Raw genomic sequence first — 933,174 nt, 5'->3', positions numbered from 1 at the left:
CCTATATCAGATGTATACAAATTGTATAGAGTCAGGGAAAAATGCACCCCTGTCTGAGCCCATTACAAGTCTTAATTGGCTCAGAGAGTTGACCCTCACTACTCAAGCGGACTTGAATCTTCGACCCTTCATGTAATTGAATTAAAGTGTCCAAAATGTCTCGTGGAATTGCCATTGCGCCAACTTCTTCCATAATATGTTTCGATTCACCCTATCAAATGCGAGGGATAGATTTTTTCTGAGGTTGCCCACTGTTCAATCCTTTGGAGAAGAAGGACTGCATATATCTTCGAATCGGAATCTAATAGGGCTATAGGTCGGTAGTTTGAAGGCAGGGATCTGTCTCCCTTTTTATAGATAGGTATGATGTAGCTCATGTTCCACGATTCAGGAATAACCTTTGTTCTACTTATATCTTCAAATAGAAGAAAGAGTGCTTTTTACCATTTGCCTGAATTACCCTTAAATAGTGCATTTGATAAGCCATTCGGGCCTGCCGCTCTAGAGGAACTAGTCCGGGCTATCTTTTCTCTGATTTCTTCAATAGAGAAGTTGCCCGACCACAACCTTATTTCCCCTTTGTGCACTAAATGTTTGCATGGCTCACTACTCGCATACATATTTCCAAAATGTTCTACCCACGTTTCTTCAGCAATTGGGTTAAGATTGCGAACTACAGCAGGTTTAGAAATTCTATTTATGAGCTGCCATAAGTGTTTTACCAATTTTTTTTTAATTAAGTCAGCATTTCCTCATTGTCTGCTTGTAAGAGGGTAGATTTGTGATTTCTAATCCAGTTTCGATATGTTTGTTTCACATGTTTCGCTCCCTCTAATTTCAAATTGTCTGGCAGATCAAGCTGATAGATTTGTCTTAAAGTACAATGTAGAAGTATCCTGCTTAAACGAACTGCCAAGTCATACTTATGTTTGTGAGTTTTAGGGGCCGTCCTCGTAGCTTTCCTCACCAAATTTTCTATACGAATTTTTACATAAGGGCCGAAATGATTGTGGGTGAACCTTGTTTTTTTTTCTTCAAATGTAGTTGCATCATGATCCTTACAGAAAAGGTCATTAAATGCAATTACATTTGCGGGGTGCCAGACGATTCTGTTATTCCCTGGATTTAATGCCAGATCGGACAGCATCGAGTTGGAGTATGCCCTTTCTATAAAGTTACCTAAATTCAATTGTAGTATCTTATGATTGCTCATCAATGTAGGTCTGAGGATAAAGCTATCTATCAAATTAAAGATATCCACCGAAGCATATAGTCGAGGGCAGACGATTTTTTCCCTAGAGTCCAAGTTATATAGTGAACCACTGGACTTAACAGATCATGCGTAGCTTTCAAACCCCACGTTTTAAAGAGCATAGACCAATAATGGCTATCCATCTTTCTGTAAGTTGTTCTCTTGCAAGCGGAGTCAATTTTATCAGAGGGTTCAACCATTATATTCATCAGAATGTTACCAGATGCTGCTACGTCATCCTTTGGCAGCCACATGTTTGTATTTAGGCCCCCCATCAAGAGAAATTGGAGACCTGGGTATTTGCAGAAGCATTTCTCCATAATATCTTCCATTTGGGAAATTAGCTCACATAAATTGCGCCCTGGTGACCAATAGATATTCCAAATTAAAACGTGAGCTAAACTCTCCACCTTTATAAGTGCCCCCAATGCAGAAGGCTGAATAAGAAAGGTTTCAATCAGGGTAATACCAATGCCTAATTTTATAGCCAAAAGTAAGCCCCCTTTCGGACGGCCTAATGACCCTTTAGAGGCCAAAAGGTGGATACACTCAAATCCGTCCAAATGCGCTTTAGCTGTCATCCACGTTTCTTGTAAACATATAATACTTTTGGATCTTAATATTTTGGCATAATTCACTCGATGAGAATAGATGGCAATTCCCACGAGAATTCCACGATAATAAGGCAATGGTGTTATCCTGAATTATTTCTACTGTTTGAGATTTTGAAGCTGAGATATAGAGTCTCGTAGGTTCAGAGCCAGCCATCTCCAACTTGGATCCCATTTCTCGAGGGTCGCTGTTTTATTTTGTTTTACATGGGGGCCTTCCAGGGGTCCCAATCTAGAAAGATCATATATTTTGGGAACTTCAAACTGCGGGCTGCCATCACCGAAGATTAGTATATCAAATCCCCTCTTATTGAACTGGTCTAGTTCTAATAAGACATTTCTAAACACCAGCTTCGAAAGAAATACTAATCTTACATGATCCAAGCAATGCGGATGGATAAAATCCACCCTTTTGATGTCTGCCGTGGACAAGTTTGCTAATGCCGGAATATCATTCAAGAGTTGCAAGGTTCTATTCCTATTCATGGCCAGCTGAAAACCACAGTCAAACAGAGGATACATTAAAATACTTGGCAGCTCTAGAAAGCATGATTTCCTCCATAAGATGTGTTTAAGTTCTGTGTCCATGTAATGTTTGGGCACTCTGTCCTCTGTGTCCCCTCTACAACTCCCTCCAGGGGAGGTTGAATATCCCTGGATGGTGTCCCGATCACTGGATTATTGTCCAGCAGCTGTGTTGTGGGGCACTGATGGTTCGAATGCCCAAGCTCTTTTATACCACTCAAGACTTCCTGTTGAATTGGGTCGAATTTGGTAGCTCTCATCGATGTCGACACTTCCATATCTGAGGGTATTCTGCCCCTTAATGCTGCGTCCACTGCTGCACTAATCAACATCGCTACCTCGGCCTTGTTCACAGTGATCTTATCTGAGGACCCTAGAGATAAATTACCAAGAGGATTGAAAGTCTCACCCATAGGGACTTTCTTGATAGTCTCCCTCCCCAGCTGGGGCAATAAGCTAGATTCTACGGGTATCAATGTTTTGCTTTTTAACTGAAACTCCTTTGCAGATGGATTCAGGGATGGGGACATATTATTCAATTGCTTGCCTGGGACCTTTGGGCCCATAAGAGATGAGGTGCAGATCAGGGGAGCTTTTATACCACCCCGCACCTCCTGTAAGGCTGGCTTATCTAAAACATTAGTCGCCCCTATCACTGGGGAGATTTCAGTTTCCAGTGTAGATCGGTCACTCAGTGCCTCCTCCACTGCTGTATGGATCAAGAGCCCTACTTCAGGCTTACTCAATGTGAACTTATCTAAAGGTCCCAAGACCGAATTACTTACAATGTCTTGGGCCTCCAATATATTGCCTTTTGTAAAAGGGTCATCCCCTATCTGTAGTTGAGGATTCTGTTCACCCAAGGCCAATGGAATATCTGCTACCTGATGCTCATTTAGAGCATAGTTCCAGGATGCAGATGCAGCCCTCACCCTACTCAAGCCTACTTCTGCAGGAGTCTGTCCTGATACATTCTGGTTTCACCATCACTGCCTTGTGGACAATGCTGGATTTGACTTTTATGGACTTCATTCATTCATGGTGCGTCACCCTTTCTCAACTCTCATGCTGAACTATTTTTGCATCTTGTACTCATGGTGGCCCTGAATCATGCTGTTCCCAACTTCATCTTGTATCCTGGCTTGCAACATTATGTGTTACTACTGACTTCAGAAATTGTATTCACTCTCCCCTCTTGCTTCTCCACTCTTTTGACTGCCAACTCTCTGTTCTCTCCTCCTTTCCCTTCTCCCTTTTCCTATCTCCTCCCCTTACTTTCTTCTATGCACTTACTCTATCGGAAATGTCCCTGGACCTAGTATGATAGCAACCTCGTCTGTCTCCTCCTCCCACCCCTTACTGGTTTTTCCTCCCTACTCCCCCTCCAGCACTATCTGAAATGTCGTCAGGCCTAATATGATAGTCGCTTGTTTTGTTCCTCCCCTACCTTTCTGCACCCCTTTCTCTCACCTCTTGTTTTTTTTCCGGCTCTACCAGAAATGTTGTCAGGCCTAGTACGGTAGTCGCCTGTCTGTTTTCATTTCATTCCCACTCTCACCCTCCCTTCCTTATCTATGTTTTAGCTCTTGTACTAACTGAAATGTTGTCAGGCCGAGTACGATAGTTAATTTCACATCCTTACTGTTCATGGCCTGTAAGAATGTCATTGTTTTTTCCCTTGTTCCCTCGCTTGCCTTGAAGCGCTTTGAAACATATTGTGTATAGGCGCTATACAAATAAACTGTCATATCATATCATGTAAGTTCAGTTTCTGAAAGAGACCATAGCTTTCTCTCTGCCCTATGGGTGAAGCCAACAGGTCTTTTTCGGCAAGTTTTTTGTTTTTACCTAGTTTATTTTTGATTGGCGATGTTTTATGCAACATTTCCCCAGAAAGGGAGTTAAATGGAATACTATATACTCCCTCCCCTGATGGATTTATTGTGTCTGAAGGCTCTATTATGTCTACATCCTGATCATTATATTGAATCTTCTCTTAAAAAATTTCTCCAACTGTTTTTCAAAGTTTTATTTCTTCGGTTAAAGAAAGATGAATTTTCAGTCTTTCTATTTTTTTTGTTGTGTTTTTTGGTTATTTATATTTTTAAGAGTCGATATGACATCTTTTACCGCAAATTGTTTATCCGGGTGTGGGAGATCCGAAACAATTGATTTTTGGAGGGGAAGTTATAATGTGACCTTTGGGTCTTCCACTCTATCTACTTCATTCACTATTAGTACACCCATTGTTAACAGCTTTGTCACTAATTTGGTGGGCACAAGATCCAGTGCTTCTAAACCAATTTTCGTTTGCGTGAGCTGTCTTTCCATCAGTATTCGTAAATCCAGAAATCCCATAGAATGGATCAATTCCTGTAATATAGTGCATAGCAGCCCTCTAGTTTCGGATGACACACCCACCTGTGCGGTAAAGGAATTTGTTAGATCTAGTAAGTGTTGTGACATATTATGCAGGTCACCTTCTGCAGTGAAGAAATCCGGAGACGTGTCTAAGAATGAGGTCTCAGGGATAACTACCGCCTCCTCCCTTTGAGCCCCCCCGACCATGCTGGTCTCCGGCTCTTCCACCCGTTGGATCTGCGCACCTCCCCCCATAGATATCATGGATGACTGCACAACTGCCTCAGCCTCCAACAAGAGAGATTCGCTCGGTTCAGGGGGGGACAAAGGTAGTGGCATGTTCATAGCCATTCTTAGAGTATTTTTTACTGGAGTAAAAATTAGTGGAGCCGACATAATATCGTCGTAAAGTCTTGTGCCCTGTGCTGTAATGCTTTTAGTAGAGGGACCTACTGTACCGCCCTGAGCATAAACATATTCTACACTATTTCTCCGCCTAGACATAGCTGTAAGCCCAGGAAGGTCGAGAGATTATCTCCCCAGCACCGCCTCCAAATCCAAGCGCAGCATCACAAGTCAATTTACGTACCAAGAACAAACATTTCCACTGGGACAAGTGAAAGTCTAAGCCGTCAAGTATGCTACCGGTCCTACCAAAGATGATTAGGTTTCATCTAATGCTAGGATCCCAAGTAAATCACGGTACATTATCCCACAAAATTGAAAATAGACAGATACATACTGTACTGAAATTGTGTACTATTTTCGAGGCTTGGGCGAATCTGCCCCATGGCCCGCCTCCCTGGCCGGCTGTCCTTCCGGCTCACAATCTTTTACACAGCAAGGTATAATTGCACACTGCCCAGTTTTCCTCCTTATGTTTAGCGAGTATCTCTGCGCCCTGCACCGCGCACCGTGAACAGCAAACAGTACTTTAAAGTACTTCGAGGTGCGTGCGCAGGTGCGCAGGGTACTGGCTATTTAAACAGCTCGAGAGAGCGTCACCACGCAAGAGGTGGAGCCGCCGTTTTAATTGGCCACACCTAATTCTTTTCTTAAGCGTCCCGGCAAGTTGGGTGCTGCAGTTTAAGACGTCCTGAAAGCCTCAGCAGAGCGGAACTGTAGCAGCATTTCAGAGGGCTATAACCAGGCTGTAGCAGCAGTTCACACGAGCATAACACAGCCACAGCAAACAGTACTTTAAAGTACTTCGTGGTGCGCCCAGCCCTGTGATTGACGGCTTTTTTCACAGCTCGCGGTAGAATAAAAATGGTAGATACCACTGCCACCAGCCTAATCTTAGAGAAAGGGGAATGAAATAATGTTCCATGAGAATCAGACAAAAAGAGATAACTATTAACCCTTCCAGTACTCTATGGGAAGATAGGTTGTACTGGGTCTGTACATTTAAAAAGACTAGTAAAGTCTAGTAAAGTCAATGGCAACTTTACATGTTCTGGGAGACAGTAGTCAGTCCCAGAAAATGGAGTTTAAAAGAGGGAAGCCTAAAAAGACAACCCTGTGTTACTGCACTAAAGGTGCTGTGTGACACACAGTAAAAAGATGATGCCTATGGAGTAGGTGAGACTCCACAGTCCATGAACACAAAAAATGTACAACACACAGCAAAAACACATGTAAGAGTGGGAAAAAAGGCTCACACTCTTACCAGGTGAAAATAATAAATCCTAGAAATCCAGCAAAGCTGCTGAGGGACTCAACAGTTAAGAGAAATTAGCCATTCTGTAGTAGTATGCCTAATAACTTCTTTACTTTCAATCAGCAGCAAATATTGAACATTTTAACACCACCAGAACATTTTAAAACACCAATATTTTGAACAAACAAAAACACATACGACCCCCCCAACCCAACATAGCAGTCCTGGCATGTCAGCCAATCAGGGTCCTTTCCCCCCTATAAAGGTCCATAGCAAAAGTCCATCATCCTCTTCTTTGCTGCTTGACTAGCAGATAAGTGTCCCTTTTCTGTTCAGCGTTATGATGTTGAGCTTATTATATTAGATTATATTGAACTTATATTGTTGTTTTAGTATTGATTGCTGTTACATGTTTGTGTAAATTAAGGCAGTATACCTTGTAGCGTTTGTTTTATTTCTCCTTATTACAATGCTTAATTAGGTCTCATTTTCCATGAGGTGCATTTTATGCGACACAAGTTTTCCATTTCAATATCAGCTGGTAGGCCTGTCGGCCTTGCCGGCTTTGTTTTTTTTGTGGGTTTCTTTCCATCCGCGCAAGGACACTCTGTTTCCTTGCTGAGCGAGCTCCGCGTTTCTCTTAAGTCCACATTTTTATTCCGACACTGTCGAAATGCAGCCTGCTCGGCTTTCACACTGTCATAGCCTCGTAAAGGGCATTGTTCCTGTGGCCTGCTCGGCCCTTATACTCTCTCCAGAGCATGCTGTTTGCTGGATGCTGGGGTGAAGAGTAACCTCTGCTCGAGGTTTGCTTTGCTTGTGATTCTTAACCCCCTGACCCCTTTTTGTTTGTAGTACTGCCCTCAGTTATATTAGAAATAGGCACTTTTATGTTTACTTATTGGTTATATATTTTGAGATGTGTTATATTTAAAATTCAATAAACATGTAAAAAACAAAGAAATAGGCACTTTGAAATAAAACATGTGAGTTGTCAGAGAGGAGTTGCAGGCAGGGGTGAATGATGGGGGCATTGTCATTAGTCAGGGTAGATCCTCTGAGCACAATGTACCAGTTAAGCAGGGGTCTTCAGGCCGCAGGTTTGAAGAGGATGATAGACGACATCAGAGGGTGGTACAGGAGACGGTAATGCCTTATGGGACATGAACAATACCCTAGCAGGTGCGTTTGATCGCTTGGTTAAGGGAATAGTGGATTTTCCTAGTAAGTATCCAGCTGGACCGTCTGAGGTTCCAGCGGAGGGGCCTAAACCTCGCAAATGTCCCCAAAAATCTAAGCATTTACAGAAAAGGTCTCTGGCCAGGAAAAGGCATAGGAGCAGTCATAGGGGTTCCGCTGTGGCTTCATCCGCCACATAATCCTCGTCTTCTGAGGATTCGGATTCCCCTCCTACGAGAAAGAAAGTGAAGAAGGAGACCTCACAGGAAGGGAAGAAAGTGCTTAGAACTTGATGACATTCAGCATCCTCACTCGCCTGAATGGAGGCCATCTGAGGCTGTGTCCTCGTTCATGGAACATTGGGTGAACATAGGGAAAGAATCGCGCCCTTCCCTTCCTCATGAGGTGGCAGCGACCCCTGAGATTGACCAATCCATAGTTGTGTTTGTGTCAAAGAAGGGTAAAGACCCTAGAAAGGGAATAGACAAAGCCCTGAGATCCTGTCAGGATAAGCTTCAGGATATTTAAGGCCCTCTTTCCCAGGTGTTCGATATGTTAGAGGACAGTGCGGTGTATGACACCCCACTTGATGTTAATATACTCAGGGGTTGGGTCCAACGTTCTGTTTGCCTTCTCAGCAACGCCAACTCGCCTCTGTCATGTTAGGCTTTATTGATGCATTTAGACCCAAAATTGGCAGACATGGCTCCCGCAGAAGCAGATCCTAAGGCCCAAGGTTTAATTTTCAGGCAGAGGTTTTTCAAGGAACTATTCTTTTGTGCATACTTTCACAGCTTTGGATGAAGTGCAGTCTAATATTAGAAAAGCCCTAACACCGGGTGTTTTTGCCATGGCCGGAAGAGGCAGATCCGGCTCCTCTGGCCGTGCATTCCAGGGCTCTTCCCGCTCCCTCACAGTCTGCGCCCAGAGGATGGCGTTCCGGATTCAGCTCCAGAGGCAGTGCTGACACCTTGTTTCCACGGAACGGAACGCAGTGGAGGGGCCATCCCTATAGAGGAGCTGGGCATGCATGAGCGGCGTCAGGTGAGCATTTTTCATTTAAGTGTTTCTTCCCAGGGAGATCTTGGGGAAAGATTAGCGCAATTTACACACAACTGGGCTCGTCTCACCACGGACGCATGGGTACTGCAGAGAGTGCAGGGGTTCCATTTATAGTTTTACAGCCCTCCCTTTCAAATGGTGCATCCTGGGACGCTAGTGTTCAGTCAGGGCAAGCAGACATGTGTAGGGGCAGAGGTGCAATCTCATTCAGAAGGGAGCAGTGATAGCGGATCCCCCTTTTCTCAGTTTCATCTTTTTGGTGCCCAAGCCAGATTGGGGTTTCAGACCATTGATCAATCTCAGAGCCCTCAATGCCTTCGTAGTGGATCGCCACCTCAAAATGGAAGGGATTCATTTGCTCAGGGATTCTCTTCTACAGGGGATTGGATGGCTAACATAGATCTAAAGGATGCAGACTTAGTGGTGCCGATTTTTCCCCCTCATCAACTGTATCTACAGTTTCAGTGGCAGGATCAGTATTAGCAGTTTCCTGCTCTCCCTTTCGGCCTTTCCTCAGCCCCTTTGTCCTTCACCAAGCTACTGAGGCCTGTGATGGCTTTTCTACAGTCCAGAGGGATAAGGATAATCATTTACTTGGACAACATGCTCATTCTATAGCAGGAGGAGAGTCTCTTTATTGCCCATCTTTGACTGACGGTGTCCCTTCTTCAGAGTCTGGGGTTTGTAATCAATCGAGAAAAGTTTGTCCTCGTGCCTACACAATGTCTACAGTTTCTGGGCTTCGTTATAGATTCTCAGAAGTGCGAGCTCTGGTTGCCCCAGAAGAGGATGCTGGGAATTTGTTCTCAGATCAGGTCTGTGCTAAGGAAAGGGGCGTTGTCGCTTCAGGTTCTAGCCAGGATCGTAGGTATGCTATCGGCATCGATTCAAGCCATCTTTCCAGCCCCTCTCCATTACAGGGCTCTTCAGTGATTGTACGCTCAGCATCTTCAGTCACGGGCTCCTTATTCTTAAGTTGTGCACCTGTCACAAGACGCAGCAGTAGAGCTACATTGGTGGCTACAGCACATGCAAGAGTAGAACAGGCGAGCTATATTTGCCTTCGCTCCAGACATGGTGCTAGAGTCGGATGCAGTCTTTCCGGTTGGGGTGCACAAAGGCAAGAGGTTTCTACGGGAGGAAAATGGTCCATCCAGGAACATGCTTTCCATATCAATTACCTCAAGCTCTTGGCAGAGTTGTTTGCGGTGAAAAGTTTAATCAAGGACAGGGTAAATTGTTGCATCCTGTAGAGGGGGCACACGTTCCAAAGGGCTAGCGGACCTAGGGTGAGATTTCTGGCACTTTTGCCTCAATCGCGGGATCATGTTACAGGCAGAATATCTGTCAGGCCTCTACAATACAGTGGCGGATTGGAACTCCAGGTTCCTTCGGGACAGCAGCGATTGGAAGCTGAATAGTGAAGTGTTTTGCATTTGTGTTTCAGATTTGGGGTTTGTTTCTCACAGATCTGTTCGTCTCTCGCCTCAATTGCCGGGTCCCTCGATTCTTCTGTTGGCGTCTGGATCCGGACGCTCTTGCTGTAGACGCATTTCTTCAGGACTGGAGTCATCTTCAGGGTTACGCTTTCCCCCCATTTTCCCTGATTATGAGGGTCATTCTTCAGGTGCGCAGACGAGCCAACCCAGGTATGGTATCCAACTCTTCTGGAACTAGTGGTGGACAACCCCAGGCTCCTTCCATCCTTTCTGCTGTTACTTACGGATCCAGGAGGCGGGTGTCACGAGCTAGTGTTGTGGGGGCAACCACAGTTAATGGCATGGAAGATTTCTGTGAGTCCTGGTCATTCTCAGGCCTTTCGGGGAACCTTGCCAGGTCATCAGGGACTCTTGGACTAGATCCACTCAGGTTTCCTACTCATCTGCATGGGCATGCTGGGTGGACTGGTGCGTGGAAAGGGATCTCAATTCCTTTTCTGCCCCTCCGGCAGAGGTCGTCAACTTCCTAGTATCTCTCTTTAAAGAGGGGAAGGTCTACAGGACAATCAATAATTTCTGGTCAGCCATCTTGGCGGGTCACATTTTGGTCAAGGGTGAACGGATGGGTCAACATTTCCTAGTAAAAAGGGCTTTGCGGTCCATCAGGATCAAGAAACATCCTAAGGCTAAGTGTAGAGGAGGAGCCAAGTACCCCCACTCCATTGGTCCGCCTACATTACCTGAAAAATATGAACCAAAGTATGTGACGTATACTGCAACAATAAGAAAGCAAGAAGAAGAGCAACAACTCTGTGCAGTACCCAAATGAATACCTATACCTAAGAGGATATGGGATGTGAAGTACCCATACCTACATCCAAGACAATATGATGGCTATTTGAACGCAATTCCTGATGAAACAAACTGAATGGCCAGGATGAATACATACAAAGCTGAATCAACTCCATATAGAAGCTAACCAGACGGTTTATGAAGAACATAGAAGTACCAAGGATAAGTGACGTCTTGGGATTAAGATGAAGAGACTTATGCCATAAGTATGACGAAGATACTTAGTTACTTTAAATGTGTATAGATGCAATGAAACGCAAGCAGCAAAACAATCATGAAGCTAGCCAAATGCTTTTAATAGTTAGATCGCGGCAAGCACCAACATATACATATATACCTCATAGATACATATGGATTAAATAAAGAATTAATGTTTCCACTACGTATAAAGCAGTCTTGAGCAACGAGGAAGGCCTCAATTCAGTGTTGCAGTTACAAAAGCAATTGAATTAAACAGAATATATTTCAGCTAAGGAATTGGCTGAGCCAAGAGAGCCAAGGTCTTATCAGAACTAGAATTGGCTGACATTGGATACAATTAACATGACAGTACAGAAGCTCCTGTTCAAGAAGGTCAAGTGAAAACAAAAGACATCAGAGGACTATTGGAAAATAAAATAAAATACACAAAAAGGCTCAAATCGTGGTATCCATTTACGTGATGGAAGAAAGTTGGGCGCATTAGAAGATCACACCTATGCACGGAAGCCAGACACTACCCATACTCCTCAAAAAATCCCAGAGAACAGTATAGACTAATAGCCAACTTCAAAGCACTAATTGACACTGAACCACTGAGGTGATGATGGAGTGTGTTTTTAATTGGTGGGAACCTGGTATCAAGACAAGCTTACCCGCACCTGGTTGTTCGGTCTGCATGCTGCTCACGTAGGTGGAAAGTTATTGATGGGGGTAAGTAGCCAACCAATTGTAGAGGACCACGTAGTTGGGGGTCCTATAGTTGTGTAGCCAATGGGACGTTGTACATTTAGTGACGTTCATAGTGGCCATTTTGAAGGGAGGGCCTAGTTGCCCCACCTGATGGTAAGTATCCAATTATCGCTCTCCGTTACTCTATACAGATATAACCCCTCTGCTTAGTTATTCACTTAGAACCAATCCCGCTTCCCGATAGGTTTTAGAAGTTTACCAACGTCATCCTATGTGGCAATGATGCAGTTCAGCACTTCAGCTTTGACCAATTTTGGGTTTAAGAACCCAGCTTTTTATGAAATGTAGAGAGTTGAGTATCGAGCAATTGCTGGTGTTCTTTGTACTTCCTGTTTTAATTACTTGCATTAAAACAGACAAACCTTTGCCAAGCTATTTGTTTCATCTGAATTATTAATGTTTGATCAAAATCTGCATCTCCATCCATCTCCAGGGTATTGCTACTCATCTTAAAGGGCTGTAAGTCTCCAGTTCACTTGGTAGCAGAGATTGATGGTTAGATATGACATCATCGGCTGTCGACATAAGTAACTTTAGAGTCTCTGCAATATCACACGACCTTTGCCATTCGGCTGACAGGACGTGAAGCGCCCCATACATGGTGGTTAGAATAGGTCTAAATCCGTGCAAGGAGGGTGTGATGGGACCCCTATTTTTAATAGAAACCCCTCCCACATCTACAAGAAATGGATCGGAAAGAAGCACTAAGAGGCGGTAACAAAGGCAGTGATTCTGTGGGTCCGGAGACGAAAAACATGCGAACGGTGAGTGAATAAGACCAAAGAGTGTGGCAAAAGGTATGCATGCGAAGTAAATAATGGAGAGTAACGGAGGGAGGCAGGATAAAATATAATGCAAGAGTAAGAGCGTAATATATATGTATATGGGGAAAAAGATATTGACTTGAGTGTTGCCAAGTAATATATGAGGAAAATAGTCGTGTGGTGTAGCCACGCTATAAGAATACGCCCTGTTCCTAGACTTTAAAGAGTGCTAACAGAAGCTTTAATTCAGAGTCCCCTTTATGAGGGACATATAAGCGATGAGATAAGTTTAAAGCCTTTCTTAAGGGAATTAGCTTAAGTTCCAATCGGAGCAGAATTTAGAGGGTAAGACAAGTCCTAAGAGTGGATCGTGAGGTGCACGTACAAGTCTGTCTGTTTTGTTTTATGTGGTTGCAACGGGTGATGACATTAGAGCTGAAAAAATTTATATTTTAAGTAATAGAGAAATGTGAAGTTAAGACGCGAAAAGTGATTATTTTAAGATTATACTTTGATGGTTGTTTTTTACCAAGATTAAAGTAAAAAATTGCAGTGTGACGGGATTGGAGCTTGCGACGATTGGTGCTCGCTCATAAGTGTATGTTGATTGAAACATAAAATTGAAAAACTGTAACTGAAGCATAAGCAAAGTGGTAGTAAAAAGAGAAGTAAAAGTTAGAAATGGAAGAAGTTACGTCATAAGTGCATCTTTGCAAACAGCTACCAAAGCATGTGCTTAATTGTAAACAGTACAGTGCAGAATGAGTTAAAGGGACCACAGACAAAATGTTCATGCCCTGGCCACAAGGAGGATCGTTATCGAGAACAGTTTTACAGCATATAACGACATATTTACATGCTGCGTATACAGTAACAAAGTTAGAAAAGCGCCTAGTGAGTCTAGACCTTTGGTAAATGTATGAACACGAAAAGGAGGAGGCACCTCCTTTAGATTGGATACTCAATATATGCAAAGAGGGGGGTGAGGAGCCTTCTGCTCCACCCGCCCTGTCTGAAATGAAAGACGAGATTCATATGAGTCACCTACGCAGTGACAAGGGCCCAGAGAAAGATGCTGAGAAATATATAACCTTCAAAGTCCCGACGGACAAGGAGAGAAGTGAACACATTTCTAGACATAAGTAGAGAAATAAAGAGATGGAAAGGAGATAAGGATAAAACTGATGAGATAGCGCTCGTACAGAACGAGTGGTTGGGAGGTCAGATTTTACTTAAACTCAATGGTAAAGGCATTGAAGATGTAAGACAAAGGGGAGATCAAGATGAACAAGCTAGAAAAGACAAAAAAGGGAGGAACGATTGAGAAATGAAAGAGCAAAAAGAAAGGATAGACAAAGACAAGCACAGTTATATCAAGATGAGCAAGTTAAAAAACAAAAGAGAGCAGAAGAGCAAAGAAAGCATGATAATAAAATAAGAACAGCCGATGAAAAGGAAAGGCTGAAAGAAAAAAGAATACAGAGGTGAAGAGATGAGGAAATACGAAGGGCATATGAACGAAGGGATATGAAAAAATAAAGAGGAAGATAGAATAAGAGAAGGGGCGAGAAAGCGCAGAGAAGTCGATGACGACATGGAACGCAAAAGGAGACAGAGAGCACGCGATCTTGAGTATTTGAAAAGGGAAGTAAGATATCCTAATCCACGGGTAGCATGGGAAGACATAGAGGATTTTTTCCAGAGTCCGAGCCATTTCCAGGTACGTCTAGAATAAATCTACAAGACGAGTTTGACTCGCAAAGCATTGGGGAAATGATCGATAAAGTATACCACAAAATGTAAACCCAGAAATTAGCACGAAGGAAGGGAAAAATGATTGTCTTGAGAGTACTCAGTTGTATGACACGGAGGAAGCCTCTGGTAGTATGAGACAGAAGGAGCTGTCTTTAGACAGCTTAACATTAAATAGAGATGATGATGATGATGAGAGGAGTTGCACAAGTTGGGCACAAGAAATATCAGACAAAGGGCCTCATCACGAGTTGGGCGGTAACCCTTAAAATCGGCAGTAACGCTATCAGTGCCGATTTTAAGGGTCCGTTGGATCACAAGTCCAAATACCTCCGGCGGCGTTACAGCCGGCGCAAGTACAGCTGGCTGTGCAAGCATCGGCTGTAAAAGCGCCAGTATCCATTCGTGCTAAAACATAGCAATCACGAGTCTGGCGTAGGCACAATTAGCGCCAGAAAAGCGGTGGACAATCCGCCAAAAATACCCCCAGCACAATGCTGAAGGTAAAAGAACACAGGCTACAGCAATAAGGGCCCAGGTGAAACCAATTCAAATCAGATTCCTACAAAGGACCCACCCATGCACAACACACCCTCCCCAACACCATTCTGCCAGCAGGAGCAGGGAGGAGACAGCAATAAGAGCCCAGGTGAAACCAATGCAAATCAGTGGCCTACAAAGGACCCACCCATGCACAACACACCCTCCCCAACACCATTCTGCCAGCAGGAGCAGGGAGGAGAAAGCAATAAGGGCCCAGGTGAAACCAATGCAAATCAGAGGCCTAAAAAGGACCCACCCATGCACAACACACACTTCCAAACACCATGCTGCCATTTGAAGCCGGGAGCCTTGATGTGGGCTCTTACCTGCTGCGCCTGGAGCTACAGAGGCCAGCCAACCAGGCCAGGGCCCTGGGAGCGCAGGGGGTGGTGGGGATGAGGAGAAGGAGGAGGAGAGCAGCACCAGCAAGGCGACCAGCCATCCCCAGGGTCAGGCCAACACCCTGGGCCCTGACTGATGGCCAGTTGGTGACCGAATATCGGCTGGACAGGGCAACCATCACCCAGTTGCTGGACACAATCCAGGCTGACATCGGCAGCCATATAGCCATCAGCACAGCAGTACCCCTGCTTGTGAAGCTTGTGTCCGTGCTACAATTCCTTGGGACTGGCAGCTACCAACACATCGTTGCCATGATGCATGGCATGGCCCAGTCCACATCCAGTGCCATGCTGGCACAGGTGCTGGATGCACTGTTGAATCATGTGAATGAACACATCCCATTGCCAGCCACACAGGCACAGGTGAACCAGCTGAAGGGTCAATTCCATGCCATTGCCCAAGTCCCAAATGTAATAGCAGCCCTGGACTGCACACATGTAGCACTCGTACCACCCCAGGCACATGAGGCAGCCTACAGAAACCGGAGAAATTACCATTCCCTGAATGTGCAGATGACATGTGGCCCTGACCTCACCTTCAGCCACTGCTGTACCCGCTACCCAGGATCCACCCACAACTCCACGGTCCTGCGCAACAGTACCCTGCCAGCGTACATGAAAAGGCACTGAGGGCAAAACACATGGCTGCTGGGTGAGTACAAATATATACCGTAATGCATGTTAATCCACATCTGATGGGGCTGGTCACACACAATGAAATCCCTGAATGTTAATAGGCAGCACCATCAGTGCAGCATTTCCATTCAAGCACCTTGCACAAGAAACTTTGGACATGTCCAACACAGCAGAAGACACCCATTCAGGATGTAAAAGACATGTGGCAGCACAGGAAGGCCTACCACCACAAAGCCTCCTGTGTGAGTAGCACTATGGCTTCCCACACTGACACAGTACAGACATCCCACCCGGCCCACCCGACAGTCATGCAAATGTAACACAAATGTTGGCACATCCACAAAAGCACCACACATAAGTAGTCTGATTAATGCCAATGTACATCCCACAAACACTGTCCCCTGATTGGCCAATGAAATGCCTGGAGAACAGTACACAATAGTGACAACCAGCAAATGCAACAGCAGCCAAAGGGAATGGAAATGACACATGAGGTAGCCACTTCTCACATGCACAAGCACATGGAAGGGTCCTCTTCCCCAGTGACAAGGGAATGAGTACTGTTACATTCTGAAACAGAGGCGTACCAAGTTGTGAGTACTTCATTGAATCAATGCTGCTCGTAGCACAGCACACTCCACAATGTTAGTTACAAAATGACAAGTATGCCAAAATGACACTGATGACTGAGCCCTGTACACCCACTGAACTTACCTTCTCCCCAAACCTGCTTTCTCTCCCCTGCAGGTGATTCTGGATATCCCCAGTAAACATGGTTCATGACCGCTGTGTGTCATCCACACACTGCAGCAGAGCGGGCATATGGTCGTACAGAGATCTGCATGGAGAGGGCATTTGGACTGTTGAAGGCACGCTTCCGGTGCCTAGACCGTACGGGAGGGGCATTGATATATGCACCTGAAAAAGTTGGAAAAGTTTTACTGACATGTGCCATGCTGCACAACATCTGCTGTCGCAGGTATGTGCCACTGCCCCTGATGCTCATGTGCAGCCACCTGAGGATGGGAGTGAAGGTGATGACGTGCCTGAAGGTGTTACACGTGCACAAAGGGTTGGGCTGAGGGATGGGAGGTTGGCCAGACAGGGCTTGATTGATGTTTTTTTTATACGGGTGACGGCTACATTTTGCACATGTCACTTCAACATTAAAGAGCACTTAATCACAATCACTACTGTCCATGCTTTGTGATTTATTCTCAGTTTAACAATCCCTCCTTCCCCCAGTGAACACCCAGCAGACAATCCCCCCTCCCCCCAGTGAACACCCAGCACTCAATCCCCCCTCCCCCCAGTGAACACCCAGCACACAATCCCCCCGCCCTCTAGTGAACTCCCCACAACAGTGCAGGTAGGTGCATGTTTGTTTTCCGGGCACCCACAACGATGCCATGTTCAACTACGATGGTCGTGGGTGCTTTCCATGTCCAGGCCCCTCTGGTGTGTGTGACCTCAGGTGGCGCATTGAACGGCGCCTAGGAGAAGGCTAAAGGGATCCCTCCGTGGGTGTAGTTGAGGTCGATGGGACTGACCCGGTTGCTTGCATATGCTGAGGGAGAAGGTTGTTCCCCTCCCTTGTCTGCTCAGCAAGTGCTGATACTGCCTCGCACAACACCCTCACCCTTTGACCAAACCCTGTCAGGGCTGAGGTGCATTGCTCCACCACTCTGCGTGTGCACGCATTGTCTCGCGCAATGTACTTGCATCCATGGCGTATGGATGCACTGATGGCCTTGATGTGCCGACTGTGCACTTTGGCCATTGATTCAACTTTGGCCTGTTTGGCCTAGATCACGTCCAGTCGTCCCATCACTGCTACCCCCGTGACAAAGGGCACCCGTGGTGTGGCAGGTACTGGCCTGCCACTTGTGCGCTGTTGAGCGGGCTGCATGGGGACATGTTGCCGGCTGGGATTGGGATAATGGGCTCTCAGTGCCGGTCTTCAGGGCTGCAATATGATGGCGTGTCTTCGTCTGGCTGTGGTGTGCGGACACAACGCACACGCACAGGTGGGGTTTGTGCTACCTGTGTGCCTGTCCCTGGGGACCCCTGTGGTGTGCCCATCCCTTCAGTGTCACTGCTTCTGGGTGAATGCAGACGTCCTGCCTGATGCACAGGTGTCACTCCCACGTCGGGCTCCGATCCACAGGTGACTCCCTCTGCATCGGGGGTATGCCTGGTGGCTTGGGGCGAGCTGGCCGCAGACTCCCTGCGGACATGTGGGTGCTGCAGCAGTCTGGTTGGGCTGCATTGTGGTGATGCGGGATGTGGCCTGCGTCGGTTCCCTTCCGTTCGGCCCCTTTGTGGGGTGGTGGTGCTGGTAGAGGCACGCAGCCTCAGGCGCCGTGATGGTGTGACCTCCTCCCCATCATCTTCATCCCGTGAGGTATGCCATGTGCCTGTGGGGTACATAGGGTGTGGATTGAGTTCAAGGCAACCTACATAAGTATCAAGCAGTTCATGCCATCAAGTGGGATTGAAGACAGTATCAATTATGCATTCAACTTGCATTTTGTTCAGTCACCATGTGGTGATTGGTGTGATGTGTGAGTGTGGAGGTACACTGCATGGGAATGTTTGTGTGACAAGACCACATGCGGGGTTGGGGTGCACTGCGCTCAGGGTCCTGGGGGTGTATTCTTGCACACTCACACTCTACGTAGCTGTCCCATGGCTATGGATGTCTCTCCCCTGCCCCTTCTATTGATGCACTGCACGTGCAGGGTAATCTAGGCAGCACTAAGGTTCAATGGATCAAGGGGTCACTTATTGGTGTCTGCAGTGCCTCACATGCATTTCTTCACATTCATTCATTCACAGTCTGCATGTGTGGTACTTTCAGTTGCATGCATTTGGGGTGGGACTCACCTGCAGTCGGATCAATGGCAGTGCCTGCCTCCGCTCCACCAATTCCCTCGATGGTGCCAATGTCAATCACGGCACTCATCTTCTCCTCCCAGGGTGTGAGTTCGGGTGGGGGTGGTGGTGGCCCTCCTCCAGTGCCCCTGCTTGCACTCCTGTGCTGTGACAGGATGCCGCGGAGTCTCACATGCAAGTCATTGAGGCGCTTGCGACAATACTCGCCATCCCAGGGCACGCGCCCCACTGCATTTACCCTTTGGCTAATGTTGCACCAAATCTGTGCTCAGCGCTGGCCACTGGTCTTGCGCTGCTGCAGCTGTTCATGGTGGATCTCTGCCTCCTCCACCATTACGGCCAGCTCCTGGTCGCTAAATTTGGGCTTCCTCACCCTGTCCATGGCAGACTTGCCCCTAGTGCGCTCCTGTGATATGATTCGGTCTTCCCAGGGGTGGATGGCTTCCAGGGGCTGTGATATCCGACGGATTGTGATTTCCAAGATGGCCGCCGCTTTGTTTCCCGTTCCGGCGGTGATGCGTTTCCTGTGCGCTAATAACATGCGCTCATGGCGCGCACTATTAGCGCAGTATGGCGGTAGCGCAACGTGCGCCAGATTTACGTGATCTGGTGGACTATCCGCTGGGGGGCTTCACGGGAAAACCGCTGCATTACCGCCGAACTTGTGATGAGGCCCAAAGAAAGGGAAACCTACTCGAGGGACGTTAGGAGTGTCATATGTTATCTAGAAGAACATCCGCCTTTGGATAAGGAAGTAAGATGGTTGGATTTAAAATTACCTATGTCTAAGGCATCAGAGCCACTGACACAGTCAGACCGACATAAGGGGCAACCCCATGGTCAGAGGGGGGAGTCCCCGCCCTATGTAAGCAGGCTAAGGTCATTGCCAGGTAGACAGCGATGTGGGAATATTACTCCAGCAGTAGATAGACAAATGATGAGAGATGAGAATGAGTTTGGAGCATCACAGTTCTCCTTGTTAGAAAAGGGAGGAGCCAGGCTACAGTATATACCATGGCCCCAGATGGACAGGGAAAACTTAAAATGTAAACTCCCGAATTTAACTTCCGGTGCTGGAAAATGGATACATGAGTTAGAAAAAATGACGGGAGGGAATACCTTAGCTATAGAGGATATTAAAGATCTTCTAATCCCCATACGTGGTGAAAGAGCTGATGACGTATGGTTGAGGGCAGGTTACCCTGGTGTGACTAAAGTCAACACTGCCCATAATGAAGCACCGTTTAACAATTGCAGAGCAGCAATTTGGAAAGCGCGTTCAGTACTATATCCAGATACTTCCGATATGGGAGCTATAATGACGAGAAAAATGAAAGAGGGAGTGGACCTGGTGCTCTTTATTCAAACTTTTCAAGACGCATGGACGCTTGAAACACGTGAGGCTTGGGGGAAGTCTATACCTGTATTTTATCATATATTATGCCAAGGCCTTCCAGAACAAGTGCAGAAACAGCTCACAAAACTAGTGGGGAATAGAAGCAAAACCATGGTCGGATTTCAGTTAACCATTGCACATTACTGCAGTCCCCTGCAGGAAAAGAATCGCAAAAAAGACGATACACGTAAAGGTGAAGAAGCAAAGTTAGTTCAGATAAAATTATCCAAATACGCCATTGAAGGGGCAATGTTAACTAACGTGGGCGAATCATACTCGCAGCAGGCAGTACCTATGCCACAAGTAAATTACCAAAGACAGTTTGATCAGACAAATAATGGATATGCTCCAAGAGGAAGGGGATATCGAGGGAGAGGTTGGCAGGGTATTGGCAGAATAATCAGGGAAGTTTTCAGAATGGACAACAAGGGTTTCAGAATATGCAAAATGGTAATCAAAACAAGCGCTATGGGCAGATGGGGACACAACCGCTTGTATGTTGGATATGTAAAATGACAGGGCACATAGCTTGTATGTGTAGAAGCCAAGGGATGGTAAAGAATGCTCAGTTTTCAAGACTGGGAAGGCCAAATCCACCTGCATATTTGCAGCAGAGCAGAAATGGAGGTGTGCAAGATCAAACAGTGCAGCAGCAAGCACCGAGAGTGCAACAAGGCTTACAACCACAGCAAGTGACAGGTAATGAGCGGCAAGGGCAATCGCAGCAATCTCCTATGCAACTTCAGCAGAACACAAACACAAAGCAACCTATGACGGGTAGAATAGGAGGTGTCACTGTTGATGGAGGAAATCCATTCACGAGTGATGGAGTGAGGCTGTACCCACAATAGGACAGCTCATTGGGAGACCTGATGTGTTCAGTCGTATCCATTACATGAGGAGCCAAGGGTAGACGTAATTGTAGGCGGCAAAGCCTTCCTAGTGGACACGGAGCAACACGCTTGTGTATTCATGAGGGCAAATTTTCAATGTCTGGCGATGCGATGACTACTCAGGGCTTTACAGGAGCAACAAGTCATGTTCCTTTTACAGAAGAATTACCAGTCTCTATAGGAGAATGCGATATGAAGGTGCCACTGCATTATTCAAGGCAAATACCTGTTAACATATTAGGACGAGATTTAATGACAAAATGAATATGACCATTTTGTTTACAGATGATGGTATTGTATGCTCAACAAGGGGAATGCATTATTAAAACGTGTGTGCAATGATCAGGGCATACGCAGGACAAATAGCGCCTAGAGCAATACTGTTGGAGCCCGAAGTGTTCCATTATGGGATACGCATTCTGTTAACATGGCTGCCAGGTCTGGTAGGCAGAACCATGAGAATATCAGATGAGTTTCTATTTAGACCACAGATACCTATGGATGAAGAAGAGGGGCACATTTTCCCCTTAGCCATGGAAGCAGCTATAGTCCGAGGAAATATGGCTTTGCTTGATGCAACTGATAAGGGTAGATGATGGAGCACAATAATTGCCCTTGAGGAAGGCTGCTGAGTGACTGATGTCACTGATGAAGATTTGTTTGGAGATGACAGATCTGAGGATTTTGTGATATTTGAAATGTGCATTACTTATTGGGTCAAAGCGATTAAGAGAGAGGTCCCACAGAAAATGATGTTAGCAAAGAAACGTCCTGAATATTTCGATGAAGATATGGCAAAAGTGGCAATTTCAGTATGGACCACTGGCCCCTATGAGGTAGGCTTACTGAAAGGAGTTGGGGAAGTGAAGATTAAATTGAAACCAGGAACAATTTTGCCTTGAGCACGGCAATATCCCATGTCTCGAGAGGCAGATGTAGCAATTTTCAAGACGATTTATGCCATGATGGACCAAGGTATCTTACTGACGTCAGAGTCACCATGTAATACTTCGATTTACCCAGTGAAAAAAGGGAAAGGGGGGTCGTGGAAGCTAATCCAAGACCTTTGCCCAATAAACAAGATTGTAGAAGCCGAGTTCCCTCTAGTCCCGAACCCGTCTATGATTATATGTAATATACCTGTTGATGCACGATATTTCACAGTGATTAACTTGAAAAATGCATTTCTCAATCCCACTGCACAAAGACTCACAAGATTTGACATCATTCACTTTTAGACAAGTTAGAATAAAAATCACGAGGCTGCCTCAGGGGTACTGTGAGTCCCCATCAATATTTAATAGAGTCCTCCAGATGGACTTGAGCAATATTGCTTTAGAAAGCGTTGTTTTGCAATACGTAGATTACATTTTAGTTTGCAGCACCACAGAGGAAGAGTGCAGACGCGATTCTGTTCAGCTAATGATTATACTGGCTGACAAAGGATATAAGGTTGACAAAGAAAAGTTACAATATTGTCAATAAGAAGTATTGTACATAAGCCAATTGATTTCACATGAGGGAAAGAAAGTTACTCCTGAAAGAGCTGAGGCCATTTTAAAAACAGCCAAGCCACATAGGATAAAACAGATGCAGAGTTTTCTAGATCTATGTAATTATGTCAGAGCATGGGTCTTTGACTACAGCTCGTATACTAGGCCGCTCTTACAGGCCTTGAAGAAAGCACAGGCAACGCAAGAAAACATCGTGTGGTCTGAGGCAATGAAGAAGGGTTTGACGAATTGAAATTAGGGATTCCCAATTATGCAGAGGAATTCTTTTTATTCTCGCACACAGATGGTACTTTTATGACAGCAGTAATCACACAGACAACTTCACTGGAGTACAAACCCCTTGCATATTACAGTGGAATTTTGGACCCAGTAATGAGAGGTCACTTTACATGCGAACAAAGTTTAGCAGCCTCTGCGTTTGCTATAGAATAGGATGCAAACATAGTGATGGGATGCTCCATGACGTTATTTGTTGAACATGCATTATTTACAATTTTAGAAAAACCAAAAGGCATGTTGACTACTCAAAGGGCTTCTGCCTATGAGGTAAACATATCGAGTCCAGCGATTAAAATAGTCCGATGTAAAATAGTGAATCCAGATATGTTTATAGATGAGCCTATTACCGAAGGAGAATCCGCCAAAGGCACCCATAAATCTACAGATAGGACACTGTTGGATTATTTTTTTTAAGATTTTCACTAGTGTGCAAACTATGAAGAGTTCTGTGATGAGCTCCCAAGGGTAAAGGAGAATAGACTCACGGGGAGAGAGATTGTCTTCATTGACGGTTCTTCGAGAATCAATCAAAGTGACGTGCAAAGATATACAGTCTCTGTGGTAGTAAAACATTTGACAAATGGAGAATTGCGAGTGCTTGTGAGTACTCGATTGCCATCTCATTATTCAGCCAAGCTGCAGAATTATTGGCGTTGATACTCGCAGTCGAGAATCATGGAGACCAGGAAGTGACAGTGTACAGCGACTCTGCCTATGTGACGTCGATGGTACATGCAGGATTAGCACGCTGAAAGAGGAGGGGCTACCTCCGAGCAGACGGCACGCCAGTGCAGCACGCAGCCTTATTGGACATGCTCATTAAGGCACTTCAACTCCCAGTGGGCATAGCAGTCGTTCAATGCACTGCTCACACAAAAGGGACAGATTTTATCTCGCACAGAAATCAAGCAGCAGACGCTGAAGCCAAGCGCATAGCGAATACAGATATAGGAATGATGAATGTCCAAACCATTGATGAATGAAAGAATGACTGTAATGACAAGTGTGGATGAGGGATATAATCATATGTCTAAAACACAAATAGTGGAGCTTCAAAGAGAGGCACAGCAAAAGGAAAAGATTTTATGGAAGCAAAGAGGGTGTTCTTTAAACCCCACTGAAGCATTGTGGCGACAAGACAGAACTGGTAAACCAGTGATGCCTATAGCCTTACTAAGGGTAGCGCTAGAACAGTTACACTACCCAGCACATACAACTAGGGAGAATCTTGCTGTAACCATTGCTGAGGATTGGTTTGTACCTAACCCAATGGAGCATGTTGCATTTTCTATGGTAAATTGTATTATTTGCCAGCAATTCACAGCTGGGCATTCATTGGGCATAGTGGGGGGTCATCCCAAGAACCAATGGCCCTTTTCAGCACTTGCATATCGACTATGTTGACATGATACAAGTTTGTAATGGATATAGACACCTATTAGTTGTAGTATGTCCTTTCTCCAGATGGATAGAGGCGGGTCCATACACTCACCCATACTTTACAGTTCTTGGTGCGTGAAGTAGTTCCTAGATGGGGAGTGTGTGAAGTAATGAGATCAGATAATGGACCTCACTTTGTTAATACAGTTTGAGCAGATCACCTCGTTGCTTGGTATGAAGCATAAGTTTTCTACGGCTTATCATTCGCAAGGAAACGGTCTCTGTGAAAAGCTCAATGGCCTGTTAAAAGAAAGAATAGCTAAGTTGAAGCTTACTTTGAAAAAAGGGTGGTTGTACTGCCTACCACTGGCATTGTATGCATTGAGGAACCAACCAGGTTCTGAACACCATCTTACGCCGCACGAGATTGTGACAGGCAGGCGAATGAGAATGCCTTTAATGCCTCCATCCGGAGTTAGAAGTGGTGCTCAGCCAATGTCAGAAGTGTTAGGACTTGAATTGCAAAACTACTTGAACTGTTAACATCTAGTTTTTCTGTGATTTCAGGACAGTTGCAGAAATGAGGGTGTAAGACAGTACAGAACACAGACGGAAATGCTTCAACAATCCAAACCCGCAAATTTTTATGTCCAAGAATCTACCCAGGAGACAAAGTCCTGATCCGTAACCACACAAGGAAAAAGTGGGACAAGCCCCGCTTTCACAGTCCTTTCGTTGTAGAGGACGGCACGCCATCTGCTGTCAAAGTTCAGGGTAGGCGAGCTTGGATCTTCCTAAGAGACACTAAAATCTATGCCAGAGAGAATCCTTGGCTTACATCCCACTGCGAAGAAGCTACAAACATCGGGGAAGTACCACAGCATGTGCAGACGAGATCCATGACGAGGTAGAAGAACGCATAACTGACAAGTGGAAAGCCTGAAGAACTTTTATTTGGACTGTGGCTTAATTTGGACACTCCCTATTCAGCTATAAATAAAAGGGTAAAAGGACACATTCGAACACTCTGAAGCATCCTAGTTGCAGAGTAACAGAAGATCTGCATTGTTGAAAGCCACAGTAGGTTATTGACTTTGGACTAAGGCATGCTTACACCTTAATAACAAGAAACGTGAGAAAGGTTTATTAACTTTGGACCGAGGCATACTTAAACCTTGATAACAATAAGGATATGCCAAATTTTGATTGTGGACACAGCAATTGGAAAAGAATACAGTACCCTGATTCATTCTATACAGAGCTCTTGTTCGGTGTCACTCACAGTGTTATCCCGTGATGACCTTTCTAGGCATATACTTACTTATTTTGACTTGGTGTTACGTTTGTATCCGTCAGTGGTGGGGAGAATGTTAGGAAAGATTTCGTAATTGTAGGTAATTTTCCTTCCATGTGGCAACCCCTAAACTTTTTGCTGTTGTTTCTCACCTTGTTCTTGACTTTGCCAGAGAAGTGCAGCCTTCTGCCGCACTCCTCTGGGCTTTCGCTCCTTTCTTACGGGGAAACTGACATGCCCTTAAGACAGTCAGTACCGGGGAACGCTGTTTCCCGTAGTTTCTTTTATCATGTTGCGGCTTTCGTGCAACATGACACAAGAGGGCACTGTAAGCTAAGTTACAGCTCTCTTGGGTCTCTAGCCTTCTACAGGCCCTAGATACTCGTTTAGGATTGTATCTGATCGGTGCAAGTGATTCAGGGACGGGAATGGTGGCAGCGATCGTTTCTTGTGTTTTGAGCTCCTTTTGGCGTTCTAAGCGCGTTTCTCGCCCTTAACCCAAAATGGTGGCCTGGCTCCCAAAATGGCCAGACCACGAGGCTCCTTTGTCCTGTCCGCTGACCGTCTTGCTCCCTTCACCTTCCCCAGGTCGAGCCGACCCGGGGCCTTCCTTATTTGGGCATGTACTTTCCCGCGAAACACGGATGCTTTCGCGGGCTTCTACATGTCTTGTGTGTGCCTCCAGGATGTGGGCTGGGATGTCTGGTCTCAATACACATCCTGGGTGCCAGAGAGTCTAGGGTGGTGTGAATGCCTGCGACCACAGTGGTCCGTGATTGGTCCACGAATGGTGTGAGTCCCATTGGGTCCCCTCCGTTTTGGCGCGAAGGGAACCGTGGATAAGAGGGGGCTGGAAATACCACTACCATGTCGATCTCCTGAGTTCTCACGAACGAAGGAATACAGGAGCCAAGTATCCTGCAACCAAGAGGCTGGACCGAGGAATCGCTGGTGACCCGCTGAAGGACTTCTCCTCTGCACTGCTGTCGCCATGTGAAACCCTTTTCACCTTTGATCGAACCAGAAGGCCTGTACTGGTACTTCGATCCTTGGAATAGCGGGAACAGCTATTCTCGGCATCTTCACCATCTCCTGCCAGTAAGCCTTCGGAAGCGTCTCTGGGCCATCCAGCTGACTGACCAGCTTACACGAGAGTCTTGCTCTGTAACCGCCGCCAGGTTGTGTAGTATTTCGAGTCCTTGTCACTCTCACACGCTTTGTACACTTGGCGTTCCCAGGTCTGAAGTGAGTAGTGTACATTTGGCTCAGATACACACGGCCGCTCCGTTGCCCTGCTGTGGTAACAAACTGTGCGGGTTTCTTCGATTGGGACGTCTTTTTACTCAACGCGACGACGAGGCGTTCCCTGCTCTTCTGAACCTGCCAGCTGCTGAAACTGACGCGGAGAAGCCTGGGTCTGCTTGCATCGGGGACCCGTGAGTAGCATAGCTAGGATCTGGTCGCCCTCCTGCAGGAGCCCATTGCTTTTCCCCGCTGTGTCAAACAGCACCCTTTTCCGTACTCGCGCTCTGCTTCTGCCCACTGTGGAGGCTGCGCTTGAGTCGCGGAACTTGTTCTTCTTTTGTGCACTAAACTGAACTGCCTGATTTCCCTCGAAGAGCTTCTCCTTTTGCCCGTTGGCACCAGCGCGTGCAGGTACTTTTGAGCACAAGGCTCCACTCTTCGCAGGGCTCGGACTTCCATCTAGTTAGGTGCCTCTGAAGGCGAACTGGGTCTAAGCATTATTGCGCACTGCCTGTTTTCCCTCCCTTTTAGGTGGACTTCACATTTCGTGCATATAACGCTTGAGACTTGTTGTATTTGTATATATATTGTGTTGATATGGTATGTGTTGGTTTACTATAGTTATATTGGAATTTTCTCGCTACGGTCATTGTTTTAAAGGCCTTGAAATAAATGTGTATATATTTTTAATATAACAACTGTTTGGAGTAGTTTGTAAGTGATCTTGCTTTGTGTGCTCATTGCGGGCTTTCAGTCACCCTCACCCCTCTTGAGACCTAGTCTTGACCGCCGCGATCGCTACCTTGATTGGTCTGGCTCGTCCAGAGGTTACCCTGTTCCAAGTAATTAGGTTGGCCTTCTGAACTTCTGCGCCACCAGGACATCTGAACTTCTGCGCCACCAGGACAGAGTTCAGAAATCTGTCTTAACAAATTGGTGTACAGCGGTGGGATACGACTGAAGGTATCCAGTGTTGCGCACGAACTAAGGCATTTCAGGTTATTCCCACCAGGACACGTAGTGAATTGTTGTAGTATAACTTTAAAAAGGCCATAGTCCTATCTAACAGTATGGAAACAAATACCTTGTTAACTTTAAATGCTTCCAAATCAGAAACATTGAAAAAGATGTGTGCGGAGAGAGGTGTTTCCTCTCAAGGCACGAAATTGGAAATGATCCAAAGAATCGTGGCGTGGCAAGAAGCGCAGCTTGACGCTATGACTTCTGAGGACAGTGCGGAAGGAGGTGGGGCTGCTCTCACTGGTAGAACCGGCGGTTCTGCCGCTGCACTGATCCATCGCGACCACGAGGACAGGGAGGACGAGATGTCTAATGTTTCCTCTGCCAGTGCTGATGGGGAGGCTATGCTTGAATTCAAGAAGCAAGAGCTGCGGTTTAGGCAGCAGGAGCTTGAATTCAGCATAGCCAAACTAAAAATCGAACAGGCAGAAAAACAAAAAGACAGGGATCACCAGTTGGAACTGGCCAAGCTTCAGTTTGCAAATGGGTCCAAGGGTCCTGGACATGGGTCTGGGGCCTCCTCTCATCCACGGTTTCCGAAAGATCTGCTCAGTGTGCATGAGGAAAGGAATGACATTATGGACTGGCTGAATGCGTTTGAGTATGCATGCGAAGTTCAACAAGTTGACAATGCTGATAAGATTGCCTGGTTACTCAGAAGACTGCCCCATTCTGGCTGTAGTGCCATTATGGAAATGTCGAAGGCTGAGCGAGCTGATTTCGCAATGTTAAAGCAAACTCTCATTTTAAAGTTTGGGAAGACTCCGGCCCAATATTTGAAACGTTTCAGAGAGTATAAGAAAAAGGAAGGTGGTACTTGGGTATCTTATGTCACTGAGTCCTTGAAAAACTTAACTGGCTGGGTCGAAGGTTATGAGGTTTCTACCTTCGAAGGCATGATAAATCTTGTCATGCTGGAACATATTTTTGCATCTTCTTCCCCGGAGCTTAAGCAGCATTTGGCCGATTCGAAGGAGATAGATCCTAAGAAGCTGGCCATTGCATCCGACTTATGGGTGTCACATCGAGTGTCCCATAAGGACAAAACTCATCCTGGTAAGCAGGAGGAAGGGAAAAAGTCCAAAGATAAGGAGGGTGGAGAATCTGATAAATCTTCTTCTCATAAGGGCCACAAAAAGAAAAATAAGGGTAAGACACAAGAGAACTCACAGGGTAGTGGAGGTCAGCCTCCGAAACAGAACTCTGGTTACAATAAGCCTCCCTATGTAAACAGACCCAATGGATCTTGTTTTGCTTGTGGAGCAACTGACCACGTGAAGGGGGATCCCCGGTGTAAGGTTAGACCTTTGGGGGTCCACTCCGCTAATCTGGCCTTCTCCTCCTACGAGGAAGAAGAGATTACAGGAGCATCCTTCTCCTCAGACTCATTTCCCAGCGGGATAGAGGCTGAGGTAGTTTTAGTTTCCCTGGGTTCCTGGGAGCCTAAAGTCGCAGAGGCTTATGCTAGGATTCCGGATAATACCAAGCACTACTTTAAAGACAGTGTGCTGATCACTGGAGTAGATACTCCAGCTCTTAGGGATAGTGGGTGCAGTCGCACTGTAGTGGATTCTACCTTGGTAGACTCAGAGGAAGTTGCCAGAGCTACTCTGGTGCCCACTAAGTTGGCTGACGGCCCACTCCGTATGTTCCCAGTAATACCTGTAAATCTTACTTTAAATGGTACAGCAGTCAGGATTCCAGTGAGCATTCGGAGAAACGTCCCGGGAAAGGTCTTGTTAGGTAATGATCTCAGAGCTTTAGGGCTCGTAGGAGACACTGCCGAAAGACCCTACACACGATCTCAAGCACGGGCAGCATTGGCCAAGACCAATACGCTGCCCCAGCCGAAGGGGAAACCCAAGGCGAAAGGAGTCGACAAGTCAAGACGAGGGAAAGAGAATATTCCCCCGAGCTCACCTACCACTGCGGTGGAGGAAGTTGGTCAATCGCCCGGGCCTGACGAGGAGATGGCGATGCCTGAAGTATTTGACCCCAACGATCATCCTGAACTAAAAGACTTGTTAGTTGAAGGAGGTCCTGATAGGGACGAATTCAGTAAAGGCCAACGTGAGTGCCCATCTCTGGAAGGCCTAAGGAGACAGGCCTGCTCCCAGCTTGAGGGTGAACCTCCTGGGACGCATAGGATTTATTGGGAAGGTGGACTCCTGTATAGTGAGCCCACAGAGTCTACAGAAGGAGACCATAGGAGGTTGGTGGTTCCCCTTGCTGTTAGGCCTTCCTCCTGCAGTTGGCGCATGAAGTTCCCCTTGCTGGTCACCTTGGTATGAAGAGGACCAAGCAAAGGTTATCCATGCACTTCTACTGGCCCAAGATGGGGGTGCAAGTAGAAAGTCACTGCGGGAGTTGTGCCTCCTGCCAGTTGTCTGGTAAGGTTGGCGCGACAATCCAAGCTCCGTTGGTACCGCTCCCAGTTGTGGGGGTACCGTTTGAAAGGGTAGGGATCGACATCGTTGGTCCCCTTGACCCGCAAACATCCTCGGGCAATAGGTTTATCCTGGTGCTGGTCGACCATGCAACCAGATATCCTGAGGCCATCCCATTGAAAACTGTAACTGCCAAGTCAGTTGCAAAAGCTTTACTTGGCATATTTACTAGGGTTGGCTTCCCTGAAGAAGTTGTGTCGGATCGTGGCAGCAACTTTATGTCAAAGTATATGCAGGCTATGTGGAAAGAATGTGGGGTCACCTACAAGTTCTCTTCTGCATACCACCCCCAGACCAATGGTCTGGTGGAACGTTTCAACAGAACGTTAAAGAGCATGATTGGGGCTCTGGAGGAACCTCAGAGAAGAAAATGGGATCTTCTTTTACCATGCTTACTGTTTGCCTACCGAGAGGTACCACAGGAGGGTGTTGGCTTCAGCCCCTTCGAACTTCTGTTCGGTCACCCCGTACGGGGACCCTTAGCCATCGTCAAAGAGGGATGGGAGATTCCCACTCCCCCGGTTACTACCAATGTAGTTGATTATGTGCTAGGGCTCAGAAAACGGATGGTACTTCTGATGGGCTTGGCTAGTGATAAATTGAAGGCAGGACAAGCGCTGGTGAAACATTGGTACGACCAGAAAGCTTCCCTCATCAACTTTACACCTGGTCAGCAAGTCCTGATCATGAATCCCATAAGACCTCGAGCTTTACAAGACAAATGGTCAGGCCCTTACACAGTGGTGGAGCCCCTGGGTGAGGTTAACTATTTAGTGGACCTTGGAAGGCCTGGACAGGCTCCAAAAGTGTTTCACGTGAATAGGCTGAAGGCTTTCGTCCCAAGAGTCAAAATCGCAACACTGCTACTGGCTTCAGATGTTGAGGAAGAGGAGTCGGAACCTCTCCTCGACCTGTTCCAAAGCGGTCCTTCAGATAGCTCCTTTGAGGGTGTCCGAGTAGCCCCTCACCTGACTTCTGATCAGCAGGCTGAGGTGAAAAGTTTGCTTAGGCAGTTTTCCCCCCTGTTTTCACAGTCGCCTGGTTTGACACCTTGGTGCAAACATAACATTGACACAGGAGACAGTGTACCTACCAAAAGTAGGGGATACAGGATGTCAGACAAAGTACGGTCTTATATTAAGACCGAGGTCAACAAGATGCTAGACCTTGGGGTGATTGAACCCTCTAGTAGTCCTTGGTCCAGCCCTGTGGTTTTGGTTCCCAAGGCAGGCACTTCTGAATTGAGGTTCTGCGTGGATTGCAGGGCTCTGAATGCTGTCACCAAGACAGATGCACACCCCTTGCCTCGAACAGATGAGCTGGTGGATACTTTGGGTGCCTCCAAGTACCTCAGCACGTTTGACCTCACTGCTGGCTATTGGCAAATAGCTTTAGCAGAACATGCCAAGGAGAAGACAGCATTTTCTACTCCAGACGGCCTTTACCAATTCCGGGTAATGCCGTTCGGGTTGAAAAATGCACCTGCCACTTTCCAGAGGCTTGTGAATCATGTGTTGAATGGGTTGGACGAATTCTGTCTTGCATATCTGGACGATATAGCAGTTTTCAGTGCCACCTGGGAAGACCATGTGAAACACCTCGGGATTGTGCTCCAGGCTCTTCAGAAAGCACACTTGACCATAAAGGCTAGTAAATGCCAGATTGGACAAGGCTCAGTGGTTTACCTTGGACATGAAGTAGGTGGAGGGAGGATACAGCCTCTTCCCAGTAAAGTACAAGCAGTACAAGACTGGCCTACCCCCACTACACAAACCCAAGTGAGAGCCTTCTTAGGACTCACGGGGTATTACCGCAATTTTGTGGCAGACTATGGCACCATAGCTGCCCCTCTGACTGCCCTCACAACTCCGAAGAAACCCAAGAAGGTAACTTGGACCGACGAGTGTGAGAAGGCCTTCAATGGCTTAAAAGACTCCTTGTGCCAGGCCCCTGTCCTCAGGGCCCCTGATTATCAAAGACCTTTTATCATGCAGACGGACGCCTCTGACACTGGGATAGGAGCTGTACTATCACGAGTAGATGAGAAGGGTAAGGAACACCCTATTGGTTTTATTAGCCGCCAGCTTAAGGACAGAGAGCTCAGATGGTCCACGGTAGAGAAAGAATGTTTCTCTGTTGTGTGGGCCCTAAGGAAGCTGAGGCCCTACCTCTATGGGACCCACTTCACTGTGCAAACTGACCATAAGCCCTTAAAGTGGCTAATGAACATGAAGGGGGAGAATCCAAAGTTGCTTAGGTGGTCCATAAGTCTACAAGGCTTCGACTTCACTATTGAGCATAGGCCAGGTGTCCAACATAGCAATGCTGATGGGTTGTCCAGAATGTTTAACCGACCTGAACAAGAGACTCATCCAGGGGTGGATTAGTTCCCCCTGTCCATAGTCTGGGAGGGGCGAGTGTTAGGAAAGATTTCGTAATTGTAGGTAATTTTCCTTCCATGTGGCAACCCCTAAACTTTTTGCTGTTGTTTCTCACCTTGTTCTTGACTTTGCCAGAGAAGTGCAGCCTTCTGCCGCACTCCTCTGGGCTTTCGCTCCTTTCTTACAGGGAAACTGACATGCCCTTAAGACAGTCAGTACCGGGGAACGCTGTTTCCTGTAGTTTCTTTTATCATGTTGCGGCTTTTCTTGCAACATGACACAAGAGGGCACTGTAAGCTAAGTTACAGCTCTCTTGGGTCTCTAGCCTTCTACAGGCCCTAGATACTCGTTTAGGATTGTATCTGATCGGTGCAAGTGATTCAGGGACGGGAATGGTGGCAGCAATCGTTTCTTGTGTTTTGAGCTCCTTTTGGCGTTCTAAGCGCATTTCTCGCCCTTAACCCAAAATGGTGGCCTGGCTCCCAAAATGGCCAGACCACGAGGCTCCTTTGTCCTGTCCGCTGACCATCTTGCTCCCTTCACCTTCCCCAGGTCGAGCCGCCCCGGGGCCGTCCTTATTTGGGCATGTACTTTCCCCCGAAATAGGGATGCTTTCGCGGGCTTCTACATGTCTTGTGTGTGCCTCCAGGATGTGGGCTGGGATGTCTGGTCCCAATACACATCCTGGGTGTCAGAGAGTCTAGGGTGGTGTGAATGCCTGGGACCACCGTGGTCCGTGATTGGTCCACGAATGGTGTGAGTGTTGATGAGCGGATCTCCCATTGGGTCCCCTCCATTTTGGCGCGAAGGGAACCGTGGATAAGAGGGGGCTGGAAACACCACTACCATGTCGATCTCCTGAGTTCTCACGAACAAAGGAATACAGGAGCCAAGTATCCTGCAACCAAGAGGCTGGACCGAAGAATCGCTGGTGACCCGCTGAAGGACTTCTCCTCTGCACTGCTGTCGCCTTGTGAAACCCTTTTCACCTTTGATCGAACCAGAAGGCCTGTACTGGTACTTCGACCCTTGGAGTAGCGGGAACAGCTATTCTCGGCATCTTCACCATCTCCTGCCAGTAAGCCTTCGGAAGCGTCTCTGGCCCATCCAGCTGACTAACCAGCTTACACGGGAGTCTTGCTCTGTAACCGCCGCCAGGTTGTGTAGTATTTCGAGTCCTTGTCACTCTCACACGCTTCGTACACTTGGCGTTCCCAGGTCTGAAGTGAGTAGTGTACATTTGGCTCAGATACACACGGCCGCTCCGTTGCCCTGCTGTGGTAACAAACTGTGCGGGTTTCTTCGATTGGGACGTCTTTTTACTCAACGCGACGACGAGGCGTTCCCTGCTCTTCTGAACCTGCCAGCTGCTGAAACTGATGCGGAGAAGCCTGGGTCTGCTTGCATCGGGGACCGGTGAGTAGCATAGCTAGGATCTGGTCGCCCTCCTGCAGGAGCCCGTTGCTTTTCCCTGCTGTGTCAAACAGCACCCTTTTCCGTACTCGCGCTCTGCTTCTGCCCACTGTGGAGGCTGCGCTTGAGTCGCGGAACTTGTTCTTCTTCTTTTGTGCACTAAACTGAACTGCCTGATTTCCCTCAAAGAGCTTCTCCTTTTGCCCGTTGGCACCAGCGCGTGCAGGTACTTTTGAGCACAAGGCTCCACTCTTCGCAGGGCTCGGACTTCCATCTAGTTAGGTGCCTCTGAAGGCGAACTGGGTCTAAGCATTATTGCGCACTGCCTGTTTTCCCTCCCTTTTAGGTGGACTACACATTTCGTGCATATAACGCTTGAGACTTGTTGTATTTGTATATATATTGTGTTGATATGGTATGTGTTGGTTTACTATCGTTATATTGGAATTTTCTCGCTATGGTCATTGTTTTAAAGGCCTTGAAATAAATCTGTATATATTTTTAATATAACAACTGTTTGGAGTAGTTTGTAAGTGATCTTGCTTTGTGTGCTCATTGCGGGCTTTCAGTCACCCTCACCCCTCTTGAGACCTAGTCTTGACCGCCGCGATCGCTAACTTGATTGGTCTGGCTCGTCCAGAGGTTACCCTGTTCCAAGTAATTAGGTTGGCCTTCTGAACTTCTGCGCCACCAGGACAGAGTTCAGAAATCCGTCTTAACAGAGAACTTGCCGCATTCCAGATTTTATTGGTAATACTGAAAACGAAAAGATTGTTAGAAGATTGCTCATAATCATCACTGAAGAGTTTTTGAAGTTGCCTGAGTTCAGTGAGGAAAACACAAATGTCCCCATCACCCGACGCAGTACATAGACTGGTCAGTGTGGTGTTCTTTCATTTAACTGAAGACTACCCGCATCTTGTTGGAAGACACACAGATGTGGTGACATTTCTTAGAGGCCCAAGAAATACTGCAAATTTGAATGATGTGATCCTGGAAGGAATCATCCAGGTGGAAATCTATTCTGAAAGAAATCACAGAGCTGTGTAGAAACTTTCCTCTGAGATTGAGAAAGTGATTAAAATCTAAAACTTTGTTCATGCTGACAGGGAAGTTACAATGTCATCTGGACTGAAGCAAATTCGAGGCATCGATTAGGAACTGCTTAGTGAAGCAGAATTTATAGAAGCTCGCAGAAATCATATTTTTTCACGATAAAGTAACATTTGCACCGTGACTGGTGAAGGAACTGGTTCCAGAAAGCAGCTAGTTGATCGAGGACGAATGCTGAAGAAGACAACAAGCTTCCAGAAGCAATCTAAAAAGACAATGTCATAAAAAGTGTTTTTCCTTCCTTAGCATCAAATGATCAAGATAGGGAATCAAAGTAGCAACTTTGTGTTGCCCCAAGAGGACAGACAAGAAAATTGTCCCAGAAAAGATGCTGTAGGATCACCTACCACTGCACTGTTTACACATGTATTGTATTCATACTCATATTGCTTTTACTGACAGTAAGAACTGCTTTCTATATGGGAGCACATGATGCAAAGATTCCTGTATATGTTTCTGAGCAGAAGGAAAAGGTAAACGTGGCATCTACAAGGCAACCCAGGCCATTAATAGTCATTCCCGTCCCTAGAAAAAATTGACAGATACCTGAGATCGAAATGAATGTAATTAGTAATACATCACACACAGCACTTGTTTCAATTACTACTTTTGAACACCGGAGACAGGGTCGGCGGAACAAGCAATATAAGGGGTTGACAAAGGTTAGGCCCACACAGATAATGCATGCAGACACACCTGGTCCAGTGACAAGGAGCCCAAGCACAAGTCTCACAGAAAAATCACATGCAGAGATGATAGCAGAATCGATATGGCCAATTTTAGCTATTGCCAAAGAGAAACAGATATAAAGAAAGACATGCCAAACTTTCTTCTACTCAGGGAACCCGGATGGATGTTCCTGCAAATCGACTAGCCAGAAGAAGTTATACCGATGTATTCAGAAATGTGGTTATAGAAAACTACATGAACACTTCACTCCTGCCATGCAACATGGGGAAGTCAAAGATCTTCATAGCAATTGCAATTGATGTCCAGACAGCTAATTGCCTTTTGCACATAGCACTTTGCAGCACAAGAGGTCAATTTATGGGAAGAGATGCATCTCTCAAATGGGCAACTGAAAAAACAGATCCAGATGAAGATGACTACATCCAAGAAATAAAGACAAGAAACAGAGCCCATGTGAGAAATCATGTGATCAGATATGAGAAACCAGGAGTGGAAGAATCTGGCATTAGATGGGAAGTGAACAACAAACTTGATGTCAAAGGAAAATCTGCAGAAGACACTCGAAGATGGAACAGAGGACAAATGAACATTTGGGGAACAGTACTGTCACCAGAAGGATGGGCTAAAGGAGTGGTGATCTGCAGAGCATGGGTAGTTATTGGCTGTTATCAGCCTATTATTGACATAGTGCAGAATGGATGCAAGCCATTGTGGCCAAGACTTGCTAAACTACTGATATGGGTCGAAGATAGAGGAGGACCCTTGCAGATAGTACCATTAGAAAGTTCTAAGTGATGCTTCAGGAACAATGGTACAAGAAAAATATGGGAATATCAGATCTGTGGACGAATATTCGATGCACCAGGAATGAAGATTGGAACAGCAGTAATCATGGATCACTATTGGGCTTGTGGATCAATCGCCTACATCAGACTGCCTAAAGATTGGGGAGGAAATTGCGCACTGGTGAATGTCCATGTTCCTGCATTGGTGATTCCTAAAGGTGACCTGAAAATTGATAGTTTTCCAAAAGCAGATGCTCATCTGAGAAAGAAGAGATCTGTAGAACTGATAAATCGAATAAAGAGTGAGAACTACTGTTCTGCTTAGTCAAGAGAAGCCTTTGTTGCTATCCCGTATGAACACAGGCTGTTCAGCCAGATCTCATCAGTGTCCACAATGATCTTTATGCCAAAAACCCAGCTTGGAGCAAATACCAAGTGGTTACAAATCACCAGATGGGAATTGCTGCAGACAATTAATACAACTATAAAAGGATTCAATGCAATCAGAGAAGACATGAGAGCTGAAAGACTAATGGCTCTCCAGAACAGATACGTCCTGGACATGATTACAGTCATGGATGTAGATGTTTGTGCCAAAATTGGAGAATCATGTTGCACATTTATACCTTCTCAAGATGACGAGAATGGAACTTTGACAGAGGTCATAGACATACTGACGAAACTCCATGGCCAGATGATAGAAGAAGAAGATATTGCTGATGACTGCTGAATTGGATCACTCTTCTCATGGGTTCCACAATGGATGGCAGATATGTTCAAATATCATGGAGCTTTGCTATTATTAGGGATGCTTGGATTCTGTGTGATCAAGATAATAATCTCACAATGCAAGAAGACAGCAAAGAAAGACATAGGGATGAAGATCATGATCGATGTTGAACCAGGATGGAAGCCTAAAGACTTGACTGATGAAGAAATCAGAGACTTTGTGAAGTCTAGTTTCCATGCACCCGAGGGAACGAAGTTCCTATATCCAAAGGACCACAAGAAATATGTGGGAAAATGGATCTACTGCAGGCCAAGTGGACAGTGCATACTCATGACATGGAACAAGGATGAGCATGTGAAATCACCCGGATGCCTGAAGGGAGTCATAAAAATATGGGTCCCTAAGAGGCACTTCTTCAGACCAGAATGTCTAGGAATAGAAGATGATGTGAGAGGCCCCCACTCCATTGGCCTCACCTACATTACCTGAAAAGTATGAACCAAAGTATGTGATGTATACTGCACCAATAAGAAAGCAGGAAGAAGAGCAACGACTCTGCAGTACCAATAAGAATACCTATACCTAAGAGGAAATGGGAAGTGAATTACCCATTGAGGAAACCCTACCTACATCCAAGACAATATGATGGCCATTTGAACGTGATTCCTGATGAAACAAAGAAACTGAATTAGAAGGATGAATGGTGACGTTGTAGAGGAGGTCCCAGATATGGCCTGCACTCCAGCCACCCATTTTGAAGTACCAGGAACGTACACGCCAAGATATGTGACATATGATGAGAAAATAAACCAGAAGAGAGCGCACTAGGGCTCTGCCCAGTGCCCATCAGAAGAGCAACACCTTTTGAAGTGCCAATAACCAGACAACCATGGACAGCAAAGTATTCATTGAGACAACCATATCAGCAATTATCACGAAATGAAGAGTGTTTAAACGTTGTCCCAGGAGAAACTCAAAGGGCCTTAATGGAAGACGAATGATGATGTCACAAGTTCCCAGACAGACGTATAGATGAAGAACGATAACCAAAAGTTGTCACACAAAGACGAAACGCCATGAATAAGGATATCGCAGACATAGAAGAAGAGACGATGTCAGAATATAAAGAAACGTAACTATAATGCCGGATGAAAATATGCAGTGGCTAATGCCTGTACATAGGCTTGGAACGCAAGAAGCTAAGAAAACGGTGTGGCTTGCTATGCTTAGTAGAAGAATAGAGCGAACAGTAACTTCGGAGAATGAAACTTAAGAGCAGAGCAGCCTGCCCCTTGAAAGTCAAAATGAGGAGGCCCATGCAGGTGGCAGCCAAGAAAGAGAATTAAATGCCCAAATAGCAGGAAAACGAGGCCGATTCATGGTGTGCTAACACGTGACCAGCCGAGCGTGAAGAGGTACCAACGTCTGATGTCACCCAAAAGGCCAGAGATACCATAACTTTTCCTGACAAGAAGCTACAGTTTCGAGGCCATCCTCAGCCAACTAATTGACACATAGCCCTAAAGTGATGATTGATGGAAGGGAGGCAGGGTGAATCTTGGGGCATACTGCATCTGGATGACCATTCTGCATGCTGCTAATTAAAGTGGAGATTTATGCTCAGGGTTATAGCCAGCCCAATCACAGTGGGCCAAATAATCTAAGGTCCTATAGATAGTAGATCCAATAAGGCGTCGTACTTTTAGTGACGTTTGCATGAGAAATGTAGAGGGAAGGCCGTAGACGCCCACCCGATAAGAGTTCTCCAATACTCACACTCTATTAACATATACAGATATAGCACCTATACTTAAGTTACCTTTTCCAACCAATAGAATTGCATGACAAACTTTTTAGTGTTACATGTCAATATTGACAAAGTTTTACTATAATTATTGATGTTTGAATGAGGATGTCGGAAGTCGAAGGGAGACAGGCAATCGCATCACTGTTGATTCCCATGTTTCCCTGTTTTTTGTACTTGTCATTGAACGGACTTCCCTTTGCCAAACCGTTGAGTTGTCCTTATTGATTGGTGTTGGAGTAAGAGAATCCCACACCCCCATCCACCTCAAGGAGCAGCTATGTCGTCTTAAAGTACTCGAGGATGAGCTCTGATCCTATGGGCCCGTCAGAGGTCACTGCGCCCTCCTGTACACTGTCATACAAAGCTGAATCGACTCCATATAGAAGATAACCAGACCAGAGAGGCAGACGATTTATGAAGAACAAAGAAGTGACGTCTTGGGATCAAGATGAAGAGATTTATGACATAAGTATGATTTAGATACTTTGTTTAAAAGCGTACAGACATAAGCAGCAAAGCAATCATGAAGCTAGCCAAATGCTTTTAATAGTTAGATCGTGGCAAGCGCCAATATATACATATATACCTCATAGATACATATGGATTAAATAAAGAATGAATGTTTCCACTACATATATAGCAGTCTTGAGCAACGAGGAAGGCCTCAATTCAGTGTTGCAGTTACAAAAGCAATTGAATTAAATAGAATATATTTCAGCTAAGGAGTTGGCTCAGCCAAGGTCTTTTCAGAACTAGAATTGGGTGACATCGGATACATGACAGTACAGAAGCTCCTGTTCAAGAAGGTCAAGTGAAAACGAAAGACAGAGGACTATTGGAGAATAAAATCAAATACACGAAAAGGCTCAAACCGTGGTGTGCATTTACGTGATGGAAGAAAGTTGGATGCATGAGAAGATCACACCTACGCACGGAAGCCAGACAGTACCCATACTCCTTTAAAAATCCCAGAGAACAGTACAGACTCAAGACCAACTTCAAAGCACTTATTGACACTGAACCATTGAGGTGATGGAGTGTATTTTTAATTGGTGGGAAGCTGGTATCAAGACAAGCTTACCCACACCTCGTTGTTTGGTCTGCGTGCTGCTCACGTAGGTGGAAAGTTATTGACAGGGGTTAGTAGCCAACCAATTGTAGAGGACCTCGTAGTTGGGGGTCCTATAGTTGTGTAGCCAATGGAACGTTGTACATTTAGTGACATTCATAGAGGCCATTTTGAAGGGAGGGCTTAGTTGCCCCACCTGATGGTAAGTATCCAATTATGTCTCTCCGTTACTCTATACAGATATAACAGCTATGCTTATTTATTCACTTAGAACCAATCCCGCTTCCCGATAGGTTTTAGAGGTTTTCCACATAGGATGATGTTGGTAATGACGCAGGTCAGCACGTCAGCTATGACCAATTTTGGGTTTAAGAACCCAGCTTTTTATGAAATGTAGAGAGAGTTGAGTATCGAGCGATTGCTGATGTTCGTTGTACTCCCTGTTTTAATTACTTGCATTAAAACAGACAAACGTTTGCCAAGCTATTTGTGTCGTCTCAATTATTGATGTTTGATTAAAATCTACATCCCCATCCATCTCCAGGGTATTGCTAGTTATCTTAAAGGGCTGGAAGTCTCCAGTTTATAAGTATTCCGTTTTCTGGGCTGTGAATGTGGTTTTCCGTTTGTTTCAATCATGATCGGCTAACAATGCTTTCGCTTCAACTCTTATATGCAAAATTAACTATGTTGTTATGTTTGATTTCCAATAGAAGAGTTTCTGATGTTAAAGCTTCAGATGTAGATAATACGTTTTTTCCCCAGAGGGGGTAACGTTTTTTGTTTCCCACGGGACAAAGTGTTTATGTACCTCTGTTTCGTATCCTTCCTTCCTGGAGGATCAGAAATTGTGTGTGGTTCATTGTTTACAGGCATATGTGAAGGCTACTAGTGAATTAGGAGCTTCCTCCACCTCTCATTTGCTCATCTCCTTCAGAACCCCTATGCTGCAGTTTCCTCTCCCACCTTAGCTCGTGGGGTCCGTTGAGTTATGAGGGAGACTGGGGTAGACATGTCCATTTTTGGAACACATTCTGCTAGAGGGGCTATGGCCTCTAAGTTCGCTTTGCTCAGGGGGAGGTTGGAGGACATCCTAAGAGCAGCTGATTGGTTCAAGGAATCTACATTCAAATCTTTCTATCACAGAAATGTTTAAAATGTGACTGATGTGGTTTTGCAACAGCTTTAAACTTCCATAATAGGAAGCCTCCGGACACGACATAGAATTGCTAATCCCCTGCACTAACGTGAGTGGGGGTTTAGATTATATTAAGAGACACAAAGGTGAGTATTATTCCTCCCTTCCGGCAATCTTTCCTTATGTGGTGTTCTCTTCCTCCAGCGCTTGTATGAGTGCGGAATGGGAGGTCGGCGTAAGAGACTTTATGGAGGCCAACCTTCCACGTTTAGAGGTGGTACAATAGTCCACTGAGTTTGCAGTATTCACGTTAAGATGGCGCTCAGCCAACACACTGGAGGCTTAGAGGGAGACACTGGCCCACGGGACCCGGTTGTCATGAGCAACGTGCACACACTAAGATAGTGAGGACCTGCGGCATTGGTTCAGAGTTGCTAACTTGAAGCCGGTCCTCGCGCATGGTGGACTGCACTGCACACGACGCTGGTAAGGAGTGAACAGAGGCCCCTAGTAATTTAGAGTGCTATACAGGCGAAGCCTGCAAATTGAGCAGCGAGGAATACTAATGCAGATTCCATGTCTTTCCGAATGCCTATGTCAAGATAAGGTAACAGGCAGATCTACACAACAGAGAGCACGCTAAGAGCCTGTATAAGTAAATGATTTGGCAATATCCATGGCGAGTCAGCAGGCAGAGAGGACATTGGTTTAAAATAATAATTTAATGTACATTTAATATTTCACCCATTTTAGATTTCACAAGGGACCCGAAGTTGTGCAATCTTATAACCTCTGTACGACCTTATAACCACTGGGGAACAGAGGAATTGGGGCACAAGCAAGTGGAGCTGGAAACAGTGGAAAGTACCTCTTGCCCTCTACATTCCATTATGTATAACATACTGATACTTAGACTTTGCTCCATACGTGTTTACAGGTGCAGGTAGTGGCTGTTTAGTGCACCCCGCAGATTTTTGTATTTTTTGTATCTGTTTATTATTTGTATCGCGCTCCGAACCCTCAGGTAACTGGGTGATGAGTCAGAAGAGACACGTTTTTAAGTAGGCACCGGTCGAATGTATTGTGCTATGCTCTACACCATAATCGAGTGTAATCCAGTTTCATAGGATTTGTCCACAGAAAGTCTCGGGCAGCGAGCAGTAAGAAGCAGGACGCTGGTCTGGTTCTGCAAGGCTGATCAAGAGGGCCTAGAAAATCAAGACAAGCATTATACTAAATGAGACTGTCTTGTAACGAGAAGAAACACTAAGGGTGAATAAGCAGCCCAACAGTGTATAGGGCAAAGAGGATAACCCGCTCTAACCGCTGTGAAAGGGGAGGTTCACGATTATATGGCTTCTAGCAGCCTAGTGGAGAGGGCATTTTTCACCACAGTACGTAACAATGGATGTAAGTGTTCAGAAAGAGCATTAGCCCCTGAAGAAGTTCTAGGGAATGATTCCAATCGTTAAAGACAAAACATGTTGGGCAGATGAAGGGTAGATAGATCTATAATAGGGATTGTTTTCTGCGTTAATTAATGACCCTGGAATCTCCAAGAGCGTGTTGAAGTGTTAAAGCATACACCATGTTTTTGCTATGCAACCTTAGTTCATGACTTTAAATGTTCCCTTTGCAGTAAGTAACAGACTTAATCACCTCATTGCCTTCTACTCCAGAGAACTCTTCATTAGCACCTTGCTGGCAGAGCAACTGATAGCTTTTCACTAGACCTTTAGTGTTTCCGCTCCCCTCCCAGTGAGATTGGCATCCCTGATGGCTGCGTTTCTTTGTCTCAATTCCTATTTAAGAAACCCACGGATGCCATAGACTGTTCCACCCCATAATCCCTCCCAACTGTAACTAAGGGGGGCCCAATAATCATATTGATATGGGCCCCCACGAGCCCTGACAACTGTTCAGCCAGACCCTGCAAGAGCCAAGACTACCCTTTGTTAGATAACAAAGCCTAACTCATAACTCCGAACCTTTTGTGTCGCCAATTTTTGTTGTTGGCGGGTGAGAGCCCATAGAAGTGAATGGGCGTATACGGGGCTTGGCGGGTGAGTCAGCTGCTTGCAAGGTGGGTGACACCGACCAAAAGCGGGTGAGTTCAAAGCTATGCTAACTGCTAGCAAGGAGGGATGGAGTGTCGTGTTGTGTTTCATGTAAATAGACTGGGACTCGGAATGGGGATGGGGTGGGCCAGAGAATGAGAGGGCCTGCTTGGCCTTTGTCCATCTTTCGAGTGCGAAGTCCGCCACTGATCTTGGTATTGTGTGGTATATAAATTCCCTTATTGTGCAAGTGTGTTTTGGGATATGGTTTTATGTTATGTAGTCAAAAATACAAGAACAGGGACACTGGGTAATTCAGACTCGGGTCATACCTGGTAAGCATATAGACAAGAGGCCGGGGTCCTAATGCATCTAAAGTGGAGAATGTAAGGTAACAGGGCTCTCTCCACTACTTACACATGGTCATATGTCAAAGCAGAAACCAGATTATAACAGACATGTGGACATGAAAAAATTCAATTAATATCTTGTTCATCAGTAAATAATACATAAATACTGTAATTCTATTATATTAAGAAAATCCATTAATGGAAATACAAAGAAATCATAATATAAATGCAATATGTCAAATAATATGAATGACAAAAACTGTTACAAACATCAAATATTTGGTATAAGTGATACAACACGCATTCAAGTTTTACATATACCTCACAAACACTCACACAACCATCATTTACACGGTATATTCATACAAAATGATACGTACACAAAACTAAACAAAAGCTTCACAAATGAAAAAATCAAACACAATTGAAATTGAGTGCTCATAACCAAATTCAACTATTAACATAAACCAATAATACAAACTCAATTTTGTTTTGTAGTCCCAAATAAATATAAAATTGAAAAGATAAAACTAAAATACCCGGAATGCCAGGAAAAAAGGGACTGGATGTTTTTCCAATGCATGGAACTGGGAAACTTAAGCGCTCTGATAATATTGACTACATATTTTTTGTTGTGTAGCTGGAATTCTATGTGTATGTTTAAACTATACGTTTTTTCTTTATTATGTCTGTTATGCTATGTTCTGTCACTTATAATCTCTACTTAATTGTCGCTAGGCACAGTCATATAAAGACAGGGGGCCGTTGTCTGCCTTTAAATGTGTAGAACATGTGCAGGGGTAACCTGAAAGAGATCCCTGCATTTGGGAGAGAGATTGGACAGTGGTTCTTTTAGCTACACCCATTGTCGATTGTGGTTGGCAGACGTTGGTCTTCATCCTGGTTGAGTATAGCACTCTTTGACTTCGAAAGTAATGACAAGTCTTTGATCCCGATTGATGGGGAGGTTGGCATTATTCTAAGACTTCTATCAGCGTATCCTATTCAGAGCATTGTGCTTTACTCAAAATGCCATTTTTGGAGAGTATCACAATGGCCAGAGTCAAAATTCGAGTTTTAAGCATCTAGTCAGCAACTGAGTCGACTGTTAGGCCAAACTCCCGGTGGTGGCATTCTCATTCTAAAGTTGTACCCATGCTTGTCTCCACTTTTTCAAAATACCCGCTTTCCTTGTTTTCAACATTAATTTTAAACAACCCCTATTTCAGAAAACAAGGATTCCGTAAAACAATTACAGCACCCTGATGAATGACATTTTCTAACCTGCACAAAACAACCAGACATCAGTGTATTGCCCTAATTGTCTTCACATCACAGATTGTTTCACACAAGCATCTTCTAAATAAAATGTGCATGCATTAATTACACTGTCTTCATGTCAATTTAGACAAATCTCAGACAAGCTAGAAGAAATCTGGCTTATGTGGTGCAGGGCAGGCATTTACTGTTGCATACCACCAAAATGAGAGGCTTTGGGTGCTAAAGGCCCCTTCCCAGTGAGTTTTGAATTGTCAGCAAAAGGGGTCTCCAGCCCCAGCCCAGTAATAAAAGACAGGATTTATGAAATAATCAACAACAACAAAAATCCTTTCTCAGGATTTCACAGAGGCAAACCTGTGTGTTTTACACTTCGAAAAAGCACAATTTTCCTTGTTTTCAGGAACGAGGATGCGTACCACGGAGAAGTTTAAGTGCCACCACCGGGTCCAAACAACTCCGCATTCGTAGGAAAATAACAAGGGCATTCACCATTGTCAGTGCTTAACTTTGCAACCTAATACCTTTTGGATCTACATCAAGAGCCTTCAAACCTTTTAGTGTATACTGTGCACATATATGCCAATATTACCATTGTAACAACACACTAGTGGTGAGTGTGCCTAATAATGCTGGTATTGCCACTATATCAGTACACACTTGTTGTTGACTGTGCCTAATAATACTAGTATTGCCAATTGCGGTGGCTGTGTGTAATAATGGCAGTATTTCCAGTAGCTAAACACACAATGGGTGTGTCTAATAATGCCGGTATTGCCACTATGTAATTGTATACTTGTGGTGGCTCTGTCTAATGATGCTTGTATTACACATTCAGGGTGGCTGTGCCTAGTGAAGCCAGTAGAACTGCACATAAGCGGTGGCCATGTCTGATAATGCATGTGTAAAAATATGCTTCTGAGGGCTGTGCCTAAGAAAGCCAGTGCTGCCACTATAAATACACGTGTATTGACTGTGTCTATAAAACCTATATGGCCCCTGCTTTAATCCATGTTATGTTGGCTGTCCCGATATATTTATGCATATTGTACGTGACACTGTCTTGCTTTGAGGTTCCAACTCGTGGTGGCTGGCCCTAATAATGCCATTATGGCCACTATATACGTACACTTTTGGTGGCTGTTTCTAGTAATACCAGTATTACCTCTATACAGGCGCCCACTTGTGGTGGTTCTGCATAATAATGCCAGCATTGCTGCTCGATAAGTACACTTTTGGTGGCTGTCTAATACTGGTAGCATTGCCACTATGTAAGAACGCACTTGTCGTGGCTGTGGTGATTCTGCATACTAATGCCATTACTGCTGCTAGATATGTGCACTTTGGTGGCTGTCTAGTAATACTGATATGTTATAACGTATTTGTAGTGGCTGTGTATCATAATGCTAGTATTGAAACACTATAAGTACACAGTTATGGTAATTGTGCCTAATAACACCAGTATTGCCGCTATATAAGTGCAAACGTGGTTTTATCTAACAGTGTGAGTATTATACATTATATACAAGAACCTTGTAATAGCTATGCCTGATTATGACAATATAGCCAGTTTATAAGTACACACACATGTTGTCTGTGCCTAATGATGACAGTTTTGCCACTATATTCGTGCACAACTACGGGGGTGAGGGAGTTGGGTCGTGTTGGGGTGAGAGAAGGGTGGCATGTAGGTAGGCCCGGCCGGGACAGACAAAAGGTTCGGTAGTGTTGGAGGGCGCGCGTCGTTCTGAAATGCAACCTTCCTTGACTCAGCCTTCTTCCTTTCCAGCCAGGAAAGAGCTCGACGTACACGTGTACCGTTTATTAAAAGTTATATTAACGGCGTGGATTCTGTTGCAATCCTCATGGCAGGACTGCGTTGCTGGACTGCGTTGCTAACTTGAAAAGCACCAAGTGTGCATGCATGATTCAACGTGTTTCCACGCTCCCCATTTCGCTAAACGATCTCACGTGCTCTTTGCCCCCGGAGCCTCTAAACACATTCCTATATGCGGTTTTACCTCCTCCCACGATGACTGCGTCATATTTCGGTTTCAACTGTCCTGCTGCTCTGGAGTAGGTCCTGCTGCTGCACCCGAAGACCCCCGGAGGAGCACATCGCTCTATTAATCGTACACGTCCTGCAGCCCTCATAAGTGCACACCAGTCTCAATAGTGGTGCACTAAACGAACGAAGAAGCTGAAAGGGAATCTGAACTTTGTTTCCCTCGTCAGCTATTTCTGGAATGCATAGCTCAGCCTCCTGTCACATGCTTCATTTAAACGTTCAAGGGTCTGGTTTATTGGAGTCTTGGTCAGTGGCATATTCTGGGGGATACATAAGGCAAAGGGCCCCAGGTGGGATGGTCATGGAGGCGGGGCTTGAAGGGGGCGAAAATGCACAATGAGGAACTTCATGGTCAAATGCTACATGTTGTTTTAAGTTGTGTTTTTTTATACAGTTTCTGTGTTTAGGGGTCTGACTAGCTGGAAAGAGCTGGGCCACCTCACCAGATTTTGCTGTCAATGGTAGTGATATTGAATGAGCTTTCGAGACAATGGTCAATAGCATGAGCAATAAGAAGGGACATTAGTTTAGTTCTGTTTATTTATTTGTAGAGCGCACCCAGCCTTCAGGCATCTGGGCGCTCATTTTAAAGTTAGAGTTAAAATATTTTTTTATTTTTTACAAGGTTACATATATACATTTACAGTTTGATATAATGTAGGAAGTTGCATTTTTTACAAGGTTAACATATGTACATTTACAGTTTGGTAGAAGACAGGCAGGTTGCAAGTGTGCAGTGAAGATATAACACTACAGATGTTCGGTTACATTTTACAAAAGTTTTACAAAAAATGGAGGAGGTGCCCCTCTCCAGAAAGAACGTGGCATGATAACCTGTTCTGTGTTTTTTTCCCACTTTGAGAGTTCGCAGCCATCACTTTTTGCTCACTGTAACTTTTACAGATGGGGAAATATCCATTTGCATATCAGTCTTTGTCCCACCCACATGGACAGTCCAGCACCGAAATTATATGGCAATTCCCTTCTGAACAAGAGTACCAACAGCAACCCCATACACGTGTTTCAGCCTTGTTGGGCCTCATCAGTAAGGTGGAGCTGTGCCTCTCTGAGCACAGTGAGCAGGGAGTCCACATCTGGGTTCCCCCAGGTAACTCAGGGTGACCAACCCCAAGTTCCTTGCACAGCTCCACCTCACTGATGAGGCCCATCATGGGGTTGCTCTTGGTACTCTTGTTCAAATGATGTTTGCCTGGCATTTCGATGCTGGACAGCCCTTGTGGGTGGGACAAAGACTGGTATGCAAATGAATATTCCTCCTTTGTGAAAAGTACAGTGAGCTACAATCGATGGCTGCGGACTCTCACATTGGGTAAAAAACACAGAACAGTTTATCATGCCATGTTCTTTCGAGAGAGGGGCGCCTGCTACCTTTTTTACATTATACAAAAGGACAAATATACTTTTATAGTAGCATTGGAGCAGAAATATGATTTAAGATGATACGATAAATACTATTTACAATAGCACAGATAGCTGTGCAGTGATGTAGGGTTATAGAGTTAGTTGTGTTCTTGCTCAAGTAGCCATAGCTTGATGTTTTTTATAAATAAGTATTATGAAGGTTCTGATCTTAGAGTAAGTGGAAGCGCGTTTCAAATTATTGCTGGCAAGACTTGGAAACTAGAGCCTCCTGCTCTTTGAAGGGAGAACCGAGTGTCTTAATACAATGTGACTGAGCAGTTCTCGGTGGTTGTGTACGTATATTACGGTGGAAGCTGTTGAACAAGTATTGGGGTGCATGGTTAGCGAGACATTTATGTGTCAGTGACAGGGTTTAGAGTGTGATTCTTTGTTTAATGGACAGCCAGTTCAATGTACCCCTGGTTTCAGAGATATGTTGTGATCTCGGGATATTTAGGGCATAACGGATGGCTTTATTTTGAATAACTTGCATCTTGTTCAGGTTCTGTTGTGTAGTTCCAAGGTATAATGTATTACAATAGTCGAGCTTTGATAATACTAAAGCTCTATCTATAGTGATGCAGTTTGCTGGCGTTAAGAAGGGTCTGCAGGCAGTTATGAGTTTGCAAGTGTAGGCAGTCGAGGATGCAATAGCATTGGAATGTCTAGTTATTGACAAAGCAGAGTCAAGGTAAATGCCTAAACTTTTTACATCTTTAGAGACTTGATTATGTTTCATCGATATTGAAGGAGGTGAATTAATCATTTAATTTATTCAGTTTGGCCGGTGACCCAAGAAAGAGGAGCTCTATCTTCTCATCATTGAGACAGAGTCCATGCTTGGCCATTCAGGCTTGTATAATCAGGTAGATGTTGTTAAGTGTTAGGCTGTCTATGGCGTGGTCGCCTGTGATGGGAATGAGTATTTGGGTGTCATCCGGGTAGTTCGTGTAGGTGACACCCAGATAGTCCAGGTCATCAAATAATGGTTTAGTAAACACATTATATAGTGTTGGTGAACTGCAGGAACCTTGGGGAACACCACATGTGACTGGTGTTGGTTCTGCAGAGGCTAAGGGTGCAAAGACCCTCATGGATCTATTGTTGTGGTTGATCCAGGCGTTGGCTTCATCTGGGAAGTGCACCACGGATGTGAGATGGTTGCAAAGGACTTTGGGCCTCATTACACGGTAGGCGGTAAGGGCTTACCGGTACCGGTATTTTACCGGTACCAGTAAATCCTTACCGCCTTACTACGAGGTCCCTTTGCCGGTTGGGGAATTTAACGCCTGCTTTTTGCAGGCGTTAAAAACCAACCCGCAAAGGGACCCAGGGAGCTAATTACGGTACCGCAATTTGCGGTGCCGTAATTAGCGCCTTCCCCATTCCCATTATGCCCTATGGGGCAAAAATGGGAATGGGGAAGGGCAATGGTGGAAGGGGGAATTACCGCCCCGCCAACCTTGGAATGGGGCGGAAATTCCCCTTCCCAGCAAGGCGGTGCCGGTATTTTACCGCCATGAACCATGGCGCTAATAGCGCCATGGTTCTCCGCCTACCGTGGAATGAGGCCCTTTGTGTTTAACAAGGTCGAACACGGCCGACACATTGAGAAGGAGGAGCATTGCCAATTTACCTTTATCTTTGAGGTTTCGGATTTGGGTCTTGAGGTCGATCAGTGCTGTTTCAGTCCCATGTCTTGGTCTGAACCCTAATTGTCTAAGACCAAGGAGATTGGTAGATTCCAAGTGATGTTGATTCTGCAGATATGCGGCTCGATCCAACATTTTCAGCAGAAGGGGTACTGTGGTGATAGGTCTATAGTTAGAAGGGTTGTTAGGGTCTAGAGTAGGCTTTTTCAGTAATGGTAGTACCTAAGCATCTTTTAAATTGTTGGGTATAGTACTAGTTTCAAATAAAGCATTAATGAAAGATGTGATAAAGGGTGCAAGTTCCTTTGCCGCCTCTTTAATAATGGGTCCAGGTTCAAATATCTCCCTGGCAGTTTGAAGGTCTTAATTTCAAGATGATGTTCTCGACCTCTTTGAAAGGGGGGGAAGTCAAATTTGTTGTGTGTGGTCTCATCTGGTGAGGTAGAAATAGGGCTGGGTGCAGAGGTGGATAGCTGGAGTTTTTTCGATTCTATTTTACTTTGAAGCATGGTAATTTTGTGGTAATTCATGGATTATTTGCGCCGAAAAAAACAGGATTTGTGCGCCATTCTGCCCGCAAATCCCCATTTGTTAAACAGGGATTTGCGGGCAGAATGGCGCACAAATCCCATTTTTTCCAGCGTAAATAATCAATGAATTACCCCCTTTATCTTGAAGTGCATTCTGGATGTTAGTGCACCACAAAATGTCTTTAGTACAGGTTTCAGGAGGTGGGACAGGAGATTATAACTCTTTCAAGATGTTAAACAGTTCCTTAGTGTTTGATTTTGCATTGTCAATGCGGTTATTGTAGTTATCTTTTTTTGCTTGGAAGATGGCTTCTTTATAGTTGAGAGAGGCTAGTGAGACATTCTCGTTATTGGCTGTGGTAGGGGTACATTTCCATAATGTTTCTGCGTTTCTTTTCAATTTTTGTAGTGATCTGAGGTGAAGGTTGTACCAGGAATTGAGGTGCGCCCGAGGTTTGGATTTTCACTGTTTTAGTGGTTCTATTTTGTTGATGGCTGCTAGGAGAGTATGGTTATAGAGGCATCTGTGACTAATGTAGTAGGATTAGTAATAGGCTGGAGTAAGGGTAGCAGATTCTCTTGTATTATGTTGGGTTTGTTTCTAGTATCTGTAGGAGGGGCGGCCAGGGCCAGATTGATGGGGTGGATACTTTCCTTAATGGTGAAGGAGATTACGTGATGCTCTGACCAAGCAGAGGGTGTGTTAGATAAAATGTTAATGTTGCAGTTAAGGTCAGCTAACCAATCAAGGGTTCTATCTTTAATATGTGTTGGTTCAGAAGTTCTATGTTGGAATCCTAATTCGGAAATTGTGATGGCAATAGCAGAGGCCTTAGTGTCATTAGGGTCCTGAAAGCCCAGATTAAGATTGCCCAGGAGAATGACTTGAGATTTAGGTCTGGTGTTAGCCGATAGGAGGAGCGAAATATGGTCCTCGAATGAAGTAGTTGGGCCGGGGGCACAGTAGATCAGGTGCATGGTGGTGTTGCTGGATGGTGAGGTCAGTAGTTTGACTGATAATCATTCTGCAGAGGGTATGGTTAGATTGGCAATGGTTCTTAATCCAAGTATTGATTTATGGATAATGGCGATGCCTCCACCTTTAGAGAGATTCAAGTCTCGGTCATGCCGGATGATAGAGTAATTGTCAGGGATGGCAAGGGCAAGAGAGGGTCCTAAACCAGCATGGAGCAAGGTCTCTGTGATTGCTATAAAGTCCAGGTCATGCAAAGTTATCTAATCAGCAATATCGAGTGCATGGGCTAGCAGTGATCTCGCATTGATGGGTGCTCCTTTGATTGCAAGCAGTGCATTGTCTGGTTTATCTTTAGATTGTGAGGGGCCGTGTATTTGTATGGTAATAGAAGGTGGAGAGTCTTTAGAGTGGTTGTCTCCGGAAGTGGTATGTCTGATGATAGTAGGTGAGTGCACCTGAGAGAGTCTGGAGCGTAGTCGAAGGTTCCTGTCATTTAATGGACAGGGGGTAGTGGAAGGTGGTATTAAGCTGGATTGGCTTGGCCTTAAGGAGGGTGTGGTATGACTAGGCGGGTTTACCGAGGGTGGCTCAATGGGCAGCAGTGGTGTGGTCATTCGATAGTTATGTTGTGGGTGAGTTCTTTTGAGTGAGGGGGCTTTAGGTAGAGTGCTGACATTGCGTTCAGTGTGTCGGCCGGATGGAAGGAAACCTGTTGATGTAGTGACTTTAGGTCCTGTTAGTAGGCAGGGTGGCAAAAAGAATGATGGGGGTACAGGGGTAGATGGTGGTAAAATATGTGCAATAGCCAAACAATTGTGTGTGATAGGGCTGGAGTCCATAGTAGGAGGCGCTGAAAGGCTAGAACTAACAGTGGTTGATGTGGGTAGGTGTGCAAATGAAAAGCATATTAATATGAAGGCTGTAGCGTGGAGTAACATGCACATGGTTAGACACTATGTGAGGTATACTAGGAGCAATAGTTGGGCAGTTGTGGGCGGCAGCCTCCTAGGGTCCGAGCATCAGTGCCTTGTAGTGTGTAGTCAAGCAGTACGACCAGGTCACTTTGGATGAGGCAGCGACTGAGAAGCTTTGTTTATAGCAATGCTAGGATGGATCAAGACATGTGTGACAAAGGTGGGTGAAAAGAGCGATTGTACAATAAAGTGGATGGGCGGTCATTCAGTGTGAGGTTCTACTGTGGATACAGTCGTACAATACATTCATGTGCAGAGTATCCAATGGCTGGCAGTTTTCGTCATGAGGTACGACAAATGCAGTTGCTATAATACAATGGGTATGCATATATCCAATACAAGATTCTAATAGGAATACAGTCATGCGAGGTAGCAGGACTAATTATGGTGCCATAATCAACAATAAGATGCAGAGGCAAAGTAGAACAAGCAAATGTGCCATATGGCAGGTCGGTCGGAATTCAGTTGTAATTCAGCGTAACAAACGATTGCCGCAGTGCTAACATGAGCCATAGCGCGACATTGGGCAATAGAGTAGATGTTGCAATTACTGGGGAACGGTCCATGTAGTAGAGCTGCTATCAAGCAAACGAATGTAGGCAATAACGTTGTGGCGTGATGTTGTGACATTTTGTTAAATACGCCTGGTATGAAAGTAAAGCATGGCCGTGATGTTAGATTCTGCGGCGGGGGTGCGTATATCTAGGAAGCATCAGACTATTCTTGTAGGACCATGGATGAATGGGCAATGGTTGTCGACAAATAGACAAGGACAATGAAGCAATGTCTCGGGTGGCTGAGAGTTTTGCAGGAAGTCAGAAGCAGACAAACAATGAGAGGTGTGATCAAACCTGCCTAACCTCCGGAATTTTTCCAGAGACTATGGAATTTTAGGCATTTCTCTGGGTCTCCGGAAAAGACCCTGCAATCTCAGGAATCTAGTCGGTCTTTCCGGGTAGCCAATCAGGGGGAGAAGTGGGCGTGACCCGGAAATAGCGCGAAATATTATATGAGGCCGCTGCATTCACAATGCGACCGCTGTAATAGTGCTGCTTACAATCCATGTCATTGGATGGAAAGCAGCATTATTTCGGCTGTGGCGCCGCCTTCATTTTGCTTACTAGCATTGAATGAATGAATGACTTTCAGTGCTATAGTAAGCATAATGAAGGCGGTGCCACCGCCAAAATAATGGTGCTTTCAATCCATGTCATCTGGCGGCGGCGTACAAATATCGTGTACTTAATTTGGAGCGTTCTGGTGGAGTTGAAATCATGATCCCTGGGGCAAAAGAAATCTCTAGGCAATCTCTCACCTGCTCTCGGTCTGTTCTAGATCCACTTTGGTTGGGGTCTCCCTGGGACTAGGCTCTCTTCACTGCTCCAAGCTCTGAGGAGAGAAAAAGCACTGATCATTGGATTGAAAGCAGCAACCGAGTATACCTTTTTGACAGGTGGTAGGGCCTGTGGGTAGAGCCATGTGCAAATGGGCGGAGTCTCGTGTGGCTGTGGGCGGGGCATACATCTCAGGAATTTTGATTTTCAAATGTAGGCAGGTATGGGTGTGATATTGCTTACCCTTTGATGGGATTGCGAGCAGGTTACCAATAGTAAATGCGGCAAGGGAGGTGTCAACAGGGGATCATTTCTACAGCTTTCAGATCAATTTCATGCATGGCCCTAGTGCTCTCACCGCAAACACTCGAAATGCCATTAAACATCACAGAATTAAAGGAGTGCATGTTTTAATCTCGATGCATACCAGGTGTTACCGACTTTAGATTTATTTGTGGGTGCTGTTTGTGGCACTTAAAAGACTCCTTAATGCCAACCCACAGCCTCCATATTACCTCCAGCTCTACAGGGCCCTGTCGCAGAGCAGTGAATGGGAATGAAGAGTTACTAAGGTCAGGACGCCCGCCTTAGCGGAAGAACACTCAGAGGTGGTCAGCCTCCAACAACTATGATACACCAACGATGGTCGAAGTAGAAGAGTGATACTGGCAGACTCTCTTGAATGAGGAAGTGTGCTGGGTGTCCTGCAACCAAGGAGCGAGAGACCTCTGAGGAAAGCCAATAAGGTGGGTTCGGTGGCTTAGACCCCACCATTGGGTGAAGGTAAGGTACTGGTGTGCACAGGGGTTATTTCCAGCTGTAGTGGAAGGAGGTAGTGCTATAGGAGTAGCTGACCCTGTCCACACTGAGGCGACTACGCCTTCACATGGACTGAAAATTGAAATTGTAGCATTTTGAATTCCCACGAAGCTTAAGTTTGCACCCCAGAGGGGTGGGACCCTGTGACCACAAAGGGAGACATTGCCTCTCTAGTGGGGGAGATATGAGAAATGAGGGCAGACATCGGAAGCAAAGTGGATAAAATAAACCTCACAATTGACAAAATGGATAGAGGTTGTAAGCAGTGGAAAATAACCAATCCTCCCTAGAGAACTTGGAGAGTCAGGTGGACATGAGGATGGCTGAGCTGGAAATGAAAGATGGGCAAATTACTCTTAAGATTGACCGTTTTGAGAATCAGGAACGGAGAAATAACCTCAGATATTTCAGGATCCTGGAAAAAGAGGGTGAGACTGAGAGCGATCTTTGGAGCATCATACATGAGATGGCGAAATTCTTGTTCAGAGATGAAACCATTGATAAACCCAAAATTGATAAGAGTTCATAGAGCTGGAACCGCAGGTGAGGGCCGAGGTCAGTATTAGCCTGCTTTCATAACTACCCAGACAAACAAAAGATCTTGGAAAAAGCGAGGAAGGCTAATAAGGTATCTCTGAGTAATGCAAAAATCACCATCTTTCGGGATCTGTCTACATTCACATTGGCTAAACGGCACCTATGTGCGCCGCTCACGAAATGGTTGAATGACAAGGGGGTGGGTTACAGGTAGGGCTTCTGCTTCTCTATTTCCTTTGAGCTTGATGGTTACAGTTAAAAATTGATCACCAAGGATGATATACAGAGGGTCACGGGAGAGCTGATGAGGACTGAAGATGCTACCCTTGAAGTTGGCCCTAAAAACCCTCAAGACAGACAATGGCGTTTAAAGGGCCAAACAGGCACAGAGTGCCAGTATTGTGGAAGTTCTGGAAGCTAAATACTCCCCCTGCTGGAGCCACATGGCTTAGGTGGCTTTTCAGATGATCGGGAGGCAATACCTGGAGGCTGTACGTAGTTAAGGTTAGAGACCTTCCCAATCCTGGGTCAGTTTCAGGATCATGCTGAGAAAAGGTGACAAATTCTGCATGGGACAGTTGGGGTGTGGGGTGGCTGGAATTTTCAAGGAAGTGTTAGAGAACCGGAAGTTTTCGGGCTCTCATTATTATTATTACTGTGAAATCTGTCGAGGTGGCCCGTTGGATCGGGTCTTATTAGCGGTCCAGCATTCGTCCAGTGATGATAACTGAAGGGACCCGGGCACCATGATGGAAGGAGTTTTTTCTTTGACCCATGGGAAAGTGCTTTGTACAAGGAGTGGTCCACCCAGGTGGAAATGTTTGCAACAAGAAAAAGGTGGAACTGAATAAGGGGGGAAAGGGGGACAGTCTTCTAATGTTCACATTGTATGTAGAAGGCTTGAATTTGCCGCCAAGAGGTCCCTAGTTGCTAGGGATTTTAGAAGAATGGGGATGGACGTTCTCTTCCTCCAGGAAACAAGACTTTCTATGGGAGAGGAAAGAAGGATCCCCTGTGGTCTTTTGGGACAGGTGTATTGGGAATTGGGGGAGGCGAGGAAAGGAGGGGGGGAACTTCTTTATACACAAGAGACTGAAAATGGAGGTGAAGAAGGTGTGTCGCTGTGAAGAGGGGAGGGCGATATTGTTGACAGGCCTCATGAGAGGGATTCGAGTTACACCGGTGGCGCTTTACACCCCCAACCATGGCAAGTTGCACTTTCTTGAGCTCATGTTGGCAAGAGTTTTGAATGAAGGGGAGGGGTACCTGATCATGGGTGGTGATCTTAATATGTAGGCAAATCTCCAATTCAATAGAAGGTCCATGGGTTCGAAGGTCAATGTACCTCCCCACCCCCCATGGGTGAAGGAGGACTGCAGGTTTGTCTGGATTCAATTGACTTGTGAGATGTGTGGTGTTTCTTTCACCTCCAAGAAAGCAGATTCACCTTTTATTCCACTTCCCATGGCACCTATTCGCGTATAGATGATCTTTGTGTTTCAAGGGACCTCTTGCAGGGGACCCAGGGCGCAGAGAGCCATCCAGTCGCCTGGTCCAACCATGATATAGTTTCTTTGGACCTTTAGGACCTGGCTTCTAATTGGAAAGTTGTCAGTGTTTTCATATTTACAGCTGAATGGGGTGATCACAACTGTAGCCTGGAAGGAAATGGTACAGAGGGACCTAATCCCTTTTCAGAAGGTCCTGGATTCCACTTGGGAGATGAAAGGTTTGATCTCGTCCCTGTATAGGGCCTTGGTAGATGCTGGCAGGGGGAGTACAGAGAGAACTCGGGCCCAGTGGCAGAGAGCATTTGGGAATGGAAGTGGATGATATGTTATGGCATAGAATGTGTAGCATAGCATATAGAGTCCAAATCTCTTGCCAGTACAATCTCCATGCGATGAAACTTCTCCATAAGTGGCAGTATGACCCAGTCCGTCTTTCCAGGATGTTTCCGGGGGTGAGTCCTCTCTGTTGGCATGAATGTGGGGAGCGGGCCGATTATTGGCATATGTGTTGGAGCTGTGAGAAGGTTCACATTTATTGAGATGATGTGCTGGGAGGTGAGGGGGAATTAAAGACATCGAAGGAGTCCCTAGAACAAATACCCCGTTGTTGGGCGGGGACGATAGCTCAGGAAGCAAGCCAAGGTGGAGCGACACAGGTTCGATCTCTGGGTCTGTACTGAGAAACCTCTGCGTATAAAGTGCGTTATAAATAACCAATTACAATTACAATTAGTGTTATTCAGCCTGGAAGGCACTGAGGGGGAGTGCAATGGATTACTGCACTTACCTAATTTTGTGTTGCTTGCCGGGAGAGCATGCCCAGTGTTAAGATGGATTTCTAAACTCTGTCCTGGAGGGGCAGAGGTTCAGAAGGCCAGCCTAGTTTCTTGGAAGAGGGTAACCTCTGGACAAGCCAGACCAATCAGAGTAGCAATGGCGGCGGTCAAGACTAGGTCTCAAGAGGGTTGAGGGTGAATGAAAGCCAGCAATGAGCACACAAAGCAAGGACGCTTACAAATTACTCCAGACAGGTGTTATATTAAAAATATAGACACATTTACTACAAGGCCTTTGTAACATCGACAATAGTAAAGAATCACGATAAAACTCAAGTAAACCAACACATCACAATCAATACAATATATATAAAAGACCAAGGGGTCTAAAGAGTTAGAAGCACAATATATGGAGACCACCTAGATGGGGAGGAAAACAGGCAGTGCAAGTAATCGTTAGACCCAGTTCGACATCAGAGGCCACCTAACTAGAAGGAAGTCCGAGCCCTACGAAGAGTGGAGCCTTGTGCTCAAAAGTACCTGCACACGCGGGTGCCAACGGGCAAAGGAGAGTCTCTTCAGGGAGATCAGGCAGTTCAGAGAGGTGAACAAAACGATGATGAACAGTTCCCTGCTACTCAAGCGCGGCCTCCACTTGTGGGCAGAAGCAGGGCGCGAGTGTGGGAAAGGGTTGCTGTTTACGACAGCGGTGGAGAGCCACAGGCTCCTGCGGGAGGGCGACCGGTTAGGGTATTGACTACTCACCGCTCCCCGATGCAGGCAGACCCAGGCTTCTCCGGTTCCGTTTCGGTACTGGCAGGTTCAGATGCGATCAGCAGGATGTCTCGACGCTGTGTAGATTCTGCGACAGCAGGAGTCAGGGTCGAGGGTGTCCCAAATGCAGCGATCACGCACAGGTTTGTTACCACAGCAGGGCAACTCGGCAACCGCAGGTATTCCGGTCCCAAAGCACATGTCTCACTTCAGACCTGGGAATGCCAAGTGTACGAATCGTGTGAGAGTGTCGAGGACACGGGATTAGCAGTAAGCCAGACGGCGGTGACAGAGCAAGGTTCCTGTGTAGGCTGGTCAGTCCACTGGATGGCCCAGGAACGCTTCCGAAGGCTTACGTACAGGATTTGGTGAAGATGCCGAGAATAGTTGTTCCCACTATTCTAAAGGGTCGAAGCGCCAGTACAGGCCTTCTCATTCGATCAGAGGCAGAGGGGTATCACAGGACAACAGCAGTGCAGGGCGCCAAACCTTCAGCGGGTCACCAGCGATTCCTCGACTCAGCTTCTTAGTTGCAGGATACTTGGCTCCTTATCCTTCGTTCGTGAGAACTCAGGAGATCAACATGGTAGTGGTGTTTCCAGCCTCCTCTTATCCAGAGTTCCCTTCACGCCAAAACGGAGAGGACCCAATGGGAGTTCTGCTCACAAAACACTCACACCATGCGTGGACCTATCATGGACTACGGTGGTCCAAGGCATTCAAGACACTCTAGACTCTCTGGCACCCAGGATGTGTATTGGGAGCAGACATCCCAGCCCACATCCTGGAGGTACACAAAGGCATGCAGAAGCCCGCAAAAGCGTTGTGTTTCGCGGGAAAGTGCATGACCAAACAAGGACTGCTCTGGGTCGGCTCGACCTGGGGGAAGGTGAAGGGGCAAGACGGTCAGTGGACAGGACAAAGAACCTCGTAGCATGGCCATTTTGGAGGCAAGGCCATCCATTCGGGCCAAACGCGGGAAGCGCGGTTAACATGGCAAAAAGGGGTTCAAAACACAAAGAAACGATAGCTGCCACCAGTCCCGTCCATGACACACTTACACATTTCATGATAAGTCCAGCAAGAGTTTCTAGGGCCATTGGAATGACTAGAGATCCAAGAGAGCGGTAATGTAAGTTACGGTGCACTCTTGTTTCATGTTGCTCAAAAGCTGCAACATGAGGAAAGGACTAAGGGAAACAAAGTCTCCCGGTACTGACTGTCTTAAGGGCATGTCAGTTTCCCCGTAAGAATGGAGCGAAAGCCCAGAGGAGTGCGGCAGAAGGCTGCGCTTCTCTGGTGAAGTCTAGATCAGGGTGTAAAACAACAGCAAAAAGTTTGGGGGTTGCCACATGGAAGGAAAATTACTTACAATTATGAAATCTTTCCTAATACCCAGCAATGCATTGAAAGAGATTGTTACTCCCCAGTAAGAAGGAATGGATTAACACGGGGAAGACCATATACGCGATGGAATGGATCACAGCAGCCATACACGAGGGCGGGGGGAGCATTGAGATGGAATGGGCTAAATTCCGAGCTAGATATATGCCGGACTGTCCGTGAACTCAGGACAGAGGGCTGACCGGGTGCTGGTTGGGGGGAGAGGAGAAGCAGTTGGAGGGGACATACTTTACTATGTGTAATGAGATGCATGGTCTGAAGTGATGTAAACAATTGATTTCTGGTACTACTGCAGAGGCGATGGGAAGACCTTGGACATTGTTGTTATGCCTAAAATCACGCAGACATGTTGAGGATGTTGGGGCGCGGAGTACGGAGAAGGGTAACAGTAGTCATATATGGTTGATATTAAGGTGGCCAATGGAATGTGGTCTGTTTTTGTAGTTTTCTGGCTGTTTTGTATCCTATAGCACTGGAAAGTGTTAATAAGGCAAATAAAAATGGCAGGAAGATTAAAGAATTTAAGCAGGCACAGGGGATTACATTATAGGCATAAAGATCAGGAGAAGGGAGAGAGAGAGAGAAAAGGAAAGAGTAGGATAGTAGGCAGGAAAGAGATAGTAGAAAAGAGGGTGGACAAAAAGAATGCTGTAAGGGAGAATATCAAAGCCAGAGTGAACAAAGAGAATATTTGTGATGCGAGGAAGGGAGGCACTTGCCCCAGCTGCCCACCTGTATGAAGCCACAGCTGCCCCAATGCACATGCTATACCTTCTACACACATAACAAGAAGGATACATTAGACAAATGAACAGGGAAATCTATTACAATGTAGCCACTTAGAAGAGGTTGGACTGAAATGGGTCAACAATATCCACATGGGTGAGGTTAATCCCCTTTGAATTTGTTTGCCTTATTCATCTTATACCATTTGGGCAGTTACACAAGCCAAGGTGAAGCCCAAAGGTTGTGGATCAGGGATGGGGTGTGTATGTAGGGTGGCCAACCATCCCGCCCTTTTGCAGGATTGTCCCAATTTCATGGGCTGTGTCTTGCACACAGCGTGCTCATGACAGGAATAGGTGCTTACTTTGCTTCAATGAGGCAGGATCAGCTCTCAAAAGCCTTCCCAGTTCCCACTTTTCATGTAACAGTGGATCTGCCTAATAACGCCGATGTTGGCACTTTAAAATTGCATGCTTGTGGTAGCTTTGTCTATTGATGCTTGTATTACACATTCATGGTGGATGTTCCTAGTAATGCCAATAGAACTGCACATAATCGGTGACCATGTGTGTTAGGAAAGATTTCATAATTGTATGTAATTTTCTCTCCATGTGTCAACCCCCAAACATTTTGCTGCTGCTTAAACACCATCGACTGACATTGCCAGAGAAGCACAGCCTTCAGCTGCACTCCTCTGGGCTTTCGCTCACTTTTTATGGGGAAACTGACATGCCCTTAAGACAGTCAGTACTGGGAGACTTTGTTTCCCTTAGTCCTTTCCTCATGTTGCAGCTTTTGTGCAACATGTAACAAGTGTGCAATGTATCTTACCATACAGCACACTTGGGTCTATAGTCATTTCAAAAGGCCCTAGATACTCTCGCTGGACTTTTTATGAACTGTGCAGGTGTGTTCTGGACAGGACTGATGGCACCTATCGTTTTGCATTATTTTGAACCCTTTCCTGCCATGTTAACTGTGTTAACCGCGTTTGGCACGAATAGGTGGCCTGGCTCCAAAATGGCCATGCCACAAGGTTCTTTGTCCTGTCCTTTGGCCATCTTGCCCCTTCACCTTCCCCAGTTCCAGTCGACCCGGGCCAGTCCTGATTTGGTCATGCACTTTCCCGTGAATCCCAATGCTTTTGTGTGCTTCTGCATGCCTTGTGTGTGTGCCTCCAGGATGCGAGCTGGAAGGTTTGGTTCCAATACACAGCCTGGGTGCTAGAGAGTCTGGCGTGCCATGAATTACTGGGACCACCGTGGTCCGTGATTGGTGCACGTATGGAGTGTGTGTTTCTGAGCAGATCTCCCATTGGGTCATCTCTGTTTTGGCACAAAGGGAACTTTGGATAAGAGGAGACTGCAAACACCACTACCATGTTGATCTCCCGAGTTCTCACTGAACAAAGGATAGGATCCAAGTATCATGCATCTACGAAGCTGAGTCAAGGAACCGCTGGTGACCCACTGGAAGTATTGGCACCCTGAGCCTGCTGTCATCCCGTGGGACCACTCTGCTTCTGATCATCCTAGAAGGTCTGTGAAGACGCTTTGACCCATTGCAATAGTGGGACCAACTATTCTCGGCACCTTCATCAAACCCTGCAGGTAAGCTTTCTCAGAAGTGTCCCTGGGCCAACCAGTGGACTGTCCAGCTTACCCAGTTGCTTTGCTCTGTCCCCGCCACCGTTTTGAGAAGGCCCTCGAAAATTGGTATACTGCTAACTCTGTGTTCACAGCACCCTCACACCCAATTTCGTACACTTGACATTCCCATGTCTGAAGTGAGATGAGTGTGCCAGGACCGGAGTAAGTGCGGTTACCGTGTTGCCCTGCCGCGGCAACGACCTGTGCAAGTTCGCCTCATTGGTGACCCTCTTACCCCTGAAGCCTGCTGCAGTGAACCTGGGCCGATTCCTCCTCCCCGAGCAGAGAAATCGCCACTGTCCTGTTTGGGAATCATCGCTGTATTTTAGGAACTGAAAGGTGCTGCAACGTCCTTTTTGCCGCATTTGAACCTGCCAGCGACGTGGACTGAACTGGCGAAGTTTGGGTCTGCCTGCATCAGGGACCGGTGAGTATTCCTTACACCAACCGGTGGCCCCTTCCCCAGGAGCCCATTTTTACGCACGAGTGGCCACTGTGGGCCCCTTTCCTTGCCACAGCTATTGCGAAATAGCGACTCCATCACGCACTCTCAAACTGCCTCTGCCTTCAGGTGGAGGTCCTTCTTGAACAGTGCGAACTTGTTCTGCATCACCTCATCCACTTTCCTGAGCTGCTAAAGACCATCGAAGAGACCCTATTCCGCCCACTGGCACAAGCGCGTGCATGTTCTATTGAGTACAAGGCTCCTCTCTTCGTAGGGCTTGGACTGCCTCTTAGTTAGGTGTATTATTGATGTTGAACTGGGCCTAAAGGTTAACTGCACTGCCTGTTTCCTTCCCCACTAGGTTGTCGACATATTTCGTGCGGTCACCCCTTTGGACCCCCATGGTCTTGGATATATATTGTATTGAGTGTGATGTGTTGGTTTACTTAGTGTTACTGTAATTCTTTGCTATGGTCTATGTTAGAAAGGCCTTGTAATAAATGTGTCTACATTTTTAATATAACACTGAGTAATTTGTAAGTGTCCTTGCTCTGTGTGCTCATTGAGGTCCTTCAGTCACCCTCACCCCTCCTGAGACTTGACCACCTGACATAGCTACCCTGATTGCTCTGGCTTGTCCAGAGGTTACCCTGTTCCAAGAAACTAGCCTGGCCTTCTGAACTCCTGCCCCTCCTGGTCAGAGTTCAGAAATCCATCTTAACAATGTTTGATAAAGCAGGTGTAAAAATAAGCTTGAAGTTGCTCTGCCTAAGAAAGCCAGTGTTGCCACTATATATACAATTGCAGTGACTGTGTCTAATAAAGCTATATTGCCCCGGCTTTAAGCCATGTTATGTTGGCTGTCCCAATATATTTAAGCATATTGCCTGTGACACTGTCTTGCTTTGAGGGTCCAACTCGTGGTGGCTGGCCCTAATAATGCCAGTATGGCCACTATACACATACACACTTCTGCTGGCTGTTTCTAGAAATACCTCTATATAGGTGCCCACATGTGGTGGCTGTGCATAATAATTACAGCATTGCTGCTAGATGAGTGCACTTTTGTTGGCTGTCTAATACTCGTAGTATTGCCACTATGTAACAACGCAGGTGTAGTAGCTATGAATCATAATGCCAGTATTGACACAATATAAGTACACAGACATGGTGGCTGTTCCTTATAATGCCAATATTGCCACTATATAAGTACACATGTATGGTAGTTGTGCCTAATAACACCAGTATTGTCGCTATGTAAGTGCAAACGTGGCTGTGTGTAATAGTGTGATTATTTAAGCTAAGTACAAACCTTTGACAGCTATGCCTAATTACGAGAAGATTGACACTTTATAACACGTTGTCTGTGCCTAATAATGCCCATTTTGTATTGCCACTATATAAGTGCACAGTTGCCATGGCTGTTCTACTAATGCCAGTATTTACACCATGTAACAGCATGGTGGCTGTGCCAAACAATACCAGCAATGCCACTTTATTAAGTATACACTTGTAGTTACTGTGCCTCATAATGCTAGCATTGCCTCTAAATATGTACACATTTGTGGCGGCTGGTCTTAATAATGCCAGTATTGCCACTACATAAGGACACACACATGGTGGTGGTTCCTAATAATCCCAGTATAACTATATACTTGTGATGTGTGTGCCTATTAATGCCTGCATAAAGACACTTGCTGTGGCTGTGCCAAGGAAAGTCAGTAATGCTGGTGGTATTGACCAATAGTGTTGTATAGTCACAGTATGACGCAGTTTTAATGCATACTGGTCCAATAAATGCAGCATATTGACCTGCAATTCTATCTTGCATTGAGGATTCAATGACATATCCCCTCCCCATACGTTTCAATTCTGCTATCACCTTCCCCTGGGCCAACAAACACCCAGCATTCAAATACGCATGCGGACACAGAGGCACCCATGCATATATATACACACACACACACACACAACTACCTCTTTTGGCTGTGCTCTATCCCTAACTGCACACCTCCTCCACTGCCACACCCCTTGCTCTCTTCACCTTTGCCACATGGCTTAGTTCCTCCCTTAGCGCTTGGTTGAAATAATTGATGTGTGTGCAGGTGGGCTCCTGCAGAGCAGCACATTATGTCTCATGCAGCAGCCCATAGCGGGGTCGGTGCAGTGCTTCAGGTTGGGAGTTATGGTGAGTCGGACTCCCATAGGAAACCTGAAAAAATGCAACAGATGTGGCTGAAATTCTGAAGACAATTAGGGAAGCGTGAGCCCAACAACCCACACCCACATCCCTGAGGCTGAAAAACTTGGGAAAGTTCCATCAAGTTCGATCAAGTCTCTGAACGTTTTTCATGAAAAAATACACATTTATAGCAAAAACACATCATCATTGACGTTATACTACATGGCAAAGTAAGAAAATGTACTTGGGGTTGTGGTTCGTCTACAGGGAATATCTATGTATACTTTCTATGGTGGATAGGATTATGATTGGATCTCTAGAGTCAGGTGAACAACTATGCCCACCCCTAGTGCAAGTCATCTTCATTGTCATCAAATACACAACGTGTCATTGGCTTTCAAACTATAGGGCTCCTTGCTACGTGGTCCTCTACAATTGGCTGGCACGCTTGTACCCTTCTGATATATTCCACTCGCTAGCAGCACGCAAGCTGGTACCCCATGTGCTTGTGGGTGGGCTTGACCATGCCTTCCCACCCACTTAACCCATCATCCATCATCACTCCTACTGTCTGCCATTCAAATTGTCTTTGAACTCGGCCTTGCAAAATAACAGTGCGCCTGAGAATAAAAGGGAGTGTGAGCACATTCTTATCTCCAGTCTTGATGCATCTTGCCCAAAGTCTATTTCCTTCTAGCCCATGTGACAGGAGACTGTGTTTTAGCTCCTTCCTCGCATTTAATACAATTAAATTAATAAAACTTGGCACTCGTAGTACTTTTCCATTGCACCTCAACAGGAGCTCACCTCACTTCTCACTTTCATTGTATCTTATTGGATAGATAACCAGTTTCTTGGCTGCCTCAACCCCTGACATCGTAAGCTGGCTTTTGTCTGTTGCGCCTTACTTTCAGCCCTTTTTTCTCATGGAGTCCTGGTTTGCTAAAATGCGATGTCGAACATCCAAATTCCATATATATATATATATATATATATATATATATATATATATATATATATATATATATATATATATGTACAGCTATAAAGCGATTTTGCATTTTCTTCAGTGCTCTTTGCACGTGGAATCTTCATTCCACACATGAAATGCTACTCAATTATTTACTTCATCATCAGATTCTATAAGGTCTATATACTCTCTGCCATGTCATTTCTTCTTGGTGTGTCACCTCTGCTTCCTGTGACATCACGTGTCTCTTGCCTTTGTCACTTCACACTTCTTCAGGGACCTCCTTTAAGGGACTGTCATTTCTCTGTGGGTACATCATGTAGGGCTTTCTTAATGGATAGTATTGTTTGGTAGGGTCTTGGTTTATCAACTTCAAATGCCCGGCACTATTTACAGTGTTGCATGCTAGTGAAGTTACGGAGAATTAACCCTTTGCTCTGTGAAAACATGTACCAATAACGGGAGGAAAAACCTCCTTCTTCACTTATTGTTGCAGCGACACACAACGATTTTTCCCCCCAAGAAACGGACAGTGTGGTTATATTTGTATTCCAAAATGTATTGGGTTTGGTGACATTACTAGATAATGAAATGCCCTTTGTGAGACACATGTTTCGGCAAATGAATGCCCTTTTCAATCAGGGCCAGTTATAGTTTCGAAAATGCTTGCTTTTAATATGAGTATTCACGCATGAATTTTACGGGTTTTAATCCCACCATATAGCCGATGCGAGGAGAAAGACAGTTCTTTCACACATAGACTATCAGGTCAAATAATACTTTGGGTTAAAAAAAAACACAGTGCAAGTGTGTTTATGTCCTTCTGGTTCAAGTGGATCTAGGTCACATGATCACTGTCCTACCCACCTAGTACCGGTTGGTTCCTTTTTGCTGTCCTTATTCTTAGCCCTGCCCCTTTCCTTCCCTACTTAACCTCTTGTCCAGAATGTTCTTCTTGTGCAGTTGGTTAGCTGGTGCAAGTGGATCTAGGTTACCAGACTTCTGTCCCAACCACCTGTTAATCTGTTGTTTCCTTTTTTGGCACTCTTTATAGAATGCTTAGCCTGCTGAGCCTTTTCGGTCCCTTGTTAGCTCTAAAATCGTAGGGTGCCTCTCGCTCCAGTGTCTGAAGCAAAGGGAAAATGAAGAAAAAAGCAGTTCCTATTTAGTCTGGTTACAGCCTGGACAGGCCAGAAGTCCTGCATCCTAGATAAGGCAGCAGCATGTGCATTACATCTCATTCCCATCCCCAGTCCCTCAGACTTGCATGCAAAAACTCAGTCCACATTTCGCGCGCATGCGCGTCTAACCTAGAGAACCTCATCTACCTCCCTCTCTTCCCCATGCACATGCCACATTAAAAACACACACGCAACATCATGCTCATCAATGCTCATTCCAGAGTTACCACATGCAACAATCATTGCTGACGTCATCACCAATCACAACTGCAAGGAAGGCATGGTTTGAAAAAGCAAAGACACACACAAGTGATCACAGTTAACGGGTGTTTATTGAACTTCAATGGGTTGGATGAACGCCTATCTAACCCTAAATCTAAGGATGGCAGCAAGCTACAACCATCAAAGTAAAAATAACACAGTCCTAGTGGAGTCTTGTTAAAATAAGCAGGGCCTATACCAATCCCTACTTCTAAATACAAATGGTGTGGGAAAATGATGTATGCAAAAGAAAGAGTGTTAAAGAATATATGTCAGGACAGCTGGACAATTAGCTTCTCTTGCCCATGTTTTCAGCACGGGGCAAGGTGCCACACTCGAGCTTATTACCGACTCTGCCTTCTCCAGCATAAGGATGCAGTTCAGGATATAAACCAGGGCATTCTGCGACAAGGTCTCTTTCCGTTCAAAAGTCTCCCATTCGTAGAATGCCTTCGATACAAAACACAACATCAAAGTTCCTTTCTCTTCAGGAGTCTCACGCTTACAAAGTATCAGGTGACTGTTCAACCTGGGTCTCCCTCAGCCAGACTCTGACCCCTTTTATACACCATTTCACAATAGATCTCCCTTGATCGAGCTCAGACCTTGCACTCTTGCTTTCTCCTTATTTCACAGTTCGATAAATTCACAATTGGTCTCCCTCAGCCGGGCTCAGACGTTGGTGCTTTTATTCACAATCGAAGGCTTTTGACTGTGCAATGGATTTTACTTATAGCCTCGCAGGACCACATTGATTCATTCTTACTTGACTTCAATTCTTCCTGTTCACATTCACATATTACAGTTCCTTTTGCCAATTCTTTGTCGGATACATCAGTCAGAGACCTACGAATGGAAACCCACGCTGTGCAGGACCACTTTGCTATCTTGTATCTTAGTTCACATTAAATGTTCAAACAATTCATCGGCCATCTGGCCTTTTACCCACATCTTTCAGCAAACGCTTCAACATTCGCTCTATCGTGTAATAATGTTGCAGCTTGTAACCTTCCTTCAACACAGACCGGCCTGGTAGAGCGGCGCCGGCAAAATGGAAAGAAATTCCCAAAAAAGTAAGATAGGGCGGGGAGTGGGGCAAGTTGGCAACGGGCCTACCTTAATCCGTCGTCACTCGTGTCGTTCTTGATCGTAGGTCGTAGCTGCCTACTGCATGCCAGTCTCATACACCACCCAGCCTGAGTCACTTCGGAAACAGCCTTAAAGAGAGCTGATAGGATAAAAGGGCAAATGCTTTTCCCATCAACATTGTTAAGGCTGTTCCGGTGACTTCCTGTTCTGCCCCCAGCCAATCGTGTTGTCTGGGGGTGGGACAGGAGGTCATGGCTTGGGAGGGTGGTTTGTGGGCAGGCCTGCATGCAGCGTACTATTTCTTCACCTTTGGTACAGTCTTGTTGACTGGGTAGCCATGGTGGGGCCCGTGGCAGGCTCTTGGGGATCCAAGCCAGAGCCGGCCCGGGCCTTGCAAGGCTCGCTCACCTCTATGCCTTTGGATGTGTATTCTGGAGCAGTAGAATTTGTTGATGTAGTGTGTGATCCCCTACACTCACGGTTTTATATATTGCTTGTAATGTTTCTCTGAATAGATGAAGCTGCTAGCTTGTCCATAGTATTAAGAGAACCACGAGTTTTGCTAATAATGTTAGTGCCAACTATATTTATTAGTACTACAGCGAATAGTAGTTAAAGACCACTAATATTAATAGTAGAATAAGAGCCCTTGGAAGTGATAGTACTACTGCTGCTAGTTGTAAGAGTGCAACTATTAGTAGTATAATTACCATCACTAACTACTACTAGTTGCAATATTAATAGTCATTCGGTGGAAAATGTTTTTCATATAAAACATGTATAAAACGTCCTTATGCTAAAACCAGACATCAGATACCTTCCTACAAGACACACATACTGACCAGAAAGAAACTGAAGGTGTATGATAGCAGGACACCACTGTTCAAAACATGCACACATTTGCCTCAGCAGAACTGGGGCAGTTTCATGGGATAAAATTATTTACGATTTGTATCATGTTTAAGTTACTTTAGTTTATTGTTTTTATTGTTAACATTTGGGTCGAATTTTCTGATGTTTCATTTTGCTTCTTCTTTGGGGGTCATTACGAGTTTGGAGGCAGCCATGGCGCTATTAGCGCCATGGCTGCCTCCAAACCCGAACTCGGGTCCAGGTCCGGGTCCGGTCTGACTGAATGGGGACTTACCGGGTCATTCCGACCTTGGAGGACCCGGTAAGTCCCCATTCAGTAAACCATTTCCCATTCCCATTGAGCCCAATAGGGCTCAATGGGAATGGGGAAGGCGCTAATAACGGGCCCGCAAATTGCGTGCCCGTTATTAGCTCCAAGGTCCCTTAACGGGACCCGCAAAGAACAGCTGGTCAGACCAGCCGTTCCTGCTGGGACCCGCTAAGGGACTTCGGAATAGGGCGCTAAGGGTTTACCGGCACCGGCATCCTTACCGGTGCCCGTAAACCCTTACCGCCCAACTCTGAATAAGCCCCTTTGTCTTTTAAATTTTTTCTTACCCCTTAAAATGTTAGCGAATTGTAAGCATGTAAGTTATACCAACTGTATTTTTAGAGATTTGGATTTTGTATGTAAATCTCAAGTTTTATATTTGCTATATATGAGTGTGATATATTGCTATGGATGAAATTGTGCTTTTAGCCAATTCACACTCAAGAGCAGGAATGAAAATCCTCCACCTAGGTACAACATAGAATGGGCAGAAGAACATGAGTTCAATATGTCTTTCTCTTTTTTGGTGGCATACGCAAGATGTAGTAGTACGGTAGTACTGTTAATTGGTAAATAACTACTGCAAGAGGTTGTACTACAACTACCTGAAGTATTGCTATTAATACTAATGCCATGTATTCATTATTTTATTGATTGTATAGGGTTTGTATAAGGTGCCGTGCCCAACCTCTGCAGAGCCGATTCTTAGCACCCATGTAATGTGAAGTCACCTTGTATGGCACATTGCTGCCGTTTTGGCAGCCTTGTTGCGAGTGGCTCTGCAAGAAAATTGGAGAGGTTGGGGCGTTAGTGGGATAGGGAGTGAGGTAGAAGTGAAAACTGAAGTGTTGAGTGCAAGTAAACATTTACTGAATGAGTGAAAATATGGCTCTATGTGGTTTATAGCTACGATAGTTGGGTATTTGGTTTGGAAGAACTCAGGATCTATTAGAAGACAGAACTGGTGTGTCTGTATGGCGGTGATAGGAGTAAAGGTTAGAGCTCATATATTGCTCCACCAAAGTTTATGTGGTGTTAATAGGCATAATGCTGCCAAATGTGCTGTGGTTTTTGTGTGCAGCATAGAGGTGCCAGAAGGGGAAGTGAGTCGGTAAACTGAGGAAGTCAAGGAGATTTGGCGTTAATGAAGTCTCCTGCTAGCCTAAAAGTTTCAGTCACGGGTTGAGTTGGAGTGAAGGCTTTGTCATGTTGTTGTCCAACGGGATGCAGAAGTCTTACTGTTCTAGGCTCAATTTTATGATAAGTCTCTGTTGTTTTATAGCTGATGGACAATAATACTGCCTGACTGAGTGTGATCTCTCGAGTTTCTTGATTGGAGTATTGTATGCAGAATGTGCTGGTGAACCTGACCACAAATGGGGTCTGATGAGGACTCTAGCTGCAGTACTAGTAATAACAGCACTACAAGTATTAGTCTTACTACCATTAGAAATGCTACTACTGCCACAATCAACAGCAGCAATGCTACTACTAAGAACAGTCGCAGTGGCAGTAGAAGTAGTTTTGTTAGTCGTATTAACACTGCAAGTAGAATTAATATGAGTAGCACTACTGCCAAGAGTAGCACCATGAACACTAGTATTTCAGCCAGTAGTAGTACTGCTCCTTGCAGCAATATTGGTGGTAACGAGTAGTGGTAGTACCAGTGGTTGTAGTAATATTAGCAGTGTTGGTACTAGCAGTGTAGGTGAATTTCTACTGGTACTGTACGTGGTAGTAGTAGTGAGGGTTAGGGCAAAGGCTATCCAGGTATGTAAAACTGTGTGATTGCAATCATGTGCTTTTGATGGTGAGGCATGGGTGTAGACTCGTAGTGTCACCAAGTAAAATGTTAGGCTTTAAGGGGTAACCTGAAAGACCATCAGAGCTAGGAGGTGGTAGGAGTATCAGAAATATGAACATGTTCCGGGAAAGAGAAGAACATTCAGCCTTTCAGTTTATAACTTTGCTTTTATAATGGATCTGCAAATTGCATGTATGTAATTTCCTACTTCAAAGGTTGAATGCAGCCTTGGGTGAATATTTCTTCGGTTGGAGCGTGGGGGACCTGTAGTGGGGTGCCCTGTTATATCTGGCTGGTAAAGAGGGCGCAAACCATTGCTTCAGCTTAGACTGCATACATATTAACTTGTGCTGGGGCATGGGGCCCTCCTCTGTCTTCAATACTTCAGGTTCATTGCCTCACCCACTTCTGCCCCAACATGAGGGGGGCACACTTCTTTTTGAGTACTGGCTTGTCCTCCGATGGTGACCTGTAGAATATGGAAAATTAGGACACTCAGAACTGTTAACCAAATAAGTGTTTTTCCAAGTAGTAGACCTTGCTTATTGGTGGGTTCCAGGCATTTGCATCCCCCAACATGCATCCTGCACAGGGTCACCATAGCTCTGGCAATAAAATTTGGACCTATCTTGGACTTCAAGAAACCCTTGTCCACCAGTAAGGCAGCATTTCCTCTCACGCAGACTAACATTGAGAATATGGCACCTGACGTCTCAGCAGGCAGAATTAAAGTAATGCAGATTGCAAGAGAGATGCCCCCCCCCACCGTAATAAGCCAGGATCACTATCATGCAGCGAATCTCTGCAAGAACCTGAGGAGGACATGTCATGAGTGCAAGTACAGTGTCTATCAAGGAAGATTTCAAAAGTTTCCTCCTAGACATCAGGAGCGACACTTATGCATTCAGAACTGATATTACAGAAAAGATTAGTGACCCGGACAAAAACTTGATAGTACTTGAGCGCCACATGGGTGGAGTGAAATTATTAACCCGGATTGGTGCACAAGCATAATTCTGATAATTGCTGCAGGCATACTAACATCCGGTTAAGGGGCACACCCAAATCAATCACCAAGGAAAATAAAGAGCAATACGCAATACAGCTCTTTGAAATGATCATCCATGACTCAGAGCAGCCAACTATGCAACTGGTCTGCACACCTCGTATTGTCTCTTTGAAGTAACGTGGTTCTGAAAGTAATCACCGACCTGAGCCAGCAGGAAAGTTTACTGTAAGGTTTATTCTGCGTCTAGTACATGTCAGGAAATACCATGGTCAGCAACACTGGCACAACCCATCAAGCCAGCTACAAACTACCAACTGCCTTCCTCAGAACCCCCTTCATAAAATCACACAACATCCCAACACTCCGCACTGACCTCCCACCTTCCATAGTCATTGACATCACACACCCCAAGTAACACATTATAACACTCTTCTTTTTAAAAACTCAAATATTGGGCACGTGATGTACTCATGGAACTGCACATCTGTAAGGTTAAAGAGTCAATGGTACCAGGAGCAAGGAAGCAGCAGTACCTCTCATACAGGGATGCTGCCATTCAGCTTTTCCCTGATTTATCTCCACAGACCTTGGCATGGCACAGGAGTTTCAAAGACAATTCTGGAAGAGGTGCACGAGAGGCAAATGACATACCTGTATCGGTCCCCTTTAAGGTTCTACTATGATTCTCAACAGAAATGTGATGGCAATCTCCTCAAAAGATGAAGCTTGGCAAGGACACTGACAACAATTGCAATTCTTGTGCTGTAACGGAAACCAGGTTCTCTTCCTCTGACTCTATAATCCCTGCTATTCTTTTTTCATCTAGTGTCAGGTTTATTTCACACTCTTTGTCATGGTGCAAGAGTCGGAGGAATAAGTATCTTATATCACCCATTCTGGCTCCTCCCCCCCCCCACATCTCCCCATATTTCCCACATTTGTGTATCACTAGTCTATCTTGTCTCACCTCATGCCTCAGGCTGTTCTCCCTATGCATCTTCCTCCTGCCCCACTCACCTCCTTTTGCGATGACTTAGACTCTTTACTGTCCTTCATTCTTCCCATTGACTTTCTTCTTATTGTTCTCAGTGATTTAAATCTCCATCTCTCAACCACGCATGCCTCTACTCCTTTTCTTTCTACACTTTGCTATTCTATTGATCTTATCTTCTCTACCATCCCCTTTTCCTCCCCAGTCCAAGCTACTCCTATTTATTCCTCTGATCACCTCCTTCATTTGCCTGCCCCCTGTTCCCGCCCACTCTCCTGCAACCTTGTTTGAGTGAAAACTCCATTCTTTTGATTCTTCTCTCCCTTCTCTAACTGATTTCGCTACTCTTGATACTGATACTGTGGCTACTTCGCTTTCATCCTCTCTCCAAGCCACTCTCGACCTCCTCTATCCTCCTGCTCCTTTCTCTCCATCCCACAAACACCCTCAGCTGTGGCTCACCCCTTCTATCCATTCCTCTTGTGGCTGAAAGATGCTGTAAGGAGACTATATTTTAATACACTAACTTCTCATCATACCTCCTATGACTCTTCCTTGCTAGCTGCCAAACGACAATACTATGCTGATCTTCTTCTTACGCTTTCTCCCCATCCTCAACATCTATTTCATTCCTCACTTACATTCTCATGCCTTCCTTAGCCCCTCTCTCACTTCTTCCCTTTCAGGTTCTGACCATGCACATTTCTTTATGTCTAAAGTCAACCTTGTGCTCAAGCTCATCCCAGTACAGCTCCTTCTGACCCTCTACCCACTGTCTTTATACCTAAGATCTATCCTCTACCTCTTTCTTATCTAACCCCGATGTTTAAAACTTCCTTAACCTCTGCAACATTTCCAACAGTATTCCAGCATGCCTCCATTCTGCACATTCTGAAAAAGTCAGCTCTTGATCCGTCACTTTCCTCTAACTTCCATCCTATCCCACTTCTCCTACGCTTATCTAAGCTTCTTGAGTGCATTGGCTATGTTCAAGCATCTGCTCACCTAAATCGTTCTTCTCTTTTGCCTATCTTTCAATCTGGTTTCCGTTCACATCACTCAACAGAGACAGCCCTCCTTTATGTCACTAATTATTTTCTATCCTCTCGCTGCGCCAAGCAGTGTTCCCTCCTTGTCTTGCTTGATCTGCCTGCAGCATTCAATACTGTAGACCACTGTGTTCTTCTTTGCACTCTCTTTCACCTGGGTTTGCGCAACTCTGTCCTTGACTGGTTTCATTCTTATCTCTCTAACCGCACATGCATATATACATAACGCTCTTGGGCCAACTCTACTTCTCCTGTCTTCCTTCTTCAGTTCAGTGTACCACAGTGTTCTGTACTTGACACCCTTCTATTAACTCTGTACACCATCCCACTCTCCTCTATAGTCCTTTGGTCTCTCTCATCATTTCTTTTCTGATGACACACACATCCAGCTGTTTGCTAGCCACCCAACACTTTATGTTAGCTAACTATCTTCACCTTAATCCCACAAAAACAGAAGTTCTTTTCTTTCCCATTTTCTTCTATTCCTGCCCCCAATCCCACACCCGCCATATCTTTTCCTCCAGCTACTTTACCCGTATCTCAATCAGCTAGAAATCTTAGCATTCTCTTTGACTGCTCTCTCGCTTTCTCGGCCCCTATTTTTGTCATTGCCCGCTCTTGTCGCTACCAACCTTTTAACATTAGGAAAGCACACCCCTATCTCTCCTTTCATATGACTAAACTCTTGAACACTTCTCTTGCTTTCTCCAGACTAGACTATTGATGCTCCTTTTTGTTACTGGGCCTTCCTGCGTACCAGCTTGCTCCTTTGCGCTCTATCTACAATTCATATCTTAGTCTTATTCTTGGCTTACCTCCTTGTCACTCCATTTCCTCTGCCCTTTCCTCAGTTCATTCCGTTTGAAACCCGCATCATCTATCATTTGCTTTGTATTGCATTCAAATCTCTACAGGGATTTGCTCCTCCCTATCTCTCTGCTCTTGCATCTTTCTGCTCCCCCCCTTGTGCACAGTGCTCTCAATCTCAGATCCTTCTCTCAGTTTCTAATGCCCGACTGTACTCTCCTATTGTCGCTCCTTCTCGATTCTTGCTCCAAGCCACTGCAATACTGAAACACCTTACTGCTACAGATCTACAACTATAGCAAAATTGTCGAGAATGTTCCTGGCCGGCTTGCATCATTAGAATAAGAGACCAGATGACTAATGCAAGACTGAAACGTAACCTGATAAGGAGCAACAGGAACCGTGGTAGGGACTGAGAGTGGAGTCCATGTCAGAGGGTCTAAATGCTCTACGAGAATGCCTAGTGGACTTCGAGCCACAACGCATGAAAAGGGTTCCAAGATAATTTGACTTTCTGCTGCAGTTCATTCCCAATGTTTGAAGATTGGGAGACGTTGCTTATGCCACAGTTTTCCAAGGACAAGTAATCAATGGATGTGGCGACCATCAGTGTTCCATCAAATGTTTCCTGGAGATTTCGCTACAAATGATGCTGGATTTAAAATGTGAAATCTCACCATGTTAATGGACGGGTTAGACAATATGATCTTATATCCAGATGCTCTGTATGTGAAGAAAACATTGCAATCACATGAAGTGCCTTGCGACTGGGGATTTAAGACACTTCCCTTGTATTCCGGGTAAGTGCTCTTCCCACTTGAGTGACCTTCCTTCCTCCTCTGCTGCTGGAGCAGTGCAATACCCCATTGGCGACCTGTGTGACATTGTGCACCTGCTTCATCTGCTCATGTTTTGATGCTAGGCCGCCTGGTGAGTTCATTGTGCTTTGTGCAGTTTTTCTGTCACTCTCTCTCCCCCACTCCATCTCTCTGCCCTCTCTCTCCATGGTGCTCTCCATCTACCCTATGTATTCAAACTTCTACTCTATCACCAATCCTACCTCTCTTTCGAAGCCTGGAAGGTAACAATTCAAGAAAGATCTCTTGGTCTCCAACCCAGGCCTGACCATCGCTGACACCTCAGTCTAAGCTTCTTCCAGGCAGGCTGTCACTGACATCCTTTTTATTACTCCCTTACCAGACCTTTGTACTCCCCATATGGTCTCAGTCCTCTTCGCTGATTGCTGGTGCAACCAGATGGGAATTACTTTTGGCTCAGTTCCCATCGTCTAGGTACATCATTAATGTCTACCAGAAGGCACTGTCATGGCCTATGGCTCTCAGCCCAACCTCCTCCTTCTGGATAGACGAATATCATCTCTCATCAACTTCCTCCCTTCTCCTGCCACTCCTCTTTGGTCTCCCCCTACCCACCTCGCTATCACCGACAAGAGTACCACATCCCTGTACCCCTCCTCGGAAGACCTTCAAAAGTGACAAACAGCTTCACTTAGTTACCCTCAACTATTGCTCTCCTATTAAACACTCCTCTGACATCTGTCACCTCCTTGAAGACTTTCACCTTGATGTCCTTGCTCTCACTGAGACGTGGCTCACTGCCAGCTCTGTCACTGCTTTTGACACACTCCTCCGAGGGCTAGAAGATCCTCTCTTAGCCGAGCCTAGCCGCTCTTGAGGCGGAGTGGCCCTGATCTTCCCTGAATGGGTCCCTGCTACCATCATACCCACTCAGTCCTACTCTTCTCAGCCTGGTCTGCAGGCTTGGTGTTGCTCCTATCCTCTCCCTGACTCTCGCCACCATCTACAGGACCCCTGGTCCAGTCTCCCTCTTCCTTTTGGAGTGGGCTGACCTCACTTCTTCTCTCCTGATCTCTACCTCCAAGCTTCTGCTCCTCAGAGACTTCAATATTCACATTGACTCTCTGATGCAGCCTCTGGACTCTTCTGCAGCCTCTGCGACTTTCTTTCCCTCACCATTCTTCCCTATAGTCTGACCCACTTAGCAGGACACACCTTGGATGCTCTCATCTCAGCAGATATCTCCATCTCTCACCCTCTTACCACACCTCTCTCATGGTCTGGCCATGCTTTCTTGTCCTCTCATCTGGATCTCTTGGGTCCCCGGCTAAGCTTTTGCCTGCATTGCCAGTCTCCTTCTCTGTCCTTCAAACGATGAAGCGAGTGTCAGTTGCTGCTTTTGCCACCACTTTCATTCCCCCCTCAACTCCAGCCACTGACTCTCACACTGACACAGCCCTTGCTAAACTTCACCTCGCCATCTCCAACACCCTGGACATCCTTGCCCCTGTCATGAGGATTCACATAAAGTCTGCCTCCAAGCATAACTCCTGGTATGACTCTGACTCTCTGAAATGCAAGTGCCGAGTTGCTGAACGGAAGTGGCGGGCATCATGCACATCCGCTGCCAGACTCACCTGCCGCCTGCTCCAAATACAATACAGACTCTCCATCTGCTCGGAGAAGAGGGCCCACATCCAAGCCTGCATCTCTGGGCTACTCGCCAAGGAACTCGCCAATCCTACTGCAGGCTTCACTTCTCCTCTGCCCTCCCATGCTCTCTTCACAGCACTGACCTCCCACTTCTCAACAAAAACTCAGGACATCCTGTACTCACTTTCCTCTACCCATCCCTCTTCCCTCACCTGCTCTCAGACCGCCATTGGCCCCATCTCCTCTTCTACTCTCCTCCTTCTCACCCATACCACCGGATGAGGCCTCTAAACAAGTTCTCTCTATGAAAGTTGTCTCCAAACAGGTGCTCCCCTGCTCCTCCAGAACTATCAAGGACACCATTGCCTTCCTTGCTACAGCCTTGGCTGATTTCTGCAATCACTACTTTGCCACTGGCTCTGTCCCACTACCCCTTAAGCACTCCCTTATGCACCCTCTCCTTAAAATACCTTCTGCCAACACTTCCTCCCAGGATAACTATCACCCTATCTCCACTACCCCCTTCCTGGGCTAACACTTGGAGAACCTAGTCATTTCCCAACTGATGCACCACACTGAATGTGTTGGTTGTCTTCACTACCACCAGTCTGGCTTCATAGCAGCCAGGAACATTGAAGTTGCTCTCCTGAACACCTGTGAAGTCTTGCTCTCAAATCCGATTCAAACTCTCCATCCATTCTCATCCTTCACGATCTTTCCTCTGCCTTAATTACAGTCAATCATGCCACCCTTATAAATAGGTTCTGTGATACCCTTTGCATCACAGACCTGGCACTGGACTGGTTGACCTCTGTCCTATCTAACTGACCTTCCCAGGTCCCATTGGGCTCTTTCCTCTCCTCTACCTTGCTCTCCACACGTGGTGTCCCTCAGGACTCTATCCTCTCACTGTGTAAAGAGCCAGAGTTTATCTTGCCCGTCCGGCCCACCTGATCCCCACCATCCCTCCTCACTCCCAGTGTCATGCAGATGATACACAGCTCTCCTTCAAGCTTTCTTCAGCTGTCTCCTCTTCTTCCTCTCTCATTCTTGACTGTTTGACTGCAATTCAGGCATGGTGTACTGCTAATGACCTCTATCTTAACGCCTATGAGACTGAGATTCTTCTCATTGGAACCCCTGCTCCCTCCTTCCCCCCTACTATCTGGACACCCTCGAGGGTCCCCTCCCCTCAGCATCTTGTGAGGCTAAAAACCTTGGCGTCATCTTCGACTCCTCGCTCTCCTTCTCGCCTCACATCGCTGACCTTGCAAAGAAAGCCCACTTTCAGCTTCACCTCCTCAGAGGGATTTTCCCTTTCCTCACCTCCCCCCCAGAAACTCAATGTCTTCAGAGCACTGGTCCTCTCTAGACTGGATTACTGCAACAGCCTCTTCCTCAATCTGCCTTTATCCTCCCTTCGCCCCTTCAACTAATTCAGAATAGGACTGCCCTAAAATCTCTCCACTGGCTCCCGGTGGCTGCAAGGATCACGTTTAAGACCCTCTGCATCATCCACAAGGCTTTCTGGGGCCTGGACCCCACTACATCCAACTCTCTCTCCTTAAATACCTCTTTGCTAGAGCCCTTCGATCTTCTAGCTCCAACTCTCTGTAGATCAGATGCTTTTCCAAAAGAGAGTGGGGGTAGATCCCTCTCTTTGGCAGTAGCCTCCCTCAGAATGGCCTCCCTGCCCCTTTCAGGCTTGAGCCGAATCTCCTTAAGTTCCGGAAGCCTCTCAAGACCCTCCTTTTCTCTTCTTCCTTCCCTCTCCCCCTACCCTGCTAATTACCCTCTCTGCCGCTTTGACTGTCTGCCTGGTCCCTTCTGAGTCCAACAGGGCACCAAGCCCTCCTCGCCCAGTCATCCCCAGCACCCTTTATCTCTGACGCCTGCCCACCTAACCAGCACTTGCCCCATTCCACTGATTAGCCTGTCGGGGTGTGCATCCCCACCGAACCTGAGCCACCCCTGTCCTCGCACTTAGCATGTGGTCCCTGCATCGCCTTGCACTTGACCTCCTGGTCTCCCCTTACCACTTGCCTAGCCACAGGAGCCCTCTTTCGTGCCCTGTCTCCCCACTGCATTTGTATACCTCCACTCTGCCCCGCATTGCCCTCCCACCCTAGCTTCATCCCATCCGAATGACGCAAGGCCTAGTAGGACCATTATTGTTGTTTACTCCCCTGCCCCCCTCCCCTTTTTGTCTTGCAGCGCCTTGAAAAACCATTTGTTGTATAGGCGCTTTATAAATAACCAATAAAGTAAAATAATAAAACAAGGAGTGATGTAAGTGGACTTATGGAGGCTTCTCCGCCTCAGAACAGCTGATGGTCGATGATTCACATGGCATTTATTATATACATAAAAGTATGATGATTACAAGGACTGACAATAACAAGGTTCTGGTGGTGTTACTGTTGTTATTGTATTGAGCTCTGGTGGTGTTTTTGTTGCTATTGTAATGAGATCTATCCCAAAGGTAAAGATGCAGAAAAAACTTCAAATTTAAAAACAAAAATGTTAGCTTCAGCCTATGCAGAGCATTTGACAAATGCATGTTTGAGAAAATGTGCAATGTTAGCAGCCCATCGACAACAAGATTATCTGTCCAACGTATATCACAAAGCACAACATGACATCTCAGTTACAAGAAAGTATCCTGCAACGTTTTGTAAAATGGAAAGCCAATCCATTCTGGGATGAAAAGCACAGCATTTCATAGGAGAGTAAAAATCAAATTTGGGCCTGCATGCCTCTATTTATTTTCTTTCAGGTTTAAAAATCAGCATTATAAAACCTACAAATACTCAAATGTTAAACATTTATAACTTTGATTGCAATTGAAATATTAGAATGTTGCCCTATGTGACAGGGTGTTCCACCACAAATAACCACACTGACTAGAATCCAAGTGTGTTTATTGTAATTCAGGCAGACAGGATTGCTTCTTGTCTTAAGGTTCTTTGCGGTCTGCAGGAGTCTTAAGGAGAATTGGAGCTAGGGTCGTCCGTATTTATCTTGTCTTCCACACCTTTCCCTGCTCCATACCCCTGTCTTTCTTGAAGACTTATACTGGTCACGAAGATGATGGCTGACTAACTCCCTTGGGATTTTATATTCCACTTAGTGGTATAAGGAGTTAGGGATGGTGCCTTCTTTCGCTTAGTGTCTTCTTCCACACACAGTCTTTCCTTACCCTTCAGTCCACTGGGTTTCAAAGATGTTCTCCCCCCACCATATCACTTTCCCTCCAATCTCTCACTCCTCCTTTCCACCTCCACCCTTTGTCTTACATCTCTTCTTGCTCCAAATACCTCAGTTGTCTGCCTCCACTGTTATTTTATCTTTCTTCTTTCCTCCCGCTCTATTTCCTTACCTCTTGACATTCATTTCATAATCACTCTCTACTCCCACCACTACTTCTGTTCTCTCACTCCCTGTTGCTCTTACTGCTCTCCCTCTACTACTATTCTTACTCTGTTATTAACACTATCTCTTTACTACATTTCCTTCCTCCTCCTTCTACTACTTTCAGTCTACTGATGCTTCTTCTCACTAGAGCTCGCTATCACCCTCTACAACCAACTACCGCTCTACTGTCTATTCCTTTCACTCACTACTCCTGCTACCCAATATCTCCACCCCAACTACTGCTCCCTCCCCCAATAATGCTACCACCACTCTGCTACTCCTACTCCACCTCTACTCCTCTCACTTTCCACTCTCACCCACAAACACTCCACAGACCCCCTGTCCCAAATAACCACTGCACTCCTTTGCTCTGGTCTCCTTTGGTCTTTTGGATGACCTACTCCACCTCCTGTCCTCACCCAACTAACCCACACTAAACCATTCACACACACCACTTTAAATACACCATCCCGTCCAGGATTTGATACTTACCCTCTCCAATAGATTTACCTGTCTCCAGTGGGTGTGACAGGTGAAGGGTTTGAACACTTTGCAAGGGCTTTATCAGGGCTTGTGCACCCTGCCCCCTTCTCGGACTTTAACATGAACCCTGATGGGGTCCAAGGAGATTGGTTCTATAAGGCCTTCTGATAATAATAACAATTACTCCCTGGTGGTTTATTGGGGTGTCTATGGCCTTCATGGAGGCCTTTATATTGTCAAATAGTCCCTGGTGGACTAGTGGATTTTTAAAGCCTTGTAGAGGCCTTTATTTAATAATATGGAATCCCTGGTGAAGCGGGGCTCCTGACTCGTGTGGGCTCCAGCTGATACTGACACCTGGATTTGTGCTCCTTTGGTGGCGTTAGGTGTGGTTGCCTTCCCGGCATCCCGCGGCGAAGTGCAGCCTGCCGCTCTGCGTACTGCATCCTGCAGCGCTGTCTTCCTTGTTTCTACTCTCCACAGTGCTCTTCAGGTCTTCGGGCTAAGGCACTGGTGTGGCTGTGCTGGCTTTGGCAGGGTCCGGGTAGGAACCTGTCACGCCACCTACATGCTTCACGTAAGGAGGAGTGGGAGGGAGTCTGCTTCCCCCCTTTTTTTTAAATATCTTTTTTATTAGTATTTGCAAATTTGCAAAAAGTGGGGTTCATCAAAAACAGCAAAAATCAGTGAAAGATGAAAGCACCAACAAATACATTCCTTGACTCCGATCATCTGCCCTCTCTGCTTCCTCCCTCTCCTCCATTCCATCCTGATTACAATTACTAATTTCTTGTTGTCTTCTTCCCTCCGGCCCCACTTTCCTTTTCCACTCTCCTCCCCTGCCCCTGTCCGCGTCTCAACCACCATGGCGTATCCCTCCCCACTCGCCCCCACTTTCCTCAGATCTTCTTGTGCTTCTGCAGGCAGCCTCTGTGTTTGTATACTACATGGTCCCACCTCTTTATCACATCCATCCCTGACCTCTATGCTGCGATTGTCGGGGCATCTGGGCTCATCGACTTTTTGGCAATGGCACGTTTAGCCACTATACACGCTGGGTCAAGGAATGTCTTATCATATCTGTCCACCACTTCCTCCACCAATATCCCAAGCAGTGCTCCCCTGTGGTCCAAGTATATTGGTCTCTCCTAGGTTCCTTCTATTTCTTGTTGGACCCCCCCATAACGCTTGTAAATTCGAGCATTGCCATATCATGTGGATGTACGTCCCTCCGTGGGTTTTGCATTTAGGACAGTATCACACTCCCTCTTCTCCATTCTCTTCAATTTATCTCTGGAATAATAGATTCTTGCAGGTATTTAAATTGTAACATCCTCAGGCAGGCTGCGATTTCTACTTCCCTGGGGTACTGTAATACCTGCCTCAATTCCTCCTCTTCTATTTCTCCTAAATCCTTCACCCATCTCTCCTTCAGTGCATTGAGTTCTGCCTCTCTCCTTTGACAAGGCCTGAAAGCAGACCCTGTCACACTTTGTTATTGTAGATATGTAAAAGCAAGGGGAATAAAATGACATTTAAAGGCTGCATTTGTGAATGAAACCAACCTAGGCCTAGACAGCCAAATGGCATTCCTTCCACCCATCTACAGCAACAAAGCAACAGGAAAGGGGATTGTTTGCTTTCCCATAAGAAAAGTGTGAACACTGGCTTTGAAGCTCAACTATAAAAGTGTCTGACTTTGCTTGGACGTTTTGTTCTGGGTACAGGCCTTCCAGAGCAAAACAAATGGTACTCATTAACAACCCCATTTGTCATTGAACCTACCCAGAATGCCTTATAAATACACTGAATTGATTCTGGACAACAGTCTGCTCTTGAAATACTCTGACCTACCCATCAGCTAGCTCTTCCAGGGGGAAGGAACTTCACCCCTTCAGAAACTTGGAGTTTGAGTAAAATGATAGAAAGTGGCTGTATTTACTCAAGGGAGTGATAGTGGGCGTCATTACAAGTGTGGCGGTCTGGAAACAAGGGTGTCGGTATGCTTACCGGCTCCCTTGTTTCCAGACCGCCACACTACGAGGCTGCCTGCCGGGGCCCTAACACCCGGCAGCGGCCCTGGTAGGCACACTTGTCATGGAAGCACCAGCACTGTTAGCAACGGTTCGGCGCTTCTGTCTCCCCACTCCCATAGAGTCCTATTGGACTCTATGGGAATGGGGAGTTACAATACCTGGATTCAGCGTTACGAGGTTGACGGCAACCCACTGGTCGCACCAGAGGCTTACCGTCATCCTTGTAATGAGGCCCACTGAGTCGTAAATTGCCAATGTAATTTCAAAGAACTTGCTCCATAACAACCAGCATTCTTAGGAGTCATAAATGGCCGAGCTCTCAGATGTAAAGAAACTACCATTATATGATACCAGATGTTCTGGCACTAGGCACAGAAACTGGACATGCCATTTAATATTGTGTAAAGATGAACAAAACTGCCTTTTGAATTTGACATATGGAATCACAATGTAGCCTATCGTTTTTTAACATAAGGTCCTCAAGAGTAATTTGTTTTTCAAATTATTCAGGGCAAAAAATTCTATCAGCTGAATGTAAAATGATATTTTTCTATGCTTACTTCATTATGTAAATTAGTCAAATGTATATATTTTGGTGCAGAAACGTTGCATGTCACTGATTCACATATCTTAGTGTCCATGTTGTGTGGCGGTTACTCGGAGATGGGAATGGAATTTGTGTGTAAAAGTATCAGAGTACAAAAGATAGAAATGTGTCGCACACACATTCCATTCCATGCCATGTCAAGATCGGACTAGCATCAATGGATTCTCCCAAGTGGGAGAATCCATTGATGCTAGTAATCTGATGAACTGATTAGTAACATGATAACATGTGAACATGATGTTTAAAAATATTACAATTGTTTAATATAGCAATCTCCAAAATAGCATCACTTCAAATGGAGAAGTCCTCCCATTAGACTGCCCTCCTCATTAATATGCCCAATGCTTATGGAGGGGAGTGTTTAGTGTGACGCCACTTTTGGATCACTGACCAATTAGATTAGAGAAATTACCCACCTATAAAGGGAAGGGTCTCTAATCTAAATAAAAGTCCATACCCATACATTCTGGGGACTCGCTCACTCATTTACTGATTGGCTGACTGACAGAAGGAAAGAAAGGAGAATTGATTACAACAGAAAGGATAATGGAATAGATTACTTTCTTTTGGACCCATTTTGTATTACTAGAAGTATACTGCAAGAGAGCCCTAACTGCTGTTAAATTCCTAGACCTTCTTCGGTGTATGAGATAGCAGACTGACCTTATCTTGCTGACTGATGCCATCTGTTTCTAGAGGGAGAGAATTTAATCAATCATTAAGTGGGTCCACTCCTGTCTGTGAGACAGTCAAAGGAAATTCCCATGTAATAATAATATTAAGAGGAAATAATCCTGAGGGGAGCAATACACTAAAGGTGAATTGATGAAATCCCAGTCCTTTTTATTTGTGAAAGTACTGAGAGGATGGAGATATATAAATTATATGTACATCATGGGAAATAAGTACATATTTCAGAAGTGTATGTGCTTCTGAATTTAAAGAGTTGATGAAATAGATCCTATGGTCTGTATGTGGCAAGTCCCCCAATTCCTTCTCTGTGTATTGCGCAACCACGATGAATTAAGGATATCTCACTGTGTGCATACCTAGACAAATAACGCAATAGAAGTCATTCATTGGTTACACCACAAAGCAGAATCCTGTTATTAGTGCTAAACCACTCAAGACAAAGGGGAAAGGGTTATTAACTGTGATCCATTTTCCTACCTTTAAGTTGCCCATTGAAAATTACAAATGTAGAGAGGCCTCCAGGGGGTGCAGGCAAGATGGCTACCTGAACTTTGAGTTCCGTCCTAGACCTGGGCATCAAGAAGTGTTATTGAGCTGATCAGGTACTAACCTGCCTCCAGCTTGAGTTTTTCCGATATTGGAACCGTGGGTAGAGCAGAGGGTCGCAATCTGACGACATTGGGATGCCGCCAGAGAAACAAAATTCAGACAGTTGCGGCCTGGCGTCCCTCTCACCACACGCCGCGCTCCGTTCATCAGGGGAGGCGAGGTGAGGGTGCTGGGCCTGAGATACTGGGAAGAGGAGCTGAGGCCATCAAGCCGGCACCTGCAGTGACACTCCCTGCGAGGGGACACAGAAGTGCTTCAGCATGCTGAGGAGCCCCCCAGGCCCTGATACTGGGGCCGTCGTGGGAGCGCACCCGCTCCCGACCCGGGATAAGCGAGACAGCGGTTGAGAGAGGTGGCATCACGAGAGATGGCTTGAGGTCGTCAGCCCCGCCGCGGGTGGTGGATGAGCGGTGCACTGCCTCCCGAGGTGAGTCCGGGCAGCCGTGGTGAGATCCCACATAGCAACACCGGCAGTGGGAGAAAGCAGGAGCCCCGCTGCCCTCCACTGGCACCTGAGAGACCTGAAAAGCCAGAGGGGGAGCACAGCCAAATTGGGTGGCCCTACCCGCTGCACATAGACATAGATTTGTAGAAACGGGCTTATCCACACACAGCTCTGACTCAACCCTGTGATTCCTATGCAGCTTTTGATTCAGGCAGCATCAACGTGCCGGGAACTGTGATTCGTAGCAAAACCTTGCTTCCCTTGATTAAACTTGCCGAGCACAGGGTGGTGTTGGGACACTCTGGGGCTTGGAAGCCTGGCCCCTTTCACAACGGACTGGGCACCCCCAAGGAAGATGGTGAGGAGGAGGGGGCCACCCCAAGGTCCAGTGTCAGACTAAGGGGGCATCTCATGTTCGGGGAGACTCCATTAAGTGGGACAAGAGGTGTGTGCTTTCTGAGACTAGAGGCAGGGTCAGTCACACAGCGAGAGACCCAGAGAGCACCTGGAGACCCCAGACTACATCCTGCACCTCCCACATGACATCCATATCTGCAGGGAAGGCAACTACGGGCCAGGGCATTACCCCCTTCCCCAAAAGCACTCAAGGACGGGCAGGAGGGGAGGTTGAAGGTTGACACAGGCACGGCACAAGACCGGGCTGCCGTTGGGTCCTTGGATATCTCCAGTGGGGAGGCTGGGGGTGTGGGCAGGAGAGGGAGTGCCGGCTGAGCCCCTGAGGGCTTCAAAGAGGATCCCGCTGCAACTTTGACACCTAGGGGCATTAGCTTTGTCTTTTTCTCTGCTGTTTGGTGCCCAGGAGAAGAGGCAGACTACCAGGCCTGGACCTTGAGGAGTTTCCCCAAGCACTCTAATGCACTCTGGGGGCGGTCAAGGTTGTCCCCTCCTGCCCTGGCAGCATGAATCCCCTTCTGCGTGGAGTCATGGGGAGGCTTTACACAGCATGAGCTTGGCACCCGGGGCTCACAACTGAATAGGCAGGCCAGTGAGTTTGTATCTGGGGCCCCTGAAGAGCAAGGCGAAGGTGTGACCAGGTCATACATGAGCTGGAGGGAGTCCCTGGCCCGCTTCCAGTCCCCCGCCGAGGACAATGAGATGGAAGAAGAAACCTCTCATCTGGCTCCCGCTGAGCTGTCATCTATCAAATCGAATATACAAATTATTTTAGGGGAGATCAGAGGCATGAGAACTGACATGAGGGCCAAGATTTCTGATCTCTCAGCCAAAGCCACACTGGAGGACAGAGTGGAAGGGATTGAGGCGAATCAGACCTCCACGGGCCTTCTGAAGACACAAATGGAGGCCCGATTCCTGGAGATGGAACGGCGCGAAGAAGAACTCAGCCTTAAGATAGATGACATTGAAAATTGTGAGAGGCAGAATAACCTCTGGATTTTTGGACTGATTGAAGCGGAGGGGGAAACCCCAGAAGGCATGGAGGGCAAAGTGCAGATTGGCCCTCGGCATGGAAGATGGTGATGAGCTTGTGATCGATAGAGTTCACAGAGCGGGCAGAGGGGCAAGTGGCCCGAGGACGGTCCTTGCTCATATGCATTACTATGGTGACAGAATGAGAATCCTCCAGAGAGCAAAACGGATCAAGGTGATAAACTATGGAGACTCCACAGTATCAATTTTCCAGGACCTCTCTGCCTATACTTGGCTCCGACGGGGGAAGTGTGGAGCCCTTACCAAATGGTTACAGGAGAAGGGAGTGAGATACCAGTGTGGGTACCCGTTTTCATTGGAATTTGAATGGGGGAAGATACCACCTAGTGGTGGATGAAGAGATTCAAAGTGTCACGGAGGAACTGATCAGCTCCTGTGGTCTACCTTCGGCAGAGCGGGGTGGACTGGACCTGACCCCATCCCGGGGGCCTAGAGGACTGGATGCAATGTGAGGGAAAAGAAAAGGAAAGAGGGGTTCTAAGTTTCAGAAGCTGAACACTCCCCCATCGAGGGGAGAACCCTCATGAGGGGGCAAGGTGAGGCTCCAGTTGTCTTTTAGCGCAAATGCACTAGGGCCATGGTTACATGAGCCCGTTGCGATTACACCTGCTGAGAGGAGGTTGTTTGTTTAATAGTTTTTTCTTGCCTCCATGGGCTGCGGTGGGGGTTGGTGGGAGACAGCCTGAGTTGATGTTGCCCTGTTTATTTGTTGTGGCTAGGTTCTTGAAGGACGGCCTGTCCGGTAACTCTCTTGTGGGGAAAGATGCATTTACAGGGAAACAATGGGAGCCCATGAAGATGGGGGAGGGAGATATACTGTACATTGAGGTTGTCACACGCCTCTCCCCTTGGCCGGTTCACAGTTTACTGTGTTCAGTATGTTGGAGTTGTTAAATAGAATGCTCAGGGTTGAGGGAGAAACCCTGTTGGTTTGTCGATCATCTCCGTAATGTTTAGGGGATGGGGGCGGACGCCTCAATTTGAGGGCTGGGTGGGGGAGAAGGGGAGGGTTGGGAAAAGGGAGGGGGAATAAGGGTGGGAGGAGAGGAGGGGAGATACATGCTATGCTATCCGTACAGAAGGAGGCCCGCAGGCCTAGTTGGACATGGGAGATACGTAGAGAGAAGGGCTAAGAAGGGTTATGAGTGAGGTACTAGTTGGTAGCCTGAACGTGAAGGGTCTAAATTCGCAAAACAAGCAGTCCCTTACCAGTAACATGTTCTGCAAACATAAGCTGCATGTTCTCTTCCTGCAGGAGACACACTATCGGAGGGGGGTGGAATCACCAATCAAAGGAAAGGAAATTGCTGGGAATTTCTGGGCCTCCCATGAAGCCTCCAGAAGGGAGGGGGTGGGAATACTGTTGGGAAAGTCATTCGTTCTGGAGAGAATGGAATCCAGGAGGGGTTTTGTAGGGAGATTTCTGGCTATAAAGGGTACCAGGGAAGGAACATGAGTCACGCTTGCCACCCTCTACGCTCCTAACGTTGGGCAATTGACATTTTTGCGGCAGGTGTTTAAGGTATTAGACGAATGGGCAGAGGGGGCGCTGATCCTTGGGGGTGATTTTAACCTGGTACTGGACCACGACTTAACTGGTCGTCGGCTAAAACTCAGGAATCTAGGAATCCCTTGAGGGATAATTTGGCATTCCGTGACCTACCGCAGGAATATTTCTGGGTAGATGTTTGGCGTAGAACCAACCCGACAGCTGGAGGCTAAACCTTTTTCTCGTCTCCCCATCAGTTGTATACGAGAATTGATTTTCTATTCGTCCCGAGAGAGCAGGAGGAGGAGGTGGGTACCCCATGGGTGGACAATATCACATGGTCGGACCACAAGTTGGTATTGTTGGCCTGGCGGCTGCCTCAGCCGCATAGAACCTACAGGTAGAGATGCAATGACACGCCGTTGAGGGATCAGGTGTTTAGAGAATTCATGGATAAAGAGGTGAGGGCATATTTTGAGACCAATGACACTGGGGTGACAGCAATGGCAATGGTGTGGGAGGCTGCCAAAGCCATGTTTAGGGGGTTACTTATAGCAGAAGGGGCCCGTAGGAAGAGGGAGAGGGCGTTAATTGAGAGGATGATCTGTGAGAAGCTGAAGGCACTGCGCACGCAACTCAATCAGGGGGGTGTTGACAGAGGGACCTTACTTAGCACTATGAGAGAGAAAAGGCAGGAATTACACACACATCTAATTGGGGAAGTACTCAAGAAAATGAGGTACACTCGCCAGAAATATTATGAGAAGGGGGACGTTGTGGGGAAGCACTTGGCGCGAAGGACAAGGGGCTGTAGAATTGAAAGGAAGGTTTCTGGTATCCGGGGAAGGGAGGGACGAATCTCCAGGGGAGGGACGAACATAACGGAATGCTTCACAAACTATTATAGGGACCTGTACTCAAGGCCCGCCAATGAGGCATTAGAAGATATTCAGCACTATTTGGCCAAATACGACCTCCCCAAATTGAAAGGGTTGGAAAGGGAGGCCTTGGAAGAGGAGTTAACTGGGGAGGAAGTCATTGACGCCATTGAGGGGCTCTGGGTGGGGAAGGCCGCAGGGGAGGATGGTTTCACTGCTGATTTTTACAAGCAGCACCAATCCATATTGGCTAAACCCCTTGCCAAACTGTATAACACAATAGTGGGAGGGGATACGATTTCCTGACCTTCCTAAAGGCCTTGATAGCCGTAATACCGAAAGAAGGGAAGGACCGGTGGAATGTGCCTCCTACAGGCTTATATCTCTCCTTAATGTGGACGCAAAGATCTTCGCCAGAATTATGGCGATGCATCTGGAATCGTGCATTCTCCGTCTGATTCACCCAGACCAGGTGGGCTTCGTCCTGAACAGACAGGTAGGGAACAGCATGCGCAAAACCCTAGATATTATGAGCTCCCGGTCATTGTGAGACAAAGGCTCACTTTTCCTGTCCCTTGACACTGAATAGGCGTTCAACCGGGTGAGCTGGGTATTCATGGAAGAGGTCCATACACCCCTGGATATGGGTCCAAGATGGAGGGGATGGCTGGCGGCCCTGTATTAGGAGCCCATGGCCAGAGTCACGGTCAATGAGACGGAATCAGGGCTCTTCCCTCTGAGGCAGGGCACACGCCAGTGATGCCCTTTGTCCCCTCTGATCTACGCTTTGGTGATGGAGCCATGGTGGCGCTGCCCTAGAGTGAAGTGGTTTTGGGAGCAGATCCTCTCCTGGATCGAGGGGGTGGACGGGATTCAGAGGCTCCTCTCTCCATGGCTCCTTCTATTTGGATTGAGGACCAGTGAGGAGGGAGGAGAAGATCGGAGTCACATGCTTCATACCATGCTTGTGGCAGCGAGGTGCTGCCTGGCTCAACAGTGGAAAACTCCAGGTATGCCTGTCGAGAGTGAATGGGTGTCGAAGGTCCGAGCTATCTATGACATGGAATACCTCACTAATCTTATGGCGGAATCCAAGGTCAATATTGAAGCTGCTTGGCTCCCCTTTTTTGAGAAGCATGGGCAGCTGGACCAAAATAGCTGAATACCAGAGAGAGATGTGGAAGCCCAAGGAGGAGCTTTGGATGAGGGGATATTGTGTCAGCGGGGTACATCCACAATGGGAGGATTCTAATGGGAAAGGCTTCCTTGGTGTTTAGAGGTGCCATGAGATTTAACCCAGACTTAGAATGAGAATGATGAACTGTCCAAACTCAGAAGTGGACTCTTGATTGAAAATGCATGGCTTGGGGGATTTTGTATTGGGGGTGTTTTTGAAGATTTTAATGTTGTTTGATGTTATATGACTAAAATGCTAATACACTTGATTAAAAAAAAAGAACTTTACACATGTAGACATTTACACAATAATGAAACACTGCTGAAGGGAATCTAGCATACATACATTTTTATTTTGTAAAGGGTTCACATGCGGGAATGTTAAGTAGCTTGTATTTTAATTGAGTTTTGGAGAATGCTGTTTGAAACTCTGACATGTCAATTGAGTGGGGGAGACATTTATTTTTCAATGAATAGGAAGTAGAGAGACTTAGATAGGCCAGGGATGTTCTGATATAATTTGGTTTCCTATTAAAAATAACAATTATATTCTCAGCCCTCATACACTGTTCTTCCAGGGGAAAGGAAATTCACACCTTCAGAGACTTGGAGTCTGACTAAAGTGATAGAAAGTATCTGTAATTACTCAAGGCAGCTTCATTTCAAAAACATCATGACAACCAGCATTCTCAGTATAGGGGATGCATGCTCAGGGTAAATCAAAAGTATAGATGTGATGTGTGTGTTTATAAAAGTCCACATTCATGGGCACGTAGCAGAGAAAATTGAGCTGAATAGATTATTGATCATTCTTTTTGTAGTCACTATTGACATTGGAATTTCATAGATGTATAATTTTTTAATATTTTTTTATTTTTTTTATTGGGACATTTAGCTTATTACAAACGTTTGTCTCATTTCCAGAAATCATTTCCATTATAAGTTAAAAATGTGACAAAAGAAGAGGGAATCGGAGAAATATTTTCCTCTTATTCCACACTAACAATTTTATCATCTCTATATTGTATGAGTGGGTGAGTAAGTAAGGGGCAGCTATCCAATATCATGTTCCCATCCCCCATTATACCTAAGAGAACACATCTCTTAGGAATTTCACCAGAACAAAAGTTGTTGAGAGCTGTTAGCCCAACACAAATATTTTGAAGAAGAAAGTCCAATCTATGAACTTCATGTCCCGTGGTTTTACATAAGAATCAATAAGACATATACAAATTTTAGACAAATTATACACTACAAAGAGTAAAAGAAAGCAAATATAATGTAATGGCTTCTATTTCTTGTGGAAGCCAAACAATCTGAGTTTTGCTTGGCGCCCAACTTGTGGCACGAACCATTGGTGTATCATTTGTCTGAAATTCATATATGTCGTATTGATTCTTAAGTAAAGTTTTGGCTGTTTCACAGCATATAAGTGTGCAGGGGATGGGAGAGTTCATAGATTGGACTTTCTTCTTCTACATTTCAATGTTGTGACCTTGTGTCAGGGTCATTTTTCCTCCACCGCACCTACATTTTTGTAATAATTTTGATCTCACATACATTAGGTTTACATATATTGGTGTGCACTAACCACTATTCCTGTTCCAAAATAATGAGCCAATATTTCTTTATATTCAAAAGGTTTCACTTATTTCTGTTTTATTAATAAACAAGCTTAACTACCGAGCTTCACCTGGGATTTCAATTCTCGAATTTTGAAATCTCTGATCGGTAAGTCTCACTTCAGTTTCTTCAGCAGTTTCATTGCTTCGGTTTTTAGCAGCATGAATTCTCAGATCAGTAAGTCTCGCTTGAGTTTGTTCAGCAGTTTCATTTCTTCGTTATTTAGCAGCACTAATTCTCTTAACAGCAAGTCGTGTTTCAGTTTCTCCAGCAGTTTCGTTGCTTTGTTTTATAGCAGCACAGATTCTCTGATTAGTATGTCTTGCTTCAGGTTCTTGAGCACTTTCATTGTTCTGTCTGAAAGCATGTTGAATTCTCTCATCTTCATGGTCTTGAGATCTTCCTTCTATAGAATGCTGCTCATGTTTCAGCTTTCGATGTTTTGTTTTGTTTTGTTTTGATTTGGGTGGGATTAGATACTGCTCTCTTTTTTCGTGGCATTTATGTACAAATATATTTGTGGGATTAAAGCATTAATGAAAGGAGAGAATACAGAAAGAAAGAAGTTTTTTGTTAAACGTGGAACCTGATTCAAATCAACTGATTCAACTATGTCATCTTCAAATTGTAGCATAAATCTATTTGATGTCATGAGGGTGAAGAACCTGTCCTTTACAAAAATTAGTGATAGAAATTAATCAGGTGTTGATCATGTTTCAGCTTCGATGCATGATGATGAGCACTTTCTAAAAACAACCTGTAAATGGTGGTGTAACACAACAAAATGTAATGCTGAAAAATAAAGCCGAAAAACCAAAAAGGTTAATTATTTGGGAATGGGAGGATCTGTCGAGTCAGAAATAGTTGCACTGCTTCGGCAATGAAATAAAGAATATCCCATGCAAAATTCCTGACACCAGACCTCACCGTTCATGAGGAGTTACATCCCCAAGAACGCCACATACAAATCCACATATAAACACAACTTTGTTTTATATATATAGATACACCTTCTGTGCAACCCTCTGTGTTTCTTGTCCCAAAAGGGGAGGGAGGATGTAGGGAATCAGTATTGTTAAATTGGAGGTCCCAGGTTTATAGAAAGAACTTTATAAAATAAATACAAATTCTGCTTCCCTGATTTGGGGTGGGTGAACAATTCCTCCAAATTAGTTGTCGCTTGATTGAAACGTACTACAATATGTGGGACGAGTCCTGTGCCTAGGGGGTTTTCCCTCATTTGGCCTGATCTTTTGTGGGGTTTGGACTACTGGATACTGATTGCCAGTGTAGTGGTCTCAAACCTGTCATTTGTTCGATCCATTAAGGTCATCAATGGTTACAGTTTTTGTTGGTCTGCAATGGTCGTCTTTTTCCATCAGTTGTTTGTTCAAAAAATGGATAGACCCATGCTTGTTCCATCAATCATCTAATCAGTCCAGACAGTAGATGAATACCACAAGTATATGTGAGTATGCTAGATGGGCTAGATCCTACTGGTTCTTTCAGGGGTCAAGGACAAAGCAACAGAAAACAATTGCTTGCAGTCATAGGTATTTATTCCTTAGTAAGCAGTAACAAACAAAAAAGGGTCTGGAATGCACCTATCAGGCATTTATCAGGCACCTTTCCTTGGTGTTGCATTTGTAAAAGGTACAGGTAGAAAAGATGGCCAGAAATATTGAACTGAATCAAGAACTAAAGACTACAAGTATTTTTATGATTAATGGTGAAATTCATTTTTTGTTCACTAATTATTGTGAATCAAACTGGAGGGATCATCTCACACACTTTTATTTCTGATATTTTGTTTTAGATTCACCCAGATGAATGATTCATTCATCCGAAATACATCGGCCTTTGAGATGTTTGTGCTTCAACTTTGACATTTCTTTGATGATTTGCACCACTAGGGACACTTTTTTCACTTCATTAATTGGTGTGTTTGATTTATGTCAATGCTTCCCTTTGGAAATAACCCTACTGTTGGTATTGCATGTTTCTTAGTGACCACAACTGTGAGCAAGTAGTACCTGAGTCAACAACTTTGGTCTTTATTTTCTTAACTACTAATTGCAGCCATCTAGAGAGGGGCTGTATAAGGAAATAGGAAAGAGAATCAAGAACAAAAGGCTACACTTCCCAGAAATGCACTGGCTCAGAACCACAAATAGACAGCGTCTAGGGTGTGGCCCAGTCATACTCAGAAACTTGCACTAAAGAATATGGAGCATAGCAGTCTTTGGGAGTATTTTGGTCCTGTGGGGAGTGCCAGGCACACAAACAGGGAAGGGCCCACACCGATTTATTGCGAGCCGTGCAGTGGAACAAGCTAAGTGCATTTTGAATATTTTCTTTTATCAGGGGAATCAATGCACCAAATGTAGGTGTACCCATGCAAGACAAGTCCCTACTACTTGCATTGAGAGACCCACAGTGAAGCAAGGTAAGTTTGTTGTCATATTTGGGCATATTTGTACAGCAGCATTTTTCTATATGACAATATAACTGAGAGATTATCAGTACTAAACCCTTAAATTCTTCTACACAACCCCTTCAAAAGAAGACACTGATGCTAACCTGCATGAGACATTTGTAAAGCAGCTACAACTGAACTAATTAAATAAACTGTGTTGTTACAGTAACAACTATGGGCCTCATTACAAAGTTGCCTGTCTGGTAGTAACAGCGCCGGTAAGCTACCGGTGCCATTACTACCGGACCGGCAAACTACGAGTTCTGCTCGTGGGTGCCTTTCAGACCTGGCGGGTGGATCGGCACCCGTGAGCAGCGCATGTCGGATGCACCGGCACCATTCACGATCCAATTAACCCGCCAGGCAGACCCATAGTCTCCGGATGTGGTTCAGTTCTGGAACCTTTGAGTACATTTGTGGACAAATTTCTACAACCACTCAGTACGCAAACCAGCACGTACTTCAGAAACACCACACATACTATTACCATTTTTGAGGAATTACCTTTTGACCCTGACACTCAGATTCTTGTCACAATGGACATTAAGTCCCTTTATTCTAACATCTCGCAAGAAGCTGCGATAGAATGTATTCGAGAATGGCTTACCAGAAATCCTTTACAAGATCGGGTTCCCACAAACTTCATATTAGAAATAATGACGATAGCCCTTCAAAAAAACGTTTTCATTTCTGACAAACAGATGTACCTCCAAATCAAGGGGACTGCGATGGAGGCAGCATTTGCCCCAAGTTTGGCCATCCTATTTATGGCCAAATATGAGGAGGAATACGTGTTCTCTGCACTCAATCATTGGAGAGACCAAGTATATCACTGGCACAGGTACATCGATGATGTTATTTTCATCTGGACCGGAGAATTAAGTCAACTCCTAGTGTTTTGGGAATGGTTAAACTCTTGCAATGCAGACATACAGTTTACCATTGATTACAGCAAGTCAAAAATCCCCTTTTTGGATCTCACCATTCAACATCTCAATGGTAAATTAGCATGTGATCTCCATCGTAAGACGACAGAAATACTCTTCTACACCACACCAGTAATCACCCGATGCATACCAAACAGAATCTGCCATATGGCCAATATCTACGGATACGCAGAAATTGTACACAGTGAGAGGATTTCCGCATACATGCCAAAATGCTGTCCAGAAGGCTACAAGAAAGAGGTTACCCAAAAAGACTTCTGGACCAATCGGCAAAAAGAGCCCTAAATACCAACAGGGAACTACTCTTGCAGCCTAAAGAAACCTTATCCGAGTCGGGGGTCGATCGCCTCATCTGTGTGGTCACACATGGTAAACACACAGCCAAGATTAAAAGAATTATTCAGAAGTATTGGCACATTGCCAAACTTAATCTACCTGAGGACCAATCACCAAGATTTGCATATAAAAGGGCCAAAAACCTTAAAGACCATTTGGTACACTCCCTTTTTCAAGCAGAACCTCAACAAGCAGGACAAAGAACATTACGGCCAATACAGGGCCACCACCCTTGTGGGAATTGTGTGGCTTGCCAATTCACGAGTAAAATGAAAACCTTCAAAATTGGCAACAGGGAATGGGTGTTGAAAGACTTCACCAACTGCAAGAGCTCCCAAGTTATTTACTGCATGGAATGCCCATGCGATTTAAGGTACGTAGGTCAGACAATGAGATCAGTGCATCTAAGGATCTCGGAACACAGATCCAAAATTCGGTGCAAAACATTGTCAGCACCCTTAGTAGCACACTTTTTAGAAGCCAGACACTCACCTAATGACATTAAATGGTGGGTACTAGAGAAAATAAAGGGTGGTGCTGATTTAACACACAGGGCCTCATTATAACTCAGGCGGTCTGGAAATAACGGTGGCGGTAAACCCGCCGCCACCGTTGTGTCCGGACCGCCTGATCCCGACTCCTGCAGGAGGGAGGTGATGTTCCCGCCAGGTCTGACCTGGCGGGTTTAACACCGCCCGCCTGCAGTCGGCCGAGGAAACATCGGCAGCATTACGAGATGCTGCCGGTGTTTCCATGATCCCCATTCCCATCGAGTCCTATAGGACTCGATGGGAATGGGGATTAACACCATTCCGCCTCTGTGATTCCCGGAAAACCGGGGTTGTAATGCTCCGGTAATTCCGGGAATCACCGAGGCGGAATGGTAATACGAGTCCGACGGTAACCAGGCGGTTTTAACGCCGCGGTTACCGCCAGACTCGTAATGAGGCCCATAGTCTATTACACAAAGAATCCAGATGGATTCACCGACTAGACTCCTACCACCAGGGATTGAATGACATTTTTCAACCAGTAGTGCACTAAAAGGTCCGAATTTTCATGGGTTTAAGGATCCCACAGCTCAGTATACGAATTCCAACCTCCACGGACTGTGGTTTGGCCCACCGATACAGGCACAGGCACGGGACACACCAACATGCAATAGGCACACAATATGCCCACAAGGGAGTACACTACTAGATGCAGTGTTTCTAGACAGCATCTGTACTGAGACCCCTGGCACCTTTATTCCTAAACGGGGCCAGCATATCATGTCTCTGTTGTATTACATATGCCTACTACGAAGAATACGGCATTTACAAAATGAACATGAAAACTGACACAGGCACCAAACATGTCCACAAGGGAGTGCATTGAGTGCATTTTTGAGCATGCATTACACTGAGGCGGCATCTCTCCAGATCGTTTCACTCATCTTCATTTTACATGGGGCCAGCACATTATGTCCGGCCGCCGACTATGAATGTCAGCGCCACTTTAATTGTCCTGAAGCACACAGGCTCCAAACACAAACAACATGACGTTTGGAAACTCATTAGCAAGCCCAAGCTACACAACGCTATGTACTTCGAAAAGACACCTACCCGCAGCGAGTGGCCTAACGGCAACCGCCCTGTCACCAAGACAACAGCACACAACAGGATGCGCAAACTTTCCCATGACGGGACTTCAGGTGTCACGTGGGCCAAACAGGTCATTACACCTAAGCCTGTAACATCAGAGTTACAAGCCACTTGACTTGGAGAGACGCTGTAAACCACCAGATCCAGACACACACCACTGCATCTGCTTTTCCGCCTGCACCTCGAAGGGTGGACACAGGTAAGCAGTGTTTCACAGCCACTGCAACGCTCCGTGAATCCCCTAACCCCCGGGACACGTTTGCAACCTAATACTGTATAGAGAGTTTGAGTCTTCACACGGGATGCTGGCTACATTGAAAGTAACGATATTTTAACAGCACAGCATTCGGCTTCCTCCTTTGAGATTAATGATATTACAGTAGCACAGCATACGGTTTTCTTTTGGAAAAAATGTCCTTGGCATCATATGCATACACAATACACTAAATTCACCCGAACAATAATGCCGGGCTGCATTGAGGGCTATGATACTTTAGCAGAATATCATTGGGCAGTCTCTTTAACAAACACATGATTGGCACCACATTCACACACAATGCACTGTATTCACCTGGACAATAATACCGGTCTCGTGTCTTACAAGCCCGCAGACCGGAGGAGACCACACCGGATTGACCAAGTGATTCCGGGGATATTTCGACTGGACAGCCTTCCTAAGTGCAGGTACTAGTTTGACCTGCATTCTTCGTTCACTCTACGCATCTTTTACACCAGTAGGTGCAGCTAACACATAATTTCACATAGGTTGCTTGCTTGTTGTTGTCTTTTAACTGTAGGCTTTCACCCCTGGACCATTCCATAGCTGGAGACGATTTTTGCACCACTTGGGATGTGTTTCCAGCCACCTTTCCAGGCCCTTCCGTATTAACAGAAGCCTGGACCTCGAATCAGGTAAAACAGCGCCCTTATATTTTACACTTCTCAAACCACACTAACTGGTGGGTTTTAACCCGAATTTCTTGGTCTCTTGTCTCATCCCACAGAGACAAGAGTCACCATAATTAGGAAAGGGACTCTGGACCACCTATTTCAGAACTTTGGGAATATTGAGGTGTAACGGCAGCTGTGCACTAGGTTGAGGGACAGCTCAAGACTCCAGACCAGACACGACCCAAGACTTGGGATGAAATGATCGGCAGGTAAAACCAACACCGATACATTAGAGGTTTCATTTACACTGTATGAAGTCAGACATATTCTGACTAAATTTGAGAGAGGGAATTATAAACTACTCCTATTTTTCCTTTCCTTCTTCATATCTACACAGGGTCTTCAAATAAGACGCCCTGATGAAGGCGGACGAACAACAAAGTTGAAGGACCGCCGAAACGTGGAAAGCTAGGTTGAGAACCAAGCCCCACGTAGGCAAAGAATTCTTTTACTATACAAGACCCAGATATACGGCTAAATTCAAGCCCCAGAACAAAGAATATTTTTCTTTTTTGGAACTAGCACTAACTTTGGCCTCATTTTCCATACAGAGTAGTTACAAGGAAAAGATACAGGGAGCCTTTCTCCAGACACCCACTATAGGGGGTCATATTAGGGAATTTAATAATAAGTTTTCCCTTTCAAAATTCATTTTTAAATGTCACACTTTGAAATTTTAATTATTGTTTGTCAGATTGTTGAATGTCTTTTGTGATGAAGCATGAAGATAAATGCTTCTCGTTTGATTATGATATGTTTATTATGGAATACATTTTGGTTGAACACTGAGTAATTTTTGTATTAATGTTCTTTATTTTTTTGAACAACATGAATTAAAAAGCACATGTTATTTGAAAATGTTTTCTCTCTCCAACCAGCTCAATTATTCTAAGATGTTCAGAAGTAATTCAATTAGATGATTGATGCTATTTAAAGGTCACCTGGAAAATAACAACTGAGTGATCACCTCGAAATTCGTTTCCATAGAGATTATTTTTGATGCAGGGTGGGATATATCTTTATGTTTACACGGCTACTGCCAACATCATAATGAGGCCCAATTACTTGTTTAAATACATTAACAGTGTTTTGTTATTAACTTATACAGTGAATAAGTACCCAACAAGGGTCAATGAACTTGTAACAAGCAAGCTCATAGGCCCTCGCCAGGTCATTACCAGCCCGGCAAAGCCTTTGCCGGGCCTTTCGCGTCCATGTCTATGTGTAGTCCCTTCTCCCAATTCCCTGGCGGCCATCATTTTTGTTTACTTTTTTCAATGGCACCATGAAAAGGGAGAAGGGGCTATGTTTAGTCACTTCTCTGGTGGCCATCTTTTTTGTTTACTTTTTAATTCATTTTTTTATGACAGCCATGTAAAGGGAGAAGGGACTACATACAACCCCTTCTGCCTGTTTCATGGTGGTTAGGTATTTTTTTCAATTTTTTCAGGTGGCACACAACTTTAAAAAAGTAACTATTAATACCCCAGTCTAACGGGTTGGGGTACGGATAGCAGCAAGCCCCTCGTCAGCGGGGCATTCCTGCATCTGGTAATGCTCCAGGGCCTTCCTTAAGGCCCTCGCTTTGCTCGGGCCTGTAACCATGGGCCACAGGGCAATACCTGATGTGGTAATGCCCCCACCAGCTCAGGGCTATTTGCTTAAGTAATACTGCCAACTTGTACATTCAAGCCTTAGAATGTGTTAATGGAATGGTCACTATCCGCACCTATTCATGATGGATCATCAGTGCAATTGCTCTGCATCTCATAGGGTTGTATTTCAAGAGTAATTCCTATGGAGCACCACTTACATTTTGATGCACTTATCACAGCATACAACCCTTTTTTGCCAAAGCCATCTGGTGATAAAGGACAGTTACACAAGGATTAGTTAGCTCTGTCTGCTCTCATAGCACAAACCAAATAAAACACCCCTGCTGGAGACACCTGCGGCAGATGGAGAAGAACATACTCCAAACGTATTTTCGCTCTCACATGTCACCATGGCAAGGCAGTGGCCCCTATAATTCACATTCAATTTGAACTTCTCAGCTCATTTCCTATTTACGTAGAAGGCAGTCAACAAATTATTTTAAGTTTTTCTATTAACATGTAATTGTAGAAATGCACACTCTAATTGAAAGCCATCATTCAATTCTAGTAGGGAGACCAGGATAGTTATAATTCTGCATAGGTAAAAAAATGTGCTAGTTTCTGGGCTCAAACCACGTTGCTGTGAATAGCAAAGTCTAATGGAAAAAAGTCTGAGATGTGTTGGTGGCAAAGTCTCTAAATGAGTAGAAGACATTTCACATTCCAGATGGTGGTCATTGTTTGATGCTTTGTAGCATTTTGAAGCAAGATTCAAATTAGGATATGTGCAAAACAGAAGGACAAGAACACATTTTCAGTCTTCAGTATGACAACTGTGATCAGTGTCGGCTGGTGAATCATTTAATTGGAGTGGCGTAAATATTTGCCGCAAATATACAAGAGTGATGGAGCAAAACCATGGAGCCCGGACCCACCAAAGTGGTTTTGAGGTGGTTCTCCGACTGAGAAAATGAATAGTGAATTTTGAATAAGTTAAGATGGTACATTATACAGCACAGTTTCTGTGAAAATGTGGGTAAAAAGCCAAATCATTTGTAATCGATTTCCAAGAGCAAAACATAAAAAAGTCCTATTGATGCAAATCACCAAAAGTGCACAGGAACATTTCCCAAAGCACTTTCATGATGCTTTTCCCCCCAATATATGCCAGCATAAAAAACATTTTCATGCTTGCTGTGCCCATATATTTCCATGCTGGCTGCACCAATATATGCCAGTATTCCTATATATGAACATACTCATGTTTGCTTTGCTCATAATGCCTGTAATGATACTACATGACCAAGCTGTCTCTGCCAGTATATGCCAATACCTCCACGTAAGGACATGCTCATGTTGGCTTTGACCTATCATGCTTGCTCCAACATAAATGGCAATGCCACAGTAAGATAATATAGCTAGACCTGTTGTCAATACACAGTAAGAAATGACTAGAGTGGCATCACCAAAATGCCAGTCTAGCTACATAATAACGCTTGTCATGTTTGCTTTATAATAGATGCCCAGTAAAAAATGTCAAGGCACAGTAATAAATAGAAATGCCATTCTTGCCACGTAATAAAACGTACCATGCTTGCTTTATCATAGATGCTCAGTAGAAAATGCCATCCCTGTCCCCTGGCCCTGTAGCACTTTGCACGCACACACATAAACAACTTCATACCTGACCATTCACTTATCATTCATGCACTCTCAATGAAGAAAGATAATGCCTAGCTTTCCCTCTGCTATAAGGCATCCCTACCTTTCAAAACTAGCTACATTTCTCTCAGTGAACGTCCAACTCAGTATCAGTCCACTGTCCAAACTAACGTACTCTGACCCTACCACCACTATAACAACAAAAATCAGGAGAACAACTCCCTTCTCCTGTAGACTGGGTCCATTCCCAATTCAATTTAATAGGTTATTCTTAAGTAGTTCTGGGCAACTACTCTTGTTAAGTCACACAGTTCTGATCTAGAGGTCTTCAAATGTATAATCTTCGCTCGCTTTGGCCTACTCTTTTCATCCTTATGACTTTCTTCTTGCTTTTTATTTGCGTTTCTCTCTTTTCCATGTTAGAGCAATGTTCTCCAACACTTCTTTCTTGACTTCCTGTGTTTTTAATCTTTATATCACAGTCTTTGATTCTGTTTAGGGCTTGATTCTTAATCTTTTTCTAAAATGATTCTTTAGTTTTATCTTTCTCATTACATTTCCTATTTTGTTAAGTCTTAGGGCTTTTACATTGGCTTAATGTCAATATCTTCAAATTTGGACGTCTTCTTTTTCCTTCAATATTCTTAACTTATAACTGGGACGAGTAGGAGCATTCCAGTAATGAATCTCTTTATATTCATTCAATCTCAACAATTTAGGAATGGGATGAGTAGGAGTGCTGCAGTTATGATTCGCTTTATCTTCATTCCATCTCCACAAGTTAGAACTGGGACGAGTAGGAGTGTTCCAATATTTACTCTCAGTCCCCCTCCTCTTCCTTTTTTTGTGTTTCTCACTTTTCCCTCATAGGGCAACGATCTCCAACACGTAACACCTCTTTCTTGACTTCCTGGGTTTTCAATCTTAATTACACAGTCTTTGACCCTGTTAGGGCTTGATTCTTAACCTTGCTCTCAACTGCTTCTTCAGTTTTCTCTCTCTCACGAAATGTCCTATTTACTAACGTCTGAGGGCTTTTATATTGGCTTAATATCAATGGGCCTCATTACGAGTCCGGCGGTAACCTGCCGGTTTTTCCGGTTCGGTTACCGCAGACTCATTTTACCATTCCGCATCCGTGATTCCCGGAATTAACAGGGCAATACGACCCCGGTGTCCCGGGAATTTCGGAGGCGGAATTCAGTAAATCCCCATTCCCATTGAGTCCCGTTGGACTCAATGGGAATGGGGAAGTGGAAACACTGGCACCATCTCGTGATGGTGCTGGTGTTTCCACGTCCGCCTGCAGGCGGGCGGTGTTAAACCCGCCAAGGTCAGACCTGGCGGGAACGCCACCTCCCGCCTGCAGGACTCGAGATCGGGCGGTCTGGAATTAACAGTGGCGGCGGGTTTACCGCAACTGTTATTTCCGGACCGCCTGACCCGTAATGAGGCCCAATATCTTCACAAGTTAGAACTGGGACGAGTAGGAGTGTTCCAATATTCACTCTCAGTTCCCCTCCTCTTCCTTTTTTTTTTGTGTTTCTCACTTTTCCCTCATAGGGCAACGATCTCCAACACGTAACACCTCTTTCTTGACTTCCTGGGTTTTCAATATTAATTACACAGTCTTTGACCCTGTTAGGGCTTGATTCTTAACCTTGCTCTCAACTGCTTCTTCAGTTTTCTCTCTCTCACGAAATGTCCTATTTACTAACGTCTGAGGGCTTTTATATTGGCTTAATGTCAATGGGCCTCATTACGAGTCCGGCGGTAACCTGCCGGTTTTTCCAGTTCGGTTACCGCAGACTCGTTTTACCATTCCACTTCTGTGATTCCCGGAATTACCGGGGCATTACGACCCCGGTGTCCCGGGAATTTCGGAGGCGGAATTCGGTAAATCCCCATTACCATTGAGTCCCATAGGACTCAATGGGAATGGGGAAGTGGAAACACTGGCACCATCTCGTGATGGTGCTGGTGTTTCCACGTCCGCCTGCAGGCGGGCGGTGTTAAACCCGCCAGATCAGACCTGGCGGGAACGCCACCTCCCGTCTGCAGGACTCGAGATCGGGCGGTCTGGAATTAACAGTGGCGGCGGGTTTACTGCCACTGTTATTTCCGGACCGCCTGACCCGTAATGAGGCCCAATATCTTCAAACTGAGACGAGTGTGAGCGTGCCGATGATTATTCTCCTCTTCTTCCACCAATATTCAAAGTATAACTGGGACAAGTAGGAGAGTTCCAGTAATGAATCACCATATCTTCATTCAATCTCAACAATTTAGGACTGGAATGAGTAGGAGCATTCCAGTTATGATTCTGCTTATCTTCATTCCATCTCAACAACTTTAAACAGGGACGAGTAGAAGCATTCCAGTTATGATTCTCTTTATCTTCATTCAATCTCAACAAGTTAGAACTGGGATGACTGGGAATTTTCCAATATTCACTCTCAGTCCCCCTACCAGTCCTCCCGCCTTCCGCGTTCTGTGTGGTGTATGTGTGGTGTATCCGGATAGCGTCGCTGGGGCTCTCACTTGGTTGAGACGTTCCTGTTCCCTTGTCAGGTCGGCCTCGTACAATCTCTGTGTTTGCAGCCACGGTTTCTCCAGCTTCTCGTCTGTCGGCAGTTTCTGTTTCAGCTCGTCATTGGTCTCAGCATGGTTTATGGACCTATGGGTCCACCATCGTTCCTTTTCGATCTCGTCACCACTTATTGGTTGCTTCTGGCAAGGAAACCGTCTGCCTCTCTCTCTCTGTCCTCTCTCTGACTGGCACTGTGCACTAGAATCTTCTGCCAGGTTCCACTTTAGAGTAGGACGATGAAAGTCCTCAGAACATGCCTGCGAGTAAACTTGAATCTCGTGGCTCTCTCCTCTTTTCCTTCCCAGTCTCCACCTCTTTCCTTTATTGTACCGCTGCTGTCCTTCCCGGAATAACGTTAGAGTCCATTCTTTCTGTTTGGTGAATCTGTATCCCTTGTGAGAAACCTGAAGATGCTCTCACGTTAACCCCCCAGGAATCTTCTGTTCAGGTGGCCAGGGAAAGGCCATTGCTTTTGGATCCCAACCCTGGGGGTGGACAAGCGAGGGAGGATCACCTGAGTGAAGGGTATGTGGGGATTGGAGAGGGAGCACCTGAAGGCGAGACATGGTATCCCCCTTTTTATAATACTGATCTATCCTCCCTTAGCCTTTATGGGCTACTGTCAATCTCATTCTATTATCCCCAGTCATTTTCCTTCAAGTACTAAGAAGAAGAAGAGGCAACTAGGAGCAGTGCAGATTTCCTATGGCCAACACCACGAGGCAGGCGTGTCATAACAATGGACTTAAACAAGGTCAGGCAATTGGGAATATCTTGCTTCATCTGCAGCCCATTCGTAATTAAAAAGAGTGTAGCATGTGGAAGTCAGAGAGTTGGAGAGAGAATGAGGGATGCAGGTGGTGCAGGAGCAGAACGAGAACAGAACCTGTGTTGTGATCAGGGTCTCGAAGCCGAGACACTAACATGCCCGCTGAAGATCCCAGGAATCCTGCGGAATGGACCGACCAGGACCGGGAACCCTTGTGGAGGAAGGCGGAGAGCAGAAGCCGCTGAGTAGCAGAGACAAAGCCCAGCACAAAGGCAGGCGTACCTGGAAGGAAGCAGCCAGCGAACCGGCAAGTTGCTTCTCCCGTGTGCCTAGAGGAAGCCGTCGAGCGGAGCAGCAGTAACCAGGTAAGGATCTCAAATAGACTGGGAACTCCAGGGCGCTCCGAGGGGCTGTTGAGCGTGCAATAAGAAAAACCTTGTCAATATTGAATAACGAACTTGATGGAAGGGGCTGCTGAATATCTATTGAATACTGAAGTGTTTGAAAGACATTATTTAAGCTCATACAATGTAAAGCTATTTATTTTATTTTATTTTATTTTTTTCATTTGTATAGCACACAAAACATTGTGGCGCTGTTACTTGCAGGGAGCTTAGTTACAGGGCGGTACATTTTTACATAGTTTACTATGATAACACATTAATACAGTCAGCTAGTTACAAGTACATATGCAGGTTAGCAGGGGATGTGTTGGGCAGTCCCATGGGGACTGTGGTGTTGATCAAGCGAACAGAGTGGTTTTCATGGCTTTGCGGAAGGCAATGACTGAAGCTTCTGCACGTAGATTAGTAGGAAGGGCATTCCAGTGTCGGGAGGCAAGGTAGGAGAAGCTGGCGCCTCCTGCTCTGGCTCTTTTTACCCTGGGCACTGTGACCATGTTAGTGTAGGGTATCCTGGTTGGCCTTGTGGATGTGGCGGGTGGATTCTTTGTGATAGGTAAGCCTGTGCAGAGAGGTGGATGCATTTATGGGTGAGAGTCAGGGCTTTGAATATAACCCTCTCCTTTATTGGGAGCCGGTGGGCTGATTTTGTGGCAGCCGTCATGTGTTCTCTTTTAGAGATACCTTGGGCTGCATGCAGGGCACTGTTCTGGATTACTTGTAGTTTTTCAAATTATTTGGTGGCGGTCCCTAGGAAGAGTATGTTACAGTAGTGCAACCTAGAACCGGTGATAGCTCTGGCTATTTTGGTGCAGTTCTGTTTCGAGAGAAAGGGCCTAGCTGTGTTAAAGAGTTTTGCATGGTAAGCTGCAGAAGAGGCAATCACATTCACTTGTCTATTCATGGATAGGTTGGAATCCAGGTAGACTCTGAGAGCTTTCGCTGTGTCAGATAGTGGATTCTGATGGAGTCAATGGTGAAGTGGCTAAACTGAGTGTCAAGGTTTTTAAGAGTGTTAGTGGATCCTACCAGCAGGAGTTCTGTCTTGTCCGGGTTGAGGCAGAGTCCGTTGACAGCCATCCATGTTTGGATGGTGTTGTAGATGTTGTTAAGAGTCGTGGAGTCTGTGTCATAGTTGCCTGTGAGTGTGAGGAGGATCTGAGTATCGTCAGCGTAGTTGGTGTAGGAGATACCCATGGCGTCAAGGATGAGAAAGAGGGGACGTGTAAAGATGTTATAGAGAGTAGGGGAAAGGCAAGAGCCTTGAAGCACTCCACAGAGCATGATGGTGGGTGAGGCAGAGGCCAAGTCAGAGAAAACTTGCATGGTCCTACCTAGTAGGAAGGAGGTGATCCAGGCGGTGGAGTCAGGGGAGAATTAGTTGTGGAAGTAAGGTGGTGGCATAGGACATTATGGTCTACAAGGTCAAATGCCGCAGAGAGGTCGAGAAGTCAGAGTAGGGCTGGTTTACCTTGATCTCTTGCATCATCCATCTGATTTTTGAGGTCAAGTAGGGTGGTCTCTGTACCGTGCCTGGGGCGAAAGCCGGATTGACGTAACCCTAGAAGTTTGTTCTCGTCTATAAAGTGTTGCACTTGCAAGTATGCTGCTTTGTCCAGTATTTTAAGTAAGAACATGATGGTGGTGATGGGGCTGTGATATTGCGTGAAGTGGGGTCAAGTGTGTTTTTTTTAGGAGGGGTCGGTCCCAGGCTTCCTTGAGGCAAGAGGGGACTTTCCCTGTAGCAAAAGAAGCATTGACAAAGGCTGTTAGGAATGGAGCAAGGGTGTCTGCGCAGTCCTTGATAATTTCAGCAGGGCAGGAATCACCCTTGCAGTTCGAAGGCTTTATAGTTTTCATGAGGTTGATCCTGTCCTGCTCCTCTATGGCCTTAAATGAGAATAGGGAAGAGGTGTCAGGAGAGGACGAGGGGGTGGGGGTGGGAGTGCTGGTGAGCACGTGTTTGGTGTTCTGGATTTTGGTCAGCTTGTTACGCATGGCTGTTTGGATTTCATCACACCATGCCTTATCTTTGGTGAAATTTTGGGGGATGGGTGTGGGGGTGAGATTCTGGTTTCGAAGGATTTAGCTTTGGCGCAGATGATGGCTTTCTTGTTCTCCTTTGAGCATGAGTTAATGTCTTGTTTGTCTTTGCCATCGTGGGTGGCTTGCCAGAGTGTTAAGGCTGCATGTTTGTCAGTACGGAGTTTGAGGAGGTCTGGGGTGAACCATGCATTGGTGTGGCTAGTGGGTTTGGTTTTTCGAGGTTTGAGCAGGGCGATGGAGTTGACCGCTGCTGTGATAGCGGTGTTGTAGGATTCGGCGAGGGCCTCTGGGTCATTGGAGAAAGGGGGTCTAAAGGATGGCCCCTGAAGGAATGGTAGGAGTCTTTCTTTTGTGGGTTGGCGGGCACTTCTTGTGAGGGCGGGAGGTAGGGGCTGAGATGGGGGAGAGGAGGTTCTGGCAGTCGGGATGCCAAATGTGATGACGTGGTGATTAGACCAGGGCGTAGGGGTATTACCTGTGATTGAGAGAGGGCGGTTGTGCTGGGCTATCCAATCTAGTGTTCTGCCTAGAGTGTGCGTGGGGTCTGTGATAGAATTGCTGAATCCTAGAGTCTCGAGGGCTGAGTTGAGCGATTTAGCGGAGGGGTCTTTGGTGTCGTTCAGGCCTAGGTTGATGTGCCCGAGCAGGATGGATTTGGTTGGTTTCTTTAAGTTGACTGTATGTGAAAGAATACTATGGAAGAAGATTACAAGATTGGGGTATAAACTATACATGTTTTGATGATTCAAATTGCTATTGTATTAAACCATACATCTTGAATATTAAATAACAGGAAAGCATGGTGAGAGTGAAACCAATAATGCAATGCTCGATATATTAAATGACAAACAGAATAGTGTACAATCTTTAGACACTCCTGTCCCCTGCGCACCGTAAACAGCTAAATTAATTCAAGATAATTATAAAGTTTAATACAATATCAATTTGAATCATCAAAACATGTATAGTTTATACACCAATCTTGTAATCTTCTTCCATAGTAGTCAAATTCTTTCACATGCGGTCCTTCATAGTCTATGTGTTTTGGGGTGCTATGCCCCTTTTTCAGGAGTGGACTTCTGTAGATATACAACAAAACAAAACGAGGCCCAGATTTCTTATTATGAAACTCTTCACTTTTACAACGCTGTAATCCGTAATGTGCCACCAGTTTCAAAGCAACTTTCACCTCAGATGTATGTAAATATCTACAATATGTGACGTCACTGTATGTCCATTATGACTGATTCACCAATTTAATTGACCATGCACTATGCAGTGACCCTAAATAAAGAGAATGCCAATTCAAACTCCAGTCTTTCTGATGTTCAATATATACCATTAATGCCATGCCACCTGTATCGTGTCTTATCTAGAGACTATTTGTAACACCACTCCCCCGGCTGTACTAGACACCCGTTATGATTCAAAAGTGAGTGTTTTCACACAATCCCAGATGCCTCTCGGCCTTTCCTACCTTATGATCTTTAATGAAATGATACACTGTGTACCTCAACCTGGAACAAAATCCAGAGTTGTAATTCCTGACCATTTTGACATTACATCTCAGCGGCCCTATCGGACCAAGTGAACAATATGTACCGGTATTTAAGGAATGAGATTCCTAATGAAGAACACCTCAGCAATTCATCTGTGCATCCAATGCATCTCGGCACAGAGTTTATTTTCCACTTTTCGCCCTTTCAGTTACTCTAGACGGGAGAAAATCTGCTCAAGTGGGTGCGACAAAGACGGTTATGCAAATGGATATTCTTCCTTTGAGAAAGATACAGTGAGCTAACACATGTTCCTGGGGACTCTGAATGGGTAGATTCGCCCAGAGCAGGTTATCATGCTGTGTTCTTTCTTGCAGAGGGGCGCCCTGACCTTATTTTGTATCTAAAAGGAACTTGGGGTTGGTCACCCTAAGTTACCTAGGGTTACCCAGACGTGTAACCCTTGCTCACTGTGGTACAGAGAGGCACAGCTCCACCTCACTGATGAGCCCCGACTAGACCGAAACACGTGTCTGGGGTTGCTGTTGGTACGCTTGTTCAAAGGAGGATTGACATAGTGTTTAGGTGCTGGACTGCTCAAATGGGCGGGACAAAGACTGATATGCAAATCGACATTCCTCCTTTGTGAAAGATGCAGTGAGCTAAAACATGTGGCTGTGGACTGTTCGTGGGTAGTGTTCTTTTTTGTAGAGGAACGCTCTGACCTCTTTTTGTAAAAAAACTATTCCCCTCATTCATTAAATCTACTACATCCATCCGAAAAATAGTGTCAATTTGACTTTTAATGTTCTTGTGAAAAATAAAACGCAGTCCATGTTCAACTGAAAATGTATTTCTACACTTATTTATAGTTGTGCAAGCACAATTAGTTTTTCGGTGATTTGCCATTCCTTTCATCCACACTTTAGGTGCTGCCAAACTCAAAAACAATATTGTTTGTTGCCGAAAATAATCCTGGAAGGCGTAGCAGATCATTTTGAATGTTAAAACACATTTCTCTTCCATTTTTATAGCCAGGACTGCTCCCACTAGCATTGATTAACCCCTTAATTGCCAGGCTATCATGCAAGTCTATGCAAAAAGGACGAGCATACTCATCCTTGGCACTTAATAAAATCAAAGGGCTTGACAACACTGTAAAAAAAAAAGGTTTATCCAGCATTTCATGCCATTTACTACCTTGAAAAGCAAGCCATTCCACTTTGACATCACCAAATGGTGAAAAAGTCAGCACTCATATGTAATGCTTCAGCCAATGGACCCAAGAATATCCAACAATTAATACCGTGTTACCTACATTTAAAAAAAAGACAGTTGCAATAACCACACACATGTTAAAAACACATATAAAAACACATACGTAATACAATAATAATCATGTGCATACAAATATTTATGCAGGCATTCTAAATCTAAAATACAATAATTTGTCTTGCAGACAAAACAACATACGTACACACATGCCTAACCTGCAGTACGCACTATTTCAGCTACAAACATTGGGCGCATGTACACTGTACTAGCGCTGCACCTAATCATGTGACTTGAGTAAAGCAGCAACACGACAAATACGCACACATGTGTAATACTAAATACACTTACATTGTTGATGTTGACAAATATTTCCGTACCAAACTTTTGCAATGCAAAACTGACAAATACACAAAATGTTAAATTCCACTTCTCTTCCTCACCTCCCTTCAAATGGACATATGCCTGCATGCCACGAGTGGGTCTCTGTTTTTGGAGCTCGATCACAAGCTGGGGGGAGATGGGCTTGGGGTGGGTGTATGGTGGTTGTTGGAGTGGTGGGCTTGGCGGCAGGAGGGGAGCAGAGGGAGTGAGTGAGTGGGAGGGATTGATTGCATGTTTCATGGGGTTATTCTTGCTCCCAGGTTTCAATTGCTGGGCCTATTGCTGCCAGCCAAACTGGGAAACAAGTTTGGATTTGCATTCTACAACTTGGGCATTCTGCCCTCTGTCATCCCTGTCCATGTCCTTTTCGCGCACAGGGAAGATAGCGATAAAGAAAGACAAAGACATACAAGAGAGTAAGTGTGTGGTAGAGAGGATAGAAGGGAAAGATAGAAAGAGAGACAGCAATTGTAACATTGGTAGAGGGAAGAGAAAGAAAGAAAGAGAAAGAGAGGAAGGACGGAAGAAATAGAAAGACAGAAAAAGAGAGACAGAAGTTTCACCATATGGAGGGAGGGAGAGAGAGAAAGAAAGAAAGATAAGGGGAGAGAGAGAGAAGGGGAGAGAAAGAAAGAGAGTGACATAAATAGTAACATTGGTAGAGAGGAAGAGGGGAGAGAAAGAAAGACAGAAAGAGAGAGAGTCTGACAGAAATAGTAACAGGGGGGTGTTACACTCACCTGGCTCCCACAGGGGTGTCGAGCGTAACTGGACAGCCACGGTCTCCACCAACGTGATGCATAGTGCAGAAATGACTGACTGGACTGGCCCACCTAGCTTCGTCTGCTTGACTCGTAGAAGTAGTCTCTTAAAAACGGGGAAAGGGAATTAGCCACCCGTGGATTTGAGTATTAATACCTCACTGTGTCCCCACTTATCACTACTGACATTCCCTTTCACAAAGCTCACCTTATAGTTTTGTATGATGAGCTCTCCATCCTGCGAAGAATGCAGGGGCGCGTTGATGGCCAGTTACTTCACCGGCTTGAGGATATTGGAAGAGTTCTGGACAAATCTTGGCTCCAAACCTCTGGGCGAAAGGCCGTAAGTATATAGTTCTAATGAGTTCAAAATGTCCAAATAATCACTCTTGTCCAATTCCTTGTTTCTTTTGCAGCTTAGACCCAAAAGATGATCATCTTGTGGCAGCTGAAAGCGTTCAGGTAAGAGTCTGTGCTTTGTAACACTGTCCGGTAAATGATGCCAAGGTTTAACTCACTGCTTTCTCTTTTCTTGCAGGTGCAGCGTAGGAAGATTTGGCGTGCTGGTGGATAATACCTCCTGCGGTAAAATCAGGGAAGCATATGGTGGCAAGAGATTATCCTTGTTTGTTCCCTTGGCTCACCTTGTTGTTTTCTTGTCCCCCTTAGGCGCTGGAATGCGGCAACCAGGTGATGGAGACAGCACCGGATCGTAGAAATGCTGCGAGGAACGGTGAGTATGGCGTGGAGCTGCTGCTGGCGATGCGACGCATTTAAAATGAAGTCTGTTTATGGTTCGAAGACGCGCTGAATCCGAAATCAGTTAAGAAATCCAGTACAGTTCTTGTTCTAACCTTTCTTCTTCTTTCCCTTCTTTCTAGGCGCTCTGGACTCGAGGCGGGCGTGGCAGGATGCTGGATGCTGACTGCAGACACGGTGAGCGTTACGCTGCTGGATGCAGAATAACGTGAAGCATATGCTGCTCTTCGGGCGTGGTTTAAATAGCCTTCAAAGTAGTCCCAGGTAAGTATTCCTCCACAGCCACACCCGAGTAACAAAATAGTCCCTAAGATAAAATAGCCCCTTCAAGCCTCACATGGGCTTGGATGCTTGGATCCCTTGCAGCATGGTCTGCATCAGGTAAGTTTTATCATATGAGCCTGGCGCCTATGGCACCAGGACTGATGTCCCATATGAGCCTGGTGCCATAGGCGCCAGGACTGTACCCAGATAGCCCCTAACAGGGGTTGCTGGGTTTGCTCCAGGTAACATGATGCCTGCTTCCGGGGTTGATGGACTTGGTCTGGATGCCCGGGGGTAGGCATCATGACAGGGGGGGGACAGAGAAAGAGGAAAAAGTGAAGACATAGAACGACAGAAAAAGAGAAAGGAGGGAGAGAGAAAGAAAGATGAGTAGGGGCGAGAGAATGAAAGACAGAAAGACAGAAATGGTAACATAGGGATGGAGAGGAATATGGGGGAAAAAGTAAAAAGACAGAGAGAGCAACAGAAATAGTAACACTGGGAGAGAGAAAGAGGGGAGAGAAAGAAAGACATAAAAAGAGTGTGATGGATATAGTAACACTAGGAGAGAGAAAGAGGGGAGAGAAAGAAAGACAGAAAAAGAGAGTGACAGTAATAGTAACAGAGAGGGAGGGAGAGAGAGAAAGTGGAAGAAAGGAAGCAATAGAAATATAGAAAAAGAGAGAGACAGAACTAGTAGCAGAGAGCAAAAGAGAGGAAGAGGGGCAAGAAAGATAGAAGAGAGTGAGAAAGAGAGAGTCAGTGAGTCCTGTTCTTCCTCGTCACAGTACTTACTCTCTGAAGCCGCTGTCTTCATGACCAGGACGCTTTTTGCATTTCCTTTTTTTGCTTCACCCCCTTGCTCATGCCATGCGATTCCTCTTCCGCCACTCCACACCACACATTAGTAGTCCGTACCACTGTACGCAAATTCAAATGTACATTCGGCCCTCCGCGACAATGCCCAATGTGCAACTTATTAAATCATGCCTATTAATGATATAAATCACTTCAATTGAAGACAGTGACCAGGGCAAACTAGTACCCTTTACAAACATATATGTTACATTTGTCATTTTAAAATGTTATAATGTAAAATAAATAATGTACAACTATTTAATTGCAGCAACTTTGAAAATATCGACAACCACTCCTTTCGAGCTTTCAACAGAGCCAGGTTAGTAATACTTTTTTTTTAGAAAATCTGATTTTACTACTGAGTGCAATTATTGTTTAAATGCGGACCTTATACATAATAAAACGTACACTTTTGCTAACTAATTTCATAATGTAATAGAACAATAAGGCAGAAGCATATTATTAATATCACCCTATGCAAAATTGCAAAATGAATATAAGCCCTACCGTTCTATAAATAGTACCAGATAGAAAGTGATAATACAAATATAAGCAGTAGCATCTAATGAATGTAGCCCCTTGTGTACTGTTGATAACATGATGTACAAAATGTCAATACAAATGTAGGCACTAGCCTACTATAAATACTACTCGATAGAAAATATCAAAACAAATGTAAGCAATAGTATAACGTGTAGTTGTGTATAGTTAACAGTTGTACAAGTCAATGTGCTTCATATGCTGCATAGCTTCAACAGAATTGTTATCTTTTGACTGCTAAACAAAAAATAATATACAGATAGCTACTAGCTTATCATTAATAGCACTATACCTAATAAATAAATACCACTCTCGGCACTAGCATGCTATCGATACCAATAGTTAGTCGAAAGAGCCAACATAGGCAGCTATGGATCACCAACAGGGAAATGGGTAGGAAGGGAGTTGATGAATGTAAAATATACAGCACCAATACCAGAACGGGGGACATTGCGTGCCTCAACTTGGCACACAAAACTCCAAAACAACTTAGATGGAATCCTGCCACCCCATCACACCTAACAACTAGACGGATAAACTTACAATACCAACTCCATAGGACAATCAGAGATGATGAACAAAGAAATGCAAAGACTAAGAGGCAAAACCCACTAACCCCCCAAAACAATTTCCACATACATTGCTCACACAAAAATCAACACAACCACTTCTCTGCAGAGCAAACCGCAAGTACTTCACCACACTGCAACAACAAACAACACATAATCCGCACCAACAGCACATGAGGACCCACATCGATCCGATAATCACACCAAGCTCAGCGCACGCTGAAAACCGAACTCAATCTGCCATCAGGACACCACCGATCTCTCTTTCATATTCCCACTTCACCCTGCTAACCCACACCCCCCTTTTATGTTTACAGATCCGCAAGAGCACCTGGGGACCAATTCTGTTGGTGACAGTGCACGGTACAAATACCTTAAACATTATCATAACATTATTATATACAAAATGTTAATATGAATATAAGTAGTAGCATTAATCGTCTTCACAATTAAAACCTACAGGTGTATACAGTAAACAATACATTTTATATTGTAATATGTATGCTTTTCTAGAGGTTTAACATTAAGAGAAGATAAGAAAGGTAAATACGATGTTTTAATGCTAGATAAAAATTAATACAAATGTAGCCATTAGCGTACTATTAACAGCACAATATAAAATAAAATTCAATACAAATGTGCACACTACCGTACTATCAAGAGAAATAGATACAAAATATCAATACGAAGGTACGCACTAGCATACTATGAATAATACTATATAGAAAATGTGAATGCAAATGTAAGTGGTAGCATGCAATATCATTACAATTGTAGCATACAGGTGTACTCAATTATATCGGTCATAATAAATACAAAATACCAATGTACTCACCAGCGTGCTGCTAATGGCACTTTATACAAAATGGTAATACAAAGGCAGGCCCTAGCATATCATTAATATCACTATTTACAAAATGTTAATACCAACGAAGGCACTACCGTACAGTAGGGCAGCTTAATACGCTTCATATGCTGCATAGCTTCAACAAAATTGTTATCTTTCAACTGCCATATAAAATATAAAATGCAGTTAACTGCTACCTTATCATTAATAGCACTATACCGAATATATTAACAGCACTCTAGGCACTAGCGTACTATACATACCATTATATATTACAACATTTTAATATGAATGTAAGCAGTAGAATTAAATATCCTCACAATCAAAACACACAGGTCTATACAGTAATCAGTACAGCTTTTTATATTGTAACAACATGTCTTCTTTTCTATAGGTGAAACATCAACATTAACAGAAGATGACAAAGGTAAATACTAATGTAGGCACTAGCGTATTCTTAACATTAATACACAAAAATATGAATACAAATTTAAGCAGTAGCATCTAATGTCCTTACAATTATAATGTACAGGTGTGTACAGTAAACAGTTAGACAAGCCAATACACTTTATATGCTGCATAGCTTCAACAAATGTGTACAAAACATTCACATGTTTCTAATGCTAAAGTAATATTAATGCACATAAAGCCAGTAGCATACTGTTCATAGCACAATTTACACAATATCAATACTACTGTAGGCACTACCGTGCCATATATATGACTAGCGAAAACATTTTTTATTTTCTGTAGGTGAAATATCAACATTAAAAGATAAGAAGGCAAAAATATAGCACAGGCATCACAATTCTTGTAAGTATAATTTATCATAATTACACATACAACCATTCACCAAATTTATGTTTTGCACAAACAACACAAACACAACTGTATGTTAAACCAAAAAATGTCAAAATACATTTCAGGAAAATAATCTATTTTTCCTTTGATGTTTCATTGCGCAAAACAACACATGCATGAACAGAAAGCTGTAAAGGAAAAAAGAAAACATAAAGAAAAATACCACAAACATTCCTCAAAAAAGGAACACACATAAAATGTAAAAGCATACCTATAACTAGCTACCAGGATGTTTAAATAAAACTTACTACTGATGACATTACAACTATACCAACTATAAGTAATATCACACAAGAAGTTTGTAAAATAACAACTTACAACACAAGCAACAACATTTATTACACCGGTTAAAATCTCACCATCTGTATCCACAAAGGGGGGGGGTCAGAGGGTGAAGTTATAAGCTGCCCAAAAAGTGTTCTTCTTATGGGTTGAGCAACTTTACCACTGCAGTAGATTGTGGGATAATGAATGAAAAGATTGTATATAAAAGACCGAATGTACAAATAGTGTGCATTCGGTCTAGTATAAAATACCTACTACCAAAATACTGAACTAGGACAGCAGGGGTGTCCCACGCTCCCCTAGTTCACTATTATGGTCTGCAGGGGTTGCAGGAGTGTCCCCACATACAATACATGTGTTGCACGGTACCACAAAAAAAAGAAATTACTGACTAGTGGTTTCCGTAATTTTGTAATTCGATCTTTTCATTTATGTTTTTTTAGCGCACATCCAGTACGCGGACAGTGCTGTGAACGGACGGCTTGGGAAACACATTTAGAATTATTTGGTGGGTGAAAGAGGGTTTGGAAAGGGTAAGGGTGTGGAATAAAGATGATATAGAGCTATTTCTATGGGTGGAAAAAAGGGTTTGCAGATGCCACCGAGTACGCTGTCAATTTCGGTGTCAGCAGACATAATTTGGATTGTAGGGGGCTCGATGTAAGTTTTATTAGTTGACAGTGTATGATACGTACTTGTTATATAGTTAATTGTATTGTGGTGCTGAGGCCAGTGGCCCGATACTGGAGGGGCATGGCTGGAGGCCATGGCCCCATGAATCTGTCCACTGGCCACAACCACTACAGTAGTAATATGTGTATAGTAATTAGAGGTAATATAGTAGGAGTATGGCCAGAATCACCATCGTATTAATATGTGTATAGTAATTATAGGTAATGTAGTGGGAGTACAAAGTGTTTGTAATATGGAGGAATGACATATTTGAACTGTATATGGCACTTATGATTGTAGTACAATTGAGGATAGTGCTCATAGAATATGTATTTGATTATAATTTTTATGGTTACTTAGTTTTATAGCGTTATGACTCTGGAATCTCTGGTTTATAAAAAACAGTACCATTTGTTAAGCAGGAGAATTTAAAGCTGTGAATTTTGTGGGATGTTTTTATCCACGCATCCAAGCCCTACCTCAAAACTGTGCAGTACTGACATGGAAAACATCATGATGGCCAGAGCTTCCCAGAAAATGCACAGGGAAATGCATGAAGAATAGGCTGCCACTCATTTTTGCCGATGTTATGGGCACAGAAGGACACTGCCTAAAAGCACCATTGGACTACCCACACAGTAGTCTGAAACCATTGGGAATGGCAATGCTGATTGCCAAAAGCAAACCCATAACTGTTGGGAATTCATTTTCTTAAATCCCAAAAAGGGGTGCAGTACCAGTACTCACCACTATCAAAAAGCCGGCGTTTTAAAACAACACCAGATTTTATTTTTTTTGTGTAAAACTGAATAAATGAACCTAAAGCAAGCCAAAGAAAGACTTACTGAGAGGTGGATCCAATGTAAAGTTATATTCTGAAGTGACTTGAAGGTTTATAACAAGACTGGCTGAGCTGTGGATTTCAGCAGTTTAAGTAAATTTGGACTGAGAGACACTAAAAATCTAAGTGTTTAAATTGACTGAGTGACCTACTTTTGAGTGTCACATAGGTTTCAATTGTTTAAATGTCATAGTTTTAAACTTAGAATCAGCATTCTAGCTGCATATGTAAAAATGTTTAGTTTTATTTGAATGCAGAAACTGGGGAACAGAAATGACATGTAGCTAAAAACTGGCTTAAAGAGATTCCAATTTTGCCTGGCAACTACCCCCCATCAGGAGTGAAACTTGAGTCACAGCTGTGTTCCCAGGCCTATCTGCCTTTTGCTGGCCACACTAAGGATATGCCATCTCTCTGATAATTGAATTAAGGGGAGCCCCCCACAGAATACAGGAGCTCTGAACAATGCAACCCCCTTCACCCAGGCAGATGGTTTATTGCAGATGTCGTAAATGGAGCTTCCTCCTGGAAGGACAGGGGAGGGGCACTGCCTGTGAGAGCAAGCTGGCTTGGCAGAACTGGAAAAACCAGAAATTCCACCTTGTGCTGGGGGGAAACCACACCCCTTTGGGGCCAGAACATAACTCTAAAAAGATGAATAACTCATAGTACGGACTTGTGAACATTATTTAAATGACACCATAATTCTTGTGATTTTTCTGCCCACATTTTAAGACGTGTTAGGACCCGGTGGTATGTTCAGGGGGGTTTTAGCGGAAAAGAGGATATTACTCAAAATGTGTGCATGTGAAAAATCTGACACTTCATCAACTAATGTCCATACTCCTTGCGCACACGTGTGTAAATTTGGGTTAATGTCCGACATTGCAAAATCAGTTAAAAAGTGAAATATGTGCCATTTCTGAATGCAAGCCCCCAGGATGAGCAGAGTTTGGACAGGGTATACCTCCTGTGATATATAAAGGGTGCATGTAATTTTAAACAAATGTGTACCTGTGCAAATATGTTTTTTGAGCAAATATAGATTGTGTGTAAAGTTGACAGGGGTGGGTTCTCTGTATCATAAACAGACCTCATCATGATGACACTTCATTTCATTCCCCCAATCAGGGGAGAAATGAAAGCTTGGCCAATGACAAGTGGAGAGGGGTAGAGCCTAGTGATGCTGCACACACACCCATTTTAAAAACAGATAAAAGCAGACAGACAGGACAGATAGGGACCTTCAAATCCATTTGCAGCTGGAAGCTCTGCCGGGAAAATCCATACTTTACCTCCTCAACCTTCAGAGAGCCAACATAGAGACTTCAAATCCATCAATTTCCAGAACCAGAGAGAGAGCAGAGCTGACCCAGATCACTGTTAGCAGAACCAGAGACCCAGACCAGACCAGCAGAGTAGAGCTGACCCAGACGCTGTGCGCAGAGACCGTCCGGGGCGAGTGAAGAAAACCTGACCAGATCCGTGGCGAGGCCCATTCTAATTCAAGAATATAGTGTGAGTACCTAGCAAGACTGTGCAGAACCAATCTCTTAGTTAAAATATAATTCAGTCTATTTTAATCTAAGTAGAACTGCCTCCTAACTGTCACCTGTCATTTTCTAGTTGCAAGCTGCACTTGTCTTTTTGAACTTTAAAATTTCAAATCTGAAAAACGACCTTTATTTAATCGCTCATATCTCCGTGACCGTTTGTCCTAGAGACTTGCAGTAACTTTCATCTGGAAGCTGAGATCCTAGGCTTTCCTAGGACCCCAATACGATAGTGATAGTCCTTGTAGTTCCTCTGTAATCGCGCCCGGCGCAGTCGGAAAAATCTGCCGCGATTTGACATTTTGCCGCAATTTGCAAGTTTCTCCAAGTGTAAAAATCTGCTGCTGCTTGCCTTCCGTTGCGAAAAATTCGTTTGCATCCTGACAACCATTATAGAGCATTGCTAAAGTGATCCTGAACTTATTCAAAGCATATACCACTCACCCTAAACCTCTAGAGGGAATTAAAAGCATTTTAGCTTATTTTTCACTTCATTGCCAGCACATATAAAAGCATTTTGGGCCTGTGTTTTAAACTTCTGTAGTCCAAGCTTGCTGGGGTGAACTGAATTACATTTGATTGCATTTCTGAGAACTGTGTGCCTTCCTTCCATTTCCTTGCATTGCATAAAGGGGGGAGGGGATTGCCAGAGAAAAGTGATTACATTGTTTTGTTGAAATCATATTGAGTATTTTCTGTATTGCATTTTCATTCAACCTTACATCCATCTGAACTTATATAAAGCATTCTCTACCACCTTCTTCTTCTGTTCCTATTCACAAGTGTGCTAGTGCCAGATTCTCCGTTGTTAATCTTTATCATATCAGATTAAGTGTGATATCCAATTATTAATTTATTATCAAAGTGTGATATATCTATACATTGTTTAATTTTTTTTCAAATAAATCTTTTAAATTTGCAAAACAGAACTACTTCTTGGCTCAGTGGGGTCAGGAGGATTCCAAGAGAGGGGTGTTATATAGGGGTAGTCATCCAGAACGCATGAACTGGACATAAAGATATATCAATAAGGGTTTCCATTCAGTATCCCAGACTAGGCATTGACTGAGCTGTAGTGTTGAATTGAATCCTCTTACAAATTGGGGGCTCGTGCCGGACGTTTGGATTAGATTTATCACTTGTGCAGATTAATACAGCGTGCCAGCTGACCAGATACACATATCCGGTCGGATCACACGCTGTGTTACGCTGTAAAGCACTCCTCAAAGGAACGCTCTAAGAAAAAGGTCTGTTTTGCAAAAATAAAATACTAATTTCTGTAAGTCAGGACAGAGACCAATCTCTAGAATGACGACCTTAGTAGACATGAAAATAGCCAGAGAGCACTTCTTACATAAGTTATTTGTGAGAGGTGAGTGGACTCACCAGGACCGCATGGTCTGGTTGCAGGCCATCACGCAACAGGTCACTGAAAAAGGGTCAGATATATGGGGAGATCAGGGTCCCCTACATGTGGCCCTGAGTGAACTATACATGGCTCCTAAAGCTAAAGATGAACAAGACAAGATGGTTAGGATAGCCGCATACCGGTACCTATATATGGGAGACATGCAGGATAAATGTACTGAAAGCCAAGATCTGGCGAAGAAGCGACAGATGGCGTTAGAGAAGGTCCAATCTGACCTGGTCTCTTCTGAGCAGAGGCTGCAGGGGAGCCAGGAGTCAGAAAATGAGAGTAGACAGCACATCATTAAAATAAAGAGGGATATGGACATCCTGCAACAGGAAAAGGCTGACCAGGATACCAGATTTCTGGCCTTGCAGAAGGAGTACCAAGAAGGTTTGGACTCCCTACTGCAGAGCCAGAAAAAGCTGGAGCAACAATTAGACTTTAACAGGGCATGCACGGAGCAGGTAGCCACCCTGCAAAGTCATCTAGATAGAGTGAAGGCAGAGAGCAACAAGCTGATTTTGAAAGACCTGGATACCCAGGCAGAGTTTGATGAAGAACGCCAGAAAGCTGGTGCCTTTCAAAGGCCGAGGGACGACCTGGCGGCACAAATGCAGGCTCTTAGCCAGGAAAGAGACGCCTTAGGCCAGGAAGTCTGCCATTTAAAAAGAAAAACAGAAGAAAATCACCTGGCCCACCAGGGACTGGGTGACCTCCAAAAAGAACACCAGGACTTGCTAGAGCACACCAGGAGGGTGGAGGATGCTCTGGCAAGACAGGAGCAGGCCAATAGGGACACAGCTCAGGAGGTAACCCTCCTGCAGCAAAGACTGGCCCAGTGCTCCAGGACCAATCAGGAAACGCAGAGAGAGAATGAGGCTCTCTGCCAGCACAATGATAGGCTCCAACAACAGGTAGCGATGCAGGAGAGACTGATAGAGTCTAGTAAGGCCTTAACTGAGGAACTGAAGGCGCAGGCTCTTGCATTGCAACAGGGAGCAGAACGGATAGAGACCAAGTTCGCTGGGAAAGGGAAACTCCTGAGCATAACCTCAGGAGCCCTAGTACCAGAGGCCTTTATCTCTCTCAGTCCCTGGACTCTGCCACCCCCATGTCCCCTGGCGCACATGAGCACAGGGCCACAGGGATGGCAGATTACTATCCAGCCAGAAGCATGGGGCTCATAGGCCAGTACCACCCAGGAATGGAGGGGCGGGCATCCGGGTATGGGCACCCAAGCACAGTGCAATTTAATGGGGAACCCCAGGAGAGTAGGCCCATTAAGGGCATCCTGAAAACCTCTGCCCAGTTAGGTCAGTGGGGGGGGTACCCATCAAATCCTGGCAGCAAGGAGGGATCTGAAGACTCCTCTGAGCGGCACAGGACACAGGAGACCAGGTCCCCACATTCTGCCAGCCATTTCCAGGCTCGCAGAATCCGGGAAAACCTGGAAGAACAGACGGGAACCTCTGGGAGCAGTGCCTCTGAGTCAGAAGATGAATGGACCAGGGTTACCCGGACCAAAAGGGCCAATAAGACAAAAAGGGCCTTGCTTAAGGACCCCTTAAAGCAGATTAAGGCAATCAGGAGCGTCATCACGCCGTATCATAAGAATGCCAAGTATTCTGTTTGGGAGCACTTAGAGTTGTTTGAGCAAATGATGGAGACTTTCCATTTGAAAGACAGCCAAAGCTGTATTCAATATGTAAAGTGGACCTTCTCCCCGGAGTACTCCAGTTTCTTTGCAGGGCTGGAGGACCAAAATCATTCCAGGTGGTCCGCCTATAGGGCGGCCATATTAAAACATTTTTCTGTTCACAGAAATCCCCAAGAGGCTCGCAAGGCAGCCTACAATTTGCAGTGTGGGGAGGATCAGGCTCCACAAGAGTTTGTGCAAGAACTGAAACGTGCCTTTGCGCAGACCACCAGAAGGGTGCGCAAAGACAGCAGAGAATTCGTCAATACATTTTTACATGCCTTGCCCAAATATATAATGACCCAGCTCGTGAGAGATTTTCATGAGAAAAGATCTTTAGACTGGGTCATTGAACAGGCTACCCGGATCTATGAGGTGCAGAAGCCAATAGAAAATAAAAATAATGCGCCCAAAAACCCCAAAGCCAACAACACCCCTGCTGCTGCCAAGGTGGCAGAGGTAAAGGTCACCCCCGTTTTAGAGTTGGAGATGGGGGGGCCTAAAAACCTACCTGCACCTAATAATGCTAGGCCCAGAAGGTCCTCGGGCCAGGCACAGACAGGGAGCCAGGGAGGCAGCCCCACAAATGGGGTCCCTCGCTCTCCTGACTATGTAAGTCCCCGTTACAAGGGAAATCGACCCATCCTGGGTTATGTGTGGACTCCTCCAGCCCAAGGGGGGGATCCAGCCAAGCACCTAGCCCAGGGAACTTCCCTCCTAACTTCCCACCGGAGGGCAGAAATTCTCCAAATCCTGGGCAGAACTTTTTCCCCAGGTATCCACCCAACTTCCAACCCCAAAATCATCCATCCTTCTTTCCCCAATTCCCTGAGCCCAGACAACCTAATCCGGGAGAGGGGAGGCCAAGGGTGGAGGGGTACCCAAATCTTCCCAACCAGGGGTACTACCAAAGAAGGGATAGCTACCCTCCCGGGATCAGCCCAGGGGAGAAAACAGGGCCCCGTATCAGCCTGAGCGGGTTTCCCAGTTAGAGCGCCAGGTTCAAAACATGGCGCGGGATCTGGGTCACATACTGAGGGCTCAGCAGAACCCTCAGATCGGCATGCCGGCGCAGAACGCACCCAACTCTGGACCTGGTGCCCCAGAACAATGACGGGGGCAGCACCCCGATAACTCACCGGTTCCCAGGGAGGAGACACAAAGGGAAGGGGGGTGTAAAGCCTTGGAGGAAGCTTCCTTCCTCACTTGTAAACAGCCCCTGGAAACCCAGGAACCGGAAACAAAATCTTTTGCCCCTGAAAGTCTGCCTCCTAAGGAGCAGAGGGGGGGTAGGAGAAACAAAAGACCCAAACAGACTCAGTTTGAGGAGGAGGTACAGATCTTCCAATTTGAGGGAGAGGAATCCTCAGAGGATCCTGGGAAAAGGATCTTCTCCTTCAGAGAGGGGGGAACCCCTCCCAAAGAAAAATGGGTCCCTAGGGATGCAAATCCAGACTGGGGAGATGTGGAGACTGAGCTACCACCGCCCACCATCTCATCCCAGAACCAACAGCAAGAAAATCCGCTGGTTCAAACCCATCCTGGTGACTGCCTCCAAAAAGGGCGGGGCGGCCCGGAACCGGAGCCAGGGGAACCCACAATGGCTCTGATCTCCAGTTGCCAACTTTTTCTTTCAGATTCCCTAGGCTCTCCACAGAATTCTGCCCAAATCTCTTCGCTAGCGATGTCCAAAACCAGAAAGTTAGCCCACCAGTTGTCCAAAAATGTGCATTATCTGTGCCCCCTTGAGGAGAAGGAGGGAAGATATTATGCCCCGGTACAAGTACAGGGGCAGGGTACAATTTTGGCACTGGTGGACACTGGATCTCAAGCTACCCTTCTGTCCAGGAGGGCCTTTGATGAACTGAATGCAGGAAGGGGAGAGAATTACCAAATTCCTCTCACCTCTCTTCCTGGACAACTCCAGAACTTTGACGGGAAGGAAATTCCCGTCGAGGGGACGGCAGACTTGGACATTAAAATTGGGCGACACAAGTTGAAACACCCAGTCATAGTTGTGACTAAAGAGGGCACCCCTTGTTTACTGGGGAATGACCTCCTGAGGAGGTTGTCACCCTTAATAGATTGCGTAAACAAGGTCCTCTGGACCCAGACTAGCCGACCAATAAAATTGAAACAGAGTGTCAACCATGTTAGTTTAAACGGCACCTGCCACATGGTTGAACAAAAATCTGACCAAGTAGAATTTCACTTCCAGAATAGCCAAATTCCAGACGTGACAGTAATAGCAGTAGGACAACAGACTGGTGATGGGGGGTCCTCTCTATTTCTGAAAATCAACCTTCCTTCCAGTCTAAAGTGGTACTCCACGCTGGAAGGAAATACTCTGAAATTCTATACTAATCCACAATCAGAAACTCCCACTCCTATAGTCCAGAAAGATGTGAAATCAGCTCAGAGCCTGGCTGATATTCAGCAAATTGGAGAGCAGTTGTTCATCCCTGTCCAGTTCAATGATGGGAAGGACTCTGTTCTCGCTCGAGTGTGTGTGAACAACGGTAAGAGCTTCATCAGCAAAGCCATGTTCCGCCAACTCCCAAAAGATCCAGCCATTCCCACATTCAAACTGATAGACAAATGGGAAATGGACCTGGAAGCACCTAATTCCAAACATCTCCTGCCAAGCAGGTGTATGCTCAAAATCTCCATTGGCAACAAGAGCATAGTCCACAATTGTTGGGTCGTGCGAGACGTCCCTGCCACCTTTTACTTAGGCAGTGACATTCTCAATCGCTTTGCCATTAGTTTGGACCTAATAAACTTCAAAGCTTGGTCCCGATTAGCGGATAATCCCATGGGCTTTGATGATCCAGAAAAAGCATTTAGTTCAGCTCAATTGCTACCTTATGCAGTTGAAATTCAGATTAAAGAGGAAGTCACCATCCCAGAAAGGACCCGACAATTCTCCCTGGAAGTGAAAGTTAAAAGAGGACAACATTTGAAAAACCCTGATGCTTACATACATCTAAACGCTTCTCTCCAACAGCAAGGGTTGGGGGTAAACCCAACTCCATTAGTCAACATAGAACATGACACCATTCCAATAGAGGTGGATAACAGCGACTTAAAGAGTATTACTCTAGCCGCAGGCACCATTATTGGAATGGCGGTTGATGACCGACATTTTTCCATAGATTTAGGTAATGAACTGTTAGGGCCAATCCCCAAGGACTGCTTTGACAGTGACAGTGACGACAATACAACACCAGACAGGATTTGTACCCGGCACGGGGGGAACTTCCTGGTGTACACTTCCTGCCCCTATGGTAAGGAAGATGTGACTTGTGACTTCAGGAGGGATGAGGTGATTTTCCAAGTCCATGAGGGCTGCCTTTCCCACCTGAAGCCCCCAGTCCAAATCAGCACTCTGACCAGGGACTTCTCCACCCAGCTGGAGGAGGCCGCGGAGATAGCCAAACCAGAAGTCTTTCCAGGCTTCAGGCAGATGGTGGAAGAGAGAGTCAACCTAGCTGATGCCTGTGTGACTCTGGAACAAAAGCAAAAGTTGAAACAAGTTTTCTTGGATTTCCAAGATCTCTTTGCGGTAGACTCATATGACTGTGGTCGCACCGACATCCACACAACAACAATCCCCACGGACCCTGGCATGACTCCAGTGTTTGTGAAGCAATATCGCTTGCCTCTCGCATCAATGGAGTCCCTTACTGAAATAATTAAGAACCTTGAGTCCAGGGGAATAATCCGTCCCATCCACAGCACCTTCAATAATCCGGTGCTGGGAATATTGAAGCCAAACGGCCAGTGGAGACTCTGCGCCGACCTCAGGGAGCTCAACAAACGGGTCCATACTTCCCGATGGCCTCTTCCCTAAATTGACCAAGGGCTGGCCCAGATCCAGGGGTCACAGGTATTCACTGCAATAGACCTGACCAATGGATACTGGACTGTGCCTGTCAGTAGGGAGGACCAATACAAACTGGCCTTTACCTTTGGGGGCCAGCAGTGTACATGGACCCGGACTCCCTTCGGATACCTTAACTCCGGTAATGAGTTCAATATTTTCCTACATAAGGCCATGCCCGACCTGGGTGCGAGGGGTAACCTGGCTTATGTAGATGATGTCCTCATCAAAAGTTCATCTGTGGAGGAACACATAGCGGAGATCCGTTATGTTCTGACGCAGTTGAGGGCCGCCGGAGCAAAACTTTCCTTTCAGAAAGCACAGTGGTGTAGAACCCGTGTTAATTTCTTGGGGCATGAGATTACTCCTCAGGGTCTCTGTCCCCAGGAAAAGAAAGTGGAAGCACTTCAGAAACTGAAAGACCCCACAACTCTGCGGGAACTAAGGAGCCTCCTTGGACTGACTAATTACAGCAGAAAGTTCATTGAGGGCTACGCAGAGATCACCAGACCCCTGATTCATCTCCTGAAGGGGGGGGTCAAGTGGGAATGGGGTCCAGAACAAGCCGAGGCAGTAAAACAACTCAAGAGAAGCCTCTCACAAGCGCCTTGCCTAGCTTACCCTGTCAGAAACAAGGAGTTCTTCCTGGAGACGGGGTTCTCTAATACGTGCTTGACAGCAGTATTATACCAAAAGCATGACAAGGTCAATAAAGTAATCTCCTATGCGAGCAAAACTTTATCCTCTGTGGAGGAAAAATTCAACGATTGTGAGAAGGCACTCCTGGCAACGGTGTGGGCATTGAAGAATTACCGCCCGTTTATCCAGGGGGAACACATCATAGTGGAGACTCCACACCAGCCTCTGCAATATCTCCAAAGTGACAGAATCCGGGCCGGAAATGTGAGTAATTCCCAAATTACTTCCTGGATTCTGTCAATGCAAGGCTTTCCTGTGGAGGTCAGATATGGCCAAAACAAGAAGAGTCCCCTCGCGCAAGGTCTGGCTGACTTGCATGATTGTGCCAGAGAAAACTGTCTCGAGGACGAAAGTCTAAAGATCAAGGACAACACGGAGGCATACCTTAATTCCCCACACAAAGTCTTTGAAGAAGACAAGTGTGAGGGAATGCCCACTGTCTATGTGGATGGATGCTCTTACCATGTTGAAAACGACAGGGAGAAAGAACTGGTGGCCGGCGTAGGGAATGCATGGGTGAATGAGTCTCCAGAACCCTCCGCTGGATACAAAATTGGTCCCCGAAGTAGTCAGGTGGCAGAATTGATGGCTGTGCATCAGGCCATCCTCACTGCTGTCCAGCATCAACTCCGCGAACTGGTCATAATCACAGATTCGGATTATGTACGGAATGGGTTCGTGGAGTACCTGGTTAATTGGAAAACCAGAGGCATGTTATGTGCTAACAACAAACCCTTGAAACATGGGAAGTTGATCCAAAACATTGATGATCTGGTCACCTCGAATGAGATGACCATCTATTGGAAAAAGATCAAGGGTCATTCCAAAGTAGAGGGACCAGACAAAACTGGAAATGACTTAGCTGATCAGCTGGCCAAAACCGGAGCCATCCAAGGGGATCTAATTGAGATTGAGTCCCTGTTGGGGGAGATCCAGGTCACTGCTATCACTAGGTCCCAGACAAATGCTCACAACGACCTTTCAATTTCCCAATGGAGTAAGGAGACCCCTGATGCTGATTTGATTACCGCTCAGAAGGGGGATCCAATAATTGGTAAGTTTTACCAACACCTTGAGGACCTTGAGAACTTTCCCCTGACGGATACCGATTACACTGGGAAAGAGGACCTAAGAGTGTTGATGAAATGTCCAAAAATGTTCCGGATCCAAGACGGTTTGTTGGTAAGGAAATCCAAAGCTGGCCACGATCAGTGGGTGGTTCCTACCTCATTCCGAAGCCTGATGTTAAGTCACGCCCATGATGCGGCCACCGCCGGTCATAGGGGGTTTCACACAACATTGGAAATCTTAAGAGAGGTTGCATACCTGCCACACATGGGGCAGGACCTTGACCAATACTTGAAGGGGTGTCTTGTGTGTGCACAATTTCAGCCATCATCCCTCACGCACCGTGCGCCTCTCCAAAAGAGGGGGATGACCCTGCCATGGTCAGATTTACAAATCGACTTTGTAGGCCCTGTGATTCGCTCTGCTAGGGGGAATAAGTACATGTTGACTGTGACATGCTTGTTTACCAAGTGGGTGGAATGTCTCCCAGCCCCAAACTGCAAGGCAGAAACGGCAGCTGCCTTGATGATTAACCACATCTTTTCCCGTTTTGGTCTACCTCAAAGGATTGAGTCAGACAGAGGTAGCCACTTCACCAGTGAAGTGATGACAAAGATGTGGGAGATACTGGGGGTCAAAAGGAAGTTGCATATTGCTTACCGGCCAGCTTCTTCTGGAGCAGTAGAGAGATATAACCGAGCCATTGTGAGCATACTAAAAAAGTTTGTGGCAGATTCTGGGCCAAGTTGGGATATCCGATTACCTCTGGTCCTAATGGCCATCAGATCTACCCCTTCATCTGCAACCAAAATGTCACCATTTGAGTTGATGACTGGGCGCAAGATGGTGCTTCCTCAGCATTTGCTCTACAGGACCCAAGAGCAGACACTGATAAATGCCTCCACTACTCATGAGTATGTGGAGAATTTAAGGAAACACCTCCAACATGCTTTTGCTTACGCTCAGCGGAATCTAGAAAGATCGGCTGATAGCATGAAGACCCATTATGACCTGAAGACTTCCAGGAAGGAATATCAGGTGGGGGACCGGGTCTATCTATACAACTTCCAAAGAAACCAGGCAAAACAGCGGAAATTCTTGCCTACATGGAAGGGACCCTTTGAGATAATCGACAAGATCTCCCCTGTGGCCTACAAAATCCACATCCCCAAAGGTCCTTTGGCAGCGGGGGAAGACAAGTGGGTCCACATAAACCAGTTGAAATGTTGCCATCCCAGGCACACTCTGCAACAACTGGAGGAATCCTTTGGAATCCTAGCGGGTACTGTCTCAGACTAATTCAGTTCCAACCATAAAACATACCACATCTAGTCTCTAAAATATTGTGATTTGCATGAAACTGTCTCTTAGTTATACTGTTTTTTTTTTTCAAAATAAGAATGTAATGTTTCGTTATGATGAAATGCATATGCCACCCCACTATATCAATGGTGGGGGAAAAATGTCTATGAATAGGTATTGCCGCTCTTCCTTTGTCGTCCTAGGAGAAAGAAAACCTTGAGACGGGCCAAGGAGGACGATCCGGAGACCGGGAGCAGAGACGCAAGGGGCCCAGAGTACCGCCCAATATTCCCATCTGGACCGGCGAGGAGAACCGATCGATCAGGACCGGATGGAGAAAAAGATGCTGAACTGTGCCATCTATTGGAAGAAGATGAGGAAACATCCCAGGTCTTGCGAGTCCCATCAGGAAATAGAATGGCCATCGCAAGAGGGGGGCTTGTGGGATGTTTTTATCCACGCATCCAAGCCCTACCTCAAAACTGTGCAGTACTGACATGGAAAACATCATGATGGCCAGAGCTTCCCAGAAAATGCACAGGGAAATGCATGAAGAATAGGCTGCCACTCATTTTTGCCGATGTTATGGGCACAGAAGGACACTGCCTAAAACCACCATTGGACTACCCACACAGTAGTCTGAAACCATTGGGAATGGCAATGCTGATTGCCAAAAGCAAACCCATAACTGTTGGGAATTCATTTTCTTAAATCCCAAAAAGGGGTGCAGTACCAGTACTCACCACTATCAAAAAGCCGGCGTTTTAAAACAACACCAGATTTTATTTTTTTTGTGTAAAACTGAATAAATGAACCTAAAGCAAGCCAAAGAAAGACTTACTGAGAGGTGGATCCAATGTAAAGTTATATTCTGAAGTGACTTGAAGGTTTATAACAAGACTGGCTGAGCTGTGGATTTCAGCAGTTTAAGTAAATTTGGACTGAGAGACACTAAAAATCTAAGTGTTTAAATTGACTGAGTGACCTACTTTTGAGTGTCACATAGGTTTCAATTGTTTAAATGTTATAGTTTTAAACTTAGAATCAGCATTCTAGCTGCATATGTAAAAATGTTTAGTTTTATTTGAATGCAGAAACTGGGGAACAGAAATGACATGTAGCTAAAAACTGGCTTAAAGAGATTCCAATTTTGTGTGGCAACTACCCCCCATCAGGAGTGAAACTTGAGTCACAGCTGTGTTCCCAGGCCTATCTGCCTTTTGCTGGCCACACTAAGGATATGCCATCTCTCTGATAATTGAATTAAGGGGAGCCCCCACAGAATACAGGAGCTCTGAACAATGCAACCCCCTTCACCCAGGCAGATGGTTTATTGCAGATGTCGTAAATGGAGCTTCCTCCTGGAAGGACAGGGGAGGGGCACTGCCTGTGAGAGCAAGCTGGCTTGGCAGAACTGGAAAAACCAGAAATTCCACCTTATGCTGGGGGGAAACCACACCCCTTTGGGGCCAGAACATAACTCTAAAAAGATGAATAACTCATAGTACGGACTTGTGAAAATTATTTAAATGACACCATAATTCTTGTGATTTTTCTGCCCACATTTTAAGACGTGTTAGGACCCGGTGGTATGTTCAGGGGGGTTTTAGCGGAAAAGAGGATATTACTCAAAATGTGTGCATGTGAAAAATCTGACACTTCATCAACTAATGTCCATACTCCTTGCGCACACGTGTGTAAATTTGGGTTAATGTCCGACATTGCAAAATCAGTTAAAAAGTGAAATATGTGCCATTTCTGAATGCAAGCCCCCAGGAAGAGCAGAGTTTGGACAGGGTATACCTCCTGTGATATGTGAAGGGTGCATGTAATTTTAAACAAATGTGTACCTGTGCAAATATGTTTTTTGAGCAAATATAGATTGTGTGTAAAGTTGACAGGGGTGGGTTCTCTGTATCATAAACAGACCTCATCATGATGACACTTCATTTCATTCCCCCAATCAGGGGAGAAATGAAAGCTTGGCCAATGACAAGTGGAGAGGGGTAGAGCCTAGTGATGCTGCACACACACCCATTTTAAAAACAGATAAAAGCAGACAGACAGGACAGATAGGGACCTTCAAATCCATTTGCAGCTGGAAGCTCTGCCGGGAAAATCCATACTTTACCTCCTCAACCTTCAGAGAGCCAACATAGAGACTTCAAATCCATCGATTTCCAGAACCAGAGAGAGAGCAGAGCTGACCCAGATCACTGTTAGCAGAACCAGAGACCCAGACCAGACCAGCAGAGTAGAGCTGACCCAGACGCTGTGCGCAGAGACCGTCCGGGGCGAGTGAAGAAAACCTGACCAGATCCGTGGCGAGGCCCATTCTAATTCAAGAATATAGTGTGAGTACCTAGCAAGACTGTGCAGAATCTCTTAGTTAAAATATAATTCAGTCTATTTTAATCTAAGTAGAACTGCCTCCTAACTGTCACCTGTCATTTTCTAGTTGCAAGCTGCACTTGTCTTTTTGAACTTTAAAATTTCAAATCTGAAAAACGACCTTTATTTAATCGCTCATATCTCCGTGACCGTTTGTCCTAGAGACTTGCAGTAACTTTCATCTGGAAGCTGAGATCCTAGACTTTCCTACGACCCCAATACGATAGTGATAGTCCTTGTAGTTCCTCTGTAATCGCGCCCGGCGCACTCGGAAAAATCTGCCGCGAATTGACATTTTGCCGCGATTTGCAAGTTTCTCCACGTGTAAAAATCTGCTGCTGCTTGCCTTCCGTTGCAAAAAATTTGTTTGCATCCTGACAACCATTATAGAGCATTGCTAAAGTGATCCTGAACTTATTCAAAGCATATACCACTCACCCTAAACCTCTAGAGGGAATTAAAAGCATTTTAGCATATTTTTCACTTCATTGCCAGCACATATAAAAGCATTTTGGGCCTGTGTTTTAAACTTCTGTAGTCCAAGCTTGCTGGGGTGAACTGAATTACATTTGATTGCATTTCTGAGAACTGTGTGCCTTCCTTCCATTTCCTTGCATTGCATAAAGGGGGGAGGGGATTGCCAGAGAAAAGTGATTACATTGTTTTGTTGAAATCATATTGAGTATTTTCTGTATTGCATTTTCATTCAACCTTACATCCATCTGAACTTATATAAAGCATTCTCTACCACCTTCTTCTTCTGTTCCTATTCACAAGTGTGCTAGTGCCAGATTCTCCGTTGTTAATCTTTATCATATCAGATTAAGTGTGATATCCAATTATTAATTTATTATCAAAGTGTGATATATCTATACATTGTTTAATTTTTTTTCAAATAAATCTTTTAAATTTGCAAAACAGAACTACTTCTTGGCTCAGTGGGGTCAGGAGGATTCCAAGAGAGGGGTGTTATATAGGGGTAGTCATCCAGAACGCATGAACTGGACATAAAGATATATCAATAAGGGTTTCCATTCAGTATCCCAGACTAGGCATTGACTTAGCTGTAGTGTTGAATTGAATCCTCTTACACTTTACATATACATTTACTTTTTTAGACCCTCATAAACAGTACATTCTGAGTACTATGTTTGGTACAACATTAGTGTATGACACACTGCTGTTGCCTTGACATTAAATGATCATTGGGTCATTGGGAAAAAATTCCATACTGGATTAATAAAAACCGATTACAGTTATGTGAGTGTAAGGGTGATAGTATGTTTGTTTGTTTGAAGTATGTTGTGATTAAGTGTAATGCTTGAAGTAGTTAGATACCTGTTGTTGTATTCCAACTACATTAGAGCTTAGAAGATGTTTTGTCGTATAAGAATTGAGATGGTGTTTTTGAATTGTTTTGGAATGAAGGGTATTTTTGAAATAGTTTGATACATTTTGGCATATTATAACTAGATTGACTTTGAAAAGTACTGTTGTAGTATTATGGATGTAGTTAGATACCTGGTGGTGTGTTAATTGTGCTACAATTTAGTGAATAAATTTGTGTTGAAGGAATATTAAGTAGGCATTTGTTAAATGTGCTGGTAACCTATGTTTTGGAGTAACAGAGGTATTGTTACATGCAAACCAACCACTTATTTTTTGGAGATATGCAGTGTAGTGCCCTGAAGTGGTTGTGGCACCAGTGTGGTAAACTATACCTACTGTTGTGAAGGTTTTCTTTCCAAGAGATACTTGGCCATGTCTGAAGCCTGTAAGCTTACAGTTATTTTTGGTACCATCTGCATTGTACCTTATAAGCATTAGTTTGACCTATTGGCTATGTGAGTTTATTTGTATGCTGGAATGATTGTCTGAATTGCAAAAAAGGCATAATGTGCCATGATTTTCATTCTGCAGAAGCTGGTGAAATGGAATGGATTCAGAATTTGGTCTTGTGAAACATGGTTGCAGAGAGTGCATGTATGTTTCCATGTGTATGAAATCTGGAAGATTTGATTATAGGTATGTTTTTGGTTTGCAGTACTTGCATTAAGCACATAAGAAATTCCTGTGTCTTTATGGTAAATCTTATCATTCCGGTACAGTAGTCCAATTCTTGCCTTGTACCTGAGACACTATCAGTGTTGTCAGGATTATTTGTGGCATTCCTATGAAGGATGAGCATTTGCAAACAGAACTGTTTCAAGCCGTTTAAGTAAATGTTGTGAAAAATTGGCGGCAATTGAAAGAGAAAATTCATTAGCAAAACAATTTACTCCAGTTGTGTTGCTGAATTTAAATGTCCCAGAAAGTTCTGTTTGTGGATCATTTGATGGGCCTGAAGATCGTTATGAAGAAGAGACATTTGTATTTTTCCTTTGTGATGGACGTGCAGTTGACGTTGAACTAGACAGTTTTGTGGTTGTATTGTTTGATACAGAAAGAGTTGGTCATTGTTTCTTTAGCTGAATTGTTGGGAGATCTGCTATAGTTTATTTTTGTATTACTTGTCTTTTTAAGGGTTTCTTTTTTTGAGCTTCAGGTACATATCTAGATGGGGTGTATAGGGCCAGTAGCCTTTTGTATTCCAGATGCAAAGAATGTCAGATTTGACTTCGTTTGCATCAAAGTTAACTAGGACTATACCATTGAGTGTGCGTAGACATGAAAATGCTACGTAACTCATACCTTCTTTAAAGACTGTGATGCCAATGTCAATCAATGCTTGATCTAGGGTTATGATTTGTGAATAGTGACAGAATATGCAAGAGATAGAGAAAATTGCTCTGTGTACATACATTTCTTTGAAAAGAAGGAAACGTGCTATTGTCCATCCAATTGTTTTAACTTCTGAAAGTCTGTCAAAGCGGATGTTGCCAAACTGAATGTTGTTGTTATGTGGATATGTTTGAAGAAAACAACTGTACCAATTGCTGCATTGACAAAACCTTGTTCTACATCGAGGTTTAGTTTCAGAATTACTCTGTAGTTTAGACACAAAGTTAATATTTTCTCCAATCCAGCTGTGTTAGAGATACATATTCCAAAGCCATTGAGTCGTGCTGTTGCTTGTTGGCACATAGGAAGAGTCATGCCATGCACTTCTAGTTTGTCTGTAGAGCTGATATTCAGTATGGGTTGCATTTCTTTTTTCAACATTGTCTAGTTGAATTGACTACAGCTTGCAAGGGTTGGCATTAAGGACATGCATTTTAGATTTTATTGAGTTAATTATTCCATGACTTTAGGAGCAGATGTGTTTCATCCATGTAGCTCATGGATTATTCTACTATTTAAGATGGATTTTGCATCTTTAGTAAGCAGACCATTTTTAATGCTTTTTAAAATGTTAGAGTTGGTGAGGTCTTCAGACTGACGCATGTTTTGAATTAGTTCTCTGTAGTGAAAATGTTGCCAGAGATTTACATTTCCAATGCTGCCGAGGGGATTGTGGCATTGTTTGTGTCCTAATGTGTCCTAATGTTTTAAAAATAGGTCGACCTTTCACTAGTGTTAAATGTAGGAGGTCTCTGAAAACAATAACTTGTTTTCTTCCTAAAAGTTATGTGTGGTTGGTTTTTAGGATTTCATGCATTCTGAGATTAATTAAAGCCAACAGGAGGTTGGAAACCATGCTTATTGCATCTATCAGGAGCACTTTCATTTGTTTTAGAATTCTGCATACTTCAGTAGCAGCTTATGCTGATAATTTGATGTATTCTGATTTGTTTTGGTGTTCTATGGGGAGCAGCAGTACTCGGTCTAAAGTTACACCTCCTATGTTGTAGGCAGCTAAACCTGTGGGACTGTTACTACAGCTGAAAGGTTGTTGTTTGTTAAGTTTTATAGAAATGTGCTGATTATTTTAATTAAGAATGTTGTACCAGAACCAGCTTTACCACTTACATACAGGAGCAGAGGTTTATAATGTTTACAGCTACCGGTTTTAGTTTTATGTTTAAAACCATGTTGAATTTCTTGTGTGACTTTTAGATAAATGGTGAGTTGTTCATCATTTAGCTGTGATTCAAGGACAGATTGTTTATATTGATGCATGCTATTTTCTACCTCGGTCATGGCTATTTCTGCTTCATTTAGAATGAGTGGTTCTCCAAGTGGCTCTTGGATTTCTGTAAGGGAAGGTTGACTGCCCTCAGGAGTGTCTTTGTCTAGTTGAGCTTCAATTTCTTCCTCTTGTGGGCGTTCATTGTCCAACATTTGTTTGTATTGTTTGAATTGTATCATTTGTTATAGTCACCTAATTTCTTTTTCTTTTCTCCAAGGTTTTCTCCAAGGTTTAAAAAGTTGGATTAGGGCCATGTTAAACAGTTCTCTATGTTGTGTAGATGTACATGATAACTTTATATGATTAATTAGACTGGGTTTGGTGAATTTCACTAGGCTTCCTTCACAAGTTGAGACTGAATATTTGCCAGTTGTGTCATTTGGTGTCGCCTTTTTTTGTAGGTGTAATTTTGGTCAATGTCGTACAGACACATGTTTTCAAACGAAGTTCTTCTGATTGGGTAGTATGCACCAATTAAACTGTTTTTTAAAATGTCCTTGCTGTTGGTATCATTTGTGGCTATGTTTTCTTTCTCTTGCTAGGATTTTAGTACTCTTTTTCAGGAAGAAGCTCGTCCAAGGTTTAGCCAGACAATTGGTTCAGATTTTCCATATAAATGGTCTGCAGCTTCGTAGCACCCACATTCTCTATTGGAGAGCATTTATAAACCGAAGCTGTACAATGTTTCTGATAGTGTTTTGTCAGATGATATGTCATCCCAGAGGTCTTTTAGCTCTGTTTTCTCAGCTTTAGTGAGATAGGCTTTGACACATCCTGCAACTGCAGTGGAAATGTCTGCAGTGTATTGTCTGCCTATGTTTACATTCCACAAGAGGGCAATGATTGCATTGTAATCATTGATGTACTTGGATGCTCTGTCCCTTTTTAATGTTGTGTCTATTTTTAGGGGATTTGCCTTTTACGCTGTGTCTAACAGAAGACATCAAGCTATTTACTTGTCCTTTTTTTGCAAACTGGTCTAGGGAAGCTAAAGCAATATTTGGTATAGTATTTGCCTTTATTTTTATATCTACGTCAGCAGTATTTGCCACACTTATGTTTTTGGAAGCATAAGACTTGTATGTAGGTCACTATCTGTGGTTTCTGAAGGGATGTCACAGGTAATGTATTTTTCAATAAACTGTAAAACAGTGGCGTCACTATCATGGCCAAATTTAGGAGCATATTTTATTGTCATGGCCACAGGCACCAGAACACAAAAACCACACCATCTAGTGATGGGGGCAATGGGTCACTTGACTAAGTTATGTCACTTTGGGACCTATAAACACAGGGGCCCTGGCTGGACTCAGGTCTTCATGTGCTGACTCATCGGGTGTGGCAGGGTGTGGCAGGCAGGCTAAACCTGGTGGCCGTGGCTTCAGAAGCTCAGTTATATAAGTTGCTCCATCCTTAAGGCCGGTGCTTTGCGTTACTGTGCACTAACATGCAACGTGACGCTCACCGCCGCTTGGACAAGTTTACTTACCTTTGAAGCCAGGCGTTCTCCTGCACACTCACCTCCCGGAAACCAGAGCTTCATTGCTTCTTCTGCAGACTCATCTCCTGACATCCAGTGATCTTGATCCCGACATCTCAGCACCGCACTCTGCATCCATGAACTCAGACCCTGTGAAGAAGAAGAAAGACAAGGTTAGAACATCCGTCCTAGGGCCGCGCCGCATTTGTAATCCTGTGCGCCCCTGGTTAACAACTTACCAGCTACTGTACCACTGCAGCTTCATTCCTCATTCCCTCCCACTGTCGCCTTGAGCTCTGCAGCTTCTGCCAGGCCGGCAACATCACCTGGAAGGGAAGAAAGCAAAAGAGCAAACATCAAAAGTGGAACAGACAGCAATACAAGACAACAAACTTTACAATACAACAAAAACAGGCAAGGAAAGACAAAGGCAAACAGGAACACTTACCTAAAGTATAGTGGCTTAGTCGCAGCAGGACTGGACTACCACGTGCAAGGGACCAGTGAAGGAACTCGGTCCAGTTCATACAAGCGCCCCTGCCATAAGCAGCAGGACAGAGTGCTCGCCAAAACTAATCAACAGGAACAATCCCGAGCAGCATCACCTGTTACAACCAGTCACCAACCACATAAGCGCAGAGGGTGAAGTCGGACCTGAGCGACCTCATACCTGGGAGGGCTGCAACCGTGCCCCAACAACTCTGCAGAGACCAGGTGAGCATAACAGAACGCGAAGCCTCTTCAAATCTTGGCCTGGGCGTTATGGAAACTTCTGAAACAGACCAGTTGGTCCGATTACTGGGAGAGTTATGGGCTGAAGTCCATGCCTCAAGACAGGAAGCCAATGCCCTAAGGAGGGATCTAATTATGAACCGGGAGCGGAGAGATGAACTAGCAAGGTAAATGCTTCAGACACAGGCAGGCCAGGTCCCACTGCCAGGGTATGCCCCTCCTGCCACGCTTCCACAACCCACGCCTGTACAGGTGGTTCTTCCAGGGGGGGTTCCCTTGGCCCCACCAGAACGCTTCACAGGCAATCCGAATAAGTATGCCATCTTTATGAATCACTGTTGCCTACATTTCTTGTGCAGACTTGGGGCATTCCCCAATGATCAAGCAAGAGTGGCATTTGTACTCTCATATTTGGGAGGTAGTGCAGCGGACTGGTCAATACCCTTGGTAAATCAGGATGATCCTTTGCTGCGAGACTTCAGAGGTTCCAGTGTGAAATCGAGAAACTATTTGCACGACATACTCAAGGGTGGGCTCTGGACAATGAACTGTTATCACGACGGCAGTGTAATCAAGACCTACTAACATATATCACTTCCTTCAATCATCTGATAGCACAACCTAACTGGCCAGAGGAGAAACGAACTACGCTCTTTTACTGAGGCTTGCGAGGGTAACTTAAGGACGTATTAGCCCAAGTAGTAAATCCCCCGGAAAGATGTGCTGAATACATCAACCTGACAGTGCAGCTCGATCACAGATTGCAGGATCGGAAGATGGATCGGGCCAAGGCCGAGGGGAGGTCAGTCTACGTGCGACCCCATGAGAAACAAACCAAATCACATGGTCAGTCCGAGCCAATGCAAATCGGAGGCTTGCAGAGCCCACTCACCATGCCAGAAAGGGAGAAAGGAGACAGCAGCAGCTTTGTTTGTACTGTGGTGAGGCAGGTCGCTATCTCTGAGAATACCCAGTGAAACCACCCAGGAAAGCAGTTGGAGCAACTGACAAGGGTGAAGAAGAAGAACAGGACTCGGGAAACTCCAGTGCCCGGCAAGCGTAGGGGTCCACTTGTCGAGCTGTGAAAAGGAACCTATACAGACCTCACATCTAGTCATCCCTGTGCTCCTGGTAAACCACAAGCAACCATCAAAAATACATGCTGTGGAGGCATACATTGACAGTGGGGCTGTGGGACATGGACCAAGATCTGGCTACCCGAATAGGCCTTCCTCTGCGACAGAAGCATGTTTCGGAAAACATCACAGCAGTTGATGGATCTCAGCTATCATCGGGCCCAGTGACGCATTACAGCCAGAAGGTCACACTTCTGTGTCAGGACGGTCACCAAGAGGACATCACCTTCATAAAGCTCCTCAGTTCCAGATGATATTGGGAATGCCCTGGCTGGAGACCCACAATCCCCGGATTGACTGGCGTAAAAGAGTTCTGACCTTTCCCCAAGACTGTGCCGACACCTGTGACAGTAATGAATTCTCATTAAAAGGTCTTACCAACCCAGGTTTGTCAAAGAAAGAAACCACACTGGGCCTCACCAGTTCACAACCACCTGAATACCTCTATTATCAAGATGTCTTTCAAAAAGAGCAAGCAAAAAGTATACCTCCGCACTGACCGTATGACTGCCAAATTGATCTGGTACCTGGAGCTCAAGTTCCCGGTAGCCGGATTTATGCCCTAACAGAACACGGAAACCAGCATCTAAAAACCTACCTCGATCAGTATCTGGCAAATGGCTCCATTCGTCTGTCCAAGTCCCCTGCATCCTCGCTCCTCTTTTTTGTGCCTAAAAAGGAGGGACACCTGAGAACTTGCATTGACTACAGAGCACTTAACCAGATCACGGTAAAAAACTGGTACCCGTTACCGCTTATCCCCGAGCTCTTGGATCAAGTCAAAAACACTCAGATATATACAAAACTAGACATATGAGGGACCTATCATCTAGTAAGAGTCAAAAAAGGAGACGAGTGGAAGACGGCCTTTCTTACGAAATATGGTGTTTATGAATATCAGGTTATGCCCTTTGGACCATGTAATGCCCTGGCGGCGTTCCAATTTTTCATGAATGACGTGCTCCGTGAACTGTTGGACGTCTGCTCTCTGGTCTATATTGATGACATTCTTATATATTGGCCACCAAGGAGGGCCACATCAACCATGTCCGGGCAGTTTTGGAGAAACTGCGGCAACACCGGCTATATGCCAAATTGGAGAAATGCTTCTTTCATGTGACAGAGGTAGAATTCCTCAGCTTTATTCTCACACCATGGGGCGTATGCATGGACACTCACAAGGTAGATGCTATCCTTAACTGGCCCTCACAGACATCCATAACGGGAGTACAGAGTGTACACGGGTTCACCAACTTTTATCGCCGGTTCATTCCCAGGTTCTCCTAGATCGTCCACCCAATCCCCTCTTTACTACGGAAAAATAAACAATTTAATTGGTCCGCAGAGGCAGAGAAAACCTTCCAGGAGCTAAAACAAGCATTTACCACAGCACCAATTCTACGACATCCTCGACCAGAACTACCATACATGGTCGAAACTCGTCCTTCCAACATAGCAATGGGAGCAGTCCTGTCACAACGAGACCCCGAAACAGGTCAGTTGCATCCCGTGGCATTCTGGTCTCGCAAGTTTTCAGCCCCTGAATTGAATTATGCAATCACTGATAAAGAACTGCTAGCAATTAAGGCAGCATTCAAAGCCTGGAGAAATTATCTTCTTGGAGCTAGACATACAGTCACCGTCGTCACAGATCATCGCAATCTACAATATCTGAAGACCGCTAAAGCACAATCATCACGCCAACTCTGCTGGACTCTCTTCTTTGCGGAATATGACTTCGTCATCACCTATAGATCCAGAGTACGCAATGGAAAAGCAGACGCCCTGTCTCGCATGAGTGAGGGAGAAGAGGCATTCACTACACCAGACCCCGTGGCCAACATCCCTGAAGGACGAATCCAAGGCATGAGTGCCACAACCACCACTCTAGACAACTTAAAATCTGACCTGCAACACTTGATGAGTCCATCAGCTCAACAGTAATGGCTATGGAAGGGAGACCGGTATATGATCGTGGACAACCTACCATACTATCAAGGACGATTGTACATCCCGGATAAAAAATTACAGAATCAAATCATTGCAAACTATCATGATTCATTAGAAGAAGGGCATGAGGGAATAGCCAAAACCCAAGCTAAAATAAAAAAAAATTACTGGTGGCCAAATTGGCGAAAGGACATTGTCCAGTTCATCGCATCCTGTGGCACTTGTGCACAACACAAGTCCCAAAAACAAAGTCCTGCAGGTCTGCTACATCCTTTAGAAGTACCCCCAGCGGTTGTAGGTCAAAGGATTGACAGTAAAAGGGTAGAGAGGTCAAAGGATCGACACCAAAGGGTCGACAGGTCAAAGGATCAAATTTTTTCTTTCACATATTTTTTTTTGGGGGGGTCCCCCCAGCCCCCTTTTTTTGCTAAACACCACTTTTTTTGCCTAAACGAAAACCTAAAAAAAATATATAATTTAAAAAAAAATGCAATCCTTTGTCCTGTCGACAATTTGGTGTCGATCCTTTGACTAGACACCACCCCCAGCACCTTGGGATATGCTATCAATGGATTTTATTACAGACCTTCCCTCCTGTAACGGATACCACACCATCTTAGTCATTGTAGATATGTTTTCCAAAATGGCCCACATTATTCCCCTGAAAGGTCTCCCAACTGCTTCTACTCAGGCTACCGTGTTTTTGGAACAGATTGTCCGGATGCACGGGTTCCCATCAATATTGATATCAAACCGAGGAACTCAGTTTGTCTCTGCATTCTGGAAAAGGTATTGTAAAATTGCCAAAATCGACCTCCGGTTACACATGCAGATCCACCCAGTGTTTCATGTCTCCCTCCTAAAACCATTGAGACCAAGTACGTGGATCGATACTCCATCGGATCCCGAAATAGTTGAAGGAGAACCAGGATACAAAGTTAAAAGGATCCTAGACTCTAAGATGGTCTGGTCTAAGTTATACTACCTTATAGACTGGAAAGGTGATGGACCCCAAGATCGGACCTGGGAACACAGTGAGCATGTCCACACTCCATGATTAATCAGGCAGTTCCACCGCAATAACCCCACTAAACCAGGGCTGGGGGAATCCACCCATGAGAGGGGCCTTGAGGGGGAGTGCTGTCATGGCCATAGGCCCCAGAACACAAAAACCACACCATCTAGTGATGGGGCAATGGGTCACTTGACTCACTTATGTCCCTTGGGGACCTATAAACACAGGGCCCCTGGATGGACTCAGTCCTGACTCCTTTGACACCAGGCTCATATAGAGATGTGAGCAGGAACACTTTATTTCAGTGCAGGAGTGCTTTTACTTTATTTCAGTGCAGGTGTGCTTTTATTTTACAAGAACTTTCCAGGAGCTGAACGCCTTTATTCCAGAGAACATCTTCATGTGCTGACTCATCAGGTGTGGCTCCCTAGGCCTGGTCTTCATGTGCTGACCCATCGGGTGTGGCAGGTGTGGCAGGCAGGCTAAACCTGGTGGGTGTGGCTTCAGAAGCTCAGCTATATAAGCTGCTCCATCCTTAAGGCCGGTGCTTCGCGTTACTGTGCACTTGCGTGCAACGTGATGCTCACCACTGCTTGGACCAGTTTACTTACCTTTGAAACTAGGAATTCTCCTGCATACTTACCTCTAGGAAACCGGTGCTATATCGCTTCATCTGCTGACTCATCTCCTGACATCCACTGATCTTGATCCCGACGCCGCAGCACCGCACTCTGTATCCATGAACTCGGACCCTGTGAAGAAAAAGAAAGACAAGGTTAGAGCATCCGTCCTAGGGCTGCGCCGCATTTGAACCCTGCACGCCCCTAGTTAACAACTTACCAGCTACTGTACCACTGCAGCGTCGTTCCTCATTCCCTCCGGCTGTCGCCTCGAGCTCTGCAGCTTCTGCCGGGCCGGGAACATCACCTGCAAGGGAAGAAAGCAAAAGAGCAAACATCAAAGTGGAACGGACAGCAATACAAGACAAGGGAACTTTACAATACATCAAAAACAGATGAGGAAAGACAAAGGCAAACAGCAACACTTACCTGAAGTATAGTGGCTTAGTCACAGCAGGACTGGACTACCACGTGCAAGGGACCAGTGAAGGAACTCAGTCCAGATCATACAAGTGCCCCTGCCAGAAGCAGCAGGATGGAGTGCTCACCAAAACTAATCAACAGGAGCAGTCCCGAGCAGCATCACTTGTGCCAAAGTCATGAAGCAAGAAGAACAGCCGACACGCGTTTCAACCAAAGCCTTTTTCAAGGCCAAAATACGTCCTGCACCGAATGGTTCCTCTGGAACCATTCGGGGCAGGGCGTACTTTGTTCTCAGATGAGCTACTAAGCCCATTCCTAGGAACCTACACAGGGCTACTCTGCTACGCGCTCCTACGCGAGCATGACTACTAACCTTCTTTGGCCTTGAAAAAGAATTCAGGTGAAACGCGCGTCGGCTGTTCTTGCTTCACGACTTTGGCACAATGTGCCGTTATTGTTATTTTGCATTCAAATAATAAATACCAATTCACAACCACAACCCAAGACTGGACTGTGACTAATTACCAACAGTACTGGACAACCAACTTCCTACCAGCGCCCACAACTAACAAGGTTTGTCACCCCACCCAGAACTTTAACCTCCCGGGAACCTTGGAGTTTGGTTCCCAGACAAACCATGTGCCAGGCCGCAGGCTAAACCTTAACCACAGGCAAACGGTTGCGCAGGGGACCAGGTTGTTCCGACACCAAACTCCCATCTCTCCTACAAACTACATTGATACATTGACAGGGTTAAGATAACAGAGTTCTCATGATGTTTTTATATCCATTCCATCTTTATTTTGGTTTACAGTGCGTAAGAAGTTGAGCAAGTCATCACATGCATACTCTGCACAACGTAAAGTAAAAAACCATGTGGGTGGGCCTAGGTTCCTTAGCATACAACGTACATCAGCAAGACATCACAACCAGTATTCTTTTGTACCATGCATGTTTTCCAAGAGATTTAGCATACTGGACTGCAAAGCGGATATGTTTAAAAAGATAGAGCTTGTTTTTAATGTGTGTGCAAAAAGGAAATGAAAATCCAGGGGCCTCCATATGTCAGTGCACAAAAAGAAGTGGGCCAGATATGTGATGTCAACAATGACATTTGTGATGTCATCTTAGATGTCATGGGTGTTAGTCTTAGCAGTGCATGGAGGCGGCGCAAGTTATGGTTGCTTAGCGTACCACAACTGGTGAGGTTTTTAGGTTTTACTTGTAACCATAACGTCCCTTTAAGAAAGATTATTCACTGAATTTCCTGGGTTTTTGTTAGTGCAACTTAACCATAATGGCCCTTTAACAAAGTTTTGTCAGTGAATATACTTTTCTTACCTCTTTTGAGCCCCCTGCCATGGCCATATGTTACTAGTCCTACTGTTTTTTTATTTTATTTTAAATCCTACCAGACTTTGTTGAAGGATTCCCCAGGGCTGTTGGCTGATGGCAATGGCTGTAAGTCATACAAAAGACTGGGCATGTCTGCTCTAGGAATAGCGGAGCTTAGGACTTTTCGATGTGCGCAGGGTTACATTTTGTGGACCACACCAATCCTAGTTGGATCAGACAATGAGCCCCTCATAGGGGACCAAATATGCATCAGCGGGTAGAAGGCCTGCGCCCCTTGCCTGAGGAGGACAGAAACGGAAGCTGCCACTTGGAGCCATAGAAATAGAAGACACACTCTTTTGCGATAGTACAATTAATTCCTTTGTTATATGGGAGGTGGGAACTGCGTGCCGGAAGGCCTACGTAGACCTCCTGAACGATATGGGGTTGTGCTTCTTGAGGGACATAAGGGGAGCAGAGCTGAGGGAAAGAGCGGTTTGGTTGGGTTTCGGGATAAGGATAGGATGCTGTCCATTTTTCTTGCAACAAAACCACTATCAATAAACCTTTGCCTGTTCATCTACCAAAAACAAAATCTTCTGTCTTTTCATCAAATGTACAGTTTCAGGCAGCGTGTATATCTAGCATTCTTTAGTTTACTTTCTGCCAACAACTGGGGAACAGCCAGAGCTAAACACGTGAAGTGAGCTCTGTTGTTAAGTGAGCCCAGCACCAATAAATACCAAAGCAGTAGTAAGAGTATGTGAATTTATTTAAGACACATACATTACAGGCTCACCCGATTCAATCAACTGAAACAGAATGTCAGCTGAACACAAACAAGTCTATCAGAACTTACAAGGAACATTACAATATGATCTAACTATGTACAAGCATTGACAAGGAAGATCTACAGGGTGAAAGCAGGGGAATTATTAAAACATAACTTGAAACTCTAATATGTAAACTCTAATAGGATCACAGCACACCTACTCTCCTAATCAATTGATTGACAGCATTTTGACATGAAACTATAAAGGTTCACAACACACCTCCTATCCTAACTAGCAGACAGGCAGTAGTTCACCAACCCTTTCCAACTCCCTCAGACCTCGCAAATTCTCTCTTTACTCCACACCTCACCACTCATCATTCTCACAGCATTACCAAGGTCCTTCTCCACCATGTTGACTTCCGAGAACTTCTCTACATATTTCTTCCCCGTCCCTGGCAACAAAATTCTCACTTTGTCCCCACACCCAAACTTGGTAAGTCTACAACTTTGTGTCCTGTCATACCTGAGTTTTGTGATCTCTCCATTCCTCAGAATCCAATCTCTGATCATCTTGGCATCCACAATCACTAACTTAGATTTCCCAAGCCACCCCGGTGTGAGAAACGTGTTAGGCTCACTGCCTCTAAAAAGTTAAAATGGTGGAACACCAGTAATATTAGGTGGTGTTATTCTATACTGAAACACTCTCTGCAGCAGTTCGCTTCTCTAATTTCCACCATTAGCCACTGTCATTCTCACACCATCCATAATTGTCATGTTGAATCTCTCCAAACACGTTGGTCTTCTTATGTCGAATTCCTAAAGATTTTAGCCAATCCTCAAACTCAACAGACACAAATTGGGGCCCATTGTCACTCAGAACATAGGCAGCGGTTCAACCCCCTCTGTCTGCTTCCTTCTTTCTTGCTTTTATTGTACTTGAACTTGTGAGCCACTTGTGCCTTGTCTCCATTCTTACTTTGCATCCTGGTTCTCATGACTGCGTTGACCCAAGTAGCATCCTCTCTCAGAGGTCCTTCCCTGCCTCATGTTTGAGTTCTTTAATGCATAGTGCATTGTGCTCAACTTGCTTGGCTATGTCAATCGTTTGATCAAGGTTGGGATCTCTCTCCTTCCAGAGCTCTTCTCTAATTTTATTGTCAGAGTATTCGACCATACATCGGTCCTGAATGTGTTCATCGTAGCAGTATTGACAGAACCAACATTTGATGGCTATCCTTCTTAGGGCAGTAACAAAGGCTTCTATTCATTCTCCTCCCCTCCAATCCTGTGTGGCAAATGGTACCTTGCTAGAATCTTACTCTCCACTATTTCATAATGTGTGGCCAATTTGCCTATGCTAATATCGAAGGCATTCCAAGTGTGTCCTTCCGGCTGTTGGGAAGGTTCAGGGCGTCTCTAGAAAACCTCTTGTCCGGCATGTCCAAGACAGTGGTACAGAAGTGCATCCTTCCTGTCCGCTGCATAGTTTTCACCATAGACTGACAACACAAATTTTAAGAAATCTTCCTTCCATTCTCTCCATTTCACTAATGGTTCACAAGGTTGAGACAAGATGAATACAGGTCCTGGTATGTTCGCCATGGCGTTAAATATGTCAATGTGATGCGAAGGCTCTTCCCTTTGTCCGCTAACATGCTATACTAGGGTCTTATGGTTGCTCTGGTCCACCTAATCCTGACTGGGTTAAGTCAGCATAAGCTTCCTCACAGGGCTTCAAACCGTAAAAGGTTTTATCCAGTTTATCTTATCTGTATGGGTTCTTTTCCCTGGGCATGAAATGAGAATCTGACCGCTAACTGCATTCTGTGCCTCAGCTCACCGTTCAATTACCCAATTCTAGGCAGATTCTGCGTTTCCAGTTTGCCGTTCTGTCACATGGTGCTAGGTAGATTCTCTGCTATCCTTCACTTCTGAAGATTGTTGGCGTTGCTAGGTTACGGGTCACAATTTGGGGCTTGATTTGGCTTGATGTTGTCATTTGCACTTAGTATACGTCCGTCCAAAACACTTGAGGCCCCACTCTTGTAAACATTCCTCTGTGGGCTCCAGAGTGTGATGCTTCCCTCCGTAGCAATGTAATGTTACGCTGCGAGTGACAGTACCATACTGCGTTCGAGTATGCTCTCACTGTACGGACGTCGCTGCGTAATGTGGTAATTTCAGTCTCTCACCTGTGAGCACAACAGTGATAACAAGACTGTGGAAATCGACACTTCACTTCAATGAAGGCACGGGATTAGGAAACCGCTGCCCTTCGCCTTCTTTTCTCCTGGGCTCTTGGTCACAACAGTCGTCCACTTTGCCTGCCTCTCCACCACAGCCTGGGCAGACAGCTTGTCGCCAGTGTAGTAAAGTGAGCCCAGTACGAATAAATACCAAAGCAGTAGTAAGAATATGTGAGTTTATTCAGGACACATACATTACAGGCTGTGATTAGGCTCACGCGAGTCAATCAACTGAAACAGAACATCTGCTAAACACAAACAATTCCAACAGAACTTACAAGGAACATTCGAATATGCTCTAACTATGTACACGCATTAACAGGGAATATATAAAGGGTGAAAGCATGGGAATTATTAAAACGTAACTTGAAACTCTAATATGAAAACTCTAATAAGATCACAACATGCTCCATGCAAGAAACTTATCTCAAGCCACAGCTTGCAGACAGCAGTGTTGCTTCATTTCTCTACTGCACACACAAGCTGGTTTTCACTTCCTTACCTGGCCTTTTTGCCATCCTGGGTGGTTAGTCTGCCTTGTGGGGGGAAGTGGTTACAATGCTGGCTGGTCCCCCCACCACAGCGTCACTTCTTTACACTAGAGAATTTGTTTCTGGTCCCACCTTGAGCCACTTGTCACTGGTGAACTGCTGTACACTCAAAGAGCACTCAGGTAGTCATCAGGTATGTCTCCAGAAATGTTTCTTCTTTATTAGGTTCCAGTTACATATTTCATTACATATTTCAGTGGATGGACCCACTGGCAGCCACCAGACAGGCACGCTAGTCCTAAATTACACTATTAGGACCCTGATTGAGAGAACACTCACACATGACATCATCACATACACACACTGAGGCTAATGGGACATGGAGACAGATAAAACACTTGACAATTGTTGGTTGAAGACAAAATATGCAATTTCCTGAAATTTGTCATACATGCATTTTCTATGGGTGTGCCATCAAGGTCATACATGTATCTTTTATTTGCGATTACACTTGTTCTTGACATGTAAAAAAGGTCTTAGTCATCCCTTTTTTGGCTAATTCTAATATGAAACTGCTTGGAACAATACACGGTTGCAGGTGAGTTTCTAATATTTCATAAATGACTGTGGGGCCTTTTTATTTGATAAAGTTAGAATGCTGGCTTTCAATATCTGATGTCACCATCTATGTTGGAGTGACATCTTCAAATTTCTGAATAATGTCCACTGAATATCGAATGTACGATGGAATCTCTTGTACAAATGGTTTCATAAAAATGTCAACAAACATAGACTATAGTTCCAAAATCAATTTAATCCTTGACCCTATTGGCCTCACAGGTGGATCAATTATGCTTTTGTTTATCGTAGGAAAAATATAAAATGTTTGCATTACAGAGTTCTCCTCAGTAAGGAACTTTAGTTGGTACTTATCCATCTATTTTGTAATTTTGTAACCCATCCCCACTATCTTTTCTATTGTGATTTGTAAGGCAGTTATTTTTTAATTTTTTTTATTTGTTTGTTTTTGGTTTGTTTAAACCTTTACAAAAACTTACTAACACATTGATAAAACTTCTTTAAATACAATAAATAGAGTTTATACAGCTTCTTAAAATTAGGTTCCTTATCCTTAACCCATCAGTGGAAAGGCTACTTTAAATCAGCATACAATCAATTTCTATTCCATTCAACATTAAAAATTAGTTTCAAACAATTTCTTCAGTCCTTTACATCAGTCCTATTAATCTAGAATACAGATATTTTTTAAGAATGCATTCACTCTTATTTTCAGTGTGACCGAGTTTCCATTCAGTATTTCATACCATAATTCCTCTCTGTTAACATATGAAGTATTGGTAACAAATTGCAAAAATATTCAATTATTTGTAACATCAAATTCACACATATCAATAACAGATGGAGCAGTGACTCCTTCGCTCCAGGTATTTGACAATACTGACAATATCTTAGGTCATCAGGGTCTTGAGCCCGTATATTTACATTCTCCTATGTGTTTAATAAAATGTAAATCGAAATCTCATGGTACCATTCCTAAAGAACCGTGATGATATTTCACTATGTATTTTTCCGGAGTTGGAGTCCGCTTCCAGGAGGCAGTTATTAGGTTTCTACCGAATGTGCTGTTATAATCTAATATTATTGTCTAATAGTATAATCCCCTCTCCCATGTCTGCAGGAGAAATAGTTAGATTTCGAGCATTATTTAGGGAGTGGAGTGCCAAATGTTCTTCTTTTGATCCTTTAGTTCATCCAAACCATTTTTGTTAGGAAACCCTCCCGCCCCTGGTGAAACCACCACTTACCTTTTCGGTTGGGAGCATGACGAGCACTCGTTCCTCCTCCTCCTCATTGGACTCTCTGAATCCGAAGCAGCCTCATTTCCGGGTCTGGTGTGGTGTGTATGGATGCAGATAGGATATTTTCTCTAATTCTCTGCGATGCGTACCACGCCAGATACAGGTGGGGGTCATTACATGGATATAGTATAAAAGAAGCACCACACAGTGGTGCTCCGTTCTCACAATGTTCTCAAGACCAGGATTTGTTTCCCGCTTCCTACCAGAACCATTTCATGATAAGGATCCTCCTACTTAGTATTAACATTTAAGTCTATTTAGAACCTCTTTAGGTGTTTAGGTTTGCTAGTGCCTGGTTGTCATAACCTAGGTTTATTCCTTCTCATTGGTTACAAGTGGATTCAACTAGTAATCTTTTGTAATTAGACTCCAGGTTCAAGGTTGGGCACTTCAAACAAAAAGGTGAACCTTTACCTTAACACTAATGAACCACCCTTTGTAGCTACATTGGGCCTCATTACACAGTAGGCGGAGGACCAAGGTGCTATTAGCACCTTGGTCCATGGCGGTAAAATACTGGCACCGCCTTGGAGGAAAGGGTAATTACCGCCCTATTCCAAGGTTGGCGGGGTGGTAATTCCCCCTTCCCCCATTGCCCTTCCCCATTTTTGCCCCATAGGGCTCTATGGGAATGGGGAAGGCGCTAATTACGGTGCCGCAAATTGCAGTACCGTAATTAGCACCCTGGTCCCTTTGCGGGTTGGTTTTTAACGCCTGCTAAAAAGCAGGCGTTAAAGTACCAACCCGCAAAGGGACCTCGTAGTAAGGCGGTAAGGGTTTACCGGTACCGGTGCCCTTACCGGTACCGGTAAACCCTTACCGCCGTCCGTGTAATGAGACCCATTGTTTTATGTTTGGTCTTGTTTCCTTACCTGCAGCTCCTGTGCCCTGGTAATCGCTTTCCCAGGAAGAGTGTTTGTCAAGTATTACTACTGGCCCTATGGAACTGCCACACCGTCTGTTTATATGTAACCGGATGGCCATTTCCTTCAGGGTTGGAGTGCATTTACATCCGTGGCTACCGAAGAATGTCCTTTCCATCGTCAAGAAGTCTCTGAGACTGGCAGATTGCAAGACATATTTTACCTCCTCAGCAGTGGAGGTTTTACTTAAGAATCTAGCTGCCACAGTACAAAAACATCATGTTGAGGTAGCCACTTCTCGGCAAGAAAATGCTGTTCTCTTGCAGTCTACGTCTGCCTTACAAGAGACAGTAGACCAATTAGCCAAGGCTAAAACCCTAGTAAGTAATCTGTGGGGTGTGTAGAATACAAGTCCTGCCACAGTGGCCACTTCATGTTCTGATATATGTCCCGTTTTGACCCCTGCTACATTACTGCTGCCTAATGCTATCTAGGGTGTCCCATGCCCTCCTATACCTCCCAAATATGAGGAGGATCCAAGAGCATTCAAGGCTGTCATGACCCAATGTAGGATCCATTTTTTAAACAGACCACATATCTAGACGGCAGACCAGGCTAATGTATCTTTTTTGCTATTTAACCTGAAAAAGACCACCTATGCCAGGGCCACTCCATACATAGACGAAAATAGCCCCTTATTGCAAGATTATGCTGGGTTCTTGGATGCCTTTCAAACCATGTACGCAATTAACGACTAGAAATAAGCCAAGGGAGTAGAAACCTGCTTACATACGTCGCTCACTTTAAGGGGTTGGTAACCCAAGCCAACTGGCCGGAGGATGCTCAATTACCCATCTTTTATAAAGGATTAAAGAATGAATTAAAGGATGCCCTAAGTCAGGTGGTGCACACCTCCCACACCCCACTGAAACACTCCTAGAGTACATAGCCCTTGTTATTAGGGTAGATCAACGAGCAAATGAAAGGAGGGGTGAAAGACGGAAACAGGATTTTCTTAGACCCCCCTCTCCGCTGGGAGAAGGAAACAAACCCCTTGAGTGAACCAGAACCTGTGCAATTGGGAAGCACTAGAGGGCCAGTTAATTCAAAAGAAGGGCAACGCTGACAACCATTACACCTCTGTTTTTTTTGTGGAAAGTCTGGCCATTCCGTGAGAGCTTGTCCTATATGATCCCTCATTTCTTTGGGAAATGGCGCAGCTGACCCTCAGTTAGGAATTAGGTGGCAAGCCAATATCTTCAGGGTTGCCATCAGAGTTTATGCTCTATCATGCCTACCCAATCCTCTCACGTCTTTATTATAGTAGACCTTTCATTAAAACATCAAAAATAGGAAGGTGTCTCGGCTCTCATTGATGGTGTGCTTCTGGGAACATAGATATTTCCTTTGCTCACAAGAAAGGCATTCACATGAGACCACAATCTAAATAGGAACCCATTCTGTCAGTAGATGGGTCTCTTCTTATTTCAGGTCCCATTTCCCTCCACACAGAAACTATGTCCATGGTTTATGCCCAGTATCATCATGAGTTCTTGTGTTTTGACCCCGTAGCAGCTCCCCATTTTCAATTCATATTGGGTACTGTGATGAATCAGTAATTATTCCTCCAGAGAACCAGGCTTTCTCAGGTGGTCAGGGACAGGCAGACACTCTGTGATCCTGAATTTGGGAGTGGTGTTCTCCCGGAGGATAATATGAGGGGGGAAGCAGGTAAGGAGGAATGGGAAACTCCCTCGTTTAACTTTCCCCAAAGCCCCACTCTTCTTATGGCTTATTGCAAAACAACAGAATTAATAAAACCACAATTTTCCATTAGGGACTTCAATTGCCGGAATTCCCTAAGTACTGGGACGAGGAAGAGGCCTGAAGAGGCACAATGTGGCAGGATTAGTCAGTTCATTAGTGTAGATGACCCACACCTAAGGGAGACCAAGAGGCTTAAAAGGCCCCCTCAGGTACAGGGCATAGAGAAGGAGCTGACTCTGCTAGTGAAGAGCAGAGGAAGTAAGAATCAGAAAGCATGTGGTTCGAGTTGGCAGCCCAGACAGAAGCTAGAAGAAAGAGAGGACGGCGGGACCATTGCAGGGCAGATTCCAGCTGCCGGTCCTGAGAGGGTCAGTTTTTCCAGAAACATAAAGTGCAGATGTTGCACAGAGGGAAGCGTGCAGAATGAAGGCTTTCCTTTTTGTGACCCGTTCTGCAGAGGCTGTGCAACGGGAAGCAAGCAGGAGGCTGTTTCTGGTGGCTGGCGTGCACATGTAAGCCTCAAGGCCGTCTCTGGTGGCTGGCGTGTACCAGGGAGCCTATGGAGCAAGCCAGATAAATTACTTCCCCATAGGGAGTATGATTGCTGCATACAACTCCTCCCAGGAGCCATGATTTCTTTTGGAAAAACATATGCTCTATCAAAAAAACAGAATGTGATCCTGAAAAAGTATATCAATGACAATATTTAATCAAGCATTCTACATCCCTGGCAGGGGCTCTGATGTTTTTTATACCTAAGAAGGATGAAACCGAACTCCGCCCTTGTGTAGACTACCGCTAATTAAATGCAATTAGAATCAAAAATCGCTACCCACTGCCCCTCATCCAAGTTCTTCTTGACCAAGCCAGGAACAGCTGCATGTATACCAAGCTCAACCTCAAAGGAGCATACACCTTAGCCCCAATGGACAAGGCATGGAATGGAAAACTGCTTTCAGAACCCGGTGTGGTCACTATGAATACCTAGTAAAGCATTTTGAGGTTTGTAATGCCCCTGCTGTTTTTCAATACTTCTTGAATTACATCATTCGGGACGTACTTGACATCTTTGTTGTAATATACTTGGATGATACCTTCATCTTTTCCAAATTCTAACAAGAATCCGTACGCCATGTGAAAGAGATCCTTGAACATCTTTGAGTATATCGTTTTTGTGCGAAACCCTTGAAATGCAATTTCCGAAAGCAACGCATTGCCTACTTAGGGTACATAATTAGAAGGCATAGAAATGGACCCTCACAAGGTATTAGCAGTGGTAGATTGGCCATGTCCTGGCTCCATCAAAGAACTACAACGATTCATAGGATACGCCAATCTCTACAGGAATTCAATTGTATACGGGCCGCGACCTGCAACCAATGCAGTTGAAGAAGGGTGGACGAAACAGGCCTGCCATATACCTGTAACTAGCCGAACTGCTGTATTTTCAAGAGCCTGTAGCCAATTAGGTTTATATACTGGCTGAGCAAGAAGCATAGCATTAGAGTAATCGAGGCAGCCATTCAATGTGGCAGCGACAACCTGAGCATGATATTCATCAGGAATATAAGGTAACATTTTCCTCAATTTTTTCAACTTGAAAAAAACCAGTGCTCTCAACTTCAGTCACCAACCTGAGTTTCCATAGACAAAGAAGCAGAGATTTCACCCCCCAGAATTGTTACAGTCTTTACAGGTGTAGGTAAGGAGTCAAACTCTGATGGCCAGTGATACAGTGTCCAAAACAAAGGGGGTGGGGGAGGACGTACCACCAGTACCTCCGTTTTAACTCCATCCAGTTTCAGCCAATTTAGGCTCATCCAGCTGCTAACAGCCTCAGGGAAAGCTTTTAATGGGCAGCAGTATCAGCATGTTGCAGATCTAATCTAAAAAGAATGTGTGTGTCGTCGGCATAACAGAAATACCGAAAATCAAAAGAATGAATTAGACGAGTCAGGGGTTGAACAAACATATTAAAAAGAAGGGGAGAATGTGCTGGGCCTTGAGGAACCCTGAAGGTAACCACCACAGTCGATGATCTAAAAGGAATTCAATAAATAGTTTGTTTCCATGACTCAAGAAAGGAAACAAACCAATCAAAGACACTACCACAGAAGCCAATGTTTTGCAATCAAGATAAGAACATTGAATGGTTGATCGTGTCAAAATCACACCTGTCACAACGCCTTCATCTCAATCCTGACTAAGTCATTAGTCAGACTAGTACAGACTCGGTACCCATATAAAGGTGAAAGACGAATTCAGCGGAGTCCAAGAGCTGATGGTTCTCCTGAAATATCTGAGATGTGGTGTGACCCTAGACTCCACCACTTTCATAAAAAAAGGAGCAAGAACATAGGGTGATAATTAAACAGCACATCTGCATCCAAATTTGATTTCTTTACCAATGATACAACCAATCCATGCTTTAATATACCGGGTATGAATCCATGAAGAAGAGTTTAGGGCTACTACGAAAATATCACCCATAACCCTAACCAGCACCTTAAACTGGGAGAGAGGAATATCATCCAATGCGGATGCTGATTTTAAACGTTCAGCTGCATTTATGAGCTCCTGGGAGTCGAAGAGCTGAAATGATTCAAACCTAGCAGAGCTAGGTATGTTTTCCAGACACTGCCAAGATGAAAACAGCATGGTGGCAGTAGGGAAAAGAGAAGTGCTACCGATATTAGCTCTAATAATCTCTATTTTATTCACAAAGTTATCAGCTAGATCGTTACACAATGTTTGAGCAGTGGAGGAAGCTGTAGCCACTTTGGGAAGTAAAAGATCCTTTACCATCTGAAACAATTGTTTAGAAGTTTTAGCTGCAAACTGAATGGTTTCCCCAAAAAACAATTGTTTTCATAGCTAAATGATAGGCGAATAGTTCCAGTTCATAGATGGATTTCAATCCTAGATCAGGTTTTGAATGCCATTTGCATTCCGCTTTACAGACTTTCGCCTGAAGTGAACACAATTCAGGGGCCCTTAAGACGGCTACTTAAGAAAGATGCTCCCTATATTTGGAATAAAGAAACCAAAAACACCTTTGTTACCCACAAAAGGATGTTTATGTATGCACGTATTCATCATGTGCATGATCCCAACCGTCCTTATATCGTTGAAACGGATGCTTCTAACTATGATTGTGGTGCTCTTCTAATAAAAAAGGATCCATCATCAAAAGAATCTCATCCTTTGGCGAACTATTCTCGTACTCTTAACCCTGCTGAGAAGAATTACAGGATCTTCGAAAAAGAACTTCTCGCCATAAAAGAAGCCTTTTTCAATTGGAGACACCTGTTGGAAGGAGCTAAACATACCATAATCATATTCACAGACCACAGGAACTTAGGTTCCAGAGCTCAAATATCTTTTCCCCTCATCAGCTGGGCTTTAGGCAAGGCCTGGGAACAGCAAAGCTGGTCCTGAACCTTTATTTGGTAATAGCACACTCACTGTTCATCAAGGAGGAGCCTATCTTTTTGGCCTTCATGGATCTGAGAACGGCGTTTGAAAAGGTCAACCGTCAGGGGGCGTGGCCAGCAATGGGACGATGAGGACGTGAGTTTGTATTTGTATTTGTATTTGTTTATTTATAACGCGCAAGCCATCAGGCCCGGGGGCATCAGGGCGCAATTTGTACAGGGTTGCAAGAAAAGAACATACATACAGGAGAATAGATTACATTCAGAGGTTTAACAATACTAGCATAATAACAATCTTACTAATTACATTTATTACAATATATATATTATTATACATATATATTACATGGTTACAGTGCCCCTAGGATCCGTAGAGGATGTATCCCAGGGTGACCTAAAATAGTTGGCATAGGTAGCAGGCCGGAAATGGTGTCGGGAGACAAGCGGGCTGAGTAAGTAGGACAGATGTCGAACATGTCTATTGCTGGTCAAAGAGCCAAGATTTGGTTTTAGTCTTGAAGGTGTTGAAGGAGTCTTCGGCTCTGATAGTAGCGGGGAGGGTGTTCCATAGTTTAGAGGCTAGGACAGGGAAGCTAGTGCCTCCAGCTTTTTGCAGCTTAAACCTAGGGATTGTTAGGCAATGAGTCTGTGCAGTTCTTAGTGGTCGGGCAGTGGAGTGGCGCGAAAGCCGACTGCAGAGATAGATCGGGGCCTTGTTGGCTAGGCATTTGTGCGTGAGCACAAGGGTTTTAAGGGAAATTCTCTGCTTCACAGGTAACCACTTAAGGCTAGTTCTGGCTTCTGAGATGTGGTGGTTGCGTGGGATGTTCAGGGCCGCTCGAATTGCATTGTTCTGGGTGGTTTGGAGTTTGGATAGGTTCTCTTGGCTGGTGCCTAGGTATAGAGCACTGCAGTAATCAATTTTAGCCATGATAAGTGTTCTCGCAAGTGTGACGCTCTTGTGGGTGGTGAGGAATGGTCTGCAAGCTGAGATGAGTTTGCACGTGTAAGCAGAGGCAGACCTGACTGCATTAATTTGTCTCGACAAGGATAGGGTGGAGTCCAGGTAGAAGCCTAGTGTTTTGGTGTCTTTCGAGACTCGTATGGAGTTGCCGTCTATGGTGAATGACTGATAAAATGGCCCGAGTTTGCTCAGGTGTTGTGAGGTACCCAGGATAAGGAGCTCCGTCTTATCGTAGTTCAGACATAGCTGGTGCTGGGCCATCCAAGCTTGGATGACCAAGTAGATGTCATTGAGGGCCTTGGTGTCAGCAAGATAGTCACCTGAAATGGGAATGAGTATCTGGTTGTCGTCCGCATAGTTGGTGTAGGAGACACCCAGATAATCAAGCACATCAAAGAGTGGTTTCGTAAAGATATTGAAAGTGTAGGTGACACGCAAGAACCCTGAGGTACGCCGCAATGAATAGGGGAGGGATAAGAGGCAGCGGAAGGTGCAAAGACCCTCATGGACCTGTTGCTCAAGATGGATTTGATCCAGGCCGCTGCTGAGGGTGAGAAGTTGGCAGCAGAGTGGAGGTGCCTGCAAAGGATCTGGTGGTTAACCAAATCAAATGCAGCAGAAAGGTCGAGGAGTAATAGCATTGCTAGTTTGCCCTTGTCCTTCAGTACTTCGATCTGAGTTTTTAGGTCTAATAGAGCCGTTTCGGTCCCATGTCTGGGCCGAAATCCGGATTGTCGGAGACCTAACAGATTGTTTGATTCAAGGTAGTTTTGGATCTGCAGGTAAGCTGCATGGTCCAGTATCTTAAGCAGAAATGGTACTGTAGTAATAGGTCGGAAGTTCGTAGGTATGCTTGGGTCTAGAGACGGTTTTGGCGCTCCGGCGGCCGCAGCAAATAGCCTGAATAAATAGCCTGCTACGAGTGGCAAATCTGCCCAAAACGCATGCCCTCCTGAAGGCAAGCGCACCCGGCGCACATGGAGAAAATTCCAGGCCAAAACGCATCATTTTGAGCAAGTTCGGAGCGGTGAGAGGGAGGCGACACGGTCGCGGCATCGCACGATCAAAATGGCCACTCTGACCGGGTGAAGCAGCACGGCGGCAAGTCGCGTTGAGGGAGATCCGCGACTATCCCCCCACGGACTGCAACACAAACGATCTGTCCACTGCACCTGCATAAATCAACAGAGCTGTTGGGCGGCAGCCCCTGTGTGGTCTGCGGAGAGGCTTTGGCTGGTGAGGCGAGACAGGCGGGAAACCCACCACACGCCCCGCATGGCAGGGCCGGGGTCGGTGAAGAGGAGCCGGTGAATTGGCTGGGGAGACAAGGCGAGCGGATCGGCCACCACACACGCAGCGAATGAAAGGAAACAGCCCCCCCGAGTACGGGTCGGCACCCGCACGACAGAGCCGGGAAGGAGCTGCGCTGGGTGGAGCACAGAGGACTGCCCTGCTGCCGAGACCGGTGAGGGGAGCCTGTGACATTAAAAGAATCGCTGCCAGCCCTGCTACAGCAGCTCGGACTGAGATACCCACACATTGGCATTCAACATGGGCAAAGACAGATCCAAAAGATTGATATCCCAGAGCAGGATAGATCAATTTACCACGCCAACAACTAACGGCCAACCAGAGCAAGAACAAGACCAAACAGACACCATGGCAGGAACGGAGGGCACGATATCACTAAAGGACATCATGGCGGCCATAGCCGACTTGCGCGCCTCCATGGAGCAGAAAATGGATGGCATCAGCATGGACGTTTCCCTCCTGCGACATGACCTCCAGAAGCTCACATCGCGCACCGGCGAGGCAGAACAACGCATCTCCGGCGCGGAAGATGGGATAAGGAACATAGAACAGCAGCTGGCCAGAGTCACAACACGTTTAAAAACTATGGAGGAGCGAGTGGATGAGAGCGAGGGAAGGTCCAGGCGTAATAACGTTAGGATCCTGGGGCTGCCGGAGAAAGCGGAGGGCCCACATATGGAGCTATTTCTGGAACAGTGGCTTACAGACATGTTTGAAGAAAACACGTTCTCCAATTTCTTCTCCATTGAACAAGCCCACCGTGTGCCAACAGGTCATCCAATTCCAGCCAATTCGTACAGTGATCACCAAACTATTGAACTATCGTGATCGTGATCCACTGATCCAGTCCGCAAGGGAGAAAGGCACCCTCACCTAAAATGGATCCAAAATAGCATTCTTCCAAGACTACACCAGGGAAGTGCAGAAGGCTAGACAATCGTTTGACCCACTGAAAAAACAACTACAATCCCTCAAGGTGAAATACGGCCTGATGTTCCTTGCCCAACTTAAAATTTACCATGGAGGCACAACAGTCCACTTCACCGACCCCACCATTGACCCCACACCGCTGAGGTTTGTTGTTGAATGTTCGGGCGACAGATGCTTCGAGTTAGAGTATAGGGTGGGGGATGGGAAGTTTGTTTAATGACGGTTTTGTTAAGAAAAGGGTCCAAAATTCAAATCTAGAACGCTTTGCCACAACACTATCAGCAGATGACATGTGCACATGGTGCTATGTGCCAATGACTAACCGCACTCTTCACCAAATGGCCTCCACTAACACAGATATCAGGACCCTACGACTCCTAACCTGGAATGTTAATGGGATTGGAGGTGGAATCAAGAGACGACTTATCACACAACTCCTAAATCGACACACACCAGACATAGCCTTCCTAACTGAGACCCACTTAGCAGGCACTACATGTACCTTATTCAAACGCACCAACTACAGAGTTGCAATACATGCTGGGTTCACCACAGGCTCTCGTGGGGTGCTTATATTAATACACAAACGGTTGCCCCTGACCATGACACGGGTGATCCAAGACACTGGCGGCAGGTACACACTTATTACAGGAACACTATGGAACCAGACGATAGCCCTACTCGGGATCTACTCGCCACCGACACTGCTCACCACCCTGCTACAAGACATTACACCTCTGATCTCGGGAGATAACTCAGACCTACTGATAATTGGGGGTGACTTCAACGAAATCATGGAGGTGGGGATGGACCGCTCACACCTAAGAGGAAGAAACCCCACTGTCCGAACCAAATTGGCAGCGTTCACCACAGCAATGGGACTGTGGGATGTGTGGCGTGACCTACACCCAGACACGAGGGAATACTCCTTCCACTCAGGGGTACACGCCTCTTTATCGCGATTAGATTACTTCTTTCTGCCTGGGCCAGAGACTCACAGGGCCACAAAGGCAACTCTACTGCCGTGCGGCATATCAGATCACTCCCCCCTGTTAATAGAGCTTAACATGGCTAGACCACGTCCACCCCCCTCCTGGCGCTTAAATAACTACTACCTGGGCCTCCCAGATTTTCTGGAGCAAATACAACAAACGACAAAAACTTACTGTGAGTTAAACACGGGATCGGTGGATGATCCGGGGATCCTGTGGGAAGCACTCAAACCGGTGCTGAAGGGTGAGATTTTGTCATGGTCTGCTGCACATCGAAAGAAGCACCAACAGAAATTGGTAGAAGCCGAAGAGCAAGTGACCCAGGCTGAACTAAACCACCTGGCACTAGACCAACTGGAAACAAACCGAGCACTAACACTCACCCAAAAACGCTTACAGAACGTTGCGCTCGACAACACTAGGCAGGCACATATGACGATAGAGCTAGAATATATGAGGCCGGTGATAAAGCCGGCAAAATGCTGGCATGGTTAGAAAAACGCGAAATAGGCAGCGGCCAGGTCAGAGCGATAAGATCAGAAGGAGCTGAACCCTTACTGACCGACTGCGACATAGCCGAGGGCTTCGCAGCTTACTATACAGAGCTTTACAGGTCACCCACATCGCCTATCAATAGATTGGTACTAAACGACATAACCCTCCCCACTCTAAGCACTGAACAGCAGGCTCTACTTGAGAAAGATATCTGATAGCGGCCATGTCGGAACTCCAGACGGGAAAGACACCAGGGCCAAACGGCTTCCCGATTGAGATGTGGCGTAAACTTGGTACGAATTAAATTGCCCCCCACTTGCTGCGAATGTTCCTACAGTCCAAGGAGAGAGGACGCCTACCGGCAGATCTCCGGAAAGCCACGTTGGTAGTGATTCCCAAAGCAGACAAACCGCCAGACCTCTGCAGTTCATATCGACTAATTTCACTTAATAATAGTGAGACCAAAATACTAGCAAAAGCACTGGCCAACCACTTACAAAAGGTCATCACAACATTAATTCACCCCCCGACCAGTGCGGATTTATGCCGAAACGGTCGACCCGCATGAACATTCATAGGCTACATACTGTAATAGAGAGTGCACCCACCACCCGAGGCCCCCTGGCTGTACTGGCGATTGATTTTGAAAAGGCTTTCGACTCGGTGTACTGGGAGGCAATTTGGGAAATAATGCGTCGGATGGGGTTTGGTCCCCCGAGGCACAAATGAGAGTGAATGGGTGGCCATCGCAAACCTTTAAGCTTGGGAAGGGAACCAGACAGGGGTGCCCATTATCCGCCATGATATTTGCCCTGGCTGTGGAACTGTTAGCAGAGGCACTGAGAACGTCATGGGCCTGGTGTGGTATTCAGTGGGAAGACAGGCGAGAGGATAGAGTCTCCCTGTACACGGATGACTTGCTTCTCTACGTAAAAGACCCACACCACGCCTGCCCCACGATTGTAAACATACTAGACAGCTACGGTACTTTCAGCGGGCTAAGAGTAAACTGGCCCAAATCAATACTGTTCCCAATAGGCACCACAACTTTTATACCGCCAGCCAACAGTCCCTTTCGCTTAGAAACTGAGCAGTTTAAATACCTAGGCATACAAATTACTAACGACTTGAGCAAATATGTGACCAATAACCTCCACCCGATAACAACCAGATTCACAGAAGATGCCAGGCACTGGGTCTCTCTCCCATTGACCCTACTAGGAAGGGCAGCATTATTCAAAATGATGGCTCTACCACGCTTCTTATACATACTGCAAAACGCCCCACTACACATCCCAGCGAAAGAATTCAAAAAGATAGACAAGGCACTAAGGAAACTCCTCTGGAACAACGGGCATCCACGTATTGCGATGGGCACTCTGCAGCGCTCCATTTGGGAGGGAGGGATAGGGCTCCCCCGCCTACAGTCCTACTACTGGGCTAGCCAAATGGGAGTGGTCAACGACTTACTGCATGGGGACACCACGTTGCCACACAATAGACTGGGGAGTGCCAGAGGATGCGCTAGACCTCAAACTGAACTCCTTTACAAAGCGATTTGTAACTCAACCCCACAGTCTATGCTATCACACATTGCCCGAATATGGAAAGACACACACAAGTTCCTGGGATGGGAAGGGAAAATCACCCCACTACAACCACTGTGGAACAACAGGAATCTACCTGAGGTAAACAAGCTTCCGAGATGGCATACATGGTTACAACATGATATCAGTACAGTGGGCGATATCGTAGAAGGGGGCAGAATGGAGTCCTTTGAAACCCTAGAGTCCAGATTTCACCTCCCAGGCACTGAACGGTTCCAATATGCGCAGATGCAGCATGCCCTACAAGCTCACCTCCCAGCACTTGAAGACATGGCCGAAAGCACTCCCCTCGAAAGAAACATAGTTGAGGCAAACATAGAGACTAAAGTAACGTCCACCATGTATAATTTAATCACTTCCTTTGCCACCACTGAACTAACCAGCCTAAAGGGCAAATGGGAAAGAGACATAGGACTTATACAATCGGAGGACTGGGTGGGGGCCCTCATGCACCCTCAGGAGGTGGCCATTTCGGCCAGACTTAGACTTATTCAGCTTAAAATACTGCACAGGATTTACTACCCAAGGGTGGCATTATATCGCTGGGGGAAACATCTGACCCACACTGTCTTCGGTCCAAGAGGGAGGAGGGAACCTTCTTCCACATACTGTGGGACTGCAACCATATGCAACAGTACTGGCAAAAATGTTGCAATGAACTCTCACGGGTACTGGGGACAACGATACACAGAGACCCGAAGCTACTCCTGCTTGGGATAGAGGAGGAGGGAGAAGCATCAAAATACGAGATGTTGCTTCTATCGACGACCTCGGCAATAATTAAAAGGAACATTGCACAATTATGGAGTTCGGAAACAACACCGCAATACGAACAATGGGTGACGGACGTCAACATATGCATTGCAATGGAACGGAGAGTATATACAGCCAGGGGGTGTCCGAGGAAAGCAGACAAAATATGGAACAAATGGGAGGAAGCCCAATGACTGTACCAACCTGAACAATGGATGATAAGGCACAATGTGCAAAAGTAACTCAATCTGGCATATAGCGTGAGAAATAACGGACATTGCAAGACCCTTTTCTTTCCTTTTCTTCTCTTTCTTCTTTTCTTTCTTGTTTTCTTTTTACCTGACCAGGGACTGTTCCACTGATCATGTAGGTTCAATGTTTATATGAAGAATGTATGTTTTGTGATGTTAAGATGGAAAAAACAATAAAATGTGTTATTAAAAAAAAAAGAAAAGGTCAACCGTGATATGTTGTGGAGTGTACTCATAGCCATGAACTGTCCAGATGCTTTGGTGGACCAAATGGAGAAATTGCACCTCTCTAGAGTGGCCCAAATTAGGAGTGGTGGCGGTGGACAATGCACCCCTACTTTCCAGGTGGAATGTGGAGTGCACCAAGGTTACATCCTGGCTCTGTTGCTTGTTTGTCTCTTTACTAACAGCTTGTATGAACATTTATTGAAATCCTCTGACTTCCCTAGGTTGGGTAACATTTGTTTGTCTTTACTTTTCTATGCTGATGACACAGTCTTATTGGCCTGGACCCCTAGATCATTGCAACACTTGGTCAATGACTATTCTTGCTTCATGGACACTCTAGGGCTTAAGATAAATGCCCGGAAATCGGCAGTTATGGTTTATTGTGGGAGGAAGCGCCCCCCAAGTTTTTTTCACAATCTCTTGCAAAGGGAAGCCAATCTCAAGAGTGAATAATTGTGCCTATCTGGGGGTGAGGTACATTTTGGGGAAGAGGCACATTTCGAGAAACAGTTGCAAAGATTTAAGCAGGCAATCAGGGTGGGGGTAACCAAAGCTTTGGGATTGTTTAAAGCAAAGCCGATAGAATTTACGCTGAAAGTTTACCATGACAAAGCCGCTTCTGTGGCAATATATGGCATGGAGTTGTAGTGCTTTGGCAAGCTGGAGCCTATACAAGTGGCATAAAAAAATGTATGAGCATTTTGGGCTGCCTGTGTCTACCCCCAATTTTGCAGTTCATCAAGAGCTTGGCTGCCGGTTTTTGGGTGATCTGGCTGCATCCTTACCGGCCAGCCATTGGCTCGGGATTTGGGGGAACACTAAAGCGTTTTTGACACAGGAATTAATGAGCTACTTGGTGTCTAGAGACTTCTATTAAAAAATCCTGTGGCTCAGATATGTGGAAACGAGGTTGGCCAAAACGGGGGTAGGTTATAGTTTCCATACGCCAACTTTGCTGTCTCTTATGACTTCAAAGTCTGCGAGAACAAGAGTGTTCCAGCCTCTCTTGGCCAGAAGAGAGTCTTTGGAGCTCATGAAGCCAGCTAACAGGACCCATCTGATTATTTTGTCGTCCTCCCTTCAAAAATATCTGAGCCGGGCCAATCACCCCTCCCAGCGCTTTCCTGTCTCAAGGGCCCATTTTAACTGTATACATCTGAGAGTCGTGATGTCGGCTTGGTCTAAAGGGAGCGTGGATCAGTCATGCCCCTTCTGTGGGGCATCTAAAGAAGACCTAGCTCATTTTTTTCTGTTTTGTCCTACCTTCTCACTGATCAAACATTAAAGCCCATTTTGCACCGACGCTACGAGCCTGCACTGTATTATATGTTAGGGGCAGATTTGGCTCAATTGGGCTGGGTTGTTTTGACGTTCCTAAAGTATGCCTTATTATTAAGAGAACTCCTATTAAATTGTGATGGTTCATGATTTAACAATTTTGTTTGTAAGCTTTTAGGATGATTTTATTTGTTGAATGTTTTATGGATATTATGATGTAATTTGCTTTGTTTCTATGGCATGCACTGTCTTGCCAAAATAAACTTTATTTTTGATTTGATTTGATTTGCGGGGCACCTAAAGACCGCACAATCAAAGTCAGAACAGATCGATCCATTTCTTCACTAGATTCAACTCAGTAGTTACATTTAAGCCAGGAAATCAGAACACCAAGGCAGATGCACTTTCCAGAGAATATAAAGAAGCTACAGAAAAAGCTGAGGGCATACCTTTCATTTCTCCAGACCAGATATTTCTACTACTACTTATACGTTGCTCACTTATAAAGAGGCTGTACAGAAAACATCCATTGCTACCCCTAAAAAGGTATATCTCCAACAATGCCCCTCTCATAGCAAAGATCAAGAGTTATTTCACAACAAGACATTGTCGTTACCCACACATGCTAGGCAACACATTCTGTTGAGTTGGTGCCATGATCTTCCCAGAGCTGGACATTGGAGTACAAAAGACCTTAGAGAACATTCTAAGATATTCTTGGTGGGACAGTATGACTAAGGACACTGACGATTATGTTATGGGATGTCATCCATTTGCCCGAGAAAAAATCCTTTGACAGCATTCACTGGGATTGTTACATCCTCTCCCTATCCCTGATGGACCATGGGAAACCTGCTCCATGGATTTTATCACTGATATTCCTGAAGTGGATGGATATATCGTCATACTCAGAGACTTTTTCACAAAGATGGCTCATTGTATAGCCCTGAATGAAGTACCTTCTGCCTCTCTTTTGGCGAGTGTTTTATTCAGAGTGTGTTTTGTCTTGATGGACTTCCCAAATCAATAATCACTGATAGAGGGACCCAATTTGTATCTGCCTTCTGGAAGGCAGTCAGTAAAGGACTGGGGGTCCGATTAAACTTCTCCACAGTTTATCACCCACAAAGTGACAGTCAAAGTAAAACAGCCATTCAAACTATTGGGCAATATCTGAGATGTTACCTTATCGAAAACACATTCAGCCAAGATATCCCATTCCATCTCTCACAGGGTATATTTTCTACTTTCATCCCAGTGCAGAACCCATGTCCAAGCCCTGTCCCAGCAGCCACTGATTTTTAAAAATGACTAAAACAAGACTTTCAGAGGGCACTGAATCATCTTCAGATTGCTGACTGAAGTCTGGTTGCAAGCAGATAAAAAGAGAAGACAGGCCCCAGTCTATAAAATCAATGATTCTGTCTGGTTAGCTACCAACCATATCAAACTCCCAGCCTGTATTAAAAAGATCAAACCCCGATATAGAGGCCCTCTTAAGATTTCTCACATAATTAATTCTGTGGCCATGGAATTAAAGCTTCCCTCACATTATAAAACACACCTGTTTTTCATGCTTCCCTGCTGAAACCTTTTCAAAATTATTTTCTATACCCTAGGTCTGTTTCACAAGATCTTCCCACAGTAGGATCTCAAGATGAATATGAGGTTCAGCGTATCGTTGATTCTTGTTGGTATCAACGTTTCCTGCAGTATTTTGGTTCACTGGAAAGGATTGGTGAGGAGGGAACTTGGGTTCCAGTTAGAGATGCCATGACCCCTAGTCTAGTGAAACAGTTCCATGCACTGTACCCTATGAAACCCCACCCAGTCATTGATAACACTCCTCCCTGGGCCAGAGGCCTTTTGAAGGGGTATGCTGTTAGGAAACCCAGCCGCCCCCAGTGGACCCACAACTTACTGCGTCGGAGTCCCTGAATCTAGCGCGGCCGCATTTCCTGGTCTGACATGGTGCGTATCGACATGGATAGCTTCTTTTCTCTAATCCACAGTGATGCGCGAGCGCCGGATACTAGAGGGGCTCATTACACAGATATAGTATAAAAGGAGCACCAACACAGTGGTGCTTCGTTCTTATAGCAGTCATAAAACCAGGATTCGTTTCCTGCTTGCTACCAGAACCATTTCTTGATAAGGATCATGCTCTTTAGTATTAATATTTGAGTCTATTTAGAGACTCTGCAGGTGTTTAGTTTTGTTAGTACCAGGTTGTCATAAGGTAGGTTTATTTCTTCTTGTTGGTTACTAGTGGAGTAATCTTTTGTCATCAGACTCCAGGTTCAAGGCTGGGCACTTAAAGCAAACCGGTGAGCCTTTACCGTAATGCTACTGAACCACCATTTGTAGCTACATTGTTTTATGTTTGGTCTTGTTTCCTTAACTGCAGCTCATGTACCCTGGTTATCGCTTTCCCAGGAAGGGGATGTGTCAAGTAGCATTCCTGCCCTTAGGGAACTTCTGTACCATCTGTTTAAATCTCTCCGACTTGCCATTTCCAACAGGGTTGGAGTGCCTTTACATCCGTGGCTCCCAAGGAACCTCCTTCCCGACATCAAGAGGTCTGTGAGACTGACGATTTCTGACTCTCAAATTCATTGATACCAGTCCAGATTTTATGTTCAAAGGTTTTTACCTAGCTATGTATACTCTCATGAGGCTGTGTGAATCTGGACTACTGACCTGAGCCTGTAATATCAATCAGAGCCTGATAAGCGCACCCTTTGAAGAAATATTGTGTTTTCACTTTTTGAAGAAACTCTGCTATTTCAATTTTGTTGTTAGCACAAATGAAAGACCTTTCGCCAAAAGGGTGGTTTCATAATATATGTGTGGATTTATTGAAAATAAGAGATAATATTACCTCAACATCCCTTTCTGGTTGTGGGGTCCTGCCACAGTGCCCCATTTATATACCCCCTGAGTGGCAAATTCTGCCATCTTCTACATCGATGTCCATGTCTCGAGAAAACCACGGAATCACCTCTCTTATATTCCCTGCCACTTTGTAGTAGTTAGTTAGAAGGACTGTTCCCCAACTGTACAATTAATTACATGGCATTTCCCTTTTTGTTGGCCCCAATTAGAATATTGTGGCTCATTCTGTTCTATGTACAAAGTTGGTCTTAAGTAAGTTTGCATAAGCTCTTTTTGTAATTCCTAATATCCTTCTTAATTATACCTAATTTACAGTTTGATATTTAACTTCTTTATCTCTTTGTCAACCTCCTTTAATAAACATTAGACTTTCACCATTGATGGGTTATTGAAAAACCTTTGAGTGACTTCATATAAATCTTGTTGATATGTTTTTGATGTATGTCGGGTTATCACTGCAATAGTGACTGTGCATCATTACAAGGTTGGCGGGTTGACAGCAACCTCATAACACCGTTCCGCCGCCTGATATCCCGGTACCACTGGGATATTCCAGGTGGTGTTGGGCTGGGATGTCAGGCAGCGGAAAAAGTGTAAATCCTGATTCCTGTGCAATCCCATAGTACTCTTTGGGAATGGGGACTCAGAAGCACCAGCACCGTTGGTAACGGTGCCGTTGCTTCCGTGAAAACCATGCCTGCAGGGGCCGGTGCTCTCGGCAGGTCAGACCTGCCGGGAGCACCAGCTCCTGCAGGCATTCTCATGGTATGGCAGTCCGGAAAGGGTGCTGGTACGCAGTGGCGTAACACAAAATGTGGGGGACCCCCTGCGAGCCATGCTGAGGGGGTGCCCCCAACTCAGCAACAAATCACGGGTCGCGCCATACTCTGGGCCGGCCTAGATTATCACACTTGCACGATACACACAAATGTGCTGTTGAAGGGGTATGCCACACACTGCACTAGGAAAAAAATATAAATATGTGTTTTAATGCAATATAAAGCACACTTTCTGAGAAAAATTGGCTAAAAAGCCAGAGTGTTTGCAATGGTTTTGTAGGGTATCACCAATCCAATACATGCAAGTCACCAACAGTGCACAGGAACATTAATGCTTTGCTATTAAAAATGCCATGCCACAATGAAAACATTTCCAACTGGCTGCACAATGTAGACCAGTGTAGACACGTAGTAACATTACAGTAAAGCATGCCAGGCCACATTTAGACATACCTAGGCTGGTTGTACCAAAATGCCAGTTGAAGCAATAACACTCATCAAGAAGAGAACACATATTCAAGCCCAAGTCTCTGTGGTCTCTAACAACACGGCCAAACTCTTTAAAATCTGAAAATAACTGGTCAATCCTGTTGCAGTTTTTACCTCTCCTGTTCCCTCCCAGCCTTTCTGTATGGGTCTGTTCACTCACTTCTCCGCTAAAACTCAGGACATCATGTCCCCCATCTCCTCTTCCTCTCCCTCTTCCTCTTTTGCCCCCCTTTGGCCAGCTCTACTTCTTTTCTTCCTTTCTCCTCTTTCTCTCTGACAATACCTGATGAGGTTTCAAGACAAGTCTGATCTATGAAAGTGTTGTCCAAACAGGTGCTCCCCTGCTCCTCTAGAACCTTCATGGACCATATTGACACCCTCGCTCCAGCCTTGACCGATTTCTGTAATCACTCTTTCACCACTGGAACGTTCCCCTCTCCCCTTAAGCACTCCCTTGCCCCCCTTTGGCCAGCTCTACTTCTCTTCTTCCTTTCTCCTCTTTCTCTCTGACAATACCTGATGAGGTTTCTAGACAAGTCCGATCTATGAAAGTGTTGTCCAAGCAGGCGCTCCCCTGCTCCTCTAGAACCTTCATGGACCATATTGACACCCTCGCTCCAGCCTTGACCGATTTCTGTAATCACTCTTTCACCACTGGAACGTTCCCCTCTCCCCTTAAGCACTCCCTTGTGCACCTACTCCTCAAGAAGCCACCTGCCTTTCCTGCCTGCCTGACAAACTATCGCCCAATCTCCATCACCCCCTTTCCTGGGCAAACTGTTGGAAAAAACTGCCCATCTTCCAGCTTACTCTCCACACTGAATCTGTTGGTTGTCTCCAGGTCTGTTTCTCCTTTGCTTCACACTTTCCACTTCTCCCCCGTTCCATGCACTTTTCCCCTCCCCCTCTCCCATGCACCTATCCTTGGCCTCAAGCCCAGGGATCATATCTCTCCAGACCTGAAATCTCTTCACTGGCTCCCAGCTGCTGCAAGGATCAAGTTCAAGACCCTTTGCATTGTTCACAAAGCTTTCTCGGCCTGGGCACACACTACATCCAACGCTCTCTTCCAAAATACTTTCCTTCTCAAGCCCTTCGCTCAGCTACCTCCAACTCTCTCAGGGTTAGACACTTCCCCAGGCAGAGAGTGGGGAGTGGGTGGGGGTTGGTAGATCTCTCTCCTATGCAGGTGCCTCCCTCTGGAAAGGCCTCCCGCCCCCTCAAACTTGAGCCGGACCACCTGAAGATCTGGAACCAGCTCAAAACGTTCCTCTTCTCCTCTGCTTTCTCTCTTTCCCCCCACACCGCTAGCCTACCTGGCCTACCTGTCTGCTGTACCGACTGGTTGCTGGGCTACCGTCAGACTCTCACTGAGTCCAGACTCTTTCTTGATCAGTCACCCCCTGTACTGCCTCTGGGCCTACCACGCACTTTGGGGCTGTAACTGTAACCCTACAGTCCCTTGTTCTCCTTGCACTACCCAGAGCCTCACTGCCTGGCTGCACTTACTCAGAGAATTGCTTCCCTGTTTTCCCTCCCCTCTTCCTTGCACTTCCCCCTCCCTTTCCCCTTGCACTTCTCGTTCTCGCACCTGCATGATCTGAATGACACAAGGCCTAGTAAGATCATTTGTCTTGTTCTCCCTCTATCTTCCCTCGCGTGTCTCGTTGCACCTAGAAACACTTGTGTACAGGCACGTTATAAATGACTTATATCATATAATTTTATCACAGATGTCCAGAAAAATATACAATGCCCCAATAAGAAACGACTCGTCTGGCAGCACCCAAATGCCAGTCTAGGCAGGTAATTACACTTAGCAGGACTGCTTTATCAGAAATGCCCAGTTATAAAAAACATCATACCAAACTAAGAAATGACTAGACTGGCTGCACCAAAATGCCTCTCTTGCTACTAATACCACATATCATGCCTGCTTAGCCTGGACATGGACAACCATTATGATTTGTTGCACAATCCCACCCCTCACAAACATCCCCTCTCCCTCCCACATCTACCCCAACCTCCAAAATCAGCTCCTGTGCCCAGAATTACCTCCACGTCCGTTTTCCTTGTCCCAGAGCTTACGTATGAGGCTCCTTGACTCATAGGTAAGTACTGGGATGAGGACGAGTGGGACTAGGAGTAATGAAGATTACAGGCAGCTAAGTCAGGCATTACCTCCATGTTCCTCTACCTCATCCCAGTGCCTCTGTATGAGGCAGAGTGCCTCATACACAAGAACTGGGACAAGGAATAATAGGGCTAGGAGTAAGGAAGATTACCAATAAGTAATTAAGGCATTAAACACAAGTAGTGGTGCAACACCATTGAGTTGACTGGGATTCAGCACTCCCCCCACCCCTAACATGTTGGGCTATGTTGACTCGACCTGGCTGACCTTCAGAGCAGTTGCCGGACAGAACGACAAAGATGTTAGACTGCACCTGGATTTCGCCCAGCAATTACTAACATAAAGCTGTTCACTGTTAGTACCTGCATTCAAATGCCACATTTCTTAGGCAATTGAAATTGTGATGTGGATTTAGTACTTGCATGCCAGGGGAGTGAGTGGAAGGGTAGAGAGGGAATAAGAGACCACTTTTTAATTCTCACAGCAGTCCATAAGTGGGAGCTTTCAACCTTAAAGGAGAGAGTTAACTGCTTGTAACATTGAAGCTGCACTAGAACAGTCTCATTAAAATGCATAAAGAAATGAGATGCCCCCACACAAATAAGTTTGCCCCTCCCCACTACCCGTGAAGTTAGCTCCTCTCCCAACATTGGAAAGGTTAGCCCCCCGAAATGTAGGTTTTGTTGCACCCCTGAACGCAAGCACACACACCATTCACCATATACACACATGCACACCTAGCCGTCCATGCATTGAAGTGTGCACTCTTTCACCATACAGGCACACCCAGGCAGCCATCCATACATTTAAGTGTGCACCCTTTCACCATATACTCACACAGCCAGCCACATATACATTTAAGTGTGCACCCTTTCACCATGCAGGCACACATGCACTCGTCATGAGGTTGAGGGGAGCCCTATTACTTCAAAAATAAATTGTTTCTTTTTGAAGTCACTTTGACTTCATAAAGAAATTATTTCCGTTAAGGACCAAACCATAATGGAAATAATTTCTTTATGAATTACTTCAAAAAGATACTGTTCCTTTTTGAAGTCATAGGGCTTCCCCACCCCATGACATGAGGCCTCCAGCCTAGGGTCTTGCATTGCATGGGGTGGTGGATCCCTCGGTCTTCAAAAATAAAGTTTCTTTTTGTAGTAACTCTGCCTTCAGAAAGAATTTATTTCTGTTTCAGAAATTATTTCTTTATGAATGCAAAGTGAAATCAAAGAGAAAAAAAAGAAAAAATAAATGTTGAAAAAGAAATATTTTATTTTTTTACTCAAAGTGGGGCCCCCTGCCAGGACATGTGCTGGTGGGGCCCCCCGCATCGCAGGGGCTGCGGGGCCCCCATTACGCGTTGCTACCAGCACTTTATTTCCAGACCGCCAGGCTTGTAATGAGGCTTTCAGTCTCTGGTACAGTGATTTCCAAACATTACTGAACTGTCCTAAAGCAATGGGGCCTCTGTAAAAATAGTGACAATTCTTCACTTGCAAGCATTCAGAGAAATAGTTTTGGATCTAGAGTATGACAAAATGCATAACGAGTCACATGGCAGTGTTTGTCGGTTAAATGTCATCTTAGCCATAATGTTGACTGTGGAATTATTGCCATACTCGTTTGTTAAAAGCCCTGGCTCTGGGTGGCTGCTGGAAATAACATCCTGGCTGGGAAATTCCCAATCAGATCTATTTTTCCACACTTGCAATACCCCAGTTGCACAACATTTTCCTGTCACAGTTGGGATGCCACTAGACCAGTGTGAGGGGAAATGGGTCATGTAGGCCAATAGACATTGTACATTCAGAGCACAATTTACATGGCCATCACTGCACACTGTGTCACCATCGATCCGAATACTTTAAATACTCTGCAGCGCAGCAGCAGGTGTACGCCAGTGTCATCAGGAACAGGCTTCTGCAGTCATGTAGGGGTCTAGGGAGATGGCCTCTATGAGAATGGTGACCATGCAGTAGCCCTAGAGACTTACTCCCCGAGGGTTAGAGGTAGAGTTTGTACAGGTCCATGGTTAATGATGCACACGTGATTGCTAAAGCATTAGAGCCTACGTCTTCCTATGGCCTGCTCCAGCTTACCTGACTCACCATTCAAAGACAATGCAATGAGTGCCTGCATGACACATCAGGCGGTCCCACAAGTTCTCCCAGATGTAGTCACAGCCACACTATCCAAAGGGGGTTTGGTTAGGCAAGACAGCCCAGCTCAGGATTTTGTAACTGGCAGTGGCTATGCATGGATGGGCTTGTTGGGTGGAGGGACTGAGCAGTGTTTCTGCCTAAGTGATGCATAGCCAGTGCCCTGGATGTAGAACCAGACACTTCATCACGATCAATGGATGGTGCTGAGGAGGCTCAGCCAGTGGTGGGCTCAGTGGCAGGATCAGTGTCAGCAGCAACCATTTGAGTATTATAAGTGGCACTGTGTCACCAGTGAATGTGATTGCATTTGACTGTCACGCTGAGTGTGTATACCTTGGACCTATTCCCTAAATTGAGTGCTGTCTTGCAGGGGGTGCAGAGCACAGATAACTTTCTCACTCAGTGAAACCAAAGCATCATCACCACCACTGCTGTGGGCTGTGAATCTCTGTCAGTGGCATGGCCAGTGGTTTCTAGCACCACATGGAACTATCAAAGTTGTTTGTGCTAATATGATATTAAATGCTCAGCCTCATTATTAGCTTTAATAGATGGCAGCCAAGGCTGCGACTCCGACTGAGCCTGGTCAGGAAGTGGACTCACATATTATATTAGAGGAAAGGAAATCCGGCTAAAAAATAGAGTAAAGAGACCTGCATCGTCTCCCTGCCCCCTTAGATTCAGTATTTTCCAGGGGTAATAGTTACTTTTAATTTTTAAATGAACATGGCATGGGTAAGCAATATTTTGGCTTCACAATAATTTCTCTTATGTGTGGTTATATAACAACTCACTATGTTTGTGATAATTATTAAAACAAGGATTTAAATGATGAAAAAAAGCGTAATCCGTTGAGTATAATGTACTTCCTATACGGTGGCTGACTTGCAATTATGGATCAGTTACAAGATGAGAGGTATTCTGGTGCTAAATCCACTGGAATACCGTCCAACGGAATTACCGTTACTGCCACTTGGTCCGGCGGTATTACCGTCAGACTACAAGTGGCACTGGTGGGGTAAATCCCCACTTTTAAGTTTGTCCATAGGACTCAATTGGGCATTTTCGGCAGAATTACTGCTGTAGTAATTCCGCTGAAAATGGGGCAAAAATTGGAGGATTTACCTCCAGCAGCTCATAGTTGGAGATGAATACTCAAACTTTCCACCCAACTCATAGGTAGGTGGTGTGGTAATGTGGTGGTATATGGTAATAACGCGGCATTTAAACGGCACTGCCCAACTCGTAATTGTAGGGCCGTCCATGAACAAAAAGGGACACACTATTTTCACGTCTTACTCTGAAACCCATAAACACGTGGATTACATTTTGCACTATGGTACATTCTCCCCGTTGTAAGAGAAACATGACAGGTCACTCGAAGACATGGCGATTTCATCAAGTGTCGAGCATCGGAAAATCCCTATTCACAATAAACTCTAAGAATCTTAATTAGGCTCCTGTTGAGTTTGGCACACGTTGGTACATTCCCTCATTCTAACTGTGTCAGTATGATTGGAAAATATGATATAGACACCCCTCCAGAGACTGCAGTATGTTTCTTAAAAATATGGTGACATATGTATCTGTCTATCACAGTTTTGAAAACAAAGAGAATACTTCTATACCCAGTTAACCACAAGAGGAATCAAAAATGCATTGCTTCAGTCTTCTGCGTCCCTTCTTAAGAGACATCTGTAAAAGCGAGGCATATTTTAATAAAATGTAATATAGACTAAGGGGGTTCTTGGCTGCAGTCCCATGATCCCTTTTGTTCATCTATCAACACAAGTGATGGAGCATGTCTTTTGTTAAGCTAATGTCTCATATATCGCAGCCCTTTCTGAAATGATTAACACAATTGAAATAGGCCAAAAATGTTGGAGCCCCTCTACTGAAAACGAACACAGCCAAATAATATTTGACATAGGATGGTTCTCACTTGTGAAAGGTCGAGACGCACGCGTTAGCTTGCTTAGCACAACGTGGAGAAATCTGACAGACTGCGATAGATCAGCACCAAAATGGTAGGACATTTTCCTCTAAACAAGAGAACCAACAGCAGCGCAGACACATGTTTCGGCCTTGTTGGGCATCGTCAGTGGGGTGTGTCTGTGGTGTTTATGTATTTATGTATTGTGCATTTGTAAAACGAGTATACATCAAGTAAATTGTTTTTCAAAGCACCCACAGGGCAACAGGGAGGGAACATGGGAATGAAATCCAAATATAACAATGAAAGATAGAGGCAGACCTACTATGCCCTTTGAGCATTCAGAACATGCAAGTGCAGAGAGAGTGAAGGGATGAGGGAGGTGGTGGTGGGGGCGGGGGTTACACGCTAGGAGTACCACTTGGACGTGCTAGGGAGTAAACAGCTGTAAAGTGACTCGGTGAGTGGTCAACCGACAATAAATAAGTGCAGGCCTGTGATAGCACAGTATGGGGACTTGCCACACGAGATCTCGGTGCAGTGAGATCTCGCGAGAGTTCACGCACAAAGTGCGAGGAAAGAGATATACACGCCAGAGCTGGAGCCAGGGACCAGAGTACGGTCGGTTCTCGGCGCTCCTCCTGATTGAGGGAGATTAGTACTCCCATGCAAGCCTGCCCCATATGCAGACCCTAGACAGCTGAGTCTAATACCATGGCTGAGGACAGCCTTGTGGGAGCTCCAGCAGGCAGGGGATATTAATACCCCAGCACATGTACCATGCAGTGAAGTCAACTGCATGAGGCAAAGAGACTGAACTGTGAGTCCCCCCCCCCAGATCCTGGGCTCAAATACTCCTGTTACCCCTCAATTGTCAGGTGCCAGAAAAAACACCTCTTTATATCACACCAGTGTCCTGTAATCATTCAAGGCCACTACATAATTGGCGACGAGGACCTGAAAACACCCGCACATAACCATGCAGGGCGCCACACCACCTCCCACGTTCCTCCAGTCCCCTGGCACGCCTGCAATCCCTTGGCAGGAGTGGGAACCGCTGTTCTCCACGTATCTGGAGGGATTGGGAGGTACGGGCTATTCGCCAGCCAGGAAGAAGGACATGCTACTTAATGCCATGGGGGTCGAAGGACAGCGCATCTTCGCAGGGTTGAAGGCGGTGCCCACCGCGAATGAAGACGACGACGTCTATGAGGAGGCAGTTTGCAGCATAATCAAAAGGTTCTCCAACAAAGAAAACGTGGTCCTCCACAGAATCAAGTTTTACCCGAGGAAACAAGAAGATAACAAACCTGTCGATGGCTACATCACCAGGATGAGAGAACTGATGGCCTTGTGCGGATTTGGGGACAATGTTGAACATCTGCGACATGTTAGTGGTCCACAATAATTCCTGCAAAGTCCAGGATAAGTTCATACAAGAGAAAGAACTGGACCTAGATGGAGCCATTCAAATTGCAAGGGCCGAAGAGGAGACCTCTAGCAGACGCAGAGAAGTAAGTGGGCCGTGGCCCGCACCCGTAATGGCTGCTGCACAATGGAAGGGGCGTACAGAGAGACAGCCGCAGGAAGCCACCAGGGAGAAAGGTCCAACATGGAGGGAAGCACCCAAGGGCTACAGATGTGCAAGCACTAAGCACCTGCTGGATTGTAACTAGGCGCTTTCCCTAAACGCTGTGTGTTTGTAATTTGCCTGGGCCTGGATTCTTTGAATGCGGACCTCGCTGCCAGGCCACGCCCACCTCAGAAGTACGGGGACAAAAACGCATGCCGCAACCCTTGTGGCGTTAAGCTCGCAGTGGAGACAAGGGCGCAGTACTGTTAGGCTGTTGGGCGTGTTGAGGCGTGCAAATTCTTTTAAGTTCCTGCTCCTGTGCCCATAAATTTGTTGTATGGACAAACTTTAAGCAAGCGGATTGGTACAGAAGTAAGGAAACCAGCTGTTTATTCCTTCATAAAAAAGGTCTTCCTGGTTGGGGGGGAGAGTCGGACTAAGACCGCTCCTTAAACTGTTGGGCGTTCCCAAACCAGGTGGTTATTTGGAACTGCTTTTTCGGTCATTATTGGTTACACTCTAAATTAATTAACTGAACATTTTTTGTCTTGTGACTTTAATGTTACCAATTAATGGACATATTTAACTTTGATAGGTGTGTGATTTTTGTAATCGTGACTTTGCTCACTTTTAATTTTTGATAGTAATAGCCTTTTTACTGTTTTTAATTTTGATAATTTGTGTTTCTCGCTTTTACAGATTGCTCCTTTTATGGTGATATTGTTAGAAGACTCCCTGACTTAACTCTATCTTATTTTTGGGGCTGCGAAGATATCTTCTCCCCTATTACTTTTAGTATATGACGTATTTTATGTATGCTAATTTCTGCAGGTCATAAGCTCCTTTTGCACAACCATTCCTGCACTTTAGTTATACACCACCTTGGTTAGGTGGGTTATTAATTTTTGGTTTTAGTTACGGTGTACCCTATTGGGCTTCTTTTCCCTGTAGGCTGTGAGGTGGTTGGTCTCCTCAGGGGTTTATAAGACTCCCGTATTTACCTCCTCAATTTTTAGTGGATGGTTTATCCTCCCCTTCCTAGCATCATGGTTCCGAGTCCCTGCTCGCATAACCTTAGGTCTAAGAAGGGGAAAAAATGTACACCAACACCTATTTTAAAATTAGGTACTCAGAAGTTGGGTAAAGATATAAAATCCAAGAAAGGAGGGAAAAAAGAGCAAACATGCGGGTTTAAAGGTGTATTAGAGCAACCTAAGATACTTAGTTTTTTAACCATAAAAGAAAAAGTGAATGTATCTGAAACTGTACAACTCCAACCTCCCCCTTCCAATAGCTCGATGATTGACAATAACTCTCTGCTGAAATTAGTACATAATTTCAGGCGTCAATCTATGGGAACGGGAATAGATTTGGATATTTCTGCGGTAGACGAAACTGATATGAATAATGTTATTGGAATAAATCTATCCACCACTCCTGACTTAAATAAATTTGCACACATAGAAGTCCCACCTAATGAGGGGGAGGTGTCTTGGAATTCACCTGGAAACTCCTTTGAGAACTCACCAAATAGCGAAAGGAGTGGTGTAAGTGAAAACTCACTTAAAGTGGGAGAGAAATTTGACGCTCTGACTACCATGATGGATGTCCTCTTGACCATTTGCACTAAGCTGCTTAAGGATCAGAGTGACACCAATTCCTTGGTAGAACAGACTATTGATAACACTAGATCCCTCGGGATTATGGTAGAGGAATATTGGGGAAATGAACCACATTGGGATGAAAAACACCCCAAGGAGGCAAATGACGCTCTAGGAGACTTGAGCAAATTGGTTCTGGCCGCCGAAAAAGAAAATGAGAAAGATGATGCTCAGTTAAAACACACGTTAGTGAGCCTTCTATCTCAAGGGGAAGTCTGGCTGAAGTTATTAATTCCAGTGATAGTGCTGTTGAAATAATGGTATCCCAAGGTTTAAAGAGACGTACTAGACGTAAAAGGAAAAATAAGAGACACACTCGAAATAGGGTGGCGATGGCCAAGGTCAAATTCAATAAGAGTGTTAAAAAGAATTCCTTGGCACTTGCCACTACTGCTTCTCTAGACTCCTAATGTGTAGAAGTGGAGAACCACTATGAAATTATTGAATGTCAGAGGAAGTTGGACGAAGGAAAAAAAGTGGTAATCCAAAATAAGGGTTTAGATAATTGGTTAAAGGGCAATGAAGATTTGTCTGATGAAAATGAAGCAGAGGACGTAGTGCCTATGGGAAATAGTTTGTCACTATCCCCTCTAACAACATAGCCATGTCTCTTACAAAAAAGGAGAGGGAAATATATACTAAGGAGATGGAACTACAGGCTATGCATAGTAGTTCTAAAATTAGAACGACTAACGCTGCTGGAATGAAAGAAGAACCCCAGTTTATAGTGGGGAAAAGTATTAAGATCATTGAAAAATCCACCACTGATGAAAGCCCTTTTTTAAATCGGGCTTGGATATTGAACAAATTGTCATTGATACCGCAGCTACAAAATATTAATACAGGGGATATTGATTCCATCATTTTGCCCGAGATTGGAAGTTGGGAAAATTGGGTAATTGTTTAATTCAGATCTGCGGGTTTTGTTGACCTTATACGGGAGTACTCTAATGGAGTATGGGGTAATAATTATGAAATTGTGTCACTCCTCTATAAAGATTCTAAAGATAAAAACAGGGATTTTGGGGTGATTTCCCCGACTAATAATGAATCAGGAAGTAAGGTAATAGAAGTAAGACCTTCGGAGGGAAACTCATCTATTCCATACTGAGATGAGGCATGTAATAATGAATTTACCCTCCTCTCTTGGAATAGTAGGGGTTTTAACTCCCTACTTCATAAGGATGACATTCAATTGTTGTTGGAGAGTGATATATTTGCCCTACAAGAAACTTGGGTCACGGGGGAAATTCTACTGGACGGATATAATATATGGAATAAAGTTGCCACTAAAGGTGAAAAGGGCCAACCGTTTGGAGGTTTATGTATTGGGGTGAAAAATCATTTTTCTTATAGACCATATGAGAGTCATGGGAACTCTCCCTATGTTATGTGTGCAGTCATAGATAGGGGAAGCCTATCAGGGAAATTCCTCCTCATTAACATCTACTCCCATCCAGGGGGGGATAACATTTGGGAGATTGGGGAGAACCTAAAATTAACCATCGAAGACTGGATATTGGAATCCCCTGACTCTGAAATTTGCATAGTAGGGGATTTTAACGCCTACTGTGACTTTGCCAAAAGGGAGATGGATAGGTGCAAGGAACTGTGGGATGAAACACTCATTACTGTATCAATGGAAACAATGGAAACACAGGATTACTGTTTGATTGGGGAAATGTATCCCCAAACCTTACAGGGATTCCGATGGATGGATCTGATGTCTTGTTGGGGGCTAAATTATTTGGAACCTAACAAAGGGTCTGGTATTAGGGAAACCTGGACTAATGGGAAGGTTGGGAAGGTTGGGTATAGGCTAGACTATATGTTTGTGAACACAAATCTAAGTCACTCTAGTATCTCTTTTAAACATGTAGACACCCCTTTGAGTGACCATACACCCCTTAGGGGCAAATTCACCAATGGCCCAAAAATACAGAGATGGGAAGTAGGTAAAGTGATGAATATCCAATTTTCGGCAGGTGGAAACAGGATCACTTGGTCTGATAAAAATGTAGTCTCTTTCAATGGATTGTTTGATCGCCTCACCATTGATGGCCAGGACATTGCCCTTAACTGCCTAAATTAGATCACTAACCTGTTGGGTCTAATATGTAGATCGAATAGTAATAATCATTTTGAAAAATACTAATGGTAAAAATCATTCCCACAAAATTGACCAAGTGATTCAGGATAGGAAAAAAGAAATGAAGCGTGATATTCGGGAACTCAAGGAGTTATGTGACTTTGACGATGAAGAGAGAAGTAAGAGATCTAGTAACATTAAGACTCACTATAAAAATTGGTTAAAGTATTATAAATATAATATCAATAACGCAAATTGGAGGTGTATATATATGCTATGCAAAACCCACGATTCAAAAACATTTTGGTACCTATATCGCCAATTCCTGATGGATGAAGATAATTGAAAAAATAATGACGTATGACAGGAGTCTTGGAAGCAGTATATTACTGATCTCTTCATCAAGACAAGTCACATCTCAGCCATTCCTCCCTGTAAAAACCTATGTGGTACCTACAAGTTCCCCTTTGGTATTCTGGACACCCTTAAAGTTATCTCAAAAATGAAATCTTCACGTGCCCCTGGCCCGGACGGGCTGGCCAATATTGTTATAAAACAAAATCCTAAGAAATGGGCAGTGCTCTTCCTCCAGCTATTTACTGGTATATGGGAAACAGGCATTATACCAGATAGTTGGAGGAAAGCAATAGTTATCCCTATTTTTAAAGAAGGGGACAGAAAACTGCTGGACAACTATAGATTACTAGCAATGGCTGATAGCAGCTGTAAGATCTTTTGTTCCCTGCTAGTAGACAGACTGAACTTCTGGTTGGAGGAAAAGGGTCTCCTCTCTGCCCAACAAACTGGTTTCAGAAAAGGATACAGTACTCTGGATAATCTGACCATGTTGAAACATATCATAGCTGGCTCTAAGGATAAAGGGGAAAAATGATATGTGTGCTTCATAGATTATTCAAAAGCTTTGTCTGTGTCAATAGGGGCCTGTTGTGGGAAAAATGGAGGGAAAAAAAGATCTGTCCAAAAATTCTCCATTTTTTGGAAGAAATGTATAGGAAGACCGCGGTGTCCATCTGTTTGGGTAAAGGGGGATGTTATCATCCGAGATCAGCAGCAATACTGGCCTCAAGCAGGGATGTGGTACGTCGCCAATACTGTATAATTTGTACGTTTCAGATATGTGGGAGAGTTTTACTGCCTTAAATAATTTTCCCCCCATTGTGGGGGGGGAAGCAATATTTATATTTATGGATAAAACTCTGGTAGGATTGCAAAGAATGCTGATTGGCCTGTTCTCTTATTCTGAGGCAAAAAACCTTAATATTAATATAAATAAGACCAAGATTATGGTATTTGGAGCAACAAAGAAAGAGAAGAAAAGATTTACCTCTAGATGGCACATCAACTCTATTAAATTGGAAGTTGTCGAGGCCTACCCATATCTGGGGGTGCCCATTATGAGCAACCCCTGCATACATTTTTTCCAAGAGGCGGTAAACTTAAAAATATTAAAGAAATGGAATGTTATACGGAAATACATGGCTAGTAAAGGAGGTCACTTCATCGAAGGCTTTCTTGAGGTATATAAGAGCTGCATTATTCCCGGTATTATGTATGCTCTTGAAACAGTGGAGAGCAAATATGTGAGCAAATTAGATCAACTCGAAGGGAAGCTCTGGAGACCTGTTCTAGGACTACCTAATGCTGTGCCTATACAAGCAATCAGATGTGAACTGGCGCTCACTTCCCTTTTGACCCTGTGGAAAATTGGATGTTGTAAACTTTATTTCAGAATAATATCGGGGGAAGGGGTGGAAAAAAATCTGCTTAATCTTATAGGAAAAAATAAAAGTGAAGGCAGGTTCAAGAATACTTATATTGTAAGTCTACAAAATACAGTACTAACCTTCCTTGAAGCTTTAGGTTATAAGGACCGAACAGTGAAAGACAACATTGTATTCATTTTGAAAAGTCTTAAGGAAAAAGCTTGTATTTGGGACTTGTGTGAAGTAACCGGGGCATGGACAAATACCCCCCGTGCGGAAAGACTGTGCAGGCACGGCAAAATAGAGGTGGAGACTGTAAGACATATTCTTACCATGTGTACTAAATTAAAGCAATGGTACTACAAAGGGAATGTACATATAGTTGGGGATCCCCTAATGATTGAATCTGACCAATTTTGTTCAGTTATTTTTGATGGAGAGATAAAGGTTTTTATTGGGGCAGCTTTTTATATTTGGAAACGAGCAATCTGTTAATTAATTGTTTTAATTGTTTTATGATGTATTTTTAGATTTAGATGTCTGTTAAATGGTTTTATGACTGAAATGTAATTGTTCCTGTTGATATATGTTTTCTTTCTGTAGTGTATAAGGTTTTAATTAACCAAATTGCACTTTAAACTAATAAACAAAATAAAAAACTAAGCACCTGCCGAACTATCGAGATTTCCCCACAAGGAACAAAGAATGCTCCAGGTGCAGGCGATTTGGCCACGTTGCCGTAGCCTGAATGAGGCTGGAAAAGAACATCGCCCACATTGATGGAAACAGAGGAACAAGCGACGATGAAGATCCATATGACAAGCCAATGGTAATGATGGTCAACTCATCTCGAGCAAGGAGGGAGAAACCCATCGCATGGTAAGAGTAGATGGAAAGGAAACATGTGTCATGGACGATTGGGGATACGGCCTAACCATCCTCCACATCCAGACATAGAAAAACATGATGGGATGTGACTTGGTTGAGATTAAAAGCACCAAGCAAAGGCCCACAGTCTTCGTGGGAGCCACCGTAGACCTATTAGGCTACATCAATGCCAAACTTGAATTCAAAGAAAGGTGCATCACAAAGAAAGTCTATTTGTCGTCCAGCATAAAATGAGCATCCAGTTAGTCCCCAGCACTGCTGAACAAGTGCTCCTCAGGAGGGGTGTCGGATCTCAAAGGTGCATTACCCTTGCTGTTGTCCAAAAAGCCTGGGAAAATAAAAAAATATGTGCACAGGATATGCCTAAAACCCAATGCAGTACCGGTCAAGCACGAGGTCAGGCAAGTTCTAGTGACAGCAAGAGTGGCACTCAAATCCCAGTTTCAGAAAATGGTCAAGGAAGGAACGAGTGAGACTGTTGAGTCCTCTGAATGGCTAAGCCCCGTAGTCCTCATAAAGAAGAAATCCTCCAATGAGCTGAGGGTGTGTATAGATCTATGCAGGCTCAACCTGGAAGTGGTCAAAGACAGTTTTAACTTGCCCAGCATCAACAAAATCATACTGATGATGAAGGAAGCAACAGTATTTTCAAAGCCTACCATCAGATAGACTTGCAGAAGGCCTCACGCCCACTCACAGCATTCATCACGCCATTCGGCACATTGCAGTATAAACAAATGCCATTCGATTTGCCATCTGCTGCGTCAGCATAAAAAGAATGGTGAACTCACTGCTGCACGGCATCAACAACAGGTAGTACTTCCAAGACGACATCCCGGTGTACGCCAAGGAAACAGAAACCCATGACAGAGTGCTAGGAGAAGTACTTGGCAAACTACAGAGCGCAGGAGTCCACCTGCATCACGGGAGGTGCATATTTGGAGCTGGCGAAGTAGAATACCTGCGTTACTGCATTTCAAAGGATGGAGTAAGCCCCAAGAAAAACCTGCTGCAGGCTATAGTCGATGCCCCAGCCCCGACCTATAAAGATGAACTTCTGTGATTCCTGGGCCTCGCGGAGTACTATGTGAAATTTGTTTCAAGATTCTCCAAAACCACATCATCCTTGAGAGAGCTCCTAAAGAAAGGTGCGGAATGCACATGGGAATCACACGTTCAGGCTTTCACTGAAATCAATAAGATAATCCTGCACGCACCATGTCTGAAACCAGTCAGTCCCAAATGGGAAACGTACATAACGACAGATGACAGTGCATATGACTCTAGCAAGAATCGCAGCCAAACTGCAGGAGTACACATATGAGATTACCCACATTGTGGGCTGGAAGAACGCCCAAGCGGAGTGCATGTCCAGGTTACTGGATCAAAGCACCGCGGGCACTACATTCCTCAAAGACGAATGTGTTGTGGCATCCATAGGAGATCTAAGGAACAAAGACTTTATGGAAATGAGCGAGTCGCACTGGCAGGAGGAAATGGTAAATGATGATGCCCTGGGCCGAGTAGCAGAATGGGCCCGCAAAGAGTGGCCCAACGAGAGAGCAGTACTGTAAGGTCTACGACTGTATTGGAAAGTTAGCAACGAAATCACGGAAATGGATGGTCTAATAATGAGAGGTGTCCAAGTGATTCCTCCAAGAGGCATCAGCAAGGTGATATTGTGCAGAGCGCATGCAGGTCATCTAGGCAGCAATATGACACAACACAAGAGTGCGTGACGCATATTGGTGGCCTGGCATGGACCAAGATGTAAGGGCAATGATCGAAAGATGCCATGAATGCACAGACAGCGACAAACGATTGAAGGTGCGGTAAGCACCCGGGATAACCACATAAATCCTAAATGGCATCTGCCATAAAATAGGGCTGGACTTCATTGGCCCATTAGATGGCATGTTGAGTGACAACAGGTACGGGGTAGTCATGGTGGACTATTTCTCCAAGTGGGTCAAAGTTGAATTTGCGCCGTACATCACCACAGGCACAATCATAGAAGTAATCAGCTTTGTCTTTCAAAAATAGGGGCTCCCCAAAGAGATTGTAACGGCCAATGGGGTGCAATTAGTTTCCAGGGAGATGGAAAGCTTTCTAAAAAACATCATCCATCAGCCGAGAGCAAGCCTGTATCACCCACAAGCCAACGGGCTGGTGGAAAGCGTAACCCACTTCATCAAAAGAGCCTTACAACTGACATCTGCATTGGGCATCAATCCATGCAAAATTGTCAAAGAGACCGTAGCAGCACATCGCTTGACGCCGAATGCCATCACAGGAATATCTCTGTTTCAAATGTTGAGAGGGAGAAGGACTGCATCCACGCTGTTACCACCGTGGCTGCACAAAGTCAGAGAGGACGACTACATTGATATAAGCCACATTGTCTTCAGATTGCAAAAGAAAAAGGAGATCGTGAAATCTCAGAGCGACAAACACAAAGCCGCATATCGCACTGAGGTCAATGAAGGGGACTTGGTGAAAATATGCCTAGCCCACAAAGACACTGCGACAGACACCAAATATAGCAAGGCCATAGAAGTCACTCGAAAAGGAACCAACCATATCCACACCAGTGATGGTAGAAGGTGGAACCTGGAAAGGGTGGCCATGTACAAGAAAGGGTGTCCATCACCTGCCCCTTCACGGGAGTAGGAGAGGACCATGAGCTGTGGGAGTCAACCAGCAAACCCCAAAAATCAGAGATGGACATTAGAGAAGAAGGAAACCAAAATGAACAAATACACATGAGTTTCACACCCTGGTCCAGAGAACCGTACCAGGAAGCAACCTCAGAGGAACAAACCCCTTGCCACTGTTTGCACAACCACCCAGTCCCCCAAAGCACCTACTGATCAGAACCGGCCCCAATGGGAGAGGAGGAAGCCAACCAGATTCACAGACTTTGTTGTGGACTAGTATCCAGCTTTTCCCACAAAAGGAGGTGTGTGGGGCTTTGCCATGCTAGATCTCGGTGCAGCGAGATTTCGCTAGAGGTCGCGCACAAAGCGTGCAATGCGCAACGAAAGAGAGATACATGCCAGAGTCAGAGCCAGGAACCAGAATATGGTCGGTCCTCGGCGCTCCTCCTGATTGAGGGGAATCAGCACTCCCATGCAAGCCTGCCCCATATGCAGACCCCTACACAGCTAAGTGTGATACCATGGCTGAGGACAGCCTCGTGGGAGCTCCAGCTGCAGGGGATATTAATACCCCAGCACATGTACCATGCAGGGAAATCATCTGCATGAGGCAAAGAGACTGAACTGTGAGTACCCCCCCCGATCCTGGACTCAAATACCCCTGTTAACCCTCAATTGTCAGGTGCCAGAATAACTACCTCTTTATATCACACCAGTGTCGTGTAATCATTCAAGGCCAGTGGGTGCCAAGGCAAGTGCTGGGTTTGGGCTTAGGCTGAAGGCAATTGGGTGTTGGAGGCCAGGACCTCCAGGGTCTCTCTCTCTAGGCACAGATAGTAAGGGTGGCACATCTGGATTATGCCTATTTATGAAAATTCAAGCATTCCAAAATTTGCCAAAAATGTAAGAGCCTCTCTACTGAGAACGAACACAGCCAAATAAACGATCTATAGAGGGTGTCCAATGAGGATGGTGTACAATAATATTTCAGCTCGTTGTGTCTTGCCAAATGAGAACTATCCATTTGTATATCAGTCTGGCTCCTCCCTCATGGATCTTCCAGCACTGCAATGATGTGCAATTCTCCTCTGAAATAGACCTACCAACAGCAACCCCAAAAGAAGGATTCTGCCTTGTTGGGTGGCATCTTTGAGGTGTGGCTGTGGTGCTGTGTCTGTCTGAGCACTTGTGTATGGCTGGATTATATGACAAAGTCTCATGAAGAAGCATGGAATAGAGAGTTCAGGAGATTTAGGCGACCGGGAAAACCTTTCTGCTACATGATGCTGACCCTCCGTGCCTCGGCTGCCTTACGCCACCATTTACTCTAAGAGAAACAAGTTTACAACCCAGCAAGAGAATATTATGCTCTGTGACCCCAGTTCCCAAACTGAGTTTTGAAGCTAGAAAATAACAGATGTTTTTAATTCACAGTCTAAGAGCTTACTAGTGGATTTTTTGCTTAGACCCATAAGCGTGGAGATGAGTTCTGATAAGGAAGAAGAGGTGTCAGAGCACCACAAGCCGGAAGCAGAAGATACTGAGCAGCAAACGCAGGTATTCAGTCAACTGATGTTCCCAAGGTAGGCAGCTGCCATGACAGGGTCACCTAGCTTCAAGATAGTGGCAAGTCCTCTTGCTCGCTGACCCACAATTCCTATGCAAATTAAAGTAATCTGAATACTAATGATGAGCCACACATAAAACCTGTGAGCAGGTTAGAAGATACACGTGAGGAGAGGACAAGACTAGAAGGAAATGACCGAGCTGATAAATTGGTTAGAGTGATAGGAGGGCATCACCAATTACAGGGAACTAGCTGTACCCGCTGTAACATATGTCAGTCTAGCAATCTTTCTCTTTCAGTCTCTCTGTCTCTGCCTTACTCTATTCATCTCTTTCTCTTCCTCGGTCTGTGCTTTAGTGCAAGAGCCTTGCTGAGTTCCCCTCTCCCGCTCTCCATCATGGCACCCTGGAATGCCAGGGAAGGATGGTCCGCTTGGGGGAGCTGGGCTGTAGCTATCCAGTGCACCCTGCTGGGCTTTAGTAATTGTTTGTCACATAGAATTCGAGGTAAGAAGCCGCACTGACACTAGGAAAGGGTAGGCTGATAGGGGAGCCAGGGCTGTGTATGTAGGGTGGCCAGCTTTTTCAAACCAAAAACTGGGATAGGCCTCTAACTTAAAGGGACTCAAATTTGACAGTGGCTACCAAAACAGATTTAGGACTGCACTTCAATATCGCAGGAGTAGGGGTCAGACAAGTCAGACATATAATGTCTGACCACACGTTCTTTACGGGTCCCGCTAAGGGACCACGGCACTAATAACAGACCTGCTATTAGGCCCATAATTAGTGCCTTTTTCATCTATTTCACTATTTCAGAGCAGCCAAATTCTGTCAGGTTTTTGTATGGCTTTAGTAGCCCATTCGGATAACAGTTCACTTGATCCATTTACTAATTCTGAGTTAATAATCTGAAAGATATTTGGGCTTGACGAAAGAATTATTTTCCTCCCCTTGACCCACTTCGCTTTCCACAGTTTAATCACCTTTATACCCCAAGGAAGTTTGGTTCATTCCCATGGTTTTCATATGCTTCCAAGAGGTTGCCTTTCCTCTTCCGGCACCTCTTATTGTGTACCTCTTATTTGAATTTGGGATTCGGGTCCCAGACTCACAACCACACTGCCTGGTCAGAGGTTTCCCAATGTTCTCTTTCCCTTTGGATATGGGTCTTTTGACTCTCAGTCACATTGCACACATTGCATGGTACATTCTCCTGCCAGGGCTTTCTTAAAGTTCTCTTTCTCTTTGGGTGCCAGCCTCCTGGCTCGCAGTCTCATTGCCTGGTATACTCTTCTGCCAGGGCTTATTCACTTGGTACTTTGGGTGCTGGTCCCAGATTTGTAACCGGCTGCCTGATTTAGTATCCTGCTAGGCCTTATTTCATATGTTACAATTCAGCCCTAAAAATACTCTGTGTCCCAGCTCCCTCGCCTGGGTTCGCCCTGTGAGTGTCCCTGCCTTCCTTCGGTATGCAGCATACACCTTGAAGTGCCCAGGTGCACCACTTCTCCTCTCTGATCTCACCAGTGTTCTCTGATGGCTTTGGCGTTCTCCGCGGTTCTATGCTTCTCAAGTGGGAGACCTCCTCTTTCTGCTGGTCTGCTGCCTGTTCTCTGGTGTTTGCTGTGGCTGGACCTCCTCTCATTAGCCTCACTTACTGCAGTTCTGTCTGTGGCAAACTCTTCTCCGCTGGACCTCATGTGAAGGAGCCAGTTTGAGCCCTTTTGATCCCTGCTGTAGCTGGTCTGCTTCTCACTTCCCGACCTGCATTGGGTAACATGGATCTCCATCTTCATTGCAGTGACAGGATTTTAAACATCCCGTCACTGATTAGATGCTTCCAACTACTGGAGTGTGTCTCTAATTCCAAGGCTTTTGCGCTCTGCATTACTCTCAGACTCTACCTCATCTCAGTATTTTGCCACAGTTGTCAAAAGGAGCCCTGCACTCAGTACAGAGGGGGGGGGGTTGGTCTGTATCTGTACTACAATAGGCCATAAAGGTTGGTGAACTTAGGGGAATGTCATACCCTGAGTAGAAAGAGGGATACCATGGGCCTCATTCTGACTATGCCGGTATCCTGGCAGTAGAGCTGCCAGGATACCTGTATCTGGTGCTTACCTTCACCAGCACCCGGTCCAGCGGCATTGCCGGCAGATTACGGATGCCGGCGGTACAGTGTAAATCCCATAGGGGATTTTCCATCATTACCGCCACTGGCAACGCCGGCGGTGGTAACAAGGGCTTTTTGGCCATTAGGGTGCCTGGCTTACCTCCAGCATCTAGCTGGAGGTAACCCAGGTGCCACACCAGCACTCCCGTAGTCGGGCAGTCCGGTAAAGTGCCCGTATTCATGAATACCAGCACTTTTTTAACAGACTGCCTGATTCAGAATGAGGCCCCCGTTTCTACCAGTGAGTCTCCTTCCCTTCCATGATTGTACCCTCCTTCCATGTGGTCATACCTCAGACAGCCACCCTCAGGATCGGGATCGTGCAGTGGCTGCCCTTCCCTGGCTACATGGGTTGAGAGTTTCCCTGGAGAGGAAGTGATGACATGACTAGATTCATCGCACATTTTACTAAGCATGATGTGAAAAACCACTATATTCCCCCAAAAAATAAACATACTTTAAATTACAAAAAACAACTTTGTGATTTTAGGTTTGAGAAAACAGTAGTAGGGAGCCTGCTTGAGTAAGAGTTGTTAATGGCCCTTCTTCTTCCTGGTCATTTGTGTTTTCATGGCTGTGGCGCCTAGATCATTGTCCAGGGCAAGCAAAGAAATCCTGGCTCGGCCTCCTGCAGGTTGAACTGGATGATATCTCAAACAGCCCTTTAAGATGAGTAGCAGTACCCTCGAGATAGTTGGGGATACCGATTCATATTCATACATCAAATACCTATGACAACTCAATATTTTGCCAAAGGGAATCTGTTTAATGACAAGTTCATAAAGCGGGGAGTACAACGAACATCAGCAATCGTTCGATCTTCTCGCTCTCTTCATTTTTAGGAAAAACCCAGTATTTATAGCAATATTTCATCATTGCTGATATCATTCTACATGGCAATTCGTAAAAACCTAACATGCAGCTTGATTGGTTATAGGAAGGTAACTTTAACATAGGTGCTATATCTGTATGTGGTAACAGGGAGAGGGGACTGGATAATCAATGTCAGTTGGGGCAACTAAGCCTTCCCTTCAAAATGGCCGCTATGAACGTCACTAAAGGTACGACGTCCCATTGGCTCTACTCACTATAGGACCATAGATTACATGGTCCTCTATGATTGGGTTGGAAACCCCACTTATACTTTTCCATCTACGTCTAGCAGCACGCAGAAAGAACATCCAGGTACAGAGGAGCTCGCCTTCACCCCAGCTCCCCACCAATTATGTTACAATCAATCATCACTTCAGTAGCCAAGTGTCAATTACTGCTTTTTATTTTGGACTTGAGTCTGTTCAGTGGTCTTGAGAACTTTTAAGGAGTATGGGCATGGTGGAGATCCATGGGTAGGTGTGAAGTCTCACTCTTCCAGCCTGCCTTGTCACGTGACTGGATACCGTGAAATTGGCTTTTTCGCTGTGTCTTTTTGTATATTTGATTTAATTCTATTAGTCCTCTGCCATCTGTTGCTTATCTTGACCTTTCTGAACAGGATCTTCTGTTCTTTTCTCCTTAATTGTATCCAATGTCGGCCTTTTCCAGCCAAATAAGACCTCAGCTTCTTGGCATAATCATCCTCAGCCAGGTTTCGTGCTGCCCTGATTCTTGATTTTCTTACTGTGACACACTCCTATATTGAGGCCTTTAGTAACCTTTTGTTCAATTCTGCTCATGTACATAGTGGAATTATATTTATACATAAAGTGCTTTTGAGGTATATACTTGTATATGTTGGCGCTTGCTGCAGTCTATTTACTATTAAGCATAAGCAAGCGTCACTATTTCTTTGCTTCTTGCAGGTATTTGCATCTGTACACGTTTAAATGGACTGAATATCTTCATCATGTATGTGGCATGAGTTTCTTCATTTGGCATCAACTTCTTCATCGCGGCTCAAGATGTCATTCATCCATAGTCTCTCGTCTTTTGTCGGCATTCTCAGGTCATTATATCTTCTATATGTGTGTCAGCCCGATTTCACATGATGTCACCATTCATCTTCCTTCATTATCTTCTTGGCTTCTTCGGGTATTCCCTGTTACGCTCATCTGGTCTCTGCAGAAGCACGGTTGCAGCCCTCCCTGAACTTGAATCACCCCCGTCAGGCCTCTCCCTCCCTAGAAAAGCTGTGAGCGGTTGTACGTGGTGATACTGCTCTTGCATGGAGTTAACAGTGTGTGAGTGCGCCAATCTGTGATTGTTGTACCTCTCGAACCCTTCACTCCAAAGTACGGTTTCTATGAGCATACGCCTGCCCATAAAGCTCACCTGTGAATTATGGAAGATAAGCTCTCCGTCCTGCTACTTCTGGCAGGGGCACGTCGAATGGGATCTAGTTCCTTCACTGATCCCTGATAAGGATTAGTCCAGTCCAGCTGCGACTATGCTTCTCCTTATGATTGGTAATTCTTTCTTGAGCTCTTGTGATGCTGTTTGTTCTGTTTAATGTCTTTATATGTTGCTCCTATTAATGCCCGCAATAATGTCTCTCTTCTGTTTTCTTGCCTTAGATGGAAATGCTGCCTCAAGGCAGCTCTGAGACGCGAGACGCGGCCGGATCGAAGATGGATGCTACCGCAAAGTTCGACAGCAGGTAAGTGATGATTTAAGGAAAAGCGCAAAGTATGGTGAAGCGCAACCTTAAACTGACTGTTTTTTCAATGTCTACCCTTGTCTTCTGTTTTTCCTTGCAGGCGCTGCTGTCGACGATGGAGCATGTTGTGTGCAGTGCCAAGATGAAGATGTCGGCGTTCCGGAAAGTGTAAAGATGAATACTTGGTTCACCGAAGAGATGTACATGTAAGAAAAGCTTCCCCCAGTTGGTAAGTATGCTGGCAGGAAGCAGGATGTCCAGGAAGCAGGATCTTCAAAGGTAAGTCTGACCTCAGGTGACGGTGAGTGTTACGCTGCTTGTAAGTGCAGAATAACACGAAGCATCTGTCTTGAGGATCGGGGCAGCTTATATAGCTGAGACTGTGGGCACGCCCATTAGGGCTGGTTTACCAGCCACACCCTGCCACTCATAGAGAGTGAGCATGTGCGAAGGCAATCGATTAGCAGCCACACCCAAGAATACACTTGGAGCTGCTTAATGGATGGAATGTTCAAGGTTAATGCATCCTGCTTAATGGATGGAATGTTCAAGGTTAATGCATCCGAAGTGCTATGTCCATAATAAAATAGTGTCCATCCAGGTCTCCTGTGCATGCGACCCCTGCATGCCTGTGCCCCTGACTTCATGACCATGACATTCCCTTCTGACAACTGTCATATTGTCTCGACTGTGAATATGGCTTTCTTAATGGATACAGTTGTAGGTGAAAGGGTCGACTGCAATTGATTCGAATGCAATAGTTTCGAGTCAAAAGGACGAAAAAAATGGTTGCATTTTTTTTTTGGGGGGGGTCCGGTTCACCCACCAAACCCCGGATTTTGGTGTAAAAAACACTTTTCCTTTCCTATACGGAAGCCACAAAAAAAATACATTTAAAAAAAGGCATTCTACCTTTTTTTCGGCCTTTTTGACTCAAAACTATTATAATTCGAATCAATGTATTCGACCCTTTGACTGGACACCAATGGATACCTTACTGTCCATGTTTTCTTAGGTGTCGGTACTTCAATAGGTGCTGTTATTCTGATAGGTACTTTGCAGAACCCATGTGCTGCTCTCTGCTGGTTTATCTGTTCATCATACGTCACATATTTTGGTGGGAAAGTACCGGGCACTACGAGGGGGGCAACTGGAGTGGGGGCAATTCTTGACACTTCCTCTTCACTCCTCCCTCTGGGCGATTCATCAACCACTCTCACTTCTTTCTTTTTATCTACTTTTACTTCATCCTCTGGATCCAGACATTTTGGTCTGAAGAAATGCTTCTTTGGGGTCCATACCTTTATGGCTCCCTTCAAGCATCCTGTTGTTCTTACGTACTCTTCCTTGTTCCATGTCATCAGCTGACATTCTCCACTTGGGGTGCAATGGATCCATCTTTCCACATATTTTCTATGATTTCTGAGATATATGAACTTTGTTCCTTCTGGTGCATAAATGCTGGCCTTCACAAAGTCTCTTATTTCTTCATCCGTTAGGTCCTTGGGCTTCCATACTGACCCAATATCAATCATAATCTTCATCCCTATGGCTTTCTTTGCAGTCTTCTGGCATTGTGAGATTATTAGCTTGATCACACAGAATCTAAGTAATATCATCACCAAAAGGGCTCCTAAAAACTTGAATGCATCTGCCATCCATTGTGGAACCAATGAAAACCGTGCTCCAAAGCAACTGTCATCATCAACTTCGTCAACTTCATCTATGATCTGATTCTGTAGTTTTGTCAGCATGCCTATGGCTTCTGTTAAGGTTCCATTCTCGTTGTCGTGTGAAGGTATAAATGTGCAACATGATTCTCTGATTTTTGCACAAACATCTCCATCCATAGCTGTGATCATGTCTAAGACATATCTGTTCTGGAGTGTCATCAGTCGGATTGCTCTCAACTCTTCTCTGATTGCATTGGATCCTTTTATGGTCGTGTTGATGGTCTGCAGTAACTCCCATCTGGTCATCTGCAACCATTTAGTATTTGCTTCAACCTGAATCCTTGGCATCAGGATTGTCATGAACACCGATGAGGTCAGGCTGAAGAACCTGTGTTCATATGGGATTGCTTCAAAGGCTTCTATCGATTTGGCAGAGAAATAATTTTCTCTCTTCATTCGACTTATCAGTTCCACACATCTCTTCTTTCTCAGGTGAGCATCTACTTTCTTGAAGTTGTCAATATTCAGATCACTCTTTGGAATCACCAACGCTGGTACATGGACGTTCACCAATGTACAGATGCCTCCCCAATTCTTTGGAAATCTGATATATGCTTTGGCTCCACATGCCCAATCGTGATCCATGATCACTGCAGTTCCATGCATTATTCCTGCTGCATCGAATATTCGTCCACAGTTACGATTCTCTCCCAATTTTCTTGTGCCATTGTTTCTGAAGCATAGATTGGAATTATCCAATGGCACTATCTGCAAGGGTCCTCCTCTGTCTTCGACCCATGTTAGCAGTCTGGCAAGCTTTGGCCATAATGGCTCGCATATCATTTGCGCATTTTCGATTGTTTCTTTGTGGTATCCAATGATCATCCATGTTCTGCAGATCACCACTCCTTTCTCACAACCATCTGGTGACAATACTGTTCCCCCGATTTTCATTTGTCCTCTGTTCTTCCATCTGCAAGCGTCTTCTGTAGTTTTTCCTTTGATGTCCATTTTTTTGTTTGCTTCTCTTCTGATCCCTGCTCCTTTTACTCCAGGCTTCTCGTATCTGATCACAGTTTTCTTAGTTTTGCCATTATTTCTCGTTTTTATGTCTTGGACAAAATCATCTTCATTTGGATCAGTTGCTTCGGTCGCCCATTTGAGCGAAGCATCACTTCCCATAAACTGACCTCTGGTCGTGCACATTGCTATATGTGACAGATAGTGTGCTGTCTTAACATCTATTTCGACAACTACTAAGATTTTTGACTTCCCCATGCTGTACGGTTCGTGTGCACAAACGAAACATTCTTAATCTGAAGTACGTCTTCCAACTTCCTTCATATGTTGGTACCATATGTTGTTTCCCAAATGTGCTGTGATATCCAGCTAATCATTCAGTTCGTTATTGTCTTCTTGTGTGCTTCTTCTGGCTCTTATCCTTTTGATATGAGCTTTCACCAGCATATCACGTAATACTTCTGCATAGCTTCTTCTTACTGGAGGATTCTCAGTCATCTCCATCACTGATCTGGGCATTTTCGTCTGTATTACTTGAGTAGGAGAAAGTCCATTAAGTCTTTCTTCATCCCTCTGCCTCTTTTCCTCTGTTTATAAACGGCCATATTGATTCTGCTATTATATCTGCACACGATTGTCTTGTGGTACTTGTACTTGGGCTTTTTGTCATCGGATCAGGTGTGAATGCAAATATTGTCTCTATTTGCTTATTCTCTAAAGCCTTTTGTCTCCTTAAAAGTTCAGCTTTCTCCATTTGTCTCTCAACTTCTCTCGGTGTGAAGCTTCCCATCGTTGTTTGTCCAAGCTTCTCTCATTCTCTGGAATGTGATTCTGAACTCATTGACACTAAACCAGGTGTGATTGTACTCATCATCTGTGTATGTGTAACTCTCATAAATTGCTTATCTGATTTGCTTTGCCGACCCTGTCTCCAGCGTTTCAACTCATTTGTTAACACAAGTGTTGTGTGTGTATTATTGCTTATCACATCCATCTCAAGCTCAGTCACACTATCATTCTTTCTAGGAACATGACTATGTAAAGTCTGGGCACCTTTGTAGGTTTTATGCTTGTATCCTTAAGTGGATGCACAGGGGCCTGAACACTTCGTGTACCTATAAAAAATGCAATTCTAATCATTAATGACAACAGTATGATAATGAATACAATGCAGGTATACATTATACACCTGTAGGTGAGTTTACATCATTTGTTCTGGGGCAATATGAATGTCTCTCCTCATGGGGGAGAATGATGCTGCTGTTCTGGCTTCCCATCTCGATCATCTACAGAAGAAAAATTGTTACTTTAAAAAAAAAAATCATTATCACTTCTCCTTGACTCTGCTGTCTCTGCTTGTGGATCAATAGTGCGGGACCAATTGTCCTCTTGATCTGAAAAATTGACTGTCTCAGGTGTCTGCTGAGCCTTGGTTGCGACCGCTGGTGGATTGCTGTGCAGTCGATGTGTCAGGGCACTTCACGTGCACCCTGGACGAGTTGTTTTCGCAGATGTGGAGTTGGCACTGGAGGCTGGGCCACGTGGAGTTGAGGTCTGCCCTGGATGGAGGAGGGCTTGGATCTGGGATCGTGTGCCCCTCTGCTCGGATGAATGGGCCCGGGATCAGGCATGCTGCTGTGCATGTGCGCAAATGGAGGAGACGGAGGAGAGCGGCCTCAGGCTTGGCTGGCCGCCAACGGCGCATGTGTTATCAATCACGTGGCTTTGTGTGTACCGAGGAGGGAGGGCAGGCCTGGGATCAGGTATCCGCGGGCCAGGATCTGGTCGCAGTGTGGAAGAGGAGGAGGGGCGGGTGTGGGATCACACACGCCTGCACTGCGGAGCGGGCCGGGATCGGTATGTTGGATGTGGGAGGAGGAGGCGGGCCTGGGATCAGGTGCGGCACCAGCAGGCTGGAGGTGCCTGCAGTGTGCTTCCAAACGGGATCGCTGCTGGAAGCTGGAAGGAGGAGGAGGACTCAGAGGTCCTAGGAAGCACCTCGTCGTCAGTTGTTAGGCCCGGATGGGCCGTAAAGGAGGACAGACACGCCAAGGTGGTGCGTACATCTTTCTTTATTCATGGCACAACATTAACTGGTTTGAAACGTTCCCTCCCCCTTGCGTTCCCCGTCACGTGACACTACCCACATGACACGGCGTCGGTCTCTGAAGGAGACACAAACACTGTAACACCATCCCCTTTGCATTGCAAGGAGCCACCTAGTGGTGAAAGGGCAAACAGCATTGTGAAAGGCTGTGCACGATCAATATCAAAGCCAAATCGGCATTGCGATCTGGGGCAAATATGGACAATTCAGCCGATAAAAAAAGCTATAGATACAAAACTCGCTCACAGGTACTGTAGGCATGGCTGCAATTAATACTCTGCCCTCTGGTTGGCTTGAGTGGCAGACATGTTTGCCTGTATGTGAGGAAGCATGTTGGGAAATAGACTGGTCTGTTTTCCATTGTGGTCTGCAGAGTGCTGAGTGAGTGGCATATGTTAAGAGGATGTAAGTGGTAGATGGCTGGTAGGTGAGTGATCATTTTGGTTTGTGTGGGAGGGTTAGTTTAAGTATTTGGTGGGAAGTGTGCCAGGTGGTAAAGATTCCGAATTTTGTTTGGCGAATGGTCTGCGGTCTTTGTGTGGAGTGAAGGGTTGTTTGGGGTGAGTGGTGTGAATTTGGTGGTGTTACGCTGCTTACAATTACAACATAAACGAGGGCTACATTGGACATTTAGACATTTACTAGATTCAAAAACCAAACAAATGAATTGGAGAACACATCTTGTATCACTGAATTTAAGATTTCACTGGAAGAACCTTTTCAAAGGGGAGCATATCATCAGGGGGGAGGAGCTCCACATCTCTTGACCTGTGTCCAGGCCAGAGAGTGCAGGATTAGCACAAAGACAATGGATTAAAAATAGCTGTGGATCGGATTTCAGCCCTTTGTTGAAGGGAGTCTGTATTAATTGGAGGAACGTCAATAAAGGCCTGTGTCACAAAGGACAAAAACCCACAAGCAAAAGGTAGAGATGGGAGCTATAGGGATAGAAATCAGTACGAAAAATAATAAGAGGCCCATAGTGGAGTGGGGGCTACATAATTTGCCAGTTACCCAGCCCTGTTTCTATTCAGCTGAGTTGAAGTGTTTTCTTTTCTACTCTTCAGCCAGAGTGATGAGACCCAGCAAACTGTCATGGGGTATACTGGACAGGGCCGCAGAAAACATGGACATTTGAGTTGAAAAAATAAATGGGAAAAGGGCCATTTAAACCAAAAGTGGAAAGACTGGGAGAACAGTCAGCTATAACAATTTGTCTGGAATCCTTTGCACACTTGCACTCGTATTTTGAATTTAGTAGGATATCCGGGAGAGCTGTATGTGGGCATCCATGACTGACTGTGCAGTGCCAATGCAGTCAGTGGTGGTTCCATTAGCTATCTATAGTAGGCAGCCAAACGGACAAAACTGCAAAACTGACAAGACCTTATTAAAGTGTATAGTAGGAGGATTTACAAAATGACCTGCTGATTCCATGTTCCATTGGGCACCCTTTTCCAGTCCAGTACTTTAGTTTTGCTTGAGGTCCTTTTATTCATTTGACAAGACTCACAACTGAAACTTCAAAAACGTTGTCAACATAGAAATTAAAGCCTGGAGCCAGGTGTCCCTGATGCCCTTCATTAAGCTGGTAACCTTAAGAATGTCCATATTTAACACACAACAAGGAAAATCATAGTTTGCCAAAATGTCTGGTATTTTCTAACATTCTTGCAGTAGTTAAATAAGACAAATATGGAACATTTGTTGAATATAGTGATCTCAGCTGCATTTGGAAGATTAAAGGGCCAGGAAAGCCAGCCAGAGTCTAAGATAGGGCCATGTGAAGCAAGGACCTCAGTGAGGGCTCAGGTTGTGACTATCCCTGTGCACTCCTAAACATGAGGGTAATCTCTATTAGCACGCCAAGTCACCATCGGAGGAGCAAATACTTTTGAAGTACTTTTTTATGGGAATGCATTTTCTCATAAACAAATTTCAATAATGATGACCATGGCAATGGAAAACGGGGACTATGTCCTTTTCCTATTTCCATGCCGATGCTGAGGGAGCGTGGACGCAGTCCAGAGCAGGAGGTTGACAAGGTAATTTGAGAGAATGGAGGCAATTGCTGGTTGCATGATTGGCTGATTTCAGGGGGGTGGTCTGGGCAACAGAGGGTAAAAAATGGCACACCTAGGAGAGAGGCACTGTAGTCCAGGAGGGAATGTGAGGCGTGACCATTGATTCACACCTGTACTTCCGGCCTCAAGATTAGTTGTTGCCTCTTTCCCAGGTGTGCATAAGGAAACAGCTTCAGGTTTGTGTCTCCCTTTATGATGTCAGGTGAGCCTGGATGAGTATTCTTTATAAGTACCTAGCGAGGGACAATCAGATTGTTTCAAATGACCGGATTGGGCCTTACTGTGTCTTACTGTGTCCTTACCTGCCCGACAGGGTTCCAGTGACTTCCGCAACTGCCCTCCTTCGAAATTGAGAAGGGACCATGAGTAGTCCCTTTTCTCCTTTCCATGGCAGCCATTTTCTTTGTTTACTTTTTCTTTTCTATCTTTTTGATTAACTGCATGGTACAAGAGAAGTGACTACATGTAGTCCCGTCTCCTGTTGCATGGTGGCCATCTTCTTTGTTTACTTTTTTAAAATCTTTTTAATGGCCGCCACAGAAAGGGAGAACAGACTTGTTTCCCGTTCCATGGCAGGCATCTTTTCTTGTTCCTTTTTCTGTTGTGAAACGCCAGAGCGTCTCTCAACTGTAAAAGATGCTATTAGTTCCCCGGCCTCAGGGCCAGAGTACTAACAGCAATAAGCCCCTCACTGGGGGGGCATTACTGCTTCAGGTAATGCCCGGGGCCCCCGTTAAGGCCCTCGCTTTGCCCGAACCGGGTGGACGGGGGGTGCACAGCCCCTGACTCCCCACACCCTGCTCCTGAGATCCATTACGGCTGTATCCCCGTTTAATTGCAGCAGAGCACAACCCAAGCTGGTGACGTTTAATTAATGTGCAAATTGAACTCATTAAATTACACATCCTATCAACTGTGCAGCCAGAACTTGTCATTCTCGCTCTATGCTCCCATTTTGTGCACAGTGCCCCATTGCTGGCAAGCTGTTTGCAGGATATAGATCCGATCTATCTCTTCTTTTCTGCGCCCGCACCCATGATCTGCATAGAGAAGAAATGCTTCTAGTGAAAATTCCAAAGCAAGTAAAGTAGACAAATCAGTGATCGCTTCGAGTTACCCCTAAACTTCAAACGTACACATCCAAATAACACGTGCCATTTTGCACTCGTATACAGTATATAAACACACATTTGCCAGTATCAGAACACAATATAATGTGAGCCTAAAAGCCAAAAACTAGTTGATTATTTTCTCTCTCTCTCTCTCTCTCTCTCTCTCTCTCTCTCTCTCTCTCTCTCTCTCTCTCTCTCTCTCTCTCTCTCTCTCTCTCTCTCTCTCTCTCTCTCTCTCTCTCTCTCTCTCTCTCTCTCTCTCTCTCTCTCTCTCTCTCTCTCTCTCTCTCTCTCTCTCTCTCTCTCTCTCTCTCTCTCTCTCTCTCTCTCTCTCTCTCTCTCTCTCTCTCTCTCTCTCTCTCTCTCTCTCTCGTTAAAGTTACCCAGAACAGATCAAAAAGCAAATACCAAAAATACTAGCTGCTGCTTAATGTTTTAGAGAAAAAAATAAACATGATCAAAACTCATAATTGATGTAATAAATACATTTCAAAACCTACAAACGGGAAAGTCTGAAAATCGATTTAACACCAAAGCCTTAATGGAGTGTATATTTTATGTAACTCTGTTAAACACTCAACCTGCAATCAGTAAATTATGGAATCCTTATAATGCACAATTGGGAGGATATTGTTCTGTGCATAACGTGGTAAGGGGTGGACGATGCCAGAATCTCGCTCCCACTGCCTTTCTGACAGTTACACCATTGCCCCTTCCTCTGTTTTTCCAGGTGGCTTTGGCAATGATACTGATCAATGCAATAACATGTTATGACCGTAATAGAGATTGGCCACACAGCAGCGCTTTGTTCCGGGGCCTCGGAGGGCGCGGGCTTAGGACTGTAAGTGGAATAAAGAGTTCAGGTCAGCTCCTCAGAAAGACTACCTTCAAAGAGACGTGCCGGCGGGAGAATCCCTTTTCTGAGCTCCCTTTGATGACAGATAATCTTCCCGTCCCGATCGAGCCTGGATTTTCTCCAGCCATGTTTCATCAAACCTCTCTCTCGTGTTTCATCAGGAGAGCTTTGTTTAAGACGGCTCTTCTCATAAATGGGGCGTTATGTGTCCGCTGCCCCGAAGGGATAATATTGCTCTAGTGCTTACTGGGATTTTCACCTTGTTCAACCTTGGGAGAGGAATACAGCATTTCTGTTAACATGGCTGAGAACTGCTTCAGAAATTAAACTTTAAACATGAATGACGAATGTTGGTGCATTATCTATTTAGAATTGTAGCTAGTAGCCATCAACAGTGGGATATATTCACCAGTAGAGTAGTGAGTGAAATCAGACGTGAGCAAAGCTAGAGATGTGTATGATAATAGTTTATGTTGTTACTATGCTTTTATACTACACTAATTCACTAGTATAAAAGTTTCAGAATGTCTAGGATGGCATGAGAGTGACATATTGTGACGCAGCTGGGGGAATACCCACCTCTATGTGTGTTACACCGCACCCTACGTGCCGTAACACTGGGGCGTCCTAGCGGGCCTCCACCATAGACTCCATACCCGGGGACTGACTACTGTCTCCCTGGGCATGTAAAGTCACCATTGGCTTTACTAGACCTAAATTTACTAACAGAACTAGTACAAACCATCTTATTGTGGACGTACTAGTAGGGGTAATTCGATTACTCCTGGATCTGTTATTCGAGGGGGCGCTGTCCCATCCCCCCTCGTCGAGTTTTGGCTGGTGGCAGTGGAAACTACTTGTTATGTTCGACCCCGAACATAACCCTATGGGATTCGTCCCATTGTTGGAGATTGATACTTTTTCTCGTTAATCTCTAACGTACCATCGATCTACTTATCTTAAATAAGTTTATCAGATGGTATTTTATGCCAGAACTCGGTTTGTAAAATGGCGTCTGTGTTCGTCTCTGTGACTCCTAAACCAAAGGTCGAGCCCTTTGTTCGACTTTTGGCGGGCTCTGGACAGAGACCCTCCAAAGTGGTGCCATTCTGTCTGGGTTACCACAGGGGTGTGGGAGGGGGTTTAGGCACCCTGGACCGAGTTGCCTTGCCAACTCCGGTCGCACTCTGGAGTGATTGGCCCAAGTGGTGAGCCTCCCCGCTCACCACTTAGCATGTGTTGATTGACAGCTAGGCTGAATGAATGGGGGTTTTCTGCATAAAAGCAGGGCTTTTGGGACTGGATCTTCAGAAGTCGCCACAGGACCTAAGAATCCGACGAGGGTAACGCTGAGCCGACCTGCACGACGACACCTCCGGTGGAGCCCTGCGGAACCGACTCACCACTTCCCGGCGACAGAGGAGATCTCCCTGCCGGAGAGTCTCTTCCCTGGCTGGTGGAAACAACCAGTCTCCTTTGCTTTTTATTCGCCTCAGGATGCAGTGGTCGAATTGCCCGTGCAGAGCACCTCGGCAACCGGATAGCCACTACCCCTGTACCGCGACCAAAAGGTGGTGCCTTGTGACGGAGCACTCCGCGGCTGGTCTCTTCCCTGGTGGTGCACCGGACTTCACTTTTCTTCGACGACGAGATCATCTCTACTCTTGGCAAAGACCCGAAGTGCATCCACCACCAGGAACAACTGCCCCAGCCGGAGATGCCCTCCACAACAAGGTACCGTTTCCGCCTGGCTTCCCTTTCGATCGGTTCGAGTGAGGTGTCTTAATACTCTCCTTTCCATTGGGTCGCCTGCAAGCTTTCTCAAGTGAGATTCTGAACTAGTTCAATCTGCCGATAACAATTTGCTACAAAGACTCAAACACATTTCTACTAGAGATTTTCGGGACATATCGCCTTGCCTCTCTCCGAGTGGGCCTGGCCTCTGAACTTTATGATCTATTGTGGTTCTTGCCTTCTTGCCTTGCATTTTCCCGCGAAGTATTGAACTGTGTTGATTTCGTAACCTGCTTATTTTTCTCTCCCGTCCTAACTAATATTAGAGTGCCATCTAGGTTGAGGCATACACCTCTGTCTTTAAATAAGTGGTGCCGGTAAAACCTAGACTTGTCGACATATTGCTAGGGGGATTGACCGTTTCTTCTTCATAGAGTAATTGTGATTGATTTGTTTGCCGTGATAGTGCCATAGTGTTTTTGATAGATGTTCCGTTATAAATAAATACCTTAATATCTTTACAATGAGTCTCGTTGCGTGTTTGCTTGTCTTACTGTGAAGAATTGCCCTATCTTGTATACTCCACATACTGCTTAACTCTTCTTGAGAGAAGTCTGACTGCTCAGCCACAGCTACCAACAGTGAATCTGTGTGGTACAGACTGCTACCAAGTGGGTTTACTGCCAAACACCTGTAGTCCTAAATCTTTTGCAGAGTTCCCAGAGGGAACTGCACAGGTTTCCGCCTAACACTGGTGTACAGCGGTGGGATTTGTATCGAGTATACAGTTTAGAGTGCTTTTCGACACTTTAGGATAACTAACCACAAAACTTAGCACTAGAAAGCAACTTTCAAAAACATGTCTACGATGGAAACTTACAGTCAAGAGTCCTTGTCAGGTGAAAATACTGAGAGTTTGCGAGCTCTCTGTAGGCAAGAGAATCTTCCTGTAAGAGGCAAGAAGTTAGAACTAATAGAGAGATTGCTGGCGAACCAAAGTCTGGGTACTGGTTCAGAGGAACCAATCTCTCCAGCAAATGTAGATAACAGTGATGGTGTTGATCTAAATCGTAATTCTGATGATAGCGATGAAGAGGCTGACGAGGACGGAGAGGCTAACGAAACTGTCTCCCCTACTCCTCTACCTGCCTTACCAGCTGTGCCTACGGGGCCCATACCAGGTCCCACAAGTAACCCAGCTTATTTTAAACTTGAAAAAATGAAGCTCGAATTAGAATACATACGGTTCTTGGCTCAATCTGAACGAAACCAAGAGCTTGAGTTCAGACGGATGAATGCCCAGGCTGAGCAGAAGCAAGCTGAGTTAAGACTCAGGGAAATAGAACTTAATCACGAGTTAGAGATGAAAAAGTTGTCTATGGAAAATGCTTCTCTCTCCTCTGGTTCCTCTAGGAGCTCCAGTCCCAAAAGACCCCGGATGCCGAAGGAATTAGTGGGTATGTATGAACCGAGTTTGGATGTGTTGGATTGGTTGAAACTGTTTGAGTACAATCATTGGCTCCAGGACATCACCGGGAATGCTTTGCTTCCCTGGTTGTTCTCTAGGCTCCCTCCTGTTGCGACTGATGTGGTAATGGAATTGGGGGAGGCGGATAAGACGGATTACGAAAGTGTGAAGCTAGCTTTGATAGCTAGATTCGGGAAGACCCCTTCCCAGTATCTGAAGAGGTTTAGAACCCTGAAAAAGCATGATGGTACCCCTTGGGCTACCTGGGTGAGTGAAGGGTTGAAAAACTTAGAGGGATGGATTAAGGGTTACAAAGTGAACACTTATGAGGGTATGAGGAATCTTTTTATGTTGGAGTCTATTTATGATGCCTGTTCTCCTGAGCTCAGACAGCACTTGGCTGATTCGAAGGAATTAGATTCCCGGGAGCTAGCTAAGGCTGCTGACTTATGGGTTGCCAACAGGGCTACTCATAAGGATTCTGGGGCAACTCAAAAAAATGATGAGGGAAAACAGCCTAAAAAAGACTCAAAAGAGAATTCTAATAACTCGAATTCCAAAGAGGGCCCCAAACAAAACCAGAAGGGTAAGCCACAAGGAAAACCACAGCAGAATAGTGTGTCTTCTGGTGCCAAACCGGAAGGAGGTCAGAACAAGCCACCATTCCAGAAAGCATTCGGGAAATGCTTTGTTTGTGGCTCGACTAACCACGTGAAAGGAGATCCCAGATGTAAGGGTAAACCTTCAGGGGTCCAGCTTGTCTCCTTAGCCTTCGCTCCAGAGGAGGAAGTCCAAATGGCAAGTGGAAACTTTCTACTGCTAGCTGACAAACCCACTGGAGTCTCAGCCAGCGTTTCTTTAGTATCTCTGGGGTTATGGGAACAACAGAATTTAGATGCCTATAATTCTATCCCCGATAATACTAAAGAGTATTATAAGGACAGTGTCCAGGTGAATGGTCAGGAGACTCCTGCCATTAGGGACACTGGGGCCAGCATAACTGTGGTGGATAAATCGTTTCTTCAGGCTGAGGATGTTGCTAAGGCACCCAAACGCCTCACCAAGTTAGCTGGAAGGCCTGTGCAGATGCTTCCCCAATTACCAGTTCTCATCCAGTGTAACGACATGACTGTGAAGATACCTGTCAGCATACAGAGTGAGGTACCAGGACGCGTACTGTTGGGTAACGATTTTAAAACTCTCGGAGTTGTATCGCATTCTCCCAGACCTCCTAGTAAACGGTTACAGAAGCTAACCAGACCCGCAAGAGAGAGGACCATGCGCGGTACTCTCCAGGAGATGATGAAGAAGGAAATCACTCCTGCTCCACTGGAATTGTCGGCCGCTGTCTCCAAGAAATCAGAAGCGAAAGGGAAACCTAAGACTTCTATCCCGAAACCAGCAGCCAGCATTACCGTGCAGCTAACAAGGACTTCCCCGTGGTTGTCCAAAGTTACACCCGTAACTCCACCTCCAGCCGAGGCTGAGAGGGAGGTACAACCCTGTGTGGTAGAATTAGACTCTGAGGAAGAGCTAATGGAAGGCCAGGAACTCATTGGAGATCTGGATCCTGCTGACCATCCTGAGCTGCAGTCTTTACTGGCAGAAGGTGGACCCAGCAGGGCAGACTTCACTAAGGGACAGAGGGAATGTCCAACTCTGGAAGGTCTTCGCCACCAGGCAGAAGCTCAGGCTGAAGGGCAAGAGCCTGGGAAATACAGGTTGCACTGGGAAGATGGCCTCTTCTACAGTGAACTGACCGAGTCTGCACCTGGGGACTACAAACGACTTGTAGTACCAAAAGAGAACAGACCACAGTTCTTGCAGTTAGCCCACGAGATTCCTTTGGCTGGTCACTTGAGTTTCAAGAAGACTAAGGAAAGGCTCTCTCTCTACTTCTATTGGCCGAAGATGGGGGCCGAAGTGGAAAAACACTGCAGGTGCTGCCACACCTGCCAGACCTCTGGTAAGGTTGGCTCCAAGAATGTGGCACCTTTAGTGCCTCTCCCAGTCGTGGGAGTCCCATTTGAGAGAGTAGGGATTGACATTGTTGGTCCCCTTGATCCTCCAACCTCCTCAGGCAACAGGTTTATACTTGTTGTAGTAGACCATGCTACTAGGTATCCTGAGGCAATTCCTATGAGGACTGTTACAGCTCCGGCTGTGGCTAAGGCCCTCCTTGGTATTTTTACTAGGGTCGGGTTTCCTAAGGAAGTAATCTCTGACAGGGGGTCAAACTTTATGTCCCACTACATGAAAGCCATGTGGAAAACCTGCAGAGTTACTTACGAGTTCTCAACAGCGTACCACCCACAAACCAATGGGTTGGTAGAGCGGTTCAACCGAACCATGAAGAGCATGATAGGTGCTTTAGAAGAACCCCTTAAGCGTAAGTGGGACCTTCTACTGCCATGCCTTCTCTTTGCTTATAGAGAAGTCCCTCAGGAGGGAGTAGGTTACTCTCCCTTCGAGCTTCTCTATGGTCATCCCATTGGCCCTGATTAAGGAGGGGTTGGAGAGTGCTCCTTCCCCCAAGCCAGTCAGAGTGACTGACTACGTTATAGGTCTCCGGAGGATAATGTCTCACATGATGACGGAAGCAAGCGATAACTTGAAAGCTGGAAAAGCATTGGTCAAGCACTGGCACGATCAAAAGGCTAACATGGTTGAGTTCGCTCAAGACCAGCTCGTTCTCGTTATGATCCCAACAAGGCAGAGGGCCTTGCAAGATAAGTGGATGGGACCCTTCCGAGTTGTGGGTAAAGTCGGAGAGGTTAACTATCTGGTGGACTTGGGCAATCCCAAGGAGGCTCTGACAGTCTTCCACACCAACCGACTTAAAGCGTATGTCTCACGACCTGATGTAGGAGCTTTGCTTCTAGCATCATCCGAGGAAGAAGAAGAGAGTGAAGCTCTTCCGGATCTCCTTAGAGGCTTACCTTTAGATGAAAACATTGAAGGAGTAAATCTCTCCTCCAATCTGACACCCGAGCAACAAGAAGAGTGCAAATCTATGTTGAATCAGTTTGCCTCTCTGTTCTTGCTTTCACCAGGCTTGACCCCTTGGGGCCAGCACGACATACTCACTGGTGACTGTCTGCCAGTCAAAATCAGAGGATACCGCATGTCAGAAAACGTACGAACCCACATCAAAGGTGAGGTCAGCAAGATGCTTGATCTCGGGGTAATAGAGCCCTCTACTAGTCCATGGTCTAGCCCAGTTGTGTTAGTACCAAAGGCCGGATCTAAAGAGCTTAGATTCTGGGTGGATTATAGAGCTCTGAATGCAGTCACCAAGACTGATGCCCACCCTTTGCAAAGAACAGATGAGTTGGTGGATAAACTTGGCGCCGCCAAGTTCCCCAGCACATTTGACTTGACGTCAGGCTATTGGCAGATAGCCCTGACAGACCATGCCAAGGAGAAAACTGCATTTTCTACCCCCGTTGGCTTATACCAATTTAAGGTAATGCCTTTCGGACTGAAGAATGCACCTGCTACGTTTCAACGGATGGTAAACCAGGTTCTGAATGGGATGGAGGACTTCTGCATGGCATACTTGGATGACATCGCAGTGTTCAGCAATTCCTGGGAAGAACATGTAACCCACCTGAGAGCTCTTGGACGAGCCAATATGACCATAAAGGCGAGTAAATGCCAAATTGGACAGAGTAAGGTAGTCTATCTTGGACATGAGGTAGGAGGTGGAGAAATAAGGCCTTTGCACAGTAAGATTGAAGCTGTGCAAAATTGGACAACACCGACTACTCAAACCCAAGTGAGAGCCTTCCTAGGCCTCACTGGGTATTACAGGAATTTCATAGAGAACTATGGGACCATAGCTTCTCCACTGAATGTCATCTCCTCGCCCAAATTTTCTAAAAAGGTTAGATGGAACGAGGAGTGCCATCAGGCTTTTGAAAACCTGAAAAAGGCTCTTTGCCAAGCCCCAGTACTCAGAGCTCCTGATTACCGCCAACACTTCATTGTGCAGACAGATGCTTCAAATGTAGGAATAGGTGCCGTACTCAGTCAACTGGATGGGAAAGGTAGGGAGCACCCCGTTTGCTTCATCAGCCGCAAGCTGAAAGATCCTGAAACAAGGTGGGCAACAATCGAAAGAGAGTGCTTTCGAAAGAGAGTGCTTTGCTATCGTGTGGGCTCTGAAGAAGTTTAGGCCGTACTTGTATGGTTCTACTTTTGTCATTCAGACTGACCACCAACCCTTGAGATGGTTAATGCAAATGAAAGGGGAAAACCCAAAACTATTGAGATGGTCGATCTGCCTGCAAGGGTTTGATTTCACCATTGAGCACAGGCCAGGTTGTCACCACCAAAATGCTGATGGTCTCTCTAGGATGTATGTCATCGACTAGAGGTATGAGATTCATCCAGGAGTGGATTAAATCCTCCTGTCCCTTAGTCTGGGGGGGCAAGTGTTAGGGAGAATTCTCTGTTTAGGCTGAATTTCCTAACCTAGTGAGTCCCCCAGAAGCTTTGCTGGATTTCTGGAGTTTGTTTTTTTCCATCCTGCCAAGAGTGAGACTCTTTTTCTCCCACTCTTGGACATGTATGTGTGTAATTCCTTTGAATGTCAATGTGTTCTATGGGCTATGGGGTCTTTTACTCCATAGGGTCTCATATGTTTTTCTATGTGTGTTACACCGCACCCTACGTGCCGTAACACTGGGGCGTCCTAGCAGGCCTCCACCATAGACTCCATACCTGGGGACTGACTACTGTCTCCTCGGGCATGTAAAGTCACCATTGGCTTGACTAGACCTAAATTTACTAACAGAACTAGTACAAACCATCTTATTGTGGACGTACTAGTAGGGGTAATTCGATTACTCCTGGATCTGTTATTCGAAGGGGCGATGTCCCGTCCTCCCTCGTCGAGTTTTGGCTGGTGGCAGTGGAAACTACTTGTTATGTTCGACCCCAAACATAACCTTATGGGATTCGTCCCATTGTTGGAGATTGATACTTTTTCTCGTTAATCTCTAACGTACCATCGATCTACTTATCTTAAATAAGTTTATCAGATGGTATTTTCTGCCAGAACTCGGTTTGTAAAATGGCGTCTGTGTTCGTCTCTGTGACTCCTAAACCAAAGGTCGAGCCCTTTGTTCCACTTTTGGCGGGCTCTGGACAGAGACCCTCCAAAGTGGTGCCATTCTGTCTGGGTTACCACAGGGGTGTGGGAGGTGGTTTAGGCACCCTGGACCGAGTTGCCTTGCCAACTCCGGTCGCACTCTGGAGTGATTGGCCCAAGTGGTGAGTCTCCCCGCTCACCACTTAGCATGTGTTGATTGACAGCTAGGCTGAATGAATGGGGGTTTTCTGCATAAAAGCAGGGCTTTTGGGACTGGATCTTCAGAAGTCGCCACAGGACCTAAGAATCCGACGAGGGTAACGCTGAGCCGACCTGCACGACGACACCTCCGGTGGAGCCCTGCGGAACCGACTCACCACTTCCCGACGACAGAGGAGATCTCCCTGCCGGAGAGTCTCTTCCCCTGGCTGGTGGGAACAACCAGTCTCCTTTGCTTTTTATTCGCCTCAGGACGCAGTGGTCGAATTGCCCGTGCAGAGCACCTCGGCAACCGGATAGCCACTACCCCTGTACCGCGACCAAAAGGTGGTGCCTTGTGACGGAGCACTCCGCGGCTGGTCTCTTCCCTGGTGGTGCACCGGACTTCACTTTTCTTCGACGACGAGATCATCTCTACTCTTGGCAAAGACCCGACGTGCATCCACCACCAGGAACAACTGCCCCTGCCGGAGCTGCCCTCCACAACAAGGTACCGTGTCCGCCTGGCTTCCCTTTCGATCGGTTCGAGTGAGGTGTCTTAATCCTCTCCTTTCCGTTGGGTCGCCTCCAAGCTTTCTCACGTATTGTTCTGAACTAGTTCAATCTGCCGTTAACAATTTGCTACAAAGACTCAAATGCATTTCTACTAGAGACTTTTGGGACATATCGCCTTGCCTCTCTCCGAGTGGGCCTGGCCTCTGAACTTTACGATCTATTGTGGTTCTTGCCTTCTTGCCTTGCATTTTCCCGCGACGTATTGAACTGTGTTGATTGCGTAACCTGCTTATTTTTCTCTCCCGTCCTAACTAATATTAGAGTGCCATCTAGGTTAAGGCATACACCTCTGTCTGTAAATAAGTGGTGCCGGTAAAACCTAGACTTGTCGACATATTGCTAGGGGGATTGATCGTTTCTTCTTCATAGAGTAATTGTGATTGATTTGTTTGCCATGATAGTGCCATAGTGTTTTTGATAGATGTTCCGTTATAAATAAATACCTTAATATCTTTACACTGAGTCTCGTTGCGTGTTTGCTTGTCTTACTGTGAAGAATTGCCCTATCTTCTATACTCCACATACTGCTTAACTCTTCTTGAGAGAAGCCTGACTGCTCAGCCACAGCTACCAACAGTGAATCTGTGTGGTACAGACTGCTACCAAGTGGGTTTACTGCCAAACACCTGTAGTCCTAAATCTTTTGCAGTGGTCCCAGAGGGAACTGCACAGGTTTCCGCCTAACACTTTTATACTACACTAATTCACTAGTATACAAGTTTCAGAATGTCTAGGATGGCATGAGAGTGACATATTGTGACGCAGCTGGGGGAATACTCACCTCTAGTCTGCTGGAGCAAAATATTCAGAGGAAGTTTAAAGGATGGGAAAGCAGGAAAAATATGTTCCAAAATCAAAGGTGGACAGAAGGTGATACAGCAGAGGATCATGGGTGTATTGCCAGTCAGCCTGACCTAGATGGCCCATCGTTTTGGAGAGAGAGGAGAGTATAGCATAATGTGCTGTCTTCATTGGAAGGCGGATGTGGATGAATTGCAGGGGGTAATGTAGGGCTGAGTGTATGGGTGGCTCGAGAATGTGCTTGGGCATTCCTGGAAGGTTGCTGGCTTAATTGCCTGGTTATATCCAAACGTGGTGCGAAAGATCAATTTCTCGAATTCTAATTCTACATTGCCAAGGCTGAGTCGAGAGAGGCCTAGCCCAAGGATGGATCGAGTATACAATTGAATGTTTGTTGTCCCTCCGAATCCCGTGGAGACATTTGCCATTTTTGTTGATAGTGACCCTTTTTCGTTTTATGTTGCACATGCAGCCCGACAGGTTTGGACTGGCCTATAGGGCAATAGGCCCATTGCTGAACCAAAAACGCAACATGCTGGTGTGTGCGTTTTTTGGGTCAAAGTGGGCCACTTTTTCGGCTAATGTGGGCCAATTTCATGAGTTACTTTACTATGCAGCTAGTAGTTTTGACCATTGTTTTTGTATAAATATTTATTACATTGCTCAATTTGCATTACATTTTATTGAAAAAAAAGCCTTGGATGTTTTTCAAACAGTCTGTCACAAAAGGAATGAATTTCCATTTGCAACTGTAGGCCACTTTTTCAATGGTGCCCGACCGAGGCAAATGTATGGGCCAATCCAACCCTGCAGCCTGACATTCTTTTTCCACCATCCTCACTCTTTGTGTCCACACTGTGCCCAGGAGACAGGCATGAGGGATCCATATATAATGGGGAAAAAGCAACATTTCTGAGCTCCCACAATACTGCCCCTTTCCAAGCTTCCCATAAATTGAATTTGATATGTGGCATCTTGTTAGCCTCCTCAACCTTTAATATTATTTTATTTAGTGTTTTTGATTTATTTGAATTTTTGTAATATGTCTGACATAAGAAAGGACTATGGCCCTCATTATGAGGTAACTGGTGCAGAATTAACATGCCAGTATTATCGTATACCGTCACGTTTCTGCACCGGCCAACTACAAGTTTGCCAGGGAGGTGCCTGAATTAACTTCAGCTAACAGCTGGAGGTAATTCAGGCACCTTACTGGCAACAAATTGCCAGTATTACTGGCACCAGTATTACCAGTGCCGGTAATACCGGCAAATCCCTCATGGAGTCCAATGGGGCTCCATGGAATGGGGATGTACCACCATCACCGGCATTCATAATCCGGCGGTAATATGGCCGGGCTCCGTGTCGGTAATGGTATTATCATTTGCCGGTATAATGTCGGAATCAACGCCAGAATACCGGCAATGTTGTAATGGGAACCTATGCCTTGTTTTCTATGGAATGCATACAAACGCCATTTCTAGACTGCTTCAAAACTATGTTGTCATTGGCCTTGGGTTTAGACACCTCAGTGTTTTTGGTGAGGATTTTTAATGTATCTCTAATGTATCTTCAATATGTTGATATGGCAGATACATTTATTTCTTTGTGTATTGACCAGCTGAAAACATTATTCTGACCCTGACGAAGGCAGCCATAAATATGGGCGAACGCTGAAACTAGTTGTTCTGTGTTTCCATCAACCTGTCTAGCCTTTATATGTTCCCAGGAAGACTATATCATATATAACATACAACATTGTAATGATTGGTTATTGTATGGTGCTGGTTGGCTCTTGGCTCACATAATGGTAATTGCTTTTTGCAATGTATCGGCGATTTGTTCACATATTTTAAGATTGGAGCATAACTCCAGCATTTGATGAATTGCACTATCTGGATTGCGCCCACATGTGCAATTCTTTTTAATACAATAAAAAATATTAATGCTATTAACGATATCACTGTGAGTATATCATTCATTGCCTCTCAGATACATTGTGCATATTGTGACTTACGAGCACATATATCTGGGTCGGACTTGGACATAAAATTGTCTCGGGCACCAATGAAAAAGTGTCCCACAGTTGCAAAAGGCAATTCATTCCTTTTGTGACACAGTTTGAATAGTACCCAAAGGGGAGTTTTTGCATAAAAGGTGATGCAAATTGTGCATTTTAAAGAATATTTATTCAGCAACACTGGTCAAAACTACAAGCTGCATGTTGAAGCAACTCATCAAACTGGCCCACATGGGCCAAAAAAGTGTCCAACTTTGACCCAAAAAAACGGTCTCACACCAGCATTTTGTGTTTTTGGTTTGGTTTGCCCTATAGGCCGGTTAAAGCCTGCATATATTATACATTAGCTGGGGTACCAGGCGTTGCCTGTGTCCTGATCGAGTGGTTTCTCATGTGTTGCTCTTGTCGGCAAGTCTTGCTTCAGTTTGCTCTGGTGTCTCATGGGCCCCAGAGAAAGTTGCTCTTGTCCTCTGGTTGGCAAGTCGTGCTGCTGTTTGTTGTGGTGTTTCAGAAGCTCTTGATATTGATTTTCGTTTTGCATCATATGGAGCTTTTCCAAGTGATGTACATTTTTTGTGCGGCAGGTTTCAGTCACTTAATGGCTTAAGCACATTTGAGAAAATGGCCAAGAAAGTTGATTGATTGTGCTCTCTTCTCGTGAATGAACTTAAGTAAACTGTAACCTTGCCATTTCCCATATTTGGAGTGGCGTGATAAAAATGTTTAAAAATGTTTTTGTATTCCCTTTAAAACTGCTTTAATTAAACAGTTTCGAACTGTATCCAATAGTAATACATTTTAAAGAAATAACCAGCATATCGGACATTTTACTTCAGACACTTTTCCAAATTTTGCCTCCTTCCAGTACCTGCTGTAGTGAATCGGGATGAATATGAGTAAACGAGGGTGTCTATGGAGTACATCTTTTGCATCCACACATAGACTACAATCCTGCCCCAGACAAATGAGGAACCCATGCTAAATTTGGGAGCAGTGGGTTGAACGGTGTGAATTTGCATAGCTGGAGAAACATACACACACACACACACACACACGTTTATTTTTGCATATAAGAGTTTGTATCCAAACATAGACTACGATCTTGCCGCAGACAAAAGAGGAATCCATGCAAAATTTGGTAAACATGGGTTCAATAGCCAGACAAACATACACACATGCATACCTTCAGTATCCTCCTTTTCCTTGTACCCTCCGCAACCTCCCTCATGGTGGCCCCATTTATCACCAAGTAAAAACATACCTGGCTTCCACCACCTGCTACCCCTTCACTCTCTCCTTCTAACACTCTTTCCCATTATTGCTGCCACACCTCTGTGGTTCAAATGCTGTCAGCAACAAGGCACTGCTTTGCAGTTGGCCAATGCCAGAGTCCAACTGCCAATAGCGTGCTTTTTGGCTGTGCAGGAGAAACAGGTCTGACGCTCTCACAGAACAATGCTACCCTGGAGTGAAAGGCCTGCTGCCGACTGTAGCTCAAAGTGACGTTGACAGGGAGTGGCCTGAGAGTTGCAACATGTTAGAGAAATAGCTTTGTTATAAGAAAAGGCACTCAACTGGTTCAATCCTTTTCTCAGCAATAGAACCGTATGGGAAGGAATTCTGGACCATGTTTCTTTGCCTGAATTCATTGACTGTGGGGCCCTCTGGTCTCTTGCATCTCCCACATCCTTTTTAATGCCTACGTAACGCCACTGCATGGTCTCTTAAGAGATTCGGGCATATATTCTCAAAACTATGTGGACAATATGCAATTCATTGTTTGCCTACATGAAGATTGTTAATCTAACTTTACAGACATTCATACCATTATTAATCATATTGAACAAAGGACAGCCGACAATTGGTTGTGGCTCAACTAGGAGAAACGTGAGATCTGCTTATAGCCCCCCTCACAGGAGCCCTACATTTGTATGCACCCACCTGGAATTTCATATCTCAGGATACATCATTAAATCTCAAACTAAAGTAAAACAATAAGCATGACCCTGGACTCGACCCTCTGAATGGTTCCCCTGATTAACTAAGTATTAGAAAAACACACATTTCTGTGTGATGCTGCTTTGTGAAATCAGGCCACCCCTCTCGAAAAGGCATTGTGCATCCATTGCTATGACCGTAAATGGCTCTAAAATGAATTAATACAACTCGCTTTATGCAGGAGTCCTGATTACATTATCCATCTGTTGTAGGTTCTGCAGAGCACAGCAGCAGGGACTGTTACCAATACACATAGATGTGTCCACATCTATCCCATACTTAGGAACCCGCATTGGTTACGTTAAAGGATATGATTGCATTTTTTAAATAGTTTTATTGTGCATTATTTAAATACAAACTTTAAGCCCAGGAGAAAAGAAAAAGAAAAAAAACAACACACGAATGAAAACAGATAAAACAAACAGTACATTTCATTATAAAAAACGAAAGTAATCATTACTTATATCAGTTCATCCGAATCTCTTCAGTGCTTCGTTCCATACAGCAAAGGCCGCAGACGTTATGACAATTGACTCTGCACCAAATAGAGTGGCCCAGAACTGATCGTGGACTATGTCCTCAATATTGGTGACATATCTTATGGAATATTTTTGATAACATGATTTTAAGGCTGCACAGCTGGTCAATAGATGACGACTGGTCTCCAATGCTGAGCAACTCAGTCGGCAGATTGCTTTTAAACGTCCTACATTAACCCATAAAGCATTGTTTGGACAAAACACGCTTTACATTAAAGAACATTTTAAGTGGTGTATGTGTTCTCGTGCCCTAAATTCCTCCATCAATGCTACAATGTCCATCAATCCTTTAAAACGGTCCAGGGCTTTTGGCCACTCTTGCACCATTGTCACAGCACACATTTGAATGCCCTCACTGAAAACATATGGCATATTAATGATCTACATGTTTATAGAAAAAAGGTGAGAACTCTTATTTTAATTCCCATTCTTAGTTTCTTGGCCTACTTAGAGCACTTAAATACAACTGGGTGGAAGTGCCTTCTGTCTCAAACAATACAATGTATGGTTGTTATGAGCTGCTTCTGCAGCTCTGACCCTTACAGAGCCACTATGCTCTCCTTTATATTAAACAGCAGGAGTGATGCAGAGGGCTACCATCCTACTGACACTGCTTGTGAGATCTCTGCCTTTTTTTTATTTCCACCTTTCCCTTTCTGCAAGTCTGTTCCCTCTTCCTGTCTCAGTCGTAGCCTTTAAATGCCCATTGGCTCTTTCCCTACATCACCCAAATGCACTTTTTCTGCTGTGACTCCATTTCTCGTTTCTGTTCCTCATACTTTCTCCCTTGCCCTCTCACTATTGCAGGTTCTGTTTAACTCTTTCATGCTCCCTGCCCCTTTCGCTTACCCTGTATTTTCTTCTCTTCCTATTTTTCTTGTTTTCACGTTTGTTCCTTTGTTGTCTCTATCTCCCAATCGCGTTTCCCACCTTTTTCCCTTTTTCTTTCAATATCTTGCATTCTGTCCCACTCTACCCTCTGTGGTGAGTAGACCGAACTGTTGGGAAGAACTCCCAGGTATACCAGAGGGACACTGAAAGCCTACAGACTCTTGGAAGGTCCAACACCCTCCCCAGGATAAACGGAGGACTCAGTCAATGGCAAGTTCAAACTGCGGTTTACAGACAAAACCAACAGGGATCAGAACAGGTACAGGAGAATCCATGCATGCCTCATTCGTTCTCGGCTTGCAGGCCAGTTTTACTCTAGTGTGGTGTCAGCTTCACGTCACAACTTGGGCCCTTCAAAACCTATCAACCCTCCTAATTGGGTATTGAATATTTTACTACCTATAGTGAACACTATACATCTTTTTCTACCCCCCCAAGTCACTATCTATAACCATGTTGCAGTGTGAGGGTCTTACCATTGGTTCTTGTCCGTTGCTACACACTCCTAGGATACTGAACTGTGGTTGGCTAGAGCTGACGTCCCCAGGCCTGGGATCTGCAAAGATTCTCAGCTCTTGGTGTACCTCCTCACGGTAATAAGAATGACTACGTGTCTGCATTGTAACTTGTGTTGATCACCTTAGTCTATGAGAGTGCTCTTTTGCTCAGTAAAACACTTGTCTCATATTGTAGCATATTTGTTTCAGTCTTCTGTCTGGTAGCCTGAGATCGGCTCTCTTTCACAGTGCTGATTGCTGTCCATTGTCTGCTTCAGCAGGGTCACATGTTCAGAGACCACAAATTTGTGCTGTACAGCTCTTTATTATGAGGAATTATTTGTATTTACTGCAGCTGGTGCCTTTGTCGTCTATGGAGTAGAATGTCATCCGTATCTTGTGGCCTTGGCTGCGGGTCCTGTCTCACACGTCTTGCTCTCTGTCCAGCCTGAATTCAGCTCAGCTCGGCTCTGGCTGAGAGGCCTGTTGCCTGCTGCGATTTTCCTAAACTATTATAGTGCGGTTTCTACGATATCCATGCTAAACTACATTCTTATAGGGTAGTCACACTTGGTTCTGTCAGGTCCCATAGGTGCTCCCGCAGTTCCATAGGGTTATTCACATATAAGCACCTGCAAGCTTTGCTCAGGATCTCTTGCTTCCTGCGGTTTCTGTGTTGCTGCATTTGGCTAATGGCAAAATAATAAAAGCAATGACAGTATGTGTACATGTCTGTCCTCTACCTATAGAACTTGTGTACTTCATGTATTCAAGTGCGTGTTTGTGTTCCGAAGTGCGGATGGCACGTGTTCTTCATGTCTAACCCAGCTATATCGTGGTATCTCTAACAACGTCAGCAATGTAGCTTCTTGGTGCCTTAATCAAGACTGTCAATTGAGGTGTGTTTGGTTTTGACCTGGGGCTCCTCATCCATGCTGGGGTAAACTCATACTGCACCTGGTCTGTAGGGCTGGTTGAGGGCCTATGGCTGCCTGATGGGGTATCTCTCGACATACTTGTCAATCACTGGACCACTGGGAATCTGTCTGAAATAGAATGGGTGATTGCAGTGTTTTCTGTCCTTCTTCCGTGTCATGAATTTTGTAGGAGTTGGAAGAGAGGGTAGACTTTCCCATCCCTCTTCAGTGCCCCCTCTGGTCCTTATATGACAGTCCTTTTGCTCTGGGCTGCCATATCTTCGTTATTCCTCCAAAATGCCCATAGTAGTTGGCGTGGTCATCAAATGACCAGCGCATATAATAGCACACTCCTTCAGGGTTACACCAAACCCACTTCCCTTCATAGTACTTTGGATTGCGTGGATTGTCCAGCTTCATGGATTCAGTTGGGAATAGTTGACATTGTGCAATTGTCTCTCTGAGCTTGTCCCTTTCTGCAACAATCTCATCTTTTGTCCTCCTATGTTTACATCCATCAGGATCTGCATTCTGACAGCCTCTTCTGCTGTTTTCTTGCATCTTGCCATGCAGATTTTGATCCCACACATTCATGCTGCTGCCAGTATCAGTGCTCCCATGATCACCTTTAGTCGATCTGATAGCCATGATGGCATCCAGGACCATATGTAGGCTACCAGCTCTGGTCTTTTCCTGTCCCTCTTGCTTCATCTTCCATCTTGGCATACATCTGTGCCAGTTGTGCCACTGCATCTGATAGACTTCCGTTATCCTCATCGTTGGCAGGTATGACTGTACAATAGGAACTCTGTATCTTTGCATAAATTCCACCTTCCCTAGCCGTGAGGAGATCCAGAACATACCTATTCTGGAGTGCCACCAACCTTATCGCTCTGAGCTCTTCTTTTATGGTGTTGATCCCATTCACAGTAGAGTTAATCATTACCATCAGCTCCCAGCGAGTGATCTGTAACCACTTGGTGTTCGTGTATGTCTGTACGGAGGGTATTATCGATGCGAAGAACATTTGTATCCTGCTGAACAGCCTTCGTTCCACTGAGATCTTATCTAGTGCCGTTTCTGATGCTTCTGAGAAATAGTTCCCTTCCCTCTACACTCTGCTCAATCCTGCCCAGTTCTCTGCTTTCTCTTCGTTGGCTATTGGTGCCACTTCGATTGACCTCTTCTTTCTCTTGTTCATTTTCAGGAACTCATCAATCTTTATGTCCTTCCTTGGCACGTGCAGTGAAGGCATATTGATGTGTACCAACAAGCAAACTCCTCCCCAATCAGGTGGCAGCCTCTCGTATACTTTCGATCTGCAAGCCCAATAGTTATCCATCAGTACTGCTGTTCCCGCTCTCATAGCTAAAAGTTGTTTGATTCTGTTGCACCCAACATTCTCGCCAACTTCAACTTCACCGTTGTTCTGATGGCACAGTGCTGATGTCTTCAGAGGGATTATCGGCATTGGTCCAGCTTCATTTTCCACCCATGTCAGTAATTTTGCGCTAGCTTCCATTCTTTCAGGAATTTGTCATTTTCTTCCTGTACCTTGTTTACTGAGGACTGGGCAAGTGTCAGTGCTTTGCTTCCCACCACTCCATCTTGCCATCCATCGTTTGTGTACACTTGTGAAATACACTAGTATCTGTGGTCTTTATCAGCAGCCAAGCTCTCCTCCTATCTCCCTCACTCTTGTCCAGGCACATGGCAGTTGCTTCAGTGCGATAGCCTTTGTTTCTCCCTTCTCAGGTCCGTCAGTTATGAACTGTATTGCTTTGTCTAGCTGCCAATAGATGTTCATCATGTTTAATGTCTTTATGTAGTTATCTTCGTACAGGAATGTTCCTTTGGACATCCATCTCAATGTTGCTCACTTCGCTTGAAATCTTCCTCGTGTTTGCACCATTGTGAGATACATTAGGCACTGTGCTCTTGCTGCTGGTATTTCAGTTGCTATAAACATCCTAGAGGCACTCATTGCGTAGGGGATTAACGTGCAGACATAACAGCGTCTCGCCGGTGGTTTCCTTACCTAGTTTTGTTATGTGTTTGTACCACATGTTGTTATACACTCGAGCAGTGTCTGTGAGATACATGTCTACTCCCTTCATGTCTGTGTCAATCCTGTAATTACCTCTCATTACCTTATCAGTAGTGTTCTCTCGTCCACCTGACATGGTCGTTCCACCTGCTTGGGTTGGCAGAATGTTAGTAGAGGGTACAGCGGTAGTGCTAACAACAACATATAACTGCCAAAATATGAATCCCATTAATCCACTGGGAAGTAATAGAGACGACATAATGATAATGTTCTTTATTGTTTCCCTAATTTTCCACTTATGCTGCTTGATCCTTACAGCCTAAAGATGTAGTTGCCTGCCATAAATGTGCAAAGAAGTGTGTTACTATGTTAGTATTGTCAATGCTCTCAAGCCCCGCGGACTAAATAATCATTAATTGCAAAAGGCAAACACCTCCTCCCACACCTTTCTTACTGATGGGTCTCTTAGGGTGGCCAGTACTGGGGGTTCACTGTGTTCAAGTTGTGGGTATGTTTGGGCCAAGTAGTCCACGAAGACAAGATAATATGCTCCAGGGGATCATGCTCTGAGTCGGTTGGGACTGCTTACAGCACGAACAGACTGGTTAGAGAAAGTGTCTGGGTGACTGGTGGAAGGTAACATGGGTGAAGACAAATAGTACAATCCCCACAGCATTCACGTAACAGACAGTGTATCCTTAATCGATTTCTGCAAGTGTTCCAGTCGCCGCTTCTGCTACTTGGGAACACGTGACCATCGGGTGTATCTTGTCTCCCTAGTCGTGTAAGTTCAGAACAGCTTGCTGTGTCTTGGCTATGCACTCCGTTTGGAGGCCATTCAGGTGTTCACACTCCCCATCTGCTTGCATGTGGTATGCACAGGCGATCTTATGCTGAATGCCTAGCAGAGTTGTGATGTGCTGAAGCATTTTGTTGCAGAAATGAGGGCCATTGTCAGACTGCAGGACCTCACACATGCCCCACCTCGGGAAAACCTCCCTAACCAAAAACATGCGCGCTCTAAGGGAATCAGTATGTGAACAGGGACCTGCCTCAATCCACCTGGGGAATGAGCAGACAACCACTATCATGTAGAGGTATCCTTGGCAGACTTGGATCATATCAACATAATCCACGTGTAAATGCAGAAATGGGCCTATGAGTTTTGGTATGGCTCCACTCACAACTCTCAGAGAGTGTCCTGCTGTAAACTTTTGACATGTCAAGCAATTACTTGCAAATTCGGCCACATGTTCCTTTAAATTGGGACAGAATCACGTTCCTCTAATGTTTGTAGCAATGACCTCCTTCCCTGTGTGTGTTGGATAGTGCAATTGTGCTAATGCTTTCTTCAATTGTGCTAGTGGCATGACCACCTTTCCTGTGTTGTTCTGTCGCCATAAGGTGTCTGTTGGAGACATTGAGCACCCTCTCCTCACCCATAGCTCTTTCTCCTCCTTGGGCGCAGCTCCCTGCAACTCTATAATCTGTGTCTCTGGTAACACATTGTAACCCTCTTTCAGCACCACGTTTCTCGCCCCTCCTCGTGTGCTGTGTGTCTCTCTCTCAGTTTCCATAGTTCCCCAAAATATGCTGCACATTTTGCCTCAAATCTGCTGCTCCGTTTCCTCTTGAGATAGGGTCTTCCCCTTTTGTGGGGGCTTGGCACTTCACTATTGCTACTTTGTTGGATAAGCAAGTTGTTTCTCTGGCCATCCTTTTGCCTCCAGCCCTGCTAATTTCCTTAGACTCTGCTGTACTGCTCCTGTACTGCTTCTGGTAGCCCTTGCACCAGTATATGATAGAATATTGCTACTTTTTTATCCCAAGGCTCTCGAATTTCGAGGCGCCAAAGCTCTTGAGTCTCCTGAATATACTGAACAAGGTATTCATCTTCCCTCATTTTGCATGACGTAATGGCCCGAAGTCTGACGTGTCTGGGTATTGTGTACTCAATGCTTGCCATACTGCCGCCCTGCAGTTTGCAAATGGTGATCCGTCATGGGCTGTGTTTTGTTTCATCACCCCCTGGGAACCCTGCCCTCTTGCATACATCATCAGCTGCGTCTCCTAATATTGATACTAATAGTCCCTTTACGTCACCCACTGCTAGCCTATGGCCAGCTGTCATTTTCTCCATCTCATAAATCCACTTCCTAGCTCCTGCACTCAACAATGGTAACCTACACTTCACATTCGCCTTGTCTGTGTGGTTCCATGGCACATACTGAGGTTGCACCCCTCCTCTCTCTAATAAGGGCATCTGTGCAAATGCTTCCTCCTCCTCCGCATGTGTCCTTCTGGTCAGTATCACTTGGCTGTCCCCCATCTCGCTCCCAATACCTGCCCACACATCTATTGGCTCTAATATGGGCACTCTCCTGTTGTCGTCATATACTCTAGTCAATCGTCCCCTTGAACAAGCTATAGCTCTCTCCCTTCTCCTTTGTCCTGGGATATAGGTGCTGTGTGAGGTGCAAAAGTAATTCACCTGCTGTACCTGCTCGTCCGAGCGGCTCTCCCCTTCTCCCTGTTTATGCGTCCTAAACTCCCATGACATCCATTTGTCTGTACCCACCCCTGCTGACTGGGATTGAACCTGCTCCCCCCTCTCGTCCCAACTGTACTTGTCCTCATTTTCAGATCCTGTGGCCATGTTGCTACAGAAACCGTCCACAAAACTCAGTCTCCTCAACGTTAAGTCTCTGTTAGGCTTCATGCTAAGGTCGATGTCTCTCAAGTCGTACCTTCTTCCTCCCACCCAGGCCCCTAGGTTTGCTGCTCCTCCCTCAGTTGCGCACCTGCCTCGAGAGTTGGTGCTGCCAGGCTCTGTTCATCTGTCCTCCTCAGGTCTATCCTTTCCTCTATTTAGTGCTACTTGTGTTTTTTCCGCCCTTATTGCTCTCTTATCCTCTTCCCTACGCACTCATACCCCTGCCAGTCTGTCCAATTCTAACTTCCTCTTTGCCCTCTCAGCTAACTTTCATTTTTCTTGCTCTGATATCTCCATCCATCTTTCTGCCTTCTCCATCTCCCTTTCCCGTTCCCTTTTCTCCCTCATCCCCCTTTCCGCTCTCTTCTGTTCCTTGAGATCTCTCTTGAGCCTTTCTTCCCGTTCCCTTTCCATGCATTCCTTTTCCTCCTCCCTTCTTCGCTGCCTGTACTTCCTTTCCAACTTCTCTTCTCTCCTTCTTTCCCTGTCCTCGCGCTCCCATCTCACTTCCCTATCCTCCCTCCGGTCTTCTTTGTCCATTAAATCTGCCCAATCTGTTACTTCGCTGCTCCTCTTCAGCCCTTCTATGGCTTCTGTTGCCCCTCTGCCTCTCCATTTGTCTTCCCTTGAAGTTTCAAGAGTACTTGGGCTGCTATCCATTAGTTTGTGGTTATGCCCTCGAGCCCCTACGTCACGCCCTGCTGTGCCACTCTGCCTGCTTCTGTGTCGATAGCTGACTGCCCTGCACCTTTTAGCTTTTCTACCTTCGTATATGGTGGTGGTTTATATGTCGGATTTGAATACCCCTCTGCTGCCTTGAGTTCCCGCATTGGGTACATTCCCTGTTCATCATCTGTATCACCAGATGTTACACACAGAGGGGCTGGGGGAGCTGCAGAGGGATGGGTCCCTAAGTCCTTCACCTCCTGCTGGTTTAGCATCCACTGATGCCTCGTGGCATCCCCCTCACCCTCTTGAAACATGCGCCATAGCTCAAATATAGCCATGCGCTCAGTCAGTTTCTTCCCCTTATAGGCACACTATATGTGTGTCAGTAGTGATTGCTGCACGTCTTTGGAGAAACTTCCACAAGGGGGCCGTGGTTTTGTTAACTTCCCCTTGTTACTTTTAGACCATTCTATGCTATATTTACACATTTTCTCCCTGTACGATGGTAATGTCTTACACAACTGGTGAAGGGGCCTGTGTCCCCTGCACTTGCCCAGATACATCTTCAATACCTTTACCTGACCTCAAGTCGAGGATTTCGACAGTCTGCTGTTAAGGGAGAAAGGCTCAATATAATAACGATACTTTTCAATTTTGACAAGCCTCTCAAGCGCCACAACATAATAGCCCTGCTCCGCATACCGCCCCTCCTTCATACTCGCTGCCTCTTCAGGTGCACCCACAATCTTGCGCATGTGCCTTCCAGGCACCGCCGCTGGTTCACCTCGCCTGCCAATTCCAAGTTTCCAATACTAGCTCCTCATGGTCTCAAGCTCTCTGTGTCCTATGTGCAAACCTAAGGGTGAAGTCACCAAGCTAACAGGGAAATATAGGAAGATCAACACAGCGCACGCACTGCAATAGCCCATTACTCCCATCCCACACGAAACCCCACAGCTGTCTTCCCGCACCCCAGGCGGAGTATATCAATTTTCTCTTGTGATCGAACTGCACCCACTGCGCCGCCTACCGTGCAAAATGTCTCATTTCAGGAGACTTAACCAGTCCACTCGCCTTCCGTAATCTCGACCAGCTCCCTTGCTAATCCTTATAGACATACCGTCATCTATGATCCGAGCTAAAACGCCCAACCCACAGAAATACCAATATTTATATATCTTCTGCCATCAGTGTCCTCGAGTCACTAGTCTAGGTTATTCACCAGAACCTTTTACCTCATAAGTTGAATGTGCCCTAAACATAGAAAAAGGACTTCTACCTCCGCTCCTCTCCCTATTCACTTGACAGTACTTTGGCAATACTTGACGATACTAGACAATACAACACTCAATACCCTCCCTCACACCCACAGTTGCCGTTAGACTGGGTCAATACTTACACTCCATTGTTTGCTGGTGCATCTCGGGTGCCAACTCCTCCTCAAGGCACTCACCTCCCAGTCTTGGTCTGCCTGGACAACTCGCTGACTTCGGGCGGGGTGATTCACAAGGGGCTCCTGACGACCTTTACACAGGCACACATTTTCCTGTCTTTTTGAAATATGCAAGGGTCCCGCAGCCTCTCAGGTTCCGTGCAAAGGAGACGACCTGGTGCCGGGCTGCCGCAGCAAACCATCACCTCTGCTGCCAACTTGTTGGGAAGAACTCCCAGGTATACCAGAGGGACACTGGAAGTCTGTGGACTCTTGGAAGGCCCAACACCCTCCCCAGGATAAACGGAGGACTTAGTCAATGGCAAGTTCAAACTGCAGTTTATTACAGACAAAACCAACATGGATCAGCACAGAAACAGGAGAAATCCATTCACGTCTCGTTCGTCCTCGGCTCACAGGCAGGTTTTACTCTAGTGTGGCATCAGCGCCACATCACAACTTGGGCCCTTCGCCAGAAAACCTATTGGCCCCCCTAATTGGGTATTGCGTATATTTCTACCTATAGTGGACACCATACATCTTATTCTACTGGCCCTCGCATGTTGGGTATCTGGCCTGGTTCATCCCCAAGTCACCATCTATAACAATGTTGCAGTGTGGGGGTCTTACCATTGTTTCTTGTCCATTGCTACTCACCCCTAGGATACTGAACTGTGGTTGGCTAGAGCTGATGTCCCCAGGCCTGGGATTCTCAGCTCTCTGTGTACCTCTTCAAGGTTATAAGAATGACTACGTGTCTGCATTGTAACTTGAGTGTACCACCTTACTCTATGAGAGTGCTCTTTTGCTCGGTGCAACACTTTTCTCATATTGTAGCATATTTGGTGCAGTCTTCTGTCTGGTAGCCTGAGATCGGCTCTCTTTCCCAGCACTGGTCGCTGTCCGTTGTCTGCTTCAGCAGGGTCACGTGTTCAGAGACCATGAATTTGAGCTGTGCAGCTCTGAATTATGAGGAATTATTCGTATTTACTGCAGCTGATGCCTTTGACGTATAGAAAGTGTATGTCATCGGTATCTTGTGGCCTTGGCTGCGGGTCCTGTCTCAGACGTCTTGCTCTCTGTCCAGTCTGAATTCAGCTCCGTTCTGGCTGAGAGGCCTGTTGCCTGCAGTGATTTTCCTAAACCATTATAGTGTTGTTTCTACGATATCCATGCTAAACTACATTCTCCATAGGTTAGTCACACTTGGTTCTATCAGGTCCCAAAGGTGCTCCTGCAGTTCCATAGGGTTATTTGCATCTAAGCACCTGCAGGATTTGCTCAGGATCTCTTGCTTCTTGCAGTTTCTGCGTTGCTGCATTAGGCTAATGGCAAAAAATAATAAAAGCAATGACAGTATGTGTATGTGTCTATTCTCTACCCTTAGAACTGTATGCCCGTGTCCTTCGTGCATTTGATTGTGTATTTGTGTCCCGAAGTTTGGATGGCACATGTTCTTCATGTCTAACGCAGGGTTCATAGACATAATTTCGAATACAAAATATTCGAAAGTCAAAAAGTCGAAAAAAAAACGTCGAAAAAATAATTTTCGGATTTTTTTTTAATGACGTTTTTTTTTTCGTAATGGGGGGGTTCCCCCCCAACCCCCCTTTTTTTATTTTTACCTATTTTTTTCACAGAAACTAGAGCCAAAAAAAAATATCGAAAAAAAAAACAATTCGACATTTTTTTTTCGACATTTTTGATTCGACTTTTTTTACTTTCGAAATTATGTTTTCGAAATTATGACTGGACACCCTAACGCAGCTATGTCGTGGTGTCTCTAACAACATCAGCAATGTGGCTTCTTGGTGCCTTAATCGAGACTGTCAATTGTGGTGTCTTTGTTTATGACCTGGAGCTCCTCATTCACGCTGGTGTAAATTTGTACTGCACCTGGTCTGTAGGGCTGGTTGAGGGCATGTGGCTAGGTGAGGTGGTATCTCTCAACATACTTGTCAATCATTTGACCACTTGGAATCAGTCCAAAATATAGTGGGTGATCGCAGTGTTTCCTACCCTTCTTCCACGTCATGAATTTCGTAGGGGGGGTAGACTTCCCCATCCCTCTTCAGAACTCCTGTTGCTGTGGTGTGAGGCTGGTGAGCCAGAAGAGACAGGTTGACTCACCTGCTAACAGATGTATCTCTCAGAGGGTGGAAGGATTGGGATGCCCTAGGCTCATCACTGTCACAGACACATGGTAGTTCTTTGGCCTAGCCAATCGGAGGAACATCAGAAGGGATAAACCCTAACTAAAATTCCCAGCATGTATCAGTAGTGCCCATTTTTTTATAACCATTAAAATAGGCTTAAAAACGCTTATGCTGCCCTGGTTAAACAGAAACCCTCTTCTGACTTGAAAGTCAGGGAAACCTTCACATGTGGAAGTCCAGCACACATAGACCTGGGGGTAATGGGTGGTAATGGCCGTAGGGATTAGCATTGCTATGGTCAGTCAGTGGATGGGTAAATAATGAAACACCACAGGTTGTGTGTTACTTCTCCTATTTTATCTTCCTCCCTGCTGCACTCCATTGCTATAGTTTCGGATTAAATGTAGAGCATAAGTGCCACATAATAGCCAGAGTAAGAAAATGTTAATAATGTTTTACTATCGAAGCCATACACAACAGCCACATTGCCTTCAATATGCTGCCTTAATTCATAGTGCATGTTTCTCAATGATTTGTGATTTCCTGAAGCCAGTGGTGGGAGTGCAGGGTGGCAGATTGTTTTGCCTTGAATTCATTTTAATCAGTGTGCATGTGTTCTGCATGTAAAGTATAGCAGTGCCCTCAACTTTAGACAGTTGTCCTATGGGTTGATAGAATATTTATAGTACCCATTCCCCCTCCTGCACTGCAACCCATAGAATACAGCTGAGTCCCACAACAAATTTGGTCCAGCTGTCATACAGTCACTGACATAGCAGTCATCTCTGCGCCTGAACATAATGCTTGCATGATTTTTATAATGTCTTAAACTAGTCATCTCTGCTAGTAATTTTAGTCACCTAATTCGAATTACCATTTGCATGCAATGTAATGCTCTTTTATTTCCATGTTTGCACAGACTACGGTCTTCCGAAGGGCCTTCCACCCCACAGCGCTTTGAAGCAATAACAATGGCAGTAGGTGCTATACAAATGCCAAATAACATAACTGCACAGACAAACTCCCCACAGACTGCCACCACAGGGCTAGCCGTGAGCACATCAACTCTAAACAAGCCACAACTAAGCTCTTCTCTTTTAGCCATGTCACACTCTCCCACATTAGCGGCTAACCAGACCAGAAGTGCTGAAGTTGATCAGATCTTGGGGTCTTCTCTATGGATAACATACTTCCAAGTTTGTCTGGCAAACCCTTAGAAAGCAGAGTGGCACTCAGGACCTGGGTCCTCTAACTTGCAACCATCAGCACCACAGGTTTTGCATCGCCTTTGCCACTATTCTACTAATGAAGCCCACCCTGTTTTTTTTCTTACAGAGCCACGTGTATGTACATGTGCAAGGGCACACATCTGCCTTATTTTAATTAGAACAGGAGCTCAATCACAAACACAGTTGAGGCATTTAATCTCAGAAGACTGCTTTAAAATAGCACTGGCATGCCTTCTACAACACAAACCTTGATGTTAGTGCATGATGGAAGCAGCTAGAAATCAAGAGAATCGGAAGAGGGAGAAGGGGATGGAGAGGGAGAAGGAACACATCCATAAACAGGTAGGCTAAAGGATCTCTTACAGTGGCATTCTACAAGCTTAGGCTCAGCTTACACAGTGGCCTAGACACTTACAAAATGCCTGATCCTATACAAACAAATGCCATTTTGATCACTTTTCCAGGAGGTGCAAGCTTCTTCTCTGTGTTGCACATCCCCTGTTTACATTTCTTAGCATGAGACCAAGAGGAGCAATGAGCCAGTGCTTTTGTGGTCACAGAGGGAACCTACAGCAGCTGCCAAGTTTAGGATGGATGTGTTGCCTTCTCTCACATTTCCCCAATTAATCCAACATCCCAAGTACTTCAGAGAGATGACCCGGCATCCCCTCTCCTCCTGTCCTCTCTTCTGTAGTGGAACTAACTGGTAATGGGTGAGGCAGAGCCTTCCCTGATTCCAGGAAACCGCCTGTGGGTAACATATATGCATATGTGACTAAGGTGTGGCTATCCACCAGTCCAGTCACTGCAAGATCTTCCCCTAGTCGTATGACTGAAAAGAGGGAGGAGTGGAAACTCACTTTGTATCTTATGAAGAGGCATTTCATTTTGTAACATAGCTGTTTATATGACTGTGCAAATTTAATTGAATAAAGATCAATAAACTATACACATGAGGAGGAGGAACGCTTCAAGGCACAATATTCCTGCATATATATTTTTCATATTTTTGACTTTTATTTATCATTATAAATAGTGCCGATTTTGTGTTGGCTGAGAGATATTTTTTATCTACAAATTGCAATTTGGTTTAAGTTTCTGGTCCCTTCCTTTGTATAATCAGACATTTTTCATCTATTATATTTCTTTTATTAAAATGCAATACGCTGAATTTTTCTTCAGCTTAACAAGAAGTATACATTCCTATGCTGGCTTGTAGATGTCAATGTTGTTACATGGGAAATAGGCTCTTTTCTATTTTACTGACATAAAAAGATCAGAATTTGACTTCCATTAAAAATAAACATGGGGCCTCATTACAAGTCCGGCGGTAACCCTGGTGGTGCTACTGGCGGGTTGCCTCCGGACTCATGACATTTTACCTACATGTCCCATGAGACCGGCAAGCTAGATGCCGACAAATGTTGTTCTCCATTCCCGTGGAGTCGGGTTCACGGAAGCACTGGCACTGTTTCTGACCCTCACGTAATAAATGCTGGAAGACAAGGATCAAATCTTATGGAATAAAGTGAAAAGCAAGTAATGAGCATTACTGAAGAGTATAAAAGTAATGTGGTGAAGGAAATTGAGCACCACAGAGTGCATTGTATGAAAGAACACACTGCGGCATAGCCAAGAGACTGGCAAGGAGAAAAACACATTGTGGCAAAGCCAAGAGACTGGCAAGGAGAAAATAAAGTGAATGTAAACCAGAACACATGTTCAGTGATAGAAAAACCTGTGGGGGCAAGAAAGTCTAGGGTTATTGGGTGCGTGGCCTGTAATCGGTGGACCATGTGGTCCGACAACTATACCTAGAACGAGGATACTGTGACAAACCTACGGATGTTCTCCCAAGTAGACCCCAAGAATTCCTTATCCAGGTGGCCTGGACAGGGCCATCGCTATTGGATCCAGTTCCTGGGGGTGGACCAGTGGAGGAGGCTCACCTGGGTAGGGGAACCCGGGGATACGCTCAGGGGAATACCCCAGGTGAGCCGCAGTGCTATCACGGGGAAGAAGGTGAGGAGTCCCTGAAGCTTTATAGGCTATTTCCACTCATCATCCCTTTCACCCAACGAATCTCCCTTACCTAAAGGTAAATCCGGCAACCGCTATACATATGCCAAATCTATTAGGACAAGGAGAAAACCGGCAAAAACCATGAAGAACACCGCGGGAGTTGAAGCGGGGAAACTAAGATGCATTCCTTCACAACATACCTGTCCCCTATATCCTGACATGGATGTGTACGATTTCCCTATGATTTCTATACCAAACTAGAACTCCCATAATCCTGTTTCCATTGTAGAAATGTACCTGTGTTCAATCATTTTGCAATCCCACCATCTAACAGATTACATTTTCACCCTGAACCAGGGAACTACCTTTTCCAAAATCCATACCACTTAACCCCAGCCCCAGTGGCAGGCGAAAACTACATCTCCCAGAGTCCCTATTTCCCTGTTGACCACTGAAGTACTCCCCTTTCACAATAACATACCTATTTTTTTTTCGTTTTCTGACAGCCAGTTATATAATTTTCCTAAAAGTCCAGTAAAACACTACCACTCCCACAATCCTTACAATCCCACTGTTATGGTAAGGAAAGGGAAAACAGACCATGGGAACTTTACCTTTTGTGACTTACCATGGCTCTTCCCCACTAACAAGAGTCAGGCAAGTCAAGCTAACCAACCCCAGAACGCACACCTGAAGATTGTTAACTCTCCCCACCTGATAAAAGGCAGTGCTCATGGGCACACTGTGAGCAAGGCGAGCAGAGCGGCAGGAGAGGATTACCCTTGGAGCAGTGGCGACCCTGGAGGCAGAGAAGGACAGGCCGGCTGGTGAAAGAAAGGCTGTGGAGCTATCAACTGCAAAGTGAAGGTCACAGAAGAAATCAAAAGGTAACCCCTCTATAACTCACAAGGCTAAATCGGCGCCTTCATCGGGTTGAAACGAGTGAGTTTGAAGGATAACAAGCAGCGCTGTGTTGGAAGCCCTGACTCCAAAAGGAAACAAAGTTGTTAAACTGTAATCTAGCTGTGAGTGAATTATGATGCAAGAGACTAGCTAGCGCTAAGGAGTAGAAGATACAGTGACGTTTGAAGGCTGCATGTGTACCAGAGGAAACCACGAGAGAAAACCCGAGACATTGTTGCAAATTGTACATCTGACTAAGGGATTGTGAAACAAGTAGGAAGTAAAGTGAATGGCAGAGTGGTCCGGTAACCGACTGTTACCTTGAAAGACTTCGAAGCTCGAACTGTGCAAGTGTGAAGCCGACTGAGAGATTAAAAACCTAGGAGAGGCCAGCGAGAAGTGTCAAAGTGGTCATATGAGTGTCAAGCCAAATCCCTCATACAGTTGAAAGTTTTTGACACGTTGTGAAAGTGTGCAAGCTACCAAATGAACTGTGAAAATGGCGTTTGCACCTGGAAGAGGGGAACGTCATGAGATTTTGTGAAAACCAACATCTGTCATAAGTTAACCGAGTGCTGCACAATTGTTCAAAATGACATTAAGTTTTTTGAAGATTACAAGGTGATGATATTTAGTCTAAATGACAGTGCGAACTCGATGGAGGGAAACCAGGAGAAAGCTAAGGGAAGTGAATCCCACATTGTATGAAAACTAAGTGAACTGTTGTTTGAGGCAATTGTGAACCTGACTGAGGGATGCCTACAAATTGGGGTATATAGTGAGATACCCGTGAACATTGTGATGACAAGCATGAAACCGACTGAGGGATGTACACAGTGAGTTCATGACCGTAGCCCGGCTGAGAGGTATCAAAAGGTTAAGAGTAATCACCTGGCGTGAAAAGTACTAGAAGGAACATTTGTTTGTCTTTGTGATTGATGTATCAGGCCCTCTGAGGCAAAGAGAATTTGGGAAATACTCTGTTGGAATACAAGGTGTCACTTGTGTACAGGCCAGGCAGCAAAAATGCCACAGACTATCTCTCCAGACACCCCAGGGAGGACACTGGTGGGGCACAGTCCAGGTGTGCGGAGAAAGCTGATGAGCACGTCCGGCTCGTGGTGGAGGCGGCCACGCCCAATTCCGTACTGGTGAAAGAACTGGAACAGGCGTCAGCGATGGACAAGTGTTTCCTGATCCTCAAACCTGCCGTCCAGCAGGACTCATGGAGGATGGTGATAGACTCTCTGGTGGTGAGAACACAGGATGCCAAGTCGGCCCTGGAACAACTGTGGAGGGTACGTGGTGGGTTGACCTTCTCAGAGACTGGCCTACTGCTGAGGGGAGACTGCATCATAATCCTGCAGAGCAGAACGCAACAGATGATCGAGTTGGCCCATCAGGGACATCAAGGCGCTGCCAAGACCAAAGCACGCCTGCGCCAGAAAGTCTGGTTCCTGGACCTCGAGTGGAGAAGTTTGTAGTGTCCTGTGTCTGGTGGCAGGCGGCGTCACTGGTGCTAAAAGAGCCAGAGATCGAGACCATGCTGCGAGGGACAAAGCCGTGGGAGGTGGTCCATGAAGACTTTGGCTCCACATCAAGATGCACGCATTTCCTGGTGGTGGTGGACGAGTGGTCCTGCTACCCGGAGGTGGAATTCATCGAGTCAGTGGCGTTTGACAAGGTGGTGGTTGCGATCGAGAACATTTTCACCACTCCTGGACTGCCCTGGGTGCTGAGCTCTGACAACGGCCCAACCTATCAGGGCGAAAGCTTCGCCGGATTGATGGAGGAGTATGGCGTGCACAACCGCAAAATGACCCCATTGTGGCCAAAGGTGAATGGTGAGGTGGAGAGGATGATGCAAACTCTAAACAAGGTGTTTTGCATTGCCCATGGGCAGGTCCAGTGTCTACAGAGGGCCCTGTATAAGTTCCTGCGTGGGTACAGAATCACCCCGCACACATCTACAGGGGTGGCCCCAGCAGAAGCCATGTTTCAGAGGTGTCCAAGAGATCTGCTGCCAGAGACAGGTGAGCGGGAGCCCACCATGATTGACAATGATCAAGTCGAGTGGGAGCGAAGAGGGAGGATGGAGCAGTAGAACATCAGGAGAGGATTGAGATCTCAGAGGCTGGCTCCTGGGGATGAGGTGCTGGTTAGAAACCGGCACCCTCAAGGAAAGCTGTCCCTGACTTACGAGCCGAAGCCCCTGGATGTGGCGGCAGTGAAGGGTTCAATGGTGACTGCGTCAGATGGAACTGTGCCCATAACCCAAAATGCCAGTTTCTTCAAACGGCTGGGCGAAGCCAGGACTGAGACTGCGCCCAGTGGACAAATGTTGGAGATACCTGGCGAGGGCGGTGGTTCCGTGATCTTGCCTGGATCTCCAGCCCGTGAGTTGGTGGGTGAAGGGACTCCAATCGGGAGGCTGGCAGGAGGTACCCCCAGAGGACTGGGCGAGGGAAACCTGCCCATCTCACTGACTATGTGCTTGAATAGGTACTGTAACTTTGTGTTAAGAACATCCAGGGAACCAGGGTGGTTGTTATTAAAGGGGTCTCCAGGGTTATGTTTGCAGTGAAGTTATATGTGTGGTAGGTAGTTATCCTTTGTTCATGTGTTCTGTTTTTTATGAAAAAGGAGGAGTGTGATGCTGCCCCTTTAAGGGCTGCACGCACGCAGCGGAGTGACGTTGCACTCCGCCGCGTGCAGTATAAAGAAAGGGGCTGTTCCCGGCCGCGTAGAGCGACCGGAGAGCCCGAACTGAAAGGACGTGTCCATGTGCAGTCTATATCAGGGTGGGGCTCACGGTCACCCTCGAGGGTGCGGGGGAACACACAACAATTATGGTTTGTTTACAATATTGCTTTACTGCCAAAAAAATGTCCAGAACATCCGCTATGCAGAACATCCGTTATACATAATGAGCAAATGTGATGCATTCTAACACAAAGCGAACACCAACAAAACAGTAACACAGCAAGACATTTTCTACAGTATTTTCTAATAAAAATACGCAGTTTCAAGAATATTAGTAATGTGTATTCAAGCACATGCCTCACAGTTTCCGTGAAGTGTGGGTAAAGATCGACATGACAAGATGGCATATCCTGCTCCCATGTAGGTCATATGTGACCGTGCACCGATATCACAGAACTCTCAAGGGGCCCTACGTTGTGCCCCTTGTAGTTCTGTTTTGTTCCAGTGCAGAAGTACAAGTTAAACAAATCTAAAACTCAGCAAGCCGTAGCATGGCCGTAATAGCTTAGCAGGTTGATATACCTAGAGCAGACAGCTGCCTGCTCTGTAGCGTGGAAGTCAGAGCCAGATCGTTACCAGGGCTCCCATTAAGTTGCTTGTAGCATACATTGTGACACTCCCAATACGGGAGGAATATTCCCTAGTGTTTAGCCAACTGTTGCTGTGCACTGAACGCAAGACACTTAAAGATAGCAAAAGATAGGAGAAATATCATTTTTACCTAAAAAGGTTGCATCTCTGTCTGTTTTTAACTGGCATGCCAGGAGTTGGAATTCGGGCAGGACTTGCTCAGCCAAGCAAAAATGAAAACAATGACATTTAAAATAAGCACTTATGTTGGACATTTTATCTTGTGGCATTGACACAAAAATACTTTATCCCTATTGACAATAAACCTAAGAAACACCTCCCTATTTCTTAGCCCACGTGCCTTCTATGCACGCGTATGGCCTATTTTTACCAAGCTATCTTCCCAAATGCACAGCGACAATCAAAACTGTGGGATTTTCAGTGTTTGTTTGGAGGGATTTGGTTTTTTACAATGAATGCTTATTTTTATAGGTTTTTTCAAATTCAAGTTACTAGGTCTGATACGGATATTTCAACAAGGTACGTAGAAAAACAAATACTATCAGAGACGGCAGTAAAGTATAATGCACCCACTTAATGCAAGACAGTGCAGTGCTGTTGGGTCTGGGCTGCATGTCCCACCACATGTGAAGGACAGATCTGATCTTATTAGCAGGAACATAATGTTTTATCAACTATTCTATATTTTTCAGGACCTACTGGAATACATTCCTCGGAAAGACTTGAAGGAAGTAGGCACAATGTTTTGTCGAATGATATTAAACAATTCAGTTCCTGGAACTGTAAGAGGATTCAATTCAACACTACAGCTAAGTCAACGCCTAGTCTATAATACTGAATGAAAACCCTTATTGATATATCTTTATGTCCAGTTCATGCGTTCTGGATGACTACCCCTATATAACACCCCTCTCTTGGAATCCCCCTGACCCCACTGAGCCAAGAAGTAGTTCTGTTTTGCAAGTTAAAAGGTTTATTTGATAATTTAAACAATATATATTATATCACGCTTTATAATAACTTAATAATTGGATATCACACTTAATCTGGTATGATAAAGATTAACAACGGAGAATCTGGCACTAGCACACTTCTTTATAATCACTAAGGAGTTGACATGAAATGGATAAGGTAGCACACTGGTAAATAGGTACAGAAGTATAATGTGGTAGAGAATGCTTTATAGGGTTCAAATGGATGCAATGTTGAATGAAATGCAGTACAGAAAATACTCAATATGATTTCAACAAAACAATGTAATCACTTTTCTCTGGCTATTCACTCCCCCCCTCTTTATGCAATGCAAGGAAATGGGAGGAAAGCACACAGTTCTCAGAAATGCAATCAATGTAATTCAGTTCAATCCCCAGCAAGCTTAAAGAAAACAGATAGGAGTTTTGAAAACACAGGCCCAAATGCTTTTATATGTGCTAGCAATGGATGAGAAATATGCTGGAAATACTTTTAATTCCCTTTCAGAGGTTCAGGGTGAGTGGTATCTAGTTAATATTAGTCCAGGCTCGCACTAGCAATGAGGCAGGGATAGTTAGCAGGTTAAACGAATTTCTGGCAAATGGAAGGCAAGCAGCAGCAGTTTTTACATGTGAAGAAATTTGCAAATCGCGGTAAATTCGCGAATGCGTGTTCCGCGATTGCGGTAAAACTATAAGGGGTAGGAATGCGGTTCTAGGTTCATAGGAAAGCCACGATTCTAAGCTTTCAGATAAAAGTTACTGCAAGTCTCTAGCCCAAACGGTTACAGAGTTATGACCGATTTTGTGAAGGTCGTTTTACAGATTTGAAATTTTAAACGCACACTTTTTCAGCTTTAAAAATGATGGCAGGATAACACAATTGCTAAGCTGCAGTTCTACTTAGGTTAAAAATGGATTGAATTATATTATTTTAACTAAGAGATGGGTTCTACACAGTTTTACTATGTACTCACACTATATTCTTGAATTAAATGGGCCTCGTCACGGATCTGGTCAGGGTTTTAAACTGGACTCTGGTCTGGTCTGGTCTGGCCTCTGCACTTCACAGTGATCTGGGTCAGCTCTCTCTGCTGGTCTGGGTCTCTCTGGGTACAGCACTGCTTTCTCTCTGGTCTGGTCTCTTAGTTCTGGATAGATTGAAGTCTCTAGTTTGGCTCTCTGGAGGTTTGATGGAGGTAAAGTATGGATTTTTCCGGCAGAGCTTCCAGCGGCAGATGGATTTGAAAGTCCCTATCTGTCCTGTCTGTCTGCTTTTATGTGTTTAGAATGTGGGTGTGTTCTAGCATCACTGACCCTACCTCTCTCTCAGCTTCTAATTGGTCAAACTTCCATTTCTCATTTGATTGGCGAAGGAGCTGTGAGTTAGAGTGATGTCATCCATTTATGATCTCTTGAAACAACTCCCCTATCATCTGTGCACCCAAATCTATATATGATCAAAATCCATATTTCACAGTTACACAGTTGTTTGAAATTACACATACATGGTGTGGCTGAATTTAGCCATGTCTCTGTCCAAATCTGCTCTTTCTAGGAGCTTGCATTCAAAAATGGCAACTTCTAGCACTTTTTCATGTGCTGAACAACATTGGATCTTAATTAAATTTTATACAACTGTTCCTCACATATCTACCCACATACCAATGCATTTTCGTTTGTCTAGCTGAAACAGGGAGTCTGTAATATTAATAAACAATGGGGTTTTGCCCCAGAACATCACACAAATTGGAGTTTGGGCTTGAATTAAAGGTACATTTTTTAAATTAAAGCTCTCAAAGTTATACATTTCTGTCATTTGATTACAAAGAGTTATCAGTGTTTTTGTAAAATATTTATTTTACTTTCAATTCAGTCCTCAGAGTGTTGAAGTCCGCCTCCAAGACTTGGGTGGGTCAGTCACAGATCTCTGCTGGCTGGCAGATCTTTGTTGACAGCAAACATCCAGAATTAACATATTCCTTTCAGAGGAAAGGGTCCTTTGTGTGGTGTCTGGCAAGCTCACATCAGGAGGCCAGGGGGCCACTTTGCATTTAATTAACAGAACCCTGTTATTTCCTGGCTTCTTGTGTTGAGTTCTGAAGTGTCAAGAGTTCTCAGGACAGGCAACCCCTTTGAACCTTTGATGAAATAAGACCCCTTTCTTTGCACTCATGCAGTTTGCAAGACAGCTCTCCTGTCAGAGTTTAGACCGCTAGCGCCACCATCAGGATTTTGTGGTTACTGCATCCATCCTTGGGATTTTTTTTTTTAGATTGATTCCTTTCAGCAAGTGATATTATATGGAGTAGATTGTCCATGTTCAGGACATGGCATTGGTGTGTTTCTGCAGTAAAGTAATTCTGTGCCCATGATTTTGCCATATTTGACATTCAAGAAAAATGAATTCCCAACAGTATGGGTTTGCTTTTGGCAATCAGCATTGCATCTCTGAACTCACAATATAGGCGAAATGGGATTTTCCTGTGCATTTTCTGGGGAGCTCTGGCCATTATGATGTTTTCAATGCCAGTACTGCACAGTTTTGAGGTAGGGCCCGGATGCATGGGTGAATACATCCCACAAGCCCCCCTTCTTGCGGTGGCCATCTGATCCTTCACTAATGGGACCCGCAAGATCTGGGATGTAGTTCTCATCTTCTTCCGATAAATGGCACAGTTCAGCATCTTTTCCTCCATCCGGTCGGATCGATCGGTTCTCCTCGCCGGTCCTGATGGGAGTATTGGGCGGTCCACTGGGCCCATTGGATCTTCGTTCCCGGTCTCCGGATCGTCCTTCTTGGTCATTCTTCATGGTTTCATCTCTCCTAGGATGATAAAGCAAAAGCGGCAATATCTACTCATAGACGATTTTTTTTTTTCCACCACTGTTGAGATAGTGGGGCAGCATATGCATTTTATCATAACGAAACATTACATTCTTATTTTAATAAAAACAGTATGACTAAGAGACAGTTTCATACAAATCACAGTATGTTAGAGACTAGATGTGGTATGTTTTATGATTGGAACTGAATTAGTCTGATACAGTACCGCTAGGATTCCAGAGGATTCCTCCAGTTGTTGCAGAGTGTGCCTGGGATGGCAACATTTCAACTGGTTTATGTGGACCCACTTGTCTTCCCCCTCTGCCGAACCGCCTTTGGGGATGCGGATCTTGTAGGCCACAGGGGAGATCTTATCGACGATCTCAAAGGGTCCCTTCCATGTAGGCAAAAATTTGCGCTGCTTGGCCTGGTTCCTTTGGAAGTTGTATAGATAGACCCGGTCTCCCACCTGATATTCCTTCCTGGAAGTTTTCAGGTCATAATGGGTCTTCATGCTATCAGCTGATCTTTCTAGATTCCGCTGAGCATAAGCAAAAGCATGTTGGAGGTGTTTCCTTAAATTCTCTACATACTCATGAGTAGTGGAGGCATTTATCAGTGTCTGCTCTTGGGTCCTGTGGAGCAAATGCTGAGGAAGCACCATCTTGCGCCCAGTCATCAACTCAAATGGTGACATTTTGGTTGCAGATGAAGGGGTAGATCTGATGGCCATTAGGACCAGAGGTAATCGGATATCCCAACTTGGCCCAGAATCTGCCACAAACTTCTTTAATATGCTCACAATTGTCCGGTTATATCTCTCTACTGCCCCAGAAGAAGCTGGCCAATAAGCAATATGCAACTTCCTTTTGACCCCCAGTATCTCCCACATCTTTGTCATTACTTCACTGGTGAAGTGGCTACCTCTGTCTGACTCAATCCTTTGAGGTAGACCAAAACGGGAAAAGATGTGGTTAATCATCAAGGCAGCTGCAGTTTCTGCCTTGCAATTTGGGGCTGGGAGACATTCCACCCACTTGGTAAACAAGCATGTCACAGTCAACATGTACTTATTCCCCCTAGCCGAGCGAATCACAGGGCCTACAAAGTCGATTTGTAAATCTGACCATGGCAGTGTCATCCCCCTCTTTTGGAGAGGCGCACGGTGCGTGAGGGATGATGGCTGAAATTGTGCACACACAAGACACCCCTTCAAGTATTGGTCGAGGTCCTGCCCCATGTGTGGCCAGTATGCAACCTCTCTTAAGATTTCCAATGTTGTGTGAAACCCCCTGTGACCGGCAGTGGCCGCATCATGGGCGTGACTTAACATCAGGCTTCGGAATGAGGTAGGAACCACCCACTGATCGTGGCCAGCTTTGGATTTCCTTACCAGCAAACCGTCTTGGATTCGGAACATTTTTGGACATTTCATCAACACTCTTAGGTCCTCTTTCCCAATGTAATCGGTATCCGTCAGGGGAAAGTTCTCAGGGTCCTCAAGGTGCTGGTAAAATTTACCAATTATTGGATCCCCCTTCTGAGCAGTAATCAAATCATCATCAGGGGTCTCCTTACTCCATTGTGCAATTGAAAGGTCGTTGTGAGCATTTGTCTGGGACCTAGTGATAGCAGTGACCTGGATTTCCCCGAACAGGGACTCAATCTCAATTAGATCCCCTTGGATGGCCCCGGTTTTGGCCAGCTGATCAGCTAAGTCATTTCCAGTTTTGTCTGGTCCCTCTACTTTGGAATGACCCTTGATCTTTTTCCAGTAGATGGTCATCCCATTCGATGTGACCAGATCATCAATGTTTTGGATCAACTTCCCATGTTTCAAGGGTTTGTTGTTAGCACATAACATGCCTCTGGTTTTCCAATTAACCAGGTGCTCCACGAACCCGTTCCGTACATAATCCGAATCTGTGATTATGACCAGTTCGTGGAGTTGATGCTGGACAGCAGTGAGGATGGCCTGATGCACAGCCATCAATTCTGCCACCTGACTACTTCGGGGACCAATTTTGTATCCAGCGGAGGGTTCTGGGGACTCATTCACCCATGCATTCCCTACGCCGGCCACCAGTTCTTTCTCCCCGTTGTTGTCAACATGGTAAGAGCATCCATCCACATACACAGTGGGCATTCCCTCACACTTGTCTTCTTCAAAGACTTTGTGTGGGGAATTAAGGTATGCCTCCATGTTGTCCTTGATTTTCAGACTTTCGTCCTCGAGACAGTTTTCTCGGGCACAATCATGCAAGTCAGCCAGACCTTGCGCGAGGGGACTCTTCTTGTTTTGGCCATATCTGACCTCCACAGGAAAGCCTTGCATTGACAGAATCCAGGAAGTAATTCGGGAATTACTCACATTTCCGGCCCGGATTCTGTCACTTTGGAGATATTGCAGAGGCTGGTGTGGAGTCTCCACTATGATGTGTTCCCCCTGGATAAACGGGCGGTAATTCTTCAATGCCCACACCGTTGCCAGGAGTGCCTTCTCACAATCGTTGAATTTTTCCTCCACAGAGGATAAAGTTTTGCTCGCATAGGAGATTACTTTATTGACCTTGTCATGCTTTTGGTATAATTCTGCCGTCAAGCACGTATTAGAGAACCCCGTCTCCAGGAAGAACTCCTTGTTTCTGACAGGGTAAGCTAGGCAAGGCGCTTGTGAGAGGCTTCTCTTGAGTTGTCTTACTGCCTCGGCTTGTTCTGGACCCCATTCCCACTTGACCCCCCCCTTCAGGAGATGAATCAGGGGTCTGGTGATCTCTGCGTAGCCCTCAATGAACTTTCTGCTGTAATTAGTCAGTCCAAGGAGGCTCCTTAGTTCCCGCAGAGTTGTGGGGTCTTTCAGTTTCTGAAGTGCTTCCACTTTCCTTTCCTGGGGACAGAGACCCTGAGGAGTAATCTCATGCCCCAAGAAATTAACACGGGTTCTACACCACTGTGCTTTCTGAAAGGAAAGTTTTGCTCCGGCAGCCCTCAACTGTGTCAGAACATAACGGATCTCCGCTATGTGTTCCTGCACAGATGAACTTTTGATGAGGACATCATCTACATAAGCCAGGTTACCCCTCGCACCCAGGTCGGGCATGGCCTTGTGTAGAAAAATGTTGAATTCATTGCCGGAGTTGAGGTATCCGAAGGGAGTCCGGGTCCATGTTTACTGCTGGCCCCCAAAGGTGAAAGCCAGTTTGTATTGGTCCTCCCTACTGACAGGCACGGTCCAGTACCCATTGGTCAGGTCTATTGCAGTGAATACCTGTGACCCCTGGATCTGGGCCAGCCCTTGGTCAATGTAGGGCAGTGGCCATCGGGAAGTATGGACCCGTTTGTTGAGCTCCCTAAGGTCAGCGCAGAGTCTCCACTGGCCGTTTGGCTTCAATATTCCCAGCACCGGATTATTGAAGGTGCTGTGGACTGGACGGATTATTCCCCGGGACTCAAGGTCCTTGATTATTTCAGTGAGGGACTCCATTGATGCGAGAGGCAAGCGATATTGCTTCACAAACACAGGAGTCATGCCAGGGTCCGTGGGGATTGTTGTGGTGTGGATGTCGGTGCGACCACAGTCATATGAGTCTACCGCAAAGAGATCTTGGAAATCCAAGAAAACTTGTTTCAACTTTTGCTTTTGTTCCAGAGTCACACAGGCATCAGCTAGGTTGACTCTCTCTTCCACCATCTGCCTGAAGCCTGGAAAGACTTCTGGTTTGGCTATTTCAGCGGCCTCCTCCAGCTGGGTGGAGAAGTCCCTGGTCAGAGTGCTGATTTGGACTGGAGGCTTCAGGTGGGAAAGGCAGCCCTCATGGACCTGGAAAATCACCTCATCCCTCCTGAAGTCACAAGTCACATCTTCCTTACCATAGGGGCAGGAAGTGTACACCAGGAAGTTCCCCCCATGCCGGGTAAAAATCCTGTCTGGTGTTGTATTGTCATCACTGTCACTGTCAAAACAGTCCTTGGGGATTGGTCCTAACAGTTCATTTACTAAGTCGATGGAAAAATGTCGGTCATCAACCGCCATTCCAATAATGGTGCCTGCGGCTAGAGTAATACTCTTTAAGTCGCTGTTATCCACCTCTATTAGAATGGTGTCATGTTCTATGTTGACTAATGGAGTTGGGTTTACCCCCAACCCTTGCTGTTGGAGAGAAGCGTTTAGATGTATGTAAGCATCAGGGTTTTTCAAATGTTGTCCTCTTTTAACTTTCACTTCCAGGGAGAATTGTCGGGTCCTTTCTGGGATGGTGACCTCCTCTTTAATCTGGATTTCAACTGCATAAGGTAGCAATTGAGCTGACCTAAATGCTTTTTCTGGATCATCAAAGCCCATGGGATTATCCGCTAATCGGGACCAAGCTTTGAAGTTTATTAGGTCCAAACTAATGGCAAAGCGATTGAGAATGTCACTGCCTAAGTAAAAGGCGGCAGGGACGTCTCGCACGACCCAACAATTGTGGACTATGCTCTTGTTGCCAATGGAGATTTTGAGCATACACCTGCTTGGCAGGAGATGTTTTGAATTGGGTGCTTCCAGGTCCATTTCCCACTTGTCTATCAGTTTGAAGGTGGGAATGGCTGGATCTTTTGGGAGTTGGCGAAACATGGCTTCGCTGATGAAGCTCTTACCGTTGTTCACACACACTCGAGCGAGAACAGAGTCCTTCCCATCATTTAACTGAACAGGGATGAACAACTGCTCTCCAATTTGCTGAATCTCAGCCAGGCTCTGAGCTGATTTCACATCTTTCTGGACTATAGGAGTGGGAGTTTCAGATTGTGGATTAGTATAGAATTTCAGGGTGTTTCCTTCCAGTGTGGAATACCACTTTAGACTGGAAGGAAGGTTGATTTTCAGAAATAGAGAGGACCCCCCATCACCAGTCTGTTGTCCTACTGCTATTACTGTCACGTCTGGAATCTGGTTGTTCTGGAAGTGAAATTCTACTTGGTCAGATTTTTGTTCAACCATGTGGCAGGTGCCGTTTAAACTAACATGGTTGACACTCTGTTTTAATTTTATTGGTCGGCTAGTCTGGGTCCAGAGGACCTTGTTTACGCAATCTATTAGGGGTGACAACCTTCTCAGGAGGTCATTCCCTAGTAAACAAGGGGTGCCCTCTGGGGTCACAACTATGACCGGGTCTTTCAACTTGTGTCGCCCGATCTTAATGTCCAAGTCTGCAGTCCCCTCAACGGGAATTTCCTTCCCGTCAAAGTTCTGTAGTTGTCCCGGAAGAGAGGTGAGAGGAATTTGGTAATTCTCTCCCCTTCCTGCATTCAGTTCGTCAAAGGCCCTTCTGGACAGAAGGGTAGCTTGAGATCCAGTGTCCACCAGTGCCGAGATTGTACCCTGCCCCTGTACTTGTACCGGGGCATAATATCTTCCCTCCTTCTCCTCAAGGGGGCACAGGTAATGTACATTTTTGGACAACTGGTGGGCTAACTTTCTGGTTTTGGACATTGCTAGCGAAGAGATTTGGGCAGAATTCTGTGGAGAGTCTTGGGAATCTGAAAGAAAAATTTGGCAACTGGAGATCGGAGCCATTGTGGGTTCCCCTGGTTCCAGTTCTGGGCCGCCCCCCCCTTTTTGGAGGCAGTCCCCAGTATGGGTTTGAACCCGGGGATTTTCTTGCTGTTGGTTCTGGGATGAGATGGTGGGCGGCGGTAGCTCAGTCTCCACATCTCCCCAGTCTGGATTTTCATCCCTAAGGACCCATTTTTCTTTGGGAGGAGTTCCCCCCTCTCTGAAGGAGAAGATCCTTTTCCCAGGATCCTCTGAGGATCCCTCCCCCTCAAATTGGAAGATCTGTACCTCCTCCTCAAACTGAGTCTGTTTGGGTCTTTTGTTTCTCCTACCCCCCCTCTGCTCCTTAGGAGGCAGACTTTCAGGGGCAAGAGATTTTGTTTCCGGTTCCTGGGTTTCCAGGGGCTGTTTACAAGTGAGGAAGGAAGCTTCCTCCAAGGCTTTACACCCCCCTTCCCTTTGTGCCTCCTCCCTGGGAACCGGTGTGTTATCGGGGTGCTGCCCCCGTCATTGTTCTGGAGCACCAGGTCCAGAGTTGGGTACGTTCTGCGCCGGCATGCCGATCTGAGGGTTCTGCTGAGCCCTCAGTATGTGACCCATATCCCGCGCCATGTTTTGAACCTGGCGCTCTAACTGGGAAACCCGCTCAGGCTGATACGGGGCCCTGTTTTCTCCCCTGGGCTGATCCCGGGAAGGGTAGCTGTCCCTCCTCTGGTAATACCCCGGGTTGGGAAGATTTGGGTACCCCTCCACCCTTGGCCTCCCCTCTCCCGGATTCAGTGGTCTGGGCTCAGGGAATTGGGGAAAGAAGGATGGATGGTTTTGGGGCTGAAAGTCGGGTGGATATCTGGGGAAAAAGTTCTGCCCAGGGTTTAGAGAATTTCTGCCCTCCTGTGGGAAGTTTGGAGGGAAGTTCCCTGGGTTAGGTGCTTGGCTGGATCCCCCCCCTTGGGCTGGAGGAGTCCACACATAACCCAGGATGGGTCGATTTCCCTTGTAACGGGGACTTACATAATCAGGAGAGCGAGGGACCCCATTTGTGGGGCTGCCTCCTTGGCTCCCTGTCTGTGACTGACCCGAGGACCTTCTGGGCCTAGCATTATTAGGTGCAGGTAGGTTTTTAGGCCCCCCCATCTCCAAATCCAAAACGGGGGTAACCTTTACCTCTGCCACCTTGGCAGCAGCAGGGGTGCTGTTGGCTTTGGGGTTTTTCTGGGCATTACTTTTGCTATCTACCGGTTTCTGCACCTCATAGATCCGGGTAGCCTGTTCAATGACCCAGTCTAAAGATCTTTTCTCGTGAAAATCCCTCACGAGCTGGGTCATGATATATTTGGGCAAGGCATGGAAAAACGTATTAATGAACTCTCTACTATCTGTGCGCACCCTTCTGGTGGTTTGCGCAAAAGCACGCTTTAACTCCTGCACAAATTCTTGGGGGGCCTGATCCTCCCCACATTGCAAATTGTAGGCCGCCTTGCGAGCCTCTTGAGGATTTCTGTGAACAGAAAAATGTTTCAAGATGGCCGCCTTATAGGTGGACCATCTTAAATGATTTTGGTCCTCCAGCCCCGCAAAGAAACTGGAGTATTCCGGGGAGAAGGTCCACTTTACATATTGAATACAGCTTTGGCTGTCCTTCAAATGGAAAGTCTCCATCATTTGTTCAAACAACTCTAAGTGCTCCCAAACAGAATACTTAGCGTTCTTATGGTAAGGCGTGATGACGCTCCTGATCGCCTTAATCTGCTTTAAGGGGTCCTTCAGCAAGGCCCTTTTTGCCTTATTGGCCTTTTTGGTTCGGGTAACCCTTGTCCATTCTTCCTCGGACTCAGAGGCACCGCTCCCAGAGGTTCCCGTCTGTTCTTCCAGGTTTTCCCGGATTCTGCGAGCCTGGGAATGGCTGGCAGAATGTGGGGACCTGGTCTCCTGTGTCCTGCGCAGTTCAGAGGAGTCTTCAGATTCCTCCTTGCTGCCAGGATTTGATGGGTACCCCCTCCACTGACCTAACTGGGAAGAGGTTTTCAGGATGCCCTTAATGGGCCTACTCTCCTGGGGTTCCCCATTGAACTGTACTGTACTTGGGTGCCCATACCCGGATGCCCACCCCTCCATTCCTGAGTGGTACTGGCCTATGAGCCCCATACTCTTAGCTGGATAGTAATCTGCCATCCCTGCGGCCCTGTGCTCATGTGCGCCAGGGGACATGGGGGTGGTAGAGTCCAGGGACTGGGGGAGATGAAGGCCCCTGGTGTTAGGGCTCCTGCGGTTATGGTCAGGAGTCTCTCTTTCCCAGTGGACCTCATCTCTATCCGCCCCTGCTCCCTGTTGCAATGCAAGAGCCTGCATTTGTGCTTTCAGTTCCTCTGTTAAGGCCTTACTCGACTCTATCAGTCTCTCCTGCATCGCTACCTGTTGTTGGAGCCTATCATTGTGTTGACAGAGGGCCTCATTTTCCCTCTGTGCTTCCTGGTTGGTCCTGGAGAACTGGGCCAGTCTTTGCTGCAGGAGGGTTACCTCCTGAGCTGTGTCCCTATTGGCCTGCTCCTTTCTTGCTAGAGCATCCTCCACCCTCCTGGTGTGCTCTAGCAAGTTCTGGTGTTCTTTTTGGAGGTCACCCAGTCCCTGGTGGGTCAGGTGATTTTCTTCCATTTTTCTTTTTAAATGGCAGACTTCCTGGCCTAAGGTATCCCTTTCCTGACTGAGAGCCTGCATCTGTGCTGCCAGGTCGTCCCTTTGCCTTTGGAAGGCACCAGCATTCTGGCGCTCCTGATCAAACTCTGCCTGGGTATCCAGGTCTTTCAGAATTAGTTTGTTGCTCTCTGCCTTCACTCTATCTAGGTGGCCTTGCAGGGTGACTACCTGCTCAGCACATACCCTGTTGAAGTCCAGTTGTTGCTCCAGCTTTTTCTGGCTTTGCAGTAGGGAGTCCAAACCTTCTTGGTGTTCCTTCTGCAAGGCCAGAAATCTGGTATCCTGTTCTGACTTTTCCTTTTGCAGCACATCCATATCCTCCTTTATTTTAGTGATGTACAGTCTGCTGTCATTTTCTGACTCCTGGCTCCTCTGCAGCCTCTGCTCAGAAGAGACCAGGTCAGATTGGACCTTCTCTAACACCATCTGTTGCCTATTTGCCAGATTTTGGCTTTCAGCACATCTATCCTGCATGTCTCCCATATATAGGTACAGGTATGCTGCTATCCTGGCAATCTTATTGTGTTCCTCTTTGGCTTTAGGAGCCATATATAGTTCACTCAGGGCCACATGTAATGGACCCTGATCTCTCCATAAGTCTGACCCTGTTTCAGTGACCTGTCGCGTGATGGCCTGCAACCAGGCATCCTGGCCCTGCTCAACCCATTCACCTCTCACAAATAGTTTATGTAAGAAGTGCTCTCTGGCTATTTTCATATCTACCAAGGTCGTCATTCTAGAGATTGGTCTCTGTCCTGACTTACAGAAGTTAGTATTTTATTTTTTGCAGAACAGAACTTTTCTTGGAGTGTCCCTTTTGAGGAATGCTTCACAGCGTAATGCAGCGTGGTGATCCGACCGGATGTATGTATCCCGTCAGTTAGCACACTGTATTAAGCTGCACAAGTGGTAAATCTAACCCAACGTCTCGGCTCGAGCCCCCAATTTGTAAGAGGATTCAATTCAACACTACAGCTAAGTCAACGCCTAGTCTATAATACTGAATGAAAACCCTTATTGATATATCTTTATGTCCAGTTCATGCGTTCTGGATGACTACCCCTATATAACACCCCTCTCTTGGAATCCCCCTGACCCCACTGAGCCAAGAAGTAGTTCTGTTTTGCAAGTTAAAAGGTTTATTTGATAATTTAAACAATATATATTATATCACGCTTTATAATAACTTAATAATTGGATATCACACTTAATCTGGTATGATAAAGATTAACAACGGAGAATCTGGCACTAGCACACTTCTTTATAATCACTAAGGAGTTGACATGAAATGGATAAGGTAGCACACTGGTAAATAGGTACAGAAGTATAATGTGGTAGAGAATGCTTTATAGGGTTCAAATGGATGCAATGTTGAATGAAATGCAGTACAGAAAATACTCAATATGATTTCAACAAAACAATGTAATCACTTTTCTCTGGCTATTCACTCCCCCCCTCTTTATGCAATGCAAGGAAATGGGAGGAAAGCACACAGTTCTCAGAAATGCAATCAATGTAATTCAGTTCAATCCCCAGCAAGCTTAAAGAAAACAGATAGGAGTTTTGAAAACACAGGCCCAAATGCTTTTATATGTGCTAGCAATGGATGAGAAATATGCTGGAAATACTTTTAATTCCCTTTCAGAGGTTCAGGGTGAGTGGTATCTAGTTAATATTAGTCCAGGCTCACACTAGCAATGAGGCAGGGATAGTTAGCAGGTTAAACGAATTTCTGGCAAATGGAAGGCAAGCAGCAGCAGTTTTTACATGTGAAGAAATTTGTAAATCGCGGTAAATTCGCGAATGCGTGTTCCGCGATTGCGGTAAAACTATAAGGGGTAGGAATGCGGTTCTAGGTTCATAGGAAAGCCACGATTCTAAGCTTTCAGATAAAAGTTACTGCAAGTCTCTAGCCCAAACGGTTACAGAGTTATGACCGATTTTGTGAAGGTCGTTTTACAGATTTGAAATTTTAAACGCACACTTTTTCAGCTTTAAAAATGATGGCAGGATAACACAATTGCTAAGCTGCAGTTCTACTTAGGTTAAAAATGGATTGAATTATATTATTTTAACTAAGAGATGGGTTCTACACAGTTTTACTATGTACTCACACTATATTCTTGAATTAAATGGGCCTCGTCACGGATCTGGTCAGGGTTTTAAACTGGACTCTGGTCTGGTCTGGTCTGGCCTCTGCACTTCACAGTGATCTGGGTCAGCTCTCTCTGCTGGTCTGGGTCTCTCTGGGTACAGCATTGCTTTCTCTCTGGTCTGGTCTCTTAGTTCTGGATAGATTGAAGTCTCTAGTTTGGCTCTCTGGAGGTTTGATGGAGGTAAAGTATGGATTTTTCCGGCAGAGCTTCCAGCGGCAGATGGATTTGAAAGTCCCTATCTGTCCTGTCTGTCTGCTTTTATGTGTTTAGAATGTGGGTGTGTTCTAGCATCACTGACCCTACCTCTCTCTCAGCTTCTAATTGGTCAAACTTCCATTTCTCATTTGATTGGCGAAGGAGCTGTGAGTTAGAGTGATGTCATCCATTTATGATCTCTTGAAACAACTCCCCTATCATCTGTGCACCCAAATCTATATATGATCAAAATCCATATTTCACAGTTACACAGTTGTTTGAAATTACACATACATGGTGTGGCTGAATTTAGCCATGTCTCTGTCCAAATCTGCTCTTTCTAGGAGCTTGCATTCAAAAATGGCAACTTCTAGCACTTTTTCATGTGCTGAACAACATTGGATCTTCATTACATTTTATACAACTGTTCCTCACATATCTACCCACATACCAATGCATTTTCGTTTGTCTAGCTGAAACAGGGAGTCTGTAATATTAATAAACAATGGGGTTTTGCCCGAGAACATCACACAAATTGGAGTTTGGGCTTGAATTAAAGGTACATTTTTTAAATTAAAGCTCTCAAAGTTATACATTTCTGTCATTTGATTACAAAGAGTTATCAGTGTTTTTGTAAAATATATATTTTACTTTCAATTCAGTCCTCAGAGTGTTGAAGTCCGCCTCCAAGACTTGGGTGGGTCAGTCACAGATCTCTGCTGGCTGGCAGATCTTTGTTCACAGCAAACATCCAGAATTAACATATTCCTTTCAGAGGAAAGGGTCCTTTGTGTGGTGTCTGGCAAGCTCACATCAGGAGGCCAGGGGGCCACTTTGCATTTAATTAACAGAACCCTGTTATTTCCTGGCTTCTTGTGTTGAGTTCTGAAGTGTCAAGAGTTCTCAGGACAGGCAACCCCTTTGAACCTTTGATGAAATAAGACCCCTTTCTTTGCACTCATGCAGTTTGCAAGACAGCTCTCCTGTCAGAGTTTAGACCGCTAGCGCCACCATCAGGATTTTGTGGTTACTGCATCCATCCTTGGGATTTTTTTTTTTTTAGATTGATTCCTTTCAGCAAGTGATATTATATGGAGTAGATTGTCCATGTTCAGGACATGGCATTGGTGTGTTTCTGCAGTAAAGTAATTCTGTGCCCATGATTTTGCCATATTTGACATTCAAGAAAAATGAATTCCCAACAGTATGGGTTTGCTTTTGGCAATCAGCATTGCATCTCTGAACTCACAATATAGGCGAAATGGGATTTTCCTGTGCATTTTCTGGGGAGCTCTGGCCATTATGATGTTTTCAATGCCAGTACTGCACAGTTTTGAGGTAGGGCCCGGATGCATGGGTGAATACATCCCACAGAACACATCTCACAGCTGTTGGCAAAAGCATGAACACTGATCCGCATGTTGAATCTCCTGTGTTTCGGTTTGGCAGATGGAGGCGGCTCCCTGGAGTAGCTAGCAAAATCCTTCATGTTTGGAATAGTTTGTTCAGGTGCTTGAATGCCCTGTCCCCTTTTTGTTTAATTGATTTTCCAAAATGGTCAGCAAATCTTTTACAGAAGTTTAAATGGGGGTCGCCATTTAGTGAGAAAAAAAAGAAGTTGGTAAGACAATGAGCGCTTTCAAGATCTTCAGCAGAAAAGAAGCTGAAGCATTTCTTATACATTGCTACTATTCGCATGGTGGGTGATGGTAAAGTTGATTACCGAAAAGTATTTGTATACCTTCCACCTGCTTCTCAATCAATCTATAAAACAACAGTTATAAAGCACAAAAACCTTCACCATAGGCCTCAGGGCGCTAAAAGAAAAGAGAAACTTAGACAAGTGAAAGAAAAACTCAGGCAAACAAATATGTTTTCTATGGTGAATTCCACCATAAACTGCCATTCTCATTAGTTGAAGCAGTGCAAACAAGAGAAGCAGGTCTTCAATGTGGGTAAAGCCTAGACATGTTGGAACACAGCGCAAACGGATCTACTGGTCTCTCATTTTACTTTTGAGAGTTTGAGCAGACTTCTAGGCCTACTAATGCTTTTCCTACCACTTGAATCTCAAGTCAGAGCTCAAATCTCTGAATGGCCCGAAATAACCAATCAGATCACTCCAAATCCCTGGGGAAGTTTCATCAATCTGCAACACAAAGTCCTGTAAGGAATCCAAGGATCAATAAAAGACCCAGTTCACATCTCCATCCTTGGTGGGTTTCATTAGGTAGTTAAGGGGAGATTAATAAAGTGTGTGCATGACTGGAGGCAGAGTGAGTACAAGGAATAAACATGGAGGAGTAAGGAACATATTTTTATGCACCTTTGTTTTCATGTGCGTTTTGCATTGTGTTGGGTTCTTTTTATTTTAATTCCTTCCTTAAAATGAGTTTATCCATTATCATTCGCCCTTAGTTTGTCTGAGGAGATACTTTGCAGCCTTAGTGAGTGCAACACAGATGTATTCAGGTCAATGGTAGGTCTCCACCGACCTGTTTCACCCACTCCTTCCAGAATTCATGTTACCTCACAGCCTTGTGAGGGACCAGCGAGGTTGATGTCATTGGAAATGCCACACATCTCCCATGTTATACAATTGGCACAGATGGAAAGGTGGGACTGGGCAGGTAAAAGGGAGAGGGCAGAGGAAGTACCGGGATACAAAGGGATGAGACACATGCGCCCTTGCAAAAGGGATCATTAAACATGGTCCCTTGGGTGGTGAGGACCAATTGCAAAGTAATAGAAAGGAATACTCTACATAATCACTTAGGTACTTTGGTTTATTCAACATCTTTTGAGGTTAGCCAAGGTTCCCACAGCCTTTCTGGTGTTGGCCAAACTTGCGCTAATGTCCTTGCTACTAATTTCAGCATCAAGGGAAATCCTTACAGTTCACCTCCCGGGGCGGCTCGGATCCCTGCACTTGGCACTCTATCCACACATGGCCATCCTCAGCCCTGGCAAACCCATGCAAGACTTCAACTAATCTGATAGGCATGACCCATAGCTTATCAGAGTCAATCGACGAGGGCGGCACTTGGATTCTGACCATATCTCCCTCTGACATTTGACCCCTTTTCTCCATTACATTGGTCAAATATCTTCTCTTTGCTCAACTGCCTACACCTAATCATATTCTCAATGACTGCTTGGTCATTACCCACTCTTGTGGCTGGCTTAAGCTATGGCAGACATACCCTGGTATTGGGCTTCCTCCCCCAAACAGAAAGACTCTGATTGTGGAATGTGGAGTGAGCCTGTAAGCCTCCACTGATTCTTTAACCACCTGCTTTGTCACTCCCACAAACTAAAACCCTTGGATACTGTCCTTTATGACCCGATTAAATATTTTCATCATACAGTTGTTTTGCGGTGGCACACAAACTTCTTACGATGTTCTTTGCCATTCTTCCTGAGGAATTGGCACATCTCCCTTGACTTAAACTGAACCCCATTGTTTGTTAGTACTATCAAGAGATACCCCCCTCCTAAAAATGTTTTTAAAAATCCTTTTCCAAAAACGTAACTATGCCACAAGTGCAAATATTACTGGGGACACAAATATCAACCCTTCAGCTGAGGAGAAGTCCATGAACACAATGTAGAAGGTGCTGGTACCACTGAGGGAATGGGCCCTGCAATGGCCCTCATTCCGAGTTAGGACTACACCATGGAGTAAATAGCTCCATGGTTGGCAACCATGGAGCTATTTACTCCATGGAATACCGACATGGTGAATGGAGTAATTACCGGTCCATTCCAAGGTTGGATGGACCGGTAATTCCCCATTCACCATAGCCCTTCCCCATCCCCATTTCTGCCCCCATAGGGCTCAATGGGAATGGGGAAGGAGGTAATTATGGCACCGTAAATTATGGTGCCGTAATTTACTCCAAGGTCACTTTGCGGGTCCCGTAATTTACTCCATTAGGTAATCCATTACCTCCAACCTCGGAATGACCCCCAATGTCTTTAAAATAATCATATTTTGTTGTCTGCATCTTCGTTTCTCTCTCTCTATATATATATATATATATATCTAAAAAGCAAAAAAGAGGAACGGGTGAACCACACACTCCCGCGGGTCAATGGCGGATGTCAAACTCCAAAACAAATTGACAAAACAAACACCATGGGGCCTCATTCCGAGGCTGGCGCTATCCATGGAGTAAATAGCACCATGGTAAGCAACCATGGAGCTATTTACTCCATGGAAATCCGGCATGGTGAATGGAGTAATTACCGGTCCATTCCAAGGTTGGAGGGACCGGTAATTCCCCATTCCCATACCGGTTCCCCATCCCCATTCCTGCCCCCATAGGGCTCAATGGGAATGGGGAAGGAGTAAATTACGGCACCGTAAATTACGGTGCCGTAATTTACTCCAAGGTCCCTTTGCGGGTTGGATTTTTAACGCCTGCTAAAAGCAGGCGTTAAATGCCAACCCGCAAAAGGGAACTCGGAATATGGTGGTAAGTGTTAACGGTCACCGTTGCCATTAATGGTGACCGTTAACCCTTACCGCCAGCCTCGGAATGAGGCCCCATGTAATAAATACAGATGTAAAGTTTTTAATGGTTAAAAAGAGAAAAGGTTGCGCAAAAAAATATTTTTTAAATGCACAAAAGGCAGCAACACACAAACACAGACAGAGGCAGGACGCCGGGTGCATGACCTGCAAACAACGCGTTTCGCGCTACACTGAGCGCTTGATCACGTAAGGGGGAGGGGAGGGATGACTGACATAAATACCAAGCCAAGACTTGTCCTTCTTCTCTGTTAATTGACTTTGTAGAGGCCAATGCAGTCGAATGAGCGTTCTGGTGGCCATGATGGAATAGAGTGGAAACACATACATGACAAAGGGAATCCAAAACCAAATGTAGCAAAGAAAACATACTTAAGCGCATAGTGCACAAGTATCAGTACATATAAATGACAATACAGCTGAAAAAAGAAAAACAGAGCCGTCCAATGCAAAATTACAAAAGAGGTGTAAATATGTCATAAAACTATGTATAATACATACTGGAAATGGATGACAGATATAAAATGGATTATTAAGCACAATATGGTGAGGCAAAGCATGTATGTCCACAATATAATAGCAGTTGATAGTACGAAAGGCCAAATTCATAGATGGTAGAAATAACAATTATTACCGAATTATTACCGAATTGTAAGCAATAATAAAATGACCAACATGAGGCGTGCATGCACGTAGGACAAATATTAAAACCCTAATCTAGGACCAACAGCAGAAAGGTAAACTAACTACTGCAACCAGGAAGGAGAAAAATGACTGTGTGCTAGTGCAAGGGTGGGGGTAAAATCCCCACCGGTAAAAGTAAGTTGTACTAATACCTGCAAGCAGGAGTCAACAACAAACCCAAACGTACTTGGACATGAAGCATAACAATGTTACATGGTCCTATATATGAAAAAAAGCACGGTTCTGCATGTTCAATGCTGCCAGGGTTATTAAGAAAAAAACAGTCTAAAAGTGCATCCCTCATGATGTAAAAGAAAAGCAGCAGTTTCATTCCACCAAGAGTACCAACGATGGCTGCTGGCCTACACAATGGTCGTTACTTAGATCATAAACAGAGGGCAGAGTAAAACTATAACAAATAATGCAAATGCTATACAAGGTAGTCCACGCATAAAGTGCATGAATATATTGCAAATGAAAAAACATCTCTACCATGTTAAAAGTGCATGCGTGGCAACAGGTAAGAAACAGATCTTTTCTAAGGCCGCGTAATAACGGGGCTAGTCTAAAGTGCTAGTGTAAGCACAGAAAAGACCCTGGGACAATCCAGAAAAGCAAAAGCCACCATAGCAAGAACAGAATTAGAGCATGTAATAGAAAAGAGCCCCAGAAGTCAAAAGCTACGACACAAGGTCAGATACATTCAATGATGAAAAATGTGATACCGACCACCAGTTAACAGAGAAAAAGAAAATAGAGAAGAGAAAACAAGTCAGAATTAAATCCCGCCTAAAATCCAAATATCTGTACCCATCCCTACAGATTGTGATAGTAAGCAGCCAGATCGTGGGCAAAAATAAGCAAAGTTAAAGGGATAAGATAAAAGTAAAAATCATATCCAAAGCTAAAGAGATTCATACAAGAGCACAAGGTAAAGAATCATGAAAACGTAACCAGAGAAGGAGCCAACAAAGAAGAAAGAGGAAAAACGGGAGAAAAGAGTAAAGACAAAATGAAGTCAAATACAAACTAGGGATACAAATCAAGTCCCCAAAAAGGTGTACAACTCCTCATCTACATTGTGCCCCCTGGGAGACTCTGGGTCTGATTTATGGAACAAACGTGCGCCGAAAATCTTTGCGCAAGCAGGCGCAAGCAGGCGCAAGCGCAAAAAAACAGCCACACACGCACGCGTGCGATTCATGGAAGTCCCTGCGCGTGTTTACCTCGGGATGTGCGCCAAACCCGTGCATGGCGCACAAGTCACTGCAACATCCCGAAAGGCGTGCGCGATGCGCACAGTGAAAGCGCACAACCTCGGCGCATACACCAGAAAGTGGGCAGGACACGGGGTGTAACGCGCGGAATGGGGAACAACGCGTGAATATAAGGGCGTAAATGGGGATGTACTGCAGGGAAGCAGACGGAACGCCCACACGCACTCGAACCACACGTATTCATGGAATCGAATAGGGCAAAGCCACGCACAGCCAAAGACACGCACAAGCTGAAACACGTCCGCCACACGAAGGCAGGCGGTAGAGTCCCAGCGCATCACAAAAGTGGCAACATACATCAATTGGGCCTGTGCGAGCGAGGCACGTGTATTGCGGGGGTGCGCGGGAAGTAACACACGCGATCGAGCGGGGTACGCGGGAAGTTACCCACGCGATTGAGCGGGGTAAGTGTACATCGGGGGTGCGCGGGAAGTTACACACGCGATTGAGCGGGGTACGTGTATTTCGGGGGCACGTGGGAAGTTACACACGCGATTGAGCGGGTTACATGTATTTCGGGGGTGCGCGGGAAGTTACACACGCGATTGAGCGGGGTACGTGTATTTCGGGGGTGCGCGGGAAGTTACACACACGATTGAGCGGGGTACGTGTATTTCGGGGGTGCGCGGGAAGTTACACACGCGATTGAGCGGGGTACGTGTATTTCGGGGGCGCGTGGGAAGTTACACACGCGATTGAGCGGGTTACGTGTATTTCGGGGGCGCGCGGGAAGTTACACACGCGATTGAGCGGGGTACGTGTATTTCGGGGGTGCGCGCGAAGTTACACACGCGATTGAGCGGGGTACGTGTATTTCGGGGGTGCGCGGGAAGTTACACACGCGATTGAGCGGGGTACGTGTATTTCGGGTGTGCGCGGGAAGTTACACACGCAATCACATCAGGGTACGTGTATTTCGGGGGTGCGCGGGAAGTTACACACGCGATCTCATCAGGGTACGTGTATTTCAGGGTGCGGGGGAAGTATCACACGCAAAATCAGCAGGGTACGTGTATTCCAGGGGTGCGCGGGAAGTTCCACACGCAATTCCATCAGGGTACGTGTATTACAGGGGTGCGCGGGGAGCACCACACGTGAATTGCACGTGTGGGTCCTCCCAGGTGTTCCCTCTACACCCTCCACGGTCCCTGCAGGTGGCTCACACCACAGGGGCCTACCCTGCACATGTCCTGCAGGCACCCCATCCACCATGGCCATGCCCCCCAGCCAACCCACATGTCAACTTGCACTGCTGCCCACCAACGCATGTCCCCCTGCACCCCCAGCCACCAGGGGCACCCTCCACCAGGCCCCCACCCATGTCTCCCACCACCCCCAGCAGTGCAGGGGTACCCTCCACCAGGCCCCCACCCATGTCTCCCACCACCCCCACCCCCCAGCAGTGCAGGGCACCCTCCACCAGGCCCCCACCCATGTGTCCCACCACCCCCACCCCCCAGCACTGTGGGGCACCTGCCAGCAGGCCCCCACCCATGTCCAACTCATGTTCCCCACCACCCCCAGCCCCCAGCACTGTGGGGCACCTGCCAGCAGGCCCCCACCCATGTGCAACTCATGTTCCCCAGCCAACATGTCATCACAATCTAGATCCTTGGTCCCTATGGTCAGCCTCCAAATGCAAAACACCCACCCGAGTATTGCATCCACCCACTCATAATTTGCAATTACATCACAGAACACCAATTGCAAGTTCCGAAACAAACACATTTCCCTCACATACACCCAATGGGTGTCAGTGAATCTCAAAACCCATATCATGAAATGCATGAAACCAATGAGATACCACACATTGAAGTCCACCAAAAAAAATATGTATTAAAGGAAACATAAATATAATCAAACATAAAGAAACAGAAATGTGAATGTACAAAAATTAAAAGAAGCATGTCCGTGAAAAAAAGCAAAACCAAAAATAAAATTTCAAAGTAATGGTGTCCAAAGTCACTGTCCACAAAACAAAATCCAATGGGAAATAAAAAAGAAAGCCATTGCTCCATGGTTAAAATGTGAAAAAAAAATACAATCCAACAGTGAACTATGTACATGGGAACAAACCAGGGTCCATTATCCCAACAAAAGAAAGGAAACCTATCTAACTACACTAATAAAATAAACTATATACAAAAATGTGGCCAATGTCCGAAAGGTCCAAATAAAATCAAAACAAAAATGAAACCTAACACTACCTACATAACTATGTACAAGGGCAGCGGGCTAGTTTCACAGCTCACTTGTGGATGTCCCGGGCCAGGGCATCATCGAACTCCTGCTCAATGTCCCAGAGGCGGTCCTCCTCCATGGCCCCGAGGGTCCGCAGGGCCGTCGACGTGTCCACCTCCAAACCCCTGCGGATTGCCTCGAGGCATTTGGCCCGCCTCAGGGCCCTCCGCATGGAGTTCTCCGCCCAGACCATTGTGAGCCGTGCCTCTTCCGCCCGCTGCCGCTCCGCATCTATGGCGTGGCCCAACCGCTGCCACACGGAAGACACTCTCTGTCCTGGGTCCTCCTGCCCTCCAGCCGATGCCTGCCCCTCCGATGTTGAAGGCCCTGAGCCTTCATGGCTCCCACCACGTTGCTGCTGCTGCTGTGCCTCTGCCCATGCACTGCCTCCTGCTCCGTGCACATCCTCCGCCGGCTGGGGTGCAGTCGTTGATGTGGCCACCCCTGCTGGACGTCCGACTCCCGACTGTGGCAGGGATGCCTCCTCCACCAGCCTGGCCGCACCGTCAGAGGCAGCTCCACAGGGCACCCAGGTGACTGATGGGTGGGAAGATGGCACGGAGGACGACTGGCGCGTAGGGGGTCCAGTTGAGGAGGGGGTCGTAGCAAGCCCCATCATACGGAGAATCCGGCCTGGGTGACCTGTCCCAGCAGGCTGACGTGGTCAACGAGCCATTCGAGATGACGTGCAGTCGCCTCATGAAAAGACTGCAGGTCACCTCGCATGGCCCGTTGACGCAAGTCCACACCAGTCAGGACAGGCTCAACCCGGACCCGGATAGCCACGTCCGCAGGCAGAGGAAGGCCAGTTGACGTGAGCTCATCCCCTGCCTGAAAACGGGTCTGGACGTAGGCATCCCTGCTGGTGCAAGATGATGCAGGGACAGGATCAGGGACAGGATTGCACACAGGCACCTCCGCGGCGGCCTGTGCTGCCTCCTTTCCCTGGTCCTGCACTGCACCACTAGCACCAGTGGGATCCCCACCTCCAGACCCCGTCTCTGGTGCTTGCACGGCCTCCTCCTCCACCAAACCCCCCACCAACCTGGATTACTCCGTGCCATCTTCTCCGGTTGGGCCCTGTGGGGTCCCAGCTGCCCCTTCTGCTGCAGAGGAGTCCGACTCTAACCTCCGCCTCTTGGACCTCCCCCCGGCAGCTGCGGCCTGGGACGCGGCACCGGACTCCTCACTCCCCGACGAGATGACAACATGGGAGGGGAGCCGGGCCTTGCGTCTCTGGCTGGTGGTGGGATCCCCGCCGCTGTGCTCCACAGCACCTTCTCCGCCCTCTTCATCAGTTGACGCTGCAGACAGGGAGAAACAAAACACAGGCATCAGGGCACTGTACAATGGACACATACACACATGACAGTTGTACATGAGTGGCATTGGCAAACCTCAGACATGTCATCACAATCCCCAACACACATGTCATTTCAACTCGCACACATGAGCCATACCACAGCCATATCACAACTGCCACCACCATCCATACACATACAACAGCATGAGCAGCCAAAGGTGAGCCAGACATCACATGCAACACAGGAAGTGCACCACACATGTACACACACCACCACACTTGCATGCATGTGTACACCTCTGCCAAGTGTGGCAGTGTTCAGACGGGCATCCATGTCACATCTGCCAATCAGGCTTCCACATACCGCTGTCACATGCATCAATGTTGCATCACTGTTGCACCCTTGTCAAATACACACACACATGCACATGTACACAGTGCTGATACATGCAGCCGAAAACAACATACATGCGTGACATCACGGACATGTCTACTTACATACACATTCATCCAAACATGTGTGCCCACACTACTGCATTTGGCATGCAAGCCTACACACACAAGCACCATCCATGTCTCACACATTCCAGCCCTCGCATGTGTTAGCCCCACGGCCCTGTACACCCCCACCCATACTCGACCCCATACAAACAGATGTGCAACCTGCACACTACTGAAAAATCACCACATGCACTGCTCACAATCAGGAGGCATGTACACTTATCGCTCGACTCCAGACGGGTCTGCCTCTCAAGGACCTGGACGTGGAGCGCTGGGGATATGCGTTCCAGGACCCTCATCTGTTCTTCCGACAAGTGGCCCCGGCGCCCCTTGGCATCCGCTGCCTTCAAGAGGCGCCGGGCCTTGTTCAGGGTCCTGGACCTGAAGTCCTCCCAGCGCTTCTTGACATGTTGTAAGTCGCGGACTGCCACCCCCTCCGCGTTGATGGCAGTCACAATGTCAGTCCAGATCCGAGTCCGTCCTTCCTTGTCGGCGTGGGAACTTCCGAAGAGGGCATCATACTGCCCCAGGACTTGCTCCACCAGGACACCAACTTCGGTGGCACTGAAGCTGGTGCCCCTCTGCCTCTCTGGCCGGGGGTTGTCAGTGGTCTCAGATGGTGTTTGCCCCGACATGACAACCCCAGAGGCAGGAGTGGGTGGGCAACTGGGTCCTGGGGCTGGGCTGTGGAGCGATGGAATCCCAGTCGGGAGTCTTCGGTTCCAGCAGGGGTGGTCACAGCAACAGCACCCCTGGCTGATGTGCAGGCAGCAAATGGCAGGGCACGTGGGCAGCAGGCAGTCAGGCAGCAGCAGATGGCAGGTGGGAGCGTGCTCGGGGCTCTGAGGCGCAGTAGTTCAGCCTTCTGGGCAGGAGCGTGGTCTTCCGTGTGCTTACGCGTGGCCAGCTTGATACGGAGTGATTTGGCACGTGAAAAATCTGCACGTCAGCGTGTAATTCGAGGAAAGGCCCTTAGCGCGTATGCACGGCAGCACGCATATGCGATTTCATTGGACGAAAGGCCCTTTAGCGCGTGAAGCGCGCGGGTGTTTCCCTCATTGCATGTGATGACAGAACACACGTGGATTTCCACCAATCGCTTGTGAAAGTTCCCGGCACCCCAGAACACACGTACCATGATAAAATCGCGTGTGGAAATTCCCGCGCACCCCTGAAATACACGTACCCTGCTGATGTCGCGTGTGGCACTTCCCGCGCACCCCTGAGATACGCGTACCGTGCTCGCACGGGCCCAATCGCGTGTGGAATTTCCCGCACACCCCTGAAATACACGTACCCTGCTGAAATCGCGTGTGGCACTTCCCGCGCACCCCTGAGATACGCGTACCCTGCTCGCACAGGCCCAATCGCGTGTGGAAATTCCTGCGCACCCCTGAAATACACGTACCCTGCTGAAATCGCGTGTGAAAATTGCCCCGCACCCTGAAATACACGTACCCTGCTGAAATCGCGTCTGGCACTTCCCGCGCACCCCTGAGATACGTGTACCGTGCGGAAATCGTGCGTGGAACTTCCCGCGCACCCCTGAAATACACGTACCCTGCTCGTACGGGGCCAATCGCGTGAGGTACTTCCCGCGCACCCCAGTGATACACGTAGCCCGCTTGCCGTGCTGGTACAGGGTTAGCGCAGCCCTTTGCGCTGGATTGGGTATATTGATGGCTTTTCCCTGCGCGAGAGGCGTTCTTGGGGGCGTAACTGGCGCTGCTGCAGGGTCGCTGCGCCACTGTGCGCCACGGCTAGTTTTGGTGGCTGGAATCCATGAATACGCTGTGCGCAGAAATGGATTTTAGCGCACGCGGCTGGCGCAGGGATTCACACGCGCCAGCCGCGTGCGCCACTTGTGCGCTGGATTCTATGAATTACCCCCTCTGTGTCAAAATCCAAAATAAATCTTGTCTCCAGTTGCCTGAGTTTCAAAACACGGTCACCCCCTGTGGGATGTATGGGCACATGTGCCACTGCAAAGAATTTTAACAAGTTAGAGTCATTCCCATGTTCCTGTTTGAAATATTTGGCCATGGGGTACGCCGGATCTGAGTTCTTGATGGCTCTAAGGTGTTGAAGGATACGTAGCTTGAGTTTACATGTGGTACTCCTGATGTACCATCTCAAACAGGGACATGAGAGTACGTACACCACAAAAGTAGTGTCACAATTGATGGAATATTTTATCTTGAAATCGATTTTGGTGACAGGGTGTACAAAAGATTTAAGCACAGTGGCATGTGTGCAAGCTTTACATTTCATACATTTAGTAAAGCCCATTGAGGAGGCGGAAGCCAAGAAAAATCAGACAAATTTTTTCCTGTTGGAGACAGAAAGCTGGACACCAATTTGTCTCTGAGAGATGGCACATGTTTAAAAGTCATGGTGGGGCACTTGGACAGTACAAATCTAAGGTCATTGTCGAGAGTTAAGACACGCCAATGTTTCTCAACAATTTTTCGTATGTCATTGGAGACAGTGTCGAAAGAGATAATCAATCTGGGATCATCATCAATACTACGATTGGCAGGATTGTTATCATACAAAAGTCTATCTCTGGACATGCCTCGTGCCTTAGTGTAGGCCATTTCAATAGTTCTCTTGTCATATCCTTGTTTGACAAAGTCCACAGCTGCCAAGGCACAATGATGGTCAAAACAAGCAATTTTGGTGCAATTCCGGCGAAAACTGATAAATTCACCGTAAGGAATTGATTTTTTACATGCCGGAGGATGACAGCTGTTGGCATGGAGGGGCAGACCAGTATTGGAGGGTGTTTTAAGGAGTGCCGTATGAATACCTGAACTGTCCAACATAACGGTGACATCGAGATAAATAATCTCAGAGTGGCTATGGCATTCAGTTAAAGCAAGATTGGCCTTGTTGGTATTAATGGTCTTCACAAAAGATAGCCAATCAATTTCTGTACCCTTCCAAATAATAAACACATCATCGATGTACCGCCACCAAGAAACGATCTGTGTCGGAAAACAAGACAAGAGTAAATCAGATAGGAAAGTGGCCTCCCACCACCCTATCGTGAGATTAGCATAAAACGGGGCAAATGTACTGCCCATAGCGGTCCCCCTAACTTGTCAAACAGAAAAACATTATTTTGTAGGCAGAAGAGAAGCATCTCCAAAATCATAGAATTGTGTCCCAAATAATTAAGTGAGCGAGTGTCCAAATAATATTTGCATGCATTAATACCAACAGTGTGTTCAATAGAGGTATATAAGGAGACAACATCAAGTGTAGCCAAAATCAAACCTTCTTCCCAAGGTGTATTAGTCACATGTTGTAAATAATCCTTAGTATCCCTAAGGTAGGATGGCAATACCGATACGAACGGTAGAAGAGTTTCATCAATAAATTGCGCCAAATGCTTTAATAATGAGCCACATAACGTGACAACGGGCATACCAGGGGGATGTCTAAGTGATTTGTGAGTTTTAGGAAGGAAGTAAATGGTGGGAACTGTATGGCATGCAGGGATGAGGAATTTGATTAAATCATCCTCTAATAGATCTTCGCTGGCCCACTTGATACACAGGGCAGTAAGTGCAGCTCTTATTTCCAAAAAGGATCATCGGAGAGTTTAGTATAGCACAGACGATCATTCAATTGCCGATTAGCTTCACCCACATATTTAATTCTGTCTTGTATCACGATGTTCGAGCCTTTGTCGGCTGGTTTGATGACAATACAAGACAACTGTTGAAGTTCACCAATGGCCAGACGTTGAGCAGAAGTAAGATTCTGCTTATTGGTACTGGTTGTTTGTCACAACTTTCTCAGATCACTGACACAGAGATCATAAAATGCCTCAATACAACCACCTACTGGAAATTGTGGGTTAAATCTTGATTTGCTCTTTAGTTTAGTCCACAGAGAGTTAGATCCAGAGGAGCTTAGTGGTCTGGGGGGGTGGTATTTAGTAAGATAGATTTGAAGATAGTGTGGTCCCCGTGCCCAGACCGCCTTGTGGATGATGCAGAGGGATTTTAATTAAATCAGTGCAGAAACTGGGAGCCAGTGAGGACTTTTTAGGGCAGAAGAGATGCGGTCCCTGGGCTTAAAGCCAAGGATAGGACTTGCTAGCCTGATTCAGAAGGAGCCTATTGCAGTAGTCAAGCATAGAGAGAACCAGAGCTTGGATCACATTGAACCTCTGGGGGAAAGTGAGAAAAGGGAAAATTCCTTTGAGATGGAAGAGTTGAAAGCGGGCCTTCTCGGCAATGTCCTGAGTGTGAGGGAGGGAGAAGAGGGAGGAATCGAAGATGACACCAAGGTTTCTGGCTTCAGAAGAAGGCGCAGGGGGAGAGCCCAAAGAGGGAGGCCAGAGTAAAGGGAAGAAGGAGGGAGCAGGGGTCCTGATGGGAAGGATCTCAGTTTTACAGGCATTGAGGCAGAGATCATTGGCGGTGCACCGGGACTGTATGGCAGATAGGCAGTCCGGGATGATGGAGGGAGTAAGAGGGACTTTAAATGCATCTCAGAAGCAGGTGCCTACATAGGCCCGTAACCTAGAAGCTTGGAAATCATTATTATACAGAGAAAGAATGTGCATCTGTTCTAATAGCCTTTAAGTAAAAAATTATAAGGAACAGTTGGTTTCTACTGATAATTATCCAAGCGACACAAATGAGACTCGAATAATGTATATTAAAACTCGACTTAAAGAATGTGTGGAACAGATCACAATTGGAAAAAATAATGTTATATATAATCTTTGAACCATTGCCTCATCGAATAACCGAATACCAATGAAAAGGGAGACTCATGTATATATAAAAACTCTATATTAAAATGTACACTTTGTGCATAACTTGCATACTTAACTAGCAACATGAATGTTACCTTCAGATTTAAAATATGTGTACTAATCCGACTGTTATTTTTACAAAAATGGCGAAGGGGACCAATTAGTATAAAAGTGGTGTTTCCATAAAAAAAAGAAAAGAAAGGGAAGATTATTGCCTCAATTCCATGACATAAATGTAATTTAATTGGTGGAACGTGCATCAGAATTTGCAGAAGAGAAAGAACTGGGCCCAGACAGGATTTTCTAACCAGGCCAAAAAGGGACCAGAACAGGAGAACATCTTATCTGGATCTAAATGTGCAGAGGAGCATCGGATGATCTGGATGCCGAGTGCCTTCCCAATTTCAGCCAGTGGCCAGCGGCAATGAAAGCAGAGTCTTTGCGGCATACCAGGGGCTAATTCCTGTGCAGGAGATTTAAATCTGCAACTAAAAATATGAGAAATATCCATTGTATTTAAATATTTATATATCATATATAAAACTCTGAAAGGGGAACATGTGAAAGGGGAACATGTCTCCCCGAAAATAATTGACAAGTTAGTTTCAGAAACAAATTTGTGGTTTCTTGATTTTATTTCACTGATTTGACAATGGATTTAAACAGGCCTGTATGAATTCACCATTCAATGATTAAATGCCACCACAAAGTATTATAATTCCCGAAGAATGCAAAATAGAAGGAACTGAGGGACATATTTTGAACGGAAATTTGATTCTTAGAAACAAGATGCTGCATTTCCTGCTAACTCGTTTTCCCTTTTAAAATAAACCAAAGCTCTTTTGCTCTTTTAAATAAAAGAAAAGCGCTTTGAAGCTCTCCCTTCCATGCATTTACAGTTTAAAAGAAATATGAATACATTCAAATTACTTTGCCCATGTTTTGTGAATGGGGGAGGAGGGAATTCTGAACATAGTAGGATGCTGTTTTATAGCATTTCTTCTTCACAGCCGAATAACATACGTATTCATATTCATATTTTCAATTGTTAGTTTGATGTCATAATTGCCAACTGTTTCTTGTATGTGATTTCCAATGTTGAAACCCGCATTTAGAGGAGGATTATGCCGTAAAATACCTGTGCAAATCTCATAGAATATATCATTCCTATCTGTTTTTCTCTATATGATACGGCTGGTGAATTTAAACGAACATGCTAGTGAGACTGTAGCAGGCAGGCCGTAGTGGATTCAATTTCATTATAGTCTGACGTTACTTGTAGGGTCCTAAAGGTGTCTTCCCCAGCATTGTGACCAGGGGCTCACCTGCATTCCTCTGATTTATTACTTTAACAAAAATATTCTGATTAAAACAGCCTGTTTCTTGTCTCAGATTTTGGTGTGGCATCATCACAGAAAGGCATTTCTCTGTAAAAAATGAAGCACTAGAAAAAACAAATAAATATTCATGAGAAATGTCATTATAGAGGTCAAGGATAATTCTAAGATTTCTGTTCATCACTCTTCAGTTTAGAAATACAGCCAAACATAATCGCACCATGCCACCAGCTACTTATCTGGCCTCGACAGCAGCCTGCTGTCACTGCCTGATATGCTGGACATCCAGCAAGCCATGATAAATTGTGCCACAGGCAGACCACAGGTCCCTATTTGCAATGGCGCTGAGCAACAGTGAGCTACCTAAGCTGTCCCTTTTGGAGGATGTTGTGTCTGTGCCTCTATTTACAGTCAATCAGCAGGAGGTTGATGTGCAATGCAGGTACATTGTGACTGCTATAACTGTGCTCAGTTCAGAGTACTCGAAGGGAGAGCTCTGTACATGTATGTATTGGATTTATATAGCAAAAACCTAGCGAGCTAGCCAGAGAACAAGTGAACACTGTTGAGGATGCAGTTGATATGACATGATCAATCAACACTTCATCTTGTATTTGACTGAGCAGGGAGGAGAAAAGAACTGAAATGCCACAGTGTCTGCTCTCCGAGGACGGCCAGTAAAGCTATGGGGTGCCTTTGCTTTGTAAGGGAGTTTTCCTAATGTTTAAGGAAGTGGCTCTGCTATGCAGAACAGCAGTAAAAGATTGATGGGTTGGCTCTTCTCTGTAGAAAAAGAACTCATTTGGAGGGTTGGTCTCTGATCCAAGATATTTACAGAGTCACATTCTGCATGCCTAATGGTTAGTTACACGATGTTGAACAGAAGTGGGCAGGAGGACCAGGATCTCGTTTGTTGGATTGGTTACAGGTGGTTAGGGAAGCCAAATAGAGTTTTAAGGCATACAATGGGGATAGGTAAGGGCAATAAGGGAAAGCTTCATGGATCATGCAACATTATCTACCGCATCACCATTAGTCACATCTATCATCCTTTGTTGACACTATTAGATCTGCCCATCAATTTTGCCCAGCGAACGCAACTGGGTATTTCATATGTATTTCGAACGAAAATTTCGGTTTTTGGTTGTTTTGCTGCAAATCCCAGCCAATTAGGGGGGCAAGAAATGTTTTTCGACTCATTAATATTCTGAAATGTCTGCCAAAAGTGTCAGTTTAGGCAAAAAAAGCTACTCTAAAGCAAAGCGAAATTGAAGGTGAAATTAGTTATTTTTGCTTCAAAGGCAGTCATTTAGCACAACTCTAACACATATTTATTCCACTTTATCTTCTTTGTTCTTATTCGGTTTTGCATGAGTGCCTGGCAAATGGCCCAGCAGTAAACGATGTGTTCCTTTATTCATCAATCCTGCAGTTTTTGTCATTCACTGATGTCTTGCTGGCTGGCAAGATTAAGGGGTTTATCGAGATGGATCCTATGCCAAAATGACAACTTTCTCATTTTGACAAATTACCTGAAGTGGGCATTGGCTGACAACCTTTCTTTCCCGACAAATTGACATTACTAGCAGGGCTTTTTTGATGACCATCCGTTTTGGCAAAATGTACTTTGTTTTTCGTTCACGTTCATGATGGCTTCCACCCAGTGGTCGTAGGATCCAAAAAGAAGTAGTGGAACTATGTTCCCTGCTGGCCACCCCCTGTTCCCCACATACCCCACCGCCACACCCCCTCCCAAGGCACAATACAAACCCCCAAACACATGCACCTACCGTTTAAGGGACTGTTCAGTGCAGTGCATTGAAGTGCAGGTTTCAACTGCTTCCTCCACTTTTGTTTTAAAGCGAAAACATTCCGGAACCGCTCCCGCCCACTTCGACAACTGCTTCAAACCCAAACTCTCTATTCCCTTTCCTGTTTTTTAGACTTCAGTTTCATTGCTCATTTTTTTAGTTATCTTCTTTCCTAATCCTATCTATTTATGTAAGTCAGTGAAATTCATCAAAATGGAGTTGTCAGTATCTGTTTTCTTTGTTGACGTGATGGAGCACCAAGAAACACGTTCTTAGAATATTTGTGCAACATGTGTTTCTGCATCATTTCACACTTTGCTTCAAGTCAATAACTATTAGCAATGGCGTCATTTTAAGTGGGCATGCAGGGAGTTGTCACCCTCAACTTTGGTGGGACTGCAAACAGTCACACCTTATCACAACTGCATTTGAAGCTTACAAATGCAATCATGATACTGAGGTCTCTAGTTCTCTCAGGCAGTATGCCATATTGAGTTCAAGACACAGTGCAGGTGGACAGTTGACAGCTGAAACAAAAGTATCGCGTTCAAACCCTTTCAACTCTGGACGGGCGATTATCACTGTATTGTGAGTTCAATCACAAAATACTTCTGGAATGGCACATCATGGCCTCAATTGACATCTATGTCTCTTTCTTATTGAGTAGGTAAAATCGAGTCTCGGCAGTTTATTCAATAGCTCCTAAGGGCTCAGATGAAAGTGTAATTTTAAAATAAATACACAACATCAAGGTTACAGTGATTTTGCATACTCAAGTACTAAGAGGGAAACCAGGATAAAATACACTACAGTCAGTCCTGGTTAAACTTACTATATACAAGAGTTTAAAAAAACGACTGTATGAATTGTCATATACAGAGGAATATATAATTTCAATGTAAAGGAGAGAAAGGATGCAATGCATTTCTTATGTGGTTAAAATCAAATAGAAACCTTATAAAGACTATAATGATTAAAAGGTAGATTGAGAAAAAAATAGTAATAGAAAAATAGTAGGCCAATGGTAAAATAGTTATTAGATGGTGACTATTAAAGCTCCACGTTAGTCAAAAAAATTAACCTTGTAGAAGATGATTGTAAAAACCATACTCATAAACAGACAATACATCAACAAATAGTACAAACACACTAACATACACAACATTTACTATTATATATAACAGAATGAATCAATCATTAACTCTTATTTAAAATGATTAGCCTAACATAATTAATATAGGCATCTGTTATCCCAGCATGTTTCTTTCCTTCGATCTCGTTCTTTATTGATTAAGGAAATTCTTCAGGGGAATATTCAGATGACAGATGTTCTGTTTATATGGTAAACAGGCTGTCAATCACTCCTTATCGATGTTATGGTCTCCTGTATTTAGAGATACAAATGAACTCATTTTAATTAAATGTTCATTGTAGTTGTATGAATATGTCAGTCATTCACTTATTAAAGCTTATTAATCCCTACCTAGTATGAAGCCTTCTGTAATTCTCACACTTACCTATTCGATTAGTTAAGATTCAAATTGGGTGGGAAAGAAAATCAATTTCTTCAAATTCTCTCTTCCTATTAAGATACAAATCAGTGTGACTGGGGGTCAGTCTCTAGAGTATTTACTGTCGTTATTAGACTGTATATTAGTAACTGTATGAGCACTTACTTGAAATAACTCACTCAAGTGACTCTTATAAGTTGTTGATCACGATTTAAGCATCCTTCAGGAGTCTTGCCGTTAGGTCCTTCATTTGGACGGTGCAGTATAGACAACAGCTATCTACAATCAAATTGAAATTATAGATATCTGTCAACTAATATATTGTCATAGATAACAAATATGTTTGTTTCAGATGTAAAAAATATAAAAAATATAGTTCACTATCAATTTCAATGTTGATCATAAGGGAGCTTACTTAAATAATAAGCCAGATTTGGTGCGTATTCAGATGTCCAGCAGATAAGGAAGAGGTTCCCAATTGCCTCATTCGTTGCTGGGTTATAGCTTAATGCGTTAGTGCATAGCCAGCATCTCTGGATCTGGTGGAGTGAAGTTCTGTGAAAACAATAATGGCGACTGGGTGATTTACAGTCTCTGTTGCCTTTCACTGTTTGTTTCACATTTACTAATGCTTTAAAAAGGAACAGTTTAGGAGGTTCTTACCAGGATTCATATTATCCTTTCCCTCGTTCGTGTGTATCCTCGCTGGACCGTTTCTACAACTGCCAACGCAAGAAACCTCTAACAGTCACTAATAAGCAGTGCATTGTTTGTTTCTATTGGATGGTTAGCACAGTATAATCCAGTGTCATCTTGTAAGGTTAGACTGTGGCTGGTTTTTAAACACCATTGAGTTTAGTGTGAGGATTATCTCGCATACGCATACTCTATATATTTAGATGTATAAGGACTCATGTATTACTCTTGATGAACCAACAAGATGTAGCTTTTAAATCGATATTCCTGTGTTTATTTTGTTTTAATATTTTACATACTCACACTATGACAAACTATGTGTTAATTCATACCGGTCTCGTGACTATTAGTCTGGAAAATTAAACGCATCTCTTATTTTGTTAATCTTTTTTTGTCAGCGTTCTTGTTATTTGTAACATGGATTTATATAAACAGTGAGCATTTTAATTCATGACAATTATGATTTGCTGTTATAAAGTGGCAAACCATGGGGGCAATGAGTACATTATTTCTTATGTAACTCTTGTGTTCACCTATACGTTCTGTTTTTCCTATGTCAATTGTCTTGGAGGGGCACAATGTTATATAGATTACCCACATGGTATTGCCATTTGTGAAACTCTGTTGTTTCCATGGATCTTTCAATCCAATGTCCATTTCTGTTGTTCTATCGGTCTGTGCACAGCATCTACAACTGCCACATGCACCATGTCCCACCGGTTTGCTCATTCCCCATTGTCCTGTAATTGTTTTTTGTTTCATATTCGGTTCCGAGACATCATTGAATGTTAGCATTTCCTTAAGGTTTTTACCTCTTCTGTATTCACATCTTGGTGCTTGTACTGGAGAAGATCCTTTTGACAAAATATCTCAATTTCGAGATATTATTATTTTAATTTAATTTGTCTTAGAGTTATAGGTGCTCACAAACACAATTTCTTTTTTCTTCTCCTTTCTGTTGTGGTATTGTAGTAAAGCTCTGCAATGGTTAATAGAGGCATGTTTGAGTGCTTGTTTAATGATCTTTTTCAGATAACCTCTATCCTTTAAATTGTTACTCAGCACGTGTGCTTCATTATTGAATTCATCCTTGTTTGTGCTATGGTGATTTTGCACTCTTGAGAAAAACTGCTCAACATAATTTTCAAATGCACCACAACATTTCAAAAATGCTGTTAAAAGATACAATATTCAATTTGCTGCCCTTCTGCCACTAATTGTATTTAGTCCGAAGGATACATCAGTGTCAGTTCTTGGTATCCCATGACCACAGTGTCAGTGTTCCCTAACTGCACACATCACTTATGGCGGAAATCCCTCAGTAAAAGGAGAGACAATAATGACGTCAGCATTTGGATTCTGTAGAGTAGTAGGCACCTGTTTCTATTTTAAGACAGTATGAATGCCACAAAAAGATCAGGTTTATGCTGAAATGTTTTCTTTTTCTTGCTGCAATATGTTGAAGTCAATGTCACTACATTCTGGTGGGAGGAGGGGGAGCCTATAAAAAAGTGCCAAACAAGCTTATGTTCCATTTATGTCTAATTTACATGATTTTGAATAATTTGAGAACCCATTGTCCCTGTACAAATCCAATGTAAATAACCATTGATGAATTGGTTATTTACATTAGATTTGTATTCCCAGGTATTCGTTTTGCAGTGTGACGAAAAATACATAACATGACAAACCTCAAGATCCTTAAAGGAAATATTACATTTGTGTCCCATGTCGTGCTTCTTTGAATTTGTCAAAAGGATTGCCTTTCACGTTGTACGACACCACCAACATCAACCCAGCAAGTTAAAAGTATAAAGCATGTAAAAATGAGAGTGAAGAGATTGTCAAAGCACTCGCTGCATTATTTGTCTTGTATTAAAAATATATTTTATTGTATTAAATGAGTACTACCTTTAGGCAGTTACTGACGTGAAAGCGAAATCCTGCCTAACGTTACTTTCACCCATTTACAAGGTTCAAGCAAATGAAGCAGTTTTTTTAATGATATTAATGTTATTACATAATTTAATGGTACTCAAATTATCAACCTCAGAAGAATAAAGGGATGCTCCAGTCTTCTGTCGATTCACACCGGAGAATGCAGGTTGCACATGCATCTCCAAAGCGAGCACTTAGCTCACTGAGCATCTTACTGGAATGCCCCAATATAAATACGTTGTCATGTTGATACCAACATTTCAGATGTCATAATGTTTTCGCTGAATCTGGCAGTTGATATCAGTGACTCTTGTGAAGGAGTCAAGGCTGTTGTGTGATGGATGAATGTGCTTAGAGCTGTTTTCGACACACTGTGACTTTGCAACCTATGCATGCATGTGTAGTAGAGTAAATGTACCTTCCAGTAATAGTGTTCCTGAAAGCAGGCGGCGAGTGCCTTGGTGGATACAATCTGTGGTGATATATATCAAATGGTATTAAGAATTCTATAATCCAGTGCGATCTCACTTCATCTGTCCTTTCAGAAATGTTTCATGTGGTGGAAAGGAGTTCCTCTTGTGTTATTAAAATGTATACAGTATTTGTATTCATGAAACAAATGCGAAGTTTATAGAATCCAAGCTCGTCATAGCCACAACATGTTTAAGGAGCTAGTGATCTATTTTTTAGTGTTCTGCAAATATAATTAATAACAAAAAACTATATGGAGGTCTGTACACCAAGATATGTTGATAGTATAGTCACTCAAATTAAGGTTGTGGAAGAAAAACGCATATGCAATGAATAGCTAGAAAATGAAAAAGGGAAAAAAGCAGTTGTAAGTGAATTCAAATGAAAACGAGAATAGTATTCTGATTCAAGAAGGACTAGGCCTTTATATTAAGCACAAGGACAAGAGTAGTTTATAGATAACTCCTTTTTGAATTATACTCTTGCCGTCAGGATTGGTAATGTAAAGTGGTCTTATATCGCGCCCATCTGCCAATAATATTGTCCTTGCAGCACAATGCTTTGTAAGAAGGGAGAGAAGGTTCGGTTAGTCAGATATTGGGAGGGCAGATGAAGAAAACTGTGGTGTTTATGGGTGCATGTCGGAAGTCCCGGATACCTGTGTACCGATATGAAAATCTCAATGTTGTTTGTGGTTGGGTTAGACGAGGCAGGTTATTCGTATGGACAGTCCTCCGATTGTGATGTGCACAAATTGACAGCATAGAAATAATTGTTGTTCATGGAAGATGGATAGGGCCTGAGGGGCCGATTCTGAGCTCATGATAAAAAGAGTGTGGAAATACGACATTCCCCGCTCCAGTTTCCAGCAGCACCATTCTGAAGTGGGAGGAAGTATTAGAGGGGAGATGTCATAATTTCCAGCAGCAAAAGCTGCTACAATCTCCCATTGTGGGGGAACACGTGCTCCGGTGGCATTGCGAGCATTTCTTTAACGACAGCCACTTTTCTAATTTAAGAACATTTAAGAACATTTTCTTAAACTTTCATTAAACTAGAAAAGTGGTGCTGCAGTCTAAGAAATGCTAGGTTTATAAAGGGGAAATGTGTGCAGTGGAGTTTAACGGCACTTCAGAGGTGTTGTATTTTAACTCCTTTTATTTACGCCCTAATCCAGTGCTGATGGGAGGAGAATCCCCTCCATGTGGCTGCCCTGCATTCCTCATGGTTGCTACGGGATGTTGTAAAGCCGTAAATCAGGCTCATTCAAAAGCCAAGGCTTTCATGTCCCTGCACTACATTTTTTCCCTGTCAGAATATGGCCCAGTTAAGAAATGTGTTGTTCCGTCCTGGAACAACACATTTCTATTTTTACACGGACCTCGGAATCAGGCCCTGAGTCTGTTAAGTGCACTAGACCTGATCGGTCACCTGAAGGAGTGTGGGTAGTGTAAGGTGACAAGGTTTTAGTAGTGAGGAGTTAGTTGAGGGATGAGAGGGGATGGGGGTGGTGAGGAGTTCGGTTGTTGATTCCTGGCCCTTGGTTGAAGTTTTTACAGACCAGTGCCAATCAGCCGTGTATCCATCAATCAAATTGGATTCCCTTAGATGGTAATGAGAAGGGTTTTGTAATTTTGTGTCTTAAAGTAGTCCAGGTTTCGGCTGTACAGTCTTTAGTCAGTTGCCATTATCCTTGATTTCTTTCATAATAGTTGGTCGAAAGCTTTAGCTGTTTCCTGAAAGTCAAGTGGTTCACTTCCAGGTGGAGCAGTTTGGGTTGGATGTTCCAGTTTTATTGCCAGAACTGAAAAAGAAGATCCTAATTTCTTGTTGAAGTTTGGGATTAGTAATAGTCCAGCAGTGCTGAATCTAAGTGTTCTGGGGGTGGGTGGAGGAGTGGGTAGGGATGGGTGTAGTGTTGAAACTTACTTCTGTAGGAGGAAGGGCTCCATCCATGGTATGAACGATGGACGATTCACAATGTTTTGATGGGTAGCCAGTGGAAAATATGTAATTGCGGTGTGATATATTCCTAACGCTAAAAGAAACTGATAAAAGACACTTTGCACACCAATGCAGTATTTACTCTCAGGTTTGTGTTCTGCTGCCTTAGCACAATTATTCATAGCCTTACTTTCGTTATACTTGTGTATTTCTGACACTAGCCGCTTCAAACTAATGCTGGAAAGACAGTGTGTTAATTGTAGCAAGGGTGGGCATGTGTGCTGGTTGCTGGTAGAAAACTGAGGAGTGACCTTGGGAGGCCAATGGCCATAGAAGACCACTCTGCTAATTGGAAGCAGAGAAAACCTTCGTGAAGTCAAAGCATCTTCCCCTTCTTTTGAAGTTAATGTAGAAAAGGGTGCAGTAACACAGTATTGGCATTCCATCAGAGGGCTTTCGATATTTTCTGCATGAGGTACGTAAAGAACTGCATGTGGTTTAGGTGGATAATTTACTCAATACCTTCAATATACACCATCCAGTTAATATCCCTTGCAATACCAACTCATATTTAGGCAATATTTTAACATGGGATATGTTTAAAATATCCACGTTTCTACCATTGCCAGCAATGATGCATAATATGTACAAAAAAGAAACAATAGACATGTTTCAAATTAAATTCAAATGCAGGGAGACCACACCCGGAGTTGCGTCTGCCATCAGGCCAACGCTTTCACTAATTCCTTACCAGACTTAAATCCATGGAAAGCGAAGACAGTCTAGGCACGTAAGCTTAGGGTATCTTTAGTGTCTACTAACAATGCTTAATTCAAAAGAATGAATGAAAAACAAAGAACTTTTCAGTCCAAATGTCCAGGTTGATTGGTCATTGGCTCAGAATAAACCATCTGCCTCATTACGATCATGCCGATCTGGTAACAACGGTGCCGGCACCGTTGTTACCGGACCGGCATAGTACGACTCTGCGAGCGGGTGCCATCCCGCCCACCAGGGTCAGACCTGGCAAGTGGAATGGCACCCGCCTGCAGAATTTCACAGAAGCACCAGCACGGTGCCGGTGCTTCCGTGGTCCCCATTCCCATTGAGTCCAATAGGACTCTATGACTCAATGGGAATGGGGATTAACATTTACCGGCACCTGACTTCCCGGAACGCTGGAATGCTCGTAATCCCCCGGTGTTTCCAGCAAGGCAGGCACCAGTAAATATTGCAAGTCCGGCGGGAACCCACTGGTAGAACCGGCAGGATTACCGATGGAGTTGTAATGAGGCACCATGTCTAGAATGTTTCTCAAATGTGACCCTCCATTCTTTGCTATTTTCTCTGAGATGCTGATAGATCTCGTAAACTTTGGAAGCACAGCTATGCAATCATCTATCAAGCAGCATCAAAGTGTTTGGCTATTTGGTTGATACTTTTCAAATGTCTGGCACCAGGGCCAAAGGCCATCGCCTGTGGCCGCTTTGGAGGAGAATTTGGCCAGTTGCCACTTTGGATGTGTTACATAGGACTGAAAACACACCAAAAAATAAATAAAAAGGTTAATAAGTTTGTTGACAAAGAACTGGATATAATTGGATTAATACCTAGAGGATTTAGGATTAACAGGGACTACTCTAATGAAGGTGTCAGAATGGATAATGCAATGTGTTCCAGGAATTAATTATATGGGTCTCCCCTGGCAACTCTGACCTCAGGGTTTCTCTCCTTATATGTTAAAAATGTTATTAAGTGTACAGAGTGGGTAAATAAAATGGGGGGCAACTACTCTAAATGACCACCGGCCCACTGATACTCTCACACTCTAGGTCTGTTGCCTCTTTCAATGGCTTGTCTCAATCTCCAGGTCTGCTCCCAGTCAGCATCTGCAATAACCCGGCTTTCAGGGCTCTGTTTAGAGCTCCAGCTCTCTCCTTCTGACCCCTTCTTTGCTTGCATGCATGCGTACCTCCTGGTCAGTAGCACAGACTGAATCTCTCTCTTGGCAGCACACTGTCGACCACCTGATTACCAAATAATGCTCCAGCATGTTGTCTCTACTTTTGTTCCGTTGTCACTTGATTACCCATGCTCTGTTCCCCTACGGGCTTTTCTCAGGCATTTAACTTCTCCCCCTAGGAATCCACAGCTGTCAGAGTTTATTTCCTCCTCCCATCGTGATGAGCTGCTATTGTTACCTACCTGGAGGTGTCAGAGTTGTAGAGGGTCAGAAGGAGACAGACTAGAATGTTCCATTGTGAACTTGTTTTATTTAAATAATATGAAAACTGCCTCACTTTCCCTATTCTATAGGTTTCCCTACCTAATGAAGCAAACTGGGGTGCTCGTCGGTCAGTTGTAATGTCCAAAGTAATAGTGTCCTCTGTCCGAAATCTTAAACACTCAGACTCTACCACTAATTCAAAGAACTGAAGTCTAGGAGGATGACTCCTTCTCCTTGTGCTGCTTTCCTAGCATGTTTCTAGCAATACATAATCCTTAGATAGCTCTTGGCTATCACTTCTGAGTTTGTTTAACTCACTTAGCAGATATTTCCAATTCTCCTGATCTCTCTTCTCTTGGCTCTTCAAGGTCTTCTTTAAAGGGTTTCCTTTTCCTTGACATTCTTTCGCTCTGCCTTTATCACATACCCTTAAAAGTCTCTGTTTATCTGACATGCAACTTGTATCTTGAATAGCATAAGCAATTCTGTTTTTATCAGAATTCACAATGCTCTTATCACTTTGTTTTTCACTGAGACGAGTATGATGACCACAGTGATGATCCTCTTTCCTTTTACTACACAGTGTTTCACTGAGACGAGTAAGGTGAAACCAGGATTGATTCTCAATCTTCTGAATACTTTGCTTCTCACTGGGACGAGTATGATAGACCCAATAATGATTCACAATCTTCTGGTTACTTTGCTTCTCACTGGGACAAGTGTGATGGACCCAGTAATGATTCTCACTCTTCAGATTATATTGCGCCTCACTGGGACGAGTATGAGTATAGTATTTGTTATACTCGTCAACCTCCCTTGGTCTCCCGCTCTTTCCGTTACCTTAGTGGTGATGGGACTGTGTCACCTGGTTGGTAGTTTGCCTCTTGGATTCTTCTCTGTGGGTCAGGACTGCAACTCTAGTTGTTTCTTCCTCTCTCACTGGCACACTCCATGTTACTGTTTTTTGCGTAGCTGAATGGTCTGGGAACCACTTCCCAGTATTCTCTCCTTGCTCGTCAGGTCTGGATGTCTCTTCCCCAAGACCTGCACTCGTTTGCTCAGATCTCCAGAGCTTTGCGTTTTCCTGGTACAATTCGGGCACCGCTGTAGACCAGCCTCTCCACGTAGGAAGCTGTGCCGCCTTCTCCCCCTCTCTCGCTTCTCTGCCACAGCAACTTTGAATTTCCCGGCTTTCTCTCTCTCCAGTGTGTCCTCCTCTAGTACTTATGACGCTGCGCTGGGGCTTCCCCTGCATAATGTTGTAGCCCGTCTTTTGTGTTGGACTGGTGCTCAGTATTATTCCATTTGTTTTCTTTGTCACAGTGCCAGGCAGGTACTTTTTCTCAGATGGAATATCACAGTAGCACATGTAGTGATTTGTCCTGTTTTCACTAGCTGTGGTTGTTGAAACCTCCCAGTGAGGTCACTCTTGTCTCAAGCCCTAGGGAGGGCATCACAAGCGGGCTCACCTCCCTAGACTCACAAGGAAAGACTCCCCTGGGGAGAAGTGACAAAATCCCATGATCTGTCACAGAGGTTCAAACCCCGGTCTGTACTTGTGAAGTAAGGTAAAAGTGGCATCCTGGCCACCTGTGTGGGCAGACTACAGGCTGTTAGGAAAATCTGCAGGCAGGGGCAGCTCATCCATGATGGGTGATGGGGTGTCGACCTGCCCCCATTATGGACGAGCCAAGCTCATGGTCTGGCATTAATGTGGGAGGGAGATAGAGAGAGTGAGAGAGAGAGAGCGAGAGAGAGCGAGAGAGAGCGAGAGAGAGAAAGAGAGGAAGGGGTGGAGAGGGAGAGAGCGAGACTAAGAGAGAAAGAGAAAGAGAAGGAGAAGGAGAAGGAGAAGGAGAAGGAGAAGGAGAAGGAGAAGGAGAAGGAGAAGGAGAAGGAGAAGGAGAAGGAGAGAGAGAGAGAGTCTGTAGGCCTCATTACAACTCTGGTGGTAGCCGTGCTGTTAAAAAGGTCACGGCTGCCACCAGAGTTGTATTTTTTCCAGCACCCGTGATTGGGCAAGAACCGGGTCATGCCGAGTTAGGCGGACCCGGTACTTGCCCATTTTCGGATGCTGAAATCAAGGGTCTCCTCATCCCCATTCTGCCCCATAGGGCTGAATGGGGATGGGGACATCGGATGCACCGGCATAACTCTGCATGTGCCATTGCATAAGACGTGCCGTTACACCCGCCAGGAAAACCTTGGTGGATGAAGCGGTTCCTGCAAGCAGAGTCCGTAGTATGGCGGTCCGGGAAGTATGGTACCAGCATGCTTACTAGTACCGTACTTCCCAGACTGCTATGCTCGTAAAGAGGGCCTGTATGTCTACTATTTGGACCCAGCTCGATGCCCATTCTTCATTTGGGATTACAGCTGCACGCGAACTTGTCTCGATCGGCTCACACAGAAGCCTGGCTCAACACTGTTGAACTGATAATAAGTGCAAAAGGTATTGTTGACTATTAAGTGCCCACCTGGTCCAGGTTAGGTCCCTAAAATCCCTTTTTGTATCAGAACATATCCTTTTTACAAACATTGTGGTTTTTACTTGCCTTTTACCCATGAGTCACTAGCCAGAGTGCTGCATCTTTCTCTCTTTGCATATTCTCTATTCTATCCTCAGAGGTTAGTTTAGCATAATGTTTTTCTATTTAGTTAGTATTGCTTATTGTGTGTTTAAATATAGAATATATTTTTATGGAACCTTGATTGGACTGTTATACATCGCTTTCTGGGTAGCTACTGGATCACATTCACACCCCTCTTGAGATTGTAGCCTTCCCTCGGCCCACGTTACCACAAATGGCAAAGAAGGTATATCTCTTAACTGGGCATGTTTACCTTTAGGATTGGGATCATTCTTGGTTTGAAGAAGTGTTACGTCAGAGTAGGCACTTAAGCCTCTACTCATCCTTGTACTCCTACGGGCAGAAGTCAATTAGCCACAACCACTCCTTTACCAGATTCAAAAGAAACTGCTGGATCGATGTGTTGTAATCCTGTGAAAGTAAAGTTTAGGACCAGATGTCCAAGCCTTGTGAAAGACTGGCAGAATCCATCCATTGCTTAGTGCTATAGATGTGAGAACCCTTTATCCATTGGGAAATTTCATAGGAAACAAATGTTTTGAGACACCTCCATCCCTATAAAATTTCACAATCTTGAACCTTATGAAACTTTACACAAAATTCTGAGGAAAACCCCATAAATTAATTACGTATAGTTCCTAAAGCAACCATACCTCAAGCACTACCAGCATAATGCATCACTCAGTCGCCATCACACACTGCTTATGATACCCCACAATTTGCTGAATAACGTGGAGACAATCTTTACAGTTGATTTAGGCTTTATTTTGCATTGGGCCTCAAATCCAATTTAAAGTTGCCCTAATTAGTAAAGGGTTCTGGCACATTGGGTGTCCTGACTCCATCCCAGAGTACTCCTTCTACTCACCATAGTCAAAGTATAGGTGTGAGTGAAGGTAGAAAATTAGCAGATCTGCAGATCCCTATGCACTTCTTTGGGACCACCTTCTCTGTTCACTAGCAAAAAGCTTCAAAATACCCCAAAGCGCAGCCCGACCACAGGAGAGCCACACCCTTCTAACTCTTTCATTCGAGAGAACCACACCCCATGCTTTCATTGGGAACACATTTTGTGTTGCCTGAGATGAGCCAAGGCATCCCAAGACTAGTTAGGAATTCATGAGACCCAGTCAGAACCACATAACTGCATGTCCCTCTCAGCAGGGACAACCCCTATTCATTTCATTTGACAATGTTCACTGTTCCATGGGGCAGGAGTCAAGAAAGCCCACATACTAGTGGGATTCCTGAGAGATTCTTTACACATTAACACCTCTTCATTAAAAGTACATGAAAGAAGAAAGATATATTTTCCCCAGCGAGCAGGGAAAATAAACTGGAGAAACACACATCAACACTCTACTTGCCCTCCAAATCACGGGTGAAAACCAATTCAAAATGACTAAGTAAAAAAGAAGAAAACATGCTGCCAAAAATCAAAAATCCCTAGCATCAAACTGTGACAAAGTGTCGATCCAGTGAGGACAGGACAGTGAAATCTTTTTTCGATTTTTGTTGAATAAAATGATGAGGGTAATTCTGATTCTGAAACAAAAGTCTGCTAAATAGATCACCCTTTCCTAAATTTCCATACCAAAAGCATATGACTTGTAAAGCTCACTGTTGCTTCCTGAATATAGGACCACACTCAATAAATACAGTAATAATAATATTTCAATCATGTGCCTTTGCTGCAACAGTCTCCTGGCAGCAGAGCAGGTTTAATGGTCACATGTGCTTTCATGACATTTTCTGGAACACCACGCGCACCTCCATTTGATAACATAATAATTGTGTACGTTAGTCAGTTTGGTGACATGTGAATCTGTCAAAATAAGCAATGCCTGGTTGTGGCTAATAAGGTCACACAATTATACAGCCACAGAAAATGGATAGCATTCTAAGGTCAGCTTGGTGACCAGGGATGTGTATTAGCTGTCTGCTGTCTTCATTACAGTCATGTGGGGAAATGGCCGGGAAGCTGCCTCTTTCTCTTTGATCTCCCCAAGAACAGTCAACACCTTACTCCGATGGCACAGGAATCCTACCCAGGAGGTCCCCTGTAACTGGTGCTTCAAAGACAACACTGACACCTCGCTTGGAAAGCACAAAACCCCTGGAGCTGCTCGGAGCGGAACCCTCCTGCACTGCTTGTATGTTTCCCTGTTGGAGCCTGCTCTTTGTGACGCCTTGTTCAGAAAGCACAAGCACACAATGCCTGCAGTCACGTGGAGCACAGTGTGAGTGCATTTGGAGGCAGGAGGAGTTGATACAGTGCAGTGTTGCTAAGAAGTTACGTCCTTACACCGATGTAATATCTGAGAATTAATTCAACCATAATGGAAACTGTGCAGGAAACCACCCAAACGCCTGAAAGTCATGGGTCCCCATTACGACCCTAGCGGTCCGGGGACTACGGTAAAACTAAGCCTGCCGGTACCGCAGTTCCCAGACCGCCATACTGCGAGTTGTGGTCGCGGGTGCCGCACAGCCAGCCAGGTTTTTCCAACACGCGAGCACAACTCGACGGGTGCACCGGCACCGTTCGGAGCTGATCCTGCTGAGAATGAAATATCTGTCAATGATGCTTGCGGCTCTGATGTTTATGGAGATTGTTTTGGTGATGTAAGGGAAATGTGATTTAGTTCTTTTATTTCGTTTTGCTTTATTTGAAAGTATAATGAATTAGACAGATGGAACATTTCTTTTTTCTATGCTCCGTTTTATGAGAGGTTTGTAATAAACAAAGATATAATAAAAAATAAAATAAAATAAAAAATGGAGCTCTGCAGCTCTGAATTATGAGGATTTATTCTACTTCTGTGCAGCTGAACCCTTTGTCTTCTGGGGATTGGAATGTCTCCATGGGCCTCATTACAATCCAGGCGGCCACGGAATGTACAGTACCGGTAAGGGACCGGCACCGTACATTCTGGGTCGCCATATTACGAGGTCTGCAGCGGGTGCCACTGAGGACGTCTGGTAAAACCAGGCGTCCTTCGCGGGACCTGCTGGCAGACCAGGATGCTAACAACAGGCCCGTCATTAATGGGCCTGTTGTTAGCATCCTCCCCATTTCCATTGAGCCCTATGGGGGCTCAAATGGGAATGGGGATGTACCAGGTCCGGGTCCCGGGAAAGGGAATTACCGGGCCCTCCAAGGTCGGAATGGCCATGTAATTCCCTATTCCTGGAACCCGGACCCGGTACCCGGTATGGGGGTAGCCATGCAGCTAAATGCGGCATGGCTACCTCCATACACGTAATGAGGCCCCATATCTCTTATTCTTCGCTGTGGGCTCTGTCTCACACGTCTTGTTCCGTGTCCAGCATGAATCAGCTCAGCTTGTCTCCCGCTCAATGATTTGAGGCCTTCTGTAATTCCTTAAACTTATGTGGTTTCTACATTGTCCATGTTATACTACATTTTCTATGGGTTTGCTATACATGATTTGATCAGGTTCCATATATACTCCTGTATGTCCATGCGACTATTGGCTTTAAGCATCAGCAAGCTCAATTATGATCTCTAGCGCCTGGCGGTTTCTGCGTTACTGCGTTTGGCTAATGGCAAAATAATAAAAGCAATGACAGTGTGTATATGTATCTGTCCTCTAACTATAGAACTGTATGTTCATGTTCTTCATGTATTTGAGTGTGGGTTTATGCCACGCAGTGTGGATTGCACATGTTCTTCATGTCTAACGACGCTGCGTCGTGGTGTCTCTGATGACATCAGCCACATGGTTTCTCTGCACTTAGTCCAAGCTGTCCATATAGGTGTCTCTTAGCATGGCCTGCGGTTCTTCATTCACGCATGAATAGATTTGTACTACACCTGGTCTGTATGGCTGACTATGAGGGCACCTCTCACTGTATTTGTCGATCATTAGTGCATTTGGGATTCATCCGAAATAGAATGGGTGGTTGCAGTATTTTCTGGCCTTCCATCTTGTCATGAGCTTGGTGGGAGGGTGGGTGGGGTCCTAGGATTCCGACTCCCTCTTCATGGCCACCTCCTACAATATCTTGAATAGATTTCAAACTGAATTTCATGTTGGGGTGGCGACGTCCCTCAATGGCTACATAATTGACAAAATCCAGAGAGCTATATGTAATAAATCATCCAGGCCAGTCTATGTGGCCAGAATGGATCTCCCTCTTGCTTTCAATCAAAGTAAATCGAAATAGGTTATGGGTAAAACTAGCAATATGGGTACTACCAAACCATCTCTTAAATATTTTAGTTTACATTCCTTCAGACACAAACCTACATTTATAAACCAATTCCGATGAGTAGAGAGCTCAAACAGGGCTGCATATTGGTCCCAAATCTATATACCGCAGATATGGGAAGGGAATCAGCAAAGGCTGCTTTTTTATCCCCTAAGGTAAACGCTGCTAAATTATTTTTCATCTCCTACGCGGATGATGTTATATTGTTAGACTCCACCCAAATTGGGCTCCAAAGATTACTAATAGCCTTTCAGAAATACACCCAGTATAATGACCTGGTTTTTAATGCAGGAAAGACTAAAACCATCCAATTTTCACATGCCAAAAATATCAGGCCGATTCATGGAATTAATGTGCGCAGCGAAACCCTTGCACAGCAATTCATGGAAATCCGTGCACGTGTAAATCCCTGGATGTGCGCTAAAATTCTGCATGGCGCACGCTGGTGCACACGTCTCCAACAAGCATGCGCTAAGCGCACAGCGAAAGAGCACATAGCGCAGCGCACACAACAAAAGTAGGCGGAACAGGGGGCATAACAAGCAGAATGGGGAACAACGCGTGAAAATGTGGGCGTCACAGGGGAAGTACAGGAGGCAAATGCGTGCAACGCCCACACGCGCGTCACAACACGTCTTCATGGAATCGAACGGGGCTTATGCGTGTGCCAAAAAAGACGCGCTAATCCGGAAACACGTACGCCAGCAGGAAGCAGGCGTATGTGGACCCGCGCAGCATAAAAGTGCACGTAAAGAACAAACAAGCTCAGATGCCAAGATGAACATACCGTTCCTAGCAGCAGTGGTCGTGGGATACCGCAGGAGGAGGAGGAGGCTAGTCAGGCCCAGAATTTTTACACCCAGAACCAGCCTTTTTGGGATGCCTGCTGACCAGGTGTATGGGAGGTACAGGTTTCCACCTCACATAATACTCGTCCTGGTGAGTGAGTGGGAGGATGACCTCACATCACCCACCCTGTGCTCCCCACCACTCAGCCCCCTGGAGAAGGTCCTCAATGTACTGCACTTCTTGGCCACTGGATCATTTCAGCGGACAAATGCTATAGTGGGGGGGGGGGTGTCACAGGCCACGCAGTCACTCTGCCTACACCAGGTGTTGGCCATCATGACTGCACGCCCATCAGTCCGCAGGCACATATACCTGCCCAGAACACCTGCAGAAAGGCAGGCTGCCTTCCAGGATTTCTATGGGGTGGCACAATTCCCCAAAGTGCTAGGTGCCATTGATTGCACCCATGTGGCTCTATGTCCCCCCCAGGGCATCTGAGCACATCTATAGAAACCACAAGCACTGGCATTCCATCAACGTGCAGGTAGTATGTGATGCCAATGGAATCATCACCTCAGTATATGCCAACTATCCAGGGTCCACCCACAACAGTTTCATTTACAGAATGTCAACCCTAAACCGGGACCTATAAGCTGGGCGGCATGGCGATACATGGCTGCTTGGTGAGTATAAATGCCACTGCACATGCATGCATGTCAGATACTGAGTAATGTCACAACCTCACTAATGATACCCATCACCACCTCCACAGGGGACAGTGCCTACCCTCTGAGCACCCACATGATGACGCCAATTCGGAACCCCACCACGCCACCCGAGGTACGATACAACACAGGCCATATTGCAACCCGGGGCATAGCGGAGCGCACATTCGGAGTGCTCAAGTCACGCTTTCGCTCCCTTGACCACTCTGGTGGGCAGCTGTTATAAGCTCCCCCAGTAGTGTGCAGGATCATAGTGTCATGTTTTTGCATCTTTCCATGGTGTGTCCTGCACAACGTTGCAACATGCCAGGGCCTGTCGGTGGACATGGTGGTGCCCCCACACCTCCAACCACATGCACGCCCGCTGCGCTAGGGAGGGGAAAGGGCACGTGGTGAGGCAGCCCGTACGCAGCTGGTGGCTAATTACTTCACATAAAATCACACCCCTGTGGAGTGCACACAGCCCTGGCACATACCAGCTGACAATCAATGATGATGACATAAGGGACAGTCAACTGTCACAACCATACAAGCCTGAGATTGGTCACCTGGAAGTGTTACATTGTGTGCATCCCTACCTACCCAAACACCACCAATGCTGTGTCATCAAAAGTCATACATCTATGCTGCTAAATTCATTACCCCCTTGCTAAATACAACATGAGAACAGCGCCATGTCACCCAACCCCTCCCCAGCTCCATCACCAAACACACCATGGCATGTCATGCAATGTGAAAGCAAACAAAGCAATGCACAAGACCTGACACAAGTGTCACAAAGTACACTGTCCCTAATGCAAACTGCCCACACACAATACGCTCCCAGCAATGTATACCTAATAGCACACATTACCAAATACTTACCACCAAAACAATGCTGCAACACACCATGGAAAGATGCAAAAACATGACAGTACTAAGTTCAAGTAGTGGTAGTCTTACAACCTGAATATGCCAGCACATCGACCCCTTCCAACTGTAGAGTGTTGCTGCCACGCAAATGTCTTACTGTACTGCATACAACATGAACTGCATCTGCAAAGTAGACGGCCTTGTGAAGACATGAGGAAGGAACCTGCAAATTAGGAGGAAGACATGGATGCACAAGCACATATCAATACACAATGCAGTGTAAAATACAACAACAATATCCACTAGTGATGTCTACACAGTATTGACTACAGACTGCCCACACAGCTCATGGGAGCCCAACGTCACTGTGTAATTCACTGTCATTTGGTTATACCCTTTGCAAGCCCATGGAAATGGAAAGCAGGAGGGGTGTGTGTTTCACAAACCCAAGCATCTAACCCAAACTCAGGACAAGCCTGTATGTGCCCAGCCGGAATACAGTGGATGCCCACGGGAGCCACACAAGGCAACACACTGTAAAAATAAAATCAAAAATCAAAAATGGCCATGTGAGGGACAGGGGGTTGGGGGAGGACACCCAGGAGGTTCGAGCACAGGGTGCACACCAACACCCACCTGCGTGGATGTTGTTGGAAAAAAAATACCTCCTTGGGCTCATGGCCTGCACGGCTATGCCATTGTGGGAGAACTGCTGTCGCTCTGCTCATCATCTGCTGCTGCATCAGGAGGTGGTGGCACTATGGGAGGCAGCCCACGCAAAGCCCTGGTATGGTCCTCCATGGCAGCAAGCATGCGGGTCTGGAAGGTCTGATTCTGGAGGATTAAAGTACGGAGATCCCCATGCAGCACATCATAGGTTGTCTGCATTTCTGCATGCATGGCCTTGCGTGATGCCCGGATCTCCTCACGTGTTGCATGCAGCTCAGCTGAGAGCAAACGTGAGAGCTGCTCCAGCTGCTGTTCTGCCCTTAAATTACTGGAAGCCTCAAGTTCAACCAGAGTCTGCCTGAGGTTATGTAGTTCTACCCTGAGGGCTTCCCTGTGGCCCTGGGACTCTATTGATATGGATTCGCACAGAGTCTCCAGTGCCGCCCGTCCGTCCCTGTTGGATGCCAACATGTCTTCCCTGTGTGATTGGCAAATGGAGTCTGTTGCCTGCTGTTGTTGCTTCATCTGCCTTTCAGGGGGGATAATGGAAGCGGCCACCCTCTCCATTGCCTGAGCCATCATTTCTACTGATGCTGCCTGTTGGGCTGCCATACCGTACATGGAGTTTTCCCATACAGTATTGCCTGGTGGCGAATGGCCACCGCGTCAACGGGCACCACACCTGTTTGGGGCAAGGCGATCTGCACCTTGCTGTGCTGGCAGTGCCTGAGGCTACAGGATTGCATTCCCCCTCTGATCTGCTGGCCCAGGAGCAGGATCAGATGCTGTGGAGTGTAACCCTGCATCCGTAACCACCAAAGGCGGACCTATCAACACTGACATCCCCATAGAGGGTTCTACACCTGGTGCAGGTGGGTTGGACAGAACAGAATCCCTGCCAGAAACACTTACCTGCGACTGCACATAAGTCTCATCATCAGATTCAGCACCTGAATAGAGGTCTGGGGAGGTGCACCCAGAGACACCCCTGGACCGTATGGTCTGCAGTAACATTGGGTTTTCACCCACCACCACACCACGTCCGTCACTGGTGCTCGGTCGTGCCTGAGATTCCTCCTGGGTCTGCACCATCTCCTCAACCTCAACAGCATCAAGTGTGTCATCACCTGCAAAAACATGAAAGACAACAAATGGAGACAGGCATGAGCACCATAGCACACACATAGGCCGTGACAAGCCAGAGATCCGTTACATGATTTACACATGTCCCACATGACTATAACACTGCCATGCATGCACTGTCAAAGAGTTGGAAGTGGAGTCAAAAAGGCAGACACTGGGGAGAGCAAGATGGAAAAGCAACACATTTGCAGCATGTTGGGTAGCACTGGCATCACACATCAGGCTGTGAGTGGCATGTCCAATAAACATACCTGACACATGCCACCACACAGATGTCATGTAGCATAGCCACGTTAAATTAAAAAACTACAGCAATATGTCAGTGAATGAGTACTGTCACACATCCATGTCACATCGACATGATGCGAAGATTAATGGTGAATAGTGTTGCTAAAAATGCATGTGCCACACACTGAAACACATCCAGTATCCAATAATACAGTCATTGGGGGCTGATCAAAGGTTGGTCACTTTAACATTACAGGAAACATCTGTCATGTTCCACATGCAAACAGGCCCTAATAAAAACTGTCTGCAGCCCAAATCTCCATCGGCCTGAATGGTGTAATCATTAACATAACCAGGTAAAAATAGTGGCCGAGTGTGGGAGGTAGACAATGACCGATGCATATCACATATGTTGCAATAGGGCAGAAAAATGCATAGTAAAAATGGGAGAGTGGAAACAATCAGCCTGAATGAACACTTACAAAATCTGAACAATGTAGTTGCAAGATGACAGTTCAAGGTAAAGTGCACTAATGTGGGCCTAATTGGCAACTGTGGGCAGAAGGGATATAGTCATAAACAAATCCAAGGCACGTGAATGTATGGGAGGAAGCAAATGGGTGACGCATAACACTCAGGAGTACACACCCTCACCTGGCACTCAATCAGAACCCGTCACCCAAACAACATACACATGGATTACACACACACGCATGGGCACTCACCGGACAATGCGTCGTAATCAGGTAGATCTCCCACACCTTGGATCTGTTCCTCTGTGATGAAGGTCCCAGCAACAGACTCATGTTCAGTGAGTTCGTTGTCCTCTTGTGGAGACCCACCGCCAGTCACCAGAGCAGCGGCTTGATTTGAGGCCAGCTTGTTCTTTGCTCTGCGTTTCAGATCATTCCACCGCTTGTAGCAATCATCAGCTGTGCGCCTCACAAATCCAAGGGCACTTATGCGGTCCGCGATGGTCTGCCAGTGTGCCCTACGTTGACCAGGTGTGGTCTTGCACCCTGCAGTCACCAACATTTCGCGGCTATGTGCCGACACATAGGTCACAAGTGCATCAAGTTCGGGGTCATTAAAGCTAGGCTTCCTTGACGTGCCGGACTGTGTAGCCATGTCTGGGGTCTCAGCCTGTAGTGCCAGAGCACCCTTCTTCCTCTTCTTCAAAGGTGGAGCAGAGCCTGAGTGGCTAGCGCTGCTCTGGTCAGTAGGGGCAGTAGCGCAGGTGGACTGGGTACTGGGAGTGTGCAAATGCACAATGACCATAGGTCTTGGTGCAGGCATTGGCTGAAGTGTGATTTTGGCAGGGGCGACGTCAGTTTGATGGACCAGGACTGACACTGTCCCGGCTGGGAGACTCAGAGCTGGGGTGGATAGAGCTGCAGCTGCCCCTGCAGCCTCCCCACCCTGCCTACTTGGGGCAGCAGATGACACCGCTGCCCCAGATCCATGTGGCCTGGTGACACCAACTTGCACCGGCACACGTGGCTTAGACTTGCTGACCTGGAAGTCAGCCTGGGAGTCATCCTGTGCTGGGTCAGGTGCCACAATGGGCTAGTCCAACAAGGGCTGAGCTGGGATGGTGTCAGCCATGTTTCCCTCAACCATGGGGGGGGCATGGGTGTCTCTGATTGGTCCTCCACACATGGGGGTCTAGGGGCACCCTGCAAATCATGGCCACGTCCCCTACCGCGCCTACCACGCCCACCTTTTGGAGGTCAGCCACCTTTGCCTCCCTTACCGCTTGGTCGCCTCCCAACCATGGCACTGATGTTGTTGTGTGTATGGGAGTTGCAGTAAACAAATGTCCTGGGCAATTGGCGGTGAAAGGGGTAGGGTACTAGATGGAATTCGTACCCTAGTGCTCTAGCAAGGCTGTCTGTGACCCCTGATGACGGGTCACGCAATGCACAGGCACCCCAAAAACAAAAAGTAATGTGCACGCAACCCCTCGTAGACCACGTGCAGGGAAAAATGAACCCGCACTATGCTGTGGCACCCAGAAACACAAAAACAAGTGTAAGCATGTTACACGCAGCCTACAATGACCTCTGAAGGGGTACGCGACACACGGAGCAAGCACAGTTGGTAAATGCGTGCGCGACTCACCGTCTGCCTGGAAAAAGAACGTGAAAAAAAAGCACGTGTGCGCATAGGCAACACCCCCGCCAAAAGAAGAACTGTACGCTGTCTGAGACAGTACAAAAGAAGAAGTGAAGGCTGTTGAGGAAACAGGCCCAAAAAAAATAAAGAACGCTGTCAGAGGTAACAGGGAGTACGAACTTGAAACTCTGTGAAGTAATCGCGTGTGAACCGACAAGAAGTACAGAACTCACCCACTTGCTCTCCACGAAATGCACGTACAAGGGAATGGGGTCCTACACGTACCTTATAAAGCGGCCCACACGTTATTTATTTATTTATTATTTATTTATTCGCATTTGTTAAGCGCACAGAATCAGCCCTGAGGCATCGTGGCGTTCAGCATCACTTACGTATGTACGCACTAAGGCCCTTTCCTCCAATTACACGAGCTGACACTCGGATGTGCAGTTTTTGGACGTGTTTGATGAACATGCACCCGTGCTGATGGAAACGCTCACGCGCGTCACGTCACTTATGCGCGTAGGCCCTTTCCTCGGATTACACGCATCCACACAGAGATGTGCAGATTTTTCACGCGCGCTGAACCACTATGCCCACATCACGAAGGAAACGCCCGTGCGAGTCACGTCACAGAAGCGCTTACGTGCTAAGGGCCCTTGGTCCAATGAAACCGCATACGTTTGCTGACGTGCAAAGGGCCTTTCCTCGAATTACACGCTGATGTGCAAGATATTCACGTGACAAATCACTCCGTATCAAGCTGGCCACGCAACAACACACGGAAGACCATGCTCCTGCCCAGAAGGCCGAATTACTGCCCCCCAGACCCTCAAGCACGCTCCCACCTGCCATCTGCTGCTGCCTGACTACCTGCTGCCCACGTGCCCTGCTATTTGCTGCCTGCAGGTCAGCCAGGGGTGCAGTTGCTGTGACCACCCCTGCTGGAACCGAAGACTCCCGACTGGGATACCATTGTTCCACACCCCAGCCCCAGGACCCAGTTGCCCACCCACTCCTGCCTCTGGGGTTGCCATGTCGGGCACACCACCATCTGGCACCACTGGCAACCCCCAGCGAGAGAGGCAGAGGGCCACCAGTTTCAGAGCCAAGGAAGTTGGTGTGCTGGTGGAGCAAGTCCTGGGGCAGTATGATGCCCTCTTTGGAAGTTTGCGCGCCAACAATGAAGGACGGACCAGGATCTGGATGGACATCGTGACCGCCATCAACACGGAGGGGGTGGCAGTCCGCGACTTATAACATGTCAAGAAGAGCTGGGAGGACTTTGAGGTCCAGGACCCTCAACAAGGCCCGGCACCTCTTGAAGGCAGCGGATGCCAAGGGGCGCCGGGGCCACCTGTCCGAACACCAAATGATTGTCCTGGAACACATATGCCCAGCGCTCCACGTCCAGGTCCTTGAGAGGCAGACCCATCTGGAGTCGAGCGGTAAGTGTACATACATACTGATTGGACGCTGTGCGTGTGGTGGTGTGCCAGTAGTGTGCAGGTTGCACATGTGTTTTCATAGGGCCATGTAGGGATGTGTATGAACAAGGGCGTGAGGCTGCCACATGTCAGTCCTCTTAGGTGTGAGACACATCAATGGTGTATGTGTTGGTAAGCATACTGTGCAAATGCAGGTGTGGGAGCACACGTTTGAATTTCTGTGTATGTACGTTGGCATGGTTGTGGTGTCACACATGGATGGTGGTTCCTTCTGCATGTATCTGCACTCTGTGCATGTGCATGTGTGTGTATTTGACAATTGTGCAACTGTGATGCAACATGGATGCACGTGACACTGATATGTAGAAGGCTGAATGTCAGATGTGACATGTATGGCGATCGCATCACTGTGACAGTTGGAGGAGATGTAGACATGCATGTAAGTGTGGTGGCGTGTGTGCATGTCTAGTGCACTCCCTGTGTTTCATGTGATGTCAGGCTCACCTTCGGCTGTTCATGCTGTTGTATGTGTATGGATGCTGCTGCCTGGTGCAATATTGCTGTGGAAATGCTCATTTGTGTGAGTTGAAATTACATGTGTGTCGTGGAGTGTGATGCCATGTCTGAAGTTTGACACTGCCACTCATGTGCAGCTGTCATGTGTGTATCAGTCCATTGTACAGTGCCCTGATGTCTTTGTTTTATCTCTCCCTGTCTGCAGCGTCAACTGATGAAGAGGGCGGAGAGGGTGCTGTGGAGCACAGTGGCAGGGATCGCCCCACCAGCCGGAGACGCAAGGCCCGGCTCCCCTCCCAGAATGTCATCTCGTCGGGGAGTGAAGAGTCTGGTGCCGCGTCCCAGGCCTCAGGTGCCGAGGGTAGGTCCAAGAGGCAGAGGTCGGAGGTGGACTCCTCGGCAGCAGAGGGGGCAGCTGAGACCCCACAGGGTCCAACGGAGGAAGATGGCATGGAGTCATCCAGGTTGGTGGGGGGTTTGGTGGAGGAGGAAGCTGCGGAAGGGACACACACGGGGTCTGCAGGTGGGGATTCCACTGGTGCTAGTGGTGCAGTGCAGGGGCAGGGACAGGAGGCAGCACAGGCAGCCGCAGAGGTGCCGGTGTGTAATCCTGTCCCTGATCCTGTCACTGCATCATCTGGCACCAGCAGGGATGCCTACGTCCAGACCCGTTTTCAGGGAGGGATGAGCGCACAACAACTGGCCTTCCTCTCCCTGCGGATGTGGCTATCCGGGACCGTGTTGAGCCTGTCCTGCATGGGATAGCGTTGTGTCAAGGGGTATGCGAGGTGACCTGCAGTCTTTTCGTGGAGAGACTGCACGTCGTCTCTCATGCCTCTTTGACAACGTTGACCTACTGGGACGGGTCACCGGTGCTGGATTCCTCCGTGTGCTGGACCTTCTTGCAACTCCCTACTCACCTGAACCCCCTACGCATCAGTCATCCTCCATGCCATCTTCCCACCCATGTATCACCTGGGTACCCTGTGGAGCTGCCCATGACCCAGCAGCCAGGCTGGTGGAGGACACATCCCTGCCACAGTCGGGAGTCAGACGTCCAGCAGGGGTGGCCACCACGACAACTGCACCCCAGCCGGAGGAGGACGTGCAGGCAGCAAGAGCCAGGGCACAGGCACAGGCACAGCAGCAGCAACATGGTGGGAGCAATGATGGCTCAGGGCCTTCAACATTGGAGGGGCAGGCATCGGCCATAGGGCAGGAGGACCCCGGATTTCAAGTGTCTTCTGTGTGGCAGCGGTTGGGCCACGCCATAGATGCGGAGCGGCAGCGGGCAGAAGAGGCACGGCTCACAATGGTCAGGGCGGAGAACTCCATGCGGAGGGCCCTGAGGCGGGCCGAGTGCCTCGAGGCAATTCGCAGGGATTTGGAGGTGAACATCTCATTGTCCCTGCAAACCCTCGGGGCCATGGAAGAGGACCGCCTCCAGGACATTGAGCGGGAGTTTGATGATGCCCTGGCCCGGGACATCAAAAAGTGAGCCGTCGGACTAGCCCGCTGCCATTGTAAATAGTTAGATAGTGTTAGGTTTCCTTTCTGTTTTTGTTTATTTTGGGCCGCTTGGACAATGCACCACATTTTTGTATATAGTTCTTTATTAGGTAGTGTTTATTGTAGGTTTCATTTCATTTGTTGGGCTCATGGACCCTGGATTGGTGATTTGTATATAGTTGAACAGTGGATGTTTCTCGTTTTTATTTTAATTTCACCATGGCGCAATGGATTTCATATATTTTTTTTCCCTTGGATTTGCTTTGTCGGACTGAGACTTTGGACAAATTTTAATTTGGATTTCTTTGAATTCTGATTTCATATTTTTTATTCTTTTCCGGACATGCTGCATTTTATTTCTTATTCCCATTATTGAATGTTTTTTTTTCATTACATTCATGTTGTGTTCAATACATTTTTGTTTCATACTTCGATGTGTGGTATTCTCTCATTGGTTTCATGCATGTCATGATATGGGTTTTCACATTCACTTGCACCCATTTTGTGTGTGTGACGGACATGTGTTCATGTACATACTTGCCATTCGGGCTGTATCATGTAATGGCCATTTCTCTGTGGGTGGATGCAATACTTGGTTGGGTCTTTGGGCTGGGGTGGTGTGGGGTGTGATGTGGATGGCCATGAGGCCCATGATTGAGGATTGTCATGACATGGGTGCTGGGGGACATGTGTGGGACATGAGTGGGGGCCTGCTGGCAGGTTCCCCTGACTGCTGGGGGGTGGGGGTGCTGGGGGACATGAGTGGGGGCCTGCTGGCAGGTGCCCCTGACTGCTGGGGGGTGGGGGTGCTGGGGGACATGTGTGGGACATGAGTGGGGGCCTGCTGGCAGGTGCCCCTGACTGCTGGGGGTTGGGGGTGCTGGGGGACATGTGTGGGACATGAGCGGGGGCCTGCTGGCAGGTGCCCCTGACTGCTGGGGGGTGGGGGTGCTGGTGGACATGAGTGGGGGCCTGCTGGCAGGTGCCCCTGACTGCTGGTGGGTGGGGGTGCTGGGGGACATGAGTGGGGGCCTGCTGGCAGGTGCCCCTGACTACTGAGGGGTGGGGGTGCTGGGGGACATGAGTGGGGGCCTGCTGGCAGGTGCCCCTGACTTCTGTGGGGTGGGGGTGCTGGGGGACATGTGTGGGACATGAGTGGGGGGCTGCTGGCAAGTGCCCCTGACTGATGGGGGTGGGGGTGCTGGGGGACATGTGTGGGACATGTGTGGGGGCCTGCTGGCAGGTGCCCCTGACTGCTGGGGGGTGCTGGGGGACATGAGTGGGACATGAGTGGGGCCTGCTGGCAGGTGCCCCTGACTGTTGGGGGGTGGGGGTGCTGGGGGACATGTGTGGGACATGAGTGGGGGCCTGCTGGCAGGTGCCCCTGACTGCTGGGGGGTGCTGGGTGCTGGCGGACATGTGTGGGACATAAGTGGGGGCCTGCTGGCAGGTGCCCATGACTGCTGGGGGGTGGAGGTGCTGGGGGACATGAGTTGGTGATCACTAGTGCAAGGAGACATGTGGCTTGGCTGGGGGGGCATGCCCATGGTGGATGGGCTGCCTGCGGGACATGACCTGGGGTGCAGGGTAGGCCCCTGTGTTGTGGCCTGCTTGCAGGGGCCGTGGAGGGTGTAGAGGGAACACCTGGGAGGACCCACACTGCCAATTCACATGTGTGGGACTTCCCACAAAGCCCAGTTATTCACGTACCCCACTCGCACAGATCCAATCGCGTGTGAAACTTCCCGCGAACCCCAGTTATACACGTACCCCACTCGCACAGGGCCAATCACGTGTGAAACTTCCCGCGATGCCCAGTTATTCACGTACCCCACTCGCACAGGGCCAATCACATGTGAAACTTCCCGTGCACCCCAGGGATATACGTACCCCACTCGCACAGCGCCTATCGCATGTGAAACTTCCTGCACACCCCAGGAATACACGTACCTCACTCGCACAGGGCATTTCACGTGTGAAACTTCCCGCGCACCCCAGGAATACATGTACCCCACTCGCACAGGACCTATCGCGTGTGAAACTTCCCACGCACCCCAGGAATACGCATACCCCACACGCACAGGGCCTATCACGTGCAACACTTCCCGCGCACCCCAGGAATACACGTACCCCACTCACAGAGGGCATTTCGCATGTAAAACTTCCCATGCACCCCCGAAATACATGTTCCCCTCTCCAATCGCATGTGAAACTTCCCACGCACCCCAGGAATACACGTACCCCACTCGCACAGGGCATTTCGCGTGTGAAACTTCCCGCGCACCCCCAAAATACACGTTGCCTGCTCCAATCGCATGTGAAACTTCCCGCGCACCCCAGGAATACACGTACCCCACTCGCACAGGGCCTATTGTGTGTGAAACTTCCCGCACACCCCAGGAATACATGTACCCCACTCGCACAGGGCATTTTGCATGTGAATCTTCCCACGCACCACCGAAATACACATTTCCCTCTCCAGTTGCGTGTGAAACTTCCCGCGCACCCCAGGAATACACGTACCCCACTCGCACAGGGCATTTCGCGTGTGAAACTTCCCGCGCACCCCCGAAATACACGTTCCCCGCTCCAATCGCATGTTAAACTTCCCGCGCACCCCAGGAAAACACGTACCCCACTCGCACAGGGCATTTCGCGTGTGAATCTTCCCACGCACACCCAAAATACACGTTCCTCGCTCCGATCGCATGTGAAACTTCCTGCGCACCCCAGGAATACACGTACCCCACTCGCACAGGGCCTATCCCATGTGAAACTTCCCGCGCACCCCAGGAATACACGTACCCCACTCGCACAGGGCATTTCGCATGTGAAACTTCCCTCACACCCCCGAAATACACATTCCCCTCTGCAATCGCGTGTGAAACTTCCCACGCACCCCAGGAATACACGTACCCCACTCGCACAGGGTCTTTCGCGTGTGAAACTTCCCACGCACCCCAGGAATACACGTACACCACTCGCACAGGGCATTTCGCTTGTGAAACTTCCCACGAACCCCTGTTATACACGTACCCCGCTCCAATTGCGTGTGACACTCCCCGTGCAGCGGCGTACGTGTATTCAGAGGGGTGCGCGGGGAGTTTTACAGGCGTTTTTGTGGTTGCGGGCCTGTGCGACATGTACGAGATTTGTGCGCTGTGCATGGCGCCTGGGAGGGGCTGGGGGCGTAACTGGCGCTGCTGCAGGGTCACTGCGCCACTCAGCGCCACGGCTTGTTTTGGAAGCTAAAATCCATGAATACGCTGTGCGCGGAAATTGATTTTACAGCACGCGGCTGGCGCAGAAATTTGCATGCGCACACTGTGCGCCAGCCGCGTGCGCCACTTGTGCACTGAATTCTATGAATTACCCCCTATACCATCAGATTATATTTGGTGGCTAAACAACCAAAAGTTAGATACTGTAAATTAACTAAAATATTTGGGATTCACAGTTACGGCAGAAGTAAATCGTAAAATTCTGCCGACTAACTTGGAAGAGAAGGCTTTGCAGATGAGCGCACAAATGAAATTTCTTAACCAGTATAAATGTTTTCTTTGAATCCTGTAATCAATTTTTATGAGGGAAAATTAATTCCAGCATTGTTATATGACCTGGAAACCCAGCATAGCTTGGCGGGTTATGATTTCTCCAAAATCAAGGGACTGATTTGGAGAAACTTGGTAGGCCTGCCTAATTTCTGGTTGGGTGATCTGTTTTGAGTTTGGGTTACGCTCTCTAAAATCACATCCATTATGGAGAATATTGATACTGTGTAAAAACCTACTGCTGCACCCCCAAGAATTCGCTTTATGAGCTTTTTAGTAAAAGCTGGCACAGGAATACATTAGGCTACGTGAACATTTATGAAAAAAATGATTATGGATAAAGGGATGTCATTTATTAATATCATGGAAAATTGGAGAAGTGCGAAAAAACATTTGGGACAGCAGGATTGGTGTGAGAAGTGTAATTTATTAAAGAGCTTTAAACTCTTCTCTATTCTACAAACAGAACAGAACAAACTAGGATAGAGAAATGTTAATCTTGTAATCGCCCTCGCCCTTCCCGAGAAAGAGGATAATGAGACGTTGCTTTAATCTACTTAACACAAGAGAAATGACCTGTATTCAATCTAAAGAAGAGCATAGGGCTGCGTTGTGTAGGTTTTGTGGCCTGGACACTGAAAATTTCAGACATCTGGTAATGGAATGTAATGGTTTAATGAATTTGCATGTTCTTTGTTTGGAAATTTTATCCATGATCCGTATTTTGTTTTAAAGGAGTGTTTATGGTCACATTTGATACAAGGGAACTCGCTGGGCATAACGTATGCACGTTTGCGATTTTTAAAAAAGATCGATCTACTGTCCAAATATTTCCATCGATTTATTAATATTTCTGTGTAGTTCTATTAAACAAAAAAAGAAATTTTAAAGAATTAGAAGACGGTGGTGATTCAGATGAATTATAAATATTTGTGGAGGTTCACCCTTTTCATTACATAAAAGTTTGAATTTTATAAATATGGAATATGCAATATTTGTCTTTTTATCTGAATTATATTTTGTTATGTATCGGATGTTAAAATGTTATTTGAGTGTAAGGTTTATTTTAAACCATGTACACTGATAACACCACTTACATAACAAAGTCACACTCACACAATATTGCTGAACACTGAAGTCCTTTTGAAATAAGCAGACATGTGAAGGGGTAGTGTTATAGTAGCCTGAGAGAGGTAGGCTATGCTAAGAGAGGGTTCTGCTAGGGTTCTCCACAACGTCCTACCCACCCCATTTCCTGCAGGCAAAGCACTCTGGGTATGATGTCAGAAGGCAAGGGGCACTTGTTATAACAGTCTGGATTGGAACAGCCGGTTTGGTTTGTGGAAATCTTCTCCTTAGCTGATTTGTCTTTGCACTTTCACAAGGAGAAGATGGACTCACTGGACCTCTTTTGAGAAAACAGCCTATTTCAAAGTATTCTGCTAGAGAGATGAAGACAGAAGGTATCAAAGACAGAGGGAAGCTCTGCTCCCTAACCATGACCAGGGAACAGTGGAGGTGACACTGGTGCGGACCAAGGCCTCTCTGCTGCCTGTACACTGGAACCAGGATACTGATCACTGGAAGTAAAGGACTCCCTGTGGGTGCTAGACAACTGAACTGATTCCTGAACTGAAAGTGCAGAATTAAGGACTCTCCTTGTCCCTGAAGACCCTGGATTGAGCCTCCCAGAAGGCAAGAAGCGGTAGGAACCATGTTTCATTGCCTCGAGAAACCTTTGAGAAGTTGGAGCCACTTCAGGACCCACAGTGCTGCTTTTTTTACTTTACACAACTTCAAATAATTCATAGCCAAACCAACAGAAGCATAGTTTTGTCGCGTTTTGACTGCCACCGCAAACCATTGGAAGCCGTCTACTTGACACAGACTTGGCAGTGGGAGCACATGACTCAAATGTCGCAATATCAGCTTGATCGCAGTAAAAGCACCTAGAAGTCTGGCTCATCCTGATCGAGCACCCAAGAGAAAAATGTAAGATATTTTGAAGAGGTCCTGTCACCCTGGTCCACTTTAAGGGACCAAAGTGACTTAACCCTTCCCCTTCTTTGCCATAATGAGAACACAGTCATGAACATTAATATTGCTGTTAAGGTCTTTTGCCTGAACACCCCTGCTTTCCAACCCAAATTGCCCTTTCTTATGAAAGGTCTGTATTCTCTGTGTTTCTCTTACAGGCCTGGGTCTTCAGTGGTTTTAAGTTATTGATTCCTCTGACTATTTTTGTATTAAAGTTCCTTTTGTTCTAAAACCTTGATTGGTCATGCTTTCATTTGCAGTATTGCTCTTTGGATTGGTACAGGTATCACCTCACACCTTGCTGAAGAGTATAGTCCGGTCTCGCTCACGTTATCAAAATTGTTAAAGGTGTACCTGCCATGATGTGCCTTTTTCGACTTTATGACTGGGATCAGTCCGATTTTGTAGTAGTGTGGGGATAAGCAGGCAGTTTAGGGGTATTCATCCCTGTACTCCTAGAGAACAGTAGTAATTTCGTCAAACACCGTCTTGCACACAGCATAACAAACCTGTAAGGGAGACAAATCGGCTGGAAGCCAAACAAACATACTGAGCACATGGTGGAAATACAAAATGGTCACTAGCCCTTTTAAAAAGACTTCTTTCCCCAGTTCTAAATTACAAAGCCTCTCTCCCAATGAGAGCACAGGAAAGAAATACCCGACTGCTCCAAACAATCAGGGATTTGCCCAGGTCCAATAAGTGTGGTTCTGTTCCATCATTCTGGGAGAAGGACCGTAGGAGGTTAGGTGGTGGAGGGGTTAAAGCAAGAGGAATGGAGTGATTTGGAGAGCTTAAATACCTGAGCAAACAGAGGCAGGCCACAGACAGATGAAGAGCACTGGTGCGCTAATTGGCCTGGGAGCACAGAGAGGCTGGGACAGCCGAAATTCCAAGAGAGTTGGGAGAGACAGAGATGCCCAAGTGCCTGGTGAAAATTCAGAGGCAGGGGCTCCTGAGAAGCCTGGGACACACCGCAGAGAGTTGCATTCAGGAACCTCAACCAAGTTGGCAATTGAACTGAGTGTGAGAACACCTTTCCTCTTGAAATCACGCTGGGAAAAATATCCTTAGGACTGAGGCAGAGTGAGCAAGATATTATATCCCTGAGACCCGAGAAGTGAGAGGAACACTCTAGCCGTATTGGTTGGAAGCGCTCCATATGCCTTATCAGTGGGAAAAGCAAGATATGCCCCATGTACTCCGGAGCAAACCGGTGTGGCTATTGGCTATGCCCCCCACCCCCCAAGCCAGTCAGAGTGCTTTCCCTTCGGCTTCTTCCCGCCTAGGCTTTGCCTCATGTACTGGTCTCTTCACCTACTTCAGGGGTGTTCCAGTCAAGCTTGTCTCATGCCTTCTTGATCCCCTTTCTTCTTTCTCCTACACACTCTGCATTTTGGAGCCCCTACCAGAGGCAGTGTGGTCCTAATTCAGCAGCACTGCTCTTCTCTCCCTGCTCATCTGTTAGGGGAAATGCTGGCTCACGCTCACGACTTTCTCCACCATCGCTCTTCTCATCATTCTTATCTCCTTCTCGGCCTCAGGGTTTAACTCTGTCAGTACATCGCCTGGATCCCTCTGCCTCATTGTAGAAGGTCTGTGGGTCGGTGGCTCTCCACCTCCCCGCCAGAATTCTTCTCCATCAAAATCTAGATGTGTCTCAAATTTCTTCCTGCTACTTCCTTTTTTCTTTTTAAAGGTCTGCATATCTGCAGGCACATGCACGTGATATCGCCCATGGAAAACAGATTCTGGAAACTGCACTATGACATGCGATTGTCCACATTGCGTAATTCAATTAAATAGGCATTATCGAAGTACAATTCAGAAGCCAAGAACAATTTAGTAATCCTGGTGACTATTCGGAACTCTTCACTATTTTCTATGGTGCTAACAAAAGAAATTGTAATATTTTTAAGGTTTGTTCGGTATACAGTGATTTCAACGAATTTACAATAACGAATAACTTTTATAACACACCCTAAATAACGAAAAAATATCGATTTGTTTGTTAAAATTATAAATGGGGAGTGGGGTAAGGGATTAAAAGGGATGGGCAGGGGGTTGAGGTGTTGTATTAGAGCTGAGGAAACAGCTTTGGGAGTGGGGGGGCAAATTGAAAAACAAAAATAAACTAGGCATTTTTTCATCATTTTAAATTTGTTATAAACGTTTTCGTTATTTGTGGATTCGTTAAAATCACGTGGAACCGTTTTTTCAAACAACTCATGAGTGGCTAAATACTGATCTTGAATTGATCAATTGCTTTGTGCAAATTAGTGGAACATGCTCTGGGAGGCTAAAAGGAAATGTGTGCATTGATACTATAAATTATATTCCTTTAATTATTTAACAAACATTACCACAAAGTCCTACCAGTCCATTAAGAGCCAAGTCTAGAAGAGAACACAAAGTTATAAATAACTGCCTCTTAATGCCCAGGCAGGACCTCCAAAGGCGCTGGTACGATATACTACCCAGAGAAGCCCCACACTTCATACGAGGTGGCAGTCGATTGACCCACCAAAGATGCCAGTGAAATACACTGCAAGAGTCGCTCTGGTGCTAGAAACAAGCAGAGAGAGTGGGGTCAGATGGAGACAGCAAACGATCTGAACACAGACAGCTCAACCCCTAAAAAGGTAGGCCAGAAAGGGGGTCCTTTAAAATACTCTACCTCTCCATGATTGATGAGAGGTGACAACCAAATGACATTCCAAAGTTCGCTGCTATTAAATTCTTTTTTTAATCCACCACCATTTCTTGGATGTTATTCTATACATTAACTACTCTTTACATGAAAATATATTTATAACATGAATCTTTTGGCAATCCACCTCACTCTATAGTCAAATAGGATCAGACCATTGATTGTGAAGTAAGGAACATCTGCTGCGAAATGCCTGCAATACCAGGTTTTATTTCCTTTAGGATTCTGAAACTCGAGGTCATTCTTTTTCCTTTCATGTGCTCCAGATTAATTATGAAGACGGTCCTCTCTGGGCATGTGAACTAGACCAGTAAGCATCTTGATAACGATGCATGAACTACAGCCAACCTCTTCATATTTTCGGAGATGCCTCCTGCAGAACTGCTCGTACATGCTGTAAAAACCACTCATTTTCTGCTGGCTGTAACTTGTACATCCCTGATATTCCTTTTAAATGCAGTAGTCATAGTGGCGATCCGCATTAAGGCCATATGAAATAATAGGAGTTGGCTCCCCGACCTAGTTGGTTGCTCTTAAACCAGCGCCTCTCGAACTGAACTATTCCTCCAGAGTCTTAAATCTAGGATTGTGCGCTTTGCACTAGACCTGCCACCGCTCTGACAACACTTTTCTGAAGGGCCTTATTATTTCCACCCCATCTGGAAAATGAATACTGTGACAGAGGACTTTAACCAGACCGGTCCTCTGTAATGTAAGATATTAAGGCGTTGAAAACCCTAAAAGCAAGTACTAATCTCTGCCACATCACTTGCCATCTAGTTTTCTCTGAATGGATCCCATTCAGAAGCGCTCTGCCACCTACGCTCATTCCTAATCCATTTTAAGAACCTGGCTTCCATCAACTTGTGTACATGGCGTCCCTGAAACCTATCCAGCTCAAAATCTTTCACTCGGACTATCTATTTTATGGGACACACAGAGTAATGATTTTGATTTGTCTGGCAGGACTCCCCAGTGAGAAAATACTGTGCTGTGGATCATCCGGTAACTCACTCTTTTCAGGTTATGAAATTAGACACGAGGCAAGAAGTGACTCCATTTATTTTCGGATCAAGCAGTCTGACTGATTCGTGCTTGCTGGCCTCCTTCATGTTCCCACTTTTGTGGAATGGGACGAAATCATGGACGTCATTTAGGGGTCACCAGGTGTCGCAACAGCGATCCCTGAGGTCTCCCTTGCTACCCATAAAAAAGAAACTTTTTTTATTTTATTTTTTTACATTGAGACTCATGGGCTGTGGCCAGCAGCATGTGGCTCTTTGTTTCTGGAGTGGCTGGTTTTCTAATAGCTATAGCCGGTAACATAGCTCAGTGGGTCGAGCGTTGGCTGCTGCAATGTGTGTGTGATCTGCAGGTTCGACTCCCAGCAAGGTCAATTCAGCCTTTCATCCTTCTGAGGTTGATAAATGAGTACCAACACAGGTTGGGTGATATTGTATGTATATTTGTTCTATATGAAGCGCTTAATCGTAAGTGCTATATAATAACACATCATTATCGTTTGACCTTGGACGTCTAGGCTACCACGCACATAAGAATAATGGGCAGCAAATATGTTGTCACTGGTTTTAATTAGCATAACTGATTCTTGTCGCAATAGCTAGGGCTCTGCCATGGTGAACTAGACCCCAGTAGAGTGTGTAGATTTCTGTGATTTAGGTACTTGGCCGCAGTTGTAAGAAGTTGTCTTCCCGTTTAAATAAAATGATTCCTGCTTCCCAGAAGCAGGTCAGCCAGGGCGATGTGGCAAGTGATAGGATTATCACAAAATGGCGGCTCCCTGGTGCCTGTTTTCGCGTGCGTTTAATGGACGAAAACTCGGGTAAGGTCCATAGGAAAGTTTTCTAAAATCGAGCCACTTAGGCTTAAAAAAAACATGGCCGACCCGTAGGGACAATAACATTTTTTACTGGACTATGCCTTTAAGCAGACCAAGGTCCATGGAAGAAGGGTGAGATGCAGTACACATATAAGTTATTGTTTTGTTGCAGGGCTTAGCTGTTCTCAGGAAGCTTGTATTGAAATGTAGAATAACGGTAGATGTACTTGAAAAATAGATAGAATACAATATTTGCAAAGGGCGTGTTTCAGTGGGAAGAGAGCCTTAGTTGAAGCCACTGCCAAAGTGCTAAGAGTAGGTTGTGGTCATACTGTGCCTTAGAGATAGTTGGGACAACTGGGTTTGAACTAGGATGTTTTGGTAGTACAAATAAATATGAAAAATGAATTTGCAAGGAATGGAGCCTCAATTATGTTTTTAATTAAGTGTAAGGGTGTCGAAGAAGGAAGCTGACAACGGTGGCATGGTTTTGGTTATAGACATATTTGTGTATAAAAAGTCCCTCACCATCCCCATTTCTAGGAGGGGTTTCTCTGCCTCAAACCTAATACTAATGGGTCCATCAGAATGTCCGTCAAATCAAAACACCACCGTCCTGTATCATAACCTACTTCTATCCGTCACACTACAACTAAAAGATAATCAAACAGAATGTTCTTTCTCCAGGAGAATGACTCCCTTCTCCTGGTATTGCTCAGCACAGCTCACAAGGGCAGGGGGGGATGACTCCCTTCTCTTGGCATCTTTAGCACATCTGCTAGTTCGGGACCAGGAGAATGTCTCCCTTCTCCTGGTGCTTGGATAATGTTTAAAAGAATGTTCTCTTGCAACAAAAGTATGCCAGGGGGAATGACTTGCGGGTTTCAAACAGTCTTTCCAAATACAGGTGAACGGCTCAGCTCCCTTCTACTGGTGTAGATCGATACAGTTTCCAATTAAGCCAGGGGGAATGACTCCTTTCCCTGATATCTCTATAACTCTCAGTTCGGTACCAGGAGAATGACTCCCTTCGCCTGGTATTGTTTGGCACAGTTCACATCAAGGCCAGGGGGAATGACTCCCAGGCCCTGGCATCTTTAGAGTATGTTTCAAGAACATTGGCCCCTTTCTCCAGGTGTTTCAAATGTTCCTTCTCACAACCACCAGCTTGGTTTACACTTTGCCACTCCGTTTTGTGGTTAGCAAAGTCCCACATCCATCTTAGCTTGGCTCCATGCCCCCAATGCAACGAGGTTCCTCATCGGGACCAACTTGTACCAGTTCTAGCACAGTCAAAGACCTTTAAGCCTCCTGTGCTCTTCTTCGTCCTAGTACTTTTGAGTTTAGCTTTATCCCCTGTACTACCGCAGTACATAGGTTGACTTTCAACAAAATCGTTTTACACAGTGGGGAAGGCTAAAGGTGCACCCCAGGTGATCGTCCTTGTCCCTAGAAGGGGAGTCCCTCCCCATGAAGTCCTCCTGCATTAAACCACCCTTAGGGGGAATATTGGGTAGCAGGCAGACCCCCCATAGGCTTGCAGAGAAGTGACAACACCATGTGAATCATCACAGAAGCCACATGGTTCCCACTAGATAGCTGGAAGAATTTGTGCTAGGGAAAGCAACATGTTTCAAAATGGGGATTGCAAAAAGCATTGCAGAAGTAAACCACTACAAAGTCTGAGAACTGCCTGGGATTTCCAAATCGAATGAGCTCATGGGAGTGGACATTGTTGAGTCTAAGGTCTTCACTTCACTGTCCACACCTACTACATGTTTGGTTTGTTTCAGGGGGACTGCACATCATAAGTTGCATGAACCTGTCCTCACTGTGAGGCAGGTGGGGTATCACAAGTCAGACACAGACACAATGATTCAAGACCTTTAAGTTCTGAATGGCGGTTGGAGACTTCCTAGCTAGTCCTATCTCTATAATGGGAGTAGTCTCAACCATCAAAGTAAAATAAAGGAGTCAATGTCAGTTAGTCACATTAAAGAAAAGTCTATGTCAGAAACCTATGCTTGCCCTCATGCTTTTACAATAACTAAGTGCAGGGAAATGTATCAAAACAAAAGAGTGCCTCCTCTAGACCGATGAGGGCTGCCTACGCTCATCGTCTCACGCAGCCCAAAATCAAATGGGCTAAAGTGGGAGGCTCCAGCTTCCCACCCATGGCTGCCAAACATTGGAACCTTCTCCCTCCCGCCATGAGAGCTGAGCACTCCTACTGGACCTTTCGCCAGTCGCTAAAAACACTGCTGTTCACCTAACTGTCCTCTGCCAAATGACGTATGGCCCCCTTCGCAAACAACATTGACATCCTGTCTAACTGCAATGCACAACGATTATATATTATGCTTTGTGTATTATCTCTGGCTATAACTGGTCTTGTAACAGCGCCCTGATGCCCTCGGGCTTAGCACACTTTATAAATGTAAAAATAAATAAAAGCAAGTCAGAATGGCAATGGAGCTGAACTACAACTCCCTTCCCCCAATTCGAATCACTGTTTTTTTTAAATAAAAGTTCCCTTTGGATGACCAGTTCGCACAGTTCAAAATGGTCACACAACACTTTCAGACTTCCCTTCTCTGATTCAGCTCAATTCAACATATCACAGTTAATGATAATGATGTGTTATTTATATAGCGCCTTTATCGAAAGCACTTTACAGAGCACATATTTACATACAATATCACCCAACTGAAATTGGTACTCATTTATCAACCTCGGAAGGAAGAAAGGCTGAGTTGGCCTTGCCGGGATTCGAACCTGTAACCTGCAGATCACGCTCAGATTGTAGCAGCGAGCGCTCATCCCGCTGAGCTATCTTACCGGCTGTGTTCTTTCAGGCTTCCTTCACCTCATTTACCATCGGTACAATATAACAGATTCCTCAGGCTTGAGTTGCCTGCTTCAGTTTCAACATAACACAACACAGTTCTGATACAACAGGGTTTCAGGGTGAATCTTTGACCAAAGGCCCCTCAGTCCTCCGTCACAAAGTCTGGACCTTCACTTTAGAAAAGTTCACAACAGTTTCCACAATAGGCCTCTCAGGCTTCCCTCACCTGAGTCTGGGCCTCATCTGTGTTTCAATTCGTTTTCCAACTTTAGGATCCCTTCCCTAACCATCTTGGTGGTTGTTTCATTTTCACGTCAAAGACGTACGAAACTGCATCGATTTACTCAGGCCCATGCATGATCACTTCGACACAATGTATCTTGGTTATCGTAGTTTCCATTCATCACAGTCACTTGTGCCCTTTTAGCACCTTGATTTCATACAGACTTTCTCAGCACCTTGATTTTGTTAAAAGTTCACTATTCATAAACAAGCCCTTTCGGGCTCATGGCTTATTCCTTGTCAGCCTCTCTGTCCGACTTGCTTTTCACAGTTTCCCAAAACTACTTTGAGTTCCCTTTGGGCTGGGAGGGTCGTTTACAGTTCACAGAGGCTTTCGGTAGTGTGTCTTTCCTCTTCTGCAGGACAACTCTGTTACTTTGTACTTCTGAACAATTGAATCTGTCTCCACATGTCTGCCATCATACACGTAACCTTGCTCGCAACATTGTTATCACTTGCGACTTCACAAATCGGAATCTCCCTTCAGTCAATAACTCACCGGTTGTGGCTGTTTTTAACGCCATTCACAGTGATCATGTCCCACTCAGACCTTCATGGATACTCTTGCCACTCTGGGGGAAACAAGCAACCTTCAGGCACATCAAAGAAAGGATTCCTCCAGCTTCTTGGCTTCCCTCTGGCAACCTCTTTGGCTTCTTGGAGATGCAATTCCCTTGCCTTGCTTTCTCTTGCTCTCACTGGCAGCCAGTCCGCATCTCAGCTTTCCGCTCTCCTCAGCTTGGTTTCCGGCTCAGCAGTTCCTTCTCATACCTAGTCTCGTTCTCTATGTGCTTCTGGGCTCCATCTTATATACTCTGTTTGATTGTCAATGTGTTTCAGGTGTGTGGGCAGTGACTGAATGCCTGACCCTGTCTAGCCTGATTACTGGGACATAGATATTGCAGATCACTAGTGGTAATCTTACTAGTCTCTGTCCTCCTCTTCCTCGTCTCAGTAATTGGGTTGAAAAAGATAGGAGGGGAATTATGGGAGTTGTAGCATCCTATAAAGGTAGAGGGAATTAGGGGTAAGTAGCTGCCAGGAAATAAGGGGATACCATGTCTCACCTTCAGGTGTCTCCTCCCCACTCCCTGAGGAACCCCAATCCAGCTGATCCTCCCTCGCTTGTCCACCCCCAGGGTCAGGAACCAATAGTGATGGCCCTTCCCTGGGCACCTAAATAAGGGATACCCAGGGACTGAGTCGTGAAACATCCTCAGGTTTTTCATGTGACATTTACTAAAATTGCATTCTCTAATTGGTCATATGTATAACTTTGGCCAACCAGGATGATGCATTACCAGCTGACTACATGATTAGGTCATTTGCAGGGGATTGATCTTAGGTTGGTCACAGGTGATGTACTAACAAATCGGGGCCTACTAATATTGTGTTCAGATTTATGTATAGGTGGGAGCCCATAGGGCGCGTGGGATTAGCATGTACAGATACATACTTGTAATAGATTCAAAGTACACATTTTTTTTGTCTTTAAATGTAATTCTATGTGGGCGGACCAAGAGTGTTTTCAGTTCCACAGAGCTGACTGAGCCTTCAAGCTGTAATTTTCATACATTAAAACCTGTTTTCCTTGTAAATCCATGGATTGATTTTTCGATCGCTTTTTGGGCCAACCATACACCAATCAGGAATCACTTGATGAACCATCTCGAGTACTGCTCCTGGTATTCAGGATATGAGTACAGGGACTGGCAGGTCCCCTTCCCCACACATTTTACAATCAGCAGTGAGGCTTTAAAACTGTTCTGCAGTGTAATGTGTTCAAATTTCACCTGCCAAAAAATCCAGATTGCACGTTGCTTTATTTATTTTTCCATTTATAAAGCGCACTAAACCCCAGGCTATCAAGGCGCTTTCATGGTATACATGTGAAATCTATTGTGCAGAGCATATACAAAGCTTGAAGAGCTCTCGCAAAAGATATAGAGAGCAAGTTACCAATTATTGAGGGTGAGTGAGGATGGCCATGTATTAGAAGGAATACAGTAACCCTACCATTCATAAAAAGGATATTGTAAGTTACCTTGACAGTTATTCCAGAAAGTATTCTTTGGCCTTGTGCCTCTATTGTGCTACAGAAAGCCCAAGCGTCACAGAATATACTTACAAACACAAGGTATGGTTTCTTTATCCACATTCACATGTTTACAAGCGTCCCAACAAGCTCTAGACTTCAATAGACAATGGGTTTTAATATATGGCACGATAGTGAAGACTAATAAATTAAGTTTTCTAATTTGCCAGGAGAGGGGTGTAATGAAATGCAGCTAGGCATCACAATTGATCATAACTTAGAAAGGCTTTGAACTTCAGCTCGAAGAGTAAGTGAATATTATTTTTTTTAAAATGTTTTTATTGGTTTATTCACACAAACAATACAAACCAAACTTGCAGTGCATATGGTAACATTTCTATTATGCATCTCTTGATTATATTCACTGCACCCCTTATACCTCCCCCCTTTTCGAGCCTACTCCTTCTCACATTCTGTTCCTGCATCTTGTGAAAGGGTGACCTCTGCCATGGGTTCCGTCGGGTCTCGCATTGGCCCAAATAACTCGGCTATTAATAATTTCCAGGCCATCACGGTCTCTGTCTCCTCCTCCCACAGCACTACTTGATTCTTGCCATACCATGGTTTCTGCCTCAGCCCATTTCTGCAAATCTTTCCACCATAACTCTAGTCATGGACTATGGCATGTCTTCCACCCCATAGCAATTCTCCTCTTTGCTGGCACATATGCCAGCTCCCTTAGTTTGCTCACGTGCTTGAGTTTTTGTGGTCTAGTGAACCCCCCTAACAAGCAGGCCCATGCTGTATCAATGACAATCTTAATACCTCTTTCTGCTAGTCTGTGTGCCACTTCGCTCCAAAACCGCTCAATTACCGGGCATGACCAAAACATATGCACCATACCAACATTCTCTTCATCACATTTGGGGAATGCTTGCCGTCCCACGTATTGAAACCTAGCTATCTTCTGGGGCGTCATATACGCCCTATACGTAATATACAGTTGTATCTGCTTTAGTCTTGCATTCCTCGATATCTTCTTATGGTACCCTTGGGCTCATTTCCACATCCCATCATCCATCGGGGCTCCCACTTCCGCCTCCCAGTCTTGCCTCAGTTGTACTACCTCCTTTCCTACTTTGGACATCATCATCTCGTATATTCTGGATATCTCATGTCCCCCTTCTGCTATGTCATATATTGGATCTATGGTGGCATCTAGTTCCTCTCCTAGTACCACTTCGGGCCATGTCTTCTTGATCCTCTGCACCATTCTATGATATGTGATATACTGGCCTATATGTAACCCTGTTTCCTCCCTCAACGACTCAAAATCTATTACAGTGCCTTCTTGCCAAACATCACCCATTGTTGCTATCCCAACCGGTTTCCAGTGGTTTCTGATTGTCATCCTTAGTTGCTTCTCTCCCCCCGCTAGTGCCACCAATGGTACCTGTGGGGAACACGGAAATGGGCTCTCCATCATCCGACAAGCCCTACGCCACATCTTCCACCCAAGTGCCATCATCTTGGGGCGCCCTTCCATTACTGTCTTGGGAAGCCACATGATCTCCCTTAAATAGAATGGGGCACAATCTTGTCCGAACAGCCTGGACTCAGAGGTCGCCTCCTCTGAGAGCCATTTAGCCACATATTGTAGATGGCTTGCTATATAATAAACTTCATAGTTAGGCAGTTTTATACCCCCTTTCTCAAGGAAATTCTTTAGCTTCCAGAGGGCCACTCTGTTCCTTGTACCATGCCAAAGGAAATCCCTACACATATTATCCAATCTAACAAAGAACTTTTTGGGTATCACCTGCGGTATATTCCCAAAGTAGTGCAGAAGCCTAGGTAAAACCACCATCTTCAACATTGCCCCGTCCCATCATCGCTAAAGGCAGCTTCACCCAAAACCTCATGCAACTTTCAATCTTCTTAATGGCTACCTCGGTATTGCACTTATGCTCCTCTTCCACCGTGTGGCGTATATCTATCCCTAAATAGCGAAATGTGCTGACCTCCCATGGTATCTGTAACACCAGCAGCCGTTCCAAGGGGATGCCTTTGTATCCACCCAATGGGAACATTCTAGATTTCTGAGGGTTCACCGCTATACCAGACAACCCAGCATATCTTTCCATCGCTTCCAAGATGTATAGAAGGTTCTCCTCCGGATGCCGCAAGTACAGCAGCATGTTGTCTGCATATAGGGAGATTAGGTGGTGTCCCCCACCCACAGCAAAACCCATCGTATCATATTGTTGACTCAAATATATCGCTAGGGGTTCCAAGGCCAGCATATAGAGGATAGGGGACCATGGACATCCTTGTCTGGTACCCCTACAGAGCTGCCATCTTTCAGATATCACTGCTCCTGTTTTAACTCTGGCCAAGGGTTCACTATATAACATTTTCGCCCATTGTAAATATCCCGGCCGCATTCCAGAGCCCGCCAAGGCCGCCAACAACCATGGCCATTTGACAGAGTCGAAGGCCTTTATTGCGTCTGATACAATTGCCAATTCACCGTCATTCTCGTTCCCATGCTCAATAACCTGATGGAGTCGTCTAAGGTTATTAGATATGTTCCTGTTCGGGACATAGCCGTCTGGTCAGGATGTATTAATTTGCCAATAACCCTCCTCCATCTACCTGCCAAGACGGCTGTCAGTATTTTGCCATATTGATTTAGCATTGATAGGGGCCTATACGAACCACAGCTATGCCCAGGTTTGTTAGGTTTAGGAAGCGGTATTGTAATCGCTTCTCTAAGGGACTCTGGCAGTCTGCCCAGCTCATATGACTCATTCAACATGTCTAAAAGCAGAGGTAGCACCTCTCCTTTAAATAATTTATAGAATTCACTTGGGAGTCCATACGCCCCTGGAGTCTTGCTAGTGGGCAACTGTCTCAACACCTCTTCTAAATCTTCTAAAGTAATCAGTGCATCTAGGTCCTCCCTCTCCTCCACACTGATCTGCGGCAATCCTATATCCTCCAATGTTTCCGCTATCATTGCGTAGTTACTCTCCCCGTCATCTCCATATAGTAGCCTGTAATAGTCTGCAAACTCCTGGTTAACTCCTTCTTGGGTATCGACTACACTGCCATCTTCCCTCATATTGCTCTGATCGTGGGTCTGGGGGTTTCACTCTTAAACCGCCATGCCAAGATCTCTCCTGGTTTATCCAAGGTTACACAGTCTTTCGCAGTGTCCAGCACATTTCTGCTGAAGCCTGAGTATCAATTTGGTGTTGTCCTTATGTACCCCCTTCAGTGCCCTTTCCAATTCTCCATCCATTTCCCACAGGTCAGCCAGGATCCCTCCCTGCATTCCTTTGGATTTTGCTATGGCTACCCCTCTCATCACAACTTTAAAGGCTTCCCACAACGTACCTGCCGAGTCCACGCTACCCGTATTTGTCTCAAAGTAGTTCATGATCTCTTCCCTCATATCCTCCCTAAAGTAGGGGTCCCTTAGCGCCTCTGCTCTGAGGCACCACATCGGAATCCTCGCTCTCGGGGATCGATATTGCCATCCGATGATCAGGGGCGAGTGGTCAGAAAGGACCGTTGCTTTATATTCCGCTTGCATGATTTCAATCATTATCTCTTGTGTGACGAAGACATAGTCCAACCTTGTATGTAATTGCTGCGCGGAAGAATAATGCGAATATTGCCTCTCTTGGGGGTGTCGCAACCTCCACACATCTCTAAACCAAGAGTCTTCCAACAATGTCTGCAGTGCTCTAGCGTCTGGGGCGGGTCTATCCATTTCCCCATCTGGTATATCAACCTTAGGGTTTAGTACACAATTGAAGTCTCCCCCCCAGATCACCGCGCTCCCAACACACATGCTAAGGTTGTTACATAGGGTTCTAAAATATGCCACTGTGTTATGATTTGGGGCATACATATTTATAATGCTTATCTCCCTATTTTCTACCAATCCCCTTATCATGACCATCCTCCCATCCGACTCAACTGTCGTTTGTATCAGCTGAAACGGGACATGCGGCACCACCCAGATGATCACTCCCCTGGCATAAACTGGCGTGGGTCTCAACTGCGTTTCCATCCGGTGGCATGTGGTTTAATGCTCCCCAATGACTGTTGTATCGGGCCGTGCCTTGGCGCTTTGTCTGCGGCTGTACCTTCCCCTTGTTATGATCACATTTAGTGTCTCCTGCTATGTTGCCACCTGTACCTCAACTTGCCTGTTCAATCAGTTCACCCTGGTGCGTGTTTTTTACAACCTCATCTGCTCTGATGTCCGTAGCATTTGTTGCAGAGATGTTGTATTCCGCCTCTTCGCTGTGTGCCACTTCTCAGGGGGGCCATTTGTGGTTCTGTCCCCTCTTTCAGGGGATCTTCCTGCTGCCCGATCCCAGAGGGGAAGGGTGTCATGATGCCTACCCCAGCCCATCAGCCCCGGGAGCAGGCATCTAGACATTTAGTAAAACCTCAGCAGCCCCGGCTAGGGGCTATCTGGGTTCAGTCCTGGCGCCAGGCTCATAGTAGGAATCAGTCCTGGCGCCTAAGGCGCCAGGCTCATAGTCATTACTTACCTCAGGCAGACCATGCTGCAAATGACTCCAATCCAACATGAAGCCTGAAAGGGACTATTTTTCTACAGGGACTATTTTTTACTCGGGTGTGGTTCTAGGGACTTCTTACCTGGGACTACTTTTGAGGCTATTTAAACCACGCCCGACCAGCAACATACGCTTCGCGTTATTCTGCATCCAGCAGCGTAACACTCACCGTGCCTGCAGCCTGCATCCAGTCTTCTGCCACGCCCGCCTCGAATCCGGAGCTCCTAAAACAAAGAGGAAAGAAAGGGACAAGGTTAGAAAACAAACTTATTTCTATTCCACACCTGATTCTGGATCCATCTTGTCTCCGGACCTGTAAAGAACATCATTTCTACACGCGCCGCACCTCCAGCTGCAGCGCCACGCCATACTCACCAGTCTTCACAGCATCCTTCGGGTCGGCGCTGCCTCCATCATTTCTTCGCCGAACTTCGCCACCTAGGAGACAAAAGAAAACCACGAGGTGAGCCGAGGAAACCAACAAATATAATTCTTACCACCATAGACTTACCTGATTTACCACCGGAGGAATCCTTTTCTGACTCCATATTTTCACGTGCCGCATCTGTAAAGAGAGACGAAACAACACGTTTTCCTCGTGCAACATTTACCGGACAGCACCGGGTAATACAGACTCTTACCTGAGCGCCACCAGCTGCCACAAGAGCATCTTTTCACGAGCCAGCTGCAAGACAAGAAAGGAAGGGGGGAACAAGAGTGAACATCGGACATATTGAACTGTATGAACTTAATACTTACTGGTCCTCACCAGGAACCTCAGAGTCAATACTCTCCGGAACTCTCCCGAGCCTTCAAACCAGTGAAGTAACTGGAATCGATGCACCCCTGCAAATCCACGCAGGATGGAGAGCTCATCTTTCAAGAATATAAGGTGAGATTGCTGTGAGGGCATTTCAGAGGTGATTAGTTGGGGAGGACTGTGGGGGTGCCATCACTTGAATCCCCAAGTGGCTAAATCCATCTCTCCACTTGCAGGAGAATATTTCTACGGATTAAGCAGACAAGATTAGGAGGGCAGATCCAGTCAGTCATCGCTGCACTACGCATCACGTGGGTGGAGACCGCAGCTGTCCGGGTCCGACCAACGCCCCTGTGGGAGCCAGGTGAGCGTAACAGAACGCGAAGCCATCTACAAATCCCCACCCGGGCGTTATGGAAACCTCAGAAACCGACCAACTAGCCCTATTGTTAGGGGAACCTAGGGCAGAAGTGCACTCCGCGCGCCAAGAGACTAATCCCCTCAGGAAAGAACTGATGATCTTGCTAGACAATTACTGCAAAACCAAGCTGGGCAAACACCATTACCTGGACTCGGGGGGGAATCCAACTCCTGGTTCATCGAGCAATTCTGTGCAAGTGGTTCTACCAGGAGCATTCCTTTAGCTCCACCCGAACGTTTTGCTGGGGACCCAAAAATGTTTGCCGTGTTTATGAACCAATGCCGCTTGCACTTTTTATGCAGACTTGGAGCTTTTCCGAACGACCAAACCAAAGCAGCCTTTGTACTATCATATCTTAGTGGCAGCACAGCGGATTGGTCAATTCCATTAGTTAACCAGGATGACCCTCTTCTTTGGGATTTTCAAGGTTTTCAATTGAGCACGGAAAGACTATTTGCCAGACATTCACAGGGACAGGCCCTGGATAACAAACTTTTATCATTACGACAAGGTAACCAGGATCTACTAACCTATATCGCCACTTCCAATAGGTTAGTGGTGGAAACCGGATGGCCAGAGGTAAAACGAATTACATTATTTCATCGTGGACTTCGGGGTGAACTCAAAGATGTTTTGGCCCAAGTTGTGAACCCACCTCAGGATTGTGCAGAATATATAGACTTAGTGGTCCAGTTAGAGCACCGACTTCAGAATAGAAAGGCTGATCGAGCTAAGTTCGAGAATCGGGTATTGGTTAAACCCAATGTTACCCTCAAAAGGAACAGATGTATCAGAACCGATGCAGATCCGGGGGGGTCAAGGGACCCTTAACTCAAAAGGAAAGAGAAAGAAGACGGCAGATGCAATTGTGTCTGTACTGTGGGGCCTCAGGACATTTTCTACGTGATTGCCCTATAAAATCATCTAAAAAAGTAGTCGGAGTTGCTGATAAAAATCAAACAGAGCCTGATTCGGGAAACGACCACGCCTGACAAGCATAGGGGTCCGCTTGCCGAGCTTGAAGAAGGATACTCAGACCTCGCACTTCATCATACCAATGGTCCTTATAGATCCAAGGCAGCCATCACATATGACCGCAGTGAGGGCATACATTGATAGCGGGGCTATAGGAAACTATGTGGACCACGAGTTGGCTTCTAGTATGAATCTATCTCTCTGCAAAAAGACCACTTTGGATGTCATCACCACAGTCGATGGAACTGAAATTGCCTCTGGGCCTGTAACTCATTCCATTGCAGAGATGACACTATTGGGTCAGGATGGGCATCGAGAGACTATTGTGTTTGATTTAATAAAAGCCCCGCAGTTCCAAATAATACTGGGGATAACCTGGTTGGAAACACATAATCCTTTTATTGATTGGCGAGAGAAGAGAATAACCTTCCCGGATTGTGCACATACTTGTTACCCAAAAAAAAACCTTGAACCAAGGCCTGGCCACAGTCGCTACTCCAGTCGTGCAGTTACCGCAGGAATATCAAGAATTCCAGGATGTTTTCCAAAAGGAACAGGCAAACACCCTACCACCTCACAGATCATACGATTGTCAAATTGATCTCATACCCAGTGCACAACCTCCATGTAGTAGGATCTATGCCCTTACGGAACCCAAAAACCTTCACCTACGACAATACTTGGACCAATACCTTGCTAACAGCTTCATTTGTCCATCCAAGTCCCCTGCATCTTCAGCTTTGTTATTCGTGCCTAAAAAGGAAGGTGACCTCAGAACGTGCATAGACTACCGCGCATTAAATCAGATCACTGTTAAGAACCGATACCCATTGCCTCTGATCCCCGAATTACTAGACCATGTAAAGGACGCTTGCATCTACACTAAATTAGATCTCCGAGGGGTATATCATCTGGTACGTGTAAAGAAAGGCGACGAATGGAAGTCTGCTTTTCGCACTAAGTACAGGTTATTCGAATACCAGGTGATGCCCTTCGGGTTGTGCAATGCAGCAGCAGCCTTCCAGTATTTTATGAACAATGTCCTTCGTGAACTCATTGACGTCTGTGTTGTTGTATACATAGACGATATTCTAGTGTACTCCTCTTCAGAATCAGACCATGTGAAGCACTTTTGTGCAGTCCTTGAGAAACTACGCCAGCACAAGTTATATGCAAAATTGGAAAAATGCGTTTTTCATGCTACGGAAGTTGAATTCCTTGGATTTATCCTGACTCCAAAAGGAGTCCGAATGGACTCTCGAAAGGTGGACGCAATCCTCAAGTGGCCATCACCCAGTTCAGTTAAAGGGGTACAAAGCATGCTCGGATTTGATAATTGCAGATTCATTCCAGATTTCTCACATGTTGTACACCCTATCACAGCACTTTTGCGAAAAAACAAACGCTTCTTGTGGACCGAAGAAGCTGAAAAGGCCTTCCAAGAGCTGAAAGCGAAATTCACGTCTGCATCCGTCTTAAAGCATCCACGCCCCAAACTTCCATACATAGTTGAAACTGATGCATCCCGTTTAGCCATGGGAGCGGTCCTGTCCCAGAAGGATCCTGAACCAGTCAACTTCACCCAGTAGCATTTTGGTCCAGAAAGTTCTCGGCACCCGAGTTAAACTATGCGGTTACCGACAAACAATTATTAGCCAACAAATCCGCCTTCAAGGCTTGGCGGCATTATCTTCTCGGTGCCAGGCATACCATTACGGTAATCACCGATCACCGGAACTTGCAGTATTTAAAAACAGCCAAGACCCAATCGTCGCGTCAACTTCGATGGGCATTGTTCTTTGCAGAGTTCGATTTCGTGATCACTTATCGACCAGGTTGTAAAAATGGCAAGGCAGATGCCTTATCCCGAATAGGGATGGGAGAAGCATATGCGAACCCGGAACCGGTGCCTATAATTTCAGAACAAAGAATTCTTGGCATAACCACTCTACAGACACTAGAGGATATTCAAGTAAAGATCCAACAACTCTTCGATCCAACAGCCCTGCAGGACTGGGTGAAGAAAGGCCCGGACTACTCAGTCATCAATGACCTACCTTATTATCAAGGGCAAATATTTCTACCACACAAGGAACTACAAGAACAAGTCATCTCCAATTACCATGAAGCTCTGATGGAAGGGCACCCAGGTATTGCAAAAACTGAAGCTAAAATTAAAAGACAATTCTGGTGGCCCACCTGGCGAAAAGATGTAAAGTCATTTGTACTGTCTTGTGGCATCTGCACCCAGAACAAAAGTCAAAAGAAGAAACCAGCTGGTCTTTTACAACACTTTGGGCCTCATTACGACCCAGGCGGTCCGGAAATAACGGTGGCGGTAAACCCGCCCCCACTGTTGTTTCCAGACCGCCTGAGTCCGACCCCTGCAGGCGGGAGGTGATGTTCCCGCCAGGTCTGACCTGGCGGGTTTAACCCCGCCCGCCTGCAGGCGGACGAGGAAACACCGGCAGCATTACGAGATGCTGCCGGTGTTTCCATGATCCCCATTCCCATCGAGTCTCATAGGACTCGATGGGAATGGGGATTAACACCATTCCGCCTCCGTGATTCCCGGAAAACCGGGGTTGTAATGCCCCGGTAATTCCGGGAATCACGGAGGCGGAATGGTATTACGAGTCCGGCGGTAACCAGGCGGTTTTACCGCCGCGGTTACCGTCAGACTCGTAATGAGGCCCTTTGTCTTTAGACTTTATTACAGATCTACCGCCATGTAATGGATTTAACACCATTCTAGTTATTGTGGATCTTTTTTCCAAGATGGCCCACTTTATTCCTCTAAAGGGATTACCTTCTGCTTCAATTCTGGCCAAGGAGTTCCTCGAAAACATTGTTCGAATACACGGATTTCCTTCCGTATTGGTCTCTGACCGAGGTAGTCAATTCATTTCACATTTTTGGAAGAAATGTTGTCAACTGGCGCAAATCGACGTGAGGTTATCAACCAGTCACCATCACCAGACCGATGGTCAGACGGAGAGGACCAACCAGACCCTTGAACAGTACCTACGTTGCATGCTACACCAGACCGAAAGTAATTGGAAAGATATTTCCGAGTATGCATACAATAACTCTGTACATTCAGGAACCGGACAAAGCCCCTTTTATACCATATATGGACATCACCCTCGAACCTCAGAACTAGATTCGCCTCAGCATTTAGAAATGCCTGCAGTTAGTCATTTGCATTCTACTATTACACAAGCCTTTAAAGAGGCAACAGAACATTTGAAACAAGCAAAAGAGAAATATAAGAAAAATGCTGATCAACATAGAAGTGAAACTCCACAATACCAGATTGGGGATCAAGTTTGGCTGGCTACAAAACACATACTTCTGAAGGGAACTCAGACTTTTAACCCTAGATATTTGGGACCTTACACTATTAAGGCATTATCAACCCAGTAGCCGTCAAATTGGATTTACCCTCTAATATGCGCATTCATCCTGTCTTTCATGTTTCACTTTTAAAACCAGTTCAACCAGGAACCAAACCACCCTACCCCATCTTGATAGATGGAGAACCACATTTGAGGTAAAAAATATCCTGGACTCCAAGATGGTTAAATCAAAACTGTTTTATTTAACCGATTGGAAGGGCTACGGACCACAAGAAAGGTAATGGGAACCTAGTGACCACGTCCATGCACATCGGTTGGTGAAAAGATTCCATCGGAACTTCCCAGACAAACCAGGGCCCAGGGGAAGAACAACTTTAGGAGGGGCCTTGGGGGGAGTGCTGTCATGATGCCTATCCCCAGGCATCCGGACCAAGCCCATCAGCCCCGGGAGCGACATCTAGACATTTAGCAAAACCTCAGCAGCCCCGGCTAGGGGCTATCTGGGTTCAGTCCTGGCGCCTAAGGCGCCAGGCTCATAGTAGGAATCAGTCCTGGCGCCTAAGGCGCCAGGCTCATAGTCATTACTTACCTCAGGCAGAACATGCTGCAAATTACTCCAATCCAACATGAAGCCTGAAAGGGACTATTTTTCTACAGGGACTATTTTTTACTTGGGTGTGGTTCTAGGGACTTCTTACCTGGGACTACTTTTGAGGCTATTTAAACCACGCCCGTCCAGCAACACACGCTTCACGTTATTCTGCATCCAGCAGCATAACACTCACCGTGCCTGCAGCCTGCATCCAGCCTTCTGCCACGCCCGCCTCGAATCCGGCGCTCCTAAAACAAAGAGGAAAGAAAGGGACAAGGTTAGAAAAAAACTTATTTCTATTCCACACCTGATTCTGGATCCATCTTGTCTCCGGACCTGTAAATAACATCATTTCTGCACGCGCCGCACCTCCAGCTGCAGCGCTGCGCCATACTCACCAGTCTTCACAGCATCCTTCGGGTCGGTGCCGCCTCCATCATTTCTTATCCGAACTCCGCCACCTAGGAGACAAAAGAAAACCACAAGGTGAGCCGAGGGAACCAACAAATATAATTGTTACCACCATACTTACCTGATTTACCACTGGAGGCATCATTTTGTGATTCTCCATATTTTCACGTGCCGCATCTGTAAAGAGAGACGAAACATGTTTTCCTCGTGCAACATTTACCGGACAGCGCCGGGTAATACAGACTCTTACCTGAGTGCCACCAGCTGCCACCAGAGCATCTTTTCACGAGCCAGCTGCAAGACAAGAAAGGAAGGGGGGAACAAGTGTGAACATCGGACATATTGAACTCTATGAACTTAATACTTACTGGTCCTCAACAGGAACCTCAGAGTCAATACTCTCCGGAACTCTCCCGAGCCTTCAAACCAGTGAAGTAACTGGAATGGACGCGCCCCTGCAAATCCACGCAGGATGGAGAGCTCATCTTTCAAGAATATAAGGCGAGATTGCTGTGAGGGCATTTCGGAGGTGATTAGTTGGGGAGGACTGTGGGGTTGCCATCACTTGAATCCACAAGTGGCTAAATCCATCTCTCAACTTGCAGGAGAATATTTGTACGGGTTAAGCAGACAAGATTAGGAGGGCAGATCCAGTCAGTCATCGCTGCACTATGCATCACGTGGGTGGAGACCGCAGCTGTCCGGGTCCGACTGACGCCCCTGTGGGAGCCAGGTGAGCGTAACAGAGGGGGCCCGCGACCATCCGATCACTCCTCTTAATGGTCGTACTTAGCTTCTTCCTTAACCGGCTTATTTTAGGCCTCTGTGAAGGTGCAGGCCGCCTCCTGCAGCAATAGTTGTGCAATGTCACCTTAAGCCCTGCACTGTGGTCTGGTTGCCACCGCTTGCTGGCCTTTTGATGTGCAGGGTTCCCCCATTTTAAATCCCCATTGTTGCCCAACCAGCACGACTTGAAACGGAAATGAGAGAAACAGGAAAGGAAAATGTAATACGGTTCTCCGCGTTACTTTGCTGCTCTTAGGGGCATGTCTACCAAGTCGCATGCCCTCTGTTCATTGTTGATCATTTACTGCAATAGGCAGCGTGTCCTCCGGTGCCCGCTCCTTCCTCACCAGCACAACACTTGCGGCCACGAAACACAAGCCCCCAACACACTGATGATCTTGCAGGCGTCTCTACCGTCAGCCACACACACTTGGTCTGTGACACAAAGTGTCAAAGCTTGCGTTTTCTTGGGCCAATTTGTTCGCGGGTGAATGCTTTTTCTTCCTGTCACCTTCGTACATGTTGTTTTTACGTTGCAATCTGTTGTCTGGCAGCACACGCTTCCCAGGATCAGTTGCCGGATCATTGAGCTCGGTAGAGATGTAGCCTACTCCATGGCTGCCAAGCCCCCTCCCCCCCCGTAAGTGAATATTATTCCAAAAAGAGATGCACTAAAATGCATGAACCAATTTAAAACGTAAACCATGCAAATTATAGTAACATGACATATGGGGGTAAACATAAAAGGAGAATAATCAGAAGCAAATAATTGGAATTGCTGCTTAGATGCACAATTGCACATATTTATCATATTTATACAAATTGGCATGGAAATGGTCTGAATAGTTATGCAAAAAAGAATGAAAAATATTTGTTGAAAATGGATCATGTTGGGGGAGCACTCGAGAGCCTGAGCAAGATGGCCACCTGCTGACAGAGCTTTGGAGGCGACGAGCAGGCCTGCTTGCATTATCGCCACTTGCACTCGCTGATTAAGGATGAAGATAGCAGCCCTGCGAAACTGGCGGCAGTATGCAGTGGATACCATTTTCAGTGAGCCCCGATTTAGCTGGACCAAGATATCTGCATCGTGCAGTGGAGCTGAGTGCTGCGCCGCTACACTGCCTGACCCGAGACGGGACAGACGACTACAGCCGGGAGAACCCCTGGTCGTGTAGCATTCCACCCCCAGCCCCACCTCCGGTATCCCACCTGAGGACAGCTGCGAGCGTCTACCGAAAGCGTGAAGTGGTTCCCTATATCGAAGCACCACCTATGACACGCTGTGTGAGAACTATGACGCTGTGTGAGAACTATTCCCCAGAACGAAAGCTGCAGGTAGGAACTTTGTATTGCAATAGTAACTTATGGGGAACATGCTCTTCATTCCCTGGAGAAATGCACCCAGCTGACCCCACGTGATGGAAGATGGACCGACGGGCCTGGGGCCAATCGCAGCCTGGCATCCCTTATTGAGCAGGCCCATGTATAGGATCTCACCAACCAGCCACGTGGATTTTTACTGTATGTATGACATAGTTATGATGTGTTGCCTTAAAACCTTCTGCTTGTACAATTTTTCTGCAGAACGTTCCTGAGCAGCAGAGTTCTTTGCTTGCATCCTTATTTTTGTTCTATTAAAATATCCTTGCAAGAAATCTCTTGCCCTTTTTTCCCTAGAGGTATGTATATTTTCTGGTATGAGCGTTGAGGGGCATGCCTTCATTTGGTGTCCCCAATGTGATCCCAGGGCCCCCGTACCTGCAGAGGTATCCAGGCAGCATCTCTGGAATGGCTGTGCCCACCTACAGCGACCCGCCCCAAAAACATGTACTTCCCAGTGGCTGTATTGGAGCCGTCTTTGCAAAAACCTGTCTGCTCTTTGGAGCGGGGTGCAGCCACAATGAGAAGTGCAGGCCGGTGTTGTTGGAACCCTGTGACGGAGGAGTTTGGGTGAACACGCGCATGTGAGTATAGCCCTGCAAGGGATAACAAGTCGGGGACAGATGTATGGGAAAGTGTGAACACACAGAGATTGAAATTGGAAGTGTGAAAGGTCGGTGGCTTATTTTGGTTTTATTAATTTTTAAAGGAAAATGATAAGGAAAGGAAGACGGAAGTGTAGGGAGCCTACTCGAGTGAGCGGAGAAGGTGGTGCCACTCATATTGTTTAACGAAGAAGAAAAGAGGAAATACATAGGAGCCCCTTATAACAAGAGGGCTCAGGAATAGTAGTGGTTGTTATTTTAGCTTTTTTTATTTGTGTATTCTATAGGTAGGGAGGATGGCGAGGAGGGGCCTTGTGTGGTTCGTAGTATATGTAAAAAGTGTGGGTTGTGTGAGTAAGAAGACTGAAAGGAAAAGAAGGGGGGTGAGGAAGACATTTTTTGAGATTTTTTGATAACAAAGGGGGGGGGATTGAATGTGTTTTTGACAATATATACAACTGTAGCGCATTAGCACAGGCGTAGCACCAGCAAGGGCACGGCCAATGTGGTTATGGGAGGAGAAACGCCCTGCCCTTGTACTGTGACAGGATCAAGAAAATTACAACCAGTGGGTGACTGAGACAAGGAAAGGTGGGGGGGTGCCCAGCTCGTGGCCAGAACAGGGCTGCTATGACAAATGTATTCTGGAACACATATACATCTTTTTGACAGCAAAATACAAGGGGAAGCAAATACAGAACAGAAGGGAAATATTGAACCTCTGGAAAATGTTTGAGAATGCAGAGGAGCGCAAAGGAGAAAAAGGGGTGAGCAACTATAGCAAGGGAGCAGGCATAAGCGAAGATGGGAGGACGTCAGCGAGACGCAGCCCGTCCTGCAGTTGGATAAATAAATCCAGCGTATGTAGCAACACTGGCAACAGCCCCACCTGTGGGATGTCTCAACCCACTAGTCCAGGCCCTCCAACATCACCGTGCATTGCTTGCAGCAGAAACATCAGAATGGCTGCCGGAAAGCATGCTTCTCGCTAAAAATCACCCAAAATTGCGCAGTAAAAATCTGAAATATAGGCCGCCATCCACTTTTGCCTATCTCAGTGAGCACAGGAGACCACTGCCAAAACCCACCATTGGGCTACCCACAAGTAGCCTGAAATCACTTGAAAAAGCAATGCTGATTGCCAAAAGAAACACAGAGCTGTTTGGAAATCCGTTTTCTTGGTTATCAAATTTGTAAAAATCATGGCTCACAAACCACCCAAAAGATCCAACCTCCTTGTTGGGTGTTCCACATTATTCTACTGCAAGAATCCACATAAATATAATGTCCACAGAAGTATATATTATCTGAACAGAGTCCACTTTGGAAGATTGCTTGCTGGAAGAAATCTGTCAAAAATGGGTGTAGTACCGTTACTCACCTCTGTCAGAAGCCGGCGATTTAAAACCTGTCAGGTGTAAAGTTGTACATTGAACTCAAACTATGCCAAAGAAGAGATTTCCATCAAAATGCCATATAAGAGTGCCACACATTGATTTTCATGTTGAAAAAGGACTGGAAGTAAAGATGGGTTTGCTAATTTTAAATTTATAAATGTATTTTTTGCACAAGGAACTATGTTACAATTGACCAGAAGGTAACCTGATTCAGTTAAAACTTCCAAGAGGCCTTCTTCCCCTGAGAAACTCACACCAGGTTCCTTCTCACCAAAAGGAGAGCATTTCACATTGGCATGTTAATCAGAAGGGGGGGAGATTTCCTCTGCTGCCCTGACTAAGAAACAATGGGTTCCTTGGACTGAATAGGAATGCTAATTCGGGTGTGAATGACCACAACTGCTCTGAAAAGGAAGGCAAGCCATGTGACCCTCTGACTCAGCCCAGCTTTGGAGGCGGGCCAGACTGAAGATGTGGATTGAAGTGGAAGTAAATGTATGTTTTATAAAAATGCTTATAGCAAAGTGTACTGAACTGACAAAAATATGAAACTTAGAGATTGTTAAAATTGAAAATTCACTCACAGTTTAAGACTAAGCTGGAATCTGTGCCATGTTCTGAGACTGAACCCCGGAAATTGTTCATATTGTAGCCATGGTGTTTATGTTAGGAACATGAAGAATTACAGGAATGTGCCCGGATGGGATGTGCATGCATGTATAAAAATTGGTGCAGAACTAACATTGAGAAACCCACCAAAAGCACAAAAAAGTTGTCATTTATGAACCATAGCTCGTAGGAAAATGAGAGTTGGACAGAAATGTACCTTAGGCAATCTGTCATCTAATTATGTACTATGAACAACTTGTGTATCTTGGAAAAATGTTTTTTGGGAAAAATAGAGTCTCTATGTAAAAGCAAAGGGGAGGGATTTCTTTTGGACCATAAATGCAGTGTCACTCTGACTCATGATGACACACTGCTCCTTTCTCAAATCAGGAGAGGGGCAATCCTCTGACCTATCAGATCCTTAGAGGGTTGGGCATAGATAATCAGCCTCCCCACCCACTTTGGAAATGGATAAATAGGGACTGTTGAGGACCGAGGGACACACACTTTCCACTCATCAACTGATTCCTTGGCGAAGCACCCTGCAGGAAGATCCAGGCTCCAGACATAGATTCAGACTCCAGACTCTAGAGCCAGACTCTAGAAACAGACTCTAGAACTTTGAAGCAGAGAGGCCTAATCCAAAAAGCTGAACTCTTCGCCGCTGGCCTTCAGAATCTTTTGCAACCTGATTATAACCCCTAAATGTCCAAGGGGCACCACAAAATCCAACAGCCTGGCTGAGCTGTTTTGCTATTCTAGCTAAGAACCTCGTGCTAGAACCAAGATCCAGACCCATAGAGCAGAGCTGTACCCAGAACCCGTCATATCCAGTCCAAGAGGCCGCGCAGACCAGAGTGCCGTGCTGAGAGCAGAACCCAGTGCCTGAGACCTGTCCGGCGGCAAGTGAAGTCCAAACCTTTGACCAGATCTTTGACGGGCCATTCCATTCCAAAGCCATAGGAGTGAGTATTTAGTGTAGAACTGTCCATAGTCACCTCTTAGTTTAAAGTAATCCTATTCAATCCATTTCAACATGTCCAGAACTGCATTTAGAATCTATAGTCTGTGATAATAGTAGCGATAATCATCTTTGGGCTGTTATTTTCTGAAGAAAGTCAAGTGTCCTGGCGCACAACAATCAGAGTGGAAGGCACCCTGTTCTGGTGGTTGTCCCGTTGGTTATCTTGTACTTTCAAAGCCCCTTTGTAGAAGTCCTTATTGGTTCTGAATCTTTAAAGCGCAATCTTGCATTTTGAAATCTTGACTGTTTCTGAAAAATCTACCTTCACAAAAACCTCTAACTTTTGAACCGTATGTCCTAGAAACTAAATTTAAATGTCCTTTTTAAGCTAACATCCTCAGCTTTCCAAAGAACCCAAAACGACATTCCAATTATAGTTTCTCTGCAATCGCGTTTCCCGCAGGTGGAAAAGTTGCAGTGATTTGCAATTTGGCTAAATTTTACTTCATAGAAAAACAGCTATTTCTTGTTTTCAACTTCTGAATTTAGTTTTCAATCTGATAATCATTCATAAATCATTGCTAGTGTTGACCTGAACCTATCCCAAGCCACTCTTACTAGTTCTGAATCTCCTTTAGCAAATTAAAATCATTTTTAGCATTTTTCCCATTCATTGCAAATCACATTTAAAAGCGATTGACCTGTTTTAAAATCATACCTGTTCGCTCTAAGCTTGCTGGGGGAATTGGGATTGAACTGCATTATTGTTATTCCTGAAACCTGCCTGCTCTCTTCCACCTCTTCATATTGCATACTGGGGGGAGTGAGTAATAACAGGGGGAAAGAGGGATTATATTGTCTTTTGACTGAAATCATATCAAGTCTTATTCTGTGTTGCATTCTGTCCTATCATTGCATTTTCTTGAACCCACACAGTTATTCTCTGCTACACCATTTCTTCCTATTCCTACTCCTAACTGATTAAAGAGATTGTTGATATCGTAATATTACCCATTGTTCATATTCATAAGTGTGATATTCAGATATTATTCATATTCATAAAAGTGTAATCTATATATTTTTTCATTCTTCGAATAAATCTTTTTATTTTCAAAACACTATGTGCAGAGATGGATGAAAATAACCTAATAAAGGCGCTTCTGGCCCTTATGGTGGGTGTAGGGGGAAATGGATATATGCATTTGAAAAGCAAACAGCGGGAGGCCCCTGAGGTTCATGGGGATGGGGGTTTGGAGAAATGGGACCCTGAGGAGGAGGAATGGGGTAATGTTGGAACTGTGGGAAGTGGGAGCACTTTTTAAAGGAGTACAGGAGCAAGCAAGGAATGGGGTACAGCTTTGGCTAACAGAACTACAATGCACCACCCCAAGGTCGGCACCCAATTGCCCCCGTAGACACCAGGCCTCCCACAGAGACACCCCCAGCAGGCGATGCAACAATACCCACCTCACAACAACTTCCAGCAGGCAGGAAACGCAAACCCCTTTATTGGTGCGCCGCGCCCAGTGGCACAGTGGCCCTGTTCCAAGGCGCTACAATGGTGGGGGAATCCCCCTATCATTCCCAGGGACAAGTACCTATCCTGACTAGGACAGCCCACAGAGAGCACTTGTGTGTCCGGTCCTGTCGATGACCCTCAACCCAGAAGAGGAACACTTGGTGGGGCAGAGATAGGAAACAAGCAATTCATCTTGAGCAGCATAGTTCGTTTGTTGTATCCTTATTTTTGTGCTATTAAAACATATTATCCTTGCAAGAAATCTCTTGGCCTTTTTTCACTAGTAGGTTGTATTTTTTGTGGCGTGACCGTTCAGGGGCGTACCTTCACTCCCTACGATTACCCAAACGGATCTGACAACGCTGAATGCCCCAATTATGGAAGATGAAGTGGCCAGTGCCATAATAAGTCTCGCCTCGTGTAAGGCAGACAGAACCTAATGGTTTGCCCATAGATCTCTATAAACCGAAGCATTGATTGCATATGCCGAGAATAGCTGCGGTTTTTGCTGAGGCAGCTCACTCCGGATATCTTCCAAATTCCATGCTACTCTCAAATATGGTGCTCTTTCATAAAAAGGAGCGAGATCCAACCAAGTGTAATGCGTGTAGACTGATATTGTTAATTCAGATGCCAAAATCCTAGCTAATACCTGCACTCATTCACCAGGACCAAATAGATTTTGTTTTGCACTGTCACTCTTCTGACAAAGTGAGGTGGCTGATGCATATTATTACCGGTAGGGCGAATTATGAGGATGCCATCCCTTCTCTTGGCGCAAGAAGGCATTCAGTAAGGTGAAGTGGGATTATATGTTCGCGGCTCTTGAGAAGTATGCCATTAACGGTCACGTCGTAAAATTGATAGAGCTACTTTATTCCAATCCGATGGCAGCGGTGGTTACAATAGTCACACCTCTGAACCGTTCCCCTTACATACTGGGACACAGCAGGGCTGCCCGCTATCGCCCCTCCTCTATGCAATGATCGCACCTCTAGCAGCTAAGTTATGTGATGATGGGGAGTGGAAGGGTATGAGGAGCACTGGGTTGGCATCTATGTGGATGATCTCTTACTTTATGTTTATTGCTGCTTTCTTTAACTCCCACGCATATGCGCTACATTACGAGAATATGGGCTGATCGCTGGCTACATTGTCAACTGGGACAAATCCAATGTAATGACAGTGTGGCCTGATATTACTTGCGATCTGGGTGGTGCGACTCCATTTAGGCTACAACTGAAGTCGATTAAATATCTGGGGATACTAGTTAGCGCAAGTATTGTGGAATTAGTTGACACAATTCCCCCCATGTTAACAAAAATGGAACAGCACTTGAACAAATGGAATGTACTACCACTCTCACTCAGGGTGGATCAGTGTGACCAACATGAACACCATGCCTAAATTAATAGATCTATCTTACATGATCCCATCACCTCCAACGACGGCTATGTTCAAGGGATTTGACATGCAGGTAGGTAAATTCATATGATGAACTAAGAAGGCACACTTGTCTTTTTCCACTCTTCAGGCCTCCAAACCAGATGGGGAGTTGGCTCTATGGAGCGGGTACTATCTTGCAGTGCAAATGTGTGGGGCCAAGAGATGGCTTAACGAAGATGATGCAAAGAGCTGGCAGGTCATGGAACTAAATAAAATGCAACCCCTCACTCAACCCGAGATATTGGCAATTCCATCTTCTAAATTACCCAGATCAATTAAGAGACCCCCATTATCTGACCCACACTCAGGCACTGGCATTGTATGCTTACATTAACCAGGACCGATATAAACCTTGCTCCATCATGAGTTAGTATCAAAGCACTCCTCTCGTATAGTTTCAAAGGATGGATTTATGGCAGACAAGAATCGCATTGGCAACTTATGCGGGCCATGGATATCTATGATACGGCCACACCCTTACCATTTGGGAGGTTATGACAGTCCTCAAGCTTACGGGGAATGGCTTCAATATAAAACCTTAATTTCAATAGTTCACTCGCATACCACTAGTGAATCGAGCCCACACCGTGTGAAGTTGCAGGGATATCAGTGATTTTCCTAAGATTTAAACATTCTATAGAATTTGCACACCAAATAATCTGGGGAGAAACACAACACTTGCGTATACATGGATGAAGACCTAGGGGGTCTCGATAGATATAGGCTATGTGTATGATTTCTTTTGCTAAAATCACAGAGGTCTCATACAATCGAAAAAATAGAGAAAACCAATATAATATTATACAGAGCACACATTTTACCCAAACTAGATTACATACAATGAAGCTACTTCAATCATCTACCTGCTGGAGACAATGTGGGCAGATGGGCATAATTGGTCACATTCTCTGCACGTCTTAAGATCACATTTTGGGGAATGGTTCTAGCAAACATATCACTCATTCAAGGTTCCAATGTCATAGACTCACCTGTGCCGGTGCCGTTTGGGGGCGAATCCGATGAATGGCAAGAAAACAATCTTGTATGGAAACGTATCCATATCATGCTATCCGCGGCCCACAAAGTTATAATACTTCATTGGAAAAATTAGGCTCCCCCGGGGAAAAAGTTAAGGATGACTCTTTTATCAAAGATGTGTACCTTGGAAAGGAGTAGCTGTAGACAACGTGCAAACCCCATATAAGCTAGCAGTTTATGGGACCTGCTTGACCCATATATCTGACAGCCGTTCTATACATATGCCCCGTCAATGCATCGTTAATAAGAGTCTATGTCTAGATCTAGACTACTAATGAGCACCCTACTGATTAGCGAGATGGGTACATTGCTGCGGACCCTCTGCAATGACACAGGACTAGAAAATGATGCAAATATCGTGTCTGTAGGAGAGAGGGGAAAACACGCTTGTGAACATGCTGTGGAGATAAAACTACCAGGCTGAGGAGAAAGAGTTGCGTTAATGAGATGTGGTGTATCTGGATCTGTTGTGAAAAGACAACGCCCAGACGTGACTGTGCTACTGTCCTTTTACCTATCTTGGATTTGTTGGTTTACATGTTCGCTAACGGGGAAGGGAGGGGGGAGAGGGAAAAATGGGAAGCAGGGCAATTAGTCTGCTTGTCGATTGCAAAATGCGTATATATGCCTTACCAGCCATGACTGCTATGTTGGTACGTTGTATTGTTTTAATGCCAATAAACAGATTTTAGAGAAAGAAAAACAAAAGAAATGCGTCATGATGCAAGTAGAGTATATCAGACAAAATGCACTCCGATTTTGCGATATGTGGTAATGCTGAAAACTATATTGCAAAGCAAAGAGGCAAACGCTAAAGGTTGCAGTGTGCACTTGGTCCCGGGAGCTTTACTTTTTCAAACAACTTGTTAGCCAATAAATTCTCCAAATAAGATAGTATTCTTCACCTTTCAAGAAATAAATACCAGTAGCAGAGACTTAGCATTCAAAGCAGCATACACGTTCATCTTTCGAGGAGCTACTAGACCAAAAACTATGGAACAAAACAATCAGTCAACACTATAGTGAAAAAACAGAAAGAAAACAAAACATGTTGATTTCCTACAGACATCAAGAGCATCTGTCAAACAAGGATGGAATCTAAGCCACGTAAACATCAAAAGTAGATCTTCTCAAAGGTGATAGCTGGAATGTAGTAGGATTGAAAAATTACAGTCTCCCCAAAGCGAACAAGTAACCTGTAAAACAGGCATTTGAAAACAGGAAGGGTATAAAAAAGCCTTTGGGAAAGTAACTATTATGTAGGAAAGCTTGAAATTTGTGGTAAAGAAAATGTGTTATGGAAAATTCCAGGGGCATACCGTGGCTCCACCTATTCCCAAATGGAAGACATGGAAGAACCAATCAAGATTTAGTTGCAGAAAGTAATTCTGTTTCGTTGTCAATGGGTCATTATGACCAGTTGTGACAAGAGAATCATTATAGAAGAATGCAAGATAATGGTGGAAGCAAGACAATGTGTGAATGAAACCAATTGGCCACCCGGTCAAATGGCATGGCGGGGCTTTGTGAATCAAAAAGATAGGTCTAGTTGATTTTCCCAAGATATCAAAGGATCATCAGGTGACTAGATTGTTAGTAGGATAAGTAAACATTTGAGACAGAGGTCTGTGTAGATGTTTGGTGAATTATATCGAAACTCTTTATGTCATTCCTACATATGTCTTCAAATGTAGGGCACACAGATAGGTTATTTTATTAGCATATCTTGGTTTTATCCAACGAGGCGTTTTACAACCATGTAGGAAGAATGTCTACTGTTTGCATATCCAGAGTTTGCCCAAACTGTGCAACAAGTTCCTTCACATAAAAATGGAAAATAGTACATTATGTGCGCCACAGGAAATCAGCTGTGTAGTGCTCTATAAAAAAATAAAAAATAAACTATCTATGCCCAATCAACTCCAAATGTTACCATTTTCAGTTGTTTAAAACGGATCATGTATACATGAGCTAGAAACACTAGTGTACAAGCGAGTTATAAATGCCATATCATATCAAGAGATGAATGAACTAACAAAGGGACGTCCCCATAAATTCATTTTATTTCTATTGTCACGGAATGAATGAAAAATACATTCACCTATAGGGTTTTAAAAATCCCAAACAGATTATCAGGAGTGTTTTTTTCTCATGGTTTTCATCACACAGGAATAAAAATATGTTGCCACGTCTACCCATGGAAAATATGGGCAGCGGCTAATTGCAGCAGACGACAGAGTTGATACTGTACATATTGTAGAGCTACAGTCAAAAAGAGATTGTCATAGCAAGTAACAAACAATTGGTCTTTTTGAATAGACGGTCAGGTATACGATATAGTCAAGGAACGTGGCAAAAAGCAGCAGCAGCTCAGGAATCGTATCACAGCAACGGGATTCGAGAAGGCTCCCAAAGCCGTCGTGCAAGGGTGCAGCACTGCTGGATCACGCAATCCGTAGGCATGATGCCCAAGTGGATAGTCAACAGTTCATAGCATTTAACAACCTCTGCTGGGTGGTGTTTGCTGTAATAGCGCAAGAGTTTCCTAAAAGGAGAAAGAGTTGCATATTAATCTGCAATTTGAAAATTGATCACAGGACAGGAGCACAATACTACATTTCATATTGTATTACAATGTCAATGACATGAGGCACTAGACAGTGATACAATTCTACAATGCCACTCAGCTTGCATTCACCTGTAATAATCTCCTGCCAGCATGCCAATGGGAGCAGAATCATCAGCCAGCACTGGGATATCGATAACTTCCAGCCGGTCACCCTAAACCGATTATCAAAATACAGTGATTAGGAAACATACAAGGAGGAAGCTTTTCACCAGTCAAATGGGCACAAATCTCCTGAGCTTGTAGTCGCAGAATGGGTCCAGTATGGGGTGGCCACAATTAAGATAGAAAAAGCAGTAGTTTAACCCTAGATGTACTGCCTTTTACCTGAGCAGGCAGCACAGTATAGCAGGAAAGTTAATATGATTTATGAGATGTGCATCTTGTGTTTGTATTCGTATTTATTGAATTTTATATAGCGCTTTATGCCAAAGCGCTTTAAATGGAACAACAGTAATATACATAAGAAGCAATGTAAAACAACTCATGATAAAAAAAACAGGATCAATAAGTAGAACAATTTGCTGAGATCATATTAATGGACAGAGTAGGGTAAAGCAGGTGAGGAAGTGGTAGCAAGCTGTCAAGAGGGAGATTGGAGAAAGTGGGATTTTAAGGATGAGCGGAAGGAAGACTAAGAGGAGATGGCGCGGATAGGGAGAAGGAGAGAATTACAGTGGAGTGGAGCAAGGAGCGGAAGCGTGAGGGGGGCACAAGGAAGGGGTGCAACAGTGAGTAGGAAGTGATCAGCAGAACAGAGGGGAAGAGAGGGAGAGTAGAAGGAGAGGAGGGAGGAAAGGTAGGGAGGGAGGGGCAAGATCATGGAGGGATTTGAAGACGAGACAGAGGAAGTTGAATTTAAGTTGGGAGAGGAAGGAAAGCCAGACAAGTGAGGAGAGAGAAGAGGAGATGGAGTCATGTGGGTAGATGGAACAGCGAGTACGGATGGCAGATTGGTAAAGGGATTTAAGGGGGGCAAGATGTGAAGCAGGGAGACCAAAGAGGAAAGATGAACAGTAGAAGAGACAAGAAAAGTTGAGGGAAGATATTAGGAGTTTGGTGGCGTGGAAGGTGAGGGAAGAGCGGATTTTCCGGACATTACAGAGATGGAAGCGACAGGCTCGGGCGGTGAGAGAGATATGGTGTTTAAAGGAGAGGAAAGTGGAGGCTGAAATTGCGAGAAGATGCAGAGATGGAGAGTTGTGCGGGGGTAAAGAGTATGGAAGGAGGGGGGAAGAGTGGAGGCAGGGAGGAAACCACCCACACAAGTGTCAGATGCTGGCATACCGTTTCATTTTCAAACCAGAGGAAGAAGGTGCAATAGTAGTCCCCATCTCGAAGGGCCAAAGTCGTATATCCTTTCTGCAGGTAACGTCGCGCCATTCCGATCAAAGACCAGATCTGTGAAGTGAAAAATTCCAAGAGTTACTATTTACTCCATGTGCATGCATCCATTCTGACACCAATCATCAACGCAAGCATTGCTAATAACTTGACCATTTCCAACCCTACTGCAGTTTTTATTCATTTAGTTTTTATTTAGGTTTGTGATGTAGTCTAACTTGCTGCACTATCTTTTGCTCTCCTGATAATGCCTAAAAGTAAATGCTATTTTCTGCATCAGCATTATGGGAGAACCCATCAGCATTATGGTTGAACACCACCTCCTCTCTAATCATTTTCGCCAGGGTCATCAGGCCTTCAGGGGAAGAAGAGGACTTTATTCCCCTCTGGTGGTCACCTTTTTAGCAGATATACACGTCTAAAGGGCACTCAAAGTTAAGCTGGCATACTCTCATTGTTTGTCAGGCAAATTAAACTGCCATGCTGCAAATACACAAGTAATGCTGGCACACATAGGTCATCATGCTCATGTAGCATGTTCCAAAGCCTTTCTGCTGCAATTCTGTAGCCCCTTTTTAGTTCCCAGTTGTGTCTTTGCTCTCGCACTATTATCATAGTCCTGTGTTTGGCCCATGCTTTTATTTTTATTTTTTTAATGGTGGAAGGCTACGCTCGGGCCTGTAACTATGGGCCCCGGGGGCATTACACCTTAGGCGGTAATGGCCCGCAGTCTCGTGGCTTATTGCCACAATAAAGAAAACACAATTAAAACAAATGCACTGCCATGCAATATTATGAAATGCAAAACGCAAAGAAAACACAACTGGAATTGCATCAGAAGCAATAACCTTCAAAATATGATCAGCATGGTGCAGCACTCCAGAACACCCGTGAAGATTTTCTCTCAAACCTTGACACTCTCTCTCTCTCTCTCTCTCCTCATCCTCCTAGACCTTACCTCGGCTTTTGACACAGTGAACACCCTGATCACCATCTCCGAGATACCCTGGGCATCAAGGATCCGTCTCTGGCATGGCTATCATTTTGGACCGATCTTCCCAGGTTGAACTTGGGCCCTTCCTCTCCTACATCACACTCTCAGCATGTGCTGTTCCCCAGTGATCGATCCTCTCACTGTGGTTTTTCAATGGCCATCTGGCCCCCTTGGCCTGCCTGATCTATACCTATTCCTTTAACTTTTTGTGTTATGTGGGTGACACAGAGTTCTCTTTCAGAGTACCCTCGGCCTCCTCCTCTTCCTCGCTCATCCCTGACTGTCTTTGCACTATTCTGGCATGGTGTGCCTCTAATGAGCTCTGCCTTAATGCCAGTAAAAGAGAGATCCTTCTCATTGGGACCCCTGCTCCTGCTTTTCCCCTTTCACTCTGGCCGGCCACCCTTGGCTCTGTGCCATCACCCTCTTGCGAGGCAAAAAACCTCAGGGTCATCTTCCACTCCACTCTCTCCTTCTCTCCACAAATCACGACATCTCCAAAAAGTCCCATACCAACTGCACCTCCTCAAAGGTATTCTACCTTTTCTCATCTTCCCCCAGAAGCTCACTGTCTTCAGAGACCTGGTTCTCTCTAGGCTTGACTATTGCAATAGCCTCTATCTCAATCTACCCAACTCTACACAACTTCCTCTGCCCACATCCAAAACAGGATGGCAAGACTTATACTTGGCCTCAAGTCCAGGGACAGCATCTCTCCAGCTGTGAAATCCCTCGATTGGATCCCAGTGGAGGCAAGGATCAAGTTCAAGACCCTCTGCATCGTCCACAAGGCCTTCTGGGCTGGGGTGCGTACTATATCCAACACTCTCAAACTAAGCACCTTCCTTCCAGAGCCCTCTGCTTGTCTACTTCCAATTCCCTGCGCGTGTGCCACTTCCCCAAGCAGAGACTGGGTGGTAGATCTCTTTCCTCTGCAGTTGCCTCCCTGCCATTCCCCGTCTTGAGCCAGACCACCTTAAGTTCCGGAAGCTTCTCAAGACCCTCCTTTTCTCCTCTTCCTTCCCTCTGCCTCTGCCAACCTTTCCCCACCTCCTTTTCTCTCTGCCTTCCCTTTGCTATCCTTCCCTTCCTCCTGCTCAGTTAGTGGACTGGCTGCCTGGTGCTCCTCTGAGTTAGATAGGACATCTGCTCCCCCCCTGCCCGTTCCCTAGCACTTGCCTTCGGGGCCCCCCTACACTGCCACCTGGCCTTCCTTGCACTTCAGGGGCATGTGCCCCTTGGAGGCCTTGCTCTTCTTGCACTTAACCCAGGGTCCTTGCACGATCTAAATTATAATGGGCCTACTAAGATCAATTGTCTTGTTCTCCCCTGTTTTCGCCTCCCTGCCTGGTTGCGCCTTGAAACACTTTTGTATAGGCGCATTATAAAAAAACTTTAAATAAATCAATAAATCAATTAATCAATCAACCAGTAAAGAATAACAAAGGAGAGCAAGTTGAGAACCACAGGCTCAGAACTGGGCAAAGGTGCCTCCTTTTACCATCTTTGCAGAAGGTACTTTAATTTTTGCCCAGAAACTCAGTACCCTGTTCTCAATGACTCCATTTTAGCCTGTTTTGACTTCAGCAAAATCCTCTATCTGGGCTGTCCTAACTATTTCTTAAAGAAATTGCTTATCGTCCAGAAACCAGCAGATTGCCTACTTATTGGGATTACTCGAACCAAGGATGCCATGTTAGTTCTTCGTCAAATGTATTGGCTTCTGCTTCACACTATGATCCAATAAAACCCTCTATTTTGCCCACCAGTGATTATGGTTCCTAGTTCCATTAGATCCAATTCTACGCTACTTGACTGCCGCAAGGTTTCCTGCTCAGGAAATAGTCGAGGAGGTCCATGCTTTTTGGTATTGGCCACACAGTTGTGCGATGTCCACTCTTTATTCGGTCTTTGCCTGGTGTTCTTTCCTTCTATCAACCAGATAAGATTTTCTTCTTCCCTGCATGTAGGTACATTACCTACTACCTGTCAATTTCTTCCCCTCTCCAAATGAGCACAAAAGAAACCTATGGATGAACACTGCACTTTATAAGAGCCAACAACAAACAATTATAAGAACAATCTGGTGGGATAGCATCCTGCCAAAATGGGTTTTCAGAAGCAGACCCAAAGTGATAATCTGCATCTAAAGGGGGTCTTTTTAGATAAAAATAACTCTGAATAAAGCAGGCACTCTGTCCAGTTCCATGTCTTTACGACACCCTAAATAACATACTTTTAAAACGACACCTGAATAACGAAAAAAAAAATGTATTTGGAGACCCACTCAATCCCCCCGTTTCTACTGCCTTTCTAGCCTCCTTCTCAACAACCCCCACAGCTTTAAGTCCCTTACCCCACCCCAATAAATACTTTTACTTTAAAATTCGACTTGTTATTTAGGTGTCATTTAAAAAGTGTGTCATTTATTTTTTCGTTATAAACACTGGATACCCTCTGTCCAGGCACTAGTGTTTTGAAAAAAATGTGCACATTTTATTTTTTATTATGGTATGTTAATATGATCCTTTTATATTTTGGACTTGAAATAGTATTTGGATGGTTATAAGGATGGTTGGGAATTGTTATGAATTTGTGAAGTTTGTGTTTATTACTTATCAAAGAAAATAAATTAAGCTTAAAAAAGGAGTAAAGAATACCAAATTGACACCTGACAGATCTCAACCAGATACCCACTGCAATTAATCTTTTTGTGTTTGTTTGTTTTAATATTTGTAGTGCGCGCCAAACCCGAGAGTATCAGGGCGCAATGAGCATCAAGAGGGTTGTTCAGCATAGGTTACATTGCTGTGCAGGTACAGACATTATGCAATAGGTTAGAGGTAGGGGCTTTATTATACAAGATGAGTCACATGGTAGGAAATGAACACAATATACACTGTGTACGGTAAATACAGAATTACATGTTAAGAGTGATAGGGAGGTCAGAAGGCATTATTCTACAAGAGGAGTCACATGGCAGGATATTAACCCAATATACACGATATACACAATATGTACAGTAAATACAGAATTAGATGGTAAGAGTGATAGGGAGGTCAGAGATCATTTTCCTTGATCCAGTTGTTGAGGTTGGATGTAAAGCGAAGATAGGGTAGATCTTCCCTCAGGGGCAGTGGGAGGGAGTTCCAGTATTGGGCGGCTTTAACCGGGAAGCTGCTTCCACCAGTTTTAGTACGTTTAAATCTGGGCACAGTTAGGAGATTGGCGTTGGCAGTTCTTGAGGGGCTGTTGGAGGACTGCCTCGTGAATCTAGCTATGTGGTATTGTAGGGCGGCATTGTAGAGACATTTGTGGGTTAGAGAGGCTGTTTTTAGAAGGATTTTGTCTTTCGTGGTAAGCCAATTATTGTTTCTTCTGATGTCGGAGATGTGGGCTTTCTTAGGAATACTTAGAGCTGCTCTCAGCATTTTTTTTGTAGAATCTGGATTTTATTGGTAATATATTTGTTACTCCCTAAATATAGGGCATTACAATAGTCCAGTTTAGACAAAATAAGGGCTCTAGCTAGGGTGATGCAATTGTTGGAGGAGAGGAAGGGCTTAGCTGCTCTGATGAGCTTGCAGGTATAAGCAGTTGGTGAGGCCATGGAGTCGACTTGTTTTTTGAAGGTTAGGGTGGAGTCAAGGTAGAAGCCAAGGGTTTCGACTTCCTTGGCTACTGTAATCTTATTTTCATCTATTCTGAAGTTGGAGTAATTGTGGCCAAGTTTGTTAATGTTGGTGGGTTACCGAGGATAAGGAGTTCCGTTTTGTCATCATTCAGCCATAGACCGTGGGAGGCCATTCATGCCTGGATGATTAGGTACACTTTATTCACAAAGGCCAAATCCGTGTTGTAATCTCCTGTTAATGGGATAAGGATCTGGGTTATCATCAGCATAGTTAGTGTAGGTGATACCCAGACCGCCTAGTTCGTCAAAAAGGGGCTTTGTGAAGATGTTGTACAGGGTGGGGGACACTCAAGAACCCTGAGGCACTCCACAGGTGATGGGTATGGGGCCAGCGGCTGCTGTAGGTGAGAAGGCGCACATTGTCCTGGTGTCAAGGAAGGATTGGATCTAGCTTATACTTGTGAGAAGTGGGCGGCAGAATCCAAGTGGTTGCATAATATGTTGTGGTCAACTAGGTCGAACGTAGCTGAGAGGTCAAGTAGTAGCAGAAGTGCTGCCTTTCCACTGTCTCTCAGCGCATCAATTTGTGCCTTTAAATCAATCAGTGCAGTTTCAGTCCCGTGTTGTGGTCGGAAGCCTGACTGTCGTACTCCTAATAGCTGGTTTCGTTCCAAGTATTGTTGGATTTGAAGGTAAACTAACTTGTCTAGAATTTTAAGAAGGAAGTGGACTGTGGTGATTGGCCGGTAATTGGTGGGTATGGACAGGTTTAGGGTTTGTTTTTTAAGTATTGGTGGTTCTCACAGCTGGTAAGCAATCCTGTAAAAAACATACTTGGCAATCATAGTTCAATACATTTAAATTAACTGCTTTTCCTGGGTTCAATCCCATAGAAAGATAAAAATGTTATTAGAGACTCTTGGAAGAGTGGATGGTAAGAGTACTGAGAGAGGGGTGCAGGTTAGAGCATAGTGGGGAGGTGGAGATGCGGAAAACCAGAAAGGGGTAGAGAGTGACTCAGGAGGTGGAAAACTGGATGAAGCATTTGGACAGGAAGAATAAAGAGACAGAAGGGAAGTGCCAGAATGAGAGAAAAGTAGAAAGTGAGAGCCCATGTGGTGAAAGAGTTGGGGCGATGTTTGTAAAGATTCTCCTTGTTGCTGCTTTGCCTCCTTAGAGATAAATGGTACTTCCTTTTGCTATTGTATTAGAACCCCACCTTTTTGCTGTTGTTCTGGATCTGACCTGACGTTTGGAGGTAAGTAAAGCCTTTTTGCTGTCCTTACCCGACTAAGCTTGTCTTTATTGGGGGGCACTGATCGGTCACTATGGCTATCATTGTAGGAGAACTTAACTTAAATAAACATGCCAACAAGGAATTTTTACATATGCACAGTTGGGTTTGCTTCTGACATAACGTTAGTAAGTGACAACCTGTAGTAGGAAAGAACATACACTTGGACGAGGGAGAAAAATAACACAGGGTGACTGGGTTTTCAGGTCCGTTGCTGAAACCTTTAGTATAAAGGCACCCTAGGCAGAACATTAGGTACATTCTTCAAAGCCCCGGTTCTCATGCGAACAAAGCATGTGTCCGGTTATTCATTCAAACCCTAATCAACAAGCATGTTGACTGAGGGAATTCCTGGGTCAATTGGAGGAACAAAAGGCTCCTTTAGAAACCATTCAGTGAGGGCTAGTAAGTGAATGCTGGAAAGTCACCAAATGGGGAGGAATGGTAGTTGTGGATGGCAAGGGTGTTGGTAACCTTTCCCTTGTTGTTGCCAGAATGTACGCAGAGGCCTCTAACACTATTTGAGTGTGTGTGGGGTGTAAACAAATGCTTCCTTGGGAGACCATGGAAAGTTCTGAGCTAGAAACTCTGGTGAGAGCAGTGATCAGTGTTAAGCAGTATCTCCTTAGAGGTTTCCTAGGTGCTTTCAGACTTGTTGGTCCTGAGGGAGGACCTCTATGTTAGGCTTTCACAGCTCTGAGATTATGGCATTTGCCTACTCTGCAGATACCAGTGAGGCTAAGTGTTGCTGCTACTTCGAGAGTGTGACTGAGAATAGCTCGCCTCCAATTATACCTCCAGTTGAAGGAGATTGCCTCTTCGCATTCCTGAGTCTGGATTCAGGGCACTGACGGAAGCAGCAAGAAAGCGCAGGGGGAAGCTTGACAGACCACAGGATAGTGTGTCACATCCAAAGGCTTCCAAGAGCAGGATCCTCGCGCATGGATCAAGACTGGGTTGTCCTACCAGTCTAGAGACTGGAGCACTGATGCTTATAGGGTGCAACAACAAGTTCCAGATCTTCAGCAGGATGCTCCTCTTTGAAGGATTCTAACGACGATCTGAAGAATTGCTGCAGGAGTCTTTATTTTAAATTTGAGATTAAGTTGCCATGGGGCTCGCCAATGGTAAGGGATATGCACCATTAAAACTGGAAGGGGCTATCCGATCCCGGTCAGCCTCCAGCCACCACATCTGCCCAGCAACAGGCATGCTTGGATAGGCTGTGGACAGGGAGCAGACTGTTCCATCCTCCACATACATCCACAAACACACACCGCCGCTTTGCCTGTGAAAGCAGAGGCTTATATGGCAAATCCAACCACGAGAGCCGAAAGAACAAATGCGATTAGGGCAGGGTAAAATCGTGTGGCACGGCCATCTTCGAGTATATGATAATTTAAAAGTCATTATGTGGTAAAGTTACTAAAAAACAAAAGGGAAGGGATACAAAGTATCCCCATAACTCTTCACTGTAAAGTGAGGTGTGCAGAACAAAACAAACAGGTTATTTTATAATGAAGGACAGAGTGTTCCTGAAATGATAGCAAAGGGGACTAATTAATACCCCCAAAACAGAGGAGCTTAGCAAGATAAGTAAAGGAAAAAAGCTATACTTGCCTCCAAAAGTCAGGTCAGGTTCAAAATAGCAAAAAGGTGGGGGGTTTAACAGATGTCTATGGATGGAAGGCAGTAAAAAGAAAATGTTCTTAACACTTCCAGGCATATGAAGGTACTATTCTCAAGACAGAAAAATAACACCAAAGTATGTACACAGCAATCTTAGAAAATCATAGTTTATTAACTGCAGGAAAAATGGTATGAACAATTTGTAATTACTTTGGGGGTAATTTTTCAGTCACCCAAAAAGGGCATCAACCAAATCCCCCCTTAGCGAGAAGATCAGTCAAGCCAGGTTAGCTGTCCTAATAACATAATTTACTGTGCTCAATATAAACCATTAAAAAGGTCCTTTTGGATAGATCAGTGATGGAACAATTTGGTGAAATGGCCTGTTGAGATCATCTTATTCCATGGAGTAAGACTCTGCCGGCTACTGCTCTACTACCCAAGCAGGAAAAGAAGGTTCTTAAGGCTGGAATTGAATAGGAAAAGGGTTCAGGTCTGTCTCTGGCCAGGGTTGTGACACTGACACATGCAGCTCTGATATTTCTGAGAATGCCAGCCACTCCAGGTATATATGTGCAGCAGAGATTGCTGAAGGCCCATGAACAACCAAGGTACATTAAAAGCCCCACTTTTTAGATAAGAGGTTGGGTCTATTAGACATGACCCCAAGGGCTAAGGAGATATTTCTATTATTAAACCTTTCTTTATTAATGCACTTGGTTACACAGTTTCAACAGAACACATCATGCAACAGAATGAAGCATACAATCAAAACGCATTTTAGTGCTATACAGCAGTCTCAACGGGCAGACCCACACTTTTGCATACGGCTATGCAGGACTGGAAAAAATAGAAATCAACTTACAGTAAACAGGGATCATACATAATAATGAACATTCAAGAAGCCCGGCCAATCAGGGGAGGTACCCCCCACTGCGTATGCTGCAAGTATGCTTTGAAAGGTTGCTAAATATCAGTCAGGCGTCACCCCTGGCGGTTGCATGGTTGCCCATTGGTCTTCAGTGCTATTGGTCCACGTAACTGCTCGCGGCCACTGTTCAATCGTCAGTGCTGTGGGCTTAAGCCACAACAGTAATGTGCAGCGCACTGACAATAGCAAACAGAGACTAGCAAGTTTTTCGCCTAATCCCCCCTAGATCTTCAAATATATGGAAGAGGCACTGTAGAGGAGTGGAAACAAGGTTACAACCAAGAATGTCAGAGAGGGATGTGCATACATCCTTCCAATAGTCCCCAAGTTTTGAGCAATCCCATACCATATGGTAGTATGCGGCATTGGTTGCTCTGCATTTAGGGCAAAGGCCCGTATTGGCTTGAGAGATAAGTTTCCGTCTGGCTGGGGTGTAGTGGTACCTATGAAGTACTTTGTGCTGTATGAAATGAAACCTGGATTTGTAAGACACCTCTCAGGTCTGCATGCACATCGCCCTTCAGGTCTTGTCCGTGATGTCACGGTTCATGTCTCATGCCCATTTAGCTCAGGTCTTGCGTGAAGCAAAACGCTGGATATTAATACACTTTAAAGTTGGGCACGGCACATCCCCCTTGTGCGCAAGGCATTGTTAATGTTGCCCATTAAGTCACACCGAACCAGAGTGCCACATATAAGCAATGATAATAACTTCTAGGTCTTTAAAGAACCCTGCACCGGGTCATAACACAATATTTTGAAAATAATAAAGAAGTTTGGGAAGGATCACCATTTTGAGAAGGGCAATTTTACCTAGGACAGTCAGCGGTAGTCGTGCCCAGGACTTGAGCTTAGTCTTGAGCTGTTCCAAGTATGCAGCCTAGTTGCGATCAACTAGGGAAGTGTGTTGCCTGCTTACCGTGATACCCAAATATTTCATCTCCCGGTGAGACCAGGTAAAACCAAGGAGGTCCTGGATCTCCCAGTCGCTGAATCGGTTGGGGGAAATATATGACTTTGCACAGTTGACACAGAATCCAGACCGCTCCCCATCAGCAATGGCAGCATGCATAATCAGAGCTAAGTGTTTGTGTGGTTCCCTAACGTAAAGGATCACAGCATCCGTTTAAAGGGAAATGATTTCGGGCCCCTGGACAGTCTGATACTCCTGTGCCTATGTCTACGTCTAATCAGATCTGCTAGTGGCTCGATGACATCGCAAAAAACAAGGGGGACAAAGGACACCCCTGAAGCGTGCCCATGGCTATCTTAAAGGGGCAGAAAGTAGACCACTGAAACAGACCCTGGCAGATGGAGGTATACAGCAGTCGCACCAATGATATAAACCCAGGAGCGGAGTTGTATTTACACAATACCGCAGCCATAATCTGCCAAAGGCCTTCTGTATATCTAGCATTGCCGCCACTGCCTGGGTGGTCAGGTCCACCTGAGCCAGGATGTTAAAGAGCCAGCATAGATTAAGTGCCGTGGACCGCCCGGGTATAAAGTCAGCCTGATCAGGGTGAATTATGTGTGCCATGTACTGTGTAAAGGGGGTGGACAGAATATTGGCAAACATTTTTAGATCCGAATTAAGGGAGCATGTGCTTATCCAGTGCTGCAACACACACCTTGTATAGGAAGAGAGCTACAAGATTTTTATAGGGATGGTAAAAATCCAGTCCCGGGGCCTTGCCAGTGTGCAGAGCAATTATGGCCCTAGAAATGTCAGCTAGCGAAATAGGGGTATCCAGCTGTGCTCTGGTGTCTGCTGATAGTTGTGTAAGGGGGAGACCCTCCAAAAAGTCCTAAATGTCAGCTAGGGAACAAGGCTCTTTTTTGGAGTACAAGTAGGCTTTGAACATCTGATTGACCTCGGTCAGTATGTGCACTAGGGTACCAGACCCATCATAGATGGAAGGGATGCAGTTATTGCTTGCCACTTGGCGAACCCTGCGAGCCAGTCGCCCATTCGGCCGCTAACCCTCACCATAGCGTCTCACTTTTACCGGGGTGCTCAAGAACCACAGTTATCTCGTGGCATTGTCGCAGAACTCCTCCAGAGCCCCCTTCACCTCCGAAAGTGAAGCAGTAGGGGGCCGAGCCACTTGCTGTAGTTGCAGACTCTGGAGTCTCTTCTCACTATTCAAAATGTCCTGTCGTTTAGGACCCTGTGTTTTGCGGCTATTGAAATATCCTGTATATATGCCTTAAAGGCCTCCCAGAGTGTACCAGCGGAAGTCACAGACCCCACATTCGTCTTGAAGTATATTTTAACATGCTCCCTGAGATTACTCTCAAAGGCAATGTCCAATAGTCCCCGACACTTGAGGAGCACCTCCAGGTGAAGGACAAGCAAGGTCGGTGAGTGATTGGAATATGTCCTGGACTGGATAACGCATCCACTCGGGTGACACCACTCAGCAAACTATCGGAGATCAACCACAAATCGATACATAAGAAGGAGTCATGGATTGAGGAGTAAAAGGACTATGCCCTCTCCCCAAGATGAAGAGACCTCCATGTGTCAACCATGCACAGCTCAGCCAATCTATTGCACAACTTTCGAACGGCTTTCGTAAGCGTTCTGGTGCTGCGACTGGATTGGTACAGGTTTACCTCTAAACAGTATTAAATTCACCACCCCACAGCAAAGGTATCAGGGGATAGAGTGCCAATATATCTGTAATTCCCTCATAGAATACCAGGTCAACAATATTGGGTCCATAGGTGTTCAGCAATATTAGTTCCCTAGCCGCCATCACCCTGTATACCATCGAAAACCGCCCTAGCAGATGTATGTATATCTTCCTGTGTGTGAATGGTACTGTGCTATGAAGAAGGATCATTACCCCCTGTGATTGCATAGAATATGTCCTATAGACCCTGTTCTTCCCCCAGCTTCTTGCAAACCCCCCACTTCATCCCTGAACTCGCGGCTCGCAGAGGCACGTCCTCCCCACTGCTCAGACAACACTTATCACTCAAATCCAGAGGGATCCAATCTTGGTGATGTAGAGTGGGGGAGACCCGTCCCATCCCGCCAGCAGCTACCGATGGGGGGAGTAGCAAGGATTCTGCCCAGAGGACCAAGTCTTCTCAGTACATCCAGTATGCAGTCGCATAAGAAGAGTAGGCTCCAGCGTCAGCCCACAAAGATCTCTGAAGCAGTGCCTGCAACAGGGCCCTAGTAGAGGAACAAGCGATTCCACAATTGGCTCGGTCTGCAATGTCAATGCTGTCACAGCACTCAGCCCCCCCCGCCGCTACATGCAGTGCCACCTTCACACAGACACCTAACTCTCAGCACCTCCCCCTGTTGAACTAGGTACAGCTGGTGTCTTTATTGGTGATTTATATGCAGGTGTTGGGACTGCCCATCAGTATTCGCCCCAGCACTAACACAAGGAGCATGGGGCTCCAGAACAGGGTTGTTGCTGCCTCGTGCAGTGTCACTCACCCGCTTCACTAGATATCCTCCACAAAAATATAGGTAATAGGTCCCGCCGGTGGTGCAGTCGTAGCCACAGGATGTATCCTTCCTCACTGGAGGGTGGCGCAGCATAAACCATCAATGAGCTGGAACGCCTCAGGGCTCAGGATCCACTCCCCCGAGGCAGCAAGGCTCCTGCTGCACCGCGGCTCCACACATGGCCAACCCCTCAGCTGTGAGATCACTCCCTTGTCATAGTCACAGCAGACCAGCAGTCGAAGGCTGGCAGCACCACAGAGTTCCCCGCTGCAGGGGAACAGGATCTGCTCCCCTCCCACCAGCGGTGCCGATGCAGCGCCTAGCAGCGAGAGCAGTAAATCGGTCAAACTAAGACTGCCCCCGGCCGTCACTTGTATGCGGCTCACACGTTGGCTGCTATTTCACACTGTGCCAGAGTGCCAGGCCATCCGCCCCTCAATTCAGTACACTTCCACCATCTCGCCGAACCGCGACCGGCAGGCGAGTTGGAGACTGACCCGATGGTATGAACTATAGGGCTCCTGGCAATTCCCTGATCTGTCCAGGTGGAGGGGTAGGTGCTAAACCCAAAAATGATCAGGGCAAGTTTGAATATATTAAGACTCCAGAAAAAGAACTCTGAATAAGTATTACTAGTAGATTAGTTAGAAAATAGACATCACAATTCAATATGTCATCCTAGTGTAAAACATAAATTTAACAATGGTATAAACCAAATGTGTCACAGGACAGGGACAATTAATAATAAAAACAAAAATACATTGTGGACATAGTGCAATTGAACATGTAGGCCACAATTCTATATATATATATATATATAAATATAATTGCAATAGTGGGAGGGTCCCATTACATAAATTGAGAACCTCTGGTCATTCTATTTGCTGAAAGAAACCGCTTAGTAAAAAGTATGAACAATAAATACTGTGTTTAAAAAGTCATCACGGTTGTGGTTCAGCCACATGTAGCAGTTGAAAGATGCTTTTAGTAGAGCAGCCTTCATCAGGACAGGAAGCATGATGGATGTTCAATCAGTGGGAAATCCTGTGTGTGTCTGAAAATGATCAGAGACACTTCTGTGAGTGCCAAAAAAGGGGAGTCTTTATTCGAGCCTGTTAAACAAGATGATATATATGTAGCTATTACTGCTAAATAAAACCCCCCATGGGGGCTTACCGTGTGCATGTGACTAGCCACGGCTGTCAAAGGGTCCGCTACTACTGGTTTGTAGGAGACCTGTGAATATGTATGGATGAATAAATGCATAAGTCAAAACCACAAGTGTGGTGATGTACACCTCGTTGTCTAGGTCTCTACCACATGTGTAGGTAATAGACAAAGTGTAAATGTCACAACACCTTGTTTAACAGTCCTTGATATTCTGTATATACACTGCTACAGATGCTGTGATCCGTCAAGAGGGAGGGTAAAAAGACCCAATCAGTCATTAAGGTCTGGACGACCCTCGAAAGTGTGTTGTCAAGACAAAATGCAGAGACACCTAGATCAGACAATTGATAGGTTCTGGGGAGTGCGACTAGGTCATGCATGCCATGGTGTGGGACATTCATCATAATGGTGAATTGCTGTCGCGAATACTGAGAAGCACATTAATGGGTGCTGTGTTCCATCTAGCGTGTGTATTTGATAAAAAAGGGGGGCAGCATTTGAGTCCATTGTTCGTATGTGAAGCCCTGAGCTAGTAAAACAACTGTGGCCCACTGCACAATAAGTGATGGTATTGTCTCATTTGGTGTGAACCTGGTGCACGTAATTAGAAGCACAGCATACAGAACAGTGCCAGTGCTGAAAAATAATGATGGTAATGGCATTGGGCAGAATGTGTGAAGCTGTGTCACCTAGTGGTTCGTAACCCTAACGAATGTAAATAGAGGGCGGGGGCTATTATTACCTGAGCTGGAGTTGCTCTGGAGATCATCAGGGCAGTGCAAATGCGTCCGTGATAACTGAGGCGGCACAGTGGGCCGTGTGTATATCTCTGTTAGAGTGGTTGCCTAAGAAAGGGTGCATGGCCATGTTTGTAAAACCGGTCAGCCATTTTTTAATGGACCAGATAGTCATGAGCCAGGCAGCACTACTGGGCGTGAATGGGTCCTCTTGGTCGTATATAACGGGTGACAACCCTAAAATGGTCACAAATTTTGGTCTGTCTCCCACACATACAAATATGGATGAAAGAACACTTTAGCCATGTAATAAAGTGATACAAATTGTGATTCGGGTTACTATTACGCCCCAACCGGGTGGGGGACAAGGGCTATGAGCCTGTCTATATTGTTTGGGGCTCAAGACATGTTGGTGCATGGGCAAAATTAAAAATTAAAGCAATCAATGATTATTGCAACCACACAGTTTTGTGAAAACCTATGGGTTATGTTAATGATTTTTGAAACCACATGGTTTTGTGAGAAAAACGCATAATTATTGTAACCATCCAATCATTCACAATATACGGGTTGTAAAAAGAGATCGATTATCAATGGCAGTGGTACCAGATGTCCTCTTGTTTTTGATTGAGCAGTAGGAATGGTCATAGTACAAACATGTGTTTACAAAACTATCTACCCAGACACAGACCACTTAAGAGAAAAACATGGTCATGTATATTGAACCGATTAAAAAAAGGAATTGTAACCTAACTGGTTCTGTGCTTTGTAGTCTATATGCTAGCTTGAGTTAAAAGAGTGGTCAGGTTACCGTGACAATATGAAGTGATTCCACTCCACCATGATGTTGAGGCCATTTTTTACAGTGTCTAGACTGTGTATCCACCTTTGTTCCAGTTGTGTCAGATGCTTGTTGGCGTCCCCCCCTCTTGTCTGTGGGGTCGGCATCTGAAGAACATACCACTTTAAGTCTCTGTCGGTGTGCTTTTTCTGGGTGCAATGTTCTACCAGAGGTTTTTCTGGAACCTTTTTCCTGATTGAAGACCAGTGCTCCGAGATCCGTTGCTTTACAGCTCGTATTGTTTTTCCAACGTATAATAGGCCACATTGGCACTCTATGATATAAATCACCATTCTACCATTACAACTGGTGTGCGTTTTCAGAAACCTCCGGATGTTGACATGCTCAAAGATATTTTTTGTATCAGTAAATTTGCAGGCCACACAGTGTCCACATTTATGGTGTCCTTTAATTGGGGCCAGCCCCCTTAGTGGTTTGGTAGATGATATTTTGAATTGTTAAGTAAGTATGGACTAGGCGTTCGCAGACAGTCCATAATACACCCTCAATGGTAGTGAGAGTCAGCTTCAGGAGGCAACAGGGACTGTGCCGAGCTCCGAGTCATGAGAGCTGTTTCAATGACTGGCCACCTTAGCCCATGTGCAGCAGTGAGCCCCCCAATGGGGTATTTCTAAAAACTGAACATGTATGTATCGGGTAGGGAGAGATGTTCTGTAGACGCTGGGGGTCAATGGAAGCCTCTCGCTAAGCAATGCATGCCCCGGAGGTGGTACATGGGTGATTACCCCATAAACTCCCTCCTCTTCCCCACCTTCTTAGCAAGGTTACCCCAAAACCTAGCCACTCTGTGGGGCGAGAAACAAGTTAAGGGGAAGGGGGAAACAAATGGAAGCTTGGAAACCAGGATTGCAAGCTACAGATAAACTTTTGTGATTATACCAGGCAGCACAGCTGGTGTGCGAGTGAAACCGTGATATTCCTCCCGTACTAACTAGGTAAGCAATGCCCCAGTCTAAGAGAGGAGAACTGTGAGGAAGCATGCAGGGAAAAGTGCACAGACACCAGCACTATGGAGCCCTGGCTGAATCAAGCAGCCATGAAGACAGTTCTCCCTGATTTCAAATAAAAGAGTTACCCTATATGCTCTGTGCCTTCGGGAGGAGCAAACATTTTTAGAGCTGGACAATCAAAAAAGGCAAAACTAAAAAGGAAACAAGCAAATCGATTACTGAAGCCTTGGTGAAGGCGAGTTGGATTCTTTTTTATAAAAGCGGGCAAGAACAACACTGCACTGATGGAGTAACAACTGCATTTAATGGCACTTCGTTTCTGCTCCCATGCTGTGAAGAGGCCAAATATATCTGTCGTTTCAGAAGTGTAGACTCTGGTCTTAACACGGACAATGAGATGGCATACTTTCTGTAATATTTACTGTAATGATTTGGCCATCTACACAAGAGATATAGTTAGGGACTAGCACATAATGCCATACATGTAGTACAATGACACGGAGCCCTTTATCAAGCAATATGGAAATGTTATGTAATTTACAAGGTCTATTACATATGAGTTTCGGGTGATTCCAAGCATCCTTAGAAATGTTACCTTTACAGGACTACGATTCCCACAATAAACTGCTTTGGAATCACAAAATACGAATGGGCATCCTTATTACCAGACCCCATGTTTAATCTTCTCACTATAACTAGGATTTATATGTTAACCAACATTTCTATCCTCTACACATGAGATACAGTCAGGGACTAGCACATAATGCTATACATATACAATAATTGCACAAATGACATGAACTCCCTCATCTAACAATATGAATAAGTTATGCACCTTACCATGGTTACCACATATGATTTTTAGGTAATTCCAAGCATCCTTAGAAACGCGACATACGCAGGACCACGATTTCCACAATTCACTGTTTTGGAATCACATGAGACAAACTGGCACTTTTATTATCAGACCCCATCTTTGGCCCTTCTATTACAATGAGGCTTTATATGTTAACCAACATTTTTTTTTCAAAAATATTTTGAAACATTTTTGACTTAAGGACATTTCGAAACCATTTTTAAAATATCAGATAGCAGCCAAAACGGAATCTGAGCAACCTTTGCCCCTACCATTTTCCTTACATTTCGAGGTAATAGACGATCTGTTACGCACATTTATTGCTTTCTTGTGACTGTCCACTATCAGGACGTACAACGCCTAGGCGTTTTTATTTCTCTTTTCCTATTCTAAAACAACGTCTGAACACCTTCCAACATGGCAGACACGAAGGCATACACTTACAGACAGTCCCAATTGACACAAATAAGGGACCAAGTTACCAGGAAAACCATTCATTACATGACAACAAGCAGGGATCACAGCTCTACTTCGCCATAACGCGGAAATGACATTTTCAGGTAAACCCTGGGTTCTATGGCAGCACGGTCGTGTTAATACAGTAGCGCTCTTGCCACTTATGGCAGTTCACATTGAAATAAGTGTTTAATACATTGTTTACACACATGAGTGCCAATTAATGACTTGTTTAGATACCTAAGTGCAATTTAGCATGCTCAGAAACTGTGCACCTCAATAGGAACTTCGAATGGATTCAAAAATGCATTTTCATTTACATGGAGACAAAGGCAGTAATTAGTAACGCACTTGCCAGTTCATGGCTTTTAACATTCAAAGAAGTGCTTAAAATATTCATAAACAATGACTCTTTGATACCTAAGTGCAATGTAGCTTGCACAGTAATGGTGTATCTCAACAAGAACCCTGAATGGATTTAAAAATGCATTTTCACTTATATAGAGCCAAGGGCAGCGCATGCTTTGCCCCCTGACACAACAAGATCAGGATCTTTAGGTCTGAACTGAAACTGAACGTAATGAGCAGACTTGGTATAACTAATGATAAAAACTAACACTGTTTTTCCTCCCTTCCCCATCCTTCTACCTCGCAGTTGGGATTAATCACAGTTATTACATCTTCAGTAATGGTTACAAGAAACAATGCTGGGTAAGAAAGGACCCTTTACCTTACTGCACATTTAGCACAAAATGGATTCATCACAACCACTCACTAATTTTTCATTTTTTGTATATCTCTGATTTTCTCTACCCCTATTCATCCTCCACTATCCCCCACCCTTTCTCTCTGTCATTTTTGAACTCGGAAATGCATATGGCTAATATGTCAGTTGCTGAACTTTTCTTTTCTATGTTATGGCTGACTGCACTTTTCTCTTGACTTTCCCCTTTTTTGATCTTTGCAATGTGACATGGAATATGGTGTTTTTTGAATGCATACGTACCATTTTCACTTATGATTTATTGCATCTAGATATGCCCTGATTTGAGAAAGGCACCTTGCCGAAACATGTGTAATCTGTAGGGCAATTTAATTAAACCTTCCTATCACATACCCCTACCTGGATTTTGACTTATTTTCTTCTGGCGCAGTAATATGGTGCAGTCACAGCAGCTTGTTTCTTGAGTTTAACAAACTGAGTCGAGGAACTCAAAGTCTCCGTTCTATGACACCAATGCGACAGTGCAAATTTTTGCAATTAACCAGGTTGCGGAGGCATAAAGTGATATCGACCCAAAAGTTCCTTCACATTAGTGTGCATTTAATCCTACACTTGCATTTGATTGTGCCCATACCTGCATTTTATTTGTGTGCATTTAATCCTACACTTGCATTTGATTGTGTGTCCACACCTGCCCTTAACTGTATTTCACGCCCCACTTGACTGTGTCCCAACATTATATGCCATCACCAGCTTCCAGTACTGCTACACATACTCCAGCCACTATAAGTAGCATCCAGGCCAGTGGCTTATTCCCGCTAGCACGCACCAAGCTCCCTGCTTTAATCTCCTCAATGCATGTCACTGTAGACTCCGTAGCTCCACGTGCCCAACAGTTCACTCACTTCATCGCTCTCTCCAGACACCTCCTGCTCTTGCTATTGCTCCTTCTCTTCAGTCTTGATTCTCTCCCATTCCATCATGGCAACCACTGACTTAGCCCTCCCTCCATCCCCCCACGTCAGTACTCTTCCCAAGTAGGAAGAGTACATTCACCACACGTAGCTCCCAGGATCACTTAGCATCTAGACTCACCATGCTTAGGTCCTGCACTGCAACATTTGCTCTGCCGTGCCTTCCAAACCTCATGACAAGGAAGCTCAAGCTGGCCGCTCGTACCCACCTTGTCTATACTACCAAGTATTCCCTCAATATCAAAGACACTCACTCCCTACTTAAATCCACACCACTGACACCCACCACAGCCTCCTGCACGCACCCTCGAAACCCCTCAAACTATAGCTCAACTCTACAAGCCTTCCTCCCCGAGGACCCCTCTCAATCCACCCACCAACGTGCCACCCTTGATAACAAGTGCCAAAAAGAACTGACCCCACATGCTCTTAAATGTGCTCTTATAAAGGCACGCTCTCTCCCTGCCCGTTCGCTAGAAATCAATTACCTTATTACTACGCAAAACGTAGACCTACTCACCGTCACAGAGACATGGCTCCATGAGGCATCAGGCCAAACCATTGCCTTAGCCCTCCCGGAATGATACTCCATCCTCCGCCAAGACAGACTAACGTCTAAAGGAGGAGGTGTAGCCCCCATCAACAAGGACGCATTGTCTATCAGACTCTGCAACCACCCATGGGAAGGTAATAGGGACCTATTCTCAGCCAAACTATCACTATCTCCTAATTGCACCATTAATATCCACCTATTGTACTGACCCTCTGGCTCAGCACCAGAATTCCAAGGACAACTCCTCCATGCACTTGGCAACAACCTTAAAGGCTCCTCCAAATCCATCCTACTCGGCGACCTTAATTTAGGTCTGAATGACCGGAAGGACAAAGCCGCCTCAACTTTAGCCAAATAACTAAAAGATATAGGGTTCATACAAAAAATGACAAGCACTGCAAAGGCAGCACCCTTGATTGGGTGGCAGACCACAACTGCTCCACCTCCCTCACCTCCAACTCTGCCTACCCATGGACAGACCATAATTGCATCCAATTCACCATTCCCACTTCGCCCATCACTAAAGCTCTCACCTAGGCCCCCTGCAAATGTCAGAAGCTCAAAAAAACGTACTAAAGGACAACCGTCTTCCCCTCCTTGAAGTTGCTGAACTCAAGCCCCCATTCTCGAATGACCCTAACACTCTTGCAGACATCTACACCAACACCCTCACCAGAGCTATCAACACCATTGCCCCATTGGAATCCAAAAAAGAAAAAAAGGGGGGTGCTGTTGAGCAGCTGAGGAAAATAGCTGCCTAGCCAGTGAGCTCTGTCTCTGCCCACCTGAATCCGCTGGACATCGGTGCTAATCTGCACCCTTGCCTAACGAAATTGCCACAATTCATCCTCTTTCATTCTCCTTGTTGCGTGGCCGAAATCTGGACATAAATCGGTGCCTGGGGATGGCGGGGCGAGCGCCGGGGCCTGCGGCGCCGTGTGGCCTCCTCGCAGACCCTTGCGGCAGCCGCTTGCAGCCACTGGACACGCCGCTCACACTGTCCCTTAAGTGACGTCACCTGCGGGCTCCCTGCATCGCCTCATCGCCTGGGAGCACCGTCCCCCCGCTGATGCCCTGAAGAGCAGGCCTTCGTACAGTGCACCGACCACCCGCAGGCGAGGACTGTGCCGGCCGGGGCTGCTGGTCCGGCGGCCGCCGGGATCTCGGGGCAGCCGATCGGCTCCAGCTGCCGCGTGCTGGCGCCCCTCCGTGCCCCCGCACAGTCGCAGCCTCTCTGTCCTGGCTGCGGTCTCCCGGCGGGCAGTGACATCCTTCCCGACTCTGGTCGCGGGGCGTGGGCGCTGCCCCCCCTACGGCCCTCTGAAGCTGCAGGCTTGCGGCTCCATCGGTGGCCTACCAGCGCGGCCCCATAGACACGCCTGGCCCGGAGGTATTTTTCTGTGACCGCCTCCGCTATGACTACGGTGCTGTCCGCAGGCTGGCCGTTGCCTCTACGCCACATTGGCCCCGGATCTGGACCTGCCCTCGTGTGGCGCAGCTCGGCCCCCTGGGAGAGAACCTCACGCTGCGAAACTCACGGGTCCAGCCACCCTGAAGGCTGCAAGGTGGGTGACTGAGCCTGAACTGCGACCCCCTGCCCACCCCTGCATTTCGTCCATTTCGTGCTCCCCCCCCCCCCCCAACTCTCGCTGCCTCAGCTCTCCACGGACCATCCCCTGGAACTTGGCTCTCCGTCAACCCATTGGAGTGGCGACATCCTCGTGTGGCTGCCGCCCCATAGGGCTCCACGTATTGAGCTGCAGCTTCTGGGGTGCAGATAAAGGCTGGGACTCCCCACCCGATCAACTTGCACTGCTGCACACGGGGGCACCCCCCCAACCTGTCTCACTAACGGTTCATTGCTCAGCGCACCCAACCACACTTCGGAGTGACACGAACAACATAAGGCTGGCCGGCCCCCCTTGGCTCGCCCCTACCTGCGGCCCCGCCATCACTGCTTCGCTACTAACAGCCTTCTCCGCCCTGGCTTTACAATACTTTACAATACTACGCCTTATGCTCTTGGTTGCTCACGCACCGCAATCACAGTCCTACTACCATCCTATCATTAAGGGACTATCCTGGAGACACCACCGAACCTAGCTAAGGAGGCGCTACCTCCCTCCACTGCAATGCCCAGCAAGGCGCGGGCCAATGGCAAAGTAGGCGCCATGGACAAGTTCGCCAAGATAGCACCTAGAGAGGACCAGGCATCGTCCTCCGCGTCACAGGAGGAGGACGAATGCGGACCAGACCCCCCTCAACCAGACCTAACGGCGATGATGGCATCCATGACAAAGAATTTTGCTGCTTTCCACGAAAAGCTAGACGACATCAACGCAAATGTAGCCTCCTTGAAAGCGAAGATCGACCACCATGGGGCCAGGATCACCGAGGCGGAGCAAAGGATAGGGACCAATGAGGACAACGTCCATACCCTACAAAACACAGTCTCAGAACTCGTCCGTGACATGAAACAGGTCAAAGCTAAGTGTGATGACCTCGAATTGAGGTCCCAAAGGAATAATGTCCGCATAGTGGGGGTTCCCGAATCTGCACTGAAGGGCCGCATGGAACTTGCAGTCGAACAACTCATCAGAGACCTCCTTTACAACCCGGCACTCTCACCATTCTTCACTGTGGAAAGGGCACATCGCTCCCTGGCACCCCGGCCTAAACCAGGTGATTTCCCCAGACCAATAATTGCAAAACTACTGAGCTATAAAGACAGAGACCACATACTCCGATTGGCCAGGGAGAAAGGGGAATTGAGGCTGGATGCACAAGTCATCAGGATTTTCCCTGATTTTTCAGTGGCAGTGCAGGCGGAGAGACGACAATTCAACGGGGTGAAGAAAATGTTGAAAGAACGGAAAATCGAGTATGCAATGCTTTTTCCTGCTCGCCTAAAATTCACCCACCGCAACAAACACTACTTTTTCACGGTCCCGGATGAAGCCGTCAAGTTCATCGAGGCGCAGATCCCACTGGTAGATCCTCCTGATGAACGGATTCATAGACGACTAATATCTAGATTCCCAGGCTCCCGAAGTGGACCCCAGTGGCTGTGGTGAACCGTCTGTTGGCTCCCCTATTGGGCTCAAGTCTCCCCCCTCTCTGTCCCGCAGCAGGCCCGCCGTGGCCCAGTACCACTGCAGCGAGCGCATAACTTCTTGAGGGGAACGCACCCTTAGCTCACCTAACTTTAACACCACTCACTGGGCCCGAACTTCGCAAAGCTGAACATCACTGTGGTACACTGTCCTAGGCAGTGCAAGCTATGACCTTGGTACTCTAAACCATGAGTGTCCTCGCCTCGTAACCTAAGTTTCTTAGTATCCTCACTATGAAACCATTTGTTCATCAGCTGATTTTCAGATCTATATGGTATTATCGAGATTGGTACTAGTATATGTGGGCAGAAAGGCAGCGGCAGCCCCCACTGCAGCTGCAATCCCCTCTGAGTCTAAATGTTTATGTTTTGGCCCCAGTTGGGTGATTTCCCCTGCGCTGCCGAGTTGGGGGTGGCACGCAGTTGTTCAATTTAAGGGTGGGTATCTACACACTGCTGGTTGGGTCAGGGCAGTGAGGGTGGGGGGGTGAAGAAGTTGGGGCACGTTATATACAAAATGGCGGAGAGGTTAAGACCGGTTCTAAAGGGTGGCACACTTGTGCCGCTGCAGCACACACGGAGGGAATCAGTGGCAGATTCCTTACTTGGGATGTTCCGTAGGTTGGCATTATGGCGGTCAAAATGATGTCATGGAATGTTCGAGGGCTGAAAAATTTCACAAAGTCTCGTAGGATCGCGACCTATGCACAAAGGCATGGGGTCAAGGTCCTCCTATTACAGAAGACGCATGCTCTGAAACACTTATCGTCTAACATAGCACATACCTGGGGCCTCAATAGATACTATACTCAATACTCTATTCAAGCTAGGGGAGTCCTGACCCTTATCCATAAGTCATTAAACTTCATACTCTGCACGTCCCACATTGACACGGAAGGCAGATATGTGATTCTACACTGTACCTTAGCTCATGAGGAATGCTTGCTGGTCAATTTATACGCGCCCAATACGGACTTACCCAAGTTTTTTGACAATGTGACCGCCATTCTAATGAGATATCTAGACATCCCCATCATATGGGGGGGGACATGAATCTGATACTCGATAATGTCCTAGACAGAACAACAACCACTCGCAGAGGCACAACGCGTGCGGCCAGGCGGCTCCTCATACACATGGACTCTCTAAATTTACACGATATATGGAGGACACCCACCCCCATGAAAGGGACTATACTTTCTATTCAACGGTACATGATAGTTCCTCACAAATTGATTTGTTCCTTTTGTCTGTCAACTTAGTGGGTAGAGTCTCAGATGTTAGGATCCTTGCACGCACGTTATCTGACCATTCCCCTGTACTACTACAGATACAGCTCGGCAACACAAAGCCATCACGACCCGCATGGCGCTTTAAGTCAGCCGCCCTGTCTGACATTGGGCCTCATTACAACCCATTAAGGGGTTAACGGCGCCGTAAAAGTTGTTGGCGCCGTTAAACTCTTAACGCCTGATTACGAGGTCCCTTTGCGGGTTGCACTTTAATGCCTTCTTTTGGCAGGCGTTAAAAAACCAACCCGCAAAGGGACCTAGGAGCTAATTACGGCACAGTAATTTTTGGTGCTGTAATTAGCGCCTTCCCCATTCCCATTGAGCCCTGTGGCCCAAAAATGGGAATGGGGAAGGGGCCATGGTGAATGGGGAATTATCGCCCCCGCCAACCTTGGAATGGGGCGGTAATTCCGCCATTCACCATAGCGGACCCCGGCATGGACCATTGTGCTAATAGCACCATGGTTTAGCGCTGGGGTCGTAATGAGGCCCATTGTCTTCAAAGCTGAGATATTAGCGGACATTACCACATTCTTTGAAAAAAACAGGGCATCTGACACACTTGAGGGGGTCAGATGGGAGGCATTTAAGGTTTACATCAGGGGGATGTGCATCTCCAGGGAAGCTGGTGTCCTGAAAGCTATAAGGCAAGCCCTAAATAATTCTGAAACTAAGCTCAAAGCCCTAGAACGGGAATATCTCGCCACTCCGTCCCCGGTGACCCTAGCAGGGATCAGAGCTGAGCTGAACAGTTCGAGTCACATGCCATGAGAGAGCTGCAATACCATGCTCGTTCTGTTGCCGCCCGTAGATACGGAGAGGGAGACAGACCGGGTAGAACCCTGGCCAGGCTGGTGCGAGCGGAGGGTGTTAAGACCAGAATTGATTGCATTATAAACGAGCAGGGACTGAAGCACTGGTCTGACCATTCCATTCTTGACACATTTGCTAGCTTCTATGCCAATTTATATGGTCCCCAGCCTGAACACTCAGCCCAGGACTTGGACGACCTACTGGAAAACATCCCTATGACTCTTATTTCCCAGGACACCAGAGAACGCCTTGAAGCCCCGTTCACCATGGAGGAGATAGTCCAGGTGGTATCTGACCTTCCCAAAAACAAGGCTCCTGGCCCGGATGGGCTCACCTCAGAGTTGTACCAGGAGCACGTGGCCGCACTGGCCCCAGCGCTACACGGGGTCTGGGCCGAGGCGCTTCGATTGCACATCCTTCCCCCCCTCCTTAAGGGAAGCCTTAATAACAGTCCTCCCCAAACCTGGAATACCCCCAGAGGAGTGCGGGTCCTATAGACCCCTATCCCTCATTAACACTGACATGAAAATCTTTGCCAACATAATCGCAAACAGTTTTCTCCCCTTCATGTCCCACATGGTCCATGCGGACCAGAGTGGGTTCATTCTCGGTTTGGTCCACGGCACTCAACATCCGCCGCCTATTTAATGTGATGTCCAGAATTGACCCGAACGCTGATGCTGTGGCGGTAACAATAGATGCTCAAAAAGCTTTTGATATGGTCTCATGGCAATATTTGTGGGCTGTTCTGGAGAAAATGGGAGTAGGCCCAAATATGATCTCTTAAATAAAGCTCTTATATACAGGTCTGCTAGCTAGGGTCCTTGTAAACTCAGTTCCCTCCTCTCTCTTCGCGCTACACTGTGGTACGCGCCAGGGATGCCCATTCTCCCCCCTCCTCTTTGCGCTTGCCATCGAACCCATGGCTGACCATGTTAGAGGGCGTCACATCAATAAAGGTATTCGGTTAATTGACACAGCAGAAATCATCTCACTTTATGCGGATAACGTGCTCTTGTATATCAGAAACCCCTCCACATATCTGGACCCGATCATCCGTGACATTACCAAAATAGGCACGTACTCCGGTTTCACGATAAACTATTCTAAATCTGAAATTTTCCCTCTCACTGTAGCAACTCAACAACCATCATGTGAGTACCCCCTACGCTGGTCCCCGGAGGGAGTTCGGTATCTCAGGGTTCAGGTGTCACTGACCAAACCCTCCCTACTAACGGACAATTATGAGGCTGTGGCTCAGCTCATCATTTCCAAGTTTTCCAAGTGGCGCAATCTACTGCTATCCCTGGCGGGCTGACTCTCTCTAATAAAGATGATAGTGGTCCCCAAGCTCCTGTACATCTTCACTAACGTACCAGTCTGGCCAGGGAGGCAATACTTTAAGAGGCTCCACTCGGAGTGCGCCCTATTTCTCTGGCACTCTGGGTCGGTCCACAAGAAGTGCCCGCATATAACATTACCCTATGATAAAGGGGGGTTCGCAGCCCCTGACCTACGTCTGTACTGGAATGCGGCGCAGGCCCAACACGCCTCTCATTGGTACGCGTTTCAGAATCCACCTCCGCATGTAAAATTTGAGAAATTGGCGGGGGGAGGGACCAACATCATGACCCTATTATTGCACCGCACATTCCAAGCAGACGCCCAGGCAGACCCGGTGGCCACCACGATCAGGGCTTGGAATGCTATTCTGTACTCTGAACATGAGCGACACCCGTACTATAAGTGGCTTCCCATGTGGCAATTTCCCGGACTCCCCCCACACACGACCAACACCTCTCACGACACTGGGAGAATCTCAGCTATCGAGCCCTAGCTGACCTCTTCCCTGATGGTATGTTTGTTACCCCTCAAACATGGCGACCAGAACACTCCAACTCCCAGCTCGAAATGTTACAGTACTACAGGCTCAGAGCTGCGGTTCGTGCTATGTGGCCCTCATACCCAGACGAGCCCCCAGAATCACCCGAACTCCGATAAATAGCCAACTCTGCGGGCTCCAAGGGTGTGATATCCAATTTGTATAAAATGCAGCTGGAAAAAAGTGCTTGGGTCCCTCAAACCACGTGAAGCATGGGCTAGGGAGCTTGAAACGGAAATAACCGATGAACTGTGGGGTAAAATGTGTGTACATACGCGCATGGTCTCCCTTAGCGCCAGATTCCGCTGCATACAATTCAAGCTCCTCAACAGGCTCTACTACACACCGTATAGAGTGACGAAATTCACAAATACCCCGACACATACATGTCCTAAATGCAAATCTTCCGAGGCAGATCACATACACATGTTTTGGTCCTGCCCTGCAATCAGCACATTCTGGGTGGCTGTGACGGAGGCGCTCTGTTGTTTGGTATCTGGGAGGGGGAAAATGTAAGGAAAATGTCTAAATTCTTAAATGTGAGCACCATTGTTGCTAAAAGATGTTTCGCGACATCACAGAACCTGAAGTTCTTGCACTCCTTCAACAGCTCAGACCATCGACTTGCAAAGGAGACATCTGCCCACCCCCCCCAACATCAACATAGAATGTGCCGACTCCCTGGCGCCTCTCATTACGGCATTTATTAATACCTCTTTCAAATCCTGCACTGTCCCGTCCAGTCCCAAAGCAGCATGGTTCCGCCCTCTTCTAGTCCCTAGATCCCACTTCACCCAACAACTACCACCCCATTACCACTGTCCCATTTCTCCTCAAAATCCTTGACAAACTGGCTCACAACCAAATCCAACACTACCTAGAAACTAACACCATCCTCGGCAAAGGGCAATCAGGGTTCCGTAGGCCATGGCACAGAAACCGCCCTCTTGGACCTTAAAAACCAAATAACCACCATCATGGACAATGGCAAACCGGCCCTCCTCCTCCTCTTGGACCTCTTGGCCGCCTGCGACCTGGTGGATCACAAAACCCTCACCTCCACCTCACCCATGGTGCCCATTTCACCAAAAAAGCCTCCTCATGGATCACATCCTTCCTGCAAGCTAGAGACATGAAGGTCTTTCTCTGACTGGGCAAACGCAGCTCCCTCCATCATCCAGTGCAAAGTTCCCCAAGGTTCTTCCACAGCCCCCACCCTACACAACCTGCTCACAAAACCACTCTTGACAGGTTGAACTCCCTCGGCATAGCTTATACCAACTATGCCGATGATGGGGGGGGCGTGGCTTGGCGGCCATGCATGCGTGAGCTAGTCTTGGAGAGCTCCCACTTGATCCGGCGATAGATCCTGGAAAAGGCCGTAAGCAGAAGGAAAACGACCGAACAAAAGCTGGGGAAAGGAACCGGAAAGCCCAGAGAACACACAGGAGAAAGTCCGGGGAAAATCGGAGACTGGGGAGACAGAAACGGAGAGCGCGAGATACGCTGCACTGTCACGCAAAATGGCGAGTGCGTCTCGCTGAAACGGCCGCTTGCCCCTGAGAAGGAAGCAGGTGAAGGAAGACAGGGCTCGGGGGCGCGGACGGCGGACAATCAGCCCAGTGAAGGGCATCGAGTCGCCCAGGAGAGGTGGCGGACTGGTTGCTGCGGGAAACAGACCAACCGCTGCAGGGGGGAGAAGACCGAGATACGCACTGCTGCGCTGTGCCAGGGCAGGCAAGCAGAGGCGCGGACGCCCACAGTTGCAGACGGCGGGCAGTGACCCGCAGCACAGACTGTAGTCGAGGGGGAAGAGCACAGGCGGGTGGCGGGTGGCTGTGTCTGAGCGGAGGCTGACGGTGGGGACGCCGAGGGACCCAGCTGGGCGAGAGGAGACCCCAAGGCCAGAAGGCGAAGGGGGTAAACAGAGCGTTTGGCCCCGGGCCTGGGGGCCGACCTGGAGACTGCTGGACACACGTGAGGGGGCTCCCTTAAAGTGGTAGCCAGGCCGTTAGCAGACGCAACGGATGGTGATACGGTGGGGACACAGTCCCGCGTGCGGCCAGCTCCCTCCTCTCCGGGGCAGACGGAGGTCAACGGCAGGGCCACTGAAACTGAAGAGATGCCAGAAAGGTTAGTCGAGCACCCGACCCCAAGCCCACTCTGGGGATCATAGGACATACGTGGGAGGACACAGCCCACTCAAAACAGCGTCTAGGCCGCTAACAGAGACCCCCCAAAAGGGCCGCGAATCACGCAACTGGCTTGCAACACGGCAGGGGAGGCGGCCCCGAGGACGGCTAGCCTCCTTCCACACACACCAGCACAGAAGAAATAGCCAGGGAAACACCACCCCACGGCAAGAAAGATAACAATCGTTTCCCCGGTGCGGCCACGTGAGACAGCGGAGCTGCACAGGTGCAGCTACCGGGCAATATCGAGGGAAGACGGGGTGAGGCCACCTATCAGAGGACGGCGCAAGGCGGAGGCCGCAGGAAGGACCTCAGCCCAACACAATAACAATAAAGCTAACACTACGAAGTTGAAGCATAGACTTGCATGAGCAGGACCCACATACTGGTATAAGGCAACTGAAACCAACATGCCGGACAAACAAAAAGGCGGCAGAGGGAGGCAGACGGTCATGGAGTCATTTGCCCGCAAAAATGAAGACCAGCAGCCCGAAGGTAGCTGAAATGGACACGGCAACACCGTACGCTACGCAGGGAGAGGTCAAACAGGTGGTAGGCAGCATTCTGGAGGCCATAGAAGCACTGAAGACATTGATAGAAAGCAAGCTAGATGCAGTAATCGTGGACGTGGGGCTCCTTCGGCAGGACACGAGAAACCTGGCGGAGAGAGTGACAATGGTGGAACAACAAGTACAGAGTAATACAGCGAACATGACCACCTCCCAATCACAAATGTGAGAGGCGCTGGAACGGATCAGCACACTGGAACGTAGAGCCGAGGACGCGGAAGGCAGGGACAGACGCAACAACGTACGCATAGTGGGGCTGCCGGAGGGGGAAGAAGGCAGAGATCCCACAAACTACATAGAGAACTTACTGATCCAAGCGGTGGGAGCCGGGACCCTGTCCCAGGGTTTCGTAGTGGAAAGGGCACACAGAGCACTAACTAAGAAACCACACCCAGGGGCACCACCAAGGCCTATGATCGTGAAGATCATGACCTTTAAAGACAGGGAAAAAATCCTGGCGTTCTCAAGAGACGGTGGAGTCATAACCCGGAATGGAGCTAGGATAACCATCTACCCAGACTACACAGCACTCATGCAAAGGCAGAGAGCTCAGTTCTGGCCGACCAAAGAACGCCTTTGGGCTGCAGGTGTGAAGTTCATGCTACTATACCCGGCTAAGCTTAAAGTGCTGCACAACGGGAGGACACAGATCTTTGAGACCATAACTGACGCCCAACTGTGGATGGACCAACAAGGACTCCCGCAGCCAGAGGGAGGGAATGGACGGAACAGAGAGGCACCCCGACGTGGTAGAGAGTGAGAATGAGAACGGCATGCACGACCTAGGTGCCCGGGACAACCGGGCGAGACAGAATCTGAGAAACACTGCAGTGGGCCACCGGTTGCCACACCACCTCGCTGCAACAAATTAAAAAAGGAAAAAAGAAAACACAGGGCGGAAATGTGAAAGAGCAGGATAATCAACAGTTCAAGAGTTCAAAGGCCTAAATTAGTGAGTTATACTGTGAGCACAAGACTTCTGGAACTGGACCGCCAAGACCCACAGTAGGAACCCCAAGAAGAGACAATGTTTGCAGTGTCAGTTCTAAGGCACTACACCGCGACAAGTACGCCTGTGGAAAAGAAGGTGGTACCTGGAGAGCGGTGGGGCCCGAGCAGGGGGAGGGAGGCTGGGCGTTTGTTGTTGTTGTTTTTAGTTATAGTAGTTTGGAGGCTATTTTTGCGGGGAGAAGGCACAAGGAAAAGAGGACATAACAGACAACAAGGTCGCGGCTGAGGCATGGAAGATGGACATATGGGGCAGCGCCCAGGGGCCGGCGGAGCGCACTGAAGGGAAACGCCGATAAAAAACTGAAACCAAGGGCCATAGGATCAACTATACCCTGGAAAAACGCAGGAGAAGGACGACATGCGAAAAGTGCTACAGGAGGGAGGCGGGACATCGATCCCCCAAAGAGGCACACCAGGAGGACATAAAAGTGAGTGGGCTCATGGGACGGAGCGGGCCACTAGCGTCTACCCTCACAAGAACCAAGATGACCTAAATGTCGTCACATGGAATGTTAGAGGGCTAAATGCATACGTCAAGAGGCTAAGGGTCTACACCTGGTTAAATAAAGCGAGAGCCCACATTGCAATACTGCAAGGGACGCATTTGACGGCTGGAAACCAAACCAAGGTGGCCAAGAAATGGGGAGGCCAGATGTACAGCTCAAAATACTCCAACTATGCAAAGGGGGTGATGACCTGGATCGCTCTGAGCACCCCATTCCAACTCATCAATCAGAAAAGGATGCTGAGGGCAGGGTCCCGATCGTCCACGGAATGCTGGAAAACCGGGAGGTGTGCCTGGTGAACACCTACGCCCCCAATCATGATGCAACAGCATTCCTTAAGTCACTCATGCCTCGGCTGGCCCCGTACAGGAACACTACGATCATCTGGGCTGGAGACCATAATTGTACATTGGTCCCCCGACTGGATAGGTCGGATGACATGCATAAACGAGCAACGCCACCAGCACGGATGCTACGGAAGATACTGGACCAGCTCGAACTGGAAGACATCTGGAGGAAGGTACATGAGGGGGAAAGGGGATACACACATTACAGTGCTCTGCATGGGACATTCACTCGGATAGATTACCTTTTCACGGGTAGAGAAACACTGGGTGAATTCACTGAGGCACATATACATGCACGAACCCTGTCTGACCATGCCCTCCTGAGAGTCACATGGGCACATACACACAGGGGAGCCCCCACACCCACATGGAAACTAAGGGTAGAAGGACTGCTGGATGGGGAATTCCAGGAACATATCCAAAGCACGATAGAAGACTACTTTGAGCATAACTAGGGTAGCGTGGACAGCAGCACGTTGATGATCTGGGAGGCCCTTAAGGTGGTGGTCAGAGGTGCGGCGATGGGGAAGATGGGAGGACTCAGGCGGGAAACCCTAGCACAACTGGACGAGTTAGAAAGGAAGATTGAGAGGGCTGAGAAACGGGCGGGGGAGAATGGAGGAGAGCAGGACAATCTTACCACCCTGCAGCAACAATGCACGGCGACTTGGGAAAGACTGGGGCGCCTAGACTATGGGAAGTATATACAGAAGCTGCACGCAGAGGGGGATAAGCCCAGCAGACTCCTGGCCTGGCTAACCAAACAGGAGACCAAGCAGGAACCGATTAATGCAATTCAGAATAGCCAAGGGGAGGTGATAAGGTCCCAGGAGGGTATAAATGCGGTGGTCTCGCAATTCTACGAGAAACTGTACACCAAAGTCCAAGAAGCAGAGGAGGGGGACCTGGAGGACGCCAACGCGGAAATCAGGCTCCCACAATTAACCGAGGAGCAGGCCCAAATGCTGGATGCTCCCCTTATCGTAGAGGAACTGATGGAAGTGATCGCCCAACTGCCGACAGGGAAGTCCCCAGGGCCAGATGGGCTACTGGGGGAATTCTATAAGAAGTATAGAGACAGTTTAGCCCCCAGACTGCTAGAAACATTGGAGGAGGCATACGAGACGGGGAGGCTCCCGAATAGCATGTCAGAATCCATTATAGTACCAATACTTAAACCAGGGAAGCCACCCCTCGAGTGCGGGTCTTATAGACCAATTTCCCTGATAAACCACGACTCTAAGATCCTGACAGCGGCACTAGCTAACCGGCTCAAAGGAGTGATACGCACCCTGGTCCACACAGACCAGACAGGGTATGTACCAGAACGAAACACGACATGGAACCTCCGGAGACTCCATCACGTCATTGATAGGACTAACCAAGCAGAGGGGGAGTGCGCAGTAGCTTCAATAGATGAGATCAAAGCATTTGATTTGGTGAGCTGGGACTGGCTTCTGGGAGCGCTCGCCCATTTTGGGATAGGACAGGGGTTCCTTCGTTGGATAAAGCTGCTCTACAAAGATCCGAGAGCAAGGGTCAAGACAGGTAGGCTTGTCTCCGGGGAATGGAGTATAGAGCGAGGTACGAAACAGGGGTGCCCGCTGTCCCCAATGTTATATATTTTAGCCCTGGAACCATTCGCGGCCTTCCTAAGAATGGATTACAAAGACAGGGGCATAGTGATAGATGGGGAGACACACCAGATATCGATATACGCAGACGACATACTGCTCTACGTCCAGAACCCACGCACACACTTGCGAGATTAACTTGAGGCACTGGGAGCATTCGGTAGGCTATCGGGAATTATTGTTAACAGGGAGAAATCCTCACTGTTCCCCCTGGCTGGCCTGCGAACAGTGCCACCAGACCAATTGCCGCACCTGGGCCTCACATGGACACCGACCACCTTCAGATACCTGGGGGTGGACATTTACCATGATACCACGGACACATATAGCCAACACGCAGGCAGCCCTGGACAAAATTGAGAACGCCATGTAGTTATGGAAGACCCTGCCATTGGGGATGATAGGCCGAGCGGCCTTACTGAAGATGACAGTCCTGCCCTGGCTCCTATATTATTTTACCAATATTCCTTACAATATCCCAGGGGCTTTCTTTAAACGCCTGCACACCATGGTGAGAACCTTCCTGTGGGGAGGGGGGAGAAACAGGGTAGCACTGAATACACTACAAAGGGGCTACGAGTGAGGAGGAATCAAACTCCCGGACTTCGTGCATTATTACCTAGCGGCACAACTCCAATTCGTGGTGCGATGGCTGGGGGAGGAAACCTCCATAGACGCAATACTTTTTCGGCCAGCACTCCGGCAATACTACTTGAGAGAACTTCTAAGGATAACTGCTGCCCAGGCTAAAGCGCTTCCCAATATGGCCCGGCTGGGCCAGACATTATGGAAAAGAGCCTGGAAGACTCAAGGCATGCAAGACCACTGCTCAAGACAGATCCCCTTGGTGGGTCTGGTAGACACCCGAATAACAAGCCTGGCCACGTTTAGGGCACAATGGGAGGACAAGGGAGTAGCCCAAATAGGGGACTTGTGGCAAGATGGACAGTGGGTCGGATTTCAGTCCCTGGTGGAGGAACAGGATGTACACAAAGGCCAATTCATCCTGTATAACAGCTTAGTACAAGCAATAAAGAAGAGATGGGAAACCATGGCAGAGGACACTGGGGGTGAGCTAGACACCTGGTATGATATTTCTGAAGGAGGACATACTGTGTCCAGGCTCTACGAGCAACTATTAGTTACCAATAACAAAAGGACACTGAATGCGCGGGCAAAGTGGGAGGAGGAGCTTCAGCAGCCCTTCCAGGACGAAGAATGGAACAGAACCCTCCAGTATACGAAAAAGGTTTCTAGGAACGCCAGGTTTAGGCAGCTGAAAATCTATATTGTGCACAGAGCATACCTAACTCACAAAAGAATGACGAAGATGGGAGACGGACAAACTCTCAGCTGCCCACGCTGTTGGGAAGAACAAGCAGCCATGGTGCACATGTTCTGGTCGTGCCCAAAAATAACAGACTTCTGGAATACGGTGAGAGACAAGGCGAGGACAGCGGGAATCCATATGCAAGCTTGGTCACCTAGGTCTTATATACTGGGCCTATTCCCGAGGGGAGACAGGCAGATGACACACGTGGCAAAGATGAAAGACCTGATAACAATACTGGCGAAGCGCCGCATAGCAATGGCATGGAACACGAGTGAAGGACCCTCGACAGAGGGCTGGTGGGCAGATCTACAAAAGTGGGCAATAGCTGAAACGACAGTCTGGACGATAGCTACGCAGATGGGAGAAGGCTCGGAAAGAGGGCAAGCTGACTCGCCCGTGCCCGGGAGCGAAACATAGACCATAGGGAATACATCAATTGGGAAGGAGGAGGCCTGGCCGTGGCCGGAGCAAACGATAGACGAGATAGACTCAACTCCAAGGTGCCAGAATACATGTTCATGGACAAGGAGGAGCCACTCCCAGGGGAGGGACATGGGGCATTGAGGTGACAATACAGATAGAAAGATTATGTACAATAAATATAGAAGATGCAAAATTAAAAAGCATGAGGAGGTGATGGCGGGATGGGCTATTAGGGGTAAAATAGTTACTCAAGCTTTGCATGAAGAGGTGCGTTTTCAGTTGTTTCCTGAAGATCCAGAATGGTTCTTGAGCTCTGAGTGGGAGCGGTAGTGTGTTCCAGAGTTTGCTGGAAAACGTGGGGAAGCTGCTACCAAATGCATTTTGGAGCTTGAACTTAGGAATGTTGAGGCGCTGCTGGTAGGCTGCTCTGGTGCGTTGTGTCACAGTGAAATTATCAGCCAGGTAGCTGGGGGGGGCCATCTGGTGAAGACATTATGAGTTAATGTGAGTGATTTGAACATGATACGTTCTTGTACTGGGAGCCAGTATTGCTGGTGTCTGATGCTGATCTGGGGAGGTTGAGCGTGGCTCTGAGGGCATTGTTTTGGACGACACATAGCTTCCAGATATTCTGGATCTTAGTGCCGGCATCTAATGTGTTACAGTATTTGAGGCGTGTAAGGACTAAGGCTCTGGATAGATTTAAGCAGCTGTCTGGTGTGAGGAATTTTCTGCAGGCACTGAGTTTCCATGTGTATGAGGTAGATGAAGTAGTGGCATTGACTTGTTGATGTAAATTAAGTGAGGAATCTCAGTAGAAGCCAAGAGTTTTTACATCATTAGTAGTTTTAATGGTGATTCCATCAATGATAAATGACTTGAAGAGGTCATTTAGTTTGGCGATTCGGAGTTGAGAGTTTATGATGAGCAGATCGGTCTCGTCATTCAAGCATAGCCTGTGCTGCGCCATCCATGCTTGGATGGTGAGCTATATGGCATTGAGGGTGGCTATGTTCGAAATGTGGTCCCCTGATATTGGGATGAGGATCTGGGTGTCATCTGCATAAATAGTGTAGTTGACACCCAGGTTGTCGAGACGGTCAAAGAGCGGCTTTGTGGAAATATTGTACAAAGTGGGGGCCACACACGAACCTTGTGGTACTCCACGTGACTAAGGAGGGGATGCTTTGGCTTTAGGGGAGAAGACTTTCATGGTTCTGTCGCTGAGGAAGGATTTTATCCATTGTGTGGTGTTTGTGGAGAAGTTTGCTGCTGATGTTAGATGTTTGCATAGGATATTGCGGTCCACCAGATAGGTCTTGGAGCAGAAGCACAGCTAGTTTCCTATTGTCCCTCAGGTTGTCCATTTGGAATTCGAAGTCCAGTAGTGCTGTTTCTCTCCAGTGTCTTCGGCGTAAACCAGACTGGCATAGCCCCAGGATGTTATTAGCTTCAAGGTATTTCAGGATTTGCAAGTATGCTACTCTATCAAGAATTTTCAGAAGAAACGGTACAGTTGTTGTTGTGCGAGCTTTTTTAGGAGGGGTAGTAACCATGCGATTTTTAGGTCCTTGGGGACGCAGTTGTTTTTGAATGATGAATTGATGAGGTTAGTGATGAAGGGTGCGAGTTGGGGTGTGCAGTCTTTAATGACTGTGGGTGGGCAAGCGTCACCCTGGCACCTAGAAGGTTTTAGACTAAGTATGATTTTCAGGACTTCTGGGATGGTGACCTCTGTGAAATCGATTTTGGGGAGCTCCTTGAGCTTGGTGGATGTCTCGGATGGGGGTGGAGGTTCATGCAGTTTGGTTAGGCTGTTCTTTTTGGCTTCGATTGTAGATTGGAGACGTGTGATTTTATTTTGGAGAGCGTTTTAAATGTTCTCACACCATTTTACATACTTATTACAGATTTCAGGTGGTGGGATGGAGATTTCTAGCTCTCTGAGGATTAAGAACAATTCTCAGTGTTGGAGCTAGCTTTGGATATTCAATCGTTATAGAGTTTGCCTTTGGTAAGGAGTACTTGTTGTTTATAATCCATGGTGGCAATGTCAAAGATATTTATGTTGGTTGTTCTGGGCGTTTTTTTCCCAGAGTGATTGTGCCTTTCTTTTGGTCATTCTTCAAGCATTAAGCTCAAGGGTGAACCAACCATTGAGGTGGGCCGGTTGTTTGGCTTCGCGTAGCGCAAGGGTAGCTATTTTGTTCATTGCTGCTAAGATTGTGTTGTTGTAGAGTCTGGTCATTGTGGTAGGTTTGGCATTATCATCGGTTGTATTTGCCAGGACAGGTTGCATAAGTGGGAGCAAGTTGTTGGCTGTAATATTCTTTTTGTTTGTTGAAGGCGCCTCTGGCGCTAGAATGGGGAGGTTGGTTGGGCTGACCTTTGTATTTATGTTGAATGTGATGAGGTGGTGATCCGAACAAGGGCAGAAAGAGTTAGATGTGATGGTGGACATGCAATTAATTTCTGAAATCCAGTTGAGTATGACATGCATTACTTACCATAATAGGATTTCTGATGATTGTATCTGCTTATATTCACATGTTGTGCATATAGACTGACATCTAGTGGTAACCGCAGAGTATTACATCTCGTCTTTCGAGGATCGAAAGGGGACGTTGACATGGGTGTGCCTGTAACACTATCCCTAACGTGATGTGTAGTGTACCCAAAATCCCTCACGCATCAAGGTCTCTCCGATTGTATTTTTTCTGCCTTGAGGGAGCCTTATGACTATCGTGAGTACAGAAAAGAGAGATGTAGTAAGATATTTATGTTCCTTCCATCCGAGCGGGGAGGAAGGGTGGGCCTATGTGAATCTAAGCAGATACAATTATCAGAAATGCTATTACGGTAAGTAATGCATGCCTTCTGATTCTTGTTAATCTTCTTAGAAACACATGCTGTGCATAGACTAGCGAGCAGTACCCAGAGTTGTAGGTGGGATGTGAGAAGGAACAGTAGTGAAAAGATGTCTTGGTAATGCTTGTCCCACCTGAGAATAAGACCTAGAGTAAGGATCTATGCAAAAATGTTTTGTAAAGGTGTGTACAGAACTCCAGGTTGCCGCTTTGCAAATAGACTCGAGAGGGACATTTGCAATGAAAGCTATGGAAGCCCCAGTGCCCAGCGTAGAATGTGCTCTAGGCTTCAAAGGCAGATCTCTCTTGGCAAGAGTGTAGCAAAGTTTGTTGCAATTGACAATCCACCTTGAGAAGAACAAGTTACTCTCTTACCTGGTAACGTTCTTTCGATGGGATGGTCTGACGATGTATTCCATATCTATGACCGTAATCACCACAGCTGTGCTGCTTCGGAAAATCTTTCAGTGTCTGCGTCCTGCGTCAATGACGTCAATACGCCGTCCTCGAGGGCTCCGTCGAGCCGACATCACCAGATTTTCTAAGTAGGATGCACGACGCCTGTAGCCTCAGTTGTAGTTTTTTCCCCCAGAAAGTATGGCACCAATCTACTGCCAGTATGACCACAGAAAGCCTTGCAGAATCGCAATCGCATAAGAAATTCTATAGCGGGGTAGGCAGGGAGGGAGCGATATGGAATACATCGTCGGACTATCCCATGGAAAGAACGTTACCAGGTAAGAGAGTAACTTGTTCTTCGAGGGCATTGGGTCCTCCGACGTATTCCATATCTGTGACAGACTCCCAAAGCAGTACCAACGTAAGGAGGTGTGAAAAGAATTTAGAATATACCAATTTAAAATGTCCAATCAAATTGCAGAGTAAAGGACCACCTTGCCAAAGGCCAGATCCTGCCCATGGGAAGAATCTAGGGAGTAGTGACGTACAAAAGTATGGACCGAAGCCCAAGTGGCTGCTTCACAGATGTTACGAATAGGAACACCCCTCTGCAGAGCAGTAGAGGCAGCCATACCCCTGTTCGAATGGGCTCGTAAACCTACCGGAGGGTCCTTACCCGGCAGGCAGTAACATTCAGAAATTGCCAAGATAATCCATCTAGACAAAGTCTGCTTAGTCACAGCTTGTCCCAAACGCCTTCCAGCGTAACCAATAAAGAGCTGATCGTCCACTCTGACCCGGGACATGCGTGAAATGTAGAAACTTAAAGCTCTCCTAGGATCCAGCCTATGGAGCCTCTCCTCTTCCTTACCAGGATGTGGAGGAGGATAAAATGCCGGAAGAATCACCTTCTGGCTTAAATGAAATTCCGACACCACCTTCGGAAGAAAGGAAGGACGAACTCGAAGGACAACTCTGTCCTTATGAAACACAGTGAAGGGTGGCTTAACTAAAAGAGCCTATAACTCACTCACTCAGCGAGCGGAAGTGACCGCAACTAAAAATACAGTTTTAAGGGTTAACACTCTCAAAGGACAAGAATGCAAAGGCTCAAATTGAGCACCCATTAGAAACTTAAGAACAAGGTTCAAATCCCAACCGGTCACCTAGAAAGGTGACGGAGGGAACACATTAGTGAGCCCTTTCAGAAACAGAGAAATTAAAGGAATTTTAAAATAAGAACACTCCTCAGACGAGAGCTTAAATATGGACAGTGCCGCCAGGTAGCCTTTAACGGTACCCACTTGCAAGCCCCTGTGGGCTAAAGGCAGCAAAAAAGACAGAACTACAGGAATGTCACATGAAAAAGGATCCACATTCTGAACCCTGCACCAGTCGCAGAACTTTCTCCAATGGCAACGGTACAGGGACTTTGTTGCCGGCCGTCTGGCCAAAAGCAACACCTCCTTCACATCTTCAGGGAGGTCTCAATCCTTATACCTCAACCTTTCAGAAGCCAAGCATGAAGGTTGAGGAATCTGACCTCTGGATGGAGAACCTGACCCCCCCCTCCCGTGAGAGCAGATCGTCTCGGTAGGGAAGACGACGTGGAGGGCAGATGGACAAGTTGAGAAGGTCCGGCTACCACATCCTCCGTGCCCATGCCGGAGCAATGAGGATCATCCGGGAACCGAACCTCCGTAACCTCCGCAACACTTGCGGGATGACGGGGACTGGAGGAAACGCGTACAGCAGTGGGAAGGACCACTCCACTACGAACACGTCTCCTAAGGCTCCTCTTGGAGGAAATTCCCGCGAGCAGAACCTTTCGCACTTCCGGTTGACACTGGAGGTGAAGAGATCCATTTGAGGGGTCCCTCAAAGGGCGAAGATCTCCAGGAGGATCTCCTGAGCCAAATCCCACTCGTGAGAGATCGCACTCTGCCTTCTCAGAGCATCCGCCGTCTCGTTTTCGTCTCCGGCCAGATGAACTGCTGAGATCGAAATTTCCTGCTGGATAGCCCAGAACCAGAGCTGCATCGCCTCCATGCACAGAGGAAGTGACTCTGCCCCCCCTTTTTGTTGAGGCAGTGCTTAGCCACTGTGTTGTCCGTCAGAATCAGGACATTCTTTCCTCGCACAGTCGGCAGAAAAGCCTTCAGGGCAAGCCCGACGGCCCTCAGCTCCAACAGATTGATATGGAGTCTGGACTCCGACGGAGACCAACGACCGCTGACCGTCAGCTCGTTGGCATGAGCTCCCCATCCCATGAGGGACGCGTCCGTCACGATCGTCACCTCCGGCCAGGGTAGACAAAACAGAGCCCCCCTCATGAGATTGCTTTTGACGGTCCACCATAGAAGGTCCCGGGGCGACCAAGGGCGGCACCTGAACGGGGTCCGACATCCTGCCGGAGGACTGTGACCACTGGAGCTTGAGAGCCCATTGCAAAGATCTCATCCGCAACCTGGCCTCTGGCACCAGAAGAATGCAGGATGCCATGAGGCTGAGGAACCTCAAGAACTCGAACACTGGGAGACTCTGGGCATGTTGAAGCTTGTGCACCATCTGCTGAATGTGGTGAGCCCTCATCTGGGGAGGAAAACACTGTCCCAGGGACATGTCGAGCACTGCTCCGATGCACTAGAGCCGCTGACTTGTCGTCAAGTGGGACTTCTTTAAGTTGAGGGAGAAGCCCAGCTTGTTAAGGGAGTGGCAGGTGACGGACAGATGATCCAGGACTTGCTCGGGAGAGCATGCCCTGATCAACCAATCGTCCAGGTAGGGGTAGACGTGAATCCCCCCTTTCCTGAGATACGCTGCCACCACCACCATGAGCTTGGTGAAAACTCTCGGGCGGAGGTCAATCCGAACGGCAGGACCCGAAACTGAAAGTGCGAGTCGCGAACCGCAAACCTCAGGTACTTCTTGTGCTTGGGATGGATCGGCACATGAAAATAAGCGTCCTTGAGGTCGAAAGACACCAACCAGTCCTAAAGTTGAAGGGCCTGGAGGACTTGAGAAAGAGTAACCATCTTGAACTTGTCCTTCCTGAGGAGCTTGTTCAAACCGTGCAAGTCCATGATGGGTCTCAATCCCCTGTCTTTCTTCGAAATCAAAAAATAAGGGGAATACCATCCCTTGTTCCTCTCCGCTACAGGCACCAGTTCTATGACGCCTTTCTCCAGCAGGGATTGAATTTCCTGCGCAAGGAGCGGATCCGGACTCTTCAAAGAGAGATTAGCTGGTGGATTGTCATGAGGCCTCTGCCGGAAAGGAAGACAGTAGCCGTGGGCTATGATCTCCAGAACCCACACATCTGAAGTAATGGCACGCCATTCTACAAGATGCTGCCCCAGCCTTCCCCCAACCGGAGAAGCATGGGCCTCATGACTGAGCTGAAGCGGCTGCGGCAGTGCCTGAGGGCAAAGAGGCAACTGCTTGTGCGGCCTTGGCACCTCGAGTACCTTTTTTTCCACCTCTGGCACTCCTACGGTTGCCCCTTTGACTTGCAGCTCCTCTCGATTTACTAAAAGACGAGTAATATCGAAAGGAACCTCCCTCCATTGCTGTCCCCTAGGATGAAAAGGCAGAGGTTGGCGTACTGCAGCGCCCAATGACTTTGCTGCAACTTTGGAGGTCTGCAACCTCTCAAGACTCTCGTCAGCCTTGCTGCCAAAAAGATATTCACCATCAAAGGGCATGTTGAGGAGCCGGGCTTTCACATCAGGAGCAAAACCTGACTTCCGCAACCACGCAAACCTGCGTATTATGGTGCTCGCCGCCACGGACCCGCTGACGCAATCAACCATGTCCAGACCCAACTGAACGGATTCACACAGGGCATCCTTGCCATCCTGCACAATAGCAAGGAAACCATCCTGTTCCTCCGCTTTGGGAATATGATGTTCCGCTAAGGAAATACAGTTCCACAGAGTGTGCGTGAAACGAGACAAGGCACAAACAGAGTTGGCAGCCTGAAGCGCCATACCCCCAGAAGAAAATACCTTCTTTGCCCAGCCATCGAAACGTTTGTTGTCCCTATCAGAAGGGATGGTAGGGTAAAACGCCTGCTTTGCTAGGGCCGTAGCCGCCTGCACCACCAAACTCTCCTGAGTAGTGTGCGTGGTCAAGTAACAGGGGTCGGCACTGGCTGGGCGATATTTCTTCGGCAAGGACTTGCTCACTGCCGGGAGACTCTCCAGAGAAGTCCAAGCCGCAGCCATCCTTCTCTGCAAGGCCGTATGGAATGGCAGCACCGGGTCAGTTGGAGGACCTTGGTCCAGGATATCAGTCAGGTCATCCTGCTGAAAATCCCCAGGGGGGGCAGACCACCCCAGGTAATCCGTGACCCTTGACATGAGGCACCGGTATGAGGATTCAGCATGCGTGCCAGGCTCTGGCCTACCGAACTCCACCTCTGGAGAGTTGTCTAAACCACTGGCGTCGTGCAGCGACTGACGCAGGTCCTAAAGTTGACTATGACCAAAAACAATGTCATCAGGAACCTCTGCAGGAACCTCACCTTCCTCAGACCCCTCATCCACCTCAGAAATATAATCCAGAGGCTGAAAGGAGGGTACAGCAAAAGGCACAAAGACATGGTTAGCCTTGGCCAGCGCCTTCCTGGGGGGTGCCACCATGCCACGGGGCACCTCCGACAAAGCCACCTCGAAAGGCGCTGATGGCATCGACGACTTCCTCGGAGGCGGGGCGTCGAGAGAGTCTGTCGACGACCTTGGCTACGCCGGCGTCGATGTCTTCCTCGAAGACTTCACAGGTTCTTGCGGTCTCGAGGGCGTCGAGGACCGGGACCTTGAACGGGCATGTCTAGAGCGACCATCCTTGTCTGACCGGGACCTCAAAGGCACCCGGTGGTCGCGACGACTGCTCGAGCCCGAAGGCGGACAAGCGGTGTCTCTAGCACGGCCACAACCGCCATCCTCAGACGGCGCGGGCGGACAACATCTCCTTTTGGAAGGAGTCCCATTCCTCAGGAGTGGAATGCTTGTTGGGGCAAGCAACCCGCCGACGGGCGGAGTCCTCGGAAGAGGACGGGGAAGGCGACCTTTGACGGCGCTTCCTGGAGTGCCTCGAAGAGGCAGAGGAATGCAGGACCGAATCCCAGACCGAGAAACCCCGGACTCACAATGACGATGCGGAGAGTCGCCCCTCGACTCGTCTGTCGAAAGACCAGTGGAACGCGACTTCCGAGGCATGGCCACCTTACCGCCCGACAGCTTCTTCTTACGCTCCAGCAAGGCCTTCAATGTGAGCGATTGGCAGTCGACACAGTTGTCCTTATCATGGTCCTCCCCGAGGCACCAGAGGCAAGCGTTGTGCGTATCCATCAGCGACATCTTGGACCCGCACACCCGACACTTCTTAAACCCGGACCGCGGGGTGGAAGAAGCCGAAGACATACAATAGCAACGAAGAAACAGGTTCGAAGAACCGAAAGAACAGGATTCCGTAGAATTGAGGCGCACCGAGATCTCCGAAGCGAACACGTTCGCGGAAAAAACAGAACCGAGGCTACGGGCGTCGTGCATCCTACTTATAACATCCGGTGACGTCGGCTTGACGGAAGCCCTCGAGGACGGCGTATCGACATCATCGACGCAGGATGCAGAAAGATTTTCTGAAGCAGCACAGCTGTGCTGTTTACCGTCATCGATATGGAATACGTTGGAGGACCAAATCCCCTCGAAAGCTGATTTAGAGACAGGATCCCCTTCTCTACCCGCTGCCACCGAAACGGAAAACTGGTTTGTCTTCCTTAGTGGTTTAGTTCTTTCCAGGTAGTACATGACAGCCCTGCGCACGTCCAGTGTGTGCAGGCTTCTTTCCGCCACATTAGTGGGGCTCTGGAAGAAAGTTGCCAGTTCTGTTGACTGATTCACATGAAACTTAGAAATAAATTTGGGCGCAAACCGAGGGTGAGTGCGCAGAACCACATCTCTGTGAATTGTAACAAAAGAGTCTGTAGTTCACTGACTCTCCTTATTGAAGTGACTGCCCCTAGGAAGGCGGTTTTGTAAGAGCTCAAAAGGAGCCCCCATAAGTCTGGTTAATACCACATTTAGGTCCCATCCGGGAGAAGGTTTAGAAATGGGGAGATTAATTCTCTTAACCCCTTCCATGAAAGCTTTGATACGTGGGATCTTCCACCACAACACCTTTTTATGGGACGTTTTGTGGGCTGAGAGTGCAGCTAAGTGAACCTCCAGGGAATTAAAAATCAGACCTGAGCCTAGTAAGTGAGTCAGGTATAACACAATATGAGTGGGAGAGCAGTCAATTGGATTGATGCCCTTGAATTGTACCAGATGACGAAGCATTTCCATTTATTGGAGTAGCAATGTCTGGTGGTCGGTTTTCTTGCTTCCCTAAGTATGTTCATGCATCTCTGAGGAAGTTGTATGTGCCCGAACTCTATGATCTCAAGAGCCAAGCCGTTAAACTGAGAGTCTGCGGGCATGGATGAAGTGTTTCCCCCTTGTCCTGAGAAAGCATGTTGTATGGGCAAGGTAATTTCATCGGAGGAGAGAGAGAAATCTCCATCAGATGGGAGAACCAGGGCCACCATTGTCATGGTGACTGCTTCCTGGTGCATCTTGTGCAATATCTTGTTGAGAAGAGGGCGTTGGAATTTCCCTGACCAAGTTATCCAGCGACCGTTCCCCTTGTATCAGTTCTGAGGGTACCTGGAGGCGTAATCTGGGCATTGTGATTTTTCCAAATTTGCGAATAGGTCGATCTCTGGGAAGCCCCATTCTTCGAAAACGTTGGAGATGATATCTTCGTGTAGTCGCCATTCGTACTCTACAGGCAACAGGAACTCTCTGCTGAGCACATCTGCCAGAAGATTGAGTTCCCCTGGAACGTGTTGAGACAATAGAAAGATCTTGTGTTTGAGAGCCCACTTCCAAATGTTCTGGAACAGTTTGGAAAGCCCTGGAGAGTGGATGTCCCCTTGTTTGTTCAGGTAGTACATGGCCGTGGTACTGTCTGAGAGGATCAGTACTGTCTTTCGCTCCAACTGTGTCTGAAAGGCTTTCAGTGCTTTGAATACCGCTAGCAGCTCCAACAGATTTATGTGCTTGGATGCTACCGCAGGGGACCAAACACTGTGTGCTGTCTGTTGAAGGAGGCGAGCCCCCCCATCCCATGAGAGATGCGTCCGTCATGAGAGTGGCTTCTACTGCAGGGGTGGTCAAGGTTTTCCCCTTCAAGAGATTTTCCCTTGACCACCACTGCAGAGAAAGAACAAGGGCTGCTGAGACAACCGCCAGATCGTCCCATTGTCCGCTGGCCCGACACCACTGGCTGTTGAGTCACTCTTGAATGGGACGCATGTGCAAACGAGTAAATGCAGGATGCCATCACCCTTAACAGTTGCAGTGCCTTGCGTAACGTCACCTCTCGACTGGTTACATACAGAGGGATCTGAAACATCATGTTTTGAATCCTCTCATTGGAGGGGAAGACGAGGCCGCCTTCTGCCCGAATTAGAGACCCCAGAAACTGCCTGACATGTCTGGGGTCTAGGCTGGATTTCTTCGCGTTTATGGAGAATCCTAGACTGAATAAGAGGTCTATCGTCTTTTGAGTGTTCGACAGGCATGTTCAGTAGGAGTCCCCTGTTATGAGCCAGTCCTTGAAGTAAGGATAAACTGGGATGGATTGCCTCTGCAGGTGTGCTACTACCACTGCCAGTACCTTTGTAAATACCCTTGGAGCCGAGGCAATGCAGAAGGGAAGGACTTTGAATTGATAGCGTTCGTCCTCTATCATGAACCTTTAGGTTTTTCCTGTGTGCCGGCAACATTGAAATATGAAAGTATGCATATTTCATGTTCAATGTTGCCATGTAATCCCCCTGCGTTAGTAGAGGAATTACCTCTTGCAATGTTACCATTCGAAACATTTGTGGTTTGACAAATTTGTTTGCTGGGCGCAAGTCTAGCATATGGTGCATGGTGAGATCCTTTTTGCGTACAAAGAAGAACACTGAATAAATACCCTTGCTTACCTGTAAAATGGGGATGACTTCAATTGCACCCTTTTCCTGCAGGATCTCAACCTCTTGCAGCAGGATCTTCAGGTGTTCCGGTGTTAGGCGCCTGGATCTTGGAGGTCTGAATTGAGGTGGTCGGCTGAACTTGATGCAGTAACCGTGGGTGACTGTCTTGGGCACCCACTGATCTGTGGTAATCCCATTCCATGCGTGCAGGAACGATGAATACATCGCCCAACTGGGAAGGCATTGGAGGAGACCCGGACTTGAGAGTCATTTGTGACTGGAGGCCGGGGCGCCTCTGGAGGTGGCGTTGCAACCCCTACCTTTCCCACAGCGTTATCCTCTGTGAAGATGAGGGTTTGTGGAGGCAGACCCCTGTCCTGAGGACCAATTGTTGCCAGAGCCATATTGGTTGTGTGGGGAACAGGAGTAGGACTGCACACGAAAGGAGCGACAAGATCTTCCCCCCTCTATGTTCAAAGTATTGTGTTCCTTGTTTGCCATTTCCAGTGCCTCATCAATGGCCAAACAAGTTCAGGTCTCCCACAGGTTTGTTGATCAACGACGCCTTTGTCTATGGTTTGAAACCTGAGTTTTTCAGCCAGGCAAGGTGTTTTAAAACGGTACCCTGAGCCAAGGTTCTCCCTGCCGTCTCAGCATCATCCAAAGTGTTCTTGAGGATGTTGTGGTTCACCTGCTTACCCTCTGAAACAATTGAAAGCAGACGAGAAAGCACGGGTTGAGGAACCTCTTGAAGGCCTTCCTGTAGCAGGTTCCATTGGACGTCAGAATAGCTGGCCAACTGGCCAACAGCGTGGTGTTGTTGGCTATGCAGGTAGAGTATGCTGCCACAGTATTGACTCTCTTCCCAAGAGAATACACATTTTTACATCCTTTGTCCGGAAGAGCCCCGCCCGTGGACAAGGGGACCCCTTCCCTTTTTCTTGTAGTCGTAACCACAAGAGAATCTGGGATGGCATGATCTCTAATATATAGGGGGTCAGAGGCAAACATTTTTCCACCTGAGGGTTCACAGCCCTAGTCTGAGGGGGCGTTAACAAGGAAGGGGTGATGCGCCTTTTGATGGAATTGAGTAAAGGGATAGCATGGCTGGCAGGAGGCTTCTCCTTTAATATGTCTTCCACGAAGTCTGACTCTAACACTGCCTCTTGCGTGGCTATTTGGAAGTGTCCTGCTGCCTTTTTCAGAATAGTGTTAAACGCCATCTGGTTGTCGACAGGTGAAGCCTGGCGTAGAGGAGGGGAGGACGGAGGATCCATACATATGGTAATAGGGTCCGGGGTGCGGGTGCGTCATCCCCCTACTGGTCATCCCCCCCCAATCTGGGGTCTGATCAGTTGTATCCATAAAGGGATCATCCTCCTGCAAGTAAGGATCAAGGGGAGCTTCTTGATCTGTAAGGTCAAAAACTTCTTCATGAAGAGGGCAGGATGTCCTCTGAAATTTGGTCACTGCAGGATAAAGGTCATCCTCCCTACGTCTCTTAGGGGTGAACTTCTCGAGGAATCTACAAATCTAGCCAACCTGTCCATACACCCTTCAAATCTTTCTCTGGTCCATGGAGAAGAGCCAGATGGGTCTAGAGGGGGAAAGGACTCCTCCTGGGGATCCCCTAGCCTAGAAAGCTGAGATTTATCAAGGAGGGTCTTAGATAAGGACTGGGAGCTTTCTGAATAATTATCCCGCCCTTCCGGGCATTCAGACATGTCTTTCGACGTGTCTTTGACTGGACACATGACGTTTACGTGGTTGTGGGGAGGGCTGCCGATCACGCAAATAGGCAGGTATCATCGAGGAACTCAACGTACCCATTGGCGCTTTGGTCCGCTTCGACGGATCTGCCGAGGCGGTACCGGGGGTTATGTGTTTAGTCTTATGGGAATAGTGTGCGTCCCTGTTGCCGGGGTGTACCTTCCCCATAGCAGGACTATTGTCGTGCATGGTGGGGCTAGTGACGGGTGTCGCGAGCGCTCCAATGTGAGGTCAATGGCACCCGGATCGGAGCCATGGCCATCGCTTAGATACTCATCACTCTCGGCAGCTTCTGCGCCGGGTGAGCTACCCTCGGCCTGCGACATGGCGTAGGCCGCCCACCGCTTCACTCGATGCTCCTTGGCAGTATTTACAGGAAGCCTCGGGTCGTGATTGAGGGGAAGACACATATTGCACCGCCGGTGTTAGTCTTTCCAGGGGTATTTTCCCTTACAGGAAGAGCAAAATTTTAATGGTGTCCTGTCCATAGCTCAGGTGTGTGAAAGCGACGGCAAGAACGAAAGGGTAAAGAGAGGGGAGAAGGAAAGACATTCTTGAAAAGAATAGAAACCCCCAGACCCCACTATCCCTACTGTGTATGACTGCAAGAAGGTCCCACCACGCGGTCGGCAGAGCCGACCGGAGCACCAGCCGTCAAAGGTTATTCTTTGCTGTCTTTGTGGGCGGGAAGGAAACAGTCATCGAAGGGGGGGACGAATAATCAATAAACAAGGTCAGGAAATATAACAATTTTGCAATAAGTAGGAGCTCCGCATAAGGCGACCAGCTAGCTGGGTGGGTGGAAAAAACAATCTGAGGGACCTCGATGCGTGACGGATTTTGGGTACACTACACTTCACGTTAGGGATTATGTTATAGGCACGCCCATGTCGATGCCCCCTTTCGAATCTGGTAAAGACAAGATGCAATACTCTGCTGTTACCACTAGATGTCAGACTATATGCGCAGCATGTGATTCTAAGCAGATTAACAAGCATCAGAAACAACCTTTCACATGCATTGGATTCTGAATCTTGTGCGTGAAACCGAGGGCTGACATGGTGTTAGCCAAGGATAGAGCGTTGTTATCGAGTGGGTCGTTCAGTCCTAAGTTGAAATTGCCCAAAATGATGGTTTGTGATTTGGGTTTCGCATTGGATGAGATGATTTGCGAGACCTCATTTTCAAAGGTGTGTACCGGCCCTCGGGTCTGTACATGAAGTGCACATTTAAAGTTGCTGTAGCTGAGAGAGACATTTTAACTGATAGGAATTTGCAGGAAGTGTGGGGGGTTAAGGTAACCTTTCTCATGTTCATACATGTTTAAGCTATGATGGCCACTCCTCCCCCTCTGGAATTGGGTCTGTCTCTCCTGCATATGGAGTAACTGTCTGGAACAGCAAGTGACAGTGCTGGGCCTGCAGCGTCCTGGAGCCAGGATTCTGTTATAGCTAGGAAGTCTAGATTGTGCGTCGTGATGATGTCTGCAATGTCGAGTGCGTGGGAAGGAAGCGATCTGGCGTTGATGAGGGCTCCCAAAATGGTGTGGCTTGGTGTTAGGAGGGAGGGTGGTAGATGTGGGTGTTGTGAATTGGTGCGTGCCATGCGGAGAGAGAGGAGCGAGTTTCTTTTTTTTTCCAAATTGTTTTTATTGACAATACGCAAATGAGGTTGAGCGAGAATGCTGACCCAACCGGCAAAAACATCAAAGTGAACCAAGTTGTCAGTATTATTTTCACTTTTTTTTTTACATTAACTCCCTTCCCCCTTGCCCTCCTCCCACCCCACCCCCCCAAACAAATAACATGCCAAGTCTTGGGGTGTTGTAAACTCTCCAACCTTAGGGGAGAACACTTGCTTATCACATGATTGCAATAAATATTACTTGAGACAGCGGGGCTCGAAAAGAGGACCATCGATCAGGAGTCATTTTGGGTTCATGGGAGGTGTAGGAGGGTATGTCGTCACAACTTAGCTCAGTATTCATTTTACAGCCTCATGGAAACACAATCATCATGCAGAAGAACTGCAGTCCATTCTTGTACAAAATCAGTCATGGTATCATTTGCTATTGCAGTAATTTTTTCATATACAAAGATCATCCTAAGTTTGCAGAGCCATTCCTCTTTAGAGGGAGCCAGGGCGCTCTTCCACTTTTGGGCCAGCGCCAATCTCCCTGCTCGCAGCATGGCACTGAAGACCTTGGGATACACATTAGCTTCAGTCTCTGGCATGGGAGTGCCCAACAGAACCTCCAGGGGATGAAGAGACGGGCTAAACCCCTCAATATCCTTAATCCAGCTGAGCAGCTCCGACCAATAAACCTGTATGGCCGGACAACCCCACCACATGTGAAACCAGGTTCCCCGTTGGTGGCAGCCCCTTGGGCAAAAGGGGGACACATCCCGAAACATCTTGGACAACAAGGCCGGGGGGCGATGCCACGAATGAAGGATCTTGAAACTATGTTCCATGGCAGCGGTGTACAGGGAACCCGAGAAAATACATTTAAATACAGCCCTCCAAGTGTGGTCATCCAGTGGCATGCCCAGCCTTTCTTCCCATATGCTTTTGAAGGGCTGTCTACCCTCTAGGTCAGCAGTTATCAAAACCCCGTAAAATTTGGATATCGAGCCCTTCCGAGTTATACTTTTAGCCAATATGGTTTCAAATGGAGTGAGGGGGCGTCCAAGCTGGTCGGCCCACCTAGGGTGGGTCAAAATCCCTTTCAACCGCAGGTATTCAAAGACCGTGGGGGGGCTATCTGCCAAAGCCTCGATCAAGCTACCATACTCTATAAAGCCCTCTTACCGCAAGAGTTGGGAGACCCTCTCCAACCCCATATCAGACCAGGCCTGAGTGTCCTGGAAACCCCTAGAGCCCAGATCTATGGGGGGGCCCCAGAGCGAGGACAGCGGTGAGGGCCATGATGACAATAGTTTATTAGCTTTATTGGGTTTCCATAGTGCCCAGGGCCGCTAGGGTGGGGTGTGTTCTGATTTGAGAGGGGAGAACCCTTGGAGAGGCCCATAAGAGGTCTCTAACTTTTTTCGGGTGGGTGTGAACGTCTTCAATATATGTCCAATAAGTGCCCATGTCGTCCCGCATATGCTCCAACATCACCCGGAGCTGGGCTGCTTTGTAATAAAGCCGGAAGTCGGGGAGGCCGAAACCTCCATGGGACTTCGGGAGGGTCAGGGTGGAGGTCTTGACCCTTGGCCTCTTACCGTTCCAAATGAACATGAGAACTCTAGATTGAAGCACCTCGAAAAAGGACTCGGGTATCACAATGGGAAGCCCTGCAAATAGATAGAGGAGGCGGGGCAAGATATTCATCTTCACTGTGACCATGCGTCCAAGCCAGGAAAGCGTGAGGGGTGCCCAACGCCTGAGATCATTACTGACTTGAGCGAGGATCTCCGGGAAATTGCTCTGGTATAGATCCCTGGGGATGGTGGTGCCGAGGTACCTAGTGGATACCCGTTCAATTCTAACCCCAAGAATATCAGTGTTATTTCCAATGTCCTGATCCCCCAAGCCCATGGGCATGATACTTGATTTGGACGCATTTATCTTCAGTCCAGAAAAGGAGCCGAAGAGGTGTACAAGATCAAACAGCCGGGGTAAGGAATCTTGGATGTTGGTTAGGTAGCTCAAAATGTCGTCTGCAAAGAGGGAAAGCTTAAACTCGCCCTCGCCACACTGTATGCCCGTAATTTCCGGGTCATTCCTAACCGCTATGGCTAGAGGCTCCATTGCCAAGGCATACAATAGGGGCAACAGGGGACATCCCTGCCGAGTGCCCCTAGAGAGGGAAAAGGGCTCTGAGGTGCCCCCATTGACCAGGACTCTCGCCGAAGGGCCATTGTAGAGTGCTGCGACCCACCCACAGAAATTGTCACCCAGCCCCATCTTTCGGAGGACCCTGCCCATGTACGGCCATTCGACACGGTCGAAGGCCTTTTCTGAGTCTAGTGAGAGGAGGTACCCTTCCACTCCCTGTCTAGATGCCTCATGCATGAGGTCGAGGGTTTTCCTTATATTTTCTGACCCCTGGCGGCCCGGGATGAAGCCCACTTGATCTCCATGCACTAGGGTGGGGAGCAGTTTGGCCAGTCTATTCGCTAGGAGCTTGGCTAATATTTTCACATCGGTATTAAGGAGGGATATGGGGCGATATGATTGGCAATATGAGGGATCCTTGCCCTCTTTAGGCAGGACAACAATCAAGGCTGACATCATCGTGGGAGGGAGGGAACCTTGGACAAGAGCCGCATTGAACATCTTAGCCATGAATGGGGCTAGCGTGGACCTATACGTCTTGTAGAATTTGACTGTGAAACCATCTTCTCCCGGGGCTGTGCCGCTCTTCAAAGAGGATATAGTATCTATTACCTCTTCCGGGGAGATGGGACTCTCGAGAGAATCCGCTTTGTCCGGGAGAAGGCCCGGAACAGGGAGGGAGTCCAGGAAGCTGTCAACGTCGTTCCCATCCCCTGTATATTCCGAGCGATACAGCTTTTCATAATATAGCCTGAATTGTTCAGCTATCTTGGTATCTCTCGCGGTCGAGTCCCCTTCCGGGGTGTGAATTGAGTTCACCCTCCTGCTATTTCTCAGGTCTCGAAGTCTCCAAGCCAAAATTTTATCCGCCTTTTCCCCCCTTTCCATGTACCTCTGCTTCAAAAAAGCAAGCTTCCTTTCCGTCTGACCCACCTGGAGGTCTGCCAGCCTGGTTCGCAACCCCTGTAGTTCCTCCCATTGTCCGGGGAACATCTGTGACCTTAACTTCCCCCCCGGCTGGAGGGCTGCTATTTTGTCCTTTAACACTTTCTCCTCACGTTCCCTCTCCTTCTTTCTCCTGGATCCAATACCAATGAGGGTGTCTCTAATAGTTGCCTTAAATGCCTCCCACACTCCCATAGTTCCAACCTCGCCATTGTCATTGAGAGTGAAGTATTCCTCAATGGCTGCTAGGAGGGATTGGCGAATCTCCCTGTCCTGCAGAAGCAGGTCATTACACCTCCATCGGGATCCGGCTGCCGGGACAGGAGGAAGGCCAATCTTAATCTTTACCATATCGTGGTCCGACCAAGGGACAATCTCCTCTCCTGAACTAGTGACCTCTCCCAGCAGCGAGGCGTCAACCAGGATGTAATCAATACGGGAGAAGGCAGAATGTGTCTTTGAATAATAGGTGTAATCTGGGTTCCGGCCCTTCACGGGGAGGCACGTGTCGGCCAAACCTAATTCCCCATTCACTTCCTGGAAGGCCAACGCCAGCTTCTTGTGGTGACAGACATTGGGGCAAGGCTTATCAGATTTCCTATCTCTCTCGGGGCAAAGCACCATGTTAAAATCTCCCCCAACCAGAAGGGTACCTTCAGAAAATGACATTATTATCCCTCTCATCCCTTCCCGGAAGGTATCCTGCGCTTCATTCGGAGCATATATGCAAACCAGTGTGAACAAACGACCCCTCACCTCCCCCTTCACCATGAGATACCGGCCTTCTGGGTCTGCTTTTAAGGCTTTAAACGCAAAATGGGCCCCAGGAGAAATCAACAAAGCTACTCCCCGCTTCTTAGACTGAACAGAGGCCGAGTACATCTGAGCTATGGGTCTGGCCCTGAGCTTAGGCTCTTTTCCCCGAACCCAGTGAGTCTCCTGTACAAAAAGAAAGTGAAGTCGCAGCCTCGCAAATTCCCTCACAATTAGGGACCTCTTCGTAGGCGAGTTAAGCCCGCGAGCATTCAATGACCCCACTGTCAAGAATTGGAGCGAATCATCCATTAAAGTACAGATAAAAGCTCATAGCTCCATTCTTAGAAAAGCAAGCGTTTTTACTCCCACAATACTTCCACAACCCACTGACGATATGAGACAGCCCCAGGGGTGCGAGAGTACCCGAAAAACTTGGCACATTGTAACTTTAACCCCAACAACATAACTCCCCCTTTTCCCCCCCACCCTCCTCCCCCCTAATCGCCTGGTCGTTCCATGGCTTCATCCGATCGCCAGTCCAGGCCACCATTGTCCCCCCCCCCACAGGCTCAATAACTCGTCATAATCAACACTCCGAGCCCCCCCCACCCCCATGTTCAGTGTAAAGTACAAACAGCTACATCACCCTCCATTCGCATAGGCAGATGCCGGCTTAGTCGTCAGGCACCAAATGTTCGCTTCAACTATTTGGAGGGCCCGGCGAAGCTGGGGTCATTCTCCTAAATTTCCTCTGACCTCGCACCCTGCGCCTCTCCTTGGGAGCTTTGTTCCCTTTAGGGCCTGTCGGTGTTCGCTCGCGTTCCTGCTCCCCCAGTTCCATGTTTGAATTGTCCAAAAGTTCACCTGACACTCTCTGGATATCATCTTCAGTAATCAGGGCATACTTGTAGCCCTCGAATTCAAAGGAGAGGGAGAAAGGATATCCCCACCTGTAGCGGACCCCCTTGGATTGGAGCATCTTTGTCAGCGGGGAACAGAGGCGGCGTCTTGCAGGGTGAAGGCCGACAGGTCTTGATACACCGAAATCCGGGCCCCCTCCCACTCCACAGGGCCCTTCTTACGAGCCAGTTCCAAGATCCTGCTCTTTTCCGAGAAGTAATGAAAGCGAACTAAGACGGATCTGGGGCCTCTGGAGGGTGCACCTGCTCTGTGGGCCCTGTCAATGGTGGGTTCGCTGGTATTGGCTCCATCGAAGAGTACCCCTATTACTGCATTGACCGCCTTGATGACGTCTGCTTGAGTTTCCCCCTCGTGTTCCGGGAAGCCTAGGAAACGTAGGTTACAGCGGCATTCCCTATTTTCCAAATCGTCCATTTATAAAGAGCATCTCTCTTCTCTTCTCTCGAGCTCCGACAGGCGCATATCGAATTGTGTTTCAAAGATGTCACTCGAGGCTGTGGTGTTCTCTAGTGCCTGGACTCTGTCATCAATATTGTCCACCTTTTTGTCTAAGGTGTCCAGTCTCAGAGCAATATCCGCCCTAAAGCCTCTAATTTCTTCCAGTAGGGCTGCCATGCCTCTGGTGACCGTTTTAGCATCGGCCGGCTCCTGTTGCTTCTGGGTCGCCATTCCAGGTGGCCTCGGGGGATCAGGGGACGACCGGCGAAACTTCTGTAGGGATTCTCTCCAGTTCATTGACTCTCCCCAAGCATCCCTGCTCTGCGGGGGGGTTCCCCCAGAAATTCAGGTCAACGTGACCCGCTGGCCCACCCAGAGACGGCGCCGCCGGGGGGCTGGGAGCGAAGACCCAGCACCTGGGGTCCTAGTCCCGGGCTAGTTCCCTCCCGTAGGTTTTGTTTTGTCCTCCACAGGGTTCTCTCCTCGCCTCTCTCCTCCCCAGATTGCGCGACTGTGCTCCCGTTTGAGCTGTGAAGGCCTTCAACGCACCGGTGGCCGGACCCGGGGTGTGGCCTGCCGGGGCCCAGCTCTCCCAATAGGGCCCCGTGCGGTAAGTCAGTCCGCCTAGGAAATGCGGTGCTCGGGGGACACCCCGACTCCCGTGACCCCTCCGAGGCTTGTATGTGTGTCGCTGAGTCTCCCCAGCCTCGCTCCTGTCTCTTCCTGCAGTGCCGTCGGTCCCCAGGGGGGCTGCCCAGACTGGGCCAGCACTGCCTCACCTCCTGGGTGCGAGGTCGCCACTCGTGGAAAACCGTGGAAGGCCGTGGGTTGCCAGCATGGGCCAGTGCGAGCCCCCACCCGAGACTCCAGTACGCCCTACACGGGCTCCTCCAGTTCCACCCACTCACTTGGGGGCCGCTGTGCTCCGCTCCTCACCTGGTCTCATAGGCCTCGTCCAGGCCCACAACTCCGCCGTACTTTCGCGGGGCCGCTTCACGTTCCCGGATCCGCCGCGGGTGCCCCCAGGTACACCCGACCCCCGCGGGACTGCACACGGCAGGGGGTGGAGCCGCCAGCCCGGGTCGCCGACCTCTTCGCAGGCCTCGCTCAGGCCCGGGAGCAGAGTAGATCTCTGCGGAGCCGCAGGGGGGAGGGGCTTCCGTCCCTCAAAACTCGGAGGCTTCGTTCTCCGGCACGGTTCCACCTCGGGGTCCCAAATTCGGGCCGGGGGCGCCCGTGGCACTCGTGTGGGTGGGGGTGGTGTCGGCTCCTCGCTCCAGGGGTTTCGGGGGGGGCTCGGGACCCTCAATCAGCGCCCTGGCGGGGAGACGAGCCGAGATGCGTCAGACCATCTCTGCGCCCCCTGGTGGATCCCGAGTGAGTTTCTTTTGCTGATGGTGGGCGCAGTTGTGCCCGATGTGTATATAGTTGAGTACGCTCTGAGTGTTTCTGATTTCAAGAGGGCGCAGGCAGCTATGTGTTGAGTAGAGACAGTGAGGGGATGTCCTGGGTTCCAGGATCTGCTTGTCATGAACCACCGGTGGGTTGTGTGTCACTTGGAGAGACGTGTAATCGAGGTTGGGCATGGCCAAAAGGGTTGAGAAGGGCTGGGTGCGGTTGGCCTCGGGAGTGTGCTGGAGCATAAATGTAGTCTTGTAGGGCCTTATGTAGGATAATGTCAGGCAGTGGCATATGTAGATCAGATAAGTGATGAGAACAGAGGACATGGGTGTTCTAAAGGGTGGATGGGTAAAGTGCCAACTTCAGGGCTGGGGTGTCTGTAGAATGTTAAGTTTCATCGATACAGAATAAGAGCACGTCAAGGGGCTAACAGTTACTAGTGTTTAGAGAATCGGGGTGCCATAAGATAGGTTGGCACAGAGTAGTTATCAGTGCAAGCAATAAAGCAATTTCAGAGCAGATCAAAGGCAGCACAGTGCGACTTGCCTAGATATGCTTTGGGAGCAAGTTAATCAAAACAGAATGCAGCGTGCCAAATAACTATTCAGTACATATTAATAGAGGCACAATGCAGCGTGCCAAGGAGCAATCTCGGAGCAGATTCAAAACCAGCACAGTGCGATTTGCCTAGATTTGCTTTAGGAGCAAGTTAATCAGAGCAGAAAGCGGCGTGCCAAGGAACATTGGGGTCGGTTAAGGTAGTACAATACAGTTTGCTGTGATTCAGTTTAGGGCAAGTTAAAGGTAGTGAGGTACGGCGTGACAGAACAATTGAGAAGCAGGTTAACAGACACAATGCGAAGCAGCTGTAAAGTCTCGCCATGCAGTGTGTCGTTGTGCTGGTTAGATGTAGAGGGAGAGGATCACACTCTGGCATAGGGAAGATCAGTTGAGGGTGAGTGAGCGACAGAATTGGACTCTAGAGTGTATCACAAGGATAATCGGCTATGGGATTCGGACAGGGTCAAGGTCGCATGCTCTCAACTGTGCACATGTACTTGGCCAGAAGGCTTCCAAGTGGAGGGGAGGTGAAAGAGTTGGATGGTCGACGGATCAGGGTTAGGATGGGTACAGAAGGGCGTACAACAGGATAATGGCAGCGTGCACTCATCGCTCGGACGACTTGGTCAGGCTCAGTCAGGAACCTTAGTGTGTGCCTTGGGTGTGGCCCGGTTTCGCCTGCCGCCGTCTTCTGATAGGAAGAAGTAGATGTTGAGTAGCCAATGGGCTACCAGGACGAGTTAAGGCCAGGAGGTGTAGTATTCACGCAGGTGGCCATCTTGGACAGGTTAACCCTTGAGGTTGAACTTGCACATCGGATTGAAATGTACAAATATTAATGCTTCGTTACACGTTTAAAACCACACAAAGCGAGTGCAGTACAAAGTAGATTAGAGCTGCGGGCACAACAAGGCATCGAATCTGGCATCAGCTGTGGGTTCACAATGAGAGGACACAAGCCCACAGGCTTACCTCAGACAGAGATTTGGTCCGGATGTGGAGGGGATGCTGCTCCTCTGCAGCGCGGGTTGGAGAGCGATCTCCTGCTCAAGCAGTCTGTGTTCTCTGCCATCCAGTGGTTCATCTCCTCTGGGCGGTCTAAGAACTGGGATTTTCCGTTATGTAGTACTTTCAATTTGGCAGGGTATAAAATCATATTTCCGATCTTGTTGCAGTCTTTCCTTTGTCGGACCAAAAGGGCTCCTTTGTCTCTGCACCTGTACTGTTTGGTCTGAAATATATTGCCTTGATATGGGTAAATTGCCAGTGCAGCGGACGCCTGACACCTCCCCCACTGGAGGAGGCCAAAATTCGCCCTCTATCCTTAAAGGTCAGGATTTTCACTATCCACGGTCTCGGTGGTACTCCGGGGGGCAGTCTCTTGGCCAGGGATCTCCTATGCGCCCTCTCCACAGTTAATCCTTGTGTCAGTATCCAGGGCCCACTTCTTGGAACAGTATATCTTCAGTGTAAGTGGTGGGGTCTCTTCCTTCCTCTCCCTCCGGTAGACCCACAATCCTGATGTTGCTCCTCCATGCTCTCCCCTCTGCATCTTCGACCCTGTCTTCCAGTGTACACATATTGGTTGTTAAATCTTGGATCACTGACCGCAGTTCCCTTGCAGGATTCGTCGCTTCCTCCACATTCATCTCCGCTGCACATACTCTGGGAAAGCACTTCTTGCCCAGCAGGCCCACATTTAATTTTACCTCATCCACCCTCGTCTCCATGGATGCCCTCAGAGACGCTATTTCCTCAAGAATTTGGCCATCTGCCACCACCAATGCCAGCGTATACGCTAAAATGATCTCTTCCCTCATTGCAGAGGAGTCAGCCCTCCCCTCCTTCTTGCGGTCAAAGGCCTCAATTTTTGTTTGCTTGGCCCTTGCGATTGGTCTCCTGTCCAGCATGTGACCTAGACCGGCAGCTGCCCACCTGTGCCTGGCCCAAATGATGGTCACTGACACCTGTCTATTCAGGATACTAATATACTGCTAACTTCAGTACCCGACTGTCTCTAGTGTGTATGGCTGCTCTATTGTTGGCTGCAAAGCAGTGGCCAACTTCCTCCTCCTGCTGCAGCTTCAGGTTGCTGATCCAGCACTTTCTGCACCAATATACGGTCCACTTTTGCCTTCTTGCTTCTCAGTTAAGCAGAGTGTGCCCTCCGTATCATTGGGCTTTGCTAATATATGACATTAAGCTCCCTGTTTCTTCCCTTAACCCTTAGGGAATTTGTTAGAGAGATTTACACAAGTTGTTGTCCGTGACAGAGCTTGGAAAAGGCCACCTTATGTGACAGGGTTGAACCCCTTAGGTTTAATCTGAACTACACAAAGGTTTGACAGTAATGGCTGAGCAGCCAGGCCATACGGAGGGAGAAGGGCTGTAGTGAGGAACACAGTACTTCAAGTATACAATTGGTTCAAGGAAACATTGCCACAATAGAAGTTATATTCAAATAGTGGTTTGTTTTATATATCCACTAAGGATTTAGTATTAAATCAGGTAAGTACCATTCATACAGTAATATCACAGTAGAATTAAAATGTAGCACACTTTAAATCAATGTAAAGCAACACAAAATGAGCACAACTACTGACACTAATAAGCAAACTTTAGCTCAACTCTTGCACCTTCAATTAACCCCTGCTTCACCCATCTTTAAAGGTCCAACCATATACTAGGCGAGTCTCACAGAGTCAAAACGGGCACTGGGGATCCAGTGACCAAGAGCTGAGGAGGAAAGAGGCAGGTAAGCAGTAGACAGAGCAGAGTCTATGAAGGGTTCTTCAGGTTTCCAAGTAAGTAACAGTTTTGGTAGTTTAGAGCCCAATGGGTTATTCACCCATAATCAGTCTCGGGGTGCCCTGGCGGGGGATGCAAGTAACATCTTGACTGCAGCCCTACAATACCAACACAGCGAACCCAAGGTAAGTACCTAGGCTCTGGACGGTACCTTTTTAATGAAAAAATGGTGCAGCAAGACGGTCCTCAAGGTGAGGCGACATTTGTCCCTGGTTCGGGTTTCTTGGCCTGGGCAATTGAATAAAGAACTTTGGAAGGAACAGACAGATGTACTCGAGCAGTGAGATGCCCAGCAGTGGATCTTCACTTCACTGGTGATTTGGAGCCCTTTACAGGCTTTGGGTCAACGACGGTTGTTGTCCGGTAGACTTCTCTTCGGTTCTTGGTCTACGATTCAGCTTAGGGTAAGTCTAGTAGCGGAAAAGGCACAGCAGGCTGCCCAAAAGGTTTTGGCCGAAACTGCACTTATCGAGTGCCTCGTGAAATAGCACAGAACCCAGTGTATTTTTTTATTTTTTTTATTTATTAATTGTACATTTGTATGGTGCCTACACAGGTGTTTCCAGGCACCACAAGACAAGAGGGGGGGGGCAAGGGAGGGACATGGGAAATCATAAGAATACAACAACAAAGAAACAGTTATATTGGCTTTGTGACAATCCTACTGTGCAAGTGCATGACAAGGTGATAAGTGGAAGGGGGTAGAGGGAGAAGTGCAGAAGTGGGGTACCCCCATGGGTGGGGGCAGGCAAGTGCTGCCGGGCCAAGGCAGCAGCAAGTGCGAGGGGAAAGGGGGGAGGGGAGGAGGAGTGCAGTGGACAGGGAGGACTAAGTTGGGATAGTCCAGGAAAGGGAGCCTAAGGGCAAGTACTGGCAAAGGATGGTCTGGCTGTTCAGGCCCCAGTCACAGCGGCAGATGGAGAGTTTAGCACGGGAGGGGGAGAGGGAAGGAAGTGGAGAAAAGGAAGGTTTCGAGAAGTTTCCGGAACTTAAGAAGATCTGGTTCAAGTCTAAGAGTGGAACGGAGGCTGTTCCAGAGGGAGGCGCACTCTCTGCTTGGAGAAACTATGACCTACAGAGAGTTGGCACCAGAATACTGAAGGACTCTGGCTACGAGGCAGTTCGGGAGATAACGCTGGACGTAGAGAGGTCCCAGGCCCCAGAAAGCCTTATGGATGATGCAGAGGGTCTTGAATTTGATCCTTGCAGTCACTGGGATTCTGTGGAGAGATTTTTGGGCTGGAGAGATACAGTCCCTGGGCTTGAGGCCAAGGATAAATCTTGCAGTCCTATTCTGGATTACTTGGAAGGGGTGAAGGGAGGAAAGAGAAAGGTTGAGGAAGAAGCTATTGCAGTAGCCAACGCTACAGAGAACCAGGGCTCTGGGGACATTATGCTTTTGGGGAAAGGTGAGGAAAGGTAGAATGCCCCTGAGGAGATGAAGTTGAAAACTGACTACTTGGCAAGGTCAGTGATGTCTGGAGAGAAAGAGACAGAGTCAAAGATGAGCCCAAGTTTTTTTGCCTCACAAGTGGGGGAGGGGACCCAAGGAGTATGGCCAGAGAGTGAGTGGGAAACGAGGAGCAGGTGTCCCAATGAAAAGGATCTCTGTCTTGCTGGCATTCAGGCAGAGATCATTGGTGGAGCACCATGCCTGAATAGAAGTCATGTAGGGGGGAGGTGGAGGTGGGGGAAGGCAGCCAGAAAGAGAGCTGTGTGTTGTCTGCGTAATACTGGGAATGAGTGGAGTAGATGAAGATGAGGTGGGCCAGAGGGGCCAGGTAGAGGTTGAAGAGCCATGGCGATAGGATAGAGCCCTGAGGGATGCCACAGGTAGAGAGTGAGGTGGAGGAGAGAAAAGGACCCATTTGCACGAGAGGGTCTGTTAAGAGGAAGGAGGTAATTCTACGTCAGTGCCCTGTCTGTGGTGCCTAAGGTATTGGGAGTTTTGCGAGTTTGCAGCCCGGGAGGGTCGCAGCTCTTCGTGGGATGGTGCAATATATAGGTGGTCTTGAGACTGGTTAGGCCCACCATTCCACGGCAGGAAGCTGTCTTTGAGAGATTTTCCCTGTCCCTCAGAATTCAGGGTCGGTTCTGCAGCGGTCACTCAAAAGCTCTGGCAATCACTTGGAAGTTGCTGCGATGTCCTTCTACGAATTCCTCTTTGGATCTTCAGTCCAGTGGTTGACTCTGAAATTCATCTACAGGACCCTTGCTGTTGATGCAAGAAAACTGTCAGAGCCAACCAATCACCAGACAAGCCTTTCATGCCAATCTGGGGGTGGCTGTCTAAAGGGACAGCAAGCCTCCCAGTTCAAACTGGTTCCAGGCAGACACACTGCAGGACAAAGACCAGGGGAGTTTTGGTCACCTCCCTCACTTCCTGTCCTTTCTTTCACTCAAAGCCTTGGCAGGCTTTCCAAGGGAAACCTGCCAAAGACAAAGACCCATAAAGACGTCCCCCACCCAGACAGGTAGAAAAGGGCTCAAGTAAGAAAGAACAAGTCATCATGAACAGAACTTAAAAATGTACAGCCAGCATTTTAGCCAAATGGCAACCCGTGTCCCCTACCGCAGGTGCCAAGACAACCGGCAGTGGAAGGCCACAAAAGTTGCGAAAAAGGATACAATACAACCAGCCTGTCAGATGAACTTGTAATAGTAACTAGAAGTTACTGAAGCAGTGTTAAAAAGGTAGACAATGTTTCCCCTCAGCACGCTACATAATGTGGGGTGTGCTAATCTAACCAAATAAAATACAGGACGGACAAAAGGGTCCCGCCCTGCCCTGGTAACATGTGTTATCACAGGGAAAATAAAAAGGGAAGTTCAAGGAGCTTTCAGCAACACCGCACAGAAAGTGCTGTGTACTGCAACAATAAATTGTAGATGCCAGAAAACATGGGGGAAAGAATAACTCCATTAAAAAGTATCAAAAAGAGAGAAAAAGGGCTCCCAAGGTTAGATTCAAAGAATGAGTGAGCGGGTGCGGACAAAGGATCCCACTAACTCAGGAGAATCAGTCCCAAAAATCCAATAGTCCAGCAAAAATGCTCAGGCACTCACAATGTGGGGAGAATTACACTCAGACAGGAAATTCTACCTAACAGCGTGTCGCAGTTAAAATCACTGTGCCCACTTCAGGCTGTGCCTGCAGCGATCTTGGCCTCCCACCACTTCCCGAGGATCCCTCAATTTTACCAGGTTAATCTGCTACCTCCGAGTGCGCTGCGTTTCAAGACAGCCATTGCTCGGCTCTACCTTCCTCCACCCAGTCACCGCTCCCAATCCTTGCTTCTTTCAATTGATCAAGACTCGGATGTTTCAACTGGACACCCGGGGCATTACACAGCCTCACCCTCAGTGCCGGCGTGGCTCATCCGGTCCATTTTGATCCATACCACCTCGTCCTGCTTAACTCCTTCCACGCCTCCCGGTGTTCTATATACCATCCTATCCTCCCTGATCACGGCAAAAGAGGGTCTCCGGGTCCTGCTGGTACTCTTGGTCACCAGTACCAGCGATTAATACCATGGGAAGCTTATTAATTTCAGGATTCTTTGGGAGCTGCACAGTGGCACGTCCTCATTCCAGGAAGACTTAGAAGTAAAGGTACCTGGGACAGTGATGAATTTCCCACGTCTTCATCAGCATCTTGGGAACCTGAGTGATAACTTAGTTGGAGTAAGAAGATTAATGGAATCGCTGGGAGAGTGGGACCTTTTTCTGTGCTAGTGCTTCTTGTCCTTCACTGGAGGGGCCATATTTTCTTGAGAGTATCCAAAGCATCAGGGGTTGTCTAGTACCTGACACTGGCAACTTTGAAGGTGTTCTCTTACCGCTTCTGCAATCCAAGCAGGACTTCAAGCCCCAACCCTTTGGTGGTATGAGGCTTGATGCAGTGAAAATTAGCAACAGCAAATGTTGGTCCAAGCAGCATAGTGAGCGCTTGGAAAAAGGAACTGAAGTTATGAGGCAAGGCTAGCTTCCTATATGCTGGGCCCGACATCACATCCAGCATGAAGATGCACAACAGTGCAAGTTTACCGAAGCCAGCTGCCGCTCGACAAGACCTATCTAAGATGAGCAATCTGAGAGAGGAAATAATGTATTAAGTAATTAGATCTGCAATTTAATTTCACCAGTTTTACACACCCATAAGTAACTAGGGAGCCATTTGTAAATGTCTAGAAAAAATATAGTCATTACATATTCGACTACCTAGATAAGCATGAGGTTTATGATGGATTACTATTCTTTCATTGGCTGTAGCACTAAACCGGTGAGATACTGTAGGACCAGACTCCGCAGAGGTTTGCGAGGACAACCACAATCGTTCAATATGGACTATGCTGGCTAAAGTTGAGGAATTATGAATGCATTGTGTGCCACTTCAAGAGGAAAACAACATTAAAATAGATGGATCATTTAACAGAAAATACTAAGGTGTTTAATGGAAACAAACGTGTGTGCTAACCTAATTCCAGAATGTAAGATTATCTACATCCCTCTTCCAATACAAGCAATACAACTACCCTCTCTAACCAGTGAATTATAAACACCTGTTACATTTCCAGAACATGATACTCCGTATCAGAGTATTCCCAAGTGCCATGCACCAACTAGGATACTCCAACTAAACATTTTTCAAATATCAAACAGTTAACTCTGGTAACCCTTCATCTAGAAGTCAACATTTTAAACAATGTTTAATTCTGGTTCTTGAAAGGAGACATTTGAAAGAATAGAACTTTGCAGAATTCTACAACTTTGTATAAAAGCCTCAAAGGTAATAATACTTATTAGCGCCTGGGGGCAGGGGAGCCAGCCAATCAGGTTGCACGGATTGCAGGCTGAACCTCATGATCCAAGCCAGTGTTCCGAGCAACCTGAAGGCTGATCACACCCCTCCCGTTGTCATTCCCTCACCTTCCTCTTCCCTCTGGGCCCTTCTCCACCTCTTCATACCTACTTACCTGATTCTTTGGCAACAGTGCCACCGCTGTCACCACTCCAGCCTCCCGGGCCACCTTGTAAGTGGAAGAGGGGCTCAGCATGAAGCTGCACCTTCCTATTTTAGTAAAGTATTTTGTTTGAATGAATGGGACATTGCAAGCGTGTCCTGTTCATTCAAACAAAATACATTCCTGTCAACATCCTGTGTTTTCGTGTTGAAAGCCCAGGGTGCTAATAGCAATAAAACTTGACCAGCCCACCAGGTCGGGTTTATTGCTATATTAAAAATCTGAAGCATAACCCGTAGACCTTTCTGAATGTCTTTGATTCAGATGTATACCAATGATACTAACAATTTCACATTGTATTTGAATAAACAATATGTGTTTCAGAATCATCACTGTATTATGCTATATCAGTACAACCAGATAAAGAACACGTCAACAATACCTTATTTCTGATAAAGCTAGCCAGGGGACCCTTCCCAAGATCATAGGTTGATTGCTCACTGACATTGATGGATGGAGCAACCATCTGTCCAGCAGTTCGATCCACGTAAATAAAGTGCACAAGACCCGGAAAGTCATCGAGATATATGCGAGTGGAAGTTAAGGTTTTTCAAATGAATATGCAATTTACTAGTTTGGGCACAGGGAGGAAGAAAGAAGTCAACCAGTAATGGATATAAATTAAATTATCACATAACTTATAATGTAGATACACTTATGGGGAATGGGTAGGGAGGGGAAGAAAGGCAGAGGAAGAGAGAAAGAGGCTTTAGAGGAATACAGGGATCAGAAGGAGAACCTTTAGCACAGGGGGTAGGGTTATGGACACAGACCAACCTTGCGGATGCTGTGACCTGAGGGAATGCCCTGGTGCACAGACAAATACCATTCCCTAGGATATGTGGTTGCGTGGCATTGTAGAAGTCCAAGCTCTGCAGGACTACAGGTAGTAGTCACCCATGAGCACCATGCCTGAGGCATGGTCAGAGTACATTCCCTGGGCAAATGGAAAACACAGGTCATGGTCAACGCTCATACCTTGCATGCTCATTGGCGAAGTAAGGTCATTAGCTGGGAACCTGTAGCAATGCCCTGGGCATAGTGTTCAGGTGTACTGCATCCAGAAGCATATGTCCAAAGGATACAATTAGCACTGCTAGGCATGCACAGAAAACATGTGGTCAAGGTACATTTTGGTTCTATACTAGGCTCAGATAGCAACATACTTTATAAGAAATCCCTTTACCCCCAGAAGAATTGTTAGCTGAAGGGACATTTTTCAAAAACTACAATCAGCTGATAATTAGCAGTTATGGTAAGTCATAGAACTATAATCACTCCCTTCTTCCCACCTCATACTGCTCATGAGCTCAACCACAGATTACATGTTCAAGATCTTAAGTGATGGGCACCCTGGGCATTCTACCCAGGGGTGTTGCAGAGATAATTTCCTGCATTACATTCCAACAGGATAGGGACAAAAGCAGGACTCACTCCAGATGTTCTTGACTACAACTCCTATCAGCCCTAATAACCAGAGTGAATGGTGATGAATGAAGTCAGTCATAGTTACAAACATCTAGGTAGGTGTATTTACAGAACTCTGACCAAGGGCAATGTCCTGTAAGAACTAAGCTGAATGCCACTGCATTTGGTGGCTTAGCAACCACAGAGCATGGTCGGACACCATACAATGTGTCTTGTTGTTTCCCAGGCCCTGTTGATTGGGATTTTGCATTGGCATATAGCCAAAGGCCACAACCAGGGCACAATATGTATTTATTCACGAAAGCTCCTAAAGAGCATTTCATCCAAAGCGCTTAAAATAATACGCACTACTGTACAACGCACAAGTGTGATAAAAGCATGAATAACAATCTATAGGGCATATGAAATACTATGCTCCTTGGATACTGTGTGGGGGAATGTTGCATGTGTGGCCTAGCCACATGTGAAATAACTACTGTTGAGACCCAATGGGGACTGTTGAGTACTGTTGGCAGGGTTACTGCTCTAAAAGCATGGTTACAGCATATGCCCTGTGTGAAGTACCCGCTATAGGCAGGGAACTGTGTGAAAGACACGACCTTACAAGAATAAGGAGAGAGGTTGTAAGGAGGGATGGATATTAAGCATGCCCTGTGGGTACTGTGGACGCAGACCATGCTCTTATGCATGTGTACAGTACATGCCACATGTGCAGTAGCCAAGGGATCCTGGTCACATTTATGCCATGTGTAAGCACATGAGCAATGCACACGGAATTGTGGTAGCTAGTCATTACGGAAGAATTTCAGACTTTTCTGAATGGTAACCAGAGTGTTCTTTCAAGTGTTTTTCAGGAATAGCTAAAAGATGTGGACCATGTAAGGCAGATAAGGTAATATAGCTAAGAATAGATAGATACAATTTGAATTTGCTTAGGAAGAGAAAACTTCACACAGGCGACCTGCACTTTGCAAACAGCAGTACCAGTGCTGGGAGAATTATGTAGAGTCAATACAATTTGATTACTACAAGAACAGCATTTTATAAGGAGGGACTTGGCAACATACGATGGTAACATCAGACAGTCAATACAAACACTACAAAACAAAAATAAAACATCGTTATGTACAACACTTACAGTTATCTTCAGCAGTCAAACTCACAGTAGCAGAAATGTATTTATTTACATTAGGTAGGGCTTTATCCAAAACTCTTTACAAACAGTGTAATACTAATTTCGAAAAAGTAGTTCGATATAGCACCATTTAGTACAACAATTCTTGGAAAACAGCGAAAATCCAGTAGAACATTCTTTAGTCAAAGAAATAAACCCACAGTAAATATTCTTTAAGGCAGTTGTTAAATAAGGGAACAGTAGGAGAAGAAAGCACATGAAAAGATAAAAAATTCCACAGTTTGGCAGTCAAACGTTGAAAGGAATGAAATGAGAAGAAGCACAAGGAGGAAGCAGCATAGAAAGAAGAAATTGTGAATCTGAGCGAAGACAACGAGGAGGCTGATATACAGAAAAAACCCACAAAGATAGCCACGTGCCAGAACATGAACCGATTTAAAGACAATCCATAAAAAGTGAAATACAAACAGAGTAGGGACGGAATGCCAGTGAAGCTGAGCTAAATAAGGAGATTGAGAGGGAGAATAGTTTAAGGAGAAAAAAAACGAGAACCGCTGAATGTGTAATCGAATGAAGAGGCGACAGAGCATAATGTGGAAGACCAACATACAGTAAACAGCAATTTTTCTTGGATAACAGGAGTTTGCAGAAGTATTTTGGCAGAGGAAAATGTAAGGAAAGAAGGGAGCCTAATCATTTTATGTAGTTGATAATGACGAGCACGAACAGTAGATACAATATACTAGACATGAGAGTTTAGAATCAAAAACAAATCCAATATTACATGCAGAACTAGAAACAGGTTAATGCAAAGGAGGAAAGCAAATTAATCATCAAGGTACATTTGATGCAGCTAAAATGCCTTTGGCAATGCTCAAAGGACATCTGCGTATGCATTAGTGCCAAGGACTTCACACTTCATTTGCCCTAGTGCTAATACAATCATGCATGTGTAAAAAGCACTGGGGCTACCGCAAATGTATATTCATGAGGACCGAAGGTCTGCAGTGATGTGATTCAAACTACATGATCAATGATTTCCTAATAGTGGCAGAAGAGCGAGTTGGTTTTGGAGATTAGTGGTGGGCTTCTTAAAGATGGTGTGAAGTAGAATTGCCAGAACACACAAGTCAGACATTTCTTGTTTAACAACTGTATTTAGAAGTAACAAATTGGCTAGATGAATGGCTACAGGATCAAGGTTTCCAACTTAATCCCTAGAGGGATAACTTTATAAAAAGTGTCATAATGGATTCTACTAAAAACGTGTTGCAGGAACTTGACAGAAGGACATGAAATTCACATGACTGAGGGAATTATTTAGTCAAGAACCTATAACTATGTTAAAGGTGTCAGGATGGTTTAAAAAAATACATATTCAAGGTAAGATCTAAGGGGCCACTGGTCCTTTCAGGAATTCCTTAATCTAAATCACAGTCTAAGGTATAAAGCAACATGCACGCTTCTTGACTTCGCTTACCAGGCACAGATATAATCAGACTCTTGCCACTGGGCACCTTATTTGGTTACCAAACCTTTTGACACACTGTTACCAGCAAGTAGTTCTTCCCCCTAGTTTAGGGTTTTTGTCATGATGCAATATTTTCACCCACCAGCCAGGGGTTGATCTCTTGGTGGCCCAAAGTCCACTGAAGTTTTCCCTCTGAGGCTTGTTCTCCAAGCCCTTATCAGGCTCTCCGGCTTCTTCCCAGTCTGTCAGGGTCTGAGATCTAGCCCTCAGCCAGCTGTCCTTCATGCTATGGTTCTGGTCTCAGGCACTGTTTGAGATACAGACCTGTGAAGCAAATTGTCCACTACTGATTGATTAGTTTGTAAACTAATACACATACGATTGTCTCTTTCTTAACTTTCTCCATTCCTTGTGGCTTGGTTATTTGTGACATGTCACCAAGGGAAAACATAACAAAACAAGCCAGTAGTAATTTAGAAATAGGGTCTTTATTTGGACCTCACAATAACAGTTTTTTGAGGAGCGGAAGTGGTTATGAAGTTGAGAGGGTGCTGAGGGGCTATGAGATGCACCAAAGAAGAGGAAGAATGGATACCACTTCGATCTTCGCAGTGGGAAAAAAAAGGCAATCCTGACAGGCTGCCATATGAAGCCATGATTTAGAGGGAGAGCACCAGACAGCACACAGGGTCTAAAGCAACACTAGGTTGCCGGATCACCAGCATCTCCCACAACCCAAATAGAGACCACCATGGATGTCGAGAGAGCTACCAGCCAGCAACAGACACACTCAGCAGCCCTAATAGGACAATAGCTTGGGCAGGTCACAGGGCAAACCACAGGGACCCAGTACCCTCTCAAAGCCAATCAGAAAGGGAAGAAGGAGGTGGAGCAGGAGGATGGGGTGGCTGGGACATTACCAGGGCCCAGTCAAGAGAAGAGGGTCTGGAGTATAAACAGAGCAACCAAGATAGAAACTCAGTTCTGTTCTTCCCGCAGCCAAACTAGGGAGGAGGGGAGATACAAGACTAATATAGTTTTGCCTATTTAGAACCTAGGAAAAGTTGGGCACTGGAAACGCTGTTAACAACCCTACAAACCCGCAGAGGAGAGACAAATCTGATTCCTTTAGAGACGCAGTTTGAAAAGTTTAAAGAATACCAGAACTAGAAATCCGTGTGTGGGGTGATTTGTCCTGCTTATACTCTGGTGGGACAGTGCCAGTAATGTGAAAATGATTATTTTACGGTTACAAAAATAGAACTAGAAACAACCCTCGGGACAAGTACCCCCATCAACCCTCTTCAGTAAAGCCTGGTTATGTTTGTCAGGTTAACTGTACCAAAAGTCCCCCCTCCTATTCCCATTCCTGGGTGACATTTACACCAGGGGTTAAGGGCTGAAAAGGTTCTTCTGGACGCTTTGTAGACTTCCCTTCTGGCAATAGAGTCCATTGGTTGTTGTTGAGGGTCCCTACATCCACCCCAGCAATGGATTTCAAATGCATAAGTAAATCAACAGGTCTGTTCTTTTCCTGAGACCACAAAGAAAACATCTCTGTTACAAATAGTCTCTCTCTCCCTTGGTTTAGCTAACAGTCTTCAGGCAAAACTCATTTCCATCGTATGACCTGTTGGTCCCTTGGGACTTATCCCTGCCAGCCACAGGTTGGGTAGCGCCGCTCAGGGTGTAATCTCTTGCATTGAAGTTCTCTGCTTTTTTATAGAAACTTCCACAACATCTCCCAAAAGTGACGTAGGCCAGGCGGTGGTTTAGGTGCTGTGTTGAATAGAGGGTATTCATCCATTCTCCCCAACGGGGAGCCTCTGCATTTGAGACTAGGGAGATGAGCCCGCTCGCTCACCAAGACCCAACGAGGGTTCTGGGCAAGTGAGACCTCACTGGGAGCATCTCCCCCATAAGGGACAAGGACTCCCGTTCCTGTAAGGAACTCCCTAGACCATCCACCAAGGTAGAATATATGGCACTATCAGATATGAAGAACATTGTAAGACCCAGAGACTTGGCTGAAGATGAAACTAAAATACCCCATTATGACCAAAGAAGAGACATACCTTTAATGGAGATGAGGAGGCTGAACGAGGAGAACATGCCAAGGAGAGGTGAGCACTGAGTCAGAGAGAAGAGGGCAAGCAGGAGAAGCCCCTTCATGTCGTGACGTATGGAGGAGGTGCCGCAGAGGAGAGCCATGGACCCTGCGACTTTCGGAAGAGTCCTAAGCAGCACAGGGAAATGCTAGATGCTGGGCGTTTCTAAGGAGAAGGGGATACTTATCCCAGTGGTGGCATGACCCCGACGACTTCGTGGTAGGCAATGCACATTTTGAACAGTGTCAAAACCACCCAGTTGGGGAGTCGAAGAGACAACCTACGATCCGCATCCAGACCCGGTCGCAACGAGAGAGGCCGGAGCACCGACAACAAGGAGAAGCACAAAACCAAGAGCAGAGGGCGAGAACCCGAGCCTCATAGTGTTTCCCTACAGATACAGAGGTAATGGAGTGAACAGGAGAAACAAGGAGGTTGCCTGGGCATCGTTATGGAGCACAAGAAACTCATCCCATTGAAATTAACGAGATACTAAATATAAAGCCATTTAAGTGGAACTGTGGCATTGTGAAAAAGAGAATATGAATAAGCCTGAAAGAGAAGTTATTAAGAACTGGGCCCAAACACCCTGAGAAGAGTGGAAAATACCCCATGGATTCAAAAATAAAGAATGGAGGAAGAATAAGCCTGAAAGAGAAGGTGTTAAGAACTGGTCACAAATCACCTGGGAAGAGGGGAAAGTATCCCATGGTTTAAGAAATAAAGAGTGGAGGAAGCCAGAAAGAGAAGTTGCTAAATATGAATGGGAAGTGAAATCAAGAGAACCAGATACGAGGAGAGATAAGCTAACTGAGCAACCGCAGAGGGAGGAGGATGATTAGGGCCCTAGAAAGGATACCCAACCTAAAAAGGCCTGGATTAAAAGAAGCAGAAAGGCATACAAGATTGGATCAAAGTACAAGATATGATATTATATATGATATGATATTTTATTTGTATCGCGCTCGTACAAAAGTGTTTCCGAGCGTGACTAAGCAAGGGAAGGGAACAGGGGAGAACACAGCACAACAACAACAACAACAACAACAACAACAATCTTACTAGGCCCAGTGACATTGAGAACATGCAAGTGCATGGGAATGGGAAAGTGGAAAAAGTGCATGGAAGGGGGAGAGTGGAAAGTGCGGAGCAGAGGGGAGCAGATAAATAATAATAAATAAAAAGAAATACAAAATGGGGGCAATAAACAGTGGTGGTGCAGCCATCAAGTGGCAAGTGCTGTGTTTAAGGCAGCAGACTGTGTAAGTCTGATAAGTGCAGAAAAAGAAGAAAAATGGGGCTGTAAGGGTACAGATACAGTCCCCAGTGCAAGGAGTGGCCAGGAGGCAGTACAGGTGGGTGGCAGGGTGAGCAGGTACCTGGGCCCAGGGGACAGACGGTGGCCAGGTGCACAGTGCCAAGAGAGAGCAGATCAGCAGGGGAGAGGGGGAGCGAAGGCGGAAGCAAAGAGGAAGGTCTTGAGGTTCTTCCGGAACCGGAGCTGGTTCTCCTCAAGTTTTAGATTGGCAGGGAGGCTGTTCCAGAGGGAGGCCCCAGCCGAAGATAGAGATCTACCCCCAGCTCGTTTCTCTGAAAAACGATTGACCCATAGGGAGTTAGAGGTAGAGGAGCGAAGAGCTCGGAGGGGAGGTATTTGCGGAGGGATAGCTGAAGCTATTTTGGACCCAGGCCCCAGAAAGCCTTGTGGACAATGCATAGGTTTTTCAATTTAATCCTTGCATCCACTGGGAGCCAATGGAGAGATTTCAGGGCTGGAGGGATACAATCCCAGGGCTTGAGGCTAAGGACAAGTCTTGCAGTCCTGTTCTGGATAAGTTGCAGAGGGCGGAGAGTAGAGGCAGGTAGATTTAGAAAGAGGCTGTTACAATAGTCCAACCTAGAGAGAACCAGAGCTTGGGAGACGGTGAGCTTCTGAGGGAAGAAGAGGAAAGGCAGAGTACCTCTGAGGCGGTGCAGTAGGAAGTTTGACTTTTTAGAGACCTCAGAGATATGGGTGGAGAAGGAAAGTGTGGAGTCAAAGATGACCCTGAGGTTATTAGCATCGCAGGTAGGGGTAGGAGTGGGGGCCAAGGGAGGCTGGCCAGAGGGGAAGGAGAAGGATGGAGATGGTGTGCCGAGGAGGAGGATCTCAGTCTTGCTGGCATTCAGACAAAGAACATTAGCAGCACACCAATCTTGAATGGCAGTAAGGCAGTCAGATGAGAGAGGGAGAGGAGGTGGCCGAGGGCAGCCGGTAAATGAATTGAGTCATCAGCATAAGACTGGAAATTTGAGCAGAAAATGGCAATGCAGTGGGTGAGAGTTTCCAGGTTTGGTTGAAGAGCCAGGGTAAGAGGTTAGACCCCTGGGGAACACCACAGGTAGAGAGGAAGATAGATGATAGTTAGTACACCAGTTGGACCTGGGAGGGTCGATCAGAGAGGAAAGAGGGCAGCCAGGCCAGAGCCTGATCAGTGATGCCCACGTTATCATAGAGACGGTTGAGCAGGATGGTGTGGGTGACCGTGTCGAAGGTAGAAGAGAGATCAGAAGGATGAGGACAGAGGGAATGTTGGAGTCCTGGTTGGAGAAGAGATCTTAGTGGTCATGGAGACAGCCAACAGCACTTGATTGAAGGTTAAGCTGAGAGATGGCCAGCTTTTCCAGGAGTTTGCCCAGAAAGGAGGTTAATGAAAATTGGGCGATAGTTAGCCGGACAGGAAGGATCAGCTGTGGGTTTCTTGAGAAGAGGATGCACAAGGGAGTGCTTCAGAGAGGAGGGGGAAGATCCTGACGCAAAGGAGTGGATGCAAAAATCGGCAAGAGCTGGAGCAAGGGTGTCAATGTGGTCCTTGATGGTTTTAGAGGAACAGGGATGAACCTGTTTTGACGAGGCTTTCATAGATCGGACTTGTCCAGTGACCTTGTCAAGGGAGAAAATAAGAAAGGAAGAGAAGGACGGTGGGAGGTTGGTTAAAGGGGGGTCTGCAAGCACAGACAGAGGGAATGGGGGGGCAGGGGAGTAGAGGGTGGACAGAATGTCATGGGATTTTTGAACAAAGTGCAAGGCAAGGGCATTGCAGAGAGCATGGGAGGCAAGAGGAGGAGTGGAGACTGCCGCAGGGTTGGCAAGCTCCTTGCAGATTTGAAAGAGTTTGGCCGAGTTGTCAGATGCCACAGAGACGCAGGCTTGAAGGTGGGCTCTCTTCTTAGTGTGGACAGAGTCGGTATTGCCTTTGGAGCAGGCGACAGGCCACTTTATCAGAGGATGAACAAGAAGCCCTCCATTTCCTCTTAGCCGCCCTACACCTACGTTTAAGTGTAGCTAGGTCAGAGTCATACCAGGAATTGCCCTTTGCTTTGGACTTCAAGCGGATCCTCATGACAGGTGCAAGAGCATTAAGAGTATCAGAGATAGAAGAGTAGAGAAGGGACATGGTTGTGTCGGGGTGTGAGTCAGCCAGAGGAGGAGGAGGGGGATAGAAGGTGGCAGCGAAAGCCTCAGCGGACACACACTTCATGGGTCGGATGTCCGAGAAAGTAAGTGGTAGTGTTGGGGTGGGGTTGGCTTGGGGGAAGAGAGTGAGAAATGGGAGGAGAGAAGGCAGTGGTCACTCCAGGAGAGAGGAGTGGTCAGAGGGATAGAGAGGGGGAGGCCAGGGGAGATCAAGACATCAAGTGTGTGTTCTGCAGAGTACATCGGGCCAGAGGGGAGGATAGAGAGGGAGAGGGAATCGCAGAGGTCGCGAAAGAGCAGAGATGAGGACAGGGAGAATCGAGGTGGATGTTGAGGTCACCAAGGAGGAGGAGTTGAGTGGTTGAGGCCAGGAGAGAGGAGGAGAGGTCAGCCCACTCAAAGAGAAAAGAGGTGATTTGCACGGGGGGGCGGTAGAGAGTAGAGAGGCTGGGAGAGATTCAGAGCCTGCAGACAAGGCATTCAAAAGGGGAGTAAAAATGAATGATAGTGTCGGGAATCCACTCAGGAAAGGATCTTGTAGCCCTCAGACAAGAAAGATGGGAGCCTAAACCCAAGTGCATTGTAAAAGAATTTCAAGACCTTCTCCAGATGGTGGCAAGCGACTATTTGAAGATATCTTACTGAAGAGAACTTTTGACTGAAGAAGAAACTTTGCCATAAGGGAATACCCGGAGAGGGGAGATATTCTTCTAGTATCATTTAAGTCAGTTAAGGTAGTGGTAGGGTCAGTTAGCACTAGCTTTGGACTGTGGACTGTTAGGCAGAAACCTGTGCAGTTCCCTTGGGGAACACTGCAAAAGATTTAAGACTACAGGTAGAGCAGTAAACCCCTTTGGTAGCAGTCTGTACCACCCAGATTTACCTGGTAGCTGTGGCTGAGCAGTCAGACTTCTCTCAAGAAGAGTTAGGCAGTATGCAAAGTATACACAATATGTACCAAAACACAATAGCACAAGCAAACACTGACCAGAGCTTGGTTTCAAAAGTATATAGTTATTTATTTAAAATACACATAAGTTAAAAACACTCTAGCAAAATATAGTAAACACTTCAAACACAGTTATATCTAAAGTAGATTCAATCCTTTCTCCTATCTAGACAACTCTAGGTTAACACCACTTAATTAAAACAGAGGTGAGTGCTTAACGTTAGATGACACTCTAGTAGTTTCCAAGAAAGGGAGGGAAAAAGCAGAAATGGGTTAAACACACCACTCTAAGGTCCAGAACACTTGCAATAGGCTCAAAGAAGCACAAAAGTCACAGGTGAGCAAAAGTCACTGGGCAGGGCCCACTCTTAGAGTAGCCGGAGCGAAAATGTGCCCAAGATCACACTGTTATTAGGGATTCAAAGTCTTGCAAAGAGTTAGAAAGAGTTTAGAGTGGCTTAGAAAGTTTAGCCAGGGTGTCCCAGGCACTCCCAGGTTCGAAAGCCGGGGGCTAAATCTACCCCGTACAGTCGGTGGCAAGGGAAGCCAGGCGGAACACGGTACCTTAAGTGGAAAGGATCCTCCAGCGGTGGCAGTTGTTCCAGGCAGTGGCAGCAAGGCTCGACGTCGGTCAGGGGAGAAGAAGTTCTCGCTGAAGAGCAGAAGAAGAAGGTCGTTGCACTGCCCGGGAAGAAACCAGCCGCGGAGTCCTCCGGTAAAAGGGTTGTACCGACTTTCGTGGTTGGGGTAAAAGTGGTGGGGTTCCGGTTGCCGGGGTGCTTGGCACTGGCAAGGCGGCCACGAGATACCTCGAGAAGCGAAAAGAAGGCGAAAACTGGTTGTCCCCACCAGTCAAGGGAAGGAGCCACTCGGTTTGGAGTTCTCCTCGGTCGTCGGAAAAAGTGGTGAGACGATTCAGCAGGGCTCCACCGGGTGGTGTCGTCGAAGCAGGTCGGCTCAGCTCTTCCCTCGTCGGATTCTTGGTCCTGTGGCGACTTCTGAAGTCCCAGTCCCCAAAGCCCTGCTTTTATGCAGCAAACCCCCATTCACCCAGCCTAGCTGTCACTCAAACATGCTAAGTGGTGAGCCGGGCGGCTCACCACTTGGGCCAATCAGGACGGAGTGCGACTTGAGTTACCAAGGTAACTCAGTCCAGGGTGCCTAAATCCCCCTCCACCCCTCCTAAGTACCCCAGACAGAGTGGCACCACTTTGGAGGGCTTCTGTGGAGAAGCCCGCCAAAAGTGGAACAAAGGGCTCCACTTTGGGTCAGAGTTACAGAGGCGAACACCAACGCCATTTTAGAATCAAGTTTTGGCAAAAAGTCCCAACCGGAGTTATAAAAATAAATATATAAACCGGCGGTATGTTTAAGGCTACCGTAAATAAATAATTAAATGTGTTAGCCTAAAACAATGGGAAATCCCATAGGAAAATATTCGCGGTCGAATATAAAACGTAGTTTCCGCTGCCACCAGCCAAAACTCGATCAGGGGGGACGGAGACGTGCCCCCTCGACTAACAGACCCTGGGGCAATCGAATTGCCCCAGCCAGTACGTCCACAATATGATGGTTTGTACTGGTTCTGTTCAGGATTCAAGACTAGCAAAGTCTTTGGTGACTTTACATGCCCTGGGAGACAGTAGTCAGTCCCAGGGTATGGAGTCTATGTTGGGGAGTCCCTAGGACACCCCTGGGTCACGGCACAGAGGGTGCTGTGTAACCCACATCACAAAAATACATGAGGCCCTATGGAGTAAAAGACCCCATAGCCCATTCAACACAAGGTTTGTCCAAGATAACACAGTTCAACATGTCCAAGAGTGAGGGTAAAAGAGTCTCACTCTTGGCAGGAGAAAAAAATAAACCCCAGAAATCCAGCAAAGCTGCTGGGGGACTCACTAGGTAGGGAAATTCAGCCTAAACAGAGAATTCTCCCTAACACTCGCCCCCCCCAGACTAAGGGACAGGAGGATTTAATCCACTCCTGGATGAACCTCATACCTCTAGTCGATGATATACATCCTAGAGAGTCCATCAGCATTTTGATGGTGACACCTTGACCTATGCTTAAGGGAGGACTCAAAGGTTTTCTTTTGCAAGCTAAAGGACCTACAAACCCTTTGAGGAACATCAGTCTTTTTGTTATAGGGGATCTGGTTGACCAGTCCCTCAGAAGTTGGTACAACTTCTGAACCTATGTTAGGCTTTTTGAAGGGGTCCTTATAAAGGATTCCCCTAGATCTAGAGGGGCCTCCAAGGTTCCTCACCACCTCTCTTGTGGGAGCAGGTTGGGTCTTAGGCCTCTTGGTTGGAGGGGTTGGGGTTAGGCAATGTACCTGCTTCCCCTTCCTCTTAGATCTTCCCTTACCTATTTTAGGAGTTTCCCCCCTAATATTAGGATTTGAGTTGGGGTCTTCAGTAGAAGGTCCAACAGTCTGAAGGTTGTTGGCCTTAGACTTTTCTTTTCTGGTTTTCCACCAGCACTGAGAATTACCAGTTCTCTCAGAGACAGATAGGGGCCTAGTTGGTCTATCCACCTCTTCCTCAGAAGCAGGGGGAGTCAGAGACTCTGAGACTAGGGGAACAATGATGGAGCTTGGTTGGGGCGCCCATGTTCCTAGCATACTATCCTGAAATGGGCCTGGGTTAGAGGTCAACTTACTAACACCAGGGCTTGTAGTGGGGTTCTCAGTAGAGGGTCCCACAGGCTTAGAAGGGTCCTTCAAGGTAGCCTGTCTAGCCAATTTGGTTAAGTTCTGCTTCTCCATACTGGGAGGCCTGGGGGTATGTGACACTACTCCTAGAGTTCTTAGGTCATTCCCTAACAGGACCTTCCCAGGTACCTCAGTCTGAACACTGACAGGGATCCTCACTGTCATGTTGTTACACTGAATGAGGGCTGGTAGGATAGGAACCATTTGGACAGGGCCTCCAGACATCTTAGTGGGACCTTTGGGTGCTTTGGCCACATCCTCAGGTTGAAAGAAGCTTTCATCCACTACTGTTCTGCTGGCCCCAGTGTCTCTCCTGGCAGGAGTATCCTGGCCATTGACAAGAACACTGTCCACATAATACACCTTAGAGTTAACAGGTAGGGAGTTATACACAACCCTATTCTGGGGACTAACCAGACCCATAGGCTCTAAGTTTACAGTTGCTTGAAGACCCAAGGGTTCTTCAGCAAAGAGTTCAAAGTGGGCACTAGCCATCTGTACTTCATCCTCAGGAGTGAAGGCTAAGGAGACTGTGCTGATCCCTGCAGGTTTACCCTTGCACTTGGGATCTCCTTTGATATGGTCAGTACCCTGGCAGACATAGCATTGTCCAAATGCTCTCTGGAAGGGTGGCTTGCTCTGACCTCCTTCTGGCTTGTGGCCAGAAGGTACACCAGCCTGATTCGGTTTACCCTGGGGCTTACCCTGGTTATTTGGTTGTTTGTGGCCCTCTTGGGTATGGGAGGTATTAGAATTCTCTTTGGAGTCCTTTTTAGGCTGTTTCTCCCCATCCTTCTTCTGAGTTACCCCAGAATCCTTGTGAGTGGCCCTGTTGGCAACCCACAAGTCAGCAGCCTTAGCTAGCTTCCTAGGATCTAATTCCTGTGAATCAGCCAAGTGCTGTCTGAGCTCAGGAGAGCAGGCATCATAAATTGACTCCAACATAAAGAGATTTCTCATCCCCTCATAAGTGTTCACCTTGTAACCCTTAATCCATCCCTCTAAGTTTTTCAAACATTCATTCACCCAGGTAGCCCAAGGGGTACCATCATGCTTTTTGAGGCTCCTAAACCTCTTAAGATACTGGGAAGGGGTCTTCCCAAACCTAGCTATCAAAGCTAGTTTCACACATTCATAGTCCTTCCTATCCTCCTCCCCCATCTCCATTACCACATCAGTTGCAACAGGGGGGAGCCTAGAGAACAACCAGGTGAGCAAGTCATTTCCTGTGATGTTCTGGAGCCCATGATTATATTCAAACAGAGACAACCAATCCAACACATCCAACTTAGGCTCATACATACCAACCAATTCTTTAGGCATCCGGGGTCTTTTAGGACTGGAACTTCTAGAGGAGCCAGAGAGAGAAACATTCTCAACAGATAATTTCTTCATTTCTAAGTCATACTTGAGCTCCATTTCCCTTAGCCTTAGTTCTTTGTCAGTTTGAGCATTAAGTTTCTTATACTCCAATTCTAGCTTCATTTTCTCCAGTTCAAAGTACTGAGGACTAAATGTGGGACCTGGTAAAGGTCCAGTAGGCACAGCAGGTAGAGCAGGCAGAGGCCTAGGGGGGACAGTTACAACGGCCTCACCCTCCTCTTCTGACTCTTCCTCAGAATCATCAACAGTTTGCTGCATGTTAACTTCAACACTGTCATCTACAGTTGCTGGAGTGGTAGGTTCCCCTGAACCATCACCCAGACTTTGGTTAGCTAACAATCTTTCAATCAGCTCCATTTTCTTGCCCTTAGTCAGGAGATCCTTATGTTTACAGAGCACTCTTAAACAATCAGCAGTTTTGGCTGCAAGGGACTCTTGACTATAGCTTTCTATAACTGACATGTTAGAGGTTTTACTTTTTCAGTGCTAAGCTTTGTGGTTAGTTGCACTAAGGTATCTAAAGCACAATAAAATGTATACTCAATACAAATCCCACCGCTGTACACCAGTGTTAGGCAGAAACCTGTGCAGTTCCCTTGGGGAACACTGCAAAAGATTTAAGACTACAGGTAGAGCAGTAAACCCCTTTGGTAGCAGTCTGTACCACCCAGATTTACCTGGTAGCTGTGGCTGAGCAGTCAGACTTCTCTCAAGAAGAGTTAGGCAGTATGCAAAGTATACACAATATGTACCAAAACACAATAGCACAAGCAAACACTGACCAGAGCTTGGTTTCAAAAGTATATAGTTATTTATTTAAAATACACATAAGTTAAAAACACTCTAGCAAAATATAGTAAACACTTCAAACACAGTTATATCTAAAGTAGATTCAATCCTTTCTCCTATCTAGACAACTCTAGGTTAACACCACTTAATTAAAACAGAGGTGAGTGCTTAACGTTAGATGACACTCTAGTAGTTTCCAAGAAAGGGAGGGAAAAAGCAGAAATGGGTTAAACACACCACTCTAAGGTCCAGAACACTTGCAATAGGCTCAAAGAAGCACAAAAGTCACAGGTGAGCAAAAGTCACTGGGCAGGGCCCACTCTTAGAGTAGCCGGAGCGAAAATGTGCCCAAGATCACACTGTTATTAGGGATTCAAAGTCTTGCAAAGAGTTAGAAAGAGTTTAGAGTGGCTTAGAAAGTTTAGCCAGGGTGTCCCAGGCACTCCCAGGTTCGAAAGCCGGGGGCTAAATCTACCCCGTACAGTCGGTGGCAAGGGAAGCCAGGCGGAACACGGTACCTTAAGTGGAAAGGATCCTCCAGCGGTGGCAGTTGTTCCAGGCAGTGGCAGCAAGGCTCGACGTCGGTCAGGGGAGAAGAAGTTCTCGCTGAAGAGCAGAAGAAGAAGGTCGTTGCACTGCCCGGGAAGAAACCAGCCGCGGAGTCCTCCGGTAAAAGGGTTGTACCGACTTTCGTGGTTGGGGTAAAAGTGGTGGGGTTCCGGTTGCCGGGGTGCTTGGCACTGGCAAGGCGGCCACGAGATACCTCGAGAAGCGAAAAGAAGGCGAAAACTGGTTGTCCCCACCAGTCAAGGGAAGGAGCCACTCGGTTAGGAGTTCTCCTCGGTCGTCGGAAAAAGTGGTGAGACGATTCAGCAGGGCTCCACCGGGTGGTGTCGTCGAAGCAGGTCGGCTCAGCTCTTCCCTCGTCGGATTCTTGGTCCTGTGGCGACTTCTGAAGTCCCAGTCCCCAAAGCCCTGCTTTTATGCAGCAAACCCCCATTCACCCAGCCTAGCTGTCACTCAAACATGCTAAGTGGTGAGCCGGGCGGCTCACCACTTGGGCCAATCAGGACGGAGTGCGACTTGAGTTACCAAGGTAACTCAGTCCAGGGTGCCTAAATCCCCCTCCACCCCTCGTAAGTACCCCAGACAGAGTGGCACCACTTTGGAGGGCTTCTGTGGAGAAGCCCGCCAAAAGTGGAACAAAGGGCTCCACTTTGGGTCAGAGTTACAGAGGCGAACACCAACGCCATTTTAGAATCAAGTTTTGGCAAAAAGTCCCAACCGGAGTTATAAAAATAAATATATAAACCGGCGGTATGTTTAAGGCTACCGTAAATAAATAATTAAATGTGTTAGCCTAAAACAATGGGAAATCCCATAGGAAAATATTCGCGGTCGAATATAAAACGTAGTTTCCGCTGCCACCAGCCAAAACTCGATCAGGGGGGACGGAGACGTGCCCCCTCGACTAACAGACCCTGGGGCAATCGAATTGCCCCAGCCAGTACGTCCACAATATGATGGTTTGTACTGGTTCTGTTCAGGATTCAAGACTAGCAAAGTCTTTGGTGACTTTACATGCCCTGGGAGACAGTAGTCAGTCCCAGGGTATGGAGTCTATGTTGGGGAGTCCCTAGGACACCCCTGGGTCACGGCACAGAGGGTGCTGTGTAACCCACATCACAAAAATACATGAGGCCCTATGGAGTAAAAGACCCCATAGCCCATTCAACACAAGCTTTGTCCAAGATAACACAGTTCAACATGTCCAAGAGTGAGGGTAAAAGAGTCTCACTCTTGGCAGGAGAAAAAAATAAACCCCAGAAATCCAGCAAAGCTGCTGGGGGACTCACTAGGTAGGGAAATTCAGCCTAAACAGAGAATTCTCCCTAACATGGACATATTCATTTTGTATGTTCTGACGACTGACAAGCACCTTTAGTTGTTTATATACACTGGGGTAAACCTCTAGCCATAGGCCTCATCTTTATTATTTTAATTAACACCAGTAAAAATGTCCCCTGCTTCTTACGACCCACTACAGTGCCATGTTGAGTTCTACTTTACTAATGTGTCTGAAGGGCTTTAGTCCTTTCCCCAAAGGAGTCTCACTTCCCTCCTCAGCGAAATTGATGCTTACTCGTGCCTGTAGGCCGGTTTCCGGGTTTTACTTCTGACCTTTGAGCTGGATGTCTACTGACCTAGCTTTTCCGCCGCAAGCTAATGTGCCCTCCCGTTCACTGAGCAGATTGTCATCCAAATGTCACTATCCCTCAAAGGGACTTTGAGTGATAACACTGTCCTTTTTTTACGTCCCGCTTCTAAAAGTCCCTTCACTCCATTCATTCTATCTCTAATCCTCTCTCTATGTCTCCACCTCCTTCTGCTTCTTCAGCTCTATCTGCACATCTGCCTCCCCACGCCTCCCAGCTCAGCTAATGCAAAGAGCCGCCCCCTCTTTATATCTGCATGGGCTTTTAAAGAGCCTAATTTCTACCCTGTGGGTGTGGCATTTGTCTATGACTAGCATGGGTGAGTGGTACGTGTTTCTGGCTTACCTCACTGGGGGCTCTCCTTTGCAGACCAAGTCTGCCATCTTGGAACCCGCATGCCCACACATGTAGGGAGAAGCAAACACTGATATGTGATGTTACCTCTGCCTCTTGTGTGGATTTTTTTAAGGGCCATTAGCGGTTTCAATGTGGTAGTGGGCACCAGGGAAGCCTCCTGATTCGTCTCCAGATTCCATATAATGTAGCAGTTGGTGGGACATGGCCCCCTGAGTTGCACTCAAACACCCCATAAGCACCAGGCACAGCACATTCTCACAGCCACGTTTCTACAATGTATTTCCCTGTTGGATCATTTCTCCCACTAAACCTGTTCAGCCATTAGTGAAGATCGCCTCCTCTTTCATAAGTGGTGCATAACTTTAGCTGCGTGGTATCAAGCAATGGTTAAAAAATCCCATCTGCCATATTGAAATTAGGAGGAAGTGTCAAGGCAGCTGCAGAGATCCACAGTTCCAGGGGGCTTGTCTTTGCCAAGTGTGTGACCATCGGTGGTTCCTGGCGAAAAGATAGGCCACTGTTCCATCGACTCTCCTTTCATGAGCCAGTCAGTGAGGCAAGGGTGACTTTACAAGTGGGACTGTAAGTGTTTACAATAGCCAATCTGGGTTCTACCAGGGGTTCTCTACAAGGTTGGCATTGTGTCTGCTAGATCTTCAGAAATGGGATACAAAGTGAATGTGTGTCATACAAGTTTTGTCTTAGGACAAATAAAAAAAGTGAGCTGGGAAAATAAATTTGATGACCCTGAATGTCTCCCTGGCCTACGGAAAGCTGCAGACTAGGCAGAAGTGGAGGGGCTCTGGGCAATCCCCAATATACTGCCTCCACAGAGAGCATATATCTTGGCGGGCTGACATCCCTGGTCCTCAAGGCCTCAATTAGCTCACTAGGCTGGCCAATCAATGCAAATGGGTATGGCAGTGGCCTACATGAAACAGGCTGGGAAGAAGCCAGAGGAAAGTGACAGGATGGAGTTCTTTGACCGCCTGTGGTACCAAAGGGGTCAATGGTGACACAGAAAACGTAAGAGATTAGATAAGATAGATAAGGCTGACCGACAAATGGATAAACCAGTTCTATGGATGAGATTGATATATAGACAGGAGAAAACATTGCCAGATGGTGCAAGATGAGAGATTTTTTGTCAAAGTTTTCTTGCAAGAAGTCATTGACGTCCATTACTTATCCCAAAAGTGCAGTCTACATTTAATTTATGAAACGCTGTCATTTATTAAGAACAAAGTACTGTTCTATGTGGAGTTTCTCAGTGTGTGTTCCATTTAAACAGTACAATACGTTGACAAGTATTCCATAAGGGTACACGAAGAAATGTTATGTTTGTATGAACAACCCCAACCATTTTGCTGCTATCCATGAATCAAAAATGTTATGACCAAAAGGGCCCATCGTCATACTTTCTCTAATTGGGGGTAAGGCTGGCCGTATGGCTGTTTAGCTTACTGTTTAAGCCAGCACCACCAGACTCTTGGGTGTGAGCAGAAATGCCTGGATCCAAGGGAGACAGACAATGCTTTTTGGCAAGGTCATGGTGTGCAGCTGAATGGGGGTCTGCTTTCAACATCATGGACAACATCAGGGGAGCCATTGCTGGATTAAAAATTAGCCATGTCTCTTTCAGGGTACAGGTTTATTTTCCACTCAGAAAGTCATATCCATAGAAGACCTCCACTTTACCTGGCTATCCAACTTTCCTTAAGTAATGTATGTGTGTGTCGTCTATCTAATAATGATAGATCAAAAAAGTACGCTCACACCCTTTTCTTATTTAATCATCAGTAATGATGTGGTTTAACATTAATTTCAACACCGTTTCTTTCAAAGGGAGATTACGTTTTCTTTATTCCTCTACCCTCTGTGCAATATTTGAGAAAAAAATGTAAATAAGAGTATCCTCCTAGCTGTTGGATCTTCACTCTCTCTTAAAAGTTGACAAGTTTCTGCAATAGCCCATTTCCTTTTTGCAAACATCAAGACTAATGGACCCTGTTTTGTAGAGTCCTTAATTCTAGGTCATTTGTGCTAGCTTTTGTAGTTTCATCATAAGGTACTTCCTTCTATTGGACTCCACAAAAAAGAAGAAAACAGTCATTATAATGAATCCCTCAAGGTGCGACGAAGTGTATTTTACCAACAATGCATTAACAACTGAACTGATTTACTCCATCTTATTCTTGATACCAGCCTCTAGTTGGGCCTCTATGGATCGCCACCAGGAAAATGATTTCTCATAGTTTGGTTCATTACATCTTCAAGGCAAAACAGAACAACCCGTGTAGGACAATAATTCCAACATATTAAATGTCAGCTATTGCATTATCATGACTGGTCTCATCTGGTTTTCTTATCTCACCAATTGTGAGCTTGTATAGCCATAGATCTATCAAATACATCTCATTCTTAGCATGTTTTCACTGCTATTGCAAACTTAGAAATGGACAAAGCTTACTTTCTAAAGGGACCCTTCCAAAATGAGGTCTCTGATAATTGTCGGTATTTTTGGAAAAAAAGACAAGTAAATATTTATCTACTTGTCCGAAATGGACACAATTAATCCTCACTCTTCCTACTGGTTTTACTGTGACAGCAACATATTTGTTGAACTAGAGGCCCGCGTGTGTGCTAGCATTACCATTTTTAACTCAATCCTACTCCTCTTTTGAATGCCTCGTCTGTGGGCTTGGGGTCTCGCCAACTCTCTTTCTCACCCTTGCTACCATCTACAGGTCCCCTGGCCCTTTTTCTCTATTCCTCTCTGAATGGGCCAACCTCCCCTCATCCCTCTCGACCCCTTCCTCCAAACCCCTCCTCCTTGGTGGTTTCAATATCCACCTCGACTCCCTTGAATCAGCCACCTCACAGTTCTATGTCCTCTGTGACTCGCTTTCTCTCACTATTCTTCCTTCCGGCCCAAATGACTCAGACTGACACACTCTGGACACCCTCTTCTCTGGCGACATCCCCATCTCCAACCCGGTCACCACCCCTCTCTCCTAGTCTGATCAGTCTCTCCTCTCCTCCCGCTTGGGGCCCCCCTTGGCCCCCTATCTGAGTCACTGTCAGCACTGCCAGCCTCCTTCGCCCTCATTCGACCGATAAAGGGAGTGTCAGTTGCAGCTTTTGCTTCTGCCTCCACCCGCCCTGACCCCTGCTTCTCACTCTCCCTCTGACTCTGTCCTTGCCAACCTGCACCGCTCCATCTCTAACACGCTCAACAACATTGCCCCTGTCATGGGGATCTGCCTAAAACCTGCCTCCAAAAGTAACGGCTGGTACAACTCTGGTCAAGCATCTCTGAAACTAAGTGCAGAACTGCTGAACGGAAGTGGAAGACCTAGAGCTTACCCTCTGACAAACTGGCCAGCCGCCTGCTCCAATGGCAATATCGTTTCTTTATCCACTTCAAGAAGAGGTCCCACATTGAAGCCTGCATCTCTGGAGCCACTAACAGCACAGATTAACTTTTCAAAATCTGCAAGGAACTCGCCAATCCAATTGCAGTCTCCACTTCTCTCCTTCCCTCCAAGACACTCTGCACCATATTGGCCTCCCATTTCTCATCTAACACTCAGGACATCCTGTCCTCACTCTCGTCTACCCCCATCTCCACTCCCGCTCCAGCTTCCCTTCCTCCATTGGCTCCCCTCCTTCCACCATCAGCACTCTCCTCCCTCCTGCCCATAGCACCGGATGAGGTCTCTAAAGTTGTCCGCTCTATGAAGGTCTCCTCCAAACAGGTGCTCCCCTGCTCTTCTAGGACTATTAAGGAAAATATCTCCTCCCTAGCCTGGCTCTTGCCCAACTCTGTAAGCACTCTTTCCCTCAATCCCTCAAGCACTCCCTTGTGCACCCGCTCCCAGAAAAGCCTGTTGATCCCTTCAGCCCGGCTAAGTAACGTCCTGTCTCCACTACCCCCTTCCTGGGTAAGCTCTTGCAGTAGATGATCCACCCTCAACTGACCCTCCACACTGAACGTGTTGGTTGCCTCCATGACCATCAATCTGTATTCCGGGCATCCAGAGGCACTTAAACAACTTTCCTGAACACCCGTGAAGACATGCCCGCAAATCTTGACTTGACTCTCCTGATTTTCTCATTCTCCTCGATCACTCCTCTGCCTTTGACATGGTCAACCATTTAATCCTTATAAAACGACTCCGTGATACCCTCAGCATCACAGACTGGGCACTGGAATGGCTGACATCTTACCTCACCAACCACCCTACCCAGTTACAACTGGGCCCTTTTTCCTCCACTACCACACTCTCTACCTGCAGTGTCTCCCAGGGCTCTATCCTAAAGCCGTAACTCTTCAATATCTATCTCACCCCTCTTGCTCAACTGATTATCTCCTTCTCTCATTTCCAGTGCTATGCTGATGACGCACAGCTTTCCTTCAAACCTCCCTCTACTACTTCTTCCTCTTCTCTCATCCCTGATTGTCTGACTGCCATCCAGGTATGATGTGCAGCTAACAATCCCTTTATTAATGGCAACAAGATGGAGATCCTTCTCATTGGGACAGCTGCAGCCTGTTTTCCTCCTACACTCTGACCGCCCTCCTTGGGCCCTCTACCCTCACCATCCTGTGAGGCCAAAAACCTTGGGGTCATCTTCGACTGCGCTCTCTTCTTCACCCCTCACATCTTGAACCATGCCAAGAAGGCCGACCTTTAGCTTCACCTCCTCAGAGGCATTCTCCCTTTCCTCTCCTTCCCCCAGAAGCTCAATGTCTCCAAAGCTCTGGTCTTCTCTAGGCTGGACAACAGCAACAGCCTCTTACTCAATATCCCCCTCTCCTCCCTATACCCCTTTCAGCTACTCCAGAATAGAGCTGCAAGACTTATCCTTGGCCTCAAGCCCAGAGACCATATCTCTCCGGCCCTAAAACCTCTCCAACGGCTCACTGTGGCCGCGAGGATCAAATTCAAAGCCCTCAGCATCATGCACAACTCTTTCTGGGGCCTACAACCACACTATCTCCCACTACACTTTCCTGCTAGAGCCCTCCTCTCTTCTAATTCAAACTCTTTGAGTGTCAAATGCTTCTCCAAGCAGAGAGTGGGGGGCAGGTCTGTCTCTTCGGCTGGTGCCTCCCTTTGGAACTGCCTCCTTTCCCCTCTTAAACTTGAGCCATGCCTCCTTAAGTTCCAGAAACTTCTCAAAACTCTGCTCTTCTCTCCCTCTTTCACTTCATTGCTAACTACCCCACTGACACTGAGACCAGTGGTCTGGTCCTTATGAATCTCACAGGATACCATGCCCTCTTACCTAGTCGACACCAGCACTGCTCTCCCTCCCCCCACTGCACTACCCACTGCGGGCCCCTACTTGGCGGCTGTGCATCCCACTCTTGGGAATTCTTCCGCCCTAGCACTTAGCCTGAGGCCTCCTCCTTTGCACTTCTCTTGCGGGTGCCCACTAGCCCTTGTCCATTCCTTGCCCCACCCCCACCCATCCCTATCTACTGCACTTCTCATTACTGCACTTGCCCGTCCGAATTCCATAAGGCCTAGTGGGACCACAAATGCATATTTGCTGTCTTGCCAATACTATTAATTCCCCTTGTTCCTTCCCCACTTAGCCTTGTGGCGCCTTGAAACATAATTCTGTTGTGTAGGCGCCTAACAAATGCTCAATAAATAAATAAGATTTTTTTTAGGTATAACATTAAGTCATTGCACACCACATGCATAACGTGATGAGTTCAAGCATCGAAGTGCACAATGTTAGTGAAGTGGCCAGCCCGTGCCTGCCATGTTGTGGAAGCTAAATATTCTTGTAATTTTTTTTACAATTTTAGGTTGTTACCAAGACAATTTATTTCAGGGGTGCCCAACCTTTTGTGCGCAATGAGCAAAATTGGCATATCAAATTAAATGGTGAGCAACATCCATTTTTCAACGGAACATATCGGCGCACAGTTGGCGGATAAATGATTGCAACACAAATTAGAAATGTAACAAAGTTATAACATTTAATTTGCAGTACTTAATAGTTATCTAGACCATGTGTTATTCTAGTCAAGGAAATGTGCAAGGCCTTTAACTTCATTTTATGGTAAGTGGTTGTTTACAAGAAATGTTGAGCAAATTGAGTGGTAAGTAGTACATTTTTAGACATATAGGACCAGTCCAACTGTTCAAAAATAGAGTAGGAGTAAGTAAACATTACCAGGGGTTTCAGGTTCCTGAGCAAAATATTAGTGTAAAATGTATGGACAGTAAAAATGGCCACAAATGGAGCACTGATTTTCAGGTCTACTGGGATTCTGCCTAGGGTTTTATGGGATCTTTAATGGCAAAGGGTGCATTCCTATGAATACAAGATCGGCAATATAGGTTTTTTTCTTCAGGAATGTTCTCAAATTTTACATTTCTTATTAATCAAAGAGTAAACACAATCCTCTTGAGTTAATTTACCAATTTCCATGGTAGGCACCATGAAGAAGATATCCGACAGCCAGAGAGACTAGTTGGCGATGCCTACGCTCGAAAAGGAGACATTGGAAATAATTACTAATTGTCAAGAAATTAAGATATTCTCTTAAAACTGTTAAACAGTTCAGAGGCCACAAGGGAAAGTGTTAGTTTGTTTGAGTCTTTAGGAGAAACTATCCATACAGAGCTATTGGCAAACCGTGCCCCCAAGTTCAGGAGTTCAGGTTATAGAAAGGGATGCACCATGGTTCAATGCAGAATGTAGAATCTCGAAAAGGAAACTGAACCATGATTAAATGAGTGGTGTGGACACTGCTGGTTAGATTTATAGTTTCAAAATGGCATAAAAATTGCCTTAAAACATAAAAAAGAATTTGAGAAACAATGGGAACTAAGGACACCAAATCGTTTTATGTTTATTGCTGTTGCCAAGACATGCATTATGCCATCCCCTTAGACAAGTATTTCTTGGACCACCAGCCCCTCACGGTTATAGGCCAATTCTCTTACTGGACATTGGGGCTCATTACCAGTTTGGTGGCATCTCAACGGTACCGTTACTGCCAATTGGTCCAGCGGTATCACTGCCAGATTCCAAGTGGTGGTTTGGCGGTTTTAGTCCCCAATTATGGAGTCTGTAGCATTCTGGGGTGGATTTCGTCGGTATTTGATTGATAGAAACATAATGTGGCGTAATTTACATTTTATTGGAGTCACTACAATAGTTCCCCTGAGGGTGGTCCACAGGGAGAGGATTACATGGGAGGGAAACCCCTCATGGGACTAGGAACAACCATCCCCTGAGAATGCGATATCCTCGACAATCATCAGACCCTAGACCCCCTCTTCCTATAACCCAAAGAACAACCCCTTCCCTAATAGGCTCATGAGATATAGTAGCCCTGCCATTTCCCTAGATAAGTACTGGGACTAGGAAAAGCACAACCGGCCCAAGGGAGATCTAGGGTAGATATACTGAGACAAGGAAGAATGGGGAAGAGTTGAAAGATATGCTATTGACAACCACTGAGACAAAGAAGATGCATGGAGGAATATAGAGTCTTCCGCATAACCAACATGAGCATTCTAGACAACTTGGATTAAGTACTGGGATGAAGAGGAGGAGCGGAGGCATGAAGAGTTCTCCTAGGAACCACAATGAGCAGTCTAGCTGTTGCTGGCTGCTCATTGTCCAATGCAGAGTAGAAAAACAAGAGAGACTCAGGAAGAAGTTGTCTAGACCTCCATGGAGGAGCTGCAGGAGCCAGCACGGTGCAGGAAGGTGCAAGGAAGCACACCAGGATGCCGAGAGGGGAGCTGTAAGGACAAGGGCCAGTCTACAGTGGAAGGACCAGAAGACGAGCTGGTAGAGAGAAACTCCCAGTGTTCCTGCAGCCAGGGAAGAGCGTGAAAGGAAGACCACGGTGCCCTGGGAAAGATAAACACTGCAGTGTTCCCGGGCAGACCAGAGCCCCAAAGCTCCATAGAGGTAGGGGGAAGCACTCAGACTGGCTGGTAGGAAACTAAGACGATGCAGTCAGCATCTTAATGGTCGCAGTACCTGGCAGGCACGTGAACCAGGTCAGTCCCCCCAACAAGAGAAACGTAAGGGTCTGGGACCCACCAAACGAAAGCAACATGAGTCCTCTTCCTTGTGGCAGTACTTGGGAGGAAAGGGCTCCAAGTACCCACACACAAAGAAGAGGTGTCTGGGACCCACTACACGAGAACCACGCAAGCCATCTTCCTCCTGGTGGTACTTGGGAGAAGAGGGCTACAAGTGCCCTCACGGAAAGAAGGGGGTCTGGACCCACTACACAAGAAACACCCACATCCTCTTCCTTGTGCTGGTACTGGTACCCTTTCTCTCAACCATGGCGTTCCCCAAGGTTCTGTCCTTGGTGCCTTTCTCTTTTCACTCTACACATCCTTCTTAGCCCCCATCATTTCCTCCTTCGGAGTCTCACATCATTTCTACCCGGACGATACCCAGCTCTTTCTCTCCTTCTCCTCCTTCTCTCCTGACATCCACCAGAAACTTTCTTCTTGCCTCTCTGCTATTAAATCTTGGATGTCCTCTCATTTCCTTCCTCTCAATACCGATAAAACTGAAGTCCTTTTCTTTCCTGCATGCACTCTCCCTCCTCCTCCCCCTTTCATTCTCTCCTACTCTCCCCACACATGTAACCTTGGCCTTTATCTTGACTCCCACCTCTCCCTTGCTCACAATATTTCTCTTACTGCTGGATCTTGCCGCTTTCACCTCTAAAATTCGATCGTTCCTAACCTTTCACGCTACCAAACTTTTAATCTCCTCACTCATCTTCTCTAGACTCTTCTACTGCTCTAGTCTTTTCTTTGGACTCCCCTCCTCTCACCTCTCCCCACTTAAGTCTATCTACAACTCTGGCATCCGCTCCCTCTGCATTCTCTCTCCCCATGACTCCATCTCCTCTTCTCACTCCTCTAGGTTGGCTCCCATTTAATTCCCAGCTCAAATTTGATTTCCTTTGTCTCGTATTCAAATCCCTCCATGGTCTTGCCCCCCCATCTTTTCTCCCTCCTCACTTTCCACACTCCTTCTCGTTCTCTCCGCTCTTCCAATCTCTACCTACTCTCCTCTCCACCTCCACCCTGTGCCTCTTCTCGCTTCTGCTCTTTCCAACTCCTTGCCCCTTACCACTGGAACAGCCTTCCTCTTTTCATCCGCTCTACTTCTTCCTTCACTTACTTTCATACCTCCCTAAAATCCTATCTTTCATTCACCTCCTTAAAACCATTATCTTCCTCTTCTTTTAGTATTCTCTCCTACACCTCCTTTTACTTTTCCTACTTCCCTTCCCCCTCTCTCTCTCCTTTCTCTCCACTCTCTTTCCTTATGTCCTGTACGTTTCTCATCCTCCTCTCTTCCTTCCTTCTCCCTACTCCCTCTGCCTCCTCTCTTATTTCTACTCTCACCTTCCCTCCCACCCACTATCTCTTCTCTCTTCTTGACCCCTCCCATCTCATCTTCCCCTTCCATAATGTAAAATGTTTTTGTACTGCTTTCTGGTTTCATTCAATTGTTATGTAATGCTTGCTGTATATTGTTGGTTCCTCTTGTAAAGCGTTTTGGATTAAAACACTATTTAAATTCAATAAAATACAAATACTTAGGAGAAGAGGGATCCTCTTAAGGGGCGTCTGAGACCCAATCCAATGAGAAGAAGGGAAACCACAGAGTAGTGAACCAAGTTGGCCCAAGCTCAAAGAGAGAGAAGCAGATATCTGGGACCTACAAGAGAAGGAACCAGGGCAAAGGAGTCATTGCCCCTGGTTTTGGTCCAAGAAATGGAGAATTGCCAAGAGAGGTAACCAAGACAAGGGAGTTGTTTCCCCTGGTTGTTGTAAATTTTGTGCAACAGAGAAATATCTAAGAACTTTATAGAACTTTGTTTAACATTTAAGAACTTTGGGTTTGGAACCTTTGTTACTTGGAAATCTTTCATTGGATCTACAACCTATTCTTCTGAATTAAGAAGACCTTTTGGTTTTTATAGTTTAGTCACTAGTGTGAGGGATGGAAATAGGCTTAGCACTTGTGACAGTGGACTATTTACTTTAGACAAAGACATCCTGACAGATTCCTTAGTTTTGACTGAGGTAGGGAAACCCCTCTTAGCTTTAGGGAAAGGCAGGAGTTTCTCCCGTCCCCCACCCTTTACTTTCAATAAAAGTATAAGTCAATCAACATGAGCCCACTGTGTCCGAGTCCTACCTCTACACTCTTAAAGGTCACTAACGGTTTATTAAGTCTTAGCCAACAGTGATACGCACACATCTCAGCATCTGTCGAATATACAAGATTGTGGAAATTATACAAATGTATTCCTTTTGGATGTTGATTCTAGTACTGCTCTTAGGAACGTTAATCCACCCTCCACCTGAAGGGTTCCTTGTGCAGAAGACACAGCTATTTTGGACTTGCACCAGAGGTCTCCAACAGGGCCTGCTAAACACATGTTACTAATTTGGGAATTACAGTTTGAAAGTAAATCTAATAAAAATAAAAATGATGGTGTTCAGGCAAAGGGTGAAACCTTGTAGCTAGTTTTTTAAATGAATGTAGAGATGAGGGGGCAGTCTCATTTTTATTTGAACCTACTCTTCTGAAAGAGCAGTGCTTGCGTAAATCATTTTAAGAAGATAGCTGAAAAAGGCATCATGAATTATTAAATGGCTTTTTACGTTGTTATTTCAAGTTAGCAGCATTCTGATTGGAGACGTGCCTGGAGGTATATAAGAAAAAGGTCTGTTCCATGATTTTAAGGCTGAAAAAAACTAGGTTAGAACCGCCATTTCTCGGAGGGGTTGCAAAATAAATTCCTATGCCAAATAGCAGGTCTCCCTGCAGATACACCTGGCATCGCCTTGTGAGCTGAAATGGGGTGTTACATTTGAAAGTGTCAGGCCAGTTAAGAATGTTCCTTATTTTTTAAAAGTACATCTGGGATTTTCTGCTAATCAAAGTGAATTTCAGTGCAAGTGCGACTGTAGCATCCCCTGGTGAAGAAACAACATTTACCAAGTAATCCAAGCCTGGATGGCACAACATGAGCTCTGTCTTAATGATGACAAGACAGAGCTCCTGATCCTAGGTACACAACAAAGACTCAACAATCTAAACCCATTGTTCGGTTCATTCAATATCGATGGCAATTCCATCAAAGTCTCCAAAGACACAAAAACCCTTGGAATCTACTTAGATTCCACACTCTCCCTCCACAGACAAACCAATGCAGTCGCTGCTGCATTGGCTTACTAATGCAAGTTGATCACAGCCTGTCGCCCATTCCTCTCTACTCAGAACTGCATCACCCTTGCCAGGACTTTGGTTATGTCCAAACTCGACTACTGTAACGTCCTGTACCAAGGTACTAACCAGTGTAACCTCAATAAACTCCAGATCACTCAAAATAACGCCATTAGAGCTGCCCTCAACATCCCTAGATCAGCACACATTTCTGAAATTAGGAAGAACCTTCACTGGCTTTCACTCGCATAAAGGATTTCACTAAAATCTCTGGCCCTTACGTACAAATGCATCAACAACCAAGCCCCTTCCTATCTAGCCTCGCAGTTCACTCATTATATCCCACCTCGGTCACTCAGGTCTGCCCACAGCCAGAGCCTCTCGATGCCTAGATATAAGCTCCAAACAGCCGGAGGGGTTAGCTTCCCAGTCCTGGCAGCCAAACTTTGGAACACTGTGCCTCTCACTATCAGAAATCTATCATCTCTGAACCTATTCAAACACAAAGCCAAACTTTGGTTAGCCACTTCAGATGACCAATTGTCATCCTGAAAAGACGTATAGTTCTGACTAACTTTCACTGTTTCTATATTCCTATGCTTTGTACTTATGCTACTGTAATGACCACCTTTTTATGTAACTGTTTGAAGATATGCGCAGGTTGCCTCCGGGCCTGGTTTGCGCTATACAAACAAAATCAATACAAATACAAAAATACTTGTGGTTATGGGCTGTTGTATGGTACTGTCCATTTTGGATAGGGATGGGATATAACTAAATCTGGTGCATTAAGTCACCTCAAAATAGCTCCAAAAGAGCTTGTCAGATGGAAAAAGAGTCAGATGTCCAAAATATACATAGGCTGCCCACTTTAGCCTTATATACAGACTCACGTACACAGATAAGATGGTAAGGAGAAATCTGTGAAATAAGATACCCAGAATTCAGGAGGCTAGTGGTAATGGTACCGTTAAATTTACCCACTAATCAATAAATTAAGAAAGTGTGCAGGAGGAAACACATAGTGCGCTTGCAAAATAGGAGGCATAGATTTGGTTCATTTTATGTCAATTTGCTGTTTCTCTGTTTTGCATAAGCGTCAAATGCATGGGAGCTATGTTATATATAATTAATTGTAATAATCAGGCTTTTATATAATGCAAGTTTGAATATGTTAAAGTTGCCTTTTTATTATGGGAATGTTCTGTGTGAATTGTATGAAAAATATGAAACTTGTTTAAATGCTGCTGACAATGGAGAAATATGATTAAATATTAATTAGAACTTCAGGTCATTACATGGTAGGCTTTAAAGATCACTTCATTGGGCCTTTGGCGGTTACCTCCCGAGAATTGTTTGGGAATGTTATGGCAAATGTGCTTTAAAGCTCCAGAAGGCTGTTGCATTGGTGAAAAAATGGTTAGGAATAAAAATAATACCTTTCTGAATTATTTGGAGCCTATTTTCTCTGCCCAAAAGGGATTTTACACAAGACTTCGTGGCAAACATTGGTCAAACCTTTGAGCATTTGATGACCACTTCATAGAGGGGTGTGGTGGTGTTGAACAAGTTACTTTCTTACCTGGTAACGTTCTTTCGATGGGATGTTCTGACGACGTTTTCCACATATATGACATTTAATCACCACAGCTGTTCTGCTTCGGAAAAATGTTCGGCGTCCTGCGTCGATAAACTGTCCTCGAGGGCGCACAACGCCCGTAGCCTCAGTTGTAGTTTTTTCCCAGAACGTGTGGCACCAATCTTCTGCCAGTATGACTACAGAAAGCCTTGCGGAAACAGAAGCTGCAATCGCATAAGAAATTCTGTAGAGGGGCAGGTTGGGAGGGTTCGATGTGGAATACAGCGTCGGAACATCCCATCGGAAGAACGTTACCAGGTAAGAAAGTAACTTTTTCTTCAAATGGATTGGTTCCTCCGACGTATTCCACATCTATGACAGACTCCCAAAGCAGTACCAACGTAAAGAGGTGGGAAAAGAATTTAGAATTTTAGAATGCCCAATTAAATTGCAGAATAGAGGACCACCTTGCCATAGGCCAAATCTTGCCCAGGGATAGAATCCAAGGAGTAGTGTTTGACAAAAGTATGGCAAAAGTATGGACAGAGGCCCATGTGGCTGGTTCACAAATGTTACAAATTGGAACACCCCTCTGCAGGGCAGTAGAGGCAGTCACACCGCTAGTAGAATGGGCCCGTAAGCCTACCGGAAGGTCCTTACCCGCCAAGCGGTAACATTCATAAATTGTCAAGATAATCCCTCTAGACAAAGTCTGTTTAGTAACAGCTTGTCCCAAACGCCTTCCAGCGTATCCTACAAAGAGATGATCATCCACACTGACCCGGGACATGCGTGAGATGTAGAAACGTAAAGCTCTCCTAGGATCCATCCTATGGAGCTTCTCCTCTTCCTTACCAGGATGCGGAGCAGGATAGATCTACGGAAGAGTGACCTTCTGGCTTAAATGAAATTCCGACACAACTTTTGGAAGAAAAGAAGGACAACCCTGTCCTTATGGAACACTGAAGGGTGGCTTAACAGAAAGTGCCTGCAACTCACTCACTCTGAATGCAGAAGTGACCACAACTAAAAATACAGTTTTCAAGGTCAACAGTCTCAAAGGACAAGAATGTAAAGGCTCAAACGGAGCTCCCATTAGGAATTTTAGAACCAGGTTTAAATCCAAACCTGGCACCTAGAAAGGTGACGGTGGGAACACATTAGTGAGCCCTTTCAGAAACTGAGAAAGCAAAAGGAATTTAAAATAAGAACACTCCTCAAACGAGCGCTTAAATAGGGACAGAGCTGCCAGGTAACCTTTAATGGTACCCACTTGCAGGCCCTTCTGGGCCAACGAAAGCAAAAAAGCCAGAACCACAGGAATGGCACATGAAAAAGGATCCACATTCTTAACCCTGCGCCAGTCGCAGAACTTTCTCCAACAGCAACGGTACAGGGACTTCGTTGCAGGCCTTCTGGCCGAAAGCAACACCTCCATCACGTCTTCAAGGAGGTCCCAATCCTTATATCTCAACTTTAAGCGGCCAAGTATGAAGGTTGAGGGACTGGAGAACCTGACCCCCCTCCCGTGAGAGCAGATCGTCTCGGTAGGGAAGACACTGTGGAGGGCAGATGGACATGTTGAGAAGGTCCGGGTACCACGTTCTCCTGGCCCATGCCGGAGCAATGAGGATCATTTGGGAACCGAACCTCCGTAACCTCCGCAGCACTTGCGGAATGACAGGGACTGGAGGAAACGCGTACAGCAGTGGGAGGGACCACTCCACTACGAACGTGTCCCCTAAGGCTCCTCTTGGAGGAAATTCCCACAAGCAGAATCTTTCGCACTTCCGGTTGACACTGGTGGCGAAGAGATCCACTTGTGGGGTCCCCCAAAGGGCGAAGATCTCCAGGAGAATCTCCTGAGCCAGCTCCCACTCGTGAGAGACTGTGCTCTGCCTGCTCAGACCATCCGCCGCCGTGTTTTCGTCTCCGGCCAGATGAACTGCCGAGATCGAAATTTCCTGCTGGATGGCCCAGAACCAGAGCTTCATCGCCTCTCTGCACAGAGGGAGAGACCCTGCCCCACCTTTTTGTTGAGGTAGTGCATGGCCACTGTATTGTCCGTCAGAATCAGGATATTCTTCCCCTGCACAGACGGCAGAAAAGCCTTCAGGGCTAGCCTGACCGCCCTCAGCTCCAACAGATTGATATGGAGTCTGGACTCCGACAGAGACCAACAACCGTTGACTATCAACTCAATGGCATGAGCTCCCCATCCCGTGAGGGAAGCGTCTGTCACAATCGTCACCTCCGGTCAGGGTAGTCAAAATGTAGCCCCCTTCATCAGATTGCCTTTGACGGCCCACAACAGAAGATCCTGGGCGACCGAGGGCGGCACCTGAACTGGATCCGACATCCTGCCGTGGGACTATGACCACTGTATCTTGAGAGCCCACTGCAGAGATCTCATCCGCAGCCTGGCCTCTGGCACAAGGAGAATGCAGGATGCCATGAGGCTGATCAACGTCAAGAACTCGAACGCCGGGTGACTCTGGGCATGTTGAAACTTGTTCACCATCTACAGAATGTGATGAGCCTTCACCTGAGGAGGAAAACACAGCCCCAGGGATGTGTCGAGCACTGCTCCGATGTACTGGAGCCGCTGGGTAGGTGTCAAGTGGGACTTATTTAAGTTGAGGGAGAAGCCCAGCTTGTGAAGGGAGTGGCAGGTGACTGTCAGATGATCCAGGACTTGCTCGGCAGAGCGCGCCCTTATCAACCAATCGTCCAGGTAGGGGTAGACGTGAATACCCCCCTTTCCTGAGATACGCTGCCACCATCACAATGAGCTTGGTGAAGACCCTCGGGGCGTAGGTCAATCTGAACGGCAGGACCCGAAACTGAAAGTGCGAGTCGCCAACCGCGAAACTCAGGTACTTTGTGTGCTTGGGATGAATCGGCACATGAAAGTAAGCGTCCTTGAGGTCGAGAGACACTAACCAGTCCTGAAGTTGAAGAGCCTGGAGCACTTGAGAGAGAGTAACCATCTTGAACTTGTCCTTACTGAGGAGCTTGTTCAAACCATGCAAGTCCATGATGGGTCTCAATCCCCCGTCTTTTTTTGGGATCAAAAAATATGGAGTATATGGGGAATACCATCCCTTGTTCCTCTCTGCTACAGGCACCAGTTCTATGGCAGCTTTCTCCAGCAGGGATTCGATTTCCTGCGCAAGGAGCGGATCCGGACTCTTCAAAGAGATTCCTTGGTGGATTGTCGTGAGGCCTCTGCCGGAAAGGAAGACAGTTGCCGTGGGCTATGATCTCCAGAACCCACACATCTGAAGTGATGGCATGCCATTCTACAAGATGCTGCGCCAGCCTTCCGCCAATCGGCGAACCATGGGACATGGCCTCATGACTGAGCTGAAGTGGCTGCTCCCCTCGATATACCAAAAGACGAGTAGTATCGAAAGGAACCTCCCCTCCGTTGCTGTCCCCTAGGACGAAAAGGCAGAGGTTGGCAGACTGCAGCGCTCAACGACTTCACTGCAGCTTTGGAGGTCTGCAACCTCTCAAGGCTCTCGTCAGCCTTGCTGCCAAAAAGATGTACACCATCAAAGGGCATATTGAGAAGCCAGGCTTGTACGTTAGGAGCAAACCCCGACTTCAGCAACCACGCAAATCTGCTCGCCACCATAGACTGGCTGACGCAACCGACTGAACGGATTCACACATAGCATCCTTGCCATCCTGAACGAGGGCAAGAAAACCATCCCGTTCCTCCCTTTCGGGAATATGTTCAACTGCCAAAGACACACAATTACACAGAGTGAGTGATACGTGCTAAGGCACACACGGAGTTGGCTGCCTGTAAAGCCATACCACCTGAAGAAAACACTTTCTTCGCCCAGCCATCAAAACGTTTATCGTCCCCATCAGGAGGGATGGTAGGGTAGGACGCCTGCTTTGCCGGGGCCGCAGCCGCCTGCACCACCAAACTCTCCGGATTGGGGTGCGTCGTCAAGTAGCAGGGGCCGCTACTGGCTGGACGGTATTGTTTCTTCAACTACTTGCTCACTGCCGGGAGACTCTCCGAAGCAGTCCAAACCGCTGCCACACTTCTCTGTAAAGCCATATGAAATGGCAGCAGCGGGTGAGTGGGTGGACCTTGGTCAAAGATATCTGTCAGGTCATCCTGCAGAAAATCCACTGGTGGCGCAGACCACCCCAAGTACTCCGTCACCCTTGACATGAGACGGAGGTATGAAGACTCGGCATGCGTGCCAGGCTCAGGCCTACCAAACTCAACCTCTGGAGAGTTGTCCAGACCACTGGCGTCGTGCAAAGACTGACGCAGGTCTTCCAACTGGCTATGACCAGACAAGAGTTCGTCAAGAACCTCATCAGGAACCAAACCTTCATCAGACCCTTCATCCACCTCAGAGATGTAATCCAGAGGCTGGAATAAATCCCTGGATGAAGGCACAGAAAAATATTCAAATACAGGCCTCACTGACTTCTTCAGGGTCTTCCTCTGAGTTTCCACCGATGCACGGGATACCTCTGGCAAAGCCTCCACAAAAGGCGTTGAGGGCTTCAACGGAATTGGCGTTGACGTCGAGCGTGGCGCCGATGGCTTTTACACAGGCCTCGAGGGCGGTGCCGCGAGCGTGTCCTTCGACGGCCTCGGGGCCGGTGGCGTCGACGTCTTCCTCGTAGGCGGAGCCTCAAGAGAGTCGTTCGACGGACATGGCGCTGTTGGCGTCGATGTCTTCTTAGAAGACCTCACAGGTTCTGCCGGTCTCGAGGGCGTCGAGGACTGCGACCTGGAGCAGGCATGGCTAGAGCGATTCACCTTGTCCGATCAGGACCTCGAAGGCTCCCGATGATCGCGAACGGTGGCCCTAGCACGTTCCCTGCCGGCTTCTTTCGAAGGCGCGGACGCAACAGAGCCCTGTGATTGGAAAACCACCATCATCTCCGTACGAAATGCATCCCATTCCGCAGGAGAAGAATGCTTGTTGGGACAAGCAAGCCACCGTCTGGCGGAGTCCTCGGACGAGGACGGGGAAGGCGACTGGTGCCGGCGCTTCCGCGAGTGCCTCGAAGAGGCAGAGGAATGGTGGGACCCACTCCGGGACCGAGACCCCCTGGACTTATGCCGACATCTCGGAGAGTCGCCCCTCAAATCGTCGGTCGAAAGCACAGCGGATTTCGACTTTCAGGGTTTGGAAACCCTACCTCAGTCAGCTTCTTCTTCTGCTCCCGCAAGGCCTTCGTCATCAACGACTGGCAATCGTCACAGTCATCGGTGGCAGGGTCCTTACGAAGGCACCAGAGGCAGAAGTCGTGCTGGTCCGTAAATTACATCTTGGAACCAGAGTCCCTACACTTCTTGAATCCCGACCGTGGGGTAGAAGAAGACGAAGACATGATATCTTTTTCACAAAACACCAAGTTCGAAGAACCGATAGAAGTAACAGAAGAACTGATGCGCACCGAGATCTCCGAATCGAACACATTCGCAGAAAAAACGGAACTGAGGCTACGGGCGTCATGCGTCCTACTTCTAACATCGGTGACGTCGGCTCGACGGAGGCCCTTGAGGACAGCGTATCAACGTCATTGACGCATGCAGAACATTTTTCCGAAGCAGCACAGCTGTGGTGATTACCTGTCATAGATGTGGAATACGTTGGAGGAACCAATCCATTCGAAAACAAAGTATTTGAATCAATTAATTGGCTTGTTAGTTTAAACCTATTAACAATAACTTCAATGGATTGGAATACAGGGCAAATTAATTATGAAAAATGTGGCATGTATTTACCATATCTGTACATGAACCATGTGCCAGATGGGCAAAGTATCAAACGATGACCATTTTTCCGCTAGGACACTATGTAATAATAAATATAGGTGACACCAAAATGAATATTGTCGAGAAATATGCATGGTGGCATCAAACACAAACCTCACTTGTACAGAAAGCGTGCATGCACATTATTTCATAAAAGAAAGTTGGGTATGCATACCACCTCTTTGCCCATTATGCTCATACTAGCTGTAGCAAGGGACAGAATATGCTAATTTCCTCCATGACACAAACATGGTTCAAATATTTTACTCATTAATACATTTGTCAGCTGGTCAAAGTAACTAAAGATGACAGGGCATTTACTGAAAAATGATGTGCATAGTGGCACCAAACACAAATCTTGCATGTACAAAAATAAGCCAGCTGGAAACACAGCGGCTCATTGGCCAACATTCTTGCACAGTCCAGGACACTGTCCTGACTACAGTGCTACTGAGGTCTCATCCCTTCAACACCTTCAACACCTTCACACCATGGCATAGTGCAACTTGCAAGCAACAATTTAGGGTGCCACGAGCAACATGTTGCTCCCGAGCTACACGTTGGGGATACCTGATTTATTTGATACATTTTTAATATTATCTGAAGACCCTAATCTCAGGACTGCCATAGTAATTAGTTGCAAATGCATCAAACATGGTGGTATATCGTTATACATTGACTACTCAATATTTCTGTATGACGGCTTAAACGTACCAATCTTCACTTACAATCAAGTGTTAAGTGTCATGTAATAAGTGCAATGGTGGGCGACTGGCTCTATGGGCTAATCTACTTCTCTATCAATAACTGTTCTCCCTTTCTGTTTCATCATATGCAAAATGAGGGTGCTGTTTGCTCCAGCCCCAAGTCTGGCAAGTGACCACTTCCCTGTACAGCTTCTCCGCCATCACTGTCCCAACTACTGCCCAGTATTTTTGAAGCATAGCGAGCAGGTCTCTTGCTATGGAAATATTCTTATAGGTGGTGTGCTAAATGTGCTCTGTGTCACCATCCTCATGATGTTGGTACGCAGATCTCTGATCCCTGACACAGTGCCATAGCCAGGGCTCTTGTGGGGGTGACCCAAAAATTCTACTCATAAATGACATCATTGTTGCCCCTTAGGGGATGATTCCCCTTAAGGGCGTGGTTCAGTGTTAGGATTGGTCAGGTTAGAAAAAGCTAAGTGAACGCCGAGGGATCTTAGCAGGTGGCTTGCCATGTCCCCCGAGAGTCCTCCGTTCTTCTCAGTTTCCTCCCCTGTCCCCCAACACCTCACAAGTCAAAATAGATAAATACAGCAAAACCTGGGTGGCATATGCCTAAAAGGAAATCCTGGAGGAGAGGTGGATATTGGGTATTTAAAAATATGAAATCATTGCTATTAGCCAATCAGCGCTCCACACCCATTCAAAACCTGAGATACAGACACTTACAATATGTACAAACCCTGTAGGGAGGGGCCACAGTGCTAATTAAGCCCAGACTCAATTAGGAGGAGGTTGGAGATAAGATGGAGGGATACGTGATCAGAAGAAAGAGGTTGGATAGAGAGAGGAGGTTATTTCAAGTCATTAAGAGGAGAAAGGGGAGCTTGGAGTTCTGGAGGAAATTGGTTGGAAACATCAGCAAGAGGAGGCTGGTGGAGAACATTAGCAGGAGGTACAGGAGAGTAGGAAGATCATACAGGGTTCGGGATTGAGGGGAGCAGGGTGCTATTTAGCTCTTGCTTGTAGCCTAGAAGTGTTTAGTTAACTTGACACCAACTGTAACCAGGAGACACTGCTGGCTCCCCAGTCCAAATGTTTGCGAAATATCATACCTATGCAACATTAACACTGTGTTTTTGGGTCAGATTTATAAATGAACTTTAGGACACATCAATATGCCAAATAAAGCATTAAGGGTAATAAATAATTAACACAATGTTAAGTTTGCACCTTATTTGAAAGTTAGATTTGTGGAACAAAATATGCAAGCATCATGTTCCCCAGTGGCAGCTCCGGCTCAATGGTCAATGCTGGGTGCAGAGGAGATGGTTTTAGCTACTGCTTATCCAATCTTAATTTTAATCCCTTTCATAGCCAGAAATCTCAGCAAGGCGAGAGGATGTGTTTGGCCCAAGGAAGGGCAAGACCCCGAGCTAAGGGGTCAAGTCCATGTTAGTTAGAATAATGGGAGGCAGTGTTGAGAAGGAGCAGGAACAAAGCAGAAGTAAAGATGCATTGCAAAGGGCGGTCAGGATCATAACAGTGGCAGGTAACAGAGCCCTCTTAAGCTTCGCTGTGGAAACTGGCGATGCCAAATCCAGATGACTCTTGCTTATAGTAGCAGGGATGTTCTATTATCAACTCAAGGTGGAGACCATGCGGCAACTGCAGGAGCTACAAGGTGAGACAGTGGTGGTTGCATTTCATTAACAGCCCAAGACATGCAGAGTAAGCTAAAAAAAATCATTTAAGACTGAGTGACAGGGAAGTACCGTTAGCTGTGTGAACTCTAAAGGAATCTTAACACTGATGGAAATTTTAAGAAGAGACTATAGCAACATCTTACATTTCTAATGTTCAGATAAATTGCAGACCCCACTCGGCTATATGACCAGATGAAGAAAAAGAGTAGAGAAAAGGAGAATAAGAACACTATGTAGGGCTCGGGGGAAAATAGCAGGACAGGAGAAAAATAAGAGTAGTGAACAAAGGAAATTCAAGAAAATTAAAAGGAGGTGAAGGAAAGGCGGGGGAAAGAGGAAGGGTGCTAGCCACACAATTAGTGGGCAAGCAGAAAGTCCATGTGGTCAGAAGAGCCATTTAAGTTTACCTTGTTGTCACCTAGATAAAGGAAAGCCCGAAACACAAATGGTAGAGAGCAGGATTAAATAAAATACCAATTGGCACCCCAATGCTACCAATTGGGTAAAATGCCTTCCACTCTTGGTGAATTCAAAACTAAAGTATAGATGCAACCAACCTACACCCTATGATCTGTCTAGGTGGATAAAATCACCCTAGATCACAAATGGGGAGACTTAGTGGCACCCCTGGCACCGGACGCCCTCGTTGGCAGCCCAATATCATATATACCTTATTTAAGTTTTAAAAAAAGACCTAGTGGCAGTGGGATTTCAGGAGAAGTCCCTATGGCCACCAAAAAGAAACCAAAAAAGACAAGTGGAAAAGAAACAAAGTTGAGGGTCCCAAGAAAGTGGTTCTAGTGTGCCCAAAATAGAAATGATGGCTTAAACATCAATACATGATCATCCCTTAACAGGGATGGCCACTTCCAACTCATTTGTGTTTCAGTGGGGCCACTTTCTACGGGTACTGCTTTATATGATGGTCTGATGAAAGTAGGTTGTCCATATACTACCTACTACCAGTTAAAGCATCAACCAGTTCTGTTCTCCACTTTTCATTTTCAGTTTAAGCTTAAGGTTCTTTCAGGCCCAAGAGTGCCACCTTTCCTCACTCATCGTGGTCAGCAGTGGATAAGCAGAGGATCATCGGCACCTGCATGGAGCAGTGCAGAAAGCAGTAACGCATCCCTGAAGATTTCAGGGACCCATTGTGTGCGTTGCAGGCAAACTCTTCCTCCTTCTCCTGGGAGGTGATCGACACACAAGTATTGATGAAAATAGGACCCTCTCACCTCCCTCTCCTCAGTTATGGTTGCACAGATCTATTGTTCCAATGGCTATTGGGGCCTGTGCCCACTACCTACAGAGACTCCATCAGCACGTCCTTTTGTGCAAGGAGGAAGGCCATTGGCAGCAGGAATCGAGTTCAAAGGCTTGGATGGCCATGGACTGACCATCTAAATACTCTACACTAGGGCCTGTGACAATGTTCCGGTGAAGCCACTAGGCAGCTTGGCAACAGCCTCAGACTCTGCAACTCTTTCAAACTGCAGATTCGAAATGGCCCCACCATCCTCCAGTTCTGAAAAAAGCAAACATTCTAGCTGTTACATCAATACCTCCCACATGACTAAACCCATATTGTTTTTCCCTTCAACAAACAGTATTGCGCAACTGTTCAAAACCGCCATGTCGAACGCTGGCTGTCACACATTGTAAAGCGCTGCTCTCAAGATTTGCACTGAAATGGACCGCCATAGCAGACTACCACGGTCTACATGACATGTGGCGCATGATGCACCCCACCGACGGAGAATACACATTTTTCTCCAGTGTACACGGCACCGCCTCCAGGATAGATTACATTATGGTGACAGCATCCCTGGCTAGGAACATTATCAGTGCCAACATGCTCCCCCAAACTCTTTCAGACCACTCCCCGGTAGTAATTCACATTACAGGTCCGACTAAGCCCTCGAAGCAACTACGCTGGCGGTTTAGGGCTAGCACACTGGAGCATATGGTGTTCCATAAAGAAATTGGACAAGACATACAAACATATTTCCTAACCAACGTTGTCTCTGTACCCGACCCGGTAAGCCTTTAAGGTTTATATTAGGAGATGTGGTATCTCAAAAGAAGGGGGGGTTCCTGAAAGCCCAACGCAGATCCATGAACATGCTAGACACTGTTATTAAAGATATAGAGATACAACAAGGAATACGAGATTCCCCAGAGGTACGAAATATGCTGAGATTAAAAAGAGAGGAGTTAAGTCTATTGGCGACAGGGGGAGAAAGATTTATTGGAGATTGTAAAGACTGGAGGGGGTGTCTGTACTTTTGCTCTCTACATGGTAGAGGAGAGGCACAGAGGACCCCAGCCAAGATTATCTATTATTGGTACGTGGTCGAGCAATCAAGGCCTAGCTTCTCAGGAGGTGATGCAGGGTGATTCTTAAGTACAGTGTAGTCCCCAAGTCCCCACAAAGGAATGTCCACACACAGTATTAGTTAAAACACAGTCTTCATATAATTAATGTTCAAGGTTATGTACAATATCATGATAACTCACTTTGTACTTGGTTATCTACAATGGCAAATACACAGTTCTACGTGGTACCACTCTTACTATTAGATATCATTAAAGTCCATCAACTGTACAGTTAAATGTCACAGAAATCAGTTTGTAAAGGAAACCAACAATAGATATAAGAGGAAAGCAGTTGGTTAGAACAATAGGCAGAATATTGGCCCTGCTACCTAGACGCAGCTCTGTGTGGATATCCCCCCACCTGGGTAACCTGTAAAGTAAAGATATATCATCAACCCAGTCCATATATTGTTCACAAGAGTTCAGCAACCCCAAAGTACCTGGTGTTGTAGAGTTCCTCGTCGGGAAATCAATGGCCCTTCTTGAGTGCACTCCCTTTAAGGCAGGAGCCACGGGTCGTCGAACGTCCGGCGATGAACAGGGTGAACTACGGCGGTGAAGTGGCAGCTTCGTTCCTAGCAGTGCTCGTCAGCGACGGAGCGTAGACGTCCTGCAAAGATGAGGCGAGCGGGGCACCTCGATGTCGATAGTACAGGACCGCAAAGAGTTTGAAGAACTTTGGCCCAGCAAGGGCGTTGAGTCGTCGGCGTCTCTGTGGTCTTTGGGTGGCAGGAAACCCACCGGCGGATGCTCCTCAGCGTGTCGAGGGCCTGGCCGTCTCTGGTGGGATAAGGCGGTCGGCGGTGCGGACGAGTGCACCCGTGAATCGAAAGTTCTTAGGCAACGGGAGCACAGCGGCTCCGGTCGTCGACGGTGGTGGTGGACAACAGTGTCCCGGCGCTTCTCCTTGTGATTCCGCGGCAGTCCCCGTCTCCGGTCAGCAGCCTGTCGTAGGTCTGTCTACCAGGGAGCTTTTGGCAAAGATCAGTTGGTGCACGATAGTCCCTCGTAGCTCGGGAAGAAGGCGCCTTACCCGGTCCTCTCTAGGTCAGTCCTTGGAGACACAGCAGCTTTCTGATTGATGAAGTAGAGCATCAGCAAGACTTCTCTTCCAGCAGGGCTTCAAAGTTAATCTTCAGTTTCAACTCCAGTTTCTATTCAGCTTTGAAAATGTATTCTAGCAGCGAGAGGCCCCCAGATATACTAGTTGATCTCCCATTCATTCTGCTGGGTCACACTCAGGCAACCAATCGGTCAGATGGGCATTCATGCAGGCAGGCATCCAATCAGGTGCATAGTGCATTCAGGCCATTCACTTCTCTCCAGACACACACAACAATGTATGTTTATTGGGACAAGTACCCAGCCATTCAACACTCCACACTGCACTCATACCAGTTTCGGGCAGGGCTGTCTCAGTCATTGTGTCAAACACCAGATACTAGACATCCACAACACAGAATGTGTATTCAACACGCACTCCATTCACCCAGGTCCCACCCACAGGGTGTGCCTACAACATACAGTCACTGTGAAGGCTAGTCTGGCCTGGACTTCACAACAACACCATATATTGAACTTCCACCCAACAGCCAGTCAGGTGTAAGGACAGAGTCAGGGCTTCCCAGGACTTTGGGATAACAAGGTAACAGGCAATAGAAAGCAAGAGGCCACAGAGGCCATCTTGTTTCCTGTCAGGAATCAACTGATTCCAATGGCAGGGCCTGGGTATCCCAAAATGGAGGATACTCAGAGCAACTGTCAAATTCAGCATGGAGCTGCCACCAGCCCATACCCTGCTCTGTGGGCCACACGCAGGTGCCCAAAACATAGACTAGGGGCACAGGGTTGTACCCCCACCCATGGGTGCCATAAGGGTATCCCATGGGTCTGTACACCAAGCCAAAAGAGAGCTGCACCACCAGGAGTCCCACATGACCTCCTGCACGGAAAACACGACAGAACACATGATAAAAGGCAGTAAAGCACAAGGATACGGAGGCCCTGTCCCTCCGATGCATTTCCAGCATCACAGAGACCCCATTGCGGCTGTAAGGTATGGCGAGGGTGATCAGCCTAGCAGGACGCTCGCCTGGTCTATCAAACGCGAATGCCAGCTGGAATCCATTATAGAAATAGAGGGACAAGACAGTGCTCCTAGTAGAGACCTTGAAGGGATCAACAATGTCTTCCGCTTATTTTATGACCACCTACATACATGACATTATAACACAATATCTAGATAAAATCGCTCTGGGATGGTTAGACCCAACTCAGGGCAAGAACTTGAATACACCACTCACGATCGAGGAAATCTGTAATGCAATCCTTACCCTTACTTACGGACAAATTCCACAAAGCCTATGCAGACACTCTGCTGCTACATCTGCAGAACATGTATGAGACTGCAATTACTGCAGGCGTCTTCCCAGAGTCTACCAGAACCACCCTTGTAACGATATTGCTTAAACCAGACAGAAACCCCTTGAAATGCACATCATACAGACCACTGTCCCTAATTAACACAGATAACAAAATCTTAGCTAAAATACTTGCCGGCAGACTCTTACCCCAAATGCAGGCATCAATACTCCCGGACCAAACGGGCTTCAACCCCGGACGATCCACCCAAAACAATCTGAGGCGCCTATTTACACTTATCCACAATGTCAATTCAGAAATCCCAATCAGTGTAGCTGCACTAGATGCAAAGAAGGCCCTTTCTGTTTGAGGTCCCCCGCTGTTTCGGGTTTGGACTGGCATATATACGCTGGGTCCGCCTACTATACACTGCACCCAGAGCTGCGGTGTATACTAACGGATTGTCCTTGGAATATATTTACCCAACACAGGGGACACACCAGGGCTGCCCACTGTTGCCAATCCTGTTCGCCCTGGCAGTTGAACCATTGGCCTGCTATATTCGTGAATATCACTCCCACCAGGTTATAAGGATCCGCTCGCACCTTTCCATCATCTTCTTGTACGCAGATGATATACTCTTGTATGTGAAACAACCCGGGCAGAATCTGCGACCATTGGTACAAGAAAAAAGCAAGTTCGGAGATCTTTCTGGGCTGAGAATGAACTGGTCTCAATCGGAAGTACTACCTTTAACCCCAACTGTCCAACAAGCAGACATGGGTAAGGACTTTAGATGGCGTCCACAGGGCATTCGATACTTGGGTATCTTGGTGACACCATCTGTGGTTAATCTATATAGGGAAAATGATGTCGAAACACAAAGTCCTGGAGCACAAAGTGGGATCCTGGATACTTCTACCAATCTCTCAAGCTGCCCGTTATTTCCCTGGCAAAAATGGTGATCCTCCCGAAACTCCTTTATTTATTTAACTATGTACCCACCTGGCCCCCTGCAAACTTCTGGACCCGGCTCAAAAGACTGATGGTTCTACTAGCCTGGGTGGACAAACCGGCAAGAGTGATTTACAATATCCTTGCCCTCTCCTACAAATGGGGAGGGCTAGAATACCCAGACTTATACACATGATTCCTGGCAGCTCAGATTCAGTACGCTGTGTGGTGGTGGTCCCCCATGACCGAACTCCCGCACACACATCTAGTAAAAGCATTCACATAAACAAACGACTTGATGGGACTTCTATGGGGGTACTTGGGGAAATCGGCACAAATCCGAGATCCTGCCGGTGGAAACTACATGCAAAGCCTCGGCCCATGGATGTCAGGTGATGGGAGGTCGCTCCTGCTACTCTCTGGACCATCCCATTTTCAAAAATACACAGTGTTCCTATTTTTCACAAAGAAATATTTCAGACACATTTCGAGAGGCTCGGAATCACAAACTTGGGGCACATCGTACATAACTGGGAGTTTATAACATGGGACACACTGCAAACTGGAGGCGAATGGACGGCAGTAACCATGCTGCTCTATTTCCGCCTCAGAGAGGTTATCAAATCGAAATGGGCAGGTTTCCCACAACCCCCATCCCCTCCCCAATAATTCAATATGTAATTACCCCACTGATCACTAGGAAATTGGTATACACCGTCTACAAGATGATTAGAGCACAGAAGGAAGCAAAGGGTCAGAAGTTTAGAATCAGGTGGGAGCTAGCACTGGATACCCTGATAACAGAAGAACAGTGGAAAATTGCTTGCATCCAGACTTGTGACCTGTCTCTGAATGTATGGCTCCGACTGATCCACTTTAAATTCCTACATCAGGTCTAATTTTCGCCCACCCGCATCAGTTTTTCCCTGAGAGAACCCCCACTGTAAAAGATGCAGCCGTGACCCAGCCGGCTTCTGTCACGTAGCATGGTCCTGCCCACATATTAGGCCCATCTGGGGAAAAAAACTAAAATAGAGAATGCCACGTCCCAGATGTTAACATCTCAGAGACATTACTCCCCAGAGTTGTGGCTTTTGGAAATGATTGAAGGAGGCAACCAGGCAGAAAATAAACTGTTGGGGATGGTATCCGTAGCTGCTTGATTTCTAATTGCTAAGACCTGGGGGAAGCATAGAGCACCATGTTTTCAGAACTGGCTAAACTTTATGAATGCACGTGAAAAAAGAGAAACACGGTACGCAACAATGTTACCAAGCAGTAGCAGACCACTCGACTACTGTAACCCTTTCAGACACTATATGGCTAAACAAATGATAAACTCACTGGCTGTGGGGAGGAGCCCTACCGCGTCAGGAGCACACTATTGGAATGGGCGTATAGCCCCATTCACGTGGGTAACAAACTTTAGACAATATGAAAAAAAAAGAAAGGCCAATCTCATATGTGGAGAAATTTGTGGGGTGGAGTATTACACATGAAACAACCTTACCGAGATTATGCAATGATATATTTTAGATCACGCCCCATACACAAGTGGTTCAGGGCGCAACAAGGGAGGGGTACCAGAGAGGACAAAACAACGATCTCAGTGACACTGAGAATGCACAAGTGCAGGGGAGGGGGGAGGAGAAAAGGGGTGACAGGGGGAGAGTGGAAAGTGCTCAACACAAGATCAAAACAACAACAGGTAGTGCGGCCAACGGGTGGCGAGTGCATGACTAAAGCACAGACAACAGGTGTCTAATAAGTGCCGGTGAGGGGACTGTAGAAATGCAGATACAGACCCAAGTGCAAGGATTGCCAGGAGGCAGTGCAGGTAAGCAGCAGGTTGGGCAGGACTCTGGCCCGAAATCAGAAGGTAGCAAGATGCCCAATACAGAAACAGACAGAGATCTTACAATAGGGTGCTGGAGGGCTTACTTAGTATCCCCTTTGTCTAGCTTCTCATGTTACATTTTTATGTTACCCTTTCCTCACTGAATGGCTGGTGGCAGTGGTTTCCTTTTAACTACCGTGGTGTGCATTTATCCCGGGTTGCGTTCGCAGCTGCAGTAAAACACAAAAGGGTGCCATTTTTGTTAAAATGACTATGGTCTTCTTTTTTCACCATTTCTTTGTTGAAAGGTCCTTCTTGAGATTTACTCTGCGCGCCAAACCAAGTTTGGTCCCTTTGTTCATTTTGCCTTTGGTGGGATTCACGAGTGAAGCCCGCCTTTGGCTCCACGGTGTCTGGCGTGGGCAGGAAGCAAGTGAGGTGCCTGAAAATCCCTGTGCTAAGTCTCATAGGAGACAGGAATGCACTCTTAGGTGACTGGCCGGTTGGCTGTCCGGCAAGGACAGTCACCCTTCTGGGTGACTGACAGCTAGGCTGGAAGGAATGGGAGCAAGCTGCATAAAAGGCGAGGCTTTTTGGCTTGGAAGGCAGAGTCGACCACTGGACGAAGGAATCCTAAGAAGAACTGAAGAGGACGCCTGCTGCAACTCCTGGACAGTTGGGGAGGGGTGGCAGGTATTGGTTGAAAAGCCAGGGAGAGAGGTTAGACACCTTGGGAATACCACAGGTAGAGAATGAGATGGAGGACAGGAAGGACCCAAGTTAGACCTTGGAGGGTCGGTTGGAGAGGAAGTCAGCCAGCCAATCCAGAGCCTGATTGGTGATAGCCAGGTTATCATGGAGGCAGTTGAGCAGGGTGGCATGGTTGACCATGTCAAGGCAGAAGAGAGATCGAGTAGGATGAGAACAGAGGGGAAATTAGAATCGAGGTTTGAGAGCAGGTCTTCACGGTTGTTCAGGAGAGCAGTTTCCATGCTTCTGGCAGCTCTGAAGCCAGACTGATGGTCATGGAGACAACCAACAGATTAAGTGTGGAAGTTACCCTGGTAACGTTGGGATGAGCCCCGTTATGTTGTACGATACCCAACTGATACAACTGTAAATTGAATTTGATGCGCTGAATTTGGTCGCTCGGGAGGGAAAGGGGTATCACTTTTTGACAAGGGGTGTTGCTACTGTTCACTTATATGCAAAACCAATAAATAACTTTTTTTTTAAAGATAGACCAGCACTATAAATGATAAAAGAAAGCAAAAATAAATGCATTGTATAGTCTTGTGTACATTTGGAGAAACAGGCATTCGGAGGGTTGTCCATTCTTATATAGCTGTAGATTGGCATGTCAACGTAAACACAACCACCTCCAAGGCTCATATCAAAGGAAGATACTAAAAGTTCCAACTGGATATTCAAAGGGGATGCACAGATAGTTGGCATTTAAGACTGAAATACATGATAAAATGTATGCAGATCAGTGGTGACAATCTAGGAGGCATGTAAGTGATGAATATCGAGCATGTGCATTGCATGTGAGGTTTTGTTACTAATGTACGCAAAGGCAACATGTGTAGGGCAAAATGCAGGCATTTTGGATTAAATCACACTAGAGGATGTGCAAGCCGATGAAGGATCAGAAACGACAGTAACACTTGAGGAAACCGAGTGGAGGATTGGAGAATTATTTGGTATAAATATCAGAGGTCCTAATGGATTTCAATATGAACACTGCAGGGCGTCTCCTAATCATTAGTCCAGTGGCTACAGACAGAATACGTTGAGAGAGAAATTGGGCTATGATCATCAGGGAAACAGCGGTAAACTGATACTGAAGTCCACATTATTATTACCAGTTTTGGATTGTATATACCTTTCCCACCAGTCAATCTGGAAAACAAGAAACTCGTAAAGATATTGGCAAAGATTTGTTGATTCCAAGTTCCTAGATAGATACGGTCTGACTGAACCAGGATTATCTAAGGAGAAAAAATGCAATTAAATTGGATAAGTTTGCTTTGAATAGGAGTATTATTGAATGCAGATGCCTAGGTGTTGGCAGTTAAATTAGATCTGAAAACATCTGTTCTGAATTTGACTCTCTCGATCAGATTGATAATGTAGTTTTTGAAAGTTATAGGACATCAGCTGTACTCTAGAAAACTGGCATGAGTCAACTCAAGGGAATACTGAACTGGACTAGAGATCTTGCCAAATGAGGTTTATGATCACCCACTTAACATGCGCTAGCAATACACAACTAGCTAGGCTATTAGGGTGCACAATTATCAATCTGATATTTAGACTGAGAGTATGCTACCATTATACTGCTCTATGAATAGAGAGCTCATCAAATGAGAGGAATTTGTAGTCTTCAAATACTTTCAGACAAGCATGACAGATTCCACAAAGGTTGCAACACAAATATATGGGCATAGTATACAGGATACATGAAGGTTGTCTCAGTTCTAAAAATGATGCAATCGTGACAAAGGACTTGGATAGACACATACTATTACCCAGATCAATGGCACAAGCATATCATTAAGTAAAACGGCTGTATTACTCAAAGTATAACATGTTTTCTCTGGGGTTATATGCCATTGTTAGGGAGAATTCTCAGAAATGTGCTAATTCCCTTCTACCTTAGAGACCCCCAGCTCTTTTTGCTGGACTTTAAGACTTTTAATTTCTAACCTGGAGGGAGTGAGACCTTTTTCCTACACTCATGTATTTTTCTGTGATTTTGTCTCTTTGTTTCTTTTGACTTTGGAGCCTGACAAACGCCATAGGCATCATCTTTACATTGTGACACACATCACTGCCAGTGCAGTGGCACAGGGAAGTCTCTTAGATTTCCCAAAGGTTTAAATACCTTCTCTTGGTTAAAACTACTATTTCTAACAGCAGTGAAGTAAAATTGACTTTACTTATCTTTTGTAACTTTCTAGACCCAGCACACACTATCTTACCATAGGGTGCTGGAGGGGTTACTTAGAATCCCCTTTGTCTAGTTTCTCATGTAACATTCTTTATGTTACTCTTTCTAACATTAATGACTGGTGGCAGTGGTTTACTTTTTCCTACATTGTGTGTTTCTACTGCGGGCTGCAATTGTAGGTGCAGTAAAGCACCCATGGGTGCCCATTTTGTCAAAATTGCTGCAGTCTTCTTTTTTCACCATTTCTAGTTAGAAAGGTCCTTCTTGGGATTTACTCTGCGCGCCAAACCTGGTTTGGTCCCTTTGTTCATTTTGTCTTTGGCAGTATTCACCAGTGAAGACAGCCTCTGGCTCCAGCGTGTCTGGCAGGGGCAGGAAGTGAGGGAGGTGCCCGAAACTCCCTCTGCTTAATCCCCTCAGTTAAAGGAATGCACCGAAAGGTGATTGGCCGGCTGGCTGTCCTTGGAGGACAACCACCCTGCTGTGTGATTGACAGGTAGGCTGCGAATGAATGGGAGAAACCTGAATAAAGGCAAGTCTTTTGGCCTAAAAGGCAGGTTCGACCACTGGATGAAGGAATTCGAAGAAGAACTTGAAAGAGACACCTGCTGCAACTCCTCAACCATTGGTCTGCCCGGTGAAGCCCTGCTGCAATGCTGAAGCTCCAAATTCGCCTCAACTAGAGAACCCCTGCAACGGACGACTTCTCCCCTTGGGTTGGTGGGACCAATCAACCCCAAAGCGAACTCGTCTGGGCATCCTCTCGGAGCTGGTTTTACTTCCATTGCTGCTGCAGGAACCGATTGCCAGAGAGAGTAACACCAGAATCGAGTCTGTCATTTTTAAGTTGGACCTGAGCTCCAGGAAGATCCTGCAAACTCCCATGAAGCAGGACTGACCAAGCCTGAGCCACCTCAACAGAGTGCTGGACCCCAGATGCGAGGAAAGTTCATAAAGGTATCCGAGAACCACAGTGGTGAGATTTGCAAGAGTTGCAAGAAGCTGAAACCGCAAAGTGCTGCTGATTTGAAGTTTGCCCATTGCTGCCGTCGACCTTCAATACGTAGTGCAGGAGTCCCCAGACGTCCTCCCTCTTGTCCCCACGACTGAGGCCCAGGAACAACAAGATCTGCATACCTACACAGGAACAGAATCCATCTGGAACCACTTTCTTCAAACCAAAGGTACTGTAAAACTAAGGGCACTTACCTCTTGTTGTGTAGCCTTGCTAGTTCTCAGTTGAGACTTGTCTTGGTTGCCTTGGCAGAGTTGCTTGCAGCCTCGCCCCTCACACGCCTTCCAGCTTGTGGCCCTACAGTGATTTCATCTTATACAAAGGGTTCTAAAACATTGTGCAATACTTTTTATCTACCTGCAAGAAGTGCTTCAGCTCACCTAGACTTTTGTTCAACTAACATTGGCTGTCCTGGCTCCCTGAAAGACTCTTCTTACCTCTGACTTTGCGTTTAATTATGCCCCAGGAAAGGGTTATTTTATGTTGCAATGGAGGGTCCAAAAAGTACTTACCTGCTTAAAAATATTTGTTAACCCATTGTTTTATTCCCTCATCTTTTCCTTTTGGCACTAACCTCAGTATTGCTCTAGATGTGCCAGTGATATTTCAATGTCCATAGTGTCCTAGTTATTTAAGTCACCTCAGGGTGTATGAAGTATCTGTGGGCCATCCCAATGGGTATCAACTGATTTATTGAAACTTCTGAGTGTGTATTTCTTTAAGTATATTGTTGTGTTACATATTTTGCTCCCTTGTAAGGAAGGCTTATTCAACTGACTGTTAAATTAATACATAATTGTTTGGTTAAGAAACCTTGAGTATAAGTGTTTATTTGGATACTTATCACTGTGAAGATTTGTGTGTGTTAGTTATATAAAAATGATGAATCAGGACTGAGCCTGTCCTCTGCCCTAACCTCTCCACGACCATCCATCTGGATTTCAAGCATCCAGAGCAACGGAAACTGCTCTTCTGAACACCTGTGAAGAACTGCTCACATCCGTGGATTCCAACTCCCCAGCTGTCCTCATCCTTCTTGATCTCTCCTCTGCATTTGACACGGTCAACCACTCCATCCTCATGCAAAGGCTCCATGACACCCTTAGTATATCAGAGCGGGCACTGGACTGGCTGACCTCTTTCCTTACAGACATCCCCCCCCCCCCCCCCCAAGTCATTCTGGGCACCTTCTCCTCGCCTACTTCCTTTTCCACTTGTGGTGTCCCCCAGGTCTCTATCCCCTTGCCTTGGGTCTTTAACATCTACCTTACTCAGCTGGCACTCCTCATCTCCTCCTTCTCCCCCAACATCCAGTGTTTTGCGGATACACAACACTTCTTCAAACTTCCTGCTGACCCTCTTGCACCCTCCATCATCCCAGACTGCTTTTCTTCCATCCAGGCCTTGTGCACTTCTAATGATCTCTGCCTCAATGCCAGCAAAATGGAGATGCTTCCCATTGAGACCCCTGCTCCCGACTTCTGGCCTTCCTCCAAGGGCTCTCCCCCAACTCCCTCTTCTGAAGCCAGAAACCTTGGAGTCCTCTTCGACGTCTCTCTCTCTCCCTGCTCCCTCACACCCAGGGCATTGCCAAGAACTCCCATTCTCATCTCTTCCTTCTCAAAGGAATTGTACCTTTTCTCACCTTCTCCCAGATGCTCAATGTTACCCGAGCCCTGGTTCTCCCTAGGCTGGACTACTGCAATAGCCTCCTCCTGAATTTACCTTCTTCCACTCTGCAACCTCTCCAGGTAATCCAGAACAGGGCAGCAAGATGTATCATTGGCCTCAAGCTCGGGGACTGCATCACTCCTGCCATAAAAAGTCTTCACTGGCTCCCAGTTGCTTCACGGATTAAATTCAAATCCCTCTGTATCAACCACAAGGATATCTGGGGCCGGGGACCACACTATCTGCAACTCTCTCTTACTAAATATTCCCCCTCTAAACCCTTGCGCTCCTCTGGCACCAACTCTTTGTGTGTAAAGTGTTTAGCTAAACAGAGGGCAGGAGGTCGATGGCTTTCCTCAGCTGGATCCCTTCTTTGGAACAGCTTCCCCCTCCCTCTTCATCTTGAGCAGGACTTTCTTAAATTCTGGAAGCTGCTCAAGACTTTCTGCTTTACCTCCTTCTTCCCACCCACTCTCCTGTGCTAATCTCACAGTTGCTTGTTTTGGTGTCCAGCGCCCTTAGGCATCCTCTGGGCCCTGACCTCCCACACCAAATTGCCCCCAGCTGCTCTCTATCTTCAGCACTTGCCTCGATTCACCCTCCACCCTGGTATCTCACACTTACCTTACATTGCACTTCACCTGTTGCTCACCCATGAGCACCAAAGCACCTATCGCATACCCTCTCCCTTCTGCACTTACACGTTCTGAACACTCACAAGGCACGGTAGGTTTGTGCCCTCCCAGCCTCTTTATTTAATATTTCTTTATGTATTTTAATTATTTCACATCCCCTTGTCCCCTCCCTCTTTCCCTGTGGGTGCTTTGAAACAGTATTTACTTCCTGTATAAGTGCCTAACAAGCAAACAATAAATAAATAAAATAAATCACCTGTCTCTCACTCTCCTTATCACTCTCTCCGTGTCCTTCCATGTGTTCCCTTAATAGTCAACCCTTCTCATTGCATCCATGTCATTGTGTTATATTAATGAATCGCAGGGGTATTGCTAGGGCTGTAAAAGATCCGGGGCTATGCTCATGTTGGGACTGTCAGGATTCGGGGATAGCTAGCCTTTTGCTTGTAGCCCTTGAACTTCTATCCGGGGCTACAACCAAAAGACCCAGGGCTATAGCCCCCTCAAACTCCTCCTGTCCACTTATCCCCCAAAAAAGCCTCTGCTGTATCGCCATGTTATACAGAGCCATGTTCCTTTACACCGAAGGACGCACAATATGAAACTCAGCACATACATAGATACATGCGTGGGTGGGAAGCAGGGGGGATGGGAGGGTGCCAAGACTTAAATGGGAGTCTTTCACACAAGTGCAGAGAACTCATGTCACATGTGCGCCCTTACTATCTAACTGTGCAGGTACAAGATGCTTGGCGTGTGTTTTGTAAAATCATTCCATACCAGTAGATAAAAAAATGTATTGCACACACTTTAAGCAACATGAGATACAAGCATGATCAGGACATACTGGCTTAAAAGAAAAGAGTTCAGACATGCATCATGTATAATGTTACTTTGAAAGAAATAACTCTTAGGAAGCAGGCAATACAAAATTCGTATGTTCTATCCTGCAGATTTTGAAGAATACAGAAAATCTGGAATTGTTAATAAAAGTATACTTGGCATGCACACTTTCTCAATACCTTACCAATACTCCAGTATAAAAAGCACAGGCAGCATTACAGTTTTGAAATATTATAAAAGTGAGTCCATGAGTCCCTCTGGCCAACATTCTGTTTCTTGGACTATAAAAAAGTGTATTAGAACCATGCCCAAAAAGAACGGTTTCAAAAGTGACACTTAGAAGTCATGTTGATATGTGTAATTTGCACAACATTCTGGGTAATGTATAATAGTTGACACAATCACATTGAAAAACATATTTCCAAGGAACTAAAATGGATAAGGATACGATCTTAGTGTTATGTTCCTCGTACTCTTCACCAAGAGAAAATCTTTCCAGTCCATTAACTTTTCCCTGTCATGGAAAATAAGCATCTCAGTTATAAAAGGTAAGGGCAAAAACCATCCACACGGTTCCAGCAGTATACATCCATTTCTTTGCTACTGAAACATTCCTTTGCTCTCTACTTCGAGACAACTTCCCCTCTTGGGCTTCGCTTCTCCACTTGCACTTTGACCTCCAGTGCATATCCTATCCCAAAAACTGAACATCTTCAGAAGGGTACTAGCACATTATAACATTATACCAAGTATTGATTCCCAGTATGTATATGGGGATATGTCTAATCATCATCTTTGTCATATTGCACATGTTCTACAAAGTGCCAGAAAGTAAAATAGTGGGTTCGCTATTCCTTTTACATACACACAATTCAATAAACCAGCATGAAGTCCTGTTGCTTCTGTACATTCGTTTTCTTTATGCAAGGTCTGTTGGGGCCCCTGTTTTAACAGAGGCTGAGGTTCTGGAAGCATCCAAGCATCTCTCATTTTCCCATAACCTCCAATGATTCATGTCTCATACTTACTGGAAGAGCTTCATAGCTCGGTCCTGGAGGTTCTGAGACAACTGTGAACGGCCACCAATGGGAGAAACGAGAAAGCAGCGCCGGTACACCGAGCAAAGCTGACTTTTCACACTGCTACATGCCCTAAGGAGACTGAGCGGAAACAAAATTGGAGAACGCAAAATTACTTTGCAATATGTATTTTTTACATCAAGTTTCTTTTCAATGGAGGATTTGCTATAAAAAAAGAAAACAAGTTCCATTTTAAGCCTTCTGTCCACACTAAGACAGGTTTCATTTTATTATGTGAGAAATTTAACAGTGAATCACAATGCAGATTTTATTCCCTAAGAAAATGTGCGGAAACTAGTTTCCTGTGCTCGCTCGCCAGCTCACACAAGCACTAAATCCTAACACATGAATAAACGAAAATTAGGGTCTACAATTACAGATTGGTTCAACGAATACTGCATGTGAACAAGCAGATTGAAAAGTCTACATGTGCAATCCTGTTGCAAAAAACAGGGTTGCAAAGAAATATCTGAAAGACTTCTCATGGCAAACCTTTACAGTGTAATGCAATTATTTTCAAATTTCTCTAACATGTTGGATGTGCCAGTTCCCCGGGCGTCGGTCATCAGAATCTGTGAGGAAGACCTGGAGACAGACTGTGAACATGAAACACGACCCTTTCTAAAGGGCCGAAATCAAACAATACCATTTATTGTGAATGACACAGGAGAGTATTGTTTGGAAGAAATGTATGGGTTAATACAAAAAAGGTTTGTTCAAAGGATGCTAGTAGCCAAGAGAGTCGAGATCACAGCCAGTTCTGGATTGTTTTGCCAGCTCTCCGTCTCTGTGCTGCCAGCATTCCTGACAGGCCTCCTTACTTTGATCATTCTTACTTACTCCGTGGAGGTTCCAAGCTCGCTTCTGGAGAAAGCTTTTTTCTTAAATTCATGCCAGGTGCTCTGTAACTAAATAAAAAGACCAACAGGACATTTAAGTTTCTCATCAGGGAAATCTTAACAGTTCTATTTCTCTTTCGGACGCTGCCTCCAGCATGAATTATGGAACTAAAAGTGCTACAATTCTTCCAGTGATGCAAGATTTAGGATCAGATCTTCCGAAGAGTGGCCTTGGTTACAAAAGTAAATGCATGCATCCCCCACTGCAAGAGATAGCAGGATCAATTCATCACAACAAGTGAAGCAACATCACACGTGCGCTATAATACACAATGAATGAACATTTAAGATTTATTTAAAAACAAATCCTAACTTTAATAGAAACCTGCGCCTGTAGCATGTAAATAAACAGTGGCAACTGACAGAAAAGCATCCATGGACTAGAACTAGCAAAAGCTTAAGGCATGTTATTATAGCCTTCTAGACCAAGCGAGGGAACACTACTGTGGCAATAAGACCCGAGGCGGCGGGCCAATACTGACCCAGGTAATGCCCCCGGGGCCATAGTAACGAAGCCCCGGGGGCATTACCGTGGGCGGTATTGGCCCGCCGGCGAGGGTCTTATAGCCATTAGTACCCCGGCTCATTAGACCGGGGTTTTTGTTTTGGGAAAAAAAATGAATAAAATGGCCGCCGGGAAAGGGAAAACGTAGTCTGTTTTCCCTTTCACTGGTGGCCATCGGGAGCGGACGCACTGGGAACAGAAGTCTTTCCAGCGCGTTCTCTACCAAGAAAAGAAAAAAGAAGGTCAGTGGGGTTGGAGGTTGGGGAGGGGATAGTTTGCGGGGGAGGGGTGTGGAGGAAAAGAAATAAACTTACCCGAGTCCCCGGCAGAGGACGAAGGCAACCTCCAGCCATGGGGAGGCTCGGAGCGGGGATTGCCCCGTTTCCAGCCTCCTCATTTGCTAGGGGGCTGCCACGCCCCTCGCCAGGAACAGAGTACCCGGTGCGCGCGGGACGCACTAACATACACGAGAATACCATGTGGTATGACTTGGAAAAGAGCCAATCCACACGTATTCCCGGTGTACAGCGTGCGCCGGGTACTAATGTGGGATACAGACTTTCCCCCAAATTCGCTCAGGGCCATACATTTGGGAAGAGTCATTATGTCATGAGATTACGGCCCCTCCCAACACCTGCAAGGATATTAGCACATGGCGTTGACAGCATTTTAGGTTTTGGAGTTGTGGTGGTGAAATAGAAATCGTTAGTTTTATAGTAAGTAAAGAAAATATGCAAAACGTGTTAATAAATTAAGTATGCTTTGATATGGTATTATTTAATTAACAACATTGAATTTATAATGTACACCTTTTAATTGTAGACTTGGTTGAAGTGGAACAGTTTTGGCATGGGCATACATTATGTGTTGTAACGAATCGTGGGAATTGGTCCCTTCTCCCAAGGGAGACACACTTTGTGAGGAAAGGGAGGTGAGTCCACTTCTCAATACCCACCCTAGAGTTAGAGGCAATTTGGACTTCATCAGGAGAGACTCCCTCTTTGGGGACAAGGACTCCCGTTAGATGAGGAACGCTCTAAAAACCATCTCAACAATAGCTCTGAGAACATTTACTATGGAAACATGTGTGAAGAAGAAACCCCTATTTGCTAATGTCACCCAGTAACTGTAAATCTCTCTTTAAACAAAATATCCAATTCAACTGGACGAGGAGGATGACATCTGGAGGAAGAGAGAAGCCATGGGAGTTTGAAAGAAAAAGACCCAAGCATACGTCACGCATAATGGGGGAGGAGACCAGCAAAGAGAGAAGTCCACGATTTACAAAGCTAGAGAGAGAGAGAGAGAGAGAGAGAGAGAGAGAGAGAGAGAGAGAGAGAGAGAGAGAGAGAGAGAGAGAGAGAGAGAGAGAGAGAGAGAGAGAGAGAGAGAGAGAAAGAGTTGGATACGCAGCATCTGGTGGCCAGAAAGCAGAAGTGTGAAGCAGAATCAGACGTGCAGCGTCTCACCTGGAGGAGAACGAATGAAGGAGACGGACGCAGAGCGTCCGTGACCCCAAGAGAGAGACACTGAAGGTGGCATGACAAGAGACTTGTCGTGGACCAGGAGACCCACAAACAATGCAGAAACCCCTACGCAGACATGGAAAATAACGGTACGAGAAGTACCATACAAACATTCTCGGAAATATCATGAACTGACCAAGACAGTTACCAGAAAATTAATCATTGAAATATAAGTTTGCAAGACACAAATAGACTACAGGAGGAGGGAGTCATTAACCCGTCTTCAGTTGTTATTATAGTGGTAGGGTCAGTTAGGCTACTTTGGATGGTGGACAGGTTCTGTTAAGACATTCACTGATGACTGACGAGCACCTTAGTTTTGTTAGATAGGGACACCATATAGCATTGGAAAGTTAGGCATTTTTCCTTTTCTTTAATAAACCTCATAGTGCAATGACTTATCAGAGGCCACATCCTTCTTCTGACCTGCCACCAAAGTGTACCTAAGGGAGAACGGTTTATCTATGCGAAAGTGCCTTAAATTGAATGTTGCCGGACATGCTTAAAGTGCATGAAAATTAAATAAAGGCTCCTCCCAGAAAAAGTGTTCTGTCGAAAGAAATCTTGCTGGGAAATTGCATTGCTGATTCTTCAATGCAAACAAATGTTTTCTTGTCTTCTTAGGACTTCAGACCTGGACAGAACTACAGTCATTGACAGCATTCCAAGCATTCTGATTGACTGGGGGTGCTAATTATGTTTCAAAGATCAATACTCAGATTTTTTAAATTGCAGGTATTGACATGCAGTCCAAGGAGGTTGCAAACCCCATCAACAGAGGGGCAGCAATTTTAACCCAGAGAATTCTCAATGAAGCCACCGACAGGAATGTGAATTGTACAGGAACCCAAAAATCAGCTTTGGGAGAGCTACAACAAAGCAGGTGTGATAGTGACACCATTAATAAATATGCCTTATTTCAGGCACTCTGGAAACATCTAAAAGTACTCAATACACAGCTGGCCTTAAGCGTTTTCTTTATATTGGTCAATTGTTGTGGAATAAGCTCTCCCCCTATGCAAGCTGCTTAGGTACATTCAGCTAATAAGACTGGTGAACCACTTTATTTTACTTGTGGTATCGACTTTGTAATTGTGCCTTCTACTCATTTATTCTGCTGCTACTTTTCAAAAGTTGCATTACTAACAGAAATGGTATGCTGTGTGCTTCCCACCCAGTGTAAATAAGTGAGCCTTCCTTACATTTTGAAGAGTAAAGGTGTATTTTTGATTGTTGAATAGGTCTGATAAAAAGGGAAATCTAAAGACAAATATCCAGACATGTAAAATTAGCAGTTTTCAGAACCACCCCATTAGAAAGAATAAGGATTGGCAAGAGGTACTTTCGTGCATGTTCCTCTCTGCTTGATATCCACTCCTTTAACCGAACGATCAGAGAGGCAGCCATTGCAGGTTTGCACATATTCAGAAGAACTGTGTTTGAATAAAAGTCTGCAGTGAGATGCTCCCTTGAGGGACCAAGATCAAGGTTTCGAGATGGTTAGGTCAAGTCCTACATAAATCCTCTCATCTCTTCACTCATTATTGGTAGCAACAGTTAGATGACCACTCTGCAGGTGTTAGATGTGCACTTTTGATGTCGGATGATTGTGGCTCTTGTTTGCTTGTACTTCTAAACCACTAGACAGCATTTGACCAATCAAACCTGGGGCGCAAAGAGGCACCTTGAAGCAGCACATGGGGGTAAGCAAGATGGTTTTGCACAGGCTTAGAGCTTTCTTGCAAGGATGAAGAGCTTGTATATAATGAATCAGGCTTCCCATGCTACCATTGTGCCATGAGGAGCCCTGTGGTGCTTTTTCTTCTATATTGGTTAATCTTCATATGGATCTGAGGTGGGACCGATTGGTAGAGCAAACAATTCACTTGCCCACCTGCTAGTAATATGGAAACCTATCAAAGTACCAACAGCCATAATTATTTAGTACCTGAAAAAGTGCCTTCCAAAGCTTTGAGACATGGAATTCCAGTGTACTCAAAATTTAAACAAACCAATTCTGAGTTTAAGGAAGGCCCAGGCGTCAAGGTCCTGAAAAAGGGAGATTTTTTAAAATCACTAATGCCCTTTATTTCCCACAGTTTTACACGCTTCTGTTGCTTTTATCTATACAGTCATCCCTTCAGTGGCTGGCATTGAAGGGATATAGGTTGTATGTCCCAGAATGCCTACAAAATGCACAAACTACAATATCTAGATCAGAAGCTACATCTCTGAGGGGAATCAAGACCACCCAACACAGTGGCAAGACACCAACAGCAAAAAGAAAGAATGAGAAAATAAAACCGATTCAAAACGCTTTGGTATATGTGGTTTGCTTCTGGTATTGATATCTTTGGACAAGGTATTAAAATCAACCTAATTGGAGAATTTTTGAAATCGAAAGGAAATGGGGTACACGAGGAGTTATGAAGCAAGGTCCTTGGTCAGTATCTTGGAATCAACTCTTATTTTAAAGAGCCTAGTCTCAAGTGATCCCAATATGCCCACTTCTGTCAACCAACCTTCCGTACTAGGCATGCCTCTGCTCTTCCAAATATAAATATATTGGTTACTAAAACTGCATGGCATAAACGTCCCTCTCACCCCAACAAACACGGTCATTTTTCTTTAGTCTTAGTTTGTTAGGCAGGGACATCCTTATTAGGGTATGGAAAGATAGGAGTTTGTCGTTTGTCTCACCCCTTTTTATTTAATAAAATGGCATCTTGTGAGAAAATGTACCCTTTTGTCCATCTCACATTTCCGGCTGCTCACAGTAGCTAGATTTCTTTTCAGTCTCTTAATCAAACGTGCTAGGAAACTCTGACGTCAAGTTCTAGGTGTTAAAGTTTCTTCTCTGGCTCTCTGTATGAGATAGTTATAGGGATGTAGACTTAAATTGCAAGAGTTCAGTGATTTTCCTTTCATCGTTTTTTTTAGGGTTCGCTAGGAACTTTGCCTTACAGTTCCAGAAAGCAAAGCTTTTCTTCACAATTTGTTCTGGGAACTTGGCCTTCAAGTTCCAGCGTTCATCATTTTTCATTTCAATTATTTTGTCATTGTGATTTAGAAAGTTTTCCAACAGGTTAGGTTTCCCCATTCAACCATTTTCCAATGTGCTTGAGGAACTTTCCCTCTAGGTTCTAGCATTTTTGCTTTCCTTGGTATGCTTTGGAAACTGCCTCAAGGTACCAGCCTGCAGTATTTCTTCTTTCAATTGTTTTTCTCACTGGGTTATACGAGGGCTTGCTTTGGACATCTTGCCTCCGCCCAGTGATTTGTTCATGTGTCTGTGCATGCCTTTTGACAGGGGCAGGTGTCCAGAATCTATATTCAGTATTGATTTCACTCGTGACTTGCTTTCCATCTCCTGGTTTAGTTTCTTGCATACCTCCCAGCAAATACATGCTCTGGTGGCTCTAGTCCTGGGGTTTGGCACTGTCACCTCTGCCTCTCTGTTAGGGTTAATTCTCAGAAATGTGCTAATTCCTTTCTACCTTAGAGACCCCCAGCTCTTTTTGCCGGACCTTAAGACTTTTAATTTCTAACCTGGAGAGAGTGAGACCTTTTTCCACTCTCTCGTGTATTTTACTGTGATTTGGACTTTGTGTTTCTTTTGACTTTGGAGTCTGACTGACTCCATAGGCATCATCTTTACATTGTGACACACAGCACCTTCAGTGCAGTGACACAGGGAAGTCTCTTAGATTTCCCAAAGGTTCAAATACCTTCTCTTGGTGAAACTACTGTTTCCAAGAGCAGTGAAGTGAAATTGGCTTTACTTACATTTGTAACTTTCTAGACCCAGCACACACTATCTTACAATAGGGTGCCGGAGGGGTTACTTAGTATCCCCTTTGACTAGTTTATCATGTAACATTTTTATGTTACCCTTTCTACAATTAATGGCTGGTGACAGTGGTTTACTTTTACCTACCATTGGGAGTTTTTACTGCAGGATGGGTTCACAGCTGCAGTAAAGCACCCATTGGTGCCCACTTTGTCAAAAATGGCCCCCGTCTTCTTTTTTCACCATTTCTTGGTGGAAAGGTCCTTCTTCAGATTTACTCTGCGCACCATACTAAGTTTGGTCCCTTTGTTCATTTTGTCTTTGGCGGGATTCACGAGTGAAGCCCGCCTCTTGCTCCAGTATGTCTGGCAGGGGCAGGAAGTGAGGGAGGTGCCCGAAACTCCATGTGCTTAATCCCCTTGGTTAAAGGGATGCACCCAAAGGCGATTGGCCGGCTGGCTGTTCGGCAAGGCTAGCCATCCTTCTGTGTGATTGACAGCTTGGCTAGAATGAATAGGAGAAGCCAGCATAAAAGGCGAAGCTTTTTGGATTGGAAGGCAAAGTCAACCACTGGACGAAGGAATCCGAAGAAGAACTTGGAAGAGATACCTGCTGCAACACCTGGACCGTTGGTTTGCCCGGTGAAACCCTGCTGCTTTGCTGAAGCTCCGAATTCGCCTCGACTAGCGAAGTTCTGCAAGGACGACTTATCCCCTTGAGTTGGTGCGACCAATCAACTCCAAAGTGAACTCGTTTGGACATCCTCTCGAAGCTGGCTGTACTTCCACTGCTGCTGCTGCTGGAACTGAAGTGCCAGGGAGAGGAACGCCAAATCAAATGGATCGCTTTTAAGTCAGACCCGAGTGCAAGGAAGATCCTCTGGACTTCCCTGGTGCCTGACTGACCAAGCCTGAGCCACCTCAGGTATCCGAGAACCACGGTGTTGCTATTTGCTGTCAGACACGAGGAGCTGAAATGTCACAGTGCCACTGAATTGAAGTTTGTCCGATGCTGTTGCTGACCGGCCCGTTGTGTTGCAGGAGTCCCCAGACGTCCTCCCTCTTGTCCCCACGACTGAGGCCCAGGAACAAAAGGATCTGCAGAGCCACGCAGGAACAGAAGCAAGCTGGAACCATTTCTTCTAACCAAAGGTACTGTACAGTCTAAGAGAACTTACCTCTTGTCTGGTAGCCTTACTTGTTCTCAGTTGAGACTTGTCTTGGTTGCTCCTGTACAGTTGCTTGCATCTTCTACTTCTCACAAGCATGCCAGCTTGTGGCCCTACTTGATTCTACTTTTTCTACAAAGACTTCTAAATCAGTGTACGTGACTTTTACTTACATGAAAGAAGTGCTTCAGCTCACCTAGACTTTTGTCCAATTGACATTGGCTGACCTGGCTCCCTGAATGATTCTTCTCTCCTCCCATTGTGTGTTTCTACCTTCCTTCCAGAAAAGGGTTAAATTAATTTGCATTGGGGGGTTCAAAAGTACTTACCTGCTTCAGAATATGTGTGTGATTTCTTGTCTTATTCTGAAATCTCTTCGTTGACACCAACTTCAGTATTGCTCTAAATGTACCACTGATATATTAATGTCCACAGTGTCCTAGCTATTTAAGTCCCCTGAGGGTGTGGGAAGTGTCTGTGTGCCATCCCAAACGGGTACTTGCTGATTTAGAGAAACTAAGAGTGTATTTTGGAGTGTATTTGTGTCTGACTATTATATTGACCCTTCTGAAGAAGGCTTATTCAAACTGACTGTTAAAAAAATTCATAATTGTTTAATCAAGAAACCTTGTGTGTTAATGTTTATTTTGATACTTGTCACTGTGTATTCCGTGTAACTCCCCTAATGCTCACATTGACACCTCTTGAGATAAGCCTAGCAGCTCAGCCACACTACCAATCTGTGTAGGACAGACTTATACCAAAGGTTGGGTTTCTATTGCCAGGCGGTCAAGGTTGTTGTAGTGCACCTAAAGGGTGCTGCATACAATCTTGCCTAACAGGGGGCTTTTTGCAGAACCTTCAGGTGAGTGGTGTCAAGAGACCTACCCTAAGTGGAAAAATATGGTGCCCACCAAACTACACCAACACTCCCTCAATCGGCTAAGTCCCTTAGCAGGGATTTAAAGAGTTTCCAAAGGTTATCACTTAGGAAGTACTGGGGCCAAACCCCATAATTCTTTGGCAGTTATGGGGCTAAGTCGGGACAGTTTTCTTTTTAACCCAAAGGGGCTGCAGAGGCGCACCTAACCCGAGGGGACCCAGTGGAAACCCCCAAGAAGAGTTCCAGCCCAGGGTTCAAGAACTAGCTGGCCATGAAGAGCTTGTTAAAGTGGTAGTACAAAGCCAGCTCAAAGCAGTAGGAAACAATGGTAGAGGGGCGGTCTTTGAAGCCACACTACTCCTAGACCCAGAGGAGACCTGCAGACAAAAACAACCAATTCATGACATCAGACCCTGTGGGCAGGTACTCACAGATCTATGAATGTTTGCTGACTTTTTTTGACCGACCTACATTTTTGCAGAATATTTTGTACTAAATGTACCAGTTTTTTACTGCTAAATGCGCGGGGAGACCAAATCACCCCCCCATCATGGTCCCCGCACCCTACTATATACCTTACCACATTTTACCATCTGCATTTTGTGGTAAAAACAGTGGGGGGAAAATGTGGCTAAAGTTTACGTCAGCAAAAGTGGGTAATACCGTACTCTCAGCATTGTATCTGAAGAAATCATCCCAGAGGGCAGGTGGCATAGGTGAATTCTGGGTGTCAGAATTAGGTCTGGTGAGCCACAGTGGCATACTCTGAGTAAGAGGGTCTTGAACCTATTCCTCAGCAAGAATCCAGTCGACCGATCAGAATCTTCTCAGGACACCTCAGAAGATGACCCATGAGAGAACACCAAAACAAGATTCCAGATAGCTCAGGGGAAAGGAGAGGGCAGCCAGCGGCAAGAAGTCCTACAACAGGGACAATGGCAGGAGGCACCCAGGTCATCCCAACAATAGAATTGAGGAAGACCATCTCCACTCTGCTATATCTGATACTCTTGATGTTCTTGCCCCCGTCATGCGGATCCCCTTGAAGCTCAAAGCCAAGTGGAACTCCTGGTACGACTCAGACCTTGTCACCCTTAAACGCAAGTGCAGGGTGGCTGAGAGGAAATGGCGTGCTTCCGGAACATCCTCTGACAAACCGGCCTGCCGTCTGCTCCAAAGGCAATAACGGCTCTCTGTCCGCACCAGTAAGAGCCCACATCCAAGCCTGCATCTCCACGGCATCCAACAACTTGGCCGCACTCTTAAAAAGAGCTGGCCAATCCTGCTGCAGTCTCTACCTCTGCTGTCCCCTCCCAGGCCCTCTGCACAGCTCTGGCTTCTCATTTCATCTCTAAATCTCAGACATCCTGTCCTCTCCCTCTCTTCCTCGACTCTCCTCTCTTTCTCTGGCCCCTCTTCGGCCAACTCTCCTCCCTCCTTCACTGCCGTTCCCCTGTTCTCCCCAGACAAGGTTTCTAGACAAGTGCGATCTATGAAAGTCTCACCAAAACAGGTCAGCACCCTGTGCCTCCAAACCCAACAAGGACCATGTTGACACCCTGGCTCCTGCTGCTCTGACTGACTTCTGCAACCACACCTTCACCACTGGAGTCTTCCCTTCCCCCTTGAAGCACTCAGTGTGCACCTTCTTCTTAAGAAACCCTCAGCCGACCCCTCCTGCCCAGCTAACTATCTCCATCACTTCTTTCCTAGGCAAACTCCTGGAAAAGCTGGCCATCTCCCAACTTAGTCTTCACACTGAATCTGTTGGTTGTCTCCATGACCATCAGTCTGGCTTCAGAGCTGCGAGAATCAGGGAAACTTCTCTCCTGAACATCCGTGAAGACCTGCTCTCCAACCTTAATTCCAATACCCCTTGTCTCCTGATCTTACTTGATCTCTTTTCTGCCTTTGACACGGTCAACCATGCCATCCTGCTCAACCATCTCCGTGATTAACCTGGGTATCACTGATCAGGCCCTGGCTTGGCTGACCTCTTTCCTCTCCGATCGACCTTCATAAGTCCAACTTTGGTCCTTCCTCTCCTCTATCTCTACCTGTGGTGTTCCCCAAGGTTCTAAACTCTCTCCCTGGCTGTTCAACCAATACCTGGCACTTCTTGCCCACTGCACTGCCGCTCTCTGACCTAAGTTTCAGTGCTATGCAGATGACACTCAGCTTATTTTCAGGCTCCCTTCTGCCACTTCTTCTCCTTCTCTCATTTCTGACTGTCTGCTATCCAGGAGTGGTGTGCCGCCAATGATCTCTGCCTTAATGCCAGTAAGACTGAGATTCTCCTCATCGGCACACCTGCTCCCTCCTTTCCTGTCACTCTCTGGCTGACCTCTCTTGGCCCTCTTCCTGCTCCCACCTATAAGGCTAAAAACCTTGGGGTCATCTTCGACTCCACACTCTCCTTCTCTCCTCACATCTCTGACATCTCCAAGTCACACTACCAGCTGCACCTCCTCAGAGGTAATTTTCCTTTCCTCTCCTTCCCTCAGAAGCTCACTGTCTTCAGCGCTCTGGTTCTCTCTAGGCTGGACTACTGCAACAATCTCTTTCTAAATTTGCCTGCCTCTACTCTCCGGCCCTCTGCAACTCATCCAAATCAGGACTGCAAGACTTGTCCTTGGTCTCAAGCCCAGGGATCGTATCGCTCCAGGACCAACATCTCTGCACTGGCTTCCAGTGGCTGGGAGGATTAAGTTCAAAACCCTCTGCATTGTCCACAAGGTCTTCTGGGGCCTGGGGCCTGAATACCTTCAACTCTCTCTTCGCAAGTATCTTCCTTCTCGAGCACTTCGCTCATCCGTCCCAAACTCCCTCAGGGTCAGTTGCTTCTCCAAGCAACGGGTTGGTGGTAGATCTCCTTCTTCGGCTTGGGCCTCCCTCTGGAACAACCTCCCCTGCCTCTTTGAAACTTGAAGAGAACCCCTGCCTCTTTGAAACTTCAAGAGAACCATCTCCAGTTGTGGAAGCACATCAAGACCTTCCTCTTTGCTTCCGCTTTCTCTCCCCTGCTGAACCCCTGGCTGAAACTGAAACTGCACTGCCCCCCTGGCAACCTTTGCACTTGGGGGCTGTTTATGGGGGGCTGTTTATGTATCCCTACATTCCCCTACCAGCACTTGACACTTGATGTCTGCACTTACCCTTGCACTTGCCATCAGCTGGCCGCACTGTTTATTGTTTTTTATTTATTTTTACTGTTGATCCCATGTACTGTACTGTTCCTTCCCCCTTTCCCCTCACACTTTTTACCTCCCACCTCCCCTGCACTTGCGCGTTCTCAGTATCATCAGGCCTAGTAAGATCGTTGTCTCTGTCTTCCCTCTATTCCCCCTCCCTTACCTCGTGCCTTGAAACACTTGCGTATAGGCGCATTATAAATGCCATATCATATCATCAGCAAGCCACCTAACCTCAAGGACAGAAAGACTACACATCTTGACGTACTTGGGCCAAAACGATTTACCAGGGAGGAAGCACTAAAGAGGCCTGGAAACTGTCCCACAAAGGAATAGTCAGTTGAGCCAGCTAGGACATCAGGAAGCTCAGCTGGGATTCCACCATCACAGAAGGAGCACAATGAAAGGATAAAGGAGCCAGGCTGCAGCCAGTATAGCCACACAGGAGTTCCTCATCAGCAGCCTACCTTCAGCAGTATTTTTTCAGGAAATTTGAGAACGTATCTCTGATGACTGCACAGTGTCTCTCTATTGACAATACTTTCAACTCAAGGCTTGCCCTAAGCCAGCCCTCCAATCACATCCCTGGCAAGCAAACAAAGGTTTTGGTGACCAGCCACTCAGGTTGGCCTCCACAAAACAGCCACAGGGGGCCACCCACACTGGATGTAGATTGGGAACCCTAGGGGACTTAAAATCAGTCAACACCAGTTGAAATGAAAACCTAGGGTGCCCTTATGTACTTGTGATCAGCGTACGTCGGAGAAGTATCCATTTTGGCTGAACCCCGTGGTCCACATAGGCAAATAGTTCACTTTAAACAAAATGTCTGGGAGCAGAGCATTAGTACTCTAGAGGTTACCACATAGGTGCATTGGAATATTAATGTGGTAAAAGTGACTAAATAGTTTGGTGTAGTGGTCTAGCCAAAACTGGCCATCATCCTACAATACAAACCACTTTCAAGGTGACAATCATCCTAGGCCAAAACGTGGTGCTGAAAAAGCACCCATGCAATGGTAGACATATGAGCTAGTAAGGATAACATACCAGAACAAGTTTGCAGTGGCAGAGGGTCTTCAGTAGAGGTCCATCAAAGGTGGAGGCACCATTGTTTGGCCCTTTGCATTAACAAAACATTTTGGACCGCACATAAAGGGCCACCAGCTAGCATCCTCCTGATATTTGGGTCAAGAAGATTCTGGGGAGAAACAAAAGGGGTGAGAAACGAGCATCACTGATGCCTGCTTCTCACCCCTTTTGTAAAAAAAAAAAAAAGATACAGAATGTGTTGAAGGGTCATTGCTGACCATTATGTGCATTGTTTTCCATATGATATGATATATTTTATTTATAGCATGCCCATACACAAGTGGTTCAAAGTGCAACGAGGCAGGGAAGGGGAACAAGGGGGGACAAGACAACGATCTTACTAGGCCCAGTGACATTTATATTGCGCAAGTGCAGAGGAGAGGAAAGAGGAAAAGTGCCAAGGGAAGGGGAGGAGGAGCAAGTGCAGGACATAGGATCTAAACATCAAAAAACAAAAGAAACGAAGTGCGGCCAGCAGGTGGCCCGGCAAGGTTAAGTGCAAAACAGCAAGTGATGGATAGTGCAGGTAGGCGGGACTGTAGGGTTACAGATACAGCCCCAAGTGCAGGGTTGCCAGGAGGCAGTGCAAGACAGGAAATCAGCAGGGAAGAGGAAGAGAGAAGGCAGACGCAAAGAGGAACGTCTTGAGCTGCTTCCGGAACCAGAGATGGTTCTGCTCAAGTTTCAGAGCAGCTGTTTCAGAGGGAGGCACCCGCCGAAGAGAGAGATCTGCCACCAGCTTGTTGCATAGGACAGAACTTTATTTCCATCCTTCAAGCAGGGATGGAAATTCAGGTATCAATTTTCAAAAGAACAGAACAGGTATTGCTGAAACGCTTTATCTAATATTTAGGAAAAATATAGCAGGTCTTGGATTACTTTATTGCACTTCTGGCAGTAAAGTCATAGTGAGTGCAGACCTCTCAGGATATCACAAGGTAATTTGGTACAGTACATGGTGAACCGGATAGAAATTTATTCTGCACAATTAATACGAATGTATATGTGTGTTTCAAATGATGTTTCTATGATCCTGTTTTGAAACAGTTATGACAAATAAACAAAGAAAGCATGTCATAATATACATACATTTAATGGGCAAACAAGCAAATGGAGGCAGCACTAAGGACAAGAGGACCCAACAGAACTAGTGCCAAGGCAAACCCATTTTTTAAGATTTTGGATTACTGTGGCTTTAAATAAACACATCCAACTAAAATACACCTCAAAATGCGGACCATGAACCCCTTACTTGAACTTCTATTCCAGCCAAGGTTCTGACAAATCTGTCAGTTCTATGCCGAAGATCTGACATTATGGGAAGGGAGCGCAAGTTTGGAGCAACTTCATCTTCCGGTTCCTCTTTCAATTTTTTCTCTACCACAGAAAATCCATCCAACAGCTGGTACAGTGAGAGGGCAACATGGTTGTTGGGGATCTGAAAAGGAAATTAAAAACCTGGTTGGTCATGACAGACAAGCCACATTAAAATGTGAATACAACTTACCGGAAGCAAGCAAACAATCACTCTTTAGTCCATACCATGTATGCATCCTCATAGAAGAGACAGCTTAATCGGAGTTTGTGCAAACATTTCCAAACATATTAAACACCGTTTCTTTGCATGTGCAAACGGAATCAAAGGTTCATACTATCCGTGAGGATTTCCCTTCGATGAACGACATCAAGTCTTCTTGCACTAAATCCAGGGACATATTCATTAGTATCCATCATAACATAGCAGACTCCCACAGACCTTATTGTAGAGCATCATATAGCCCTTAAAGACCAATCAGAAAACCCCAGTTAGAACCTTACCACACTCCCAACACCAGCACGTATACCTTTTACAGAGCGTTCCATGTAATCCTTATATAGCCGCTAGAATACACAGATAAACCTTCCCGACCACCATCTCTCCTGCTCGGTCTTTACTCTCTCCTGATCTCCTCTCAAGCTTGGCATACCCTTCAGAGCTTTGAAGAAGCCTCAAGGCTGTGTATTCACTATACAAACAACTAACCTAAACATTCCCAATTCTTACTTCACTTTCTCTGCCCCTTACTGCAGCTTTCCCTTGCTATCCCTCTCTCTCACCGTCACACACCCCAACCCAAAGGTATTCTCCTAATTTAAAACATGTAGTCCAGTCTTTTTCTTCCCCGTCCACCATAATGTAGGCCTGGCTGCTCCTTTCCAAACAGCCTCCTCCGCCTTTCGTTCTCTCTCCCCATGTCTTATTACTCTAACATTCCTGGGCTCGCATTACAATCCCACAAGCAATAGGATATAGGGTTCTTTACTCATCTCCTCTCACCCACAAGCCTAAACTCATGGCAGGGACATCACCACCATTTCCTACACCGCTACAGTGCTTGCCTTCAATTTTCTGCACACTCTTCACCAGAGGTAAGACATTCTTTGCATTCTGTCCTCTTCCTAATTTCATGAGTGTGTGTAGTGAGTTAACATTTCGAGTGGCTGGACTGTCGAAGTGGGCAGAACCTCTATGTTGGTCTACACTGAACTTCATCTGGATAAAGTAGCAATTCTGCCCTAGATATTTGCATGTATTGTGACCAGGTTATCTGCCTTGAACTTCATCTGGTGACAACGAACCAGGTGACTCAGGGAGCCGGGTACCTGGCCAAGACACTCCGAGAGAAATACATTTCCCAGAACACCCCAAAGGAACTGAAATAAGACCTGGACCGGATACGAGAAGCAGTCTTAGGGACCATAGTCAGTTAGGTCACAGACACTAGAAAGACACCTGGAAAACTGTCTCAGGGCCCAACACCAAAATTGTACTAGCAAACCACCCCTCAGATGGACTATATCTACCACAATACCCTTCTCTCCATACTGGAGACCCCGAAATGGATCAGGAGAATGAAATTATTCCTTCAAGGACAGAGAGGCCATGGGGGAAACCTAAACACACCTAGAGTCCCCTAACACACTTGCCTACCGTACAGCAGCACAACAGCATATTCTATACACAAGCAGCTTGATCATCCTCTCCACGCACACAGTTTCAAAATGGCCACTATGGCTCTTACTATGGATTTAACCCAGCCCCTTATCTCATTCTGACCATCAAGAAGTGAGAGCTAGACAATCCGAAACCCAACACTGTTTAGGCTCACAGCTGCAGACCATCCGCCCCATTTCCAATCACAGGGAGGAGGCATGTTACTACATACGCTGGGCTGCCCAGTCCAGCATGGAATTGGAAGTGATAGGCAACACAGAGAACGTGGCAAAGGAGGTGGTCAGATTAGAGTGGAAGAAGACTGTAAAATAAAGAGAAAGGGAAGAGAATGTGGGAGCAGACAAGGTGGTAGTAAGGATACAGATCAGAAGTGTGGGGGGTAGAGGAGAATGAGGCAGAGGATGATACAGCTTTAGACTAGGAGAGTGAAGAAGATTGGACAGGGCGCGATGAGGAGAGAAAGAAGATCTACAGGAAAGAAATCAGGACTTTATCGAGGTATTAAACAGTGGGGGAAGAGCAACAAGCTGGATAGCCAGCTAGAGGTAGGAGGTTTCAGAGGGCCAGGTCAGGCCCTAGCCAGGAGGTATGAGGAGGCTAGTAATAGTTTGTAGGGGAGGTGCTGAGGACAGTCAGGAAGGAAAGCTAGTAAGGTATGTGAAGGCATCATGAAGCAAGACACAGGCAACAGATTCACTTTCTTAACAAAAGGGACTTTATTTAATATGTCAGCATGGATTAAAGCCTAACTTGCCCTATGCTAAGGTGGATTTTCCCTACCTAAAGAAACTAAGGATAGTCTGTGTCAGTAAGGTTTAAGTTATTTACCTGTAACTATTGTTCTGCAGCATGGGTCTGGCAAGGATTTACATGCTCATGAATATTGCACGTCGTCAGGCTGGGAATCCTCAGTAAAAGAAAAAACGGTTGCACTTTCACTTAACTGTATTTCTCCTCTAAACCAATCACTGTGCTCTAGGTCATACTCCCCCCATCCAATGACAGTCCTCTCCCTAGGCACCGCCACTGGCAGCAATCTTCAGATTTGGTAAGCATGTAAAGTGGTAGTATGACCAATAAGAGCTGCAGAGGGGCCGGAGGGAGGGTTTGCATGTGAACCACGCCAGACCCATGTTGGAGAACCATAGTTACAGGTAAGTAACTTAAACCTTCTCCAGCATGTGGTCTGGCATGGATTCACATGCTCATGAATAACGAATATATAGCAGTACAACATTACACAACTGTTAGGTAAGAATTGATGTAGTAACACTGTGTGATACTACACAACACTTATTTGCTTGGTATTAGGTAACCCACCTTTTGGTATAGGTCTGTACTACACAAGTTGGTAGAGTGACTGAGCAGCCAGGCCTATCTCAAGAGGGATAAATGTGAGATGTAGAGCTGTAGCAATGAAATTCGTAAATATAAGTAAGCAAGTAACACTTACACTCAAGGTTTCAGTTATAAATAGTTATTTATTTAACATACATTTTTAAATAAGCGTTCTTTAAAAAGGGCAAGATATGTAACACTGTAAATATACTTTAAAATACTTTTCAGAATCAAAACAAGTAGTGGATACTCTTTGGATATGCTTTTTACGCAATTCCTACACCCTGAGGTGACTTCATTCACAAGGACAGTAATGGCATTTATATATCACACTTGTTATGCTTTTTAGCTTCTGAGGTTAAAGAAAGGAAAGGTTTAAGGAAGGAAAAGGTTAAACAGGTTCTCAGGATATGTGAGAACAACTAAATCGTCCAATGAAATCTAGACAAGCCTTTCCCAGCAGTAACAGTCTAAAACAAATTGCCACCTATGAGGGACAAACAATATCAAGGTCAATGGGCTAGAAGAATCTGCAGGGAGCCAGGCTCAGCCAAAGTCAATTGGAACACAGTCTATGGAGTGGAGACACTTCTTAGATAAAGGTCTTGCACAAAGTAGTTTGTAGAAAAATCACTTGTAGGGTCACAAACAGTTAAACCTGTGAAAAATGGAGTTGGAATCAACTCTAAAGGTAAGCCAATGCCAGTCTCAACTGAGAAAAGTACAGCTCAAAGACACTGAGGTAAGTCCCCAACGTCTAAACAGTACCTCCGGTTTGAAGAAGAGTAGTCAGCTGGAGTCTGTCCTGTTGCAGCAATGTAGACCTTGGGTTCCTGAGCCTCAATCGTCGGGACAAGAGGGAGGATGTCTGGAGGGCTCCTGCCACAGCACTTTGGAGGTCGTCCGCAGCTACAGGCTCTTTTCAGTTCAGCTGCACTTCGCGGTTTCAGCGCTTGGTAAACAGCACCGTCGCAGATCTCGGATACTGGGTGGGCTTCCTTCACTCCTTGGGTCATGCACTCTGGTGAGGGGACTCTAGCTCTGATCGTCCTGCTTCTGGAGGGTCCTTAGGAGACTCCCGGCCAGAAGCTCCAGATTTCAGATGTTGCACTCGACTACAGATTTTTTGACCCCTGGTACTCGGTTCTTGTCAGGGGTTGAGAAATAAGTTCAGGAAGAAGTACAGCCAGTCGGGGAAGATGGTCCAGTGGAGTTTGTCTCGGGATTAGTTGGTCCCACTAACCCAAAGGAAAGAAGTTGTCCCTTCCAGAGCTTCTCAGTCAAATTGAAAAAGGAGTTTCAGCACAACAGCAAGGCTTCACCAGGCAATTCAAAGGTCCAGGAGGATGCAGAAAGCTTTGTTCACGGTTTCTTCGTCAGGTGTTTCTCCCAGTGGTCACTCTGCCTCTAGTCCCAAAACCCTCACCTTTTAAGAAGGTTTCTCCCATTCATGCATAGCCTAGGCTGTCAATCACACAGCTGGCTGGCTGCCCTAAAAGGACAGCCAGACAGCCAATCAGGACTGGTTGCACTCAGGCACTCCTAGAGACAAAGGACAGGGGAGTTTCGGGAACCTCCCTCACACCCTGCCTTTCCAGACATACTCGAGCAAGAGGCGGGATGCACGGCTGGAGCCCGCCAACGGCAAAACGAACAAAGGGCTCAAGCCTGGCTCAATGAGAGAGTAAAACCCAAGAAAGACCTCAATCAGAAAATGTCAAAAACAGAAGACTGGCCCATTTTGATGAAATAGGCACCCATGGGTGCTGTACTACAGCTGAGGGTTCAGCCTGCGGTAGAAAAGCATAATAGTAGGAAAAATAAACCACTGCCGCCAGCCATTTAAAGTAGTGAGGGTAACATAAATGTTACATGAGAATGTAGGATAAGGAGCTACTAGGTAACCCCCCCTGCACTCCACATAAGATGGGGTGTGCTGGACCGACAAAGAGAAAAGGTAAGTAAAGTCAATTTCACTTTACTATTCTTGGGAATGGTAGTTCACACAAGAAAAGGTATTTAAACCTTATGAGAAATCTAAAGGATTTCTCTGTGACACTGCACTGAAGTTGCTGTGTGTCACCATACAAAAAGTAGATGCCTATGGAGTTTGTCAAACTCCAAAGTCCAGCAAAAGAGCTGGGGGTCTCTAAGGTTGAAAGGAATTAGCACAGCAATGAGAATTATCCCCAACAACCACCATGGGAGGTGGCAAGGATCAGTGAAAGCAAAACACTCTTACCTCCGGAACAGACTCACCGCAAACAGATTGCATAGCACTACTTGCCCGACTCTGGATTCCTCCCTGGAGTCCCTGTTGACGCAGTAGAACTTAGTGAAGGTGTGCGTGGACCTCCATATTGCAGACCTGCAGATGTCCAGGAGGGGCACACCAGACAGGAACGCTGTCATCGCAGCGATCGCTCTGGTGGAGTGGGCTCTCAGACAGTCGGGCAGCGGTCGGTTCACCAACCAATGACAGTGCGTGAGACAGCCGGAGAGCCAGCTTGAGATGGAAGCCTTGGTCAAGGCCGTCCCATGGTTCATAGGACCAAAGTTCACGAACAGTTGAGAAGTCTTCTGAAAACTCTTTGTGCGTGTCACGTAGAACTTCAGGGCACGAGCAAGTCCAGCGAGTGCACAGTTAACACCAAAGGCTTGTTGAGGTGGAATTCCGACAGAACCTTCGGCATGGAAGAGGGGTGCGTACGCAGTACCACCCTTGATTCATGGAAAGTCAGGTATGGCTGCTTGCAGGATAGGAACTGGATCTGACCTACACGTCTGGTAGAGGTGTTGGCCACAAGGAGCGCAGTCTTCCACGAGAGAAATTTGAGTGGGGCCTGATGCATAGGCTCGAAGGGGGTCCCCATGAGCCTCATCAGAACCACGTTGAGTTCCCACACCAGGACAGGAGCGTTCACCGGCGGGAAAGATTGGAAAGGCCTTTGAGAAACTCCTTGACAAGTCAGTGGAACCAAAGCAAGGATCTTCCTGGGGATCTGGTGTGGTGGGAGATAGCCGCCAGATACATCTTGATGGAGGCGTGCGCCAAAACAGCCTTTGCCAAGTATAGCAAGTATGGAAGGTTCTGTGGGGTGTGACCCTCAGAGGAGTAATCTTCTGCGACAGGCACCACGTAGCAAAACGCTTCCACTTATGGCCTTAGCACTTGAAGGTCGACTGGCCTTGGCGAGGACTTCCCTGCAGACTGCTGGCAACTCATGAGCTCCAAACTCTAAGACTGCAGGAGCCAAGCCTTCAGGTTCAGCGATCTTGGATCGTGATGAAGGATTGTGCCTTACTCTCTGGTGAGAAGATCCGGAACCACCTGCAACTTGACTGGAGGCGACGCTGACAGGATGAGACGGTCCACATAGCAAATCTGCCTCGGCCACGCCGGGCGATGAGTATCATCCTGCATTGACACTGTCTGAGTATGTATTAATGACTTGTAACAGGAGAGTGAACGGAGGAAACGTGTGCAGAAACAGCCCTTCCCACTGGAAGGACTACGCGTCCCCCAGGCTCCTCGGCTGGTGGAAGCTGCTGGCAAACATCTGGCATTTGGAGTTTGCCACTGTCGCAAACAGATCGATCTGGGGTCTGCCCCACTTGACAAACAGGAGGTCCACCTGATCCTGATGAAGTACCCACTCATGGCAGGAGTGCATTTCCCTGCTGAGGGAGTCTGCAATGGTCTTCTTGAATCCTGCTAGGTAAAGAGGAACATCCCCTGTCCAATGGCCCAGTGCCACAAGTCCTGCGCTTCCTTGGAGAGCGTGGGGGAACCAGTGCCCCCTAGCTTCCTGATGTAGAACATGGTGGTGGTGCTGTCCATGAAGATCCTCAGCACTTTGCCTTTTAGACGGTACGAACGACTTGAGGACCAAGAACACTGCCTGTAGCTCTAGGATGTTGATATGCAGATCTTTCTCCTCCAGCAGCCACGGGACTCTGGCGTGCAGATGTCCGGTGTGCATTCCCTAACCTTCAAGGGAGGCATCTGTGGTGAATGAGAAACCTGAAGGTGTCTCCCTAACTAGTCCCCGGGGATCTGTCATACAGGTGGCCAGGACACAGCCAACGCTATTATATCCAGTTCCTGGGGATGGACCAGTGCGGAAGGAGCACCTGGATGGGGGGGTTGTCTGGGAGTAGAGTGGGAACACAGACACGTGAGATGCGGTATTCCCCTTCTCAAAACCCCTCTTCCCTATCATACTACATAGGATACTCAACCTCTCAAACTTCCCCTCCACCCCTTTTCTAACACAAACACTTTTGCACACAACGGGAGACAACAGACTGTCTAAAGTACACAGAGCGTGCCTACGCTGGTAAGCAAGAGAACAGAAGGCGCTTGTTACCGTGGTATGGTCCTTGACTCCAGATACAAAGAAAGTCAAGCGGTTCATCACAGCCGGTGAGTCAAGGGGAGAACCGATACAAAACCGAACTGTGTTGAATCAAAGTTACAAGTTGAGGAAAGTTCAAAGAACTGTGAAGGTCGCAGGGGAAAGCCAGCTGAAAGGATCCGACACCACGTGGGTGTACGGCGAGAGACTCTAGTTGGTTCCCCATTTTTGTCAAAACTACCAATACCAGAAGGCTGTGCGAGGGCCATGAGAAGAGTGTCAAAGTGGTCATACAGAGGTCTAGCAAAATCTGCTGTACAGTCAAAAGTCTTTGGAAAGTAATGGAAAGATAAGGGAAACGAATCCCGCATGATAAGATAAAAGATTGACAAGAGTGAACCAGATAAAGGGAGGTTCACCGTGAACTGATTAAAAAGACATTAAGAATCGTGGACCTAACAGGGAAGATTGTTGTTGAAATACAAGCCACAGTGAACCTGGCGGTCGGAGACTAATATTCAAGAGTTGTCTGAGCCCAGACGAGGGGGTCTCAGGGGTGAAGAAGCACCACCCTGAGGGCAATCAAGAAAGGACTTGTTTTATTGCATCAGGCCCTCAGAACCACAAGATACATGACCACCAAAGGTCCTGACACTGTTAGAAACCCTTTGTGGATCTGAGTCCGGAAGAGGGTGAGATCCAGGGGTCAAAGTTCATCACCAAGCTTACAGACGAAAAGGAACTCTGTTTATTATTTGTATGCAGCAGGTCTTCGGAGGCAAGAGACTTTTTGTAGAAAAGAGACTTAACCAACAGAGGTCCTTGTACGTGAGAATGGAACTGTAGGCTTGTGCTGACAAAATCTCTAGTGTGTGCTGTGCTCCGGAATTCCACCTTGTCCCATGCTGAAAACGTGGGGAAGGGAGACCCCCGGCTACTACATGCTGACTTATCATTTGTGAACACTTCTTTCTTTCTCGAGAAACCTTATCCCACACCTTTCTGTATTTAGTTGTAAGGATTGGCAATATTTTTTAATATAGGCCTGTTTATTTTGACAATACACCACTAGCACTGCCTTATTATTATTATTTGATAGTCGTAGCTTGCTCCCATCTTAGATTTAGGTTTAGATTAGGCGTTTTTCCAACCCATTTATACAGTTTAATAAACACCCGTGAACACTTGTGTCTGTCTTTACTGTTGCCACCATGAGTTCCTTACATGACTGTCTCTTAGTATGGGAGTTTTGAAATCCCGTGCCCTGGGCAATGTTGGAGCGTACGGCCCACCACTCTATCGCCTGTCGGAACTCTTCTTGTCGGTGAAGCTTCCAGACACCAGTGCCCAACGGGTGTCGAGGAATTCCTGTAGGGATCGCATCTGCAACCTGCAGAGACGGACGAAGTAGATGCAGGACAACATGATGCCCAGTAACAACTTGATGGCCCACACTGCGGCCGTCTACGTCAATGACAGCCGTTGCACCTTTCCTTGAATGGCTGCTAGCCTCTCCTCCGAGGGCGATGCCAGGCAAGATACTGTATTGAGTCTGGCGCCCAGGAACAATGTGTACTTCGATGGCGTTAAGCAAGACTTTGGATAGTTCACAGAGAATCCCAGATCCGTTAATAGTCGGACAGTCGTCTCCCTCGTGTGTTCGTTGGCCAGCTCCAGCGAGCGGGCACGTATCAGCCAGTCGTCCAGGTACGGGTATACGTGTATGCCCTGTAGACGTAGATGCGCTGCCACTGGTGCCAGGCATTCAGTGAACACTCTTGGGGCCGACTTCAAGCCGAATGGTAGCGCCTTCAACTGGTAGTGCTGTCCCTGCACCACGAAACGTTACCATTTCTGATGTTTCTTGTGAATGGGGACGTGGAAATAGGCGTCCTTCAGGTCCAATGACGTCAAGAAGACTCATTTTTCCAGTTGGCCGAGCACGTGCTGCAACGTGACCATCTAGGATTTTTGGGACTTTTAGTATTTGTTCAGACATCATAGGTCCAGGATGGGTCTCCAGCCCCCTGTCTTCTTTCTGACTAGAAAGTATCTGGAATAAACTCCGAGCCTTTGGGGAACTAGCTCTATTGCTCCTTTTCGCATACTGGCTCGTACCTCTTCCAGAAGCTGAGGGATGTGCTGCTCCTGACGAGGAACCAGAGAGAACTCCAAAGTGTGCCCTTGGGCGAGGGTGTCCAGCACCCATCTGTCGGTGGTGATCTTTCGCCACTCGCTGACAAACCGCGTCAGCCGACATACCTAGTTGATGGCCTTTAAGGACTAGTCGACTGCCTTTCCAAACAGATTTTCCCTGTCGAAGGGCATGTCCAGCACCTTCGCTTGGACCTACTGATGGAAATGAGCGGCTTTCATCCATCCCTGTTGACGAAGGCAGACACCGTTCCCCATTTGCCGGAACCCTGCTTTGGTGACATCCACTGCCACTGTGATGGTGTGATCTGACGCCACCTCCCCTTCCTGAAAGAGAGCGGGGGCTTTCCTCTTCTTATCGTCGGGGAGGAACTCCAGGATCAGTCCTAGTTTGTACCACAATTGCCTGTCGTAACTGTCCAGGATCGCTAGTGCTTTGGCTGCCTTGATTGTGGACGCCGCGGTCTAAATCACCTTCTTCCTGATGGTGTCCATCCTTTTCCCCCCCCTCGCTGTCCAGAGGTACTGAAGACGACGAGGACAGGTTAGACGACCGTTTCGTCGCAGCCGCTGACACCGAGTTCGGCGATGGTTGCGACCTCAGGGACTTGGATGCGGAGTCCGGCACCCTATATTTCTTCTCCAGCCTGTCCTACTTGTCTGGAGCGGTGCAAGGGTTCTTTCATGAGGGCCAGTCCCTCTTCACAAATATCATACAGGAAGGGCACCACCATGATAGTCTTCCTCTGTGCCTTTTCTACCTTTGATACAAGAAGACCTTCTTGGTTTCCTCGCGCACCAGCTGGAATAGCTTGGAGGCCCTGGCAATCATGGAGTCGAACAATCCGACCTCATCCGGTGGGGACACCCTATCTGGGACATCCAAATTTGGTGATTCACCCTCCACTGCAATGATGTCTTCGTCATCATCCGTTGTTGTAGCCGTATCCGTTCCTGCACCCATGCCTGGGTCTGCTGGGGGAGTTGGGGCCCGACATGGTGGAGGAGGTGGATATGAGGGCATCAGATGACACTTCCTCTTCTTCGGCGGAGGCTGATAGGGGAACTGGGGGACCACAGGTACTGGCGCCGGAGGCCTTCTCGTCTGGATCTCTGACACCAAGTTCTGTAGGTTTGATAGAATATCCAAGGAAATGTCCCTCGGCAGATAAGGCAGAACAGGAAAACTAGGCCCTGCGCCCTAGTCACCGTCGTCCTCCTCGTCCTCATGGGCCGTATGCAAGGACTCCTGATCTTTGTCACCTGTGGACGAGACCTCCATAGTTTGGCCGACAACTTGGGAGGGCTGTTTTTCGGGGTCTCCTCACCCCCCCCTTTTTTCCTCCCCGAGGGTTTTGAACCGGGACCTGGGACGGTTTCCCCCCTTCTGGAGTGCCTGCAGACTTCGCCAAAGTCTCTGCGTTGGTGTTGCGCGTTGGGGGCAGTGACACTTTCTGTGCTGTGGGAGCTACCTTCGTAGGATCAGAGCCCGTAGCTGCCACTGTAGTAGTATCCGTCGACGGAGTCGCCGACAAGGCCTTGCCTGTGCCGGTTGAGCATGCTTGGGCTGAGCGGTCTTCTTCTCCTCTGTCCGCGACTTCTCAGATTTCTAGCCGTAGCTTAGCCCGGGGTAGATGACTTCCTCTTTGAAGAGGAGCTTGATGGTAGGCTGGCAATGGATGCGGAAGGTGATGCTGATCGCGCCCTATCCACTTTGGGATCCGCTTCAGCAGCGAACCCGGTGGAGTCAGACTTGCAGAAATTGGCCTCATCTTGGGCTCCCACGCAGTGCATAATTTGTGCCGGTGTTTGCCGGGCACTTTTTTTTGGGCACCGGCACAGATGCTGCGGTGTTTTAACTTTAAAAAGCATTATCCAACAGAAATTAGTCAACAAACAAAACTTTTGTTTGGTGACTCATTTCTGTTGGATAATTTATCTCGTGTTCAGCGCTCTGCTTACAGGCCCCGGCCCAGCCCCTGTCGCCTGCCATGTCTACAGCAGCGCAGTGTGAAACGACAACAGAAACAACAACAGCCAATGAAAATGAACATTCTGTGTTACTATGCAGTATTTGTTACATTCTGTATAGTAACACGCAATGTCACTTTTCATTGGCTGTTTGCCAGCCAATCCAATGGTCACGTCACGTGTGGTGGTTGGCACAGCGCCACCTTCACTTCAGACTAGTGTTAAGGCGTGATGAAGGTGGACTCGTCTCGTCGTGAGCCCCCTGCTGCCAGACTGAGCTAGGCCTGTGGCCCATTTGCTTGCCTTGCTGCCGGGGCCCTCCCCTCAGCCCTTGGGGTTTTGTTTCTTGTGTGCAGTGCAGCACTGGCCAGCCCAACCCCCTCCAGACCTGCAGAGAATAAAAAACCATGGCCGGCACCACTTCAAAGGTAAGTCAGTGCGTGACCGTGACAATGTGCAGGGAAGTAAGTGGTTTTGGACGGGTGCTCAGGGGGGCATATGGACTGGGTTTACACAGCCTATCCTATCCTGATGTTTGAACTTATGTAAGAAATGAGCGTCCTGCTCAGGCAGCAGGGCCTCCTGCCTGACTGAGCTAGGCCCATGGCACAGTTGCTTGCCTTGTTGCCGCCACCGGGCCTTTGTCCCACTCCCACGGTCCAACCCTAAAATTACACCCATGGATTCGCACCTCGGTCTCCCACCATAAAATTACACCCATGGATTTGCACCTCTATTACATGGGGAGGCTTGAGGGTGTGTGCTTGTAATTGTGCAGGGTTGGAGGTAGGTGCTTCTTGCTTGTAAGATTAGTGTATGTTTCAGTTGTGATCAGGCGATAGCTGTTGCATATTGTTATCAATGCCGTTAACTGAATAGGGGTATTGCAGGTCGCCTGGGCGTGGCAGTGTATGGCTGGGTTTTATCTTTTGTCTGTGCATTTGATTCCAATGGTATTCTATATACATTCAACCCTGGAACCACAATGTGAGTGAGGCCAGATAGGAACCAATTAGGCAACCAGTTAATTTTAGCTTGCTACTGGTTCCTCAGAAATAGTCATTCCTCCTCATCCCTGAATTTCACTTCAATCTCAAACAGCGTTGTGGAAAGCATGGGCGTTCCATGGCCCAACGTCCATTTTTGTCTGAATCTTTGGAATCGTCCTCTGCTATGGCCTGATGAAAGCCCATTATTGTCCCTGCTTCCATTCTAGACATAGGCTGGTATTGATGGCCTTTGCATGCAAACGGGAGTCTGAATTGAAAGCGCCAGAGATAGGGAATATGCTTGTTCCTCAGCCAGGTATTCACAATGCGCACCTCCTTTTGTTTAAGTATAGTCTCGGGTGCCAGGCCTTGGAGCTGTGCAGCACAAAATTGGGTAAGTGAGGATATCTGGGGTTAGATTCTTTGCTGATATTTGCAGAGCACCTAGTGTGTGCAGCCACCAGTTGGGTGCCTCAAGGAGCTTGGAGAAAAGGTGGTACATGTGCACTCATATTTCTCATTTGCTTCGTACAGTATCAAGGAGTCACATCTCAGTGTCATTCATTGAGCTAAGTGCTGCTGGGTGTGTTGTGTCATGTCACGTGTTACTAGTACTGTTGTAGCACACCTCTGTAATGGATGTAGCCTTATTGTGCTTTGATGTGTCTCGTAGCGCCTCAACGCACTTCCCGGGTAACAGTGCACTGTCTACACGCATAGAGGGAAATGGGCTGGGGTGGAGTCTGCTGTGCTGTTTTTTCCAGAATGGTCACTTTGGTGTCCAAAGTTCACTGTTTCGTTGCTCAATGTGTGATCAGTATGTTCTTTTTGAGCTGGTCCTAAAATCGTCCAAAGTCTCACTACTGTCCTAAATATGTTGTGCCTTGGGTTTCCCTTTCAGGAAAAAAGGCAAGTCTTAGAAGTGTCATTAATTTCAAGCATATTTCCACTCATATACTCCAGTGTCACTCACTTGGATCCCAAAGGGGCATCAATTTGGTCCTCAAGGTCTCACTCTGTACCAGAAAAACTGCTGTGAATGTAATGGTGTGCCACACAGTAAAATTGCTAAACGCTGCTTGTTTTTAGCAAAATGAAACCTCATTATTTGATTTGTAGAGGCAGTATCATGTAATTCTGCTCGTTGTGACAATGCAGGGGTCAGTGGTGACAATTGTAAACAAGATAAGCAGGTGCTCCTATTTGCTGTGAAACCACTGAAGGGTGCCTTATTTCTGCTTCAAGGGGCTACACATTGGTGTATCTTTGCAATGACAGGTTTCCACACAACTATGACAATGCAGCTCTGCACAAAGGGTGTTTCATGAGCAGTGTGACAATGTCCTCTTCACATAGAGGGGGTGGAAATTTGTGGTGTGTCATACCCTCCTAATGCTTGTTCCCACAATCCAAGATGGTTACTATTGGCAGGGAGGTTAAAGGTGCCACGCCTCATTTCTTGTGGATCACACGTTCTAACATAAAGCCAGGCATCTCCCTAGTGCTGCCACTGAAACCATCTAATGCCAGCTCCACCATCACCACTTCCACCCCTGGATCCTCCTAATGCCAAACCCTTGCACCTGCTATGGTTAGGTCCTGCCACCCCTTAATATTATAACACCTTCTAATGTCAGTCCCATTAAGGACCGGTGCAGTCGCAACACTTGATTTGACATGTAGACATAGTCTCACCAGCCAGTCAGTGCACCAGAGATTCTAGGATAGCGGCCTAACTGTGGTAGAAGAACCAACATTCCATGTTCTAGCCTGTTGCTCCCAGCCACTGAAGTTGCTTGGGCCGTCCAGAGTACTGTGCCAGACTCTGCAATGTCCTGTTATGCTATGATATTGAGTCTTTCATTGCACACCATCTGGCATTTTTACACTTTCTAGGACCTTCAGGATCTGTAAGAACGAAGCTCTAGAGACAAATGCCCTGCCTCCAGCAGTTGAATTTCTTATTGAGCATACAAGGTATCACGCCAGCGGGTTGTAATTTCATTGAGCCCTCTGGGGGATCAAATGGGAATGGGGAATGGATTGGTGAATGAGGACTTACCGGTCCCGCCAAGGTCGGACTCGACCGGTAAGTCCCCATTTCACCAATCCGGACATGGTACCATTATTGGTGGTAGTCATGGCGCAAATAGCGCCATGACTATCACCAACCTCGTAATGAGGGCCAAGGACTCCCAACACTGAAGCGTGCAGTAAAAATCTGAACATGGCTGCCAGAGGCGGGGTTTAGGGAGAGGACTGTCATTGGATGGGGGTGTATGACCCAGAGGACAGTGATTGGTTTAGAGGAGAAATACAGTTTTTAAGTGAAAGTGAAACTGTTTTTTCTATTATTGAGGATTCCCACGTTGACGACGGGGAATATTCATGAGAATGTGAATCCATGCCAGACCCCATGCTGGAGAAGTTAAACTTAAAGTTTTTCTGTGTCCAAAACCTACACTTGCCCTCACAACTAAAAGATACACAATGTGTAGGGATGGCAGCACCAAAATAATCAGTATTCAAAATAAAGTTCTGAGCTTCTTCCAGCTCAGGCTTGTTTAATCTGCCCATTCCCTAAGTTCAAAATAGTTCCATAAAAAGGACTTGTGGGTTCTCTTCCCCAAGTGTAACACAGTTCCAGGATATCTCAGGAATCCCTTCCCCAAGTTCAACACAGTTCCAGGATATCGTGAGGTTCCCTTTACCAAGTTCTACAGAGCTCCAGGATATCTCAGGGTTTGCTTCCCCAAGTTCTACACAGTTCCATTTGGTTCAAGACTTTTGATTTTCACCAATATTGTCAGCTTCACTTTAAACTCCTTTTGAATCATTTCAATTCAAACAGATGCTTTATTTCCCTTCAGCACTTGTATCACACACCCTTTGTCTTTGGGCTTCTCTGGGCTCTTTCACAAGTTGGGCTACTCGGTCTAGGTGGGTTTATAGTAATTTTTTAGAAAAAGAAATGTCAAAAAAATATGTCGATTTCATTTTTCAATACGTTTTTTTTTATATGGGGGGCTCCCACCCCAACCCCCCCTTTTTAATTTTACCCATTTTTTGTACTTACCAAAGCCAAAAAATACATATAAATAAAAAAATAATACATTCGAAGTTTTTTTTTTCGACATTTTTTCGACATTTTTGTCATTCCACATTATTTTTTCTAAATTATGACTGACCACTTTCTAGGTGCAGTTGTCAGACCACGCGATCCACCCATTAAAGGTCACACAACAGATAACCCTTGGTACTTTGTATGCTCTTAGTTCTTCTTGATTAACACCAGTTTTCCATATAGCACCAGTGTCAGTACTTAATGTGCTGTGCTTTCTTTTTGCCAGTCTTTTGGCTTTGCCACAACTTGCTTTCACCTTATTCTGTGGTGTATATCATCTTCTTCCACCACCTTGCTTTCACCATGCCCCTCTTAGTTGCGACAACTTGTCACACTTGCTTTTCATTTAGTTCATAAGTATTCATGGCAGCTTTCACTTGCATTCACCTTGTTCTGTGGTGTATATCTTCTTCCAACACCTTGCTTTCACCATGCCCCTCTTAGTTGAGACAACTTGTCACACTTGCTTTTCATTTAGTTCATAAGTATTCATGGCAGCTTTCACTTTGTTTCTCAATGCTTTTTTAGCAAGTTTCAATCCTTTCACAATAGCTCATCATCCACTTTTCACTCATGCTATAATTTCACATGATTTCCATATCTTTTCTTTAGTTCGGTATTCAATGTATGCTGTTGCATTTTCCCAAAATACTTTTTCATGATTCATTATTCCTTCATTTTATTTCCCAAAATACTTGACAACTTGTTCATGATGCATTATTTATTCATTTGGGTTCCAAACCCAATTCTCATAAGCATTCGCTCGTTCGCAGCCATTAAATGTCCACGATTTGCTCCCTGGTACGAGTACTCCCCATCTCGCACTCACCAGGGCTGCTCAGCTTGACCGGGAGTCTTCTTGCTGCTCTCATTTTCTTCTCTCCATTCCCGGGTATGCGTCAGTAGCTTCAGCGAGCAGCGCTTGCTCTCGGCAAAACCTTTGCACAGCATCCCGCGACGGTTAGGAGGTTTCCGTGTTCCCCTGCTCCAACTGGGAACACGCGGCTCAGGTAATTGCTGGGGCTTTGGTCCTCTCGTGGCCAGCTCGGGTTGTGGCACCTCTCTCTTCCCCTGGCAACACGTGGCATCCTCTCTGCCGGTCATGCTCCAGCCTGTTCCTCACCAGACAGCGGTCACCTTCTCTCCAGGCAAGTTCTGCTTACTTTGCTGCTTGGGCCTGCTTTTAAGCACCTGTAGCCTTCCAATAGGTTGCAGGTATGAGTGGTTTGCCTAATCCTCATTACACCAATTAACTGAACATGCCTAGTCATCCATAGGCATTTTCCTAATCGCTCTAACACAGTGGTCAAACTGACTAGAAGTGTGCATTATTCCTGGTCACCGCTTCAGTGTCCCAGTCTTAAATGTATAGGATTGAGTGTAATAGTGTGTTTGTGGAAGAGATGGGGACTGACCAAACCCTATGAAGGAAGGGGGAGTGTAGGATTCATGCTCATAGGGAAAAGGGGGATTCCACGTCTCACTTGCAGCCATTCTCTTCCCACTCCCCAAGGTCCCATCACCCAGGTGATCCTCCCTCGCATATCCACCCCCAGGGGTCAGGATCCAAAAGCGATGGCCTTTCCCTGGCCACCTGAGAGGAAGATCCAAGGGGAGTAGATGTGAGGATGCCCTCAGATTCTTCACAGGTAGTAAGGATGTGTCCTTCTGCCTCCCTCCTCGCTGATCGTAATGCCATCTGCAAGAGATACCAGAGGGCCCTACAGAACATGAAGGACTGGCTTAGACTTGGTTTAAGGGACCCCGGTGGAAAGACTACACAGCGGCTCAAAAGAGCAAAGGAAGGACGTTCTTCATCCAGGAGCCTCTATTATTAGGAAGTCCATGGGACTTGGAAAAGTGAAGGCGGGGACTCAAAATCCTGCCCACTCACCCAGAGATTGGGAAAGCTGCCTGGAGAGACATTTATGGAAGAAAGGCATCTATTGCTTTGTAATGTATTCTTATTTATTGGGGAAAGTTTCCATATGTACTTAAGTTGACCCACCCGGTATGCAGCCCCTAATAAAAATCTTAAACTTGGAGCACCTGGTCTTGGCATACTTCCTGGACCCAAATGTCCATTCTGTCACAGTATGTATTTGTATTCAATGAAAAAACTTTTGTTAGGACAAGGTTGAGGTGATCAGATTTATCTCAACAAAACCGGAGCTCAGATAGTGGTCACTTTGCACACAGGTCAAATTTCATGGGTTTTAATGCGATAAACCTGATCATCGTAACTAGCCTATGTCACGAATGGCAAAATAATCACTCCAAGCCTCTTAGGTGACTCAAGGCCATCTCCATCCCTCTCGTCTGGTAATGAACCTCTCTAGCCCAGATGTCCTTAACCCCCCCAGGTTAGTGCTACTGAATGTTGACTCCATACTGTCTAAATGCTGTCTTAATCTAAAGGTAGTAATCTAAAATGCTGGCTGCCTAATCTAACTCCGGGACTTCCTAACTATCCCTACTCTATCCACTTGTTAGTAATCTACAAGAATTGGAAATTATGCCTTACAAACACACTGTGTAATTCAGACTTCTAACATGCCCACTCTCACCGCTCTCTCTCTCTCTCTCTCTCTCTCTCTCCTCTTACTCCGTCTCAATCATCCCACCACTTCACCGTCCCTTTGATGTGTTACTCCATTTGACTGCCCCCAGCCTTTGATGTTACTACTCCCTCCTCCCCTCCACTCTTCACTGCAGATTCTGAGGGATGGGCTGCACTGATACTCCTCGATCTCTCTGAAGCCTTTGACACCATTAACCATTCTATACTCCTTGATCGCCTCCACTCTCTAGGAATCCGTTCCTCGGCCCTCAAATGGATTGCTTCCTTCCTCAGCAACAGGAAACAAACCGTCTTACTTCCCCCTTTTGTCTCAACTGCTCGCCCCATCAACACTGGAGTACCCCAAGGTAGATCGCCTCTGTTGTATTTGTCCTTTAGACCTTTGTACTCAATACATCTCCATTAAATAATGACATGAGACCCCTTTCATGTATGAACTCCTATATTCATACTTTATGACTGACCTTCCCACTTTCCTCACCATTCTATTCCCTTTATTCCATTCCATTCTCCATTCTGTTCAGCCACAAACCTCACCCTTGCTTATCATGTGAGTTCACTCTCTCCATCTATCCAGCAATGTCACATCTACATATGCTCAATAAGACCAGAGGGTTTCCTAATAGTTCTCTGAGGACGACCAGCTATTCCGGTTGCCCCTCGATCTTTTTCTTCACTATGTAAATAAGGTGGAGAATGTCCAGAATCTTTAAGTGACATGAGGCCAACTGGTGGTTCTTCATTCCTCTTTTCCTCATACAGTCCTACCCCTGAATCATCTTGGAATAGCCTATGCATATCACCATCATCCATCATGGTCATAACCTTGGGCCTGTTGACAGCTGTCACTATTAGAGGCCTTGTCTCATTAATGGAGCCCAATCTCTTCTGTTGGCCCAGCATAGACTCACCTACTGACAACTGTACCTGATGCTCTTCAGCTCTCCTTTTTCGAGTTGTCCAACCTTTATCTTTCTTTCTTTCTTCACTTTTCCCTTCCCCACCTTCACCTTTTACAAGGATATGATCTTCAATCCGAGATGGACAGGTTTCGAGTCGATATAGGTAACTTCCTCTACTCTTCCCCTGACCCCCTCTACGGCATGATTGCGACATACCATCATATTCCAGAGTCTCATATTCGGTCACTCCAATCCGTAATTTTCCCTTCATTACACCCTGTTCTGGTTGCTGTGTTTGATGCATCATTGCATGACTATTGGGTTACACATTCTCTCTCTCCCAATAAGACTTCATGTTGTGAGATCTCAATATGCCACCCCTCTTCTTCGCTATCAGCAGAACATCTGGTCCATCTGCTGACCATAATGGCACTTTCTCTCTACACATGACCCTGAAATGATTTTCCTTACCACATTCGACCAAGAGCAGGACATCGCCAACTTTTATGTGCGAACCTGAAATCCACATCTGTAACACCGTTTTCCTGTTATCCTCCTGCCTTCACCATTCCATGCCTTTTGTCTGGAAACCATGTTTGAATCTCGTGACGGTTCCTGTGAGTTAACCTTGAAGTCAACCATGGCGTTCAACTTGCTCCTTATTCCCATATTGGCTGCCTGTACCTCAACCCTTTCTCATATCTTAGCCAGTTCCAAAACCTCTTTCAAAGGAAGAGGCACTCTTAGGAGATGTTTCCGGAGTTGCGATGATGTGCACCCTTCGAATATTCTTAGTCTTATCGCCTCATCATCACCAAAATGTATGAACTCACAGTATGTCGCTTTTTCCTGTAACCGTATTGCGCAATTCTCTCATGTGGCTTTTGTGTGCACTTGTTGAATGTGTAACGCTCATAGTCTCGATTTGGAGGAAAAACCAACTGTTCATCAATGACAGAAATCAATGTTCGATACGTTGTTCTTTCCTCACTTGGAACAGTCGCAATACAACTCTTCGCATCTTTCCCCAGCAAGTTTTTAAATATGTCCATTTTGTTTAAGGCATCCTGATTTCCCACCGCTTTCAAAAATCCTTCAAACTCCTCCATCCATTCCTGCCACCGTCGCCCTTGGTCTTCCTGTGGCTCCAGTATGAATGGGTCAGGGCAACGCAAATAGTCCACTGGGATCATAGTATTCTGGGACAGGGCTGTAGTCATATTTATATTACTCAGAGACATGGCTACTCACTTCCAGCAGTTGCAAGCATCTAATCATGCACACGGTTGTTGTCCTTGTTGCTTGACAGCATGATACTATTTACCTTATTGTTTGATGAGTTACCTTGCCCCTGACGTTTTTCACATTTGGCTGCCAGTGTCATTATCATTTAACAGCTAATATTTGGACGCTGATCCCCTGCTGCTTCATCTATGGTACAAATGCTCAGAGTACTGCAGCAACTAAATTGAAGCCAGATACAGGGAAAGCTTTGAGACTGATCTGTTGTATGGCACACTGGTAACATTATCCACTTGAGTATCCCTTTTGTTTTCTCTCTGTGCGGGACCTTTAAGGGGGAAGGGCTTACTCGTCAGGTAATTCGTTGTTTGTTCCGTCTGGTTATTGCTTTGTGCAGGTTTCTCTAAACAGCTGTAATGTATTCTTAATGTTGTGATTTTCTGTTTAAAGGACACAGTTATGACTCCTTGTTGACTCTGTTCATTTTTTTAATCATCATTCACATTAACTTCCATCAGTGTTTTGTGAATCGCTGGTTATTTTCAAGAGGGGACACAAATGAAGCACTCATGTATTTGTGTAGGATTTTAGCAGACAAATTCTTTGGACGCAGCCGGTATGAGAGCAATTTGGGCACTTCTTGTGTTGCAGTCTTTACCCAATCTGGTAAACTGACCTACACTGTCACATGTCAGCTATTGCATTTATTGCCGTTATTGAGCAGTCTCTTATTAATTTTGTCAAGTTCTGCGCTTCATGTGCTATTTTCAATGTGACCCTTTACTTTTATTCCTTCTCTTTCCCAGTCAGCAGCGTAGTTCACAATTCTCGTTTGCTTGCATACACCGTCTCGTTTTGTTTACCCTTGCCAGGTTACCATAGTAATTTCTTGCAACATCTCTCAATGCTTATACGTCCATGTTTCTCAAATGCTTCATTAATATAATGGCACTGTAGACCTTCAATTTATGTGCTTAAATGTATGTTGCTCTTTATTTTGCATTTGTTGTTTACTTCCATATTGTCTTTGTTGTATCCACTTTCATTTCTCATCGCTGTCATGCCAATGTATTATTTGATACTGACAGTCACACAATCTGGCCGCAGGTTTCCTCACATATTTGTGTGCCATTTCTCTAATGTTTTCGTGACGCTGCTTCATACATCACCTTTCCTCGATCCTAACATCCAGCGTTGCACCTCGCGCTCCAAGTAGGCAACGTTAACTTGTTCAAATAATGCTCATTCAAGCAACACCTTTAGTTACATTGCTTTCTTTACAAATCAATGCCTATATCGCCCCCGCTTTTCACAGTTCACACATGTCCTGAAACACAATGGACGCGTCATGCGCCTTACCGCTTTTCTTCTTTGCTTCCTTGACAGTGCGCTTTCCTCACTTTATGGATTTGTCTGAACTACGACCCCCCTTCAGATCGCCTGTTTGTCTTTAATCTTGTAAAACGTTTTCTCAACTTCCCCTTTTACGTCAGCCACTTCCACAGGCGTGTTTTCCTTTTCTTCCTCAGGCTCCTAGATGTCTTTAGTCTTCCTCACTTCCAGTATCCTCCATGGGTTCTCCATGGGTTACTGCTGTCCTGCTTCTTTCCTTTTCCAGCAGTGTGGGTGCCAGTCACTACCTCATCGCCAATTGTTGTATTCGTCCTTTGTACTTAATACATCTCCATTAAATAATGACATGAGACTGCTTTCATGTCTGAACTCCTTTATTCATACTTCATGACTGACCTTCCCACTTCCCTCACCATTCTATTCCCTTTATTCCATTCCATTCTCCATTCTACATTCTGCTCAGCCGCATCAGCCTCTCTGCTCTCCTCTTCAACCTCTATCTGAACATTCTACCACGAATCATCCGCGCTTGCAACCTCTCTTGCTACAACTACGTTGACAATACCCAAATTATCCTAAGAATCCCCAAGACTAACACCAACCCTCATCCTGACCTACAAGCTTGTCTCTGTGATATTGACCAATGGATGACTTGTAATCACATCCTTTTGAACCCTGATAAAAACTGAAATCATGGTGTGTGGCAATACTGCCCTTCTCCCACAACCGCTCCCATGGCTCCCCTCCCTCGCCCCACCTCCTCTTCCCTCTGATATAGTGAAAAACCTTGGCTGCACTATGGACTCAGGCCTTACCCTCTACCGTCAGATCAATAATGTTTCAAAATGCTGGCACTATCACCTCAAACTTCTAAGACACATTTTCCCCTACCTCTCCTACCCAACACACTCACCGCTATTATGTCCATTGTTATGTCGAGACTAAAGTATGCCAACTCATTATACCTGGGAGCACCGGCATACCAACTCAAAGAACTACAAAGAGCCTAAACACTGCTGCCAGACTCCTCCTCACCCTGGGACACAGACCACATCTCTCCCGCTCTTCTAACCCTCCAAGGGCTCGAGTCGGCCGAAGGGCCACCTTCAAGACCCTATGCATTACCCACCGAGCAGTGCATAAGACTGGCCCAACATACTGCCAAGAAAAGATAAAACCCTAACTCCCATCACGCACATTCAGATCAAGCACTGCCCTCTTTCTAGCAATTCCAGCCTCCAACTCTGCAAGGATTGGAGGATTTGCTTTTTCAACATTAGCCCCTACTCTGTGGAAGTCTCTCCCCGCTCATATCCGACACACCCACAACTACATGGCCTTTCACAAAGCTTTAAAAACCTGGCTTTTTCCATAAAGCACAATTTGACCATTCAGAGACTACTGAAGACTACTGAAACCTTGCTTGCTGATGACAAATATTAAGAATTCCTGAGCAATAATGCCACTAAAGATGACTAATAAATTACTAATAAGATCACTTCGGATGCAGCAATCACAAACGCAAACCTTAATTCCGGAACTAGGAGCCCACTAGATCAAACCCTCCTCCCACACACTCACCTCTCCTATCGCTACACTTACTCTCTTCTCTAATCAACACACAATTAGAATGCAGCTACACCCCTTGATCAATTCAGCCTAGCTACTCACATATGAACACTACCTCATGAACTCCTCAACACTTTGATAAAAGACAGCTATGCCCCTCGAATTCGGCCTAGCTGCACACATAAGCATCCTATACAGGCCTAACACAGCCCAAACCCAGTCCTGGTGACCACCGCCCCGACTGCACACATTCCACTGATATCAAATAGCACCACACCTAATGCTAGGACGCAGCTACCAACGTGCAGTCGCTTCAGCTGCACACATAACCGGTAGTCCCATGCACCATATGCCACCTTACTCTCTTTACTGACATGGACCACGGTCTTCGAGGGCGTTCAACCTACCAGCACTTTCAGGTCATACCTATGATATATACAGCGCTATATAAATGTCAAATAACATAACTACTAGTTCCTCCTCCACTCTACTGCTACTACTACTTCCTGCTCTGCAGTGCTTCTACTCCCCTCCGTACCACTACTACTCCCCTCCTATGCACCACTACTCCTCTCCTCCTATGCACCACTACACCGCTACAACTCACCTCCTCCACAATACTACTACCACTCCCTCCCTCACAATACTACTACTCTCCTTTCACAATATGACATCTCCCATCTACACACTACTACTCCCTCCTTGATACTTCTGCTCCCTCCAAATCTCTACACAAACACTTTCCTTTCACTCAGTAACATTTGTTTCCCAAATGCTGCTTACACTTCAGTCTCTACAACACTATCCACACATACACGCACACAGAAACTGCAGAGCCACTTTCACTTCTAAGCCAATATCTCACCTGTTCAATAAATTACCTCCACACACCGTCACTCCTTCCTTCCTCCTGCTGATCTCTTTGTCATCCACTTCTGACCTCCCCCAAAAAGCCTACACATGCTGCCCCAAAATTCTATAACATTTAACTAGCTGGACGGAGTTGGATGAAATAACAGAAAATGCCTGCAATGTGACACCCACCCTCAATTTGAAGTTTAGGGAAAATGTATTAAATGGTTATACAATTATTAGGAAATGAACAGGCTGTCTTTGACCTGCGCCCATTAATTGCCCATAGAGAAAAGGGTGCTTGCATTGAATATGGCTAACGCAAACTGATACTGGATGGATTTGTACCAAATAAGAAACAAGTTGGGCAAAATGCATTGCAAATCATCTCTTTGAAGAATATTTGTCTTGGTAAGAGCATTCTGTATGCATTTAGTAGAATACCCCCGTTCCGTAAACCTGCGCCCGACTAGGTCACACTCTTCTGTATATATCTCTTTAGGGCTGCTATTTCTTTTGGCACAGTAAAATTCTCCTACCGAGATGTTGTTAATTAGAGTTTTCTTATGGCAGCTGGTTGCAAAGAGTAGAGTTGACTTCTGTGGCCAAAGCGGACATGGCATGTTATGAGTAACTTTAACTGCACATCTTAGCTAACACAGCTGATGACAAAGTACATGAATCAAAACTTTTGGATGATAATACTATTCATCCATTTTTACTGGTTGTCACATATTCTCATTGGTTTCTTTTTACCCCTTCTCCCCTCCCCGCTCTTCCTTGTATTCTTTGCACCATCTGATGGACATTTGGAACGCAAGCAACATGGTCATATTTTTCTTTTAGCTATGCAATGTGTTTTTTTTTCTTTGGGTTATTCTTTGTTTGAATTGACACCTATACGAAAAATTGTCAATGTGGATGTAACATCTTGATCACAGATCATATATTGTGCCTTGAAAAAGACTAATGTGGACGAAACACGTGTCAGCATAATTAGTATTGACCATGGAATAAATATTGACATTCCAACATATACATGTTGATAAATTTTGTTATGCAACAACAGTTATCTTGCAAATACCAGTGCATTTACATGGAACAATTCTAAATTTCTGTTTTGCTACAATAGGCAGAGGTAGCCTAGAGTTCCATAGTCTGCAGCTGTCAACGGATTTGACACACTATTTCTCATTTAAGCCACAGCGCCTTTGTACCTGGTCTCCCCAAGCATTGCAGATATTGCCTTTGTTGGTTTGGTGTAAATTCGTCCAATCGTTTTTTTTTTTTGTTTTTTTTTTTTTAATGGAGGATAACGGGGTGCCCCTCCGACCAGGTTTATACATCGCCCATGGTGCAGAAATGAAAGGCAGTCATTGTTTAATTTATTTTTGATTGATGGCAGCGATTCCTACAGTAATCCAGCGGAAAGACAAAAAACGAAATAGTACAAAATGATGTTTGGAGGAGAAAAAGGGGTGGTTTCAGATCAGGGTAGGCATGGGGATTGGGATAGAGGAACAAATGGTTAGTTGGTCATTTTGGGGAAGACTCTAGAGCTCCTTTTGAGGCAGAACATTTGTGTTTTACCAGGGAACATCACAAAAACCGATCAGAACAAATTTGCACTGGAAATAGCAGAGGAAAGGGTACAACAGGACAAGGTCAGGGGGGATTTAGACAGTGGGGAGAAAATTGAGGGGACCTAAAAAGGAGGAGGTGTGCATATGGAGGGTGGCAGTGGATGGGGAAGGCTATTTTTCGAGTGTTTGCCGATTACTGCATGTTAAAATGGATATTCAGAGCCAACCCTGCAGGAGAGTTATGAGAGACCACCCTAGTTAATGAACAAGGTAATTAACATTGAGGTCTAGCTAAATTTGATCAAGGTAGTGTAGCAGAGCAGTAAGCCTTAGACTTCAGGTGATATAAGATGCTGTGGTGGTACAGTGACACGCATACAGAGAGCATGAAAATAAATCAAATTAAATAGAATGTATAAAAATAATATATTCATTATGACAATACACTCAACACATTTAGAAATCAAAGGTAAATAATGATATCGTACGCACACAATACACATATATTAAGACAGTTCGTGATCTCACTAAACATCCCCACATTTTGCCCTGAAAACAGTTACGTTGTTAAGCGTTAAAACAATCTACTGTAGGCAGTAAAGTGAGCTAAAACAGAAGTAAAGCAATGGAAACTAATTACTCTGCCTGATAAAATAAGGCCCCTAACACTTTAGAATTCCTTCCATGCTAAGGTAAATAGGCCTATTAACTCAAAAAGTCAGAGGTCCCGGGTAAGAACCTGTGGCAGGGAGCTGGAATTCAAAACAAAAAAAAGGGAAAAACAAGTATTGGCGAAATCAACAGGTAGGTAAAATGTTCCAGCACTAAGAAAACAAAGTTAAGTTCAGTAGGTTAGAGATGTTGTGCCAACGCTGGCCCGAACTCCACTGATCCCGACCAGGCAAAGGAGAGCTATGGTGAGGACCTTGCATCCATACAACCTTATGGGGGTAGCGAAAACACTTATGCATCCACCCTTCAACCCCTTATTCAGATTCACTTAGAAACCATCCCTCACTGCAGTGGTAGTTTTCAGCATCAGGATTGGGTCTGGTAGGCAGTGTTCCCCCGCTCCAATGAGACAGTTTATGATGCCTTGAAGCGGGGCAAACCTGGCACCTCAAGACAATCACCACTGCCGGTCACATGGCAATAGGAGACTGCCAGGACTTGACTAAACTGGACAACAGCAAAGAGCACCTTGATTGGAGACCAGTAGGCAAAGCTATTGGCAGAGAGGAAGACTCTGCTCCAGAAAGACACCGCTTTGCGTTGGTGAGTAGCAGCTGTTGGATGATGGGTTTTGGGCACGAGCAGACGACCTGCGAAGTTCTAAGTCAAAAACTGGAATGGGGACAGGTGCACCAAAGATTCAGTGGTGGAAGCTGGTCAGCCCACAGGATTCTTCCAGGACACATCAGAGGGCAGGGTCAACGTGCTGGGGTTTAGGCTGGTTGGTCCCACCTGCCCAAGGGTTGAGGCACCAGCAGGACTTGACTGGAGGGGCAATGCTGGAGTTCTTCAACCGTCGTCCACAGGTCTTCAAAGGGCTGCATGTTTTCATAGCAGACTTTGCTACAAATGACAATCTGATTTATAGCTGCAGGACACCACTTCTTATCCCAAATCGAGCTGGGGCTGTCCCCAGCCCACTGATGGTATGAATCTGTACAATTCAAACAGAAAAGTACTTTCCAACCATGGACAACCTCATGCCCCACATCTGCCCAACAACAGAAATACCCCTGACTGGATTGGAACTAGATGCCACATCCAACCAGATGCTCAAACTGCCACTTTGCCAATGATACCACGGTTTTGCCAAGGGAAGGGCTTACCATAGATAGCATTTCCTGACCTAAGAAGGCAGGAAGAAGACAAAGTACAAGGCAAAAACATTCAGCATCACCTGTTTGAGTACACAGTACTCAGAGAGGCATTATGCAGTAAAATTAAGTGCACACGATTAAATGAAATAATTGTACAAAAATATCTGCCGATACCAGCCTATCTTGGATACCTCGTAAAAGTGACAGAAATGTTCAAATCGTAGCAAAAAGGTGGAGGATTCCAATAAAAGTCAATGGGGGGAGAAGGCTGAAAAAAGAAAATGTTTCCAAATACTGTGGTTATAGGCAGATGCCACATTGCCGCAAAACATATTACAGCGCCGATAAAGGGGGAGTCGCAGTGATTGTGGTTATTTTTCTGTGGGAAAATGTTGTGGTAAACTATTGCGGAGCGGGAGAAAGAAGGGGGCATGAGCCGCTGGTCATGGTGTGTAGCCGCCCAATTGTTGAAATGTGGACAGTGGCCAAAGCCAATGACTGATGGCCTCAGGTTATTCACTACTGAGGAGCTCCGGGCAATGGGCTTTTATCCTAATTGATGCAATGTGCACAGTGGCCATGGCTGAAGGCCATGGACAGTGTTTACTTGTGTGGGGAGAGAGGCCACTGTCTCTTATATGAATTGGAGCAGCGTGGACTGTGGGCCCTGCTTTCGCATGGCCAAAGGTCATTGCTAATGTGCCCTGAAGCAGATTTCGTATAAAAACTCTTGAAATTTAATAAAATAAACTTTAAGAGAGAGTTAAGAGGACACACTTTACCGAACACCCCATAGATATCCTTTTTGAAGTAATTTTTTATCGCAACGATCATCACTGCATTGACCTCAGGTATGAGCAATGGGGGTAGGGGGGGCGGGGTAACCACATCTGCCAAATTTTGTGATCAATTGGTTCATCTGAACTCTCCCTTAACTAGACATTTGTTACTGAATTTCAAGAGTTTTGTTATGCTATATTTTGCACAGGGGCACACGGGCCATGGCCTTCGGCCTCGTCCTCAGACCATGTTGTACCAATTACTAAAAACAGCCACAGCCCACTGGCAAGGGCATTTAGCTGATTTGGCTGCAGTTTATAGCCACATGCCTGGTAACTAACTAGATCCCACCAGCCATGGCCTTATTTAGCTGCACCAATGCAAGTAAAAGAGCATAGGCCATTGGACAAGCCCTTGACCTATGGCCAGTGGTCCATGCCCCCTCCCTTTCCCCCAGCATTTTATTACATAGTAGTTTCCCTTGGTAAATTCCCACAGAAACATAACAGTCACATCGACACCAACTTGCATTGTCACAGAACATTTGCAGATGTATGCTACAATGGGAAAATGTTTGACAATTCCCACTGCCACTCTCCTTTCTAGGCCACCATACCGCCTCCCTGACTGTGTAAATTCTCCCATGTCGCCTTCTATTAAGCCTTTCACCTGCCAGTTCACAGGACTAATTGTTTTTCTCAAGCACGTCTCACAACATTCCTGCAGGGAGTTGCACAAGATTCCAGCGGTAAAATGAAGATTATCTGCCTCCAAACAGGCTCTCCAGCCCTCCCTAAAATCTCAAACTCCATATTCAAATCCGTCTGACGAGTCAAAAGGTATTAGCAATAGAATTGGTTGGTGAGCAGGTGCAAGTGGATCTAGGTCATGTGGCCTAAACCCTGCCCACCTGTCAATCACTTTAAACTGTTGGTACCCTTTTTCCTTACTTAAGCAGCCCTCTACCCTGTTTTCCTTTCCAGTTTTGGTGAGCAGGTGCATGTGGATCTAGTTCAAGTGGCATGAGCCCCACCCACCTTCTTAGCTCTGCCTCTTCTTTTCTGCTCCCTCTTAGATCAAGGGTGTCTCTCGCCCGGGAGTCTGAAGTGAAGGGTAGACGAATAAGAGGGCAATTCCTTCTTGGACCTGCTCATACCGGAAGGACCCAGGGCCCGAAATCCTGCTCAGACAACAGGTAAGCATTCGCTGACCTACGTTTTCTCCCTCCGTCCCCACAGGCCATCCCCACTATCTCCAGACAGCACCAACGACACCACCCCTCCTCCAAGGCATGGACTCCGCAATGCAGCCACCTCACCCACATCAGCCCCAAGCCCATCAGCACCCCCTCACTCTCCACAACACAGAAGTTGATGCTCGCCAACGTCCGCTAAGCCATCATCCATGCAGGAGACATTGCCAACCTCATCACTACACATAACCTTGATGCCATTTTCATGACCGAAACCTGACTGATGCCCACCTGCACCCACATCCTAGACTCCTTGTAACCGACTTCTACAGCCTCCAACACAGAGACTGGCTGAACAAGACACGCAGAGGCCTTGCAGTCATCCTCAAGACCTTGTGGCCCTGCTCCAGACTTGACTTCGACAACATTGGCTCCTTCAAAGTCCTCTCCTGCCACTTCCTGCACTTCCCGACGAACACGAACACAGTCACCTTCCATCTCATATACAGACCACCCAAACCCAACATCACCTTGATTGGATACTTCACCAACCTGGTCACCACCATGTCCCTCAAGCACATCAACAGCAGCTTCCTAGGTGACTTCAACCTCCCAGGCAACAAGGCCACCAAACCGATGACGAAATCTCTTTGGCCTTCTCGACACCCGCAGCCTTACACAGCACACACAAGACCCAACACACAAGAAAGGTAACATCCTCGACTTAATCATCAACACACTGTCTTCCCTCAACCACAACGCTCCTCTCCTGCTTGAGTGGTCTGACCACCAAGTCATGCCTTTCAACATCCTGCACACCACCCCAGTCAAGCACTTCCAGCAGAAACCCATCAGACAAAGCTTCAGGTTCTTCAAGAACTTCCCAGAGGATGCCCTCATGAAAGACCTCACCAACCTCCACCTCATTTGGACTGAACACCCCCAACCGAAATGCGACTCTACTGGAAGCACTCAACGCCACCCTCTCAGCCTCCATCGACCAACTCGTGCCTCAAACAACGCATCTGCAAACTGAAACCCTCAGCACCCTGGTACAAGCAAGAACTCAACCTCAGCAAAAGAGTAATAAGGAAACAAGTGAAAACCTGGTGCCGCTCCAGAGCCGCATTCAACCAGGCGCTCCTCAAGGAACTCCGAGCAACTCACAGACAACTGAAACACTTGTGTACGAGCGCGATAGAAATAAAATAATCATTCAATACAGCCAAGACCTTCTACTATCAGAATACCATAGCAGAAGCGGACAACAAAAGCAGAGCCATCTTCAAAGTGGTGAAGCACTGCAGCAACCCACTAACTGACCCTGTCATAACACACTCCTCAAGAAATCCGCCACCATCAACAACTGCTTCGACAAAATCAGCTTGTTCAGTACAGATACAAGCACTGGATCCACCTCACGTCCCTCCTTGTGAAATCTCCACACCCTAGACAACATTGAAGACACGCTCTCTCTCTAGAGAGAGAGAGGACTTGGTAGAAAACCTGGTCGCCCGCATCGTATCCAGGCGACTTCCTTCCAACATCCATCTGCAAGACCCTCCCTGCAAAAGCTCTCCTTCCCTACCTGGAGATCATCAACAGCTCTCTAACTCAAGGCACCTTCGCATTGACCCTAAAAACAATACAAATACTCCCTCTACTAAAGAAACCCACTATGGATCTAGACAACATAGATAACTATCGCCGCATCAGGTAAAATCATCGAGAAAGCAGTACCCACACAACTGCAGCAACACATCAACACCAACAATCTCCTCCAAACCTACCAATCCGGGTTCATATCCATATGCAGCATGGAGACAGCAATGATACAGGTGGTTGACAACGCCTTCAACATCCTCGAGGACAGCCACCCCTGCCTCCTGGTTCCACTCGACCTCTTGGCCGCTTTTGACACAGTAAACCACCAGGCGCCTACGGTCATCCTAAATCGGGGGATCAGCAACCTTGTCCTATGCTTGTTCAAGCCCTACCTCGCCAACCGCCAGCAGTTTTATCAGATGGACTCCACTAGATTGTGTGGGATGTATTGACCCACACTGCTATACTATGCTGCCTCACTCTGCTATCTATGGTGCGAGAAACAGCAAAATGGCGGCAAAACCGTTGTCCGTGCCAAAACATCCAAAACCGTGTTTTTTCAACACACAAAAAGATGGCTGCACAACCTGCCACCCATGATGCATGTGTGGTGGAGCAGAGCACACGCTGCAGAAAAAATGCCAGTGGGATCCATGACAAGTAAACATGGAGTACAGAGGGAGAAGCAGCGCTTTGCAAGTGAAATTCCAAAATTTGCCTGTAAATGACATTTACTTTGGTGCTGAAACTTCAAAACACCTGTACATAACACTTTAAAACACTCAAACTCTTGCTTGGCGCTAAAATTCAGTTAATCTAATGAAGCACTGTGAATTTACAAAGTCCTGAAATGTTGAGAGCAAAACATTTTCTCAGCAAAACTGGATTGCCTGTGAATGACAGCTCCTGTCAAAAATCTGAGTGCAGCACACTGGGCTACCTGTGAGAGACAGCCCCTGTCAAATGTGCTCTTCTGATTAAACTTTAAAGCTGTCTAAAACTAAAGATCTGCCGGATGAGCAAATATAAAAGGACTGTTGCTGAAAGGAACACAGATCACAGTTGTTTTGATCCCACAGGTTGAAACGTAAGAAAGTATATATTTTTTTTTATTGATTGTTGTTTTAATCGGAAAATAAATCCCACCTTTCAACATAAGTATACATTTTAAAATAGTTCATGAAAATAAAATGTGTCTATACATTCACATTTACACAACACGATTAAACATAAAATCCATAGTGTACATCAATCATTCTTATTACATAAATGAAAAACATCAGCATTATGCCTAATATTCAAACGATTTAAAAACTTTACAACTGCATATTTTATACGCTTTGTTATGCCAGTATATAGTACTAGCCACAATTGGTCAGACGTGAGTACAAGATCTTCATTAAACAACTGTTTAAAATAAAAGATTCGGAAAGGTAACAAATCAGGACACTCCACCACCAGATGTTTCATTGTTTCCATCGCTTGATTACAAAATCGGCATGTCATGCTGTGTACAGATATCTTCTTCCATTTGTACATTATTTCTCTTGCTGGCCATATATTCAATCTAAATCTCATGAAATCAGTACGCGGACTAGGAGTTGGAGATTGTTGCAGATATTTTTCAACCTGTCCTTGAACTTTAAGGGCAAATGGATTCGGATTGCATTTTTAAATTTTCATGCAAGCAGTTCTTGTGTTAATCCAATTAGATCTCCACAGTTTTAATTTGGCTGTATTCAGATTCTCAATTAATAAAGATTGTGTTATATCTGCTCCAATCATGATTTTTCTAGCACAATTGAGCCAAGTTCTTGCAAAGTTATCTTCAACTGTTATTAAATGTTTGGATTATGATCATAAGTAAGCCACTACTATTTACTCTCATTATGCATTTTCTATACAATTGGCATACTTTCCATTTGTAAACCGCATAGAAAGAAAGCAACCTCAGTTCATGCCTAATAATAGGCACAGATGCTGACAATGGTAGCACTACAGATTTTTTCCAATAGGTATTTTCATACTCGAGCCAATACGCATAGATTTGACACTTTTTTGTTTCAGACCCATACAGAATGGTAGGAATGTACTGTCGTTTGTAATATATAATTAAAGGATCTATAGTAAATTTGCCAAATTTTGCTCGGATGATTCTCATTTGTGATAAAGACGCATTCTGCTTTATTTGAAGAGGATCTTCATACGGCTTGCCAGACATGTGATTATTCACACAGATACCCATATAAATATACGTTTGCACCAACTGGAGATCAGTATTCTGCAGCCTCCAATGACAATGCGTTTTTGCCCCTTTTTTTTTTTACACCAAATTGCATAACTTGGGTCTTCTTAATATTAATGTCATTCAATTTTTACTGGCATAGTTATCTAGAGCATTCAACATGGTGCGTAATCCAGCCAGTGTTTTGGATATAAGCACCATCAGCATAAAGAAACCAATTTATTACTGTTCCATGTAAGTTAGGTGGATCTGTGATCATACCTCTGAAGTTACACCCAATGTCTAAGATAAAAATGTTGAAAAGGGCAGAAGCTAACAGCATCCCTGTTTTAGTACCCCGGGTGGTTTCTATTGGCTCTGACAATAGCCCATCATTACTCAGATGTATCTGGATAGATGTATTGGAATGCAATTCTATGATCAATTTCAAAATATACCAGGAACATGTTAGGTCCATTAATTTCCTATACAGTAGTTCTCTTGGAACAAGGTCAAAAGCCGACCTAAAGTCGACGAATGCTGTATATATAGGCTGTTTGCAACGTTTCCCTTGTTGAATAATGGCATTCAATGTTATTAGGTTGATGCTTGTACCTAATCCTGGTAAGAACCCGGTTTGATATGGATCTCTGTGGTTCAATTTATCTAACCACTTGTTAAATTCTCCCAGAATCATTCGGGCAAAATTTTTTCACGGACAATCCAAAAGGGCAATAGGTCTATAAGATATTGGATTTGCACGATCTCCTTTCTTAAATATATGGAGAATTATAGAGGTTTTCCAGGATGGAGGAATATTCCCAGTTAACATAATATTCGTAAATATTAGATATAATATATCAACCCAAAGGTCTATATTCTGTTTTAACATTGAATTGTGAAGTCCATTCGGGCCAGATGCTCAGGAAGTACTCAACTTAGATATATAAAAATGGATATCATCCAAATCAAATTTCACAGCATAATCAACAGCTATTCTGTTCCAGTATAAACATACATCTGGAATTGGTGAACGATACACATTGTCAAAGAAAGTTCTCCATCGTTGCTACGGGATGGGATTGATTTGCATTATGGTCTGATTTTTGTGGGAGCTATTATTAAGAAGCGCCCATATTCCTCCAGGCGATTTCATGATGATCTGTTTCATCATGCTTTCGCCATTGTGTTGATATTGCATAGCACGTCGGCCTCTGTGCCATCTTTTATAGGCATTTTTTAATTGCTTTATCTGTTCAAGATTAGCCACTAGAGAATCCATGGAAACCTTTGACAGCATCTTACATGTTTCCTTAGTTCACTCTTTATTTTTTACCCCCGGATCAAAGGTATGTAGATGGCTTTGATGGCCCCGTTGAGCAGTCACCCCCCCTGATGTAAGTAATTGCATAGCATGAACATAACAAGAACCATCATGGGCACTAGAAACACGATATAAGTCACTCAGCATTTGTTTATAATGAACTAGTTTTGGACTAGACCATTTTATACGGTTACCAACCAACATTGTTAACTAATAAATTGGACATGTTATAATTAATGGACTTTAACTGTTCCATAGGCCATTCACATGTAATACATAGTTGGCTATGGTCACTCATTGGCTTTACTGTAAAAGCTGATATATTATTCAAAAAATGTTTATTGACATACATATAGTCCAGTGTTGCATGATAGCCATCATTGTGCCATGTAGCCTGTGGGGGAACATCTCCTTGTATAGAGCCATTGAACAGGACATAATTTCTATTAGCCATTACCGTGGACCAGCGATATTCGTTCATCATACAAAGCGAAGTTTCCTTAGACAATAAATAAAGGCTTATGTCACCCATAATGAATGTATTGGTAATGGATTTATCCAATAAGAGCGGATTAAGAATAGTGTTAAATTGATCAGAAACTCGTCAGAGGTGAGATGTTTCTTGCCCCAATAAATGTTAACAATGGCACGATGATTTGCTCCACGCTGAATTTTTACAATTTGAAAACAAGGAGATGGCGATTTGTGCCATTTAATGTCAACATTCTTGTCTTTACGAAATGCCATCAATAAGCCCACCATTGGCCGACCCAACAAGGGTTGAAATGCGGGTACCACATAGATGTCATAAAGATCCATTATACGAAGCCAAGTCTACTGGAATACTATAATATCATATTGAAGGAGGTCCTCACTTTTGGTGTTAATAAAATGTTTATGTCTTCTAGTATTCCAAGAGACTAGGTTAATAGAGTCAAATGTCTGGGGTTGTTATAATCTTCCATTACGATTTCGATTCAACAATGTATTGGGCACTTGTTACAGATCTCGGATGTACGACTCTCTTATCACCATATATTCTTGCTTTGCTGAGATCAATTTTTTTATTTGTTTGATCATGGACATACATATCTTGACTCGATATGACGCCTAAATTGAAGAAAGCAGTCAGGGCTAACCATAAGGTGTTTAATACAACCCCTTACTGTATGTACAATCGTTCTTCTGTTGGATCCGTTTGGTTCACAAATTCAACTAAACCAATATCTGCTGGTGTCAGATCTTCTAGTGCAGCGATTTCCGTGCAGATATTCAATAAGCCTGCACAATTAAGATCATAATTTAAAAAGGGATGGCCTCGGCATGTTATCAGTAAGTGATGATGGTTCCTATCTTGGGCCCCCCCATTAAGACTAGATGATGTAGACCTAGACTCATTGTGTACCATTGTAACTGGTCTGCCACTTGTAAGCTCCTGGGGTGCCAGTTCAGTGCCCCTACTCATTTTTGGCTCTGGCTATTGGGTCGATTGTAACAAACCCAGGCCTTTCAAAAGTAAATCAGCATTGGAGGGTGCAAAACAAGATGATTGGCTATTGTCCTTTAGCAGCTCCTTTTTAGATTCCATCATAAACTGCTTTATAGTTTCATTTTCCTCATTATATTTTTCAAAGGAGGCCCGTATCTCATCGCCTAATTCCTGTATTGTGCAGCTTATTTTTCTTACATCCTTCTCATGCGTTTCTTCAATTTCAGGGACCGATTCACCTCGTATGACAAAAGGGTTTCCACTACTAGATATTATAGGATGTAAATTAGCAGGTGACTTTAGTTGCACTTTCTTTGTTATTTCTGTAGCCATTGTTGATTCGACAGGGTTTTCAGTTTGTCTTAGTGCTACAACTTGGGTGGGAGGTGCTACAATAGCAACTAAATCATCCAGAGGTTTATATTTCAAAGGCACATTCGTTTTTAGCTGTGTGGCTAGCTTGAAATTCAGTCTTTTTTTTTCAGCTGTAGTAATAAACTTTGATGCTTTTCTAGATTTATTCATGGTACTCCCTACTTTATTTATCTGCATTTGTCTATCTTGTTCATTGACACTCAATGTGGCTGTAGACTGAGTTTTTGTATTGATGAACATGAGTGCGAATACAGAACTCTGAGCTTTCACAGATGTATCTATCTGCAAAGAGGTAACCGGCTCTGAACTCATTCTTGTAAATTCTTTTGTGCCTTCTAGAATAAGTATTCCAGAAGAAGTTGTATTTTTTAGTAACCCCTTTGACATATTCTAGTATTAATTAACATCATCTACTGAATTGTCTGTGTACATTGACTCGTGAAGTTAGATGTAGGCTTACTGTCCACCTGGCCATTTATAGACAGCTCTCTAATAATATTTAAATGAGATTGATGAATAAGATCTGTCCGATTTTTTATTTTGTCATCCAGCATCTCGTATAACTTTGCCAAGGAGAGAAGGGCCGTGTTCATGACACTCAAATTATTGTTTAGGGCTGGCGCTTCAGGAAATGAAAACCGATTATCTTTATGGCCTACCTGATAATCACGTATAAAATATGGGTGATTTCCAATAGGCTCATTAAATTGAGTTTGCCTTGGGGTGGTCGCTACAAATGAGAGCGATCTGTTTGAGGCACTAGATGGTGATTTATCAAACATTATTGGTGATTTGTTTAAGTCTTGATTGTCTTTCGCCACAAATAACTTACCCTCGAATACTGGATTATCCTCTCTACTGGGTAAAGTTTGGTTATCTAACCCATCATCAAACTGCATCAGATCACCTGTATTGGAGCATACATACTGCACCTGCGGTGTGTATGAATAATGGTGGCTTGATGCATTCATAAAATCCAGCATTTCCTCATCAATCTCACCAGCTAACGTTAGTTTTCTGTATTCTTTTCTTAGCATTTGCTGCGCCTGAACTGTGCACATCGGGGGATTTTTTGGCGGAGAATTAGTGCAGACTGGGGACAATTTAGCATCGGCCTCAATAACTTGGGTAATGCATATTTCCCCCATTTTACAAGCTAAAGCAATTGATGCGTCTGCTAATTCCTTTCCGGCTTGTTCCACGTTCCCAGCATTCACCTCCTTTAAAGGCCCGTTAACAGCTGATCTCTGCAGGACTGTGGCAGCTGATATGAGCAAGGTGGTTGTTGATTTAAATCCCCATTCAAAGAAGCGGGATCTATAGTTTTCTTTTTTGTGCCGTCTGTTTTGCAAAAGGCACGGATGTCAACATTAAGAGAAATCGATTGTTTATTCTCTTTAAGCCTTTTGGCAATAAAAGCTTTTTTACACTGCAGGGGCGGGAGATTATACATTTCAGCTCCATTTTTTGGCATGCCCGATTTTAGAGAAAAAAGTGGTCTAGACATGGCGTAATTAGGTTGTAAATAACAAGAGTATAACAACAATATAAAAAATGTATAATAAAAATAAATATAAATAAAACTTGGGCTCAGAAAAATGGTTGCGCCCACCCCCGCTGTCCAGCTAGACAGCAAGACAGTCCAACACACTTACTCCAACGCACTTCCGCTCAACGCGCGGGCGTTGTATTTTTGACTAGTGGAGGGCGGACTTGGAGGCAGAACCAAAACCTAGGTGAAAACAAAAGCAAGGGGTGCGGGTCAGCTTTCGCAGGATATTAAGCAGGGTAAAAGTCCATATCCAGCAAAAAGCCTACCAGCACAACCAATATGGTAAGTCTTTCAGAGATGTATCGATTTCACTACTGGCAGCAGAAAAGGAGTCACGGACAGCAAGACAGTCCAACACACTTACTCCAACGCACTACCGCTCAACGGGCGCAAATGTAATGTATCTATGTCATCTGATGCAACAAGTTTGTTTTATGCTGGATTTCAAGTCAAGAAATTAAAAATGATCTTAGGTTGGCTGGGCCTGCAAGAGGTTGAAAAACAGGTTTCCACCCAAGGGGAGGGCATTGATCTCAGCAGATGCTCACTGACACATGATAATTGTGGGTTAAGCCAGACCTTTGTCTGCTACCAAGGACTGAACAATGGCAGATTCTCCAGGCCAGGAAATGGATGTGTGAAGAGGTCGTAAACTAGGCTTGCAGAAGGAAATCCCAAAGGTGGGGGCTGCTCCTTGCCTCCAGAGACAGACAAAAGGCTGACCATTTGCTGCTAAGAATATGTAATGAACATTTTTTATAGACTTATAAACTCGCTATCAGAACTGGTGAAAAATACAAAAAGGGCAGTTTTGTTAATCTAATTTTTGGCCCTATATTTTAAAACGTGGTGGAACTGTGTAGCATATTCTGAACAGGAATGGCAATATTTGTGGTTTTATGGGAACTGTATTTATGATAGAATTGTTAAACTTTGCACACACATTCCTAAGGTAAACACGCATATTTGTGGAAATTTAAAGACAGTTTGGAAAATGTGTTCATGGCGAAATGGACAAAATGCTGCAAAAAGGCAAAACAATGTCTCACAGCTGTGGCAATTTGATGAACAGATACTCCATAAAATATGTAATCCTTGTATGCGATTTTTGTAGAGGTTACAAATGTATAAATATGTATTTAGGACAAAATTCGATTTTGATACTAGTGGCTAGGGGAGGTTTCTAAGGATTGTAAAAATGAAACCATAAACTTGACAACATCTGTCTTTGAGCCAATCACTCGGATGCAAGGCGGAGATGAGGCTCTGATCCAATCCCAGTTCACAGGGGCGAGTTTAGTTAAGCGGCCCATACACCCATTTTTGTGATGTCATTTGAAAGGATAGAGACATCTGACAACACATACACACTCTCTCTTCTGATTCCAGCGAAGCACTCTGATCCAGCATTCAACATCCAGCCTTTAACATCCTTCCAGATTCAGATGCCAATCACCAGGCCAAGCAGTAGCTGAACCACTTTCAGCTAGACCTCAATCCTCAATTAATCCTCAACTAATCCTTAAAATCCAGTGAAGCGCTGTGGTGTGGGGAAGCATCCTGAAACTATCTGGCTTGCTACCATAACGCTTGCCTGATGAACTCGCCATCCCGCTGATCTGAAATATCCAGAAACAAGTTGGGCAGATCCTTGCAGTTCCAGTGACCGGCCTAGCTGATCCTAGCTGATGTGCTGTCCTTCCCTGATAGACCCGATCCATTGACCAGAATCTTCATGGGCCAAAAATGTTAAATCCCAGTGGATTGTGAGTATTAACAGAACGCTAGAGAACTATTGTATACCTTGCCTTATCTTGTTCCACCCTAATATTTGAACTATCCTTACTTTCATAACCAGTGACAGTGTCAAAATCTTTAGTGCCATCTTATTCTGTCTATTTGCTAAAGCGTCCTTTAAATAGTCATTTTAATTTGTGTAACTCTGATCCAAAAATCCCACTTCGAGTGTTTGGACTGGTTCTGCTGGGGAAGGCACTGGGGATCTGTTATTGAAGCCATGAATCAGTCTCAGAGCTTACTTCGCCCCAACCTGGTTGTCTAGCCTGCATGCTCTAGTCTTGAGTAAAAGCATAATCCATCATTTCTGGTTTTAAACTGAAGTTCTTGTCCAAATTTGTGTCTTTATTTTAGAAAAACACCTCCCACTAAAACCTCCATAACTCCCTCAGTTTTAGAGATAGAAACAAAATTTCAACTCCAACTGATACCTAACATCCTTAGCTACATCCACAACCCAAAGTGTAGTTAACCAGTTTTTATCAAAAATCGCATAGTAAAAGTATGCTGCAAATTTACATTTTGCTAAAATGTTATTCATGTGAATTGGCTTTAAATTATTTCCCACTTTGCCTTTGAGATTCCAATTGTTTTCTTTTGATTAAATCATTGATTTCGATTGCTTGCATCTGTTCAAAGCGGCTCCCATATACATTTATAATAACTTAAGCATTTTGACCACATTTAGTATTTTTGCTCAGCCAGTTTCAAAGCCATTCTGACAGTTGAAAAGTCAAAACTGTTTTCTCTTGTGTTTAAGGGTGGAAAGTGGGGGTGATATTCTGTTTAGTCTGTATTTTTCCTGAGTACCTGCTCTCTCCTCACATCTATTTAAATTGCTTATTGGTGGGTCGAGGAGTATCGCAGGGGGAACCTCTAACCATAGTGCTATCTGTTCCAAACCAATCCAAAAGTATTCTTTTCTTTGCTGCATTCTTTTTGTGTTCATTACCTAAATCCCAGTGCATTACAGATATTATTCATTGTCCTCGTCACCCCTTGGCGATTGTGGTTACCTTTTAAAAATATATTGTGTTTTAAATTCAGTGTGACCGGGGGGGGTTGTTTTGCGAAAGGTTGTGATATGAGTGGTGTATCATTCAGAATATTGAACTAATAGACAAAAATAAATAAGGGTTTCATTTGCGCACTACATGCTGGGCGAGACTTGGGTGTGTGCCTGATTGAAATCCCTTACAATCACCAATGCTACCCATCACCTGTGGAGTCCCGCGGGGTTCCATTATCTCCCCAGTGATCTTCAATCTATACATGGATTTGCTGGAAGTCCTCCTAGCCACACACAAACTTCACATCCACTAATACGCCGACGACACAAAGCTATACCTCAAGAATAACTCCATCAAGCACATCCACAGGCTCAAAACCTGCCTCTTGCTGATCCATTCTGGGATGTCCAGTGCATACTTGAAGCTCAACCCCTCCAAGACTGAATTCCTACTCCTCACAAACAACACCCAGGCATTCAGACCTGGCAATTAACCATGAACTCTGAGGGCTTCACACCCGTGCTCACCTCCTGCAGCAAATCCCTCAGATTCCACATCGACAAACATCTCTCCGTCAAGACACACATAGCTAAGAAAACTTGCATCAGCTCTCCCTCCTGTGAAAAGTCAAGCCCTTCCTCCCTCTTGACAGCTTAAGATCCCCCGCTCAGGCACAGGTCCTATCCTAGGTCTCCTGTTGTCCTCCCTTGTGCCCCTGAGAAGTAGCCTACATGCGGCTGCACGCCTCATCAAGGGTCTATGTCGATACAACCACATAACCCCGGCCCTCCCAGACCTTCACTGGCTCCCACTGCACACACAAATCACCTTCGAGTCTTGTTGCATCATCTATAAGGCAGTCGCCCTCAAGTCACCCATCTACCTCACAGAGAAACTAAGCATCTCCGGCAGACAGCGCACCACCAGAAGCTAGGACACATGCAGACTTGAAATTTGCTGCTGCAAAAAGAAAAGGACCAGAAAACAAGTATTCTCTGCCTACGCCCCAAGAGTATGGTACCTCCTCACCGTCAGCATCAGACTCGGCCCTACGCACCTACATTTCAGACAATAACTCAAGATCCACCTCTTCCAGGAGTCTCTCCTCCTCAACACCTAGGCCATCATGTCACCCCTCGCACCACCTGACTTGCTAGACTCAGCCTGCCCCTCTGCCCCCCACCCGGTACAGCTGAACCCCTCCTCTGTGCCCCTCTGTATCCTATCCCCACTGTATATTTGTTCTGTTACCTTTGAAAAGCGCTCCATTATGCATCTCTACTGTTGTATATCTCTGTAAAGACCTCTGTTGCTTCTCTGAGCTAGGTCTGTGCTCAATAAAATACCATAATAATGAAATAAAAATTTTCAGAAAGGTCAACGCCAATTGGTTTATCACATCTACTACTTAATATATAATGTCACACAGGGGACATCGATCGACAAACATGCCAGGCCAAGGAGTAAGGTTAAGAAAGTGTTGTAATTATTAAATGTGTACAGTACTGTCCAAAATAAATACATAGGGCCTCATCACGACCCTGGCAGTAAGCCTTAAAAGTGGCTTTAACAGAGTTAACGTCCCCAATACCGCTCCGCCGGATCACGAGCTGGCGCAAATACCGCTGTCTGTGAAACAGTCGGCACAATTACAGCCGGCGGAATCTGCACAGATACCAAGAAGCTCAATCACTGACGCATCACAAGTCCCTGCACGGCAGTATTGGCACCGAAATACGGGGCTACTACCGCTGAAAACCCAGCTCTATTAACCCCAGCCTCCAGGTGGAGGTAAATGAAAACAGGTGGCAGAAATGAAGCCACAGGCGATGCCAACCCACTGAAGAGGGCACATGCCTTCCTCAAACACAGTTCAACACCATGCTGCCACTAGACATTGCGAGATGGGACATCTTAGGCTAGAATTGATGTAGTAACCCTGTGGGAGACTACACAACACTTGTCCTCTTGGTAGTAAGTAACCCACCTTTTCGTATAGGCCTGTACTACACAAGTTGGTAGTGTGACTGAGCAGCCAGGCTTATCTCAAGAGGGGTAAATGTGAGCTGTGGAGCTGTAGCAATACAATTTGCAAACACAAGTAACCAAGTAACACTTACCCTCAAGGTTTCAGTTATAAATAGTTATTAATTTATTTAACATCAGTTTTAACCCCTTAAGTGCCAAGTACGAGGTATCTCATCCTTGACATTACCTTTGCGGTGCCAAGGCCGAGATATCTCGTCCTTTTCTGCACAAAAGTGTAATCCAGCCCCCGGACTATGTGAGGAGGAGGATCCTCCTCCTGGCCCGTGGGTTGGTTTCCTTCAGTTTCATGTCAGTGTGCGTAATACACGCTGACATGAAACAAAGTAAATTTCACTGCAGCAGCCATTTTGCGGCTGCCACAGTGAAAAGAGAAGGTGAGTTTCCACCTTCCTCTCCCTTCAACTCCAGCATTATTGAGCCGTTGAGATCGAGGGAGGCGTCGTTGGAAGGGGAGACTCTTCATTGCTGGGCGTGGATCGCTGGCTGGCCTGCGTTACAGCTTTTCACTCTGGGAAAGGTCGGGCACCCTGGGACTGCCGCTGCACTTGGGGATGGTCAACCCGCAAGGGAGACAGCTGCCCAAGGCCATGGACATTACACCCGACTTTCCTGGAGCTCTGGCTGGCCTGCTTTACAGCTTCTCCCTCCGAGAAAGGGCAGAGACCTGCCGGTGCTCCATGGAACCGCTGCTAGTTGCTACAATGGTGCTACAAAGGTAGTAAAAAGTAAACCTCTGCCACCAATTGTAATTGTTAAAGGGGTAACATAAAAATGTTACATGAGAAATTAGACAAAGGGCATACTAAGTAACCCCTTCAGCATCCTATAGTAAGTAAGGTATTTAAACCTTTGGGAACTCTAAGAGACTTCTCTGTGCCACTGCACTGGTGGTGCTGTGTGGCACAATGTCAAGCTGATGCCTATGGAGTTTGTCAGACTCCAAAGTCAAAAGAAACACAGCAAATAAATCACATTAAAATTACATGAGAGATAAAAAGTCCTGAAGTGCAAAAAAAGAGTTGAGGGTATCTAAAGTAGAAGGGAATTAGCACATTTCTGAGAATTCTCCCTAACACTCACCCCCCTCCACACCCCCCCCAGAATAAGGGACAGGAGGATTTAATCCACTCTGTCATACTTTCTGGAGAGACCATCAGCATTTTGGTGATTACATCCTGACCTATGTTCTATAGTGAAGTGAAACCCCTGAAGGCTGATTGACCATTTTAACAATTTAGGATTCCCCCCCTTCATCTGCATTAACCATCTCAAAGGTTGGTGGTCTGTGAATTACAAAAGCAGATCCATGAAAGTATGGTCTAAACTTCTTCAAAGACCACACAATGGCAAAACATCCACTTTCTATGGTTGCCCACCTTGTTTCTTGGTCCTTCAGTTTCCTACTGACGAATCAGAAAGGGTGTTCCCTGCCTTTCTCATCCAGCTGACTCAGAACTGAATCTATACCTGTATTGGAAGCATCTGTCTGTACAATAAAGGATTGGTTGTAGTCAGGAGCGCTTAAGAATGGAGCTTGACAAAGGGCTTTAAGTCCTTCAAATGCCTTAGTGCACTCCTCAGTCCACCTGACCTTCTTGGGGAATTTGGGTGAGGAGATCACATTCAAGAGAAAGGCTATGGTCCCATAGTTCTCAATGAAGTTCCTTTAGTAACCTGTGAGACCTAGATAGGCTCTCACCTGGGTTTGAGTAGTAGCTGTGGCCCAGTCTTGTACAGCGTGTACTTTGCTAGGCAATAGCCTTATATCACCTCCTCCTACCTAATGTCCAAAGTAGACCACTTTTCTCTGACCAATTTGACACTTACTTACCTTTATATTCAGATGGGTCTGCTCAAGAGCCTGTAATACATAGCGTAGGTCGTCAGTATGCTCTTTCCAAGTGGGGCTGAACACTGCAATGTCATCCAGGTATGCCATGCAGAAGTCCTCATCCCATTCAGAACATGATTTACCATCCTTTGGAATGTAGCAGGTGCATTCTTTAGTCCAAAAGGCATGACCTTAAACTGGTAGAGGCCTCCTGGGGTTGTAAATGCAGTGTTCTCCTTGGCATGGTCTGTTGGAGCCATTTACAAATAGCCTGGTGTTAGGTAAAGCATCAGTCCTGAGGTACTTGGCTGAACCAAGTTTATCCACCAGTTCATCTGTCCTAGGTAAAGGATGGACATCAGTCGTGGTGACTGCATTAAGAGCGCTATAGTCCACAGAGAATCTCAAATCCTCGGATCCTGCCTTTGGCACTAGTACAACAGGACTAGCCCATGGACTTACATATGGCTATGTTACCCCGACATAAAGCATCTTATTAACCTCTTCCTCTATGTGGGTTCTTACATGGTCTGACATTCTGTAACCCCTGCTTTTGACAGGTAAACAGTCACCAGTGAGAATATCATGCTCGCCCCAAGAGGTCAAGCCTGGTGTCAATGAAAACACGGAGGCAAACTGATTTAACAGACCCTTGCATTCCTCCTGTTGGTCCAAAGTCAGAAGAAGAGAGATTAACTCATATCTTCTATTCTAAAGGCTGTCCCCTGAGAAGGTTAGGCAGAGGTTCACTCTCCTCCTCCTCTTGATCAGATGCGAAAAGCAAAGCTCCCATTTCTGGTCTGGATACATATGCCTTCAGGATGTTGGTGTGAAAGACCCTGGGGGGCCTCCTTGGGATTGCCCAAGTCTACCAAATAATTGACCTCTCCATGTTTGCTCACAACCTTGTAGGGTCCAATCCATTTGTCTGGTAAGGCCCTCTGCCTTGTAGGTCCCATAACTAGAAATAGCTGATCCTGAGTAAACTCAACCATGTTGGCCTTCTGGTCATGTGAATGTTTAACCAGAGCCTGATCTGCTTTCAAGTTTTCTGAAGCTTCTGTTATCATGTGCGTCATTCTCCTTCGGAGACCTAACACAAAGTCAGTGGGCCTCATTATAAGCATGGCGGTCCGAGAACTAAGTTACCATTAAGCATGCCGGTACCGTAGTTCCCGGACCGCCATACTACGAGCTGCGCTCGAAGGCGCCTGTCAGACCACCAGGTCTGACCTGGCTGGCAGAGCGGCACTCGTGAGCACAGCACGTCAGATGCACCGGCACCATTCTGAATGGTGTTGGTGCATCCGACGTCCCATTCCCATTCAGCCCTTTGGGGCCGAATGGGGAGTCCCTTATTGCTGGCACCCACAAATGGGCAATTACCAGGTCCGCTGAACTCGGCATGACCCGGTTCTTGCCCATTCGCAGGTGCTGGTAAAAATGCAACTCTAGGGTTGTAATGAGGCCCAGTGACTCTCACTGGCTTGTGGGAAGGAGCACTCTCCAACTCCTCCTTGATTAGGGCCAATGGACATCTAACCGGATGACCAAAGAGAAGCTCAAAGAGGCTGAAGCCAACCCCTTCTTGAGAGACTTCTCTATAAGCAAAGAGAAGGCATAGTTTGATTTAACCTCTCCACCAACCTATTTGGAGATGGTAGGCTGTTGAGAACTTGTAGGTCACTCCACAGTTTTTCCACATGGCTTGCATGTAGTGGGACATAAAATTGGTCCCCCTGTCTGAGATGACATCCTTAGGAAAACCTACCTTGGTAAAAATACCAAGTAGGGCCTTAGCCGCTGCCTGAGTAGTAACAGTTCTCATAGGTATAGCTTCAGGATACCTGTTCGGATGGTTTAACACAACCAATATAAACTGGTTGCCTGAAGATGTGGGACGGTCTAAGGGACCAACAATGTTGATTCCTACCCTCTCAAAAGGAACACCCACCATTGGGAGAGGAACCAAGTGTGCCACATTCTTGGCTCCACTTTTGCCAAAAGTCTGACGGCTTTCACAGAATTTATCTACATCAGACCCCATCTTGGGCCAATAGAAATAAAGAGAAATCCTTTCCATGGTCTTCTTAAAGCTTAAGCGACCAGCTAAAGGAATCTCATGGGCTAACTGTAGAAACTGAGGTCTCACCTCAGACACTACAAGTCTTCTGTAGTCCCCTGGGGTAGTCTCTATAGGCTCACTGTAAAGGAGGCAATCCTCCCAGTACAGCCTGTGCTTCCCTAGCTCTTGCCCTTCCAGCTGGGAAGCTGCCTGTTGGAGAAGTCCTTCAAGAGTTGGACACTCTCTTTGACCTCTGCTGAAGTCTGCCCTACAGGGGCCACCTAGTGCAAGCAAAGTCTGCAGCTCAGGTTGGTCTATAGGATCCAGATCTCCAACAGGGGGAAGGTCTTCTTCCAGTTCTGTTTCACCATCCTCTGGTTGGACCACACACTCAGCCTTGGCTAGTAGAGGGGTCACAAGTGTGACCTTAGACTGTCCTCTTGGGGATGTCCTTGTTTTGTGCACAGGGGTGATACTTTTCTTTCTTCCCGAGACCTTGGGTTTCCCCTGTGTCTCTTTCTTCTTGGAGTTAGAAGTTTGTTCTTCCCGTGGACTGGGTATTGTAGGTACCTCTGTAACAACCCATTGAGAGTTATTCAATGTGAGCTCTCTGGCCTTCCTAGTCGGCTCGTGCTTCCTTTTGCTGGGAGGACTGGAGGGTGGGGGCTTGATACAACTCTAAGAGCTTTTTAGTCTTTCCCCAACAGGACTCTCTCAGGCACCTCATTCTGTACATGGACAGGTATTCTGACAGTCATGTTGTTGCACTGGATGAGCGCTGGTAGTATTGGAACCATCTGGACAGGGCCTCCAGCAAGCTTAGTGGGACCTTTGGGTGCCTTAGCAACATCCTCGGGTTTAAAAAAAGGTTTCATCCACTACAGTAATGCTGGCCCCAGTGTCTTTAATGGCAGGGGTCTATTGACCATTAACAAGTACACTGTCTTTGTTATATTCTTTGGTGTTATCTAGAATAGAGTTATACACATCTACATTCTGCTGTTCCCACAGACGCAGAGACACTAGGGAAACACTGGCTGAGACTCCAATGGGGTCTTCAGCCAATAGATGAACGTTTCACATTGCATTATGTACTTCTCCCTCATGGATGAAGGATAGGCAGGCAGTGTGGACCCCTGAAGTTTTACCCTTGCATCTGGGATCCCCTTTCACATGGTCAGTTAACCCAAAAGCATAACGTTTCCCAAATGTTTTCTGGAATGGGGGCTTCTGCTGACCTCCCTCTGGTTTAGCCCCAGATGCTTCACTAGACTGACCTGGTTTCCCATATGCTTTACCATTCTTATGTTTGTGGCCCTCTTTTGGGTGGTTGGATTTAGAATTCTCTTTGTCATCTTTCTTGTGCTGCTTCCCCTCATCCTTTTTGTGAGTGGCCCCGGAATCCTTGTGAGTAGCCCTGTTGGCAACCCACAAGTCAGCAGGCTTTGCTAGCTCCTTGGGATGTCATGATGCCTACCCCTGGGCATCCGGATCGAGTCCATCAGCCCCGGGAGCAGGCATCCAGATACTCATTAAAACCCCAACGGCCCCGGCTGGGGGTTGTTTGGACTTAGGCGCCAGGCTCATCATAGAAATCAGTCCTGGCACCATAGGCGCCAGGCTCATAGACTTTACTTACCTTATGCAGACCATGCTGCAAATGAGTCCAAGCCAACGTGAGGCCTGGATGGGACTATTTTATTACAGGGACTATTTTTTACTCGCGTGTGGTTCTGGGGAACTTCTTACCTGTGACTACTTTGCAGGCTTTTTAAACCACGCCCGAACAGCAGCTCATGCTTCGTGTTATTCTGTATCCAGCAGCATAACGCTCGCCGTGTCTGCAAGTCAGCATCCAGTCTTCTGCCACGCCCACCTCAAATCCAGAGCTCCTAGACAAAAGGAAAAGAAAGGAGAAGAGGTTAGATCACAGACATTATTTGATTCCTTACCTGATTCCAGACCCAGCACATCTCCGAGCCTGCAAAGGACATTATCTCAGCATGCGTCGCTTCGCCAGCAGCAGTGCCGCGTTATACTCACCAGTCCACCACATCTTCCAACTCGGCGCTGCCTCCATCATTTTCTTCGTTGAACCCCAGCACCTGGGGGGAAAAAAAAAAGGAATAACAAGGTGAGCCGAGAAAACCGACAAAGACAATCTCTTTGCCACCATAGGCTTACCTGCTTTACCACTGGAGGTATTATCCTTTAATTCGCCGCATCCATCTATGCCGCACCTATAAAGGGATAGAAAACAGCAAGTTAAACTCATGCAACTTTTAACGGACAGTGTTTACCTGAACGCCATCAGCTGCCACCAGGCAATATTCTTTTGGACCCAGCTGCAACCTAACGAGGGAATGGAACAAGAGTGAACATCGGACATATTGAACTCTTTGAACTTTATAGACACTGGAGTCAATATTCCTCCGGAACTCCTCCAGTACCTTCAAATCAGTGAAATAACTGGTATCTACGCGCCCCTGCATGCCATGCAGGATGGAGAGCTCATCATTTAAAAACATAAGGTGAGGTTACCAAGAGGGGATATCGGAGGTGATTAGTGGGGAGAACGAGAACAATTGGGGGGGCCATCACCAAAGTCCACGGGTGGCTAAATCCCTTTCTCCACTTGCAGGAGAATACTTCTACGAGTCCAGCAGACAAGATTAGGCGGGCCAGTCCAGACTGTCATCTCTTCACTACGCATCACGTTGGTGGAGACCGCAGCTGTCCGGTCCGATCGACGCCCCTGTGGGAACCAGGTGAGCGTAACATGGGATCAATCTCCTTTGAGTCAGCAAAATGCTGTCTGAGCTCAGGAGAGCAGGCATCAAAAATAGATTCAACAAAAACAGATTTTTCATTCCTTCAAAAGTAGTTACTCTGTAACCCTTAACCCATCCAAGTAAGTTTTTCAAACATTCACACACTCAGGTAGCCCAAGCGGTACCATCAGTCTTTTTGAGGGTCCTAAACTCTTAAGGTACTGGGAAGGATTTTTCCCAAATCTAGCGATCAAAGCTAGCTTCACATTCTCTTACTCCAATCTTTCAAGATCCCCCACATCCATTAAAACATCAGTTGCAACCTGGGGGAGCCTAGACAAAAGCTAAGGAATCCGCTGATTCCCTGTGAGACCCTGAATCCAACGATTGTATTCAAAAGCACTCAACCAATCCAAAATATCAAGTTTTGCATCATACATACTCACTGCTTCTTTGGGCAGGCGAGGCCTCTTTGGAATGGAAGACCTAGAGGACTCTGGGCCAGAAACATTTTCAAAAGACAATATTTTCATTTCAGGAGAATGTTGCATTTCGAGTTCCCACAGTTTGATGTCCTGATGTTTGGCTTCAGCTTGAGTCTGTATTCTTTTGAACTCCAATTCAAGTCTCATTCTTTCAAGAGACACGTAGTCTGGCCTCAGTGAGGGAGCTTGTGGGGTCCCAGTGGACACATGTTGAGGCAAAAGGGCAGGCTGGGGCGTAGAGGGGCTCCTATCCTGGGACTCCTCTCCCTCTTCTGACTCTTCTAAGACAGCAGACTCCGAATTATCATCCTCAATATCAATTTCCACATTTTATGGCGTAGGAGGAGGCCTACTATCCAACCTTTGGTGATCAAACAACCTTGTAATCAATTCATTTTTCTTTCCTTTAACAGGGAGATTTCTGACTTTACACATTTCTTTCAGTTCTACTGTCAGAATGAGCAGGGGTTCCTGCTTGAAGGTATCCATACTAGGCATGTTAAAATTGCTATTCTAGTGGGGCTTAGCCTTTTGAAGGTTTTTAGTTGAAAAAAAGTAAAGCAAACACTATGTAACAATTCTACAATAGATCCTCACTGCCTTCTACCAGTGTTAGGCAAGATTGTACGCAGTACCCTTTGGATGCACTAAAATAACCTTCACCTCCTGGCAATAGGGACCCAACCTTTGGTATAAGTCTGAACTACACAGGTTGGTAGTGTGGCTGAGCAGCCAGGCTTATCTTAAGAGGGGTCAATGTGAGTAGCAATGTTGTGACACAGAATTTCACAGTACAGTTATCCAAATAAACACATACACTCAAGGTGTCTTGATAGAACAATTATTAATTTATTTCACAGTCAGTTGTATAAGCCTTCTTCAGAAGGGAGCAATATGTATGTAACAATTAAAATACACTTCAAAAACCCTCTTAGTTTCTCTAAATCAGATGATAACCATTGGGGATGGCACACAGACACTTCCTACACCTTCAGGTGACAAATAGCTAGGACACTGTGGATATTCATTTATCACTTGTACATTTAGAGCAATACTGAGTTTGGTGAAAAAGATAGAATAGAGGAATAAAACAAAGGTTAACACATAATTCATAAACAGGTAAGTACTTTTGAAACCTTCCAATGTTCAGTAAACTAACCCTGCGGAAAAGATTAAGCATAGAGTCAAAGGTAAGAGGAGTCACTCAGGGAGCTAGGACAGCCAATGTTAATTGCACAATGTCAAAGGGAGCTGAAGATCTTCTTTGCAGGTAGGTGAAAAGTCTTGCACAATGTTTTTAGAAATGTTTGTAGAAAAACTCTTGAAGGGCCACAAGCTGGGAGTCTTGTGAGGCCAAAGCTTTAGCAACTCTGCAAGGTAACCAAGACAGGTCTCAACTGAGAGCAAGCAAGGCTTCACAACAAGAGGTAAGTGCTCTTAGACTTTATAGTACCTCTGGTTAGAAGAAATGGTTCCATCTGGCTTCTGTTCCTGTACAGCTCTGCAGATCCTGTTGTTCCTGAGCCTCAGTCATGGGGACAAGAGGGAGGACACGTCTGCAGATTCCTGCTCTGCAATGGGAAGGTCAGTGCCAGCAATGGGCAATCTTCAATTTAGCGGTCATTCTGTGTTTCAGCTCCTCGCGTGAGACAGCAAATAGCAACACTGCGGTTCTCAGATACCACTTCACACTTTCCTTGCTTCTGGGTTCCAGCACTCTGTTGTGGTGGCTAAAGCTTGGTCAGTCCTGCATCAGGGAAGTCCGGAGTCTCGGGTCTGACTTAAAAGCAACGTGCATGATCTGGTGTTCCTCTCCCTGGCTCTTCTGGAAATAAAACCAGCTTCGAAAGGAGGTCTAGATTGGCTTACTTTGGAGTCGATTGGTCCCACCAACTCAAAAGGGCTTCTCTAGTTGAGGCGATTTTGGCGCTTCAGTACAGCAGCAGGGCTTCAACGGGCAAACCAATGGTCCAGGAGTTACAGCAGGCGTCTCTTCCAAGTTCTTCTTCGGATTCCTTCATCCAGTGGTTGACTCTGCCTTCAAAGTCAAAAAGCCTTGCCTTTTATGCAGGTTTCTCCCATTCATTCCAGCCTAGCTGTCAATCACACAGCAGGTTGGTTTTCCTTGCTGGACAGCCAGCCGGCTTTGCCAGACAGCCAGCAGGCCAATCACCTTTGGGTGCATTCCTGTAACCAAGGGGATTAAGCACAGGGAGATTCGGGCGCCTCCCTCACTTCCTGCCTCTGCCAGACATACTGGAGCCAGAGGCGGACTTCACTCGTGAATCCCGCCAAAGACAAAATGAACAAAGGGACCAAACCTGGTTTGGCACGCAGAGTAAATCTCAAGAAGGGCCTTTCCAACAAGAAATGGTGAAAAAAGAAGACCGGGGCCATTTTGACAAAATGGGCACCCATGGGTGCCTTACCGTGGCTGCGAAACACACAATGGTAGTAAAAAGTAAACCACTGCCACCAGCCATTAATTGTAGAAAGGGTAACATAAAAATGTACATGAGAAACTAGACAAAGGGCATACTAAGTAACCCCTCCAACACCCCATAGTAAGATTGTGTGTGCTGGGTCTAGAAACTTACAAAATGTCGGTAAAGTCAATTTCACTTAACTGCTCTTGGAAACCGTAGTTTCACCAAGAAAAGGTATTTAAACCTTAACGTTGCTGTGTGACACAATGTAAAGATGATGCCTATGGAGTTTGTCAAAGTCAAAAGTAACAGAGAATAAATCACATTAAAATTACATGAGAGATAAAAAGTCCTAAATCCAGCAAAAGAGCTGGGGGTCGCTAAGGCAGAAGGGAATTAGCACATTTTTGAGAATTCTCCCTAACACAAGTGATTCATGTAGTTGAGAGCAGGGTGTATGGACTCCAACTGCCGTACAATACTAGTGCTACAGATGGTGAGTGAGGCGACGTCTATAAAGGAGTGGAATACCACTAATATAATTTAGTGAGCAGCAACACTATGCGTTAACTGAGCATCATGCAGAACGCAGTGATAATATATTTTACTTTATCCAGAACAATATTTTTTACTTAATCCCGGGGGACGAGTCTGATGTGGCCCAGTCCTATTTCTACATCCATGGTCGGACCATGGTCGTTGTATGTGAGAACAACGGGCGGAATACGTGTCGTCCTGATCATTTTGCATCACGCAGGAGACTGAGGCAGATACATTGTGACTGCAGGTAAGGCCATAGTCTTAAATTCAGGCCATGTTAATGAAATAGTGGATTAGACATTCTTCTAGCTCGACCGTGTAAATGGGAATGCATTCACAGCTTATTTACACATGCTAAGTACGTCTGTTTAGGATGTAAGCATACAAATCCTATGTACCATTGCTCCGTTTATGGCTTGTGGTGTTGCTTGCTTTGTGAAACATTACAAAAAACGTGTGATTCCCTAAGAGGAAGAGTCGGGGGAATGTAGCGGGGCATTGGTTTTCTCAAAATTCACAGAAGCCATTGCCTTACAGGACCAACCATGTCCACCACATACCTTTTTTCTCTGTAATATTTCCAATGTTTCCCCAAACTATGGGAATTTTCCCTACATAGTTGTTGCCCGACCTATGCAAATCACCCCTTCCTGAACTTGGAATTTTGTCTACTTTTCAGAAATGTATGCCTTTCTGTCTTCCCATTCAGCTTTCCTAACCCCCTCTTCCATTCCGTCCACGCATGTCCTATTGGGGAAAAAAAGGGCAAAATTGCCTACTTCTCACAAAACGGATGTTAATGTTTTTTTGGTTTCCACGCAACCTGTTCTTGAAAGCCTGGAAAATGGTGACTTCGGTAAAGCAATCCATTTGTTCCTAGCTCTTAAAAGGAGAAAAAAACAGGCTTATTTGTACATCATTTTATTGGCATTTTCTCACAAAACACAAAATGTGCTCCGTTTTTGGTTATTTTCTCTCAGCCCCATAAAGCAAACTAGGATTCCTTGGTGGCGTTATGACCGCCTACATGTGGGAAGAAAGGGGGCCAAATTTCGCCGCGATATCTCATCTAACAAAAACGTTACAAGGGATTGAATGGCGACAAAGCTAGTAGATACTTTTTAGAGATGCATTTTACACACTTCCTACACACTGAGTTGACTTCACTAACTAGGACAGTAATGGCATTTTTTATAGCTAGTACACTTTGTAGATTCTGAGGTTTATAGAAAGGAATGGTTAAGGGAAGGAAAAGGGTTAAACAGGTTCTCAGAGCATGTGAGTATGTAAATCCTCCAATTAAGTCTAGACTAAAACCTTTCCCAGCAATAATAGTTTAAAACCAAGTTATCACCTTTGTGGGACAGTAAATATCAAAGTCAAGTGGACTAGAAGAGTCTGCAGGGAGCCAGGATAGGCAGAGTCAATTGTAGCACAGTCTATGGAGATGAGGCACTTCTTAGATAACAAGGTATTGCACAAATGTGTTAGAGAGTTTGTTGAGGAAAAATCACTATAGGGTCACATGCTGTTACACAGGTGAAGGGTAGAGTTGAAATCAACTCTAGCAAAGTACCTACTGCAAGTCTCAACTGAGAAGAGCGAAGCTAAAGACACTGAGATAAGTACCCCAAGTCGGAACAGTACCTCTGGTTAGAAGAAGAGTGGTCCAGCTGGCTTCTGTCTGGTTGCAGCGATGCAGATCCTGGTTTCCTGGTCCTCAGTAATGGGGACAAGAGGGAGGACGTCTGGAGGACTCCTGCGGCAGCAATTCAGAGGTCAGCGGCAGCTACGGGCTCTTTTCAGATCAGCGGTACTTCATGGTTTCCACGCTCGGTAGACTGCAGCACCGTGGATCTTGGACACCGGTTGGGCTTCCTTCACTCCTTTGGTCCTGCACTCTAGTGTGGGTACCCGAGCTCTGGTCGTCCTGCTTCGGGAGGGTCCTTGGTAGACTCCTAGAGCTTCTGGACGGATTGCAGACGTTGCACGCGACTATGGATTTCTCGACCCCTGGCACTCGGTTCCTGCAGCAGCAAAGAAGTACAGCCAGTCAGGGGAAGATGGTCCAGTGGAGTTCGTCTCTGGGTTAGTTGGTCCCACTGACCCAAGGGAAGAAGTCTCCCCTTCCGGAGCTTCTCTGTCGATTAAAAGGAGTTTCAGCACAGCAGCAGGGCTTCACCAGGCAATTCAAAGATCCAGGAGGATGCAGCAAGCTTTGTTCACAGTTTCTTCATCGGGTGTTCTTCCCAGTGGTCAACTCTGCCTGTAGTCCCAAAACTCTCGCCTTTTGAGGTGGTTTCTCCCATTCATGCACAACCTAGGCTGTCACTCAAACAGCATGGTAGCTGTCCTAAAAGGACAGCAAGCCAATGCATTCAGGTATTCCTAGAGACAAAGGCTAGGGGAGTTTTGGGCACCTCCCTTGCTTCCAGCCTTTCCAGACACACTGGAGCCAGAGGCAGGTTTCAGTACTGAAGCCTGTCAAAGGCAAAACGAACAAAGGACTCAAACTTGGCTTGGCACGCAGAGTAAAACACAAGAAAGACCTCACAAACAGAAAATGGCGAAAAAAGAAGACCGGAGCCACTTTGACAAAAAGGTCACCCACGGGTGCTATACTGCACCTGAGGATACAGCCTGCGGTAGAAAAGCACAATGGTTGGAAAATTGAACCACCACCACAGGCCATTTAATGTAGTGAGGTTAACATAAAATGTTTACATTAGTAGGTAGGATAAGGGCCTACTAAGTAACCCGCCCAGCACTCAACATGCTCCAGGTGTGCTGGACCTACAAAGAGAAAAGGTAGGTAAAGTCAATTTGACTTTACTTCTTCTTGGGAACAGTAGTTCACACAATAAAAAGGTATTTAAACCTTATTAGAAATCCAAAGGACTTCCCTGTGACACTGCACTGAAGTGCTGTGTGTGACCATACAATAAGTAGATGCCTATGGAGTTTGTCAGACTCCAAAAACAAAGGAAACACATAATCCAAATCAGGTCAAAACACATGAGAGTGCGAAAAAGGTCTCACTCACTCCATGGTTAAAATTAAAAAGTAGCAAAAGAGCTGGGGGTCTCTGAGGTTGAAGGGAATTAGCACAAAAATTTGAATTCTCCCTAGCAAGCAGTGACGGATGCATGCTTTAAGAACAACAAGTACAACATGAAAGTCAAAGAAAGTTCCAAAAGGAAAATTGGCGAGTGTTTCTGCTTTCTGCAGTTATTATCCCCTTTTCTGTGAGACAGAATACATGTTTCCATAGATGTGAATAGCACATTACAATTCTACATTTAAAAGTACTTAATTTCTGATTATGCAATTTTAATCACAAAGTGCATTTGCTGACAATGGCTTCAGTTTACAAACCCAAAGACTCACCTTTGTAAGAAGAACCAGGGAAATTCCAGGCCAGAGAGGGAGGCAGTACATGGAGTGAGGCATCAGTGGACAGTAGCCGTCCCGTAGATTTGCGTCCAAGAAGATCCTGCAGGGGTTTGTGGGTTCAGGAAAGGGGGCTTCCAGAGTGCATAGACTGTCTTCAGCCATCTTTGAACAATGAAAATGTGCATGCAGTTATTAAACAATGTGCAAAAGAAAAAGGTTATCTGCCTTCATTAAGACTCTTATTAATCTCTATTGGATTTATTCATGACCTGCAGAAGTTTGCTGCAACATAAAATGATAAACTGTAAGGCGATGCTGAACATATTGCTGCCATCACTTGCCATCTTCAGAATGCAGTGCAGGGTATGTTATTTAAATAATACACAATTAGAACTTAAATCCACAAATCTGATCACTTGGTTGGAGCGAAGGTGAGGGTTGGAGGGCACAGCAGTATATCTTTTGGGTCCTGCGATTCACCATTCTGTCACAAATCGCAAATACTCATGCTGCATAGGTGCAACAGAGTAAAGAAAAAAGAATTATGTGCAATGATCAGCCTCCGCACCGATTCCTCAGACAAATGTTCTTCAAGACATTGGTAGGAACATAATGAGAAAAAATGGTCAGAAATAGTCCTGCAGCACGGGACTGGAAAGACTTCCTAAGTAAATGAGTGCACATCCTTGCTTCAGATCACCGTAGCACCTTTGTTCACGAGGTGTTGGGGATTTTCAAAGAACAATGTTTTGTTGGGCTACTGAGACACCTTCATTTTACAAGGACAAACAACATCTCCCAAAACATGAAGGCCATTCTGGTAGCAGTGTCCCTAGATGTCTGCATTTGCAATGAATGGTGTGAGTGAGTGGGGTATGAGGAGGGCAATAATGAGTCTGAAAGAATTTTCATAAGTTCCAATGTTACAATGCCAACAACCATCCTGCATTGGTTAAAGCACTCGACATGATAGATCAATCTTCTGTGAGGAGGCAAAGGGGTTTTGGGTAAAGGTTCCCATGTTCTTCTCCCTAGGACTGTAGAGCGCTCCATTGCTTCCCGAAGCTGGGTCTGCGCTCACTAAAAACCCTACAAAAAAACGGCCTCAATGTGTGTCTCATCAACATGCAACACAACAGCACATACGCAAGTTGCATTTACAATGGCGTTAAACTATGTTTCAGCATTTAGCCCGGAGCAGATGGCAATCAGAAGCTGTGCAAATTGGTCTGTATGAGACAACACGCACATTCGTTTAGCATGCAGTGGCAATTTGGAGCAAGTGTACTGTGATTTCCTAGTAGAGCCTGGACTTTCTGGACCCTAGTTCATCTTCTAGAGGGGCTACTCCTCAACACCAACTCCCCCAGCCTATTAGATGCACGGGCTGGACCGATAGACAGGTGGTGAAGGTTAGGAAAAGCAAGGCAAGGCAAGGGTTCCTCTTTGGCAACACGAAACACTGACAAAGTCACTCTGCAAAACTGGGAAAATGCTTCTGCTTATTTAGGCAACTATTAAAAGTAAAGGACAAAATGTTTAATCTCTATGTGTAGGCCCGGGAACTGCCCTTTCCAGAAAACTAGAAACCAAACTGGCTGCTTGCACTGGATCAACACAATACACGTTCCCTTCGGTAAATGCAGCATGTTGTTTGGTGGTTTCTTTTTCAAGGACATTTGAATACATTTCCCGTGCGCGCTGCTATAGCGACCTGCAGTGAGGGCATCCACAGGACGCAGAGTTGCTGCAAGAAGGCGTCAGTGCTGCAAATCCCTCTAATCAGATTTGGGCTCCATAACACCCTGGAGGACCCTTGATGTAGGTCGATAAAGCTATTCGTGCCCCTGGCATAGCGTCAATGGAAATACCAAATTGGCCGATACCTTGAAGGGTATATTTTAACAAAAGAAACAAGTTGCATTCTGGAAAAGCCAGTGTTGAATAAAGGCAGAACATCTACTTGAAGTTAAATGTGACCTTTCCATGGAAGGTTCCAGTAGCATTCATTAATTGGCCCTGCGGAAACAGACCAGCAATTATTCGATGCTGACATCTGTTACTGCCTGATATGGACAGCTAGAGGATGTCCTAGGTGCTGATGCTCAAGTAGCGGTTCCGCTTCATGCAAAAGAGAAGAACCCTCGCTTCTCTATGTGGTTTATGGGGCCCAGAAGCTATTCATAGAGGTTTCATTTGTGTGACCCCCCGATTGTCACGATTTGTCGAGATTCTAGTCCTGCACTTGACCACATCTGCACAGCAGTTACACACTAAGTGACCGGTGCATACATTGCTAGGATTAGCTTGTTTGCTAATAGTCTGCATCGTTTCCCCGAGAGGTCTGTTTCTAAACCAGATGGGCTCATGCGCTGCTTCAGTTATTGTTATTTTTTGGCAAGAAACTAAGCACATTGTCTGTGATTTTTCTGAGGTACTGTTGGAGAAAATGAACAGGGCAGTGTGCATCCCCTGTAACTGTTCGGAGCCCCAACACGTAATGCATCCCAGCTTTTCTTTTTGATGGACTTGGGGTTCTTGGTTGCCTCATTGAAAATAAAAGTGGCATATCATTGGCCGTTTGCGAATGCACAGATAGTGAAAGCGTTGCCGGGTGGAATACACGTCCCCTCCTTCCCTCTCAGTGCAAATACCAGACTGTAAAATGTAGGGTGGTACAATATTTAACTCCATTTTGAAAGGCTCCCTAGTGAATACTTTGCTTGTTTTGAGTGTGTGCAGACGCTTTTCTATAAAGTCGGCTTTTTTTTCAATCAATCCTGAACAATTAATGAAGGAAATTAAGATATACTTACCTGAAAACCTTCACTGTGCATTAGGTTTAAATTGCAGGACAAGGGAGTATTGCCGATATACCTACTTAGCCCTCCACATTGGATTTTCAGTGCCACGAAAATTCCTGACCTCTGCGTGAAATTTGTGGCGGTAATTGCTTAAAAGAGGAACATTTCAAAATTGGTGCACATTCTGCTTGCCAGTTTTTGAATATCTCCACTGCCAATTGTGTATTTATCTTGCATCTACCAACTGCCAGTTTGCGGAGGTCCAGCTTTGGCAACATGGTATGCCTTTTTTAGTTTTTCGCAACTGGTAGTGTGGGGTCAGGGGCGTTGTAATAATGGCGGTCCCGTTGTCAATTGAGTTATTGTTTAGCCAGTCCTCTAGGCCTTGATTACCCAGAAGTGGAAAGGACACCTGCTCATTATCACTGCTTGCCATCAGGAGATTTGCAATCAGATATGATGGCACGCCCAGCTTGATGGTGGCGGATGGTGGTGTCAGGAAGGCACACTGAGGTGAAGGATGGCTGTTGGCACAACATTCCTTGGCAGCACAGAGCAGGACTCAAAGGAAAAAGGAGCTCATTGTTGATGACACTCGCATGCAGTGAGTGACACATCGAAATTCTACAAACCACTGCAGCTCGTGTAGACCACGTTGATTAACAGAGGCGTAGCCAGTATTGTCTAACAAGGGGGGCCTGAAACTAATGTAGTTGGGCCAACCGCAGTGACATTAACATCTGTAAATGCTCACACACTGCTGGTGAGTGGGCAGTTAAAGATTTTGTGTGGACTTTGCCCGCTCAAGCCCTACCCTGTCTACGCCTCTGCGTTGATGTTAAGATGGATTTCTGAACTCTGACCTGGTAAGCAGAGGTTCAGAAGGCCAGCCTAGTTTCTTGGAACAGGGTAACCTTCTGGACAAGCCAGACCAATCAAGGTAGCATTGGTGGCGGTCAAGACTAGGACTCAAGAGGAGTGAGGGTGATTGAAAGTCCACAATGAGCACACACAGCAAACGACACCACAAATTACCCTCAGTCCGGTGTATATATCAAAAATAAATCTACATTTATTAAAGGCTTTTTAAATCAAACACAAGGTGAAACCACAGCAATATTAACAATTCTAACACAACCTTATACTAGGCAACATACATACATTCACTATTGGCCTAAAGCAAGATTAAACAAGTAAGGATCGGCAACCTGTAACAGAAGAGGGTCAGACAGTGCAAATATAATTTAGGCAATTCTTCAAGAGTCTCAACCCTAAATAATAGGCAGTCCAATCCCTACGAAGTGTGGAGCATTGTGCTCAAAAGTACATTTAGCACAGCAGCGCTTGATCGTGCGTTAAAATACAAAATGGGTCGCTTCAAGGGGCTTTAGTGTCTCAGGAAGGGGGGGGTAAGGCGATGATGAATAGAGTTCCACTATTCGAGGAGCTCAACAAGGGCGCAGAGCTATTTCCAGGAATCAGGAATAAGATGGTAGTTCAGACTATCCAAACAAAGGTGAATGGCCCTTGGGGACAATTGTGCGTAAAAGTCAATGGATGCGCCAGGGGACACCGGTAAGTGTTGCAAGTACTCAGCGACCCTCAACGCAGTCCGGACCAAACTTCGCCAGTTTGGTCCAGTTTGCTTGCAGGTTCGAGTCCAGCAGTTGCGTGTCTTTCTGGCTTTCAAGGCCTATGTTCCGAGACCTCAGCCTGTGGCGAGACAGTGTCTTTTTCTCCACTTCTGGGGAAGGAATTGGGCCAGTTCTCCAGCAGGTCGTCTTAGGGAACATAAGAGCAAGGCACCCACGAAGCATGTCACCACAGCGGGCGACACAGGAACCGCATAGGCTCGGGTTCAGGTGGACTCTACTAATTCCAGACCTAGGAATACTGGTGTATGAAACTCGGCAGGAGAGTGCCTCCTACCAAGAGCTTACGGTTCTCAAAGTCTCAGAGCAAAGGTCCCGTATGAGCTGGTCAGTTCACTGGGTGGTCCAGGAACAATTCTGAAGGGGCTTGTTTGCAAGTGAAGAAGGACGTGCCGATAGTAGTTAGACCCACTATTCCAAAGGGTCAATGTGCCCTTGCAGGCCATCTATGATCAATGAGAAACAGAGGCTCTGGTGGGACAGCTGCAGGGTCTGGGTGCCAAACCTTCCAGTGGGTCACCAGCAGTTCCACAGATCTGTTTCTTCGGTTCAGGATACTTGGCTCCTTTTCTTCTAAGTTCGGTGTGCACTCAGAAGATCGACCTGGAATAGGTTAAGAGTGCCATCTTTTGTCCAAAGTTTCCTTCGCACCAAAACGAAGGGAAGCCAATGGGAGATCTGCTCACATTCAACCATCCCAGACGTGGACCAATCACGGACCAGTGGCCCCAGTCATCCCAACACACCGGACATCCTAGAACCCAGGATGTGTATTGGAACTAGACAGGTCCAGCTCACATTCTGGGCACACCCACATAAGGCATGCAGAAGCCTGCAAAAGCTTAGGTTTGCGTGGGGTCCTGCATGACCAAATAAGGAATTTCCCGGGTCTACTCGACCTGGGGAAGGCAGAGAGATAAAATGGCCGAAGAACAGAACAAAGGAGATTGTGGCATGCCCATTTTAGGCACTGACCACAGTCCTGGACCATGCGGTTTGGACCATTGAAAAGAGTCCAAATGCTTTAAAAAGTTACTGCTGCCACCAGCTCTGTCATGGGCACACTTGTACATTCACCAAAAATCCCTTGAGGGAGTCTACAGCCTTACAAAAATGAAAAAGACACCCCAGCGCACTGTACTGGAAGGTACATTGTACACTGATAAAAAGTAACCAAGACATGGCAAGAAAGTGAAAGACTAAGGGAAACAAAGTCTCCCAGTACTGAAAGTCTGAAGGGCATGTCAGTTTCCCCTTAACAAGGTGAGCAAAAGCCCAGTGGAGTACAGCTGATGGGTGGGCTCCACTGGTAAAAGTCAGTCTAGGATGGTCAGACAAAAACAAAAAGTTGCAGGGGTACACAACTGGAGGGAAAATTACACATAAATGGAAATCACAGTTTATAGTCCATGAACGATGATGTGCCTCGTCCAGAAACTCCTCATCTCACGTCACCACATTTTGACTAGCTTTTACACTACTCTCAGTGGATGTCTGGCTCCCAACACTTCCAAATCCACTCTACATCAAACCCATTTCTAACTGTCACTCAAGGTCAAAGCTCAACAATGTTATTGCTCTTGTGGAGGTTCTTTGAGCTATTTGAAAACATGTAATTTGCAAGCCAATCAACAAAAAGATGTACTTGGAATAACTTTATATATTAACTGAAAACCATATTTACTAAATGTTCACTCATTCAGTAAACCTGCATGAGATAATGAGTTAAGGTAACTTAAAAACCATGCCGGCAGCTCAGAAATCAAGGCAATGTATCCAAAGCAAGAACAACTAACCTGGATGTCAGAATTAGCAAACCTAAAAGCTGTTGCCTTGTCCTCAAAGTCTTCTGCTCCTAAAATGTAATACACAATAGGAAAAGTTAGTTTTTCATTCTTTTTAAAATACAAAACAAAATGCACAAATTATGTATTGCATCAGGGTAGTATGATGTTTGGCACTCCAACATTGTGAAAACCTCATTGCTATAAACACCCATCTTGACATAGACCCTTCTGTAGAGCCACAATTCAACCATTTATAAAGTGAAACATGGTTCAGTACTTTTGTTAGGGTACAGATGAACTCTCAACCACACGAACCTTAGGAACTACCAAACCATTACAAACCTCTCTTATGCAGCAGCATAACTGAACAATGTCTTTGGGCTAAATTTGCAAACGTGTTTGGACAATTATCCCCTCTCTGAAGACCTGCACCTGCATAAGCGTACTTGTTTGGTTAGAACACGATTGATTTTACCACAAGAAAACAAATAATTGTAAATAGCACTTGGGGAGACGAGAAAGGACGAGACAAACCTGACACTGGAGAAACCTGGAGAAGAATGGGGATGGCTGCTGATGTAGGGTTAACAGAAAAACAGACACAAGTGAAGAAGGGTGGCTAATTGGTGTAAGAGGCAGCAAAGCACATCAACTTGTATTGTATTGTATTGAGTTATTTATATAGCACACTTTCCCCATTTGTATGGCCTCAATGCGCTTTTTCCTGGTTGGAACGCCCTCATTGACCGTAGTCAATGTGTCAAGGAAAGTTTTTAAAGTTTTTAATTTTAGGAGATGCATGTGTGCATTTTTGCTGGTCTATGGCTTGGGTGGCTGGCTAGGCTCGACTAAGCAGCCCAATGGTCCAGGCACGTGGGAGAGCGCTGTTGGAGGTTGCGATAGAGAGCTATTGTTGAGAGATTCGATGTGTGGCCGGCTGTACCGAATTTCATTTTGTTGGTAGTCACTGTATACGAGTGGCAGAAGTGTTGAGGTACGTCTGTGTTTCAGTGTGTACGGTTATATGCGCTGCTAGACCGGAAAGCATAGCCGTAGCTGCATTCTATCGTGCCTGGGTGCTTGGTCGTGTCTGCAGCCTGTGTCCTCAGATGATGTGTCCTCAGATGAAGCGTAGGTATACGTACCTGAGGTCTTCAGGGGATATACGTACCGTGATCTTCAGAGTTCTTTGGCTGGTGCAATCTCTGTTCCGAGCGCTGGGTTGGTCTCATCATTCATGGTCTCTCTGGTGAAAAGGGTCGTTTGATGCGCCTGGCTTGGATGGGTATATTGCGTTGTGACTTAGTGATGGGTGAGGGCTACCCTGGGCCACCCCATCTCATTGTTTGTGGTCTCTCTTGTGGACGGGTCTGGTGGGCGGGGGGCGCGGTAAGAATGTTGCGGGAGTGCCACAGCGAAGGCTACTGGCATACCTGGAGTACTTGTCAGGTGGGAGTGTTGTTGTGGGAGGGGCGATAGTGTTTTTGTGATCTATCTTGGCACCAAGACAGATCGCCAATTGATCCAATCGCTATAGACCGAAATCTGAAAACAGCCCAAAACTCCAGAACACCACATCATTTTACCCCAACCCACACAGCACGAACCATTTCAAAGTACAATGCAACGGTCCCCTTTGAAATAAACAAAACAAAATTAAGCAAAGCACACTAATGAAAAATAAAGCAGGAAAACGGATCACCCTTTCAGAAGCACAAAATCCTTGGAAGAAGCCAGCATATTTATTGACAGGCCCCACTGACTGACCTTACTCGTGACTATCCTATATGTTGTCTTCAACAAACACAATTCCAAGGCAAATAACCAACAAAGATAAACTTACTCTTGTGCCCGGCCCCATAGTCTCACCCTCGAATCTGCCATATCAACACTAAAACCAGCCTGCCAGACCATCCCCTCAGCCACTAACCTGTTCTACTGCAACGCTCCAAAATATTCTCCATGTGTTTCCATATTTCTAATATTCCACTATTTGACATCATCCAATGAAACCAAATTAGCATACACAATGACAACTTTAGGAGGACTTCCGAAATTGCCATTCACAAGGTGGTCTACTGTTTGCACATACACTGCATTAGAAGTCACCACAGTTGGCACCTTGCACCACCTCCTGCTGCCATGATACTCCTTATTCTTTGCTTGGACTTTGGATACTTTTGCATCATTTAATCCATTATCAAAAACAAGGTGGAAGCAGTACAGACCCTTAACAATTCAAAAGGTGCCTTGCAAGTGAAAGAATAACGCTGTCCTCAACAAGCATGGCATTCATTCGAGTGCTTCTCTGATAGTCGAACCACCAGAAACCTGCCACTCAACACAATCCATCATGAGGTTGAGACACTTTGCAAGGCCATATGTATAGTGATGATGCAGACACGGCCTGATGTTAGAAGGAAGCTCCCAGGCACTCACTTAGGGAATGAAGTTCGTTGAACTCAAAGTAGGATGTCGCCACCTTTTGTTAGGGGTGTCCAGTACAAAAGACTACACGGTGCCAGAGGTTTTTTTTTTTAAAGGAATGCCCACAAAGAGGCAAGATTACATTTACTCACATCTCATTAAAGTGTTGATGCAGGGTACAGGTAAGTTATTTAGGTGCAGAGACACTATAGGAGAAGTTTTAACTTCAGCGTAAGTCTGACAGTTCACCCGGTGTACTTATGTCTTGTATAGGCTCTATTGGCATTAAGTCTTGTGTAAAACCTAATGGAACAGATGGATTGACTTCTGAGAGCCTGAGCTTGATACTGGTTCTGGGGTTTTGCAGTAGCCAATGGCAAGAAAAATGTCCAATGTTAAAGATCGAGTCTGTTGTGGGCTGAAGTCAGGAAGGAAGCACAGACGACACACACGGCAGAGAAACAAAGAGTAGGCTTTATTCAGTCTGGTAAATTCCTGGAGAGCCACGCCGCCCTCCAAAGCCTCTGCCAGTCCCAGCCAACTGCTGCTCACCCACCAGTACTGTGCTTACCACTGTAGATGCGCCTTGGAACAATGCAGGCACTCTGCACAATACGGGAGGCAGCACGCAGCAGGCGGGGCAGCGACACAGCCTAGTGCGCTGCTCAGCTCTCACCACACCCCTTCATCCTTATACAAAAGATTCAGAACAAAGTCTTTAAGCTTGGATGGAGTCCAGCACAACAAAATTATGCTCCCTCCTTCTTGTGCTCTCCTAAATTGAGGGTTCGAAATTGAGGGAAGCTCTGAGCTATTTAGCTCCTGCTTCTAGCGTAGGTGAGCCTGGTTTGTTTGAAACCAACAGCTACCAGAAGCTACTTTTAGCTCCCCAAGCCAACTAGTGCATTACAGATATGCATTTGTGATGTTAACTTAGAGTATTTAATAAAATTATGGCTCATCTAGTGCACATCTAAACATAATCAATCATACAAAATGGACAAAAAGTGTGCAACTTGTGGAAGTTAGATTTGTGGGGCGCGGAATACTCGCTCCTGGGTTCCCATTTGGTAGCTTCTGCCTACTGGGTGATGCCCAAAACCCAGGAGCTGGTTTTAGCTCCTGCTCATTGGGCCTCACTACAAGTTTCCCGGTCCGGTAACTACGGTACCAGTAAGCTTGCCAGTACCATAGTTACCGGACCGGCAAACTACGAGTTCTGCTCGCAGGTGCCTTTTCACCCACCAGGTCGGACCTGGCGGGCATACCAGCACCCGCAAGCATAGCATGTCGGATGCACCGGCACCATTCTGAATGGTGCCGGTGCATCCGGCCTCCCCATTCCCATTGATCCTTATGGAGCTCAAATGGGAATGGGGAGTAAAAGTTTCCGGTCCCTGGGAATCGGGAAACACAGGGTCCGGCAGGGTTGTAATGGCCCTGTATTTCCCCATTGCCAGTGGCCGGTATAATTTGCAAGTTTGGCGGTAGCTTGCCGGTTTTACCAGCAAGGCTACCGCCAAACTTGTAATGAGGCCCATTGAATCGAAATTTCGAACATTGCAAGTTGTCCCCTGGTTTTCCTCTTAAGACTTGCTCTTGACTCCTCTCACAGAGTTAAAATCCACCAGGTTGACTTTCCATTGCCTCGCTACTTGATGATCCGGTTTGAATATCTCCTGGCAGTGACCCTTCAGAATATGAACCAACAGTTTGGTCCAAATTGCTTCTCCTTTAAACTAGGGGCATAGGCTCCCTTGTATTCTTTAAAATGTCTCTTGTAGTGGCAACCACTCTTTTCTCTCTGTCCATGTTCCACTCTGCTTCATGACATTTTATCAATTGATTATGGCTCAACTGTGTTCCATCAGACAACAACACAACCGTTCACATGATATTGTCGATCTTCTTAGGAGATTACAATAAAGGAACCCCGTTTTCCTTCCAGCTTTGAATTCCTTACGCGATCTTTGTCATTGACTACAAACAGTTCCACACAAACACGCTTATGCACTTCAAACCACTTTTTATACTTTGCTTAACACTTCTCAGCTCTACTGATCAGTTCACTTCTGTTTACCTTAAATCAGTCCCAATGTTCCTAACCACTCGGGTGACGACTCACATACAGGCCTTCTACCTCGAAAAGCTGTAAACGGGTTGATACCAGTGATGGAATTGGAGTTGTCCAATACGTCCAGATCATATTTCTCAATGTTATGTGATGAATCCAGTGAAGTCATCATTGGTTCCCCAGCGAAGACCTCCGCCCATGTAGCCAGCGGATCGGCAGCTGCTATGAGGGAGGATCACATGGAAGGAGACGACTGCCGGGGAAGGTGGTGACTCCATCGTAAGAGAAGCGGTATTCTCCCCTTTCTCCTGAAGAAACTGGTATGATATCCAAACTTCTAATGGCATACTGTCAATACACTCAAAATCCCATTTATACCTCAAACATTCACAACATACATTTCCCGTTGCTGATATTTCTCTGTATAAAACTTTTGAACAACATTTTTAGAAATCCAATAACATCTATGGACAGTTCCCATAAAGCCGCAATTACTGAAACAAAGAAGTTTATGCATACTAAGAGAAACCTGAAACCTAATGTGCAGACTAGTTTTTTGGCTGGATCTAAAGCGCTTGAGATTTGAAAGTTGAGTCTGCACTCAATGCAACAGAACGGGAGAGAACCGTGCCTGAGAATGTCAAGAGATAGAAGGGGCATTTCTGTGCTTCGGCTCGCGAACATGAGTTACACATACCGGTGTGGCATGAAGGAAGGACAGAGGCAGCAGGTAGTCCTTAAGGACAGTGTACGTGCTGGGGGCTTCAGCGGAGCTCCGGGAGGTAAAGTCGTGCCGGGAAGCAGCATTCTACGGTCCAAGCCTCAGAGGGAAGCTAGCGAGTGAACACGGAGCTGCAAGAAACGATGCAGAAACATCTGCATCGTGTAGGAGACCATCCCAGGGATGAAGCTTCACTGCAGAGGCACGCCATAATTCGGAGACGCTGCAAACTACTGGTGAGACTGCCCACAGCCATTGTGGACTGTTAGCAAGAATTTTCAATATAGTCCTTAATTCCTCCCACCTAGAGACCCCCAGCTCTTTTGCTGGACTTTAGGAATTTTTAATTTTAACCCTGGAGTGGGTGAGCCCTTTTTCTCACTCACTCATGTGTTTTGATCTGATTTGGATTCTGTGTTTTCTTTGTTTTTGGAGTCTGACAAACTCCATAGGCATCTACTTTTTGTATGGTGACTCACAGTACCTTCAGTGCAGTGTCACAGAGAAATCCTTTAGATTTCTATGAAGGTTTAAATACCTTTTCTTGTGAGAACTACTGCTCCCAAGAATAGTAAAGTGAAATTGACTTAACTTACATTGGGCCTCATTACGACCCAGGCGTTAAGGGTTAACGCCGTCGTTAACCCTTAACGCCTGAATCCGATTTTAACGGCTGCTTTTAGCAGCCGTTAAAATCCATGGCGCTAACCTGCCATGATGCTTATTACGCCACCGTAATTTACGGTGGCGTAATTAGCACCTTCCCCACTCCCATTATGCCCTATGGGGCAAAAATGGGAATGGGGAAGGGAAAATGGGAAATGGGGATTTACCGCCCCACTCACCTTGGAATGGGGCGGTAAATCCGCCATCCACCATGGTGTAAACGTAGTTTACACCATGGTGGTAAAGTTGGCGCAATTAGCGCCTGGGTCGTAATGACCCCCATTGTCTCTCTGTAGATCCAGCACACACCATCTTATGTGGAGTGCTGGGTGGTTACTTACTAGCCCCTTTTTCTACCCACTCATGTAACATTTTTTGTGTAACCTTCACTCCTTTAAATGGCTGGTGGCAGTGGTTTAATTTTACTACCATTGTGCTTTTCTACCACGGGATGAACCCTCAGCTGCAGTATAGCACCCATGGGTGACAATTGAGTCAAAATGGCCCGGTCTTCTTTTTTCGCTATTTCTTGCTAGTGAAGTCTTTCTTGGGTTTTACTCTGTGTGCCAAACCAGGTTTAACCTTTTTGTTTGTTTTGCCTTTGGTGGGCTCCAGTGCTGAAACCCGCCTCTGGCTCCAGTGTGTGTGGCAGGGCAGGAAGCAAGGGAGGTGCCTGAAACTCCATTTCCTTGGTCTCCTCGCAACCTGAATGCACCCAGTGCTGATTGGCTGGCTGTGTTTGCAGGACAGCCACCCTGCTGGGTGAGTGACAGCTAAGCTGTGCATGAATTGGAGAAACCTGCATAAAAGGCGAGGGTTCTTGAGCTGAAGACAGAGTCAACCACTGGAAAAAACATCTGACGAAGGAATCATGAAGAGAAGTTTGCAGAATTCTCCTGGACCGTTGAACTGCCTGGTGAAGCCCTGCTGCTGTGCTGAAACTGCTTTTCCAAATCGAATAGAGGAGCTCCGGAGAGGACGACTTCTTCCCTTGGGTTAGTGGGACCAACTAACCCCAAGACGAACTTTGCTGCAAGACCTTCCCCAACCAGCTGTACTTCTTAGAAGCTACTGCAACCCAGTGCCAGGGGTCGAGAAATCCGTAGTCGAGTGGATCTTCTTTAAACCAGGCCAGAGCTCCAGGAACATCCTGAGGACCCTCCCGAAGCAGGACGACCCAAGCTCAAGTCACCTCACCAGAGTACTGGACTCAAAGAGTGAAGAAAGTCCATCAAGTGTCCAAGATCTGCGGTGCTGCTATTTACCGGTATTTACTGGTATCTGAAACTGCCGACCTCCGAACGTTCTCCCTCTTGTCCCCACAACTGAGACTCAGGAACACAGATCTGCAAGTCTGCAACCAGGATAGAAGCCATCTGGATCCTCTTCTTCTAACCGAAGGTACTGTTCTGACTAAGGTGTACTTACCTCTTTGTAGCTTGCTTGTCTTCATTGAGATTTGAAGTAGTAAGTCTGGCTGCTCAATCACTCTACCAACTTGCGCAGTACAGACCTATGCCAATAGGTGGGTTGCCGAATACCAAGATGACAAGATTGATGTAGTCTCCCTGAGGGTTACTGCATACAATCTTTCCTAACAGAGAGCCCGGGGAGTACCGACACACATGCAATCAAGTGAATTAATTATGCGAGACTGCTATTATGGACAATGCTCAAAGGCAGTTTAAATACAGACAAAACCCAATGTTAAAGCAATGCCCAAAAAGAAAAATATTTGACTACTGACAAGATAAAGTGCAGCAAGAAAACCTGAACAGATATGTCAATGTGAGGGAAAGCTGGAGCAAGCATTGCCCTAAGTAAACATATCGAAACACACACATGTTTATGCGGCTGTGACAGTGAAAAGGACAGTGAAACCAATAAGAAGTCCTGATAAAGGAATACACAAGATATTATACCAGGGGATCTGCAGGACCCGAGAGAAGGATTCCTGGCAGGGGAGTATACCAGGCAATCCACCAAGGTTGTATCTTTAACATTGTTTGTTTGTTTGTTTATTTATAGGGCACCCGAAAACCCTTGGGTAGCTGGGCACACAGAATAACAAGAATGCTTAGAACTTGGTTACAGGTTGCATTTTACAGGTTGTTGGTAACATAAATGGTATACAGTAATTACATTATGTACATTCTTTACATGTAAGGGTGGAAAGGTAACAAATTATATACAGTAAATATATTATGTACATTTTACATGCAAGAGTGGAGGGTATGTGTATGTGCCAGATACCTGGCAGAGGAGTATACCAGGGGATCTAAGAAGTCCATAAAAGAAGTCCTGGCAAGCAAATATACCAGGCATTTTGCTACTGTATAAGAACTGTAACACTGTGGCAATATACCTGGCAGGAGAGTATACCAGGAGATACAAAGATCCCACAAGAGGATTCCTGGTAGAGACATTTACCAGACAATATGTTGAAGTTACAATGGAAGTTAAAGAAAGACTACTACAGAATGTATTATTTGAGCAAGAACTTTCAGAATCCAATATAAAAGAACCAAAAGGAACAATTGGACAAAGACACTTTCATGATAACTAGAAACTGTTGTTCGAACGAGACACTTTTACCATCTACCTAAATGTGTTTCGGAAGGGAACCTCCCGCTGGATCCAAGGGTTTCCCCTTGGAAAACACTTTCTGTTGGATGTATCTTTATTTTATGATTACAAAAACTTTTTGCTAAACCTAAGTCGGAGACATTTCCTTGCACTTGTAGTTCTTTGTTTCTAGTGTGAGGGTCGGATTACAATGTTTTGGACACAAGGATTGTTTCTAATGACTTGACACAGACTGATCATATGTTTTAATTTCCTGTGCACAGAAACCCTTCTGTAGGATAGAGTTGGAGGGTTGGCGTTTAAACAACCAATTTCTGTTTAATAAAAATATCAATGAGAATATTACAACTTTGTGCCTGACTCATTTCTGACTCCTCAGTTTCTACTTCTAAATTTGTCATGAGCACTAGCTAAAGGATTCCTTTAACTCTTTTAAACCACTCAACAATTCCATTCAGTCCAGGACAAAACAAAGTAGTCATCTCATGATGCACTGCAGCTTTGCTCAAACATTCAGCAACCACAATTGATTGAAACTGCACCCCACTGTCGGTCAATAATACAGAAGTAAATCCTTCCTCCTAAAAACATTGTCCAAAAAAATCAACAACAAACTTGGCCGATATACCATCTCAAAACTCTATGCACGGCCATCTTGTGTGATGATTAATTAATACAAACAAAACTTGTTTCCTTGATAGCATCTAGACAAAGGTCCAACTATATCCAGAACTAGCTTCTCCCAAAACTGGGTGGGTATCTTCACTGGACACAAGTGAGGCTCTTCTGCCACATGCGATTTGTCACTCGCTGCACATGGACAGTGGCTACCATATGTTCTACTTCTGCATCCATATTGGGCCACCAATAACACTCTCTGACTCTCCTCTGTCGTAGCCCTACCTAAATTACCCTTTTGAGCAATATCCAAAATCACAGGTCTTACTCCCTTGGGCGGAACAATCTTTTCGACTCTACACAAAGCATCACCCTCTGCCCAACAATTCATTATGAACCTGGTCAAACTGTACACTCACCCCATATGAACTTCTGGCCCAACACTCCTCAAGTAATCAACTACCCTCACTAATTGCAAAGTCAGACTCCTTTTCTTCTTGCTGTTTTGGTAACTTCAGGGCACCCTTATGTGTCAAGTGTGCCATCATCGACCATTCCTCCACAGGTAACGTTTCACAATCCATCACAGGCAGTCGTGACAATCTGCAACTACATTTCCAGGGCCAGGAGTGTATATAATTGTAAAATGTAATTCCTGCAGGGCTAGTGCCAAGCGATTTATCCTAGGAGATGTACATGTGTTTCTTCCTATCAGCTCATAAACGAAGGGTTTATGGTCCATCTTTAAAACAAATCAAGTGCCCCACAGAAAGAATTTGAAATGCTCTACTGCCCAATAACATGCCAAAGCATCTCTCTCAATAGTGGAGTATTTTTCTCTGCTCTTTGCAATGACCTGGAAGCGAAAGCTGTTACTACCTCTTGTCCCTCCCCCACCCAAGTCAAGGTTGCTCCAAATTCTACACTACTAGCGTCAGTTGTTGAAATAGTTTTACTTAAAAGACTAAATATGTTTAGCGTTGGGGCTTTTGCAATATATCGCTTTATTTGTGTGAAAATATGGCCATGTGTTTCAGTCAATACAAAAGTTACATTCTTCCTCCAGAATTCCCTCAGAGGTGCACTCAAAGTCGCATAATTGAGTAATACTCAGCCAGACCCAAACAGGCCCTCAGTGTGTCTTTATTGTGATGTGCAGGTTTTTTTTTTTTTTTTTTTAACAGAGCCTCAACTTAACTTGCCTTCGGCCTGATACCCTGGTCATTGATTACATGCCCCAAGTATGACACTTCTTTAACTTTTAATTAGCATTTATCTTTCTTTATCGTGAGCCCTGCTTTTCTGAGTATCTCTAATACTTGTCTCAGACACTTGTCATGGTGCTGGAAATCTACAGTTAATATTAAAATATCATCCGAAAGCATTTTGCATCTTGCCAAAAAGCTCCTCCATTACCCTCTGAAAGACGACTGCTGCTGAAGCAAGACCAAAACCTTTATGCTCCAAATGGGGTTACAAATGATGTCAGGGGTCTAGAGCCAGGATGCAATTCTATCTGGCGGTACGCACTTGACAGATCAATAGTTGTAAAATACTTTGCTACATGCAACAGGAATATCATCTCCTGCACTTTGGGGAGTGGGTGATGATCCATCCATATGTTAAGGGATCTCATGTCTACACACACATCCTAACCCGCTTTGTCCAATTTCTTTGCCATTAGTACTGGGGACATCAACTCTGCAGCTTCTATCGGTTCAACAATTTCATGGTCACACAATTTGCCTAGTTCATATTTCAGTTTTTCTCTCAACATCAAGGCTACAGGTCTTGCCTTGTGTGATACTGGTTTTGACCCCTCTTCAATATTATTTGGTGGGTTAAAGCGTTTCAGACATCCTACTTTATTCTTAAAAACATCTCTAAACTCATCACAGATATTACTTTAAATTAACATCACATGCATTTGGGTCTTTTTCAAATCTTTTTCCCGTTTCTAACACAGTAAGGATACTCCTTTTTTAGCTACAAACACTTTATCCCACACTTTCCTACCTTTAAATTCAATTCCCACCATAAATGTCCCTAAACATTTGATAGGCATCCCTACATAACATTTGAGGTTTATGTCTAAACTTTTGAGGTCCTCTAAACTGAACAACAATTTGAGGCATCTGTCTGCGCCTATCAGAGTGTACTTGGAGCCTGAATCAGCCATCATACTCAATTCTTTCCCATTCAATCGCACTAGACACCAGGGAGCATCAAAATTAGTCTCTTCTACAGATGCTATTAACGGTTCACTAATGTCATCTTGAAAGAAATGCATTTCTTTATCAACATATCTCATTTCCCTGTCCAGTTTACATCTATAAATATTTTCTAAGTGACCATGTCTATTGCATCTCCTACATGTTGCTCCTTTGCCCGCACAGGATGCTTTCGTTGCTATGCGAACGTTACCTTCACATGCAAAACACAAATTCCTGTCCGTTCCTACTCCACTGGGGCCTGAAATTTGCACTAGCAGGAAACCCTTCTGCTCTACTCCACCGTGTTCTATTGTTCATATTCTGCGAACTCTCCATTCTATTCGGTGGTCTCTGGAATTTTGTCTTTTTGCTGCTCACATCGTTGACTTCTCCCTTAGAAGTGTTTGTCAAGGTTAAGGAATAGGCCACAGAATGCTCCGACATCTTCGTCACAGTTATAGTTTGTTCCAATGTAAGTACTTCATCATTAATAGCCTTTCCTGTAGCCTTTTGTCTGTTGTGCTTCTCACTATCTGATCACGTAACAAGCTATCAGCAAAAGGGACTCAAACTCACAATTCTTAGCTAAACTACATAGGGATGACACACACACACACACACACCTTTTAGTTAACTTCTTGGGCATGGGAGAAAAACAATTGGCGTTCCATTATTACATTTACAATGGGACCAAATTGTTCTGTTAAAATATGTTCTGTTGCATGGAATATGTCATGTGCATCCCCTGCTTCTTCCTCAACTGGAACCATTGGTAAAGTTAAAACATTTCTCCACCCTTCAACCCCTAGACTTTAAAACAAAATTGCTTACTTCCCGTCTGGTTCAAAATTCTTCCCTCCAATTGCTATTGGGTAAGTGTCAAACATTTTCTTCCAGTGTACTCATGCACCCTGGTTCTGTGTAGTGGGCTGGAAGACGGGTAAGGGTTGAATAGTGGCCTCTATGCTGAATAACACAACAAGCTCATATAACAAACTAATACAATAAACTAAAATAAGAAGCCAAAGTAGCAAGCTAAAGTATTAAGTTAAAATAATTACTCACTGCGGTGCAGCAGGTGATTTTTCCAGCGTGGCTCTCCTCTTGGCTTTTCCCTTACTAAGTGGGGGCCAATGGCAGTGTGCGTGCCTGCTGCTGCAGCATTCCCTGTGTCTTCAAATATATTTTGGTCATCAGCTCATGCCTTGCATTGGCAGTGCTTTCCCAGCACTCTCCTAAAGGTATTCAATACAGCCAGAAGAGGACACTGTGGCCACGGTTCTCCCTCACGGTTCCAGGGAGCATCCTGCAATTCCTGCTTCCATTTTCTTTCTTTATTTTTCTATCACACTCTTCGTTAATTGTGGGCTGAAGTCAGGAGGGGAACACAGGCACCATGGGAGACAGGGAAACAAAGAGTAGGCTTTATTTAGCCTGGTAAGTTCCTGGGGAGCTGCACCGCACTCCACAGCCTCTGCCGCTGCCCGCCAACTGCCGGTCACCCTCCCGTAACTTGCTAACCGCTGAAGATGCACCTTTGAACAATGCTGGCGCTCAGTACTGCACAGGGGCAGCACACAGCAGGCAGGGCAGCGACGCAGCCTCGGCACACAGCTCGGTTACCGCAAAAGAGTCCACTGTTAGAGCTAGCGCTCGGCTTCAAAGCACTCTTGTTAATCTTAAAAAGGTAATCAGAGTAACAGGGAAGCACACAGTCGAGTATCCTTGGGTATTTCTGAACATTGACAATCGATGCTCAGCCGCTGTTGACCTTGCAAGGCGAAAAGGTCAACAGGAGCCGTTCCTGTGGGCCTGTTGTCCAGCTGCAGGTCCAGTTGGGAAAGAGGATCAAGCAAAGACTGTTGTCGGGGTCTCTGATGAAGCAGACATGTGGATTGTTAGGCAAAGTTTGTATGCCATACCCTTTGGGACCACTACACACAACTAGGACTGCAGGTGTAAGCAAAACCAACCTTTGGTATAAGTCTGTAACACACAGTTTTTTTGGTAGCAAGCTGAGCAGCCAGGCTTTTCTCAAGAGGGAATGTGAGCTTGTAAGGATGTTACACAGAGGTCTACAATCACAAGTATTCAGATGGATACTTAAACTCAAGGTTTCTTGGTAAAACACTTCTTAATTTATTTACACAGTCAGTTAGAAAACATTCACTAAAAGGTGGCAATCAATATCACACAAACATATACTACAATACTTCACCCTAACCGGTTCTGAAACATTTACACTACTTTGAAGGAGGAGCAAAATGGCATTCAGAGCAGTTGAAGTAGGAGCAAAAAGGAATAAGTTAATAAAACGAATATCAGAATTACTCTTAAACAGTGCAAATAGTTTGGGTTCACCAGAGGAGTTGATTCAATGCAATAGCTAGGCCAAAGTCAATGGGCTAGTGTCTTGTATAGGTAAAAACGGTTCTGGTATTTAAACCGAAAAGTCTTTGCCACGGTTCTCGGAAGTAGTTCACGGAAGAAAGGTTCATATATAAATGTAAAATAACATAACATATGTCGGGTCATAAGCTGACTAGGCCTGCAAGTTGCCAAAGTTATATGCACTTTCGCAGTGAGGCAAGTTCTCTTGGTCGGGTTTTCACAGTACCTTATATTGAAGCAAAAGATGCAGCTGAAGACTTCTGTTCCTGGCAGTTCCTGCAGATCTCGCTGTTCCTGAACCTCAGTCGTGGGGGCCAGAGGGAGGATGTCGGGGGACTCCTGCACTGCACAGGGACTGGTCACAAAGCTGGCAAACTGGCAAATCTTTGATTCCGGTAGCTGTCTTACAGCGCACAAGCTGGTGTCCTTCTCCCTGGTTATTCAGTTTCCTCTGAAGAAAATACAACCAGCTCCGAGAATTGTGTCCGGGTGGCTTATGAGTTGATTGGTCCTACCAACTCAAAAGGAAGAAGTCGAGGTGAACAGAGCTCCACCGGGCAAACCAATGGTCCAGTAGTTGCAGCAGTCGTCCTCTTCCAGCTCGTCTTCAGTTCTTTCGTTCCAGTGGTCGACTCTGCCTTTCAGTCAGAGACTTGCCTTTTAAACAGTTTTCTCCCGATCAGTCCAGCCTAGCTGCCACTCACCCAGCAGGGTGGCTGTCCTTACTTGACAGTCAGCCAGTCAATCACGCCAGAGTGCATTTGGGTCTCGTAGGAGACCAAGCACAGGGAGTTTCGGGCACCTCCCTCAATCGGGCGCCAGAGGCGGTCCTCAGTCCTAAAGCCCGACAAAGGGACCAAACCTAGTTTGGCACGCAGAGACAAACTCCAGAAGGACCTTTCCAAAAAGAAATGGTAAAAAAAGAAGACCGGGACCTGTTTAAACAAAGGGGGCTCAGGCGCCATCTTGAAAAACATGGCTCCCGCGATTTTTAGCTACCGGTGTTCGCAGTCGGGAAAAATCATGGTAGTTCATTGTAAAACCACTGCCACCAGCCATTTCGATAGGAAAGGGTAGCATTTGACTGATACATGCATTTCTAGACATAGGGGATACTAGGTAACCCCTCCAGCACTCTATTCTAAGATGATGTGTGCTGGGTCTAGGAATTTAGAAAGACTAGTAAAGTCAACTTCACTTTACTTTCTCTGGGAAACAGTAGTTTATCCCAGAGAAGGTATTTAAACCTTGGGACAGCCTAAAAGGCTTCCCTGTGTCACTGCACTGAGGGTGCTGTGTGACACACATGAAAAGATGATGCCTATGGAGTTGTCTAAAACTCCATAATCAAAAGAAACACAGAAAACAAACAGAATTAAAAGTACAAAGTCCCAAAGGTCAGCAAAAGGATCATGCGGCTGTTAGTAGAAAGACAGTTGTTGCATCCATAGATAAGTTTGCAGGTATAGGCCGTGGCCGACGCAGTAGCGTTAAGCTGTTTTTTAAGGTTCAGTTTAGCATCTAGATAGAAGCCTAAGGTTTTTGTTTCCTTGGCCGTTGTGATCAGGTTGACATCTATGTTAAATTAGGTGTATTTGGGATTATGTTTTCTAATGTAGGTGGAGGCACCTAAGATGAGAATTTCAGTCTTCTTGTAATTCAGGCATAAACTGTGGGTAGCCATCCAGGCCTAAATGACGAGATAGATTTGATTAAGTCGCTCATTGTCAGCGTCATAATTGCCTGATAGTGGGATCAGTATCTGGGTGTCATCTGCATAATTAGTGTAGATGACACCCAAACAGTCCAGTATGTCGAATAATGGTTTTGTAAAAACATTATACAATGTAGGCGAGACGCATGATCCTTCTGGCACATCGCAACTGATGGGGATGGAGTCAAGAGGCGTCTGATGGAGAGAATACTCTCATCATTCTATTGTTTAGAAAGGACTTGATCCATAATGCAGCCTCAGGTGAGAAGTTCGCTGCTGAAGAGAGATGCTCGCACAGTATATTAAGGTCTTCCAGATCGAAGGCGGCAGAGAGGTCTAGTAGCAGGGGTAGTGCACATTGTGTTTTGTCTTTTATCTGGTCAATTTGTGCTATGAGAGCAGTTTCAGTTCAATGGAGGGGTCTGAAACCTGATTGTCTGAGGCCTAACAGATGATTTACCACTAAGTATGACTGGATTTGGAGGTAGCGTCCCAAGAAGGGACTGCATCTCTGAAATCAGAATGAGTCATAACTGGCTTACCATTCAGGACAGAATTTACTTCAAGCTTGTCTCCATCACTCACAAATGCCTTAATATGGCCGCCCCCAAATACCTGATAGGCAAAATCAACCTATAAACATCAATGAGACCTATTAGATCTGTCAACTCCTGTTTTATCTTCACCCCGTGCTTCAACTTAAAAAGAGCAGGGGGCACTAGTTTCCCCGTACAAGCCGCCTTAGCCTGGAATTCCTTCCCTCTATACTTACGCTCGGACCTACACTTCCACAGCTTCAGGCTTAACACTAAAAAATGGCTTCTTACCAATGACACCATGACCCATCTGGCCTGAGCCTACACAAGACTTTAACAGTGATTGCTACCTGCTCTCTATCTCGAATGCTATTTCTAAATGTTTTTCCATTTGATTACTTTGTGTTCACCCCGTCCCTATACACGGTCTGTATATTTTTTGCTATTATTCTGTATTGTACTCTGTATTTTAAGATGTCTTGATAAAGCGCCCAGATACCTGAGGGTGTGGCGCACTGTATAAATAATAAACAAACAAACAAACAAACAAACAAAAGAGCTGGGTAATCTCTATGGTAGAGAGGAATTAGCACATTTATGAAAATTATTCCTAACACGGATAAAAGAACATTTGCTGGAGCTCTGTTACAGTACCAACACCCCCACCAAGAGATGGAGACTTTGCCCACCGGAAGAGGTTGAGGTTGTTGATAGGCTCCGTGAGGTCTCAACATTTCTTTAGGATTTGTTTTGTTTGGTAGTCCAGTTCTCTCTCACTGGCAGCAACTACAGGCCTCTGGCAAAGAGTTGATGGAGCACTCAGTTTCCGAGACCTCCACCTCTGTGTTGGGTCCACGTAGGCACAAGGCAGCAGGGATTTCCTGACAGTTGCTGATCCTTAAGGGCTTGTTATTTCTGCGGTTCTCTTTGGTCCAGTGTCCACAGATACTGGTCAAAGTTTTGCAGTCAGAAAAGTACTTGTGGCGAAAAAACATTTCACAGGGTTGAATGGGGTTTCCTTCCGGAAGTATGGATGAAGTATAATTGTGTTCCTAAGATCTTCAATATGATCCTCTCAAACTATCCGCACCCAACAGCACGCCTAACTTTAAATGGAGCATGGACTACAGCGATCTATGTTGGCAGAGGCACCCGTCAGAGATGCCCTGTGTCACCATTACTATTTACTCTGGCTATGGAGCCCTTTGCTTCGCGTATACGGGGGTAATACTAATAAAACAGGCGTACTTTTGGGGGTCTTAAGCATAAGATTAACCTATTTGCGGATGACATCATACTATCAATTACCAACCCCACTCAATCACTTCTAGAAATAGAAAAAGAGATCAGTCAATATGGAAAAGTATCAGCATTTAAAGTTAACAACTCAAAATTGGAGATTCTAGGAATCCAAGTCCCTGCCCTAATAAAGGCTGAACCTGAGCGTCGGTTTCCATACTCATGGGTTTTAAAGTTTGTGAGATACCTGGGGGGACCATAACCTGCAGAAATTGGAGATCTTTATGGGATCAACTATCCCGCTCTTAAGGACATCAAGAGGGATCTGGAGCATGGGAGTGCCCTGAATCTGTCCTGGTTTGGCACAATATCTGTGGTTAAAATGAATGTCCTCCCCCATTTTCTTTACTTCTTTCAAACAGTTCCCATTTCAAACCCTAAAACCACAATTGAAAGCTAGGATTCTATGTTAGTTCAATTCTTATGGAAAAGGCAGCATTATTGGAGGCATGGGACAGCCTAATCAAACTGAAGGATCCACTAAATTCCCCACCCCATACAACCCACTAATCCATAATAGGGACTTTACACCTGGGATGATTGAGAAGGGATTTACAGAAACCTTCATGTCCAAATTCACTTATCGCTAGTATCTTAGCTTTAACCTCCTCTGAAGGATATTGAATTAACTCATAATGGCCTGGTATTCTTAGAAGCCGATAGACTTCCTCATCATACTTAGCTGCTTCACAAATCACAATACTGCCGCCCTTATGGGCCCCTCTGAAGACTACTGACATATCCTTCGACAGGGAATCAAGAGCATGGAATTCGGCAAGCTTCATGTTACGTTGAACATTATGTGCTTGTCGAGGGACAATTTGGTCCAATTCTGTAAGCACTATTTTTTCAAAAGTTAAAACATCCGCAGGCATCTCTGCCATCCATAAGCAATTTTCATAGTACCACCAGCTCAAAGATGGCGCTTCGGTAAGTTAAGTTGCAACTTCGTCCATTTCCATCATGTTAGGCATGCCACGCCCACATCGCAGATGGTTTCATTCACCTTCTCCTGCACCTCCCGTGATCCTAGTACGATAAGAGGTTAGCAGCGCGACCAGTTCAGGCTTGCAAGTGGAAGGACAGTAGGTGGTGAGCACTAAACTACATATACCAATTTTTCTTGTATAGCTAGCCCGGCATATCATTATTATGCCATTGGTTTGATCGTGTGTGTGTTTTTTCATGCAGCGGTTCGGTCATGCACAGCTTACCGACTGCAACACGCCTTGGAGCGGCTTTAATCACTACAACCAGGACTCTGCTTCAACTGCTTGTATGATAAGGCTGTCGTAATTTAAATTTATTTTGGACTGACCGGATTTCGGACTGTCCTGATATATCATAACTTTGCTCCAACTGTGTGTTTTATGTAGTTTGCAGAGATGGTTGGTTCAACAACACTAACTTTAGTGAAATCTGGCGTGGTGGGGCCACAGATTGTGCCTGGTGGAACTCTGGTGTGGTTGGCTACCAATCCGGCAGTGTGTTTAGTTGCAATTCTTTTTGCGGACAATGATGCTGTCCCCCGAAGGTATTGTAGAATTTTCTTTCCCAAACATTTAGGTGGGTGTATTATCTTCTGCTGAAGGGTTATCACTTTCTGGGTGAATTTCTTTAGAGACCGAGGCTGTAGCCGGAATGTTCATACAGCACGATGGTTAGGTGGAAGTAGGTTCTTCTATCATTTCTTGGGGTCGCACGAGATGGGTGCACTCGGAGCTGATGACCCTGTTTTTCTCTTGTACAGGCTCCCCAATGCTATAAAAGGTGCCTGGTGCTATGTTTATTTGGCCGTAAGTGAATTAGACAGCCTAGATTTTAAGTAACTAATGTTTTTATTTTTGTTTTGATACAACTTCACACAATTGGCTGTGCATTTTTGTGACTATGTGACTATGCTTGTATATGTGTTTGTTCTTAGAATTATTATTTCCCCTGATGAAGACGTTTACAATTAGTTCGTCAACATCGAAACCGGGCAGTGCTTTCTGGAGTAGCAGGAAGTCAATCCCAGCCAAATTTAGCTATTCAGTCTTCTCCTATCTACATATCAAATTATAATTTTCTACAACATTGCTGTTTTGTCTTTATCATTGTGAAATTCCCAACTCTTTCCTCAGTGTCAAATTTGTTTATGTACACAGTTTGTATGTGTTGGTTGTGTATATGACTTGATGTGTTGGTTATGTATATGACTTGATTGGGTGTGTTGTATGAATTGGTTTAATTGAATTCAAGTATGAGTAATTGTACAGTATGGTGTTATTGTTTGTATGTTTGATGAATTTTTATAAAAGATAATACAATTAGTTTTTTTTATATTTGAGTAGATAATTTAATTAATTGTTGATCTATTGTGCCAGATTTAAATTTTCCGAAAATATTCCATGGGTTGCTGCCAGAATCTGGAAGACATGGACCCCTGCCTTTCTGTTTGACAAGCAAAGATGCTGACACGTTGGTATAAGACACCTACCCAAATCCTTTTCTGTAACCCAAATATTCTATGCTGGAGGGTTGTGGACAAGTAAGGTCTCGCATTAGAGAGATTTTAAGCTTTGAGGTACCAGAAGATCCTGTATTATGTGTTTGCGGGTTTGCACTAAATTGCTCCGGATGGCACGTCAGCAGGGTGTTGCTAGGTCTGGAAAAGATCTGGGGATTCATTTGCATCTGCTGTTTCTTTTCTGCCTGACAGAGCCTTTCGCCCCATATGTTCCATACTGCTGAATCCACCTGTTCGAGGCAGTTACTGCACTGGGGTAAGCCCTACTGATTATGTGCTCGCAAAGCGCATGCTGCGCCTTTCATTACTTCGCAGCATTCCAATTTGTGCTCCGTGCCTCATGCAGTGTGTGGATTGATTCATCCTGTTAAATGTGCTGAACCCAACTCATGGGTTTGCTCTGGTTTTCCGTGACTTTCAACTTCTGTGGCCTCTTTGTTACGGCCCTTCCAACATGGCTGCATTACATTCGGCCCTTGTTGGGACTGAAATGGCCTGCCTGCACTCCCTCCTTCCATTGGTTGCCTTCGTCCTAAAGGCCAATCGCAGCAACTTTGAGGTGGCAGCCGGCCGCAACAACAAAGGCCCGCAACGAGGACCCAGTCTGCTCCCTGTACGCTACCGTAACGTTGCCTGCTTCCCTATCCCCCCCTCTGGTGCCTGTATTGTCCGTGTGCCCCCCCTGAATCATGCCATACCCATCTTCATCCTGAATCCTGCCCGGCATTTGCTTCACAATTATGTGTCATCATTGAATTCTGCATCTGTATTCGCTCTTTCCTCTTGCTTTTGCACACTTTTCTCTGCTTTTACTCTGTCTCTCCTCCTCTCCCTTTGTCCCTCTTTCCTCCCCCTAATTTTTTACACGCACTCACTATCAGAAATGTCCTTGGACCTAGTATGATAGCAACAATATTTGTCTCCTCCCCCTTCCCTTCGTTTTTTTCTCCCCCTTGCTCCCCTTCCACCACTATCTGAAATGTCATCAGGCCTAGTACGATAGTTGCCTGTTTTGTTCCTCTCCTTCCTTCTCCTCCGTTCTCCCTCACCTCTTGTAAATCTCCGGCTCTACCAGAAATATCATCAGGCCTAGTACGGTCGTCGCCTGTCTGTTTCCAATTCCTTCACACCCCCTCCCTTCCTTATTTGTGCCTTAGCTCTTGCACTACCTGAAATGTTGCCAGGCTGAGTACGATAGTTAATTTCACATTCTTATTGTTCATGGCCTGTAAGATTGTAATTGTATTTTCCCTTGTTCGCTCCCTTGCCTTGAAGCGCTTTGAAACACATTGTGGATAAGCGCTATATAAATAAACTATCGTATCATATCATACACCAATGTTGGGACTGCCGGGACTCAGGGCTAGCTATCCTTTCAGTTGTAGCCCTTGAGCTTCTATCTGGGGATACAACCAAAAGACCTGGGGTTATAGCACCCTCAGACCTTTTAGCAACACTTCTGCATGTTGGCGGGACTCAAGCTACTTGCTCACCTGTCACTTATGGATACCTGTTGTCATTTATGGCCATTTGGTCTTCTTTCCTAAGGTACATGCAGAAGGACTTTAACGCACTATCATGCCCAACATGAATGAGGGCATTGCACTCAATGGAGCTACCTTGAATCTGCTACGGGGTGTATCAGTTACGTCGGTTTCTTTTTGTCGTGTGTTGATATAGTGTTAATTTGCTTGCTCCTGTTGGGAGGGAGGAAGGCAGAGGGTGGTATATACAATATCTTGTCTTGTTGAAATATAGATGGGCCAATGTATGGCTGGTGTATTTGATTATTGTAAAAAAACAATAAAACATTGCATTAAAAAAACGTACTTGTGCAAATATCGTTCAAACTTGGAGAGCATTATTAGCCTTGAAGAAGACCTGGGTATAGGTCGGAACATGTGTTGGATATAGTGCTTCCTTAACTTTTATGCAATAAATAGCAAAAAAAGAAAAATGTATCATTTGACCCGTCATTAGCCACTGGGCTTAGAATCTCTTTCTGAAAAAATACTGTTTAATCTCATTATGTGGAGCGCATGTTGGTCAGGGCATTAGATGCAACTACTTACTCTTTGTGACAGTGGGCATCACCACCCCTTTGTCCAGACCAGTGCTGCCCTTTGTATCATTGGCCAACATTGTACCTTAGTGTACACTTTACTTACAGTCCTGCGTCCTGTGTACCCAAGGATGCCCAAAAAGTGGTCCAGCCATTCAATGGTTATGCCCCATAACGCATCTGGACTCACATCAGGAGGAGTAAGGTTCACTACTTTCCACTGAGCCATGAAGTTAGTAATCCAGAATTAGGGTAACTATCATTCCATAATCAGCCAGAAACCTTAGAGCCGCTAATTGAACCTCCACTATCCTCTTGTGAACATCCACCCTCATTGGTAGGCTTTCTCTCGTCACTCTTCTAAATGGTACAGAGCACATGTTATTCACTTGCAACCTAATCATAACCTTAGATTAGATAACTTAGTGCAATGCTCTAGGATTTTCACAATCTTGATTTCTACATAAGTCAAGTTTTTTAGAACACACACTTTCCTTGCACTTTTTGGTTGTAGCAGTGTGAGATCAACTGATACCACATCAGTTCGGTATAATTTTTAAACTCCTAAGTAGGGGACATTACCCTTATCCACATATGCCTATCTAGGCTTGCTGTAATGCTATCATGGAATAAATGTGTCTTCGCACTAATATGCTCTCTACTGTTCTATGCAAGTAACGGAGTACATAGAATTATCAGGACATCAAACCTGCCTGACCAGTGCAATACTGCTGAGAAAAACAGGCGGTCTGAATACTTCAAACCTCAAGCAAAGTTAAATTATGAGTATGCAATGAGTCTGCTGTTTCAGTCCTTACTGACCTTAGTTAATTCACTGGAGACTTGAGACAGAATTTGTATTTTTGGTGATTTTAGGGTCCATGTTTAGGGCCGCTCAACTTGTTGCCCCCCCCTTTATTTCTTTTGATGATTGACTTCTCCTAATGTACTCTGCCATCGCAACCCTTTTTATCTTATTGAAGGGGCATGGTAGTGGGCCACCTGTCACAGATGCACAGAGTCTTTGAGACCATTCAAGGGTTATTTTATTTGTAGGGCCTAGGGACATCCCTCTCTCATCTTGTCATGAGCCTCCTCCCTAACCCAGGGGTCTATAACCACCAGTTAGTACTACCAAATGTTTAAAGTCTATTTTCTTAAAGATGGTCCTAAATGCAGGCTATCTAAGTTTGGATAGTGCCTTGCACTTATTCCAAGTGGCAGCTTCCTGGGAGAAGGCAGCAGAGGAGATGAGATGGTGACATAGAATGTTGTGATCGACTAGATCAAAGGCCGCAGACAAATCAAGGCGAAGAAGCATGGCCGCTTTCCTTGGTCTCTGATAGAGTCTAGCTGGATTTTCATGTCCAGGAGAGCATACTCTGTGTCGTGGTCCGGGCGGAAACCAGATTGGTGGGTGCCTAGAATTTAGTTGGTTTCAAGATGTCATTGGATTTGTAAGTAGGCTGCTCTGTCTAGGATTTTGAGGAGGAACGGGACGGTGGTAATGGGCCGATAGTTTTTGGCTATGGTGGGATCGAGTGTGGGTTTCTTTAATAGAGGGAAGACCCATGCTTCTTTGAGGCATGAGCGTACTACATCCGTGTTGAAGGAGGCATTCATAAAGGCTGTGATGAAGAGGGCTAGTTTGAGGGCACAGTCTTTAATTAGTGGAGCTGGGCAGATATCCCCTTTACATCTTGAAGGCTTTAAACCTTGTAGGATACGAGAAGTTTGCTGAATGGTAACCTTATTGAAGCTCGTTAGGCAAGGATTGATGTAGTAACCCTGTGGGAGACTACACAACACTTGTCCTCTTGGTATTAAGTAACCCACCTATTGGTATAGGTCTGTAGTATACAAGTTGTTAGTGTAACTGAGTAGCCAGACTTATCTTAAGAGGGGTAAATGTGAGCTGTGGCAATGAAAACCACCAATACAAGTATCCAAATAACACTTACACTCAAGGGATGTAGTTAAAATAATTATTTAACTGTCGTTTTTAAATAAGCATTCTTTAAAAAGGGTTATGTATGCAACAATCAAATACACTTTAAATACTTTCACAGAATCAATACAAAGCTAGTAGATACTCTTTAGAGATGCTTCTTACACACTTCCTACACTCTGAGGTGACTTCACTAACTAGGACAGTAAATGCATTTATATATCACTAGTACAGTTTGTAAATTCTGAGGTTGGCAGTAAGGAAAGATTAAAGGAAGGAAAAGTTAAACAGTTTCCCAAAGCATGTGAGCACTTTAGATCTTCCAATGAAGTCTAGATAAAAACCTTTCCCAGCAATATTAGTTAAAAATCAATGTATCACCTATGAGGAACAGTAAGAATCAAAGTAAAATGGAATAGAAGAGTCTGCAAGGATCCAGGACAGCCAAAGCCAATGGAAGCCTAGTCTATGGAGCTGAGGCACTTCTTAGACAGTAAAAGTCTTGCACAAAGTTAAGAGAGTTGGTTGAAGACACATCACTGTTGGGTCACAAGCTGTTACACTTGTGAAGGTTAGAGCTGAAAACAACTCTAGCAAAGCAGCACCTGCAAGTCTCAACTGAGAAGAGCAAGCTACAGACACTGATGTATGTACCCCAAGTCAGAACATTACCTTTGGTTAGAAGAAGAGAGTCCAGCTGGCTTCTGTCTGGTTGCAGCGATGTAGATCCTATGTTCCTGGGCCTCAGTCGTGGGGACAAGAGGGACTCTGGGAACTCCTGCGACAGAAATTCGGAGGTCAGCGGCAGCTATTGGCTCTTTTCGGCTCAGCGGCACTTCACTGTTTCAGCGTTCGGTAAACAGCACCACCGCGGATCTTGGACACTGGTTGGGTTTCCTGCACTCATTGAGTCCTGCACTCTGGTGAGGTGACTCAAGCTCGAGTTGTCCTGCTTCTGGGAGGTCCTGAGGAGACTCCTGCAGCTTTTGGCCGGCTTACAGACATTGCACTCGACTACAGATTTCTGGACCCCTGCAGCACCAAAGAAGTACAGCCAGTTGGGGAAGGTCTTCCAGTGGAGTTCGTCTCAGGGTTAGTTGGTCCCACTAACCTAAGGGAAGAAGTCGTTCCTTCCGAAGGTTCTCTTGTCGAGCTGAAAAAGGAGTTTCAGCACAGCAGCAGGGCTTCACCGGGCAGTTCAACAGTCCAGGAGGATGCAGCAAGCTTCGTTCACGGTTTCTTCGTCGGGTAGTTCTTCCCAGTAGTCGACTGCCTCTTGTCCCAAAACCCTTACCTTTTAAGCAGGTTTCTCCCATTCATACACAGCCTAGCTGTCGCTCAAACAACAGGGTGGCTGTCCAGCAAGGACAGACAGCCAGCCAATCAGGACTGGGTGCATTCAGGTTTCCCTAGAGACGAAGGACGGGGGAGTTTTGGGCACCTCCCCCACTTCCTGCCCTTCCAGACACACTGGAGCCAGAGGCGGGTTTGAGTACTGAAGTCCACCAAAGGCAAAACGAACAAAGGGCTCAAAACTGGCTTGGCGTGCAGATTAAATCCCAACAAAGACCTCACAAACCAAAAATGGTGAAAAAAGAAGACTGGGGGTCATTTTGACAAAATGGTCACCCATGGGTGCTATACTGCAGCTGAGTATTCAGCCTGCGGTGGGAAAGCAAAATGGTAGGAAAATTAAACCACTGCAACCAGCCTTTTAAAGGAGTGAGGGTAACATAAACAATGTTACATGAGTAGGTAGAAAAAGGGGCTACTAAGTAACCCCCCAGCACTCCACATAAAATGGGGTGTGCTGGACCGACAAAGAAAAAAAGGTAAGTCAAGTAAATTTCACTTTACTATTCTTGGGAACTGTAGTTCACACAAGAAAAGGTATTTAAACCTTAAGGGACTTCTAAGGGATTTCTCTGTGACACTGCACTAAAGGTGCTGTGTGTCACCATACAAAAAGTAGATGCCTATAGATTTTGTCAAGACTACAAAAACAAAGGAAACACATAATCCAAATTATATCAAAATACATGGGAAAAAGGGCTCACTCACTCCTGGGCTAAACTTTTAAAGTCCTAAAGTCCAGCAAAAAGAGCTGGGGGTTTCTAAGGTTGAAGGTAATTAGCACAGAAATTAGAATTCTCCCTAACAAAGCTAACAATGGGGCATCGAGTGAGAGGGCTAATGGTGTGTGGGTGGACAGGGATTGTTGCATAATACATGTTTTCTTTGGTCTGGATGTTTTCTTACAGCATCTCAGTTTTGGTCAGAAGGGCGTTCTGGATTGTGGATCGTGGAGACTTGGGGGACTGGAGTTTCCAGTTCCTTAAGGATGGTGAATAATTCCTTAGAGTAGGAGTTAGCATTGGCAATCCTTGTGTTGAAGGAGGCAGCCTTTGCAAGTAGAGTGACTTTTTTGTATTTATTTGCGAGGAAAGAGAAAACACGTTTAGATGATTTGGATGTAGAGTTTTTCCAGCTTGACTCGGCAAGTCTTTTTTCAACTCTGTGAGTGGCGAGTTCTTGGGTGTACCAAGCGTTAGTATTGATCGTGGGTTTGGCTTTTTTAGTAACTAACGGCGCAATGGTGTTGATGGTGTTGGTGAGGGTAGTGGAGTAGTGTTGTGTTAGGAACACTGGGTCAGAGATCTCTAGGCTGTCGGGATTGAGGACCTTAAGGTACGGGGTGGGGGTTTCCTTGGTGAGTTTTCATGAGCTGAGGGCAAAGGTGGAGGGGTAGCACTGATGGAGGGTTTGGCCTGCTGGGAGTGAGATATTATGGTCAGACCAAGGGCATGGTGAATTAGTTTTAATGGTGATGCGACAGTTTGTGTCAGCAAGCCAGTCTAATACGCATCCTTTGTTGTGAGTGGGATTGTGAACGCACTGGTCAAACCCAAGAGATGCAAGGGCAGTGGCTAGTGAGGTGGCTGGTAAGTCAAAGCTGTCATTGAAGCCCAGGTTGATGTCCCCTAGAAGGAGTACTTGTGATGTAGGCTTGACTTTGTGGCTTAGAAGGAGGAGTAGGTCTTCTTCGAAGGTAAGGGTAGGACCTGGTGGGCAATAGACAACGTGAATAGAGATTGTGTTAGTGGGGGAGGTGGTCACTTGAGAGGATGTCGCAGTTGATGATCTGGTGGTCCTTGGCAATAAAGGCCACACCTCCTCCTCTTGAATTTTGTCTGTCACTTCTCTAAATGGTATAACATGTGGGGCGGGCGAGCGATGGCATAGGGCCCGAAGTTTCGTGTAGCCAGGTTTCAGTGATGGCAAGGGCATCTAGGTTGTTCATTAAGAGGTTATGGATGTCTAATGCATGTGCAGTCAGAGAACGGGCGTTGATTAGGGCTAGATTAAGGCTGTGAGCAAAGGGTGGAAGGTGGACTCTGTGCTGGTGTGGAAATGTTGCCAGGGCAAGCGAGGCTCGAGTTGTTGGCTTTTGGCACAATACTGCCAATAATAAACACCATTCTGAAATGTCCTTAGGCATCCGAGTACTTTTTCTGACCCGCCACAAGTCCCAATGTATGGAATAGGATGCCAAATCAAAGAATGATGTATCGAAGTCCTGAATGCACCAACAACCTCCTCGATGATAACACTCTGCTTCCGTAACAGCTTTAAAGAAAGGCTATACACTACACTCCCCTCAAAACTTGGAAACATTGAAAATCATTGAACTGAACTGATGCAGATGAACCTGAGGAAGTTTAGAGGGGACACTAGATTATCAATAGAACAGTTTCATGGATGAGAACATGGACGCAAAAAGAAAGCATTCAAAAAGAAAAAACAAATAGGAACTTCATATATGACCTCTTGTCACTTCTGTGACTGAGATCGAGTGCCCAGATAGCCCACTCTTCTCTCTTAAACAAGAATGTATTAAGGGTACATGTACAAATGATGGCCAAAACAACAAACAAAATGGATCTCCACCTAACAAAATTGTCAGGATGTATACTATCTCCAGGGTTTGGGGAGCATCTCAGGAACTTAACAAAAAGAAGTGTCCCTTAGGAAAGTAAAGTTTTCAAACAAATGTTTCTGATGAGTTCTGGACTAGTCTTCACCTTAGTGATCTGGTGTGGGTTTCTCGGGGTTCCCAAACACAAGTCATTGGGGGCTTCAATGGGGGGCCCGAACCTTCGTAAGGTTGTCAGGCAGGTCAGTCCTGGGCCTGCTGGCTTCGGTGGCAGATCTGCGTTTCTGCTTCAGAAGATTGTCCAGCTCCACCTAAAGTATAGTTGCTTCCTGGGAACATGTTCCCCTGGCATTCGGCCAAGCCATGATGGAGAGTTTTCCAGCCACCTCTTACTCCCATGTACTTGGTCTCAACCCTCTCCTTTGCCTCTCTGAACCAGAAGTACACTCCATGCTGTGTGCTCATTCTACTCTTGGCTCGCACACCTGTCGACCAGAACCTTCCTGGTCTAGCTCGCCGCTCCTCCAACGTCTCCTGATATCTCTAATCCTTCTCAATCTCCTCTGGAAAATGTCCTAGACTCATCTTTTCTTTCTTCCCTGATGTTCTCCCATGTTCTCCCATATTTCTCCTTATTTTCTCCTGCCACCTCTCCTAACTCTCTTGCACAAGGCAAAACAACGGTCCAGGACTTGCAGCATGCGTCTCTTCCAAGTTCTCCTTTGGATTCCTTTGTCCAGTGGTCGACTCTACCTTCCAAGCAAAAAGCCTTGCCTTTTATGCAGGTTTCTCCCATTCATTTGCAGTCAAGCTGTCAATCACACAACAGCGTATCTGTCCTCCAAGGACAGCCAGCCAGCCAGCCAATCGCTTTTGGGTGCATTCCTGTAACCAAGGGGATTAGGCACAGGGAGTTTCGGGCACCTCCCTCACGTCCTGCCTCTGCAAGACACGCTGGAGCCAGAGGCGGGCTTCACTAGTGAATCCCCCAAAGGGACCAAACCAGGTTTGGCGCGCAGAGTAAATCTCAATAAGGACCTTTACAACAAGAAATGGCGCAAAAAAGAAGACTGCAGCCATTTTTACAAAATGGGCACCCATGGATGCTTTACTGCAGCTGCAATTGCAGCCCGCGGTAGAAACACTCAATGGTAGGAAAAAGTAAACAACTGCCACCAGCCATTAATTGTAGAAAGGGTAACATAAAATTGTTATATGAGAAACTAGACAAAGGGGATTCTAGGTAACCCCTCAAGCACCCTATTGTAAGATAGTGTGTGCTGGTTCACTGTTCTTGGAAACAGTAGTTAAACCAAGAGAAGGTATTTAAACGTTTGGGAAATCTGAGAGACTTCCCATTGCCACTGCACTGAAGGTGCTGTGTGTCACAACATAAAGATGATGCCTATGGCATTTGTCAGACTCCAAAGTCAAAAGAAACTCGGAGTCCAAATCACAAAAAATTACATGGGAGAGTGGGGAAAAGGTCTCACTCTCTAGGTTAGAAATTAAAAGTCCTAAAGTCCAGCAAAAAGAGCTGGCGGTCTCTAAAGTAGAAGGAAATTCGCACATTTCTGAGAATTCTCCCCAACAAGTACATTAAAAACTGTACCTGTAAACAAACCGTATGGAGTCAAGTATCATGATTAGGGTTTCCTGTTTTAGGGGTTTATTTATTTTATTTTTTACTTCCGGGGGTGTTTTTCTGGTGTTTTCAAAAAAGTTTGTGATCAGTGTTTTCCCGGTCGCCCATTAAAAAAACACAGATAACTGTTTTTTCCAGTGTAAAGACAGATTTTTTTTATTGTTTAATTGCATGCATAGGTAGGGTAATATATCTCAGTGCAAGATGTTATAACCACTTCATATTACAATCAGCCACACTATTACATACGCTATGTATGTCTATACCGTGTGCACCAACATTAAACGCGTTTCTGTACACGCATGTTTAGGCCGTGGGCCTATTGCCTATCTTGCAAACACCCGCGGGTGACTTTTCTAAAGAAATCAATTCAGTTGATCATATGTACCCACATGTATTGTTGTGATTAATAGTGTTAGTATTTTATTGCATGTGCAGGAAGATGGAATAATAATAATAATAAAATGCGTCTAACACACACACAGTCAAAGATGGCCAAACACGTAAACTCACAAGTGAAAAGCGATACGTTATTTTTATGTGTGTTTAATTATTTCATCACACAGCAATGACCGTCGCCTTTGAAAACACAATGTGGGGAATATGTTTCAAGGAAGATGTGAAAATATGCTCAAGGGGACACATCTCAAAAAAGAAGGTGAGAAGGGAGTTATTACGTACCCTTTCGTGTGAGTACCAGCCCCTTCCAGAGACTCCAGAACTACATGCAAAGGTCCGTTCTCCACCTTACAGTCCTTACTCCTAAGTAAACGTGTTGATATGTCAAAGCGCCTGAGGGCGGCCTCAGACCGGCCGCACAAAACACGCGTGGTTATAGGTACAAGGGATGTAATGGCAAAGCAGCTCAGTGGGCTAATGCGCTTACTGGAGAGGTCCGTGTGAAATCTAAATGACGCTGCTTTGAATCCCGCTGGAGTCCGTCATTTCCTCGCTCGAGTTAAGTATCGCAGAGGTATTAAAAGCACCTGCCATCAGCGCCGAGCACCAGACACAATTCAGCCCTTTGTGCGTGTGTTAGTTGTAAATAAACACATCAGAAACCCTAATTATGATCAAGAGCGCAGACATGGGAGGCGCAACAGTGATTTTGAATCAGCAGGATTATTTAATGAAAACGGATCGTTTGTTAAATGATAGCAGCCATCGGTGCAAAATGTGCACTCGGCACTAGCTATTGGCTAGTGATATTTGACTCCTGGCGTGTAATAACGGTGTGCTGTGTGTATGCATAGATTTGAACTGGCAAGCGACTTTTTTGACTGCTGACAAGGGGCGAACATTCTAATTGCAAGCTACCAGCCAGCCATTATTGGAAACTATACAAAGAGAGGACAGACAGAACGCATGGCAAAAGGAATCCAGCTAGCAGTACACACGAATTGATTTAGGGTGCGCTGTGAATAAAATGAGTTTTTGACAAAACTAAAAGTGATGCATCTTTTTTTCAATTATTTACTGAATGTTCTCAAATTACCAATAAATCTGCAAGTTCTGTCGATTCGGTGTCAGGGCAGGAGGCGAGCATTATGCTTCTCTTTCTCTTTAATTAAATCAGTAAACATTGAAATCATTCAAACAATACAACATTCGCAGAAACTACATTTCCCTTCAGCTCAGTGAAAATGTAGTAGTCCATTAGATCAAACACGTGGTCCGTACTGCTCAAACACAGTGCCCTCCACGTGCTAGAAGACCCTTCACTTCCTGCTAAGGTCCTCTTTCTTTGTTGCTCGAGTAGCAGATAAGTATACCAATGATGTTGTGGTGCTTGAGTTGTGAAGAACGTTATAGATCTGTTATGACAAAGTTCACTGGGTTTCTCATTGCTGATCCGTGCTCGCTTTGACAAATATTTATTTTCAGGTCTGCAGTCAGGCAGCCGCCAAGAGGGGCCGCAATAATGGCACTCAGATCGTGGCACCAACCGTCACACTGACAAGAAAAATCCCCACCCTCATTGATTGAAATTCTTCTGGATAATTCCACACAGTTGAAAGAACAGAGGAGAGGTTTTTGATACAGAAGGGTTGGCCCACCCAACGTCCACAGAGCGGACGCTGACACCGCAGAAAAAATACACACTTTCTACGCAGAGCAGCAGCCATCTTTTTTCTCAGGGAATCAGACCTGCACTATTATCGCGCACTCTTTTCTCTCTGAAAAACCACTACAAGCATCTCGGATGGAGTTCCTGGGTGCTAATAGCATCAAGCCCCTGGGAGGTGATGCAGGTTTGGGCTTTGCTCAGACTCATCCTTGCTCGGGGTAGCAGGCCATTAACAGCCAAACCTGCCCACTCCTGGGTGCTAAACACTATAGTAATACTTTTCTAAAACACAGGCACGTATAAGAAGCTACATGTTTATTTTTCAGCTGTTCTACTGACCATCTATACAAGTCTGGTTATTGATTGACACACTTTCTTCCTTCTTTTTTCTCCCTTCTTCCATCCAAACCCACAGCACCACTTCCAAACTGGCCATCAAGGACATACCACAGCTTTGCAAACACATTAAATCTAAGCAAGGTCCCCACATCACCAGATCCTTAAAGACGACATTGGTAAAACACGTGTTGGTACATTTTGGTTAACAAGATACAGGTGTTATTCGAACCTACTCAAGTCTTCCAGCTTAATCCTTAAATCTAATTCTGGAAATAGATTGAACCACCACCTATCAAGGTACAGTGAACCTTAAACAGCATCTATGTCAACAGTGTCTTGGTTCCTTAAATTCTGTTTGGGAAAAGAGTGTCGGGGGCTCAATCTTTGCAATCGAATAATAACAATACCACTTTGCATTCTGGAACCTGAAACGAATGTTCCCAACCAAACAACAATGGCAACTGAACACAAGAGAAATGGGTAGAAACAGCATTGCATCCTGGAACCTGGAGTGAAGGATTAAAAATCCAACAGGCAATTGACCCTTGAGAACTATAGAGGAAAAGTAATGCATTATTCTGGAACGCACGGTAAAAGGATCCCACGCAGGCCACAATAAAGAGTTCAACCAGCATCTGCACCTTCATGCTACAATAAAGACAAACAAGTATTTCCAAAATTTAATTTCCATGTCTAAAATTAAACTTTTGCGCAAAAACCCCTCAGCACATGGCTAGGAAGGAGTTCATCAACCATGGCTATAAACAAAACATTGTGAAGGACCAGATATGGGGCAGCAGCCATAAAACCATAATGGAGAAAACGGTCTACTGGAATATAAACAAAAAAGGCAATGGCCAGGAGCTCCTACATCTACAATCGTCATCTGGAAGCCCTGCTCAAGGATGCTCGGATCCTGCAACCCATCCGCCAGCAACACAAAAGGCTGAGGGGAGGTTTTCCCAGGAATTATACAACTATCCTTCAGAAAAATAACTGGAAACCGATGAATGTCAAAAGCAGATTGGCCAATCAAACAGAACATGGGACTGACCTGCCAAAACAAATGATGCCAAACACACATCATAGCAACAGAAAGAATCTGCAAAAAGCAATGCAACCAGTACTACTAAATGACGGGTCCTGTCACCTCCAAATTTACAACTGCGGGGTATATCTGAACAAATTCCACAACTGCCATTTTCCATGGAAGCGGTGCATCATGAAAAACTCAAGAAAATAATACGCACAAGCTAACTGAATTGGTCATAGAGAAGCAGGTGCACCAACTGGCAGGAAAGAACCTGCGTGTGATCGTCAATCTTAAATTTGATCTTTAAACACACATGCCTAGGACATGCACATTCAAAACGATGTAAATATGTGATCCTCTACACAGTGAATGAAAGGCATTTGTGTCAAACTGCCAACCTCAAGACCCTATTTTACAAACGCTCCTACCTTGAGTTAATCTCCAAAACATTGAGCCAAATGAAGACTAAGGGAATGGACAAACAGCCAATCTTCCTTCTTCTCCTGAGGTCACTTGGGTGTATGGCGTAATTCACATCATTTTCTAACAGGAAATTATCAATTATAATGCAATGCAGCTAGCAATATCACGTCTTGAATATTATTCCAGTCCAGCTGGCACTGCTCTAGTTGATTGCTAAAAACAACACTGATTAAAATATTAATTTCCTCCTTCTCTGTTTTTACTAACCTTGCATGGCCCGACACATTTTCTAATGAAATGAGACCGTCCTTGCCTAGAGGGAAGGGGATCTGTTTCAGTTGCACTATAACTGCTCTGGGAAGGTAAACGTATGGTGTATACATTAATCAAACAAACGAGTTTGCCGATAGAGGTATCACACTTGCACATTAATACAATAAAGTGCATCATCACAACATCCCACTCACTGTAATCAAAGAGCCCCATTTTTACCCCTCCAATACAAGAAGAGCAGCAGGTATCTTTTCACTCAGCTGTGCATCTGTTCAACCAGCAGTCAGCACTTACCCTGGATCCTTGCACTGGGCGAGGGCTCAGGAGTGTAATACTCTTCCGGGCCTGTAGAACCTTCCACTTCCTGAAAACAAGCAGACATGTGTGTGTTAACTTCATAAAAAACGAACTGAGAACTGCTTCTATATTTCAAAAGTCATTTATCGTTTGCGAATTCGGGAGTGAACATTTGCTCCCTATCCTTTGGTGGTTTGAAAGGGACTGAAAATGATCTTTAGGAGTTCATGTTGTGTGTGTGTGTGTATTACCATCTTTGCTGTGTTAGCAATATCCTCTGCGGCAGCAGTCTTTAACCTCTGGCTCTCCAGATGTTCTGGACTACGACTCGACCCCCTCACCCCCAATCATCGACTATGCTAACTGGGATGATGGGAGTAGTAGTCCAAACCATTGAGACTGCGAAAAGGTGCAGTGCCATCCTACGAAGCCTGCTGAGATCTGAAGAAAAGAAAATTAAGTCCCATTCCCAAAAAGGAATGAAAGAGGAGGCTGGCCACCCTAAGCTAGTCCCTGTGACATTTGCAGAGTAAAAATCAATTGAATAATTCGTTTAAGGAGCCACTAATACATTATCAAAGGTCAATGCGAGACAGACTGGTTAACATTTAGCGCAGATTTATTTTATTATATAAAAAGGTGCGACGTTCGCCTGAAGGCCACTTGGAACTGGTATAGAAGCTGGTAGGAGTCACTGCGCTCAAGGCAATTGTGACCATGCAGCCTGCCACCGTGCAACCCACCTATCTGCCCTACACTCCATGTCTCAGTGGTTACCACCACCCCTCAGTCTCCTCCGAGATGCAGGCAGACCATTTTGTGGAAACATCAGAACACTCCTTGCCGGCAGGCCCTGTCCCTCCCGGTCATCTGACCTGCAGCTAAGAGGTTACACATTTGAAGCGGTGGTGGCAGAAGCAATTCGGTGCCAAACAATTCTGTCTTCTACTCTTTTTTTAGCATTAGCTATCCACCAGCCTCGCTTACACAGAAGCCTAAAGCACCCATTCATGGTGAGCTGGCGTTCTTGGGCAAAGCCCTTCCTGTGAACACACCATGCTTGGTAAGCAGATTTTATGTTGCATGCACTATTGCTGCTTCAGGGCATCCATCCACATCCATTTGGTTTACTGGGCAGACGTGGGGCACTCCCACGAATCGGTATTCTTCCACACCTTCAAACATACACTTCTTCCAAAAACCTCGGCCAAGGCATGTGTGGAATTAACCGTTAAGCTTTATGCCAATGAAACACTGTTTTGCAGAAATTTAACTAGTCTTATCCCAATCGTAAACGCATCTAACTTCCGAGTTCCTTTCAGGTTACGTGACTGTTCAGGATTACACATTCTACTTTTCGCTGAGAAAGCTACTAAGGCAAGCCTCGCCCCGCACCATCTCCTTTCCTCTTGAATTTCTTTCATTGCGTCTGGCTGAAGTCAAGAAAACACAAAGCCTGGAAATGGGGTTGCAAAGGTTTATTGCGGCTAGACAGAACAGCAGGGGGTGAGGTTTAGCCAAGGTCACAGAGTGGATGTTCACATCAACAGGCAAAAAAAGAAAAAGCTCATATGACGGTGGATCTCAGTCCTGCCCTCTCACCCCCTTTCTAATAAAAGGCACATTATTGGCAGTAAACTCACAGTCTCTTGGGAGTTTACGTGTCTCTGCATTCCTTTTTTGACAGTCTTGTTGAGTCTTCCTTGACTTGGCCAGCTAGTGCCAGAATACAGCCTTGCTCCCCGCAGACTCATGCAAAAACCTTGCGCTACCACCCCTTGCCTTGGGTCATCTTCAAAGAGGGTTGGGCGGCTGACTCCAACACAGGAATGAGTGTGTTTCCCCTACCCACTTGGTTGGGAACAAGGCTGACTCTGCTACCTCTTCCAGGATTTCAGCTGATGGCCAAGCGCCTTCCCTCACTGGATGATACAGCATATGGTCAAGCATCTGGGGGATACTCCTGCGCAACTTTTCATCTCCTCTGTCTCTCTCTCTGTCTCCATCTCTCCCCCTCTCCCTCCATCTCCCTCTCTCTCTCCGCCACCCTCTCCTTTATTCCTTTATGGCCCCACCATGCAGCTCATTCCTCCCTATGACCCTTCTTCACCACGACGTATCTGCACTCCTTTCTCAGCCTCACTTGTTCTCCTTTCCTACTCCAGTCTTACTTTGCCCTCCACTCCCATTGTTCCCTTCTCTCACCTTTTCCCCACTCTCTCCTTTGTTTGGTCTTCCATCTTCGACTAGACTTCCCTTTCTGCTCCTCCTTACACTTCCTTCCTCCACGCTATGCCTCCATATCCTCCACTTCACCACACTTTGCACGCCTAACTCCCACTGTGTTCTGCCGCATCCGTCAGTTTTAATTTTCCCTTGATGCGTTTCATGAAATGTCTAGTGGTGCGAGTGCTTCGGGTGGGGTTAATGTGAACAAAAGGCCCCAGAATTGTGTGCAAAGCATTGGGACTACATGTTTGAAAACTCGAGCTAATGGGCTGGCAGTTTGCCTGGCAGCTACAGCGACATGATCCAAGAATATTTTGGCCTCAATTATTACTTGGTGTGATTATGACACTTGCGTATGGGAATCTTGAAACAAACCAACTGTTCTTACGGTGAGCCTTGCTTTGTATGTGCCCGTTGTAGCAGGTCCTTGCGTGGACTTCCCGAGTTTTTCTTCTCCATCTATTTTGGTGATGTGCCCTCTAATCTGTTCTTATCTTACATGGGGTATTTCTGGGGTAAACTGTCGAGGCTAAGGATGGGATGCCTAGGTGATCCAGAATATACCTCCTCTGACGCCCAAATCTTGGTTTGGATGGTGGGCCCGTTGTCCCATGTTCACAGTCCATTCTGGTCGTCCAGTCTGTTAGGCAACGTTTGTATGCAGTACCCTTTGGGATCACTACACACAACTAGGACTACAGGTTTAAACAAAACCAACCTTTGCTAGTGAGCTGAGCAGCCAGGCTCATCTCAAGAGGGAATGTGAGCTTTTAATGGTGCTACACAGAGGTCTACAATCACAAGTATTCAGATAGACACTTATACTCAAGGTTTCTTGGTAAAACACTTCTTAATTTATTACATTGTCAGTTCGAAAACATTCACTAAAAGGAGGTAATCAATATCACAAAACAATATACTACAATACTTCACACTAACCGGTTCTGAAACATTCACACTACTTTGAAGGAGGAGCAAAATGGCAAACAAATATTACAGTTACTCTTAAAGAGTGCAAATAGTTTGAGTTCACCAGAGGAGTTGATTCAATGCAATAGGTAGGCCAAAGTCAATGGACTAGTGTCTTGTATAGGTAAAAACGGTTCTGGTATTTAAACGGAAAAGTCTTTGCCATGGTTCCTTTTTGGCAAGGTCCTTCTAGAGTTTGTCTGCGCGCCAAACTAGGGTTTGTCCCTTTGTTTCTATGCCTTTGGCGGGCTTCAGGACTGAAGATCGCCTCAGGCGCGCGAGTGTCTGGGGTGGGCAGAAAGTGAGGGAGGTGCCCAAAACTCCCTGTGCTTAGTCTCCTAGGAGACCCAAATGCACTCTGGCATGATTGGCTGGCTGACTGTCCAGCAAGGACAGCCATCCATCCTGCTGGGTGACTGACAGCTAGGCTGGAATGAATGTGAGAGAACTGAATAAAAGGCAAGGCTTTTGGCTTGGAAGGCAGAGTTTACCACTGGACGAAGGAACCGAAGAAGAAGAACTTGAAGAGGACGCCTGCTGCCACTCCTGAGCCGTTGGTTTGCCCGGTGAAGCCCTGCTGCTGTGCTGAAACTCCAAATTCGTATCAACCGAGAAGCCCTGCAAGGACGACTTCTCCTCTTGAGTTGGTGGGACCAATCAACTCCAAAAGTAAGCCACCTGGACATTCTCTCGGAGCTGGTTGCCTTTCCACAGAGTTGCTGCTGGAAACTAAATAGCCAGGGAGAGGAACACCAGATTGTGTGCATTGCTTTTAAGTTGGCCAAGAGCTCCAGGAAGATGCTCCGGACACAGGAAACAGGCCTGACTGAGCCTGGCCCGCTTCAACAGAGTGCGGGACCCCAGAAGCAAGGAAAGTCCATCTCGACAGCCAGGAACCGCAGTGTTGCTATTTGCGGTAGTCGCAAGGAGCTGAAACACTGAAGTGCCACTTGTTGGAAAGATTGCCGATTGCAAGCGGTGACCGTACCATAACAGTGTAGGAGTTCCCAGAAGTCCTCCATCTTGTCCCCACAACTGAGGCCCAGGAACAGAGAGATCTGCAGAGCTGCACAGGAACATAAGTCACTTGCTGCACTTTTTCTTCAATACAAAGGTACTGTAAAGTCTGAGAAAACTTACCTCTTGTTGTAGAGTTGCTTGCATCTTCTACTACTCACAAGTCTAAACATCTTGTGGACCTACATTGATTCTTCTTTTCTTCAAAGGCTTCTAAAACATTGTGCAAAGACTTTCCCTACTTACCTACCAGAAGTGCTTCAGCCCATATAAGATGTTTGCCCATTGACTTTGGCTTAACCGGTTATACCCGAATGACTCTGCTTAGTGGATCTAAAAGTGATTAAGAATATTTGTGATCTCTTGTTTGTTCTAATAACCTTTTCCTTTAACCAATTTCTAAAAGTATTCTAAATGCAACAGTAAGATATTAATGTCCCCAGCACCCTAGCTATTGAAGTCACCTGAGGGTGTAGGTTGTGACTGTGGGTCATCCCAAAAGGGTCTTCACTGATTTTAGGATATTAAGAGTGTATTTGAGTGTTACTTTTATATTGCTCCCTTCTAAAGAAGGCTTACCCTAACAGACTGAAAATAAATTAATAGTTGTTTATTCAAGAAACATTGTGTGTGTTTATTTGAATACTTGTCACTGTGAATCTGTGTAACTCCCCCTACAGCTCACATTGATCCCTCTTGAGATAAGCCTGGCTGCTCGGGCACACTACCAACCTGTGTAGTACAGACTTATAGCAAAGGTTGGATTCCTACTGGCAGGAGGTCAGGGTTGTTGTAGTGCACCCAAAGGGTACTGCATACAATCTTGCCTAACAAATGGTACATAACAGAGCGGACTATAACACAGAAAGACACTGAAAAGTTAAATAAATATATAAAGGGTAGTGTGGTAAGAGGTTAAAATGGGTTGGGATGGGGTTGCGTTATAAGGGTTAAAAAACAGGGGTTTGGGGGAATATATGTTTTTCGCTATTTTGTCCGCGATGAAATGTACCACCCTGTAATGTCTGTTGGTAAAATCACATATAACCCTTCTGACTTGTCCAAGAAGCTCTTGCAAATTTTGAACACTTTTAAAAACCTGTGTATTACTTTGACAATTCTTGCGTTAAGGCCCAACAAGATTCAAACTTATTTTAACAAGTGTCTTTGTGTTGGTAGTCCCTTTTCCATTTTATTCTCAACACCACAAAAATTAATGCTCAAAGATGGTGGATTATCACTGCTGGCAAGCTGGATTTCGCGCCCCTTACCTGGGAGCCGCATCCAGAGACAACAAGGTAATATTGGGTTGTATGAAGAGACCGTTTAACGCATGTAACTTTTGGGGCATACATTGATAATAGCATTATAAATAGACAATTAGGGGTTAAGGGAGACAGTCTTTGCACATGTTTAGGACTGGGTAAAGAATGGAAACTGACGAGGCTGCCACTCACTCTCTAACGACATATGGCCCTAGTCCATAATGAATATCCAAAGGATTGCCATCAGGTACCAGAACCCAATAACATTTCAATATCAAATGGATTTGGATTTACTGAACTGCTCAGTGATCATGCAGTTTTAGCACAATTAGAACTTTCATAATCATGTATTCTTTAGAGGTAGGTTTAAACAACGGACAGGATTACAGATGGGAAACGTTAACCATGTACAATCCCTCAGGTTGAACTGAAAAGAATCATGTTGCTCACATAAATAGAATGTATCAATAATATAAGATGATATAGGGGTTCTAAGTTTTTAGGAATAATTAATATAGTTTTGTAAGTAGAAACAGGCCACTCAACAAATATGTTTAACCAGTCACTTTATTGATCTTTAAAAACTCACCACACATACAGAATGACACGGTTATCTAAGCACAGCTTAGAAGCAGAAAATCCAAACAATACTACTGTAGTGGGCACACCTATCTGTGTCTAAGTACTATTTGGTGACATTTAGAGTTATGTTCATTTGTTCTAGGTGCTGGAGAGAAAAATGCAGCTCTGACCCAATAAGCTGCTTCTATGATCAAGAACCAAAAAAGTGTCCTTAAGTGACGGACACTCCCATCTCCTGCACACCTTAAATACTGATAACAATCAGTCAAAATTAGTGTTACTTCAGAGATTGTATCATCACTTTAAAGAAATGATTCAGTGTTGCAAAGTTCAATTATACATTTGTATTTGAATTCATAAACACAAAAACAAAAAGCTCAACGCGTTTCAAGAAGTTCCCTTCATCAGAAGCATATTTCGGTGTGTAGAGTCAGTACTTCAATCATCTAAAGAGTAAGTGAAAAGATATTCACAGGGTAATTTAGATTTCAGCGCAGAGGCAGCACACACGAGCAGCGCAGAGAGGTAGCGTGCGCCAGCCGTGTGCGCTAAACAGAATTCTGGGGCACGGCGTATTCATGAAATATCAAAGCCATTTTGAGCGCTGGCGCAGAGAACATCCTGCAGCGCCAGTTACGCCACAAGAACGGCCCTTGCGCAAGGATAAGGCATTGAAATCCCCAATGCAGCGCAAAGGGCCGCGCTAACCCTGCACCAGTTCACAGGGCCGGCACAGTGCATTTGGTGGGTGCGCAGGAAGTTTCACACGCGATAGGCCTTGGGTGAGCGGGGTACGTGTATTCTGAGGGGTGCGCAGGGAGTATCACACGCGATGAGCCTTGTGCGAGCAGGGTACGTGTATTATGAGGGTTTCGCTGGGGAGTATCACACGCGATAGGCCTTGTGCGAGCGTGGTACGTGTATTTTGGGGGTGCGCGGGGAGTATTACATGCAATTTCGCTGGGCGAGCGGGGTACATGTATTCTGAGGGGTGCGTGTGCAGTTTCACACGCGATTTTGCTGGGCGAGAGGGGTACGTGTATCTTGGGGGTGCGCAGGGAGTATCACACGCGATAAGCCTTGTGTGAGCGGGGTACGTGTATCTTGGGGGTGCGCAGGGAGTATCAAACATGATAGGCCTTGTGCGAGCAGGGTACATGTATTCTGAGGGGTGCGCGGGGAGTATCACACGCGATAGGTCTTGGGCGTGCAGGGTACGTGTATCTTGGGGGTGCGCAGGGAGTATCACACGCGATAGGCCTTGTGCGAGCGGGGTACGTGTATTCTGAGGGGTGCATGGGGAGTATCACACTCGATAGGCCCTGTGCGAGCAGGGTACGTGTATTTTGGGGGTGCGCGGGGAGAATTACATGCAAATTGGCAGTGTGGGTCCTCCCAGGTGTGCCCTCTCTCCCCAGGCCCTGCAGGCAGCCCACACCACAGGGGACTACCCTGCACCCCAGGCTATGCCCCGCAGGCAGCCCATCCACCTTGGGCATGCTCCGCAGGTAGTCCATCCACCTTGGGCATGCCCCCCAACCAGCCCACATGTCACCATGCACCAGTGAGCACCGACTCATGTCCCCCTGCACCCCCACCCACCCGGCAGTGAGGGGCACCTGCCAGCAGGCCCCGACTCATGTCCCCACCCCCCCCCCCCAACACGTCATCATGATCCACAATCATGGCCCTCATGGCCACCCAAATTCCACCGCACGCCACCCCTGCCCAAAGAACAAACCAAGTATTACATCCACCCTCCACCCCACATTGAAATGCCCATTACATGAAACAACCCAAAAGGCATGTATGTACATCAACACATGTCCGTCACACACACAATGGGTGCCAGTGAATGTGAAAACCCACATCGCGACATGCATGAAACCAATGAGAGAATACCACACATTGAAGTATGAAACAAAAATGTATTCAACACAAAATGCAGTGAATCAAATGAAAACACACAATGGAAATAAGAAATAAAATGCAGCATTTTCCAAAATGAAAAAAACATATGAAATCAGAATCCAAATAAATCCAAATGAAAATGTGTCCAAAGTCTCCATCCAACAAGGGAAATCCAAAGCGAAAGAAATAAGTAAAATCCATTGCTCCATCGTGAAAAAAATAAAATAAAAAGACGATAAATCCACTGTTCAACTATATACAAATAACAAATCCAGGGTCCATGAGCCCAACCATTGAAATCAAACCTACAAAAAAAACTACCTAATAAAGAACCATTTACAAAAAGGTGGGGCATAGTCCAAGCGCCCCAAATGAAAGAAAAACATAAATGAAACCTAACACTAACTATATACAATGGCGGCGGGCAAGTCCTACGACTCACTTGCCGATTTCCCGGGCCAGGGCATCATCGAACTCCTGTTCTATGTTCTGGAGGCGGGCCTGTTCCATGGCCCTGAGGTTTAGCAAGGATAACGCCATGTCCAACTCCAACTCCCTGCGAATTGCCTCGAGGCACTCGGCCCGCCTCAGCGCCCTGCGCATGGAGTTCTCTGCCCGGACCATAGTGAGCCATGCCTCTTCCGCCCGCCGCCGCTCTGCATCTATGTGCTGGCCCAATCGCTGCCACACAGAAGACACTCCCACTCCAGGGTCCTCCTGCTCTCCGGCCGATGCCTGCCCCTCTGATGTTGATGGCCCTGAGCCATCATTGCTCCCACCTTGAGCCTGCTGCTGTTGTGCCTGTGCCCTGGCTCTTGATGCCTGCACGTCCTCCTCCTGCTGGGGTGCAGTTGTTGGTGTGGCCACCCCTGCTGGACCTCCGACTCCCGACTGTGGCAGGGATGTTTCCTCCACCAGCATGGCCGCTGGGACAGAGGCAGCTCCACAGGGTACCCAGGTGATACATGGGCCGGAAGATGGCACGGAGTATGACTGGTGCATGGGAGGTTCAGGTGAGGAGGGGATCGGAAGAAGGTCCAGCAGACGGAGGAATCCAGTCCTGGTGACCCGTCCCAGTAGGTCGACGCGGTCAAAGAGGCATCCGAGATGACGTGCAGTGTCTTCACGAAAACACTGCAGGTCATCTTGCATGCCGCGTTGACGCAACGCCACCCCAGCCAGGACAGGCTCAACACGGTCCTGGATTGCCACATCCACAGGGAGAGGAAGGCCAGTTGTGCGCTCATCCCCTGCCTGAGAACGGGTCTGGACGTAGGCATCCCCGCTGGTGCAGGATGATGCAGTCACAGGATCGGGGACAGGATTACACACCAGCACCTCCACGGCGGCCTGTACCGCCTCCTGTCCCTGCCCCTGGACTGCACCATTAGCACCAGTGGAATCCCCCCCTCCAGACACCGTGGGTGTAACTTCCACAGCCTCCTCCTCAACCAAACCCCACACCAACCTGGATGACTCTGTGCCATCTTCCTCCATCGTACCCTGTGGGGTCTCAGCTGCCCCTTCTGCTGCCGAGGAGTCCACTTCAGACCTCCGCCTCTTGGACCTACCCTCGGCAGCTGCGGCCACGGACGCGGCACCAGACTCCTCACTCCCCAACGAGATGACAACCTAGGAGGGGAGCCGGGCCTTGCGTCTCTGGCTGGCGGTGGGATCCCTGCCGCTTTGTTCCACAGCACCGTCTCCGCCCTCTTCATCAGTTGACGCTGCAGACAGGGAGAGATAACACACAGGCATCAGGGCACTACACAATGGTCTGATAAACACATGACAGTTGTACATGAGTGGCAGTGTCAAACTTCAGACATGGCATCACACTCCCCAACACACATGTCATTTGAACGCACACACATGAGCACATCAACAGGAATGTTGCACCAGGCAGCACCATTCATACACAAACAACAGCATGAGCAGCCGAAGGTGAGCCTCACCTCACATGCAACACGGGGAGTGCAGAACACATGCACACATGCCACCAGACATACGTGCATCTGTACATCTCCACCACCTGTCGCAATGATAAGATCATCATATGTCACATCTGGCAATCAACCTCCTACATGTCACTGTCACATGCATCCACAGTGTATCACAGTTGTACACTTGTCGAATTGTTATTGTTATTTTGCATTTATATAGCGCCTTATATACCTTTGGTATGGTCTGAAGGCGCTGGTAGGTTGAACGTCCTTGGGAACCAAAGTTCAGATCAGTAGAGAGAGTCAAAAGGGGCGTGTGAGCACCGGGTATGTGTGCAGCTCGTGCGGGATCTGTGTGATAGCTGCTTCGTAGCGGTAGGTGTGGTGGTTGAGAGATCAGGAGAATGTGTTCGTTCTGGCAGGATTTATCCAGACCGGATGTGGCTGCGTTGGGCCTGAGGAGAACGCCTGGCTGGGGGGTGTGTAACCAGCAGTGCTTACTTAGAATGATGTGGAGTGAGCGGCAGATGTTGGTATGAGAACAGTAATACCGAATGGTGTCATAGTATCTCTGTGTTCTAGTTGAGTGGTGATGTAAAGGAGAGAGTAAGCGTGGTGGTGAGATATGATGGGTTATATGCTCTTTCAAACGTTCTCTGCATTCGAAACAATACTATATACGACACGTAATTCTATGCGCGCACACATGCACATGTACATAGTGCAGATACATGCAGGTGGAACCACCATCCATGTGCGACACCACAACCATGCCACTGTACATAGACAGAAATGTAAAAATGTGTGCACCAACATTTGGCCAGCATGCTCACCAACACATACACCATCGATGTGTCTCACACATGAGGTCTCACATACGGCATGCTCATTTCCCTGTACATACACATGCATACATGGCCCTACACAGACATATGTACAACCTGCACACTGCTGCCACACCTCAACATCACAGCATCCAATCAGTACGCATGTACACTTACTGCTCGACTCCAGACGGGTCTGCCTCTCAAAGACCTGGAGGTGGAGCGCTGGGCATATACGTTCCAGGACTCTCATTTGGTTGTTGGTTAAGCGGACCCGGAACCCCTTGGCATCCGCTGCCTTCAAGAGGTGCCGGGCCTTGTTGAGGGTCCTGGACCTGAAGTCCTCCCAGCGCTTCCGGACGTGTTGAATGTGGCGGACTGTCACCGCCTCCACGTTGATGGCAGTCACAATGTCAATCTAGATCCTCTTCCGTCCTTCATTGTCGGCGCACAAACTTCCAAAGAGGGCATCATACTGCCCCAGGACTTGCTCCACCAGGATACCAACTTCACTGGCACTGAAGCTGGTAGCCCTCTGCCTCTCTGGCTGGGCGTTGCCAGTGGTGCCAGATGGTGGTGTGTCCGGCATGGCAACCCCAGAGGCAGGTGTGGGTGGGCAACTGGGTCCTGGGGCTGGGCTGTGGAGCGATGGTATCCCAGTCGAGAGTCTTCTGTTCCAGAAGGGGTGGTCACAGCAACTGCACCCCTGCAGATGGCTGACGTGCAGGCACCAAACAGCAGGGCACGTGGGCAGCAGCAGATGGCAGGTGGGAGCGTGCTCAGGGATCTTGGGGCAGGAAATAGGCCTTCTGGGCAGGAGCGTGGTCTTCCGTGTGTTGTTGCGTGGCCAGCTTGATATGGAGTGATTTGGCATGTGAAAAAACTGCACGTCTGCATGTAATTCGAGGAAAGGCCCTTAGAGCGTAAGTGCCTCTGTGACGTGACGTGCAAGGGCGTTTCTCTCAACATGGGTGCAAGTTGATTGTACACTGTGGAAAAAATGCACGTCAGTGTCACTGCGTGCAATTGAAGGAAAGGGCCTTAGCGCGTACGTGCGTAAGTGATGTTGCACGTGTGGGCTGGCTTAAAAGGTACGCGTAGGACGCCATTTTCTTGTACATGCTTTTTGTGGAGAGCGAGCAGGTGATTCTTGTACTACTTGTTGGTTCACATGCGATAACTTCACAATGGTTCCAGTTCGTACTCCCTGTTTACTCAGACACCGTTCAATTCTTCTTTTGGTGGGGGTGTTGCCAACGCGCACACGCACGTCTTTTTCACATTCTTTTACCAGGCAGACAGTGAGTCGCGCATGTATTTTCCAACTGTGGTTGCCCCTGTGTCTCGCGTACCCATTCAGAGGTCATTGTAGGCTGCGTGGATCACGCGTACGCTTATTTTTGTGTTTCTGGGTGCCACAGCGTAATGCGGGTTCATTTTTCCATGCACGTGGTCTATAAGGGGTTGCGTGCATGATAAATATTGTTTTCGGGGTGCCTATGCATTGCGTGACCTGTCATCTTCCCCCAGGGGTCACAGACAGCCTTGCTAGAGAACTAGGGTACGAATTCCATCCAGTACCCTACCCCTTTCACCCCAATTGTCCAGGACATTTGTTTACTGCTACTCCCATACGCACAACATCAGTGCCATGGTTAGGAGGCGACCAAGCAGTAAGGGAGGCAAAGGTGGCCGAGCTCAAAGAGGTGGGCGCGGTAGGGGACGTGGCCAGGATGTGCACGGTGGCCCAAGAGGCCAGTGTGTGGAGGACCAATCAGGGACACATATGCCCCCCTACCCCCAATGGTTCGGGGAGATGTAGCTGACACAATCCCAGCTCAGCCCTTGTTAAACCAGCCCATATTGTCAACAGAACCGGCACAGGATGACTCCCAGGCTGACTTCCGTTTCACCAAGTCCAAGCCACATGTGGTGATGAAAGTTGCTGTCACCAGGCCACATGGATCTGGGGCAGCAATGTCATCTGCTGCCCCAAGTAGCCAGGGTGAGGAGGCTGCAGGGGCAGCTACAGCTCAATCCACCCCAGCTGTGAGTCTCCTAGCCGGGAAAGTGTCGGTCCAAGTCCATCACACCGAGGTTGGTCCTGCCAACATCACCAAACAGCCAATGCCTGCAGTGAGACCTTTGGTCATCGTGCCTTTGGCAACTTCCACTGGCAGACCATCGCGGACCGCATCAGTTCCCTTGGATTTGTGAAACGCACAGCTGATGATTGTTCCAAGCGCTGGAATGACCTGAAACGCAGAGCAAAGAACAAGCTGGCTTCAAATCATGCCTCTACTCTGGTGACTGGCGGTGGGTCTCCACCAGAGGAGGAACAACTCACTGAACATGAGTCTGTCGCTGGAGCATTCATCACAGAGGATAAGATCCAAGCTGTGGGAGACCTATCAGATCTTGAAGCAATGTTCGATGAGTGACCATGCATGTGTGTGCAATCCATGTGTGTGTTGCTTGGGTGATGTGTTCTGATTGAGTGCCAGGGGAGGCTGTCAAGTCATGACTGCTATGGTCCCTCAAAACCATTCCCCGGCCTCGTGTTTCCCTTTCACAGTATCCCTTCTGACCACAGTTCACTTTTTGCACATGATTAATCAACTTGGCCTTCAGCTGTCCTCTTGCCACAACATTGTTCATACTCTTTTCCTCTTCATTCAGCCTGATTGATGATACGATTAGCATATTTACCAGACATTTGTGTGGCCTACTGTACCAAATGTGACATACTTCTGACCTAGATTACACCACACAATGGCCTACATTTCTTGACTTATTAGGGGAAAGATTTCTACAATCAGGCTAATTGAGTAATGTGCACCTACGCATGGCCTGCACCCTATCATTTTGGGGCCCTGTTTGAATGTTGACCATGATAATTGTATCCTCTCATGTCGAAGTGACCAACCATTGATGTATCCATGTGCCTGCCATCACTGCATCAGTGAACACTGGCTTTGTTGCAGCGTGTGGCACATGCGTGTTTTCTCACTCTTATTTACATGTTTTATTTCATGATGTCCATCTCACATGGATGGGTGACAGTACTGATTTGCTACCATCTGGGTGTCCTTGTCGAATATGCCATGGCTATGGTACGTGCCGTCTGTGTGCTGGCATGTGTCATGTATGTGGATTGTCCATGCCACTCACAGGCTAATGTTGGATGCCAGTACTATCCAGCATGCAGCACATGTGTTGGTTTTCCATCTTGCAGTCATCAGTGTGTACTTTTTGCCTCCCCTTCCAACTCTTTGACAGTGTATCCATGCCAGAGTTATTATCATGTGGGACATGTGTCATTTATGTACTGGATCTCTGCCTCGTCATGCCTATGTGTGTGCTATGGTGCTCATGCCTGTTTCCATTTGTTATCTTTCATGTTTTTGCAGATGAGTCACTTGATGCTGTTGAGGAGGAGGAGATGGCGCAGATCCAGGAGGACTCACAGCCACAACCGGGCACCAGTGGAGGACGTGGGGTGGTGGTGGGTGAAAACCCATTACTCCTACAGACCATACTGTCCACGGGTGTCTCTGGGTACACGTCCAGAGACCTCTATGAATCAGGTGCTGAATCGAACATTGAGACATATGTGCCGTCACAGGTGAGTGTTTCTGGCAGGGATGCTGTTCTGTCCAACCCACCTGCACTGGGGGTAGACCCCTCTAGGGGGTTACGTATGCAGGGTCACACTCCACAATATTTGCTCCTGTTCCTGGGCGAGCAGATCAAAGGAGGAATGCAGTCCTGCAGCCTCAGGCAGTGCCAGCACAGCAAGGTGCACATCACCTTGCCCCAAACAGGTGTGGTGCCTGCCAATGCGGTGGCCGTGCGCCACCAGGCAATACTGTGTGGGAGAACTCCATGTACAGTATAGCAGCACAACAGGGGGCATCATGTGAAATGATGGCTCAGGCAATGGATAGGGTGGCCACTCCCATTCTCCCCCCTGAAAGGCAGATGGAGCTCCGGCAGCAGCCAACAGACTCCATTTGCCACTCACACAGGGAGGACATGTTGGCGTCCGACAGGAACCGACGGGCTGGACTGGAGACTCTGCGCACAGCCATATCTGTAGAGTCACAGGCCCACAGGGAAGCCCTCAGGTTAGAACACAGGTCCCTCAGAGATACACTTGAGGTGTCCTGGAGTACAAGGGCAGAACAGCAGCTGGAGCAGCTGGCACGTATACTCTCAGCTGAGCGCCAGGCAACCCATCAGGGCATCACTCGAGGCCATGTGTAACGCTCACCTGATTCCCGCAGAGGCGCCGGTCTTGACTGGACGTATACCGTATCTTCAAAGGTGATGTGTAACACACGGCTGGCTCTTTGGGCTGGACCTCTGTGCACTGTATGTCTGACTCAAAGGGTAAGATGTCTGCAGATAGAAAATATGGGATTAAGGAACTGGGTTATTGAATGTCTCTCTCTTCTTCCCTTTCTCTTCTCCTGTAGAACCCCAAAGGTTAACGCTCTCACCTTAGGTAAGTGAACGCCGTGCTCTCCATCTGCCTCGGGGCAGGGTGCTGTAACCAGTTTCTTCACTGGATAAGGGGAGCGGGCCTCTTGACTTCAGAGGACTGCTGTCCGTCGTTTACTGCACGAACGGTAAGTTTTGAGTAATTCTAATGTCTTTAAAGTCTTTAGTAATGATGTTTCTTGTTTTGCAGGGTTCCGGCGATGGCGGATGACGGGCTGAAGTGAGTTGAAGATGGAGCCCGTGTGATGGATAGAAGCGCCTGGAAGCACGTAAGTAAGCGCTTGTTGCCTGCTTCACGATTCGCTCTAACTGTCTTTTTATTTTGCAGGTACAAGTTCGGAGCGGCTGCAGGGTGCCGGAATACCCACTGGGTTAGATGTGGAAAGGAGTAATGGCACGTGAGTATTAAAGTTCCCCAATGTCTTTAAACGCACCTAGTTTTGTCTTTCAGATGCGGGATGCAGCGCCGAAGGCCTCCGGAGCGTGCGAAGAGTTGGTAAGATTTTGTCTTTCAGATGACGGAATGCAGTGTGAAGACCTCCGGAGCGCACGAAGAGTAGGTATGCCTTTGTCTTTCAGATGCCGGAATGCAGCGCGAGGCGTTGGTGACAGCCGATGGACCAGGTAAGTGAAGAGCTGTCACTGAAGACCGTAATGCTAACCTGTTTTTTCTTGTCTTTATAGGTGTTGCTGAAGACTGGATTCAGGATGGTAAGTCTTTTTCCTTAGGCCCAGGATCAGATGCAGAAGACACGATGAGCGTTCTGCTGCAGAGGATGCAGAATAACGCAAAGCAAGATTCATCCATCGGGTGTGGTTTAAATAGCCTCCTGTAGTGCTTAGGTGTCTCCTTCCACAGCCACGCCTAGGTAAGAAAAGAGTTCCTGCTTTCCAGAAGAGTTCCAGTGTTCTGAATCTAGGGAGTGGCTCCTGCCCCACCCAACAGGAAAAGTAGTTCCAAACAGAAGAGGATCAGAGGCTCAACTGGCAGGCAAGTAAGCAGCATGGTCTGCTGCAGGTAAGTCCACCCAAGCATTATGAGCCCGGCGCTTCCAGCGCTGGGACTGGGCATATTTATGAGCCTGGTGCCACTGGCGCCAGGACTGGGTCCAAAAGGTCCCAATTGGGACTGGTTGGCACTCGGAACCTGGGTTATGGATCTGCTTCCAAGGGAGTTGGGAAAACCCTGACCTTTTGGAAGCAGAGATCATGACAGTACCCCCCCTCAAGGCCCCTCCCAAACCGGGCTTCTCTGGGGGTTTTGGCTTGTCAGGAAATGTTCGGTGAAATCTTTTGATTAGGCGAGGAGCGTGGACATATTCAGCAGGTTCCCAGGATCTCTCTTGGGGGCCGTAGCCTTTCCAGTCAATTAGGTAAAATAGTTTAGATTTGGAGATCTTGGAGTCCAGAATGCTTTTGACTTCAAACTCGAGTTCTCCATCAACTAGGATAGGTTTTGGAGATTTAGTTAGTCGGGTTTGAGGTTGCACGGGTTTTAATAGAGAGACGTGGAAGACCGGATGTATCTTCATGTGCGGGGGCAAGTCCAACTTGACCGCTACTGGGTTTACTATGGTAGTGATGGAATAGGGACCAAGGTATCTTGGGTTGAATGTGCGTGGCCCTTTTAGAGGTAGATATTTGGTGGATAACCAGACTTGATCCCCTACTTGATATTGAGGGGATTCCTTCCGATGTTGATCTGCTCCTTTCTTGTATTGTTCTTTAGCCCTTTGAAGGTGAGAAACAGCTTCCTTAAAGGCTTGGGTGATTGTAGAATGCAGGTAGTCTACTGCTGGTGTTTCAAGATCTTGGAGGGGATCCAACTCCGAGGTTCGAGGGTGACTGCCGTACAAAAGAAAAAACAGGGTTTTCCCAGTTCCCGAATGGACAGAGTTATTGTAGGCATATTCGGCTATCCAAAGGATGTCTTTCCAAGTTTTTTCAGTTTGTTGCAGCATGCAGCGTAAATACTGTTCCAGAGTTTGATTGGTCCTCTCGGTTTGTCCGTCGGTCTGAGGGTGGTGAATGGTCGATAGTCTCACATCAATTTGAGCCGACCGACAGCAACTTCGCCAAAAATGAGAAATAAATTGACTACCTCGATCCGAAATTAGAACCGAAGGAAAACCATGCAGTCGGACGATGTTTTCGAGAAATTCTCGGGCCAGAGTTGCTGCTGTTGGCAAGCCTTTGAGCGGAATGAAATGCGCCATCTTGGAGAATAAGTCCACGATTACTAGAATCGTATTGTATCCGGAGCATGGAGGTAGATCGGTGATGAAGTCCATAGAAAGTGTATGCCAAGGGCGAGGTGGGATGTCAATAGGGCGTAAGAGGCCTGCTGGTCTTTCCTTTTGACTCTTGTTTTGGGCGCATACTCCACAGGACATTATAAAGTCTCTGATATCTTTTTTCCAAGACGGCCACCAGAAGTAGCGCTTGATCTTTTCTGAGGTCCTTTTTTCTGTAAATCTGTGCTGGGTAGGTATAATCGTTCTTGGAAATACAATAAGTTGTCCTTTACTGCAAAGTCCTTTCCCTGCAGATGCCAATTCTGTATGTCTGCTGGAGTTACAAGTTGCCTGGCTTTATCCTTAACTTCCTCTATGGATTCTGTGGCGATTACACCCAGAATTCTTTGTTCGGGAATGATTGGTACAGGTTTAGGGTTGATCAAGTGTTCTTCCACTCCCATCCGAGAAAGGGCATCAGCTTTACCGTTCTTTGTACCAGGTCGATAGGTAATTATGAAGTCAAACTCGGCAAAGAATAATGCCCAACGGAGTTGTCTAGAGGATTGGGCTTTTGCGGTTTTCAAATATTGCAGGTTTCGGTGATCCGTAATCACAGTAACGATGTGTCGGGCCCCCAGCAGATAATGCCGCCAAGCCTTAAAGGCAGACTTGATAGCCAGAAGTTCCTTGTCAGTAATCGTGTAATTGATTTCAGGAGGCGAGAATTTGCGGGACCAAAATGCCACGGGATGCAACTGATTGGTTACCGGGTCCTTTTGTGATAGAACTGCCCCCATGGCAAGGTTTGAAGCATCAGTTTCCACGATGTAGGGGAGTTCGGGGCGAGTGTGTTTTAAGATTGGTGCAGAGATAAATTTAGTCTTCAAATCCTGGAAAGCTTGTTCCGCCTCGGTAGACCATTCAAAACGTTTGTTTTTCTTTAACAAGGCAGTGATGGGCTGGACTATTCGAGAGAATTCGGGGATAAACCTGCGGTAAAAGTTAGCGAAGCCTAACATGCTTTGCACACCTTTTACGGAGGATGGTGATGGCCATTTGAGAACTGCATCGACCTTCTTTGAATCCATACGCACTCCGCCAGGTGATAATATGAATCCCAAGAATTCAACTTCAGTCACGTTGAAAACACATTTTTCCAATTTAGCGAAAAGTTTGTGTTGACGCAATCTTTCGAGGACCATTTTCACGTGTTTCCGATGTTCAGATTCCGATGAAGAATAAACGAGGATGTCGTCAATGTAAACAACACACACATCTATGAGCTCTCCGAGGACATCGTTCATAAAATATTGAAAGGTGGCCGGGGCATTGCAAAGTCCGAAGGGCATGACCTGATATTCAAATAGCCCATACTTGGTGCGGAAGGCCGTCTTCCATTCATCGCCCTCTTTTACTCGTACCAAGTGGTAAGCTCCTCTAAGATCCAGCTTTGTATATATGCATGCTTTTCTGACTTGGTCCAGGAGTTCAGGGATCAAAGGTAACGGATATCTATTCTTAACGGTGATCTGGTTCAGGGAGCGATAATCTATACAAGTTCTAAGGTCTCCTTCCTTTTTTGGAACGAAGAACAGAGCTGAAGAAGCAGGGGACTTGGAAGTATGAATAAACCCATTTGCCAGGTATTGATCCAGGTATTGTCGAAGGTGAAGGTTCTCAGGCTCGGTGAGGGCATAAATTCTACTACAAGGAGGAGTAGATCCAGGTATCAGGTCTATCTGGCAGTCATAAGACCTATGAGGAGGTAGAGAGTTAGCCTCATCCTTCCGGAAAACATCTTGGTATTCTAGGTATTCGGGAGGTAACTGGGGAGTCTCTGAAGAAATTGCTGCCAGTGCAACACCAGGTGGAGGGTGACAAGTAGAGACACATTCTGGAAACTGGACCGTTCTTGCTCGCCAATCGATCAGAGGATTGTGTTTCTCTAACCAAGGTATTCCTAGAATAATCTGAAACTGAGGGGCCTTGATCACATCGAACACGATCTTCTCATGGTGTCCATCTTGACTTACTAGCGTCACCTCTTGAGTGGTATGCGTTACTGGCCCGGAGGCTATCTCCGTACCATCCACCGTAGTAATGACGTCCTTTACAGCCTTGGGACAAAGAGTTAGATTCATCCTCAAAACCATTTCATGATCCACATAATTGCCGATGGCACCGCTGTCGACGTAAGCTTCAATTGCATGTAATCGATCCGGATTATCAGGGCTAATGAGGACCATAGGTATCACGAAATGCGAGGTCACGGAACTGGTTTTCACGCTCGGCAAGAGGACCTCTATTCTTGTCGGGCGAGGTCGTTTCCCTGCTCAGAGTTTGTAACTTTGGTAACTGCAGCTCCTACTGCCTTCTTGGTAGGTTTCACCGGACAGTCTCGAAGAAAGTGCCCTGAGTTTCCGCAATAGAGGCATAATTGCAACTGTTTTCTCCTTTCCCGCTCCTTTTGTGTTAGAGGACCTTTCAGACCACCTATTTGCATGGGTTCCCCGGAGTCTACTCCTTTGGAAGGAGTTGGCGGTTTGGAAAATACTCGAGCATCAAACTTGGAACGATCGGCCTTCCTGTTCTGCAGTCTGTGATCTATTTGAACGACTAAGTCTATATAGTCCGAACAATCTTGTGGGGGATTCACTACTTGGGCTAACACATCTTTGAGCTCTCCACGTAGACCTCTATAAAACAGCGTAATCCTTTTGTCCTCAGGCCATTGAGTTTCCACTATCAGTCTGTTGAAAGACGCAATATAAGCCAAAAGGTCTTGATTACCTTGTCGCAACGAAAGAAGCTCATTGTCCAAGGCCTGCCCCTGTGAATGTCTTGCGAACAGTTTTTCCATACTGAGCTGGAAAGCTTGAAAATCATGGAGGACCGGATCATCTTGATTTACTAGAGGGATTGACCAGTCTGCCGCATTGCCACTAAGGTACGAAAGCACGAAAGCTACTTTAGCTTGATCAGTTGGAAAGGCTGCTGGCCGGCATAAGAAATGCAACCGGCACTGATTGATAAATACTGCAAACCTCTTTGGGTCACCAGAAAACCGTTCGGGCGGAGCCAGAGGTACATTCCCAGGTAGGTTGATCTGCACTGGATTCATAGAGGATGTAGAAGGAAGATTTCCCCCAGATGCGGGTAACGGGGTCTGTCCGGCTTGTGAATGTAGCAATTGTCTAGCGAGATCATCTGTTCGCTCCTTGGAAATAATCAGTTCCCTTCTTAGAGCGTTCGTTTCCTGACGGGCTGCATGCACTTCTGCCCTTAGTTCCCCAAGTAACTGGGCTAGCTGGTCGGTATCCGAGGTTTCCATAGCGCCTGGACGGGAGTTTTGTGGTAGGCTTTGCGTTCTGTAACGCTCACCTGATTCCCGTAGAGGCGCCGGTCTTGACTGGGCGTATACCGTATCTTCAAAGGTGATGTGTAACACACGGCTGGCTCTTTGGGCTGGACCTCTGTGCACTGTATGTCTGACTCAAAGGGTAAGATGTCTGCAGATAGAAAATATGGGATTAAGGAACTGGGTTATTGAATGTCTCTCTCTTCTTCCCTTTCTCTTCTCCTGTAGAACCCCAAAGGTTAACGCTCTCACCTTAGGTAAGTGAACGCCGTGCTCTCCATCTGCCTCGGGGCAGGGTGCTGTAACCAGTTTCTTCACTGGATAAGGGGAGCAGGCCTCTTGACTTCAGAGGACTGCTGTCCGTCGTTTACTGCACGAACGGTACGTTTCGAGTAATTCTAATGTCTTTAAAGTCTTTAGTAATGATGTTTCTTGTTTTGCAGGGTTCCGGCGATGGCGGATGACGGGCTGAAATGAGTTGAAGATGGAGCCCGTGTGATGAATAGAAGCGCCTGGAAGCACGTAAGTAAGCGCTTGTTGCCTGCTTCACGATGCGCTCTGTCTTTTTAATTTGCAGGTACAAGTTCGGAGCGGCTGCAGGGTGCCGGAATACCCACTGGGTTAGATGTGGAAAGGAGTAATGGCACGTGAGTAATAAAGTTCCCCAATGTCTTTAAACGCACCTTGTTTTGTCTTTCAGATGCGGGATGCAGCGCCGAAGGCCTCCGGAGCGTGCGAAGAGTTGGTAAGCTTTTGTCTTTCAGATGCCGGAATGCAGTGTGAAGACCTCCGGAGCGCACGAAGAGTAGGTAAGCCTTTGTCTTTCAGATGCCGGAATGCAGCGCGAGGCGTTGGTGACAGCCGATGGACCAGGTAAGTGAAGAGCTGTCACTGAAGACCGTAATGCTAACCTGTTCTTTCTTGTCTTTATAGGTGTTGCTGAAGACTGGATTCAGGATGGTAAGCCTTTTTCCTTAGGCCCAGGATCAGATGCAGAAGACACGATGAGCGTTCTGCTGCAGAGGATGCAGGATAACGCAAAGCAAGATTCATCCATTGGGTGTGGTTTAAATAGCCTCCTGTAGTGCTTAGGTGTCTCCTTCCACAGCCACGCCTAGGTAAGAAAAGAGTTCCTGCTTTCCAGAAGAGTTCCAGTGTTCTGAATCTAGGGAGTGGCTCCTGCCCCACCCAACAGGAAAAGTAGTTCCAAACAGAAGAGGATCAGAGGCTCAACTGGCAGGCAAGTAAACAGCATGGTCCAAAAGGTCCCAATTGGGACTGGTTGGCACTCGGAACCTGGGTTATGGATCTGCTTCCAAGGGAGTTGGGAAAACCCTGACCTTTTGGAAGCAGAGATCATGACACCATACAGGCAGAAATGCGTGCTATCCGTGAGGTGCTGGATGGGGATCTCCGTACCATCATCCTGCAGAACCAAACCTTTCACACCCGCATGCTTGCTGCCATGGAGGAGCGTGCCAGGGCTTTGCGTCGTCTGCCTCCCATATCACGGCCACCTTCTGATGTACCACCACAGGGTGATGACAGCGACGGCAGTTCTCCCACTGTAGCGTAGCCGTGCATGCTATGAGCCCATGGAGTTATTTTAGTTTTTTCTCAACACCCACGCATGTGGGTGTTGGGGTGCACCCTGTACCTCGTCCCTCCTGGGTGGCCTCCCCCCCCGGTCCACACATGGCCATTTTTGATTTTATTTAAAAACAAATTTTAACAGGGTGGTGCTTTGTGTGGCTCCCGTAGGCATCCACTGTGTATTCCAGCTGGGCACATGCAGGCTTGCCCTGTCTTTGGGTTAGATGCTTGGGTTTCTGACACACACACCCCTCCTGCTTACCCTTTCCATGGGCTTGCAAAGGGTGTGACCAAGTGACAGTAACTTACACAGTGACATTGGGCTCCCATAAGTTGTGTGGACAGTCCATAGTCAAAACTCTGTGTACATCCCTAGTGGGTATTGTTGTAGAAATCTCCACTGCATGGTGGATTTATGTATGGTTCTACATCCCAGACTTTCCTTATATACATGTACCTTCTTCATGTCTTAACAAGCCCATCTACTTTGCATATGCAGTTCATGTTGTATGCAGTTCACTGCCTTCCAGCAACAATCTGCAGTTGGAAGGGGACGATGTGCAGCCTTTGTCAGGTTGCGACACTTGCACTACTTGCATTGGGTGTCTGAGTAGCTAGTTATGCGCACAATGTGGAACTTCCAGGTGAACAATCTCAGGCTGGTATGGTTGTGACAGTTGACTGTCCCTTTTGTCATCATCATTGATTGTGAGCTGGTATGCGCCAGGCCTGTGTGCACTCCGCAGGGGTGGGATTTTAGGTGAAGTAATTTGCCTCAAGCTGGGTCCGGCTGCCTCATCACGTGCCCATTCACCTCCCATGCGCAGCGGCCGTGCATGTGGTTGGGGATGTGGGGGCACCACCATGTCCACTGGCACACCCCGCCGGGTTGCAACATTGTGCAGGGCACATGCTGCCACTATGATCCTGCACACTACGTGGGGTGCATATAGCAGCTGCCCAACAGAGCGGTCAAGGGAGCGAAAGCGTGACTTGAGCACTCCGAATGTGCGCTCCACTATGCCCCGGGTTGCAATATGGGCTGTGTTGTATCTTACCTCGGGTGGTGTAGTGGGGTTACGAATTGGCGTCATTGTGTAGGTGATCATAGGGTAGGCACTGTCCCCTGGGGAGGTGATAATGGTGGTCATTAGTGGGATTTTCCCATTTCTCAGTTTGTGACATGCATGCAAGTGCAGAGGCATTTATACTCACCAATTAGCCATGTGTCGCCATGCCGACCAGCTTCCAGGTCCCTGTTTAGGGGTGACATTTTGAATATGAAACTATCATGGCTGGACCCTGGATAGTTGGCATAAACTGAGGTGATGATTCCCTTGGCATCACATACAACCTGCACGTTGATGGAATGCTGGTTCTTGTGGTTCCGATAGATAGGCTCAGTGGCCCTGGGTGGACATAGAACCACATGGGTGCAATTAAAGGCACCTAGGACTTTGGGGAAGTGTGCCACCCTGTAAAATTGCTGGACAACAGCCTGCCTTTCTGCAGGTGTTCTGGGCATGTACATGTGCCTGCGGACTGAGGGGCGTGCAGTCATGATGGCCAACACCTGGTGTAGGCAGCGTGACTGCGTGGCCTGTGACACACTCCCCCACTATGGCACTTGTCCGCTGAAATGAACCAGTAGCCAAGAAGTGCAGTACATTAAGCACCTTTTCCAAGGGGCTCAGTGCTTGCAAGCACAGGGTGGGTGTTGAGATCATCCTCCCACTCCCTCACCAAGTCTAGGATTATGTGTGGTGGAAACCTGTACCTCCCATACACCTGGTCATCAGGCATCCCAAAAAGGCTGGTCCTGGGTAAAAAAAAATGCGGGCCTGGCTATCCTCCTCCTCCTGTGGTGTCCCACGACCACTGCTGAGAGGAGCGGTATATTCATCGTAGAATCTGAGCTTGTTTGTTGTTTGCGCACACTTTTATGCTGCATGGGGCCCCTTATGCCTGCTTCCTGCTGGTGTACATGTTTCCGGATTAGCTTGTCTTTTTTGGCGCACGCCTTTCCCCTGTTCGATTCCATGAATACTTGTTTTTAGTGCGCGTGTGGGCGTTGCAAGCATTTACCTCCTGTACTTCCCCCGTAACGCCCACATTTTCACGCGTTGTTCCCCATTCCGCGTGTTACGCCCTTTGTTCTGGCCACTTTTCTTGTGTGCGCTACGCTATGTGCGCTTTCCCTGTGCGCGTAGCACACGCCATTTAGTGACGTGTGCACCTGCGTGCACCACCCACGGATTTGGCGCACAACCCAGCTTTTACTAGCGCAGCACATTCCATGAATCGATCAAAGGCTGCGTGCATGGCTTTGGCACGCTTGCGCTGTGTTTTTCACGCTCCCCTTTTCGGCACACATTTATTCCATGAATTACCCCGTTAATATCTTCTAGTTTACAAATCTCAGGGAGCAGAACATGTTTTGCTAGTATTCTCACATGGTATTTGTTTCCCATTTATCTTATAGACTCTTGCAGTGGTTACATCCACAGGATCAGTTCTCTTGGAGTGCCAAAGTGATACCTAGTATCCCCTTTCTCTCTGCTCCGGTGACTTTTTAGATTTGAGAATGCTCTTTTAATGCTTTAACTTCTTTACAATTAAGGTATCTTCAAACGGGAATTGGTTGTGCAGATTTACCCGGGTTTAAGGATGCCATTCCTGCAAGTATGTACACGCGCTACAGTTGTATCGACTATATATGTAGCGTGCTGAGATGTGCTTCAGTGCTCTGGGCATGACTTTGGACTGACCTTTTTCAGACTAGTATTACCAACCTTGGTGCTATATGCCAAAACCCATCGTCTCAAAAGAGCCCCTTCTTCAGCTATTCGGTCCACATTCACAAACAAATGTAAAACCCACTTTTCTGCAGCTGAGTGGGGACGATTTGGGGTATTAAGAAATTGAAAACTCTGCTTAAAGGCCCTGAGATAGAAAGGAATTCATTAACTCATGAAAGCTATGCTGGCGTAGAGGGGACAGAAAGTAAGCTAGTCATGGTGTCCCCTTGCCTTAGATACCTATTGCCATGGTTGTTCCTCATTGGGGAAGGAAGCCAGGATAGTCCCAGACCAAAAATATTCCACTGACTTCCATTCCTACTGCTCCATTATCTCACTGCTCTGGTATCCACCAGCTTATCCCTCCCCCCTCAAATTTTCAGGAGCAGACTATACATCTTATTGTCCGACTGATGTGAGTTCCACTACTTTCTGACGACTGACTATAGTTAACCAGACTCACTGCATGCATGCATCTAACTGACTGGAAAACAGCATTGTGCTGTTGTGTGTTTCAGTACTGTGCACATGTATATTTTCTATCACAGACCTGATACGACATACATTACTCACCATAATCTTTTTCTGATTATTGTTATCTGCTTAGACTCGCATGCTGTGCCTATAGTCCGACATCTAGTGGTAATCGCGGAGTATTGCACCTTTTTTTCGAAGATCAATAGGGACGTCGACATGGGCGTAACTGTAACACTATCCCTAATGTGACGTGTAGTGTACCCAAAATCCCTGACGCATTGAGGTCCCAATGGTTGTTTTTTCCTGCTGTGAGGGAGCCTTATAGTCTGCATGAGTGAGTACAGAAGAGAGAAGGTGTAAGAAGTCTATATTCCTTCTACTCCAAGAGGGGAGGAAGGGTGGACGCATGTGTATCTAAGCAGATCCAATCATCAGAAATAAGATTATGGTGAGTAATGTATGTTTTCTGATGCTTGTGGATCTGCTTAGAGTCGCATGCTGTGCATAGACTAGCGAGCAGTAGCCATAGATGGTGGTGGGATGTGTGAAGGAACAGTAGCAAAGAAATGTCTTAGTACTGCTTGTCCCACTTGAGAATCAGACCTAGAGTGTGTATCTAGGCAATAGTGTTGTGTAAAGGTATGAACAGAACTCTAGGTTGCTGTTTTGCAAATGGAATCTAGAGGAACATTTGCAATGAATTCTATGGGAGCCCCTGTGCCCAGAGTCGAGTGAGCTCTAGGCATGAAGGGTAGATCTCTCTTGGCAAGAGTGTAACACAGTGTAATGCAATTTACAATCCACCTTGAAATAGCTGATTTAGAGACGGGGTTCCCTTCTCTATAAGCTGCCACAGAAACGAAAAATGGGTTTGTTTTCCTTAGTGGCTTTGTCTTTTCCAGATAGTAAATCACCGCTCTCCTCACATACAGTGCGTGGAGACTCCTTTCTGCCACTGTAGTGAGGTTTTGGAAGAAGGTGGGTAGTTCAATGGACTGGTTCATGTGGAACTTTGAGATAAATTTGGGTCCAAAGCGTCGGTGCGTGCGCAAAACCACCTTGTCATTGTGAATCGTAACAAAGGGTCCTGAACTGGAAGCGCCTGTAGTTACAAACTCTTCTTATAGAGGCGATGGCCACTAGGAAGGCATTCTTGTAGTTGAGTGCCTTAAGGCTAGCCTTGTGTAATGGTTCAAAGGGAGGTCCCATTAGTCTGCTAAGGACAACATTCAGATCCCATCCAGGAGCTGGGTTGGAGATGGGGGATGAAATCTCTTTACCCCCTCCATGCAGGCGTTGATGTCTTCTTCGAAGTGGAAGGGACCTTGTGGGTTGTGTGTTTATGGATACATGGTGTGTGGGTGCCCTTGGCGCCAGGATGTGAGTGCCCGATAGCAGTGCCGGCAGCATGCTTATCAGGCCGGGGACGGACACATGGAAGCGCGTAGGCTCCTCAGAAAGTTCAATGGCTTCTGAACCAGAGCCATGGCTGCTGACTGATTCCTCATCCAAAGCGACGGCACCCACAGGGAAGAGATTCTCGGCCGGTTTAGTGAATGCCGCCCACAGCTTAGTCCGCCTGTCTTTCAGCGTTTTGGGCCGAAAGAGTTTACAGGCCTTACACGAGCACTTGCTGTGGTCGCGAGGAAGACACCTGTTGCATTTACGATGGGTCCGGGGAAATTTACTGTTGCAGGACAGGAAGAATTTAAAGGGAGTCCTCTCCATAGTAGAGGTGAGCGGCAGTCAAACCAAAAAGAAAGGAAGAGGGTTAAAAGAATTACATTCTCAAAGAGAAAAAGAAACAGGGGCCCACTCTCCCTACTGTAAATGCCAGGCCTGAAGGCTAAGGCCACGCAGTCAACAATCACCGAGCAGTCGGGGATGGCGGCGTCACGAGCAGGAGTCCCGCGGAACAGCCATCGAGAAAAAGGTCGAAGTTCACTAAGTGACCGTAGGCCGTGGAAATAGATAGACAATTTATACTCTTACGAGCTCCGAATAAGCAACCAACTAGGTTGGCGGAAAAAACAATCTGGTGGGACCTCGACACGGGAGGGATTTTGGGTACACTACATGTCACTTTAGGGATAGTGTTAAAGTCATGCCCATGTCGACGTCCCTTTCAATCTTCGAAAAAAATATGCAATACTCTGCGATTACCACTAGATGTCGGACTATATGCACAGCATGTGACTCTAGGCAGATACACAAGCACCAGAATTACAGGTATACGGACCCGACATAGCACACCCTGTACAAATTATTATTTTTTTCTTTTTTAAAAACAGCCCAGCCAGCCCCTTCTTTCCACCCCAATCTGTACCTGCCTTGGCTGCTTCATAAAATATGGCTTCCTGTGTAATCCATAAGTACACCACTTATGGTCAAAATGCATGCCCTCTATCCCGATTGAGATATAGAGCAGTCTTCTACCTAGCAGATGAGGCACCACTAGGTTTATAGGGGAATTAATTGGTCTGCAAGCTGTCAATGTCCACATAGGGGGCCTGTTAGGGGAGTTTTCCAAAAATCCTACTGATAGTAAGACTTTAGTAAGCTATCCCAGTGGTTTGTATATCCCCCAACTCTTAGTATCAGTCTGTACTAGCTCAGGACCTTGGTAGTGTGGCAGAGCAGTCAGGTTTATCTTTAGAGGAAAATATGAGCTCTAGGTAAGTATTACGAATCTTAATTAGACAGGCACAGCAAAGAAGCACGTACACGTATATTTATATAAAAGATTTATATTTATTATAATTTTACCAGAATCACTTTAAATACTTAAGACGGTAAAGGTAGAACACTTCAGAATACTAAATAATACACTTCAAAGGGCACTTTCCCTTTTGTGTTTGTTTGCGGTTACATTTATAGCAGCGCTAGAAAGGGAAAAGACAAGGTTATCGTATCATCTGTAGTTGCGCACACATGCGGTTTTCAACAGGTTATAGGGTAATACATTTACTCTGCAAACACATATAGAAAAGCCACTCAAAGGGAGGAAAATTAGTGGTTAGTGCAACATGAGCTTATAAGTTCTAGAGATGATTTGTTTGTCTGGCAAGTCTTCAGTCCAATCACAACCGCAGCTAAAGGTAGTTCGGAGAGGGATTGAAGTAATGGCAAACTGAATAAAGAGTTCCTGTGGATTTCTTCCAGTGTCTAAAGCTATCGAAGCAGCGAGTTAACAACTAACAAGGGAGACCGAAAAACGGACTTGTAAAGGGGACACAAGCAGCAGCTTGGGTCAGAGGTATGAGGGGGTTGCCCTGGATACCTCTACTTGCACTCCAACGCTCTGGAGTGACTTGTTGCAATCGGGTAAGCAATACCCTTTCCCCCACTTTACCTTGAGTTTGAAGAAAGTATTTGTGTTGGCTCCTCCGCGATGTCGCATCTCTGTACCCAACCTCTGGCTTCCTTGGTCTGGTGATGAAAGTCAGGACAATGGATGGTGTCTCTCTGCAGCAGTCTCGAGTGGGGACCTGTGGCACGACTTTCATCAACTTCTTGGTTCACTCTGCGGTTTTGGCGCCTTTTCAGCAGCACCAACCAAGGACAATGATCGCCTGGTCAATCTTCTTCACTTCCTGCAGTCACACGCTCTGGTGAGGGTGTCTGGGTGAGTTGGATCAGATCTGTGGAGTGTCCTTAGGGGCTCAGCACAGATTTGGCCTTTCCACGACGATGCATTCCAAATGGGCAGCAAGTTTCCTGTCATTGGCTCTCTGCAGCTCTGGAAACTCCTTGGACCTCGAATGATGGCTTGTTTCAAAGTTAGTCTTGGGACTGGTTGTTCCCACCAGCCAAAGGGAAGTTGTCATCCTCTACGGAGCTCCTCTGTCGCATAGAAAACAGGGTCAGGACAGCAGTGGTGGCTTCACGGTCTTGCAAAGAGTCTGCAGGCGTCTCTGGTCGTCTTCTTCTTCGGCTACTTCAGTTTCCTGTGGTCGACTTGCTTTACACTCCAGAAGCCTCACCTTTTATACATTTCCGGCACACACTCTTCTGCAATCTCTCTCAGCATTTTACAGAAAGGGGCATTTGACTGTCTAATCAGGACAGCCAGATGCCATGTGGGAGCTGGTCCTATTCAGGCACTCTGGTAGACAAAGCACAGATTCCTCCCCCACTTCCCGTCTACCCAGACACTAGAGCCTAGGCGGGGATACCTACTGGTTCCCACCAAAGGCAAAACACACACAAAGACCTCCCGCTCCCAGAATGGTAGAAGAAGGGCTAACAAAGAACAACCACGCCAAAAATGGCGAATAAAGAAGGGAAGTCCCAAGTTGGTACTTGGGTGCCCTAATTGTGCACTATCAAGGCTATGGACATAGTATGCGGTATAAAAAATACACAACAGTTGGTAGAACACGTCCACTGCCACCATCCATAACTAGGCAATTGTCTATGTGACTAAAAAGTCATAGGAGTAGAGAGAAGGGGATGCCAAATATCCCTTTGGCACTCCACTGAAGGTGGTGTGTGCTAATCTCTCAGACTATAGTTTTGGGAGGGACACTATCCTTAAGAACTGTAGTTAACTTAATGATCTAGGAAAAACAATATTAAAGAGGACCCAAAGGGTCCCCAGCAACACTGCCCATAAGGAGCTGTGTGCTGCAGTAGTAAAACACAGATGCCTTTACGAGCTATGGAGCAGACAGACGCCATAGTACAGGTAGAATACAAAGAATAGAGTTCCAAAAGACAGAGCCCATAAGAATGAATGAGTGGAGAAAGGCTCCACTCATTCAGGATTAAAAGAAAAAGGTTCAGAAGTCCAGCAAAATGTGCTGGCGGTCTCACTAGGAGAGGGGATGAAGCACAATAATGATCCATCTCCCTAACAGTGTGTGTTATTATACCCAAGTCCCCACAAGGTACCAGAGGGACAGAATAGAACTCGCGTCTCACTATCGCATGATCAGTCTGCGTGTTGAAGGGATGAAAGGATCAGCTGCAAAGCGACCACACTGAAGTGCTCATTTAAGTTGCACTGATTAATCCAACAGAAGTTCAGTACATCATTAAAACAGCAAAGCTATCTGGCATGTTTGTTTCCTTCCCATTAAACTAACACCCCCATCCCCTCTCTTTCATATCCGCGAGAGTCTCTGGCCAGTATGCAAATGGCAGCAGAGTGCTGTATTAATCTGAGCATTTTAACAGGTCTTCTTCACTGTATAGGAGTGGGAATAGCAATCTAGTCCCCGTTCTGTTGCAGACTCCTCTTTAATGGTTTCCACATTCAGGAGGTTTCAGCTATCAGCTTGCGTTACACTGGCCGATGGAGACGTGTGAAGATTTATTGCCGAAGGAAGGTGGGCGGAGGCAAGTCTGTATAATTCTATATCACCTCCTAGAGGACGTCTACTGGTAAACACCAAAAGGCACTTCCACAGGTAGTTTTGTATTTGTATTTATTGTGTTTTATATAGCGCCTTTGTCCAAAGCGATTTACATAGGATAGTCTACATTATAATGAATCAGAATGCAAATCAGCGTTCATAAACAGTAACAATCAATTAGCGTTCATAAGAGTAAATGAATCCGTTTTCATAAGCAGATTAAATCAATTTGAGGACTGTAGCAGGTGGGTTTTTAGAGAGGAATGGAAGAGAGGATAGGAAGTAATGGAGTGAAGAGACAGGGGAAGCATGTTCCAGTGAAGAGGGGCTATGAGCTGGCCTACACTAGGTGAGGAAGATATTCCGGCAAATCATTTTAACCATGTGTTACTGCATGCAGTTTATTTCCAATGTCTTGGAAACTAGGGGGTGGCAGATTTGTTTGTTTTTTAAAGTTTTTTTTTAAAAGTATATATATCTTCACAGATAAGGCAATTACATTTCAGCCTAAGCTTTCAGATTGCAAAGCCCTAATTCCATCATATAAGTAAAATAGTGTTCTAAAAGGAACTAGTTACTTACCTGTAATTGTTGTTCTCCAGCATGGGTCTTGCATGGATTCACATGCTCATGAATATTCCCCGTCGTCAGGCCGGGAATCCTCGGTAAAAAAAGAAATCTGTATCAGTTTCGTTTCTGATCTGTCTTTCTTAGTAGTAACCAATGACTGGTCTCTGGGTCATACTGCCCCCAGCCAATGACTGCCCTCTCCCTAAGCCCCGCCTCTGGCAGCCATTCTCAGATTTGGTAGCATGTAAAGTGGCAGTATAACCAAGTGAAGAGTCGCAGAGGGGTAGGAGGGAGGGTTTGCATGTGAATCCATGCCAGACCCATGCTGGAGAACAACAGTTACAGGTAAGTAACTTGTTCCTTCTCCAGCATACGGTCTGGCATGGATTCAAATGCTCATGAATATAAGAATATATAGTAGTACACACATGCACAACCATGGGAGGTAGCAAAGGCTCAATATTAAGCATTACATCAAAACTCAACATTAAGCATTTCTTACCTCCGCACCAGGCTCACCTTAAGCGAACAGGTTGCACAGCACTGCTTGGCCGACCCTGGACTCCTCCCTGGAATCCCGGTCGACGCAGTAGAATCTCGTGAAGGTGTGCATTGACCTCCACGTAGCAGCCCTGCACATGTCCAGCAGGTGCACACCAGACAAGAACGCCGTGGTAGCAGTGACCGCTCTGGTCGAATGGGCTCTCGGACGGCCGGGCAACGGTCGGTTCGCTAACCGATGACAGTGCATGATGCAGCCGGATAGCCATCTGTAAACGGAAGCCTTTGAGAGAGCCTTCCCTTGGTTCACAGGTCCAAAGTTGACAAATAGCTGTGATGTCCTCCGAAAACTCTTCGTTCGGTCCACGTTGAACTTCAGCGCTCTAGCTACATCCAGCGAGTGCAAAGTCCTCTCGGCCAGCGACGAAGGCGATGGGAAAAAGACTGGTAACACCAAGGGCTCGTTGAGATGGAAGTCCGACGGCACCTTGGGCACGAAGGAGGAGTGGGTCCTCAGCACTACCGTCGTATCGTGAAAGGTCAGGTATGGAGGCTTGCAGGATAGTGCCTGGATCTCTCCCATGCGTCGTGCGGAGGTGATGGCCACCAGGAACGTTGTTTTCCACAACAGAAGCTTCAACGGGGCCGAATGCAATGGCTCGAATGGCGGACCCATGAGCCTGGTCAGCACCACATTGAGCTCCCACGGCGGGAATGATCGAAACAGTCCCTTAATAAATTCCTTAACCAGGCGATGAGACCACAGGGATGACCGCCCTGTAGTCCTGGTGTATCTTGATTGAAGCATGAGATAGTCCAGTTTTGGCTAGCGACAGAAGGTACGGCAATACTTGAGGGGCTGTAATCCGCAGAGGGTTAATCTTCTGTGCACGGCACCAGATAGAGAACCTCTTCCACTTATGTCCGTAGCACTTGAGAGTTGAGGACGCCCGGGCCTTCGCAAGAACCTCTCTGCAGTCGGCCGGGATATTGTATCCTCCAAACTCTAGTGCTGCAGGAGCCAGGCCTGCAAGTTCAGCGACTCCGGGTCGTGATGAAGAATTGCGCCTCCTTCTCTGGAGAGAAGATCTGCATCTGTCGACAGCTTGACTGGTGGGGACGCTGACAAGTCCAGAAGGTCTGGGAACCAGATCTGTCTCTGAAAGAGTCGGTCCACTTGATCCTGGCGTAGTTCCCACTCGTGGCACGAGCGCAGCTCTCTGCTGAGTGAGTCGGCAATGGTGTTTTTTTATCCCTGCCAGATGAAACAGCACCAGAAACATCCCCTGAGCAACGCCCGATGCCACAGCTCCTGGGCTTCCTTGGGATAGGGCCCGGGATCTGGTTCCGCCCTGCTTCCGGATGTAGAACATCGTGGTAGTGTTGTCGGTGAAGATCCTCACCACCTTGCCCTTGAGGGAAGGGAGAAAGGACCTGAGGGCCCAGAACACTGCCCGGAGCTCCAGGATGTTGATGTGGAGCGGCTTCTCCTCCGGGAGCCAAAGGCCTCTCGCGTGAAGATCTCTGGTGTGGGCTCCCCACCCCTCCAGGGAGGCATCCGTTGTCACCGTCGCCTGGTGGGCCGGGGTCCGAAAGTCTGTCCCCGCCGCTAGATGAGCGCGGGTGCCCCACCACCGGATTGCTGGTCGGAAGGTCTTGTTGAGAGGGATCTCCTGTCCTTGAAGCTGCGTCAAGGAACTCCTGTAGAGGGCGCATCCAAAGCCTGCACAACCGCACAAGATAAATGCAAGAGGACATCATCCCGAGGGACTTGATGGACCTCACTCTGGCCACGTCCGTGGCCAGCAGACGCTGCACCTTGCCTAGGATGGCCTTTGTCCTTTCCTCCGACGGCGAGGCCAGACGCGCCACTGTGTCGAGCTTGGCTCCCAGAAACAGTGCAACTTGAGAGGGGACCAGGTGGGACTTGGGGAAGTTGATGGAGAACGCCAGGTCCGTGAGCAGCTGGACTACAGCAAGCTCCCTTGTCCTTGCGCGGATGAGCCAATCGTCCAGGTAGGGGTAGACGTGGATCCCCTGCAGGCACAGCCGCGCCGTCACTGAAGCGAGGCACTTGCTGAAAACCCTGGGTACCGACTTCAATCCGAACGGGAGGGCCTTTAACTGGTAGTGCCGCCCTTGGACCACGAACCTGAGGAACTTCCGGTGACCTTTTAGAATGGTAATGTGAAAGTATGCATCCTCCAAATCCAACAACGACAGGAAATTGCCCTCCTCCAGCTGTCCCAGCACGTGCTGGAGGGTGACCATCCGGAACTTCTGTGCCTTGATGTACTTGTTCAGTCGTCGCAGGTCTAGGATGGGTCGCCACCCTCGCGTCTTCTTTTTCACGAGGAAGTACCTTGAGCATACTCCTCTTTGGGACGAGCTCGATGGCACCTTTCTTGAGCATCGCCCTTACCTCCAACAGCAGTTGAGGGACGTGGTTTTCTTTCCTGGCCACGGGAGGAATGCGGGGGCACTTTTTAGAAATTCGAGGGGGTGCCCCTGGGCCAGGGCGTCCAGCACCCAACGGTCGGTGGAGATGGACTCCCACATGCTGACGAACTTTGCCAGCCGGCCTCCCATCGGGGTGTTGTTGCGATGGGGGCCCAACGCCACGGTCGGTTCAATCTTGCTTGGTGGACTCTTTGCCGCCTTGGCCTCCCTGGCGACGACGGCAGGATCCACCCGACTTGCCTCGTCCTCTATAGGCTTCCTGCGACGAGGAGCGGGCCACTTGGCGGTACGTAGAGGAGCCACCGCCGAATCCCTTGGAGGCACCCTGCTTGCCTCCGGAGCTCCGAAAGGACGGTCTTCGTTGCTGGAGAACTCCTAGGGCCTTAGCTATCTCTGTGTCCGCCTTGATGGTTTGGAGGGACTCATTCACTGTTTTCCCAAACAGGTTGTTCCAGTCGAACCGCATGTCCAAAACCTTGGCTTGTATGTCCCTTGTACGTCCTGGTGGAAATCAGTCGCCTTGAGCCACCCTCGTTGTCTGAGGCAAACGCTGTTGCCTACCTGGCGGAAACCGGTGTCGGCAATGACCGTTGCCACCGTTATGGCATGGTCCGATACCACCTCACCTTCCTGCAAGATCTCCAGGGCCTCAGCCCTCTTGTCGTCCAGTAGGAAGTCCAACAGCGGGGCGATCTTGAACCATAACTCCCTGTCGTAGCGGGCCACAATCGCGAGGGCGTTGGGCGCCTTAATCGTTGTTGCCGCCGACGAGATAACTCATCGTCCCATTGCATCCAGCTTCTTCAGTTCGCCGTCCGGCGGGGAAGTTTACGTTGAGGCCGATGCCCCCCCTGCTTTCTTCTTGGCCGCCGCCGAGACGACCGAGTCAGTGGTCGGTTGCGCCCGAAGGCACAAAGGTGCCACGTGGGGGAACCGTTACTTCTTCTCGTACCAATCCCTCTTGGCAGGCATCTTCGACGCCTGCTCAAGATGGGTTCTTGAGAAGGGTGAGACCCTCGTCCCAGATGTCATCCAGCAGAGGCACGGCGAAGACTGTCTTCCTCTTGGCCGCGCGCCGTTGGTAAAGGAAACCTTCCTTCTTCTCTTCGGGGCAGAGCTGAAAAAGCTCAGATGCCCTGGCGGTCATAGCGTGGAAAGACCCAATCTCGTCAAGGCGGGGAGGCCCGGGCTGGAGGCGATGGGAGCTCCGTCCCGTCGTCGTTGCCATCCGTACCCATCGTGGCCATGTCCGTTCCCGTGTCATCCCCAGGTATGGAGGACGTGGGCAAAGGCTGAGCAGGCCGCGAGGGCTGAAAAGGCGGGGCTGGATGGGTCTGTCTTCTCTTTGGGGGACTTCCCGATGGGCCTGGCTCAGGCTCCTCCGTCGGTGGTAGGGGCAACCTCGTCCTTATCTCCGAACATAAGGATTGTATTGCCAACAAAATGGCCGCCGAGTTATCCTGCGGCTCCGGAAGCGACGGGCGTGACGGTCGACTAGGAATCTCGCCGGCGCCGCCGTCGCTCTCGTCCCCTTCGTCGGGATCCCTCCTGTGGGACCGGGCCTCTTGGATGCCCTCGTCGAGGCCCTCCAAGACTTCAACCAGTTCCTCCTCGGAGGCTGTGTCCGTGTCCACAATGGCCACCAGCTCCCCCCTTCTTTTTCCACCGGGGTTTTCACGGGGGTCTTCTCGATGGGCCTGAAAGAGGCTTCCCTCCGCGGTGGCAGGGGAACCCTGGGCCCCGAGGTCGCCTCCACTGGTGTAGTCTCCTCAGGCTGTGCCAGGGTTGCCGCGACTTCCTAGATAGAGGCCTTAGCCGGGTGAATCAAGTCCTTCACCACCTTCTGCGGGTCTGTGGCCTTCACCTTGAGGGGAGGGTCACCGCCTCGGTCCCCATCGGCTGGATCCTTCGAGATCGACTGGGGCCTCTCCAGAAGCTTTGACGGGTTCTCGGCCTTCCTCATCCCTGAGCCAGAGCGTTGGCTCGTGGTTGATGGCGCTGGAGAGGATGCGCCCTGCCTGGCAGCCAAAGAGCCCGACCGTTCGGCGCTCCCGGTGCCTGTGGACTCGCGGTGCTTTGCCTTCTGTTGGGCCCCCGTCGCCGGGGCGCCCTCACAGGACTTAGAAGACCACTCTGACTTCTTCTTCTTCTCACCTGACGGGCTATTTCCTTCCAGCCAGTTGGAGAGACGAAGGTGTCGGTCCGTGATGGTCCGTTCCGACGTGTTCCCGCAAAACGCACAGTCCTTCTCCACGTGCATTTTGTCCTCATGAAGGCAGTAGAGACATTTCGAGTGCTCGTCCTCCTTGAACACATTCTGCAGCTGGCATCCAGGGCAAACCCTGAACAGCTTTCCGGGCATCGAGCTTCCTTTCTCCTGGGACATGTCCGGGTAGGCCGCAGAAACTTCTGGACTCCTCCAAGAAGCGTAACTCGACAAAAACTTCACCCTTGAGAGGCGTAGAAAATCCGAAACGGGTCCCCGTTGATTGGATGTAGACACGGTGGAGCTTCAGGCTCTATTTGACTGAAAAATGAGAAAATCTCTTTGAAAAAGCGTGAAAACGGAGCAAAAAGCTTGAGAGCTAAACACGAGGACTCCCAACACTTGAGCGTGCGGTAAAAATCTGAGGATGGCTGTCAGAGGCGGGGCTTAGGGAGAGGGCAGTCATTGGCTGGGGGCAGTATGACCCAGAGACCAGTGATTGGTTACTACTAAGAAAGACAGATCAGAAACAAAACTGATACTGATTTTTTCTTTACCGAGGATTCCCGTCCTGACGACGGGGAATATTCATGAGCATGTGAATCCATGCCAGACCCCATGCTGGAGAACAGCAATGCCCCAGTAGAAAAAAGAACATTGTACCTCTTCTATATTACAGCAGCTGGAGAACATGCTTTGTCTTGTAAACCGCTTCAGAATACTACTAAATTGCCACCAATCAGTTGGCACAGTATTTTCATTTGCAAGAGAGTGTCTTTAACCCTGTCCTGTAGTTCCAAAAATGGACAGCAGGTTTTACCTTAGTCCAGGCACCTTTAACGTTGCCCTAACCAAGTTGTTAAACAAATTCACATACAAAGGGTGAGTGTTTAACCATCTAGCATTCTAGTACGTTTAGCTTGACAACTCAGGAAACAGTTTTGAAAATGTCCACTCCATTTGAATCTTTCCCAAATGTATCTACATCCTCGTTTTTTTAATAGGTGGAATGATTGTGTGACATTTGCTAGGTTGGAGAAGTGTAAAACGTTTTATAAGAAAAAATGTATAAAAGAGTAAGCAAGGAACACAACTAGCTTTTAGAGAGACTGATTCTAGAGATTGCACTTTTCATTTTGGTTTGACAATCCTAATTGTATACCTGAACTCCTAGGTCCAAACCTTCGGTTGCAGGCGAGCAGGTGCTTCCTTCACGCTGTGGCACAGAAATCCGGTCGCTGATCTTTAGCCTAACAAAAGCAGGCAAATCCTCTGTAGGCTACGGGTAAATAAGTAATACCGTTAGTTTGTGGGGTTAACCAGACTTCCATGCCAACATGCTTCCTAGATTCAAAATGAGTCAATATAAACACTATTGATTATTGCCAATTAATAGAACAGTCGTGCTAAATTATGACAACAGGCAACACGAAGCACTGATCAAAGTCAAACCTTTCCTACAATTATGAGAATTCTTCTATCTGTTATACTACAGCTCAATTTGAGCACAATACTGTGTCCGCAGGCCACCATAACAAAAGCACAGCACCAAATGGGTAGTTAAGCAAGGCAGGGTTGTTCAACTCCAGGACTCAAGGGGCAGAAACATGTCAAATTCTCAGGACATATCTCATTATTATCCAGGAGATAAATTAGCTTACAAAGATTCTAAATGTATGCACATTTTTCTCATGAATATTGTGGGATTTTGTGAAAACCAGTCAGGTTTGCAGCCCTCGAGGCATGGAGTTGGACACCCCTCGAGTCAGGGCTCGAGAGGTCAAGTGCAGAGCAGACCTACAGTGAATCAGACTAAGTACCATGTGGGTTGTTCCACAAGGGACTGCATCTTGCAAATTCTGTCACTCACTGTGCAAGCAGACAGTCCATAAGGTGAAGTGGAGATCCTCAATAAGCTATGGCTATAAATGTAGCATAACAAAAGCATAAGGCATTCACAACAGGCATTTAAATTGGGTGGCGTGCCGAAATCATGATTTAGCTATAGTAACAAGGCCATGGAAGGAAGCTACCCAAGCCCACACTGTGACCACAGATGTCTTACACTGCGATTCAAAGCAGTGAAACACATTAAAAACACCTCTGCCATCAGCTCCTTTCAATCTGCACTGAAACATCACCCATCAAACCTAGAAGAAGCACATTTAACCACTAGCTCATTATCGCAGCCCCACCATGACTACCCTGCCTTTGGATCTTTTGCAGACCTGGTACCTTTGACTATAGAGTCGTGTGTCTTGTCCTATGCCTGCAACATGTACCCTGTATTTCCCAAACACCAATAGATCAGTCACTCATTTTCACTTATGTAAGACACATGTAACAAGATCGCCTATATACTGATTTCTGGTCGAAACAAGTTGTTCCCACAGTACAAAAATAAACACAATAAATAGAAGTTCAATGGTACAGCTGTAAAAGCAAAGAACAAGTTGCATCATCTAGCATTCTGATAGGATGAAATATAGAACAAGAAAACCACTCTAGATTAAAATGCTGGCTAAATTAAAATAACAGATCGATGGGAGGGGGTTGGCAATTTGGGAGAGAATTTCTCTACCGATATTAAATCCGTCCATAAAGGTCACGACTGGGAAACCAAACACAGATTCTCACTGGGTAAGTATTTATAGCACAGATTAGCTCTGGAGATAGTAAATCAGACTCTATAGGTTTGATTCTGCACACTAAAACACATTACATTCAAGATGCCATAGCAAAGCAGAGAGGAATAACATTGTTTAACCATACCTCAGGATTTAGCTCAGCCACTGCACTGGAGCTTGGGTACTGGTTCTGGACAATGAGGATCAATGTAAGGAGATCTGCAGCTCTCACTGAACTGGCATTGCGACTGGAAATATTTGTGGAAAAAAGCAAGAATAGGACTCGAGTCAATTATTTTGATATGACGAAAACAGCAGGAATAAGAAACGGCATAGACAGACTTACTTTTATTTCACGCTTTTCATAAAATACAATCGTGGCCAAACTGCACTAAGAGCATGGCACAAAACCCAGTAAAACAAAAATCTACCAATATAAAGTACACGCAGCAAACATAAAAAGCACTGGCAAAGACAATAGCTCTTTAATTAAAGAGTGTAACACTGTTTTGTAAAGGTTGAAAAAGGGATATCCTTTCTGTTTGCAAAGCCAGACCTGCTGCTTTTGCTAATGTGTGTTTGTCCTAATGAGGATTTACAAAGAAAGGACACTTCATTCAGGAAGCTGGATCTATTGGCTTTGCCAATGCAGGTTTTTATGGCTGGTGCATGCAACATGCCAAAACGGAGAAATGGTGCCTGGTACATTAATCTCTTTAGTGCTGAATTGTTACTGCGCAGGAGGCTGGTGCCTAATTGGGTGATCATTTTTGCAAAATCCTCAGGATTTGGCCTCGTTCCCTCAGACCGCTTACCCCAACCCCAAAGCTGTCAGGGTGCAGGGTGTTAAGGGCAGTCGGGGCTCTGTTAAAGGCCCCAAGCACAGGACAACAGGGAAAAGAGCAAGACAAAACCAAAGGGAAAAAGACTCCAGCCTTATCAGAGACTTCTCTGTCCATTTTGCAGGCAAAAAGGCCTGCGAACCACAAGTCCCAGCAGCCTCCAGGCCAGGAACTACTTTTTCACTCCCATGTTGGGAGGGACTTGCGCACGCGCTTGCACGCAAGACAAAGGCACGGGGCTTGTACTTAAGCACCCGACCAGAGCAGACGCATCTTCCGGAGCTCCTGCCGATGGGGAATACGCGAGGGGCCACGCCCCAAGGAACAAGCATTCCGGCCCCTCGCTCATGCCAGTTAAGTACCGCAAGACCCTAGCGATTGACAGAAGCACAAGCCCAAGTATATCAGGCACCCGAGTGGCACGACCCAGCCAGGCCATGGAGGAACTGACTAGTCCCATTAGCCCCTCCAGAAAGGTATTCAGGCGATCCGCAGAAGTATCAAACCTTTCTGACTCAGTGTCAGCTTCACTTCCTCACTAAACCCGCAGCATTCCGGTCAACCCAGGCTAGGGCGGCCTTTGTTATTTCCTATCTCACAGGGGATGCGGCGGCTTGGGCAAATCCTTTGGTACAAAGGGATGATGGGGTACTGTATAGTTGGGACGAATTCCAATCTGAGTTTGGTAAAATATTTAATCGCCGGGCTGCCGCTATGTGTGAAGATAGAGAGTTGCTCACCCTGCGTCAGGGTAATAAGGAGTTAGTCACGTATGTGACTCAATTTAACAGGTTGGTGGCAGAGGCGGAGTGGCCTCGGAATAAAAGGATGTCTCTCTTTTATCAAGGCCTACGTGATGAGCTAAAGGACCTAATTGCACAGGTCGACCCTCAACCCCAATATTGGGGTTGAGGGTCGACCTGTGCAATTAGGTCCTTTGATCTAACCTGGCTATTGGGCGAGAGTCCCCTCGCCCAATAGCCAGGTTCGATCAAAAACACGTGACTCGTGCCTCGGAAAAATCAGGCGGGGACGAGCCTATGCAGATTAGGTCGACCCGAGGCCCACTCACTAAGGACGAAAACGGCGGCGTAAGGAAGGTCTGTGTTTATACTGTGGAACCACAGAACACTTCGTTAAAGAATGCCCTACGAAACCCAAAGCGCAGGGAAACACCTCAGCTCGGCGGTTGTAGGGGTACTACAGCCGAGCCAAGGGAAGAAAGTTACCTTCGTCATAGACTTTGTAAACTATGCTCCTCACATCACCTTGCCTGGATCATTGCAATTCCTGGGACGGGAGGTTAGGGTTGCCCTACTCCTAGATACCGGTGCCATGGGTAACTTTATGGACATAACGTACGCTAAGTTGGGAGTGCCTTTATGTATGAAGAAAACACCGGAACCAGTAAGGGCTGTGGACGGAACAGCTTTATGTTCTGGCACCATAACCCACTCCACTCAAACCTTGACACTATGTTGTCTACAAGGCCACAGAGAGGAAATCAGGTTTGATCTTATAGCAGCGCCACAGTTTGGCGTTATTTTGAGATTACCATGGTTTTCGAAACATAATCCACACGTGGATTGGTCCAAGGGTACTGTATCCATGTCCTCATCACACTGTCTCTCACACTGTGTATCAGTGGTACAGACCATGTCCTTGGTGCAGGGAGCTACGTTAGGACCTATCGTCACAACTGTAGAGGCATCAGATCTGTGTGATCTACCGCCTGAGTACCAAGATTTCAAGGATGTATTCCGAAAAAAAGCAGCTGAAACATTACCACCCCATCGGCCATTTGATTGCCATATTGATCTTGAACCAGGTGCAGTACTGCCCTGTAGCCGTGTGTATGCCCTAACCGAAGCTGAGACAGAACATCTAAAAAATGACATCGAAACAAACCTGAAAAGTGGGTTTATCTGACACTCTAACTCGCCAGTCTCGTCACCACTTTTCTTCGTACCGAAGAAAACGGGTGACTTGAGAACCTGCATAGATTACAGAGGAATTCATCGTATTACGGATAAAAAACGGTATCCCTTACGGTGTCCAGTCATAATTTCGAAAACATAATTTCGAAAGTCAAAAAAGTCGAATCAAAAATGTCGAATTGTTTTTTTTTCGATATTTTTTTTTGGGCTATAGTTTCTGTGAAAAAAATAGGTAAAAATAAAAAAAGGGGGGTTGGGGGGAACCCCCCCATTTCGAAAAAAAAACGTCATTAAAAAAAAATGCGACATTTTTTTTTCTGACGTTTTTTTTTCGACTTTTTGACTTTCGAATATTTTGTATTCGAAATTATGTCTATGAACCATCCCTTACCATTGATTGCAGTATTGCTAGATCAAGGGTGAAATGCAGCTCTGTACACGAAACTAGATCTTCGGGGGGGTTATCACCTGGTACAAGTGCGGGCTGCAGATGAGTGGAAAACAGCATTCAGAACCAACTTTGGCCTGTACGAGTACCAGGCGATGCTGTTTGGATTATGTAATGCCCCAGCAGCGTTTCAACACTTCTACGCGAGTACTTGGACGTCTTTACAGTAGTCTACATCGATGATATATTGAGTTGTGATGCACATTCAAAGCAAGTATGGGGGGATATTCAGGTAAATTTGGAAGCCGCGAAAAAATCCTACAAATTTTATGCAGACAAGAAAAGAGGTGCAAATCCCAAGTACAAACAGGGCAACAGAGTCTGGTTATCAATCCGAAACATTAAACTATCTGGACCTCGTAAATTACAGCCTAGGTTCTTAGGCCCCTTTACTATTTCGGATATAGTCCATCCAGCGGCAGTGAGGCTGGCGTTACCCCAACAAATGAAAATTCACCCCACTTTCCATGTGTCTTTGTTAAAACCAGCTTGTCCATCCATTCGCAGTGAGAGAACACCAGCCATAATTGTACAGGGACATCCCGAGTATGAGGTTCAAGCCATTTTGAATTCGCAACACTAAAGATGGGCTATACTACTTAGTTGACCGGGTAGGATATGGTCCTGAAGAACGGTCTTGGGGACCTGCGCACAATGTGCACGCCCCTAGATTGGTGAAGGCATTTCATGTGAATCATCCTGGGAAACCTAAACCCAAGCCCATCCCTGCGGGGGTGGGGAGGGGTACTGTCAGGGTGCAGCGTGTTATTAAGGGCAGTCAGGACTCTGTTAAAGGCCCCAAGAACAGGACAACAGGGAAAAGAGCAACACAAAACCAAAGGAAAAGACTCCAGCCTTATTGGAGGCTTCTCTGTCCATTTGGCAGGCAAAAAGGCCTGAGAACCACAAGTCCCAGCAGCCTCCGGGCCGGGAACTACTTTTTCACTCCCATGTTGGGAGGGGTTCACGCACGCGCATGTGCGCAAGACAAAGGCACGGGACTTGTGCTTAAACACCCGACCAGAGCAGACGCATCTTCCGGAGCTCCTGCCGATGGGGATTACGCGAGGGGCCACTCCCCAAGGAACAAGCATTCCGGCCCCTCGCTCATGCAAGATAAGTATCGCAAGACCCTAGCGATTGAACCCACGCTGGATTTAAATGTGCTGCAGCAGGGAGATAGTGCGGAAGCAAGAGGGAAGCATTTGGGCTCCAAATCCTCAGAGGGGCACACGCAGGGGGCACAGCCCAGCCACATTATGTCCCCTGCTGATGGCAAAGCTAAGTGCTTAACAGCGTTTTGCTGCATTTAAACCAATAGTGATTTCGGCCTGCATGCTGCATGAAAACTAATACACGCAGCGCCTTTCCAGTAAAAACACCTTCAGCCACGTGCGGCAAACTTTGGCAGCACGTAGCGCTTTTTGGTTTCAAGCCACGTGCAGCAAAACTTTGGCAACACAATGGGTATTTTCATTTCCTAGCCACTTGCGGCAAACTTGGGCCACAGGTTCTGAATCAACCATAATAGCCACGTGCAGCTGGTACCGCTGCACATCTTTTGTTTGGCATTAACAGGCTGCATGAGCAGACTAACATTCCACGTGCATGTCTCTGCACTAACCAAACCCAGGGGTGGGGTGTCACCATATGATATGCCTGTTCTCTTGTATTGTGCCCTATGTGAAGTAACACAGGTCACTAATACTGAAACTCTCTTGCAGCATTTGAACTGGTCCGAGCACCGGACCTGAGTGTGCGCAGGCAGGAGGCCAGCACTCACCCCCAGAGCTAAGTGCCTCTTTTGTATCAAAAGTTAAATGTAAAAAACTGTCTGCATGTTTTGGGCAATAGTGTGTATGTACTGTTATTTCACCCAATGTTCCCTTGCCTGTCCACTTCCCCATTCCTAACCCTCATCCCGGTTACCCTCTGCTCAATACCTATCCAACCATCGAGATCCTAACTCTCTTTCCCTGCTGGGGTCTCGGAGACCTGCATGAGCACTGTCCTGCAGGCACCCAGACCGTAGTGGGGGTAGTTGGTTCGTGCCACTTCTGCGCCTGGAATCCAGAGCTGTGACACAAGCTCACCTGACACACAAAGATGCACACTCTCTAAGGAGTCCATACCTCTCAAACTTTTGAGTTTCCAGAGTGAGTGAAAAGATTTTTATTTTTGGCGGTTGTAAGCCCATTCAACTGCATTGGTGGGCAAGAGGCTTGGCGGATGAGTGAGCAGATCCCATTGCAGGAGGCACTCAGCAAAAGCTTGTGACTTGAGGCATGTGGATCATGAATAGATCAAAGGGAGTACCTGTTATGACATGTAAATAATTAGAAATGTGCCAGGGACCAAATTTGGGTTGAAAGAAGCCATTGCTCTATGCAAACGTATAGCCGCAAGGAGGCTTCCTTCTCAAAATCTGCACTAAAGAAGTGCAGGCTGGTTATAAGATGAAAAGTACATAAATAAGTCAGGATCCAAGGTAGACTTCTTAAAGGGAGTCTCAACTGATTATAGAAAAAGCCCAGTTCAATAAATGTGTGAAAACTGGCAAACAACGTAAAGGAATTGTGTCAGTCTCTTTTAGAGAAGCAACAGTGACGAAAAACTCCTGAAGAGGAATATTTCTAGGGGAAAACACAAGTGGATTTTAACCTATTTTTTAAATTTGATTAGCGTCTTAAGTTTGATCTTTACCCAAGACTTCCTCACACCACACATCAGCTTCCCTTGTTGTTCAAGGAAACTGACATACTTTACGATAGGCAGGCGTTTCATGTCATCTTGTCAGTGTTAAGCAAGAACTGATGTAGTAACACTGTGTGAGACACTACACCCAGAGGTGACTTGATTCACAAGGACATTAATGGCATTTATATATCACTTGTACACTTTGCAGATTGAGGTTGCAGAAAGGAAATGCTAAAGGAAGGAAAAAGGTTAAACAGGTTCTCAGGGCATGCGAGTATAGTTAAATCTTCCAATGAAGTCTAGACACAACCTTTCCCAGCGATAACAGTTTAAAAACAAGTTATCACTTCTGAGGGACAGTCAATGGGCTAGAAGAGTCTGCAGGGAGCCAGGACAGACAAAGTCAATTGGAGCACAGTATATGGGGTGAGGCACGTGTAGTTAATAAAAATCTTGTACAAAGTTAGAGAGTTCTATAGAAATCACTTGTAGGGTCACAAGCTGTTACACTTCTGAAAAGCAGAGTTGAAATCAACTCAAACAAAAGAAGCCACTGCAAGTCTCAACTGAGAAGAGCAAAGCTAAAGACACTGAGGTAGGTACCCAAGTCTGAACAGTACCTCTTATTTGAAGAAGAGTGGCCAGCTGGCTTCTGTCCTGTTGCAGTGATGCAGATCCCGGGTTCCTGAACCTCAGTCGTGGGGGTCGTCGGCAGCTACGGCGCTTTTCAGATCAGCAGCACTTTGCGGTTTCAGCACGCAGTAAACAGCACCACCACAGATCTTGGATACCAGTTGGGCTTCCTTCACGCCTTTAGTCATGCACTCTGGTGAGGGGACTCGAGCTCTAGTTGCCCTGCATCTGAAGGGTACTGGGGAGAATCCTGGAGCTTCTGGCCGGATTGAAGACGTTGCACTAGACTACGGATTTCTCAACCCCTGGAATTTGGTTTCTGCAGCAGCAAAGAAGTACAGGCAGTCGGGGAAGATGGTAGTTTGTCTCTGGGTTAGTTGGTCCCACTAACCCAAGGGAAGAAGTCGTCCCTTCCAGAGATTCTCTTGTCGATCAGAAAAAGGAGTTTCAGCAGAGCAGCACGGCTTCACCGGGCAATTCAAAGGTCCAGGAGGATGCAGCAAGCTTTGTTCACGGTTTCTTCGTCGGGTGTTCTTCCCAGTGGTCGACTGACTCTAGTCCAAAAACCCTCGCCTTTTAAGCCGGTTTCTCCCATGCACAGGCTAGGCTGTCACTCAAACAGCAGGGCTCAAACCTGGCTTGGCGCGTAGAGTAAAACCTATGAAATACCTCAAAAACAGGAAATGGCGAAAAAAGACGACCAGGGACATTGACACAAATGGTCACCCATGGGTGCTATACTGCAGCTGAGGATTTAACCTGCAATAAACCACTGCCACCAACCATTTAAAGTAGTGAGGGTAACATAAAAATGTTACAGGAGAATGTAGGATAAGGGGCTACTAGGTAAAACCCCCAGCACTCCTCATAAGATGGTGTGTGCTGAACCTACAACAAGAGAAGTTAAGTAAAGTCAATTTCACTGAACTATTCTTGGGAACAGTAGTTCAATGAAAAAGGTACTTAAACCTAAGTAGAAATCTACAAGTATTTCCCTGTGACACTGCACTGAAGGTGCGGTCTGTCACCATACAAATAGTAGATGCCTATGGAGTTTGTCACACTCCAAAAACAGTGGAAACATACAATCCAAATCAGGTCAAAACACATGAGAGAGTGAGCAATAGGACTCACTCACTCCAGGGATAAAATTAAAAAGTCAGAGAGACAGCTGCACACCGAAAAACGGTGGGAGCAAGACTCCAGGGCCCAACAGGAGCCACTGTACCTACAGAACAAACCCTACCTACCACCAGAACCCCATAGGGGGCACCGGACTGCACTTCATAGCCTTGAGAAGGACCTACGGGTCGAAACACGTGTCGGCTGACCGCATTGGGACATATGAACCCTGACTGTACCTATAAAGGGTGTATACAATCTAACAAACCAAATAAATTAATGGTTTTCACAACCAAGCACTAAACTGCATGAAGAATAAAATTCTTGAACTTGACAAAAGCAAGGTATCCAGGTTACCCCCTTCTCTCTACCCAACAAACGAGGTGTGGGCTGCACCTCAATAGCAACCTGTGATCTTGCCAAAAAACTAACCAAACAGATTTTCAATACTAGAGCTCAGCAAGGTTGGCTCCGTCCTAGAGCCCACGTTCTCCAAATTTCTTCAGACCAAACAATGGCAAAACACTCACGTTCTATAGTTACCAACTTTGTCTCGCTGTCCTTCAGTTTCCTACTGATGAAGCAGATAGGGGGTTCCCTGTCTTGGCTCAAAACTGCACATATACCTGTGTTAGAAGAATCGGTTTGTACAATGAAGGATTGGTTGTAGTCAGGAACTCTCAAGACTGGAGGTTGACAAAGGGCTTTCTTCAGTCCTTCAAAAGACTTTGTGCACTCCTCATTCCACCTGACCTCCTTGGGGATTTTGGGTGAGAATATCACATTCCAGGGAGAAGCTATGGTCCCATAGTTCTCTATGAAGTTCCTGTAACACCCAGTGAGACCTAGGAAGGCTCTCACTTGAGTCCGAGTACTAGGGATGGCCCAGTCTTGTACAGCTTGTACTTTGCTAGGCAACAGCCTTATTCCACCTCCTCCTACCTCATGTCCAAGGTAGACCACTTTACTCTGACTACATTTGCTAGCCTTTATGGTCAGATTGGCATGTTCAAGAGCCTGCAAAACATATCCTAGGCAGTGAAGATGCTCTTCCCAAGTGGGGCTGAACACTACAATGTCATCCAAGTATGCCATGAAGAAGGGCCCTCACCCATTCAGAACTGGATTCAGCATCCTCTGAAATGTAGCAGGTGCATTTATGAGTCCAGAAGGCATAATCTTAAATTGATAGAGGAATCCTGGGGTGGAAAATGCAATTTTCTCCTTGGCATGGTCTGTCAGAGCTATTTGGCAATAGCCTGAGGTCAGGTCAAATGTACTGAGGAACTTGGCTGAACCAGGTTTGTCCAACAGCTCATCTGTCTTGGGTAAATGATCGGCATCAGTCCTGGGGACCGCATTAAGAGCTCTATAGTCCAAACAGAATCTCAACTCTTTGGTTCCTGCTTTTGGCACTAGTACAACTGGACTATGCCCATGGACTTCTAGATGGCTCAATAACCGCAAGATCAAGCATCTTCTTGACCTCTTCCTTTATGTGGGTTCTTACATGATCTGATATTCTGCAACCCCTGCTTTTGCTTTCATCATGCTGGCCCCCAGGGGTCATGCCTGGTGTCAGTGAAAACAGGGAGGCAAACTGATTCAACAGGGCCTTGCACTCCTCCTATTGTTGCAGAGTCAAATCTGAAGAGAGTTTCTCTCCTTCAGTTGTCTCATCTGAGGAGATCAGGGAGAGCCTCACTCTCCTCCTCCTCTTATTTATTTTTTATTTATTTATGTATTCATATCGCGCCAAAGCCTGCGGGCATCAGGGCACCTACAGATAGACAAAGACACATGAAAAAGAAAAAAAAAATGGGACAGCAAATCATAGCTACAGAAGCCTAATCGGTTACTTTACCGGTTCTTTATAACGAAGGGTGAGTCATTTATTTAAACAGCAGGGTTTTTAGTTTCTTCCTGAATGTAAGATATTTGGGTTCTAGTCTTAGGGAGTTTGGTAGCTCGTTCCACTTAGTTGCTGCTTTTGTGGTGAAAGAGCAAGCAAGTCCATTAGCTTTTATTGCGCGTGTGATTTTCACCAGTCCTTGGGCTTTAGACCTTAGTTCACGACTCTTGATCAGAGGCTAGAAGCAAAGCTCCTAGTTCTGGTCTGGAAACATAAGCCTTCAGATGGTTAGTGTGATAGACCCTAGGGGCCCCCTTTGGGTTGCCAAGTCCACTAAATAATTGACCTCTCCAAGTTTACCCACAATCTCGAACCGTCCAATCCATTTCTCCTGTAAGGACCACTGCCTTCTAGGTACCATAACCAAGACAAGCTGCTCTGGGGTAACCTCCACCATGCTGGCCTTCAGGTCATGCCAATCATTGACCAAAGCCTGACCTGCTTTCAGGTTTTGTAAAGCTTCTGTCATCATCAGTGCCATCTTCTTCCTGAGGCCGAGCACATAGTCAGTCACTCTCACTGGCTATAGGGAAGGAACACTCTCCAACCCTTCTTTGATCAGGGCCAAAGGGCATCTGTCTGGATGACCATAAAAAAGTTCAAAGTGGCTAACCCCAACCCTTGCTTGAGGGACTTCTCTATAAGCAAAGAGAAGGCATGGCAGTAGAAAGTCCCACTATCTTCTAAGGGGGTTCCTCGAAAGCACCCATCATCCTCTTCATAGTACGGTTAAACCGCTCAACCAATCCGTTGGTTTGGGGATGGTAGGCTGTTGAGAACTTGTAAGTCACTCCACAGTTTTTCGACATGGTCTGCATGCAGTGGGACATATAATTTGACCCCCTGTCAGAGATGACTTTCTTAGGATAGCCTACCCTGGTAAATATACCAAGGAGGGCCTTAGCCACTGCCTGAGCAGTAACAGTTCTCATAGGTATGGCCTCAGGAACCCTGGTAGCATAGACTACCACAACCAATATAAACTGGTTGCCTGGGGTAGTTAGAGGGTCTAGGGCACCAACAATGTCAATCGCCACCCTCTCAAAAGGGACTCCCACCACAGGGAGGGGCACTAAAGGTGCCAGAAGTCTGACAAGTGTGGCAGCGCCTACATAATTTATCGAAATCAAGGCCCATCTTGGGCCAGTAGAAGTACAGATATAACCTCCCTTTGGTCCTCTTGAAACTCAAGTGGCCAGCCAAAGGAATCTCATGTGCTAACTGTAGGAGCTTTTGTCTAACCTCCCGAGGCACTACCAGTCTCCTGTAAATCCCTTGGGGTATATTCAGTATTTTCACTGTAGAGGAGGCCATTCTCCCAGTAAAGCCTATGCTTCCCTGGCTCTTGCCATTCCAGCTGGGAAGCTGTTGCTGGTGCAGACCTTCTAGAAAGGGACACTCTTTGTCCTCTGATGAATTCTGCACTAGACATCCACCTTCTGCAAATAAAGTCTGCAGCTGAGGATGGTCTATAGGATCCAGATCCCCAACACAGGGAAGCTTTTCCTCCAGCTTTGTGTCCCCAGTAGCTGTCTCCGCAGAGTTTGGTTGGTCTTCCATTCAGCCTCAGCTGGGGAAGGGGCCACAGGGTTGACCTGGGACAGTGCTCCCAGTGATGTCCTTGTCCTATGCACAGGCATAGGTTTGAGACCTTTCTTTCTCCCAGAGGCATTGGATTGCTCCTTTGTCTCTTTCTTTTTCTCGGAAATAGAAGGGTGGCCTTCCTGTCAATTGGAGGTATTGGAAATCTCCTCAACCTCAAACTGCAAGTCTCTCAAGGTTGTCTCTCTGGACAAACTTGTTTGCTCCTGCTTCTTCTTGCTGGGAGGCCTGTTGGTACTAGATACAACTCCAAGAGTTTTCAAATAATTTCCCAACAGGACTCTCCCTGGCACTTCATTCTGTATACTAACAGGAACTTTAACAGTCATATTATTGCACTGGATGAGAGCTGGCAGAATAGGAGCCATTTGGATAGCGCCTCCTGCAGGTTTAGTTGGACCTTTGGGTGCCTTAGCTTCATCCTAAGGTTTGAAAAAGCTTTTCATCTACCACTGTAATGCTTGCCCAAGTGTCTCGGATGGCAGGGTTTTCCTGGCCATTTATAACAACACTGTCCTTATAATATTCTCTTGTGTTATCTGGAATGGGGTTAACATCCACATTCTGTTGTTCCCACAGACCCAGGGACATTAAAAAAAAACATTGGCTTGAACTCCAGTGAGGTCTTCAGCTAGTAGTGAAAGTGAAAGTGTGCACTTGCCATTTGAGCTTCTCCCTAAGGGACGAAAGATAAGGAGGCAGTGTGGACCCCTGAAGGTTTATCCTTCCATCTGGTATCCCCTTTGACATGGTCTACAGACCCACATATAAAACTTTTCCCAAAGGTTCCGTGGAATGGGTGTTTCTTTTGACTTCCCTCTGGTTTGGCACCAGAGGATACACTAGACCTACCAGGTTTCCCATGGAATTTACCCTTGCTACGTTTGTGGCCATCTTTTGGATGGTTGGAATTAGAATTATTTTTCCCTACTTTCTTGTGCTGCTTACCCTCTTCCTTCTTATGAGTTTCCCTAGAGTCCTTCTGAGTGGCCCTGTTGGCCATCCATAAGTCATCAGCATGTGCTAGCTTTTTAGGATCAATTTCTTTTGAGTCAGCCAAGTTCTGTCTCAGATCAGGAGGGAAAAAAAAAAGATTCTAGCAACAAAAAAAAAAGATTCCTTCAAAGGTGTCTACTCTGTACCCCTTAACCCAACCGTCTACGTTTTTCAAAAATTTACATACCCAGGTAACCCAAGGGGTACCATCAGTCTTGAGGGTCCTAAACCTCTTAAAGTACTGGGAAGAGTTTTACCAAATCTGGCTATTAATGCCAGTTTCACTGATTCATAATCCTTTCTCTAACTGGTATCCAATTCCATCACAGCCTTTCAGGGGGAGCCTAGACATGAGAAATGGAATTAAATAATTCCCACATATTCGTTGAAGACCATAGGTATATTGAAACGCACCCAGCCAATCCAACACATCAAGTTTAGGTTCATACATACTCAATACTTCTTTAGACAGGTGAGACCTCGTGTTGCATCTCTCTTTCTCTTAGTTTCAGGACTTGATGTTTTGGCTTCAGCTTGGAAATTTAGTTTCTTGAACTACAACTCTAATCTTAGTCTTTCAATTCTGGAATTCTGGGCTTAGGTTTGGACCTTATGGGGTCCCAATGGGAAGAGACTGAGGCACAGGAGTAGGCTGTGGCAGAGGGGATCTCTCTTCCTGAGACTCCTCTACTCCCTCCGACTCCTCTTGCAGATTGGAGCTGGACTCTAAACTAGCATCCTCATCACTATCCAACGCATTATTTGGGTGAGTAGAGGATACAGGCCTACTACCCAAGCTTTGGTGATTCAACAACCTTGTAATCAATTCACATTTTCTTCCTTTCAGAGTCAGGCCCTTGGATTTACACTTGTCTTTCAGTTGATCTACTGTCAGGACAATCAGGGCTGCCTCATTAAAGTTATCCATATTTGGCATGTTAAAAGTCCTTAACATTTTGATGGAGCTTAGCCTTGTAGCTGGTTTAGTTGGGCACACCTATAGCAAATAGTAAATTTAACCACTCTATGCCAATCCCATCGTCTGCCACCAGCGTTAGGTAAGAATTGATGTAGTAACATTGTTTGAGACTACACAACACTTATCTGCTTGGTATTAGGTAACCCATCATTTGGTATAGGTTTGTACTAAACAAGTTGGTAGTGTGACTGAGCAGCCAGGCCTATCTCAAGAGGGGTAAATGTGAGCTATAGGGGAGTTACACAGAGATTCACAGTGACATGTATTCAAATAAACACTTACACGCAAGGTTTCTTGAATAAACAATTATTCATTAGTTAGTCAGTTAGAATAAGCCGTCTTCAGATGGAGCAATATAACAGTAACACTCAAATACACTTCAAAAATACACACTCTGAAGATTTCTAAATCAGTAAGCACCCATTTGGGTTGGCCCATAGACACTACCTACACCCTCAGGTGACTTCAATAGTTAGGGTGCTGGGGATATTAATATATCACTGTTTAGAATCAGTTTTAGGAATATGTCAAAGGAAAAGGATTATTAGAACAAAACAAGAGATCAGACAAATATTCTGGAGCAGGTAAGTACTTTTGGTAACCCCCAATGCAAAGTTAGTTAACCCCTTCCTGGAAGGAAGACACCACCTAAGCAGAGGAGAGAAAAGTCATTCTGGGAGCCAGGCCAGCCAATGTTATGTTAGCAAAAGTCAAGGTGAACTGAAGCACTTCTTGCAGGTAAGTGAAAGTCGTGCACAATGTTTTAGAAGTCTTTGTAGAATAAGAAGAAATTCAAAGTAGGTCCACAAGCTGATTAGGCATGTGAGGTGAAGAAGGTGTTGGCAACTCTACAGGGGCAACCAAGACAAGTCTCTAACGAGGACAAGCAAGGTGGCACAACAAGAGGTACGTTCTCTGAGACTTTACAGTACCTTTAGGTTGAAATAAATTGCAGCAGATGACTTCTGTTCCTGTGCAGCTCTGCAGATGCTGGTATTCCTGGGCCAGAGGGGACTTCTGGGGACTCATACACTACAATGGGACGGTCACCGCTCGCAACCGGCAATCTTCAAACAAGTGGCACTTTGGGGTTTAGGCATCTACCACAAATAGCAACACCGCGGTTCCTGGCTGTCGAGATGGCCTTTCCTTGTATCAGGGGTCCTGCACCCTGTTGAGGGGGTTCAGGTTCAGTCAGTCCTGCTTCCTGGGAGTCCAGAGGATCATCATGGAGCTCTTGGACAGCTTAAAAGCAATGCACACAATCTGGTGTTCCTCTCCCTGGTTATTTGGTTCCAGCAGCGACTGCAGTGGAATTTCAACCAGCTCAGAGAGGATGTCCAGGAGGCTTACTTTGGAGTCGATTGGTCCCAAGCAGGGGCTTCTCTGTTGATATAAATTTGGAGTTTCAGCACAGTAGCAGCGCTTCACCGGGCAAAGCAACGGTCCAGAAGTTGCAGCAGGCATCCTCTTCAAGTTCTTCTTCGGATGCCTTGGTCCAGTGGTCGACTCTGCCTTCCAAGCCAAAATGCCTTGCCTTTTATGCAGGTTTCTCCCATTCATTCCAGCCTATCTGTCAGGCACCCAGCAGGGTGGCTGTCCTTACCAGACAGCCAGCCGGCCAATCACCTAAGAGTGCATTCCTGTCTCCTAGGAGACTAAGTACAGGGAGTTTCGGGCACCTCCCTCGCTTCCTGCCCTCGCCAAACACCCTAGAGCCAGAGGCGGGCTTCACTTGTGAATCCCACCAAAGGCAAAATGAACAAAGGGACCAAACCTGGTTTGCGCAGAGTACATCTCAAGAAGGACCTTTCCACAAAGAAATGGTGACAAAAAAGACCGGGGCACCCTTGTGTGCTTTACTGTAGCTGCGAACGCAGCCTGTGGTAAATGTACACCACGGTAATTAAAAGTAAACCACTGCCACCAGCCATTCGGTGAGAAAAGGGTAACATAAAATTGTTACATGAGAAGTTAGACTAAGGGGATACTAAGTAACCCCGTCAGCACACTACTGTAAGATAGTGTTTGCTGGGTCTAGAAAGTTACAAATATAAGTAAAGTGAATTTCACTTTACTGCTCTTGGAAACAGTAGTTCATCCAAGAGAAGGTATTTAAACCTTTGGAAAATATGAAAGACTTCCATGTGCCACTGCACTGAAGGTTTTGTGTGACACAATGTAAAAGATGATGCCTATGGAGTTAGTCAGACTCCACAACCAAAAGAAACACAGAGTTTAAAATCACATTAAAATATATGAGAGAGTGGGAAAAGGGGTCTCACTCTTTCCAGGTTAAAAATTCAAGTCCTCAAAATCCAGCAAAGTTGCTGGGGGTCTCTAAGGTAGAGAGGAATTGGCACACTTCTGAGAATTCTCCCTAACACTCTGTTTCACTGATTTCCTCTCTTTATAATCTTCTTCAATAAACCCTGGAAATCTCCTCCATGGGCTCTTTTCATTCTTGAACAACACTCCTTGGTTGTATCTTTTCTTTAAAAATATGCTGTAGACAGCAAGTCTTTACCTATTTTCTCACACTCTTGTCTCTTGTTTTATAGTCTCTCAATTCACTCTTGGTTATATGATTTGGGTATTGATTCCCTTCTATAATGTCTCTCTCTTGGGATCTTTCTTTAGTGCTTTCTCTTCTCATACTCACTTTGCTTTTGAGACTGTGTCCCTTCCTCTCAGAGTAGCTGTATCCAGTCTCTCTCTATGAACTTTTTGGGGTTAGTTGATATTCGCTCTACTAGCTCTTCACATTTCCATTTAAACAGCTTTAGTCATCCTGTATTCTTTTTTGATACGAGGACGAGTCACACTCTTCATGCATGTTATTACCCTCACAGGGCTGCTGGTTATTGACGGTAAACACATTTCACATTGGTCATTCAATAATTGCGTTCTTTGCAACTCGTCATTATGTTTCCGATGAGTTGTTCTCTTCATATGCTCCTTCCCCGGCTGACTCCCTCCTGGACCCCTGTGTTCCCTGTACCTTCAGGTGAGCATGGGAACCTTGCAGAGATCGGCACTCGCTCAGTTATTCTTCTCAGTAACCGGTTCCTTCTCTCTCGGCTTTCGTCTGCGTCCCGCTCTCAGCTTCCCCTCAGGCTGCTGCCTGCTATGGACGTGGACATCAGGGAGCTCTGCTTGTTGCCAGGAGTGATGGTCTCAGTGTAGTTCCATGGGTGCTCTGGCCACCACGATTTGCTTGTGGTCACGCCACCACCAGGTCCTGGACACCTCTTCTCTCTCGGGCAGCGGTTTCCCCGTTGCCTTGCTTGCCAGCGTCTCACTTTGGCAAGCCTCTCTGATTCGAAAGATGTGGTCTCTACGGCTTGTCTCTACTCCGCCCCTTCTTGGTGCGAGGCTTCCCAAACGTACAATACTCCCTCTACTCCTCTCCTCTACTTGTCTCAGTTAAGTGCAAGTATCTTAAAGAGACATCTTCTTTTACGTTTTGCTTCAGCATTGCTTACAGCCACATATACTGATGTTGCATTCTTCTTCCCAGCAGGCAGTACCATACAGGCTGATAGTGTGGCTGAGCCAGGCTGTTCCTCACAGGAACGGGAGTCCTTGTTCTCTAAGGGGGAGTCACTCCCAGTGAGATTCCACTTGTCCAGACTGCTAGCGAGGGTCCTGCGGAACAGGCGCACTTCTCTAGGCTCAAGGGGGTTACTCCCCTTTGGGAAGAATCGTGTAAAATCCTTGATTCGTCACAAGTCCCAGTCCACAACCATGCCACCAAACTATGTTTGTTGCTTGGCAGATGTGATAGCTGAAGACTGTCCATGAATAGACAGCCCCTGACAGTTTTTAATGGTGTAGGTCCATACTGTTGGTGAGCTTTGGAGGAAAACTCTAGCTTGAATCCTGGATAAGAGTAACTCATCAGATCATCATTGGAGCCCAGACCCCTTTGAGGAGGAGCATCTTGCTGAAGACCTGGAACTCCTCATTGCAGCCATCAAATATTGTGTTTTTCAACTGTCCAGGAGAAGCTCTGCTCCTTTCCCGATCTCCTGATGGCCTTCATCTGCTCTTCCACCCCATGACCAGCGGTAACAATCAGTTTCGACCCCTGCTTGAGGATCCATTCTCGGAAGCCTTTGGAACTTTCCTGCAACCATCCTGTACTGTGACCATCTTCCTCGTGGGCTACGTCGCTGCATCAGTCGTTGTCCCAAATGTAGACTTGGGACTTTGCAGACCCTCGGCTTGTGAAACAAGAGGCATCCCACTTCAGTTACAGCTTTACAGCATGAAGAGGGGTCTCACAAGGACCAGCTTCTACGTTTCCGCAATGAGGGTTGTCTTCTGCCGTTTGAACACTGATTTCGGTCTGCAGTCTGGGGTCCTTGGAGGTTGTCGACAATGTGTTGGTCCTTTCTTCATCTTGCAGGGCCATCCAGTTGTCCAGTGCCAGAAACAGTCTCAGTCGAGCGTGTGTGGCACAGTCGACTACCCAGAACTAAATCCAGATGCTGAAAGTGATCTTTGTTCCAGCACCCCTTGCCCTGCTACAATGGAACCAAGTCACGAAACATGGAGGCCCAGCAATTTCAGGAACCTCTGAAGTCGTCCCTGAGTGAATCAGATGAACAGGGGACGATTTAAGATATTGGATGTTTATACCCACCCCACCTCGATAGTGTTTAATTGGTGTACAGTTCTTGCTCTACTTCTCCCTTGCCCGACCATGATCAGTGGATTTCTGGTCAAGGATCTGTCCCTGATCTTTCCCTAAGGTGTTGGGATTGGGGGTCTCCCATGAACTTTACTGTAATTGTTCTTCAACTTTCAAACACTAAAAAAACTGCCTTGCCACACTTGTAAAGACCACCTTAAAGACTCCTGAAAACAGTTCAACAGTTGTATTGGGATTTGTGAGTTTAAGGGCACTGTGCTCCATCTCTGGTATCAAGGGAAGGAGTTTAAGTGTAGAACCTTAGAATGATAAGGTTTTGTATTGTGTTTTAACTACTTTCTTCTTGCATATCATTTCTCAAGTTGTTTTATTACTTCCCTTGTTCTTTCTTCACTTGCTTTGCTACACTACAGTATTCAATTTTGAATTTTATTGTGTTTAAAAGTAGCACATTGGTGCTCTGTAGTTAGAGTACCCCAAAATCGAATGTGTACTGTGACAAATCCCAATGTATTGTCACTTCTTCCATAGGGGGAGCCCCTTCGCATGTGACCACGGAGGCAAGGCCGCTACCCGATAGTCCCCCCAGGGGTGGTACTCAGCGGGTGCATATCATGGGGAGGGAAACACTCTATGGAACCAGTGACAACCATTTTGGGAGACTGTGGTATGCACCCCTCAGTTTCTGTCCCCTCTTTCCTCTTACCCCACTCAGTCCTCTGTGGTCCCCCACACGCCTATGTATTTATGTAGGGTAGAAGACTCAGTCCACACAGGCCACAATGGGAAGTGTTAGGGAGAATTCTCAGAAATGTGTTAATTCTCTCCATCTTAGAGACCCCCAGCAACTTTGCTGGATTTTGAGGACTTGATTTTTTTAGCCTGGAAAGAATGTGACCATTTTTCCCACACTCTCATATGTTTTTTAATGTGATTTCTGAACTTTGTGTTTCTTTTGGTTATGGAGCCTGACAAACTCCATAGGCATCATCTTTTACATTGTGTCACACAGCACCTTTAGTGCAGTGACACAGGGAAGTCTTCCAGATTTCCAAAAGGTTTAAATATCTTCTCTGGGATAAACTACTGTTTCCCAGAGCAGTAAAGTGAAATTGACTACTTACATTTGGAACTTTCTAGACCCAGCACACACTATCTTACAATAGGGTGCTGAAGGGGTTACCTAGTATCCCCTTGGTCTACCCTCTGAGGTAACATTTTCATGTTACCCTTTCCTCACTGAATGAATGGTAGCAGTGGTTTACTTTTAACTACTGTGGTGTGCATTTACCTCGGGTTGCGTTCGCAGCTGCAGTAAAGCACTCAAGGGGGCCATTTTTGTCAAAATGGCAACTGTCTTCTTTTTTTCCCCATTTCTTTGTGGAAATGTCCTTCTTGAGATTTACTCTGCGCACCAAACCAGGTTTGGTCCCTTTGTTCGCTTTGCCTTTGGCGGGATTCACAAGTGAAGCCCGTCTCTGGTTCCAGGGTGTCTGGCGGGGCAAGGAAGTGAGGCATGTGACCGAAACTCCCTCTGCTTAGTCTTTTTTTTATTTTTTATTATTAATAGTTGTTTTAGCTGAAAATCAACTTTACAACATGTAAACAAAAACAAAAACAGCAAGAGTTCATTGCATACCTTAATGCAGTCTTATAAAAAATTATCTTTACAACCCAGGAGATAGAAAAGGAAAATGTACATAAACTTTACAAGTGCAATTAAAATATTATCAAATGACTAGTATAAAAATAAAAATATACTCGCATACACAATTAATGACAGAAGAAGACAATTCCCGCATCTTGAGTTTCATCATGCGATGAACAGAGCATCCAGAAATCTTTTTTTCGCTATATATACAGGCATTCGATCTGTTGAGAAAAATGTATTCCATTTCTCTTCATGATCTAGCGTTTCATATTGTTGATAGTGTTCCATACAAAAATAGTTCTCTCTCTCTCTCTCTCTCCTCACCCCTGGGCACTGCATAAACATGTGACGTAAAGTTTCTTCCATTTTAGTATTTTCATAAAATCTGCAGAAGTTTAAGGCTGTGAAAATTTGCTTTCGCCTAGCCATTAATGACCGTGTGGGCCATAAATTTAATCTAAATCGTAAAATGGCTTTTAGTAGAAAATTGATTATCTCTAAAGTCTCTATATGTACCACATAATTTTCTATTTACAATCCAATCATGCATATATAACTTTTTTTTAGCTCCATCTGAATTTTCCAAAAGTAACTGTAGCGATACATCTGCTTCCGCCATTACATCATACACATTTTTTCGCCACTTGAACGGGAAACTATGAGCTGACTTCAGAATAGATGCTGCTAAAGATGAAAGCAGGGTGTTGGAATTACCCGCAAGAACACATTTTCTAAGCAAGGCACACTGCCGCCACTGAAGTCTAACGTGCAATGAGGGTAAAACAATTTCATGTCGTAAGAAAACAACAGGAGTACATTGCGGAAAATTGAGAATTTTCCTCCAAAATGTTCCTTCCAACTTTTGGAGGTAGATTTGATTCACCTTAGACCAAGTCTCTAAACCATATAATAGTATTGACACAGTCTTTTGATTGTAATATGCAATGACCGTTTTTATGGAGAATTTACCATTTGTATGTAATATGAGTTTTGACTGCGAAATTGCTGTCATTAAAAGATGTTCCATTGTTTCTGAATGTACTCTTAGTTTGGTGATCATCAATTCTCATTCCCAGGTATGTGTACCTGGTCACTACTTCTATTTCTGCACCCTGTAAGACCCACTTGTATTTATTGGAGGTCTTCTTACACGTATTACAAATCATGATTTTGGTTTTAGCAACATTCACTGTGAGCTGATTAACATTGACATACGTGGTTAGAGCATGTAATACATTTTGAAGACCAGAGGGCATTTTTGACAGAAGAATTACATCATCGGCATACAATACTGCTGGCAGTTTTTTCAGGCTCAAACTTGGAGCATCTGTGATAACATCAGGCAAGTCATAGATGACAAAATTAAATAGGGTCTCCTAAGAGACCCAAATGCACTCTGTGTTGATTGGCCGGCTGACTGTCCGGCAAGGACAGCCACCCTGCTGAGTGACTGCCAGCTAGGCTGGAATGAATGGGAGAAACCTGAGGCTTTTGGCTTGGAAGGCAGAGTCGACCACTGGACGAAGGAACCGAAGAAGAACTTGAAGAGGACACCTGCTGCAACTCCTGGACCATTGGTTTGCCCGGTGAAGCCCTGCTGCTGTGCTGAAACTCCAAATTTGTATCGACAGAGAGCCCCTGCAAGGACGACTTCTCCCCTTGTGTTGGTGGGACCAATCAACTCCAAGGTAAGCCACCTGGACATCTTCTCAGAGCTGGTTGAATTTTCACACAGTTTCTGCTGGAAACCGAATAGCCAGGGAGAGGAACACCAGATTGTGTGCGTTGCTTTTAAGTTGGCCAAGAGCTCCAGGAAGATCCTCCGGACTCCCAGGAAGCAGGACTGACTGAGCCTGAGCTCCCTCAACAGAGTGCGGGACGCCAGAAGCAAGGAAGGTCCACCTCGACAGCCAGGAACCGCAGTGTTGTTATATACAGTAGTCGTGAGGAGCTGAAACACCAAAGTGCCACTTGTTTGAAGATTGCCAGTTGCGAGCGGTGACTGTCCCATTTCAGTGCAGGAGTCCCCGACATCCTCCCTCGTATCCCCACGACTGAGGTCCAGGAACAGCGAGATCTTCAGAGCTGCACAGGAACAGGAGTCATCTGCTTTTTATTCATTCTAAAGGTACTGTAAAGTCTGAGAGAACTTACCTCTTATTGTAGAGTTGCTTGCATCTTTTACTATTTATAAGTCTAAACAGCTTGTGGCCCTACATTGATTCTGCTTTTCTTCAAAGACTTCTAAAACATTGTGCAAAGACCTTTCTACTTACCTGCCAGAGGTGCTTCAGCTCATATAGACTTTTGGCCATTGACTTTGGCTTAACCTGTTACACTGAATGACTGCTTAGGGGATCCAAAAGTATTTGCCTGCGTAAGAATATTTCTGCTCTTGTTTTTGTTCCAATAACCTTTTCCTTTAACCACTTCCTAAGACTGTTTTAAATGCTACAGTAAGATATTAATGGCCCCAGCACCTAGCTATCGAAGTCACCTGAGGGTGTAGGTTGTGACTGTGGGCCATCCCAAAAGGCTATTTACTGATTTAGAAACTAGGAGTGTGTAGTTTTGAAGTGTATTTGTGTGTTGCTTTTATATTGCTCCCTTCTGAAGAATGCTTATTCTAACTAACTGATAAATAAATTAATAATTATTTGTTCAAAAAACATTGTGTTTATTTGAATACTTGTCACTGTGAATCTCTGTGTAACTCCCCTACAGCTCACATTGACCCATCTTGAGATAAGCACGGGTGCTCAATCACGCTACCAACATGTGTAGTACAGCTGTTTTTTTTGATTGATTGATTGATATTTTATTTCTATCGCGCTCGTACAAAAGTGTTTCAGAGCGCGACAAGGAAAGGGAGGGGAACAGGGGAGAACAAAACAGCGATCTTACTAGGCCCAGTGACATTGAGAACGCGCAAGTGCATGGGAGAGGGGGGAGGGGAAAAGTGCATGGAAGGGGGAGAGGTGGAAAGCGCGAAGCAGAGGAGAAACAGATAAATAACAATAAATAAATAATAAAGGCAAATGTCAGGGATAAAGGCAGGCAAAGACACAGAAAGACATCTCATAGGGGTGTTGTGGGGACTATAGTGGCTGCATCAGCTGCACAGATACTGTTTGGGAAGCTGAAACCGTATAAAAGGCTGCTTTGCCCTATGTGCAGGAAAAACAGCACTAAAAACTACATTGCCCAGCAGCCGGCGCCGAGTGCCTACAATTCATGCTTTGGGCCGGCCCAGGCCAATCAGGAGCCAGGCCGGGCGTGGCACCCCAACGCGCATGCACAGAGCCCCAGAGCTCCAGCAAAACTACACACAAGCGGTCCAGCTGAGCAGCAGCCCGGCCCCTCGCCTTTACAAGATAAGTAACTGTCCATGCCTGAATCAAAGGGGTTCGAGGGGAAAGTGCAGGGGGTCATCGTTTGCCCATCCATAACCCCTGCAACTCTGAATTAAGATAAGTGGCCATAACTTCGGCGCCGTAGTACGCGGGCAGCATATGTTGGGGGAATTAACCCGTACAGGGGTCCGCATTGTTGTTGTGGTGTTTTTGCTTCCTGGATACCGAGAAGGGCCCACGAGGCGAAAAAACCCGTGACACCTTACCAAGTTTTAAACGCACACGCGTTTACGAGGGTCTGAGGAAAGACCGCTCATGAGAACCCAGTGAAAGTTACAGTTACGCCCGCAGGGGTCTGCAGGAAGACCGCTTGCTACTTGTTGTACACCCTGGTGTACACCACTTGTTCTTGGCACATTTATCTTGCGCAATCCGCGCTTTGAGAGGGCAACACTGTATGTGTGCGAGTTTGGCATGGTGTGAATGCTGGCAACTCAGAGGACATATTGTAATGGTTGTCATTTCTTTTAGCTTGGACCAGTGGTGAGAAAACCTCACAGACGTGCCAAAGGACTTGACCGCCCTTCAAGGACAGGACGCTAAAGACCAGAGCTAAGTTTGCATGCAAATTGAAATGTCTTAATACCGTGTACTGGTCTGTTGACATAGGGCTAGATAGCTGAAGGGTGAGCTTATGTGCAATTTGGTGCTTATCTAAAGAACAGCTAGTAAGGGTTGAGGACACCTGAACAAAAGTGTGCAACAGTCAACCTTACCCTATATTCCCCTGTCCTGTCCATAACCTCTACCTTACCCTCAAACCGGTTTACCTAACTCCCCCCTACCCATCCAACCATCGAGACCCTAACCCTCCTTCCCTGCTCTGGTCTAGGAAACCCGTGTAAGCTTTGACTTGCGGGGTGGTTGGTATAACGTCGCTCCTGCACCTTGGATCTGGGTATCGTGACAACAGACTTATACCAAAGGTTGGGTTCCTTTTGTCAGGAGGTAAGGGTTGTTGTAGTACACCCAAAGGGTACTGTATACAATCTTGCCTAACAGGAAGAGTGAGGGCTACCCAGATGGAGTTCATACAACCACTAACACAAGAAGAACAGGAATGGAGGCAAAAGCCTACTGCAGCAGAACCAACATATGCGGTACAGTCAACTAGAGCAAGAGCCAAAGATAAAAAGGGAAGGACTGTATACTTTGTCAGACCCTCCCTGGAGGAAGCGAAAGCTGGCTGAAGGCTTGCCGCAGAGAACAGGAAAGGCTGACGAAGACTCGCCGAAAACACACAGTGTTTCCCGTTATCCAGGCTGGAGAATCGGAGGCCTGGGAGGGACCGGGAGTCGGACCATGCAGTCAGACCGTGAAGCACACGCCGAGCAGGCCCAGACCTGGGAAGGCTGCAAGGACACGCAGAGACCACTGGAAGGCGTGCGGAAGCAGGTAGCAGGAAGCAGCAGTTCTGCGAAGCCACCCGATCAAGCCAGTAGCGCCACAAAAACGTACCTGGGTTACCATACCGGGTGGTAGCGAAAAAGGAGAATGAAGGAGGAAGTTGGGGAAAGCTGAAGAAACCCCATCTCCCTCGTACCAGCACTCAGAAAGAGCCAGGAAAGAGACATATGAGAAACAGTGCCTGGCAGGTTAGTGAACCAGGCCTGGATACGACTTGCTTTTATCCTGAGACCAATATGAAGTCGGTGAGGCCCTGCAAGAGCAGCACACTAGGTTCTGGGACCCATATGAAGTCGGTGAAGCCCTGAAAGAGCAGCACACTGGGTTCTGGGACCCATCCAAAGTCGGGGAAGCCCTGCAAGAGCAGCACACCAGGGTGTGGGACCCATCCAAAGTCAGAGAAGCCCCACAAGAACCGCACACAGTGGTCAAGGACTGATATCAGTCCGAAGAAGCACGCAACCAAGGGCATGGGGCCCGCAGTAAGTCGGGGAGGTCCAGAGACAACAGAAGGGTCTGGGACCCACACAAGAAAGATATAGAAATATGTGAATGGACAATAAGGGGTCGAGGACCGATTGCAAAAAGAAAGGACATTTTCTGGAACACTAAGTCTGGCAGGATAGTGAACCAGCAATAATGTTACCTTTGTGAACCGGAGAAAGAACAGAGGAAGAGACTGTCGCCCCTAACCCCCGCCACCCCCACGGATACTTGGGAACTGTGTTTTTGTGAAACAAGACAGACTGTGAAAGAAAAGAGGAGGGAAGACAATGCCCCATCCACCCTGTTGTTCTTGGATACATTTGGCGGAGCATCCAACTTCTAGGACTTAAGGTAAATAGGATAACAACTCATTGTGTTTCCTCATCAATAACTGAACATTGAATTGGCATACAGGAAGGAACAAGTTACTTACCTGTAACTGTTGTTCTCCAGCATGGGTCTGGCATGGATTCACATGCTCATGAATATTCCCCGTCGTCAGGCTGGGAATCCTCGGTAAAGAAAAAACCAGTATCAGTTTCGTTTCTGATCTGTCTTTCGTAGTAATAACCAATCACTGGTCTCTGCGTCATACTGACCACAGCCAATGACTGCCCTCTACCTAAGCACCGCCTCTGGCAGCCATCTTCAGATTTGGAAGCACGTGAAGTGGCAGTATGACCAAGTGAAGAGCCGCAGAGGGGTAGGCGGGAGGGTTCGCATGTGAATCCATGCCAGACCCATGCTGGAGAACAACAGTTACAGGTAAGTAACTTGTTCCTTCTCCAGCATGGGGTCTGGCATGGATTCACATGCTCATGAATAAAGAATACATGGCAGTACACACATGCACAACCACGGGAGGTGGCAAAGGCTCAACATTAAGCATTGCATCAAACTCAACATTAAGCATCTTACCTCCCCACCAGGCTCACCTCAGGCGAACAGGTTGCGCAGCACTGCTTGGCCGACCCTGGACTCCTCCCTGGAATCCCGATCGACGCAGTAGAACTTCGTGAAGGTGTGCGTCGACCTCCACGTAGCAGCCCTGCATATGTCCAGCAGGGGCACACCAGAAAGGAACGCCGTGGTAGCTGCGATCGCTCTGGTGGAATGGGCTCTCGGACGGCCAGGCAGCGGTCGGTTTGCCAACCGATGACAGTACATGATACAGCCGGAGAGCCATCTGGAAATGGAAGCCTTCGAGAGAGCCTTCCCCTGATTGACAGGTCCAAAGTTCACAAACAGTTGTGACGTCTTCCGAAAACACTTCGTGCGGTCCACGTAGAACTTCAGTGATCTAGCCACATCCAGTGAGTGCAAAGTTCTCTCAGCCGGTGACGAAGGCGACGGGAAGAATACAGGCAACACCAAGGGTTCGTTGAGGTGGAAGTCCGACGGTACCTTGGGCATGAAGGAGGGGTGCGTCCTGAGCACTACCCTCGTGTCGTGAAAAGTCAAGTACGGGGCCTTGCAGGAAAGGGCCTGGATCTCTCCCACCCGTTGTGCGGAGGTGATGGCCACAAGAAACGCTGTTTTCCACGACAGAAACTTCAACGGGGCCGAGTGCAGAGGCTCGAACGGAGGTCCCATGAGCTTGGTCAGCACCACGTTGAGCTCCCACGCCGGGGCCGGAGCCTTCACCGGCGGGAACGATCTGAACAGTCCCTTCATGAACTCTTTCACCAGACGATGAGACCACAAGGACGTCCGCCCCGTGGTTCTGGTGTATCGGGAGATCGCAGCAAGATGAATCTTGATGGACGCGTGTGCCAGTCCAGCTTTGGCCAGCGTCAGCAGGTACGGCAGTACTTGGGGAGCCGTAATCCGTAGAGGGTTAATCTTCTGTGCGTGGCACCAGACAGAGAACCTCTTCCATTTGTGTCTGTAGCATTTAAGAGTCGAGGACGCCCTGGCCTTTGCAAGAACCTCTCTGCAGTCGGCCGGTATGTCGTATCCTCCAAACTCTAGCGCTGCAGGAGCCAGGACTGCAAGTTCAGCGATTTCGGGTCGTGGTGGAGGATGGCGCCTCCTTCCCTGGAGAGCAGATCCGCGTCCACCGGCAGCTTGATTGGCGGGGACGCTGACAAGTCCAGAAGGTCCGGGAACCATATCTGCCTCGGCCTCGCAGGTGCGACGCCCATGCTCCTCGCCTGGGGAAACCTGCTGGCGAACCTCCGGCACTTGGAGTTCGTCGCCGTCGCGAACAGGTCGATCTGGGGTGTGCCCCACCGTCGGAAGAGGCGATCCACTAGATCCTGCCATAGTTCCCACTCGTGGCACGAGCGCAGCTCCCTGTTGAGTGAGTCGGCGATGGTGTTTTTTATCCCTGCCAGATGAAACGGCACCAGAAACATCCCTTGGGCGACTGCCCAATGCCACAGGTCCTGCGCCTCCTTGGACAGTGCTGGGGACCTGGTTCCGCCCTGTTTCCTGATGTAAAACATGGTGGTGGTGTTGTCGGTGAAGATCCTCACCACCTTGCCCTTGAGGGACGGAAGGAAGGACCTGAGGGCCCAAAACACTGCACGGAGCTCCAGGACGTTGATATGTAAGGATTTCTCCGTCGGGAGCCAAAGGCCTCTTGCGTGCAGATTTCCGGTGTGCGCTCCCCACCCTTCCAGGGAGGCATCCGTGGTCACTGTCTCCTGGTGGGCTGGGGTCTGGAAGTCCATGCCCGCCGTCAGATGCGCGCGGGTGCCCCACCACCGGATCGCTCGTCGGAAACTCTCGTCGAGTGTGATCCTTTCCTCGAAGCTGCCCGTCGTTTGGATCCAGCGCGCGTCCAGGAACTCCTGCAACGGGCGCATCCGGAGCCTGCACATGGGAATGAGGTAGATGCAGGAAGACATAATTCCGAGGAGGGACTTGATGGACCTCACCTTGGCCGCGTCGGCCACCAACATCCGCTGCACCTTGCCCAGGATGGTCCTGGTCCTCTCCTCTGACGGGGAGGCCAGAAGGGACACTGTGTTGAGACTCGCTCCCAGAAACAGAGCGTCTTGCGCGGGAACCAGGTGGGATTTGGCGTAGTTCACGGAGAATCCCAGGTCCGTGAGAAGTTGGACGGTCCTTGCCGTGTGAACCACGGCGAGCTCCCTTGTCTTGGCTCGGATGAGCCAGTCGTCCAGGTAGGGGTAGACGTGGATCCCTTCGCGGCGCAGCTGCGCCGCCACCGGTGCGAGGCACTTGGTGAACACCCTGGGTGCCGACCGTAGTCCGAAGGGGAGGGCTTTGAACTGGTAATGACGCCCTTGGACCACAAACCTGAGGAATTTTCGGTGCCCCTTCAGGATGGGAATATGGAAGTAGGCATCCTCCAAATCCAACGACGACAGGAAGTCTCCTTCCTCCAGCTGACCCAGGACGTGCTGGAGGGTGACCATCCGGAACTTTTGCGCCTTGATGAACTTGTTCAGACGTCGCAGGTCCAGGATGGGGCGCCCTCCCCCCGTCTTCTTCTTCATGAGGAAGTATCTCGAGTAAACTCCGGAGCCCCGAAGCCTCTTTGGGACGAGTTCGATGGCGCCCTTCCTGAGCATCGCCTTTACCTCCAGGAGAAGTTGAGGGACGTGAAGGTCTTTCCTGGCCACGGGGGGGACGCGCGGACACTTTCTTTGAAACTCGAGCGCGTGGCCCCGGGCCAAGGCGTCTAGCACCCAACGGTCGGTGGAGATGGACTCCCACACGCTGACTAAGCTCGCCAGCCGGCCTCCCACCGGGGTGCTTCGGTGGGGGCCCGACCCCACGGCCAGTTCAATCCTGCTTCGACGAGGCTTTGCCGCCTTGTCCTTGGCGACGACGGCGGGGTCCGCCAGACTTGCCTCGTCCTCTGTAGGCCTCCTGAGACGACGAGCGGGCCGCTTGACGGTAGGAGGAGAAACCGCCGCCGGAACCTTTGGAGGCGCCCTTGCCTCCGCTGCTCCGAAAGGGCGTCCGTCGTTGTTGCAGAACTCCAAGGGCCCGGGCCGTCTAGGTGTCCGCTTTAATGGCCTGAAGGGAATCGTCCACTGTTTTCCCAAACAGGTTGTTCCCATCGAAGGGCATGTCGAGGACTCTGGTCTGAACGTCTTGACGGAAGTCCGTAGCCTTGAGCCATCCACGCCGCCTAAGGCAAACGCCATTGCCCAACTGGCGGAACCCAGTGTCGGCGATGTCTGTCGCAACGGTAATGGCGTGGTCCGAAGCCACCTCACCTTCCTGCAGGATCTCCAGTGCCTCTGCCCTCTTGTCGTCCGGCAAGAAGTCCAGCAGGGGAGCCAGTTTGTACCAGAGCTCCCTGTCGTATCGGGCCACGATAGCCAAGGCGTTGGCAGCTTTAATCGTCGTCGCTGCAGACAAGATGACTCTGCGTCCCATAGCGTCCAATTTCTTTCCCTCGCCGTCCGGTGGGGAAGTCGATGTGGAGGCCGCACCCCCCCCGCGCTTTTTTCCTGGCCGCCGCGGAGACGACGGAGTCCGGGGTAGGCTGCGCCCGGAGGCACAGGGGGGCCGTGTCCGGGACCCGGTACTTTTTCTCGTACCGGTCTCTTCTAGCTGGCGTCGTGGAAGGGTTCTTGAGGAGGGTGAGGCCCTCATCCCAAATGTCGTCCAATAGAGGCACTGCGAGGACCGTCTTCCTCTTGGCCTCGCGCCGCTGATAAAGGAAACCTTCCTTCTTCTTCTCCTCAGGGCAGAGTTGGAAAAGCTCGGATGCCCTGGCGATCATGGAGTGGAACGATCCAATCTCGTCGGGCGGAGAAGCCCTGGTGGGAGGCGACGACGGTACATCCTCGTCGTATACCTCGTCGTCCGTACCCGTCGCTGCCGTGTCAGTCCCCGTATCATCCCCTCGGGTGGACGGGGAGGAGGGCTGGAAGGGGCGCGACGGCTGAAAAGGAGGAGGAGGGTGGATCCTTCTTTTCTTGGTAGGGGGAACCCCAGAAGGTCCCGGTTCTGGGTCCCCCGACAGGAGAGGTTCCGTCGGCAACGGTAGTCTCGTCCTTATCTCTGAGCATAAGGACTGTATAGCCAACAAAATGGCCGCCGAGCTGTCTCGCGGCGCTGGCAGAGGTGAATCCGACGGGCGATTAGGGGCCCCGTCGGTACCCTCGACGATGTCGTCGTCACCTGGACGGGATCCATCCCGACGGGCCGGTCTTCTTCCACGCCGAGGCCGTGGCTTAAGACTTCGACCAGCTCCTCCTCCAAGGTTGAGGCCGAATCTACGACGACGCCCTGCCCCCCCTTTTTCTTCCCCACGGGGGATTTCACGGGGGTCCTATCGATGGGCACAAAAGAGGACTCCCTCCGAGGTGGCAGGGAGACTCTGAGCCCCTGGCGTAGCCTCCACAGGCTGAGCCAGGGCCGCCGCGACAGACTCGATAGAGGGCTTGGCCGGATGGATTAAGGCCTTCACCACCTTAGGTGCGCTCACCGCCTTATCCTTGAGGGGGGGGGGGACAGTGCCTCGCTCCCCCTCCGCCTTCGAGCTCGACCGGGGCCTCTCTAGGAGCCTCGCTGGGTGCTCGGCCTTCCTCTTACCCGACCCAGAGCATTGGCTCGTGGTTGATGGTGCCGGGGAGGGTGCGCCCAGCCTGGCGCCCGTAGAGCCCGACCGTTCGGCGCTCCCGGTGCCAGCGGACTCGCGGTGCTTGGCCTTATGTTGGACCCCCGTCGCCGGGGCGTCCTCAAAGGTCTTAGAAGACCGCTCGGATTTCTTCCTCTTCTTCTCGCCGGACGGGCTCTTCCCTTCCAGCCAGTTGGCGAGACGTTGATGGCGGTCCTTCATGGTCCGCTCCGACATGTTGCCGCAAAACGCACAGTCCTTCTCCACGTGCGTCTTGTCCTCATGTAGGCAGTAAAGACAAAAAGAGTGTTCGTCCTCCTTGAAGACGTTCTGCAGCTGGCATCCAGGGCAGACCCTGAACAGCTTTCCGGGCGTCGAGCTTCCCTTCTCCTGGGCCATGACCGGGCCTGAGAAACTTCTGGAGTCCTCCAAAAGCGTAGCTCGACGAAATCTTCACCCTTGAGGGGCGCAGACGAATCCGATACGGGTCCCCGTTGATCGGATGGAGAGTCGGTGGAGCTTGAGGCTCTTTTGACCGAAAAAATGAAGTTTTTGAGAAAAAACGTGAAAAAAAAATAGCACTAACGCTCGAGAGCAATAGCACGAGGATCCCAACACATGAACGTGCGGTAAAAATCTGAAGATGGCTGCCAGAGGCGGTGCTTAGGTAGAGGGCAGTCATTGGCTGTGGTCAGTATGACGCAGAGACCAGTGATTGGTTATTACTACGAAAGACAGATCAGAAACGAAACTGATACTGGTTTTTTCTTTACCGAGGATTCCCAGCCTGACGACGGGGAATATTCATGAGCATGTGAATCCATGCCAGATCCCATGCTGGAGAAGAGAGAAGCCTCCTTCTGGATCAAGAAGACATACAGTTATTCCTTAGTAAATTTAGGGTGTAAGGGATGGAAATCGGTTTGGATACAGGACGGTGGACATTTTTACATTATTAGTACATCCTGACAGATTTTATATATAAATAAAAGTCTTTGACAACAGGCATACCACCACTGTGTCAGACTCTTACTTCTGCACCCTTAGAGTACATAAGAGCGTACGTTTAATGATGTACTTTGATAAGAGCTCTCCAAGGCCTAAATACATCATTGTATTTTTATACATTCTGCCTAACCTGTGCTACTAGGAATGTTCTGTGTGTGCTTAAATGAGCCCTTCACCACTCCCACTAAGTCTAAACCTTACTTTTCAGCCACACTACCCTGATAGAGTTTGGCCAGACATTAGTGTCTTTCCCTGTTCACCAGAATAGGGTGACCTATCGGAATCTATCCACAGGGCTGATTCCGACAATCCATTTTAACAGTGTACATATCAATTTGCAATGCCATCCAATTGGCTTTTCCCGTACTCCTCATTCTAGACTTGTCACTAAGGTACTTTGCAATGCTTCCTCTTCTGAAGACCTGCCACAGTCCCAAGCATCTTAATTTCTCTGCAGTCTTATTTGGGTTGAAATGTATCCGACCAATAACTGTCAAACATTTTTCCAGAACGCTGCCAGGTCTCATTTACATGCCCATGATTCACAGTTTGGATTGGCCATTGCTCATTTATTGCTTTGAATCATATATGAAAACATGACAAACATTATGATTTTAGAATAACAGGTGAACCTAAGTGACTTGTGTGGCCCTTTTTCATTAGGCAGGACGTTCTGTTAGGAATTTAAGTCAAACAGTCTAATGAAGGCCCATAACGAAATATATCTCACCTCGAGAAGAAAGCTAAGAGCTTGGTGTGGACAAGAATAAAGGCATGCATAACTTCTTCACCTCCACGTTCAGAACTGCTATTGATCTGCTGGACAACCTGGCGTTCCAGAATTTCAATACACTCCTCGCACAACTGAGGATGAATCAGTCGTTCTACTGCCTGCAATAAGAATGCAGAGAAAAAAAAGCACACAATCGTTAAGAAGGCTTTCATGTCTGCCAAACATCAATACATAGGGGATTGGCGGAACAAGGATATTCTTAATCTAATACACACATTTGTTTACATCACACCTTCTCCTCTAGTGTTACTCATTATGTGACTGTTAGGGGAGTTTTCCTAAAGTCCTACTAGTAATAAGACTGAAGTAAGCTATCCAAGTGGTTTGTAGATCTCCAACTCTTAGCATCGGTCTGTACTAACTCAGGACCTTGGTAGAGTGGCAGAGCAGTCAGGCTTATCTTAAGAGGAAGATGTGAGCTGTAGGTAAGTGCAATGAACCTAGTTAGACATGCACACCAGAGAAACTCTTACACTTATAATTTATATTAAATGACATATTTATTATATATACACACCAGAATCACTTTAAATACTTTAGACGTTTATAATAGAACACTTCGGAATACTTGAGCATACACTTCAAATGGCACTTTCACTTTTGTGTCTGTTTGTATTATCAGTTATTACGCACACCTGCACATTTTAACAGTTCATACAGTAATGCATTTACCCTGCAAACACATATAGTAAAGTCCCTTAAAGGAAGGAAAATGGTTAGTTAGTGTAACATTAGCCTGGTTCAAGGTTCTAGAGAGGGTTTCTTCTCCCAGTAAATCTTTTAAGTCCCAAAATGCAACCCTAGCTAAAGGCAGTTCGGAGAGGGCTCAAAGTCTTGACAAACAGCAGAGTACGAAGAGTTCCTGTGGATTTCTTCCAGTTTCTAATGTTATAGATGCAGCAAGTTAACAACTAACAAGGGAGACCTTTTAAAGGGCTCGATGAAGGGACAAAAGCAGCAACTTGAGTCGGAGGTAAGAGGGGGTGACCCTGGACACCTCTATATGCACTCCAACGCTATGGAGCAACTTCTCGGAATCAGGCAAGCAATACGTTTTTCCCCACAGTACTTTAGGTTAGAAGAAAATGTTTGTGGATGCTCCGCGATGTTGCAGCTCTGGGCCAGACCTCTGGATTCCTTGGTTTGATGACCGAAGACAGGACAATGGACGGAATCTCTCAGCAGCAGTCTCGAGGGAGAACCTAGGGCATGACTTTTAGCAACTTCTTGGTTCACTCTGAGGTTTTGGTCCCTTTTCTGCTGCACCAACAAAGGACACGGATTGCTGGGTCAATCTTCTTCACTTCCTGAAGTCCCACGCTCTGATAAGAGGGTCTGGGCGAATTGGATTGGATCTCTGGAGTGTCCTTATGGGCACTGCAAAGATGTGGACGGTTTTGGCCTTTCCACGACGATGCACTAGAAATGGGCAGCAGGTCTCCTGGTATTGGGGTTCTGCAGCTCTGGAAACTCCTAGGACCTTGGTTCAATTCAGAGTGCTTTTTGGGACTGGTTGTTCCCACCAGCCAAAGGGAAAGAGGAGTCCTCTTCAGAGCTCCTCTGTTGCACAGAAAACGGGGTGAGGACAGCAGCAGTCACTTGACAGTGTTGCAAAGGGTCTGCAGGCATCTCTGGCCATCTTCTTTGGTTACTTCAGCTTCCAGTGGTCGACTTGCTTTTCATTCCAGAAGCCTCGTCTTTTACACAGTTCCAGCACACACTCGTCGGCAATCTCTCAGCATTTTACAGAAAAGGGCGTTTGGCTGTCCAATCAGGACAGCCTGACCCCCTGTGGGAGCTGGTTCTATTCGGGCACTCTGGTAGACAACGGACAGGGGGGGTGGAAGACTCCGCCTCCACTTCCTGCCTGGCCAGACACCCTGGAGCCTAGGTGGGGACACCTAAGGTTTCCCAAAACACACACACACACACACTGATCTCCCCCCTCCCAGAACGGTAGATGAAGGGCAAACAAAGAACAACCACGCTAGTAATGGTGAAAAAAGAAGTACTTGGGTGCCCCTATTGTGAACTACCGAGGCTATGGACACAGCCTGTGATATAAAAACTACACAATTGTTGGTAGAACATGTCCACTGCCACGAACCATAACGGAGATTGTCTATGTGACTAAAAAGTCACAGGAGCAGACAGAAGGGGGATACTAGGTATCCCTTTGGAACTCCACTGAAAGTGGTGTGTGCCAATCTTTCAGACTATTGAGTTTTGGGAGAGATACTTGAGGATGCAGAAAAGGGAATCTTAAGGAGGACCCTACGGGTCCCCAGCAACACTGCCCATAAGGAGCTGTGTGCTGCAGTAGTGAAATACAGATGCCTTTAAGAGCTATGGAGCAGAGGGACTCCATAGTACAGGTAGAATACTAAGAATAGAGGTCCAAAAGGCAGAGCCCACAAGATCGAATGAGTAGAAAAAAGCTCCACTCCTTCAGGATTGAACAAAAAGGTCCAGAAGTCCAGCAGAAAGTGCAGGGGGTCTCACTAGGAGAGGGGATGAAGCATAACAATGATACATCTCCTTAACAGTGACCCTACACATGTTTTGGGCTTCAAATCCCATGATCCTTTTAAAGCATAGAGATGGGCGAAGGGTCATTTGCAGTCCCAAACCTTTATCAGCAGACTTGGCTTTTCACTCAGTTAAACTCGTCCCTGCTTTATGGTCCCCGTTGGATTGCTCGCACCAGAAACCATATTGGCATACTGGATTTAATTTGGGAGATGCTAGTCCAGTCCTGTTTTTCTTTGCATTCTGGAACGTAGTCCCATTTTATAAATCTGGGACTTAATCAAGGACTACAAGAATGCAGAGGAAATAAATAAGGACTAGACCAGCATCTCCCAAACAGAATGGGCCATGTGGGCACACATTATTTGTGGTGCATTTTACTCTCTACCAGCGCCTGTCAAAAATAAAAAATATATATTGTATTACTCTGTGTCTAAGGTTAAAAGCACCAAAGGTTTCCAGACTGGAATTAAAGATTGCCCATTATCTCTGCATACACCTGTGGTACATATAAGCCGTAACTTTAGGATGAAATGCATGGTTGTGGTATCAAATTATCAGGCAGAATGTGCCCACCAGGGATTGCAATATTGTTCCGATAGTGTTCACATTCTCAGGGAAACCCACTAGTGCATTGTCAAAAGAAAGAAAAATGTTACTCACTGAAGTGATAACGGGACACTTCGTCTAGCACCTTTTCCCCCATACTCATAGGACGTTCCATTGAATGGTGCATGGGACTGGAGCTTGCTGCAAAGCAGCATAGAATAAGAACTTTCTAGCAAGCACCAGTGTTGCTGTGCCTGGACAAGTTTGCACGTGGCGCCTCCTCCAAGTCCCGCACTCCAACATCAGTGCCTTTTTCATGTCAGACTTCAATACAAAGAAGGCTATGGATTAAGAGTACCGTTGTCACTACAGTTAGTACATTTCCTACTCTTACCTCTTGTCCCTGATCTGCCATGCTCTTGGGGGCTTCTTAATTATCCCATAAGTAGATAAGGGTGCCTGAAACATTTTAGAAAAAAGATTCCTAAAAACAGCAAGTCCAAAGGCAGCATTTTTCTTGGTAAGAAAATATATAATGTTCCTCAACCTCATCAGTCCTGCAGTTATGAGATTCTATGCACAGAGTTAATAGCCACCAAAGCCACCAAGAAAACCATTTTCATAGTCACCCACTGCAGTCCTTTCAAGGTTACAGGCTCGAAGGGTTTGTGCAAAAGCGCCGATTAGATTACAGTGAGGCCCCAGACACTTTGGGGCCTCCTCCTCTGTGGCTAAAGCCTTAGCAGACCAGTTAAATGTCTTTTCACTGTTGGTTTCCTAAGGCATTACTTTATTCCTTGTATTTAGGTAGGCACCCACTGCTGCAAAGTAAATTACGCAGGGCTCTAGAGAGACATCTGTTGCTACCAAATCTGTAACAAAGGAATACACATTGTTCACACCTTCTTGTATGGAGTTCTGATCTTTCCCTAGGCACCAGTAGCTGAACAGTGTCCATTTGCTTGTGTATTGCGATCTGGTGGACCCTCTCCAGGCTGCCCTTATGATTTCTCTTAAATAGTGTAGACAAAGCAGCAACTAAGGTGGAAGGAGCACTGGTGTACAGTGCGATTAACACTTAGGACCTCATTACAACTCAGGCGGTAAGGGTTTTACGGCGGCGTAAACAGCGCCGACCCTTACTGCCTGAGTACGAGGTCCCTTAGCGCCATGGCGGACTTAACACCTGCTTTTAGCAGGTGTTAAAATCCATGGCGCTAAGGGACCATGGAGTTAATTACGCCACTGTAATTTACGGTGGCGTAATTAACGCCTTCCCCACTCCCATTATGCCCTATGGGGCAAAATGGGAATGGGGAAGGGAAAATGGGAAAATGGGGATTTACCGCCCCGCCAAGGTTGGAATGGGGCGGTAAATCCGCCTACCACCATGGCGTAAACGTAGTTTACGCCATGGTGGTAAAGTCACGGCCCAGGCGGTAACTTACCGCCTGGGTCGTAATGAGGCCCTTAGACTTGATAAGAAAAAGACCCACACAGGTAGGTTATAAAAACAACAATCTTATTACAATACAGTGCATTATCACAGCTAAAAAGGCAGCCTTTGAACATACATCCAGAAAATAGATAATGTAATATCTGCCACCAGCCTGTTCAGCGGATGCCTGGAAAGTAGCAAAAAAGACTATTTGGAACAAAGAGGGGGACACAGTGTTCCCACAGCACTCCATGGAATGTGGCTTGTGCTGCAAACTGTAAAATACAAACGTCATAAAAAGGGTAATGGCCACTCCTATACTGGTGGGCCCTAGGGGTCCCTGGCAGCTCACCACAGAAGGCAAAACTAAGGGGAGAGGTCTCACCAATTTGAAACCTTAAAAGCCCTTGTCTCGCCTTGAAAGTCAATTTAAAAATCCCAATGTGTCCAGCAGTAGTGCTGGGAGTTTCAGGACAGAGAAGGTAAGGTTTGAAAAACAATTTCCTAGCTTCGTTTAGACAACCATGTGCGGCCATAGAAAAGGTTCTCGGGATTGGGTTGCCAAGGAATGATTGCGGGTTGGGGTATAGACCCCTTCCCTCTTGCAGTTAAAGAAGGTCCAGCCAACTCACCAGTGGCTAGAGGGATCTGCATTTGCGATTCTGGAGGTGTGAAAACAAGAATCTTTTCAGTCAGTTTGGTGCTACCAGGATCATGTGGCAAATGTATGTTTGTTCAATTTGTGCATTATTTTAGAAATGTGTGCAATTGAATAATCTAGAATTGGGGTACCCCAAGCCTTGAGTTCCCAGTCGTGTGCTGTGTGTGACCTCTGACTCAGGGCATCCGCCCTGATGTGGCCCTCCCAATATAATTGGATGTCTATTGGGGAAAATGTATATTCTAGGAACCAGGTCCAAATTTCCATGGTCAGAAGGCACAGGAGTGGGAACTTTGTATTGCCTTGTTTGTTCAGGTAAAACATCATAGTGGTGTTGTCCATGTAGATCACCGCTTGATGGGGACTCAGCTGGAAGGCTTTCAAAGCCATGAAAATTGCTTTCAGCTCCAAGTTGTTTTCGTGCTGAATTTGCTCTTCTGGAGTCCATAGGTTGTGTAGCTCCCAGTGGTCTAAAACAGCTCACTAACATGCAAGGGATGCATCAGTGGACAGTGTCCTGGGAGGAAGGAGGGGTTGGGGGGAGAGAAAGACATTCCATTATCAAGGTTCTTCTCTATCTACCAATGAAGATCCAGATGTAGGAATAAGTAAATTGAAATCAGTTGTGTTTGCGATTAGGCCACCTGGAACCACCGGGATGTCTGGTGAAGAGAAGTCATCCTCAGGATCAACCCGGCAAGCAGAACCACTAAACCCCATGGGGCCATAAGTCCCAGTAGGCATGAGCTTTTCAGAAACTCCTGGCAGGTGGAAAAACCCTCCCCTGCATTCAGCTCCAGGCTATTCTGATTTACTGTAATTTCTGAGTTGGTGTAAATATTGATTGTCACAGTTTATCATGAGGCCCAGCCCATAAGCCCGTTGGACGAGGATGACAGACTATCACCTGTAGCTCTGCAATCATCCAGTTGCCTGAATATGGGTAGGTGTAGATCCTCTGGTGAACACCCTCAGTGCCAGATTTATTCCAAAGGGAAGTGCTTTGGGCTAGTAGTGTGAACCTTGAAAAGAGAATCAGAGTAGCGGTTTACATATTGGTAAGTGCACATAGGGATCTTGTAGATCGAGGACACACAACCAAAACCCATCTATCAGAGCCAAGAAGATGTGTCCCTGCATGATCATCTTGAACTTTTCCCTCTGGAGGAATTTGTTGAAGCTGGGCAGATTGACCATGGTTCTCCAACCCCTATTGTCCTGCTTTGGAAGGGCAAACAAGTGTGTGAAATAACCCTACACCGGACTTTCCAACTGGATCTGTTCTATCATGTCCAGTTTCAGCAGTTTTTGCAGGTGTTCCATGCTATTCAATCAACATTGTTGGGGAAGCAGAGGAAGCGTGTAGGGACCCGCATGTTACTACCTACAGAGTACAGGGGTCCGATGTTATTTCTCTCCAAAATGAACGTTGTAGGGAGGGCCACTTGTCCACTTACTGGTGTGAATGCAGCTGGGCCATCGAAGAAACAAACCTCTGCTTATTACCTGAGATGCCGCTGAACTCAAGACTCCCTTTACAGTCATTGGTTTCTTTTCTGCCCAAGTACTTGCACTCTGCCCTCTGCCGTCATTTTGGGTGCATGCCTGGAATTCTCAAGTTGTATGCTGTGTGCTTAGTTGGAAAGAAAAGAAGAAAAATAAGATTTAGGTCCGGGCATGGAAATTGCACAGAAGCTCTCTGTGGTAATTGAGTGCATGTTTTATTTGGTCAGTTGGTCAGGTCAAACGGTGAGGCTGTCAAAAGACAAAGCCCTGACATTTTCCTGTATGTCAGGTAAACATTTTGAGGTTTTGAGCCACATGCCCCTTCTATGGTTTAATTCTAAGCAAATGCTCCTTGCGGCTGGGTCCATACGACCTGTAGCCACTTCCAGTATGCTTTGCACCACTATGGTCATCTCCCGCAGTCCCGCTAGAAACTGTTTTTTTCTGTCTCCTGCTAGGTTATTTGCAGTCTTCCATCGCGTGGCAAATTTGTTGTTACGAGCAGCAAGGATCGCATCTCAAGCATGTCGTCCTTGAAAAAGCTTCTCGTACCTGGCCCACTGAGGAAATGTTTAAATCTTTATGAGAGTTCTCTGAGCTGCCCCTCCAACGCTGATTGGCTGCTGTGGCCCGTGTGCTAGCACCGCCATTATGGTATGTATGTCTGACTGGGGGGGGCCAGAAGAGTGCACTCATGAAAGGTTGCTTCATTGGGGTCGTCCACGGTGCACAGGCCTCAAAGACATGGAGATGGCAAGCCCACATCAAGCCGTCATCGTGGTGTATAACTGACTTGCTCAGATGATTGTCTTGGTTTTTGTGACAGGGGTTCCTCCATATCTGGGGCTTTCCCCAAGGAGGTTGGAACATGACTTTTGCATTGTTTACCCATTCTAGCAATTTGCTTGTGCACACCCATGCTTGACAATTGGAAGGGTGCCTTGGGCTCCATGCAAGGCTCCGACGCGAATGGTTGGAGAACGCCGTAAAACGGCAACAACCTAATGTTCGTATGACCCACGTGGTGGTGACTTTCATTGTGATTTCATTTTGTCGTTAACCCAGATGATGACATTTCTAGCTCCCATCCATCTATTTGTGCAGGTGTGGGGTAAAGTTGGCTAGCCTTCATGGACAGGAGGGGACTACCTTTCATGCTGTGCTCTTTGGCACATGTGTGGTGTGCAGGTCAAGTGGATGCACTGAATGGAGTTTCTTCCCTCCCGGTCTGTGGTCGCAACACAGCAAGGTGTATCGCTAGTCCCTTGGAGGACTGTGAACCCAAGTATGGTAGGGCCCAATAGAAGGCAGTTGGGGCTGCTCTGCTTTTTCACTCTCTGCACAAAAAATTCCTTGATGTGTTGTGAGCGAGGCTCACCGAAGAGCTCATGCCAGCACGCTTGCATGCTGAAAATGGACCGAACCAAAAGGTAGCCACACTCGCGGAAAGTGTAGCAAGCATGTTATGGAATGAAACAGGTCAAGTAAAGGCTATGCAGGTTCACGGAGGAGGTTCTAATGCACCCAGCACAGCATGTGAACCAATAAGGTATGTGACAAAAAGAAGAGATGCTATGTCCCTTCCAATGCAGAAAATGAACCGACGGCTGGACAAGGCACACAGGAGGAGCCACACATGTAGTGTCCACGGCACAGAAGTGATGGTGCTTGCTAGAAAGGTCGAATTTTAGGCTGCATTGCAACACGCTTCAGTCCTGTCCCTCATTCTGTGGGATTTCCAGGAGTAAGAAGAAAATTGGACAGGACACGAGAGTATTATGTTAGACAATTACCTATATTAACAAACCAGGGTATTGATGGGCGCCACAATCTTAACTGGCTACCCCACATCCAATTTATGCTGACCTACAAAGCAAGTCATAACCTAGCGCCAATGTTTTACTATGCAAGTCTTGCTCCTTTTGCTGATAATGCATTATCTCTCAACTGTACCAGAAAGAGCATGTGAACTCACCATAGAGTTTCCATTCTATGTTTGGATTTGTGGATCTGATGATTCGTAAATCCTGATTGATAAATGCCCGGTAAACACTGAAGTTTGCTAGTATGTCTGGCAAGTGTGGATATGCACCCAATCAATTCTATAGGATTACCACAGCAGCAGCAACACAATTAGGTTTATCTTTTCTGTACAACTGTAGAGAAATGGGCAAAGAAGCTGGTAAAGTATCCCCATCTCGAAAATGTGGCCCCCCGAACACAGCTTTCTCTGGGTTCTTATAGGGTTGTATACCTATGACTGTAAGACACATTTAGCCAGTTAAATTTAAGGTTACGTGTCTTATTAGCAAATTAATGAATAACAAATGAAAATATAATGAAAGAAAAATAACGAGAAAAAAATAAAACAAATGTCTTTTTTCCTTTTCTGGGCCCCCCAACTTAAGTGAGTCTCAGTTGAAAAGAGCAAGGGCAATTCCCCCTTATTCGTCCTTCCAGGTCTCACCGCTTTTCTCCTCCCTTTGTAATGCCAGTTTGGTGTAGCTGTCTCCTCATGCGTTCGGTCTTGCTCTAAGTGTGCGTTCGTACTCTGCCTTTTATCCCTGTGGGGAAGGCAAAGGGTCATCAGGTGTGCGTGGTTATTGTCAATTGCCTGACTCTGCCTGACCCGAGTGTTGGGATATGTCAGGTAAACGGCTCTGGTGTTAGTCAGTTACTGTGTAAAAAAGTGTTTGTGTAGGAAAAGGGGGTGGGGGCAGAACTTCTAAATATCCTACAGGGCAGGATGGGGAAAAGGTGTTACAGGGAAGGGGATACCGCGTATGAACGCTCTGTGTCCCACTTCCACTCCCTGAAGACCCGTCAGCGAGGTGATCCTCCCCCACTGGTCCACTCTCAGGAACTGGATCCAATAGTGATGGCCATGTCCTGGAGACCAGGACAACAGATCTCCGGGGACCAGCGGGTGAGACACCTTCAGGTTTCTCACACTACCCACATGCAACATCCCAGTCGATCTTCCGACTAGCATAAGTGACGTTAAATAAGAGGACTGTTTGTGTATTTTGCGTGAAGCTACTTAAATCTTGAATTATGTGGTGCTCTCTCATGCTTGCAACTATATTCAAGAGTTGTGCCCTAGTTATTAGTCCTGTGAACTTATCAAATTTCTCAAATTTTTCATGCAATCTGGATGGTACTTTATTAACCCCATCCCAGATAAGCCCCTTAAAATTTCTCTGTTTCCAGTTTTTAACCTTTAGTATGGCCTTCTACAGCGGCAAACGTATCACGGCTCCTTTAGAGACATTTTTCAAATGAGAGGTCACTAGAAAGTTGAATATTAGCACAAAGAACTGCATCAAGTCTAAAGCTGCATAATCACCGTCCATTCACCATCAACTTGTACCATGGTTTATGGTTATTTAAAACAATAGGCTATCTCAAATACGGCATGTTGGGTCAAGGTGAATAATACACATGGCACAGGTAGTTTAGGTAGGCAATTTTCCAATAGGATATACAATCTCCTCACTGTAATTGTGCACCAAGTGGATGACCATATAGCATTTTTCATTCTGTTCAATCTGTTATCTGCTACACAAATCTATGAGGCTTTTACAATCTGTCTGGTCATTTTCTCCCTGGAAGAAAGCTTCACTCTTTTCCATTTCAACCTTCACAGTGCCATCAGTAATCCACTGGATTGCTCTCCTATGACACTTTCCCTACACTGGGAAATAAAGGCGGTTTGAGCAACAAGAAGACAAATAAGCTTTCTGAAACACTCCCTACCACCCAATTTGCGTAATAGGTAGAGCATTGACTTTGTGGAAGCTTTCTCAATGTTGGTGCATGGAGCCCTCTCTCTTACCCCATTCTGATGCAGGCTGGGCATGTCTTACATAATTGTTCCTCCAACATAGATAAACCTGGCGCATACCATCATTCTCTCCATACTGTAGCCACTATCCCTATTTTGCTTACGTGCAGTCAGCATGTTCCACATGTGTAAGAAAGATCGGCACACCCTGCCCAGCTCCAATTATTATTTTCAACATCTAAAGCATTTTTTGTTGCATTTCAGAAAGTTTGTTAATGGAAACGTAAAGAGGTTTAAACTGCTGCACCTGTGTGTGGAGAAATAGTTTCACAGCCAAGGAAACAGAAGGGCAGATTCCTTTTGACATGTTATCACTGGCTTTATCAGCTAGGGTATTCCCGAGTCCAACATGGTCTTTGGGGACTTGATGGGCTGCACACTTGACCACCGCCAATTCGTTGGGCAACGTTGAAAAGGTGCCATTTTCGCAAAAATGTTATTGTTTAAAAATATTGGCCACAATAAGAGACACATTTATACAAATCTTGAAAAGAAATGTTCCAATGTACTGCGGCAGCAAACAAGTATGCGGTTTCTTTAATTCAATGCCCTGGTGGTAACAATCAAGCATGAGCCCCTTCCAGTGAGCTTGCAAGTGTCGGAAGCGACTGCTGGTAGTGCAGTGCAGCCTGGCGCTCCTCGGATGTCTGTAGGTCCTTTCCTCCCTAGAGATAGCACACCAGAGATGGAGATGTTGCAGGCCTGTGTCCAGAGGCCTGGCGATCCTGGAATCCATGACCCTTGAGACCAGCGCAGTTTCAGATTCGCATGCATTGCATTGCCGGTGGGCAGCACTTCGGCGAGTGTAGTGCCAAGGGATCAAGAGTAAGACTTGGACACACTGGATTTTGAAATGTGGATTACTGTAACGCTTACCTCTGGTGCCCTGCAGGAGTGCCTGGATTGCACATCGCCAGATGTGTGGTCCTTGGTGATAACTGATAATCCCAAAGCCACTGCCTTCCCACTGTCCTGCTTAAAGGCTAACTGCCCAGAGGACGGTAAGGAGGGAGTGATTTGGAGGCCATTAGTGTAATGACTCTGGTGCAGGACTTTCGGGGTGCATCTGTAGGTGAATAAACAAGAAAGGGGTGAGATGAGGTGCCTTGTGTCTCCTTGTGCCTTCCTCCCAACAACCCCACTTCCCCTAGGTCTACTGGCTGGCTGGCAAACCGGGAATATGCTCACCTTGTACACAATCTTGAAAGCAGGATTCACTGGAATGGTATCTGTTCTACAGTTATTTCACTGAAAGTGGTGTCCCAGTCCTGCTGCGGTACACGTGATGCTGACAGGTAAGTGATGCAATGTTTGTTTGTTCTGTTGCACTATTATTGCACTACAGCACTGTAGTGCGCATTGTTAACGTGTTCCTTAGAAGTCATTTAGTAGCTTGAGATGTCTGTTCCTTTGCCAAGCCTGTTAATATGTCCGTTTGCTTCTTCTGTACAGGGTTCCTGCCGTGTAATGCTCCAGCTGACTACTGGTGCGACCTCCGAAGGGGGGGGGGACTGGAGAATGAGGTCAGATTATGCCAGAGGTAAGCAGGTGAAATGAGGGATGAGGAGGAGCACAGGGAGATCTTAACTCACTGTAACCGTGTTGTTTCTTGCCTCTTAGGTGCCGCGTTGAGCGACAGTACGATGATGTCTTCAGCAGTGGAGATACAGAACCTTCAGCAGAGCTTCCAAAAAGACACGTGGTAAGTATTTGCAGAGTCGGATGTCGGTCAGGTAAACAGAAGAGCAGCCAGTTGGCACATGGAAACTTGAAATGCAGAGCAAGCGTTGTGCTGCTTGTTCTCTACAGCCAGAGAAAAAGCTAAGCACTAGGTGTGGCCCAGGGCGGGGCTTATATAGCCCTGGGCTGCACCCAGCACCACTAGACCACCATGGATGCCTTTGAATGGGTTTGCCAGGAGCCATCTTAGTTCTCACAGGGCATCAAACTCTGGGGGCCATTTTGAAGGTGGCATTTCCAGTATTGTGCTGCAACCTGCGCCAGCCAGCCATTCTGAATGCCCAGGCCTTCCCTACACTGTGGATTCTGCTAGGGACCATGACAGCATTCCCCACCCAAACTCCCCCAAGGAGAGCTATTCCCGGACCTGGCCGCCCTGGATGACGGCGGTGAAAACGCGCCAGTAGGCGTGGGTCATGTATGTTTTCTGCTGGTTCCCAGGTTCTGTCCAGTATTCTATATCCTTCCCAATCAACTAGGTAATAAAGTTTGTGTCGCACTAGTTTGGAGTCTAGAATTTCTTTGACCTTCTGCTTTTTCTCCCTGTATTTCTACTGGCGGGGATCCAGAGTACCTGGATGCATGGGCTTCAACAGGGATACATGGAAGACTGGATGTATATGAGAGTGTAGAGGGTAATTTAATTTGTACTTCCAAAGGGTTTATAATGGCCTCTATGGGATACGGGCCAATGAACCGTGGGTGGAGCTTCTTGGGCCCCTTCAATTGGATGTGCTTTGTGGCAAGCCATACTTTATCCCCCACGTGGTACTGGGGTTCCTCTGTTCTCTTTGTGTCTGAAAAACGCTTGTGTGCTGTTTTTGAACTAAGGATGGTCTGGGTAGCCTTTTTCAGGGTTTGTTTGATGCTCGTGTGCAGAGTGTCAAAGGCGGGCATTTCTTTTTTTTTTTAACTTATTTATTAAAAGAGAGCTGCTTCATAGCGAAGCCATTACATAGACATTACGTTGAGCATCAGGCATAATTACGTCATATATTCACATACATAGTGATAGATACATTAAATAATGGAGAGGTTGGGGGCGTTGTATCCGCCTCGGGTAGCAAATTACAGATGCAACAATGTCCATATGTCCTTGGGGAGGCAGTAAGAAGGGACACTGTACAAAGAGTTCCTCATTGTCGTTTACCATACATAAGTCTTTCAGGAAGTCAGCTCGATAAGGTCTCGCTGAGGACTTCCAACATTTCAGAATACATGGCTTGGCAATGATACACGAGATGTTAAACAATCGCCTTGTGGTTTCCTTCACCTTACCAATATCTGCAAATAAGTATTTTAGTGGGGATGGGGACGCTGGGATCGATGTGATTTCCTCCAGGAGTTCCGCTACCTCCTGCCAGAATTCCACAATCAGAGGGCATGCCCAGTACATGTGATAAGCCCCTACGTCTGGGGTGTCACATTTTGGGCAGGATCCTGTACAGTCTTCTACAAATGTGGCTAATCTGGCTGGGGAGTAGTGCAGTTGATTTAAAATTTTAAATTGTATCAGTCGCAGCCCAGAGTTCATGGTAAGTTGGCAGTAGCGGGTTCATTTGGTGTCATCTATCATGTTACCCATGTTGCGTTCCCAGGTCTCTTTAATAGTGTTGCGTGAGGTGGAGTGTGCCTGTACCAAGGAATAGAACATCGAGACCCCTTTGCCATGGCCATCCGCGGACACCACGGCTCTAATACATTCATGTGTTGATGGTTCCAGGGGGAACGATGCGTAGGGCGCCGAGCGTAGGGCTCATTCGGTGGAATTGAAAGTGTTTAAAGTGACCCCCACCCACCGCGTCGATTAAGTCTGTAAGTTCACAGTATGTGCCATCAGGGAACATGTCCCGCACTTTAAAAGAGTTTATCTGGATCCCACGATTCCTGAAGAGACTTGTCAAAGATAGGGTCGATATTGGGGAAGTTCCACAGGGGGATCTCTGGGTCATATTAGGTCTCTAGGCCGATCCCCATATATATCTTGGACCAGGCCTGTATGGTAGTGCGTACCAGGTCAAATGCACAAGTGTCTTAGTAGTTAGAGTTGAAAATAACGGAACGTGTATCATTGGGGTGGGCAGCATGTTTCTAGAAAGGTATGTGGGTAGCTGTGTCCTCTGGGTCGAACCAGTGTTTCGCAAACTGCGCCTGAGCTGTTAGATAGTATAGTTCAAAGTCAGGGGCAGAAATAACTCCCTGTAAGAACGGTTCCACCATTTTAGCCCACCCTAACCTAGCTGTCTTTCCGCTCCAAACAAATGAAGTGGCGAGTGACTGGAGCTTGGTAAAGAAGGTCTTTCCAGGCCATATCGGGATATTGTTAAAGTAGTATAGGAGTTTGGGGAGTACCACCATTTTAAGAAGTGCCACTCGACCGTATAAGGATAGTGGGAGGTTTGTCCACAGTTGGAGTTTGGTTGTCAGGTTTTGTAGGAGCTCCCCGTGGTTTTGTGCATATAGTGTTTGTTTATCCCTAGTTACCATAATTCCCAAATAGCGCACCTGTGTAGGAGCGGGTTTAAACCCCCTTATCCCAGAAAGGTCTCCAGTGCTTGGGGTCAGTGGGAATATTTCAGATTTTGGGATGTTGATTTTATATCCAGAGTAGTCTGAAAATGTGTGTATATCTGTCATGATAGGTTGTATATTTTCCTGCGGGTTTCAGACGTACAGTAGGGTGTCATCCGTGTATAGTGATATAATCTGTGGGGGACCCGTCATCCTGAGTCCTCTTTGCGAGTGGTTCTTCCGGATATAAACGGCCATTGGTTCTATGGTAAGTGCAAATAGGATGGGAGAGAAGGGGCAGCCCTGTCGGTTTACCTCTGTGTAAAGGGAATGTGGGTGACATGGTATTGTTGGTCAGGACTCTGGCCGATGGTTGTGTATATAGTAACCGGACACACTTGACAAAATATTGACCAAGTCCGAACTGTTCGAGAACCAGAAATAGATATGAGCAAGAGACCGAGTCGAAGGCCTTTTCATCGTCCAGCGCCACAACGGCTGCTCTCGCCTCCAGGTCAATCTGTGCCATTATGCCAAATAAGCGCCTTAGGTTTAGGGCCGTGGATCTAGTTGGGATAAAGCCGGCCTGGTAGGGGTGTACCAGTGTTGGCATATACGGCAGAAGTCTGATGGCTAGTACCTTAGTGAAGATCTTCGCATCAGTGTTTATTATCAGGGAAAGAGGTCTATAGGAGGCCATGTCTTGTGCTGGTCTGCAGGGCTTAAGGAGCACTGTGATAATTGCCTCCCGCATTGATTCCGGGAGGGTGCCTCGGTCCATAGCTTCCTCCCACACCTTCAAAAGTAGAGGGGCTAATTTATCCTGGAATTCTTTATATAATTCTGCACCTAGGCCGTCTGAACCGGCAGCCCGACCAGAGGATAATGTTTTGATAGCCGCAGTTCAAGTGTGATGGGCTGGTCGAGTATGCTCCGTGTCTCAGGTGTTAGCGTTGGGAGGTCTAGATCGTCTAAGTACTTAATTGTGTCTTCCCTAGATTTCACATCATGGTTGGAGTACAGAGAGGAACAGAAGTCTGCGAATGTGGCGTTGATGTCCTGCTCTTTATTGACCATTGTTCCCAGAGTTGTCTGTAAACTGGGGATAGGAGTGTTGTGTCTATCGGCTTTGAGCATGTTGGCTAAGAACTTACTGGCCTTATTGCTCTTCCCAAATCTGCGGGCCTTGGCCGGGGCAGCCATGTATAGGACCTCCCTGTTGGCCAGTTCATTAAATTCTTTTAGTGTGATGTGGATATTCGATAGGGTTTCTTTGTTAAGAGTGGTACTATATTCGGTTTGTAGGGTGTCTATTTTGGCTTTTTGCCCAATTCCCTTTGCACGGATCTCAACATTCCGGTGGACTTGCCTAGGATGGCTCCCCGGATCCAGACCTTGAATGTTTCCCAAAGAGTAGCATAGCCGCTCACCGACCATTCATTAGATTCAAGGAAATCCTCTATTTCAGTATGGAGAGCCTCACACAGGTGGGAGTCTAAGAATTGCAGGGGCATCCTCCATCGTCTAGCTGGCGATGGAATGTTATGTAGATTGATATCGAGCGTTATTGGTCTGAAAGAGTGCAGGGATGTATTTCGCAGCCGGAAACAGTTCTAGAGAGGGATGAGCTGATAAGCCAGTAATCTATACGTGAATGGGAATCATGCACGGATGAATAGAAAGTGAATTTCCTCTCGTGTGGGTGTAGTGTACACCATGTGTCAATTTTATCTGTCCGTTCCATTATTTGTTTCAGAGCTAGTGTGGCCTTAGAGGGTGCCCTGGGGGTAGTCGAAGAGCGGTCAAGGGACAGATCAAGTACTGTACTGAAATCTCCTCCCCAAATTACTTGTGCCTCGCCTGATGTGAACAGCATTATTACTATCTGTCGCCCCGCTAATTTCCCCCAAACCAGTGCATATCTGCCCTGTGGGTCTATCTTACTAGAGTGATGTCTGAAACGCAGTTTGGGATGTACGAGTGTGAGAACTCCCCTAGATTGGGCCGAGTATTCCGTGTGATATGTGTGAGGTCCCCATCGTGGGAGGAATTTTGTGTTGACATTACCTAATGCACGTGTTTCTTGTATAAGAGGAATATGAGGGTTATGTCGTGTTATATAGGCTGCAATCTTCCTGGCTTTGACCAGGTTAAGCCCTTGGATATTCTAGGATAATAGTTTAATATTTAGACCTTTGTTAGCCTCTGTCGTAGTCATATTTGGAATTGTCTGTCCATTGCGTTGCCGCATCTACGCACATTGCGGGGCTCTCGCCACAAAACAGCTCCCTGATTTTAAAGTTGTAACGTCCCCAAGCAGCCCTGGCCAACTGCCAGGGATAACCATTTCCCAATCCCCTCTCCTTCTCCCACCCGCGCCATCAACCCCAACAAGATGATGTATCCCTTTACCCATAACTTTTGGAATTCTCCCTAGGGTGCAAGTTGCATTCACATGGCTGCCGTTCGAAGGGGCTCACGGCCCTGCTTCAAACAACTGGTGGTCAGGGCCACCCTACCACCCTCGGGTTTTAAACTTTATAAAATGATATAGTATGAACGTTTTGTTGGTCAGCCGGCAGGGTCGTCTGGTTCCTCAATAGGCCGTGGCCGCATGTTCTGGTCTATTGCTCGATCTCTGGAGGGCAGAGGGATGGAGGCATCAATATAGACCATCGCTTCCGTGGGATTTTCAAAAAAATGTGCTCTGCCCCAGTGTTGGATTCTCATCTTTGCTGGGAAGTTGAGTGCATAGGGGACTTGGCGTAGTCTCAGTTGTCTCTTGACTGGTTTGTAGGACTTTCTTAGTGTTTGCACATTGGTTGAGAAGTCCGGATAAATATGTATTCTACTGTTCTCGTAGTGTAGAGTGCCTTTTTCCCTGGATATTCTCAGGATTGCGTTTCTATCTCTGCAGTTCAGAAGGCGGGCTATTATCATACGCGGTGGTGCTCCGGGTCTGGGGATTGGTGCCAGGGTGCAGTGGGCTCTCTCTACAAGAAAGTGGTCCGAGAAGGATTCAGCGCCAAGAAGTGTTTTCAGAAGGGTTTCCACCTGGCGTTCCATGGAGCCTTTACCAAAGGTTTCTGCAATCCCAACTACGCGGATGTTATTCCTTCTGGACCTTGATTGAAGGTCCTCGCTTTCAGGGAGCTGATTGTTGCCACAATGTCATCCAATTTAACATTTACTGCTAGGAAGCCGTTCTGAACCATTGTCATTAGTCGGTCTTCCCTCTAGTCTGCTGAGGACTTGTGTTGGCTGTCCATTGTCATTTGTAGTGCTGTGGCTGACCCGTGAGGCTGGGAGCTGGCAAAGGAGTCCATTGGACCGATTTTCTTGGCACCCACCCCTTTCTTTTTGTGGCGGCCCATATGGTGGGTCGAGTGGTTTGTGTTCTCCCATGTCCCTCTTTTCTGCGGGACTGTACTGTCTGGCGGTCTTGGGTAAATTGTGGTGTTCTTATACGTGGTGGCGGCACTCCGTTCTGCCGCCCGTGTGAGGCTTGTATAGATCAGCCACAGTGGTATTGTATTATCGGGGTTATGCTGGGGTGCCAGTTGTTATGGCTGGACTGCGTAGTTAGGCCACCGGCAGAAGTAGTTGTTCGGACTCTACAAGTTGTTGAACTCTGTTGTTTCCAATTTCAGATTTCAGGTATGGCCCTGTGATCAGCTGAGAGTTCGCAGAGGGTGGGTACTTTTCCGTTCAGTGCAATGGCAACTGGTGTTTGCAGCATGCTTGTAGTGCTGTACGCCTATCTGGAGCCGGAGGGCCGGGTCCACCCGCACTCTAGCAAGGGGTTTATGCGTCCCCCTTAGGTGGTGTGTAGTGCAACTTTGTGGTTGATCCGAGAGGGCCAAATCAGACAAGTATTGGCCCAGCACCCCGTACCTTCGTATCTCTGGTTTGCAAGGGGTCCTCTGATCTGTGTCCATTGGCCGAGGGCCCCCTGAGGGGTTGGTAGGGACTCGGAGACAGTGGGAAGCACAGACGTTCCAGCAGCCCCAGTGTCTGCCTTATTCCTGTTGTTTTTGCCCAGTTTCTTCCCAGGGTTGTAGTGCGGGTGGCCAGTGCGGATTGATGCAATGCTAGGGTTAAGTATAGGTCGCACTCAGGATATAATAGCTCCCCCGCTGCCTGTCTAGTTTGAGTGGGTAGAGCACGCGGGATGCGACGGCTGGGTCGGCTAGTATTGATCAGTTTTGTAAGGGGTCACGCACCCGGGCCGTCTCGCGGCATAGGGCAGGTGCAATGTAAATCCCTACCTCCGAGCTGGTACGTGTGGGGCCGCTCACCGCAGGTCACCCGAGGACTTCACGTGCACGTAATAGGGATTGCCTTTCCCATGCAAGTCTACCCCGTTGTGAAGCAGTAATCAGCGTAGTGTGGGGCCACGATAGCGCTGGTCGCTTAGGGCCGCTACGTCCGTTTAGAGCATGTGGCTCCACTCAAGCCATGGGTCTGTTCTCCTCCAGCGATCGTTGTCGTGCTGTGAATGGAGGGCCGCTTGGCTTCAGGGGGTCACCTCGCAGCGCTCCGCCTCGGTAGTGCTCCTCTCTGGGACTCCACCAGTCCCCCGGTGTCTGCCGCGTGGTACGCAGAAGGGCTGCAGGACACAATCGACAGGGAGACCGAACACCAGCCCCCTCAACCCTCTCTGCGGGTCTGCTCTGGGGGTGCACGCCCAGGGCTGCCTCCAGTGAATGTGGGGTGCTATTTGGACTAATCCTCCTGTGTTACGCTGGGCTCCCTGGTGTTGTGGCAGCACAGCGTGTCCCTTCCCCCCACTCGGCCCACAGCGGGTGCCCCGCTTCCGGACTGCCGTAGTTTTCTCGTGGAGCTTCAACACGGGTATGTCCTCACCGCTCCCACCGCGCAGGTTCATAAAGCAGTATTTCGGGAGTGCGGGCTGTTTTTTGTCAGACTTTGACGGATTGGTGCTGCAAATCTTCCACTGCCGTCCGTATGTGTTTTCCGAGGGCTAGGTGGCCCCTGACAGGATTCATTTGTAAACAGATAGTTTACAGGCCGGAGCTCTCCTCTCAGGCAGCCCTGTGCATAACAGCACCCCCCCAATGGCAGGCATTTCTAAGTGTGCCTGTGGGTCAAGGGCTGTAGTGCGTGGATCATTCCCATCTAGGAAAATTAAAGGTGTAACACCTGTGGAACTATGGATGGTGTTAATATAGGCGTATTCTGCAGCCCATAGTAGTTCTACCCAACTCAAGTCTATTTGAGTAAGCATACATCACAGGTATTGTTCAAGAGTTTGGTTGGTTCTTTCCATTTGCCCGTCGGTCTGTGGGTGGTGGGTGGTGGATAGACTGACGTCTATGTTGGCTTTGGCGCAACAACTTCTCCAGAACTTGGAAAAAAATTGGCTTCCACGGTCTGATATAACCACAGATGGGAAACTATGTAACTTGACTATATTTGTTGGGAATTTCTGTGCCAGGACCCCTGCATTTGGTAGCCCCTTCAAGGTGATGACATGTGCCATTTTGGATAAAAGATCAAAGACAACCAGTATTGTTTTGTAACCGTGGTAAGGCGGCAAATCAGTGATGAAGTCCAAAGAGACTGTGTGCCACGTAGCCGGTGGAACTGGACAACGGACGGAGTCGCTGCTGTGGTTTTGCTTCTAGGAGTCTTGTTCCTGGCGCAGATATCACAGTTCTTTATGTATTGCTTATCATCCTTCCGCCACATAGGCCACCAAAAACTCTGTCAGATCTTTGCCATTGTCTTTGCGTTGCCTGGGGGTCATGCTGCAAGTGCATCGTGATCAGTCCTTACAATCTGGTTGTGCATTGTAGGGTTTGGCAGGTACAGGCGTTTCTTCTAATACGGAAGCCCATCCTATCATCCGTTGCGTGTCCTGAGAAACCCATGCTTGTATGCGATCGGGTGTCGTGGTTCTTCTGACTTCGTCCTGTAACTCCACTAAGGAGGGTAAGTGGGTGGTCATGGCTCCCAACAGTTTATTTTCTGGGATGATACGTACAGGCGCAGGGCTTGCATAAAAGTCTTGTCCATCGGTATCACAGCCAATTCGAGAGAGTGCATCCGCTTTTCCGTTCTTCACACCAGGGCGATACATCACTGTGAAATTGTACTCTGTGAAGAACTGAGCCCACTGTAAACGGCGAGGAGGGTGTGCTTTGGCTGTCCATAGAAATTGCAGGTTGTGGTGATCTGTGAGCACCGTGACAGTATGACGTGCTTCCAGGAGGTGATGTTGCCACTCTTTGAATGCAGCCTTGATAGCGAGCAACTCCTTATCGGTCACTGCGTAATTTAGCTCTGCTGGGTTGAACTTCTTGGAGTAGAATTCTACTGGGTGCAACTGGTGGGTTTCGGATCCCGTTGAGACAAAACCACCCCCATAGCAACGCTCAATGCATTAGTTTCAACTAAATATAGGAGTTCCAGGACTGGGTGCTTGAGTATCGGAGCAGTGGTAAACTGGTGTTTAAGCTGCACAAAGGCCTGTTCGGCACCGGCGGTCCAGTTGAAGGTCTTTTTTTTTTCAAAGCAGGGAAGTAATGGGATGTACCATGTATGAAAAGTCTGCAATGAATCGCCTATAGAAATTGGCAAACCCCAGGGAGCTTTGGATTGCATTGACAGAGGTGGCTGAAGGCCATTGGAGTATTGCCTCTACTTTGCGGTTATTCATCTGGATTCCTTGCGGAGTCAGGATGAATCCTAAAAACTCTACTTTGGTTACATGAAAGGCACACTTCTCAAGGTTTGCAAACAAATGGTACTGACATAACTTTTCCAGGACTGCCTTCACATGGTGGACATGTTCTTCCAGGGTCGCCGAGTAAATCAAGATGTCGTCTATATGTACACTAAGGCGCAAAAGTCCAATAATTCCCCTCAAGACATCATTCATGAAAAACTGAAACGCTGCTGGGATGTTGCACAGCCCGAAGGGAATGACAGTGTATTCGAATAACCCAAACTTTGTGCAGAAGGCAGTCTTCCACTTGTCCACGGCATTCACGTGAACCAGATGGTAGGCTCCTCCAAGGTCAAGTTTCATGTACATTATGCGCCCTTCACTTGGTCCAGGAACACCGGAACGACGGCAACGGGTACCTATTCTTGATAGTGATCTTGTTGAGTCCCCTTTAGTCGATACAAGTTCTAAGGTCGCATTCCTTCTTGGGGACAAAAAAAAGAGCCGAGGAGGAGGGCGACTTAGATGGTCGAATAAAGTGGTTGGCTAAGTATTGATCTAAGTACCTGCGCATATGTTGATTTTCCATTTCCATAAGAGCATATATGCGGTGTTGGGTGTCCTGACCCACGTTTGGACTATTATGCTTCAACATTTGGTGCTCTGGGCTTAGGAAGTCCAAGATGGTGGAAAAGCCCACATTTGCGCCAGAATCCAGGAGAACTGTGCAGTTTTGCGCACACCAAAATGGTCCCCTGAGCTGACACCCACCAGTGCAAAGAAAGATGGTTCTGTTCAAAACCCGTTTTTATTAATGTCAAAAATTGCTAAAATCATGGGCCCGAAACCATCAAACAAAAATCCAACTATGGTTGAGTGTTTTACTTTACTCTACTACAGATCCACATCAATGCCATGTCAAGCAAGGATCATATACTATCAAGTAAATCCTTTCCTTTTGAAATGTATTAATTCAAGACAGCTGTCAAAAATAGGTGCAGTACCGGCATTGGACACTGACCGGCGCTGGCGCTCTATAAATCCTGACAGGAGAGCTGTCTTCCAGAACTGGGCAGTGAACAGAAGGGAGTCTTATGTAATTAAAAGTTCAAAAGACTGGCCTTTCCTGAACTCTTAACACCCCAGAGACCCACACCAGGAGGCAGGATATCACATGGCCCCGTTGATTGAGAGGGAGGGGACTTCCCTGCAGCCTGCTGGACCCAACACAATAAACCCTTGCAATTGAATGGGGTATGCTGATTTTGGGTGTGGACTGTAAACAGAGCTCTGCCTGGAAGTAGAGACATGCGATCCCTGACTCCCCCAGTTCCTAGGGGCGGGCCAGACAGGACTGTGGATTCATATTGCAGCAAACATATGTTTAAGTTAAATGCTTCTAAAATCTTGTATTAAGCTCACAGAAATGTACAATTTGGGGATCCTGAAAATGAAAAATGCCCTCACGATTTGAGCCCAAATTCCACTTTGTACGGTGTTCTGGGACCGAACCCTGCTATTTATTAATATTGCAGACACTGTGTTTAGGATAGAGACATAGTAATTTCGAGTAATATGCTCAGGGAAGGGGTGCAGGCCTGTGTAAATTTTGAGGAAAAACCAATATGGCGAAAGTCACTAAAAAGCACAAAATGTTGCCATTTTTGAACCCAGGCTCTGAGGGGGATCAGAGTTGGGCGAGAGTGTATCTTAAATTAATCTGTGAAATGTGTATGCAATTTCAATGACGTGTGTATCTGGGAAACCTGATAGTTATGAAAAATTAATTTTCTAAGTAAAAGCAAAGGGGCGTTTCTTCAATAGACTGTAAGACTGACTCACTCTGACACACTATCCCTTCTCAAATCAGGTCACAGAGAATCCTTGACCTATCAAATCATGAGAGGGTTGGGCATGCAGAATGAGCCGACCCAACCACTTTCAAAACACATAAAAAGAGACTGCTTGGACAGGCAAGACATTCATTTTTCCATTTTCTTGCGGAGCATTTTGCCGGACCACACAACATCTAGAAGGAACATCCAGAACTTAGACTCCAGATAGACTACAGAACTTAAAGCAAAGGCCTAACCCACAAGCTGAGAACTCTTCTCAGCAGGCCTTCAGAATCCAGCAATCCAACCAACTTTTCTACAGCCGGGCGAGCTGTTGGATTCTTTGCCAAGAACTTTTGCCATAACCGGTAGCAGACCCATAAAGCAGTGCTGTATCCAGAATCCACTTGATCCAGACCAGCAGAACCACAGACCAGACCGCTGTGAAGTGCCGACAGCAGAGCCACAGACCAGAACCAGAACCAGAGAACCAGTACCAGAAACTGCCCGGAGCCCAGTCCAAACCTGCTGACCGGAACCTGACGGCCTATTTCTAGTTCATAGTGTGAGTACTCAGCCAGAACTGTGCAAAACCAATCTCTTAGCTTAAAATAATCTAATTCAAACTATTTTAACCTATTTAGAACTGCATCATAAGAAATCGTGTGTCCATTCTGCAAAACTGTCATCTGTCATTTTGAATCATTATTTAATTTCTGAAAAACTACCTTCATAAAATCGTTTGTATCTTTGAGATCGTAGGTGCTAGGAACGTGGTTTAACTTTCATCTTAAAGCTAAGATTCTAAGCTTTCCAACAAGCCTAAAACCGACTTGCTACTCCTTATAGTTCTGCCGTACTCGCGATCGACGCACTGGGGAAAAAGTGCCGCGAATTGACAGTTTGCTTCATTTCAACCATGTGTAAAAATATCTGTCTTTTGCTTCCATTACTGAATCCCGTTTTCAACCTGATAACCATCCCTGAATCATTAGTAGGGCTGACCTGAACTGATTTAAAGTATCTCTCATTCACCCTGAACCTCTAAAGGGAATTAAAAGCATTTTCAGCATATTTTTCACTTCATTGCCACCACATTTAAAAGGATCTTGCCTGCTTTAAAATCATACCCGTTTTCCTCTAAGCTCGCTGGGGGGAACTGGAAATCTGTATTGCATTTTGTATTCCTGAGAATTGTGTGCTCTCCTTCCATCTCCTTATCTTGCATAGGGGGGGGGGGGAATTGTCAAAGAAAAAGTGATCATATTATCTTTTGTTGAAATCATATCAAGTTTATTTCTGTGCTGCATTTTTCCCTCATTGCTTTTCCTTGAAACCATAAAAGTATTTTCTGCTACCTTATCCTTCCTATACTAACTCCTCATTGATTGTAAAGAAGTGTGCTAGTGTCTGATTATCTATTGTTGATCAACATTATATTCATAAGTGTGCTATCAATTATTCATTTATTATAAAAGTGTAATATATATATATTGTTTAATTTTTCCAATAAATCTTTTAAATTGCAAAACAAACCTACTTCTTGGCTCAGTGAGATCAGGGGGATTCATAGAGAGGGGCGTTATATAAGGGTTTATCATCCAGAGTATAACTTGTCATAAAAATATATAAATAAGGGCTTCCCTTGGGCGTCCCAGACGAGGCACTGACTTAGTGGGATTGCTTGATTGGAGTCACTTGACAGCGGCTGCATGGTACTTGAACTCCCGTGACCAAGTCTATCTGACAGTTATAGGATCTGTGGGGTGGCAAGGTATTGGCTTGGTCTTTTTGGAAGACATCCTGATTGATAGGCTTCATACTCTGGAGGTAATTGTCCCATGATACCTATCACCACGTTAAGTTCCTTGTTCAGTGGGCCGTATAGTTCTCTTGAATTATTTGTCTGAAGGTCTTTCCCTTGAACTTCCTCGAAGCACATACAACTCTCTTGTTACAGTGTTCACAACTTCACAGAGGGGTATTGCCCCCCTGGACTTTCTCAGTCTTTTCCCTTTTCCTGATGTACTCTGCTGCCAGGTGTGAGGAACTCATGGTGACAACACTAAAGACAGACACACGTGATCACAGTTCAAGGGTGTTTATTTAAACTTTATGCAGGTTGGAAAAACGGCTAATCTAAACTTAAATCTAAGATGGGAGCAAGCGTCGACCCATCAAATGAAAAATAAGGCAGTCCTAGTAGTGTTGTGTCAAATAATAAGGGCTTATACTAAGAAACCTATTGCCAAGTCTCACAGCTAATACAAAAAAGGGTGTGGGATAGTTTTCAGGAAAAGAAAGCAGTGTTCACAAATAATATGTCAGGATGCAGTAACTTGGATCTCCCTTCCCCACGTTTGAAGCACGGGTAAGATCGGAGCTTGGAGGACAGCACACACTTGAGCTTTCTCAACACGAGTCGACAGTTCGAATGGCAACAATCAGGACCATCGATGGCCAAGTCTCGTTCCTCTTGAAAGTCCCCTGCCTTCTAGGGCCTGGGGTATTCACTAACAAAACAAACACAAAAAGGTTATTTTTTGCAGTTCACGTCGGGTGATGGCTTCGCCCCCTTGCTCCCCCTCTTCCTGGCGCTGACCCCTTCAGAACACTTTGGGTTGTGGTTTCACCCTTGGGTCCCCCTCTTCTGGGGCCGACCCCTTTCTTTCGTGTTCCACAAACCAAATAATTGTTCCTTCTCTTATTGGGTTTCAGGTAACAATTTCACCACTGAATCTCACTCGCTCAGGCTCAGACCCGTCTTGACTGTTGTCCTCCCTCTGCCGGGTTCCTATGGCTTTCAACAATTCTTCTGCTATCGTTCTCATACAAAGTTTTCTCAACCGTTTGCTGTGAACCTCCCTTTCTCGGGTTTACGTACTCAGGTTGATAATGGCTCACCCCTTGGTCCCCCTCATCTGTGCGCAGACCCCTCTCAATTTTCAATGTCTTGTTAAACAGTCCCGGTGGACGTTCTGTGGACTGGTTTGCCTTTGCCAACACACTGTTTCCAAGGACTTTAGACTTTGCCCCCTTCTCGTTAGCACCCCTCTTCTTGGTTCGCACTTGCTGATTTCATATTCGCATTCACTTTCAATGTTCATGGGACTCATTCCCCTTTTACTTTCACCATGCGGGAGTCACTTCCCTTACTTTCTAACAGTTTGCAGATCAAAGTCCCTCACAAGGACATAAGTATAAGCTTTATCCAGGACGAGTTGGTTCTGGAACCCACTTTATTATGGCTTAGGGTATGGTCTAACCCAAATTCTTCATGAACTCTCCATATCCTGTCAAATTGTTTATCCAAAAGATGGGTAGCAAATATCCAATGGTTTTCTCAAATAGAACAAATGCTAGAAAACATTAATGCTATTACCTATTTGAATACTCCACCTTTACTTAATAGTTTGATGAGCTGTGGTCACAAAATTGAGGTTTTGGGTAAAGGATGCAAGGGAGAATTTGGAAATTGTGAAACCGGACAACAGGCGCTTCATAATTTTAGCCACTGAAGCCATAAAGGATTATTTGGTCTGGACCAACAATAAGTCCCAAATGGTGCACTATTACAAGAACCTGTTTTAATTGCTGGGCGAAATGTTATCAAAGAGAGTATAGAGGCAAGATACTCTATGTGCCAAGCCGAAGTGGAGGATTTGGCACATTTCCTTTTTTGTGGGTATTCTGGTTTATTACATATGTTAAACACATATATAGATATACAAATTGCAAAGACTTCACAAAACTTTACATATCCTTATTTAAAATACATCATAAATCCTGCACATTTTTCCCAGAGGAATTAATACTACAAGTTTTCCCTCCTAATTAATAATACATTTAATATGTCCATGTAAGGGTGCAGAAGAATGAGTCTGATAGAGTGGTGGCATGTTTACTGGCAAAGACTTATTTATAAAAGTAAAGAAATGTATCTGGCCCTATTTCTATCAGGGATTGCCCTGCCTCAACAAAAAGACTAAGACTCTGTCAGGATGTCCAGTAAAGTAAAATGTCCACTGTCCCGTGTCCAAACCCATTTCCGTCCTTTACAGTCTAGACTAAGGAAAAACTGAGTGCTTTCTTAATACAGAATGAGGCTTCTCTCATTCTGGATGTAAGTTCAAATGTTACATTTTTTATGTTAAAATACTGTGAATGATTCTTTAACTTAAACGTTCTTGGTGTTTGATACTCCTCCACACATATCCAAACACCATTCCCCAAGTATCAAGGGGGTAGGGACTCTCCTGCTCTTCTCCAGTTTACAAATGTTGTATTAAGTCTGGTTCACTATCCTGCCAGTCACTATCCCGCCAGACTTGACTGTAGACCTTATCACAAAAACCCAGTTCACAAGCATCAGGGGGGAGTTTCTTCCCCTGTTCTTTCTCCAGCTCACATATGTGGCATCAAGCCTGGTTCACTATCCTGCCACACTTGATCTTAGTATTACAGAAAATGTCTCTTCGTTAGGAAATGAGTCCTCAACCCCTTATCTTAACTTCTTGCACCTCTATTTCTCTCTTATGTGGGTCCCAGACCTCTCTGGGTTGTCTTGGAATATCCCAGACTTGTTGTGTAGCTTGACTCTCTTGTATTTGAGTACCAGGCCCCTTTATATTATATCAGGACCTCCCTGACTTCCTGTGGGACCCAGCCCCTTGATTGTGTGCTTCTTCGGATTGGAGTGGGTCCTTGACCCCCATGTACTCTTGCAGGGCTTTCCCGTCTTTGTATGGGTCTCAGACCCTGCTGTGTTACTCTTGCAGGGCTTCCCAGACTTCGTATGGGGCCCAGACCCCTCTCTCAAGTTTCTCGTATGTTGTGCCCAGGCCTTGTTCACGAACCTGCCAGGCACTGGTTTTCATGTGACTGTCTCTTAGGTTTTTCCAAGTAGTGGTAGAGGGAGGTGGGGTTCTTCAGCCTTGCTCAACCACCTCCTTTGCTCTCTTCCATCTCCACTAACCACTACGGTAACCAAAGTACCTTTTGTGGCCTTACTGGCTTGCTCAGATGGCTTTTTGGAACTGCTTCTGCCAGTCACAGGCTTGCGCACATCTTCCAGCAGTCTCTGCGTGTCCTTGCAGCAGTTCCAAGGGTGGTCCTTCTCGGCGTGAGCTTCTCGGTCCGACCACACGGTCTGACTCCCGGGATTCCCTGGGCCTCCGATTCACCAGCCTGGGCAACTTAGTAACAGCGTGTGTTCAGTGAGGTTCTGGCAGCCGTTCCTGTTCTCCACGGCTAGCCTCCGGCCGGCTCGTGGTTCCTCCAAGTGGATCTGACAAGGTACCCAGCCCTTCTTCCCTTTTTATCACTCGGGTTGACTCTAGTTGACTGTACTGTGTATGTGGTTCCACTTTTGGTTTTTGTCTTCTTTCCTGCTCTTCTTCGTGTCAGTTTTTGTGTGCACTCTACCTGCGTAAGCCTCATTCTTCCTCGTCCGAGTATGATCTGTGTGGATGAGATCTTCTACCTTACAAAGGTAAATAAATGTATGGGGGACAACCAAGGCCTGACTGCGGTGAGAGGAAAGAGGGGACAGAGATGGATGGGGTGTATACTGCATTCTCCAAGGTAATCGTCACTGATCCCATGGAGGACTTCCATCCCCATGAGATACACCGGCTGAGTGCCACACCCAGGGGGATTCTTGGGTAGCGTCCTAACCTGCCTCGCCTCATGGGAAGGGGCTTCCCCCAGGTGAGAAGTGACAACATCCTGGGATTCTTCACAGCTCTTTTTTGGGGCTGATGCGAACCAGACTATGGAAATTGGAAGGACGAGTGAGCAGCAAGGAGGAACCTTCTAGGTGCTTCAAAGCGGCCAGCTACCTTCCCAGGTGAACAACAGAGTTGGGGAGGAGCAGAGGAGGCGCTGGAAAAGGACTTGACTGCTGCCTGAAAGGCGTTGAACAAAGAAGACCAATTAACACGACCATTGAGTTATTGAAGGCAACAAAAGCCTGGTTTGTGTTAAAAGCAAGAGTAACTGTAACCGAAAGTTGAAGAGGCACGTGTGCCGATAGAACGCGTAATGGAAATGACAATTGCTGAATTATAAATAAAGTATACAAAGTAACAGAGTGTTCCTGCAAGTGGGAATCACACATTTCGAAAGTCTTTATGAAATGTTTTGAGTTGAAGTATTAGAACGGGAACCAATGGCAAGAAAGTAACCGCAATCCCGAACCGAAAGGTGAATAAGTGAAAAGCAAAGTATGTGAACACTGTATACGCCAAGAGGGCAAAGTATATGAACTTTGAAAGAGGCCAAGAGGGCAACGCAAAGAGAAGAAACTACAAGTATCAAGAAGCATGTTGAATTGTTTAAAGAAAGGTAAACTGGTCATGCAGAAGTCTATGTAAAATCCCTGCAGTTTCGAAAGTCTTCGACAATAAAGAGATAGAAAGACAGGCTCAAGCCTGGCTGAGGGAAGCCTATGTTGAATTGTGGCAAAGTAAAGGTCAAGAGTAGAACTGTATTTATGACAAGGCAGAAAAAGCCCAAGGAACTGATTGAATTACCAAAAGCTTGAAGCCCTTGCTTGAACTGTTGCATTGTACCAGTAAGCCATAGTGTGCAAGACTGATGGAACTGTGCCATCCACTTATCCTTTTAAAGAAACACTTGAGATCCTGTGCTGATGAACATGGGAAAGGGATTGGTTACGTAAGCCATTCTGACCTTTCTTTTGAGACACTATTTTTCCTTTTGTATTCCCATAATACATTTGTCATTTGAGAAGGAGGGCAAGGTTCGTTTTTTTTGTATAGACCTTTTTATTTTGCCTAGACTGACTGGGACGTGTTTGTTATTTGTTTAATTGTCTAGATTACTCCCATTCTAGAGTTAGGGCCAGTTAGGAATTCTACCAACCCAACCCGAAAATACCAAAATAAAGGTTTTCAAAACTTTCATCTATTGTGTCTGTGTCTACTATTGATACCATGCCTTCCTTACAGTATGCATTAAGGAGAAAAAAGGTATTAGTGCTTGCTTTCAAAGATAATAGATTTACGCAATATCGTCCGGCATTGTACTTTCTAGAAGGTGTGGAATCACCGATTATGGCTTGGGCACTGTCACTTTTTATAAATAGAGCATGGAAAATACGAGAAAAGAAATGGAAGGAATAGGTACAACATTAATTACAGGGCTTGTTTTAAATGTTTCCTTTTTAGTCTATTGCACTTTAGGCCAGCAAATCTCGGCTGATAAGGCCATCTTTTTAACTTCAAGGTTACGTTTGGTATGGTCGGTGACCATATTCTCCTTATGCTGTTTTGCACTTTTCATACTCTGGCTAATTTAGCTACTCAAAGGATGGGCTATATAAGGGTGTGAAGGAGGAGACTACACACAGGTGGAATGTTTTTGGCCAAAGACTTTATTTGAAGGAAAATAAGAGAGAAAACCCTAACTTTCCGTAACTTTAAGAGATGTTTCCCTGCCTCAACTAAATACTAAGGATGTGTCAGAATGTCCGTAACCGTCCTGTGTCAAAAGAGAATGCATTACTTACCGTAAAAGCATTTCTGATGGTTGTATCTGCTTAGATTCACATGCTGTGCATAGGTCCGACATCCAGTGGTCACTGCGGAGTATTGCATTTTGTTTTTCGTAGTCGAAAAGGGGACGTCGACAAGGCGTGTCTGAAACACTATCCCTATAGTGACGTGCGTTGTACCCACAATCCCTCACGCGTCGAGGTCCCTCTGTTTGTATTTTTCTGCCCTGAGGGAGCCTTCTAGACGTGAGTGAGTACAGAAAAGAGAGAGATATATAAAGGAAGTCTATGTTCCTTCCATCCGAGCGGGGAGGAAGGGTGGGCGCATGTGAATCTAATGCTTTTACGGTAAGTAATGCATTCTCTTCTGATGTTTGTTAATCTGCTTAGAATCACATGCTGTGCATAGACTAGCGAGCAGTACCCGGAGTTGGCGGTGGGTTATGAGAAGGAACAGTAGAGAAAAGGTGTCGTAATACTGCCTGTCCCACCTGGGAGTCAGATCTAGAGTGTGTATCTAGACAGTAGTGTTTTGTAAAGGTGTGCACCGAACTCCAGGTAGCCGCTTTGCAGATGGACTCAAGGGGAACATTTGCAATGAATGCTATGGATGCCCCCGTGCCTCGAGTAGAGTGTGTTCTTGGCCTAAAGGGCAGTTCTCTCTTAGCAAGAGTATAGCAGAGAGTGATGCATTGAACAATCCATCTAGAAATAGTGGATTTTGAAACCGCATCTCCTTCTCTTCCTGCTGCCACCGAGACGAAGAACTGATTAGTCTTCCTCAGTGGTCTGGTTCTTTCCATGTAGAACATGACCGCTCTGCGTACATCTAGTGTGTGCAGAGTCCTTTCTCCCAAATTGGAAGGATTTTGAAAGAACGTTGGTAGTTCTATAGATTGGTTTACGTGGAATTTAGAAATAAATTTCGGAGCAAACCTAGGGTGAGTGCGTAGAACCACTTTATCTTTGTGAACTGTAACGAAGGGGTCTAGAATAGAAAGAGCCTGAAGTTCACTTACTCTCCTGATGGAGGTGATAGCTATTAAAAAAGCAGTCTTAAGCGTGAGGTGTTTAAGAGATGCTTTGTGCATGGGTTCGAATGGAGAGCCCATGAGTCTGGTAAGTACCACATTAAGGTCCCATCCGGGAGCTGGGTCAGTTATCGGGGGGTGTATTCTCTTTACTCCCTCCATGAAGGCTTTTATAACAGGGATCCTCCACCACGACACTTTGAGTTGGGAAGTGGTGTATGCAGAAAGTGCAGCTAGGTGGACTTTAATGGAGTTAAACACTAGACCTGAATCCAATAGGTGGGTCAGGTATAGGACCACATGTGTGGGAGAGCAGTCAATAGGGTTGATGCTTTTACTCCTGCACCAGATGACAAATCTTTTCCACTTGCTAGAATAGCAGTGGCGAGTGTTCGGTTTTCTGGCTTCCCTGAGGATGTCCATGCATCTTTGCGGGAGTTGGAGATGTCCGAACTCTATGATCTCAGGAGCCAAGCTGCTAAGTTCATGTTCTGGGGGCATGGATGCAGAGTCCTGCCCTTGTCCTGAGACAGCATGTTGTACGGGCAGGGGAGTTTTACTGGGGGGGATAGAGACATCTCCATCAAGTGAGCGAACCATGGTTGTCGTGCCCACATTGGGGCCACTAGTATCATGGTCACTTGTTCCTGGTGCATCTTGTGCACCACTTTGTTGAGAAGGGGAGTCGGGAGGAAAAGCGTAAACAAATTTCCCTGACCATTGCATCGACAGACCGTTCCCCTTGGATTGGTTCTGGGGGTACCTGGAGGCGTAACTTAGGCATTGTGAGTTTTCCAGGGTTGCGAACAGGTCTATTTCTGGGAATCCCCATTGTGTGAAGACGTCGAAGACGATGTCTTCGTGCAGGTGCCATTCGTACTCTTCGGGTAGGGGGAAATCTCTGCTGAGACTGTCTGCCAGCAGATTGAGTTCCCCGGGTACATGTAGTGATAGTAGGAACATGTCCTGTTTGAGAGCCCACTTCCATATATTCTGGGCCAGTTTGGACAGGCCTGGAGAGTGGGTGCCCCCTTGCTTGTTGATGTAGTACATGGCTGTAGTGCTGTCTGTAAGGACCATTACCGTTTTGCCTTGTAGGTGTTCCTGGAAGGCTCTTAGCGCCTTGAACACAGCTAGTAGCTCCAGTAGATTTATGTGTTTGGATGCTACGTTCGGAGTCCACACTCCGTGAGCAGTCTGATGGGATAGGTGCGCCCCCCATCCTGTGAGGGATGCGTCTGTGGTTAGAGTGGCTTCCGCCTCGGGTGTGGCAAAGGGTTTCCCTTTTTCCATGTTTTCCTTTGTCCACCACCGTAGCGAGAGAACCAAGGCTTGCGAGACCACAACTAGATCCTCCCATAGTCCGCTGGCCTGACACCACTGGCTGTTGAGCCACTCTTGCATTGGGCGCATGCGCAGGCGCGCGTGAGGTACCAAATAAATACACAACGCCATCATTCCTAGCAAGCGCATTGCTTTGCGTACCGTCACCTCTCGACCGGTCACATATTGAGGGATTTGAAACAGCATGTTTTGGACCCTCTCTTTGGAGGGGAAGACGAGGCCGTCCTTTGTTTGAATTAGAGCCCCTAGGAATTGCTTGATTTGACTGGGGTCTAAACTGGACTTCTTTTTGTTGATGGAGAAGCCCAACTGGAACAAAAGGTCTACCGTCTTTTGGGTATTGGAGAAGCATGTTTCGTAAGAATCCCCTGTTATGAGCCAGTCGTCGAGGTAAGGGTAAACTGGGATGGACAACCTGCGCAGGTGGGCCGCTGCCACTGCCAGCACCTTCGTGAATACCCTTGGTGCTGATGCTATTCCGAAGGGTAGCACTTTGAGCTGGTAGTGTTTGCCCTCTATCATGAACCTGAGGTATTTTCTGTGCGCTGGCAACATTAAAATATGAAAGTATGCATCTTTCATGTCTAATGTTGTCATGTAATCTCCCTGAGAAAGCAGTGGGATCACTTCCTGTAAGGTTACCATACGAAACTTTTGGGGTTTGATAAACTTGTTCGCTGGGCGCAGATCTAATACAGGGCGCATGGTTAGATCCTTTTTGGGTACAAGGAAGTACACTGAATAAATACCTTCCGTTACCTGAGATAGAGGCACGACCTCTATGGCTCCTTTTTCCAGCAGTTGTTGTACTTCTTGGAGAAGGATGGCAAGATGTTCCGGTGTCATGCGACGTCCCCTCGGGGGTCTGTAGGATGGGGAACTGTTGAATTCGATACAGTATCCATGGGCTACGGTGGAAAGTACCCAACGGTCTGACGTTATCTCCTCCCATGCAGGAAGAAAGGATGTTATCCGGCCCCCGACCGGTGTTGCATGGGAGGGGACGCGAATCTTCGCGTCACTTGGAGATGTTGGGGGCTTGGGAGCCTCTGGGGGTGGATCCCCGACCTCTCCCCTTACCCCGGCGTTGGCCTCTTTGGCTGTACTGCCCACTATTGGTCTAGTAATTGGTGGCAGGGTATTGTTGATGCTGACTTTGTTGTTGTTGTTGGCGTTGGCCACGAAAAAAGCGTTTGTTGCCATAGCCGCGTCTGGTAATGGGCTTAGAGATTTGGTCAAGAGTCTTGATAGTATCGAACTCTTTTTTCGCCATCTCTAGAGCTTCATCCACCGCTTTTCCGAATAGGTTAGAGTCTTCCACAGGTTTATTTATTAAAGACGCCTGTGTCTCTGGTTTAAACCCTGAGTTGCGCAGCCATACATGGCGTTTTAGGAGTATTCCCTGCACCAGGGAACGTCCCGCTGTTTCTGCCGCGTCCAGAGAGTTTTTTACAATGCTCTGGTTGACCTGGGTTCCTTCGCCAATAGTTGAAAGTAGGCGTGTACGTAAAGGCTCCGGTGCTTCCTCGGCGTCCTTGCGCAGTTTGGCCCACTGCGCGTCTGCATAGCTAGCAAGCAAAGAATTGTTGTTCGCAATTCTTGCTGAGAAGGCAGCCGAGGAAGTTACTCTTTTTGCAAGGGCATATAGCCTTTTGCCCTCCTTGTCAGGGGGTGCCTCACTGGTGGAAAGTGGTACCCCTGCCCTCTTTCTAGTATTAGATACTACTAGGGAATCCGGAATGGAATGTCCCCTAATGTAGAGCGGGTCTGAGGGAGAAGGAGTGAAAAGTTTTTCAATTCTTGGATTGACCCCTTTGATCAATGCGGGAGTGGCCAGCGAAGGGATGATTCTTCTCTTCACTGAAGCTAGGAGGGGAATGGTCTGGCTGACCGGGGGTTTCTCTTTAATTACTTTTTCCACAAAGTCTAATTCTGGAGAGAGCTCCCCAGTGTCCAGTTCGAAATGTGCTGCTGCTCTGCGCAACAGTGCATTGAAAGTGGGCTGATCGTCAATCGGAGACGTGTTCCTAACCGGTGAATTGTCAGGAGGATTTAGGTTTAGGACATCAGTGTCGGAATACACTGATGGGGATTGCCAGGGGTGCGAAGGTCCTTCTTCAGTGTCTTCTCGGAAGCCTTCTTCTATAATGTCTGGCGTGTCTTCCAGACATTCCTCCCGGTTCTGTCCTACTTGATAGTCTATGAAATCATCCTCCTCCTCCAAGTATACTTCCTCCCCAGTGAGGTCGTATACGTTATGGAAGTCTGAGGCTGTGTCCACCTGGGGATCGACTAGCCTCGGATTTTTGGCCCTGGGGTCCTCCTGAGGCCCTTCTCTAGTCCTCTTGGGAGTTTGAGAGGTCTGGGTATTCATAAATCTTTCCATCCTCTCCATACAGAGGTGGAGTCTTTCCATGGTTTCATGGGGTACCCCAGAGCGGTCTGGCGGGGGAAAATTAGAGTCATCTAACTGGAAACGGCTCGACCTCTCCCAAAGCGTCGAGGAAAGTGTCCCGTCGCCCTCCGAAAAACCTTCAGGTGTGCTGGGTGACCCCCCGACTGAAGGGGGTAGTCCCTGCCTTTCTTCGGGCTCTTTCGGCGTGTCTTTCGACTTATGCGTAGCACTCGACGTGTTCTTCGGCGTACGCTTCTGGGCGTCGGCTACAGCGATCCTCGCTAAGCTTTCGGCGACTCGTTTGTCGGCGACTCGTTTGTCGGCGGAAGCTTGCGTTTTCGATGCTATGGGTGTCGAACGCTCTACGGCGGTATGCGCCTTCTGTTGATGCGCGCCGGCCGATGGTTTGGGGGCGGCGTCCTTATTTGCCAAAAGCCCAGTCGCTGGTCGCGGCTGCGGTTGCGAGAGGGGCTTCGAACCCGAACGGTCCGAGGAGGCCGCCGGTGGAACCTGCGTCTCCTTGGGCGCCGAAGCTCTTTTCGTCTTAGACGAAGAAGAGCCGTGGGTTGTGTGCTTATGTGAGTCTTTGTGTGCGTCAGTGTCGCCGGGGTGTTCATCCCCATAAGCAGGGCGTGAGCCGAGCCCGTCGGGGCCGGGGACAGACGACGAAGCGCGCAAGCGCTCCTTAGAGGAGGTTTCGACTTCCATAGCGGAGGTCGTGTTATCGCGTTCCTCGTCACTGTCGGTGGTAGCAGCGGCGGGTGAACCTTCGGCCCTCGACATCGCGTAGGCCGCCCACCTTTTAACCCTACGGTCTTTTAGAGTTTTAGGCTTAAGAAGCCGACAAGCCGCGCAACCTTCCTCCTTGTGATCGAGGGGCAAGCAGCGGTTACACCGTGAATGCTTGTCCTTCCAAGTAAATTTGCCTTTGCAAAGCGGGCAAAACCTAAATGGTGTCCTCTCCATAGCCGAGGCAATAAATCGCGATAAGCACCCCAAGGGAAAGGAAGGGGAAAGGGAAAGGCATTCTCAGAAAAGACCCAGAGATGTCCCACGACCCCACTCTCCCTACTGTATATGGCCTGCGAGGCCAGGCCACGTGATCGGCAGCGCCGAAGGATTTCCTCCGCTCGACCCTCCGTCGAAGATTCTTTTCGGCGGAGAACAGCTTACAACTGCGTCGAGGGAGGGATTATTAATATTATGAGAAAAAACGACCAAAGGTCGAGGAGTTGCAATGTCTCTCGAGGAGCTCCGCGTGAAGGCGACCAGAAGCTGGGCGGAAAAAAACTATCTGAGGGACCTCGACGCGTGAGGGATTGTGGGTACAACGCACGTCACTATAGGGATAGTGTTTCAGACACGCCTTGTCGACGTCCCCTTTTCGACTACGAAAAACAAAATGCAATACTCCGCAGTGACCACTGGATGTCGGACCTATGCACAGCATGTGAATCTAAGCAGATACAACCATCAGAAATGCTTTTACGGTAAGTAATGCATTCTCTTTTGACACAGGACGGTTACGGACATTCTGACACATCCAACAAAACTAAAGGATTGGTGAGTATTCTTAATGCAGAACAGCGGCTCTCTTTCTTCCGAGAGCAGTCTACGGTGCTGGTGATGTGGAGTGACTGCAGTCCCTTTTGTATGTACAAGGCTGGTTGAATGGCTTCCTTCCCCAGGTTTCTCTTAGGTTCTTCGTCTCAGTTTAATCAAGTTGGTGGGATGATTACCTTCCCCAGGCTTGGACCAACTTGGTTCACTAGCTTGCCAAGTATGGTCTTGTTTTCACAATGTCACAATTGCCAGGGGGAATGACTCTCTTCCTCCAGTCTTTCTCAGGTTTCTCACAATGCCAGGGAAATGACCCCCTGCCCTGGCTCTACTCCGGTTTCTTTCAGTGTTCACAACGGGGGTTTTGTGTAGCAGCCCTGGTTCACTAGCCTGCCAGGTACTGTGATTACGGAGGTGGTTTAGTGATCTTTTTCTTCCTTAGTGGTGCATCTCAAACCCCTCCTGGTTCTTTACAGGTTGTCGCCGATATTCCTGGTTCACTACCCTGCAAGTATTTACTTGGCTCCCTTCACTTAAGGCAGTCTCTGTGTTCCTAAGCGAGTCCCAGACCCTGGTTCTTGGGCCTACCGTGCCCTTCTGTCTTCCCCAAACAACCCTGGTACCTCGGAGTTCATTGCTGAGCCTTCTCTATGTGCCCTGAGTCCTCCTGCTGCTCTGTTTAATCTCTCGCATTCTCTCTCTCACGGAGGTTCCTTTCTGGCTGCAGGGGTGATGTTTAGGAGGCTGGTGGCTCTCTCCACATCCACACAGCTTGGTGCTTTCCTTCCTGCTGGCTTCAGTGCCCAAAAGCAGTGCTTCTACTACTCAGTTTGGTCCCCTGCATGCTCTCCCTCTCTCTCTCGTGTGCCTCGCTGGCTAGGGCTGCTCCGCACCAGTGTAGGCTGGGCGGTTGGAGGCTCTCTCCATGTCTGCACACTTCGGTGGCATCTTTCCACCTGGCTTCTGTTCCCTCCAGCCCTCTGGCCTGTCTGCCGATTGCAGACCGAAAAGGGCTGCCCCCGAGTGGCTCTCGCATCTGTCTTTCGTCCCCTCTTGCGTGGCATAGCTTCCTTGCTCGATGCTACTTGAGAAAGCGCTTACCCTTTGCTTCAGTCCTTCTTCCCTTTTTTATGTTCCACTGATTTACAGATTGTCTTTATTGACTAGAATGTTGATCTTGGTTCAGATGGGGAATCTTATTACTCTGCACCTCTTCTTTATCTCAGTATTGATGTTCTCAATTGGGTTACTAGTACTCTTCTTCGTCCCAGTTTCCACAAAAACTCACATAGATAGTCCCTACTCTTCCTCGTCCCAATACTTTTTATGAGGGTGAAATCATCTACCCTACACAAGTACGTGGGAATGTATGGGATGAAGGAATCCTGCATAGGGTAGGAGGCTAATGGAGGTTGGGATATGTTTTGGGCATACCTCATTCTTCACAGACAGTCGTCCCTATTCCCAGAGGGGTATCCCTCCCCATGAGATCCATCTGCCGATTACCAACCCCAGGGGGACTTTCGGGTATCGGTCGCATCTCCCGGGCCTCATGGGAAGGGGCTCCCCTAAATGGAGAAGGGATGACATGCAAAGATTTGTCACAGCTATTTATCGACTCAGATAGGTCAAACTTGATGATAGTCTGTACAGGATAGGAAAATTAAGTGGTGTACACTTAGATACTGTTTCCTGTCACTGAGCCAGAACAGGATAAGTTTAGCAATTTTGCAAAACTTAGATTCAAATATTTTGTTAAAAAAAATATGTTAATCATTCTTACTGTTTTTATTTATATGTATAAACTGTGATTGTTGCTGCTTTTTATGGATATTTATATCCGAAATAAAGTAATCCTGACTGACTGGCTTGAGCTTGTTACTGTTGTTATCGCAGGTAATTCAAACAAATACATGTTGACAGGACAGCCATTCCTGCAAATGCTATCCTAATAGAGCAAACAAAAGCCATTCTTCTGAAAAGGGTTTGATTGAGCATTCATAGGACTGTGCTGTCCTGTCAACAAGGCAATACGTCTTGTTTATTCTGTTAAACAGGGTGTGTTTGCCTTGCTCTTTGAAAGGGACTCTCTGGTCCATGGTCCTGGGTTCGAGTGCCAGCCTGTTTTATTTTTTTGTGCATCAAATTTTGTTTTTTAAAACAATATTTCATGCACCAGAAAAAAAACAGACTGGGTCTCAAACCCAGGTTGCGTGGCTGAAAGGGCGACCCCTTCCCCAATGGACCACACAAGTACCTAGCAAGCACAGGGCTGTTTGCTCTATTGCTGTACAATAAGGCAAACAGCCCTGCGAAAGGAACTAAATTATGTGAATCCCTTTCAAAGGGACTTGTGTGCTCTAGTTCTTCAGCTGTGAAATAGTAATCACAGTGCACTGTGATAGCAGCTAAAGAAATAGTTCACACAAGTCAATTTCAGAAGGGAAATACATTACAAATAGGTTATCCATTCAAATCTTAAACATGCATGTCACATAATGATTAAGAAAATTATACCCCCATAATATTATTACATTAAATGACAAAAAAAATATCAAACAGTTCAATTCAATAAGAATAGTCAATAAAAACCCATCCAACTAGTAAACAAAATAATCCTCTTAAGGAAGCCAATAATACCAAACAATGTTGTTTGTTTAAAAAGATCTATCAATGGGTACCGCTCCAACTGGTGATATAATCTTACCAGAAGTAATTCTTCAGAACAATACTGTGGTACGTTTTTGGGCCTGTGCCTCTCTTCCTCCACTCAGAACTTTTCCAACTCTCTGGCGCCAATTGCCGTGCCCAGCTGATTGAGGAACACAGCCTCTCAAGTAGATTCCCCCTAGGGCAGTCGGCAAAGGGCTCAGGTAAAGGGTGCCTTCCTGCAGGCACTTACAATCCCCGTTTGCCCGTTCGCCATGGCACACCAGCCCTACTGGGTGTGGTTCCTGCCTTTATGGGTGTTGCTCTCGCGGTCTGCAGCTACACCCACGTAAGAGAGGTCATCATTACTTTTTAATTTCACTATTGCCGTGTTCAGCCACTTTGCATTTCTTTTCTGCTTTCAGGGGTGGGTTTGTATTTTTGAATCTAGCTATTGTTGAGTTTCACCACATTGATGTTTTTCCCACAGTGGTTACTAGGTTGAATAGTGTACACTTTTGAATCTCGCTATTGCTATATTCCACCACTTTGCATTTCTCTTCCAACAGTGTTTCCCAGGGTAGGTTTGCATTTTTGAATCTCGCTCCACCACATTGCATTTTTTCCCCACAGTGCTTACTGAGTTGTTTCTTTCCCCCACAGTGCCTGCAGGGTTGGCTCTGCATTGTTGAATCTTGCCATTGTTGTGCACCACCACTCTTGCTCCAGGAGTGGGTTGTACTGTCAGAATCTCACCACTACTGTGTACCACCACTCTTGCCACTCTACCAAAGCTAGATCCCAGTTTGGACTCCTGCTTTGAGTGTGGCCAATCTTTATAGTTTGCCACACTTGCAGTTTGACTGACTGGGGCTCCAAATTGATACTGCTGCTACACATGTGCCAGATAACATAACTCCTGACCATGCGGGTGTTACTACGCTTAATCATGTGGCTAAATACACCTCTTAACCAGAATTCTAACGCTGTGGAACCTCCAGACCCTGATCTCTACCACTGGGCAACTCTGCCACCCTGAATTAGCCACTACCATATTCCGTGATTTCCAACTAAGCTGCAGTGAGAATCTAACTGTGAGCTTGTCAATACGGACCCACAACACTCTGAATTCTATAAAAGCAACTTTTAACTCTGACTTTTCCACCAGGTAACTGGGAAGGTTTCTCAATAAATGCCATGCCATTTTATTAAATTTAAAAGGTTGGATAAACGCCTCATTACCCCTACCCTAACAAGGATTTTTTTTGCCTTAAACAAAAGAAAACACTCATGAAATGATATCTGTTCCTCACCCTTATACATAAAATAAATACGGAAATGCATGGCAGTTCAAAGCAATAATAATTGAAGATGTATTGTAAAAGTCTCTTCTTATAACCTGGGTTGATTCCCCATCCCCGGATTTTAAGCTGAATTCTGCTTCACAGTTCACGGTAATAAAATACGCAATCCTGGTTTGCAACAAAGTTCCAACACAGTTCTTTGTAACTTCAATTGGTAAACAAAAAATTCCAATACTCTGATGATTCAACAAAGCAAATAGAAGACTCTCCTTCTTCCTTATAAAGAACAACTTCGCAGTTCATCAATAGCAACAATAACTATCTTGGTCAGAAGGACCTGCCACAAATGATTGAGTCTAAAGAAATACGTCTTGGTGACAGCTATACATAACTCTCTTTCTTCAGTAATACAAGTACTTCAATTGTCTCTGTCAGGACCACTTTCTAGCACTTCTTCGACCTCCACCTGGTTTACTCCCATGTCAGGCCCACTACCTTCAAACGTTTGCCATTTAGGTATATTCCTGTGCCCGAACAGTGTTTCACAACCAGTGCTCTTATGGTTAAGGTACCCTCACCACAGGTTCATAACAGCTTCATAGTATTCAACAATTGGCAGCTTCAAAACTTTTAACAACTCTTTTAAAGAAAACAGGATTCACATTGAAACTCTTTAATATGTTCCTGTAAATAATCCTCCTCTCCTTCTGAATATCTTTTCCCAGAAGAGCAGCCTTTTCATCACTATTGTTTCCCCACTGCACATGAAACCAAATATTGACGAGCATAGGATCTTTATCTGCTGTTTTCTTGGCTTTCTCTTGGCTTTGGCAATGTGAGTCTACACCAGCGTTTACCCTACATAGTATAAAGCATGAGCAACAGGTTTCACCACAAATGGACCTTTCATTAGCCTCCTTTTGCCGTTAGCAATATCGGTTGTATTGTATTTGCCTTGATTTTAGGTGCTTTTGGCTTGGGCAATACTTGTGGGTATTAGTTCTCAACAATATCGCCCCATCGGGGTGCTAGGCTTTCCATGGACTCACATTTAGTCATTTGGTTTTGTTATACATTCGCTGCTGCTCAATGGTTCGGTATTCAAAATTGCTTTGAGAACCAGTTTCACTCACACGTGAGTGCTGCGTTCACTGCTTTTCAATAGATCGGTATTCAAAAGGAATTTCAGAGTTACTTTCACTCATACATGAGTGTTGTTCTCCTGCTGAATGCCTGCCTTGGACACGCCGGCGGGTATGGAGCGCTCCGGGTCACTATCAGCATGTGAACTCACCAGGTAAAACATGCACCTTCTGTCTCCTTGCCGCTCGCAGGACTTATGGTTCTGTGGCTCCTTGCAACCCGGCAAACTGCTCTTTGTAGTCCGCCTTCACCCAGGTCCCCTGCAACTGGAGCCCCGGACAATCCTGAGGCCCTCTGCTGCACGCCAGCCACCAGAGGCAACCTTGCATTTACTCCTGAGGCTCTATGGTACACGCCAGCCACCAGAGACAGCCTCAAGGCCCTCTGGTGCATGCCAGCCACTGGAGACAGCCTCTTGTGAACGCCACCTCTGCACATCAGGATTCTAGAGACAGACCTTTTCAGGACCGGCAGCTGATTTCTGCCAAATAGAGGTCCCAGCGCCTTCTCTCTCTTGCAAATATGTCCGTACTACCTGCACAAACCACACTGTTTCTGCTTCTTGCTTTCTCTGCTCCTCTGCTTCTCTATGGCAAGCACCTCAGGGGGCCTTTTCAGCCTCTTCGTCTCCCTCAGGCGTGGGGCATTTGAATTAACAATCTGACCCCCCTCCCCTGCATCATTGTACCTTTTTAGTCCTCTTGCCAGTACTTAGGGAATTATAGGTATTGGAGTCCCTAATGACAAAGTCAGTTGTTCTTAATTCTTCTGTGTTACAATAAGCCATTAGGAGGATGGGGTTTCAGGGAAAGTTGTACAGGGGGCTTTCCCCTTTCTCCTGACCTGTTTCCCCACCCCCTCCCCATGTGATCCTCCCGCTGAACAACACCCCCAGGGTCAGGATCAGAAAGCATCTGCCTTTCCCCGACCACATGACAAGTGTCCCAGGTCAGGTTTTCTGGGGGAATCATGGCCGATTCATCACATAACTCTGTCATGTAGACGTTGCTAAAGCGAGTCACGTTGGATTCAGCAATTGTGAATCTTCCAACTTTGAACTTTGAATTGCGCACCTCTGTCACTTTCAATTCTGGTACTGTGAGCTCTTGAATTCGGTGATTCTGCCACTCTGAGCTTTGAATTCCACTGTGAAATCTCCAACTCTGAATTTTGCTACTGTAAAATCCTAGCACTCTGAACTTGGCTGTTTTCAGCTGCCTTACCTAGAATCCTTGTTCTTTTGCCAATACTACACCTGCCACTTTGATCCTGTCTCCCTCTCCTTGAACTTTCTTGCAGTGAGCTCTGTCTCTTCAAACTCTACCACTCTAAGGTTAGACTCACCCCTAAAGGTGCCGCAATGGGGCATGGCCACCCAGAATTTCACCACAGTGAGTTTCTACAATCTTACAGCACACCTCCTAGATTTCGCCACCTCTGAACGTCGTCTCTCTACAACCCAACCTGTTGTGGACTGAAACACTTTGAACCTCCTACTACTAACTCTGGAAACCTTCAACCTCCGGCCACAAAGACTAATATTGTAAAACTGGGGTCCCCAAGCACCACAAAGCTCTGAGACTAAGATACAACACCACAGAGAGGCTTTCGCCACTGTGAATCCAATACCACTACAAGGCCACAAAAAGGGGAGCCCAAACCATCTGGAGGGAAAAGTCACATTGTCATTCACCAATACAAGGTGCCATCGTCACATGGACTCACGACCAGGAGCCCTAACGCAGCAAGGACTTACCACCTGGAAATCAAGCTCTGCCACTGGAATAGTCCTGCCCAGGAATAGTTCTACCATGGAACAGTTCTGCCCAGGGAACAGCCCTTTCCCAAGAGCAGTTCTGCCCCTGAATAGCTCCTTCCGCTGGGATAAGCCTCGCCCCATGGGATGGGCACCGCCCCATGGGATAAGGTTTCTGGAACTGGGATAAGGTTTGGACCACATATAAGGCTACCCTCAGAAAGAAAACTAGCAACCCGGAACCAGGCAAGCCAGTGTAAGCGTACCCACAGGACAGTTTGACACCCACTGGGACAGCCCTATAATAGCCCATAAACTACACCCACGACACCTCTGCTTCATGCTGGAACAGCACAAAGAGGCCAAACAGCCCAAGTGAAGAGAAAAACTGTGAGGATAAACAATCCACCAGAAAAAACCCTGAACATTCAACCTGATCGGGAAAACAGAAATGAACAAGAAACCCAAACCCAAGCAACAGGCCCACACCACAAAATGTACACACCAGGAAAGACTGACACACAAGAAATAGCCAACACAGAACAAACCAACTGTAACAAACCCAAACATCTCAAAACCCACACCCGGGAACCATCCAACATCAAGAAATAGTGCACCTACCTGCCCACTGCAAAAGAGCCCCTTTGCTAGAACAAGAACAAAATCACTCTACTTATTGTGTTAGCTATCAACTTACCACCCACTCGGACAACCAACCAGCCATAAGAACCATAAGCACATAAGGAGGATAGCCGGAAGCCCAACAGGCAGGCGTGAAACCCACACAAGCAAAACTGAAAGAAACAACCTCAACACACCATTCATCATAAATAATTGGCAAGAGACAAAGAATCATGAATTTGATAAGACGGACGACCCAGAAGGAAACCAACCCAAAATGCAAAATTTTTTACCTACTCAACAAAGAAACCGAAACAGAATCAAAGGCTCAATCTGATGAAAAAACAAATCAATATTAACTCAAACTACCGACGCCACTGCCAAAGGACAAACAAACCCCAGAACACAAAGATACACTGCAACCTGGTCAATGCCAGATCAATGTCAAAACACACAACAGAAATCCACAAACTGCTAAGTGATCGAGGCACAGACATCCTTTTCCTCACAGAAACCTGGCTAACTCAAAACTTCAGGGTAACAGCACATGATTACCCAACAACTCCAAACTTAAACATGTGAACTGCGAAAGAAAAAGGAGGAGGAGGTCTCGCCTTTACATTCAAGGACCAGCTAAAGATAACAACAGCACCACCACTAAACATCAGAGACTGCAAAGCATTCCTGCACTAGCCTTAGACCACCAAACCAACCTTATCAGTCCCGCTTGTATACAGGCACCAACATACAACCCTACTTTCAGGCACACATTTATAGATGTCATCATAAACATCGCCATTAAACATGATCACCTGTTCATACTGGGAGATTCGACATCTGGTTTGAAGAAAAAACATAAATTCACCCAAATATCTAACAAATCAGCTAGCAACAATGTAGCTACAACAATTGGTAAGGGAGCGACACACACACAGCACTCCACACCCTAGATGCAATCTTTTGCAACAAAAACCTGCTCACAGCTGCACCTCCAATGCAAATCCTCTTTAGCGCCCACCTTGCAATACCCTTTTGTGATCCACCTGCCACAGCAAATACTATCTAGCCTCCCCAAAAATCTTCTAATTCAGAAAAGAAACTGGAAAATCCATAAACATTGCAGCCTGAACATCAGAATGGAAGCCACAAAACAATCAACCACCGTCTTAGACTCACCTAGCATAGAATAAAGAACTGAGACAATCCAAAAATGGATCATTAAATCACTACATGACATTGCAAAAGAAAAACCATTCATCCCCTCACTAAAGAAAACAATGGCAAAATGGTTTCACCCCCCACCTCTAAACACTGACAACAACTAACAGGAAACTTGAATAAGAATGGAGGAAAAACTACAACCAACAGAAAACAATAAATCCCATACCAACGATAAATAAGACTATAGAAAGCGGAAATACTCAATGAAAAAAATACATACTTCAATGAATGGATCATAAACTCAAGTAACACCCAATGTTCAACATCATCAACGAGCTAAGACGCCCAACAGCATGCAACAACACACCAATACCATCACAGAAATGATGCAATGAACTTGCAGACCACATCAAAAACAAAATCATCAACATCCAGCAAGTGAGTAAGAGCATGCCTAAAAACACCAACAAGTGAGTCATCTACGAGACTAAACTACCTCCCACCAATCTGGACAGAAAAATTAACAGCCTAGTGAGAAAAAGCAACAGGGAGCAAAAGGTGCCAGCAGACCCCAGCCCACCAGACATATACAAGATTATCCTCATCCAGAAAACACCTGCAGAATAATTCCTCAGCCAGTTCAACCACTCACTAGCAACAGGAACTGTGCCATGAGCCTTCAACTTGCCATACATCAAACCACTAACAAAGAAGACCTAACCAACTAACGACCAATCTCAAACATCCCATACCCGGCAAATCTCCTGGAAAGCTACATCTACAAACAAATCCTGGAACATGTAGAAAACAATCCAACACTAGACCAGCCACAAGTTGGCTTCAGACCCATGAGAGGAACGGAAACAGCTTTACTATTGATATGGGATGATCTAAAAACAAATGCAGACCCCATCGTAAAATTGGCACCATTACTACTTGACCGATCAGCAGCCTCCGGCACAGTCCACCACAACACACTCATCAAAAGACTTGAAGATATAGGCTTCGGCAACACAGTGTGACTCTGGCTAAAATCCTTCATGACAGAAAGAATGGAAACAAGTTGGCCAACACCCTTCAAATCAACCCCCCACATAACCAAGTGTGTAGTCTCACACTGCTCATCCCTCTCATCACTACTATTCAACATCTACATGACCCCCTTCATTACCCAAAAGACACAGCCTCATCAGCTACAATTACACAGATGGCACAAAATCAACGCTAACGAAGAACAAAATCCAACCCTTACAAACTGCCTTACAGAAATAAACCATTGGATGAGTACCAACAGCCTTAAAGTCAACCCCGACAAAAGTGAAATCATGGTAGCACCCAATGACCTGTCGAACCACCACCACATTCCATGGCTTTCTAAATTGGGAAACCGACTAGAACCATCCAAGGTGGTCAAAAATCTCAGAACATTAACGAACAACAACTTAACACTCGAACCGCATGTCAACGCAGTAGTAAAGAAATGTTTCTTCCAACTACAGAAAATCAAGAGGATACTTCCATTCTTCATATTCCCACATAGAACACTCACACGTCATTTGTCTCATCATGTCAAGAATGGACTACGACAACAGTTTCTATCTCAGAATGGCAGAATACTTTATAAAAAACTACAATGAATACAGAACACAGCAGCAGGACTACTCCTCAGACTCACTAAGAGAGAACACATAACACCAGCGCTGAGAACACTACATTGGCTACCTATAAAAAAACAAATCTTCCTCAAAACGCTATGCATAACACACAGAGCAGTCTGCTGCCAAGTAGCAAAATTCATACAGGGAAATATCTCCATTTACAAACCAAAACAAACATTAAGGTCCAGCAACGACATTCACCTCAAACCTAAATAATACTGAAAGAGTACATTTGGGGGAACAGCATTGTCCTACATAGCGGCGAGACTTTGGAACTGGCTCCCAAACGAAATACGAACAACAGAAGAACACCTAAAGTTCAATACATTGTTAAAAACATGGTTCTTTAACTCACTGAGGTAAATAGGATACATCATAGAAGGGAAACCACCAACACATCACAATACAAATACCGAATAAAAATGCAAACCTGATGGGATGAAACAGGGAACCCAAATAAATAAAGCACTCTACAGCAAATCACCATAAAATAATACTCACATGTCGGTGTTAGGAAAGTGTTTTCTTTCAGCAACTTTCCCTCCATATTCTATGAAACCCCAAACTTTTTGCTTTAGTTTTTCACACTGACATGACTTTTTACAGTGAAGTCCACTGGGCTTTTGTTCAGGTTATTGGGAAACTGACCAGTCCTTCAGGATGTCAGTACTGGGAAACTATATGTCCCTTAGTCTTTTGACTTTGTTACTTTTTAAATAACTTTTTATCATTACACAATGCATCTTACAATGCAGTGCAATGGGGTTTCTTTTGTATGACGCAGGACTACACTCAAAGGGATTTGTTTGGTTAGCTGAAGTGTGCCTAAGGACAGCCTTCTTCCGTGTCCTGCCAGGTCAGAAAAATCCTTTTATGGTCATGCACTGGCTGGGAAATGTATGGCTTTTCGCGGGCTAGTGCAGGGATTGGGTGTGGGGTTGCAGGAAATGGGTGGGGCCTCTCTGGTCCCCATCCCACATACTGGTGCCTGAATGTCTGGTGTGAATGCTTGCATGAGACCCGCAGTGGTCCCTGATTGGACCACTGCTGGTGTTCATATGTGGGGCAGATCTTGCCATTGCAGGTCTGAGTCAATCACTCATCTGACTTTGGGATAAGAAGGTGTCCTGCAGCCATTCCAGCACATCAGAAGAGGAGCCAAGTATCCTCTGCAGCTGTGAAGACCAAAGGAAGACCTCTGGACAATCCCCGACAAGGCTGGCGACCAACTCTTGCTGAAATCCTGGTGAAGCCCTGTCGAGTTCCTGATCCCAGAAGGCTCCTGTCGACGCTTCAACCCTACGGACCAGTGGGAACAACTGGTTTCGATGTATCCCGGGTGCCGAAGCCAATTGAAATTTTCCGAAGAGTCCCTGGGCCATCCAGTGGGCTGACCAACTACAAACTGGGCTACTGCAATAGGAGCATTGTGGACTGCCGGCTTGTCCTACCAAGGTCGTCTCTGCCACATTTTCGGTGTTCCAACATCCAATTGACCTGAGATACGAGGCAGACTTAGACCGCGACAACTGTGTCCTCTGCTGTCACCCTGCAACAGTGACTGTCACCAGAAACTGCTTTCTCGCATTCCAGCCATGTGCTGGGAGGAGGCTTGCACACTAATAAGGTGCATTTTTCAACTGAAACACATTGCACCAGCATCTGTGGCCAACCAGTGATTCACTAGAAGTTGCAACTCCTGGGCAATGAGATGCAGAAGAAAGAGGGGGAAACACGACTTCGGACGACACCCCGATGTCCTGCCAAGTCTCTGGAGAAACCAGAGTGCTTGGGGTAGGTTACAGTTATACTTTCTTGAACCTCTATCTCCCCTTTTAACATTTTCCTAAGTTTTGGAACTTCTACATACATTTAGCTTTGCCATTGCATGTTTGTGCAAGCTCTACAAAAGCTAGGGACAGTTTTATTTACTAGAATACTACCTGATCTACCTTTTGGACCCATCTCCACATCCACATCCCCTAACTTTTCCCAACTTATAAAACAGTGCAGAACTTTATGAACGTTGTGCACACAATTTAGGGATGGATTTAAAAAGTTAGGATTGTAAATCCTGTGGACAGTTGGTCCTTTCTCTAACCATTTTCCTTTCCTTCCAGGTATAGGGGGTATTGGATTGTTCTGCACCAACTTCAGTGACTGAATATATGCGGTATAGTATTTTAGTATTCTGTGATGGTATTACTTGCTATTAGTAATTTTACATGCTTATTCTGGGCCTATAATAAATGTGTTACTAGTAATGTAATCATTGGTGTTTCACTGTGTGGACTCATTGTGGACCCCTGACTCCACTCATCTCTCCTGAGATTTAGCCTTGGCCTCTCTCCATGCTACCTTGATTAGTTTGGCTGAAATCCCAGAAGTTGCCTGCTGCTAACAATTATAAGGGTGGCCTCCTAGTCATCTGTCCACCATGCCATTCTAACAGGCGGATCAATATAACCTTGCAAAAAAACTCGGAGACCACCTAACCCTAAAAGAAATGCTCCAATACGCTTCAAACTAACCTTAAATCACTGAACAAAGCACACACATACCTCCTCCGCAGAGAAAAAACAAAACAAACACTGCAAACCAGACAGTCCACAACACCCAACAGGAAACTAAACCAACCAAACACAAATCACCCCACACACACTCCTGCACCAAACACCACATAACAGACCTGCACAGATTGACCAATTTTTCCAAACTGAAGCTATCAACAGCACATCAAAGCTCCCTTGCGCTTTTCTCTCTCAGTCCCACTAAGTCCTCCCAACCCCCTTCCTTTTCAGATCCTCCAGAGTACCTGGAGACTATGAAAACGGCAGCGGTGTGTGGTATAAATCACAACAAGATAGCAAAACCTAGAATGTCAAGTCCAGTAAAGAAGTAATGGAGAATGATGTATTGAAGAAAGCGTGGAGCTATCGATAGGGACAAATTCCTGGCAAAAATGTTCCTAAAACTAAGAGAACGATCGTATAAGAAAAAATAAATACCAAAAGGTATCTGATGACTATTATAGTGGACTTGTCATTCAAGAATAACAAATGCGAGGGGGTGCACCCCCTAACAAGTTAGCTCTGAGCAATACCTGAGAAAACATTAGTTAATTTACCCTCTTTCACCCCCCTGAATTAAGGTCAGAGGCCCGACGGCCCATTGAACAGAATGCGATGAGAGCAGAGGTGCAGAGGCAGGAGTCGGGCCCGTCGGCAGCCAAGCGCCCATTTATTTGTTTTATTTATTGTGCATTTGTAAGGCGCTTATGCATCAAGTAATTTGTGTTTCAAAGCGCCGACAGGGCCACCGAGAGGGAATATGGGAGTGAAAATCAAATATAAACAATGCAAGATAGATCCACCTCTATTAGGCCTTGTGAGCATACAGAACGTGTAAGTGTAGAGAAAGAGAGTGGGGGGGGGGGTGCTAGATGTACCAAGAGGTGAATTGAAGTGAGTGGCCCTGACAGCGCTGAGAGCAGAGGCACCGAAGGAAGAGCCGGGCCCATAGAACCTGCTGTGGTCTGAACTGAGCGCTTCAGAGTGCTCCATTGCAGTCATGCTGAGGAGCGGGTGCATCAGCCCTGCGGCAGATGGCGGGTGGCCATTGGTGGATGCCTCGCTGAATCACTCCAGTGAAGATTAAGAGGTGAGCGGGGGTCGGGAGGAGTAGATAGATGACGGAGAGACCCTGAGCTCTGTCAGAGGGCCTGCCTGGAGTGAGAGAGGTCTGGGTGGACTGCCCTGTGCAGGGCAGGGGCGTAATAAAAAGGAACCCCCACATGAGGACAGGTGGAGTGGAGGAACCATGATGAAGGAGATATGAGCAGGTGGCAAAGGGGTGGACAACACTAGGAAGATACCCAGTTGTGTGGGGTGCAAGAAGCAGTGAAGCGGGAAGGAGCATCAACAACCCCCCACATAGGGGACAGCTTCAGGCATGAGCAAAGACAGGCCCGGTAGGGGGATGCAAAGCAAAATAGAAACATATAAAACAGGGCCATCAGGGCCGAGGCAGCCACAGGACCAAATGGGACATGTTGGGGATCGGGTGACGGACACCGGAAAGACGGACGCATCTACCCATGGCAAAGGTCCTGCTGCGGTGCAAGAATGAAGAGCATGCATGGAGGAGAAGATTGGCCAAGTAGGGATGCATATCTCCCTGCTACCAGCAGAACAGAGGGCGGTGTTGGACGAGACGGCAAATCTGAGGAGAGGATACTGTTAAAGCTCTGACATCTCAGGTTAAGATGCTAAATGGTTCAGCCAGCTCGCTGGGGTGCAGGACGCAGGGGCCAGATCCCCAAAGATGAACATCAGGATGGTGGGCCTAGCAGAGAGGGTGGAGGGCCCTGCAAAGGATCTATTATGGGAAAAGTGGATCTGGGAAGAGATAAGGTTGAAAGGTTTGACCAACTTCTTCTCCATGTAAAGGGAGCATAGTGTCCCGGGGAGGCAACCTGCTCCAGGAGGGCCACCTAAACCAGTGGTCGTGAAGCTCTTCAACTACAGGGACAGGCATGTGATACTGCAAGCCCCCAGTGCAAGGCATATATTATGATAACGCCAACGTCATGATCATCCCGGATTACATCTTCTAGATGCAAATCGCGAGGAGGTGAACGGACACTTATGCAACATTCAAAGTATATGTTGGTCTTTCCCCGCAAACCTGAGAGTAATTGTCAGGGATAGTTCTTGGACCTGAGTGAAGCCTGGGACTGGATGGAAAATAATAATAATAATAATAATAATAATAATTAGGCTTTTATATAGCGCTACAAACCCTCAGGTATCTGAGCGCTGCTTATTATTACCCACGGTGTGTGGTGCTCATTTATCGACCTCGGAAGGATGAAAGGCTGAGTTTGGCCCCGCCGGGATTCGAACCTGCGTTAACAGGCTCTGCACGGGTGTCAAAGCGAGCGCTCTACTCGCTGTGCCACTTGACCGGCAAAATAGCAGCATACAGCAGGCGGGGAGGGCAGGGGGAGCTAAATATCCACCCGCCAAACGAGGCTACTGAGAGGGGGATGTGGCCGAACAGAGGTGGAGTGGAAAAGAGCGAGGTTCAATGAGGGAAGTCATACCCAAAGACCACAGGTGCAGGGTGGGGGCTGATGGCACAACAAACAAAATTTACGTGGGACCCACTAAAGGAAAGTCCGATTTTGTACATCAATCGCCTGAGGGGTGGGGGAAATGGGTCTGTGTAGACATCTCAAGGTGGGGGGGGGTAATGGGGGTGTGGGGTGGAGACATGTTACGAATGTGAATGCGGGGAGGTATGGGGAAGCAGGGACTGGAGAAGGCTCAGGGACAGTTAACACAGGAGGGGTGGGGGAGCGGCACTAAGGGGGCACAGTGCAGGAGCAGCAGGGGGCTAGTGTGCTCGGACTGCAGCCTCTGCGATGGGATGCACTGGTATTTGGGTTCAAGTTGGGCAACGGATACACCAAGTTCCGAGGTTGTATGGAGTGAGGGGGAATTGTTGAGATGTTTGGGATTGTAGGTTACAGTCAACACGTGCAGAGAGGTTGTTTGTGGCACAATGTATCTTGGTGGTTACAGTCATTGGTTTGTGATTGGTAAAGGCCTGATAAGTGCAGTAAATTACAGTACTGTATCCCTGGAATGTTAATGCATTCTGTGACAAAGTCAGTCCGGGTACAGTGCTTCAACATATTAATAGACATAAACCAGCATTGGTCTTTTTACAGGAAACTCATCTGTCTTGAAATTAGTGTACGTTTTTCCTGAGAACGAATTGTAATAGGGCTGTCCATGACGGATATGTAAAACAATCCGGGGGTGAGGGTGGTCTGGAAAGGGGTACCTTTGGTGCTCAAAACAGTGGTACAGGATGCCTGGGGTCAGTATGTGCTATTGATTGCGTTTCTTTATGGAGAGACAGCTGGGCTTCTAAATATTCATGCACCATTCCCCTCAGGGATGGAGCTTCTGTTGGACCTTCAGCGACATCCAGCAATGCATGGTGTCGACCTCTGGATCATAGGGGGGATTTTAACGATGTCATGGTTAAGGGGCCGGACAGGTTTCCTGGTACAGCGGATGGGGCTCATGCCCTACGAAGCTCAGATCCTTTGTGACGGCCATAGGCTTAGTGGACGTGTGGCGCACGATGCATGCCCACCGGCGGACGTCCCTTGCACTCCATGGTGCACCTTTCATCGTCCTGAAAGGATGTTAGGTAAGATTTTCAAATCAAAGATAAATCTTCCTAACCTGTGTCAACCCCAGAACATTTTGCTTTGACTAGGTAACTATTTTAACTTGTCCCTAGGTGATGGGGAGTCTTTTTCCCCTCTGACCTAGTCTTTTACTCTTTCTATGGGTGACCTTTTTATATGTCTCTCCATAGCGTATTTGGAAGTTCCAGTTTCCTACAACCTTGCACTCCCCTGTACAGTTCTTTTTCATATACTTGGGAGAACTACAGTTGCCAAGTAGTAAAGAGGGATTTCCATCCCCCTTTACATTTTATATAGTGAGCCAGTGTTAGGGAGATTTATCATGTTTATGCTTCATCCACTCTCCTATTGAGACCCCCCCCCCCTAACACTTTTGGCTGGACTTCTGGACCTTTTTCTTTCAATCCTGAATGATTGGAGCCTTTTTCCACTCATTCATTCTTGTGGGCTCTGTCTTTTGGGACTCTATTCTTTGTATTCTACCTGTACTATGGAGTCTGACTGCTCAATAGCTCTTAAAGGCATCTGTGTTTTTACTACTGCAGTATACAGTTCCTTATGGGCAGTGTTGCTGTGGAAACATAGGGGTAGTTGAGGCCATTCTATTACTTAGAAAAATGTGACTTTTAAGGCAAGTGTTCAGTACATTTGGTTCTGCCACATGTATAAAGTTATATCTCCTTTTAACATACATATCTATTTGCATTCAAATTGTTACAAATCTGCTCCACGTTGCCACACTGAACACTTGCTCTGCTGTCAAGTACTCCTCTGCCACCTCCTTGAATTCCTGGACCTTGATGTTCTTGCTCTGAGACATGGTTTAAGGATAGCTCTGTCACGATCTTTGACACATTTCTCTCTGAAGGTTACACAATCATCTCTGTGCCCAGGCCCAACAGGCCAGGAGGTAAAGTATCCCTGATCTTTCCTGAGTCAATCCCTGTTTCCATCATTCCCACTCGGGTTTACTCTTCCTTTGAAAGCCTGGTCTGCTGGCCTGTCTCTCCCGCCTGTCTCCTCCCTTACTCTGGCCACCTACCATCGGCCACCTGGCCAGTCCACCCTCTTCCTCTCAGAATGGGCTGACCAGGTCTCTTCTCTCCTCTTATCTCCTCTCCTCTCCTCCTCTTTCCAACTCCTACTGCTGGTTTATCTTAACAAAGCAAAAACAAAGAGGTGATGGCTGGAAGGTTTAGACTGAATCTTAACCACTGGCATTGCTCGGGGCAACCCTCCAGACCATCGTTCTTCGCCTGCCAAGCCATTACAGAAGGGGAAAGACCATATGCAAATCAGGCTTGGCCCCACCCCAAAAGGGGAAGTCCAGCCCGAACTGCTAGGTCACATCCCTTCTGCACGAGACCACAAGCATCCCCAAACATGTTTCACCCTTGTTGGGGCTCATCAGTGAGGAGTAGCATTGGTCTTTCCCTTCTGTAATGGCTTGGCAGGCGAAGAACGGTGGTCTGGAGGGTTGCCCAGAGCGTTGCCAGTGGTTAAGATTAATTCTAAACCTTCCAGCCATCACCTCTTTGTTTTTGCTATGTCACCCCGAGTGGGACGGGTATGCCCAGACGTGGGTCCCGTGCCTGCTGGGCCTAGAGACCCAAGCTACTCCTCACTGATGAGCCCCAACAAGGGCGAAACATGTTTGGGGATGCTTGTGGTCTCGTGCAGAGGGGATGTGGCCTAGCAGTTCGGGCTGGACTGCCCCTTTTGGGGTGGGGCCAAGCCTGATTTGCATATGGTCTTTCCCTTCTGTAATGGCTTGGCAGGCGAAGAACGGTGGTCTGGAGGGTTGCCCAGAGCGTTGCCAGTGGTTAAGATTAATTCTAAACCTTCCAGCCATCACCTCTTTGTTTTTGGTTTATCTTAACATCCATATTGAATCTCCAGACTCTTCAGGACATTTCCGCAACCTGTGCGACTCCCTTTCTCTTTCCATTCTACATTCTGGTTGCCGCATATCGCTGGCCACACCTTGGATGCTCTCATCTCCACAGACATCACGCTCTCTAATCCTCTCACTACCTCACTCTCCTGGACTGATCATTCTCTTCTCACTTGAAGCTCTCTTCCCTTTAGCACTGGCACACCCTACACAGCCTCCTGCCTTCAAGGTCATCCGACCCATGAAAAGAGTGTCACTGGCTGCCTTTGCCTCCACCTACTCTCCTCCTTCCTCCCCTGTAGCTGACTCCCACCCTGATACAGCCCTCCCTAACTTTCACCGTTCCATCTCCAACACTCTTGACATTCTTGCACCGGTCATGAGGGTCTGAGTGAAGCCTTTCAAAAAGGTCAACTCTTGGTACAACTCTGATCTGGCTGTCCTTAAACGCAAGTGCAGAGCAGCAGAACGGAAATGGAGATCTTCAGGTGCACCCTCAGACAAACTGGCCTGCTGCCTTTTTCAAAGGCAATATAGACTCTGCATCCGCTCCAAGAAAAGAGTTTATATTCAAGCCTGCATCTCTGCGGCATCTAACACAGACGAACTTTTCAAAGTCTACAAGGAACTGGCCAACTCTACTGCAGCTGCATCCTCTACTGCACCCACACAGGCCCTTTGCTCGGCCCTGCCTGCACATTTCACTGCCAAAACACGGGACATCATGTCCGGTCTCTCTCTCTTCGTTACCAACTCCTGCTCCAACATCTCTTGGGGCCCACTTGGCTGCCCCCATCAGTCCCCCTCTTCTCCTCTTCACCCTCTCCGCTGTCACACCTGATGAGGTCTCTGGGGTTCCATGTAATAATGTCGCCACAAAAATATCGCCATACAAAAATATCGCCGAAAAATGGTCGTTTTTTGTGGCGACATTATTGCCCCTATCGTCACATATATGGTCACCCAAATAATATCACCACGACATTTTCCTGGTGATATTATTTACGGGGACCATATATGTGGCGATATTAATACCTGATACCGGTCTCTAGACAATTCCGGTCTATGGAAGCCTATTCGAAACAGGTGGACCTGCGATAAACGATCAAGGACATTACTGACACTCTTGCTTCAGCCTTGGCCAACCTTTGCAACCTCTCCTTCGCCACAGGAGTGTTCTACGCTCCTCTCAAGCACTTGTGCGCCCTTTGTTCAAATAATCCTCTGCTAACCCGTCTATTCTGGCAAACTATCGCCTGATCTCCATCACTCCTTTCTGGGGCAAACTTCTGGAGAAGCTGGCCATCACCCAGTTAATCCTCCACACCGAATCTGTTGGTTGTCTCCATGACAATCAGTCTGGCTTTAGAGCATCTAGAGGCACATAAACTGCTCTTCTGAACACCTGTGATGATCTGCTCTCAAATCCCAACTCAAACTCTCCTTCTGTCCTCATTCTTCTTGACGTCTCTTCTGCTTTCGATACAGTAAACCACAACATCCTGATCTCTTGTCTCCGTGATACCCTGGGCATCACTGATCAGGCCCTGGCATGGCTCGCCTCCTTTCTCTCTCTGACAGTCCTTCCCAGGTGGAACTTGCATCCTTTCTCTCCTCCATCACACTCTCTACTCGTGTTGTCCCACAGGGATCTAGCCTATCCCCCTGGTTCTACAATGTTTACATGGCCCCCTGGATCCAGAGGATCTCCATCTTTACCTCTATTTTTCAGAGTTAGACAAATGACACGCAGCTCTCCTTCAAGCCACCCTCGGCCTCCTCCCACTCGTTCATCCCAGACTGCCTGTCAGCAATTCAATCTTGGTGTGCTGCTAACAGTCTCTGTCTGAATGCCAGTAAGACAGATCATCCTCATTGGGACCTCTGCTCCCGCTTTCCCACTTTCACTCTGGCCAGCATCCCTTGGCCCTGCGCCCTCATAATGTAGGGGTCATCGTCGACTCCAATCTCTCCTTCTCTTCTCACATCTCGGACATCTCTAAAAAGTCCCACTACCAGCGACACCTCCTCAGAGGTATTCTACCTTTTCTCACTTTCCCCCAGAGGCTTACCATCTTGACAGCCCTGGTTCTCTATAGGCTTGAATACTGCAACAGCCTCTTTCTCAAACTTCCAACCTCTACTCTCCATCCTCTACAACTCATCCAGAACAGAACTGCAAGACTTATCTTTGGCCTCAAGCCCAGGGACCGCATCTCTCTGGCGCTGAAATCCCTCCACTGGCTCCTTGTGGCTGTAAGGATCACGTTCAAGACCGTCTGCATAATCCACAAGGGTTTCTGGGGCCATGGCCCGCACTATCTACAACGCTCTCTTCCTAAATACTCTCCCTCTAGAGCCCTCCGCTCGTCCTCCAATATTTTGCGGGTGAGCCGTTTCTCCAAACAGAGATGTGGGGGTAGATCTTTTTCCTCCGCAGGTGCCTCCCTCTGGGACAGCCTCCCTGCCTTTCTCCATCTTGAACCAGAGCACCTTAAGTTCTGTAAGCTCCTCAAGACCTTCCCTCTTCCTCCTCGTCTCTCCCTCTGCCCTGCTAACCTCCTTTGTTTTGTCTCCAGCCGCCTTCTCTTCCCTAACCCTGTTCAGTTTTGCTGACTGGTTGCCTGGTTCACCTCCAGAGCATTACAGGTCCCAGGCTCCCCCGCCAGTCTTTTGCACTTGCCTGCGGGCCGCTGCACAATGCTCAGCACTTTCATTTTACGCTCCATGAGTGGGGCAACCTCTCTGTACTTAACCCAGAGGCCTGCTGGACTGGGCGCTGTTGCTCCCCCTTCCCCTTCCTCGCACCTCTGTCTGTACGTATGTATGACCTGAATGTTCTAGGACTCCTAAGTGCGTTTTTCCTGTCCCCTCACCACCCCTTTTTGTCTCCCCTACCTAGCTTGGTCGTGACTGTAACACTTCAGGCACTTGCACTAGGAGAAATGCCGTCAGGCCTTGTACACTAGTTTTTTCTGTTAGATCTTTAGAAAACTTCAAGGCCTAGGAAAGATTACTGTATTCGCTTGCTCCCTTCCTGCCTTGAAGCGCTTTGAAGCACTCCACTTGTGTATAAGCGCTGTATAAATAAACAATTACATATTGCACAAAACCATGCCCAAATAAGGCCCAGTCCCACCCTTTTCCCCATAAGAATCAATGCCGACTCTACTTTGTGGTAGTGCTCCATCATCTAGGTCCTCAAAGGGGATTTCTGTTGTGGGGCATGTGCTATTGAAATCACCACCTACAATAATAGGGGCCATACCCTACGGATTCATGTGTACCCAGCTGATCAAGATGGTCTCTATTTCGTTTATGATTTCTTCAAGTTTCCGCTCTGATCCGATTGAAAAAAATATTTATAACCAGCACCTTGACATCCTTTCCTTCTATCATATCAATGATCACTGAAATGGATTACGATGACGTATGGACTTTAACAACTCGCCCCTGTCTACTTTTAATAGCGGTCAGAAAGCTGCCAAAGGGACGACCTCTAATTCCCCTTTTTGCACCTCTAATATGTAGGCAAAACCCATCTAATACTGGTGCTGTTATCAACCAAGTTTCTTGGATCAGTATTGTCTCATATCCTAGGAGTTCAACTGTAGCACTAGCATCAGTAATGCTACTTTGCCCGTGAGAATTCCAACATAACACTCTCCATTCTTCAGTTTCCAAAACCTGGCCTAACCCCCTTGGTTGTGTTAAGGGTGGTAGCCAAGCACGCCCCTTTTTTTGGCTTTGCGTCAATCCTCACTTGCCTGCGACTTTCTAGAGTACTGAACTTTTTATATTCAGTTTGCTACTGTTAGCACCTAATGTGTTCTTATACACCTTGTCAGTTTGATCGCTCTGCGGGGCGTAATAAATCTCATAACCTCTTCTGAGCAGTTCCTCCTGATTCTTGTACACCAACTTTTCAATCAGTTTGGAGTAGAAATGTACCGCACATTTCCCTCGTTTCCGATTGTCAAAGGTGCATGAATATAATATCTGAAGGCGCTATTGGTTGCAAGTCAGCCACCATAAACAACAGTGGCATGAATTTTGTTATGTTTAGGGGAGCTCCACTTTCCTCTTCAAACACAGATTCATCTATAACTGGTAATGAAATTCCTAGCAGGCTAATACCGCTAGGTTTCTGACCACTCTCAGGCCTTGATGGACTGACTACAGAGTGCTGTTTCATACTATGTGCGGAGGTCTTCCTATCACTCCGACCTATGCCCAACACTCTGGATGGTCCTCCAGTTAAACCTGGTCTTACAGGTTTAAAGCCACTAACAGGCTGTCTCCACTCCTCACGACTTCTTCATTTTCAATGCTAGGATTATACCTTGGTGAGGGTAAACTTTCTTCACTGCACACAAACCAAATCAAATCTGTATCTTGAATGGTGTGTATGTCAGCTTAGATTAACCCAAAGCCGACTCCATTATCACACCTGACAGAGGAGTCCAAGAGTCGGGGTGAAACACTCAGTCTGGCTGTTGACGTAGGTTGGGCTTCCAGGCCAAAATCTCTTCTTCAAGGCTCACACTGAGAACGCCCAAAGACATATTGGCACATATTTTTGCTTCCCGCAAAGCATATTTTTTTAATATAGAAAGGCACTGAATAAGGATGCAAACTACAAGCATAGCAGGATTTTTGCCAATGACAGAGCCTCAAAAACGTGCAAGTGGATGTCTACATAATAACATTGCTATTATTCCGATCTTATATATCGATTCACGCCAGAAACCTCTCGTCTTTACGTGCCTTAATATAATAGTTTAATACCCAAGTTACTGGTGTTCAATATATTAGGATAAAGGCCAGAGTAAGCCCTGCCAGGACTCAAACCTATTAATTGCAGATTCTTTAAAGAAGGGTTTAATTTGCAGAGCTATCTGTGCCACTCAATCACAGAGCATCATTCTACAAACATTTACTAAGAGCTCTCAATTACAGGCTGATGGGACTGAGTCAATATGTATACCACAAAGTACCTACAGGCAAGTAATGCATAGGGAGGTTTTATGTACATCTTTTTGCAGTGCTCAATACTTGCATGGCCTATAGTCATGGAGTTACGGGCTGCTGGCAATTTGCTTTAATGCACACTCATCCACCAGTGCCAAATAGATGCAGCTTCATAATAAAAATACTGATTTGTCAATCAATTCAAATGACTGGACCATCATCCACCATCTATGGAATATCATTATGGTCAAGACGTCTAGTAATAATACTGATATTGGGTCCATCAACTAATAGGTTTCCTTAGGCCGATTCCTTTTTAAGTCTGCCCACAACTGCATAACTTGTGTGCATCAAATCTTTATTTTTTCAACCTTATTATGTAGATCCGAACATGTGGAGCACACTTTAGACTGTTTACGTGCGTGTTTTGAAGCTTTACATGTGTATCCTGAATCCTTGATTACAGTACCTTTGTGCATGGGTCTTGGAACCTCAACATGTGTGTAGGCACTTTAGGACGTGTGTCTAGGCATGAAAAGTACTCTACGTACAACATGAACCCTGCTGCCCTCAGATAATCAATCCAATGTTACCTCAACCACAAAGCTCTGGTCCTCCTCCCTCAGCCGGCCATACGTCAGCAGGAGGTTCTGGAATAATGCCCACACGCGGTCACGCTGCTCTGTGTCTGTGGGGCGTAACCTGCAGAGGTAAGTGAAGAAAAATACATGGCAGTGAATTTCAACAGACATTGAATAAACCCAGTTCTACTTCCTGCTTATGTTGTTAGTATTATGTATTCAAAGGTTCAACAAGCATTCACTGTAGCAGCTGCATAACACCCCTCTCATTACACAAAGCAAAAAGAAGGGATAGCATGTATTGACTGGAAACATTCCTTTCCCCTTACTTTGAGATTTACTTCTACTTTTTCTTTAGATATTGGAGTACCACCTCTTTTCCCAAACTGCACCAAAAAAAAAAAACAACAGCTTAAACGAATTTAGAAGAAAGATAATTCTATTTCTAATTTCAGGTTTGCATTTAGTTCTGAAACAATAACAATTTAGACTGTAAGTAGGAAACATGCTTCTTTCATATTTGTATTCCACTGTGAAAACAGTATGCAACATGTGACAAGATGAGTACCTCTGTCCCTGTCAAGATGGGGTAGGATTATGAAGGATCCAGAGACACCGTCCCTGAAAGCATCTCATGAGTATAGAGCAGTCTGGGCGCATAAATATTTTTAATAAAATGCGTTCACAGCACTTTTCTGAGCACTGACACGTTCTTAGTGCGATTCATTGATATCCTGTATTAGATGCACTAAGTTTTTTCTAGCACTTTATTGCGATGCTTATTGTTGTTTGTAAATTGGATTGTCTAATAAATAGCATACATGCATATATATTTTCTCTCCAATGTGGGTCTTTATAGTTCCTTATGGAACATAGTTTGAATAATTTGTATTACAAATTTCAATTATCCCATCGTTTTCGACTTTACAGTCTCCATATTTATACCACGGCAGCAACATCGCAAGCCTGGCTGAGCTCTCAAACGGCACAAGCAAGCTCGCCCAACAACCAAAAAGCCCCCTAAACTACCAGAGACCGAAAAGGGAGAAGGACAAACTCTGCATAGAAAGGTTCACCGGGCGAAACAGAGGCATGACAATTCACCTTCTCCGGCTACCAGCCTCAGTATGTGGTGAGCCTGCGTGGAGAAAGTGCCTTTTTGTTACACATATACGTCCTGGGTGCGAAAGGCAGGGCCCTATTGGCCAGGGAGAGTTGTCCAGTCTTGGAGAAGAAATGGGATATCAGGAAGAAACAGGAAGCAGGACGTGTGGGTTTTTAGGGGGGGAGGTCAGGGATGGACGCAGAGGAAAACCAAAAGACCAGTTAAGAGGCAAGAAGGAGCAGTAGAGGTGATTCGTGGAACAGGTGAGGTATTGGCTAATGAGCGAGAGTGGTTCTGCATTTTAAGAGTGTATTTTTACGGGGGAATGTTTAGGAAGGATAGTGTAAGGAGTGGTTGTGAAGGGAATGGTAGAGTAAAAGAGTGCATTTTTATAGTAGAGGGAGGAAGTGTGAGTAGTAGTGTGGAGGTGAGAGCAGAAATGTGGAGGTGCAAGCAGCAGTGTGGAGTTGGGCGGAGTAGTGTGGAGGAGGGTGTAGTAGCAGTGTGCATGTAGTGTAGTAGTGTGGAGGTGGGGTAGTAGTGGCATGAAGGAGGGAATAGTGTGGAGTAGATAGTAGTGGCATGGAGGAGGGAGTTGTAGTATAGAAGATTAGTAGTAGAGTAGTGGAAGGAGGAGTAACATCAAAGGGTGGAGGTGATACCTTGGAGGAGTGAGAACACATAAGCGACAGGAGAGTGGCGGGAGGATTGAGATGGAGTAGACGAGAGGGAGATAGAGGTGAGAGCGGACGAGCTAGAAGAAGCATGAATCGTATAGTATGTTTTGTAAGGCACCATCTCACATCCTAGTTAGTAGATGACTAACAACTGCATAGAGAAAGCCAGCTCTGGACACAGTAGGGGCAGGGTCAGCATTCAGTAGCACCAATTTGGGATTTAAGGATCGCTGGGCTAGGCAGGACGTTAATTACAAGACGAAAGAGAGAGCGGGAAAGACGGCCCTTTGGTGCCTCAAAACTTAAACCTTGAACTGCCTCAGAGTTGGAGTGCCTCTTCTGCCATCTGTTATAAATATTGCAGGGTACTTGGTGATACTATATTTAGGTACCATGACCTAAAAACCATGGCTCGTCATTGAGCAAAAGAAACACATTTGTTTTGCATTTTAACACACAAATTGACATCTTCTAAGCTACATGGACAACATTTGAAATTAGTAAATTAGTTTGTCAAAATAGGTGCTAATTAAGTATTGATGTTACGTTATTTAGTTTTATGTCATAATGAGATCCACTTCAGGCATATGGCATTTTTATGTTTAACCACTGCAAGAAATACAGCTCTGAAATGGTGTAACGCACATCGCAATATTTTTGAATAAAAGATTCCAGAAGACATTCCAAGGTTCGAAAGTGTTGGGAGCTTTAGCTCCTGCTTCTAGCCTCAGAGAGCCTGAGCCGCTTCAAACCAACAGCTACCAGGAGCTACTTTTGGCTCCCCAGGCTAACTGGTGCCTTACAAACATGTGACATTAACTTTGGGTATGTGAGAATCTTGATTTAGAAAATTAGGATATATCCCGCACACTTTTAAACATAACGGATCATACATACAGGGCAGAAAGTTAAAGTGTGCATCTCATGCAGGTGGTAGATTTGTGGTGCGCATGGCACTCATTTCTGGTTCCCCAGGCGCATCTCTTGATATTGGGAGATGTCTGACACCGAGGAGCTGGTTTTTTCTCCTGCTCATCGAATCTCATTTTCAAATGCTGCATTAATTTGAAGTTGAAATACATGTTGTATTAAGTTGCTGGATTAATGAAATGCTGGCTAAAGAGCATCTTCGTTCCAGTTTACATGAGATTCCAATAGCACTATGTCAACAGGAGGGGCTCAAGATTATAATATTCAGTTTTTGCCAATTGAATGGTAAAGGTTGGCGTGGATCTGAATAGAAATGATTTATAAAATCAGTAATCTGCTGTATCATAACATCAATACAATTCACAAGATAGTAGTAACCCATAGAATGTTTTATCACAAATACATTCTAGTCCTATTGGGCACATTTGTTAACACAAAAACCCACATTATTTCACACTAGAATACACAAAGTTGAGGTGAACACAGCATCTCTCGAGGCGATGATGTGGTTGCCATTCTACTGGTATCAAGAACATGTGAAAGCAGCTAAAGCCTGTTAGTATTATTACAATATGGACTGGTCTTTGCATAAGGCAACAGAGGCAGTGCCTGTGGCGAATGCATGTAGGGGTGCCATCTGACAACAGACGAGAATTGATACCCTCAAAAGCTTTGTGTTTTAGAACCATGTACTGCAGATGTGCTGAGTTAGATTACAGTCAGCCAGGGGAAAAGTGACACGGCTAGGCTGGAGGCAAGGATCTGGGCTACTGAATAACACACACAAAAAGGGTTTACCCTCCCCCAGCCTGACCCAGAAATGTGCGTTTGGTTTTGCGCTGTTGCACTCACTCTTCGACAGCTAGGCAGAGAGAGGTCTTTGAGTCCCGATCATGAACCCCTCAACAGAAAGCCTTCCTCTTTGGACCTGGACAACTCAAGTCCAAATGTTAGGAACGTATTATCTCTTAGGCTTTGAACATTTCAAAAGATGCAATAATGTTACATTACCCGAATGTTTCAATGTATATTGACTTTTGTTTTTGAGGCCAAGTGACAATATGATAATGAAATTGGTTTCCAATGAATTGATCAAAGCATTCCAACATATAATCCCGTAGTGGAAGAAAAATGCGGTTATATGTGGCGATTGTTTAAAAAAAATGTAGATGGAAAATGGAATTGTAAGTGAATTCAAATGAGAAGAGTATACTATTGCAAGATAAGTAGGCCTGTATATTCAGCACCCAGGCCGAGTGTAGCTTAGAGACATTTTTTATGATATACTTGCGGTCAGGGTGGAGAAAGGAAACCTGCCCAATTCAAGCAGCATTTTCTCAGACACTATCTTTCTTCTGCCTCAGCACGTTTGCTCGGAACCTCGCTAACACTGCCAAATGTATATGTGTGTGCTACTAACCGGAGCAGCTTCAAACAACTGATAGGAACATGTGAGTGTTGACTGCATTATGAATAGACATCTGTTTTGGTGTGTCTTAAATATGGCTGGCATCACTTGGGAGACCAATCTCTCCCTTTGCCTCAGAAAACCAATGTGCTAATCGGAAAGAGTGAAACCCTCTGAACTGAAGTCACACAATTGTCCATTCATTGTATTGGAATACATGTGTTGAAGACCTATACAATTTGTGCATAGCAGGGGGAGGTAACATTGCTTGGTGATGGTGTGCTGTCCGTTCCTGTGTTCACTCTGCAGTGCTGCTTTTAAAGATTCACCAAACTATCCTCCCCCAAGTTTTGAGTTCAGCATTTGATTCCCGCAGCACCATAAACTAATATTTAGTTACATTCGACAAAAAAGCATAAAAGCCATCATTACAAGACAATTTAACTAGCACCTAACAAACCCTTCTCTCATACTCTGATAGCGGCAGTAAAAGAGTGCTCCAAACACCAGCTAAACCTGTGGTCCTGTGCCAAAGTAAGATCAGCACTGAATAAAATGAAGACCTCTTAACAATGGAAGAATGTTCCGTTTCTTTATGTGTTAGTACCAAATGGACAAAAACAAGATGAATGTTAGTGTTCAGTGATATTCTGTCACATTTGCCAAATTGATTTCCGGTCACCCACGAGGAAGCCAGATTCGTTGCGAGAAGCAGCTGATGAAATCAAAAGGTAGATTATTAGTTTCTTAGCATGACAGTTAAAAACAATAGTGAAATAGTTAATGGTATATAATGAAACGTGCAAAAGGGGGGTAAGCAGTTCCAGTGCGTTTATCTGGGCTTTTACAAGTCAATTCTCTTTGCTGGTTTGCTGGTAAATAAATCAAATAAATAAATACCGCCAGGGAATTCCTGATGACTCCACTGGATTCATCACATCAGTCCTTTATGAACCGTCTTGCAGTGGGCACTGCCTTTACCATTCAGACTTGGGCTCTGGTGTGCCAATAAACACAGCATGGAAGTCTTTCGATGATGGGTTTTACTTTTTTTGTTGCCAGTGGGCCACTTTCATGGACTCTCTACCCTCTCCCTGAGGCCCAAAGAAGATACAGAGGGGACAGGAATTCGTGCAGATTTAGCTTGCAAGCAGAATTCACAAATGAAACTTAAAATATAACTCACCCCTGTAAGAGAAGACCAAGAATATGTAGACTTTGTAATGAAAGAAGGAACACTGGGTATGAAGGCAATGACACATAGGCATCATATTAAGTTGATATACAGATTAAAATATGCCAATATGCAGACAACTGCGTTACATATTTACATCCAATGACTGGCAAAGAAAAGAAAATAAAGAGCAAAATAACCTGTGAAAGCAGCCATGTTGTGTATGTATTTAAGAAATGGTATGCAGGTAGCAGTGTATAAATACTGAGAATACATCAACATATAAGGGCCATAAAAAAATGCTGATCAAGCTTCCCAGTATCCAAGCACTTCCAAGAGGTGGTGCATGGGAAGAAAAAGGTGGGGACGGGTTAAAGGAAACAGAGGTCTGTGAATGAGGGAGTCTGGCTTGCCCCACCTGGGTGACAGACATTGACCGCTTTTGTGCCATATGTGCAGGCTAAAATACATATTGGGTGGGGGGAGTGGGGTCTGCGGGTAGAGGCTGCAGAGGAGAAACTGGTCCAAAAAGGTAGGCCTAGCTGCCTCTTCAATTTGGTGTCAGCCACAGCCTGATTGTGCTGTGTCCTGTTGCGTTTCCTTGGGAGCCGTGTGTTATGTTATGAAAACTTGTGAAGCACAGCAGACTGGCCAGTCCCATCTAGAACAAGTAGGTCTTCAGGGCTTTTCTAAACGCAAGATGATTAAGGACATTTTTTAATGGTTGCGGCAGGTCATTCCACAGTTGGGCTGCGGCCACAGAAAAGACCTGACCTCCAATGCGAGAGCGATGAACAGACAGAACGCAGAGAAGTCCAGCAGAGGCAGATTCTAATGTTCGATTAGGCCCATAACGGATGAATTTGGCCCGCAGGTATTCTGCTACTGAATCGTGCAGAGCCCGATGGACCAGACAAAGTGCCTTGAACTTTATGCGCTGGCCCACAGGCAACCAATGGAGGGATTGCAGGACTGGCGAAATATGTGCCCCATGGGGGGATCCAGTCCCCACTCGCACAGCCAGATTTTGTAGGCGTTGTAGCCACTGGACAAGGCCCTTAGGCTGGGCCAAATATAGTGAATTACAATAGTCCAAGCGGCTCACGACCAAAGCCGCTAACACCGGCGGCCTAAGGTTCAGAGGTAGAAAGGGGAATACCTTTCTCAGAATTTTAAGATGATTGTGACCAGCTTTGCGTACCGCGGACACCTGTGCATCTGTAGCAAGAGTGGAGGAAAGGACCACTCCCAAATTCTTGACTGTAGCAACCGGAACAGGGAGTGGACCAAGAGAAGAGGGCCAGAAAGAAGACACCTTAAGTGCAGGATTAGGGGGGAGCCCACCACCAACACTTCCGTCTTGTCTCCATTTCGCTTCAGCCAATTGTGGTTCATCCAATCTCCCACGGCAGACAGGCACCAATGCAAGCACGATTACATCTCAGCCTGATCCAGATCTAATCGAATCAGGATCTGAGTGTCATCGGCATATGAATAGTACCCGAGACCGAAGGAGCGGATGAGACACACCAATGGCCAAATATAGAAGTTAAAAAAGATAGGAGACCAGGCGGATACTTGAGGAACCACACAGCCAAGAAGACGAAAGGAATGGAGGGAGAGAGAGTATTTGAGTTCTGTCTGCCAAAAAAGAGGTGAACCAAGCCAATACTTGGCCAGAGATTCGGACCTGTGCCAGACGGGAAAGCAGGGTAGGGTGGGTCCACGGCGTCAAAAGCTGCTGAAAGATGGAGTAAAATCAGGGTGCCTCTGAGCCCCTCGCCCCCCCTTCCCCGGCATCAACCAGCCTGGCCATATAATCATATACTGACACCAAAACACTTTCTGTGCCTTAGCCAGGTCTAAAGTTCGACTGAGCAGGATCAAAAAGGTCAGATGACTCCATAAAGGATGACAGAAGTGGTGAAATCAGAGACTCCGAAGGTTTCACAAAGAAGGGCAAAAGTGAGATAGGATGAAAGATAGGAAGAAAGTTTATTTATTTATTTGCATTTGTTAAGCGCGCTTGCAGCCCATAAGGCATCGAGGCGCTGTTACAGAGGATAAGAAAACTTAGGATTACAGACAGGTGCCAGGAGGGCTCTTAGTTACAGATTGGTAGGCATATATGCAGTGGACGATACAGGTTCAGGTTAAACAAAGAGTCTGGTTTTGATAGCCTTACGGAAGGCTAGGTGGGATTGAATGAGTCTAAGGTGAGGTGGCAGAGCGTTCCAGTGCGTGGCTGCTAGGGTGGGGAAGCTGGAGCCACCAGCGCGCACTTTCCGAGTAGTAGGCGTGACGATTGTGTTGGCATAGGGGGACCTGAGAAGTCTCTTGGCGGTGTGCCTAATAATTCTGTTGGTCAGGTAAGGAGGGGCAAGTTCGTGAAGGCATTTGTGTGTGAGAGCAAGAGTTTTAAAAACAATTCTCTCTTTGACAGGGAGCCAGTGTGCTTGCCTTCTGATTTCGGAGATTTGGTTTCTTCTAGAGGTACCGGTAGCTGCCCTTAGCGCATTGTTCTGGGCTAGCTGCAGTTTGGCCAGGTTTTTGCTGGATGTCCCCACGAGGAGGGCATTACAGTAGTCAAGTCTTGACCCGATAATTGCCCTGGCAATCGTGAGGCAATTTTGACGGGCCAAGAAGGGCCTGGCTGCGTTGAGGACTTTGGAGTAGTAGGCTGAGGATGCAGCGATAGCATTGACCTGTTTATCCATGGACAGGTCGGAGTCAGGGTAGACTCCGAGTGTCTTAACATGGTTCGAGACCTTGATTTGAATGTTATCAATGGAGAAGGAGGCGTACTGATCTCCGAGGTTACCCAGAGTGAAGGGTGACCCAATGAGGAGGAGTTCGGTCTTTTCGCTGTTGAGGCACAGCCAATTCTCCGCCATCCAGGATTGGATGGTAGTGTAGATAGAGGTGAGGGTGTTGGAATCTGCTAGGTAGTCGCCCGTGAGTGGGATCAGTACCTGCGTATCGTCAGCATAGTTGGTATAAGAAATACCAAGGGCATCCAAGATGCTAAACAAGGGCCTTGTGAAGAGGTTATAGAGTGTTGGGGCGATACAAGATCCCTGGGGGACACCGCAGGTGAGGAGGCTAGGGGTGGCGGCGGCAGCTTCAGAAAAGACTTTCATGGCCCTTTCTTGGAGAAAGGAGGTGATCCACTGGCAGGCTTTCGGGGAGAAGTTAGCTTGGGTGGCTAGGTGGTGACACAAGATGTTGTGGTCAACCAGATCGAACGCAGCAGAAAGATCCAGGAGCAGAAGGAGGGCAGGTTTGCCTACATCCCTGAGGTCATCCATTTGGTTCTTTAGATCTAGGAGGGCCGTTTCAGTGCCATGTCAGGGGCGGAACCCAGATTGCCGCAGGCCGAGGAGACGGTTGTCCTCTAAGAACTTTTGGACCTGCAGGTAGGCTGCTTTGTCCAAGATTTTGAGCAGGAATGGTACAGTTGTGATGGGCCTGTAGTTCCCCGGGACGGTTGGGTCGAGTGAGGGTTTCTTGAGGAGTGGGCGTACCCACGCTTCCTTGAGTCCTGATGGGACATGGCCTGATTGGAAGGAGGAGTTGATAAAGGCTGTAAGGAAGGGGGCGAGAGTATGTGCGGAATCTTTGATGAGGCTGGCTGGGCAGGCATCGCCTTTACATTTGGAGGGTTTGATAGAGTTGAGCAGGGTGATGACCTCTTGCTCAGTGATATCTTTGAATTCGAACATCGGGGATGATGTGGACTTGATGGGTGGCTTGGCGTGGAAGTTCGCTATAATATGAGAAAGGGCTTTTTGGTGGCCACAAATTTTTGTTTGGAGGGTGTTGAGCTTCTCTAGCATGGCAGATTGAATGCTGTTGCACCACTTGTCATCTTTGATAACTGAGGAGGGGGGGGCAGATGGTTTTTCAAGTTCCCTGAAGATTGTGAACAGTTCCTTAGATCCTGACTTGGCGTCGGAGATCCTGGTGTTGAAGGAGGCAGCCTTTGCCAGTGTGATGTTAGTCTTGTAGGATTTGGAAATGGCTTTGAATTTCTGCTTAGTTGCTTCAGAGGGGTTTGCTTTCCAGGAGGATAGTGCAATCCTCTTTTGCGCACGTTGGTCAAGGAGTTCTTTAGAGAACCATGAGTTAACATTTTTGGCTTTCTTGGCTTTTTTGAGAGTCAGGGGGGCAATGGCGTCCACGGCTGACGTGATGAGATCCTTGAAGGTGTCAGCTAAGGTGTCAGGGTTATTAGAAGAGGGTGCCTGAAGGGCTGGGTTAAGGAGGTAGGGTGCTAGGTTCTCGACTGTGAGGAGGCGTGAGCTCCTGGCGTAAGTGGCGAGGCATGGTGATGGCGGAGAGAGAGCCACTTTTCTGGTTCCGAGGTTGAATTGGATGTAATGATGGTCAGACCAGGGGATAGGGGTATTGGCCGTGATGAGAAGGGAGCAGTTGTGATGACTGATCCAGTCAAGGGTGCGCCCTTTGATGTGCGTGGGGTCAGAAATGGAGTGCACAAAGCCGATGTTGGAGAGTGCCTTCTTGAGGTGTTTCGCTGGGGAGTCTTTAGGGTCATTCAGCCCTAGGTTGAGGTCACCAAGGAGTAGAACCTGAGAGGTCTTTTTGATGTTGTGAGACAATGCAGGGATAAGGGTGTCATGGAAGTCCATACATGGGCCAGGGGGTCTGTATACAATGTGCATGGATATGGTGCAGTTGGGCGAGACATTCATTTTTAGCGGGAGGTAGTCACTGTTGCTATCAAGGGTGCCTTCAGCTTCTCTGATGGTAAGGGTGTCCCTTGCGATGAGGGCAACGCCTCCACCTCTCTGAGAGGTGCGGTCTTTCCTAAAAATGGAGTATCCAGGTGGGATGGCGAGTGATAGGACTGGGCCTGAGCTTTCATTCAGCCAGGTTTCAGTAAGGATGAGGAGGTCGAGTTTGTTGTTTATGATCAGGTCGTTGATGTCAAGGGCGTGAGCTGGTATGGAGCGGGCATTAAGCAGGGCGCAGCTTAGCAAGTAGTCATGGGGAGGCGTGGGGATAGGTGGGCTGGTGGGTGAAGATGGAGGGTCAGAAGTACTAGGTGGTGTGGTCATGGGGGCGGCAACAGTAGGATGAATAGGCACAGAGACATCATTAAGCTGCACAGTATCACGTGTGGTCATGGGGGCGGCAACAGTAGGATGAATAGGCACAGAGACATCATTAAGCTGCACAGTATCACGTGTGGTCATGGGGACGGCAACAGTAGGATGAATAGGCACAGAGACATCATTAAGCTGCACAGTATCACGTGTGGTCATGGGGGCGGCAACAGTAGGATGAATAGGCACAGAGACATCATTAAGCTGCACAGTATCACGTGTGGTCATGGGGGCGGCAACAGTATGCGCTACAGGCAAGGAGGCAGTAGGACTGAAGGGCGAAGGTTGAGGGGCAAAGTTAGAGTTCATGGTCGGGTTGGTGGTTGTGAAGTAATGTTTGTTTGTTGACAGGACCCTTGATGATGAACTGTCGTGCCGTGGCAGAGCATGTGTAAGCTGGCCGCTGGCTTCTTGTGCCCAACCTAACATTACGGTACCCCAAGGTAGGGGTAGAACTGATGGGGTTGGTGAGCTGAGTGCGGGACCGTAGTCGTGCATTCCTGCTGTGGTACAGTGGAGGGCGTGTGTTTGCTAGCAAGGTAGGCGCACATGAAGGTTGTAGCATGGGGGCATTAATGCTAATGGCCTTACCTTGTACTGGTTTAATAAGGCGTGGGGGCGCCAGTTGCGCCATCGAGCAGCTGAGAGCTGCAGAGAGAGAATGCGGCCTTGTCCTTTGGCCTTCTCCGGCTGGCGGCTTCGCCTGGCGGCGGTTCTCCTCTCCCTTTAAAGCGGGAGAGGAGGGGCTGCGGGCTCCTGCACGCGAGTCACGTGACTCGGCTCCGGCAGTCGTGTTGCCTGTTGCCATGGTGCACAGACGGTGGATGTGTATTCGAGCTGGGGGCTCGTGTTCTGCGATGGCGGCATGGGCAGGAGGGGCTCGTCCTCGTGGAGGGGCTCGTCCTTCTTCGTGGCTGCAGGGGGATGTCTGCAAAGTTCTCACTCGCAGCGGAGCTGCAGAGAGAGAATGCGGCCTTGTCCTTTGGCCTTCTCCGGCTGGCGGCTTCGCCTGGCGGCGGTTCTCCTCTCCCTTTAAAGCGGGAGAGGAGGGGCTGCGGGCTCCTGCACGCGAGTCACGTGACTCGGCTCCGGCAGTCGTGTTGCCTGTTGCCATGGTGCACAGACGGTGGATGTGTATTCGAGCTGGGGGCTCGTGTTCTGCGATGGCGGCATGGGCAGGAGGGGCTCGTCCTCGTGGAGGGGCTCGTCCTTCTTCGTGGCTGCAGGGGGATGTCTGCGAAGTTCTCACTCGCAGCAGAGCTGCAGAGAGAGAATGCGGCCTTGTCCTTTGGCCTTCTCCGGCTGGCGGAAATGGAAAGGAAGTGCAGGGTCTAAAGAAGGCTTTTTGAGAAGGGGAATCACTGTCGCAACCTTCAATTCCTGAGGGAAAAAGCCCATCTTGCAGGAGGCATTAATGTCCACCGAGATCTCACTTAACTCTGAAGAAATATCCTTCATCACTGCCAGAGGCACCGAATCAGACAGGGACGCTAATTTAAGTTGGCAAGTGGCATCAGAGATCTCTGAGTCAGCAAACGTCGGGAAAAAGGACCACCACACGGGTATAACCACCCTGTTCACAGCAGGTGGCTCCGTAACAGGGGCAAATGTCCGCACCGCCGCTTAAATACTGGCCCCGATGGTGGTAATTTTGGTGATAAAATAACGGAGATAGAGAGTCCACAAGTTCCTGGGAAGGGCTCACCGTAGGCACAAGATTAGCTGTAGATGTCAGAGATTTGACAACAGAGAAAATGATCTGGGTTTACAAACAGCATGCTCAATTTTCTGAACCAAATAAGATTTCTTTGCGGCCAAAATAGCTACAGAGTAGGCAGCCGCACAAACTTAATTTTGGACTCTGAGACAGGGATCATAGGCTCTCCACCATTTCCGCTCAGCCTGCCTTAACTCAAATCGAGCCAGTTTGAGCTGCTCAGAAAATCAAGGTTCAGAGGGGAGCCTCCGTGGCTGAATTTGCCTTATGGGGGCCACCTCATCAGCTGCATCTCGCAAAAAAACAGGACAGCGTGGAGAGGTCGGCCACCGGGCCACACCACATTTATCACTAACTAAGGACACCAGGGCCTGGCGATCAGCAGAACGCCAACTGCGCTGCCAGTCTCTAGGGGGAAGACTGTTTGGCTGCGTCAGTCCCACATCAAGAGTAAAGTTAATTGTGTTTTTCTGGCCAAAACCAGGTTGAGCATGTTCACCAGTTTATGAGTCGGTACCGATACAAATTGATGAAGGCCTAAATCGGCCATGCTCTTAAAAAAAAGTCTGAAGCTGGGGCCCGAGGGCCACTAAATTTGAGATTAAGATCTCCCAGCACAACAAAATTAGCAAACTTCATCTGTAATTCAGCTAATAGATCTAAAAAGGGTTCGGAGAACCTGGTATATGATCCCAAGGACGATAAATTATAAAAAAATGACAGGTGAACTGTAGCGACATAACACACCTCAGCAGTAGTGCTTCCATAGCTATGGTGAAAGAAAGTGGCAGCTGAGTAACCCCCAAACTGGACTTCAAGATCATCTCCACCCCACCCCCTATTTGGGGAGAGGCTCGGTCAAGATGAATAATTTGAAAGTCAACAGGAATAGCCTGCACCAGTGCAGGTGCCGAGCCCTCATAAAGCCAAGTCTCTGTCAGACAAAGCACCTCCGGCTTGCGGTCAGACAGAAGCTGGTGCACTTCAGCAGCATGTGCTGGAAAGGAACGAGTATTAATCAACATAAGAGACAGACCCCCCCCCCTCGCTCTGTGCATGGCAGAATGTCATAGGAGGGCAAGAAGGTGGTCTGGAGACAGAGTAAAAGCCAGGCCCCCCCTGGAAATTGCGTGTCAGGGGGTGCTAAATTTAAAAAAAGGGCATGCCTGGAAAAGCATGCAACACTGTCCAGCACGGACGGGCTTGCCTTAAGCGCGCCTTCGGGTGTTGAGTGATGAGGGTTAAATTTCCAGTCTTCTTGAGACAGAGCTGTGACATCACTAAGATTCCATTGGTCAACCAACTGCGGTGGCCCAATCGGCACTTCATGGGGTAATGTGGTACAGGGAAGTTATGTTAAAAGCGGAGGATCCTGGTTTGATTGAAAGATGACAAAACAATTACAGGAGTAAAACAGACATGATTTTGGCAGTTGGCATGGATAGGTAGGCTGCGGAGGGAAGTTGGTAACAGGAGCCGAAGAAGAGCAGTTGGGTCTGGTGAGGAGATAACAGAATATGTTCCAGGAATAACGTGGGTTCCTTTGTAGAACTATAGGGCTTCCGACTACATTGCAAGAAGGGAGCCCCCGAAATACAATAGATACGTTATCTAAATTGGATAGATTTCAACTGCTTGACTATTCCATATGAAGATGAAGAACATTTGGGGTTAGCCAACATACGATATCAGCAAGCTGAATATAAAGACTGAATAACCCAACAGGCCAGATGGCTGTAGCATACTAGCTCCTGTGAAGGAAAAAAAAAAAGCATATTCGTCAGTTTGTCCTCAGGTGTGGATTGTGGATCTCTCATAAAACCCCTAAGAATTCCGCTCATATTTACGGTATGGATTACACAGATCCCCCACCTCCACTCGCCACCAGCCCCTAGGACTCCACCCCCTTAATCCAGAGATTCTGGGCTGAGGTTTCCTCGAAGGTGCTGCAGTGCACGGATACACTATGGGCCTCATTACGACCCTGGCGCTAAGGGGTCTGCGCCAGCGTTAGCTGCGCGGACCCCTTACCGCCAACTACGAGTTCCTGGAGCGCCATGGTCATTTTTCCGCCCGCTTTTTGCGGGCGGAAAAATCCATGGCGCTCTGGGACCTTGGTGTTAATTACGCCACCGTATTTTACGGTGGCGTAATTAACTCCTTCCCCACTCCCATTGAGCCCTATGGGGCCGAAATGGGAATGGGGAAGGGTAAATGGGTCAATGGGGACTTACCGCCCCGCCGACCTCGGAATGGGGCGGTAAGTCCGCCATCTGCCATGGCGTAAAGGGACTTTGCGCCATGGCCGGAAAGTCCGTCGATGGCGGAAAAAATCCGCCAGGGTCGTAATGAGGGCCTATGTGTATTATTTTCGCAGGTGCATGCTGGGTTGACGTGGGCGTCATCGCTAGTCCATATCTGAGCACCCGAAAGAGAAAATAGTCTTTTTTCAATCCCACTGAGGTAATTCCTCAGAAAAGGGGGAGTAAGACTGGCACAAACAGGTTACGGGAGGAGGCAGCTCGCTGGAGTCGGCTCCAGCCCAGCAATTGCATTAGTGCTATTAAAACACGTCGTAAATTGCAGCCGCGCTAAACGGAGTTTGGGGTTCCCTGTATATATGGCGGCCCTCGAATGAATGTGGAGATGTGGCACGCACTGAATTACGAGGTCTCAGTGTATATTGTTATTTTTTGATGCGCCAGGTTATGAATTTGTTTAAGTCTGCAAACCTTTAAATAAACGGGTTACAGGCAGTTCAATATTAGTGATGTCTGGCAAGTGGTTGCAGCCAAGTTATTTGGAATACTAATTGGGAAAATAGTAAAGTATCATATATGTATGTAATGGTGGCGCATTGGGCATCTACCTGCCTCTACACATGCTAGGTTGTGGCAGCTTTCAGGGTGAGCAAACTATTAAGAAACAAAACTATGCTGAAGATTCCCGCGTGTTTCCAGTGATGTTTGTTGGCAGAAAAAAGGGGTTCCATAGTGCGGTCTAAAGTACTCAAAGTATAGCTGCATTGATCCATTAGTATTATGAGGGTATTTATCGAGCGCGGACCTAGCTTGGGGAAGCAACAGAGAGCTTTGTAGGTCATAGTTCTAGCTGAGGGAAAACAATACCCATCAAGTGCCAACAGCTGAAGGAATAAATGAATAAACAGTAGCACTTTACCTACTAAGCTAGCACACAGGACCGTATCGGGTCTGTGCGCTATACAAATAAAAGAAATAAAGTAACTGAAGTGTTTGGTGCCAATATATACATACTCCATCTTCATGAGGCTGCCTTCAAGAGTGACCAGGCCGAAGTGAGCTTCACAAAGTCTTTTCAGGACATAGAGCTTCCTGCGCAAGTCATCCTCGCTCTCGGCCCCATCTCCATTAACGGCGATGTACAGGCACTCTCCAAACTGGGAAGGAACAAGAAAGGCCGTTTACAGAAGAAAAAAAACAGCCAATGGGTGAGTGAAAACTGACGAGTGCTGAAAGAAATCTCAGTTGCTAGCTACAAAAGATTTGGATGAAACAAAACGTGGTTTTACATTCATTCTTTCTTTGGTTTAGAAAAATTACTTTAGCTTGTAGCTTGTTGGGGTAAAATCACAGCTCTCAAGAGCACCTGCAGCCCCACATCCCATGCATGAAAGTCATCCAGTCAGCCCCGTTTATTTTCTCTGAATTCTGAGACTTGCAGTTTTGTTAAATGTAGGACTACATCTCCCAGAATTGAAAGAAAAGAAGAGGAACGTATGACTCACACCCATTACCTGCAAAAGACACACCCTTTAAAAGAACGCGAGCACGTTTAACAAATTAGTTCAATAAAACGGGTTATTTTTAAATTGCAAAGATTTGTACATTTTTAAGCTCGTCCTTTATTGAATTACTTGCAAACTTGCCATTTTCTAATAAACCAAAGCACAGAAGGAAAATGTAAACGGTCCTGCATCTTCCTCGAGAAGCATAGGAAGTCTTGAGGGCTTCAGAAAGCATCTTGTAACATCTCTTCCAATGTATCCTCTGGTTAGTATAATTTGCAATATAATAACTGCAAAAACCCCACCCCATTTCTGAAGAAGATTCAACTACTTTTCCCTATTAGTCCTAACACTGCCATACCAACTCATTTTTGGCCATCTATGCTAGTACTCGTCCCGACTTCTTGCATTCTTCTTAATGTTTCACTACAGGTTTATTTAAAGGTTCTTGTTCTGAAGACCACTTTTTAATGTTTTAATTTACATTTCCAGTGCCATTTTACTGCACTCCCATATTCTGCCAACCCTTGCATTCCCCCAACCTCTGTATTATCCATTAGCAGTTAAATCTCTTTTCCTTTAATCTTGCACAGATCTGTCATAAAAGATTTCAAACGAACCCTTATAACCACTTTCATTTCTCTTAATGCAGAATCGCCATCTCTTTATATTCCCCTTGGCCTTCAAATCCATCCATGGTCTTGCCCCGGCCTACACCGGGCCACACCGGGCTGACTGCATCGCTGTTTACTTTCCTTCACAAACCCTAGGTTCCTCCACTCAACTTCACATCTGCCCCCTGCTGCCATTGCCCATTCCCTTCCAATTCTTCTGCTTCATCTTACTTATCTTACTCCCTGGAATGCACACAGCCAGATACCAGAACTACAGTCTCTCGGATCTCGAATGCTTAAACCCTGGACTCAAGCTAAACATTCTGTCCAGTGAAGGGGCACCCCTGCACCCAGCCCAACAGACTCCAGACCACCCCGGCCACAATGCTCCATTCCTATGTTCAGCTGTAAATATGTGACTATGCATCAAATGATCAATTGTGCAACTATGCCTAGATCAAGGCTACTATCTAGGTCTGTTACTTTGTCCAGGTCACATGCCTGTATTCTGTTACTGGTCCTCCTCAACAACCGACTAATTATTCCCAGATGCCAAAAGTATATTGCAAAGGCACCCCATTGCGGGACTGCCTTGGTCTCCTGTACGCTTTGCTTTGTATGGCATTTTGTAATGAAATGACACCCCCACCTGCAAGCATTACAAATACAAATATTGTACTTTACCAAGTTCACATTTTAAAAAAAAATTACTCCAGGATCAGCTCATCGAATTTTGCAACCACGGTTTTGTTTATCAATATTGAAAAGCCAATTCTCCAATAAACCCTCATGTAGGCTTTAAATATTTTGACTTTTATCTGTGGTGTGATCAGAAAGTACAGCAGACAATTTCAGTCTAAACATATGTTAAATCACAGGATCCAAGAAAAGTCTTCAGGGGGCCAACATATAGTGCTTCGAGAAGAACATAGAAAAGACACCCAGATACACTGCAGTCCCAAAGCTTCAAAAGGCACCTCAGACCTAGGCTTACCTTCATTATTGGAGTTAGCTTTTATTTTCTTAATCACCAGATTAACATTCCCTCCCTATATACAGTGATGGGGTATGCCTCAAGATCATCCATACTGGCATCATCATTGGTTTAACCATGAGCTCCCATCACTGAATCTTTATTAATATCAAGATCCACCTTCCTGTGCTGCAGCACAACCGCTCTCTGATCTCCTGAATTAGAATAGGGACTACCAATCAGATTAGTGTTTGAACGATGTAAATAATTCAGAGTTCTGTCCTGCTTTGTCTCTTCACTTAAACTATTTACATTCATAGACCTTAAATTGTAAGTGTACCTGCCACAATTCTAAGATTATTTTCTACATCTTTCCAGATCATCATATGTACATTAATGGGAAAGATCTGTTGAATTTGACAGTTTTCACTCTTTGTTCCTGCTTCCAGTTTTCTCCCCAGCTGCCCACATCTCCCAGCTTTCTACTCATTCCCACCTGCCCTCCCTAACACCCAGCTACCCTTCTTTCCTAAGCAGGTTCTGGAATTCCTTATGCTCTCCTTCCCAGCAAAGCACGCTGTCATGTGCCGGGCTATCAGTGGCCCCACGTCTGGTGGTTGGGCCATCGGGACCTGTCAGGCTTGCCCTTCACTCACCCTGAAAAACACAAGTTTGTGATAACGGGACATCCGATAGGAGCATTTTCTATGGAGCAACTGCGGCCCAGGGACCATAGTTCATAATACTAAGTTTAGTAGGAGTTAAGTGACGTTTCCTTTCACCTGCCTGATTTCCTTTCAATAGGCTGAACATCTTGGTGCATCCCAATCTCCACATCAAATGGATACAAAAAGAAATGAAAGGAGGCCTGATCAAATAAATGTAACTTTAAAGGCTGCATCAATATGGTCTGTCTTTCTTGGTTCCGAAGGCCAGCATTCAATGGTTTGAGTGTATATTGGCGCTGTATGGTCTCAAATCACAAACCATTGTAAATTTCAAAGGAGAATCCACCCTCTGAAACTTCTTTGTCTCTTTTACTGTTGATAGGATTAATAATTTTGTTCTCCAATTACACAAGCAGGCCAAAGAACTGGGATGGGTATGTTCTATTGAATTCAGATATATGAATAATATTTGCACACCATTACATACTGTTGATTCTGGAGTATACATAGGTTTCACACACTCCACTATCACTTCTAGTAATGTAATATGAGGTTGTAGTATGATGATTTATACTGCGCACCGCTGTCATTTGCATGGTCTCCAGGCACTTAAGTGGCTCTGTAAGAAATGTGGGTGTGATTGGCTAGTCAGCGAAGAGTGATAGGATAGAACTTGTGCTCTTCTGTTGATGCACCAGGAGAAAGTGGCATCTGTGCGTGTCAGCTTTCTTGGTGTGCTTTGTTGTGTGCACTGAGCTTGATGTGTCTGAAGGGGTAGAGTCCAGTATCTTTGTTGTTTGCAACTGTTTGGTCTTGTGGCATGATTAGCGGTGGGTGTGTGGGTTGTGCGTTTTTGTGTGCAGTTCTACTGGGCGTTTTGGGCATGTGTAGTACGTGAGAGGTATGTAGGTCTGGAAAAGAGGGGGGATGGTTAGATGGTTTCTGTTTGGCTATGGGTGTGTGTGGTCCTTTTGTTGTTGGTACTTCAATCCGTATTGCCCCATGGTTGTTTTGGTCCCATAGTATGGTTTGTGGGGTGCACGTTTTTATGCTAATCTTTGCGAGTTGAATAGCCAGGTTGTGGAAAAGGTGGTGAGTTTTGTTAGGGAGATGCATCATTGTTATGCTTCATCCACTCTCCTAGTGAGCCCCCAGCATTTTTTGCTGGACTTCAGGACCTTTTTCCTTTAATCCTGAATAAGTGGAGCCTTTTCCACTCATTCATTCTTATGGGCTCTGCCTTTTGGAACTCTGTACTTTGTATTTTACTGTCCAATGGAGACTACTGTCCTCCCTATCTCTTAAGGCATACATATGTTTACTATGGCAGCACACAGCTCCTTATGGGCAGTGTTGCTCGGGACCCTTTGGGTACTCCTTTGAAATTATTTTCTATATTCTAGAGTTAGTACAGTTCTTAAACATTATAGTCCGAGAGATTGGCACACACCACCTTATGTTGAGTGCCAAAGGGACACTTATTGCCTCATCACGAGTTGGGCGGTAGCCTTTAAATGCAGCGGTAACACTAACTCTAAGCTCGGTGTAAATGCGCCGGAAAAATGGCACTGCACCATTAGTCCGTGCTAATTTCGCCGAAAATTCCTCATTGGGTTCAATGGACCCAACAGGGAATGGGGAATTACAGTTAACGCCTAACCCGTGATCCAGCGGTAATACCGCTGGAGGGTTGGGCGGTAATGCAAATACAGTTGGGCGGTATCCCGATGGGGATACCGCCCAACTTGTGATGAGGCTGTTAGTATCCCCCTTCTCTCTGCTCCTGTGACTTTTATATCACATAGACAATCTCCTAGTTATGGCTGGTGGCAGTGGACGTGTTCTATCAACTTTTGTGTGAATTTTCTACCGCAGGCTATGTCCATAGCCTCGGTTATGCACAATATGGTCGCCCAAGTATTAACTTGGTGGCTCCCTTCTTTTTTCGCCTTTACTAGTGTGGCTGTTCTTGGTCAGCCCTTCTTTTACCGTCCTGAGTGGGGGATGCACGTGTGTGTGTGTGTTTTGCCTTTGGTGGTAACACTTGGGTGTCCCTGCCTAGGCTCCAGTGTGTCTGGGCAGGCAGGAAATAGGGGAGGAGTTTTCTCTCCCATGGCCTTTGTCTTCACGAGTGCCTGAATGGAAACAGCTCCAACCGGGGGTCTGGCAGTCCTAATTGGACAGCCACCCGCCCCTTTCTGTAAATTGCTGAGAGAAATTGCAAAGGAGTGTGTGCTGGAACTGTATAAAAGCTGAGGCTCCTTTGGGGAAAGGCAAGTCGGCCAATGGAAAATGAAGTAACAGAAGAAGATGGCTAGAGACGCCTTCAGACACACCGTGAATCTACCACTGGTGTCATAAACCCGTTTTCTTTGCGACAGAGGAACTCCAAAGAAGATTACTCTTTCCCTGTGACTGGTGGGAACAACCAGTCGTAAGACAAAATTTGATTTGAGACATCTCCCGAGGTCCTGCGAGTTTCCACAGCTGCAAAACCCCAATACCAGGAGACTTGTTGCCCATTCCGAGTGCATTGTCGTGGAAAGGCTGAAATCATCCAAGTCTTTGTGGAGCCCTCAAGGACACTCCAGACATTCAATCCAACTCACCCAGACCCCCTCAGCATAGTGTGGGACTGAAAGAAGTGAAGAAGATTGACCAGGCAAATCGCATCCTTTGTTGGTGCTGCAGAAAAGGCGCCAAAACTGCAGTGTGACCAGAAGTTGCTGAAAGCTGTGCCAGAGGTGCTCCCTCAAGACTGCTGCTGAGAAATCCCATCCATTGTGCTGTCTTTCGCCCTCAGACCAAGGATTTCGGAGATCGGGCCCTGCGCCAACACAATGATGAGAAAGCAGCCACAATCTTTTCTTCTTCTTTTTCGTGAAGTTGCTCCTGAGCGTTGGCGTGCATGCAGCGGTGTCCAGGGTACCCCCTCTTACCTCTGACTGAAGCCATTGCTTGTGTCCCTTTTAGTGAGTCCTTAACAGGGTCTCTGACATTGGTTTAATCTTGCTACATCCTAAATACTAGAGACTTAAAAAGGTATCCACAAGAACTTTTCATATTCTGCTGGTTGTCGAGACTTTAAGCCTTCTCCGAACTGCCTTTAGATAGGGATGCGCTTTGGAACTTAAAAGACTTGCTGTGAAAAGAAACTGCCTCTAGAACCTTAATCCCTATTAGTATAACCCTGACCAACTATTTTCCTTCCCAAAAGTCACTATCTTGTATGTACATGCAGAGTAAATGCCTTTACCGTATTTCTGCTCAAATTTGCCAGAGCGTGTTATTACCGATAATACGATAGAAATGTCATTACTGTCAAAAGTTGTAAACAAATGTAAGCACAAGCTACTACAAACTAAACAGTGACTTTTGAAAATTATTCTAAAGTATTCCTGTGTGTTTTGGTTTATTGTGCTAAGTATTTTAAAGTGATTCTGGTGTAAATATAATAAATATATGTTTTAATATACACTTGTGTGTTTCTTTGCTGTGCTTTACTAATTGGGTTCTGTGTACTTACCTACAGCTCACATCTTCCTCTTAAGATAAGCCTGACTGCTCTGCCACTCTACCAAGGTTCCAGCAGTAGTACAGTTTGTAGATCCCCATACTAAGAGTTGGGGACAAACCACTGGGTTAGCTTACCTGTAAGTGGGACTTTAGGAAAACTCTCCTAACAAGCATCCTAATGACCCGAGACTCAGGGCAGTTCTGGGAAGTGTTTAGAAAATTGTTTAACTGTCAACCACTAATTCAGGCAAATCCTATTTCACAAAAGACATGGTTGGCCTTTTATAGTGAAGTGGCCTTTTATAGTGACGTGTATTTTGATATTAATGAGGATGCTAAGCCTTGATCATTGAATACTGGGGTACCTTGGTCCCTCAATTTTGACCTGGAGAACATCTTGTTAATTATTAAAAAGAGCAAAGCTTCAAGAGCCCCTAGGCCTGGCGGATTATCCAACATGACACTTAAGGAAGCCCCAGAAATGTGTTATTTAGCAACATAATAAGCACAAAGTCTATACCGCAATCCTGGAAAATATCGGTAATCATTACACTAAACAAAAAAAGGACACTGTCTAAATCCTAAGAATTATAGGTCCATCTAACTCTTAGATGTCCCAGGAAAAATCTTCAGCTCTATCGTAGAGAAAGAGGTGTGGCAATGGGCCGAAAAAAGCCAACATTTTAGATCCTTGGCAATCTGGCTTTGTACGTGGCGTAGATACTACCCTTAATGGGTTTTTGATTCATTTGATACAGGCAAAGTATCGGGAATTTAAGAATTGTATATGTATTGGTTTTATAGATTTTACAATGGCCTTTGACTCTGTGTGCCATCCTTTATGACATCAGCTTAGATCATGGGGCTTCCCTCAATATTTGATTGAAATTTTGTATGAATTATATTAAAAAACAGTTGAAAATTAGCTTGAAATGCAGAGGGCCCACGGTCTAGTTCAATTAACACCAATAACAGCCTAAAACAAGGCAGCATTCTAGCCCCTTTACTTTTTAATCTTTTCATCTCTGATATAGGAGCCGCCCTGGCAGAATCTAGCTCCCCCACCACCAAGACTAGATTTCCTTAAAGCGAGACATCCACTCAATGCCGACGACCTAGCTTATTGCGATCAAACTCCCATTGGCCTAAATGAGCAACAAGCAGCACTGATGCAGTATACAACAGTAAATAGGCTGGAAATTAATATAAATAAAACCAAAGTGTTGACTTTAAAACCAACTAGGAAGAAAATATTGGTGAATTTTAAATTGGTTTTATTACAGGAAGTTTTAGGGAAAGTTACATAATTTATATATCTAGGCTTTAACATCTATGAGGTTGCAAATCCTCTGTTGCATTATACAAATCTTAAGAAAGAATTAAGCAACCGATTGTTTAGGTACAAATGATATGGGAAATGTACGGCCAACACCATTCTTCAATTTTATTGTACAAAAGCTGTCCGTGTGATTGCCTATGGAGCAGATGTTTTATTGATGTGGATGAAGGTTAACTGGGCCAGCCTGGAGGGGATTTTCTGGAAAACGGTTTTGGGTCTGCCTTTAAGTACACTGCATGCACTCATTCGATTTGAGTTAGACTTAACGTTTTAGAGCTCAAGTCATTTGGAAAGTGCTAACAATTTATACAAATATTCTTTATGCAGAAGAGACCTCAGTGATGGGTCAAGTCGGGTTGGTCATGGACAGTAAGAAGGAACCTAGACTATGTTCTTGGCCTGAATTATGTGACAACCATCTCAGGGAACCGGACTTGACGTTTCAACTGAAAATGCCTGACTTTCCCTAATATATGGTGGTTCCCTGCCTTACCAAACTAACTAAGGTGCTCATCAGTTGCCAGAGAGCCCCAAAAGAAACATCGGTACACTGTCCAAAAACGAACCCATGCTCATCCTATCACTACCAAAATAACTAAGGCACAGGAGAATGGCTGAGATAATCGATGCCACAATCACAATGTAAATTAATTGTCTGCTGTTCTATCTGCTCACTGTCTACAACTGACTGTATTGTACCAACAACAAAAAAAATAATACTTTTGTCTCTAATACAAATTTTGAAACTTTGGCTAGAGCTACAATTATGCCCAGGATTGATTATTGTAATGCACTTCTGAGTGGTGCCAGTAAGGGCTACATTCATAAGCTTCAGGTGGTGCAGAACGAAGCAATCCGGATTGTTGAAAACGTCCCCCACAAAGCTCATATTTCTAATTTTAGAAAATAACTGCACTGGCTGCCTGTAGCTGCCAAAGTGCAGTTTAAAATAAACCCATTGACGCACAAGTGCCTTTATGGTGCAGCTCCTTCTTACCTTAAACAAAGCCTACTGCAACACGAGCCAAGGATTATGCATTCTAGTAACACCAACCTACTGGTATGTCCTAGAGCCAAGCATGTGAAGGGGAATGGCCGGTCCTTTCCAGCTCAGACTGCCCATGCTTGGAACTCCTTACAACCAGAAATAAATCAGACTTCCTTTCGGAAACATGTTAACACTGAATAACTGAGTTTCCCCTTGCTTAGACTGCCTTGTGTCCTGTTTTTTTTGTTGCGTCTTTTTGCATTGGTGTGCGCCTTGATGCCTGGGGCTTTGGCACACGATAAATAAATAAAATAGGGTGCAGTTGTCTGCGGTTATTTTAGGAACAAAACAAATGAAAGGCTGGTTACCCCTCTCTATGTCCAAAAACAAGTGATATACAATAGGTAGGTTGTAACATCACAACTACCTTCTTACAACCATGAAACCTGGAAACCACACTAAACTGTTTCATATAAAAAATATATTTATTTTTTATTCAAATCACAAAATTAACATAAAAGTGTAGAACTATTGTTTACAAATCAAGCATAAAAAACAGCTGCATAATTTATTAAAAGACAGCAGGGTAAGGTGGTCTAACTTTATTTCAACAATAGCGGGACCAAACTGACTTGTTCTAGCACAAAGGATGATCTAGTGGTGTCAAAACCCTTCAAAAACACCACTTCTATGACCAACAACATAGATATACACAAACAAAAGACTTTCAGTTATTTTTGTCTTTTTTAGATAGTCGACATGTTTCTGCCTTCATTGTAACAAGACACCATCCCTGGTATCCTTTATCCTTGTTCTATCGGCCTTCTTCAGGACGTGTAAGCTTTGTTGTGCGTTATATAAGAATCTTCATACTCCACATGGTCGAATCGTGCTCAATTTCTGAGATTAGTGAACTGCTTTTTTCATATGGGCAAGAAAGGTTGATTTTTTCATATTGCAGCAAAATTGCTGGGTATTATGTCCGGGAGACACACACAATCCTGTGGTTCTTTTTAATCCCAGCAAGCAAGGCCTCTTGTTTTTGCCGTGCAATTATCATATCGCAAGGGTGCCAATAGATGTCTGGCTAATTTTTTCTGCATCCTGTTTCGACATCTTCAGCCTACACCCATTATCTGAGGTCACTACATGTGTTGAAGCAAATCTCCCAACCAGCACATTTGAAGCATCTGCATTTGAAGCATTTGAAGTACTACCAACTCAAGCGAGTGACCGCAATCTTGTGGTCACTCGCTGGAGTTAGTAGTACTTCAAATGATGTTTATGAATCAATGATGTCTTGTGATATAAAAACAAAGCCTATTACAGAGGATTGCGACCCCCGTTGCCAGGTTGGATGACGGTGCTTGCTCTTTTCGAAATGGCCATTTAGGATACAGCAGTCCCGAGACTTCATAAGTGCATTTGACTTTTTACGTCTCTGAACCCGCTTAAAATAAGTTATTTTTGATGCATTGCATTGCGAAGCCACATAGTGCATTTAGATCCCAGATACAATAATTGAGGAATTTTCCAAACCATAGGCTTTGTTGGTGACTTTCCCAATTTTGTCAACCATATTCTTTATCACCATCTTCACAGGGTTCCAATAAGTGTTGATTAAGCACAAGTGCTTGCTCCTCTATCTCCATGCTTTCTCGGACTGCTGATGACTTGCAAGTATGGTTTGCTGGGTAAAAGGGCCATGGTAATAGATTTTATTAACTTAAAATCGGTACGTGACCTAACTAACGTCAAGAACGGCCTAGGCCAGTTGCAAAAGCCGGATTAAGGAAGGCTGCAAAGCCGTCCAATACAGGTTTGTTGGTAAGCCGTACTTCTTGCAGACAGATGACATCGGCCTCCGCCCAGGGTGTCACCTCTATTTTCATCAGATGTGCAAATCTGTGTGTGTCCCAAAATGTGAGGCTTACGAGGGGTACAAATCTGGAGTTACATTTATGGGCTCTGGGGCCATTTCTGGCATAAGCGCTGCAGCAAGCCAAGATCACAAGCTCTCCTTAGGGAGCTCTGAGGGTTTCATTATCTCAAGTTTTTTTCTTTTTGACAGGAACTGTTTTCCATGGACGAGTTATGGCCAAGCTGATAAATCGGATGTTTTAGCAATCGCTGGTGGCCCACGAACACAGGTCTTGCCGCTTTCTTCCCTGCCTGCCTAGTGGCTTCTTCCACCCCTGCACTTTCTTCATCCACTGTCCTGTCTAAGATGGGCACAAATCAGGGGCTTACGCTGTAGATTCCTCAAGTCGTTTCACTTAGTGCCGGTTTAGTTTGTTTCATCAAGTGGGGTCCCCTCGGTTCAGTTAGGTCAATACCTAGCAATGGCAGAGTTGTTGCCGAAGCCAGCAGCAGTTTTCTGACCACCAGTGACATGAGGTGAAGAAGCTCCAAGTTCAGATACAATTTGCCGCAGGTGTAGCATAGTTTCAGCACATTTTAACGGTTTAGAATACACTCCACTCCTTGATCTACCACTCTTTCCAATCTGAGAAGCTGAGTAAAATCCCTGCCTTCCCTGTTGTCAATGCAGCAGGAGTTCATTGTTTAGAAATCACCTTCACTCCTTAGGTGGGTTATTGCTGTTTTAATAGGGTACGGGCATCATCGTCCCGATATGTTTTTTAATTTATTTTTTGCTTGAAGAAGTTCACCAGTCGTAGAAGGAGTATTCAGGGCCCTGGCTGCCTTTCCTTGGCAGGATAGAAGCTGGACGTTCATAGCCCCATTAGCACCTTCCTGTTCATGCTTCCTAATTGCACTCTTTTTTCGGCCAACGTCAAGAAATTTTGTGAAGGGTGTAGGCTGGTTGCAAAAGCTGGCTCTGTAACCACCTCAGGAGCTGCACATGGTCCGGCGCTATCCAGTTTGTCCGAGCACATGACGACATCTTCAATGTCCACTGAGTGAGTGGTAAGGTCTAACAAAATGGCCCTGTCATCATCACTCAGGCTTTGAGCTTGTTCATTGTCGTAATTAGAATCAGTAGTGGACTTTCAAACTTCGACCTGTTGGTTAGTAGTCGAAGCAAGATCACACTCGAGCAGAGTCACTTTTCTTAAAAAGCTTCTCAAGTCTTTTGAATGGACCATTGCTGGTAACTTTAATGGTTTAGGCTTTCGCCTTGAAGTAAGAAGAACGGACTTCTGGTTCACAATTCCGGGAACGTTTTTAACAATGTCTTTTTCTTATTCGCCGCTATTGGCTCCGCCGGTTTCCCATGGAGTGCTCGTACTTGTAGATCTACCTGTGCCTCTTCACAAAATAGCTTTGATCAGCCACCATACTCGATTGCGGGCAAGTGGCAAGGACACTTTTAGCACAGTCGGGAGTCTCTCCTGGTAAGTCATTGTTTGTCAATGGTGCCAATGAAGCATTTTGTGGAGGTTTCTCCCCACTTTCTCTCCTTTCTCCAGCGGGCAAACTCACTACTCCCCCCCCCCCCGACCTCCCCTCTCTCATTTGGGTTGAGGCAGTAAAAAAGCCCTCTATATAAACCATTTTGGTACGGAGCATAGCCAACGTATGATCCTTTTTTGTATCATTTAAGGCCTCAGAGTTTCATAATGGGGGCCGCAGGCATCTGACTAAATACATCCCTGCCTCAATGTCGGTGGGTGGCACTGCTGCTGGTCTGTGGTCTTGCTGGTGCTCCTGTTACCATTTATTTTTACCTTTCCTGGAAATCCACTTTTAGCCTTTTGATTCCTGTTGCTGTTGATGCTTGCAGCTCCTTCTCCAGTCTGCTGCAGCCTTCCCCCCTGCTCCTCTGGGCTTCCACCTGGTGGCTCTGCCACACTCTGCTGCCTTCTGCCCTGCTCCTCTGGGCTCCCACCTGATGGCTCTGCTGCACTCCGCTGCCTTCTGCCCTGCTCCTCTGGGCTCCCACCTGGCGGCTCTGACACACTCCGCTGCCTTACGCCCTGTTCCTTTGGGCTCCCACCTGTACCTTCTGCCCTGCTCCTGTGGGCTCTCACCTGACGGCGCTGCTGCACTCCGTTGCCTTCCGCTGGGCTCCCATTTGACAGCTTTGCCGCACTCTGCTGCCTTCTGTCCTGCTCCTCTAGGCTTCCCTGCCTGGCAGCCTTGCCACACTCTTCTGCCTTCTGCCCTGTTCCTCTGGGCTCCTTGCCTTGCTTCCTGCCTGTTCCAACTTCTGATATCCTATCCTGTCCTGTACCTGGTTATTTCTTTCAACACTGCTTTCTACTTGTATACATCTTGGTCCACTGTGGTGTCTCCACTTGAATCCGTTTTACAGTGTGACACTGGGTTGGTCTCGTTCAGATCAGATAAGGGAAGACTTCTGTTGCCTTCACCTAGTCTGTTGGAAGTCGTACCTGCCTCAGTATATGGTCTTTCAGTTTTACCCTTGCACTGAGTACAACAGTTCCCTCGGCACGCCTAAGTCATGACGTTGCTGTATGACTGCTGTTAAGAGTAATCTGCTGGTACCTATTCCAAGGGCTTTCCTTAATCCCTGGAGACCCCTTATCATATTCCAGTACACCCTTATTTCTGATCAATCCGAGTTGCCCAGCGTACTTGCTTGTCTTTGCCTTTTCTCCGTCTTTGTTTACAACCTGCTCATGCAGTTCCTGTGAATACCTGTTTCAACTAACAGCTTGGTATGTACCTTTAATCTGTTATATTCTAGCATTGTCTCCGGAATCTCCCTTAATCTACTTGCATACAGTGAGAGATAGCCTCTGTCCTGTACTCTCCACCTAGACTTGTGACAAACACAGGGGTCAGGCAGAGTCTGGCAATTACTGACAACTACACACACTCGACTACCCTTTCCCTTCCCCATAGCGATAAAAGGCAGAGCACAAGAGCACACTCCGAGCAAGACTGAATGCAATGGAGAAGCAGCCATTCCAAGATGGCAGTTCAAACGGAGGAGAAAGGCGGCAAGACCTTAAAAGGATGTCAAGGAGGGATTTGCCCTTGCCCTTTTCAACCCAGACCCGTGAAGCCTCAGATGAAAGAAACATAAAACGGGGAATCGCAGCTGGCAAACGGCGTGACGGATGTCAGAGGTACATGGCACCCTCCCACACTGATAGCCAGGGTGGGGAGACAGGGTTGCCATCGTGGTGCCGTCCTTCTCTCCAGCGGCAAAGGAATCGCCAGCGAGTTCAGCACAGCCGGTAAGTCGGAAGAACCTGATAGTCGACCGGACTGTGTTGGACTTAGGGTTGCAGTGACAACACTGAGAAGATAAATGGACAAGAGGTCTTTTGTGAACAAAATTGGTACCAGGTATAGAGTGATCTTCTGAACCAAGAGATTGTGTTGAACATTGTAAGTAAAGAAACTACAGTTACCAAGAGGCCACAGGGAAGGCCGGCATAAAGTGTGAAGGTGGTAATACAATGGTCAAGCCAAATCCCTGTACAAGCAAAAGTCCTTGACACATTGCAGAAGTATTGAATATTGTGAAGCAGGCGTTTTCGCCCGGCTGAGAGGAATGCCGTACGAACTGTGATTGTATGAAGCCAGCACTTGCCGTAGGCTAACAGAGTGACCCAGCGAGACGAGATCACCCTTCGGAAGTCTCTGTTTAAATTGACGAGTGCTCTGGTCGGTCTGAGCACGAATGAGGCTGACGACAGAGAAGGATCGTAGCCCGGCGAGAGGGGTCCAAGGGTGAAGGGTAATCACCCAACGCAAAGGTTAACAGAAGGAACTTTTGTTTTAGCATATCAGGCCCTCTGAAGGAAGAGACTTTGCATGAGAAGAGACTTGGGCGCAGAAGGCCCCGATACTGCGAAAAGGAACTGTAAGCTTGTGCCGCAGAAGCCCAGGAGTGTGCTGTGCTCGAGTCCCGCCTTTCCGCATGCTAAAAAAACATGGGGATGGGAGACCCCAGCCATAACATCCTGACTTAACATTTTGTGAACACTTCTTTCTTTTCTTGTGAACATTAACCCATACTCTTTTGTATCATAGCGGTAAGGATTGGCAAAAGGTTATTTAGCATAGAGCCTTTATTTGACTAGACTCTACTTGGATTGTATTATAATTTGATGGTTGTAGCTTACTCCCATCTTAGATTTAGGTTTAGATTAGGCGTTTATCTGACCCATTTTACAGTTTAATAAACATCTTCAACTGTGATGACTTGTGTGTCTTACTTTTATGCCATGCCTTCCTCACACGGCCAGTAAGAGTTCATCCATTTTGTGCATTTGCTAGACCTGGATAGTTTACCTCCCCTTGATTACACACGTCACCTACCTCCACCGACTGAGCATACTTGCTCTGTAGTGCATGTCCGCTCCGAAGGATCCTGAAACATTCAATGTTGTCAGTCATGTTTCCTTTTTCCCATTTAGATGGCTCTCTTACTTTGCGGGGGAGGTCCGGATCCATTAGCACCCTTGACCCGTCATCTCAGCGACAGTCAGTTGACTGGCGAGTGACTGGACTCAGCGCTGCACTCTTCGCGCAGGCGCTGCACGCCTTCCCAGCCATGCTACAGTATTCCTTAAAGAGACAGCTTTCTGCAGCAAAGTTAAAATGTTCTCCTAGAACAGAGTAGGTTTGAAATGATTGAGTGTTGTGTTGGTTGGTGGCGCTGGTTTCTGGCAGTTCTGGGGCCGACGGGGTCATTTTTGGTAGGGCAGCTTGCATCGATGGTCAGTTGAATTGCTTCTATTTTTGTTCTTAGATGTGTTGTTATGTTGTCACATAAGGATTGGGATGGTACGACATATTTGTTGTACGAGGTTGGGTTTTTAATTTCCTTGATGATTTTGAATAATTCCTTTAGTGGGTTTGTTGCGAAGGGGATTCTTGTAGTGCAATATGGGTTTTTTTGCTTTCATGACTGCTGATTTGTACATTTGGATTTGTCATTGGTATTTGTTTTTGTCCGATTGGTTGTAGTCATTTCTCCATTTTTTTTCCAGCTGGCGGTTTGTTTCTTAGTTCTCAGTGTCCGGGTTAGGACAGTTTTTCTGAAGTCCAACTAAGGGCTTAGTAAAACAATTCATCTGAGGCAATACAAGACTCCACCGAGTTCAGGAAGGCGTAGACAAAGCAGCCAAACTTATCTTAGGAGGGAGAGAGGGCTGTAGAATCAGTACAAATGAAATTGTAATACAAATGGTCCAAAAGAAACACAAACACTATTTATTGTAAAAATAAATGGCTGATTTAAATACAATTATAAAAACAAAACACCATGCTGGAAGGTGCACAGACCAAAGCATATAACCGTATTTGAAACACTTACCAGGAGTTCTAGGGGAGTCAAAACAAACAGTTACTTTTAGATTACTTTCAGTAATACCAGGGTAGTAGATCCTATTAGCTGTACGGTTTTAGGCAAGCCTGTATGCAGTAACCCTGTGGGAGACTACACCAGTCTTGTCCTCTTGGTATTAGGTAAACCACCTATTGACCTATACACCTATGTCTGTACTACACAAGTTGGTAGAGTGACTGAGCAGCCAGACTTATCTCAAGAGGGGTAAATGTGAGCTGTAGAGCTGTAGCATCGAAATCCACACATGCAAGTATCCAAATAACACTTATACTCAAGGTTTTCTAATAAAATTATTATTTATTTAACAGTCAGTTTTAAATAAGCCCTCTAAAAATGGCATTATGCAACAATCAAAATACACTTCATAACACTTTTTCAGATTCAGGTTAAGCAAGTAGATCCCCTTTTGGGATAAGTGCCACACACTTCCTAAACCCTGAGGTGTCTTCAATTGCTAGGACAGTTATTGACATTTATATATCACTTTTTGTACTTAATAAATTCTGAGGTTGTGAAAAAGGAAAAGGTTAGGGAAGGAAAAAGGCTAACAGGTTTTCAGAGCATGTGAGCACTTTTCAATCTCCCAATGAAGTCTAGATTAGATCTTTCCCAGCAATACAAGTTAAACGTATGCACCACATATGAGGGACAGTTTGAATCAAAATCAATGGGTCAGAAGAGTCTGCAGAGAGCCGGGACAGCCAAAGTCAATTTGAAGAATGTCTATGGAGCTGAGGCTCTTCCTCAGATAGCACAAAAGTATTGCACAATGTTAGAGATTTGAAAAGAAATCACTGTAGGGTCACAAGCTGTTAGGCTTGTGCAAGTCAGAGCTGAGATTAACTCTGCAAAAAGCAGCTACTGCAAGTCTCAAATGAGATCATGCAAGCTGCAGGCAAAATAGGTAAGTTCCCCTTAGTCAGAACAGTAGTTTGAAGAAGAGTATCTGTTCTGGTTGCAGTCTTGCAGATCCTGGGTTCCTGGGCCTCACTCATGGGCACAAGAGGGAGGACGTCTGGAGGACTCCTGCACTGCAGTTAGAAGGTCTTTGGCGGCTACGGGCTCTTCAGTTCAGTGGCCCTTTGCAGTTTCAGATGCCGCTAACTAGCACCAGCGTGGTTCTTGGACACGTGATGGGCTTCCCTTGCTTCTGGAGTACAGTACTCTGTTTAGGTGACTCGGGCTTGGGTTGTCCTGCTTCGGGAGGATCCTCAGGATCTTCCTGGAGCTTCGGTCTGGCATTAAGATGATGCACTCAACTATGGATTTCTCGACCCCTGACACTCAGTTCCATGCAGCAGCAAAGAAGTACATCCAGTTGGGGAAGGTCCTCTGGTAAAGTTCATCTTGGGATTAGTTGTTCTCACCAACCCAAGAGAAGAAATTGTCCTCCATTCCAGGGCTTCGCTAATCGATTCAGAGTTGGAGCTTCAGCACTGCAGCAGGGCTTCACCGGGCAGTTCAACGGTCCAGGAGGGTGCAGCAAGCTTCTTTTCCAGATTCCTTCGTTGGAGGTTTCTTCCAGTTGTCGACTCTGTCCTCAGTCCAAGAAGCCTCGCCTTTTATGCAGGTTTCTCCCATTCATGCACAGCCTAGCTGTCACTCAGACATCAGAGTGGTTGTCCTGCAAGGACAGCCAGCCGATCAGCACTGGGTGCATTCAGGTAACCAAGGAGACTAATGTTTCAGGCACAAGAGACTTAAGGTAAGTAAATACCCCAGCCAGCACAGTACCTCAGCAGAGAAGAAGATTTTGCAGCAGGAGGACTTCAGGATCTGCAGCCAAAAACCTGGTAATTGAATTCCTTCATTAAGAAGACAGGACACTGGAAGGACTTTTGCAGCAAGGATCACATGGTAGGCTCTAGGCAAGGTTTTCCTCACGGTTGGATGCGGCTCTGTGGATTTGGCGCCTTTTTCAGTAGCACAGAAGACAGAATGTCACTGGTTGGATTCTCGTTGTTTGCAAGGTCGAGCACTCTGGTGAGGGGAATTTTCAGACTGGAATCGTGCCTCTAGAGATCTAGCAGGATGCCCACGGAGTTTCAGCAAGATTCGTAATTGGGAAGACCGCGCACTGCACAACGGCTTGAGGTCAGTGTATTGAGGTAGTGCAGCCCTGCAAGGTCCCAGCACAGCGTGGGATTCTCAAAATGCAGGTCTTCTTGAGTTTAGTGCATCTCACCAGGGTCTGGGTCGTCGTTTTCAGAGTACCCAGGTCGATTGGAAGGAAGGGCTACAGCAGGTTCCTGTTACACAGCAGGCTCTCTCGTCGCTGGAAATCGTTTCAGCTGAGAATTCTTCCTCTTCCTCTTCAGTTTTGGTTCCAGTGGTCGACTACCTCTTCATCTTTCAGGTTTGGATTTTTATGCAGGGACCCAGCCAATCAAACAGCCTTGCAACATTCAAACTTAGGGGGTTGGCAATCCTTTCTGGACAGCCAGCCTTCCAGTTTGAACTGGAATCTCACAGTCAGGCTGGAAGACGAAAAACTGCAGAGTTTTGGACTCCTCCCTTGCTTCCTGCCTTCACAGACACTCTGGAGACTGGGAGTAGAGTACACAGGACTCCTGCTGAAGAAAAAAAAAGAAAAAAAGAAAATTACACAAAGGAATTCCCCACCCAGAAAGTCAGTGAAAGGAACAAGATAGGACAAGGAACACTAAAAACAAGACAGGGGCCATTTTGGTAAAATGAGCACACTTGGGAGACTTTACCGCAGCTGTGGAAACAGCCCACGGTAAAGGAACACTGAATTATTAAAAGGTATTACTGCCACCAGCCATTAAAGGTAAGCTTGTCCTTGTAACAAATATTACATTTCAAATGAGAAAGGGGATACTCTGTATCTCCCCAGCACTCCACATAAGGTGGGGGGGGTGCTTGTCTCACCTAATAAAATGTAAAAGGGATCCAAAGATCCTTTCTGCCCTTGGGAACTGTAGTTCTCACATGGTTAGCCAGAGGAATTTGAACGGGGAGCCCCTAGGGCAAACCAGCAACAATAGGCACTTTGCCAAAAAGTTGTCAGAGAGGATAACTTTTAAAAGACACTATGAAAAGACTTAAAAATGATACCCATAAAAAGAGTAAACGTTCTGTGAGTGTGGAATAAGGTTCACACTCACAGAGGTATAATGAAAAAGAATCCACCATTAAAAGCAAAAGGTTCTGGGGTTGACTCAGGTCAGGTTCACATGCTGTGCATAGTCCGAAATCCAGTGGTCACTGCGAATTATTGCATTTTGTTTTCGTAGTCGAAAAGGGGACCTCGACAAAGCTTGTCTGTAACAATATCCCTATAGTGACGTGCATTGTAGCCACAATCCCTCACACGTCAAGGTCCCACCGTTTGTATTTTTTCTGCCCTGAGGGAGCCTATTAGACGTGAGTGAGTACAGAAAAGAGAGAGATAGATAAAGGATGTTTATGTTCCTTCCATCCGAGCGGGGAGGAATGGTGGGCGCATGTGAATCTAAGCAGATACAACCATCAGAAATGATTTTACGGTAAGTAATGCATTGTCTTCTGATGTTTGTTAATCTGCTTAGAATCACATGCTGTGCATAGACTAGCGAGCAGTACCCGGAGGTGGAGGTGGGTTGTGAGAAGGAACAGTAAAAAAAGATGTCTTAATACTGCTTGTCCCACCTGGCAATCAGATCTAGAGTGGGCATCTAGATAGTAGTGTTTTGTAAAGGTGTGTACAGAACTCCAGGTTGCCTTTTTGCAAATGGACTCAAGAGTGACATTTGCAATGAATGCTATGGAAGCCTCAGTGCCACGAGTAAAATGTGCTCTCGGCTTGAAGGGTAGTTCTCTCTTAGCAAGAGTGTAACAGAGAGTGATGCATTGGACAATCCATCTAGAAATAGTGGATTTTGAAACTGCATCTCCTTCTGCCACTGAGACAAATAACTGATTAGTCTCTCAGAGGTCTAGTTCTTTCCATAAAAACATGACGGCTCTGCACACATCTAGTGTAAGCAGGCTCCTTTCTCCTAAATTTGAAGGGTTTTGAAAGAACATTGGTAGTTCTATAGACTGGTTGACATGGAATTTTTAAATAAATTTTGGTGCAAACCTAGGATGTGTGCGTAGAACCACCTTATCTTTGTGAACTGTTACAAAGGGGTCTAGTATAGAGAGCACTTGTAGTTCACTCACTCTCCTAAGGAGGTGATGGCTATTAAGAAAGCAGTCTTAAGAGTGATGTCCTTAAGGGATGCCTTGTGCATGGGTTCAAAGGGTGAGCCCATAAACCTGGCAAGCACCACGTTTAGGTCCCATCCGGGAGCTGGGTTGGCTTTAGGAGGGTGTATCCTCTTTACTCCTTCCATGAAGGCTTTAATAACTGGGACTTTCCACCATGACACTTTGAGTTGAGAAGTGGTGTATGCGGAAAGTGCAGCAAGATGAACTTTAATAGAATTAAAGACCAAACCGGAGTCTAATAAGTGAGTCAGGTAAAGAACAATAGGCGTGGGAGTGCAGTCAACTGGGTTGATGCTCTTATTTCTACACCAGATGACGAATCTCTTCCATTTGCTAGAATAGGAGTAACAAGTGTTAGGTTTTCTAGCCTCCCAAAGAATGCCCATGCATCTTTGAGGGAGCTGTAAGTGTCCAAATTCTATGACCTCAGGAGCCAGGCTGCTAAGTTCATGGTCTGTGGGCATGGGTGTATCATCTTGCCCCTGTCCTGTGACAGCATGTTGTACGGGCAGGGTAGTTTCACCGGTGGAGACAGAGACATCTCCATCAGGTGAGCGAACCATGGCTGTCGGCCCACATAGGGGCCACTAATAACATGGTGACTGGTTCCTGGTGCATCTTGTGCACTATTTTGTTGAGAAGGGGAGTCGATGGGGGGGGGGGGGAGCATAAACAAATTTCCCTGACCATGTTATCCAGAGACCGTTCCCCTTGGATCGGTTCTGGGGGTACCTGGAGGCGTAATCCTGTCATTGGGAGTTCTCCAGAGTTGCAAACAGATCTATTTCTGGGAACCCACATTGTGTGAAAATGTCGAAGACAATGTCTTCTCTTAACCGCCATTCATACTCTGCGGGGAGAGGGAAGTCTCTGCTGAGGTTGTCTGCTAGCAGATTGAGTTCCCCTGGTACATGTTGTGACAACAGGAACATGTGTTTGAGAGCCCACTTCCAGATGTTTTGGGACAGCTTGGACAGACCTGGAGAGTGCGTGCCCCCTTGCTTGTTCTGGTAGTACATGGCTGTGGTGCTGTCTGTGAGGACCATCACTGTTTTCCCTTGCAGGTGTGCCTGGAAAACCTTCAGTGCTTTGAAGACCGCTAGCAGATCCAGCAAGTTTGTGTGTTTGGACGCTACACCCGGAGTCCAAACTCCATGTGCAGTCTGATGGGATAGGTGAGCCCCCATCCTGTGAGGGATGCGTCTGTGGTTAGAGTGGCTTCCACTGCGGGGGGTGGCGAATGGTTTCCCTATTACCAGGTTTTCCTTCGACCACCACCGTAGCGAGAGAACCAAGGCCTGCAGGACCACCACTAGATCGTCCCATTGTCCGCTGGCCTGCCACCACTGGCTGTTGAGCCACTCTTGCATTGGGTGCATGCTCAGGGGCGCGTGGGGTACCAAATATATACATGGCGCCATCATTCCTAGCAATCGCATTGCTTTGCGTACCGCCACCTCTCGACCGGCCACATATTGAGGGATCTGAAACAGCATATTTTGGACCCTCTCGTTGGAGGGGGAGATGAGGCCGTCCTTTGTTCGAATTAGAGCCCCTAGGAATTGTTTGATCTGGCCTGGGTGTAGGCTGGACTTCTTCTCGTTGATGGAGAAGCCCAGTTGGAACAAAAGGTCTACAGTCTTTTGGGTATTTGAGAAGCATGTCTCGTAAGAATCCCGTTATGAGCCAATCGTCGAGGTAAGGGTATACTGGGATGGACAACCTGTGCAGGTGGGCCGCTGCCACTACTTTTGTGAATACCCTGGGCGCTGACGCTATGCCGAAGGGTAGCACTCTGAACTGGTAGTGTTTGCCCTCTATCATGAACCTGAGGTATTTTCTGTGTGCTGGCAACATTAAAATATGAAAGTATGCATCTTTCATGTCCAGTGTTATCATGCAATCTCCCTGTGAAAGTAGGGGGATTACTTCCTGTAGGTCACCATGCAAAATTTTTGAGGTTTGACAAATTTGTTCGCTGGGCGCAGATCTAGTACAGGGCGCATGGTTAAGTCCTTTTTGGGTACAAGGAAGTACACTGAATAAATACCTTTCGTTACCTGTGATAGAGGCACGACCTCTATTGCTCCTTTTAGTAGCAGCAGTTCCACTTCATGAAGAAGGATGGCGAGGTGCTCCGTTGATAAGCGTCGTCCCCTTGGGGGTCTGTACTTGGGGGACCGACTGAATTCTATGCAGTAACCACAGACTATGGTTGACAATACCCAGCGGTCTGATGTTATTCCCTCCCATGCTGGTAGGAAAGAAGTTAACCGGCCCCTGACCGGCGATGCATGGGAGGGGACCTGAACCTTCGGGTCATCTGGTGTTGGTAGCCGGGGATCCTCTGGGAGTGGGGCCCCGACCTCTACCCTTGCCATGGCGTTGTCCTCTTTGAGTGTATTGGCCACTGGTTCCCTGAGTAGAGGACCAGTTGCCTGCAGTGTACTGGTGTTGCCGTTGTTGACGTTGGCCTCGAAAAAAAGAGTTTGTTGCCGAATCCTCGCTTATTGGGAGGCCTTGAGATTTGGTCTAAAGTCTTTAGGGTGTCGTAATCCTTCTTCGCAGTCTCCAGTGCGTCATCCACTGCTTTCCCAAAGAGGTTAGAATTCTCTATTGGTTTATTAATGAGTGACGCCTGGGTTTCTGGCTTAAAACCTGAATTGCGGAGCCAGACATGACGCTTCAGAATTATTCCCTGGACTAAAGAACGACCAGCCTTTTCTGCAGCATCAAGAGTGTTTTTAATGATGCTCTGGTTAACCAGAGTTCCTTCTGTTACTGTGGTTAATAAGCAAGTTCTTAAGGGCTCAGGGACTTCCTCAAGGTCTGGTCATAATTGTCCCCATTGGGCATCAGCATAACTTGCCAGTAGGGTATTATTATTGGCAATTCTGGTTGAAAAAGCTGCAGAGGCTGTAATTCTTTTACCCAGGACGCAGAGTTTCTTTCCTTCTTTGTCTGGGGGTGCTTCGCTGGTTGATAGCGGAACCCCTGCTCTTTTCCTTGTGGTAGTTACCACCAAGGAGTCTGGAAATGAGTGACCCTTAATGTATAATGGGTCCAAAGGAGAGGGAGTAAACAGTTTTTCAATTCTTGGATTGACCCCTCTGACCAGCGCAGGTGTAGACAGCGATGGGGTGATTCATCTCTTAACTGAGGCAAGGAGGGGAATGGTTTGACTAGTGGGAGGTTTTTCCTTAATGATTCTTTCTACAAAATCAGTATCGGGAGTAATTTCCCCAGTTTCAATCTCAAAGTGCGCTGCTACCTTCATAGTAGCACGTTGAAAGTGGGTTGGTCATCTATTGGTGACGGTGGTGTGGTCTGAGGAGAGGGAAGGTTTAGGATCTCAGGGTCTGTAAACGCTGTTGGTGACTGCCGAGGCTGTGAGCCACCTTCATCTGGGTCTTCCGCGAAGCCCCCCCCACCTATGTCAAGGTTTTCCTCAAAACCTTCTTCGAGGTTTTGTTGGTCTTCACTATCTAAGAATTCCTCGGGTCTTCACTATCTAAGAATTCCTCGTCCTCTTGGAAGTGAGGGTCTTCTTCAGTGAGGTCATAAGTATTAGATTCCTCTTGAAGGGGGTTAAATAGTCTAGGATATTTAGCCCTGGGGTCCTCATGAAGTACCTCTCTTGGCCTCTTGGGCGTTATGCTCAGGAGTGGACATAAATCTATCCAGTTTGTCCATACAAGATTGGAATCTCTCAAAAGTCCAATGTGGTAACTCAGAACGGTCTGGAGGTGAAAAAGGAGGCTCTTCTGCCTGTAGCCGTCTTGATCTGTCCCATAACGTCGAAGATAAAGTCCCTTCGCCTTCTGAGAAACCTTCTCCTAGGCTAGGGCCTTCTTTCGACGGTGAGAGCGGTCCCTGCCTCCCTTCCGGCATTCTCGGCGTTTCCCTGGCCTTGTGAGCGGTCTTCGGCGTATCACTCGCCATCCGTTTCTGGCTGTCAGTGGAAACTATACACGCCAAGCTCTCGACGATTAATTTCTCTGTCTAGGGTTCGTCTGGTGTCGTGCTGGGCGGTGCCGAGACTTTTTCGGCGACGATAGCACTCTTATGAGGCGCGTCGCCTGGCGTTTTGGTGGTAGCGCCCTTGTCTGCAGGTAGCCCAGTCACTAGTCGCGTCTGCGGTGGCGGGGAGGGCTTGCAACCCTTACGGTCAGTGGAGGACACCGGTGGGTCCGGTGTCTCCGTTGGCGCTATGGCTTTCTTCCTCTTCGACGAAGAAGTGCCGTGGGTTGTGTGCTAATGTTTATGCCTTCTGTGTTCGTCAGTGTCGCTGGGGTGTTCATCCCCATAAGTAGGGCATGAGCCGAACTTGTCGGGGCCGGGTACAGACGCAGAGGAGCGGGTACACTCCCTAGAGAGGTCTACAACATCCGAAACTGAGCTCAGGTTATCACTAACCTCGTCACACTCAGCGGCGGCAGTTGAGGAATCAGCTCTAGACATAGCGTAGGCTGCCCACCTCTTGACCCTGCGGTCCTTTAAAGTTTTCGGGCAAAGCAGTTTACAGGCCGCACAGCCTTCCTCATTGTGGTCGAGGGGTAAGCAACGGTTACACCGCTTGTGCTTGTCTTTCCATGTGAATTTGCCCTTACAGCGTGGGCAAAATCTAAACGTCCTCTCTATAGCGGAGGATACAGGTACGAGTGATAACGACCAAGAAGGAAAAGGGAGGGGGAGAGAAAGACATTCTTAGAAATAGAAGCAATGTCCCACGACCCCACTCTCCCTACTGTCTTAGGCCGGCGAGGCCAGGCCACGTGTTCGGCAGCGCCGAAGGATCTCCTCCGTTGAAGTTCTTACTCGGCGGTGAAAGAGCTTCGCAGCTTCGACGTCGAAGGAGTGATCTAATGTAATGTATAATAATAAATAACAACCAAAGGGTCGAGTAAATGTTTTTGCAATTTCTCTCTCGAGGAGCTCAGCCTTAAGGCGACCAATATCTGGGTGGAAAAAAACAATCTGAGGGACCTCGACGCGTGAGGGATTGTGGGTACAATGCACGTCACTATAGGGATAGTGTTACAAACACGCCTTGTCGACGTCCCCTTTTCGACAAAATGCAATACTCCGCAGTGACCACTGGATGTCGGACTATGCACAGCATGTGATTCTATGCAGATTAACAAACATCAGAATGATCATTACTATCTAAATCTTACCTAACACTCAGTTCTTCCATTAACCACCTTGCTGCAGTTTTCTTTGGGATGGTTTTGAAATGTTTTGCACATGCTAATTGGTCTAGTGCGTCAGTGATGCAGGTGTCAAGTTTTTCTACCGCTGAGTCACAATCATTCTATTTAGCTCGAGGTGTTTGGTTTGGTTGATTCCACTAGCACTCTTAGCGTTTACAGGTCAAGACTCTTTTTTTTGTTTGTCGCGGGGAGTTTTAGGTTTGTGGGCATCATGCAGTTTGGGATTTTGACAGTGAATGGGATCATATGGTGATCACTCCATACAACTGATACTGGTGGGGCGGCGGTCGAGAAACCATATCTACAGAAGATTGTGTTCAAGATGTGGCTGGAACAGTTTACTATTTGTTTGATGTGGAGGGTTTCCAGTAGGGCGCTGAGGGAGTTTGCTGTGGTTTCATTTTCTCTTTCAAACTAGATGCGAGACACCCAGCACTTTTTGCTGGACCTTTAGACCTTTTTTTATCCTGAATGAGTGGAGCCTTTTTCCACACATTCATTCTTGTGGAACTCTGTTCTTTGTATTTTACTGTCCTATGGAGTCTAGTTCACGCCATATCTCGTTTAAGGCATACTTAGTATCTCTCCTAAAACCTTATATTCTGAGAGATTGTCACACACCACATTATGTGGAGTGCCAAGAGGATACCCAGCATCCCCCTTCTCTCTGCTCCTGTGCCTTTTATGTCACAGACAATTTCCTAGTTATGGCTGGTAACAGTGTACGAGTTCAACCATCTATTGTGTGATTTTCTACCACAGGCTAAGTCCATAGCCCATGTTAGGCAAATAGGGTAACCAAAGTACTAACTTGGTGTCTCCTTTCCTTTTTCGCCATTATTAGCTTGGTTTTTCGTCAGCCCTTCTACGGTCCTGGGAGGGGGAGGGTTGTGTGAGTGTCTTGCCTAGGCAGGAACCCTTGGGTGGCCCCGCCTAGGTGCCAGTGTGTTTCGGCAGGCAGGAAGTGGGGGAGGAGTTTTTCACTCCCCTGCTCTTTGTCTGCCAGAGTACCTGATAGAACCAGAATAGAACCAGCTCCCACTGGGGGTCTGGCTGTCCTGGTTGGACAGCCACCCGCCCATTTCTGTAAATTGCTGAGAGACATTGCAGAGTAGTGTGTGCTGAAACTGTTTAAAAAGGTGAGGTTTCTGAGGTGAAAGGCAAGTTGACCACTGGAAACTGAAGTAACCGAAGAAGATGACCAGAGATGCCTGCAGACCCTTTTTTTTTTTTTTGGTTGGCAATCAGCATTTTATAAAACACATTTTATTGTTTTTTCCATCTTAACATCACAATACATATATTCTTCGTGTAAACATTCAACCTATATGACCAGTGAAACAGTCCTTGGTTAGGTGAAAGAAGAAGAAGAAAGAAAAGAAGAAAGAAAAGGAAAGGAAAGAAAAGGGTCTTGCAGTGTCCGTTGTATCTCGCGCTTTATGCCAGATTTGATTACTTTTGCACATTGTGTCTTATCATCCATTGTTCAGGTTGGTACAGTCATTGGGCTTCTCCCCAGTACCCGTGAGAGTTCATCGCAACATTTTTGCCAGTACTGTTGTATATGGTTGCAGTCCCACAGTATGTGGAAGAAGGTTGCCTCCTCCCTCTTGCACCGAAGACAGCGTGGGTCAGTCGTTTTTCCCCAGCGATATAATGCCACCCTTGAGTAGTAAATCCTGTGCAGTATTTTGAGCTGGATAAGTCTAAGTCTGGCCGATATGGCCACCTCCCGAGGGTACATGAGGGCCCCCAGCCAGTCTTCCGGTTGTATAAGTCCTATGTCTCTTTCCCATTTGCCCTTTAGGCTGGTTAGTTCAGCGGTGGCAAAGGAAGTGATTACATTATACATACGTTACTTTAGTCTCAATGTTTGCCTCAACTATGTTTCTTTCGAGGAGCAAGCTTTCGGCCATGTCTTCAAGTGCTGGGAGGTGGGCTTGTAGGGTATGCTGCATCTGCGCGTATTAGAATCGTTCGGTGCCCGGGAGGTGAAATCTGGATTCTAGGGTTTCAAAGGATACCAGTCTGCCCCCCTATACGATATCGCCCACTGTACTGATATCATGTTGTAACCATGTACGCCATCTCGGAAGCTTGTTTACCTCAGGTAGAATCCTGTTGTTCCACAATGGTTGTAGTGGGGTGATTTTCCCTTCCCATCCCAGGAACTTGTGTGCCTCTTTCCATACTCAGGCAATATGTGATAGCATAGACTGTGGGGTTGAGTTACAAATCGCTTTGTAAAGGAGTTCAGTTTGAGGTCTAGCGCGTCCTCTGGCGCTCCCCAGTCTATTGTGTGGCAATGTGATGTCCCCGTGCAGTAAGTCATTGACCACTGCCATTTGGCTAGCCCAATAGTAGGACTGTAGGCGGGGGAGCCCTAGCCCTCAATCCCAAATGGAGCGCTGCAGAGTGCCCAGCGCAATACGTGGATGTCCGTTGTTCCAGAGGAGTTTCCTTAGTGCGTGGTCTATCTTTTTTAATTCTTTCGCTGGTATGTGTAGTGGGGCGTTTTGCAATATGTACAAGAAACGTGGGAGAGCCATCATTTTGAATAATGCTGCCTTTCCTAGTAGGGTCAATGGGCGAGAGACCCAGTGCCTGGTATCTTCTGTGAATCTGGTTGTTATTGGGTGGAAATTATTGGTCACATATTTGCTTAAGTCATTAGTAATTTGTATGCCAACGTATTTAAACTGCTCAGTTTCTAAGGAAAGGGACAGTTGGCTGGCGGTATAAAAGTTGTGGTGCCTATTGGGAACAGTATTGATTTGGGCCAATTTACTCTTAGCCCGCTGAAAGTACTGTAGCTTTCTGATATGTCTACAATCGTGCAGCAGGCATGGTGTGGGTCTTTTAAGTAAAGAAGCAAGTCATCCGCGTACAGGGAGACTCTACCCTCTCGCCCGTCGTCCTACTGAATACCACACCAGGCCGGTGACGTTCTCAATGCCTCTGCTAACGGTTCCACAGCCAGGGCAAATATCATGGCGGATAGTGGGCACCCCTGTCTGGTTCCCTTCCCAAGCTTAAAGGTTTGCGATGGCCACCCATTCACTCTCATTTGTGCCTCGGGGGATTCATATAAGAGTTGCACCCAGCTCAGGAACTGGGGACCAAACCCCATCCGACGCATTATTTCCCAAATTGCCTCCCAGTACACCGAGTCGAAAGCCTTTTCAAAGTCAATCGCCAGTACAGCTAGGGGGCCTCGGGTGGTGGGCGCATTCTCTATTATAGTATGCAGCCTATGAATGTTCATGCGGGTCGACCGTTTCGGCATAAATCCGCACTGGCCCGGGTGAATTAATGTTGTGATGACCTGTTGTAAGCGGTTGGCCAGTACCTTTGCTAGTATTTTGGTCTCGCTATTGATAAGGGAAATTGGTTGATATGAACTACAGAGGTCTGGCGGTTTGTCTGCTTTGGGAATCACTATTAACGTGGCTTTCCGGAGGTCTGCTGGTAGGCATCCTCTCTCCTTGGACTGTAGGAACATTCGCAGTAAAGGGGGGCAATTTCATTCGTACCAAGTTTACGCCACATCTCAATCGGGAAGCCGTTTGGCCCTGGTGTCTTTCCTGTCTGGAGTTCCGACAAGGCCGCTATCAGTTTCTCCTCTGTGATATCCTTCTCAAGTAGAGCCTGTTGTTCAGCGTTTAGAGTGGGGAGGGTTATGTCGTTTAGTACCGAACTATTGATAGGCGATGTGGGTGACCTGTACAGCTCTGTATAGTAAGCTGCGAAGCACTCGGCTATGTTCCGGTCGGTCAGTAAGGGTTCAGCTCCTTCTGATCTTATCGCTATGACCTGGCCGCTGCCTGTTTCGAGTTTTTCTAACCATGCCAGCATTTTGCCGGCTTTATCACCGGTCTCGTATATTCTGGCTCTCATCGTCATATGTGCCTGCCTAGCATTGTCTAGCGCAAAGTTCTGTAAGCGTTTTTGGGCAAGTGTTAGTGCTCGATTTGTTTCGGATGGTCTAGTGACAGGTGGTTTAGTTCATCCTGGGTCACTTGCTCTTCGGCTTCTAATTTCTGTTGGTGTTTCTTTCGGTGTGCAGCAGACCATGACAAAATCTCGCCCCTCAGCACCGGTTTGAGTGCCTCCCACAGGATTACCGGATCATCTACCGATCCCGTGTTTAACTCAAAGTATGTTTTTGTCGTTTGTTGTATTTGCTCCTGAAAATCTGGGAGGCCTAGATAGTAGTTATTTAAGCGCCAGGAGGGGGGCGGACGTGGTCTGGCCATGTTGAGCTCGATTAGCAGGGTGGAGTGATCTGATATGCCGTGCGACAGTAGAGTTGCCTTTGCGGCCCTGTGAATCTCTAGCCCAGGCAGAAAGAAGTAATCTAATCGCGATAAAGAGGCGTGTACCCCTGAGTGGAAGGAGCATTCCCTCGTGTCCGAGTGTAGGTCACGCCACACATCTCGCAGTCCCATTGCTGTGGTGAACTCTGCTAGTTTGGTTCGGACAGCAGGGTTTCTTCCTCTTAGGTGTGAGCGGTCCATCCCCACCTCCATGACTTCGTTGAAGTCACCCCCAATTATCAGTAGGTCTGAGTTATCTCCCGCGATCAGGGGTGTAATGTCCTGTAGCAGTGTGGTGATCAGTGTCGGTGGCGAGTAGATCCCGAGTAGGGCTATCGTCTGGTTCCATAGTGTTCCTGTAATAAGTGTGTACCTGCCACCAGTGTCTTGGGTCACCCGTGTCATGGTCAGGGGCAAACATTTGTGTATTAATATAAGTACCCCACGAGAGCCTGTGGTGAACCAAGCGTGTACTGCAATTCTGTAGTTAGTGCGTTTGAATAAGGTACATGTAGTGCCTGCTAAGTGGGTCTCAGTTAGGAAGGCCACGTCTGGTGTGTGTCGATTTAGGAGTTGTGTGATAAGTCGTCTCTTGATTCCACCTCCCATCCCATTAACATTCCAGGTTAGGAGTCGTAGGGTTCTGACATCTGTGTTAGTGTAGGCCATTTGTTGAAGAGTGAGGGTTAGTCACTGGCTCATAGCACTGTGTGCAAATGTCGTTTGCTGGTAGTGTTGTGGCAAAGCATTCTAGATTTGAACTTTGGACCCTTTTCTTAACAAAACTGTTGTTAAACAAACTTCCCATCCCCCACCCTATACTCCTAACTCGAAGCATCTGTTGCCCGAACATTCAAAAACAAGTCTCAGCTAACAGCAGCTGAGTGAGCCCGCTAACAAATAAACTATTCGGGGTTGTATCCCTGTGTGTAGGCTCCGGACATACCACAGCGCGATGTCACACGGTGGCATACCAGGGGAAGGGGCGGCTTCCGTCTGGGCTAGCCGTTTGGCTGTGTGTCTCTTCGTGGCGATTCTGTACACATGTTCAGCATTAAGTTGGTATACAGTACCTTAAACCCCATATGGTAGGGTCTCGATTGTTTCTATTTGCATATATTTCAGTAGTCGGCGCTCTTATTCCTGCAGCTGTGGTGTGATTCCCGGTGCAGGAGGTTGTTGGTCTGGCGGTTCAGGACCTGGCCGGGCACGGGGTGTTCCGTTTCTGATTCTGTTGCCCCTCGTGGTCATCCAATCTCCCTTGATGTGTTGTTCCGCCCATCTCCACACCTCTCTGGGCTCGGTGAAGTGGACTGTTGTGCCTCCATGGTAAATTTTGAGTTGGGCAGGGAACATCAGGCCGTATTTCACTTTGAGGGATTGAGTTGTTTTTTCAGTGGGTCAAACGATTGTCTAGCCTTCTGCACTTCCCTGGTGTAGTCTGGGAAGAATGCTATTTTGGATCCATTATAGGTGAGAGTGCCTTTCGCCCTTGCGGACTGGATCAGTGCATCATGATCACGATAGTTCAATAGTTTGGCGATCACTGTACGAGGTGGGGCGCCCGGAAGTGGACGACCCGTCGGTACACGGTGGGCTCGTTCAATGGAGAAGAAGTTAGCGAACGTGTTTTCCTCAAACATGTCTGTGAGCCACTGTTCCAGAAATAGCTCCATATGTGGGCCCTCCGCTTTCTCCGGCAGTCCCAGGATCCTAACGTTATTACGCCTGGATCTTCCCTCACTCTCATCCACTCACTCCTTCATGGTTTTCAAACGCATTGTGACTCTGGCCAGCTGTTGTTCTATGTTCCTTATTCCATCTTCCCCGCCGGATATGCGTTGTTCTGCCTCACCGGTGCGCGATGTCAGCTTCTGGAGGTCATGTCGCAGGAGGGAAACGTCCATGCTGATACCGTCCATTTTCTGCTCCATGGAGGCGCGCGAGTCGGCTATGGCTGCCATGATGTCCTTTAGTGATATCATGCCCTCCGTTCCCGCCATGGTGTCTGGTCTTGTTCTGGCTGGCCGTTAGTTGTCGGCGTGGTAAATTGATCTATCCTGCTCTGGGATATCAATCTTTTGGATTTGTCTTTGCCCATGTTGAATGCCAATGTGTGGATATCTCAGTCTGGGCTGCTGTGGTGGGGCTGGTGGTGATTCTTTTAATGCCACGGGCTCCCCTCACCGGCCTCGGCGGCAGGGCAGTCCTCTGTACTCCACCCAGTGTAGCTCCTTCCCGGCTCTGTCATGTGGCCGGGGGCTGACCCGCGCACGGGGGGGGGCATTTCCTTTCGTTCGCCGCGGTGTGTGGTGGGCGACCCGCTCGCCTTGTCTCACCAGCCAGTTCACGGGCTCCCCTTCCCCGACCCTGGCGGCAAAGTAGTCCTCTGTGCTTCACCCCGCACAGCCTCTTCCCGGCTCTGTCGTGCAGGCCGGAGGCTGGCCCGCACACAGGGGGGCGCTTCCTTTCGTTCGCCGGGGTGTGTGGTGGGTTTCCCGCCCGTCCCACCTCACCAGCTAAGGCCTCTCCGCAGACCACACGGGGGCTGCCACCCGACAGTTCTGTTGATTTATGCAGGCGCAGCGGACAGATTGTTCGCTTTGCGGTCCGTGGGGGGACAGTCGCAGATCTCCCTCAGCGCGACTTCCCGCTGTCCTGCTTCACTCCGGGGAGCGCGGCCATTTTGATTGTGCGATGCCACGGGCGCACCGCCTCTTTCCCGCAGCTCCGAACTCGCTCAGAACGATGCGTTTTGGCCTGGAATTTTCTCCATGTGCGCCAGGGGCGCTTACCGTAAGGAGGATATGCGTTTTGGGCAGATTTGCCACTCGTAGCAGGCTATTTATTCAGGCTGTTTGCTGCGGCCGCCGGAGCGCCAGGAACTCACGTCCTCATCGTTCTGTTGCTGACCACGCCCCCCACCTGCAGACCCTTTTTAACACGTTCCCTTTGACTAGTAGAAAAACCAGTCCCAAGACACTCTTTAATCAGAGCCATCTGCCGAGGTGATGTGCCTCTCCTGAGTTTCAGAACCCCAATACCAGGAGACCTCCAACCCAATTGAAGTGCATCGTCGTAGGACTACTGAATCTGTCCAAGTCTTTGCTGAGGTCCATGTGAACCTCCAGAGACACAATCCGACCCATCCAAGTCCCATCACCACAGTGCAGGACTTCAGGAACCGAAGAATATTGTCTGGATGAATTGTGTCCTTTGTTGGTGCTGCAGGAAAGGGGCCAAAACCGCAGAGTGACCAGAGAATTTGCTGAAATCCGTGCCAGAGGTCCTCCTTCAAGATTGCTGCTGAGAGATCCCGTCCATTGTCCTGCCTTTGGAATCCGGAGGTCGGGCCCAGCGCTGCCACATCAAGGAGAATCCCGCCACAAACATTTATTTAAACCAAAAGGTACTTTGGGGAAAAGGGTATTGCTTACCTTAATCTGAAAAGTCTCTCTAGAGCATTGGAGTGCACGTTTAAGTGTCCAGGGCAACCCCCCTCTTACCTCCGACCCAAGAAGCTGCTTGTGTGCCTTTAGCGAGTCCTTTAATAGAGTCTCTAACGTTGGTTGTATCTGCTTGCATCTTTAAGACTAGGGACTAGAAAATATCCACAGGAGTTTGTTGTTCTGCTGCTTGTCAAGACTGAGTCCTCTCCGAACTGCCTTTAGCCAGGGTTGCGCTTCGCACTTAAAAAGACCTGCTGGGCGAAGAAACTGCCTCTAGAACCTTAATCCTTGCTACTATTACACTAACTATTTTCCTTCCTAAAAGTCGCTATCTTATGTGGGTTTGCAGAGTAAATGTATATACCGTATTTCTTCTTAAGTTTCGCGAGTGAGTGTTATTACCAATAATACAATAGACATGTCATTACTATCAAAAGCTGTAACAATTTTAACCGCGAGCAACTACAAACTAAGCAGTGGTATTTTAAAAGAATTCTAAAGTGTTCTAAAATGATTTGGTTCAATGTGCTGAGTATTTAAAAGTAATTCTTGTGTATACATAATAAATCTATATTTTACTATACATGCATTGAGTAAGTGTTTCTTTGAATTTCTTTACTAACTAGGTTTAGTGTACTAACATACAGCTCACATCTTCCGCTTCTGATAAGCCTGACTCCTCGGCGACTCTACCAAGGTTCCATGAGTAGCACAGACTCATACCAACGGCCCGATTCATGGAATATTTGCACGGTTCGAAATGACTTTGCACTGCTGAAAAGTGACTTTGCACTGCCGGCACAAACCCTGATCCATGGAACTGTGCAAAGTCATTTTGGACTGCAGAAATGACCACTTGCACTGACTTTGCACTGCAAAAATACACTTTGCACAATTCCATGAATCAGGGTTTGTGTCGGCAGTGCAAAGTCACCTTTCAGCAGTGCAAAGTCACTTTGAACTGTCAGAAAACTCAGAGTTAGTTGGGGGATCTACAAACCACTGGGATAGTTTTGTGAAGTCCTACCTTCCAGAGGACTTTGGGGAAACTCCCCTAATAAAGTCCCCCAAAACATTTATGAGGTCATGATAAAGGAAGAGGTTGGCAATGGCGTCAGTGAGATTTTTGGCAAAGTTGGGGTTGTAGGATGGCGGGCTGTAGATCAGTGGGAACGGTAGGCTGGATTGGTCATTGAGCTGGATTTCAATATCGATTAGGAGTGATTTGCAAACTTCTATTTTTGATTGAGAGTAATGGTATGGAGCACATGTGGTTTCTGTGCACCAGTGCAAGTCGTCCTCCTCTTCGGTTTTCTATGTATTAGCTTGAAATAGTTGGGTATGGCTTTGTGGGCATAATACAGTATCAATTTCTCCATTTGGTTTGTGACAATGGGCAACTGATTAAATAAACTCTTGGGAGTAAAGGGCCCTGGCACAGGAAAGGGCTGTTGGGAGGGTCCGAGAATGCGGTTAGGAGGGCTGTGGGTAACAGGACAATTATTGAAAGAGGGGGGACACAATTGGCACACAAAGTATTTATTTGAAATTACCCATTTTAGACAGGAGGAAATTAAGATAGACGGGAATTACTTGGTAACACATGTTTCAGAAGTTACAGCACAGTAATGGTTTTCTCCACCCCTCTCAGCCAACGCAGCCTCTCATTGCTGGAAGGGTCAGGGTGAAAAGGTGCCCCAGAAGATTGCTGCTTACTCTTCACATCTATTGCCATATATGCCCGAGAGATGTCTGAACTGTGCTCATTTTAAATGAGCAACGTTAGGTGTGGTAAACACTGAGGAGACTGCAACGATTGAATAAAAAGAGGTTTCCGGCATCAACAAAATAGTTGAGAAGTCAGCGGGGTGGAGAAAGGGAGCAACCGAGAGGGAGAGAAACAGAGACTGTATACAATATTGGAGAGTGTATTGCATCTCCAAAGAGCAACAGGATAACTGACAAGAAAGTAGCAAGCAACATATTGAAAAGGAGCGCCAACGGCAAAGAGAATATGACCGGAGTTGTGTTCAAAGCACATGAAGGTTGAGAGTCGCATAACAGCAAACCAACATACCACCTATTGGAGAGAAGCGACAATGACCAGGCTCAAGGGCTGATTTTACATATGGATCTTTTTTCACCCACCACATTATCTGAGCTCTTGTCAGCACCCCGGTCATTAGCCCTGCTAACAATTGGAAAGCACCAAGGACAGATGAAACGCAGACACATACACTGAGCACGCTTTTCCATTGTAATGTTGAATTTCAATCAGGACTTGGACGGTGGGTGGTATGGGTTTGCCAAGTCACCTCAGGGTGCACAATCATAAAAATATGGGTCTAGCTGAACAAACAGCTTCTCACGACAGTGACCAATTTAGCAAAACTAAGGTTTCAATCAAACTACACCAAACGTAGCTGCCCAGACAGTGTTGGAAGACATAAAAACGATACAACAGCGGGAAGTGTCAAAATAGCAAAGTTGCCCACATAAATGGTACATTGTCGCAGGCTAGGACCAATCAATGTGAACCAAAACAAGTATGCATCTCCACTTTACAGTGTGAGGTGTAAGTAGAACAGAACAGGTGATGTGATTGTTCTAAGAAAAGATCCTGATATACAGTAGAACTATGGTCACAAGTCCAGTGCAATATTCTACAACAGTTCATAGTGCAAGCCGAGTTGCCCGGAGTCACTCACAGTTCCCTCAGGTTCCTAGATTCTGGGACTCTGCCACAGTGATCTCTGGTGATGGTTGAACTTTCTGGACATTGGTGACTTTGCATCTTGATGACAGTTGATTTCTACCATGTGTCTTCAGCTTGCAGTCATGTCTCCACTATCCAACAGCTGTATGCATGGTCCAAAGCTCGTCACTGGCCTTGGTCACTTCAGGAGCCCACTACAAGGTCAGCATCCTTAGGAAACCACAACAGGCATTTCAGCAAGCCCCCGTGGCCGATATTCTCAGTGAGCAAGACTCATTTATTTTCCTTGTTAGGCTTGCCAGCACCACCAAATTATCAACTATGGCCCTTGGGTAACCTCTATCTTCCGCTCACATACTCTTGCCTCTGAAGAGGCCTTTAGGCTTATCAGCCTTCCAGTCTCTTAACCCAGATCAATGAGGCTTGCAATCACTCGTAACCTGGCTGCACCCCATCTCAATGTCTCAATGGCTGCCTCCCAGCACCGCTGATAGCTGTAGGTTCTCTTGGCTTGACCAAAGGTGGGCATCTGCTTTGAAATTCTGTTCAGTTACTTCTAATTTTATACCATCCTACATCTCCAACCTCTATCTGCCTTCTGTGCCGTTCTATTCCAACCAATCCAGACTTCAACTCTTTGTCCTTTCTCCCACTGTATCTGCATCGAACAGTGGGATATGTTCTCTTTACCCGAAGTCTCCCAAATCATTTACCATCGCCTTGTCCAGGTCTTCAGCATGAGCAGCAGGCCCATGCTGCTTCTGCCACACAAGGTACTGCAGAATAATCTGGTACAATTAAGAAAGGAAATACAGAATTGAGATCTTTTGAATAAAGTAGCTGATTGACTGGGGTGCCAGCTGCTATCCTTGGCACCTCCCTTGGTAATGCCAAAACTGCCCTTGTGACCCCTGGCTCAGATTTCCAGGGTGGTGCCAAACCAAAGGTAAGAGGGCTCTGATCAGAGCTCCGCTTTACTTTATTGTTTCCACCCACTCCAGCTAGATATTTGAGGCCATAACATACGTAAGGGACAGGGATTGTTCCAGGGAGGGCATATGGGGATGTTGGTGGGAGGAAAGCGGGGGGAGGTCTGTGCGTATAGTCTTGGCACATGATAGAAGCAGAGCTCGTATTTTACATATGCCAACCCTGTCATGCATGTCAAATATAAACTGTGAATGGCATTACTAAGGCATTTAAGGATATGCTTGGAAATAGTTTACAGCAGCTGCAAACAGGAGGCATAACCTGGACTTTGAAAGCATTGCTGGGGCATTTCAGATGGCCATTGGCTTATGACAGCAATCACTAGGCAAGTGAGGCATTGAATGGAATTACTCAGGCATGTGATTATATGATTGCAGCATCATGACATGTGAAGAATTAGTTGGGCTTGGATGACATTACAGAGTGTTTGAGGCCAACCTTGCCATATGAAAGCAAATAAACTGCACATTTGAGGTGTGACAGACCAGAAGAAGGAGTCAGACTCAAGGTTAACATTTCAGGGGGGTTATATTTACAGGAAAAGGCCCATCGGTCCCTGCCTACAAACTAAATTAAGAATGCTCATCAATTCTCAAAAACCAAAAAGTAGTCAGTCCAACTCCTATCCACCGTTTGACCCTACCACTTTAGAAAATACAGCATAAAAATGAGCCATGCTCGTATTCGCCCTGCTCTTGCTTCGTCTCTACACGGTTAGTTGGATCTCTCCCAAAGTAACGGTCGTAGGACAAAATATTCGTTCTTAACAGTTAATGAAATGACGTTTTCAGGTCTTTCTTCAAGTTCCTCAGGAAAATGTGCATAAGCCAAACGTCTCAAGTTCTTGAAAGAGAGGGGTTAAACCTTTAGTCAGTTTCCAGCAACTTGGACCTTTTTGTTACGCCCAATACTGTGACTTCTATATTTTTGCTCCGTGGTGATTTTATCACTCCAAATAATGTTAGGGGGTAGGCTCATGACAGCTAATATTTAGTTTTGGCTTCACCACGGGTGCAAGCTGATTTACTGCATTAGCAGCCTAATGTACCTTCATGGCACCCATTGATGTACTAAAGGGGCTTTGAAGTCTTGCTCTCAGCCATTTTGTTAAAAGGGCTTCCTTTGCTCAGGGAACCCATGAGGTAAGCATTAGATGGCTGTTCTGCCCTTTGTGAGCCCAAGTTGTCAGCCTCCATAGTGATTTGAGCTGGACTGATGTAGTTCCTGGCCATGCTCTGGGATGTGAGCCTGGGTGTTTGACAGATTTTGGGGACAACCTGATTGGCTAGTCACCAAAACATTGGTTTTAAATACCCTAACAGGAACAGTGTGTTGGAAAAGCCAGCCCCTGCGAGTAGATGGTCATATAGGTGAAACCATGTTCTTGAGCTCAGGGTTGTTGGATTTTCGGAAGGAGAGTAGGTTGGCTTACTGGCTAGAGGACTGTTCTCCGTTTCCCACGGTTGCTGCATTTGTAGGCCCTCTTCTGGCCATTCTAGCTGGGTGCAGGGGTCTGGGCAGATCTCTGGTTTGGGTTTTTGGCTGCTGGGAGTCCTTCCAGAGTCGTCTTTGTACTGCTACGGGCCCCCTCATCTGCTGGAGCCAAGCCTTCCATGCTGGCACCCCTTCCAGGCTGTTATACCACAATGTACTGCCGTATGCCACATTGGTTTTGGAAAATGCCTCAACCTCGAAGGGTGTTGGGACCCAAATACGTCACCAAATCTACTTTTCTGTGCCATCACTAGTGTCCTCTACCAGGGCCATTTTTTGCCGGTGTGCTAGTCATGTTCTTCTGCCGAACTGCTGCTCTGTCTTCCTGTAGCCATATCCATTATTGATTTCACTTCTGGATGGTGTGGCCCGCTCCTGTGAAGGGTGGATGTTCTTCATTTGGGCCAGCAGGATCTTTGTTGGCTCAAGGTGCAAGTACCAGGAGGACAGAATCCTTAATTTCAACCTTTAAATATAAGCCTTTATTTACCAGGTTGTTCTGCTTAACTGGACAGGTGTTTTCAGGAACCAACACTGCAAGTATCCATCTCTGGGCCCTGGAATGGTGAATTATTCAAGGTACTCATGATCAGGGGTCCCTGTGGCTCGGGGGCTTCGCGATCTGCAGGGCCCCTTCTACTGCATTTCCACATTGGTTAACATTGCGGCATAATCCTGCTTTGCTTCTCTGCTCCAGGGGCTGCTAGGCATTATTTTCTTTTGTATCCCTAGGGTGCCGGGAATTCCTCACCAAGACCAGGATTTTCGGAAAACGCCCCCTGAATTTTTGAATCTGTACATTACACTCTGGCGCAAGATATGCAGTGTTTCAATGTGGTGCCACCGTGTTCCTCCTTGGTGTGTATTATGCTCTTCTGGGCTCAGGGACTGTAACTAAAATATATCCTGGACTTTTGTAGCACTCCTGGCTGAGTTGGACATTGTGTTGCTCTGTTTGCTGCATCTAAATGCAGTAACAAGGCTATGGGCACCCATATTACACATACTACTCCATTTAGAATGTAGTACAAAGGCTAAGATGAGTTCTTAGTCAAACCCTTGCATCAGACTGATAATTGTTACAGTGCTTAATATTGTCTAGGGTCTTTCACTAACTTACCTCTGGGAAGCCAACATGTATAGTGTCGAACACTAGGATATGTTATGTTATTTTATCTTATACCGCGCCAAAGCTCGTAGGCATCCAGGCGCCGAGAGACAGAAACATGCAGGCTACCTATGAGGAGAGGGGGTACTAATGGAAGAGATAGGTCTTCAACTGTTTCCTAAACGAGAGTAAATCCTCGGTTTTACGCAATGTAGCTGGTAACGCATTCCAGGCCTTAGCGCCTTGGATATGAAACGCTCTGCCCAGCCCACGGGATCGTTTCACACGATGTTGGACTAGTAAGAGATCTTCCGCTGATCTGAGCCTTCTTGAGGGTTGGTAAACACTTATAACATCCTTCAAATAAATTGGTGCAGTCCCAAAGACACATATATGACAGATGGTGAGTAGCTTAAACTGAATTCGGAATTAGGTATTCGGCTTACATTTTAGTGGAAACCGTGGGTTTGGCCTGAACTGTCATTTACCGTTTTTTGCATCATGCTATGCTTTGCTTTTGAGTTCTCATCATAAATATTTTGTTTATAACATTAAAAATAAAGTGCATATATCTTCTGTGTATACTGTTGGGTGTCCTGACCCACGTTTAAGCTATCATGCTGCAACATTTGGTGCTGTGGGCTTAGAAAATTCAAGATGGCGGAAAACCCACATGTGCGCTGAAATCCAGGAAAGCTGCGCAGTTTGTGCGCACACTAAAATGGTTGCCTCACTTGCCACCCACCAGTGCGAGAATGAAAGGCTGGGTTGCCATGAGGGAAATGGGTTGCCAAAGGAAAAACAGTAGCGCCGGTTAGCTTCAAAGCGCTTTAAAACCACCATTGGACTACCCGCACAGTAGTCTGAAACCATTGGGAGTGGCAATGCTGATTGCCAAAAGCAAACCCATAACTGTTGGGAATTCATTTTCTTAAATCCCAAAAATGGGTGCAGTACCAGTACTCACCACTATCCAAAAGCCGGCAGTTTAAAACCACCCTGTGTTTCTCTGAAGGCAGGCTCAAACTGTCTATTTTAAACATTGCAACACATCTAAAAACTCACTGGACACCAGCAGACATTTGGCAGAATGGAGTTTTGTGTGCCTACAAAATCTGGGAAATGAAGAGCCCAAAAACAATGCTTATAACAAAAATGCTATGGAGTCAGCAGCTTAAGCCTAACTGCAACTGGATTTAAAACCACCAAAATCGAAAATGTTAAATTAAATGAGTGACCTATGTTTGGTGTCACATGCCTTTGTAACTGTTGAAATGTCATAGTTTTGCACTTAGAATCAGCATTCTAGCTGCATGTGTAAAATTACAAGTTATTTTAAAAGCAACAAAAAGTTAGCTGAAGGTCTGGCTTAAGGAACTGAATTCTGCCTGGCAACTACCCCCAGCAGCAGTGAAACTTGAGTCACCACTGTGTTCCCAGGCCAACCTTCCTTTTGCTGCCCCCACTAAGGATATGCCATCTATCTGATAATTGAATTTCCTGTGCTCTGCCAGAGAGTGAACAAAGCCCTCTCCACTCAGGCAAAGGTTTTTATTACAGACGTCGTAAAAAGTGGCTTCCTCCTGGAGAAGCTGGGAGGGGCACTGCCTGTGAGAAGCAAGCTGGCTTGGCAGAAACTGGAAAGACTGGTTCCTGTACCATGTGACCTGAAAAGACACACCCCTGCAGCAAGGATATGGTTTTATAAAAAGGGGGATAATTCATAGTGCGGACATGTGAAAATTTTATAAATGATACCATAATTCTTGTGATTTTTCTGCCCACAGTTTAAGACGTGGTAGGAACCGGTGGTATGTTCAGGGGGGTTTTAGCGGAAAAGTGGATATTACTCTAAATGTATGCATGTTAAAAATCTGAAACTTCATCAGTTAATGTCCCTACCCCCTGCACACATGTATGTAAAGTTGGGTCCATGTCAGAAATTGCAAAATCAGTTAAAAAGTGAAATATGTGCCAGTTCTGAATGCAAGCTCCCAGGAAGAGCAGAGTTTGAACAGGGGCTACCTCCTGTAATGCATGATGGGTGCATATGATTTTAAAACAATATGTACCTCTGCAAATATGTATTTGTTTCAAATCTAGATTTGTGTGTAAGTTGACAGGAGGAGTGGACTTTCTGCAGGCTGTAAAATGACATCACGCTGACTCACAGTTCATTCCCCAATCAAATGATAAATGGAAGTTTGACCAATTAGAAGCTGAGAGAGAGGTAGGGTCAGTGATGCTAGAACACACCCACATTCTAAACACATAAAAGCAGACAGACAGGACAGATAGGGACTTTCCAAATCCATTTGCAGCGGGACGCTCTGCCGGAAAAATCCATACTTACCTCCATCAACCTCCAGAAAGCCAAACTGGAGACTTCAATCTATCCAGAACTAAGAGACCAGACCAGAGAGAAAGCAGTGCTGTACCCAGAGAGACCCAGACCAGCAGAGAGATCTGACCCAGATCACTGTGAAGTGCAGAGGCCAGACCAGACCAGACCAGAGTCCAGTCTAAAACCCTGACCAGATCCGTGATGAGGCCCATTTCACTCAAGAATATAGTGTGAGTACCTAGAAAACTGTGCAGAACCAATCTCTTAGTTTAAATTCATCTAATTCAATCTATTTAACCTAAGTAGAACTGCCTCCTAGCTGTCACCTGTCATTTCTAGTTGCAAGCTGCACTTGTCATTTTGAGCTTTTGAAATTTGCAAACCCAAAAACGACCTTTATTAGATCGCTCATATCTCCGCGACCGTTTGTGCTAGAGACTTGCAATAACTTTTATTTGATAGCTTAGAATCGTAGCTTTGAATCGCACCAAGAACCGCATTCCTACCCCTTATAGTTTTACCGCAATCGCGGAACACGCATCCGCGAATTTTACCGCGATTTGCAATTTCTTCACATGTAAAAACTGCTGCTGTTTGCCTCCCATTTGCCAGAAATTCGTTTAACCTGCTAACTATCCCTGCCTCATTGCTAGTGTGAGCCTGGACTAATATTAACTAGATACCACTCACCCTGAACCTCTGAAAGGGAATTAAAAGCGTTTCCAGCATATTTCTCATTCATTGCTAGCACATATCAAAGCATTTGGGCCTGTGTTTTCAAAACTCCTATCTGTGTTTTCAAACTTCTGTAGTCTAAGCTTGCTGGGGTGAACTGATTACTTTGATTGCATTTCTGAGAACTGTGTGCTTTCCTCCCATTTCCTTGCATTGCATAAAGAGGGGGGGAGTGAGTAGCCAGAGAAAAGTGATTACATTGTTGGGTTGAAATCATATTGAGTATTTTCTGTACTGCATTCAGTGAATATTGCATCCACCTGAGCTTACATAAGGCATCCTCTACCACATTATACTTTTGTTCCTATTTACCAGTGTGCTACCTTACCCATTTCATGTCAACTCATTAGTGATTATAAGAAGTGTGCTAGTGCCAGATTCTCCATTGTTGATCTTCATCATATCAGATTAAGTGTGCTATTCAATGATTAATTTATTATAAAGCGTGATAGATATATCTATTTTAAATTATCAAATAAACCTTTTAAACTTGCAAAACAGAACTACTTCTTGGCTCAGTGGGGTCTGGGGGATTCCAAGAGAGGGGTGTTATATAGGGGTAGTCATCCAGAACGCATGAACTGGACCTAAAGATATATCAATAAGGGTTTTCATTCAGTATTCTAGACTAGGCGTTAACTTAGCTGTAGTGCTGAATTGAATCCTCTTACAAATTGGGGGCTCGAGCCGAGACGTTGGGTTAGATTTACCACTTGTGCAGCTTAATACAGTGTGCTAACTGACGGGATACATACATCCGGTCGGATCACCACGCTGCATTACGCTGTGAAGCATTCCTCAAAAGGGACACTCCAAGAAAAGTTCTGTTCTGCAAAAATAAAATACAAACTTCTGTAAGTCAGGACAGAGACCAATCTCTAGAATGACGACCTTAGTAGACATGAAAATAGCCAGAGAGCACCTCTTGCATAAGCTATTTGTGAGAGGTGAATGGACCGAACAGGGCCAGGATGTGTGGTTGCAGGCCATCACACAACAGGTCACTGAAACAGGGCCAGATATATATAGAGATCAGGGTCCCTTAAATGTGGCCCTGAGTGAACTATATATGGCTCCTAAAGCCAAAGAGGAACACAATAAGATTGCCAGGATAGCAGCATACCTATACCTATATATGGGAGACATGCAGGATAGATGTGCTGAAAGCCAAAATCTGGCAAATAGGCAACAGATGGTGTTAGAGAAGGTCCAATCTGACCTGGTCTCTTCTGAGCAGAGGCTGCAGAGGAGCCAGGAGTCAGATAATGACAGCAGACTGTACATCACTAAAATAAAGGAGGATATGGATGTGCTGCAAAAGGAAAAGGTAGAACAGGATACTAGATTTCTGGCCTTGCAGAAGGAGCACCAAGACAGTTTGAACTCCCTACTGCAGAGCCAGAAAAAGCTGGAGCAACAGATCAATTTCAACAGGGCGTGTACAGAGCAGGTAGCCACCCTGCAAATCCAACTAGACAGAGAGAAAGAGGAGAGCAATAAACTGATCCTGAAAGACCTGGATACCCAGGCAGAGTTTGATCAGGAGCGCCAGAAAGCTGGTGCCTTCCAAAGGCAAAGGGACGACCTGGCGGCACAAATGCAGGCTCTTAGTCAGGAAAGAGACGCCTTAGGCCAGGAAGTCTGCCATTTAAAAAGAAAAATGGAAGAAAATCACCTGGCCCTCCAGGGGCGGGGTGATCTCCAAAAAGAAAACCAGAACTTGGTAGAGCACACCAGAAGGGTGGAAGATGCTCTAGCAAGAAAGGAGCAGGCCAATAGGGACATTGCCCAGGAGGTAAACCTCCTGCAGCAAAGACTGGCCCAGTTCTCCAGGACCAACCAGGAAGCACAAAGGGAGAATGAGGCCCTCTGTCAACACAATGATAGGCTCCAGCAACAGGTAGCGATGCAGGAGAAACTGATAGAGTCGAGTAAGGCCTTAACAGAGGAACTGAAGGCACAAATGCAGGCTCTTGCATTGCAACAGGGAGCAGGGGCGGATAGAGATGAGGTTCGCTGGGAAATGGAAACTCCGGAGCATAACCTCAGGAGCCCTAGTACCAAAGGCCCTCATACCTCTCAGTCCCTGGACTCTGCCACCCCCATGTCCCCTGGTGCACATGAGCACAGGGCCACAGGGATGGCAGATTACTATCCAGCTAAAAGTATGGGGCTCATAGGCCAGTACCACTCAGGAATGGAGGGGTGGGCATCCGGGTATGGGCACCCAAGTACAGTACAGTTCAGTGGGGAACCCCAGGAGAGTAGGCCCATTAAGGGCATCCTGAAAACCTCTGCCCAGTTAGGTCAGTGGAGGGGGTACCCATCAAATCCTGGCAGCAAGGAGGAATCTGAAGACTCCTCTGAACTGCGCAGGACACAGGAGACCAGGTCCCCACATTCTGCCAGCCATTCCCAGGCTCGCAGAATCCGGGAAAACCTGGAAGAACAGACGGGAACCTCTGGGAGCAGTGCCTCTGAGTCCGAGGAAGAATGGACAAGGGTTACCCGAACCAAAAAGGCCAATAAGGCAAAAAGGGCCTTGCTTAAGGACCCCTTAAAGCAGATTAAGGCGATCAGGAGCGTCATCACGCCTTACCATAAGAACGCTAAGTATTCTGTTTGGGAGCACTTAGAGTTGTTTGAACAAATGATGGAGACTTTCCATTTGAAGGACAGCCAAAGCTGTATTCAATATGTAAAGTGGACCTTCTCCCCGGAATACTCCAGTTTCTTTGCGGGGCTGGAGGACCAAAATCATTTAAGATGGTCCACCTATAAGGCGGCCATCCTGAAACATTTTTCTGTTCACAGAAATCCTCAAGAGGCTCGCAAGGCGGCCTACAATTTGCAATGTGGGGAGGATCAGGCCCCACGAGAATTTGTGCAGGAGTTAAAGCGTGCTTTTGCGCAAACCACCAGAAGGGTGCGCACAGATAGTAGAGAGTTTGTCAATACGTTTTTCCATGCCTTGCCCAAATATATAATGACCCAGCTCGTGAGAGATTTTCATGAGAAAAGATCTTTAGACTGGGTCATTGAACAGGCTACCCGGATCTATGAGGTGCAGAAACCGATAGATAGCAAAAGTAATGCCCAGAAAAACCCCAAAGCCAACACCACCCCTGCTGCTGCCAAGGTGGCAGAGGTAAAGGTCACCCCCGTTTTAGATTTGGAGATGGGGGGGCCTAAAAACCTACCTGCACCTAATACTGCTAGGCCCAGAAGGTCCTCGGGCCAGTCACAGACAGGGAGCCAGGGAGGCAGCCCCACAAATGGGGTCCCTCGCTCTCCTGACTATGTAAGTCCTCGCTACAAAGGTAACAGACCCATCCTGGGTTATGTGTGGACTCCTCCAGCCCAAGGGGGGGGATCCAGCCAAGCACCTAACCCAGGGAACTTCCCTCCAAACTTCCCACAGGAGGGCAGAAATTTACCAAACCCTGGGCAGAACTTTTTCCCCAGATATCCTCCCGACTTTCAGCCCCAAAACCATCCATCCTTCTTTCCCCAATTCCCTGAGCCCAGACCACTGAATCCGGGAGAGGGGAGGCCAAGGGTGGAGGGGTACCCAAATCTTCCCAACCCGGGGTATTACCAGAGGAGGGACAGCTACCCTTCCCGGGATCAGCCCAGGGGAGAAAACAGGGCCCCGTATCAGCCTGAGCGGGTTTCCCAGTTAGAGCGCCAGGTTCAAAACATGGCGCGGGATATGGGTCATATACTGAGGGCGCAGCAGAACCCTCAGATCAGCATGCCGGCGCAGAACGCACCCAACTCTGGACCTGGTGCTCCAGAACAATGACGGGGGCAGCACCCCGATAACTCACCGGTTCCCAGGGAGGAGGCACAAAGGGAAGGGGGGTGTAAAGCCTTGGAGGAAGCTTCCTTCCTCACTTGTAAACAGCCCCTGGAAACCCCGGAACCGGAAACAAAATCTCTTGCCCCTGAAAGTCTGCCTCCTAAGGAGCAGAGGGGGGGTAGGAGAAACAAAAGACCCAAACAGACTCAGTTTGAGGAGGAGGTACAGATCTTCCAATTTGAGGGAGAGGGATCCTCAGAGGATCCTGAGAAAAGGATCTTCTCCTTCAGAGAGGGGAGAACTCCTCCCAAAGAAAAATGGGTCCCTAGGAATGCAAATCCAGACTGGGGAGATGTGGAGACTGAGCTACCGCCGCCCACCATCTCATCCCAGAACCAACAGCAAGAAAATCCCCTGGTTCAAACCCATCCTGGGGACTGCCTCCAAAAAGGGGGGGGGCAGCCCAGAACCGGAACCAGGGGAACCCACAATGGCTCTGATCTCCAGTTGCCAACTTTTTCTTTCAGATTCCCAAGACTCTCCACAGAATTCTGCCCAAATCTCTTCGCTATCGATGTCCAAAACCAGAAAGTTAGCCCACCAGTTGTCCAAAAATGTACATTATCTGTGCCCCCTTGAGGAGAAGGAGGGAAGATATTATGCCCCGGTACAAGTACAGGGGCAGGGTACAATCTCGGCACTGGTGGACACTGGATCTCAAGCTACCCTTCTGTCCAGAAGGGCCTTTGATGAACTGAATGCAGGAAGGGGAGAGGATTACCAAATTCCTCTCACCTCTCTTCCGGGACAACTACAGAACTTTGACGGGAAGGAAATTCCCGTTGAGGGGACTGCAGACTTGGACATTAAAATTGGGCGACATAAGTTGAAACACCCGGTCATAGTTGTGACCCCAGAGGGCACCCCTTGTTTACTAGGGAATGACCTCCTGAGAAGGTTGTCACCCCTAATAGATTGTGTAAACAAGGTCCTCTGGACCCAGACTAGCCGACCAATAAAATTAAAACAGAGTGTTAACCATGTTAGTTTAAACGGCACATGCCACATGGTTGAACAAAAATCTGACCAAGTAGAATTTCACTTCCAGAATAGCCAAATTCCAGACGTGACAGTAATAGCAGTAGGACAACAGACTGATGATGGGGGGTCCTCTCTATTTCTGAAAATCAACCTTCCTTCCAGTCTAAAGTGGTATTCCACGCTGGAAGGAAACACTCTGAAATTCTATACTAATCCACAATCAGAAACTCCCACTCCTATAGTCCAGAAAGATGTGAAATCAGCTCAGAGCCTGGCTGATATTCAGCAAATTGGAGAGCAGTTGTTCATCCCTGTTCAGTTAAATGATGGGAAGGACTCTGTTCTCGCTCGAGTGTGTGTGAACAACGGTAAGAGCTTCATCAGCGAAGCCATGTTCCGCCAACTCCCAAAAGATCCAGCCATTCCCACCTTCAAACTGATAGACAAATGGGAAATGGACCTGGAAGCACCTAATTCAAAACATCTCCTGCCAAGCAGGTGTATGCTCAAAATCTCCATTGGCAACAAGAGCATAGTCCATAATTGTTGGGTCGTGCGAGACGTCCCTGCCGCCTTTTACTTAGGCAGTGACATTCTCAATCGCTTTGCCATTAGTTTGGACCTAATAAACTTCAAAGCTTGGTCCCGATTAGCGGATAATCCCATGGGCTTTGATGATCCAGAAAAAGCATTTAGGTCAGCTCAATTGCTACCTTATGCAGTTGAAATTCAGGTAAAAGAGGAAGTCACCATCCCAGAAAGGACTCGACAATTCTCCCTGGAAGTGAAAGTTAAAAGGGGACAAGAGTTGAAAAACCCTGATGCTTACATACATCTAAATGCTTCTCTCCAACAGCAAGGGTTGGGGGTAAACCCAACTCCATTAGTCAACCTAGAACATGACACCATTCCAATAGAGGTGGATAACAGCGACTTAAAGAGTGTTACTCTAGCCGCAGGCACCATTATTGGAATGGCGGTTGATGACCGACATTTCTCCATTGATCTTGTAAATGAACTGTTAGGACCAATCCCCAAGGACTGTGTTGACAGTGAGGACAATACAACACCAGACAGGATTTTCACCCGGCAAGGGGGGAACTTCCTGGTGGACACTTCCTGCCCCTATGGTAAGGAAGATGTGACTTGTAACTTCAGGAGGGATGAGGTGATTTTCCAGGTCCATGAGGGCTGCCTTTCCCACCTGAAGCCTCCGGTCCAAATCAGCACTCTGACCAGGGACTTCTCCACCCAGCTGGAGGAGGCCGCGGAGATAGCCAAACCAGAAGTCTTTCCAGGCTTCAGGCAGATGGTGGAAGAGAGAGTCAACCTAGCTGATGCCTGTGTGACTCTGGAACAAAAGCAAAAGTTGAAACAAGTTTTCTTGGATTTCCAAGATCTCTTTGCGGTAGACTCATATGACTGTGGTCGCACTGACATCCACACAACAACAATCCCCACGGACCCTGGCATGACTCCTGTGTTTGTGAAGCAATATCGCTTGCCTCTCGCATCAATGGAGTCCCTTACTGAAATAATTAAGAACCTTGAGTCCCGGGGAATAATCCGTCCAGTCCACAGCACCTTCAATAATCCGGTGCTGGGAATATTGAAGCCAAACGGCCAGTGGAGACTCTGTGCCGACCTCAGGGAGCTCAACAAACGGGTCCATACTTCCCGATGGCCTCTGCCCTACATTGACCAAGGGCTGGCCCAGATCCAGGGGTCACAGGTATTCACTGCAATAGACCTGACCAATGGGTACTGGACCGTGCCTGTCAGTAGGGAGGACCAATACAAACTGGCTTTTACCTTTGGGGGCCAGCAATACACATGGACCCGGACGCCCTTCGGATACCTTAACTCCGGTAATGAGTTCAATATTTTCCTACATAAGGCCATGCCCGACCTGGGTGCAAGGGGTAACCTGGCTTATGTAGATGATGTCCTCATCAAAAGTTCATCTGTGGAGGAACACATAGCGGAGATCCGTTATGTTCTGACGCAGTTGAGGGCCGCCGGAGCAAAACTTTCCTTTCAGAAAGCACAGTGGTGTAGAACCCGTGTTAATTTCTTGGGCCATGAGATCACTCCTCAGGGTCTCGGTCCCCAGGAAAAGAAAGTGGAAGCACTTCAGAAACTGAAAGACCCCACAACTCTGCGGGAACTAAGGAGCCTCCTTGGACTGACTAATTACAGCAGAAAGTTCATTGAGGGCTACGCAGAGATCACCAGACCCCTGATTCATCTCCTGAAAGGGGGGGTCAAGTGGGAATGGGGTCCAGAACAAGCCGAGGCAGTAAAACAACTCAAAAGAAGCCTCTCACAAGCGCCCTGCCTAGCTTACCCTGTCAGAAACAAGGAGTTCTTCCTGGAGACGGGGTTCTCTAATACGTGCTTGACGGCAGTATTATACCAAAAGCATGACAAGGTCAATAAAGTAATCTCCTATGCGAGCAAAACTTTATCCTCTGTGGAGGAAAAATTCAACGATTGTGAGAAGGCACTCCTGGCAACGGTGTGGGCATTGAAGAATTACCGCCCGTTTATCCGGGGGGAACACATCATAGTGGAGACTCCACACCAGCCTCTGCAATATCTCCAAAGTGACAGAATCCGGGCCGGAAATGTGAGTAATTCCCGAATTACTTCCTGGATTCTGTCAATGCAAGGCTTTCCTGTGGAGGTCCGATATGGCCAAAACAAGAAGAGTCCCCTCGCGCAAGGTCTGGCTGACTTGCATGATTGTGCCAGAGAAAACTGTCTCGAGGACGAAAGTCTAAAAATAAAGGACAACATGGAGGCATACCTTAATTCCCCACACAAAGTCTTTGAAGAAGACAAGTGTGAGGGAATGCCCACTGTCTATGTGGATGGATGCTCTTACCATGTTGACAACGACGGGGAGAAAGAACTGGTGGCTGGCGTAGGGAATGCATGGGTGAATGAGTCCCCAGAACCCTCCGCTGGATACAAAATTGGTCCCCGAAGTAGTCAGGTGGCAGAATTGATGGCTGTGCATCAGGCCATCCTCACTGCTGTCCAGCATCAACTCCACGAACTGGTCATAATCACAGATTCGGATTATGTACGGAACGGGTTCGTGGAGCACCTGGTTAATTGGAAAACCAGAGGCATGTTATGTGCTAACAACAAACCCTTGAAACATGGGAAGTTGATCCAAAACATTGATGATCTGGTCACCTCGAACGAGATGACCATCTATTGGAAGAAGATCAAGGGTCATTCCAAAGTAGAGGGACCAGACAAAACTGGAAATGACTTAGCTGATCAGCTGGCCAAAACCGGGGCCATCCAAGGGGATCTAATTGAGATTGAGTCCCTATTGGGGGAAATCCAGGTCACTGCTATCACTAGGTCCCAGACCAATGCTCACAACGACCTTTCAATTGCACAATGGAGCAAGGAGACCCCTGATGCTGATTTGATTACTGCTCAGAAGGGGGATCCAATTATTGGTAAATTTTACCAGCACCTGAGGACCCTGAGAACTTTCCCCTGACGGATACCGATTACATTGGGAAAGAGGACCTAAGAGTGTTGATGAAATGTCCAAAAATGTTCCGGATCCAAGACGGTTTGCTGGTAAGGAAATCCAAAGCTGGCCACGATCAGTGGGTGGTTCCTACCTCATTCCGAAGCCTGATGTTAAGTCACGCCCATGATGCGGCCACCGCCGGTCATAGGGGGTTTCACACAACACTGGAAATCTTAAGAGAGGTTGCATACTGGCCACACATGGGCCAGGACCTCAACCAATATTTGAAGGGTTGTCTTGTGTGTGCACAATTTCAGCCGACATCCCTCACACACCGGGCGCCTTTACAAAAGAGGGGAATGACACTGCCATGGTCAGATTTACAAATCGACTTTGTAGGCCCTGTGATTCGCTCGGCTAGGGGGAATAAGTACATGTTGACTGTGACATGCTTGTTTACCAAGTGGGTGGAATGTCTCCCAGCCCCAAATTGCAAGGCAGAAACTGCAGCTGCCTTGATGATTAACCACATCTTTTCCCGTTTTGGTCTACCTCAAAGGATTGAGTCAGACAGAGGTAGCCACTTCACCAGTGAAGTAATGACAAAGATGTGGGAGATACTGGGGGTCAAGAGAAAGCTGCATATTGCTTACCGGCCAGCTTCTTCTGGGGCAGTAGAGAGATATAACCGGACAATTGTGAGCATATTAAAGAAGTTTGTGGCAGATTCTGGGCCAAGTTGGGATATCCGATTACCTCTGGTCCTAATGGCTATCAGATCTACCCCTTCATCTGCAACCAAAATGTCACCATTTGAGTTGATGACTGGGCGCAAGATGGTGCTTCCTCAGCATTTGCTCTACAGGACCCAAGAGCAGACACTGATAAATGCCTCCACTACTCATGAGTATGTAGAGAATTTAAGGAAACACCTCCAACATGCTTTTGCTTATGCTCAGCGGAATCTAGAAAGATCAGCTGATAGCATGAAGACCCACTATGACCTGAAAACTTCCAGGAAGGAATATCAGGTGGGGGACCGGGTCTATCTATACAACTTCCAAAGGAACCAGGCCAAGCAGCGCAAATTTTTGCCTACATGGAAAGGACCCTTTGAGATCGTCGATAAGATCTCCCCTGTGGCCTACAAGATCCGCATCCCCAAAGGCGGTTCGGCAGAGGGGGAAGACAAGTGGGTCCACATAAACCAGTTGAAATGTTGCCATCCCAGGCACACTCTGCAACAACTGGAGGAATTCTCTGGAATCCTAGCGGGTACTGTCTCAGACTAATTCAGTTCCAATCATAAAACATACCACATCTAGTCTCTAAAATATTGTGATTTGCATGAAACTGTCTCTTAGTTATACTGTTTTTTTTTTATCAAAGTAAGAATGTAATGTTTCGTCATGATGAAATGCATATGCTGTCCCACCATCTCAACAGTGGTGGAAAAACGTCTATGAGTAGGTATTGCCGCTCTTCCTTTGTCGTCCTAGGAGAAAGAAGACCTTGAGACTGGCCAAGGAGGGTGATCCGGAGACCGGGAACGAAGATCCAATGGGCCCAGTGGACCGCCCAATACTCCCATCAGGACTGGCGAGGAGAACCGATCGATCAGTACCGGATGGAGAAGAAGATGCTGAACTGTGCCATCTACAGAAGAGGAAGAAGATTATGCGGACAGACCGGTGCGTGGGTCAAAACCCATGGGCACGCGACTCCCCATCGACTCAAATTCAAAGTGCAGTCGCGTGGGGGGGCTTGTTGGGTGTCCTGACCCACGTTTAAGCTATCATGCTGCAACATTTGGTGCTGTGGGCTTAGAAAATTCAAGATGGCGGAAAACCCACATGTGCGCTGAAATCCAGGAAAGCTGCGCAGTTTGTGCGCACACTAAAATGGTTGCCTCACTTGCCACCCACCAGTGCGAGAATGAAAGGCTGGGTTGCCATGAGGGAAATGGGTTGCCAAAGGAAAAACAGTAGCGCCGGTTAGCTTCAAAGCGCTTTAAAACCACCATTGGACTACCCGCACAGTAGTCTGAAACCATTGGGAGTGGCAATGCTGATTGCCAAAAGCAAACCCATAACTGTTGGGAATTCATTTTCTTAAATCCCAAAAATGGGTGCAGTACCAGTACTCACCACTATCCGAAAGCCGGCAGTTTAAAACCACCCTGTGTTTCTCTGAAGGCAGGCTCAAACTGTCTATTTTAAACATTGCAACACATCTAAAAACTCACTGGACACCAGCAGACATTTGGCAGAATGGAGTTTTGTGTGCCTACAAAATCTGGGAAATGAAGAGCCCAAAAACAATGCTTATAACAAAAATGCTATGGAGTCAGCAGCTTAAGCCTAACTGCAACTGGATTTAAAACCACCAAAATCGAAAATGTTAAATTAAATGAGTGACCTATGTTTGGTGTCACATGCCTTTGTAACTGTTGAAATGTCATAGTTTTGCACTTAGAATCAGCATTCTAGCTGCATGTGTAAAATTACAAGTTATTTTAAAAGCAACAAAAAGTTAGCTGAAGGTCTGGCTTAAGGAACTGAATTCTGCCTGGCAACTACCCCCAGCAGCAGTGAAACTTGAGTCACCACTGTGTTCCCAGGCCAACCTTCCTTTTGCTGCCCCCACTAAGGATATGCCATCTATCTGATAATTGAATTTCCTGTGCTCTGCCAGAGAGTGAACAAAGCCCTCTCCACTCAGGCAAAGGTTTTTATTACAGACGTCGTAAAAAGTGGCTTCCTCCTGGAGAAGCTGGGAGGGGCACTGCCTGTGAGAAGCAAGCTGGCTTGGCAGAAACTGGAAAGACTGGTTCCTGTACCATGTGACCTGAAAAGACACACCCCTGCAGCAAGGATATGGTTTTATAAAAAGGGGGATAATTCATAGTGCGGACATGTGAAAATTTTATAAATGATACCATAATTCTTGTGATTTTTCTGCCCACAGTTTAAGACGTGGTAGGAACCGGTGGTATGTTCAGGGGGGTTTTAGCGGAAAAGTGGATATTACTCTAAATGTATGCATGTTAAAAATCTGAAACTTCATCAGTTAATGTCCCTACCCCCTGCACACATGTATGTAAAGTTGGGTCCATGTCAGAAATTGCAAAATCAGTTAAAAAGTGAAATATGTGCCAGTTCTGAATGCAAGCTCCCAGGAAGAGCAGAGTTTGAACAGGGGCTACCTCCTGTAATGCATGATGGGTGCATATGATTTTAAAACAATATGTACCTCTGCAAATATGTATTTGTTTCAAATCTAGATTTGTGTGTAAGTTGACAGGAGGAGTGGACTTTCTGCAGGCTGTAAAATGACATCACGCTGACTCACAGTTCATTCCCCAATCAAATGATAAATGGAAGTTTGACCAATTAGAAGCTGAGAGAGAGGTAGGGTCAGTGATGCTAGAACACACCCACATTCTAAACACATAAAAGCAGACAGACAGGACAGATAGGGACTTTCCAAATCCATTTGCAGCGGGACGCTCTGCCGGAAAAATCCATACTTACCTCCATCAACCTCCAGAAAGCCAAACTGGAGACTTCAATCTATCCAGAACTAAGAGACCAGACCAGAGAGAAAGCAGTGCTGTACCCAGAGAGACCCAGACCAGCAGAGAGATCTGACCCAGATCACTGTGAAGTGCAGAGGCCAGACCAGACCAGACCAGAGTCCAGTCTAAAACCCTGACCAGATCCGTGATGAGGCCCATTTCACTCAAGAATATAGTGTGAGTACCTAGAAAACTGTGCAGAACCAATCTCTTAGTTTAAATTCATCTAATTCAATCTATTTAACCTAAGTAGAACTGCCTCCTAGCTGTCACCTGTCATTTCTAGTTGCAAGCTGCACTTGTCATTTTGAGCTTTTGAAATTTGCAAACCCAAAAACGACCTTTATTAGATCGCTCATATCTCCGCGACCGTTTGTGCTAGAGACTTGCAATAACTTTTATTTGATAGCTTAGAATCGTAGCTTTGAATCGCACTAAGAACCGCATTCCTACCCCTTATAGTTTTACCGCAATCGCGGAACACGCATCCGCGAATTTTACCGCGATTTGCAATTTCTTCACATGTAAAAACTGCTGCTGTTTGCCTCCCATTTGCCAGAAATTCGTTTAACCTGCTAACTATCCCTGCCTCATTGCTAGTGTGAGCCTGGACTAATATTAACTAGATACCACTCACCCTGAACCTCTGAAAGGGAATTAAAAGCGTTTCCAGCATATTTCTCATTCATTGCTAGCACATATCAAAGCATTTGGGCCTGTGTTTTCAAAACTCCTATCTGTGTTTTCAAACTTCTGTAGTCTAAGCTTGCTGGGGTGAACTGATTACATTGATTGCATTTCTGAGAACTGTGTGCTTTCCTCCCATTTCCTTGCATTGCATAAAGAGGGGGGGAGTGAGTAGCCAGAGAAAAGTGATTACATTGTTGGGTTGAAATCATATTGAGTATTTTCTGTACTGCATTCAGTGAATATTGCATCCACCTGAGCTTACATAAGGCATCCTCTACCACATTATACTTTTGTTCCTATTTACCAGTGTGCTACCTTACCCATTTCATGTCAACTCATTAGTGATTATAAGAAGTGTGCTAGTGCCAGATTCTCCATTGTTGATCTTCATCATATCAGATTAAGTGTGCTATTCAATGATTAATTTATTATAAAGCGTGATAGATATATCTATTTTAAATTATCAAATAAACCTTTTAAACTTGCAAAACAGAACTACTTCTTGGCTCAGTGGGGTCTGGGGGATTCCAAGAGAGGGGTGTTATATAGGGGTAGTCATCCAGAACGCATGAACTGGACCTAAAGATATATCAATAAGGGTTTTCATTCAGTATTCTAGACTAGGCGTTAACTTAGCTGTAGTGCTGAATTGAATCCTCTTACAATACGTGCAGTGTATTTTCTGTTGTGTCTATTGGGATAGCTTGTACCTACCTGTCATCCTTCTTCCTTCTCTCCCTCCTTACTAGAACTGGGTCTTTCCATTTAGGTGACACACTGTTCCACCATTAGGGTATATGATCCCACAGCCCTCACCAGAGAGCTTTAGGAACTTTGCCAGATAAAAACATAATTCAGGAAAGTTCTACAGTCAAGTTGTCTAAAGAGGTACAGGAGTTAAACACAAAAATCTCAGAGAAAAGTACAAGAATGGGTGTGATCAAAGTTAGAAGAATTGTAGAAGAATATTTGCCATTACCAGAGACTGATGAAGGAAAGTTAGAGGGGCAGATGAAATGGATAAAAGAAAAACAAGAAGATTTAGAAAATAATTCACAAGGGTCTCATTTGCAGTTGGTTGGTATATTTGAGAATTAGGTCTAAACTCTAAGTAAGATGAAGGTATATGTAAACAAGCATATGTATTCAAATAAGATGAACAAGAAATTGCTCCCAATCTACATTTTTCAAACAGCTGAACTTGTGCACTCAGAATGATGGCCCAGGCCCCCTTTCAAATGTTCCAAACGATACAAGGACTCCATTAAAAAATATTGCAACAAGAATATGTTCAAGGTTTATAGCACTCTCCGCTTCCATGTATATGGGGTCCAGGAACTGTGCCAGATCTGGACGGAGTGGGGAGGTATGGATACTGTGGCGAGATAGAGGCACTCGTCACCCCTTATATGGGGGAGACCAAGGTACATGGGACTAGCGTGGCCCAGTTGCTGCCCGCTGTGCCCCTGAAGGGGGACTGTGGAGTGTTCCAATGAAGCTCTCAAGTAATTCCTGCTGGTCATGTTGCTGCATTTGGTGACCAACGCTACAGCAGACTACGTTTCCCAGCACTCCAGTGCTCGAGTAGGTGGTGTGCTTACCTTGAGTGTCGGGCACAGTATCTCGTATACAGAGACATGATACCCTTCTTCCCAGGTGAACTCAGCCAGAGAAATTCAGGTCCCAAAACTCTTCACGGTTGAACAAAACATCCGCAGACTGGAATGACAACCTCCGGAGACAGGGGGGCCACAGAATACTATCGAGCCACCAACACTGATCAAGCAAGTTCCAAAAAGGTGCAGTGGGGGCCTTCAAAACCTTGCAGCTGAGGATGTAGGATGGGAACAAGAAAGTAATTTGCCAACACCAAGGCATGACTATGAGCAACTTCAGTGAAAATCAAATCAGGGAGCCTCGGGGAAGATGACCTAACTGGTCATTCAAAGTCCCTTGGCTGGAGTACATACACTTGAAGAGAAATGCAACCTTTTAGCAAGTGTTAATGTGAATTGTGCCTTCTGATAAAAAGCCAGCTTTCACAAAAGAAATTATCCAGCAGCGACATAAATAACTATGGGAAGACACATTAAAGGCGGGAAGGATATTATAAACACTACACGTGTGAGAGAAGTAAATGGTGTGAATGCAAAAATAAAAAAATGTGTGACTCAGACTTGGAAAATATGTAAAAGGCCTCCTCGCCCAAGAACAGATAGGACATGAAAACACCACAAAATACATGAGGTCTTAAGTACTACTGGTTTCTGTTCACTCTTGCTTTTACTGCTTTTTCATTAAAAAAGACCCGCCTCACAAGGTCATCTTTGCGTTTTATGCTGCACCCGAAGGGCCGGTTCGGCAGTTTATGAAATTAGTAAATATGATATGTACATGGTACACTTATCTGTGTTTCAATCACTAGTCATTTCCCATGAGATACAGTCGGAAACCACCTAAAAAGGAAATGCTTTTTTACAAAAAGCCACTCATATGCAAAGCACCCAGTTCCATAGCAAAAAGAGAGCGACTGCAGTGGCATGCGTTACTGCAGCGGCATGCGTTACTGCAGCGGATGTGTGCGACGTTTAATGCAGCGGTTGGAAGCAGCATACCAGGTGAAGCACACACAGATGCCCACGCTCAGTCGTGAAGCAGGTGTAGGTGTCGTGCAGCTCCGCCAGCAGGGTAACACAGGAGATGAGCAAAGGTGCAAAGAGCGTGTTGATGCTGTCTGCAAACGAAGGTGCCTAGAACAGGAGGACGAAAAAAAGGACATAAGAATTTAAAAGCTCACAAAAGAGCCAACAACATTACTTTCTTGTAAGAATTGAAAAATAATGCATTTTTAAAAAGCTGCCAGCTGACACCAAATAACCCCTGTTCAGCTAGCTCTTTTTAGGCAACAGCATTGATGGGAGTACACATTTCAAAAGTGCCATTTGCTTAAACTCCAGGAAAGCCTGAACAATATCATACTCGACAGTGGGCTTCTTGGCACTATAAATTGTGCTATAATTTCTAAAGGAACAAACCCCAAAGGGGAATATATTTGAAAACAATCTTTAGAGTCCCATATCAACTGAAATAATGCAAATAAGATTAACAATGAGTAAAAAGCCATTTCTTAAACATAATGCATAAAGATTCATAGTAAAATGAACAGAAATACAATCCATCGATCTCGCATGTCATCTAGCCATCAATCAAAATCTGGAAAAATAGGCTATGGCGTATCTGCTCATGGGATTGTCTTCATGGCATTTGGGTAGAAGGCCCCAAGCTGTGCCTCTGCTGTGAGCCCCCTAAACGTTTTGCTTTTCTGAACTAATCCAAGGCCTTCTAGGCTTTGTGTAATGTGCCCCCATGAAAGACCTTTAGCCCCTCAAAGAGGGGTGCCACGAATGCACTCCATGTTTTGCTGGGCGAGTAACCATGCCCAGTTAGCATTGTGTGCACTATGGATTGGTGTTAGTGCTACTTTGTTAAAATACATTTATAACTTAAAGTTTGTTAACAGAGGCCTGTTCCTCCAACAGTAGTCTCTAGATGGCGCTTGTTTTGGGAGTCTCCCAAGTTTACAGCTAAACATTGATTTTTTTTTTGCGTGAAATGATAGTTTACTGCCATATAGTCAGTGCCACGGTCTGCTCAGAAAAACTGGGGTTTGGGAGACCACGGGCTCATTTGACCAGCAAATGAGAAGGATGTCTGGGATTCTTGTGTGTTTGCCCATGAGGAAGCACTGGAAAGTTAGAACTCAGCAGCTCCAAAGTGATTGTGTGTCCCAAATGTTTGAGGATACAGGAGGGATTGGAAGCAGAGTTTGCACTCAGCTCAATATTCTACAACATCAAGGAACCTGCACCTTCCCTTGGTCAATGACTGGAAGCACCAGAGACGGTAACTTGCAACGTGCTGCTGGGATCGGAGGATGCCATCTTTCTCTTGATCAGAGGGAACCATTAAGTGGACACACCCAGCCCCATAACACGGTGGACACAGGTGGGTTACAATTTTCCAACACCGTAAATTCCCATTTTATTTTAAAATGTTTTTATTGGCATTTCAAAAAATTCAATAGGCGAGGACAGGTGGTGAATGTTCCTATGGGTAAAGGAAAGGGGCACGGGGGGGGGGCGGGAAGCAAGGGGGAAGGAAAATACAAAACAATAACGTAACTTTAAACAAACAACGAAGGTCGTCTTGGTCCGGTGTGTCTTCCGGGGCTAATCTAGCCATGGAGCGGGTCAGGTGAGTTGGCCATTGCAATGAGGTGTTGGGTTTGCTGGGTAGGGCAGGTCGGATTATCACAGGTTTGGAGTTCCAAATGAATGTCTAATTTTGTGGGTAGGTTGGCGTCACTCACGCGGGTTTGTCATCGGATGGATGGAACATGTCCCATAGCAGGGATTTCCAAGCTTCATAGGTCATGACCGGGCCTTCCCCCGTTTGGGTTATTCCCTCTCCCCATAGTCTGGTTTCCGCGTCTGACCAGTGTTCTAGTTCCTTAAGCCAGGTGGCATAACGGGGGACAGTGAAAGATTTCCATGTCGAGGCAATTGCCTGTTTGCCCAGTATACATACCATGTGCATGAACTTGATGATGTGCCTGATCTTGCTAATCCGTGGTTAGGAGCCCAGCAGGCATTCCTTTGGTGTCCACTCATAACAGGTCAGTCCCGCTCTTCTACATGCTTGTTCAATTTTGAACCAAAAAGATTGCATCTTTGGGCAGCTCCAGAACATGTGTGCTATTCCTGCTCCCTCTGGATTGCACCGGGGACACTGTGGAGCCGGGGGTTTGCTGAATTTTCCGATTCTGCTGGGGGTCATATTTGTTCTGTGGAGAACGTTTAGTTGAATTAGTCTGAATCTTATTTTTCTGGATACTTCTATGGGATATTGTAGGATTCTGCCCCATTCCTGTTCGGTAATGCCAGTTCCCAGGTCTATTTCTCATGAGCTCTGAAGGGCGCCACTCCTGGGGTTAGGCCTGTCTGTGAGCTGGGCGTATATCATGGAGGTCGGTTTCCAGCCATCTCCCAGGTTATGCATTAATGTTAGGGTCTGATCTAGTTCCGGTTCTTCCAGCCATTCCCTCCATTTCTGTTTTGCCACTTCTCTAATGTTTCGGTAACGGAGGTGCTTGCCTTTTGGGAGGCCTTCGTACATATCATCCCAGGTGTATATACCGTGTCTTTCCCATAGCCTTACACAAGTGCGAGTTCTCCTTTATTAGCGCAGGCGTCAGCAATCAATGGCGTCTCAGGGGAGTATGGGTTCTTAGACTTTTGCAGTTTCAGTGCTCTGTCCCATACTTTGCGGCCCAGCTGGATAAGCAGGGGAACCTCAGTTGAGTGCTTCCATCGGACCCAGATGTTTTCTTTCAGTTGGATTGGTGCAATTAAGTGGCTCAAGAGATCAGTTTCTGAATTGGGGTCATCTGCAAGCCATTTGGCTACGAAGGTGAGTTGGGCCGCCAGGAAGTATATTTCCGGGTCTAGGAGCTGGGCTCCGCCTGTCTTGTATGGGAGCGTTAACGTGTCCAGAGCGAGCTTGTGTCTGGAGCTCCCCCACACCAAGTCCTTCAGTAGCAAGCCCATCAGCCGGAAGAAGGCAGCCGGTATGTAGTAGTGGATATTCTGGAAGAAGTACAAGAAGCGTGGTAGTACTATCATTTTAGTGATGGCCACACGGCCCATCATCAACAGTGGGAGCCTGGACCAGAACTTTGTTGATTTTTTGAGCCTTTGCACTGCTACCAGGGTGTTTCCTCTGCGTGATTGCTCGCGGGTGTGCCAAATGTTAATACCAAGTTATCTGAATGTGTGTGGTTCCCAGTTTATCCCAACTTCAGGGAGTGCTGATGTGTGGGTCCCTACCAGTCCCGCTAGGGGGAATATGCAAGACTTCTCTGGATTAAATGCCATCCCTGCTATTTTTGCAAAGGTACTTAGTACCTCCAGGATCGTAGGTATATTAAGTTGTGGGTCCCTTAAATAGAGTAAAACATTGTCTGCATACAGGGAGATCACATGGTACTTGTCCCTAATTTGTACGCCTGCGTCGAAAAATTGTTTCCTAATAAATATAGCCAGTGGCTCTAACCCAAGGATATATAACATTGGAGAGAGGGGGCATCCCTGCCGGGTGCCCCTTTGTATGTCCCATGGAGCAGACACTGTTCTCCCTGTTTTTACCCTGGCCCTCGGTGTCTTATACAGAATCTCTATCCAATGGATGAAGTCCCCTCCCAGGCCGAATTGTTTTTGGGTGGCTAAAAGCCACTCCCAATATATGGAATCAAACGCTTTGATAGCGTCCAGGGAGATTACTGCGTAAGGTTCCTATGAGCCTGTTTGTGCTATGATGTGCTGTAGCCTACGTAGATTGGCGGTTGTGCTGCGGCCAGGGACCAACCTGTTCTGGTCCTTGTGTACTAGGGCCCCAATGACTTTGACAGTCTATTGGCCAGTATGGTAGTGAGGATTTTTATGTCGTAATTATGGATGGCTATTGGTTTCCCAGGTTTAGGTATGGGGATCACTAGGGTCTCATTCATACTACTTGGTAACTCCCCAGTCTCAAAGGCTTCCATGTAGGTCTCATGTAAAATTGGGGTTAGCTCTGCGGTGAATGTTTTATAGAACTCCGGGGGTAGACCATCGCTCCGAGGGGTTTACAGGAGGTCAGTGCTTTAATAGCCTCCTGTATGTCCTCGCGAGTGAGTTCCTGGTTAAGTGTTTCTCTCTGGGTTTCATCTACTGTGGGGAGACCTAGTTCTTCTAGGGTATCGTGAATGACATCCTGGGGAACAACAGAGTCATGGCTGTAAAGGTGGGAATAGAAGCTTTGGAATGTCTTGTTGATCACTGTTTGTGTGGTGTGTGTGTGGTGCCTGTCTGATCATGGATTTCAAGGATTGGGGTTTTCGGGCTCTCTTTTTTACACGGACAGCCTGCCAGGCTTGTCCCCTTCCGCGTGGGCCCTGGTGGTTTTAGTGATATAGTCAAATTTAGCTAGTCTGGCCCAGGCTTCCCGACAATCCTTCCTTGTTGTGGCTGCTTCCTTCTGGCCATAGCTTCCAGTCGTCTGATCTTCTCCTCCCAACCCTCTACTTCCTTCTTGAGTGTTTTCCGGATCCCGCCTGCACTGGTTATGACCTCCCCTCTTACCACCACCTTCAAGGCTTCCCATACGGTGCTCCAACTGTTCACACTTCCCACATTATTGCCAATATATTCCTCTATTTTATCACAAAGTTCCTCTTTGAATGCACTGTCTGTTAGGGCTTCCATGGGCATTCGCCATATCGGTATGGGTGGTCTGGAGCCCTTTGGTTTCCATACCATGAGGAGCGGAGAATGATCAGATATGGATCTGCCCAGATAAGAGGCGGATTCTATCTGGGGGAGGTGAATTTTATCATTAGGTAGTCTATGCGGGTGTATACCTCATGTGGGGATGAGTAGTACGAGTATTCCTTACCTTCAGGATACAGGTCTCTCCACACCTCTGACAGGTCCAGTTGATGTATGATTCTTCGCAGGGCGGAGGAAAGTTGGTTGGTTGGTTGCGTCGGGGGAGAGGACCTATCAAGAACGGGATCATGAACACAGTTAAAGTCACCTCCCCAAATGAAGAAACAGTCTCCCCAAATGAAGAAACAGTCTCTGTAGGGTGCTAGCTTCTGTTGTAGTGTTGCAAGATATGCTGCGGTTCCGCATTTGGGGAGGTATGTGTTGACTAGGCACACTTCCTTCTGTTCGATGCTTCCTCGAAGTATGAGATCTCTGCCTTCGTGGTCCGCCTCTTTGGACCAGAGTTTAAAAGGTACATTACAGCTGATCCAAGTGTGGACTCCTCAGGCGTACTTGGAGTACGTTGCACCGTAGCCCTGTCTGCCCCACCAGTCTGAAATTCGATAGTCAACTTCCGCGACGAGGTGCGTTTCTTGGAGCATTGCGATAGAGGCATGTTTTCTCCTCAGGAAGGATCTTATCCTGTTACTGCGCATGTACGTCCCCATCCCCCTGACATTCCATGTCAATACCTTGATGTCAGCTGCCATGTTTGTAGAGTTGGGCCCCGGGCCCGTTGTGGTGTGCACCTCGGCTCCGTAAGATAGTTATCGTGAGGACTGTCGGACCCTTCGACCATAAAGGACAGATAAAACAAACCAAACTTGTACAAGTGGACCAACTGCACCCAGCAGTTGTGCAGGTACTGCTTTGCTCGGGTGCCCCTGCACTGTCAGGTCCCTTCTGGATCATCTTAAGCGGGTAAGATGAGTCAGCAACATGCTGTTGCAGATCCATTCTCCGGGGGGTGGGGGGGTTGGGTCGGTTTGGTGGGCAGGCTCCTCCTGCTTTATGTTATGCAGTCCGTGGCTTGATCCATTCCATCAGTTTGTTGTCGTGTGATCCTGTCTTGTGGGCTCAGCACATAGGTCACGGCGCCCTCTCCTCGCCATCCGACAAGTTGTTGTGCTCTAGCCACATAGTGGCCGCCGCTGGCGACTCCAGAAAGACTGCTCTACTTTTGTATATTAACTTGAGCCTCGAGGGGTACATTAGCATGTATTTGATGTTTAATTGGTGAAGTCTGGCTTTGATTGGGATTAAAGAGTTTCTTGCACTTTGTACTAATGGCGTGTAGTCCGGGTAAATGGCGATCTTGGCATTCTCTCTTTTGATTTCTCTGCCTTCTCCGGAGAAGCACAAAATGATTTTCCCATCTTGGAAATTCAGAATTCTGGCTATCATGGGGCGTGGGTAGGACCCGGGTGGGGGTTTTATCTGCAAGGACCCGTGTGCACGCTCGACTGCGAAGACCTGCGAAAGGCGAGCAGTGCCTACTTCTTGTTGTAGGAGAGTTTCTATGAAGATGGTAGGGTAAGAGCCCTCCATTCGCTCGGGAATTCCAAGTAAGCGCACATTATTGCGCCTGGAGCACCCCTCTGCATCCTCAGCCCTCTCTTATAGGAATTTGTTGCGCTTCTCGAGTTCTTGGACTCTGCCTAAGATGTCTTTGAGGGTCTCTGTGGACCCTTTCTGTGTTGCCTCCGTGGTGGACACGTGGTCTGTGAGGTTGCGCAGGTCTTGTCGCATCAGCATCATGTCTGCCTTCACCTCACCAATTTTTGTATCTATAAAGGAGCATAGCCCACTGATGGCCTCCATTATCTGGTTTTCCTCATCTTTCTCTTCAGGTGTTGCGAGTCCCAGGCTTGCCTGCCATGAAAGACTCCATAATGGTGATCTTGGGTTTGCCTTTAGTGTTTGGCACGGTCCCTTGTGCTGTGCCGGGTCTTTTGCAGGGTGAGGGAATCTGCTGTGTTGCTCGGGTCCAGCTGAGGACCGGAACTCTGCGTGCGGGTCGCCGGAGATTGCTCCAGAAGGGGCACTCGCGTGCACTGGAATGGTTGATGCTGGGTACACTCGGAGGGTGGGGAGGCAGGCCTCTGATGGGCGGGGGGGCAATTGTTGGCTAGCTTCCGCGATGGGAGTGCTGCTCTTATCCCTTGTATAGGATTTGCGTTGCTGGCGGTTTCTCCAAGAGCGTTGCAGGGTCAGCGGAACGGGGGTACAGGTACAATCCAGTCGGGCATCTCCAGGGTCACCCCTGGGGGTCGATGACCAGGGCACACAAGGATGATCACAGCTCACGGTGGCTGTGTGGAGGCAAGAAGCAGATTTACTTCTGTGGAGATAGGTGGTTTCCGCTGTCAGACCTCCATTTGTGGAGCCCATGTGTGGTTCCTGGGTGGTGGAAGCTACTGTGCGTCAGGGTCTCCTTGCCGGCTCGAGATCCAGGTTGGGCACCTGCTTCAAATGTGTGCTCCAAGGCAAGGGGAATAGCTTGCCGGGGGTCTCGTGCCTCACTGATTGGCACCATGTGAAGGTCTGGTCGTGGGGGCCAGGGTCGCCTGTCCAGTGTATGAGCCTGGATTTTGTTGTACTCAGCGGAGCCGACCTGTATTCCTTGCCCGGCCGTTAGGGCATGCCTGCTGCTGTGGAGGCTACATGGTGGGAGGCCTGACGGTTCAGAGGCTGCCGTGACTCGGGCGCGCTTCAGACAAGGTTCAAGGCACCGCGGACCGGTTGTACCCCTACAATGTCATGTACCGCAGCCTCTGTTGGTGTTGTGCAGCTGTTCGTGGTCATAGGGGTTTGCCTGGTTGTACTCGTGCTGGGGAAGTCTGTCGCGTGTCCTCCTTCAGTTATGCCAGTGGGTGTCCCAGTGGCTCCGGAGCAGCAGCGGTCAGCTGTTGGAAAAACGCCCGGGCCAGGAACGGTAAGAAGCTTATGAGATCCCTGCGTGCCGTGGGTTGGGATCGGCTTCAGGCGTTTGGGCCACCCTGAGGTGCGGATTGCAGTGTTGCTTTGTTGCGTGCGTGGGGGGAGGCTGTAATAGAGCTCCGGCTGCGTAGGGAGCCCGGTTACGGTGGTGCTCCCAGATCAACCTAGGGTGCCAATGCACCTCCTCCCCCGGCGTCTCCAGCCCGTACAGAGGGCCAGCGCCAGTCTGGGGCTCCGGCACCCCTCCCCCGACATCGTAAAAGCGGGGAGCAAGTCCCCAGAAGTCAGCACCACACAGGACTCCAAGGGGGCAAGGAGGCGGTCACGTCGGGATACCGGGGCCAAGACACAGGCACCGTCGACACCACCCGCCTCAGGACGCCAGCTGCTGCTTCGCCACGCGCACGGCTCCTCCTCCTCCCGAGGCCTAGAGCGGAGTCCCGGCCGCCATCTTAGAAGCCAGGGGGCCAAGCTTCGAGGGCTGCGTTTTCCAGGATGCCGGCTCTTGTTATCACCAAAAATGGTATGCAAGGGTGCAGGATTGATTGCTTGTGTTGGGCAATTGATTATATAAGCTGTACTGTGAATCCAGCCGCGTTCTTGAGGATCAGTATAAGGATCGAGGCAGGAGCATGGAAGAGAGAGGTCCTCAGTCCATGGACCCAAGCCACGCCCCCACCGTAAGCTCCCATAAGCTACCTTTCTTCCTGATCCTGCACAGAATAGTTACAAAACAGACTAACTTAAGAAACAAATACCCCATGAACTCTAATGAAGCCCGGGCTTGTCTTGAGGTGTGGGGCCATCCAACACTGGAACAGCTAACTCTGCTACATGAAGTCTACTTCATACCCCAGCAACAGGTCAACACTTCTCCGGCCCATCATAGTCTGCAGGGACCCGAAAGTCAACCTATATCAGTGAGTCTTTTTTACCACTAGTATCTTTAGTACAAACTGGACACTGTCTCTGTTGCTGGTGAGTTTACAAACTATTATTATTTTTTCATTATTTTAAGTCACTGGGCAGCTAAATGAGCATCTGGTCCCCAGGTCCTCTCCCTTCCCTCCCCCACTGGAGATCAGGTTAGGTTGACAAGTATTGAAAAAACCTCTGAAGACTTTAGTCTTTGCAGACATAATGGACTTGTGACGTCATTTTTTAGAAACAATATTACTGCTTCCAAATATCTCTGAAAACTGGTATGATCTTCTTCTAGTGAATGTCATCCACTCCAATGGGAAGGCGGCAAAGTCGTTTTCCAAAGATGCACTCTCAGTCTTCCAAATGTGAACAATCAATAGCCACGTAGCTCTCAGCAGGATTGCTAGTGCCTTGACTTCCACTTTCCAAAGTTGCTTTATTTCTGGGTCCCATATCCCCAGGAGACAGAAGGCTACCAAGTCCTGCAGTGTGATAGCAAACCTTTTATGCACGTTTGCTCCAATCAGCCCAAATTCTTGCATCTTTGAGCAAGCCCGCCATATGTGCACCCAATCCCAGCAAGCACTGCACCCCCTCTGACAATTAGGTGGGTGATTGTGGGAACATCTCGTGCATTCTAGCGGGAGTGTAATGCCATTGTAGCAGCATTTCGTACCACATTTCTTCAATATGGAATCCTCTGCTTTATTTGGTATGCGTCTCCACAGCCACTCCCACAGTCGTCCCGACATGCCCTGGTCAACTATAGCCTCCCACTTGTTATGTTTGGCAGTTCAGTTTCAGGGTCCTCTTGTAACACCAATTTGCACAAGTATGACAAGAGGTTCTTACTACCCGTTCGGATTAAAAGACACTTCTCAAAGAGGGTGAAATGTCGAAAAGCTGCCACCCCAAGGTCAGTGCTGGACACCCACTGCCATAAGTGAGGGGTCAGTAATGAAAGGCGGGCAACTGTTTAATGATTTATCAAAGCATGCCATTTATTCTCCAAATAAATATAGCAAAATGATGCACTGTCCCTACTCTGCTGAGGATTTCCCTGCCTAACCAAAGCTAAGGGAAAACACTAACACAGGACATCTTTCCCTCACACTAACAAACAAATACACAAAGAAAACATTTGGCAATACAACAGAATATAAATAGGGATCGAAATTGAGGGGAGATGTGTGCTATTTAGCTCGGTACGACATCCTTTTGTAGAGTTTTTTCCTGCAATTTTCCTTTTTGAAAAAACCCATCACATTTTTTACAAAATGGGGGGGTTGGTGGGGGCGGAACCCCCCCCCCCAAAAAAATCACGGTAAAAAACCCTGGGAAAAAACATCCCGCGATGAAATGACATGGAACCATTTAGCTCCTACAGGTAGCCTACACAAGCCTGGTTAGCTTGACCCGATCAGCTACCACGAGCTACTTCTGGCTCCTCAGATCAACTGATGCTGAAAAAACACACAAAAACCCACGCACACACCTACGAATTCAACTCTGTGCATTTCAGACAATCTATAAATAAATATGAGGATACATCTTTACGACATTAAAAGCATAAGGGGTCATAAATAATGTAAAAAGTTATATGTTTTCACTTTATGTGGAAGTTACATTTGCGCAATGCAATGAACTAGCTCCTCGTTCCCCAGTGGTAGATCCTGGTCACTGGTGAACGCTGGATAACCATTGCTGCTTTTAGCTCCTGCTTATACAATCTTAATGTTGATCACTGTATAAACAACATTCACAGTTTCTTAATAACCTTCTAATGTCCTGGGTACATTCCCTCCCCCAGGATTCAAAGTCAATTCTGCTAATGTTCAACCATAGACACAAATGAGGAAATCCTTGTAGGTAAGGCAGTCTCAAATCAGTTCTTGATGTTTCAAAGTCAAAGTAAATGTTTTTTAACCAAAGTTCCAATGATGGCCAATCTTTTGTCCTTGGCGAAATATCAACTTTCCACTCCCTCAAAACAGCACCAATGATAATCCCAGTCACAATGCTGTGTCACCACTTCAGGAAGACTTGTCATAGTTCATGAGAAATGCAATCGTACAACTGCCAGTGAGAGACAGTTCTTAGTTAACAGTTAGTATTTCATTAGTTATCCTTTTAGAATTGACAATGGTATATTTGTCAGGATGACTTCTCAGTGCTGCTGTTTCCACTTGGGAAAGAACCCAAAACACTACCAACAACAGGAGGCGACCTCGTAGATGGGTGACTTTCAGATACCAGCAGTGACTCCACGGGAGAAGACCCATACCACCAAGACTTGGAGTACTTTCAGCGCGCCAGAGGCTGGAGGCCCTTTTTTAGGCCACCCAGGAGACGGCTATAATCAGGAATTTCAAGCCTGGGGAGGCAGGGGATGGCAGAGACCACGTAGGGGGCGATACAACCAATAAGCGGAAGCCAGACTGAACTGGCGACAATTGAACAAAACAAGACTCCCCCAGTATTTAACCTTTCCGGAAGGGAACTGTCACCATACCAATTGAAAGTATTATCAAAAGGACTATCATTTGTCCCTACAAACCCAACGGATTGGTTCACCTCTGAAAAGGAATTGAGAAAATTCTTCAGGAAATTAAGGTTACAATGCTTTTTCATGGAACAAGACACCAGACAAGAGAAGGAAGACACGGCTTCGGATTCCATCTACCTTTATCCCACGGGACAACCAAATACCCAGGGAACTACTGCTATTTTCAGCATGTGTCTCAGGAGACTTTAAGAGACTGAGCAGCCAGAAACATAGAACAAGACACAATTTATCCAATGGAGAACAAGAGGCACGTCAAACCCTGATGATGGACCATAAGCTAGTAAATAAACCCGCGGACAAGGGAGGAGTGATTGTGGTTTTCAAGACTGAACAATATAATTTGATGGTTCTGAACTTATTACAGGATGTGGAAAGCTATGGGCCACTCCGAAAAGGACCCTTCCCGTGAAATACAAAAAGATATCTTGGAATTTGGGGTAGACAGAAGGTGGATCTCCAAAGAAGAGTTTGAATATCTTAACAACCCGGAACAACGAACCCCCACCCTTCATGCACTACCCAAGATCCATAAGAGCCCTATGTCACCACCAGGCAGACCAATAGTGCGGGGATGCAGTTCCATCCTCAAGCCACTATGTAAATGTTTCAATATCTTTCTACAACCCATCAGCAGGAACACAGCAACATATCTAAAAGACACCATGGCCACTATTAAACTCTAAGGGTCTGACTTTCGATCCAGTGCACAATAGCCTAGTAACAATGGATATCCAATCTCTGTACACAAACATCCCCCAAGATGAGGCTATAGAAAAGATCACAGCAGCCCTAACACATGGAACTTCGCAACAAAGAGTTCCAGCTGAATTTATTATAGAAATGATAAGTATTGCAATCAAGAAAAAAATATTTGAACACGAAAACCAATACTACCTACCGACATGGTGTACAGCGATGGGAGCAGCATTTGTGCCAAGCCTAGTGATTCTATATATGGCGACGTTCGAGGAGGAGTATGTTTTTACAGAAAGGAATCCCTATAAATCACAGATCACCTACTGGTACAGATACATAGTTGACATCTTTATCTGGAGTGGTTCGAGGGAATCTCTTAATGACTTCCTCACCTGTTTAAATGGTTATCATCCCACGATTAAATTTACTATGGAGGCAGATGATAAACAAATTTATTTTCTGGACCTAGTGATCAAAAGAGGTGGATGGACAGTTGATGTGTTCAATGTATTAAAAAACACAGACAGAAACACCATGCTCCATTAGGCCAGCTTTCACCCTAGGTCATTAAAGAATAACTTAACCTTTAGCCAATTGTTATGCCTGAGAAGCAACTGCACATCTATTGACTACTATGAACATGCTAGGAACTGGAGTTTGAACCTGAAAGACAGAGGCTATCCCAAGAAGTTAGTATCACATGCCTTAAAGAGAGCCAGATATATACCAAGGGAGACATTGCTGGAATTTAAGGACAAGGGAGACCAGGAACAGAGACTCACATATGTCACAACATACCACACCAACTCCTTCCAGATCAAAAATATCTATACAGAAATATTGGCCAATGATTAACAGTTATATGCCTTTTACACCGCCACCCCTCTTTCCCATTTAAGCAGTCAAAGAACTTGAGGGATAAACTGGTCCTTTCAAGAACTAAAAGAATCAGAGCAACCACCTCAAACTTGGACCCAAGCCCACTTAAGGGACATTTTCTATGTGGTCATCCAAACTGTGTAAATATACAATGAAAACTACATCATTCATGGTCAACGGAAAAAAATGGGAACTACGTTTTCTGTCAAATTGCCAAACCTCCAATGTGATTTACTGCATACAATGGCTGCGTGGCGTAAGGTATGTAGGGCAAACCTCGAGAGCAGTTCACATGTGGATAAATGAACACAGATCAAGAATCCGATGTAAGAACACTTCCGCGCCTCTTGTTTCCCACTTCATGGAAAAACAACACAAAGCAGAGGACATCAAATGGTGGGTATTGGATATAGTAAAACAGGTATCGAACCTACGAGGGCTTTGCTTAACAAAGAAGCATGAAGGATACTTCGTCTCAGCAGCTTTTATAGGGGCTTAAATGAAGAGATGTCTGCATATGTGTGATGTGGCTGAATGTTGACCATGACTCACACCAAGGCCCACAGTTTCAAACACTTCCCTTGGCGCCATACACAAACCTATGACACAGCAACTATCAGCCAGCATTTCTCCATCTCTCATTTGCCCATTCGTTCAAACCAAGAGCTGGCTAGAGCCTCACCTGGTCCCGCGCCCCACTCTGATCTCACAATGGGCATGCGCACTAAACCGTGGCCACGCATAATCCTACTGTGCTTCCTACCCACTAGGTTCCCTTACTACATATGAGAGGCGTGCTATTTTCAGATGGCCACCAGCTTTGACGGGCCAGCTTTCAGGGAACACGTTGTTACCCTACACGTGAGCACTAGTCCCGTATTGACATTTAATGCTGTCAAGCATATATCCGACTGTGCTCCTTGCCCACCAGGTTCCCATATTTCATATGAGAGCCAAACGATTTAAAGATGGCCGCCAGCTATCACGGACCAGCTCTCAGAGAACACGTTTCCCTACACGTGACTAACAGTCCTGTGTTTACATTTAATGCTGACGAACTCTGCAAACAAAGAAGCGCACCACAGAGAGACATATCGTCGTGTGGACCCTGCTGGGCTGGTAAGGTGCACTATTAACTGGCCTACAGGCTCACAGCCCCACACTTAACGTAGAGGAAACTATCAGTGATTTCCACTAACGGATGCGGTTGTCATTTCTACAGGCATTCTACTGTACCGACGGTCCATAGAAGCAACGGATTGTTAAATACAGTGCAACTTTGCGACCAGGGACTCCTCCCTGCAAAGTCTTCCACATTCAGTTTTTCCAGCGGACAGAGGTCACTTTTGTGCACTTTTTATGTAGCTTTGCTCACCCGAGTTCAGAAGCTTGCATTAACTCACAAAGCCTCCTAGTTCTTCACTGGCAGGTCATCTCCCCTTTTACCAGTACGATGCGTGTGCTCCAATGCCAGCTCACCGAGTGAGCGCCTCCTGGAATAATTATAGAGGTATAAAAGAGGGATTGACTATTCAAGCCAGGCATAGATAATTACACCCCTTTTTTACAAAGCTATACTCCCATGTTACACATGCACACATGCATACAGAACTTATTTGGAACACAAGCCTTTGGTATGCTGCAACCTCATTGCTGCCTACCTATCTTCCCCCACTTTAGCCCCCTCCTTTCTTTTTGACTAGCTGCAGAGCACCCTGTCCACAGCTTTAACCACTCAGCACCCAGCAGATTTAGCTCGCTCGCATGGAAACCACAATAATACAAACTCAGACTTACCCACCGATTGTAAGTGCAATGCAAAGTACATTTGCCCAACCACTCCTCTCAGAGATCGCACCTCCCTGTAGCAACAGAGGTGTTTTACACATCACTCAAGGGTGTGTTTTTGGTTTCTACCTTTCTTCTTAGTTGTCTCACAAGCACTTTCACTGTGGTAATTGGTACTAATCAGCATGTTTGAAAACAAGCGATTGATATTCTTAAATGTATTTTTTATCAGAATGTCACTCAACGGAGTGTGCAAAAATATTTATCCATAAGTCACTATCACACCTACGGATGAGATCCATATGAGCCCCCCAATGATGGGAGTTCTTTTTATTTCATCTTTTTCCTCAGAGGTCGTTCTGACTATCTGATCTCGGTCCTGAGGAAGGCGGCACATCTTGCTTAATACTTCCGAAATGTATCTATCCCTGCGTGGACAGCAGTGACAAGTAGTATATAGGCTACCCATTCCGAATATCTTGAATTTGAGGATTACGGTAACCCCTAAACGCATCAATCGCCTTTTGGCCAGGTTTTCCAAGCCAAGGCACTTTGCAAGTGGCTAGACAGAGAGGTACCCCGACATCGAACTAAACTGGGATGAGGTTCAGATTTTGTTTCTAGTTTGTGCTTTTTTTTAATTTTTATCAGTCTTTCAGTACTGTGTATGTTTTCTGACCTACCCTTTTGAACAGAAAGATATGGCTGATGCCAATTGTGTCAGCCTACACTATTTGTTATATAGCAACTTTTTGATAATTTTATTTCCTTTTTGTTTTATGTTAAAATTGACTAAAAGTATTTATATTGATACAAGAAAAATGTGCCTAACTAAATATATAATACATTTTGATACATGGCGAAAAAAGAAAACTGCTATCATTTAGCTTCATATGATTGTAACATTTTGAGGTAACAGGATCGTGTCAGATGGGCGTCAAACTCAAGAGTAGGCCCCACCTTTGGAATACCAGAAATTAAGTTTCAGATTTAAATAATTTACCTGTCAGGACAACCTTTCGTGTTATATTTGGTAATGTATCCCCATCCCCAACCAGAGTAGGGGACGGTCCTCAAGTACAAAGCTACTTCCACGTCAACAACTTCACTTATACTTGATTCACCATGAGAACAGACATTTTTGTCTCACAGAACTTCACTTTGTTTAGGCTACTACAATGTTGCATCTACTGACAACCAGATATACCACCACAGCTCCAGCACTTTGGACTAATACCACAGCACCAGTGATTTGTAACTGTAGACAGGCTTCGACAAGATTCACTTTAAAGTAATTCAACACCTTCAAGTAGGCAAGGCACTCTTCCTCTAAATATCGCTCTTCAAAAGGGGCAGCCTCTATGTCTTTCTTGTCTGTCTGTGACAACAGCAACCTGTTTTTGGCTTTAAGACTTGCTTCTCTCTGTCTTACACAGTCTCTGGCAATACAGGTTGTGTTAACTTCAAAACAGTCTTTACAAGCAGCCAGTTTCCCATCTCCAACTTTACCTTCACCTTTCTGCCAGCTACCAGCCCAAGCAATTACCCAGAAGCCTTGGCGCCACTCTCTTAGCTTCAGGTAATGCTTGCACACATGTATCTTAGGTCAGTTGAACCGTTATTAGCTTCACAGTAACAGTTAAGATTACTTCTTAACTCTGAGAAAGGCTGGTTTTGCTCTTAATTTGGGGATACTCTTGGTTTTGGCAATGCTTGCTCACCTTTTCAAGAGTAGATATACTGTTAAATTATTTAACTTCTTGTGTATAAAAGGTATGCCCGTGTGAAAGTAAATGGAGAGTTCAGTCTTCCTTTGGGAATCAGTTAGGCACACACCACCACTCCTTGATGTATTTTTCACAGGTTAGGTTTCAACAATTGTTTTATCAAGGTTAGGTATTCAGTAAAGGCCTTCGCAACCTTCACTCTTCAAGGGACCTGCACCCCTCCTCTCAGACAGGGTCTCCGGGCCAGCCACACGTTTAAGGAGCCCCTCTCGCTCCTGAGACTCACGGCTTGACAAATGCCCCTCTCCTCGGTCTCCGACACGTTCGCTGCACAGAAACCACAGCAATTAGGCTCACATGGAGAAATACAGCCTCTTGGCATGTCTTATGCTGCACAGCCTCTGCACTTCTATATTTGGGGGAAGAGGGCCCTCTCAGAACAAGCAGGTGAAATCTGCTGATCCACGTTCCGGCGTCCCTCTTGTGCTCCCACTTCAGCTTGGTTTGCCATCTTCGTACCATCTGCTTTCTGCATCTACTGCTATAGCTTGCACCCCAATCACAGTTCCAGTTCCTTCCAATTTCCTGCACCTGAAGGGGCCTTTTATGCCTCCCAGGTTCCTTAAGGTGTGGGCTGTTAGGCTTAATTGCCTAACCACTGCTGCAGCATGCCTCTTCAGCCCTGTTACTCGTCCCAGTATTGATGGAATTATGGAACTTTTTATCCCCTTCAACAAAGTTATTTCTTTTAAGTATTGGGTTGTTTTTAAGGGTTGATGTATTCCCCTTACAGCCATCGAAGGATAGTCTCTTAGCATGTGTGATTACAGAGGAAGACATTTGACTTAACCTGCTTTTGCCAGATCCTTTTACATTATAGCTTTGGGAGTAAGGAGGGTGTTCATCCTGAAATACCTTAGAAGATCTTTCTGTTGACAAGGCTTGCTCAGATTTTACAGAATTTGTACCCAGAGTCATAGATCTTATATGCGGGTTAGGAAAATTCTAATTACAATATGCCATCACCTGTTTCGGTAACTCAAAAAGGCATTTCCGTTCAGAGGGCAAATACATGGTCTCATCACACAGGATCTCCTCACCACCCTGGGCTTTGTCTCCTGCCAGGTGATCCTCCCGCAGTACACCACCCCCAAGGTCAGGATCAGAAAGCATCTCCCTTTCTCTGGCCACTTGGGTGGAGACTTTAGGCAGAGTTTCAGTGAGGGATCCGCAGGATTCTTCGCTGGTAGCAGTATTGTTGTCCGTACTCTGTGAGCTGCATTGCGTTTCGTCAAAGAATCTGTTGGTGGAGCCACTATACAGGTTTCCCAAGCGTTTGCATCAAACCTCCTGCCACCTTGCAAAAGCTTGTCCTTCCAAGCTAGGGGTACATTATAGGTTTTTAAACAATTGTGTAAATGGAGAAGGAAAGGTGGATATGTAGCATTTCCGGCCCAACTTGTCCTATGGCTCCCTCACAAGTCATGTTCTCCCACTAAATTTACATATTTGCTGGTCTGTCTGACTTGGGGACACATAGAACTTCATCTAGAGGCCTGCCCCCTAGGGCTCTATCCCTTCTAGTCCTGGTTATGCACTCTCTGATGACCCTGATCTGAGCTTTCTCATAGTAGATCATGAGCGCTAAAGCTCTTCCGTTTCTCTGGGCCATGAGGACTGAATAAGAAACCCCAATGTCTCTTCCCACTCGTCTGCAATTCTTTTTTAAAAAAAACATTGGGAATCTGGATGGGGCGGGGGGCTTGGAAGTTTTAGAGAAATCTCAGAAGAATGGACATCTTAATAGTTACAATCCTCCCGGACTACGAGATTGAGTTGGGAATAAATTTAGAAGGTCAGCGTTGGTACCTTGCAGGAGTAGGGGAAAGTTAGCCTTGTAGAAAGTTCCCAGATTACCCATGAGGGTACTCCCCCAAGTATCTAATGCCTTGTGTTGCACATGCGAAAGGTGAACTGGACTTTGCTGCTTGGAGTTCCAGCCCCTTTATAGTTAGGTTGACTATTACCGAATCACTATGGCCAACCTTCAGTTCAGCCACCTCCTGGAAAGTCTGGAACGCTCTCTACACAGCATGTAAGGATTTAGGTGGGTCTGATAGAGGCAGTAGCATGTTGTCGGCAAACGCCATAACCTTGTTGTCCTCCCTGCCAAAAAGGATTCTACTAATGTCTACGCACTCTCTCAGATGGGTCAGAAACCAATCCAGGAAAAGCGAAAATAGTAAAAGGGATAAGGCACAGTCTTATTTGATTCCCCTTTGCAGCAATCAGTCTTCAAAAGCCCCCAAAGGTCTGGCTGAAGTGGTTAAGTAGTGTTCCTGACCCGTTTTTTAAGTAGGCTTCCCCAAAACCCATGCACCTAAAAGTGGCAAAGAGGATTGCCCGTCTAAGGCTAGGAGGACCGACGGCATACCCACCTTCTCAGCTATCCTAATTAATTGAGAGACCCTTCAAGCATTGTCAAAGGTTTGGCGTCCCCTCAAAAATCCTGTTTGGTTTTCGGTTATCAAGCTCAAGAGAATAGACTCCAATCTATAAAATAACACTTGTGTATTTCTTGGCCTCTATGCTGATCAAAGCTATTAGTCCATAAGACCTCCATTTTGTGGGGTCTTCATGAGGTTAATGGATCATGATTATTTTAGCTTCTTCCATGGATGGTGTAATCCTTCGCAAGCCCCAAAGGTTGTTAAACAGATTTGTAGAGATCAGCTGTGTGCCAAGTGTTTTGTAAAATACAGCTGGGAAGCTAGGGATTTATTCTTGGGGGCATTATATTATGACTATGTTGACCTACTTTTGTGTTATTTCAGCATTAGCAATTTTGTCACCAGGGGAGATATGCATAGGAGGGGCAGATCGGCTAGATATTCCTCCCAGGAATCGCTGGGGGGACATCTCTTGCCTTGGAGGACCCTCTAAGTAGCTTATCTAATTTGTTTGCTTTAATGTAGTAGGTTTGCCTCATGTGCAGTAGTGGCATTCGGTTGTAGGTTAAAGGGTCGAGTACAAAGGGTCGAAATGCAATACATTTGAGTCAAAAGGACGGAAAAAAAGACTGAATATCTTTTTTTTTTGTTGGGTTTGTTCCCCACACCCTCGAACCCGTTTTTTGTACAAAAACCATGAATTTTACCTACACCAAAACCCCAACAAAAAAAAATAAAAAACATTAAAAAAAAGGCATTCAGTCTTTCTTTTTTTTTTTGGGTCCTTTTGACTCAAATGTATTGCATTCGATCCTTTTGTTTTCGAATTAATGACTGGACACCGTGCCATTTCCACCCATCCGGTTCTTATCTGTTCTAACTGGCCAGTTTCCCCTCTGTAGGCCCGAAGGTTAGTCCTAGAGGGATTCCTCCCTAACGTCCCGTTCAGATCTCCAAGTTATCTCTCTAGGGTTTGTTCAGCCTCCTTTAATTGCTTCTCCCAGTGGGATGTCAACAGTAGCAAATCCATTCTAAGCGCCGCCTGGAAGGTGTCCCATGTCGTGCTTATAGACGTGGGTGCTGTCAGGTTGTCCGTAAAGAAGTCTACTATCTTGTCTCTTATTCTCTCTGTTAGGAACAAGTCCCTGAGGAGTTCTGTCCGGAAAGTCCATTTCTACACACCCATCCTTCATTGGTGGAGATGGTGGACTCCCTGTACCGGGGTATGGTCGGATATACTTATATTGCCTTTTGAGGCATCCATCACCTTACCCAGGAGTGTCACCGATACCCAGATGTAGTTGAATCTAGAGAACGAATAATATACACTTGAATAACACATGAAGTCCCTCTCCTGATCCCTTAGTTCTCTCCACACATCTCTGAGGTGCAATGTATTCATTCCCTTTGTGAGGCACTTGGAGACAACTCCTGCCCTGCCCCCCCTCTCATCCCTGACCTATCATGGCTTTTGTCCAGAGTTTGGGACCAAGTTAAATTAAAATCTCCCATGAGGACTACCTCCCCTTTAGGAAAATCCTCCAGCTTCTCCTGGGTTTTTAGGACAAATATCTCCTGGCCTCAATTTGGTGCATAAATCATGGTGACTGTAAAGATCTGTGTGACCATCTGCCCATTAATAAACAGTTATCAGCCAAATGAATTTCTTCTGACCTTGTCCACTGTATTATAGTTTTCTTATATCACGCATCACGCCCGTAGGCCTCAGTGAGCACAAACATGGCAAGACAGTTCACATACAAAAACAAATAGGAAACCAGATCAGCCACTAAACATCAAAGCAAGGGGAGTAGCCTAATCCTTTGAATTAAAGTGATATGTCTTTGTGGCTCTCTAGTGAGACATGGGATACTACATAGGTTGTTAGGTAGAGAGTTATACAGACTGGGTGTGCACACGTTAAAACTAGTGCCACCCACTTTTTTTAACTTGTATCTTGGAGCAACTAGTCTGTTGGTTGAATTGGAGCATAGAGTTCTCACAACAGGAGGCCTATTTATGTATTTTATCGAGCATTCTGGTGCCTTACCGGTTATGCATTTATAGGTGAGAGTGAGAACCTTGTGGGATATTCAATGGCCAGTGCAGAGATATCCTTGCCTCTGTTGCATGGTCCCTTCTGTTCATCCTACACACTGCTCTCACAACACCATTCTGGGCTGTCTGAAGGATTTTCACATTGCCAATAGACTATTACAGTAATCAATGCAGGTATTAACCGATGTAGAAGCCACTGAGGTCAAGCTACTGAGACATGTAAGGCTTGATTTGTCTCATCAATTTACTAAGTAAGCACAGGAGGCTTTTACCTGCAGGACGTGTTTTTTTCATATCAAGTCCCGAGTCAGGCAAGATCGCCAGTGTCTTCACAAAGGGGCTGGCCTGACTAACAGTTAAACATTTCAAAATTACCATATTTTAAATCCAGCCCCTGTATCTGTTGATCTGAGCCCACAATCAACAACTCAGTCTTGTCGTTATTCAATGCAAGTGAGTTGAGGATCATCCATTTTTGGATAACATTGTATATCCTATTGACAGTGATGGTGTAAAGCTTGTGGTTCCCAGTCAGTTCGAAGAACAGCTGGGTGTCGTCGGTATACTTCATGCCGACGCCATCCAGCAGGTCAAAAAGCAGGCACGGTGTATATGTTAAATAAAGTGGCCGAGAGACACGCACCAAGATGGATACCACATAACAGAATCTCAGGGGGGCCTGAAATCCACCACTAGCCAGCCTAGCTGCACGAAGACTCAAGAAAGATGCCATCCATGCGATAGTGGAATCTGCACAATTCACAACTCTCCTTAACCTCTCGAGCAGCAATGAATGATCCACCAAATCAAAGGCTACTGAGAGGTCAAGCAAAATAAGAAGGATAACCCTGCCACCATCCACAATCTCAGTCAGGTTAGCTTGCAAGTAAAGTATGGCGGTCTCTGTGCCGTGCATGGCACGGAAACCTGACTGATGGATGCCTGGTAAACAGTGTTTATCAATGTGTTCTTGTAATTGTAGATAGGGTATTAACTTCAACAAAAAAGGAACATTGGTGATAGGGCGGTAGTTGCCTGCAACCTCCGGATCAAGAGATTCCTTCTTCAGTATTGGAGTAATCCATACTTCCTTTAGACACTGAGGAACATCCGAAGAAATAAAGGAGGAATTAATGATCTCTAATCAAAAGGTGCAAGGCAATGATTTGAGTCTTTAATAATGGTGGCCGGGCAGGCATCACCAGCACAGACCATGGGTTTAAGTCCCTCAACAATGTTGAGGAGCCTATCATCAGTGAATGGACTAAGGCAGAATTCAGGAGTAGAGCCTGATTTGGAAATCAATGCCTTGTTAGCATTCCAAGGGGGATCAGCACAATCAACTTAACCTTGGCAGTGGGTTGTAATCACACATCTTTGTAGTCCGCTGCAGCCGTTTGATATTTAGCCAATGCATCTGGGCAGGAGTTTTTAAAGCATAAGCTTTCAGACAGCCTCTTAATGTGTCTATATTTTATTACCTCAAGTGAAAAGCATGTCTTACTCTTGGCTTTAGTTTTAACTTTCTTGTCCAGAACAGGGGCTAGTCTGTCAATAACGGAGGTGGAGGTATTAAAAAACAAAACAAAAAAAATGTAAACTAGAATGTTAGTTTGTATAGTTTGTATCATATTGGAAATTAAGTGTAGAGCGAGGTCTGCCAAAGCCTCAGGAGAGGCCTTCCTAAGGTTTCTTGCTCTAATTTTCTATCTTGGATATATCTCTAGCCTTTTTGTACGTAACTGGAAGCAGGGTGTCAATGGAGATCAGATAATGATCTGTCCAAGGACTAGTGGTGACTATTGGGGTTGTCTGGAGATTGTGGGTTAACACCCAGTCCAAGATGTGCCCTTCTCTGTGTGTGGGTTCCTTAATGAGTTGATTAAACCCAAGGGCCTGGAAGGCAGCGAATAAAGACAATGCATTGAGGTCAGTGCTATTGCGTTCCCAGAGATTAAAATCATCATAATCATGGTAGTAGTAGATTTAGTGTGAACTCGACACGGTCTCCAAAAGCTAAAAAGGACCCTGATTGCTTTAGTAGTGGTGGTGGTGGTGGTGGTGGAATGAAACACTCAGGAGTAGCCTCTGAACTTCACTATGTTTCGATCCTGTGTGCATATGTGGGATTCTTGTAGAGTGACCAAATCAGGTCTATTTTACTTGAGAAAGTGTTCTTGCTTTCTCTTCACAGCAGAGTCCCCTATGTAATCTGTTAGCACTGTGAGAAACCTAAGGGTATCCTCAGTCCTACTCACCCTGGATCCTCTTCTCAGGTGGCCATCGCTTTTGGATCCTGACCCTGGGAGCGGAGAAGCGAAGCAGGATCACCTGGGTAGAGGGTCCTTGGGGAATGGAAGTGAAGTGCCCTCGGGTGAGACATGGTATTCCCCATTTTCCTGTGGAAACAACCTATCCCTCCCCCACCTTTGTAGGCTACTGTAGAACAGCTCCCCTCATTTCCTCACATTTAACCTCTGACAGTACTGAAATGAGGAAGATACCTGCAGAGTACTGAGAGGGTCAGGCATGTCCCTTTAACTATGGTCAGGCAAGTCTGATGGTGAGTCCACACCTACAACCTGTTAGGTGTATAAAGAAAGGTCAATGAAACAACGAGGCCTTTGTGGAGGCTGCCAGCAGGGGACCCGTGTGGTGAGTAGGCGACCATGGTGGGGCCAGCAGGGAAGCCAGGAGCACGGTTTGCAGAGGCCAGTCCGTCGACCGGCGAAGCAAGGCGGTGGCAGACAGAGCCGCCTGAGAGGATGCCGAAGACTGGTCATTGTCTGGGAGGCCACTCAGAGCCGGGGCACCATGATAACACTGCATGTAAGTAATTCAGCGCTGTATAAGGCTTATTGAATGCCGAACAGAATGAAACCTTGAAACAAAGTCAAAGAATACCGAACTGGGTGCAAACTTGAAACAACGCTGAAATATATATACATTGAACACCAAACTGAATGAAAATGGGAAACTAAGCCAAAGTAGGCATTTTGAATACTGAACTTTATGTTTCATAGGCAAAGCTAATACCAACAGAAGCCAAGAAGGAAAGTTTCTGTTTGAAAAGCAGCATGCAGAAAATAGCACAAGTGGGAAGAAGTGTAACAAAAAGGTGGGGGTATGAACCAGACACCACAAAGTGAATTTTATGACTGAAGACAGTCTGAGAGGGGTAAAGCATGGCAAGAGATATGTGACACGTGGGGTCAAAGCCAATAGGCAAACTAGGAGAAACCAGGAAAATGTGAAGCTGGCCCTAAAATCAAACGGCTGAGACTTGGAAAATGATTGTGAATCTGTGCACAGGCACAAGTACAGATTGACTTGTGTGAGTTCCGAGAGCTTAGGGTTCCTGGTTGTGCGACCTGTGATGAGTGGGCCATGTGGTCTGATAACTGCACCTAAACCAGTGAGACTTAAATGGTGAAAGCTAAAAGAAGTAGTGAAAGGAACCAAGGAGAAGCACTATAAGTAGACTGGTAAGGCTAACCAGAGGGTGCTACGTTGAAGTCTTGGGGGAAGAAAACCCTGAGACTTGACAAACTACAAATGCTGTCTTTAGGACACAGCCTCAAGGCCTCTATTCTTTTGAAATGTGTTGCTTTAGACTTGGGGAAGGGAGCCCCGAGAATTGAGTGGAACTGTACTTCATTGAATGTGGGAAAGGTAATCTTAAGACTTTTGTGAACTTTCTTGAACATGGGGAAGGGAAGATGAAAAAGAAGCTAACAGCTGGACGAAGCTCAGAACTTTCTGTTGATCACCATTTCTTTCATTATTGACATCCCTACAAATTGTTTAGTTTTAGTTGTGAGGGCAAGGATATTTTTTGGGCACAGACAGACTTTTAAGCTGAACTCTTTGACTCAGACTTTCCTTAGTTTTGTTCAGGTAGGGAAATCCCACCTTAGCATAGGGAAAGTTAGGCCTTCTATCATCCTGACATTCCATTTAATACATTATTTTATTTTGAAGTTTAAGTCAGTTTTCTGTGTCTTACTTCATGATGCCTTCACAGTAACCCAAATTTAAGTCTACCTATAGTGCATAATGTGTTTAAGGATCCCTTCCCAGCAAGAGTTGCATCAGAGTTTCTTCTGGTCTCCTATGTACATTGCACCCTAGTGGACCCGAGCCCTCCTCGTGCCTCCCGTTCCGCTGCTGCCCCAAAGATGTCTATGAAAAGCCACCCCACCTCAAATAAACCAATTGCTTCAGAAACATTGAAGTAAACTTTCCCAAAATAAAGGCCAAGAGCTAAATGCCCTACTGACAGCTGAGTGAGCTGAAGCTCGGGTACAGACCCAATTCAATATGCACCAACCTCTCATGTCCGCCTGAAGGAGATATTTCAAACCTTTTTCACAATCCACCCCTTTGACACAACTGTTAATTGATAGGCGATTGTCTCTGTGGGATCTATTCAGCACCTGCAAGAAGGGCTACTGCCACACCAGGTTTCATGACCCACTCTGGACAGCCATTTAGGAGGAGCTTCCTTGCTGTTCCTTGATCGAAACCTCTTGCCAATTTAGAAGATCCTTTTTCTTTGGGGTCGAGGGTACCACTGACCATTCCCATGGCTGTCTATTCCGATTTGTATTTGTAATTCGAGTTGAGGTTCCACTTGCCTCATCTTCCGTTAGCTCTAATAGGCAGATGCCCTTGCCTAGCGTTGTTATGAGCAGCTGGTAATCCTCCCATTGGAACAGCAGGACAAACGGAAATGCCCATCGGTATCCAATATCTCTCCTGGAAAGTTCCTTTGTGATGGGGTAAGTTCCCTGTGGTTTTGCAGCATGTACAGTGCCAGGTCTTGGAACAGGAGCACTTCTGCTCCTCCCACTATAAGCAGGCCTTTTTGTCTAGCTTCCGTTGGAATGGCTTCTTTCTATATGTATGAGGTTGTAGCTGCTAGGACATCCCTGGGGTTAGACCTAGGGCCCCATCTTTTTGGGCCGGTGCAATGGCAAATCAAAATTGCATCTGGCAGGACGTCACATAATAAGTCACTGAATAGTTGCGAGATAGAGGGGTTCCTATCCTTGTCCACAACTTCCTCAGGTAGATTACTTATGCAGATGTTTGCCCACCTGGATTGATTGTCTAGATCCTCACATTACAATTCTAGGTTCTCCGATGTCCTGTTCTGGTGCTCCAACAGCTCCCTGTTGGCCCTGACTTCTTCTGCAACATCTTGTAGGGCCCTTTCCTTGGGGTCTGTCCTTTGGTTTAGTTGCGCAAGTTTACTTTTCATTTACTTAATGGACTGCGTCAGGTCAGTTTTAAGAATGCAAAACTATTTGTGAAATGTCTCGATAAAAGATTCTTGAAATTGGGAAAGGCATTGCCTCAGGTCCTTTCTAGAAAACCAATCTATACAAGAAGGTTCTTGAGTGTTTTCTCGTGCTGCCATTTCTTTCCCTTGTTGGCGACCAATAGTTTGGTTCAACAGGGCCCTGTGATTTCGGGAACTAGGTGAGCTCCATTGCCTTTGGCAACTGAAGTGTCCCCACTTCAGGGCCATTAGCCTTCATGGGACACCCTGCCTGATGCTGTACCCCACTCCTCGCCTCTTCTCAGAAGAGAACCCTTCCTACCTGTCCCAGAGAAGACCACAGTGAGTGCAATGGGGTCCCCCGGAGCACAGGTCTCATGATGCCTGCCCCTACCAGCCACTTAATCCCTCCGACCATACCAAGGTTGCTTCTGAGGTGTTACCACCGATTTAGAACCAAGAAAGGCTAAGGGCTCATGTGTGCCTGCAGCGCTCCACAGCACACACCTCAAAGTTTGTCACCCTCCCTGCTCCCCTGCATCTCAGGATGGCCTCTTAGTGTCGATGCAGACTCTGTGGTTGTGTGCCGTCAGGTCCAGTCAGACCACCCTGGTCGCGACAGCCATTAGATTCCGGACAGCTCATTTTGATCTTCCTGGAGAAACTCCCCATCACAGATGCCAGAATCGGGGGTTATCAAAGAAAAAAGGCATGCCAGGGGTCATGGCTTGATCCCCTCTTATTTATTCATCACTGAAAGGGTGCCAGCAGGTGCAGTTGCTGCAGTACTGTTCACCCTCGGTATGGAGCTCTGTGTCTCACATCCGTTCGGATCCATCTTGAATCGCTTTACAAACTATTCTCACTGCTCAGTAGGTCTCCTGTGACCGCAAGCACAGACATACTGTCTGTGTGGTATGACATTGAACCATATGAGAAAGTCTTTAATAGTTTGACAAATATTGGTGATCGGGTGTGTCAGGGAAAACCAATGATAAATAGTTGGGCTACAATCAAATAAATGTAAATTCAGGTGGACACGGATCATGAATTGAATAACGTTGGCCCTGCCTCTAGCACATGCCTGCCCATTTCAGCTGGACCTTATTTTAGCAAATTTTTAGACATCCCAGATAATGTGTTGGCTTTGCCACTGCTCGATTGCCAAGTTACTCATTTTGAGCATGCACTCTATGAACTGAACTAAGAAGTGATGACCAGTGGGGTTACTTTACCAACTACAAAGGTACTCAATTGGGGGGGCAGCCTCAACTGGTACACACAATAAGAATGTTCAGTAGCAACCAAAGGTCTTAACTGGAACTAGATAGTAAAGAGGGACTGCATATTAATGAATGGGATCATTGTTTTGATGGGGTAAGTGAGCCAGAAGGCAGAGTAGTAGGTCCTAAACTTTTCCTAGCTTTTGATTCCGTTAGATGGCCCATAAAGGCAGGAAAGGGGCCAGGAGTCAGGAGGCCAGGTCAGGGCAGTTAGATCCCGTTTGGTGTATGTTGCAGTTTCCTTTGCTTGCAATACAACAAATACAGATGCCTTTGTTTGTTATCACCCAAAATTGGTGCCCCCAACCTGGTTTCTCAGGGAGGTATCTGGTGGCCTCAGCTGATCTTGGACTCTAATCTAGTCATTCAATCTGGCAGGGTCACCCAATAGAAACATTACATAAAGTTGCTCACTTGTAAACTCTATTACCATTTTGCTTACCTATAAAGCAGATAAAGATATATATTTTATAAGTTATGTGAACATTATTTTTGTTGCACTGTTTCTTTAGCCACCCTGCTGACTACCTAAGAGTTAATCAATGACTACTCAGCCACATTTACCTCTAGGAGAGTCAGGTGGACCCAGGAGGAACCCAGTTGCCTAGTTGTGAGTAAGTTTATCTCACATGGTGAGCACAGGATGGTTGAAAACTCTGCCAACAAAGATGTTATTTGTTATGCCATATTAAGCAATGAGGCCAATCATTGTCAAGAGTTCAACTGGGAGAGTGAAATTATGTACTGATTTAAAGTGTAAAGGGGTGAAGGTGAGAGACAAATTCCAGGCAACTATCTCAAGTAAGCGCAATCCATTTTAAGTAGCATATCTCAAAGGTTACTATCGGTCAGTGATTCATAGGGTCACTTCTGTCCCCCTTCTTAAATATTGGAATTACCAGTGATCGCTTCCAGCAAGAGGACGTAGGTCCCTGTGACTTATTAATGGTCACTGAAAAGGCTAAACATATAGGTAACTGTCTTCTTTTCAATTTGAAAGGCATATTTGTATTAGATGGAATGAGAGGTATGCACGGTATAAGAACAGTATCTAAGTTCCATCGATTACACAGGCCTCTATGATATGCCTTTGTAGACTCTGAATTGTCAACCTTGTTCCATTGCAGAGTCCATGTGATGGAATAAGAAAGCGTAGTAGCATAATCATAGCACCTACTTTCAGTTTTAGCTCGTGAGGAGGCATTCGTCCTACAGCGTTTCCCTCTTTAGAGACCGAAACGTGGAGCCAGTAATTGTTCATTGACACTTACACCGCTGTCCCCTGTGTGAAGAGAAGCAGGGGTGGAAAGAAGTAACTTGAAATTACTCCAAATGTTTGAGCACAGTTCTATGCAGTCACCTTCACCTTCCCCTATCGCAATCTGTTTGTTAAACTGATAGCTGTTGTTGAAGTGGACAGGCACTCAGAGTTGTACTTTGCCATTCGGACAGCAGACAGCAACCTAACTGATAAACTGCATCAGCTGATTATGGAAACATACCTAAGCATTTTATATATTCATTAACAAAAACATTTTTAAAAGGGATGTTATGGTTAAGTTGCACTAGCAGAAACCTATGAAATTCAATGGAAAAACATTGTTGGTTACAGGTAAAACCGGGGAAAAAAACAAAATTCGAAAGGTATGTTAACCAAGAAAAGACTTGATGTCATGAATGAGATTTGTGATGGCATCTTTGATGTCATGGGTGTTAGTCCTTGCAGTGCACACTGGTGGCACAAGTTATGGTTGCTTAGCTTACCAAAACAGTGGAATTTTGTTTTTTTTCCGGTTTTACCTGTAACCATAACATCCCTGTAACAACGTTTTTCCATTGAATTTCATAGGTTTTTGCTAGTGCAACTTAACCATAATGTCCCTTTAACAATGTGTCTGTTAGTGAATTTCAAAGGTTTTTAGTAGGGCACTGTAAGCAGATCTTTCCTTTAGCATAGCGTTTTCTGTAAAGAGGATAGGTATTTGGTACGGCAACATAACCATAACATCCTGTGAACAACGATTTGTTATTGATTCCTTGGCTGCCCTCATGATAAATGTGTGGAAAGGGCAAATTGTCTGGTGTATGTATCCGGTTGCGCAACCCCTTACTTTTCTGAATACGGTTGGTGCATCGTAGCAATTACAGATGTACATAGTAAATGTTGTTTAGTGTGTCAGTAGGCTCTCTTTTTGTATTAACAGTGCATGATAAATATGTTCCGCACACTACTGGCAGAGATGACTACAGATGAGCAATATAGACGTTTCCTAGGGAGACTGCACCTGGTTGGCATACGTGCAATCACACTGCAAGTATCCGTAGGACTCCATTAGTGACCGCATATCTGCATCTTCGAATGCACTTTTAAGTAATTGTGGAAGGACATGTGTTTCCGTTCCACACCTAAACCCATGCATAGGTTATCCACTGTATGCTGGTAACACCGCCCCTGTCGCCAGTCCTACGGATTCATGCGGTAGGCTACCGCTTTTAAAGAACTGACTTCATGGGAGGCTCTGCAAACTTAACAATGTGTGGCTAAAGCACTCCTAACTGTATAACGGCCACTGCTTAACAAGGACAGCAACCTGCAGTGTGACGTGTGTCGCATCACTTTGATTTATCTGCTGCTTGCCTTTCCATTACCCATGAAAGACATACATTTTTCAGAAGTGTGAAAGAAAGTATCAAGATGTCGCCTGCCGATCGTACAGTTGAAGAAAACATGTTACTGCAGGTGGAACAGTTTGTAGTAAGTCTGCAAAATGGCAAAGCTGGTGCACCTTCCTCACGCACATACTAGTGCATGTAAAGACAAGTAAGGAAACAGAAGAATATGCAGAGCGCAAACAATCTTAGTGGTGGTTACAAAAGCGCTGTAGCTGCATGGGTCGCGCACATTAAATGGCTTCCCACTGCACGTAATGAAGCTCTGTTTTGCGTTGTTTTAACCATTCTTGTATTCCACAATGTGTCTATATCTGTGATTGCTACCCCTAACACTAATGGCGTACCATAAACTGTTTGTAGTGCATGCCACGACAACTGAAATGAAAGCACAAGGGACTAGTGGGCAGGCTACCGCCCTTACAACAATTAAATAAGGTACTTTCATGTACACCATTTACCACATCTGCTCCGGACAACAAGATGGGGCACTACTATAGGGCAGCAGACTGTAAAACAACCTTTGCAAACCATATGCCGCGCTACAGACCCTTACCCCGCAAAGGGCATTGTATTGTGCATGTACTGCAATGCGCTACTCTGCAGAGGGAAAGTGCTTGGAAGTGTGTGTGAACGGTCCTTATGGGAGCATTACAATAACTGCCGCCTATGTAGGTGAGGGCCACCCAATAATTCTGTCTCCCGGCACGTCCCCTATAGTATCCATACAGGAGCTGTCCCTTCTGTACCTGACCTTTCCTGCTGTTCCATCTGTGGTGTGTGTGAGAACACCATAATAAATTAAAATGAACTGGGAAAGGAAAAAAAGTGAATAAAGAAAGCACTTTTCACAGATCAACAACTGAACTGGCAATGCACGCATGCAGGGCGGGAAGCGTGGCAGTGTGGTAAACACTGTAGTTCAATCAGTTAAAAAGGGGGTCGCTGTACAAAGAGGTTTCTTTACGTGTTTCAGAGCGTTTTCAAGAGAGTCAGTGTGCAATACGTACTACAAAAAAATGATCACTACTTTAAAGAAGGGCACCCAGCCAATTTAGATGCGGTGCGCAGAAATCGTGCGATGGCAGGCATAGTAAGATGAACGTTATAGCTAGGGAAAAGTATTTGTGCTGTCAACCGTCATATTCCCATGGGCGAAGTATGCCATAGGCACATGTCGAACAAAGGCACAAATACACTTCTTTGCAATGTACCGTGCTGTCTGCATTCACAGACCAAATAGGAAATGACGCTGCCACATTGGTGGCTGCATAATGTGATAGAAACTTATGGAAGACATCAGAAACAAACACATGAACTGGGCTGGTGCCCCCTTCATCGCAAACGGCTCTGAAACTCGTGTAACATGTTGCGCCATTTTCCCTGTACAATGACAACAATAATGTCGGCATGATTGCGTGTCAGCAAAGAGTCACAAACAGAAACCAAAATCAGGCACTTCATTGTAGATACTCTATAGCACTACAAATGCACATTATAGACTGCAAAATGAGTAGCCACTGAACAGTGTTTTCCATTATCTTTCAGTCTATATGTCGGTATCCCCTAAAACCTGCACGCTGTGCCTCATGAAACACACAGCCATAACCGCACCCTCTGCATTTGTGTCGACAAATACACTGTGTAGCACACTCTGTCCATACACAACACACCCACAAACTTTATCGCCCAATCCTGTAGCCTCTGCAGGCCCATTTCTATGGCTGTCATCTTCAAAGGGGGTGTATGTAACACGTGCCGCCCTGCAACTATCGCAATATTCAGACTTTTCATGCTGTGCGCGCGTGGGTGTGGGGGAATAACTTTCAACCAGGGGAGCGGATGTCCTTAGTTGTGATGGCTTCGTTTTTTTAAAAAAAATGTTTTTAAAGGTGCTTCACTAGAAACACTTTCTTTGCTATTTTCATACGTAAATGTGTGTTTTCAAGATCAGCTCACATTCTTATACTAGGGTCTTCAGTGCAGTTTGTAAATTGTGAAACAATGTGCCACAAAGACACATTCCATTTGCCTTGAAAAGGTGTATGTATTGCGAACCAATGTTATCATTCTCACAGGAGAACATCCCAGTAGTACTCAGGAAGTCACACATGCTTCTGTTGAGGAGACCCCTTCCGACATCTGGCTACGTGACAGGAATCATTGGAATACTTCCACACTATTCTCGGGGGTATACATGAGAAAAGCACCTTGACAGTAGGAAAAATGCACTGCACTGCTTTCATCATAATATTCAGTTGACTTAACACACAGGAACAAGGCATGTAACCCAAAAAGAAGGCTCCAACGTTCACAATCACAAAATGTACAGTTGCCGAACAGGCCACGCATAGACATTCTACAAGCCGTCCGCCGAAACAGCACGATGCTACACTACACTACAAAGAGTCCACTCTCCCCAAACCGAAATGGCCAGACAAGACTTCTTGGAGGGCATACACGCACAGATCTTCCACAAAGCCATCACCCACGACGAAAACTATGCGTCTTGCCACATTTGCCAGCCGCAGTACACAAAGTAATTAAAAAAGTGAATGCCGCCCTTTCCTGTGACGCACACCCAGAGCACCTCATTGGCCAAAGGCCATAGTCCCATTCCCATTGGCCACCGTGGTAAGAAGCGCAAAATCGGCCAAGTGCCTTTCCCCAAGGACTCCTCCTTCTCCCTATTGGTGCCGTTTCCTGTGACATACACCCTGAGCACCTAATTGGCCAAAGGCCATAGTCCAATTTCCATTGGCCAGCATGCTGACAAGCGCAGAATGTGCCACGTGCCTTTCTCCAAGTACCACGAGGGCTGCGCCCCAATAAAGCAGGAGTCGTTCTTCTTCCTATTGGCGCGCTTTCCTGTGACGCACACCGAGCACCACCTGATAAAACAATCGCTTCAGACCCATTTCCATAGGCCAGCATGGCAAGAAGCGCCGAATGTGGCACGTGCGGGTCCCCAAGTACGTCAAGGGCCAGGCCTGAGTGAAGCAGGAGTCCCTCTTCTTATTGCCACACACCCTAAGCATCCGATTGGACAATCCCCACAGATCCATTTTTGTGGCTGCCACCCACAGAATCCCCGGATGTGTCTTTTGTGCTGCCTGCGGGAATAACTTTAGTTTAGATGCTTCTACAGAAACAATTTTTCGGTTTTTATTAGCTTTTATGTTTTCTTGTGCTCACATGAGTACAGTAAACTCTTAACCACATCCTGTAGACGAGCAAACAGAGCTGCATCGCCAATGGGTGACAACAAAATGCCATTTTCATGGAAAAACTCTGCATTTCCAAAACTAATTAGGTCATGGCTGCAGAAGAGCATTCCATGAGCGGACAAAAAAGTAGACATGCTTCTGCTGATGAGACACCCTACTGCGGCTGGCTCAGAACAACATCCATGAGCAGGGGGCCATACTCTTCGTGGTAAAAGCACCTTGGCAATGGGGAAATCTGTCCTCACGACATCCAGCAATCTCCTCAGTCTACATAACAAACGTAAGCAAGCCAGGTAACCATATGCATGCCGCCGTAATGGATGACAATAACATCTACTACTGGAAAACTGGTGAGGTCTTTGCAAAGTGCATTCATATATCGGCGAAATTACACTCATACACAGCGTTCCACAATGCGTCCACTCCTTCCAAACAAAAATTGCTGTCAAAGTGTCTTTGCATGGCATAGTTGTGCAGATCTATGACAAAGGGATCACCTACAGTCAACACAATGCGTTGCGCCATGGCAGCCACCCTCAGTACGCAGAGTATAATGTACAACAGTTTCAACTCCCCTTCCTGTTAACCACACCCACACTACCTGATTGGCTAATCCCCACACTGCCATGGCAATTGAGCAAGGTGGTGTACAGGGCAGATTTTGGAACATGCGCCTCCCAAAGTAGCATGAGGGCCGCACCCCTGTAAAGCTGGAGCAATCCTTCTTTCCTTTGCACTATCTTCTCTGCAGCTCTACTTCATTGGGTTGTGTGTAAATAGGTGCAGACACATCCACCAATCGCATCGAAGCCACCATCATCAAACACTGTCACTCCTGTACAACACTTGAAATGTGCCGCTACACATTTACAGTACAAATGTCGTGCCATTCCAATGCACGTCCACTACAAAGTTCAATGAAAGTATGCACGATTTCTCCATCCGCACACATCCACATAGCCACCAAGGATGTGGCATGTGTAATCCTGAAAGTACCACGTAATACACTAGCTTTTCGTGATAGTGAGTGGGGAGTGGATAAACAATATTAAACTTGGTAGGGGATACAGTCTTCCAGCATACATCTATAAAGTTGTGTTTTTTTTTACCTGCGTGTGAGCATGTTTTTTTGTATTTTCTCTATATATGCATTTCTGTTTGCCTCTCCTCAGATTTTTACCACGTTCTGATCAATGCTTCTTGCACAGTGTAAAAGAAAAAGGCATTGTCAAAGACGCTCAAATAAATGCCATTTTTACAGAACCACTGCATATTTTGTGACCTCGTGATCTCAGTGGGTGGAGAACATGAGACCCATACTCCTCTTGGTGTTATGCATGAGAAAAGGACCTTGGCAGTAGGAAAAATACGCATCAGTGTGACCAGCAACCTCTTCAGGTGACGGATTAATCGTCCACACGGTATGCAACCCAAATGTAGACTTCCATAGTGCAGCACGTCAAAGTCAACGCTCATGATGGACGCCACATATATGCACAGCTGAACCATCCCGCCGAAACTTCAGTCACCCGACAGGCCCAGAAAGCGTCCACTCCTTATAACCCGAAATTAACAGCAACGCCTCTTTGCACACAACACCTTTGCAGGTGGAGCACAAAGGTATCACTGACGATGAGCACTGCGCGTCCCTCCCTCTCGACCACCCTCACGACACAGTAATGGGATGACCGCCTCTTCCCGTCAACCTCATAATGGCAGGATGTGCATGTGCGCTTTGCCATCTACAATGAGGGCTACGGCCCAGTACAGCTCACGAAATACGTCTTCCCATTGCACAGTCACTTTTTGCAGCACTCCCCCATTGGGTGCTGGCAAATTTTCAAACATGCATGTACCAATCACATACAAAACCTCTGCAATTCACACTGTCATTTCTGTACCCCACTCCATATTTACTGTTAAACACTCTCAGTGCATGTTCCGTTTGATTGTAAAGCCCAGACATTTCTGCTAAATTATGCACGATGCAGCATCCACAAAGATCCTAAAATGCAACCAGCAGACCATTGGCCATGCACACACCATTGCAACCTGTTAGGGAGAAATCTATGTTAAGGCTAATTTCCCAAACCTAGTGAGTCCCCCAGCAGTTTTGCTGGATTTTTGGGGTTTATTATTTTCTCCTGCTAAGAGTGAGACTCTTTTTCTCCCACTCTTGCGCATGAGTTGAGAATGTCTTTTGACTTTGTAATGTGTTTTATGGGCTATGGGGTCTTTTATTCCATAGGGTTTCATGTGTTTTTGTTAAGTGCAGTAACACAGAGGTGTCATAGTGACCCCCAAACATAGACTCCATACCCTGGGACTGACTACTGTCTCCCAGGGCATGTTAAGTCACCATTGACTTTACTAGTCTTAAATTGTGAACAGAACCAGTACAAACCATCATATTGTGGAAGTACTGGTAGGGGTAATTAGATTGCCCATGGGTCTGTTTTTCGAGCGGGCACTGTGCGGTCCCCCCTCGTCAAGTTTCTGGCTGGTGGCAGTGGTTACCACGCGAAATATTCCACCGGAATATTTCCTATGGGATTTTCCCATTCATTTTAAACGCACCACTTTTTTGGTGCAATGTTAAAGATACCGCCGGGTTATTTATTTAATATTTAGTCCCCAGTTGGGTCTTTTTGCCAGGATTCGGTTTTAAAATGGCATTTGTGTTCACCTCTGTAACTCCAACCCAAGTCGAGCCCTTTGTTCTACTTTTGGCCGGCTTCTGCACAGAAGCCTCCAAAAGTGGTGCCACTCTGTCTGGGTCTACAGGATGTGTGGGAGGGGGGGAATAGGCACCCTGGACTGAGTTGCCTCGGCAACTCAAGTCGCACTCTTGTGTGATTGGCCCAGTGGTGAGCCGCCTGCTTGAGTGACAGCTAGGACTGGTGAATGGGGGTTTTCTGCATAAAAGCAGGGCTTTGGGGACTGGAACTTCAGAAGTCGCCACAGGACCTAAAGAATCCGAAGAGGGAGAAGCTGAGCTGACCTGCAACGATGACACCACCGGTGGAGCCCTGCTGAACCGCCTCACCACTTCCCGACGACAGAGAAGATCTTCATCCTGGAGAGTCTTCTTCCTTTGAACTGGTGGGGTTAACCAGTTCGCCCTCTTTTCGCCTTCCTGGATCGTCTCGTGGTTGAATCGCCCGTGCCAAGCACCCCGGCGGCCGGATAGCCACGCTTCACCACTAACTCGAATAAAAGGGTAGTACCTTTTAACCGAGAAACTCCGCGGCTGGTTTCTTCCCTGGCATTGCAACGACCTCCAGCTTTCCTCCACGTCGAGATCTTCTCTTCCCCTGGACGAAGCACCAGGAACAACTGCCCCCGCTGGAGCTTCAAGGTGTTCAAGGTGTCCCGTAAATCATTGACTCTCTATCCTGGGGTGACTTGGGACCGGTTAACTAACTTTTCTGAATTGATCCAACTCCTTTTTGAACTATCTGCAAAGACTTTTAAAGTGTACTTCAACTGTGTGATCATGGGAACATTCCGCCTTGCTCTCTCCAAGTGTGGGCCTGGCCTATGAACTTTCTTGCTCTACAGTAGATTCTGCCTTTCCTGACTGGCTGTGGTTCTTTTAAAAGTGCTGGTATTGTGTGCTTTTCTGATTCTGCCTTTTCCGTCCGTTTTTAAATAATTATTGGAGTGCCATCTTGGTTAAGCGCTCACCTCTGTATTTGATAATAAGTGGTGTTCCTTTCCTAAGACTTGTCGAATAATTAATCAGGGAGGTGTATATATTTCTAATGACTGTGTTTGAACTTGCTTGAGATATTAGTGCCAGTGTATTTTTACAAGTGTGTTTTTAAATAAATAATTATATACTGTATACCAAAGCTCTGGTCAGTGTTTGCTTGTGCTAATGTATTTTTGTACCCAATGTGTATACTCTATATACTGCCTAACTCTTCTTGGGAGAAGTCTGACTGCTCAGCCACAGCTACCAGGTAAATCTGAGTGGTGCAGACTGCTACCAATTGGGTTTACTGCCAACACCTGTAGTCCTAAACCTTTGCAGTGGTCCCTAAGGGAACTGCACAGGTTTCTGCCTAACACAGCCCTTTCCACACCCACCGCTACACTATTCATTCAAGCAACCATCCATGTGGGGACTTATTATGCACAAATGTAACATACGTACCAGCACTTCTACCCAACTCCCCCACACCATTAAACACCCATTCACAAAAACGTGTCCCACTTAGCAGAATCCAAAGTATTGTGTCACTGGCAACCTATGCACAACAGCTGCACAACATTGGGCATACTTCAATAAATCTGCACAAAGCAGAGTAACCAACCACATATAAGCTGCACTTCAAACATACCCACTTCCATACTCGCATTACGTACACACTGCACCCTGTGTCCATACTACACAACTTCTCACTGCACCGTCTCTTGCTGCACATCAAATACTGTAGCATGTTGCAACTATCACCACAACCATGGAATGCCCAATACACACTTTGCAACTCACTTGTGGTGCTATAGCACGTCCACAATGTCCTCCACACCCATTCTCCAAAAATCACCACCCTATGTCTCATGCACTGTCAAACCTGCATTGCTCCACTGGATGCACTCCTTGCACACATTCCCTGCACCATAATAGAACCATGCATGTCAGCATGTCACCAACTACCACTATACACATACGCACCACTGCTACCAGCACTCCTAACCAACCTCCACAAAGCAATGGTCATGCACAGCGTTACATGCAACAGTTACCATAATGTATAAACATTACACTGTCTCCGGCACCCCTACACCCTTTCATTCACTTACTATTGTCTTACCCACTTCCACTCAAAGTATTGTGTCACTGCCAACTTTACGACAAAATGTTTACAACATTGCCCGTATTGCAAGCATTGTGCCCACCGCACACTATACAAGCACATAAGATGCCCTTCGACCATACCCTCTACCATACTGACAGTACGCAAACACTACACCCTTTTCCCACACTGCATGACTTTTCACTGCAGCATCTCCAACCACAGCGAACTGCCATGGAGCTATGCAACAGCACATTGCAACAGTTACCATAATGTACAAACAAAACACTCTCTTCTGCCTCCCTGTGCACTTTCAATTACATGCTATGGGGTACTCACTTGCATTCACAAAGTATGGTGCTACTGCCAACCTAGCCACATTCTGTTTGCAACACTGGCCAATAAGGGCTTAAGTTTGCTCCACAACCATTCCTTACATGGCACCACCCTTAACTCATTAACAATAAAAAATGCATTACTGCTGTGGGTGTGTTCAAGGCCTAGGCTCTTGAGTGCATGGTCTACGGCCTTCGGCCATGCACCCAATAGCCTATTCCTACCACAGACCCCCTGCACCTTCATTCACCCATGCATACCACCATGTACCCAACTATCGCATTCCATCCACAGTGCACAGACACTGGTGCTCCCACCCAACCTAGGTCATGTGCAATTCAGTCCTCTCCTGCAATTAACCTGCCAGCACTCACCATGAAAAGAGGTTGCAGCAAACAGCTTGCGGCAGAAGCTATGGGGCAGTTACGACAGCTGCCTCCAATCACCACACAAAGTACTCGCCTACATATGTCACATGAACCACTTCTCACTCCCGCACCCGTTCCCTCCCTTATTGCAGCCAACATATTCTGTACGGTACATTTTCTAGACCCTTCCGCTACTGCACTGTCCTCCGATACACCATGGCGTCTTTCCCAAAAAATGTTGACGCACACCACGCTTCCCTCCAGCCAACCACCGGCCGTGTCCAAACTTCTCCAACAGCACGCCGTACCGTGAGCCAATGACACTTCTGTCCGCGGAGTGAACAGGGAAATGGGTCCACGCAGCGGACCCAGATATCACACATTTTTTTGGGACGTGCATTTTAGTTCTTTGCAACAAAAGTACTGGTCGTATTTCCACCAAACACACAAAAGCATACTTTCTGTCCCAAGCCCCCGCTCCTGCTGCAAATTTGGTGAAAATACGTCCAGCCGTTTGGCCTAGAGCTGTGTGCAAAGCTTTTCCCCATTCAGACTATGGAAAAAAAAATGTGGCACTACCCCTATAACTTTGGCCCCTCTGCACGAAACCTCGCCCAACTTAGCAAAAAAAATTCAGAGCAAAGTTTGGTGATGATTCCTCCTGGGGGAGCGAAGTTATAAGCCACCGAAAAAGTGCTCTTCCATAGATAGATAGATAGATAGATAGATAGTGGTGTGGGGGATGGCATGGCTTGCAATTGTTAATGCATTTACAGCAGGGACAATCAAGGGACTCAATCAACCTTTTCACGCAGAGTTATGGGAGTGGTTTACAAAATCTAGATCTTTAACCTGAATATAAAGTATTATTATCTATTCCTTTTCCATATTTGCCATCTTAAATAAGCGAGTCATATCTTCTTAATTACTCCAGCTTTATTAATTATACAAGGACCTCAAGCATCCTTCAAGATCATTTTTGAAGACCAAATACATTGAAGCCCATCACAGCATTTTAAAAGCTTTAGACCAATAAATTGGTTTCTTGACATGCTTTTGATATTCCTTTATAGTGTGGTGACTAAAATAAGTAAGAACATTCAAAATGAGAGCTTACTGGTGCAATTAAACAAGTACTATGAATGTCTATAGCACTCCTCACCCCCTACTTATTCTCCACATATTTGCCCACCTCACCGTATAAGTTACATTGTTGAGGTAAGGCTGCAGAACTTATATGTAGCTGCATTAAAACATACCTTTGTGGAAGGTTAGATATTCTGCACATCTTTTCTGTGATTCTTTTTATTTTCCAATATCTACTGCCTTAATGCCAATCCACAAGTAAAAGTGAAGGCAGTCCATTTTTGTAAGTTGTGCACCTACCTCGACTGAATAGATGGTTAAATCACATATGCTTTCGCCCGTGCGCTTAGTGTGCAACTCTCTTCAGTTTCACCGGTGCCAAAAAAAAAAAAGAAATTAACATCTTGCCTCGGTTTTATGTAAACCTAGTACTGAATTTTCAAACTGCTACACCATTAGAAATAAATATTATCACTGCGGGCCCCATAATCTCCTTATTCCATGGCTTTTATTCAAAATAAGAAGTATTTGCATTGGTGTTCACTTGCACTACAAAATCGGTACAATTGATTTGTATAGATCTTCTCTTTAACAGAGGTCATATAATCTCATTATCAGTAGATAAAATGTATATTTCAAAGCTGAAATCTATGAGACAGCACAATAGGTATCTTTCCATTAGAGGTTTTAGTTTTTTCTATTTCCCACTCATCATCTGCATGCTTTTTTGTTCCAGTTTCTTTGAAACCTTCTTCAAGATGTCGTTTCTTTCTGTCCTTATGGTCACAATTTGTATTGCCCTTTTGCTCTCAACTGTATACCAATTCTCCCTTTAAACTTTACCTCCAGACCATCCCCGAGAATTAAAGATCCTATGTGAATTATGTATCCACCTACTGCTTCAATTGTGTTACGGCTTGTTCCACCATCACATTTTAAGACAGGATTTATTTTTCTCAAAATACAAAAGTTTTGGTTAGATCGTTTTCCTATCCTTTTAGTTGACTTCTCTTACTTTGTCTTCATATTTCGATGTAGCTCTGCATGTTGATTATATTTCATGTGTCCAATTTTTTGAGGGAGCGATTTGTTTAAATATTCACTTTGCAATATGGGCCCAATTTAGCTCATTTTCACCTAAAAAGATATGAGGTGCATTTGCTGTGCAATGAGGCCCTTGGCTCAGTTGCCAGCAAGTAAAGCCCACCGCTGATCTATTAGTACCCAATGACATTTTGGACAGACAAGCAGCAGGACAGAATCAGGATGGCTACAACGTGTGGCAGAAGCTGGTGAGCGGTACTTCGTGTTGCAGAGTGTGAAGACAGAAATGCAGCACCAGTGAGGGTTAGCACAGGCAATGAAGGCACAATAGAGACAGTGTACAAATGGTATTAGGGGTAATATGTTTCATACCTATTGTTTTGTATATGAACATTTTAAAATAATGATGTCCCTTGTAAGGAAGGCATGGTATCAAACAGTGAAAACAGACACATGTGATCACAGTACAAAGGGTGTTTATTGAACTTAAATGGGTTGGTAGAACACCCATCTAAACCTAAATCTAAAAGATGGGAGCAAGCTTTGACCATCAAATAATAATAACGCAGTCCCAGTGGAATCTGTCAAAATAAAAGGGCCTATACTAATAAACCTATTGCCAATACTTACTTCTAAATATAAAATAGTGTGGGATAACAATGTATGCAAATTAAATGTTCAAGAAATATGTCAAGTTTGTTGAGCATTTGGCTCCCCTTCCCACGTTTTCAGCACAGGGCAAGATGACACATGCAGGCTTATTTATTTATTGGTCATTTGTTAGGCTCTTGTACAATTAGCAACAACTGTTTTAAAGGGACTTTGTGTGTTTTGCCTCACTCAGTGTGCTCTCGTGTTTCACACACACTCTGGCTTCTTGGCCACGAGGTAACAGTTGAACACATTGGCATCAGGGCCTTCCGCCAAAGTCGGTCTCACAATGACAGCCTCTTATTTTCAGAAGGATGGATGTAACAAACAAAATACAAAAGTTCCTGTCCTTTGTCAGGATTTTAACTTTCACAAATTCAAGACTGGCCTCCCTCCTACGGGCTCGGACCACGGGTCCCCCTTGTCCGTGCTCAGACCCCTTTTCTGCAGTGTTCACAATTTGGTCTCCCTCATTTGGGCTCGGACCCTGGATCCCCCTCGGCCGGGATCAGATCCCTTTTGTTACCAGAATCGAAGACTTTCGAATGTGGGATGGGTTTTTGCTTACAACCGTTGCAGGACCACTTTGACTCACTTCACACAATATACACTTCACATCAATTTTCTACTTTTGTTTCTCTTGTTAGGATACCGTACAGAGACCTTCGACTGAGCACATTCACAGTGCCAGACCAGTCGGTCAACGGTATAGTATCTTTCCTTTTAATGTTTAAATGTCCACCAGCAATTTAGCTTCACTCGCGTCTTTTATCACATGTGTTTAATGAGGTTTGTCCCAGTGCCATTTTTACAATGTTGCCACTTGCAACCTTGACTTCGGCACCGACCGGTCTGGCATCGGTCTCCCCGAATTTACGGGCTGTGTTGTTGTCTGTCGCTTCTTTGTTCTTGAAGCCAAAGACGATACCACGGTGTCTGCATCTTCTCCCCGCCTTGGTCAGTTACACGGGAGGACCCTAGATATCTCCGACACACAATGCAAGATTCTTCAGCATAGTTTCCTTGTCTTACATTTTCTGCCTTGAAGGTTTCTTGAAAGTACCAGCTTCCTGCCAACAAGGTCACAGGTGTTGCCCCTCACAAACCTCTCGCGCCTGGCCATCTTTCTCCCCCTCGTTCAGCTGCCAACTCGAAAATGCTGTACGTTTGTGTGTTGTGCCTCGCTCAGAGTGTACTCTCGTGCTCTGCCTTTTATCCGTGTGGGAAAGTGTAATGGAAATCGGGTGTGAATGATTGTCGATAATTGCCTGACCTCACCTGACCATAGTATTGGGTCAGGTTCATGGCTCGGGTGTGAAACTGTTTTGTCCCAGAGCAGGCTGTCCGTGTAAAAGTGTTTGTGCAGGAAAAGGGGTTGGCTGTTGAGTTTCTAAATATCCCATCAGGAAAGATGGGCTAAAGGAGTTACACAGAACAGAGGGATACTGTCTCTCACCATCCATTGGCTGACTCCCGCTCCCTGAGGACCCCACACCGTGGTGAACCTCCCACACTGGTCCACCCCCAGGGTCTGGATCCAAAGGCGATGGCCATCCCTGGCCACCTGAGAGAGAAATACATGAGGACTAGCGGGTGAGACACTTTCTGGTTTCTCCCACCCTTTATCCCAGAACTAGAGTTCCCTTCATTTTACTAGCAGTGTTGCTGCCTTAAACAAATATGTGTACCTATTGCTTTTTAAATGGACATAATCAACAAAAATAATGATGTTCAAGTCTTGCAGATAAATAAAATACATTTTCAAAGCTATGATAAAGTTATGATAAAAAGCTGTGGATTTTAATAAGTCACAACATTCATGAACATGGGTTTCTACTTGCTGCTATGAAGTGTACCAGGTGATGAAAAAGGATGTTCCTCCCTGCAAAAAAACAAAATTGTCCTCCTAGAGGTGATGCCCAAAGTATAGCATGACAATTTCAGAGTGTTCTAGACATAGGTAATATACCAATTGCCAGTTAACATTGGCTCTTATTACCTACGAGCAGTTCTCATCAAGAACAAAGTACAATGTTCGTTTTGGTTATGGTATCCTATCGCTAGAGGCGTATCTGCCCCAAACATAAACATAGGCTAATACTAGAGAAGTCAAAATCCTCAATTACCTACCCAATATTGAAACTATTTGTAGGATTCAATGCTAAAAAAAAAAATACAAAAATGTGCATATCCAGTATACATCAGGACTTTGCCGGGAAAAGCCACTACAAAAGTACATTGTCTACTTAGCCATGAACCAAGAATACAAACTCTCACCTGTTCATGCTCGGTGGCCCCATATCGCTGGCGTAGAGTTGCCTGAAACTCTTCATCTGTCCAGTAAAAAAGTACTTCAGATCCTTTGCTGGCAATAAGCACACATTTCATCTGTTAAGGATTTCAACAAATTGATGTCACTGCTTGCGAATCAATGTAAATGACAGATTAAATATAGCACTGCCAATAATCAAGTCGGCATATGTGTATATCAAACCAGTTTAGTAGGAACAACAAACGCAACCACAGCAACATGATAGCTATATGCACCCCTGCAGACTTATGGGTCCACTTGCATGTCAAAAAATGTCTGCAAGCACCCATGTATGCTGCAATGTGTGCATACTCATCCTTGTATCCTTTGCATGCCAATGTGACAGATGTCACCTATCCTCACGCGACATGCAGAAAATAAAAATAACAAAATGTATGTATATATCAAACTCTTGCCCAAACACATACACAAATGTCCATACATGTAAAACATTCACAGCAGCTTAGAAATGAAATTGATGAAGGCTACCAGCTATTTATCTCCAGATTGTCAGCTTGACACCAATAGCTATCAGGAGCTATTTTTGACTCCTAGCCAGCTAGTGCCAGAAAAACATACATATGTGATATTAACTTGGAGTTTGGGAATGTGTATAAAGGAGCATTCAGACACACCTAGAAGACCATTAATGCAAAATGAGTCATATTATGAATGAAATGCCATAGTTCGCAAGTCACATGGAACTCTGACTTGAGGTCTGCTATGTACTAGCTCTTCGTTCCCCCGGAGGTAGCTCCTGCTCAGTAGTGATTCTGTACACCCAAGAGCTGACTTTTGCTACTGATCATGAAAACCTAATTCAATCACTGCATACTAGTGGCATTGACACCCCTACAGCATGTGAGAAGGCAGTTGTCCAAAAACATACTTTTGCAAGAACATGCTTACATTCCACTCAAACATTCACACATACATTAGAATCAATGCTTTTAAAATGAGCGGGCTGTGAGAAATCAGGGGATTGAGTCACTTCCCCCAAGGTGGGAGCTCCTTCCTGTGAGGCTAGGGAGGTGAGCCCACTACGCAACATTCCCCCTAGCGTTGACGGTAAGCGGGACCTCACAGGGAGACACTCCCCTCTTGGGGATAGGACACCTTTTGAGATGAACAACTCCCTTCTTATTATCCCCAAAAAAAACAATACAACTTAATTAACTGACAGACAACTAAACTCCTCTTATGCGTATTATTGCTATATAATACCAGAGGAACAAGGTCAACCTCATACTGTGAAGAGTAAGAGCACGAGAGTAATTAAGAGTGCTCTGTCAAGAACTGACATGAAGAACCCAACAGGAGGCATAGCGAATATGGACCCAACACAAAAATAGAACTTTCCTTGGAAGCAGTGGAAGCCCCAGCAGTGCGTCATAAAAAGAGGAGGGTCAAGAGAACAAGTGAGTAAGACTCTGAAGTTTCAAACCGGATGGATGGAGGAGGCTGGGAAACAGAGGGAGACGCTGCATTGTCTGTACAACAGCAGCTACGGAGAAGAAAGGACAGCAGCACGCTGACCAACCAGCAAAGTGGAGGAAGTCCATAATAGTCCCTGAAGGGATGCTCGCGAAGAGCCAGTAAAGAGTCCCATTTTTGGCTTGCAGAGTAAGCAATTTGCCAATAACAGACCCCAGGAGGTCTGTTCATGGGCGGAGAACCCGACAAACAGACCAAAAGGAAGAAGGTGGTGGCGTGGAATGGAACTGAAGAAAAAACCCTCTCATTGCTGAAACCGCCAAAGAAAAAATTAAGCGTGTCAGAAGAGTGACACGGGAGGCACCAGAGAATCATCCTGACTGACCACAGAGGAGAAAGATAGACTGCCAAATGAGTGACACAGAACCCCTTCAATACAGGTACAGGGGAGAGTGGGGGACCGGGGAGCGAGGCGTAAAGAGTGAAGGTCATTCGGGGAACCTTTATCCTCATCACTGTGATTTGCAAAAGTACATGAAGAGTGAAGATCATGCAGGGGACTGACAAACTTTTCAGAAATACTTAGGAATACACGATTCATGCTCCTGTGAGTGGCAAGACTGCAAGAGGAATAAGTAAGACAGAGACTTTGTCTACACATCCCAAGAAGAGGAAATGTGTTTAGAGAAACAGGGAGAACAAATACATAAGGGTCTAGGAAGAACCATTGAAAGATGTGAAGGAGCAATTACAAGGAATAGCAAGACACAATTTGAAGAAATCATATTGAAGAGACTTGGGCTGAGAAGCACCCACAGGAAAAGGGAGTCATTCTCCTGGTCTTTTGATATGTATTAATAGTGGTATGGTCAGCTTGGACTAGTTTTGACAGAGGACTATTAAGTTTGGCCTTCATATCCAATGGCAAGCACCCTAGTTTAGTTTGGTTAGGCATGGCATCCCACAGATTACGGTTAGTGAGGCCATGTCTTAATTATTTAAATAAAATAAATTGAACAAGACACCTTATGGTCTGTCTCCTCCTGCTGGCCTATCACATGGCACACAAAGAATATTTTCATCCTAATGTATCAACAGGAATTATACATCCAGAATTAAAGCATGATAAAAACAACGAGAATTGTTTTCATTACCATGGACGTAAGGTGGTAGTAATCACAATTTAAATCATTTGTGCAAAAATCACCACACATTTTACAAAAGTGGATAATTAATTACAAACTTGTTGCAATGCACCTGTAAACGCTATAAAGATAAAAATCACGCAAGGCAACACAAAGTGGGAAAGATGTTCCCGGGATTAGGATCATTTAGAGAAGATTATTTAATAGACGGTTTGGGGGGCAGCCCAAGCTAGCAATGAGAAACCAGCAGCCTTTAAGAACAATAACAGGTGGTGTCGGTAGAGATTTTCACACAAGAGGCATGATCTGTACATTAATCAGCTCATCTAGGCATTTGCGTTCCATGCCAGTTTTCTATTTTATGGCATTCCCCTACGTCACTTGTTCCACCACTCCTTCCAGCTCTGTACTTTGCTACCAACTTCATGTCTGTGATGCTGGAAATGCATTGGAGGGACAGGGCCTACCTGTCACTGTCCTGTAGTCATTTTTCATTTGTGTTCTGTATTGTTTTCTGCCCAGGAGTCCATATAGGACTCCTGGCAGTGCAGCTCTTCCTGTTTTTGGTTTGTTGTACAGACCCATGGGATACCCTTATGGCACCCATGGTTGGGGGGTGCAACCCTGTGCCCCTAGTGTATGTTTTTGGGCATCTGTGTGTGGCCCAGAGAGCAGGGCATGGGCTGGTGCCCGCTCCATGCTGCATTTGACAGGCGCTCCGAGTATCCTCCATTTTGGGATACCCAGGCCCTGCCATTGGAATCAGTTGATTCCTGATAGGAAACAAGATGACCCCTGTGGCCTCTTGCTTTTTATTGCCTGTTCCCTTGTCTTTTCAAAGTCCCGGGAAGCCCCGACTCTGTCCCTTCCCTCTGACTGGCTGTTGGGTGGAAGTTCCATACATGGTGTTGCTGTGAAGTCCAGGCCAGACTGGCTGGAGCCTTCCCAGTTACTGTATGTTGTGGGTACGCCCTGTGGATGGGACCTGGGTTAATTGAGTGTGTGACGAATACGCATTCTGTGTTGTTGATGTCTAGTATCTGGTGTTGGACACGATGACTGAGACAGCCCTGCCCGAAACTGGTATGAATGCAGTGTGGAGTGTTGACTGGCTGGTACTTGTCCCAATAAACATAACAAGTAACATTTTATCCAAGGACGCTCTCGCCTGCACCGTTGACTGCTTTGTCCCGCCTCTACGACCGTTGAGCGCCGGACGACTCAACGCCATTGCAGGGCCATATTTCTTCACAATCTCTTTGCGGTCCTGAACTATCGTCATCAAGGTGCCTCGCACGCCTCTTCCTTGCAGGACGCCAACGCTTCTTCGTCGCCCAGCACCGCTAGGAACGAAGCTGCCGCCTCGCCGTCATCGTTCACCCCTTTTTCCTCGTGGGATCTCGACGATCCGTGGCTCCTGCCTTAAAGAGAGCCGCTCAAGAAGGATCCGTCGACGACCAGATGATGAACTCTGCTATTCCAGGTACACTGAGGTTGTAGAACTATTTTTAGAAGGAAATAAGACTCTTTTGAACAATATATGGACTGGGCTTGTACAATATATCTTTATTTACAGGTTGCCCAGGTGGGGCGGGGGATCTCCACACAGAATTGTGCCTAGTTGGTAGGGGTCAATATTCTTCTATTTGTTCTAAACAACTGCTTTCCTCCTATATCCATTGTTGGTTACTTGTATTCCTTGATCTGTGTGACATTTGACCAGAGTATAGTTGATACACTTCAATGAGATCTGATAATAATTGTGGTACCACTTTAGAACTGTATATATTTGCCATTGTAGATTTTCTGAGCACAAATTGAGTTATTGTGATAGTGTACATAACCCTGAATATTAATTATATAAAGACTGTTTTAACTAATACAGTGTGTGGACATTTATTTTTGGGGGTTTAGGGACTGCACTGTACTTAAGAACCAGCCTGCATCACCTCCCGAGAAGCTAGGACTTGATTGCTTGTCCATTGCTACCTTGCAGAGAATCTTGGCTGGGGTCCTCTGTGCCTCTCCTCTACTATATAGAGAGCAGAAGTACAGACCCCTCCCTCTAGTCTTTACAATGTCCAAGAATTAATTTCTCAGCTGTACATTCCCTCCAAATATGCTATGAATTCTCTGCTTTCTAGGCAGTCACTGAAGTAGTCTTGGTTTACGCTAAGCAACTTCTGCAGCTGCCCTCTCCAACCCTTTCCCCTCCGCTCTCATTTCCAATACCTAGCCTGGATGTCCCTCATATCTTCCACATGTCATTTACAAACTCTCTACCCAGTGCCACTTTTCCTTTGTCCTTTTACATGGGGTCATTCATTATCTTTTGCTCTTAAACTCCCAGACCATTGGTTCTGCCCCATTTCTCTCCTGCTTTTATTTTCTACTATATTTTCAATCCTCTGTGTTGTATATGTCTTGCCTGGGTAAGCAGGAATGTTTTGATGTCATATGGAGTGTTGATGTCTAAGCGTTGGAATGTGTGAGTGGAGGTTCCAGCCTTGGTCAGTTGGTGAACCCCTGCCTGGGTGATGGGCTGCCAGTGTTTAATGTCCTTTATATAACTTACTAAGAACTATAGAACTGCTTGTCAAGGTGTCATAAGAAGCTGGAATAAACCTTACAAGTACATTCAAGAAGGTATGAGAGTCACTCTTTAACACTCTTTTTATAATTTTACGCGCTTGTTCCTCAACTTCAGTCTTGATGCTCTCATTTACACCAAAGCTGCTGTTCTATCTGTAACAGACTCTCACATCTACTCGCCACCCTGAACCTTTTTGCTTCTCGCCACAATTTTCTGCGGTTTTCCACATTATGGATCTGATTTTCCTTTGACTTTTTCTGTGATTTTTAAATTGCATTTTCATTTTATTCAAAATCTTCAGGACATCATTTCCATCCGTCTTGTTCCCAGATGTCGTTACACATTTGACATCTTAATCCCAGTAAAACAGAGATAATCTCTTTCCTGCAACTACCCCGTCCACGTTACCATGCCTGCCTCTCTAACTTTCTCTCCTGTGGATCTTTACTGCCTTTTCTTCTGGTCTTAATCTTGGTTTGAGCCCACCGCCCTACAGATCAGATGAAACAGAGACTTTGCAGAAGGTCCAGACAGCCAGTCACTAGATCTATCAGAAGTGGTTGGTAATCAGGTGGATGTGCTTGTCTGTAGGAAGCAGACCACTGTTCTTGTTCCTCTATTTTTTTTTCATTAATGGAATATGCAAATAAGAAAGGCTGTGTGTTTTAACCAAAACGGCCACTGTCCCACAACGTCAACTGCTGCTCCACAATCAAACTAAACTAGCTATCCACAGTCACATCCTGGGAGTTCAACATTTTTATATGGTTGCAAAAACCCACTAAAACAAAAAGAAGAAATTACACCTGTGCAAAAAAGGCCATAACACTGGGTAGAGATGCCAATATAATCCAACCAAACAGTTTAAGTATCCTTCGGGGCCTAACACAAAGAGATACTGTACGAATTGTTTTTTTGCCAGACAAATGCCCTTAAAACAAGCAGACTTTTAGATGGCTACAGTTTCGTTTCAGACACGTTAAGAATACGAGTGACCTTCAAAAAGCTCCCCAACAAAAATGCTTATTCACTGCTGCAGGTGGCAATAGCCCAAAAATACTATAAAAATACTTTCAGTTGACAGTTGTACAATACCATACATAATTCTGCCATCGCCACAGAATGCCAGGATGGCTAACATCACAGCTCATTTCCCACTATTTCCATGTCTTTAGCTGGAACTTTCAGCGAAAGAAGTGTGCACTGTCTCAGACTAGATTTTTAGGAGATACAACTTACTTTCAAAAGCCTTAGGGGCCAATTCATAGAATTCGGCGCACAAGTGGCGCACGCGGCTGGCGCACAGTGTGCGCGTGCGGTAGTCTGCGCCAGCCGCGTGCGCCGAAACACATTCAGGCGCACAGCGTATTCATGGATTCCAACATCCACAACCAGCCGTGGCGCAGAGTGGCGCAGCGACCCTGCAGCAGCGTCAGTTATGCCCCCAAGAACGCCCCTTGCGCAGGGAACAGCCATCAAAATCCCCAATCCAGCGCAAAGGGCAGCAGCAAACGCAGAGCGGGGAGCGTGTATTTCAGGGGTGTGCGGGTGTCCCCACACGCGATTGGCCTGGGTACGTGGATTTCAGGGGTGCGCGAGAAATTCTACACGCGATTAGCCTGGGTACGTGTATTACAGGGGTGCGCGAGAAAATCTACAAGCGATTGGGCTGGGTACGTGGATTTCAGGGGTGCGCGAGAAATTCTACACGCGATTGGCCTGGGTACGTGGATTTCAGGGGTGCGCGAGAAATTCTACACGCGATTGGGCTGGGTACGTGGATTCCAGGGGTGCGCGAGAAATTCTACACGCGATTGGCCTGGGTACGTGGATTTCAGGGGTGCGCGAGAAATTCTACACGCGATTGTGCTGGGTACGTGGATTTCAGGGGTGCGCGAGAAATTCTACACGCGATTGGCCTGGGTACGTGGATTTCAGGGGTGCGCGAGAAAATCTACACGCGATTGGGCTGGGTATGTGGATTTCAGGGGTGCGCGAGAAATTCTACACGCGATTGGCCTGGGTACATGGATTTCAGGGGTGAGCGAAAAAATCTACACGCGATTGGCCTGGGTACGTGGATTTCAGGGGTGCGCGAGAAATTCTACACGCGATTGGCCTGGGTACGTGGATTTCAGGGGTGCGCGAGAAATTCTACACGCGATTGGCCTGGGTACGTGGATTTCAGGGGTGCGCGAGAAATTCTACACGCGATTGGGCTGGGTACGTGGATTTCAGGGGTGCGCGAGAAATTCTACACGCGATTGGGCTGTGTACGTGGATTTCAGGGGTGCGCGAGAAATCCTACACGCGATTGGGCCTGTGCGAGTGGGGCAGTGTATTACGTAGGTGTGCGGGAAGTTGAAGAGGTGAATTGCCAGTGTGGGTCCTCCCAGGTCTCCACTCTACCCCCTCCACGACCTCTGCAGGCAGCCCACACCACAGGGGACTACCCTGCACCCCTGGTCATGTCCCGCAGGCAGCCCATCCACCATGGGCATGCCCCCCAGCCAAGCCACATGTCCCCTTGCACCCCCACCCCCCAGCAGGCCCCCACTCATGTCCCCCTGCACCCCCACCCCCCAGCAGTGCAGGGGCAGCCTCCACCAGGCCCCCACCCATGTCTCCCACCACCCCCACCCCCCAGCACTGTAGGGCATCTGCCAGCAGGCTCCCACCCATGTCCAACCCATGTCTCCCAGCACCCCCACCCCCCAGCAGTGCAGGAGCAGCCTCCACCAGGCCCCCACCCATGTCTCCCACCACCCCCACCCCCCAGCCACCAGGGGCAGCCTCCACCAGGCCCCCACCCATGTCTCCCACCACCCCCAGTCACCAGGGGCAGCCTCCACCAGGCCCCCACCCATGTCTCCCACCACCCCCACCCCCCAGCAGTGCAGGGGCAGCCTCCACCAGGCCCCCACCCATGTCCAACCCATGTCTCCCAGCACCCCCACCCCCCAGCAGTGCAGGGGCAGCCTCCACCAGGCCCCCACCCATGTCTCCCACCACCCCCACCCCCCAGCCACCAGGGGCAGCCTCCACCAGGCCCCCACCCAATGTCTCCCACCACCCCCTGTCACCAGGGGCAGCCTCCACCAGGCCCCCACCCATGTCTCCCACCACCCCCACCCCTCCAGTCACCAGGGGCAGCCTCCACCAGGCCCCCACCCATGTCTCCCACCACCCCCACCCCTCCAGTCACCAGGGGCAGCCTCCACAAGGCCCCCACCCATGTCTCCCACCACCCAGTCACCAGGGGCAGCCTCCACAAGGCCCCCACCCATGTCTCACACCACCCCCACCCCTCCAGTCACCAGGGGCAGCCTCCACCAGGCCCCCACCCATGTCTCCCACCACCCCCACCCCTCCAGTCACCAGGGGCAGCCTCCACCAGGCCCCCACCCATGTCTCCCACCACCCCCACCCCTCCAGTCACCAGGGGCAGCCTCCACCAGGCCCCCACTCATGTCCCCCTTGCACCCCCACCCCCCAGCACTGTGGGGCACCTGCCAGCAGGCCCCCAACCATGTCCCACTCATGTCCCCTTGCACCCCCACCCCCCCAGCACTGTGGGGCACCTGCCAGCAGGCCCCCAACCATGTCCCCTTGCACCCCCACCCCCAGCAGGCCACCACTCATGTCCCCCTGCACCCCCACCCCCCAGCACTGTGGGGCACCTGCCAGCAGGCCCCCAACCATGTCCCCTTGCACCCCCACCCCCCAGCAGGCCTCCACCCATGTCTCCCACCACCCCCACCCCTCCAGTCACCAGGGGCAGCCTCCACCAGGCCCCCACTCATGTCCCCCTTGCACCCCCACCCCCCAGCACTGTGGGGCACCTGCCAGCAGGCCCCCAACCATGTCCCACTCATGTCCCCTTGCACCCCCACCCCCCAGCACTGTGGGGCACCTGCCAGCAGGCCCCCAACCATGTCCCACTCATGTCCCCTTGAACCCCCACCCCCCCAGCACTGTGGGGCACCTGCCAGCAGGCCCCCAACCATGTCCCCTTGCACCCCCACCCCCAGCAGGCCCCCACTCATGTCCCCCTGCACCCCCACCCCCCAGCACTGTGGGGCACCTGCCAGCAGGCCCCCAACCATGTCCCCTTGCACCCCCACCCCCCAGCAGGCCCCCAACCATGTCTCCCACCACCCCCACCCCTCCAGTCACCAGGGGCAGCCTCCACCAGGCCCCCACCCATCTCTCCCACCACCCCCACCCCCCAGCAGTGCAGGGGCACCCTCCACCAGGCCCCCACCCATGTCCAACTCATGTTCCCCACCCAACATGTCATCACAATCCAGAACCCTGGTCTCTATGGTCAGCCCCCAAATGCAAAACACCCACCCGAGTATTGCATCCACCCACTCATAATTTGCAATTACATCACAGAACACCAATTGCAAGTTCCGAAACAAACACATGTCCCTCACATACACCCAATGGGTGTCAGTGAATCTCAAAACACAGAACATGAAATGCATGAAAACAATGAGATACCACACATTGAAGTTCAACAAAAAAATAATGTATTAAAGGAAACATGAATAGTATCAAAAATGAAGAAACAGAAATGTGAATGTAAAAAAATGAAAAGAAGCATGTCCGTTCAAAATAAAAAAAATAAAAATATATAGAAATCCAAAGTAATGTTGTACAAAGTCAATGTCCACAAAACAAAATCCAATGGGAAATAAAAATAAAAGCCATTGATCCATGGAGAATGTTAAAAAAGAAAGTATGTACAAGTCTACAGCTATGTACAATGCAAGAAGCCAGGGTCCATTATCCCAACAAAATAAAGGAAACCTATCTAACTACACTAACTAATAAAAAAAATATATACAAAAATGTGGCCAATGTCCAAAAGGTCCAAATGAAACAAAAACAAAAATGAAACCTAACACTACCTACATAACTATGTACAAGGGCAGCGGGCTAGTTCCACGGCTCACTTCTGGATGTGCCGGGCCAGGGCATCATCGAACTCTTCCTCAATGTCCCGGAGGCGGTCCTCCTCCATGGCCCCGAGGGTCCGCAGGGCCGTCGACGTGTCCACCTCCAAACCCCTGCGGATTGCCTCGAGGCACTCGGCCCGCCTCAGGGCCCTCTGCATGGAGTTCTCCGCCCTGACCATTGAGAGCCGTGCCTCTTCCGCCCGCTGCCGCTCCGCATCTATGGCGTGGCCCAACCGCTGCCACACGGAAGACACTTTTTGTCCTGGGTCCTCCTGCCCTCCGGCCGATGCCTGCCCCTCCGATGTCGAAGGCCCCGAGCCTTCATGGCTCCCACCATGGTGCTGCTGCTGCTGTGCCTCTGCCCCTGCACTGCCTCCTGCTGCCTGCACATCCTCCGCCGGCTGGGGTGCAGTCGTTGACGTGGCCACCCCTGCTGGATGTCCGACTCCCGACTGTGGCAGGGATGCCTCCTCCACCAGCCTGGCCGCACTGTCAGAGGCAGCTCCACAGGGCACCCAGGTGACTGATGGGTGGGAAGATGGCACAGAGTACGACTGGCGCGTAGGGGGTCCAGCTGAGGAGGGGGTCGTGGCAAGCCCCATCAGACGGAGGAATCCGGCCTGGGTGACCTGTCCCAGCAGGCTGACGTGGTCAACGAGCCATTCGAGATGACGTGCAGTCTCTTCATGAAAAGACTGCAGGTCACCTCGCATGGCCCGTTGACGCAACGCCACACCAGCCAGGACAGGCTCAACCCGGGCCTGGATAGCCACGTCCGCAGGCAGAGGAAGGCCAGTTGACGTCAGCTCATCCCCTGCCTGAAAACTGGTCTGGACATAGGCATCCCTGCTGGTGCAAGATGATGCAGGGACAGGATCAGGGACAGGATTGCACACAGGCACCTCCGCGGCGGCCTGTGCTGCCTCCTGTCCCTGGTCCTGCACTGCACCACTAGCACCAGTGGGATCCCCACCCCCAGACCCCGTCTCTGGTGCTTGCATGGCCTCCTCCTCCACCAAACCCCCCACCAACCTGGATGACTCTGTGCCATCTTCCCCCGTTGGGCCCTGTGGGGTCCCAGCTGCCCCTTCTGCTGCCGAGGAGTCCAACTGCAACCTCTGCCTCTTGGACCTCCCCCCGGCAGCTGCGGCCTGGGACGCGGCACCGGACTCCTCACTCCCCGACGAGATGACAACATGGGAGGGGAGCCGGGCCTTGCGTCTCCGGCTGGCGGTGGGATCCCCGCTGCTGTGCTCCACAGCACCTTCTCCGCCCTCTTCATCAGTTGATGCTGCAGACAGGGAGAAACAAAACACACGCATCAGGGCAATGTACAATGGACACATACACACATGACAGTTGTACATGAGTGGCATTGGCAAACCTCAGACATGTCATCACGATCCCCAACACACATGTCATTACAACTCGCACACACGAGCCATACCACAGCCATATCGCAACTGCCAACACCATCCATACACATACAACAGCATGAGCAGCCAAAGGTGAGCCAGACATCACATGCAACACAGGAAGTGCACCACACATGTACACACACCACCACACTTGCATGCATGTGTACACCTCTGGCAAGTGTCGCAGTGTTCAGACGGGTATCCATGTCACATCTGCCCATCAGGCTTCCACATACCGCTGTCACATGCATCCATGTTGCATCACTGTTGCACCCTTGTCAAATACACACACATGCACATGTACACAGCGCTGATACGTGCAGCTGAAAACAACATACATGCGTGACATCACGGACATGTCTACTCACATACACATTCATACAAACTTGTGTGCCCACACAACTGCTTTTGGCATGCAAGCCCACACACACAGGCACCATCCATGTCTCACACATTACAGCCCTCGCATGTGTCAGCCCCATGGACCTGTACACCCGCACCCATACTCAACCCCATACAAACAGATGTGCAACCTGCACACTACTGAACAATCACAGCACGCACTGCTCACAATCAGGATGCATGTACACTCACCGCTCGACTCCAGACGGGTCTGCCTCTCAAGGACCTGGACGTGGAGCGCTGGGGATATGTGTTCCAGGACCCTCATCTGTTCCTCCGACAAGTGGCCCCGGCGCCCCTTGGCATCCGCTGCCTTCAAGAGGCGCCGGGCCTTGTTCAGGGTCCTGGACCTGAAGTCCTCCCAGCGCTTCTTGACATGTTGGAAGTCGCGGACTGCCACCCCCTCCGCGTTGATGGCAGTCACGATGTCAGTCCAGATCCGAGTCCGTCCTTCCTTGTCGGCGCGGGAACTTCCAAAGAGGGCATCATACTGCCCCAGGACTTGCTCCACCAGGACACCAACTTCGGTGGCACTGAAGCTGGTGCCCCTCTGCCTCTCTGGCCGGGGGTTGTCAGTGGTCACAGATGGAGTTTGCCCCGACATGACAACCCCAGAGGCAGGAGTGGGTGGGCAACTGGGTCCTGGGGCTGGGCTGTGGAGCGATGGAATCCCAGTCGGGAGTCTTTGGTTCCAGCAGGGGTGGTCACACCAACAGCACCCCTGGCTGATGTGCAGGCAGCAAATGGCAGGGCACGTGGGCAGCAGGCAGTCAGGCAGCAGCAGATGGCAGGTGGGAGCGTGCTCGGGGCTCTGGGGGGCAGTAGTTCGGCCTTCTGGGCAGGAGCGTGGTCTTCCGTGTGCTTACACGTGGCCAGCTTGATACGGAGTGATTTGGCACGTGAAAATTCTGCACGTCAGCGTGTAATTCGAGGAAAGGCCCTTAGCGCGTAAGCGCATCTGCACGCATACGCATTTTCATTGGACCAAAGGCCCTCAGCGCGTGAGCGCGTCTGTGACGTGACGTGCGAGGGAGTATCCCTCATTGCACGTGATGACAGAACACACGTGGATTTCAACCAATCGCGTGTGAAAGTTCACGGCACCCCAGAACACACGTACCCAGGCCAATGGCGTCACGTACCCAGGCCAATGGCGTGTGGAACTACCCGCGCACCCCGAAACACACGTACCCAGGCCAATGGCGTGTGGAACTACCCGCGCACCCCGAAACACACGTACCCAGGCCAATGGCGTGTGGAACTACCCGCGCACCCCGAAACACACGTACCCAGGCCAATGGCGTGTGGAACTACCCGCGCACCCCGAAACACACGTACCCAGGCCAATCGCGTGTACGCTCGCTCCCCTCCGATCACACGCGATGACACCCGAATACGGGAAACCAACCAGTCCGCCCACACGGAGGCGTCCCGCGCCCGCGCACAGCATAAAAGTGCGCGCAAACAACAAACGCGTATATACAGCGACGATGAATGCCCCATTTGTTGCTGCACTGATTGTGGGACACCGCAGGAGGAGGAGAATAGCCAGGGCACGCATTTTTGCACCACGGACAAGCCTTTTTGGGATGCCTGACGACCAGGTCTACGGCAGGTATAGGTTTCCACCCCATATCATCCTAGACCTGGTCAGGGAGTGGGAAGATGACCTCACATCCCCCACCCTTTGCTCCCAAGCATTGAGCCCCTTGGAGAAGCTGCTCAATGTCTTGCATTTTTTGGCCACTGGGTCGTTTCAGCGGACCACTGCCATAGTGGGGGGGGGTCTCACAGGCCACGCAGTCACGCTGCCTACACCAGGTACTGGCAATCATGACAGCGCGCCCCTCAGTCCGCAGGCACATATACATGCCCAGAACACCCGCAGAAAGGCAGGCCGTTGTCCTGGATTTTTTCAGGGTGGCACACTTCCCCAAAGTGCTCGGTGCCATAGATTGCACCCATGTGGCCCTACGTCCACCTAGGGCCACTGAGCACATCTACCGAAACCGCAAGCACTGGCATTCCATCAATGTACAGGTGGTATGCGATGCAAAGGGAATCATCACCTCTGTCTATGCAAACTACCCTGGCTCCACCCATGACAGTTTCATATACAGAATGTCCGCCCTGAGCCGGGCCCTGGAAGCTGGGCAGCATGGCGACACATGGCTCCTAGGTCAGTACAAATGCCCTTGCACATGCATGCAAGTCACACACAGACAAATATCCCAACCCTAATAATCTCAATTATTATCACCTCCCCAGGGGACAGTGCCTACCCTCTGAGCAACCACATGATGACGCCAATCCGGAACCCCACCACACCACCCCAGGTAAGATACAACGCCGCCCATATTGCAACCAGGGGCATAGTGGAGCGCACATTCGGAGTGCTCAAGTCACGTTTCCGCTCCCTTGACCGCTCTGGTGGGCAACTACTCTATGCACCACCAGTAGTGTGCAGGATCATTGTGGCAGCATGTGTCCTGCACAATGTTGCAACACGGCAGGGCGTCCCGGTGGACATGGTGGTGCCCCCACATCCCCAACCACAGGCACAGGCGCTGCCCATGGGAGGGGACAGGGCACGTGGCGAGGAAGCCCGGACCCAGCTTGTGGCCACATTTTTCACCTAAACTCCCACCCCTGCGGAGTGCACACAGGCCTGGCACATACCAGGTGACAATCGATGATGACAAAGTGACAGTCAACTGTCACAACCCTACCACCCTGAGATAGTTGCCATGGAAGTGCCACATCGTCTGCATCCCTAGCTACTTAAACACAAGCTATCCTGTGCAACCAAAATGCACACATATGACATGTGACATGACATGGGCCATACACAAGTATTCCAAGGCGCAATGAGGCAGGGGGGGGGGGGGGGACAAGGGAACACAGAGAACGGTACTACTAGGCCAGGTGTCATTGAGATTGTGCAAGTGCAGGGGTAGGGGGAAGGGAAAAGTGCAAGGGGAAGGGTGGGGGGAGTCCAGTACAGGGGAAGTAGGCCAAAAGAATAATACATAGGTCGCCTGGTGGCAACTGCAAAGATAAGTGCAGACAAGTGCTGGGAAGGGAGGGCTGTAGGGATAGAGAGACAGTACTGCAGTGCAGGGGTTGCCAGGGTGGCAGTGCAAGTGGACAGTGGCTGGGCCAGGGACCGAGGTTGGTGAGAGTGTCCCAGTAGCAGCTCCTGTGCAGTTCCAGTGAATAATTCTGCAAGGGAGAGGCAGAGAGTAAGCAGAAGCAAAGAGGAAGGTCTTGAGGTGCTTCCAGAACTGGAGATGGTTCCCCTCAAGTTCAAGTCAGGCAGGAAGTCTGTTCCAGGGGGAGGGCCCTGCTGCGGAGAGAAACCTACCCCCAGCTAGTTGCTCTGAGAAGCGGATGACCTGGACATGCAAGGTGTGCATCACACACACCTGCAAAACAGGCCATGGCCATCACTGTCATGTCACTCAAACCCTCCCAAACATCAACATGACATGGCAAGCAATACCCATACACTGACGCAGTAACAATAAGGTACACATTGCCATGTCCTAAATGTACAGTGGCATCGGACAATGATGCCTGACCCGGAATCAGATGAAATGACAGACCAACAAAATTTCCCACCCAAAATAAGTCGTTTCCAAATGCATTGCAACAGTCGTAGACGTAACATCACAATGAATGCCTGTCTATATGCACATTATGCATTGCAAAATCAACACTGCAGCTCATGTGTGCAGTGTCCCACTCCTGCATCACACTGCTCAGCGCACAGCACAGTGAACAGCCATTGCGTGTGATGCACACCCTGAGCATCACATCTAAGTGACAGACTACATCAAACATCAAATTTGGCATGTACTGGAACCATAATCGGTCACAGAACATGTGCTGCCGGGACACAGTGGGCACCAGAAGGCAAACAGTGTACACTTGGATATGCAAGGGTGGGAGTACATGGAGTGCATCCGAGTGCAAGTGTGTGGTTCTGCAGGGACATGCACTCCACATATGCATGTGCACTCAAGTGACCATCAGTGTTCCCTACACATCACATGTGAACATCCACCATGTGTACACCCCAGCATGTCAAACCACAACTATCCCCTCGCACCTGAAAGGAAAACACAACACATGAACAGGCATTGATCAGCAGAACACAACATGTACATAGGACAACAACATTACAATGTCAGAGTTCCCATCACACTGCAGGGCAATGCAACTATCAACAACAACCCCCCCCTCCCGCGCAAATAACCATGACCCGCTGAACAACTGCACCTGGGTCATGGAGCCTCCAACCCTCATTTCCACCTGGCCACAGGATCACCTTTACCCTTCGTGTCCATCTCCCACCTTGTGTGTAAAAAGATGCCTGAACCCTCAGAATCCACACTCATTTCCAAAATCACAAAATCCAAGGCATGAAAACGAACCCAAACACCCTCCAGTAGATGACTTGACGTAGCAGTACCTCACAAACGCCAAGTACTACCACAATGATGCAACAACCAAGGTAGCACAGCAGAACAATGTCACGACAGGATGTGAGACATGTGTGGTACATGACATAGGATGATGCACCATGAATGGATGTGTACTGTCACAGGTCCCCTGTCCAGGCGCGGGAGTCTCATGAAACAACCACCCACACCATGTCCCGGGTGCCTGCAAGGTCAAACTCACACAGGCCCCTGAGATCATGGTGGGGAATGAGGTTCAGGGATATGCAGTCGGGACAGGTGTAGACACACTGGATGACTGGAATGAGTGGCAGTTGAGGGGAGGAGGAATGACACATGAAACTAGGGAATGCACGAAAATGTACAACCTGCATGAACACATACACAATCCTAACAAACTTGGACATCATTGTCATGGCCTTCTGTAGTCCAGGCTCAGGAGTGGTACGAACCAACCACCCCCTCTAGGGTTTTGGCGCCTGCAAGTTCGGGGCTTACACAGGCATCCGCAACCCCAGTGGGGAAAGAGGGTCAGGGAACGTTGCTTGGATAGGCACGGGAAGCAGGAACACCGGGTAGAGGGTACAGGTTTCATAATTGCATAGGATCACGGGTGATTAGTGAAAAAAACATACCAAATAGGACCACACATACATCCGTGCATCAGTACACTCCCCAGCAAGCCTATGCAGGGCAGTTTGTAAGGAAAACAACAAGACACTTAGCTCTGGTTTTGAGTGCTGGCCTCCTGCCTGCGCACTCTCAGGGCCGGTTGCAGGAGCACTGCAATGCTGCAAAGAGAGACACAGTCAACAACCTGTATGTGCCAATTACACGAAAACACAACACAAAACATGCCCCATAGCAACAAACTACTCTACAAACAGACAATCCGTGCTCGATGCTTCGTACCCATATATAACATCACCCCTGTGACAGGTCATACACAGTCAATGCAGTAAGTCAGGCGCTGGTGGGTGCGTGGCAAATGGAACACCAATGTGTCACAATTCACACAACATGCAATGTTCCCTGGGTAAGCAGACAGACCCATATGGCAAGCCATGACTACAGAGCAAGTTGCGTACCACCATGACCAAAACAAAGTTGGCAGTGCATTTATCATGAAGTACGTGGAATAGACATGCACTGCACCCAAGTATGTCCCTTGCTGTATGTCCCTGTGAGCTGCCCCTTTCCATGTCTCGGAAGGCTACATGGTTGATACAAGTGCCTCAATGAACCTTGGTGTACCGCAGGGTATGTGCCACTGCCCCTGCATGTGTCCCAGACAACCCTACTATCAACAGCCATCAGTCCACAAACACATCTGAGCTGCATTGTGTGCTTCAACACCAATATTCATCTAAGCTCACCCTCAGTGCTGTGACTAAGCCTGCATGTGCAACTCGCCTGGTGCAAGCTTTGCTGTGTCGTGGCCCCCCTGTGATGCTCACCTTGCCTGGAGTTCCTTGGAACATGTCAGCAGTTCTAGGATGTGGTTCTGCAATCACTGTGGCTCTGCTCGTGCACACATGTGCATGTGGGCACCAACAAACGGGTCAGGAATTCCGTCGTCCAATGGGCCATGTCTGCTGGCAAAGGTGCTCTGGTGCCTCATCCCCCTGCAGAAAGTGCATGAAACAAATGATTAATGCATCAAAGTGATCTGTGTGTGTCTCATCAGGCATCTCATTACTTGACCATTTCAGAGAGTCACATCACAAATCACACCATCAGTCCGTCTTTGACTTCCAAAGTGTGGAACACTATCTACAGCATGAATTGCAACAGGCACGTGTACAGGAAAGATATGAGACATAATACACAATGCATAGCAATCAATGTCCACATTAATCATGACACACCCCATCTAGCTAAAGCTGAACAGTGGACAATTACACCTAAATCATCCCCACTAGGGGTGTCAACACAAGTCACAAAGCACCAGACATGCCACAGATATGACAGTCCAAAGCCCTTGTGTAAAAATCTGTAACACCGAACCATCCTTGCGAGCCCATGGATAAGGGAGGCAGGAGTGGCATATGTGAGTCAAGGAACCCAAGCAGCAAACACATACACAAGACAACCATGAAGGGCCCAGCTGGAACAGACAGTGGATGCCTTCAAAAACCACAAGGCACCGCACTGTCACATGAAAGCACAATAGACTACAAATTTTAAACTAACTCAACTATTAACTAATTACACTAACTATGGAAAACCTACATTACCTATTTAAACTAACTATCAAACAGAAACTTAACTAACTAAACTAAAAGAAAAATCAAAAATGGCCACATACGACCCGGGGGGGAGGGGAGGCACCCAGGAGGGGGGAGGTACAGGGTGCTGCTCAACATCCACATGCGATGATGCTGAGCCAAAAAAAAATACCTCCATGGGCTCAACGCCTGCACAGCACGACCTATGTGGGAGATAGATGGTCGTCCGAGTCTGGCTCATCCTGGAAAGGAGGACGTGGCACAGTAGCCTGGCCACGCCTAGCCGCAGCTTGCCCCTCGTCGGCAGCAAGTCTGCCGGACAGGTGATCCTGGTTCTGTGTGGCGATGTTACATAGGTCTGCATGCAGAACCTCACGTGATACACGTGCTTCCTCTTGCAAGGTAGCACGTGTAACACGGAGTTCCTCCTGCAAGGCCTGGCTGGACAACCGCTGCACCTCCCGGCAAGCCTGTAGCTCAGCCGAGATGGTGCGCTCAAGCTGTGCAAACCTCTCCTCTGCCTGCTGCCTCTGGGACATCATAAGGACACCCAGAGTGGATCTGAGGGAGGCATACTCCTCCCTCAGGGCATCCATGTGCGCCTCTGCATGAGCAGCAATTGCTTGACGCAGCAACGACATTTCAGCCTGGCGTGCCCTGTCTGAGGCCGCCATGCCCAGCCTGAGCGAGCGGGCCGTGGACCGTGCCGCCTGCTGCTGGAGAAGCACCTGCCTAGCAGGGGGGAGCACAGATCGGGCCACACGCTCCATGCTGTCAGCGATGTTCTCCATTGCTGCCCCCTGCCGTTCGGAATTGGCAGTCATGTCTTGCTCCCACTCAGTATACAGCGGTTGCGCGCGGCGACCGCGTTGCCGGGCTTGACCCCTGCGGCACCCAAGGACCGGAGGTCCTCGCTGTGTTGGCACCGCCTGCGGCTGCACGACTACATGCCCCCGTCGACGTGATGTCCCAGGCACATCAGTGACTGGTGTGGAGGGTGACCCTGCGTCCCGATCCACCACGGGCGGAGGAACCAAGACTGTCTGATCCCTCAGTGCAGGTGTCGCAGACAGAGGAGTGTCCACATCAGAATCACTCACCCCTGACACATGGACTTGATGGTCATCCAACTCAACATGGACGTCAGAGTCGTCATCAAGGCTGGACTCATAGGCAGCCAGAGACAGGATGGACTGCAGCACTTGGGGGGTTTCGTGGCCTACCACCCCACGACCCCCACTAGTGCCGGGTTGATGTGGTCTTACCAACCCTGTGTCTGGCGTGACAACACCATCCTCTGCATCCATTGCGTCATCACCTGAAAAATAGAGAGGAAAAGGTCACTACACATGTCAGAAGCACACAACACACACACACACCGACAGCAAAGGCATCCGGCAGACATGTGACACACAACATATGACCTGGCATGCATGCTGGGTCTACTTAGAATAGCCACTGTGATCAGACCTGTTGAAAGGTGGCAGATTGCATGGAAGTGGGTCTATGCAGTGCTGAAAATGTGTACGCCACTCACTACCTACATGTACAAGCACTCCATGGTGTGTGCCAGGAAATGTGAAGGCAGTGCAATGTCAAATTCAGACATCACGTGCATTGTGTATTCAATGTGTACCATGTCTAGCAGCCAAGCACCCCTCCACCCCAGTACCAAAGCAGGGATGCCTAGCATGGTATGAAAAGGCTGCCCATACACCTGCGTATTGACAAGCAGTGTTGACTGGCATCAACAGCTTAATGTGAATCAAATTACAACACTGCTAATGATGCTGGGACAGTGGGCAGGACACATGATGGAAGATCCGGAGGCCAGCCACGTGTGAAGAAGACACGACAAGAGTTGGACAGAGTCATTGGCCATTGAACAGGCTGAGGCCTGTGAGCCACACAGATTGTCATTGCCTAAACATGTGTGCAACGCAGGACTGAGCCACAGTTGACATGGGGAGGCCGATAATATGGCAGGCAATGTATGTAACCAAGGACTCATATTACAGTGATCATCCAGTCAAGGACACATAGGGGCATGCGTGCAATGCACATGGAGCATGAATGGGCACTCATGTCCCTGCGGGACATCTGACCCATGCACAGTACAAGTGGGATACCCTGCATCGAGTACTAAGGCTGTACCACACGGCATATGTCTGGCAGTTTCTAAGCTGGAAGTTAGCATCTACACAGGACACATGAACAAGAAACTACACATTGGCAAGAATGTAGCAGACCAGTGCAAATGTGGAACTGGGGTGCAGAGTGGCGGAGGAGGGGCAAGGGAGCATGCCCACATGGAGTCCCGCATGCAGGCAGAGGAGACATGCATGACGGTAGCATTGCATTACTTACACATCAGAACCATGTACACGTCACATGTAGCAGCAATCATGCACAACACATCCCACAAGTGAAACACACACGTCCTCAACAACTACGCTTCGACACTCACTGGACTGGGCATCAAAGTCCAGCATCTCTCCCACACCTTCGACCAATTCTGGTGGTATGAACTCCGCAACGAGAGCCTCATGCGGAGTGAGTTCTTCCTCCTCTGGTGCAGGCCCACCGCCAGTCACCAGAGTCAAGTTGTAATTTGAGGCACGCTTAGCCTTAGTGCTGCGCTTGATGTCATTCCAGCGCTTTTTGCACTCCTGCGCCGTGCGCACCTCATGGCCGAATGAACTGACATGTTCCGCAACATGCTTCCAGTGGGTGTCACGTTGGGCAGCCGTAGTCTGACTATTGGCACCCACTAGCATGTCACGGCTGTGTCCCCGCACGTAGTCCACGAGGAAGTCCAGTTCCTGCTTACAGAAAGGCTTCTTCCTCGACGTGCAGGAGGTCGTGGCTGTGTGTGGGGTCCCAGCCTGTGCTGCAGGTGCAACCTTCCTCCTCTTGGACTGTGGCGCAGACCCTGGTTGGCTAATGCCGCCCTGACCAGTATGGCCAGTGGGTTCGGTGGATTGAGCCGAGGGAGTGGCAGGTGGAGGGATGACCAAAGGCCTGACTTGTGTCAGTGGCAGCTGGGTGCCCACTAATGGACCCTGCGCAGCAACATCAGCTGTGGCAGGGTCATTGACCGCAACGGTCCTGGTTGGCAGACTCACAACCGGGGTGCTGTTGGGTGCATCTGCCCCTGCACTTGCCAACACCCGGCTGTTCGGGGCAGCAGATGACATAACTGCCCCAGGGACACGTGTCTTGGTCTGAGCAGCCCGGCGTGCCCCTATGGTTTCCCCCCTGGCCTGTTGGAGATCTACCAAGGGCTCTTCAAGTGCCAACGCAGCCTGCGCTGGCAGACCCTGAGCCTGGGTGGCGGTGTCCACAGCTGCACCTGCAGCTACCGCTACCCTTGGGCCCGTGGCAGTCGATGGAACGGACTGCCGGGTCATACGGGTGCCAGTGCCAGATGCAGGAGCTGCATCCCCCGGAACCACAGGGGGTGGTGGCATGGCTGCACCGACACATGGCACAACATTGTGCTCAAGTGGCGCACCCCTGCCTCTTCCCCCTCTGTGGCTGCCCTGGACACCCTGGAGTCCCCCTACTCCCTGGTCACCACGGCCACGTCCCCGACCACGCCCGCCACGAGGAGTACGCCCAGCTGAGGCGCCCCTCACCTTTGGTGGCCTCCCAACCATGGCACAGATGTAATAGTGCTGGCACAGATGGAGTGGTGCCAATGGGAGGTGTACACCACAATTGTCCTGGGCAATTGGGGTGAAGGGGGTGGGAAGCAAGATGTTAACAGCCCCCCTGCACCTGCAAGGCTGTATGTGACCCCGGTGATGTGGTGACGGGTCACGCAACGCTCAGGCACCCCAAAACTGCAGTAAAACCGTGCACGCAACCCTGCAGCCTACGTGCGTGGATTTGACCTCCCGCAGTACGCGGTGGCACCCAGTAACACGAATAACGCGTACGCGTGGGACACGCAGGCTACGATGACATCGAAAATGGGTGCAATACACAGGGGCACCCGCAGTGGGAAAAGGAGCGTTTGCGACTCACCGTCTGACTAGCGCGATGCAGAAAAACACGCGTAGCCAATACCCCCGCCAAAAGAAGAGATACGTCCTTGAGAGCTGTGAAGTAGATGGCGCGCGAAACAACTGGAAGCAGCAACACACGTCGGTCTCCACGGAAGACACGTACAGCGAACTGCTGGGCCCGCTCACCTTTAACCCGTGCTGAGGGAAACGCACGCGCGCGTCACGTCACATGCGGACGTGCAGTTTTTCATGCGCGATTACGCGCATTACACGCGGACGTGCAGTTTTTCACGCGCGATTACGCGCATTACACGCGGACGTGCAGTTTTCCACACGCGATTAGCCTGGGTACGTGTTTTTCCGGGTGTGCGGTTAGTTCCACACGCGATTAGCCTGGGTACGTGTGTTCCGGGGTGGCGTGAACTTTCACACGCGATTGATTGAAATCCACGTGTGTTCTGTCATCACGTGCAATGAGGGATACACCCTCGCACGACACGTCACAGACGCGCTCACGCGCTGAGGGCCTTTGGTCCAATGAAAATGCGTATGCGTGCAGACGCGCTTACGCGCTACGGGCCTTTCCTCGAATTACACGCTGACGTGCAGATTTTTCACGTGCCAAATCACTCCGTATCAAGCTGGCCACGCGAATACACACGGAAGACCACGCTCCTGCCCAGAAGGCCGAATCACTGCCCCCCAGTGCCCCGAGCAGCCTCCCACGTGCCATCTGCTGCTGCCTGCCTGCTGCCACCGTGCCCTGCCATTTGGTGCCTGCACATCAGCCATCTGCAGGGGTCCAGTTGCTGTGTCGGCCCCTGCTGGAACAGTAGACTCCCGACTGGGATACCATCGCTCCACAGCCCAGCCCCAGGACCCAGTTGCCCACCCACGCCTGCCTCGGGGGTCGCCATGTCGGGGCAAGCACCATCTGAGACCAGTGGCGACCCCCAGCCAGAGAGGCAGAGGGCCACCAGCTTCAGTGAGAAGGAAGTTGGTGTCCTGGTGGAGCATGTCCTGGGGCATTATGATGCCCTCTTCGGAAGACCACGCGCCAACAAGGAAGGACGGGAGAGGATCTGGGACGATGTAGTGGTTGCCATCAACGCGGAGGGGGTGGCAACCCGCGACATCAAGCACATCAAGAAGCGCTGGGAGGACTTGAGGTCCAGGACCCTCAATAAGGCCCGGCGCCTCGCGGAGGGGGGCCGGGCACGCCTGAGTGACATCCAGATGAGGGTCCTGGAACGCGTAGACCCAGCGCTCCATGCCCAGATCCTTCGGAGGCAGACCCATCTGGAGTTGGCCGGTAAGTGGCCAAGCATTACTGTGTGAGACAGGGCATGTTGCAGTGTGCTGGTTGTCTGATACCTGCCTGTATGTGTGACATAGGCCATGTACGTATGTGTGTGTGCAGGGACATCATGGTCAGGCATGTGAGTACAGTGATGTGTGAACCACATGGTTGGTGCATGTGTTCTATTGCAACATGGGGGGCTCTGTGCGGAATGGACACATGGAAGCATGGCAGTCTCTGTTCCTGGACATGGGTGGGGGTGAGGGATGGGTGCTGGTCCCATGTACACGTATGGTGCCCATGTGTGTGTGTCTGAACTGCGTGTCTGTGACTTGTAACTGCCATGGATGCATGACACATGTCTGTGACAATGTTCAGATTCACTGATGCAGCCTAGTCATCCTTGTATCCACTGCGTCTGTGGTGTACGAGGCCAGATGGATGGAACTACGGTGAGGTGTGTGCATGTGATGGCAAGACCCATGATGCATGTGAGTTTAAAACCAACATTGTATGAATCATGAGTCCCTTGGTCATGTATGCCAATGTCCATGGCATGCGCCATGCCTGTTACTGTATGTGTTTTGCCTGCACTGACCCATGTGTTGTGGCGGGACATGATGGAAGTGATGTATGACAGTGCCACTCATCTGCTGTTGCTTCCTGTCTAGGGGACCATTGTACAGTACCCTGATGCTTGTGTTCTATGTCTCCCTCTACACAGTGGCAAGTGAAGAAGAGGGCGGAGAAGGCGCTGTGGAGCAGAGCGGCGGGGATGCCACCACGGCTGCAGCGGAAGGGGTGGGTGAGCCCCCACAGGGGCTTGCACCGGCGGAAGACGGCGTGGAGACATCCAGGTTGGTGGTTTCCACAGAGGGGGAGGAGGCCGCTACTGAGCCACACATGGGGCCTGGTGGGGGCATCCCCGCTGGTGCAAGTGGTGCAGTCCAGGGCCAGGGGCAGGAGGCAGCACAGGTCGCCGTGGAGGTGCCTGTGCATGTCACTGTCCCTGACACTGTGACTGCACCACCATGCACCAGCAGGGATGCCCCATCCCAGGCCCGTCCGCAGGTAGGGGAGATGTCCATGTCATCTGACACTCCTCTACCTGCGGACGAGGGGACCCCTGGCCGTGTGGAGAGGGTCCTGATTGGTGTCGCGTTGCGCACGGCTGGCATTCGTGATGAGGTGCATGCTTCCCGGGAGGAGCATGCACATCATCACGAAGAGCACCGTGCGTACGTGAACCATTTGGGAGCCGCCATGGTCGGGGGTTTCCTACATGTGTGTGGCCTTCTGGCGACCCTCTCCTCCTCTGTGGAGGCTATGCGCCAGTCGTGCTCCATGCCGTCTTCCGGCCCAGATGCCACCAGGGCCCCCTGTGGACCTGCCCCGACCAACGCAGCCAGCTCGGTGGGGACCCCATCCCTGCCACAGTCGGGAGTCGAAGGTCCAGCAGGGGTGGACACACCAGCAACTGTCCCCCTGCAGATGGAGGATGTGCCGGCATCATCTGGCAGGGCACGTGCACGACGGCATCGGTGGATTCCATCAGCCTGGATGCCGTCGTGCTGGCAGAGGCAGTGGCGTCGGAGGCAGCAGCAGGCTCGACGTGGGAGGCATCATGGCTCGGGGCCATCAAGATCAGAGGGGCAGGCATCGGCCGGAGGGCAGGAGAACCCTGGGATGGCAGTGTCTTCCGTGTGGGAACAGTTGGTCCAGCGGATAGGTGCGGAGCGGCAGCGGGCGGAAGAGGAGCGGCTCATCATGGTCAGGGCGGAGTTCTCCATGCGTCGGGCGTTGAGGCGGGCTGAGTGCCTCGAGGAAGCTCGCAGGGAGTTTGAGGTGGACACGGGGTTGTCCCTGCGAGACCTCGGGGCCAGGACAGAGTCCCGCCTCCGGGACATCGACATGGAGTTCGAGGATGCCCTGGCCGGCAACATCACAGAGTGAGCCGCAGGACTTGCCCGCTGCCATTGTATATAGTTCTTTAGTTAGTTAGTGTTAGGTTTCCTTTATTTTGTAAGTTTTTTTTGGACCGCTCGGACAATGGCCACTTTTCTGTATATATTTTTATTATTAGTTAGTAGTAGTAGGTTTAATTTATGGTGTTGGGCTCATGGACCCTGGGATATTCTTGTACATAGTTTGATGTTTGGAAAACATTTGTTGGATTTATATTTGTGTTCACCATGAGGCAATGGTTTTTCCTTATTTTTCCCACCATTATTTTGCTTTGGACTACATTAGTTTTTGGATTCCTTTGTTTTTTTATTTTTTCTATTAGTTCTCGGACATGGACCATTTGTTTTGTCATCCCCATTGTTGTGTGTTTTATTTCTTTACTTCATTTTCATCTTTAATACATATATTTATTACTTACATTTGTGGTATTTTCTCATTGGTTTCATGCATGTCATGATATGGGTTTTGACATTCACTTGCACCCATTGTGTATGTGTGTGTGAGGGACATGTGTTCATTTACATACTTGCCATTGGGGTTGTATCATGTAATTGCATCTACTATGTGGGTGGATGCAATCCTTGCCTGGGTGTTTGTGCTGGGTATGCTGCCCATTACTGCCATGATTGCGTTTCGTCAGGACCTGGGGGCAGGGGGACATGAGTGGGGGCCTTCTGGGGGGTGGGGGTGCAAGGGGACATGGTTGGGGGCCTGGTGGCAGGTGCCCCACAGTGCTGGGGGGTGGGGGTGCAAGGGGACATGAGTGGGACATGGTTGGGGGCCTGGTGGCAGCTGCCCCACAGTGCTGGGGGGTGGGGGTGCAAGGGGACATGAGTGGGACATGGTTGGGGGCCTGCTGGCAGGTGCCCCACAGTGCTGGGGGGTGGGGGTGCAAGGGGACATGAGTGGGACATGGTTGGGGGCCTGGTGGCAGCTGCCCCACAGTGCTGGGGGGTGGGGGTGCAAGGGGACATGAGTGGGACATGGTTGGGGGCCTGCTGGCAGGTGCCCCACAGTGCTTGGGGGTGGGGGTGCAGGGGGACATGAGTGGGGGCCTGCTGGGGGGTGGGGGTGCAAGGGGACATGGTTGGGGGCCTGGTGGCAGGTGCCCCACAGTGCTGGGGGGTGGGGGTGCAAGGGGACATGAGTGGGACATGGTTGGGGGCCTGCTGGCAGGTGCCCCACAGTGCTGGGGGGTGGGGGTGCAAGGGGACATGAGTGGGGGCCTGCTGGGGGGTGGGGGTGCAAGGGGACATGAGTGGGACATGGTTGGGGGCCTGCTGGCAGGTGCCCCACAGTGCTGGGGGGTGGGGGTGCAGGGGGACATGAGTGGGGGCCTGCTGGGGGGTGGGGGTGCAAGGGGACATGGTTGGGGGCCTGGTGGCAGGTGCCCCACAGTGCTGGGGGGTGGGGTGCAAGGGGACATGAGTGGGACATGGTTGGGGGCCTGGTGGCAGGTGCCCCACAGTGCTGGGGGTGGGGGTGCAAGGGGACATGAGTGGGGGCCTGCTGGGGGGTGGGGGTGCAAGGGGACATGAGTGGGACATGGTTGGGGGCCTGCTGGCAGGTGCCCCACAGTGCTGGGGGGTGGGGGTGCAGGGGGACATGAGTGGGGGCCTGCTGGGGGGTGGGGGTGCAAGGGGACATGGTTGGGGGCCTGGTGGCAGGTGCCCCACAGTGCTGGGGGGTGGGGGTGCAAGGGGACATGAGTGGGGGCCTGCTGGGGGGTGGGGGTGCAAGGGGACATGAGTGGGACATGGTTGGGGGCCTGCTGGCAGGTGCCCCACAGTGCTGGGGGGTGGGGGTGCAGGGGGACATGAGTGGTGGCCTGCTGGGGGTGGGGGTGCAAGGGGACATGGTTGGGGGCCTGCTGGCAGGTGCCCCACAGTGCTGGGGGGTGGGGGTGCAAGGGGACATGAGTGGGACATGGTTGGGGGCCTGCTGGCAAGTGCCCCACAGTGCTGGGGGGTGGGGGTGCAAGGGGACATGGTTGGGGGCCTGCTGGCAGGTGCCCCACAGTGCTGGGGGGTGGGGGTGCAAGGGGACATGAGTGGGACATGGTTGGGGGCCTGCTGGCAGGTGCCCCACAGTGCTGGGGGGTGGGGGTGCAAGGGGACATGGTTGGGGGCCTGCTGGCAGGTGCCCCACAGTGCTGGGGGGGTGGGGGTGCAGGGGGACATGAGTGGTGGCCTTCTGGGGGTGGGGGTGCAAGGGGACATGGTTGGGGGCCTGCTGGCAGGTGCCCCACAGTGCTGGGGGGTGGGGGTGCAGGGGGACATGAGTGGGGGCCTGCTGGGGGGTGGGGGTGCAAGGGGACATGGTTGGGGGCCTGGTGGCAGGTGCCCCACAGTGCTGGGGGGTGGGGGTGCAAGGGGACATGAGTGGGACATGGTTGGGGGCCTGCTGGCAGGTGCCCCACAGTGCTGGGGGGTGGGGGTGCAAGGGGACATGAGTGGGGGCCTGCTGGGGGGTGGGGGTGCAAGGGGACATGAGTGGGACATGGTTGGGGGCCTGCTGGCAGGTGCCCCACAGTGCTGGGGGGTGGGGGTGCAGGGGGACATGAGTGGGGGCCTGCTGGGGGGTGGGGGTGCAAGGGCCCCACAGTGCTGGGGGGTGGGGGTGCAAGGGGACATGAGTGGGACATGGTTGGGGGCCTGCTGGCAGGTGCCCCAAAGTGCTGGGGGGTGGGGGTGCAAGGGGACATGAGTGGGGGCCTGCTGGGGGGTGGGGGTGCAAGGGGACATGAGTGGGACATGGTTGGGGGCCTGCTGGCAGGTGCCCCACAGTGCTGGGGGGTGGGGGTGCAGGGGGACATGAGTGGGGGCCTGCTGGGCGGTGGGGGTGCAAGGGGACATGGTTGGGGGCCTGGTGGCAGGTGCCCCACAGTGCTGGGGGGTGGGTGCAAGGGGACATGAGTGGGACATGGTTGGGGGCCTGGTGGCAGGTGCCCCACCGTGCTGGGGGGTGGGGGTGCAAGGGGACATGAGTGGGGGCCTGCTGGGGGGTGGGGGTGCAAGGGGACATGAGTGGGACATGGTTGGGGGCCTGCTGGCAGGTGCCCCACAGTGCTGGGGGGTGGGGGTGCAGGGGGACATGAGTGGGGGCCTGCTGGGGGGTGGGGGTGCAAGGGGACATGGCTGGGGGCCTGGTGGCAGGTGCCCCACAGTGCTGGGGGGTGGGGGTGCAAGGGGACATGAGTGGGGGCCTGCTGGGGGGTGGGGGTGCAAGGGGACATGAGTGGGACATGGTTGGGGGCCTGCTGGCAGGTGCCCCACAGTGCTGGGGGGTGGGGGTGCAGGGGGACATGAGTGGGGGCCTGCTGGGGGGTGGGGGTGCAAGGGGACATGGTTGGGGGCCTGGTGGCCGGTGCCCCACAGTGCTGGGGGGTGGGGGTGCAAGGGGACATGAGTGGGGGCCTGCTGGGGGTGGGGGTGCAAGGGGACATGAGTGGGACATGGTTGGGGGCCTGCTGGCAGGTGCCCCACAGTGCTGGGGGGTGGGGGTGCAGGGGGACATGAGTGGTGGCTGGCTGGGGGTGGGGGTGCAAGGGGACATGGTTGGGGGCCTGCTGGCAGGTGCCCCACAGTGCTGGGGGGTGGGGGTGGGGGTGCAAGGGGACATGAGTGGGACATGGTTGGGGGCCTGCTGGCAGGTGCCCCACAGTGCTGGGGGGTGGGGGTGCAAGGGGACATGGTTGGGGGCCTGCTGGCAGGTGCCCCACAGTGCTGGGGGGTGGGGGTGCAAGGGGACATGAGTGGGACATGGTTGGGGGCCTGCTGGCAGGTGCCCCACAGTGCTGGGGGGTGGGGGTGCAAGGGGACATGAGTGGGGGCCTGCTGGGGGGTGGGGGTGCAAGGGGACATGAGTGGGACATGGTTGGGGGCCTGCTGGCAGGTGCCCCACAGTGCTGGGGGGTGGGGGTGCAGGGGGACATGAGTGGGGGCCTGCTGGGGGGTGGGGGTGCAAGGGGACATGGTTGGGGGCCTGGTGGCAGGAGCCCCACAGTGCTGGGGGGTGGGGGTGCAAGGGGACATGAGTGGGACATGGTTGGGGGCCTGCTGGCAGGTGCCCCACAGTGCTGGGGGGTGGGGGTGCAAGGGGACATGAGTGGGGGCCTGCTGGGGGGTGGGGGTGCAAGGGGACATGAGTGGGACATGGTTGGGGGCCTGCTGGCAGGTGCCCCACAGTGCTGGGGGGTGGGGGTGCAGGGGGACATGAGTGGGGGCCTGCTGGGGGGTGGGGGTGCAAGGGGACATGGTTGGGGGCCTGGTGGCAGGTGCCCCACAGTGCTGGGGGGTGGGGTGCAAGGGGACATGAGTGGGACATGGTTGGGGGCCTGCTGGCAGGTGCCCCACAGTGCTGGGGGTGGGGGTGCAAGGGGACATGAGTGGGGGCCTGCTGGGGGGTGGGGGTGCAAGGGGACATGAGTGGGACATGGTTGGGGGCCTGCTGGCAGGTGCCCCACAGTGCTGGGGGGTGGGGGTGCGTGGGGGCCTGCTGGGGGGTGGGGGTGCAAGGGGACATTGTTGGGGGCCTGGTGGCAGGTGCCCCACAGTGCTGGGGGGTGGGGGTGCAAGGGGACATGAGTGGGGGCCTGCTGGGGGGTGGGGGTGCAAGGGGACATGAGTGGGACATGGTTGGGGGCCTGCTGGCAGGTGCCCCACAGTGCTGGGGGGTGGGGGTGCAGGGGGACATGAGTGGGGGCCTGCTGGGGGGTGGGGGTGCAAGGGGACATGGTTGGGGGCCTGGTGGCAGGTGCCCCACAGTGCTGGGGGGTGGGGGTGCAAGGGGACATGAGTGGGGGCCTGCTGGGGGGTGGGGGTGCAAGGGGACATGAGTGGGACATGGTTGGGGGCCTGCTGGCAGGTGCCCCACAGTGCTGGGGGGTGGGGGTGCAGGGGGACATGAGTGGGGGCCTGCTGGGGGTGGGGGTGCAAGGGGACATGGTTGGGGGCCTGCTGGCAGGTGCCCCACAGTGCTGGGGGGTGGGGGTGCAAGGGGACATGAGTGGGACATGGTTGGGGGCCTGCTGGCAGGTGCCCCACAGTGCTGGGGGGTGGGGGTGCAAGGGGACATGAGTGGGGGCCTGCTGGGGGGTGGGGGTGCAAGGGGACATGGTTGGGGGCCTGCTGGCAGGTGCCCCACAGTGCTGGGGGGTGGGGGTGCAGGGGGACATGAGTGGGGGCCTGCTGGGGGGTGGGGGTGCAAGGGGACATGAGTGGGGGCCTGCTGGGGGGTGGGGGTGCAAGGGGACATGAGTGGGACATGGTTGGGGGCCTGCTGGCAGGTGCCCCACAGTGCTGGGGGGTGGGGGTGCAAGGGGACATGAGTGGGGGCCTGCTGGGGGGTGGGGGTGCAAGGGGACATGAGTGGGACATGGTTGGGTGCCTGCTGGCAGGTGCCCCACAGTGCTGGGGGGTGGGGGTGCAAGGGGACATGAGTGGGGGCCTGCTGGGGGGTGGGGGTGCAAGGGGACATGAGTGGGACATGGTTGGGGGCCTGCTGGCAGGTGCCCCACAGTGCTGGGGGGTGGGGGTGCAAGGGGACATGAGTGGGGGCCTGCTGGGGGGTGGGGGTGCAAGGGGACATGAGTGGGACATGGTTGGGGGCCTGCTGGCAGGTGCCCCACAGTGCTGGGGGGTGGGGGTGCAAGGGGACATGTGGCTTGGCTGGGGGGCATGCCCATGGTGGATGGGCTGCCTGCGGGACATGACAGGGGTGCAGGGTAGTCCCCTGTGGTGTGGGCTGCCTGCAGAGGTCGTGGAGGGGGTAGAGGGGAGACCTGGGAGGACCCACACTGGCAATTCACCTCTTCAACTTCCCGCACACCCACGTAATACACTGCCCCACTCGCACAGGCCCAATCGCGTGTAGGATTTCTCGCGCACCCCTGTAATACACGTACCCAGGCCAATCGCGTGTAGCATTTCTCGGGCACCCCTGAAATCCACGTACCCAGGCCAATCGCGTGTAGATTTTCTCGCGCACCCCTGTAATACACGTACCCAGGCCAATCACGTGTAGAATTTCTCGCGCACCCCTGGAATCCACGTAGCCAGGCCAATCGCGTGTAGATTTTCTCGTGCACCCCTGTAATACACGTACCCAGGCCAATCGCGTGTAGATTTTCTCGTGCACCCCTGTAATACACGTACCCAGGCCAATCGCGTGTAGCATTTCTCGCGCACCCCTGAAATCCACGTACCCAGGCCAATCGCGTGTAGATTTTCTCGCGCACCCCTGTAATACACGTACCCAGGCCAATCACGTGTAGAATTTCTCGCGCACCCCTGGAATCCACGTAGCCAGGCCAATCACGTGTAGAATTTCTTGCGCACCCCTGAAATCCACGTACCCCGCTCAATCGCGTATTTAACTTCCCGCACGCCACTTTTTTGATGCGCTGGGACTCTACCGCCTGCCTTCGTGTGGCGGCCGTGTTTCAGCTTGTGCGTGTCTTTGGCTGTGCGTGGCTTTGCCCTATTCGATTCCATGAATACGTGTGGTTCGAGTGCGTGTGGGCGTTCCGTCTGCTTCCCTGCAGTACATCCCCAGTTACGCCCTTATTTTCGCGTGTTGTTCCCCATTCCGCGCGTTACGCCCCATGTCCCGCCCACTTTCTGGTGTGTGCGCTGAGGTTGTGCGCTTTCACTGTGCGCGTCGCGCACGCCTTTCGCGATGTTGCAGTGACTTGTGCGCCATGCACGGGTTTGGCGCACATCCCGCGGTGAACACGCGCAGGGACTTCCATGAATCGCACGCGCCTGCTTGCGCCTGCTTGCGCGTAGATTTTCGGCGCACGTTTGTTCCATGAATCGGCCCCTTAGTCTCTATGTCAAACAGCTCTATATTTTCACTTTTAATGAAAACTATAAGCTAGAAAATGAATGTATCTGAATTTAGTGTTCTATGTAATTGTATATTTATATTGCACTTAATACCCAGAGGTTTCTAAGCGCGGACCCAGGGATTGACCCTTTGTTGCTCCGCGTCATCTTGCTTCCAAGATGAGCATGTTGCCCTTGAGCAACATCCTTCATACATAATTGACTACTAGGAAACTGAATTGAACATTTATTGAAGAGTTGACAAGCAAGCAGCACATCACCCTTTGGGCACTTCAGATTGCAGGGTTATACAGTAAGGGCAAAGGTTAAAAAAAACTGTTCAAATCCAGCTGATTCAATACACATGACATTGAGGTTCTCAGTCAAAGAAAGCCTGAAGAATTCTGTTTTCAGGAGTCTATTAAAGCGCTGGTAGTAATGTTTTGATCTCAGCTTGGATCCTAAGCTTAAAGGTTTGTTGGATAAGCTTAGTCTAATAAATCTGAATGTTGTGAATTTTAGTAGTTCCCATCTTTTAACAACCACGACCACCTTTGTTCCTCTGAAAGTCACAATGTCTACAGACCAGTAACCGAATAAAATATCATGGTTTGTTTGGCTCACGAACTCTAAAATTAATGAAATCAGTAATTTCCTGCAATTTCAAGCAGTTCAGAATATTGATGAATCCCTGTACCCAGAACTGTGCACAGCCACAGACTCCAATATCCAGATCAGAAGCCAAAAACAATATAGGCCTAAAAGAAATCATGGAACTGTCAAGGTTAATATATGTATTTTCTTCATTTAAAAAAAAAAGCTTTATTTGCAATAGTTAGCAACTGATACAGAAAATTAATTATAGATAACAAAAGAACACTAATAGAGTAGCGATTTAAAAATAATCTCTCTATTGCGACTAAGACAAATCTTCATATTGAAAACATAGAGGATGAGACTTCATGTTCCTTTTGTGGCAACAAAATAACCACTGAAGTCCCCGAAATATTTTTAGGGCAGCACTGTTGACAGCCAAAGTCACTATACGTTTCTCTATCATTAGCCCAACTCAGGTCTGTCAACATGGATTTCAAAGTGGGGGACTTGGATGATTTTAATGGCCTAAGAATACAGTCAGTCAAACAACTTTGTTCGGCTGGAAAAGGCCATCAAAGTGCATCCTAAAAAACAATACTAATACAAAATTATATTAAACTTGGCGAAAGGAGAAAAAGAAAAACAGCAATGCAAAACAGCAATGCAAAGTCCCACAGAATGCTGCACCATCCGAAAGTACCCCCCGGCAAGCAGATAGACCCAAGATCATGTACCACCGACCCCTTGCCTCTGGAGTCTTCCATAGCACCTTGGACCCAAGGCAGTCAAATTTGCCCATGAAAGGGGATTATTACTGGGGAGAACTCCTGTGGGACACACAAGGGTAGGAATAAGGTGTAGGCTGACCCTAATAACACTTTTCCTTGACCACCCGGGGCCCATTGCAATTTTACGCAACGAACCTTGCCGTATGGGCATCCCTAAAGACCACTTTGACAACATCTGTGAAGGCTGAAAAGTTGGACAGTCTGGTACAGTTCAGCATGAAGCCCCCGGAAACAGCTCCACATTCCCCAACCGCCCGCAACCAATGAAGGCATTTGTTCCGTAGTGCGTCCCTTGGTTCTCTAGAGGCAATAGATAGTTTTGGGACTCCATGAAGAAATACAGTTGAGCACCCACAGCCCTCCGAGGAGTGATGCCCCAACGAAATCCTCTCCTGACCCAAGTTTGGAGCAATTTCCTCCCTGCCCACTGAGCACATATTGCTCTGGGCCCAACCGAGAGTAAGCAAATGGTAAAGGATTGGCCCCCGGGGCTAGGGACTCCCTTTGTGAAGGTGGCACTGGGGGAAAAGCCTCAAAGAAGGTGGGGAAGGAGGGGATGAACAGGAATGTGAGGGATATGGCCCTTTGTCAGAGACAAAATTCGGCCCCCCTGGGCCAACCTCTACTGCGCTCATACCACCCCTCCCCACAGCTCCCCTCCCCCTGGCTTCCAACAGCCCATTAATCAGAACAAGTAAGAGGTTTTTTACCTCGGCCATCTCAGAACAGAGGTGATGACAGGGGCAGTTTCGTGGGATAGCTGATGCTGTGGATACTGGGGCTTCCATGGGAGCATCAAGCATAGGCTCACTCCCAATACTAGATGGAAGACTGGACTTCACTCCCGTACCCAAACCCACTGTGCCCCCACCCCTGGAGGCCGAAGGCAAAGGCATATGAGAAAGGGGGGAGCGAACCTCAGAGAGAACCAGTGACGTATGCAGGGCTGTTACATCAGAGTTTGGGTAAAATAAGGGATAGGAAGGGACTGAAGCCGGTAGAGGGGCCAAAGGTTGCGCCAGCGGTACGAGCCCTCTAGACAATTTCGAGATGCCCTTGGATCTTCTCGCAACCATTGGCCAGGGTGTCGAGAAGGACGGCTGTGGCGACGGAGTCAAGACCCCCTCCTGGGGGTAACAGATTTGCAGGGATCCTCGATTCGTCCGAAAAGGGGCTTGCCAAATCCGAGATAAAGTGAGCAATGGGAGCATTGCCACAGGTAGACCCAGAGAGCCGTGATGTTGTTGCCCCCACCAGCGGTCCAGTCTTACAGGATAACAAGGGTAATTTAGGTCTATGTGCCCCGGGATCTTCCTCTCCGACATATGCCGAGGCCGGAGGCAGTTGGACAAGTGCTCCATCCATGCCAAGGCATGTGGTGCCTTCTGCCTGAATAGCCACCGGAGCTTTGCTCAACAGGCCCCCCCCCTCCGTCTTCTGCCCAAAATAGGCTTCCGCTCTCCCGATGGAGCCAGTGGTCCCTGTAGTGTAGATAGGAGTGAGGATTTGGAGAGATAGAGGGGCGAAAAGGGAGATGAAATGTCTCCTCTCTCCATGGCTCTAGAGTCAGTACCTCGGGGAGGGCCAACCATTTGCGGGCCAAATAGAAAGAAGCCTTTCGGATTGAGTTACCGATTAAAGAGGTCGCACCTCGCCACCCTACGTGTGTATCTTGTTGTGGGCTTGGCTGTTGCAAAGGGCCTCATGCGCTCTGAGGAGAGGTTGGAGAATGGTTGCCCCCCGCCTTCCTCTTCCCCTTCCCAGGAATGGCAGGTAGGTAGTGGCTGGCTTTTGCTGACCTTGGAGACTCACGGTGAAGTCCAGGTCGTTGTAGGCCAGTCTATCTGGCCCCCCACGGATCCGCTAACACCCTCTGCGGGACGCCAACACCCGCGCCCTTTCTCCCTCGGGCTTCACCCTGGCGGGCCTGCAGTCCTGGTTTAAGTGTATGAGGGGGCGTGGCTTGCGAGCACGCAAGTATGGAAGCCCTCCTGGGCCAGTACGACACCCTCCGCGGGACGCCAACACCCACGCCCTTTCTCCCACGGGCTTCACCCTGGCGGGCCTGCAGTCCTGGTTTAAGTGTATGAGGGGGCGTGGCTTGCGAGCACGCAAGTATGGAAGCCCTCCTGGGCCAGTACCACACCCTCCGCGGGACGCCAACACCCGCGCCCTTACTCCTGCGGGCTTCCCTACACCTTTCAGCAATTAAGAATCCTACATTTATGAACCTATGCCAAAGAGGCAACAGAGTGAATCAATTGACAGTGGTATCCCGGATCTCAGCCAACTTTTCACACACACCCTCCTCTATAAGGTTTACACTATATGATTTGGTCCTGTCCAGCAATGAAAAGACACCTTGGGGAAATGCCCTCGTAGTCTGAACGAAAGCTTCCGATTATGGAAGGTGTATAGTGCAGTCTGCTTTATATTTTGAACTGTCAGCCCATACCTTGAAATGAAGGAGGCATATTTCATCGAGGAACACCTGGCTAACAATTGTTCATCTGTGAACGTCACAGTTAAATCTTTGTCCTATTCTGCACCTGAATTAATAGCATCAGATTGTGTTTCTCCTTAAAATTAAATTATATTAAGTAGAAATCATGTGCCTACATCCCGGTAAATGCCCAATATAGTGAATGCAGTGATGTGGCTCATCCCGAAATGATGCTCATTTGTATCTAAAGGCCGCCCACATGAGGAGATAGTTGAGCTCTCACACTGTTTCCTCTAAAACTGGTCAACAGAAATCAACATGCCATCAGGGAACATATTTGCAAGTGTGCATAATCAAATAACCCTGCCTTTGCCAAGCAGTTCAGATGGATTCCATTCAAGAGTAACATCAGGAAGCCCCATATTGCTATAGTTTCACGATACTGAACAAGGACCCCTAGCTTGCAAAATATCCTTTCCCAAGCGGCAAGAGTTACTTTCACTGGATCAAAATAATATTTGCCTTTTATACTGCTATCAGATCCAAGCTGCCTGCTGAAATACTTTCTATTAATTCATGGGGAAATGTGAGATCAGTATCAAACCTCTAAGCAGAGAAATGTGCTAGGACGCCAAGTAATAAAGCTCACAGTCACAGGTGTTTAGGCCACCATGCAAGTAGGGCCTAACCATGTTCAACCAATTCATACGAAGATTCTAAACCAAATCAGTAACAGTTTTAATTAGTTCATGAAAGAAGGTGCGACCAGGACAAATGAGCACATTTTGGAAATAAACAATGTAGGGAGTACAACCACATGAACAAGGGCAACCTCTCCCAATTAAAGTCACAATTTTGACATTTTTCAAAGTTTTGGCTGAAGTAGGGAGTTACATGCCCAAATTGTATTTGTAAAGCAATTTTGGTGTACGAACTACTGTTGTTTCCAAATAGTTTATGGTGTACAGGACCTAGTAAAATCCCCTTAAATCCAGTGGGGACTGTCACTCTAATATGGGCAAAGCGTTGAGATTTGGCCCAGTTTCTACACATTCCAAAGTGGGCTCTAAAAACAGAGCCATTGTGCATTATAGATTCGAGATTGACCTTGGGATGTTTGACAAATAACAAAATAACGATCTGCATGAAGCGAGATAAGCTCAGGTGCATTGTACCTCTCCATGAGCATGTCTATTGCGGATCATACTTGCCGGAGGTTCAATTACCAGTGCAAAAATAACTGGTGGCAGTGGGCAAGTTTGTTAGGTGTCTCTGCCTTACTCAAACCAGGGAGTCAGAGTGTCATTAATGCACACCCTATCTGTAGGCCTACTATATAATAGTCCAACATAGGACATGAAATAGCGTCTGAAGCCATTCCGTGCATGAGCATGAAACACAAACGTCCAGGATTCCAAATTGAACACATTTTCAGGAGCCAAGATTGTGGCAACCATAGAAATGTCATGATCAATTTCAGAAGCAATGCAAAAAACTAAAAAAACAAAACCAACGAACATTGGGAGCGGCAGAACAATTTGGTATCCATCCAGGTTGATGAAATATGTGTTTCATTAAAGGACTAAGATGAGATCAAAGCACACAAGCAAACATTTTAACAGGTGCATTGATCAGGGAGAGTGGCCGATAAGAACTACACTCATCTGCTGGCTTATTCAGTTTAAGAAGAATAATGGATTGGGGTTAGAAGCCCATGGTGGAAATGTTCAAGGGAGAAAAGACCAAAAGGTATTTTTCCGAAAATAACTTCCGGTCTTTTCTCCCCTGAACATTTCAAACTTTGCCCCCACCCTCACCCATAGCCCCCGCAAGCTACTTACCTTGCAGCAGCACACTTCGCTTTGGGCCGCCGACTCGTTGTGTCCCTGCAACACCTGTTCCCTTTCACTTCCGTGATAGGGAACCAGTGCTGCAGGGTCCTTTCCTTTTTTAAAAAAAACTTTTTACTGGATCGGCTGTGGGGGACACCCCCGCAACCCTTGCTCACAGTATAGTGAGCAAGGGTGCGGTGGTCTCCCCCACACCCCTTGCCACCGAATAGGTGATTTGGTCGAACTTTTCGGAATTCGGCCAAATCTTCCCTTCAGGATTTTTTGACGTTTCCAGAATAATGAGGGAAGAGATCCAGTTACAGATCCAGTTACAAGAGCTTCTTCTCATACTCTTAAATATGGGCAAGAAAATTGTTGTTTCAATGTGTGAATTTCAGACTGAATTTATTTGCATATATTTTTAAATATGCCACATTTTGTGGACAGTGCAATTCTCTTGATATAAAGCTTGAATGTCTGCTATAGAATACCAACAAATGTTGGTATCCAAGAATAAATGTGATCATAAATACCTGATCAGAACACTTTTAATTGGGATGTTGGTTTAAATCTGAGACTCTCGAGTGGGTACCTTACCAAAGAACAGGTTATTTAGCCGTGTTCGTTCTCTTAGAGGGGCGCCTATGACTATTTCTTGATTATTTAAGGGACTTTGATTTAGTCACCCTAAGTTTCGTAGCGTCATCTAGACGTGGACCCCCTTGCCCACTGTGCTCAGAGAGGCATAGCTCCACCTCCCTGATGAGGCCCAACAAGGCTGTAACACATGTTTGGGGTTGCTGTTGGTACTCTTGTTCAGAAGAGAATTGCCATAGCATTTCGGTGCTGGACTGTGGGCGAGACAAAGACTGATATGCAAATAGAAAATTCCCGTCTGTGAAAAGTACAGTAAGCTAAAGTGTGGCTGCAGACTCTCCAGTGGTTACCTTCCCAAAGAACGGGTCATTTAGCAGTGTTCGTTCTCGTAGAGGGGCGCCTATGACTATTTTTTGGTACTGATAAGTAAACAGGATTTGGTATGACAGGATCAGGGCCATGGCCCCGTCAGAAGGGAGCCTCCCAACTTGGGGGAGGGCAGCCTTCCATGGCATTGCCAGAGCCTGTCCAACCCCAGGAGGTGGTGAGTGGGAATTGAAAGATATCCCAATCACTGGCACCACAAAGCAGCTACTGTTGTGTGAAACCATTGGTACCACTGTCACATGTGGAATACCTATAAGTCTCTGTTCTGACCAGGTTTCTCATGTTTGTCTTTCAGAACTACTTCCCCCAAAAGCACCCAGGCAGCAACAAGGAACAAGTTCAGCCAAAGCAAACTAACCACCACGGAATGCCTGTCCAGAATCTGCATGAGACGAGATACAAGAGCCCCAACCCATCACCGCCAGAAAGACCACTAGCGGACGAAGAAGGAGACCGTCACTTGTTTCAGGAAGAAAAGTGTGGAAAAAACTAACGTTTTCCCCAGAGCAATATATGAATTAACACCGAAGACCAAAAAGGGAGCTGGGCTCACTGGACCATTTGATGAAGAATTACATTTTCTGAATAAAATAAATAAATAGATAAATAAAACAAACTCACCCCCCTGGGGGAAGCATAGAAAGTGATTGGCCTACTAGGACATATGGCTGGAAAGACCAATGGCAATTGAGATGATACCAGAGCAAGGGATGCTGGGATATAAAAGCTGAAGATGGCCAGACATGAAAGAAAGGTGTACAGGTGAGGTCATGAGGTGGCAGAGCTCAGACAGTATAAAGCGGATGATGGAGACGAGTGCTGAAGAGACTGTGGTGGTTGTGTGAGAGGGCAAGCAAGGTATTGTTTGAGAGATATATGACATGACATTTATAACACGCCTTTACACAAGTGTTTCAAGGTGCAACGAGGCAAGGGAGCAGAACAGAGCGAAGACAGAGACAACGATGTTACTAGGCCAGGTGACATTGAGATTGCGCAAGTGCAGGGGAGGAGGGGAGAGGAAAAGTGCGAGCGGGAAGGAGAGGGGGAAGTGCAGTACATAGGATAAACAGAAATAGATTAAAGAAAGCAATAAATAAGAACAATAAATAAGAAGTGCGGCCAGTTGGTGGCAAGTGCAAAGATAAGTGCAGACATCAGGTGTCAAGTGCTGGTAGGGGGCCGTAGCGATACAGAAACAGCCACAGAGTGCAAAGGTTGGCAGGGGGGCAGTGCAGGTGTGCAACTGGCGGGGAAGGGACCTGGGCTCGAGAACAGAGGGTAGCCAGGTGACCAGTGCAGTTTTAGTGTTAGCCAGCAGCTCAGCAGGGGAGAGGAGGAGAGAAAGCAGAAGCAAAGAGGAAGGTCTTGAGGTACCTCAATTTTCAGAGAGGCAGGGAGGCTGTTCCAAAGGGAGTCCCCAGCCGAAGAAAGAGATCTACCACCAACTTGTTGATTGGAGAAGCGACTGACCCTGAGGGAGTTGGAGGCGGATGAGCGAAGAGCTCGGGAAGGAAGATATTTAGGAAGAGAGTTGAAGCTATTGAGGGCACAGACCCCAGAAGGCCTTATGGACAATGCAGAGGGTTTTGAACTTAATCCTCGCAGCCACTGAGAGCCAGTACAGAGATTTCGGTCCTCGGGAGATACAATCCCTGTGCTTGAGGCCAAGGACAAGTCTCGTAGTCCTGTTTTGGATGAGTTGCAGAGGGCAAAGAGTAGAGGCAGGCAGATAAAGAAAGAGGCTGCTGCAGTAGTCCAGCCTGGAGAGAAACAGAGCTCTGGAGACAGTGAGCTTCTGGAGAGAAGGAGAGGAAAGGACGAGTACCTCTGAGGAGGTGCAGCTGGTAGTGTGACTTCTTACAGACATCAGAGATGTGAGGAGAGAAGGAGAGTGTGGAGTCGAAGAGGACCCCGAGGTTTTTGGCCTCACAGGTGGGAGTAGGAAGGGGCCAAGAGAGGCTGGATAGAGAGTGACAGGAAAGGAGGAAGCGGGTGTGCCGATGAGGAGAATATCAGTCTAACTGGCATTAAGGCATAGATCATTGGCAGCACACCACTCCTGGATAGCAGACAGGTGTGGTTTCACACACTTCACAACTGTATTACCCAAATTGTGATATATATATATATATATATATATATATATATATATATATATATATATATATATGTGGGTTGCAGGGAGTTTCTCCCCGCATACATGTTACAATTGACCTTCACAATTCGGTCAATTGTGAAAAGGTCAATTGTAATTCAAACAGTTGTAAAACGAACAATTTCTATACAACCTTCACAACACTACTCTAAGTTGGTACCACGTGGTACCAATTTAGAGTAGTGTTGTGAAGTGTGTGAAAGGGGGGTGCAAGGCATGAATTAGTGTTGCTAAATTGATTAGTCAAGATAAATATTTAAAAAAATGATTAGCAATCCATTTTAAATGATTAGCAATGACAAATCCTTGCTGCTGCAAGAAATAGAAGGCAGGGCACGCACTCAAGGGTTTGCGGTGGAAAGAGCATATAGGGCCCTGACAAGGAGACCCTACCAGACCAATCATTGCCAAGATATTAAACTATCGTGATAGAGGAAGAATCCTGGAATACTTCCGCAAGGGAGGCACAATACAAAGGGCATCCGCATCTATTACTGCATATCCGGATTACACACTCCAGGTGCAACAACGGCGACTAAACTTTGGAACAGTGAAGAGGAGACTGTGCGAGACCGGTCTTGGATGCATGTTGATGTATCCGGCAAAGCTGAAGTTGTTCCACAAGAACCGAGCAATATGCTTCGAGACCCCTGAAGATGCTACGGAGTGGCTGGCGCACAGAACTGTCCGACGGGGGCATATGATCAGAAGAAGAGTGATGCGGAGTGATGAGAAACCGGTTCTGGAAGCAGAGGTGCTGTGACATTGGGACTTGATTATAGATCATAGATGCTAGACAACGATGGACAGAACAGATGTGGCATAAGAGCAGGAGGTGAAGAGAACCCGAACTCACACCCCAATTAGATAGGTTAGTTGGGTTACTGGTAGTGCGGTAACCCCCTGCTGGGCTCCTAGGTACTGGCTTAGCCAAGATAGGACCAAATGCCGGGTCGTCTGAGATCTAGGGATGGAGCTGGGCAACAGTTAGGGACGGGAAGGAAAGCGTTTGGGAAGGGAGTTGGGGAGTTTGTAGGGGAACTAGTTGGGGAACGAGCTTACACCCATGTGCCACTGCGCGTGACTCGAACGAAGAGGAGGGATAAGAGCGGGACAGGTTACTGCTGAAAATGGGAGACCTTAAGATAATAACCTGGAATGTCAGAGGGCTCAACAGTTATTTAAAGAGGAATAAGGTAATGATGTATTTGAAGAGGCAGAAGATGGATATAGCTCTATTAAAGGAAACCCATCTTACGAGCGACAAACAGGAGGTGATGCGGAGGAAATGGAAAGGGACTACCATTGGGGCAACATATTCAGCATACACTAGGCGTGTAATCACCTGGGTTGCCCCACGTGTAACCTTTCAGCCAATACATCCACAGTGGACCCAGACGGAAGGATGGTGGCGATGAGGGGATTGATGGAAAACAAAGAGGTGTGTATAGTCAACACATATGCCCCTAACCAAGACACCATAGCATACCTTAAGACACTGTATGGCAAGCTCAGCCCATATTTAGGAGGGGTAGTTATATGGGGAGGGGATTTTAACTGCACGCTGGACCCTGGGATGGATAGATCAGATGGGAAACAAAGCAAACCCAGCCCGGCTGCCAGGACTTTGAGAAACCTGGTGGGTGAATTCCAACTAGTAGATATATGGAGATTGTGTCACCCACAAGATAGACACTACTCGCACTAGCGGCTCTGCAAAACTTATACACCAGGTTGGATTACATGTTCATCTCTTCAGAGATAATTGGAGAGATGGCGTTGGCAGAATATAAAGCGAAGGTCCTCTCGGAACACTCCCCACTAATCCTGGCATGGCAATACTTACCCCCAGAGCTAAGATCCCCACCTGGCGGCTTAGGGCTGAGGCATTGAAAGACACAGCGTTTAGAGAAGACTTGAGAGAGGACATAGTAGAATATTTTGAAAAGAACACTGGAAGTGTAGATTCGGCTGGCATTCTGTGGGAGGCTTTTAAGGCGGTGGTGAGGGGATCAGCCATAACAAAATCCAAAAAGGCTCCAAAGCTAAATAATCCGGGAGTTACAGAAAGCTGAAGAGGAGCTAGAAGTAACTATGCATAAGGGAGACAGCTCCCAGGGGACAGCCAAAACCATAAGTAAGTTGCAGCAGGCATGCAAAGGACACTGGGAGAGGCTATGTAACCTGAACTACAATAACTATACAGAAAGGCAACATGCAGGCAGGGATAAACCAGGGAGTCTGCTAGCATGGTTATATAAAAAGGAAGCGCCCAGACAAACCATCAGAGCAATAGAGGGGAAGAATGGCCAAATACTGGACACCCAAGAGGGAGTGAATATGGGGTTCCTTGAGTTTTACCAACAATTGTATAGAGACAGGGCAGGGGAGAATGGAGCGAGATTGTAGAAACATTAGAGGATATAGGCTTGCCGAAGCTGAACGCAGAAGAGGGAGAGAACCTAGAGGCCCCACTCACGTTGGAGGAATTGGAAGTGGTAGTCAAACAACTACCCACCTGCAAAGCCCCGGGAGCTGACTTACTCCCTAGTGAGTTTTATAAAATGTACGGGTCGGAAGTACCTCCTCCTCCCCCGTTATTAGATATGCTGAACGAAGCATGGGAGACAGGGAGATTACCGGAATCTCTCAGGGAGCAATTATTATCCTGCTCCTCAAGCCCAACAAACATAGCATGGACTGCGGGTCGTATAGACCGCTATCCATGCTAAATCAGGATAGCAAGATTCTAACAGCGGCGCTGGCAAACAAACTGAGACAGGTTATAGGCAAACTTATACACCAAGACCGCACCGGATGCATGCCACCCAGAAGTATATCTGACCATCTTAGACGGCTTCACCGCGTCATGGAGCAATCCAGTATTGCAGATACCCTGGTAGACTAGATCCTTTAGATACTTAGGGGTTGACATTTACCACAAAGTGGAGGATGAACATACACATAACACGGAGAAGGCAATATCACACTTGGAGAATAGTATGAAATTCTGGGCAAAGCTCCCCCTGGCTATGATGGGGAGGGTGGCGCTATTGAAGATGGTTGCACTGCCCAGGCTACTGCACTTTTTTTGTGAACATTCAGAATACCCAAGCGTTTCTTTAGCAAACTACAAAGCCTATGCAGAGGCTTCATCTGGCACAACACCAGGAATAGGATAGCCTTAAGGAAAATGCAAAATACATACAATAGGGGGGGTATAAATCTTCCCAACTTCGAGATCTACTACCTAGCCAGCCAACTACAGTATGTGGCGAAATGGCTGACGGAAGACCCCCACAGCAGAATCCAGATTGTTAAGAGCTGAATGTGCCCCGTTCTTTCTGAAAGAGATAATATGGGTGCCGAAGTCAGAAGTGAGAGGACGATGTAAACTGCTGAAACTAGAATGGGAGATATGGCGCAGGGCTTGTCAGGCCGTGAATAACCCAACCCCATGTTCCCCGCAGACGCCGCTAGTGACATTGCTAGGAGTAGATGAGCAACTAAGGAAGACGATGCGCAAGCACTGGGAACCGGTGGGCATAGCAACATTAGGAGACTTATGGCAAGAAGGGGAATTAACTAAATTTGTGGAGCTAGTGGAAGAAACTGGTTTAACCCAGGAAATATTTTACCTATATCAAAGTGGTGCAGGGGCGAAGGAAACATGGCCGGAAATGGTGCTGGCCGAGCAACCCGACCATGCTGTAGAGACAATTTATGATGTCTCCCGAATCTATGAACTTCTAATATTTAGGGTGGGTAAGGAGGTGACACAGTTGAAACGGGATTGGGAAGATGAAGTGGGGGAGCCTATGCATGATGGGCTATGGGAAAGAGCCCAGAGATATCATAAAAAAAGTGTCCAGAAATGCGAGGCTGCAGCAGATCTACCTATACACAACCCATAGAGCGTATATGACCCCTCAGAAGGTCGCCAGGTTTAAGAACATGGGAACACAAGCATGCCCCAAATGCGGGGAGGTGAACGCAGGGATGGTACATATGTTTCGGGCATGCCCAGAGATTGGGAAATTCTGGAGCGAAGTCACCCACCAGCTAGCCGAGAAGGGAATTCAGTTGGACGTGGACTCTGTATGGGCTTGTATGGTGGGGGGGCTTTGTAAGACCTCACAAACTAAGACATGCGAGTACGGTGAAAGACATGGCCCACATACTGGCCAAACGAAGAGTTGCTATGTGCTGGAAAGCGAGGCATAGGCCGAGAATAGAGGTGTGGTGGCATGATCTACAAAAATGGGCAGATGCCGAAACAGTGGCATGGTATGAGGCAGCCAGTAGGGGAGGTGAGGACGAAACAGCTACCCTAATGGCCTGGAGGCACTGAATAGCCACTCTATGTGGGTCCGCCCAAGATCACCCGGACGATCAAGACTCCTCGGGAAACACAGAAGAGGGAGACCCTCCAGAAGTAACTGACATAGGAAGTGGGAGTGAATAAGCTCGAGTTAAGGGGGAAGGGTAAAGGGAAAACAGTGACCACTTTGTAGTAATGTGGCTGACGCTTGATGACTATAACATGCACTGTTGGATCTGTTCATTTTTGTTGGTTGTTGTTTTAAAAATAATAAAAAACGTTAAAAAAATGTATTAAAAACATTCATTGTGGACTATTTGCATGCTACCTGGATTGTTGCCTCTTGCTGAACTTCATATACACTATTGTGACGAAATGCATTGATGTTTGTTACATTTACTGTAATCGTGAGACACCACCATTTGTTGTTTACTTTACGCTTACCCCAGGTGTCTACGAGTTTAAGGGTGTACCCACCCTAGAGTGGAAAATATAAAACAGGGGGCAACCATACCCATCATGGTGTAGTACCCAGGAAGCCCTGAAAGGAACTGCCTAAATGTCCTGCTACTAATCACTAGGGCTGCCAGAGGTTCACCCTGGCAGATGGGGCAGACATCAATGCAGAAGAAACTCTAGTACTGACTGCGGAGGGTGCACCTTAGTAAGATTAGCACCCTGAATCGCAACAGAACCTCCTCAGTAAAGCTTTGGTTTTCATGGTCATTAGCACTACGAGGCTTTGTGAATGTCCTGCCGGAAGTCTTCCTAAGCATGCCAACAAAACGGTGCCACTATTAGACACACACACAATCCAATTCTGTTCTTTGCAGCCTAATAGCGGGTGTCTTGGGGGAATCAGGCATTCCCCAACAATGCCTTGCATCATTTGCATTTTCTGGGGACAGATGCACCTTGAAAGGATTCAGGTGTGGGCATTGCGATGCAAGGTAGAGGGCCGCCACTAGCTGCCCTTCCCACTCCGCGTTCGGGTGAGCCTGGCGGTCTCTTGCTCCCTTTATCCAGGAGACTAAGAACAAGAAGGAAGACGTGAACGCCATTACTGATATCTGCTTGCTCGAGTCTGGCTGGGGGTAGAGACTGGCACACTGAATGATGCAAAAAGTCAGCCGGCGTGACTATCGATTGCTAATTGCTTATGGAAATCCGTGGCATTTAAAGCACGCAATATACAAACAGTGTAATCAAAGAGTGGCTAGGCTGCACGTGGAACAAATGGTATGCGGCACCTTGTTTAAAATGAGAAGTCGGTGACTACATGCTTGTAAAAGTGTGTAGAGGGAGAGATAGGGACAGTTTGTAAGGTTTGTGTACATAAAACATAGGATCTGTTATAAGCGGCCACTTTGTTAGGAGAATTTAGTTCAGGATTGCCATTCTTGGTTTGCACTTGAAACTAGCAACTGGCTGAGGAAGCGACCGAAAAAAGCATTATGTCAAGGCGCACCAGTGAAGTTAGTCTTTTGATGCCAAAACCGTCCTTTAAAAATGCGGTTTACAGAATGAGAGTGCAAAAATGAAGTTTGCATAAAGGCACATTGTATGCTCTGCAGTTAATTAAAATGCTTACTCAGAGCTACATTCGTTCACCTCAAGGTAATGAACACTTGTCATTCAAGTATGTAGCACCAGCTCGGGCGGATAGCTCAGGGGCAACGTGCTCGCCTTGGAAGCAAGACGACACAGAGCAACACATGTTCGATCCCTGAGTCCGCGCTTAGAAACCGCTAAATACCCAATCATATCAGATCTCCGATGCACATTTTAGTAGTTGATATAACTGTGCAAGAAGTTATTATTTTCTTCCTGCATGCAAAGTAAAAAATGGACACATTCTTGGTATTTGTAAAAAGTACTAGGTTCCATGTGTGTCTGTGTTCAAAGGCAGACTAATGTGTCATCCATAGCTTCTGCCCCTCGACCAGCCCAATATTGCACAGGTGAAAAACGTTACTCACCAAGGCAACCGGCAACCGTACTGCCCTTATCCCGCGCAGGTACAGCAGGAGATGGGCACAATCTAATGCTGAAGATAGCACGAGTAAACCAAACCAACCTTATGACAATACGTGTGTATGCATGCATGCATTCCACAGGAAGAACGCAAACACTAGGTAACACTTGCATCGATGCATGAAAAATATTATCACAGCATCCACAATACATGAAGAATACTAACATACGCAATGTATACGCTGAATGCCACTTAACGACATGAGAATATAGCTCACTGATATAGAAACACAACAGTAATGGGCAACCCTCTTTTCCAAAATGGAAGCCTACGATATTCTTCCAAGTCTGGGGTGAACCACATACGTCCCTCGGGCCATATGCAGCCCGCTGTATTGTGCTTTGCGCGCCCCTTAAGGACACAACTTTCAGAATGAAGTGCGGCCCACTTCAAGCAACCCGGGAGGATAGCTCAGGGGCAACATGCTCACCTTGGAAGCAAGACGACACGGAGCACCACAGGTTTGATCCCCAGGTCCGCGCTTAGAAACCTCTGGGTATTAAGCGGGTTATAATCATATTATATCATATAACTAAAAACAAAGCAGGCCGCACTTCATTCCGAAAGTATTTGAAGCCCGAGACATTGCTAGCATAGGTGTCCCTAGAAGGGTATAATTGCCCCCATAATTGATGGCCTGCCCCCCCCCACAGCTCTCCGGCAAATAACTCTCTGCAGGGGCTTTAAAAGGTGCTCCTTGGCAACAGTCATCATTCAAGAGTTAGCAGACTATTTGCACAGCCTGTGTTCTTTCTTCTGACCTGAAAGGAAGTAATGGGCCATGAATATCACTGGGGGGCATTACTGATAAAAGCAGGCTACCTACACGGTGAGCACACTTTTGTTTTCCAAATGTGGAGCTTACACTTGTCTAGAAAAAAAGCAAAAGACATTTCCAAAATGAAACATGCTTGTTGAACTTACATTCATTTGTTTTCTTTGAAATGTGTTTTTTTTTGTCGGACTGCAACACAAATACCGTGTGATTTTTGCATCCCTTCCTTCATGTTTTTTCACAGGATAGATTTCTTAAGCTGTTATATGCTTGTCAAACTGCTTAATCACAAATAAATGCTTCTATTGAACTGACAGCAGTTATCAGGAAATTAAACTTTGGGTTCATGGGTGCCAACTTTTGATTTTCACTACAGAGGCAGAAATTCCCCCACCCTCACCCTAAATATAAGCAAGCTGCCAGTCCAACACATCCCCTGGCCGAAAACATTTTATAGCACTTGTTTTTATAAGGAATTGCAGAAAGTCATAAAACGTGCAGTTTTATATATGTATAAGATCTTAGCAACAGTCGCTCAACCTGCTGAGCTACCCTGGTAGCTTTCTTCTTTCTGTAGGTCATGTCTATGAGTAAATTAATGTGTTAAAAAAAGAAATTAAAAAATTGCTGCATTACCAACAGTGCAGTTTGTGTACATGACTTAAAAGTCAACAGTATTTCATCTCCAGCCACACTGACCCTGTGCATACATTCTTTGATGGTGCACCAGTGGTGCTTCACCATAACGGGCAAAGTTGCACCGACCCACGGGCACCCTCGCCCATAATGAGGAGCCAGCCCATTGTAGACACTGAGCACTCACTCAGCTACTTTATGCAGCTGTGGGATCGCTCCTCGGCTGGCTTGAACTGTCAAAAGGAAACAGTTTCCCTTTGACAGTTCTGTTCCACAGCCTCACATCTTTATTTATTTATTTATTTATTGTGCATTTGTAAGGCGCTTATACATCAAGTACATTGTGTTTCAAAGCGCCCACAGGGCAAAGGGGAGAGACAGGAATCTCGGGAGGATAGCTCAGCAGCAATGTGCTCACCTTGGAAGCAAGACGACACGGAGCAACACAGGTTCGAACCCTGGGTCCACGCTTCAAAAACTCTGGGTATTAAGCACGTTATAAATAACAAATCATATAACATAGGAATGAAAGGCAAATATAATAACAATTAAGAGAAAAAGAGACAGTCCAACTAGGCCTTGTGAGCATTCAGAATGTGCAAGTGCAGAAAGAGAGAAGGGACAAAGGAGGGTGTTAAGTGCTAGGAGTTCCACGGGGTGAAGTGCTAGGGAGTGAGCTGCAAGAAGCTGTTAAGTGCCTAGCAGAGATCACTTGGTAAGAGTGGTCAACTGCCAATACATTAAGTGCAGGCCTGTGATACAGCACTTGCCAGTGGGCACCCAAAGGCAAGTGCTGGGAGTGTGCAGAGGCTAAAGACGGATGGGGAGAGGGCCAGGACTGAGAAGCACACATAAGGGCCCTGGTCACCAATCTCAGCGAATTTGAGGTTTAGCAAGGGAGGGAGAGGGAGAAAGAGGAGATGAAAAGGAAAGTCTTGAGGAGCTCCCAAAATTTGAAAAGATCCGGCTCGAGATTAATGTTGGCAGATCCCTGGTCACTCCATACACATACACCCAGACATGAGATGCCCCACAAGGCCAAATACACAGGTATCTGAGTGAAGTAGAATGTCTGAACCTACTTGCTCTTTTGTCATGGACATGGTCTGCTGCTGCTGAACAACTTACAGAGTCTTTCCTCGCTGCTCAATACTGGACCCTCCTCCTGCTTACGCTCGCATTCAAAATCATCTGGCATAGCGTAGTAAAGTAGTGTCTTGTGACCGGTGGACCGGGCCGATGGACGAACAGAGGATGTTGTCAAGCTTCAAAAAATGGAAAGTAAACGAGCTGAGGATGATGTCATCACCAGGGTATTCTAAACTAACAGTAACAACAATGTTTACTACCTTGCATGTTGCGCTTCTCTCCTCGCCTACTGTGCAGACTCTTAGCCGCGTGGCAACACCTCATCACTCGCAGATAAAAGAAACAGAGACCGCTGAGGGTTTAACCTTTGCTGTCCCTCTGATGACGCCCTTGGATGCACTGCAGGGAAAAGAGGTTGTTTCGCCGATCTCATCTAGTGACTCACATTGTCTAAGGATCCAGACAAATATGTCCCCCGGGTCCCTGCGGTGCCCTTCTAAAGTGAACCAGCAGATTATCTTGCAATGGGGATTGCGGGTAAGGTGGACGAACCGACTGGAACTACTGTGGAATCACAATCAGCTTCAGTCAGTCCACCACCCCCCACAAGAGTCCTCCATACCTGAACAAATTAATGGCCCTAGTTATGTTGTAGGACTCGGGTCCTGGCACGCCAGACCCAGGTGTTGAAGAGACCATTGATGAAACCCCGCCAACCCTGAAAGGGCTGAAACGGAACCCTGTTCCGCGCACGTGGCACTCCTCGCGGAGGCCCGAATGCATAGTGAATTGCAGAGCCTTCGCAGAATAGCACTGCCATATCTGATCTACATGTGGAGGTGGCTGAGATTGTAACGGAAAAAGCAGTTTTGACTGTGCAATCCACCCCCACCCCTGTAAAGGAACAAACGACTTGTTCTCGGCCGCCTCCTGTCCAACAGGAGGCCCACAGTTTCTTCAAACTGACGAACACTCCGTTACTGTATGGAAACTCCTATTGCCACCCAAATAGATAACGAGAGTCTCATTAATACAGACATTATCACCACGCACCCTTTAAGGAATTTGAGGCAAGCCTCATGTGTTGTGCATTCTGGACATACCGTTAGCGCAAAAGTGGCCCGAGACCATCTACAAAAACTGATAACTAAGCCTTGCTTGTATTACAGACTACACAAGCGAGGCACTCCCGTGTGTCCTAAAGTACCATCGATGTTTATGAAAAAAAACAGTCTTTCAACAAACAAATTGAGCCCCATGGAGCTGTCTGATGCAGAGTTGTTCGAGGGTCTGGAGTGCTGTGGGACACAGACCAAAGAGCTCCCGGGACGACCAAGAGATCTTGACTTTACGAATAAGTCAACTACCCCATACAATTTCTCTTCATTTGGCGACAAATTACTGCCAAAAGAACAGTTGTTACCTAGGGCAAACAGGCAAGGCATCATTTCATCTGTCGGTCTTTGCAATGGAGCTTCATGGACGTTAGCACCGAGTGCACCAATACCAGTGACGAGCACACAGGGATTTTGGCTCACACCCCAGGTGTCGTATTCCGAACAGGGCCAGTGTCATACGCAGTTTCCCTCCCGATGTTGGGGGACGGGGCGATTGCACACGAACCGGCCGATGCTCAGATTAGGCCAGCGAGCACCTTGGGTTTGACTACTTTTGACAGAATCGATTTAATAGGTATCTCAAGTGGCACATTGCCACTCCTGGACACACTGGATCCTGGAGTGTGTTTGGGATCTGGGCCTGGTCGACTACCCATTGAACCAACTTCTCAGTTTGGGAATATTTGACCTGGTCCGTCCCTGTTAAACCACGACCAGTCCACTGCTAATGGGCCTTGAGAGAAAAACTAGATCTATTCTCTATAATGTCGACCATCACCATAGCGTTGGCACCATCCACCGAACGTTATGAACAACTGAATGACACCCTTAAGCACCACACAAGGTTATTGGCCATGACACACTCCAAACTCATCTTCTTAGAGGGCTACGTCAACCGAAGTACAAAAGAACAGCTTTCAATTGAAAATGAAAGTATGATGCAACAAAAAGAGTCTGCCGAGCGAGTCATGTGTTCAAAGTCTACACAGACAGAGCGTTTCTCAGTCGGTGGACTTAACAGGTGAACACATTGACCAAATAGGAAACACCAACCAAACCTTGCTACGACCTACTGAAGCTAAAGGGACCAAGAATGGGCTTTGTGTCTGTACTGGCAAAACACCACAGACGATCTCAATGGTGGAAGAGGGTGGAGGACCCAGTGATAACCCAGCCTTTGCTACTTTCACCTCACCCAACAGAGGACTGTGCATAGAAGAAAGGAAGAGACAGCCAGCAATGCCTGCATGACCAGCCATCAGCAAAGACCTAAAGTGACCTTGTCCTCGAAACAGAACACCGTGAGAGGTGTACCAAAGCCAGCCCCAAGAAAGATCTGAACAAGCAGTTTGCTAAACACGGTGAGCTGCGGGTTACCTACTGACGTAACAGAAGATCTACCAACAGCAGGCGGCACTAGGAAGTCATCGGGACCAACACTACAAACTTTAATGGACATCTCCACCTACTCGCTGGATGAATCAGTGAGTAGTCAGTCAGCGGAACCGGTGGCTGTAGTCTCTAGTACAAGGTCGGCAGGGGTTACACATATATTTGGGTTACCCACTGGCTTGCCGGCCTCACCTCCCTTCATGACTATGTTGGAGAAAGGAAGGAGAATAAACGTCCATCAGCGCCAGAAAGGTGACCCGGCCACTAACCAGGTCTTGGGAGTGAACTCCTTTTCTGTGACAGAAATTGGTCCTTTGGCTCTGGGCGTGGAGGGGGGAAAGGTCCCAACCTCACAGACGAACCTGAAGGAGCAGAAAAACTACGCTCAAACATCTAACCAGCCAAAACGCCTTGAATTTCTGGGTGACTGGTGAAGAACTCAAAGAGCTACGAGACAAAATGGCCTAAAACCAGCTATGACTTAGAGAGGATGAGGGCCAAAAAAGTACACTCTTGCTCTCTCTAACCTGAGAGTTTTGGACCGAGATGATAACAATCCCAACCGTAGACCAGTACTTGAGTTACTACACTGTGTCCCAAACCTGAGGCAATTGATTTCTGAAGCTCATCGAATTTAGCGACGAAAGGTGGATGGACTCGGTTTATGTTCATATAAACTCCCCTGTTAAAAGCATGCTGCCCAACGCAACGGAAAGCGTCCTAATGTTGGGTTTTGACCTGACTATTGTAAATCACACAGATGCTGAAGCTGCTTGCTTACCACAACTAGCTGCACAGCCTAATAATTTAAGCAATGATACTACAGGACACAGCTCAGCTGAAGGCGCAAATGCAAGATCGATACATGCTGGACGTTACTTGGATCCACTAGAAACAGGAAGAGTGCCGGCTGGCCCAGGGCTAAAGCTGAATGTCACATTCCAAACTGAGGTTTCGGCCTGCGACAAGTGGGCTGCACTAAAACGACCTTGGCCACCCAGATATCAAGAACCAAATCAGCAGACTGGTCTTGGCTGTCAAGGGCACTATCATCTCAGAATAACCTCTAGCAACCCAGTCGAATTCATGATGTGACGCGTCGGGGACACAAACACATCTGAAATCTTCCCGAGCCCTTTCCACCTAAAGCTGGCTTCATGAAACATGCAAGGTTTTATTCATCTGACCAAACCCAGTGGAACAAACATGGGTGATTACGACCTGATTTGTCTACAAGAGACGTGGTTAAGGAAGACCCCCATCCTTGATGGCTTCGAAATTTCAATAAGCCCGGCTGTCAAAGGAAGACTAGGGTGCCCCATCAGATGGTCTCTTAACAGTGGTTAAATCTGGTAGCTCTCTAAAACTCTTGGACAGTCTCATCGAGTCTCCTTGCTTAAGAACTTGTGATTGGCTGCGAGTCCTTGGATCTACCGTGAAACACAGGAAATCCAACAAAACTAGTAATAATTAACGTTTATTGGAATCCCGTGTTGATCTCAAACGAAGCCTTTATAGATCAAGTCACAGACCAGTTGGACGACGCATATATAAATCAACAGTCTAAATATGTCATAATTTGTGGAGACCTAAACATTTCAGATATACAAGAGAATAGGCATGGTCGATACTAGAGTCTTGATGACCCCAGATCCATCAGGCGGGTCATGTGGACCTCTTTAATGGACTCTAGAGACATGACCTGCTCAACGGCAACTCAAAGGGCGACATACCACCGCAACCAACGTGGGAAAGTATGGGGCGTACCTTGGTGCTCGACTAAATCTACATTTCCAGCTATTTTTTAGCCCTGGTGAATATGTTTCAAGTGGTCAAAACAACTAACAGTGACCACCACCTCCTCCTGTTGGAATGGAGGGCCGCCAGACCCGACAATAAGGAAAGAATGTCTACAACAGTTGATCTTTGCAATGGTGGGACACGCCTGAAATTGTCCAACAACAAGATTAGGAGCTTAACAACGGATTTCGGAGCGGCTGGCTCATCAGTTGAATACACGCCTCTGTTGGAACAATTTAGCATCCAACATACCAGGAAACGGCCTCCAATCATCAGCACGCTAACACCGAACTGGTGGCCCGGAGAAAACAAGCCAGGAGGCTGACAAGGGTAGGAAGGACATCTGATCCACCCAAGGATCACCAAACAGCATTTATGGGAAGAAGAAGATACAAAAACTGGCTATGGATGGCAGATGCATCAGTCCGACTCAGATGAAATGCTTAGAGCTTTACCTGGCAGGTACCCGAGGAGCTTCTGGTCACTGATAAAATCAGCAGGGACAGTGTCCAAGAAAGACCAGTCCAACCCAATAAGTGAAGAGAGCTAGATAAACCATTTCAGAAGCCTCTACACTGTGACCACAAACATACTAAGGGACCTCGTCGCCCAGAGCGCAGGCCCTGGTTATTTTCTAATACTTTAAGCAATATTAAAAGGCAAATTCAAAAGCTAAACTCCTTGTGAGCACCAAGGCCAGATGGGCTGACTAACTGCATGTCGAAAGAGCATTCTGCAGTATGGGCTGATTTCATATACATGTTATTGAAGCAAGTAACCCTGTCCCATCAAATCCCTAGCTCATGGAGATAGTGGTACCAATTCATAAAAAGGGAGATCGAGAGAACCCCAGGAATTATCCCCCTATATCACCCTCCTGGATGTAATCGGTAAGCTTTCCAGCTCGATCATCTTGAATAATTTCCACAATTGGAGTCGGCAAGCCAACTGTAACGACTTGTTTGAAACAGTTTTCGTTAAGGGACTGGGAACCTCAGTAAACATCCTATTACTTCAACTACTGAAGGGTAAACAGGGAGGTTGCAAGCCTAGGATCGTTGTGGCTTTTGTGGACTTGGTTCTGGCGTTTGATCAAATTGATCAGGGTAAATTATGGAGGAAACTTGAAATAAAAACTGCCCTCTGTCTTTGCTTGAGCCTAACAAGGCTCTGCATTTCAATAACACACAGAGTGAGGCTGAATAAAGCGGGCCTCCTATTTAATGAAATTAGCACCTCGAAGGGTGTAAAACAGGTGTGCCTGATGGCGACGGCTCTCTAACTTCTTTTTGGAAGACAGGCAGGAGTTCTTTGCATCAACACAATCTTTTCCACCAAAGGTCTGAGGAGTTCAGCTATCCCGCTTATTGTACACGGATGAGGTCGTCTTAATCGATCAGACCCCTGTAGGTCTACAAAGACAACTGGACTCTTTACAAAGTTACATGGCAATTCCAATAAAGGGAAAAACTGTTTCTCCTGTTTAGACGGAGAAGGGATTGGACAAGTCCATTGCTTCAAATACCTGGGTGTATGGTCAAGTGACCAGAGACCAGAAGCCCCGATGACATCACACCTGCGAGAAAAGATCAAGGACCTTAACAGTCAAGTATGTCCATTAAACCGTAAGTTTGGCTGTTTTTCGATTATGCCAACTCTTCGGTTTTATAAATCAAAAGTGGTTCCATCTGTGACATATGGAGCAGAAGCTATGTTTAATATTCCCGAGTCCTTATGGCCAGGCCCTGAAGGCATATTTTGGAAAAAGGTGTTGGGTGTTCCGTTATCAACACCCATTGCAATCATTCGGAGAGAACTGGAGCTTTCATCTTTGGAAAGCACCGTAGAATGGAACAGACTAGTCCTGTTCAGGAAATGCTTTATGCCTTCACGACCCGTAATCTCGGAAATGTTGCAGAGAATTCACGGCTGCACGTACCCCAATCTTAAACAGATGGAGACTGAAAACAATGAAACAGATGGCAGAGATTGGAAGCTCACTTGACCTGTTAGGGACCAGCCCTACATGGGTAAAGAAAAGATTCAAAAGAGCAGGACTGGATCTCAACCATTGAGGCAGCTGCCAGTTACCAAGCTGTTGCCCTTTTGCCTCCAGAATGTCGGAAATGAAATATGGTATGCGACTACTTAAAGCAGTTTCCTGATAGGAAGGTCAGGGACCATTTTTTGCAAACTCGCTTAAATCTCCATGCCACGAGAGAGATACAAGCAATTGGTGGCCTATCACAAGCAAACAAGTGTCACTTCTGCAAACACAATTCCCAGGTTGAAACTTTAAAACCTCTCATAACAATGTGTCCGGCTCTAGGGGAGGCACAAACAAAATATTTCAGACCCCTTCGTTCTGACTTTCAGATCTCAGACTCAGAAGTTTGGTGGAGGTCTTTAATGGAAGGGCGCAAGTGGTACGTAATCGCAGTGGTTAAATTTTATCTGAAATTCTGTCTGAAATACTGAACTAAACCATTTTAAGTTATTATTGGAATGCACACGTTAAATAGTAATTTTCATTTTGGATTTTAGGATTTAAGAATGAGGATATTGTGGTATTGATTAAAAAAAAAAAAAAAAAAAAAAAAACCTGTTGTTTCAATTTCAATGCAATTAAATACAAAATAAAAAAAGGTATCACCCTGGCTCGTGGCCTAGACATGAGGGATGGTATCTTCTTTAATTGAAAGGAAAGCAGCTGTGGACCTCTCTCCCCCTACTCCTTTTTGGTTCATGTCTCGACGACCTGTCAGTTGTCCAAGGTTGGTCACTAGAAGCCAACTAATACGTTGATAGACGACTCCTGAGGTAAGTGTAGAAGTGAGTACATTTAATTATAACAAGAGCGCAGAGAGCATAGGGCACCTCTTCCAGCTATGCAAGCTCTCTCCTAACAGCCCCCCGTGTTCCAGAATCACATCTGTTCTGGAACACACATTAGTAGAACGTTACACATCTTCCCCCTTACAAAGGAACAATAATAAATTGGGGAAACTACATTTAAAAAACAAAAAAACACAATGCAAATGATATTAGACAACCAACAAATGAATAAACTGCAACTAAAAGAAAAAAAATTAAACACAAACAAAATCCTTAAGCGTGGTGGGAAACATTTTAACGCTCCCACTTACACGACCCCCATCCGGCACCAACCTTCCCTCATCCACACTGCTCACTTCACCATCACCCTCACTGACCACCACAGTCCTTAGTGGGAATCGACCCCTCCACACATAAAGGCAACCTACCCTTCGACCACACTTCTCCATCAACCATCAACCACCATCACAATGCCCTCACTGCAGCAATCCTTTTTGGCCCCAAGAATTTGCTCTCAAAGCATTTGAGACCATACCTGGGATTCTTTATCAAAACCCAATTCCCCAACCAGCCAATCACGCTCTTGAACCTTGACATTCTCATCGAACACACCCTTATACTGACACTGTGCCTCTTTCACCATTCTCACCACTTCTTCTCGGTCTACACTCACACTGCACGCCAACCCCATCGATCCAGGACACAATTTTGTCCCCAGCTGGCGTCCATTCAACAAAACAAAAGGAGACTCTTTAGCAACTGAGTGGGGTGTGATGCAGTAACTCCACACCATGTGTTTCAAAACTGTACTCCACAACACCCCAGACCTCATAGCCAGCTGAATGCCACCCTCTATTGGCACGTTCCACCAGCCCTGGGTTGGTACAATGCTGTGCACATGTGTTTAATCCTAAACTCCAGCCAGAATTTCTCCATTGTTTCTGAATAGAATTGCACACCATTATCAGTTACTATTTCCGCTGGAAACCCCTCAAGAAAGAAAATCTCCTTGAAAAATGGCACTAGCTCCACCGTGGTTGCTTCCCTTGCCCCCTTCCACTCTATCCACTTTGAGTGATAATCCACTAAAACAAAACTTGAAACCTTCACCCAGCCCTTGAATGGGTCCTATTATGTCCGCTGCAACCTTTTGCGAAGGCTCCCTAGGCAGCTGCACAGGCCGGGGTGGTGTCTCTTGCAACACTATACTCTTGTCACTTGCTAAACAGCTCCTACAATTCCTTATGTCTCCATCTACTCCACCATCCATTGCTGACCACCAGTAACTGTCTCAGCGCCCTCTTGGTGCCATTGACACCACAATGCCCTTGGTGGGCAATTTCTATCAGTTTGTCGCTAATACCTTTAGGGGGAATCCCGTTATGACCCCTCCTGAGTTTCCCTCCAACCACATCCAATTCATCCTTCACTTCATAAAAACGATCACATTTCCTGTCCACTTCATTTCTGCAGGGCCACCCTTCCACCGTCCACTCTGCCACCTTGCTAAGCACTACATCTCTTTCTGCCAAACTCCATTGTCTTCATTCAAAGCACCCTGCTCAATACTGGCAACAATCATTTCTTCCTCCTTTCCTTCCATCTTTTCACCCTCATTGTCACAATCCACCGGAAGACGAGACAGCCAATCTGCCACCACACTCTGCTTACCGGGAACATAGCACGCCTGACAATCATAATTCTGTAATTCTAATACCCATTTAGAAATTCTGGGTTAACCCTTGGACCAGCTCCCACAAGCCAACATCTGTACCAATGGCTAGTGATCCGTTTTTACTATAAACTGTTGGCCCCACAGGAAGAACTTAAAATGCATAATGGCCCAAAACACTGTCAAAGCTTCTCTCTCTACAACTGAATAATTCCTGTGCCCCTCCATGGCCTAGACGCAAACGCTATGACATGCTCCTCCGTCCCATTGTCCTTTTGCAACAAAGAGGCTCCCAGACACAATAAGCTGGCGTCCACAGTCAACAATGTCTTTCGTCCCCTCACAAACCCCCCCTAAAGAAGGTGCATTAGAAATCACTCTTAATCTCCTGGAAGGCTTCCCCACATTCATCTGGCCATGCAGAGGTAACCCCCTTTTTCAGCAACGCTCTCAATGGAATCAAGATAAGGGCAAAGTTATTAACACACTTGTAATAAAACTCTGCCATGCCCATAAGCAATCTCAAATGATTGCTTATCCTGCAGTGCCGGGGCCTTACTTATTGCTTCTACCAAACTGTGCTTGAGAGATATTTCTTGAGCCGACATCCTGCGCGCAAGATACTCTACTTCACGTACCCCAATCATACATGTAATGCGCTGCACTGTTAAACCAGCCTCACATAACCTCTTCAGCACACTCCTCAACACCTTGTCATGTTGCTTGATACAATCAGCAAAAATGAGAATGTCATCCTGAAAAAACAATTATGTTATTAACACCCTCTAAAACCTTCTCCCTAACAAATACAGCTGAAGCCAATCCAAAAGGAATCCTAAGGTACTTGAATGTTCCTTCCGTGGCGATGAACGCTGTAACATCTTGACACTCCATAACAGTCGACCAACTCGATTGGCCCAACACAGCCAGGACCTCAGATATGACCAGAAAGAGATGTCTCTCCACCAAAATGTTCTTGTTCAGGTCTCTCAAATCAACACAAACAGATCTCCCCATTGCTCTTTGCCACTAGGACCACCATGGACAACCAATCTGTCTCATGTACACGTTCGATCACTCCTCTTTGCAAGAGTCCATCAAGTTCCCCATGTATTTGCTCCTTCATGTGGTGAGGAACAGGCTGCACCTTATGCACACCTGGCTGTGCACTTCCCTTCATCTTGATACAGTGTTCAACGTCCCTTCACTTATCTAGACTTTCCGTGAACACCATTGAAAATTCCAAGGCCCATCTATCGTCCACCTCTGCAATTGTCCCTGGAACGAGGGCGCTTGCTTGAATTCGAACCCCTAGGTTCCTCTCCTCCCAGTAAGGATGATCCCTTCTTTGCCACCAGGATATCCGCAGTGCATTCCCTGCCCTTGTAGCAAATGACTCAATGAAATTTCCCCACCAGCTCATGTATTACCGTAGCCACGTGACTGGAGGTGGGGGCGGTACCATCTCTTGCACTTCCCTTGACAACGTTCCTGTGAACGTATCCTTAGAAATTATGATCCAAGGGGGAAGCAGTGTCCACCTTCATCGAGAGATCTGAACCATCAATACGGAATGTGTCCACAGGGCCTCCTATGCCGCCCGATACCACTGAGATTTCAAATATATGGCAAGGATTACTCTCACCGCACTTTCTTGCTCACACTGGGACTGTCTGTACTCCACAGCATTGATGGTGTTTTCCCTACACATGCATGAAAAGTGACCCTTGCGCTTGCATCTGATACACTCTGCATTCCTTGATGGACAAAACAATATGGCTGCTTCATGTCTTTGATTCCCACATTTGAAGCATCTGGGTTCCCTTTTCTCCCCAGTGTTTCTTCTCTGACTTACTGCAAACACTTCCTGGCCATACCTTTCTATTTTCATCTCCTACATGTACCATGTTGTCTGCTCAATGCTCCTGGCGAGTTCTACAGACTGCTCTAGGGTCAAGTCTTTTGCCAACAGCTTTTCTTCTACCCTGGCATTATTGGTGCACCTTACCAGATTATCTCTAATGAGAGAATTTGTCAGAATACCAAACTCATAGGTGTGGCTTAGCATCCTCAGCACAGCCACACACCACCCGACTGGCTCCATTGTATCTTGCATTCTATGGAAGAATTTGTGCCTCTCAAAAGGTCAAGTTTTTCTTTGGGTCAAAGTGTTCTTCAATTTTCCTCACTGCGGGTAAACTCATCCAGGTCCCCTGCTCCTTCGCCTTGCGGTTCTAGTAGGCCATCAAACACGCTGCAACCCTCTGGGTCCAGATTATGTAGCAACCAGGCCTGTTTCCCAAAAGAATTAAATTGTCCGCACCCATGGCCACAATGTATGTGTCAAACATTTTCTTCCACCTTTCCCACAAGTGGTGTGCCAGGTTCAGCTAAGAACGGGGGCGGAGGTAGTATTGCTGCTGTTGCCATGGTTAATTCTTGTTCCTACTCCCTTCTCTACCCTTTTGCTGATCTTAATTCTTCCTCTTTGTACTGTATTGAAGGGATCACAGTTAATTATTTCTTGCTTTCTGTCATTTTAAAATGTTCTTGGACCTCAGAATTGTGAGCGGCATACTGCTTGCCCTTTTTTTTCTTTCTCTGCTGCGAGCTGCAGCGCGTTATGTTGTCTTGACAACACTTCAAACAAGGCCCTTAATGAAGGAGGATGCTCGCGAGCGTGGTGTCTCACGTTGAAGGTCCTTTTCTGAAATGTTTTCAGTCGCCTGCCAGGCTTGTCCCTACTTCCTCTTTCCTCTTTCCTCTTTCGAGCCGCGGGTGCCGGCACATAGGTGGGACAGGCGCAGAGGTGGGGCAGACACACCACCACCCTCACAACTGGTTCCGGTCCCTGCTGCTGTACGGCGGCCCCTTTGCGCTCTCTTCTTACGCCCCTTGTACGATTACATCCTCATCGCCAGTAATACGTTGAGGGACGACACCTGAGGCAAGTGTAGAAGTGAGTGTGTTTAATTATAACGAAAGCGCAGAGAGGAGTGAGCTGCCGGCACCTCTGCCAGCTGTGCTGCACTCTCTCCTAACGGCCCCCTGTGTTCCAGACCATATATGTTCTGGCAAACACAGTAGAAAATAACACCAACCAATCAGAACCACTAATGTTAGGCCGCCCATCACGCATTATGTCAACCAATAACTTATTGTAGAGATGATGTCTTTTTAATGTTATCAACTTGGAGGCGTTTCCAGGAGGAGCCGTCAGACAAGCATTACCCAATTTCAAATGTAACTCCAATAGAATATATATGTAGTCACCACTATTAACCAATCCCGGTACCCCGTAGGTTTTGGTAACTAAGATTACAGTAGGTCAGTTATAACAAATATTGAATATAAAACCTGTTTTTGATAAGCACGCTGAGAGTAAAATCATGTTAAAGCTTGTTTGCTGTCCACACTTTATTTTACTGATTATGTAGCTGTGTTTTGCATTGCCATATAAATTAAAAAAGCAGATACTTTTCCACATCATCATTGCCTGTCTGTTACAGATCTAATGCACTGGAAAATCATTGAATGGTGGGGGACATGGAGGACCCCTCTACTTTGTGTAGATTATAAATTATACCATCTTAAAACCCAGCATCTAGCAAAACCTTACTTCAGAAGGTACATGAGTCTCCTGCAGAAAGAGAACCTTTGCCTTATGCCTTTCCAAATAAATTAGCAATTTACAAACTGTAATGGGCTTACAAATTCCTCAAATGTCCAATTTATCATTTGACAGATGTGGATTGCTACCCACTCCTACGTCTTGAGATCATCTGAAGTGTTATTGATCAATATTGAGTCAACCACATGCTGCTCATTTCATGCATGGGTGAGGATGGTGTTAATATTACTAATGTTTAATGATAGCCTACCATGGTTCAAGATAGCTGGGAGCTTGGCACTATTTAGCTCCTGCTTCTAGCCTAGGAGAGCCTGGCTAGCTTAAAAAGAACAATTACCAGGAACACCTTTTGGGTCCCCAGCCCAATTGGTGCTTTTAAAAATGCATATGTGATATTAATCTTGAGTGCTTTAGAATGTAAATAAAGACGAATTAGGGCACACCTAGGACACATTTAAATATTTAAAAAATCATACATAATGGGTTAAGGAGCAGCAGCTCCTGCTTACTGGGTAATGCCAACACACAGGAGCTGGTTGTCGCACATGCTCGTCGAATCTGAATTTCGAACCCCGAGTATATGTGCTGCAATGAGTGAAAGAAAACAAAATCCTGCTGGAAACAAACATGTTTGACAAACATGTTTGAAAACTGGCATTACAAGTTGAGCAATGTGTGCGCTCATGGCAATTAGTGGAATAATTTCGTTTAAAATATTCAGATACATAGCAATATATATATAATACACAGAGGCCTGAAGGTACACACAAATATTAAAATGTAGTTTGTGTTAAGATTGTGTTAAAATGGGATGCGTCAGTAGCAAATCCCCTCACTTTCACTTGTCAACCTCAAAGATATTGTTAAAGATTTGTAGCGGGGTATAACAACTGGCACCTCGCGACCTGGACCCAATGTAAGGTGTGTCTGTCGTACTTCAAAATCCAAAGAAGGATTGCCTCTTCCTTAATACGTTAAATTTGAACGGGCTCTGTTTTTTTGATGTTGCGCCGGATACAATAACCAGAATGTAGCTTAGTGCTAATCCAAAAGTAGTTTATTCAGCTGGGATTTTAGTTGACAGTTTACACGTGTTTTGGTCAGCAGGCCTTTTCCAAAACAGGGCTGCAATAATTATAATATGCTACATTTCTGCTCAAATTGTCATATTCTATAGTCGATGTGCTAGGATACCCGCGTTTATTTCCCCATCTCCATGTTCAGTCGGAATAGCGGCCCGCGTATGTAAAATCCAGATATTGTGTCTCCTATGCGCCTGCTTTGCGGTTATCATTGCTAGAGTCCCTTGGACCAATGTTTATTGCAACGCAATAGTCAACATTTAGGTTCGATAATAGAAATGTGTATGTGGTATGCATTGTATGTGAAGAAACACTATACCACAACAGATCTGTAAACATTAAAAAGGAGAATTGTGTGTACATTAACACATATAAAAATGAGTGTTTTTTTCTTCTCTGTCCTAATACAGCAGCATGAAAAGGACACCAATTATACAACTGGTCAACTAATAAAAACTGAAACCCTGCTTATGCAAATGCCTGTGACAAGCAAGGAAGCACATATCACATCCCATCTTTACACCAAGTCAAACAGAATAGAGGCGTACATTGAGTTTGGCTACACTACCGTTGCGCATTTCACAGTGCGCTGCACCACTCATTCACAGCTTGTGGTAGGGTGCTAGAAAAGAAACAAAAAGGAAGGATAACCATCCAAGCCCCTGGCCCAACACCCACAACGCCCATAGTGGTATGGAATGGGTTGTATGGTTAAATACATGGGCATCTGGAAAAGGACAGTAAAATATTGTACTAGTGTTTGGGAAACATGGTTTGTCAGATACAAGCAGATAGCACCATTTTGCATTCCTGTTAGGAAATTACGTATGCGGCAATGCCGTGCAGCGCTGCAGTGTAACAGTAAGGCTTACCTTTGACACCTGCCCTGATGTGGATACTAGATCCTGACGACGGCTTTCTACTTCTTGTCGATTTTGGTCTTCATTTACCTTGCATGTTTTTACTTGCTACGAACACAAAGAAAAAGTAATACAAGTTTGAGAACTTACAATGAAACATGTCACAGTAGGTAGCAACTTTTTTATTTGAAAAAAATAACGAGGTTCAAACACTGTTTCTCCCCTAGACCAGGGGTAAACATTTCCAGTTGCAAGCTACTAACCAGCCATCAAAAGTTACTCGCCACCTCAATTCCACATACACACAGCACACCATTTCTTACCTGCCAAGAGTCACTAGCCAATGGCTACTAGAGATCTGATATGGAGCCCTGCTCTGACGAGTTATGCACTGCACAACCCTGCCTTCCCCCCAGCCCCCAACAAAAAAAACCACACAACATTCAAGTTTGTATAGATTTTATTTTACCAAATGAAAATAGTATGCCGAGATGGTACTCCAGGTCTGAAATACATCTTTTCACTTTTGTATATGTAAGTGCTGGCCAACCCTGAACAGGAAAGCGTCACAGCCACGATTATCAATCAATGTATAAAGCAGAAGAGCTGCTGGAGCCAAGAAATAGAATCGCCCAGAAAGAAGCCAGTGGGTGCAGTTGTGAAGAGAGGCCTGGTTCAGAACAAAGCTACGCCCCCATACACGTTTGACGAATCATCAGACGTGGACACAGGGCTTAACTTGGCTCTCAGCATAACCTTGGCTGGTACATACCAGTCAAGTAATGCTTATGTATAGTGGTGTGAACTACCCCAAGTAAAGGGTCCACGTACGTAGTGTGGTGTGAAAAGGACAGAGCTGTGGAAACGTAGTCTGAACGGTTCATGAATATTCCGCTAAAAGCGTGTTATTTCCACTTTTTCACCAACATTTACGTGCAGAAGAATCACTCCTAGCATTCTGAAAAGCCATGAAGACCTCATTATTCACTTAATGACTCCTACACTCCCCTCCTACTCAATTCACGATAACCTCATAGTGCACCCCTAACCAGGACAACCATGCACAAATGTACCTAATGCCTTGAGTTCCATGTTCTGCAACTATATTACGCAGGTAAAGTTCTAATGCCCTATGCAAGATATGATTTTCCCCTCTTGTCATCCCTGTAACTAAGCTCTGTTGGGTGTCCTGACCCACGTTTAAGCTATCATGCTACAACATTTGGTGCTGTGGGCTTAGAAAAGTCAAGATGGCGGAAAACCCACATGTGCGCCGAAATCCAGGAAAGCTGCGCAGTTTGTGCGCACACCAAAATGGTTGCCTCACTTGCCACCCACCAGTGCGAGAATGAAAGGCCGGGTTGCCATGAGGGAAATGGGTTGCCCAAGGAAAAACAGTAGCGCCGGTTAGCCTCAAAGCGCTTTAAAACCACCATTGAACTACCCGCACAGTAGTCTGAAACCATTGGGATTGGCAATGCTGATTGCCAAATGCAACCTAGAATTGTTGGGAATTCATTTTCTTAAATCCCAAAAATGGGTGCAGTACCAGTACTCACCACTATCCAAAAGCCGGCAGTTTAAAACCACCCTGTGTTTCTCTGAAGGCAAGCCAAAGTGTCTATTTTAAACATTGCAACATGTGCAAAATATTCACTGAACACCAGCAGACATTTGGCAGAATGAGGTTTTGTGTGCTTACAAAATCTGGGAAATGAAGAGCCCAAAACAATGCTTATAACAAAACTGCTATGGAGTCAGCAGTTTAAGTTGCACTGGATTTAAAGACACTAAAATCGAAAATGTTTAGATTAAATGAGTGACCTATGTTTGGTGTCACATGCCTTTGTAATTGTTTAAATGTCATAGTTTTAAACTTAGAATCAGCCTTCTAGCTGCATATGTGAAAATGTTTAGTTTTATTTGAATGCAGAAACTGGGGAACAGAAATGACAGCTTAAAGAGATTCCAATTTGCCTGGCAACTACCCCCATCAGGAGTGAAACTTGAGTCACAGCTGTGTTCCCAGGCCTAGCTGCCCTTTTGCTGCTCACACTAAGGATATGCCATCTATCTGATAATTGAATTACCTGTGCTCTGCAGGAAAGTGAACAAAGCCCTGTCCTGGCTCAGGCAAAGGTTTTATTGGCAGGAGTCGTAAATGGTCGTAAAAAGTGGCTTCCTCCTGAGGAAAGGGGAGGGGCACTGCCTGTGAGAGCAAGCTGGCTTGGCAGAACTGGATAAACCAGTATTTCTACCTTGTGCTGAGAGGAAACCACACCCCTTTGGAGCCAGAACATAACTTTAAAAAGATGGATCATTCATAGAGCGGACATGTGAAAAATTTATAAATGATACCATAATTCTTGTGATTTTTCTGCCCACAGTTTAAGAGGTTTTTAGAACCGGTGGGATGTTCAGGGGGGTGTCAGCGGAAAAGTGGATATTACTCTAAATGTATGCATGTTAAAAATCTGAAACTTCATCAGTTAATGTCCATACTCCCTGCGCACATGTATGTAAAGTTGGGTAAATGTCAGAAATTGAAAAATCAGTTAAAAAGTCAATTATGTGCCATTTCTGAATGCAAGCTCTTAGAAACAGCAGATTTGGACAGAGACATGGCTAAATTCAGCCACACCATGTATATGTAATTTCAAGCAACTGTGTAACTGTGAAATATGTCTTTTATTATCAAATATAGAATATGTGCAATCTGACAGAGGAGTGTCATATCTGCAAGCCATAAAATGACATCACTCTGACACAACTTAGCTTCGCCAATCAAATGATAAATGGAAGTTTGACCAATTAGAAGCTGAGAGAGAGGTAGGGTCAGTGATGCTAGAACACACCCACATTCTAAACACATAAAAGCAGACAGACAAGACAGATAGGGGCCTTCAATTCCATCTGCAGCGGGACGCTCTGCCGGAAAAATCCATACTTTACCTCCATCAAACCTCCAGAGAGCCAAACTAGAGACTTCAATCTATCCAGAACTAGAGACCCAGACCAGAGAAACAGAGAGAGCTGACCCAGATCACTGTGAAGTGCAGAGACCAGAGGCGAGTTTAAAACCTGACCAGATCCATGGCGAGGCCCATTTCACTCAAGAATATAGTGTGAGTACCTAGAAAACTGTGCAGAACCAATCTCCTAGTTAAAATAATATAATTAAATCCTATTTTAATCTAAGTAGAACTGTCTCCTAACTGTCACCTGCCATTTGCAAAGCTGTCACTTGTCATTTCCTAGTTGCAAGCTGCACTTGTCTTTTTGAACTTTAAAATTTCAAATCTGAAAAACGACCTTTATTTAATCGCTCATATCTCCGCGACCGTTTGTGCTAGAGACTTGCAGTAACTTTTTTTTGAAAGCTTAGAAACTTAGCTTTGAATCGCACCAAGAACCACATTCCTACCCCTTATAGTTGTACCGCAATCGCGGAACACGCATTCGCGAATTTTACCGCGATTTGCACATTTCTTCACATGTAAAAACTGCTGCTGCTTGCCTTCCATTTGCCAGAAATTCGTTTAACCTGCTAACTATCCCTGCCTCATTGCTAGTGTGAGCCTGGACTAATATTAACTAGATACCACTCACCCTGAACCTCTGAAAGGGAATTAAAAGCATTTCCAGCATATTTCTCATCCATTGCTGGCACATATCAAAGCATTTTGCCTGTGTTTTCAAAACTCCTATCTGTTTTCTGTAGTGTAAGCTTGCTGGGGTGAACTGATTTACATTGATTGCATTTCTGAGAACTGTGTGCTTTCCTTCCATTTCCTTGCCTTGCATCAAGGGGGGGAGGGGATTGCCAGAGAAAAGTGATTACATTGTTTGGTTGAAATCATATTGAGTATTTTCTGTACTGCATTCATTGAATATTGCATCCACCTGAGCTTACATAAAGCATCCTCTACCACATTATACTTTTGTTCCTATTTACCAGTGTGCTACCTTATCCATTTCATGTCAACTCATTAGTGATTATAAGAAGTGTGCTAGTGCCAGATTCTCCGTTGTTGATCTTTATCATATCAGATTAAGTGTGCTATTCAATTATTAATTTATTATAAAGTGTGATATATATATATTTTAAATTATCAAATAAACCTTTTAAACTTGCAAAACAGAACTACTTCTTGGCTCAGTGAGGTCAGGGGGATTCCAAGAGAGGGGTGTTATATAGGGGTAGTCATCCAGAACGCATGAACTGGACATAAAGATATATCAATAAGGGTTTTCATTCAGTATTCTAGACTAGGCGTTAACTTAGCTGTAGTGCTGAATTGAATCCTCTTACAAATTGGGGGCTCGAGCCGGACGTTTGGGTTAGAATACCACTTGTGCAGCTTAATACAGTGTGCTAACTGATGGGATACACACATCCGGTCGGATCACCACGCTGCATTACGCTGTGAAGCATTCCTCAAAAGGGACACTCCAAGAAAAGTTCTGTTCTGCAAAAATAAAATACTAACTTCTGTAAGTCAGGACAGAGACCAATCTCTAGAATGACGACCTTAGTAGACATGAAAATAACCAGAGAGCACCTCTTGCATAAGCTATTTGTGAGAGGTGAATGGACCGAACAGGGCCAGGATGCGTGGTTGCAGGCCATCACACAACAGGTCACTGAAACAGGGTCAGATATATATAGAGATCAGGGTCCCTTACATGTGGCCCTGAGTGAACTATATATGGCTCCTAAAGCCAAAGAGGAACACAATAAGATTGCCAGGATAGCAGCATACCTGTACCTATACATGGGAGACATGCAGGATAGATGTGCTGAAAGCCAAAATCTGGCAAATAGGCAACAGATGGCATTACAGAAGGCCCAATCTGATCTGGACTCTTCTGAGCAGAGGCTGCAGAGGAGCCAGGAGTCAGAAAATGACAGCAGACGGTACATCACTAAAATAAAGAAGGATATGGATGTGCTGCAACAGGAAAAGGTAGAACAGAATACCAGATTTCTGGCCTTGCAGAAGGAATACCAAGAAGGTTTGGACTCCCTACTGCAAAACCAGAAAAAGCTGGAGCAACAACTGGACTTCAACAGGGTATGTGCTGAGCAGGTAGTCACCCTGCAAGGCCACCTGGATAGAGTGAAGGCGGAGAGCAACAAACTAATTCTGAAAGATCTGGATACCCAGGCAGAGTTTGATCAGGAGCGCCAGAATGCTGGTGCCTTCCAAAGGCAAAGGGACGACCTGGCAGCACAGATGCAGGCTCTCAGTCAGGAAAGGGATACCTTAGGCCAGGAAGTCTGCCATTTAAAAAGAAAAATGGAAGAAAATCACTTGGCCCTCCAGGGGCTGGGTGATCTCCAAAAAGAGCATGCAAACTTGTTAGAGCACACCAGAAGGGTGGAAGATGCTCTGGCAAGAAAGGAGCAGGCCAGTAGGGATGGGAATCAGGAGGTAACCCTCCTGCAGCAAAGACTGGCCCAGTGCTCCAGGACCAATCAGGAAGCACAGAGGGAAAATGAGGCCCTCTGTCAACACAATGATAGGCTCCAACAACAGGTAGCGATGCAGGAGAGACTGATAGAGTCGAGTAAGGCCTTAACAGAGGAACTGAAAGCACAAATGCAGGCTCTTGCATTGCAACAGGGAGCAGGGGCGGATAGAGATGAGGTCCGCTGGGAAAGAGAGACTCCTGACCATAACCGCAGGAGCCCTAACACCAGGGGCCTTCATCTCCCCCAGTCCCTGGACTCTACCACCCCCATGTCCCCTGGCGCACATGAGCACAGGGCCGCAGGGATGGCAGATCACTATCCAGCTAAGAGTATGGGGCTCATAGGCCAGTACCACTCAGGAATGGAGGGGTGGGCATCCGGGTATGGGCACCCAAGTACAGTACAGTTCAATGGGGAACCCCAGGAGAGTAGGCCCATTAAGGGCATCCTGAAAACCTCTGCCCAGTTAGGTCAGTGGAGGGGGTACCCATCAAATCCTGGCAGCAAGGAGGAATCTGAAGACTCCTCTGAACTGCGCAGGACACAGGAGACCAGGTCCCCACATTCTGCCAGCCATTCCCAGGCTCGCAGAATCCGGGAAAACCTGGAAGAACAGACGGGAACCTCTGGGAGCAGTGCCTCTGAGTCCGAGGATGAATGGACAAGGGTTACCCGAACCAAAAAGGCCAATAAGGCAAAAAGGGCCTTGCTTAAGGACCCCTTAAAGCAGATTAAGGCGATCAGGAGTGTCATCACGCCTTACCATAAGAACGCTAAGTATTCTGTTTGGGAGCACTTAGAGTTGTTTGAACAAATGATGGAGACTTTCCATTTGAAGGACAGCCAAAGCTGTATTCAATATGTAAAGTGGACCTTCTCCCCGGAATACTCCAGTTTCTTTGCGGGGCTGGAGGACCAAAATCATTTAAGATGGTCCACCTATAAGGCGGCCATCTTGAAACATTTTTCTGTTCACAGAAATCCTCAAGAGGCTCGCTAGGCAGCCTACAACTTGCAATGTGGGGAGGATCAGGCCCCACAAGAATTTGTGCAGGAGTTAAAGCGTGCTTTTGCACAGACCACAAGAAGGGTGCGCACGGATAGCAGGGAATTTATTAATACGTTTTTCCATGCCTTGCCCAAATATATCATGACCCAGCTCGTGAGGGATTTTCACGAGAAAAGATCTTTAGACTGGGTCATTGAACAGGCTACCCGGATCTATGAGGTGCAGAAACCGGTAGATAGCAAAAGTAATGCCCAGAAAAACCCCAAAGCCAACAGCACCCCTGCTGCTGCCAAGGTGGCAGAGGTAAAGGTCGCCCCCGTTTTGGATTTGGAGATGGGGGGCCTAAAAACCTACCTGCACCTAATAATGCTAGGCCCAGAAGGTCCTTGGGCCAGTCACAGACAGGGAGCCAAGGAGGCAGCCCCACAAATGGGGTCCCTCGCTCTCCTGATTATGTAAGTCCCCGTTACAAGGGAAATCGACCCATCCTGGGTTATGTGTGGACTCCTCCAGCCCAAGGGGGGGGATCCAGCCAAGCACCTAACCCAGGGAACTTCCCTCCAAACTTCCCACGGGAGGGCAGAAATTTACCAAATCCTGGGCAGAACTTTTTCCCCAGGTATCCACCCAATTTCCAGCCCCAAAACCATCCATCCTTCTTTCCCCAATTCCCTGAGCCCAGACCACTGAATCCGGGAGAGGGGAGGCCAAGGGTGGAGGGGTACCCAAATCTTGCCAACCCGGGGTATTACCAGAGGAGGGACAGCTACCCTTCCCGGGATCAGCCCAGGGGAGAAAACAGGGCCCCGTATCAGCCTGAGCGGGTTTCCCAGTTAGAGCGCCAGGTTCAAAACATGGCGCGGGATCTGGGTCACATACTGAGGGCTCAGCAGAACCCTCAGATGGGCCTGCCGGCGCAGAACGCACCCAACTCTGGACCTGGTGCCCCAGAACAATGACGGGGGCAGCACCCCGATAACTCACCGGTTCCCAGGGAGGAGGCACAAAGGGAAGGGGGTGTAAAGCCTTGGAGGAAGCTTCCTTCCTCACTTGTAAACAGCCCCTGGAAACCCAGGAACCGGAAACAAAATCTCTTGCCCCTGAAAGTCTGCCTCCTAAGGAGCAGAGGGGGGGTAGGAGAAACAAAAGACCCAAACAGACTCAGTTTGAGGAGGAGGTACAGATCTTCCAATTTGAGGGAGAGGGATCCTCAGAGGATCCTGGGAAAAGGATCTTCTCCTTCAGAGAGGGGGGACTCCTCCCAAAGAAAAATGGGTCCTTAGGGATGCAAATCCAGACTGGGGAGATGTGGAGACTGAGCTACCGCCGCCCACCATCTCATCCCAGAACCAACAGCAAGAAAATCCCCGGGTTCAAACCCATACTGGGGACTGCCTCCAAAAAGGGGGGGGGGCGGCCCAGAACTGGAACCAGGGGAACCCACAATGGCTCTGATCTCCAGTTGCCAAATGTTTCTTTCAGATTCCCAAGACTCTCCACAGAATTCTGCCCAAATCTCTTCGCTAGCAATGTCCAAAACCAGAAAGTTAGCCCACCAGTTGTCCAAAAATGTACATTACCTGTGCCCCCTTGAGGAGAAGGAGGGAAGATATTATGCCCCGGTACAAGTACAGGGGCAGGGTACAATCTCGGCACTGGTGGACACTGGATCTCAAGCTACCCTTCTGTCCAGAAGGGCCTTTGACGAACTGAATGCAGGAAGGGGAGAGAATTACCAAATTCCTCTCACCTCTCTTCCGGGACAACTACAGAACTTTGACGGGAAGGAAATTCCCGTTGAGGGGACAGCAGACTTGGACATTAAAATTGGGCGACACAAGCTGAAACACCCGGTCATAGTTGTGACCCCGGAGGGCACCCCTTGTTTACTAGGGAATGACCTCCTGAGAAGGTTGTCACCCCTAATAGATTGTGTAAACAAGGTCCTCTGGACCCAGACTAGCCGACCAATAAAATTAAAACAGAGTGTCAACCATGTTAGTTTAAACGGCACATGCCACATGGTTGAACAAAAATCTGACCAAGTAGAATTTCACTTCCAGAACAACCAGATTCCAGACGTGACAGTAATAGCAGTAGGACAACAGACTAGTGATGGGGGGTCCTCTCTATTTCTGAAAATCAACCTTCCTTCCAGTCTAAAGTGGTACTCCACGCTGGAAGGAAACACTCTGAAATTCTATACCAATCCACAATCTGAAACTCCCACTCCTATAGTCCAGAAAGATGTGAAATCAGCTCAGAGCCTGGCTGATATTCAGCAAATTGGAGAGCAGTTGTTCATCCCTGTTCAGTTAAATGATGGGAAGGACTCTGTTCTCGCTCGAGTGTGTGTGAACAACGGTAAGAGCTTCATCAGCAAAGCCATGTTTCGCCAACTCCCAAAAGATCCAGCCATTCCCCCCTTCAAACTGATAGACAAATGGGAAATGGACCTGGAAGCACCTAATTCCAAACATCTCCTGCCAAGCAGGTGTATGCTCAAAATCTCCATTGGCAACAAGAGCATAGTCCACAATTGTTGGGTCGTGCGAGACGTCCCTGCCGCCTTTTACTTAGGCAGTGACATTCTCAATCGCTTTGCCATTAGTTTGGACCTAATAAACTTCAAAGCTTGGTCCCGATTAGCGGATAATCCCATGGGCTTTGATGATCCAGAAAAAGCATTTAGGTCAGCTCAATTGCTACCTTATGCAGTTGAAATTCAGGTTAAAGAGGAAGTCACCATCCCAGAAAGGACCCGACAATTCTCCCTGGAAGTGAAAGTTAAAAGGGGACAAGAGTTGAAAAACCCTGATGCTTACATACATCTAAATGCTTCTCTCCAACAGCAAGGGTTGGGGGTAAACCCAACTCCATTAGTCAACATAGAACATGACACCATTCTAATAGAGGTGGATAACAGCGACTTAAAGAGTATTACTCTAGCCGCAGGCACCATTATTGGAATGGCGGTTGATGACCGACATTTTTCCATAGACTTATTAAATGAACTGTTAGGACCAATCCCCAAGGACTGTTTTGACAGTGACAGTGAGGACAATACAACACCAGACAGGATTTTTACCCGGCATGGGGGGAACTTCCTGGTGTACACTTCCTGCCCCTATGGTAAGGAAGATGTGACTTGTGACTTCAGGAGGGATGAGGTGATTTTCCAGGTCCATGAGGGCTGCCTTTCCCACCTGAAGCCTCCAGTCCAAATCAGCACTCTGACCAGGGACTTCTCCACCCAGCTGGAGGAGGCCGCTGAAATAGCCAAACCAGAAGTCTTTCCAGGCTTCAGGCAGATGGTGGAAGAGAGAGAGTCAACCTAGCTGATGCCTGTGTGACTCTGGAACAAAAGCAAAAGTTGAAACAAGTTTTCTTGGATTTCCAAGATCTCTTTGCGGTAGACTCATATGACTGTGGTCGCACCGACATCCACACCACAACAATCCCCACGGACCCTGGCATGACTCCTGTGTTTGTGAAGCAATATCGTTTGCCTCTCGCATCAATGGAGTCCCTTACTGAAATAATTAAGAACCTTGAGTCCAGGGGAATAATCCGTCCAGTCCACAGCACCTTCAATAATCCGGTGCTGGGAATATTGAAGCCAAACGGCCAGTGGAGACTCTGCGCCGACCTTAGGGAGCTCAACAAACGGGTCCATACTTCCCGATGGCCTCTGCCCTACATTGACCAAGGGCTGGCCCAGATTCAGGGGTCACAAGTATTCACAGCAATAGACCTGACCAATGGATACTGGACCGTGCCTGTCAGTAGGGAGGACCAATACAAACTGGCTTTTACCTTTGGGGGCCAGCAATACACATGGACCCGGACTCCCTTCGGATACCTCAACTCCGGCAATGAATTCAACATTTTTCTACACAAGGCCATGCCTGACTTGGGTGCAAGGGGTAACCTGGCTTATGTAGATGATGTCCTCATCAAAAGTTCATCTGTGGAGGAACACATAGCGGAGATCCGTTATGTTCTGACACAGTTGAGGGCCGCCGGAGCAAAACTTTCCTTTCAGAAAGCACAGTGGTGTAGAACCCGTGTTAATTTCTTGGGGCATGAGATTACTCCTCAGGGCCTCTGTCCCCAGGAAAAGAAAGTGCAAGCACTTCAGAAACTGAAAGATCCCACAACTCTGCGGGAACTAAGGAGCCTCCTTGGACTGACTAATTACAGCAGAAAGTTCATTGAGGGCTACGCAGAGATCACCAGACCCCTGATTCATCTCCTAAAGGGGGGGGTCAAGTGGGAATGGGGTCCAGAACAAGCCGAGGCGGTAAAACAACTCAAAAGAAGCCTCTCACAAGCGCCTTGCCTAGCTTACCCTGTCAGAAACAAGGAGTTCTTCCTGGAGACGGGGTTCTCTAATACGTGCTTGACGGCAGTATTATACCAAAAGCATGACAAGGTCAATAAAGTAATCTCCTATGCGAGCAAAACTTTATCCTCTGTGGAGGAAAAATTCAACGATTGTGAGAAGGCACTCCTGGCAACGGTGTGGGCATTGAAGAATTACCGCCCGTTTATCCAGGGGGAACACATCATAGTGGAGACTCCACACCAGCCTCTGCAATATCTCCAAAGTGACAGAATCCGGGCCGGAAATGTGAGTAATTCCCGAATTACTTCCTAGATTCTGTCAATGCAAGGCTTTCCTGTGGAGGTCAGATATGGCCAAAACAAGAAGAGTCCCCTCGCGCAAGGTCTGGCTGACTTGCATGATTGTGCCAGAGAAAACTGTCTCGAGGACGAAAGTCTAAAAATAAAGGACAACATGGAGGCATACCTTAATTCCCCCCACAAAGTCTTTGAAGAAGACAAGTGTGAGGGAATGCCCACTGTCTATGTGGATGGATGCTCTTACCATGTTGACAACAACGGGGAGAAAGAACTGGTGGCCGGCGTAGGGAATGCATGGGTGAATGAGTCCCCAGAACCCTCCGCTGGATACAAAATTGGTCCCCGAAGTAGTCAGGTGGCAGAATTGATGGCTGTGCATCAGGCCATCCTCACTGCTGTCCAGCATCAACTCCACGAACTGGTCATAATCACAGATTCGGATTATGTACGGAACGGGTTCGTGGAGCACCTGGTTAATTGGAAAACCAGGGGCATGTTATGTGCTAACAACAAACCCTTGAAACATGGGAAGTTGATCCAAAACATTGATGATCTGGTCACCTCGAATGGGATGACCATCTATTGGAAAAAGATCAAGGGTCATTCCAAAGTAGAGGGACCAGACAAAACTGGAAATGACTTAGCTGATCAGCTGGCCAAAACCGGGGCCATCCAAGGGGATCTAATTGAGATTGAGTCCCTGTTGGGGGAAATCCAGGTCACTGCTATCACTAGGTCCCAGACAAATGCTCACAACGACCTTTCACTTGCACAATGGAGTAAGGAGACCCCTGATGCTGATTTGATTACAGCTCAGAAGGGGGATCCAGTTATTGGTAAGTTTTACCAGCACCTTGAGGACCCTGAGAACTTTCCCCTGACGGATACCGATTACATTGGGAAAGAGGACCTAAGAGTGTTGATGAAATGTCCAAAAATGTTCCGGATCCAAGACGGTTTGTTGGTAAGGAAATCCAAAGCTGGCCACGATCAGTGGGTGGTTCCTACCTCATTCCGAAGCCTGATGTTAAGTCACGCCCATGATGCGGCCACCGCCGGTCATAGGGGGTTTCACACAACATTGGAAATCTTAAGAGAGGTTGCATACTGGCCACACATGGGGCAGGACCTCGACCAATATTTGAAGGGTTGTCTTGTGTGTGCACAATTTCAGCCGACATCCCTCACGCACCGGGCGCCTTTACAAAAGCGGGGGATGACACTGCCATGGTCAGATTTACAAATCGACTTTGTAGGCCCTGTGATTCGCTCGGCTAGGGGGAATAAGTACATGTTGACTGTGACATGCTTGTTTACCAAGTGGGTGGAATGTCTCCCAGCCCCAAACTGCAAGGCAGAAACAGCAGCTGCCTTGATGATTAACCACATCTTTTCCCGTTTTGGTCTACCTCAAAGGATTGAGTCAGACAGAGGTAGCCACTTCACCAGTGAAGTAATGACAAAGATGTGGGAGATACTGGGGGTCAAGAGAAAGCTGCATATTGCTTATAGACCAGCTTCTTCTGGGGCAGTAGAGAGGTATAACCGAACCATTGTGAGCATATTAAAGAAGTTTGTGGCAGATTCTGGGCCAAGTTGGGATATCCGATTACCTCTGGTCCTAATGGCTATCAGATCTACCCCTTCATCTGCAACCAAAATGTCACCATTTGAGTTGATGACTGTATTTATTTGTATTTATTTATTTATAAAGCGCAGCCTGGCCCGGGGGCATAAGGGCGCATAAGGTAAAGCTGGTTACAAGTGAGCGGTTAAGCAAAGTTACGTTGCAGATACATGGAGGTTACAGTTACAGAGGTGTGCAGTCAAGACAATACAGTCGGCCAAGTTCCAAAATGGTTACAGGTAGGAACTGGCATAATAAGCAAGTGCATGCGCGGAGATAATAATTCCAGGAGAGTGGCTCAAGATCAAGAGGCTAAGTTAGGCTGTCAGAGGTCCGTGTTATGGAGCCAACACTTCGTGCTCTGTTTGAACCGGTTAAATGAAGGTTCTGCACGAAGATGTGGGGGGATGGTGTTCCATAGTTTGGATGCTTGTACCGGGAAGCTGGCTCCACCTGAGTTGTGGAGTTTAAATCTTGGTATGGTTAAGGTGTTGGTTTGGGCTGCTCTAAGAGGTCTCGAGGCAGAGTGAGGTCTGAAATGGTTAGTGAGGTATGCTGGAGCAAGGTTAGCCCTGACTTTGTGTGTTAGGGCAAGCGTTTTCAAGGATATTCTGTGCTTGACAGGGAGCCAGTGTAGGTTACGTCTGGTCTCGGATATGTGTGCTTTTTTGGGAATGTTAAGGGCAGCTCTGATAGCATTGTTTTGTACTACTTGTAATTTATTAATGTTTTTGAGGCTGGTGCCCAGGTAGAGGGCGTTGCAGTAGTCTATTTTGGAAAGGATTAATGCTCTCGCGAGAGTGATACAGTTAGGTGCAGAGATGAATGGTCTACAAGCAGTGATAAGCTTGCAAGTGTAAGCAGCTGATGAAGCTACTGCGTTAGTTTGTTTAGAGAGGGATAAGGTAGCATCAATGTAAATACCAAGAGTTTTAGTGTTATTAGAGACAGAGATGAGATTACCATCTATGGTAAAGGCTTTGAATGCAGGGTTGAGATTTTTAAGTTTGGCGTGAGTGCCCAAGATGATCAGCTCTGTTTTATCGTCATTGAGACACAAGCCATGGTGTGCCATCCATGCTTGTATAACGGAATAGATTTCATTGAGGGTCGTGCTGTCTGTTTCATAGTCACCCGTGATAGGAAAGAGTATCTGGGTGTCGTCCGCATAATTGGTGTACGTAACACCCAGATAGTCTAGGATATCGAAGAGGGGTTTCGTGAATATATTATAGAGTGTCGGGGACACGCATGAACCTTGCGGGACACCACAAAGTACTGGGGCCGGCTCGGCGGAATCGGTGGGAGAGAAGACCCTCATGGTTCTGTTCACCAGAAATGAGCTGATCCATGCAGTGGCTGCATCTGAAAAGTGGGCTGCGGATTTCAGGTGTTGACAGAGTGTTTGGTGGTTAACCAAATCAAACGCTGCTGACAAATCAAGCAATAAAAGGAGTGCAAGTTTGCCATGGTCTTTCAAGGTTTGGATCTGGGTGGTAAGGTCAATGAGTGCAGTTTCCGTGCCGTGTCTTGGTCGGAAGCCTGATTGCCTAAGCCCTAGGAGGTTGTTAGCTTCTAGATAGGCCTGTATTTGTAGGTAAGCTGCTCTGTCCAGTATTTTTAATAGGAATGGTACCGTAGTTATAGGTCTGTAATTAGATGGGTTGGCTGGGTCAAGCGTAGGTTTTTTGAGGAGTGGAATGACCCAAGCGTCCTTAAGATTGTCCGGAACTATTCCAGATTTGAACGAGGCATTGATGAGATTGGTAATGAATGGCGCCAGATCGTGTGCAGCTGCTTTAACAATCGGGGCAGGGCAGGCGTCACCTTGGCAATTTGAAGGTTTTAGTTTCCTGATGATGTTTTCTACTTCCCACGTGGAAAGGGGAGAGAAGCTGAAGGGTTTGCAGGTCGTGTGGAAGGTTGGAGGTATGTTAGGCAGATGCTTGTAGTTAGAGTCTGCAGAGAGCACAGATTTTTTTGCGTTAATTTTGGATTGTAGGCGAGCTATTTTATCTAGTGAGGCTTTCTGGATGTTGCTACACCATAATGCGTCAGTGATACCTTTGTCGATAGGGGTAACAGGGGATTCTAATTCTTTGAGTATTTTGAAAAGTTCTTTAGTATTGGATTCCGCTTGTGTAATCCTTTTGTTGTAGGAGTCTTTTTTGGCGCAGAGTATGGCTTCTTTGTAGGTAGAGGATACTAAGGTTAGTTCAGATTTGTTATGAGCTGTGGGGTGTTTTTTCCAAAGTGCCTCAGCGGTTCTTTTGGCTTTGCGTAGTTCTCTCAACTGTGGTGTGAACCAAGTGTTAAGGTGACGCTGTGGTTTCGGTTTCCGCAGTTTTAACGGGGCAATGGAGTCCAGAGCTTTAAGTATAGCCTGGTTGTAGGTGTCCACTAGAGCTGTAGGGTCTGTATCTGAATCAATGTTATTCAGTATGGGGAGTAGTAAAGGTAGAAGTTTGTCGGGAGTGATGTCTTTCTTGTTTCTCGTTCGGATGGCAGGGGCGATGGTAGGCGCTGAATGAGTAGTGTAAGCTTTGATAGCAAAGGTTAGTTTGTGGTGGTCTGACCAGATGCAAGGGTCATTAGATAGGAGGTCAATAGGGCAATTGATTTGTGAGATCCAGTCTAGAGTTCTACCTTTGATATGGGTGGGTTCGTGGATGATCTGCGTGTGACCCAAATCAGATAATGAATTAGCTAAGTCAAGGGCGTTAGTGTCTTTAGGATCGTTGAAACCGAGGTTGAAGTCCCCAAGTAAGATGGTTTGCGAGTTAGGTTTGGTGTTTATGGATATAAGTGAAGCAATGTCCTCTGAGAAAGAGGAGATAGGTCCAGGTGGTCGATAAATGAGGTGCACGGTGACCGTATTGTTAGGTGAGAGGGGTAGCTTAATTGACAAGGATTCGGCAGACGGGATTTGCGCATCTTGGATGATTTTGATGTCGAGAGTATTTCTGTATATGAAGGCAAGTCCACCTCCCTTTGTTTGAGTGGTGTTTCTGTCAGATCTAATGATGGCATAATCAATAGGTATTGCGAGGGCCAGAGATGGGCCTGATGCGGCATTAAGCCAGGTTTCAGTGACTGCAAGGACATCAAGGTTTTCGTAGGTTATAAAGTCAGCAATGTCGAGAGCGTGGGCAGGAAGGGACCTGGCATTCACTAGTGCTGCTTTGATGAGTTTATCTAGTTTGGGGTTTTTTTCTTCAGGTGTTGGCGGTGGAGTGTAGGCTAGATTGTTGACGTCAAAGGGGGGGAACAGCATGATTATGGGCAAGATGCAAGTGTTTCATGGTGCGGGCCCTTAGTCTGGAGTTCCTGCCTAGGATACTAGGGTGGTGAGAGTACGGGGCGGTAGGTGGACTGGTTCGGATGTTCAGGCTAGTATTTCTCTTCAGTGTGCTGGGGTGGAACGTGTCTGGGTGGTTGGCTGGTCTAGTTCTAGAGTTCAGTCTAGAATTTCTGATGGTGATAGTGCAAGGTTGGTTAGGTGTTGGTTTGGAGGCAAAGTGACGTATCCAGAGTGCTGGGTCATCCAGGTATAGATTTACGGGTGTCGTGATGCTAGGCCTCAGGGAGGAGGTGGTGTGTGCCATGCCTGATCTAGTGGAGGTGTATTGTTTAGAGAGTAGATGGTGCTTCCTCAGCATTTGCTCTACAGGACCCAAGAGCAGACACTGATAAATGCCTCCACTACTCATGAGTATGTAGAGAATTTAAGGAAACCCCTCCAACATGCTTTTGCTTACGCTCAGCGGAATCTAGAAAGATCGGCTGATAGCATTAAGACCCATTATGACCTGAAAACTTCCAGGAAGGAATATCAGGTGGGGGACCGGGTCTATCTATACAACTTCCAAAGGAACCAGGCCAAGCAGCGCAAATTTTTGCCTACATGGAAGGGACCCTTTGAGATCATCGACAAAATCTCCCCTGTGGCCTACAAAATCCACATCCCCAAAGGTCCTTTGGCAGCGGGGGAAGACAAGTGGGTCCACATAAACCAGTTGAAGTGTTGCCATCCCAGGCACACTCTGCAACAACTGGAGGAATCCTCTGGAATCCTAGCGGGTACTGTCTCAGACTAATTCAGTTCCAACCATAAAACATACCACATCTAGTCTCTAAAATATGGTGATTTGCATGAAACTGTCTCTTAGTTATACTGTTTTTATTTTTTCAAAATAAGAATGTAATGTTTCGTGATGATGAAATGCATATGCTGCCCCACTATATCAACAGTGGTGAAAAAAGTCTATGAGTAGGTATTGCCGCTCTTCCTTTGTCGTCCTAGGAGAAAGAAAACCTGAAGACGGGCCAAGGAGGATGATGCGGAGACCGGGAACGAAGATCCAATGGGCCCAGTGGACCGCCCAATACTCCCATCAGGACTGGCGAGGAGAACCGATCGATCAGTACCGGATGGAGAAGAATATGCTGAACTGTGCCATCTACAGAAGAGGAAGAAGATTATGCGGACAGACCGGTGCGTGGGTCAAAACCCTTGGGCACGCGACTCCCCATCGACTCAAATTCAAAGTGCAGTCGCGTGGGGGGGCTTGTTGGGTGTCCTGACCCACGTTTAAGCTATCATGCTACAACATTTGGTGCTGTGGGCTTAGAAAAGTCAAGATGGCGGAAAACCGACATGTGCGCCGAAATCCAGGAAAGCTGCGCAGTTTGTGCGCACACCAAAATGGTTGCCTCACTTGCCACCCACCAGTGCGAGAATGAAAGGCCGGGTTGCCATGAGGGAAATGGGTTGCCAAAGGAAAAACAGTAGCGCCGGTTAGCCTCAAAGCGCTTTAAAACCACCATTGAACTACCCGCACAGTAGTCTGAAACCATTGGGATTGGCAATGCTGATTGCCAAATGCAACCTAGAATTGTTGGGAATTCATTTTCTTAAATCCCAAAAATGGGTGCAGTACCAGTACTCACCACTATCCAAAAGCCGGCAGTTTAAAACCACCCTGTGTTTCTCTGAAGGCAAGCCAAAGTGTCTATTTTAAACATTGCAACATGTGCAAAATATTCACTGAACACCAGCAGACATTTGGCAGAATGAGGTTTTGTGTGCTTACAAAATCTGGGAAATGAAGAGCCCAAAACAATGCTTATAACAAAACTGCTATGGAGTCAGCAGTTTAAGTTGCACTGGATTTAAAGACACTAAAATCGAAAATGTTTAGATTAAATGAGTGACCTATGTTTGGTGTCACATGCCTTTGTAATTGTTTAAATGTCATAGTTTTAAACTTAGAATCAGCCTTCTAGCTGCATATGTGAAAATGTTTAGTTTTATTTGAATGCAGAAACTGGGGAACAGAAATGACAGCTTAAAGAGATTCCAATTTGCCTGGCAACTACCCCCATCAGGAGTGAAACTTGAGTCACAGCTGTGTTCCCAGGCCTAGCTGCCCTTTTCCTGCTCACACTAAGGATATACCATCTATCTGATAATTGAATTACCTGTGCTCTGCAGGAAAGTGAACAAAGCCCTGTCCTGGCTCAGGCAAAGGTTTTATTGGCAGGAGTCGTAAATGGTCGTAAAAAGTGGCTTCCTCCTGAGGAAAGGGGAGGGGCACTGCCTGTGAGAGCAAGCTGGCTTGGCAGAACTGGATAAACCAGTATTTCTACCTTGTGCTGAGAGGAAACCACACCCCTTTGGAGCCAGAACATAACTTTAAAAAGATGGATCATTCATAGAGCGGACATGTGAAAAATTTATAAATGATACCATAATTCTTGTGATTTTTCTGCCCACAGTTTAAGAGGTTTTTAGAACCGGTGGGATGTTCAGGGGGGTGTCAGCGGAAAAGTGGATATTACTCTAAATGTATGCATGTTAAAAATCTGAAACTTCATCAGTTAATGTCCATACTCCCTGCGCACATGTATGTAAAGTTGGGTAAATGTCAGAAATTGAAAAATCAGTTAAAAAGTCAATTATGTGCCATTTCTGAATGCAAGCTCTTAGAAACAGCAGATTTGGACAGAGACATGGCTAAATTCAGACACACCATGTATATGTAATTTCAAGCAACTGTGTAACTGTGAAATATGTCTTTTATTATCAAATATAGAATATGTGCAATCTGACAGAGGAGTGTCCTATCTGCAAGCCATAAAATGACATCACTCTGACACAACTTAGCTTCGCCAATCAAATGATAAATGGAAGTTTGACCAATTAGAAGCTGAGAGAGAGGTAGGGTCAGTGATGCTAGAACACACCCACATTCTAAACACATAAAAGCAGACAGACAAGACAGATAGGGACCTTCAATTCCATCTGCAGCGGGACGCTCTGCCGGAAAAATCCATACTTTACCTCCATCAAACCTCCAGAGAGCCAAACTAGAGACTTCAATCTATCCAGAACTAGAGACCCAGACCAGAGAACCAGAGAGAGCTGACCCAGATCACTGTGAAGTGCAGAGACCAGAGGCGAGTTTAAAACCTGACCAGATCCATGGCGAGGCCCATTTCACTCAAGAATATAGTGTGAGTACCTAGAAAACTGTGCAGAACCAATCTCCTAGTTAAAATAATATAATTCAATCCTATTTTAATCTAAGTAGAACTGTCTCCTAACTGTCACCTGCCATTTGCAAAGCTGTCACTTGTCATTTCCTAGTTGCAGGCTGCACTTGTCTTTTTGAACTTTAAAATTTCAAATCTGAAAAACGACCTTTATTTAATCGCTCATATCTCCGCGACCGTTTGTGCTAGAGACTTGCAGTAACTTTTATTTGAAAGCTTAGAATCTTAGCTTTGAATCGCACCAAGAACCACATTCCTACCCCTTATAGTTGTACCGCAATCGCGGAACACGCATTCGCGAATTTTACCGCGATTTGCAAATTTCTTCACATGTAAAAACTGCTGCTGCTTGCCTTCCATTTGCCAGAAATTCGTTTAACCTGCTAACTATCCCTGCCTCATTGCTAGTGTGAGCCTGGACTAATATTAACTAGATACCACTCACCCTGAACCTCTGAAAGGGAATTAAAAGCATTTCCAGCATATTTCTCATCCATTGCTGGCACATATCAAAGCATTTTGCCTGTGTTTTCAAAACTCCTATCTGTTTTCTGTAGTGTAAGCTTGCTGGGGTGAACTGATTTACATTGATTGCATTTCTGAGAACTGTGTGCTTTCCTTCCATTTCCTTGCCTTGCATCAAGGGGGGGAGGGGATTGCCAGAGAAAAGTGATTACATTGTTTGGTTGAAATCATATTGAGTATTTTCTGTACTGCATTCATTGAATATTGCATCCACCTGAGCTTACATAAAGCATCCTCTACCACATTATACTTTTGTTCCTATTTACCAGTGTGCTACCTTATCCATTTCATGTCAACTCATTAGTGATTATAAGAAGTGTGCTAGTGCCAGATTCTCCGTTGTTGATCTTTATCATATCAGATTAAGTGTGCTATTCAATTATTAATTTATTATAAAGTGTGATATATATATATTTTAAATTATCAAATAAACCTTTTAAACTTGCAAAACAGAACTACTTCTTGGCTCAGTGGGGTCAGGGGGATTCCAAGAGAGGGGTGTTATATAGGGGTAGTCATCCAGAACGCATGAACTGGACATAAAGATATATCAATAAGGGTTTTCATTCAGTATTCTAGACTAGGCGTTAACTTAGCTGTAGTGCTGAATTGAATCCTCTTACAGCTCCCCTCAAGTAACAGCGCCATTATGCCTGTGGGTTGCTTTGCGTGCTATACAAATGTAAAATAAATTTTAAAAAAAATATATACATATATCTAAGTGAATTTATCACATCATATATCAGGATTAAAGTTTTCACTTTGCAAGCAACTAGACAGGCATACAAAGTCACTCGTATCCTGCATCATCAGAGGAACACAGCACACCATTTCTTACTCACCAAGAGTTAATTATCACTCGACAATGGCTAGTGGCATGCACCCATTTTGACACCTGGATATAGGATGTCCTGTATCTAAAACCCATTAAAAGGTTAAGTGACTGCGTGAGCAGCTGCACCATTTTTTCGGGATGGGGATACTCTGCTGGTTTCTTTATCTACATCTGTAAAAGAATAATGACCGTCACCTGCTGCTATCGTGAACAGTGTTGGATGTTTTGTTTGCTTACAGAGTGATTCCATTAGCTTTCCAAGAATAATAGACATCCCCATCAGATGGTAATCACAATGTGAAAGGAGTACAAAAAACGAAGCAAAACATTTCATTCGCTGAAGACCATGCAAATGACAGTAGTGCATGGTATCATGCCAAGCAATAGAATATAATATAAAAAAAGGGAAAGCCTCACTTTAAATGCCATTGGAATGCAGAATACATCAGCCAAGGGGCAATAAACCAGACACCTACAGAGACATACCAGTCCTCTTTGGAAACAAATTTAACATTGCTGGGAGATACGAATAAACTATTTACTTGAAGGACACTAGTGCACGTATTCCGTTTACAAAACTCTTTACAACAAATCTTAAAGTGGGGCCTAGGAAGTAAAAAAAGAAAACATTCATGCTATTGTAGCGGAAACAAAATATATGTTTCAAAACACAGAATGTGGACGCAGACTTGTTTTACATACACAGCACTACACAGAAGATGAGTCATAGGTATGCTTAAAATTCCAACTGCAATCAAACTTCAATGTTTCTATATTTTAAAAAAAAAAATTGGTATGTCAACCTTTCCACCCATAAATATGTATGTGTTTAATACACTTATCAGCCACAAGGCTTTGTGCATACAACATAAGAATCACAAATGGACATTAAAACAACAGTAAAATGTATAATCATTCTCAGAAATACTACACTTTTTCTATAAAAGCATTGATGCGCTTCGTTACTCAGTTAAAAATACGTTGTACTAAAATCAAAATCAATAAATACATAATCACAGTCATCATAAGAATATTACAAACTCTTAAAATCTTATATAGTGGAACTGAACATACACAAATCAAAACAGGGGAATATTACCTTTAACTATTGCACCTCACTAGTTAGAGGTAAATAAAATTATGGGCAAAGCCATTTAAAAATTCTATCCATAAGTCTGCTAGCTATGTGCTCTCAAAGCTGTTATTATATGATTTAAGATAACTCATCCTGATATATTGCAGACTTTCACACATACTGCCTCATCACGAGTTTGGCGGTAACCCTTAAATGCGGCGGTAACGCCATTACCGCCACATTTAAGGGTCTGCCAAATCACAAGCTTGACGGATTTACTCCCAGCTCTGAGCAGGGGGCAAATCTTCTGCGGTTTTGACGATTTTTGGCGCTAATACCACCGGCTGTATTAGCGCTGAACATTCCCCATTCGGCCAATGGGGAATGGTTACTTACCGTTCCACCAAACTCGTGATCCGGTGCTAATAGCACCAGCGGGTTTGGCAGTAGGGCAAATAGCCCCGGCGGTAATACCGCCAGGGTTAGCGCCCAACTCGTGATGAGGCCCATAATCAGAAGATGCTCAAGAGGTTCTATTTCTTGTGTCCCACATAATCGACAATAACGCATTTCACGCTCTACCCCAAGACGAGCACCTTGAGTGGCCAATACCTCACTGAAGTTATACTTTAATAGCAGGTACTGTCGTACAATGGCACTATAAGGAAATGCTATTATATAAGACTGTTTAGACAGCCGTGTTACAATATACTCACAAAACGGGGTGCTGTTTCGTTTGGTGTATAGAGTAGATACATTTTGTTCTTTGCCGAGTGCGCTCAATCTAGATTTCATATGCAATTTTACCACCCTCACAAGGCCATCCGCAGAAAGGGAGCTACACCCAAATTTCCATTTTGCATACTGTGATATCAATAAACCCAGTGTTCCCATTGTGTTACAATTATCTGTCGCTAGGAATGCACGTAAGAAGGTGACCATTATCGTGTTATTGTTTTTTAAGCTCGTCATAAAACACGACAGATTTCCAAATATAGTCGGACTGGATACCATCACATTCAAATTCAAGGTATAGATATTCGACAGACAGTGCCTGTGGCATGCAGTGGCATGCAGTGTAGGTTTTGCAGAATTGTGCTTTCAAAGCATTTTAAAGATGTCACATATTGAGGACCGCATAACTCGATTCCATAAAAAAGTATGGAACGAACCTTGGTCCGATACAGGAGTAGTATGGTTTCAATGGATAGTCCGCTCTAATGGCCAATAAATTGGCAGATTGTTCGGACAACTCTATAACATTTGGTCTTGGTTTATTTCCAATGCTTTTCCCATTTTAAGGTGTCTTGGACATGAAGACCTAGGTATTTAGAACAGGAAACGCACTCAAGCTTACGACCATTTAATTTACAGATTATATTTTGTCGCCGTCCTAGAGACGGGGCAAATGTCATTAGCTTGCTCTTCTCTAAGTTCACTGCTAAACCATTAAAATCCGCACATTCTCCTAGTGACGTGATCAACTTTTGGAGACTATAGGGAGTGTGATCTGCCAAGAGGAGATCATTGGCGTAAGCCAACCAGCTAATTCGATTTTCATGGGGTTGATGTTTAAATTGTTGAAGGCTGCTCCCAGATCAGCTAGGTATAAATTAAGAAGTGCAGCCGCCACAATGCATTCCTGATTCACGCCCGGTTGTGTGAGCATGGAAGATGATAGTTTGCCTGCAGCATCTAATCAAACCTTTACTGTGGTATTTATGTGTAGAAGCATCAACATCTGGAGTAAGCCGGGAGGAATGTTCCACTGTGATAACTTCAAACATAAGTTTCTCAGCACCGAGTCCAATGCGGCTGAGAAATCGATTCAAGGCACTATAGACTGGGAGGTTTCTTTGTTTCCAGGCATATTCCACCAAAGATATCAATATGAGCAGGTTGTGCAAGGTGTTCGCTTGTTTAATAAATCCCATTTGATTTGGTGGCAGTATTTTATTTTCACTGATCCACCTGTTTAATTCCAACAACAGCACTTTGGTAACATTTTTTGCTGGAACGTCTAGCATTACTAGCAATCTGTAATTGGTAGTCACATTCCATGGTCCTTTTTTATGCACGGGTATGATGTGACTTTCTCGCCATGTTGGGGGTATACAGCCAGTTTCACCAATATGAGTAAAGAGTAGAATTAAAGTATGTGCCCACATCTTGGGGGCGTTTTAACAAGGGCATTGCAGATGCCGTCTGGGCCTGCCGCCCACAATGAGTTTAAGTGTTCAATAATGTTTGTTAACTCGAAGATATTTTAAAAAAAGGTAGCAGGCGCCCCTCTCCAGAAAGAACATGGCAAGAGAACCTGTTCTGTGTTTTTTTCCCACTTTGAGAGTTCGCAGCCATCACTTTTTGCTCACTGTACCTTTCACAGATGGGAAATAACCATTTGCATATCAGTCTTTGTCACGCCCAAATGGGCAGTCCAGTACCGAAATTGCAATGGCAATTCCCTTCTGAACAAGATTACCAACAGCAACCCCATACACGTGTTTCAGCCTTGTTGGGCCTCATCATTGAGGTGGAGTTGTGCCTCTCTGAGCACAGTGAGCAGGGAGTCCAAGTCTGGGTTCCCCCAGGTAACTCAGGGTGACCAACCCCAAGTTCCTTGCATAAAAGTTTCAAAAAAAGGTAGCAGGCGTCTCACTCAGAGGACCTGTTCTGTGTTTTTTTCCCACTGAGAGTCGCAGCCATCACTTTTTGCTCACTGTACCTTTCACAAGTGAAAACTAGATGAATCTCATTGAGACATGTTAGAGAAATGAGTTTTAAAAATAGTGGGCAACCACTGACAGTACCCTACATCGGAGTCAGATGGTGTTTGTGTAGGCATAGGTGGCTGATGACGAAACTTTGGTTTTTGACTTATAAGGATTCATGTCAAGAATTGGGCAGGTCAGTGGTCTTCCACTCTTAGAAAACACACGTTTACAGCAAGTGTGGTTGGAGTTAGATATCATACTGACCCAATTAGAGCTATGATTGTTTACTGAGGATGACAAGCTTGATTTGCTCCCGAGGGTTCCATTAGACCTGACATCGGAGCAAAGTTTGACAAACGGAATCTGAGTCAATAAGCACATCTATCCCAGTTTGAATAGTGCATCCTGATGCGTCATCACATAGTCAAGCAATGATTCTGAACTAAACCAAAAATATTGGAGATGTTAATGAGGCTATGTTCTACCTGGTCAACTATGATGATGCCCTTAGATTGGACAACTCTCAGGGGGGACTGAGTGAAAGAGACTCAATACTGCATTGCGGTTGAGATGGGGTAATGAATTCTCAGATGATATTGCCTGTAATTGTAAGGCTCTATGTAGGTTCATGTCGCCGATAGCTAATCATTTTTGCTGATCGGCTGATTTCGGCTCTGTTGTTTTGGGGATAGTAGTAGACCATATATCTATCAGGCAAGGTTGATCCAAAGGTAAGGCGTCAACGTTACAACTTAATGTAGGTCTAGTGAGGTCCAGAAATTGCACTGAAGTGGGTTTACTAATTGTGGGAGCACTGGTATTGTTCACAAGGTGTGCTAGTTGGCCTATCACAGGCTGTGATGCAGAGTTGGGTAGTGAACACTCATTTGTGACTGGTGTCAATGTACTGACATATATGAGTGTTATTCTCCGAAGTCACGAATGGATAAGCACATGTATGCAGCCTTTTTGCTTACATTATCGCTTGCGAAATGACTTTTTGTTTAGAGGTCTGAGAATTCCCTACCAGGCGGAGTTTGAGATTGGTAGCCACAGTACCAAATTGTAATTTTGTTATGTTGATTGTCTTAAAGATTTGTGGTATGGTTCTATTTGTGACAATTCTCTTCGGGTTGAACAGTATCTGTGTTTATACATTGATCTTGGACAGGCTGTCGAACACGGTTTATGCTTTTATGCAATAAAAGCGATTGAATGTCTAATTTGTTCTCTATTCTTTCACGTTTCTCGATAAGTGTCCATAATAGAAGTTCAAATGCTAGAAACATTTCATCTGAGGACATGACTCATCAAAACACAGGAGGTCGGGGGGGGACACGGGGAACGGATAGGGTGACTGTTTCAAGGTCAGTATCTACATCGGACCACCTCTCGAGACACAAGAGGGATTGGGTGGAGAGAGACCTGCAGTTCAGGAAACGGTGAGCCGGACGCAATTTTGTATTTGACACCCGCTTAGGGGTTAGGTTACTAACATCAGGCAAAGGGGAGAAGGCTGGGTTGGGGCAGGGGAAAGAGGAATCTAGGTTGGGAGTGAAAACCAAGTCTAGTAAGTTAATTGAATCAGGGAGACATGTTTCACTTAACTTTGTGTGCGAGTGAATTTGTACTCTTGTAACCAATGCCGATTTAGGCCCAGTAACACATTACAACCCTAATGGTGTGTTGAAGGTGTTCACAGCAGTGGGGACTGACGGTACCAAGTTCGGGGAAGCGCCATTAAACTATTATTTATCATCAATGTTTTTGAGGTAGGCGAAAAAGGAGTACTTTCTGGGTCAAGGCAATTCTTATGCGCCGGACTAGTTACCGCTACCAGTTGTGTCGATGGAACAATTAAATTACTAACTAGCTTTATCCCCAAACAACTAAGCGAGATGTTTAGGTCGGCAGCCACGGTTTCTGCAGCATGTAACGTCCTCAGGATTTAGTGATACTAGCTTAGGAAAGTAGGTAGTAAGTTTATGACTTTTGGATTGTGGTCCAGGTTGAATGATCACTTTTGGAGGGGCCAACCCTGCGACACCGCTGCACGGGTTTGTCTTCATCTTGTGCTTTCTCTTGGTCGACTACTTGTTCTAAATGTTTGGAGGGAGTGTTATCTGCCATACTGCTCTGTGTATGCAAGTTCGCTTGAGAGTAGGGCGGGGTCACAATAGCACAGGATGACAGATTTAAAAACGCTATGGTTACGTTCGTGTGATTAGAGAGTTCTCTCCAGTTTATACACAAGGCCACTTAAATGGGAAACTAAACGGCGTCACTGACCTGTAATGGGTAAAGAAATCTAAATATGAAAATTGCACGCTTCTTGAGCGAGCATAGACTGCAATGTTCAGTACGTAAAGAGCAAATAGAGTCACGTTCTACTTACAATTCAGCATGTCTTTTTGTCAGTATAGAAAGTCTTGTTGCATTCAAAACAGACAACACTGCGGGCACAAATACACACAGTAATCACTCGATTCCCAGGTTGTCAGGGTTATTAGAGCGGGGAAAAAGGGAAGCAAATGCGGCTGCTGACGCACTTTGCAATGCACATATGCAAATGCACCCATAAATATACCTACAACAATTACAGCACCCAATTAAGCTTACGAATTTCACTCTGGACTACTCTGCTGATATGGGTGTGCCCCTATAGATTCGGAAAAACAATGGTACTGTAGGACAATCATGAAATGTAAGATTTAAAAAACGTATTCCAACCTTCCCCATGAAAATGTATACACTGCATGCTGGAGATTTCTGTAAAAAGCATGAAACCTTTCTTTCTTTGCAATAATAGAATATCATCTTTATTGTTTTTTTTTTAAATCTTTTTATTAGTAGTCAACAAATAAATTACAGAACAATTCAATACAGAAATGTACAGTAATCCAGATAACACAATTCAAAATCAGTCAACTAAATTACATGTCAACAAAGAAATAGCATAATCAAGCAACCCCCCCGACATACTAAGAAATGTTCAATTTATGCAGACAATAAAAGAGCAAATTCCAACAGTCAATAAAAACATCCAACATAGAACAAACACACACTCACAAACAACACACAAACACCTAACCAAACCCCCTAAAAAGTATAACAGTGAATAATCATAGAAAATAAGAAGAGAAAAAAAATAAAATAACCTTTTCATTCCACCCACTCCTCACACTAATCCACAGCCTATAAAGTCAGTCATACAAGGCATTGAATGGACCCCAAAATAGTTTTTACATCTCATCTTTGTCTTTCACTTTAAATGAGAGCTTTTCAAAATTCGATAAGGTGCATAAATCAACCAACCAGTCTTCAATTGTTGGCTTCTTCCTAGTTTTCCAAACTCAAAGGATCAGTCTCATTGCCATTAATAAAGCCTTATCTATCCAATGACTATATTTCGAAGAACGTCTACACCTACTTCGATGTAGGAAGTAAGATAATGTTCCCACCTGATCTGTGTAAAACTACATCCAAAATCAGATTAATTCTATCAATCAGGTCAGTCCAAAAATTCCGAACTCTCGAGCAACCCCAGAGAAGGTGCATAAGAGTAGCAATTTCATTTCCACATCCCCAACATAAAGTATCAGATTGTAACCCCAGTTTATACATTTTAACTGGTGTCCAGTACACTCTACCTACTACTTTCTGTCTAATCAGACGCAAGTTCAAATCCGTACCCACATTGGCACTTACCCCAAGAATATCTTTCCATTCCCTGTCTGTAAAATTCATATTTAGATCATCCGACCACACCGTTCTCAATTTATCCCACCCCACAACATCTTTATTTTCCAGTTGCATAAAGTTCATGTATATACACACACAGAATATTCCCGTCCCGTAAGCAATTGACATAACGCAGGTTTGGTTCCTAATGAGTTACCAATCATACTTTTCCTGAGATGAATCAGGGAGCTCAGTTCTTCATATTTTCTTTTTCTCTTTGAGGCAGCCCAAATTTCCTCTGTATGCCCTTAAATGTCAAAAGACGATCTCCATCAAATACATCACCCAGTGTCAAAACCCCCTTCCAAACCCAATTCTGCCAAATCAAAGATCTATTGTTTAATTGTAATACCTCATTATGCCAGAGAAAAGCATCTACACTAAAGCCATATGACTGACTTCCCTCCAAACCACAACCGCAAGGCCTGCCTGGTTGCTACTATAGACTTTATCTTCAATCTATTGGCCGACACATTACCCATGGTATAAAGGTTATTTAAACGATACAGGTTGCAAACTCCTCTCTCCATGCGCAGCCAGATAGCACCTATGAAGTCATCATTTGTATAATAATAAGTTCCCTTCTTGAGCAGAAATGCCTTACAGTACTTATACAAATCAGGATAACCAAAACCTCCTACATCCACACTTTGCATCAACATAAATCTAGGAATCTGCAGTCTTTTACCCAACCCCCCACAAGAAACATTGAAAAATGTTATCAATTTGCAAAATCTGCTTTTTGGAAATTAATAATGGAATCAACTGAATAATATATAACACTTTTGGTAATAAAATCATCTTTATCGAATTTATCTTTGCCCATAATGATAAATGAAGTCTTTCCCCATCTCCTTATTGGATACACAATTTTATCCATGAGTTTAGTAATATTTGCATAATTTTCTTCAAATCACCAATGATATATATACCGAGATATTTAACATACTCAGGGGACCATTTGCATTGCCATACCTTTAGAATATCCCTACTACACTCTATAGACAGCGGGAATATCTCAGTCTTGGCCCAGTTTATTTTATGACCAGAAATTTCACCCACTTCCTCAAACATCCGTCTCAGAACTAATCCACATTGTTCAGGGTTAGATAGCAGGACCAATATATCATCCGCATAAGACAAAACTTTAACTTCCACACCCCCAACACATAACCCTTTGATTTCTTCACATTGCCCAATATAAGCAGCCAACGGTTCAAGTGCTAAATCAAACAAAAAAGGCGACAGAGGGCACCCTTGTCTTGCGCCTTCGGACAAAGAAAAAAAAAAAGACTCTGATATTAAACCATTCACAGTCACCCTTGCTTTAACCTCATAATGAATACACTGAATCATTTTCATAAAGGTTGGTCCAAATCCCATTTTTAATAAAGTGTATTCCAAAAACCTCCAATTAACTCTGTCAAACGCTTTCTCCGCATCAAAAAACCCAATGATCCCCTTTGATTTTTTATTATGATGCATTCCAATGACATCTAAAACAGTCCTGATGTTATCATATCCATATCTACCTGGGATGAAACCCACCTGAGACTCATCCACCAGATCTCCCATATTAACCATAAGCCTATTAGCCCATATTTTTGTAAAAATCTTGAAGTCCACATTCAACAGTGAAATAGGTCTATAATTACTGCACTTTCTGTGATCTTTATCAGGCTTAGGAATGACAATCGTCGCGTCTGTCGTTGAGTTACATACTGTACCCGACTCTAAGAAGTCGTTAAAGAGAACACATAAAACAGATGATATTTGCTCTACAAATCTTTTATAAAATTCCGAGACAATCCCATCTGGCCCTGGCGGTTTTCCATCTTCTCAATTGTAATATTGCATTAGTAACCTCAGCGACATCTATCGGAGAATCAAGAATCATTTTTTTGTCATCCCTAAGACCTGAAAGGTGAACTTTATCAAAAAAAGACTGCAAATCTGTTTCAGTAGGATGTAACTGCTCCTTATACAACTCTTCATAAAATAGTCTAAACTCTCCACAAATATCTTCACTTCTATGAAATACTTCACCTTCATCATTTTCAATAGATGAAATACACTTGTCCGCCACCAGACCATTAAGCAATATCATCTTTATTGTGCTCAGCTTAAAAGAACTTTTCACAAAACAGATTCAAAAGAACATGTATAAAAATACATATAAAATATTCGCAAGGGTAAGAAACAACAGACATACACAAGCTATCACATTCAAAGTCAAAATCCAAATTACAAACCCCCTCCATTAACATTCAAGCATCTCCTTTGATTTTAGCCATACTCGATATAGGGCCATGTGTACAGAGGTAGAATCGCTGTTCAAACAATAGGCCCAAAATGCCTGACATTTTATTGAGGCGCAGTTGTGGACTAAGGACGCTAACTCCTCGATGTAAACACGACCCAGGCCAACACAATTGGTAAGGACATGCCTCGGAGCTTCAGGAATGTCCTTTTTACAGCAGATCCGACAATATTGCTCATCGTAAGCGAGTTTATGTTGAGATCCCACAATAGAGCGAAGTGGTAACGAAAGTGGCGTACAGCAAGATGAGGACATAACATATACGACTGGGGTTTTAATTATTTATAAGTTCCTTCCGCTGAAAATGCATAAGGCTTCAAGGTATACAGGTGCTCCAGTCCCACAATTTAATTTTTTTACTGAAATCAACAATAGGACCTCCCGTCGAGTATTCCAAGCTGAACTGAGGAGCCCAATCAACGATATTAAATAATTCTTGCATAGAATCCTCATACTCACTCCCCATCCTTGTACCACCCAAACCTTCTCCCAACAAACAAAGTATCAGGCATTTGGGAGAGACACTGGTCTTAATGTACAACACTCTGCGCTTCTTTAAGACCATCCCCCTAAGGGAGAGGATACCCAATTCCAAGCGCATATATTCTATGTACAGATATTCCATAGATACTGATTGGGGTAGTTGCATCTTCCGCCAGAAACTATAGTGACCACGTGCTACGGAATGAACCCAGGGCCCAAGTGATAACTGGGGATATAAGGGTTGATCATGCTGGGGGCAGTGGTGTATTCAGGCTTTCTGCTGCCCTAGGCCCAAATAATGGCATACACCCCCCCTCCAACTTTACTCCTCCTCTGCCAGACTCTGCTCCATCATCAAACTCTGTCCGTGTTGTCCAAACTACACCTATTTTGACCCCATTTTGGCTCCATAACATTTTAAGGATGTGTTTAAGGTTGCAGGGATTAGCAACGTATTGCTTCCCCTCTATTAATTCAGGCCCGTCATCTTCTATGTTATGTTAGTTGAAAGAGTGTTTTCAGATCTCTGCTGCCCAAGATTTGGGGAAGGCAGTGTGTTGAGCGCACCAGAGGTAATTGTTATGGCAATTGTCTACTTTTGGTTAGGTCCGAAAACAATCTTTTAGAGCAAGTGATAAGAACATTAGCTGTCTGACAACTGGAGACACATGAGAGAAGGTTCGAACAAGGAATTTTGGTTTCTATGACAATAACTGGTTTCTCCCACAAATTGCCTGCTGTCACTCTATGAAAAGCACTTTATCTGTAATATTAATACAACACAACTAAATTTCTTCCTTCAGTCTTGTCAAATGGTAAAGTCTACATACAAATACAAATAAATCGACTCTTCTCATGGTTACAGCTCTGGTGTTAGCAGGGGGCAAAATGGAAATAAGGCAAGTTACCTGTTGCAGCCAATGTACTGCCAATCCCTTTGGCTGGAACGCCATTGACATATGGCAAAATCACAAGTGAAGTTTGTAAACGCTGCCTGGGCATAAACACCTCATTAGAGTAAAGACAGTTGGAGAAGGTACTTGGAATCTTTGGCTGTGCATTCTCACAGTGGAGTAATGGATAAGAGCGTCCCAGAACATTCATGTGTGGGTAGCCACTGCATTCCTCGTAGCTGCACAATGCAGGCACCTTTCATAACAAATGAAGTGGTACATACTGTACATCATTGCTGTTTGTGCAATTGTTCAAAATACCAAACACTCCAAGAAGAAAATTGAGTAATGGATCAGGCGTTCCAGCACAATATTACCTTTGTGGGTGTGGTTTAGTCTACGGATCTTGCCAGTTTGCGTTTAAGGTAATCTAAAATCTTTAACTCTGTAGTGTTGGTTGGACTGTACAATACATAGGAGCATTCGAGATTTGTGGGTATATATAAATCCTGCTGTTGTTTGAAGTACTCTTTCACAGTAAATGTCCTAGTGTGTATTTAAAATGTAATTAATGTAAAGATGAATTATAAACATAACAGTTATGCATTGTGGAACATTCTTTGCAGTTGGTTCTCATGGTAGTACTGAGCGTGCATCAGAATGTCAAAGACACATGATAAAACCAGCAGGGATGCCATTTGCCTGCGTGGCACTGAACAGCTTCTGTAAAGATGGCTGAATGGATATCTTTACGGGACACCTTTAAAACTGTGAAAAAGTGTGTACCTTTGGCACACAGTTTTTGTTCTCACCCGTCTATGTCTTTGGGTATTCTTTCATAGGTTTCTTGATGCTGTTGCGGATCATTACGTAGTCACACTCAACTCAGGGAGTTCCTTTCCCCCCAATGAATGTGACAAACAACAAATCACTATGATTTTGATTCAGGTTCTATTTGGTAAGGCCTCCAACCTGTCTCGCACCAATCCCAATAAATACCCGGTGCCACAATGGACTAGGAACCAGGCCGGTGTGAAGTAAGAATATAGATTTATTAATTCATTCAAACCAAATCTGACAAATAGAACAACATCAGCCACCAATGCTGTGGCAACACAAGAACAAAATGACTTCCGTAATGGCACCAACACGGAGATAATACTGAGATATGCAGTCACAATTTCCTGTAGCTTTCTTCTCAAATCACACACCAATACAGAAAAAGAACATTCAAAGACACACAGTGATTGCTGATTTGGTTATAATACTTTTCTCCCAGCAGCTCCCATCCTCCAAACATCAATTAGACTTGGACCCTCGAAATTGTAGGCCAGTGGTAGAGAGTGGGAACACAATGGGAAAATCGTTTTTGGGATTCTGATAAATTGCACTTTGGAAAAAGGGATTCAAAGGGCAAAATCGTTTTTTTTCATTATTACCACGAATGCAATATGAGGGAAAGAAAAGCAATAGGAAAATGTGTTTTGTCACACCTAAAAAGAACAGGCAGGGCTTTGTGATTTTGGTCAGAGCACAATGGGAACAAAGGGTCAATTTTGTTTTGCACCCTGCACACTCATGTGGAAACAGGGTTTTGTGATTAATTCTTGTGGCAAATCTTTAGGTCTATACCAGCTCAAAACACACTGGGAAGAGCTTTTTACTTTCGAATGCCAACAAAACACATCCTGTGATTTCTATAGGGGAATGAATTGATTTACTTTAATTAAATATGCTAAGGATCTACAGAGAAACCAGGTTATTTTGTGTTATGGGAAAACAACTAAAACAATGCTGGAACATGCAGGGCCTACACAATCTATGATGTTGGGGATAGTTTTACTTACAGTAGAGGCCTTGTAATGAGCATCAGCGAACAGCGGGGCACCTCTTGGACACAAAGGGTGTCAGTCCAGGATAGTCCCCTCTGGCTCCTCTAAGGGGTCCCAGTCAGCTTCTATGTATCCTGGTCCCTGTCTCCAACAGAAGATTTGGGGCCTCTCTGCTTGGATATTTCTTGCAAGAGTTCAGCAGCAGGTTACCTCCCAGAATAAGTGGGAAAAGCCCAGTTCTAATGCAAACTTGTCTACTTATAGGGCAAATGACATCCCAAACTTGTCACGATTCCAGCGAAAGGGATTGGTTGGTTTTCTCTACCCACCTCCCACCTGTGTGCTAATAGGACACGGAGAGGAGGGGTGTGAGTTAAGAAAGCTGTGGGAGGAGAAAGCTTTGTCATCCCAAACTGACATGTGGGCTCAGCCTGTTTAGACTCTGAAAATCTACCCACAGGGCAAGTACCCTAATTTTTCAAATCTTTACATGTATATTTTGAACTACATTTTATGGCAAATCAGATGATGCTAGTCTAAAGTCGGCACACCCTTCCTAAGCAGAGATACATTTTTTCTCCATTTCCTCAGGAGCCAGTGAAAAATATGCCACTTCATAGTTCCCATGTTAATTTTACCCTTCACGCTCACACCAACTTTCAAATCTCTCGGAATCAAGGGAAGGCCCAAATCAAATGTTTATTAATAACTTTAGTGACGTTTATCACACTATAATCATTTTGCTGTGGTTCAAAGGGGGTTACTTTCACCTTTAATAAAAGTCTGCAATGACCGTTGTGGCATATACGCTGCCTTTGTTACGCAATATGTATTTTTCTATTAACTAAACTCCAGCCTTTTCCTTTGTTCTCTTAAGTTGCATGTGATCAACTAGAGGCTGGCTCATGTTCGCCCCTCCCTTCTTGGCCTTGTAATAGCCCTGGCTGCAGCACTAATGGACATTTTATGGGAACTTTGACCTCAAGGTCACTTCTGCTGAAAGAACAGCATGGCCTGATCAGTTTCCACTGTGGTTTAAATCTAAGCAATGTATTTCTTTCTATATTTTTAAGCAATGCCCTGCTGATGGTTGACAACCAAACCTCCCTTTCCAAGACCAGCAGAGTAAAAGCTTTGGAGGTTAACGGGAGATCCGCCAGATATAAATTAAATAGCAGGGGAGCCAGCACACGTTGCTCGACTCCCCTGCTAAATTGGATTGATGATGAAATAACCCCGTTGTGGTTCAATCGCATGTTAGCATTAGTATTATGGAATAGAATAAGGATTTCCAATATCCAGTTAGGACATCCCAGCTCTTTCAACTTCACTCACAGCTTGGCCCGGTTGACACAGTCAAATGCAGATGAAAGGTCTATAAATACAACATATAGGCTAGCCTCCTGCCTGGCTATGACCCTTTGAAAAAGCACATCCACCAGTCTGATGTTATGTGTGATGGATGAGCCTGGTCGGAAGCCAGTCTGGTATGGGTACAAGTTTTTTGTCTCCACCCAGTTCCATAAGGCCTTTAAAACCAAGGTGGCAAAAGGTTTGCCCGTAGAATCAAGCAAGGAGAGGAGCCCATAGTTGCCAGGTAAGACTATCACCTCTCTTGAATACAGGAATCAAGATTGAACAGCACCATGTAGGCGGTATCCGGACATACTCCGTTTAACAGTAAATATAAGGTCGGAGACCAGCCATCCAGAACACACCCGAGTACAGTGTTGGAAAAGCCATTTGGGCCAGCAGCCCTGGGTTTAATTGTAGTCCCTATACCCATTATAGTACATGCAAGTGGACACTTCTCTTCAGTTTCAATCACAATCTCTTCACTAGAGTGTTGGCTAGAACTAACATATCGTAGCCAGCATTCGTCAGGAATGGGATTAATCAGTGATAATGTGGAATTCCCCTTGGCTTTGGATAGAAGCTGCCATATAGTGTGCGTGTTCTTCTTACCTGCCAAAACCTGGACCATATCTTGCCATTAGGCATTGGTCTCGGACCTTTTCCACCTATATAACGAGCGTCTATACTTCTGTTTGGTCCTTGCGATTAAGACCTTCAGTTCCTTCGACGGGCCAAGAGATTCTCTAAGTACTCTAATCTCTTGACACATAAGCGCTTTGGCATTGCGTATCTTGATATCAAATGGTGCCACTGTACTTCAGCCACATACCATAGAGTTTCTAATCGGTACTGATCCAGACATAAGGATAAAACCGGAAAGCCATTGGACCATCTCTTCGTCAGAACATTGCTGCAAATAGGAAGAGTCAAGTGGGAAGGCTCTCCCCACAGCCCGAGAGATCCCCTCAGCATTCTTGGCAGTCCAATATATATACGACCCCAGCATGATCAACCCTGATGTCCCCAGTTACCACTTGGGCCCTGGGTTAATTTCAATCTAGAGTCAGTAATACTGTCAGTAGTGCATGGTCACTATAGGTATTCGAGAGGACTGAAAAACCAAACACCCTGTTCAACAAAGCATTGCTTCCCCAACATAATCAAGTGTGCCTCTGGCACGAGCATTGCTCATTTGTGGTTCTGCCCGGACAGTGCCCTGGCGTACATCCATTTAAGTAAAAGTTAAATCCCAATCCCTGAGGAACGTCAACAATTTGTTGCCCTTCCTACAAGTCTATGAATCCAATATCATGCTCCCCGGCCTCACATGCTTTATTTTGAGCGGCCAACATCCTATCAACACAGTGGGAGTTCAAGTCCCCGCCCATAATAACCAACTCATGCTCGAGGCGGACTACCCAGTCAGTAAGAATCTAGTCAATGGAATCAAAAATAGCCTCCGTTAATTCATTACCTGGGGTATCACATATGTTTAAGGCCAGCAGCTAATTACCTCCAGATGCAATACTAGGGTATACCTGAATAGCCCTCAGGTTTCCATTAGCAATTTCAACCCCAAGCCCTCTGGAATCATAACCCTGCTTAATGCCAACTAAAAGCCCCCCAGAAGGGTGCCCCTTAGGGCCGCTCACAGCATGTTATTGATAAACACGATTGTCAGCTACAACAAAAGGATAAGCCAAAAAGCCCTCATGCAACATACAAATATCGTAATTCATTAACAACCCAATCGAACCACCAGTAGAAGTAAAATGGGAGAACCCCTGCGTATTCCAGCAGGCCACTGATACAGTTAATTTAGAAGTAGTGACTGACACACTTCTAAGTCATTCCCAGCCTTTGTTTTTGTCGTAGTTGGTGTCCATCGGGTTTAGCCGGGGTGGCACCAAACCCTGGTGCCCTTTACTGCAGGTAGGACAGCAACTAAATGCCGAAACACGGGATACATCAAAAACATAACTGATGTTACGCAATGAATCAGTATATGTTTGAACCATAGTTGCAGTCTCAGGTAAATAACAGTGAATACAAGCTAAAATTCACCCTTGCAGTTTCATAGGCTCAACAAAGTCAAAGTCTGTAGAGTTCAGGACACGTAACAGGGGAATTCTATGCAGCACAGCAAGCATCGCAGCAAGCATCACTGAACAATTCAACCTCTTCTTGGTAGAGTCGACGGGCTAAACCCCTATGGTAAAGACTTTAGGATCAAGAACAGTAGCGGCTGCAGAGGTTAAAATAACGCCGGGGACATTTGATTGACCCTGACCTAGTCTAAGGCTACTCACACTACACCCTTGAACATCTGCCTGTACCCCCAATGGCAGCACCAGCTCCTCTTCACTTACTTCACTTTCCACAGAAACCTGTCACAGTATTTAAATGATTCTTAAGCGGCCAGCTAGTGAAGGTACCAACATTTTTCTGAGATCTTTTTTGCCTGCGTACATCCCTCTTTCTCTGCTTCTTATTTCTAATGGCAGATCCAGGTAGAAGTGTGGAATTTAATGGGCCAATCAGTGTCGCTGGTGAACCCCAAGTCCTTTTTGTGCTCATAGTTTCGCCAATCACCTGTGCCTGCGAGTAGGATAAAGGATGTCAGTGGAATTATCTATAGGACACCCGTCTGCCTCCTCAACCACCTCTACCACGTCCTGACCTCCATTTTCCTCATCCTCGAATGCTTAAATTGTAATCTCCGTTTCAATACGAGAAACCACCCTTAAGAGACTGGATTCATTTGTCGCCTTTACTTGTTGGAGCAGAGTGCCCTGAGCCTTCGGGTCTTCATGAATTCTCCCATACAGCTTAATCAAGAAAACCAAACTGAATGTTCCCTAACCCTGGAATGATCGGGGGTTCTGGGGGCCGTGAATTGTTGCCATCACCATTGAGGGAGGACGACTGCGCAATAAAGCCATCCTCATTACCCTCATTTTCAGAATCAGGAAATAGAACCGGGGTAGCTGAAAATCTCGTAACAAGGGGCGGTACAGCATGCTGTACACAGTCACCTGTATGAGAAATTTGAAGGTGTCTCCCCCGCTAATCCCCAGGGATCTGTAATCCAGGTGGCCAGGACACAGCCGTTGATATTGGATCCAGTTCCTGGGGGCGGACCAGGGGTCTACGGGAGTGGAAGTAGGACACCAGAGGTTGAGACGAGGTATCCCCTACACAATAACACCTTTTCCACATCCTACCAGGTAGGATACCTAGGAACTCAAACCCCCGCCCCTTTTCCGACACAAAACAGTTTCGTGCAGTTCACTGCGAGCGACAACGGACTAACACCAGAACTGTATACCGACATGTCCCAACACAAGGGTCAGGCAATTACTGATAATTTCACACACCTGACTTCCATTACACTTCCCCCACACAGAGGATAAAAGGCGGAGCACGAAAGCAAATTCTGAGCAAAGCAAAACGCACGAGGAAGCAGCAATTACGAGATAACAGTTTAAACTGAGGAGAAATGCGGCAAGGCCAGAGAGGGCTGCAAGGAGGGAACTACCCGTGACCTTTTTGGAGAAGAACAGCAACTTTCAAGAGGCCTCATGGAAAAGAATCATAAGACTGGGAATTACAGCTGAAGAAGGGTGTAGTGTGTGTGTGTGTGTAGCAGGTACATGGGCCCCTCCCGCATTGATAGCCAAGGCAGGGAGAAGAAATTGCCGCTGTGGTCCTGTCCTTGGCTCCGACAACAAAGCAGCACCAGTGAAGTCAGCACAGCCGGTGAGTCGGAGAGACTGATGGCAGACTGGACTATGTTACGCTCAAGGTTGCAAACAGCAACATTGTATGAGGAAAGATGCCTCGTATGTGATTGAACTTTATGAAACCCAAATAGGTACAGATACAGAGTGGACCGGCGCCACGTGGGTCCTCACTCGAAGGTCTGTTTGGTATCCAACTGAGCGTGTGAGAATTAGTGAACTGTGAAATCGAAGTAGTCCTGCAGCGGGTCAAGCTAAATCCTGTGCACATTCGAAAGTCTTCGATTGCCTACGAACTGAAATTGGCCCGAGCCCGGCTGAGGGAGACTAATTGTATAAAAAGGGTATCTGAGCCAGGAAGAGACGGATCTGGGGTGACCCGAGAAGATATTGCTGTGGCAAATGTGAACCCGACTGTGGGATGCCTGCAAACTAAATGCAAATGTGAACCCGGCTCAGGGGAATCCGGGGGGGCGGGGGGAGGGGTGAATCGCCAGACTTGAATATCTGGAAAGGAACTTTTTTGGTACATCAGGCCCTCTGAATCAAGAGACTTTGAACATAAGAGACTTGGGCACAGAAGGCCCTTATGTTGGTAAATGGAAATGTGTCCTTGTGCAAAAGAAGCCCAAGAGTGTGCTACGCTCAAATGAACCGCCTTGTCCCGTGCTAAAAACGTGGGGAACGGAGGCCACACGGCCTGAACATCCTGACTTATCATTTTATGAACATTTTCAAGAACATTTCCCCACACTATTTGTAAATTTGTGGTAAAGATTGGCAATAGGTTTTTTAGTATAGGCCCGGTTTATGTTGACAAGACTCCACTAGGACTGCATTATTATTATTTTGATGCTTGTGGTTTGCTCCCATCTTAGATTTAGGTTTAGATAGGCGTTTATCACACCCTTGATAAAGTTCAATAAACACCCTTCAACTGTGGTCACTTGTGTCTGTCTTACTTCGATAGCATGCCTTACTTACAACCTCAACCACCACAGCAGCTGCAGACCCGGCATTCGTAAGTCCTGCCTATGCAGCCTGCATGCTGTTCTGCCACGCGTAGCATAACCCCAGTAAAGAATCATCCTTAGGCCCCGGATTAGATAAAGGGGTTTTGTTCAGGGGCTTGTTCACCTCAATTACTGCGGGGAGGGGCGCAGCATGCACAATAGCCTTCATTACCTCAGATTGAAAGTAGGTTGTTGTTTTACCACTGTCTTTCGGACCCAAAGACACAACCTTTTTGGAAAGTTTGTCTACAACTGGCTCCCCACTGGGTGGACGGCCCACCACTCCTTGGACTTTCACTGGGCTGGCACATTCATTACGTGCCTTCCTGTTTTTGTATGGTTGTTTGCGAAGATCGTAGAACTTTGCTTTTTGTACTGATTTTTCCTAGTATCATGCCCAGTATTTAGAAATACAATAACCCCAGTGAACAGGGGAAAAGGGCTACAACAGCCTGTGCCACACAAACCTACTTGGGCACCACTTCCACTCTATGGGGAGTATAGAAAAAACACCAAACTGGCATAGCTGAAAGGGACCCTACACAAGGGGCCCAGCAGTCACTGTGTCTCTATATGGTGGAGTGTCAGACTGTCCGGATCACTCGCACCTTCCAAGCCTAATTCGTGGAAATACCCGTGTACCAAAATGCCAATATTGGGCACACAAGACTGTCCCTAATCAGGGGTAACCATATATAGCGACTGGAGCTGGCAACTACTTACAGCCCTACCAGTCCTGTCCATTGCTCTGATGACGCCAGGAAGGTACAGCAGGCACCCTCACCCCCCGCTCAGAGGGCCCAGGCACCGATTACAGGAATGCAGCAGCAAGCAAACAGCACAGGACAGTGCTGCACTCGCATCAAGTGGAACTCTGAGTTCCTTAGAGGAAGGGACCTAGCAACGCTACGTTGCACACAACCGCACCAGAGTTACAGCACCAGCGTTACAGGGAAACATAAAATCAGGCCGCTTCTGACAACCGAAAAAGGCAAAGGTCTACAAACAAAATAATATAAAATCTAGGGGCTATTTTCTTTCTTCGAATGATAAATAATATAATACTCCTCTTACCACACTGCTATTTTCTTATGCTCCCAGTATGCATGAATATTTACAGCACCTGTAAAGCTTCAAATAGTATATTTCCTTATTTTAGATTTTCCTTAATTAATGCTGTACTTACAACCAAGCTGAAAAGCTTTGAAACTGTCCAAAAAAGGCCCACTTACCACAGATAACAACTTGCCTACAGCAGAGGAGCTCTGGATTGTAGGCACACTTCCCAATTTTCCGCAATGTGGTACCCAGAAACCAAGCTAAATCATTGTTCCATTCACCAAAATGGGTGTTTTTGTATCTCTATTTCCACAATAGCTAGCTGCTGACAGGAATGGTCATGGTCCGCTCTGGTATAAAATCAACATTCAGTGTCAGAAGCCTGCTTCTCAGTGGCTGAATTTGAGAGGGTCTAATGTTTAAGGATTTGTGGAGGAGGTAAGAGCCATGGATTTATGCAGTGCGCTGTGGGCTGACTCCTTTGAATCACAAACTGGCGGGGAGGGGGGATTTAGGGGCAGGTAACAGGGCTGTGGGTGCAATACTTGCTGCAGGTGCTTACAGAAGCTACAAGGCATCCTGATATCACTCACTCAAAGCTCAGTGAGTACAATTGGCGTGGGCCTCCATGGAAGGAATTGCCGGGCCCGCCATGTAAAAACAGAGGCAAAGTAATGAAAAGTGGAGCAAGATGAGCAGAGACTAACACTCACACTCTCCATACCATAGCCAAGGAGTACCTAACCTAGCGTGGTGCTGCACGGCTGCGGTTATTATGGCAACAACAGTGTTGCCCACTTCTGTGGGTGTGGAGGAGGGGTTGAGGTTTTGCCAGATTGGCATGGGAGCAGGGGAGTAAAAGATCTCTGAATGAGGACGAGATTCATGGGCAGACTCAGATGCTACCAGCAGTCCGGGCAGGATGCTGTTGCTGGCCATTTCTGAAACTCACCCAGATGCACCGATATGAACACCAGGGTGTTCTGATAATTAGCCACAGAAGAGACTTGTAGACCCACTGCTAAAAAGACCTCTGTGTTACCATGTCATGGATTAATGATTTCATTGCAATTTCCAAAAGAACTATATATAATGGTTATTATTTGAAGCAGCTATATTAAATCTCAACCATATAAAACAACTCTGAGTTGTAAGTGTAGTGCTGTAAACTGATGTTATTACTAAAATGTAATGGTTTAGCGAGCGAGCTGGCCCTTCCAAATTTAAAACAGTGGCATACAGCGCAAAACACTGATGTCTGCAGAAGGTGCTTAACTCACTGGTCTATAATTTAACAAGAGTAACTTGGCTGGATGGTGACCAGACATTTGTTTACATGGTTGACTGTGGGAAGGAGAAGCTGCTGCACACCAAATTTAGTAGGTAAGTTAAGTCAAGCTAATAAATCATTGTTCGACTGCTGCATCACTGTTGAGGCAGCTTTTGGCGTTGTAGAGATGGCAGGACTGGTGGGCATGTGAATGAATGCCATCTGCGAGGAAGTTAAAGTTTCAGGTTTTTTTTATTTCTACTAACAAAATTATGCAGGTAACTCCGTTTCTGAAAGGGAGGTCTGCTAATCAGACCCCCCGTTTTGTAATGCTACATACCAAAATCATACTACTCTTGCCTTTGCCGTTACAGTCTTCTGACATCTACAGTGCCTTACAAGCAGTGGCAGCATGGCAAATTCAACAGGTCACAAATGCATTCTTGGCATCTGCAGAAAAACAATGCTCTAATAGGCATAGGTGGCTTAAATTGGCTGCACCTATGATTCAAGACATGATAATTGTGTACCTTAGCCAGCCACGTGGCATGTTAAACACTGTATGTTAGCCAGGCCTGGTTATGGCATGGTCGCTATTGGGGTCACACAATTCTACAGCCACCGGATTTGGGTGTCACATTGTTGTCAGCTCGGTGAGCAGTGCTCCAGTCACAACGGAGCAGTGTGTATTACCGGTATTGCCTGGCTGTCTCCACAACAGCCCTGTGAAACTATTTCCCCATGAAGCTGCTCTTTCAATCCCCATGAAGAAGGGGATGCCTTCCCTCCATCCGGAGTTCCCCTAGGAACTAGTGCGTTAAAAGGCAGTCCTAATGTAACAAAGCCTCTCTCACACCAAGTTGCTGAAAACTGGAATCCTTCTGAAGTAGGCAGACATGGGAAGGGGGTCAACTTAGAGTAACCAGAGGAGAGGTTTAGACTAAGAGAAGGGTTACACCATCCTAGATTCTTCTAGGGCTCCGTAAACTTCCTGCTGACAAAGTACTCGATTTGGAACAATCTGCTGTAGCATTTTGCCTTTATAAGGAGCCTTACCCTTCGTTGATTCATCCTTGGACTCTCAGAAGAAGGATTCAATGGAACTCGGTTGGGAATACAGTCCATTTCAAAGTCCTTGGCCATAAGATGAAGACAGACGGCTCTAAAAGAAAAGGCAAGCTCTGCTCCCTACCCTTCCCAAGCGCAGCTATAGAGGGTGGCACTGCTGTGGACCCAAAACTCTTCTGCCTGTAGACTGGAACCAGGATCTTGCTTACTTGGGGTGATGAGCCCCTTGCAGGTGCAAGACAAACATTCTTCAGTGGGCGTGCAGAACCAAGCACTCACTTTGACCCTAAAGATTCTGCATTGGGCCTCTTAGAAACCAAAAAGCAGGTTGGAAGCCTGTTTACTGCTTCAAGACATCTTCAGGCCTGTTAGCAAAAACACACAACTCACTTCGACCCCTCTACAGGACCTGTGATGCTGCAATCAGCAATAAGGTTTTTGAACCACTTGCCTGCTTCTTCCAACTCCTTCAACGTCAACCCTGTGAAGCGCATCACCACTGTCAGCTCGCGCTATGGTAGCGCCTGCCTCGCTGCATCATAAGCACCACCTTGACCCAACAGAATCATCATCTTGACCCAACTTGAGATGTTGGGATCCATCAACTTGAATCGTCTCGAGCAGAACTTGATCCACAAAAAGCTCTACCTACAAGCCAACGTGACACAGACACGCCACTGAATCAACACAACTCGACTGCCTGAACACCATGTTGACTGGAACAAAGCAGCCAGAAGCCCATCTCTACACAGTCGAGTACCAAAGACAAGAAATAATGGTATTTGCAGTAATCCTGCCCCCCTGGCATGCCTTAAAGTTCCTTACTGACTGATAAGCCCCCACTGTTTACATTTTAAGATGTCAGGTACTTTTGACATTTGCAGCTCAAATTATCTGCCTCCTATCCAGTCTTCACCCAGAGTATCCCTTTTACTTTTAAAGTCCTCATTCACTGGGTTTCCTTTACAGTGGTGAGTCTTTAGTGCTTTTAATTAGTTGCTTGCACAGTTTATATTAAAGTTCCTATTTTTCCTGGAACCTTATATGCAGATTTTGTTTTGATTTTGGTATCGACTTGCTCTTGTCAGCTCACACCTCTCCTAAAAAGTAGAGGCTTCACTCAGGCAACGTTATCAAAAAAGGCAAAGAAGGTGTGCTTGTAGGGCTGTGCCTGTTTTGCCTTGACGGTGGTGCTCACTGCTGTTTAGTAGTAGTGTGGGGCTGAGCAGACGTTTTAGACACGATTCATCCCTTACCCAGTGTGATTAACAGGGCATTCGGATAAGGATCTGCATTGAAAGGAATACATGGCTTCCTAAGTGGCCCATGGCATTGATAGGAATACTTAGCCTCCAAGCTGCCCCTGAAGCCAGCCCTCACTTTACATACTGGTTTTGTAAACCCATGCTTATGTGGGGGAAAAAGAAACTTCAAGCATGCATAGTGCTGCTGGCTGAAAAGCTAGGGTTGGTTCAATGTATCAAACATGATATTGAAGGACCTAGGAAGCCACAAATTAAATTCTTTTAAAGCATAATCGTGCAGTATATTTTAACTATGTATGTTTTGTGGAATTAGGAAATGAGAGAGCGAGCTTGTTGAAAAGCATATGTGAGTTTCAATGTGCTTATACAACCCTCTGCTACAGTCAGATAAGAAAATGCTTATTTGGTGTGCAGGAAAACAAACAGAATCCCCATATCACCCTACCATCACAAATAACAATAGTCTAATCAGATTTAGTTGTCACATGTTAACTACGTCGCTGGAATAAATGTAGCAAATACAGGACGTGGGTTTAAAAGTTAGCCTTTTACGCTAGAAAATACCTAATTATCAAACGTACCTTTTTCGATAGAGACTTTTAGAAACACAAGAGCTTGCAGCCGTGTATTGATGTCACATTTCTCTCTCTTCCTACTTTGCAGCATGTGACTTCAGCCCATGTGATTCCCTGCCTTGTGGGAAGAAAGGACACACCCCCTGGGGTGGAGACAAGACACCCTCAAGAGCAGGGAACCGCCCCTGGGAGCGTTCGGGTGAAGGTGAGTTCACGCAGGCTCTTTCAGACTCTAAATGGATGGATACCGACAGGCTCTAAAACCGAGCCTCTGGGAACTACTACCAATACGCCCCTAGTACCATCGTCACATGGAGTAAAGAAGCACGAATCCTTGTGAGGTGGTTCGACACGTAAAGGCGTAGTGTTCGATTTAGTGCTTGACACACGTTATAAAAACCTATCGGTTTATTACGGATGAAGGAAATGAATTGCCTTTCCCTGTTTATTGTTCAGACCAAAAACTACTAGAAATATAGGGGAAACTTTCTAGAGAAGTACAATTCGCCCCCAACGCGTTGCTGCAAACCCTGCACTGGCTTCTCACGGCAGCATATGTAAATCACTGCGATTTAAATACAGTTGTATTGCCATTTATTTAAAAGTAATACGTGAACAACAATATTACAAACAGGAATTCGTTTTCATCATTTCACGTTCCTGTTGATTGTCTAAAAATCAAGGGTCAGGGTTTGCTGATGTCTTTTTCCGGTTGTGGGAGCTCATGTTCGCCGTGGTGTAATATACCACGGATGGGTTTATGATTACCCCAGTGTTAAAGTGAAGTGTACATGCCTCGTTTCCACCCACTTATGCCATATGCAGTCTTATGACTGCGTACATGCCAACATTCTGTGACCAAAAATCTGTAGGAACCTTGAAGTTTCAAAAATAGTAAGTAGCGTAATGATGATCTGACAGGAAATTATGTCACATCAATTTTACCCAATGAAATGACAAAGAAATACATTTGCGGGTTAAAAGCTGATTATCACTAGATAGCCAGGCAGCAATGAGCTGAAATAAAAAATACTGACTCAAAAGCTATAAATCCTTCTACGTCAGCAACTGCCTGCTGTGGAGGAAACGGTGTGAGAAGGCAACGAGGTGATGACACTTCTGTATACCTCAAGGGAAGTGACAGCCACAAGGGCTCCCCCAAATGCAGCTTTTAAGGCAAGCCCCAGAACAAAAGTAATATAGAGAGAGATATATTGCAGTGTTATAACAATGCTTACTGGCAAACTGGGGCATTTGCTGGGGACATCCCTGAGGCTCATGGCCCTTTTCAACTGAAAAAGTTGAAAGGCCCTGATGCCATCGCTGCCCTTGACACATGAGCTTCTTGTTCCTCTGTTTAACATCCTCTCTGACCAGGCATACTTTAATCAAATTAATGGGCCATTTAACACGCCCACCTTCTGAATACCGGGGATGGTGCTCTGCTCACGCTGGGCTGGATGGGCCTGATGCAGACAGGTCTGGAAATTGGTAGGCTTGGACACTGAAATCAGGCCATAGTACTGCATAAAAAGCAGTAGTCTACTGCACAAATCGGTCTGATCATCGCTGGGGACACCCAGCACACTCTTCAGCAGGGACAGTTGCGGGCTGGCTCAGGATCACACAGATAGACAGTGGCCTGAGGGCACCCAAGTTACACATGCTGGTCTGGGTGAACCCAGACCAGCAGGGCTGCAGGACCATCATCACATGGGCTAGGCCTGCAGGCCCAACACAATGAAACACAGAGACACAGCGGCATTCATGGAGTCTGCTGCTGTTCTAAGGCATGTGTATTCGGCAGCAGCTCCTTTTATGTCCAGTCTGTCATAACTTTATCATGACACATACATGCAACTCGATTTTCCCCTTTTTTTTTTCCGAGCTCCGATCATAGTATATTTTCTCATTCACGGTCCATCTGCCCAGGGCAGCGCTGGCACGGCAGAGGGCTTGCATGCTTCCCCATCAATCGTGGGCAGCCGCATTATCAATTCTTCCTTGCTCCGACACGTAGCACTACACTTTCCACATTTTCTTATTCCGACGCTCCGATCAAAGAGCAAGCCTCATTCTTCCTCTCCCCCAGGTGGGCCTGGCAGATGCTGCGGTGTGGCAACAACTGTGCCGCCTCTTCAGACCCTGCATTGATTCCAGCTCCAGTCACAGAGTATGCAGCTCACTGGCTTGACGGCCCGGTCCTGCATCGGAGGGGCGCTCAATGTCCACGGCCTACGAGCAGGGGGATGTTCTTATGGAACGATTAAGTTCACCCATACCAGCAGAGCCGCTGGACCGTGATTACACGGAGTAGCCCTGCAGGTCCAGCACAATGAGACACAGTGCCATTCATGGAGTCTGCCGACCGTTCTAAGGCATGTACATTGCGGAAGCTCCTTTTATTTACAGTCAGTCATAACACATCCTGAAAAGGGCAATACATGGTCTTAAAAGGGAAACCCCACACTCGGGTATGCAAGGCAAAACGGTAGTACTGCCTTGGAAGGTCATGTAAGGTTTACAACCCGTGACTGAACCCCCTGTGGAGGTTTGAATGTGTGACTGCTCACCCAATGATTCCCATGTGCATGGAGGGGGAGCACACACATGCCCCAACAAATGGGGTGACATCAGGGCCAACATGCAAATGGGCAACTTGTAAAGGTAGGCAAAGTACCCACACATAATCCACTAGTAGTAAAAAAATAATCAAACCAGAGTGCACAAATTGCAAGAAAAAACAGCTCTTTATTTTCAAAAATGCATCCGCAGAACCTGACACCTCTGTGTAACTGAACTGAAGAACATCTCGACACGCCCACTGAGGGCTACAATAGTTAAAGCAAGAAACTGCAAAATTAACATGTTGTACAAATGCAACATCAATTCTAATTCTAACATTTCCATTGACTATTCGTCATTGAGCCCCTAAAGAACACCATACATTAAACAATATAATTGGAAGTTTCCTTTCTCGTTGTCAAGACCAGCTGCTTATCCAGATAACCCCTGTCACCCAATTACAGGTGTCAGAAGTCTCCTAGCACAGGGAGACTTTTCTCCGGGGAGCGCATCCTGCTGAATCCAGAGATACCCATGAAGTGTAAAGGCGTCACAGCAGGAGGGAAAGGCAAGGGCCATCTGAGAAGAAAGGCAAGTAGTAAAAAACTGCAAGAAACAGGCTACCAAAAAAGGTAAAGCAAAACGCTACTCCAGTCCCAGGAAAAACAGTTGAGGAGCACTACCTTGCATCCCCTGATCACTTTTGGAACCACTGTAGCGGAGAAGCAGCAGTTCCGGGTTGCGTCTGGGAGCACGGGTGCAGTAACGTTGCAATGCTCCGCGCCCAGACTTGTGGGAAATGTAGTCTCCAGAACCACCGCGAGTGCGATGGTGAACCATGTTGCCAATGGACCAGGGCAGCATGCTGACCTAGATACCAGGGGATGTGCCCTGCCAGAGCCAGAGGTGGCCCGAGCCCCCGGAATCCACCCAAGAGCCGGTGAGTCCTGACACTCATGACCATCAAAATACCACCCCTCGAACATGACATAATTTCATAGTCGGTACGAAATGCATAATTTTAACGGGCTGGCACTGTTCATGGTGTAAGTGATAAAAAAAACGACCTTAATTCGACAGCGACACTTGAGACAGACTGGGCTGTAGCATCCCACCGAGGCGAACAAATAATGTAGTGAGTGGAAATGTGCGAGGTCAAAACTTAGTTGCAAACCATGGAACACCACAATCCCTTCTCCATAAATTGTCCTCTTGGCTTCCTGTCCCTGCTTTTTTGCAACTCCCCTCTCGCTACATGCTGCTGCCAACTGTGGACGCAACCTTCTAGTTATCTTCTCAATAGCTGCATGAAAAAACGTGTCTGAGGCCCTACTTCGGGAAATTAATTTTTTTCTATTTATGCGTTTTACTAAGGCACTTTTACCACTGAAACGAGTGCCCTAGTTTCAGTGAAGTGCTGTGCTCACAACCAAGTTCTTCATTCTGGCAATGCTGTTGTCTGGGCCTTCTCACGTATTACACTGTATCCTTCACAGCTATTATGCATTTATTCGCCTACCTTCTGGGAAGGTGCCTGCTGTCTCGAATCTCATTCCATACCTCCCGAGAACTTTCTCCCTCGCAACAATTAGCTAAACACTGTTCTGCATCCCTTTCCACTCTGACCTTGGTTGCTTGGAGCCTTCTGCCCAACAGCAGAAATACAATTCAATTAAATGACCATAGCTCACAAATACGGCTTAGCACACTAAATGCCAAAATCTGCAGCCTTGAACAATGGCTATTCTAACATTTGTGAAGGCATTATGAAGAAGGATACAGACAACAGATTGAAATTTCAACTCAAACACTTTTATTAACTTAAATGTCGAGATGGTGTAAGGCCTAACTTGCCCTATGCTCAGGTGAAATTTCCATACCTAAAGAAAACTAAGGACCGTGTGAGTCAAGGAGTCCAACTGAAGACTCTGTGTCCAAAACCTATACTTGCCCTCACAACTAACTCTATACAGTGTGCAGCGATATCAGCAATATAAAGAAGAAAACAGTGTTTGACCCAAGGTTCTGAGCTTCTTCCAGCTCGCAGCTTTTTTTCAACCCCCTTCCCCAAGTGTGAAATAGTTTCATAACAAAGTCTCCAAAGTGCCGATATACTGCGGAAAGTACAAGCAAAGCATTTGGTGAATTGTTATGTAGTCTTGATTTAGTGGACATATGGAGAGCTTTACATCCGGGGGAAAGGGAGTGTTCTTTCTTTTCACCATTTCATGACTCTTACTCCAGAATTGACTGTTTTATGATTTTTGAAAGACTAATTGAAAAGGTTACTAACGCTAAAATACTGGAACAAGGTATTTCAGACCATTCTTTGATGAAACTAAATCTGGAGTTGAGGGTGGTAAGATCAACTATGTCAAGATGGTGCATTAAAACATATATATTGAAGGATCAGGAAGTACTGACGTCCTTAAAATCATTCATTAAGACCTTTTATGAAATGAATAGAGGCTCAGCCACTGAGCAAGTAGTCTGGGATTGTTTCAAAGCGGCAATCAGGGGAGAATTAATAAATATCACAGCCGGTACAAGGAAAAAGGGGATGGTGGAATTGAAACGTCTGGAGAGTAAGTTAGAAAAGTCTCAGAAGAAATTCCAATTGTCAAGGAGCAGTGAAGACAAAGTAGAGATGGATAGTGCACGTGAATCCTTGAGGAGTGAAATGCATTTACAGAGTAAAAAAGGTCTATTTTTCATGAGTCAGAAATATTGGGAGCAGGGAGATAAGGGGGTAGATTGCTTGCAAGTAGGTTGAAGGGCTTGATTGATAAAGCCCACGTTCCAAAAATAGTGAATGATTAGGGATTATCTAAGGTTAAGAGGGAGGAGTTATGTGAATGTTTTAGGAATTTTTTATCCTTTAGTCCTTGTATACAGAAACAGAATTTCCGGCAACTGACAGCTTAGAAGAGTTTTTTTAGAAAGATAAACCTGCCAAAATTGACTGCGGAACAAGCCTTATATATTGATCAACCGATCAAGGAGAAGGAGATATTAAGAGCAATTGATCAACTCAATGTAGGTAAATCGCTGGGCTTGGATGGGTTGCCAATCGAGTTCTACCAGGCATTAGGTCCTGAATTAGCTCCATTACTATGTAGTCTTTATAATAATGTTATGGCTGAAGGGGTTATGTGCCCGACACTGCGAGAAGCATGCATATCTTTCAGGTATTAGTACAAAGATATGGGTGAACAGAGAACATTTTACATCCTTTCCCTTGACTAAGGCACCAGACAGGGTTGTCCACTGTCGCCTTTCCTCTTCAATCTGGCACTCAAACCCCTTATAACTTATATCAAACAGGAACAACATTTATGGGGGCTCAAAATAGGGGAGGAGGAAATTAAAGTGTTTTGTTATGCGTATAACATGACAATAATATTATCTAACCCAAAGGAACGGGGGAATTAACTTAAAAGTATGTTTGTGGAGATGGGACGCCTGTCTGGGCATAGGATCAACTGGGAGAAATCAGTGGTCTTTCCCCTGAATGTCAGCCAGCCAAGAAGTGATTTGCACTTGTGAAATACAGGAACAGTGAAGTATCTGGGGATTCATCTGGTTCGGGACCTGAAAACGATGGTGGAATTTAATGTAACTAAGATAGTAGAGGTACTCCAAAAGGATGTACTAAAATGGGATTGACTGGTACTTGGTGTCTGGGCAAAGATTTATGCAATAAAAATGGTGCTTTTGCCCAAAGTCCTTCATATTATTCAATCTATCCCACTAAGGTTTATGAAAAAGATCATCAGGCGAATTGATAAGAGTGTTTCAGAAATTTCTTTGGGGGGAAGGCAAGAGACCTAGGATTCCTCGGTATGCTTTGATATGGCATTGAGAAACGGGGGTATTGGATACCCCAATCTGGAAAATTATTGTAGGGGGTTTGTACTGAAGAAGTCAGCTGTATATTTTGATGAGAGGACAAATGACATACCATTGTGGAAAATGATAGAGAGAGAGACATTCCTACCATACACCCTGCAAGATATATTTACAATGGGGAAATTCCCAATCTGAACACCAAATTGCCTACTTTAGGAATGACTGGGGAAGCTTTGAGAACTTTTATGATTGGTATAGGGGAGAATATTTGGATTAATTATGATGCTTCACTGTGGCATAACATGGGGCTACCGATTGGAAACAAGACTGCGTGTTGGCGGAGCTGGGTTAAGAAAGGTATTTTCAGGATTCGTGATGTGTGGTAGGATGGTCAGATGATCCCTTTTGAGTTAATCAGAAGAAATCTTGGACTAGGGAAAAGAGAACACAGGCGGTATATGGAATGGAAGTCTCTCCTTTTGGAAAGACAGGGAATGTTGGACGGCCCTATGAAGGAGAGACCAATGATCTGTGGCATTCTTCGGTCCTCCCCATGTATGGTATCGACATATCTGAGAATTATGCCATTGAATGATGATTGTGTGAATGCATGAGGCAAATTGCAGCAGGCATGGGTAGTGGAGTAAGGCAAGAATATATCGGTAAAGGAGTGGGACATTTTGGTGAGAGTTGGGACACATTCAAAGATGGATTTGAATTTGAGATATGTGCGTTAGAGTATTCTGTGCTGACTTTACTGGACTCATGCACGGATGGATGGCTTGGGTATGACTGATGATGATTTATGTTGGGACTGTGGAGGTAGTGGGGGTAATTTGTTGCATATGCTATGGGAATGTCCATGGGTGGTTGGTTTTTGGAAAGATGTGTTGAACAGATTGGATTTATCACTGGGAATTATTCTACCAAGAACAGCATATTCAACAATTCTGTTGTCTAACAATGAGAGATGTGAAATGGCAGTTGGATCAACAGAGTGTTTGTGGTGGCGGCAAGGCAAATTCTAAGGGTGCAGAAGACAAGGAAAAAGCCAGATGTGGAGGAATAGCTGTTGGACATGTGAACATTGTCGAGTTATGAGAAAGTCATGCTAAAAAACGAAATGCGAGAGGACTCTTATTCAGAAGCATGGGGGCCATTCAACGAACCGTTTGGTTAATGCTAGCATTGAAGGACGTTTTGGTGGAAAGTAGGATGTCGAGTGAGATGAGACTAATACATATTGTCTATTTGTTGCTTGTCTAAGGTGTACTGTTTGGTTATGTAATATGTGTCACATTATTATAGTAATATAGTTGATGAGTTATAGTGGGTAGTATTAGGTAATCTATATACGGTTATAGTGTTAATAAGTTTGTTGAGGTTATAAGAACTATGTAATTAACATGTGTCCACTGTTTTGATGATTATGATGTGTTGTTTCTTTGTTTTGTGGTTATTCTCAAAAACCCAAAATAAAGTTGAAAAAATAAATAAAAAATGTGTCCTCTGTAGACTAAAAGGGAAATAGTTTGAATCAGAACCCGGGGTTCCCTTCCCCAAGTTTAAGGCAGTTCATAAAAAGCACTGGGTTTCCCTACTCCAAGTTCAAAATAACTCACACCAGAAGAATTGGGGTTCCCTTCCCCAAGATAGTTCACAATTTCTGGTTGTTTCCTTCCATTGGTTGATTTGTAATTAATCCGTTATTTATAAAATACATCTGCTTTATTTTGATTCAGTTCGATGTTTACATAGGTTTTATGTTTTATAAAGTTGAGCGATAGAGATTTCTTTTTGTTACCACCATTGAAATGTCCATTTCACAGATTGGAACCTTTCAGAACTGCTCCTTCTCTTTTCTCAAGGTGCATGGTTCCTTTAACACTTTATGTGATTGTTAGTTCAATGAACAGTTTCAAGCGAAGACTTTCGAGCATGTGGTCCGCTCCTTGCAGACCCACGCGACCACTCTGTTAAAATGTATACTTTCACAATCACTGGTTCCTTCACAGCGCTCACGGTCAGTTTCACGCCGGGTTTCCTGACCTCTGAAACTCGCTGACTTCCTCTGCAGGCTTCCCGCATATCGCGCTGGACTCACTTCAACTTGATTGCATCCAGGGCTACCTCATCTGCCACAGAGGCACTCCTGCCCTCTCACAGCACCACGGGAGAACAAGCACTCTGCCTCTTAGTTAGAAGGCCAGCCCTTCAGTATGCCACCTTCTCTTGCCTTGCATTTGCGCCCGAGAACTCTTGTTCTCACGCCATCCCAGTTCAGACAACCAGTTTCAGCAGTCCCTGGTATTCCGATCCTTGGCACATGCCAGCTCTGCATCCAACGGCTCACAGAAGTGTCTCCTGTCTCTCCTTCTCTGTGCTCTTTTGGTTTTCCCACATTTTATACATCTGTGGTTTGTGAATGAGCTGTAGGTGTGAGTTCTCTCTTTCAATTGCCTGACTATAGGTCGGCCTATTAGTGAGACATACCTGGCCTTTGTAGTGGTATTCCACTGAGGCTCTCTTCCACGTCTCAGTACCCGAGTGGTGTAGTTGCATGTTGGTTTGCATGACTCCTAGTCATCTCTTCCTTGTCCCAGTCGCTAGAATGGCATTACAGAGACAAAATCAAGGAAGCTGGTTTACAATAAACCATAAAGGTTGGAAAAGGATTGGGTGGGTTGTTATTAGGAAAAGGGGGATGTCATGTCTCGCCTAAGGGCCCCACCCACTCCCCAGGGACCCTCCACCCAGGTGATTCTCCCTCACTTGTCCACCCCAAGCGTCTGGCTGCAAAAGCGATGGCCTTTCCCTGGCCACCTGCGCAGAGGACCCAAAGGGAATAGGAGTGACAATACTGTCAGGTTTCTCATACATGGAAGACCTCTTGATCATTACAACAGCTAACAACTATTCTTAATAAAGCTTCATCTACATATGCAAAAAAAAATCCAAGCGACATAACCTTATCTAATGATGTAGACGTGGTGAAAATAATAGAAGAAGTACTTTGCTGCGCTTGTGTTTTACTATGCAGCAGGCAGCCAGAAGACTCCTTAAAAGTTTGGCGAAACGACATCTACCCTAAATACAATGTCACTTCACAAAAAGCACATGATCACTGAATCGCTATCTTGGGCATAATACCTTGTTAAAAGAGCATTCTTAACTTGTATTTATGCACACGTTGAGGACGTTGGACTTGCATATTTACAAACTGCTGGAGAAACCTGGCTCATAAATTTGGGTGAAGGTAAACAGAGGTGATTTATTTTTTATTGGCTTGCAATTCAAGCAAACTCAGCATCCTGCTTCTGAGCTGGGCCCACCTAATTGATTTGACCCGCCCTGCGACCTTTTACTTTGATTGATCACTAATCACTTGACGGAGAAGAGTCAAGAACAATACGACAGAGCGTTCTGGCACACTTGGCCTTCCGCCAGAACAATCCCCCATTCCTTATACCCACTGGTTCATCTTTATTGTTCATAGACAGTGACAGCTCATGCCGGATCTTGTTCATGAGCTCAGTTCTGGGACCATGCTCCAGTAACTCTGAGGGGGCCAGAGCCTACAGTCCTCAGTACTTGTGAGCATCTGTTGTCTAGTTTGTGGTCAAATAAGTACTGACTTCAGCTAACATAGGGACGAGTGGCCTAATAAAGTCAGCTAGAAAAGAAAACTAAGTGATGTAAGGGTAACGTGACATCATATGGGTGGTGCAAATATGCCTATTTCATTTAGATTTCCCACAAGTCCTCCTTCAAACAAAACCCCTTTTCCTCATCGTGCATGCCCAATATGTATTTATTTATTGAAATGATATACTCTCACAGCATATACTCCCCCTTTTGCACTTTCAGTGCAATAAAGAACTACAACGATTTAATTTGAACCTGCTGTTCCTGCTTTTGTTTACATGAGCAACACATTTCAAGGAACTAGGCCAAAGCAGAGAAGCCTCTAATACTCCGCTAAAATAAAATCTACGTCAAAATAAGCATTTATTCAATTTGGATAATCTTTAGTACTTGTAACTCTTGCTACAATTGCTCTGATTCACTAT

The 933,174-nt window shown here is 46.4% G+C and overlaps 1 protein-coding gene across 1 annotated transcript; it reads right to left on the bottom strand.

The window, feature by feature from the left end:
* Positions 1-331,628: 331,628 nt before the first annotated feature.
* Positions 331,629-922,824, bottom strand: HPS1 (HPS1 biogenesis of lysosomal organelles complex 3 subunit 1). Its single transcript, XM_069611540.1, has 20 exons — positions 922,697-922,824; positions 877,625-877,720; positions 812,782-812,892; positions 768,977-769,111; positions 711,290-711,432; positions 695,890-695,998; positions 634,701-634,861; positions 602,778-602,880; positions 601,168-601,284; positions 563,203-563,272; positions 529,439-529,497; positions 523,181-523,348; positions 466,691-466,876; positions 453,225-453,292; positions 452,334-452,465; positions 451,754-451,819; positions 397,985-398,129; positions 333,497-333,610; positions 332,282-332,364; positions 331,629-332,128 (listed from the first exon to the last, which is right to left on the bottom strand). The coding sequence occupies exons 3-20, from the start codon at positions 812,890-812,892 to the stop codon at positions 331,966-331,968; spliced, it is 2,133 nt and encodes a 710-aa protein (XP_069467641.1). The 5' UTR covers positions 877,625-877,720; positions 922,697-922,824; the 3' UTR covers positions 331,629-331,965.
* Between the last annotated feature and the right edge of the window lie 10,350 nt (positions 922,825-933,174).

Source organism: Ambystoma mexicanum, chromosome 8 (assembly GCF_040938575.1).
Source record: "Ambystoma mexicanum isolate Mex_15411 chromosome 8, UKY_AmexF1_1, whole genome shotgun sequence".
In the NCBI taxonomy this organism is placed as follows: domain Eukaryota; kingdom Metazoa; phylum Chordata; class Amphibia; order Caudata; family Ambystomatidae; genus Ambystoma; species Ambystoma mexicanum.
This window is presented reverse-complemented; position numbering and strand designations above follow the sequence as displayed.

Coding starts and splice junctions, on each gene's coding strand:
- HPS1 (XM_069611540.1), bottom strand. CDS start 812,892: ATGAAATGTGTGCTTATTGCCAGCAAAGGATCTGAAGTACTTTTTTAC. Junction 634,862..695,889: donor ACCAGAGCTTTGTGGTTGAG/GTAACATTGGAT, acceptor TTCTTATTGCAG/GCAGTAGAACGACTGATTCA. Junction 398,130..451,753: donor AGGAACATAACACTAAGATC/GTATCCTTATCC, acceptor TTCCACTCGCAT/ATATCTCGATGACTTTCCGG.